General features: G+C 40.4%; 3 protein-coding genes and 4 long non-coding RNA genes across 11 annotated transcripts; 3 read left to right on the top strand and 4 right to left on the bottom strand.

Annotated features, from left to right (window-relative positions):
- Positions 1–114,375: 114,375 nt before the first annotated feature.
- Positions 114,376–118,289, bottom strand: LOC128851336 (uncharacterized). Its single transcript, XR_008448689.1, has 4 exons — positions 118,035–118,289; positions 117,324–117,822; positions 116,012–116,152; positions 114,376–114,760 (listed from the first exon to the last, which is right to left on the bottom strand). It is a non-coding gene; the product is annotated as an uncharacterized LOC128851336 (long non-coding RNA).
- Positions 118,290–141,871: 23,582 nt separating this feature from the next.
- Positions 141,872–153,675, top strand: LOC128851337 (uncharacterized). Its single transcript, XR_008448690.1, has 3 exons — positions 141,872–141,953; positions 144,222–144,314; positions 152,916–153,675. It is a non-coding gene; the product is annotated as an uncharacterized LOC128851337 (long non-coding RNA).
- Positions 153,676–354,162: 200,487 nt separating this feature from the next.
- DPP6 (dipeptidyl peptidase like 6) lies at positions 354,163–913,494 on the top strand. 5 transcript variants are annotated; one of them, XM_054059588.1, is made up of 26 exons: positions 354,163–354,359; positions 734,457–734,571; positions 743,214–743,312; positions 765,649–765,743; positions 768,403–768,477; positions 787,975–788,027; positions 804,405–804,486; positions 823,798–823,918; positions 853,841–853,998; positions 855,105–855,202; positions 860,022–860,145; positions 860,983–861,021; positions 869,087–869,194; positions 869,784–869,875; positions 871,434–871,481; positions 873,108–873,226; positions 895,547–895,594; positions 899,801–899,899; positions 902,191–902,260; positions 904,214–904,408; positions 905,109–905,163; positions 906,053–906,158; positions 906,981–907,039; positions 909,503–909,575; positions 909,674–909,747; positions 911,303–913,494. In XM_054059588.1, exons 1-26 carry the CDS (start codon positions 354,300–354,302, stop codon positions 911,447–911,449), a joined length of 2,412 nt encoding a protein of 803 aa, XP_053915563.1. In that variant the 5' UTR covers positions 354,163–354,299; the 3' UTR covers positions 911,450–913,494. The 5 variants fall into 5 exon arrangements, with proteins under 5 accessions (XP_053915563.1, XP_053915566.1, XP_009556648.2 ...); XM_054059591.1 differs by lacking the exon at positions 354,163–354,359 and adding an exon at positions 418,315–418,462; XM_009558353.2 differs by lacking the exon at positions 354,163–354,359 and adding an exon at positions 501,815–502,320.
- On the bottom strand, positions 821,969–836,759 carry LOC128851354 (uncharacterized). Its single transcript, XR_008448714.1, has 4 exons — positions 836,639–836,759; positions 826,728–826,951; positions 826,189–826,606; positions 821,969–823,544 (listed from the first exon to the last, which is right to left on the bottom strand). It is a non-coding gene; the product is annotated as an uncharacterized LOC128851354 (long non-coding RNA).
- A 43,415-nt stretch (positions 913,495–956,909) lies between the features above and the next one.
- PAXIP1 (PAX interacting protein 1) lies at positions 956,910–991,730 on the bottom strand. The gene is made up of 21 exons (XM_054059557.1): positions 991,573–991,730; positions 985,393–985,527; positions 984,562–984,605; positions 979,673–979,736; positions 978,578–978,691; positions 974,482–975,126; positions 970,854–971,571; positions 969,976–970,070; positions 968,938–969,033; positions 968,470–968,607; positions 967,034–967,155; positions 966,295–966,479; positions 966,119–966,162; positions 963,536–963,603; positions 963,045–963,147; positions 961,569–961,737; positions 959,963–960,063; positions 958,618–958,752; positions 958,458–958,533; positions 957,836–957,895; positions 956,910–957,394 (listed from the first exon to the last, which is right to left on the bottom strand). Exons 1-21 carry the CDS (start codon positions 991,657–991,659, stop codon positions 957,378–957,380), a joined length of 3,216 nt encoding a protein of 1,071 aa, XP_053915532.1. The 5' UTR covers positions 991,660–991,730; the 3' UTR covers positions 956,910–957,377.
- Positions 991,731–1,018,625: 26,895 nt separating this feature from the next.
- On the top strand, positions 1,018,626–1,024,952 carry HTR5A (5-hydroxytryptamine receptor 5A). The gene is made up of 2 exons (XM_009558355.2): positions 1,018,626–1,019,363; positions 1,020,320–1,024,952. Exons 1-2 carry the CDS (start codon positions 1,018,626–1,018,628, stop codon positions 1,020,650–1,020,652), a joined length of 1,071 nt encoding a protein of 356 aa, XP_009556650.2. The 3' UTR covers positions 1,020,653–1,024,952.
- Positions 1,024,953–1,101,826: 76,874 nt separating this feature from the next.
- Positions 1,101,827–1,151,671, bottom strand: LOC128851183 (uncharacterized). The gene is made up of 4 exons (XR_008448467.1): positions 1,150,608–1,151,671; positions 1,147,448–1,149,270; positions 1,102,552–1,102,657; positions 1,101,827–1,102,066 (listed from the first exon to the last, which is right to left on the bottom strand). It is a non-coding gene; the product is annotated as an uncharacterized LOC128851183 (long non-coding RNA).
- Positions 1,151,672–1,153,433: the final 1,762 nt, after the last annotated feature.

Here is a 1,153,433-nt window from a genome sequence, read left to right as displayed (position 1 = left end):
CTGAGGAAACTTCTCATCAGGCTGAAGTGGTGTCTCCTACTTTTGACATCTCTTACAGGTTGGATCTAGCATCTGGGACTGGAGTGGGCAGGTTTTAGCTTCTGTGTTTGAACTGTTTGTACATTTGTAGAAGTACTCTTGGATCAATGAAGAGATTCTTGAACGCTACGTTACCTACCTGAGAGTAATGGGTGGGTTCCAAATTATGTTTCTTTTTTAGCTGTTTCTTTTGTGTCCCATGGGCTGTATATGGTGTTAGTAGATAAGCAAAAGGTTTAAGCAAACTCTTTCAGTTTCCTCGGCTCTTATTTCACAGGGCAAAAAAGCTTTGGCAATGTCAGTGTGGAGAACATAAACCAGGGATGACTGGAAGAGTAATCCATAGCTGCACTTGGGTGTGTGGTCTCACTACATTTTGGACTGGGTCAGCACCTGCTGCAGTTTAAGACCTCATAACTTTTTGCCAAAGAATTGCTAGAAACCTATTTCTGCCCTTTGCCTGATGGTTGATTGACGTGTATGGCAATTCGTGACAGGTTTCATGGAGCAGCTTTAATATTGTATCCAGTCAGGTAGTCTAGAGAACCAACATATACAAAGTGAGAGCAGAAATCCTGGTATTTCCGTGCTGTGTATTCTGGTGCTTATTAATCATGCTTCTTGTTTTATAGCCTACATCACCCGCTATGCTATCACTTTTACGGTGGCTTGCTTGCTGAATGTTTTAGCACATTTGTTCATCTAGTCATATGGTATGTCTATAATGCATTAGATGATATTGGCAATTAAAGGATTACAGCTTGGATATAATGATGGCCCTGTGGAATGAAGTTTTCAAATTATTCTGCCGCAGCCTGTAATTATACCGTGTGTACCCTGATGCCGAGGATTAATAGGGGGATTATAAACTGTTTTTCTGTAACATGCAGTTCATGGATACGCAGTTTACAATTTGCTGGTTTTAAGGAGCTAGTGACTTCTCATGGGAAGTGCAATTGAAGGATACTGTCCAGTGGAATGTTTTTGTGTTATATTATGCTTGTTTCCCTCCCTCACCCTGAGTTTATCGTGCAGTAACTAGTCAGAGTAGCTCAGATCTTGAGTAAACAATTGGAATATTACAGAAGTGAAAACAGACAAGCTTCTGCAGACAGCCTTGTGCTGTTAAACTTGCCACTCTTTGTTGTGAGGGAAGAGCACAAGAGACGTCTCAACTAGAGGCTCTGGATTCTCTGACCCCACAGAATGGAGATGACAGCCTTCACAGAATAGAATCATAGAATAATTAAGGTTGGAGAAGTCCTCTAAGATCATCAAGTCCAACATTTAGGTTATATTGTTACGTATCTGAAATCTGAAAACTATTTATTACAAGAAGCTCTGCAGTCAGCACTTCTCAAAAGAACTGCAATTGCTTAGTTGTAATAAAGATAAATTGATGTTGATGCTATTTAAAATGAATGAGAATGTAATTAAAGATTGTCTTTGGAGTGACAAAATACCACTGACCTGTTAGTTGAGTACCCAGATGTGAAACTTGGGCTTCTTTCTGCCAAATTACAAGTAGTAAACTAAATGCCATTTAATTTCCTGTTAACTTCGATCACTCTTTTTAGGGGTAGTATCAAACCTTACAGTAAATTTGAAATGCAGCGTATGGCTTCCCATATTGGGGTCTGATTGTAGTGATACTTGCAAACTAAAGGTGCTCAAATCCCTTCCCTGGTATTGAGACCCATTTGCATGAAAGAGCCCGTTCTAACTAAACTCTCCTGACTTTGCCAGTAAAGCAACCACATGTGGACTGGTTTATGAGCGGTCTCTGGACTATGTTAATTGCTGAGCTGTGTTCTGGCATTAGTTGGCTCAGTGACAATTGGTCATAGACAAAAATGGTGCTATGGAACGTGCTAACAATTTAACAGTGTAGTTGATGGTACTCCAGTACCTGGGAATGCTCCTTGGCACTGTTTTATTTACCAGCAGGAATTGAACTTGTGTATTTTCAAGGGCAGAGTGATGCCAAATATCTCCAATCACAGGCTATTTTATTTTCTTTTTCCAAATCTTTGTTGTGCTGTTTTTTACATGACTCTTATTTATGTTTTAGAACACTGCTTCTACTGTAGTTGCTGAAGAAACGTGAACCTTGGGCTGTCAGATAACAATGGCAAATAAAGACTCCATTTTGTTTTGAAAAAAATATCATAATTTTGAAGCCGGTGTTACGGTTCTTAATATCAGAGTAGTATTTAAATGCTTAAGTTGTATAGATGTAGGAGTACTGGTCACCTCATACTCTTGACTTTCTGTAGCGTGAGATAGTAGGTTTTGTGATTTTTCATGGTTAACTGTTTTTTTCCTTAGTCTTTTTGCTATTTCACATGAGTTACTGTTGGGTAACCTCAGTAAGGCTCTTGGATTGCAGAGATGTATCTAGCATCTAATTTGTCTTTGGAAATCTTTCCTCCTGATGGGAACATGTGAGAGGGAAAAGGAACCAGGCTTGACTTTTGTATTTCTGTGGATGGCTTTGTGAAACTATAAATCGAACAATTTGTTCTGAAGCATTGCCACAAATAAGGCCTGGCAGCTGGAACTAGCCTGCTATGTGTGTTGCATTAGCATTAAATTGCTCCTGTCTTCGTCTTCAAGCAGAAAATGCTTTGAAATTGTAGTCAAAATTCTTCTTCCATGTCTGTATGGTGTTTTCTCTGTTCTTCCCTGCTCTCGTTTTCTTCCATCTTGGACCTAAGAAATTTGCATGGATGTTTTGATGAAATTATTAAATTAACAAAAAAAGGTTGGCTGTGACAAAATGGCCCTTTTCAGGGAAAGAGGGAGACTTTTTGGGCAACTAGAAATAGCTTCTTTGCATGGTCATTTTTTCAGAACAAGGATTAAAACTCCCAGAATTTGGGAATATGCAGTCTTTTGAACCTGTGTGTTCCAAAATAGGTCAAAGTTAGTGAAATCATAAAGGAGAATTAAATATGGTGCTGGATGAAGATGCCATTGTGGTTTGCAGCAAAATAACACTGAAAAACCAAAACGCTTAGTGTTAGCAGAAAATACATGTTTAGTGTTGTCATTTTTTTTTCAAGCTAAGCATTGCTTACTTGTTCATAGGCTGGGCTGAATGCTCATAATAAAACCAAAGAAAGCAAATGATTCACAAAATTGTAGTTTAAATCAATCCTGTAAGTTAGATGCTGTGTCATGAGTACTCCAAAGTCTTAATAACTGAAGCTAACACTGAAATTAATTCCCTCTTCTGGGGCTATATGTACATTACTGGGCAACAGATCAGAACTGTCATCAGTGTGGCTGCACAGATATAAATATCCAAAAAATTACACTAAGGAAATGGCAGCAAAGCCAACTCGATTCTTTCCCGAGGGAAGGTCTGCTTGTTCCAATCATGATTTGCATCACAGGCTTTTATAGCTGGACTGCAAAAATCTTATAAAAATTGTATTAGAGTAGGATCAGCCACCCTTAAACACATCAGGCTTCCAGCTGTGAGCAAATTTGTCCCAGAAGCCCAGGGAGTTTTGTGTGAGGTTCCTAATTTTCTTAAAAATCTTTCTTTAATGATGTCTATTATTAAAGCTATTTCTTCCTCTTGGGTGTGTACAGAGAAACAAGCAACTCGTGATTAAATGTGTGTTGGGGTCTTGGCCATAGCACTTACTGATTCATGAGCCGTTGCATCTTCAGAAGCAAGAAGACAATTACGCTCCAGAGAGCACACTTTAATTGTTCAGATAGGTGCATTAAAGTTTTACACTTGAATAATAAATTATATGGAAGTAGATATGCCTCTTTGCAGCTAGTTTTTACCTGCTCCAGCCACCAGTAGAAATCACCAGGCAGATCAGCAGCCCACTGAGATCATTTGGGTACCTTCTGGCCATGTCCTGTGGGCAGATGCTCGTGGGTTGCCTCCTTTAGGATTGCATTTTGGCTTCTGCTGCCTTCAGAAGGATAGTTTTGTAGCCTCTTGAGGAGCTGTCACATGTAGTGAGATGTCCTGAATTAAGCATTAATGTTTTTTTAGATGCATGTAAGAAAAGAGAAGGGCTGGCTGGAGCGGAAAAAAATTGAAAGTGAGTAGGTTACTGTGTTTTATGATCAGGCAGAAGAGCAATAAGGCACAGTGTGTATGAGCTGGAGAATGAATATAACAGGCAAAAGCACACATGCAATGTGGATGTTAAAGCAAAAGCCACTTTTCTATAAATGACGCAAGTTTTAAATAAATTGGAGTAATCCATTTTCCTCCTTCACCCCGTTCTGAAAATTCCAAGCAGCATCAGCTATGAGGAGGATTTCTGAATCAGCACAACTGGGAGCTAAGCTGGGATCGATTACATCATGGGAAAGGTGTGGTCTTTGAGCAGAACCCCATTAGCTTTGGCTGTCCTGAAGTTTAGTGAATGAGACTTAAGGAGGATTAATGATGGGCTGCTCGACATTTTCTCAGCCAGACTGGGTTAAGTCCAAAATACATTTTTGATTAAGCACCTTTTCATGAAAGGAGCCTTATTTCTATGGAAAATAAAGCATTTCAATTACCCAACTGAAATTATTCTTTTTCAAATTATGCTAATATAAGTATTATAAATCAGATACCACTGTGAAGTGTCTTTTTCACTACAGATTGTTTCTGGTTGGGATTTACCTTTCTTTTGGGATTACAGGCACATGCTTTCAGGATTTCTCACCTCTTTTATTTTGTTTTGGTTTTTTCTTTGAGAATTTCATTTGAGAAAAGCATTTTGTCACAGTACTCTTTTGGTTTCACAAGCAGAACTCTAGTAACCCTAATATATTGGCCAGTTTTATGTACTGTCAGAGAGGCACTCACCATGCCAGCAGATTTTCACGGCAATAATTAACAGCGGATACAAATTTTCTTCAGTCCAGATGATCTCTGATGTTGATGTGGGAATGGTGAGTGCTCGCTAGGAAGGCAAACGTATGGCAGACTGGCATGCTTGGTCAACACTGGCATCTCTTGCTCTAGATCTGTTTTTTTTTACTTTTCTTTTTTGTCTTGTCAACTGTGGTGTCATGGTTTTTCAGCTGTCTGTGGGCAGCTCTGTGAAGAGCAGAAGAGTGAGGATAGATGTGGACAAATCATGGAGTGGTTTGGTTTGGAAAGGGACATTAAAGATCATCCAGTTCTAAGCCCCCTGCAATGGGCAGGGACACCTTCCACTGGATCAAGTAGCTCAAAGCTTCATCCAACCTAGCCTTGAACAACTCTCAGCCTGTCCTCATAGGAGAGGTGCTCCAACCCTCTGATCATCTTCATGGCCTCCTCTATAATTCGTTCTAACAGATCCTTACATTCCTGTGCTGAAGACTGCAGAGCTGAATGCAGTACTCCTGTTGGGGTCTCGCCAGAGCAGAGTAGAGGGGGAGAATCTCCTCCCTTGTCCTGCTTGTCACATTTCTTTGGGTGCAGCCCAGGATATGGTTGGCTGCCTGGGCTGCAGGTGCACATTACCGGCTCACGCTGAGCTTCTCATCCACCCATTCCATCCACTTGCCCCTTCCACCTGAGAGGGCAGGTATTATGAAAAACTTATTACTCAACAACCATTCCTTTTCCTGAAGGTGTCAGCTTTCATGTGAGGAAAACAATCCTCAGGTTTGATGCTCTTGATTCCTTAGTGGATATTCAAGCAACTGACTACTTTGTGCTGAGAAAATGGAGTTATAGTTTTGAGACAAGGTGCTGTTTTTTAGGATGGAATTAATCTGCTCTACTTTATGATTCTAAAAGATAACTAAGTCTGAGCTCATCATTTTTGGTATCCCTTTATAATCCAAGGAGAGAAGTACATGCCTGTGAGTGCAGTTCACACAGGTCTAAAATAGGTCAGATGAATGACTCCGTGGCACAGCCTGTTTCTTTTCACAAAGGAGGATCTTCACAGATCAAGATATGCAGCTGAACTTAGGTGAGAAGTGTTTTCTTTCCAGAAACTCAAATCTGTGTCAGAAGCTTGGGCTCAAATTTTCTGGTGGTATATCTAATCTCTGACAAGAACAGTTTTTTGCTAACCCTTCTTCAGAAACAGTGGACTCTTTTCTGAGTCTGAGAGCATCAGATTAGGATTAAAACCTCTGGAAGACTGAGAAAACATGTATAGTCCTAGAAGCAGGGAAACACCCTGCATTTCTTAATGAAATTTCTGGTAATGCTTTCATGTTGTCCTGAACTTGAGTCGATTCAGACATCCATTTACCAATTACCAGCTGATAGTAGCACTAAATTGAGTGTAACTGTCACGATCAGATAAACTGTGTTTATTCTTTCTGTGCATCCTTTCTACATTATTCACTTGTACTTTGTGATGATGTATTTTAACTGTCTGGTGTCATTTGTGTGAATCTGAATATTACATGTTTTCACAGGCACTGGGTATGATGCGCAGTGTCAGAGCTGAGAAGGTTCATTTCACATTGCTGCTGTTTGTGACAGTACTGCTTATGTTTAAAGATTTTTTTGACATCTCTAAAATAATATTATCACTGGACCGTAGCTATTCTTGGGTCCTTCCTTGTTTGTGTTTCATGATTCTGCTTTTAAAGTTATTTTTCTTCTTACGTTCACCGAGGTATCAACACCTCTTTCTTCTCACAAGCAATGCTGCAGTGACTTGCTATATTGTGATTTATCAAGTGTTAGGGACATCAACTGAGGCATTTATTATAGCTTTATAGTTCAATAATAGGGAGTTCAGATGCTGGGATTCTGTCTTATTATCCTAAAGGCAGTCGTTGGTTCAATTCCCATTCCTGGGTCTGTATCTGTTGCCACTGAAAGCAAAGACTATACTCCTAAACAGCTTTATGAATTCACTTCATATCATGTGGGATTGCTTTAACCTTTTCCAAAACAAGAACCAGAGCTTCTAAGGAAAAGCAGACAGAAGAGGAGGAAGAGGGCAATGTGTTGGAGTGTGCAATATGTACACACTGAAAAAAGCTGAGGACTAAAAGCTTGAGCAACCCCTTGAAGGGAAGGGGGCAGCCTGATCTCCAGTGGAGCCTGTTTTATCAGTGTGTGTTTGCTAAATGGCCGCTAGGATGGAAGGAGCCATAAGGTCAAAGGGGTACTATTGGCTCAAGCCTGATCTTTTGGTTTTATTTTAATCTTAAGGGGAATTTTTAGACCTGAGACAGCCATGCCCTGACTTTGCTGCATACGACCTTCTCAATAGATACCTCCTCTTTTTAACATCTGATTGCCCATGGTATTGATGAAGAATGTGACTAGTATTGACAAGGCTTTGGATGGTAATACCCAGCTCAGTGATCCTTCCCATGTTTTTCCACAAAGCAGGAGATGTGGTGCTGAGGGTCTTGGTAATAAAGCTCTGCTCTTGTTCCTGTGGTGTTGGCTAGAGTCCCTGTGTGATCTGTTAGTTGTTGGTGTAGCACGAGCAGAAAAAAGAACTCAGCACTTCCAACTATTCCCTTAACAAAGATTTTAAACAAATAAATAACTGGCGGAAAATCATTGGCCAACAGTTCAAAAATCACTTTTTGCCAGTCTGAAGCATCGCCAGCGGTTAGCTTAGCACTTACCTTTCAGGACATTTGGACAACTACAGCTTACTCATGTTTTCGTTGTTGCTATAAAACTGAATGCAGTGTTTTCATTCCCCACTTTCGGCTGCCGTATGATGGTTGTTGTTATACAGTGGCTCCAATCGTGCAAGCCATTCAGCTGCACAATATCCAGCTCTTTGTCTTGCATAGACAATTACTGCCTGGTTTCTCATCCATGTTGCTTTTCGTAAGGCCATCACTTGTCTGATCCACTTACATTCTGCAGTGAACAACAGCAATTGCATTTGCCATCAGAGTGCTGTAAGGCAGTCGTGTGTGTGCATTTTGAGGTGCATTCCAGGTTCCTCACCACAACATGATTCAAATGGTGAAGGTAAGTGAACCCATTAAGAATGACTCCAAAGAAGCAAAGGCATGTGCTGTTACTGATGCTTATTTGTACCATTATACCTGTTTTTCAAACCAAATAGAGAATTTTATGGTTAAAAACTGTGCTCATAGCAGAGAATCTTATAGCAACCTTCCAGTACCTAAAGGGGGGCTACAAGAAAGCTGGATAGGACAAGATGTAACGTCTTTAAGCTGAAAGAGGGTGGATGTAAATTAAATAGTAGGAAGAAATTCTTCACTTTGAGGGTGGTGAGGCACTGGAATAGGTTGCCCAGGGTCGCCATGGAAGCCCCACCCCTGAAGGTGTTCAAGGTGAGATTGAATGAGGCTTTGAGCAACCTGATACAGTGGAAGGTGTCCCTGTCCATGGGAGGCGGGTTGGAACTCAGTTATTTTTAAGGTCCCTTCCAACCAAAATCTATGATATTCCGTGTCACAGGAATAACACCCTCCACTTACATGTGTGTTTCCTTTTTTTAAGTCAAGAGTTGTACAAATTGCTAACTATTTTTATGACCTCTTCAGAGATGGAGGAACTAAGGCAGAGAACAATATGACTTGCTATAGAGCATTCAAGGGATTGGTGTCTGTGCTGAAGTATCAAAGTCTCCTCTCTGAGCACAGACCGGAGCAATGCTCCTGCTTACAGGCAGGGCTATTAATATTCTCTTGCTGTGGGCTGCTGTTGTTGTAGGATGTTACTCTGAGGATAAGCTTCTAATTAAATTGTTTACAGATGAGTGATTTGCTGGACTACCCACACCGTGTCTTAATAAAACTGGCTTTCCTGAGGGTTTGGAGTGTTACGATAAGAGAGATATTTCAGCTGCATTGACCATGAGTGCTGAGCACATCCTGGGGCTTTTAGGTTTGTCACAGGAAATTTTTTTCCTGTGAATGCACCAGGGGAATTGCAGCAGTTCAGCCCGTGCTCACTCTTTCTCAGTGACTGACAGAAGCAACATAAGCAGATGAAATGTCGGTCTTGTAGGGTGTGTTGATGGTCTTCAGCAGTAGAGTTCTCTTCATATGGAAATCCATTGTGTGGATTTTGTGTGTGCTGTAATGTCATTTGAAAAATGTACCATGAATATGGGATGTTGGTGGTTATAGCAGACCAATATTTCATGGGTGAATGCTCCTGAATAATGTTCATTTATTTCGTTATTTGTTGGCAGCTTTAGAGCAAATTTGTGAGACACCAGCGTGCATGCAGAGGCAAATGTCTTCTACTTCATTGGCTGGAAAGGATCTTGACAAAAGAAGTTTCTGGTGGCAAGGTGGATCTCTGGGGCGCTTGGTAAGGATTTACTTAGAGAAAAAATGCACTGGGGAGAAGGTAGCAGCCAGGATCAAACAACTTGTTTTGTTCAGGCTAAAAATAGAACAATAGTGTCTGCAAACAGGCTCTCCTGGTACTGGGGAAGGTGTCTTCAGTTCATCCTCTTGCTTGGGAGCACAGCACAATTCTATTACTCAAGATGTTACAATATGCTAGGCATGACTCTAAGAGCTTCCTTGAGGAGTAAAAAAATAGTGTTAATTCACTCAAATGACTGCAATACTGTTCATTGTGTTGACTTTTGAACACAAAGTGGGGCACAGAGAGATGGGGTAGTGGGATGTGCTGACATTTAGTATAAAGCCTGTGGGCACTTGATGCTGTTTTCTCTGCACACCTTTACTCCACAGGTATACATACCTGCTGGGTGAAATTGAGTATCCTTATTCTTTTGGAGATTATGTTTATTGTAGCGTTAACGTTTTGTCTTGCTGATTACCACAATACTCCTAATAGTCCTAAGCAAGAGTCCTCTCTCATGTTATGAACCTGCACAGAATCTCATGCTGTACAGGTTCATAACATGAGAGAGAGGATACTCTGGTTTATCCCATGTGATTACTAGGGAAAGTATTTTTATTGCTATGTAATTTTCTCTAGGGAAGTTGCTAAAAGTTCAAATGCTTTTAAAAGGTGATTTACTTTTACCTATTCATTGATTTTGTTTTGTATAGCTTGAATATGCATTTGAAAACATTTGGTTTTCTTAATTTTGATGACAAAAGTTTGTATGAAAACTTACCCAACTGCCATCTACCACCACCACCTGGAACAGCATCCATTAACCTGTTGACTCTGCTTTCCAGTCAGGTTTAAATTATAGAATCATAGAATGGTTTCAGTCAAAAGAGACCTTAAAGATCATCCAGTTCTAATTCCCCTGCCATGGGCAAGGACACCTTCCACTGGACCAGGTTGCGCAAAGCCTCATCCAACCTGGCTTTGAACACTTCCAGTGATGGGGCAGCCACAACTTCTCCAGGTAACCTGTGCCAGTGCCTCACCACCCTCACAGGAAAAAATTTCTTCTGAACTTCTAACCTAAATCTCCCCTCTTTCACTTTAAATTCATTACCCATTGTCCTATCCCTGCACTCCCTGATAAAGAGCTTCTCACCAGCTTTCCTGTAGCCCCCCAAGTACCAGCAGGCTGCTATAATGTCTCCCTGGAGCCTTCTCTTCTCCAGGCATCAACCCAAACTCTCTCAACCTGTCCTCATATGGGAGGTTCTCCAGCCCCTGGACCATCTTTGTGGCCTCCTCTGGACTGACTCTATCTGATCCATGTATGTCCTGTGCTGAGGACCGTAGAACTGAACACAGTACTCCGGCTGATGTCTCATGAGAGCAGAGTAGACAGGTATCCTTCTTCTAGTGTTAACATCCTGCCATTACATTGATAATGTAAAAAGCTTCTGGACAATTCATTGCACAAAGTATTAGATAATGCAAACCATTTACTCTTCAGCTAACATGTATATAAGCAAAACTAAATTGGACCACTGTGGTTAGCCTACAAGGTGCAAAGTCATGGCTATTGGGCAGTGAATTCCCTCATTACTCTGATATTTGTGTAGGTAGAATCATAGAATCATAAAATGGTTAGGGTTGGAAGAGTCCTTAAAGATCATCTAGTTCCAACCCACCTGCCATGGGCAGGGACATCCCACTAGATCAGGCTGCCCAAGACCCCATCCAATCTGGCCTTGAACACCTCCAGGGATGGGGCAGCCACAACATCCCTGGGCAACCTGTGCCAGTGTCTCACTACTCTCATAGTGAAGAAATTCTTCCTAATGTCCAGTCTAAATCTGCCCCTCTCCAGTTTATACCCATTCCCCCTGGTCCTGTCCCCACAAGCCTTTACAAATAGCCCCTCTCAAGCTTTCCTGTAGCCCCCTTCAGGTACTGGAAGGTCGTTATAAGATGTCCTCTGAGCCTTCTCTTCTCCAGGCTGAACAAGCCCAACTCTCTCAGCCTGTCCTCATAGGGAAGGTGCTCCAGCCTTCAGATCATCTTTGTAGCCCTCCTCTGGACCCGTTCCAACGCTTCCATATCCTTCTTATGTTGAGGATTCCAGAACTGGACACAACACTCCAGATGAGGTCTCACAAGAGAGGAATAGAGGAGCAGAATCACTTCCCTCAACCTGCTGGCCACGCTTCTTTTGATGCAGCCCAGGACATGGTTGGCCTTCTGGCCCGTGAGTGCACATTGCTGGCTCAAGTCGAGCTTCTCATCGACCAGCACCCCCAAGTCCTGGTAAAGTAATTTTGGTATATTGCCAACCTTTTTTTCAAGGTCATTTCTATTTAATACATCGTACTGCTTACAGCTGTCCCTGAGCTGAATTACAAATCTCTGTATGCTGTAGCAGTATCTTTTAAAAGCACACCTTAGTTATACTTTTCAGAATAGTGAAATTGCCAGGTATTAATAGGGATGCTTTTTCAGGGGTGTTGAAGATGTTAAAAATGTCTGTGATTCACCTCAGTGCTCTTTGCTGAAATTTAACTAGGGTGCTTGATGGAAGTATAGAGGTAGCACAAGAGCCTGGACTTGATTCGCTTTTTTCTTTTCAGAAGTGAGTGGGAATCTGCAGAGAAGAGCTTTCAGGTAATGTTGATAATTGGTAATCTGATGGAAAGATTTTTCCATTTTTATGTGCCCTTTATACAGTCAAACGTGTCTCTCATCAGCCATAGCAGGATCCTCAACTCTCAGTAACGATTCCACCTGGCACTGTGCAGTGCTTGCTGTCCCACCGGAGATCAAATACCGAATCTAGTGTTCAGCAGTGTGTTAAACTGGGTCTGGGAAGGCTGCTTCTTCCACATTGTTCCTATTTTTGTCATCTGCAGAAAAGCATAGTTTAGGAGAAGTTGTGGGGTAGGAGGGTTCAATATCCAAGATGATCTTGCAGCTTATTTGGGAGAGAGTGGTCTCAGTCATTCTCTGCTGCCAGTATAGGATGTTGAACCTGGCAAGTGTAAATAGCATCTTCCAGTCAGTGAAATCAGGAGAGGCTAGAATACAGTCCAGTATTTGATGCATAGTTACAGTTTACATCCCATCTAGGTCATGTATACAGTACCACTGTGTGTGCATAGAAATGCTACAGATCCCATAGCCTGCTACACATTTTCCCAGCCACAGAAATATCAGCATAGCTATTAGCTCCTATAATTAACATTTATGTCTTTGGTCAACACAAATCTGGTAAGAAACCCCCGCACTTAAATAGTTTAGAGGTGGCAGGGTGAGGTGTTGTGCTTTTTGCAGAAAACTGTATTTAGAAAAATTCAGAATTCTGAAGCCAAGACAGGCGAGCAGCACCAAACGAGCAGAGAGAAATAGCTCAGTAGACCTGTAGAATAGCTTATATCGACCAACATTTACAGCTGCCTTAGAGCCTGTCAGTCTGCCCCAGACAGACCATGCTGCCCACTGTGTTTAACATCTTCTCTGATGTTATATGCGTATATTCATCCTGTGCTATTTGTCAACCACAAACCGTGCTTCTCTCACACTTCATGTGCATTTAGGTGCCCAGGCTGAGGGGTGTTTTGTCCCAAGAAAGGTGTGATGGTCTCTATTACTAACAGAACTTTGCTGACCCTTCTAGGAATCTCTCTGTCTTTCAATAAAACCAGTTAGCTTTGGGAAAGCTGCTGAGTGGCAGCAGGAGTTTTCAATTTGCTTTGCTGGGCTACATAGGGAAAGAGTGGCAGGGAGGGAAACATGCAATGAATGTGAGCTTGTATATCCTGGTTTCTAATTTCTTGCTTTTAATAAGTTCAAGTTTTTCGTAGTGAGAGAGGACATGTGATCATAGAATCATAGAATAGTTTGAGTTGGAACAGACCTTTGAAGGTCGTCTGGTCCAGCCCCCCTGCCTGAAGCAGGGACATCTTCAACTCAAAACAGGTTGCTCAGAGCCCTATCCAACCTGACCTTGGATGTTTCCAGGGATGGGGCATCTTCCATCTTTCTGGGCAACCTGTGTTGGTGGGGTAAGATTTCATGTCATCCAACCCTGTTCTTCAGCTGTCCCTTCTGCCCAGCCTATACTGTGTTTGACTCAACAGGTTCCTGTTTGGATTCAGTGTAGTAAAAAGGGATTGTGTTTGGTAACCAAACCTAGCTAGAATTGCCAAAGGACCCTAAGGGTAAAGCAGAGGTGTTTGTGAAAGCCTTCTTATGCATCTGATTGTTTTACAACAGACATATTGTTTGCAAAACACTTTTGCTATCTTTTGGCTACTTTTATCCTCCAGCCAGAAGTACCCTGGCCTCCTGGGTGATGATCCTAATGGCTTTAACTGCATAATAGAAATATGCCATGTAGCAGTGTTTGGACATCCCTGCAATGCAGTGATTTACCCAGTCAGTCACCTGCTTGTTGGTAGATAAGTATAAGCAACACTGTGACTCTGTGAACTAAAATAAACTAGGAGCTGGCACTAGTTTGTTAGTTATGGAAAGACAATTAAGGTACTAATTAGAAAGGGGGTGCATAAATTTGACTGGCATGAGTAGGAAATGCCTGAGGAGGCTGACAATCAATCTTTACAATGTTGTTCCTCAGAAATTCTAATTAGAGATAGCAATTGGGTTCTTTTAATTTTCTTCCATGTGCACTCCAAGCAACATGAAACCAATTAACTTTCTCATTGCATCAATACATTACTTTATGTACAGAACATTCTGATAGAAGACATTTCTATTTGAATTCTTGCCTTTTGGCCTTTAATAGAAAATCAGATAGTTGCAGTTTATTAGGCTAATAGAGAGTATATAAGAAGGCACATTTTAATATTTTTTTCTACTAGAAAAGAAATCCTAGACCTTTATACTTCTAGAAAATTTTCTGTACAGTGCTTGTGATTTCTCAGCAATTTTCTGAAACCTGATAAGGGTGCACACTAATTAAGTTTAAGTGAGGGAAACTTCTTTGCAGTTAATCTCTGAAATCCAACAGCTATTCTGCACAGAAAGCTCTCTGTGACCAAGAGTAGGTATTTAACCAGGATTTTGTTTTCAGGCAAGGAAATGTGCAAGCTTGAGCCTGAGCACCGTGCACACTCTTACAGAGGAGGAGCTTTAACTAAATATAAGTGTCTTTTTACTGCTTGGGATGATTAATAGCTTTAACTTTTCCCTTCCTGGCTTTCTGCTCTTTAGGTAGGACTGACTTCTCAGAGAAAGGTATATAACGCTATAAGCTGAAGTTTTATCATGATTCTAATTACTTGGTTAGTTGCTACCCTAATGAAGAGAAATGCTGAATTGAGCCTGTTGAGTTGGGAGAAGGCAGACACAGATCTGTCTCAACATGTTTTTTACTCTAAGCTCTACTTCCATTTACTTTCTTTATCAGTTCTTCTTTCATGGCTCATAAAACAGGAACAACCACCCTAATGACTTCTGAGAAACAGTGTCTGTATTTGGGGAAACTCAACAAAGGGTGAAAATCGGCAGAGGCTGAAGCGCCTGGCACTGTCTAGGTGTCTCGATTTATGGTGTTACAGACCCCCAGCCACCCCAGTCATGGCATTAGATGGTGCTGCCTGTACTCCATGATGCAGAAGAAGGAAGAGGATGTTTGCTCCTGATGTAGGACTCTTCCCCAGTCTTAAACACAGCTCTATCCAGCTCTGATAGAGATCCAGACACAGCTCTCTGTCCAGACATCACCCCTAGACAGATGCAGCTGACTGTGAAACGTTTCTCTATTGCTTAATAAAGCAACACAGGGCAGCTGTACTTTATTTTCCTCATAAGCTGTGCTGAGGTCCTTGGCAGAGGATTAAAGCACAACCTGAGTCCTCCTAATTTGCAGCAGTATGGTCCTACCTTAGCAAGTGCCAGATATGGGGAGTATGACCCCATCCCCATGATCTCTCCATCCGCATACACAACCTTCTTTATGCTCTGGAAAATGAACCATTTTCATCTCCTCTCCCACCTCCTCTGCTCCTCCAGTAGCCATTGCAACCACTCTTTGGTACCTACCTTGTACCTGAGGATGGGGAGAGGAAACTGGCTGCTGCTGCATAACACATGGTGCAGGGACGTTGCTGCTGGGCGTGTGGGTGGTCAAGAAGCAGAGACAGTAACTCAGATGCATATAGAGCCTGTGCAGGTTCGGGAAGGGGTGGTAGGCCAGTCAAGATGGTGTAAGACCTGTGACCCATCTCTGCTGGGCGCAAGGCAGCAGTCAATCAGTAGGTTGGCTCTTGGGTCAGGAGTTTAAAGCCGTATTTATCAGCATTCAGAGGGGTTTTGAATAGGTGGAATCAACCTTTTTGGAATGCAAAATGACATTACTTAATTAACACGGCTGCAGTGAGTGTAGGCCCTGCCCTCATTAGGTTCCCAGGAGTCTGTTTTGCTGGAGGAGTGAGGAGTACTTGTCCCTTTCTCCTGGTCAGCAAGTGTCATATTTAATATATTTCCAGTATGTTGGTTACTGGGGGAATGCTGAATCTCCACATTCGCTTTCTAAAAACAGGAACCATCCTTTGGCGAGTGCTGCCAGATGCATTTGGAGAGGTCCTGCTTTGCTTCCCTAAAATTGCTGCATTTCAGAGGTAATCAAAGTTTCTGCTTAGCCATCTCCTCCTGGTGAACTTGGGAGAGAAGACATCAGCTGCATTACACAGATTGATTTAACAGTATTGAGAGCTGTGATTTTTTTTGGTAAGATACCGAGAGAGTTACAAGAAGTGGCAAAATCTCTTTTAAGCCAGATTGGATTTAACATTAAGGAATTAACCTCGGAAGTAACATCTCAGGAAGATGAACTTAATGGCTTGCTTGTTCATATTTATTGCTGTTCTTTAACCTGTGGGGTGATGAGAAGTAGACTTTTATATGCTGTCCTGCAATACTTTCTGTAAAGCACAATTTGCTTATGTGCAATGTTGCTCTGTGGTGCAAGAAATAGTTCTGTGCTACTGAACAGTATTTGATTAGCTAGAGGGAGCTCTTTGTCTAAGATACATACTGTTTCAGCTCTGCTTTTTCTCATCATGAAACAATAATTTTAATATCGCCAACCTGTCTGGACTGTTGTTTCCCAACCTCATTTAAAAATGTCTGAAGATTTGGAATAAGTTTTGTGTATAACAAACCAATTTTTGCTGAGTTTGTTTGCCTGTCTCATCTCCAGAAACAGTTTGGTCACCCTGGTAGGTGACCAGCTTCCTTTGTGATTAATTCCTGCTGCAGGGGGAAGGCAAATAACCCAGTATCTGTTAAAAGAAATCTCCATTTTAATACCTGAAGTTGGTAGAGCTGTACATAAGTGGTATTTTCCAGAGAGAAGCACATCACGCTCATGTGCTTGTGCCTTAGCAGTCTGATCCAAAGCTCTTTGCTGTCCATGAGATGACACTTAGTGATTCAACAGTTTGACCCCAATTATTTCCTGCTGGAGTTGTAGCTTCATCCAGGAAGCTTCCTGTGTCTGTTTTCTTTAAAAGCTTATGAAGACTCTGTAGGTTTCCTTTTATAACAACTTTTCCCTCCTAGCTCATTTGAATTTGGTAAAAAGGTTGTGATGCTTTCTAAATCTTGTATTAGCACTTTTCTGGGTTTAGTTATTAGTGAAATAAACCCTACAACATCACAGGAGCCCAGCAATGCTGGCATTCCCAGTGTACAGGTGGAGGAACTGAGGTGCAGCACGAGCCAACAATGTAAATTGAGACACTCAGGATTTCTGCGGCAAAGCCACTGAGCCCCCAGACCTTCCTGTTTCCCTGCCTTTACTGTGTGGCTGAGATTACCGTCCTTCCAGGCTTTTAGATGTTTGCACGTGTGTCACGAGTGCAACTTGTGACCCTTTCCCTTTCTGGTCAAGACTTCTGTTTTATTTCTGAGTATCAGTACCTCCATGGAATTCACTGTGCTAAAGACTAAACAGCCTGATTGTCCCATACCTCAAAAATCCAGTTTGTTGAACTAGTGCAACAGTGAGGTGTCTCAAACGTGTGTGAGGGATTTGTGCCTGTATATCTTTTACAGTAAGCTGGTAACTTGATCCAGATATGTGATGTCTTGGAAGTGGAGTATCAGCATTCGTAATTCAAGGCTGCAGGATATGTTTTTGTGTGTGAAGAAAATAGTTATCAAGTCTACAAGACTCCTGCACAAAAGCAGCACTAAACCCAAGTAGACCTGGAGTACTTTTCAGTGCAGATGAAATCAATGACTCTTTCAGCTCCAGCTGCCACATGTGGTGTCCCAGACAGCAGGGTTGTCTGTGCAGGAATCCAGTGACGCTGGGAAGACTTCAATAGCCAGTGGGTTAGGTAAAGTACTTGATTTTGAGGAAGGTCAGGAAGAACTGGCTGTGTAACTCAACCATTGCCATGAGCCTTCCTTCTCAGTGAACAATTTGTTCTGGACAGGATAAAACGTCATTTCCATGTTTCAATTTCAAAATAAATATATTCAGGGTGAAAAATACATTCAATTTAAACACACAAAAAAAGGTAATAAGTTAAAGAAAACCAAACTAAAACACATTGGAGCCCTTGAAAACTCCCTTACTTTTCCTCTCAAAATGATTCAAACAAATTCATGAAAAATTTTAGTCCCTCAGACAGAGATTTCTGTTGTTAAGAAAGGAGTTGCTGGAAATTTTTGCCGTGCTCCACGCTTCAGCCTCAGCCCAGTATGTCATGGCATATTTGCACACTGGCCGTGCTCGAGACTGAAGGGAAGATGCTGCACTTCAACTGTGAAAATCAAAATCATAGTTTGAAATATGTCTTCTGAACAGCTTGGAGAGGCAAGGTGTGGTTTGCCCTCTCCTGTCCCTCAGGTGAATTCTGCAGGGCCTGCTTTCCTGATGCTCTTTAGGAACATCAATTAGTCAGTTTGGTCTGTAGGGCAGCAATGAAAACAAAAATTTCTTTCTTATCTGCAGTCAAAGATGCTTCAATTGGCAGCTGCTGCTGAAGTGACTTCCAATCTTGACTTGCAGAAATACACAGTTAGGATGCACTGGCTTTCGCTTCTCCCCATTGCAGCTGCCACGAGCTGTGACTGGTCCCACGGGGGAAGCTGGCCACCAAGTCTGCAAGGTGACGTGTGTACAGGGCAAGAGAGGGAGGGAGAGTGGAGAACTGGAGGAATGCTTTTTTCTTATGGATCTTTTCATTCCAGACTAGGGATCCTGGACCTAGCAGTGATTTTCTCTTTTGCTTGTTGCTGTCGAGTCTGTGTGTCTGTGAGGGACTGCTCAGGGACTGCTTCTCATCTTGTATTTGTGCAGGGCTCAGCATTTCTGTAGCATAAGAAATGATAGCAGCAGTCTGGACGCTGCTCAGGTTGTGTGGGTAGCAGAACCCATAGGAAGATCTTCTGTGGGAGAGAGAGGGGCTATGACAACATTCATCACAGCTCATCTGTGGACCATACGTATGAGAACAGATTTATAAGGGACAGGCTAAGAAAGATACGTTTCACCTTGATCAGCACCGGATACTGAAGCACATTCCCACATTACCTGATAAGAGCACAGCTTATGTATCTGTGCAGTCTTCCTGCTTGCATCATGATGCATCTAGTCCTGTGGAAAGGTCAGGAAGATTCCCAGCTATAATTAGTTTTTGGCTGGTGAAGCACTGAAACCGCTCTACAGCCCAAGGTTTAATCTCTTTAAAATTTCCAGGCCTGGGAGACATCTGCCATTAAAAAATCTCTGGCTGAAAAGTTCCTGCCAGGTTAATGTTTTCAGGCCAGGACAAGAGTCTGCTGAATTATTTGCCTCTGGTGTAAAAATCTCATTATACATAGAAATAGTGCAAACAGCTAATTTTGGGGGAAACTTAGAATGCAATTTTTGAAAGGTATGTTTTGTGGTGTAGGATGGAAGTCTTGGAACGGCCCCAAAGACTTAATTCCACTGGTTCAGTGGAAAACAGTGAAAATGATGCAATGATCATTTGATACCTGGTTTGGATTCCAAAGATTTTGTCATTACAATGTAAACATCTGCAAATGAAGCAGACATCAGAACTTTCATAGCTGATGAAATTCTGGTTTAAGGTGAAAGAGGGGAGATTTAGATTAGATATTAAGAAGAAATTTTTCCCTGTGAGGGTGGTGAGGCACTGGCACAGGTTGTCCAGGGAAGCTGTGCCTGCCCCATCCCTGGAGGTGTTCAAGGCCAGGCTGAGTGAGGCTTTGAGCAACCTGATCCAGTGGGAGATGTCCCTGCCCGTGGCAAGAGGAGTGGAACTGGATGATCTTTAAGGTCCCTTCCGACTGAAACCATTCAATGATCCTATGATGATGTAGGACTGGAGATGTCTGTAAGACTGAAGGGAATAATTCTGTAAACTGCTGATTGACTATCGGCTATGCTGGGGTCTTAGGCACATGGTTTTCCTGTATAGAGGTATATGTAGTCACTTACATATGGGTTCATTAATTTGGAGCTGAATTCTACTGTAAATTAATAGAAAATATGATCTGGAAAGATTGAGAACAACATGGTTTCTCATCCTAAATATGAAAAGACTGAAGAGGAGTAGTGCTGGTTTTCAGATACAGAGGACTGCTAGCCAGAATAATTTGTTTTCCAAATTCTTGGAGGACAAGATGAGAAATGATGAATTTTGGTTGCAACAAGGAGGATTTAAGACTGACATCACAAAAAACTTGGTAATGAAATACTGAGTAGATTTACTGAGAAGGATGTAGGTCTGTGAACATTGAAGGTGTTTATCTACAGATATAAACAAATATCTGTCAGAGGATGTTGGCTTAGATTCTTTCCAGTTCAGTGACTGAAAGATAAGGTCCCTTTACTATTGTAAAGTAATTAAAAGATAGTGTGTAAAATACTATACAAATCAGAGCTTCATATTATGCAGAGACAGTTCCCTGCCCTGGAATTGGAGTTGATATCAGACTGGGATGGTCCCCATGTGTAGGTTACTGACCATTCTTACATTTGGCTGAGGAGTCTTTGGTATGGCAGAAAGAACAAATAATTCTTTCTGGAGCAATGCAAAAGCATTTTGGTTTTCAAAGGCTTAAGCTACTTACAAAACAGAGTACAAGCCATCTTTAAAGACAAGTGGTATCTGCATTTCTGGTAGCATTTTTGCTGCTAAAGCAATCCCTCCACCCCTTTGAAGTTTTAGCCCATCATGCCACGAGGAAGCAGCTTCTGAAGCTGCAAGATCGCTATCAAAACCTGTGTGATCTAGAGCACATCACGCCATTTGTGGTCTATGTTAAGGTTGAGAATTTTCAATACGCATATAAGAAACGCTTAGGTACTGGAATTTCCGGGGGAAAAAATAGGCAGAAATGAAATCTTCAAAGACATTTGGCATGAAGTCATTTAAGCTTTGTGAACTGCTGAAACAGCATGTTTGGGTAGGGCTATCTACTGTAGCTATTACAAATATCAAGCAATATATTACTGTGACTGTGTTATCTCTGACAAGATTAAGTCCATTCCTGTCAGAGAGAATTTTCCGATAAAGATTTCATTGCCTGTTCCCCACACACAAAATGATAAGTGACCCTGATATTTCTCTGCTCTACTTTATCAATAAAAATTGTTCTGGTTGGATTATTTCTGTTTGTCTCCTAATGAAGTGACATTTGGTTGATGTGTCAGTCAATCCCGGAATTGAGAAAGACGTATCAACTCCAATCCACATCCTAAATGTAGTGGATATCTACTGCACTCTGAAATATGCTGTGCTGTGCTTTTAAACTGCTTTACTCATAAAAGCATAAATCTCCCATTAAAAATAATTACCGAGGTGAGGGAATAGATTATTTGATGAACCAGATTGCTCACTGTGAATCATAACATCACTTGCTAAAACAGATGTATGATGGTATGGAATTGGAGACATCAAAACTGATTTAGGAAGAGACACTAGCAATGTTAAATCAAAGTTACTGCTTGTGGAGCAGGATATATGTTCTGCTGGGTAGACATCCTGAGGACCACATGGGGTCCCGTGAATATTAAATATTCTGTGCTGTATGTGAACAGTCCTCCAGAAAGGTCTAAAATATTCACAGGGACCTGAATTGATGACAGTGGCTGCTGCATCGGAGTCTGCTATGGTGACTTTTCATCAGTCACTCGCTCATCCTAATGCATCCATTTCTGAGTAACCTCAAGCACTTTGGTGATGAGCCTTCCACAGTCAATTGGTCCCAGCATGACAAAGGCAGTTGGGATTTCCATGTTGGCACAGATAAGCTTACCCAGAATAAAAGTTACCCCTTGGCGTCAGTGTAGGCTGGAGAAGATCATGACTGCTAAATCTGCTTTCCAGAGCTTCTTGTGAAGTGTGAATCCCATTTACAGTATATTTTTAGCAGCAGAGATGGCTTGGGGGGTGCTAGAAAGAGTCTGTCACCACAGAAGTAGTACTTTGGAATATTTGACTGTTCCTGGCTTGGTGTATTGGGGAACTGTTGCAGGTGGTATCTGTCAGAGATTGCAACCGGAGTTAAACCTCCACCAGGAGCAGACTAAGGCACGTGCTAGTCCTGAAGCATGACAGGAAGAAGGTGGAAGAGCATTTAGGAAATGCTGAGGCTGGTGATATTGTATTTGCTTTAGAGTGTGGAATTTGCTGTCTAAACTGAATCATGGAACAAAATGAAGAGCCAAAGCACTGGAGTAATGAGCTGTGACTAGAGAATTGACACCATCGCATGGATGAGCGTTTGATTCCATCCATCCAAGCAAAACTCACTGCTTCTCCTTGGACCACTGACTGTTCTGGTTGCCTCAGACTACCTGAGTAGCAAGACCAGAGACCAGGAAAGTTGGTGTGGGTCTGCAGCAGATAGTGCTACTGGCTCTAAAGGAGCTGCAGCTGTTTTCATAGGTGACATAGTTTTCATTGCCCATTATGATGTCAAGTGTGTTAAATTTATGATGCAATATGTTTATTTTAATGTGCAGTGGCTGCATCTCACCAGCCACATATATTTCAGTCTTTAGTGTAGCCATCTCATTGTGTTATAACACTTGCATATTTACTCACGGTCTCTCTGAATAGAGAATTGAACAGTATCTCATGGCATTTTACTAATTAAATAGATTGTGTGTTTTGCTGGCAGTGTGTTGTGAACATTAACTTCTGAAAGCTTTTTCATTTATCATTGTCTCATTCCTTGGCATTATGATTACTGCAATTTTATATGTGATAAGACTTTACAGCAAGTTAGACTGTATGTCAGAAATTCCTGCCTGCAGCAATCTGCTCCGTGAGATAGAAGTGTAATGGGATTCATAATGTTCACTCACGCTCTCTCTTCATCAGCATTTTGTCCCTCCTCTTGACTACGGATTTTATTTGTCTCTTCCTGTTCCATTTGGACTGTGAGGAGGGGAGCCAATGCTTTTTTTTTTTGTTTTGTTTCCTGCTTTAACCTTGACTATGAAACACTATTTCTTATCAGGAAGCTGTTAGATGGTGCTTCAAAAAGGCCTGGATACTGGAGGAGCATATAGTTTTGGATAGGATATGTGCCCTCATAAGTGCTATCGAAAAAATCCTGCCTCTTAGGATGTGGAAGAAGCTATTCCATCTCTAAACCTCCAGTTCAGTGGCACTACTCTGGCAGGGTGTGAAGCATAAAACCACAGAGCTGAGCACTTGCTTGCTCCTGGCACTGAGAGAGGTTTATGTAGCAGTTTATAAATCCCCATGTTGGCTTCAGGGTTGTCACTGCTGTAGAAACACAGTGGTATTGGTACCTGTTTGTGCCCATTTTCTACTGTAGAAAAGCCATGGCCATCAGTCTGAGTGGTGGATGTCTATGCTATAAAAATCTGCCCCAAGTGTACTCTAGTATGGGAGGGGAAAAGAGATGTATTCTAGTCCTGATTTGAGAAACTGCTGATGGGATTCAATTGGCCCTAAGTTTAGGTACATTTAAACTCCCAGATCAAGGTGGCTGTATGTCCAGATGTAGGTTCACCTCAACAGCATTGCTAGAAGGGCTTTCTCACATGTGGAAAGGCAGGTGTCTTGTGAATGCAATTTGCAAGGTCCCTGCTATCCCTACAATTATGCAGAGCTGAACAGCTCTCTGCACCCTCCTGTCTCCATCAACTGCATCCTTGTGGACTAAAATGGGGGTTCAGGCACCCGGCTCACATACAGACACCTTGATCTGAGAGTTTAACCATGTTCCTTATTGATGCTTCCAAAGGCCACAGACTTTGAGTGTAGTAGACTGCCTTCCGCCCGGGCAATGAAGTGTGTGCAGTGCTGCATGTGCCACACCAATGTTTCTGCAGAGTTCTTGTGCTTTGATGCCTGTACTCAGCTGCATCTTCAGGAGCAATCAATCTCCTCCAATCTGATGAAATACTTTCTTCTTCCTCACTCTCCTGGTGGCCTCGTTGCCTGATGACATGCCTGTTCGTGTATGTCTGTGTCTTGGAGTACCTCTGAGCACTCTGATCTCTGACAGTTTTTTATGCTTGTTAGGCCTTTCAATTGCTTTAAGGTAGGGAGCCACTCTTGTAAGTTATATTTTTTGAATTGATTTTTTTCCTCAGGCAAAAATAAGATCAATCAAATCATACAGCTAATAAAATTGATAAAGAACCAATAAAAGCCCAGTGACACACCATCCGGCAAACTGAAGATGAACGAGAAAAAAAACAAGGCACTGCTCAAATCTTAACCTTCTTTATCACATTAGAAGCTCATTCACACTTCATAATAGCCCAACACTTCATTTCAGCTGCTGAGATTAATGCCAAAGAATACAGAATCACACAATAATTCTCTGTATCTTTCTATCCAGATGCATCTAGTGGAGTCATCAAAATAAACAGATCAGCCATTTATTCCCCCTCACCATATTCACTAGCACTGTAACAGCAGCAACTGGAACAGAACCTCTGCAGGAACAGGGAAGCCTGCTGTTAAAAAAAAAGGCAGCCGGAAACAGCAAATTTTATAAAGCATCAAAATTATTTAGGAGGAGAACTTCTGTTAAGTCCACAAAATTTCAGCTTATAGCACATGGGGCTTCACGCTGTGAAGCCATCAATGGGCTTTTGAAATTTTCACCTGACGCTGCCAAAAAGGATGTTACCAAAGAACATAAAGTTGGATCCCTAATAGTACCCCGTCACAGTCAATGGAGTTGTGTCTGGCCAAGGGCTGATTTTAGCTTTCACACTTTGGAAAGGAATTGCAAGAGCCAAATAGGAGTTATTGGAAGTCATAACACTGAAGAGCCATGTCTATACAATGAGTGACCTTTTAGAAACTTCGTATGATCATATCCTTGATATGAATCATGATCCTGATGCATCCTGAAAATATGAGGTATTACAACAAATATTGTCAAATTGTCAGTATAGTCATACCAGACAGGGCTGGAGATTTGAGTGTATACTCACAATACTGATTGCTAAAGGCTCCTCAGTTATGCCTGTTCCAGTACTGATAATTCCTCTACTAATGTAGGTTATCATGAACACATCTGCTGAAGTATTGTAAGCTGTTCACAGTCCAAGTGATAAGTTTCGGTCATCTATCACTGCAGGTTCTAATCAGAGTGCTGCTCTGCTCATGATATGTCGGTGTAATACATCTGCACAGAGACACATGTGAGGATTGAATACCCACACATCTGGTGAAACCATACGCCAGATGTGTTTATAGATGCACATGGTGGTGTGTATGGGCACACACACATAGCTGCGTACTGTTGCTGTCTTTGTCTTTATATTAGAATTGTATTGATGTTTATAGCGTAACTCAGGCCTCTTGGAAGAGAGGGATATATATCTCTTGAAATGCCTATGGACTAAATTAATCCTTGATGTACCTGACCTGGGGGATGGTATGAATTGGGACTGTCGACTTTAGGAAGAGGGTTACAGCAGTTGTGCTATGAGAATTTTCAGACGTAAGACCAGTGGTATTAAATGACCATTAAACCATTTATTAAGCCTTACGATAAATGGCATATTAAGCCATACCAAATGTCTTAAAAAGCTGGCTTAACAGGAGATCTTGATGAGTAGTTACAGATAGGGTGTATCTTAGTGCAACGCTTTTATTAATGATCTAAAGGAAAAGATCAGCTCATGACTAGCAAGGTTTGCAGTTTTAGCAATAGCTGGCAGGGGTGAATAATGGTAAGGGAAGGGCAGTTATATGTCATTTTGTAAGCTGGAATGATTTAAATAACAAGTGCTTTTAATGAAACCAAATGCTAACATATGCTTCTGGGAAAGTGGAGATGTGCATAGCATTTACAGGATGTGGGGCTGTCTCCTGGAAGGCATTGGCTCGGGGAAGAGATGGGAGGTCATGTTCAATAAACAGCTTATGATGGCTGTCAATATAACTGTGTGGCTAAGAGGGCTAATGGGAGTCCTGAAGTATAACCAGGGGAAAATAGAATATAAGGAGGAAAGTGATATTCCCGCTGTTTCTTGCAATGATATGTCCAGTGGTCAGAACGATCCTGGCATCTGAATAGAGGCACAATGCAGTAATTAGTACTAGAATAACAACAAATAATTCTAAAAAACTATCTGAGTTTAGGAAAAAACCTTACTTACAAGGGGAATGAAATAAAGATGTGTCTAACTCACAGACTGTAAACGCAGTATGTAGGGAAAAAATTATCGAAGGCAGAAAACCAGTGGAATGAGCAAGTAAAGACATAGTGAGATCCCATGCCTGGAACTTCAAGATGGACATATTCAGAGTAACAACACAAAGTAACTTTTTACTGGTAACAGCCCTGGTAATGCTATGTCTAATGATTTTGTGCATTCTCTATCACTGCTGGATTTCTCTTGGTAAGCTTCACGCAGTTCAAGCAAAAGTTACACAGAAATTGCCAGGTGAAATGTTATGCCCTGTGTTATGGTCCTGTCATACTCACTGATCATAATGTTCCCTTCTGGCATTACAAATCTGCGAACCTAAGAAATGCATGACCAAAGGGCAGCTGTGGTGCAGCTACTGCATTCTTAAGTGGAGAAATCTATCTGGGCCATAGCTTGGGGAGAGAGACTGCGTTATGTTGGGGAGATGGGCAGAGGTGAGAACTGACCTTTGGCTTGTTCGTAGTGACAGGAATTGCAAACATAATTCTTTGCAAAAATCCATCTTTTCCTCCCAGTCTAGGGAAGCTTTGCTTCTGCAAAGGTTTGCTATAGCTAGCACCTGACTCGTTCTGCACCAGGCTTTGAGAAGGATTAGTTTTTAACACTACAGACTTCATAGGTGTTGTGGCAGAATAAGGCTGTTTGAGTGGCTGCTGAGTGTTTCTACCCTATTTGAGCAAAATTTTATGCTCATGTGTTATGCAAAATTTTATGCACATGAGTACTACTCGTGTGTTATACTATGCCATCCCCTGCAGGCAATACTCCTCCTCACATAGCCCTGCTTGGCTACAAGAACTGTTTGAACTGGATCATGTTCAAGTTGATGTCCACCAACATCTCCAGGGACTTTTCTGCCAAGCTGCTTTCCAGTGATTTGCCCCCCTCCCTCTCAGAGGAGGTGGGTTTTCCTCCTGTGCAGGATTCTGTGCTTGCCTTTGAGGTTCTTATTGGCACATTCCATCAGTCTGTGGAGATCCCTCTGAATGGCAAGGTGGTGCATCTCTCTAGAAGGCACAGCCCTCTGATGCCTCGACCGCTCCGTCCAATTTTATATTATCTGTAAACTTGCTTTCCAGTCCAGTATCTTGAGGAGCTAAAGTGCTGGTGGGCATTCTGCCACCCGAAGCATTCATCAAGATTTTCATCATGGCCAGGAAGGCATTGTGCCCCCCACAACCTGACCTTGCCAGAGCTGTGAGTTGAATGTCACATTTAGGAAAACTCTATGGAGCAGGTTTGTGTGACAGCAACCCCCTTTGTTTACACTGGTAAGTGGCAATCGTTGGGCCAGACACAGGTATCTCAGAGAGGATTGATAGGTCACGTGCTTCATTTTTGCCTGAGCTGTCAAAAATGGCCATGTTTCCCTAATCTCCTTCCATCCCTCCCTAATGCAAAGGTACGCCAGAAGACCACCACTTGATCTATCCCACCTTTAGTCTTGAGTACACCTTGTAGATGATTTTGTTGCAAATATCAGCAAGTTAATGGGAAGTTATCTGATGCAGACACATATCATGTGGGCTGTTGTGTCATGCAGAGATACTAGCTCAAACCTGAGAGCAATTCTTTGCTCTTAGCACAGTGATAAACCCAAGCTGATAATCTCTGCCTCTTAGTAAAACTAATGTACTCAGAGGTAGAACTGTGTTGTTCTGGAGCCTGGGTGGTTATTTGCTCTGGCATTTCTGCTCTGTTCATCATGGTGTGAGGTAGATACACTCCAGATCCTTCTCAGACTTGCTAAATCATGGCAGCCCCAGGAACCGAATGGGGAGTTGTATTCTCAGCTCCCTGGAAAATCAGGGCTGTTATATTGTCACATCAACAATTGGACAGGCATTTTTACAGCCAAATAATAACAGATCAGGTGAGGAGACTGAAAGGTGTAACCAATAAAAAGAACATAGCAACAGGGATGGAAAATTGTTGCAATGGACATTAATTGTAAAGCAGTTACAAATGTAAGGCACAAGTCCAACAAGTCAGGCAGGCAAAAGACACCTTGATATGCAAGGAATAAAATGCAAAGTATGGGAATAAATGCAATTTCAACAGGAAGTTTTATGAGGAATTATTGCCCTGAGGTAAAGAGTCTGAGGCTTAAAGAAATCGCCATTAAAGCAGAAAGGAAGTACTTTACTATTTGAAGAGGTTAAGTTTTAGGAGCAACGTCTGTGATGTTAACATCCTCGGAGATCTGAGTGCCACTATTCCGCTGGGCAACCTTGAGACACCTCTGAGGCTTCTCAATCCTACAGAATGAGACCAGCAGTAGCCAGTCCCGTTCGTGAAATGATTCATACAACAGAGGACAGTGAGAAACTCAGAGACAGAAAATGTGAACCTGAAAGCTGAATAGACTTGATGAATACTTCTGAAATGTATTGCCCTGAGCTGTCACGAAGCCTGCCACATTGAGACAATTCATTGAAAAAAATAGTCATAAGGAGAAAGACTACATTATGTTGACAGGTTGACATTGCAGTGGAGCCAGGCCGCCTACTGATGGTGTAGGCAGCCTGTACCACCTTTTTCAGCTACTAGGCGTGTGATGCAGCTATAATCTGTTCAATGTAGATAGCAGCTCCTGCAGAATTCACAGGTAACTTTCCCATCATTAAGGCTACCTGACAAATTCCACTGTAAGACTGTCATATTAAGTTGGCATAACTTTTCCAAACATTAATAGTTAGAGAGACACTTTTTATCTTTCTCAGCTTATCTCTCAACCAAGACCATCGCAAAGCTAGGGTATATGATAATAGGCTTGTTTTGGGGTCCCCTTACAGCAGCCAAGGTCAGTTGCCTTCAGCTGTTGGCATATTACTGATGTGAATAATTTTCCTCATTGTTGCGAAGGGTTCCAGTGCATAGTTACAGAGCTTGTGTGCACAGGATTTGTATTTCCAGGGAAAGAGGAATTTGATGTCTTTCCCTCCTGGTGACTAATGCAGAAGATTGAAACTTTTCGCATATACTGATGCCTGATCCAAAACTCACTCAGCCAATGGCAGTCTTCTGATGAAAAGCATCAGAAGGTATTTAAGAACCTCTGAAAGATTACCAATGTCTTGTAGACTTCATACTGCCCTACACTAGGCCAAGATCCCTAGAGAGCCCACTCAACAACTCCATCTTTTCATGCGTAAATGGCTGCCTTTTTTCCACAGGAGCTTTCTGAAAAAGAAAAAAGATAACCAATTTTTACCTTTTTGTTTTGTTAACTTATCCTTGTAATATGAGGAAAGGCTTGGATGTGTATAAAGACACTGCCCGGTTGTGTAGGGATGAGGTTGGGAAGGCCAAGGAACAGCTGGAGCTGAACTTGGCAAGGGAAGTAAAGACTAACAAGAAGGCCTTTTACAGGTATGTCAATCAAAAGAGGAAGGTCAAAGAGAACATACCCCCACTGATGACTGGAAATGGGGATCATATATCAACAGATGAGGAGAAGGCTGAGGTACTTAACAATTTTTTGCCTTAGTCTTTACCGATAACTGCTTTCCTCGCCCCTCCTGGGTCGTGGGACAGCAAGATGGTGACCAGAGGGCTAAACCCCCTCCCACAGCAGAGGAGGATCAGGTTCACGAACACCTCAGGAACCTGAACATATATGTCAATGGGACCTGATGAGATGCATCCCAGAGTCTGGAGGCAACTGGCAGATGTAGTTGCCAAGCCACTCTCCATGATATTTGAAAAGTCATGGCAGTCAGAAGTCCCTGGTGACTGGAAGAAGGGTAACGTTGTGCCCACTTTTAAAAAGGGTAGAAAAGACAACCCTGAGAAATCCCAACCTGTCAGCCTCACCTCTGTGCCTGGGAAGATCATGGAACAGATCCTCCTAGAAGCTATGCTAAAGCACATGGAGGGCAGGGAGGTGGTTAATGGCAACCAGCATGACTTCACCAGGGACAAGTCCTGTCTGACCAACTTAGTGGCTTTCTGTGATGGGGTAACCACAGCAGTGGACACGGTTAAACTGATGGATGTGATCTATCTAGACTTCTGTAAAGCCTTTGACACGGTCCCCCACAACATCCTTCTTTCTAAATTGGAGCGAGATGGATTTGATGGGTGGACGGTAAGGTGGATAAGAAACTGGTTGGATGGTCGTATTCAAAGAGTACTGGTCAATGGCTCAAAGTCCAGATGGAGATCCATGACAAGTTGTGTCCCTCAAGGGTCCGTACTGGGACCAGTGCTGTTCAATAACTTTATCAGTGATATTGACAGTGACATTGAGTGCACCCTCAGCAAGTTTGCAGATAACACCAAGCTGAGTGGTGTAGTTCCCACACCAGAAGGACTGGATGGCATCCAGAAACTGGAGAAGTGGGCCTCTGAGAACCTCATGAGGTTCAACAAGTCTAAGGTCCTGCACCTCGGTTGGGGCAATCCCCATTTTCAGTACACGATGGGAGATAACGTTCTTGAGAGCAGCCCTGCAGAGAAGGACTCGGGGGTGCCGGTCAATGAGAAGCTCGATATGAGCCAGCAATGTGCACTCACAGGCCAGAAGGCCAACCATGTCCTGGGCTGCATCAAAAGAAGCGTGGCCAGCAGGTTGAGGGAAGTGATTCTGCCCCTCTATTCCTCTCTTGTGAGACCTCATCTGGAGTGTTGTGTCCTGTTCTGGAATCCTCAACGTAAGAAGGATATGGAAGTGTTGGAATGGGTCCAGAGGAGGGCTACAAAGATGATTGGAGGGCTGGAGCACCTTCCCTACAAGGACAGGCTGAGAGAGTTGGGCTTGTTCAGCCTGGAGAAGGGAAGGCTCAGAGAAGATCTTATAGTGACCTTCCAGTACCTGAAGGGGCTACAGGAAAGCTGGAGAGGGGCTATTCGTAAAGGCTTGTGGGGACAGGACCAGGGGGAATGGGTATAAACTGGAGAGGGGCAGATTTAGACTGGACATTAGGAAGAATTTCTTCGCCATGAGAGTGGTGAGACACTGGAACAGTTTGCCCAGAGATGTTGTGGCTGTCCCATCCCTAGAGGTGTTCAAGGCCAGGTTGGATGGGCCTTGGGCAGCCTGATCTAGTGGGATGTCCCTGCCCATGGCAGGTGGGTTGGAACTAGATGATCTTTAAGGTCCCTTCCAACCTTAAGTATTCTATGATTCTATATCAGTCTGAGGAGGTGTGTGTGAAATGTTTTCCACTATAAGCTTTACTGAATGAACAATTCATAAGAACATGAGAATGACCATACAAGGTCAGACCAAAAGTTTGTCCAAGCCTGTGTTTGCCACAGCCAATAAAGGTTGCATAGAGAAAAAGTAGAACAAAAGAGTAAGCAAACAACATACCCTCTTTATACTCTGGTTTCCTTATACATAGAAATTTTTTTGGTGATTTATTCTCTTACATTCATAAACACAGATCATGATGCTGAAGTCAGCAGCCACACTCTAGATTTATATAAAAAAGCCTGGTGCTTCCATCGGGCTGGGGTAATGTAAGTAATGCAAGTAATGCAAGGCATCCCTAGGCAGACCTGCCACACTGTTAAAAAGCCCTTTCTGCAGGAAGAGGCCAGACCTGGAGGTCTTCAGTTGTTAAATTTAGATACAATAAAAGACTAGATAGGATTGACTGGCTCTCTGGGAATTGAGGTACTGATCTGGCATTCTGTAAGAGTAAAGATAGTCCTGTTTGACCTGCCAGGGATTATATTTCACCAGTAGATAAACTTTGGTAGTGAATCCCCTCAAATAGCTGTCAAAAATACAAATTGGTCTTTCAATAAAATCTGAAATCTTGATGGCAGAACAAAGCTGATGTACTAAAGCAAATGAAATTTTCAGCAGCAAATGCTTGAGGTTCAGCTAATCAGTTCTTTAAAGCCAAGAGCGTTTATTCTTTTCATTACTGACTTTAGTCATGTCATAACACTAAATACAATAGAACTTGCAATAAAGTGTACAGCTCATGTATGGTCAGATTATTTGTGGGACTGATTGCTACATGGACTAGAATTACATTACCTTAGGTTATTGGATTACATATCATGTCCTGCTGAATTTTAATATCATTTTGTTTAAATACAAATGCTAAAATAAATAATAGCTTCTGCTTTAGGGCTGTGGATTAGTTATTCAAGATGATCTTACTATTAACTGTGCAGGGAAGATAAATAGGTTAAGGGAAAAACTTGACATCTTATCAATTTTTTCTCTATAAAGGTTTTAGCGGAAAAAATGCTTGTTGCAGCAGTTTCATTTTAGTTCCTTAATCATGTGTTAAGTAAGTCTGTACTAGGAGTTTAATACAGAATTTAAAGTGCTTAGACCTAATGAAACCATGTTGGGTAGTGGCACTGTGGCAGCAGCAGGGCAGGGTGTCTGACAGTAGGAATAAAGTCAAACTGGTGTTCCTCCTTGCCAAATAACAATTTATCAAAGCATTTGTGGTGCCTGATGGCACCAAATTTGGGTGCCAGAGATTCACAAGAGAGGTAGATAGTCCAGGGAGGGAGAGGGACACAGTTGCAGACCTGCCCTGGAGAACAGGGACATTTTAGAACTCTGTACAAAACTTTGCAGACAGAAAACTGGGGAGATGATTGGAAAATGGGACAGGGAAATATGAAATAAGAGGCAATTCAAAGATGAAAAACCTAGAACAACCCCAGATTCAATGGAAGGACCGAATGCATAAAGACTAGTAGGAAAGGGTGGGAGTGAGAGCATGGGAGTTGTGGCAGGGAGCCGTGGGATGAACAGGCATTGCCTCCACTCTGCTGGAGCTGGTGTGCCTTGACATTTCTGATCTCCCTGGGCAGGTCATAACAGGGACACACTGATGGGCTGGATAGAATTCAAGCACAGATAGTAATAAGGGCTGTACAGCAGGATTTATGAAGAAAAGTTAAGCGCCAAATGTTCACAGTTTGTCTCTGTGACAGCCTGACATTAGAGCAGTGTAAATACAGATGAAAAGGAAGAGGTGTCATTTAACATAATAGAAGGATGCCGTGAGCAAGGGCTTTCCCTGGTTCTTACTTCAAGGAAGTCTGCACATTAATGAAGACTAAACTCAACCCCTTCTGCATGCTTGGCTGATGCAGAGATTCATTCCCTTCCTCTCCCCAACCCCAACTTCTCAACCTGTGCCCTATCCCTCCTCCCTGCAGGGAAATCACTCTCAATCACACCCACGTGGGATGAAGAGGCTGTCCCTCCCTCTTCTGGGAGTCAGCAAAACTTCCTTCCCATTTCTTCAGAGGCTCAGTATAATTACCCTTAGTCAACATCATGCTGTATGTAACCTCTGCTTCTCAAGTTATGTTTGATTTGTACCTACTGAGGTTGTTTTCCCCAGTTACCTCAGTGCTCTAATCAGACACTGCTTGCTGGGGTAATGGCACATAAATATGTAGATACGATTGGCCCTGAGGAACCACTCAGCCAGCGAAATGCATCATAAACTTACCAGACCTCAGGGAAAGCTTTGGAGACCATCAGGTAGAAAGAAAAACTTGTCCATGGGAGCTGTGCGTACTCTCCCTGTCTGCGGCTCTTTTCCCAGACATTGCTTTTTCCTCACTCAAGGGTAGCAGGTGCCTGAAAGCTCCTACAGCTCCGAACAAAGCAACTGGTGTCCAACTATCAGGAAAGCATCCAGAAGTAGTAATTTCCCATTATTTCTTAGATTGCATTTTAATTATTGACAGGCAGACAGCCAGCACTGGATGGTGATGACTGCCGAGAGCCCAAAGGCATTCTGTAGCAGGGGGTTAAATTTTGTTAATGATCTGAGTTTCTGCCAAAGTCACTGCCGCATATCACGAGTGACACTAACTAGACTTGGAGGCTATTTCAGTTAAGTGCTTGCACTTTATTTACATGAGCCATTTCATACGCTGCCACTCAGAAAATATTGAATAGCGTAGACGAGCAGGAATAAGGATGGGTGAGTACCTCTGGATGGCTGACCAATTTTCTTCCACCATCACGGAGTTATTTTTCTGCAGTTGTGGAAGAAATTAGGTTTTACATTGTCATAGTTATTTACGAAAACTCCCTCTTTCCAGTGTTACTTGTCCTTCCACCTCCCATTCCAGGAAAGAATTTTACTAGGAAGATTGGAAATTTTTGTGGAAGAGGAATGTTATGATTTTTGGGTCCTTTTTTTTAGTGCTAATGTGTCTGGTATATTTTCTGTTAGTGCTCCAGCTGAAGGAGTCACACAGAGACCTTAGATTCATTAATTCCCTCAACAAAATCTCTTGTGACCTTCAGCTTCCTTCCTGGTTACCAAATCCACGTCCCCTCACCTTTAGCCCTTAATTTTCCTTACTGTTGCAGCTCAGTGTACCTGTATTTCATTTTTGTGGACCATGCAATCCACAAAAATTACCTCTGGTGCATTAAATTTAGAGACCCATCTACCCATTTCAAATATATTTTCATCCTTCCATTCCCCACTTCTTGAAAACCATCTTTCTTGCACTACTCAGGGGTTTCCGGAAAACCCTTATGCTATCCACCCTTCCCAGAACTCTTGGTAGACTCTTGTGGCTCTCATGCCAAAGAGGATGGTGCTGTTGCCACCAAAAAGGATGGTACTACTGCCATCAAATTCTTGGCCATGAGGAGATTTTCCAAAGAACTTCAGTTTTTCTCACCTCCTACATTCCACATGATCCAAAATAAATGAATATAACACTGAAAATATATAATCACAGGGTCATAGAATCATTTAGGTTTTAAAAGACTTTTAAGATCATTGTCCACCCACTAACATAATGCTGCCAAATCTGCCAATGTTCAGCAGATGACCTAAATGCATGGCGTGTTACAACAGGAGTTGAAGCTGACAGAATTGTCATTTCCACTCATCATTCTTGTGGCCAAGACTGTTGGGGCTGGTTGGCAGAGGCAATGGAGACTGAATTGTCAGTCAGTCCTGTTCGGCATCAGATTTGTGTTTGGGCAGCTTGCCTGGCCCTTGTTCTTTCCTTAGCAGTGGATGCTTTTGCAATACCTTGCAAGGTGATTGCTTGGAGATTGAAGAACATCTGAAACACATGTTTGCTGCCTATACCCACACACATTAATCACAAAACTAAAACTCTTAAGTGGTATTTAGGACCGAGAAGTGTGAGATAAAAAGCTGTGTGACTCCTTACTTTAAATCAAGGAAGCAATCATCTGTCAAGGTGATCTATTTCCTCTGTTTTATCTTCTGAGAAGAAACACATGGCTGATAAATTTATAGCAGTTAACATGAGAAGGTAATTTTAAAGGAAATATTCACCGCCCTCAAGAAATCCTTTCCCTTCAAATCCGGCTGGCCACCAAATGTCTTGCAGAAGGTAGTGCAGTCTTACTGACTGCTTTAATTCTCCCTCCAGTCCTCTACAGCTGTGTATTCTCAGTCTCTCTCTTCAGGTTAACCTCCACTTTATTCTGAAGAATGCACAGCTGGGGCAAGGAGCTACCTTTGGTCACTACAGGAGCATGCAATCCGCATACGTACTAACTGCTATAAGAGAAGAAGAAACATCTTCCCTGTCAACTGGATTTAAGAATTATGGGAATCATGATGAATGAACCATGATGGCTATTCATTAATTTATCTCTCCTTGATGCTTACTGTGCTGGATGAGTCTCTGTGATCATTGTACTGTGACTGAGCCATTACATAGAATGAAATGGTGCTTTCTTTCCTATCAGCCTCAGTATTACTGCATCTCAACTTTGTTCTTGCATCTCTTTCACCCCTGGGTCTCTGAGTGGCTGCACCACCTGCACATTTGATGAATTTGCTTGTACTTATGCTGTCTTCTTCTTCAATGGTGTCTACCATAAAGCAGATATGCAGAATGGATCAGATGAACCATGTCCTTCCAAAGTATGCAAAGACATCCAAGTGATGAGCTCAGCTTTAAAGACCTGTGCTGCAGACATCCAAAGCCTTGGTGCTTGGTAGCCCCACTCCTCACCCCATGTGTGGGATTTGCACTTCACACTTGGTCAGCCACATCTGAAAGTGTGGCCTCCTCTTTATTCCTGGGGGAGCTGTCTGTGATGCTCCTGAAAGGGACCTAAGGGAATATGAATTTAATCTAAATCTAAACCTCTTGCTCAAGACAGCATGAAAGAGTTGAAAACTCAGTCAGTTTGCTGAGATAACCTAACATGCTGTACTCATATGGCTACACAGTCTTAAGAAAACCAACTATTAATGCTATAACCCTGGTGGGAGTTATTTGCTTTGTTTAGTTTAGTTTAGTTTTGTTTTGTTTTTCCACTTCTTGCATAAATAAGAGCCTTAAGTGCAATGCATCTCATCAGTGATCTTGTTTTATATTAGTTTACATAAACCAGGGAAGGACACTGTATAAAGCACTTAATTGAGAAATAGTTTAGTACTAGGATATTGGGAAAATAGAAAAATTCCCAGAAGGCTCTGTGATTTGTGTTTAGCTCACTAGCTTACCTAGTTCCTTATCCTGCTAATAGACTCCCAGTAAAGTAAAATAATGCTTAATAAAACTTACACTTGAAAAAAGTAATTTGCTTGGGCTATTGATTTAATTAACTTGAGTCCATTTGTTTAAGCACTGTTTGTGTTAAACGCATAGCACAGAATCTACAGAAGAATGTTCCTGCAGTTGGGTACTAAATAGCTTGCTGTAGTGAGGTAACATGGGCAGAAATTTCACTTTAGACGTGTCCTGTTGAAAAAGTAAGGGTGGTGGGCTAAAAGAATCCATCCATCACCTTGGGCCCCAGTTCAAAACTAGGCTGATGTCTGCCCAATGCAACCCTTTGCGTGCTTGGGTGAATGGAACATGTGGTTCTCAAAGGGAGAATTGGCAATATTACATAAATGGGGATTTTTATCTGAAATTGGCTGGTTTTCCTTGTCATTTCAACAAAAAAAAAAAAAGGCATTTAAAAGACCATGAAACCTTTCAGGCTTTGCAAAGCTGATACCTATTCTACAAACTCCTTTTTTTTTTTTTTGTTGATAAATTAACTCAGCTCTATTATTTTGTGATGCCAATATCACTTCATTAGCTATGAGTCACAATATTCATTAGATTTAATTAAGTGTTCTGGAAGACCTCATCTGGGAAAGATCTTTGGTTGAGAAGAGGAAAGGTCTTCCATTTTGCTGTTTCTAAAGTGGAATTGTGCTCCTACTTGGTTCAGGGCTGGCAAACAGTCTTCAGGTGGAAAAAGCAGCAGGTAGAAGTAGATAATTTTAGGAAACTTAACCCTTTAATCCAAGAGTATATAGACAGGTTGCCTTGGCTCTATGATTGCTAATAAGGGATGATAAAATGTCAGATATCTCATTTTCTCTACATCTATTTTTAAGGCTGAGGCATGGAGAATGGTACTTTCAGCAATGGCATTCTAAATTCCGGTCACTCCCTCTGAACTGAGAGTCAGTGGTGTTTTGCAGAAGTGTCTCTGAAAACTATAGAACTGATTAAAAATAATATTTCTGTAAAATTTTGTTGGGTTAGTGCAGAATAAAAATTGTGTGGGAAGGTTACAACTACCTATTGAATTCTGTGCATCTCTGTCATGAGCATGGGAATAAAGAATTGCAATTGCCCTAAATTACTACACTTTCTCTGTACAGAGAATATAAAGTAAACAATGTTCTCTCCTCTAAGCACTGCAGAACTAACCATCACAATTCTGTCATCTGGGAACCCTGACAAGACCCCAGAGAATCGTCCCATCACTTAATTTTTGCCCAGAAGGCTCTTCAGTCCAAATTTCCATTAATGAAGTTTCCTAAATATACTTTAGGGTTCACACTCAGATTTTAGGAACTAAAGATGAGAATCTGAATAGGATGAAGTGAAAAAACAATAATAAATTTTATTCTCTTTCCTATGTAGTGCATCACAGTCTTGATAAAACTCTGAGGGTGGTTTTGATTTTCTTCTAGCGTGACATAATTGTGTATTTTATCCTGACAATTCATTTTCCTCCTCATCTGCAAAGTTGCCATTTTGTACTATCAACTAGTTTTTTGTTAGAATTGAAAAGGGGAGAGGAATTAGATGCCTCCACAGAAATCAAGAATTCACTTGATGTCTGTAGTTGCATTCATATAGCTAAGTGGACAGGTTTATGGCACAGCTAGTAACCTGTACTCCTTTGACAGTCAAAGGAGATGCACTCCATCAAGCCAATAAAGTGCATCCAACTAAAAACTCTCATTAGATTTTGCAGTGAAGGCCTTACCACATAGGCTATTGATATTTCAATTCATTTGCAGAACTCCCAACATCCCCAAGGATGCCTCCTGGTTTTCATGTTCAGAGATGTTAATGTTCAGTTAGTTATGAGCAGGTTCATGCTTTTAGAAAGTGCTCATGTGTTTACTGTTAGATAAATGATTTCACAGTCAGCAAAGGGTTGGACAGGAAGAGCTGTTGGTATTATTCCTTTACTTGATTTAGAGTCTCATGGATTTTGTAAGTATTTGGATTAGTTTATTTACTCTCAGTATTCAATGTTTCTGTGCCTAAAGAGAGCTCAGATCAACAAAGCAATGTGATTTATTGCATATGTATTTCCTAACATGAAAGATACGTCAAAAATTTTTAAGACTGCAAATGCAGAAGTAAAGAACTTAGGAAATTACAGCCATATCTTTCCCTCTTTCTGCGTAACTTATTGAGACATACATGGAAAAAATGTGTGAAGGTGCAGTTAAAAATCATATTGTGATTCATTTCTAGGACAGACTGCTTGCTTTGTATGGACTTGCTTTTTAAAAAACTGAGATGATGAAGTTCACTGTGTAACCACTAGTATGAAATCTGTTGGACCTCAGTTGTTGCTTCTTCCTTGTCATCCTCTGATGCTTTTAAGTCTGCTCTTCTGGGGGCAGATATGAAGATTTTCATAGCTGCATAGTAAAGATTATGCATGAACTGTAGTCTAAGAACTGTGCAAGATGCAGTATAACATTACAAATTCCCTCAGCCATTCTATGTACTGTGAGCCACTGTGCTCCTTACAGGTTCAGCTGTGAAAGGATGATTTGCAATGTTACTGGCCATCCCGGGTAGCATCTCTCTTGAGGCCATACCAGAGGGGAACAAAAAAGGAGCTGGAGGACTGTTGGTACCATTTTGATTGTGTGCAAATCTTTCTCGGTGCTGTTGAGAATGAGAACAAAGAAAAGGAGCAGCTTTTAAATAATTAATAATGATATTAATTAAATAATTTTAAAGCAAGTAAGTGCCAGCTTTGTTTTTGTTATTTATTAATTTAAAAAAGAAGAGCTTATTGTACAGCTCAGCAGGATTTTTACTGGCTTAATGGAAAGAATCATAAAATCCATAATGTGTCCCGTTCCTCTCCACCATCTCCTTGTTGAGTTGTGTAGAAATACTTGGCCAGCTGCTGCAGCATACTGAGACTTTTAAATCCAGGCCATGCGCCTTGTAATTGGTTGCAATCAGTGAGGTCAAGAAACCTTTGCACAATCAGCTTTTTTAGGCTCAAAAATTTAAAAGGCCTTGCTTTTGAGCTGAAGAATTCATTCAGCAAATTCTTCATTTAATCACAATCAAGCCAAATTTCTATTAAAACTCATTCAGCTCTTGACTGCACATGTTATAGGAACCACAGTAAACAATGAGGTATTAGTTGTCCTCTTTCCTTTCCTTTTCCTATAATCCTTAAATCTGTATGATACCCATTGAGTGCAACTAACTACAATCCCTGTATTTAATCTTAAAATGTAATTAAAACAAAGAAGTGTGAAATGGAAAGCAATCAGACAGAACATATAAAGTACAGTCAGAGCACTTCTATCTTTCATTTGGGAATATAAATTGTAGTGATTGCATAACTTGGACTAGTCTGATCAAAGTAGTACTAGAAATCCAAGCCAGTTTTTGAGGAGGGGAAAAAAAGAAGCAATACATAGATCTTCCACTGTATAGTGGACAAAAAGCAGTCAATATTGCAAAACTCTCTGCCTTTGAGCCAAGCTTGGACCTTAGGGGATGAGCCTGTGCTGGGAGTCCATGCACAGGCTCCGGTTCTCACCCTCCAGGAGAGGCAACAGGTGCCAGCCCTGCTGGTTTTGGTTATCACTTCGTAATTGCTGAGTCCGAAGTTATATTGGTGGACATGCACTCAGCCAAATGAACATCAGCAATATGTGTTTTGTTTGGGCATGTTTCTCAGGTCAGATATTAGCCATATTCTCCTTTAAATTTCTGTCTTATCTGATCTTCACTAAGAAGGCTTTGCAGATATTAAATAAGTAGTTTAGTGGTTAATCTTTTCTGTGCCAGAGTGTGCATCCTGCAAAATAGAAAAAGAATGAAAGAAAAAGAGAAGATAATTCCTGGTTTTGCGAGAAAGTGGGGCAAAGTTCGCATGGTCTATGTGTGTACAGCTCCTGGCCTAGTGGATCCGTATAATAAATGAACAGTTTATGGCCATGTTGTTTTTATGCTATAGGTCAGCCCATTTAACTAAAAAATTAAATTATAATAATACAAACAACTGGTACTGATACAGATAATAAAGCTCTCTCTCAGCATACCTAAGAGTGTTTCATGAAGGTAGTCAGGTACAGCAGTAACTAGTCTGCAGAAAAGGCAAATGCTTAATATTCAGGTTTTATTTCTCAAAATAACACACGTAGAAGTCCATTCATCCTTATCTCCATCCTTATTGTGCATTGGCTCAGATACAAGCTGTTCAAGAGGCGAATTATTTTTTTTTGTCAGCGTTATCTACAGTCCCACAGTAGGAAGTCATCTTATAATCTTACATAGATGGTTTTAAAACAAACACACTGTGACCTCTCAAGAACTTGAAAGAAAGGATCTCCATCACTTTTGACAGATTTCTCTGTTGGTAAAGTCACTTCTGCATTTGGCCTATATCCTCTGTCAGTCTTTGGCAGGATTAGGATCAGCTTCATTTGCTGCACCCCTTGGATGGACAGTGGAAGGAAGTGTGTAAATAACAGTGGAATTGAATAGAGAAGAGGCAAATCCTGAAAACTACCAGTGGTTCTTTCCAGCTAATAATTTCCGCAGTTTAACCAGAAGGATGACTCTGTATCTTTCATCTGGTAGTTTTAACATGCCTCATGGCTTCAGCACAGAGGGAGGAGGAAAGCAGGTGAAATACAATGTTAAATGGAGTGCTGCTCTGCCAATTGCTCATCCGGAGGGTGTGTTGGCAGCTAAATAGAGGAGAGGTGCTGGGTTTGGTAAGGTCTCCAACTATCCAAACTCTCCAGTCTGGCAACATGACAACATAACAAATTAACTTATATTCCTCATTCTTCCTGCTTATTGTAGTGCTCTTCTCTCCTTTCTGCTCTTCAGTTTTTCTGCTCTCTGATCTTTTATTCAAACTTTAATTCTCTCACCCTGCACTGTTTCCTAATTTCTCTTTTCATGGCAGTTCCCTCTTATCTTCTCTTGACCCCAAATTACTTTTGTTTAGTACCACCCGGTGTTGTCTCACCAGCTCTGTTCTTCCTCTTTACAACCCAAACTCTGTTTTCCCAGGAGGCCTGGCTCATCCCAGCTCTTTGAATTCAATTAATTGATCTTCATCAGCCAGATTGCCTTTGGCAAAGAAACCCAGCATGCTGACTGTCTTTGTGCTTTAACTTCTGTTTTATCCTCATTTAATTTGTGCCCTTTGCAACTTACTGAGCCCTAATTACCTCTGCTACCACCTCACTGTATTCAATTATAGCCTCATCTCACTGACCTGACATCTCTGTCCTCATCAAATCTCACCTCTCTGACTTTGCCCATTATTTTTGTACAAAGTCAGTACCCTCCACAGGGACCTCAGTTCTTCCTGTCTTTCACTTCATTTTCTTGACTACTCTCAAGCATGAAGGACATGCTTGCTTTGTGTTTCCCTCATTTCACCTCTTCCAGCCATCGTGGGGACCACCAGAGCATGGACACACCAGTGGCATTAAGCCAGTGACTTTGACCAGTGCACCTTGTCCTGGCTTAAGGAAACTTGATCTAGACACCAGCATTTTATAGGAAGGGTAAAAAACCCTCCCTACACTGACTGCTCAGCAGTGATAAACCCTCAGATGACCATACAAAGCTATTTAATAAATTATTCATAACACTTTTTTTGGTGAAAGCCATCCAGCTACTGCCTGGGTACGTCCTGTCCTGATCCTTTCATTCAGCTCACTATCTTTTCCTCTTCCACTGTTCAATCCCACTGCTGTCAGGTCACAATCCCTAGGAATTTCTCTTTCAAATAGCCTAAATTTCCCTCATGCTTCACTTACTGACCTATTTTTGCTCTAATTTCTGCTCCTTTCCTTCTCACTAGCCCATCTGTGGTGTGGAAGGGAGCCACACACTGTCACAGCATTTACTTCTCTCTCTCTTTTACCATTCCTCCTCTCTTTCTTCAAGTGATTCACCTCTTGAAAGACTGTTAAGCCACAAAACAGGAATGCCCCTGAAGGTTTACTACTCACTGAGTTAATCCTTCAATGTACGTGTGTTTGATAATTTTTCCCTCTTCCTCTTTCTTGCCTACAGCTCTGAAGCTTCTTCCTGTTGCTGCATTGGGCTCTGCCTTAAACCCACAGTCCTGGCTTCATCTTTCAGCAGGTTTCTTGTCAGTGCTTCTATCTCTGTGGGTCCAAACCAGAGCCAAACTTTATATAATGATGCCGATATACTATGGTCTGTGGTGCACCTCATTAGTCTTTCTTGGAAAGAAATTCTATGTCCATCAACTACTGCCATAGTGCCTCATGTTGGGAATGCTATGAGAGGAGAAGATTCGGGAATGAGGATCTGCTGCAGGAGCCCAAGCCTATTAAAAATGCTTATCTGTGTAATTTCTTTCTGGTTTTGTAATCCATCTCAGAGGTGAGGTGGGTCTGGGCAATTATCTCTCCTAGGTCACATGAGCCCTGAACTCATTAATCAGCTTTCTGATTCCTTACAATGCTCTGCTTCCCATTTCAGCTCTGTTAAATATTGGGCTTTGTCTGCCCCCAGGAGCTCCACTCCTCTGATTTGGCTGAAGAATAGCACCGTTTTCTCACAGTGCTGCTGGTGAGAAGTGGCCATGAGGATGTCTGTGTACCACAGGCACTGTGTTGTAGGTTGTACACAAAACTCACCTGCCTGTGTCTTTTGCTGTTCACAGGGAGCCAATGTCCTGCAGCTGAATCCTGCCTCAGGGAAAGTCTCCAAATGTGACTTTGAGCTTCTCTCGGCCACAATGAGACCTATTGCCTTGGGTGGGAGAGTGGCTTCTGAAATCACATGCAAATTCCCCAGTGGCTAGTGCAATCTTGGTTGAATATTTGCCTGTAAGAAAATAGGCTTTGAGGTTTTCCCTGAGTTGTTTCCTTACCTGGGGCTTGCTCCAGAGAAGATGGGCAGAGTTACTGTTTGATCTCTCACTTGCAAAGCAGCGAAAAATGGCATGCCACGTTCCTACTCTGACCTTATGTTAGAAAAGAAAGTGCTTTTTAGTATTTTTTCTTTTTGACATGACTGTATTCTTTTGTCTCCTTTCGGTTCTTCCTGAACATTAAGCTCCTATTGCAATCCCCTTGCTAACCACAAAAGCCCTTTTTTTCCTTCTCTCTTCACTTTGTTGTAATATTAGGGAGATACATGATAATAAATCAAAAGAAAGCGTAAATATGGAAAACACATAACTGTTTTGAATAGCTGGTTTCTTTTGTGCCTTCTTTAGAAATACTATTTTTGTGTAGGATACTGTTTTTTTTCTTTAATCAGAGGAGAACTTTCTGCTTTCTCTACTCATTGAGATGTTTTGTGGTACTCACAAGTACAATAATAAGACAGCAGAGCCTCAGGTATACTCAGATCCCCATTTGTCCCAAAGCTTTGCACGAAAGCTGGGCATTACAAGGTCATTGAATGAGACTCTCTCTAAGCCTCCCAGAGCAGGCAGTCTGAACCCAATCCCCTCCCAGGGCACAATGAAATGAGATCTGCAGCCCTATTGCAATATTTATCCGAAGGCATCAGAGGAGAACGGCAGACCTTAATACTGTAAGGTATTACAGTCGGGTTTTTTTATCATGTCCAAGTTACATCTCAGCTTTGCTTTAATTTACTTACCTTTAAATTCAGTGTATTTAAGCTTCAAATGTTCACTGTGGCCATTTGTGCCTGGTGAAAAATAGATAATATATGTGCTTACACCTAGTAATAAGACTGTATAGAAGCACATTATGAGGGTCAGATTTTCAACAGATGCAAACCAACATTATTTCATTAATGTGTTTGTAATATTAGCCAACTTCCACTACTTAGAGCTATTTATAGCCATTTCCCCCATTATACAATGAATGCATAGGTTTTAAGGCTGCAGTTACCCATAAAACAGTGAAGAATTGGGTCAGACCAGAGTGTCTGCACCTACTGCAAGATGAATAAACTACTTAAAAATGATGTTGATGTTGTAAGCCCCAGCTGAGGTGTAAATTGGTGACTGTTAAGTGTGTGGGCTTGGTAGCTGGTTTCTGGAAGGAGGGATTTGGTGTTTTATTGCTCGTTTCCTTATGGATGTGCTGTAAGTGAAGCAGAATGATGCAGTGATGAGTGCACAGGGTGGCTTACTCAAGGTGGTGTGCTGTTTGTAGCATATCCTTAACCCAACCACAGCCTCTTATCACTACAGTGAAATAAAGGTACTGCTCCTCTCCTCTGCTCAGAGGACATTAGAGAAGAGCAACTTTTATTTTTTAACATGAAGTCCTCATTGAAAAAGATAGTTTGTGCCTGTGCTGATGCATTGCCTGTGAGGCTGAACACCAGGGCTCTTCTGTTTTGACAACGAATCATAAGCACTACTGCCAATTCTGTAGTTCCCTGGGGGTAAAGGTAGAGGCAAATCTCTGTGACTTTCATGAATACTAAGATTTTGTGAAACCTGCTCCTTTTGTAGCTCAGCTAATGGAGACTTTGCCTTGCTGAAAGACAATCTTCACTCCCCTCCCTCCTCCTGGCAATTTTCTTCCAAAGCAATCTCAGAGCAGTAATTTGGGAAGCCGTGCTTTAAGTTTCCAATTCCTCTGTTGACAGACCTCCTTCGGAGTCCAGGTCGCTTCTTTAATGACAATTCACCTTTTGCTACCCTGAGCAATAGGTTTACTACTTCATAAATTTAAAGTAGGCTCAAAATGACACTTTCTGTTCTGACATATTAGGAGAGCTACAGCAGTGAAACATGGCAGCAAACTCCAACCCATCTCCACTCATTTAGGAGATCTGCCATCCTTCGGAGCACGCGGAGGGGTGTTCCTTACCTTTTGGGACATCTTCTGTGTTTTAGGCATCTGTCATGCCTTCAAACCATATCTGCACTTTCCTTTAGAATGGGTGCATGGGAGACAAGAGCAGATGGCAAAGGGTGTTTCCAAGTGTGGGGTTTCACTGCTGGGCTTTAGCTGCATATTGTTCTGGAGCTCAGGCTGGTGTGAGGAGGAGAGAAGTAAACTGGGCATTTGGAGATGCTGAGGATAAAACGGTAAGGAATGGAAATGGTTATTAAGCAAGGATCATGGTCCTCTATGCAGTCTCTCCTGGAGACAATTGCACAGAGACTGTGAGCAAAGTGAGAAAAACAGCTTTATTTTTGAATGGAAGACCTCAAGGAAGCTATGAACACCACTGACGTGTAAGGGTAAAACAGTTCAGTCCATTTTTTGATAGCAGTATTAATTGTCTGTGCCTGACTATATCTTGGGACCAAATCAGCTTTGATTTTATGTTTGGAGGGTGCAAGGACCTGAGAGCCAAGATCCCATTACTCAAGATTTCCTGTGGCTGAAAGACAGCATCATCCAAACAGGCAAGTCCTGGGGCATTCTTGAAACTCTCATTGGCTTTCCATGTCCTGTGTCCTGCTGATAGGACTTTAGGTGCTATTACCGCATATGCACAGCTGAGTTCCAGTGGCTACTCTGGTCTCCTTCCCTGGCTCCTGTTTGTAGATGACTTAGTACAAAGGGGTTACTAATTCAGTTTAGAGCTTGTTCACACTTGTCCAGTCTTGCTGACAAGAATGATTGAGCGAACATAAAGGCTAACATGCAATGAATGAGCCTTGCTAAAGAATGATTCACTGACTTCCCAGGATCATACCTTGCTGAGAAATTTCTTGTCCTCAGGGAAAACGAAGAGCTATGTGACTGGTGCTGGAACTGGATACAGGGCACAGCCTGTAGCTCCTCATCTTCCGGGGAGCTTTGTTCCAGGACCACTGGTAATTTCTCCAAGGCTGATGATGCTGAAAATTAATAATTCCCTGCTTGAATTAATTAATGTATTTCAATTGTCTTAGTATTAGGAATGTAATGAAGAAAAAGTTGATGTGGGGGAGGTGAACTCAATTAAAATGTAATTATTTCATTCAATTCACAATCTTGCATTAGTGAATATATGAAAAGAAGCTTTTATAATTAAAAATGAAAGTAGGTTTGATGATCACCACATTGGGACTCCATCTGTATTACAACAAAAAGAAATCCAAAGTTTTCTGTGTGTGGAAATAGCATCTGCTATGTACTGCTCCTTTATGACTTGTAAAGAGTGTATTAATCATTTACATGTGAATAGAAAGAGGAAAAAAAAAGAATATATATATAATAAAGAAGAAAATACATAATGATCTTTTAACCACCATTTCTAATACTGGAAATATGTAATGCATCATGGTGGAAATCCTCCTCTAGCATGGTAAGGTTTACAAGCTTGATGAAATGACTACCTACTAACTAAATTCCATCTGCTCAAAAATCTCCAGGAAGCACTGTATTGCATTAGATTTTGGCAAACTGTTATATGAGGTTCAGCCCCATATTAGCATTTTAATTGCTGGCTGATTGCTTTTATGTTGCAAAACTCAGTTCACAACAGTATGTAAGTTGCAATTAGTTTTTACTGTGTGATTCATTAGTTCCTATAAAGCATGTCATACTGCAACATTTGGAAGGTAATACCCTAGAAACATTAGCACTCATGTTAAAAATTGTGGAGAAGCATTGAAAATGTACCAGTCCTGCCTTTCACAAACACAGCCCACGTTTGTTGGCAGGACATACTCTCTCAAACGAGATTTAGTTGACAGCTGCTGATAAAATTGTTTCATAGTGACAGGTTTTCCATGTAAACAGCATCTTGGTCCTGCAGTCTCCTCCGTATGGGCTTACATCTGCCTGGGATTTGACAAAAGTTGGTGGAATGGACATAGATGTGAGAGTTTCCTCTAAGAGAGTTTGGCTGCCCAGCTCAGCCTGGTTTATGATATTCCTCCAGGAAAGTATCTGACATCTTTTTCATGTGTCAAGAATTGCACGCTTCTTTTAGCCGTGCTGTCTTTTTCACAGAGCTTGTGATGGGGAGGATGCGTACGGTTAAGTTACTTCAATAAATTCTGCCTTGAGAAAAGGGGATACATTAAACAGCATCTTTAAAACTTTCCTACCTCTATCATCCTATATTCCTTAGGCAAAATAGCAGGTATTTTTACTGGGTTAAAAACCAGCCAAGAATTGTTGGCACCATTCTGGTAAGAACTGAGGCTCATTTTGCATTGTTCCATCACTCTTGGAAATTTTGTCTCTGGCAGAAAATGTCAACAAATAATGCATGAGGACATGATCAGTGAGTTTGCTACTGGTACACGCATGGTATAACAGCTTTTTGAGTACCCACATCAGTCACATATTATTTTTATCTTCCCTGACAGGATGAAACTACCCTGGCAATGTTATTCTGCATGTGGGTGCTGGCAGCCTGAATTGTGAATCCATTCTGCGAGTGGTCTGTCTGGGCAGCGGTGTGGTGTCTGCTGTGCCACACCATACACTGCACTGCTGCACTCACTTACTACCTCACTAAAGGCATAAAACTCAAAATACAGCCTATGCTTTTGATAGTGCATTTGAATTTTTTGAGATTGATGAATAAAAAATGGAAGCAAAGAACAATAGCTAAAAATCTGCCCATTTTTTCCATGGGATTTTCTAGATTTCCTTTCTTCTTTTTTTTTTTCACAAAAACACTAAAGATTTTAATTCAAACTTCTGCCCCTGTTGGATGTCAGAAATTTAACACTGGAAACATTTGCCCAGTGAAAGAAACCACTCCTTATTCCTGTAGAAATATACTTAATCCAGACAAAACCGGTGCATTTGTAATTACATGGCAAATTAGGTAAAATACAAGCTTTCAAGATTTCACCTCAGACTATATCAACTCACTCAATTTTCCAGCATATGCTTTACACCTGTAGGAGTCGAAAGCACCTGCAGCTGTTCAGTCTTCCCCACTGATTTTGAATAAGTGGCAGCTGCCTCTTAGCCTTGATTTTAAATTCTTGGTTTAAGCACAACTGTAATGCAAATCAGGGTCTATTCTGGGAGATTTTAGATGTGTGGTCTAGCTATACGTTGAGAACTCTGGTTTTAGAGTAAGAGTTTCTTAATTTCTCTTATCTTAAGCTGTATAATGTTATCTCTGTTGTGCTAGGACAGAAAGAATACTGGAAGTGTGAATGCAGCTATCAGATATACCGATGCAGCAGGTTGAAAAGCAGGTGAGATGGATGACTCCAAAGATATTGTGTTAGGTTTGAGTCAGAAACTCAGAATTTATGGCTCTTTTCATGTTTTTGCCGCCTGAGAAGTGAAAACTGGAAGAGAGGTACTGACAGCAGTAGAGGTAACACCAAACTGGGAAAGGTGGATTTTTTTTCCCCATCTGCCTTTCCCTATTTTTATAATTTATAGTATATGGAGCCTAACCAGCCAAAACTGCCACTGTAGCCTTGGCTGGTAATCACTGTTGGTCTGCTGTGCCAGCCATGCACAGAAATTATTCTTATGTTTGAGTTTTTTAAAGTGAGAGCAACTGGGATTTCCTGAGCATGGGTTTGCCTTGCTCAAGTTACAGGACCAAGTCCCACTTGACTGGCATAAATTAGCTCCTCTGGTAGCAGTGAAATATGAGTGACTTTCCTGTGTGGCTGCACGTTTCTTTGGAGCAGGAGGGTGAGATGGGAGGGTTGTCAAAATTTCTGTGTTTCATCTGAACGCTGTCTCTCTGTGCTGGACTTAGGATCCTCTGTAATCCATACAGAATTCATGATGTGCTGCTTCAGATGGAAAGCTGCCCCTTAATGAGCTAAAATGTAAAGACATATTTGCATGCTAGGCACTTCTTTGTCTGCTGGAAACTAAGAGGTGTCTAAACTCGCTAACATCACTGAACTGAGGGGTATTTAATTTCAGAGGTTTCCTCCTTCTCTGGCTGCTGTTAGAGCCAACTTCAGAGACTCCCTTTGCTAGGGTGAGGAGACACTTGGAGACAAGGCACTTGTTCTGTTCCTCTGGGGGAAGAAAAAGAACAAAACCTGATGATAACACAAGTCTTAGTACATAGTTTTAAAAAACATATAGCAGCCCAGTGCTGCTCAGATTTCCATCGTTCTTCTCGTATTCTTTTTTTGCAAGCACAAGCTGTAGGTGAGGAAAGTTGAATGGAAGTGGCAGAGGCATCTTGTGTGAGTCTGTGTTCCTTTCAACGTACCCCACACATCTCTGGCAGTGTTAACCAGCACTGCTCCTTCTGTGAGACTCTGATGGTGAGATAGTGCTTTGCTGAAAACTTCCTGGAGAGAGAGAGTTTTTCTATTTCACTGTGTTTTATAGCTGTTTTTTTCAAAAGTTGTTTATTTGAGTGGACAGATGAAAACCTTAACTTCTTCGTTAAGCATGGCATGGGTGCAAGGGAGTGTTTGGCATCTGCTTTGCTCAAGGTAAGGAGTGGATAGATCTTCAGTATTTCAGGACAAAGGAAAAATTCAGTGTAACGGAGTTATTGAATCATAGAATCATTAAGGTTGAAAAAGACCTCTAAGATCATCAAGTCCAACCAGCCTGATGTTCATAGGAGCCAGCAGGAAGCTCCTGCTGAACCGGAAGAAAAGGAGTAGAGGAAATTATACCTATAAGGAGACACTTTATGTTTCAATTTCAGGTCAAAGATATAAAATGTGTAGGACACTCCCCGGTCATCAACACCCCCCCCCCCACACACACACCCCCAACACACACACTTCCAGCTTTGGAGTAAGACCAGCTGTATGCTCCAAGATGCTGTGGGGAGTGCATAGTGATGGCAAAAGCTCATGGCAAGATTAAAATTAAAATGTCATAGTTACTTCCAGCCTAGCAAACTAGCTGATCTCAGTGCTATAGGAGATTAATTAAAGGTTTATTTATCCATGTATTTCTCTGGCATACCTGGCCTCTGTTTCTGGAAAAGCAGGTCATTTGTGTATTTGCAGCATGTAGGAGCTGATCTGTCAGTGAAGCTGCTCAGGATGTTACTTTAGCACAAAATAATTTTGTGGTTTTTATTAAATGCAATTCATCAGAAGCTGTGCAGATTAACTGAGTAGAGCTACACGGAACGAAATGGCATCTACAGATAAAAAATGACAAATGGTGATATTACTCCTGCTCTGTGATTCATTGGGAAGAACTCAGAAGCCAAGGATTTTCTTCAAACAAATTATTCAATGAAGGTTGAACAGTGACTATAAAACAACAAAAACACCTCCTTTGCAATGGTTTTAAGTATTGCTGTACATAAAATCTAATTTATATGGTATTAAAGGCTTTTCTTTGGACTACAAATCATCTTTGAAAAATGCTAACTTCTAAACAGTTCATCAGATGCATTCCAAATACTTTTATGATTATTAGTAAATGGAATTAGAGCACCTTGTTGTAGTTTTATTACATTTTGCCCAGCTGTAATGGATTACAGAGAGGCTCACGCTGCTGTAGTTCAGGCTGCATAGCAGTTTCTAAGTCAATACACGTTTTTCATAGGTTCCTTGTGTTTTGGAAAGATACACCACTTTGCTCTGAAATATTCCATGCTTGATCTCAGCTGAAAGTGGGAGCAGTGGAACTTAGCTGCCTAGGTTCGTTAAGAAAGCCCATTAGGTGTGTGAGTGCCTGGCTTTACCATCTGCTTTTCTTTCTTGCTTTATCTGGCAATTAGGAAGAGATCTGCTGCACCCCACTGAGCTGTTAACAAGGCGGAAGACAGGGAGGGGTTCACCTTGGGTATTGTTGGATGTTGGTTGTGTACGGTTCATGTGATATTACCCCCTAAGCTCCCATGATACACAGTGGTGCTAAGGACTCCAGATGTGCATCCTTCTGGGATGGTAGTTGGTGGCCATACAAGATAACCCACACTGCTCAAGAGAATTGATAGGCTTCTGGGTTTATGGGACTGAATTTATCCCTCTCTCTGCAGGTAAGCTAGACAACATAGGCCAGGCTGAAGAGAAATTAGTGTGTTTAGGGCACGAGTTATCTCAGTTTACGTGACTGTGGCACATTAGTCTGCAACCTGAAAGTCTTTGTCTGTAATATAGAGAGACCAGTAGCTTGGATGGACACATGTATTTGGTCAGATGACACCAATGTGTTTGATCTAAACTAATTGTGTGAGCTTTGCAACAAACAACACAGAATCAGAGAGGGATTGATCCTACCTTTCTTGCGAACCTTCAGATGGGATGAACTGATGCCTAGAAATGCTCTGTATTGACTGTAGAAAAATCCAGGGTTATCTGTTCAGACAGCATAGCTCAGCTGTAGTCAGCTCAAGCCAAACTGGATGTATCTTTACAGGGCTGAAGAAAGATTTCTTTTGCCTAGAGTTTGCAAGTATTATCCAGTTAAGTACCATCCAGTAAAGAATACTGTTTCCTCCAGATCTCAAGTATTTTTATCCTTAAATCACCATAGTTGCAGTACCATGATTGCATCACTCTAGAACCAGGTCTTGGATTCTGATTTATATTGATTCTTTTGAAAATATAAGTCATTACTCTAGTAGTATAGTATCATATCCCAGTGGTGGCTGGCACAATAGTACTGGTAGGACAGTTCTTACAACTCCCATGTTTTTCCCTGTTCATGAAAGGACTTGGGTGCATGCTAGATATGCGTTGAAGTTAAGTGCGCACACAAGTGCTTTGCTGAACAGGGATTGATTAAAATACATGCTTTGGGGCCTTAGTTAATTATCTGTCAGAGAGTGCATAATTGGCACTATACTGAAGACACCTAATAGCTTTCTTTTGATAAATCCGTACATACACAGTGGTCCTGAACTGTAGTTCAGCATGATAATCCAAGCTTTATCAAAACCCATGGAAAAAGCAGAAAGGCATTGGGTGTCTCTGAGTCCTTTTAAGCTGACTGAATGAGTGGTTTCAATCTCTGATCTGATAAATAACCATCTCAGTGTATTTTTTTACTGAAATAGCTTCTTACTTGAGTGGAACCAAGGAGCCCCTGCACAGCTAGCAGATGCTGAGCTTCCCCTGGTAATAGGGTAAATTTTCAGCCATATTAAAGACATGCTGACAAACAGTGGCAGAAGGTAAATTCACTACGTAACTTGGAGAGATTATAATTCCTTAAATAAGTTTTATATAGTAGTCCAGTGCCTGATGTGCAGGATGTTAACTAAAGGTAGAGTATAATAAAAGACATTACACTATTTTTGTCTCCTCTGCTTGTTATTTTCAGGGTCACTAGGAAACTCCCACACTAAGAGCAGCTATAGACCCTCACTCACAAAATGTGAATATTTAGTAAGCACTTTTCCTTGAGACCCAGGTGTGCCTGTTTTCTTCTTCTCTTTCTCTTAATACAGAAAGAAAAAGACAAACCCTTGAGCTGTCAGAGTGCAGGCACATGTTAATGCCCACACTGAATGCAAGCAGAAAGAGGCAGGAGTGAGGCTGCTGAGGAAGGTGCAAGCTGTGGTCCAGAGGTTGCACAGATCAGCTCTCCAAATAACAGTCCTATATGTAACTGCTGAATTGTCATTCCTAGCCATGGACAGGGCTTACAGCTTCTCTTTCCTGCTGCTATCTTTCTCAGTCATTCTGCAGGGCAGCTCCAATGTATATATGCTAGTGTGAGCCTTGCTGAATAAAGCCCAAAAACTTGTAAGATGTGTTGTATTGGGAAGAAATATGTTTTTCTTTGCCACTGAACATTGATGTGTACATTTGGGTTTTCCCATGTATTTCTGGAGAGTAATGGAGGGAAATAAGCTTTGGCAATATTAATATCCCTGTGGTCAAGAGGTCTGTGGTGGCTGCGAGGTCCTTTCTACCTTTAAGATTCTGCAAGAAGTACATAGGGGAAGGAAGAAGTCTTGAGATGTTTGAATTTTTCAAGAAAATTGGCATTGACAAGAAAAGCTTTTGGATACCCACCATAAAAGTGGGAAACTGTTGCTCTGAAGGATAAATTGCTACCTTTACCAGCTAGTGCTTCACAGCTTCTGGGAAGAAAGGGTCTGCCCTGCCCAAGGTGCATCTGCGGTTATATGTCATGGGGTACATCCCAATAGTCTATATTCACAGCCTTGTTAGGAATTTTGTTTTCCTCTGGGGGGAGACCTGATGACTTGAGGAGCTATTTCTTTCCTGTTCACTTACAAGAGACATTCAAAACCAAATCCTGCTCCCCATAAAGGTTATAGGAATATGCAGTAGTAGCGCAGCCTTTACTACTAGCAGCTTCTTATTCTGCAGCAGTCCATCCACAATATGGTCTCTTTCCACACTCAGGCTTACAGGAAAAATGTGGCTTATTTTCAATAAATATGAAGGCCATGAAGTAGAGAGGGATTAGCTTAATGTGAGGATCTATGCGTTGTCACAAAATGAGAGGAGGAGGAGAGTTCATCTTGCGTATACCCAAGTCCTGTAGTGAGAATGTTTTTCTGTGAGAGCAGAGATCCAAAATCAATGGTCCACTCTAAATCTGGCAGAAGGAATATTTCACCAGGTCTTCCCCTGTGAGGGAATGTGACCCTACCTGCTAAGTTGACAGAAACGAAGGGTCACTTGGGATGCATAAAACCTGCCACAACATCTCTCTTCTGACATGTGCCATTGTAATCCACTCAGACACCCTTCCTTGTGTTTCCACAATGAATGCTTCTTTTGGGGAAAGCCCCTTCCTCAGACCTTCGGGAAGATCAGTGCTGTGCATGGTGGCTTCTGCAGTTTTGAACTTCAGGGCTCTGTGCATGAGCAGTGTAATACCAGGGTCTGAGGTACCGGAAGTTTGTTTGCAAAGAGAATTATGAACGACTTTCAGATTAGAAACGCTCATATTTACCACCAGCCATACCTTGCATATTGGTATTGTAGAGAGATTTTGGGTATGTAGAAAACATGATTATTTTGGGGGAGGAGAAATCAAAACAAGAAAACCTGTAACATCCCCCCAAACCCCAACAACACCTTCTTGAACATGGTTGTATTGCATTGCTAGGATTTACTTTTAGTATCTCCAGCCAAGAATGATCAGATGAGCCATTTCTTGGTGTGATCTAACACTGTCACAGCCCAAGGAAATCTGCCTCAAGACCATTCATGGACAAAAGCATTCTTGGATGTTCCTGCTTGCCTCTGAAGATGTGGTCTCAGCCTCAGACAAAGCTGCTGCTTCCTGAGCTATGACCTAGAAGACATGAGAAGATCTAGACATGTTCACTCTCAAGCTAATAGAGCTGTAATGTCCTCACAGCGGCTGCACAGTATGTATTGCGCGATGGGAAGTGGCAGCACAGACCCACTCCACCTCCAAGTGAGTGTCTGCAGCTTTAAGGTCACCCTGGTCAAAAGGCACTTTGAAACTCCTGTGTAGGCTGACACATAGTGAAGCCCACATACAATCAAATATAGATCCCAAAGATACAGAGAAGGATGCATGACTCTGAAGGGCGTTTCCATATGTGGACTCTGGCTCAGTTTACCAGCAGCATGTTCTGGTGGAAGAATGCGGTAGGAGGCCTGTAGAGAGGGCAGATGGCACCGTTCTGGTTATAGCTTTGTGTGCTAAAGGGAGAAGCTTGTTGTGTGAGACAAAGCATTTGCCATATTCTCCCATATTTATTACATTTCCAAGTGTCTAGGATTCTGAATGGATGCTTTTCTTCTCTTTTTTCTTTATTATAACTTCTGTTGTTTAGATGAATTTATTTTTCTGTTGGCCTTTCTAATACTATTTTTGCAGTGGGTTTCTATGTTGGCGGGACCAGCTTGCATAAAAAGAGGTTAAATAACTTTTCTTTGTTTATGAACATACTGCTGACATAAATATTTTAATATCATTAAGCGGCTGTTCCTCTTCATGAGAGTGCTAAATATCATGCAAAACTGAAATAAATGTTATATCAGGGAACTCTAGGGAGCAGTAAGAAAAATAGTCTTTGAAACAGGAGCAGAACATTAATTTATGTTTTTACTTAATTCTGTTTCCCAGGAAATTATCTAGTTTTATAGTATAAAAAGAGTGATCTTGCCCAAAGGGGAGATATATTTTACTAAATGCTGTATAACCTTAAATCAGGACTTATTGTTTCTTGAACAAGGTGGAACAGATGTTAGAACAGCATAAAAGAAAACAAAGCATCTTTGTCAGTCCCCTGAAGTTAAGCAAATGGCAAGAAATTTTTAAATGGAAGATAGGAAATGGCATGTAATTTTCAAGTAGGGTTTCTTTAGGGAGAAAAAAATACCCCAATGATTTCAAGAGGTTTGGGAAGGGTGAAAGCTAGAATCAAAAGAGCTGTAGTTGTGTTAACCAGGAGCATTTGTTATGCAAGGCCAACAATAAAGCAGGCACAGGTGCAGGTAGTAGTCTTATCTTGTCCTTGCTTATCAGAGCTGGTGCTGCTTCTGTGACTTTAGGCAGCACACAGACACTTCAGGTAAGGCTTCTTTGACTCTATAAAACTTTGTAGTCCCCCTGTGATACCTTTATTGACAGAAGAAGTCCAGCATTCAGCAGCAGAGACTGGATTGCTGTCGTAGAGTAAGTACCTACAGCAAGCCAGAAAGATTATGTCATTAAGGTCCTTTCATGGGAAGGAAAGTGATCTTGGATTCATGGTTCAGCTGCAGCAAATTCCAGCAGGCAGAACAGCCACAGCATGGATGGAAAGTTTTTGAGCCATGCTGTTCACTGTGTGCCATCTCCTGTACTTTGTTGTTGAGCTTTAGTGTCCACGGGTGAGTGCTGCTCAAGAGTGGGAACTGCATGAAGGTGTGTGGTCAGGGCACAGGGATGTCTCTATGCCCTCCTCACTCCTCAAAGCCACCCAGGCCCTTTGTTTGAAGAAGTATCCCATCTGTCAGTAGGAGTACACAAGATGAATGCTAGCCATCTCAGTTTACTGAAGGATGTACAGAAAACAGAGTAGGAGGAATATTAGTTTTATGATAGTTAAGGGGCTAATAGGGAATACACAGCAATAAGGATTAAAGAGTTGTAAATAATTAACTTCTTGCCATCTGATAATGAGAGAGAGAGATATCTGCAACTGATCCTCTCCACTGTGTGTGACTTAGATCCACCTTAGGTTATAGAATCTGCCATGAAAATTAAATCACATTACTAAGAACATTTCACAGACAAAGTTAAAACATTGAAGCATGCTCCCACCTTTGCAGATGCTTGTGCTCTGCAAACCATGAGAATTCATCGAGCAGTTCAGATTTGCCCCCAGGGATTTCTGCTGCAGGTTCTGTTCCTTCAGATCTTGCTTCTCCTTTGCAGGAGTGTCCCTTCTGATATAATCCTGTAAAAACAAAATGTCTGTAAATGAGCACAGCTCCATGGGTCAGAGACATATGCTCAATCGTAGCCAGCCCATGTGAGATATTCCCAGCTCCTTGCCAATCCTCTGGCTGTGTGTTCCCAGTAGTCTCCCACTGAAATTATCCCTCCTCAAGTACATGGATGCTACTCCCCTCTTTTTTTTTGCCAGTCAGATGGGATGCTTTTGATCAGCTTTGCCATGAGAGGAGATCTAATTACTGTTGAATGCATTCATCCTCTGTCTTAGCTGCATGCATCCAGAGGAGTCAGAGAGGAAGCACCCAGACCCCTCTCTTCTTTACATCCCAGCTACCAGCTGTGTTTGTCAGAAGGTGAGTTGAATCAATGAATGACATAAACCCCTTCTATTTGCAGCTGAATTTTCAGCTGTCAATACATACTGATGCAGCATGAAAGAACAGCTTGAACTGTTACTGCTCAGCCTGGCACTGAAATGCCCAAACAGAAGGTGTAACCCAATACTTGCTTAGGAGGTGTGATTTTGAGCTTGTATGACTTCAACTCTTCACTGTCTCCTGTGCAATATCTTCTCCTTCACGCTGCTGTTACCAAAAAGCAATCTTGGGGATTGCTCTTGCAGCAGATTTCAGGCTGGTAACAGTCTGTTGACAAATGGTGCTTGGTAATACGGAGCTTGTTTATGTTCTGCTTTGCTCAATTCTGCTATCAGCTACCGGTTGGTTCTGGGTTCATTATTATCAGGCTGCTACGGAGACCTTAGGTTGAGGTGCAATGTAAATTAAAGACAAAGAGGTGTACCTGATAACTCATTGCCTATTCCCCTCCTCATTTGGCATTGGGAGAACATCACTTCTGAATACAATATTTGGTGTCTGGCCAGTTACTAAATCTAGATATTTATAGTCCCCTGTTTACCATTTGCATGCAGAGATAAATATCACTTTTTGAGTCACTGTTATTACCTTAGAAATACTTCAGCTGCCCTAAAAACTTACTCCTTAATTGAAATGGGCAAACAGTGTGTCAAATACAGAAAGCAGAGCAGCTAGCAAAAGTGATGCCATGCCCTTTCCTTGTATACAACTTGATTAATTCCTGTTGTTTATTGCCTGGAGGGAAACAATGCACATCACTTCTAGGTAAATACCGTAGGGCATGACTTCATTCTTAGTACTGGAGGTTACAACACTACATTTATTATTGCATTCTTAGGTATTGCAATTTGTTTTTGCTGACAGGCACGGATCCCAGAGTGTTTTATCTCACAAGGACATTGATAACGGGGAAATGGCTTCTCCAGAATAGGAACTCTTGGTGAGAAGAGTTAACAAAAGAGCTTCTCCTTACTGCTCTTCCTTTCCCTTACTGACTCCAATAAGCAGCCAGCAGGGGCTGATCACAGCTTGTGCACAAGAGCTTGCCATCTGCGAAACTGCAAGGAATTGTGGGGGCACTGAGAGACTAGAGCTATAGGTATAATGTAACAAGTGCATGGAGGTTTTATAGGAGAGACAGGAAGATTTGTGTAAGATGTTGCATTCTGAATATATAGAGAGATGTCCACAGTGGATGGTTTGTGACAAGTGATGCAACATTTAGGTAATGAGTAAATCATAGGTTCACCCAAGAAGTCAACACAGTCGTGACCATGGTTACAGTAAGCAGCCTCTACACAACTTGCTGAATCACATTGGTCCATTTTTATCGTGTTCCTGCATCCTTATGACACCAACCTCTCTTCCACTCAGTGTGCTGCTCAGAAAGGACTCCTGTATCCCATTGTCAGCGCTGTCTTTCAGTTGTCTCCTTGGTATTCAACATTTTTACCTGTTTCTGAGTCTGGTATTCACCTTTTTTCTCTTTGGCATAAGGATTATCTTTGCTCTGTGTTTTTGCAGAGCCACTCACAAGGAAGGTTTGTTTCTTGACAGGGGTCCTGGGAGCTCCTGCATGTGGGTGAGCTATGAGTAGCCCTTCTTTGTGCCAGAGTAGATGTCAAAGCCACAAGATGATGCAAACGTACAACTCACGCTGCAGCTATATCCCTGTCATTTCTTTTCTTAGCTCCTAAAGTGCAGAAACAACACTATGGAAATGATAAAATGTTAAGATGTGGTCTCAGTTTTGTAACAGTTTTTACTACTAAAAGCTGTTCAGAAGCTGGAAAGTGAATTTTGTTTGCAAACCATGCCTGCCTCTTCCTCCCTCTTTCAGCTGGCAGGTGCAGGGAAGACACAGGCCACTTATTTGCTTCCTAGATTTTATGCGAGAGCACTGTGACATCTGTTCTGCTTGACATTGTGCTGTGTGCAGGATGCTGAAGCATGGATTTTATGACCGCTGCCTCTTTGGAAATTCCAAGAAAATTAGATGTATGTCTCATGAGGTTCTTCCAGGAAAAAAAAAAAAAAATTAAATAACTTCACAAATCTGGAATGACGCCATTTTTATTCCCTCAAGATGACAAAGCAGATCAGTTTGCTTTTGACTCTCCAACTCTGCTGCGTGTATTTTGCCTCATACCCGGGATGATGGTTATCACTGATGAAGAGAGAACAGGCTGATTTCCACAGTGGTTTGGGTGGTGTTTACACAAGTGCATATGTACCAGTTGTAACATTATATAGAAGTAGTACATGGAGATATTTAAATTTATATGAGCATTATGGAGCAGTGAGAGTGGGTCTTTCTGCATACACACGTGCTACTACATATATGCCTGAATGAGTCAAATTTAACAATAGCTGTCTACATCTGTGTTAGAAAAGACAAATCAGAGGAGCTTATGCTGAGCTCTCCATCCTCCAGCTACATATTATGATGGATTTTATTTCAGACCTGGTTTAACCTGGTGCTCTGGAGTGAACATTTCCACCTTACATATAGCTTGAAACTGTCCAAAGGACCAGCCTTTGGATTTGGAAACCAGCCAAAGGTTTAGATCCCTACACCCTATTTGGAAGTGGGATTTGGAGCATGCTTGGTAAACACCTGGGGGAAAGCTTCTGCTGTAGTTTCTTCCAGAGGAAATTTATTTTGCCTATGCCAATGTTATACTGCAGACCAAATTGATACATTGGAAAACAAGATTGTTTGGGGATTCACTTCAAAACCCCTTTGCTGCTTCGAACCCAAAAGCCACTCTAATGCAGATGCTACCATAATGAGTGAGAGTCATTAACTAGAAAAAATCCACCTGTTCCCACCTCTCTGTTTTCGTTACAAATGGGAAAAAAATAGACAAAAATGCTGCCGTGATGATACATGGTAACTGAACTGGAGCTGAGCTGTAAACCTTTTCTTTATGGCCAGACTGGGTGAGCTGTGGTCTTGAGCTGAGGTGCCTTGAACCTCTATGGGATTCATTAACTGCAGTCCACAATGGGACAGGCAGCCCAGCCAATGTCTGGCTCAAGTGCCAGGACAGAAGAAATAGCACCACACCTCCTGCTAGAGACCGGTGAACCACACAAACCCCTGTATTTTTGGGTAGATTTTGTGATCTTTTCTTTTTCTCTCTGTTTTTCCCCTCCCTTTTAATTCACATTAGTTTAAGCTTTTCATTTAAAGTTTGAAATTATCCTAAGAGAACACTTTGAATGAGCACAATTTTCCAGTATAAGGCTGCTATTAAACACTTTTGATCAGCCCTGTTGACTGCTGAATTCTTAAAGATTTCCTCTTGGCATGGTAATTCAGACTTTAAAAAGGAAATTTCTTATGAAAGGACTCGGTAGTCGGTTATAAAAAAATGCAAACAGATGTGATTAGCAATAAAATCACACCGTGATGTCTTTTAATTCCATATTAATACATAATTGAGTAATAAAGTAGTAGCTTAATGTTTTGCATGCTGCAGTTTTACATACCCATAATTTAGCCTGTAAAGTTACCTGGCTTTCTTAATCTCATCAGTATAAAACTAGAATTTCATTATTGGAATTAAATTCTATTTCTGCTGTGCTTTATGCCTGAGTTTGCCAGGCAGTACAGAAAACCTTCAGGACAATTTACTAGAAGCCAAAATTGCTGTTTATCTTTGTGCAGAAGACTCATATTAGACAAAATGTCGTATTCTTCTAATGTGGATGTAACACAAAGGCTGAGCTCTATTAAAAAAAAGGAGGGGTTTATTTATAATTAAGAGTAGGATAAGCACTAAGCCTATAAACCCAGTATCAAGAACTGATACTGAGATGTTTGTGCCACAGATATTCTGGGTTTTTTTAGGAAACCGTAATCTTTCAAAAGACATACTAAGCCCTAGAAGCTGTAGGAGAATTACTCACCAATGTATTTTGAGTGCAACTGAAACAGATTTCATTTACATTGATTTTTTGGTGAAGCTTTTTTGCTGCCTGTAGATTCAGTTTGCTGTGGCTCACTCTTGTATCTAAATATTTCTTACAGAGCAATCTTCCTGGCTTTAGTGATGTACAATATAAATATAGAACTGTGTTTGTTCCTATAAGTCTTGACAATATACACAAGACAGAAATGATACACATGTAATGTGTTTGAAGTGGTGGTAACAGAGTGACTGATGCTGCTTCAAGAGCTCTGCTTTTGTCTTTGGAAAGAAAATTAAATTTAATACATGAAATGGAGACTATCAGATAATTTAGGGGTTCTTTCTTTATCTGTAGGCTTTTTTTTTTTTTTTAACAGATGCCTTATCTAGATGCAGCATTTCCATACTGTAGGTTTTACCTATATTCAACGGCACATGAAGAAAACATGAGAGGGAATGTTACATGGATAGTTATTTTGTGGTTCTAACAAACCAAAACCATTGCATTTAAAAGCAGAGGTAGATTCAATTTTTAGCAGGAGCTGGTGTTATCTGAAAAGATTTGCTAAAAAATAAGGTTTGCTTTTGAAAATGCTCATTCAGCAAAGCCATGTTGCCAAAGGCAAAGGCTTTGGGAAACACCTTGGGCTCTGTCTACAGCACTGGAAGATGGAGCCTGGTCTGATGTGTCCTCTGAAATGTAGTCTGTGACCTTTTGGGACTAACCTTCTTTTTTGCCACCAGACCACAGCCACAGAGAACAGGTCAGTGCTAGGACATAAACATGGAAAAACACATGCAAAAGACTTATTTTAGATGATTTTTCAGGAACAGCATTTCCATTAGTGTATCGCACGTGTTTTACCTCAAATGTATATTTCTACTGCCTTCAAACGTAGTGTTGGTCACCACAAGACTCAGTTTATTGGTGAAAATGCTACATGTTGTCAGTCTTAATACATTTCAGTACATTTTATTTAATATAAACCCAGTCATACATATACCCAGTCATATAAATCCATATCTGTTCTACTGACAATTTTAATAGACATTCAGCCTTAGCAGAATCCATGTTCAGTAAACTTCTGCATCTGCCTAAATCAATTTACAGAGAAAAAAATTCTTTCTGTTGCTGCATTAGAGATAGGAAAGGATGTGATGAATTCCATGTTTAAAAAATAATTGAGAAAACTGATGCTGAAGGTTCTGGGAGTTTGAATGTACTGACTGCACTACGTCGCTAGGCACAAGGTATTTCAGCATAAAAAGTTCAGAGCCAACCTTTAATTAATATTTGGTGCATTGGTGCTTGAGAAACTTTAAAAGTCAACATTTTTATTCGCAGAGAAAAAAACTGGTTTGGGTAAGATTATGTTATTTGCTGTAAAATTGGGTGTTCAAGATCCAGTATATTTGCATGAAATTCAACAAGGCCAAGTGACAGGTCCTGCACTTCGGTCACAACAACCCCATGCAATGCTGCAGGCTTAGAGATGTGGCTGGAAAGCTGCCCAGCAGGAAAGGATCTGGAGGTGCTGTTTGATAGCTGAGTGAACATGAGCCAGCAGGGTGCTCAGGTGGTCAAGAAGGCCAATAGAATCCTGACTTGTATCAAAAATGACGTAGCCAGCAGGAGTAGGGAAGTTATCATCCCTCTGTACTTGGTATCGTTGAGCCCACACTTTGAATCCTGTGCTCAGTTTTGGGCTCCTCTGAGCTGCTGGAGTGTGTCCAGAGAGGGAGAACAAGCTGGTGAAAGGTCTGAAGCACAAGTCTTATGAGGAGCAGCTGAGGGAACTGGGGCTGTTTAGTCTGAAGGAGAGAATGTTGAGGGGAGACCTTATTGCTCGCTACAACTACCTGAAAGGAGGTTGTAGCAAGGTGGGCGATGGTGTCTTCTTTCAGTTAACAAGTAATAGGACAAGAGGAAACGGCCTCAAGTTGTTATGGAGGAGTTTTAGATTGGGCATTAGAAAAGATTTCTTTACCAAAGGAGTGCTGAAGCATTGAAACATGCTGCCCAGGTGGAGTGACCATCCCTAGAGGTGTTCAAAAAATGTGTAGATATGGCACTTTGGGACATGGTTTTGTAGCCGCAGTGGTGTTGGTCTGATGGTTGGCCTGGATGATCTTAGAGGTCTTTTCCAACTTCAATGATTCTATGATTCTGTGATCACTGAAAGAAATTATTTTCTGTATTTTCTTTTTTACTCTGAGATGTTTTCAGATGTTATGCTTCTTACTAAACATATTTTTTTGTTATAACTTGTTCTGCAGTGAATCCTTTATGCCAGAGACTTCAGTACATCCCAGATATGAGACTATTCTACTTTTAAGACAGTACCTTGAAATTTTTTGTATGCAATTTTAGCACATAATTAGTATGCAATCACCAGCAGTGTCTTTCTGCTATCTTAATCTTTGCCACTGTGAAGAAAAGGTAACCTTCACCTTGACTCTAAAGAAAGAGATAATTGTTAGAAAATATTTAAGATCCTTACAGTAGACATATAATTATCTGTGTGGGTGTGCCTCAATGTTTTGCTGTGTTGAAGGCTGACAAATGGATTTCCTATAATTTTGAAATTCCCTTGGCAGATGACAAGTGACTGAAAACTTACGTTACATAAACTTCCAGATCAAACGATGACTTTCTGATCGCGCTCTGCTGTGTTACAGAGTATGGGAGTGAAGCACTTGGCTGGAAGCAAATATTTATTCTTGTTTTCCTTTGAACAGTAGAAGTTTTAAAATTCAAATTAGCAGCTCCAAATAAGGATATTTGATTGCAGTAACCTTTTTGCATTTGCATCTATTCTAAATTAAGTTTCACTGCTGCCTGGCAGATAATCAGACAATTGATTGTTTCCCTTTGAAGCACAAAGAAACACGTAGTTTTTGGAGACATTGTTGTATATCCATGATTTCACATATTAGTGGCTACAGAGAAAAAATAGGCTATATTCAACCATCTCATGTACTGGGTTTTTTCAGCTGGAAAAAATGTAAATATTTGTAGAGGATATGTGCAGAAAAAGCTGATGTATTTTTTTGGCCATACACAAAGCTACTGAGATGCATCCTGTTATCTCTAAGTTTTGTTTTCCAAGATTCACACTTACCATTCCAGTTACTCTTGGGATATCCATATGAATAATTGTGGGCAATGCTAAAGGACACTGCTATCCCTTCTGTGAAGCTGTCATGTTCTGTCCTCTCCTTCAAGGTTCCTGGCAGCAGAGCATTCTAAAAGTTTTGCTCTTAAAAGCTATAGAAATTTATTATGACCTGCTCCATGCACTAGCTGCCTTCTGATGATCTACCATGAGCAACAGAGAAACTCTGCCTGCATAAAGTGTAATAAGCCTTAAGGCAATTATTGCTTTCCTCAGTGATCCATGGAAAATCATATCTCCACTCATTTAAGAAAATGCAAAGCTTTTGCTTCTTTCAGGCCCTATATCTTGCCTTGCTGATGGGATGTTAACATCTCTGTCACTGTATTGGTCATAAGTCCTATAAGGTTCTAATGCAACCAACTGTAAATCCATAAATAATCCATTGATTTGAGTTTAGCTCAATTCATTTAGCCTGCTTGTACTCCCTCTGTGTTGGCTCATAGCTTCCCAGACACTGTGTCTAAGTATGATCACTACTCACCAGGGACAGTCAGTCCATGGGTGAAACAATTTTTGGAGAGTAAAAGAGTGTGTTCATACGGTAATCTATATGCATTAATCCTTTTCCTGGCCAGGCTGAGGGCATCCTAAGAAATCGTTTCACAGTCGATTTTTTTTTTCTATATCTTGGTAGGGGTTGAAATTTCATCAGTTTGAAATTTCTAGTGAAGTTTATGATCCATTGTTCTAAATATGATTGCATGAATATTTGATTTTATCTAGGATCAAAAGTAGTGGATATGATATTGAGCAATAAAGCATCTCAGGGATATACTTCAGTCTTCCCTAAAGTCCATCTCTTTATAAGTGACAAAATTGTCAGATGAATATCTTTTGCAGGATACTCACCTAGGCTGTGTCCTTTATTGTTTTAACATCTGATATTTTAGGCTTATTTGAAAGGTATCAGTAAACTTGTTGTGCTGCCTACAGTGCAATTAATAATTTTAGATTGCATACACGTGTCATCTCAAGAGGTGGACACTGAGGGAGTCAGTAGTGTTCCCTTCCTAGCAAGGCAGGATTGCTACTTCAAGAATGTTGATGGCCAGTTTAGTGTCAGCAGCGAATGCCATCAAATGGGATATTCTTATGAGCTTCCCAGACCCACAGCCATTTCCATCTCCAGATACCACCAAAGCTTTGTTAAAAAAGAAATACTACAGATTCAGTTCCTCAGAACTGTTGAAGTGGTCTCTTGGTGAATGTAATGAAAAGACCTAGGCAATGGGATTCTAATGAGGGAGACTTCAAGGAAATCACCGAGATGACTGAACACATACAAGCTGGACTACATTTATTCACTGAAATAAAATGAAGCGTTGGGTAAGTGCAATACATTAGGTGAGGATGGATGAGTGAAAAATAACTTGGTTAAGATGATAGGTGAAAGGATTCCCATATATTTGTATATTGCCCGCATAAATATCGCAGAAGGTCCCTGCCCTCGTAGTCGTTATTGCTGTACAGAAAATCAAGAAGCAGAAAAGCAGAAGCATAGAATACTGTTAACATTAGTAATATATACACTGCAGTAGAAATTGTTGAGTTCATCAGAAATGAACCTGTTGCTAATGGCTTCCTAACTCCAGGTTTCACGGAATAATTAGTTGAAGATTCAAAGATAAGAGATGATTCAAGTGGAAAAATAAATCTACTGAAAGAACATTTTCCTTCTGTTTGCTCTGTTCATTCATATAGATTTTCTGAAAACAGTGGTACTCATCCTTTTAGTAAATTAATGTATCATCTGTACTGTTCTACAGGGTTTAAACTTCAGAATTTAGAATTTGTTTCAGAACAAGATGTTGTGTTTACAAGAAACATTAATTGTGTGTTTGCTACTCCAGCTTGGAGCAGCATAAGTAGACTGGAGAGATGGGTGAATGTAAGTGTTTAGGCTGAGCTGGATAACAATGTCTACTGTTTTTTTTACCTAATCTCCATTGGCTATAATGGGAGCTTAGGTTCATGTAGGCACATTAATTTAGAAGCCTGCTTCTTGAGCTGGATCCCACATGCAGAGGTAGTAAATGCTCAGTTCAGCTCCCTGCTCTCAGACCTCCACCACCATTGATTATGTCCTTGAGTATCCTGCTGAGTGACCAGCACATTGCATGATATACATAGAGCTCATATTCACTTTTCATTCATCAGTCTGAAATCCAAAAAATGACTCTTAATGCTGGAAAGGCTAAGCAGAGAAAAGTCAACATAATAGCACTGTATCTGCAGAACAATATTAGAGAAAGATTTTTGGATTTCTGCTTTACAAAAGAAACTGCAAAAGCTGAGAGAGAGCAAAGGAGAAAATGCAGGCTCACATATATTCCCAAATAATCCCATTTTCTGGCTATGGGTCTGTACTTCAAATAGAGCAAGTGTGATTGAAACAATGAGTGGTGTTAACAAGACATTAGCTGAATAGGATATTTCTGATCATTAGAGCTCTGTGAAGATGCAGTAAGTCATAGAATTAATGTAGTGTTCAGCTTTTACAAGGATATATCAATTAAAGATGCTGAGAAACAAAACAAGGGATTCAACACAAATATTTATTTCAAGAGCACAGATACAGGTTACAAAATCCAGTCTACAGTCTCATCTGCAAGTGAAGCATTACCACATTCCAGCTAGAAAAATGCGGGTAAAGAAGACTACAAAGATGTGGTATACAGGCTGTCTATAGTACTTGTGGGCCCCTCTGATTCCAGCTAACTTAAAACACTGAAGGGAAGAAGAACTTCTGTGCTTGTCTAAGGAGTCACGCTCTAGTGTTTTTTCTATGCATCGTTTGTGTTCAGTAATGGATACAGAACAGTCAATCAGCGTCAAAGAAACAGGCAGCCTTGGGCTCTCTGTCTTGTGTTCAGCAATGATAACTGCCCGGGGTACAACAATTTGGAAAAGACTTAGACATAGTTTATTTACGTTAATTAATTAGCATTCTCCTTTGAAATTCTGCATGGAAAACATTGTCTTTCCTAATTGACTTTTCAAGGGACTTCAGTGAGTGGGAGTTTATTACAGATTTTGCTGGTAAGAGACGACTGGTAAAGTGAAAACTTTTGCAAATCTAGTGTCAGTGAATGCCTTTACCAACCCTCCTGTGTCAGAAGAATTAATGTGACACTAATTGACCTCTATATATGTGCAGACTATTGACGAGCAATAGAGAGAGTCTTGTGACAGTAACAACATAGTGGTGGACACAAGTAGTGCGTTGATGCCAATGGAGTTTGTTTGGGCAGGCCATAGTAGCTGGATGCAAAGATGCCCAGGAGACTATGAAATGCCACTGTTTCCATTTTTTGACAAATCAGTGAATACAGGTATGTTAGTAATGTACTTGAGTGTGCAGTGATGAACAAGTGCTACCAAACAAAAGGCTGATGCTGAAGAACAAAAGAGAGTATTAGATCATTTCATTGAAGATACAAAAGAGGAAGAGAATTAACATAGTGTTTGAAGTAAATATCAAGTGTCTCACGAGTGACTTTCTGTATGTCTGGTGTTCTTTTATTAGAAGAATATATTGGATTATTTATGTCAGTTTTAAAAGGGAATATATTATATATTTTTAGTACCCTGTATGTATCAAAACCATCTTTTTTTTTGAGTAATAAGTAGCAAGATTTAGGTGCAAAACTAAATTTACTTCAAGGTTAAATATTATCATGTTTCAAATTACCATACTGTTTCTGAGCTATCCTTCCGTGAAGGGTATTGTACCTAAATTATGTCTGTGGCCAAAGATAGTTTCAAAGAGTATCCTTAGCATTGCCTTAACATGTAAAGTCCTAGCAAGGACTACCTAATTCTGAGGTTGATTCATTGATGACTGCCAAAGATTTCTTTCTGTTGTGTGGTATTATTCTTACTGAATGGAGGATACTTACTAGGAGTGAATCACACTTTCAGAAGTCTTAAATAAGAAGTTAAGCCCTTAGTTAAGCCCTTTCTAGTTCAGGTTGACAATTCAAATTGTTCAATTTTGTAGAAAAAGAGCTTTCCCCTTTTAATTACTATCACCTCTTTTGGAGTATGGAGTCTCCTTTTTTACACCTCAACCTCTGACTTGGCTGTACTCACTGCTAGCTTGGACAGAGACACTGGGCTATCAGGCTGCACGGGTGCCACATGGACAGTTCTCTCCTGGGAGTTGACCAGAAACTACATTGCTATAAGCAAGTGAATAACTTTTTAACATGTTTATTTGACATATGTCAATAGTATGAATAACTGGGTTTCTGTGAAAGCGTATAAATAGCTTAAGAGATCTTGTATCTGATAGTGAAGCCTTGAAGGTTAAAACAAGTATGTTCATATCGTCTGTTTATGATCAGTTGGCAAAGCCTCAATTCCAATTTCACGTGTGTGGATCCAAAATAACTTCTCTTAAAGCAATAAATCTAGGGCTTTGCTGAAGTGATCCCAAATTTACCAGAGTGGAGTAAAGAACAGCATCTTCCCTAGTGAAGGCTTCTAAAGGACCAAAGTAAAGAGTCACTGGAACTTTGCTTGAGTAAATGAAACAAGAGTTTGACTGAGAAGTCAGCTGCACGTCAAGACATATAGTTACAGAAGATGAGTTAATATTGCTCATCTTTCCATACTTTATTTATGTTTACTAATAGCTAGGGAAGATGGAGAAATGAAGTCCTTTTTGAGAAAATAGAAATGTTCCTGTTGAAGCTTTTGATTCCAAGAAAAATATTATTTTCCTCTGGAACTAGCATGTTGACTGATTCTGATCAGTCTCCGGGCTGGCAGTTTATTCTGCAGCTCTGTAAATTTGCTTTCAGTGTGAGCTTGGTGTATAATCTTGTGGTCCTGTTTCCCCACTGAGTAGCTGTGAGTCTGTCAACAGTGGCTTTAATGCACTGTACTAAATCAATGGCCATCTTAGTCCTCTTTGTACTCAAGCTGAGGCCAATGCATTCCAAAAAGAAGGAATCAATAAATAATTGACAGCTTGGAGGAGGTGAAAGAAGAAACTTGAGTTGTGAAAAATCACTACAAGATATAAATATGGTGGTGAAAATGGCCTTAGGCAAAATAGCTCTCACTTTTCTTAGAGAATTGGTGACTGTTGTGTGTTTGCCAGATTGAGCAGAATTTACTGATAGTTATGCACCGTTTCCTATACTTAATGATATTCCTCATGTCACTGTCTTTGCTGATCCACCTTGCCTCCTTTTCTCAATTTGATATATTTTAGCAGTTCTTTATCATTTGCCTGCTATTTAGAGACTGCACATTGTTCTAAGAGTGCCAACATTTCCTCCTACCTCACAAGTTTTTCTTTTTATCTTTCTCTTGCTTCTGGCATCCTTCTTCCTTTCATGCAGCACTCTACATTTTTCAAAATTGTTATCTTGTGTGCTAATTGTGATCCTCATCCTCTTTAAATCTCATTTATTTTCCAAGGCTCTAATAAAAATTCCCTAGGCTCTAACAAAAGCTTTTGAAACTGGCTAGTACTTCTTGCACTGATATCAGCAGTCACTGAATGAGTCTAAGCTACTTTTCCTTAATATCTTTATTTATTAAACAGCAAAACCTTGCTGTTGAATAGCCTTCTTCTGTTCTAGCATGAAAAATCTAACTATTAATAAGTTGGCTTGTGAGCGAGTGAATAAGAGATAACTCACTTGTGCTGAGTCTATGAGCATTGAGAAGATTTGCAGAAGTGAGATCTGGGCAGAGTTAAATGCATTTGCTTTGTGACCAAACGAACTGAAATCTTGATTTTCTGTGGCTTTACATTGTGTTGCTGGATTATCTTCCATGAAATGAAGTGCAGGCTCCTACTGAAAGTTTTCCTGAATTTAGCAGCATTTGTAGGAGTCTACAGTCAGGGGGATTATCTGATGTCTAACTTAATATCTAAACTCATGCTGAATTAATTTAAATTTCTCTCCTCTGCACTGGAACTTCTTTTTTTTCAGAAGTTTTAGGGACTAATTGTATTTAAAACTCTAGTTCTTTTCTTCAAATTTTCACTGAAACTGGTTCAGATATTAAGAGGGCCCAAAAAGGCAGTGGGATTGACTGATCATCTTCTGCCTCAAAACAACCCTAGAAAAATAGTTGGAGCAGAGCCCATGATCTAAATATTTTGAAAACAAATGGCAGATTTCTAGTTGTGGGAATGGATGCAGGTTCGTCTGCAAAATTCTCTGCTATTCTTTTAGTGTAAGATGTCACTAACACTCAATATACTCTCTAAATTACAAATAAACTGTCTGTATCCATCATCCATGAGTATGCATTAAAAATGTCTTGTCATGTCAGAAGATGTAGATATCAAGGTTTATTCTGGTTTTACACATAATTTTAAAGACAATCTTATTCTAAGTGAAGAATGGGAAATACAAATTAGTAGCAATATTAAAACATCTACCCTTTTCATAAACATTTACTTTTGAAATGAATTCCTATAGATCTAGGAAGCATGGACAATATAGTGTATAACAGATGCAAACAGCAAGAATGCAATTTCCTTTTTGGAAATTATTAAAGGGAGAAATCCAGATTTTTAGGCACCCAGAAGGCACTTGTATGCTTTGGTTTTGAAAAAGATTCTGTTTGTGTGGACAGTGTATGCATCTGGATTTGTAGTTATTGGACAGCACCAAGGGCCATGCTCACTTTGATTTACATAGTTGTTCTGAATAGGGAATTCACAAAAGAGGTTTGGCAGAGTTTGGGTACTGGTAGAGAGTGTGAAAGAGTGGGTTGCTATTGTGTGTAGGCAGGAAATAAAATTCACTGCTCTGCCTTTCTGTGTGTTGGACTTGAAGGTTTTGAAGCAGGTATCACCTTCCTGCACCGAAGTCCCATCTGATGGCTAATGCCTATCTACCTTGTAGGAAAGCCAAGTTGAAAAGCAAACAGCACGTGGTTCCTGATGTGTGGAGCTGCTTGGAAACCAATTTCTGTGTTGCTCTCTGAAGATGGCATTGTTTTCCTCTGCAGAAATGCAGGGGGAGGGAGTGCCTGTAAAAGTATACTGGATTTTAATCAAACCTGTGTTGCATTAAATCTCCCTGAATAAATACTCTTTTTCCAACACATGTATTCTGGAAAGTTTTTTTTTAATTGCAGGGGATGGCCAGTGCCTTCTAGTAATTTGTAAGTATCCTGTAGTGATCAGTTATTCCCTCCTAAAAATTTAACTTTATTTCTTACTGGAATTAGTTTCACTTGAAACTTCAGGCTTTGGACCATGTTATGTTTTGTCTGTTAATATGAAGATCCTGTTAAGTCAGAAAAATCTCTTTCTTTAAGTAGGTTTTCAAAGACTAATTCATAATTTAAACCAAATTGAGTGTATTTAAATCTCATGGTGCAAAGCTGATTTTACAGACCTTTAATTATTTTGCTTTATTCTTCATGAACCCTTTCCTGACCTTCTCATTCTGAAAATGACAGTGTCAAAAATGTAATGGTCTAATCTCCAGTCATGACATCTTCACAGTCCTATGAACAGGCACTCCTGTATTCCATAGGTTATTTCTATTCATAGATTTAACAATTCCACAACTACTCCAGACAGAGTGTTGTTAAAACCTCACCTGACTTACAGACAGGAGATGTATATTCCTTCCTTTTGGTAATTTCTTCTTTTTTTTGTAATTTAATGCTTTGCCTCTTGAGCTTCTCTAGTACTTTAAAATAAACTATGGCATTTTTCCCCCCTCTCCTTTTCAACTTCTCAGTTTAATCAAAAACTTTACAGAAAATACCCTTTTGAATTAAGCAGCACATGTTTAGGGATAGAAAAGTCTCCCAAAACATCTTGCTTTTCACTCTTCACTGCATCCCAGCCAAGTCCTAAGAAAGTAGGGCTGGGGAAATAATGCAGTTACAGATAATTCAGAGAAAGCTAATGTGCAACTATTCTACATTCCTCATGACTTTATTGTGTGTTCTTTATCCTGGTATTACCAGGCAGCAGAGTTAAAATATTTTTTTCCACCCACCAATATATGATTAAGGCATGGGCCTTAAAAACTGTGAAAACCAGATTGGATGGGACAAGTTCACACAGAGTTGCTCCACTTTTGGCTGTTAAACACAATGATCCATCTGCAACCACCTATTCAGAAAATTGCTAGTCATCTTCTTGCTAGGAGTGTACGTCATGTCTTCATGCGAGGGAGACTTCTGCAGGACTGTCAAAGCCAGCTCAGTTGGCATCAATACCCCAAAGATAAATTTCTACAGTGCATGATTCTTGCCGCTGTCAGCTTGTATCACAGCTGCTAATGAGAGAGAGAGGTATCCATGCCAAAAGGTGTTGTGAGCTTCAGATTTACAGGAATAAAAGGATTTAAAATGAAGTAAAATGAAAAAAAATGGCTAGGTAAGGACTGCAAGACATTTGTTTTTCAGTTTTGCTTGAGTATCAACAAGTCTCTGTCACCTCTACTGTGCAGCAAGCTGTGTCTCTACCTTTGCTGGGTATATACTGTCCATGGTGAAAGCATCTCCAGAAAGAAGTAACCTGGGGATCACTTCTGGATTTGGTCCTATTACTCACCCCCTTTTTTTAGAAACCCTTCAGAGCAACACACTCAAAGAAAGGATTTCAGTAATGAGAACAGAGTTCAAGGAGCTAACCAGTTTCTTCCTCTCTCCGGGCAATAAGCAGATGTACTTTCTCATTATGGATCTTTGTTGTTGGCCCATTAATCTGAAACAACGACGAAAAGACCAACAAGTACTCAAGCTGATTATGAGATTTGCTGATGTTTCATGAAGGCAGCTAGATTGCTGCAATACAGCTGGGAAATAGTAATATTAAAGCCTACTCTAGACTGTTTTACTGTAATGATTCATAAAATATTGATTCTTTGCTTTAGGAGACTGTGTCTGTATATTGACTATGCGTTTCTGGAGAAAGTATCTCTAAGTAGGGTATTAAGACTAAGTTATCAAATTGAGAGGAAATGAGTAGAAGAGATTTCTTTTTTTTTAAAGCCCAAAAGTGATGTTTTTGAGTAAAAAATTGAAGGTAAATCTTAAGGAAAGAAAAAATAGACTATAAATGTAATAACTTGCTAGAACACTTTATGAACTCCCAGTACAAACAATATTTCTTGTGATAGCTTTGAAGATGAAATTTGGGTCATATTTCATGTTCAGATGCATGCAACAGTAGCTATAGTATGTGACAAACATCAAAATTTTCTTGAGAAAGCTTACATCCCATCAGTACAAAGACCTACCACCTAGAACTATTATTGCACTTTGTTATCTTGTTCACTATAAATCTACAAGCGTTTTGTTGAGGGGAAAGAAAGAACAGCCAAAAATTTGATTATAATCTCTTTCATTTTAATTGAGTTCTTTGTTGCAATTGTAGGACTCCAAGTTAAAGTGGACTCTAGAAATGATATTTGCAATGAAACCATGTCAAAGATCCAGGTCTTTAATTCATGAAAGTAATGATGCTCTGCAGTGCAGCTCCACAGAAGTCAGCAGAATTACTTCAGGTAACCCCAGCAGAGGGTCTGCTCCATCTGTTCAGTGTCAGAACAACTTAATACAGAGTTGATAGTCTTCTTCCCAGGTTCTGTTATTAAGGGTGAACTCATCTGTTTCAGCTCTAGATGTCTGTAATCTGGTCATTTGCAGCTGAGACAGCCTGTGCTCATTTTAGTCAATGGGTCATGTGAACTGGACCCTAAAAGTGTCTGTTTCTGGGATCTGGATGAAACATGAAGTAGAGATATAACCTTTGCAGAGTACAGATATGTTTCTTGTAGGTGAAAATGAGTTTGCTCTGCTCTTGATCTGCACCTTAAAGCAATGTACCCCTATAAACGTGAATGCATCCTACCTTGAGCAGGATACACACCAGGTTTGAGCAGTATATACACCTGGGCTGCACACAAGTACCCATAGTTACTTGAATTTGAGTTTGAAGCAAGAGAAGAGCAAGTGTATCTGTCAATGCCTTAGCTGTACCCTAGATGTTGCCAACCCTGTCCTGTTTAAGGACCCTGCGTGATTTACATGTGCTACTACAGCAAGTTGGGTGAGGATCCAAGCCAGCACTACTCAGAGTGCCAAGCTATGTGAATCCACAGCAAGGTAGTATGGGATATGACAAAAGCTGCAGCAAAATTGCCTTCTGGCTATTTCTACCCTGAAGACCATTTTTGTGTTTCACAGGCAATGTCTTGAACATCCCAGTTACTTGAAGCAGGCATCCAAACAAGGGAAGACGTTCAATGAAGAGCGCATAGCCTCCTGGACTAACCCACTGATGAGGAGACAGCCCATAGTTAGATAAAGTGGAATTACACTTATTTAACCCACCTTTTCCTATCCTTTGTTTTGCTGCTACGAAACTCCAACTTAAGGAAGCTGCCTGTGTCTTCTGTTGCCATAGAGCCTGCACCAGCCAGGCAGTGAAATTGGAGTTGGGTTAGAATTTTGGCCTCTTGTGATTATTGCAGCCTAGTAAAAGTGAAAGAGGCCTGAAATTTGTTGTAAATGTGGTGGGTATATAAATGAGGCCCAGCCTATAAGCCATTTTTTTTACATTTCCTTGTCATTTGTGCTGTTCTATTTTTCTGCACCTCATAATCCAGCTCACAGTAGCTGCCCAGTGAACAAGATCCAATACAGCTTAGAGCTCTCAAGTAAGGGAAGGAACACAAAAACTGACCTTGAGTTGAGACAAGGAGCACAGTGCTGTGTGCCTTGCAATACTGCAGTGATGGGCATCCTTGGTGTTCTTAAATTTAAGTTTACCGTCAGGAGAAGATTCTGGACAGGAGTTATTGGAGAAGGCTTTAAAGGGAGTGATCAGGGCATAAAATACTCTCCTAGACAGTGATTTCTTCATGTTTCTCCCATGAAACTTTCTCTGGCTCTCCCAGCAAACCTCAGGACAAGTGTGAGGGAGAAGTAGCAACCTCCTTATGGGGACCTGTGTGTCCCCGACAGGGCTATGAGCTGGGACATTGGGACCACTGCTGAAGGGACAATGTGAGGATTGTACCTGGTCCTACTCATGCTCTGAGCCACTTTCAGTCCTGAAGTCAGAAGCTCAGTGGAACAATGCAGCTAATGCAGCCTGTCCCCTCCTGTCAGCTTCTGCTCAATACAGATGACTTTTCAGAAGTTACTTACTTGGAGAAAGAAAGATTCTCTTAAAAAGTCCTTAAATCTGTGTCCAGAGATAGAAATTGTATTAGTGCACAGGTTATTCTTCTTCTTCAGGAACTGGACGATAATCACAGAATCAGAGAATGGTTTGGGTTGGAAGAGACCTTTAAGATCATTCTGTTCTAATGCAATGGCCATGAGCAGAGACACCTTCCACTGGAACAGGCTGCTCCAAACCTCATCCAGCCTGGCCTTGAACACCTCCAGGTGAACCCTCCATGGGGCTTCCATGACTTCTCTGGGCAACATGTGCCAATGCCTCAACACCCTCACAGTAAAAAATTTCTTCCTAATATCTAATCTAAATCTCACCTCTTTCAGCTTAAAGCATTACCCCTCATCCTATCCCAGCACTCCCTGATAAAGAGACCCTCCTCAGCTTTCCTGCCGGTCCCCTTAAAGTACCAGAAGGCTGCTATAATCTAAATCATTTCAACATACTGCAGCAAAAATCTGCAGTGGTGACAAAAAATGAGTAGATTTTTTCTTCTGAGCAAAGGCTCCAATGTACTGATAACATTTAACCTTCTCTCCTCTTCTGTAAATATTTGTCCCTTGAGAACACAGAAAATGTTTTAAATCTAACTGTTCAGTCCAGCAGAGCTCCAGAGACATCCTGCTGTTCTAAAATAGTGACTGTGAAACAGGATGGCAAGATGTCCTATTAAAAAAATTCTCTTTGATACCATTTGGGAGTCAATTTAGTATGCAACCAGCATCTTGGAGCAGGGTAGAGACTTCCCCATTTTTCATTCTTCTCCTTGATATTGTCTGTGTGGGAGGCAGCTGCTGGAAAGCCTGCAGGAACCTGAGAATTTGACTGAAAGCCATAAAGTTGCACAAGTATGTTCAAAAACTTTGTACAGTTTCCATTGGCATCAGATTGCAAGTTTATGATGAAAACAGAAAACTTTGCCTACTATCTTTTTTAATGTGAATATTTTGGTAAATTTAATTTGAAATATTAAAATATATCTGTAATAAGGAAGGCACATAAATACATCCTGGGAATCAACCTGCATGCAAGAAATTAATTACAGAAAAGAATTCTTTGCTTCAGCTCTCTGTAATTCTGTTTGCATCTAGGGCTGCTGTTCATTGCCATTCAGAAGTATTTTCAAACTGATCTGCACTATTGTGTTAATTAAGATGATGTTTTCATTAGTTTCAGTTCACATATTATTTTAATCTAGATTTTTGAAGAAAGGTATTTTAGCAGATAATAGAACGTGGGCAGCAAAGTGGAGGCTACAGGGAGCTCATTACCCTTTTCTCAATTCGTTGTAGTTTCATCCGTCTTTAATTCCACTTTAAGCTTCCCTGTTGCTAGAATGTACATTACAAGTGACTTTATTTTTCATATTCAACTATGTGCCACTTTTTGTACATAATACAAAAGTAGAATGCAATTATCGGCACCATTAAAATACTTCAGAATGCTTAAAGACATGGAAGAAGGCTCCCCGAGGAGGGTTTGAGACAGCAACACAAATAACCTTGTAAGGTTTAGAAAAAGGCAGAGGAGAAAAGGGATGATGTTGAGCTTGCAGTCTTTGGTAGCACAAAGTCATGAAGTGTGTTAGGTTGGTAGAGGGTCTCTGATCTAAGTCCCTGCTTAAAATGGGGCTAACTTTATTATTAGGTCAGGTTGCTCAAGGCCTTTCCCAACGGAATTGTGAATATCTAGGATGGAGATAAGCTAGGCTCTAAGGACACTCTAAGCTTTTACTTACACCTAATAGGAGTTAGCTCTAACAGGAATTTTCCTTGTGGCAACTAGAACCTACAGCTGTTCGCCTCTGAGAAAAGTTTTGCTGAGTCTTCTTTCTATAATCCTCCCATTAGATAGTTAAATGCAGTAATAAGATTCCCCCTTAGATCCTCGCTCTTTTCCAGGATGAACCAACCCAGCTTATTCAGCCTGTCTTGGTACGTAATGTGCTCCAGGCACTGGAGCGTCGTGGTGCCCATCTGCTGTACTCACTCTGGTGTGTCTGTGTCCCACTTGTATACGGGAGCCAGCAGTGAGATGCAGTACTCCATATGCTGTCTTACAAGTGCCAGAAAAAGAGGAAAAAAAATCACTTCCCTTGACTCACTATCAGTGCTTTTACCCAATAATTGGTTGCATTCATCTGCTGCAGAATTGCACTGTTCACTTTTGTCCAATTTGTCCACCAGGACTCATCAGTCCTTACTTGTGGGGCTGTTTTCCAGCTGGTTGCCTTCTAGCTCGTGCCACCGTAGGGGTTATTCCTTCCCACGTACAGGGATTTACATTTGCTGAACTCTGGGAAGTTTCTGCTAAGGCCCCCAAACGGCAGCCCTCCAGCGTACTGACTTCTTCTATCCCATTTGGTATCCACAGAATTGCTGAGTGGAGGCCATGCTGTTGCCTAGATTGCTAATATGAATGTTAAACACTTCTGGACCTAGTATCAACCCTAAGTGAGACCATGAGCAATGGGCCTCCAGCTGCACTTTTAACCTCTTACTACTACTTATGTGCCTAAAAATTGGAACAGTCATCCATCAGCTTTTACACAACCCTTCTGGTACACCACTAATGGGTCTAAGGATATCATGGGACACTTTGCCAAAATCTTTGCTAAGACAACACCCACGGCTCTTTTCTTATTCTCTTATTGTAGAAGGCAATCAGATTTGTCAGGTTTGATTTGCTCCTGGCAAATCTGTTCTGGCTGATCCCAAACATCCACTTGTTCTACACATAGTGGGAACTTGCTTCAAATGGATGTGTTCCATAACCTTCTGGGATGAGCCTGGCCTGTCACTTCTCAAGCTCTTCTTTCTTGATATCCTTGAAGATGGCAAGAAAATGTATGACTTTTGCTTTTTTCAAGTCATCAGAAGCATCCCCAGTTACCGTGACCTTTCAAAGATGACAGAAATCAGATATTTAATGGTATCATTTAGCACCCTTGGATGCATCTGCCTGGTCTCACATATTTGGTACAGGCTTATGTAGTCTTGATCTCCTACCACAAATAGTAATTCACTGCCTCAGAGTCTGGTCTAAGAACAGGGACATGGATCTCTCAGAACAAGTCCAGAGGAGGGCCACAAAAATGATCAAAGGCATGGAGCACTTCAAATATGGTGACAGACCGAGAGAGTTTGGCTTGTTTAGCCTAGAGAAGACTTCAGGGAGACCTTCTAGCAGCCTTCCAGCTTAAAAGAGGCCTACAGGAAATATGGGGAAGGACACATTACCAGGGAGTCTGGTGACAAGATGAGGTTTAATCTAGAATGGTTTTAATCTAGAAGAGGGCAGATTTAGACTAGATACTAGGAAGGAATTTTTTTACTGTGAGGGTGGTGAGGCACTGGGACAGGTTGCCCAGAGAAGCTGTGAGAGCCACATCCCTGGAGGTGTTCAAGCACAGGTTGGATGGGGCTTTGAGAAACCTGATTCAGTGGGAAGTGTCCCTGCCCATGATATGGGGGTTGGAACTGGATGATCTTTAAGGTCCGTTCCAACTCAAAACATTCTATGATTCTATTACATGGGAGGACTTGGAGAAAACCTTTCCAGTAAAGAGTAAGGCAATGAAAACACCAAATGTCTCAGACATTTATGTGGAATGTTAATGTCCAAGCTCACATAAATTTACACATAGGTGCTCATGACTTTATGTCACACACCCTATCCTAGCCTATTCACATAAAAGAACCAAAAAGCATACACAGAACTTTATGCCCTGACATCTTTGTCTCCTTGTACCCCTTCAAATGGACTATTTGCTTACTAAGACCCTCATCTGAGACCTGAAAGCAAGGTCTCCAAAATGGATTGAGCTTGTGACAGATTTATGGGTGGGCTATGTTTTATTCATAGATTTACTTTCCTCTTTGAGTTTCTTATAAGGTGTCACAGACTGGTCAGATCAAGAAGCAAAGTGTCCCTCTAGAAAAGAGAAGTGACGGCTGATTATGTCAACTCTCAAGCAGAGGTATGCAAAGAAAGGTATGACAGAGAACTATGAACTGTGAGAAAAGCTGAAGTATAATCCTGACACAGCCCTATAACTCACAAAGCACTTAGGCACTGAAATTCTTGTTCCTCATTTTCTTAATAAATGATGCAACAAGAGAAGAAAATAGCTAATACGAATTTTGTCTCAAGACTATGATTGCACCAGTAATAAGGAATGTTGTAAACCTATCTCATTCTTGTTACAGAGTACTAAAAAGAGTGACTTGAACTTCAGCAGCACTGTGCAGCCAGTTCAGAGATCTGCTGTGAAATAACTCTTTCATCACCCCCCTTCGTATTTTTTCATATTCTTGTATAATAATCAAAGTGACAGAAAACAAATGCTTCTTGGCTGTACATTTTGACCATCAAAGACAATTTTATTTAAAGGAAGGACTTTTATAAGGATGTAAGGCCATGAAACACTTGTTCACAGGCAATGTGTTCTGATCAGACCCAATGCTTGTTCTCTTTACTTGAACATAAAATCTTTTGGAAAGCACGATATATGATACAGAAATTTTGGGAAAAGGAGACTTCTGTTCCTGGAGGACTTTTTGCTGCTCTGACTTTTGATCCCTTTCTATATTTCCTCAATAAAATATTACTAAACTAGTAATCTCTGTTGAATCCAGTAACTGACATATCCCTTTAGTTTGCTTTCATCAGCTTTACTGTGTCTCAGTGTCTTAGGAGGATGCACAATCTTTCTAATCTGCTGTTTGCAGTCCTCTGGGGCAACAGGCTGCTGAGCTGTCAATATAGGGATTATCTTGGGCATTATTTTCAATCCGTGTGCTTGCCCCTTTCACTTGTTTCTGTCAAATTCTGTGGACAAAAGGCTGATTCCTTTAAAGGTCTCGTCTTCATCTCTCATTAGTGACTGTGATTGAAATAATCCTTTCTGCAATATGATAACTTCATTGAGCAATGTCTGTTTTGTCAAATTATTGCCTTTTTTTTTAAACTGTGGAAGCAATTTTAATTTTTTTGACGTGCTTTGTTTTCAACTTCTCTGTTCTTTTAGTGTGGTAGGGTTTCTTAGTTGTCCTTATTTATCTGTGGCCAAATGAGGGATATCTTTCTTTATTGGTATTTTTTTGATATTCATTCTGATATTTTCCATTCTGTCACTGTAGAAGTTGGTTTGTTCAGCCCTGAAAAGCAACCCAGACAACAGCGTTAGTATTTTGATAGTAGAAATACGCACACAGACTCATTCTCCTCTATTTGGAATGTTTCTTCTTGAGTGCTTTGTTTCTGGTTCATCTTGCAGACTTGCAGATTCAACACAAAGCTTCTTGTCATGTTTGCATGCAGTTTTACTGCTTGTTTCAAACCATGAGTTGCTCTTGAAACTGTTTGTGCCATTACAAATGACACTCAAGCCAGACCTCAGTTGTGATGAAGTGCTTCCATATTTGCAAAATCCTCTTTGGTGATATCTGTTAGTTTCTCTTCTGTGTTTTGCAGCCAGTGCTCATTGATTAGTTTCTGCTTTGAAACTGAAACTGCAGTGGAAACTTGGGAATGTTATTCATAGATCCTAGCTTAAGTCAATATAGCAAATCTACTATCTATTTCATTTTGCGTACACATCTTCAAGTAGCTCTCGGACCTGTGGGTGTGTAAGAGCCTAAAAAACAGCCCACTCTATGATTCTGCAGCTGTACTGCTCCCAGCCCTCACTGCTGCTTTTGTGAAGAAAGTTTGATGTCTTTCAATAGGTCAAAAGTTAGTATTTGCTGCTGATACCAAAATGTTCTTCTTTTATTGGGCTCTTGTACTATAGCATCAACACCTGTTTGTTAATATAGTACAGCTTCTGTGAGCTTTGCAGAAAGCTGACATTTGTCCCTCTGGTTTTTGAACCATTTTACCTTCCAATCTTGGCACATACAATATTACTTGAAAATTAGATTTATGGGACAAGATTTTTTGCACCTGAGAATAACATGACTCTTGCTTGAAATGAGGTTTAATTTTCTATGGCTTAAGACCTTTGGCTTCAGCCATTCCTAGTGTTTGCTGCAGCTCAAATCCCTAAGCCATCAGCATGCCCTTTCACATTTCTCAGATGCACAACCTCTGACTTGTTGTCCAGTGAAATTTCTTTGGAGACAAACATATTCTTGTAACATGCTTAAATTCTACTTTACAACAGTGCAGTGGGCACAGGTGTAAGGCCTTCAGCTCTGGTTTTAGATTCAGCATCCTGCTTTCTCAGTTTCCTCCGTCTCTCATAGCATAGAAGCTGCAAAAGTGTCATTCTGGATTCTTGGCTGCATCCCATGGCCTTGTCATGAGGAAAGCACTATGCTCAGCCCCTTCTGTTATTAATCTGGATGCTTCTGCATGGTTTTGACCAGTTGTGCGTCAGAATTGGAAATTGTGCAGTCCAGGACAATGACCCAGAATTCTTACACAATGAAGAAAATAGTGCTTACAACAATAGAACTTATTGTGCAAGGAAAATGTGGTAGAGGGTCAGCTCCCTCTGATGGAGTTGTGTAGCTACACCTGGGCTATGTACATATGACACTTGTGTAGACTGTTTTCTGAAACTCCCACATAAGGAAGATTAAGCAGCTTTTCTAAGTGGTAATGAAAAAGATTTTGTCAATTTTGTTATAACTTTGCCTTCTTCCTTGCTCCACTGGCAACCAAGGAGAAATCAGATCTGTTGGCTTGGCTCTTCTCTGAATGACGTTTCCTGCTTTTTTATAGCAGATGTCACAGGTGCTGCATTGGTTGTGAACTACTGTGATTTTACTGATATTCTGTTGGTCATATTTGTATTCTGGGCTCTGTATAAGATACTCTTCTGGTGAAACTTAACAGTTCCCAATGTATTTTATTTGATTGCTTTCTGTATTTATACTTGTCCTTTTGTGTCCATCTTATATGTTTTATGTGTGTTGTTGGAATACTATTTAATGAATAAGATGTTTTAAGAACAATTAAAAATCCCCTTCTGTGTTTAAAACACATATCTCACTGACTCTTTGTACATTGGAACATAACCATTTTACAACAGCAGAGCCTTTTTTCACACTGTCTGTGCAGTTGCCCGAACAGGGACATTTCCTTTAGTCACGCTGATTGCTGCGTTACTAGCATTGCTTCCTGCTTTTCATCCTTTGCAAAATATATCAAATAAATCTTTATTGCATTTCCTTCCCAATTTTGCTTACAGTTGTTTATCAATTTGTCTTCTTGGCCTTTCTCTAGGGTTCTGTGTAACAGTTTCTTTTGCCGCTTGATATATGCATATCTGTATATATCTTGACTTCAGCAGTGTCAAATCTATCCCAGTAGAGCTCACAGACTTGTCTTTTAATAGTTATAACCTGTCTGCTTTTTAATAAAAAGTCTTTTATGACTCCATCTTCAGCGAAAGGGTCCTTAAATTTATTTCTTCCTTTCATCTTCTCTTGATTGTGCTTTTTTAATAAGTAATGCAGAGTAATCTAGTCTTCCTATGGATTTCTAAATGCATTTTTGTCTTTGCTGTGTTTCTATATTAATTTTCACAGAATACATAGCATTCACAGGTTTAAGAAAAAGTAAATGAGAGTTTCTTCAAACAAGAGACAAAAGCCTCATGTTCAGAAGCCCTAGACCTCATGGTGGACTTAAGTCACTACCTCGGTCCGTACATTGGGGCACAAGCAATCCAGTAGGTTTCTGGAGGACACTGATGACAGCTTCTTAATACAGGTGACTGAGAAGCTGATGAGTGGGGAGGCACTCTGCTGAACCTCATGTTTACAAGCAAGGAGATAGAGCTGGGGAATGGGAAGTATGGCAGAAAACTTGATGACCGACTATATGATGGTGAAAGTCAGAATTATGAAAGGAGGGAAAAAGGTAAAAAGCTGGATCACAGCCCCAGACTTCAGTAGAACAGACTTAGGCTTTGGCCTCTTCAGAGACCAAGGCCTTGTTCGGTCCAATCTGAAAATCTCCAAAGATGAATATTCTCTGAGCACCATTCTTCCTGGAAATGTCTTTTTCCCTCTTCCATCATCCTATCTTTTGTCCTTTTGTGGTCTAGATGCTGGATCACCCTGTCTCTTCTCAGCAGTTAAGCACTTTCACTGAACTGTTGAAGTCAGTTAATGTTTATATGTGGTCAGCCACATACAAACACAGCTTTCAACTTTAGTGGACTGTTCAGATTTCCTGTTTTGCAGGTCTTTTATTCTTCCCAGTGAACATTCCTGTGCTGCAGGTCAAAGTGGTCAAATGGCTGCTGGGGAGAGGCAAGGATGAGAGAAAAAAGGGCACAGGTAGAGTCATTGTCAGCCCTCTTCAGTCTGGGTTCAGTGTACAAAGAGTGCCAATATGTATGCTGGAAGTAAATGCAGGGCTACATAGCAGGAAGCCTTTGTTTTCCTCACCTGAGAATGATGTTCTACATGGTGATGTCCAAAACTGTAGACCGGCAAAGATTTTTTTACTTGGACTTAATTAGTCCCAGAAGAGGCATAAACAATGATAACTTAGATGGACATAAAAAGCAGGCTGTTCTTTCTAGAGTCATAAGACTGGATAAAAATCACTGCAGTGCAAGAAGGATGAAGAATAAGCAGAAGGAGGTTTATGTCTTAATGCAGGTCATCAGCTACGCACATAACTGTTGCAAAGAAAATGTATTCCAGAAAGAGTCTGTTTAACAAGTTTGTTGAATGTGATTCTGATGGACCTTGGTAAAGATGATTAAGAGAACCAGAATAGGGTGAAATTTGATTAGATACTGACCAACAGGAATAAATTATTTGTTTGACAATGTCTAGACAAAGGCCAGGTTTGATGAGAATGATTATGAAATGATACATTTATGATTCACAGGACTTGAAGGAAGATAAACAGTGAAACAGTAACGATGGATTATGGATTTCAAGTAGGAAGACTTCAATACTCAGAAAATTGTTAGGTGTTGCCTGGGAGGCAAGCTTGATGGAACAGGGAATTTAAGAAAGCTAGCAGATCCTTAAAGAAGAATATTAATAAAGCTCTCTCCTTGTGGAGGAGAGATAAGAAGTCAGTAAGAGATCAGCTTGGCTAAATTATGAGTTTTCATTGACTTCAAACACAGGACTAAAGGATACAGAAAGTAGAAACTAGGCCAAGCTACTAAGGAGGAGAAGAAAAGCATTGCAAGAGCTCTCAGTGACCTAATCAAAAAGGTCAAGACATAAAAGTGAGAGAAAATACGAAGGTGCATTAGTTAGGAGAAGTCTAAACTTTGACACTTAACAGAAGATTTGGAGAAGCCAAACATGATGAATGCTTTATTCTGTATTGATATTCACTTGGAATTGGGTGGATAGCACTATTAATACTAGTGCCTAAAACAGTGAGATGCCAGCCTAAAACAGGAGAGGAACACAGCAGAAGGAATTTTCAAAGTGATCATACAAAGATTTTGTCAAAGCAATTTTAACAGCCCGCAGCAATTTTTTTTGGAGAGTGCTTTAAATAAGTAAGACACCCAGTGGGTGCGGAAAGTGTTTGGATGCTGGGGAGACATGGTCTGAAGGAAATGACTAGAGACAGATTAGTACTCTGAGAACAGTGAGACACACAAGCATTTAATGTTGAAATGTAGGATATTGTCAGCGAAGCTCTTCCAGGGCCTCCTCTGAGTTTCGCTCTGCCCAGTGTTTTTGTTAGTGACCTCTACAATGGAGAAGATACTGAGATGGGAATACCTGTCAGTAGCTGTGAACTGTTAAGATCATAATTAAAAACTATCTTGATGGAATGGAGGTATGATCTGAAAAATGAGATTATTATATAACAGAGAACGATTATATTGATGTCGGAATAACCAAGTATTTGAATATGGGATGACAAGAAAGAGAAGGACATTCGGAGATGGGTGAAGAGATTATAGAGAATTGCAGACTAGACACAAATGAATGATAGCAAGCTTTTGCAAACCAGTTAATGTCTCATGGTGCGTGTGAGCAGAAACATAGTCTGCAATGTGATGTAATTACTTCTGTGCAGCAAAAGGATGACCTTAGACAGAGAATTCTACATTCAAGAAAGAGATAAGCTATCCTCTAGCAGAGAACAGGTATAAACATGGTCTACAAAAAAATATTGAAAGAATTGTGATTCTTCAAGCTAAAGAAAGAATGCTGAAGACAACGTAGTCTCTTCTTTATTTATTTTTCTTATTATTTTTTCCTTATTTTTTCTCCTACTTTCTCTATTTAAAGGAAAAAAGAGATCAAATGCATTTTGAAAACAAAAAAAGGAAAAGATTTGACCTGCAGTAAGGAAAATTCAAGTTGAGCTGTGGGGACTCCATCATCAGAACATTTTTAAGACGAGGTTTGACAAATACTCATTATGAGTGTCAGTAGGCATCCTGCTTTAGGCAAGGGGATGGGTGGACCACTTAATGCCCTCTTGGATTTCATCCAACCTAATTTTCTACAGTGTGAGTGAATGAGATTTTTATTTGCATGACTATTTGGAGGCAGTGACCCTTCTTCTTATTAACGTCACATTGGCTTGTGAACAGAACAACAAGAGGATGAACAGGAACACCGCTGACAGTAATAATTTATTGTTGCCCTTTCTTAATTTCAGACACCTAGTCACTGAAACGAGGGATAATATCACATGGCATAGCTGACTGCTCACATTATCCAAACTGCTAGTGAAATTAGTATATAAGCCTTTGACTGAGAACTATTTAACTCTGGAGAATACTTATGGGTAAATACGACATTTTCACTTCACAATTGACAAGTGAGAGGAAGAATAAATGTCTTTGTGATAATTTATCCATAGTACAGACAAATGGAGCCACAGTATGAAAGGAAATAATTTTTACCAACTTCTGAGATTTTTTTTTTGCTGTGTTCTTTGTTCTTCAGATTCGATTAAATCTGAAAAAGCATATTAGACAGGCAAAAGATAATGACTGAAGATGGAAGTTGGCTAATGAGTTAGGACTAACTTGTCTATCATTTGTCACCTACTGATTGTAGCCATAGTTGGCTTCTGTTAGACTCTGAGATGGGTTTATATTAAGACAGAGTTTGATACGTTCAATGCCACTAAAACTGTCCGTGAGGCAACGTGTTTCAGCCTTGTGTACTCTCAGTTCTCTAAGATAATAATAGCTAGAATTTCTTAGAAATAAATGCTGCCGTGAGGTAGTTAACACATATAAACCCAAAGCCCCCGAACACTGTTTGGCAACTAGAGGAGTTCTGAGGAAACAAAGACAAGAGCAAGAATTTTCTTCCTAATACATCTGTTCTCATGAGCTGTGAAACCCTCTAATGTCTGAGACTATTTATTCAGGAAAAAGAGCATCGTGTTTCAGTGTTTGATGTGGTTACAGTTGCACGTCACTTGTTCCTGAATACAGAAAATAACTATTCTGTTGAGGAAGCTAGTTTGAGTACAATCAGAGTGTGTAATCAAATTTTTTTATTGTTTTAATATTTGTTATTACTTGAGGGAAGCTATGCATAATGCAACATGTGAGAATACCTTTAACACTGCTGCTAAAGAAAATCTATTTTTTGAAAATCTCAGGATTTAATGAATGCAGGAACGTGTTATTCCTTGCAGTCATTATTTTGAAGATTATCCCAGGTTATTAGATTTGATTAAAGGATTTTATGCTTGGCTTGCTTGAGAGCTAAGGATTAAGCAATAAGCAGATTTCTTCTATGCTGTATCTTTGAGCTTATCATCTCAGTACCTCAGGGCTCTGATTACTTATCCATTTTTGTAAAACATACAAATTTTGTTTATTTACAGCTTTTTAGATCGCTCAGAGCTATTAAGTCTGCTAGGTGATATCCTGGCTGACAAGTCCTATTACAGGCTAGGTTTGCTTCTGGTGGCTTCAACAATGTATGTCCTTTGTAAACACAGAACGGTTAGCCCATGTGGCATCTACAGGGACTTTGGTGAGAGTGAGGGTTGAACTTGCCTCCCTGTTAGTAAATACATGGAAATTTTTGTGATCAGAAGATTTTTTGTTTAACTAATATGAAGGACTTTACATTCTTCAGCTTTACCCAGAGATAAACATGGACACTAAGATGGTGTGGGCAGATGCCTGGCTGGATTGTTTGTCTAACTTACTGTAGAACTACCGATGTCCCTTTGCATAAGACCAGGCTTCATCTGGTGCTTTCTTCTAAAGAGGTTTTGGAGGAAAAGGTGAGGAAACCAGTGGTTCACTTCACTGTTACAGTGGCTTCCAGGCAAGAGAACAAATGCTTTTCCACTCCATGGAAGCCGGGTACAGAGAGGATAAGCGTGTGCCTGTAGGTTGCCTTTCTGAGGCAGTACAGAGGTGGTCAGAAAAGCATGAGCATGGTCAGATGATCACTGTGAATTACTATCCTGAATAGGAAAAAACATCCTGTACATACTCCCACCTCCCATGTACCTGCATTTAGGTCTATAACAGATCTTCTTTAGGCCAATCAGTATGCCCGGCCATTATGACACATTTATTCTCATCCATAGCTATAGTTTCAGAGATTTTCAGATGTGAATGCTGTCACTCACATCCCTTTCAGCTAAAACTGCAGTAGGTTCAGCAGATGCTCTGCTGAAGGCATCTCTGCAGCCCAGTCTTCCCATATACTCTCTCATATATTAGGTCAAATTCAGGGATATATGCTTGTGTTTTGTGTTGATCTTCAACACCACTACATGGATCTCACTCAAATACAGTCTTTGCCCACAACAAATGACTTCCTTTGTCCCTAGAAAGATTAGAGCCTACAGGTTAGAGCTGTGTTTGCTGGATGCTTTCTTGCAACGGTCCTTCAGCTTGTTTCCAGTGTCAGATATGGGATCTTGGAGTTTAAAACAGAACAAACCCCTTTTTTCTTCAACCTAACCTCCCACAGACAGATTGGCAACAGAAGTAGCCCAGAAGATAGACCAGGTTGCTTTTTGGTATTTCAAGACCCTGCTTACTTATAGATTCTTCAAGATGTTCTTTTAAGTATGCGGGCTAGTGGTTGCTTTAGTGTTAAACTTAAGTGCACAGAAGCGGATAAATAAAGTTGCTGAGCTTAGACGATTGCTAATGCATTTAATTGTTACTGTCCCATCTGATTTGATATTTCCACTTTGGTCTTTGACTTTGATTTTTTCTTTTCCAGCTTTGACCTCTTTTCTGTATCAAAGAGCTGAAAACCACCATTATTCTACGTTTTATTCCCTGAGGTCAGTTCATAACTTATTCAGCCTATTAATTGTGTGTTGCATCGAGCTTGTCTTATCTTTCTTCAAACAACTCATTTACAGAGTTGAAGTTCAGTCTTCTTTCTAGAGTTCTGGTGCTAGTTCTCATTGAAAAGGACTTAAGCCTAGATTCAGCAGAAAGCAGTGTCCGCAACTAATAGCTTATGGGAGTGCAGGTAAAGCTCTGGACTGCACAGCTAGATTCAGCTTCTAATATGTAAGGTGGTCTAGGTGATGAAAGGGGACATAGGAGGAGTAAGTTACAGTAATGCCATGGGAGAGACAAGATATTACTAATGCTGTTGATCATATACTTCTTTTGCTTTTCTTACTTGCTTCTTATTTAAATAATAGCCTTGGTAGTGGCGTTCTGAAAGGTTAGGTGGTAACCAAGGTGCATGTTTCAAAGTGAGCAAAATGGTTTCCTCAGCTGCTATTTTCTTAGTTGTCCCTTTGTAATTTTGGGAGGGACGGGCCTGGGTAACTTATGGAAATGGTCAATGAATTACAGTGACTAATAATTCCTGGCTGAAAATAACATAATTTTGAGGTTTGTTTTGGTATTGTTTTAATCAACCAAATAAACTTATTAGACTATATACTGTATTCAGGTATTAAGTGCGTTTCATCTAAAGCAGTTTTAGGTAGAACCATCTTTTATCTAAAGCACCTCTCATATGAGGACAGGCTGAGAGAGTTGGGCTTGTTTAGCCTAAAGAAGATAAGGCCCCCAAGAAGATAGGGCTCCTGAGAGACCTTCCAGGAGCCTTGCAGTACCCAAAGGAGGCCTACAGGAAATATGGGGAGGGGCTCTTTATCAGGGAGTGCAGAGACAGGATGAGGGGGGATGGTTTTAAACTGAAAGAGAGGAGAATTAGATTAGCTATTAGGAAGAATTTTTTTCCTGTGACGGTGGTGAGGCACTGGCCCAGGTTTCCCAGGGAAGTCATGGAAGCCCCATCCCTGGAAGTGTTCAAGGCCAGGTTGGATGAGGTTTTGAGCAACCTATTCCAGTGGGAGGTGTCCCTGTCCATGGCAGGGAGGTTGGAACTGAACGATCTATAAGGTTCCTTCCAACCCAAACCATCTATGATTCTATAATTTTATTAGTGTTCTTAGACCTCCAATGAAGCATAATGATGGTAAATCATTAATATATATTCTGCCATTTTAAAAATTAAATCTGTGCCATGATGTGTTTTACAGTTTTATAGCTATTATATGGAGCCCCTTGGGATGTTCTTGTAAAAGGTGCCTCATAAATTTCATGCAGCCTCATACTGCATTATGTTTTATTGCAACACTCCAGCTTTTCAAAAACCCCCAAGGCTTAATTTTTTTTCCAAAAGCCTCCATGGGGGAAACACATCAAAATTTGTGTTGGCAATATCTAGTGAGAACACCTACTGTTTGCAATTGTCATGTCTGTTCCCAGTGACATATTGCCTTCTGTCATTTTCGATGGAAAAAGTTTAGGTTAAAAAGATACAAGGGGAGATAGAACTGCAAGAATAAGCGGAATCTCTTTTGCATGTATTTCTTCTGTCTCTCATTACACATCAGTTGTTTTTTCTCTGCTTGTTTTACCCTCCCACTGAGCTTTAGCATGCTTTCATGCAGTTTAGCTCCTATGAAGACAGCCACAATCTACAGGGGAAAAGAGATGCAGCTGCTGAGTGTGGTCCACATGCTCCCAACTCCTGATCATCTCCCATGGGGGTAAGCAAGTTGACCCTGGGGCACCATCCAAGCTTGAGGACAATGGCCCATAGTCCCTCTTGGAAGGAACAGACAGAGACACCACTTTTGACAAGCCTCCTAAGACTTGTAGACCCTGCAAAGAAGAGAAAGAACGGTCTCATGTTTGGTAGCCTGGAATTTAGTTCCCATATATGCTACAATATGCTGTCCATATATTGGTATAATTTCAGAAGAAAGCATTTTCTTCATGTTCTTTTGGAGACCTAAAGATGCAGATCCTCTGTGCACTTTCAGTATGGGGATGCTACAATATTTTGGGGTCCTTATATGATAAAAAATGGAGATAGGTATGTGGAGGGCACTCTGGGATAGATGTCATCTTACTCTAAGTGTGCAGCACCTGAGACAGTGGTGCCTGAAGGGAAGGGAGTCCGTCAGGAAAGCAGCACTGCTGGCATTTGAGATTCTTGCATTCTACAAACAGCAGCTGCTCTGGTTCCAAACTCCAGTGAGGAAAGGGATTGCGGAAACCCAGCTGCTCAAAATAGACTTTTGCAGACATTGGGGAATACAGAGGAACTTCTTCTACACTGTGAATATCACATTAGTTGTTTCTTAATGTGGAAATGTGTTTGCTGCTACCGCTCTGCTTAAGGATTGAAATTAGTCCTTGCTTGAATTACTTCGGGGCATGCAGGAAGGAGATATTTTCAATTTCTTCAAGAGTCATCAATGTTTTTCCTTAAAACCTTACTTGCAATGTTTCTCAGTTATCAATTGAAACGCTCCTCTCATTTCCAAGTTAAGATCAGAATACATTAAAAATCAGAATTCTTAAGGCAAACGATGCTTTCAGAAGGGTTTCATAAGTTTTCAAGCTCCTGTCTCTGAACACTTTCAGAATGGTTTCATAAGTTTTCAAGCTCCTGTCTCTGAACAGTTTCAGAAGGCTTTCATGAGTTTTTGAGCACCTGTTTCTGGGCACTTGTCAGCCTCTTCATTGTTAGAACCGGTGATGTGCCAGCTAACTGCCCGTCAACGGTTCTCAGACAGCATAGGGCATATCAGAGCTGCTGCCTTTGAGTGAATTGCCTAAGAAGTAATATTTCTTAAGTTGTGTCTTTTGAAAGATGCTGGTATCTTCTACCCTTTTTGACATCTGCTTCAGCTGTGATCTAATTAGAGAGTGAACTAAAATCGGGCAAGGAAAAAAGGTTTTGAAACATGCTTACTTCTTGTAATTTTGCCTCCCAGATTTTCCCCTTGTGATCTGGTTTTGCTATTGTTTCAGGTGTGCCACTCTTCCTAATTTCTCTGTAAGCCCATGTACAGTCCCACTGTTTGCTATACTCAATTCTGTTCATCATTTTCCATCTTTGTCAGCAATTTTAATCACAGTGATGAAACCAAATTAAAAGTATTTAAATATGTTAATATGGTGACAGGCAATTGAATGGCTTCATATAAATAATCAAACATTGCTTCCTGTGCTCCACAGAGCTGCATCTTATTAGCTTTGACATTTCTGCTTGTCAAATACATTATATTTCCACTTACTTTCTTTGTGGTCTTACTTACCCTTTTGATTGCTCTCGGTTTATTTCATGTTCTTCCTAAACTGCATTTCTGCATTTCTTTCATCACAAAGGTGGTTTGTAAAACTACACCGCAAATTGTACCCAAATGCATTTCTTATGCATTATAACCTACCAGAAAAGCAAGTGATCAGCCATGAACAGTTAAACAATCACTAGAGGGCTTAAAAAGCTAAATCAGGAATCCTTGACATCCATTTTGCAACTAGCAGGACTGGAAATTTAAATTCAAACTTTAGAAACCACTGACTAGCCAGATGTAGAATTACAGCAGTAGGGCAGAGTTGCCACATCTCCCAGTGAGGGGTTTCAGCACTACAACAAGATAGTCATAGGGGTGATTTTATTGCCAAGCTCAATTTGGTCAGCCAGAAGTATGACTTCATTTCATGCTCCTGACTAACCTAATTATGGTAGCAAAACATTGTGCATTAGCAGTCTCCAGTGTAACCCTAAATGAAAAAGACAGCTCAGATCCCAATAGAGAACCTGGCCTGCTTTATAATTCTGGCAGAGTTAGAAGGAATGGGAATAGAAAAGCAGTGTGTCTGTTTTTTGATTGCAGCAGAAGTGCTTGTCCTACATGGAGTTATGAAGGCGATGTAGACTTTGCCAGAGGATGAGGCCTCTAGACAGCTTTCCTTAAGAAGATGATGTTGTTTCCTTCAATATTTTCTAACCAAGCTAGTAAAGAAACTGTTTGGAAATTCATGACAGAAAAACTTAAAATATTGTAATTGTGGGGTATAAACTGCAATATTTAGAGAAAATAAAATTGTGAAATCCCAAGGGGAAAGTTTTTCCAGATATTAACCTTCCAGAAAAAGTAGGCAAGTCTAATTTTATGCACCATCTTGTTGTGACATCTTCATGACCCCTGGCATATTGTTATATGCTATTGTAAACCCACATGTTGAGCTGGGAGATGTATATAGAGAGGCTTATTTGCAAGAGATGTTAAGCCCATGAACATTGTAGTCAACAGTGGTTGACCACTGGTTGCTGAGCAGTTGTAGAGACTCTGGGGGACGAACTTCAGAAATAGAAGCCTAGAAAATGTGATGATTTGAGAGTATGAATTCTGCAGTGCTCTAGGAGAGGGAAAAGAAGGATGGATCTTAACCCACAGAAAGGGAGATTTAGGCTATAATTACATTCAGATTAGGAAAGTCTTCTTGGAAGAGCTTTAGATCTGTGTGGGAGTTCTGCAATATCCCTCACAGGACATCTCTGAGAAGAACTCAGCTGAGCATTGCTTGGAAAAGTTAAAGCTTAACAGATCTTCAGCTGGGACGTAGCCTGTAGTTCTTCCAGAGTCCCTTGTTTTATAATTACTATGTAGAATGTGGTAATAATGAAGTATAAACTCACTAAAATATGACATTACTTATACTTTTGAATAAAAGACTAACAACAACGCAACAAGAAGGTATCTGGAAATCCAGAAACTCTTCTTCCAAACGAATTCCCAATTGTAGACTCTGGACACATGAATGGTAGATGTATTCAATGATAAATGTGGAAAACAATGGAGAAATTAAACCACAGTATGTCATTCTTTTCTAAGCAGGAAGCTATCTGCATACTTGGCATCAAAACACGTATTATAGAACTGCAGTGTCTTGCACCTTGTCTGGTTACATCACCACTGCCTGTAACTAAGAGAGTTTTTAAAGCTGTAACTGAAATCCAGCTCCCACAGGCATTTGCAGTCCAGCTCAATGAATCATGTTCACTAAGCAGGCACATGAATAACCTAGATGCCATTATTACTAATAAAATCAGGAGCTTGCTGAGCAGCCATCAAAGCTGGGCAAATAATTCTAGTAATTTTCTGGCCTGGTATGTGTAAATAAAGCAAATGAATCTACATGTGCAAGAAGAATACAAGATTTGCCTCTGAGTTTAAAAAACTAGTGGAAAAAAGTCAGTGTATATAAAAAACAGAGACAAATGCAATTAACGCCTCCTAGTACACTCTTCTGCAACTAAGAGACCTTCGACAAGAACTGCACCTGCAAGCAACTGGGTAATATAAAGTGTCACTTACAGCATTATCTAATGGAACTCTCAGTGCATAAAATGAGGAGATCCTAGTCACAGGGTTTATTGAAGATGTTGAATAGTTCAAGGTGCATGAACACAAGCTGAGGTGAACTTGCTGCTCGGCTTTGCCAAGTGATCTGCAAAAGGGAGACTTAGTTGGGAGATGGCAGAAAACTTCTACCTTGGATCTTGTCACCTTCCCCAGCAAGGGGAAGGCTGTGCTTTAGAGTCTGTTTTCTAGTGCTTGTCTGTATGTAATTTGTGATTGAAAGGGACAGACCTGGAGATAATTGCATGTTATCTAAAAACATAGCTTTGAATGAATACAAAAATAGTGCTGGGCATCGAAGTGCTTTTATTCTTTTGTTGGAATATTATCGTCTTCCTGAGTTGAATCAGCCGGGAGATGTTTGTTCTTTTTGTTACATAGATTTATTCTGCTGTATTCTGTGATTAGAGGAGGAAGAAGCTGCACTTCAAGATCTGCCAGAAATCTTAATGTAAAAGGGCTTAAAAAATATCATCCCTTTGGTCATTGTTTCACTGAATGCCCACCCCACACAAAATTCTCAACTTCAGCTTTGAATTTTTCTGCTTCATTTTTGCCTATTTTTTATTACAACTTGTAACCTCAATAACACAGTCCAGTGATATTTTTTTTTCTTTCCTGTTCATTCCGTTTTGTATGTCCCAAAATTCTAAGCCAGGACAGAACTGTGAAATGTGACACTGGTTTAAATTCAGTTCCCTGAAAGATATAATTCAGCTGTGTTTTGTAGAAGATCTATTTCCTGAGGTTCCATTTCATAGAATTTACTGCTGGGGGAAGCTCTTCTGTGTCTCGGAATGAGCAGCACTAGGCACAACAGAGTGTTAGTCTTGACTCCCATGTTTAGAATGTTTTTAGTAAAAATAAGTAATAATTAAACAATGGTAAGGAGAATATAATTACAGAGTTATTACTCTGCCTCCTAGAATCAAGTACTTTTCCTGGAATCGTTGTTAATACTGATCAGGTAATCCTTTGGAAGAGTTTTACTGCTTATACTCCATTCAATTCATTTTCCATTTTCTCTTCCATTTATCTGTTTTTATGATAATGAAAGCTTGATCCACCATTTATCATTCCTTGTCTTAGTATGATCCATTTTTGAACATTTTATTCTGATTACGCCAGTGATGTAGCTCAGGGAATTAGCACAGTGCAGTTTGAGCAGCAGGACATTGTCCGGCTTCTCTTTTGGGTGGGCAATTTTTTTCAGGTGATATTTCTATATTTTTTAGGAAAGCAAATGAAATTATAATGCTGAAAGGGAATGTAGGAGATGGGAGGATTAAGCACAAGTTTAAAATGGGTTAAAACCAACCAGGTAGAGTATCTGTGTGACAGCTTATCAGCATTTGTCCCTCCCCGGATGTAGGAAGGAGCCTGGATTCTATAACAGTTCAGGTAGAGATGGTTCCTCAGTGCTCTGGTGGTTCATTTTTACCGGATCTGTATAAAACCAGAGAATTTTAAAAAAGAAGATATGAGTAATGTTGTCAAAAGTGACAAGTGACAGACCTGGTTTTAATATTACATAGACAATCCAAATCCAAAGTCTGGTTGCCCTGCAAGAAGAGTAAGACCAGAAGGGTGGCAGTTGGTGGCCAAGGTGATTGTATTGATGAGTATTTAACTGGCAAATGCTGGCAACTTGTATTGGGGAAGAGAAGTTTCTGCTGGCACAGCTTATTCATTTCCCTTGAGCAGCGCAGTGGCAAAATTGCATGTGCAACACAATGTACTGCAAAGCTTTTGTCAGCACAGCAGTTGGTCACAAACCACACCTTAATCAGTGGCTGGACGAAATAAGTACTGTACCAACAGCTGGTGACAAAGATCCCTGTTATAGGCCTAGTCCTGCAAAAAACCCTCTCTTGCTTTAGCAATTCTGACTTTACAAGTAATCCAGACTTTGCTTCACTTGTGCCAGTGTATACACTATTAAAAGTTACCATTAGTTAATTATAGACCTATTTCATTATAAAGCTGCTCCACTAGGTTGCATTGGGAACTGTTGCATTTGGAAGCTTAAGCAAGAGGGAAAGTTGAGTCAGTTCTTTCTTTGAATGTAGTTGGATCATTTCCCACCAGAACTTTTTATACCATGCCTAAAACTTTCCTTGTTGTTCAGTCTAATGATAGGCCACAGAGGCACCAGGCTATAGAGGTTTATAAACAATATTGCACAATACAAGAACAGTACAGGTTATTCGTTACCCAGATAATAATAAGATGAAATTAAATATTTGCTACACATGGAAATTAAAATAATGACCATTTCCCTGCAAAGAACCTTGTAACTTCCTGCTGCAGACATTTCCTAATCAGCTCAAACTGAGACTTTTCTCTGTGACTCAGTAAGTTCCAGATGTGGCAAACTGTTTCCATGAGAATGGTTTGGTTTTTTCTACTCATGTTTGCACTTACTACAGAGCTCTTGCACATTCCAAATATCAGGGGGCATTTTGTGGAGAATCCTCAAACTGCCAGAGCAAGGTATGTGGCAAACCTGCCTTATGTAAAGCACGTGTGCATACAAAGAGGTCTACTAAGGCCAACTTCCCATTAGGTAAGACACATTGAAGACATTATTGGACAAGATTTTAGATTCTCTTTCCCTCAGGTCTTTTATTGTATCGATGCTTCAAACTCACTGGTGGTTTTTCACAATCATCACCCTCAAATCTACCCTAAAACATCTGGAAAACAGACTTGAGTGACAATGACAATCCATCCTGAAGTCAGGTAACAAGTTCATAGCCTGGATAAAATATCAGGGTAGAGTGTTGTATCTCAACTTGTCCCTCCACAATAAGATTAAATTCAACTGCATTTTGTTTGTTGTAGGCTGAGTTGCCTGGTCAGGGATGGCAAGTACGGGAGCATGTTCTTGTGTTCAAATCCTCCTGTTATCAGAATTGAGATCAGTCGAGATGCAGAAAAAGGGGAAATCTTGGTAGCACCTTGTAAAGAAGACAAAGGAGAGAGAAAAGAAAGGAGTAAGTTAACAGGCACATCTGAGAGGGTGAGAAGCTGCTCTGAGCATAAAGGCAGAGGATATCCTTCAAAAGGGTCAGTGTAGTGAAGCTGCCAGCATGAGATAGAAATCTAGGGGGATGCAAGTTCGGTAGAGTGTAGAGGCAGGAGAGAAACAGCAGGAAAAGAGATCATATTGTACGCAGATTTATGTAGGACATTTAAAGAAAAAGGTGGGAGGTCTGTACTTGATCTATTAGAAAAGACAACCTGGATTCAGTTGGACAAACAGTAGAAAGAAGACTTACAGACTGCGGCTTGTTGTATGCGGCTTGTTGTATGCGGCTTGTTGCATGTTGCCTCAGCCAGCCCTGTTTCCTCTGACCATCATATAATGAAATATAGACCTGTTGGGAAAGCAATGGAGAGAGGCCAGAGCATGGAGGAGGTGGAGGGCAGATGGAGTAAAGTTGATGTAAGACTGGGTAATGGAAAAGGCAATAGCAGAGCTGCTGAGATCCTTGAGGCAGCTCATCAATATCTTTTTCGTAAAGCTAAAAGCTCTTAAAGAACAATCTCCATTTGATGGGCAAGAGGGGAATCCTGCAAAGTGATTGTCTTTACAAAAGAGGACTGAAAGCTCATACAAAGTTAGAATTATGTCCCAGCTCTACTGCCACGAGCCATTGAACTTCCAGTGAAATATGAAAGTGCCATTTTTGGCCAGATTGGATTAGTGAAACAACTGCATCTATTAGCAAAACTTCAGGCATTGTGAGATAGAGTTATCCTATGGAAAATAATGTGTTGCAGTATAAAAGGTAGGTTCATTGGTATTCATGATACCTAATAGCTTTGAAACTGCTTTTGTTAAAACAGAGAGAGGGGGCTTATGAATAAGAACAAAAATGCTCTTGTGTATTTATTAACTGTGAAATGACTTAGGGATCACAAGGGAAACAATTTTCCCTTGGTAGGAAATTCTTGCTGTCCTTCTCTGTTGGCTTCTTCTTCCATTGTCACAGTGTCATATAAAGGATGGAGAACATATGTTAGGAGAATGGACAACTTACATTCCAGCTCTGTGACATTTCATTCTTCAATGACAATATCTCACCCAAGACGTGACAGAGGACAGAGGTAAATAAACCCAAATTTCCAGAGCCATTTAGTTCAAATGGAAAGAAAGCACGCTTCCTAAAATAATATTAATCTCACATTGTTTCCTTAAGAAGGAACGAAGTATTGTCATCTATGCCCTGGACACTCTTATGGGCTTTGAAGCACAAACTGAATGCTATCATGCAGAAGCTGTTTGACACTGAGGTATGTAATAAAATGATGCTGAGGAAGCTGTGTTTGTTGTTGCTTTTATCTTCTCCTCAGAGTGACTGTAACCTTTAGAAAATGTACTTCTTGCTATAAAATTGTGAGTACTTAAGTGGCATTCAGCTTCCAAGAGGAGAAATGAAAGCAGTGGTATTTGAGCCACTTGTTATGGTAAGTTCTGCATTCTGCATAGAAATGAGGACATAGCAGTGTACATGTGTATGCATTACTTCTGGAATCTGGGGGGAAAGATGTTATCTTGCACTTCGGCAGAAACAGGTTCAAGTCCCAGCCTTACCTAGATGATAACAGTGTTTTCCTGTCCTTGTCATCCTGAATCTGGTAGAATGAGGTCTGAATTTATCTCTTCAGACATCCAGCTCCACTAATAACTGAGTTTTCCACCCCCAGCCTCTGGTGTGATTTGCAGAAAACTGCAGAACCCTTGTCAAATTTTCTTTCTGATCAGTTCTGTACAGAGGAGATATTACAAAGTGTTCATTTCTCAGACATGTGGAGTAGTGGAAACAGTACTTTCTAATTAAAGATGGAATTGACACTTAGGTAGCCAGACAGGCATTAAGGCATTTTCTAAGCTGAAGGAAATTTTAGAAAACAGGCATAAATCAGCTGGAGATATAAGCTTGAAGTGGTTTGGTTGGGTTGAAATACAAAGAACAGCTCAGAGTTTTTCTGAATAGCCTGTATTTAGTTAAGAAATAACATGAAATACTGAAGGGATATGCCTGAGAGAAACACTAATTGCTTAGTTTGATGCAGGACTGTCTTCAATAAAAGCATGAAATTCTGTGACCAGCTGATACAGGAGATAAAAGCTGATGCTGTAATTGGTCTCATATGATGTTACAATCCATGAATACTGCAGGGAGAAGGAGAAAAATCTGCTATGAAATTTGCTTTGGGAAACAACTGAACCTGTGAATGTCAAAACTGAAGGAAAACAATCAAGAGTTTAGTTCAAATTGGGAAAAACATTTGCATTTAAAACACTGATTGATTCTCCCTCTCCAGTGAGCTGCTGTAACTTTATTGAAAGATTCAGAAATACAAAAGATCCTTACCATAGGTCTCATGTCTATCACTTCGTTAGTAAAAGATTATTTCTTCCAGAAATGCCACTATTATGAGCCACTGCTCCAGTGCTCTGCTCTGTGGAAAAGTCCCAGTGAAATCAGAATATGTCAGTGGAGGAAGGTTGAATGTCGATGCAATTTGTCCCAAATATCTGAAGATTAAAGTAGACTTCTAATCAGAGTGAATATGTCACTCATGACTTTAATTCCCTCAACGTTATCCCTAGAGGTTAATGCCTCCTGCACATGTCTTACCAATGAAACCAAAGGTGTTTTTTCTTTTTGTTTGTGTAGGTTTCATTTAGTGCAGTGTGGAGGACAATATCTAAGGTTTGAAACAGCTCCTGAGCTCTCGTGTGAGTAGGCTGAGACAAAAAAAAGAGTTGCTCTGTGTTTCTTCAGTGCTCCCTGGCAGAAAATACGTTCTTGCAAGTTGTCTAGAGCCATTAGCATTTCAATTGTATTAGTATGCTTCTTTCATGCATGTAATCACAGCAGTTACCATTGCTCCTGTTAGGCTTAGGGAAGGGAAACAATTATCAAAGGGAGAAAGGAGACCTAAAGGTCAGGTTTCTATCTGAGCGGTTCTATTTCAGACATCAGTAGTGACAAAAGCCTTGGGACCTACTCCATGAACCTCATCTGCCTAAAAATAGGTGTCTTGCTAATGGAAAGCAGCATCTCCACTCATGTCCTCCATATAAGAAGAGGAAGTTTAGACATCTGCCTTGACCTTGTCACTTCCAGGTGGTTCCTTTGGGGTGGTATGAACCCTTGCTTTACTGATTAAAAAGAAGTTTCTCCTTTTTTTAAAAAAATGTAGCTTTCAAAGGGTTGGCAAGTTTGTTGCCGGTGGGACTTCTCTATACCCAATAAAAGTCAGTCAAACTAGAATGCGCAGTTTTATTTATGTATTTGAAAAGAAATTTACAGATAAGTAAAACACTATGACACCAGTCTTGATTTTCTAAAATGCAGTTAACTCTTGCCTTTCAAAATGTAGGAAAATGACATAAGGAGCAGGAACAAATTCAGCCCCTTAAACATATTGTGCGGACATGAAATACCCTCAGTTTCTTACATGATGGCAGCTCCTTAGCTGTGCTGCACGAAAGGGTGTGATGGCCTATTTTTCTGACGCTATTAAAACTTCTTCCTTTTTCTACATGAGTATTACTTCAAGATGCATGTTCCCTGTGTGGCTGCCTGTCAATTGCTGAGCGCATTGGCTTGTAGTAAATATTTTTCTATTATACATTAATCAGAAGGGAGGTAATTTTCAGGACAAGCAAATGCCAGATGGTATTTTTGCTAGTTTTTTGTGGACTTTTTTGAGCCAACATCCTTCTCCCTTGCTTTCATCTGAGAATCAGTGGAGGTTGCCTTGAAGAACTAGTTTTGTTTATACTCATCCACGTGGAATAGCAGGGCTTGAAACTTCACCGTTTTTACTATCATCGTGCTCTGAGAGATGTGCTATGAGGATAGGGACTTGACATAACATTTCTTTTCTTGTCATCTCTGATGATGCAGATGCACAAACGAGGTTCTAGCTGTTTACTTGCATGTTAATTTTAAGCTTAATTAGTAACACAAGAGGTGCAGGGAATTAGTGTTTGACAAATGGAAAAAGACATGTTTAGTTGGAAAACGAAGCGGCATTTATTTTTAAGCTCCTAAGAGGCTGTTGCAAAATATGAAGAGAAAAGGGAAAACAGAATTGAACTATAGGAAAGGTACTTGAGTGTGTCTCCTTTCAGGTACTCCTTCCTTTAGTTTAAAAGGCTAATGACTGCATGCATCAAAAGGAACAGGAACCAGCTTGAACCTGGCTGTTCTTTTCCTGGGAAATGATTAGGACAAAATTACAAAGGAGGAAATGCTGGGTATAACCTCTGTGCTAGTTACAACTTCCTCCTAAAAACAGTGAAAGTATCTACCAGGTCCAGTTGTTCAACTGACAGAGATTTAAATTCTAAGAAATTTTAAGACTTTTATACTCTTTGTAGAAATTTTCTTCCTTTTATTTTCAAGATCTTGCCTCATATAACAGCCATATTGAATCACAGTGGAGCACCACATTCGGATATTTTCCTGTTTGTGACTGTCTTTGTCCCAAGACGTTCTCATCTTCTTCTCTTTGCGTTATCCAGGCATGCAGGACTTTCGCAAGTTAAATGGTTTCATAAAATAAAATTCATGCTTAGGAGGCAAAAAAAACCCTGTAGCTCTACTAGACTGAATCTGCCTGTGCTACTTTTATTTTGCTTTCTCTGGTATGAACCTACTTGTTCCCTTCAGTCTTTGGCAATCAAGAAAAAGAGTTTTTTTACTGAAGGGTATGCGTGGTCTCCCTGAGGCCAGCATGTAAGTCATGAGCTATAGGGAGGGACTGGTTGAGCATCCAACCTTCCCTTTCACATAGCTGACAGCCATCCCATCCCATCTCATCCCATCCCGTTGCCCTGCAGATGTAGAAGGTGTAGCAATGGATCAGAGGAGCTTGACAGCTCGGCTAGGAAACCTTGGGTTGTGATTTAAGTCAGAAATTAACGGAAAAGGGCATGCCACATTGTTTTATCCACTAACCCTTCTGTGAATCTTGGAATCCATTAATGGCTTTATTCCAGCCTTGTGTTTGTTTAACAGTCAACAGAAGAGATTGTTTCCTCACCCCTACGGAGCCATTGCTGGGGAAGGAGAGGCTTTAGAGATCTCTGCCAATCTGCTTTATCCCTAATCTTTCCCCTTCCTAAATTAAAACAGCCTTTGTGAAGAATCTCGCTGTTATTTCTAAACCCCTTCTTAGACTGCAAAATGGCTCCAATAGTTATGTAAAAACTGATGAAGGGTCAAAATTTCTTCTGAGGGGTAAGAAAGATGTATACAAGCACCAAGCAGCTGCATCCGTTATGCAGAGGACAGGATTTAACACTAGCTCATGTCATACTGTTCCCAGTGTATTTAGAGGCAATACCTTTTGCTGCTGAATGTATCACTCCCTCACTTAGAAACATGGAACAGCAAGATTAAAGCATGTGGAGCAGCTACATTACACTTCCACGGTACTTTAGAGTTTTGCACCTCTGTTCTCCGGGAGGCTGCAAGCTGTCAGTTGTACAACCTCAGCAAAACACTATGGCTTTGCTCCACAGCTTGATTTTTGTTTCTGAGAGACTCTGGAGGGCGAGCAATTGATTTATAGCTGGAGGAAAAGGCTGCAAAAGTTCAGCAGGAGCAGATGAAGGGTGGAAATTACTGTGCAGCTCATGCATGAAAGCTAAGAAGTCGCAGCTCTTTTAGCATTTAAGCTCTGTCTGATTATCTCTTCACAACAGTACTTTGCACAAGAAGCTTGTCTCAGGTCCTCTGAGCAGCTGGAGATCCTTCTGGTTTTGTTTGGTCTAAAATGTCATTCAGCAACTCTGATGAGCGAGGGCATGTGGAGTGGGCACACTCAGTCACCCATTCTGAAGGTCATGAGAAACAGCTCAGCATTTCTTATCACCAAGAGGGGCTCCTTCCACCATTGTACTCCAATGGGATTGTTTTAGTGCTGTTGTGGATGCACAATACTAAGCTGCCCTGTGAAGCTTGTTTTGCTCTGTATTGCCTGGTTTATTTCAAGGTGTTCCCCTCACCTGTGCTGTCTGCAGGGAGAGGGAATCAAAACAGCACCTTCTGATCTTGCTGTTCCCTGGAAGACCTCTCCTAAAGACATCAGGGATCTATTCCATTTTCCCCACTCTTCAGGTCTCATTGCAACTACAATGGCTAATTACTGTTAACATTTGGTATAAGCATTGACATTCTGCATGTTTCTTCCTGCATGTATAAAGAGCTGAAGAGTAAAGCTGAAGGTGTGTCTCCAGCAGGTATCTATTTCTGTATTGATCTTCAGTCCAGATTTGAAACCTGAAACCTGAGTGAGCCGTAAGTCTTGTTGATGTGTTTGTGTTTTGGGTATTCTTGTTGGTTGTCTGTCCCCTACTCCCTACCCCTTTTTTTTGAAAAATACAGCTACGATACTTGGGATTGGGGTCCCTTCTTTTCATGGCTACACTGCTGACCATTTGAAGAAATTTTAATGTGGCTGATAGTGAAGTGAATTTACTGGCTTTTCTGAGTGAAGCAGTTGGCCCTTCATAGATCTAACTGCATTGCCCTGGATAAGATGGTCTATACGCCTTTAATTCTTCTGCTTTACAGCTCCCCTGAGAAAGCATTTGCTTTTCTTTAAAATATTGGGGAGTGCAATGGAAACTGGATTGATTCCCAAATGACATAAGTCTTTTCCCTGGTTTTGGGAGGCACTTTTAAAATAATTGACTAAACTACAAGCAGAGTTAAATACATATTATACACCTACGAGCAATCTACATCTAATGTTTACACTGTTAGCTATCTTTATTTCTTATTATTTTTTTAAACCCATTACAACTTTTCTTAGAGCTTTGACCTGTCAGTGCATTCTGTAGTTATTTATGGATAGATGTAGTTTATGGTGGAAGTAGGGAAATGGTAACCTTCTTCAGCCCTCTGCTGAGTTGCTTAAAAGCAAAAAGACCATTCTGTGTTTTAAATTTACCAGCTTAATAAAAGTAAAAGGCACAGAGAGATTTCTCCTTTCTCCTTCAGACTTAGTTGAATCCAAATATTTTCAGTCTTCCACCAGGGACTAAATGCAAGGATGCTCAGAGCTTCCTCAGCAAGGTTTCCTGAAGTCACAGGGGAGGCTCTCCTTGTCACTAATTCAAAAGACATCAGCACAAACCCTGGTTCTCAAACCAGCATTCACTAATACTTTTCTCTCTTTATGAAGTCAGCCTTTTCTAGATCAAAGAGGCATTTTTTTTAGATCTAAGAGTCATGTAAGGATACGTATTCTCGTTATATCCTCTATACATAGGTTATCTGATGTTGTTCCAAAAAGTTTCTTGACTACTGTTGCAACATTTTTTTTGCAGTCTTTTATTTTTCTGTTTCTTAGCACTAGTAATTGTCCTGGCTAATTCAATGAAATGTCAGAATGAAAATTATACCCCTATTGTCTTCTCCTGCAAAGAAAATGTTATTTATTTTGTTGTTATTTATTTAGTCTATCAAATGTCAGGATATAATTTCTTTTTTCCTGGCAAAGTTTTGGGTCACAAACCATCTTTTGAGTCCATGGCTATCATAACCTAGTTGAACCTCTCAACTCCTTTTTTTCATTTTTCAATAGCTGGATAATAATTCTGGCGAGGTCCATGTAACAATTCAACACCACTTCCTCTGCTTTTGCTAGTAAGTCATGCTCAAATAAGTCTTTTTAAGGAGACATAAAGCCGCAGACCTGTCCTGACTTTGACCCTGTTCTGCTTTAAGGGCAACCCCCACCCCTTTCCCTGCGATATCAGCTTCCTGTTCTTTGTCCTCCTACAAACAATATACTGTAGTATACATTTAGGTTTTTTTTGGTATAGATTCTTTATGCATTGTTTCTGTATATTTTTTCTGCCCACCTGACTGCAAATCTTCTCTGCTCAAATCTCTTTGCATTTTTATGAAAGTTCATATTACTCCCCTCAGAGAGACTCATCTCCAATTTGCACAACAATTTTCCTGTACACTTAAATTTTTCCCTTAGAGAATGAATTTGTGTCCTCTCTTAAGCTAGACATTAAGAGTTTTGCTCTGTTAAATCCGTTTTAACTTGGAGAATAAAACATGATTCCACTTGATTGAAATGGAAAAAAGACAGTTTTGCAAATCCAGAGGATACTTCATTACGACTTGTTATTGAAACACATCCTTATTAATAGTATTCTACTACCATATGAGGGCTAAGTTACCCCCCATATTTTATAATATACATGGAAAGAACTATTAGTTTCCCTGCTGGTGACTGGAGTGCTATTTTCAATGTTATGCATTCATGCCTTTTCTTCGGCTTCTTTCTAATTTATATATAGAATAGGATTTCTACCTACTTTTAGAAAAAGAAAAGTGATGTTTTCTTATTCTTTCTTTCAGAGACTGCTTCCTTCCTTGATAAACTTAGCTGTTTGCACTACTTCTATTCATGCTGGAACTTGCCCCTCTTACTCCAGCTCTTATTTAAGAGATTTTCTCTTTCTGTCCTGTCTAACTCAATAGTTTAGGTGCCTCTCGTTAGGCGGGTTGGCTGCATTTCCATCTCCGTATGTGATGTTACACTGCTTCTTATCAAGGTGACAGATGAGTATCCTGTCTTTGGAATCTGAACAAAAATAATAATACATGGAAAAGAGGATCAATTAATTTAATTAATGAAATAAATTCTAGAATACTGATGCTTCCTGGCCTGTATTCTGTAGGATATTCCCTAATAGAGAAGACAGTATTCTCACATATTTCCCTATTATCCCCAGGTATCCCTGATTTTCTTCCTACTGATGTACTGTGTATCCATGTGGATCAGGAGCATGAGCAGTAGATGATTCAGACTGTGTGAGGTTTTGCCCAGCAGAAGGTTGTGAAGCTCACTGTGATGGGTGGGCTGGGTTTCTCTGCGTTTTTGGAGAGCCGGTGTGTATGTATATTCATGTAGGGGTGTGTGAGAAAGAGCTGGCAGCAGAACAGGATTGTAAGGTTGTGTATGCTCTTTTGGGAGGGAATGAGCCAACCAGCGGAGCAATGGAGCTGGAATTTTAATTTTGGCAGTTTTTGTAGGAAATGGTCAGAAAGAAACATCAGTTTAATGCTAAAGATTTTGTAGACCAGTGTTAAAGCAGGTTTGTCTTTCTAATTACACCTTCCCCTGAGCCACAACTGCAACAGATCCACTGTCTTCTGACAGTACTGCTGGACCTACACATTTCGTAGCTAATGGTATTTTGTATGAGCTCAGGAAAGCTGCTTTGTCCCCTGGAATCTTGCCTTCCTTGGGGCAAAGTTAATTTGCATTCACTTTTGCTTTCCTGTTCTGCTGACTATCCTTATCGTGGAGAAGCCCTGGTACCTGGTACTAGATGCATTGGGGAGATCTAAACAACACCTCTCCTTCCTACATCTTCCACTATCACTGACAGTACTTCAGAAGGAGGCATAAATCGGGCCTAATGACTTTTCTTGCTCTGTTGTAATAGACCTGGCTTCATTAACTTCAGAATATGAGGCCCCATCTTTCAAAAAATTTTCCTACTTTGACATGCCCAGGGCCTGATGTGAAGAGCCTGATGGTGAGAGAGGAGGAGAACCAGCTCCCACCCAACCTTCACATGCTGTTTCTTTCCTGAAAATGCTTGTGTTTACTGATGCTGATCATGAGCACAGGGCGTCCCCAGACAAGGAGCTCAGCATGAGCTGGAAAACGGCAGTTTTAAATAAGACAATTCCTTGCAATCAGCAGCAGCCATAACAGGTAACTTAACACCACTCCTTTCTCCATGCCATTAGCATCAATGCCATGTGGAGAGAGCCACAAAAAAAAATGAGTCAAATTGTCTCCAATGGATTCTGCTCTTACCTCCTTAGAGGCACAACTAGCCTCAAACCCCACTTTGCCTTCAAGTCTCCTGGTGTGGATGAAGGCTTCTTCCTGCTTCTACCAGTTTTATAGCCAGGACCAGTTCGAAAAAGCTTGGGAGGTGGATGTAGGCCTCGTAGTTCAAAAGTGGCACTGATTCTGCTGGGCTGTTGTCCTTTGCTTGTTGTTCTCCAGACATTGGGTTTGAATTCTTTTTAGGAGATACTAAGTAAGCAAACATTAAGGAATGAAAAATGTATGGATAAGTGTCTTGATTTGTAGCAAGGGAAGAAAATAACTTGGCAGAATACTTCCTTCCCCTGCTATCCCACCTGTGTTATCTGTGGAGATTATTATATGATAGTTCAGGATCTGACCCACATCTTGCAAACATAAATTGTCATTGCCTGCAGTAGTGCTGTGAACTGGATTTTCGGGACGAATCTCTTGAATTTCCCTGGAGTCTCTCATTTTAATATTCCCACTCTTCAACTCTTGTTAACATCTTCTCTAAGCTTAGAGAAGGATAGAAAGGCCATAGGAATCACCTTCTCAGAGATTCAGAAGTCTTTAGACAAACCTCAGAAACCATATTAATCACTCTGAGATTAAAGCCTGTTTGTATTTCTATACTTTCTTTCATGACTTGTCTGTTATTAGATTCAAATAAATATTTTAATCCATTTGAGGACTTACTGGTGAACACATCTATGAATAGCAGCAGTAGGGCACTTGTTTCTGTGCCTCCTTCACTGTATTTCTGTAATAGAGCTACAGCAGATGAAATAAATAATGATACAGCATAGATGGAGCAGCTTGAATGAGGCACATTGGAAGCACAGCTGCCCCTAAGACAGTGTGGAAAATGTGTATGATGGGGTTGATTCTTTATGGTGTTGTGTGAATATAGGAAAAATCTGGTAATACCGTAACTGCCTCTTTTGAACTAAAATGCCTCTAATTTCTTCACAATGAGGGCGGGGAGCCACTGGAAGAGGTTGCCCAGGGAAGTTGTGGATATCTCTTCCCTGGAAATGTTTAAGGCCAGGCTGGAGTGGGTCTTGGGCTGCCTGATCTGGTGGGAGGTGTCCCTGCCCATAGCAGGAACTAGTTGATCTTTAAGGTACGTTCCAACCCAAACCATTCTATGATTCTATAATTTGTCAGCCCTGGAAGAAGCATTTCCAAATCTGCCCGAACTCACTGATGACAGAATCATCACATTACAGGAGGCTGCCAGGAGCACAACTCCAGCAACCCTCTCAGCCCTTATGTCAGCAGAATGGCGGCAGTTTCACTATATGAATTATTTCCTAATTCAAAAAAATTAATAGTAAAATGACAGACTAAAAATGATAGCTTAAAAATGTGAATCTCATAAAAGTAAATTGAGTTCAGTAGAGTTGAATGAGATATGATGGTCTTTTATTTCTTGGCTTCCCAAAATCTTGTTAATTTTAGGTCCTGGTCACTGAAGAGTTTCACATAATGAGATCACTAAAAATTATTAGGCGTGTGTTGCTGATGTAAAAGAAATTCCAGAAGTGATTGCATATAAACTGATAAAGAATTGCTGCTGGTTGAATTCTTGGACACTGGAGTTGGAAAGAGGATAATTACTGTTGAAATCTTGTTGATAATTGTCAGTTGTTACATTAAATTGTCCTGGTCTGTCAAAGGCAGACCCATTTGCTCAGAAATAAGGCAATATTTTCCTAGCAAGGATATTGCTTCACACTGCTGATGGCATCAATCTAAGAACTACAGTCTCTTCAAAGAAAGAGAACTATAACGGACCATGTCTGCACATATGGAGATTTAATTTGGCTAGGACTCAGCTTCTTTCAGATGAGGAGACAAAAATCTTTGAAAAAATGAAAGCTGGACTTATGGTTTTGGATGAATTCTCATATTTTCCTGCATTTATCAATTACTACGAAAGATACGTTTTCCCTCATGTCACTTCCATCTATGAGGTCCCAAGGGACTGGTAGCTTGTCACCAAGGATTGAGGGAAGTAGGGGCAGAGGGGGGAGTGCTTGTGTCATTACTGAAAGCTGTAGGGCCACAACGTGCTTTTGGACCAGCCTTCACCTCCTGCAGGATTTGGAGGCTGAGCTGGAACAATGGGGTGCCCTAGAGCATGGCCCTACATAGGCAAGGGCCCATTCTCCATGATGTCCAGCTTGGGGGCAGCCATGAGGACAAATCCAGAAACCCCCTGAAGAAGCCAAATTAGATTTTCCCTGCTAATCTTTCAAAACAGATTCCCCAGAGGGAAATCTGCCAATAGGCTATTTTTTTTTTTGAGCCAAGAGTGACCTGGATTTCTGGGCCAGTGCTCCTTATGCTCAGAGGCTTGTATCCATCAGGTGAGCATCTTAATTCCTCCCCGTGCTGAGGTGGCAGAAAGTCTGCAGGCTTGAGGGTGTCCTGCCAAGATGCACAATGAGCTGACTAGTTTTCCTTGGACTTCTGATGGAGTTTTCGAAGTAGAGCGTACTGCCTCTCCTGAAGAGCTGGACAATAACAGCTCTGTGAAGGAGGTATTTTGTTCTGTTGATTTTCTGCTAGAGGGAAGAAAGGCTGGAGAATATTGGCATGAAATCCTGCACACAAAGGCCAGGTTCACTATGGTTCACCACAAAAACATGGAGACACCAGGGGGGCAGAAATATTCTTGTGGCAAGTGCTGTCTGCTTGCAAACAAATTCCTCCTCTTTACACCTCTACTCTTGGCTATTACTAACCTCTGACCTTGGTGTGACCCAGATAGTTCTCAGCTTTCAGGGTTGGACAAAGTGCTGTAAATCCCACTGTCTGTCTGCGCAACAACAGTTTTCTTTTGCTGTTGGCTGTCGTACAGACTGATCATGTCTCATTGTTTTGGAAATGGGAGTGCTCTATACTGCGGGAGGCTTAGGTTCAAGGTTCATCTCTTGGTAGATAATTGGGTGTCAATGATCTCAGCTTCTTAAAATGATTCCGTTTGATTCAGTACTTTCCATGAATTCAAAACTATTCTTTTGTTTGATTCATCTTTCCTCTAGAAGTTTTAATTCCTTCAAAAGCAAACTCCAGGTAAAAGGCTATTTTTAGCATTGTGTTTCGTGTGAGTGTTAATAAGATACTTCAAGTAATTACTCTAGTGCTAATAAGGGTAATTAGAATTGTTTGGCTTAGAAGGGGCATGGTGATTTAAAAAGCTACTGGGTTCTCCAAGTAGATCATCTTCAACAGGGAAAGATTTCACTGATTACATAGATGTGACAATAAATACTGAGATCAACTGGGTTGGGAATGTTTTGGCTTTTAGAATAATTGGCCTAATAGTTTGAGTCATACAAGAGATTTGTCTCCTTAAATCATGGTCTTCAGATAGGCTTTGTGTGAGTCCCTCTATTTGAAAGTCATCAGAACAATTTCTTTTAAGAGGCCGTTTACACTGAACTCGTGCTTATAAGGGAAAGAGAAGCACAAACTGAAACCCTGATCTCAGTAACAGTAAAACTGCTATTTGCTTACATGACAGAAATTGCTTCTGTGACTTATGTTGGGAGAAGAGTGATGCAGTTTACAGTTACTTTAAAGAGTGATTTCTTGTGGAAAATAATCCAAATGGTCAAAAATGCCCTCCTGAAAATCAGGGAAAATGCTGTTGGAAACCAGTCTAAACTTACGTTCATAACCAAGGCATAAAATGTTCCTCTGTGTATCTGAAAAACCAAGAATAGAATAGCAGAAATAACTGTGCTGGGAACACTCTAAGTCCTGGCGAATGTGAGATAATAAGGCTTAAGCTTCTTCTACTGAGATGAAAATAACTTGTATTACACTGTACTTGCTGTGGGCTGCAGTGCCTGTGGTTGATTATCAAGGCTCAGCTAGTAGCTGTTCCTCAGTAACCTGACTTTGCATGTGAACCTAAAGAAAAAAAGAGAAAAAAAAAAAAGCGAGGGTTCTGAACACTTCATAAAGCATCAGTGATAGTGGGAGTAGGATTTTACTTTATCATTATCTGGAAGATCAAAGCCAATGGCCCTCTAGTTGGTCTTCCTCTCCCATATCATGGCAAGCCGCCCATTTACCCCATAGGCACATAACAGATGATCAAAAGCTTTTATGCTTTTTCCTACAGTATCAGCTAGTCTAATAAAAGTAAAGTAATTTTGCCCTGTGCACACTGCTTCCCTTGTATCCTTAAAACCCTACAGTATTATCACTGCCGTATGCTTTACTCATACAAAATGTAAGGAGAAACAGATGAGAAATAGAGAATTAAACCCGTATCATTCCTGCCTGATTGAGGATAACCCTGTATCATTCCTGCCCCCTCAGTTAGGACAGTCATCTAATGATACTGTATCTATTTTAGTGCTGAGTATTTGGGTTTAATTGGATAAAAGATTGCCTTTTTCATATCTCTTCCTTGGCCCTGAGGTGGTCACTGCAGTCTTGAATCTTCTTTGTTGACTTAATCAAGCACCAGACGAAAACCATTCAGCAGCTGGTAGAACCTGCTCAGAACTGTCTGCAGTTCAAGTAGGAGACACTAATTTCTGTAAATATTGACTTTCTCTGTTGTACCCCTGCTGTGGCTGGCATTTGTTGCTCTCTGTTCTCTCTTTAAAGTCCAATTACTAATATTGGGGGAGCTCAGCATAATCCTGATTCCTTTTGTATTACTGAGCCGGTGACTCTTTTTGTAATATTGAGTCAGTTAACCTCTGATCTATTAATATTAAACTATAAAATCCAGTAAGTAACGACAAGGTTTTAAATAACTGAGCGCAGGTTAATTAGATATTATGAACTAGGGGTGAAGAAGATTTAATAATGTGAGGGGAGATGCAAAACTATAGAGAAAGCATCTCTACAAAATGACTCCTTTTTCATTTAGGGGCTTCTAGGCAGGCAATGTGTAACACATATGCCTGCAAACTATTCTGACAATACTGTATATGTTCAGGGGGGGAATATGTATAATGCTGACATGACCGATATGGAATCTCTATCAGAGTCTAAATCATTCATATGAATATTTCTTAATTAGCTTAGGAAACATGTTGAAATTCAACTATATGAATACTTTGAAACCTCTTCATGATTTAGTCATGGCTATTCCTAGCTGCTATGGAAGGAAAACATGCCATACTACAAACCTCATACCTTCATGTTGTTAAAAAACCCAAATTCAGTGGTAATTAACTCCTTATCAACTTGTTACTCCTGGTGCCCCAAAAGGTTTCTCTCAAGCAACACTGCAGGGATAAGGTCCAGATCTCAAATATTCCCTTATTGCTAATGAGGTTAAAATACTTACTCAGATCTTTCAGCATCTGGAGACTCCAAAAATTAGGGCAGGGATATAAGGTCCCTTGGTAGGCAGCAGAGAGCTCCTGTTGACATAACTGTGTTTAAAATCAAGCTTTTGATTTTGTGAAAGCCTCTGGTGCTTGGATCTCAAGATTTTTAAGGAAATCTTGAGGAGTCTGGTAAGTAAATATTTCTTATTCTTCTTTCCTGATGTTTGCTTGGAAGAGTTGAGTCAGGTTCCAGGTACTGTTGAAATTGCCTACAATTATCCACCAGTTCACAGCAATTGCTCAGACTGTGAGAACAATATTTCAGTATGATTAAGTGAAGATAAAGTCTTACTGGGCTAATGCATTTTGAACTAATGGGACTGCTCATGTGGTTAGAATTAAGTGCCCATATCAGGTCCAAAATTAGTAGACAATTTTAGATTTCACTGTCAGTTTATTCACCCATTTTTCAAGGGCATATAAATATATATGCAAACTGTACATCTGAAAAAAAAGGTGATTATAAAGGGTACTCTCTAGTAACCTTGAATTTCTGTCAGCACTTTATTTTGAAAAACTTTGTGAGAGAAAGAAGTATTTACTGCTCATGGAAAGAGCAATACATCTTCCTGAGCTCCCAATGTTTCTAAAGAGGACAAAAAATCCTCCAGACAGTTGAATTGACTATCTGTGGTCATTCCGTCCTCCTACCTTACTGCCAGAACTGGGATGTGCTGAATACCTCCATGATTCAGGTGACTTTGTGTGCTTGAGTTGCTACACGAAGCCATTCCTACAGCCAGATGTATCCACAGAAGAGAGACTTGAGCTGTTAGTATTAAGAAACAAGGGAGAATTCAGGCTTAAATCCTTTTTTACTTTCCTCCAAACCCCTTTCTATCCAGAGTCCCATATGAAAAATGAGGAACTCTTCATCTTCAGCAGGGAAAACACAGATGTAAGCACCAGTATTACAGCTACTCTTATTCACGTTTGGACAACTGTTCACATTCAGTGTGTATTCATGACTGCCTAGTGACCTCAATAAAAATCCTGAGGTCCCTGGGTGGCACAGAAGGCAGAATCTCTTGTTTTAAATTAATTCTATTAAGGGCTTCCTCTGGAGTCCTAAGTAAAATCAGAATGGTGTCAATGTCCCTGGAAAGCATGAAGAGACAACTTTGGAGGCAAAATCTGAGCTCAGCTTTGGCATTTATTCATTATGTGATAATTCCCAATGAGGCTCTTAAATTGTTCTGATGGAAATATCCACAAAATGGAAATTCTCCTAAAAAGGGAACATAGATGCTGTTTATAGATGAAAAGTGGGTTATCAGGAAGTTATTTTAGTAAAATTTTGGCTGAAAATCTTTAAGGTCTCTTGAGCTGAGATAAAAAAAAAAATTGTGCTAAATTATTTCTACTAGTAATTTCTGATGACTTCAGTGGTCTGTAGAATTATGACTCTGTGTCAACAACATTGTTATACAGATACAAATGAAAACATATTCCTCACCTGGAAAAGCAGACATGAATGCCAATCAAAGGGAAACAACATGAAGTATAAAAGAAATTCCTCTCATGAATCCACTTTTATATCTATGCTACAAGCTTTGCTGCAAGACCCTTCATAGTGATCAGTCCTTTGCAGCTTAAACAGAAAAATTATTTTATATCCTCTCCAAATACAAAGCTCGTCTGCTTGTTTGTGAATCCTTTCTTTGCTCTCTCCTAATTGCATCCATGTGTATTAGCAACCGTTAATGTCTCTAGTAATGTGGCAAAACTTGCAAAAGGATGAATGCCAAGAGTGAAAATACTGAAGCGTGATTGCAATTGTGCTAACACTGTGAAGATTTTTGTTATGTGAAGATGGAGTTTGTTTTTTTGCAATGTGCTGCAAAAGTGGCAACCCTCAGGGAAGAAAAGATTGCCTCTTGTTACCCTAGCCAAAAAAGAATTAAGAGTAAACAAGAGGGTTTTTTTTTAAATTCTTTTAAATGTACTTTTTCTTTTAAATTCCTCCTTAGTCAGATATTGTGTGAAATAAGAAAGCTTGCACTTGTAGTAAGTGCTTAATGTTATATTTAAACAGTAAGAAATTCCAGGCATCACATTTTGTGGTAATAATAGTGCAATTCAAGTGGCAACTTATTTATTTATACATTCCGAATTTCTCTGTGCACAGTAACAGAGCACCTTTTCCTGCATCTAGACATGCTACTTAAAAATTCAACCAAATTAAGACAAGAAAGAACACTAGCAAACTAGGAAAAGCCTTTTTGGGCACTAATATAGCTATCTGCAACCCTCCAGATTTCCCCTTCCCTCATTTTCTTCAGATCTTCTGAATCCTTATTTACAAACATATACACTGGGTCTCTGAAGCCCTTTAAAGACCATCCCAAATGGGATTTTTGTGTGCCCTCAGGAATGACAGACATGAGGTCCCTTGGAAGCAGAGAAAATGAGAATTACAAGCTGCAGCATTCTCACAGAGCAGATTCCAGGAGCAGCTTCCTTTCTTATGTTCAGCATTTCTTTTGGTCTTATCAGTGGGAACATAGGGAGAGAGTACCTTGGCATAGAAAGAAGCTGTGAAGAGAAAATACAGTGATTCAGAGAAGTGTTGCCAAATGCTGTAAAAAAGTACTTAAAACTACACAGAATTATAAAACCAATAGTCAAGCATTTTAAAATATTTAGCCATGAAGACCCACTCTGATCTTTCACAAATTGTGGAGAACTGGAAAAATCCCAGCTTCATGAGCAAACATCAAGTGTTTGAGATTTATTAGTAGTTTTAGATTTCCAAAGGAGAGCTTTCAAATCACTTCTCGTTCCTCGGTGTGTAAGGAAAGGAAACCAAGAAATAAACTGGTAATTTTTTTTCCAGAAAGTTATTTGCCATCTACCTTTAAAACACTAGCATGAAAACGCTCCTCTCTATCTCACCACTGGTTTTGTCTAGGCTGACCAAATTCTCTCGATCTCTCTAAAGTCTAGATTCATGTGTGAGTTTATATTTTGCTTTTATTCATGTTACTTTCTAGTGGGAGGCTTCATAATCCCTCCGACAGGCTTTTAGATGATCAGGAGTGGAGTTTGCAAGCTTCACTGTATATTTCGCAGCTTTTTTTTCCCAAAACATTTAAATGCAGTTCACTTTATTTTTTTCAGACAAAATCATCAGCCCATATATAGGATTCACTAGCCTTTCTCAAGTATATTTTGCAAAGCTATTAAGCACCACATTTTTTTTGGCAGTCCTTTTGGGTCATCTGTCAGTCTATTCCAATAAACTTCATCCTTTTTTTTTGTCACATTGTATGCTTTGTAAACTTGCATAATATATTAAACTAACCCAAATATAGTGCTGTGTGTGATAGGAAAAATATAGGCAAACATTTAACCTGCTATTTCTTGCAACTGTCAAGGCAGCTTTTACACTTGGAAGAAATTATGTATTCCATAATGATCTTTGTAGTCTGTAATCTGCCTTGTGTCACATCAGGATCGATGTAAATTAATAGTCGGTGGGTCCCAGCATACCAAAGCTATTTAAGAGACTTACTTGCTACAGTGTCTTAATTGTGTGTTTTTGTCAGTGGGTGTAAATGGATTAATATAAACAACTTTCTGAAATGAATTCTGAGTTCCTGCCTTGGCCATAGCCTCTCTGAAGCTGCTCAGGTCAGGTCAGGTTAGGTGGGTCATGGGATGGGGAGACAGGATTACGTTCCCTGGTGTGATGCTGAGGTAAACAATATCTCATTTTCTTGAAAGTCGACCGTGTTTTCTCTGACTGGTGCCGAAAACAAATAATGCTCCTTGAACAAGGCTAACCTGCAATGTTGCACTTGCGAGTAGCAGAGGAATTCCCACTTTGGTGTGTCTCTCAGTGTGTTCATTCCTTCTCATAGGGCAGAGAGGACCAGTTTTGCTTCTGCTGCTGTGTGAGGCTGCCTCTGGGGAGAACTAGATTTGCTGTAAACAGAGAATCATTTCATTTTGGGGAATGAAGGAGTTCTTAAGGATCAGCCCTTTCACTAGGTGCCCCTTGGGATACTGTGACTCATAGCGCTGAACAAGTGGTAACAAGGGAGCTGTAAAATAGAGAAGGAATAATCAAACTCTTCTATTTCAATTAAGATAATGGTTAGTAGAAGAAAGGCTATAACTGCTAAGGATTGTTATTGCTCTAAATGATCTACAGAGACTTTGGAGACTCATTTTCCCATATTACTGAAGACACAGCTATGAAACTGTTTCTAGAAAATAGATGCACATCTTGGGCTGTAGCAATGTTACTCACCATTCCAGATCTATGCTGTGGAACATCCAACTAATTGATTCAGTAATACAAAGAACAAATGACAAGTAATGTATAAATTATTACAGAGCTTGGTTTACAAGTATTCTTTCACAGCCACCATAACCAAATGTCCCATTTACAGAGAACTAAGTACAAGATGATAATGAGATTCTTCTGTACCTTAGGAGTTTGCTATGAATTGAAAAATGTGAGCAGTGTAGCAGATGTTCAGCTGCTGAAGCAGGGTACAGGTTTAGCAAGTCAAGCAGAACTACATGGTTCTATGCTAAAATATGTTAAGCTATCCTAGAAGAAAGCCTACATGACCAGCTTCTATTGGAGTAGCTATAGCCAAAATGTCTTGACTTTAGGAAAAAAAATTTCTAAAGCTCATCAAGTATGAACAGAAAACTAGTATCTGGAGACAGTCCAGAGCCCCTAGTCCATTGAGTAAGATCTAGAAATTCTGCATGATAATGTTTGTCTTCTTATCCAAGACGCTTAGTGTCCCTTTTCAGATCTGTTCAATGTGATTTACTTTACTTGTTGGCAATGCAAAGCTGAGAAAGAGCAGATAATAGGGATACTGCTTCATTTTAGGCATCATTAATAATCTAGATTAAGGAATTACAATAATTACAATCACTTACCTTTCTGCAGCTGTGTAGCAAAGTTGCACCAAGGATAATAAGGGTTTATTCTACTTACAGAACCTATATGATGATAACAGATTTTTTTCAGAAGCTGAAAATCTTATTAAGTTACGATGGCAGTCTGACTTTTCAGACCTGGTGGCTGAAAAGCCCTGTCACTTCTGGGTGAAATTTTACCTGTACTTCTTACCTGTATGTAGCACATGCGAGTGTCATCACATATTCTCATACGAAAGGAGAAAAATACATCCAATGTACCCATGACAAATCCAATTATGTTGATGAAAATGTCGACTAGACATACGCACAGTTTTAAATTTAAGGAATGGATCCAGTAATTAAAAAAAAAAAAGGCAATAAAAATATATTCTATCATTCTTATTGTAGTACTATTTCTGAAAAACATTTAATACTTCAGGCAGGGGCTCCTTCATTAAGAAGAACCTTTAGATTCTCATCTTCCTTGCAGCCGTATGTGGAAATGCACATCCCTAGACAGTGACTCCAAGCAGACTTATTACTGATCTAATCCATTTCCAGCTACAAAATCCAAAGTGAACTCGATGAATGGAATGAATTGTTGTTGAAAACAGATGGGCTGATGATCAGTCTAAATTTCATATGGGTTGCCTCCTCAGCAGTCATTCAGCAGAGCATCTTGACTTATCCCCCAGACTATGGAAAATAACCTGTCAGGAAGACAAAACCACAGTCCATTCAAACAGTGATCTGTGCTGATAATACTGCTTGAAAATAGACATGATTGAACCGTATGATGCTTAAACAAATGTCTAGTACTTACCAATAGTTCAAAATAGAAGGTAAATTGAAGGACATATATGAAGTTTGGAGTGTGGCATGGAAAGAGCCTGAAATCGAGCTTATTATTCAGAAAGCTTACCTGAACTATCCAGACCTCCAAGCCCAGGCTGTAAAAGAGATGAAAGTACTCTTGTAAATTCTCTGGTACTATCTGATTAGTGCTGGGTCACAGAAGACAGGAGAATTTCACTCCTTTTTCTTTGCACATTTTGGATGGCTCCTAGCATATTAAAGGCAAAAGAAGGCAGATCACGACCAGCCAGGTTTCAAAGTCGCCGCAGGAGTACAAACAGCTTTAACTCTCCAGCATGGTGCATCACCTGAACTGTGAGCACTGCCTACACGTGTACTGTGTTCCTGTGACACAACATACTGCAGTTTAGCTTCATCTTGCTTAATTGCAGGATAAGATGAATTAACCTACTGCAACAAGTACAGTGGCTAAGCTGATGTGCGGGAACAGTGTGGTCATATGATCACCTTAACTGAAGGCAGAGGAATTAGAATTCTCTAGTGAACTGAGAGTGCATTTTCAAAGCTGCCCCATTTTCTGTCCTTGGGCTCATGTGGCAGATAGCTCCTGAAGCACATGAATGAACTGCTTGACAGTAGATGAGCTCCAGGAGTGCACCTAATGTGCTCCAGCTGCTAAAAGAAGGGAACAGAGAATGGGAACCAATTTAGAGCTTCTCTGAAATAAAACCAATAACACATATAGGGTGCATTAGGTCCATAGTACTTTTTTTTTTTCTCTGCGTATCTGCTACTATTGGGCCATAATACCATTGTGACCACCACCATTATGTCCTCTGGTTTGTATCTTCAAGTCATCAGATCCTAGAAATCTTCTTTATATGTCAAAATTGGCTGTGAGCTCCAGTTAACCTCCCTGCAAAGGAAATTAAATCTGGATATTGCTTTTATTGCTGCAGTGTTTAAAGGAGTCTCGGTTCCAAGCAGAGCAGGTACTGCTCAAACTCAGAAGATGAGACAGGACCTGTTCCCATCACTTTGGTAGACAGGCCAAATCTATGGCCAGCCACAGTAGTTTAAAAGTCATAAATCAGGTTCACCTAAGTGTAGACTGCAGCTTTAATTTATTTATTTACTTTTCTAATTTTGAAATCTGGGTTATTTTAGTTTAGTTCCTTGTGAGAGAAAATTTGTTGGCAGTGTTCTCAAACTTATGTTCTTTTTCTATTTTTTTGTTTTTTAATTCAAGGAGAAGGAAGACTAAGTTTTGGTAAATGAAAGAAAAAAGACAGGAAAAATCAGAGCTGGTGACACTCAAATAAAGCAAAAGAGAAAAACACTGCTGTTGTAAAGTTGGCATGCCTTTAGTCTATGAGTATTAATTTCCGCTAAAAATTCCTTGTTAGATTAAAGACTCGAAAGAAAGATTCCTGCTCTCATAAACACGAAAATTCTCAAATTCTTGAATAGCTTGATCACTCTTCAAACTATGACTTTCCAGATACTGAGAAATCTTTATGTAGAGGCAAACTCTGAATCTTTAAAGATAAGATACACTAAGACAATGTGTTTGTAGACAGTCTTTCTGATGGACTTTGAAGTCACAGGAGGCAGAAATTCCTGATTGGTAGGGAATTTCCCTTTAATCATACTCTTATCAGATTAGTCAGCTAAGTTTTACTGTTACTAAAGCTATTGTGTAAGAAGTAATCTTGCATCCTAGTTTTCATAAGAAACCTCCTACAGCACAAACAGAAATTATTACTCTATTATGTCTTTGAAAAAATTCTTATAAATCTTCCTGGCTGCCACACTGGGTTTTCATCTAGGTTGACAATTACCATTTCCCTCCATGCCTTTTGAAGCTTGCCTTGGAGAGTTGGAGAAAAGTGATGGAGTTTGTGTTTTTATTTTTATCATGTTATTGCTGCTGCCTAGTAAAAAAAAAGCTACCTATCCTCTAAATATTTCACTGCTAGTTCAGACTTTAACTTGTAGACATATGAGGATTTGTGTTACGGGTATTATTTATCTCTGTGTTCTCTTAAAGGAAAAATTGATATCACCATAGACTAAAGTTTTTCAAAGCTGCCTCCCAGATATATTTCTATGCGTGTGATGTAAAAAACAAACAAACAAAAAATCCTAGCAAATTTAATTGCTTACAGTACTTCAAAATTGAATCTGAAACAAATGAGGTGCATTGGGTCTTTGGCGTGAGTAGTACTGTCTGTTTTGACTTGCAAGATGGACAGAATTTTTTTATCTTATATGACAGGACTCCAGTCAAAACTGTCTGGAGGAAGAAAACCTCAGACATTATAGCCAAATGCTGTAGCTATAGTTCTTCAGGAAACATAGTAGATGATAAAGATTTTTACAGAGTAATAAGATTAATATTTAGCTCTTGTGTAAAGTTTCCATTTCCAGATTACACTGCAAATCTGAGCTAGCCCACCATTTCCCTGGCACTGAGATAACAGCCATTTTCCCCATTTTACCAATGGGGAAGTTATAAACCCATAATTATATTTGAAATTGCCAGTTTTAATATTTGTGAAAACCTTATGCAAAAATATAGATATATCTGAGGGATGATGTTGGTCCTGCTCAGATGGATGTAATTTCAAAATCTCTTACTAACAGACCTTCAGAGCTGTGCCCTCTTTTGTAATAGGAAACCACTCATAACTTTGTTACCAAACAATTGGAGTTAGATTCGTTGTTGGATGTGTACAAATATTTGTACACAGATATGTTTGCTCATCTGAGCTAGGTTTACTGAAGCCTAGCTTTGCTGTGTAAATACTATTTTTAAATGATGTGTCTGTGCCTTAAAATATCCCTGTCTAAGCATTGTGGTGGATGTTTATGTCTGAATACTTGATCAGTGCTAAACCAGAAAACTCATATGCTTTCAGTCCAAGTTTTCAGTGTTTAAATGTTTTCAAGCTTTTGTTGAGAACTAAAAAAGAATATTTTTAGTTGTAAAGCAGAATGGTCCAACAAAAATTTGCCAAAAACCCCGCCAAATCCTCGTGGCAATTTGATTTTTTCTGTGTCTCTTTCACTGTAGCACTACCACCCTCTTCTACAGGAAGATTTCCTCTCCTCATCAACCTACCATTTTCAAAATACTCCTGAACAAGGGACTTCATACAAGCCACCTTCACTCCCAAGATGGGACAGACTCCAGGTGAAATCTAAAGGGCCTAGAACATCTCGTCTCAACTTTAGTTGGGCAGGTGATGTTCAGAACTATGGGCAATATTTTTGAAAATTATGCTTTGTCAAAATCAAAAGCATTTGCTAGAGAAGTGTGTATCTCACCGACAGGTTTTTCTGCCAACTCTACGGGAAAAGAAACCTACTTACTGTAGAATAGCCGGCAGCTATTCTAAACTGAAATGATCAAAATCTACTGAAGAAGACACTGTTCACTTCTTGGTGAAATCAGTGATGGTTAAAAGTGAGATTCACACAGGGTCAAAATGAAGGATTTTGGTGTCCTCCAAATGGCACCATGCACAATATGTGCTTTATTCTTGCACTTGTATGCTCCTAGCTTGGAAGGCTAATTCCTTGTATCTTACAGCATAAAGATAGTTAGACCTGATATTTTTTCACTAATGATGACTGCTGAGGTTGTTCATATTCATATAAGTGTCTAATCCTTTAATGATTATAACCGAGTGGTTTGTTAGGTGAACCAGAATTCCCCAGCTCATTTGATTTATTAGTAATTTAAAATAAAATGATTAGCCACTTCTATAAGGAGCAAAACGCCTTTTTGGTATTCAAGGGAATGAAAATGAACCAAAGGATTAAACACACTTCATCTCATCAGCACCTCAGATGTAATTATGATCTCCAAGAACTTGTAACACTTGCACCTTTTAATGTGAAATCCAATTCAGCAACTGATAGCAATATTTCAGAGACCACACATGAAAGTAGGCATTCAGGATCTGTGGTATATATTGAATATATTTAATGTTTTTCTTTTTTTTTAAGGAAACAACAGAACTCATTCTGTACAAATATGCATACACATTTATAACTGTTAAAGTTGAAAACATATACTTCAAAAAGCTAGGGAGCGCCAGTAAAAAAAAAATCACAATCAATCTTTTTTTGGTCGCTTTGGGCATACACTGTCATGGTATTGATTTTGGTAACTTGTAAGCATAGTTGATATTTTAATTTCCACAAGATTTCTGTGTTTCAAGACCAACAGATTTGTCATTTATTTTTGTGCCCCCATTTTTCACCTGTCTGTGGAAGACGCAATGAAAGGGAAAGTTTTGCTCAGCTCCTGTAGTCTTGAGTTAAATACTTCTCAGTACAAGCGGTGTATTCAGAAATGCAGAAATGAAAGTAGACACACACAAATAGTTGTGTACCTGCATGTGTTGTGATCTCAAAACAAGATCCACCCTCAAAACTTCTAAATCATCCAGGCTGGAGTGACATAAAGGAATTTTGCCCTTCCTGACTAAATGGTGAGGCTCTGGGAGATGTGTGCCATAGACAGATACTTTAGGCTGACACCAGAAATTCCTTTCAGAAGTATTTAGTTAAGAAGCAGGAGTGCTTTATGAGATAGCTGTTGAGTATACAGTGACAAGTGCAGTCCCCTATGACTGGTTTCTGAAGCTTAGATATATTTCCAGTTCAGGTGTGATTGCTAGACAGCAGAACATAAAGTGAACACTTACAATGACGTGTATTTTACAGCCTATTTCCGATTTCTTCCTAATCAATTGCATGAACTCTGTAATGTGGGTGCAAGTGTGTTCGTATATGGTGAAATACAAACGGTAGCTCCAAATTCTTCATTTCACTAAAAACAAGTACATTTTCTATGCAGCTTATTAGTCAAACATTGAGCAAGAAATAGGGATATGACATAGAGCTCCATCTGAAGGCAAAGTTTTGCTGCGAGTGCACTGGGCATGCTGGTAGCTGGCCAAGTGGGTATCCAGGTGACAGACGTGCAGAGAGCAACCTCAGGCTGCGAAGAGCTAGCCCCAGCAGAGCCCCATGTGAAGAGAATGTTTTAATGGTCTGGAAGTTGCAAACCAGCTGATGGTACTATAGGTATGCTGCTCCAGGCAACACCGGGCTGTGAAACCTCTGCCTCTCTCCAGGTGGCCCTCAGCTGTTTTGAGAGGACATTACCTAATCCTTCTGTTTTACCAGATAATGTTGCTCAAGTCGAACAACTCCCTTTTTGAAAGTCACAGTGACCTCACTGTTTGCCCCTTCTTGCAAGATCAGCCTTGGCAAGATGGGCAAATCCGTTGTACCACAGTCTTAAATATCTGTACAGTAAGAGAGTTTTCCCAGTGTCTAAACATCCATTTGTGTAGCTTAAGCCTCTTAGTACTCTTAGCCACAGCAGGCATGAAGAACTCTTTGTTTCTGTCTTTTTTTTGAATACTTTTTTATGTTATTGATGTTTGTTGTCTCAGTCTCCTCTTTCCAAGCTGAACTGACCCCGCGTTTTAAGTCTTTTCTACAGGGCATATTTTCTAGAGCTCTTGTTGTTGTTATTTATTCTCTCTGATCCATGCATTCCTTGAACTGTGATGCTGAAAGCAAAACATTGTGCTTTCTTAGGGATTTGGTCAGCTTTGAGTTACAAAGAAGGAATTCTGTTAGTTTTTCAAGAGTTATTTAATTGTTTGTTTGGAGGTTTTTTTTGTTTCCTTTGTGGTTTTTTTCCCCTGTTTTCACAGCAGTTTGACGTTTACATCTGTTTGCTTTGTGATCCTCTAAAACTCCAAATCCTTTTTGTAGAATAGCTGTACAACCAGCTACTTATGTTCTGCCTTGAGTTCCTCACAAGCCTCTTCTCCAAGGGGATAGTTTTATCAGTTCTTCACACTGAAAGGTGCAATGTGCTAGCCTTGGTTTATAGATACGCTAACCATAGTCACTGCATTCCTGGCTGGTTTAGTGTCCAGGAAGAATGTGCATGTGTCTGCAAGAAATTTTGAGAAAACCCACATATTTTTATTTAACTTGAGCCTTTTTTATCCCAGTTATGTGCAATATATGTACACACAGTTCAATACTGACATGGAACAGTTTTGGAACATTGCAAAGTTCAGATCTAGAAGGATGAGGGAGAATGTAGCTCATTGGAGCAATTTTTCTAGCAGAATTTTATTGAAATCCATAGGAACATTAAAAATTCAATGTCCTGATATTTTCTGAGGCTGAAATAGCAGACTGTAGTATTTCCTACCAGCTGTATATCAGAGCTGAGTTACAACAGGGCTCTTTTCATATGCCGAGTTATAAATAAATAGGTGATTTAGGAACTTCCCGCTGTCTCTTCTTTGCGTGAGCCTCAGGACAGTAACAACTGGTAATTAGCAACTAATGGAAATTAATATATGACTAATACAGGGAAATAATTCAGGTTCTGCTTATATTCTTCTGTAATGAACACTTGAACTTTCATGATTGCTGTTATCTCAGTGTGCTATCTGAGAAAATAAGAGAACTGTGTGTAGATCAATTTGCAATCAAAAAAACCTCCTTCAGTCTCGAAACCAATTCAGTGATTGAAGTATCCTAAACATTCAAATTGAAACACGGGGTTGTTCACTTAATGACTGTGCTGAGTGTTGATGCTGTAAAAGCCATAGTGTCACAGCTGTTGTTCTATGCAACTTCCAGCAGGACAGGAATCCTGCAAGTGAAGTTGGTCTTCTGCAATCTGCCTGTCTGTTTCCGTCTGAATTTTCACTTGGTTGTGCCCTCTTGCTTGGATGTAATTTTCCACTGTGATGTACTACAGCTCCGCTGAGCTAGTGGGTTCAGCAAATACAACTCTGTTCTCTGAGCTCATAGGGTGCTTTCCATGCTGTCTGCTGGCTAGGTAGCATCAAACTGAATTACTACAGCACTCTCTCAAGCACCAATTAAAAATATTCCTAAAATTTGTTGCTGTACATAGCCCGAGAAACCTAACAGCTCTGTTATGGAAATTAGGAAGATTACCCTCTCCTGTAATCACTAAGAAATCCCTGGTAACACAGTATTTGTGAACAATGAATATAAATAATATACACATTTTTTACATGTATGTTTTAAAATAGAAAAACTATTACATCACTAAAATCCATGTGAACTCTGCTTTACCATTTCAGTAACATAACTGAATTTCAAGCATGTGTGAGCACCTTCTGCCCATCTTGCAGTGCATCAGTCAGTACCACAGCAGTACAACATTGCTTTGTATCGAAGATTCTGCAGAAGCCTTGTCGAGACCTACCAGGGAATGAAATCATAAAGTTCACATTTTGAATGCAAAGACTGGCCGCATATTTTGAGAGTGAAGTTGTTAACCTCAGCAGTGTCAAAAACTGTGATACCTGGGGAGGAAATAAAAAAAATAATATTGGCTTGCTTTTGTTTTTATATAGATGGCTGGGGACTGCAGTAGTTCCTTTTCTTAATTCTGCTTCTCTCTTCTTCAACAGCTTTCCCAAAATCATGGTGTAATAGGTCAAGCTAATAACTGGTAGTGCCACTCTGACTAGGAGGTGGCTCTCTGTGTACTCTTGCAGAGCTGTCCATTTGCGGTAGTCTTATTTCACAGATTACATTGCAGGACCTGGTTCCTAAGGTAGAAGAATATTGTCATGGAATATCCAGATCAGTTATGCACATTTTGAAGCTGACTCTCTAGCATTTTGTTGCAATGCAGCCACTTCTCTCCTGAACACTAGGTACAAACTGCCTACTACAAATGCAAATAGCTGTGAAAGCATGCAAGGAAATATGCTATCTAGCACTGTGACTCTAAATTTTTAAGTGGGAGAAAACAAGACTGCTTTTTAACCTACAAAGCATGGTTTGATCTTGCTTCTATTGAAGAAGATATCACCATCATCTCTTCCAATAACACTATTAGTCTCACAGTATTTACATTAATCACAAATAAAGAGGTGACTGTCATGAAAATGTAAATATGAAAATATGAGAGACTTCAGAAAGAAGAGTTTACCAATCTGCTTAACCCTTTTACAGACAGTATCACAAGGAATGAAAATATATAAATCATCCAGCCTGCCAGACACAGTAATACTGAGCAATAACACAATAACAATTAATATTTTCCATCTTGCTCTACATGCCATTTCACTTTAGATTCTTATCAACCATCTCACAAAGACAGTCAATCTTGTTTAGCTTGCTGAGTTTGAATCAGAAACTCCCTTCATATCCTCTTAACAGTTCCTGAGACTTGTATATCACAGAATCAGAGGATCACAGAATCACTAGGTTGGAAAAGATCTCCAGGATCATTGAGTCCAACCATTCCTATCAACCACTAAACCATGCCCCTGAGTGTCTCATCCACCCGTCTTTTAAATACCTCCAGGGATGGTGACTCCACCACCTCCCTGGGCAGCCTCTGCAGTGTCTGATGACCCTTTCTGTGAAAAATTTTTTTCTGATGTCCAGCCTGAACCTCCCCTGGCAGAGCTTGAGGCCTTTCCCCCTTGTCCTGTTCTCTGACACTCGGGAGAAGAGGCCAGCACCCTCCTCTCTACAACCTCCTTTCAGGTAGTTGTAGAGAGCAATGAGGTCTCCCCTCAGCCTCCTCTTCTCCAGGATAAACATCCCCAGCTCTCTCAGCCACTCCTCACAACACTTGTTCTCCAGTCCCTTCACCAGCTTCATTGCTCTTCTCTGGACACACTCCAGAGCCTTAACATCCTTCTTGCAGCAAGGGGCCCAGAACTGAACAAGTATTTGAGGTGCCGTCTCACCAGTGCTGAGTACAGAGGGAGAATAACCTCCCTGGACCTGCTGGTCATGCTGTTTCTGATACAAGCCAAGATGCCATTGGCCTTCTTGGCCACCTGGGCACACTGCTGGCTCATGTTCAGTCAGCTGTGAACCAACACCCCCAGGTCCTTCTCCTCCAGGCAGCTTTCTAGCCACTCTTCCCCTAGTCTGTAGCACCACATAGGGTTGCTGCATCCCAAGTGCAGGACCCGGCGTTTGGCTTTGTTAAACCTCATGCCATTGGTCTCAGCCCAGCGGTCCAGCCTGTTCAGATCCCTTTGCAGAGCCTCCCAACCCTCCAGCAGATCAACACTCCCACCCACCTTAGTGTTGTCCGCAAACTTAGGGTGCATTAAGTCCCCTCATCCAGGTCATTGATATGTCACAAACAAATCAATTTTATTAAGAATATTTGGTTATAACAGCTTGTGACTAATAAGGGTTCAGTGGTGGCTGGGGATAAGATACTGTTTGTGAAAATATGTTGAAAGTCAAGCATCCAGGTGTAGAAAGGAGTGATATGCCGGTAAGAAATATGTAGTTAAGCTCAAAGTATAGAGAGATACTAGAAATTAGCTTGATGTTAAGATACATATTTACCAGCATAACACAAAATTCTTACCCCAATGTAGTCTGAGGATGAGAGGAGGGAAGATAGGATCCAGCCCGTTGGCTGATCCCAAAGTTTTTGATGACATTTTCCCCTTGCCACTTTCCCCTTTGTTTACATTTTTTATTGTAACTTGAACCTTTAGGGCAGAGTTGTAGGTGGATCTTGAGTGACTGAAGTCGTTATATCAGACCCTGCTGACTGGTAGAGGAAAAATTCTCTCTTTGCCTGCTGAACCGTAACTGTGCATGGGCAGTACGAGTGGTTTTGGGATTGGTTTGCCTCAGAGGCAGTTAGTCCTAGGTGTGGTGGTGTGCTTTAGTATTCTAATGATATTACAATGATGTTATGATGAGTACAGGTCAAACCGGAGGGATGGATTGTCAGAGTAGCAGCTGCAATTCATCTTCTTGGAAAACAATTGGGCCTTGTCCTTGCTGGTCATGCTCCTTGCTGATAGCAGGAGTTGTTCTATTCTGAGGCGTATCATCCCCCACTTCAGATAGCAAGATGACCTTGGTGTCTGTGTATGCTGAAACTCCACAGAATTTTCTATTGAAAGCCTTGTACTCAGCCCATGGCTGAGTGGGGGGTGGTACCATTTGTCCAAACATTCAGCCCCAATCCTACATTTAACATTATTACCACACTGACTTAAAGTGATTAAAGTAGAAATCAAGGACATACTGTCTCTCTTATCACAGCATCAGTGTGATGGGTAATTAAAAGCTAATCAAGTGACGCCCTAACAATTCTGGGCCATAACTTACTGCTGTAGCTAGCATAATGGATGAAAGCAGTAGTTCTGTGCAATAAGATAGATTCCATGCTATTTTTCCATGCTTTAACTCAAATAGTAGAATTTCATCCTTTCCATAAGATAGACAATGCCATTTCAGAATATTGTATACTTGTGGGTAGACTTAGGAGGGGACGATGTGATAATAAGGCACAGGGAAACAGAGAAAGAGGTTGTTGATAGAGCAATAAAATACAGATGGAGCTGTAAGGTAGGCAAAATAGCACTCTTAGAGCTCAACCCTTTTTGAACAAGAGCTGCAGTTTGATGCAGTTCAACCCGTTCATCCTCCTGGCTGCTCCGAGAATTCATGTTGAGTTTTTTTTCTGAAAGAAGGGTTCTGATACGCCTTCTTTTCCCTCCTTCCTAATTTTCTACTTCCTACTGCTTACTTTGAGAGATCTCATTCACTTGGAGACAAAAGTCCAAAGCTCAAAAACTACATGCTAACTAGTGTAAATCATCATAGTACCTTGGGAGACTTTGTTAGCTGAGAATCTGCTCCGTGATGTGTCTGTGAATGCTTACACTGTCTGGATTGATGTGGATTTATCATTCTAGCAAGAGCTGCCAATTCCAGCCTTTAGGTATACCAGACCACTCTCTAGTTACACAAATAGAAACATAGAGCTTAACGTTGAAGGCTGTTACATACAAGAGTCTTCTGCATAAGTTAGGGTAAATACCATACAGTTTAGACTAATCATGGGAAAAGGGAATTATTAAGAATCCAAGCCTCTTGAAAACCTTAGTGAAGTTGTGTAAGATGTGTAATCGTCCACCTAATAACATTAAAAAGATACTGTGTTAAATTAAAACGCATAGTGCAGGTTATTTAAAGCTAAGTGCATACTTCAGAGGCTGACATCCACTGAAACCAGAACAAGCAGGGCTAAACAACAACAAGTGCACCTTCTTGCTTCATCATTACTTCCCAAAGTTCATAATGGCAATCTCTGACAAGAATATGTCTTTACCATCTATCTTCAAATCACTGTCATTAGACTGCTTTCATCAGTGAATGCAAACCCACTCTTCTCCTCAATGAACTGACTTGCCTGGTGTCAGGAAACATGGTGCACAGAACTGACAAGTTCAGGGTGAAATCAGTGCTTGTTTTCAGTGAATGTTATGACCTTGTATTTGACTTTAAGACATTTATCATTAGTTATAATTGTGTGAGTGCTTCATCTTATAGTTTGGAACTTTTCTCTACCCAATATTTTCTTTTTGTTCTTCTCTACTGCTTAATTTTCCATTCTTCCTAGAGCATGTCACACCAGAAATACATTCAAGCTTTTACTTCTACTTTGAGAAGAAATGAATCACACGATTAGCTTAGATTAGATCTGAAAATCATAGAATCACTTAGGTTGGAAAAGACCTTTAAAATCATCAAGTCCAACTGTAAATGATCAACTATTAAGAAAGTCATAGATTTTATACCTTGCAATTAATGTATTTAATACCTTACTGTTTAGAAACAGTTCAAATGGCACTCTTAGAAGGATGATCTCCTAGCTGCAAACCACCAAGTATAAATAGCAGGTTAAATTTTCTTGGTCCATGTTATCTCTGGCTCCCTTATACACTGTTCCTACTAAAGTGACATACTGCCTATTAAGTCTTTCTTTGTTAGGTGATAACATCAGTAGTGGATTTGAATTAAGAGAATCACTAGACTTCTTGAAAGTGCATCTGCAGCACAGGAACTCAGCATTACCATAGGTTCATCTTACTCAGCACTGACTCTGAGAGTGGGCAATAGCAGATGCAATATGAGACAAAGCAATTAGGAGTGATGTTTTCTGTTGTTTTCTTCCGGCCTCTCATGCTACGTGGCTCAGCAAATTCCTTAATCAGAGTTGGTAGATCTTTGCATTTGACATTCCTCTCTCTGTTAATTTGTCTTATTGCTTTGAAATGTATTTTAAAATTTAATGTAAAGGTGAGTTCCACAATTTCCAGAGACTAGACAGCTCCAGAAAGAGTTGGGTGCTGATCTCTGTGCCATACTTTACACTGGGAAGCAGAGCTGTCTTATATAGGGGATATAAACTGGGAGTCAGAACATCAGTTGTGTTCAGTTTTAGATTCATAGTGAGGGATTTTGGAATAGGCATTGTCCTCCTCCACGGTATGGCGGCAGCCCTTCTCCAATGCTGTCCCAGCTCTGGGCAGCTTTGTGTAGCAGTCCTGAAGCGATCAACTGTTCTTAAATTCCTCCTGGCATTCACTTGTGTGAAGAAAGAAGCTTTTATTGTGAACCTCTGTGTTTCTCCAACAAACTATGCACTCTTTTCTCAAATAATTTATTTCCATCTGATTCACTGCTGTACTGCTTCTGCAATATAGCTGATTTTCTGCCCTTCTATAACAATGACTGGCCTCAGAGGGCTGTAATGAAACTCAACCTGTATCATTCTTTTTCTCAAATAGTGATTATATTTTAATGGGGAAGAAAATATTCTTGTGGAAAATATTTCTCAAAATGAGAGGTAGAGAGGAAGGAATGATAAGAAAATGGGACTTACTCTGCTTATTCTGCTCCCCATGACCTGACAATAATTTATGTGAAATATTAAGTAAAAGTTGCATATTGTCTCCCTCTTGAGGGAATAATAATTGTGAAATTGCAAAGCCCAGATCCAGTTTACTGCTATAAATGGATTGTATATATGAATAGCTTTTGGAGGTAAGTGGTGAAACTGTTGCTTATGAAGGTGTTTATTTTATATTGCTTTTGCGTTCAGGGCAATCATTCTCTACTTGTTTGTGATTTTTATTAAATATGAGGCCCACTCATATTTTATGAGAAATGTTTATGCAAAGTAATCTATTTGATTCAGCATCTCAATATTTATTCAATGAATTTATATTGCATGTGATTAATCTTCTTATATTTTACTGTTCAGAGCATTTACAAAAAAAAAGTATATAACCAGAGTGGGCAGCTTCATGCTATGCAATAAATTACAAATGAATAGAGGCTTTTACCAAAGGTGTTTGAACTTAGAGCTCATTGCTGTCTTATAATGTTTTACTTTCAGATAAAATGAGCTTTTTTCAAAGAATTCTTTTTGTTTTTCTTCTTCTAAACTAAACTGAAATGTCTGACTTGCAGTTTATATGATTTACAAATTTGAACTGAGTAACTGGATGGCACCTATAATTTGTTTCCATTCTGTGGTTGTGTTTGTCTCTTCTTGTTTCATCAGTCAATGCAGAGGGAAAAGTTGGTTGGTCCTCTTCACAGTGAAACAGAAAACACTGAAAATGTTTCAGAGTTTGGGCACATCTTGCAAAGCCCTTTTATTCCCTAATATGTTCTTATGAAATAAAATATCCTGGAAATTGTTTTTCTGTCTGTTATTGATATGAGGAAACAAGGTGGACTTCCTTTAATACACCTTGGGATTCACACTTCATCACTATATCCCCAGAGGTGGAAATTTCAGAAGCTCTGCAGGTAGATGATTGAAGTGTGATATGTGACACTTTCTATGTGACCTTTTGTCTTAGAATCAAAGTTCTGTAATGGAGCTTTGTGGTCTGTGATTCCTCTCACATAACTTTTGATGCTGTTGGCCTGTTTTTATTCAAAACCAATGGAGAACTAAAGACCTTATTCATATCTTTTAAACTTAGGTAAATAGAGGACAAGAATGTCAAAGAAGGAACTCATTGAGACTCACTGAAAGAGTATAATCTGTGGGGTAAGAGCCACCTAGCTAGCCTTCACCAGCCATGTCATGTATGACTCGAACAGGTCTACTGGAAGGAGCTGGAAGTAGAGATTGAGGTGGATGGGAAAGAAGGCAGAAAACCCGACTTGTAGGACGTAGAACACAAATTTGCATGAAAACAGTCTTTTTCAACTTTACCATTCATGAAACAGTTTGTTTATTTTGGGGTTGGATTGAGTTTCTGGTATGGTTACACCTAGGCTGTGAATCTCTATTGACAAGCAGCACACTTTTTTGTTTATGGCTGATGGTCTCTCTACCACCATGCAAGATAACAGCTTTGAAAAATCAAGTCTGTGACAAAGCCAGAGTGATGGGGAAACAGGGATTATAATTCAGATATGGATATTGTTCCAACAGTATTAAAACCAACTTCTTTTGAACAACAAAACAAAAATCTTTTGAGGAGCATACACTTAATTGTTTTCTACACAGATCATGCTATTTTGCTGTTGTCTTTGCCCATGATTCAGTGTGAATCTTTTCGGTGGGAAAGATGATTTTACTGATTCCACAGTACTAAACCATGATATTTTCATGTGTGTGTGTGCTTTTTTTTTTTAAAAAAACCATAACATGATATGGGGGGAAAAGTATAGTCATTATACTAGTTTTGATACTAACAGGTGAAGTTGGAAAGCAAGGAAAATAAGATGTTTTCGTATAGGCTGGCATTTAAAAAGTAGCATATGCCATTTCCCCCCATCCTCTAGTTTTCATACAAATGTACAGCAGTACATACTCTTACCAGCAGTGTGGTAAGAATAGTGTTATTAAAAATATAAGAATCAGTTTCATGGGCTAGACTAAATGCATGTAGTCTCCATCCTATCTCTGTTAGTACTCAGTGACATACCTGGATGAGGATTAACAGGTCATATATAGCGGTATCTTTATCTGGTATATCCTACCAGCTATTGGCATACAGCACATCAAAGAAAAAAGCACATCACAGCTTTTGTCTCTACAGTTTCTTGTGGCAATGAGCTTCACAATTTAGTTATGAAGTGTATGAAAAAGTAATGTCCTTTTTTTTTATTAAATCTTATTTCAAATCATTTTATTTTAGACCACCTATTTCTTGGGCACTAAGACATTAATAATTACTTGCAATTTTTTTTGTCTTCATAGTGCCTAGCTATAGAGACCTCTCCTGTCCTTTTCTTCCCCATCTATAATTCCTACAAACTGTAATTTTGTATATGTGGTTATGTTATTTTTTTTCCCAAATGCATTACTTCATTCATCTGTATTGAAATTCGACTGCAGCCATATCACCCTGTCACTAAGCATTTTGAGATCCTTTTGTGAGTCTTTGAAATCAGCATAGAATTGTCTATTCTGAATAATTTTGTGTTATTTATTCCACTTTCCAGACCATTCATGAATATGCTGAGCTGAACAAACTCTGGGACAGATCTTTGAGCAACTTCTCTGGCAACTTTCCTTCACTCAGAAGTTCTGTTATTCCTTTTGTTTCTTGTATTTTAAGTTTGCATTAATCTGTAAGATCATTAATTTAGTTAGTCTGTCCGTGCCTGTGGTTGCATTACATTGCTTCTCATCCATATTCACCTGCTCCTACTCCACCTGAGATTTTCTCACAAAGGGAGACCCCTTCCCTGCTGATTGCATGGGAGCAAGGATAATGGAGTGAGGAGTAGCTCAGCAAACCTAGAAACTCCACTGATAACAGAGGCTGTTATGTCTTTCCCCTTCCTTTATGACCGTTGGAGAGAACAACTGCAGCTACTGCAATAAATACAGCCTGTGCTCAGTGCAACAGCAAGATGATGCCATGGGAGAGCAATGGACTTGGCTGGCCATTAATTGAACCTGGCAAGTGTTTACATGAGGAATCAGACTGGCAGTGGCCCGAAAGCACTGATTTATAAGGCTATTGATTAGCAGTGACCCAGTCGGGAAGCGTAATGGCAAACTGCTCCTCCAGCATTGCCCACAAGCGCAAAGTTCAGTGCAAACAGCTCACGTGTGTGCATTTATAGAAGTATCCATATGCTCACTACCATGCCAGACTTCTATTAACATATCCATATATTACAACACCTATGCATTCACAAGACCAAACCCATACTCCATCATCCTTCATATTGATTAGATTTTTACACACATATTAAGAAAGATGTACTAGATGTACTTGTTTTCACCTGATGCATATTTATAAAGACAGACAACCAAGTATGCATCTGTGGTCATAGTTTATCTTTTGCTGCCTTGCTTTCCTAGGCACACAGCACGGCTCTCTTCAAGATTATTTCCCTTTTTATTGGTATCTCATCTTCCACACTGAAGATGCTTCAGTCTCTGAAGTCCTTCAAATTATAAATACATCTTAGCACTCCCTGATGTAATGCATCATACGTATGCATCTCATACTCCCAGTCTGAAATATTCACTTGGTCTACTCGTCTTGCTCTGCATGGAATATTTTAAGATTGTACAAATCAATGTTTTTTCCTGGCAAATATTTTTTCATCATGTTTATATCAGGGGATTTCTTTTTCAGTTGTGTAAATAAATACAGTGTTTTAAAATCCTCATTTATACTAATCCTGTTGAACGTGAGATGCAAACACAATAAAAAACAAGAGGTTCAGCATTTGCCCTTTCTTCAAAAGCCCAGAGAAATATTCTATTCGAAGTCCAGCTTCATTTTTCAACCTGAATTTTCCCATCTAAAGTGAGTGGTAATGGACTGAGGAGTAATAATTTGTCAGAATTAAACAGGTGTCAGGGTTTTCCTACTACCACATTAAAATCTGAAATTCTGCAAAACTATAATCTCGAAAAAACCAAATCCTGATCTGAAAAACCATTCAAACATAAATCCATTCAATTTTTTTCAATAACGGTGTTTAAATTTTGGGGTTTTTTAAAATATATATATGCATAAATTTGAATATAGATTAATTAGAACTTCTAAACTTGAGGTAGCTTTTAAATAAATAGTTCTTATAGTACTTATAATATGGAAGTGGAGTTATAAAAGTACTCTGATCAGAAAGGTCAGAGAAGCTGACTGCCTCAAATGCCTTCCTTTCTGATGAACCTCCATCTCCTGAGAGGACACTAGCCTTTAAACAGGAAATTCCCAATGTCCTGCTGTCAAGCTCTTTGACTGAAGCTCTCCAATTCTCTCTCCATCTGTGCTGTATCTATCTATCTACACAGAAAATGATGAGAAATATCACAGATGCAGAAGCCAAATGTGCTGTAACCCTTGGGAGCCTTCTCAGTAATATCAACCCTCATATTATTCATATTTATTATTTTCTTTCCTCACTTCACAGAGCTTGGTATTGCTCACCAGCCCTGGGGCTGATTGCTGGGGAAGGTGGAGCAGCCAAGAGGAGTACCAGGAGGTGTAGTGCTCTTCTGCAAATCTAGACTTCCCCTGACCATCCATCAGGCCAGAACTTCTCCCGGATTCCCATCACTTAGTGTAGAATACTTTTTCTTTCTGCTTCTCAGGTGAATCTGACCTGACTTTGGAGTCTTGATTTCTTAGAGACTGAGTTTCTAAGTCTCTCCAGGAGAGATCTAGTTGCTTCTACACTTTGACAGATGGTGCCTGGAAATGGTGCTCTGAAATCACGGGACATTCCTTTCAGAAGCAGCATTGTAGATACCGAAGTCAGCCAGCGCCAGCAGCAGGGTGATACCCCTTGCAGTCTGGGTAAGCTTTGGTTCCTGGGCAGATTTTGGGGTTATCAACAACATCTGGAACTGAAGACAACTCAGATGTCATCATGTTGTCTGTCCAAGTTGGTTTCATTGCTATGAGTCATTGCTCGGTGCACTCAGAGGATTAGTTATGGCACAAGGGGACAGCTGGAATGGATGCTCTAAAGTGCAAAATGAACCACATCCTTTAGTAGATTTCAGAGTGCAAACTGGGGCAGTCATAAGCAAAGAGAGGACACAATACCATGAACATTACCTAGCAAAACAATCCAAAGTTTGGTTGTCTGTTAAATAAACGTATTAGGGCTTTTCAGTGTTAAAGCTTTACTTTGCACAGCAACAGTTTTGGCCATTAGTATGAAGTTTGTCTTGGATATTACAGAAAGAAAGCACTTAAAAGACAGAGCTGAGAAGCAACATTATTTGTATTTTTAAAGACTTGTATTATAGCAATACCTGTAGCAATACTTTTATTTGATTGGTCAGAGAGTCCCTGAAACAACCTTTTGATCTGTTGTCTCAGCTCTCACAGCTCCAGACATCAACACCCTATTAACTGGGTTAGTCCCCTATTGTGACCTACGTAAGACTGATTTGCAAGCCATTTCGGTGTTCACCTCATCACTACCTCTTCTCCTGGAGAACTCAATGAGCTTTCTGGGGGATAGGGAGGAGCCAGAGTAGCTCAGCCACCATCATAAGGATCCTTTCTAACTGTCTTTCACTAGTTCTACGAGAATCTTTGTATGAAGTTGTGGGTTCTGTGACTCTATATATTGTCCTGGTAAGAAATCCAATAGACTAAAGCCTAATGAATTGTATTTCCACAACTGATTACATCAGAGGCCTTGAATCAGCCAGGTGCTCAGATAGGCTTACTTTTAAGCATCTGATCAGTCTTAGTTCTGGTCAGCTCTCTGTTGTCTTAGCTCCAGGGATGCAAGCAATTTAAGTAATGTCTTGATGGAATAAGTCTATGTGCATGTTAAATCACAATAAATGAAATACCTGCTTTGCACTTTCCTGAACATGGTCCTAACCAAGATAATGGCAATTACTGGTTCATTCTTGCTTTGAAAGTCCTTTGTGAAGTAATGCTCCCTATTAACTTTAGGTATGGCTAAAATTCACTGGGCTGCATGAACAGAAACATAACTAGAAGAATTTTCTAATGCACGTTAGGTTTAATGCTGAGGAAAGTTCAGAGATAATCAGGATATTCAATTATTTCTTCTGAATATTGGTTTGAACACTTGTTATGAACAAGGCTCAGACTGCACCTGTCTACCCCTCTGCTACCTCTACAATATGATAGGCTAGAGTGATGGGCAGTCAGAACTTTTGGTCTTGGAGGTTGTGTTATACTTAACGTTATTTCAGCCTTCAGTAGTCTATGGGAATTACTAATTACATTCCTTATTGGTGCCCTCAGAGACCCTTGGTTTCTTTAACTGAGAAAGGGTGTTAGAGAGAGGCAGGATTTATATGAACAACAAAGAGAACGGAACTGGAATACAGAAGCTATCCCAATTTGCAAAGTACATTCAGCTGTGACTGTTGTTTTGCATATGTCACTCTTGGTTTGCAGATAAATAGCAGCGCAAATAGATTCACATGTAAATTTGTCTCATGATGTTGCTATGTAGCAGAAAAGAACATAACTCTCCAGGGCTTGTCTGCTTCAGTTCAAGAGGTAGGAAATTCCTCTGGAAAGCTGGCTGATGTGCTCAGTGTTTGCAGAAGTGAGACTTGAGGAAACAGTGAAAAATCACATTAATTTTTTTTCCTCCACCAATTTTGTGCAATTGTGATCTAGTCCCTCCACCAGGTTAACGCTGGGCCGAGGGGCAGGGGGAAGCATATTTCTGTTAGGGACGTGATTTCCTTTAGAGCATCTGCAGTTCAGAACTAATATAGTGCCCACCACTGTTTAATTGCTGGGCCTCATCCCCCACAGCACAAAGGTCAACTGCTGCATGGCTAAGGGGAGCCCAAGCACCCAGTATTTGCTAAAATGGACCCAGCTCTGCTGGACTGAGTGATGGAACACTTCTGCCTGCAGGAACATTCAGTCAACTCCGCCAGGAAAACAGCGTTTGTAATGAAATGCTGATTTCTTATCTGCAGTGACAATAACGAAGGAACTATGAAAAATGCCCAGGGAGCCACTTTATTGGTTTTAAAGTGAAAACAGAGGCATATTCACAACTGTAATCTGCTCAGGACAGAAATTTGTTCCTTGTTATCTGTGGGTCCAAATTTAATGCGTTTTTAATTGCCTATTCAATGTACCTAGCAATTAAGGCAAAATGATATCTCTTCTTTTGAAAAATGTATGAGCTTTACAATTGGAAGTAATTGTCCTCGTTAATTGAAAGTGCAGCTTTATTTTCTGTTGATTGTATTTTTTTCATTAAAGGATTCTAAAGGCTTTTGTAATCCCATTAAAGGGCAAATGCTATCGTGTGTTTCCCCTGTAGTCACAAAGGACAAACTAGAGGGTCAGCTCAGTACTTGTGGGGCTCTTTAAGCTCTGTGAGTGTTTATCATGAAGGTAGTGATCTTTAGAAACACTAAGCTGTTCCAGAGTTTAACTCTTATACTGGTCATCTTTTTCTCACAGCAATTACTCAGATTCTTGCCTCTTAGAACAACGGCCATTGCTACACTATGTACGTGTGCTGTTCCGAGGGAAATAGTGCCAAGTCCTTCTATGCTGCTGTTTGATGAAGGAAGATAAAACTACACTGCATGCAGAAGATGACACTTGGGTAAAAACAAGAATTTTGGAAGGCCCAGAATATTGGACACAGGGACATCAAATCCATAGCTGGATCAGGAAACCAGCCAAAACAGAGCCCACTGCACAGGAACTGCATCTGGTACTACACTTCAAGGTTGCAGGAGATTGGTGTGACCAACCTGTTTTTCAAATTATCGTCTTGTTCAATGTGCAAGGGAGAACTCCTGTCTGTTGCTCTCATTTGCTTGCTGGGAATGGTCAAACTGAACAAAGACAGAAAAAATGCTGAGTTCAGGTGAAACTGTTGGACAAAATACCTTTCTGAAGGTGGAAACACCAGGATTGCCTTTGTATGCCCTAAATATCTCACTTTGTATACAATGGTACTTATAAAATGAGCTGCATCATGGTTTTGATAACAGCATCGCATCCGTAGTGCAGGAACTAGCACTCAACATCCAGGCTAATCTGACTGTCGATGGGTGCCATAATTAAACCTCATTGCATGAAATTGAGCCACACTGTTGCCCGAATCCCCTGCCCAAGATCCCCAGCATCCCTCTTCACTCTTCAGCAAAGAGCTGGAGCATGCAGAGGTGTGCTGACTTACATGCAAAGTCATCTGTCTTCTTTTCTTATTCATGCTGTTGCAAATGGAAGCAATTGGACATGGCCAAGCTTTTCTTCTGAAAACTCTTTGCCTTATTCTTCATGCCACCTTTAAATTACTAAATGCTGTGTTTCACAGAGCAGCTCTGAAGAAAGACAGAAGGCAACTGCTTCATTTAACACTGCTTGACAAAGTGATCTCTCATGACCTCCCAGCAGCAACCTTCTCACTCATTTCAAATACAATGTAATTGCTGGATTTCTCACTCACCTTGCTGTCTTTCAAGTGCATTTCTATGCCTACATTTTTAGGCATGACTTTAAAATCAGTGCTAAATGCTATCTGCTCATATTTCTGTGTAACTCTGGTGTTCTAGCTGGGTTGTCTGTCAATCAAATGGATGCTTAACCTTTTCTTCTAAAGGGAGAAAATAATATGGGATAATATTCATTGGTCTGTGAGAAATAAATACTTGAAAAGTGTGTACACCTGCGTACTTCTTCAAGTGTAATTATATTTAATGAGACAATATTTGAGTTGCTTCTCCCTAGATGTGGAAAACAGCTCAACCATTTGATTTGTGAGTATTTCACTAGCATCAGTCAGAGTCCAGCTCAGCTTTTGAGTGGTTCACTGCCTCTCTGACAAAGGACTGTGTATTCCCAGCAAAACGCTGGAGGATTCAGACCCATGAGTAGCTGGAAATGCGGAGCTTTGGTTGTACTCCGCATTAAAGAGCAAGACCATTGCTTGTGCTGCATTCATGTCCGGAGGCTCTCACTGAAATCATGGTCCTACTGAAGCTGACAGGAAGTGAGCAGCATCCCCAGAAGGTAATTCATCCTGTTTTAACAGCAGCGTCTGAGCAAGGGGCATGTATTACTCTCAAGAGGTGCTTCTCTTTCCTTTAATTATAGCGGAAGGCTGGGCAACTAGCCAAACTAAATAGTTAATATCATCTGAAATGCATTCCCATCATGCTTTTTATATAATCAGTGTGATTAATGTGTTGGAAAATACCTCATGTAGAAACCCCCATTTATTCTACAAAGGAAATTCATGCTTATTCTTCTGATATTTACCTTAAGATGAGATGAACAGCTCTGTCAAGTGGCCCCTCTCCCCGCCAATTATTTAAGGAGACCAAGAGTGGACTTTAAGATAGCCAGAGTAGTGAAAGCAACCCTAGTCCAGCTTACTGAGCCATATTTGACCACATATTCTTTAGTTCTAGGCTTTATGTATATTTATTTTTCAACTTTTGGTGAAAAGCTTAGAAGCTTTAGAAACTTAAATATATTAATGGAACATAATAATATAATACAACTTGAAAATACATGAATAATGTTCCTTTAATGTTATCCCAGGGCATTCCAGGTCATGCTACCACTTTTCACTAAAAATAGGTATCTTTAAAATCCATAGTAAATTCTCATTCTTGTTAGGAAACTGTGGGATTAATTTGGACTTTAGGGTCAGATTCTTGGCTGATGTAAATGTGTGCCTGGTTCTCTATCTTGAAGTGTCAGATGTTATGTCTTAATCTGGAGATTAAAATGCTTTTCAAACCACAGCTCATGCAGTCCAACATACAGGGCACTCAGAATTCTTCTCGTAACTACCAGTCTGCTGAGGTTAGTTGGTTGCAGCATTTTGCAAGCCAGATCTCCTCCAGGTAAAATAAATCTGTCAAAGGCTTTGTCCCAAGTAGTACTAAGTGCCTGTAGGAACCACAGAGACTAGACTTAGCTTCTGTGGTCTCCCATAAGAATTGAGACTTGAGTCCCTTCCAGCAGGGAGCTTTAAAAAGTAGGGCTTGCCTCCTTCCATATGTCCTTGTTGATCTCATTTTCGCCAGCCTTCCCTCCTGGTGTAAAAGAAACTTAATCCCTAAAACCAGAAGCCAACTTTGCAAAAAAGAGATTACACAAGGAATTATTTGCACTAAAAGTTGTTGAAGTATGATGGGAATTCAGGGTGAAGGAATATTGCTACATGCTAAGGCTTGAATGGTATCTGTGGTGAATTCATAGTAGTTAATTCCTATATTCTACAATTCATATGGATTTTTAATTCTCCTTCAAGAAACATAGTGCCTGCAGTGGTGTGCATTTTTCACATTATTTGTTTCTCCTGCCATTCCCCAGCTAGTAAGTGGGGACAAGGCATCTTTGAGGCATAGACTAGCAATTACCATGTCTATATGTAGTTTAGCCATGAGCAGTAGGATATGTCTGACTCAGTGTAGACATTGCAATGCAGATGAACCAGTTGACTGAAACTGCCCGGAGTAATGGTGTGTGCTGGTGTTGACTGGGATACAGTTAATTTTCTTCACAGTAGCTGGTATAGGACGGTGTTTTGGATTTGTTAACAGTGTTGATAACACAGAGATGCTTTTGTTATTGCTGAGCAGTACTTACACAGGGTCAAGGCCTTTTCTGCTCCTCACTCCAACTCACCAGCTAGTAGGGTGGCAGTGCACAAGAACCTGGGAGGGGACACAGCTGGGACAGCTAACCCCAATGGCCAAAGAGATACTCTATACTGACATTCAGAGTGATGGTATTTGTCTTCCCAAGTAAACATTAGATGTGATGGAGCCCTGCTTTCCTGGAGATGGCTGAACATCTGTCTGCTGATGGGAAATAGTTAATGAATTTCTTATTTTACTTGTTGTGTGTGCAGTTTTGCTTTACCTATCAAACTGTCTTTATCTCAACCCACAAGTTTTCTAGCTTTTACTTTTTTGATTCTTTCCTCCATCCCAGCAGGGGTAGTCAGTGAGATGCTGCATGGTTCTTACCTTCTGCCTAGGGTTAAACCATGACATGATGTCAATATAGTACAGGATAAGATTTATGTCCTTCTAAAACAGATATTCAAACTGAATCAGGTACTTTTTCTTTTCATCACTAGGAATGGAGCTAAGAGTGTTCGTAATGTAGAAGTTTGAAGATGGCTACAGTAACACTCCTCACCCCCTATATCCCGCTGGCAGGTAAGAGCTAACTGAGTTATGCCCAGTTATCATATTGGCTCTTGTTAGGAGTCTGTCACTTAAGATAATAAGTTGGCAGTACTGAAAAACAGTTTTGTAATTTCAGAAACTACAGTGCAGCTGCTGATGAGAAAGAGTCAGAGTTTTTTATGTGGACATTCATTCTGTAACTTGCAAATCAGAAGTCTAGAATTTTCAAGTAGTCCATCCCCAGCAATTTCTGTCTCAGGTCTTCTGTGGGGACTGGGCTCTGCGCTCAGGAAAAAGACTATAAACAGCTGTAACCCATTCTCAGCGTGACAAAACCTCAGTTGATTTGGTCCAAGTTTACATAGGCTAGAGAGCTATATCACCTCAGTCCATAGTGTAAAGGGCTGAAGAGGTCTATGATGACCATTGCCTCTTAATGCATTGAGAGACTCAGGCACAAATGTAGTCTTTTAGGTGAAAAATGGTCTTTTAGGAGAAAAAAATGTAGCCTTATCCTGGTTTCGGCTTGCTGTGTCAAAAGATTAGTAAGGCTACCCTGAATGTAAGGGGAAAACATAGAAAAACTAAGACAATGTCAAAACTAAAAATTAACAGCCACCCTCTTCCAGTTCCCTTGTTTTCCTCTCTCAGCAGCTTTCCTTACTGTTTTCTGTCCTTTCACATTTTCTGGGCAGAAAACTCTTCTGTGTCTTACTACTCTCTTTTGATCCCTTCCCATACAGGAATGGGATTATTCTGATTGGTATTCTTAATGATTTCTGAATATTTGACTCTAATGGTCAAGATGTGGTCTGAGGTGAGGAAGTACGTCTGAACTAGATGGTTGATAATGTGGCTGATCACGACCTGAATCATATTAAGCAGTGTTTTCAGAAAACATCAGCCTATCTCCAGACAAAGGCATCTTATTCTTAGGAAGCATTTAACCTAGAATTTGACTGTCCTGTTTCATTGTTTTGGGACCACACGCTATGTGCAATAACGTAAGAGAAAAACATAACAAAACAAGCCATTCCCTGGCAACTATTCCACTTTTCTGCTAATTGACAGTGTTGTATGACCTCCCTAGCGCTATATTGGAGAGAACTGATGTGAAGTTATCCTCTCTGCCTGTGATGCTAAATTAGTGTTTTACCCATACTGTGGTTAATTTCTCCATAGAGGATGGGGATGAGGCCCCTATTTTAAGACTTATGACTCAACTGGAGGAAAAAACAGTTCCAAAACATCACCAGTGACATACATTCATAAGGCAAAGGTTCGTGGGTGATTTCTCACCAGAGGACAGTTTTGTCATTGGACTTGACAGTGACTGGGATGAGGACTGAAGGTGACTGGGATTGCTTTCATTGTGGTGGTGTGAAAAAAGGAGGCTAAACCACTTTCACAGGTTAGGATGGAAACATCCCTCTTCTTGAGTATTTCCTGGTAAGATTGTGAAGACCAGAGGCAGGTCCATTTCTTTATAAACTATTTGTTATGCAATTTCTTCTTGCCTGTATTCTTGCTTGTTCCGATTTTCTTTTACATGCTGAATTTCTTTCACTTCTCTGACTTTTCCTTCCTCTGTCTTCCTTTCCCCTCTGCTATACATCTGTTATTTTGCCTCTTCCTATTTATTTCCTATTCCCACTTTCTAAAATCACTTAAAATCCTCTTCTTCGCCCTCGTTCTTCTCTGTTAGCAGCCCTCAGGCTTTCCATCTATTGAGCTTTTATCTTGCATTTTGTCTTGCATCGTTTCACATTTAAGAGTGAAGCCTAACTGTGCAGGAGACTTGTCATTCCTGCACTGAGAAAGCAGAGGGCTATTTAAATGGTATGGGCACATTTTGCAATATAATTCACCTATTATGTTTTTATTTGCATAGCAAAACAGTAACTGGAAGTAAGTTGAGAGGGGATAAATCCTGCAAATTGTTCAAGTTTCTAATTACATGGCTGCAACAATGTCTTGATCTATGGCAGTTCTGTTCTTTTTCTGTATGATTTGAGAAAAGAGGCAGCAGAGACCTGTCATAGATTTTTGCTTTTCGCTTTACACCACCCTTACCAGCATAAGTATTACCACCCAGTTCAGCACCTGGTTAGTTTTGTGAAAAATTTCTAAATTCAGAACTGTGTAGCATTTTACAGAGCATAGGAGCTTTGTTATAGCATCATATGGCAAAATATCAATAAAAAAAAGGATGGAAGCAAGAAATTTTTTTATATATATACTTACCACATTCTAAATGTAATTTCTAAAGTTTTTTAAATGCCTTTTCTTTTATTACAGGTGGACATTGACCAGCAATGGGCAGACCCCATACTCTCCACAGTGCTGGGAAATCTCACTTTTACAGCAGATTGGCCATTTCATGTGCGACTGGTGGGATACTATTGCTACTGAGATTTTCAAATATGTCTCAGGAATAAATCCTTATGAAAAGCAGGCACTTAAGCATTCGGAGTCTGCTAACATCAGGTCTAAATTAAGTTCCTGGGAGCGCTCTTGCAAGAAAATGGCATCAGAAAATAATAATGGCTTTTTTTTATTACCTACATGAATGCCTAAAGAAACCATTGAGATGTTTATGTTAACAAGCTGTTTCAGCACCCCAGTATAAAAAAATACTGTTTACATACATACATGAGTAACACGCGTGTATGTCCAGACTGGCATGCGTACACATATGCCCCCACATACACAGAAGGCGAGAGAGGGAAGGGACTGTTTTTTCTCCATTTCTTTCAAAGGTATTTTAGAGCAAATTGAGGCATAAGTTAAGCTTTGTCTGCCACATTAAGTCAATGTGTATTAAAGGCACAATAAAGATGCAAAGACATCAATGAGCACAACATCCAGTGCAGTCAAAACTGACAGGCTGAGGTCTCTGGAGAACAGGAATTCTTCCTTTTTCCTTTAAAACTTTTCAAAAGTAGCAGTGAGCATAATTTTCCGTCCTAGCAAGATATAAATTGTTTTCTGAGAAAAACACTGTGGTTTTGCCTACATATTTCATGCAGCTGTGATTAAAGAGGTTCTAGAAAACTGGCCTCCTCTGATTGCATCCTTGTTATAAATGCACTCATTTCCATATCTTTGTTTTGTTTCAACTGCAGAGACATTTTGTGCTTTTATTTTATTTCAATTAATCTTTGTTTTTTAATAGAAACAAATATGTCATAAAAAACTTATTCCTTTTAAACAGGGTTCCTTACCCAAGTTTTAGGCACTGTTTAATGATTTGGTTTTGTGCTCAGCAATGAGCTTTCCCCTGATGCTCTCAGATCAGGATTGGCTGTTTTTATGGGATAATTAAGGAATCATCACTATCGTTTTTGGTTTTTTTTAATGAAGGACAACGTGGAGAAGCTTGTGTCAGGAATCGCAAAGTTCACTCTGTTTCTGCATCCAAGGGTCCCTCCCAGTCTTATTTTCCATGATAGAACATCACTTCATCAAAGAAATTCTTAGACTGGTGTTCTGGGAGTGAGAGGAAATGGGAAATTATTTATGAGAGACATACTCTGCTCTCTCAAACTGTATGTAAACTATGAAATTCTGAATTTTAAGAAAGTTTACAGGGCTAAGCCCTGACAGTCTGGTTCAGGAAAGACAGTCTGTGTTCAGGAAAAGTTCTGGGTACGGACAATCTATTAGTCATGCTCCAGAGTGTCTTCCATGTGAACTGAGTACAACCTCATTGTGCTTTTGTTGTAATATATTGCAATGTCTGAGTACAAATACCCGATCCATGAAGACCTCAAAACCTATTGGGAATATGTAAGAATTCAAGATTGCTCCTTATCCCTGATGGAGCAGACTGGAATGTTAACATCTTCAACCCTGTCAGTTAAACACCTGACAATCACAGTCCTCCCTGCTAGCACTTCTATTACAGCAAATACTCGAAATACCAAAGTCATGTAGTTCTTATTTAAAAAAAAAAAAATAAAATTTGGGGTAGTACCCATCCTATCTGTCTACTAACCTCATAGTCTTACTGGTCCTCCTTCCAGAGGAACCCGTCTTCAGAAGAAGAGCTGGCGGTCGGAATCAAAGCAGAACTCATGGGTGTGCCTGCAGTACACAGCAAGGCAGTAGGTGCTACTGGAATTTTATGCAGGAACGTATTTTCAGACATGGCCAGGCAAGGCTGTTGGGAACTTTTGCTGTGTTCTCCATGGAGCCAGCGCTGAAAGTGATGTGTGTTGCAAGATGTACAGAGCTTCAGCATATGAAACACATGTTTTCAGGTCACAGTAGCAAGGGTCATAAGTTTGATGTACAGCTTGGTCTGGTGAAGATGAATTACTTTTCTCCTATGGTCCATAAAACTGTTGACAAGAGGCCATATTGTTATTGCGGTGATGTCTTGCCTTAACAACAGCTGTTACTACAAGAGATACCACACTTCAAAAAAGCCTGGCCACTCTTAGCTCTCTGGGACAACCAGGATCACCAGTTTTATGATTCTTGGCATTTATAGCTGCCAATCCCCTTTTTTATAACTAATAGTTCTGATGGTGGTATTTACCCGTATTCTCCATAACTATTGATATTTTCTGTTAGGACATGGTGTGCAATTTACTCTTTGTTGCTAATTCTGAAGCTCAAAAGAAGACTCATCTTCTTAATAGAATTTTCATGACTGCCCTTGGATGGGTAACTTAGAGCTGAAAATCCACACACCTCTCTCTGTTTTACTAATGGATTACGTATTTAGTGACAGTACAGATTCAAGAAACATTTCTATGCAGATAACCACTAAGAGAAGTCAAAGATATACATTTTTTTTACTGTCCGTAAACAATGGTAAATCTTCAAGCCTTGCAAATAAATCCCTGTTAAAAAGAAGTATGTGTGGCCTGGAATCCAGATATTTTCTTAATCTGTGTCCTTAATAAAGTTTGTATAACACATTCATTGTGGGGACATGCTCTGAAAAGAGAAATTAAACTCTTACTGCATACAACCACAAAGCCATTCACAATTCACTCAAGACATAAAATAAACTCCCTGCTTGCAAGAGCTTCCCCAAAGGCAAGACATCACCGCAATAACAATATGGCCTCTTGTCAACAATCTTGCAACCAGAGACGTCATAAATATGGGTGTAATAGAGTCTTTTACTACCTCTTACAGTACGAACAGAAGAAAGCTTTGTCCACGCTAGGTATATAGGCAAATAACTAACCCTTGTTTGAAATTTCATGAAATTTAGAACAAATTCAACTTGGGGTCTTGGGGTTGTTCTTAGCTACTTCTGTGTGCATTCATTGGATAAATAACTATCTTGAGCTCTTTAATGGGAAAAGACAAGTGAGACAAGTCTTTTGATGGGAATGTTTTATGGTCTCAAGTGTTTTATTTGGTTTTCCTACATAATGACTGGAAGGGAGGAAGGCGGTGTTGCTCCATGCCATAGATATTTCATGAAGAAAATAAAGTTCTGCTTAATTATGGTACTTAATGAATTTGTTCTTTTTTAAGCTGAAAATTTGATTCATCACAAATATAAAGAAAAAGTAATTAGAAGATCTAGGCTTCAAGTATCATCTTTTGTACAGTATATAGCCACATTTCGGGGAAATGTGAGAAGGGACCGTTTCTGTTCAACTTACTAGCTTTTCCTTCTTGGAAAGATTATTTGATGAAGTGTTAAAAAATCCATTACAACTGGTACATTGGGTTGTTTTGAATTGGAGAGGGGTAAAAAAGGGGTAAACAATTTTATATTTCAAATGCAGTCCACGCTCAAACATTCTGCTGTGGCATAATTTAAACTGCAGACAAAGTGGAACAAATAATGCAGAACTGCTTTGCTTTAAAATATTGGTGTAGATAAAAAATGTATTATTCAAGGGAGCTCTTTGGGCTAGTTCTGAAACAGAAAATAATGTATGCAGATGGTCTCATGTATATATAAGTGAGAAATTTGAAGAAGCAGTAGCACATGGGACCCAGCTGTGTTCTCATCAGATGCTCTCCAGTGATGCTGTCTAGCTTGTAAAGTGTATTTTTCCTTCTTCTTCTTCCAATACCAAAGGTCCTAGTAAATATTTTCCACCTTTTATCCTCTTCTCTACCCATGTTATTTAACCTTCCCTTGCCTCTTCTGTCTTAGATATACTTGATAATTTAATGATCATTGGTTGTTGACAAGGACTGCATTGAGCTAAATACTGTATGATCAGAAAACAAAGAGACAGTGTGTCTGCAGGAGTCTGCAGTGCTATCCTGCTGGTTGAGGGCAGTATGCTGCCTGAGAGGCGTTCTGGCATTTCTTGTTTGCTGGTGGAAATGGCAGCACTGGGGCTCGGGACTGGCAGGGAGACTGAGGTGTGATGATGATTGCTGTCTGTTGCTTCCACTGTAGGGCTGTCCTTGAGCTAGCAACTGCTGAGCCCTGACTGAACCAAGTACATTTCCCATTCCTTTTCCACCCCATACATGGTATTGAGAGAGGATCTGGGATTTATCTTCTCCATCACAAACATCAAGACCAGTGCTAGCAAATTGTCAGGGCTCATGCATACTGGTGTTTCCCTGAGGGGGAGAGCCAGGGGTCATAGGTCCCCTATACTAGTCCCTCTGAACCAGCAGGACAGATCAGGAGGCAGTTGGAGGCAGCCTCAACCCCCAGGAACCAGGCACCTCCATGGAGACAGGCTCCAGTCAGTATAGGATACTGCATTTTTGCACTTAGACTTGCTCTGGGAAAAATGGAAAGCGTCTGCGACAGGGCTGACAGGTATTTTTTCAACCTTCTTCATGTACAACAGCAGTAGATAGGCAAAATGATCTCAAACCCTACAGCCTTTCTCTACCCCCTTGATTGATCTGATCATGAGTAAATCAGCAAGAGGACTATATTCAGCAAGTGTCATCACTGCCCCTCAGACAAAAATCATGGTGACTCTCAAAGGGAAGTATCAGAGGTCTTTTCCAACCTTAATGGTTCTATGATTCTATGACATTGACTTCTGTGGTGGCCTGAGTTTTATCTTTTTCATCTCTTGTAAATAAATTGCAGACAAAGCTGTCTGATCACTTGAGAAACTCCAGACTAAATGACTCCACTTCTCATCCACAATCAATTTTGGGGCCTAATGGTTCACACCTATTGCCACATACTGGTGTGGGATGAGACTTAACTTGTTCTGGCCTGGTGTGGATGAGGGGTTAAGATACACAAATGTGTCTAAAAGAGAGTTGTTTCAAGGGCTTCAGACCTTATAGACAAGGAGGACTCCAAAGTGAATATTGTCATATTTATAGATGACTAAGAGTCTTTTGATGACCTTTCTTTTGATATGTGAGTTACAGCCCATGTTGACTAAGGTAGTGGATAAATAAAAATCAGTAGACAACACCACAGAAGGCAGAGAATGTATTTAAGTCCTGCCGTTGAAAGAATTGGTGGTGGGAGGGACATTTCAGAGCAAAGACTGAAAAGAGTGTTAAATTATTTCATCTCTCTGTTGTGTTTCACTATATATTTTTCTTCCATTCTTTCAGCCAAAGAAACTGTAAAAACATTTCTCCTTAAATAGCCAGATAAATTTAAGGGATGATTTAAACATTAGTCATGTAAATAAGTACCTTTAATACGCAAGACACTACCCATAAAAGTGACTGTTCTGAACACTTCAAACTGAACACCTCTAATTGGAATATTCTGTAGGATTCTTGTGATGTTTAGATATAATCTGTCTTTGAGCAGTGATCATGCAGATCACACAATGATATTAGCATGTACACCATGCAGTTCGACTTTGTAAATGCATTCTGCTGCAGCAGATGGAGTAGCAGTTTGTTTTTGAGATAGAGGTAAAATATAAAAACCTAGAGGTATCTTTTTTGGGGGGGTACTGACTGAATTTTGGAAGTTCTCAAGACAGCAAGATTAAGCACCTGGACCCTCTTTAGGTAAAACTTTTATCACCATGAGTTAAAAATGTTGATCTATTCTGAACAATATCAACATTTAGATCTTTGAAAACAACTAGTTATTTCTGGTGCCCCAGTTTCTAGTTTCCTAGTTTTTTTCCACTACACAAAGACCTATTTTTGCAGAGAGACATTTCAGAAATCAAGCCTCTTCAACGAGCTTTAAATTGAACATGCAAACTCCCTAGTTATTTGTGAATATTTCAGGCCCAGACAATTCTAATGTAAATATCCATCATTTATCTGTATCAGAATCAGTTAGTATCAGAGAAACAATTTAAACTGATAGCAATTCATTAATGTTTTATGCCTATGTGAAAGGAAGGAATAAACTATTCACCATGTCCCTATTGGACTGGACAGAAAGTGGTGGGATTAAACTTGATAGATTACCTTAAATATGAAGAGCAGCTTCCTGGTAGAAGGACAGTAAGCACTTCAATAGTTTATTGAGGAGGCTGCGCAATCTCTGTTATTTGAGTTTTTTGGTGAAAATCTTAGATATCTGCCAAGAATGATGTATTAAACCTCATCCAGCTTTGGTGAAGACGATTGACTAGGTGAGCCCATAATGTCTTTTTCAGACTCATTTTCTGTCATTCTATAAATGTACATCATGCAATATGATACATATATTCTGAACATGATCTATCATGTTCAGAAGTGATCTATCTAGACTTCTGTAAAGCCTTTGACACAGTCCCCCACAACATCCTTCTCTCTAAATTGGAGAAAGATGGATTTGATGGGTGGATGGTAAGGTGGATAAGAAACTGGTTGGATGGTTGTATTCAGAGAGTAGTGGTCAATGGCTCAAAGTCCAGATGGAGATCCATGACGAGTGGTGTCCCTCAGGGGTCCGTACTGGGACCGGTGCTGTTCAATATCTTTATCAATGGTAATGACAGTGAGATTGAGTGCACTCTCAGCAAGTTTGCAGATGACAGCAAGCTGAGTGGTGTAGTTGCCACACCGGAAAGATGGCATGGCATCCAGAGGGACCTGGACGGACTGGAGAAGTGGGCCTCTGAGAACCTCATGAGGTTCAACGAGGCCAAGTGTAAGGTCCTGCACCTGGGTTAGGGCAATCCCTGTTTTCAGTACACAATGGGGGATGATGTTCTTGAGAGCAGCCCTGCAGAGGACTTGGGGGTGCTGGTTGATGAGAAGCTTGACATGAGCCGGCTTGCATCAAAAGAAGCATTGCCAGCAGGTTGAGGGAAGTGATTCTGCCCCTCTCTTCCTCTATTGTGAGACTTCATCTGAAGTGTTGTGTTCAATTCTGGAATCCTCAACATAATAAGGATATGGAGCTGTTGGAACAGGTCCAGAGGAGGGCTACAAAGATGATCAGAGGGCTGGAGCACCTTCCCTGCGAGGACAGGCTGAGAGAGTTGGGCTTGTTCAGCCTGGAGAAGAGAAGGCTTGGAGGAGATCTTATAGCGACCTTCCAGTACATGAAGAGGGCCTACAGGAAAGCTGGAGAGGGGCTATTCACAAAAGCGTGTGGGGATAGGACGAGGGGGAACAGGTATAAATGAGGGGCAGATTTAAACTGGACGTTAGGAAGAATTTCTTCACCAGGAGAGTGGTGAGACACTGGCACAGATTGCCCAGGGAGATTGTGTCTGCCCCATCCCTGGAGGTGTTCAAGGCCAGGTTGGATGGGTCCTTGGGCAGCCTGATCTAGTGGGATGTCCCTGCCCATGGCAGGTGGGTTGGAACTACATCATCTTAAGGTCCCTTCCAACCAAAACTATACCATGATACTATGATACTAACATCATATGTATGATTTAACGGATGTAACTCATTCAGTTCCCACATGTACAGGACTCACACACCAACATATATTGATATTTTAGAGATGTAGCCAGCTGAATGAGTAGTTTCATATTTGGATTTCTAATTTTCACACTGTGGAATGGAAGGCTAATTGGGCTAATAATAGTATAGGTTACTGTGTTCGCCAGGTTGGCAAGAGAACAGCACATGCAGAGGTTTTGCTATAGAACCCATTCTCCCATTTTAGTTCCTGGAAAACTCTGCAACAGAGCCACAAGGTGGCAGATGAGTTGCAAAGATTACAGATTAATAGCTGCAAAATAAAAAATAGATTGCAAATGACAAGATAAAAAAAAAACCACAAAAAAAAAAAAAAAAACCCAGAACAAAGAAAGCATTAAGGACAGAGTAATTGTTATGCTTTTCAGTGCTTTCCTATAAAATCCTCAGCAGTGCTTCCTGTCGTATAACAAAATAAAGCAAATACCCTCAACCCCACTACAACAGGTTTGGGTTCTAATTGCACTTAATGGTAACTAAACCAACCATGGCCAGTTTTTAGGCAGGCTTCTTGTCTTGGGCATTATCCAAAAAAATATACTATGTCTGGCATTTCATCAGTGTTCAGGCTGAGTAAGTTCAGGCATGATTCTTTTTTCAGACGCATTGGAACTGTAGTGAATAAAGCGATTCTTTGAAACTGGAGCATAGCTTATACATTGTCTGTTTGTGCCAAAGCCCACACCTGCTTGTTTAAATGCCTTTACATAACCGATGCTTATAGCAGGATAGAAAAGATTGATAAAAAAATGGGCATCATCCAGTTTTAGCAGTTCAGAACTGACAATCAGAAGTGATGAGTAGGGGATCCTAGTTCTGGTCTGAACATTTTGTCCAATGTCTGGTAGATTCATTCTACTTCTGGTGGCTTAACTGCATGGTTTTCCTGAGCTACAGAAAGGCTGTTGTGTACAACTTACAATCAAGCTCAAAAAAAAAAAAAAAAAAAAAAAAATCATCTCCTGAACTGATATAAATTTCCTTTGGGGAAATTAAATTATAAGCACTGTCTGAACCATTCCCGATCCCAGCAAACATGAAGCAGACAGGAAACATCTCAAACAAGCTCTAATCCATTTCACCCTTTCTTAGTCTACACAAGCTAAGCTCCATCCTATACCTTGGACACATTTAAAGGAAATTAATAGCTTCCATGATTTTTGTTGTTGCTTTAAACTTCTGCTTCAGTTTTCAGGTGCTGTAAAATGCTATGGCCTTCACAGAGAGAGTTGATGTCAACATGTGCCTGGTTGGTGTCCTCTATCCCTGGCCATCTTGAGTCAAGGAGGCTCCTGCATGCTCTGATGCATGTACTAATGTGAGGATTCTCAGCTGTTTCAGCTCACCCACAGGAATTCAGCATCTGAGAGCTGCTATGAGGGTGAACAACCAGCGCCACTCCAGGTGTTTTGCCTGAGAGATAGTCTGTGGCCAAATCCAATCAAACTGGCCTCTGATAGACTTGGCAGACTGATGTACCTGAGCCCTGTGGAGCAGGCAACAATCCAGATATCCTGCCCCCTCAGACCACCGAGACCACCACCTCCCCTCTATTTTGCTAGTTCTGTTTGACTTGGCTGATTCAAAGAAAACTGAGTTCTCCTTCAGATTTTTCTTCGAGGCTGATTAGATCTTGTTCTTGTAAGAGTCATTTGAAACAGGGACTAAACAGTGACAGTCCCTCACTGATAGCAATGAACTTAATCTGAACAAAGACATGGTGCTTGTTAATGGAAACGTTAATAACAGTTCCATGCTTTTGTAGCTTTAAATAATTTTACTGAATAATTAAACAGCAAGTTATTCTTTCTGTTTTGAAAGCAGCCCTCTCACTCTTCAGCTTGTTTTTCTTGTGCTGTTGTTGATTTTCCTGTGTTTGATCTTATGCTTGCTATAAGAAGGAGATATATATATATATGAAAGTGCTTTTAAAAAGTAATAAATAAATGAATTTTCTGTCTGTGGTCTTATGAAAGGCTTTGCATTTATATGAGTGAATCTTTTGTCATAAATAATTCAGTCAGTATTAATTAAAAATTATTGTTTAGAAATCACTGGGTTTCACATCCTCTGATTATTAGTTTTACTTTTATTACAATAGTCTCTCTTAAGTTATTGTCATTGAAGGAACATTCCAAGTATATTCTAGAGGGATCCAGTGGCAGTCAGAGAAACTGGATGAAAAAAATTTCTGTCAATGCTTTTTAAAGATTCATTCTGTTTCTGTTATTTTTCTCACCTCATTGTCTTAAGAATAAGAACAGTCAAATTTTCAGAATGCAAAAGAGAAATGTTCATAGTGCTCATAGTGCTTCTTGCTTTATGGTCGGTTATGGTTGTTAATCGTGATAAATAAAGAATATTTAATGATTAAATTAAAAAGGAATTCAGCAAAATCAAGAATGTTTTTACACTTTCTTTATTTGAAAGGGTAAGTATGAATTAGTAGCTTATAGCTATCAAAAATCCAGCCTATTATAGTCAGAGAAGGAAGGAAAAATATGCTGTGAGATACAGATTTCCAGAGTATCTAAGCTGAACAACAAGAATGGTAAGTTCTTAGTCTTGTGAAGGTGTAAGCATCTGTAGCTTTGACTGGCTTGGGTTCATTCACAACAGGTGTGGGTACAGGTTCTGGAAGCATTAAAAGAAAAGCTTAATAGCTCCTTGCTGGAAGTGCTGATTTTCAGTCAGCTGCAGTACTCACACTAATGCGACAGCATAATTTGATTCAGATGGTATTTGTTCAATCTTCTCCTTTGCATTTCCTGATTTATCTTGGTTAGTTATTTCTGTCCCTAAACAGTGGTTCCAGCAAAGCTTCATCACTGCAAAGAATGTTGTTTTCACAGTTATCACAAACCTTATAAAAATTAAATACTCTTTTTTTAATCAATACTTTTGATATTACTCTTCAAAAATGAACCCACCAGGATTCGCCATTCAGTGATCTGTTTTCTTAGGGCAGCGTGACAGATATTATCACCTTATTATTGACTTCATCCCTTTGAGCATTTAGAAGTTTAAGCAGCAGGGGAGAGCAGTGAAGAAGTTATGAGAAGTGCACAGTTTTCAAGCCTTCTGGATACTTTCAGTTGTTTGAATTGTGTTTCGGATTTTGTCTGACAACCTGAATGAAATTGGTGTTCTTTTGGAAAAGCTCAGCTAGCAAGGATCTGTGCACAAGAGTTACTTGCATAGTTGTCTATATCCGTACTTGTCATCTTTGCCTTGCTTTATAGACACCAGAGTCAAAACAAGGGATCTGTAGAGTGTTATTCCTCTCACACTAAAGTAATTTTAATGAATCACATCCTTTAAGTGTGCAATTCTTCCTACTGACCATAAAAAGACATGAAGATGTTTAGTTTGGCAACTGACATCTTTTCTGTGGGTGTTTAAAGTGAGATAAAATCCTACCCACATAGACTCTGTGAGACAACGCAAAAAGACTTTGTATGATATAGCACCAGGAGAATTAAATGGTGTAAAGCTAGATTCATTGTATGAGTCAGTGATGCTATTGTCAAAGTTTGTATAATAGCTAAACCAACATCACGATTACAGTATCAGACTTTTTTTGCATATTTCTAGTTGCAACACCGTGATTAGCTATAATATTATGCCATAGTTACAATACTAATATTATGTTTATGAATTATTATCATATCATGTATTTTCTAGGTCAGAAAGTCTCTTTAGAAGACTGAACTGAAATCTTTACTGACTTAAAAAAAGCTTGTGTGCTTTCTTTATGGATCAGGTTTAAACATAGTATTTCTAATTTAAAATGGGCATCTATGATTATTTCCTTAGAGTCCTGTCTGGGGGTTCTCAGGTATTTCATAAACTTGTTATAAAGTGCTAATATGATACCCCACTTGAGAACTGAAGTGGAGAATCTCTGGCTTAATAATAGCTATGACTAAACATTATCTTCATTTTATAACCTACTGAATGTTAGTTACACACTAGAGTAAATGGATATAGTACTGTGAAGGGAAGTTTTTTCTGCCATTATAGGTCTGCAGTGCACATGAAGACCTGCTTCATGAATGGGCAGGAGAATGAAGTGGAGACAGCACCAGAAGGTGGGGATGATCATAGTTCTTGGCAATTTTGGGAGAGGACATCTTGAAAAATATGTCATTGCTAAATCTAGGTAACATCTTGCATTCCTATAATTGCCTAGGTAGAAATGAAAGCATGGATGACTTTTTCCTCTGGGACCATTGCTGGCTGAAGATACCGGGAGACAGAGTTAGACCCCTTATCTAAAGTATTCTAAGGAACTACATTTGCCTGAGACTGGCATAACATTCGAACAGCCCATATCCATATTGCCAAATTCTCTTACCCTCTGAAGTAATTTGTTGGGAATTGTCAGCTGTGCCCAGAAATCTTCCGAGGTTCTGGGAGGCATTGGTCAAGCTTACCCTTGGAAGCATTCCGACAGTGTACCAGGATGGACAACATTTCAAAGTCTGGGAACACTGCCAGACAGAACACTTTTTTTAGTTTAGTAGTAGAGATACATCTTTTCCAATAGTTGGAGTTACATGTATTTTGGTGTCACAAATGTTAATACTCAAAAAGCTACTTCTACCGGAGTGACGTACCAATTACATACGCTGCCAGTAAAAAAAATAGAGTTTATATTCTCTGAGACTAGGACTTAGAGGAAGAATACTTAAGTCAAGAATTCAGGAACTAAATAGATTTATTACATATTATGTCATTTAGACAATGCCTCTAAAAGTGAGAGTTCACATTGTTCCTCAGCTGCCTCCATACACAGATAAAGCAGCATCCCTTCAGACATTGTGGCTATTGGTGGAAATTGAATCCATGACCTTCAATACCCAAAGTAAGATCTGAGACAAATAAGTAGGCCTTTTGTCTGTAAGAAACCAGTAGACTATTACAGCCACTGGGGCTTGCTATTAGATGAAGGCATGACTATATACAAAGGCAGTGTATTATTACACTTCCATTTCCTCTGCTGAAAGGTCTATTATCCTCTCTGCGAGCATGATCTAATGTCAGTGTGAGCTTTTCATTGAGTTTAATCAGCTCTGAATCATGATCTAAATGTGTGAGCCTATTCATACTAGCTTGAATTAAACGGAGTGAAAGAAGTATGAAGAGATGCTCTTTAAATATCTATGTATCTATCTCCATATCTACCTCTATGTATACTTCTATCTACCATGTAAACACTATTTTGGATGTAATAGAATAGCTATTTGGAGGTGACAACAGAATATGTGAAGGAATCCAACCTAAATTTAATCAAAACGTAAAGGGCAATTTTGGTAAAACTGATTGAAAGATAAAGGAGATTTGTGGGTGAAAGGAAAGGCAGAGATGGGAGGTCTCAAGGCGAACCTTCCCAAAGAAGGGAAACCGAGAAGTAGTTTCATGGTAGATGATTTTCGTTCTGTTGGTCTAAATGACTTGGCTATTCTTGTTCTGACAAACACATTCATTTACATCAGGTTTTTTTCTGCTTCTTCTTTCTGGTATTGCAATGAGTATTTTTTTTTTCTCCTTCTGAGTATTTTCCTCATATATTTTTGACCACTGATTTTATCACAGTTCTAAACAGAGCATGGGAGGGGAACACTCATCTCAACTCTCTTCAGCCATACAAAGTCAGTCATCTGTTATAGGTAAAACCCTTTAATCAATGGAGAGACGTATCAGCTCCATCGAAAAATGTATACTGCACACCTTAGACACTTACAATGAGATGAAACACTTTTTTGAAGATATCCAACAGTTTGAAGAAGGCTCATGGGCCACTTATGCCTGTGAGATGTCATATGCTGGTTGTCTGCACCTACAACTGTGGGCTTCCCGGTCATTCTTATTTTACCATTTAAATATCTAATTCATACCCAGTTGAACAACTTCTACTTATGGGACAACCTGAACAGCTCCATCAATGGCCTGGTTTGAATTTGCCGCTTTACCATGCACTGAGTTTTATCACAAATGAATTAAGTCTGTACATCTGCGAGTGTGACAGCTGTCATTAAAGGCTGGTTCTCTGAAGGCAGAGTGTCTCTAATCCAAAACCCGTTGGCAATGAATCAGCATTCTGAGACTATGCTAACAACATGGAATATTTTCCCATCTTTCTAATCCTGGACATGTGAAATAGGCCCCAAATTCTGAATATTCAATTGTTTGAAATTGTTGTCAGAGGACAATGGTCTTGTAAAGACAAGGCTGGGGCTTTAGGATGGTCTTGTATGACAGGAAAAGGGCTCTCAGTGACTTGACCTCAATCTGCTGGGTCTACTTATACTACTGTGTATAAGAACGGCCACATTGGACAAACCAAAGATTCATCTAGCCCTTTGTCCTATGCCTGACATTCAATAGGCACTAAAATTCAGAAAACACTTTGGAGAATAAGGTGTATATAAAGCCATCCTGCTGTACCTACCCCTTAGCTTCTGTTAGTCAACAGTTTAGGAAATTTCTGAGCTGTGGGTTTCGTAAGTGCTGTTATGTTTAACAGCCAATCTCAGTCCTACCCTCTGGTGTTCAAGTTAGATTTTCCAGCAGAGTAAGGGATTTTCTGGTGTATTTCTTTCTTGACACCTCCAATTCATTTGCATGTATTCTCATGGCAATTCATTGATGAGCAACTAACACTATTAAAGGAACTGTGTGCACTACAGTTCTGCCTACACCTCAGATTTCCCCCTTACAGCCAGTGCTAAAAACGTGCAATTACAAATCTTTACTGTGACAGCCAAAACTTCCTTTTCCTCCTCTGGAAATTACCCCCGTTGGAAAGCAGGCGAAGATATTATCCTGCAAATTGTGGTTGATTGCCATAAAGAGTCAATCCAAATGGAACTGCTGTTGTGCTGCTACAGCGGTAGATAGATCAGTTTAAATCTATAGTATAGACAAGTATAGACTATAAATCAGTAAACATTCTCAGTAGGCTAGATATTTCAGCCACAATTATTTATTGTAGTGGAGATTAACATAAATTTGATGTGTGTATATAAAAGGTGACAGAATACAACAACTAAGAGAGCATTACATGGCATATGGCTGTGGGTTGCATGCTGCTGGGATCAAATTCTCCTTTGCATCAAGCTCATAGAAATACTGACACAACTAAAACCTTCTGTAGTTTGTCAATGCCAATAGAGAAATCACCTGGCCAGTATTATGCTTTCTGTAAACCAAGGGAAACTATCATAAATCAGTCACTCACTTTTTAAATTGAAAAAAATATATCTTAATAATAAGACAGTGCTGCCAACTTTGAGCTCTCTAAAGAGCTCATAGAGACTTGCATCCAAAACCCTCTGCAGAGAGTAAAGATAACTTTCAAGGATTTGGGGCCAGGCTTTCTGGATTTCTCTGTCTTTCCCTGCATCTTCCAGTCAGCTGGCATAAACATCAGTTACTCTCCATACATTTTCTACAGGAAATGAGAATGCTTTTCATACTGTATTGTTGGTCTATAAACCGTATTTTGATCAACTGAACCTGGAAACTCCAAACAGAGGTCAAATCATCTGTTACTTAGCAAGAACACAAATGCAGAAGAGGAAACACTGTAGTTAGCCTCTCCTCTGTTTTCTTCTACCAGAGTAAGGGAGTGGCCATGGCACAAACCCAGGAACCACATTTCCAGGAGCCCTGCCAAAAGACACATCTAAGAATGTAGCTCCATCTTACAAAATTCCTCTTTCCCATCCTTCTTCTGTCACATAATTTGAAATGGATCCCTCTTCATCACTTGGTTTGAAGAGGCAGAGGTGCAGAGGGTTGTGAGAGGAGGCTGGAAGATGCATTGTCTGGAGGTCCAGGCCACGTTTGCCAGTTTTGCACCCTGAGTTATAGGATGTGTCTATTCTTCTCTTCAGCACTGTCTTCTTGCCCCATACGCAGCTTGGATTGTGACATGGTTAACACCAAATCTGTGGATAGACATTGCTCTTTTCAGAATAACATTAAGTTCCTCTTGTGGAGAAGCAATGTATTAATTAAACTTTCTCCAGTAACAACGTGGCATCAGTAGGGGGGTGGGTTAGGCAGGAAATGAGGATAAAAAGGAAGGAAATATAATTTAGGGCAACAGTAATTTTTTTTGACATTACCATTTTAGTGCACTTAGCTGGGTGGGCAGGCTGTCTGATCAAATTTACATTTGACCTAAAGACCTCAGTCTGCCTTAATATCAGTGGAGACAAGTAGTCACTGCTAAGGCATGACTCATCCCCTGAAAGCAGAAATCTGAGGCAGATGAAGCCCCCAGAAGTGCCTATTTCCACTGATCATAGAGGTCAGATATAAGTGCTCGCATTACAGATACAAAAAGTTGAGATGTGTGAAATCTCCTGTAAAGACATTGCATTCGGTGCAGAAAAGCACTTTCTACCTGTCCATCTACCATGTACAAAAGAAGTCAAGCACTCACATGATTAAATAATTTGGGCAGGAAATATCTTCCTGACATGCTGGTGCAGATACAAGCCTTGGAATGGCAGCAAGGGCTCTCAGTAATATCACAAGAGAAATAATGGTCATTTATGAATCTTAATCTCTTTGGGCTGATATATGATAAATAATAAGTCTGATAAATAATCAGACTTTCTAGCTTGCCCTTCAAATGAATCAATATTTTTCCCTACCACCTCTGTGTTGGTGTCTGTATGGTACTGAAATTCTTTGTATATTTGGGTGCTTTCATGCACTATTTGTGGGGGAGTGTGTTAAACCAAATGGCCTGGAGTAGTGCACTTTGAAAAGACCAAAACTACAAATGTTACATTACAGACCACACCTTATCCACTTTTATGATATTAACATGAGCCGGATAACTGAGGTGATGGAGAAAAAATAACCTCAGGAAATCATCTCCCCTCTCCTGGTCCATCTGTAATTGTTCCCTAATCAGAGGGAAGCACAATCCCAGTGCAGTGTATAATTCCGTCATAGCTTGGGGTAAGGGACACATTCTGCACATCTCAGTGCACTGATGATGAATCAGAATCATGAACTGATTCTTTGAATTTGGTCCATTCAGATCCGTGCACACTTGGGTCCACTTCATGTCTGGGGCAGCAATTTTTGTTGCTGATTTTAGTTGTTTGCAGCATGTTGATTTGTAGGATGGAAGAAGTGATCTTTGGCTGCAACAACCCAGCAGTATGTGCTCCTCTGTCAGCATACTGGCAAATAAAATGACATATACTCTCTCTCCCTTTCAGGATTTCGCTGAATGCTGAGCATCAGCCCATAGGCTCTTGCAGACCCTGTGTCACATAGTTTGTGTACATAATATGCTCTTTGCAGCTAAGAACTGGGTCTAAAAAGAGGAATTACTGCACCAGTTCAGTGGCATTGCTTCTTCTGTAGCTATATTTTTCTTGTCCTTACCAGTTCCCCTCCAGAAGTTTAACAGGTTGAGCAGTGATGCAAAATGCAATTTAACAAACAGTGAAACTCCCAACAGTACAGAAACAATATTAATAGTAGATGATGATTAGAGCTATTGGAGCCTGATTGCTAATTGGATTGTTACAAATGAAACACATGAACCATTAAAAGGACATGAAACTTGGTGGCTTGCAGCAGGGACAGCAGGCTTTGGCAAAGACAAATTATTCATCAAGGCCATATGATGACTATAAGTAGCAATCATTAGCACCAAATTTCACTCTAATAGGATGCTCTTTAGTGTCTGGCTAATTTCCCTTCTCATCTTCTTGTCCTGCTTTACTAAGCTTTTCCTGTGTGTGTGTTTTCTTTGGATTTGTCACTGTCAGCTGTACACACTTGCCCTGACAGTCTCCTGACAGGTTTTCTGCTTGCCTGTTTGTTTGTGTGGCCATTTCTTAACTAAATCACTGACATACACCAGGATTAACATCAGTCCTTTTTAGTCTGGTGGGAACACTTCAGCACCCATGAAAGCCTCCTACTACTCTTTATTATCCTGCTTATTTCTGCTTTCTGTTCCACTACATCAGTCCTTGGCTACCAGCACAGCCACAATGACAGACCCAGAAATACCTGGTGTTCTGCACCAAAACACCTTCTTTTCTCTTCTACCCTGCCCTGGTCAGAAGCAATTGCACCAAAATACCAGCATAAGCACAATCAGGAGCAAGGCCTCAGTAAAGCAATTCTCCGCATATGCCAAGATGGTATGTTAGTGCTCTAGGACTAGTTGGCTCTGGTGAAGCCATTCAGCTTGGATTTCTTAGGTGTTTTTGACTATTTTCAGGATGGATCTTTATTTGTTTAGTATTTATTTCATGGGGGAGTTCTGCACTATGGAAAATTTAGCACTAGACAGCTGGTGGCAGCGTCTGAGCTGAGCACTGGGTGCATCAGCAGCATCCCCTGAGCTCCTGCCTCCCTCTTTCCCACATTTGTGCTCTACCTCCAGTGCTGGGTCTTGTCTGCAGCTACCTGTGGAGACTTCTTCCCCTCCTGAAAACGGCAGTATGTTGCAAAGTCAGGCCTTGTAGGGTCCCCAGTCCCTACACCCAGTTTGAAGTATAGCCATGGTACACACCCCCAGAGTTTGACTGCTTTTACTAGTGTACTTTCCATGTACTGACAGCAACTATACTATGTCTTTTTTAGACTAATTCATATAGCCTTTCTGGCCATGTCGCTCAGTTCAACACCAGATTTTGCACATTCCATTATTCAAAGCCTCCTTGTACACAATTTTACTGCTGTTGAGAGGGTACATGGATGGGTCCAAGTCTGCAAAACACCAAGCTTGAAGTATCAAAGATACTGTTCCTCTGTATATATTTGACTAGTTGTTCATACATTATAAAGTAGTGGGAAAATCACCCCAATAATTGTCATCAAACATCTGTTGTACCTGTATTTATTGGTTAATTACTTTATCCATTCACCAAGCACACAAACTGACTCCAGTTTTTAGCAGCACCAAGTATTCGATTTATGCCCTGTATCTTTAAATGCTGTATTTGAACATTTACCCAGTCTACTCATCCTCCTCCACAGAAATACCATGTGTCTTGTGCAGACCTTCATTAGTCCTCTGATGGGCGACAGGCAGCCTGCTCATTAGTTGTCAAATTGGTTATCAGTCACACTCTCAAGCTTTCCATCCCTTGAGTTGCACAGCTACTTTATTGAACTTCACCTTTTTTTACAGGGCTTTCCAGCATTTCTTTAGCCCTTGCTTGGACAAAGAAAGCCTTATAAGATTTCTAAGGGCATAATTCTGATAAAGAAGGCTTAGGGAATAGTGTCTGGAAAGCTATCCAGTGGAAAAGGACCTGAGGATGCTGGTCAAACACCTGGATGAATATGAGCCAGCAATGTGCCCAGGTGGCCAAGAAGGCAAATAGTATCCTGACGCGGATCAAAAATAGTGCGGCCAGCAGGAGTAAGGAATCGATCATGCCCCTGTATTTAGGGCTGGTGAGGATGCACCTCAACTACTGTGTTCAGTTTTGAGCCTTTCAGATACTGAGCTGCTGGACTGTGTCCTGAAGAGGGTACGAGAACAAATTTTGTGAAGAGCAGCTGAGAGAACTGCAATTGTTTAGTCTGGGGAAGCGGACAAGGAGGGCTGACCTTATTGCTCTCTACAACTACCTAAAAGGAGGTGAGGGTTGGTCTCTTCTCCCAAATAACAAATGATAGAATGAGAGGAAATGGCCTCAGTTTGTGCCAGGGGAGGTTTAGATTGGACACCAGGACAAAATTCTTTACTGATAGAGTGATGAATCATAAGAACAGACTGCCCAGGAAGTGGTGGAGTCACCATCCTTGGAAGTGTTCAGAAAATGTGTAGGCATGCCACTTAGGGACGTGGTTTAGGAGGCATGTTGGTGTTGTGTTGATGGTTGGACTTGATGATCTTAAGTATCTTTTCCAACCTTAGTGATTCTATGATTCTATAAAAAAAAGATTGAAGAGGGAAGAATTGTTTTCTTCAAGATTAATCCCAAGTAGGTGGTGGACTTCTGGACTAATGACAATATCCTTTTAGTTTTATTCACCACTGTTTAGTAGCTTATGTTGTATTTTTATATCTAGTGAGATCTACCTATATCTACCTGACTGTATGCAATCATGTGCAGATCCAGTGCAGATAGTTTTGTGAATTCATCAAGTGCTTACATGCTTGTGCTATCCATGGGAATCAAAATAACCAGGCATTCAGGGTGAAGAGGCTGTCAGTCTGGCCTGTAGTTTTGCTTGAAAAATTAGACTGAATAAATTCATACAGATACTCTGTCAATCAGCTGCTGTAGCTGTGTAGCTTTGAAGAGTTTAAGAGTTACTGGTGTCCTTCAGAGACATGCCTACTGCAGACTCGTGGTGTGATAACAGTATTCATATCCATCTAATTCTGCTGCTGCTACTGCGGGCAGAATTCTTTTCCTAAGAGGAAGCTCTCTGATATAAAGTTTTCTCAGGCGAGGTAGGACCATCTGCACACAGGTGACAACATTTGTGACATGGTGGTCTGTGGTGTCTTGAGATAGAAATCACTTTGATACCGGACTTACTTTCAGTAAAGACTAAATAAAGCTTCTCTCCTGTTGATAGGATTAATACATTATACGTATTCTAAACACCGTGTCTCAAGCTGTCTGTCTTGAATTTTAGGTAACTGAAATGATATTTTTTACTCCTTCCTGCTTACAGTACTTTTCAGCTGTTGAAGAAACAGCTTTTCACAGGACAGATTAAGCTTTGCAATGCTTTGATCTTTGTAAACTTGGAAAATTGATGTTTATAATTACTTCCAACTATTTCTTATAGTAGGCTTTTCTAACCCATAGAAGTAATTGATGTCATTGTGTTTGCTTCTTGTTAGGCAAATGATATCCTGTTGACGAGTGAAAGCAGACAAGGCGGTTTGGGAGTGTTCGTTAGAGCAAAATTAGTGTCTTGAGCAAAATTAATTGCTCCATCCTTTATTGATCTCTTTGGTTCATGCAATTGATGTACCTTTTATTGCTGATGAGCTGCTGATGATCCTTTTCTAGTGCAAAGTATCTCAAAAGACAACACCCACCAAAATAATTTTCTTTGCAACCAATATAGAAAGGACATCTATCACAATGAATAAAAAGCAAAGGTCATTTTTGCAATGGGGAGGCATCCATTTTCTTTCTAGTGGGTAGGCTGTTCCCTATGGAAAATACCTTTTCCCTTAACATACCCTTGACTAATTGCTTGTTGCAAATTACATTATTGTTGAAAGACACAACTGGAGGGAGAAGATTTTTGATTTGCTAAGTCTTTTCCGAGACACCTGGCTAAAGTAAATAGGGTGAGAATTGAGCCCATCACCCAGGATGTGTTAAAGGCAGCTTTTGTTTGCCCTAAATATGACATCTGCTGGTGTGTGATGCTCTCAATCTGCTTCCTAATGTGGCAGTGTACTCTTCTGTAGAGCATCATAAATAAAAAAAAGGTTTAGAGTCTAATCTAATGGTAGACAACTACAGTTGTGCTTCTCTTGCAGCAACTTGAAGTAGAGATGGGATGCCAGGCCTACACAGACATTACCTTGATAGCTTTTAGCTAGTATGTGACTGACTCATAAGAATTACCTATACGAGCCATGGTCCATACCCATGAATTGCCTTCTAAAAAAGCTATGAATTGCGGGAAAGAGAGAGTTGCCCTATGCTGTGAGTTCATCTGCATATATGAAATCTCTAAATTCATCCTTATCCCCACTGAAATGTGTCATGGGATCTACCAACCTGGAGAAGCAAGGCACAGACACTTTAAAAGCTGGAGAACCACTCACTCTTTCCTTTTCCTCTCTAATTATTTTTGGGATCATATTTAAATGCATATGAAATCAAATGTGTGCAAGTATAAAGTTATATATGAAAGTAAAAGTTTTAAAAAAATACCAAAGCCTAGTGTATCGCTGTGCAACATGGATTCAGTTGGAAATGTCAGGCTCACTGTCCCCTGCCAGTTCTGTGCTGGGGGACAGAAAGGATTTGGAGACTCTTTGCTTGTGAGCATTTTAATCCACTGCTCCTTGGATAAGATGTGGGTAATTTCTATCACTTCTAAACAAGAATGAAGAGTGTTTGTGCTCAGTACTCAAACTGTTGGTAGTTTTCTCATTCATACAGTGTCACAGGGAACTGGAATTCAGGTACTGAAGTATTAAGTACCATTTACATGTCATTTTAAAAGAGTTTTCGGAAAGAAAAAGAGAGTCCATAAAATCAGCCTGAGAATCAGGACCCCAAAACACCCTGCTCATGTTGAAGTTAATAGTAATTTCTGCCTTCTTTTTTTTTGTGTAAGCAGGAATAGGACATGAGAAAGCTGCTTCCACAGAAATTAGTGAAGGTAGGAAATACTAGATAGTCGGAATCGAGCCTTTTGATTATTTTCTTCCTCTCCCCTCTAACCGTCTATCCTGTTCCTTCTCGTCATCATAAGACAGAGAAAAATATTATTTTGTCTTACACAAAACACGTTCTTGTTAAACAGACTCTCGCACCTAGATGGTTGCTCCTTTAGAGCTCCTTTTCTTATCCTGTTCTCTAATTGCCAGCCACACTTATCTGTGCAGAACGCTGAAGAATGACCAAGAGCAACATTTTAACAACCTCACTTGCATGTCAAATATGGAAAAGAGTTTATTGTGTGGAACAGCTGGTATTCATCCCAATAGGATTTACCAAAAACTTTTTGCTTCTGGCTTTAGAATGAGTCATAATTGATCCCAAGAGGACAGGTCAACTAATCTCCAGACAAAATATAATTATGATAAGTATTCTGGAAAATTTAATTATTCTGCCCTTGAAAATTCACAGCCTTTAGAAAAGATCAGCTTCTTACCAGATTTATTTTGACTAGTGATTTGTAAAGGGAAAAAAATATTTAACTCCCATCATAAAACAACCTTAAGTTTGGTCTCATTAAAAGTTAATCAAGAAATGTATTCTTTACTCGTGACATTGGTGTGTGGGCCAAGACTCAGTTCTTTGAAGGCATGAAATTGTTCAGATAGGAGTTAGATAACTAACACTCATTGGTTTGGATGGAATTATTTACTGAAGTAGGTTTGTGGATCTAAGTCCATATCCTAGTGGGGACCTGGGCTTTCAAGAGATACTTGCAAGCACCAGCTGGCGTAAGTGATGCTGTGTAAATGCTGATGTTACACAACAGTGACTGAGATGTTGAGAGAACAGCTCTGACACAGTTGACTGTTGCCGATAAACTTTGCAGACTAGTGGTTTGGGCAGCAGAGGCAGAAAGCAGAGCAATGTCAGGGCAGTCGAAGAAGGATAATGGTTTCACACAAGAGAAGCAAGGACCATACCTCAACTTTTTAAAGTGATTGTTAGAAGAAATTTGCTATAGTTTACTGTTGCTTGAATGTATTCACAAGCTTCCTCTGAATGGCATCCATATTTTGTCCATTCAGACATTCTTTAGAGTATCTAACAAAAATATATTGAGGCAAAGATAAAAGCTAGAGAGGTTACACATTAGAGCGATAGCAAATCTTAGTCAGGTAACATTTGGGTTTTGGTTTTCAGAACTAGTACTGGAGGTGTGATCCCACAAAAAAGAATTAATTCTTCCAGTGATTGGTGACTGGAACAATATATTCCTACTTTGTTTTAAGAGGAAGGTCTTAGTGGTAAATCTGGTTTCTGCTCCTAGGCTCCAAGAGAGACAGAGTAGAAATATTTTGAGGAAAAAAATGTTCACGAAGTATAAGAAAAACCTTTAAAATGAAAAAAACCCCAAGCAACCAAACAACAAAACAACAAGGAGAAAACAAAGATATTTTCTACTGACTTCAAGGAAGCATTCAGTCTTTCTGTCTGTGGTAAAACAGTCAGAATAATTGAAAGAATCTATATTGATGTCAGAAGAAAATAGTATCTCCTTTAGTCAAGCAGTGTAAATATATTTTTTTTGGTAGGAAAAAATATATTATAACTCTAGCTTATTTTCTCATCTCTCTGAAATAGCCTTAATAGGGGATCCTGAAGCTAAACAAGTGCTCATATTTCTAACATTAATTTTCACTACATAGCTGACATATTAATGCTTAAGAATGGAAACAAACTGATAGGCACAAGTTCACCCAGTCTGCTGTGAAGTGGGGATTTGCATGTTCTACTACTAATTTCCATTTGTAAAAACTCAGGGACTTATAGAAAATGAAATGATCGTATTGACACCAAAAAAGCTATGGAATCAGACTCTGACCCATACGTAATGTTGTAAACATGGTGTGCATAAACCATCAGATGTCTCCTCTCGATGTTATGATCTACAGAGTGCTGAAAAGAGGGATGTGTTTCTACTGCAATGGTAATGCCAGATCCAGATAGGAGCTGCAAATTTTGGAAGGGGCAATTTGGAGTCAGATCAAGTACTAGAACTGGGATGTGGTTGAGTCATCATTCCTGGAGGTATATGAAGACAAGTAGACACGGCACTTAGGCTTATGGTTTAGTGGTGGGCTTGGCAGTGTGAGGTTTATGGTTAGACTCAGTGTTTTTAAGGGTCTTTTCCAGCCTATATGATCCTGTCATTCTGTGTTACTGTGACACAAATTGCAGTGGCGCTGCTAGAGATAAACTTTGTGATCCTCTGGAGCATGGAGATGGGAACATCTTTCAGGGAAACGGGCAGCAATCCTGAATCCATAAAGCAGGAAGCCAAACCTCATGGATTCAGTTAGCTGGCCTCAGATTTGGAGAAAGCAGCAACTGTTTGCAGGTGAAAAGCAGCCCTGCAAGATCTGTAACAGAAGAATCAATTGCCGATCTCCCTACTGCCTCCTGCATTATTGTTTCTTGCAACAGAAGGTGATAGTTGCATGGCAAGGGCAGTTACAATAATGAAATTGGTGGAGTTGGTTTAGATTTCCCACGGCAAAAGTAGAATCAGAGTTTAGTTACCTCTTTTTATGCCTTAGATATATATCAGTTCATGTCTTTCTTAGGTCTCTGCCAAGGCAGAGATTTGCCATGAAGAGCTATGTTTAATAAGCAAGTAAAACCAATACTACTAGTAAGCAGGGGTAAAAAATAAAAGGCAAATCTTCTGCCTGCTGACCCATACAAAAAAGCCCATTTTTCATTCAACGATGACAGAAGGCTGGTGTTCTGGGCATTCCCTGTGCTCCAGATGAGGATGGGCTGTATTACTCCTGAATTACAAATGAACAAGCTATGTCCTTCTGCTACATTCAGATCAGGGAGATCAGCCTGTTCATCGGTCTCAGTAACTGGTTCTGCTGCCCATCATTACATTAGCACTTGTCATACAGAATTCACAGGCAATAGCAGTTTCCCTGTTCCATTATAATTCATTTCACTATCAGGCTGCAAAACCCACATGGCTAAGAGACTTATAGAGCATTAAACAAGCCCTTTCTGTGTGAAATAACTAGTAAATCTCTGATGCAGTGATCTGTTTTGGTGTATGTGATATGAAAGCCTGGTCATACTCTTTCTGGTCACATAGATTTATCCAATAAATGAGATGTGGGGTTCACTATCAGAAGTTCTAAATATTTCTGTGCCTGTATGTGAAAAGTCAGAACAATGAAGGTGTTCTGGCTTTGGGTCTTTTTCTTACATGTTTTTGCTGAAAGTGGTGATCTGAGGCAAATATGAATTTTAAGGGAAAAATAAAATTGCAGAGACCAGTGCCCTAGAGATTTCTGCTTCTCAGCATTGAGTAATACATTTCCACAAGCCAGCACATTGGCTTCTAAGAAGGGGGAACAAATAGGACCATAAGGATTCATTTTTCTCCCAGATAGTAGTGTTTGCTGCTTTGTGGGCAGGTTTGCAACCCTGCACAACAGCAGTCTTTATTACTTACTTGGCTACTATAACTGGTATCACTGCCTTTCCTTGCAATTTGACTTCTTATGCTGTGGAAGATCTGCAGTGCTGGGGTGAGAAACAGCCAGCCAGCTGGAGGAGATGCAGCTCTGAGGAGAACGACCACAAGGAGATGCTCAGTCTTTTCAATAGTCAAACAAAGGACCTTTGTGTTTGATTTTTCAGATGGTGACCCCCATGTCTTGTGAGTTGATAAATCAATATCCCTAGAAACAATCTGGCTAGGCTTGGCTATCAAACATACCCAAACAGTGAACTACTTCAGAGCTGTGCAGCATAGCAGGGATGAGTGGAGGGGTCATTTATCTGCATCCATTTGTTCAAGCAGAGCTGCCCTATAGCACTACTGAAGCTCTTAGCACAAATAAACCCTCTACTACCCTGCTGAGAACTAAAAATCTGAAGTGAAGCTTACTCGGTTTTAAAAGAAGTAGAATTAGACTGGCACTAAGTATTTCCTAAAACTTTGGCTTCCCTTGAACCTTTTTGACAATTCAGATCCTTTCATCTGTGTGTTACCTGCAGAAATGCTTATCTTCAATATAAGCATGAAGAAATAGTAGTTTTACTCTCAGGAATTAAAGAAAAAAACAAAACAAAATGCAGGCCTTGAGCTTTGCAAACAGCCGGTGCAAGGTGCCACAAGAGTGTCAGGACATAGGAGTCGCCATGCCAATCAAGATAAAAAGCCCAGTAATCCAAGCAGTGCATCTCATTGCTGCTCACCAAGCCTCTGTGCTCCATTCCTGCAAAGCCTAAAAGTGGAGGGACTGGCTCAAAAAACATGTGTTATGGCTGTATCAAGATCAATGAATTTGAGGCATTCAGCCAGTTGTGCTGTGTTTTCCAAACCTTTGGTGCCATACAGACTGCAGCCACCAGCGCTGGTGCAATGGCTGCAACAGCAGCAGCGACTGGACTCCCTACCCAACCAATGCTTAAATGAGAGGAGAGAAACCTGAAACAAACCACATTGAATTTAATATTGCTGTTTATTTTCCTTTTTACAGCTTCTACTATCTTGGCTAGTGCAGTTATCAAACTTACCAGCTCTAAGAGAACCAGGCCCATTTGCAAGCCTTTTATTTTCCACCCACTACATCCTTCAGTTCCCAGGGAAGCTTCAAGTGAAAGGTTAAATGTTGCCATTGGTAACTCAGCTATTCATTGCTGGGCTCCCTTAGAAAGAGTGGATTACTTGGTCAGTTGGTAGTTTTTGCTTTGCGTATTTGTACCATTACCGTTACAGTGATTACTTCAGTCTCAAACATACCTGCAGGCTACCAAAGTGTGCACAAAACTCTTCCCAGTTTCTTCTACAACAGACACCAGGACAAAGAATTTATTAGGTGCCTGGTAATGGCCTTGTCTTCCCTGAGTGCTCCTTGTCTACTGGGGTCATCAACTGTCTGTACAGACTCTTTGGACAGGCTTTTTGCTCCTCTGTAACAGAAGAAATTGCTATTTATTTTAACCTTTTAGCTGATTGCTTCTCAGACTGTTCTTTTTTCATCTACTTGATTTTATTTTTGTGAGTACTAAACAGAATTTATAATACTTTACCATTATTATTATTATTACTACTACTACTGGGTACAGTTTCAGTGTGTTGAATGATGCCTTCTTAATTCTAATAACCCTTTTTTCTTTGCTTTGTTATCACACTGTTTCCTTTCATCCTTTCTCAAGAATTTCTTAACGGGTGGTATTCACTGGTGCTGTGCTTCCAGTATCACATCCTTCAGTAGTCTGCATACTGCCTAAAAGGATTTAATTCCCTCAGCTGCCTGTTTTAACTTTTTAACAAGCTTCCTCATTTTTACTGAAGCCGTCTGTTGGAGTTTGGCTCTGGTGTACTGGATTTTTGTTTCTCTTACAAGAATATTGACTCTAGGTGCATTTTAGTCAGTGCTAAAGAGTAGGGCTTCCACTGTGCAAGTTTGAATCAAATCCAGTGCATCGCTCAGTATCAGGACAAGGACTGCTTTTCATCTCACCATCTGCTCCCATGAACTATTGCAGATAACTGAAACCCCTGATACATTAAAAATATAATTCCTGTTTCACTGAGGTCATTGCAATCACCATTTTAGAGGATCCACTCAGGAAAGCTACAGGCATAAGTTCAAACCCATGCTACTCAGATTATCCATTTAAAGCCAAACTCCATGAGTGGGGTGGAGAATAACTTAAGGAATGGGAACTGTTCTTGAATTTTGGAGTATAATTTCCCCTCCTGTGTGTCTCAGTTCATCAACATCCAATACTTGGTCTTCGCTGGGACTGATAATGCTGTTCTTTGATTCTTCCCTGTTATTTGCCAGTCTTGTACAGAAATCCTGTACCCACAGGGTGGCTGCAAGACGGGAGAGAAGGAGGAGATCTGAACAGTGGCACAGAAGGAAAATCCCCTCCAACTGCAAGTCAAACACAGCCTTTGGGACTGTGTTAGTGCCATATGGTACCATACAGCTCTAAAAAACAAACCTGACAGAGCAAGCTTTGCACAGACAGCCTAACATGTTGTTTCTTGCTGTTATTTCACACTTCTTAGGTACAGCTACAAGAAATCTTCAGCACATGCCAACATAACCCAAATATGTGTTCTACTTTGCCCTTTTTTTTTTTTTATATATATTTTGCTAGGATCAGTAGTATTAGGAAGTATATTTAGAGTGTGGAACTAAGTGACATAAAATTTCCTCTTTTTGTGCTGAGATAAGGTGATGTTCTAATTTCATTTATAGATGTCATAGTCCCTATTCTGTATGCATTGATGTGTGTGATAAGTTTTCAAGAGTTTTTAGGAGGAGTAGGATTACAGGACAGGTCTGGAGTAGTTTTCTTAGGAGAGAAAATTAGGTTTTTAAATCATGAATGCAGGGAATGAATCATCACACACAGTGGCTTTTCCCTTTGCTATTAAACACTGCTATGAAACTAGCTCCAGATATAGCTGAGGTGAAAGCAGACTGATGCCTGCTGAACCTCTGGCATTTTTATTCTTACACTGTGAATATTCTTAGATGACATTAAAATTCATCAAAGACTAAAGGCATGGCTATGCCACCTTGGCAAAACCTATAGCAAGATGAAGGTATGTAGGTAAGTGGTGCTAACTGAGGGAAAATATTATTCTTCTGAAAATTCCAGGCCTCAAAAGCAACAACAAAAATGATGCATCACAAATACTTACCTCTCCCTCTTGCTATTATTTGACTAAGATGAGTTCCATTACTGAGTTTTTGGATACAGTTTGGCTATATTGTCACACTATTGGCAAGAATTCAAATGAACAGAAACCCATGAAGATACCTAATGACACATTATAATTTCTGAATGTGGTTGACTAGTGGCTTGTGCATTCTTAATTATTTATCCTGCTGACAAGCTCTCAGCACTGGCAGCTCCTGTTGTAGGCCTGGTCGCTCAATGGTGCATGAAGGAGTACCGAGATCTGTGAAACAAAAGTAAAAACACACATTGGAATTCCCATGGTATTTGCCTGGGCTGTCAGATGATAAATTTTTCATCAGTTGTAGATCAGGAAAATTCACATCCTGCCTGCCAAGGTGTTTATTTGGAAACAAAACCTCAAAAAGTAAGAAAGACCATTACAATGTGTCCTGGTTTAGCCCTCCTCTGGCCAAGTCAGTGACTAAACTGGGCAGATTTTAGTCCTAGTCCATGCCCCCACAGGAAAGGGAAATGAGAGAAAAAGAGACCTGTGTGTTCGAAGCTAACACTAAAACAACTTTGATGGAGCTATAATAGTAAAAGGAAGATAATAATTACAAGGCAATAATAAAATATGTACAAATATACAAACCCAATTCAAACTCTTTGGATGATGTTACATCACCAGTGACACTAGAGGATAGATGTGGGTAAGGTCCAGGACTCGGCTTTATGGCAAGTGGGAGCTCGATTCAGGAACATGTGGATGGGTTTGGGGCAGCCAGCCACGCAAGGTCCTTCTTGAACACTGGCCATCAAAGAGGAAGGGTGACGCTTGTGATCTCTAAGCTTTTATACGGAGTATGACATGTATGGCATGGAATACTTTGTTGGTCAGGCTTGGATCACCTGTCCTGCCCACTCCTCCCAGTAGGTTCCACTCTTTTCACCATGAACTCTGGGATGGCCTTAATGTATGTAGGAATAGGTAGAGCAGTGCCCTGTCTACACACCAATTGTCCATTATCTTGGTGATAGTTATCAGGCAGTTTTGAAAGAGGCTTATCTGAAAAGTCAGAGAATATGTTATGGTTTAGCCCAGAACAGAACACAATCCAACTCTTGTTAAGAGTGTGTAACGTGAAAATGTGGCTGTTGCTGGCAGTCTTATTTGCAGCCTCTTGTAATTTCATTGTGATTTGATTGTTTCTCCTAGAAGATTTTATGAGGCTTTGTTTTGCTGTCATAGATGACACTGTTCTGTCGGGTCTTACAACAAGTGCTCTTATGAACTCTGGATACTATATACGCAATTTGGAGCTTTTTCCTTTTTTGGTGAATTGCAAAGCTGATATGAGAAAAACATGTTTGCACCCTATGTTGCTTCTTTATGATGCGTAAAAGCAGTTTCAGTGTCTATTCTGCCACTGGCTTTTCAACACTAACGTCAAGCTCTCAATACCTGTTTTTGCTTACAAGCTCTTAAGAGAATAGATTACACAGGACAGAAATATCACAACAGACAGAAGCAGAACCTGCTTTTTATTCTGTCATTCAGTTCCTGAACTACTGTGTGACTCCCAAACTCTAATTTACTTCCTCTGCATTGGGGACTACCTCTTTTCCAAGATTGATTTCACCTAAGTTGAAGTGGCACCCTTTTAAATCAAGGCAGAGAAATAGGTGTGTTTAGGGAGTGGCTCCTCTGACCTATCCTAGGTGTTGTTTTTACCTTGAGGAGAATAACACCATTGATCCAGACATGCTTAACCTTGTCATAAAGAAGATGCCCTGAGCAAGTCACTTAGACTTATGGAAGAAAAATCAATTACAAGAGAACTTGGTGCTTTTCTAGTTTTATTTATACATAAGCACTTCAACTACGAAACAGAGAGAGTCACCAAGGCCACAGAAGCCTTCATCTGTTTTCTGCGATCACATACTAAGCAGCACTATCTGATTCCCATGGTACAGTTCTGTGTTATTTATGAGTCTAGTTATTTTAAGGCAGAAAAACATCAGAGCTGCTTCTGAAGAATTCCTGCAGCTTTTTGTCCAAGAATAAGAAGCTGCTTGTAGGCAAATAAAAAATCAGCTTGGTTGATGGGGTATTGCAGTACTTTCCAACCACATTTAAGCTTGAGAAAAGCAATTCAAGATGTGTGGATTGTACTGACTGATGGCACAGGACATGATGCACTTGAGCCCTGGCCTGAGCACAGATAATGAAGGCACTCTAGAAATAGGTGGTGGGTATGACATAAACCTTATGTTTCAATCTATTTTGATTTCTACCGAATAAACTTCAGGCTAAAAAGATAAAAATGAACTTGCTTATTCTTGGTAGATAGCAGGAAAAAACCCAATTCTGATTAAAGGACTTGAAAGGACATAGTGACAGGCATGTGAAAGATTAACCTAACACTTGATGAAACACTTCTAAAATGTTAGAATAATTATTCTTGCTGAACATTGGTGTTGATGCACCCTTAGGACACGTAACGAGGACCAGACTTGAATATAAATGTGTGCTGGAAAGATTGTACTCTGAACAGGCAAAACCTGTACCTCACAATCACCTTTCATGGATATCAGAGCAGCTGCTCATGGCAATCTATTGTTGATAACATTGATACATCCTCATATAACACTGTTATCTGCACCCACAGATCCACCAGTATATGCTACTCTTAAACATCTGCCATAGAGATAGGGAAGAAGGATAGGAAAACGAAAGATGGTTGTATGTCATCTTTGTCAGGTATCAAGAGGGTGCCCTGTCTGCAGTGACTGGTTAAGCTCCAGTGGGTATCTTCTGGGGAGAATTGATTCCACCCACAAATATATCATGTCTCTGAGTATGAGGAAGCCTTGAAACTTGTTTAAATTAGGTAGAGTGGGATCAATCTGAGTACTTGAGTTCTTCCTCTCAGAAATAGAAATCATTTTATCTTACTTATCTCCTTTTTCAGTCAATTAACAAAAATGAGCAATTTACAAGATGATGTATGCGATTACTTAGACATCTGCTTTAGGGTGAGATAAATCATAATACATGTTCTTTTGACTGGGCATGAAGAGAAAGTTTGAGTGATGTCTAGGAGAATGTGAGCCAGACCTTACTGAATCTTTTCCTCCCCAGCTTTTCTTTTCCCATTTCAAGGGCAGCAGTTAACGCAGCACTGAGCAATGTCAGTCTAGGAACATAAGCAGCAAACCCAGCAGTACTAAGGCATCACCTTCTAATAAAAAATAGTAGGCGAGTCTGATGAACAGGGATGTGTGAAAGATATCTATTATACTGCATATTGGGAGTGGCACTGGAGCATATCTTCCTTGGAAAAATAAAATAAAATGTATTTAGGTTTTAGCTTTGGCTTGAAAAGTCCACATATGTAGCTGCAAGGAATCAGTGCCTTCAGTATGCTATGTTCACCTCTAGAAAATTGTTGCTTATCTAACTGTGAATATTTGACAGAGAGCCAGATTCCTCCGAGGGCACCTCAGGAGCAGATAGTTTCAATGCATACTAGTGTATCATCAGCATACACTCACCAAGCAAAAGTGTGCCAGTGAGACCTGTTCCTGAATAATGGCAAGAAAATCAGAAATAATATCCTAGGTCAAAGATTGTATCTCTGGAGATTGTTGTGGTATAGTTAAGTGGATAGAAGATGAAGATGAACATGAATGACCTTCAAATGCAAGGAAATTGAGGGATGTATCTGGGTTTAATGAAACAGACAGAAAGGCAGGACACCAAAGGGTCTGTGGGGATTTGGATAGCAGGTAGCACTAACAGACACCATGGAGATAAGCTCTATACGGTCACACAGAAATCAAACTGGCTTTTGCAGCCAGTGCATGACAAAGGTGTCTCTGGACAGGTGTGAAGTGAATGTCCTGCACCCTGATGAGAAGGCAAATAGATTAAGTGGAACATGATAGGCTTAAAAACCCACTTGCAGCATGAACCCTGACTAACTGCAGTGACTGAAAATGGACTTGGAAACAGTGTGCTGACTAAGACATACTGATCCAGTGACACCTGTGCCTGCCACAGGGAGGATCATTTGCGCTTGCACAGAAAAAGAACACAGCTGGGAGGTGAACTGACCCTCAGGCTGATCCAGCTATCTGGGCAATGTACTCCAGTGGGAATGGATGGTCTTAACTTGGTTTAGTAGGGCATTTCCCTTTTTTCACTATTAGCTACTCTTGAGGGGACTATAGGTTTGTTAGAGCTGGGAAAAGTCTGGAAAAGCTCTAGCATGCACTGAAGACCTAGAACTTGGTTTCCTATACAGAGGAAACATAAGTAAATATTACTTGACCCAGGCCAGCTAGTGTGTAGGGAGTGCCAGAGGCCACCAGGCTTTAAGGACAAGACAGCATGCTTTTGAGGTGTATAACAAAGTTTAGCTAGACGTAAGCCAGTTAGTCAGAGGACATTTTATTTAACAGTCGTGCGAAACACAGAACAGATGCAACAGAAGGGAAAAGAGAGGTATTGTTAATGAGGCTAACCATCCTGTCGAGATGGTCTGAAAATACCAAAAATCCCATTTTTCTTTTCCAAATACTTTGATTTAGCAAAATTCAGGTGTTTTCATGGAGAGCACAAATTTTGCTGCAACTCCAATAGAACAGTGATGATCATGTACTTTTCTGAACCTTCTTGTGACTTTTGTGACCTGCCACATATTCTTGGAGTGTGAATTTGTGACACAACCAGCATGCTAAAATTAATGTTGCCATTCTACAATTTCCCCAGTGCTAGCTGGCTATTTCAGTCCTTCGCCTTACCTTGCCACTGCTGTTAATCAGATCCTTCAAGGAACTGGTTTTAGTTCCAGTGTTTTTTGTTGTCATTTAAATACTACTGTTGTTTTTCGTAAGCACAGCATCAGTCCTGTCTTACAAATTGTTTCTCTGTAGCAGTCTCTGACACCTTGTAAGGACTATCCTAAATTCTTGCTCAGACACATCAGATTTTATTCTCACTATTATGCCTCCAGTCTCAGTCAGCTCAGCTTCTTCACTGGAGAACGGGGACTGTTATGTTTCCTTAGTCCTCAGAGGGCTTGGTGGGTGGCTATATCAGGATTAATATGGGAAGCCATGGAGTTACCAATTTCCACTATGACAAAGCTTGCTTGAAGGAGCATGTTTTACAAGAGAAAATTTCACGTCTGTACGTTTTAAAGTAGAGTTATGTATTGTAGCTTTCTGCATGATGTCTCCCGAAGGCCAGTGCTGATCTGTTGTATCTCCAGGAAATACTTGAAGAGAACTGCTTCTGCTGTTCAAGAGAGGGCAGAATTAACATTATTTTGTACTTCAGTGAGAATGAGGGTCCTGCTGCGAAGGTTTAGAGAGTTTTATTGGGGAAAATAGATGGGAAGCTCAGCTATAACCATGTTCCAGCTACAAATCTGGTAGCAACTTCTACTCAAGTAACAGCTTTGAAGGAGTCCATGTTCCTATTTCTCCAGCTTTTCTGCACAGAATTCCCATAGTGAAATGAAATGCAAGGTCCTACAAACAGGATTTAAGCCTATTGAAGCAGAAAAAATGACTAATGCTGCATCATGATGTCCCCACATGCAGGGTGGGAAGGGGCTTCCCAAGCATCATCCAGACCCAAACCTTTGCAATCGATGAGGCATGAAGTAGTTGTTATTAGAACCATTTGAGGCACATCCAATGATTAATTTACTCCAAAAATAGCCCCTGTCTTGCCACTGGGAGGATATTTGAGAAAAGATTGAAGGTTCCTACAGGATTTGCACTTCAGTCTTAATATGGACTAGGAGGGTTTGGTTTTGGAACCTGTTTTCTGAAATCGGAACAAGCAGAAACAGCCCAAACCACATGCATGTGAGGTGGATATCAAAGAAAGTTCACTGCGTTATAGAAAGGTTTAGCACTGTGTGCTGAAGGGCATTAACCTGAAGGAGAAAAAGGCAGCAGATTTGTCTTTGTACAGTCTCACCAGCTATACTGTAGCCTTTTTTGCCCAGGCTGAGTTGCATTCAGTGAGTAAAATCAGATATCAAATTCATGTGAATCCAATAGGCTATGCTATAAAATCACTAATATGATATGGAGGTGTTACTCTGATGTAATAGGCCATTTAGAAAAAAATGGATATAGATTTTCTGTCTTTTACCTGATCCATTTCCTTTCTCACAAAAGAACATCTAAGAAGGAAAGTGCTGCTCTCCTGTTTCATAACCATCCCTCTGATGCTTAATGTGATGCTTTAATGGAAATGCTTTGAATCATTTGCTTTAAATTGCTGTTACCTATTATTTTCATATCCGCTTTCTGTTACAGTTAAGCAAAGCATCTGTTTAGTAATTCTTATCCAAGGCCAAGAGCAAATAATAGAAAGATATTTAGTGTTACTAAGAAGCCTCAGGAACATAGTGTGTGTGTCCATAAACTGTACAAATATTTCTGCGAACCAAAGGAGTTTGCACACATAGCTGGGATTTGTGCTCAGAGTTATAGCAGTTAGTTGTGCAGGATTCTCGGTGTGAGTACTCCAGGAGGAGGTCATTTCAGTAATTTATTAGTAAATGCTGCATTGCAAAAGATGTGAGCACTTTTTTAATGCGAAATATTGAGTGCACCTTGCACAGACTTCTTCATCACCTTGTCTGCAGGAAGGTTAGGCTCATAGCAACCACAAGCAGAAGCAAATCCCCTGATGAAGCAGTAGAACTCCTGGATTGGCCCCAGGGGTCCTTTAAACCAGTGTTAGAGCAGATAAGTGATGGGACTGCTTACGGAGTTGATTGCAATTTCCTCTTATTATGATTTTATGTCAAAAAATTGTGGTTTTACCCAAATATATAACTATAAAATATATATATAAAAGATCAAAATGAATCTATCAGCTTCAACAACATTTTGCTCAAAGCAAATAAAATGCTCTAAACTACCCTGTCTCTCCCTCTCACACATGGTCACCCCCTGCAAACCTAGGAAAAGAGTTTGAAGGCAGCAAAACGTTCCACTTTTGACATTTTCTGAATGGATCATTTTTCACTGTGAAGTCATCTCATACTTTAGAATTTCCTAAATCTTCGAGAGTTATATTAAAAAAAAAAACAAACAACAAAACCAGAAAGAAAGCAAATGACAACAGCAGCAAAAAACATACTTCACTGAAACCTTTAAATAAAATAATTTTTCTCATTTTGTCTCGCAGGCAATGAGTCCATTGAGCTGATTCTTCTCCTCTTGGTGCTGAGGAATGAGGAAAGTTTGGGATTTAGGGAGAAGAAAGGGTTCTGTTGGAGATACCCCATGCAATCCTTTACTTCTCAGCCTCTGCTAGGCGTGCCTTTAATTATTTGATTCTTCATATATGCCATCATGGGTATATACGTAGCATATCGACACTTATCTGCACCTTATAACCAAGGGTTGTCAAGAGTAGGAGCCTGGGGAGTAGAAGGAAGCTATGTCATAGTATGTTGTATGAAGCAAGGGACAGGTTCACTGTCTTTCAGCAGGGCAAAATCTGTCAGTTGAATGTTGTGGAAATGAATAGGATACATCCTCTGGCAAACTAGCTGGTACCTCTTCACTTACTAGGTGCCAAATGCAGGCCTTTTTCCAAATTTAGAAAGGAATTAATTGGATACAAACAAATGCACTTTGAGCAAGGCCAAGAGAATTAATGATTTGTCAAGTCTATGTTTAGTAAACAACGAAGGAGAAACTAAGATAATGTCAGAAAGATTTGCTTCAAAAAGTAAGAAAAAAGGTTTTATTATAAAATGTAAATTAAGCCCTTTATGTTTTGCCAATTCATACTCTCATGGTTAGTATTTATTATGTATCCTGTGGTTTTCCCACATTCTTACTATTAATTCAGTGAAACAAACTTATTAGGTGATTGATTCAGTATTAATATAATTAAAACCCCATAAATCATACCGCCCCAGTGTTTAGGAGTGTTTGGTTTTCAGTCCTTTTTGAAAACTTGTTCCTGAAACATTAGGTCATGATTTAATGGAGATGAGGGTTTAATCTTTATTGTTCTTGTCATTATAGTGCTAACACACAAACACAAACCACAGAAGAAATTATTCTCTGCATAATTATTGCTGAAATTCCAATGCCTGATCCCATCCTCCTTACTGTGTAGTAAGAAAACTCTGCCAGATTCTGATATGTGATACCGATTTGAGGTTTAACAAGGCCAAATGCCGGGTCCTGCACTTGGGGCACAACAACCCTATGCAGCGCTACAGACTGGGGGAAGAATGGCTGGAGAGCTGCACGGAAGAGAAGGACCTGGGGGTGCTGGTTGACAGCCGACTGAACATGAGCCAGCAGTGTGCCCAGGTGGCAAAGAAGGCCAACGGCATCTTGGCTTGGATCAGAAATGGGGTCACCAGCAGGTCCAAGGAGGTGATTCTCCCTCTGTACTCAGCACTGGTGAGACCGCACCTTGAGTACTGTGTTCAGTGCTGGACCCCTCACCACAAGAAGGATTTTGAGGCTCTGAAGCATGTCCAGAGAAGAGCAACAAAGCTGGTGAGGGGGCTGGAGAACAAGTCTTATGAGGAGCGGCTGAGAGAGCTGGGGTTGTTTAGCCTGGAGAAGAGGAGGCTGAGGGGAGACCTTATTACTCTCTACAACTACCTGAAAGGAGGTTGTGGAGAGGAGGGAGCTGGCCTCTTCTCCCAGGTGACAGGGGACAGGACAAGAGGGAATGGCCTGAAGCTCCGTCAGGGGAGGTTCAGGTTGGATATCAGAAAAAAATTCTTCACAGTAAGAGTCATTGGGTACTGGAACAGGCTGCCCAGGGAGGTGGTCGAGTCGCCTTCCCTGGAGGTGTTTAAGGAACAGGTGGATGAAGTGCTTAGGGACATGGTTTAGGGAGTGTTAGGAATGGTTGGACTCGATGATCCAATGGGTCCTTTCCAACCTCGTGATTCTGTGATTCTGTGATTCTGTGATTTCTTAGCTGTACACAGTCAGGTCCACAGTGTATTTGCTCCCTAAACACTTTAAAGGGGTATTAGAGGTTCAGCAGTCTGATTCTTCAGTAATCCCTGAATTACACAACCCTTATTTCTGAGAGACCTCAAACAACCTCAGCCAAAATTTTCCCCAGAATTAGGAAACGAGCCTTTCTCACTAGCAGGCTATAGGTTGCTCCATATATCAAGCTAAGCATAATTTGTCCCATGTTGAGAACCGCTCTTTTTTTGAAAGAGTCTGGTACAGTGGCCGCTATGAACTCCCCTGGGACATCCTTGCTCCTGGACCCTGTGACAGAGAGTGTGCTGGGCTGGCTGGTACTCAGTTGCTTGCTCTGAAGGGCGTCACTCCCTTCCGTGCCTCTAAACCAAGCCCAGTATCTCTGTAGGAGTCTTTTGGATGTTACAGGAACTCTGTTCATCTCACAGCACAAGTGTGTGTTCCTATTGCAACCCCTAACGTAACTCCAAAAGTTAAAGGAATGTAAAAGAACAAAGATGTCTGGATTGTACTCCAGAATTTTGAGGAACTCACCAAAGTATTCTTAGATTCTTTAAAACTGATAGTTAGCAAGGCCATAAAGCTGCAGGAGGTCAATACACATTTTTAAAGGATAAATAGAATAACTTGAGTAATTGCAGTTCCTTCACTATGACGCTCGTCCCAGAGATGATACTGGAACATTCAATGTAGGATTTGACTGATTAAAAAACAAAGGATTAAAAGACAGTAATGCTAATTCACCTAGGATTATTTGCAATAGATCTTGTCGAACTAAAGTGGATAACTTTGTATGATGACTTTACAAACTGTGTTGATAAGGTGAATAATATCAGTTTGATGGACTTAGCCTTCACTGAAACATTTGCCATGGTCCCACACAGAAAAATAGAAAATCAACATGGATGCATTAAATTGATTAAAAGCTGCTAATGGGAAGAACTCAAAACATTCCTGTAAATTGGAGATCGTTACTGAGCAGATGAACTGCCAGTTAAGGCTGCTATTTAACATTTCTGTCAATGCTTCAAAAGAAAGCATAAAATCCTTCCTAATTAAGCATGATGATGACAGTAATATTGGGGGAGTGATAAATGAGAGGAGGGGTGATGGACATGGAGTGGTCTGAATCAATTGGTAAACTGAGCTTGGCCAAGTAATGTGTAGTTTACAACAGCAAATATAAAGTTGTAAATCGAACAAAGAACAAAGACATTGATGCTGGACAGAAGCTGCTGCTCAAGAAGCTGATTCTCTGGGAAGTCTGGTCATGGTGGATAAAACTGACTTCATGTGGCCTCTTGACTTGTGATCTCACCAGGTGAACTAAGGGGTTCCTTAGATCATGAAACAGGGTACTACCCAATTGACTCTGAGATTTTAACATCTCACATCTAGCTAGATTGTTGCTGTGGCCTATCTTTGTTCTATTATGTCTATACAGAGCCTTCATTCTGCAAGACACATAGGGCCATGCTAGATCTTTTCTTCCATTAAGGATATACTTAAAGATTTTGTTGAAATGGGGACCTTCACCACAAGATATTCTTCCATAGTTTTGTGGTTGTGTTTTTTCCCCTTCGTTTCATAAACTCATTTGGATGCAGTGGTTTTCTGTGGCTTAATTTACTTTCTCTGTCTTATTGTCTCCGAACTGTTTTTATTTACAAAAGGAATTAAATGAGTACTCTTTATTTTACAGCCTGTAATGGCCCTTTTGGAGGGAAGCCATTATGTGTATACTTATAACATACATCTTTTCCTATTAGAGAGCTCTCATGACATAAATTAAAAAAAAAAACAAATATCTTGCTCAGTCCTGGGAACAGTTTCTGGCAAAACAGGCTTTATTTCCAAGAATAGCTCTGTAAAAACTCTGAAGTATTCATTCAGCTCAATGAAGTCTGTGAGTGTCTCCTGATTTTATCCCATTAAAGCAGATATTTGGTTATAGTCATCTGGGTAAAAGTGTCATTAAAAATGAATGTTATTCTGTGTGAGCAAGTGCACGTGCAAAAATCACAACCAATTTTAATAAGACTGTTCCTGTTGCTCCCAGCTTTATCTCACTAGGCAGACTTAGGGTGATTTTAAAATGCTTTTGTGCTGAAGAGGCGGTATAATGTATTGAAATCTATACAAAAACAGTGAAAAATTATTTCTGTCAATAGAGGAGAGGAGAGGAGAGGAGAGGAGAGGAGAGGAGAGGAGAGGAGAGGAGAGGAGAGGAGAGGAGAGGAGAGGAGAGGAGAGGAGAGGAGAGGAGAGGAGAGGAGAGGAGAGGAGAGGAGAGGAGAGGAGAGGAGAGGAGAGGAGAGGAGAGGAGAGGAGAGGAGGGGTAAAAGGACAGGCAAGGATAAAGGGGGAAGGGGAATGGGAAAGGGGAGGAGAAGGAGAAGGAGAAGGAGAAGGAGAAGGAGAAAGAAGGAAAAAAAACCCTGAAGGAAAGGCAAGAAATGCATTATTTCCTTTCTGCCAAATAATATGCTGAGTTTGTTCCTTTTAGAAAGCTAATAAAAATATGGTCATTACAGACACCTGCAAATGTATTTTGGTTTTGAGCAAAATATTTAAAAATCTTGAGATAACTCAAGTTGAAAAGGACCTCGGGTGGTCTCTAACCCAATCTCCTGCTCAAAGCAGGCCACCTCTGAAATCAGATCAGATCATTCAGAGCTTTATCCATGTCTTGAAAACCTTGAAGAATAGAGACTGTACAAACTAACTGGGCAACCTCTCCAATTGTTTGACATAAAAAGTCCCTCTGGATGGCAATCCTGCCCTCAAGTATCTGGGCATCTCAGTTTGCTATCAAGTGCAAATTTTTGAGCAAGTACTCCATGATCTCCTCGAGGTCATTGATAAAGATGTAAGGACAGGACATCTCCCACTGTCTACTTCTGGAGTCCCTCACTGAATACTGTCCTCCAGGCAGATTATGATCCATTAACCATGATGATCTGAGCCAATCAACCACCCATCTTTTTGTCTAATTGATTGTCTATCCATCTAGACATCCATCACAGTATTCCAGTCATACAAGTTATTCCACCACTTCTCTGTTGTTCCACAGATGTTTTAGTTTGTGGAGATATGACAATAAAAGGCATTTAAAGGTTTATTGTATGCCTCTTGGAAGCACCTACATCCAGAGGTAGGCCAGCATCCCAAAGTCTATTATGCTGTACAAATGCAAAACAGAAAGTAGAGCCTATGTCGAAAGTGCAATCCAGTTCCCACTCTTGGCTTGTCAGCAGCAACTTGTTTGGGAGAAATGTACATGTTCCTAGCAGTCACAAGAACCAGTTTAGCAGAGAGGAAGAAAAATACAAAGTTGCCTGCAGTGGACAACTTTCTCCACTGTCTTGTGTCAGGGGCAGTGTTGGCTGCTCTTTCAGACATTTGCTGGGGGTGATATTAAGTCCCTTTGTCAAAAAATACATATTTGCTTCAGCCTGGATGAAACGATATTATTTTAAAAATGAGTGTACTAGGGAAGTTTAGTGGAGTATCATATCTTCTGCCTACAGTCAGTTTTGAGAGTAGTTGCTGTAGGCTTAAATGCATTTGGTCTACCACAGATGAAACCAAAGGTTCTTACATTAAACATGAAAATTACCTGGATGTATTGACCTTAATGGAGGAACGTTAATTTATCCCAGCTGAGAATCTGTCTCTGTATGATTGTTTATTTCCTTTGTTTTACTTCTCTTCCTTATTGCTTCTATACTTTGCTTCTCTTATCCATCCCTGCTCCTTTTGCACACAGACATATATATATATATACATCTAGACTTGTTTCTTATTCATGGATTTTAAATTTTGCCATCAAGCTTAAGGCTGATTTCTGAATAAAGCCCGGAGTGCTTCAGGTTTTAAGCTCAAGAAATTTTTGCATTCTCTATGCTACGCAAACATAAAAATTTGTATGGGATAAAGGCAGGCTGTGACTAGCTGTAACTAGCAAACCTCAAGACTTTTTTCTTCACGGCATTTTAGTGCCAGAACTCTTGGTTGTTTTATTCTGTTCATCGCTACTCTATAGCAACAAGAAAACAGTTTTATTCCTTTTGTATGTCCTGGAGAATCAACTCAATTTTCTTCAAAAGCCTCTCTTGCTAGAATGTATCCCTCTGCGAAGCCTGATATGTTGATATTATGCCTAGCTTACAGCTGAGTACCAAGGACCTTAAATAATTTACTTCAGAAGTGAGATTAGACAGATTTATTACAACTGAACTAATACTACATGGACAGCAACATTTTTTTTTTTGTTTTTCTAATGATACTCCCCTGGTCTGACCCTTAAAAACAGAGCAACTTAGGGCTTTTCTTGTTATAACTACATTGATCGTCTGAGGCACTGAATCCATCCATAGAACTAGTACTCTTAATGGTGGCAAGCTGGTCAATATTCTCACTTTCTTCTGTCCATATGTGCCGGTTTTGGCTGGAAACAGTGTTGATAATACAGGGACGTTTTCGTTATTGCTGAGCAGTGCTTACACAGAGTTAAGGCCTTTTCTGCACTTCACCCCCAGTAGGCTGGCAGCATACAAGTTGGGAGGGGATGCTGCTGACCAAAGGGATGCTCTGTGATTTCCTGCTCAGCAGTAAAAGCTGGGGGAAGAAGAAGGAAGAGGGGGGAAGTGTGGAATGATGATATCTGTCTTCTTAAGTAACTGTTGCATGTGAAGGAACTTTGCTTTCCTGGAGATGGTTGAACACCTGCCTGATTAATTCATTGTTGTGCTTTGCTTGTGTGCATGGCTTTTGCTTTACCTATTGATTTGTCTTCCTCCCAACCCATGAGTTCCTTAGTTTTACTCTTCTGCTTCTTTCCCCAGTCCCACTTCAGGGAGAGGGAGCAAGCAAAATGAGTTAGGGCAAAGCTGGAATCACATTATGAGCTTTGCATTTCCTTATTTCAGTTATTTAACTTCAATATTTCAGAAGGGCTCAAAATACAAACAAGTATTTTTTCATCAACAGTAATTAGTTTGGGATGTTATAGTAAACAATACTAGTTACGTATCTGGACATTTTTAAGGGCTTAAACTTAACCACCAACAATATTTTTGTGGCTGCTGTAGTAAGAGTGGGTTTTTCTCCATGCTGAAGTACATGAAAATCGTGAGTTATTGACTTCTGTGGGATTTGGATAAGACCTGATGACCTTCTGCTTCCATTCTTCTAGTTAATAATGATGCTTTATTGTCAATAGTGGGGATAGAAGGAAGCCATAAGGAAAGTGTTTACCTTTAAATGATTGTTTTTAAACTATTTCCACCCAGGGTACCAGGCTATTGAGCCTTCTTAGGAAAATGGATTATCACTGCAATCAAATGGGTGCAACTTTTATTCCCTCTACAATGCTCATCAATCTAAAGATAATAAATGCAGTAAAGTGAACTCATGTGGCTTCAAGGACTGATCAATGGATTAGTCTATGTAAGAGAGTTTAACTTCTCTCACAAATATTTCATTCTAGTAGCTGTTGACCTTTTGCCTAGGAAAGGGTGGCAAGACTTCTAAATGCATCTTGTGCATGCATCTCACTGTTCTCTGAACAGTGGAGGAAGGGATCTTAAGGATGCTGGGATTAGGCTGTGTACTTAGCAGGCAGGCAGAACGAATGACGAAATCTAAGAAGGTTCAGCATTGATGTTAAATTATTACACTTTTTGGGTTTTTTTTGTGAGTGAAGTCCAAGCCCAGAGTAGAGTTGCTTTATTGTGCTTTGCAGATTAAAAGATACCTGTCATTTATAAATGGCTAACAGTAATTCAGTTGTTACTGTCTATGTTCAAGGTCATGGTCCTGGGAAATTGGGACCAACCCATAGCCAGAAACGTGCCCTCAACCAAGGCAGGTTGGCAAGCTTTCAAAGAGAAAGTGGACTGTCTTTTATCACAGCTTCTGGAGAAGACCTGATCTCTGAGCAATTGCAAGAAACACTTTTGTTAATTTGTTTTTATTTCTTTAATGCATGCATTGAAACATACCACAGCCTTCAGATTTTTAGGGGAAAAAAGTCATTAAGAGGTAACCATTTCATAGTTGTAGGATGGTTCACTGGCAGCATTTGCTCTAATTGATCCATTCAGGAGAGTTATGTTGATAGTGTGGATATAATCGATCCACAGCAGATTATTATTTCTGTCATAGAGCTTCTCTGCAGATGTGATAGAAAGTAACTTTGGCAGGGGCTTACGGGCTTTGGAGAATCTCATCAGCCTTGAGCAGTACACATACCTGTATGCTACTGAGATAAACATGAAATACAACATTCATAAATACCAGACCCTTGGGCTCAGAACGTAACGCACGTGGAATGTGTTTCTTAAATTTATGTAAATGTGAGGGAATGCTACACACTAACTAAAAATAGAATACTATTACTCAAAAATCCTTTGTAAAAATATGTTTATGTTTATCCTTAATTAATACATTGCAGTCATATCTGTTCATATTAAATTAGAAAAATTATTGATTCAAATACAAGTTGTGTGAACAATCATAGGACTCTGATCTACAGCTTGCTAGCAACATTTGCGTTTTATACTTGTATCATTACAAGTCTGGTAAATTGTATCTTACTAGGCTATTAATATCCAGCAAAGCATCAACAATGTCCCTGTTGGAAGATATTTCTTTATTTTTGTCACCTATCATATCGAAACTAAAACCAAAATTAAGTGCGATTTGGTTAGCATGAAAATACCGTACATCTAAAGAGAAAACTGTAACTGAAATGTACCGAGGACCTTAATTAAAGAATATATCTTGCTGTTGGACTTAACAGTTTAATCAAGACCTTTCTGAAATCACTGCACGCATGTAATCCTGTGTTTATGGTAGTGGCTTTACTATTAAGTATTACAGAAGCTTGTCATTTGGCAAGAGCTCCCCAAATCCTGACCATATTCTCTTCCTACTCACCATCAGCACATTGGGAGGAGTTTTTTGTATTTAAATTAAAAATTAAAATACAGCATGTGCAAACTTTGAAGGAAGCCGGTATATGAATAAATTTAACTGCAATGTATGCTACTCCAGAAAGTGGTTTAGTGTGCTTTTCTGAACAGAAAATATTTTAAAAATATGTTATCTTCTTATCCAGTGGTTTGTGGCTTCCTAAGATTATTTCAAGAAGATTTCCTGGCTTTGGTGACAAATGCACTTTATTACAATTGTAGCCAAGACACCTCCACATCAAAGAAGTAATGCATGGTGCCTTTGATTCTTTGTGTGTGTTAACACCACAGTTTTTTCCTGCCTCCAAGAAGTTGTGCCTAAGCAAAGCCATTGTAAACAATGGTATTGGTAAAAAAGCTTCTGAGGACAGTTAAGGTTGAAAAACTTTTGTCTTTGCTGGAATATTAATTTAAGGTTTCCAGCTCTTAGCTCAAGCCTTACGCACACAAAATAATCTATGAGGTGGTATAAGATGGTGCTTTAAAGTATACAGAGTAGACCGGTCTTTATACATCCCATAAGCTGGAATCTAAGCTCATGCAACAAGTCATCTTTTGCAAGGCAATTGTTTTGTTGTTCCAAACAAATCCTACAAGTCTGTCAATGCCTTGCTGAAATCACGTCTCCTTTTCTGCTCCATCTGACCAGTGAGACAGAAAAGTTTTCCTTAAAAATGAGGCATAGAAAGACAGTTTAGAGCAGCACCAAGAGTTTGACATTCTGAGTCTGGGACCAAAGGCTCTCTCTATATCATCAGATGGCTTAAGGATCAGTCCCCTCCTCCCTGATAATCCACACTGCAGTGCTCATTCAGGCTGAATATTAGCATATCCTGGCTGGCCATCCTTTCAGGGTGGTAGGGTCTGAGCAGTATTTGAGCTCTGATAGGTTGTATTGATGTCTAAGCATAGGCCAGGCTGTATCTATTTAAATCTTGCCAACCTTCAGCCCTCCTCAGCACCCAACCAGACTCTGAACCTTTCCATATTCACCTGTGTCCTTCATGTACTCTCCTTAACAGACCCCTTCTTGCTGAGCTTTTTCTGGCAAATCATTTCAGAAAGACCACAGTTTGTTCGTACTGAAGTCATGGAAACTCATATCTTCATGGAGGCAGCATTTCCACACCTGAAATTCTGCCATTGGTAAAACCTTTAGGTGCCAGGCTTTGATCTATGACATACTCTAGAAAGAAAGGGTGAGGAAAGGCAGGAAAGGGAAAAGGGAAGCAGGATTAATGCAAGCCACAAAATTTTAAACATACACACATGTATGACTTGGAGCAAGAGACTGGAAGATTTTATGTTGATTTGGATATGAGCTAAGCATGATATTCCACAGCCAGGCTTCCTGGCTTACCCCTTCTCAGTCCTCCAGGGCTTCAGGACATTGACCAAATACATCCTGAGCCATGTGTGACAGACGTTTTGTAATGAAAATATTTTGCTATGAGCAATGAGCTCTCATCAAGAGTACAGGGTGTAATGGAGACCTTGATTAGTTTTGGTCTTGCACAGAGACAGCCCTGACCCTTCTTGATCTGTGAAGGCCACCTGGATCGTGATCTTCATAGCATATTCATCTCAAAGCACCCTGGGAGAGCAGACAACTGAGTACCTTGGCTTGCCCCCCTGCACACAAACATCTGACTCAGCTATGTTCAGGATGAGTAGGGGTGTAGCCTTGGCTTGGAAAGACAAGCAGATATGTTGGGAAGTCAGTCTTAGGGCCACACAACTTCCAGTATTACTTTTAGAGGGTTCAGTTTCTCTTGTCGTTTTTGGTTTGACTCTCTAGCCAGGTTGATATTTAAATTTATCTGGTCTCTAGACTATTACACTTGCTCATGGGAGGACTGTTTTATCTCTGTTGAATTTGAGACTCCTGTAGGAGGCCCCAGTGAGGAGAAAAGCCTTCAATTAAGTCTGCAGAATGGTTTGTAGCAACATCAGCTACACAGTGTTTCCTGCTCCTCTTTTATCTCCTTCACAAAAGTGTGTTTAAGACTGAAGTGGCCTCATGTAAAAATGACTAAGTTCCTGAGTCTATTTCATCTGAAAACCACTGAGAAGCAATAAACACGGACTCTCACATTGACATTAATGCAAAACTACTTTTTAGGCAGAAATTGACACTCTCAGGTGCCAACTTATGGCTTTTATGAGTCACTGACAAGTGCTATTTGTGAAGAAAATTCAGTATATTAACTGTGCATTGTGAGCAAGACACAGGGTTGCCTTGTTTTTGTCAGGTAATTTCATATAAGAAATATCACTTTTTATTCTCAAAAGTTGACTTATTCCTCTTCCTGCTGATTTACTTGAACAGGTTAAGCCAAATTCGTCTAGGGTGCAAGTTTGATTTGAATTACAATAAAAGCCATCTTTAATCAAGTACCTCACGCTCTGTGGCTTCCCAGTCATTCCTTATCTTTTATTTGAGCACACTACCCACCTCTTTATCATTTTAATTTTGTATCAACAGTTGCCAAGTTTGGTTGTTACTGTACTCCCTGACCAGGAGATACTTTATCAGAAATAATTTGGGATGGCCAGACTCTCTCAAAACAGAAAGCAAAGCTTTAGGAATATTTGTTAGTGTTTAAACTGGTCCTTAGAGCCTTTTTGGTTAAGTGTATAAACTCTTATTCTCCAGTGCCTCTCTATTTCCATGCGAGTTCAATGCTTTGGCTGATAAAGTGGCAGAATTCTGGAAATATTTCTCTATAGAAAGATGTTTTGTCTCCTTGTAATCCTGTAAATGAGGAGACATCAGTCTTGGTGGCAGAGGGAAGCTCCCAGGGGAATACCTATGGCTGATGTTTGAGTTTTGACTTTTCAGGGGACCTGAGCATTATGACTCTCACATGTAGAGTTTCCAGTAAACAGAAACGGCAACAGGGCTTCTAAAGTAGGCTGTACAATTTGGCATAAAAGTATCTCCAGTTTATTTGGGATGATTGCTTGTTTGTTTGATTTTCTGTTTGTTTGTTTGTTTTTTCACTGCACATTTCATTAGCATTTACTTTTGGATTTCCCACTATCACACCAAGAATATTCAAGTGGCAGAAGTAGGAGAACAAATGTTTGCAGAACTTTTATCATCTCAGCCAGATCTTTGAGATGGGAGTTGGTGACTTCAGGCTACTCCATATTTCAGAACCCGGACTGGGTTACGTTTCGGAGAGAAAGAATGTGATGTGATTCTTTGTGGAGACTAATTCTGAGATTCTCTGGAGGGACTTATTATGTTTCAGGTCATGCAGCTGGTGAAAGAAGCCTCCAGAATCACCATCAACTTTGGAAAGTGCAGAAGTGTAGCTGAAAATAATAACTGTCACTAGAGGTCCCACTGCATTTACCTCTGTTGTACTTGCCCTCATTTTCAGTGGGATATGGTGGGAAATGTGAGATAGAGTGTGGGTAACAACACAAGCAAACAGAAATCTATTGTCCTTGACCAGCTAACGAAACATGCTGACTGTACAGATCTGCTTTATAATTTCTGAAACTTAAGTTTCCGAGACTTAAGTTTCCATCCTCTTCTCAAAATCAGTTGACCTATCAAAGCACAAAATCTCGCTGGGCTATGATTTGGATTCCTATAGCATGAAAGACACATCACTGCAGCCAGGACATGAGCAAGGCACCAGAATACAGTCTTCGTGTGAAGACCTGTCAGTAAAAGCTGATTAGTTCTTAATGATGCCCAACTATTTGCCAGCCTTCAGAAAAAGAATGAGACCAGGCACCAGATGCTTCAAAACCAAAAAAGGAGCAGCTTTGAGCTATCAGATGTTGAAATCACATCTTAATAAATGAAACATTTCTGATTTTGATGCAAAATCAAACACTGTGACCTCCAATGTGTTACTTTAAGAGCCTGTTTTGTTCTTGGCTGGTTTTCCGTGCATTTGGAACACACTCTAAAAATGGGAAGGCATCATATAGATAAAGAGCTGCAAACAGTCTGGGCTGGAGAGATACAGAAAAATATATGTGTTTTGGTTTTCAGTCAATGGTCTGTCATTCCCCTGGGGAAAAGAGGGGGCTAAGAGGATCTGTGCTTATTTCTTAGGGACCCTGAAGGAGCACTTAGGGAAAAAAATAGGCTAACTTCACCATCCAAGGGTTCCTGGCTCTGTGGGAAATGTCTGCAAATTAGAAAAAAAAAAAAAGAAAAAAAAAAAGAGCAGAAAAACCACTAAAACACAACAACATTGGAACTGCACAATATTTCCAGACTTTGCTATGAATTCCCTCACTTCCAGGGGATGCTGAGTGAATAGTGTGTAACAAATAATTTATTTGACCTGCTTGTTTGTATTTTTTCCTTCTTCTTCTTTTATTCTGTCAGTGTATTGATGAGAGTTTTCAACTGTGCCTCTGGGCTTTTATTGTAAAATGAGGGCCCTAATACCCACCTATCACAGAGAAGTCTTACGAACCCGGCTGGGCAAACTCCGTAGAGTCTGATGGTGCAGCCTGATGTTGTAGGCTCTTTGAAAGTTAAATGAACTTCAGTGTTAAAGAGGCCAAATATGATTTTCCTCATAAAGCTGTGCAAACAGCCTCACTCTAGGTCTGAAAGGGCTTCTGAGAATCTTACACGAGGTTCTATGGGTGTTAGGTCCAACTTCTAGAGATTCAAGGCTCTAAGTGTTTATTTAGAGCAGCCCTAGTTGCTGGGTTTGTTCATTCACTCTGTGAAGTCCTCTTGAAGTGTTTTAAAGGTGTTACAAGAGCACAGGATGACTTATTAATTCATAATCAATGTAGCTAATTTTAAGTATACATTGCACATAAAGAGGTCATATCAGCTGTTAAAAATGCAAGAGAAAAAGATCGGTACTTTGAAGAATGGTGCATGAGTAAGGACTGTATATTACTATCAAGTCATGTAGAAAACATTCCAATGCTTTTTTCTGTGTCATATAAATAGGGGTCCTGGGCTAATAGTATTCTGCAAACCCACGGGGTAACAAAAATCATGGCCCAAAAATCACCTCCATGACTTATTGACAGTTTATCTGAATAAGCAGAGATCCTATTGATGGGAAACCCATGGCAGGAGGTTTAAGTTCTAGGTTTTAATGGTGGGCTAAGAAGGACATTCCCAGAATTATCACTAAAAATTATCACTTTTTCTGAAAGAGTTCATCACTGAATTGAAACCTTCTCCTTTATGTGCATGAGTGTAATGGCAAAGAAGATGCAGTCTCAAAGCTAATGCTGATTACCTTTCTAAGGCTTCTTTTGGAGAGAAACCTGAAAACAACAAATGTGTAAATTTTCACTTTAAAGTAATTTTACATAAAAGAGAGTTCTATACAATCAGTGCTCAATAAACCACAACAGAAATTTCAGAGAAGCAGATATTTTCTGAGATTTTTTATAAACTTTGCATCTGACTGAACTGAGTACATCAGGACAACAATCTCTCTGAGAGTATTTTTTATTCTAATCATAGACAGATTAAAAGCTATAGTTTTTAAAGAGTATGCAAGTTCGCAATATTTTTTTTCTGTTTTTTTTTTTTTATCCCACCAGTTGGATATAGGTCTATGTGGGTTCTTGTCTCTAACCTGAGCAATTGACCATTACAGGCCAAAGACTGCACCCAGAAGATGGATTTATTAACAGAAATGACAGAGGTCTGTGTTAAAGCTTGAATGTCTCAAGTTTAACTTCTGTCAACAATCGCTCAACTTTGCTCTTAAACGATTTGAAGCAATTTGTCCACAATTCCATACTGTTGGTGAGTCAGCTGTAGTAAATTTGTCCATTTCTTTGAGCAAAAATATTATAGTTTGTTTTCTGTGAATTCCAGCATCACTGGAATTAAAAAAAATAACCCATCCTGCATAAAATAACCAGATTTACCTGGGAGATATATGACAAAGATGTTATTTTTAATGATAGCTCAGCTAAAATAAAATGTGCAATGACTCTATGAGGTTATCATTTGAGAATCAGAATCTCATGAAGACAGAAAAAGGGCAGCATGAAAAATTGATCATAGAGATACCTGTCTCATGCAGAAGACATTTTTCAAAGGGGAACACCTTTCATGCTTTCAAAGGGAGTCCTACCACTTGAAAAGGCATTTATCAGAGACAGGAAACAAGAGTGCTGTAAAATTTGCAGCTTGAAACTGAAAACTGCAGAAACACGTTCCTGGTTTTGCTGCAAGCTTGAAATTTTGGATACATACACTGAAAGCTCTAGGTAAACTTGTACTGTCTTTGGGTAAATCATAGAATCATAGAGTGGTTTGGGTTGGAAGAGACCTTAAAGATCATCCAGTTCCAATCCCCTGCCATGGGCGGGGACACTTTCCACTAGAACAGGCTGTTCAAAGTCTCATCCAGCCTGGCTTTGAACATCTCCAGGGATGGGACAGCCACAACTTCCCTGGGCAACCTGTGCCAGTGCCTCACCACCCTCACAGGAAAAAAAAAAATCTTTCCTAATGTCTAACCTAAATCTACTCTCTTTCAGCTTAAACCTAATGCCCTCCATTCTATCTCTGCATTCCCTGATAAACAATATCTTTCCTGTAGACCGGATTGAAACCTCCCCCCAGTACACAAATCTTCAGAAGTCTTAGCCTTAACCGTGGTGTTTGGAAAGTGTCTACATGATTTACCAGAAGTACTGTCTTTTCTCTTTCATGGCATGCTAGGGAGGAACTAAGCAGCCTAATTATTGTATGAAAGCTATGCCCATTAAAATCAGCAGAAGCAGAAAACACTTAAGAGCCTCAGAGAAACAAGCCATATACCTACACATTATTTATATATTTAAAATCCTACTTTTAGTTCGATGCAATAAAACAGGCTAAGATAAAACATGGATTATACCTCACTCTGTTTGTTGAATTCATTCCAAAGACACACAGGTCTGTGTGTCTTGAGTGTGATTCTGTTCTACTAGTTCAAGTTGGCCAAGTCGTTTGATTTAAGCTTGATTTTTTGTTGTTTAAAACTCAATGATTTTCCCCTCTGAGAACAGTAGCTGTTGTGCCAGTCTAAACCACAGAACTTCACAGATTTTGTAGCACTGCTGCAAGATATGCTAATAGGTCTCCTGGAAACAGTAGACACAGGACATAGCTGTATGATATTTTAAAGGTTATTACAAATATTCTTGAGTTTGCTGTGAAGACAATTTACTTCTCACATTTTCCCTGTGCATTTCATTTGGATTGGTATAAAAACCAATTTGCTGATTCTGGTGAATTTTTGTATCAGACTGAAGGTGCTGGACCTTGAGTGTATTTCATGAACATCTGAGACTATTTTGCATTATGGATAGATCAACACTAACTCAGTAAATACTCTAGGGATTCATATCTCTATGCAGAGGACAAGCACTTTCTTGAGCCAGGCTCATGACCTGACAGCTGTTGGATTTAATGCTTTTGGTCTACACACCATTGCCAAAGGAACTGATGCAGCATACAACAATGACCTGTAATTTGTCCATTCATCAAAACCTGAACTGAGCAGTTTCATGGTGCTTTCCATATGACTGGATAAATGGATCAATCCAAAATCCACTTGAATCAGTGACAAGATTGTGTTAATTTTGTTGGGATTTAGGCTGAACCCAGAGAGGTGAGTGGTTTTTGAAGGGCAGATATTTTTCTGTGGCCTTTTGAAACCCACCCTTTTAGACAGATACCCTACATCAAATGTGTGGTGAAGTTTCAACAGTGCAAATCATCACAACTTGCTAGGTCCATCATATGGAGATTCATAAACTTATCTATATGTTTTCCTCAGCAGAACTAGGTATTTTATAGTCTCTAGACTCTTAAAGACCCATCTAGAGGTAATGTTCTTGTAGTTCACTTATGACTTCACAATGCAGGGATCCTTGTCCAGCCCACGGTGTACGTGGTCCATTGATGGATTTACTGTTAAAGCTCCTTTACCGTTAAAGGTTCACTTGCTATCATACAGAGATGGAACATTACCCTGAATGTATGCATTTTATGGAATAAATAAAACAGACCAATTGTTAGACAGCTTAAAACACCTGTTGTGGTAGGTTGAACTTGGCTGGATCCAGGTGACCACCAAGCCACTTTATCACTCCCTTCCTCAGCAGGACAGAGAGGGGAGAAAATAGAAGGAAAAAACTCATAAGTGAAGATAATAGCAGTTTAATAAAGCAAAAGTGAAGACTGCACACAGAAACAAAGGAAAACAGAAGATTTATCTTCTACTTCCCATCAGCAGGTGATGTCCAGCCACTTCCTTAGAAGCAGGGCATCAGTGAGCATAGTAGTTGCTCCAGAAGATAAACATCTTAATAATTAATGCTTCCCAGCTCTTCCTTTCTCTTAGCTTTTATTGCTGGGTAGATGTCATAAGGTATGGAATATCCCTTTAATCAGTTTGGGTCAGCTGTCCTGGCTATGTTCCCTTCCAAGATCTTGCCTGCTGGTGAGGAGTGAATGTTGGAGAGACAGCCTTGATGCTGTGCAAATACTGCTCAGCAGTAGCCAAAACACTGATGTGTTATCAACACCTTTCCAACTCAACAGAAAGCACAGCACTATGAGGGATCCTGTGGGAAAAAATACTTCCATCTCGGCCACATCTAATACACCTGTACTGGATACTTAAAAATCCTGTGGAACTAATGATAACCCCTTCAGCCCAAAGCAGTCATCATTCTGCTGAGAATAAAAATGCTTTGCAGTAATGTGCTTCATGCTTATTGTCATGTCTAGAAGTGAATACACGTAGACTCCTATTTCTGGACAAACAACAGCATGGTTTTGACGTAAATTGAAGTTTTGACATAAATGTCCTTCTGTACAGCTTTCCAAAGACAATGAATATTTACAAAAATTCACTCCAAGGATAGTTCTGAACTGAATTTAGTACAAGTACAGAGAAAAAAAGCACAACAATACACCACTACTCTTCCTTTTTCACTGTGTGAAGTCTGTAGACGAGTTTAGCTCTTCATACAAGATAAAGCACCTTCTTGAAAGTCTTTGAAATCCCAGAACTAGTCATAGGAAATGTTGATGTCTCTCTTCAAGGTCTCATTCCATTATTAGAGTTGTCCAGAGGGAAAAAGGCAACCATGGGTGAAAATTAGAGGGGAAAAATTGAGAGTGACTTCTCCCCTAACCAGCAATAACACCCCAGAAGCCATGAGAGCCTCATGCTGACAAGCAGAGTAAGGAAAATCACTGAAGTTTCTTGACAAACAACTAGCTCAATGGCCAAGGAGCTGAGTCAAGTTGACAGGAAACCAGGTCTCCAAGGCTGCGTGGAGGGCTGATCTTGTCTAACAGTCAACGCATGATCTGTTGGAAGAAAACAGATATTCAAAACTAATACAATCCTACAGAACTTTTCTATTCCAACAAATCAATAAGGTCAAATAGCAGAGTATCTATTAATACATATGGAATTGATCTCTGTCTGATCAGGCATTAGCTTTCTTCTTCTGACAGTTCAACTATGTCTCAGAGTAAGGTCAGTTTTTGATTGCAGCCTAGTACTAGACTCATATCCTTTACAGAGTACAGCTTCAGACTGATGGAAAGTTGATTTATTTCATAGAATCTCAAAGGATAAGGTTTTTATTCCATCATTGTTTAACTATTTATCCTTCCAGGCTCCATTAGTGCAGTTGATATCATATTCAAGTTTACGTACTTCTTTCTCATCTGTAATGACTTCTTCCTGATGCGCATGACATGCAGCAAGACTGATGATTTTAAACTGTAGAGAAAGGTGGAGAAAAGCATAGAGAGAAGAAGACAAAAGGGTCTGGTTCACCTCAGCAGACTTCAATAAAAATCTGAGATAATCCTGTTTCACTTTCAAAAGTGAATGGAATTGCAGGACACAATACCATTGAATAGAACTATTTACCTAGGCTCCTACCAGATGTAAATCCTGGTAACACCAAACTGAAGAAAGGAAGGAACGTTCTTAATCCCATCTAAGTAGTGTTATGAAAGAAAAATATTTCACACTTTAAAATGGTTGCTTTCCAGCTGTGGACTGAGCAGAGATTTATAATGTTAGTTGAGCAGCATTTTCATTTTACAAATGAGGAAACTGTGTGTTTATTGCCCCAGGCTGAAAAATGAAATTCTTTCTTTTCCTTTTTTGTCCTTTGGAGAAAAGCTGCACTTGGATGTTGTACGAAACTAGTGTTGCCTGTGAGTATAGTAAAGCGTAGAGCACAAATGAGAAGAAAGAACAGTTTCAGCCAAAGGTCAGAACTGGAACAACACTAAATTGCTAGAAATTTTTCATGAAGAAATTTAAACTGAAGTGCTCCAATAAGGTAGTTTAATAAGGGCAGAGAAACTTGTCAACTCTTGAAGCAGAGCTCAGTAAGCTTGCAAGGTAGAGTACATAATGTGGTAACTGCAGGTGGAGGTTTGCAGCAGTGCCTGCAGTCGGCTGCAACTACAGAGGTCCTCCTGGGAAGGACCTTCTGCCTGGCAGAAGACAGCCTGAAGCATGATGTGACTACTGGGCCAGATGGCTACACTCCTTTCCCTGGCACATGTGCAGTCCCGGGATGTTGCTGTTGCCACTGCCATCGTGAGAGGTGGTATGGAATCCTGGTTCATCTTAAATTGTCAATAATTTTATGCATTCGATGTGGGTTGATTCAGTTGCAAACAAACCCAGGGTCATTTGAGATATCCAAAGATCCCTCATCAAACCAATGTCACTGCAGGAGGCAAGTCTTCTGTAGACCTTGTGTCTTACCTGCAAGATTAATACCCAGATATGCAAGGACCTTTTGCATGGCACGTATGTCTAAAGTTAGGAAACCATGCAGAGGTTTGTTTGAGTAGATCTAGATACCTGTGATGCAGATATCTGTATGAGCTAGTAAATCATAGAATCATAGAATCATAGAATCACTAGGTTGGAAAGGACCCACCTTGATCATCGAGTCCAACCGTTCCTAACAGCCCCTAAAACCATGCCCCTCAGCACCTTATCCACCCATCCCTTAAACACCTCCAGAAAAGGTGAACCAATCACCTCTCTGGGCAGCCTATTCCAGTGCCCAATGACCCTTTCCATGAAAATTTTTTTCCTGATGTCAAGCATGAACCTCCCCTGGCAGAGCTTGAGGCCATTCCCCCTTGTCCTGTCCCCTGTCACTTGGGAGAAAAGGCTAGACCCCTCCTTTCCATAACCTCCTTTCAGGTAGTTGTAGAGAGAAATAAGGTCTCCCCTCAACCTCCTCTTCTCCAAATATGCCCATTGACTACATCATAACTAAATCAGTTGAGATTTAGAGAGTATAAATCACTGGCATCAATGGTGCAATTCATCTCATTCTGAGGAAGATATCTAAAATTCGTCACAGGATCCCTACCCTAGATATGCTAATTTATCTCCATTGACTGTAAAGGAAACCATATGTGAGACAGTCTGATGTAACCCTCCATTTTTCCGGTGTCAAAAGTTAAGTGAGATTAATTCCTTTTTTTCTTGTACTGGTCATGTGTGAACCTTGATGAAGGTCCCCAAATCCAAAAGTTTCTGGCTGGAAGAAGGAGAAGTACATTTTTAGTAATTTATAAACCAAAGTTTTGTCCTAGCCATAGGGTCAGCTCTGGCATCCACAGTGTTGGCAAACAGCCCAATCACTCTTAGTGCCTAGCTTAGCTCAGGCCAATCACCCAAATGTGACTACCAAAAGAGCTACTGAAGGTGCCCACTTGAACAACTATGGGTCAGGTTGCATTGTCCAGCCTAGAAATCAGAGTGAAAGAATTTATTCGCTAAACTGTGCAGGTGCATTATCCTGTCTCTTGTCAATGTTTGTGGTATTTACAGTATTTAAACACTACGCATTTTTTCCTCCTTAAGCCATCAGTTCTTGGTTGTAACCCAGAGCAGAACAGTTCTGTCAGTAGTGCTGTTGCATGTTTACCCCACTATGTCCGAAGACAGGATTAACTGATATAAGCAATTATAAAACTACACGATTCATAATTGATCTTCTTTGGAGTGACTATACAAGATAAATGGATATGATGTCACTAAACTGCTCTCTGATTATCCTTTAAAATCACAAACACTCTTGCAGATAACACTTGGCATGTTATGTAGGAACATAAATACAAAATTCATTGATGGCATATTGATTTTATGCAGTGACTCAAAGCATTTATCTTAGCTCTTCTTATTACTTATCTTACCACCAGAATGGCAGCAGAATCAGATTCTCACTAATGAAAAACACATTTCACGTTTCTCTGAAGAGACATAGAAATTGTTTGGTAATAGTATTTTGCATAATCACCTGTTTAAATAATTACCAGCATCATCCTCCTGCTGGTATTCTATAATAAACCTAATGATTTCTGAAAACATTGTATAAGCTCCTCCAACTTACCCACACATGTCAAGGTTTTCTGGTCCAGCAGTCAGTAAGGTGAAGAAATTGTGCTTAGCAGGTGTAAGTTTTTTCCTCCAGTGTCAAAGCCAAATGTTTTGCAAAACAGCTTGCTCATGTGTGGTGTTTTCTGCACGTATCCAGCTGACACTGCCCTGCATCACGGAGCATTTGGATTGCTTGTTGGATCAGGAAGAAAGAAAATAATTTTGTCTTTGGGATTAGTCTAGTGATTAACCTTTTGAGTTTTCATTTTGATTTTTTTTTCCAGATAGAGTAGCTATGGTTACTTGATGTTGTTGTCTGAATTTATGATATTTGAATAGTCTTTTCCTGTAGAGGAAGTGGCAAATTGACTTCTCAGCAGTGTTAAAAGCATGCTTAAACAGATAGTAGTACAAAATGCAAAGCATGTTGTGATTTTATTTTTCCATTGCTTTCAACATGAAAGAAAATTTGGAGAATATGTCTCAGTGGAAAACTTACATTGTTTTAGTTATGGTAACATTTAACCCTAATGGAACCCTAAAAGTTTTCTATCATGGCACAGTGAATGCTTGTGGTAGACAAGGATGGTGGCGTGCAAAAATCTTCATATACATACAGATCTGTTCTGCTGATTCAGTCTGTGGATCAGGTAGGTTCCTCCAGTGTCCCGTAGGTACAAAGTGTAGAAGAGTCAAATTTTTGCCCTTGAAACAACACCAGTCAGACAGTGAGAGGCCCTCAGTCAAAAAAATCTGGAAAGAATCAGTCTTAGCCTAGGATGAGTATTGAGACTTGCTTCATATTTCAATAAACCCACTAGAAACCTTCCAGAAAAAGGGGACACTGTAAAGACTCAGGGAGTTCCTAGCCCCCTGAGGAGAGGCAGCTTACTCCCACTCCTGCTCTGGAGAACACCTCCTTCAGCTGTGGGGGTGGTGGATTGAATAACAGATCTGGGTAAAACATATTCTCTCTGCCCTCAGATCCCCAATTTTTTTCTTTCGTAATTTTTAGCCTTACTCAGAAGGCTCAATAAATATTTGTGACACCACTGCTGAGAATGCGGTGTTTTATAGGAGAGTAATGGAAATCAACACTGCAGTCCCATCATTTGTGGCTCTAATACCGTTAAACCATAGCTCCAGTCTTGACATCTCATGATGACAGTAGCAGATTCCCTTCTGGTTCTGTTTGCCTGGTCATTCACTTTGCTGGTACTTACTCTTTAAATTGAACAAAGATCAGATGTTTTAATTATCCTTCTCAGTTTAATGAAAGTGATGTTGTTATGTAACTGTTTAATATTTTCTGTGTAGTTATCATTATTTTTTTCCACTAAAAGTCCCTATCTTCTGTTGTGCTTTCAAATTCCTGAGAAGAAAACAAGTCCTCTGGAGGGTGAAACTTTAAATATATTGATGTTAAAACCTGCAGTTATAGATGAACCAGGATTAATACCTGAATCTCAAGGGCTTCTAAATATCAATGGCAACATAGTTGTGAAGAAACTGGTCTGAAAATTGCCACAAGGATTGCCTGCCAGCAAACACTGATTTTCATTTATTTCAGACACTTCATTCAAAAATCTTGCTTTCAGAAATTAACCCTTTAAAGAAATTGCACATTACTTCAGTTCCTGGGAGGATTTATTACATCGCTGAGTACAATTATCATTCCTAAACTGTTGCAAAATGAAGTACTTAATGCTAAAAGCGGCAGGGATGCTGGGTGTTCGGACCTCCTTTTAAAAGCACATTGGTGTGTACGCACTGGAGCTAATGCAGTCTGTTTTCCTTTAGGTTATATCTTATGGTTGACTGCCCAGTGTCTAATGAAGTGTGTGTTCACATTGCATCTTTTAGTACTTTACAAGCTTTTGTTGGCAGCTAATTTTTATGAAACATCTCTGAGACTTCTGTTCTTATGTTGAATTTGGGTACATTATAGCAGGACTATCACATAGTCTTTCTCTCTTTTGTACACTCACACAGGTACAGGAAATAGCTGCTTAAATTCTATGTCCTTAGAAAAAGAATTTAAGAAATCTTGACTGCAAATAGTTAAGCTAATTCTGGTTTTGGTAACTGGGTTTACTGGAGTGTAAATCACTGTTGCAATGGCCAACTTCTGTATTCACTGGCTGTTGTACAAATTCACATCGTGATCTTCCAGTCATGTTCTTGCAGACAAAAGTTGCCTTCGGATTGTTTGCATCAGGAAAGTGTGAAGGCTATGAGTGCTATAGAAAATAATTTGATGGTTCAGAGGGTTTACTTTTGTTGAATGAATGCTAGGGGGTAAAACTTTGTAACTTAGCCTGGTGATTGCAGTGAAATTACAGCTTGTGGCAGAAACAGATGATGGTTTTCTCTGCGATGCAAAGTCAGAATATTTGAGTGAGGTTTTAATGAGGCAGAATATTGTTACCCACCCCTAGATCCAATAGCTGTCATCTACTTGTGAGCAGAATAATTACCAGTGATAAGCATTCATTAAAAGGGTAACATGCTTTTGAAAGGAACTGCTGTCTGAAGGTCAGACTTTGGGCTATTAGACCTCTGAGTAGAATGCAGGGGAAGACAATGAAACAATGCTCAGTGAGTGGCTCAGAGGACTGGGATGAGCCAAAACCTTTGCAATGCCACCCTCCATTTGCTAAAAAATCCCACTGGACAGAAGTAAGCGGAATACACAGTTTTAAGAACTGCAATGGGGCTTAACCCCTTGTTTATTGGGGTTGCACGGCAAGGTTTTAGTAGCAAGGGAGCTATAGGGGTGGCTTCTGTAAGAAGCTGCTAGAAGCTTCCCTCATGTCAGACAGAGCGAATGCCAGCTGGCTCCAAGATCGACTCACTCCTGACCAATGCCAAACCCATCAGTGACAGTGGTAGTGCCTCCAGGGTAATGTATTTAAGAAGGGGAAAAATCCCGTGTTCAACTTTAGTCAGAGAGAGAAGAAAGAATATGCAAGAGAAGCAGACTTCCAGACACCAAGGACAGTGAAGAATGAGGTGGAGGATGTGTTCCAGACCTGGAGCAGAGATTCCCCTGGAGCCTGTGGAGAAGACCATGGTGAGGCAGGCTGTCTCCCTGGAGACCATGGAAATCCACAGTGGAGCAGATATCCACCTGCAGCCCATTGAGGACTCCACATCAGAGTGGGTGGATGCCTGAAGGATGTTGCAACCCCACAGTAAGCCCATGCTGGAGCAGGCTCCTTGCAGGGCTTGTAGACCTGTTGAGAGAATAGCCCATAGTGGAGCAGATTTGCTGGAAGCACTTGTGATCCCATCGGGAAACCACACTGGAGCAGTCAGTTCCAGAGGGACTGCACCCCATGGGAGAGAGCCACACTGGAGCAGTCTGTGAAGAGCTGTAGTTCATGGGAAGGACCCACACTGGAGAAGTTCATGGAGAACTATTTCCCATTGGAGAGACCCCACACTGGAGCAGAGGAAAAGTACAAGAAGTCTTCCCCCTGAGGAGGAAAGTGCGTCGGAGACAATGTGAGATAACTGATAACAACTCCCATTCCCCATCACTCTGTGCCACTGGGTGGGGAGGAGATAGAGAATTTGTAAGTAAAAGCAAGCTCAGTAAAAGGGGAGAGCTGGGCGAAAGTGGTTTTAAGATTTATTTCTCCTTATCCTGCTCTGATTTGATTAGTAATAAATTAAACTAATTTCCCTGAGTTGAGCCTGTTGTGCCTGTGATGGTAGTTGGTGAGTGATCTCCCTGTCCTTATCTCAAGCAATGGGTCCTTCATAATATTTTCTCTGCCCTGTCCAGTTCAGGAGGAGAGGGATAGAGTGGCTTTGGTGGGCACCAGGCATCAAGCCAGGGTCAATCCACCACAGCTCCCAACCTTTTTAAATATAGAAAATATGAAGAGCTCAATAATATCTACCTCTCCAGATGCACACAACTAAATAGCAGGGACAAAGGTGGCAAATTGGATCTGAAATGAATCAGAGAGGAAAAGCATTTAGAACAACGACTCTGAGAGCTTCAGAGGTGAATAGGCTTTCAGGGAGATAGGGAGAAAAAGGAAATCTTTTGTCCCTTTTGGGAATGATGTCTTTACAACATTTTTTGCCCTTTGGTTTTATGAAGGAGTGATGACTGCAGAACAGAAAGAGCTGTAGAAGTTTGCTGGTCTTTATGCTCTTAGGAGAAGGAGTGACATTACATTTTGCCCTCTCATTGACTCACTTGGTGAGTGACTCAGAGCTAAATGCTTTCAGATGAACCAAGACTGGTAATGCGTCTCCATAGAATCATAGAATGGTTTGGTTTGGGAATGACCTTAGAGATCATTCAGTTCCAACCCCACTGCTATGGGCAGGGACACGTCCCACTAGATCAGGCTGTTCAAGGCCCCATCCAATCTGGCCCCAAGGAAGGGACATCTACAAGTTCCCTGGGCAGCCTGTGTCAGTGCCTCACCATTGATGTGCAAAAGCAGACAAGGGAGGCTCATTTTGGGTTATAGGGTCTGATTCTGCAAAACACCGTCTTCAACATTCAATCCAAACTCCGTGATAACAGCCCTCCTGCCTTCATGTGTGTCCAGATCTCAGTGCATTGAAGAGTACGTTACCCTGAGAGTCTCCCAGCTTAGGTTTTGGGCATGGTCTCCCAGACCTTGATCAACAAAGGATATTGCTTGGTTCGGAGAGCACTAAAAATGAGTTGCTGTGGAATTTTTGTTCTTGTTCTGATAATTCTTTCCTTTTGGAAATTTTATCCAATGAGATGTTTTTCCTCTGACTGCCAATATAACAGTGAAAATCATGGAAGTTAAATTGAGGAGATGAAGGAAGGAAAGCTTTGGTTTTTTAGACACTTTTCTCTAGAAATTATGGAATTGCTCAGGCCCACAATCATAACAGATGATGAGAAAGACTAAAAAATGTAATAACACTATTATATACTATACATTTTATTTAGATAATTTTACTTTATTAGCAAGTAAAGCGTACTGCTTTTTAGTAATTCTCTAGAACACAATCTTCTTCTGAACTCCCCACAGTTATGTTATCCTTTTTGCTACATCTGGGAAGACTTTTGATGCAGCTCATTTAGGCAGGAAAGGAAGGTTGCACCCCTGCAACCTCTGCTTCGGGGGCCTTCCTGCACCCTTCCTCCTGAAGCTGTGAGGTGTCTTCTGCTGTCTGTCTGTTTACCACTATAACAGCCCTTTCTATATTCTTCCAGGGCATGTGCTTCGAGTTGGAGACCCCCAGGAATGAGGATGGCAGAATTTCATTTGGATTTCCTTGGGTGTCAGGTTGTCCCACCTGAGACAGCTCAATGCATTTCGGTTCTGTTACTCCAGCAACTATTTTGCAGTTAGAGTTGAGCAGTATCACTGCTCCTGCTCCTTCTCTCTCTTAACTCTTGTGGCACTGCAAAGCACGTTTTAAGGCATGGTTTTGTGCTCTGCCTTAGGAATACAGCACTAACCAGGGGCAAATAGTCCCTGTAGCTCTATTAATGTTAAATGAGGCTTTTCATAAATCATGACTGAATCTCCTATGTTACGTTATGCCAGGTATTCTTACGTTAGTACTCAGTGAAACTGAAGTAACAAACAAGGATTTATACTTAAGTTGTATATCTACCTAAAAATATATTAAAAAGTTGATGATAATTTATAATAATGCTATTAAGTAGAAATACAGTACATTTTTAGTGCTGAAAAATGTTTATCTGGCAGCTTAACTAAATATTTAGAGCACAGATAAACAGCTGAGATCTAATTCTCAAATATTACTTGATCATATTTGGAGCAGGGTAAATACACCTACATCTGTCTGCCTTTCCAAACAAAAAGGTTTCGAACTACAGGGGATCAGTAGAAAATTTATGTCTCTTTTTGTCTTTAATTTACTCAAAACAAATAAAATTTGTGCCGCAGCTATAATGATGGAAGTAATAATGGAAATGGTAATCAAGCAGAATGTAACACTCTGAAATTGTCTAGAAATGAGTTACATTAAAAGCAAATTTAAACTGTGTAATAATTTTATTGGGAGACTGGAAAATGAGCACTCATCAGATGCTGTAAATAGAGAGATAGAGAGCTAAGGGTCATCTTTTTCCATGAGTTCAGCCCTCACTGATAAAAACGGCCCTCCCATTGGTTGCACACCTCATTCTGGAAAGCTCAATCCCTATTTACATATTTACACTTCAGGCCTCACCATGTTCATAACACTTTGAGACTGTTCATCTGAACAGCCTTTTTCTCTCATTTCAAACACTGGATTTGCAAGTATTGGTGCAACTGTCCTATGCCATCTAGGTCTTGTCCTTTCTGGCTTCACCCTGTGTGAAGACTGGTTCCTTTGTGAAGGCAAGGCAGCACACGTGTGCTGGGAGTATTTGTGGTTTTGTTTGCTTATCCCAGTTGAAAACTTCTCCTAGGGGCCAAGATTCAGGGTATCTGTGTGGCTAAATGAGCCAGAACCATTTGATTGAAGGAAAGAAAGCAGTGTCTTTATTCTCTTTTCCTCTTTACAGTCATTCGCACTCTCATCAGTGAGTATGGGAATACTTCACACAAATTCAGGGTGGTGAAAAACACAGCAGGAGGTACTGGAGGAGTCCCAGCTCGGGGTCCCTTAGTGTCTTCAGTCTGCAAATAGGGCAGGAGTGTGTCACTCTCTTGGCTAAACCTCCTTGGGCTACTCTGGCTTGTCCCAGTCTGGTGCAAGACAAGTCTTAGCACTAAAGTGTGAGATGAAGAGAGATGTTCTGCAAAACTTGGGTCCCTCTGTCCGCCAGCTTTAACTTTCACTGCAGGAATTAATTTTACTGAAGGAGACAAATGTAACCTCAGGAGAAAAAGAGTTATTACTAGTGGCAGTCAGCAGAAGTGAATCCAATCCTGCGGGGCTGTTGATGTTCTCAACTGGTTCAAGCTGACACAAAGTTGAAGCTTTTCACCTCTCTTTTCTATGGGTTGCCTTTTTTTAAGCGCGCTGAAGAGCCTTCCCTGATGGAAAAGTCCTCAGGAAGACATGATTCGTTTGGCTGCCCTTTCCGCATGGTAGCTAGAAACATGGCTAAGATGACAACTGGCAATATCTAATTCCTGCCACATCCATGTGGATTCACAAGACAAAACTTGCAGCAGTAGTAGGGCTGCTGTAATTCATGACTGATCCTGAGCGGGTACCTGTTGTTATCTGAGACATCTTTGCTCATTTAAGCCATCTGCATGAGGCTGGCAGATATTTTGTAAGGCATAAGAAGGACCTCGTTCTTCCAGACAATAGCCTCCACATATGAAAAGGCTCTAATAAAGCATACTCTTCCAGGAGTGCTGGACCCAAAAGGGAGGTTCATCCATATGCCAGAGTCCACAGACTGTGACAATGCACCTGCTCCTGCAGCTGCCTGTACAGCACTGCTGCATTTCTCTGTTTCAAAGCAGTATATTACTGTTTGGAAAAGTTCATTGGCCTTATAAAGAAATGTTTCAACTGGGTGAAATCTCTCTGGCCTTTTCTTATTTTTGTACTTGCCAGCTTTCCCTATGGACGAGTTTTCCTTCCCCCCATTCAGAGGCTTCACAAAAATTATTCAAATAAAAGCTGTCTGTTGCAAGCAATTCCTGTGTGTGAAAGAAAACAGGCAGGAGGATGTAGGAAGAAACATTTAATTTTGAAAAACTTTTCATTCTGCTGATCTCCTTGTCCACTTCAATCATGTGATAACAGAAGCAAGCATTAACTAATAAGACATTTGTGTAAAATTACTTCTTTGTTGCTCTTGTTTTATATTACATGAATCTATCAATTTTCCCTGCATAAACAAATAAGATTAATAATTCCTGGATATTTGACAATATATCTACCTCTTATCATCAAGCCCATTTAAATGATTGAAAGGAGTAATAAAATGGCATTTCATGTTGTATAAAATGCCTTTTATTTGGATATTAACACACTGTAATCCTTACTTTCCAACACCCTAAGCAAGTAAATTCTCCTGTGGGAGATTAGCCTTTGAGGGCTGATCAGAAACACAGCAGAAGCACATTTGAAGGGGCACATATTTCAGGAGCTGGCTGAAGGATGTGTTTTAAGAGGCAGTTTTGAGTGCAAACTGCTCAGAGCAGAAAATGGTTTGCTGGAACCAGAAGTGAGGGTCAATTCATTTTCCTGTCTTATGAGAAATGTGGAAGCTTCAAGGAGTTCTTTGTGCCAAACCCATGTGCATTGGATACCTATCAAACTGTTAGCGTTAAGTTATTTATTTTTCCTGAGAAATGAGGATAGGAAACTGAGAAACAGAGGAGATTTGGAAGAGCAAATAGCTTGGTAGTCAAGTCCTTCTCCTGCATAGTGTGTGAATGGTCTTGTTGTTATGAGGGAAGAGGCTCTTTCAACAGTCCCTCCATGTCAGATACTAACCTGAGTAAACGGCACTGCCTGAGCACATATTGGAGTAGAGTGATTTGTGTCTCTATTCTCTACTCATCTACTGATTGGGGATTTTGGTTTCTCATCTTCTCCAACAAAAATGACCTAGTCTTGAGGCAAAAATAAAATTAAACAAAAAGAGCAGAGGCTTTTGTTGATTCATCATTTCTTAACAAGGAATATCATTACAGATATTTTCCAATCAATTATCTCTGCTTTTTTCTGTGTCCAGCTCAACACCTGACTTTTCTGCTCTGTGCTAGAAGTGATGGAACTGCTGTGATATAGAGGATAAAAATACTGCTTTCCTTCTTGTGACAAGGTGAGGAGAGTTTGAGGCATGAATGGCAGGACTTCATAAGACTAGGATGAATCTAGAGCTCTCACGTGGTGTCTCAAGAGAGCAAGAACACAGGGAGGCAGAGAACTGACCCTTCAAGTCTTCCAGAGATGGACCCAGTGAACTTAGCCTGCATTAGCACCATTCCTACTTGTGTGAAATACTCAGCTATACAAACAACAGTAACAAGACAAAAGGACAACCACCCTGTCAGCATCAGGAGGAAAAGAAGGTAAGGTAGGGTCACATCTCCCCTCCTCATCCCATCCTTTGGCTCTGCAGCTTGTAGGTTTGAGTCTCTATCAAAAGGGCAGACCCTCTTGGCAGCAAATCAGCCTCTTGAGTCAGATCAGATATGAGACAAGGTACTATCAAATTGATACAAAACTGAGCACGGAAATGTAGTGAAGAGGATTACAGTGACTACTTGAGAAGTGTACCATGAAATGGGCAAGTTTCTGCCATTGCAAGAGAATTCAGAGGAGATCCATCTAGTCTGGGACCATTATCTCAGCCAGGCAGGCATGGAAAAGTGGTAACATTTCTCTATTTCCACTTCCCTTTCTCCTTCTACCCAACCCTCCAAGTTCAGGATTTTAATGCTTCTGGAAACCTGAACTGGAGAAATCACCTGTGGGTGCTGCTGACCTGGTAGAAAGGAGCAGTGTTCTGATGGCACTTTACAGCCCATTCTGATATATTCAGAGTTCAAAACACCTTTGTCTCCCGTCATATTCCTGCTGGACCTGGTCTCTCACAGAGTTCATGACTCTCTCTCTTTTCTTTTGTATTATTTTCTTTATTTGGGTCTATGAATATGGAAAAGATTTTATATTGGGCTCATCTTCAGTTCAACCTTCATCAATAAATACTATACAAGTCAAAAACTGACCACAGAAAGTTTAGCCTGTCAGCGCAAACCTCCACTCAAGTCAGACCTGCTAGGACAGGTGGATGAGGGGAGCATTACGTGACTGACTTCAGAAGGGTTGCTCCGGCAAGTGTCACGGCTGCTTGAATTTAAAATGTCAGGGACTTGCTCCAGTTATAGCTCCTGCTGGGCACCAAAGACTGTTGAAAAACCCTAAAAGACAGCTGGAAAGGGAATAGTGTAGTAAATGTCAGTGTGTTTTAATTGACTGGTCTGAGCAAGGCAATCCGCAAAATACCGAGAGGCCAAATTCTTGCCCTTGGATAGTTGGCTTCTGGAGAACTTTCAGGTGCCTTCAAAGTGTACGTCATGCATCCCTGTTGTCTAAGAAGATAAGAGTGTAATGCTGCTGGTGAAACTCAGCTTTGAGTTTGAGAGGTGGAGATCTGTGTTCAGCTCCACAGGTCAGGGGTTCAAACCTTGCTAACGACTCTTGAAGAAGCAAATCTCACACATCTATGGCAGAAATCGGCCCCAGAAGTTTAACACCAGTGAATTCTCAGTAATCTATTGAAAAGCAATACTATGAAGAAGGAAAGCTTTCTATCTTTGAAAATGCAATCTCCACAACCTGCTGTATCTGTAAATGTGCTTTAACAGTGGTGAAAATGTCATATAATCACCAGCTCTGAACTCATTGCATTGGACAGATCTGCTCAAAGCAGATAGGGTGCATTTAACATAACTCATCAATGGGTAGAGATTCTAAGCATTCAGTGCATATGAGGACTCTGTCTGAGCTAGGCTAGAGCCAGTCATCAGGTAAGGTTTATCCTGTTTTCCTTAGTCATCTGTCTTTCCATAATTATTCATGACTTTCTCCTAAGAAAAGTAGAGAGTGTGGTGAGGTGGCTTACTCTGCAGGGAGAAGACAGAAAAGCTAATAAATGTCTCACATAGGAAGATGTGCTGTAAGGGATCTAAGGCCACAGCCATACGCAGGCTGGCACAGGTTAAAACATCTTGACTTCCCTTGAATCAAAGAACTATGAAAGCTTCTAGAAATTCTTCTCCCTCAGGTATCCCTTCTCCCTCAGCTCCCTTCTGAGCTGACGTTACAATGCTTTTTATATGCAACTAAATCAAAATAAGGCTAGCATGCAGCGATTACGTAGTTCTCTCATTTCTCTCATGCTGAGTTTTTCCTTACTTCCACATATGAAAAAAGAAAAGGTACATTTGAGCTTTATTTCTAGTAATAGTTTCACGAAGGGCTTTATAACATCTTAAAGGGCACCAGAGTACTAGCTGAAAAATAGCCGCATAAATGCACCTTATCAGCTCATGGGGCATGAGCATCATTTTGCGATGTTCATTGGCAAAGACAGACAATGTAGAAGAGGGCAGCGGCAGCAAAGGAAAGTTAGTAGCAGGCAAAGGGGCTTCAGTAATTTAGAAAGAAGTTATGAATACCTATTCCTTGTGAAAATGAGCAAAATTTCTAGTGTAAATCCTCTGTCAAGATGCAGAGAGAAATTAGTTCTGTACCTTGCAGTACAGCCCTTCATAGAACGAAAAAGATGCTCTTGCTCCCCTGATGTTTACTTCAAATAAAGTTCCAGTCTGGGCTTAGGAAGAAGCCAGTTACCTTGCTCCTTTGGAGCCCTGCTCCCACGTATTTTTACACAGTGTGTGTTGAGAGGAAAGCTCACATTCCCAAGTGATGCCTCTGCTCATGACAACACTCAAGGAAAGAAAAGGATAGCTCAGCTTTCAAGTGGGAGTGGAGAGTTAAAACAAAAACATAGCCTGAGGGGGTTGGTGTATTTTTTGCATGGTGAGAAGCATCAGACACCGCAAAGAAATAAAGGAAAAATCCACTCCTGTCCACAGAAATCCAGCAGTCTAAACATAGATTTGAATAAAAAGTAAGAGAGGAAAGAGATGTCTGGAGAGCTGAAACAGTGGTCCAGGGTCACAGAGCTAGGGCAATGTGAGAAGAGGAGTTGAAGTTTTCTCAGTTGCAGCCTATTCTTTCTCTATTTGTTGGATGATCTTAAGATGCCATTTTCAAAGCTGAGTTAGCAACTATAATTGCACTCTAGTCATCTTTATTGCACTCTTGTAGTTTACTCAGAGCCTCATAAGCACAGCACTTTATGAACCTCTGAAATGGTGGGTATCTGCTGTGAGGAGCTCAGTTTGGACCATGCTTAGAACTCTAAAGCAATGGCAGACGATAAACTAAAGCAGACAGGTGGGAGGACTGTAACACTAAATGTGCTGGTATGTCAAAGAAAAGGTAATGAAATCATGATCATACTTCATCTGTAAAACAGGACAGTTCACAGTAAGAGAGGATTACATTTCAATGCAGCTCTGCCTTACCAATATTTTTTGACTGTCTTCCTTTCTCTCCTGCTTGTGCTCTGATGACCACTAGATTCCTCTTTGATCTCAAGCTTAGCAGGTGAAAAAGGACAGAAGGCTTTTATAACCTTTAAAGATAAACAAAATGTAGGTCAAAACCTAACTCTTTACCAAACATCAATTTTCAAAAATATGGATGAAGCTGGACCTGGAAGTAAAGGTGTGCTGGCCGATGAGAGTGCATGTATGGAAAAACACATTGCTAAATATGAGGGAATAGTGAACCCAAAGAGATCAATGTGCACTTCTAAGGTAGACTGGAGAACCACTGCCCTGCAGTATCAAAAGCTAGAAGATGAAAATTGCATTCACAGTAGCAATTCTATAAACATATGTTATGGCTGTTGGAGAACAGTGTTGTCACTGAGAAAAAAAAAGTAACAAGGAAAAGTGGTAGAGAAAACAGTAATAATCTGATTGTAATTGTACCAAATGTTTTTGAATCAGTGTGAAAGCGAGGAACAATCAAAGACATGGAGGTGAACAGGAAGCAGACCTAAAACCAACACAGGTTTATCAAAGTGAGGGCACGTCATGCTGCCCAATACCTTCCTTCGACAAAGAGATTATATTCATGGCATTTCCCTCGTATAAAAAATAAACCCAATTTTAGGCAGTGCCACATGGGAAACTATCAGCAAAATCAGAAAATATGAGGATCAGCGCAAGAACTGTATGGTGAATAAGCAAATGACTGAAAAGGAGGATTTAGTAGTTGCACAGATAGAAGCTATATCAGTCTCAGGGAAGTTACAGACATTCTCAAGAATTCTTGCAAGATCATGCAATTGACAATAGAGAAGAAATCGAAAAGGAATAGAAATACCTTCCTTCACATGATGTCTATGAGACATAGATATGTCATGGCTATGAAAAGACAAACACCATTGTAAACTGCACTGGGAGTAGGGGTATTCAGTATCCCTGCACATTCAGTAGGGGTAGGTAAGTAGTAACACCACTGTGTAAGGCATTGGTCAGACATTAGGAATCGCAACATTTTCCTACTTAAAGCATAAATGTAAATTTTTACATACAAGTGAGATTAATCACAGATTGTCAGGAGCAGGAAGGTAGAATAGAAAGGAGCAAGAGAATATCTTTCATGAAAAAAAAGACTAGAAAAGTATAACTTACAGCCTAGCAAAAGAAGGATGGGCAAAGGTATGACTACTGTCAGCAAATATGTGAGGATGAGCAAATATACGCAATGGGTAATCAATGTCAGAGAAGAAAAGATTATTGCAAGTTAAAGAACAGACAGACGCAGAGCAGCTAGAGATAGTCTTGAGCTAGAAATTTCTAACCATCAGCAGAGTGAGCATCTAGAACAATTTCTGGATGAAATCAGGGTATAAAACTAAACTATTTTGAGGAAGGCGTGTAATTAGGTTGTCTGCAATAGCAGGGTCTAGAGGCAGTGATCTAGGGAATCCCTTCTCACCCTGATCTCTTCTACATTAAGGAGAAATAGTCAATATCATGAGTGTATGTAGGGAAGTAATCTCCACATGGATTGTTATTAACTGTCCTCTGCTGAGACTGTGTCTTTGAACACTGGCAGACTGAGTCTTGGGTCTGATAACTTTTGGCATAATCTGCACGTCTTTCCTTCAACCAGCGTGTCATCCAGCAGGGAGTATATCCCTCAGCATCCTGCCCTCCAAGGTTGGGTCCAAAAGAGCCGGATGTCACTGGGATAAGGCCATGCATCATTGAGGCATAAAAGCAGGTATGCAGTTGTAAGAGATGCTCTGTTTTATGCAGCTGCTGTGAGGAAGAGGACGTTTGCAAAGTACAGAGAATAAACTGTGGGTCAAGCACTGCTTTTATGATTATGAAGAGACTTCACACTCCTTCAATTCTAAGACCTCTGGTCTTTAATCCAGTAGCTGAGGCTTACAAACAACTTGCTACCATAACTCACTAAGTCTTCATGACTCTTTGGGTCAGAAGTATAGCCCGGGTGATTAGAATTCAATAGATGTCCACCTCTTTACACCATGATTGTGTTTGACCATGCAGTAATTCTAGTGGGCTTTGGCTTAGACTGTGTATTAGTTTAGACACAATGTTTACCTCTGCAGCTCAGCAAGGTTATCAGTTATCTGAATAATATAATATGAAAAGGAAATACAATTTCACTTAGAGATCTAAAGGGACAGTTTTGTGTTACAAATAGCCTCTTGACAGATACCTGCAAATTAAAGGTTCCTTTCTTCCTCAATTTAATAACAGAGATCTCCTAGACACATCTATCTCAGTAAAAACAAACAAACAAAATTTCAAAATCTAATTTAGCAACTTCTCACATAGTACTGGGATATTTATAAGCAAGTAATATCTGAAATATTTCAGCCTCTAATAAATCCATAAATATCACTTGCAGAAGCAGACCCTGAGACTTCTTCTGGAGCTGGAATCAGTAGGCCACTACTCATATCCTTCCTGAAATCCTGTCCCCCTAGCAGACAGGTTTCAGATTTCTCACTCCAAAGGGAGCTACTAAAGATGGTCAAAGCCAGGTTCATAATTTTGATTTATATTAGTTGTATACAGTGCCTCAGAGCATATTTACAGGCATATCTCAAGATTTTCCTAGTTAAAAAGATTATCATCTTGTGATGAGGCTGATTTCATCTTGAACTTGGTGTCCAGACAAGAGGCCCTAGTTCACCAGCAGTCACATTGCCATTCTGGTGATATAGGTTTTATGTTTCAAGATGACTGAACTGTTGGAAGATAGGAACTGACACCTAAATTCTTAAAGGATGCCACTCAACATTTCCTCATCATCCTATTGATGACAATATAAATTTGTCCACTTTCTATGCTCCAGCAAAAACCTTTGCAGTAGCAGCATATACAACTCAGACAACATGCATCTCCTGATCAGTTATCAGGGCTTAGCATTGTGGCCCTACTCATCGTACCTGTGTCTTCCCATATGTCTGAAAATTACTTGTTTTAGTGACCTTTTTTTGGTGTGCTGAGTGGAGGTATTTGATTTGTGATAGTCTCTTGCATCTCTTCTGGTTCACCTTCAGGAGACTGCAAGCAAAGCAAAGACCACAAAGACTTATCTGGTATCTTTAGCCTAAAGCATCTTTAAAATAATCCAGACTACTGCTGGAGTCTGAATAGAAGGTTACAGAGATCTTCATCTCAAGTAGGAGATTCTTGTTCCTTTCGTCAGGTAACCAATGTGTTTAAAAAATAAATTCCTAATAACATGTTGATTTGTTGACACTTGTCTGAGTTATATGATTGGGACAAAAGTCTCTGCATTCAGGAGAAGGAGGATGGAAATGTAGTGCTGCTTCCTGCCTCTGCCATTTTCCTTCCTCCCTGGGAAATAAATTCCTCTGGGTCACTATCAAACAACACTTCTGCAGCCTTTTGGTTCTCTGCTTAAAGATGAGTTTCAGACCAGATCCCAGGAAACACTGAGTGTTTTAAATTCCTGTTGAAAAGGACAGGTGCAGTGAGAGTCTTACACCTACTCAGGTCAGGTACTTCTTTGATTCTGCAACAAAAGAGGGGAGAGATGAGCTGCAGTGCCCACAGAGTTATTCAGTGTTTATCTATAAAGAGCTATGATATTTGAAGCTCGGTAACGAGCAGCTATCCTCCTAAGCAGACAAAGCTAAATGCAAATTTCATGGCAATGCAAATGCAGAATTTCCATTTCATGCTTGGAAGAAGGAGGTGCCTTTGTATGACCTGATACAATTTCAGAGTCTTCCTGAACTGATAGATCTGATCTGAACCAAACTAGCTGCTGCTGCCCTTGGGTGCCTGCCGTCCTTGATGTGTTCTTGCTGTTTCTGTATTTCCTGGAATACAATACTCTGTCCTTCCCTGTCTCCCAGCACTGACTCCTTTTCAGTGCTTTGTGAAGTTCCTCCTTCCGTCCCATGAGGGTTCATTTAAGAGCACACATTATTAACTTAAACTATCTTTGGGCATGCTGTCCCTTTCCAGTCTCTCCTAATTCTCATGTCCCTCTGTCTACAGCATTAACACTTCCACTGCCCATCACATGTCAAAGCATTCAAATCACTTCCCATAGGAAAATCACTTCCCACAGTCCTGCTGGCTTGTAGTGGTTATTTGGATAGCAGGCTATAGAAAAGATAGCCATATAAACTGAATTTTTATTGTTCAACCACTTCACAGTGTTCAGCACAAAGCCTTGCCTGTGGCACCCAGCAGGAGCAGCCTCACTTGGGAGCCATCAGCAGCTTCCTATCCTGATGCTGCTCTTATGTTGCCTCGTCATTGTCTCCCCATCAGGACTGATCCGTGCAGGGACAGGTTTTGTGTCTTTGGTTTTGGTGCATTTATTTCTCCACTCCCCCAAAAAATCTTGCCTTTCCTTGCCTTTCTTATCCCTTTCCCTTTCTGCAGCAGGTGCTCCCACATAGCATCTGTTGGTTGGAGCAGATACCCAGTGGCATGGGGCACACAGGAAGTTTGTGGTAGAAAAGGAAATTAACCCTTCACCAAAATGCCATATCATCATTTTTAGAAACTGAATAAATGACATTTTTTTTTATTGTTTTAACTCAGAGCACAGGCAAATCACCAGGTCCCCATGACCACTGCTGAGAGGAATCGAAGTGACTCTTTGCTGATTTGGTTTGGATGTTGATGACCTTGCTGCAGAGATAAGACTTGTGGCCCTCTCTCAGGGATATGATACTGCCACAAATCTGCAGCTACAGAGGCTTGGGACTCCTTCATCCTCAACTAGAGACCTGGCATTACTGCCCTTCGTAGAACTACTGTATGGAGTAGTTAAAGAGATTAATACCAATTATGTGCCCTGAAATTAGGGAACGAAGCTTTCCCAGTCCCTGATTATGCATAGTGAAACAAAATATGGCCACTCTGATCTCAGTTTGTCCACATTTTCAGTAAAAATGGTAGTGCAGAAACCTCCTCTAAGTCTGCACCCTGTTCTCCAAACCATGGGCTAGTGATCAGGGTGTGCAGAGGAAGGGTCTTTTCTGCCTAGAGTAGCTCATGCAGAGCAGTGTGGAACCCTCTCCACCTAATCCACAGCACACTCCCCTAAAGCTCTCGTTTCACTTCAGCCAAGGGAATGTCACAGCCTTTAGTCAAATTCTAGTCCAGATCCTTTCACTGCAGTGCGTTTATTCCCACTAAGTGCGCAGTGCGTGCATGAAGTGCTGTCTTGCTAACAATTCCTCTCTTAATAAATTATTGATAAAGTTTATTCTTGACAGACTGCAAAGCCAGGGAGCTGTGAGCAATCCTGCGCCTCCCCTAGAGTGTTTTAACACTTGAATTTATCTGAAATGATGAATTTGCAGGTTTTCAAATTATCTTCTTCAGGAGCACAAATACTTCAGCTTCCTGCACACAGGAAAACTATTTTTTTCACCCCTAATCTACAATCATACTGCTTTCAGGTTTAATAGGGAAATACTCTACTGGAGACATGACCAGACTACTTACTGACAGATCATGAAGTACTAACTGTAGACTAACAGCTGACTTTGGTATAAATACTCAACAAAGAAGCAAATTAATACACAAATACTGTTTCACGATTGAAGCTGTACTGAGCATTGCTCTGTGATCATGTTGGCAAGGGATGAAGGCAGTACCATCCCCAATAGGCTCCTTAAGGAAAGTCTTATTGGACAACATGAATGAGCAGAAAGCAACAAGATATTTCAACTCCTCAGTTTGATGCTGTTTTACTCTCTTTGTTAGAAGCTGGCCGTGTACACGTTCAGTTCTTCACACTGCAGATCTGTATACAAACTTCCAGCAAACCACAGAAATGATCCATTGACTGTGGCAAAAGTCTGGGAGTCAAGATTATCAGGTTTTATGCAGGAAACTCTCACCACATTGCTGTGTAATACAGGAAACTCATTTAGCAATTTCTTGGCTCAGCTAATTCATCTAAACCAGCAGACAGTGTCCAATGCTTTTTAAGTCTTAAAGCATTACATACAATTAACAGATGTGTACAGAATGTGTGGTAATTCTCAAAGGTGAGGCCAATGTCAGCAGGACTGACATCGTTACTGATTTTATTGCTATGCCTGGTTCCCACTGGGAACAGAGAGGGTATTTCACAGGTTGTGTTTCTGTGCAGCTGCATATCTGTACAGCCACAGCTTGGGATCCTTCAGGTTTTATAAATGCGAGAGATTCTCAGGACAGTACAAAACCACCATTTTAGTAGAGTTTTCCCAAATACAGGCTTAAATTGACCACCTGGGAGCCAGCATGGCAGAAGCAAGCTTCTCAACAGAGTACCTGCCCTGAGTCATTATTCTGTGTCTTAAACCATTAAAAACATATGCAGAGCCATATCTCTGCTGGAAATCACGTTCCCCAGGCTCACCCTGACTACAGCAAGTTGCCTTGGAGGTCTGTTAGCAGCCAAAACCTGACTTATCTCTAGAAGCAGATAAAGTAGCCTTCAAATGGCAACTCAGAACATATTTTGCTGTTAGTAATTCCACATAGAGTACTTGCTGACCCGGCAACAACTATGGTTGAGCTCTGTTCAGGGGACTTTTTGCAGTGCTTGAGCCAAACAGGCAGAACCAGGGCAGACAGCTCTGCTGGAGCCATGCCCATGCGCAGATCATGTAATCTTTGCAGGGCTTTATTGATTAGTGGAAGTTGGTGTGCATTTTTTAGGAAGTGAGATAAACATCAAACTTCATATTCTTTCCAATTTTTCTCAAATTGTCTTTCTAAAATTCTGCAACCATTTATTGTGCCCAAAATATTTTTAAATATTCCCTTTTAAGTCAGCAATATATCCTGCTACTTCCATATTTAACTTCAGCATTATTTTTATCTGCTCTGTTTTGAGCTTCTGGAGTTAGGTAAAACTTTTTTGTTGTCTTTGAAAGCTGCAGTGTTTGTCTCATTTTCTGCTGGCTCTAACCACTGGTTTCATGGAGAGAGCTCCTTCAAACTCCCTGAGGAAGGTGGATTAGAAAGGAGAAGGGATGATAAAAAGGGGGTAGAGGCTGGAAGATGATTGACGCTTATCAGACCTCTTTCTGAGAGTTTTTACAGATATTCTCATTTGAAGCATTCAGATCCATCAATGACAATCCTTGCATCTTAAACCTTTAGGGTTTTCTTTTTTACGTTTGACCAAACTTTTATCTTCATAAGTCAATATCATACCACAACGGCTGTTGTTTCCTCATGCCAGAAAAAAATACAAGATATTTTCCCTTCACTTACCCCTGTCTCACAGGGGCAATGCTTTTTTCACAATATGAAGTATCATAAAATTTATGTAATACTGATGTTTTCCCTGTATTTCTCACCATTACCAAAACAGAGTTTCATGCAAAATCCACATACATATACTAACAAACCTTCTTCTCTCCTTCTTCTTCAGGACCTGCTGTCCCAGCTTAATTATTGATTTGTGGATAAAACTTAAGGGTAAGATCCATTAACCCCATTTTGATTTTACATATCTCTTTTGCTGCCTGAGAGGTGCATTTAAAACTTTAATCCAGAGTGACCTGATAGGAAAAATATTTACTCCTGGCAAAATGGATATTTCTAATCCATCTTCACCAAAGGTACACTCTGTTCACCCTTCCTAATCCTAAATTCCAATCATTTTCTGCACACCTGGGAAAGATAGTTAATATTGACAGTAAACTCACTGGAACACCTCAGGGTAAAATCTGTGGTAGCAATTACCTTCCCAGTGAGGTAATCCTCCATTCAGCTTTTAAAGGTTATAGTTTTCAGTGCCAAGGTCTTTAGAGGTCTTCAGTCAGGATTATGAGTTTTCAGCAGTCTTGTGCTCTAGGTGGAATCTCTTTATATAACTTTTTTTTTTTTGCATTACCAGTGAATGCTTTTTTGAGTCACCACTGAAATGATTAATGCAAAGTGCACTGACAAAGTGGGACCTCAGATGCTCCCCTGACCTGTTAGAGATATTGCAAAGTGCTGTCTTTAACTATCTCTAACTATGAACATAGTTTCTGGGTCCTGATCTTGGCAACAAGGGGCTTATTTCTGAAGCGAATAATGTAAGATTAACCTGAATGAAAACCCTCAGTCTGAGTACCTTGAAATAAGATCTCCTCTAATTTATTTCACAGATTTTGGAGAAAAGTTTCTTAAACTTACTGGATTACAGAAAAGTCTCACAGCCCCAGTTGCACATCATCTGTCCATGCTCTTTGTGAAAGATTTGCAAAGGAAGAGAGATGTACTGAGCAGCTGTGCCTTAGACTTCTGGACTCCCACAAGCCATAACTGGGGGAACTGCTGGAACTGAGCCATGTGGGCATGTGCAGGACAAACAATGCAAAGAAACTGAATGACTGACTTGGTCCCAAAGAATTTGTGACCCGAAACACTGGCAATTCACTCCAGGGACTTTCAAAACTAAAAGAGTGATTTCACTGCCACTTTTGTGCCTCAATATCCTAAATTATGGCTTATCAAGCTGTGGGGTAGAATATAGTACAAAGAAGACAAGGGCAAGCAGTTACTCATGATGGCACTGCAGACACCTCAATGCAGCACTGTGGGAAGATGCTAGCTGTGGTATGGCAGCCATAAAGCTGCTCAGGGTATGGTCCATCTTTTCTTGCCATGGAACATACTAACTCAGATGCTAACACATCTATAACATTTCTAGTTCTGGTATTCCCTTGGTCATTAATGCCTTGGGGCTTGTGGGGTCACTTGGTGGGGAGCATTTTCTGAACCTTTGAGGAGGATGCCCTTGAAGCTCATGTTCCTGTCTGCTATGTATACAGAGTTATTTTACAAGGACAACAGAAAGGATTTCTAGAAACTTCTTAATTTAAAAAAACCCAAAACACAGTGTGACTGTATTTTATTTCCCCACTGAACTCTGGAACAATTAGGTAACCTGCATCAATAAAATTCAGTTTGTGGGACACAGATAAAGATGATACATGGAATGAAGAGATTTGTCTAAAAATCGACAATATGAAAATAAATTATCTTACAACAGGTATACACTAGAAGAACATAAACAAGTCAGGACCAGGCTTTTGCATTTTCTAAGTGATGCTGCTCTGGATTCTGTTGCATTGCAAATCCACGTCTAATACCAGCATAACAAAACAATCACCTCTTCTATTCTACCCATCCCCAAGAAAGCACATCATTTTGAGGGTATAATGGTACAGCAGAACCTCTTATTACCACAGCTGTGACAATCATAGAATCGCAGCATGATTTGGGTTAAAAGGAATCTTTAAAGATCATCTAGTCCACTCCTCTGGCCGTGGGCAGGGATGTCTGGGTTGATCAGGTTGCTTAAAGCCCCATGTAACCTAACTTTAAACACTTCCAGTCATGGAGAACCTACAACTCCTCTGCGCAACCTGTTCCAGTGTCTCACTACCCTCATTTCATGACAATACAGGAGTCTGTCTGCCCACATCTCTCAACAGCACATCGGGGCAAGCCTTGAGCTTATCCATCCAGTCTACTTCTACTACTGCTTGCCATGCTTGCAAACTCACAGAGGCAAAGCAACCTTCAGCTAAAGGAAGAGTTGCTTGGGAACCTTCCCAGGGACCATGTACCTTTCAAAGCTGTCTAGATGGCTATATTATTCCAGAAGGGTAACAAAAGCAGTTGGCAGATTTGGACATGAAGAAGAGAGAAAGGAGTGGCTCATTCAGCCCTGGGTCATCAACTCCAGGTACCTTTCATCTTTGTGAACATTGTAAATCCTGTTCATAATCTGGCCATGCTCTGTCTTGAAATCATTTACATTTCCTTGCCTCCATTACTTTTACTGGTGGGGCATTTAAAATTGTCACTCTTCTAACAGCAATATCACATAATTCTCAGCCCAGACTTAGAGACAGCCATGTCCTTGTTCCAGCACTTCTTTTAATAGTCCTCTCTTTATGGTTTATACCCAACCTTTCATCTCACTTTATACAGAATTATCACCTCTCTTCCATTTGTTAAATCAAGTAAGTTAAACATAAGATAAATGATAAATGGCTTTAGATCGAGAGGAGATCAGACTTCTTGTCTCACAGAATTGCACAGCAAACCTTAAGCACCTCTTCCAAACTGTGCTTGTTGTTCTAGATCACAGGGAAATGAAGTTGTGCAGTGAAGTATTAAAGACAGGGACTTGCTGATTCCTGTGGAAAAATAACTGTCCTGCTGTACTGTTACTGGAAATATCTCATTTGAAAAGTCCCTGGCTCACAGTGATTATTTTCATGCTAAATTCCCTGCTCCCTCAGCCATGATATTTTCTAGTCATGTAGGAGTATTCCCAATCCATCAAGCTTTTTATAGGTCCCACTGTCAGGGTTGGATTTTATGTGTTGTTTTTACCACAATTCTGAGTTGGGGATTTTTCAGTCCCCTGTGTGTACTGACATCTCTGGACTTGGCTTTTAGATGGAATATGACCATATTCTTCCACATGGGCTCCATTCTCCTGATTGCCTGAGTTTTACAAACAATCCTGCATCTTCCTCCTTACTGAAACAAGAAATACAATGCTTATTTAATGTTTTATCTAGGGATTTAGTTTCTTCCCAATCCATACTGGCCTTGCCTCTTCTCTTCTTATTATTAATAGTTAGACACCATTCACTGTTTTGTATTTATTTCTGTTGCTAGGAATAACTCTGTTTGACTCTTGGCATTTTTCATCCTGTTGACAGCATCAACAGATTGAATATTTTTCTAATATTTCTGAGAAGATGGTCTCAATTTACCTTTCTTATTCACATTGGATTATAGGAGTCATTTGCTAAAAGTGAATAAATAAAAGCCCTTTAACTGTAAACAAAACTTAATTGCTAATGGAATGATTTAGAGATAACATCACAGTGTCCTTCTGGCATGGGAGGCAACATCACTTTTGTGCTCATTGATCCCATTTAATTTCCATGGCATGCAGACTGCAGCTCCCATCAGACCTCCAGAGCCCACCGTGGAAAGGTCACTATGTTTGATGTATGCATTTAGTTTAACATTCCTTGCAAGGGACTGTCCCCTGGTATCCCACTTCCCTATCTCCCACCTTATGTGCCATGCAAGCTCCTTTGGGCTGGTGCAACTCATCTATTTAATTCATGGACAGTATCCAGCCCATAAGAGGTGCACTTCACCACGTGGCTCTTAGGTGTCATTTTAGTGAGAAAAAATGATGGTACTTTGCTCCAGTTTAATCGTGTCTCTCATTTTTCTGAACATTAAAAACATCCAAGGTATTTTCATGTAAGTCAAGCTGTCAGATTTTTTGTCTGAATAAAGAAAAGAAGTAGGGTGAAATTAAATACCTCTATAATGTTTCATGAGTTTTCCCCCTATGTTCCAACTCTGCTTTGCACTGACAGACAAATAAGATGCATATGAAAATATAATCACCAATGAATAACACATTTCTTCAGGAGAGCAAGTAAAATCAGCAGGATTGTCTTTCCCATTTATGAGTTTAAAGTATGAATAATTTAGCAACATAGTGGCACACTAAATATTTATTTGTGGTATTTCTCTGAGCAGAAAAGATTAAAAAAAGGACAGAAAACAAACTTTGAATATAAAGGTAAAAATAAGAGATTTAGAAACTGACTTAAGGTTTTAGGAACATGTACCTCAGCTGCAATAGATTTTATTCTACTAAATGCCTGGGTTTCTTCTGGAAATGTCCTCTAACACCCTGTGTGATTCCTAGATACTTACATGGGTTTGTCTCGATGTGCCTTCTGCTTCTGGCACTTTTTAAACACAGTATGTGTTAATACTCTGGAATCAGTACTTGAAAAAAACACATTGTCTGCGTTGGGTTTAATGATAAATACACTTAATGCAATTAAAAATTGAATTCCCCATCCTTGACTAGCTTTTCTGAAATTGGAGTAACAATTTGAGCACTTGTTTTGCTGTGTGCAAAGCAAATCATGATCAGTCTTCCTGGGAATCAATGTCTGGAGGGAAGATGGAGGCAGAAAAAGAGGCTAGTGGAGTCTGTTTGCTATAGATAGAGAGGAAGGAACAAGATGACATATTTGCCACCATGTGGTTTCCAAAGATGAAAGCAACACCTAAAACCCCCAGGCAACCTGGAGTATCTGTTTTCTCTCTCTGTTCTCAGATGTCACCATTTGAAATGGTGCTTAGGCTCTTAGATCTGAATTCCTTTTCTATATCAGTTTCCAAGCAGTGCAAGAAGCAATAGGACAGAGAGGACAATGTGTTCCAAAATCATAGAAGCATAGAGTGATACAAACGCTAGATTAGAAAAGGCCTTTGAAATCACTGAGTCCAACCATACCCGTCCACTACTAAGCACTTCATCTACCCCTCTTTTTAATACCTACAGGGATCATGACTCAACTACCTCCCTGGACAGCCTGCTCCAGTGACTGATAACCCTTTTGGTGAAGGAAGTTTTCCTGATGTCTAATCTGAACCACTCCTGGTGCAACCTGAGGCCATTTCCTCCTGTCCTATCGCCTGTCACTTGAGAGAAGAGAGCAACACCCACCTCACTACAACCTGCTTTCAGGGCATTGTAGACAGTGATAGGATCTCCACTCAAACTCCTTTTCTCTAGACTAAACAACTCCCGTCCCCTCAGCTGCTCGTAAGTCTTGTTCTCCAGTCACTTCACCAGCTTTGTTGCCCTTCTCTGGACACACTCCAGCACCTCAATGTCTTTGTTGTTGTGGTGGGCCCAAAATTCACCAGTGCTGAGTACAGGGGCACAATTCCTTTTCTGGTCCTGCTGGCCACACTGTTTCTGATAAAGACTAAGATGCTATTGGCTTCTTGGCCACCTGGGCACACTGCTGACTCATATTCAGCTGTGTGAACCAACACCTCCATGTGAGCCCCGCTTTAAAGTACTTGGCTTTACAGCTCATACACCATGATTCTAAGACAGAGCTGATTGTATGGAATTTCAGCAAGACACAAATAACACAGGTAAAGCTGTAAAGAGAGATAATATTTTAATTACGAAAGCACATGATGCCACAGCTATGACTGAGCATCCAAGTGTTTGCTTTCTGAGTCATGTGAGGAGTAGCTTTTCAAGAAGCTTTCTCTGAACTGTTCATTTTGCAGCTCCCTTTTTTGAACAAAGCGATCATATTATTTTCCTCTGCAAAGTGGTTAAGATGAACACGTTTTCAAGCTAGTGACTGAGCTGCTTGCATCCTTCAACACTAGACTTAAAAACAGTTTCTGCCAAATCTCCCACACAGGAAAAGTACCTTGTAGGCCTTATAGGCTGCCTGTAGCAGAGTCTGGGAAACCCAGACTTCAAATATAGGGTTAATTACCGGAGAAGTGCAAAAAATTTAAATTTGCAGTGACAAGACTTTCTGAAAGAGGAATCCCCATTAAAAGTTAGGGCATGCACATAGAAACCATTGGATGTCATTCTCTGCCCTGTGTTTCAGCAGATGCTTGGAGTCAGACTAGATAATAGCAACAGTCCTTTGTGTCCTTACAAATCATAAATTACGTGAAGATAGCAATGTATATAAATTACATGAAGATAGCAATGTATATTTATGTTAAACTCAGAAAAACCATCACTAGGATTACAAAATCAGGTACACAGAGGTTAGGGAAAGCTAGAATTAAAGGAAGACTGCTAAGTTATGCACTGCCACTATGATTGCCTTCTCATTTCATGATTAGTTATGCACATTGCTCTTTGACATGAGGGTCCAGGAGGAAAAGGAGCTTTCTTCTGTCCCTTTCTGACCAAGGCAATGTGAGAAGACCTGTGCCATGGGCTGTTGGGAACACCTGTCTTCGAGTCTGGGAATCCTAGGAACTGAGATGTGGGCACAAGGCTCCCCTCTCACACTGCCCAAAGCAGTGGGATGTGGGTCTGAAACCTCAGACCATCAGGGAGGAAATGGATTTAGGCGTTCTTCTTGAATGAGTACTCCAGTTTGCAAAATTCTGAGCTTCACCCACACTGAGAGGCTTATGGAGACATTTAACCCTGCAACATCTCACTCCATCAGTGGACTAGACCTCAACCCTCTGGTCCCAGCTGGAAAACAGAGGTATGAGTGTTTCCCTGCTGTGAGGGCAGAGAAGTCCATTACAGACAGATTGCAACATGCTCAGATAACAAGAGTTAAATAAATGGAAAAAGTCTCACACAAGCCTGTCAGTTCCTCCACTGATCTTCTCCAGAGCAGAGGCTGGTAATTATAGCCCTGTACATCAAATTAAATGGTGAGTTTGTCCAACAAAGTGTAAGTTAATTAATTTTTACTTGTTCTTTATAAGGTTTGAACCGAAGTAATTTGTGCTCAAAGGGCAACACCGTAGCCCACTGCCTTAAGTGTTTTCTGGTCTCACAGACTTTGTTTAGCTACTGCTTAAATCACACTACTCTGAAGCTTGTAGCATTCAATAGCCAAATGTACAAAAGCTGATCTTTTTCCCCTCCATGTTGCCTGCTGGTAGTTGGCTGCATATCTGAAATTAGAATCATGGCCTTTGTTTACTATTCTGAGTAAAAATTTTGCCTGCTTGAATTCTCTCTTTATTCTTGACATAGTTTCAGGCTGTTTAATTATTTGACACAATGAATATTTTCATCTTCACTTCACGACTCTGTATATTTTAGTTTCTTCTCCCCTTCTGAAAAAAAATAAACGTCATTTGTCTTGCCATTTGGAACAAACAATCTTCTGGCAGCTTAAAAAAAACATTCATCTTTAGTTTTTCCTCTACAGGTGAAAACAAGGAACTGCCATGAACTCATCATTGGCACACAGTAATGCCAGCGGTGTTCACATTGGGACTGGTTTCCATTCTCTGTGTCTGAAGCTTCCTTACTTCTTTCCCAGTTATCTCTTCAATTTGATGAGCTAAAGACATGCTTTTGTTGGCATATCACTACATTAGTTGTGTGTTGTTTATGGATTTTCTTGACAAGAATACAATGTGTCTTGGTTAGGGCTGGGGTAGTGTTAATTTTCTTCATAGTACCTGGTGTAGCGCTTTGTTTTGGATTTAGTATGAGAAAAATATTGATAACACACTGATGTTTTCATTGTTGCTGACCAGTGCTTACACTAGTTCAGGAACTTTTCAGCTCCTCAAACTGCCCTGCTGGCAAGAAGATTGGGGTTCACAAGAAGCTGGGAGGGGACAGAGCTAGGGGAGTTGACTCAAACTGGCCAAAGGGGTTTTCTATACCACATGATGTCATGCTCTGCATATAAACTGGAGGCAGTTGGTTGGGAGGCTGAGTCCACTGCTTGGGAACTGACTAGGCACCAGCTAGCAAGTGTTGAGCGTAGCATTGTGCATCACTTGTTTTGTGCATTCATCTTTTATTTTATTACTATTACTATTTATTACTATTACTATTACTATTACTATTACTATTACTATTTTCATTTTCTGTCCTATTAACCCATCTCCATTTTCCCTGTCTGCTCAACCTGACACTCTCTTCTGCCCTGTAGACATTATTGAAAAGTCCGGTCCCAAGCTGCTGGTGATTTCACTTCTGTATCCACATTATCCAAGCTCCAGACTTCCTAAGTAGGCTCACAAATGACCCTTTTGAGGAAGGGTCTTCACTCTGGATGTGTCTTTAGAATGTGTACTTAGCATCAAAGAAAGAGGCATCTGAAAACTGGGATACTTATTACATTAGTACACATTTAGAAGTCAAGCTTTGCTATAAGCTGCTTCTGGTGAAAAATCATGTCCTTTGAGAAAGAATTACCTTTCTTCATTTCAGGTATGTTGATATTTCTTAAGGACAACCTGAATTTTGTAGGATGGCTGACGGCAAATGTATAGAAAATTAATATATATAGCACTGAGTGAATTCTCAATAAAAAGAATATTCAAAAATTAACTTAAACCACAGGAAATCAACCCCCGAACCACAGTTTGCAATTACTTAAATAAATATATAGAGTTATTCCTGCATATATAGGTTAAATATATTTTTTCCTTAGTTTAAACTGTCAAAAAACGTATTGCTAATTGTTTATCTACATCAGAGTGATAACTTTTTTTCTCTAGAGGAAGAGAGGTGCTTAATATCTAGCTTTTTATGGATTTCTGGGAATAAAAGATGAGGAGAATGCTTCAAACTTTTTAGTGAAAGATGAACCAATGACAAAGACGTAAGAGAAACCCACAACCTGCAAATGCCTTTCATCAAATACTGCCCAATCAATACAACATTAAACAAAATTTAGACTGCTGGGGTAAAAATAACACATTCAAGATCACTTTGGAAACAGAACTAAAAGTAAAGATTGGGTGTTGCCTTGGGATTAGATGATTTAATCCTTCTTCTTTTTGCATTGTTTCAAAAATTGCAGGGTGGTTTGTTCAGCTGTGGTCCTCTGAGTGAGGGTCATGCTAAGAAAAAACAAGAGTGTTAATAGCTGGGGATCACAGAGGCAAGCAAGCTTCTTATATCTTTGCAAAGGAAGTACCCAGCCCAGCCGCTGTGCACCGCCAATCTTCATCAGAAACTTGCTCAAGGCAACACACTCATGCTTTTGGGAGGAGCTGGAGGCTTTCTGAATGTGACATCTTTTCAGCTTTGGGAAAGCTAGAACTTTTTGGCAGTGTTCAAAAATCCAAAATACATCTGGCAGAGTAGTCACCAGCTGAAACAGTTGCTGAGGGAGATTGGTGGAAGCAAAGAGATGGATGAAGTTGGCTTAGTATTCCCTCTGCCGTGGGCATGGGTGTTACCTCCTTCTAGATTAGCTCATCAGAAGGAATTAGAAGGCACTTTTCTGCCACCCCCTCTTTGCTTGCATCCCAAGCCTGCCTTACGATGGCTTGGCAGTCACTGCTGATGAAAATGGTTTTATTACTTATTCCTCTGAAAAGAGTTAAAGAAAGCTGTCTGAGCAGGGAAGAACTGGTTCGCAAAATAGATGCAAACTACAGTATTTTCAATTTTAGAAATGAGCTATCTTAGACAACATATATATGATGGGGTCTCACTTCAAATACTGCATCCAGCTCGGGAACCCCCAGCATAAGAACACATGGGACCTGTTAGAGTCCTGAGAAGATGACCAGAAGGCTGGAATACCTCTCCTATGAAAAAAGACTGAAAGAGTAGGTTTTTTCATCCCAGAGAAGAAAAGGCTCTGGGAACACCTTATTGGGGCATTTCAGTACTCGAAGAGTAAGAAAGATGGAAAGAGTCCTTTTACAAGGACCTACCATCTTAGGACAAGGAGTATGGTTTTAAACTAAAAGATGGTAGATTTAGATTAGATATAAGGAAGAAACTGTTTACTATGAGGGTGATGAGGTACTGGGACATGTTGCCAAAGAAGTCCTGAATGCCCATCTTTGGAAGCATTGAAGTTGCAAGGGGCTTTGAGCAATCTGATCTAGTGAAAGATGTTCCTGTCAATGGCAGGTAGGTTGGATTTAGATGATCTTTAAAAATTCCTTCTAATACAAACCATTCTATGATTCCATGATTATATGTACAAAGTGACAGAAAAAGAAAAAGCTGACAAATAATAGGGAAAATAAGAAGGAAGCTGTTGTGAGCGTGCGTAAGAGGCATATGTTCAGCTGAAGTGAAGCTCACCCCTCAATGTGGGAATTCCAAGAAAAAACAAATTGAATTTCTGTCCATGATGCTACCACTAGAAGTAGCCTTTAACAGTGAAGCACAACAAACTAATTAAAAAGTAATCTATCTCAGGGTGAGCTGGGAGAGGAGAGAAATGTTTGATCTGCCCTTGAGTAGTAGAAGTGAGACTTTTCCTTGGTAAATCTTTCTCCATTAAGAGAATTGATACTCAACTAGAAAATAAGTGACCTTAGTGGGACAACCAACATTTTTTTTAATACCAAAGGATATTTTACAGAAACATGAAAGTCAGTCTGCTGCTGTTATAGACACCTGTGTTGTCCAACCAAATTAGTAATGTAAATATAAAGATTATTTATTTTGGTGTAATTATATGCCTTCTAACTATTGACTAGCCACAAGGCAAATTTTAGTAGTTTTTGCTTACTTTGCTTTAAAACAATGCAAAAATTTGAGGGTTTTATAGCTCTTAGATATAGTTTTTACTGTTTGTTACATGTTTGTGGGAAATAGGCTGTGCATAAGAAGGAATGACATAATTATCTGCTCCAACATAGGATTGTATTCAGCCCTACCATAACCTTATGGCATTTGGGAGACTTCATCATGGTTACAGCAAGGATAAATCCAGCCTGTGTTGCCAGTCTACTTACTGAAATCTGCAATGGACTGCTTAAACCTTCCAGAATATGTTAAAGCATTAGGGAAGATGTAGAGATTGTCTAGCAGATAGCACACATACTAATGTAATATTTCAGCTACTAAAATACCTTCTACCTGGCAGAGTTTGTACTCTATTCTTTTTCCATTTGTCCAACTTGCTGATACAACACTGTGATATTTTAAATTGACCTTGTGTACTAAAACGGTATGTATTAGCTAAATCTGATTCTCTTTCACTACTGCAGAGATCCTGTTAGTTGCAATGGATTGACGTGCTTTAAAGAGAGCAGAATTTGATCCTTTGTATGTGGCTTACTACATTTCTTTGGGTAAATGCTAAAGAAAGTTAGCTTTTCTCCAAAAGATTCATCTCCTTCCAACCCACATCCACTAATTGATTTGTCTCTGTAAATTGTTGTAGCGTTTGAGGTGGTTTTACTATCTGCTGAAGTTTCTGATTCATTACTTTATTTTAAGTGGCACTTTCTATTTCGAGGCACTCTGGTTCAAGCACTTCTGAGCTTGTTGTATGAAAAAGGTGATTTTGATCATCATTGCCTTCATGGAAATCACAATGCCAAGAAGATACTGCACAGGCTGGGTTTGTGCTGCGACTCTCATTACCTGAACCATGTTCAAACACTGTGAGTTGACAAATGTCTCAGAAGTTCAGAGCATCCGAATGGTCCCATATTCCCTGCAGTTTTTGGAAGAAAACTCATCTTTGTTTACATGTGGAGATGGAGACAAGATCTCAGTGGCTTCTGGTTTCTGCCTTTAGAATGGAGATGAAGGTACTTTCCTGGAAACACAATATGTGGGCAGTGGAGGGCACGAGGCCAGCAGGAGGGATAGGTGGCATCTCTATATTGAAAAGTAGGTAACAGCTAAGCTGAGGACCGACCCTGGAAAACATTGAAAGAGAAGTGAAGAGGTTTATGTATGATAGGGTACGGAAGAGAGAGTGATTGAAAAATGCACAGAGTTATGGGAAACCAAGTAGTGGGGAAAAATATATTTTCAAGATCTTGTAGGGACTATTATTGGGCAGAATTACATTTGCCAAAAACACAGCAAAGGATATTTGAAGGAGCATATGAGGGAGGCAGATAATCTGTCTCTCCTCTCTAATCAGTTCCTTGCTTCTGTTTGATTGTTTTTTGGTAATGTTACAACTAAAAACTTCTTGCAGCTAAACCCTGCCTCTCTGATAACAAATTAAAAAAGACTATGATTGTGACATGATTATGAAATTTGGCATTGCTGAGGAGAACAAAGAAGAGGTGAATTGTTATTAGGAATGACATTACAGTGGAGAATAAGTTTCTCAGCAATAGTGATGTTACAGGTGCTGTGCAAAATGTGTGCTGCGGTTCTAGTGTGTCTGCAGGGTGAAAGGAAGACATATGACTTACAATTTCTTGCAAGGAAATTGAGTGGTAAGGTCTGTCCTAAACTCCAGGGAGGAATCATTTAGAGAAATCATTTGCTTTCTCAAATCCATAGCACCATAGTATTGAAAAGGACTTCCAAAGGTCAGCCAGTACATCCACTGCCCAAGGCAGGACCGCCTTTATCTATGTTATTCCTATCAAACTTGTTCTTGAAGATGTCCAGTGCTAAAGATTAATATGCTCACCAGGCACCCCATTCTCTTACACCCTGACCTGCTTACAAAATGTCTAGAAATCTTTTTCCTGATTTACAGTCAGTTGATTATTAGTAAAATATCTTGACCTCCTGTTCTGAAAGTCACTTTTTAGACCCAATGAGTTGGACTTCTTGTCAGGACTGCAAGGCAAACTTCTAACTCCTGTGGCAACACTTTGCTACAGAGTCTACTGGTTTGGTGGCCAAGGTTTAGCCCTGGTACTCATGGTACCGAATTATGGTGTAGTCCAACACCTGTATCTGGCATCATACTGTAGCACGTTTTTATACTGCAGTTCCGGAGCTCAGTAACAAAACCTGTCCTCTAGCACCCTTACAAAAATCTGAGGTGTTTTTGGGGTTTTTTTCATTTTTTTTTTTTTTTCCCCTGAGAAAGACAAAGCTAGAGGCCCTGCTCCACTTTTTTAATCCAGAAAATAGGGAATCACATGTGACTTTTCTTGAGCTGGGTTCCCAGGATATGCCATGCTCCTTTAGTAGTCACAGAGCCAGTAACGTGGAAGATAGCTCTGCAGCTTGACTCATCTAAATAGTAGGAATGGTTGTTTCAAACTGTTGTTATATATCCTAATGAGATTAGAGTTTGGTGCTTCTGCTTCTTTCTTTTTTATTATATGAGTACTACTGTAATGTTTCTGAAATTTTTCATCATTTTGTTGTTTATTCAGAAACGATGCGTTGAAGTCAGTCAAGCCAATATATCCACGTGCCCCAAAATGGGATTCCCATCATAGAAAGAAGTCAGAGCACTAATGCCCTTGGATCTGTGCAGACAGGGAAAAGTTGCTTGTCTACTTCAGAAAAAAGGCAAAGCAAAACAGGAGATAAATGTTAGGTTTAAGTTCTCATGTAAGATGTGAGCTCTTGTGTCAAGGCACTTCATGCACTGTAGCACAGCTTTAGATGTTTTCTCCTGACTATAATAGTAATAATATATGATAGGAATAATAAAACCATCTTTGTATCCTCTGCCATGATCCAGGGCAGGCATAACAAAGCTGAGGTACCTGCGCTATATACATATTACTAGATAGTTACTGTTACTAACCATTGAAATATCCTTGGAAATCATGAAGAACTTAGTACATGTTCCAAACACAATCATGTTTTCAGGTTTTGGAATTGGTCCCCACATACTTGAATAGAAAACTGAGATTAGTGAAAATGCTGAAATAGCAAGAACTCCAGGGTTGCACTTCAGGTGAATTTTGTGTTAAGATATGGTACCAGGACCCCAGGTAACAGGCTAAGGCACTTACGCATGTACTGATACAACTGTGGCTTTCTTCTCTTCCTTCTACTCCCAATACACAGTTATCACCATGTAACAGTTTGTATCTGCTTTCCACTCTTCCTCTGTCTTCTCATGGCTACTTGGGCAAGCCACAGCCTTTATTTCTTCATACCACAACTGTCTTTAAATTAGGCAACAACTCCTCGTGGGGGAAAGAAATGTACCCTAGTAAGTGCAACATTTAGTGGGGAGATCTAATTTCCTTTCTTGGCTATGGCCTATTTGGTGTCTGCGGAGAGGTGTCATCACCTCCCCAAGCCTCATTTTCCCCAAGAATGTACAGAAATACGAATGCTTACCTTTCTTTTTGCAAGATATTTTGTTGCTTGCTGATGAAAGACTTACACAACACCTAGTTGTTACAACCTCTAGTCCTTGTTATTATCAGTGTTAGTAATCATTTTAGGGAGGAGGAAAATAAATGTACACCCCAAAAACCTCCGAACTCTGTCTTCAGGAGCTGGATTGTTGTGAAAAGAAGGATGTGCAGCTATTTGAATTTGGTCCCTGTATGGTCCTGGATGGAGATGCATGTTTTATGCTTACACTCCAGGCAGTCGACTTCTGTCTGCCCTCCATGGCTGGGACAGAGTTCTTCTTTCAAATGGCCACTGAGCACTGCCAGGATATTTCAGGACTGTATTGAGACAGTTCATCCCAGAAAATGTGATTTCACAGTTAGTAAAACATTAGACATGGTGATAAAAAGGCTTAATATGTATTGTTTGTTTTTCTGGGAGCAGTGATTTTTTTTTTATTGCACTTCTGAAGGTGAGCAAAATGAAGTCTCTACAGGATTTTCTGAGTGATTTGGTTTTGATTTTCATCTGGAAGATTATTGTTTCCTCACAGACAATCAAAAAAGAAATATCCACGAAAATAACTGTTTCTCTGAGTTTTTTGGACAACCTGCACTAGCTCAACACACACTATCCTCGGAGATTGTCTAAAATACACATCCCAAGGAAACAGCCTCTTCAGACAGAAAGGGGTGTTTTGGATTCTCTCATGTTGGTCTGTAAAACTATCAGGTAAATAATGTAATTTAATAGTTCTGGCAACCAAATAAATAAGGCTCCACCAGGGCAGCTCCCCAGGGTGGCACAGCCAGGGCAGGGGTGGTGCCAGCAATTTTGACAGCAGTATCAAACTATGTAACCATGTTTTCAGGTTTGCAAGCAATTAAGCCAAGACTGCTGAAGCCCAGGGCGTTAATACAAACTGTAGCTGGTGATGATTTACATTAATACAGGGGCTGTGAATTACAACAGTTCAGAGATAGCTATAAACTCAGTTTGGGTACCATTGTGACCAGGGAGGCAGAGAACCTAAACTTCAGCCATTCTTAAATCGACTGTGAAATGTGAGTCAGAGCCTTGATTTAGCTCTTTATTATGGTGGGGATGTTCAAAGTGATGCATTACATTTTACCTCTGAGGTTTTAGCAGTAAAGGCAACAAGTTGAGAACAGCAAAAGCCAAGCACAGGGCAGGGGAATTAATATGTGTGCCTCCTGTTTAAAATGAAACATTTTGCTCACCTGGAGAGCATCAGTTATCTTCTACAATACTTCCTATATTTTCCAGTGTCTTGTTATTTTCCCTGAGAATGGGTGTCCAAAACTAAGAGCAGTTTTATGCACTGAAACTGTAAGTACCGTATATGTGTGGCACCAGGACTGGGGCAGCAAAAGTGACTTTAGACAGAAGGGTCTGTTATGAGCTGCATAACACTCCTGTTCTAATGTGTAACAGTTGGGATCAAATCAATGACAGCTGAAACGGAGTGGACCAAAAATAAAAACAGCAAGTGAGGAAAGAAGTGGCCAGAGAAGCAGAGCTGGGCTTGCTGTCTGCTCCTCTAAAAGAATTCCTGCTCTTGTATTTGCCCCTGGACAGGTGGACACTCTTCATGCAATTCAAAGGGCTTCCAAAAACTGAGGAGGAAGGAAATCTCTTCAGACCCACTGGGAATAAAAAATGTCAGAGAAAAAAAATATCTCGGTCAAGGGCATCAAAGACAGAAGGCAAGTCTAAAGGAATGGGAATGGTTGCTCAACCACATTCTGTCACCAGGGATGCTGTGGGCTGCAGCTCTTGGAAATGCCTTTGCTAATGCATATTGAGGTGGCTCTTTATCCTTCCCTGCAGAAGATATCTGTGCCTTTGCAGAAAATGTTTTTCTCTGGAACCTCGTTCTTTAAACTGATGCGAACTAGTGGATTCTTAAGTCACATAAGAAACATGCAATTTAAATAAGATTAAAACTATTGTTCATGGAGGCAAATCTATTACAAATAAAGGAAGCAAAGCTGTTTATCTAGGCAAGAGGTTATATTTCTAAGATGACAGAGCCTAATTCATATCAGGCTGCTATAAGGGGATACAAACCTTCTTGGACAGTGGGGATGTAAACTCAAGCACTATCCCAAAGAAAGTATCAGTTATGAACCCAACAGACTGAATCTCTTCTCTGTATGATGGAAAAATTACTCATTATTTAGAAAGCATACAATGAAGAATAAGTGACAGTATGCTGCTCAGGCTCAGGTTTACTGGTTTATGACAGTTATAAAAACTGCAGTGTTACTTACTATTCACATAATGCTTCCTGAACAAGCAGTACTGTAAATTATAATAAAAAGTTCATGTCCTAATTAGATATACTTCATTATATATTTCTTATGTAGCTTGTACTTATGTGGTTTATTTACAGTTCTCTACCTACCAAAGAAAATGCAATAACTTTGAGCTGAAATGAGCTGAGTTATTTCTTGAGTCCTAACTTGGAAAGGCTAAACAGGCAGGGATGTAAAGCAAGTCAATCCTGTGCTGCTTCTTGTATATGTATGTTTTTTGTCTGTACAGATGGCTTAAATATGCAGATGCCTCAAAGGGCTGTTGAGTGTACCATCATGACATTACTAGTTAAGTCACAGATGTGAACGTATGCCTGCTTTAATTGACAGATCTGTCCTTTAGATCATGCTTCTGAATAAATCCTGTTTCAGTAGTGAAGTGAGGAAACCAAGATATGTTAATACTTTTATGAAGAAGTCTTGGTTCAGTGTCTGTTGAAACCAATAGAATCTTAATGCCTTATTTTTTAGCTGTTACTATGTCAGCTATGGAAATATGAGATTAGATGTTCACACTAATACCCAGGTTCCACAGTCCTGCAACTTTTCTAGGCCTAATATCATATAGAGGTAAATAAAAAATCCCAACAGAAAGTTAATCTTTAAGGAAATGGTGATGATGAAATCGAAGGTGCTTAGAACACTACCATGGAAAAAAGCTTCAAGTTATTGCAGGGAAAAACAGTTTAATCTGGCCCACTCATTCCTTAATTTGAGTGTGATAGCTCTGATGTGCCTATCCTTCCAATTTTTTAGCAATGTGATGGTTTTGTGATATGAATGTACTGCCGGGGAGTAGTAAGTCACTCTGTCAGTTGGTTTGTGATCATCACCCAAGTATGTACACTTCTTCTAGGTGACAGTAAATGAAAGGGATTTGGAGTTAAGAAGCTTCATGAAAAAGGAACATCTTAACTTATGTTCACTAGGGACTAAAAATATGAATACAGGTCATCAACAACTGTTCTAGAGTAAATTGTTACTTTATGGAAGAGTTTCATATTTCTGTCTTACTGTTTTTAAAACTGGTTTCTGGAAATCAGTGTCTCCTCTGAGATCAACAGTACTCTCCATTTTATCATAATGCACACCTCCATTTTATGAATACATTGGGTTTATTTTCCTTAATGACCAAATGAAGTCTTTTTTTGTCCTTGCTTACTGGCTGAAATTTCAGAAGGCAAATAGTTGCTCTGCCTTGAATTGTTCTTGGGACTGTGTTGTGGTTTGAGCTAAATTAGAGTCAGTTTTGTGACTAACTCGGTTGCTGTAAGTGATTTCATTTCTCTGAAAGCTAGCTGCATGTTTTTGAGAGTGTTGTTCTATAAAAGTGGTTACACAGGGCACTGGTATGCAAAAAGGCCAATGCTTATATTTAACCAAGGCCAAGCTGGTGGAAAAGGGGCCATACCGGCGAGGAGAAGCAAATAGGGCAGGTAGCCCTAAACTGACCAACAGAGTATTCCCTCCCATATACGTCATACTTGGTATAAAATTGGGAGGTCATGAGGGTCTCGCTCTCTTCTGTGATGGCCAACATCCAGTGAAGACCTCATCTGTCTGGTTGTTCCTGATCCCAGGTCCTTGTGTTCCTGAATCCAGTTCCTGAGTCCAGCTCCCTCCTGGCTGTGGACCCTCATGTCTGCTCTGCAGTGTTTGTGGTGATGTGGTGATGTGCAGTCATTGAGGGGTGGGGTGGAGATGTGATCTCATATATTTGTATATATTTTATTACATTCTAATTATTTTCATCGTTACTACTACTACTACTATTTCTAGTATTATTTTTAGTATCCTTTGGAATAATCCTTTGGTTTGCATTCTACCATAATACAAACCTTAAACGTAAAAAGCTTTAGTTACTCAGAAGTCACAAGCTGGATGCCAGATCTTGCTACTCTGCCTATGCTTTTGTGTGTTGCTCTTTTCTCAGCATCTCTAGGCTGAAGTGCTTTTGTTAAGGGCACAATATCTTCTCTGTTCAAACGTAGGCATCAAATTAATTAGGAACATCTTCAAATGAGGTTAAGGTCTTGTTATGAAGACAACAGGGAAAACCCCCTTCTTCCCTCTTTCTCTCTTTGTCTCTCCAGCTATACAGCAAAAGGAAGAAGGAGATTGCAAGGCAGGTATGCTGAAGGGTGATGAGACAAAGTACGCGTTGAAATTTTTCCCTTTGGAGGTATGATTTCAAAGCATGTAAGGAGCTGAGACCTCCTGACCTGCACAAAGCCTCCAGACACTCAAAAGCATTTCCTTCGTTGCTTGCCAATAGCTGTCTTTTGAAAATATTGCCCCATTTAGAGTTTCTGAGCACCGAGTTTCTGAACATTGAGCTCTGTAGAAATGAAGACAAAACATCCCACAGCTTAGTGCTAACAAGGAGACAAACTGCCAAACAGATCCCATTGGCAGATGCTGCTTATTTTGCTTCTTTTAGCAGATATCACCTGCTTTTTAACGCTTAGTGTTAATGTAGGCCATCTCCAATCCTCAGGCAGAAGTTGTTGCAACTAGATGAATATTAAATACTTTGGGCTTATTAAAATTATAATTTTATTTTTGCCTAATTAAGATCTTTAAGGGATTATATATAGTTTTTTCCTCTTCGTACGGCAGCCCTAAGAGCTTGCTAGTTATTGATCAGCCCTTCACCACGAATCCTAGTGGAACCACAAAAGCGTGTAATACAGCTCTGATCAGTCTGCGCATTAATGAATGCACTTCAGGCAAATGAGATCAGCTTCAGCATTATGTAGCTCATACAGAAGCTTTGAAAATATATGAAATACGAGCCCTCCTGATAATTTTGGCACTATTGGAGATAAGAGTCTTATCATCACCTGTAGTAGCAGCCTACTTTTCTTTTTCTGCAAGCTGACAGCTCAAACCTGTGTCTGTCCTCTGAATCGGCACAGCAAGTTTGTTGTGTTCTGCAGCAAGGAGAGATCAGCAAGAGATAAAGAACCATGATACCACCACAGCCCTGGGGGATGGGGCAATGGAAATAACAGCAAGTGATGATCAAGATGTGTGTCAAAGCTCTGTCCCAGAACAGTTTAAGTCATCTTTTCAGTTTCTTCCTTTGCAAGATAAAGCACTGTCCACTTCAAAAAATTTCATGAGGCTATCAAAAGTAACACATTTTGTCCTGCTTCTGGGGGAAGAAGCAAGATTAGAAATAGTGTCTTGACATCCATTAGCAGCAAAGGAAGGAGGAAAGGGGAAGCTCTGCAACCAGTCTTTTTAAGTCCTTACAGGAGGACTTCTGGAATGGTAGGTACTCAAAAGGATCCTATGATTATGTTTCTTATTTGACTGTGATGAGATCAAGCCCAACTGCTGTGCAGAGAATGAGAGGCAAAAGAAGAAAGTTTGCTTTAGGTGCTTGATTCTTGGGATCAACTCCTCTGACAGCTAAACCAGCTTCCTCATGCCCCAGATCTGGATATTGAATTTGACAAGCATTTCTGACAATGAGTTATGACCTCTAGTGTGGTGATGATTCATAATCCACTTGAGACTGTACATGATCTTAGCGCCTGTATTAAAAGATTGAATTGTCCACACACATTTTCTTCAGCCACCAATGGCTCAAGTCTTTATCTGTTACAGTACCACATCTCTAGGATGCTACAATGCCAACAAAAAATTTTAATGATCACTAGGTCTTTGGATACTCTGGTAATAAAGCCATAGTAGTTGCTAGAGAAACTGTCAGTAATTGATTGGGGTGAGGCAGCATGTATTCGATGGTAGTTTATTTTTAGATAAGATGTTTTCATCCATTTTAACAACATTTCACACTTGTTCTCAGAACCCTGAAACTCTAACGAGGACCATTTTAGAAATTAAATATGTATGGCATGAGGCTATTTGATGCTACCATTAAGGCACTTCACTGCTGTATTCCTGGATCACCAGGGGAGGAGGAGGGGTGCCTTTCAAATTAACAGCAAGCTGCACACTGCACAGCTGCATGGAGGGAGCCTGAGTGCATTTTACTTCGGGGTAAAAAGGTAGTGGTGGCCAGCAAGAACTGCCTTATATAACAGAAATGGCAAACAGCTGTTTGGTGTGCAATCAAGAGGGAAAGAAGCCTCTTGTCAAAAGCCTATGTGACTTGTCAAAACACATAGGCTATTTTGCCACTGGATTCCAGTCACACAGAGATCCCAGTGGCAGCAAAGGCATCCCACCACATGAATGGTGTTTGCTTTACATGTTTAGTCCTTCTTTAAGGAGAGTATTGAGCTGTGCCTTTCCAATCACATCAATTTGGCTGTGTCTTGATATTATACAGCCTCTAATTGCCTGTGCAGATAGCTTTTCTCTGATTTCTGTCATGCATGAAGAGTTGGAACAGTCAAGGGTTGTGTTAATAATATGCTGCTGTTGTGCAGGTGTGCTCAGCACTTCCTTTAAATTCCTGTTGGCTGAAGGATTCAAAGCCATGTATCTGAAATTGGGTTGCTAACTGTTCATTTAAATACCGAAATGTGAATCACCTGACTTGCGAAAAATGATGAACACCCACAAAAATTCCACACCCTTTTCTGGACACATTTGGGGGATTCTCATAAAAAGCCTGCAATATCAATTTCCACATTTCCCAGGTAGTTAAGTCAGAGGGCTTGACTAATTCTAAAGCACTGAGCTCTGTGGCTTATCTGTTGGGTATATATGTTTATCACAGCTGAGCTGGAACATTGGGCAAGAGGTGGTCAGAACAAAATTCATGCCATGAAGCACTAACAGAGCAGGAAGGAAAAGACAGCTGTAATCATTCCATATCTTGCTCTAGCTCTCCATGAGGTAAAATCTGGTTGATTATGGATTGCTGACACTCCTTATTGCCATCATTTTACTCTCTTTACTTCTGCAAAAGTCACATTCATTCTTAGGCTGAGTATCTAAAGTAAAGGAGATCAAAGATTACTGTGTAAGACGGGGCAAATAATCTTCATTTGTCTGTGAGTGCTGGAACACCCTCTGGAGGAATGTGCAGCTCTGAGCCTATGTCTCACCTGGTGGAAATGGACTACCTTCTCTCAGGCTCTTGTAAATATTCCTCAAGACTGCATCCAGGGAAATCAAGCTTTGGCAAGTACTTCTTACTCTTAAGATCACACATCTGCTGTCAGGGACAAATTAGTAATCTGGAGTTTGACTGAAACTCTCTGAATGTTTGGCCATTTCCAAGAGAAGCTTTAGGTTAAAGTAGATGAAGTTTGACATCTTAAAGGGGGACACTACTAGTCAAGAAAAATAAATCTGCTGTAGACTTCAGTAGGGAGGCTCTGATTTCTAGAAGCTAAAAAATATTTCATGTTTTAAGAAATGACATAAATTCATGTATGAATGAGGGATAGCACACTAGAGTATGATAGAAACACTATTTATTCCCAACTCAGTGTTGCCACAGGATGTTTCAACCTAAGTTCCTTTAAGGTTCACAATGGTGTCACCTCTGCCCATTGTTGCACCTCCTGCTTGTGTTGGTTTAGCTCCACAGGAAACTCTTCTCATGTTTTAATTTGGCCTTGAGATTTGAAACCAAAGCGGCTTCAGTATGTTCCCTTTGCAGCATCAGGACACAGAAGCTGCATTTACTATGAGACTTGTGATGCAGTACTTCTTAATCCAGATACGAAGCACTAAATCATGGAAAGGGTTGCGCTGTGACTGCAAAGTTGTTAGCACTGCTGTGACAAGCAGGTCACACTTAGTTATGCAATTTGTTTATTTCCACTCTTAGTGAGCAAGAGGTGAAGAGAAGTTCAGTTAATTAACAGATAAGAGATACATGGGATGGAAAAGTATGAGGCAGTGTTTATTTAAAGAGCTATAAAATCAGTAAAAAATTCATTTTCCTACCAGAGAGGGAGCTATTAGATTCAGCTTTCGTGAGGAATATTCCTGTAATAAAGTGTTGCGACTCCATAAAAGAGTGTAAAATTGTCTGAATAAAGCAAAAGGAACAGCTTTCTGCAGGCCAGGAGCCACAAGGGACAAGAGAACCAAGTATTGCTTATAGCTCTTTTACCTTGGGCTCACTTGCATGTGGAAAGCTAAGTTCCTACAAATGCCCAGTGCATAATGATCTACTATTGTCCAGTGGCTGAAACAGAAATTTAGGAATCCCAGTGGGGAACTGCTCTTGGTGTAGTGCTTGTGTGAGAAATGCTGGAGTGTCTTTATAATGCATTTAATGTAGCTTGGCACACTGCTCTGCATCAGTTTGTTGTGGCTGCAGCTTTAACCTGTGGTTATAACTGATAACTATAACGCCATGACTGGTACTTGTCCTCGGCACGGATTTCCCAAGATGCAAAGGATTTTTGCAACCTGGGGCTCTCTGCTACTGTGGGCTGTTCCTTCCAGTCTGAAGGGAGAGGAATGAGAAGGGTCAGAGCCACAAAACTCAGAGCAGCTGGGCTGGGCCAACATTGCAACTAAAATGGGTAGCGGAAGGGATGCATAGAGCCTCAGAGCATGAGCTGTGCTGAAGAGTGTTCCCAGTGCCTCCAAAAAGGGCAGAAAGCAGGCTAGAAAGGACAGTACAGGCATGCTGAAAGTACATACCTAGTACAATCCCAGCAGCAGCACAAGTGGTTTTGGCTAATTTGGAGCCATATTTTTATATTTTGATTCAGATCCAAAATAACTCTTTGAACTAAGGTGAGAGGTTTTCTTGACACCTCTCATGTCCATGAGCTTTTTCAAAATATGGTTTACAGGTGAGCACAGCTCTATTGTTCTCACTGGGAGTTGATTTAATGTTTAATTCCTGATAGGTCTCATTTTTAAATTGTTTGTCTTCCCTCCCATATACTGTCTATCATTTCTTAAGATAACTTTCTTATTCTGAAGAATAAAAATAAAAATAATAACAAATAAACAAAATAAAATTAATAATTAAAATTGTTCCACTGAAGTTACAATTGGCAACATCGTATTTAAAAAATAACAAAGATTGAAAAATGGCCTGCCATCATTTAATGTGGACAGTAACTCCTATCCATAGATCGAATGCTCTTTTTAGTTAAAGAATTTGTACTGCCCTTGCCCTTTGCAAGCACTCACCACATCTTTTCTTGCTGTGAAAATAATAAATAGTAATAACTATCCCAACTAATTGTTGCCAGATGTAGAAAATACAAGTTTTATCAGAAAATAAAAGACTTTTAAAACTGTGGGTTTTGGCTCACCATCAAGGAACATTTTCTATTCCACGCCATTATGTGAGCTTATGAATTTGTAAGTAAAGCACACATTCTAAAATAAACGCCCTTCTCTCCAAGAGCTTAGATTTTATACACAGCACTTTATCGTTATTACTTAGTGGGATAAATTTCTAGTTAAAATTTACACAGCGTTTTATAAACCTCATAAGTTGTCTTCTATGTCCCAAAGTCCCCTGATCTTAGGAAAAAAGGCAGATCACGTTTAGGGAATATGGGAACCTTGCTATCCAAAACTCACGCTGAAATCCACCTTATCTAGTACCCTGCCTCTGATACTGACCTGTAGGAAGTGTTTCAGAGAGAAGCCACAGAGCCTGCCAGGAGACAGGCTCATTTACTTCGCCATAGTACCCTCTAAACATGGAAATTGGCTTAGATCTTGGTAGATGAGGTTTCAGAACCTTTGAGCATGAAGCTTTCTTGTATGGAGGAGCTAGATGGCAAGGTAATGACAAAGTCACAAAGCTTACAAGAGTTCTCCGTAAAGGAATATAATTCCATACAGTGAAGCTGCTGTGGAGGCAGATGGATGCAGACATGAAGAATTTCTGGTGATTACACGCGGACCCTGGAGAATCATCAAGGAATTGGTTTATCTGACACTGAGAACCTTTTGCAGGTCTGCAGATCAGAACTTTCTGGGGTCTACTTCAGGACCTGCCCTTCATACAAAACAATCACTTCCGCCAAGATATCAAACTGAATCAAAGCCATATATTGAATTTGGTATTAATAATGAAAGCATTCACATTTCATAGTCTATGCTCAGCTGGCTGTACTGATCAGATTCAGATCATAGCATCATAGAATCATAGAATCATTTTGTTGGAGAACACCTTTGAGATCATTGAGTCCAACCATACCTGTCTACTACTAAATCATATTACTAAGCACTTAATCTACCTGTCTTTTAAATACCTCTAGGGATGGTGGCTCAACCACTTCTCTGGGCAGCCTCTGCCAGTGTCTGATAACCCTTTCAGTGAAGAAATGTTCCTGATACCTAATCTGAACCTCTCCTGGTGCAACTTCAGGCCATTTCCTCTTGTCCTATCACCTGTCACTTGGGAGAAGAGGCCAACACCCACCATGCTACAGCCTCCTTTCAGGTAGTTGTAGACAGTGAAAACGTCTCCCCTCAGCCTCCTTTTCTTTAGGCTAAACAACCCCAGTTCCCTCAGCAACTCCTCATAACAATCGTTCTCCAGCCCCTTCACCAGCTTTGTAGCCCTTCTCTGGACACACTCCAGCACCTCAATGTCCTTCTTGTACTGAGGGGCCCACCATCTATTTGTTTCAAAGCTATTTTGAGTCCACATATCTCAGCAATACTGGAAAGGCAGACAAGTCACAGTTTCAAAAAACTCAGAGTAACTTCAGACATTTCATGAATATCTTTCATTTGAAGAAATTAATGCAATGAATTAATTAGGAGGGAGTCTATTTACGTTCAAAGCATGTAAATTCATTCTCTGAAACTGTGCTTGAAGGATACTTCATACATTATTTGTTTTCTGCTTCCTCTCTTCTTTAGTAACTCAGCAACCTCTGCGCCTGGTGGTACCGGAATAGCAGTATGCACAGGTTTGTCAGCTGCTTTCTGGGATCCGTTCATGTCCACTCCTATGCTTGGAAAATACGAACCTTGTTCAGTTTGAGGTCAAGAACACCCTTTTAATGCCAAGACTGCATGGTGACAGGTACAACTATACAACAGCATCTCATGCTCCCTTCTGTGCCTGTTAGAACTGCACAATAAATGCTGAGTAATTTAAAGTACTTTCTGCTCTGTGGGTGAGCTAACCCTCAGACATAGGAGCACACTACAGATGGGGAGATGGAGAAAAAAGCACAACATATGGGTGTAAGCAGTGTGCACTGCTGCTGGACTTGCTGTTAGCCTGGGTACCATCCATGCCTAGTACAACAGAGAAATAAGATACTGGATAATTTTTCTGAAGTTTGTACATTTCTGGTGGGGACTGATCCACAGACTCCAAGATAAGAGCTACCAGTGCAAGAAAGATGTGAAAAGGCTGAGCAGAGTTCTGCAGTGGGGCCCTAAGGAATGAAGACTAAACCTCTAAAAGGCCAAGCACCAGAGAAGGGGCTCAGAGAGGTTGCAACTCTCTATCCTTGAAGGCATTGAAAACCTACCTGGATGATACCCTAAGCAATCCCATATAACTTTGAAGGAGGTTCCCTTTGTGCATGAGGATTGCACCAGGTGAAGTTAAATGGGATCCCTTCCAAATCAAAACTTTTCTATAGACCCCTCTTCTAGACCCTAACAGGAGAATTAAGAACACCCTAGCTTATAAACTGTCAAGAGACACAGAAAGGGCCACAGGGGATTTGGATTGATAAAGTATGCTCTAAACCACTTAATCCCTTTGAGATGCAAATTCCTTATGCTTCCAAGACAAGACTGCCAAGCTGGAGGAGCTGTCTAAAAAAACCCGTATCCCTTAGCTCATATATCTCAGAGCAGTAATTTGTGAAGAAATTAGGGCTGAATATCACTTGGGATTTTGTTTTCCTAGGTGATCTCCCTCTTATCCTGAGCTTTAATCAGGAACTGTGGTTATTGACATGCTTGAAGTTAGGCATATGCTTATGTGCTTTGTCAAATCAGAGTGACAGTCCCCAGTACCAGCCAGAACTGAGTACTTGCATAAGCTTAGCTTTGTGTCAGGGACTTCTTAAGCTTAAAATCCAAGGTCTCTCAGAGGCAGTTACAAATATTTTTTTTATATTATGGAAGTATTTACAGAGGTTTGTAGTGGGGAATCAGAGTGTCCTGATTATTCTTTCATGTGCGTGTGTCTTGTACCTTCTTAAAGATAAACAGTTTGACTTTGAAATAACATTTTAGAGCCTTCACATCAAATTCATCTGTGTTTGAGGTGTCACATGAGTGTTTGTCAGGCAGGGGTGGAAAGCATGTGACACAAGTGTGTAAGAGGAAATGCCAAGTTTCCTTTATTTGTTTCTTCTGCTGGGTTTTATCATGAATAACAATGGCAAGAGCAAAACTTTCTGTAGCTGAGTTCATATTTGTATTTATATTTGCAAGACTAGATGAAGATGGGGAAGAGAAGGTTTAAACTAGAGCTCTGTGGAGAAGGGATTTTTCATAATTAAGGAGATGTCCATGACTTAATATTTGTTTGCACCTCGAAATGATACAAGCACATGTTTTAAAATTGCAGCAGTTCTGCAAAAAGTTGACTCAGAAATTCTGGAAAAGAATTTTTTTCATAGTTTCTATGAAAAATATAAATTCTATGAAAAAATATAAATTCTTCTTGTATTCCCTAGGAAGAAGAACTCTCCCACTTAATTGATTCTACTGCCAGCCTTCACTGTTCTCCTTTTCCTCACTGTGTCATTGAAGAAATAAAATTAATTGAAAAATAATGACCAATTCCACTTATTATATATCACACGCAGCAAATCACTGTAACAAAACCAAAGAGCAGAGGTGCTGGGGGATGTGTCCATGTGTTCCCCTCATGTGCTTCAGGACTCCCTACACCACCTCTTGAATGCACAGACAACTTCCATCCCAATAGTGCCAAAAATGGCTTTACGGAAGATGAGCTCTTGTTTACATTTTATTTTGCTTCCAGCGAGTCAGTGGGAGTCTTGCAATGTGTGTAAGTGGGAGTTGCTCCAGGTTCTGGAAGCAAAATTTTTTGTGAACTCTTCTTTTAGCAAATATGTTGAGTTTTCATAGCCGGTTGGAGATTATTCTTCATTATTTGTCAGCAACATTAACAGACTGTGAAGCAGGCTGTACAGCATGGATTGCAGCAGGTGAAGGTTAAGATGTGGCTGTGTCTTAACCTGATTTAACTCCAGCTCTCAGATTGACCACATCATTGCTAACCAGGCACTTTCCTGGGACAGAATTTTATTCCATTGGTTCATTATTTCTTTCACTTTAAAATACATAAAAGGCCATTTTCCATCCATTTAGGATACAGTTGTCTGATCCTACGTATAAAAAAATATCCTCTGCGTCTGTTCTTACAGGCAGAATAATTGTCTTTTACATAGTTCTCAGAAGACTGTGCTCCTCTATGGCATAAAGGACTCCATATTGGTCATTATAAACTGCATTGAATTTGTGCTTTATCTGGGAACAATAACAACCATGGAACAACTGAATCACTGTTGTAGCAGGTATATCACTGGTGACAACTTAAATCTGAGAGTGTGATTGATCCACAAACAGTTTATTAAAAATTAATTTGATGTCTTGTGTAGTGTTGGCTCCAGTGCTGCTTTTTCTGAAGTCCTGCATCCTTTGAAGATTTGTCACTGTCTTCTTCAATATCAAGACCAGTTACTTCTTCTACATAAGTGTTGCCATTCAGGGCAGTGCTGTGTATGACCTGTTTCCCTGATCAAGATTTTCTTTGACCTGAATGATCAATTTGTATCTGTCATACTGCCAGACATCTACAGCTCAGCCCACATAGCCTGGAAGACTTTCGTGGTTTGGTTGGCGTTTTTTTGACATTATGAGAGTGTGACATTTGTTTTGTTTAGGTTTGTTGTTGTTGTTGGTGGTGGTGGTTTTTAATACCCTGAAATGGTTAGAAATACTGGAGTTGATAATCTGAATGCAGTTAGAAAGGATTTTATGCTTCACAGCCTTTATTCTTCATATATGTATAATGACTTCCCAAGGAGATCCCCAAGTATATCAAGAATAGTTGACAAAACACACATCACTTTTATAAGAATTAGATGCTTGATTTTATTTATAGCCTTTTATTTATAGCCTTTTCTTCTAGTCACAGAGAAAGTTCAGATTTATCAGACTCCCACCAAGTCTCTAGCATTGTTCTGCTGTTTTGCAATTTCATCAGTTTATGATAGAACATTTACATTAGTGTGATTGTTTCCTTTTTCCACTTTTGGATACTTCTGACTATTATTATTATTATTATTATTTAGATTGCTCTCCTGATATATAATAAAGCATACAACTGTGTGTATGTAATAATTTTTGAACCATTGCCCAGTTTCTGTCAAATTGGTGAGAAGTTACTAAGTAGCAAGAATAATAAAATTCTTAAAGGTTTTGTGGAAATGGACACCAAGTTGAAATCTGCAATTGCCCCACCTAAGCTAAAGCCTGCAATCTGAAGTTCCACAGTATTGAGTACGCGAAAATGTGCCGAAACTGAAGGGAAAAGGAAAGAGATAGAAGGGACCTTTTCTGTATTCCAACCACAGGAAAATCTGAGTCAGGTTTTGCACTTTCTTTAAGACTGAGCCAGGCACACACAAGACAGAATGGGAAATAAGACTCTAGTCCTCACAGATTTGTACTATTGCACAGTTAATGCATGCGCAGAACAGGACCACCAACCCATTTTGCTGTCCCTGTTCCATCACCTGCTCTGACGAGAAGACCTTGCAGTACAAGTAGATATGACAAATGTAAGAGAATAATAGGTGATAGTGGGAAAAAGGAGAATAAACGTGACGGTTCTGCAGATCGTCTAAGCCTAGGCACTTATATAGTCTAACTTTCCTTGATGCATTCTTAAAAAGAATTTAGTTATCTCACTCTACTGATTTAAGAACTTTGAAGATTTGAGTGTTGGAAAATTCAAGCTGCTCCGTTCAAGGTCACATGTAAAGAATCAGTGTTAGAGCTATTTCGAAATAACTGAGACCTGATTAGCCACAGGGCTACGTGCCTTTTTATTTATTTCCTCTTCTGTGGTCAGTGCAGCGTCACATACTACCCGGAGTTATATTCAACTAGAGGAAAAGTTGTCATCTAATATGCTGAAGATATTGCTTTGTCTCTCATATTTGAAACACTCCAAACTATAAAGCTAAAGCAAAAAAATGTCTCCAGCTCCTCATTTATCATACCTGCTCTTGCAGGATCTGTCACTGTGGAATTTATTTTCAAAGTAAGTTAAGGGGGATATGCCTCTTAACTGCTGAACTTTTCTGGTTCTTCTCTTATTAGTTGCAATTAAACACATTAATTACTTCCATGTGTATAGTATACCAAAGATCATCATAAAGCATCTTGTTAAAGCACTTCAATTTTTAGTGATAGTTTTCCCCTATCACATGGTCATGACATAAGAGGAACTTGCCAAAAACGCTTCCGGGAGGTGGGATGGGTAATAAAACGATGTAATAAACATCACTCCAAGTAATATTGATGGCAAAAGACTCTACTTTGCTGTAAGTAGGTGTGTTCTCATCTTCGTGGAGGTTTTGTTTCTACAGTTATCGTATTTCAATGCCAACATGTTGTAACCTGAATACTTTTGGGAAAATCAAAACAATTCAGGCTCATTGCTTCCAAATAGTTCACATATTGTTCAATCCATTTTGCCATTTCTTTAGCAAATCAATTCCATGCCTCTATTTAAGCCTTGGTGAGCACAAAGACAACTGTTTGGAAAAGCCCTAGTATGCCAGGATATTCTGTGGCCAAGTGGGATCAGCACCTGTCAAAACCACAGTGCCTTTCCAACCTTAAGCTCTATATATGAATATATCTAGCAAAAAAAAAAAAAAAAGCATATATTTCTTCATCTTTGAGGAGAAAAGCATTATGAATACAAAATGTGTTTACTACCTTGCAAGTCTATGGTTAAAGCAGAAACTAAGGAATACAACTTCATCGTATGTATGTTTTGTTTTGTTTTGTTTTATTTTAATAGGAAGAAATAATTTCCTCTGCTTTAGCATATGGAGACTCGTGCCAGTTCCTACAGCAATGGCATAGAGGAAATTACACATCTAGCATTTGACATCTTTTTGAGACCTAAAAAAACAGGTTATAGATTACTTGGCTGGGATAGTCCTGGCACAATTCCTTATAAATAAGAAAACTCATACATTTTTAGCTTCCACAGGACATTTAAGCTGTTTGCAAATCTTTAAGACAAGTAAAGAAACAAAAGAGCATTTTCATAATTTTTTTTTCATCCTTGGGTATGGTGAAACGCCTGCAAATCTTAGGCAGGTTTCAAAACTATACACAATATCCGAAATATTGGATGGTAACCACTAGGCTTGGGCAGTGCAACTCTTGTTCTTTGGTGCTGAAAACTTGCTTTATCCAAGAACATCTTTTGCTAGGATTCCCAGCTGAAGGAATATTTTTTTTTTTTTTTTTTTTTTGTATAACTGACTAAACTCAGATATTAGCTTTCTTGGTTTTTTTTTTTTCAGTAAACTGGCTATACAAAGCGGGAGGTAAGGCCTACATGCCAGACTAAATACCTCAACAAATATTTAGCAACCAGAGACCCTCTGCTCCAGCCATACCTTGAAGTATGACTGGATCTCAAAACAGGGAATCTATGATCTGCAATTAAATCCCAGCTTCAGCAGGAACAATAATTTCTTTATGGATTTGTGGTTGAAAGAACAAAACCTTTAGGCAATATAAGATAAAGTTGCAACATGTTATGATGCTTGAAACTGCAAAGCCATTGCAGGAGTAGGGAAGAACTGTAGAGGACCTTGAGTTTCACAGCAGAACATCTGTATTTCTGTCCAGGGGAGGAAGCAGGCAGGTGTATTAAGTGGTGTGTGGCAAGATCATGGGCACAGGCACAGATTTAATATAGCAAAAAGCAGAGATGGGCAAGTAGAAACATAGGATAGACCAGCTTTATCTCCATCATCGCTGCTCCACTGTCCTTGGCATCGCCTCAGACACACAGTGAAAACTGTAGGGTTTGGCAGACTTCTCTCCAGCCCCTGTTTCGAGTTGTGATGGAGTTTGTTTCTGTGGACACCTATTTACACTGTAATCATAATTCTTGTTTTGAAATGTTTAGTTTCGTCTGGATGGGCTGCAAAAGCCTTCTGTTTTTCCTCTGCTCTTCATATTCAGATCTGGTTTTGAAAGGAAAATGTGGATTCAAAATGATAACTCCAAAGCTTCATTTTGAAAGCTGTTAAAATGAAATGCTCCAACATGTCAGAAAGGGAAGAGTTTATTTGTGGAACCTGGAAGCAAAACTTCTTTATTTCTAAAATCCTTCAAGATTTTTAAGGAGAAACAAACAAAAAATGCTCAAGAGATTGCTTCAGGGATTTTCACACACAAAAAGCTGCATTTTTTCCCACTGTTACTCCTTCCAATTTGTTCAATTTGGTGGTTAAAAGGAAAAAAGTCCTCTCCTCATTTAAGTAAACAAGCAGAAGGGAATCACAGCGGTGTCACTTGAAGGCTGGGCCAGGGACTTAGGAGGTGTCAGCACTTCCAGTCTTTTCCTGTTTCTCATGGGATATTTGTGATGAGGTTTTAGCCAGTGGGTTGAGGGCACCAGAGATATCCTTGAAATAGAAACAGACAGATTTTCAGAAATATCCAGTGCCTGACACTGACTGCAGTGAAGTTTCACTAAACTGAAGGGACATTTCAGTGTAGGTGCTTGACTTATTTACACTCAGGTTACTTAAACATCGGATGTCATCTACAAGGTGTAATTTCTGTGACTAATACCTAGTATCTGGTCTACGAACACTAGTCACACAAGTGTATTTTGGAAAAGTGGGCAGTGTCTCAGAGAAGAACACGACAATTTCACACTTGTTAAACAAATACTACTTTACTGCATGTGTGCAGCTCCAGTTGGTCTCAGGAATACTGGCCACATACTTGTGGAAATTTGCACCAAGGCAGTCACGTTTGAATATATTTTAAAGCCAGATTTAAGAGTTATTGCTTGTTTTTCTTAATTTGTATTAACTAATTGCTTTTAAAATCAAAATGAATAGAGGAAGAGCTCCTCTGAGCCTCTGGGAGTGTGCTGGGAGCATGGTGTGTTACATCTGCTCATTTCACTTTGAATTGCATCTTATTTTGTAGTGTAACAGATTGTTCTTTTCTGAGACACTGTCACACACAGTTTGACACAATCATATCTCTGCATTCCGAATGTCCAGTCTTAATCTTGCCCTCACTGGAGTCATGAGAATAATGTTGGTCCTCTACAAGAGGTTTCTTTTAAATCTAGGTCTATGCATTTTGAAAGGTCTTTCTGAGGTTACACTACTGCTTAGCTGCTGTTGGATGACAACCTTTTCCCAGCATTGTAGGCCTGTCCCAAAGCTATCTAAATCAATGGTCTATGAATCTGCTCATTTCACAATTGCAGATTTCTGAGCACTGGAAAAAGAGCTAATTTGCATCTCTGAATTCAAGGAGAATATAACTAAAAACCAGCATAACAGTATATGTGATCACACTGTGTAGGAACAAACAAAAGAATTTGTAAGAGGCAAGAGCTTTCAGAAGAAATCTAAGAAAAGAAAAGGGCTATAACAGTGAGTGTGGAACAAAATTGAGAGGAAGAAATGGGAAAAGTTGGGTGCATAGGGCTGGATTGAAGATACAGGCAATGCTAGGTAAAGTTCAGTCCATTCCACAGGAAAAAGACAAAGTAACGGTTCACAGCTATTGCAGCTATTGCAACTCTTCCTGCAAATGCCTCTAAAACTTTGAGTAAGGAGTGATGGAAAGAGGATGAAGATGGCAGAAGAAGATCACAGGACTCTTGGGTCTTCCGGGTAAGGAAAGTTCTCCTCTGGCCTTTAAGGCTGTTAATTGTTTGACACTAGTGCTTTCTACCAGTGCCCTGAGAAGTCTTTTCTCTCTGAAGAGGAGCATGGGTAAAACAATCCTGGCTGAAATGTCAATCCCTATATCATATTTCAAAAGTGAATGACCTACTTTAAGGAGGTCAAAGTTATCCCTGGATCAGTTCATTCTGGAGGACATTGACCTAGACATGCAGATCTCCAGAGTAAGCTATTTGGCTACAGCAAAGAGATGCTCATTCACCCTGAGAGCCCTGCTAGAGATCTGCAAAGCATTAAACTTGCATCTGATATGCAGTGAACAAAATTCTTGCCTTCAACAATGTTAGTTTCAGACTGGAGTAAGTCAGTGGAGGTGCTCTGAACTACAGCTAATGGAAATGAGAGGCAAATGTGGTGTAGAACCTCATGTGGAAACTGGCAATGCAGATTGATTGAGACATTACTTTAGAAATATTTCATAGTCAATATCATGACTTCAAAGCTCAATGTCATCCTCAGTTTCCTGGCATGGATACATGACGTTTATTAATAGATGTGCTGAAGGACTGGCATCCAGTTGATGTCATCAGACAAATTACTTCTCCATTACCTATTGATTAGTGCTCTCCCTGGCGAAGAGTACGTGCTTACTTTTCATACCAATGGGAAATAGAAAAATGTAATAGCTGGCCACTTTAGGAAGTTATCCAGTTCTTGAAATGCTTCATCTCTGGCCAGATAGAAACTGTGAGTGTTCCAGCACTCAGTAATCTAACTTCTCAGCAAAAGAGTCCCAGAGAACATATTGCTCTTAGCTTCCTTGCATTCCCCTGGATCTTTCCCATTAGATAATAAGTTTAATTCATTCTCCTGTGCTTATTTTACACATTTGGGGCACAGTTAATCAAAGGGTGATTTTAATATGTCTGATCCACAAGATAAGAAGGAATCATTAGTAAAGTTTATGAAAAAGTTTGGATCCATAAGGTTTCCACAAAAAAAATTAAAAAAAATAGATTGCTGTGTATGAAAAGTCTCATGTGTATGAAAACATTTCATTTTGTTTTCACACCTTTCAGGACACCACTGACAGAGTAGTATAATCTGTTTCCTAGTCACAATTGAGACTATACTTAGAAGGTCCAGACTGGTTCTTGTTTTCAATGAGCTTATCCTTTCATATGGAAAAAAATAGCACAAGTCTCCTTCCCTTTAAATGAGCCTGGTGCTGTTTCTTCTGTGTGGAGGTGATGTGGAGATAATGTGGAAGTGATGCGGAGGTGACAGTTTATAGATCTTCTAGTTAAATCTGAGATAGAATAGACATGTCGCTAAGACAGGACCACATGAAGATGGGAATGTGATGGGTAAGATTTCAGGGTGCATCCCAGTGAAGAAAGTATAGATGATGATCAGCTGCCCTTAGAGGGGCAATGAAGAAAACATTGGTTCTATTCCAACACCAACAAAAACGTTATGCATCTTGTCCAAAGTCTAGTGAGTCACTGCTAAAGCATGAAAGAAAATTCACTGGGCAATTGTGACTAAATTTAGACCTTCCGGTCCATCTGTGAAGCCCAAGGAGGTTGAACTGGGACAAAGAGTGGCACTGGGGTGGGTAGAGAAAAATGAAGTTCATGTGGACAAGCAGCTTCTTGGTGCCAGATTTCCGTAGTGGCCCAAGAAATCATTGTTAACATTTCAGTGTTCCAAATGTCATGTTTAGAGGAATGATGTGAAGAGTAATTTCTGATGGAGCTAAGGAATAGCTATACAAGAAAACATAGAAACTAAACCCCACAGCATAAGCACTGAAAGCACTTATGGGTGTAATCTGCAGATATGTGCGAAAGCAGGCAAGCTGTTAATTTCAGGCCTCTAAAAATTAGATGGAAAGGACTTTGACAAACCCTGCCCTGATTTACATCTTTCACAACTCCCAAATTTCAGCCAATATCCACAGGGAGTTAATCAGAAAAGTATGTCTCACTGATTATGTAATTAGTCTGTTGCTGCTTAACAGCTCTCTAGACCGGCACACAGTGGCTAGGGAACTTTCAGGAGCTGTTTTGACTTATTGCAGAGCATGAAGTAATTAAACAAAAAGTCTTCAGTCAATCTACGTTGTGTAGGGCAAAGTCGTGACCCACTGGAAAAATGGTCAGTGAGCTGGATTTCATCAGTGAAAAAAAAATGCAAAGCCCACAAGCTTTGCTTTCATGACTTCTGTCACTACAGCTGAGGGAAGTTTGAAACGTTACACTAGTTTGTGTGACATCTGAAATAAATGAACTGAAAAAAACCCCACCAACAACCGAGCAACTATTTAATAATAACAAAGCAAATTTATTGTTCATATTTACTGTACATAGAAAAGCTCAGTTCTGGTTGTCCTGTATCATTACCCTTTCTCAGGCAACAGCAAATCAATGGCCAGCTCCTGCTTTCCTGCTTCTCAAGCAGCAGAGAAGAAACACCTCACCTGTCCTTATTTGAAAACTTCAGATGGTGTCTTCACATCACATGTTTCTCTGAACACTCTGATTAATTAACCTTAGGAGTGGGAAAATAGGATCACCCACAAAAAGCTGACTGAACTCTGGAGTCAGCATTGACCAGCTATAATTTATTTGTTTACACTGGTGCTTTGTGTGTGGGAAGTGGGTGTATGGGTGGTTGCAGAGCTATGCAAGGTGTGTGTTTGATGGGTGAACATTTCCTGACTGGGGTCAGGCTGTTCTTGACCTACTACCTACAGCATTTTTGATGAGGGTGACTTTTCCTCAGCAGGGCTGAAGTTTCAGCCCTCTCTCCTTTGCACAGTGAAGCCTTTGATCCTACTGCAGTCCTGTACATCTATCAGTAATATGCAATATTATAGGCATTTATCTATATCCATACTTGAGGATTACCCATGCCTCGCTGTGCTGAGTGAGCTAGTACTTAGGCCATCTTTCAGGCCCAGAAGATAAATAAATGAGGAGACATTAGCTTTTTATTACTTCTGCAATGTATGTAGGTGCTTTTGGTAAGTGACTACTCCAGTTTTAACAGCTGAAAGTCAAGCAACCTTAGAAGAGAGTACAGTTTTGTGTTCATTGGAGTGGAAAGGATAACTTTTCTGGCATGATGGAGGTTTCTGAATGTTATTACATGCCCTGTGAGCAAGTGGGCTTTTAAGATTGCAGTTCCAGAACTGAAACCTATTGAGTGATACATCAGGGACTTGAGAATGAAACATAAGCCATGGCTAGGTCTGTTATCAAGGATAAGGCACGTATGGCTTGTAATCAGCATCCAGAACATGTAAGCATGTCTCTTAAAACAAAGTTTGCTGCAAGTTTTAGTAGAAGTGGTGAGACTCGTTAGTATTCCCTAAAAATATCCCTCTATGAAAAACTGAGAGCATAATCATAGAATTATAGAATCATAGAATAATTAAGATTAGAAAAGACCTCTAAGATCAGTAAGTCCAACTATCAGCCCAATAAAGAATAGAACTAAGTGAATCAGGCACACATCTCAGACACTCAGGACTACCCCACTTGTTCACTACCTTCACTGGTTTCCTGACACATGTGCAGGCAGAAATAGAAGATTAAAATCCTGCTGCTTTTGCAGACTGTGGCAAAGCTTCTCCCAGCCTCAGCGTTACCAATTCCATGAAATCATTCAATTTTTCAGGACTAAGAGGCTGTTCTTAAGGTCTAATTATCTACTAGCCTGGTATGGGGAGCTATATATGAAAAAGGCCATGACATGAGATATTTGACAGTGATTTTTCTGTTAACACAGCTTGTGTTAATAACAGAAAACAGCAAGTGGAATATAAAACCTAAAGGCAAGATTTACTTCATTTAATCTAGCTATGAAGTTAAGTAAATGAAGCAAAGTTCCTTGTACAGTCAATTGATAAAGATACCTCCAAAGGATAATTTACCACATCCATTTCAGTATGGAACAAAGCTACCACATCAAGGTGGTAGTGGATGGGAGACAGTGTGTTGTATCTTGGGGAAGAGGTGGATGTTGTTTATTTGATTTTAGCAAGAGTTTTGACACTGTCTCTCATAACATCCTCATAGAAATACTGATGAAATATGGACTACATAAATGGACAGTGAAGTAGGTTGAAAGCTGACTGAACCACCAGGTTCAAAGGGTTATGATCAGTGTCATGAAGTCTGGCTGGAGGCCACTCACCCCTAGTGTGCCATAAGGGTTGTTATAGGGACAAATATTTTATAACACCCTTGTTAACGACCTGGACAGAGTACATTTTCAGTGAGTTTGCAGAGAATACAAAAACTAGGAGGAGTGGTTGATGTGGCAGATGGTTGTGCTGCCATTCAGATGGAACTCAACAGACTGGAAAAACAGGAACTTCATGAAGTTAATCAAAGGCTATGCTTCAGAAGATTCCATCACAGAAAGATTATTTTTCCTCAGATGATGAATTCTGGACCTGGCAGGAATAATACCACACAGCAATGAAGGCTGAGAGCCACGCCACTGGAAAACAATTTTAAAGTAGGACTCTGAAGCATTGTGGTGGACAAATAGTTTATCATGAGCCAGTAATGTGCTATTGCAACAAAGAAGAACAACAGTTACCTGGGCTGCACTGAGAGGAATCTGGCCAGCCAGCTGAGGGAAGATGATCCTTCTCCTCTACTCAGCATTAGTAATACATATCTAAAGTTCTGGGTCCATCTCTGGGCTCCCTGGGATAAAAAAAGGAATGGACATACTGGAGTGAGTCCAGTGCAGGACCACAAAGATGATTAAGAGACTGGAGTAGCTGACATGAGTAAAGGCTGTGAGAGCTGGGACTGCTCATCTTGGAGAAGAGGAGACTCTGAGGGGAATTATCAGTGTTTGTAAATACTTGAATGGTGGAAATAAAGAAGACGGAGCCCTGTTTTTCTTAGTGGTGCTTAGTGACAGGGGGCAACCGGCACTAAATGAAATACAGAAAGTTCCATTTAAACATATGAAAACATTTATTTTCATGATGGTGGTCAAACAGTGCAGCAGGTAAGCCAGAGCAGTTGTGGAGTCTCTGTTCTTAGAGACTTTCAAAGCTTGAGAGGACTTGTCTCTGAGGAACTCACTCTGCCTGGATCTGCACTGAGGAGGGTTGTGGGACTTGATGATCTCCAGAGATGCCTTCCAGACTCAGTCAGTCTGTGACTGTGAGGGTACCACTTTGGATTGCTCATGTGAGGTGAAAGGAAACACACATACACGCACTCTTTTGCCTAACAACACAATTACTCTGTGAAACCAACTAATCTGCTGAAATTTCCCAAATAATCCCTTATTAGCTTAGCCATAAGCAGGAGGACACTGGATATATCACTGTAATGTTATGACCTAATGTTGTCCTACATGCTAACATCTTGCTTTGAAGTCAGAAAAGCATATTGGCACAAGACTGCTCGGTAATTAATGGAAATACGCTGTCTTATTTTTTGTAGAAGGACCTGTAGCATTTTGACTGACTTTATTGTTCAGAGCCCGAAGTAAAAATAATATAAATGTTTCCAAATAGTTGATAAGTAGATAAAGCAATCTAGTCCATGACTTCCAAGTGTTTTTGGGTTTGTCAATGTGATGATATTCACAGGCTGATGATTTCCATTTTTTACTGTACCTCTTTTGGCAGGGGAAATTGCACAGATATTCCTGCTTTTGTTTAATAGCACTTTCTGCATATTGCTTCTTTGGATTAACATTTTACTTTTGTTCAGCTGTCAAAAATAATTCATGCAATAGTGCAAGACATATTCAAGGTGAGCAATAGCACAATAATGGCAATAAACCATGTAGCATTGCACTGCAGGTGAAAAAATGGGGAAGGAAATGAAAGAATTAATAACTACAAGTACTGGAAATGGATTCTTATTCTAAAGACAAATACAGAGTGATGAATAACAGCCTAAAAAGCAAAAGTGTGTCTAGTCTGCAAACAAGGTGTAGACAAGCAGAACAAGGTATCCCCTTAAAGCAGCAGAAAAATAATTAGAATATATCTGGCAAGAGAAACTAAGTCATCTTTAAAGACTGTCAACAAATAATACACAATTCATTGTTTACTTGTTTTGGTTTTTGCATATCCAAAGCTTTTAATGGAGTCAGAGGGAGATCTGGCAAAGCCAAAGAGGTGAAGCCCTGAACAGAAATCCAACACAAATTCTATATCACTTAGACCTTTCCCTACATGAGATTATAGGATTTTATGCCATTGCTCATCACTGTAACACCTGAAAACTGATCTCAGCAGTACTGATCTGCATAATGTTAGCTCTGAGATCATTTATCTGGAACAACACTGCAAGTTTGTTTAAATCTTTTGGCATTGGTTTGTTTGTTTGCTTAAGTATTATTACATTAAATATATGTAGTGTTCACTCTGCAAAAGAGAAAAGCTGAAGATTTGTCCAAGTCCATGAAATAGAATTTCACAAGATGAAGACCTGATTTAATCATATTTATGCAAGTCCTTAAATACCTTATTGTTTAAAGCACCACTTCAGCATTTGCATAATGCAAAATATGTTCTTTCAGTCCATTGACAACAACGTCTAGTAAATATATTTACCTAGGAATTTTTTTCTGGTTGTACAGAAGTGCATTTTATCAAACAAGGGTCCCACTTAGAATAATATCCATTTTTCCTGAATAAGAACTTATATACAAGGCTGAAGGAGGAGCAAAGGTGTGCTCTCTTCCCAGTACAGTGTCCTCAGGGTACAAGAGAGAGATCTGCGAGGCTGTAGTCATGGTCCTGAATAACAACATTCTCCTTGTCCACATCAGCAAAGGATGGAGGAGAAGGGACATAGCTTAGACTATGTCACATTGCTTTCTAGTAACAGATAGGCACCCTGTCCTTCACAGTCACGCTGACTGTTAGAGGTGATGGTTAGGACAAGTATAAGAAGGGCAGATCTCATTAGGCTAGTGAAAATTAATTATTTATTTCTTAATGACTTTAGTAGTGCAAAACATTTTGTTCTCCAAAGGAAGTTGTCCACTTTGCAGAGGAATTTTTAATCATTACAATTTAGGGGAACAGAGGTAGTTTTGATCCAAGAGCTCCACTTGGAAAAACAAAACAGAAACCTAATTCATTTGCTGTATATGGGTATTATTTTTATCCCTCGCTTTGGGATCCCTCCTGATCTTCTTAGGAGTCAGGAAAGTTTTCTTTTTCTCCATTTTTAAGCCATAGTTTGGCTGTTGAAAGGATAAAAACAATGAAGAATGGTTATAGCTAGAAATATGTGATAGGGAGGATGCACTGGGTGCTCCTAGTGGCATCAGTCTTTATATCCCCCATTATTGTGTTTTGTCTGCACTGAGGTCCCAGAAGGGATTTATGTCCTAGGTTTGTTTGTAGGATGGTAGGTAAGTGGATTGATTTTCTCTGTATCATGGGCTGAGATTGTTTCCTAGGGTACCTGGGAAAAAGTACATAGCAAAGGAGAAAATGTACATAGCAACTCCTCTGCCAGAGGAAACATCTAAGGGAGGGGGGCAGCAGCCATACTCCGCTGTACTTTGCTTATGTGGCACACTACTTGTGTGGGTTTTATTTTCCCACTCTACGTCTTTGGTTAATGTAGGGTGTTTGGAAGAAGGTCTGCAGTGTGAGGACAAATGTTCTCTGAGCCAGCTAAAGAAAAAATTAGAATGCGTCGTTTAGAGAATGTGGCAATAAAAGGTTTGAGGTTTGCCTTTTTTCCTCAACCTTCTGTCTTTTGCCAAATTTAACCTGAATTCGCAAGTTTGGGTGTGGAAGCTCAAAAGATTGAATTGTTTTTTCAAAGGGAAGTGTTGTATACCAATCCATTTGTGTCCTTGTGACCTACAGAGCTATTCAGAAACAAGGACCTCTGGCTCTATTTAGAAGGAGGGGAAATAATTTTCCACTAATCTGTGCCTTTCTTTTTTAGGAAAAAACTACATCTGCTTTGGCCATGATTAAGACAAAATGCAAGCTGGATATTAAAAAGCATTTTTTTGTGTTGGTATTGAATGAGATTTGCAAAGCACCTTATGACTACTTCTCTTTCATTCCAATGAGTGTTAAGTGATTTAGAATATGCTGACAAATACCTCTCTTACTTCTCTATAAATATCTTAAAAAATCTGACCTTCATGACCCAGGCAACACAATTACAGCTGGGATGCTTTGCAGATGGTAAATGGTCCACATCACTTGTCTGCCTCCTCTCCACACCAGTGTCTCCTCCTACAGTCACCCTAAGAAGGACAGGACTTCTCTCAAGCTAACCACAATTACATGCATCAGTAAGGGAGTGGAACTGCTCAAAGTGGGAGGACAATCTCACCTGACAGCCAGGAATATTCCACTAACTGTATAGTAGTAAATCCGGGAAATGTTCCCATGGGGACAGATATTGACATCGTCTGAGACACTTTAATGAAGACTGGAAATAAGCAGTGCCAGGCTAAGACTTGCTGGAAGAGAAAACACTGTGGGAGCAACTGTATTTCCTGGTCTGCTCGCTTCTTGCCTCAGATATATCTTGAAAATTCAGTCTATGCATTGTTCGTATATGGATGTGCCACAGTGTCAAATGGCTTCTAATGCACCATATGAAGATGTCCAAATACTCTACAGGATCCCATCATGATGTGCTCACATCCTGCTGTGGAGGAAAGACTTTGTGTGCTTCTTCCATATCTAATTATTTTCTTCAGTTTGAGACTTTCTTAGAAAAAAAGAAGTTTTGACTTCTGAGAGTTGGGGAATTTGGGAACTCGGATTAAAAAAATCCTCCTGAAATTCTTTAAGTCTGGGGGATTATTTTCTTTGCTAATAGATGCTTCTGAGAACAGTGATGGCAAATAGCCTTTGTTTATCAAATGATAGGAAAAGTCCCGTGGAGACCAGAGAGGGAAGTTCCAATTAGAAAATGTTTCTGAAAAGCATCATCTCCAGTGAAGAGGCCTCATTTCATTTTTATTCTTTTATGAAACTATAGCACTTAGCTACTACCCACAACTGGTGTGTCAAGAGATTGGTGCCAGAGGATATCAGCATTTACACATCCTTGATTGGGGCAGGGAGTGTTTTTTTTGATATTGTGGTGGTTTTATTCTCGTTTGATGTTCTAGCTTGGCAAACTGGTAAAAGCAAAGTGGAAGAGAGTGAATATTTCACTTTCTTTTAAATTCCTGTCACTTGTTGTTGTCAAAAGCCATAAAGTACCAAGATAAATGCTACAGTACAAAAGTGGAGGTATTTTGCTTCTGTAAGATCTTTTTATTCTTCTACAATGCCAGCTCATGAGTTGGTTTTATATCATTGTGCCCTTCAGCTTGACTTTTTTTTCAGACTCACTCTACTTGTAGTTAAAACTTTTCAAAGAATGCCACTACATTTTCACTGAACATACACCAGACACTGTATATCAATATAAAATTGTTCCTACCTCTCTGGTTGTTTTAGAAAGAAAAATTAAAAGAAGAAGAAAGAAATAAAAAAATAAAATAGAAAAAAAATACAAATTACTGGCAAATCTTTCAGAGATCTCCTGACTTTCTACCCATGGATATTCTTGTTATTAAAGCAAAAGTTTTAAACACTAATTGAGACTTGCACAGAATCAGTGTGAGGATAAGTGAAAAAAATACAAGCAAGAAATATTCAGAAATAGTAAAAAAATCTTTATGAGATAAATGAGGAAGCATATTGGAAAACAAGACTGACACCACAGGTAAAGATGTGTGCTCCCTGTATCAGTTGTAATCCTAGTTATTAGACACCTATCCCTCCCCATCATCCAGGGATAATCTCTTCATCTGTTTGTGTTAATAAACTTCAGTAAATTCTTTGCTGACCCTGGAATGAGCTTTAGGTTTCAGTAGCTACAGAAGAAATAGTAACAATGATGATTTGAGCCCCAGGTAATTCAGGCACATTTGCACCATTCTCCTTCAGCAGAGGGGAATGAATCCAAGATACAGCTGAGAGCTTCAGGATAGGGCTGAGTTTGGATGGGGGAAAGGATAGGGAGGATGTATCTCCTTCCTTCTCTCCAAGCTTTGTCAGACCTGCACTGTCTAAGGCAGAGCTGTTTTGCAGATAAACCATGCCAAATTACTTATTGCTAAGGAACAGCTACCAGCAAATTAATTTCTACTTGGGAATGTCCATATAGCCCTCCAAAGTGTAGATTTTCATAGCCTCAAAAAGTGGGTGACATACTAACAGAGAGCATTCTACTGTTCTTCATGCAAGGGAAAACCAGCTCTCCTGCATGTGCGTTCTCAGATGAGTCTGCATTTATTTGTGGTAGAATTCTCAGTGCAGCAAGGTTTTTATTTTAATGCTGTCATAAATTATCTGACAATAAACTTTTACATAATTACTGTTGCTCCAATTCCATCAGAAATTCCCGATACACCTGACTTCAAAAGATAAGATTCTTTATTAGATGTATTTGGGCAGTTAGTTATATCATACCAGTAAACACTGCATCTAATAGAACTTCTATTTTTACTGAGGTCAAAATTAGTAGTTCGTATTTTTTACCTGAATATGTCACATTAAGGTGTATAATTTAGCATGCAAGTGTCACAAAACACAAGAAAGAAGAACAATGACACCTGCAAAACCGTAACAACTGAACAGAGCAATGTCATAGTGAAGGGCCACATCCTGTCTTTGGTCTTACCAGTGTAACTTGCAAAAGGAGCCTGGGCAATGAGCATTTCTATTATATTCTGACTCAGTTCATAAAGGATCAAAGAACAGTTGCTTCATAGAAAGGTCATAGAACAGCAGCATCATACAAGATTTGGATGATAGGAGGTTCGCGTCACTGAAAGATCTCGGCCATAGAAGGGTCAGGCCATGAGACAGTTGGGTCATAGAAGAGTCGGGTCCTAGAAGGATTGAGTCATAGAACAGTCTTAGAAGGGTTGAATTGTAGAGAAGTTGGGTCATGGAAGAGTCAGGTCATAGAAGTATTGGGCCATACAAAAGTTCTGTTATAAAAGGTTCATAGATCAGTCACGTCAGAGAAGGGTTGGGTCATAGAAGGGCCCTACAAGAGTCAGATCATAGAAGAATCAGGTAATAGCAGGGTCATAGAAGCATCGGGTTATAGAAGAGTCAGATCATAGAAGGGTCGATTTATAGAAAAGTTGGTTTGTAGAAGTTTTGGGTCATAGAAAAGTAGCGTCATAGAAAGGTGACAGAAGAGTTGGGTCATAGAAAAGTTGGGTTATGTAACAGACAAGTCGTAGAAAACTTAGGTCACAGAAGAGCAGAGTCATAGAAGAGTTAGGCCATAAAAAGGTCAGGTCCTAGAAGGATTATAGAAGTATCAGGTCATGGAAAAGTCAGGTCATAGAAAAGTCATGGCAGAGATGGATCACGGAAGAGTTAGGTCATAGAAGTGTTATATAATAGTCAGGCCATAGAAAGGCTGGGTCATAGAAAGGTCATAGAACAGTCAGGTCAGAACATTCTTAGAAGAGTAGGGTCATAGAAGATTTGGATCATAGGAGGGTCTGGTCATAGAAGGTTACTAGAACGGTTCAGTCATAGAAGAATGCTGGGTCATAGAAGAGACTGGTCATAGGAGTTTCATACAAGAGCTGGGTCATAGAAGGATGGTAGAAGAGTTGGGTTGTAGAAGGGTCAGAGAAGGGTTGGATCATAGAAGGGTCATAGAAGTGTCAGCTTACAGAAGAGTGGGGTCAAGAAAGGGTCACAGAAAGGTTGGGTTACAAAGTGGTCATAGAAGAGTCATGGAAAAATCAAGTCGTAAAGGAATCAGTTCCAATGAAGCAGGACAGTGAATGTGAAACTTCAGAAGAACTGTGCACTTGAGTGTGGGAACACACTACATATACTGAGAAAAATGTGCTACCTAAATCAGTGAGGAATGTGGATGGCAAAAGTACAAGGTAGTTTCTCAGTTGGCTTAAGAAAAGGGAATTCCAGGCTGCCATTGAAAGGGGCAGTACCTCTTCATTTTTGCCACCCTTATATGCATGGTTCACCTATGTTTACTGGGTAAGTGAAATTTTCAGGGGATATGGCTTATGATCCTCACCAGCCCAGCAGAATTAGGGAAATTCTCAGCTTTCAGGTCCAGATGTACGCTTTTATCACATCCTGACCCAGGAAAAGAAACCATGGGAAAGAAACCTTTGTCTATCTGCCAGACGGGAACACACTGTGGTAGAACCCCATCTAGACATCAGGGCCTCAGGTGGAGACACAAAAGAAATGCATGGATTTGTAAAATGCCACACATGAACTCTGCTGCAGAGCTGTAAACAGTCCAAGTCACAGAGTTTTCAGGTATCTTCAGCATTTACCACTGAACTAAGCTCTGTCTGAACTGGGTGGGATTGATAGGACTGTGATGACTTCTACACCAGAGATCCAAACAGCTTGGCTTGAGATCAAACTAGACAATGGAATATCACCGTCAATAAGTTATGGTTTCCAGAAACCAATGTCTTTTAACTACTCTACCATAAGAGTGCTACTGGGGTGTTTTCTGTTATCAAATTTGGTGAAGCCCATCCTTATTTAACATTATTTCAAAGTTTAATATAGTTTGTCTTTTCTTAGATCACAGGACCCACAAATCAATATGTATTGAGTTAGCCAACCCCAATGAGATAATTTAATCTTAGTCACCACACTTCGAGTACCACCTGCATTGACTCAAGAAGGTAGAATGGGCTTCTTACACTGAAAAGCAAGGGAAAAACCCCACTAAAAACATCACCAAGAACTGACCCCAAGTTATTCAAGTTGGACTTTTCACTGAATTAAGCCATCAGTTCTTCCACATTGAGCAATGAATTTTTCAAATAAACTCATAGACATGTATTTTAAGATTCTAGATGCACTCTCTAACCAAAAACACTTTAAAGGCAAGAAAGCTACAATTTGACTTATATTGACACACATTCTTCCTATGAGGTGCAAACTGGTGTTCTTTGGCATTTTAGTAAAAAGTTTTTATTTAAACCTCGATGGCACAGGTGAAAATAAATTTATTGTAGAGTGTTTGGCAGCTAGACAACACCGTAAGATCATCTACACAGTTTATTTTTACACATAGACTTTACCACCTGGTAGCAATAGGTTATCCTACCTGTAACAGAGTGAAAAGTTTTAGATCTATAAAACATTAGTTGTCATTGTCAATTTTTTCACAAAGCTCCAAATACTCAGCATTTTCCTTCAAATGCTATTTTTTAGGTCTGTGTGATCACACAGCTCTTCTCTTTTATTCCTCTGATTAAAAGCAGAGACATTAATGGCTTTATGATTAACGAGAAAAGCTTGGAAATGTCATTACTTACAACTTAAATCTCAGAAAATAAACAGTAATAATTCCAATGGATTTGGTTTAAAATTAGCAGAGTAATATGTAGATAAATAGGAAATGAAGAAATACAAACAAATCCCAAATTCCAGACTAGCAGTTGTGAATGGCCTGGAAAGGCAATTTACGGTTCATTAAGAAGGTGGGGGACATATTTTTTTCAGTCTCACCATCCAGGCTGAGGATTCTGAACCAAGCAATGATTGCTTAGTATTACTATGAGACATGTAGATAATATAATTTCTTTAAGTGCAGTTTCAGAGTCTTAGCATTGTTTTGTAATGCTGAATAGAATATAATGCCTGAAGCAACTTTCAGTCTCTAGGGGATTAAATGAACTACTGCTCAAACCTCCACCAAGTTGTTACTTTGAGACCACCTACCAGGTAGCGAGAGATCAGCGTTGGTTTGACATCCTGCAATGCCAAAGGCAAAGAAGTGCCAAGTTTTGTCTTGTGAGGCAATGATGGCACACAAGGCACAGCATGGTGTCCTGGGATGAGTCCAGGAGATATTTTCCCTGCTTGTGGAACCAGCTCCCACAACCACCAATGATAAGACATCTGACAAAAGAAATGTGTTCTCTTCATGAAGACCTGGAAGTGCAGCCAGTTTAAAATTTCTTTCCTACATCAGTTCTTTACCATCATTTTGATACAAATTTTCCATGTTCAGTTTTGCTTTAAGCCGTATTTATGGAACACTTTCAGTTAAAGTCGTTCTGCTCTTTCAAAAACCACAAAGAAGAATTATCTCACCCATATTCTATTGAGATACAGCAATATTTTTGAGTACGTGGCTTTGCAATGTGAATTTTTTACTGCTTTTTCATTCGACAGTCTAGAATCAGCCCATGCACAATAAGAAATTCAGATTCCTTGCATTTGCCACTTCTCTGGATTTGGGAAGTATGTGGTGATGGGTTCTACCCCCCTTTTTTTTGTTTATGAACACAAAAGCAGTGAAAATCATGGTGCTGCCTTTGTAATGGAATTAAACAAAAACTATTGCTAAGATTTTTTTTCTCATAATATTGGTCAAGTCAGAGAAGAGTGTATGCTTACTACTATTTTTTTCAAGCATTCCCCTATGTCACTATCTTTCTCCATAATTATTTTCATTTCTGGTGAGCTTTGTTTGTCTCTCATATATGACTATAAAGCAGTATTATGTGAACTGTTTTGTCTCTCCCTTGTACAAAACTGTATGAAGAAGATGCTACACACATCTATTCCACTGTCTTCCTACAGAAAGATAGAATAGAATGCAGCAAAAAAAAACCGCTTGGGAACTCTCAAATAAATATCTCTAAGGGAATAAGTTGCAGACAACCTGTTGATATGGATTGTTAAGTTATAGTGATGGTATTAACACCGTGTAGCTATGACCATGTATAAATCACTATCTAATTTTTCCTGTCTTCAATATGAAATAATATCAAGTACAGACGGTACTGTAAAGGATTTGCTTTTAGTTGTTTTTTTGTGCAGTAATATGAATGTGCTCAAAGACCTGCACTAACCTCGCATTTCATTAGATATTCCTAATACTTCACTTTGTGTGAACTGTTAATACTATTAAGATCTCAAGCAGAAGTTTCTCAGTTTCTTTTAGTGCTATGAAAGCTGTTGTAAAAGTTTTCTCCCTTCCCTTGGATCTGGTACCTCACTTCATATTGAGGCATTTTATTTTGTTGGTTGGATGATTGGTTGTTTTTTTTAAAGGTGTAATTAAATAGAATGTAAAGGGAATAGCAAACTCAAAGGTTTAACATTTCATTTATGCATCAGTTCCTGAATTATTGCCCCCCCCAATCTTAGTATGATTTTATAGTTAAATCCTTATAGAGGCTATAGAAGGTCTGTCTTGCATTTCTTATTCTGCTTCCGACATAAAGCTGTTCTCTTAAATGCGTCTGTCTCTGGGTTTCATCCCAGATAAGATTGTGAACTTTGGTTAAAAGTGATGAAGACTTTTGCAGTGCTCTTCATCACTCTGCATCGTCAAGAGTTGGACAAAAACGGAGTCTTTGTTGGTGGCTCTCTTCTATTATGCCTTGTTCTATGCAGTGTCAAAAGTGTACTCTTCCAGGGACACTTGAAAAGGAAGGGTCCACTCATTGTCCTTGTTCATAAAGAGCAGCTGAGATAGAAGAAAAATTGTCATTAAAGAATTTTCCTGGAGATCTTCCAGGGAAAGCCTTGAGACTGAGTGAATGAGAAAGGCAATCTCTGCCAGTTACACCTGACAGTTCAGAGAATTAAGCTTGTACTGGGAATGATAGCAACTGCATTTTTGGCCTGTGGGATTTTGTGTTTTGGCCACTGACAAGGCTAGAGCAAGAGAAAGACTATTGGGTTGTGCCAGAATTACCTAGCGTTAGGTTTAGTGGTGTTACAGTCCCTACCTGCTGCAGCTCATTTTGAGCTGCTATTCATGTCTCCTTGCTGGTGCTGGCAGTGGTGTTATGCACTCTCCTCCACCCGCCAAAACAGGTTAGTGACATTTCCAGGAGCCAGACAGATATTCATCGAGCCCATCCAGCAATTTTGCTTATATTACTAATCAACTGAATAATGCAAGTTACAGCATTCTGCCAGAATGGGACAAGAGTAATTTAGAGACAGCTTTGCCCACATCAGGAAGAAGGGGCAGGCAGGTGTGTTGTTCAAGGGACTATAAAAAGAGTTTGAAATTAGATGTGTGTGTGAATAGCATACAATGATCTCAGCCTCCAGCTTTGCAGTAATACAGTTTAATGATAAATATATTTGAGCAGAGATAATTTTAACCTTCATGGTCATTATCTTTGATTTGATAAACAATTACAACTGAAGCCACACAGCAGCCTTCAGTTCTCATGTCTGGTCATTGAATGGATCTCGCTCTACTTTGCAACCAAATACAGCTGCCGACACAGTTGCACACTGGGCTCAGCTAGCAAAGCCATGAAGAACTTCAGTGTCCCACTGGCCAGTGACAGGAGAGGCGTTGGGACAGGTTCACACTGGAGCCTGAGATGACCATCATTTACTGTGATGAGGTGCTGATGCTGCAATGTTAGGGACAGGAGAGAAGGTCAAGAGAAGGGAGGTGTGGTGGCTAGTCTTACCCTTAGTAGAACCTCTAGTCCTGCTGCTGCTTCTATAGGCAAAAACCCCAAATCTAAATTGATGAAGTCAGAAACAAGAGCACCAGAGATGGACTTTTTTTTCCATTTTTTAAATACATCCCACAATTCTTGCAATACTGTTTATGTCTTTTCTATACCTGCTATATGGGTCACAGATAGACTTGCCTGCTCCTAAAAAAGTAATCACATGCTTTTGACTGCCATCAGGACCAGTCACGCTGCTGCAGATCTACCTGCTTCATACCTTGCTGTGATTCACGACTTTTCTTCCAATTTATAGGATGTGACAGAAATTTCATTTTTTCTACAAAGTCGCACAGTTATTACAGGTATAAAAGATCTGGAGGGCAGGCTGTGGAAGCTGCACATGAATGGAAAGAAGCAGGCTGTATCTCATTTTCCAGCCTCACCAATTGCTCAAGATCCCTAAGGGCAGCCTTCCAAGCCTGCCTCCCTGTTTGCACAGGGCAGGGTTGGTCCCTTAGCTTGGACTGCCTGCTACTCACCATATGCTGCTTCACTGCTTGCACCTGGCTGTGAACGAATGTGCACATCCCCTCTCTGCTGCTCACTCTGTCTAAATTCTGCTGTTGTGGCAGGGTGGTGCTCATAGGAAGACTGATCACATCTGTCTGCAGCAGAATGTGAATTAACCTGCACATACCATGGAAACAGTGACTGCTCTCTGCTCAACTTCTCCTTGGCAACATCAGCTCAGGTCTAGTCACCTGCTTTGCTCTCACTGGGAACATTGTCTTTTTTTTTTTTCATCTACAAGAAGAGGAGAGAGTGTGGAACCTGCACTTCCTAGGGTATGGACGCTGAAAATGGGGGGACATGAGTGCTTCCAATATGTGTGCAGATTACAGTAAGGACCAATGTCTCCAGAAATGCCAGCAATACTGCTTGTTAAATTATTAAATCAGCGCTCTCAACTTTTTAAAATACTTTTATGTGCTTGGAGTAGGAAGGTGCTTAATTTGTACTTTAGCTAGAACAAAGCATAGACTGTGTGTTTATTAGATACATTGCAATTGCTCCCAAGTATTCCTCCAGGCAAGCATCCAGGATTTATTTACTGTAATGCATTAGCGCTAGCCAGCTGGTGGCTGTGCAGAGGAGGATGTGAGCAGAGGGAATTTCCCTACCTGTCTGTCCAGTTCTTTTGCAGAAGTTGATTCCTGTCCTCAGTCTGGTGCCCTCCAAGCAGGGGAGAACATTGTTTGAAGTCTTGTGCACTGATCTCCATCTAGTTTAGATCAGAACTCAGAGGACACAGAAGTTTGCTGAGAAAAGAGAAGGAAGGGTATTGTAGCATTTCAAAGGTCATTCATGCCTCCAGGGCTAATCAAAGAGTCTAAGGAGCTTTTCAGGCATGTCATGAACAAACAGGCATCCAGTCAATCATGTCCCAGTTGAGGTCCTTTGCCTAAATGGGAAGCTGAGAGAAAAACGAGCAGTCAGCAAAGTGCATCCCTCCATGTGTCAACACAAACATTCATGCCCTTGTTGCATCAGCTGTCTGTCTTGCCTGTTGGAGGACAGAGATGCAAGATATTCTCACTCTTCATGATCTATTAAAATCTGCGGCTGAGCTCTTCATCATTAGTGACTATTCCTAGTTAACATCTATGCAAAAGCACAGATTTGGCAGTGATATGCAAAGTGAAAGAAGAGCAAAGCTTTGGGTGATCTCTTCTGTGCTCAACTATCTCCACAGCAATGAGAGTTTAAGAAAAATTTCAGCAGGAATTCCATACTTACGAAATTCCTTCTTGTTCCTCTTTATATTCCAGCCGTGTTTTAAACACAACTTGTCAATGGCCTCTGGGGCTGTACAGAACCGTTTCTGTGGATATCAAATTTCTTTTTTCTAGTGCTGTTCACTTCTTTCTTTCAGTTTGTACAGAGATGGTAAACATACTTGAGTCTGCAGGATATTTTTGGAAAACCAAAAAGCAAAACATGGAGTTTATTTTGAGGAAACAAAGAAGGAGGCACACGTTCAGGAACAGAGCCAAGTTGGTTGTTTAAAATATCGATACTGATACAGAAGACCTGTTGATTAAATGACAGTTTAGCTTTGCCTGTATTCGTCTTTCCCATTCCTCTCCAATGAAACAACCCTGTTTATTTATGCCGAGACAGATTGCACTGTGCAGATAAAGGCACTAAGAGTTAATAATGAAAACATGGGACAGACAAGGAGCAGTAACCCTCCTCAGTCGGAGTCTGCTGACTTTAGTCCAGTGTGGTGCACAGGGCATCACACACTAGTCAGGGTGAGAGGGAGGAGTTGCCCTTTGAACCATGCTCAGCTGCTTGGAGTGCATTTAATCTCTTATAGATTTAGACATCTATAGCATCATTCTGGGCTTACTTTACAATCAATAAGAGAAATGGTCACCTACAGAGTGTTATAGATGTTTGTTTTCAGAGAAGGTGAACCCCTCAGACACTATCCACTCTCTTCCCTGTACCTTTACTGGCTCTGAAGGGAGTCTCATGGGACTGGTATGGACAGAGATATTTAAGTGCTGGTAGCTACATTTAGGCAGCTGAATGCATCCTTGGTGGGTAGAAGGGGTTTTTTTTCCCTCTATTTGCTAGAAGCTCTCTTTGCAGTAAATGTATGCACTCCAACTTTTTATCTGCAGCCACTCCGTGGAGGGGAAGATGCATGTGTAGCAAATTTAAGCCTATGAAAAAAACCCTTGTTTTTCTTATTCACCTTTCTCTGTCTCTGTGGAAATAGTCTTCTCTATTGCTAGGCTCCATGGACAATAGGGTATAAACCACCAAGTTTTAGAAAGTGTATTGCGAGTGGAGCTGTGAAAATTAACTTAGTGGCTCTGCTAGTGGCTTGTGGTTTATAAACCAGTGAGGCACCTCTAAAGAAGGTGGTAACAAATTATGAAGAGTGGAGAAATAAGAAACAAAATTCTTTCTACACTGATAAAAGAATTGAAAATGGTTTCCTGGCAGTGTTCATGGTGGGTTTTTTCAAAGCAATTGCTGCTGGCCTAATTCTCCTTTCGAGTAAGCTACATTTTGGCCTTCATGACAGCAGAGTTAAGGCAGTCTGAATGTGTACTACTTTTCTGCATAACCAAAATGAGTGCCTTTGGCACCAGAAACATTGCAGGGTACCCAGCCCATGTGAAAAATTTTGCTGCCCTTAGACTCAGCTTGATTTTACATCTGGTAACTCTTTTGTCTCCAGGTACAGCCTGTAATGGTGGAGAAGAGACACCACATGTGCTTTTCAAGAGACCTTTCCTTATGTGTTGTATCTATAGTGTATAGAAACACTGCCTTGACTGAAAAATACACATTTTTTTTTCCAGGAAACTGTGAAATCCCTCCATTGTCTGCCGAAGATGAAGAATAATTGCATCTGTTTTGAAAAGAGATAGAAGCATTCTGCTGTTGCCCTATTAAAATAATGACTGGCATAAAGGAAAGATTTTGAAAAACCAAGCAGAGGGAAGAGAGTGCATGTGAGTGTGTGTGCATATTGCATAAAAGACTGAGTGAGGATTAATATTATATTAGAAATTCAACAACCCTGAATCACTACAGTTTTCATTTAATGTTTCACCAAATGACTATAACGTTAAAAGTCAAATACATGACAGATGCACTTAATTACCTCATTGTAAGAAAAATAATGTTCAGGACTGTTAAACACAAGAAATGAAACATGTCTAAGCCTGCATTTGTTACAGTGCCTAGTTTTAGACTTTTCCAAGCCATTTGATGGTAAGGAAAGTCTCTAAGCTGTAGGTAGTTACTCATGCCTTTTCCTCTTCAGGGCACTAGTAATCATGGTCAGCATAATGCTTTTTGTGTGGTTCTCTATACTGCGCATGGGGCTAGGCTACATCCTTGCCAGAGTGTTTCTGGCAGGTCTGGAATGAAGAGAGTGGTTAGAGAATGAAGGCACCAGTCTGTCCTCACCACTGTCACCATTAAAAATGGGGGAACTATTCTCTCTAAATCAAGGCCTAGTGTGAGGTCAGCAGAAAATTAATAACTGGGGGGGCAGTGTGTCAAACTGAAAAAAAAGGAAACTTTCAAAAAGAATATTCATTTATTTATCATGGCAAAATGCAATATGTAGTTCATCACATGCCTGGTTCAGCATTCAGTTGCACCAGCAAACACAACAGGTAGTTTTGTGAGCAAACACAACTGAGTGTCTAACACAGAGAAAATTACTAGCAGGTGGAAATGTTTTTTTTTTTTTTTTTGTGTAGCTTGTGCTCATCTTTACCTATTAAAATAATTTTATTTTTGATAAAAATATTGACATTAATGGTAAACCGTAGGATGCAAAAAATATACCTTGCCAATGTCTTTGGCTACTCCATCACATAACCAGGTTTCTGATTGGAGTACTTTTTAATGTAGTGTTTCTTTCATCTTCCTCCCCTCCTTCTTTACTCAATTTTTTATTCATTACAAAGTCAAGAACTATTGAGCTGAAAAATGACCACGTTCGTATTTCTTTTATGTTAAATGTGTCAGTGAAGCAGCAAAGCTCTTTTTGTAATTCTCCATTGCCAAGGCATTCCTTAAAGCCTTTTCTCATGAGCTACTTTTTACCAAATGCCTGGAAAAAAAGAAAAAGTCTTCTGAAGGAATTGATTTACAATACAGCTGTTGGTTTTTAGCACATGTTTAATTTTTGTCTTTCTCTCCTGGATGAAAGGTATTTAGTCTATGAATATTATTGGTTCCTAGAAACCTCTCTCATATATCTTGTATAATCGCAGAGATTAGAGATAGAGAAGACTTATTGGGTCATTTAATAATCCCTTTACTATTATAGGACTGTCCATCAGACTATATGCAATATTTTGTTTCGTCTAACTCAAAATTAGTCAGTAAACGTGGGTTTTGAAAATTCCTAGCCAACAATTCCAGGGTCTCAGCAGTCCCAGTATCAGCAGAGATAGCCCACCGGGACTAGAACAGTCACTGCAAGGCTGGTTATGTGTAGTCATATAAGATCCACTGATACAACTGCTACCACATGTGGCTGCTTCCCCAGTCCACCCACTTCTACATGACTCAAGTTGGAGTAGCTTTTGATGTGAGTCTACAGCAATGCTGCTACTTATACCTTTGTACTTTTCAATCTCTTTCAGCTTGAGGCCTGGAGACAGGAGGGAGTATTACAAAGCTTTGATATCCTAATGCCTAAGGATGCTCTGCATACCAGCTTGCTCCAGCAGTGGCATTTAGAAATTTCAGATATACTTTTCTGGGTGGTGCTTTTAGTTAAATAGATACTGTGATTATTTTTCCTGAAGACAGCATCTTTGAACCTCATGGAACAGAAGAAGGTGCACACCAGGTGCCCTCTGTATACCTGGGACTTTGCCTTAGTTTCTTGCTTTTGCTTAGAGTGTCCTAGGTTAAAAGCACTCTGCTGGCTGTTTCCTCCCTGCATCTGGGTATTGGCATCCTCCTTCTCATGACCTGGTTTGTGGGGGCAGCTGAGATCTGAGTTGAAACACATAATTTCTCTATTGTATGTGAGTGCTTTGGCATATTTGGATACATTTATTTTATAATCAGAAATGAGTATAACATCCTGTAACAGCCAGGTAAGCAATTTGTATTTGGTCCTGACAAAGTGTTTTATTACGGAGCGGAAAACATTGCATCACCCAAGCAATGTAAGTGCTAGCTAAGGTCAGTATCTTTTCAACAATATTTTATTTTGAGGTTTCCATCATTATTATAGCTTTCCAATAACACAAAACCCAAAGATAAATATTGACTATCCTATTTCCTTGAAGGGACTGGAGCCAGATCCATTTGCAAAATCCATAACCAGACTGAGTTTCCTGTTATGCACGGGGCCAAGGTGCAGGTCCTCTGCAGAATTGCCATGGTTGTGTTTTCAGCTGAGAAGAGGGCTCTCATGCTACAACGTGTGACACAAAGCACGCGTATTACACTAAGCCTACACCAGGCGAGGCCTCTTGTTCAAATACCAACTAATTTTTAACATTTGAAGTATCAAAAAATGAGGGTTGAGGAAAAAAAGAGTGGAAGAAAAGTCTTTTTGACAAGAGGTCCTTCAGGCAACGTTGTGTTGAGGGTAAAGAATGCAGTGCTCAGACTCCTACTTCACTCTCTTTTTGTTTGCTTGCTTGTCAACATGAAACAAAAAAGCAACTTCTGCGTATCACAAGCACTTCCAGGGGATGCTTTTGTGCAGCAAAGTACCTGCTCTTCTTTTTCAGCTGATGTTCTCACATTCTCTAGTGCTTGTTGCAGTGATCAATTCAGGAGATTACCATGAACATTTTTTTAACTTGAACTAAATACATATCCAGGAACCAAACTAAGGGCCTGGATTTCTACATGTCAATGCCCATGGACACAAGGGACTGAATAAAGGAAAAAAACACTTTACTCTCCTGTTCATGTACTAGCAGATAGTGCTAGACAAACAATATGGATAGTTTTGTTCGTATTGCAATGGAAAGAGCAGCAGTTGAAGAGAGCTAATACTACCATTAAAAAATTCAACTGAATGTGACAGAAAACTTAGTTCTTTTATAAGCAGCTTTAAGCATCGTGTATTTTCTTTATTGGGATGGTAATGGATAAAAGAACTAAGAATATTGGTTCACAATTGGAGAATTTTCTTCTGCAGAACAACATTCCACTTTTATTATATTTTATTCCACCTTTATTATAACTTGTTCATCACACAGATTATGAAAAACAGGTTGCAAAGAAGGGATTCAGGAAAAAACTAAAGACCTATTATTTAAACAGTTACTTCCATTAATCACGTGAATTAAAATGTTGTAGGACATAAAAAATTGCATTGATGCAGCTTTAGGTCCCAAAGCTTCATATTGGGAAATAAAGTTTGGAGTGTAAATATTTCTGATATATTTTTATATGTTTACAGGCGCTTGGTCTTCTTTCAGTATGTATTTTCACCTGTAGCAATCTACCTGACATTGCCACCATCAGGGAAGAATTCCAGGTTAAATGAGATGAGAATATAGCTTTCATTATGAGAAAATGTTGGTATTAAGTTCAGCTGGCTAAATTATTTTTTCTGTCCACTCGCAGGATTCTGCCTAATAGCAATGGGTGCTAGAGAATAATGAGAACATGACTGAACTTCTTCATGTCTTTTCTTCACTAAGGTGTCACTGAACCCTCACCCAAACATTTCTCCATGACTGCGTAGCAACATAATTTCCCATTTTTTATTAATGTCAGTTAATGATACCTCGTTAACATTACTGCACACTGTTTTGACATTTTGGGTCTATATCCATACCACTCATTTAATTTTTGGCCTAGGAGATAGTGGATGACTGGAAGGTCTCAGCACAAGCTCCATCAAATCACTGTTTGTGCCAAATGTTGTTAAAGGAAAAACTGCCAGTTTGTGCTGGCTAAAGATATGGCTTGCTTTGCTTTTGAATAACAGCCTACAAGGTGCAACATCAACTCATCCTACTCCAGCCAGGAGTCTCCTTAAAGATTAGCAAATATCTGTGAATAATTTCTTGAAATCTACATTTGTGTCAGGATTAATGCTTGCACTGCACAACATGGAAACTTTAGTGTTAAATCTGTGCTTCCACGTGCTAGTTGCTGTACAATGGCAGGAAGATTAAATCTGGGGTGTTACCAACATTTGTTTGTGTTCTGCATCCCTGTTCACCCATCTATCAGGAAATCTTTGCATATTCCTAAGCAATTGCTGTTGTTTCTTGGGAGGGTACCCTTCATTGCAATCCACTGTGCCTATTTTATGTATTATATTAAAATATTAGTAAACAGTATAGCAGCATAGAGACAGAGGATCCTTGATATTGTGCTAAAAATACTACAATCATTGGTCAGCCTTCTCCAACTGAGGATTGATGAAGAAGTCACCAAGTAGAAAATCAAAGGCAAAATCAGCAGTAAAGCAACATAAACAAGAAGAATGAATGGAGTAACAGCCACGTGGCATAAAGCTAACAGGGTTTCCTGTTAAAAGGGGACATACAATAGAGGTTTTTCTTGCAATCTTCATTATTTCCTATGAACGATCAAAGACACTGAAGAAGGGGGAAATATTGGAATAGCAGTGATCCTGGACTTGCTTGAGGGACAGCATAAAATTCTGCCTCCCTCATGCAGCTGCTCGTCAGTGGAGCACAGGACTCCTAAACCATGCCTGCAATTCAGCCTTTTCAACTTGATTCTAAGCAGGGTGCTGACAATATCTGTGTAATTGCAGACTGCTTGCAAATATTCCCTTGTTCCCAGTTTAAGGTCTCTCACAACAACAGAAACAACAATAGGATTGCTCATATTGTTACTTCAGAAACACTCAGAAATCGCTGGTCTGCTTTTTAAGGTGCTCCCTTGGATTATGATATTATCACTGTTCATAGGAAAGCACAATGAAAGTCAACACTAAGCGTTGTGACATATCTCTGTAGTGGAAAAGTTTTGAAGGAGGTAAAGAATATGAGTAGGATAAAGCCAGATAGAAAATTGTTTTATGTAGCTCATTTGTTGCTGTTGTGAATAACATCACAATATCTCTTAATGAAGCAGATGTTCAGATAAACGATTTCAGGCCACAAATGCTGACAAGTAGAAGCTGCCACGGGGCTTGAGTTCCAGCTCTGTTTCCCTTCTTAACCAGTTGTCATGCTGTGCTTGGCACATCGTAACCACAGAGGCATCTAGTAGATGGAGAATATTTTAGAATTAGTACCATTACAGTTTCTGAAACATATCTTGCTGTAGTCTCCTTCATCGTCTTTAATGGAAACTTTGTTTTTCACACTTGTGATCCTAATTGCTATTTCTCCTTTCCTTCTCATGTGGGGCATCATGGTCCTAATACACTGCTGTTGTAAAATTGGGAAATAAGTTTATGTAAAACAAGATGATTTTTTTTTATTTAATTACTGTTCCGCTATGTTTCAGAACTTGCTAACCACAACTGTGTCAAATAATCTCCAAGGCCTCATGAGAAAACTGTTACGTTAACATCCAGGTTTGGTAATACAGTTACTGTTGGGACTCTTGCTCATTTCTGGATGTAAAGATGGCATAATTTGTAAAGTGAAGGGGAGAAGACCTTTTGGAAGAGAGGTCTGATTGGTACATTAAGTAAGGGGTAAGAAAGCCATACATCACTTTGAAGAAGTGAGACCCACTCAGGATCACCTGTGTTCCTCACCATTCCTAAACTGGAAAAGAAGAAATGGTTTTAGAAAGCCTGCAGCAGCTGCTAAAAATCCTTGATGAACCCAGCATTAGGTTCAGGGCAAAGACAATTAGACCATTGAGTCAAAATCAATGTTAGCACAGGGAACATCTGTTCTAGATTCGTGCCCAGGCTCTGGTGACCTCCTACAAGCTTGGATATAAAGATATCCACCATATCCACCACCAATAAGCAGCCACCCATGGAGTATCTCTCAGGGGATGTCAGCCAGAGGTAGGGGCAAAGGAACAAATCAACCCTGTGTACGTCCTTAGAAATATGTACTTATTTTTAAGCTGCCATGGTTGACTTTGAAGTGGCCTACCTGGCTTGTTGACAAGCATGAATTTGGCAACTGGAAGAAAAATGCTGGCTAAAAAGGAAAGGTGCACAAACCTCTGCAAGAAACAATAGCTGGCTCTGTGCAGTCTGGAGGCAAAGCAAAAATCACCATATGCACTGAGGTATAAAATGAATGAATATAAACAAAAATAGGGCTGTAAAGGGCAACAGCAGTGACTACAGTATAACTGTGCTCCTTAGGGCCAACCACAGCCTATGTTAGATAGCACAGAGGCTGTAACCACTCCCCTAATGCTTTTGACTGGGGAAGTGAGCATTTTCCTTGTGATGCAGAAGACCTGTGTTATGTGGTGTCCAAGACCATCTGCCAGGATCTTCACGACTGCCTTCATCCAGCACACACACACACACACAGAATCACAAGGTTGGAAAGGACCCATTGGATCATCGAGTCCAACCATTCCCAACAATCCCTAAACCATGTCCCTAAGCACTTCATCCACCTGTTCCTTAAACACCTCCAGGGAAGGTGACTCGACCACCTCCCTGGGCAGCCTGTTCCAGTACCCAATGACTCTTACTGTGAAGAATTTTTTTCTGATATCCAACCTGAACCTCCCCTGACGGAGCTTCAGGCCATTCCCTCTTGTCCTGTCCTCTGTCACTTGGGAGAAGAGGCCAGCTCCCTCCTCTCCACAACCTCCTTTCAGGTAGTTGTAGAGAGTAATAAGGTCTCCCCTCAGCCTCCTCTTCTCCAGGCTAAACAACCCCAGCTCTCTCAGCCGCTCCTTGTAAGACTTGTTCTCCAGCCCCCTCACCAGCTTTGTTGCTCTTCTCTGGACATGCTCCAGAGCCTCAACATCCTTCTTGTGGTGAGGGGTCCAGAACTGAACACAGTATTCAAGGTGCGGTCTCACCAGTGCTGAGTACAGAGGGAGAATAACCTCCCTGGACCTGCTGGTGACCCCATTTCATACAAGCCAAGATGCCATTGGCCTTCTTGGCCACCTGGGCACACTGCTGGCTCATGTTCAGTCGGCTGTCAACCAGCAACCCCAGGTCCTTTTCTTCCGTGCAGCTCTCCAGCCATTCTTCCCCCAGTCTGTAGCGCTGCATAGGGTTGTTGTGCCCCAAGTGCAGGACCCGGCATTTGGCCTTGTTAAACCTCATCCCAATGGTCTCGGCCCAGCGGTCCAGCCTGTTCAGATCCCTTTGCAGAGCCTCCCTACCCTCCAGCAGATCGACACTTCCTCCCAGCTTAGTGTCATCTGCAAACTTGCTGACGGTGCACTCAATGCCTTCATCCAGGTCATTGATAAAGACATTGAACAGAGCTGGACCCAGTACTGAGCCCTGAGGAACTCCACTTGTGACTGGCCTCCAGCTGGAGTTTACTCCATTGACCACCACTCTCTGGGCCCGGCCATCCAACCAGTTTTCAACCCAGGAGAGTGTACGCCTGTCCAGGCCAGAGGCTGACAGTTTCTGAAGCAGAATGCTGTGAGAAACTGTGTCAAAGGCTTTACTGAAGTCCAAGAAGACTACATCCACAGCCTTTCCCCCATCCAGTAGTCGAGTGATTTTGTCATAGAAGGTGATCAGGTTAGTTTGGCAAGATCTGCCTTTTGTAAACCCATGTTGACTGGGCCTGATCACCCGGTTCTCTTGCATGTGCTTCATGATAGCACTCAAGATTACCTGTTCCATGACTTTCCCTGGCACTGAGGTGAGACTGACAGGCCTGTAGTTCCCCGGATCCTCTCTGCAACCCTTCTTATATATGGGCACAACATCAGCCAGCCTCCAGTCTAGTGGAACTTCCCCAGTCAGCCAGGACCTCTGGAAGATGATGGATAGGGGTTTGGAAAGGACATCTGCCAGCTCCTTCAATACTCTTGGGTGGATCCCATCTGGCCCCATAGACTTGTGGGCATCTAGCTGGGCAAGCAAGTCTCTAACCGCCTCCTCTTGGATCATGGGAACCTCAATCTGCCCCTCTAACTCTTGGCTTTGTAGACAGAAGGAACAACTTTCTTTGCTATTAAAGACTGAGGTGAAGAAGGCATTAAGTACCTCAGCCTTGTCCTTATCCCCTGTCACTTTTATTCCTTCTGCATCCAATAGAGACTGGATATTCTCCCTCGTCCTCCTTTTCCTGTTAATGTACTTGTAGAAAGACTTTTTGTTGTCTTTCACAGACTTAGCGAGTTTTAATTCTAGTTGGGCCTTGGCCCTCCTGATTTTTTCCCTGCACGATCTCACTTCGTCCCTGTAGTCCACCCAAGATGCCTGTCCTTTCCTCCAAAGCACATAGAGCTTCTTCTTATTATTGACGCATCTTGAGATCTCCCTACTCCACCAAGCTGGCTTTTCCCCCCGCCGGCTCCTTTTCCGGAACACAGGGATGGCCTGCTCTTGAGCTGCTAGGATTTCATTTTTCAAGAGCGCCCAACCCTCATGGGCTCCCTTGCCCTGAAGGACTGTTTCCCACGGGACTTTGCTAATCAACGTTCTGAACAGGCCAAAGTCTGCCCTCCGGAAGTTTAATGTGACTGTTTTGCTAACCCCCTTCTTAATCCCACCTAGAACTGAAAACCCTATCATCTCATGATCGCTTAATCCCAGGCGTCCTCCAACCGTCAAATCCCCAACAAGACCTTCTCTATTCACAAACAGCAGGTCTAGGAAGGCACCCTCCCTTGTTGGTTCGCTAACCAGTTGTGCAAGGAAGTTGTCTTCGATGCACTCCAGGAACCTCCTAGACTGTTTCCTTTCTGCTGTATTGTACTCCTAGCAGACATCCGGAAAGCACACAGCTAGATAGTGCATGTGCTTATTGTGGAAGTGATACAGAAAGATAAAAGTCCCCTAGCCACCTTAACTTAACTCAAAGTATAAAGTAATAAGGCATTGAGTAACAAAAGCCCTGCAGAGAAACCTCTGTGGAGACAGCTGGAAATAGAGTAAGTCAACTGCAATAACAACAGATAGAAATTAAAATAAAAGCCTCTGAATACAGCAGTGTTTGTGCATATTGCATGAATATACATAAACTCAATACAACATGCTCCAGATTTTGCAGCTGAGCGTTGGTTTGTGTCCACACTATGGACACAAAGCAACACCTGGGAGAGCCAGGTGTGGGAATAACATCTTTCCCACAGGACCTGGAGTGGTAAGTGTTTAAACAAAGCTCAGTTTAACACACTACAAGACAGAAAACGTCCTTTATGTACAAGGCAGTATAGAGAGTAGAAGTCATGTGGATTATGCCAGATTTTGAAGAGATAGTGTTAGCTTTTCTCACCTACTAGTACATATGGATGCTTAGTGCTCCTATGAAGACATACTGAATGCTGAGGCTCATTAGAGACAGATTTCTTTCCCTAGCCACAAGGATGTAGTTTTCTAAAGTCCATAAATGCAAGAAAGAGACTCAAAGCAAAATTATACCCTACGACTCATGCATCTTCAGACCTTGCATCTAAAGACCTATGCTAAAGCCTCAGAGAGATGGCTTTCCTACGTAGGTCTCTGTCAAGGGAGTGCAGCAGCATGCCTTTCCTCCAGAAAAAGAGGGTACATGAGTAAAAAAGACTTTGTAAGATCTAAGTATGATCACAGAACAAATCAAAATAACTTCCCCATTCAGACTTATCAGGAGGATCTGCATCTATGGGACTTTTTGTCTACAATGAGAATTAAAATGTACTTTAGGAGTGGAGGTCATCTGACCAATTTTAGATGTCTCTTTCAGAACAATGATTTTCTCCCACCTCTGTACCTATTCACTGGATCACCATTAACTTTAAAGGGAGCCCACAGTAACTATCTCAGCTACAGACATCTCCATTTAGTCAGCTGAATCCACAGGCTAACACAGAGAGTCTGGGTCAGAGATGTCAAGTGCAAAACTCATAAAGCACATTCATCCAAACTCTTCTATTGGATGAAAAGCTGGTGTACTGGCAGCAGTACACAGTTATTTCTTCTCTTTCATTAAAATGTACTCAGCTTGGATTGCTATTCACTTAAAGGTCTTCCTTCACATTTCACCTTTTTCCTTAGAATTAGCCTTGGATCTCGCAGCATTCTCTGAATGTCATGACCTCAACCTGGTAAGAGTAGGTTATTTTTTTACCAAGGTTGCCCTTGTCTAAACAATACAAAATTAAAACACTAATTCAGCTTCCTTATTCTTTGGGGAGGGAAGGGCATTTGGGATGTTTAAATGATGTTGCAAATGGAATTAAACTTATCCAAAGGACTCTGAGTTTTCCCAGTTGAGAATATTTCCTGAGCTTCTTTCAGTAATGCTGCTGGTCCTCCTTACCACCAGGAGGATGTATCTGGACACATCACCACAGTTGTGAGAGTGATGTAAGAAAGTTGCTAGAGTCTGACTTGGAAGTGCAGCAATTGCAGTACTCCAGCACTAATAGCAGCCTACTCTATTAGTGTCAGTGAAGACTCTGTCTGGCAGCACAGGTTATGACCTTTTCCAGTCATTTATGAGGAGTGTAGGAGCCAGTAATAGGAAGAAATCTGTCAAGGAAAATCCTTAATAGCATGAAATGCAACACTAAGAGAGCTGCCTGTAATTTCAGGTCTTCCCAGCCCCGGCACAATGTGGCATGACTTCTGTACTTCATTTTTGTGAAAGTGCTACTATTTCCTGAATGCCAGGAAGAGCTCAAGAGGCCAGATGAACCATGCCAGTCACAGGTACTATTGACTGCAGTCCAGGACTACGTCTGTAGTATCCTCTTCAGCTCCTGTTGACTTGTGAGGGTTGCTGATGCTTCTCAGAGATGTGCTCCACACTTTATGGAAGAGCATATAAGAGATGTTGTAAACCCATCCGCTAACTGGCCTCTGGATTTAGGCAAAGAGTATGCAAGACTGGTTGCAGCACAAATGGCTTCAGGAGTTCTTTGCCTTCCAATTTGAATGCATTGTCCCTGTTATTGGCCCTTTGAAAGACCTCACTGCAGTAGTCTTAGTATAGTCTATAATCCGTACGAACACGCAGGGTTCAAGCGTGTGCCAACCCTAGCTTTTCTGTTCCAAAACATTCTTTGAACTCACACTGCCCACTGCAAGTCATTTCTTCATCCTCTGGATCTCTCCAAACCCTCTCAAGAAGTCTTGTGTAGCTCCCATGAAAGGTTTTCTGTGGTACTGCCTGGGTATGGACAGATAGGGAGCTGAGCATTTCAGTACATTATTGACAGAATATGCCTGATGATATAGCATCCCAACATTATTAGCTAATCTTGGGGTAAAAAAAAGCCTTTTTGTGTCTTATTTTAGCCCAAGAGAAGCTCTGTTCAAAGTGTAAGAAAAGAAGCACTGTTTACTTTAAAAAAAAAAAATTTTTTTGTTATTTTGGAACCAGTTATGAAAGAAAATTAAATTGAAAAATACATCACTGATACCCTTCTTGGCTACTTCATTGCCTCGTCTCTCTCTGTTTAGGTTATCTACTTAGTCTTTCTGACTAAGAGGCCTGGGTTTGCATCTGTGCTTCTGCTAGGCTGCACAGAAGGGTGATATTGCTCAAAACCAGTGTTAAGGTCTTCTTACACACTCTACCCTCTACATGACTCCCATTATTCTCACTCCTTGCTTAAAAAAGTCAGGGCCTTGTTTCTGGTGGTTCAGTGCAAGATTTTGTGAATTCAGCTTATTATCTTCTTTATATTTGTTCCTCATCCAAATTGTCTAATTAAAGTTTGTTGTAAAATCTATTTGGTATGTTGCTAGTCTCAGCTAATTTAGCTTTTTCTCCCCAAGCAGAATATAATCTTAAGCATTGTATTATGAAACATTTTAAATGCTCTGCATTTTCCCTGGCTTCACACCATTTTTGCTTTGCAGATATTATTGACTGAACGCTACACTCCAAACAATAAATGGAGTTCTTCATTTCAATTGTAATGTTAAACCCTTTGAAATCATTGGTTGTATGGGTTCTCTGCTCATCAGACAGTGTCAGTTTGTGCAAGAAAAAACAGAAAATTACTTCAGCGAATAGTCCAGTGCTTGTGCCAAACTTGGACCTAACGCGGTATCCAGACAACAGTGTGTTGCACTGGACCACATACTTCATTTCAGTGGCACTTCCAAGAAACTCACTGCTGACTGACTTGTGATTTACCAAACTATTGGCTTTCCCGATGATCAGCTTAGGTTCCTTCTGCTGGGCCATAAATCATAAAGTTGCCCTGAACGTTTGTACAGTGCACAGCACAGATGGAGCCATGACCCATGCCTGGGGTCATTAAGACTCTTATAATGCCAGCAATTATAATACTAAGCTTGGAAGAAATCTGTGCCTTCCTAGAAGTGCAGGCAAGGACATCTGCTGTAGGCAATTATCTTCATACAAGATGTAAAGAAATACTGTGAAAGCCATGCTTGCAATTTGTCACTGATGTCTGTTCCACCGTTACCCTTTCTCTAACCCAAATATTTTCATCCTCAGTTGTTCCCATATTGTTAATCTCTTTATTGATGTTGTTTTTGTGGATACAATTTCTCCACATAAGTGACTTTTCATTGTTACAAGCATTGTTTCATCGCCATATTGTGTTGTACAGCTGCTATTTTTCCTAGAATTGCATCCTTTGTCTGCAATTTCTGGCTTAGTACTTAGCACAAAACACTATTGTCCCTGTCCATAATTTTTGCTTCTTTGCCACCCCAGTCCAGTTTTTTGCTTATGATTCAGCCTCCATAGATGTGTTTCCTGTAGCATCCTTTTCAGTCTCTGTAATTTGTACCTTTTGCAGTATTCAATGTGTTCCTTTACCATTTCAAAGGAAAGTTGCAGCACTGTGTTAATCAGATACTCTTTATCCCTATATGCTGTTCTGTTCCTGATTCAGCTCTCTTTTCTTTTTCTTCCCAGTTCCACTATCATACAAATAGATAGTATCTTTCTTCTTTATTATAATGCATTCTTTTCTGTGGTTTTATTCTGTAACATTCTGCCTGTGCCTTTCCAAGCTGTGGCTTGCTTTTCTATTTCCAAGCTTTTGTTCTCTTTCCAGTACCACATTCTTGATATACTTATATTTTTCCCCACTCTCTAAAACAATTTCTGATACTGTAATGCTATTACAACTCCAGACTCACACCATTTCTAAAGCTGATTTTGCCCCTTTGGCCTCATGCCCTGCTGATCTGATCTGTCATTCAGCATCTGCTGATGGCTCTGTACCGAGACTTATTGCTCAGGGACAGACTCTGAGCCCACATCTGTTGGTGGGTGAAAGACCACTACTGCTAGCAGCAAGACTGGGCTTTTGATGTCCACCTGGAAGTTTCACACCGGCTGCTGTGTAACCCTGAGGATTAATGGGGTTGGTGCAGGAGGGTGACCTCAGGCATGAGAGGGCTTTCCCTGCCTGTGGGCAAGTGTAAGAGTGAGCTTAGTCCTCCCTGGAGGCAGCTGACAGAGCTGTGGAGGTTTGCATGGGGAAGCGTGCTGCTGTGCTTGCAGACTGGTGCTCTTCCAGCCTGCTGTGTGCTGGAAGGCTCCCTGCGGGCACTGCACTTAACAGTGGGCAGGAGACACGACTCCCCACTGATACTTCCCTGCCAGGGAGGTTGAGTGAGACACTCAGATACATCAGATCACTCTCCCTTTCCCACAGAAACGTGACCACTGGGCACTGCCTTTCACCTACCCTCTTATTCCTCCCCATCAGCCTGGTTTTCCCTTTCTTTCTTTCTTTGCTGATCCCATCTAACCCTTGCATCTTGCTCACTGAGCCACTACCTGACTGCCTAAGCACTCTGAAGAGCGAGTTCTAAATAATTATTTTGTTGTCAGCTGTTCCATTTTCTTTTCCTTCTCTGGTCTATAATTCTTCTGTGGATGGTGACTGCATAGTTACTTACAATTCATTACATCGCTGTCAGAAGTCTAAGCCCTTGCTCCTCTTGATAAATCCAGAGTCCTCGGCTTGCATGCAGGAATGTGAGGCTTTAGATTAAGTTGTTATTGTTTTTTAACAGCTTATACATCTTCCACTGCAGTCGTTGTAGGACCTTGGAGGTGCTTGGATGGAGAGACAGATAGAGTGAGCAGCAGGAGAAACAATCACTCCTGAGTCTGATCAGAGGAGATGTAACATCAACAGTGGCTGAACCAGGACTGGTGGGAGGAGGCCACTGTCTGGTAGCTGCCTCCAATAGTGTGTGGCCAGGCAGGACTTGGAGATCTTGGTCCAGATTGCAGCTGAAGCAGATGGTATTGCCGCAGTCTGCAACAAGGGTTTTCCTTTGAAAATTCGTGGAAATATTTGGCGAGTTTTGAAACTTGATGGGTCAAAGGTGTAAGTGAAGTTAAGTTTGTGGAGAAAGGTAAAATAGTTTTCTGGATTTACTGTCATCGCTGGCAAAAGCAGGGAATCTTCAGGTAAATAAGACCTCCTTCCACCCCAAAGTAAAATCTCTCACCTTCAAAGCTAAATTAAGTTTGTGGTAGAGCTTAAACTATCTTGCTGCTGCTACCACCTTAGTCATGAAGGACATATGCCGGTATCGCACCCTCTTTGACAGCACAACCTGTCCTGAGTGCCTAGCAGACTGCACTGAGGACCCTTCAGAATAAGGCCAACCTTTAGGCTGGCCTAAGTATAGCACCAAGTTCATCTTTATTGTAGCCCCTACCAACACAGTTCCTCCAGACTATATGAACAGCTTTAGGCACCGACAACTTCATAATTCAATGTTTAAGACATTTAAACAACCATAATTTGAAGCCAGTTTTATTCAGCATTTTACCCAAGAAACACAGAAGACATCTTCATTGTTTGGGCTAAAAGCTTCAATTCCCTAACTGTTTTTTATGGAAAATTTAGTACACTTCAGTACTCCATCAATCTATCTCTTGAACACTGCTCTAGCAGTATCAAAGCCCAGCAAACTATGGTCAGCATAAAAATGATAATCAGAAGGCTAGATAAAAATTTTCAAGCCAGCACACCCACCTACACAAATGCAGCAGTCATCCAAAACATAAGAAAATAAATAATAGGCTGTCAGGTTTTCAATACCATCACATCTGCTTTAAGGAGGAGCATACCCCCCTCCACAATCTAAAGAGGCTGCTTGCCCAGCAAATGTTTTCAACAAAACCAGTAAAATATGATGCAACTTTGACATTTTCTCAGAAATTTGCTTCTCAAACCTTTAGCTGCAACATAGATCACTAAACTCAAAATTTCAAGTAAAATACCACAGAACAACATGTTCCAAGTGTAATCAGATTATTCCTTGAATAACATCTATGAATATTGTCAATATATTCCCAGTTTTAAAAATATACATGAATCCTACACCTGCTCCTCCCAGAACATAATACACTTTACTCGCTACACGATGTTCTCAGAAATTTTTTGAATGAAACAACTCCTGTGAATCAGAAAACACTTGCAACGACAAAAGCAAAAGTTTTGCCCAGTTATTAGCAGACAACAAACTTTTACAATACAGCCACTCAATTTCCATTCTTTCAGTCTTGATCCTCAAGAGAAAGCTGCAAAACACTTTCCAAAGATGGCAATCAAAAGACATTACTCATGACAAGAAAAAGTCACAGCATCGACAGAGACATGCATTCATGGACCATTGTAATTCTTAGTTTTCACCACCACACTCCAACTCACTTCCCAGGGAAACCACACCATAAGCTGTAAAGTCTAACTCTCCCCTTCCTCTCGCTCTGTGTATTTCTTTCCAGTAGAAGAAACTCCCATATCACCTTTCACTTTATCGTATCCTTTCTTCTATACTATGGATATCAACTTTTTTTCTCTTTTTTACCTAACTGATTAAGACAACCTGATTAAATTCCATTGTTTGTTCTCAGCTCATACTCACCTTTGAAGTTTGGTGTACATATTCCTGACACAGTAAAGAGCCTGGAAAGTCTGTTGTTTCAAAGTAGAACACATGCTGTAACAAAAGATGGTACTTTCTCCCTACAAACTTTGCCTAGCTTAATGGTGAGTGCTGACAAAATAATGTCCCAAATCTATTTTGTTGCGTAAATATTATTTGGATTTGATTGTTATGACTCTACTTGTAATTTTTAGATTATTTTTTCCTGTATTTTTTTTTAACTGGATGGGAGCTCTAGTGGGCTAATACCACCCGCCTTATTAGGAATTGCAATCTTTAAAAAGTGTGCAGATTTACATGTATAAAACCACCCCTACATAAACCTGGATGTCCTGCGATAGCAACACAACACTTCATTCCTGTTCTTTTGGTAATGCATTGGAGGTCAAGTATAACTGCCTCAGCACTTATGTATGAAATATCTGGCTTTTAAAGCAATACGTCTGTGTTAAACTATAAGATTTGTGTTTATCTATCTTCTACCACAACAAGACTGATTCGTGACTCGGACCCCTAGGTATTACCACTGATGAAATTCCATGCAGAGCCTAATCTTGCCATTCATGTGAAGTGATTTCTTGAACTTAAAATTGGAAAAAGATCTTTCTGAAGCATGAGTACATGAATCAAAGGAGTGCTGGGTTCCTCACAGCAGCTGATCATAGATGGAAAGCCCTCGAGTGATTTACATAGGCTGATACATCATGGTGAACAGCAGCTTTGAAATTGGGAAGGTTTTGCCCTTACTCGCATTGAGCAGGACACGTGATGTGAGTGCAGGAACGTGCCTGCTGCTGTTCAGAAGAGTGAAATAGCTTCCTAGTAAGGCAACCAACAGGCATGAATTCAGGCACCTCATTTGTGCTACCTCTGAAATTTAAATTGGCTAAGTGACTCCTCCTGAATTACTATTATCATTCCACAAGGATTATATTTTATCTTCTTTTTTGAAAGATTTGTTTTCTTTTAGTCTGTAAAAGTCCATCAGACTATAAATCACTTCTGTACTTGTGTCCTTAATAATGAAATTTTATGAACCTCTGTGTTCTGGAATGCACTCAGGGACTGAAATTCCAGGGTAATGTTTCTCCAGGTGAACTAAAGCAGATGGGATAGCAGCTTTTACTGTAACATCTACCTTAAGTGCTAATATGAATGCAGGCCTCTCTCTGGCTTAGGTGCAAGCTGCCTGCATTGCAAACATAACTAATTACACGTTCAGTTCTGCTTTCTTCAATATTAAATTAATCCACCACAGATATCATATGTGTGACCCTGTGGTAAATTAAGTCACCTGCACAGTCCCGAACTGCAGAAAGTGCTGGAGGAAATGTAAGTTCTCAAGAACTAAAGGTGCTTTGACATTGTTAAATATGTAATGCCATTTTGGCATGTAATAGCATCAAAAAAAAAAAGAAAAATCATAAAAACTTCCAGTGTGTCTTTGTCAATTGTTTATGGAAAGGACTTGTTCCTGTAAGAGATACGAAGTAGATACTATTGGAGATTATTTATAAAAATATATCTCTTTAGAAAAATATATTAGATGCAGTATATCGGCAAAGACAAGTGCCTGGTTCCACCTGGATGGAAGCAACGAACCCCCCAAAAAAACACTGGCTAGGGAGTGCTGGAGTGGGAAGTGGTGCTACAGAAAAGGCTTTGGATATATGAGTAAATGCCATGGCAAATGCTTTGAAGGGGTCGTGGAAACATGTTGAGGTGTTTAAAAACGGTTGCACAGGTAATCTTCCATTCTCTGCAGAAAAAGTACAAGTTCAGGTCAACCACTGCATTCAGTCCAGAGCACTCCAGTAATAATGTGGACCACCTATGGAAGATCTGAGGAGTTAACTGGTGTTGTTCAGTCAAGGATGAGGCTGACACTAACAGCCTTCAAAGACACAAAAATAGATTGAAACAGCAAGAGACAAACTGCTCATCTTGATCCTTGTGGGTAGAAAAGAAAGAAAGAGTGTTAGACTGCAGCAGGGGAGAATCTTACTAGGCTTTAGGAAAAACCTTTTAGGTTACTGAAACACAAGGAGGGCCCAGCATCTCAACCCTTGCAGGCTGTTAGGGAGAAACAGTGTAGATGCCTTTCAGCAATGATATGTTGATGGTTCTGAGCGGACCTGACCTCTGAAGGTCTTGTCTGCTACAAGTGGAAAGGGATTGGTTTGTGCACCATCCGTACATAATTTGGGAAGCTTGCAGCTGCTGCCTGTAGGCTTCCAAAACCAGCAAAAATCCTTGGCACACTTTCCTGTGCTTCTCAGTGGCACCCAGGGATGTATGCAAAGGAAATTTTTTTTTTTTTCTGTCTGAACATCAGAGTTCTTTGTTCATTTACTCTTGGCAAATCTTATGTATTCATTGGTGAAGTGGAAGATAATGGACACATTTTAGGAAGCTAGACCATCTGCCTTCCCTCAAATACTGGGCTAGCAAACCAGAATTTTTATTCAAACATAGGTCAAACTTAAAAAGAAATGTATTTAAGTTATTAAAAAACCCTAACACTTGAAACTAAGTTTCAGCCCATCTATTGCCTTGACAGTTTTTTGAAAAGCATTTTAATCTACCCTGGTCATCCTGGCTCTCCATTCCCCACTATTGCCCCCAACTTTTCATTTTAAAACAAAATGTTTAGAGAAAAAAAATTCTAACAAGTCATTTTTCCTGTTGACCCACAAGAGATTTTGAAGCTGTCTGGACACAGACAAGTTCATGCCCTACTTCTGCTGCTTGCTTTGGCTACTTAGAGTGCAAATAAACATCTGAAAATCCCATTTAGAGCCTTCTCTGTAATTTCAAGTTCATGACTGCCTTAGAAATTATTCCTTAATGATTTCTTAGGCAGAAACTAGTGAAGAAGGGTCTCAGGTCAGCTCTTTGCTTTAACAACCTTATGACTGGATCACTCTTCCCTGTGAAGAAAATATAGGATTGAAATTTGATTAGAGAAATGCTACTTTACATTGCCATCAGTTCTGGTGGTCTCATATCTTAATTTGTCTTTAACTTGGTCTCACTAGTCTGATGACTTTGGCCATACCTAGACCAGAAGAAGTAATGCTACCGCACAAGAAATGCAATGGTTTTCTCTCTGGTGGAGGGTTATGAAAAGACCTGTTAAAAGATATCCTTAACAAAACATGTTTTTAGACCCACCAGTGCTACCTGAAGAACAAGTTGTCCTTGTAAAATGATAGATTCCTCTCTTAGCCCAGTATGTACAACATTTACAAGCTCATTGAGTAGTTGTTAAATAATGTATTCAGTTCCTAATGATTCTTGCATACGAGAACAGCTATATCACAGCCATCAAGTTGTCCAGTCCTATTTTTCTTATGAACATTGATATTTGCTTAGTAGGTTTGCCAACTGGATGCTACATTTACCTTATTTAGTTTGCAATGGGTATTAACCTGGAAGATCTTATGATCTGTTTGCAAACCATCAGCTTCTCTGCATCCCGACTCATTTCTGGAGAGAGCAGAGAGGACTGCACACCTTGCAGGGCCAGATTTGCACATGAGTAGAATAATTTAGCATGAAAAATACTGTTGTAGTCAGCAAAATATTTCCCTCTAGGATTAGTGAGTGTAGCAGGAAAGCAAAGGAAGTTAATGTTTGACCGAAGGGAAATGAGAAAGCTCCCCAGTACGGGGCTCAGCTGAGCAATCAGTCTTTAACGTGCAGCCCAGCATGCCCAGAGCCAAACACCCTACTCCTTCTTCCCAGTAGGAATTGATTAGTTTGATACACTTTCCACAGCTTTCTCTCTGTACTCTATTTTCATGGTTTAGATATGTTCCTGGGAGGCAGGCACTCTAGAAGTGTGACGAGTAATTATTACAGAGCTTCTCAAGAAAAGCAAGTGAGGAACAACACGTATCCCTTTCTCTGACTAGGGTGGCAGATCTACAGTAGCATATATTTTCAACTTAAGAGGAATGTGGCACCTAAATACAGCTGTGATCTTTGTATTCCCTCCAGGAATTTGCCCCAGGGACACTGCTTAGTGTGGTGGTGTTTTTTTGACCTGTAGTCAAGGAGAGCCTTGACCACCACTGCTGGCTGAGCGCAAATTTTAAGACTGATTCTCCCTCATCCCCCTGGGAATCTATTGTAGGCCATTCAGGAAATATCTTAATCTTCCAGAACAGCACAGCAGAGACTGCAGTTATTTTTAACTTTAATCACTGCTTCATTTAGGATCTATTGCATTTGTGAACCGATCATCTCTGTCTCTGCCATGCTGGGATAACAGCAGATGAGACTTGTGTTCATTCACCTTGCTTAACTTGGGATGTCTGTAAAGTGAAAGTTTCCATCTGAACCAGTCACCCTTACAGTCAATGGGGACAGATGGGCACAGGCAACATGGAACTCACATAGTCTCAGACCTTGTTTTAGATGACTTATTCTAAAAGCATGAATTACACCAGCGACCAAACAGACGTCATGGATTCTCCATGACTCCAGACACACAAATTTGGTCAGATTCAGCCTTGTCTGGAGGCCTGTGCTACATATGGAAGTTCTCTGGGAACAGGACAATGCTTTTGTCCGTTATATAATTCCTAACACTGTTAGGAACCATATTTCTTACGAAGACTGCCAGTTCTGACAAAAAACTGGTCCGAAGGTTCAATAATAAACATGCTATTACTATCAACTTGTTTTCAGTTTATTTTCTAAAGAGGGATTCCCAAGGCAGTAGCAAATTGACCAGGAGTCAGGTCAGAGGTATTGTTGACCTTTGTTTGCTTGTACCTCCATTAAATCTTAAAACAGCCACTACAAAAGAGACTATGACATGATTTCAAACAGGCACTACTTAGTTTGAATGATGCTGTTATTTTTAAACCTCTGTTTGTAATGAATGCTCTTAGCCTGACAAATCTTTATTTGGTGGACTTGGTTAGAAATTTTGAAGAGCATTTTTCAGGAGGCTATTGCTTTGATGATATACTTTGCACATAATACTTGAACAATCTCTATCTGAAAGCTGTGTTGTCAAGATATTATTTTGCTTCTGGTAGAAGCAGGCAAATGCTGATAGATTGTCTATAAGGTGCATGAGCAGAGGAGGCAAATTAAACGGCAGAGTCTGCATGAATAATTATTTTGTGTGCATAACAGAAGAAATTGATTATCAGACATTCCTGATCAATTCATGTTCCCTACATCTGCTTTTTCACAAGAATGAATATTATTCACTTTATTAAAATTTCATGGTCTAAAGAGCTTTTAATATTGTGAGCCAATAATGCCAATAAACTGTTAATATGAATAGTCTATTTCAGTAGTGATGTGCAAAATCTTCAAAGGTGGAAGGAAATCAAGTGGGAAAGACAGGATAAACAGGAAGAGCTAATTGACAAGAAAGCGTTAGTGAGTGGTAAACGTATCCTTTGCCTCTTCCTCCTTGTATTACTCCTTGATCAGAGTTTTCTGGCTGTACTTCTATCTAGAACTGTCTCCTTGCTCCCTAAAGCATTGTGCACACACACGGTAAAAAAGAAATACACTATCTAGAATGTCACAATGATTTTTGAGACTGGTTTTACAAAATTAATGACATCTACCTAATGCTGTTACCAAAACACCGGGCTTTGAAATTTACAGCTTAGTGGCTAGAGCCCAGAGAAAGCAACCATATAACAATGTGTCACTAGCCCAGATTTATGTAGAGGGGACAGGAGACATGCAGTACAGTGCAGTCAAGAATCATCTACCTAGATGATCCTTTAGGGAATAGATGATTCTTTAGGGAACCTTTATCTACCTAGATATCGTGCTTTGCTCCATCTGGAGTGGTGACATGACAGTGCACAAACCTGCAGGACTGACTTTTTCCCGGTCCTTCTTCGTATCTTATTAGCTGTAAAAAGGTCCATACAGTCTCTGCACAGACTGCTATCTTTCACCCTTCCATTTGCCAGCATTACCAGAAGCAGCTGGAAAACTGGTCCCAGAGATGATTTTTCACTCCTGGGCATGTGAGAAGATTTTCTGTGAAACAATTTAATGTTTGTGGCTTATTCAAGATGCTGCTGAATGTTAAGCAGACATTATTTCTATGCCAATTTCAATTCTTTTTGTTATAGGTTCTATTTTGGTTCATCTATGTTACAGTTCAGCGTGGGAATGGGAGTTAGAAAGAGTTTGCAAGCTGGCAAAATACCTTGCCATGAGGTACCTGACAACTGCTGTGTGTCTACTTCTGCAAGAGCTGCTGTGTTAAGTGGAGAGAGACCATTCACAAGCAACGAAAGTACTAAAACCTGGCTTTACTCAATCTTGGTTTAGTATCCACTCAGAGTACCCAAGTAGGAAGGAAGCTTACCAGGGATTCATTGCAAAGAAGTGATGCTACTAAACAGTGCCTTAGATCTCAGAGGACTATTTTGACTTGTTCACTGGTCAGGAGGCCTGGGCAGACACTTATGTTTGAGTTAGAGCTATGGAAGTTAATCAGTTTGTCCTGTAGTGATAGCTGTGGTTCAGCTCGAAATCAGGGCTGTGTCTATGTGCACACCCTGGGCAGTTGTGTTATGAATTCCTTGTGCGGCCATGGACTTCCTAGCTGCACAGAGGAGACAATGGTTGAAGTTCAAGCAGTGGATCAACCTGAAACAAGGGGCATCACTTCACTTCTTGCCACCATTCACACAAAGCATTTCATTGTTCAGTATCGCTCTCCATGTGGTAATTTTGGACTGTCCTGACAACTTCTCCAGACAGTACCTGCTGTTCAATTTCTATGTTTCAGAGTAATTAGTACATTTTGACATGTTGATTAATACCCTGGATTGAGAAGCTGGGCTCTCTGAGGTAATTCTAAGCTACAAAATTGCTCAAATTGTGCATAGATAAGAAAAGAGACAGCAAAAGCTTCTCCTGCGGATACAGAAAGAGCCACAAAGGACAGGTTTTTGTTATTCTGTACTGTTGTGGTTTTTTTACTGAGACAGGAGGTATTTTTCTGTAGTTTCAGATAACCAATAACCATGGACTGTGCACAGGCCGTAGCGGTCATGCAGGATCTGGATGAAAGAACCATACTTTGAGGATTCTCATGCAATCCAGGAGATGTTCTTGCAAGGCTGCTCAAAAGTCAAGCTCCCATCATCATCCAGACTGCAACTAGACACTGTTCAAGAGTTTTGATTCCCCATGGGAGCATTACTTATTGCAAAAATTCCAATAAATCAGTTTTTATCAAACGCTCTATTGACACAACTGTTAGATGATTGAAGATAAGTGAGACTCATTCATATGTGAAACTTATAGTAAATATTTAAGAAAATTTATCATGAGTTTATTTACAAGATGCAATGCTTTGCTGTTGCAAATTCTCCTCTATCAGCACTGAATTCTCCTTATAATATTGTTTTCTCCTCTGGAAACATTTTCTGCATCAATCTCAAAATTGGGAAAGTTTTCTTAACCAACTGTAGACCAATTGGGCAGGAGGGAACAGCAACAAGGATGAAAGTGATGTCCTTGAATCCTTCATAGAAATAATTTAGATTCAATCTGTTTACAGAGGTTAGATACCGGCACGTTATTCAAATCCCATTAGGTTGTAACATCAAGGGTGAGATGATATTTAGACAGATCCTGCAAACACAAATGCCCATTTTATTTTCTTAATGCAATTAACCTAACACATTTCACCTTACAGTGCAGAATAAACACTCTAAAGAAGAAGAAAGGAAACATAATTTAAAGCAAAAATCCTAGTTTCTTGATTAATCTTGCAAAAAAACCCCATTGTTGTTTGCGTGGTTATGACTGGACTAACAGGTCAGGACTCAGCTGAATTTCCAGGTTAAAATCACAGTGTTAAAACAAAATGAAATTCTTTTCACCATGCAATATGAAAGACAGAAAGGCAATCAAAAGTTTTAATTTGACGGACTCCTCGTTGACTAGAATATTGGCTCACTGTGATCTTTATAGTGGAATTAATCTGAAAGAATTTAGACACAGAAAATGTGGGTTTCTCTGTAGGAGTTGGTAGTTATCCCGGGCTCCCTGTGTGGCTGCTCAAAACTCAGCCAGGGAATTTTCAGGGAAGTTAAGATGCATTTCATCTCATCTTAAAGATGTCTACAATCATGGCTTTAAAATGTTTGTTTCTCTGTGTGGAGTGAAGAATACACCTTGGCAGACTTGCACATTGCAGAAATGTAATGTTAGGTTAGGTGGAGCCTGCGCTGCTCTCTTATAAAAGAAGCCATAGATACATTTGAGCATCTTGTCTGAATCTGTAAGTAACTGTAACTGGCTGCTTTTCTAGTTGGCCTGGTTCTGAAAAGAAGGGTCACAACACCATGAGTCCATGAAATTCCCAAAGAAACCCCTGGGAATGAGAGAAGGAACAAATCCCCATCACAGTCACGTCTTATAAAACACTGGTCTTGCCCTACATTTTAGGACTGCAGGGAGGGGAAATGTCAAGTTCATTTTCAACATGCTAGAAATACTGTAGCTGTAAAAAATTGTTGGAGAAATGGAAAAATGTCTGAATCTTTGTTAACTGATGGGGATAGGGACTAGCTTGACCTTCTGGAAATGGTTGCTTGCAGGAACTGATGAGCTATACCCATTTCTACAACAGAACTCAGTCAGCAAGTCGCTTTTGCCTAATTGTAACTTCTGCTGGAGTAAGTAGCTAGGTTACAATTTTGTAGCTACACATGGTCCTCACAATCAGTGGATCAAAACTTCCCTGGCTCCCCACAATCACTGCTGCTGCTAGGACAAGGGTATTTTGCATTAAACTTGAAATCTGGGACCTTAAATCTGTCTTGTTCCAACAGCTAGAGTCTCTTAAAAAATGATGGTTCAGCCAATGACCAGTCTGTTAATTTGCTGAAGAGATTATTGAATCTTGCCAAAATGCAAAAAAAAGACAAAGAACTAGGCTTTTCCATCTCCACTAACACAAAAGTGAAAATGATGAGACAAACTGTGTGTACAGGAAATTAATTCTCTGGGACAAAACAAGCCGGTTAGCTAGAAAGGGAGCCAAGCAACCAGGAGACACTGACGCTGCAATCATAAAACATTCCCATCTTTGGCTGCCAGGTTCCTAATAAATGCTCCCTTTGCTTCAGTGTTTTGCTCTCTACCTTCTGTCTATTAATTTTCTTACCCTGAAATAAAGCTTCTCACTTATTCTCTGCTTTTCAGTTCTGAATTTCAGCTTTCTCAGAGTTATTCTGTGTTCTGCTGTGCTATCTGTAGATGCCAAAGTCTCCAACAAACTACTGCAGAAATTTAGGAATGACAACAATGTCGTCTTTGAAGCGTTTTCCTAGCAATCAGCAAAAAGGCACTTTGGTCCATGATGGAGTTCCCAGGTCTTTCTGCAGACAGATCCTGTCTATTCTCTTACATTAGAAGAACTTTCAAATGCTGGTAACTAACATTAAAAATGTAGAAACAAACAACTTTTCATGAGGAAAGATATCGTAATTACAAGGATAGTGTTCATATTAGAGTTGTTGGTCCAATGTCTACTCTCTCTTAGTCAAGATCATCTTCAGGAAGACGAAGAAGAGTCCCTCAAGCTTAATTTCATGAAGTGTCACTTAACATTGGCAAATAGGTTCTGAGATCTGAGAAACCTTTCCAAAGCAGACTGGTGCAGCAATTCTCCAGTCAACATGATTTCTAGAAAATTCTGTACTACTTAACATGCATGCATGTAGCCATGGACCAAAACCTTCCAGAATGACTACACAATGTCAAGACCTCATCTTTTGAGCATCCAACTAACACAGCAAGGACTGACTGTGACAAGATACTGTTTCTAAAATCTGAGCATACACAAATAGGTTGAAGACTGTTTGTTGTTGAATGCTCATTGTTCTAATTATTTTTAATAATAGACTTTGTCATGGTGAAATGTTTATGAGGTTCTGAGCTTTCACTGACTGTCAAGAGGAACAGGAGAGTTTACTCCCTTCCTGCCACTGGGAAATCTAGCACACTACTAACCCATCAAGTAGAAACAAGGAATTAAGCACCAGTAGCTTGCCAGGACTTTAGTGACAGCCTTCTCCTCCCCTCCTTTCATTGCCATGCTAACAGCTGATAGATGCAAAAGAAAAGGCAAAAGAACCCCTTCAACAGAAGACAAAAATTAATCACTTTGGAATAAACACAATTCCTCACCCGTGAAGGGCAATTAAACTTATTATACTAGTGAAAAGGGGAGTTTAATAAAGTTATGAGTGTTTTAAACCTCGTAAAAGCAATTTTTACATTCCCCCTTCACGGATGAGCTCTTGCAAGTCACAAGTTTGTGAGCTCATTATGGGCTGCCATTCAGGGAGAGGCAGGCTGTTAAAGTGCTTTGTCAACTCTCTCTGTTTCCAAGCTTTTCACCATTAATTCAAGAATGCTTTTTTCCTTTCCATTCAAGGAATTCGGAACTAATAGCAGCTATGATTAAAACAAAACAAATAATGAATTCAGATGCCCATATATTCTCTTTATGGCATCTCTGCAAAATGATCAGTCAAATAACTGGTAGATTTTCTCATTTTTGTTTCCCTCAGCAAGTATCTGTTGAAAAATAGACATGTGAAAATACATTACTTAGGCTGTGAACACATGAACAGGGAAGCAAAGCTCAAGACGATACAAAGGAGCAAATCGTGAAACATAGGAGTGTTAAGCAAATAAGCAGGTTAAATATAGGCATTTGGAATCCTGGAAGGTTTAAGCCATCCATGAGCAGAATTGTCACTGTCTGAGCAGATCCATATCACTTTGAATGTTTGCATCATGTCTCGGATTTTCTGCATTATTCGGATTGTTTTCCTCTAGTCTGGATAACTCTCCTTGCCACAAGTTGACTTACTTTCATTGCTCTGGCCTAAAATTGAACTATAGGCCATATCAACAAACCTACTAGAGATATTTCCAATGTTTATCCTGTTTTTAAACCCTAGCACAGAAACACTTCTCGAAACTAGGTGAATAAAATAAAGCTGTCAACTATATATTTTTACAACCTTATCTCTTGTGCATGAATAAAATTACATCTAAGTCCACCCATACCAATATCCTCTGCAAATACCAGGGACCAAAGAGGAATCAAATCTTAATATTTGGCCTTCTATGTGGTCATTGCAGCATAATACATGAATCAGCATCCCTTATAGCACCAAAGTCAGAAAGGTTACACTAGTACCAATTGCATGTTAGGATAATAAACTTCTGAAAATAATACACATTTTTCCTGCTTGCAATGGTCATGTATTTAACAAATGTCCCCTTCAGACACAAATTCAATAAGCCTTTGGTATTCTGTTTGGTACCCAAATATGATATCATTATGTGATGCACACCATTTTACTGCTCTCTAATATAACAACTCTCCAGTGTGAAATACTGTTAATGATTAGCATAAAATACCTATCATTTTAGTACAGTCGTAAATCAAAATTTATTTCGTACCTGGGCTGCCATGAAGGTGTGATTAGTTTTTATAAAATGGGCAGGATTTTGGGAGCCATTTGATTGGTCAATATTAGCTCTAAGCTACAGGTATAAATCTTTATGACTAAACAGGTCGAAATTCATTAGCCTCGTACCCCTCCTTCGTATCACATTGATGTAAAATAGCAAGGAAAAAAGTGCCAGTGAAAAAGAAAATCTTTATGTTCGTTCTCTGATTTATTTTCTCCGAGGAGAATACAAATATACAGCAGGCTTTAGGTCCCACTTGCTGAACAATGATCTTTAAGGGTCTGTAACAGCCATGGCTTGGCTGCCTTTGGACAACCCTGTGAAGGTTTCACAGCTTGGAGGGACTTGTGAAGAGCCAGCATCCTGCAAAAGGTGCTCACCCCTCTCAGCCAAGGCCTTAAGCCATCAGTGCTCCTTTCCTGTGTCCCACGCCAAGACCTAGCAACATGAAGCACCTGGTGTTGTTCAAGTGCAACATGAAGCACTTGGAGAGCCAAAATAAGAAAAAAAAAAGCATGGCATGGAATGTGCAGAAGTCCCTGTTGTCATTGAGTGACAGTCATTTCTTCCTCCATGGCACAGGGCAACCTCCAGGGTACCTTCTGTTAAATTAGAAACATTTTATTTTGAACTGCATGTTCACTTTTTGCTTTTGGCCTTTCTTCCCAGTGCAGACACCAGAGTCCTGAGGAGATGGGTTTTCCTCAGAGCCTCTGCAGTAAGCAGATCGACAGTGCTCGTGTGCATACGCTGCTGCCCAGAGCCATCAACACCAGCATGGCTGTGATGGAAGGAAAAAAGGGTCTGCTTCTTGCCTGCTTTTTTTTTCTACTTCCCTTCCCTGGCAGGTGTAGTTGCTGAGCTGCTTTGTGCACTGAGTTAAAAGGGTCTTGCAGACAACTTAGCCCATCACCGAGGTGGTGAAGCTCCTGCCTGTGCCACCTGCTGCATTTTGCAGAGGTGCGCATGGGGCTGAGAAGCGTTTCCCTTCTACCTCTGCTCATGCCTCAATGGAGACATTTGCTTTCCTGCATAAAAAAATAATCAAGAAGCCTTGCTACCAAATGTGGGCACTTGCAGGGTTTAACCTTGCTGGCAACATGCTTTGGAGACAGAAATTTATCCACCAACTACCAAACTAGTTCAGAGTAGCAGCCATCAGTTGACTCAGCATCCCCTGGAGCTCCTCTCCAAATGATGGTGATAAGGACACATCGAGACCCTGTATCACAGCAGAAGCCCATCCAAGACCTTTGTCACTCCTCCAGTGCCACCTGTCTGCCAGTAAAATTGTAATAATTGTCTCCGGACAGTTAATGTGTTTATGTACCAGAGTTTCTAACACTCCATAAGGAATTCCTACCATCCCTTTAAAAGTCTTCCTTCAGCCATTTTAAACTGCTGTTCCCATGAGATCTATAAACGAATATTATTCATCAGCGAGCAATGTTAATGAGGAATCCAAACAGAATCTGTTGCTCTATATTTTGGAATTAGGTGGCTTTATTGTGGAAACTCTTCTGAAACGTTAATTATAGTGTTACTTTTGACTTCACGTATTAAAAAAACCCCTCATTTATCTCTTGTAAATGATAAAATATTAGCTCAGAAAATGAGTCCAAGAAAACAATAGAAAATATGTAGTGAAATATTTGTTATTATGTTTCCTTAAAGCAGTCAAGGCATGACTAGTACAAAGTTAGGATTAGGATAATAGTAAAATAGGTGGGAAATAGCTTTCATTGTTCAAAGGAAACCTGAAGAGACTTCCCCACTCTAAACTCTAAACAAGTTTAGAAGCAAGTTTAATCAAAAATGGAAGCAGCACACATGCAAAACATTAAGCAAAGAGGACTCATTTCTCATCTGAGCAGTTAGAGAATTATCCTGTCTGTGAAGTAAATATCCTCTGCGGTAGATTTTTGCACCTTCCTGACCTGGTGGCCAAAAAGCAAAGCGGAGCAGTCGAAAACGTGCTCATTGCTTCCCAGATGCTCACTGCTTTTTGTTTATATAAGAAATGAGTCATCTGCAATTATTACAGGAGGCATTGCTGCCCTCATTGTGCAGATTATTCTGCCTGCAGTGGGTACTTCCCTGCTTCGGATTGTTCCTTCAAAGGGAGGATGTGCTATTCTGTGTCTGGAGCAGCATCAGGCATGGCACAGCGCTTTGATGCATCATGGATTCTTAGAGTGATTTAGTCTGATTTGATCTGATTGCTTTTAAAAGAAAATGAACAGACAAATAGCTATGCTGAAATAAAAGCGGTTTTCCTTATGGGCTACTATTTTGGGAAGAGAGGAGCCTCCTATTTCTCAGCAGTGCAGAATGGGACACATTCAGCTCCTCAGATACAAAGAGCAGCCCCCTTAACCGGGACTTATGCAATGGCACTATTAAGAATTACTTAATCCTCAGTACTGCTTCTGAATGGTGTCTCTTCTCCATTAACACAGACGGCTGAGTACAGGCTGGGCAGACCTTTAAGTGTTCTTGTTTGACTTGTGCCCCCCACATCCAGGGTTGATTCACAGTCTTTAGTGCCTTAGCATGGCCATCTGTTCTCCTGGCCATCTGCCCAGGAACAACCTGCTCTTATCCTCACCCTCAGACATACGGAGCAAGGGCAGCCTCCGCCGCAGGGCGAGAGGTAGTGTCACAGTTTAGCCCCATCAGGCCAAATCTGGCAGCTAAAACCGTTCAGGTGAGCCTCCAAAATCCCTTCCTCCCATGCCCTGCAGGGAAAGGGGAGAGGGAAATGAGAGGAAAAAGACTTACGGTTTGCAATCTAAAGCTACAGCTTTAATGCAAGGCTAATGATAGTGATAACAATGAAAAGAATTAGAAAATAATAAATTATATACCAATATATGAGATCATACCCCCACTTTACCCCTTGATGACTGTACTGCACTCCTCAATAACCACGAATGTTGCAAAGCAGGCATGAGGGTCCATGGCTAGGAGGGACCTGGACTCAGGAACTGGATTTAGGAACGCACACATCTGGGATCAGGAGCAACCAGACAGATGAGGTCCTCACTGGATGTCGGCCGTCACAGAAAAGAGCGAGACCCTCATGATCTCTCAATGTATACCAAATATGACATGTATGGGATGGAATACTCTGCTGATCAGTTTAGGGTCATCTGCCCTACTCGCCCCCCCTTGCAGGTGTGATTCCTTTACTGCCAGCTTGAAGATGACCTTGGTTAAGTATTAGCATTGGCCTGTTTACATATCAATGCCCTGTGTTATCACTTTAGAGAAGAACACTGTCTCAAAACACATGCAGTTACTGTTTAGAGAATGAGTTGCCTACAGCAAGTGAGTTAGTCATAAAACTGACTCTAATTTACTTCAAACTACAACAGGTAGTGAGGGCAGAGACTTGGGAAATTTAAGGAAATTTTCCTCTGCATTCCTCTCCACTTTCTTTCTTTGCTCTGGTGGGAAATGAGACAAAGCCAGGCTGAAAAAATATGGAGAGACAGCCTGGGGGTCCCCAAGGTCTCCAGTTGCACATGCTGCTCCCAGAGGACTCCCAGCCAGGAGGAAGAGATCCAGGGTAGGTGACCCCCTTGGAGCAGTTTACCCTTGATAATCTACAGAGTTATCAGCCATATGACTTGCTTCGGGCAGTGTTCAGACAAACACACCCAGCTCCAAATGGAGCTGGGGATGCCTGATTCCCGCTGGACACCCTGCCTGCGGGCATGTACCCACAGGCAGATAGAGCCCCTGCTTCACCTAGTAACAGCTCCCATGGGATGCTGTGGGAAAAGAGACATCTCAGAGTGTATGTGGGGGGAGCGCAGCCCCACGGCACCTGTCCTTTAAGGCTGGATTTGCATTTTGCCCAGACAGGTTCACGCCATTTTTAGGTCTGGTTATCACAGCGTCAAAAACACGACTGCAGTTCTCCTGGGTGCAACTTGTGGAAAGCTGATGTTCCCCAAACCCACCCTCCCCTTAACTGCAATTGCCAAAAAACATTCCCCTGAGGGTTTCATTTGCGTACAGGCTGTCAGAAAGTAGCAGGTTGCTCTCACCGCAGGATACACGGATGGGGATAATGAGCTCCAGGCTTTCGTGTTTAGGGATGATTAGAGCAATAGAGTTCTTTGAAGGGAGGAGAGATCCCCAGGGAACAGGAGGCAGCAGGTCAAAACCTACAGGGAATTAAGTCAGTACTTCTTCCAGAAGACAGTCAATTTGTCATGATTTGTCACATATGTATAATTAAAAAATTAGTGTGCAGTTCTGTTCCTTTGATAGTGCCTTCTAATGGTTTTTGGAAAGATTTCTTTATAAAGGCTTGTTGCGCTATTTTATGAATTTTATTTCAACATTTTATTACAGGTAACAAAAGCTGAGAAAATACTTTGAAATATGGCTGCCTCTTGTTACATTCATAAACCACCCTTGACTAGAGAATGAAGTACTAGCTATTTTACAAAAAAGTGAAATTAAATCCTTGCTTCATGGTTCACTACACATTTGGAAGAATCATACACCCAAACCCTGTTATACAGCTGCAGAGTTGGAAAGAGTGTCTCAAAATGAAGGGCCTATAGAAGAGATTTAGGAATAAATTAATAGATTACATAGTCCCAAATTGCTAGAGTCAGATGATAATAACTCAAATGTTCAAAAAGTACTCAAACACAAAATTGAGGAATCAGTGAGTTTAGTTTAACCGAGACTTCCTATCTGAGAAATGCAGGGTAATAAATAAATCTCTGTGGCAAATATAGCACGACTCTTTAAAAGAGCTTTAGGAGTGATATAAGTATGCAGAGATTAGTGATTCTGTCTTTGGCACCAGACAATAAGATACAATAAAGAAAAGAATTAGAAAATACTGATATGAAAAACTAATATATTGTGAAGAATTAATGGGATATTTGTAAGAAAGAAATGGTGTCACAAATTTCTTAGGATTATTTGCAATGAGTCAATGAACGTGAAGATAAATAAGGTTTTGTCAGTGCAGAGAAGCTGAAGTTTCAAAAAACCTTAAATGTCTCACCAAAGACTATTAAGGAAACTAAATTCTCATGGGATAAGAAGGAAAGTACTACTCCAGATTAATTAATGAAAGTAATTAACTAGGAATTGCTTAATTAATTAAGCAATAGTGGAGGAATGAACAGTTTGTTTTCACATTAGAGGGTGAGAAAAAGTAGGGTCCTAGGTTAAAGATCTCTGTTAAGGTCTGTGTTATTTGCACATCCACCAATGGCCCAGGAGAAGAGGAAGATACTTAACTAAATCAACACTTGACTGATGAACTGTGGAAATGTCTTGAGATATTCTACAGCTTCAAGATAAAAAGTCATATTTCAAGCATTTCATACCCCTTGTCCAGCTCCCAACAGCAGATATGCTAATGTGGGAACCCCAAATGTGCCTTATCCTTTGTCTCACTGGTTCAAAGGAGGTCCGATGGCTGTGGCGTCTTTACTAAAGTGGCACCTGAATGCCTCCTGAAGCCATTGGAGACATTGCTTTGGAAAATCCTATCCTTTAATGTGAGAATTCCAGCAGTTTGTGATGTGTATGCCCATGGTACAATGTGGTTTCCTTGTACGTACTGTACCAGAGTGATGACAGGGCCAGTGGGAAGGAAAGGACAAGGAGAGAGCATTCTTCTTATTGCTACGCAGCACAGCCTGCATGCAGGGAAAACATCTAGTATCCTGAGTCAGGTGCCTACATAGACCATAGCATCTGCAGGACCATGAGCTTTGTGGACATGAAGGAACCTACTACAGGCAATGTAAACACCCTCCAAAGGCAATGTGTTGAACTTAAATTTTGTCTTACAGTGCTCACTTAGCTCCAGATATAAATACAAACTGATAAACAGAGGCAGACAGTATACTACCAGTAAAATAAGTCAAACTAAATGGAAAAGGTAAAGCAATGTCACTGCGGCAAAAGTAAAGTCCAATAAACCAAGACAGCCAGTGATGTGAATATATTGGAAAGGCTATTTAAAAGTCAATGCTGTAAATCCTTTTAAATTTACCCAAGTTCTCATCAAAATGGAAACCCGCCCTTTCTGTGGCTTACTGTCTTGGCGCCTCACATATATACTCCCGGGCAAAAAACTGATGCTGAATTTTTCTTAGTTTTTTCTTTTTTTTTTTCCTTTAACATGAAACAAAACTCAAAAGTCTCCCTCTGCTCCACCTGTAAGTAGTCAGTGTTCAGATTATGAGCTGCAAATTGGACCACTTGACAGCATACACCATGCAAAACCCAACCTGAGGAACTTTCATTCCACATGAAGGGAGGAAGGAGGCATCTGCAGTACAGTCCTTCACCACCTCAGGTACAATCAATTTTCCCTCAGTGCTGAACCAGTCCCTTTCACTCTACTTCCTGCCTTTTCCTCGTGTAGGTTGAATCAGTCCCATCCAGTATTTATGGCAGCCCTTATTTCATATTGATTATTTTTAGCTTTCGGTATTCAGCAGCAGCAGAATTCTCTGTTGAAGTTCAATGTAAAATCTAACTAGAGCAGCACTCGTGATAATTATTTTATGAATTAATTACAGGTAAGTGGCTGTGCATAAGGGCAGTTGTAATTATCTCTATCATACAGTGAACTCCTGCAAAGTGTTGTGCATTTGGGCTTGTATACTTTTCTTCTGTCTCTTGAGAATAAGGCCATCAAAGCTAATAGAACTCCTTGTACCAGAATTTGGCTCACAGGTTGTGTTGATTGAATGCAGTGTATCTGTCTTAGGCTTGTGTGTTTTTCCCCTGAAGATCCTATTAACTGCTTTTTTTTCTCTTCCATGTTCTTACTCAGTTGCTATCTGATTTAAGTTTCAAGGTCAGGCAATATCACCATGGGCCTTCATTCCAACATCCCTTCTTTGCACAAAAATCTCATAAATCTCATAAATAGCAAGTTTGCAGATGAAACTAAGCTGGGTGGAAGTATGGATCTGAGGGAGGCCCTGCAAAGGGATCTGAACAGGCTGGACCGCTGGCCTGAGACCAATGGCATGAGGTTTAACAAGGCCAAATGCTGGGTCCTGCACTTGAGGCACAACAACCCTGTGCAGTGCTACAGACTGGGGGAAGAGTGGTTAGAAAGCTGCCTGGAGGAGAAAGACCTGGGCATGTTGGTGACTGAACATGAACCAGCAGTATGCCCAGGTGGCCAAGAAGGCCAACGGCATCTTGGCTTGTATCAGAAACGGCATGACCAGCAGGGAGGTTATTCTCCCTCTGTACTCGGCACTGGTGAGACCGCACCTTGAATACTGTGTTCAGTTCTGGGCCCTTCAACTCAAGAACAATGTTGAGGCTTTGGAGCATGTCCAGAGAAGAGCAACGAAGCTGGTGAAGGGGCTAGAGAACAAGTCTTAGGAGGAGCAGCTGAGAGAGCTGGGGTTGTTTAGCGTGGAGAAGAGGAGAGGGTAGACCTTATTGCTCTCTACAATTACCTGAAAGGAGGTTGTGGAGAGGAGGGAGATGGCCTCTTCTGCCAAGTGACAGGGGACAGGACAAGGAGGAATGGCCTCAAGCTCCACCAGGGGAGGTTCAGGCTGGATATCAGGAAAAAAATTTTCACAGAAAGCGTCACTGGGCACTGGAACAGGCTGCCCAGGGAGGTGGTTGGGTCACCTTCCCTGGAGGTGTTTAAAGGATGTGTGGATGAGGTGCTGAGGGACATGGTTTAGGGATTGTTGGGAATGGTTGGGCTCGATGATCCAGTGGGTCCTTTCCAACCTGGTGATTCTGATTTGATGATTCTAAGATTCTATGAAAAATGAATCAGGAATGAGAGTGGAAGCATCTTTCTAATATTGCTTGCGTGCTTCTTTGGGGGATCTGGGAGAGCCCTGATTAGTTATGTGGTATCTCATCTCTGCCACTCCACTCTGTCTTCTGAATCTTTCTAAGGAGAGTATTAAGACTGAAGCCAAACAATCATGAAACAATAAAGACAATATATTCAGGACTTATACACATCTCTCCTCGCCCATACACAATTGCAGTTTCATGTCTTGGACAATTTTGCTGTATGTGAAGGTCAAAAGCAGAAGAAGTGGGTGTCAGTGGTGCATCCCAGTGGGGAGAGGTTATTTTCCCATATCTCCATGGGGACAGTGTTAGAGCTCGACCAGTATCTGCCCTACAGGATCTTCTCCAGCAGGGGCTGAGTCTAAGGTGCCTCTAGCCCCGCCTGCCCTGCCTGTGGTCTCTCCTCAAGACTGGAAATGGTTTGCAGCTATTTCTCATTGCCACATGTGCTTGCTGCCCCTGATGCTCTCCGTTTGCTCTTCACAGCATTCTTCTGGGCAGGACTTCAGATGCACAGGGGTACAGTTTTAGGCACTTATTCGAGTTTGAAGCTGGGAGACGTAGGTGCTATTATGGATCTGGGTTGAAGAAAACCATCCTCCCCACACTGGGCTTGGCAGTGAACATCTGTAGGAAAACCAACAAAGGTCATTCAATATTGACTGGGGTAGAACCTGCAAACGCATGTTAGAGTATAATGAGAGATTTGTAGGTGTTCAGAAACTATCCATAACTTCTACAACTAGCACAGAGTGTGTGTAGGGTTACTGAAAAATTTTTGCTGACCAGGTAGATCAGGTAGATCATCAAAACACTTGGGAGATGGGCAAGATCATAGATCAGTCCTGATCCGAGGGCCTAAGTGTCCCTTTGTTCTCCTCATCTCCCATGGGGATATCTGCACACTTCCTTTGTAGCCCCCTAGGATAAGCTGCAGAGGGAAAACTAGTTTTTGAAATCAGATAAGATGGTTTGTGTAGGATGAAGAAAAGATCAAAGGCTCAGTTCTTAAGAAATGAATGACAACACAAGCAAGAAAGAAACTAGGAAAATAAGTCAGATCTCTGCCTGCAGAACTCAGATTTGGAGTGCTGAAGTACTCTTGTACAGTCTGCAGCGAGACCAAGAGATCTTGTAGCACTTCAATAACAAAGACGAGACAGGGTGAAAATATTATAGAAACACTTCTATACAAAATCTGTTACAAAACAGTCAAGGAAAGCTAGAGAAATCCATGACCTCTAGTGAGTGCTGTCTCAAAAGTGCAATTAATTTCAAATGTCAAAATCAATATAAATTATGGGGAATAGAAGTCATTGCCCCAAAAAGTAACTTTGATTACAGTGCTGTAAGGCACTGAATGTTAATTGCTCTTCAGCCCTTATTTAAGAAGTTGTCAATATTCAAAACATCAGTGGGAGTCAGAAGAGCCGTAGCTTCTGAAAACTCCAAACCCAGTCTTTTGATATTTCCATTTCTGCCCATTGTAAAACATTTTGATAAATTTTCTAAACATCTACAAGGCAAGCAGCTAGTGTCCTTCTTTTTGACAATAAAAAAACAGTTTGTTAGACTTTGATTCTTCCCAAAACTACTGAGCAGAGCTAAATAAGAGAACCTAGATTAGTAAAATGAATGGGAAGAATATAAAATAGAGCAAAGGCTGAAACCTGGCCATGTTTAAGTGTATCTAAGAGTTTTATTGACTTCCATGGACGTAGAACAACACATCTGCTTTGGAGGACAAGTTTAATTTTATAACAGGATTAACATAGCTGCCCTGAAGGAGCCCCATTCAGTCCTAGCTGCTTTCAACTTTCTGACAGTCTTCGGAGACCTCATCTTTGATGCTGAAATGGCTAAGAGAGGGTCAAAAACCCATCTGAGCTTTGGACTCCAGCCTTGCTGGGGAGATGAATTTCTGTTTTGTAGAAAAAAACAGGGAGTGGGATTTGTCAAGACAAGGCTCTGAGGGCAGAGACTTTCCCATTCATTTTGCAGGAGGTGTTTCAATGATGTCCCTACCTGGGATGTTTCTGTTGAGGGAAAAGTGTCCTGGAAGTAGCAAGCTGATATTTTGCAGGATCCTTCACAATCCCACTATCTCGTCAAGTCAGAGAAGTTAATGACACAAGTAGACTAAAAACCCAGAAACACCCAAATAACTCAGCCTGCTTCACAGGCCTCTGACATTCGGATATTTACTTCTTCTGTAAATCAGACAATTAAGCTGAAATTCATCTGTAGTGTAGATGTTCATATCTGAACAAGGTGTTGGAGGCCACAGAGGGTAGGGAATACCTTAACAGCCTGAGGTAAAGAGAGTGAATAGGGGTGATAAATCATGCCCAAAAGTGACTGTGTTCTCTCCGGTGACCAGAAAGAGTGATTAGCTTGGTTCATAAGCTAGGTGAGATGAATCACAGCCCTACTTAGTCAGAAAAGCGTGCAATGCATGGCAAGGGGAGGGGGAGAACTTCTGAGACTTCACTATTTTGGTCTTCTATAGAGATACAAATTCCCAGACTATCTCCTGTAATTGCTGTAGACTGAGCTCAGTAAGGAGACAGTTTTGACCTCACCTTCTGATCTGAACTGCTCTATAAATACTGATGAATGGTGGTCTCCTGAATAAGCTGAGACAGAAGCTGATGGTCATAACACTTGCCAGTGCCATCAGAAAATCTTTAAATAGTGAGGGAATAAGTTGTAGTTAGACTTGCTGTTCATTTCTCTGTCATGGCTTCCCATGAAACCATTCTTCCTACTCTATGAAATAAGTGGCAGTACGCTGCCTTCAGAAATGTATTTCAGACTGCTTGCATGATAAGTCTTTCATTGCAAAGGGCAGAGAACTGGCAACCCGCTGTCTACGCTTCTTAGCCATGCCCTTTAGAAAGAAAATTGCCTCCATCCATTTTGAATTGTTTGTTTAAATAATGGAAATAAGAAAGATCTATTTACATGGAAGTAAATTTCTTTTTCATCCCTAAATGTATCCCTAATCTTGTCTTCTGCTGTGGTTGAAGTGAAGTTCAAAAGTGATGCATGGCCAAAGACATATTTATGATTCTTTCCTTAGAATTACCTGTTTATTTGTGAGCTAGGTTAGCCTAGCTTAGTAATTTATTTGACAGCCCCAATTCTTTGTCAGGAATATTAAATACCATGACTGTTTGAGAAGTTGATTGCTGTTAATTCTCAATACTTTCAAAATTCAGTCTTACTGCTGTTCTTTCAAGTGTTCCTCTCTAAGACCACTTGCTGACTGCAGCAGCTCTCCTTGGGAAGTTATCCAAACCACTGAAAGAGAATACTTCCTGTGAGTCAACCTGGGAGAAGGCACAACCTATAGTCAGACTGGCTGAGCTGCTTAGAGACAGTGACACCCATCTCTTCCATCTCTTTACGCTCTTGGGTTTGAGTGGCTCCCAGGTCTCAGTGCAGATTGTCCCTTTCCTCAGGGCAGAAATATGGGCTTCTGGTTGGTGTCCCTGCGTGACCTTGAGGAAGCTATCTAGCCATTTATGTCTATAAAATAAACTCTGTAAAACTGAATTCTACAGGGATTAATCAGTATGAGCTGGAGTATCAGAGGAGGCAGAATATGTCTCAAATGTGGGTCTTTTATTTTCCCTTTCCAACGTTTTACATCTTCCTGTTAGGTAAATCCCTTTACATACCAGACATTCTTTACAGAGTTGTAAACTATAATGTTTTTCCAAGTTGCCACTTTCTATTCTCTTGCTTCACCTTCCCCTGCACATAGGTGAGCTCTTGGGTCTGAGGAATCAATTCTCTTCTTCAAAGATGTTAAAGCAGCTAAGAAGATTGATGGGGTTACCTTCATCTGCAGATAAAGCTGGCCAACGTTTACTCACTGCTCTGTATGTCAAAAATTTTTAACTCTCTTTTAGAAAAAGAAAAATAAAGTCTAAAATTCATTCTTGACACATATCCTATTATATTTGCAGGTACAAAGGAAAGTAATTTGGGTTATGAACGGTCCCAGAATTGATTTTTTTCATTGTATTTAGATATTTTGTGAAAAGGACACTAGAAGTTATAACTATTTAGGGATTTAAGACTTCTACAGGTGTCTCAGTTACAATAAATATTTACAGCAACAAGAGATCTCTGCTGTCAATCAACATTTCCTGACTTTTGACTGCTTGACTTTTCAGTCTCTGTAATGATCTTCTAATCAAAGTTTTGTTTAATGTGAAAGATCCTCCATCTTTTAGAATCCTAAACAGAAATCCCATCCTACAGTGTCATGGACTAGTCCATCTGCCAAAGCTAGCAGAGTGAAAGTGTTGTCTTTGTTCGTGGTCACCTGGAACAGAAACAGTGCCACTGCTTCCAGTGTGGACTGCAACTGAAAGACCTGACACGCAGCTGGCCAGAGCATTTCACACTTTTCCATTGGTGACAGGAGAGTTTGATGGAAGTCTCAACCTCTTTTCCATTTGTGGTGGTCAGATCTTTTTTCACCAATGCACCAGGTGTCTCAACCTTCCTTTCTCTCCATCTTTATCCCAGTTTTACTCACCTTTCCTTGGCTCCTCTTCTACATCCTAGTGTTAATCTCTTTGTCCAAGATTTTTTTTCTGAATTCTTTCCCTTATCTCTACTTAATTTAATTACCTCTTTTGCCAGACAATCTGTCCAGCCTAGAAATCCCCCTCCCACGTTGATACACAAGGTATACTGGAAGCAAAGAAGAGCACACACTTCTGTCCTTCTCCTGACATTGGGGAGCTGGAAAGTGTTGCAAGTACTTCTGGGCCTGATCTGGAGCTGAGGACTAATACAGTCACTGTCTCCATGCAAGACCTGAAAGGCTGGAGAACTCTCAGTGAAAACTGGAGCCTGGAAGATGTTTGATGTCAAGCTTTCAGAAGTCTCTACTGACCTGGAATGAAAGATGACTTCCATAAACTTCAGCTCAACATATTTTCTAGGGATTTGCACAACTATCCTTGGCACAAAAGTAACACTCCTGCCATAGTTTCAAATAGGGGAAGGGGTGCTAAAGCTGCTGAGAAAAGTCTCAGGGTTGCCTGGCACGAGAATTGCAGCATATTTTTCTCTGTTGTCCTCTCAAAACAGCTGTAGTGCCGCTGCTGAGAGTTTCTGTGTGAGTTCAGCCTGAAGCAAACACATGGTAGTGAGTTTTATTCAGATAATGGATGTCTGGCACAATTACAAACAACTGAAAGCAAATCATTAAATGGGGACCTTAGTAATCATGCCCCACTCACTGATGTGTGCAGATGTGATTTTTACATATGTGATTCTCTTCACAAGGCAAGAAGCATAATGGAGGCCGTTTTCCATCACTGAGATGTTGTAACACCTTGACAGAGCCCTTGATTCAAAAGGTTATGGAAAAGTCGAAGCACACAAAACCCACCTTGCTCTACAGGTCTCAAAGTTGGCTGAATAAGAATTGCTTCAAGGATTAATTCAGGCAAGCATCCTGCTCCATCTTGGACACACAAGCCTTTGCTGATGGGGTTCAGAAAATGGAACCAGAAAAGCAGTGGAATCAATCTCATCATGCAAATATTTGTTTGGAAAAGCAATGTCCATGGAACAGCCATGCTCATACAAAGCAGAGACAGCAATAGTATCCATTGCCGTGCTCTGCTTAGGCTGCACCTTTGATCCTGCACAAAATCCCCAAAGCTTCGTGACACTTCACGATGATGACCTGTCTCCTGTGAAGGCAACTGGTTTAAAGGATGGATCTGTTTCCAAAGGACAGAAAATGTGATACAGGCTCTACTTGTGATTTCATAAAAAGAGGGTTATGCTTCACAAGCTTGTTAGAACATGTTGACTTTTACTGTCAGTGTAAAGGCTTCTGTAATGAAATTGATCACTACACTGAGTAGGATATTCATAAGGCTTTCAACCCAATTCCTTGGTTTCCAATTAAAATAACATCTAAGAGGCAGAGTTATAGAACCATGAGATATTAGTGCAATACCTAAAATTAGGGTAATTCTAGCAACCATGTCTTTAAAAAAAATTAATGACCATGAGAGACTGCAGAAGCCAGCTATGGGATGTGAGTTTTGTTATTGTTTATATTAACACTAGGTATAACAACACTGAAGTAAAGGTTTCCTGGTTTGTAAATTATGCTAAAGACCAACAAATTTTAATGGGCTTTGAAACTGGACTCTGAAGTAATATCAAATAGTGAATGTGATTAAATAGACATAAACAGAGAACAATCAGTCATGGAGTGAGAAACCAAAAAAGCAATTGTGAAAATGTGAATTTACTGCTGCAAACTGCCAAGAAAAGAGATTTGTCAAAGAAAGAGAAAATGGATCAGAAGATATCCTGAGTTCAGGCAGCAGTTTCACTAATGAACGCAAACAGGATTTTGTCTGCAGTGCTGGGAATATAGTCAATTTTAAATCAAAGGGAGAAGTAGTACACTAATTCTGTACAAAGCGTCAGTTAAAGTCCATCTATAGTAACCATCATTATGCTTTTGAAACTATCTAATTTCTCTTAGTGAAGAAAAATAGAGGTGAAGGATAATATTAGACATCTCAAAGATTTGAATGCTGAAGAAATCTAATAAAAATTACAGTTGTTCTTCAATGCCTGATGCAAAAGGCTGTATGTGTAAACATTCTCACATTGAATCAGTAACATTGCTCCTATGAAAAAAATACACACAGATAGATGTGAGAAGAAATATAGTCACCTCTGACAACTCTTATCCAAATGTTCTCCATCCCATGCCATCCCACCTGCCATATGAGGGCAGCACTGGGTAGATGGTAGTGAAATATTCAGAAGGCGTGTGCTGAAGAAGGTTCCGCTCTATGAGGTGTCCTTGGTGCAGTTGTAGAGATGTCAGAGGACCCAACAGCTACTGTTACACACCATTTACAGAGATGTGCTCTGCTCTAGGAGCTTTCAGTGCCAACAGGTGAAACACAACCAGAGAAATTCTATAGTAATTCAGATGGGTGGTAGGATTAGAAGCAACATCTCCTCACAGCACAGTTTTGTAGGTTAGGAAAAAAACTGCTGTATTTCTGAGGTGTGCAATGTATGTGCAGTGAAGATTAATTCTGTTCAAAGCTTTCCCATGGGCTTTTTCAGCTACTGTGCTTCTTTTCATTTCTGACCCTCAATTTCCAGATCTGCCATGTCTCCCTTTCTTTATTGGTGCTGCTGTAAAGCTGAGCTCTCTAATGCGTTTAATACATCCATCCTGTACAGCACAAGGCATACAGCATGAATGTATTGCTCTTTGCTTGTCTCTCTTGTGTTCCCATGACACTATTGTTGACAGGTTTTGAACATGTCACAGATAGAGGGGAGGGGAACGAGAAATGAATCAAACTAAAATCCCAGTCAACGAGCTTTCTTGCTTCTGAAAGCTCTATTTGCTTTATATTTGAAGAGAAAGTTCATTTATTACCCTATTTTTAAGTGAGTTGCTTATTCTGCCTTCAGGATCCTAATTGCTTTTCAGATTGTGAGTATCATTAATACTGTATATCTTCATTTTCTAGCCTAGGTAGTAATCGAGCATTCAGTCATTGTTATACTCACCATTCTGCCAACATTTATTAAAATGAAGCAATTAACTATTGTCTTAAATGGAGTTTAGAGGTAAGGCTCATTAGTTTTTAGACTCATTACAATTAAGTGGGATGATAAATGTAAAATTATTTTATTGCAGCTTTGTGCTGAAGCCTTGTTTGATTATGCAGTGTCGATGCTCACTTTGTGTGTGCTTTTGCAGTTCTTGCAGCCTCGTTTTATGAAAACACAAGTCATTAACATGGACATTTGTAACTGGGAAATCTCAGTCCATTCACAGTCCCTATGATTGACATTGGAGTTGTCCTGACTCATATCCAGTACAAGGTAATGCTGCCTGGTGAGAACTGAATCTGCTGCCGTCTGAACACAGCCCTTCTAGTCCCAGGAGCCACTTCCTTGCCTACCTTGTCCCCTCGGTATCTGATTTTCCCCCTCACTACTTATGAGCATAGCAGTTAAAAAAGGCCCACTCATTAGCGCAAGGAGGATGCGACTCTACCATTCTCCTAGCGATTCTCTCCATGGCACCAGCGAGTCCCTCTGTGCAAGTGTTGCTCTTTCCAGGTTAGCTGTTTATGATGTAGAATGTCCTACTAGGAGACCTCATTTCAGAGGCTGATTTCCCTCCTACGCTCAGTTCAGCTATGAACCTTTCAGATGCAGTCATTTTCTCATTAAAGTCCTTAACATAGATGAACCTAATGATGTAGCTATGTGTTCAAGAACAAGGTCAGAGAGATGAGGACTCCTGATGAGGTCCAGAAGGACCACTCAGGGGAATAATGTTAAGGCGTGTGATTAAATACCAGCCTCAGTGAAGGTCTCAAGATCTAAATACACCCAGCCAGGTTTGCAGATACTAGTGTCAGTCTCCTCCTTGGACTTATACCACATCAGCTTGGACCTGAAGATGATAATGCTGCTTCACTTCTTGAAAGTTTCTCTTTTAACATGTAACTTCCAGGGTAGTATTTAACTATATTCCCCAGTTTGGCCTGTTCTTTCTCTAGTGACGCCAAGGGAAAAGAATATTATTAACAGGTAAGATAGGAGTGTCTTAGGAAAAAAATAAACAATAATCATAGTAATGAAATGACTCCTTAGGGCATACCTCTAAACAGTACAGCTTTTCAGTGCCTCCGGCTAGCAGTTTATCCAAACACTTTGAAGGTATCTGCAGTTCTCAGAGATGGGGTATTATACAGTTATCCAAGCACCCTCTTCCATGCAGAACAAGTCTTCTGTTGCAGCTTCCATGTCACTTAAGAAGCAAATTCCATAATCACTCTGTTTATATTTATTTTAGAAGAGGGAGGAAAGCCATCAGAACAAGAAAGGGTCTCTATCTGCCTGGCTCCATCTTTAGCTTCCTCCCCTATCTCCACAACGAGATAAAAGGGCACAGCTGGTAAACGGCTCTTTGAAACCTGCCAGGCTTTTCTCTCAGTTCATGACAGCTTTGACAATGCCTGGGCTGTCTGCAAAAACACTGCTATTGTAGTCCTTGTTCTGATCTGCCTGTAGCTGAGAAGCCACACTGCTAAAATCAAGGGGAGTCTGGCTTCTGTCTGCGGGGAAGTCATGATCAAATACCTAAGAAATGCCTAAGAAAATTGCACTGAGTCAGAAGTGATCTTGCTCATCACAGAAACACCACTAGCAGACAAGAAGGACTGTTCACTCACAAATGCCAGCTGGTCCCCATGACAAACAGAGGAGCTGCATCAGTGGATGCCCAGCCTGTGGGTATGTGTTCTGGGGTGCAGGATTAGTCAAGTTAGGTTTGGGGAGAAGGGACTGTGTGATTTTCCAGAAACAAATCTCTTCTTGGAGTCTCTTATGGATTCACAGTTGCTTGTTAGCATAGCTGTGCAAAGACCCTTTTTTTTTCAGTTCATTAGCCAAAATGAAAAACATGCCAAGGAGCAGTGGGAAAGAAGAAAGCATTTATCTCAGCTGAAAGTCAAAACCTGTGCAAATGAGAAAGTAACAAATAATTCTTGTCACTGGATTATATCTTGTACTTGGTCCAAAACTAAATGCTTATGTGAGAAGTCTTTTTAGTGTTTGAATGTTTAATAAAAGCAATCATATTAAATTAAATCTGACTTTGAATGAAGGTCTTCTCTTTTTAAAAATATCAAAGGAAGAGGGGAGAAGGCAAGCCAGAAGCCTGCAAAAGCCAAGAGAATCACAGAATAATTTAGCCTGGAAGGGATCTCTGGAAATCTCTAGTCCAAGCCTCATCTCAGGACAGGGCCAGCTCAGACCTGCTTGCTTGAGGCCATGTTCAGTTGAGTTTTGAATGTCTCCAAGGACGGAGACTTTAGTAAGTGTTTAGGCAACCATTAAGCAAGACTGTCATGGTGTACCACTAAGCGCACTTCTACAGGAGGGGAAATCAGGAATGCAGAGACATTATGCATCAGCTACCTGCCACTGCTCAGCAGTAGGGTGGCAGTCATGCTGTCCCACATTCAGTATATATAAAATTGTCTGGGCTGCTCTGTAAATGAGGAATATAAACAGCTTTTTCAGAGATTTCAAGAAAATCAGATTTCTAACCCAGCCACCACTCACATATTGAGTTAGTGAGTAAAACTGAACAGGAATTATGCACAGGTCACACCACTATAACACCTGGGCACCACACTAGCTAATGTGCTGATTCTCTGCACACAAATTTTGTGAGGAGAGATAGTGCCTTTAGAAACTTGCAGAAGGTTTCAATATTCTTTGTCTGGATCTGCAGATAGAGCTTATAAACATTAAATGTGACCATAAGTGAGGCCCAAAAGGTTAATATGGAGCTGGCCAGCCACTCACTTGCAAGTATTTGGAGATGATGCAAAACTTATATGATCATTTGGTTTATAAAAAACTTTCTTTGAGTACCTACCACCTTCACTAGTTTAAAGTGGTAATTTTTTCTGTAAATTCAAAAGCTTCATTTTGGTCAGTGTTTTGACCCAATTAATTATAATATGTAATACAACATATAATTTAAAATAACAAAATGAAAATGATTACAGATGAAACAAAATGACTTGACCTTTTCAAGAAAATCTATTTTAGTAAGGACAGTAACGATAAGTACATTACTTTGAAATATTCTGTGTTAAGGGAAAAAAAGCCCTATAAACCACGAGGAAATAACACTGATCTTGTGTTTTTGTCATGGTGCCAGATTAAATTTAAAATCTGAGAACACTTCTTGGGTCAGAAATGTTGTTGTTCACTTTGTTCTTATTTCCTGGGAGAACTGGTGAGGTAGCAAAGCAGACTCCAGAGAACCTACATATACTTCAAGAACATGTAAGTAATATTCCAGGAAAGGTTCTCTGTAGATTAGTTTGGATGGCACTGTTTTGACGCAATCAAGAAAACTAATTGTGCCTTTCTGGGGAACATTCACGGAATCAGTTGCTCTCATTCTTCAGCACAAAATCCTCAGAAACCAGCAAATTCATACTTTCGGCAAATAAGTGAGATCGGCACTGAATTATTGGCTTCAGCAGTAAAATTCCAAACAGCAAGCTTCTTTCCTCTTGTTTGAAAAGGGAATTTAAATGAATGAAATTCAAAGCAACTGACTTACTGTGCCACCCTAAAAATGACTTGTAACTCCTGTAAATCACACTCAAATGCCAGTTTACCAGAGAATTTCTGCTCATGATATACTCTGATTTAAAATACCTGCTAGCTGCATGTGTAGGAAACCCAGGTCACCTGCCTTCACCCACACGCCCTGCGTTTACCCAGGGAATAATGGCAGTTGATGCACTGATTTACCAGAATAGACATGACCCAGCTTTGTATCTTGCTCAGAACAGAGTGTCTGTGATTAGTAGCTATCTGTGAAATGTTCAAAGTGAATCAAGACTTAGCAGTCTCATCTGACTCCCTAATGGTCTATAATCCCTCCGCATGGGGGTTGAGACGAGTTGATGTGACGTAATTTGTAATTAGGCAGCTTGAACAGCAGAGAGACTTCAGCTAGCTGGGTAAATCAGCTAGCTGGGAGTGTGTTTTACACAGCGTAAGGGAAAAAAAAAGAAGGAAAGCAACCACACGGCTTCCAGCAAAGCCAAGATAGTCATTCACACTGCCTGTGGATCCTTGCTTTTTTTTCTCCTTGCGTGCTGTAAATAATCTCCTTCCTAGGAGATTCCCTATGCTTGATAATGTGGCTTGTTTCCAAAAACAGTGATTGTTTCCCATATTGGTGATGTGAATGTCCCAGTTGTTTCTCTAAAAAAAAATAATTCAGATCCTCATTTCACGCCCATTTAGATCACAACTGAGTTCAGTGATCCTGAAATAATTCTATTCCTGTTTGCAGCAGATTTAATGGTTGGTTGTGACTCTATTTTAAACATTAATATCACAATTTATTTCTATAAACTGAAGATCCAGGTGTTTTCTGAGGATTATAATGGCCTGTTTTTTTGTCTTCTTTCTCTTTAATTTCCTGCTACAACTCAGAAAGAGCTGGATCCCACAGCGCCTGACTCTAAATCCTTGCTGAAGTAGAGAGGACTGTGCCAGGGCTTCTAAGGATCAGAGCCTTGCTCTGGAAAGGACTGTTTCATATTGCAAGTTCATTTTAAGTCACTCCATTGTGTTTTCACTGTTCAGCCTCCAATCCAAGATTATCTTTGCCCATCTGTTATTTATCCTACTGGTTACATGACCTGTGGATCACCCTGCTTTTCTTTTAAAATCTCATTCTCTTTTCTGTTTTGGGTTTTGGGTTTTTTTTATGTTCATTCATTACTTGCTGCTTATTTGTCAAAAACATTACCAGCCTACAGTTTTACCTGAAATAGTAGTAAGATGCATAATGTATGAAAGAAGTGCTTGTGCACACATCTACAGCTATGAGTGTTACTACAATCTCAGCTCCCTGCCTTGGTTGTGTGATCCCCATGTTGAACAGGGACAGCAGAAGTCAGAAGAAGTACACAAGTACCTACTGCAGCCCTCAAGGAAATCTAGATGGCCACGATGTAAGACTTTACATGTGTGATGCTTCTTGAACAAAGATATACCCATCAATGTGAGTTGAAAATCAATACTAGAAATTTTCAGTGACTTTTCTGTCACTGACCTCTGTAATTTGCACTCACAACTACCTAACGCTGCCTGTGCATGAGCCCACAGCCTTGCAGAAGTACTCTTTGGCAACCAGTTGACTCAGGGAGCCGTTTTGCTATCATTCCCATATTGCTGTCCTCCTGCCTTCCTGGGTTGCAGAAGTGTTTTGACTATGCCTGTTCTTGCTGAGACATATGGTGGATGTTCTGGTACTAAGATGCAACCTTTGACCAAAAAGAACACCACCACCACCACTCCTCACCAGAATAGTTCTAATTCAACTACAGCTAATTGCACACGAAACGTGAATTAATACAAAGGTGTACCCTGGACTCATGTTACACAGTGTTTTAACAAGTTGTTCACATAAAGTCCCTTCTGGCTTTAAAGAAATTCTTCCTGTCTTCTGTCTTACTAAGTAATATCTCAAGAGGGAGACTGAAAATGTGATACGCACTTTGCATCATATTGCATGTTTAAAGCGTTACTCAGGGCTGTGTCCCATTATGCTGGGAGTTTTAAAAGTGGAGGGAAAGTCACTGTTGACCTCAGGGAAATCAGCATTTAATTTAACAGCACAAAACAAGTAGCAGTGAAAACGTGGGGAATGAAAGGCCTAGGAGCATGGTATAAAAATGGAGGGAAGAGGCTCATTGGAGCAGTTCAGAGAGGAGTAGAAAAAATGGGATATTAAGCCATGATTTTTTTTCAATTCTAACTCCTCTCCACTGCAATCCCTTGTTTAGACTGCTGTAAAAGCAGAATTAGTCCCAACTGTTTTGTTTCCATTCCCGAGTAAAATATAAGGCATTAAATTCTTTAAATTCTTTGTTCTTGTAATATTTTTTGATATTACCTGGTGCTATGTTCATTCGTTTTGTCAGGATCTGGATATACAAGGTTTAATATTTGCAGAGTGCTGTTGCAACTAGGACTTGGAGCAAAGTCTCTAACACCCAAATTCAGCATATTACCCACCCGTTGCTCCCCCTTTCATGTATGTGGAGAGGTTTTTGCTACCTAAAGGACAACTAATGATAGAACAGGGGGAAACTCAGAGGTGTGTGGCAGTAGCTTTGCCCTTCGGTGACAAAGGATTGATTAACAGGGGAAGAAAAGCCAGGAAATGTTGCTAGGAGGTATTACTGCTGACTTTCTCTGTTTTACATGAGGCCAAACATCCTCTTCCAGGCTTGGGAAGGAAGCAAAGAGCCAAGGTAGACTGCTGGTTTTCTCCAGACTTGATTTTCTCCATCCCTCCGATCCCACAATCAAAAATATCGTTCTCAATGGCTGATAAAGTCCAAACAGGTTTTAATGGGCCACCCATGGAAAGGAAAGTGTTACTGGCTCTGTCTGTTACATGACACAAAGAGAACAAAGATACATTTCTTTTCAGAGAAACCTAGCTTTTTACTGACACAAAAAGATTAGCCATAACTTGTCTCATAGCTATAGCAGGATCCAGAGCAAGGGACTGTCCTAATGTTTCCTAAAACCATATTCTCAGAGATGTGCCTCAAAACGCTGACTGTCACTCATGGAAAGCAAAGGGATCTCTCATGTCCCATTGCCCTGCTACTGCCTGTGCTGAAAAGAGGCAGATGGGTTCTGGGAGAAATGTGCAAAGACACATCTGAATGGAAGACAAATATCCTTTCCACACCAAGCTAAAGGTGTCTTTTTTTTCCTTAGCAGAATTTACAAGCCATTACCCATCACATGCAGAGTATTACTGGAGCTGTCAAGAGAAAGGAATCAGCGTAGAAACACCATTCCACTGGGAAATGTAAAAATGGCAACAAGTTGGTCCCTCAACAATATGTCCAACACTTAATATAAAATGATGTACAACTAACCTGCAATGAGTTCTGTGCAGGAACTCTCTTCTGGGATGCTTGTTCATAGTTTCCTTGCTTGTTCAGAAAAATAGCTTCTCATTAAGGAAATCATTTTTCCCTTTTTTTTTTTTCAGCACAGACTGATGAAGTACCTGAGTGATTCAGCTGCTAATGTGATCATTGCGGGGGGGATATGTTTCATCATTTATGATGATTCTATGGTGCTCATAACTCCCTCTTGGTTACTTTCCATGCCATGCTCTCTACAATATGAGTAATGAGTGGCTTCAGGCACTTTTCTTCTTTGGAGGATGAAGTGTTGGCTCAGTGACCAAGTCTTCTCCTCTCCGTTCTGCTCTCTGTCCCTGATGCTTTGTGCCCTTCTCTCTTCCATTTGCTTTCCCCTCACATTCTCAATCTCTCCCCTAAACTTCATTTTACATTCCAGCTTTGAATAACCTCTGCCAGAGCATGGATTCTTCCAATGAGGGCTCAAGGACATTGGAGGAATTTCCTGCAAGCATTTGCCCTGTAATATTTGTTTTTCTTTCATCTCTGATTTCAGCTCCCAGATCAAATCCCACACTGTGGGATTAGCAAACTGTGACACAGTGGCTAACAACTGCAGCCTCCTCCATCTTCCCTTCTTCATGATCTTGTCTTTTCTTCCTTCCTTGATTTTCTCACTCTGACTTTGAGGTCTCTTGCTTGCTTTTTATTCTCAGTTCTTTTCTCCATTGATAAATGCTGCCTTCCCAGCTATTGGCCAACTTTATTTCATTCACAGCTTCTTTTCCTGAAGTGGCCCATTCCTTCAATACTCAAATCTTTCTGAAGGAAAAAGCAGTGCTCATATCACTTCACTATCTAATCTAACTTTACGAGCCATTATTCATCACTCCCAGCACATTACCAGGGCTGTACTCACCTGCTTCTCTGATACCCTTATCATCACCCTGATGTCCGTCTCCTCTCAACTCACTGAGAATGCTGAGGACAATGATGAATTCAAGTTTATATCTCCTCCAGCCATTCTTCTGGCTTGCTCTTTACTGAACTTCCCCTTCTCCCTGGGCACTTGCTGATAACTTTTGTCGACCATACCTTTAGGTCTCTATCCTCCCTCGTCCTCCAATAGCTTAGGCTGCTTTTGATGCTATTTCTCAGTCTTTCTCAACGCTTTATGGCTTATAGTCTCTGGCAGTAACAACTCTCTTGTAGCTATCCTTGTATACATGTATTTTGGGGTTTGGGTTTTGGGTTTTTTTAGTTTTTTGGGGTTTTTTTTTTTTCAATAGGTCTTCCTCTGATCACATCTATCCTGTAAATGCTACCAATCCCATTCATCCCTTCATGGTCCCAGTTATTACCCATGTGTTCAGTCCAGTAACCATATGTCTCTACCACCTTTCCATTGCATTTCTTGGTATCCCATATGCATCACGATCACCTCTATTCTCCATATGAAAATCCAAACAGGTTGGTGGCTGAGGGGAAGATTTCCATGGTGAAGATTTGGTGTTGAACAGCTTTCAGTGCATTTTGCACTTCCATGTAAAATCATATGAGTTATGTATAAATAAATATTGCAGAAAAAGTGTTTTATGGGTGACCCAAACATTTGTAAAAGTTAGGCCATAGGGAAACACATCTTTACAGTATGCCAGAAGTTTTACAGCAGGAATATGCCAGGGCCTGCTAGACACTATGTCCTATTAAGATGATCTGTTGTAACTACTGTTCCTCCCTTAGGATACAGTAAAGAGTCATGCCTTATATATTATTTACACTGAGCTCTAGCCTGAGTAAATATATATGGTAATGCTGAGTGCGTCATTTTGCACCTCACTGTATTCATGTTATTTTTACTTGCTGTGGTAATACACTTGCAGTGGCTGTTTCAGCAGAATATCCTTTAGCCGGGCTGGTATCGACTCCCAGGCAGCGATGCATACATTTTCTGAGGGATACAGAGAAAATTGAAATAGAAGAGATTATTTTTTAAACCCCAAGATGTTTGTCACTTAGGCTGTAAATCAGCTGTGTTATACAGATATATTACTGCTTTTTAAAGTGTTTGTATTTGAAAATCAGCTACGGAGGAAGCTGCAAATCCCTCTGGACTTTCTGCCATTAAATTAATTTAATCATGCAGCAACTTCATCCTCATTTCGAATATAGTGGGCTTGATTTTCATTAATATTAAAGACTCCCAGGTACTTTCTAGCCAGACTAAAGGAGAGTTACTAGGAGCAGTTCAGACCTCTTCAGGCCGGCAGGTCTCACCCTTGCTCTCACCAAGCTGCACTCCAATTCCCACTGTGCTTCGTCCAGGGAATCCTTAAGGACTGGGATGACATCCGTGTAGCAGCATTTCATTGATTTTTCTCCTCTTAACTTATCCGATTATTTCTTTATGTCTATGCAAACTTTGAGCACTTAAACCAACTATGCCTGCCACAAAATTTTCACAGCTTAAATATCCATTGGGCAAAAAGTACCCACTGGTTTTTATTTTTGCCTGCGACCTTCCTTCTTCTCTTGATGATCTCTCATTCTTATATTACGAGGACTATGTACAAGCACCACCTTGCTACCTCCACCATGATGTTCATAACTCGTATCTGCACTCAGTGATTCTACTCAGTCTGGTCACTTCATGTATGGAAATTATTCAGTACCTCTGTTCACTTTTGTGACCCCCTCTGAGCAATCTGCAATGGTCTGTATCCTCTTCAAGAGGAGGGCTCAGATAGGGGATTGATTAATTAATTCACTAAAAACAGTTCCTTTACAAGGACTGTATAATCTAGACAGCCTATATATACAGTAAAATAGAATGTACTGATCTGTCAATTGAATTCAAAGATCTCGGAAAGAAACTCCTTATTGATATGAAACTTGAGTGGTTCACCCCTGTGCTCAAATCTCTACTTGGTCCTAACCCTCCTGGGTGGAAAGTGATCCATCGCAGTGTGTAGAGGTTCTGTCTAAGTGAAATAGCAAAAAGGGTCACTTCCCTCTCATGGGCCACTGTGTTACTCTATGAAAACTAATATTCATGAAAAATCTGCACATATGCAGGTCTGTGATGTGATTAAGAAGAGCAAGAAGGTAACGGATGAACAGGTAAAGCCAGATGACAGTTCAGGTAACAGGTAATTCTTCCTTCAGACAAATCCAGCTGGCAGTTCTGAAACACCTGGAAGAAAATCCTGTGGCTTGAATTCCAGAAAGCTTTAAAAAGGGGGAGCAGCAAGCAGAAATAGAGGTGAGCAAGTTCATGGTGTACCTGTCTTTGTTAGAGCAGATGCTTTGTTTTCAGGACTTGACCAAGGGTTCCTGGAGACTAAAGCATAGTGATTTCTGATAATGTCATTCAGCTGGCTAACTAAGTCATACGAATCATCAGAAAGCTGAAGTGAGTTAACTTGAATGGGGACCAGGGAGATGAAGGCATGTTTGAAATAATTATGCTGGTTTTACGTGTTTAGCTTTCCTTATCTGTAGATCTTGTTTCAAATCCTAGCTCTAAACCAGTGGATTATGCAGTTCTTCTCTTTAAAAGATAACAAAACAGGTTTAACAGAGCCTTCTCTAGCAGCTGAATTCCAGCTGCCTCAGTAATATCTCAAAATTGAGCTAATTTATTTTCTTCAGAAAAAGTCTAAGCTTGAGATCTTGGGACTGTTGTTTTGGGGAGAAATAGGCAGGAAATACTGTTCTCTGATCTCAGAACTTCCACCAACTCAGTGGTACATTTACTAATTTTCTTTTATACTGCAAAATCCATGTATTAGAAATTAAGGGTGTGTACATCTAAACACTGCTGAACCACTAAATTACTGTCTCCTAAAATAGTTATGCCCCACTCAGATAAACAGTTAAGTGCTTCATGACAAAGTAAATGAAAATATAGTGTTTGTTCAGTAAATCTTTGGAAGATGTAGAAACTCTGTACGTAGTAGCTCAGATAAACTGACGAATGACAGGAAAAAATTACTGTATGATCTCATTGTATATACACGGGCTGCTTAGCAGGCCTTGTGGAATGAATGTTCATTAACTATTATACAGCCTCTACAATAAGGCTACATCTAAAGACCTCCACTGGTGCAGTGTTAAGCTATGATAAGGACACCGAATATAAAACCTGTGTAAAAATGGAGCAGCAGGAATTAGTAAGATTATAAAATCAGTTAGGAAGTACTTATCTTAAACCTTCTTTGAAGTCAGAAGGACTTCTAATACAACAGTCCCTTTGAGTTGAAATTCAGCCCTTTCAAGACTTAGCACTCGCTTCTTAAAGTTGCTACAGTCTATTGAGTCAAGCAGTCTTACTTCTTACATATCAAAGAAAAAAGCCTTTCATTTAGCTCTTCACACAGAGTCTATAGAGGAAGCCTAATTTGTAGATAATCTTTAAGCACCTATGCAGGAGCATTGTATTTCTCCTCCAACACTATTGCTGAAGTTCTTCTGAGTAACGCACTTGTAGGCCATAAAATTGCAGCATCAAGTTCTGTTCTCTTCCTTTTCAGTTAACTCAGTAGAACTCTTCTTCTGGTTAAGAAGCTGAGGGGCTAAAATGTGTATTTCCAGAAAGCTAGGATTGAAAACAATAAGTTCAGTAGCAAGGAAGACTTAAGGGATGAGCCATATTGACTCATGAGTTACCACAGCATGAGCATACAGACTGCAGACACTATGTTTCTGCTGAATTGCAAAGGTCTGAGGTGCTTCCAATCCAAATGGAGAAGCAGGGGCTTCAGTTGCCACGTAAAAGAGGGTCTATATTTCCACTCAGAGAATTCTGAACAAATTTAGAGCTTGTACATTGTGCAGTAGATACTGCATGTTCAATGCACATCAGAGTCTATGTGTCTGTGCCATAGCAGAGGTGATGTGTTACACACCTGACAATACCTGAATATTTTGGACAAATTTATTTTTCTCCACTAGTGCAATATTTCCTGAAGAGGAAAAGAAAGAAAAAAGATGATGACAGACATCAGATTGGAAAGATAATGACCCATCTCCTGAGTTTGTTCTTGACAGTTCTTAATCCACATTTTGCACTGCATTAATTTGAAAAAGTTTACAAATTAAAGCTACAATAATAATTTTAGTGCTAGAGAAAGACGTCCTAAACCAGGATGCTTAGGTTTGCCCATACAGATAACACAAGAGATTAGAATCAACTCAGATTGCTGTCGTGGAAGTATTGATGTGCAGGAAAAGTCCTGCTTCTGCAACGTCTCTTTAACCTAGAAAAAGAATAATGAGAACCAGTGTCTCAAAGTGAAAACAAAGCTAAATTTGAAAGTAGGACATGTTTTGTATTAGTCTGATAATGTAACTTGTGGAAAAAATTCCCAAAGGAAATGACAGATTTCCCACTTGTTTGTCCTTAAAGCCAGCACAGCTTTCTGGAATAAATGTAATAATCAAACACAAGTTTCTGGGCTGAACAACATCATCTGAATGGGAACTAGAATGGTGAAGGACACCAAATAGGTCGAAATAAGGGATCCATTTAGTATTTAAAGTCCTGAGTTCATAAAGCTGATCTTATACCTGCTTTCAGTAGGGCTGCTATCCCAAATGTATGACCAGGCCTTATTATATATTTTAGGAAAAATTACATTCCCTTGGAGGGACAAAATGTTCTCAGTGCTGTTGTGTCTGTTCAGGTAATGACATGAGGTTTCAGCTTAAGCTCTCAAAAAAGATGGACATCAAAGAAGAATTTCACCCCAGTTTGAACTAGGATTACCCGAGCCCACTTCCGATATGATTTCTTTCATTTTCTGAAGAACAGAAATCCTCTAACATTAAGGCTGTCTTCTGCATTAAGAATCAGTGATATCGTCAAAGCAACTTTGCCAAGACTTTTTCTTCACTTCGTCTCCACTTACTTTAAGTTGATTCCACATTTAAATAAAATGCATCTTAGTTATGTTGGATTTTAGTAGCTAACCCCTTTGAATACTCCTCATAAAAGCATCTTCTGATTTTCTAAAAGAAAATGACATATCTCCCAGAAATCAAACAACTTTGTAATAGGAAAAAAAAAATAAAAATCACAGTCTAGCATCAAGAGGGAAACTTGGCAATTCAACACTCTCTAAACATCTGCTTACAACACATTTGCTGAAAAAGAATATATATATGCTTAAATGTGTAGTTGAAACAGGACTTTTCCATTTACCAAGATATATTGCATTCAGCCTTTTTAATCAAACACAACCAGAATTTGAAACAAGATGATGTGTAAACTCATGTTTAACCGATCCCTCCATTCAAAATAATTAACCAAGACACCTAAGAGTAGTTGGCTCAGCTACCGGTGGAAATATCTCACTTCTCTTAACACAGGCAGCATATGGCTACAGGACTCCATAGGTCACTCCTTACCCCACTGTCTTCAGGTCACTGTGAAACTAACTGTCTGTTTTCCAGCAATGGGAGAAAGAGGCATGAACTACACTGAGATTAGTTTTCTGAGCACCAGTGAGACCACCTGTTCATGAAGATGAGCAAATGCTGCTGACCCAAGGGGAGGTCACAAAGAGCTGCTGCTCTTCCTAGCACTATCCTTGCCAAGCTGGCACTGTAAACCCTGCCTCCTCCAAAGCCAGTGTCCTTGGAAACCACTTATTCCAGGGTTATCTATTATCATTCTGTCTTATTAAGGAAGCTGCTATTTTGCCTGTCTTTTGTTCAGAAGCTATCTGATGATAAAGCTTAGGTTTCCACGTTCTTACCTCTCCATCTATCACCACTAGAATAACAAAGATACAAAAGCTTAACAGTAGGAGATGGAAATTATTGAAATGAATAGCAACTGAGCCTTCTCCATCTGATCTTATCATGCTCTCTCCCTCCTCTTTACCCTGCTTACTCTTGAGAGTAAAGCTCTGTAAATTATCAGGCATCAACAGAATTAGAAAGAAATCATCGAGGTATGTCTATCAGTAGATGTTCTTCTATTTCTTGTTCTCTCTCCTCTCTATGAAAATGACTGACAATTTTTTTTTTGCTGCTCCTGTCTGTCACTGTCTATTTTTTTTTTTGACCAAAAAAATTATGCATCAGCTAATGCATCTGAAAGCTGTGCAGGATGTTTCACATACCACATAGAGAGCAGCGAGCTCTTGAAAATGAAAGTAGCAAACACCTAATGCAGGAAAAAAATAATAAAATACGATTCATTCAGTGGCAAGCTTTGCTCACACTGTGAAAAAAATGGACTCTTTTCTTGAGCTTTCGATAAAATATTTCATGCTTAGAATGTCCCCACAGCTTTATTCCGCCTGATTCAAATCGTAGATTATGGACATTTTTCTTCTGTAGCCTGCAGTCTACTTTTAGATTGCGTCACCTGACTTCACTTCTTTGATCATATTTGCCACACTGGAACTGTAACTCTGGTGTTCACTCCATGATCAGTCTCAGTGAAGGGGTAAACCATGTACAAGTGACATCTCACCCAGGTTTCCCTAATTCCAGAGAATACAAACTAATTTCCCATGGGAGGGAAAAAGGGCAATCTGTTCCTCTCTCCCGCTGATTATCATCAATATTATAGGAGGAGGTAGGAGAAAGGATTGCATGATTACACCCTTCCCCCTTTCTTCTGTTATCCTCCCATGAAGGATACACTCCCTGTTACCTGCTCAGAGGAGCGCTGCCCTGCTGCCCCAGCAGAGCACACGACCAGGAGCTCCTGGTTAGAAAGGATCCATGTGCCTGCAGGAAAGAGGTAGCACACAAATCAACGTACCAGCAGCTGCAGGTGTGAGTGAGAGGTGTTTTGCTCCATCTGCACCTTGTTCTGAATTAATCTTATCTAATTTGGTCATTCAGATGAGCTAGCATTCCAATCATTTCTACAGCTGCTGCAGGAGTCATTAGATCGTACTGCTCTACTAAGCACAACAGGGTCATTGGCCTATTAGTTTTGTAGCTTGGGGTACTTTAGGTAAATCTCTTTAATTTGGGGAAAGGGAGAAGTAGGGACTCTGGACCTTCATTCCTGAAGTGAAAGAATTAATTTTTTTTGTGTAAGGAAAGTAGGCAATATTACTTTAAGACTGAAGTGAAGGAAACTGCCTAAGAAATATTCCTTTAACTTCCTCTTCTCACCCATATATGATAAGTAGAATAAAGCGTGAATACAGACCGTACTCCAGGTAAGAATATAAAGTAAATAAATTTATTCTAAGTAAGAAAGTCTGAGAATGAATATGTACTGAAGAAGCTTGGCTAATATTGCTGCTGTAACATGTAGAAGAGGATGCATCATAAATCAACTTCATTGGAGCTGTAGGAAAACTGCCTGGAAAAACAGATTCTGATGCGGCTTCATGATGGCAAAATTGTATGAGAAACCTCAGGCAGCTCAGCTGTAACTTCATAAGAGAATTAGATGTCTGTTTTCCCTAGACCTTACCTTTTTTTCTTTTTCAGAGAAACCACTCAAATTATTCCCTTTGACATGTCTTGCATAGGTAAAGTAGATACATACATTTTGACATAGACTGAACAAGGCCAATGTACTTCAGTGTCACTGGTACGTGGGTAAAGATCTGTTACTGAAGATATTTTTAGTAGAAAATTAATTAATACATTGTATTTGCAATGAACTTCACTCTATGATGCACCTCACTGTACTAAAGTGGCTCTAGAAAAATGTATTTAGAAAAATGAAGTAGGCAGAAAGTGTGTTGCAGATTTGCTTTTAAATGTATTCGTTTTCCTAAACAGTTTAATCTAGAAGGTAGAAAAGGTTAAATGGTAGGTATATTTATTAGAAAAAGCAAATTCCTAATGCTCCATCAGATTGACATGTAGCCTACTATAGTAGTATTTATTACATGAATTGCTAAGCATGAGGTTGAAGAAGTACCTAGTTATTATTCAGCATATATTTATCATTAGAAGTATAGAATTGTGCAGTTATAACTACTGCATCCCATTAACTGGAGTGCAGCTATGGCACCAGAATTGTCGCTCTTTCATCTGTGCTGTTGGTATGTTGGAATACTCTGGGTAGCACTCTGCAGTGCTACAGGCATGGGGAAGAGTGGCTAGAAAGCTGCCTGGAACAGAAGAACCTGAGGGTATTTGTTGACAGCCAGCTGAACATAAGTCAGCAGTGTGCCCAGGTGGCCAAGAAGGCCAAAGGCATCTTGGCTCGTATGAGAAACAGTGTGGCCAACAGGACCAGGGAAGTGCTTGTGCCCCTGTACTTGGCATTCGTGAAGCTGAACCTCAAATACTGTGTTCAATTCTGGGCCACTTGCTACAAGAAAGACATTGAGGTGCTGGAGTTAGTCGAGAGAAGGGCAACAAAGCTGGTGAGGGGGCTGGAGAACAAGTGTTATGAGGAGCAGCTGACGGAACCGTTCTTTTTTAGCCTAGAGAAAAGTAGGCTGAAGGGAAGACCTTATCACTGCCTACAGCTACCTGAAAGGAGTTTGTAGGGGGGTGGGTGTTTGTCTCTTCTCCCAAATGACAGGTGATAGGATGAGAGGAAATGGCTTCAAGTTGTGCCATGGGAGGTTCAGATTAGACATCAGGAAGAATTTCTTCACTGAAAGGGTTATTGGGCACTAGGACAGGCTGCCCAGGGAGGTGGTTGAGTCGCTATACCCAGGGAGGTATTTAAAAGATGAGTGGATGAAGTGCTCGGGAAAATGGTTTAGTAGTGGACAGGTATGGTTGGACTGGATGATCTCAAAGGTCTTTTCCAGCCAAGCAATTCAATGATTCTATGATAACAGCAAATCCCAGGTAACACCAGTGCCCTGGGATGGATGGGGGTCATTCAAGCTTATTAGTTTTGTTCCCTGCTGACCCCAGGCCCAAGCAGGCTGTTGTGTAGTCATTGGAGTTTCATTGCACTATGCTCTTCATGCTTTATGTTCCTGGAGGAATCAATTACAAACCAATGCACAGTGCAAATTCATGGGATCAGTTAAACTCTATGCTACCAAAGGAGAACATGTATGGATTCAGACAGACTTTTCTATCCAAAACCAGCAGTTTGGGACCCAGGCTCACTGCTGTAAAGATGCTCAGGTTATTCCTGTACCAAGGGATTCAGGAACACTCTCCCAGTTTCAGTCCCATATCCTGCCTGTAGCGCTACATCGCAAAAAGCATCCTTCTCTCCTGTCTCTCATTCCTCACAGTCATAGGAGCCAATGTATTCCAACCAGTCTCCAGGTGATAGAATGGCTGTCCTGAGACCAGGCATAGCCTCGATGTCTTGCACAAATATCTTGAAGTTGATTCTGGCAAAGGGTTTTTTATCTTGGTTGCCATTCCAAGATGAATCTAGAAACCAGAAAGATGAATTTGTCATGATCCATCATGTCTGGAACTAATGATCCCAGCTTAATCCGAGATGATTGAATGTGGAACCATAAGGTGGCTGTTTCCTTTGTCCAGCCAGTATGTAGGAGGTGTACCTGTGCCAGCTCCAGATAGAGTGACTTTTATTCTGATCAAATTTTTAATTCAAGTTGGAACAGCCCCAAAAGAATGGCTTTAATTCTGGCCCTGGAAATAATGCAGCTGTATCTCCATGTGCTTCCTCAAACAGCACAGCTAGAGCTGGGCCAGCTCTGCAACTCTGGCATGGATAACTCACAGTCCAGGTAGCTGAATGTCAACTGCACTCTGCACTGCATTATCTTACACACGCGTCTTTCAGAAGGGCAGGAATTAATTTTGGTGTTGGCATTACAGACTTCAGTAGAATAACACCTTTGATGTCAGCTAAGTAGATAAACAAATTATTTCCTCTGGGAGAGCAGATGATGTAGCTGAAAGGAACAAAGCATGATGTCAAACCCAGAACAGTAGTCCTCACATTAGCAACACAGACATCTAACAGGTACAGTTTCTCGGCTCTCCACACGTAAAACTCCCATCGAAGTCACTGCACAGATGTTTTCACAGGGGTGGTGGGATCAAGTCTGTGGTGATCTGAGGATCTGCCAGTGGTGGCTGACTGCTTTTTTTAAAAGAAAGAGGATAGTGCACAAGTCAGCTACTGTAATTTATAGTGTTCAGAATAATAATGTCTCACAGAAGACCAGGAGAAAAATTATTTTTCACTAGAAAATAGCTAGTCAAAATCATGTCTCCAGTGCAGAAAAGCTGACTCTAAGACAAAGGGATAAAACCTGTATCTTTGTTTGGAACAGCCAATATTCTGATGGCCAAAACTCCTTTGCGGCCAGAGGAGAAACGAAGGGAGAAAGGTACTTTGACTCAAGTGCAAAGATGGGTCACCAGCGTCCTGGGTTTTGAGCTATTCCGAGGTTTCTCTGGTGTACTTTCCCATGCAAAATCTCATTTCTTTTTTTATTCTGACTCCGAATAAAACCTTCAAAACCTCTTTTGTACATGTAAAGTACACTTTTTTTTTTCTGGCCAGGCTAGGCTGTCAGTTCCTCTGAGAAGCGGAAAGAGGGAACCCACACAGCATATGGTAATAGTTGGCTGCATTGCTGTTCCCAAGGAAAGCTGTCTGGCTCTCCTAAAATAAAGAGAGCTGAAGCATATGAGAAGTACTGCGGATTAGCACTGATACACTGTTATCTCAGACAACGCATTTCTTTTTCTCAGCATAAAGACTCAATAGCACAAGATACTTAAACATATACTTAAAATAGTGAGTATCCCTGCGTGAATCACTAAAAATACTCAAATCTAGTAAACTCCCAGATTAGGTTCATATTGGTATGCTAAAATGAAAGTCTAATTATGGCCTCTCAGAGTTCACAGATACTGCTTAATATAAGGCTCAAAGAATGGGTGCAAGAAAAAGAGCTCTGATTTTTCTACTCAGCTTGGTCATTAGCTGGCTCCTTGGCTGTACTGTGAGCCTCCCTAACTCTCACTCTCTCTCCAACACAAAATTTGGTGTGGTTCTAGAGCTTTACTCTCCAGAGCTGGTGGCCTAGAGGCTGCGTGAACAAGACTTCCTCATTTGTTCCTTTCCCCAGAAATGGTCTTCCAACAAGCCCAGAGCCAGGTCCTTTGTAGTGTGGATGCTGGTCTTCTCTAACAGAAGGTAATGCCAAGCAGGGTGCATGCAACCCAGTCTGTGCCACAGGAACTAGGGACCAGAAATTACTGCCTGACTTGCTTTTATCATATATGCTGAATAATACATTTATGGTAAATATGCTGGTAGGTTCATAGCCCCAAGGTACAAGATAAGCCTATACCATAACCCTCAGTATAAGTCCTAATCTGGTTACTGTTCATGAAGCGCCTTGAGTAGCCCCTAAAATTCACTGTCTCTTTAAAATCATTGCAAGCAAGCAAGATCTTGCATCAGATTTGTATGCAGTGTAAATGTACTTGAACAGGATTGCTTCAGGCAGTCTTGTTCAGGTATGCTCCTTTAAAGGCTGTGCTGGGCTGTGTTGATTAAGAAGGCTTCCTGTCAAGTGTATTTACCATCAGCACTTTTTCACAGCCTTGCTGGTGGTCAAATGCCTGCTCAAACACCAAGAAACCAAGAGCTTTAAAATTCAAATTCAAATTCTGATATGACATGAAAATTATCAGCAATCTCCCTACTCCTGGCTATCAGAAGGCCTTGGGAATAAATACTTCAGTGATAGCCAGCAAAAGACCTCCTCCCTTCCCTTTTCCTTCATCATTACTTGCCTGGTGACCACTGACTCTCTGATTTAAGTGTGCAAGTTCGTTATGTAGCAATTAGTGGAATTGCTTAGAGCAAGGCAGAGACTTTGCCTAACAGTATGTGTAGGGGTATTTATGACTTTTGCTAATCATTTAAATGGGTTTACTACCTGCCTGCTTTTCTTGGTTCTAAGGGAACCATAGCTGCAAGAGCAATTTTAGATAAGTTGAGGGAAAAAAAACATTTTCAGAGATAATTAATCTGATATTTTTTAGTTTTCTATTCTACAGTGAGATTATCTTATCTTAGAGCCCATTGAGTGACAGATGAGTTCTGCATTGACTAGAAAGTGAGCCCTTAGTGTAACTCAGAGGTAGACAGCTCCACTGTAGCTACCTACCGCTAAACACTAAATACTTGTCCCAGAAAATTCAGTCAGTCTGAGCTCCAGGTCAAGCCACATATGAAACATGAATGTGCCTTAAACCAACAATTTGGGATTCCTCTGCTTACATTTCATTAAAGTCACTGTCAGTAGAGGGGTGATTGTTTCATTTCATTAAGCAAGTGAGTACCTGCTCCGCAGATCTTATTTTGGGAAGAAAAGTAGTTGGGTATCCAGGCACTGTAAATCAGTTTAATCACTCTGTTTATCTTGGTGTATGGAATGGCTGCAACAAAGAATTTAGCTGACCATCTTTCTTCATCTGTCAGCTGCTTTGAAGCAGTGAAGAGATTTCTCTCCTTTAGAAAGAGCTCTGTAGTTGCCAAATACCTAAAGCAATTCAGGGACCTGTCATAGGTTCCCTTGTGACAGCTGTGAGTGAAGTCTCTCTATAGAGGGGAAGGAAGGGAACTTACTTTGCTCTTTTAGTATGGATGTAATCAGCACCATTACGCAAGGGAATTGAGCCGTAAATCTACTGCCAACTTCAAGGTTAGTATCATGCAGAGGACTTCCTTGGGAGAGATGAGTTCACTGTGATTAAGTATTTTGACTTATTGCTGTTGTGTTACTTTTGATTATGTAGCCCTGCAACTACACGAGCTCTTAAGTCTCTGACCAGTTCCCACCTGTATCACCTTATGAAGGTGATTTTGAAGGCTAAGATAGTGTACACTGAAAATCCACACTATGTCAGAGGAGGGGTTGAAGTGCAGTGTTGGGGGCTTGAGTGTTAAATTGCAGTGCTCCTTATTTATCCTTGGCCAAAGGAGAGGGTGGTTTTCATGAGGCTGCAGTTTCAGAGTGAATTTTGGTCCTGGCTCCTTCTTCCACTGGAAAACCACCTTCCACTTTCCTTCACAGCCTGTGCACAGGGCCTTTCTGCATGGCCAACAGGCCTTCATTTCACACATGTTAATGATGATATTTAATCAGCAGCATCCAGAGCTATGATCAATGCCAGAGTAATCTGAGCTACTGAATTCCTTGGTTCTGTCTCCTTTGCTCTGCCAACTCTTCTAGAGAACAACTTTCTCCTCCTGAGGTTCCTTCAAGTTTCCTGGGAATTCTGAGGTCACAGACAAGCCTCTCCATCCCTGCTCTAGATTTCTGTTCATATGTATGTGTCACTCCCTTTAATTTTCCTTTTTTGTTCCTCCAGGTCTTCAGGGAGAGCTGTAGTCGTCTAGCAGTCTCACAGAAAAAGTCTGTCCACACCACTAGAGCCAAGCAGGTTTCTCTAGAAGAACTTGTGCCTACGGATGTCATGGGAACTCACGCAGGAAGAGTGTAGGGTTTATCTACAAATCAAAATAGACATAATTACCGACCCTTAAAGGTATCATATTTTAATCCTGTACAGTCTCACTTTCTCATAGCTCCTTGCAGTGTTATGGTCATACTGAGTTATGTGTCCAAAATGCCTAGATGCACATCACTCAATCCTGTAAAATACACTCTTTCACATTTTAGAAAGTCTTCAGAAATCCTTTCCCTTCATTATACTATATCCTGCCACCCAGTGTGGTGGGCTAATGACAGATGTCTTGAGCTGACTCTTCCTCAAACTGTCTGTAGGATGGGCTCATGCATGGCTCCAAAGTGGACCTGAATGTTGCCAAAACTTTTGAGCGCAAGCTTGATGATGACAGACACATAGGGGTATAAACACTTGTTAAAACTAAGTGTACTTCACAGTTCCTTGTTGTATGATGACTGGTCATGAATTATATTGGATCGGTGGTATCTCTGAAAGAAGAGAGAGTGTTTTCTCCCACAATGCTATTTCCAAAATGCTCATTTTCTTACTCCCTTTCTTATGAGCCCAAAGCTACACCTTTCTAAATGTCATTCTGGTGAAGGTAAGAAATTCAACACAAAGAGAAGTTACGGTCAGCGGCCTTATATTTATCATAACAAATGCTGAGGCACTCCATTGAGCACAGTCTGCGAGCAGCTATAACCATTGATAATAAAGGACACCGGTAGGACCTTCCTGTGGAACAGAGTTTTTAATCACAGATCAAAACACAAGACTGAACAAAATAATCACAGTAAAATCAATGGTGCTGTTAACCAACAAAGTCCCACGAAGGAGACATGATGGAGGTTTTGGGTTTTTTTTTCTGAAGACTGCTAAGTGTGCTTCATCTTTAAGAATGTAACCTGGTTTATTTTACTAACACATCTCAATCTCAAAATGGCAAATGAGCTTCAAGTGTTCTTTCCTCTTCCTATCCCCTTCCCCATACATGTTTCTTTCTCCTTATCTTTTTTCTCCCTATCTCAATAAACTGAAAATGAATACACACATTTAAACACGTGACTGAATACTTTTCTGTCCTAACTCAAATGAATCTGTCCCCAGTGCATTTCTTTGTAAACTGCCTTCAAATCTGAACACTTGCTGATGTTACGAGGGCATTACAAAATCTTTTGTTGGAATTTCACTTCACATTCTAAATTCTCAGAACAAATAATTGCAGCAATTCCTTGTAATTTGACTGAAATGGTAGCAATACCCCCAGTAAGAACATTCCAAGTGGACAAATTTTCCTCTTATTTTATTCCTATGTAAACCCACAGGCAAAATTTTATTCAAATTACTTCAAAGCAACATATGGGTAACAAAGGGTTTCAGTTTATCAGAGCTTAGCAAGACCTTGCAAGATCAGATTTCTCTTATCTGAAGCTTGGCCCTAATGCAGATTGAAGCATGTGGAAGCTCACCACTGTGCACCCAATCATGTAAAATGTCATTTGTATATGATAAGATTTACACTTGCAAGGGCTATGGTTGTGTTGTAAATAAACAGCTTGTAAAGGCACCTGCAATCATGTGAAGGGATATCAGGTGTTTTTTTAAGCCTGCTGGCTTTTGTTACCAAATTTGGGTGAGAAATAGACTTTGAAAATAGGCTTTTTAATTTCCCTTTTATCATAATTGCTTTACTTCTTCTACCTGTTTCAACTGAGACGCTGTCAGTGCACCTCAAGATCTTGGACTATTAGCTCTGCTCTCTTAAAAGAAAGTTAAACATCTTACAGCTAAGCTGAAAAATCGGTAGCGTGCATGTTTCACTGTACCCTCCTAAGTTAAATTTCTCCTGTATAAGTTCAATTTCTCCTATATAATGAGAGCTAATAAGTCTTGAAACTGCTTTTGTAGAAAACCAGATAATAGCTTCTCCCTAGATTACTTTTTGGTGGTATCTCATCACAAGACTGATGGGGCCATGCCTCTTTGTGGAGAATGGATAGTGAAGCACTATAAAAAGGCCTTGGCATAGTTTAATTAGGAATAAAACACATTATATGGTAACCCATAATGTATGGGGCAGTAAAGAGATTTGCCACATAACACATTTCTCGCTTCCTTTCCTGTTACTTTTCTAGCATACAAAGTAGTAACCTGTAAAATATAATTACAATAATTAGAATTATAATATAAAATAGGACTGAACGTCATTTAAACCAAGCAGAGCTTCACAGTGGCATGAAGAAGTCTTAATTTTCATTACAATGTATAGCTGTAACAGTCATCATGCATATGTTTTTGTGACTCCTAAAGAAGGATTAAGATCACATATTACTGATGTCAGCTCTACCTTGTCAGGGTTCTGTATATTTCTACTAATTATTGATAATATAGTGCCAAACAAATATGGCCCTGTATCAATGTATCTTCAACCAAAATCACTGACTTATTAAAGTGGCTGCTGCCTCCTACACTGAATCTTTCTTTACAGAGCAAATGGTCTAGTGGGGAGAATGATAACAAAGGTGTAATTTCTTGTTTTGACAAGGATGTTTTGAGAGGTGGGAGCAGCCTTTTAGTCCCCCTGTCCCACTAGGTCAGTGAAGGATTTGAATACTTGGTCCTTGGATTTCTGATTGGCCCGACACCATCTTGCTGTCCCATGCAACACCTGGGGAAAGCAAGTGCCTCACAAGGGATTTTATAACCCAGATAGGGAGGTGTCTGTACTGACTGACAAGAGATGCATCAGACGGATGTGTTTTTAAGTCCTGCTCTCTCTACAGTTCGAACACCTAATGCATCATTTTCCTCCACTCAGGATTAAGTCCTGAGCTCTATTCTTTCCTTGAGAGATACTGCCTTACAAAAGAGATCAATACTGCCTTACAAAAGACAGACTGCTGTGGTGGCAAGGCTTATGTATCATACATACCCCGTGCTGGGGAATTCAGTAGCCATAAGGTACTGACATCACCTTCAAGCATACTGAAACCTTTAGTAGCCACTGTCTATAGAGGGTAGTGAGCAAGCTAGCAGCCTCATACTTCTCAGCTTCTGCAAGTGAGTGCCTAAACCAACAGTCGCTTGATCCATGCTTTTGGGTCTGGAGGATTTTTATTCAAAATACAATGGAGAAGCTGCAACAAGAGCAAATAAGACTGACTTTCTTGCTTTCCAACCCCCCCCCAAAAAAGGAATCCCATACATATCCCAGGTTCACTTTCATTCTTGAGGTAGGAGGTGTACCCATACTCACCTGCCATGAGAGAAAGCTGAACCGAGGTCTCTCAGACCCCGGTAGAGAGCTTTAAGTCGCTAGTTATTTCTGAAAGATGGAGACCACATACCAAACTGAAGCCAAATTTTGAAGCATTCACAATAACTGAGACGTTTTTTTGCAGGCCAGCCTCAGCAAGGTGCCCATCAGCCCAGGATGTGAGAGGCAGATGGACAAACACAACTTTTTCCATGTTCTCCAAGCAGTTCTCCTCAACAGAGAACTTGAGACACATAGGGAGTTTTAGCATTCAAATTAAAGATGTCCAGTCTTTCATTTTTTTCTGGAGTGAGGTTGGAGGGCAACAGTGTATGTTGAGGCTTTCTCTGGATCTAATCCTGAGTGTCTCCCCCTCTAACAGGGGAAAAAGAAGGGTAAATACACAGAAAATTGCAAGAAGCATGGTTAGATGCAGTGGTAATTAGTGTTGTCTTAATTGGGCAGAATCAGATTCCAGGCAAGTCTGTCTGTCAGAGAAAATCAATATGAAGGGAAAACCGAATCAAAACCATGAAGAAAACAGAATTAGACTGGAGAAAAGTTTTGTCTGCTACTTCTTAGACCTTCAAAGAGAACATGCCAATTCAACATTCCACTATAATGGTATTACTTTTGTATCAAACAAACTGAAAGAGAATGTAAAGCCAGAGCTTTTGTACATACAGACTGCATTTTTATCTATTTTTTTTTCAGAAGTGTGCAAGTCCAGCAAGAAAAATCTGTTGAATTTCAATTTTCTGCTGACAAAAATAAAAGGATTGGCTGAATTCTCATAATACCTATTATTTTTCTACTTATCTTTCTACTCAGAGACCCTTTAAAGTCATCATTTCTGACTACATGAGTTGACCTAAAGTCAGACTGCTACATAAATGTAACTTTCTTTTTCTGTACACTAATAAACGTTTATAGAACAGAGAACTTCCTGTTCAGTTGACATCTGCCCTATTCAGTGAAGTTTACTGAGGTCACAGAAATGAGGGACATTGCACTCAAGCTGTCACAGATGACAGCTAAAAACTGCTTAGCTCTAAAATCTGAATTAATTATATATATATATATATATACACAATTTGAAAACTAGCCAAAGATGAACTGCAGTTTAAATTTCCTTCCCACTCCGCAACTCCACAGGTAAGACTAGGAAGAATAAAGGCATTGCTTGAATAAGTCCTAAGACTAGGAATAATAAAGCCTCCAGAGGCCAAAGTGGATTGGACTTTGTCATGCAGAGAACAAGTAGCTCAGTAAAAACTTAGTAGGCTGTAATTAAGATCGCCCACTGCCAGACTCATAATGAATCTATATCATAATTGTCCACCGGGAATTAGCAATTTGAGAAGAAACAAGCTTCAGCTGAGCCTTGTCCTATTTGGAGACCAGAAAGCTTCCTTCCTAAGAATGTGGTCTTCATTTTGTGGTGGCCCTCAGTGTCAAATGGGTAAATGTTTTTGTTTATTACAGTCATCATTTCAGAACAGAGTAAGAGCAATTGTATTGCTGATTATCACATTAAAGAACTGCATGTGCTTAGTAACACTCGATAGTCTTTGACTATAAAACTTCTGTTAGCTGTACATACTACTGATTCAGCTAAGCACTCTCAGAATCTAGATATTCTCTGGATCACAGCAGCACTGAGCACAGCATATGTAGAAATCCTCATCTTTCCTTTACTTCTTCTACCATCCCATAGATCCATCTGGAGATGGCCTTACCAGAAGCTTTTCCTGAAAAAAATGTAGGACCAAGTATAATGACAACAACTGGAATTTAGTTCTTTTGCAACAAATAAACATGCACTTGTGATGATTGATACTGCTGGGTACTGTTTCTGTCTAACTTTTAACAAAGAAAATGAGTGTTTCATATTTGTAACAACTGTCTTAATAACATACCTCCCAATCAGTCCAGCACTGATTAATTTTAAATGTAATTTGTCAGCAAGAAGACCCCAGTGGCTTAATTTGTTTGTCAAATTTAAAGTGTGTGTTGCCATAGAATCACCCATATGTAGGGTGAGGTTAATGTGTAGAGCTTGACTTGAATGCTGCAGTCGATTGTTTTTATTTTTTTCATTTTGAATAATTAATCACTAAAAGGATCAACTTAATTTCCCCCTCCCCTTCTCAGACAGACTGTAATTAACAGAGACCACATTACTTATGAGGTTTTACAACTTTAAGTACATAAGTTAGACTGTCTTTTTTTTTAAAAAGACTGGTCAGCATCGTTTTAATATTAATTAGAATTAGGCAGTGTCTGCTCGTATTGCAAGCTTTTTCATCTTATTGATGAATTCTTTTCAGTTCCTATAAAACACTGTAGTGGAAATTATTCCTCATTGATCTCTTATATGGAGGTGGGGGGAGAGCCGAGACAGAGACTGTGTTTCAAAGTAACTGGCTGTTAAATATCGATCCATTTAAGTTAACAAGACCTCTCTTGACAAGCTTTCTCTAAGCTCCTATATGATTTTCAGTTGTATTTAGGAGTTGGTATAAAAGAACATATTTCTGTAAATAATTTGATAAAAATACCAGAAACAGCATGCAGGAGGGGAAAAAAAAATAAGAAAAGTCATGTACACCTGCATAGCAACACATGATTAATTCTTCTGGTAACTGCTATAGCAATGATTGCTTCATTTGCTGCCCTTGATGCAGGGAGAATCTGTCATTTCTAAGTTTTTTTCTTGCTGTCAATGAATTCTTCTGAATGCACCTGCTGTGGGATGCCGCCCTTGTCTTCCCAGTCAACTAAATACTGTTCCCATGCAGCAATGCCACAGGTGACTACCCCTGGAGAGATAGTATAGCCTTCTTTAAAAGAAAACAAAACCAAAAAAATCAAACCCAAACCTATCAAACAAAAAATAACCCCCGGCTAAACTGTAGCAAACATACAGCTGTAGAGGCAGAAATGCTCTGCTAAATAGAAAATGTTGTAATGTTTGTTTGTAGATTTTCCACTATAGGGGTACTTTCAGCTATAATAGTTTTTGTAGTTGCCCGATTGGCCTCAGCAGGAGGCTTTATGGACACTATTAACATGGGGTTAATTGGGGGTGCCTGAAGTTGCCACCTTTATGTGCTGATAGAAGGGCTGAATTAAGGCACGTACAACCTACAGGCTGCTTGCAACCTCAAGTTTTGGGGGGCCACAGACCCCACCCAGCCACCAAGCTCTTCCCTGAAGCTCACTGAGTTGGATGTCCTGTCGTAACTTTCTGCCCACAGGTAGGAAGCACTGTGGGGAGATGGGAATTGTAGCTGAAGAGAAGGGAGGGACCCAGGTAGGTAGTCAGGCTAGATAAGTGTAAAAGATGGGCTCTGAGGATGAGATGAAGGAGAACACGCTCAGAACCACATTTAATTTAAGGTCAGACTGCAACTAATATGCAGCTAAAACCAGGCTTCAGAAGCAAAATGCAGACCATAAAATATGTTTTGTTCATGTATGAACACCTAAATCTCGTTACCACAGGCTGTTTGAACCCTTCTGAGGCCAGCCCTGAAACCCTGGAGCTGCAAAAGGTCTTGTGAGAAATGAACCATTTTGCCTGGAAAGATTTTGGCTGATGTGAAACTGGGCTCATGTCCAGCTGCCTTTCAGGGTCTACCTCTGAGATGAAATTTGGCATCACAATAATACAGAAAAGGAGCTGCAGTTCTATGTTAGAGGCTCTCCAATCCCACCTTCTTGCACAACAGAGCTACCCATCCTACTCATCTGACTGCCTCCTTGTGCAGGAAATAAGAAAAACTTGCCCCAATGTAGTCAGGGCTAAATCCTGCCCACTGCTGGAGGAGGAAGGAAGACTTGATAAAGTTTTATCTTTGTGTACAAAATCAATGCACCTCATTTACTCCTGATTTTTCTGTCCATACGGTTGCAGCAGTCATCACTATATTTCAGCAGATGGAGTTGTTTTGAAAAGCAGAACATTGGTATTAGGGAGGTTTGTAGTACTTCAGTTATGGTTGCTAACATGTATCTCTATCTTTGAGTTCTTCCTGTGTCTGTTTTTTTGTTGTGTGTGTTTGTTTGTTGTTTTTTTTTAAAGTCTCAGTGTTAACTTATAACTGTTCTTGTTGTTGCTTTTCAGATTGTGTGTGTGGATTCAACAACATCTCTTGCAATAATTGTAGTGTAAATTATGTCCAAGTCAATGACATTTATACTTAAAGCATAAGGTAAAATGCTTAAGAAATGGTAGGTGGAAGATGGAGTGCATTCCTGGGTAATCACTCAAGCATTATGTGCTAGTTCAATAATTTCAGTGCCATGTAGCTTCATGTGCCCACTACAGTGATCTCTAGAACATGGTTTTAGGCTCTGACTTCTTCAGAGCTTGTGGTGCCCATGATAGGAACAGGACTCCGACTCAGGGTCCCAGCCCAACGCTTATGCCACCAAGTTGGGTTGTTTCACAGTGATGAAATGAGGTGTAATGGGTATTCTATGCCAGCTCACCTCACATTAGTCACAGCTGTACCAAACTGACCTGATCAACTTTCCATCACTGAAAAGAGATACCACAAAAAGGGAATACAGATTAAATGCTTCTGTGCAATTCTTACTGGTTAATGTAATTTTCACCAGTTTATTTCTGTTTCTTTACATCTGACTGTAGTTTTCAAATACTGGAGTTTAACATATTACAACCTCAAATTGCCTTTCTTGATTTTAGCTTGTAAAAATTTGATGTTTGAACAGCAGGTCTTGGAAGACAACGGACAGTCTTTACACAGAGGTAGCAGGGGTTCTGTCATTTGTCTCTAACAAACGGGCAAATGTACATGTGAAAATATTGTACTAATGTGATCCAAAGAGAATATTTTATAGGAAATGGCGTGGGCTTACAGTTTTGGTTGGAAAAAGACTTTGAATCACTTTAACTTTCTCTTCTAGGTCAAGAAGAGGAGGGTAAAGTCCCTTCAAACCAGAAGGGACTCCCCAGATAGAGGTGTGGGGGACTGACTCTGCTTGGGTGCTGTGTTATAGACCACTGCAAACTGGAGGGACCTGCTGCAAGCTGGTGGGTCATACATTGCTCATCCTCTACTTCTGTTTCCACTGAAGGTTGATCAAGTAAACAGTTAAAAATGTAATTCAGAATTCAGAATCTGCTGTTTCCTAATTTCTTCAGGAGCCTAATGCAAGTCCTCTTAAAAGCACCTGATTTCAGGGAGTGAAAGCTCACGGCTCAGCACTTTGTTAAAATGAAGAAGGTCTTCCAGGCTGGCTGTCCAATAACTGAAGCATTCAGAATAACTCATCTGGTTTCAAGAATCTTGTCTTAAAACATCTTTTTGCTATTCCTTTTCCATCTAAGCAAGTGCTTTAGTTGCCTCGGGGATACTGTGTGTCTGCGTTGCACATTCTTCATGATAAAAAGTAGTTCACACAGACAAAAATGAAAACTAAGGCTGCTTGGGAATTTTCCATCAAAATTGACCATTGAAAAATACTGTAATTTCAACTCAATAAAAGCATTGTAGATTTCTTACCTCCTCAAATTAAAAAAAATATCATTTTTCTTAAGGGGGTGGGGGAAGACTTTAATAATTTTTGCTGGAAAGATTTAATGTTCTGATTTCAAACTGTTATTATCTTATAAAAATTCTAATTTGGTGGGTGCAAATCTCCTCATTGTTCTCTGATGTTCAGGATCCACAGAGGGACTGCAGACCCCATGCTGGGTTTCGTGCTGCTTCTCCAAAAGGCAACTGTTCTGCAACATGACAGATGCAGAGCAACTGAGAAGTCTGCAGAAATGGACATCAATTAGGAATCCTATGAGTAACACAGTGATAGTCCCCAACTGCTTCTAAATATTTTCTGAGATATTATGGATTTTGAATTTTCAATGATTTTTTTTCTGAAAAGTTTTACTTGTTTTCCTATTTTTATTTTTCTTCTAAAATCTTCCCTTCTAAGGGAAAAAAATCTCTCTTTTTCTAAAGAGGAAATTTCTCTAAACTAGTACTGAATAAAGCTTTTTTTTTTTTTCATTTTTTATTAGTATGGATTTTGTACACTGTTTGAGAGCTGTCAAAAATGACCTGAAGTTGCAAAATGTCTGAGTGGTGCATGAGTCAGTGGTTTTTGAACGTCACCCCACCAGTGCATGGCCAAACGTTGCACCATCTTGTGGTTAGCAGGATTATGGCATCACCGCAGAAATCCCTCTCACCCATACAAAGAAGGTAGCCCTAGAGCTTCAGCTAACCTTAATTAAGATAACCTTAATTTTCAATACAGAAATATCAATCTCTTATGTGCTTCAAAGAACTTGCTTCTTCTGCAAAGGTGAGATTTGAATAATTTTTTTTCTCATTTATGTACTATACTAAAAGGATTCATGTAGCCTTAACCTAGCCTCAAGAACATTTGATGACAGAGTTCATTGGATTATTTTTCTTATGTTTATAATCTATATAAATTATGCAATATTTTTGTAAGGTGTCGTATATCATGATGTGATTTAATATCTCATATATATTCTTGTGCCTGAAAGTAATGTGGAAAGTTGTCTTTGAAAGGCCATTAAGTATAAATAAATTAGAGTGAGAGCTAGAGTGGTACTGATGAATAACATTCCTTGATTAGGAGATCTCATAGACTAAATGGGATGAGTAAATTATTACTTAATAATGCCATGCTTAAAACATTCCTAATAGTTAGGGCATTCACCTGGGAGTGTTCACACATCTGGCCAAAGGGCTGCTTATCCAGCAGCTGCAAAACATAAAATGCAATGCCATTCTAGAAGTGGGTTGAAAGCACAGAAATACTAAGAAGAAGCCTTTATCACCAGAATGTACATGAGGTTCATCTTGGACTTGTGCTCTCCAGATTTATAAACCTTGACTTCTTGCTAGGTAAGTTCATAGCTGTCAAGGGATGCAGGTTGAATGCCTCAACTGGGCTTTCCTGGGCAGTCTGGTGTCCAGCAAATTTAGGAGCCTGTGTGATCTACAAAACAGAGATGTAATGTTGTCTGTTTTCTAACTAACTTGGGTGTGTCACTTCCACTAAGGTCCTTTATCAAATCCAGCCTGTTGTCTGTCTTAGAGAAGCTGCTTGGCTGACCTACAGCTGGTGGAAGATGAGGATGATCCAAGGAGATGAAAGGACTCAGCAGACCTGCAGCTGAGCCAAAAGCAAAGCTTGCATCTGAGATCCAACACTTGTGCTCTGGTGCTCTGGAGCTACCACTTCCTCCTGAATTATGACAGTAGAATGAGATAAGTAGACAGCAAAAAGCAGGGGCAGTATTGTGGGCAGAAAAGTCCAGCATCTGTGGAATTGTTACTTGCTTTCTAAGCTCTCTTTTGCCATCATGCCCTGGGGCCTCTCAGGCAAAAGAAGAGTCGGAAAATATAACTAAGGAGACAGAATGAGCTTGGTCGAGGAGTGAACTGCAGTAAGCACACTGGGAGGACGACAATAACAAAGAAAGATGGGGGTTTTTGGCTCTCACCCACTTCGCATATTCTCATTGGGTCAACTTCTTCCAGGCATGGTTTTGACACCTGTCAGCTCTGCAGCCTTCAGAGGACTGCAGAGATGCTGTCAGCTAGCTCTAAATGCACTGGCTTCAGTACTGAAATTCACCCTTCTTGGGAGGTGGGTTTCATCAGGCTGGGCTCTGTGCTTGCAGCATCACCTTAGGTGCCAGCTTGAGTATTCAGCTTGGATGTGTCCTGATAGAATCTGCTAGGCAAAGATTTCTGTTCATGATCAAGGTTTTGGGGGACTCAAATCACGTCTTCTTCCTTGCCTGCTCACAAAGCCTCGAAGTCCATGTAGATGGCTCTGTCCTGGGGAGACTTAACGTTCACATCAATGTTTCTGTACACTGGCATCTTCCCCGTCGCTACATTAGCTTTGATTAAACTCCATTGCTAGTAGTAATAAAAGGAAAGTGATAGAGGCAACTGGCTTTTTGCAATTTCACTGTAGAGCTTCTGAACATAGTGTGGACAGAACAGACTCAAGAGCTGCTGGGGTTATTCCTACTTTCTAACATTTTGCTGAGTCCACATCACTAGTCTCAGAAGCACAGCTGCAATAGGAGTTGCTCAGCCTTGTCTGCACAAATCATTTTTCCATAGGGTTAGAGACCCTTGTGTGTCCTAGTGGGGTTTTACCTATATTGCTGTAATGGAGACTAAAGGATACTGCGAACCTCCTCTATGTTGCTGTCATGATAAGAACTGTAACAATCAAGCCAACTCCGCATTAACTGTGTCCACTTGAGTGGATTCAAAAAGCTCAGTCAGGCTTCTGGCTATGACTAAATCATCTAATTATAGCCTTCCCATGCTGCGCTTTTTGCATTCGTTCCTGATCCATCATTGCATTGATTTTTAGAATTGTGTTCTTTAGCACTTCATGGTTTCAATTTTCACATCCTCCTCGTCTCCGTGCCCTCAACTTCTCCACACTTGCTGCATGTTGACTACTCATCTTTCTAAGCATTTCCCTTAAACCAGGCTTTTAATCACATTTCTTTTCCAAGGTGGATAGCAAGGTGAACCTTGATGATTTCTGCAACAGTGTGACCTTTGTCCAAGTACAAGTTTGTGCTAAGACTTTCTGTGGCCCTACATTGTGGCTTTTGATCTGTACAAAATAGATGTACCTTTCTGGTTAAGTCATGAGTCATGTCAAAAACTGCAGAGTGATAAAGTGTTAAGTTATCTCAGGCAGCTTTCTACTGGAAATATTGGTGAAGGAAACTAGAATTGTCATGTCTTCATGATATTATTGTGAAAACTTGAAAACCCTATTGTCCATAAGGCAGTGATATCATACCCCATACAGCTCAAATGTAGATCAAAACAGGCTCCTGGGAAGAACTTATAAACATGGGGAGATATTTCAAAAGTCCTTGTCTAAGTCTGAGCTAGAAATTAAAATGATCTGAATTTAACAGAATTGGCAGTTGCGCTGTTTTATCTTTGAGTTTTGTGACACTGGATGCCTCTACAAAAGCCCCAACTTCTGGAGTCAGGATAAACATGTAAAGCTCTTGATACTTATTTTGGCTTTCTCCCAAATTACAGAGTTCATCTGTGAAGTATGAATTTGAACAACTCAAAAAAGCACGCAACACATTATTAAATTTTATGACATAATTTTGTCTTAAAATTTTGTTTTGTTTTTAAGTCTTATGTCATGATTGTATGAGTTTCCTTGCATCCATTTTGCGTAGCTTTAGCTCAGCTCCAAAGACAGATTAGCTCTCTTACTAAATGTTCCCTAAAAGTATGACTGAGATTCCTTTTTAATACTGTTCTCAGCTGAGCTTATGTATAATCCTTTTCAAAGTGTAAAATGCCAAGGGATGTTTATATGCTACAGCTTATATGACAGTATATTGTTGTTCCTTCACACTTCACTGAACGGTCTACGAATACTAATCTATAAATCACTTACTTTTCTCATAGGCACTTGAAAACTTCTTGCTGTTTGTAGCATTGTCTGTTCTTTTCTAGACATACAAAAACCCTTCAGTTTAAAGAACAGATTAATGATTTCACATACGTTTTTTCTGCAGTATTTAGGAGCCCTTGCTGAAAAAAAAGGCCAAATTATGCTGGACCCTGTAGGACTGCATGCGTGTGTCCTGCTTTAGGGAATTGTAAGTGAATAGGCAGACATGGGATCTTCCTCAGTGCAGGAGAGGCACTGAAGGGCAAAGGGTGATAATTTTTTTTTCTCTCCTCGCATCTTGGAGAGAGGCCTGGGCAGAGTTTGGAACCAAATCAATTCCTCCCATGTTTCAAAGGCTGCACTTCCATTATGCATTCAGCAGACTCCTTCCATGGGTTAGTAAACACCAACATGCTTACTCATATTTTTGAAAGGAAATTCCTTCTCCTGTAAACTCTCCCCATTATCCCAGTTTAAAGCTACTCTTTCCTACATAAAAGGGAGGTCCAATGCCATAATGTTTGTCTTGGTTTTAGGGGAGAATGGAAATTCCCATGAGCAGAGCAGGCATTAAATGGGGAAATGAGAAGAAGCAGGAGATTTTCATTGGATCTTTCTTGCTAGAGCTAAGACAGAATACGTCCTGTGGTGAAAATAGACTCCCTGCGGGCTCTAATAGAATGGCTGCAGAATATAGAGGAGGTTGCTCCTTAGGAAGGGGAGTGGAGCGGTATCTTTCACATCCGGCTTTGCTTCAGGACATAACTGTGATAAATCAGCATGCAGCAACACTCCCATGATCAGTTAGTACAATGTGAAGAGTCTGTTGTGAGAGAAAGAATGTGCATGTAGTAATAGATTTTATTTTTTCTCCAAAGAATTTGCCTTAAGAGATGGCACTATAGTACAGATTTTTTATCTGCTCCATGTAGTGGTCAGAAGGGTGTGCCATGGATTTAAAATATCTTTCAGCAGTTTTGCTTTCCCATCTTTTTTAATGAAAATTTGTGTGTGTGTGTTTATACAACTGCCAATAATTCCAGGGACTTCTGCATGTCTCAGTGCAACAAACCATGGTGCAAGAATATAATGCAGTCAGGGCTCACCAACCATGCAACTCAAAGTCTATAATTGGATTTATTAGCAAACATTTTGCTTGGGAAGATATGAAAACCAAGCCACTGAATGGAGCAGTTGGAGCAGTAAACTTCAAATCTTAATCAGAAAAAAAAAAAAAAAAGGAAAAGCCATCAGAGGGCTGTAGCAGGGAACAGCAATAATGTGATATTTGAAGCTGAGCATGCTTGATAGCTCAGCCAGGGTGCCAGCACCCACTGCTCATGGGGGTTGATGGGACACTCATCCCTCAGGAGTTCTTACTGGCAGCACTTCTGAGCTAAATACCTTGTTTTAGTAAAACAAGGGGAGCAGACACTGCAAGATTAAGCTCCTTGGAGAAGAAGAACTTACCCTGAAAAGATGGTTTCTGCCTGGGAAACCTAGTTTCTCTTATGAAACCAGTCTTTAGATGTCTGCTTTTCTGCCCTGCTGACAGGGAGGGAAGTTTGACCAAACACTCTGGCTTTGGAACCTGTCTCTTGCCTCAGAGCTGAAAGGCTAATGCCTGTAACTGAGTTTACCTTTTAACTAGTCTCTCTTCTGCTATCTGCCTCTATGACAGTCTCTCTAAACCATTTTAGCTACAGGGCTGGAAAATATAGCCAGTTAAGCAGGTGATGGGACATGTACCATTCAGAAATGAACAAGCTGGGGTCCTTCAAAGCAGCTTTGGCTTTGGTGCACAAGAAACCAGAGCATTTCTGTTCTTCTAGAGGCAGTGCTGTAAGGCCTCACTTACCTGAAAAGGAGCAACATCCAGAAGAGATTTTATTTATTTAAGAGTTTTAAAGTATGCTGTAGAAACAACAAAAATATCTGAAACAATCTATTCTGACAGTTTAACCCTTAAAAAAAGTCCTTATGTGATAAAATGAAGTGTGGATGTTTTCAGCCTTGGCTATCCAGATCTTGCTTAGACATAAGGCGAGTTGTTATTTTTTCAGGGTTTTTTTTCCTACTCTGGGAACTGTATTCCACAAAGTTTTTGTTGCAAGAACAGAAGAGGCAGAGTCTGGCTTTATGGGCTGAAGGGGTAGAACAGGCAGAAGACAAAATATCTGGATAATGACTCATGCCACAGAATTGTTTATTTGTTTTACTTAAATATAAAATATTTATCAACAAAGTACAGTCATTTGTACAGCACTTATTTCACAAAAACAACAACAACAACAAAACGCCCTGAACTCCAGTGCACCTGGAAGAGGAATTATGCAGAAAAGTAGGATCCAAATCCTGGGCTTGAGAGGAAGGCTGCACTTTGAATACTGTGTTCAGTTTTGGGCCCCACATCACAAGAAAGACATTGAGGTGCTGGAGTTCATTCAGAGAAGGGCAACAAAACTGGTGAACGGGCTGGAGAACAAGTCTTATGAAGAGCGGCAGAGGGAACTGGGGCTGTTTAGCCTGGAGAAAAGGAGGCTTATCACTGTCCACAAAGCAGGTTGTAGCTAGGTGGGTGTTGGTCTCCTCTCCCAAGTAACAGGTGATAGGATGAGAGGGAATGCCCTCAAATTGCACCCAGGAGGTTCAGATTGGACATCAGGAAAAATGTCTTCACCAAAAGGAAGGCATTGGAACAGGCTGTCCAGGGAGGTGGTGGAGTCACCATGCCTGGAGGTATTTAGCAGACAGGTAGATGAAGAGCTTAGGGATATGATTTCGTAGTGGACATGTACGGTTGGGCTTGATGATCTCAAAGGTCTTTTCCATCCTAGTGATTCTGTTTCTAAGTAAAAGTCTGTCGATCAAAACACAACCAGGAATTTATTTCACTGGAAACTGCTGCACCAGGGGAATAGAAAAAACAGCTCTGGTAGAAACCCTGACAGCTTTTAACGCGATTTCCCACAGCCCGTACCGAGAGGGGCAGATTAAAACAAAACGATGCCGTAGAAGTGAGCGCTCCCCGGGGAGAGCCGGGACCGCGGGGACCGCGGAGCACCGTGCGCCCTCCCCGCTGCGCGGCGGCCCCGGAGGGCTGGGGGCGGGCAGAATCGGGCTCGCCTCGCCTCTGCTTTGGGAGGGCGGGGGAGGAAAGCGGTGCCGGGGACGGGAGGAGATAGGCGGGGGTGTTTCAGGTTTTGTTTCGGAGCCGAGAAGCCGGGAGCGCCGCCAGACCATCTTCTTCATCCTTGCCCCCCCCCTCCCCATCTCTCCTCCCCAGCCCTCCGCGGCTTCGCGGGGTGCCGTGCCCGGAGCCCAACTTTCCTGCCCTCCTGCCGGCCCAAGCATGAACCAGACGGCCGGGGTGACCAACAATGTCCGGTGCTCCAGCGGCAAGGGGGCCAAGGTAAGAGCGGCCGCGGGGCTCGGCGAGGGGCGCGCAGCCCGCGGGGACAAACGGCGCTCGGCGGGGCTGCCCGGCTTCCCGCTCCGCTGCTCCCGGTCCCTAAACCTGTAGCTGAGAGCGTCCTCTCCCGCCCCAGGCAGCGGTTCCCCCTGCGCTTCCCGCTAGCGCATCACTTCGCCAAGTTCAAGCATCTCTTCCCCGGCTCCTCTCCGGGGTTTGGAGCCTCCTCCGTGCAGGGGTGCTCGGGGCGGGCGCGTATCGCTCCCTGCGCTCTCCGGGCACAGTTTAACGCCTTTAGACTGGAGCTCGGGGAAGGGATGTTCAGGGACTGAAGATGCTGCGGCCTCACAGCCCCAAGTACTGGAACAGCCTGAACTGGCGCTCCTGCTTCAAGTGGGTTAATATGATTCAAAGGTAAAGGTTTGTGCTGGTGTGGGATCAGGTATTTCTCTGTCTGCTACTTTGGCTTCTTGCCACCGTGTGCTTGTATAGCCAGCGTTAAAAAAAAATAATAAAATAACTGGGATAAGACACCTTATTGCGCACTCCGCTGAATTCAACCAAAAATAATTGAGTTCTTAGACCTGATCCTGATCAAATTTGCACTAACCTTTTTTTGATAGTAATGAACGTGGCCCTTGAATCTGCCTTTACAGCACTGATACACTGCAATATAAACTAGAGTCGGCCAGATGTATGTGCCCTGTTGTAGATAAATCTGTTGATGTTCCTTCTGCAACTCTTTGAAGTGTTTTTCATGGTTTCTATTTCTGTTTTATGGTGGATTTTTTTCCCCACTAAAGAGTTCAAGTGCCTTTTTGAGTCCAGCACTTTGTAAAGTGACATATTTCTGTGTTAGCTAATGGGATGCACCTTAAAGAAATGCAAAGTTTTATCTTTCACCAGAAATGGTGCTCTGTTAACTTCTTTTTTTTTTATTTTGTCTCTTAATACTGGCATGATGTTCCATCTTCTAGACTTAAAGTTGTGTTGTTTGGAATGCTGGTGCTGCTGCTCACCTGGCTGGATACTTTATGTCTAGGCAGACCTGATTCTACAAAGTCCTAGGCACATGGATTTACCTCATGCTTCTTCTTCTGTAAAGTGAATACAGTTATTCCTCCTTTTCTCATATGATCTTTTTAGGATTAAACCCACTAATCGTGAGGCTATATGAGTATTAAAAGATGTGACATGATGAGGGTGGTGGAAGTACACAAACAGATTAGATGAGTCTGCTGAAATTATTTACTTAGCTCCATGACTAATCATATATTTGAAGTTAAACACATGCATAAGCTCTTTGCATAATTTGAGGACCTGAAATTGAGGGTTCTCTATGGTCCTTGCCTGTAATTTCAACAATGGGCCTCCTTTCTTTGCACTTTCTGGTTTTCTTTGAGTCTTGTGTTGAACAGCTAAGTTTATTGCATATCAGTAATAATTTATTGTTTCAAGCTGCTGACCTAACACTTTAATGCAGAAGGAAGGGATAGGGCTCAAATGCATATATTCTTAGCACATGATAATTGATACTATTGTATTTGTCTCAAAAGTATCTTCTTATTTTCAAATGCTGTAGGATGTGGATATTTTTTCCATTTGAAATAAATATATTTTTTCAAGTCAGAAGATTGACATGATTGATGGTTTCAGGGTTTTAATTAAAACACAGAAAGCTCTATGCATGACTGAGTCAGTTGCAAGGAAGCCTTGCAGAGTTCAGAAATGAGAGTGTCTCAAACAGGGCTGAAGAAACAAAGAACTCATCTGTAAGAGGTCTGTAGACAAGAGGCAGAATAACAAAGTTTTTTTCTGACATTGACTTCTAAAGCACAGAAATGCTTATGAGATGTTTAATATTCTTTTTTTTTCTTTATTCCTGAAAAACAAACAAACAAACAAACAAACAAACAAAACCCAGCCAACAAAATGGGACTTGTCTGACTTTACTAATCTCCTAACTTTTGAACTCACTGGCCAATATTAACCAAAACTGATGGAACAGGAGAAGTGCTGCAAATATAAACTTTCTACAAGTGTTATAGAAATCACTCACTTAATAGAGAAGGGCTATAATACCTGAGTAGAGGAAGAAGCAGGGAGAAGTCTGCCTGTATCTCCTTTACTTGCCCTGTCCCAGCAACGCAGTCAATGCTTGGCTGTAGTTACATCATGGGCTGTCTGTTGCCCATCACAGGCTGTGTAAAGTTTGGGAGGGAATGAAAGGGAGGATGGAGTATAGAAGGAGCTTTCCAGAAGAACTGGAAGTTTATGGTTGAAAAGAGGCAGTTATAAATCGAACACTGTTGTTGACTGCTCTTGAAACAATTTCTTGCTTGGTTCCCCCCCCCAAAAAAAAAAAATTGTCATGTTGTGCTGACCCAGAGCTGCAATTGCCAACTCACTGAGGCAAGGTCACTTTTCTTCCCGGCTTTTCTCTTAAGTTTCCTCTTGCGAGGCAATAAGCACTTAGACTTCAACTTTCCTTTGCAAGATTTACAGCTTTGTGCAGCTGTGATGAGCAAGGGAGGTAAGGTTTTAAAGGAGGGCTACAATTAAAGCTTTCAAGTGCATAGCTGGATTGTAATTCCAAGCTCTAGTAACTAAAACTGTTGTGGGTTTTTTTGACATTTCTCTGTTGTGCTGCTTCTAATCAAGATCTAGATCTAAGACACTTATGAGAGCTATTGAAAGACTGTCGTTTTTTGGCTGAAGAGAACTATTTTTTGAGAAATAGTTTGTGTACATACAGCTTCTAATGCTCTTTTTTTCCTGCCTGTGACTAATCTCATTGCCTTTCCTAAGACAATTTGTGGGAGGAAGGCGAGAGGATTTACCTCAATGCTTTAATGAAAAGCTTCATCTTAGAAACATTTCTGGCATGTTCGGGTAGTTGAGGTGGAGAGCCCTACAGCCACTGGGAGTCTGTACAAAACCAATCATTTCTCTGTGTGGGCTGGGAGAAGGCTTTGACTCTGATCAAGAAAGTGTACATTATTGGAAAGTTATTCAGATCTTGGCTAAGAATTTGGGGTTCAGTTCCCATCTGTCACATCTGGACAAATATCTTGAAGGAATTAACAAGGGCTAACTCCATATGGGGAGTTAGGCATTTCAACACTGCATGTTGTTGCATCCTGGTCTTTGGCTTTTCTTCAGCAGTCCAGAGGCCTGTGCCAGCCAGTGTAAGGCACAGAAATTGTATCTTAAATTTAACTTCTTTAATTAGATTAGTACCAAGAGAGATGCTGTGAGAAGGCACTTTGTTTCATGGGGGACTCCCAAGTCCATCTATCTCAAGGGAGGAAAATCTACAGAAAATATTGGGAGCAATTTCTTCCTTTGTAAGCAGCTCCCCATCCCTGGAGCTGTTCAAGGCCAGGTTGGATGGGGCCTTTGGCAGCTTAATCTAGTGGGATGTCCCTGCCCATGGCAGGGGGGTTGGAACTAGATGATCTTTAAGGTCCCTTCCAACCCTAACTATTCCATGATTCTGTGATTCTATGATTCTATTTAGGTTCCTCCACCTGAGTATAGTGAGCAAAAAGGTATCTTTTTGCAGGACTTGTGGATCTGGTGTCCTAAGTGTTTATGAGGATTCAGAAACCCACCAGCTCCCATCCTTCAGGAAACCATCATATCCATCAGCAGACAGGCTGCTCCACAGCAGGAGCCCTCCTGTCTCTCCTTTTGGAGAGGGGCCAGCACAGAGCACTGGGCTATTCTTTGGAGTGGGCAAGATGGAAAGATGCAGTGTCTCCAGGGAAAGGGGGATGCATTTACTCTTTATTTTGTATGAAAACGCATTTAGCCAAACCATTGGTGACATGCGCAATCTGAAAGATACAGTTTGAACCCCAGCATGGTACAACAGCTTCAGCTGTACCTTAGTGCATACTGCTTGGCACAACACTACTGCTGATTGAGTCTCTCTCAACTTCTCTCTGACCATATTTTTGAATGACTGTAACTGTTCTGAGTAGAGCTTGGTCTTGGACATGGTCAGTGTATATGTTCTGGGTCAGGTCTTCTAATTCTGAGACCGATTATCATGTGACTTGTCAGTACAGCTCATTTGGTTTATGCTTATATGCAGTTTATGGCCCCAGTAATGCATCACTAATAAGTACTCAAATAGCTTATGTGTGTTTTGAGGCTAATGCAGTCATTTTACAACCTGAACTGCACTAAACTAAATGTTTTATTAGACGCTTGGATCCTTTTGTGTATCTATGCTTTAACCACTTCCTGATTCTGGTCCTGATACATGGGTAGGACATAAGTGTTTTCCTGTCCCAGCAGGACTGGTGAGAGTCACTCAGGCTATATTTTAAAATGGAACAATGCTAATTTAAAACTGAGCAAACAGTGCGTGTTTCCATCATAGATTTCCTAAATGTGGCTTAGAGGGCACATTTTGAGCTATAGCAGATACTAAGCAACCACCCTTCCTCTCTCAGCTTAAAGTACATCAGCATTAAGAAAAGCTTGCTGAATCAAAGTTCTGAGGTTGGGACATCTGCGTAAATAACTGCAACTTTATTTTTAGGCAGGAATAGAGAATGCTTGTGGATAACTCAAATAATTTGAGTTAATAACTTGAGCAAATAATTTGGACAGACTTGAGCAAATAATTTAGACAGACTTCTTTTCCTTTTCTTTTAAAGGAGAGACAATTGTACTAATTAGCAATATTGGGATGTAAGAAAGTGGGCATGAAAACAACTCTATAAGGTAATTTGAGGTCTTTGTTAAAGTGAAGTACACTCAATTAAGCTGAACTGGAAATACAGTTTTGATGGTACCCTTGGTTGCTTTCCCATTGTTTTGAAAAGAAAAAATTAACCTATAAGAAAAGCATATTGCTGATGTGGGGTGTTCCTACAGAAATGAATCTTTGCAGGGAGCTGCCCTTATCTAAATGGGCAGTGCAGTGTTCGTACAGCTGTGGTCAGCACATCTATAATATCCTTTTAACAGGGTATGAGAGAGTATTTATTTTATAGTAGTTTATTATTTAAGCAATTAATAAGATATCATTGCATCTACACTGAGTGAATCTAATTTTCTTCCTTTTACATGAATTATTCCCCTTATGAATTCCACTTATTTCAGTTGAATTGTTACTTACTTATGTTGGTTTAATTGCAGAGCGATTCAATACCTCTAAAGTTATGGAAGCAATAGAGCCACAGCGTTTCTAGTACTGTCGAATGCAGAAAATGAAGATAAGGAAGCCATGGTAGCTTCTCTGTATTATTGCTGAAGTGGAAATGAGTTGAGTTTTACTTGCACGTTGCGTTTTACTGTGTATGGTAAGTTACCATGTGTGGGCACAGCTAAGTGGTATATTTTCGAGTTCTCCAATTTTAATGCTCTGGTGGGAATGCAAGATTGGCTTCCACACCTAATAAGTATTAATGTAGGAATTTATGTAGTTGCCAGGGCTTTAAAACATGATCAGTCATCTGTCTTCAAAATCCAGCGTAGCTCAGAGGGCAGTCCCTTAGTAGTTACAATTACTTCTCAAAACCTTTCAGAGTAGCCTAATACAGCATTGCATGAAATCCCCAGCCAAGACATCCCACCAGCATATCCCCCTCTGTGAATTGTGTTATCCTTTGCCTACTGTAGGTGTCAGCAGGAAAAACCTGTTGGCAAAGAAGGGGAAGAAAAGTGTACACTTGAGTCCTCCGTCCATTAAGAAACCAGATGTTAGTTTGGCTGCTTATGGAACAAGGTTTTGTTTTGGACATGGGCTGGAACTGTGTGGTGTTTGTTTAATTCTTTCCCCTGTACCAGATTGTATAGATTCTCTATCTTCTTTGTCCGTGGTGGGGGATCTTTAATGAAGCAGCAGAGGAAGTGAAAACCTGGCTAAACTATGAAAAGTGGGCTGTAAATAAAAATTAAAAAAAAAAAATGCCAGGGAATTCAGCAGAAGTGCTTGAAACCGTTCTTATCATGTTCTCTCTTGTAAACTGTAAGTTTCCAGTTGACATTACCCAATGGAAGTGCTGAATTAGTGAGGAGAGTTTTGCTTCTATTGATGTAAATAGAAAGAAGATTTTAGACATTTCCAAGACCTTTAGCAACCCAGCTTTAAGGATTTTAGGAGTAACAGCTGTGGGAAATTCCTAATCAGATAATGCATTATTTCAGAAAGTGAAGTCTCCTCTCTCTACAATTTTACCTAGAAATCTGATGGGCTTTGTCAGTTAATTCCAACCACATTCCCTTGAGTGTTTCTTGAAATCTGATGGTTTTTGTCAGTTAATTCCAACCATGTTCCCTTGAGTGTTTCCTGGGACAGTCTGAGTGTCAGCTGTCCTGTAAAGTTCCCATTAACAGGACATTTTGCAAGGAAGATGATGGCAGGTTCAACACTAGAAATTTCAGTGGAAGGGTCAAATGCCTCTCTCTGATGGATGTGAAGACAAAGTGAGATGGCCAGGCTGACTTTATAAATGCCTTGACTTATCAAGACCCACCTGACAGAAGTCATGCTTTCCCCAGCTAGCGGGAATCCAACGGTGAGGTGCAACTTGGGGAAGAGCAGGTTCCTCTAGTCTTGGTGTTGGTGGAGCTGGGGTATTTGGGCTGATGGGGAGTAGAGGCGATGCAGGGTTTGTACCATTGTGCAGGTATGAAAAACTGCTATTTTAAGGTTTTAAGGGCTGGAGAAGGACTACTCTGTCTCCAGTAAATATTTGCTGAGGATGTTACAGTTGGGCTGTGTGGAGCTCAAGAGGTTTCCAGTGGTGCGTGGGATTTCACTCTCCATATCTCTGCAGTGCCTTCTAGGATGGGAAGCCCCGAGCCCTGAATCTGAATGAGGTCTAAGCATCAGCAATGTCAAAGCCATCCCATTCCTTGTTTATTTGTGGGTGCTGCTCTCTGCTGCTGTTTTTCATCTTTAATGAGAGCTTAACACACCATAAAATTTTATTGAGTGTTTATGCTAACAAAATTAAGTAACAGTTGGTGCTTTAAAAATGCAGCCGGAGCTCTGAGTGCTATAACTGGAATCTGCAATAGCTCCTTAACTGGTGTAGGACAGAGCAAATGTGCAAGCGCCAAAATCATATAACAGTAAACCATTTTATATTAACTTTTTATTGACCAGAAATTATTAATTAATTTTAAAAAAAATCTTAGCATGCTTTGTGCTTCAATAAAATATTTTTTTAAGGCATTAGACAGCTAGAAGGTCTGTCAAAATTGTGGGGTTAATTTATAATACCAAGTCCAATAGACTGATAACAAAAATAATTAGCTTAGCCATTTCAATATTTTAATTCAAATAGTAGGAAGATTTATTTTAGCACTTTGATTACCGTATTTCCCAATAAAATAGACACAATAGCATACTATGAATGCTGTGTGGATCACTTGAGGCCATGACTTCAATGGGAGTACAAAAGACCTCTAAGCTATAGAAAAAAAAGAAAAATATAAGAGATTAACTTCAGACTCAGTTTCTTGTTCACTAGAACACATTTGGCTTATTTCTATATTAGTACTGTTTAGTAAACATAGGAAATTCATTTGCTTTCATTCACGTATTTATTTAATGCTTTTATTTATTTTCATACAATTTTCTCATGCCTAGTCTAGAGAGAGCTTGATGTTTATGATCTGCAATGTGCTGGGCATTTTTATGCTGGTTTTAAAACAAAATAACCAGATTGACATGATGGGATGATTTTTCCTATTTTTTTTTATTTTTATTTTTGTGAATGAAATAGTTTGATTATCAGTTAGCACTGATTTATCACATATCTACCTAGGGATAGCTAGGGCTGATTTACATCTCATGCCATTGCCAGAAATAAAGTTTGGCTGAAAGACTTGTGCTAATGTTCAAGGGAAATGCCTCAATTCCTGGATTAAGCCTTATTTTACCCTGGGATATTGGCCAAGCGGTTTAAGTTTTACATTTTCACACTGTCACATTACCATAGATCCCAGATGATTTTCAAGACAGACACCACTGCCATCAAGAAATTGCTCTCCCACCTGCTTTCAACCTCCTAGTGTAAGCATGGTCTTGAGGATCTACTGTGGACTGACAGCAGTCAGTGGTAGTTGCACTCTCCAAGACTGGGGCAAATATTCTGCCCATGATTTAGATTTTTCTGTTGGAAAAAATAAGTATGAGCACTTTGCTTTCATGGCCTGTCAGCTCTTTGGTGGATGATAACAACTTGATAACCAACTAAGTGGGGTTCCTGTCTGTACAGTTGGTCTTATGTTATTGTTCTTAAAATCTGAAAGTTTAGCAAATTTTATTTAAGAAAGTATTTAAGAAAACATTCTCCTTTGGAATGAAGAAGAAAAGGTGAAGGAGGAACAGAGATAGGCAATTGTAGAGTCCCTATCCTGTGACATGAAAACCTTGCTCCAGAAGATGACCTTTGAGGAAAGCATACCCAAAAGGGTGAGTTATGTTGCAAGCACAGAGAATGTGAAGGAGAAGAGAGGAGAACATTAATATTTCAGCTCACTTGAAAAGAAAGTTGTTAAAATAATAAAACCTTGGGTAATTTAAAAAGAGAGCATGTACGGCACTCCTAGGTGCCATGCCTTGAAGTAGGCAGAATGAAATATGCTGCAGCAAAGCCAACGCTTTTCTTCAGTCAGAGCCCCAGGGAGAAGGCTGGGAGCTGACAAAGGTGCTGGGCACTGGGCATCTCTCAGCTCTGCCCAAAAGTTGAAAAGGGGCAGGACATCAACATTTTGAGGTCAGCTAGCTTGCTTACTTGCAGATGTCATCTAAAATTGGAATGCTAGGAGGAGGCTGAACTTATGGCAGACAGATGTGTGCTGCTGGTAATTTGCCGCTACTGAGGGCAGCAGATACATCATGCGCTTTTTTGTTTTTTAGATATGTTAGTTTATGCTTCTAGGCTTTTTGATGTCTCTTGGATTTACCCTTAGCATCCCAGCATCTTAGTTTTTGCAGATTTTAGGACAATTTTTTATTCAAGTCAGATTTTGCTGGAGAGTGACCTCACACTGAGCATTTACTACTGCTTTAACTCTGCTCTCCTAAGTGGAAGTTCGGGTAATTTTTTGTGAGTAACAAGTCCAGGAAAGGTCCAGCAGCAGGAACTAATTTCAGTGTTATTTCCTTTGCGGCAGTCCATAAGAATGCTAGTTTCATATTGGGATTCAACTGAACAAGAAGCTCTCTAGCCTGAGAGCATAATACTGCTTCCTACATCAAAGAACTTATATTTCAAATTTGTTCATTGGTTCATGGTTATCCCTCAAGCTAAGAATTTTATTCTTCACATTATATTCTCACTTCTTAGCGTTGATTTCTGTGTGTGATCCCATTGATTGTCATGGGGCTTCTCTTATGCTGCTTAACATGAATCAGGGTTACAGCTGGGGCCAAATGAAAGCCCGCAGTACAATACATTTTCCTGGACATGCTGAGTTGCCTCACAGCCAGTCCTCTTGTCTGACCAGCCATCGCACAATTAATCTACCAGCAGAGAGGCCACCAAAGTTTTTCAGTCACTTAGTCCAGGTTTAGCTACTTGTTATTGTTATAGATGTCTTCTCCAGCAGGTCAGGACTATCCTTTGATTTCCCAACACGTCTTTCTGCATGCTCTGTACCTCCATATTTTTTGATTTGTTCCAGCTTTAGTCACTTGAGTTATCTTGATATTGCTAAAATTCCCTAAGCCGCAGCTATATTACTGAGCATATCTGCACTCTGCCCTTGTCTTTCACTCCTTCATTTAGGGTTCATTCCTGTTTCCTTCCTATACCTGCTCTGCTCCTGCTGTTTTTTGTATGGTGGGGGAGGACATTGAATGTTCCACTTTCCAAAAAAATTAATTTGCTTCTGATGTATCAAACCAGCTGGCTTTCCCTTACTTTAAGTGGTTAGGAAAATTTACTCGTGCTTTTTGTTAGTCTATGTAAATTGTTGCTCACAAAGGGCATTTATAGGATAAAAAGCTACTGCCTTGTTGGGTTTTCCAAGCCGAGGATGCCAAAGGGCTGATTCAATTTGAAACACCAATGTCTTCACATGAGGCACTGAAAGGGTAGTGATGGGTCTTGGTCACTGCAGCTTGTGCTTTTATGAAGGTATTTCAAACTGCCACTCAGAAACTGCAACTAGAATCTATAACCATGTATGATCATAATGGAGGTGCTGAAGGTATTAGCCAGGAAGAAATTGTTTATGGACCCTCAAATTCTGTATTTATGGCAGTAATTAAAGTGCTTGTTTGGGTTTTTTTGTTTTGTTTTTTTTTTTCCTCTTTTTTTCCTTTTTCTTTTCTTTGCAGACCTGTTGAAAACTTCGGTGCTTTTTTTATGATTTTAATGGACAGTAATCAATGCTGTGCACCATCACTGTATTATGATAAAAATACCACAGTCAAAACTGTCTCTAACAGCGACATTATAAATGACCCCCAATAGTTTGCCTTCCTCAGGTACTTTCCTGCTGTAGCTTCTTTATATTTTACAGCATATATTTTGCACCAGAGAAATTCTGATTAGCAGCTGATATGAACAAGCTGAAAGAGAGGGAGATTATTCTACTTTTGTTTTAAGCACAAGAGGGACTTTCACATCTGATTTCCAGTAATTTCTGCAAAAGAAACATACCTAAATCTCTTGTGTGCTGATAGAAGAATTGCCTCTAAAGCTTTTTCAGTATAAAGCACAAAGTTTATTGGAAGAATCTAGTAATGAAGAACTATGGTTTCTGGTGCCTGAAATTTTAGTGATTTTACAAAAATGAGGTATCCAGTACTTTAAATTATGGTTTGTAGAGACATTACAACAAATGACTTATGCCTTCTTGAAAGCTTCTCTCTTATTTCCTTCTAAGCATTTTTTAGATTTGGATTTTGATATGGAGATGATCCAGAAGAAAAGAAATAATCAATTTTTTATTCAATAGAAGCTGTCACTTACATACTCAAATGGTTTGGAAATAGAAATTGAATAGGAGAAAGGTAGCAAATTACAGTGTGGTCCTATCACTGTGATGCCCGGACTTAGCAACTTAACTGAGACTGTGGTGCTTTTCACATGAACTATGTATCCAAGAGAGAAACAGTTTGCAGAGATCTTTGCACACAGATGCGCCCAAATACTAAAATATGATGATAAAATGTAGGTGTTATCGTAGCAAAGGTATATGTTTACATTGTGTTGAAGATAAAGCATCTACTGTCGCATGAGTTGTTTGAAAGCCAGTATGTGTGGTTTCGTCAGCAGCACCACAGAGTCCAAGTGATAGTGTTTGTCAAAAAAGGGATTGTTTTGATGAGTGGGATGGGTATACTGGAGTATCACTGAAAAGGCACCTTCTTTCTGATGTGTAAATGTGAATGAGTCTTCACAATTTGGCTATGTGCTTGTGTCTGCTGAAACAGCACCCAGGTATTTTCCAAGTTTTCCAATTTCATTTAATAAATCAAAAAAGAAAACCAAGAAAAGCTGATGTTTACAGCCAGTATTGCTGCAGAGGTGTTTCGTTAAAATGTGGAAAGATAGCATCAAAATGATACCGCAGTGTTGACCTGAGTCCTCTGAAAGACTGAAACTCTCTACTAGCTAGTTAATTAGTGTAAGGTGGTCCTTGAAGGATAGGGCTCACTTTAAGTATAGCAGCACCAATAGTTAGGCATTTAATTTCTGTTCACATGGAATGTAGGTGCAAGATTTTTCTGCACTAGTGCTATGTGTGATGTGCCAGATATCCTTTCAACTGCTGTATCATGGGGATATTCATTTCCTGTAGGTCTTGTGTGGTGTCTGCCAGAACCAGCAGTATGTCTTGGAGATGCCAGGACATCTCTAATGATTCTGAGTATCTTCGTTCAGGCAGTGGAATTGGACAGGCAATACCTAAGCTCCCATTATAGTCAATTGAACGCAGTCAGTAGAGCCTAGAGCAATGAAACGCTGTAAGCTCACTGTGGTCTGGCTCCTCCCTTACTTGTTTCTTGTGTTGCATTGACTTTTTTTTACTGGATCCCTATTGAGTATAATAGAAGTTTAGAAACCTGGTATTTGTATAAACACCTAAACGTAGACTTTCTAATCTTAAATTGCATCCCTCTTGTAGCATCAGCCTTGTCTACTGTGTTACTAGTTGTCAGTGTGGGTGAGAAAACATGGGAAAAAATAAAGTATTATATTCTTGCCTGCCATTTCCCAGAAGCCAGAACATTTCGTGTGGGTCAGGGTGAATAGCTGAATATTAGAGTGTAATCATTGTACCTGAGGTTGATTAATCTATGATAACACAAAGTGCAGTGGGCAGAGCTTGGGAAAAATTATCAGGTTTTATTTTCCTAATATTCAAGTTTCAGAAATGCATGAGTTATTCTGATCAGGGTAATTGTAGCAGCAGACTTAGGCTGATGCCTGCATTTCAATCTTGATGAATACTTGGAGAGGCAGCCTGTTCTCTGAATCAAGAGGAAAAGGGGGCTCACATGAATTGGGATATGTCTCTTTTCTTTTTTTCTTTAAAGGTTTGTCCAGCCAAGCCAATACTGTTCAAATGAGTGAATAAGGATTGCAAAAATGCTGTTATCCGTGTACAGAAGATTTATGAATATCTATGTGGAGACGAAGTCAGATCTAGATTAAGCATGTGTCATGGTTTAGCCCCAGCTGACAAAGATCTACATGGCTGCGTTCTCACTCCTCCAGTGGGATGGGGAGGATAATCAGAAAAAAGTAAAAATTGTGGGTTAGGATAAAACCAGTTTAACAGGACAGCCATGGGGGAGAAAAAGCAATAACAAAAGCAACAAAAAAAGAAAGAATACAGAAAGTGAATGATACACAGTGCAAACTGCTTCCCACCTGCAAAATCGTCATCTCACATGCTCCTGACCCACAATTGCTGAGCTGTGAGCCGAGCCAAAACCAATGCCCTCTGGCCGTCTACCCCCTTATATGCTGAGTATGATATCATGGCACTGAATATCCCTTTGACCAGTCTGGGTCAGCTGCCCCAGCTGTGTCGCCTCCCAGCTTCTTGTGAAAATTAACTCTGTCCCAGCCTAACCCAGGAGAGCAGGTAAAGTTAAATCATGCTTTGCCTGTAATTGTGAGCATGATGTCAATGTTGGTGTCTTTGACTGCAAAGTCCTTTGGGAGCCCTGTAGGACATGGTACAAACATTAGCTGGTCAGCTACTGCTCAGGTCGTGTCTTATTTTGTAATTGTTGCTCTAAATAAATTTAATCAATAATGAGATCTTATATTGAAAAATACACTGCTCTCTGTTGATACCATATATTTTTCTTGGCACAGCAGATTCTACTCTGCTCTAAGAACTGAAGATGGGGTGTTAACTTCAGTGTTCAAAGTAAGGGCAAAACTCCGTCTCCACTCCCCTAACATGGGTTTAATGCCAGCATGGTGATATTTCCCTTAGTCCTGTTGTCATAACCTCACTGGACTTGATCCAGTACATGGCTGATGGTAAAGAAAAAACAAGCTCTGTCAGTATTGCTAATAGCTCTTGTTGTATATATAATCAGTCTTAGCATCTCACTTTGGTTCTTTCCTACTTAGGAAATAAATTCTAAAATATTTAGACCTTTGAGATAAGCAAATGCTTGGAAGGTTGGTTTTGGGGGAAATATAGCTGGGTTTAATGTCCATTTCTGGTACGTAGCTTTAGCTTGTTATATTTAGGGGTTTTCTGTTTAGCTGTGCTTTTTAAAATTTTATTTTTCCATTTAAAGATACCTGTATGGCTAAGTGACAGTGTAATTTGTGAAAATGAGTGGGGAAAACAGCAACTCCTAAGGCAAAACATGGACACGTTAAAAAGTTACTTTCAAAACTCTGCCAGAATTTAGTAAATTGTGTTTCAGGGACATTATTCTCAGAAGGGAGGAGATTAGGAGTGGAGGAAGAGGCAGATATCCAGATATCAGCTAGGATATTTCTGTGGACTCCCTTGCTGTAGCGTTTCAGCTCCTCAAAACCTCTAATGAGATTTTCTTCAGATAACTACTGATTGCTGTTAGATTGGATTGGATTACATTAGATTAGTGTTACTCCAATTTTACAGACAGTGGAACAGAGAAACAAGGACAGCAGGGACTGTATTTTGAAAGATATTTAGTCACTTAAGGATTAAAACATGATATTTGGTGGTCTCTGTACAAGTGTCTGCTATTGTATGGGAGGTGAAAGTTCGTTGTGGGGTTTTTCTTTTTCGTTTTTATTGTTTCTTTCTTTCTTGAACATCCCAGGGCTGCTTTTCTGTGACTTAGGCCACGTAATTTTGAAGCCCACCTAACTCTTCCGGATTCTTCCGGGCAGCCGGTGGAAGCGTAAAAGAAAGGAATCTAGGCAGCACTGTTGTCTATCGATAAACCAGCCACTCAATTATTTTTCCTCTGGCCTGCAGAAGAGAAGTGTTTTCACTCAGGTGCCCTAGTGGAATCCATGGAGAGCACTGGCCATTGCTGGAAATGTAGGTTCCTATCTTGCATTGATTTAGATTACACATCTAAACACTTCAAATGCTCTAGCACTTTAAAACTGCTCCTGGATTATTTTGGAGTATCCACTGCCATCAGGAATAACAAATTCATGGGAGGTCCGTTGCTTCCATCTTCTGACTATAAAAAATACATTCCATTTTGTGCAAATGAAACACTTAGACCATGTTTTCAGGTAAGTTTAAATTTAACCTTTGAGTTATTTGTAAATTAACTCAGATAAATGGATGGCATTTGTAAATATTATTTTTGTGTAGTCAGAGTTGGGAACCATACATGATAATGGGACAATGCTCCGCAGTGGTACTGAGGGGAGAGTTTGCAACCTAAATCCAAAGGCGCCGTCAGCTTCTCTAACACTAACTCTGAAAATAACTGAGGTGCATCACCAGTGAGTTACATGACTTCAATAGTCCTCAGAGAGTTATAAGCGCTAGTTTTGATAGGACTGAGTTACTCTCTGACTCCTATGTGTCCAAGGGCACTGGGGATCTACAAAAAGAGTTTTCCTGTATGTCCACCTGTAACGTTAAACTGGTGAGATTCTAAAAGGTGGCTAAGGAGACCTTCCTATCAAGTCACGAGGTCAGCGGTTTATGAGATTTGTGAGAATCTCCTTAGAGACTGGTACACATATAGTTAATAAGCGCGGCTCGCAGCCACTTGCGGCAAAGCCTGTCAGAGGGACAATTTTGCAATGCTGATATGATAAGTAATTTAATTTAAGTGATGGATTAAAACAAATTCAGAATTGCCTTGAGAAATTCACTTGCTGCATTAGCACTTAAACACTTATAACCAGTTAACACTTAGCATATACGTATATATCTATAAAGCAAGTAACAATAAAAAAATTGAGTTAGTAGTTATTTTCCCAGGGAAATATCTAACAGAGTCAGAGGCATGCAGTTCTTACCAAGGTATTTCTACTTAGTAGAGGAGTAGAGGTCCAGGGCTGTCAACCTGTCTGTCAGGTAACGTAATCATTTTTTCTTCCCTAAAGAGAGGGTTTTTCAGGTATCAGTTTTATACCTTTTGAAAACTCTATAGCTCCTCTTGGCAAGCTGGGACTAAGTCAACTAGCATGTGTTGACTGGCCCTTGGCAAGGGCACTTGGTGATTTGCCATGCCTTTGAGGCTGGGAGCTCAGTATATGCTTTGGGGGGTGTTTCTGCTCTTAACTGAAGCAACACCAGGCTGTGAGGCCTCCATCTCACCCCAGGTGCTACTAAGCCGATATGAGTCCCTGTATGTAGAAAATCAGGCAGGAAAGGGAAGAGACCAGCATGGCTGAGGCGAGACCTGCTGGTTAAACTAAAAAAGAAGAGGGAACTGCACAGGCAGTGCAAGCAGAAACAGGTAACCTGGGATGTGTGTAGAGACACTGCCCGGTTGCTTAGGGATGAAGTCAGGAAGGCCAAGGTGCAGCTGGAGCTGAACTTGGCAAAGGAAGTAAAGACTAACAAGAAGGGCTTTACAGGTACATCGATCAAAAGAGGAAGATCAAAGAGAACGTACCCCCACTGATGGTTGGAAATGGGGATCATGTATCAATAGATAAGGAGAAGGTATTTATCAACTTTTTTGCCTCAGTCTTCACCGATAACTGCTCTCATCACCCCTCCTGGGTCAGGGGACAGCAGGATGGTGACTGGGGGGTAGACCCCCTCCCACAGTAGAGGAGAATCAGATTTGCGAACACCTGAGGAACCTGAGCATATATAAGTCCACGGGACCTGATGAGATGCATCCCAGAGTCCTGAGGGAATTGGCAGATGTGGTTGCCAAGCCACTCTCCATGATATTGGAAAAGTCGTGGCAGTCAGGAGAAGTCCCTGGTGACTCAAAGAAGGGTAACGTTATGCCCATTTTTAAAAAGGGTAGAAAAGATGACCCTGAGAAATCCCAACCTGTCAGTCTCACCTCTGTGCCTGGGAAGATCATGGAACAGATCCTCCTAGAAGCTATGCTAAAGCACATGGAGGGCAGGGAGGTGGTTAATGGCAGCCAGCATGACTTCACCAGGGGCAAATCCTGTATGACCAACTTAGTGTCTTTCTGTGATGGGGTAACCACAGCAGTGGACATGGGTAAACCGACGGATGTGATCTATCTAGACTTCTATAAAGCCTTTGACACGGCCTCCCACAGCATCCTTCTCTCTAAAATGGAGAGATATGGATTCGATGGGTGCACAGTATGGTGGATAAGAAACTGGTTGGATGGTTGTATTCAGAGAGTAGTGGTCAATGGCTCAAAGTCCAGATGGAGATCTGTGACAAGTGGTGTCTCTCAGGGGTCTGTACTGGGACCAGTGCTGTTCAATATCTTTATTAATGATATTGACAGTGAGATTTGAGTGCACCCTCAGCAAGTTTACAGATGACACCAAGCTGAGTGGTGTAGTTGCCACACCGGAAAGATGGGATGTCATCCAGAGGGACCTGGACAGGCTGGAGAAGTGGGCCTGTGAGAACCTCATGAGGTTCAACAAGGCCAAGTGTAAGGTCCTGCACCTGGGTTAGGGCAATCCCTATTTTCAATACACATTGGGGGATGACATGATTGAGAGCAGCCCTGCAGAGAAGGACTTGGGGGTGCTGGTCAATGAGAAGCTCAACATGTGCCGGCAATGTGCGGTCGCAGCCCAGAAGGCCAACCATATCCTGGGCTGCATCAAAAGAAGCGTGGCCAGCAGGGCGAGGGAGGGGGTTCTGCCCCTCTATTCCTCTCTTGTGAGACCCCATCTGGAATACTGTGTCCAGTTCTGGAATCCTCAACATAATAAGGAGATGGAGCTGTTGGAATTGGTCCAGAGGAGGGCTACAAAGATGCCTGGAGGGCTGGAGCACCTTCCCTACGAGGACAGGCTGAGAGAGTTGGGCTTCTTCAGCCTGGAGAAGAGAAGGCTCCAAGGAGATCTTACAGTGACCTTCCAGTACCTGAAGGGGGCCTACAGGAAAGCTGGAGAGGGGCTATTCGTAAAGGCTTGTGGTGATAGGATGAGGGGGAATGGGTACAAACTGGAGAGAGGCAGATTTAGACTAGACATTAGGAAGAATTTCTTCACTATAAGAGTGGTGAGGCACTGGAACAGGTTGCTCAGGGAAGTTGTGGATGCCCCAACCCTGGAGGTGTTCAAGGCCAGTTTGGATGGGGCCTTGGAGAGCCTGATTTAGTGGGATGTTGGAAGGGGTGTTGGAAGTAGATGATCTTTAAGGTCCCTTCCAACCATAACTATTCTATGATTCTATGATTCTATGAGTGTGAGGCCACTACCCAATCTATCCGTTTTACCGGATGCAGTTGTCTGTTGCTGGTCCCTCCTTGCCAACCGCTGTTTTGCAAAGCCAAGCTCTTATCCAACCACAGGGTCAAGCAAGTCTATTACACCAAACCACCTAAATCACTGAGGAGCTGAACTGGAGGAGAGGCTAAGAGCATGCCTAAAGCACAGATGAGACTTGGTTTCTCCTGTTACTACTCTTCCAGCCACGCTTTTAAAAAAAGCATTAGTTTTCCCCATCTGGGAAAAAAAACCCCACTAACGTGCCCAGAGGAAGACTGGGTGGTATGAATCTGGAGTGAGTGGGAGTCTCCTCTCAACCCCAGGGGAGTGAAGGATGAAGATATCCCCCTTTTTTTTTTTTTTTTTTTTTTTTTTCCAGATTTTCCAGGTGGGCGAGTACTGAGCAGTTTCGTAAGGTTTAAGGGTAGTTAGCTGGAGGTCTCTATACAGAAAAATGACAGGTTCTTACTTGAGATGCTTAATTCTCTCCAAGGCAGTGCATAGAAACCAGACTTTTGGACTTTACCAATGTTTTGCTCCATTACTAATTTTTTCTATGGACTCTTCACACTAAAAATTATGAAAAAATCTTCTTGTGCTTAACTTCTGCGGGGTGAGTACAATTAATTGTTTATTATTTATAAGGTCACAGGCCTGCAAAGGGAGTTTTCTGGGATGTCCTGCTTCATCTGGTCAGGTCTGATGACTTTCTGCATGCCATGCCCATGATATGTGAAAAGGTGTAGTTCCTTCACTTGGCTTCTGCTGAAGGAAGAGAAAATCTCCTCCATGATGTTTAATTAGCTCCAGTTTGCAATGCTCTGAACAGAAGTCACTGAGAACCTCCCTCCTTCACTTCTCTCCCATGTTTGCTGCATGCAGAGACCAGAAGCAGAGGACTGTATAGTGACCTGAGCACTTTAAGCTATGGGGTTTTTTTTGTTGAGTGATACTTGACATCTTTTGATAGAGGACCTCCATTCCCCAGCACTGTTTATGGGTAACGAAGCAGAGATGCCTGTCTTGATTGAAGCTCTGAGGTGTCCTCATTCAAGCCCAGGTTTTTGTTCTCTTGGAGTCATCGGTGCTGTGCTAATCACTAGAGTGTTCTGTTGCTTCTTGAAGTATTTTGATAAGGAGATTTTGGCATTTTTTTCTCTTTATTTCCCTATTTTCCTATTTCCTTTATTATATGAAAGGACAGTAACATTTCTTTGAATATATACATGCTTAAATTTCTATAAGCTGACTTATATCCTTCTGCCTGGCTGAGGCGTGAAATGAATTTTTGATTTTTTAGAGCAATGATACACACTATTAAAAAGCTTTGCTGTCTAACCAGGCACAGTCTTTCTGCAAAGCTGCCTTTTCCTTCAAATAAAGATCAGAAAGACAACAGACTGAGAAAACGACACTGTTCAAGAACGAATAGCATGTTTTATTGAACCAGAACAAGGGGGCTACAGTGATGTACTACTGTTGGTGTGCATCACCTTCACTTATGCATTGGTTGCACTCATGGATCGATAGCTGGCAATAGCTGGCTGCTAGTTTAAGATCATAGCTGTGCCCTGTACTTGAGGGCAAAGTTTCGGAAGAAAACGTGAGGGTTGTCTGAGAAGTTACAGCATATTTTGACCTTGATCTTTAGATGTAGCCAAATAGCACACAGGAAATCCAGGAAAGCACAAGGAACTAAGATGGCTTAAAGGCTGCTTAAGCAGGCAATAGCTTCCAGCATCCCAAGAAACTACTGCAAAAGCCAGAGATCAGCAGTAATGGACCAGCTGAGTCTCAACATTGTCATCACGCTGAAATGTTTGAGATGCATCGAGGCATGGGGTACCTAATTCTGGCATGCTGTTCTCAGCACAAAGCCACCCTTTCTCTTCCCCTCTTGGGTGACCTTTGTGAATGAAACCCTGAGGCCAAAGAGGAGTTGCAGCACTGTATTTTTGCAGACAGCACAGCTTTTCTCAGCAGGACCCTTCTCAGTCTTTGGGTGGCTGCTGGATATTGCAACCCCCTTCTGCCACAGTGTATCATGCAATGCATGTCTATGCATTTCCAGCTTAGCAAGTTCCCTGTGCTCTTTGCCCTTCACAGCACCCCAGTGATGGAGATCCTAATATTTAGAGGGTCAAGTCAAGAAGTCTTCACATGCCAGTGGCAAGTAGAAGCCGTTACAAGATATGCAATATTTAGTACTCCATCCACCTCCTGGTCTACTTTTAAGGCTCCTTCTCTCTACCTGCTCTGAATAGAAGATCTCACGACTAGGTGAGAAACAGGACTGTTCTGACTAGTTTGGATTTATCTTTTGTAGCAGCAAATTAACTATTTTCTAATAAAACTCAGATATAATAGGAAGTTGCATACTGAGTTCTATGCCTTTCTCTTCTTCAACTTCTTTAATTTTACTTTTTTTGTGTGAGTTATGGAGAAGCTACATGACTTTTTTTTTCCTTTGAGAAAATAAGCATTTTTGCTTCTGACTAGTCCAGTTTTGTCTGTCCCTTGATTTGTAAGGCTGTGCTGTAGTTTCAGTTCAGTTTGTGCTGATACACTTAGCACCTATGGTAGGTTTGCATACTTTAAAGATGTGAACCAATGTCAAGCTATCCTTTTTTTATCCTCTTTGGCTTTTCAGCTCAGATCTTGGCCTCTCTTTGGTAGATTGTATGGCCAATATTTGCTCCAACTGACTGCTGCCTCAGCATCTGAGGGGGTTAGGCTTCCAACCTGAGACTGCCCCTGTTGAGGGGACTGTTTCCCAAAAGGCTTTAGCCTCCCATACAAGAAGAATGAGGTCATTTCTTCAGCAAAGTTATGTAGCTGCATATCAGTTTTTAAAAATCCTAATGAAGCTATATATATACACTTTTTTTTTTCCACTGTTGAATCAATCTATTTAGATAGTAAAAAAAATAGCTCTCTTTCACAAGAGGAAAACATTTACTGCTACATCCATTTCATCATGCCCCTTTCCATCTGAAAAGGCTTAAGTTGCCACCTGTTTGGTTTTCACTTACTTCTGTAATTCTCTTTTAAAGTTCCTTTCACAGTGCACTGCAGAAGGAAAAAAAAAAGACACAGAGAGATTTTATATGCTAAGGAGGCTGCTTCAGACAGAGGCAATTAACTGGCGTTGTACAGCTCATACAAGAAAATCAGGAGATGTGAACAGAAGACCAGTCTTTGAAAATGTAGTTAACAAGCAGAGCTTGAAAGACTCCTGCTGCAGCAACGCGGGCTGAGAGCACAGTGATTTGATCCTGGGTCCTAAGCACTTTCCTTAAGCAAAATGAGATGAGGACTTTGGTTCCCCCCATCCTCAGATTGACAAGTATGGGGTAATTTTGCTCCGTGCTGGGGTGAGGCAGCCCATAAGTCTCTTACATAAAGGTAGTCTGTGATTTTTCCTATTTTTTTTTTTTTCTTACATAGCAGTACCTAGTGAATTATTTTGGGGGCATTGATTAAAAATAACCCTGTGAATGCTTCATATCATAATGAAACAAGTTTGCTAAGCTACATTGAAGGTCCCTGACTGTTTTTACTTATTATAGCTGTGCAAAGCTCATGAAAAATGCTGCCAAGCAGAAATACTCTGCTGCCCAGGAGCAGCCTTTTTGAGAAGGATGAGCAGCTTCCCACAGGTGCATGGCTACTGAAATCAGCCCTACACTCCTGCTGACCACAAGCTTAGGGTTTAATTCATTTCACTGGCTGATAACTCAAATATTAAGAATAGTACCCATCTCCATCATCTTTATTTGTGCAAGAATCACACATGGCCAAATTCTGTGCTGGCACTAGTGTTGCAGGGATCGGTGGAAACCTGCTTGTTCAAACTAGCAGAAATTTTGCCACAAATTTTGTCGTAAATAGTCAGACACTCCCAAAGAGGGCTCATGAGAATACTGAGAGCTGCAACTGCTCAGCAACAAGAGGGAGAATGTCCCAGGGGGTGGAGGACTGGTTAGAACTACCCCAAAGTACAGTCATTCAACAAATGAAATGGCAAGATGGAGGAAAAACAGCTACTAATGACTCTGCAGATTGATTTTACTGTGACTCAGTGGCCTAAATAATCTTTGAGCACCTGGGCAGCAGTCCAGTAAAAGCCAGGTTTTTGCTCTACACAACAGATTTTCCCTCTTTTATCCCGAAACATTGCATTTATGGGAGATATTTTATGCATGTGAAATATTGCTAGGAAAGCCAAGATGGAAAATTCACCGATAACTTCTTAGACAGGAGCTGGGAGGTCTGTCTCCATGCGATTCTTCTAATATCTTTTTTCCCAGACTCAGAAACCCAAATATAAACCCAGAAGCTTGAGGTTGTCACAGAACCACAGAATGACCTGGGTTGGAAGGAACCCACAAGGATCATCGAGTCCAACTCCTATGCCTGCATAGGATGACCCCAAAATTTACACCATGTGTCAGAGGACACTGTCCAAATGTTTCTTGACTCTAGTTAGGCTTGGTGCCATGACACCTGTTCCAGTGCTCCACCACCCTCTGAGCGAAGAACTTTTTCCTAATAATCTAAACCTCCCCTGGCACATCTTCCTGCCGTTCCTCTGCATCCTATCACTGGTCACCAGAGAGAAGAGATCAGCACCTGCTCCTCCTCCTTCCCTTGTGAGGAAGCAGTAAACTGCTATGAGGTCTCCCCTCAGTCTCCTCCAGGCTGAACAGACCAAATGACTTCAGCCGCTCCTCAATACAACTTCCCCTGTAGACCCTTCACCAACTTTATGGCCCTTTGTCATGCAAATTTGTGATATACTTTGCAGACTGGCAGATCTATAATCCAAGAAGTTACTTACTTTCTTTCATCATTGCAGTTTTTCACTGTGAGAGGAATTATATGTGACCTTTGTTTAATACATAAAATAATTCAGCCTGCTACTATGTGTTAAAAGTTAGGGATTAGCTCAAGCTGTAAAATTTCTTTAAATTGAAGGACTTTGAGGTGGGGTCCAAAGTGGCAAAGCTCATGCCATTGCAAGCAACTGAGGAATAAGCCAGCAATAAATGTTCCTTAGCTGGCTCCCAAGGTAAAAACCAGAAGACCAAACATCCCAAGTGTATGTATACAAATATACACAACCTGGGGAACAAACAAGAGGAACTGGAGCTGAGCAAAGGTTTTAGATTTTAGGAGAAGTTTTAGAAGAGCAAACTTCAGCTTGCTCAGAAAAGGTTTAGGGGAGACCTCATCATCATGCTCCAATATTTAAAGGGCAGCTGCAAAGAAGATGGAGACTCCCTTTTTACAAGGAGTCACATGGAAAAGACAAGAGGTAGTGGGTATAAGTTAGTTCTGAGGAGCTTCCAATTGGTCACAATAGGAAAATTTTTCACAATGACAACAATCAGCCATTGGATTAATGTCCCCAGGGAAGTGGTGAATTCCCCAACATTGGACACGTCTAAGATTCAGCTGAACAGGGTGGTGGGCCTTGTCTAGACCATGCTTTTACCAAGGTTTTCCCATCTGAAGTTTTTCTGGGGCTAACGGTATCCATGGAGCTGGCAGGGCTCAAGCAATGCCTGGTTCAAGTACTAATGGATACTCAGAGGACACTGTCCTCCTGACTTGACTTAGAGAAGTTTTGGGCTCCTCTCTTGAAAAGAAATATCTGGTGTTCCAAATTATCTCTTCTTAACAGGTTCAGGTCTGGTGATCTCAAGGGGTACTTCTGTTACCTAAAGTTGTCCTCTTTGTTTCTAGAGATGGAGTTTTTGTTTTAGGAGCTAAAGGTTGTGGATTCAGTGCCACTTTTTATTTGAGCTCCTCTGGTTTCTAATGTGTTTTATTTAGGGATTTAGGTAGATGTCACTCACAGTAGAAAATTTCAGTACCTGTTTGAAAGCTGCAGAATAAAGTCAGGCATTGTAGCGTTTGAATCTGTAATACAGCCTCTCCATGCGTTAATGTGTCTAATGGAAGGAGACACAGCATGTCTCATTAATAAAGCTGTGCATTTGCCTGTGATTCAGTGTTGAATAAGCTGGCACAATTTTGCTTGAAATACTTGAAGGCAGAGCTCTGTTGACTAGTCCTGAAGTTTTTTCTGCAGCACAGCTCTTGCTCTAAGCACATCGATGTGCATGGAGGTAGCCCATGCCTCTGCCATGCGCATACATCTACTGCAGTAGTAACATAGAGATCTGTTTTGCCCTCACAATATCAAGAGAGACCCACTTCAAATCTCATACCACCAGACTACAGGAGAGATTAATGGTGTAATTGGATCTGGCCCTTTTTTCTGCTCATTCAAGGTTTTTACACAAAGAGCAGGAATGCATAAAAATCTATAAAGGATGAAATTTCAATTCTGCACTTTTTTTCCTTTTTTTTTTTTTTCTTTCTGCATGAGTCAACTGCTGAGACTGGAGCTGATTAAAAATCACAATTTATCTTTCCTCCAAAATTTTGTCAAAATTGTTATGATTGTGTAAACAGGGCTGGTTTTCTCAGTCTGGCTTTTCCTGTTAGAAATCCGTTGCAGTGGAAATCTGCCAGATCTTGTTGAAGAACATATGGATCCTAAAACTTCTGTGGCTGAGGAATGAGGCAGCTGTCTGCTTGTGCATTAAAAAAAAAAAAAAAAAAAAAAAAAGAAATATATCCACAGCAATAACAATAAGAGGAACGAGGAACTGCTGTTTTGGGACATAACATCTCTCCATCCATCTCCGCTTTCACCTCTCAGTGTGAGCAGAATTCCTGAGCACTGCTCTTCATTTCGAGGAAAACAGTTTTAGCACGTATGTAGTCACACATGTCTCTCTGGAGTAAAGAAAGCATTACACAAAGCTAGATTCAATAAAAAAAAATAAAATTGAATAATATAAAATGCATTTTTTTTGCCTGTGATGGAAAGCTGTAGGTGTGTGACAGAGGCATCTTCAAACTCAAGATGCCAAGCCTGCTATCAGGAAGCTGAATTTGCAGTCAGACAAACAAAAAACACTGTACAAGGCAGCACATTCATAGCAACATTCAGAGAGATACCATATTCCAGGTAAATCCCAATATATATCTTTCAATTGCATGAGCCAAATTAAATCACAGAAGTATGCTTTCTTATAGTCAATATATATGTATCTTCTAACAGCAATGCTGAATTTGGCTTATTTGGGTCAATTCTGTTCTCTTTACTTGTTCATGTGAATAGTATTTCTAACACAGTTAATAAAGCAGGTTAGAGTTTGTGGGCTATTGCCGGCTTCTCTAGCTAGTCACAAGTGGTCACCAACTAATAATCCTTGAGTGAGAGTCAAGTGTTGGCAGGAGGAGATCACAATCCCTGTGGGGTCTTGGCTGGGGCCTTGAGTTAAATGGAAATGTCACTGCTTTGCTGCCATAAAGAAGCAAAGATGCTTCTTTCCCAACACATCCCAGATGTGCATCCCACTTTATTTGAAATTCATGGAAATTAGATATTTATAGCACCATGCTCATTCATTCAAATAGAAATGGAGTACCAAATAGTAAGTGAATACTTTCAAGATTCATGTGCTCAGTAGCATCAGCCTATTCTTAAAGCTTATTCATTCCAGGTTGTGATCAAACTGGATTAAGATGTGCATTCATATGTAGTGACAAGTTTGACGCAGTGCTTTGAAAGGTGAGAGGATAGTTAACTGGTTTCCACTGCTATCAAAGTATTTGCTTGTAATTAGCAATCAGAAGCATGAAAGGATTTTGTTGCAGCAGGGATAAATCTTTAAATAATGCTGGTCCATTTCCCAAAGTTTGCCTTATACTGGCCTCTGTGGTTAAGGCAAGTGAGCAGAGTTAGAGATGATCCAAAGGAAAAGTGACACTGGAGCGAAAGGGGCAAAAATCAAGTCTCTTTTGAGAAGCTGTCACATTTGAATTACAGTGAGGTTTTTATTAGAGATGCTTTTGAAACTGCTCTAAGAGAACATCCCTACTGCTCATCATCCCCCCCAAATAAACAGCAAATAGCGTGTGAAATGTGGAATCAGAGAGACTAAGTCTCACTGTCTCTCTGCAGGTCAGTGGCAGAAGGTGGGGATAGGCTTGTAGATCCCCAATTTCCACTGCTTAGACATTTATGGCTCTTCTCTGTAGCTGCTGCCCAGAAGGGGGTGGTCAGAGCCCCAGCAGGTTTTCCTGGGGTATTTTTTTTAATCCCAGGAGCTCTTTACCTGGGCGCCTCTGGCTGCTGCTGAACTCGGAAATAACAGTAAGATGCAGCTTTGAGCATTTAAGCTGTCTCTGTTTTGAGGGATGTGCACATGCTTTGAACCTTGGAGTACAAGCTTGAAACAACTTGTTAGGAGAACCCTTATACAGCTGACTGCTAATTGTGGTAGGAAATTCTTCTGTGCCTGGAGGGGACTGTCTCCAGCTGACCATGAACTGCAGGACGAAAAGTCCACCTGAGGATGCCGAACAAACAGGTTTCAACTGAGCTCCAGTGAAACAGGAATGTTGCTGTCAGCTCTAGTGCAACTGAGGGCTCTGGCATAGACCCGGAAGGTGGAGGTGTGCTAGACAAGACGATGAACATCATCCTAAATGAGTTGTGATCTCTTGTGTAGCAAGTCTGTTGGTTCTCTGTCAACAGAAGCAGGGACTGAATTATCTGGTTTGGCCTGAAACCTGCATGCCAGCAGCTGGCTGGAAGTCCTGTGCCACTGTGGTACAACTTGTTCCTTTCCCTGTTGCACTCCTCATATAAGAGCACTCTTCATATTGCTACCCTGTAATCTTTTGGATCCAATGTTAGTGGGATTGAATTAATTGCGCCTGGTAACACCAGGCATAGCACCCCCTTCTTTGCCACTGCTTCCCTCTCTTCTGTAACACCTGGTCCTCATGGAGAGGTGTCAGGAGAAGGGTATGTGATCTTCCCGTGCAGAACAGCTTGCATATTTCTGTTCCCTTAGACTGACAAGCTGCCTTGAATCCAGTAGATTAAATGTGTCTGGGACAGTTCTCAGATGCTGAAGCCATCTGGCATAAATTGCCTCTGTCTCTTGCTAACCTCTTGGAGCCTCCCAAAAAGGATGCAGATTGCTTTTTGGCACAGGGCCAGCACCTGTGTTAATTCCCAAATTGTATTCAGGAGTTGCTTGGGGGACCACTAACTGGCCAAGGCCAAAACCATGCTTGTGACTGTGTTAACAAATTAATGTAATAGAAGCATCAGTACTAGTGCCCAGAAATAGCCTTGGTCAATTTATTATCACAGAGACACATGGTCCTTTCCATTTTTTCTTTCAGGGAAACAGTTCTGCAGTGATACCCGATGTTCCTGGGTACACAAGGGACAGGAAAATGCCAACTTTTGCGAGATCTTAGTGAAGAAAACAATATTTTCTTAATATCATGCTACTTTCTGATCTTTCTACATGGCTCCAAGCTAGAACTAAAATCCAGAGAGAGACCTCTCCTGAAGGGTCTTACTCTCACAACTCAGTACGTCATTTCATGGCATCTTTAGGGAACATCAAAATAAAAGGACTGAAAATGAACACTGGCATCCCAAATGCTCTTGGCTTGTTTTAAATGTCTTTTCAAGGCAGACACTGTTGCTTAGATATTGGAGGCATTTGGGCAGAGCTTCTTCTTTAAAGACTCATGAAAGGATAGACTGTGTGTCAAAATGCAATTTAAATATAAAAAAGGGCACATAATAAAAACAATATAATTCCATAACTCTTAGTGCCATTAAACCAGTCAGCAGGGGATGTAGAAGTCACCCTGGAAAGAAAAAGCATGATAATTTTTTAGAAGAACATAGGCCGCTAAATTGCTTTGCAGCTTCCAGTCTTCTAGGGAGAAAAATAAAGTACGCTTATTTCTGCTTGAACTGATGAATTGAAACTACAAAAGAAGACTGGGTTTTTATACTGCTGGTCTGCATATTAATTCAGAGCCCAGAGCTGGTTGGATTCTGCATTGACTGAGTGTAGTTAGCACAGCGTATGCATTGAGAAATTGCCTTCGTGATATACGCTGAATAATTTTGTTGTGGTGGATATGGTTGCTCATAACATGTATACAGAGTACGATCTTTAGTCTTGTTTCCTTAGTCTGGTTTTTTCCAGGTGTTACGTGCTACATGATCACATAATGTGTGTTAATGCACACTTGCTTCTCCTGTTCCTCACCACTAGTTTTTTAAATCAACTGTACATTATCAATCAGATCTGTGAAAGGCTTGAAAAGCTTCATGAAAATTAGTGGTTTCATAGAGGAGGGAGATACTGTTTGTGCCACTATAATAGATATAAAAGCCTGCAGTATGGATTTACTTACTGGCACAATGGAAGCATTGTACGAAGGAGGGTTAATAGAAATCCTCCAAGCCAAAGGAGAGGCATTAGTGGGAGTCAATACCTTGTTAGACATCATAGAATCTAACCATGAGCCACAGAGCCATGGAAGATTAGAATTCAGTAGCTCCATTGCCCAGGGAGATGGTGTTTTTTTTCTTTGTTTTTCTTTCTCTCTGTTTTTTCAGCCAGCAATATAATACTATTTTAGGAGCTATGGGTCTCTAACAAATAAAGAAGATACCACATCCTGTTTAAGACTTATGGAAGCAAATAAATAACTAGCAAAGAAACTGCCACCTCGAGCATCGTGAGGCAACAACCTAATGGAAGAGCAGTCAGTCTCTACGTTTTCCTTTGGGCTTGTGGACATTCCTACTGTAAGGAGAGGCTGGACCCTTTGTGGGCGAGGAGAAACTATTGCTGTGAGGATTGGTTCTGCTGTGATTGGGTTATGGACCATTTGTAACACAGCCTGTTACTTATACCCTCAGGAGCAGCAGATAAAAGGCAAGTGTGTAGTTTTTAGCAAGTCTTGCTCATTTTTTGAGTGAGCAGGTTATTTGTAATATCTAATGAATTGCTATGAGAGGTGGGAGTCTTTGGTCAAATGACCCCTGTACAAAGCCCCAGGTCTGTGGGGCTTGTGGTGACCCAGGGGAGGCTGAGCTAACACCCAGTAATGACTCCAGTGACTGCGCAAGTGGAAATGGAAGGAAAGCAATTTCTGTAGGAGCAATTGGGCAGAAAGAAAAAGATCTATGTCCAGACTTAGTGTCCTCTGGTGCCTTTTAATAGTGTGGTTATGTGTGGAGAATTAAAAGAGAAAAAGGAATGAAAACAGCTAATGAGCAGTTTGAGCCACACTTACAATATGTGATTGTACATGTGAGTACCATTACTGCTTTTCTGATGTCTATTATAATAAGAAATAAGTCATTTAGTAATGGGGGAGGGTATGTCTATCTTTTGTTTTATGATTACAATGCTACAGTTTATGGCTATCTTTATATTTAACAAAGTTAAAAGCAAGTTTAATGGTCAACAAATAGATCATTAATGGAATACATGAGTTACAAATGAAGAAGCACAAACTAAGATCTTTGGAGTCATCTGAAGTGCAGTGAGAAAGGAAGATTGTGAGAACTGATCATCCAGGGCAGAGACTAGGTAGCTGACACGCAGTGCTGATGATGGAGTGAGTAGGGTGATTATAGTGTTTGACTGAAACTCTGCCTTGGCACATGGGCTGTAGTTTGACCTCTTTTTCCATCATTGAGGGAAACCATTCCTGGTCATAGGGTTTAGTTAGAGGTAGCTTAACAGCAATCCCATTTTAGTGCCCTGACTCAGTTGCCTAAGGTTGGGTGGGATGACTCTAGACCCTCCTTTATCTTTTTGTACACATTAGAAAACTAAAGGATGTGTCCTATGACTTCTGCATGAGACAGTCATTCTGTATTTTGCATCCCATAATTCTAAAACCTGTTAGAGAATGTCTGGGGTGCAAGAAAGACAGAGTCTGCTTGTTTGTTAAGAGGAGCAGTATCTCATTTAAGTTTCCATTGTTGGTTAATGCATTCATTATGATGTTACTTCTGGAAGGAAGGGAAACCCTCCTAGCCTTCTTCTGCAACTGGAAACTGTGCCATGAAGAAGTTCTTTTTCTGAGGTATTTCAAGAGGCCTCTGCTGAAAGGAGACTTTAATTGAGGTCTGAGACTGCATGAGATCTCACTTGGGATCTTTACGGCTGGGTTGAGACCAGCTGCAAGCATGGGTTACTTTTGACCAAGACACGTTCAGAACTTTGAAAAAGCTTATTTTGTAACAGCAGAGAGATGATTAACACAGTAAAGGTTAGGAGCTGTCTGTGTAGTTAAGGGGTAAGGATTTAATAAATAACCAAACTTTGGGTCTGACAGACTTCAACAGAACTTTTTTTACAAATGATACCCAACGTTCATACTCACATCTGCCAGCTTTTGTGTTTTGCTACTTGCAAGTTTCTCATCCAAGCTCTTTCAGTAGTTAATAGTTTAAATTTTGCGGCTTGCTATTCACTTTGTTTTGTTCTGCACTTTGAAATAGCATGGTATCTTTCCTTGATATGATAACCAAGACTAGGTATAATGTACACAGAGAGGTCTTATCACTTCCTTACAGTGTATAGCAACCATAGTGGTGCTTTTGATTTATATTATATTCCCATAGCAACCACATATTCTGTTTGCCATCTTCATTTTGGCTGCATATTGGACTAACAGCTTTGGGATTTTTTCTCACAGTAAAAATACTTTATCCCTTAGCAGCTCCAAATCACTTTCCTGGTCAGTGTGCTAAATCTTCTCATTTTTATCATAATTGTTATTTTATTATTATTACTATGTCGTCCCCCACACCCTCTTCAAGATGTATTACTTTCTTCATTTTTGCATAAGCTTTAAGCTTGACTGGTTTATTGATTTAATATTTGTCTGTACATTTTTTTAGATTTGAGAGGTTGATGTAGGTACTGTGTGTGCACTCCAAACTGGTATTTGCAAACTCACCAGCCTTATCCAAGTCTTATGTGCAGAATGCATGCTGGCACTCAGAGTTACTCAGGAAGTGTTTACTCCATATACGATACTTCCACAATTTTTACAATTGTTGAATTTCTGCTGTGAATGCCTTGAAGAAAAAATAACATTCCCCCCTCCCGTTAGTCACTGAGAAGAGAAGAAGTACTCAGAAGAGTTCATTTCTGTTGGAGGGTGTTAATTTATTACAGCATTCTAAATTTATGTATAAACAAATGTTAATTTGAGAACAGGTGGCTTTTATAGTAGCAATGCCACCCATAGGGGATTGATTCTAATTTCATTTCTTTATTTTTGTTTCTATTTCTAGAACATAGCTATCACTCAGTCCATAGTCAGTGTGAAGCCAGATGAGGGCAGCCACAGGCAGGACCCAGCTGGTGTGGAGATGCAACCCACTCAGTGCTAATGTGGGACCAATTTTCTTATGTGAATTTTTCCAAAGGCATTTCTCACAGTCTTGATCTCTCCATAATGTAGTTAATGTCCACAGACTCAAACCCTAAGACTCCATTCTGACAAATAATATTTTGGCTGTCGCTGGTCCTGCAGGGGCATTAGAAGAGTAATGGGAGCAAGTACCAGTGTGTGAGTTAAACCTAAACTTCATCTTCCTATCATTTCTAATAATCTAATCTCATGCAATGTAGAGGCCAGCCCGGGAGCCTCTCATAAACATATGCTAGTTATTAACTTGGGGCTCCACCCTCCCTCTTCCTATCACTACATCCTCTTGTAAGAAGTCCCTCCCTAGCATCCTTGTAGGCCCCCTTCAGATACTGGAAGGCCACTGTAAGGTCTCCCTAGAGTCTTCTACAGGCTGAACAACCCCAACTCTCTCAGCCTGTCCTCATAGCAAAGGTGCTCCAGCCCTCTGATCATCTTTGTAGCCTCCTCTGGACTCGTTTCCAACAGTTTCATATCCTTCTGATGTTGGGGATTCCAGAACTGGAAATATTCCATAACTGGAATATTCCATATATTCCATAACTGGAATATTTTGTAATGATTGATATTTTCTTTGAGGACTGTACACAGAGTCCTCTAGTCCCCTCTGGATATCCACAGTGCTGTAGTCTCATGTTCCCCTGTGTAAATCAACTCAGTTGTGCCGTGGCAAGGTTGCTCTGCTCCAGTGGCAGACCTGATGTTGCCTGTGATCTCCGTCTGTCCCTTCAGTTTGGGAGTTAGGTGAATGCAGGTACCAGCTTGGTAAAAGAAGACTGCAGAAAAGAGTTAGAAATCTGTAGAAAACTTTCTGTTTTCCTTGGGAAGTCTTCCATGTTGTACCACTGATGAATTACCTGTCTTCCTCTCAATTTTCTGTAGGAGAAAACATCTTATCAGCCTGACCTCTGCAAAATGTCCCCTTCTGCTGCACAGGTGCATGCTGCTTTTTTTCTCAGATGGTCTAACTGATTAAGATACTTCGTTAAATACTGAACATCTGTTCTTAGCTTACATTTGGTTTTGAATATTGGTTTTTTTTTTCTGTGTTAGACCTGGAGAAGGTCTGTGTATGTCCAAAAACTTGACAGATTTTCCAACTTTATCAATGGACTTACTGAAAAATAACTTCTCTCTCCTCAGAAAGGCAGAAGGGAAAGATTTGTGGACCCTCATCAATAGCAGGCAGTCTTCTGCCCATGGCAAACTGTCAAAAGAGTCTACAATTTTGAGTTTCCCTCCCCAAATTTTTTGCCAGCTCTGAGGCAGATAGCAATCTCTGATACACACAGTGCTCTTCCCCCACCTCCTCCCCCTGTGGAAAAAAAAAACAAAAAACCAACAACAGAAAAAGGAAAGAATAAAAGGGGGGAAAAAAAGATATACTTTCCAATCTCTGGGGACCTATGTGCCATCTTTGCAGGAAATAATGCAGGCTTGGTGGCTTGATCGTATACTAAATGCCTTCAGTACTTCCCACCTCTGTTATTGCAGCATACTTTATCTGACCTTGAAGAGAATTATGCTTCTATATCCAGGGGCAAAACCAAAAAACTATCTAGTTCAAAATGGAACTCTAAGCCTCCTCAGCAACATGGATTACTGAAATCACATCACTTCTGCGCTCTGCTTACTCCACTGACTGCCTATATAGAGCAGCAAAAGGATTATGCAACCCTCTAATAGATTGCCTGTCATAACAAGACCCCAAATCAGGTGAGTTTGGTCTAAATTTGGGTTGTTGTGAATGCTTTTCAGATAGCTGTCTGTATAGCACTCCAGGTGTCTCAGTCTGAGGAAAATGGAGATTCACTAAAATTGAACATCAAGCTTCCTGATCTGTTTTTAATAGTTATATTACACATAATTACATTTAGACTTGAAATCCCTAGCAGTCTCTCTTTTATAGTTTGTCTTAATTAGCATTGATCTGGACATGCTGAGCAAAAGCTAAAATTTTAGCTTTGCCTTTTTCCATTCTTCCTTTTAGTAGAGTAGTTTAAAGGATCAACTTGTCAAAAAGAATAAAAGACTCTCTCATGTTGAGAGTTCTTATAAAAGGCCCTTAGAGCTTCTATAGAGCCATTACTGTCTATTGTGCACAGCAGATCTGTAAAATACTGACATGGGGCTATATTTAATGCACTGAACTCTGTTAACATGATTGGGAATCAGCATGTTTTCCTGTGGAATTGGACACCTTTAGACCCTGTCGCCAAGAAAGTCCTGCTGTTGTGGGGTTTAACATTCCAGAAAGGACTGTTGTAGTTTAACCCCAGCTGACAACTAAGCTCCACACAGCCGCTTGCTCACTCCCCCCACAGTGGGATGGGGGAGAGAATTGGAAGGGTAAAAATGAGAAAATGTGTGGGCTATGATAAAGACAGTTTAATAGGTAAAGCAAAAGCCGCACACACAAGCAAAACAAAACAAGGAATTCATTCACTACTTCCCATCAGCAGGCAGGTGTTCAGCCATCTCCAGGGAAACAGGGCTCCATCACACATAACAGTGACTTGGGAAGACAAACACCATCACTCCAAACATTTTCCTCCCCCACCCCCCTTCCTTTTTCTTCCCCCAGCTTCATACGCTAACCATGACATCATACGGAATGGAGTGTCCCTTTGGTCATTGGGATCAACTGTCCCACCTGTGTCCCCTCTGAGCTTTGTGCTTGCTGGTGAGGTGGTATGAGAAGCAGAGAAGACCTTCACCCAATATAAGCAGTGCTCAGCAGTAAGGAAAACAACCCGGTGTTATCAACAGTCTTTCCAGCACAAATACAAAACACAGCCCAATACTTACTGCTATGAAGAAAATTAACTGTGTCTTAGCCAAAACCGGCAGAACTTTCCATTACTTACTTTACTGCTTTGAAACACTGTGTTTTGTGGAGGAAATAAAAATGTAAAAATATGAGGGAAGACAGGAGACACTGTTATTGAAAGTATAAGTGCACTTTGTGCCGTGACAGTATATGTATTAAAAAGCCAGCTTAAGGAAAATTAATTTCTGTGGTGAGTGAAAGTACTGAATGTGAAGAGACTTGAATGAGATGCATAAAACTGCAAGAGATGGAGGAAATAGTGGGTGTCACAAAACTGTATCTGACTGGGGAAAAAAATGCACGAAAGAGGATACTGAAAATTCGAAAAAGATTGATGTGATGACAGTTGCAGTTAAATATTGAGGAGGAAAAGTTCTTTCTACACAAAGTACTACAACCCTTGACTTTTAAATTAGTTTACAATGGCAGAAATACATTGGCATGCATAAGGGGAAAAAAAAGAACACAGAAAGTTTGTGTCAAAGGTAATAAGATAATTAATCATACATTTTGGTAGCCTTGACCACTGAAAACTTTGACATTATTGGAGAAAATTATCCTTTTTTATTAATTTTGCTGTATCCTATCTCAAGTAAGACATAACAAGGTCATCTTTTACACTGTGAAATCTTGGCAGTTTTTTCAAACAGCTGCCCCAGTAACCCACCCCATAACTGCAAAATGAAATTGATGGCTTCTTTAAAAAAAAAAAAAGAAAATTCCTGCATTAAAAAGACATTTTATCAGCAAAGAGGAAAGTAGTTAAAAGGCCACACAGTTTATTAAGAATTTTGCTATTATTACCAGTTTTTTTTAAGTCGTGCTCCAGTACTGTACGAAACTGAGAAATGCTAAATTAGCTAAGTGGAACTAGTTGCGTTTAAAGCAAGGATTAGCTTTTTATGTGGCTAACAGAAATGCTCACTGTTAATACATTAAAAAACTACAAGCATCTTGTTTTTTTCTGATTTCTTTTCTTGTTTGGGATACAATTCATTTCTCCTAACTGAGGGCTATGACAGTTAATTTCAGTGGGTGAACGAGTCACTGAAGGGATGATGTTCAGGAAAAGAGAGGCTTATCACTAGCCAAGACATTAGGTCAAAACTGCTGGAAATGGTCATTTCTCTTTATTGACAATATCCAACACTGATGCCTGAGGTTAGAGCATCAGGGGAAATGAGATGACTGCCATCATCGGCCTTCGTATTTAATCTCAGCCATCACTATGTTACAATTATGAACTTTCAGGCTATACTTTGTGCCACTTTCTATGGACTTTATTCAAACCAGATTCTTTTTTGCAAGGACACTAGCTGAACTTGAGTAACTTAGTGAACCTTGCCATTTATCCCTACAGCTTTCTTCATGCTTTTCTGATTCCTTCTTATTTACTTTGGAAGCCACTGTACTGCTGTGCTGGTGGTGGAGGACCTTCTTCGAAAGATGGCTTTGCTTTGTGGGAGTGACACAACAAATTGCAGGTGATGTATGCTTGCCTTGCTGCCAAGCTGGCCAAAGCGGGATATGATTTCGCAAGGGCCGAAAAGGTGGAAGCAGGCAGGCAAATAGACTGATTAAAGACACGAGAATTTGGGCATAGTGGCTGGTGTAGTATGTGTCCAGAAGCAGAAGCAGAATAGGACAAGACAGTACAGCATGGCCCTAGTGAAAACAACAAACAGATGCTTTCATAAAGACTTTTGCCAAAAAGGCATATTCAGTATTGTGAGCAGAAAACTCTTCCTTTGAATTGTATTTCAGGACACTACACCGTGTTCCAGGAAAAAAAAATAGATTCTGTGATTACTTTTTTCTGTGAATAAGCAGAATTACATCAGGAGATGTCTGACTGTCATCAATCAAAAGAAAACATCAAAGATTGTTTAAGCACTTGGATTAAAAAGAACTTTTGATTTCTTTGGATTTGACCTTAAAACTTCTGTAATTGGTTTCTGATGTTTTTGTTAATTCTTATCTAAATTTTCATCTTCAGTATTGCTGTCTTTTGTCTCCCAATACTGTTGAACTTGTAGATGAGATGATAGCTCCTAATGTAACAACTCAACTTCATTTCATGCACCAATCACTGTGTAACTTGAAAATAAGTGGAAAAAGAATTTACGCCTTTGCATTATCTAAATATAGCTGTTTCGCAATGCATTCACGCACAGCATCAAGAATTTGTTCCAGGTGCTTTTGTTCTATTGATCAATTCGTGTGTATAGTTGAAGTAATTGTCCTGTTCAGAAAACTTGGTCTCTTTAGTTCATTTAGTCACCTCAAAGCTGTATCCACAATATAACTTGTTCTCACTTTACAGTAAGAGAATGGAACCATATCAGTATTTTTATATTCCAATAGCATACAGTCTGTATCCATGTAGATTCATGAGCTTAATCTATTTGCAGGAACTTTTACATATAGTGATACTCCAGTAATTATTTTTTCCTGGGGTTTGAATATGCCAACAAGGCATAGAATTATAGAATCATAGAATGATTTGGGTTGGAAGGAACTTTAAAGATCATCTAGTTCCAACCCCCTGCCTTGGAACCACCCACAATACCAGGTTGCTCAAGGCTCCATCCATCCTGGCCTTGAACGTTTCCAGGAACAACACACAGCTTCCCTGGGCAAACTGTTCCAGTACCTCACCACCCTCATCATGAAGAATTTCTTCCTAATGTCTAATCTAAATCTTCCCCCCTCCAATTTAAAGCTACCCTCCCTCTTCCTATCACTACACTCCCTCTTCCTATCACTGCACTCCCTTGTAAGAAGTCCCTCCCCAGCTTTTTTGCAGGCCCACTTCAGGTATTGGAAGGCCACTGTAAGGACTCCCCACACAGTCTTGTCTTCTCCAGGATGAACAACCCCAACTCTCTCAGCCTCTCCTCACAGCAGAGGTGCTCCAGCCCTTTGATCATCTTTGTGGCCCTCCTCTGGATCCGTTCCAACCCATAGCGTTCTTATGTTGAGAATTCCAGAACTGGACACAGTACTACAGGTGGGGTCTCATGAGAGCAGAGGGGGAAATTCCCTCCTTCAATCTGCTGGCCAAGCTTCTTTTGATGCAGCCCAGGATATGGTTGGCCTTCTGTGCTGCAAGTTCACATTGCCGGCTCATGTCGAGCTTCTCATCAATAAGCACTCCCAAGTCCTTCTCTGCAGGGCTGCTCTCAATCACATCACACCTCATCCTGTATGGAATCTGCAGATTGCCCCAGCCCAGGTGTAGGACCTTGCGCTTGGCCTTGTTGAATCTCGTAATGTTCATAAAGGTCCACTTCTCCAGCTTGTTCAGTTCCCTCTGGATGACATCCCGTCCGTCTGGTGTGACAACTGCACCATTCGGCTTGGTGTCATCTGCAAACTTGCTGAGGGTGCGCTCGATCTCGCTGTCTATGCCATTGATAAAAATATTAAACAATATGGACCCAGTATGGTCCCCTGAGGGACACCACTTGTCACGGATCTCCGTCTGGGCATCAAACTGTTGACCACTACTCTCTGGATGCGACCATCCAATGAATTCCTTATCCACCAAACAGTCCACCCATCAAATCCATAGAGAGAAGGATGTTGTGGGGGACCACAACAAAGGCTTGACAGAAGTCCAGATTATATCCATTCCATTTCTCGTGTCTACTGATGTGGTCACCCCATCATAGAAAGCCACTAGGTTGATCAGGCAGGACTTGCCTGGCTTTTAATGCGTAGACTATTGGTATTCCTTCTGTATGTGGAGCAATCCCATTTCACAAGTGCCCTTTCATGCTACAGGAATTCAAATTCATCCAGGATTGCTTTCAGATTTTTTGGCATCACTGCTGTTACTGTAGCCAAAGTAACCTAAATTAATTTAGGTCTACTGGCTTCAGGGGCAATTTACAGTAATTGATGATCTGTCCTTTGTGGTTAATTCTTTTTATTTGTGCTTATTTTTAGTTGCTGCGTTAGCTGGGCACCCATATCAAAATGGGAAAAGTTACATAATTTTGTAAAATTTTGCCTCATAAATACTGGTCGTTTGACAAAATACTAGATTTGATCTAATCATCCCATCATTTGACTTTTTAATTTGTAAATTCAGTTTCTTTCAGTGCTTCCTAGCCTGACTACAGCTATTTCTCTTGCTTGCAAGTGTTGCCACTTTTAAGCATATATTACCCCCAAAATCTTTAAACAGAGATCTTGGAAAGAACCTCTCCCTATCCTTAATATGTTGAAAAGTGCCGTGTAGTCTTACTGTTTAATTTTTAGCTAGGTTCTAATCCATGGCGTGACTTTCTCTCCCATCCTATGAGCCTGTAGAGCTCATGGTAGCTGTTGTGTGTCTCTTTTGTTGCCCTTTGAGGGCTTTGGATTAAGAATTATGTTTACTGTCTTCTGAGGGATTTTCTAAAAAATAAAGTAAAATAAAGAAATTGCCATGATACTATTGTCTTATCCATTCTGTTATGAAAGCTCTGTGTGACTACAGAGTTCTCACTTTTATCTCTCTGAAATGTCTGATGTGTTGTGTATCTATGCTACCACACAGGGCCTGACAGCTGCTTGGGGTTGTCCATACTGTTAGTATGTTAACAGAGTTGCTGGCAGTTTTTTGTTGCTATCCCGACAATTGTTTGGCCACAGCTCCATCCATAGCAGAGGCTAAAGACCTTTCACAGCGTGCTGTCAGCATATGCTCACTGTTTTGGAGGAGGAAGGTACTTCATCTGGATGAATGGAACTATACTGCTTGGCCTCTGGACAGGAGACTGTTCAGTGGGTTGTTTTATCTTTTTGCCTAGACATAACTATGCAAACTTGTAGTGAAACAAGCAGTTTTAAGGCACATATTTTGTGTGCTTTTTGTATCACAGTGGGGTGATGCAGAAGACAATGTTTGGCTTCGTGCATTAACTGGTTGCCAGGGAGTTGAGTGCCTGAGGAAAGGTTGGCAATATTGCCACTGACTACTGGACACTAAGAGGCACAGAAGAAAATGGGAATGAGTTTTGATGTCCTGTCCTTCAGTCTTTGTCTCCAGACTGCCCTTCTACTTATAGGTTGTTAGGCACAAAATTACCTGTGCTTGCATCATGCTGGGGTCATTCTCCAAATGATCCATGCAGGATGTTCAGTGGTGCTCTCAAAACTGATAGGTGACGTTTTAGTTAGTTCGACATTATGTGTGTGGGCAGTTGGCTGAGAGGAAGATGATATCTTCCACATGTATTCTTTCTGGGAAGAACCTGCTATTTCACTATTTAACTGAAAACAAAACCCACTATATAAAAAAATTCAAATAGAAAACACAATAGTACAGGGATTTGTCAATTATACAATTTTACTTTTAAAAGACAAAAATAAGTACCATATATTTAGACAAGAGGTCATCCTTGACCCAGAATAATCCTGTTTATTAAATGCAGTTGTCTTCTACCCTTAAACACCATGTCTGTTGAAAATATTTTTTGATAGTCCCTTAAATCACACAAGGTTCAATTTCAATTCCCTTTGAGGGCAACATACCTTTAAAAATAATAATGATGATAAAAAACCAATAAAACCAAAAACCTAACAAAAACCACCCAACTTCCTGCGCTGAAACCCTGAAAACAAGAAAGAGGCTGTACCTTCAGGGAAGAACTCTGCTGGGCATTTCAGAGTAAGTGAAAGCTGAGTCCTGCTCTCCCAGATTTCTCAGAAAACCTGCCTGCTACATAAAATGCTTTGCATTGAAAAACGGTTTTGGAAAGGAGACATTTCTGTTTACCAAGCTCACGTTTTTGTAAAATATTTGTTCAAGTGAGCAAAGTGTGTTTCCATTCCTTAACATAAATAAGAAAAAAAATTATAAGAAACTATTAGCAGATGGGGTGAGATATTCATGGAATAGATGTAGTTGTGTTCTTCCGCGTGCACCTCCACAAAGGCATCAGCACTTATCGTCACAGAGGCCAGTGCAGCCAGGGGTTGTGACTGGGTATACCAATGAAAGATGTCACCAAAATGAGAGGCAGGTGGAGAGCTGCCTTCTCAGGCAGCTGGAAGTGATGAACAGCCAGAAATGAGTAAACAAGAACAGTCCCTGACGTCCAGAGTGCCACTTATCTCCATCTCATTCGTGTGGAAATTTATGGACCACCTTACTACACAATTCTGCTTAAATCTCATCAAAACACTCAACACTTGTATAAAAAATATGAACTAAGAAGGAAATGTTAGGATTAACAGTTGTAATAAAATGCCAAAGTTTTCTTCCTTGCACTTTCACAAGGATGATGCCCTTGCCTTGGCTTACCTTTGTCCTTTCACCTCCGTTTCTTATACTCTAAGCATCTTAGCACCACACCACTTTGCTCATTAACTAATGAGCTCTGTTCCATGTGCTTTAAAATATAACTCCTGCATGCAGACACTTTTTCATGGTGTCTGGAAAGTAACATGCATGTCAGTGGCACTGCAAAATGGAATCAGTAAGGAAAAAAAAAAATCATTTTGGATTTAGAAGCCGTCATGACATCTCATTCAATACAGAACTGAATTAACACCTCAAATTACTTAGGAATGTGGGGCTGTAAAGGACATCTGGGGCTGAGGCCAACCCCCTGCCATAGCCAGCCTCTGTCAGATAAACCTTTTCATAAACTAATTAACTGATCCATCTTAGAACAAATTAGGTCATTTGCTACCATTACTCCCACTGGGAAATAGTTCAAGAGCCTCACTTCTCTGTTGCTTTGAAACATTCTTCTAATTTTCAGCCTCAATTTATTCATGGCCAGTTTATATCTATTTGTTCTTGTGCCAGTGTTGTCCTTTAGCCTAAATAGCTCTCCTTCCTCCCTTGTTGTATTCCTTGATGTATTTATAGACAACATTCATATCCCTTCTGAGCTTTTCTTTTACTAGGCTGAACAAGACAAGCTTGTCTCTTCTCGTAGCAGAGGCTCTTGTGTTGGTGTGATCACAGAGTCATTTAGGTTGGAAAAGACCTTTAAGATCATTGAGTCCAACAGTAAAGCTAACACTGCCAAGTACACTGATAAACCATGTCCCTAAATGCCGCACTTCCACATCTTTTAAATATCTCCAGGGATGGGGACTCAAACACTTCCCCGGGCAGCATGTTCCAGTGCCTGACAACCCTTTCAGTGAAGTAATATTTCCTAGCATTTTAAAAATTCTGAGCTTGTTTCAAAAACAAAAGAAAATCCATTCCATGCTCTAGAAAGTTTACACTTTGCTTTCCCTCCCACTGTAGTCATCTAATAGTATGGATATTTTTTTTGCCACTTGTGGCTAATATTTTCTTCTCCCAGGCACCTTTTCAGGCAATTGGTTTATTTTTAAAGTCTGGAGTAGATATAAAGGAGATGGTGGAGAAAGTTGTGCATTTCCGTAGCCACATTTCTCTTCAGACTGTTGGAAAGGACATTTTCCCTTTCTACCCCTTCCTCATCTGCAATTATATGCCAGAGGAGGAGCTGCTATGTAGTTTTGCAGCACATTGTCTCATTACAGCTAACACAGCAGGGTTCCTTCTATCCTGGTGCACAGTTTGGTGGCCTGAACACTAACCTCTGCTCAGAAGGGTTTGAGAAACTGGGGAAAAGATGTATCATGCAGGTTGGGATGTGTGGCAGTCCAGCAAAGGGTCGTGCAGGGCATGGAGGTCACTTCGGTCCCTTGAGAAAATCCAAGCCTGGAGACTTGCTTCATCTTTTGTCAAACAGATCTAGTTCTCTTATATCCTTTTATATGCTCCCAAAAGCATGTCCTGAAAACTTCATTCTTTATTATTGTAATTATCACGCTATGTTTGTTTTAGGACAAGAACCAAAGATGTTGACATCAGTCTATTATACATATGAAAAAAGTTTCAAGGAGTTTATATCCCGATACTTCAGTACTGCATAGTTTTAGGTACCTATTTCACTTTAAAAAATATGTCTTTTAAAAATACATTTACAAATGTTCATCTCCTTCAGGTTAAGCATCTGTGAAAACCTTTGATAAGTCAAAGCCTAAAAGTTGCATACAGCATTGGCAGATGCAGAAAAGGTGTTAACAAAGATTTATTAATTCAGTTACACAAACTTTCCACATGCTCCTGTCTTTATACTAAGAGATGTGACATTTATGGGTGTCAGTGGTGAAGTAGGACTCTAGGAGGGACTTAAAACTTGGTGATTCAGGTGTGAGAGATCATTAAATGTGTGGGAGATAGTGAGAAGGCATACCCAGTGTTCCACAAAAAATTCTGAAATGATGTGTTATTCCGTTTTGTCTTCATATTCTTGACACATGCCATCATCCAATGGCCATTTCACATATCTAGCATCTAGTCACATCTCTGTTTCACATCTAAATTACTTTCTGTTTTGAAATGTTTCTAGACTTTCAGAGGTCTCTCAATTAGAGATGATCAAAAACATTTCAAATTTAACAACCACCAGGAAATGCAGCATAATCAAAGTATACACATTTTAAAGGAACAAATTCGTTTCAGTTTTGATACAATTTTAAATGGAGAGTAAATGCAGATAAATTGTCAGCTTTGTTTCATTTAAATATCCAAAATATTTGATTTTTACTTCATTGTTTTGAATAATTTTGTTTCAGTTTGCATATTGTCAGTTAAAACATTGCTCATATTGCTGTTCATTGTATATATCTTTATATTTAATATTTAATTAAAATGATTTCTTTTATATTGACTTAGAACTTTCCTGTGTTGCTATGGGCTTTTTTTTCTTTAGATTTTTGTGTCTGTGAAAAATCTAGATAGTCGATTTTTCTTTCAAATTCAGAATTATTGCTACCTCCAGCAATAAAGTTGTTCTGAGCTCCTTCTATGCTGTGTGACAAATACAGCTTCCCCAGTTTTTCATTTTATTACTGAACGATCCAGGTCAGTACTGCTCAGACAGCCTTTGGCACCAGAGGGTTCATCCAGATGTCACCGAGTACCAAAAACTGGCTTGGCCGTTAAAGACATGCCTTTCTCCAAGAGATGATTCATTGTGTGGAGGACAGCAGAGGGTTTTGGAAAAGCCAGTTCAAAGACTGTCTCTGAGAAGTCAGGGTACAAATACTGGGGGAAGGGATGCTGAAGGAGCTTAGATGAGTCATGGACTATGAGTGCATTTAACAAAAAGAAAAAAAATAATGGAATTGTGGCTCAAGTTTTGTATCTGAGGACACAGTGTGGAAAGCTGGAACGGCACTCCCCAGGTCTGGGTACATAAAATGTGGATTTAGCTGTTTCTGCCATCCAGTACCCTGCAAACAGTTTATTTTCTGGGAAGTTTTAGAGCCCTGTATTTCACTGATGGTTATGCATCAAGCGTTGTCTTGGTGCCCAGGCTGTGCTCACACATCTTTCAAAATTATGGTAAATATTGATTTAGTGCCCTGCTTAAAATGCATCTCTAGCACAGAATCTTCAACAAGTCTGCCTGTGTCAAACAGAAGAACTAAATTCACAGCCAGAGTTCACTATAATAGCTGTCTTATTCATCTCGTGCTTGCCGCCTTGGAAAGCATCATGCTATCATGTGTGTCTCTGAAATACATAAATGAAATATATTAAAATGTTAAGATCTTTGACGGTGAAATATCCCCAGCCTCCTAATGCTGAAAATGTCACCTTTGAAAAGTGTCTGTAAAAATGGCATGTTAGGCCTGTGTGTCTTGGCTCCTAAGGGAAAGGCTCCCATCATCCCTTCCTCCATTCTCAAGTTGTACTTTTTGTACCTTCTAGTCTGGTACTTTCAGCTTAAGAGCTTGGTACAGCGATGACCATTTCATCTCACCAACATCAGAAGTAAAACAGACATCACCAGGAGAAACAATCTTCTTGGGTGTCCAGAGGAGATGTGATGGAGTAGTTGGATGTTCTTGAGAGTGTGATGCCCAACGTGGAGTCCTCTTCACCAGTGAACCAGTGATGGGTCATGTTAACACCTATGGGTCAGTAAGTTTTTCTGCTGAGAAAGGCAGAGAAGTTTGCAGTGATTCATGTGGCCTGTATGTCTTTATGGAGAGCTTCCACATGATCACCTGAGAAGCACTGTGATGCTGCTAAAGTGGTATCTTTGCTAACTCAGTCTCATATTAAAATGAGTTTCTAATTTTTCTAATTCCTCAGTATTAGCTCCCTTAACCATAGTTTTTACAACAACAAAAATTGCTTATGTATGTAAAATAATATAGCAAAACAGAAAAGGGATGACATGGTTATCTAAAATGGTTTGAGGCACAGAAAGGATTGAGATGACTCAATTTAAAAAAAAAAGGAAAAAAGCTAACTTCTAATTTATAAGAAACTATGTTAAGTTGTGCAAATCTCATATTTTTTTTCTTTTTTTTCAGTGCGTACATGAAACCAAAAATATTATTCTCTTTGATGTTGCATAAGACCCAGCCACTTTATAGCTAGCTAGCATCTCTAGGAATTCATATTACTAGAGGAATTCAATTATTTTCATGAAAAACATACTGTTGGCTGTATTGGATGGACCACTGGTCCAGTTTCTGGCTACAAGGACTTATGCTGCTGACCAATGTTGCGTCTGCTATTAAATGACTGGGTTCAGCCACATCTTGCAGGAATGACTTAGCCCTCAGCAGACCCATGAGGATATTTGCCTGATAGTGTCTGCTGCTGCTCTGATTGCACAGAACCTTTTCTAGATCCTTCGCTTTTACAATACCTCCTGTAACTTGCATTCACTAGTGACTTAGTACTCAATACAGCATCTCTCCTAGAGCCACATCTTTTGTAATCTGCCTATACATAAACATAAGCGAAGCATTCCTTCTTTTTATTTCTATATGTAAAACATGTTAAAATATGAAATTTTTATGTCCTTTATTCTGCAGAAAACTCACCTACGGTGAAGAGAGGCACTGGAAAATCCAAAATGCAGGGAAGCAACTGTGGTTGTAAGGAGGATAGGCAGCAGGGGCCAAACAAGGCTTTTTTGTGGAAAAAACTGTAACTTTAACTTGCGTATCAAAGGAGGCTGTAAGAGGTGGTAGGTGTCACTATGAACATACCTGAAAACTGGAGTACCTGGCTGTTACTGTGTAGCTACTGCTGTGCTGCAATATTTTTTTCTGGGATGGAGAGTCTGGACTCAATTAGAAGCATTTTCAAAATGGAGAGCGGATAGGGGGATACTGGGCTACAAAGATAATCGGAGGGCTGCAGCACCTTCCATATGAGGACAGGCTGAGAGACTTGGGCTTGTTCAGCCTGGAGAAGAGAAGGCTCTGAGGAGATCTTATAGCGACCTTCCAGTACCTGAAGGCTCTACAGGAAAGCTGGAGAGGGGCTATTAGTAAAGGATTGTGGAGATAGGACAAGAGGGAATGGGTATAAATTGGAGAGGGCAAGATTTAGACTGGACATTAGGAAGAATTTCTTCACCATGAGAGTGGTGAGACACTGGCACAGGTTGCCCAGGGGGTTTGTGGATGCCCCAACCCTGGAGGTGTTCAGGGCCAGGTTGGATGAGGCCTTGGACAATGGGATCTAGTGGGATGTTGGAAGGGGTGTTGGAAGTAGATGATCTTTAAGGTCCCTTCCAACCCAAACTATTCTGTGATTCCATGATTCTATGATTCTGTGATTCTACGATTCTATGATACTGGGCCATATCTGCTACTAGGTGGTTATCTTACTCATTAGACATTTCTTCTCAGCTAGATTTCACACTAAAATGTCAAAAAAGAGAATTAGTGCTGAGCCCTGCAGAAGCCTTTACTTTCTCTGAAAAGGGAAAAATGGACTTAGCTCAGCACAATATTTATGCTGCTTACATTTCTTTTTTTTTTTTTTTCCTTTGTGTCTCTTTTTCCCTTTTTTAATGCCCATATCAGCCGTTGACAGAAGAAAGCATCTGTTTTTGGGGAGACATGAGACAAGACAGCTGCTGTTGGCTTTGGGAAAGGAAAAGGATGTAAATCTTTTTGATGTCAGTCTAAGGAGCTGATAATTCAGATAGACAGGTTGGTGTCCCTGACAAAATCAGTGATGTGAAAGGTTAATTACTGGCACGTGGCTCATTCAGAGCTGGAGAGGCACCAGCTGGACAGATCATGAGATGGATTTGCTGAAAGAACATCATAGCTGAACTGAATGTGTTGGGTTTATTCTTGCAGAAATGAGCTCTTCAGGTGGTCTTTCCTACCACAGCCTCATTGACTGTGATATGCGGTATTTGCTCGAGTGCAAATAATGTTTGTGTTTATATGTGTCCTGTAGATACACACTGGCTCCATAAAAGTCTTAGAAAAGTTAATAGTCTTCTGAGAGAGGATATCATTGATGATTCCTAAAGAGTCAACAAAAAATTGAGTTCTACTGAGCACACTGGCTCCAGTCCAGGAGATTTTTAATAATATGCTGAACTTCTAGAATGGGAATAGTTGCAGTAGGTCGAAGTACATGCATAAACGCTTTGCTGGTCTGAGTCATGTTGCTCAGCTCTTTGCAGGATGGAGGCCGTAATGAGCAAGAGTGCTCATGGCAATAGTGGTGTTTGCCAGCATTCAGACATGACAGTGCTTTAAATCTAATGCACTTTATATGGGTCATGGTTTTCCCTCAGAAGGTCTTTTGCACAAGGTTACCCATTGCACCACTGACAGACAGGCAACTAAAATTTATGTATCCTGATCTACAAGCCTGTTTCCAGAGTAAGTTCAGCTGATCCTCCCACAGTTCCCACTTTATGGATGGACCCACCAGATTATGGATGGTGCCAACTGCAGTGCAACTTTGGTCCCTTTGCCTATATGATCATAAAAAGTCAGTGTATAAGGAGTTATTAATTGCCACTTGGCCTCTATATCTCAGTGGTGAGTGTACTGGGTGATGGAAAGAGTGAGCAGGACCTCATCTTCCTTCAGTCACTTGTAGGGATATCATCCCCAAACTTTTCCCTGTGGGCAAAGGCTTGTTCTGGGGGAAGAGATGTTGCTTATTGGTCTCCTTCAGGTTTTTAACAGGAATAGGCACCACCACTGGGTCCTAATTTTGCTGCTTAGAAATTTTGCTCCTATAGAAAGAACATTGTTTGAGCCCAATCTTAACTTCTTGCACCTCCACCTTTTGGCTGTGAAACAGAGGGCACACAAGTGGAACAGTCTCTTGGAAGCAAAATTTGTCCTACTCAATTAACCTGGCCAGAACCATAGAAGGCATTGCTGGGAAGGTTGTGTCTACTGTGCATGACCAACAACAGCAGTGTGATTTTGTTCTAGAGGCAAGAGGTTTTTCTAGAACATCTTCTAGATGTTCTCCAAAACCCCTTGTATTCCTTCATATAACGCAGAACCCCGTATTTTTAGACAACAGCAAAGTGAAAAACAAATTGCTTGAAGCATATGTGATGATATACATTTAATAAGAGTAGAGCGGCAAGTTCTTTATTTCTGTTTTACATGTGGGCAACGTCCAGAAAATAGGTGTGTAATTACTGGTTAATCAAATATTGGGATTAATGGGATAAAACAATACATTACTGGGAAAAATTTAAACTGTGTATTGTTCCTTGTCAGTTTGTTGGTTTTTGTAATAAATATTGATTTGGCTGAAGAACCACTGAACGACAGGTATGATTGATGCTATTTCGTCTTATAAGTTCTGCTGCTGTAGGTTGCTACATATCTTTATAAGTTATCAAATGAAAGATAAGCATGTCTGAACAGCTGCTGATAACTGTCTTCGGAAGACTTTGAGAATATATAGGCTAAGTTTGCCCTCTACTGGATTGCAAAATTACATCACTCACTGTATGACCAGCTAGAGAAGTTATGCTCTTGTTATTCCCAAGCAAGTTTTCATATAACATGCAAGATATAACTTATTCACACATCATATAACTTATACACACATCATCCTCAAGACTACGTAATTTTTGTGTCACCTTTGCAGTCAGTCACCTTTGCTGTGTGAAATGTTCCCTGAATTACTTTGGTAAGAGTTATTCCTTTTAAAAGGGGCTGTAAACAGTGCTACTTTTAAACACTGGAGCTTTTTCTTTGGATGAAAAGTTTCTGCAGTGGGACCAATTCTGAACATCAGGAATAAACTAACATCTGATTGACAGGAGCCAGCCGCACAAACAGATCTGTTCTTCTCCCTCTAACAGCTTGTTTCTAGCAAGTACTCGGGTCTCCTGCAAGCTGTATTCACAGCCAGGGAATAGACCCTGAGGGGCTGCAGCTCCTGTTCTTTCTCTGCCAGTCAGTCTGCCTGCCACAGATTTACTGAATGCTTCTAGCGTGGATGCAGCCACTTGCAGTTAAGGCATGAAACGATGCTGCATTCTGTTTCTAAGTATGTACTGCGATTTTGAGGCTTGTTTGCTTTTTGCTTTTAATAGTAGTAAAAGCATATACCTGTCTGACAGACTGTATTTTGACATCAGGTCTACAAGGGTGATCCCAGAGTTATGAGGTCGTGCCCATGAAAGCTAATTTTGCCTGTAATGAATCATAAGGTATATGAGGCCAGATGTTCATCTGATGCAAATCAGTGTAAGTTCTCTGAGCTTGAACGGAGTTGTATTGACTTATGCTGGCTGAAGATTTGTCTCATTTTTAATGTCATTTCTCATTTTTGTTTTCCTCTGTTGGATGGGCTTGAAATGATGGTTTATTGGCCTTATCATGCCACTTCAAATTTCTGTCCTTGTTCATCATATTTTGGGCTGCCACGTTCTGCTTTACTACCAGAAATGCCATGTCAAACATATATTAGTCCCAAAGAGAAAATCAATGGCTACCTGGAAAGTGCTCAGTAGATTTTTGTTCTGACCCTGTGTCCAAACTTTACTGGTACTGAAAAAGCACTGTCCAGCAGAATGGGGCACTATTGTCACTATCTGTGGCAATGCCAGTAACACATTATGAGCGGCTGATGGCAACTTGTAGGGCTGCTTTTACAGCATCCCTGTGTGGTCTTCCTTGGAGCCCCTAGCAGGAGTGTGAACCAGAAAGCCATGCTGAGACCTGTTGTGCTGACAAAGCTGAGGTATTTTTGCTACAAAGTTGTGTATACAACTGTGCTAGAAGGTTAAGGTGAAAAGCTCTGAAACTAAAAAAGCTCTTTCCAACAGCACTGTAGTTTTCCAGAGCTAGCGGACTGCTTTTTTGTCATGGTAGTTTTATATATGCATAACTTGAAATAGGCATGGAGATTGAATATTATCTGAGCTGTCCACCAGTCAAGACTTAAATTTGGAGGTGAGGTGGAAACCAGCATATCTTAGAGCATCAGGTAATAGAAGAGGAGATAATTTTGGCTGGCTGATTTATTTGTCTATTTATTTCACCATCAATATTGGAGTTAAAGTAAGTCCCTGGGAAAATGGGACAGGCAACAAATGATCAGTAGTGAAAGTTGTATGATAAATTAATGTGCCCATGGCTCTACAGTTCATCTCACGGACGCTACCTCCAAAGCAAGTAGAGGAGAGTGCAGGTGCCTGTGTTTGGGAAAAAAAGTCTTTTTTAAGAAAAACAAAAAATAAAAAAGTGTTTGGCTATTTGAATGCTGAGTAGGTAGAAAAGGAGGACCACTGTGCCAGTGCAGAGCCACCTAATTGCTCTGACCAGGGAAGCTATTCTCAAAGCCTAGGATGGCCAGCCTCATCAGGCTTTGATTTCTGAATGTCCTGAGGAAGAGTCACAGCTTGGTGTTTGTCTCAGTAATTCCTGTCTTGCAGGTCCCTGCCCCCCTCTGTCTCTGTGGGGAGTTGGTGCTGTGGTTTCTTAGGCTGGACAAATTCTGATTGCACTTGGGGGATGTATGTGAAAGCAGAAACCAGTGCAAAATCCTCAAATCAGGAGGCACACAGAATAGCTCTGCTAACTCAGGAGTTTCTGTGGTTTAGAGGTTGGGTTTTTTAATCATTCCCAACTATCCGCTCTCTGCTGAAGTGGAATTGCATGGAGGTCTCATACTGGATGTCCTGAATCCCATGTTCCCTGAAATTTGAGATTTGAGGACTCTTTGGGTGGCAGGGTGGCAGAGATCTCCTCTGCAGGGAAGATGACAGAGCTCTACTTTTGTAAACTTCATGAGCAAGGCTGGTTATATGAGGCAGCACACAGGGTATTCACCCAGTGTATGGACCCTGCTCGGTACCTGGAGGAGCTGGATGGTGTCTGCTGGGCATACCTGCAAATTCAGGCATTCAACATAATTTTTTTCCTCTTCACTAGTGAATATTCCAGAATAAAATATGTAGGTAAGACCTGAACAGTTGCATTATTGCTGGGCAAGCTCTTTTCTTAACAGCATTGACTTTACTCTTTGCCCTTCTAAGGATGAGCCTGGAATACAGTTAGTAGTATCCTATTTTTCCCATGGGTGAATCCACAGAGAAGCTAAGATCTGGGTCCTCAAAGGTTTTAGGCACTTAATGTCAGAATTATGAGTTCACTTGCAGGCCTTAATCTCCCACACTCTCTGCTCATGGTCCAGGAGCTCTTTTTGATCTTGGGCTCAGGTCTCCAGGGCTTGTCTGATCTAGGCTGTAGGTGTCACTGAGCTCAGCTCAGTCTTGGCAGTGACTGCCTTCCCTGGATGCACCCCAAACTTACAGTGCTGGCAGCTTGTCTCCAGGCTGGTTTCCGGCTGGATCTCACTGAATAGACCTGGACCTGCCTACCAGTATACCTTGTTGATGGACATGTTAGCACTCTGGCCCCGTTCAGATGCTGGGGGACGGTGCTTTGTCAGTAAGTGCTTGCACCATACCATTCTTGGCTCCTGGCTTGTTCTTCCTTATGGAGCAGCCCTGCTTTTGCTGCTCCCTGGCACTCAGCCCCATTGATGTCAGTGGGCCATTTATAGACATTTAAAAAACTAGCCCATGTCTTGCCTGAGGCCATGAAGCAATATCAGCTGACATTAGAAGTCTTCATTGAATCATCTTTCTTTTGTGCTGCATTGATCCTCAGTGATTAATAAGATTTACAAACTTATGTCCATTGCTTAATTGCTTCTGTATTCATAAAAACATCACAGTATTTTAATTCCTTTTATATTTGAGGCTAAAACTATGTAATCTGTGAAGCAACATTCAGATTCACACTTTTTGTAATATAAAACTGGTAGATAAAGGCATGAAGGTCTTTGTTGTTAGCTCCAGCCTAAGAATTGGCCACTGTAGACCACAAGCTGTTTTAATAAAGTATACGTTTGATAGAGAAAATGGAGACAAGCAATGGAAAATTATTTGGGAAAATAAAATAAAATCTGAAGGGTAGGTTTATAATTTTCAAAGATAAGTAATATAAAAAGGTTTGGGATAATATGGGGAGAGAGAGAAGAGAAGTGGAGCTGTGGGCCATAAGCACATTGCACAGAAATTGTCAGGGGGTTGTGCAGCACCTCTCATACAGGATTTAGAACAACTCTGTTTTTCTATAATGTACACGAAAGAAGAGGAAACACCTATGTCCATTTTACTTGTGCAGGAGCCTGGCTCTGATTTCAGATCTCTAGGCATAATAGAGGTAGCATGTTAACTCAACTGGTAGTCTTCCATTTTTATTTTTAAAAACAATAGCTATGGCATAGAATGAATCTGTGGGGGTTAAAAAGGAAAGAAAGTAATTTCTCTGACATTCCATCATTTCAGCTCACATCTATTCACTTCATAGATGCATAAATTCACACAGAAGTCAGACTCAGCTGAAAACAGAGTAGATGGAGTATTTATTGCATAGGCAAGAGCAGCCCGAGGAACATCAGGAAAAAGAACACCAAAATGCATATTCTGAACTCCCATCTCATAAGCACCTTTGATTTCAAATTCTCTTACAGAGAGAGGAATAGTATCAGAACAAGTGCTTTAACAGGCTTTATGTTACAGCTGAGTGGAGAAGAGTTTCATCTCTTGTACCAAAAAGTGCCTGCATTTTATTTAATTAAAAAAAAGGCAATGATTTTAAGAGAGAGTAAGGCATAAAAACTGTAATGGCCAATCTCATGCAGCAGTTAGCGTTATATCAAATCACTCCACTCTGACTTTTGCCCAGATTTGTAAGACCTGCTTTCAATACAGAAGCGATTTTCTTTGCATTCTCTAAAAACACTGAACACTTGAATTTCAAGGACATAGCAAGCAGTTGTGTGGAAATCCATGGGAGACAAGTGAGGGAGTGACTGCCTGCCTAAGGTTAGAATCTCAGTCTTCTAACTACAGCAGCAGATGTAGGAAGATAAATTTTGTCCCATAGTAAAGTGCTGAGAAGTGAATGTAATTTTCTCCCTAAAAACTGTTTCCAAGCTCTCCTCCTCAGCTCTTCAGGACATCTGCATGGGTCTTGTAGCTCTTGGCCCTAGAGGACTTTGGAGCCCACCTTTTCTGAGCAGGAAGGGCTGAGGAGAATAAACCTGTAGGATGGTTGCTGTTTGTTGGTTTACAGGCGACCAAAGCACACAGCTTCCAAGAACCATGGCTGCTCAAAACCAGGACACTTGTGTGTAAGTGTAAGTGAACCCAGGGCAACTTTGGAGGTCACAAACCCCGATGCCAGTGGAGCTGAAGAGATACCAGAGTGAGGTGAGGGTTGAGCGGTAATACTCATGATTTCAGCTTTAGATTAAAACATCTAAATTCCACTTATATGCTGCTTTAGGCCTCCAAGTTTTCCACTGGCCCTAATTCCTTTCGCTCCATGTATTTCCACTGAAGTACTACTTCGATGATATTTTCCTGGCTCTGCCCATTTTGCTATGTGCTTTCTCTCTGTGTCCTTCTGCAGCATGGTTTTGTTAATATGTGCTTTTTACACTTTGAATTTGCCATTAATTCATCCTTGGATTCAGTGACTCCACTTCTATAATGCATTTTGTTTGACTTTATAAATGATAATTGAGATGGGTTCACTTTGTAAAATTGCAGATAGCTACTGCAGGAGATGATAGCTTTTCTTATATAAAACATGCAACTGTTTGTTAGACAAATCTTTTAAAATGTATGTTTAGCTTGGTTAGTGAGAAATGGTAGCCTGATTTTTTTTCAGCCATCTGTACAATTGCACTTGATGCAACAGTTGCTAAAGGCTTATAGGACTTAACTGCTCTGGAAATTAGTGGCTTAATACGTAATGAAACAAAATTTTGAGATGGAATTTGCAGGTTTTGATAAATAAAAGTTTTCATGGCCAGAATTTCCACAGAAGCACTCACATTTTCTTTTTACTTGTGTATTTGGTTGTATTTAGAGGAGGGAGGGAGAAGTTTTTGCTGTCTTGTAATCATGCTTTGGCTTTTCATACCCTTGGTTAAGATTCCTTGTGCAAGTTACATCATCTGTATCCAGGATGTGTATATTACAGCTGGTAAAAAATACAGTAGGTGAAAGCAAAGGTCATTTAACCAGGCCTATAGAAAGAGCTATTGATATATGATCTCCCATGATGAAAACAAGCTGCATTTCAAAACCCAATTACTCATGCAGAATAATTTGTTCCTAAAAAAATTCAGCTTAAAAATATAGTCTTGTCTGAAAGAGAAGGTTTTAATCAGCTCTACTTTAAAATGTTTTCTCTTGTTGCATTCCAAACACTGAACTCCATTGTTTCATTTGTACTGATATTTAAAAAATTAGGTTTGTTTTACAGCCATGACAAGGCAAGATGAATTTTGTGGAAAGTGACTGTCAAATGGAGATGTAGTGTGTAATTTGGATGATGAATTATCAGAGAGCCAGAGTAGCCTGTGTTGTGGTCATTTTATTGTTCAATGCAGTAATGGAGTTAAGTTATGTTTGCATTTTCTAATTATATTTGTTATGCAAAAAAAATTATACATAAATCTCTTCTTGCCAAACCAACCACTGAACTCTATTTCTCTCTCAGAAAAAAAAAAGATAACAACTAAGACTGAAATAGAAAACAAAATAGATAATGAAGGCCTACTGAAATCAGAGAGGCTCCAAGCTGCATTCCAGACAAGCATCCTGCTATTCATCGCAGCCATGGGCTTAGCTTGTCCACTGAGTCCACAGTTCAAAGTCTCTTTCTGCCAACAGCCTTGGCAAGCGTCCCGTATTCACTGCTGCTTTGAGAAATACATCTTAAACACCCTTGATTTTGAGATCAGCCAGGAAATGTGCTTGCTAGAGGTGGTAGCACCCAAAAGGCTGTCTGAAATTATGCTCCCCTGTGCCACACGCAAAGGAGCTATAATGACCGAGAGTCTACAGAGGTCCCACTCAAACCCCCTGTCATGAGCACCAGCAGCTGAATTTCCTAAACTCCATTCCTGTTAGTGGATTTGGTTTATTCATTTATATCTATATGTCTTTGTAAGGATGGCATAATTCTTATTCTTTTTTTATGGGATTCCTAGAACTTTACTGCTTTCCAGGCATTTGTTGTAATAAACACCATTTTCCTCACTAACCTGTTTCCCCGCATTTAAATGACTGCACCTAAATTAGACACAATAGGATGCATTAGAAAGCAAATTAAGAAGATATATTCATTTATGACACCAAGTAAAATAGGACTTATGACCATATCTTTTAATGAAACTAAATTCCAAGGCAGGTTTAAACTTTGGTTCTCCTACCTTAAAGCCAGCAACCTAAACTGACATCTAGAAAACTTAATGACACCTTTATCAAATCTCATTTTGCTTTCACTAGGAAAAGTGCTGGTCTCATTATATTAGGCAGCACTGAGTCTTTAATTGAAGGAAAAACTGATGTAAGTTATCGTCCACATTCTAAGTACCTTGCTTTAGAGCTGAAACCTGGTAAAACAATTAGATCCTTGACTATTCTTCCTAAATGGTTTAGGCATTCAGAGACAAACTCTTCATCTGCACCCCTCTTACCACTGGAAAAATGATTATTCTAGTGTAATCTTTAATATTATTGGATAGAAGTCAGGACCCTGTTTACTCTAGCATTTTATAAATGTGATAAAAAGTAGGCCCTACTCTAGAGCGTTCACACTTCCATAAATTCAAATAATGCAAATTGAGTGATCGGCATAACAGATTAATTAAATCCTTTATTTTTGTGTACTCCATAACACTATCCTAGCAACTGGTTCACACCAACAGACAATACAGATTACTTGGAGGCATGATAACCATTTATTCAAAAGGAGTTAGGTACCTAATCTCAAATAATTGAGAATTTCAGGTTTTGCTACATACACCTAGGAAGAATAAGTCATGTGTTACAATACTTATACTGCAGCAAGAAGCATTAGCATTGCCCTGAAGGTGGAAAAGACCTCAAAATGAATTGACAGGCTTATATCAACCTCTCATATAAAAAGAAGGAGTAATGCAATTAAAAGTAGTTTTATTTTGTTGAAATATTTTTGTCAGGCACAGGGTGTTCTAAGGTTATACAGATAATTAGCAGAGAAACTTAATCAACCATAACACAATGAAAGAAAAAAAAATTGCTCTTTAATCAAAACATAGACCTACCTGATCTGAAATTAGACTGTTTCAGTATATCTTCCAGGCTAGAAAGTCTAGTTAAAAATTAATGGAATTTGGCAAGCATTAAATTATCTACCTAAAAGATCCTATACAATTTCATTAATTAAATAGAAGTACATTGATATTCACAAAATAAGTTATCTGCAAGACTATTGCATTGAAATAATGAAATCACATACCAAAGGCAGAACGTCTTCTGAGAAATATGGCATCAGTAGGGAATGTATTGAAAAGAAGGTTCATTCATGGGTCCAGATTTTCTACTTGGCTAAGGTGGGAATCTTATACCAATAGCGAGTCTGACTTATTGTGGTGTTGCACTTTGAAGGCAAGTTTATGGCTAGATCCTGGCTGTCGTTGTGGGATTCAGTGGCAGGACTTCTGTGCATTTCAACAGGATGAGCTTGCTCGGCTCTTAACATTTGGCATTTTCTTGGCAAAACGTGAGAGTCTTCTTGGTTCTAGGACTTGTGGGTTTGACATCTTTCCAACTGGCTAGAATCACTGTCAGGAGTGAACACCTGAGTGAAGGGTACTTTGATGCTTTTTTGCCTTCTTAATATAATTGTCATTGAAAATGTAAATGTCAGAATGGTATTGCAATTAAATTAAAATTAGTTTGGAGGATAAACCCTCTTTCATAACAGACTTTCAGGTGTTTAACACAAATCTGTCTATATTTTCATTCCAGTGTTAATGAAAAACCTTAGCACATATATTGCTTTTAGCATACTATGTTTTAGTTTTGCTTTTGTGTATTTTTATGGGTGTTTTTTTAAACTCTTAAGTATGTACTTCTGCTGTGAGAAGCTGAGTAGCATAGGATACCCTTAATTTTGCAAAGACAATGTGATCCATGGTTAGGCACTGGAATTGGTGCAGTCCAGCTGGAAATCCAAAGTACACTTATTACAGGACTTACAGTTTTTTAAGTATAAAAAATAATAGCTCTGATTAAACAGAAGTGGTACCTGCCTGAAGAACAAGGTCTCGTAATGTCTCCTATTAACGTTTTCCTGTTACCACTAGTGAGTCTAATGCTTCTGGCCACTTTTTCCTAGTATTCCCATATATTTAAATTTCACATGCCCAACCGTTATGCAGAAATTATATTCTGAAAGCTTTGCTGCTACTCTGAATCCCTTAGCAACTACAACAATTTCATTCATGGAGAAGTAATTATTTGATTTCTGTATATTTTTAGCTTTAATTAATGGAGTTTAGAAGCTGGTAATGTGAAAAAAAAAAAACCAGAAGCTGTAAGGAGTATCTGTACTGCTACTAGAAATCCTCCAGATTTTGCCCTACTGTCCTAGCCTGCAGCTGACGATGTCGCCTCACGCCTAGGGTGCACTATGGAGCATATCTGCTACTTCTTTTAGCAAGAAACCTCACAGGCTCAATATGCACACAGACTCAATTGAGTCCCATAATTTAAAATATATACTCAGTCCTTCTATCTAACAAAATAAAAATACATATCCATTAGTGCTATGGATCTTAGTATGACATCTCCCATCTGATATGCTTTTATGAGAGCACAGTGGATGTTTCTGTCTAGGCTAGTCAGGGAGTCAGTGTAACATGAAGACAGTGCCTCATGTGGGCTTGTAAGCTCTGAGGTTTATCATGAGCTACACGAAAACCAGCTGGGCATCTCTGTACCACTGTTATGGTCTATTTGCAGTTGAATAATTCACTCATGGATAATGGGGAGTTGACTGCATTCCAGGTATCTGTCCAGAGGTGATGTGTCTCAAGCCAAATCCCTGATGAATCTAACAAATAACCATGTTGTCCAAGAACAAAATGTCAAAGCACATATGTGGGCAGTTAGTGCCTAAGGAGTGTCAGGAGAAATCAGATGCGTTGAGGTCCCCACTGTTTCCCCCACTATGGAGTTGGTACATGATAAATAAACTATCCAGTTATAACTTTGGGAAAATATGTTCTTACTGGTGTACCAGGAACACATCCGTAAGTCTTTTCTCAAAGGCAACAGTTTTCAGCTATGCTGTTGCAAATTCCCTTAGTGTGTGAAGTTGGCAAGGCCTGCATCTCACTGGAAGAGATGACAAGTAAGTGGCCATGCTTGCAAAGAAATAAGGTGGAAAACATGGGGAGAGTAGGAGAATGTCACTATGCGGTGACAATGCTGGCAGTAACCTGTGAAAATTCAAGTAAGGTTTAAAAAAAAGAACAAAAAATTCCACAGACAAACCATTCTACAATTCAGTAGTTTCTATCGTATTTCTTTTTTCCTCAGAACATCTGAGATAACATCATTTTCCTTTTTTTCAGACTCTTCTTTCCTATTTGGTTTAACAAAGATGGCTTAAGTACCCTCAAGCAGTATGAGCTAGCAAATATTAACTTTTTTAACAGCAGCTGCTCTGTCATTACTCTATTTTTGTGAAGAATAAGGGATCGTTAAAAGTAATTTTTATATTTATTTAACAGTGCATTTACTTTATCTGACTTTCTTTTTACTAGAAGAAGCAATCACTGCAATTGTAAATACATGGTCAAAGTTCTAGCATATTATGAGTGATCATTTCTCAGAACAGACTTGTAGCATGGCTTGAATAACAGAACTTTCAAAATTGTCCCACTTAGGAATTAAAAAAGGTTGCTTGCTGTAACTCTCTTTTTTTTTCTGTGTTGTACTACCATTATGGAACGTACTTACTCTTACTTAAGCCCTGTTCCTAACTTCCATTAGGTTTCCATAATATAACACACAAGCATTTCATTTGGGGTATCACCAATCCCGTTCCTCTTGAATGCTGTAAGTGAACAGCAAAGCAAGTACTGCATATGATCTCTCCTTCAGCAGATGTCTCCTTTTCTTGGCACTCCTTAAACATCATCTGTGGTCCAGTTTGTGGCCCTCAGCACAAGGCTGACATAAATTATAGCAAGTTCAACAGAAAGCCACCAGTATAGCAAGGGTCTGGAACACTTAACCTTTTGGTGAGGGAGGCAGACTTGTTCAGCCTGGAGAAGAGATGGGCTTAGGGGGATCTGGTAGCAGCTTTCCAGTCCCTTGGTGAGGTTATCGAGATGGATCCAGGCTCTTCACATTGAGGCATGACAGGAGGATGACAAGCAATGGGCATAAGTTGAGACAAGACAAATTCATGCTGAATATAAGGAAAATCTTTATCCCTGTGAAAGCAGTCAATCGTCAGAACAGGTTGCCTAGTGAGGCTGTGTGGTTCCCATTCCTGGAGGATTTCTAGACATCACTTGTCAAAGCCCTGAAAAACCTGGTCTGACATCAGAGCTGAGCCTGCTTGAGCAGGCGTTTGGGCTAGAGACCTCCTGAGGTCCTTCCAACCTGAATGATCCTCTCATCTCAAAAATCTGGGTTCTTCTTCAGCGTTTCTACTGAAAAGCACTATCTTTCCTGGTTGCTTGACAGAAAGTGCTAATCAGACTCTCCTGATGCTCAGCTCAAACTACTGGTCCAATGAAACAAAGTAGACTTGGGATTCATTACAAAACAGTCTGCTGTGGATCTGGGTCTGATGAAGAATGGGGAGATTTTGAGGAGCAGGTGTAGCATGACTTGGCCTGATCTTAGAGAACACAGTCTCAAAATTAGGTTGGGGAGAAGGCTGACCATATATTTGAGGGATCAGGCTGACAGGAAGAAGATGGGATCCTCACAAAAGGGTCTGACTGAGAAGAGGCAGCCATTTGTTACATTCTGAAAGCACAAATTCCTTTATTGGGAAGGGTAAAAAGTAACCTTAAATTAAGGAAATGAAATCCTGATACTCTTAGAACTGACTTTTCACAAACCAGCTGTTGTATTTGTCTGTGGTCTTACATCCTTAAAATGTTTTTTTTTTTTTTTTAAAATACTGAATAAATAAAGTCTGCGCTGTGCAGCCAGCTAATACTGTGTGAAATTAATTCTTACCTTCTATTCAGAAAGACTGTTCCCAGGCTTGTTTGGCTACTGAGAAGGAAAGCCAGCATCACATGCATTGAATGGGTTTTATTTGATAAAATAAATTCTCCCACTCTCTTATCATCATAGCTTTAAATAAAGTATTGTGAATGGGATGTAAGCATTGTAGCCTATATTCCTTTTCAGATAAAGAAATTCAGCCTCAGAATACTGAAACCAGCAAAGAACAAATATCTGTAAGGCTGCTTTTTCATATATCTCATTCTGTGATGGATGTGAGCAAAGCACATTTCCTCAAAATGGCCTATAAAAGTGTTAGTGAACGAAGATGCCATGTTGGCTTTGTCATAGTACCTGAGATATGGAGACTGTCTCTAGATCAGATATCAAGTGAAGCCTGTTTGAGTTCCCAGGGTTTTCCTCCTGGTGTGTACCTTGGATAAAAATGAACAGATTGCAAAAAAACCCCCCTCCTTCTATAGGGTTTTCACTTAAGATCTTGCTGTTACGATACTGAGTTTGAGCTGAGTTTGGTCTGAACTTTTCTATGTTTATATCAAAAGTAACTCCACTGACAAAGGAGGTGCACTGGGACTACGCCGATGAATGCAGAAGTCATGAATTTTGACAGTTTTCCTCTGATAAAAAGCTTGAAATGGTGAGGAAGCATTTTCATGTTTTCTTGAAGTTTCCTGGGCCAGATCTTTGACCTTAAATCCAGAATACCCACCAGCAAGCCTTTTAGCTGCTTAAATCATACTGCTTTCTTGGGTCCCAGGGTGACTGGCTCTTTCAGATCATCTTTCTGCACTCATCATTTCACCTCCTGATCATAAAAAAGTTGATTCCTTGTTCAGCGAGAATAAGTATTGCAGCTCTAGTTAATTTAGATGACGCAGGGAAAATCCATCAAGAAGAAAAACTCAACAGTCAATTGAAAGCTAGATGTAAAGCACTCCAGTGGGCTTAATGTACTCGAGGGAGTAATGTGGTAATATCACTTGTAGCTGCTTAAATTGTCCCAAAACTGAAAGACAGTTTCATTAACCATTTACAATGGAATCACCTGACAGCAGGTTGGGGTACAAATCTACAGCACAACTTAGTCTCATGCTTCAAGAACTGAGAGCAAGTCGTAGCTGTTCCATCAGCCAAATGGAAGTGGTATAGACATGAAAAATATCAGCCAAAGTCATGACTGGCAGAACCCAAAGTCTTTGGGACACGAGGGATGAAGTTTTGGAGTGATCTTAGGAAGTGATACAACAGTTATTTGTTAAACAGACATTTTTAATCTGTAACAAAAAGCGTCACTCAGTTCACAATGCTGTGAACTGATGGGTCACAGGATAATTTAGGCTTGAAGGGACACCACAAGGTCTCTAGCCCAGCCTCCTGCTCAGCACAGGGTGAGGTCTGTGGTCAGACCAGGTTGCTCAGGGCTTTATTCAGTTGGCTTTTGGAAATCTCCAAGGGTAGACTCTCATTCCCTATTATGATCAATGTTTTCTCTCAAAGTGTCAAATGAGTCAAAAAAAGAAAAAACAAAAAAGGAAAAGAAATAAAATCTGCAAATCAAGAATTTCTCATAATGTTTTCTTTTTCCCCAACATCACCAATGTAATTATTTTGCACACTGTTGCAAAACAATGTCTTATTTCTTGTGAAATCTCTGGATTATGATAGTTCATGGCAGAAATGGAAAAACAGTAATGTACAAATGCTGGCTGAATGGACCCTGGTTGATGTCTACTAATAAAAAAAAACCACTTAACAACTGGATACTGTCAAAGGTGAAACTAAGCATCTTGCCAGTAGTCTGAACTTTAAACAAAGCTGTTTTAATTAATGCAATTGGTACAGTTATGCCAATAAAAATAAGCAGACAAACCCAGTAACTGCATTATGACAGAGCTGAGGGAAAAATATAAAAAAAAAAACCCAATTGCTAGAGTTCAATATACAGTAAGTAATTCTATTGGTGTATAAAGTAATGCAGGAGGCAAATGAGACTAGTAACTGTGAAGTAGATAACAAATATTTTGCATTCATACATAATTAAAACACCTGAGGGTAAAATACAGAGATGCAACAGGAACTACCTGATAAAACATCAAAATTGAAGTAAAGAAAGCAAGAAAGAACTTGTTCCAAGTTTGAGGAACATAATGAAGAACTTCCTGCCCAGGATGCACCATGAATGAGGTATAAGCAGTTCCAAACTGACGATAAGGAAGAAAATAATCAAAACCTGCAAGTGAGGGGCAATATTTTTGTAGAACAACAGTTCCTACCACAGGTGAAACTTAGGGGCACCAGCATCATCTGCTGTAGGCATTTCCCATGGGTGTCTAAGAGTCTTGCTTCCCCATTGCTGTTGTTTCCAAGATACATGCTTAACATCTTAGGTGAGAGGTTCTATATTTAAATATCTTTCAACAGCTGGATGGCTTAATGAAAAATATAGTGTGAGGAGCACTCTGGGATTGCACATACTGTTGCCTATTTCTAGTGAACAGCCCTTGCCTATGAAATGAAGGTGCTATAAGCTGTGAAAGACCAGAGTCTAGATGCACTAGGTGGGCATAATAAAAGGACCCATGGAAAGGTCTGCAGTTCTACAACTGAAAAAAAGAAAAGGAGAGAGTTACTGCTGTAGCCGTTGGCTAGGTTAAACCTTGGATGACAAAAAGAGTTTGTTTTTTTCTTCTTGGTTTCCCTTTTCGGCTATTAAGCAAATCACTTTCTTCTCAGAGTTTCTTCTCTCCTTTTGAGTGGCCAACATCTGAAGCAATCCTGTTCATGCCAAATAAAATCAATGGGCACCACATTCTCCTGGAGATGACTGCAATTACTCCTGGTGAATCAGGGAGAGATAAAAAGTGACAGCACTCTCGAAGGATTTTATACATGTGTGCAGCTTGAGGAGTAAACCTTTGGGATGGGCAGCAAGGCTGTGTCCCTGGAAAGCTGTGCTAAGGCAAAGAGGGCCCACATTGTCGCAAGGGCAGCAGGAGGACCACCTTCCATCCTTCCATTGCTCCAGCCACCTGTGGGGCAGCTCAGCACGGGGACTAGATCTCACGGTGGTGGAAAGCCTCACAGAAAAAATGTGGACACTGCTAGTGAGGAGTGAAGGGCACAGCTGGGGTTCAGCTACAGAAACACGTGGGTTGTACTCTTGCCCTTGCATTTCCCCATGGTGGGGCTGAGCTCCGGCATCCCCCTGCCCATTCCTGTGGAGGGCTTAGAATCATAGAACCAGAATAGTTTGGGTTGGAAGGGACCTTAAAGATCATTTAGTTCCAATCCCCCTGCCCTGGGCAGGGACATCCCACTAGATCAGGCTGCCCAAGACCCCATCCAACCTGGCCTTGAACACCCCCAGGGATGGGGCAGCCACAACCTTCCTGGGCAACCTGTTCCAGTGTCTCACCACTCTCATGGCGAAGAAATTCTTCCTAATGTCCAGTCTAAATCTTGCTCTCTCCAGTTTATACCCTTTCCCCCTACTCCTATCCCCACCAGCTTTTATGAATAGTCCCTCCCCAGCTTTCCTGTAGCCCCTTCAGGTACTGGAAGGTCACTGTAAGATCTCCTCAGAGCCCTCCCTTCTCCAGGTTGAACGAGCCCAACTCTCTCAGTCTGTCCTCATAGGGAAAGTGCTCCAGCCCTCCAGTCATCTTTGTAGCCCTCCTCTGGACCCGTTCCAACAGCTCCATCTCCTTCTCATGTTAAGGATTCCAGAACTGGACACAACACTACAGATGAGGTCTCACAAGAAAAGAATAGAGTGGCAGAATCCCCTCCCTCGACCTGCTGGCCACGCTTCTTTTGGGATTCACCCCCGGGTCCCTCATCCTCCCGCAGCGCCCCGCGCATCTTGCGGGAGGTGTCGGGGGGCTGCGGAGGGCAGGAGGAGGTGTCGGGGGGCTGCGGGAGGGCTGGCCGGGGCGCGGCCATGGAAACGCGGCGTGCGTTCCCCACTTACCCGCGGCAGCGTGAAGTCTTATTCTCCTCCCTTTCTGCATCAGACGTGGCCTGGCTGTAGCCGGTGAACGGTTAACACCAGGAGAGGCGGCTCCTCTCCCCCCCACCCCCCGCCCGGTTCGTGTTTGTCAAAAGCGTGTGCGACCCCCCTTGGGAGAGCGGCGAGCCGGGTACCCCTCCGCCCTCTCCAGCTCCTTCTTTTTTTATTTATTGCCCCTTTTTCTGCCACACACCTCTAGGGGTGGCCTCGGCTCGGTGGGACCACCCGTCCCGGTGCCCGGGCATGGCCGGGGTGTGCGTGCGGCTCCCCCACCCCGCCCCGCCGGCTCCCGCAGGGCAAAAGCTGCATCTGGGTGGTGATTGAGGCTGGTGCCCCTCTGCTTTCTTGCTTCCTCTCCCGTTTGACAGAGGTTGTTTTATTTTTATTGCCTTTTTTTTTTTTTTTTTTTTTGGCAAAATATATCTTGAAAGGGTGGGGAAGAAGGAAAAAAAAAAAAAGCAAGCAGGCACCCTCCCCCTCTGCTGCTCGTAGTCCCCTCCACTCCACACCAAAAAGAGCCATCTCAAGTGCACGCCAGTTCTTCACTAAAGTGATCCAGCCGCTGGATTAAGTAACTCTCTGAGAACAGCACACGCACACACACGGCAAAAATGAAGGAAAAAGCAATGTTTCAAACGGCTAAAATGCAAGGGAACATGATGGTAAGTGGCTGCTGCTCGCGCCGTCAGTGACTGTGAGTAAGTGGCGAGGCTCGGTGCTGCCCAGAGCCCGCTCGCCGCGCGGAGCCCCGCGGAGCATCTTTGCTCAGCGCCCGTCTCCCCTCCCTGCAGGGGGTCGCTGGGCATGCGGGGGCTGCTGGGGTGCCCCCCGCTTTGTAAGGGGAGCTGGGGGGCTCCGGGCACAGCGCTCCGGCGCGGCCAACTTCGCCAAGTTGATGGCCACGGTGTGTGTGTGTGAGCTGGGGGATATGGGGCAGCCTTGCCTTTCCTCCGGCATTACTAGTGGAAATCTGTGTCTTTGTGCCATTTCTTCTAAGCGTACTCGGGATGCCTTTTAAATCATTTCTCTCCCACCTCCCTCCCTTAAGGAAAGAAAAAGCCAGCTGCTCTCCCGGAAGAAGTGCTGGTTGCCATCTTGTGCTGATGGAAATATATTTGTGTGTTTTGCCTACTGACTTGACCCGGGGGGTGTTGGCGGGGGTGCCGGGGGTGCGGGGCGCTCCGCGTGCGAGCTGCCCCGGGAGCCCCGCGGGGTGCGAGACGTGGTGGCTTTGGGCGCTTGGCTTCAAAAAACAACTTAGTTCAAATCACCTGAAGCTTCTAAAAGGTACCTGTTGGTCTGCCGTCGCCTCCCCCCTTTCAAGGAAAGCTTTCATAGCTGTATTTTGCCTCCCCTCTGAGGGGAAATACTAATATTTAATACGAAGGTTTTATGTGTTTCATGCTTTGTGTTAACGTGTTCAAGAAGTGGCTGAAGTATTCTCCATCCTTTAATTAAGTTCCATAGTAAAATGCTTTGTTGGCTTTTTAAGGAAATGCCTCCTTTTCCAACTCCAATAATACTGCTCTTTCCAGCAATAGTTTTAAAGAGGAAGGTGCAATGCTATGTGACCTGTGAATTCAACTAAGGAACAGGAACTTCTGCAAACATTTTTCCAGGAGAATTGCACAGTCTGTGTGATTGCATCCTACTCCTTTCATTATGCCTTTCACATGCCTGGGAAATATCTGGTGCTGGAACTTTTTTAACATGGGGACTTTAGACTATTATTTGTTTAAGCAGCTGATCCTAGAGGTCATTACAGTCTTTGATTGGGATGCTCTGTGTCAATAAGAAAAAATAATTAACCACCTGAGATTACATCGTTCGATTAAAATACAGGATTAACCTAATTTATATACACAGTGTCATGGTATTAATAAAAACCTTTCACACGTTTTCCGTGCTGGTCTCTGAAGTCACGGAATGATTAGCGAGCAGGGATTCCCTGCTGCCACTCAGCAAAGGGTTCGAGCTTCTGATGGGATTTTTGGCTCGCACTTTTGAGTGTGGCAAAATGGATCCGCATATCCACACCTCTGTGAGATGAGCAAAGGCTGGCGTGATCGATCTGCAGACAGAGCTGTGTAGCAAGGACTGGCCAGGATTCAAAACCGTCTGCCAGAGACAATAGTTTTTGCCTCTGTTTCAAATGGGAGCAAGATTCAGCCCCCCAGGCTGCTAAGTCACAGTTAATTTAACTGTCACCCAGAGCCTCCCTAGACCTGAATGCAAAGCTTCCCTCTGAAAAACTAATTTTTGAGACAATGTCAATGAAATTTCAAGACAAGACAACTGTTACACTGACACAGATTATTTCCTTAATTAATGCCTGTGGTTTTATGGGCCACCAAAACCACACACAGCTGGTTTCTATGTTAATCTGGTCTGTGGCTGCAACTGGATCTGCAGTTCATTTAAGCAAGAATTTAATTCAGGTGAATATTTGAGCTTTAAGGTATTTGGACACATTTTATATTTCTTCAGGATAATAATTAGCAAACCTAATTCTGAAATCTCTGATAGGCTTTTGATGGAAGTTCCAGCAAGTTAAGACTGTTGCTTTCTTTACCCTTTTCCTTCAGCTGTCATTTTACATTAAAAAAATAGTATTTTTACTTATTTATCACTTTTAAAAAAAAAATTAGAATCCTGAACTTGTCATGTCAAAATCTGATGCTGTGAGTGTTGTCTCTCACGTCCCTGGCAATCACTGATAAGATGGGGTTGGGTATGTGTGTTTAGTGGGGGTTCCCAGAAGGTGCATTACAGTGTGCACTGCATTAATTACCTAGCAGAATTTGAGAAGTCATTGAAAATTCAAAGCCCACCATGGTGGTTTGGTTTTTTTTTTGTTTCTGGCAGTTTTGCTGTTGCTTAGAATCTTGATAAGCTTTTAACTGTGTATTGATTTCCTTTTTAAAAAAATCTTTCATAAATTGAGCTATTTCATTCTTAAAATGATGTGACAGCAAGTGATAATACTGGCACAGTGGTCACTGGCCATGCAGTGGGCGCTTTTTAAGTGCAGTGATAGCTCATGGAGGCACTGCACCTGTGATTTCTTTATTACTTAATTAGACCAGCAAAAATGAAGCCATTCTTGTGACACTGAGATAAATGTTTTTATCTGCGTGACAGTATTTCACCAACGTTTTGTTTTGGCTTTTTTTAAACAACAATATTTACCTGGAAAGGTGCCTATTTTTATTTTACTGCACTATTTCCGTTCATCATTTGAGCCAGGGGAATGTGACTTACAAAAATAGTTCAAGCACTTATGATGGGATTTCTCTTAATTCTACATAAATACTTAAGGGATTGATTAATACACAGTGGTTTCTTCTAGTGAAAACTAACATATCCCATGAGTTTTCCACAGTCTTTTTCAAGTTAATATGCAACAGTATGGTGTGAAGATAGATTTAATGCATTCACATTAATGCACCTAACCTTAGATACAGCGATGTAATTTATTTCATTAAAATATTCCTGTCTTTTTCCCTTACACATTCAGTTGTCAGGTCAAGAAAAATAATACTAACCACACTTATTTTATTCTACTCTTGCCTGCATCTTCCCAGGGACTGATATATCATAAACATGAGCTTTATTTTAAATGGATTTATAAGCAAATACATAAAAAACAGCTGTTTTGAAGAGGACCTTTAGAGTAGTGCCAGATTTTTTTCTTATGTACACCCATGTAAATCCTGAGAACCAGTTTGATACAGGTAAAGGTGAAGTAAAGATAGAAAGGAGTTAGTAGCTTTGGATGTAGACATGTAGATGAGTGGAAACAATGGACTTACTGAGAATGCGTAGGGGTATCGAAGACAAAATTCAATGTGCTATATGAGAGAATGCTGTTACTTTGGCATATTTAGTTTTCAGTGAAAGGAGTGAGCACTCTGCTGTAGCTGTCTGTGTTAGAAGGATGTTGCTGTGAAACTCTTGTTCTGAATTTCAGTCTAGCCAGCATCTGCTCTAATGCTTGGAAACTACCAAGAGAAACCTTCATGAATGTGTCACTTTTATGCTTCACTCTGATTAAAAAATTATAAATGGGACAAAAGAGGCGGTTATGGGTCATCGAAAGGACTTGTAGAAGAGACTGGAGATTTATGTGTTTAGTTTGACCATTTAAATCCCAACTCTGATAGTTGCAGTTTGGATGTACGTATAAGAAAACCAAACAAACAAATGAAAAAAAGCCCAGTGGTGTTGTCACCTAGAAACTATGCTGGCATCTTGGAGGCCTCAGAGACCTCAAGGGTACAAATGGTTTGAAGGCTAATCTATTCTGTCATCCTCGGAGTACTTCTCTTCCGAGAGACACACTAGTGCAGCCAGATAGAAAATCCAGCTTTTCTCCTGCCCGTTTTGTATTTCTGGTGCCTCTCACAAGCAGTAAATTCATATTACAAACATAAATAAAATACATTGAAGTTCCATTGTGATTTCCCTTATTTGCTGTATTTAACTTACAAGTTTATTGCTTGCAGTGATCAATCACAGAGCTTTGAAATGTGGTGTAATGCTTCTTAGCCAAGAATGCAGCTGTCCTACCATGGGGTAAAGAGGCTGTGTAGAGATTACCTGTTCTTGGAACTCCCACATTGAAGTGGGTGGTGGAGTTTCTGATCCAGTGCAGAGTCCCTGCTACCTTATAGAATCATAGAATCGTTAAGACTGGAAAAGATCATCCGGTCCAAATGTCAGCCCAATACACCATGCTTACTAAACCATCTCCCGAAGTGCTGTGTCTACATGCTTTTTGAACACTTCTGGGGAAGGAGACTCCACCACTTTCCTGAGCAGATGCTTGACCACTCTTTTGGTAAAGGGTTTTTTCCTAATATCCAATCCAAACCTCCCCAGCACAACTCTTTCCCTCTATCTCAAATTCCACATGACTAAGAAGCCAAATGCAGTCCAGATTTTGTGTGCTGTTCATTAGTTGTCTACTATCTGGACTGAAACACAGAGACTTCCAGAGCTGAAAGCAGGGAAGCTGTGATACCACTTCCTTGATGAGCTATCATGACTCCAACTGAAGTTTAAAGCAAGGCAGAGACTCAATTGCCAATCTACAGCAAGAATTGCAGCAGAAAATCATTGGGCTGCTGCTGCTTAGTGAGAGGCAAGTTGTGTTTTAAAGACTGTAACAGTCTGGTATCCTTTCTGAGTCAGGCATAAAGGGGAACAAGCATTCCCCTTTGTTAGGATAATATATGTACAATCCATAGGAGGTACTAGAATTGCTGCATTGTGGCCCAGTGGGAAAGCTGTAAGATGTGCTGGGCCTGTTCTAATGTCACATTGCTAGTTGATGGAAGTTGAGAGTCTTTAATTTTCATAATTGGAAAGATTCAAACTCTTGACTTTGACAGTGGTTCTCCTACCTGCATGTCTCTCTTCAATACTACCCAAAAACTCTTCTGCTTCCTCCGGAATGCAAGGGAGCACTATTGTGTTTATTTCCCCCTTCCTCCTCTGAGTTGTCTGTTCACAGGATAGTCTATTCCCTTCCCTTCCTTTCTGAATCTCTTTACTGCTTTCCAAAATGGTAATAGAGGAGAGATTGAAGGCACTGTTAGTATTTTATGGTACTCACTTGGCTGTCGTTTGGTGAAGCCCTAAGCAGTAACAGAGGTCACAGCGCTGTCTGTGGCATCAGAAAGACAGTACTGCAGTCATCCATATTTGAGAGATTGCTTTTGTTGATTAATGAAATCGGGATTTGTTTGATATTTCTATAGATGAATACTTAAAATGTATGTTTTGGAGAGTTTGATGGCCTGAGGCTTTATGCCCTCAGTGCACTGTGGAATACGTCTTTCAACTGCCAGAAGATACTTCATAGCGTGTTTTTTTTGCATCAAGTGTCACTCCTCTATATCTTGGAGGTTGCATTTCCCGGCACGGCTTTGTATTCATTGAGTATTGGTCTAACTGACTCCGTAAAGAGGAAGGTGGTAGACCATCATGCCTAAGCACACCTCCAGTTGGTACAAAACTACCAGTAGCAGTAGACTCTTTAATGTACCTGACAAAAGCAGAACAAAATTCAAAGCTGGATGTTAAAGTCAGAGCATTTTGGACTAAAAGTGCCCAGTTTTTACAGTGAAGGTGATAAGCTACTGGAACAGTCTGTGTAAGAGTGCAGTAGTTTTTCTGGCTCTTCAAGCTCTTCATTAGAAGAAGATGGGAATAGGATTCCTCTGACTAAACATTAGCTTCTTCCACGTAGATATCTGCAGCTAAGTTAGTAAACCTAGGCTGTCTTTTATCATTTAGTCAGTGCAGCCTAGGGTGTGATTCATCCCATCTTCGTGTAGATGTATAAAGTGGGCCAGAGGGCCGGCAATCTTAAATGCCAATTTCTCTCCATTGACTTAAGGAAATAAGGGGTACTAGGTGAACCATAAACATCTTGAGTCGCCTTGAGGGACGCGATTGCCCCACTCTGCTCCGCACTTTTGTGGCTCCACCTTGAGTAAGGTGTGCAGTTTTGGGCACTGCAGTAAAAAAGCATATCAAACTACCGAAGTGTGTCCAGAGGAGGGCCAAAAAGTTGGTGAAGGCTCTAGAGGGGAAGTCGTGTGAGAAGCAGCTGAAGTCATTTGGTCTGTTCAGCCTGGAAAAGATGAGGCTGAGGGGGCATCTCGTAGCAGTTTACTGCTTCCTCACAAGGGAAGAAGGAGGAGCAGGTGCTGATCTCTTTTCTCTGGTGATGAGTGAATGATAGGACCCAAGGAATGGCAGGAAGATGTGCCAGGGGAGGTTTAGGTTTGATATTAGGAAAAGGTTCTTTACTCAGAGGGTGGTGGAACACTGGAACAGGCTTCAGGAAACATTTGGACAATGTCGTCAGACACATGGTGTAAATCTTGGGGTTGTCCTCTGTGGGGATAGGAGTTGAACGTGGTGAATTTTGTGGGTCTCTTCCAATTCAGGTCATTCTGTGATTCTGTGATCTACCCTGCAGGTATCTGAGCCTTGAGGCTGTTGCTTAAACGTAGTCATAGATATTCCAGAGTATCTCAAATGACACTAAGCACCACATTAGGCCTCTGTCATTACGTAAGACAAATACTACTCTATGCATCACACAGCGTTTGTCGATCATATCTGCAAAGTGATGCAGGGTGACATGATCTGCATGTTTGGAGCTATGCTCTTTCCGGTCCCAACATCCCTGTGTAGAAGCAGGTTGGGTCTCCCAGCACCGCAGAACAGCTGTAGAAGGAGACTCAGCCAGATGCCATTTTGCTGCAGAAGTTGCTTGGTCCATTGTTCACATGTATACAGAGCTGCCCTAGAATACTATGTGTCTAGCTTTAAAAGTACTTAATCTAAATAGTTTAATATCATCACAAGTGCAATACATGTGCTTACTCTAGGTCTGTGCATTTGCATGTGTGTTGTCTGTGCACTATTGTACTAAACAGTGACTCATGTGAGATTAACAAGTAAAGCCCATTTATTAAATTGTTTTATGTACTGTGAATCTTGTGTAATCCACTAATGCATAATGCTGTCACTTAGGAAGCTTGGCATTCTTTCCCAATGGAGTAGCACATTTAGCAGGTTCCCATTGTGTTCATTTTGAAAAGGCTGCAGTTGAGAATAAAATTTTTTAAATAAATGTAATTTACAGAACAAATCTAAACCATTAGAGCCCCAATGTTGACAGTGCATTGATAACTGTATCCTAGCTGTAGCATGCATTCACCTGTAGATGCTATGGATTTTCTACCCTTTTAAGGATGTTAGTATAGCAAGCAGAGCTTGCTTTGTTGCAAGCAAGGCATTGTATCCTGGTTGCTCTTGAAGTGAATTATCAAGATTATGATAAAATTCTGCTTTTACAAAAACTGACTTTGTGCATTTGTAGTGGTATTGGTAAGGTTCTGGGTATTCCTGGAGCATCCGTGTTGAAATGCTTATGCAGTGCACTGGGAGGAAGAGTGAGTCTTGCAAGTGGTTTGCAAGCACAAAATATTCCCTGTGGGATTTGTATGTCCAGCAATGTCCTTTTCATTGCTATGAGTAAAGGGTGGGAACAGGAGCAGTGGGTCAACTGTGATATTTTGACCAGGGGGGAGAGCGTGTAGCTGAATCTTAGTTCAACCCTTGACTGATAGGTGATCCCCAGCCTGTACATTTACAAGACAGAATAGAAGAACTGCAAACTATGCACATTAAGTAACTAATAAAGATTTTATTTATGTTTGTGATAAGGCCTCTTTCATGGTGTGACTCAATATTTGTTGACTTCATTGCACACTGTGAAGTATTTCCACCATCTCATCCCAAATTACTATGGAATAACAACTTCAGAGGTTGCCCAGAGATGCACCCAAATGTCCAATCAAGGCAAGTATGAGAAAACTGACCCTTCAAGACAGCAGGATTAGCTGCAGTGGTGAATGGTGCATGCCCAGGTGAACTACTGGGTGGTAAGGAGAGTGGACAATGCTACAAAAAATCCCTCTCCCTGTCCAGAAGATTTTGTCAACTCGGGCATATGTAGAGACAGTTAGACTTGGCATGAATTCCAGTCACACATTAGATGGCCTCATTCTGTAGTCATTATTCAGCACTTACTCAAGCAAAACTTTTGCTGAACTTAATGGGTTTACTACTCCTGCTGAAATGAGTAAGAAATTTGTCTGAGGCTCAGATGCCTTCAGATCTGAGTCTGAACAGAAAACCCCATCGTGTTCTGCATCACTAAGGATTTTCAGTATTTTTTTTAAAGATAGCAAATATGCTGGAACTGAACAAAAACCAAGTGAAGGGCAGGGTAAGCAAGCAAGCAGAAGAAAAGCAGAGTGAGGTGATTATTCCAGAGGATACTTCAGATTAAGAAAAGTGCTCTGGAGTTTTTACTCATCTCATTTTGTAAGTCGTCCCCCATGGAGAACTCCATCAGCTCCTCCATCAGGTGTTTCACAGAGAATATTGTATGCCTGCACTTTTGCTTATGTTTGTTTTCACTGATGATGATAAACTGGAAAACATGCTGAAAATGAAACATTTTTATTTGTTTATCATTTGGGACTGAAGTTATTAAAAACAGGGAAAAAAACTGAAATGAGAGCTTGGCATATTTTCTGTAAATAGTGAGTAGCTCTTCTGCAGCATATGATATAACCAAAGTCACCTAGAAATAAGCTTATTTTGCGCTTTTCTTGTGCCTAATTATGAGAATGTGAAAATGTGCTTATATTAATGCCTTCTCATCTGGTTGTGAGGGGGCTGAAAGTACCTCTTATGAAGATGTGGTTTGTAAAGCAAATGATTGTAATACAGGAATATTACTATTCATGACCTCTGAGTCTATTGACTGTTAAAAAACAGGTCGGTGATCCACATGAAGGATTTGTAAAATGATGTGGGTAGAGCAGTAGTTCAGAAATTAATTGTGGTTCATATCAATATGACTGCACATTTTCTGTTCTCACTGTTGGAGAGCTTTTCTCAGGGAAAGGAAGTTCATGCTATATTCTGTGTTGCCTCTGTGTTATTTTCTGTGCATTTTATTTCATTGGCATTAAACATGTATGTTCACATTTATAATTTGTTAAAAACTTTGTTAAAGTACTGCTCAGTTGGATTTGGACACTCTTGTAGGTGTCAAAGTCTGTAAAAGATTACAGAAATTTTAAAGTTAAAATTTGCTTACCCCCTTTGTTTGAGTATCTTGGGTTTTACAGATATACTTTGGTTATTTTCTGAAGAGAGCATCTTTCACCTTTTAGCTTTCTCATATTTTAACTGAGCTGCAGTCTTCATATGGAAAGGAGGCTGTTGGCAATATCTAAGGGCAGAAAATAAATAAAACCTGTCTGTATGCAATAGCAATTAAAGCAAAAATCATGTACTCCAGAGGCATGCTCCTTGTTGTGTTCCCTGTTCAGCAGTGTACTTAAGCACCTGTTTAACAATAATGGTAAGCATATGCTTAAGTGTTTCTGCTGACTTGGGAGTTAGGAGGAGTCTGCCTTGCACACACAGTAGTTGAACAGCCCATTTTCCGTCTGTGTGTGAGCATGGTGCTAGATGAGCATTTTCCAGGTTAATTAGATTGGCATAACAAGATCCCTAGTGGACTCTGTGCAGTCATCAGCTCTTCTGCTGATGCTTGCCGGCTATTGGGAGCTCTGCTAGAAGTTGTCTATCTTTTGCTGGTACCTGAAAGAGAATATTGTGCTGTATTTCACCAGTGTGTTCAAATGGAAGCAGAATTGAATGGATTGTGAGTACACCATAAATATCAATTTGGCTGCATATTGCTAGCAAGAATATAGTGCATCCTTCAAATGCACAGTGTCTTCCAAGGCCTATTTATTCTACAGAGCTACCAATAATGGCTGTGCTTTTGTGAATTATGCATGTATTTGTCCCTAAACCTCACCTAACTGTGATTTGGAGTATTTAAGATATGAAGCTGGCTCTAAGTACAAATTTCAGATATTTTTCATTAAATACAATGTCCTTGCAGGTTTCTTTGCAATATCAGTCTGGGTCCATCGTGCCTGTATCTAAAATTAAACAACAAAAAGAAATGGAATCAAAAGAATTTTAATTCAGTACATGGGTAAAAAAGAGCTTAATGCTCCAATGTCTTGCAAGAAAAGGCAAAATAACATGAAGCCAAAGGTGATTTTTCCATCTATTCACTAAAGCAAGTGAAATTAGATGGTGTCCCATTGCAGAAATGAGGGGGTTATTATTTACCAAGTGAAGAAAGGATAATGACCCCACAGTATGCCTAGAAGCAACTTGCCGAGGTGTGAAAACATAGCAATGACAATCATATTAGCCATTCAGGCCTTTTGGTGGATTAAAATGAGGAGAGAAAGCACATGCTTTTCAGGAGAGATTAAATAGATGAGGAGGAGGATGATCATTTTAGTTGAATTCACTGGCACAAAATTTAGCTTACCAGTATTTTCAGGAAGAGGCTGCCTAGGGGTCTTCTGAAGATTTCTTATTTTCCCTGTTTATACAGTTCTGTCACTTTTGAATCTCTGGTGTCCAGAGAGTTCTATAGTATTTGATTTTCACATTATGGTTTGTTGTTTATTTTTAACCTAACCCCGTAAGTTTTTAAGCAGTCATATTCTTGTGAAGTGGTGCATATTATCAGTGGCATCATGGAAAACATTGAGACAAAGTGGGTTAATCCACAGAATGGTGACAAATGGATATAGTGCTGTCCTGAGCTCTGTGCTTCCTGCAATATTAAAGACATGTGAATAGATGTGACTAAAGAAAGGCAGAACAATGGAAAGACTGGAAGACGTTGGGCAACTTGCATTTAGGTATGAGGAAGCTTTCAATCTTCAGTCACGGTCTGAATCTACCCTAAATTGATAGTTATTGATGGTTGCTAACATCCATTGCCTGCTTGCTAATCTTTGTATGCTGGAGGAGGAGGAGAGCCCTGGCTGTGTGAGTAATTGCTGTGAACCAGCTTATAATCACATTGCTCAGGTGCTCTCTGGAGGTGACTGATGGAGTCCATGTTGCACATCACTTGGCAGGAGTGCCCCTCGTCCCCAAGTAGCCTCATTATTACTGGAATTAAAATAATGTGCTTTTTCAGCTCAAAGGGTAGGATTAAGTTATTTTCAATTATGTTTTTGTTCTGTGACATGCAAACATGTGTATTGCGTGCAGGGGTTGAATGAGCAAGGCCTACTGAGACAAGAATGGAGAAGGACATGTGGCCTGAGCGTGCACTGTCTCTGTGGGTCATGCTCTGGAGTGGACTGGTTTTGTGATCTATGCCTTTTGCAGAGAGCTGGCAGCATTGCTTGGAAAGCAGCTTAGAGGTAAATTGCGATGTATGAAGCACAGACACTCAAGTCTCGATTCCTGGAGTGAAATAAAGAGCGAGCTAAATTTGTAGTCAGGACACATGCAGTCTCCACTTATGGGTAGAATCCATGTGTCAAAGAATGCTGCAGTTGATGAATTCATGCACAGGCACATCAAGAACTTGCAACACGCAGGGAGTGTTGGATTGGAGGATACAGAGTTCAGTTTCCAAATATCTTAAGCAATCATAGTGTAGTGTCTTTGTCATTGGTGTACACAGGAGAAATTGTGCTTGGGGCTAGTAAAGTCCAATGGATCACATAAGCTGAACCCAGTAAACACATTTACTATGCAAAAAGAGAATTCAGTTATTTCTCTTGTGCCTTGTAAATGTGTCAGACCAGCGCATCCACTTTGCTAGGTTCAGTATCTTGTGATTTCTCCTTTTGGAGATTCTCTTAGTCAGTCACTTTTCTTCTCACATACCTAAACATAAAGATATTTGTAAAAGAAATATTAAGATTGGTATGAATGAAATGCAGATGCAAATCTGTTTCTCTAAACACTGGAAAAAATGGCAAAGTAAGTGTGAGAAGAATGACATGAAGAACTTTGTTCCCAGCAATAAAACTGAGTGTGCTGTGCTGTCAAACTCAGAAAGCCTGGGCTTTGATAAAGTCACAGTAAAGGCATAAGATCTTGTTTTCTAAGGACACTAGAAGGCCACAAGATAGTAACAGATCATGCACACTAGTACAATTCCTTTTCCTTTTAGGCCAACAAGGATCTACACTGTAGTCAATGAGATGTGTGTTTTTTCAGATGTACTCCATACAAGCAAGGCCAGCTAGTGAGCTGCAACCTTACTAATACTTATGAATGCCTAAATAGACAAGATTCTGAAATGAAGGACCATCCCTTCTCAACTTTTGGCTTATAAAATGTATAAAATCCTGCTGAAAAACTAGCTTGTCAATGCCAGTCAAGAAAACCCCAAGCGTTGCTGTGAGAATGTAATAGTTGCTATCCGTTGTCCATTGTGGCACATGTAAATAGAATCATAGAATCATAGAATCACTAGGTTGGAAGGGACCCAGTGGTTCATCAAGTCCAACCATTCCTAACACTCCCTAAACCATGCCCCTCAGCACCTCATCCACCCGTCCCTTAAACACGTCCAGGGAGGGTGACTCAACCACCTCCCTGGGCAGCCTCTGCCAGGGCCCAGTGACCCTTTCTGTGAAAAATTTTGTATCCAGCCTGAACCTCCCCTGTCGGAGCTTGAGGCCATTCCCCCTTGTCCTGTCCCCTGTCACCTGGGAGAAAAGGCCAGCACCCTCCTCTCTGCAACCTACTTTCAGGTAGTTGTAGAGAGCAATAAGGTCTCCCCTTAGCCTCCTCTTCTCCAGGCTAAAAAACCCCAGCTCTCTCAGCTGCTCCTCATGAGACTTGTTCTTCACCTCCCTCACCAGCTTCGTTGGACACACTCCAGGGCCTCAACATCCTTCTTGTGGTGAGGGGCCCAGAGCTGAACAACAATCATCTCAACCAGACTACCTGAACACGCACACCTTGGCGCTTGTGACAGTGTGATGAATGAACTTCAAGAGAGAATGAGAGTGAGTGGATAAACCCAGCATATTCAGATTTTGTTAATAAATACCAACTTTTTCCATAAGGTCTTGCATTGGGCCTGTTGCACTAATTTCACACATACTCAGGAAATGATGTGTTTCATTCACTGTTGTTGGTTGAAGATAATAAAGGAATGGGGAAATTGTATCTCCTGACCTCTCCAACCATGTGATGGCAACTGTCCCTGTGAAAGTTGTGACTGGAGAAGATGATAGATAGCAGGATAGCTGGGGGATGTCAGAGTCCAACGGTGGAATGTATTCAAATAATGAAGCCATATGCATCTGTGAATATCTAAGTCTCTTATGCCCATGACATTACCTTCCTTAATCAATTCTATAATTTTTTCAAGAAATTATATCAAGTTTGTTTGACAGGATCTATTTGCCAGCAACCTGTATAGGTTAACATTAATTATACTCCTATTCTTTAGTTCTTTATCAATGTTTCCCATGTCAGCTTTACTACTTTTTCATTCTTAGAAGGAGTCCTTCTTAAGGGAGACTCCCCAAGCTGTATAATTTCTGTGGGTAAATAGGACATTAGTTTTGAAAAGCCTGGCTGTAAAATGCTGTAAGTCATGAGAATAAAATCAACGAGGGTAAAGAGGAGATGCAGCGAGCTGCTTTGTGAGACAAGGTGAGAGAAAGCAGCATCAATAAGAAGATCCACTGAAGATTTTGCAGCATCAGTAAAATGGTGGACTGTGTGCACATCTGGAAGAGGACAAGAGATCAAATTGATATTAGTGAAAGTCCTAAGGTGGTGGTATTGTTTGATATACATTTTGTTTGCAAGCAGTTGGAATGTATGCTGAAGGTGTGAGGAGAGGCAAAAATGATATTGATGATTCTGTAGAGAAACAATTTTACGATGAGAAGAAAGGCACCAACAATTCTCAGCTATAACAAGGACAAACTAAGGTGAGAAGCAGAAGAGTACTGATGCAGTTCCATTCATGTCATGCTGGAGTGGAAGCATGTGTCATGCAATCTGACTGAAAAGTGTATGCCACATTGCTATGATATGGAGCAACTTAAGAAGTTGTTAATGCAAATGTGTCCTGCCATGGGGAGAAAAGCAAATCTAGAGATTTGACTATAAACAAGAGGAAGGACTAACCTATTGTAATGAGATACAAAGTGCCTGTTCAAAATTCAGCACGTTAATCTCAATAGTAAATCTTTTATATGCACGTGTCATTTGAGCCCCATAGTTTACAAGGTTTTCTTCTTTCAATATATGCTACCCTTGATGTCCATTTTCATTGCAAGGTGTGGTAACATTTCACTGTTGCCCCTTTGTTTGCCTGCACAAGCTGTATGGATTCAAGGGGCTTTAAAGGTTTCCTGACTACTCAAGACTCCGAGATGTTTAAGACAGCTGTAATTTGTTAAAATGGGAAGCCTAAGGCCTTTGAATGGGAATATTATATATATAGAGAGTGTGATATTTAATCAGTGGGAATTGCATCTGATCTAGTTGTCGAAAAATAAAATTTGAAACATAAACCGTATTTAAATGCCAATGCGTGTAATGCTCACAGGAACCCATGCTAAACAGGGGCTATTGTGGGTTCCTCAGCTTGTCTCCTTTATGCAGGCCTTGACATGTTTTATGGTTTCTGAGGAGACACTATCCTGCAGTGAATATGCTTGGATTGACATGCAGCAGATTTTAATTTACAAGGGATGTGATATTAATTTCTGGTGTGACCTTGGGCAAATCTCACAATGCTGCCATACAGAGGATAACTATGTCAGTAAAGGACAGCTCTACCACCTCCTTCTGCAGTCGCTGTGCCCTGCATGGAACTTCTCACTGGTCTTAACATCTGATCCCCGTTTGTAAAATAGGGACGATAATTTCTTCTGTTCTCTTTCTTTGTATGTTTTGACTGTGGTATTTTAAACTCCCATACTATCCATCTGTATTTGTTTTTAGTTAAACTGTTTCTTATTGCACTAAGTTTGAGTGCTTGTCTACACTAAACATTATTTTAAATGATACAAATGTTGTTGATCTGTTGAAGATATGGCATTCAGTAAGAGATTATAGGGAACATATAAATTTGTACAATAATAGTTGAGCTACAATTCTAGAACGGGTTTATTCTAAATTACAAAGAGAACTGAGGATAACGTCTTCTATTCATGTCCACATTCGCATCTGAATTAAGGTTTTACTATGAATCTAAGCAGTATTTGTCACAGTTGGTACACAGCAATTAACTTTTTTAATAGATCAGGCAATATCCTATGTATTAATAAATTGGTAAGATTTTAGTTGATGAGAAAATTCTGACTGGCAGTGAAATCTAGTATAAAATTTTCAGATCAAATATTTCTGTATTTGTGACATTAATATCATACAAGAATGTAATGTTTTCGATAATGCTTTGATTAGAAAAAGAGGAATTAAAGCACACTACCAAAGTCTGACAAATGGAAGAGACCTTGAAATGTAACCCTTGATGGTTGTTTTCTTTTATGTTATAGAAAAAAAATCTGTGGAAAAATAATTATTTTGGTTTTAATAAAATGAGACATTTTAATTGATGGGAACCAAAATTTTGTTTACTGAGAAGTTTCAACAGTCCTTGTTTTCATCTTGCTTGGTAAGGAAAACAAATATTTCAATATTTTTTTCTGTTAAATAGATATTTAATTTCCTTTCCTCACCTTAGTTTGCTTTTTAGCACATAACTTTCCCATCTGTCTACAATCTATCAATGCCATTAAAAATGTATTGTGAATTGAACTGACTGAAGAAAGCATATTTAGACATAAGCTATTAGTTGGTGCTTAATTCATCCTTGCTTATGCAAGGCCACAATCTTCATACGCAAGTCCTTTAATATTCAGCATAGTATTTCAAGCATGAATTGATTCCTTTCAGGTTGTTTGTATAAATAAAGTGAGAAGGACAGGGTCTAGAACTGTCTACAGGATGGAAGTATATTGAGAGGTATCTTGTTTCTCTGTCTTTATCAGAAAGACGGACTTCTGCTGTTTGCCATCTGTAATGGGTATGTGTAGCTTGCTGTGTCTTGATGCTCCATTGGATGTGAGATTATTCCAGAGGAGTCATTACAGCTTTTACAATAAGAATGAAATAGCTCCTTTGCAGCCATGAATATTCCTGTAAAAATGTACTTTCAAAGTCACCCATTACTAAGAGTGAACTTATGAGTACTGAAGGAATCCTTAAAATTGTTGGCATATATGATGGTTTCAAGCAGACCATTCTAAGAGCTCCATGTGGATAAAACTTTCAAACGTACCTAGTTGAATATAGCATCCAAATCCCACATTAGATATTCATTCACTGCAGTTTCAGTGCCACCCATTTAGATCTTGATTCTCCATACATATCAGATACAGTTGTGTCTTTCAAGAGGAGCACAGAGAAGGAAATCTTGCCCAGAGTGAAACCACAGCACATATAGACATACTTTTATACTGTTTTCAAGTACTCAGCTGCTGAGACTGAATCTGGGTCGGGCAGCTGCTCAGAGCACCATGTTCCCATTAATAGTCTCCTCCTGTGCTTGGCGCTGGTGAGGCTACACCTCAAATAATGTGTTAAGTTTGGGGCCTCTCACCAAAGAAAGATATTGAGGTGTTGGAGCATGTGCAAAGAAAGGCAATTAAGTTGATGAAGGGTCTAGAGCACAAGTCTTATTAGGAGTGGCTGAGCGCACTGAGATTTTTTAATGTAGAGAAAAAGAGGCTCAGGGGAGACCTTATCACTCTCTAGAACCTGAGAAGAGATGGCAAAGTGGGCATTGGTATCTTCTCCCAGGTAACAAGTGATAGGATGACAGAAAATGGACTCGAGTTGCACCAGTGGGAGTTTAAGCTAGATACTAGGAAATACTACTTGACCAAAAGGGTTGTCAAGCACTGGAACAGGCTGCCCAGGGAAGTGGTGAAGTCACCATCCTTAGACGTACTCAAAAGACATATAGATATGGTACACAGGGACATGGTTTAGCAGTGTACTTGGCATTTCTAGGTTTACAGTTTTACTTGATGATCTTGAAGGTCTTTTCCAACCTGAATGATTATATGATTCTGTGATCACAGACTTGGTTGGAGAGACATATCAGAGCTGCTGTCGCACCACAACTTGTCCTTAACCACAATCTAGTCTCCGTTCATTTGTTCTAAGTATAGTTTATTTGTCCTTGTTTGCCTTGCCAAATTTGCTGAGATGTGAGTGTTGGCTTTAGACAAATAGCTTCTAGAGAAATGCCATCACTTGATATAATCCTTATTACATAGGAGGTTTGTGTGGCTGGTAGTGTAGGGGGGTGGTTCTCAGGAGTGTGAATTTGTGGTGTCCCAGGGTAGCTGGCAGGTATCTACAAGAATGGCACTGACTGACTCAGAGGAGAGTTATGCACAAAAGTTGCACCAGTGGTTTGCTGTTTTTTCCTAAAGCAGACACCTCAAAGTTTTCACTATAAGTTGTGTGAGATTGTTTAGAAGGAAGTAAAAGACGAAAAGAAGAAATGTGCTGAAGCATAGTACTCAATGACCTCTTTGGAGCTAATTTGTGAGGGGTTATTCACTTAAGTACTGTTTCAGTTCTTACGGTTTTGTCACTCCTTGAATAGACTGCATGTTTCTAGATCACTGTCTAAAATAACTCTGTGAAAGCATCATTAACAAAGTTTTTAACTACAGTTCTAACCTGGTTGATTTTCTCCTCAGCATGGAAGATCTAGCTTCTACCCCTTACCTGCCTTGAGGCCTTTCCTGTGATTGCAAGTGTACTGTGGTATTAATGTCACACCCTCCTCATAGTTTATCTTCACGTACCTTTACAGGGTTATGGCATATATCTAGGTCATGGTCTTATTTTGCTATGACGTACAGGAGAACGAGTCTTTGAACTTCAGCAGGAGAGAATTTAGATGTTACACTGCAGTGTTCCTATTTCTTATGATTTCATCACTCAGCAATGTGTCAAGGAGCCTTTCTGTATATATTCTTGCAACATTTAATTGATAAATATTGAATCCAAAACACTGGATTCAGCCACTAGTGAGTCAGTTGCATATTTCTGTAGACAAAATCTGTCACAGAGTTTGGGTGCCAACTGCTATTGAGAATGAGGTGATATGGCTTTTTTTAAAGTAAAACCAATACTTCATCTCAAAGCTACGGTGCATAAGGACTGTGGCTTTCTAGCTGCACTGTTTGCACTCTTCTGTGTTATAATGACAAAAATTCATGGCTATTAGCAAACTGACCCAGATAGACCAAAGGACATTTTTGTTGCAAAGGACATTTTTCTTGCAAAGGATGTTTTTGTTCCCTTTTCACTTGTACTGCCCTGGCATTGCACAGCAGAGACTTTTGGAGCTGTGAGTAGGATAGAGTGATCCTGTAAATGACCCTGATTATCACTTTCATAAATGGCTCTGCATTTTCTAACCAAATGACCAATGAAGCAAAGGAATAAGATTTTTAATTCTAACAAATGGAATTTGTGTTTTCTAACGAGATTGTTGTTTAGGTGGCTATTATTCATTGCTGAAAGTTAAAGCAATTAGACTTCAAGCAGTCATTGAGCAGATTATATCGGAGAATTACTTAATTTGAGGGTTTGGGTGGTTTGGGGTTTATGTTTTATTTAATTACTATCTCTAGTAGAAACTCCTAGTATACCAGTCTTTAAAATCTGTCTAAAGGTGGAGGATTAATACTTGTACAAAAACAGGTACTGCAGGCGTTACTGTTACAGACCTGCAAACCTGAACAAACTTAATATTAGGTCCTCATTTTGTGAGACAGCAAAGGGTGTAGAAAGTAGTATAGGGTTATGTATTATATTTATTTTTCTTCTTAGCATGTCTTTCTGTATCTGAATTTTCTATCTGTCTCTGAGCTGACTTCACTACACCCTTTTTCCTGTTCTTTTCACATTTATCAAACCTGACTGTTGCCTGTCAGACAAGTGTGGAAGAGGTATCTATTTCGTCTCTTTTGGAGACTAGTGTATTCTGGAGTAACACTGAGAGTAGATGTGGTGCCTCTGTTCAGTATGCAGCTTGTTGCTGATGCAGTATGATCCTGTTTTGAAGAATAAGTCGTCCTGCTCCATTGTAACATGTTTGTGCCAGGGATTTGCACTGATGCAGCTACTTTGGTGCAAAAAAAATTCTCTATTTCAGCAAACTCTTAATTCACCTCATTGTATCTGTGCTTACTCATTTGTAAAGTGAGCAACTTAATGTTTGTCTGTCACATGGGAATGTTGTAAAGCTTGCTGAAGGGTAAATTTAAAACATTTGGAAGTCCTTGGATGATAGACACTGTAGAAAAGCTCTGATTCTCTGCACTATTTTACTGCTTTTCTTTCCATTTTAAGTCCAGCTCAGCACTTACACAAAAATGTCAGCACTCTGCTCCTGTACAAAAGCAGGTTTTCTCGCTGTTTTTATTGAGAAGTGGTATTTGTATTCCCCATGCATGCACACACAATGCCTTTAGAAATTAGAGTAAAGCCACCTAATTCCAAGTAGCTTTAACTCACAGCAGGGCACACCAGGGAGGTGCTTCCACATACAGGCTGAATGTTGCCAGAATTTCTTAGCAGGCTTTAGTTAAAGAAGCAAGGAAGAAAACCAAGTCTGTAGTTCAATTGTTCTTCACTTCAGGCCTGGTCATTTGGAATCACAGAATCAACTAGTTACTTAAGTGAACTTTGAGTGATGTCATAAGTATCCTTTTTAAGGATAAAAGATGCTGCTTAGTCAGAGGTTTTCCAACAAGCCTTGATGAGATTTATATTCTGGGTTCTCAGGAAATAGAATAATCCTCCAAATGACCTGGAAAAAGCCCAGCCTGAATGCTGAGCTTTCAGAATGACCTGTAATTTGTTACCTTACCCTCTGGATATCCATTCAAAGGGATTTCTTTTGACGGACCGTGTGCAAAACTTAAAAATTATGAAAGACGGAGGTGAAACGCCGGGCGATACTGGGCAGAGCGGGAACTGTCCGTGGTGCTGCAGGCTGCCGGTGAGAGCTATGGATCGTTCTGCTTAGCACAGGGATGGGTGAATGCTCATCCTCCCCGAGGTTTATAGTCCACGGTTCTCAGCCCTCTTCTTGCGAGTCAACACACAGGGATTCATCTGCAACTAACAAGTCATTGTAATAGAATCCTTTGTGCGAAGAACTGTACAGAGGTTTGCTCCAAAGCTACCACAAGAACGGCACCTTCTTAAAAGATGTCAACAATCAGCCATTTAGGAACCAATCTGAAACATGGCACAAATATTCTCTGTCTTGGCCCATATCAATGTGTTGCAGATGAGGGGGAGCATTTATACAAGACCACCTGCCCCTTCTTATTTCTGTTTGGACACTGTCAGAGCTCTTCCACTTGGGGGTCCTGAGCAAGTTTCATTTAATTTAACTAGTCAATTGCCTACTTAAACCACACTGAACTCTTATTCAGAATTAAAGTAGCCTTCGTTTCACTTTGTTTATTTTACTCATGAAGTGGATTAAGCTAAATTAAATTAAAGTTATTTTAATTCCATATGGGACTATCGTCTCAGGTATTTAATGTGGCATAACTCATCTGTCTACAAAGTAAATTTACATTTATCTTCGCAAGATTCTTAGTATAAACAGGTCCTTAGTCTTTATAAAAAAAACCCAAACCCTTTGTTTGCTGTTAGACAATATACTTTGGAAGAGTCTAAAATTGTAATTAAGAAGGGCACCAAGTATTCACCTGGGGAATTGCTGTGGAGCAGCACATGAACTATCAATTCACATCCCAGATTAACTTGTAGTGCTTTTCCTTCTATGTAGACAAAACAGGTTCTGTTGAGGTCTGTAAGTATTTTCCCGTGGAATTATGACCCTAGGTTCTGCTTAGAAATGTGATAATGATAGATTCATCAAGTGAAGATGGAATCTGAGGCCTGATTCAGCAAGAAGCTCTATGCACATCCTTAGCTTTAAATATAGAGGTAGTTTGATTGACTGGTGAAGAATTGTGCTGAATCAGAGCCAAAGTGCTGTGGTTTTTTGTGACATTTATATGGCTTCAGGATATGGATGTTCAATGAAAACTTCTGTGACAGTGTTCCTTAATAATTTAGAAGTCCGATTTTTCTTCAGAATTAATATTGTTCTGGGTGATACAATCATTCTGCTCATTTGAGTCCTGGGTGTACAAGGACTTGTTTGCAGGAAGTAGTTTACTGATTACGGCTTTATTACAGGCAGCAGGAGCACTGGACTGTAACCTCTTTTTTTTAATTAAAGTTGTTTGTCATTTGTTAAGGCTATTTTTAAACTATTTTTTTTTTAGCTTCCTGGGAAAACAGCAGTGTGCTTTCCAGCAATTTAAATTTACTTACATTAATATATCTGCAACTTTTACTACAGGAAGTCTCTCTTCGTCATTAGGAGTGGAAAACATTAATAGCAACACTATTGTGAAGTAATGCAAAGCTGTTGATATACTTTATTGGCATCATGGGTTAATGTTTCCTAGAGAAACACTGATACGAATGGAGTCATTGGGGAAGGCTGTGGGAAGTTGTGCAGTACATTATAATTGCTATGAAATTTACACTTTTTTGCCACTGTAAACAAATCCTGCACCACTGATCCTATTTTTTTCAATTTTAAATCTAAAAATTTTAAAATTTAAAAGAACATATTTAAAGATGAAAAATAACTGAAAGAATAACTGTAAGTTAGGCAGTTGAAAATTTCTAATGTGAAAGTCTGTTTGTCTTCAATGTCATTGGAATAGCACAGAAAACATCTGATCTGTTCACCTAGCATTCCTGTAAAATACTGCATAGCAGCTACAAAGAGCTGCCCAAGATATAACTGATCTGTCAGTGGGGCTCAAGGAAACATGAAGTATATATCGAGGAGGAAGAATTTTGTTAGATACATATATATTATATGCTACTGTTTTCCACATGTGTGGACTGAAGTTAAAGATATATTGGAATATTCTGAAAAACCTTAAATAGCCTAAATAAACAAATTTATGTTAGTTTCTCAGTAAAAGGGGGAAAACAAAACCAAACCAGAAACCCAAGTATATTTTCTTAAGAGCTTGAAAGGAATTAAATCCTTTCCATATAAAAGGTTACCTCTTGGTTGTAATTGCAAACTTGCAAATGGGTTTCTACACAGATGTATAAAGAAAATTTTAGAAAGGAGAAATGAGCTATATAAAAAACAATATATTCCATAAAAACCAATTTGCTTACTGGAAAGGCAAATATGCAATTGATATAGTTTGGCCCTGACTAGACATGATTTCCTTAATCTGAGGCCTAGGCGAAAGCCAAGGTTTTGAATCTGTAAATGCTCAAGTGCATGAGGAGTTTGCATCTCCTTTTCAGACTTAAAACTCACTGGAGAGTGTGTCATGTGCAGTGATTCTCATGTGGGTGAACGTTTGCAGGCCACCAAAGCAAGTCTTACACAACAGTGATGCAATGTTTGGAGCCTCACTAGTCTACCTCTCCCCACCCCTCGCTTTTCCAGCTTCAGGGATTGTGGCTTTGCAACAACTGCTTGTATTCAAGCTCTTATCCCAAAGCACGTATCAAATAATTTTTGATTGCTTACAGACCTGTAAAAGAACAGCTAGTGACCTTAGTTACGCATATCAAGAGGCAGGAAACAAAGCAGTATAGGTGGAGATAGGACAGGACCTCAAGGTTGGGCAGGGTCAAATATAGGAATGGTAGAGAATTGTGCCTCTAAATCTTACTCAATGCTTTGTATAAGGTCAGCCCTACCCTACAACCTGTTCCAATATTTCATTGTTAAGTAAATTGATGTAACATTCGTGTCCTTCCTGTACAGAAAAGTCTGCCATGGGAACTATTACAGCTTTTTCCCTTAACTACTTTATTCTGTATTTTAGTACAGGACTATTTTAAATTAATTATCCTCTAATTTGTCGTTGAGGCACTCAGTGGCTGTAAGTGATAACATCTCTACAGTGCAGTGAATATTATGTTTCTTTGTGTATATAAATTCTTCACAAATGCAGTTTCCTCTGATGTAATTTGAATTTTAATATGTTAAAAAGGAATAATTTCTGTATAGTGCTTAGCAATGCATTCCAGGTGCTTGAAAGCAAGCTCAGAGAGTGTAAAAAATTTCCACGAATCCTTCATATCTTAGCATTTCTGTCAGTTTCTCCAGTAGACCTGATATTCAGTTCCTGGGAAACATAAAAATGTTTTTGACTGTGAATTTAGCTCTTCAGGTGCAAACACAGTGAAAGAATTTGAATTTTCTGGATTTTTCATTGAGCTTTTTTTATTGCGGGTTCAGTTGAGAAATTCTGATGAAAAATAAATTCAAAGGTAAAAAAAAAAAAAGAAGTGAGCGAGGCATGACATGTTCTAATACAAAACCTATTAATGTTCTAATATAAAACATTTTTACTATAATAGTGTGAAAGTAAGAATTACCGGGGTGATTTCTGTAGGAGCCTTTTTTTTTCCCAGTGTTCAGGGGAACACTGAAAAGATTCTTAGTGGAGGATCTTCACACTTTTGGGTAATAAGGCTCAGTAATGAATGAGTTGCAGTGGAGAAAAAAAAAATATGAGCTGTCTCGGTCTTTGGAATTATAGTCTTCCATTAAAAAAAATGGCAAAAGATCTAGTAGTTACTGGGATTCCAAAGAGCTATGTAATAAATAAATACTAGAGAGTAAACTTTGTATTTGTGCTGTTAATACTTTGTTCATCTTATTAATCCATCTAGAAGGAAAATAAAGAAAAAAAAAAGATGGTTTCTAGATGGGTTTTTTGCTCTTTTAGATAAGCCCTAAACTTTTAAAATGCTCTCTCAGACATTTTTATGCATGTCTTGATTGTTATCCCTCCATCATTTATGCTGTAATGCATTACTGGAAGATTTGGAGTAAATTTAATTTCCTTACCAGCTGCAGTCTTTTCCTTTTGGCACACACTGATAATGTTTGGCTGTGTTTAGAATGAGAATAGAAAAAGCTTTTCACAGGGCTTCTCAGATCTGTGGTGTTGCACAAAGGACTGAAGTAGAAACTTGTCATGGTAGAGACCCTGCAAGATGGGAAATTCTGCTACAGCAGCAGAGTTCCTTTTCTCAAGTAACATTGCAAGAACTCTGAAGGAAATAACTTCTTTTAGCCAATACTCAGATTATAAACCATATTAATAGTGCAGGCAGAATCATTGAAACTGTAAAAGTGAGAGAACTATCTGAAATGTTTTTTATCAAATCTTCAGCCAGGGTGATGTAGTTAGAAGACAGCAAAAAGCTTGATCAGCAGTTCAGTACTACAGATGTGATTACCAAAAGTGTCAGGCTTAGCAAGGATCTTGTTGAAGTCAGCAAGCATTTTCTCAATGACATTATGGGTATGAGGAACTTGTATGTTTTAAATAAGCAGTTTGCAAATGCATTTCCCATTGATGCACTTCAAAGAGTGTCAATGCAAGAACTCCATCATCCTTGAAAGTCTTATAAATTCTTTTGATTACACCATACTAATGTTGTCTGTTATGGTATGTGGAGTATGCATACTCCAATGTCACTACTAAGTCTGTTCCGTTACTAGTAAACATTTATCTGAATCTCCAGCATGACTGCATCTTCAGGAGTGGCTTTGCACCAAGAGTGTTTGTTCCTCTGACCTTTATGTACTATAAGAAACAAAGAAAAAGATAAATGCAGCATGCTAGCAGCAACAACTCAGCAAGCTTCAGTCTTTTCTAAATGCAAATCAGTGCAAACTTAGACTAATTAAATTCTGCAGTTTATGACAGACTATACAAGCCTGATTTAGCAGATCCTCTAATGAGACCCTTGGGACTTAGAAAGCAGAAGCATGCTGCCCTCTGAGGTTATTAAGGCATAGCATCACTCTCACCTAAGATTATGAAGCTGCTACTGTGAGTGGGAGGCCAGAGTGCTCAGGATAGCCATGTCAGGTTTTCTAGAGCAAATAAGAGCTAAAAGAAGGAGTAGAAAGGGAGCAGCCCACTGTCATTGCTCTACTAGTTATTGCCCACTCGCTCAGTCTGAGAGAAGCAAAGTTCTCCAAGGAAGAAAAACAGACCGTGGGTCTCTTCCAGTATGTTATGCAACAAAAGGTACCTGTAATCAGAAGGCTAATAACAAATGTGATTTCATTGGCATTTTTAGGCTTTGAACATAATTTGTGCACAGTTCAGAGAAAGATGCTTTTGCTTTATTTTATTTCCCCATGACAGAATTTGGTGTGATTTGTTAGAGATCTGCAACCAGTGCCATAACTCTGAAGTGTGTTCCCAAAGAAGTTAAATGTAGGGAAATAATTAGTGCCATTTTTGCATGTTAGAAATAGTTGAGTATGCACATAAGCAAAGGCCTTGAACTTTCACTCTGAAGTCAGAGTTGATGTTAGTATCTGTAAGCTATGAATAGCTGTGACATAGAAAAACATTCTAGGGATTAACATGCAAATAAAGACACTAGTCTTGTGGCTTTTTTTTTTTCCAAATTCCCAGTCAGTACCGGTACAATAGCCTTTTGAAAGTGGAGCAGAGTTTGCCCACAGGATAGGTTTATAAGATCACTGCAGAAGCTTATTCACAGCTGCTAGGTCTTATCACTCTGATGCACTGATTCAACTTCCATGCTAGGATCCAAGTTCTCTTTCAGCACAGCTGCAATTTCGCAGCAAAGCTGTGTCAGAGCTCTATGGAGTGAAGCATAAGATTTTGGCAAAACAAGCTAACTGGTTTTGCTAGAGCTAGCTGCTTTTGTTAGTTATGGGTACTCAGAAAAAAACAAAACCAAACACCCCCACATCCCAATTTAACAACTGGTTAATTTGCTACTCAGTGAATAAACTATTTTCTGAAGACATGGTAGACCACTATGTCATATTATGCCATCGTGAATCTGCACTGACAGCTTAAAAAAATTTGTCTCCCGCCAAGTTTCCATAATCTGCATCTGGGAGGAGACTCAATAGGCTTGTGCTGTGATATTTCATTGCTTGACTAGTGCTAAGCATTCCTAAAGGGTCAGAGTGAGTATTTGTTCATATTGGCAGTTCTTTACTAGTTTGACAATGCTTTGTGGAGCATCTAGCACAGTAGGGCACAGACTTAAGTGAAGATCTCAGTTGTCCCAGCCAAACAGGCTGTCATAACCTTCTTCCTGCTGCCACATCTTCTGAGAGAGGAAGAAGATGCCAGGGTGAAGTACACATTCTCAATGTTTCAAAAATACATTTAATTTTCAAAAAGTAACAAGTAAAAGAACAAAATATTGAGGATGGAGGATAAAGCAGATATTTGAGTATAACTCAACCTTCTACAATTTCAACAAGCTTTTTACATTCAAACCCAGGTTTAATGGAAAGGAAATGAAGTTGGTATGAATTTACATACCAACTTGGCATTTCTCTTTGAGTGAAGGTTTTTCCAGGAGAGAGGAGTTGGAATAGAGAGGCACTCAATAGTCCTTAAGGACGAAGGTCAGGAAAGAGTTCCTTGTAGATGGAGAGTTAATCTGTCCTTGTCTGACTTATCCCAAGAACCACATACTACTTATGTTAAAACCAAAAGAAGCCTAGGTCTAATTGTTGTCTGGGAAACAGCATGAGACTGGATGGTACAAATGAATTTCTTATCCTTCGCAAGCCTAACTCCCTGGAATCTTTATTCCCTTGATGTCTGCCCACAAGAATTCTGCGGTCTGTTTCTTCCTATATGTCCTCAGTGTCACGGATCAAGGTCTTGAATTCACAGAGTTCCTTACTTAGCCCTTCTGTATTTTGATCGTGGGATTTGTTCTGTTCTTCAGCCAGAAGTCCTTACTCATCTCAACTGATTGTTTTTGAGGGACTGGCATGTTCTTCAGTTTGATGGTGAAAAAATACACTCCACCACACAGCACAAGGTGCCAGGGGCTGCAGAGTCCTAAGGAGCTGCCTATTGTGTTGGACTTTTGAGCTCATTTTGAGCTCAGTAAAATTCTTTTAACCAGTGAGCCTGACTGAACACCTAAAGCTAAGACGTTGTGAGATGTAAGACAGCATATAATCATTGCCTTTAATTATGAATGACTGTGCCTGCAAGGCCTAAGTTACAGACCAGGATTCCCATGGTGCTTAAAGGAGAATAAAGTCATGGTAACTGCCCCAGAAAACTCATAACTTAAGATTTACAGTCCAGATGGTAGCAAAAATTAGTCTTCAAAATAACTGTGGTGTCAGAAAACAAATTCACAAGGAAACAGAATATCATCACTCTCAAGACAAATGAAAGCTGAGCAAATTCAGGCCTAACAAGAAATCTACTACTTTGAAAGTAGTCATCTGGACATAAATGATCTTTTTAAAGTGTGTTTCTTTAATACAGGAGTTGATTAAATATTCCCTATGTCTGGCTCTAATTTTTTGAAAATATGTTGTTTTTTTTTCTTTTAAAGAGTTCTTTTCCAAACCTAACATTTTTCAAAACTCTCAGAAGTTTAGAAAATAATTACATCATTGCAACTATTAATAAAATAGTAATAATTAGTGTTTCCACCATGTTGATATCTAGATCTACTTTTATAAATTTAAAATGTTGAGAATTACTTTCTCCTCTCCTAAGAAGTTTAAATTTTGACTGCTAAGTGTGTATATACATGTGTATTTGTATATGCACATACTTTTTCGGGGGGGTGATTAAAAACATCTCAAAATAAAGCCATTTCAGTATTTCTAAACCAGCCAACCGACCGATGAGATTAACGTAAGTCTAAGGTACATACAGTGCTAAAGAAATAGATAATTTCTATTGCACTGCATGAATGTCTAATTTTCAGCATTTTGAAGTGACAGTTGAATTTTTATCAGTACAGTCTGTTTTACAAGGTTAGGCCTCTTGCTGGGGAGTAGACTGCTCTATCACTGAAGGTAGATGTCAAAGCAAAGTGCTTTTCTTTCCCCCCCTTCCTCCACCTTCCTTCCTGTGAGGTATAAAGCAGACTTAAGGGCCTAGCTTCCACTTGGAAATCTGGAAGTGTCTCACTCATTCATCTACAAATGATGAACTATCAGCTGGACTAGTGTTTTAATCCACAATTCTGAGTAACCCTGCTGATAGTGGGTCTAATCGGCACAGCAATAATGGCCCAGAGGTGATGGAATTTCCTGGGTAGTGAAGACTAAAGTTTAAGTGGTGTTCTCTCATTGTGCTTTTTAGGATTACCAGAGCTTTATTTTTCCTTTCTTTTGGCTCAAGGGCTTTGTTTATAGTTTAGATATTATCTTTATTCACTGCTTAATATAGGCCTTCTAATGATGCTTGCAGTCTTGTCCAGCAAAAAGAGGGAAGGATGAGGTTCTGACTGCTCCAGTACAATACATTCCAGCAAACCAGCACTAGCTTTGAAGATCTCTGTTCTGACTGAGAAATCTCAGTATTACTGTTTCATAATTTACTGAAATTATAATTTCATGTGGGTTAACTTGTGAAGGAATTTGATGTAAAGGAGGTACCTAGAACAAAATAACCAATTCTAAAGCCCTGAAGGACTAATTTCTTGGGCCAAGGCTTCGCGTACCATAGCTGCGTAGGCAATGCTGAGAATTGGAAATGAAGGAGAAAACACAGAGCTTGTTTACAAAGACGAGTTACTGCAGAGTTGCTACAGGCTAGATGGTCTTACTTGCTGTTCTGCAGTAACGCTCAGTGTGTGTAGTCCTATTCTGTAATCTAACTGTCATTGTGTGGGTTTTAGAAATTATGATGCTCTTGACCTAGTAAGGGAGGATGTTTCGATATGGTGGGAAGGCTGAGACAAGTTTGAGTGAACAAAGAATTAGCTGAGCTGAGGGGAACTTAAAAATAAAAGGCTAAACAAGGAGAATAAATGTAAGAATACAGAATATTTTACTACTTTCCTCTGCTCCATGTGCTTTGTTCCTTTTGGGGATCTGATTAATAATGCTTTGTGCTGAAGTCCTGGTGTCATTTTAATCAACTTGCTGTTCAGTTATCCCTTGAGTGAAAGAGCTTAGAGATGTCAAATGCAGTTACTCTTGTTAAGAATGCTGGAAGATGGAGGAGCACAGACAAACAGTGGCTGATCCCAACATGGTTGAAGCAGGTAGTTCTGCGCAGAGTGTGGTGCAGAGATCCCAGCCTGTCATCTCAAATATAAATTAAATGAAGATTCCTCAGGCTCTCTGGTGCAGATCTCCTGGGCGCTTGGTACTGTCCTTGTCTAATAAAAGACTATCCCCAGTAGGATGAGTGACAACTTATTTCCATATTTTTATGAACTAGACTTCTCAAACCTGGTACCCTTGTTCATTAAAAGCTGCAGAGTTTAGGGCAGAAACATAAATCTGTATTTTCTTTTTACATTGGAAGTTACTAAAAGGTCATCAGACATCCCTTTGTGATTTCAGCAATTCAGATGTCTTTTGAACTTTGTTCCTTTTTAACAGGAGTTACGTGGTTCTTACAGTATGCTGATTACATGTTAGAAACAGCTTTGAAGTGTGCTGTGGGCAAAAGGTCACCAGACTGCCAATTTCTGAAAATAATTTAAATCATTACTGTGAAGAATTCAGTGTAGATTTCAAGAAATTAATTTCTTTTAAGTAGGTACAACTAATTTTTGCCCATTTAGTAAAACAGAAAAGATAATTTCTTAAAAGCATTTAGGTTCTGTGATATTTCTTGTCCACAAAAAGAAAACCGCTTTTCAAAGAGCATAAATTACTTCATTCCAGTTATTCAACAGAGAAACTTAAGTCACCACTGAGATGACCTGATCAAGACATATACCAACAAGTCATCTAAGGTGTGAATGTATCTATTTGTGTTAGTTATCCTGGGCTTCCTTTATAGTCAGTGGAGAGAATTGACATGTTTTAGGTACAATTCCTCTGACCTGTTTTAGATATATACATTAGGAAGAAGGGAATCCTGCCTCACAGGCTGTTGGCTATCAAGGAAGCTGAGGATGGCCAGCTCAGAAGTCTACTGTATCTACATTTGATCAGATAAGTCCCATCCTTAATAAGTATTTCATTCTTTGGAGTGATTTGTTGCAGTGTCTTAGGTTTTTTTTGTATGGATAGTGAGCACTTGGCCAAGGTCCACTGAAACCTTATGTGAGGGAAGGTTGAAAATAAAATGTGATAAATAGATATCTGCCAAGTAACTCCAAGTTGGGGGATGGTTCGCCTGTCTCTCTTTGCAACTCTCCACTATTCAGTACCCATAGGTGAAACTCTGATACAGCTGATCGCATGAACCTCAGGGTGTCTCTTCACCAGGAGATCCTCACTAGGAGTGCTAGATGGTACCTGGTTTATTGATTAGCATTTTCCCATGTCATCGTCAATTACTATTTTCAGGCTCTTAATAGTTTCCCAATCCCTGCAGAAGAAGCTGACCCTCTTTGCTTTAGATACGTGCTTGGAATTTTGATTTAGTGTTTGGCACAATACAGGGAATCGTGGGAGGAATAGAGGGGGGTGAAAGTGACAACTGAAGTGATCAGCTGCATTCTCCATTTATGGCACATCCAAGTACTTTCTTGCCCTGTCACTGCTTCCCTTTCCATCCCACATGTGAAATTTCCAGCTCCTGAGGAGCAGTTGAATGGCTGCACTCTCAGCACGTTTTGCAACCCAAGTGAATCTAAAACAATCTCCCATGCTCCCTCTTTCTGCTCTGCTCCCACATGTCTACTTCACCTTCCCTTGCTCAGCAGTAGTGCTGATGTCCAGTGAGATCGGGTCATTGATCCAGCTGAAACTGAATCTTATTTTCTTTTCCTGGATCCGGCTGCTCGAATGAGCTGATCTGATTCACTGAGCCACAGCATGACATCTAGGCCAACAAGGAGCACGCAGCAAAGAGGCTGGAGAAAAACCTCTCCATTTAGTGTTGGTATGGTGTTAAATGAGCTTACACTTTGGCTTAATGAAAGGTGAGGGGAACCTTCTGGGTTTAAAGATTCTTTTTTTTGGTTTTGTTTTATTTTTGTTGTTGTCTTTTAACTATGCTTTTATTTGATTAATGAATTACTAGTTGTGCTTGCAAGGCAAAATTCAAAATAATAATGTAAACATACAGAACTTGCTCAGCTCGTAGTATCCCATGATGTATATATGGTAAAAACTAGAGCAGTATGGCAACAGTCTGGATGGCTGTGTGTGCACTACCTGTACATATACATCAGTTTTGAGTGTTTCTCAGGTAAAAGGTGTTCAACACAAGAAGAAAAAAATAAGCAGAAGCTGCTATATTAGTGAGTTTTGTGGCTACCTTGGAACCAACCAGGGTGAATGCTGAGACACTGAATCAGTGGTTAATTGGTTACTGTAGCAATGCAGGGTAATAATAATCATTGCTGCAATAACTTCCATTTTCTGCAAATGAAAACCAATATAGATAAAAAAGTTTAATTTTATTTCTATTGCCACATAGGTCTTAATTTCAAAATCAGTATTGCTTCAGAATAAAAATTATTTTATTTCAGATTAGAGTGCACGCACTGGAACAGTATTAATTTATCTGTAGCCATATTTTTTTTTCTGCTTTGTAGCCACACCAGTTAATTTCCCCATGTAGCTGAATACTGAAATGAGTTAGCTTTGAAGCCCAAATGCAGTTGTAAGTGAGATGTGATGCAGTGTGAAAATTGATCTGAATGTCACAGCTTGTAATGTAGAGGACACAGGTACCTGTAAGTACCTGTAATGTCCTACTTCTCAGCCTCAGGCATGATGGAGTAATCACTTTGAAAATTATCCAGAGTAGAAGACCATCTCAAACAATTTGCTGAAAATCAGTTCCTGTGTAGGTGTTCCTGCTAAGCAAGTACCTCATTTAAGCATCGTGCTGATTAAGGAGGTCTTTCTATGTACAAGGATATTAAAATGAGATTGTTCATTTTTTCCGTAGTAGATTTAACAGATATTTGTCTCTGGGGAAGAGCTTCATTATTATCAGTTTTATTTGTTAGCAAGTAATAAACTTGCATTTATTACAAGTAGCCAAGGAGAGCACCATGGTATCTTAGACACTATAGACACAGAGAACAGCCAGCTCTCACCCTGGAAGTGTGTGGTCTGTGTGAGATAGATTTGTGAGTAATACGTCAGAAGTCCACATTTTAGACTTCACACAAGCATTAAAACTGTATTATGTGCACAGAGCAGGGCACTGCACTTTCATAATAGCTCCTGCGACATTTTATAGTCATCCTGCTTGTTCAGCTGGGACTCAGCTAAAAGCAAAGCAATGGGGAAGGTGTGAAGTGAAGTCTGGGGACAGAAGGCATGAGAGACAGAGGTGGAGAGAGCCTGAGTGCATAGCGTGTTAGTACAGAGTGGAGTAAGTCCAGGCAGCACTGCAACAGTCAGAGGCTCTGTGAACGGCTGAAGGCTCCTCATGCATTTGCTTCCAGAATTGTTTCTATTTTCTGAGGTGTCTGGAAGACTCTCTGAAGCTTTTCCTGGTCATCTGCTGGAGAGGAGACACTGTGAGGACTACACAATGGATAAAACATTCTCTACTCAGTTTTGGGATCAGAGGAGAGAGAAGTTGTCCTTGCTGCACATCACAGTACTGTCCCGATCTTTCTTTGATCTACCTCCTCATCCAATAATAAGAAAATCTCAACTAGCGTTGCTACTGGCTTACTGGTAAAACATGTGTTCGCTTCTTTTTCACTACAGCAGTATTTCTGTCATTTCAGCTTTCACTGGTTATTGCAGGAATTTTATGGAATGTAAAGATGTTGGCAGCGTTAACAATATTATTTCTGTGTAATTTCATGGATGGCGTCCTCTTTATAGGGACAACAGAAAAAAAGAAGGAGACTGGAAAACAGAACTGTAGGTGTTAAGTGAAATCAAGGCAATCACTGAGGTGTCCCAATCAAAAATGACAGCATTCTTCTTTATTTTCATTCAGACTGACATGACACCTTCTGCAGTCCTGCTGACAACATGTGCCACAAGACACAGTGGGATCAGAGCTGATTCTCAGATGAGATTGCAAAACAAGAAATACTGAGCCTGAATTCCAGTTCTGACAGCTACTCCCAGTGACCTGGGGGAGAATTTCTGGCCTGCCGCATTTGCTTCATTCTAGGGTGGCGTGTGACTCCTAACAGCCACACACTGCCCCATGCTCCTGCATGGATCATAGCACTTACTGCTGTGAGCTCTAAATAATAAGCTCATATACTGCAATAGACGGGATTTAAATCTGACATTTAGTCACTGGCCCTGAAAAGATTGGTCCACCCCAATTTAAATCATCACTTCAGGAAAAAAAAAACATGACTTCATCATTAACCTCTGTATGACTGTTCCCATGCAATGGCAGAGAAATAGAAATGGAGGTTATTGGACAGGTTTGTAGCAGTTGTTTTTACTGCCTCAGGACTTCACGTCAATGCAGATAATAAAATGCGTATTGATATTGGCCCACATACAGCTGTGTATAAGAAAAGTCTATTCTTGGAGAAGGGACAGTTTCTTATTTTCTTTTTATAAAATGTTAATGAAATCATGAGCTTGGTGAGCCCTTGTAGGTATGGCCATGGTAAAAACTATAAATGCTAACAATCAGTGCTGTGTTTAGCTGAGCTGAGATTCTCTGGCAGCTTAAATGCAAAGTTGTTTCATACCAATGACTGTCAGCATAAATGATAAGTCTCATTTGGTTATACTGTTTTGAAGTGGTGGATCCCTTAGCAATAAAGAAAACTGCAAATATCACCTTAGATCTTTGAAACGTGAGACAAAACTTAACTGGTATGAGCTTTCATTCTCCCTGCCTATTGCAACGTAGGGAACAAGTTGATAGTACCACTACTTAGGTGTCACCTCATTGTTAAGAAAGCTTCTGATAGGCACCTAGCAGTAGCCTTTTTTATTCTTTGGAGTATATGATATAGAAGAGATGTTCAATGTATTCTCTACAGATGCTTTCTTGAAGCGTGTTGGCCTGGGGTTGGATTTCAGCATTTCTGTATAAGAAAGAATATCTTAAAAATAATCACTGGTCGCATATTTGGCCTTTTAATGAAATGGATCTCTTGATGATAAACCTCTTAGTCATTATGAAAGCTATCTTTTAGCAGAGTATATTGAGAAAGAAGCAAACACTTGATCGGCACAGTCTTACACCACTACCTTAAAATCTCATTAAACTATACTATGTCTCTAGGCAAACTGAGGGATAATATACATGTAAATTTCTTTGTAATTTGGGAATTTTGGGGCTTCAGTAAGGTGGCAATTGCAAAGGATGGTAACTGAATGTGTAAATTACTTTTACATCTGTAATATTCACTCTAAGAGCATGCTTAAATGAATTCTGTGCTGAGGAGGCTGCACAAAGAGTGATTCTTCATTTGCATTGGTGATTTTTTTTTTTAATTAGTACATATTTGCCATATTATGATTATCTTGGTTTTACCTTTACAGTTGTAAGTAATTGTGCTAATGAAAAAGTGATTGTTACTCTCGGCTCCATGAATTTTCTTAGGCAAACTAGGAAAAAGGGTTATCTACATACACCCAAATCAAAACTTTTAGAAAGAACTGTTCATTTTTCTGCTTCCTGATGTAAGCAGATCATCATCTATAGCCAATAGGGTAAAATTATGGGAAAGTTCTTGTAACATAGTGCAATGCTTAATAGCACACAAACATGATTGTCTGGTGTGCCTGGGGTATTACAAGGAAAAAGTTCAGAACTTGTAGAGCTCAACAGTTCTACAACATGATCCTGTCCCTTTTAAGTTACATGTACTAAATGGAATAATTAGGTCCGTAGTCAAGAGCTGAAACTTTGCTGATGGATAATAATCTACTTTCTGGTAATGATTGACCCCTGTGATGAGTCAGCATGAGCTGCACTGATTAACAAGATGAGAGACTGCAGCTCGATAGGAACAATCTACTTATTAGTGTAAAACAATAGACATACTGTAAATTGCATGGACTAACAAATGAAACAGCAGGAATAAATTGATGCTTGGACATTTTGAGATCTCTTGATGGAAACGCCTCTATAGCATGAACAATAAGCTACACTTCTTTGCTTTTAACTGTCTCTAAGGGAAGTCAAAACCAGACCAGTATGGCAGAGAAAGAATAATGGATGTTCAAGAAATGACTGTCTCTTGTACACGTTGCTACCTAAATTATTAGTCTAACTAAATAATCCATGGTGAAGATCAGGAGGGGTGGCACAAGAGAAGAATAATGTGCTGGGTAAACAACTGACCTCCTGATAGCAGATAAAAAAAAATCAAGAAACTGTAGACAGTAAAATTGTATATATGTTTAGCTTGTGAAAAGTATATCCAGAACCTCTAAGACCAGTAAGGTCTGAGACCAGTAAGTTCTCTGAAGCTCTAGGCTAGGCTTTACGCTTCCGCTGTTCTCAGAGGTATGCAATATATCTGTTATATATCATAACTACTAGCAAAAAACTGCCAGGAAGTTTGGAAAGGACTGTGAGGTTACTTCCTTGAACCCTCTATATTCCTCAGATTTTCCTAGGTAGAACTGGGATGACATACCTGTGTAGATTAAATGCCAGAGGGTACAAGATCATAATACCTTCATAGCCTGTGCCAGAGAGAGATATTTTTGGTGTGGACTGTGGGCTTGGAACCTCATATTTGTAATGATTTTTAGAAATTAAAAAAAAAGCTATTTGAGGAAGTTTCTACAGGTGCCATTTCTTGACTCCTGTCATAAAGAGAACATCTGAGGCAAAAAAAAAAAAAAAAATTGATTATGAAAAAAATACATAAAACTTTATACTGTTTTGTAATTTGAACAAACCAATTGCAGGAAGGAAATTTGTATTATAAAAGCAAAACAACAGCAACAATTACAAGTAAAAGCAAATAGGAATAAAAAAAGTCACAGAAAAATCCCCAGCAAAACAAAATGTTTGCATTCATAATATGAATTTCTTGCTGACTTTAGGAAAAGAGGGCTAGGAGCAAAGGTGCAAAGTTTGACAAAAGATGTTACTTAAACTGTCAAGACAATCCTGATGAGCCTGTCAACACAGTGTGGATACCTAATGTTACATGTAATGCCAAGGCCATAAATTTGGGCTAATTTATTCATGAAGAATTAATCTTACACTGTGAAATGGGTATTCTGAGAGCTCATTTACTGATATATGGACACAGAATTCTACTCAGTGAAAATATTTTTAACACATTTTGGCAGTAAATGCCTACATTCAATCAGAACCATAAAAGCATCCTCTTGGTCCTGTTGTGAATGCTTACTATTGATCAGTGATGCTTCTTCAGAGGTATGAAATCCAGGTTCAGTGGGGTGAGCATTCTTGATGCTTAGCATGTCCTATGTAAACCTGTTCTTGAAAGGTTCTTGTAACTCTCTGATCCTGTGCACAGTAAGCTGCTGTGGGCATAACATGAAGGCTGAAGGACGTTCATGCTGCATATCATGCTATATATTATGTTATGTTTTAGATGGGATTAAATTGTTCAGGTGGCAAGCTCACCCAATAGTGTATTTTCAGGTCAGCCAAAAGTTTTACATAAATTTGTTCTGAATTTGGCAAAAAGCTTTGAACCCTAGAAAGCGAAAAGGAAGACTTTTAAGTGAAAATGCATTGCTTTAGCATTTTCCAAATGAAATGTACTTTATTTCTCCAAAGCACAAAGAATGTGTTTAATGAAAACAAAATTAATATTTTCTGTTTCTTATGTATTTATTCACGAAGCTACAACAGCTGACTTTCTGCCTAAAACCTTCACCTCTATGCTCTCCACTTCTCTCTAATCAGTCACTAGCAAAAAAATTAGTTTGATTCTTCATGGCCCCTCTTGTTCCCATTGAAATCAGTAGAAAACATTTCAGGGCAATGGCAAAGGAGGGTTAAATACTGTTTGTGTCTGCCTTAGCAATGCAGAGATCGGGTATCCTGAGTTCTTCAGAACTTTCGTTTCCTTTCAGAGGTGGCTAGGTCAGCCTCAGCTTTAGATTCAATATTACCCTCTTAGTAGAGGAGGAAATGGTGACAGCAACACTGTTAGCTTTTAATAGGGTTTTAAATTCATGTTGGTGATTCTTGAAACTTTAAAAGACTGGTAAGTCTCAATGGAAAGGTAAAAGGGATGGGCTTGCTTCAGAAGGTGCTCTTAATGGATGCCAAAAACTTGTATCTGTTCAGTGACTTTTGCAGGTGAAGGTGGGAGTAGCTTAAGATGGTGAAGTGGCTAAATGCATTTCCTGAAGCATGATTCTTCTGGTCATTAGTGAAGTGGTTCGCGTTGTTTAAATAAAATCTATGGTCACTCTAAATGTTGAATGAAGAACTGAATATAAACAAAATGAAAGAAAATCACTTCCTTTTAAAAATATTGTAGTATCAGGTGTCTCTTTTCTCTGACTTTGGGTGTACTTTTCCATGTCACATTCATTTTGTATGTTCTTGTCTAATCTGTAATACTTTATGATTAACATCGTAAGAGTCTGCAGAGAATATGTGCATTTTTATGCTTTGGGAAGATGGCCCTTAATTTGGACATCACTGCCATCACCAGTCTGTCATAAAAAACATCAGAGCAGTATTGCTTAATCAGTCATATAATTTTGCAGAATGCTGATGCTTGTGATACGATTTACTACTCAGCATAAAAATACAGGGGCCTGATTCTATACTATACCTTCAGGGAAAGATCCTGTTGTAATCACTATTGGCTCCAGGATCCGGCCAGGGAATGCTGTTGCCCATGGTGACTTCTATTGCTTTTCAACAGCTAAACCCTTATTTTATTGCATAGTGTTCACCAATATTTCAAACCAACTTGTTCATTACTCCAAAGAAAAAGTTAAATGTGATCTGATACATGATAGGTCTGCTTTAAAGTTTCCTGTGTCTCTTGGGTATGCATAAATTAGTCTCATAATCCTAACCTTCAATGATCAATGACTATCAATTTACTACAAATTCTGGTAAATAATGTTAGATTTTGGAAAATGGAGCAGTTTAAATCAATTTTTTAATCATAAATCAGACAAGTAAATTGAAATTTGATCAAAAATAATCTATACCATCCTTCCATTTTATTAATTTTAATACAAGAATTTCTTGGATCTGTAATAGTAATGTTTTCCAGATTTAGGGATCATGGGCAGTGTGTTCAGGTGAGTTTCATTCAGTCTCATGAGCATCTTTTTTTCCTGCTCCTCCAAATTTGTATTTTGTGAGCAAAACTAAAGACTTTTTGGGTTTTCCTTCCCAACACATATACCCTGTGTAGCATTGATTTGTTGTCCTATTTAAATACAGAGTTCAATATTCAGGTGTATAAGTGCGACATAAATAAATGTAGTACCCTGCTGAACCAAAGGGGCTGTTTTCCTGGGAGCTGCTGTAATTTACAGTAGGCTTGGCACAAGCATAAATACTGTCAGTTCATTACCACAACCAAACGGTAAACCACTTCAGGCTCTTGGAAGACGAGTGGTCTGAAGAACAGAGAGAAATGAAAGAGCTGAGAGCTGTTGCCGCACACCTTGGGATGAGGGTTTGAGGCAGCTGAGACTTGGCATGGCTGTGACTGGACCAGCCCTGTCCACCACCACATGCAGTTGGGGAAAGGAGAATGGTTTTCTTGAGCAGGGGAAATGACTTCTTTATTTTGGTGATTGATCACCCCATGAAGAAGGCAGTGGGAGACTGATGAGAAGACCCCAGGGCACAGGGGAAAGATCATTGGAGACTTCAGCTGGAGAAAGGGCCCAGAGCAGGGCAAGCCTTGACCTGACTGGGAAGTGGGATTTTCTCTCCCTCTCTCACCGGCTTTGCCACAATATTGCTGATCATTTTAGCTCAGCAGAAGATGAGCACTACCTCTTCTTCCTTCTTCTTGGCTTCCATAACTCTCAGCAAGCTGGGGTAGGTGTCCTGACCTCACACCCCAGCCATGAGTCTCCCTGGCTGCTTGTGTTGGCTCCCTGCAACCCTCCTGGGCATGCTGAACCTCCCTCTAGTTTGCCCATTCGGGAGAAAAACCTCTCAGGCCTTTGTTAATGGAGAAGCTTTTCCCACTTTGGCCCCATCTCACTTCCTGGAGCAGCTGTGGCTGCTTGGCTGCGCTGTGAGGACGCACCTCAAAGGAGGTGATGGGAAGGAGTGAGTTATGACAACCGGCACTGCTTTTAAATACAACCTCTGAGACCACACATCGTAAAACGGAGAGATAAATTAATCTCCAAGATGCAGTTTCACCGTTTCAATGACCTACAAATTACTATGGAAATTGTGTTTCTCGGCTCTTCCCACCCTGGTTCTCCTCAGGCGGCAAAGCAGAGTCAGCAGAATGCGAACAACTGCCTTCAACCCCATGCTGCAGCTGGCATCTGGTGGCATTCGCATTGCTGCCCATAAAAAACCGCATGGGGAGAAGTGCAGGGAGTGAAAAGAGATAAAGAGACCCCCATTGAGAAGAGAAAGTCCCTTTCAGTGTCCCACTGCTGCCCCATGTCCTCCACCACTGAGCACGGGGGAGAGGGGCTGGTGACTAGCATGGCTGTGGTGTGGCGCGAAGCCACTGGGCTGAGGCACTCTGAGGCCTCTCACCTTGCCCGGTGGGCAGTGTGTGGAGCTGTACCTCTCTCTGAGAAGAAAATGTCTTAAGTCTCAGCCAGAGTGCTCCTCTAAATCCCGGGGAGGAGGGAGAACCAGTGTTATTTCCAGAGACAGTGATCTGAAGCTGTGTTAGTGCCAGCCAGACTGGGTGATGCAAGGTCGACTGATTATTTATTTGCTTGATGGATCCTCCTTGGGCATCCCTTCCCCTATACCGTTCTGATATCGTTGCCAGAATCTGGCTTAGTGCATTGCCATTAATGTATGTGCATGTTTTTTTGTTATTGAAGGAAGAACTATTATGCAGCATCCCTCATATTTCTTGCTGATACTGTTCTGTGAGAGATATGAAGACCACTGAATAGAAAGTTAGTCCTATGATTTAATTTATCACCTGCATACCTACAGGATCAATCACCCAAATGCCCTTAAGAGAAAGGCAAATCTTTATTCAAGGATTAAGCTGAAAGGAGGGGGGAAACCATTCCTCAGGATAATGTCTCAGTAATGCTTCATTTGGGTTAAAATACTGATGTTTTTCATCCCTTAAGCACTTGCCTAATAGAAGGTAATAATTGGGTTGATTATAATGTTTTGTTTCTTTTGTTGGTTTATTCTGTTTCCTACTGTGAGAAATATATTTAAGATGGCTTTAAACTGTTTCATTTTGTGGCTTGAAGTCAAAATTAATCATAAGGCTCTTTTTTCTTTTTAATATAATGAGGTGTTTCAAGTTGTAAGATTCAGCTTGGGTTGTACACCATCTCATACAAGCTACATGCTTCACGGAGTTAAATAACAGAGTCAGGGCTTTTAATCATCAGTTGTGGCAAAGGCAGAAGCAAATTAAGAGCTGCAGGCAAGAGCAGAATAGTGGTCCTGGTGAGATTTGAGAACTGATGGTTTATGTGGTTATTCGTACCCCAGGATCACCTGTGGGCTTCACTCCTGGAAGGCAAACACATTGCACAGGATGCTACTGATGGACAACAAGAGGCAAAAGGTGAATGAAATATATAGATGGAGCAGGCATTAATGCAACAGAAATATGCCCAATTACATTTTTCGTAGAGTAGCTGTGGGCATAATAAGGATCTGTGGATATTATGGACATTTGGAAGCAGCAGGGGTGGAAAAGGTCCAGCCGTGGCTTCTTGAGAGATAGTGATGATCACAAAGTGGTTCCAGGGCATGAGAACTACAGAAGTGTTTACACTGCAGTTTCCGGGTGATATGACGAGATGGCAAGTAATTTCATTCTAGACAAGAAAAACTCATCATGGATGTGATATCATACTTGAAGTTGTATATAAAAAAAGTAATAAATACAGCTTTTTGTAATATTGCAGAAAGTTCCAGCTCTTGCCTGGAAACTGAGCACACTGTTGTGAATACCCAAGAAGAGACTTGCCAGCTGAACCTTGCTGATATCTTCAGATCTCTGAAAAATCAATGCATGCAGAATGAATACATATATATTTACAATTATTAAGACTTTATATTAGTATTTATTAATGCATGTCTATCAAAATATGCTAATTCAGTGCAATTGGACCATCATAGCATATAGTATGTTTTGCTGATTACTTAACTTATCATTTCAGTCTGCCTCTCCAAAACTTTGTGCTTGAGGGAGTCATTAACAGTCTGGGCAAGGAGGAATAACCCTCTGTTGCTCCTCTAAAGTTTTCTTGCTGCTACCTGTGCACCACCCTCCAAGTACCCTGCAGGTTTGTTGTTTGCTGACACTCTAGTAACCCTTGAGCTTGAGTTCTACCCCTTCAGTGTAAAGCAAGAAGGCTCTCTTGTCTTGCCCTGATCATCCCTTGTCATCCATTTATCTGCATTTACTCCATATACCTTCTCCACAGCTCTCCCTCACTTCCCTGAGCCTGCAACTGTTCAACTTGTTTCCTTTGTATGGCTGTTTCAGACATGGAAGCAGCCCAGATCATCTGTTTGCAACGGTTTTAGGTTCTTAGCTTCTTTGATTCAGTAGGATGTCTCCCTGGTTTGGACTTCTTTTAGCTGCTTTCTCCAAGTGATGGTCATTTTACTTCTAGGCTGCAATTTTCTGTTCTGAAGAGACCCAGCAGAATCCTGACTCTCTGTCCTCTGGAAGGAGATAACTGCAGTGTTTTAACATTCTTGAGTAGGGAGTCCCTATTTTCTCTCCTGGCTCTGCTGTTTGGTCTCTTGGTTTTGTCTACTGTTGCTTCTGCCTTCCTCCGTGGATAAACAGGAAGAACTGACAGCACGATGCTTTTATGTTTCACCATGGTTATGGTTGTGTTTGCTTTAGTCCCTTGTCTGGACCCAGCACAACAGATGTGCTGCCTATGGCAAATTTTCCTTTTGTTTCAACAATCTGTGCTTGAACTTCTCCAGAACTTCCAGCTTAGAGAAACTGGACCAGGGACCTGTGAAGAGATGCTTCTTTGTTCAGTACTATAGAAGGTGGATTGAAGTTAAAGTCTGCCCTCAGTGTTCGTAAATGATTTATTTTTTTTTTGGCTGTTTATCATCAGCTCTGTGGTCATTTCAGTGGGTGCAGAAATGCTTGTGATTTCCATGATCTTTTTCAGTGACTCCCATGAATTCTGTATTTCACTAGCCTCCTGGGCTATATAGGATGGTTATGGGATGTGTCACATTAGGATTTCCTAGCGTGTACTGCTAGTAAATCCATAGCTTGTGCTTCCCAGCAGTGGTTAAATCCCCTGCATGTCAGCTGCTGTGAGCTTTATGCAGTACTTGCTCTCGGTTTTGTGGATATCTTGTTGACACCCTGCATTTGCCCACTGGACGCAGAATGACTTTGTTGTCTATCATCAGCTCTTGTCAGTGTTGTTGGGATAACATTGCAGCTGGCTATTCAGTCCTGCTGAAACAGAATTGAACATTGGCCTAATAGTGTAGCTGCCAATGTGGTGATTGAATTGTTGGCAGTATATTCCCAAAGTGTGTACGCATTGATGGCCTTTGGATTTGCTGAAGTCACATTGTGTAGCTCTGTTTATTTGGAAATCTCTGCATCTTCAATCACTGTGTACATTGCCTTCTTCTCAGAATTGTTGTGGCTTTTGAAGTTAAAAGAGTGATTTTCAGCACATTTGACATGCCAAAGACTGGCTGTTTTTCTTTTCCTTCTCCACCCTCCACTATGGATATCCTGGACCCAAATGCCTGTGTGATGTTCTGCTTCTTCTTGTTTTGTTTTTACCTTGGGCTTCAGTAGTTGTTCTGACTTTTACTGTTTTAACCTTTCCCCTGTCAGATCACTAACTTTTGCTGTAGGCAAACATTTCTCTGAGGTCGGGTGCAACTCAAGCCTCTCTCCTACATGATAGAATCACTTGTTCCAAACATTTCTCTGATGAGGAATCTCTGATGACTACAGAGTTACATGCTGGTTGCAGAAAGGTCCTACTTACTTCAAGACATGACTCCGAGGCACTACATTGCTCAACAATGCTGGGACAGTGTTGTTCCATTCTGTTCCATTCTTGGTCCTGGCTATATGAAGACAAGTATTTCTCTCAAGGCTTTCATCTTTTCCATCTTTTTTTTTACCCCCATTTAATGTCAGTACTCACTAGACACTCTTAATAGCTGTTATTACATTTGAGGCTGTATTCCTGGCAAGTCTGTCTCATAGGCCTTTCATTTTTTCCCACAATTACATTGTAAAAATTCTCATTTTTTATTCCTGATAGTTAGCTATTAATACGGATTGTTCTTTCTTTCACTCTCTGTGTGTTTGTGGAAAGGTTTTGTGTAGAAACTGCTTTCTTCCAGATGTCAACTACAAATCTGATTCCCCATCTGCCTGCCTCAGTTTCCAGTAGATTATCTCTCCTATTACTCTCAATTTATTCTTTGCTACATTTCTGTGGGTTTTTTTTTTAAATCAATTGCTAGGTCATAAAATTTCCAATTTTTAAATATGAACTCCCTTTTTATTCAGATAAATATTTGCAAAAATACCATAAGTAATATGAAAGGCATGAAAATATATTGATTGTCTTATATCTTCACCAAATTCTTTTGAAATGCAGTTTTATTCTTTCCTGCTTTTGCAGTGTTTGGCCAATGTGATAAACAAATGATTCAGAAATATATGAGGCAATGGAAAACTTTATTTAATTTTTGCAGTGAAAACTAATTCATTAAGATTGTTATCCACCGTAACATGTCTGTGTTTTCTGGTTATTCATCTTTCTATTCTTCTGCTATTGGCCTTCTCACAAGTTTTCATGTTTTTATTGATTTCTTTTCACACATGGCTTGAGTACTAATTTTGTACTAATCTGTATCTCTGGTTCTCTTCAATTCACATCAGTTTTTTTGGGTTTTTGGTTTGTTTTTTTTTTTTTTGCACAGAATATGTGTAAAGTGTGATACAGTCATGTTTATTGTAGGGAATGAGAGCTTAATCCAAAACCAGGATCCAGGTGATTAAAGCCGAAGCTGTCAGGAATTTAGGCATGTAAATCTAGAATTACAGTCTTGGGAATCTTGGCTTTGCTACAGCCTGAAATTAGGATACCTACATGACTTTAATATCTTACTTTTTAACCTTAGTCAGCCAAGTGCCTGAACAGCCTCTCTTTGTATGCTGAGGTTTGTAACTTTTTTTGCAAAGTGGAACAGCCTCCTGCCTGTGCCATGTCAGCAGGAAGAGCCCAAGTCCCAGCAAGGCTGTTCTAGTAGATGCTGCCACTCTGTACTTAACCAGGCAGTCATTAAGTCTTACTGAAGAAAACCACTTACCGCCGCTGCTTCACATATAATGATGGAGGAGTATAGAGGATGGGTATTTCTGTAAGACCTGTGCTTAGAGTTTTCATCTATATAAAGCATGAGACCCTTCCTCTGCCTGGTGGTCTCAAGCCCGAATGTTCCTTCCAGACATAGAAGAGCATTTTCTCATTATCCTTTAAAATACCAACATTCATGCAATTTGGGATTCATGGGACAAAGGACACTGCAAGACCCACTGGCCTGCTTATTAAAGTGCTAATCTTTGAATGGGGAGTCTTGGGTTCTTATTCTTGCTTCTAGACCTGTTTATGTATTCTGAATTAAACAGTTACTGGTTATAGCTCTGAGTCCTTCAAACTGACATTGGATGGCTTGTTTCGTTGTATTTTTAAATAGCATACCTGTCCTAAAGAGCCAAGTGATAAACTGTGTCTGGCAAATAAAAAAATAAATAAATGTAAATATTCCTTAGGCCAGGGAAATACTCAGTTTACCTTGCTATTTTTGCAGTAATAAAAACACTTGGAAATATCAGCACCTCAGCTTCAAGAGGAGTTTTATATGGGAGGAAAGTGACCACAGGAGATGTGTGCAAAAGCAATTTGCTCCTTTCAGTGGCTCTATAAAATCCCCCTTTATTTAACCTTTATCTACAGCATATATTTAAAAAGCACTCTTTCCGCACCTGATCTAAGAATCCTTAATGAGGTCTTTGTCTCCTTAGTGCGTTGCAAATAAAAATCGGAGAGAAATCACAAACTTAGCATTTTATAAACACGGCAAATAACCTCTGGTGAGGTGCATTGATTGTTTGCGCTGACACTGATCTCTGTGACCTTGGGGAAGTCCTGGAGGGTTTGCGTGTCTTGCCCTGCTTGTAAAATAGAAAGAACCTACTTTGTAATGAAGTTTAGAGTTACGAATACTTCACTCTTCTGCAATTACTGCTTTTGTCTCATGTATTTCTGAAAGTCAGTTCAGGCTTAGAGCCATACCTAAGCTAGAAACTGAAGCAGGTGATACATCTGAGAAGCAACCCTGTGCCTCCTTTTGCTTTTTAGGAACCTCAGGAAGTTCTCATATAGATGAACCAAGCTTATGACTGACTATCATCTGTGCATAGGCATTGTTAATTCTTCTCCGTCTAGTATCCTACAATCCAGTTAATACCTTTCATAGCCATTGGCATAGTCATTAGTTGGTCATTAGTGAGACTTCCTCCAGAAATATGTATGGGGCCAATATGTATGTATTGGCCTGTAACCAGACTTAGGAAGGACCCTGACAAGACCAGCCCTATTTATGCAAGCAGTGCTCAGCATGATGTTAGAGAACAGATACACTTCTTCCCGTGTGCTTAGACAGCAATCCTTTGCCCTTAAGACAAAGGAGAAGCATCCATTGTTAGCAAGCGTTAAAAAACTCAAGTGGCACGCTTGTTTGTCTGTTATCTCTATACATGCTGGTACAAGCATTAGCAACAAAAAGAAATGTAAAGGAAAGGTCAGAGCATAACACTGATGAACTGAATGCTACATCACTGCATGTGTGCTGCCCCAGTCAATTTGGGCAGACTGACTTGGATTGCCTGTAGCAGACCTCTGCTTTAATTAAATTTATTGAGAGGTGAAAGAAGTTCTATGCTTTTACTGAATTTTTATGTTAATATGTTGCAAAACCACTGGACTAAGTTTCTTTTGTGGTTTATGCATAGATGTACACATTCTAGATTGAGGAGTAATTAATATTTATTTCAATGTGAAAGTATTTTCTTTTATACTATGTTCTTATTACCTTATTACCTTATATTTGGCTATTGTACTCTGATGTTAAGGCAATAATAGCCTTTGTATTAACAGTTTTTATGTTTTTGAGAGTATGTCAGTGTTGCTTAACATTTTATGGTGAGCTTTCTCCCATCTTATAGTCACAATCTTGCAGTCATATGTTTTTTTGAAAATCTAGTATTCAATTACAGTATTTTTAAAGGCAGCTTCTGTCCTTGATGCTTATGGAAGAACTTGCTAGTAAATGTCTTAGACATTTGAAAGGCAAACAGCAAATAAAAGAACTCTAAGTAAATACTTTTTAGACCTCATTATTCTTAACTAGTTGCAATATTTGGAGAAGTATAGCACTGGAATTAATGCACTCCTATTCAAAATCTGCAGTACTGACTTTTTAGTGTATGTTTTTATCATATATTTAGTGATGGCTCAGGGTACTACTTGGAAATATAATGAATATTAATAACTTAATAAATTGGACAAAGTATGAAGACTGTACAGGCATACATGCACAGAGGGAAGAAAACACTGGTTTGGGGGGGGTTGACATTTTTCTCTAGCATGAAAATCCTCATATGAAACCCACACTTTATAGAAACATAATAAATCTTCAGTAGAGTTCTAAAACTTAACTGCAGTAGGTGCAATAGATCCTGAAATATCTTCTCATTAATTCCAGGTTATTACATACTGTATTAGATATATGGCACAGCATTAGCAGAATTATAAAAAGTACAGTTAGGCTGAAAGTGATAGTTTATCTACATTTTCCCTTATTTACAAGGAAATGTTTGCCCAGCTTTAAAAAGATACTCATTCAGGTTGAGCAGTGGCTATGAGCCCCATTCACAAACCAGAACTGTGACTTTGTCTGGTGCCATGCAAACAGTGCATGAAGTCCTAATGCAGGTACTTAGAATAGGAGTATGTAAAGTGATTTCCTTCTCAGCTAGGATAACCATATGCAGAGGAGTAGCTATGCAGTGAAATATGTTACTTTTGTCCAGGAATGAGACTTGATGGAGATGCTGAAAATATTGAGAGATATACTTGTATGTTGGACCATCCTTAAGAAGTGTGGCTTTTCTTTGATGTTTCCCTGGTTGTCAGGTGCTAATTGATGTATGACTTTAACCTCTTAAAGTACATCCTCAATTGCTGCTCATTTTCAAAGCTACCAATGTGATGAGAAATAGTATTTCAAAAGTAATTCATAAAGGGTGGATACCTCTCTGCTTCTATCAGTGAGATATTTTTGTTGCATTATCTAGCTAAGTATTGCAGGAGTCACATTTTATGTCATTTCAGACACCACTAAACCTTAAAACAGGATAAAGAGCTACAAACACATCTCAGTCTTCTGCTTGTGAAAGTATTGCAGGAAAAAATGCAGTCCTGCTAAGAAACCACATCAGGTTAGGAACGTTTCCATTACAACACCATCGATCTAAATATGACTGTTGTATAGTGTATGTTTGCACGTCTTCTGCTGATGACTGTGTTTTTAAACAATTTATTATTTAAGTACTTTATTTTCATCTCAAAAAATGAGTGCAGCCAACCAGCATTTAGTGTTATGTATCATTAATTAGGTAGAAACATTCCAAGCGTGACATAATATTCTGATCTACTTAAGACTGTGGAAAGCTCAATTCAAGTCTGTATTTAACCCGAGTGAATTTTAAAACTCTCTGTATTTCATGCACTTTCAGAGCATCATGCAGAAGTGAACAGAAGTGGGCTAAGACAGTCTTATTGGTGTCTTGGTAATGCAGAAGTTCTCTTGGACCTGCCTTCCAGAAGAGGCCTACTATTAGACTGCATGCAGTCATAGCTATCTTGCAGCAGTATTTTTTTTTCATGTACTACCAAGAAGCAGTATGATTTTTCAACTGAAAAGCTCATCATTCTTACAAACTTTGCATGTGCAAAGAGGGAACAATATTTTGGCCTCACTGGAAAATCAGACTCCTAAGGTTTTTAGCAGGTAGTACCCTTACCAGAAACAGCTGATTTGTGTCTGTGCTCTTAACTGTTTTGGACAGTTAGCAACTAAAAAAACTAACCAATAGCACAGTCATTTGAAAGCCTCTGAAATGGTAAGGTAGGTATTATTTCTTCCTTTTCTTTTTTGATTTGTATTTTTGAGCTTCTGGTAGAGTTGCTGAATTGCCTGGGATTGCTGAAGCACTGTAAACAAAGCTACTTTTGCTGTTCTGTGCTGTGGTCCAGGCTTCCTCTTGTCCTGTATTGTTACTGTTCAAGCTTTTCAAAATATATTAAAGCTTGAGGGCAGTACAGATCTGTGGAAACAGACAGGCGTGTCTGTGTTCCCTGGAAAGGGCAGAAGATATGGCTTCAAAATCATTTGTACTCATCTATGGACTACCAGATCACCCACCAAGATGCACTGGATCTAATTTGGGTTTTGGCATATGCTCACATTTCTGTCTGCTATGCTCGCATTTCTGTCTGCTTCCCTAGCATGATGCTGGTTTTCAGGGTGGCTGTGGAAGAAAGAACCATAGCTGATCTCACCAAAAGCCTGCTGATACCACCCCAACTCGTCGGTACTTCTGTAATGAATCCAGACCAGCAGAATGAGGTTCCATGGGACAATGTTTTGTGTCATATAGCTAGAAGGTTTTTGATCTGGTTCTGTAAGCCTTACAACCAGGTTGGCTGTATTGCTGAGCTATGGTCTGAGCAAGGAAAAGTGATTAGAAATTATTTACTTCTTAGCTCAGCTTGTAAGTAGTTAGAGGGCAAGGATACACTAGTGCAGATTGTTGCAGCAGAAATTTCAGTGAAACAAGGTCTAATGAAAACATGCATGAAAATGGATTTGCATTAATAAATCTAGTTTATAATTTTCAGAAAATAAATTACAATATAAGACGTTTATAGCTTGCTACAGATGCCAGTGGCAAGCGGACCCCTGAAAACAGTGCACTCACTCCCTAATCCCACTGGTCAAGCTGTCCGTGTTGTCTTCACACTTTGGAAGCTGGTATGACTGTCTTCACTTACTACTTTTTCTAGGAGATTGGTCACAGAGTGTGCAAATACCCCTTAAAGAGGATAAACAGTTATTTCCTAGGGCTTTGAGATCTACTCAATGTTTGATTTTTGCGAAGCATTTCACTGATTGTAATAGTTTAGGTCAGGTGTCTTGCTGAACTCCTTTTTTTGAGGGGTAAGAGTGGATAAAAACTAAGAATGATTGTAATGTCCTGGGTTGGCACAGCTTATCAAAGCAGGAGAGACTAATATATGCTAAGAAAATGCCCCTCTTCAGCCTGACAACTTGAGTAGGCTTTTGAAACTGAGTAGTTGTGTGGGTTGTAAACTCTGTCTTAATTCTGCTAGTCTGTACTTGAATAATGGATCTATGTAGTAAACATCTGATTGTTGAGAAACTGCTTTATCCCCAGACAAGATTTAATGATAAAAAATAATACAAAAGTGTAGTAAAGAAATAAAAAAGTAACAGATAGCATACAAACATGTCCCCAGCATTATGCTTGGCAATGAGGATTTTCCTTATCTGTTCCAAGCCAGACAGCTAATTAACTTCTACAAACCATCACAGCTAATGTGCACTGGAGACTTCTTACAGCTACATCTTATCCTTTCCTTTTGTTTTTGAAAAATAACCTGCTTTCCTTTCAATGTAAGATAGAATGATCTAGTCTTGATCAGCTATCCCCTTACAAGACCTAATTTCTTTGTTACTTGTGATTTGGCATTGGGACGTAACAGGTACTATGACAGTATTAAATAATATCTTTCCTTGTCCTTCTTAAGGTTTCTTAATTAACACTTTTATGGCCTATCTGGATTGCATTATGTTCCTGGCTTTAGGCTTTAAGTTGCCTATCCTATTTTACAGCCTTTTTAAAAGATGGTGAAAATATTTAGAAAATATATTATGTGGAATATTAGCAGCATAAAGTAATCTTTGTAATATGTAGTTTACTACAGGTTTTCCTCAGGAACAAATGCATGTATATTTATATATATGAAGATAAAATGTGAATGTTTAAGGCTAGAAAACCAAAACTGACTAACTCTTCCGTTCCTTTTGCTTACACTTTGTTAGGTTTAAAGGGATTTGGCAGACTTCCCATTGCAGGAGTCTAGTGCTATACTGTATGCTCTGAGACTTATTTTAGGAAAAACTAGACTATTTTCTGACACAATACCCGACTTCAAATGCAGTAGCAGTGTCTCTTGCCTTTTGTTGGCTGCATCCATAATACCAGTTGTTATTGCTCAGAAGTGGTACAATTTTAAGGAGATTTTTCTGGTTTAGCTCCTATATTGCCTTAGAACCGATGTCTCTCAAATTGGGGAAAAAATACCTGTGCTCCGTAGTCCATCAATGAGAAAGAAATAAACATATACACATTCTGAAAGTACTCCTCCAGAATTTTTCAAAACTCTGCTTAGGTGTAAAATAAGTCTCCCCGTGTTGTCTCTTGCCTTTATTTGTCTTCTAGATCTAAAAAGAACTAATAAGACCTTCCCAGGACATTGGCTTTTATTATATGTACAAATTTCCAGCAGTTAGGACAGATTTCAAAAGAATCAGTTAAAATACTTAGAAGTACTTCTTGTAGGGCAGGAAGAAGGCTTGTTTCTTGGTCTGTCAATTTTCCAGTCTTGTTTTGTGTGTTTAAAAACAAAACTAAACAAAAGAAAAAACTCTTGAAGTTTTCAGTTGGAAAATTGGTGTATATTAAACTATTTTTAATGCTGTAATTAGATGCATCAAGAGTTTAACAACCAGATTGAGGGAGATTAACCTCTCCTCAGTGAGGCCCCATCTGGAATATTGTGTCCAGTTCTGGGCTTCTCAGTTCAAGAAAGACCAGAGACAGAGTCCAGCAGAGGGCCTTAAAGATTATCAGGGGACTGGAGCATCTCTCTTAGGAGGAGAGGCTGAGTGAGCTGGGTCTGTTTGCTTAGAGAAGATTGAGAGGGGACTTTATCAATGCTTATAAAGTATCTAAGGGGCATGTGTCAAGAGCATGGGGCCAGACTCTTCTCAATGGTGCCCAGTGACAGGACAAGAGACAGTGGGCACAAGCCAGAACACAGGAAGTTCTGCCTTAACATGAGGAAAATCTTTCATTACTTTGAAAATGATGGAGCACTGGAACAGGCTGCCTGGCAGGGGGGTTGGAGTCTCCTTCTCTGGAGATATTGAAAACCTGCCTGGACATGTTCCTGTGCATCTGCTGTAGGTGACCCTGTTTTAGCAGAGGTTGGGCTGGATAATCTCCAGGGGTCCCTTCCAACCCCTAGCATTCTGTGATTCTGTAATTGTTTTGCAGAGCATATTTCTTGAATGTGAATATTGAGAGAGTTAACCATGTCAGCTGAGAAGTTGTTGTCTGACTATGATGCGTTTTCCACTCTGGTGTGCAAGTGTGGTTGAGGAGCTATAGATACCAGTTCAAAATTAGAAGCTCATTATGGACTAGTCTTACACGTCTCGTGTTACATAGTTTTAGGCAGGACAGGCAGGAGAGCGCATGGAATTTTTCTTTTCTTCCAAAATTAGCCAAGGAGACCCACAGCAATATGACCTATTTTATACACCAACATTGGTTTCAATGTCTTTGTGGGTTGTTTTCAAGTAATTCTTGCTCCCACTGAAACCCTGCATGTGTTGGCCCTCATCCTTCTGTGGGTGAAGAGCTACGAGGTCTGGGAGCTGCTGCTTGTGTTAGGCTAAGAGAGGGACCCAGATGCTGTGCTAGTGAAACACGCTGAGAGTAGGTTGTCGGACTGCGGAAAGTACGGTAAATCAGATGTCTTATTTTTAGTATTCCTTGTGTGCTGGTGAGAAGGAGAAGGAGCTTTAACTTCTCCATTTTCTACTGGTATGTGTTTGCTCTTCCATAGGTGGCTCTTCTCTCCTGACCTTCTTCTTGATGGATCCTTTGGCCAAAAAGACAGCACTATGCAATGCCTCTCCCTTGTTTTACTTTCAAGCCTGATGCAGTGGGCTGACTTAAAAGGGATTATCTAAGCTGTTTGTCCATGGAAAGGTCCTTATACATGAATGTCTACATTTAGTATCTTTAAACACAAACCAGAGATGAAGGTTGAAACATATCATTAAATTAGCTGATAACAGGAATGCATCAGGGAAAGCTGGTGTCTTGCCAGCTGCAATGCCTACTGATTCGTTTCTAAAGCAGACTCTCTAGTTCTTTGGAAAGGTATTGAAAAATCTACTCCGGCATAGGAGGAGGTTAAGGAAGGTTGGTCCTGTTGAAACATCCTAGAGTTTTTTCCCTAGATTTGTTAATAAAAGCAGGAAGATTTTTAGGTACAACTGTTATCTAACATCAGTTAGGCCAGAGAAACCTACCAGGGATTCAGAGGACTCTTGTTGTTTGACTAAGCAAATAGACTTGATACTTCCCCTCAGTTCTGCAAATACTACAGTCTGTTACTGATGCAGAAAATACACATGAGGACTCTTAGGAGTTTATTTTAATGTTCAGAGTATTGATTGAATAGTAATCTGAGTTTCTGTAATGTTGACATCAGTTTAGAAAATTATCTCTGATACCGTGCTAGTTCAGATTATGGAAAGAGCCATAGATTCTGCAGCCTAAATGGGATAATTGTGATAACCTAATCAGAGCTTCCAAGCAACAGAGGTCCACAAGGGACCTGGTAGAACTTCTGTGCTAGTTTGGCTGGCAGGCTTTACCTACTGGATGTCCTATCACTTACATTATGTAAAACTGTATTTTTTCTGGGAAAAGAGCGTTTTTCTGCTCTGTGTTTGTACTGGGCCCCAGTATATGACAGGCTTCTGGTCCATGCCAGTGGCTCAAAGAATCTGAAGGAAGGAGAAATCTGGAAGGTTTCTTTTTTTATTATTGTTTCTGCGTAAGCTTGTGCCTGTTCATTTGTTATACTGGGAAGCTGTGTTGGCCTTCTGCAGAAGGTCAAGTCAATAACCCAAGAGAACGCCAAGATAAATAAACAATACAGATAAAGATCTTGAAATTTTAGCAGAGCCATAAACCAAGGGCTTAGGGGCTGGACCTAGATTCCTCATTTTGGAAATTTTAAATAAGTAATTTGGAAATGGTAGAAAGATCAGTCTTCTCCAAAGGCCTACTCTCAGTCAATTCATCCTCCAGTCCATATTGATACTGGGGATTGCACTGATCCATGAGCAGGCCATTGCATTTGGCCTTGTTGAACTTTATGAGGTTCACACAGGCCCACTTTTCAAGCCTGTCAAGGTCCTTCTGGATGGCATCAGAGGTACTGAAGGTTATATGAGAGCAAGATCCAGTTAAAAAGCTATATGACTTGTAACCTTTTGTCTTAAAATATGGGCAATCTCCAAGTCTGTTGTTTGGAAAGTTTTGAGCATACCCTAAACCCTGCAATCAGGGTGCAGTTATGTTAGTGCTAATAAAAGGTAAATGCTTACCTAAAGCAAAGCATACAGTAGTATTAAGGGGAAGTCTAGATCCCAGACATAGCCAGTGGGCAATTTTAGTTTGTCAGTTGATTTCTCCACGCTTTTCTCTCCTACTTTCAGTTCTGTGCAGTTTTTTTTATAATTTTCCATGCACTGGAAGAGTTATGCACTTCTGATCAATGCCACCAGACCTATTTTTTACATTCTTTTCTTTGCAACTCTAACTTTGAAGTAGTTTCAAAGATGTAGTTTTTCTGTACACACAAATCCACTTAAACTGCTTAAGGCAACATACCATTCTTGCATACCCAAACAGCTTTACTCAGCTACCATTTGTCAACAGTGCTTCTTTTGCTCCAGGCTATTTTGTGTAGGATATGTCATTCAAAACCAGGTCATTCTAGCTATGTGATTATGTGAATATCTTTAGTCATGCATGCACAACACCTCCCCATTAATTAGGTACTTGTTCCTCCAAGGAGATTAACAAACTAATTTATTCTGCTAATTGCCAGAGGATTTGACTCCTGACCTGGAGAATTGTCATAGATTTGGGACAGGACAATGCTCAAGATTTCTGCTGTGACTAGCTGATTAGAGATCCTCTCAGCTGTTGACAGTCTGCACAATCAGGGGAACAGTTCTCTCTTGCAATGATTTGCCATCAATGGTGCACTGTGTGAGGAGCAGCAGGAGCTCTTTGACAGGGAGGAGAGGCAAGCATTTCCTTTAGAGTGCTTATCCTGATTGATGATCCACAGAAGTGTTCATGGTGTCCTCTGTTAACCCAAGCTCTGGTGCTGAGGTTGGTTTCCAAACAATGGGATTTATAGGCTTACCTCCATTTTAGGCACTTCCTTTTTACTTTTCATGCAGGATTCCATGATCCTCTGCTTATATCTTGTGCAGAAATCAGAAATTCTCCTTTATGAAAGTTCCCATAGTGACATCTCTTATGAGAAAGGTGCTAGACATGTTATGCAGGCAGAATTTCTTTGCCGTGAAAGGAATGAAACTCCTTTTTTACCTGCATAACACTTCTAATTTACCTGTTTATACTTGGAAGGGAAGTTAATCTTGGTGATTAGCAGCACTGTGGATTTCCTCAGGTTCAACCTCATGAAAGAGTTTAGCAATGGAAAAAGAGTCATGAAATATAATTTGATGTCTCCTGGTTCCCTAAAAACATAACAGTTTGCGAGTTCCAGTTCTGTTCCAGGGTAAAGCGACATTTTGGAAGGGGACATAAACTAACTTTTACTTGATTGAGAATTAAACAATTTACACTTTTGTTTCTTTCAAAGACAACTCTGGTTGGGGACACACACACCCCCCAACATCTAAAAGTTTTCTGCTGTGATTTTCCTAGAGCCTTTTGAGGTGGAATATTTTCTTAGATGTCAGGAAAATTTACTCTCGGAGGGACCCCAGGAAGTACAGTCTCAGCACTGATATCTTTCACAGTCCAGTGTTCTTGTTATTGAATAGGTGTGCCCCTATTTTTGGTGTACGCTTCTTCAGAGAGTTATCTGAAGTCCTGCACCTGGGTCAAGGCAGCAGAGAATGGATTGAGAGTAGCTTTGAAGAGAAGGACTTCAGGGTGTTGATGGATGAGAAGCTCAACATGAGCTAGCAGTGTGCGCTTGCATCCCAGAGAGCCAGCCATATCCTGGGCTGCATCAAAGCAAGTGTGACCAGCAAATCGAAGGATGTGATTCTCCTCCACCCGTCTGATCTGGTAAGATCTCACCTGGAGTACTGTGTTCAGTTCTGTAATTGTCAGCACAGGAAGGAAGTGAAACAGCTATAGTGAGTCCAGAGGAGGCCACAAAGATGATGAGAGGGCTGGGACACCTCCCATACAAGGATAGGCTGAAAGAGTTGGGCTTGTGCAGCCTGGGGAAGAGAAGGCTTCGGGGAGACCTTATAGACACCTTCTGGTACTTAAAGGGGGCCTACAGGAAAGCTGAGGAGGAGCTCTTGATCAGGGAGTGCAGGGACGGGATGAGGGGTAACATTTTTAAGCTGAAAGAGGGGAGATTTTGATTAGGTATTAGGAAGACATTTTCTTCTCTGAGGGTGGTGAGACACTGGCACAAGTTGCTTTGAGAAGTTATGGATGCCCCATCACTGGATGTGTTCAAGGCCAGGTTGGATGAGGCTTTGAGCAACCTGATGGACAGTGGAGAGTGTCCCTGCCCATGGCAGGGGGGGTTGGAGCTAGGTGATCTTTAAGGTCCCTCGCAACCCAAGCTGGGAGGCTTTATGTCTGCAAAAATGAAATTTATGTGTGGAAGACACCTGCTCAAGCAATGATGTGGCACTGCTGGATTTCTCTAGTATTTTAATATTGAAAGTAATTTTAGAATACTTAGTAAAATGTAGTTGCAGAGTATTTTCAGAGCTAGTTCAACTTTGAGGACATTAGACTTTTAGGACATTGTTGGGGTTATTCTTCTATGAGTGTTTCCTTAGATCCATTCAGTGTCTAAAATATTGAAGGTCCTTACGGCTTTTGTTTCGAGGTGGACTGAGATCTATAAAGATTCCCAGATTCTCAATATTTCTTACTTCATGCTGCTGCATTCATGAACTCATAAGTACAACTCACCAGGGACACGGTCCCAGCAACTAACAGGAAAATGCAGCCTTTTGAGGAAGCTTGTCTTATTTTGTGAGCATTTTCTTACGAGATGAATACACTCAGTCAATTCTGTTGTTTTTAAACAGACTCCTGAATTCAGGAGCTTGCTGAAGAGCTTTTCATGTTACTTGTATTTAAGAACTGCTGGATTGAGTTACAGATCAGTCTAGCCCCAACTGCATGGTTCTGCAGGGGTTCATCTGTCTTTCTGTGCTTGTGGAAGCAAGTGGTGTCTTAAACAAATACATTCATGCCACTGCCATCAAAGGAATAATAAGAAAGGCATAAATGAAACCTGAAGGACAGTAGTAAATTGCAAAAGAACCCCAGAACATTAAGATCTTGTATTCCCAAATCCATTTTACTACTTTACAGCTGGGTCTATTCTCATTTACTGTAGTGTAAAAACAGGAGGAATAATGCTATTGAAGTCAGCAGGAGTGATGCCTGCTAAAATCAGAATAGAATCACAATATAGTCAAATGAGAGATGTGTAGTATAATGAAAAACATCTTAGAAATACCTACTCTGACATATGATGGTTTGAAGGCTCTGCAGTTTTTTTCACAGAATCGTATAATTTCAAATGTACCCAGTTTCCATGGAATAGAAAGATTTTTTCCATATGCTGAAAGCTTGCAATCTCCTAGGAGGACCTGAAAGCCAGACAGTGGACATTCTAGCTTGTTCATCTACAGGAAGAATAAAACAATCAAGAAAAAAAGCTCATCACTGTTGGCCACAAAAGAAAGGAAATATAGGGCTAATAGGTTTTACTTAGTTCATTGCCCAGTTGCAAGCTGAGATCAGTTCTGCCTTAGTCACTCATGGGGGGTGTCTGTTTCAAACTTTTTAAAAATGATAAGTGGGTAGGTTTCACAATCTTCCTGGGTGATACTACAGCATCCTTAGAAAGGTTACTTTCTTACTTTCCTAACTTGTACTATCTGCTCTGTCAACTACAGACATGGCAGATTTTACCACGTCTTTTATAACTGGCTGTTAAAAAGCTACTGGGTGCTTTTTTACACCTCCTATTTAGGCAGTTACTTTTCCTTCTCTATAGGTGTTTCTTGTTTTTCTCCATGCTGTTTCCCAACTGATATATATTTTTTGTCTCAAGATTGGCAGAGAACCCTGAATGCTGAATCAAGTAAAAATATTACTGGATGCATATTAAAAGCTTTTCTCTCTTTCACTGGTCCCAGTGTAGTATTTGTACTTCACAAAAACATGAAGTTATTGTTTCATACTCAGTTCAAGATTTGTTTTAATTCAGTATCCTTTCCCTCAGAACTTCCATCTATCTGGAAATTCCTCAACTCATATTTCTGTACTTCATTATTCTGACTGAAATGTAGTTTCTTGTCCTTATTGCATGTTTTAAATTTATTTCTCCGGTTTAAAATCTGTCTAAACTTTTATACTCTGGTATTAACTAATGCAATACCGTGTTGGTCAGTTTATTCCAAAATAAGACATACCTGGGTACTGTAATGAGCCGGAGCAATACATGTTACAGATGGTGCACTCACATTTGTTGGCTTTGCAGTGGGTAGGAGGAGTGCATCTGCACCCTTGTCATGACAAAGTAGATGCTGATTGTGTAATGACTGTAGATCTGTCTGGTTTGTGTGTTAACATCACCTTTCCAAGCCAAACATTAGTGGTCTATTAATGTAAATTGCAGAGTAAGACAAGCAATATGCTGAGCTCCTGATACAGAGATATTCATCTCTTTGCAGAATTATAGCCAGTTATATTTTATAAATAATGAGATACTACAGCATTCTCCAAATATCTATTAATATCTAGGAGATACCAGTGCTAGTGATAAAAATCACTGCAGCATTACCAGTTTCTTCACAGGGAGAATGTTGCTGTCATTCTCAGGCTGAAGGCAAAGCAGAAGAAATGTGTTTTTTTTCTGTAATGCTTTTACCCTCCAAAGAAATCAAGGTGAAATTAAACCCATATAGCTGTGCTGAAAAATGAAATTTACACGAGGAGACTATGAATGCAGTTTGTGGGCAGACTCCATTTTCTGCCTCTAGGAAATACAATGAAGCTCCAAACCAGCTGGTTGGATATTGGTTTGTGAGTATTTTTGTAAGGCTGTAGGCAGGCCTGACAAGTCTCACACATAAAATCACACATTTGGCTTCCACCTCACACTCCCAATTGCCTTGGCTTGTGCATCTTGCATTTGAAATACGCTTGATTTCTCCCCTACGCTGTGACCCTGTAGGATGCATGTTCTCGAACAGCAGCATGGCTTCATTGTTCTTTTCTTTTGTCAGGCTGTGATGCATAGGGATATACCCACATCTGACAGAAGAGAGACTCCATATCTGAATATCTCTATAGCTATAATATTGCCTTCACGGCACACTCGATTCTGAGTATAGCAGACGCTGCCAAACCGTGGTCTTCCAATGACCTTCCAGTGTGAGTTTAAGTACACTGATGCTTGCCTACATATGGAACAGTTTTGAGATAGGTATACAGACATTGTTGTTTATTGCTTTTTCCATATTAGCTTGATCCACTGTGAAAGAGGATTAAACTAGAAGACAGTACTCTTCCCATGAAAGAAGCTGATAGTGGTATTACCCGGTCGTCTCTATTACCTTTGTGGCTGAGGGCAGCTCTGTTTGGTTTTCCTTTTGCATTCACTGGTGAGTGACTTCTCCTGCAGGTAGAGTCACAAGTATTCTTTAAGGATCCTTGCAGTTTTCACCACCCTCAAGTCAATTGTCCTGTGCATCCTGGTTTCAAAAGTGAGTTACTGTTTGAAAATTAAAGACATTTGTGCTCTCAAGTCAGATATGGAACGGAGGCCAGGTATCCTAGGTAGCCTAGGGTTTAGCAGACATTTAAAATCAATGCTTGTTCACTTTCTTATGTGTTTGCAGTGCCTTTATTTATGTTATTTAACATATATAACACAGAAGTGTTCATGCATGCAATTAAGAAACCATATTTGGTTTAGGTGGATTTTGGCATATTTGAAAATTATTCAATACATATAGAAATGTTGCACTGGGTTCTGGCTAGATTCAAACTGGGTTAGACCCAAACATATTCCTTGTTTGCCAGCTGTGGTGTCTCCTTTGCTGGAAGGAAGCCTCATAAGGCTGGAAAGCTCCTCTTATTCACCTAAATTTCCCCCCAGAAGGTGTCAAAATATATGGCTATTGAGGGTCGCTCAGTTTCAGCTCTTGTTTTGTAATTCTGTGGCCACACTGCCATAATAAACACATATGGCAGTCTTTAACACCTTTTACTTCACAATATTAGTGTGCGAAGACAACGTTATGGTCCACTTATGAGGTTGACAGACACAGGGTAGGATTAATTCATGGGTGATTCAGGATTCTTAATAAATGTTGACATATGCAGGCTAGACTTGTTATGTATAAGTTGGTCATCCTAGTCTCCTACTGGAGTTTGTGGGGATCTAGTTAGTGCACTTACTGAGGCTGGCAGAGAACTCATCTCTGTATGAAACAGATGCTGAAATAGATCAAATGACTCCTAACCTAAAGAAGTTATTACTTGTAAAGGGAGCTTATGTAACTAGAGCTTAACTATAAATATTTAAATTGTAGGTGCTTAAGGGTGTGAAAGAAAGCTCAGCTCAAACAGTGAGGGTATAGCTCAGCCAACAGCTCAGGTAATAAGAAAATAGTGAGTTAACTGTGGACTCCATACTTGGTTTCCAGGGAAAGTTGGCTGCGCTGTTGCCTTGACATCCTTCTCTGTCCTTGTTTTTCAGTTGTGTAACCTTGCAGACATAACTGAGGATGGGGGTTGAAAATGGGCAGCTGTGGTGCATTGGAGCTATGACTGTGTGTTCATCTGAATATCACAAGAAGTTTTTGCCGTGCAGGAGCAAATCCATAGTACTGAATGCTTGTCTAGGTAGCATAATTTACACTGGCCTAACTATCCTGTTTCCAAAACAGAGGACAATCTAGAAGGGGAAGAATTCTGTTGTTGAATTGAAATGCAGGGATTTTGTGCCTGCTGAATGGTTTATTGCATGCCATTAGTGAAGTTATATGAAGAAGGAAGACTTACCGCATTGCTGTCTGGAAACTCTGAGGCTGGTACTCAGTATTGATTTAGTCATTGTCCACAAGAACACTAAGAATTATGCCTGCTGTGGTTGTTATGCTTTCATCGTAAAGACTTTATTGGGCAGCCTTGGCCAGTAATACTAATGGATGGAGCACTATTAAACTACCTGCTCTTGTAGGTCAGATGAAGTCTCAGAATTTAGTAGACATACAGTGTGTCTTTTTTTTTTTTTATCAGTGATTCTGCTCACAGCTTTTCTGGAGCATATTGCCACAACTAAATTGTGTGAAAAACCTAGTTCTTCGAATAATGTAGCCTCAAAGGCTCTAGACACATGAAAAGCCTGAACTGACAGTTACTGGAGGCATTAGGAGCTCTCACATACACTGAGATGGGATCTTAACTTCCACTAACCCTCAGAAGTGACCTGTATTGCAGTCCTGGTTATAACTGAAGTATAACAGAGTTTCTGATATCAGCACTGTGTTATGAGCTACTCTATTGTGAATATTTTTTTTTATCAAAGTTTTCAGAGTTTTGGAAAGCCACTTGCTACTGGTTATAAACTGCAAAACTAATGGGCCAGATAATTGCATAATTGTGTCTTCTAGGATTAATAACAAGTGTTTTTAAAAGCCTATAATTTCTTGTGAATCTAATGAAAACTCCAGGTCACCAGACCCGACACAGTACAGCTGACTTGGATTTAATCAGAAGCAGATCTCAGCATATCTAGATACCTAATTCATCTTGTAAATTTCATTGATTTCTTTGCACAGAAAAGCTTTCTTGCTTTGAATGTTTTGTTCTTTGTTTCATCAATAGTAAGAAAGTGTTGATAAAGAATGTGCCGAAAGCAGGCCTGGTTTTATAGCACTTGAAAAATGTATCCACCTGAGGGAGTGGAGAGATGCAGAGGAGTGTAGGCTATATTTCTAGTGATAGTGGTGTCCACAGCCTGTAGTTAATTCCTGGGAAAGGTATTGAAGTCTAACAATTCTTGATCCTTAGGGAAGCCAGTGGGCTTTTAATGTAAGTGAAAGTTTGAGTTAGGAACATCTTAAAAGATACAGGTAGTTAATGTGTTCTTTTCTGCTTTAACATTCAAAGGAAATCTTGCTGTTCTACATTATGTTATTTCTTATATACTGTAAAGAGTGTGCTTGTCTCAGAAAATTTTGGAATATGAAATTACAGAATTAATTTCTTAAGGAAATATATTATTAGTCTATTTTATGTAAGTAATAGAAGTATTTTACATAACATTAAAATGCTAGCATTACAGGGTATTTATTTAAATGGCCACTTGTGAGTCAAGGTCCTTCCTGACTTTATTGAACACTGTGTTTATCTGTATATGTGAGCATGTGTATGCTGTTCAGTATATTCGTAAATAATCCTGGAACTATAGCATCAGTATCCACCTCTGATAAAATAGCCACAGGCTTTTCCTTCACTACAAACAGCTTGAATACAATCAACCTTGCTTTACTCTGTGGGTTTCTTCATGTCTTACGCAGTGAAATTTCCTGAGAAAAGGCATCTGTTGTGAATAACGTCATATTTTGGTGGTGTGAACTGAGACTTCTGGAATCAGTACAAACAGAAATCAGTTTAAAAAAAAAAGGTATACTTATCTCACGTAAGAGGACTGAGGAAAAAGTATTTGATTTTATTCTGCAAAGACTTTGTATTTTAGGCATGTGCAGAGTTTAAAATTCTGTCAGCTTCACTTGTCAGGGATTTTCTCAAGAACTTATTAAAAAGTAATTAAGCATCATAAGTAAAGAATAATCATGTAGGAGAACCCTTTAAAAGGTTAGCAAAGGGCAGTCTGCCATAATGCTCGTAAATCATAAATTTAAGATAAATGTGTATCTAAGAGCAGAGAGAGGTCTGAGACAGAGAGATGGGAAAAAACTCAAATCATTAATGGCCTTATGTTAAGTCCAGCAAATTAAAATCCTCAAATGAAATTAGTCTCTAACATTTTGCCACCTTTGAACCATGCTGAAGTGTTTCAGTGGGCAACTTAATGGTGAGGGTTCTGTTTTCACTGTAGGCTTCGTCTTGCCTCTGTTTGAGATATGCCACAGAACCGTAAAAAAGGCATTTGTCTATTCGGGGGAGTTGATGATGAACCTTGTACTCATGTACATACTTCTTTCAGTGAAGAAGATCATGCACACAGAGAGGAATAAATATCCTTTACACTTTCAGAGTCTTATGGCTTCATACTTCAGGAGATGAGGTGACCTACTTAGGGAAAAAAATGGTAAAAGAGAAGTAAAGGACAAAGGAGTAATAAGCTAGTGTGGATTCATGAAGAATTATAGCAGAATAAACTGATCATTTTGGTTTCTGGAGGTGTGATTCAGCTTGCTTTCTGCTTGGTGCCCCTTATAGTTTGCTTGCAGAGATCTAATGGAAAGTGAATGCATTCAAGTTGTCCAACTGTTTTGATTAGCAGGCAGTATGACAAACTGGACAGAGGAAAAGCGTTGGTATTTGGCAGGAGACAGAGTTTACTCTTAGCTTTGCAAATCATTTTGCTGTGTGTCTGTTGGTTCTATTTATTTTTTCTCACCTTCTGTCTGTCTTGCCTCTGAAGACTGTAAGCTCTTCAGAGTCAAAATTGGCTTCTACTACATGTTTATATGTTGTCTGGCACACTCACACTCAGAACACAGTTGGGCTTTTTACATGCTGCTAGAATGAAACAAAACCCCTCCTTTTCTTTCATTAATTCTAACTCTCCATCTCTTGATATTTCCTTAGTTTTGCTCAGTTATTTGACAAGATTGCTGAGACATTTCAGGAAATGCATGCAGTCCTTGCTTGCCAGTTATTCTGCTGATGTCAGAACAGAACCCCAGTGACTGCAGCTGAGCTTGGGATGAAGCATTACCAGAAATAAAGTTGAAGATGTAGTTCCCAAATGGCTTTCCAGTAGTGGTAGGTGCAGGAATGGTGATAACTTTTCTGTCCATGCGATGCAGTTTGGTTTGCGCTCATTGAACTGATGTGAGGAGCAATTGTTGTGGCCAAATGCAGCATTCTTCCCATGCTGAAATAGTACTCGCATCACACCACACTTTAATATTCAGAGATATCCCAGAGGGTGTGTCAGATCTTTGCCAGAACAGTCTCACAAAGGCTCTGTACCTCTGAAATCTTGCCTCTCCTTGTTTTTGTGCCAGCTCTGCTTCAGCATAAATGATCAAGTTGCATTTTTCCCTAGAAGCCCTTCAGAATGAGCTTCATTGTGTAGTTATTGTGGGGCTGCTTATACACTGTCTAATATCCAGATACCCTCAAAACTTGACAACTGCACTTCAAAGGAAAGTCCCTGGCTCCATGCAGGGGAATGTTTTGGGAATCCACTAGATCCATAGAGCTTTTTCTCTCCAGATTTTCCACTTAAGGTATATTCATTCTAAGTATTCAGTTTAGTTCACTTGGGCTCTCTATAGTCAGTGGAGAGAAGGATATCTTTCCGGAGTATGATTTCAGAGTGCCTAAGTTTTAACCGTACCTATTTCCACTGACTAGAAACCCCAGCTGTAGATAGTCAGTATATCTTTCTAATGCTTTCTCTTCAGTTTTGTTTGTTTGTTTTCCAATTTCCAGGGAATGTGAGGCATTTACAGTTATGCGTGTGTGTTTCTGTCTTATTTTCCCTATTCCAGTAATTTTAAAACCAATTCTGGCAAAGCCATCTGAGGGTAGAAGTCTGTATTGCCACAATGTTCTTCAAAAATAAGTAGTCTGTTAAGAAAAGATACAATTCATAGACCCCTGATGGGAGACTGCAGTGTAATTTTGGTCTTATCAAGTAGTAGAGGCCTTATAAAAGAGGAATTGTTATGAAATGCCCCACATACAGGACAAACCTCAGTCGGAGCTGATACGTCAATAGTCATTGGCAAGTCTAACCATTACATATGTCTTGACGGAAAAGTGGCTTCACTAGTTCTGCTGCTCCACAAAAATACTTGTTTTTTTAATCTCCTTTTATTTTCTGCTTTTAGGCCAGTTTTTTGTTATGTGACTGGCAAATTCAAGTACTGCAATCTGTAAGTAGCAGTGCAGAATACCATCTGCTGTGAGTGACTCTCATTGCTATGCACCAAAGATGTATGTTAAGTTGCAGTGGAAGGCCACAGGAGACAGAAATGCAACTGAAGCAACATTTTGCTCCACACATGATCCCATCGACGCCAGCAGGATTGTCTAAAGTTTAAATTACCATATAACCTGACCTCAGCTGTTTAACGTTAAGCAGTAGGGACAAATCTGTTTCCATTAATCATGGGTGTAAAACGTCTGCATGAAGTCATTGTGCTAATCTAAGAAAGCAAAGGTTGCTGCTCTGATTTAAGACAGTAAGAAATAGGAAGGAAAGCTGCAGTAAGGAAATGGGCAAAGTGAGAGGTATCAAAAATTGCTTTCATGAAACCCTTTTTGTGCTGCATTAGTTTCCTACATTGCTTTGCTAAAAAGAAACCAGTGTAGTTCCAGCTGGAAGAAAACAGTGGCTACTTAATACAGGTTTGTGGCATAGGCCACTGAAGTCAAGGGCTCTTCTGCCCTTTTGACATATATAGAAAGCTATTGCTTTTCCTGTGCGTATTTGCTTTTCAAATAGTAGGAAGAAATACGGTTATTGCTGATGGTCAGGTTCATTCAGACTCATAGCATTTCTCAGCTTGTAATGTAAGAGCTTGGGCAGACAAGCTAAGCAATGGAATAGTATTCTGAACTTCTCCCTTTTATGGGTCATCAACAGGAAGCAGGTTTTGGAAAGGTTGAAATGTATTTTGTTGTTGCAATGTGCCATGTATTTTACTGTATTGTAGTATACTAGTGAAATGACTGGTGGTGCTTTGAAATGTCTGTGGTACTCATTTGTGCCAGAGTCATCAAAGACACCCACAGGCAGGGGCATCAGAGATAAAATTCAGAGTGCAGGAGAAGAGTGAAATATTGCCCCATTGTATAAATAGAAAAGCTTACTGAAATATCAAAAGACTGCTCACTTAAACAGCGTACTATGGCTTTACTTCCTCTACAAATAAACAACAAACCTGATTCCTCACATATAAAAAAGTCCAAGGAGTGAATATAGTATCTCATAAATGTTATACTCCCCTAGCCAGTTATTCTGGGGTTAATCTGCCAGTTTTGGAAGAATTCTTTGGAAACTGTGGAAAGACTGCCATTGTCTTTAGTGGACTTTGGGTCAAGCCTGAATTCCAGCTTAAGACTGTCAAGAGTTTGGAAGTCCAGACAAGCCCTGCATGTCTCCTGTCTGGACTGAGGTTCCAGGATTTGCTATGCCAGTGGTTTGTGTGTATGTGTATGTGTCTACTTAAGTATTAATATATTTGCTAGCATTTTCAAAAGTGAATTTGAAGTGCTGGAAGATAGATTCTCTCCAGTCAAGTCTGGATGTGGGTGAGGGTGAGCTGCCCGAACTTCAGCAATATGGAGGTCATAAGCGTAGGATGACGAAGCAGACAGGTAAGTTGGCAGAGGTATTATCTGTGCCTTAGAAAGGAGGAATTGCATCTAATCCCTTTTGGGCATTTCTGCTGACCTTTCTTTCCAGCTGAGTTGTCCATGCCTATGGAGGTGCACAGATTTTCCTTTTGAGGGAAAAATTTTGCTTGGTGTGACCAACCCAGGATCTCTGATGGCCAGTTTTAGGTCATGTGTGACATAAGATGCCAGTTATGATCTGTTGTGCCTGGAACTGGTCCAGCACAAGGATCATGCTTGCATCATCGAGCTGAGATCAGTGGGGTTCCTGACCTGTGTGGCCATTAAAATCTAAGGCAATTAACAGAATGTTCTCCAGGACTCTGGAATACGTTTCTAAACACAGATCTGAAATAGCACATATTTAAAGAATTAGAGTATGTTGCAAAAGTCAGAGAGGACTTGGATTTTCTTCCCTCTGCACTGAAGCAAGTGATAGCGGTAAAAGTAGCTGACTGACTGGGTTTCTGTAAAACTGATTACATTAAACTTGTTGAAGTTTTATTGAGTGGTTAATTATGTTAGGGCACAGAGAGCCATGGAGAGGCAAATTTATTAATCGTTTTAGATCTAAGTAAACAAATAAGTTGTCATAGCACATGCAATATTTCCATTCTGTTCTTTATAAATCACCCTTTCCTGCAGAACTCTCATTTGCTTAGTGCTGCAGACAGAAAGCATCTAATTGATTTGGTTTGATTATGTTAAAAAATGTATGTGGATCATTCCATACTTCCTCAGTTCACCAGTAATTCTAGAAACAGTAAAGTAGTTGGGCATAGAAACTGCTTCTGTACTTCTACCTTCCCTTGCTGTGATGCCCTGGATTGCAGAGCTCTATGGCCATCCTGTGTGGAGAGACAGTCTGGAAGCAAGAGCATATGGTGCTTCTCGTACAAGGGAAGTGAGAGATGTGTGTTATTATTCTATTAACTACATAACCTGCTCATCTGCTGCCTAAAGATCCACAGTCCCTGAGAGAAGAAAGGGGAAGCCTACCTCTCCTCTGTCCTTGTACTGATACCTAGTAAATCAGAAATGCTATATGTAAGAGTGAAGTACATGTATCTTCCTCTGCTCTTTCCTGAAGCTTGGCAGGCCTCTGGAATAGATATGTAAATGGCAGACAATGATGAGCAATGCTTTCTTTACATACAGCATCAACAGCATCTAGCCCTTTGCCCAGCAAACAGCTTTCTCTCATGTAACCAACACAAGCTCAGAAACAAAATTTCTCAAAGTGGAACATGAACAATCACTCATGCTTAAACAGGAGACGTTATTTCAGGTCTTTCCATAAACTTAATGGGAAACAGGCAACCAAATACTGAAAAAAACTTGAAAAGCTAAACATTGAAATTCAGCAGTTTTCGAAAGTTTTCAAATTCTAGCATAGACCAACCCCTTTTAAGGACAAGGAAGCCCAGTCATGGCTTATCCCAGTACAGTAAGTAATCCTCCCTCTCTACACTTGAGCTAGAAGGGAGTGAGAGTTGTGCAGACTAGGAACTGCCTGCCAGAGTGTCTGCTCAGGGCTGTGTTTAGGAGTAGGGTATGTTCATGCCATGAAGAAGTACACCTGGTGATTTGGCTTAGGGAGCAAGGAGCCTTATGCAGTGACAAGCTTGCGGAGGGCTGTCTTTCTCCTAGGGAAGAGGAGCACAGGCAAAATCCTCCCAAAGCATAGAAAGATGTCTTCTAAAGAGAAATGAGGCAGGGCACTACCTGTGACAGCATGAAACAAAGGATAAGTTAGTTTCAGATCCTCCTTCTAGGGGTCTTGAGTTAAAACACAGGGTTCTTGATAATCTTGCTTTGCACGTTTTTCATTCCCTGTGAGGAGCAAAGTTACCAAACATTGAGAAGTAGCCAAGCTCTATCCTTAACAGGAAAGAAGATGATAGTGCAGGAGAAAGTAAGGCATGAAAAAAGGATTGTACTTCTTCACGGAATAAAGTTGAGGGCACTAGTTCATGAGGTGATTGTCCAGAGTGTTATCATTATAATATAAAACTGTAGCCCCGATCTTGCAGGGCTTTCTATGCTGACTGAACATTTCTTACAGGGTCGTATTAAGACATTATTAGGATCACCCATTTCTGAGGATGAGCATTTCCAACTTCAGGTGCAATCCTACTGTCACTGAGCTCAGTGGGAACTTTACAGGTGCTTTGCTGATGCAGGATAGATGCTGAGTAAAGGATATAATACACGAACACACATCATTTTCCTGAAAAAAAAAAAATTAATTACAGATTTCAGTTCTGGAGTGTATTCTAGCTTCTTGCTTCCCCTCCCCTCCAGCTGTTAATTATTCTTCTGGTTTAGATCTTAAGGGAGGAATTATTTATCTTTCACTATTTGTGTTTCAGTGAAACATTAACAATCTCTTACTAATTGCCCATTCTAATTATCTCAACAGTAGCAGCGTTCCTGCTCATCTACTGAAACCATGAAGTGAAAATGTGAAGCAGAAATAATGAAAACACTTTGTTGTCCCTGTCTATGCATGCTGCACAGAAGTAGAGTAAAAGCATCATAGATTCTAACCCTGCTATACACAAAATCCAGAGCTCAAGTCCTGCCTGTAGGAGCTCAGACGTTTTGAATTTGGGCTGGTTTGCAGTATGCCAAAATTCAGCATTTACACAGCTGTCACTCTCTCCTGTGTGCATTGACACAAAGCAACCACATGCTCCTTTGAATTAAATATTTCAGCCCAAAGATTTGAATGTGTTAGAAACATTTATGCATAGCAAACTACAGTGGTTTAATATGAGTGACAAGCATTCCTCATTTGTAATGAGTGCTTACAGGCATTTGCTATGATACCTGTTATTTACAGAAGGAAAATTAGAAATGTTACCCAGCGTGTTGCTGGTATAATTAAACTGAATGAAATAGAAGGTGGGAGTGTGCAATAAATAATAAAAATATTTATTGAAAAAAATAAGGGCTGCTAACACTTATCTAATACAAAATATTTTGCAGTAGCAGACTTAATAAATATGCCTTTTCTGTAGTGCTATTTTGCACAAAACATAAATCCTTTTTGTTAAATGAGTTGACTGAAAGAAAGCACAGAGTTATGGAAATGCATGACTGATGAAGAGAGGGTGATATGAGTTATTCTAATGTAAAAGACTGTCTCACATCTCTAATGCTGACCTTTTCCCACTGTAATACATTTACAGTGTTACATGTTACTTGTTAATAATTTCAGCTAGTCTGATTGAGGTCTTTGAGTTTGTACCTCTTATCTGGAATGTGTATTTTAAAGTAACTGTGACCGTTTTCTGAGAGGCAAAAGAGTCTGATCATTTTTCACATGTAGACATAACTAGGACAAATGTCTGTCCTTGGCATCCAGGTGCTTTCCTACCATTAATCTTCACAGCCCCCTCTGGGGTTGGTGGAGGTTTTTATGCACACATTTTATTCCTAGGGTAACTTAAATAGAATCAGAGCAGCTTGCCCAAAATTTAATCCTGGTCTGACTAAAGTTAATAGGAGGTAAATGCATTGCTTTGCTGGAAGCATGATTTTATGTAAGTCAAGTCAGTAATCAGGAGTTCCTGTCTGTGCATCCAACAGGGAAATCAGTTGGCTGAGACCTGTTTGCTGATTCTTCCTACTAATGTAGGCCAAGCTGGAGATCCACATAAACCTGGGTGAGATGGACTGGTATTTTAAATGAGGCCAAGATGGTATTCTACCTTCTTCTGCTACTTCTGGCTTTTAAAAAGGCCACACAACAGCTCTTTAACTTGTAAAAGTTGAGCATATTACTTATTTTACTCATTGGAAATTTTCATCTGGTATTTGTGACCTTGGTATAGGGAAGTGGGTAGGTCTTGTGCTAATGCTAATCATGTGTAAAGGCATTTAGAAAGGTATTTAAAAGGTTACCATTCTCAGAGGAATAATCAGGACACTCTCTGCAAAGTAATGAAAATTTAAAAATAACTAGTTGAACAATACAATGTAGGAATGAATAGGCTGTAGAAAACCCTACATAATGTCAAGATTGTCTGCCTGTTTCTAACACACTTTTTCCTAAAGAAAGGGAATATTGACATATTGGCACTAATTTCAGATGGCCTAATAAAATGACATCTTGCTACATAGGCATGGGGATTACTCCTGTTCCTGTAAAGAATCCACAGTAGCTTTTGCTCTCTTTTGCTGATGCTGAGTATTCCAATATAGGGCCCAAATGACTCCAGTCTATCAGAGGGCTAAGGCTGAAAATGTGTGTAACTAATCATATAATTTGCAGAATGAGTTTCTGATTCCTGCACACCTCACCTTGATACATTCACCCTCATCACATTGCTTTCCCTTTGTCATCTTTTGCCAGGTATGTAAGGCATAAGCATTCGTTGACCTGTGCATACTGGGTAAAGATCTTCATTGGGTTTAAAGCAATCTTGTTTCAAAGTTGGGTCAGTTCCTTATGTATGTGAGTACAGCCCTGGGAAATGCACGTTATGAATCGTGGGTGGTATCAACTTCAGCAGCAGCATGTTGTTGAATAGTCACCTAAGGTAGAGGACATGGTAGGCAACTGAAACTCTCTACCTCTTATTGCAAAGGACTATTCCTAGTACTTACCTGTTCATAGATTTTATTCACTCTTGAACCAGGGCAGTCCTAGTCTTGTAGCTGATTGCAGTACTTTGGCTTTAAGACCAAGGACCAGGTAATCATAATCTTTTCAATAGTTTTAGAAAGCCTTTCATCCTACAATGTTCTAGCAGGCACCCAGCAAAGAGATTAAAGCTCAGAAGGACTCAGATTTTAAGGCTTCAAAAATTTGCTGCTCTGAATTGGAATGGATAATCAGTCTTGGAAATGCCTGCTCTATGGCAAGCCAAAGAATAAGATTAGTTTGGGTCAACTAAATTCATGTATTTTCATTTCAGACTTTTCTTTTTTCCATTCTTCATTGAGATTTCAGGATCAGTTCATTTTTGGAAATAAATTTATATTATTTTCAGTCTGAAGATGGTCCATGTATATCTTCTACTTTTAAGCAATAACCCCCCCTCCACATGTGTCTTTGAGTTGGGAATTTTGATTTAAACCAGCCCCTTTTCCACCAGCAGTTTTAACTTCGATGTATCAGCATTTTCCAAGGGTATCATCAAATAGTTCCTGTCCAGCTCTCTTGAGTGTCTGATGAGAGTCAGATAAAAGAACCAGAATTAGACATGCTTTGCAAACTGGAGCTCATTTTATGTGCAGTCACTATGCTTTCACATATATAATGATTTTATAAATCTCTTTTAACTTCATTATCATCTGTTCTTTTTTTTTACATGGTTTTTTACATCCTCATGAGCAAATAATGGCTTTTATGATAAAAGAGATGTTCTACAGCATAGGAGAATCCTATGTAACATTTGACTTAGACTCTCCATTTAGGATGCTGTGGCTTTTTTGAAACATTTTCTGTTGTATTTTGGTATTGTGTTTTACTGACTATTCAATATATTTCCCACAGAGACTACTTCTGTGTGTTTCCTGCAGTGAAGTCTATTCAAAGGGTCTATAATCCTGTAATAGTTTATAGCAAAATCAATTTGATATGCTTTGGAAAACATTCACTTGTACCACAGTCAGAGGAACTGTGTGTGCAGAGCTGAGAATTTATATTTGTCATGAATTTTTTGAAGTCGGAAATGCATGTGCTTGCATAATTGAGGGTTCTCTTTTATTCTGCTTAATTTTGCGTTTCCCTCTTCTTTTAAGGAGAATCTAATGTTATCACCTTAGCTAGCAAGGTTTTAGGATTTAAACCTTTAATTCAGAAGAAGAACTCCTGTTCAGCTAGATTTTGTGCAAATTTAGCTCCAAATGTTCTGAGTGCCTCCATGGAAGTAATTAGGTGAATTATTGCCACGTAGCTCTGTGTACGGTACCTGACTGGTAGCACATCTTGAGTTAATATTTTGAGAACTACTGCAGCACCCTCAAGTGGTGATGGTGATCTGTATTTAAAAGTTGGTGTTTGTTTTATTTTTTTTTTTCCAAATGTTTATTTCTAGGATTGTGAATCATTTGAATGTTTTGGGCTAACCTGCTCAGATATTGTCAGACCTTGTAGTCCTTACTTGGGTAAAGTTTCCACTGAATATAATTAATCACTCTGGAATCTGGACAACAGACTTGGGAAAGATTTCCTTGGATTGTCAAATGATTTTATGGAGGGCATAAAGCATTCTCTATGCCTGCAGTAACTCTGTTTTTGCTGACAGTTGGACTGGAATAAATAACTTGAGGACCCTACAGAAAGAGAAAGCAGCACATTAGGGTTTTTTTTCCTCAGAACTGCAGTTACAAACCTAGAAGAACTGTGGGATAAGAAACACAATTACTAACTACACATGTTGCTTGAGCACCCCCGCCCAGTGATGTCTATAGTAATGACTTAAGAAGGTGGCTATCTCCCAGGGATTTTTTATTACCTTTGTGGTGTAGCTCTTGACTTCTGCTTTTTTCCTGTTAGATGCCCATTTTAAGCAAGTAGCTGTGCATTGGTCCAGATGAACAGTCATGGTTTGGGGTCCACTGCTTCCAAAATTAGCAAGTGGCATCTCTCCTAATGCTCCATCTCCTGCTAATTCCATTGAGCTTTCTAAGTACTCAACATAGAGTTGCTACGCTATAGGATAAATGGCCATAGGATGAAGCGTATGTACTCTTCTGCCCCCAGTACGGACTTGCATGAGCAATTAACTTATCTCTGCTGGTCTTATCTGTAAAACACTGGCAAGTAGTTTTATTTCAGTTTACTGTAAGTCTTAATGGATGTTGTCTCCACTTCAAAGGACTTTAGTGAAAACAGATACCAAAATACCTACTGTTTTATCACTTACTATAGCGTGTGCTGGGCAGAGGGCACAGAATGGTGGGAGTGGAAGTGCTTCCTCGCCACTGGCACTGCTTTGTGCTGAATGTGCAAATGCTGCAGGTCAGCAGAATGGCACAGCTGCTTGTCTACCACTGCACCTTCTACTCAGTCTAGCACGTTTTATGTATCCAACTCATTGAACAGGCTTGAAAAACACTATAAAAGGAACAATTTCATTGCTGAAGGGCAGAAGGTGAGCCAGACTCTTATTTATAAAATTGTATTGATCCTAATGAATTATCTTCAGATGATCGTTAAGAATTAAGTAATTATTATTAAGAAAATCTGCTTTTTGTCTTCTCGCTCCCTCTCCCAGTTATTTGACTTAGGAAATAGAAATCACTCACATTTTAGGCTTTGTCCTCATGCAGTTATTTTTTTTTTTCCTCTCTGTCCATAAAAGACTCATCCCATTTAAAGTGTGCCATCTAAGCTGTCATGTATCTAACAGACTGCATTGTGTTCACAAAAGAAGTATGTCAGTAGAGGGCAGGGTCCAACAGTAGTGAGTTTCCAAAGGGATCTGATAAAGAAATAACAACTATTTTCTAATATGAACTAGATAATAGATAAAAATTGTGTGATGGAGCGTATATAACATCTGTACTCTCATTTTAACAGACTACTGTCAGCTTAGAAATCACACTGTGAATATATCAGTATCTTTTATATTTTTTTTTTCTATAAAAAGACACTACCAGTAACACAGAAGAGACAGAGATTACTCTGTAAACTTGCCTTAGGCTGCTCCTAAAATAAGCAAAAAGGTGCAATCAGACCTTTCCCACCATGGCTGCAGTACTAAGCTGGGATATGCTGGCAGCCCACACTGCAGCTGACCCACAAACCTACTTGAAAATATTTTGGGGCACATGTGGGGCTTGCAAGGTCGCAGGATGTGCAGCTCCTGCTGTCTCTTAAACTAGGTGGCCTGGCTAGAGAATTGCCTGTAGTGGAGAGAGGAGCTGAAGCTCAGCATGAGAGTCCCAGTCAAGAGTCAGGCACGAGAACAGGGAGACCCTCAGCCCTGGATCCTAAACTCAACACAGAGGTACAATACAGATAAAGCAGCGCTTCTCTACAGCCCCCTAGAAAAAGCAAGCCAAAGATGAAATCACTGCCAGTGTATTTATTTAGAAATAGGCCTCGGTGAGTATTCTGAAATTAATACTATTCCAGGCTTAAGAGACGAGCAAATTCCAAAGGTTTGAGCTCTTTCCAAGTGCTTTCCCTCCTTTTTAGTACAAAGAAAGCTCTGAGTGTCACAAGATGAGGAATATCCCAGATAATTTAAATTCTTGGAAGTACAATGGGGCTTCTCAAGTTCTAGCCAAAACACAGTGTTGCCCCTCTTTTGGGGGACTGTCCTACTTTCTGGTTGTGTCATCTCTGTTACCCAGCAAATGTTTCCACCTCTGACAAGTTGTTGCCTGCATTTGTCATAATATGCTGCAAATGTCAGTACTGCATGTGCTTTGACTTGAAGGACCTGTATGTTTCTAGATGACACAACTAGGCCATGCTAATTGGTTTTGAGGTGTCATCCACTTCCAAAAATACCAAGCAATACCAATACAAGTATACGCTTCTTGGAACGGGGATACTCTGTTCTCAGTAAAGGATATTTTTCAATACATTTATTATCCCCAGAATCAGTAGTGAATTCTGTTTTACTGAGTTACTGGATAGATGAAGACATATTTAAATTGGTGAATAATAGCTAGAACAAAAAAATCCCACAGAAAAATGGTAAACTTTGCTCAGTCTCATGCAATTGAAAGAGGTTTTAGTGCAGTTGCTATGAAATCTTTGAACATGTAGTGTTGACAAACAATTTAATGATTATCAAGAACCTTAAATTCCAGATAAATAGTGGGGCTGTTTCTGTCTGCTCATTGCTGATACTGTTCCTGGAGGGGAGGAATCAGCCAGTGTAGCAAGTGATGTTTCATCAGAAATTGTTACTGCCTTATGTCTTGGATGGCTTCGTTTTCTCAACAATAGCTTTCAATGTTGGTGCTTTTACAAAATACAGCTGTCTGTGTCGCTGAGGTCTTGTTGATGTCATTGTTGCAGAAACTGTGATGGACTCAATGGTTGTTTCTTAGAGCCCTGGTGTGACATTTTTACCTGCTTAGTTGCTGCTTGCCTGCTTTGTAGAGAGGAACGAGAGGATCAGAATACTGCTGTGTGCTTGCATAACTTGGAGGGAATTGTATTATTTTTCTCTGGAAGAGCAAATCAGACTTCTTTCAGACATTTGAATGTACTGGTTGAAGTCAAAATTTCACAGGATTGCCTTTGTCACAGTCATATTCAGATTGTGATGAAGCAGTTTTTACTTTCTTGCTTATCAAAGTCCTGGATTGCTTTTATCTTTGCAGTGAAATTACTGAATATCCCTAAAGTTAGTTTTCACACTATTTAGTTTGGTTCACTTGGCATACACTTATGATTCCTTGACATAGAGAAATAAATACACATATAGATCTACCTGTAAGTCAGAAGGGACTAGAAATATGCGTGTCTTGTTTCACAAAGCTTTGGGTTTATTTATTTTTTAATTAAGTAGCAAGCCAATGAGATCTGTATCGGCTTAACTTGCAACTAGAAGTCAAACACTTCTGCATTTTGGTACATACAGTGAATAAATAAAGATGCATATGAGTATCCACTGTAATTTTCCGAGGCAGCAGCTCATATTGATTATGATTTTGATAATTCCAGTGTGTATTCCAGTACCTGGCATTGCTAAGTACCTTTACAAAGCTGACCTTAGTGCCTCTGTTTGACATGCTTTTAAAGAGTGTGGCAAGGTTAAAAGGAAGCACATATGTTGATGAGTTAAATCAAGGCATATCCTAAGAGGTATTTAGGATGAAAATCTCTCTTTGAGTGGCTTGTTTGTGGATTCTAAATAACTGTGCTCATAAAGCTCTGTTAAATCTGTGAAGGACATAATTTATTAATCTCCTATCAGTATTCCATTCTTCTCCTGTGTCTTCCACCTCTTAAAAAATGAACACACTGTTTGGATAGTCATTTATAATATGTATACTTGCTGTTACATAATAGCAGTTGACAGAAAGCATTAACAAACCTTTAAAATAGCTTCTGAGAGCCTTTGTTGTTTTAGACTTTATGTTACTAAGACAGGTGAATTGGATGAATGGGGTAATTTGTACTTAGAAAACTGTAAGTGAACTAGTAAGCTCTTTTTTTCTAATCAATTTATAAAGACAAATGAGCAGGGAAGAACATGCACCAGCACTAATAGTGAAGTAGGACAAACATCTACCGATTTCTATTAGTGTCAAATCCCAAAAGGAATTCTTTACTTTTATGTGATTTCAAGGGACTTCAGACAGATGATCTAGGACTGTGTTCCATGAAGTCCCTGCTTGTGGACCACTTGGCTCCAGATGACTTGAACTCGTTAGCTGCTTTTCTGTTCCATCTGAAAACTTTCTGAAGTACATATGGTGGCAGCTCTGTACATTCAAAACGGCCCTGAGAAAACAGTTCAAGACAACCTCTCATCTCTGTCCATTATACCAATGGGAAACAGAAACCAGACTGAATTGTACTTACAGCTTTCGAGTTCCCTGATCCAAAGTTTTTATTCCTAGAGAGTGTCCAACATGCTCTCTCTCAGGGTAGGTTTTCTACAAACCTCCATCATTGCTCCTTTCTTTGTAAGAGGCAGCAAGATAAGCATAGCTGAACCTACTGAAGCCATATGAAACTGGAGGAAGAAATGTGTGCCTGGCAGGGTCTGATTGAGAACAAAGGACTGGAAGGATATTTTGTTAGTCTAATGGTAGCTAGTCTTTTTGAGATGTCCATCTCTCTATATATGCTTTTTTTCTCTGCATATTTATGTTTCTCTCTAGGGTTTTCCTTCAGCTGTGGGGCTTCAAAACCTAAAATTGTGTCATTACATCCCCATGGTATTTTATTGAATCTAGGTTTTACTTCTCTTCCAAGCAACAAGAAAGCAGTCTATTTAGGGACAGCTAGTCCAAGGACTCGCTGTTTAAAGAAGATCTCTGTATTATAAAGAAGCAGCTTTTAAACGAATGTATTTTGACTTGTCTTCTCCCTTGGACATCTGTGGCATGCATTTGAAATGCTGACTGGTTAAATCCCTTCTGTTTCTGTAACATTCTGCATGCACAAGTTCTCGGCGAGTGGAAATTCAGAATTTCTCCAAGGTATGCTGCTTCTGTGTGCTACCTATTTTATACTGCTGAATTAGGGAGGAATACCACCAGCTTCTCCAAGCATGGGCAATTAAGGGTGTGCAGATATGGCTCAGGCACTTAGAATGAAGCAGGAATCTTGTTCATCCCCTTCGCATATAGAGCTGAGCATAATCTCTTGCCTCAAGACATAATCCATCTGAAGTAGCTGATTAAAGCACCAGTGGATGCTTTTCCAAGATGGTGACATTTCTGATAGACCTGCAGCAGCCTACTTTGCCTTCCAGAAGAAAAAACTTGTTCCTTATCTTAAGGAAATTACCTTGAGAGATCATATTAATTATACAAACTAGCTGTTGTCATGGCATATCTGACTTGAGCATCAAATACTGGCAACTTGCAAAGCAGAGAAGAATATGCATAGTGGAAACCAGTTCAGCACCATCAGCTGCATCTTACGTAGCTGCCAACAGTTCTTGGCATCAAGAGAAAAATATATTTGTCTGTAATCTTAGTGGCTTGTCTTGAAGACATGGAATTGGGATCTTGTCCTAACTTCTCTCAGATAAAGCTTCCAAAGACTATTTATTAAGGCAAGAAAGACAGTCTTCAGTGGCAATTCCCATTTACATGTATGGCAATATTAGGAGCGGTGGTATGCCAGAGCCTCAGTGCGGTGTACAACTGTAGAAACACATCTGCACCTGTACATTCTTTTAATTAGGATTTGCAGTTTCCTTTTCTAGCAGCAAACTTGCACAACCATTGTTCCTGAATGCTCTCTTCTGTATGTTTTTTTTTTTTTTGTGCCTTTCATTACCCCTGCACCAGCTGCAAAAACATAAAAAATAAAGATGGGGAAAACCTTTTTGGTCATGTGGTCTGTCCTTTTGCCAGTTGGCAGGATTATGCCTCATAGCACATTTTCTAGTGCCTCATACAGGCTATTTATAAACGTCCTCACCATGAGGACTTTCACCCATTTCCTCTCAAAACAGTCCTGCTCATGCTACTGGGAAGTACTTGCTCATATTTAGCTACATATTCTTGATTTAATTAGGCCTAGATGTTTGTCAAGACTCCTGGTGGATAAAATCACCTGTTTACTGACCGCTGATAAATGATTGAACATTTATCCACCAGGTGTCAAAAGTACCTTCTGGAGCTGCTGATCTTGCTGGCTTTGAAAATCCTTCCATTGTGTGGCTCCAATTAACCTTGTACCACTCCAGCCTGTCTCCCCGCTCTCCAGGAGTGGTGGTGGTGTCCATCTCTGCCAGTTTTGGTCCATTTCTTTTCTGCCTCTTTGACCTCAGTTGCCTTCATCTAGTTTCTCTCTCAGCCCTCCTACTACTTAGCTGTGTCCCTGCCTCTTCTATACGCTTTTGTTTTTCTTTTTTTTCACTGCTCCCTCTGGGTCCATCTCTTCCCCTAAAAAGCCTTTTCCTCTAGGCTGCTTTCTTTTTTTCTCCCCAAATCTGGTATCCTGTAAAGCCATTGTTCCCTACTGTTCCCAGTACTTGAGTATCAGTGTTTTCCTTTCCCCACAAAAAGCCTTCACTCAACCACTTGAATTATTCTTGCAGTGCTCAGAAAACTCATTTTTCCAATGCTTCTCTTAGTCCAGCCTAGAAAGCTAGCTTCTTTATTTAAGGATTTGGGATTGTTTTGGGTTTTTTGAATCATAGTAAGGCCTGCAAGATTATTTTTTTCAATAATCTGTGTGATGCAAGAGAGAAATTTGCATCTCTATGTCCCAGGCTCGCTCACTGTCCAATGCTGTATTTCTACAGAATTTACTCTGAAATGCTACTAGCACAAATAACGACACAAGAAAGGTTCTGAACAGATTGGCATACCAGTTCCACAGCATATAATACTCCTCAGTTTGCAGCAGCCCTGGTCTCACTTATCTTGACACAATTGTATGCTCCCCTTAGCACACATTAGATCAACATGAGTGATCAAGTGTATCCTCGGGGACTGCTGAATTGGTGCATTTGACATAAGAAGGAGAATTTCTCTTCTGTTTTGTTTTGGTTTGGTTGGGTTTTCAGATGACACCAGACAGCAGATGTATTTATTGTGTAACCCTGAGGCCATTCGAGATTCACGAGGTGGATGTTTTTATCTTGGCTAACAATAGTAATAGGAGTGAAAACAGTGTATCTTTATTCTGTAGTGCCTGGAGTTACTACTATAAAAAATTAGGGGGATGATATTAATAAATAGAGTTGTTTTAAAAGCAAATATTTATTTGTGGCTTTCTGGACTGATATGAAAGGATAATCAGGAAATTCTTAAATTCCTTTAAAAGTTCATTGGAAAAGGAAAATATAATATTTTAAATAATAAAAACTGTACTTGAGCTATTGAAAAATTATTTTTGTTAAAAAGTTTTTACTAATAAGCTGCTTATAACTATCACCACATGAAAACTATAAATATACTTGGCTCTGTCTACAACAAACTGTTATTTAGATGACAAGTTCAAAATTTAAGAAAACACAAATTGCTTAGTCAGAACAGACGAGCGGAACATGAATGCTTGAATTCCCGGATAGAAAGAAGTAATATTTTAAAAAAAAAAAATCCAAGAGAAATATTGTTCTTTTGCCAGTGTTATTCTGAGAAGGCTTGTACAAAAAGAAATATTTTATGTCTTGTTTTAAAGGCAGGGCATGGGTTTGGCCTGCTTGTGATAATGTTGCATTAATAGCAGTGAAATGTGGGGATGCTCTTTATTTATACAACATGGAAAAACCAAGTGTCATTTTTATCAGTATGCTTTAAGAATGTCGGTAAAACATAATTACTTTGCCGCTGCAGGGAAAATAACCTGATCTAACACACTGTATTTTGATAGAAATGTCACTGGTTAGGAATCAAACCTCTGGATACTGAATTAAATATACAACTAAGATGCTTGGCAACACTGTTTTGAAATGCCTTGATTTTTATCTTGGGATCTGTTTGCAGGATTTAAGGATATTTCTTACACAAAATAAGATTGTTTAAAGACAAGAAACTTATGTTTGTACTTCTGAAATGTTTTGCTGCTTTAAACATATTTCATAAAGCAAGTTGCTTTGTTCTCCTCAAATCTTGCCATAGGCTGAAAAGGTTTTTTCCTGTAATGAAGCCCTGGTTACTGATACAGTGTTTGTTTATTGCAATTTTACTATCATGTCTCAATGATCCCTTTGTTTCTTTTTTTGCTACTGTCCTATTTTCCATGTCCTGTTGGTGTGCAAACTGTTTGGCAGTGTCTGGTCGTATAACCAGCTCATTACAGAGGGCTCTGGGTTCCAAGTCGTGCACAGGTAAAGAACAAATTAACCATGGAATGGCAGTTGGAGAATAGAGGACTTCCAGTGCTGAGCTGTGACTCAGGAGTGCTGGGTTGCATCTGTCCCTGAAAGGTGGACAGAACTACCCTAATACAAGCTTGTAGGGGACAAACTATATCCTGAGATAACTTGTGCACAGGCAGACTGAAGTGCTCTCCAGAGCCCCCTAATGAAATCATCTGTGTTTCTTATGACTCAGAAAAATCCACCTGTTTTCAATAATGGCATTGAAAGACTGGTGAATCTTATTGTAGGGGGTTATTCAAGATATTATGTCTCCAGCTGCCTGCTCAGCCCTTCTACGCAAGGTCACTCTCACAGTAGCAGGGCTACAGAAATGCATATTGCAGTTCTCAACTGGTACAAACCATCTTCCTTCACCCACCGCAATCCCCAGACCATGATATGACTTTTCTTCTGCTGTCCCTGGTCTGTCATGGTGTAGAGAGCTGGAATCAGGAAGACCTTTAAATAGCTGTGATTATTTATTTCAGGGTAAATGAATCACAGCCCAAAGCTGCGTGATCAGGATTTTTTGGTGGATGAGGACCATTTGGCTGGTTGTTTTTCACTGAGCTTTTAAGTGTTTGACGTAGCAATTTTATGTTCCCTTAATATAATTTTTCCATCAGTTGTGTACACACACATACATGCACAATATATGCATGCATGAATAGACAAATGCAATTATGTGAAATCTCAATTCTTAAGAATTAAAACCACAAACTGAATGTATTTGGAACTGAACTGGTCCTTAGCTCTTTCAGTTTTTAACTCAGCTGTGAGACAGAATGTTTTCTTTTTTCTGTACTGTCTTTGAGACTTTTCAATTCAGACATTTAATCGTCGGTGGTTTTTCTGCCTGGTGGTTTCATCTTGCCTTTCTTTGATTATTCCTTTGTGTCCTACTTTTCCTTAGAAGTTAAAAATGTATTATTTCTTCTAATCTGACTTTCCTGTTCCTTTGTTTTTTACAATGCTAGTTGTGAACAATTCCAAATGGTCGTAAAGTCACTGTTAATGCAGTTCAAGATGGAATTTAGCTGAGCTAACTGTAGAGATATTTGGTAGTGTGTAGTTAGCTTGTGTCTGAAACATAGCTTATGAGGGGTCCAAGTGGCTTCTGGAAAATTACCTCAGTTATGATGTATGTTGCTATGACTTAGAAGCCAGACCTTTGCTTCAGAGCATTGTGTACTTATCATGGGTTTTAATTAAATGTCAGGATCTCAGTTGTGAAGATCAAAATGTTTCCTTCTTTCAAGTTCCATCACGAAGGAGGCAGTGTTTGTTTTTGTTTTCTTTCTTGATGAGATAAGGTTCCCTTTTCATCTAAATGTTAAGACTTTTCATCCTTGACTTTGAAGACACAAATAAAAAGCAGCTGATGGTGAAAATATTGAGATGTAAAGAGATTTTTTTTTATCAGGCAGTTGTTGAAATCATGGACGGGAGGGGTAGTTGCACTTCAGAACATTGTACGCATGATCTACTGAGGTGTTGAAGTGTTTGGGTTTTTTTTTTGACTGATGAAATTACATATATCAAAGATGGTATTTTCTTAACAGCTAAAACTTTAAGTAAGAACCATGTTTAGAAACATGCCAGCCCATCAAGTCAACTTGCTAAAGTATAATCAAGTTTGTCATCTCTTTAGCAGCAAACCTGTCAATGGGAATGGGCAAACTCTGGTTTATACTCCATTTCCCTTAAGAGGATGCCCGGTAATCCCAAAATCTCTGGCAAACTTAGAGGTCAAAGAGGAGGACAATTTCAGGGGGGAGAAGAGGGGACAGGAACTCTGCCACTTTCCTTTAAACCTAAGCATCTGTTGCTATGGAAACCTGGAGCCTGATGCTGGAGCAACAGGAATTGTCACCCTCTGTCCCGATACAGCAGTGCTGGGAGCGGCTGGACAGGCGCTGCCGTCTCCCCCGGTGCCAGCCTCAGCGCATCCCCGTTTTTTCTTCCTCCGGGTGCGTTAATTGGCGGCCGCGGTTTTCGGAGCCGAAGGAGCGTGGCTCCAGCGCCCCCGCGCAAGGGCCGCGCAAAGGCGGCGCAAGGCCGGCGGCGGCGGGCGGTCCCCGGGAGCGGTCCTGGATCTGGTTTTGAGTCCAGCCCCGATCCCAGCCTTGTCCCGGCTGCTCCTGGCGCCGGGACGGCGCTGTTTATCCCGGGCCGGTGGTGCGGGGAGCCACTTCGGGAGGATTTCCACTGAGGGGCGCTGAAGCACGTTTTAATGCAGCAAAAAAAAAAATGAATTAATACAAAACCAGTAAGAGACACAATTTATCGGATTCTTTTTAAAAACGACGACAACCTCCACAAAACCCGCAATTCCCCCCACCCCCCTCCCCGCCCGCCGTTCCTCTCCCCAGCCGTGGGCAGAAGGGAGACGGGGTGGAGTGGACCGAGCACTGGGCTGCTTGCCGGGGCAGAGCCGGGGCGGCTGGGGCAGGGCACGGCAGGGGGAAAGCTTCGCACTCCCTTCCCTCACCCCTTGCCCGGCGCCCACCCGGCTTCCCGCACTCCCCCAGCATCTGCCGCTCCCGCCTCCCTCCCCGCCTTTCCCCTCCTCACTTCTCTTTCACGGTTGGCGTTCAGGTGTCTGTTGCTCCTTTTTGTGTGTGTGTGTGTGTGCGCGCGTGTTTAAGTTGTTTCCTCAGGAAAGAAAAAGAAAAAAAATAAAAAATTGGATAGAAAGAAAAGAAGGTGCCGAAAATGACACGATTGTGGAAGAGCCCTCCCTCCCTAGAAGAGCAACGTGCTTTGAATTAGACTTCCCAGCCTCTTCCACTCGGTCTCACACACTGTCGCTCTGCCTCTCGCTTGTGCACACTGTTGGTATGCGACCTCGGAGGCGACTGCTCCGCCACCTCTGCCTGGGGAGCCGCTGACAAGCAGCGACTGAGCCAACCCCCCTTCCATTTTTTTATTTTTTTTTTTCTTTTTTCCCTTCTGCTTTTGCAAACACAGGCGCACACCCCCAAAGCACATTTAATGCTGATCCACTCAGGCGCCATTATCGGGGGTACGGCTCCGTGGAGTGTTTTAGGTTTTTTTTTTTCTTCTTCTTTCTTTTTATTTTTTTTTTTCTTCCCAACACTGGATGGTGCAGCATTCCCGGGGCCTGTGGTGTTACGGCTCGATTGCGTTTTATTATTTATTTATTTATCTTCTCTCTCCCGCTCATCGCTCCCCCCTCTCTGCTCTCTCGATCCCCCCCTCCGCTTCTCTCCGGGCGCAGAGGACCGGAGAGCAGGAGCCCTCACTCTGCTTTCCACTGATGCGGGACTGCGCCTCGCCCGTGTGTAGCATGCTGTAGCCAAAAAAAAAAAAAAGAAGAGAGGAGGGAGAAAAAAAAAAAAAAGAGAGGGAGAAGCGTCTCTCTTTCCCTCCCTCCCTCTCGTTTCCCGCGGATTGACTTCATGGCTTCGCTGTACCAGCGGTTCAGCGGGAAGATCAACACCTCTCGCTCTTTCCCCGTTCCCCCCGAAGCGAGTCACCTCCTGGGAGCCCAGAGCAACGAGGAGGACGGCGCTGCCGGCAAGACCTCGCGTCCATTGCAACAGGAAGGCAGCCGGCCCCGCTTCCAGTACCAGCCGCGAAGTGACTGCGAGGAGGAGGATGTAAGCGCCGGTGCCGTTCGCGTTGGGTTCGGTTTGGGGTCTCCCCCTCCCTCCTCCCCGGTCCTGCCTGTCTGCCCCTCCCGGCCGGCGGCGCTTTCTTGCGGTTTGTTCGCTCTTCCAAGCGGATCTTCGCGCTCGTCTTTTCCCCCGTTGTGCCGGGGATGGTACGGGACGGAGCCAAGCCCCGCGCTGCCCCCGCACCTCTCCCCGTTACCTGGCTCTTGCGCGGCTGCGGCGCGGGGCGCGGGGGCAGCGCCTTCGGAAACGGCGAGTGCGAGCTCCGGCCGCCTTACTCCAAGCGAGGCCGCAAGTCTTCCTCTTTTCCCCCTCCCCCGCCCTTTTTTAAACTGTTATTCCGTGTTTTACCCTTTAACACTCCCCCAGGGCAGAAGTCTTCACCTTGTCCCTCCCTGCTTGCTTTCCCGTCAGTGTTCCCCCAGCCTGGCTGGCGGCGGAGGGGAGTAGAAACTTTTTAACCCCTCAGCAGCCGTTTCTGAGGCTCTGTCTCATCCCTCCCCGCCACCCCCAGCGGGGAAGGGGGGGAGGAAGGTGCTAACTTCGGCCGCGCACCTTCCGCTCCCGCGCTGACTCCGAGAGCAGCGACTTCAAAAGGTTCATCTGCATATCGCCTTAGTAACGAGTGACTCATCCAGGCCGCCGGTTATCTCTGTGGCGGATGGAGTTAAAGTAGCTTGTGTCGATTGCGCCTAGTTTCTTTAGGTGAGGGGGAGAGGGCGTTTAGAAAGCGGAGAGGTGAAGGAGGGCTGGCGTAGTTCCCCATTGCTGGTGTAGCCTGAGTGGTGTTAGGTTTGGAGAGGGATTTGAGGGTGTTTTGCCTCTGTGAAAGCACGCACAAGGGGAAGCAAATGGCTGCAGTTGGCAATAGTGTTTGTATGAGTTAAATACTTCTTGATCGGGTGGGACGCGTTAGCTTTGCGGCAGGTATCAGCTCCGGCTCTGGGAGCTTTTCCAGGAAAGGCACCGCTTCAAGCCGAGACAGTAAGTCTGCCTCACTCAGAGGAGAGAGTTGTGTTTACAGGGAAACTTCCTTGGGCTGTCTTTTAATTCCCCGTTCATCCCTTCATAAAGACTTTCGCGGTTGGTAGAGCAAGTGCGCTTTTACCAGCGATGAAGCGAACCGGCATCCCCGAAGTGACTGCCGCGCTGATAGCCCCCCAGGGACCAGCAGTGACAGGACCCTGGATTAACTCTTCCCTGTGACTCGCTCACAACGGTCTTGGCACTGCTGCTCCTTGGCCTTGGCCAGCTGCGAGAGGGACCCTACCCCGTGCCTGGTTGCCCACACCCACCCGTGGCCCTTCCCGTGGGCTGGGCTCTAGGTGTCGCTGCGAGCCAGCGGAGTTACCGCCGGCAGCATTGGGCTCACGCACATTTTTCCTCATTATTTGACTGTTTTAATTTCGTTTTCTTGGGTTTGGAGACAGCAGATGTCTGGAGACGCTTTTCTGATCGCCAGAAGCGCTGAGCCCAGAAGCAAAGGATGCAGTTTAGCGTGTGCAAGTGATTTCTGCTGACAGGCTCTGAAATAATATTAATAATAATAATAATAAACTACTAGAAAGAGTTGGGTTTTTTTTCTCCCCTCAGGGTTTGTGTGGAGGTGGGGGGCATTTTTGTGCAGTGCGATCTTGTAGAGGGAAAGGGTGCCTGTCTAAGTGTCTCCCACAATGGATGCAGAAAGCATGGCCATAAACAGGGATTTGGAGTGACTTCTAAATGCGCGTGGGCACCTTGTGTGAATTATTTGTGAAGGGGACAATGTGTCTGAGAAAGTTCAGTGGACAGGGTCGGACAGTTCAAAGGTGCTCTCCTCCAAGAGAGACTGGGCAGGCTCGGCTGGGGGTCGGAAGAAGAAAGTCGTGATGAAACCAGTGGAAATGGCCTTTAAAGGGTGTTTTGCAGGAAGAAGGGGGCCTGCCCGCTGGGCGGGGGGAGCGGGGGGGGCAGGGGGGCGGTTTGGAGACAGTACAGGCACGGGCGAGAACGGGGACAGAATCCGAGGAGCTGTCCGCCGTGCTGAACCCGAGTGGGGAGGAGACCGGCGGAGCTGTCCGCTGTGCTGAACTCGAGAGGAGAGGGGCGCGGAGGGGCGCTGGCAGAGCTGTCCGCTGTGCCCAACCCGCCCTGTCCCCGTGGGGGTGAGGAACGGTCTGCAATGCTGAACCCCCTAGCACAGTCTCTGATGTGAGCTGCCGGTGGCCTCTTGCCCTTGGCCATGGCGAGATCACAGTGGATAGTGGAAGTTTTTCCTCCATCCCTGACGGTATGAAATCCCCAAGGCAAAGGGAAAAGCAAGGCGGCCAGCAGGCAAAGACTATAGGAGGTGTGCAAGGAGGGTGAACTGTTTGTGCAGAGTGCCAGAAGCATGTTGTGTTGCTTATCATAGGTTAAGGCTTAATGAGGCAGCATTAGAAACCCCTTTCTAAAGTGATGAGGCTTCCAATGTCTTTTTAATAAAAATACTGTAATAGGATATTTACATTCTCCAACACTGATCTATTAAGAAAAGCCAGAGCTTAAACATATAGAAACGAAGTTTTATTGCTTGGCCACACTTGGAAATACCAAAACAAACCTGAGAATCAGGCTGCTCCATTCCTAACTTTGTCACGTGATTAGTAATCAGGAGAGAACTGAGATTTTTTTTGTAGGTTACTGATGATGACTTTCCCTATTGAATTGTGAGTCCTGCATTCAGTACTGGATTCTCAACCACTGGTACACACCTCAATGCTGTACATAACAGAGGGAAAGGCAGGATCTTGCTTTTGAAGGTCACAGTATCATTAGTAAGCATTTTGTTTACTAGAAATACTCCTGGTAGAAATATTCTAGATGAAACCCATATGAAACTAAATAGGAAACAATAACTTTGTCATCAACTAAATTTAAAACAAAGACAGTCGTGATTACATATGACAGCACACTTAGCAGCTATTGGTGAAACAGACTTGAGAACATTGGTTTAGTAATATGGAAGTATAGAAAAGCAGAAGTCATAACATTCTTTAGTATTTTAACAAGTTTTTACAATGTTTCAGATCATGGTACCTATATGAGAGAATATATGTATAGTAGATCTAACTTGTGAACCGAACTTGGTGAAACAGCAAATTTTTAATGTTAAATATTAACTTGATTAGGCAATCATGTTATTTATGGGAGAAGTAGTGAGGAAACCAGATTCTGTAAAAATAACCCCAGAAAACCACTCCTCAATTATCTCAGTATTGCTACTGAAGTTAGTTATTGCAATGGCTCTAAGCAAAATTCTGATGACATTTTTCTTTTGTTATAGGTTTATCTTTTCACTACATTAATTTAGATAGGATGAAATATCTCTGAAGACTCTTAGTAAAATCTAGCTTGGTGGTATAGCAGATGATGAAGAATTTGGTAACGTAATTCTCCTTTTTAGATTGATGAGGTTAATGTTTTTCATATTGTACTGTGGAAGGGATTTTCTCCTAGATGTTGACATGAGATTTTTTTTTTTCCACATAAAATAGACCTTCTTCATTTTTTCCGAGCTTTTTCTTGTTTGGCATCACAATGATTAATGAGTTTAATTTTTGCAGGCAACTGCCAGGAGGTGCTGAGTAAGATGTATCATGCTGATTGTGTATAACCCTGCTCCTTTTAATTACTGGGATGATAACAATGCATTAATCAAGTGCATAAGAAATTCAGCACTTTTCTGTAACACGAAATATTGATCTATTTTACAAGACACTGACTGTAAAAATGATGATCACAGAAGACCTTTTAAAATTAAATTTTGTATGATGAGTTATGTGTTAAAAATATTGAATCCTCCATGGAAACATGGTAAACTTTTCTATATAAAGAGCCATACGCTGCATTCTTATAGGTTCGTTTCTGAGCCAGAACTCCTATTGGCTTTAGTGGGAGACTCAACCATATAAAACCAGCTAGTCTAAAAGTACAAAAGCTTTCATTACTGTGAATATTCTTTCCATAACCAAATTCTTAATATTTCATTCTTTCCTGCATTCGTTTAAAGCTATGTTTGGCCAGTACTTTACTGGTTTTGCAATTTGTAAAGCAGACTGATTTACATTTTGAGAAGTTTTTTCATTCAGATATAAATAGCAATCACTTTGAAATGCTTCAGTAAACTGTTTCCTGCTTGAAAAAATTAAAGATTAAGTAAATTGAATATCATTTGTTAACAGCATGAGTATGAGAAAGTGAGACTCAAAGTCATTAGTGTAAAAAAAATGTAATTTGGTATGCCACACTTGCTGTTGCATGTAATTGAAAGTGTCAATTTTCAGTTCATTATTTGTCAAATGGGAAGAGGTATTGCCGCTTAGAGATGTGAGTCAACGACTGAGTTTCAGAAATGCTGAGGTCTGAGCTGCAGACAACAGGCATTTCAGAAGTGGTGTGATCTTTTCCCAAAGAGATGAGTAATTTGATTGAAAAGAAGGGTTTGTAGGACTGCAGGAGTCATAACTTTACTGAAAGGCATAGTAATTTGAATTGCAATCAGAAGCCTGTCTACAGATCTGAACTGCTGAACGTATAGACAAAACCTACTGTTTAAGTCTGCGAGAATCTCCTCCTCTGCCTCTTCTTGCATGCTGACCTCAGTTATCCTACAGTTATTAAGATGTGAAGAGCTGGGACTAGGTCTTTCAATGGAAATAGTTAAGCCCTGCTGGCATTCTGTAATCTCACGTTTTGGAATTAATAAGAATTGCAGCTTGCTTCCTTCAAAAGAAATAGTTATAAAACTTATAAAAATCACAGGTTTTATTTGCATGGTAGCCCATCACATATTTTGTGATTGCTGAATAATGGACTCTCTGATCTGGAAGTGATGTGTTTTTCATACTTCACTTTATATCTATATTAGAATTAAACCACTTTATGATATTTGCTGTCAGTTTAGTATCAGCTTCTGTTTCTGCAATCTTTACTAGCCATGATGATGCATTCCCCTCAAAAAATCTGACAGAATGTATTTTAAGTATTCAGGAGTAACTGTGTGATGAGGCTGAATTGGGTCTCTAGTAGTAGTGACCTGTGCGGTGAGTTGGGATAGCTTGTGTAGAGTATGCAGTTCAAATTACTTACTCTTGAGCTAACCAGCTAGTCGCTTAAGTGCAGAAACAAGATGCTGAGCCCACATTCAGAGCAGCCTGTGTTCTTTTCCACGGGACTTTCAAAGACATAAGGGGTGGGAAAACAATCTATGAGCATGTGCTGCTCTCCATTGCTTTGTGTATTTTTGTTTCAGAAAAAGCCGGAAAGAAGACAGTTCTTAGATTGTCCATCATAGCTTTGAAAATGCTCTTTGGGAGTCTGAAGATTTTGTAGTTTGAAATAAAAAAAAAAAACCCAAAAACACAAACAAAAAAAACCCAAAACCCAACACATTAATTTGGGCTATTATATTTATTTAGTCCTGCAAAATCTTCCCATAAAGTTCATTAACGACAAGATGATTTTACTGGGATTTTTTCCTGATCTGTTGAATGATTCCTAGCACGTTATCTTGATGTATCAGCATTTTCATCCTGTGACCAAAGGGTGGCAGTGTGTCTTGATTACACTGTTCCTATGGAGTGCTTGGCATTTCATTGCTTTTATAGTAAAACACCAACGAGCCATTTGTTTACATACTCGTACCTCTACACTCGAGGGTTATTTTTAATTCTGTATTACTTTCTCTAGGTTTGATTGACTCGATGACAATTTATTAACTCTCTTCTTCACCAGCAGGGAGAAATATTTGTTTTCAAAGCTCATCAAGAAATGGTTCCACAACAGTTTTAAATAGTCCCATATTCAAGCGTAGGGGAAGGAAGGAAGAAACAAATCTCTCTTCAAAGCCTATGTTTTTCTCTTTTCTCCCAAAGGAAAACAAAACACAGCCTTTCCCCAAAAACCTCCTGTACTCATACTGGGTTGTGATACAGTGTAAATCTTCAAAAGTGCACAGAGATAATTTAAGTTTGTAAATAGAGGAATTTTTGAAAAATTATTTGTGGTCAAATCCAAAAATATGCATTGGAATCTAATTCCTCCTTAGGTACATAAATACTAATTTGGGATCAGGTTCTTATGCGCCTTTTAAAATTTTATCTGTATTCATTAAATTGCGGGTGTTTGGTGATGATGAGATTCAGTGTGGGTGAGTTAACTCAGTAAAAACATGCTTGAGTCTGTGCATTATGAAGATATCTGGTGTGCTGCCGCCTGTACTGCCAATATGCAACTAAAAATGAGAGTAACATGTAGACATTGGGGACATGCAGGTTTTTGCAGCACAGAACAGTGTAGAAGGGAACAGAGGGAGAGTGTAGTGCTACAATCCAGTAAGGTGTTTGGAAGCATAATATATGCATATATGTTTTGAAGCATGTGTAATATGTGATATGGGTTTTGTATAGAAGAAACATGAGCCTTTCAGAAGTTTTCTGCCTGTAGAATACTTGGGAACATTTGTTTCCCACATTCAGCTAGAATTTTAGTTGTTTCAGCTTTTAAGCACTTTAATTTAGAGATCTTTCATACTTTGTTTTGTTAAAATAGCACTCAAAGGTCTTATCAAAGATTTCAGCAAAGATTAACATAGTTTTTAAGCCTCAGGGAACTTGTAATGTGGAGCCAGGGAGAGAAGAAGAGATAGGTCTGGTACTCATCCACATTACAAGCAGTAAGTTTAGAGAAGGTTAATGGAGTGTGTGAGGTAATATGGAAAAGGCCGATATTGTGAATCTCTGCTGATGAAATCTTAACAGGTTTCCATTGAGCATATATTTAATTGCTTATCACTTGCATAGTGTAAATTATTTTCTTCTAAACAAGGTGCTTGTTGCTTAAGCTCTGCTATAATGTAGATTATTCCAGGAGTTCCTGTTTCTGTGCCTTTTAAAAATGCATTTAACATTATTATCTACACTTTGCAGATGGAAAATCAGAGGCTGAGTTGACACATTGTCTCGGAGACAGTGTATCTCAGCTTTATGGCAGTGACAGTTTGCTGTGGCTCAGCCCTATGAGCTATTCCAGTTTGTGTTCCTGGGCTGTGGGGGCTTAAGGAACAAAAATTATTCCTGTTACCACCAAGCATGATCTGAGAGGTGTAAAAACTAATTGTGAAGTTGGACACATTTAAGTTTGTGCTATATCTAGCACTCATTAGTAACAGTTTTCATGTGAAATGTCTGATGTTTTCCTCTAGCTTTTCAAAGGTTTGGAGCTATCTTTGAGAGAAGAGAGATTTAAAACATCCAAAAGGAAGAAGTATCTTAATACTTAAATTATATGATATATTTGGTGTTTTGTGTTTGAAGGTTTGTTTTTTTTTTATTTTTCCATTCTCTATTTGTCAATAGCATCTGCTCCAGCATTTCAAATAGATTTCATTCTAGGCAGACCTCAAAAGCAAATGCAAATTTATCCCCAGGCTTTCTATCTTGGACACAGAGAGCTACATGAAATGGAGGAGCAGCAGTGGAAAGTGCTTGGTAACCTCAGCTCTAGTTATAGCACAGTCATTAATTTTAAAGTGTTTATGACAGAAGTATGTATGTGCTCCTTATTTTCCATTAAAATGAGTTCCAACTCCTTATAAAATAATGTAGCTGTGGTATTTTGGTCAGACGAAAAACGAAACCCCTGGAGACTGAGCTCACGGATGTTACTGCAGTCTGCAGGCTGTAGATCTGAACGCAACTGGTGAGTAAAGCCAGCAGCAAGTTTACACAGGATCCCTGTTCTGCCACTTTCCTCCCATTCTGCCGGAGGCAGAATAACATCCAGCATCTGGGTGGTGACAGGAGGCCTATTACTGCCTGTTGTTTTTTTTTCAAGTGTGTAAGCAGTGGTTTGCAGGGACCAATCACGTAGAGTTTGTGTCTGTGAAGATGAACTCAAGTGTCCTTCAGTGGTGGACACGAAGTTAGACCAAAAAATACTTGTATCTGTGAGAACAGCCTTTGGCTAAAGAAAAAGTATGGACTGCTGGCAGTAGCAAACCAGATATTTATGCTTGTCGCAGAGTCACAGAAAAGCAATCTGGTGGCAGCTGCTGCTGCTGCTGACATGTGGCTCTGGGGCACTTGCTGCCAAGACCCCCAAGTACCTTAAGAGTAATAGAGGCTGCAAGCACAGCGTAGCTCTTCCTCTCTATTTCCTCAGCCCTACCTCAACCCTTCATCTTCATGGGAGAAAAACTCAGTTTTCTTTGCACTGCTGGGAAGTCATAAGTCAGTTCTTCCTCCCTTTCTAACAGGTGGCTGCTGGCAATATTATCTCTTGTCTTCCCTGGCGCCTAAAGATGGATTTCCCAGCAAAAACCTTAGATGGCTCCTATCCAGCCGCTTCACAGTGACCTGCCCTCTGGCGCTGCAAAATGCAAGTTTGAGCTGCTGCCTGTCTCTCCTGGTTTCTCTCAGGACAGACAGGTCAGGTTATCTTATATTCTGGAGGAAGAAGAGGGACCTTAAGCAGAGAGGAAAGAGGATGTTGGGATCTGCTTTAAATACTGCTTGACCTCTTGCGTAAGAGAATGATTGTCCCAAATAAGTTTATTGCATACACAGCTCTGAGATTTGCACAGATTGCTCGTGGGTTTATGTGTCATGTGACTGTAGAATACTATATTTGTTATTTATTCCTAAATCCCTCCTCATGTTTCTGGATAATCTATATTAAGTGTGGTTTGTATTTGGTTTTGTTTTGCCTGTTTCGTTTGTGTGCCAGAAAGGAAAGGTAGTGTTTAAAAGACCAAATATCTATTGCATCATTGATAAGGAAGCTGTAGAAATCACCAGCGATGTTGCCATAGAGATATAAATGTTTTATAGTGAACCAAAGATTTCCACTTTAACTAGTCTTCCTGCTAGGCGTACTGATTGTAAGCACTTATTGATACAGTTTCTCAGTCTGTTCTATATTAAATTATTATTATTATTATTATTTAATAATAATAATAATTATTTATTTAATTTATTATTATTTATTTAATAATAATAATAATAATAACAACAATAATAATAATTCGGGTGTTGGTAATCCCAGATATAAGAGGAGGCATCTGGAGAAAACACTAAAGGTTTTATAGTGCTTCACAATGGTGTCTCTAATAAACTGGGTGCAGTTTCTAATAAAGTGTTGAAGTAGCTTTTTTGTTCTATTGCAAACTGCAGCACAAACACCACTTGTCAAAACACGTTCATTGATTCATTGCAAACAAGAACAATTAATCAAGACTGACACAGCCAAGGTTTAGGAGCATAGTAACCCAATCTATTGTACTTACCTTGCTTATGCTTTCTGTGTTTGAGTTCTCTGTGCTTGGAAGAGGCTTCTTTAAGGAGAGGGCAGTTCTTTCTGATTTCTGGGCACATTTCTTTATCTTCTGTTTGAGGTGGCATGGATCTCTTGGTAGCTCCTGTGAATGACCATTAGGGAAGTCCTACCATTCCTAGGTCTGCCACTGACCTGCTGAATGACCTCCAGCTAGTTATTCATCTCTGCAGGGCAGGACCTGTATCTGTTGGATACTATAAAGAAATCAAGGCCATGATTTCATTTTTGGCTTTGCTGTGGTAATGCAAAATTAAATAATTTCCGCTTTTGGCTTAAAGCTTTGGGCTAAAAATTACCCATAGAAACATGAGATTATTAATAATTAGAAGTGCAGTCATTATTTCTGACAGTGGCAACATTTGTGGCAGCATTGCTAATAACCAAACCAGACCTGATTGTGTTTGTTTGTGGTGGGCGAAAGTTCTCTCTCATTACGATGTTTCACAAGCAGTGCCAGGAACTGATAATCACTATAATGCTTACTTTTCTTTTAGCTAAGAAAAGCTAATAAGCATCTGTAGTCTTGAAAATGTCAGATTGAGCCAAAGTGCATGCAATTAGATAAGGATAATGTAGCAGATAATAAGAAGATACATGATGCTGGATGAGCAGTTATTAGACTATTGTGCTTTGGCTGCTAAAGTGCTATGTGTCATATAAAAGAAAGTAGTTGTTGGTTGAGGGAAAACATGCCACAAGTTGTCAGAGATGGAATAAGTGAGCTAATGTGGTAAAGTGACAAGGTTAGTCCTGAGGGAGTACAAACATGCATGTCAGGCTCTTGATAGATGGAAGGGTTGTCTGGGTTAAAAGTCATGTACTTGGGAAGGTGGGAAAGGCCACTGAGGAAAAAAAAAAAAAAGGAAGCATATGTGGAAAGGAAGATGAGCAGAATGGAATAATTTATGGTTGCTGTCTCTAAGGTTGCTTTTTTTCCTGTTTTCAAAGATTCTTTCTCCTGTGTGTTTGAAGCCTGGGCTATTCTGGCTGCTTTAGTGTGTTAAAATCTTTCTGACACAACTTCCTTGCCCAAAAGGAGATACAGCCATGCTGCAGTGATTAAGAGGCTGCATGAGGCTGGATGAGAATTTTCAAGCAGTGTCCTCAGTTTAATTTGTCACTGGGGAGAAGAATGAGGCAGACTCCAAAAGCAAGAGAAAACAGCAAGAGGTAAAACCAGACAATGGAGGGAAAGAAAAAAGAAGAAAGCTCTGATGCACAGAACTGGATGCCAGCTCTGATACTGAAAGCCAAGGAATTTTGCCTCTAAAATATTTTTTGCTATAAGGCAAAATATTTCTTGTGGCTGAGACAGAATGGTCCACATTTGCCCTTTCCTCCTACTTAGCCTAATCCAGGAACCAGGATGGCAGATTGTCCCTAATCTGGAAGAAGAGGATTTTTTTGTCTCAGTTATTCCTGAAATGTCTTTCTCACCATAATCCCACCTCTACTGAATTGTTCTGATGTCCCTATAGGGGCGAGGTTGGAAGCCATTTCGCCCATATTTAATGATAACCTTTTTTAAATTTTGTGATAGCTTTTCCCAATGTGTTTTTCTCTCTTTAGAATGCACTAAGTATTTAAATTCTTTATAAAATAAATTACCGAAGAGTTGGGTACATATAGTTATCATCCTCTCCTTTTCTGTAATGTCTTTAGAAAGATATTATACAAATATTTAATTAGTGACCAATTATGTAATGTTACAGCTGCAATCTCAGGAAAAACTACCATCCTTGTGAAATGTTTGTATTGTGGGTAAGAAATTCAAGGTATATTTTGGTACTTGCAAAACATTGTCCCTTTCCATTTAAATTTACACCAGAATATATCCCTTTTTTTTGTAATTTAAGATTAGATTAACAGTATTTGTGTTACTGGGTTGTACAGAAGCATGTGTTTGGAGAGGTCTCAAGTTGACTGTCTCTTTATAGCTTCAGGCCTTCATTTACAGGTGGGAGCTGAGTTTCCCACGCTATCACCATGCAGTGCAATCTGCAATCCCACATTGCGTGACATGATTGCGATTATGTGGGTTTTCAGGCTGAGTCTTCATTTTTCGTGAACCTTCACCATCATGCGCAACGGCTCAGCTAGGAGATTTATAACTGAAAAGTACATTTTCTATATCCCTTTCATCTTGTATTCGGTCATCCTGGGAGACTATGTCCAGGCTATCAATGTAGGTTTACAAGAATGGAGTTCATGGAAGCTTACAGAAAGCACTCCTGAAGCATTCACTGTCTGTGAGCATTTAAACTCAGTGGGTTGAAATTATCTTCCTGTAACTGTTAAGGAAAGGTCACTTAGCACATTCACAGGATGCAAATTCAGAGAATGCGTAAACATGGCCAAAAGTATTGCTTCTGTGGCTGTTTTTTGTTCATTTTGTTTTTACACTTCCGTCAGTAGCAAATTGTGTGGTCCTCAATAAGCTGTTCTTTTCCAGCATTGGGTGAGCTTCATACTGGAGGAGAGAGAGAAGAGAGGAAATCAGCTGTCTTCTCTCAGGTTGGGTCATGAGAGAACTCTGTCATACTCTCACTGAAAAATGGGTGCTTGCAGCATCTGTGCAGCTCTGTAGTGGCTCTCTTGTCTTTGGATGAGCTAGAAAGCTCATGGCACTAGAGAGAGAAGGTAAAGGTTAAGAGCCAGTTTAATCCCACCGTGTAAACCTGCATGTGAAATCCCTCAAATTACAACCATGTTCCTTCACTGTTTCTTCCTGTCTGTGCTAAGCTAAAAATCTTCTGGAAGCACACATTTTGGCTGATAACACAATGCTATTGGTCTGGAAAGATACGTGAGAATGCTACAGTCAGCTTTTTAACTGTGTGATTTAGTATAAAATGTAGGGAGCAGCAGTGTGAATCAGGGGATTGAATTTGCTCTAAAAGTTCCATAAAAAGCTCCTCTTTTTCTAAAGTCAGATTGTGCCAGTCAACCTGAAAAACTGTAATTTAATTTGAAAGCACTATTCTGCATTCCTTTTGCCTGATCTCGATTGGTGACGAGCCATAAAATTTCTCTGTGGTCCACTGCAGTTCAATAGGTGAAAATTTCCTAACTTCATAAAATGATTAAAAGCACTCCAGATGTACGTTATTAGCAAGGCTTCTGTGAGACAACTCAGTCAGCAGGCTTCAGGTGCTTTTATGAAGGATTTGGTGGGCTTTGTTTGAATGGCAGATTACTGAGATAGATATTAACTGAGGGGAAGACTAATAAAATGCAAGGCTCTATGCTTAAAGTAACTTAAAGAACAAATGATAGTGCATGTGTATGGCAGTGTTTTTTTCTGGTTTGCTGCAATGCCATTGTAGTTTAATTGTAGCAGTGATAAGTGAGATCTATGTGGCTGATTTTGGCAACAGTTCATTCCTGTGTTTTTCTTTAACCCAGTGCCTTGGACAGCACTGGAAAGCAGAAAGAAGTAGATTGGTTTTATGTGTACTGCCTGTGTCTCATCTAGAAAACTCATCTCCTTCAGCATGCTGGATCAAAAAGCAAAAAACAAATCCACTTTCATAAAATGTTTGTGAGTGATGAACCATTTCAGGACCATTCTGTTCTGTTCAAGGTATTTCAACAAACAGAAGAAGAGTGATTGATTGACTCATTGCAAAGTACATGTTGGGCATTATGGACTGCCTTTCCTCTCTCCCTCTCCCCCTTTCATACAGGCTGGTTGTGACTTTCCAAACAGAGAAGCCAATGTGTCTATTTCTATTTTATTTTTCTCTTCCATTTGTTTTCATGAAACTAGGCAGCGGCTTGTTAAGGAGTGAATGAGCAACCAGATTTTTGGGAACTGAGCCTGTTAACAAGTTTGGATGATAAAAAATTTGGAAAACAATTTTTTTGAGACTGGGTGGCTGCTTTAGTAAGATGAGAAATTGAGAGTTTATGTCTATTGACATTGCTAAACTTTCTGATGAAAACTTAGAATAAACATCTATCATAGTTAGCACTTCTTTTTCTTCCCCTGGAGCTCGGAGCACTCTAGCAAGGTACAGTATCAAAATTTGTTCTTTACTTCACAGTGACATGATATTCATAGTTCCCAAGTGTGAATTCCTGTGCTTGCTAAGAGGCAAGGAATTAATTAATACTTAATCAGTCTTCTTATCAATGCAGATTAGACTTTTCTATTACTTGGTCTCTCCCCATTGCTGGTGGTAGGGGAGGAAATGGAGACTCTGTCCATCCTCAGTATATCCAGGAAACAGTTTCTTTGTCAGGCCTGGGTATTCCCAGCATTTTTCTTGGTTAGCCTCAATAATCACTGCTTCTCGTTTATTTAAGTCAATGGGCCCTTCTACAGGGGACAGTATAGTTTTTTAGATGAAGGATGTTGTTGGAATATGAATAGGTGTCTATAATCTGGCCATAAATTGTTTGAGCCTGGAAATGATAAGATTTCTACAATCTTGAGCACTGAAGAGCCTTCCAGTAAGAGTAGGCAAAGATAAAAGTCATATCTGGCCTTAAGGTGGATCTCAATACTCTATTTTTATAAGATTATATACCTGCCCTTGGAAGCAGATAAACCGTAGAGTCCTCTTTTACAACTATATCCACTGAAATTTTGCATGCAGCTAGTGAAGAAGTCTCTACCTCCAGCTAGGTAACAGAAATTTCAAATTTCATTATGCAGGCTAAATACCTTTCAGAAGAATCTCCTGAAGGGGTAAAGGTTATTACACTCAGTGTTTGTAAGAAAAAAAAGTAAAACAAAAAATAGAGGTAGTAGAATGAGTTATACAGGGCTATATACAGGGCTGAATCCATCCTTTGCATGTAATTTAAAGGTTGTTTGGTCAGGTTTATTCAAGAGTCCCTGTATCACTGCGTTTTAAACAAATTGTGTCAGGGACACCAAGTATATGCTATTTCTCTAAGGATTTCTAGCTACAACTCCTGTAGGCCAAACACTTCCATTTCAAGAAGCAAGATGTTAAGAGGTCTGCCACTAGAAGGGCAGCAGTATCTACTTGCCTTTTAGTTGCAGATGGTTTGTATGGGCAAATCTAATTCAGAGCAGTTCCTTTTGTTTTATTATTGTAGAAATGTATGTTCTTGTTTTGCCAAAGTGCTTTAATCTAGCTTTTCTGCCCAGAGTCTCTGAGTACCTTAGAGACAGTACCTTTGCCTAGCTCAGTGACAAAGACAGAATGCAAAGGAAAGCCTATACCCGACAAACTACTGGCAGAATATCAGAAAGAATATCAGAGTTTGTTTTGTGTTATAGGACCACTACTGTGTAACCCGAGTGCAAATTTTCTCCCGATTATGTGAATTGCAGATTTGGGTATCTAAAGAGAATTTAGTAGTTCAATACATCTAAATGATCCATCAAATTCTCACTGTGAACTCGAAATAGGCAGAACTGGAGTTGTTCTCATCTAGGAACACACTTGGTGCCCTTAAATGTTTCATTGCATTAGAATTCAGGTTCAGAGTGAATTTAACAAGCATTGGAAGGTTTTAGTCCAGATTAAAACACCTGTTACTTTAGAAACTCTGCCTGGAGGAGGAAAAGCTAGCCACTTGCTACATGATGCTTTGGCAGCTGTGGCATTCATCTAGTGAGCTGAATTTTGTTCTCAGCCTCGTTTAGAACCCCATCTCCCAGGCTGAGCTCTTGGCTGTGGCTGCAGACTTGGAGGGGCTCATGTCTCTCTTGTCCTTTCTGAACATAGGAGAGATGGGTGAGTTGGAAAGGAAACCGAGGGAAAACAAACTGTGGTGGTGGGAAGAGGTCTGAGACTTGGGCATCTGCTTTTCAGCAGATGGTAAGTTAAAAAATGCCCAAGAAGGGGAAGCACACGTGCCAGGCAATTCCTGTTAGCTTCCTGCTGATTTTTCAAGCTCACAGTGGGCTCAAAATGTTGACAATGAAGGAATGGCAGTGTCTGACTTGTAAGCAACTCTGTTTTTTACTGCATCTGGCCCTGGGCACTTTTGAAAATTTGACCTACAGCATAGATCTGCTTACATCTAATGCAGCTACTTCTTCGAATAAAGCCATAAAAGGTATATGTGTGAAGATATTTAATGCAGCAAGACTGCTGTAAGGCAGTAAATTTCTTACCAATTGTTCCAACATTGGCAGAGGAGAAAGGCTCTCTCCCTTTTTGAGCCATGCAGGAGAGGAACAGCGGAAGTGATGCTTTCTGAAACAAGTGCTGAGGGAGAGATGGTGATGCTGTGTCAGTGTGGTCAGAGGTAGGGCATGCAGATGGCAGTTTCTTAGAAGTGTGAAGAAATGGTTTGGGGGCACAGAACGGTGGATATGTTAATGTGGTAGGAATTGCCAAAGTAATCTCCAGTTACCTCATTCCAGCAGCAGAGGGAAAGCATGCTGCACATGAGCGGTAAGTCTATAAATACCATGGCTCTAATACGTGACTGGGAGTTGGAAGGCTGGCTTCTGTTCCTATATGCCATTTAATTTTTCAGGAGCTTTTAAATCCCTGTGTGGTATTGGGCAGATTTTTGAGAAGATTTTGGTTATGCAATAAAAGCCATTTGATATTGTTTCTACACTGCTGTTAAGATGAAGTATTCTTCCAATATCCTATAATCTTACTCATGCTTTCTATTCTTGATGGTTTTCTAAGCCCTGGGCTAAAAGGCATTGTGATAGAAATGATTCGTTCAACAAAATGTCCAAACAGTGAAGCACTAGAACTCTTGCCTTTTTTCCTACTTCTCAAGATGGCAAAGCTCAAGCAGTACATATACATAGTAGTACATATCAAGCAGCTTATACTGCTTGGAAGTACTAATATATGTTGCAAGCTAAAGATTTTCATGGTTATTTCACATGCCACCAAACACACAGTTGATCTAAATCAGTGCCTCCCCAGGGCCATGTCTGCCCAAGGGCTGAGCTTCTCTTACACCAAGGCTATGTGTTCATGGCCCAATGCGGTACTCTTGTGGCAGAACTGAGGGTACCACAAGCACTGTGTTGTGCTAATGCAGTGCCAGCTTTCAGCTGCTGCTCATTTATATTAGTCAGAACTAATTTATCTACTTATTATTCACATGGCTGTAAACTTTCAGTCACTGATGGAGATTGTTCAGGATTCCTTTAGATATCTCTGCATGGTATTACAACGTACATCAGAAAAATCATTACCATGTCAAGCACTCTAAAAACGTGAGCAGTGCTGAACTTAAAGTTGCCTACATTCAACTCTTTCTTGTATTCATTAATGTAGTTTTCTTGCTTATCTTATGTTAGTTTTCAATTAAGCAATTACATGTCAGCGTAGGGTTTTTTTTTGCAGAGGACCTCTCTTCTCATGCTTACAGTGATTTAAAAAAATGCACTTCAACATCTCTTTTTTCCACTCTATTGTTCGATGTGTGGCCCTCAGCCTTATTCTGCACTCTTTTCAGATGCTGTTTAATTTTCTCATGAGCTCTTCTCTAGCATTTACTGACACAATATTTGAATGTGTCTCAAAACTGAGTGAATTTGTTTTCACAGGGCAACTACAGTTTGTTCCCCTTTCATAGATAGTGAATTGACCCTCAGTGTTTCTATGAATAGTATTAGAAGTCCCAGAGATGAACATTTGTGACGTAAGTAATACTGTAATGCTCATTTAGTAGAATTCAGTTTAAACGTTTTGCCCAGCATCACAGAATTTGATTGTATGAGACAGGGAAATAATCTGTGTCTTCCTGGTGCCAGTCCACTGTCTTAGTCATGAAACTGTCCTCCTCCTTTCTTTCCATCTCAGTGCTTCATTTAATGCATGCTGTTTCTTTTCAGCCATGCATGTCACTATAGGCTCACTTATTCCCTCATGAAGCAATGGCTTTTGTAGTGTGCATGATGACAAGGCTAAGGTTATGTTAGACTGTATCAGTTCTATATAGACACCTGATATTGTGCTGTACTTAGTTTTAAAGCAGTACTAGTGGGAAAAGTAATATTTCTTTTTTATTAGGGTAACTGGTCTTGTTGCTAGACAAACTTTCAAGTGCGTGGGCCCTTTGGATTTGAAGCCTTTCCTCTTAGATCAGTTGACTTAATGATGCTTCCTCCTATAAACCCTGCGTCTTTTATATTCTCAGACCACTGAGTCTACAGAAGCAACTGCAGGAAGGAAAACAAGAGGTGACATTACATGACAGCAGATTGAGTCCTCAGTGATTCATCAGTAGGTTAGAAGCAGGAGAGTGTGACCACAGATCACTGAGTTAACAGAGTAATTGAGAATAGTTTTGTTCTTATGCTCTTTAAGAATCAGCTGTTGTGGTGAAATAGATCCGTCTTTTCTCTGTGATTCCATAGCTGTCAGAATACTGGAAATACATAGTGATTTGAGAATGCTGGAGCAAAATGTGTATTTTGGTAATTTCTATCTGACTCATTAGGAAATCAGATCAACTGTCTCTGACACATTTCTACTATCTGTTCCTCTTTTGTATGCATTTGTCTATCTTTTGTACCATGCTTTAATGATAAACTATTTTTGGTGAATCTTATCTTTCAGTTGGTATTCTTACTGTTCCTGACACAGAGAGGATGTAGTTTGTGCTGGGGTACTTTGGTAAACTTAGCTGTGCTATTTTCCAAATGACCTGTAATTTCTTTCCAGCCTGTAATTTCAGTTTTCATTAAACTGGCAGCATTGTCCTGACTTTATGGACAGTTCTGGCAATAAAAAAAAAAATAATTTAGGCTAAATCAAAAAAGAGACGGGAATTGTAGCAATTTGTCCAAATGGGTGAAATAGTTTTTCACAAAGCTTCCTAGGAAATCAGTAAGATACAGGCTTTTATGGGTCAGCCTAATAGAAGCCATACCACCTTGTAGATATAATTAAACAATCCCATGAGCAAACTGTTAAACCTAGGTATCCAGTTTCCCCAGGGAGTGTGTTAGACCCTATGGTGGAAAACTGTTATTGTTCTCTGACCTACATAATAATTCAAGTATTCTGTGTAAAATGGATCAGCTAATGTAGAAAACAATGACAGTGTCATACTTCCAAATTCTTTAGCTTGTGATATACAAGGATGAAGTTCCAGGAGGTCCAGCAGTAGAACAAAACCAACCAAGCTGAAAGGAGCAGTGTCCACAAAACCATGGAGTACAACTCTTTTTTTTTTTGTGATGTTGTTCTCTTGCATGTTTTTTTTCTTTAATTTAATATTGTTCTAGTTATTGCTGCACATAGTTTATTTCTACTGAAATATTTAAATGTTTTTATTCCTGAGAAAGTCTAATTGAAATCTGTCTCCCATTTGTCTTCCTTCTCAGTGGGATATCACGTCTGAGTTAAGTTTAGGCTGAACTTCAGAGCTGATGTAACATACCTAGAGGATTTTCCTACTTTTAATAAAATAGAACATCCTTAGGGTTTTAGAACAGTTCCTGGAAAAGTCAATAGGAAGAACTCTTCATCTTTGCTTAATGAAAAACAGTAGTACTCCTGCTGAGAGAGAAATGCAGCACCACAGGATGGTGTTTTTATTACTTTATGTGACAAAATGTTTGCTTCCAAGTTCTGTGAGGCTGCAGAATCTTCATGTACCCGGAAAATAGAGATTCTCCTGTGTCTTGAGTGTCTCAAAGGACTGAATTTGAGAAGGAATATTAAAAGACTCAAATGCAAGTTTGTGAATGAATGCTGAAGAAATTATTCTAGTGTGTGCTCTGAGGACATAAATGTCTTTTGGGAAGAAGGTATGCATAGAGTTGGCCATGAAGAGGAAAACAAGTTTAAAGTCTGATGTCTTTGGAGCAAAGCTTCTTAAGGACAAGATTCCTAAGGCTGTTGAGGAGTGTTTCTGTAAAGAAAGTTTAATTTCACTTTGCAGCCTATAAGTATTTAGTAGTTTGCATTCAGGACCAATAAGGTATGGATCTGAACAGATATTGGTGATATGTCCTATGCTAAAAGGAGTAGTTTTGAACTACTTTCTGCATTAGAACTGCAGTTTTAATTGTGAATACTGAACCAGCAAAGAACTCGTAGCTCTAAGAGCACCAGGCAATACTCAATATTTCACAGTCACATTGAGCCCCTGTGTCGAAAAGAACAGGAGTTTGCTGCATTGCTGGAAAAGTCCTGGCATATCTAATGAAGACAAAGGCAGCTTGAATGCCTTATACATGTGATGAGTTTGCACCTACCTGGTAAAGAAGACATCACAGAGTTTAGGTACTGAGCTGTTAAGTGGCAGCTTTCAGGCAGTAAGTGCCGTGTAAAGGCTAAACCAAATTACCTTACATTTGTCATTGGCTAAGAATGTGCACAAAGAAAGTTACTCCAAATCAGCTGCCAAGTGATAGTTCTATTGCTTGCTATAGCTTGCCTGTGCACAACTAAGCCCCGAGGAACAATCCATCCTTTATAGACAGCCTATTTATGTCTTGCCCAGTCAATCTTGATTGGTGAGTGGCACTATGACAGTATAATGATGGACTCATCAGTATGAGGGAGAGCTATCTGCTGCTCTGAATCTCAGACTAAATTTGTGATCTTCACTTGAATTTTTAGTGCATAAAGCATCAGTGTACCTATCCCTATTCTATCAGTCTCATTAGAGGCTTCCTAACTATTGATGACGTTTTGTTTTAGTATGCCATTAATTTGAGAGCCGTATTTCTCATTTTCCTCAAAACTGGTAGGAGTCTCTCATCTCCTGTGCAGTTAACAAGCTCATACTCTTTCTAAACTTTCCCAGAACAAGTGTCTGGATTTCTCCTTCACCCAAAACTCATACTGATACTTTACTAGTATGACGCTCCATATTTGCTGGTATGACAATTCATTGTGCTAATCTAGACTGGACTGTAATAACTTAAGAAACGGTGCACTTAAATGCACATGTGCTTGTCTAATAGAAGATTCATTTCACTGCAATCATCTAGTCTGTTGCCCTTCTGCTAGCTCATAGATCAGATGTGGTCCATGGGGTAGTTCCCATCCATCCATCCATCCATCCATCCATCCATCCATCCATCTCTTTTAGCCTAGTGAGGGCAGTAGGGAGGTGCTTGCTGAGGAAATGCTGCACTTCCTTTGCCTGTGGATTAAGTGGAGTTGCTGCTGCCAGGGCTGTATGGCAGATGTTGGTGGGGCCATAGCCATGTTTTGTCCTGTCTGGGCATGGTCCAGCAGTGCATGGAGTGTTGGTGTGGGTTGTGAGTGAAAGGCATCTTCAAAACTGCAATGTGTTACGTGAGGTTAAATTATTCATAAGTTGTCTGACACCTTCCTTTAGCAGGCCATGATCTTCCATGATTTATGCCTGCTTGGACCTAGAGAGCTGTTTAAGATAGAGCATAATTACAGAAAAATATCCAGTCTCATCTGAGCATGGCCTGGTGACAGAGAATCCATCAATGTGTTTAAGTAATGCAGTTGTTAATCACTTTGCTCTTAACTGTGTGACTCATTTTTCAGCTGAATTTGTCTGAATTTGCCTGGCTTCAGATTTCAAGTATTGATCTCTGCCGAGAGGCTGGAAAACTTTCTATTGTTCAAAATATATAGTAGGGGAAGAAACTAGTGCTTGATAAATGTGGGTTTGTGCTAATGTCACTTTTTTTCCCACTTCTTTTCCTACCTTTGACATTTAATGTCAGAAAAATAACTTTGACTTGCTTCTGCAAAGGCTTATAATGGAATTACTGCAGCTGTGGACATAGAACTGCAACTCCTGTAGGTGTAGCAATGTCTGATAAAAGGCTGTTTTGACAAGGTGCCTTTAGGAGTTTAGCCCTGGCAGCACAAAGCCCACCATGGGCTCCTTAGGCTGCCAGAGACAACAAGTTTGTGTCTGCATGGCTGACCTTGCTGAACTAGCTGCTGGGACTCAATTGCTCCAAGGACCTGAACTTGCTAGAACAAAGTGAGTATGGGCTGCAGTCTCTTATCACTGGGTACGGAGGAAGATATACTGTATTTCTTATTTTATATTTCCTTGATCTGTATTGCTTGTCATGAAATTCAGATTCATTCTTATCACTTGGGAGTCCGCACATTGCTTGTTTATTGTCTGTGAGACTGATCAGAGTGCAAATTCCTTGGAATTATATTACTGAAGTTTAAATAAACAAGTTCATTTCTGGTAGAGCCTGTCATAGTTTTAACAGAAAACAAAGGTCTAGAATGTACTACTTCTTAATATCATGATAAAATGTGTTACAAATAATAAGAATAGTTTTATTGAACATTACAGTTCGGTTACATTAGAGAACTGAGATCTGCAGGGCTTTGACTTTTACATATCTCTGTTGATCCGGTCTAGAATCTTGCACCCTGGGCACCAGAGTGATAGACTCATGACTTCTGTGTGCAGACCCCAAATGAAATCCAATGATAGAAAGAAAAAGGAGGAGAAGAATGAGTAAGGAGGGGAGCAGCAAGTTTTCCTGCTCAAAATATACTGGAAGTATAAGATAAAACACAACAGCCTGCTGAGAGAAAAAGCAGAGGCAAAAATATGATACTGATGGCAAAAGGACTAAGAGACTAGATTGACAATACGTGCAGATGAGATTTTCACAGGAGTCACTCCTGATACAGAGGGGAAGATTAATTACTCCTTCCTGTTGAGAGGGTAGGAGGGTAGATGGTAAACTAATCTGGATAAATTTGTGTGTGGTTAAATGGAAATTTATAGCTGCTTGAGAGGCTGATTTGCAGAGATCTGCTGCTTCATCAGATATATCTGCAGGTCCTCAGCACTGCAGCTAACACTGGTGTGCTTAGGTCTGCTTTTTAAACAAGACACTTCACAGGGTGACCCTAATGTTATTCCACTGGGCAAAACGTTTCCCCCCTTAAATTCTTAACGCAATTGAAGTGATGAGGAGAGAGATCAGACTGAAGTGGATATCTCCAGTCTTTCCAGAGCAGGGGTTTCTCATAATATATTCTCGTGTCTGTCCAGTTTACCTTTAAATTATTCAAACTGTGATCGTTCCTAAAGTGGCCTGATTCATAACTAGAATCTCAATGAGCCCCTCAGTTCACAGAATGCCTCCTAGACCTGAGTGTGCTGATTTGGGGTGGGCTATTTTTACTATGGAGTATAAATTGTTCAAGACCAGCCATGGGGGATGAGCATGACCCTGTGGATCTCAGGTTAAAATAAGCCAGCTGTCCATGTGTGCAATAATATCTTTCTGTAGGCATTTTGAAGTACCATTCTATGAGGACCACAGCGGGGATTGGTTTCAGTGGAGCCTAACTCGTATCTGCTGTATTTAGACACCATTAATAGGATTACACATGATCTGTGGTTTGGCATTACTCTGCCATTCCTCTCAACTGCTGGTTTCCAGATTAGTGTATGGAGCAGTAAACTCCTTCCCTTTAGGGACCTAAGTCAATGGAAATCCCCAAAGAAAAACTGGACTCAATATTGATCAGTTGATGGTAGCAAGTCAGCAGGGGTTGTTTTGCAACTTCAACTGTGCATATCTGTTTTGCCATCTGAAGCAATCCTGCACAGCTTTATTTCCCTCCTGGTAGTGAACATGAAGTGTGGCTGAGCTTTGCCAAATCTTTACTTTTCTGCTTCCATGTTGCTGCTAGGAAGGTGCACAAGATAGCGAAGCACTGGGAAGATATGCATCATGATATTGTATCACAAGACCAGGTAGTGTGTCACATGGCAGGATACATAAATGACATTCTGTTACACATACCACAAACACATGGGTTGAGAGAGGGATCCAGACTAATGTGTAGCCTAACTTCTCATTGCTACTGCCTGCCAGATTCTTCTTGGGACAGGACAGCAGGAAAAACATCTTTATGAGTTGAGCAATGCACTATCATGGAGAAACAGAGCAGGTAACTGCTGAAACAGAAGATGTGCAGCATCAGTACCGCTGATTCCCAGCATTTGTAAACTCAAGCTCCCACAATTTGAGATCTGATGAAGGAAATCAGGAGATTAAACATTTCTAAGTCTTATTAAGGCCTTTTATAATTTGCTCCTGTGACTTCAAGCACTGGGGTTCTAAAATAAACTCGTCACCAAGTAAATGCCAATACTAAAACACAGCAGTAAAATATAGCACAGTGCATAGTGGATCACACCAAAGGTCAAAATAGTTTATTTTTTCATCTCTTTGACAATTGTTAATAGCAGTTGCCTAGAAGAGGAATATTAGCAGACTATGTTCCTCCCTCAGCGTGTCTTCCTAATAGCCTATGACTGAGGACATTTCTGTGCCCAAGGTTATATCACTGGATTTGTATACAAAGACATATAAACTTCTGGCATACATAGCATCCTGGGGCAATGAGCTTCACAGTTTAGCTATTTGCTGTTGTGAAGAAAAAAAGAAAGAAATAAAGAGGTGTTTTGTACGAAGAGAAGAAAATAATAGTGTTGTTCCTGCACACCTGAGCCCTGACATCCCCCTTCACTGCTTGCCTTACCCCTGCAGTGAAGCTGTCAGTTTTGTGTTTCCATAAATGACCTGGTCAGTCCCTATCCCCTTTCCTTCTGAGACATTGGTAGGGTAGTCTTTATTTTTTTGGACACAGTGGAGTAGTTTCCCTTAGGTCCTATCTCAGTATATCAAGGAACAAGGCTCTCTCCCAGTCTAAATTACTGCCTAGAAAAGTGAGAGAAACTGGAATTGACAGAGGCTGACCTTGTGCCCAGTCAGGGCAATCCATAGGCACAATACAATAAATTTGCTGAACTATTCTAAGCAAGAAGTGTATAATTATTTACCAGATTGGTGAAGAACTTGTCCAGTTTCTCCAAGTGAGAGTGAGCAGCGAAGATCTGGATGGTCTGGAAGTCTCTGGATTGCATTAGCAGTGTGTTTGAAATACACGGCATGGACAGTAGAGATGGGGAGGGCAGATGAGACCACTGTGAACTTAACATGTCACTACTCCAAATTTCCAGGGAAAGAGAAGGAGATGAAAGAAAGGGAAGAAAAATTGAGAAAGAATGAGTAAGGCACAATGCACCGAAAAAGAAGAAATTAATAGATGTGTCATTGCTTTTCATCCAAGTGACTTTGCCACCAGGCTGGCGTGCTTGTGTGTTGTAATGCATTTTTCAAGCTATATGATGATCTGAAGCCATGTGTAGTATCAGAGACTGAATTGAAAGTAAGAAGCTGTCTGCCTTCTGCCCTGAAATTCACTCTCTGCCTTGGCTGTAAGCCACTAAACCACAATTAAAATAGCGTTAACAGGATGTGTCACTGAAATGAAGATCACTGTTCTATCAGACCCTCTGGTTGTGCCCTCCGGAGACTGTGCGACAGAAGGGAAGACCTGTGTATGGCTTGTATCCCTTGGGCACTGATGTACAGGTAAAAGGCCTTACAAGCACATCCAAAGATTTATGGCAGCAGCAGGTGAGGAAACAAAAACAAGAATATAAAGCCAGTGACAGAACTGGAGACAAGACAATTGAAAGTAAACTGTCTCTCTCTACTTCCTCTGCTTTTCAAGTACTTTAGTACTAAGAACAGGGCTCGGTATTGTCAGCAGTAAAGAAATGTTCTCTGTCTGTCCAAGACATTCAGCATGTCTTCAGTAAATCATTGCAGCAGCAGAAACCCTCCTTTGCATTGGTACTGCTGTCCACCATAGCGGATTACGTGAGCTGATGAACCCACTCTGCATGTATTCTGACTGCAAATTCATGGCCTAAGCTACTGTCTACATGGCCTAGTTTGGCCTTTTTACTATACTGTTCCAGTCCTAATGGTTAGGAGAGTGCTGTTACACGTTAAAGATTTTAGATCGTTATTTTTTTAGTTGCCTCCTGATCTTTCATCATCCTTAGAGCATTTCAGCCTGTTTCCCTGGCTAGTAAGGAGGTTTGTCCTCCTGCTAGGGGATTGTTCTGTAGAAAATTGTGCACTTGTAGAAAGCACTTGTAGAAATCAAACACTTGTAGAAATGGCTGTGTGAATGGCAAGGTACTCTGTTTTCTCCCACTGCTAGTTGTGCCCCACGTTTTCTAGTTCTCTAGCACCTATTAGCAGATGACACATCTTTTTCAGCTCCATGGCAGATCTAACACCCTTCAGTTTCACTTTGACTTATTTTGATGCTGTAGATGCTGATATCTACCTTAAGCATGCATCAGTTGTGCCCGCACACCCAGAGACACGCATAGCCCTTGTGTACTCTATGTGCCGTTGGTGGAAGTCAGCGTAGAAGGGCCCTTCGAGTGTGTTCTGCCTCCCAGGCCTGGAGCCAGGAGCTCCAGTCATTCTTCATGGGGCTGTAGTAGAACTCTTTTGCAACTTAAGATTTCCAACTCTTCCTTTGCCCACCAAAAAAAAATCTGTGAGCAGGTTATTTGATTCCTGCAATTTCTGGGCAGATCTAATATAATATAATGTCTTAACCTTTGGCATACAGGTCAAAATCACTTCTCTTCTGAGTGCTGCTGTTTATGGTTCTTAATCAGAAGAGCACCAAAGGGCATGATTAAGCTCTGAGTGTGACATAAACCCCTCTTGGCTCAGCAGAAAACCCATGTTCTCATAAAACACTGGTTTAAGCATGTGCTTAAAACTGAGCACATGTAAGAGCTTTGCTGAGTCAGGGTACGTGAGGGCAAATTGGTGAGAGCAGTGAGAGCCAGAAGAGCTTTTCTAAGCACACTATCAACTTGAAAATCACACTCTGCCTGAAAATTCTGTCTGTTCTAATTAAGCAGTAGCTCGGTGACTTAGAGAAAGTGGCAGGGCATAAAATGTCTCTCTTCTTGGGTTGATAATTGTTCTCCTGATTGTGCTTTCAGCTCTGTTGTTCTTACTGCTTTATTTGTTTTTCGTGTCTGCTTTGCTTTCACTTCATGCATCGTCAAGATGGCCTTGCACATGGCACGCATCCTGCTTTAGGCTGTGCAGAAGGACACATCCCTAGAGCAGCAGCAGGAGGAGGACTTGCACTGCTCTTGTGGAGCTGGGTCTCTGCAGGTGTCTCACTTCCTCAGTGAATCCTCTGAGGGCAGAGGAACAGACTTGGTGAATTGTGTGATAAGCCTGAGGAGCAAGCAGGCAGCTTTCACTACTGAGCAATAGTGCTTTTCTCTGCCTACCTCATCCACTGGAGGAGTGATAAGAGCTTTTTTTGGTTTTGGGTCTCTCATGGAATTGATGGGGAACCAAAATGAATAGCGTTAACTGTTAGCCCTGGCACTGGGCTGGGAGCAGAGGGGGAGTTGTGGGGTTGGGTAAAACTTGTCTCCTCACTTTTCTGAGACTATTTTTAGCTTCCCTTCCATGTGTCATCATGTGTCCCCATAGACATTTGTGTCATTGTCAGAAGATGGAGAAGGCAGGATACCTTTTGGCTTCAGCATCAGCTTAATACCTTCTCAACCCATCTTTTTAGCTACAACGTTAGCATTGTGGGGCAAATGAGTCCTGCCCTAATAAGAGGAAAGGAAATGTAGTAAACCTGTTAACCAGTTTTCCCAGCTGTTTCCAGTCTTTCAGCTATTGTCTAATCCCAGCTAAGTGCTCTGTGGGTCACCTGGAGCCTGTATTCAGGACTTCTCTGCAAACTGGCACCTGAATTCACTCACAGTGCATCTCCCAGCCAGGGACCGGCAAGTTGTGGCATGGAGCCGTTGGGCAGGGAAGAAGTTGTGATTTATAGACCTCTCTCCTGCCTTTCTACCTGCCTGTCCAGATGTGTCTCAGCATGACAAGCCTCGTGCCAGATCTTGCTGCTGCCTAGCTATCTACAGAAGAAAAAAAAAACCCAACAACCTGAAAATTCTGTTAACTCCTCAGTTTTGAAAGAGAAACGCAGTGAGTGCAGCTGGCAGCTCTCAGCAGTTTTGCCAGTGCATCAGTAAACTCTGGCCACCTCTCTGAAAATCCAGGGACCTGCTGATCTCTACTCCTCAAATGCTGTTTAGATTTTGAAGACTGTTCATGTGTTAGGATTTTGGTTTAAAGCAATCATAAAGGCGTATGTGTTACAACCACATAAATTTCTGTACAATGAGAGGGAGGCATATGCTATGTATATGGTTCAGATAGAAACATATTTTGGCGCTAATCTGATGACTGCTTGGAAAAATAATTTAGCAAATGGCTTTAAATATAACTGTTGTATTTGGAGTCTGGAAAAGGCTTTTGCCAATTTCACAATTTTCCCATTGTTTGTGGAAGGCTTAGATTTCTGATTGCACAACTGTGATTAGTTTAGGATACTGACTATGCCAATCATTTACTGTCTCCATATATTTTTTTTTTGGCCAATATTGCCTAGTGTTACAGTGACTTCAAAGGAGCAAAGCCAAATCCATGAAATATCTCAGCTTGGCAGGTATGGGTTCAAAGATGATCTCAGGGATATTCTTTTCTGTGAAAGCCTATCTGGCTGAAATGTTTGCTCTTTCAGTGGCAAAAGGATGAAGCTGGATGATAGTTTTGTGGTACTGTGTCATCAGTCTGGAAAGAGTGGTTGTTTTCACAGAAGAGAAGAGGGGTGATACAACATAAATTGTTTATGTACATAATACACAGTGCTCCTTATGGTCAGTAACATGAACATTTCTCTGAAACAGAAGGACAAAAAAATTTGTTGATGAAGACATTAAGAAGGAATAAATAAAATCAGAAGCGTGCCAGTGAATAGATATTTGCTTGCAGTTTTCATTGCAATCTGTGTGCAAACAGGCAAAGAAACCAGTGTGCAGATGTGTATGGCACTAATGGCATTTAGTCAGCAGAGGGCAGGGTTTGCTGAGTAGAAATTTTGCTTAGAGAAATAAGGCTCAGGAAGAAGCTATAGGCACCCCGAGGGAGGAGGAATTTTGAAGATATCAGTGCATCAATATTTATGCACCTCCCACTCCCCCTTTAAATCAGCTCTTCTTAGTTTAAGCTTTGGCTCCCTTACTTACTTATACTTGAAAAGAAATTATAATTCTTTCTATGTTTTCACAACATACCACTAATTCTATGGTTTAGTCAAGCTATTTTGTATGTATTTATGAGCTTTGTAGGTTCGGGGACACTGTTTTAATTTTCATAAATATAGCTTTGAAAATGACTGTTGGCCCAATTCTCTCTTTTGGGAAATGTTAAAGTGGCAGAGTTCAACAAAGTAAAATTGCAATACACAAAGAGTCATAGGGAATATTTTCTGGGCTGAGGTCAGGAAAAAGCCAGAAACTCTTGCAGGAAGGAATTTCAATTACAGTGAAAAGGAATGAATTCTGGATTTTCTTGTCCTAGCATGTCAGTAAGTACCAGACAAAAGGTTGGGGAGAATATTAAGTGTATTGGCAGTCTTTTACCTAAATCAATTATAAAACGTTTGAGGCTTTAAAACTTTCGGACTGTGTGTGGCAAATTCTTGGGCTATTTATGTTATCTGATATTGATATGTAGTATCTGTGAACAGTATGCTACATAACTACATTAAAACTCCAATGTTTTCCCCTTTTTATTAAACTAAGAATAAATGGCGCAGTGCAAAGACTTATAGGCAGTCAATAATAAAAACTGATCTCTTTTAAAACTCTCAGAAGGAAAAGCCGATTATATATAGGAAGACTAAGATCTGGACTTGCTAGCTTTAAAACTTTCTGTTTAGCTGCTGTCATCTTTAGCTGAATTTTGATCAGGTTTATGTGTGATTGCACGTATGAAATGTGTGCAAGGTTATTTAGAGGAAGATGTCACTGGGAATAAAAGGCATCACAGTGACAGCCATGAAAATGTTCATAATCTTGGAAATAATTGAGGTGATTTTTTTTTTTTTTGTTAGCCTAATTCTACTTCCATTAAACTCTGGAGTTCCTCTTGCTGTTCAGTGCATATTATTAGATGAGTTTTGTCATTTGTCGAAGCAGTTAAATTTTGCACTGATATAAAGAGATGCTACTGATGCTTCAGATATGCCTAACATAGAAGAGATGTGAGAACTAGCTATTGTAGCTCTTTTGGTTTTCTTGTTCTGATGAGAGCTGCTCCACTGAGATGCCACTGCTCTACTTCCAATAGTAAGAAATATGGGAATAGTAAGATCATTGGAGGGGAATGAATATTTTGGAATAGTCACATCTTTAGGGGAGGACTGACTGTTTTGTCTAGGATATGCTGGTCCTTTTGAGGAGACTCTCTTAGGGACCAGTTGGTGTTCTGAAATTAAGACCTTCAACCAAAAATATTCTCTGATTTGACCTAATAATATAGAAGGATTTGGCTAGGAAAGGGTTAATTGGTTCATCTAATAATTACTTCATTTTCTTCTTTTTTTAAAAAAAAAGGAGAAAAGAGGAGGGACGATGTGATGTCCTTGCAGATAAGTGGTGAGATGTACCACATGGTGACAGTCTGGAATTCTGGAAAGACCCATAACTCCCACTCACCAGTTGCACTGATCTAATTTGTTACCTTAACGTTTGAGACACCAATGAGTTTAGTCTGACAAATAGGAAGGCCTCCAACTACCTTCTGATGGGTGTAGAATTGAGGGAAGAAGAGACCAAGAGCATCACCTGTTGTGCCTGTGGCACCAGGAGGAATTAACCCCAAATTTGAGGCTAACACTTTTGACCATGGTCCATCCCCCTTCCCACAGCTTTTACTATTTATTACAGATACAGGAATTTTTTTATTTTTTTTATTTTTTTTGTCATGTCTGGCCCCCTAAGCAGTGAGACTCTCGCAGAGGTCTGCTCTTGGCTTTGCTGTTCCTACCCACAATCTTTCGGAGAAATATAAGCAGGGAAAAGCTGAGCTGAAAAAGTATTTTTTTAGAACCAAACTTCGCTGGAAAGTTGATTTCAGAAGTAAGTTGTGGATTTGTTAGACATGTTCAGATTAATGCACACTGCAGTGCAGTGAATATTAAAGGAACTGTCAAGAAGGAGAGTCTGTGTACAGGATAAATTAGGACTCTCTCGAGATTAAAAAGATGTAGGATTTTTTTTAAGTAGCTAGCCTACTATTGAAAAATAATGAGTAGTTTCCATAGCAACCTCACTTTCACATGGAGCACACATACCGTAGCAATATAAAAAGGAACAGTATCAAAGAAGGAATAAAACTGAACTGTGCTATTTGGATTTTTAAAAATGTTCCTCCATCCTAAACTCTCTGTTTACAATGCAAAGATCAGTAAATCACAGAGGATATTTTTTTTTTTTCAGGGAAAGTAGTTATTATAACTGTCATGATTTAACCCTAGCCAGCAGCTGAGCACCACACAGCTGCTTGCTTGCTCTTCCCCTATGCCCCTTCCCCCGCTGGAAGGATAGGGAAGAGAATTGGAAGAGTAAGACAACTCATGGGTTGAGATAATGACATTTTAATGATGGAATTAAAATAAAATGTAGTAATAATAATAGTATTGAAAAGGAAAATAACAAAAAGAGAAATAAAACCCAAGGAAGACAAATGATGGCAATGAAAAACAATGGCTTACTAGTAACCTGCTGATGCCTAGCCTGTCCCTGAGTAGCAGAAAACCCTATGGCCAACTCCTCCCAGGTTATGTGCTGGGTGTGATATCATATGGCATAGAATATCCCTTTGGCCAGTTTGGGTCAGCTGTCCGGGATGTGCGCCCTCCTATCTTCTTGTGCACTTCCCTTCTTGATAGCAGGACATAGGAAGCTTAAAAGTCCTTGACTTAGTAAAGCATTGCTTAGCACCAACTAAAACATCAGTGTGTTATCAACATTTTTCTCATCCTAAATCTGAAACACAGCACTATACCAACTATTTGGAAGAAAATTAACTCCATCCCAGACAAAACCAGGACAATAACTTTCATCCAAAGACTTGGAAAAAAGGAGGCTAAGTAAGTCAGTAAGTGTCATGGTTCCTTCCTGTCTGTACTGTAGCTTGAACAAAGCCAAGAGTATTTAAAGTTATTAGCATCTTCTCATAAGTACTGTATCCCCAGTTGAGTTTAGTGTGATCGAGAGACTACTGATGTTATTTCCTGAATGCACGTCAACGTGTTTGACAATGTGTGATATATATATGTTGCTCATCATTTGACCTGTGCAGAATATTTGTGAGAAAGGCCAAGAGAAAGTCAAACTTTCCTGGCTATAAGTTCTCAAAATTACGGTTCTTAAGTTCCTTTTAAGGTTGACTGAGGGTTGTGATTTCTTCAAGCAAGGATGGATCCCTTTATAGTTTCAAAGAGAAATCAAGCAGAAATGACATAATCTCGGAAGAGAAAGTCTGATCAACAGCTGACAACTTTGACAGAGGTTTGCAGTGATTTTTTCATGCCAGTTTGAATCTAAAATTCCCAAGAACTTCTGAAGGCCATGAACTTCAGGGAACTGAAGCTAAGGAAACTTACAGACACTAACTTTGACAGAAAGATCTGTCATTGTACGTTCTGCTCAGGAATAGTCCTCTAAGTAACCTGACCCCACAGTCTAGATAGAAAAACCACTTTCTTTTCTAATCTACCTGTTTTAAAGAAAAAATGAAAGGACATTTTTAAATGTGATGAGGGCAAGGATTATAAATATAAAAATACTAGATCAGGATAGGAGCAAAGAAAAAATAGTAGTAGTAGTCATAATAAATTAGAGGATTGAGTTTCTAGACCTTCAGTAAGGAAAGACAAAGATAATGACATCCTGAATATCAGGACTCATCAGATGTAACCTTTTTTCCCCAAAGATGTCTTAGTTGCCTCATGGATGTAACATCTGAGAGTTTCCTGGCTCTGTACCATAGCTCCACATGACAGTCAAGAAACTGCAAGCACAGTAGTTCAACATGGGCAGCCTGATTAGACTATGGCCAATGACTGCATCATTGTACAATTATACATGGAGAAGCATCACAGAGCAAATGTGATTCTCAGTCCTGCAAGGGTTGATTCTTGATCCATCACCTCAAACCTTGTGTAAATCACCCATCAGAATGCATGAAGCAATGGTGTATGAAGTTTTCATATTACCTTATACTGATCTTTGTGTCACATCTAGAAACAAAAACTATGGGTCACAGTGGAAGGGTTGGGTAATTTCTCAGGGTAAGTAATGTTTCTGAAAAAAAAATGCTTGGTGTCATGAAGGGATATCAAGTGAAGGACAAGCTCCTGTGCATTACTGTGTCCAAAAATATTCACTTCAATAAGAATAAGTAAGTTATAATAGGTCTTTGACTGGCCCCGATGCTTTCCTTAATTAAAAATTATGCAAGTGACTAGTGTCCATGTTTCAAAAAGAGTGTTGAACACAATGAAGAGAATCCATAGAGAACTTGTGATGTTGAATAAAGGAAGGAAAAATATGCCTCACTGAGTGAATTGAGTTTGAAATGTTTAGTTTGTTGAAGTGAAGGTTTGGGGCTCTACAACATCTTTCTAATCTGCTTGAAAAAAAGGTAAACAGAGCATAGTAAAGGAAAATGAAAGCAGGAAAAGGCTGCAGAATGATGCCTGCCAGTTGAAAAACTTGCCAAAAGTTATTTATAGTGAACTTTATCTTAGGGAATCTTTTAGCCAGTATTAATCAAATGTCTACAAAACATTCTAATTCAAACAAAATTCAAATTCAGAGAAGAGCCATGACCACGAAGATTTATGGATAAATGACTGTAGGTGTTCTTTATAGTTGATAAATGTACTAATCTATCTGATTTGTGAGAGCTTTGTCATGTGAATTAGTCATTGCACTGCAGGAATTGCTTCAGGAGAACCGCTTCAGAATTGTTGATATATGTTTGTCTTACTCCACCATCAACTCCATGAAGGAGCGTGTCCCCCTTTTACTCAAGGTGTCATTCAATCAGTCCAGGCTTGATTAACTCAGCCTACCTTACATTTACCTCTGAGAGCCAGGTCATAAAAGTGGCTATGCACGTAGTTATTGAAAAGAAACTGGTATCAAGTAATTTCCTGTGCTCAAGTCCTTTAGAAATGCCAGCAGATACTATAAACTGTTCTTTTTTTCTGCTCCCACCTTTCAAAAAATAGAAAGGAATTATTTCTTAATTGCAAACAGGTGAAAAAGCCATAAAGACCATGAGATTTTGCTCTTGCAGCAAAAATTCTCACAGATAGTAGAAGGTGGTAAAGTGTTCCCTTTAAAATGTAGAAAGTGGCTTAGATTTTGAAGCATCAAGCGCAGTACCAGAAGGCTTGTATCCTTGAAGTTAAGAATTTGCTTTCCTTTTGATTTCCTGAGCTGGACTGTTTATTTACAGGGAGAAGTGACATTTTCAAGTCAGGTTGTTGCAAATAATTGGTTTTTTCTTGATGATATTTTCCATCTGTTTTTCTTTCTCCTTGTACAGAACTTTTCATATGGCTTCAGTTTCATTAATGTTAAACCGAAAAGCAGCAATAATGAAATGGTTCTCATTTTTACTCCTTGAAGACAAGTTAATATGCAAGACCAACAGTCACTGTAACTTTTCATTAATATCATCTAACACTTCTAGTTATGCTACTTAAAGCTATAGTGGCTTTCTTGATAAAATACTTCTTAATGAATGCCAAATGCTAAATATTCATGAGAATATGTTTTTCTGTAACCCCAGGTTGTTGCAGAAAAAGACAGCTCCTGATATTACTAAATAAAATAATATATTGTTTCTCCTGTGACATTTTAGTGCAAACCACATTTAATGAAACATAAATTTTTAAGGTCATTTCATTTAGTAATGAACCAAATAGAGGGGTTTTTTTTGGTGTGTGATTGTATTGCCATAGTTTCAAAAAAAAAGTTTCTGAGTAATTTTATTTTTCTAGGGAGCTCACTGGAGTCTCTTGTACATTAAAGGTCTGTTTTCTCTACTTACATCAGAAAAAAAAATCTTATATGATTACTAGAATGAAAGCTGTGATGTGATAAGCTGAAGATTCCCACTCATTTTGTTTCTGTGAAGGTCTGAAGTGTATTTCCCCTTCATCAGTTATATGACTCTACATCCCACATCACTTACTTTTCAATTAATAATTTTTTTCCAATGCAGTGCTCTTTGGGGAACATATTTTTATTACTTTAGGAATCCTCTGCTGCTTTTTGCAACTGTTCAGATTATTTTAAATACTTTCCTTGTGAATTATGAAAACCTCTATCTGCTATGGCAAGACCTGGTCTTCAACAGAGATATTTTTTTTAACCCATGCCTGCAGGCGTGATCCTGACTCATATGAATCGGTAGGGAATTTTGTCAGTAGTGCCTTGGAGGAGAAGATGTATCCCAGACATGTGGGCACAGCCTGCTGTGTTTTCACCGATGAAAACAAAGCAATATGTGAGTGGCCATTCACAAACCGTGTCCCCCAGGGCACAGATTTGAGGCCAGTCTTATTTAATATCTTTATCCCTGATCTGGATAAGAGGATTGAGTGCTCCCTTAGTAAGTTTGCAGATGACATCAAATTGGGTGGGGGTGTCGATCTGCTCAAGGGTAGGAAGGCTCTGCAGAGGTATCTGGACAGGCTGGATCAGTGGGCTGAGGCCAGTTGTGTGAGATTCAAAAAGACCAAGTGACAGGTCCTGCCCTTTGGTCACAACAACCCCATGCAATACTACAGGCTTGGAGAAGAGTGTCTGGAAAGCTGCCCAGTGGAAAAGATCCTGGGGGCTCTGGTTGACAGCTAAATATGAGCCAGCAGTGTGCCCAGCTGTCCAAGAAGGCAAATAGCACTGTGGCTTGTAATAGGAACGGTGTGGCCAGCAGGAGGGAGGCCATACCTTGAATCCTGTGTTCAGTTTTAGGCCCTTCAGTACAATAAGGACATTGACCTGCTGGAACGCATCCAGAGGAGGTCAGTGAAGCTGGTGAAGGGTCTTATGGTGACCATCTGAGGGAACTGGATTGTTTAGTCTGGAGAAGGGAAGGCTGAGTGGAGATCTTACCGCTGTCCACAACTACCTGGAAGGAGGTTGTAGTGAGGTGGGTGTTGGTCTCTTCTCCTAAGTGACAAGCGATAGGATGAGAGGATGAAATGGCCTTAATTTGAATCATGGGAGGTTTAGATTGCATATTAGAAAAAACTTCTTTACTTCAAGAGTGGTGAAGTATTGGGACGGGCTGTTTAGGAAAGTGGTGGAGTCACCATTCAAGTAAGTGTTACCAAAACATGTAGATATGGCGCTTCAGACTGTGGTTTAGTAGGCATGGTGGTGTTGGACTGATGGTTGGACCTGACGATCTTAGAGGTCTTTTCCAACCTTAATGATTCTATGATTCTGTTTTTCTGGTAGGAATTTCCTCTATTTGGAGTCACTCAAAGCCACTTGATCTGCATAGAACTACAGATATAGCACAGGATCAGCCTTTGCCTGTTCTCGTTCAGCATACCATTGCAGGATGCCTTTATCTTGCTTTTGTCATCTGCCATTGCTTCAAGGGGACATTTGCACTCCCAATAACACTTCTAACTGTGAATGTAGCACTGAAATGGATAAATAACTGCTCGTTTTTAGGTACCATTACTGACAAAAAATGCCTTCTGGTCTTGTTTTAGCTTCATCCTAAGGCATGTCGCTAGCTGCTGGTGTTGTGTCTTCTTCAAAGGATGGCTTCCATCCTTGCTTACTTCTCTGCAGAGAGCAAAAAACCTTTGAAAGTATCTTCTGCCTCATTGGAGTAATGAGCACTTAAAAAAAACCCAACAACCCGAGAGTCGGCTCAGTGGTTCAGAATTTTGCTGTATTCTGTGTAATTAATTAAGATTTTTTTAAACATTGGTTGCTCTGCCAGTCTGTGTATCTAGGTTGTGCCAGTTTCCAGGATTCCCCTCCACCCCCATCCCCGCCCCTCGCCCCGGTTCCTCGCACAGACGTGAGCAGCTGCAGCAATGGAAGACTTCTTTGTAGAGGAGGCAGCTCCAGTGGAACAGGTAGGCGGACTGGGGTGGGCACTCAGTGCCCTGAGCGTGCTGCAACAGCCGGCAATATTTAAAGCCAACAGACCTAGGCTCCAGCCAGCTTACAAGCTCTTGCTACATGTGAAGGAGCGGAGATGACTGCATCTCTCGGAGACACTTCAGGTGTGGCTGAGAACAGCCTCTAATGCTGGATGAAGATGTCCTAGTGTCTGCCAGGAGGTTAAAAGCTTCCCCAGGTGCCTCTGTTTTTCTCACAGGGTGGGTGTTGCTGTGAGCATTGAACTCTCTTGCAGAGAGAAGGGGAATTCAGCAGGAATGATGCCAAGCAGAGAAGCTCTGGAGTCTTGTGGGGAGTGGGGAAGGAGTGACCTGGAGGTTTCCTGCACAGGCCTGAGTGTGACAGGTGTTTCACTTATTCCTGCTCAGATGGGTCTGTTGGTGCTGTATTGCGTCTCTGTCTTTTCCATTTAACATTGCGTTAAAGCTGGTTAACAGAGGATATTGTTGCAGTGCACGTTACATCTGGACCAAAGTTGCCTCCTCTGCCTTACATTGATCCACAACATTTTCCTCTGGGATTCTTTTTTCCTTTTTCTTTTTTTTTTTTTTTTTTTTTTTTTTTTTTTTTTGTGTGTGTGTATGTTGGTTACTTTTTAGTTAATTACACTTCTGCTAACCCTCTTGCTTAAGCCATGCCCTAGATAAGCATATTTCTGGGCAAGCAGTACCCTTGGACAAAATGATTTACAGCGATCATTGCATGGGGAAGAAGTTTAAAGCTGGTTAATGCCACGGAGTTTGACCAAAAGGATACAGAGCAGCAGATGGCTTGCTAACAGTGCAGGCTCTTTAGTTCAAACCTGACCTGGGGAGTGTCTTCTTCGTTAAGAGAAATGACAGCTACAGAAGCTGCCTGTTATACTTCCCTCTTTCCACCACGGTGAAGCTGTAGTGTTTGAGCATTAGCATTGTTTTGGGTTGTCTAAGATGTAACTCTGTACAAACTGAGATTTGCAAAGTGGAAAATAATGTTAAAGAAATGCTAATTATTCAAACTCACTTTTTAACTGATGGGCATATTTTGAAATGAACTATTTTCTTTTACCACATTGGGAATGTGGGCTGAGTTTTGCTGCTATTTTGAGTAACTTATAAAAACATTAGCTGCATTAGCAGTATCAGAACCTGCTGCACTTTTCCAGTGATCCTAACCCAGGGATAGCACACAGGAAATAATAGCTACAAGCACACAGTATCCTATGCCAGCAGATAAACCTGTAGAGGGAATGGAGGTCACTGAGTACGAAGTTGCTAGTGCATGTCATGATGGTGCAAAGCCTGGTTGCCAAAGCAAGACATTTTTGAGTGATAGTTCACCTGAAAATACATTTCTCAGCTGGCTTATGGGAAGATTTAGGCTGTACCAATTTAGGGACTCACTGTGCTGAGCTCTACTGCATGGATGGGCAGTTTCTCATATACTGGGCTTTCAGTCCTTTACTGTGAAAGAGGGATAAAAGCTTACCTTACCTCCTGGGGATGTTGTGAGGATAAATAGTCCGTGAGAATCCCAGATATTATGGAACCACAGATCCAGGAGGGCCTTAAATGGGTAGATTATGTTCACTTCGTGTCTGAAATGGTGTTTTGAACCCAGTGAGGGGATCTGTGTCTCTGATAACAGAAATAGAAGAATTCAAGCCTGCTTAGTATCTTCAGAAGAAATGTTCAGGACATTCATCTGATGATAATATTTTGAACTGAAATATTAATGTTTTGCAAAGTTGTGTCATGTTTCTTGACTCTTCTTTGAAGTGAAAGCCCATTGTTTCTAAACTAATTTGGCAAGTAAGTGTACATGGAGCTTGGCGATTTTTCTTTATGGATAGCTGACGGTATCTGTGAGCGGAGCGAGGAGTTATATCCCTGTGTTAAATAATGAAGTAGGCACATCAGGAACAGGCTAGCGCTTCTTTAAGCAGATTTATTTGAGTGATTTAGATATAGGCTCATAATTCAGTCTATATGGGCAATTCTCTTGTGCTGGATAGGTCATTTTCATCTGCATTGATGCAGATGTTTGGCTACCAAGCTGAACAAAACTCCAGCTTAATGTTAGTGTAGATCTGGAATTGATGACTTTGGAGGTGCCCTGTTTAATTGCCTGTTTCCTCTGGGAGCAGTATGCCGGCATGTAAAGCGCATTGTAGGACCCCTACAAAGGGTTGTGTTCAGCCCTTTCTTTTAGAATTACTCCTGGAAAGTGGTACCAGAGAAGAATGGCTTTGAAATGATCAAATTCTGAATTGGGTATTTTCTGTTTGTTTCTTTTAATAAAAAGGCCTTACTTGTAATGATTATATCCTACTATAAATTTCCACATACTTACACTCTTTTTGCAGAGGCTAATATTTTAATATGAGGAAGACAGAGTGTGCAGTATACCTACGTATTTGTTCTGTAAGCATTTTAGATCATGGAATAAGTGTCATTAAAGTTTGCAAAATTGGTAATTGTAAGCACTTTTGAAGAGGACAGGCTTGGAATTTCAGATGATCGTGATAAATTTGAATGACAGCATGAAATCAATAAGATAAAATTCAATAAAAACAAATGCTAAGTATTGTAGTTAGGAAGCAAAGTCGTACAAAACCAGGACAAAATGGAGAATAATTGGCCAAGCAGCTCTCTGCAAAAATGAATTTTGTGGCTTGTATATATAGCAGATGACAAGTTAAATATAGATCCAAAATGCATGCAATTGCAGAAGTGGTAGAGCTCATTCCAGGGTATATTGACGGATATGTTGTATTTAAGTTATGGGAAGTAATTATTCTGCTCTATTTGGTACTGGAGAAGTCTGAAATTGAAGAGTGGGCCTAACACTTGGAGGGAAATTAGGGAAACTGGAAGGAGTCCAGATTAACTCAGAAGGGTTGAGAAACATGACAGAAGTTTGAAAAACTGTATTTGTATGGGTGAAAGAAAAGGGAAAAATGAGACAGACATTTTTAACAGTTTTAGCTATGCAAAGACTTTTTTTTTAATAATAAAGGTTTCTTCTGGGAAACTTGGCAACAGTGAGATTTTTATTTAGATTTCAGGAGAAACTTTATAATAATAGGTGACTTTAGGAAATATTATGGAGTGCTTTTTTGTGAAAAGAAAGATTCAGAACAGAGAAGACAAACATCTGTCAGTGGTAGCTGGGAAACTGTACTGGAAGGAATGGGAAATTCTGCTGGGCTTTCTTCAACAGCTTCTTTCTGTAGATTTTATTGCTATGGGAAGTACATGCTATGTGCTTGGGGTGAAAAAAAAAAAAGGATTTTGGTTGCGTGCTTCAGAGTAGTTTTGTGGTGGAACAGAAGAGATGTGCAGAAACAAGGTCCTGTGAAGAAGTTAGGTCCTGTGAAGTCAGTCGCAGTGCATAGCATCCTGAGCTGTTGTGACTGTTTCTCACAGAGAAGTGCTGCTCTTGCTCTCTTTAGGTTAAGTGCCGAGGATGCATTCCTATAACTCCTGTAGATGAATGGCTTACTAACAAAACATGAGTTTATAAATGTCCATTTTGAAAGAATTCTGTTCTTTAAATGGTACAAGTGATTGATTCTACATTGCTTTACACTATCCTCTGTCATCAAGTAACAGCCTGTTCTTAGGACAAAATTGCCTACTGAGACATTTGCTTGCAGAGACGATCATTATTTTAGAGCTTTCCCAGCTTTTGACTAAAAGGAGGATATTTTACTGTTTTATGTTGAGATGGGGGACACAAGAATAAGAGGATGAGTCAGAGGAAGATTTGGGGGTAGCTGGTGTGGTTCCTTTGCTGAAAAAGGTTCCATTTTACTGCTTAACTCACAGAGGAAGATACAAACAGAAAATGTTTTCCCTGTGGGTTCCAGTAAACAAAATCAAAGATCCAGGGTTATCATCTGCCCAGCCAATTCTAGGTCAATAGCTATAGCTCTTGTGTAACAGGCAAAAGATTTTTCTGGTGAGTAGGTGTCTCACAAAATCCTTAAATGAAAATAAGTATGTAAGACTGCATGCTGCTAGCTTGATATTCTTGGATTTCTAAGTCTGGTGATATTTACCAGTGTTATAATGTAAACCATGAACAATTCTTAATGCTTTCTGTTGAGAAGGGAGGTTGTTACAGCTTAACCATGATTTAACAGAACAAACTGACATTTTCAGAAGCACACTGACATGTCATGCAAGTTTTCATCACCTCATTGGAGTTCTTTTGGATTATCTGTTGCTTTGACTAAAACCCAGAACTTTAGTATAAAGTACAAAAATGGCTAGAGACATTGGAATGTAGCTTGCAAACACTTTTTCCTGAAGAAAACCGCAATCTTACCAACAGCTCATTTCTTGGATGAACAAGACAGCACATCAGGCTTGGTTTCCACAATAAAGTGAGAGGAAATAAGAGAATGTTGAACTATGGTATTGCTAGAGCTGGATCAATGAGCAATTAAATAAAAGTATCCAATTAACTTGGCCCTTTCATGTATCCTCAAGCTGTTTGCAGATCAGCCTTGTCTTCTGTGTGTTTGCTGTTTCAGAACAAAACATATTTCAGCATCTATATCCTCCACAAACTGTGATCACAGTGTTTTTCCTATATCATGGCTGCATAACTAATAATTTTTAAAAAGGATACTGTAAAAATAATATGGCCTTTCTAGACTGGTTGTTTAGATAATTAATCATCTTGAAATTCACAGATTTTTCTGGATGCAGAAACTTATTCCTAGATATTTTCAAGAACACCTTTGCAAGCCTCCAGCAATTTCATGAGCCAAAGCTGTCTGCATTAAGTAGACCTAAATGAATTTTTCTTTTATGAATTTGTCCAACACCTTTTGAATCCATGCAACCTTTTAGGACATTTTATGTGATGTTGAAAATTTATTGTACTGGAAGATAGAATGAACAACCATTCTGTGCTGTTCTCTTTTCCACACCTCCTTACATAGACCTCTGTGCTTTTTTTCCTTTCTAGACTGAAAAGTCCGAGTTTACATAGTTATTCTTCATATGGAAGCCAGTCTCTGTCTTCAGTCATCCCTTTTGCCCTTGTCTGACTGTTGTCCATTTCTACTACATCCTTGTAGGTGCCGGGAGCAGCATGGAAACTGCACATAGTCTTCAGGATGAGCATGCTCCGTAGATTTATATAGGGGTTGGTTTGTTTGTTTGTTTTTCTGATTTGTTCTCAGCATTTTATTTGCATCCTTGATTGCTCCTGATCACTAACCTAACATTATCATAAGTCTGTTTATTATAACCCAGGCTCCTTCCTGACTGCTAATCAGTCAAACCCCATCACCGTCCATGTAAACTTTAGAATTGTTTCTCCTTTGTGCATCACTTTACATGTATTTACGTTGGGCTCTTGCCAACCATTTCATTGTTCTGTTTTGTTCTCAAGATATTTGACAGTCACTTGAGCAAATCTCAATGTCATTCCTTTCGTTTACTGTCTGCAACATGTTGGCTCTTTTGTCTTCTTATTAGACCTGGTTATTCATATTAATTCTAGTTCCACTGAAGCTGCTGGATACATTCACAGGAAGATCACTGGGAGAAACATGTGCCCCGTGCATGCCGTGTTACATTCCGTTTCCACGTGGTCTCTAACATTGGTTTGATTTAGTAGTTGCTATTATCCATTTTCTTCCTGGCAGCATGATCAGAGGTGCAGTCATTTTGTTCACAAAGATAATAATTTTGGTAGAAGTTATACAATAAATCATAAAATAAACTGGCATTTTGGAGTTGTTCTTATGATTCTTGCAGTTTTACCACTAGACCTTGGGAGATTATACTATCTGAAAAATTTAGTCATTCTATGGAGATGATTTGTCAGTTTTTTGAAAATTGGACATGCTAGATTTATGGTTCTGGCAAACTAATGATATCTTTTTTTCAGTGCTTTGTCAAAATCTGACATACTACCCAAAAGCCAGTCCAAGCCTTAGTGTCTGTAAGGGAACGTGTTTAGGTGATTGACAAGGTATTTTTTTTGTCATATATTTATTACACTAAATGTTGTCAGAACATTTCTGATCCTGCACATTTATTAAATTGTATCTATTCATGCCATCGATGCCACTATGATAGTGTCCTCTGTCTGCTTGTAATAAAACTAAAAAAAAAAAAAAGATACCTAAAGAGCAATGTATATATTTGCATAGTTTGCTGGAAAAACTGTCAGGTAAAATATTGCTGTATTTTTGTGTTCTGAGAATGTCTTGAATTGCAGCCTTCTGCCAGCTGATAAATTCTCTAGGTGATGTATGGTTGAATGAGTTTTTACCTTGGTAAGTCAAAATAAAGATATGTGAACAGTTGTTTGGAGAACTCACGAGGTGAAAGGAGTATGAAAGTTAATCTCTTTAGGAAATGTGATGAAGGTGTGAGAGTGGATAGGCTTTCTAAGCTTGGGATCGTTCACACTTGTTTAGGTTGCATCTATGATGTGATGTGAACACAGTTCTATTTCTTAATGAGAAGAAACCAAGAAAACTCCCTTTCTTTAACAGTAACTCAGTAACTTCAGGCAATATGTGTCCCCTTTTCTGTGTATTTGATGCAAGTTGTATTAATGCTATTACTCAGTAAATCTTGCTGTTAATAAATTCTGTAACCCTCTAGAATGTCTTGTTATGATTTAAAAATACTTAAAGAGAGATTTTTCAGAAGAACAGAAGTCATTCAGGTACCTAATGTGCTTTGAAAGTCAGCAGAAACTGTAGTAATTCTTGCACTGTATGATCTCAGATCAAAAAGCTTATGGTGCTCTGCCGGTTTCTGGGTTTGCACCACTGTGCTTTGGGAGTAGCACAATATCACTTTACGGTGACACGTGAAACCAAATTTCTTCTGGCTTCAAATGAAAGGTTCATTTCCTCCTTTGAGCATTAGTGCCCCATATTGTGCTTTATCTGCCAGCACGTGAGCCTGCTTCTTTCTAAGTTAGTAGGATAGTATTGTAGTGGGTAAGAAACTGCAGTGAAGTAAGGCTACAGAAAGGAAAAACAATGTGTTATTAGTGGCCAGGGGATATTCTATTTGTTTTGTTTTATTTTATTTTGTGTCATTTTACTTTTGCTGTCAACAGAAGTTGGAGCTGCTAAAAATTACAGTTAATTTTCTTCACAAATGAAGTATTTTACAGTTTTTGTTTTAAATACTGTCCAAAGAATCTTTTCTGACATACACTCTGATGTCAATGAAAATGATCTGAAAATCTAGATAATATCTGCATTTTTCTATTATATCCTGATTGGGCTTTTTGCTAGGCAGATTTTCTTGCCATTTTTGCTGCATCTCCTAAATGCATTGCATGTGTTTTTGTCCTTCTGGGTCTCCACTTACTTTCAGACTGCAAGTGTACTTAGCAATTAGACAATGTCACAACACCCACTTGGTAATCAATGTATGAGAGACCTGGCAACCATTTCCTAAGTCCTTATTAGCAAAGAAGAACAGAAAAACACTGTGCATGAATAGACATTGTCTTCTTTGGCATCTTGGACCACATCCATACAGTAAAGGCTCTAGAACAAAGGTCTCCTGGAAGAGATCTCTAGCATAAGATGCAGCTTAAAATGCAGCGAGAGCTTTTTTGCCAGTGCAGCTGGCTGACCTGTCCACTAGCAGAAGATACACCAAGTCCTAACCGAAGGTACATGGACATGTCGGTGTAGCTGCGTCAGTGGGAGGGATGAGAAAGTCTGTACAGGCGAAAGGTGTTAAGTCCTTCATCTCGTCTTGCTGTGCAAACGGCCTTCTTCAGTGTACCCCTATGCCTTAGTAAAGGGTTGTGGTGTAGCCTCTGACAAGCAAGACATAGATGTGAACATGTAATTTATTTAAAGCTTTTTTCTGTGCGTGTGAATGCTGGTGGAAATGTTGGGAGGCTCAAAGCAGACCCCTGCATGGGGGGTGGCTGCAGGAGGGTGTACCTCAGCAAGGACATGTACATCTGCTATAATGAAATTCAGACACCTAATGACAGTCCCTCCATCTATTTTGTGCTGTTACTGCTGTGACACTACTTCCCTTTCGAGCCTCAGGGCAATCAAATTTCCTTTGAAGAGACTTTTTCTTAAAAAAATTGTGAAGACTAATGCAATCTTCAAATCTTTCTCCTGCAATCAGCTCCTTGCCAGTGACCTCACCTGCCTGTTCCCAGGAAAGGCTCTTTGTCCTTCATCAGCCTTGCACAAACTCTGCGGCACATGGTGCAGCTGAATCCTGTATCCACTGTGTGCAGGGATTCCACTGAATATTGGGTGTCTGGAGCCATCAAGACTGAACTCAGGAAAAAGGAAAGGAATAATCTGAGAGGTGTGTCAGGAGACATGTATACCACATAGCTTAAGGAGGAGTAATTCGTGTGATCAAGAGTCATATGGCAACAACTTTAACAGGAGTTTTATGTATGCAGTACATACTGTCCTGCTGCATGTATTCATGGTATATTTTTCAACTGTTAGATGCTTATGTAGTATCTCGGGTAATATCTGCTCCTTCTTAAACAGACCTCAAGCTGGATGTGTATTTGTGTTTCTGTAGGATTCACACTGGTTGCCTGTAGAAAAGGTTCCCTGTTTGAGTAAGGGGTTTGGCTGTGTCTGTCAGGATAGGCTTGTGTGTACTTTCAAAAGTACAGCTACATCTGTTTTATCATTCAGCCTTGCAAAAACGTCATGGAAATTTATCAGCTGAGCCACAAAGACTAATCTTCCAGCTTTAGCAAGATGGAAATACTAATGACATTTTACTAGCCCATCAAAAATAATTACTTGTCCCAGCTGAGTGGACAAGTAGAATTTGCAAGACTCAATTAAATACCTACATTTAGGAGAGTGTGTATGATGTTCTTGTTGTAAAGCACTTTGATTCTTACAGAGCTGTATAAATTAACCACTTCAGTGCTTTCCAAGAAACCTTCTGTGGGTCAGAACTCAGATTCATTGGCACCTTTTACTGGGAAGCAGGTAATAGAAAATGTCTACAGATGCACTAGTGGTAAATATATAATGCTAAATGATACATGATAATAAATGAAGTGACACTGTATAAAAAGGGCAAGTATTTTCTCAAGTCTTTTGATGAGATTTTAGTGCTCGTTTAGCCAGTTGGGAACCACATATTGAATTAAGACCCACTGAAGCAAAGCCCAGCACTGAGGACAGGTATGGAACCAGTCCAGTGATGCTTGTGAAGAGGTGTAGTTTCGTGGAGAAACTGAACTTGTCACGTCTTGCTGCTGTGCCTCCAGTGTGTATGTCCTGGTCATCCCCACTGTCCTCCAGAGGCCAGTCTTGGGAAAGATGGTTGATGGTCTCTTTGCTTTCTGCTGTCACGTTGCATGAGGAGAGTTGAAGAGGCACTGCACTGTCTTGAGCACTGTGGCAATGGGAAGCAGCTGAATTTTAGAGCACCTCTTGCCTTGACAGTGTGATCTTATCAGTGGGGTTGTGGGGAGAGAAGTGCCTGAATTACAGAAAGCCTGAATTACAAAAAGCCTGTTTCTGATGAATGAAGCACAAGTTTATCCACATGCCATGAGTCTTCCTTATAGGTACTGTGAGTCAGCTAATGATGCTTCTGAGAAATGGAACCAGTGGCTACTGCCTCTGGGACACTGCATCAGGCATATTTGTTCCTTCCTTTCTGAGGGAGAAGGATTCCTTGGGCTTTTTCCTAGGACCTTCCACATACCTAAGCAGATAAAAGATTTCTTCCAAGTAGCTGATTTCGACATTTTCACTGCTACAAAGCCAAGTGTTCTCCAGGTTGGTAGTTCTGGGTCTAATTTTGGACAAAGAGGAGATTAGTTCAGGATTTATGTAATGAAGTCCTGGATGTAGGATAAGTTGAATAGCTCCATTTGTTCTGACATAAATGACAAAGCACCTGCAGTATGAGTGAGTGTCCCTTAAATGTCACAGGGGCAGAGGTCATTGTGGAAATATTACAGGTTTGAGTCACACATTTAAATAGAAACATGAAAATTGGCAATCAAAGAGACCTGTCAACTCACTGAGCTCGTCACCTCACTTGTACTGAATATGCCCTAGGACCCATCCGGAGCAGAGTCTCTTGGCTAGACTAATACTCTGCCATCAAATCAGTTCAGTGCAAATCTTGACATATACCAGCTAAATATAAATGTTAAAGGCTCTGATGACATAAATACCTTCAAAAATACTTTTTTTTAAGCATGCCTGTCTAGGACATTGGATGGAATATTTCTGAATATCATAAGGAAATTAAAAGACAATTAACAAAAAAAAGACAATGACAGCAAGATTTCAGTGTGTGTTCTGACATGTTTTATAGCCAGTACTGAGACATTATGCAAAAAAAAAAAGGCAAATAATAGAACATTTTCCTCTTGAAAACAAAAAAACCCTTGTATACAAGTTAAAAGCTATAGACCACCCAACAATTAATTAAGCCTACAGCAACACAATGACCATTCAGCAGAATTAAGCACTCAGAATTAGGTAACAAATTTGCTCAGCCAACCAGTGGCATTAAATAATGATACATGCATAACTTCAACTAGTCAATAAATTAAAGCTACACAAAATCATTACTCCCTTGCATGTCTTTTCTTCTCTGAGATTTCTGCTTCCTTGCCAACAGTTGTACACATTAAAGGCTCTTCTAGGGTGCTTAATCTGTTAGTCATAGTAGATTAAACTAGCACTTGCCTAGACTCCAGGGCATCCAGTTGGGATGTGCAAAGGGAGGGAAGAAGTACCAAGACTTGAAGGAAGTTTACTTCTGTCTCCATCCTGCATGAAGGGGCTTACAGCTCAAGTGTTTCTTTTTTGTGCAAATGGATAGAGGAACCCCTGGAGTCTAGACAACTTCTAGTTTAATCTGTTATGAGTAGATTAGTGCTCAGTTTCAGTATTTTTACAGACCGTTGGTCAATGCACTTACTTTCTTGGTGCCTTGGTTTCCACCTATAAAGAGCAAATAATATCAGTTCTTTCTTAAAGTACAGAACATGCCAGATCACGATCTGCATGCTACCATCAACCCAAAGATCTATGCACAGGGACCTCAGCTCCTCTGTCATATTCTCCATGAAATGCTTGATGTTTATCACATAACCCACGAGCAGCTACGAGCTGAACCCTTCTGGAGAGTGCATCACATCGAACTCATCTTACATTTGCATGGTTTTCAGTGTATGTAAGCCTAGAAGTTGCCTTGTGTTGTCAAAGGTTATATAAGGTAAACCTCTCTGAGCATGGTTGTCAGAATAAGCCTTGTGAGTGTTCCCAGCAGACTGAGCGGTGAAATTCCCACCATGGGAAGTTAGGTTACTCGGATACAAGTAGCGACTGGGAGACAAGTCATGACCTTGGATGGATTGTCCTCACCACCAGGTTTTTCATTCTTCTTGAAAAAAAGTATTAATTCCTAAGCCTTCCTTTGAGCAGATGTCACTGGAGGTTGTATGTTAATATAGAAGTGGGGGGATGGTATATTAGAATTTTAGACAAATGTCGAAAAATTTCCAAATATCTCTATTGAAACGCTGAAATAAACTTCTACAGTTTCTACTTCTTTCTATGTTACTCTAAGATTGTAAGAAATACGAGCTCAATTTTAAGTTAGATCTCAGGAATGAAAGCAATAAAGACATATAGGCAAGACAGAAATGCACATAGGGACCAAGTCAGTGGGCAAACAGGGAAAGATGAAAGAGCTGTAAAAAAGTCAGAAAATTATCTATCTGTAGCAGGCAGAAAAACTAACATGATGTGTAGAACTATTTAGAAATAAACTCCTTATGAATATTGATCCATAGTATTTGTGCTTTACAAAAATATACTAGGAAAAAGAAGAGCCCTCTCCTGTGAAACTCACCATGGAAAAGAACAAATAGAGGACTGAAGAAAAATGCTTGCTGTATACGTGGTTGCATTTCCTGTATTCTCTTGTGGAAATTACTGTCCAATTATTTATCCTCTTTACAACTATCAGCTTGTAATTGTTGTGTCATTTCATTTAGAGAAGTGTGGCATTTCATGAAGGATCCAAATGCAAAATCAGGTATCTGTAGAGCCAAAGACTCCAGAAAGCCAAAACTTACAAATCTTGTAAAGTCTGTATAGCAGTTCCTGCAAATTAGAGAATATGTAGCAGTTCAAGATTGCCACTTTATGGGGTCAATTGAAAAGTGCATCACTCACCCAAGCTCCGTCCAGCACCAGCTGGATTTGAGTCTCTGGCAAATCTACTCAGACAGGGGTGGTATGTGAACAAAACCCCAGCTGATCAAGTTTGCAGCACAAACCCAAAATGAGTTTGTCACTCTTTTAAATTCCCACATACGCTGGTGGAAAATTACTGGAAAATGAAATGAAGAAATGGCAGAAGCAGTTTAGTTTCCTGCCAGCTACGAAATGCCTTACACAAATTTTATACACAAACAAGGTCTTGTCAGCGTAATCTGGGTAGGCATGATGGCATAAAAGAGAAGATGCTCAGGTATTAATGGTCCATGTCTGGAGTTGTGTTCCTGGGTCTCATCACAGCAGTGGGCCTCTCTATTGGCTTTTCCTTTTTCTCTTTGGGTGGGTTGAGCTCAAGCTGCTCAATCTTGTACATGTGAAAACAGCAGGAATCTGCCAGGCTCCTGGCAAGGTATACCTGTGCTTGGGGTGGCAATGCTGGAGGTCCAAGTTTCTCATGCCGCACAGCAGCTATTAAGTCTAATTTTGTTTAAATGTGGGCCCAGCACACTGACTTTTGCTGGGCCTCAGGCATAGTCTAAATGCTGTTTATGGATTTTAAAAAAAATTTAAAAAAATGGAAGAGGTGGGTTGAAGTCAGCAAGTTCTTTTTTTGTTATAATTATAGGTTTAGGTGGTGATGTTGACTTTCAGAGTGTATGTAAGAACCTCACCTTGAGACACACTTTATAAGATTGTGCCTATGATGATTTATTTGGAATAGCTTCTCTCAAACAGCTGTTTTTCAAGTAATTTCTGTTTTAAACAAGCCCTTCTTACTTGATCGTTTTCATTCTGCCAACACTAAATCTAACTTTTTTCTTCCAGCTTCCAGTTACAGCAGCAGAGGTTGCAGAGGATTTAGTCTGTGATCGACTAGCATTGCAAATTCTCAGTTTTGATGCTAGGCTGATCTCCAACTGCTCTCAGTCCTGTACGCAGGTGTTGGGTACAGCACCAAACCAAGAGAACAGAAAGCGAGCAGTATGTGTGTGTCAGAGGATTTCTAATGAGAAGTGCTGACTATTTTATTATCTATTGTTTCATTCCAAGTGATATATTGAGAACCAAAGCTGCGAAGTCTTTCAAATAATTGGGCTCCTAATGAGAATAAGTAGCAGAAACCCCAGTTTGACCCACAAACTGGAATGGTGCATGGGGTCGTGCCACTTATATGGCAGCAAGTGACTTACGTAAGGAAACCCCTGTGATTACAACAGGTGTCACACCACTTTTTAAATTAAAGTGATCAAATGGGTTGAAATCCCCAGATACGCTGTTATTGAGGTTTGTGCTCGAGGCTGCATAGCCCAATTGGCTGGAATCTCAGGAGAGGGGGAGCTTTGCATGGGAAGTGAACTCTGGTCAGCTGACTTTTCTTTAATAATTGCCTCAAAGTCTATTATGTGTGCACCACATGAAATATTTACAGGTTCTCCTCTTTTTTTTTTTTTTTTTTTTCTTTAACCTGTTACCTAGGACTGTTTGCCTTGGAAAATCAAACTCGGTTATTTATACCTTGAACTACTTCTTCCTCTAGTTTTACTGTGTTCAGGAATTTATCACTAGGCAGAGTAAAACCCCATGAAGGAAAAGCAGTCTTAAAAGTATGTTGATACATGAATTGGCCTAACAAGGCAAAGGAATGCTAAGTCAGGCGATTGTTTCTTGTAGTGTTACTGATATGTGAAATAAGTGAATTCTTGGTATTCACAGATTTTACAAACTGTTCCTGTGAGCCATTTTCAGGTTCATCTTTCATTTTGTATAGAGCAAGTTTGTTTATTGAAAACAAAGCATTTTATTTCACAGCGGTGAATTATCAGTCAGTTACTCCTGTGAAACTAGTGGATGTTTATAATCTCTCAGGACCCTATTTTACCTCTTTGTGCTGCTCCCCCAAACTTCTCAATAAATAGGCTTCCATCTCTCTTCTTGTGAATGAAATTCCAGGTTATGTGGCTCATTTTTTATTCTTATTGTCCAAAACTAATGCTCAGCATTAGTTTTAATGGAACCCAGTAGCAGTTTTAAAGGGAGGAGGTGCCCTTCTTCCTGCAAGATGTCAGTGCCCTTAACTGACCATACCGGGTTGTTCAAAAGCACAGCTAAAAAGTAGATATCTGTCCTTGAAATCAAACCTAGGCAACAGTTTACATTAAGCAGTGGGCGGTAAATTAGGCGCTGATTCACAGCATTTCTTCGTGTTATTTCTCTGATACCCAAGAGTGGGAAATAGCACACAAGCACAGGATTTTCCCTTGCAATCAAACACTTTCTGACTCTGGCTCTGATGAATATGTGCAGGTGCAGTTTAAGCACATGGCTGCTTGGAGGGAGTTTTGAATTTCAATTTCTGTTTCAGGCTGTTTTTTTTTTGGTTGCAGTGGGATAGTATGGGTGTGATGTGATCAAAACCACCACTATGTTACATGGTTGGAATGATTTCTTCACATTTGAAGTGGCAGCTTTCATCTTTTTTGTATCAGGTAGCATTCCAACTTCCTGTGAGTGCTCAATCCTAATTCCCTTGTAAATGAGCTGTTCCACTTGAGCCATAAATTTGGTCAAAATACAGTGTTTTGTAGCGCTGCCACTGTTGGACTGCAGTCCTTCTGCAGGTGTGCTGCAATAAGCCATGGAAATGCAGCTGCCACAAAAGCGTCTGGAAGAGCAGGACCCAAATTACTCCAGCTGCATAGCAATCAGGCTAAATTGCAATCAGTTTGATTGAAAGGACAAATAGGTTGACAATAATACACGACTGTATTGACAGACAGACTTTTGCAACAGTTGTGTAAGCTGAAGAGAAAAAGGTAGGAGAGGACTTCAGTGCATAGTGTAACAATTAGGTTGCCCATTTCTGTTTTAATTCTCCACTAAATGCTATTATACTTGACATTTATGTGTGTTCACCACTATAATTTTAAATTGTATTGTTGAAATAAAGAATGGTGTGTGAAAGCCACAACTGATAACTTGCTTGGTGCTTCCCTTGCAGCTTTGGCTCATCATGGTTTTGACTTACAAAAGACTTGGCAAATGCACAAGTGGACACACCAGGGGAAAGGAAATACACGGATTTTTGACCAGATTTTTAAATTAGTTGATTCTTTGCAGTGAATGTGTGTGGTCTGGTGGGGCAGGTTCACAGATGCGGTGTTTCTGTGGTCATAGGTGTTTGTGCAGCCAATCAGACTGCGAGCAACGTACTGTGGGGGAAACTGTGACATGATGGTTTTCTGAAATTTTCTAATGTAGGCGAACAAACTATATAAGGTTCAGCTGTCAGGAAGTGGACTGTTTCAAAAGGCAGCTTAAAAGCCAGATATCCAGCCAGATACTCCTCCTCCACACTGCTCTCATGGGACCTCACCTGAAATACTCTGATTGGTTCTGGAGTCCTCAGTATGGGAAGGACACGGATCTGTTAGAACGAGTCCAGAGGATGCCATGAAGATGATCAGAGGGCTGGAGCACATCCCATACAAGGACAAACTGAGAGTTGGGCTTATTCAGCCTGGAGAAGGCTCTGGGAAGGCCTTGTAGCAGATTTCCAGTACATAAAGAGGCCCTATAGGAAAGCTGGGGAGGGGCTCTTATCAGGGAATGCAGGGATAGGACAAAGTGTAATGGTTTAAGCTGAAAGAGATATTAGATATTAGATAGTAGGGAAAATTTTTTTACTGTGAGGGTGGTGAGGCCGTGGCACAGGTTGCCCAGTCATGGATGCCCCATCCCTAGAGGTGTTCTTGGCCTGGTTGGATGAGGCAGCCTGATCCAGTGGAAGGTGTCCCTGTCCATGGCAGGAGGGTTGGAACTAGACTATCTTTAAAGCCCCTTCCAACCCAAACCATTCTATGATTCTATGAATCTATGATTCTGTGATATGAAGGAATAACACAAGAATTTGGAGAGGAGATTGAGCTGAGGCACAGAATAACTTGCAGCAAGCAAGTCACCCAAAAGACAGCAAAAAAAGAAGCTATAAATACATTTGGAACATGTGAAAAGCAATTACTTGATTTGGAAAGAAAACAAAACAAGACAGCTGAGAAAAGGCTGAAATTTTCATTGCCTTTTATTTGATTCTTCTAAAACAATTGTGACCTTAGAATTAAAGCAATTTTTTTAACAAGGTGATGGGTGACCACATGAAAATGGGAGGAGAAAAGGCTACCAAATATGTGGATAAGTCAAAAACACTTAGTTCAGGAATGCCCAACTGAAATTGCCTGTTAGTACTCGGGAAATGAGTCACAGGTAGGGGAAAAAGAAGCTTAAGAGAATGGTCGACCATTCAACCTGACTCCTGTAGCCCAAGCGATAAAAGACCTATCCATTAATATGCTCATAGAGGATAATAAGGAGGTAAAAATAGACCATATGAATTTGTCAAGTATAAATTGTGTCATCCCTGTAACAGGATAAGAACTGCCAAGTGGATAAGAAGTAAGTGTTAGATGTGATATATCATGAATTCAGTAAGGCATTCAACGCCATTCCAAATTGCATTTGCCAAGCAGTCTAGAGGAAAATGCATTAGGGTACAATCATCTTGAAGTGGGTGTAGAGCTGCTTGAAAAGCAGTAGAGTAACATCTTGATGGTTTGCTGGGAGAGCATTTCACTGGAATTAACCCAGGCATCTAGTGCTGGGCCTTCTTGTAGTGAATGTTTTCAGTGACTCAAATGATGGAGGTTAGTCTGCCCTTCTAACATTTTATATTGATGCCAGGCTGGGATAGGTTACAGACACTTTGAAGTATGGGATTAGAATACAGAGTCACATGGATATGCTTGCCAAACAGTCTAAAATGATTAAAATGAACAAACACTAATACTAACTACAAGGTTGAAAGAAGAGAAATCAAATGCAGAGATATAAAATGTTGAATATTTCACTAGGAAGCAACATTGCATGTAGAGAGCTGCTGTTTGAGTGGATAATAAACTAGATAGGCATTGTTGATACTGTTGTAAAGGTGTAAGGGTATTTCATGTGGGGATGTATTTGTAAGAGTAGCATAAGCAGGAAATATAGGAAATAGTTAATCTGCTATATATACTGTTTTGTGCTTTGAGCAGCACTTTATGAATGATATGCAAAAATCCAAGAGAATCCAGGGGAAAGCAAGAAGAATGACGAGATTTTAAAAAATAAAATAAAATAGCCCTGGTGGAAGGTGAGTATTGCTTGATTTTAAATGGGAGGATTTCAAGGCATCTCCAATGCAGAACTGCTTCTTAAAAAGCAGAGAGCAGTGAGTCAGAAACAGAGTAAGAGTGAATGGACTTAATTTTCAGTAAGAAAGATTTAAGTTTAATAGCAGGGGGGAAAAAGTAATGATTCTAAGAATAACTAAGCATGAGAACAAGCTTGAAATGGCTGATAGCAGAAATAGGAAATATGACCTTATCTGATTAAAGATATTATGCCCAAACTGGTGATGCTCTTTAACAGCACTGAAGGAACTTAGCAGTTGTTTCTGCCATCCACCACTCAGGATTTCTTATTGATGCTGTGATGTAAGGGCTAGTCAAGGAAACTTCTCTTGTCTATGACTCACTCTTTGCCCATCCTCAAATCTAGCGCAAGAGTGCAATTCATCAGGTGCATCCTTGCAAAAAGATCAGGTTCTTTCTTACTCTTTGCTAGCTATTCCCATTCAGTGTCTCAGAGTCAACATAGGGCAAGTTTAGAATTGTTGATTCCTGATGCCAGATGGTTGTTTAATGAGAGATAACTAAAATATATCAATATGCAATGCAACCACATGGATTGCATTGCATGTAATATTTATATATACTACTATAGCATAATACAAAATATTACACTCAACACTAAATTTGTCTTGAAATAATTTAGTGAAGGCAGTTTGCGCTGCAGCTTTCTTGATGCTAGTTAGCTCTGCTCTATTCATTTGCCTGTAAGTATTAGACTGAATGTGCATGAGTAGAATTATGCGGTAGCAAAGATGATGAATGAAATCCTGGTCCTACTGATGTCGGTGATGGTAGTTCTGGTGCCTTCTATCACGGGAAAATTGTATCAAAAGGGGAGTAAAGAAAAGAAATTAAATGCATCCAGTTTGAAACTTAGAAATGACAGTATGTCAGAATAGATATACTTGAAGTCCCCCAAAACAGACGCCCAAATCTGAGCACCTATGTTTATCAACTGGGGATGCAGGGATGTATTGTGCTGAGACAATACAGGTCTTATTTTTCCTCATTTGCTGGTAGAAGTTGTTCACTGCTTTTTATTGTAGGACGTGTGAAGGATATAGAAGAATGATCAGCACTTGCAGACTTTGCCTGCTGAAATGTATAGAGGTCACAAGAAATATTTCAGTTAGACCAAAGGTCTATCCCCACAATCCTACCAAGCAACGGAAGTCTTTATTTTTTTCCCACCTTATTTATACAAGGAAGGTATGGGTCTAAGTCTAAAGAACATTGCAGTGTGTTTATGCTTTTAGTAGGTAATGTACTCATAATAATTATCAGGGATAAATAACAATTGCATCTTACAGATGTGTTACAGAGGGAGGTATTCTGAGGAAAGTGCATTGCTAGTCTCTGGTGAGTTCAGCATACAATGAAACAGATACCTTGTTTGGAGGGGGTGAGGGGAAAGTTGTTCTCATCCAAAACTGTTTTGGATAAAAAATATTTTATTTGATCAGTAAATGAATAAAAAAATTTCATTTGTGTCCTTCTTTGGGTCCTAGCTGCAGGATACAATACTGGCTAAACTTTGAGAAAGTGAGGGTGTTTTATGATATTTTAAAGAAAGGAAACTAATTCCATTTGTAGAATGTCCATTTTTTAAACATTCCTGTTTATGAGAAAGCAAATAAATAATGCAACATAGATCTTTGGATGGTGCAAATTCTGTTCGAAATTGAAATGCATTCCATTTCAGAAATTGCATGCTGTTCTGAAAAGTTAAATGTGAGCTTGAAAATATGGAAATAAATAAGGTCTTTTCATTCTCTTACTAGTAAACTTTAACAAATAAAATTTAATATCCTTGAAGGACAAATGATTCAGAGCACTGAAAGCAGAAATCCTCTATGGATTTGGGTCATGCTCTCAATCATTTCTTCTAAACTTAAGCATAGCTATGAGAAACACCCTTAGCTCTTTATACATTAAAGCTAGGGTCTTAACTCCATACTTTTGTCACAATTTGTTATTGAGATATAAATCACTAAACAGAAATCTCCATCAAGCCTCATTATTGAAGGGGCTTCTGTTAGTATCATTGATTGTTTTGCTGATTTACTGCATGCTCATCGTTGATCAGATTAAGATCTCGGGTTGCTAAATATATTCCACAAGCATGAAGTGAAGCTGGTATTTCGGAAAGCAAATATACTGAAACTCAGACACTTGTGCCTTTCCCAAATGTAGTTTGAGCTTGGTACATCATGAAATTGTAACATGCATTTGTAATCAAATGCCCAATTAGGGAAATTACTTATTTCTGAAAATGGGCTTCCTTCCCATTGAAATCCACAGTATTTAAGCTTATGCTTAATTCTGTTAGGCTTGTTCTTTAATTTACCTGAATTCTAACTGTGGTTTACTATTTATATTTTGCTATCTAAAAGAAAGATGCTTGATTGTGTTCAATACACACTAAGCTTTGGGATTTCTCTTTCTGGAAAACAAAAACAACCCCCGCCCCCAAATATTTTCATTTTGATACTTAATTTATTAGTGTGGGGGTTTTTTTAATAAATAAACTTTTGAGCCTGACCGATATTTAAACAGAAAGTCTGTTTGACATTTTAGTGTGTATGTAGTCTGAAGTATCCAAACCAGACTCTGAGATACTGAGGTTGCAATCTCCTTTGGTTGAACAAGTAATAAAGAACATTATTTCATGACTTCCTCACAGAGGGAAGTGATTACTCCTTTATTATATTTTCTTCATTCAAGGACATGCACAGATTCAAGAAGGATTTCTTAAGGTTTTTCAGTGCTATTGATTAAAATAAATGCAGGCACTGGCATTTTTTCCCCGTCTGCAACTAGTCAGAAAAATACACCTATCAAATTGGAAGTACTTAGGTCACACTGATGTATTTATTTCTGCTAAGGTTTGACTGTCATATCTTATAGATTCCAGTAGGAACAAAGTGGAGAAATCTTAAGAAAAGATGAAGGAAGAAAAGTATTTTCTTGGTTCAGGCTTGGAATTTCTTAGTTCCAACACAGACTTCTTATTGTGGTTTAGGCAAGATGAGTAGTTTATGCCTCCTCTAAAATAGGGAGTGATTTCTTTCTTTTTGTTTGTATTCTCTTTTGTCACATAAGATTTGCCATGCTTTTTGTAGAAGGCATTCTTAGACCATTTTTTATATAACAATAGGATACAGGAGTGGTTGCAGCACTGAAATAAATGCATTGATCTGACTTCTGATGTTTGCATTCAGAGTATGAGTTTGAAAAAAAATCAAAAGTAACTAAACACACAGAGTATGGCAGATACTTAATTTGCACTGCCCTACTTCATGCCTCATAGCTTAGTGATGGGGAAATACATTTAATAAAAGTCTTAGGGTGATCTTACTCCAGGAAGAATGAAGAATTCTTTATGGAAGAAGAAAACAACTGGGAAAACCACAACAAACCACAGCAGGTTCCACTTCAGAGAAGCAGAAGTTCAGAAAAGCTTCTAAAACTCATATGGCAGGCAGTTATGTGGGTAAAATGTGATCGAAACACTGCATGAAAGGCTCATCTTCATGCACTACACACCTATCAGTTCAGTTAGCCTCCCTCTGTCTGATGAAATAATTACATTGAGAGCACGATGATGTGCTGTTCTAAGCTTCCCATTGCTGATGGCTTATTATTTTGCGTACTTCAACTTAAAAGGTGCAAAGAACGTGAAACCGGAAAGCACAAACCTCTGGTCCCACTGACACAGAATTTGATTTACCAAATTTCCTTTAACAGCATGACTAGAATATCTGAAGAGGAAGAATGAGCATGTCTTGGAAGAAAAGAATGAATGCCTGATTTGGTCTTGTGCAGACAGTTCATTTGAAGCATGGAGTGCTTTTTTCTGTGTGTGGCAGAGGAAACTGAGTTGTCTCTGGAAATGTACTTGGAGGAGGATCTGACCCCTCCTGCTCCATTCCTGGTCTTCTGACTGGTTTGCCAAATACTGGACTTCTCAACACTTTTATCTGCTTTACCTGGGAAGCTCTGCTGTCTTGCAGCATGACATACAGAGCTCTGCAGTGACCTTTAACACTGCATGGGCAAAGTTCAAATGTCTTGAGATGGATTGTCTACTAGACTATATTTACTCCATTTGGGTTCAGCTGGCCCTTTCCGTTAGAATTCTTTGTCCTTAAAACTATAAATCCATTTTAATAAGTAAGTTTCATGAGAGCACTCTGTATCTTTCAGTGTAATTATATTGCCTATCCAAGATTGCAGAGACAAATTCACTCTTTTGTCTTCTGTTAAGCTGTTTATAAACCATGTTACATTCTTAGTTCATACATTTTCCACTTTATGACTTCCAAAGCCTTGAAGGTGCTTAATGATATTCAAAACTACATTAAAGTTGACCACTTACCACAGAAGTACGCACACTCCCTTATTTGACAATTTTAATTGTATTCCAACCCCAATATATTGTTTATCACTGTGGGGGTTTTATGCCTTTGAATATGTTAAGTGACGTGGTCAGCATCTGTCTCTATGGGAGGAGAATGAGATAAACTTTATAGCATTTCTTGTAATTGCATACTAAAAATGACCAATGGGTTTTAAATCCAGATTGAGACAGTGCAAGTTTTTTTTTCCTTCCACCCTCTTACTTGACTGATGAACATGTCCCTTGTGCCATGGGCACAACTGTGTGCTGCCTGTTTGAAACACACTCGTAAAGTCTATCTTCAGTGAAGGAGATATTTAAGAAACAAAAACTTCAGTCCCAGTTCTGTGTAAATGCTCTGAGTGACCTTATCAAAGAAGCTGGCAGCTAGATAAAGGCACCTCAGACTATTCAACCCTTTAGTTTTCCATCTGTGGTTCATGGATATCAGATCTCATTTCTTCAATGATTTTCTTTTTCTTTTCTCCATATTTTGTAGTAACAGGTGAGAAAGATGAAATCTGCAATTTTCACGGTCAAGCAAGGTACTTAAACTGTGGTTGTTTAATTAGAATTAGAAAAAAACAATAACACTGTTGTGCTTTGGATTGCATTATTATAGAGAACTGAAGTTCTAGTAAATGGCATGCCATTTGGTCAAATGTAGTTGTTTCCAGAACAGGAAAATCTTGGCTGCCAGAACTATTAGTTGGTGGACCAGTCAACTTTATAAAGCAGTCAAAGTCATTTTTTTACCTCCTTATATTCCTAAAATACAGCCTCTAAATTCTTGTCAACTAAAAAGTCAATGCTATTTTAATTTCTTTTTAACAAAGAGCCCACCAGTCTTGGTTCTGTACAAACGCAGAGCAGGCAGATGGTCCCTGCCCTGGAGAGTTAGACTCTGAGACCTTGCGTTTCTCCTGGTGACTTTCTGTGTTTTCTCTGGTTCGGTCATTGGCTTTGGAAAGCCAGAAAATCTTGTTAGCTCCTCCTTTCCCTGACTTCTTTCATATGTATGCAACATGCAGCAGAGATTTCTACTTGATTTATTTTTTATATTATTTCACAAGAGTTTACTACTTTATAAATGCTTTCAGAGTCTGAATGGTGCCAAGTCAATGCAATCTTTCCTTCTTATTGCATCCTCTAAAAGCTTTATCAGTCTGGTAATTGGTGCTTTACTCCTCATCGACAAGCAAACAAGCCTTCTGGATAGAAGTAGAAACATTCAATATGTAATCCACTATGGAAAATTACTCTTTGATGTTAAGTATATTGTAACATCTACAATTGTACTGCTTAAAGTGAGTAAAACACAGGTATGATTTTAGCAGAGGAGTTGCTATCTTCTATTAATAAATTAAGCCTTATTTTTATCTCCAAAGAGAAATAGTTCATACAGGCTAGAAACATATAAAGGAAGTGACTTGTGTTTTGTTGTGGAGAAAATTCCTCTCCTTGCTTCCCTTTCCTAACCTTTTTACTTGATTTGGCCATAAAGTTTTATGCCTTTTCAAAACTTCCCTCAGCATTTTTGCTCCATTGTTCTGGTCTTCCTTCCTTTTTCTCTGCTTATCACCTGTCTAAAAGTGAGAAAAGAAAGATGGGTTTGTGCCTTTTTTTCTTTCATTCAGATTTACTGGAAAAAGAAAGAAGGTGAAGAAAAGGGGAATACAGAAGAAAAAAGAGAAAGATTATGGAAGAGAGTAGAAAGAAAAGAAAATTTCTATTTCTTTATGACTTTTCTAGATATTTTCTAAAATTTTATTTTTTCTTCAAAAAATTAACACACTATATCTTTTTTTTTTAAAAGAAAAAGAAAACAACCTCCTTTTGGTTTTTTTTTTCCCCTAATTTTTCTTTTTATCTGTTGAGATGTTCCAAGATTAGTCTAATATCTTTCTCACAGACACCACTGTGACTCCTAATTCCCTACCCGCTCTTACTAGGCTGTAAACTATCAAACTATAGAATGTACTTTCCATACTCATGTATGTGTGTCTGAATTAAATGCAGATTGCCATTTCATCAGGACAAGGGCTACCTTCTTTGCTTTCTACCTTTGTACTGCACCTGATGTGGTAGGACTCATTAAAGCCAGAATCATGTATTTCAGGCTTTATATTTGTCAGGTGGTTGTTCTTAACTTCTATATCACCTCTGTCTTTCCCTATTTTCTGAGTTCTTAGTCTTCCTGTGTGCCTGCTGCACTCTTTTGCTCTCTTTATATCCCTTACCTTCTTTTGTTGATCTATCCCCAGAAGCCAACATCCTTCCCCATTTCACCTTCCCGTCTCTCCCTATAGCCTCTCCAAGTCACAGATCTCCTTGCACTGTGGTCGCTTCCCCAGGGAGTGGTGTGATGCATAGCCGTGGTGTTTGAGCCATCAGCACTTGTACACACTGGTAATTAAAGGGTTAGTAAAATAATGCAGTGTTAAGTGTAAAGGATGCCAAATTAAAGGTTATGCAATTAATGCAATTAAACTGACAGTAAAGAGCTGGGGAGGCAGGGGTTCAATTTCTTATCCCAACTGGCAGTTATTTTACCTCCCTAGCTATCATTAAAGAGAAAAATAGATGAGCCCTAGAGACTTCCCTGACTGCCAGTACAAATATTCTCTTGAAAGTACAATAAAATCCTTAGCACATAGATAGGACTTATAGCTTCTAAGCAATGTACTTGACAGTCCTTAATCCTGTTGACTTTCGGCATTATCTGAATATTCTTTTTCCTTTTCTGTAAGAATGTCTGAAAACTGGGACAAGAGATTTTCCATCAAAACCAGTACGTAAGCAGTAAATCTGTTTTGCAGCTTGCAGATGTAGATTGTCCTGGAAGTAAATGGAGGGGGTTTTGAAGATAAGAGAAACACCTTAGATCCAATTACATATAAGAGAAGTAACCTTGAAGTCAACTGGTTCTGTAAGTCCCAAACAGTATGTCAACTTTTAGCCTCCCCATGCTGTAGCTGACCATATGATTCAGCATGAATATGATCACATTTAGAGATGTTAAGCTCAGAAAGCACTGTCTCATCTGAATTCCTGCACAGGGAGGTCATTAAACTTTGCCCCAATGTTTCTATATTCACCCCAATGACTTCCAGAAGAGTAAGGACAGAGATTTTAAAACATACCGGGGAGAGCAAAAAAAAAAAAAAAAAAAGGAAGGAAAATACAGATGCAGTATAGGCCCTTTGCTCTGGTCTAAGTATTAATGTTTTAGAAAAAGGAATGCTACGTAGTTAATCCTGGTCTGTAGTTGGACTGTATACAATCAGATACCCTTTCCTTGTGATGATGTGAATGGACAAAAAATATGCTGTCTTTTTACACAGAGGTATTTTAAACAGGCTTCTTTCCTATTTTCTTACAGAATTTTAACAAGAATCAGGAAATAAGGTAGTTATCTGCTTAATGCAGTCTTCCTGGCTGCCTGTGTATGCTGTGTGCATGTTAGCCCTTTCAGTAGTGCTATAAAGTGCTGGAGGTGGCTTAAATTTACAGAGTAAAACACCCAAGTATCAGTGTCTGCATGGCTGTCTGAACTCCCATTGCATCCTATGCAGATCTAGCCAATACAATCAATCATGCTTAGAGAACTGAAGGTGTTTTCAGGCTAATATCATAGAATCATAGAATAGTTAGGGTTGGAAGGGACCTTAAAGATCATTTAGTTCCAACCCCCCTGCCATCAGCTTTAAGTAAATGAGACGAGCTTGAGGTTTTCTCTATTTGGAGGCCTGAATCATGTAAGATCTGCCTTCGTAAGCTACAGTCATCTCCACCTCAGACAGTCCAGATCATTAATTATCTCTGCCCTCGCTAGTTAGTGTGGCCACCTCCTACAGCCTGCTCCCATTTAGGAGTGTACTATTATTAAAGACACTTTGCTCCCCACCCCAGAAGAGGTGCAGCAGCACAAGTGACATTGCAAGGAGATCACGGACAGCATTGTATTAGTAACACAACCACTCCTTGTTCATGGAGGACAAGAAACAAAGACACATACTTCCTTGCAGCAATTTCTTTGTTATTTTAGAGTGTGCCCAGAGTGTGCCAGGGATTTTTCAGATGTGTCTCAGTCTTCACTTTCAACATCTTCCCACATAGTCCTAACTAAACATCATTGCAGCACATAGTTTGGCAGATCAGAGAACATTTCGTTGTGTTTGGAGAGCAGGGAATCGTCATGTCTTACTTGTGTCACAGCTGCTGGTCCTCGTCCTGATCGTCAGACAGACTGCCTGCCCTCAGTCATCCTGAGGACCAAAATCACTGTTTTTCAGAACCCAGGTGGGAGGAAAGAAGTTGTTATTTCAGTTGCTTAGTCTAAGGACTTGCTAACTCTATTGAATCCAAAAGGAAAAAAAAGTAATCTCCTATTAAACTTTTTATTTGTACTTACTATATTTTGTTTCAGTATGATGGATTTTTGACTTTATTCTTTTCCATGTGAATTGGATTTTTTTTATAGAAACAGTGCTGACATTGCTAACAACATTATTTTTGAAGTATTCTACATATCTGAGAGGTTCATTAAAAAATCAGTATAGTTTAACAATCACTCTTTATAATACAACAGCCAATACATTTCACCTACCATCTGGAACTAGACATTGACTTTTCTTAATTATGTTACTCATCTAATTAAACTGAATGAAAACAATAGGTTTATAAAATATTGTGGAGACGGTTCTGGCACTTTACTAAGCATAAACATTTCTGAGAAAGTCAAACTTATTTAGCATGCTTTTGATGGCTTTCAAGTCATGCCTTTCTTCCTGATGGTCTCTTCTTGATGGGCTTGTTCATTATGATATACAAAAGTGCTGCTATTGAAGTGATTGCTATGTTCTGATATTTTTTATTTTATTTTGTTGAGTCCTGTAGAACCTTCCTCTAGTTTCTATTTTCAAAGCAATGACTCTGAAACAAACCTAAAAGTGAGGTGTACTTTTTGTGCTGCTAGAGGTGGAATATATTTTTGTGACATTCCTTTACACAGATACTGATTTATGAGATACCAACTTCTTCCATATTCCTAATGCAGTGGAATAGTGCAAGACACACTGAAGTTAATTTGGACCCTACCAGTTACCAGTGGTTCAAGTTTGCTGCCTGCTTCCACCCAGGTGGTAATTTCTCATCCTGAAAGTCCCACAGAAGAAATAAGGCGCTGCTCAGGAGAAGAAAATAATGTACAGGTTGCAGCCATTGACAGTAGGACTGTAAATATAAATCAACCCATTAGATGGGAGTTTTACATATTCTTTCATTTTTTTCCAGCAGTTTATTTTTCCTGTGTTTTCAGAAAAAGGAAAGTGCCTTTTCATTCATTAGTGTACTTCATCTCAACACCTTGATTAAGTGAACAAATGAAGGCAGAGTCACTTGTTCTGTGGCAAGACAAGAACAAGTGGCCTTTAAAAAAACCCCTCATTCTGAGGTCCAATGGGACATACTAAAGGTTAGGTTTTTTCAGAAGTAGCAAACTCAGTTAAAGCAATGGGATATCCAATAAAAGATACCTATTTTTCAAAAACATAGGCAATGACTATGCTATTTCTTTCGGGAGTCTTTAATGACTGTGTATAGTATTGTGAAGGATAAGCCTCAGGACACTGGAGTTTATGCGACCGTGTATCATTGCAAATGATGTAGTGACATTTCTTGGGCATGTCTCCAGACAAAGCAGAGAGACAGAGAGCAGCAATGTCACTGCAACAAGATAAAATGTGTTTTATCTACAGTTGTTTCAAGAACAACCAAATCTGACCAGAGCATTACCTAGACAATCCAATTAAAACAACTAAACTCAGAATAAACTCAGCATCCTATGGGTAGACACTATTCCTGACAGTCTTTCAATAGTTTTTTCTACAAACTTTTCCTTTTTTTTTTTTTTTTTTTAAGGTACGCAATCAATGAGCTTTTATTCTATCAATTTGCCTTGACTATTGTGGTTACCATGTTACCCTAACTCACTCTTGATGTGGAGCAGTATTTATAGAAATCTAGGTCTTTAAGAAAGCCCAGTTCCCATCCTTCCCATCCTCACTTGCGGGGCAAACATAGCAAGGAGTTTTATTTTGTTCATTTTTCTATAAGGATTAAGAAAAAGCAGTGATTTCCAAAGTTAGGGGTCACTGACGAACCATCTCTCTCTAACTGATCCCTATCAACAGCCTTTAATCTGACAGATTTAGACATTTTACTGTGAACCGTGTGGCATTACCCATTAAAGCACTTGCATGTTGCAGATGATAGTTTGAGAGTCGCTTAAATGGTACTTTATATATTAAATAATAGTTCTGCGACTCATACAAATAAACAATACAGCTGACGCAAGAAAGGCAGGCAGTACAACTCACTATAAAAATACAAAAATGATGCAACACAAAATAATAGAAACACACACTGGTTTTGGTACCTCAGTCAGTGAATCCTGCCATTGATCTTCCCGGAATTGACTTGTGCTTAATGGAGAAGCTAGACTGAGAATTTGAGGGTAGAAGGTTTTGTTTTAATCCACACAGAAGAGAACATTTGCTACAACTCCAACAATGCTGAAAAATTTCTTTAAAAAAAAAAATACATAGCAAACAGATGAGTTTGATACGAGTGCACCAGGAATCCCATAGGATATTTAAACAGTGTAAGTGAATAGAAAATGCCACCTTCAGAAAAACAAGCCCTTCAGAGAAGACAGCTGGAGCTCTGCTGGTGGTTTGTTGGATGGCACTGTTACCTATGTCTACTGAACTGAAAGAAACCCTAAGAATAGGATCTAAACTGTAGGCATCCAGAGGTGAAACAACCCACTAAGTTCCCAGGATAGTGCGGGTTGTTGGTTAAATTAGTGGAGCCAGAAGAATTCAGATCACCTTCAAACAGAAATCTATGTCTCATCAATTGAACTATGCCTGAAACCTTATTAGCTGCATTGACTGGATTTCCGTGGTCTGGAGTGGGAACTCAGAGACGTGGCTATGCGTAGGCATCACTCTGCAAGCCCCACTCTAAATGCTGTGTCATGCTCTCTACTTTTTTTTTTTTTGGTTTTAACATTGCATGAGACTGCGTTGTGGAGGTTATCATAGTGGAAGTGGCAAGTCATAACACAAAATAAATAGGGCATTAAATGCCTAGGAGGGATTTAGGTACTGTGTGATAATTATACTTGCCATTTTCATGTAAAAAATCATAAAAAGAGAAAAAGTTAATGAAGTGATTGTCCCATTTCAGGGCTTATTTAAAGTTCATGGCTGAGAATCTGTTGGGGAGACCAGAACAGACATTGCTTTTCCCACCACTCCTCTGTTGTTTCACAGCCATCTATGCATTGAGGAGCAATTCAGTGCTTTTGCTTAGGTCACCCATTTTAGGTTTTCTTCACAGCCCTTGCGGCTAGAAACAGCACTTCCAAATGAGAGATGCAATGCTGTTTCATGTTAATGAAATGGATGTGACAGCAACTTGAAAATGTCACTAATCACAACTCTGCCTAAGGATACAGACAGAAAAATGTTATTCCTGCCCTGTTCGGAAGAGCATTAAATAACTGATTAGACTCCAGTGAAAGTAACAGGTATAAGAGAGAAAATGAGCTATCCCTGTTTCAAGCAGTACTTCTTTTTGTCACAGTGGGTACTTTAACCTGTTTAGGATCTATTTTCTAGCTATAAAAACTTCTGCACATTGTTGAGAATTACTGACCCCATAGCATTATTTAACACTTTTGGGTCTCTTAGCCTCCATGGTCACAGTTCTGTTCCTCCTTGGAAACCTGTTATCCTTTTTTTCCCCTTTTACAAGCAAGCAGGCACTACCATCCCGCTGCTCGATGCACCCCATCATTACGGCTGCCTCTCAGACTTTTCATTGTGAGGCTTGAAGGGCTTTTGGAGAGAGGGGAAACTTCTTTTTACCCTTAGCTTTTCCTGGTAAGTTACAAATGGCTTTCTGCTGTGTCCTAAACTATCCGCTGTCGCCCTCGCAAGCTCAGTTCAGCTTGTAGTGTAAGTGAATAAGGAACTCAGTAGTGGTGCAAGATGTTTTTCAAGGCATATTTAATTTAAAAAAGTGTAAAACCAGGGAAGAATGAACTTTTCTATCTTTCTTGGATCCTTTATAAGAGCCCAGATTTCAATTTAAGTTTAACCTCATTGAGCCGCAGTCCTCTCTCTCATTTTTACTAACACTTTTCAGCAATCCATTAAGACTACGTCCAGTGACAATTAGGGAAAGTTCAGTAGGAACAGATTGTGCTCTGGGCTTCTCAGTAGTTCCTAGTAATGATATTAGAATGAAATAATTGCTTAAAATCCGGAATGTGTATTTACATAGGGTACGAAGAAAGGATGCAGTGAAGATGAGTTTTGGTTGCAGGAGGCATGTGCTCTGCAGCCCTTGGGAATTCACTTAATTTACTGTCCCTTGGTTCTTCTCTAGTTCTCTTTGTGGATTTTTATTTTTTTTTTTTAATGGTAGTACTTAGAGGCAAGGAGTGCCTCCTGGTAGATGTTTATATGACAACTAGTCCACAGGCTCTAATTTCATAAAGGGCTGCAGGCAAAACTATAAGGATCATTAATTATCTCTTCTGTAAGTAATTGCATTTCAGTTTTGGTAAGTAGCTTGTTTGCAGAACTATCAGTCTGCTAAATAATAGCACCTGCAAAGAAAAATTTAAAGAACAAGGAAAATCTTTGCCCTGAACCATCTGAAGGATGCATTAACTAATGCAAGACTCTACTATTTCTGTATTTCTATTTCTAACTTTTTTAGGCACTGTTGACTCAAAGAAAATTAGGATAACATGTTCTGAAGTCAGTTCATTTTAAAATCAGCAGCTTTTTCTATGATACTAATCCTAAATTCACTGCAACCATGCGATGAAGTGGACAGTGAGTCTCACAAGATGTAAGGGTTTCGGGGACTCTGGGGTGATGTTGAACACTTTTTTAAAATTTCCCACTCAGGGAACTTAGAATCTAATAGCCAAAATGCTTGTGAATTTAAACATCACTGTGAGCATCAAAGACTTCTGATTCACATGTGACCATTATGAAAAAGAGTTTGATTTTATACTTTCTAGGCTCTTTGTTGTTCAACTGCTTGGTCTACTTTCAGGGCTGTGATTGTTCTTTTCAGCCTTTGAGTATTGAGGTCAGCAAGGGACCAAGCTGGTTCTAGTTGTCCTTGAAATGCAGGCAATAGGAGTTTTTGTGATGTCACATTGGCATGTTCCTTCCTCTGGCATCTATTGTTTCTTTTGAAAGGGAAAATGAAGCAAAATGTTCAGTTTAAATACAATGTTTAAACCTATGGGATTGTTTTCTTTGAATGTGAGGTAGGTGGATGAATTTCTAAAGCCTCTGAGGTAGTTTTGAAGGCAGGGAACAAATGTAAGTGGTTTTATGTCATGCTTCTATGTGGCATTTATTTAAATGACCCTTTGAATTGTTAGGTGCTTGGGAAATCTACAAATGCACTTTCGAGGTATAGAAGCTATTTTTATACCTTGTTAGATAACTGCTGAATTCACCTTGAAGTGGTGCATGCCTTGGTTTAAGCAGAGGGTGGCTGTGGGATCCTGTTGAAGGGAGTATGTTGGGAAGAAGCCAAAGTGGGTCGTCTTAGCAAGGAAAGGTCAGCCAGGTGCTGGGGAGCCAACAGGACTGGCAAAACAGGGCAGAACAAGGCGAGTAGAGCTGGTCCAGGAATGGTAAGCTGGGCCTGCCAAAAGACCAGGTCTACAAACATATCTGTAGGATGAGATAGATCCACAGTCAAGCCAGAATTCAAATCAGTAGGTTGGGACCAGCAGGGCATATGGCCAGGCTCAGCTGTGGCTACAGCATCACTCAGACAAGGACTCATGGCAAGGGCTGGAGCAAAGGCAGATCTGGAGCAAAGGGGTCAGCTCCTGGTGAAGCCTTTCCCAGCTCAGCTCACACAGCTTCTTTCCCAGTAGCCTCCTCCCAGATTGCAGCTGCACTGCATCTGAGCTGGCCTGGAGCACCAATAACCAAACCCTCGGAGAGAGAATGAGGTTTTACAGAGGCTGTTGGTGCATCCAGGGTCTGGACCCCCTGGCATCTAGTACTGGTTGTCCCAGCCCCTGAGAAGACTGGGGAGGGAAAACTGCTTTCTCCTTGCTGCATTTTCACTGCAGGTCTCTTAGTTATCTGTATGACTGCCTGTGCCTGATATCCCTGCTGGACAATGCTGGATTTTAACAGATGCTTCTGAAGCACCTGCAGGGAGTGCCCCTCACAGTGTCATTTCTCAGCTTTGACTTTTGAGTGTAGCATAAAACTGATGTCCTTGCCACGGCAACTAAACCCCCAACCTGTGAAATAAAAGTAGAGATGATCCCTACTCTTTCCTCACTATATTTCAGAATAGAGAATTTAAGCAGAGAGACACAAATCCTGTACTTTCTATGCAGATGGCAGTCTCTTTGGTGTCTTCAACTTGCTGCTGTAATGGATGAGCCAGAGATAATAATGTGTCCTCCTCTGTGGCCAGGCCAGCCACGTGAGTTTGTTGAAGAATGCTCTCTTATGTGGAGTGCACGCATTTACTCAGTGGAGTTTTCCAGGTCTGGAGTGCAGCTATTTAATCTCGAGTGTTAGTCTTTGCTTTCCTGTAAGTACATGCTGAAGTCACAGTCAGCTGAAAGGTAGACTGGTGCTTGTGCTGTGCTACTGCTTTTGCTCCAAATGCAAGCACTTGGTAAGGGGAAAAAAATAATGAACTATAAAATATAAGATATAAAATATGCTACTTATTTTTAGTAGACATTACACAATGCTATTTGTATATGTATCAAAAATACTCAAAAATTCAATTTTACTCACAGCTTCTGCAAATCAACTGTGCATGTATGGCATTTATGAAGAAAAGATGACGCTGTACTGCTCCATTTTTTTTGAATGCTTTGCTGTATCTTCATGAAACACTTGGAGAACAACCTTGGAGAACAGACAGCACAAACCCCCCATATAACATCTTTATTCTGATGTGGCAGCAGTACAGATCTGATTTCTTCCTCCTGGGCTACCCTAGTATCTCACGGAAGCTGAATGAGTAGGCTTGCAGCATGACATGATATGTCGTGTTTGCCACTGTTGTGATTCTAGAGATATTCTAGAGAGTCTTTCTTTCAACACCATCTGATATTACATGTCAGCAAATCAGGCTAATCAGTATCTACTTATATGAGAATACAGAAAGTTCGGTAAACTATTCCTATTCATTTTGTATGTTGAGACCAATTGCTTTATGGTGTAGAGGATTCCAGTGCCCAAAATTACTGAAGAGTTATGTATTTTGAGGATGAAGAGGAAAGTGGAGATTTGTATGGGTGGGTTGAAGAGCAGTGTCGCAACACATCTCCACCTCTGCATGCAGAATGTATGTTCATAGCCACGTTGCATGGTGCAGATGCGCAGAAGTGCAGTGGTAAGTCATGGCTGGAGCTAGGTGGGAGGGGGAAGGAGGTGGGACGTTCTATATTCTTCAAGTAAAGGACTTTAAGAAATCAAGAATACAAAGAACGAAGCTATGCTAAAAATGCAGACTGATTTTCTGATCAGTCTATTATAAAAATATAATTTGTTCACTGAAACATGAAACATGAAAACCTTTTTTTCTTTGCTTTGATAGGGAGGAATGGAAGGTAACATTAAACACTTAAGAACTTAAATAGGAACTCCTTCCTTGAAGTTCCAGTTAGCAAGAGGAGACTGAAATTTAAATGTAAGGCCCTTTTTTGAAATATTTTTGAATTCACAAAGACTCTGTGCTGATCTTTCTTATTCAAAACAAAACCTTGTGCATGTGGAGGGGAGAAAAGAAAATGGAAGTGGTTAAACGCTCAAGAAAAGTTTTAAGCTTCTAAGTAAGCTGCTGAGAATGATAATGAATAGCGGCAGAAAGTTCCTTTCTTGTAACATTGATAAGAAAGAGGAGAAACCTGGCGTGACTTTGTGCGTGGAGCTGACAGAGGTCCCTTCCTCAGTTTGGAAAAGCAGAGTGTTCAAAAAGTTAGAAATAAACATGAATGAGATCTCAGACTTCTAGGAAAATCCTACCTATGAGTATGGAAAAAGATCACCCAGGGAAAGGCAGGGAGAGCAGTGAACAAACTCTGCAGCAGGCTTCAAAATGACAGGAAACTGAAAATTATTGAACTGTTGTTAATAAATGAAGAGATCATGCTACACTGTAATGACAAAACAATCCCAATCCCTTTCTTTGCTCAGTAATTTTAAGAATTTAGATTTGAATTTTGATAATGTGATAGTAAGTAGCCTAATGAGCTGGGTACCAAACAGGTTAAGCTGACTGACCTGGAGGTGTCAGGTTTGTAATCAAAGGTTGGAAGTCTTGTCACTGTGTCTGCAACATGTCACTCTGGAATAGTCTCAATTATGCTGTAAATCTCATTGCAAAAAGCATCCTGAGTTTTTCATTTGTAGATTATTTGCAGTTCATGGTTTGTGCTTATTATATTATATATATTATTAGAGTATATATATATTATTATATTATATATTATGTTATATATATAGTGCATTTCAATTTCCTATTTTTTAATAGGATTTAAGCTCACAAAAGACTGTGGGATCATGTAATCTTTCTAAAATTTTACCTACCTCTGGGTCAAACCCTACAATTTGTGCAATTTGTCATCCAGGAAGACATCCTGTCTTATCTGAGGGTGTAAACACTGGAGAATTCTCCCATTTTTTGGCAGTGATATATACCTGGTTGGAAAATGAGAATTTCTGATATGTCTGTTTTGACTTGGAAGATATTTTGTTTGGCTGAAGGGGAATATCTCAGTGTCCTTAAACCAGTTTGGTTTCAGATGCCTAAGTGAATTATGATGGCTACATTGATTTCATTCAAATGTGTTGTTGAATGTGCTGTTCAGAGGCCACGTGCTCCATCCTATGCCCAGGCACATCCTTGATGCATAAAGGACACACGCATGGGTGAGGTGGATGCTATGCTCATATCAACCATAATCAGGACTGTCACATGTGAGAACTAGGTCTGTAATAAAAATGGGGCTGCCAGACATCTGAGCTATGACAGCTAGAGCATTCCAGCAACTCATGATAAGGACAGGCCACGGTCTAGTTAGAACAAATGAAGATGTTTGCGTTCGTTTTGACAAACCAAAATGTTGTCTTTCAGCAGTGCACATATGAAAAACTGAAATATGTGAGCAGAAGTCTTCCATGGAAAATGTTGATTTTCTTTTCTGGAAATAGTGTTTCCTACTGCAAAGAAAAAGTTATTTGACTGGTGTATTCCCAACCCACTCTAACACAGAGTCTGTCTGAATCTTAGTATTGCCATCTGGCACTCAGACGGAGAACCACAACAGCATATGCTTCTTTTATGTTACTATTTGATATTTCTGAGTAAGACAACTTGATAATATCTTTGGTTAATTACTTTTTAAAATTTCATGTCCAGAAAATTCATGCAAAATGTGGCGCAAAACTTTGTTGAACACAAGTGAGCAGGAAACCATTTTCAACCTGAAATGAAGAAGAAATCTAAAGCAAAGATACAGCACACAACCACACTTCAAAAGAAAGCTCTTCTCTGCAACATGCTAAGTTGATCATGCAAGGCCTCTCACTTCCAAGGTGGGAAGTGATGAACAATCGGGTAGTCAAAAACTTGGGCTCCCAAATCAGGAATGTTTATGATAAAGTTGTAGATTAAAATCATTGCTTTTAAATGTAATGGATACTGCCATCCTTGGGTTGGCCTCTTGTCTTCCATGCCCCTGAAAAATATATCTGCTTTTTAAAGGACTTACAAATACAAAATTCTGATTGAAAACCAATCTGACTAATTTTGTTTTAGAAATGACACCACAGTTTTTCATGCCATTCAAGTGCCTCATTCTCCACAAAGAGTGTGGCTCCTTAGAAAGATGACAGCTAAACCTAATCAGCAAGTGATGGGGCACAGTAGAAGCAGGTCCTTGGAACAAAGCAGTTAATGTGGAGAATCCTCCACTCTACACATTTCAGAGTTACGTCAGCTGAGATTAGAGTTAGTCTGTTCTCCGAGACCAAACATCTCCTACATGTGCATGACTTGACGCTGCCTGGGGAAAAGTTGTTCTACAAACTGTTACTTCTATCCGGCTTGCCGCTCAACCTACCACTCTTGGGAGTAGCACAATGCCGTATTCCATGTGGATGACAGTACTGTTTTGCTGTTCTTCCCTCCTCACCTATATGTAGCCTCAGACATGAAACAAGCATTATTTCTGTTCCTGTCCAGTGTGTTCCTTGGCACCGTGGCACCTGCTCCTGAACCCCATCCTACCTCCTGATTCGGTCATCAGCAAAACAAGCGAACATTTTTGGGGAAAATGCACAAAGTCACCACCTTTTCTGAAACATCTGGCAAACTAAGCGTGTTCCTTTGTAAAGAATCTTCCATATAGATGTTTTTTGGGTTTTGTTTTGTTTTTTTTTTTACTAAGAAAAAGCCTATGATTCTTTTAACACAGCAGAGCAAAGAGCTGTGGAGGGTATTACAGTGCCATGTGGAATCACCAGTAGAGTTCAATGGGCTGTTACTGAAATCCTGCTAAAAGTTGTTATTAATTAATAACTGCAGATCTTTGTTGTTATTATTATTGATTACAGTCTTAGACACAAAATATCTAAACCTGATTCTGTAGACCTTAGACTGAATTCGTAGATGTTATGGAAAGGACAGCCATCTGCTTTGCTGGAAGTTAGCTCAGATTCTGAGTGACTGCATGAAACTATATATTACTTTAATAGAGCCACATTTCACAATGCAATGCAATTTAACAGATTTAAATTGCGCAACAAAGAATACCATTTTCTAAGAGCAGTATAAAAACTAAAGCTACCTTTGGTAGAGCGTGTGCAGAGAAAGTGAGAAAGGAACAGATGGGGAAGCATTTACATAGGAGATGGCAGGCAATTTCATTTTTTTCTATTGGCATGCTAATTAATGATCTTTCCAAAGAAGGAATGCTGTATAAATCTCCTAAAGGACGGATAATAGCAAGGTCAGATGTATCTGCTAAACTATGCAGGAATTTGAATGCAAGAGTATTGCAAAATCCTGTGTCAGATTAATAACCCGTTCTAAAGAAAAAATTGAAGTACTTGGTAAATACAATTTGAAATGCAGATACGAGACAGAAGGGTGATGCATTGGAATTTCAAGTTGCAAAATTTGAACTCTTGAGCTGTCTTGAATCCTGCAATTTGTTTAAATCTATTGCATGGGGTAAATGTTGAAAATCGTGGAATTCAGAGCTGTCATTTTCGCCCCTTTCCCAAGCCCATGGATGTCTTTGAAGGTCTGCATAGTTTAGCTGAGAAATGCCGACTTAAAGACTTCAAAGGGTGTTAGTTTAGCTGGGATAAACATTTGAAATAGTGGAGGCTTTTCTGTAGCTTAGAATAAGAGTCGTAATGTTTGCAGTACTTGATGTAACTAAAATCTTTGTAGTGCTACTGGCTCTGTAGTGTTGGTAAGTTAGCAATCATTGTCTTGTCCAAGAGTATGGCTCAGAACTACTAGGTACTCCTAATTGCACTGGCTGGGGTACTGCTCAACTAAGGAGTGTAGTAGTGCCTTATGCACACCAAACCCATGGCAGTGTAGAGTTTTTCCCTTTTTCATAAAATACATGGTAAAATTGTCTAAGGTCACCAACAAGCTAAGCCAGAGAACAGCAACCTGGGATTCTCCGTCCTAGCTTTGTCTTTCTCCGGGGCTGCACTGCCAGAGTGGTTTTCTGTAGTGTCTCCAGCCTCATCTCTCTCCTTATCTCATAGTCTCTGATATTTTTCTCTCTCTTCCTCCATGATCTGTGCTTTATATCCCTGCAGCCAAGTCCCTGACAACTCAGAGTTTTGGCATCTCTGGCTGTGCTGAATTATGTTTTGTAACACATGGAGATTATAAGCCTAAAAAGCACTGTATTGGAAGCCACTTAGCAAAAACATTTTGAACAGTATGATTGCAAGGAGACGAGAGTTAAAAGATGGATTTCATGGAAATGGCCACAGGGCCATGCTGTGACTAACAGGTTGGCTCAGGACTGTGATTCTGGGAAGAGTTTGATATGTAACATCTGTAGGAAATCTTTGCTCTCTCCGAGTGCTGCCCAAACTGCTGGCTGTTAAACTGAGTGAGGAAGTGTTTGTTCAGAGAAAGTATTTAATCCTTACTTTGGATCAGTTTCACTTGTAAATAGCTCTCAGTTTCACTTGTAAATAGTTCCAGGCTAAATTCACTAAGAAGAATTCAAAAGTCCAAAATGTAGAGCAGGAACAGCCCTTTGGTAGCCTTCTTGGAAGCACTGGTGCTGGGTTTGAGCAAAGCAATGGGCACCTTGGCAGCATGGAGCTACGTGATTTGTATATCTCACATCGTTAGACTGATGAGCTTCATTCATTCTACTCCTTTTCTTGGTATTTTCCATACTACCCAAGGCTCTTATGCACAGGGAACTTTTAATGACTTTCCTCTTCATCAGTCTTTAGTGGGAAGCTGAGGATATGAATTTCATATCCAGAAATTACCTTTGCAGCACTCAGGCAAAACTCCATGTACGTCTGCAAGTATACCTTAGGGAAATAAAGAAAAAAAAGTTACAGAGTTGGAAATCAAGACCCAGAGCAACAGTAGCACAAATATGACTGTCAGCGGTAGCAGATGACAAAATAATACAGTAAAGTCTACTAATAAGTATTCACAGCTCATCCGATGGAAAACAGTCCCCATACCAACATTTAAAAAGAAAGAATTTAGATGGAAGAAATTAGCATCACGATTTTGTTCTATACTTTCAGTAATAGATGGGATTCATTAACAAAATGTGACTTAGAGGACTTGACAAGCAAGTAGGTTTCAGATGTGTATGCACACACAAAAAAAGAACGAATACAGCTAGAAATACAAGGCAAGCATTGAGAATTAATTTTAACCTTGAGATTGTGGAAAATGTTATGCATTATGTATTATTATATTTGTCTGAAAAGGTGCAAATTCTAACCATTGTGTTAGCAAAAGGATAAAATCTCTGGCAATAAAGTTTCTGAAAGACGTTTTTGAAAAAGATTTAGAGGTAAGGGCAACTGTTAGCTCAACTGGGTTACCATATAACTTAATAAAAATGACACACTGGCAATAAAATAAATAATGCTGTTTAATTACGGTCATGACCTTTAGTAATTGCTGCATTATTGCTTGATATTGCGGGAGATTTATTGTATTTACTGAAGCAATTGTTTTTTGCTTCTGCCAAAACCATGAGGCATTGGAATTGGAAAATATCTGTTAGATTATCTAGTTTGTGTATCCCCTTGCTGCACAATGTCTTGTTCAGTTCTGCTGTAAATATCTACAGGAGTTATTTTGTGTGAAATGCACTGGAAGAATATTCTACGGCCTGAAATACTGGCTGGTCTTAGCATACAAGTATTTTTGCCTCTGATGAGTTGAGATGCGGGGTTACTTGAATCTCATTTCTTCTGACTGGGTTTTTCTTATGCTTTTCTTCCTCTACAGTGGTTTCCTCAACCTGTTCTTCACAACTTCCACTCTTTTCAAAGAGAGAAACCCATATCAAAAGGGAATAGTTTTTATCTGTTCATATGACTACTTTTCTAATAGTGAAGAAAATATGAGATCGTGCATATTTAATGAAATCCATACAGCATTTGTGCAATTATTAATGCAAAAAGGCAAATAATGATCACAGTAGAGCTGGTTTTCTTTGAAAATGCAAGCTCAAAGAGATTCCCTGCTGCCCCTAATTTCATAGCATCCTAATGGCAATGGATGAAGTTTCTAGGGCAAAAGGCAGTAGTTTTAAAGCAAAAAAAATCAAACAAAATAAAAACAGACCCTCTGTTGTCTTTTACTCATTTAGGCCTAGTGAATAATTTTGGAAAGACTTTATAAAAATTGCACTACAAGGGAGAAAAATAAACACAGGTAACTATAGCTAATATTTAAGACACATAAGCAGTAGATGATAGTTTGGCATGTGTAATGAGCTCTCACACTCTTCCTTCAGATCAAAATTTAAAGAATTTTCAGAAATTTGCAGTGATCACTGGCATAGGCTGCCCAGGGAACTTGTGGATGCCCATCCCTGGAGGTGTTCAGGGCCAGGCTGGATGGGGCCTTGGTCAGCCTGATCTAGTGGGAGGTGCCCCTGCCCATCACAGGGGGTTTGGAACTAGGTGGTCTTTAAGCTCCTTTTCAATCCAAACTACTCTATGATTCTATCTGTTATTGTGCAAAGCACAATAGCATTTGGCTTCATTGGGTGGTCAAGTGAACTATATAAGTAACTGACTGCATGGGGCTGCTGGATATACATACAGAGATTGACATGGGATGTACGTATATGCCTCCAAAATTAGATTAAAATAATCACTTACTAAGTGTATGTAACTCATGCATCAGTTATACACAGGCAATTAATATCTGAACCTCAGGGGAAAGAAAAATAAATGTGCTTAGAGTCAGCGTTGAAAAGACACAGAATGGTTATTCTACACCTTCTGCTCTCACTTGTCTGCAGTCCCTTGTGCCTCAGTTTCCCTTCAGGGCTGCCTTCTCACTAGTGTCTTTCTGAGGCACGTGTGAGTGAGTGAAGACAAGAGTAATTTGTATGGCAGAAGGCAAATCCCAGCCCTGCTGGAAGCTGAGCACCATGAAGGGACTTGAAATTAAGTAATTTACTCACATGAATAAAACATCGAATGTTATTTTTAGAAGCTTGACTGTTCTGACAGATGCAGTACTTTTTCAGCTAAGCTCACTGCTGGTCCCTCTGAGCCAAGGGCTATCCCCCATCCTCCAGAATTCAGAAAGTAACATCATTAATGATAATACTATGGTTTTGATGGAATTTGCTACCTTTTAGCCAAGCACATTCCTCTGGGGCCTAGAGGCTCGTTTCAGAGGCAGTCTCCCTTAGATAAGCTACCTTAGCCAAACTTTCAAAAACTCATTCAGATTATTTAATTGAACCTCTCGCTCTCACAAGGAGATATTGCTCCTACTCAAAGACTTAATAAGTCTCCTGGTCTAGATAGTTCCCTCTCTGATCATTACAAGAGGCAGGGCCATTAATATCATCTTATCAAGCTTTGCTGCCCTGTCATATTTTCCCTTCTTTTAATTTTACTGGAAGTGTTACATTTGTACAATGTTCCTGAAGAAACATGAATCTTTTTGGCCTGATTTTCCTCCTGACTTTCTGTATTTTCAAGACAGGTTCTTTTATTTGTCAGCCTGATGTAACAACAAGCCTTTTATTTCCTTCTCAATGGAAGGAAAACACACTTCAGCTGTGATGGCTACCAAAGAGGACCTCACTGGGGACTGATGGATGCAACCAGATCTAGAAATTCTTCTGACTCCCCATTTTTCAAATCTAGGTCTTGCACTGCCTCTGACTGCTGCGCTGGCTGAGCTTGCCTGATTGCAGCACCTCGTCTCTGGCTTCATAAGCCCGTATTGCTACAAGGCAAATGCTATAACTCAGCTATCTGCAGTTTTCTGATATTGAGCCCTTCTGGGTTAACATTTCTGTCTGATATTACCTTCAGGTATCATGGGCCACATGAGTGAGGCTTTCTGCAGGTAGGAAAGCTCTTTAGAGGAGCCCATGGCTCATTTCTTGTACCAGGTTCCAGAACTTAAACTCAATCCAGTCTGAGTATGTATTTGCTTGTCCAGCATTTTGTTTGTATGTCTTAATTTTAGGTTTAAATAGAGCATAGATGTGTTGTTGTTTCTGTAGCCAATCCCAAACTATTCACTTACAGAGTGAAAGCAATGTGGTCTTTAGCTTCAGTGACAAAACTGAGCTCCCTTAGGATGCTCTTTCTTACTGGAAGTTGCCTGGTCTGGTGACACCACTTCAAATTTTTCTCAGATAGACATGCAAGAGGCTCCCAAAATCGTGTACTAGCTAGATAAATTCCAGTGGTAACAGAAGAGTGGCAGCTTCAAGGAAACAAACTGGCCAAGAGATCCAACAAGGAAGCTCTTCTTAATGACCCCACTTATGTACTGAATAGATTGCATCTATCTTTTGACACTTGTAAAAATCAACAAAAGTGGTAAAAATTGCCCAGTAATGTTATTATCTTTTAAGAAAAATGAAATCCGTACTCTTTCAGAGTACTCAGCAGGATGACAGCTTTTCTTTGTTCACCTTATTGTTCATTGTATTCAAGGTGGAATTAATGATTTCTCAAAGGCTTATTCCTTTCAGACATCAGTTCCGAAAAATAATCTGTCTTGGCAAAACAGCGAGGACTTTTCCAGAACAGGCCTTTCTAACTAACAGATCGATCTTTCAACTTTGATGACCTCTCTGTGCACTTCAACTCAGAGGAGACAGCTTTCATCCCACAGAAAAGTTGGCCCCAACGTGCAGATGAAGACAATATTACAAATGTGCATTACCCCACACACAAATGATTATTTTTTCCATGTGAATATGAGTATAGTCTTGAACTTGCTCATTGTAACTTCAAACAGTTGAGGGTTTTGATGAAGGCAGCAGGGGGAAAAAAGGAAAAAAAAGTGGACGTTGTTAAAACCTGTCTATAGATATGAATTGCCATTTCCTACCCTAAATAGGGGAGAAGATTATGTTCTATTTTGGGAGCTCTTCTGTCCCAGATAACAACATTTCTTCTATCTGTCCTCACTTTGTCAGGACCAAGTATCTTTCCTCTTGGCACCTCTCTTCGCCTTTCAGCAACCTCCCCCTCCTGTAACCTTTGCTTATTCATATCCTTCTCACCAGGCTGCTTAATCGCTGTTTCCTTGAAATTCTCTATTTTTTTCTTCTCTGGCATTCAGACTCCTCAGATGTGCTCTAAGAGGATCTTTCTTATCCCGTATCTTTCAGCTCCAGGCTTGGGCTTGCTTTCCTATCCCTGCGCATAAATTCCTTCTCTGTTGGTCTCGTCTCCCTCTCAGCTCTACAGGAAGGCTTAGGTAGAGGCAGCTGTACAGTGTACGGTTCTGTGCCTCCAGAGAGTACCAGCCACATCCCACCCTAGACATTTATGGCCTCAGGAGGAGAACTCCTGGCAGGTTCCCTGCTGCCCTTGGGCAGAGCAGCCTCATGCTGTTGCCTGAGTTGTCCTTCCCTATCCACTGGCAATTTGCTGCTGCTGCAAAGGTGGTTTTGGGCAGGTATATGGTGGCATGATGAGAGAACCAGAAATTTCATGCCATATTTTGGATAAAGTTTGAGAATGGAATTTTCCATACACCTCAATATAAATGTTTCTTTTTGCCAAATACAGGCTCTGTGTGTGTGTGCATCCCCTGCCCTTTTCTCATCCCCAGGCACTTCCATTGCAGGAACAGTGGGCTTGCTATGGAGTCTGTGAACCTACTGTGTGAGTCTGTATTCCTTCAGGCCTTTATCTCAAACTAATTTAATTCTTTATGTGAACAAATGCAGTCAAAATATTCAGTTTAGTGCAAATCAAACACTTGCTATTCAGGTTACACAAAAAATTTCTCCAAGTGACATTTCTGAGATAAACAGTCTCTTGGATGCCGTTCTGCTGCTCAGGACTGCCTGTGCAGATGCACTCTCACAAGACTGGGCTTAGTCCAACTGGTTTCTATTGTGAAGCAGAAAAACAATTCTGGCAAATGCTTTTTCTGGAAGAGATGCCACGCAGATGTGAGGGTGAGATGGAAAAGAGACATTTCAGCAAAATAATATGCTCTGACTGAGCTCACTGAGCAATAAACCCCTGTTTCATAGGTTGAACAGAGATGGCACCACTCCTGCTCCTCAAGCTTGGCTTCTCTGGGCTCTGGGTGTCAGGTATGAGGGCAGCATTTGCTTCTGGCAAATGCTCCAGAATGCTCTGCTGTACCTGTACAGCCTCACATGGGAAGGACAGCCACATGTCTGATGTCACCAGAAGTGATGTCGCTTTATGTCGTTTCTACTTAATACAATGGCTTATTGGTACTAACCTGCTCCAGAGTAAGTTCATGCAGCAAATTCTGCTTAATAGGTGACTGATATGTTATTGCTGGTGCAGTGCTGTGAGACTCATTGGCAAAGTCAGCACTTTGACATTTCATCCCTGTAACTTAAGGGAACAAATAGTGTCCAAAAAATGGGATATGAATGTTCCTATGGACTTCTGAGTGCACAGTGTATATTTTAAAAGGCCATAGAGCAACAAGGGAACCTTCACAAACTCAACTGGAAAACAACAAATCTATTTCAATTGTGTATTTTCAGGCCTTATTCAGTTTATAACAATTAACAAGGGGAAATTATCTATTTTCGTGTGTTATTTAAAACATAAAAGAAAACTCATTCAATTTCTCGAGTTGTATCAGCCTGTTCTAACAGAAACTGAGGCAGTTTGCCAAAGGCTAATGATTCAGTTTTATATGATTAGTTTCTTTAGCCATATACAGATATTTAGAGGAACTAATAATTTGTTGGGCTGCTAATCTCTAAAATGCCTGCAAGGACTCAGTCTAACTTCATTACTTCAGTCATGACTTTTGTTTTTGTTCATATTTTTGTTCTATGTTGTTCAGAATTAAAATGCTAATGTAAGAACAGAAGAATGACAAGATTATATGACTATATAATTTTTTCAGAGCTTTGCATTATAAGGATATATAAGCAAAACCAACATAAGGGAGATACACCTAGGTAGAAGCTGGAGGTTTAATTAGAGTAAATTATGTGGCAATAAGATTGTCAGTGTTATTTATAGCTGACCTTGATCAATCAAACTGTCCTTAAGCGGGGGCATAGCCTAACCTTCTGACTGTGTTTCTGCAGTTCTGTGTTTCAGACTTTGGAATTTCAGAGTGGCGTTTCAATGAAGCCTGGTAATTTGGGATGCCTTTAATCTCAAGAGCAACATGAAAAGAAGTCTGATATTCAGAAACATGAAAATCAGTTCCTGTTATGATTGCTTGTGCTGGACTTTTTGGATTCTGATATGCTCAGGATTACTGATAACTCCTAATAATGTTGCCTTATTGCATTTTGTAATATAGTCTTTTTTTGGGTGTTTTTTCTACATCCCTCTAAGTAACAGCGAACACAGCTGGGGTTCATAAGGCACCTGATGCTGACTGTAATACTACTAAATACTACATTTCCTGGTACGTATCACATAGTATTTAAGCCATCAAAAGTTTAAATGACATCTACCAAAGCTGCAGATAACAACCATGAAATGTTCTCCTTTTCATTGTGCATCTGAAGTAGCCTAGTTCTTGACTCTTGAAATCTGCAAAGCCCCTTTCTTCTCTCCAGATTCTGTGCTGTGAAAATCCCCATTAAAAAAAAAAAAAAAAATTAAGATGTTTCTCAATAGGAAGAGTCGGGAAAGATGTCATTTTCTTATTATAAAATTAATTCAGACTGGGCTCTGTGGCCAACGCCTATCTAAATTGTTGTGAAAATTAACATAGGAATTACCAGATCAGAATGTCACAGATTAATGCTCCATCTGGTCCAATGCTGTTTCCAGAAATGACTTACACCAGATGCTTCAAGGGAGAAATAAAATATTAAACATTTAGAGAGTGCTATAAGTGCCCTAACCAACCACTGACATGGTCGTTGGGCATCTGCTAGGAAATCTAGTGGCAGAAGCAGCCTGCCAGCATTTCTGCTTTTCTAGTAAATAGAGCAAAGAAATGCTCTTCCCTGTGGGATATTACTGTCTGTGATATCCTGCCCTGTTTGCATTTATTGTTCTCCCTGACATGCACACGTGCATCCAGATGCACACACACATTCTATTCTCTAAGCGCAAAAAATGTACAAGGTTAGCAACGCAATGGATTTTATCAGAGGTGAAAAGTTGCTCAGGAGATACGTGAGGCAGAATTAGTTTTAATCAAGCTAAGACATTTGCATCTGATCTAGTCACCTCAGGCTCCCTTTATAATCTAGAGCAATACCAGCACTTCGAGGTCATGACTCTTCTGACCCAGTTTAGATGTCTGCTTTAGGAGGCAGAGACTCCGCTGACTTGCACTTCATTGACTGCAAAAAGAGTCCAGGATGACTAGCTCAGATGGAGACCTCTACAGGGCAGATGTCTGTGTTACACAAAATGAGTCCCACCTTTGGTGGCAAAGCTAATATTTTTAGAATGATAAGGGATTTTAAAGAATTAAGATTCAAAACAGTTAAGGCACTTGGGGACATATTTCAGCCTGCCCCTCTCCTTAGTCTCCCTTATCGCCTAGCAGTAATTGCATCTAACAGAGTCTAGATGATTATGGGAGTGGGATAAGGAGCTTTTCACTTTCAACTAGCAGCTCAAAATTATCTGTCTTTATAATGACCAAAATGTGTTAGCAGTAGATGGCCATGGAATAGGTTGATTGCATCGCTAATGGTTGATCACAAGAAATGCCCTCTGGATTAACATTAATTGGTCACCTTGGTGAAGACTTTGGATGAAAAATCTGTCTGAACAGAGACAGTGATCAGACTTCTATTTCTTTTGTAGGGTTTGTCATTTAGAGGAGGTGAAAAAACCTTGAGGGGATGGTTGTGCAACTGCTAACTGTATAAAGTTACCTGTCTTCTCCAAGTCTGGTGTCTTCTGAAATCACTATGTCTGTGTTTGTCCTACTATTTTTTTATATTTCTAGATATATTTCTATGGTTTTTATATAATTCTATGTTTGTTTGTCTAAAATGCAAGTTATCTTGTTAAGGGTAGAAACTAACTTGTGTATTTTCTTTAAGTCTATTTTGTTATCTTTCAATTTATAAATCTTTGTCTCCCATGATGGGAGACAAATTGACTTTAGGTGGCTAAGCAACAATTATGGAAATAACAGCAGGGCTGGAAGCTCATTACCTTTCCTAGCAACCTACATATACAGAGGATATATAAACAAAAGCAGAAAACTACAAAGCACAGTATTGTATCACCAGTCAATGTCAGTGAGCAACATGATACAGAAAGGCAAAACATACTCCCCCTAAAGAGCAACACACCATTAAACGCTATGTGGAAATCTTTACCTGTACCTAATAAGGGAGAGAAATGGCAACTGTCTATATAAAAGAACATGTTATCAGGTCTGAGAATGAATATTACACCATGAGCGGAAACTAATTTTTAAAGTGTGAAACCAGGTATTATTTAATGACCCCCATAACAAGGAGACACAGTGACAGTTTTTATTTAACTTTTATTTTATTTAACTTTTATTATTATTAACTTTTAACTTCTATTTTAAAGAGTAACTGTTAAGAGTCAAAAATTATCCTTAAGCCTTGTGTAGGCATCGCATAGAATAATGAGCTTGAAAAATTAGGTTTCTAGCTGTAGAGGCTGGGATGGATTGTGTACAAAGGCTGTCAGGTCTCCTTCATTGGAAGTGTCTAAACTAGGGTAGGAAAAATGTCTGACAGGAATGTCTTAACTCTCTAATCCTGCTTTGTAAGGGTTTTATTTCACAGAATTAGGATTTTCTTACAACAAGATGGAATGCAATTCATTGTATTTTGTTACATGTGGAACATTTATGCAGCTTCTGAGTTCAGTCAAGTTACAGAAATCCAGTGGAGGACAGCCATGGAGCTGCTTGTCCTGAAAGTTCACCTGGGCAGCCTGATTGAATGGTACCCGGAAAGTTAAGATGCTCAGAGAGATCTGGTAACTCAGACAAGTGTGTCTTCCCACGGACCCCAGATCTCTTGTCTACACATATTTGATGATGTGTAATAAATTTAGCCTCTCAATATACTTTCAGGGTAGTTGAGACAGTTGTGCTTCTGTCTGTGCTTCTGTCTGTGTTTCTGTCTGTCCACGGCTCTCCTGCTCACTTTCTTATTCTTCTTTTTCCCAAGTAAGAATAGTGGTTCACCAGCTGTCTCTCAAAGCAGACAGTCGACACCATAGTCTTCTCTCTCAGATGTTGCCCCTAGTCCTTTCTGCACTCCAAATGTTCAAAACGTTGGGTTCCTGAATGCAATAGCATGTCATGTAATACTGGTGCTGCTGGTGAAGGAGCCAGGATTTCCTTCTCAATAAACCAAATGGCACATATCAGCAGTTGCTGTTGCTGTAAAACTGCCACATGGGTGAGAATGGAAGTTTTCAGGTGGTTGATTAAAAAAATAAAAACACAATGGTGATTAATTAGTGGCTATATTTATCTTCAATATGAGTTTCTGTAAGAAGCTTTTGCCTCTTCAGGCTGAATTTCATGAAGGCATTGGGTGTCGCTAAACAATACCAGGATCTAAACAGACTGATGGAGATGTGGAAGTATTGTTGCTTTTTTTTTTTTTGCCGAGTTAAACAGCTTTTATGTATGTTGAGATGCAGAACATATGCAATGCAGGGAAGTAGACCTTATGAAGTGCCTCATACAGGGACCCTACAATCTGTGTAGCTGAGTTTGATGAAGACACTGCTTGCAAAAAGTATAAAATCTATAACAAAAGGGGAATTTTGTGACAGACAGTGGAGATGGCAGGGTGTCTTGGAGTATTTTGTTCCACCCAGAGCACATGCTGCTTTCAAAGCGTCTCTCCCACATCTCCTGCAGACTGGAAATCAACCACTGAGTGTGGCTTTGAATAACTAAGCAATAGGTGCTTCTTTTTGCAAAGGCTCCATGCCTGGAAGTGTACACACTTGTATTTGAGGAAGGACTTTTTTTTCTTTAATATTTCTCTAGCGTAGTGTGTGGATGTGACTGAAGTATTCATTTAAGTTAATATATATGCAAATAGTACAGACCATTAAATATACATTATCTCCTCCTGCTAATGATCTTCTGAACTTTTACACTGCTGTACGGTGACTCCTTCCCAGTGCTTTTTGCTTGCAACCTGCTGATGCTCATCCTGAGAGGTTTGATGTTTCTGAGGAGAAAGGGGCAGTTTCAGAAGTTTGCTGCAGTTCCCAGAATGAGAGGCTGGAAGGTAATGCCAGCGAAGGGAATGCTTTTCCTCCTTGCCAATATAACTGCTTGCTGTGAGCCAGATCAATACGCTAAGTGAACTGACCTGCCTTGAAAATAACCTGGTAAAAGAGATGAATTTTTGATCCACCTCACAGCGTGACCCTGCAAACAGTTGTGTTGGCAAAACCAAGGGGGATGCCGTGCTCTTAATGTTCAAGGAACTAAGGTGATTAAAAGTATCTCCTGGCTTTGTCTGTTAATATTATTGAAGAAAAGTGAATAGGACTGCATTTTTAGCTATTTCTGTAAATCACCATCCAGTGGGGGGGTGTGGGGTAGGCAATGGGCATGTTCTTCATTAGTCTCCTGACACTAGCAGTCAGCCAGAAAATACTGTTTGTAAGCAGTTTGGAGGTGAATTATAGAATCATAGTATCATAGAATCACTAGGTAGATGATGAGGATTAGAGCAGTCCTAAGGCCACTTCATGGGGCTGCGTATGCTCCCTGGGAGAAGAGGTGCCTACAATGCAGCTGGGCATTAGGTCCAATCCACAAAGACACAAGACCACTGTGGCCAGGATACATCTCTGTTATTTGAGAGTTACTTAAGAGTACAGTGTGGGAGGTCACGAGTTTGGAATAAGACTTTTGTGGATCCTTCACCTGAGAAAGGAAGGCTGGGTTGAACTTTGGCATTCACTTTCCCACACTATTTAATCCCCAAATTTTGCCCTGTGGTAGAAATATGTATTTCAGTAAGTTTTTCATCATTATTTTATGACTTGCTGCATTAGAAAACCTTTCCTGAAGCAGTTGTGTCAACTTCTCTTTTGCCAGCTACTCAGAATACGAAATGTTTAGCACCTTTTCAGGGTAATTTGTTCCCCTCATACTGCAGGCTATCTTCTTGTCCAACTCATAAACTACTCAACTGCGATCTTAGAATTGCATAACATTTCTTCCCTTTCTATTCTTATTAAAGAAGTACACTAGAGCTAGATGGTCACAAACCATCTTCTCATTTTTAGCTTACATTTATCCTTCCTTGTTTATGTACATCTGTCCTGTGTCAGTGTTGACTTTGGGTTTAAGTAGCATTTCTTCCCTGTTTCTGTTTCCAGATATTTATTTATAGATGGCAGTCATATCTCCTCCTAGCCTTACTTTAATTAGGCTCCTGTAGTTTCTCTCACATGACACGTTCACCATTCTCCCAATCATCTGCCAGCCATTGTTTGCGTATGTTCCAGTTTTGCTTCTATTTCTCTTGAATATGAATGACCAAAATTGTACCCGCTGTCCAAATGAGATGTTAGCAATATTCTCTGATTTCCTAGTAATATTTTTCAGTCTTTACTGGAAAGCAGAGACTTCCCCAATGATCCCTTGCATTGCAGATGATACATTTTTCACTGCCTTCCACACTAGTAGCTTATAATCCTGTGTTTGGTTAGTACAATCAAATCTTCTTCCTCTTCTGTTACTTTGAGATCTGCTATAGGAACCCGAGTATACTTCCAGGAACACACGGCACTGTTGCTCTCCGTAAATGCAGCTGAGGTGAGATTTTGAGCTTGCAGTAAATGTTGTGGGATGGTTTTACTCCATTATGTTTCACTAAGTTATTGGGTAAAAGTTGAGCATCTCACCTAATTGGAAGCAAAACAACAAAACCTGCAGCAGCAGTTATTGCTGGATATCACAAAGAGCATGTTAATGTATAACCCATGAAAACAAACAAAAGACGAAAATTACTACTGCAGAATGATCTGTAAGAACCTAAGGAGAATTTGATTTTGAGGTCAGAGTTTATGGAAAGCAGCTGGAGCATGAGAGAGTCATTTGGTCATTAATAGCTGAGCTCTACTCTGACTTGCTCCAGTTCTCTCACCTTGGTAGCAATACCTTGGAAATGCCAGTGCATTGACATTTGTGGGTTTCAGACTTCTTAAATCTAGGGAGAAGCTGTTTTCCTGGAGTATGTCTGTCAGTGTAATAAGTGTGGTGGATGAACTATGCCAGTTCATTTATGAAATAGGATTTAATCCCAAAACCATGGTAAAAATGTTTTGGAAGCCACTTTTTGGCAGATTGCTATGTCAAAAAGCCTATAAATTGGTGAAAGTATTTTAAATTATTTTGAAGTGGGTTTAATTCAGAAGAACCGCTTTTCTTGGCTTCTAACCATAAAATTCAAACCACAAAGAAGAAAGCCACAGGACAGAGTCACATTTGGCTTGACCTTGGCCTGGATGTGCAGTTCTATTTATAAGCCTTGATCATGCCAAGTGAAAAGAATGTCTTGAACAATTTCATTTATTATAATACATAAAACCAAAAACTCATGTCCATGATTTAAGGGCAAAAAAATATAAAGCAGATTCTTCTAGTGCATAGAAGAACCAGTTCAAGGAATGACTTCATTTATTTTTGAGTATCACTGGAATCTAGGAAAATGCATCTTCAGCTATAGGTGCCCAATGGAGCATAAACAAAGGTAAAGAGGAGGAGCACATCATTAAGACAGTGGCTCAGGTTCTACTGGGCAGGCACATGTTAGCATAAAGCTCTCAGTCCCCTTTTTGGTCAGAGACACAGTTGCATGCAGAAGTCATGCAACTGCACCTGCAGCTGGTGTGTTTGCTCCCATAAAATTGCTTGTCTGCATTTTGCTTAACTGCAAGTGCTTTGTTCCTTAGTACACCAGATAGTATCAGGAAGAGTTTCTAGAAATTCTCTTACATCTATATAGTCATAAAATTATCTAACTAACAATAAACACTTAGGAATTGGAAATATTCTTATCTGTCTTGTCAATGGCAGGCAGATTAAGAGCCTGTTGTGAGACTGATTGAAAATTAAGTCTGAAAGATTAAAATTTGGAATCCTGTTGCTAGATAACTGAGAAGCTGATTACTAAGGGGGGGAGGATGAAGTGGTTACAGAAAATCTTATGGGTTATCGTTTTAGATAAAAACAAGACACGAGTCACTTTTATTCTTTATTAAACAATGCTCAGATGCTACTGTCATTAAAATAAATGGGAATGATCCTAGTGGAACAACATTAGGACTTCATCATAAAATGTGAGAATAAAATGATCAAATAGATCCCTAGGACTAGGCTGTCACTTCTTGAAATAGTATAATAAATAACTGTTCTTGGTGTCAACTAATCTTGGTACCCATGTTTGAAATAGAGCTTTGCATTTAACGATACATCTCATGACCATTAGAAAGTATGTGTCAGGTTCTGAATTACTGGTCAATGCACATCCCTGTAAGGGATATTTACTATGCTGTGTAAATAATGATGCACTGCATGAGTAGAATCTTGCAGTTTCAGACCCACAACACTTCTGTCTAAACCTTTCTTTGTAGAGGAAGAGAAAGCTAGTTTTGTAAGTGCTGCATCAATGTTGACCATTAATATCAACTGTGGCCTTACATGAAGTATAATCTGATCAAGTGCAATCAGCACAGTATTTTAAGATGGGAAGAGAAATTGTCTGTGCTGCCATAACACCAAGATCAAGGTCTAGGGCAGCGCAATGTGACAAAGGAAGTAGTATCATTCGCATGAGAAAGTGGTGGTCGCTCCTTTACTCTTGTGGATACAGCCACTCACTATACTAGATATTTCAAGAAAAACATTTTTACGTATCTCTGCTGAATGACTGCCTTGCAGCCACCTGGATTGTTACATTACCACTCTTTAAATTAGAGCTGACACTTAAAAAGGACATCCTCTATGACAGCACATCTGTAGAGATGGCTCATTGCACAACAGAGCACCAGAGAAGATCATCTTTGAAGTTGTAGCAGCCCAAAATAAATTCTAGTGTTTGTCAAACAAATTTATTTTCTCATTCCAGAAATGGACTTGAAATATGGTGGGGTTATTTTATATTTTACCAAAGAGATGTATTTCACACACCTTCTGCTTTCTTTTCTGTTTCCTGGAATTATAAAAGGGAACGTAAAGGCCCAGATGTATGGACAATAAAGTGAAATAGCTCTTCTCTCTTATAGCAATTTGTGAGCTGGATAATATGAACTGTGATCAAAATTTCATCACGGTTTGTACAGTCCGTGGGATCTCTCTTCTGGATAGATTCTCTCACTGCCACCTTTCCTTTAGAATAAGAACCAGTATAATTTCTTGAGTCATTAATTTATACTTGTTAAACTTAAAAATTAGCATCTCCGAGACTTCCATTTTGTATGATTTTAATTTTATTTTTATTTCAAATGGGAGAAAGGGTTAAAAATTGTTTTGGAGGAAAGGCAGATAATGCACATTCACACCATCCTGTAAACCTCACATCCTTAGGAAACCACAAAAATAAAGTACAAAACACTGCTTGAACTATTTCTCAACATAATTCTATTGCAGCACATTGCAGACATTTTTGTAATATCATATGATTTTCATATATTTTAAGTAGCTTTCTTAATTCTTTTATATAGGATTAAAACAATCCTTTTGTAAAGACTCATCATGACAGTGCTTTAAAGTGCCATGACTGTCAGCTCACAAGTCTTCTTAAAGTTGGATGGCTGACATAATAGCATCTTTTTTTTCACTGACCTAAATCAAGTATTGGATGGATCAAGACTTCTCCCTCTATGATCTCAAAGGAGGGATTTTGTTTTTGTTTTTTTTTAATGTCATGTTCGGCTATTGGTTACTTTATGCTGAGCTGTGAACTGTGTGGTTATTGGAAGCAGCATTAAAAGCCAGGGAGTGCCTGTTTTCGAGAATATCTATCACTCTGCTCTTTTTAGGCACCCGGCTGGTTTTGGAATATAGTTACAGCCATATAGGATACATATTAGACCTGCAGACATCAGAGATGAACAAATCCAAATTGTCCAGAGTGAAGAGATTAAAAAAATTATGGAGGGTGAGTGAAAAATATGCATTAGTCTATTAGAAAAGATTGCAGTGGTGAAAAATAAATTACAAGCAGATGATTTTGGTGTTTGTTGACAAGTTGTCCTGCTGCATGCATGTTATTTGATCAGACTTTTCAATTCAGGGTTTGATTGTATGTTTATTGTTTTGCAGATGCGTTGCATCATCACAAATTTCTAGGCATTAAGAATACAGATTAATTTGACTTTTGAGAAAAGTTTTAGAGAATTTGAAACAACATTTATACAGTAAAAATCTTTGGGGAAACTACAAGATACTGATTTCCTTTGTGGCCTTTAAAAATGCCATTTAAGGGTGGATAAATAATAAAAACATATAACCATCCTATTTCCCCCAGGCTGTATTTTAGAGCTGAGATGTATTGTGGAGCTGAACTGTATGGAATGTGCTTAAAGCCCATGTAGAACTGGATTCTAGCATGATGATGAAATGAATTAAATAACAATTGAAAGCCATATGTACTTTATAAACAATTGCATGTCTTACACATTTCAAAATAAGACCGCAGAGAAATTCAACAGATGATTCTTTACAAAACATGAAGTTAATTTGGGGCAACAAGTGAAATGGGCATCTCTCTGATGCCTTATAAACTGTTTTTTATGGGCTTTCTTGTTTTTCAGTTTTTCTCATTGTTAAATATGACACAAATAGTACTAATTTTAAAAGTAATTTTAAAGTTATTAAATAAATTTATTTGTATTTTTTCAGAAGAAGGGTCTCTGATACCAGTAAATTAATTAAGTTACATATGTTATCTTGCATCGTCAGTTAAATAATGTATATTTTCTCTGATCTGAAAATCTGTTGACTTACTTCCTGCTAATACTGATTTGAGTATTTAAAATTAACTTTGTTTTGAGATGCCATCAATGTTGAGAAATGGTTGATTTCCATAATGTGCAGCAATTTATAGTCAGGACGTGGAATAGTAGAGGATTTCCACATTTTTTTAAGTCTGCCTTCAAATAGAAATAATTTCCCTATTTACAGTTCTGTTTGTTGAAAAGTGTTTTTGCATGAATGAAATTTATATTTTAATCATCATACAAGTTTCATTTGTGTAAACAGGCGTGATTTCCTCAGAAATTAAAATATATCCATTAAGCATAAGTAGACATTAGATCATATTAAGTGACGTGAGATAATTACTGTAGTCAGAGCATGGTACTTAAATGGGCCCTGGGAGCAGATTAGTTGTAAGAGACAAAATGTCCTTCTTGGATAGAAATATTTTATTTGCCTATAGCTGTGTTGTGCAGCTGAACACTTTGTCCTTTACCTCCTATTTGTAAAAGCTATTAAACTGCAGGCTATTAAGCATCCTTTAATTGATGCATTTTCTCCCTAAAGCATTTGTCCCTGTTCCGTCATTGTGATACCTGATATTTCAGATAATATACCTCAAAATTAAATTCTGCAGAAGCAAATGTCAGTTTTAAATGCTACTGTTTCTTTTTTCCTGCTTCAAACTATTCTGGATAGAAGCACGTCCAAATCTCAAAGCGGACATTTATGGTTGGGATTAAAACAAAAGGGGTAGACTTTTTATCGTGTAGAGTGTGCATTTGTAATAAGCTATAATATATTTATGCAGGAGATTATATGTCTATGATATGGCGCACACTCCCTTCTTCCACTTAACTCTCGGAATTAACTTGCTCAGTATTTATGGATATATCAAAATCATGATTTACGTTGTACTTACTGTTAACATCCCCTCCAATAGTTTTCCATAGTTCTTGCCATCCTTCAGAATACAGTCATAAAATGAAGAGATTAACAGATAATTAAATTAAATCCTTAATTACTTGGGGATGATGAATTCACTGTGTGATTCCAGAAAGGTATAGAGAGACTTTTTCACAGGCAGTATAAATTGAAACCAATGGAGCTATGATGATTTATGCCTGCTTGAGGATCTGACTCATACTGTTATTTATCTACTCTCCTTTTAAAAACATATTAATAAAAATTTGATGTATGGACTGTTTATTAAAATGTAAAGCTTTCAAGATATTTTTGAAATATTATATATGTTCAAAGCTAGCATTGCTTGAAAAGTATTGGTCATTTTTCACACAAGATGGAATGTCTTTCAGCAAAAGGCAAGGAAACTTCAGTTTTGTTTCTCCAGTGTTTTTTTGACATCTATGGGAAGCCTCTCATTGTTTCAATTAATCCTTGATCTGGCCTGTGTTTCATTAGGTTCTCCAAAGTGTTGGCATGTATCACTGACAGTTAAATCTTATAAGATGTTCAGCAAGTATCCACTCCTGCTGGTGAAGTGGCTGGTAAATAAACACCCTGAAAATATGGCCAACTCAGCTACTTGAGGACAGAAAGCAAAACTTATTGGGGGAAAAAAGAAAAAAAAAACAGGAAAATGAATTCTAGGGTCAAAACCAGCAGCAACAATAAGCAATCAATCTTTCTGTACTCAACGCTGAGTACATTTGCTTACAAAAATCTCCCAACAGTCATTATAAAGAAGATTACAGATTGCAATATTTAATGGGCATGCTGGGCTATCATGAGGTCTGAAGACTATAATGTTTAACTTACATTCTGAGCTGTCTTGAGAGCTCATTAGTAGTGGCTGTTAATGATGTAGCGATATTTGGTTAACACTTCCACCAAACTTGGAAGGAACACTGTGCCAGGTTTTGTTAGTAGTGAAAAAGTAAAGCAGTTGTCATGGAAACACGAAAATTGATATGAAAGTATATAATGGCTACTTCAAAGCTACCGAGTCTCTTGTGTAAACCTTTATTTAGAAAATGTTTAAAGCACACATTATTTACTCAATAGTACACCCCATGGTGATCCATCATACGTATGAATATTTAAGCTTTGGATGTTTTAATGGATTTTTGACCTGGTAGACTGTGACAGCTATAAAACCCTATTATGGTCTTTTATGCCAAGTGTTTGAAGGGATATTTGGAGTAAATACGATTTCTTAAAAATCCCTATAATTTGCTCTGGAAGGTACTTACAGTGGTGGGCTGAAGCAATTTGTTCTCTTCAGGAATAGCTCCTGGAACTGTCACCATCCGGAAACTGTACTCCCCTGCTTCATTATTTGTGTGTTTTAGGCTGTAAATTGGTATACAACACAGATTATGGAGCAATTTCTCTGTCTCACTGCTTCTTAAAAACATGTCTTGATAAATATTACTGTAGGTGGCTTGAGTTACCATGCATAGGGTCCAAAATGTAAAAAGAATGTCTTATTTAAGTGCTTTTACAATACATTATCATTTTAAAGAACTATAGCCTGACCTCCCCTCTACTCTAAAGGCAACAAGGCTTAATGATTAAACCTGTTAAAAGAATGTCTATCCAGTCTTGTAATCCTGACTTTCAGATAAAAAGGCTTTCATCCTCCCTCAAATAGCAGTGACCTGCACTTTCATTGCTGAGACGTAGTGTATGAGTGCAACTTCCAGCTAGTGTGGCGTCATATACTCTGCTTGCTCTCCATAATACATCCATCAGGCAGCAATATGGTGTAGCTTTAAACCTTTTTGGAAAATGCCATTTCTTCCTTGCAGCATGCTGGAGAGATGCTCATGGGTCGTGTTTAATCATAGCAACATGCAGGGGCTCTCCCTGTTCTGCCTGAGAAAATGTATGCACATAGTAAAAGCTAATGGCACAGGTCAGAATGAGCAAAGATGGATTTGGGAAGGGAGCATGCATCTCAGGAAATTTCTCCATGGCTTCTTCTCTCTCTCTCTCTCTCTCCCCCCCTAGCTTTTAACAGGAGACTAATGGGTGCAGAAGTGAGTCAATTAGCGCTCCCCCCATTTTCCAGGGTGCCTCATTCTCTGCAGCGGGCACTAGTGGGAGAAGGCCAGCTGGAAGAGGAATAAGAGAGAGGAGGCATCTGGAAGTCTTCAGATGACCCTCAGCACGGGCAGGCAGAGAAGGGCTTGGGCAGCCTCCGGCCCCTGGCTGAGCTGGTCTTCCCCTCTTGCGGCCAAGAATGAGCCTGCAGCACCCATGGGTGCCATCCCATGCAGAGCTGGAGCAGCCCTCCTGTGGCAGTGGCGACCTGCCTGACACTGATCTGGTTAGTCCCGGCAGGTAGGAATGGGGGTCTGAGAGGCGCAGGGGTGAGAGAGACCCACGAAACCTCAGGTATAGTGATGAGAAGTGGGTCAGGGAAACCTCTTAATGAGATGTCACGGAACAACAGAGGCATCAGAGTTTCTGCTTTTGTGGTCCTTCCTTTACTTTCGCCTCTCCTTCCCTTTCGTGGCTCTGTGATCAGCTGCTGGAGAAAAGGAGGAGGAATGAGGTATTTGGATGCAGCAGCTCACAGCACCACTGTTTCTACTGGGACCAGCTCCCATCACTGGGGGTCCTTTGTGCTCAGGTAAGTAACTGCCTAGAAGGAGCAACAGCAACTTATGGGACTTGTAGTCCTCATGTTTGGTAAAGATTTGGCTGTGTCCCCTTCAAGTTCTCTGCTTTCAAGCACTTCCCAGAACTGAGTCAGGAGGCTCCGTCATTCTCTGCTCCAGACTGGTGGTTTCCTGCCCAGCCTTGGAGTCAGCCTCACTGAAAGGGTTTGCTTGGAAAGTGCTCAGACAGGTGAACCAGAAATACTAGTAAATGTCAAACAATTGCAGGCAAATGTGAATCAATCACTTATTATTTTATGTTTATTGAACTGAAAATGTCCAATCGTTTATGTCTGGGAGGCTGCTTGGCACTGCTGTTCTGTGGGTAATGCATTTCGCTGCTGAGAATTGCTGGAAACAAATTATATTGATTTTAAATAATACTGGAAAACATTTTAATATGTTCTTGAGCATGGCAGTTAGTGCTACAGAGGTCTTCCCTGCAAAGATTGGTTTGTTTGAACTGATCTCAGTTATTTGGGATCTGTCCTTTGTGTAGTGAAAGTAGCGAAACAGGCTATAAATCAATAGAAACATAGATTACAGATATAAAATTTATAATGCTTTTGATTAGACTTAATTGTTAATATCTGGTGTATTTGTTCAAAGTAGGAACTACTTAATTCACTACATTCTTCAGTGGTAGATCTGTCTTAGTGGCACAGTTTGGTGGTAGACTTGATAGTACTAGGTTTATAATTGGTCCTGATCTTAAACGTCATTTCCAACCTAAAAGATTCTATGATTCTGCTTATTCTGCAAGGTCAATAAAGGACTCCCGAGTATGGCAAAGCTGTTAAGTGTAAACTGGACTAGAGAATTTACATTCTTACCAATCTCAGTAACCATGGACTTTGTAAAGCAATGTGCAATCTATCCCATTGCAACTCTAGATTAAAATGTAGAAAGAGTGAAATTGCACATGCTATTTTAAAATGCTGCTTCTATTTTCCATTTGAATTTTGCTACCCCTATGGCTAAAAAACAACACTGAAACTTAACACACAACCTACAAACCCTTATTCGTATGATTTTACTCATGACAACAATTTTTCCAGTTTCTGGGGGTACTGCCCATAAAATTTAATATGTACGTAAATGTTTACTGCACCATCAGACAAAGTTAATTAATTACATTGTTAAAAAGATAAATGAAGTTCACTGTCCTGCTAATGTTTTGAGGTATAGATTTGATTGTAATGTAGCTATGCCGTAGCTACGCAGATGAGGAACCTAAGGATGGTCTTATGGTGGACTGTTTATTCATCTCCCTCACCTTTGGGATGTAGGACCCTGGCAAGAAACTACCAAGGAGACCTCCCTGTGGGGTAAAGGGCCTCTCCCAACATTTTGGGTGTCTTAGCAAGTACCTTTCATTTGGCGGTTATTTTGACCGAACGTATAGGAGAGGCTGCTTGTTTATTATCAGTTTGAATTACAGTCATAGTGGGGATGACATCACAACCTCTTTAACACGGGCAGCATTTTAACAAAATTTTGCAGGTGAAATAATGCTCTCAAAATATCACAAGGCAGTTCAAGCACTTCAGCAATATAAAGCTAGAATTAAAAATTCAGCAAGCAAATGAAAATGTGTATTTAGATTTTTTTCAAGTGTTCACTTTTTTTGTAAATCACTTTTCACTTGTGATTCTTTTTTTCACGATAGAGCACGGTGAGAAGTTGACTGCACATCTATTCAGAAGTCAGTCTTGCTGATGCTGTGCTAATGGCTGTTTGTAATCACTGTTAGCAGTGACAGCATGCTGTACAAAATTTACTTTAGCATTCCAAGTCAGCATTTTCTTTGTGAATGATGAGATCCGAGGTTTCTGGAGTGAAATCCTGGCCTACTTGAAGTCATTGGCAGACCTCCATCAGCTTCAATAGGTCAAGAATTAGATGCTGAGGGCCTTCTGGGTGAATGCATCTAATTTAACAAGCCGTGTGGCACAGAGGCTTAGCTACATTGCTTGCACAGTTAGGTAGCTCCAAATATTCTGCTCTTATTTAAATGAGATTCAACACATTCTTAATTGATTGATTTAAAAAATAATATAAAGAGGAGGGAGAGGGGGAAGACAGCAATGGAACTCAGCTTTCCTATTCAAAATGAGCGGCTTCTCTGATTTTGCATTCGTTACCTCCAGGGTGGTGCGACCTCTTACTATAACACTGCAGTCTCCTTTTGCTCTTTTCTGAATATATCCACATGGTCTGCATTAGCATGTGTTGAGCTCCCGTGGACTGAGCTTCTCAGCACTAACAAAACAACAGTGGTGAGATGGTACTTGGCCTTTGATTCATTTTATATAGCCACAATGTTTTTCTTGGTAGAATTTGGGGTTTATTAAAATAAAGAATCTGTATGCCACTACAGGAGCTGGAGTCTACTCCTCCTAATTTAAGTTTCTAAATAGGATCTAGCCTTTTCCCTCTCTTTCCAAGCAGGAAAAAAGGTGAAAGCTGTGAAAAATTTGTCTTCCTGGAAGTGTTAGTGGGGAAGAACCTGAAAGCTAATGTATTTACATTCAGCAAAAATAGCTTTTTTATGCAAAATAAAAGGACTTTTTATTGTTCATATTCAAAGGACTGACAAAATGCTGATGTAAAATGAAAGCTCCTATCTCACACATTTTTAGTACCACAAATCACTTCCTCATTATCGGGATTTGGGTGTCTCTCTGCCTGAGCCCACCACGAGTGGGCTGAATCACTCTTGACTGGCAGTTTTGTGGTCCTTTGAGGGCCTGTTGAGACAGACAGGTCACTCTGCTCAGCTCTGCGCCGTGGTCCCAAAATGAAGGCAGATCTTCTTTGGGACATGCTGCCTCCTGGTCACCCAAAGTGGTGAGAAGTCCCTGGGGTTTAGGAGGAGTGTGGGAGCTGTTGTGACAGAGCTTGTTGGGTACCACAAACATTGGTTCCCTCTCCAATACAAAATACTGAGCAGGGAGAAGCCCGTTACCTTTTGCTGGCATCTCTATTGAAAAATGCCTTTCTTGCAGAGGCTTTCTTACACTACTTAGCTACAGTTTGCCTCCTTTAGTGGAGAGCAAGAGTTTATTACTCAAGGGCTCATGCATCTCTGATACAAGGAATATTTTACATAAAAAAGGAAGCACATGAGCCTGGTCCAAGTCGGCACCTGAGGAATGCTGCTGTTGGTTAATCTTGCGTGTGCTCTGTGCTAAACTGAATATTTAATCTGAAAATTTTATAGGTTATATACATATAATGTGCACGATTTAATGGCAAATAACACAGTCAGTGAAGGCCTACTTATAATAATTTATTATTGCTTAATTTTTTTTTAAAGAACGGTTGAGGTTGTACTGGGGACTCTTCTTGACCATGTCTCCTTAAAGGGTAATGGTGACTTCTCCTCCTTTGCCCAGCAACAGCACTGGAGGGTGGGAAGGTGAAAATATCCTTGATGTGTGGTGCAGAATATCTCTTTGGTAGATAATTGCTGCATTTAGAGAGGGTACAGAATTAATGATATGGTGTCCTTCTGGCAAAAAAATCACACGTTATAGAAATGGTGATAATAGCTCATGATGCCTCTGCAAATGCAAAAGTTTGCATAATTGCACAGATTTGGTCTAAAAGCCACGTAAAAATAATGATTTCTCATGGCAGTCAACAAAATGCGTAGTCTTTCAGTTCATAAAGGATTTGTTTATGCAAACTCTGGAATTTACTGAACTCTGAGGACTTGCTCCCTTTGCATTTAAGCGTTTTACTAGGTGATCTAGGTCAAGATGGGTTTTTTTTCCTATAGTTATCAGCTCATGTCTTGAGGTAGTATGACCAGCTTTTGCCCACACCTGTTATCATGTGGCTAAAATCAGAGTGGTCTACAGCCTAGACAGAAGACATCATGAGATGAAAAAATGGTCAGGAAGGTGGTTACTTCCTTCTTTCTCAGTAAATTTTAGACAGTTTTACCACAGATCAATAAACAGAAGAATTTTTCATTCTGTCTCGCTACCAGAGCAACTCCCAGATCCCTTTTGTCCTTGCTTCAGACATACCATTGCTGTATTTATGGCTGTATTTCTCCCATTATCGTTCCATTTTATAACTATTGGCTTCCAAATAACTCATGTGTGAGGCAAGATGGAAAAATATTTGTGTTTGGACTTTGTTCCATAATATATACAAGGGAGAAGAATAGGGACTTCTGCACCCTTCTGAGGTCAGTCTTAATTTTGTCATTCTTGCTGATTGGTGAAAAGGAAATGCCCTTTCCATGTTTTGCACAAAGGGAAGGACAACATCTGGGTATGAATGATGCTGGCAGGCAACCTTCTGTTGACAGAAAGCCCAAGAGGACATATTTAACCAGAGAGAGTGGATGGAGATATGCTAGGGTACATTAGAGAGCTTGTAGCTTAATTCATTCAGCCTCAAAGACAGACAAGGGGAGAGAAAAGGTCTTTCTTAGTATGGTGACTGTTAGTCTCGATAGACACTGTTAGGAACTGTCATCTTTGTTATTGAAAGCTTTCTGTCACTCAAAGTACCCATTTGTTTTGAATGTTTTGCTTGAGTTAATGTATTAGAATAGTTGAACTGCAATAAGTGTAGTAAAGCTGCATCCCATAGATGTTCTCATAGAAGGGTACATTGATTTACCCCAAGGTGGTATTCACATCTAGTTTTTGGACTTCTACAAAGCCCAACCCTTTCAAGCAAGGAGGTTTTAGAGGTGGCTTGGTTGGCCCTTTAGGAATATGGCCACACTCCTACATTGAAGGTCAAAAGTATGATAGAATTGATGATCATTTGTTTTGAAGCTGGGATCTGATCTGTACAGTGGGTGGTAAGGATTTCTTGCCATTCCTTCTCCTGTGCTGTTGCTCCCCATAAAGCTTGGAGCAAAAACTTGCCAGACTACATGAATGAAACAGGTTTATAGCTGCTTCCTGCATTTCACTGTTTTTTATTAGTTCTATGGAACTGCTGCTAAGAGCTAAGTATCTCCCAAATAGTAACTTGATTGACAGTAAGTAGATGGGATATTACTGTCCTCAACATGTGCTACAGCTTCAGGCTATGTATGCAACTGATAAGGAAAAAAGTCCTCTTGCAGAAGGACACATCATCCCACTGTCTTTCTTTTGGTGAAGAGCAATTCCTCCTGGAGCACATCAAGACTGATAGATTGCTGCAACTAAAAGCCCTGCTAGGATGGACTGAAGTTTTTAGGCACTTCATTCTTCACAGAGGTACTACAAAGAAATGTGACATAGAGACTTCCAGCTCGCAGCTTCAGTCATGTTACCCGTCAGTTCTATCAGAATCATTTATCTACTCAAAAATTGAAGCAGCAATGGCATTTATTACTTAGAATAAATTCAGCTTATTTTAAAAGCAATAAAATAATAGTGAAGCTGGGATCTTTCTTGAAAGACACATAGATACATCCCCTATTTGTGGTGATCATAAATTATTTATGAATTATTCTTCAACAACTTTTTGCCTTTTAAATGTGAACTAGCTTTTGTAGGTTTAAAACTAATTGGTGTAGTCAACCTGATACTACAAAAGCTGATATGTGGAAACTGTAGGCATTAACTATAGCAAAGGTATCTGCTTTTCCAGTCCATTCCCCTAAGTCTTGATGATTGTGTCAGAATTTTCATCTTAGGTATGTATGCACATTAATTTTGACCATGGCAGCTTACAGACTTGGTTTTGCAGTGGGATTACACAGAAGTCATCCATTGAGCACATCCATGGTGCTTTCTAGGTTCAACGTCCACGCAGTTCGCTCTAGCTGTCCTATGCATGTCCTATGCTGTCCTCTGAATGTCCTGGTATCTGTATACCAGGTACGAGTCTGGCAGAAACTATGCCCTGCTCACTGAAAAAAAAGCAAGGATGACAGTCCTTTTGGCAAGATTCAACCCACTGCTCAGGCCAGATGTTAGCTTCCATGGTAAGTCCTCCTCCTATATTAATTTCCAGTTCTAGTTCTAATCATGTCTCTATATAAACTGGTAGTATTTCTAATATTTCTGTTTATAAGCAGCCTGAAGCCATTGGTCTGTTCTGAGATCTAGCTCAGGGATTGTGTCTGAGTGGTCAGACACCACTCATGGAGATTTTTCAGAAAGAATGAGCTCTATGCAATACTTTATTAAAAACTCTCAGACTCTTTCTTTCACCACTGGGACTACTCCCACCAGTGAGTCTGCTCCTGCTTACTCATAACTGAGCATTCAGGGACCCATACGAGTCCCCAGGGAGTTTTCTCCTTGCCACAGGTTGCAACAGGTCTGGGCACCACCTTGTGTCCAGGGTTCTCTACCTTGCAAGGGATCCCAAGTGAGTGTGTTGCTTCTGACACGCTTCACATATGTGTAAACTGACCCTATTTTCTTCCCTCATCTTCTTCTTACCTAATTTCTACTCTGCCTGTTGTACAACAGGACAATGTGAAGAATACTTTACCTCCTGATTTATGATAAAACTGTTTCTAAGAAATATTTTTAAGAGATCCCATTGGCCTCTCTTCCTACAATAATAAATCCAGAAATCATATTTGCCTAATCGCTGTTTGGTTTGCTTTCTGCTGTGAAGTTGTCTGTCTTCTTCAGCACTCCTTTATAGAATACCATGCAGAGCAAGAGGAAATGATCACAAGATTGGAACAATTAGTGTAAAAAAGAACATTGAAAACATAAAATGCTTTGGTTTAATGATGAATAATGTGGAGACAGATTTATAGCAGTCTACATATTTATGGAAGATATAAACCTGAGGAAAATGAGAAAAATATTTCTCGTAACAAGTTGGAGTTCAATTTACGTTGAAGGAATGAAATTTTAAATGGAATAATGTATGCTGAATATAAAGCAAAGCTTCCTGCTTGTAACATCTCTTCAGCTATGGAATAGTTCCCAGGGGATGCAGCTAAATCTCTTTGTCATTAGATGAAAATTTTCAACTGACCTAGAGGAAACACTAAAATATTGATTCAGGATAACACTGTTGCATCAGTAAAGAGGTGGTCTAAATTATCTAATGTTTGGGGTTGTTTTCCATTACTAATTTTCAGGATCCAATGGTTTTTGAATTTGGCAAGATCTGCAGAGGGTAAACAAATTCAGAGATGTAGTTTCTAGGTTTTGTGCTATGCAGTGAGGATAAGCAGCAACTGCTGCAATGAATTCCTCCTTTCATGAAGATATGATAGCACCACACCTAATTGTTTTGCAGACTATATTCTATTATAGCTTGATGATGTTTTGAGGGAAAAAAAATGTTTTTTATTTTCTTTTTGCACCAGTAATGCTTTAATTGAGAAATGCTAACATTATTCTGGCAGAAGCAGTGTCTGTGCAGTGTGATTCAGATAGGTCCAGAGAAAACAATCCGTTCAGACTACCTATAGCAAAAGTTAGTGCTCAGCCCTTCCAGAATCATTGGAAATTTCATGGGATAACACAAGCAGTAATTAATTCTCAAGCAGCCCTCGAGGCGGGCAGACATCAGTATCCTCATTTTACAGGCTAGCTTCTTGGAAAGATATTAAATCTCTCCCGGAGTTAGAGGCATGGTGTGAACATGGAGTTACTCGGCACTTTTCAAAACCAGCTTACTTGTGTTTATCTACAAATGGGTTTAGTCTCCCACAGTATCTTAGTCTCCCACAGTATCTTAGTCTCCCACTAGGATCTTTACACACCAGCCAAAAAAAACTGATGGCAAAGTCTGAATGATGATGTAAGTATTAGCTTTTTCCTCTACTCCAACTTTTCCACCTGTCTGCTTTTAAACAGGCGTTGCCCATTTTTTTCAGAGTTTTCAACAAAGGGTTTTCAACAGTGTCTCAACAGAGCTGGGTGAAGCTCTTCCAGCTGAATATGCACTGGGCAGATGTGGGAGACAGACCAGCCTGCAAGTTTATGAGCTGTGATGTTTTCCCAGGCTTGAATGTGTCAAAGCACTACCATCCTCCGTGGCCTGGACACTACCCACACCAGTGCAGACCTACTGCAATCTCATCACATGGCACCTTCTGAAGGCTTAAACATTTCTCTTCTCAGAGGTCCGTTGCTGAGAATAGTTGCATTTCACCTGACAGGAGATGTAGTATAAAGGAAGCAAAGAGATGAGATACCTGTGCAAGGCTTTCAGAAACTAATTGCATTTTGCATTATCAAAGTACATATACCATTCAAAATAACACACTAGTGTGCAATTTGCTTTGTATACTCCAGACTTGAATTGGAAACCATGAGATTCAAAGAGCATTTTTCCAAAGAAATGGATCTCTTACAGTACTAAATACAAATAATTTTATTTTGAATTTTACATACTTAGTAAAAGGCAAAAAGCAAAAAGGCAGAGATGATGTAGCAGATTTATGCATTACAATCACACAGAATGTATGAATGCATGATTATGTGGATTGTAAATGGTAAAGAAAAGGAATGTAAAAAAGAAAAGATTTTCTTAAAATCAAAGAGAACGAGAATAGCAACAGGCAGGTAACTTTAATCAGGGAGAAAATCTTTCCTGCTTTACCTCAGTTTAGAAGTGTATGTTAAAATTCAGGAGAGGTTTCTGGCCATCTGCTAATGTAAAGCAGGTTCAGTGCCAAGGAACGCCGTTTTGGTACAAAACCAATCTGCCTTTTATTATCCTATAAATTGTATGAAGTTAGCTTAATTTCTCTGCGGCAACTAAATAAGGTATTATTAAATTATCTTAATACAAGCATGGTAAACAAATATCCATACTGCTAATATGAAGTTATTTTACTTTCTGCAAGGTAATGAATATATCTTTTCACTGATTTGGAACTCAGCTGCCTTTCTGACTTCTGCCCATAGAAAGCTCCAGGCCACTTCTTTAGAATCTCTTAACTTCTAATGATTTCTGGAAATCTTTATTTTCTGTTAGCATAAAGAAACAGTGCAGATGAGACTTACAGTTATTACTTGTCTAAGCTCCTCCACGTATTCTTACATTATTCTGGATATCTTGTTATTGTTCCTAGTATTATCTTTTGCTAAGTAATGCATGTAGGACTACAGGAAGACTGAAGATTAAATGATAGGACTGCACTTAGCTCAGTTCTTCTGCCATTCTTCAGCATTACTTGGGATTTAGATCGGTCATCTAAGGATTCATCTCCTAACTAGCGGATAGGCTTTCTTTGAATCATTAAGGCTCACGGGCCTCTTCTTACCACGTCTCTGAAGTGGTTCATGAGAGGCTCTTTCATCCGTAAGCTCCTGGCATGCACAGATAGCTTCCTTATATGGCTCGACACAGTATCAAAGTCCATTATTTACTTACCAACCATAATCCCTCCTCTGGCATCCCTGCAGTGGAATACAGCTGGAGAACCAGCCTATCTGGGACTCAGCTGAACCCTGGCTGAGGGATGCTTCATGCAAAAGAGCTTTTCATAAATGACAAAATCCCCTCATTTGCAAGCCCAGTGCTAGGGACAAGAATTCCTTTTATCCTCACAAGCTCAGTACAGAGGGGAAGAAAAGAAAAAAGGCAAAGAAATTACATACTTAAAAACAAAATATCAGTTTGATATAGATACGGAGTTCTTGGTATCAAACCTGATTCAAAAGAATACAGAGACAGATTCCCTAAGTCTTTGTATTCTGTTTTCATGTATATACATATATTTACTTATACATGCAGACATGCAGACTCCATATATGCTGTAGTCACATTACATATGACTGTGGATGTATACATCCAGTAGTTCTCAAGAAGGAGAGCTACATTGTTCTACCAAAAGGTGTTTAGAGAGAACTTTGAACACTGTAGTAGTAAAGCCATTCCAGCAGTACAAACTTGGGGAAGATGAACCTCTCTTAACTTAAATGCACTCTGTGTAGGTTGAAAAACCTCTTTTCAACACTGCCAAATCTTTGAAGTGGAAATCTGCACATTGTGAGGGAGTGATTGAAGTGTGAAAACCACCTGCCCATGAGAAGCGTATAAAGGATACCCATCTGCGCTGATCTATGTGACTGTACAATACGAGCTATTGCTGTATGTTGGTCTTCCTGTGTATTTCTCCAGCCTCAACATCAGTATACAGTTAATGCTGTAGCACTATGGAGTTGCCTATCAAATGCAACGTCACAAGGACACCCTGACTGTGTAAAGGGCCATGGGACATAGAACTGGGGCAGACAGCTTTTCTCGTGGGCTGAGACAGAGTAAAAGGATAAAAAGCTTCATAACCAAGAGATGCAATGAGAAGAGATCAGATATCTGATGCTGTTTGGTTGCATGAGTGAGGCAAAATTCCTAGGGAACTTAACTGGGAAGAAAAGTTAACCCTGCTGAAGGCTTCTGCTGTTTTTCACTTAAGGGAGAGAAATGCTGTTGTTGTGGTTTTGCAAAACTCCTTGCAACAGAGTTGTGCTGCTGCAGTCCCTTTGGCCAAGAGACCAGCACCCTCCTACTCCCATTTCCATAGGCACAAAGCACTTGTAAGGGTCCTATTCCAAAGCACCAAGACTGTGCTTGAGACCTAAGGCTACATTTTATAGGGATGTGCAAGCCCAGCCTTGTGACTGGAGTTTGTCCCAGTCTTTATGTTACTCATCACAGTCAAAAGCCAGATTTTAGAAAAGTCAATCAAGATGAAAGTAGTAGCAGGCTGCTCCGTTATGTGATAGCCGAGCAGACAGTGAAATAACACTTCAGTAAAGGTGCTATTAATCACTTGTGGTAGATACACATTTTCTCTACAGTGAGAAAATAACCCTTTATTTGTTTGTTTGTTTATTATTTATTTATTTATGGTATCTTCATTCTTCTACTGTTACCACAAAGCAACTGCTGCGTATATATAAAATGTAAGGCATGCTTCAATAGCTGTTCGGAAAGTTTGACAATGTGATTTGGTGAATGTCTTATAACTCGTGAATAGCGTATGTCCTGTAAATATTTTAAAAATCCTTCATTTCAGTAAGTCTGAGGCTTCATTTTCCTGACAGCTGCCATTGCTGCTGCAGTTCTGTCTGGTCTTACTGTTGCAAAACTTGAGAGAAAAGGGTAATTGCTGGTTTGAGCCTATTCTCAGCACATTTGGGTTAAGCTTGTATTGCAGTTATCACCACTTTCTTGCATAGTCTTGTAATCTCAGACCATTGTCCCAGACCACTGGGATACCTTTGGAAGTATCTTTTAAAAGATTGTCAGGCATTAGTCACACCAGACTTTTTCTGAGGCTGTGGGGAATGGCTCTCTGGAGTTTGCAGATCCCTGATGAAAACGGTGCTTCTTCAATGCCCTTGTTTCTCTTAGAATATGTTGTGTGTAGTGTCCTCCATACCTCAAAACTAAGACTGCACGTGAAGTGGGTGAGAAGGACGTTCCCCTGGACAATGCATAATTGAGGAGCCAGGCCCAGTTACCCCCATAGTTGGAGATGCTTTGACAAGCATTTGCTTTACCTTGTAAATTGATTATTCCTATTTTTTTAAAAAAAATGGTTATAATAACGTTTCCACACTTCCACGAGCATGCTGGGAAGATAATATCCACTGAGGAGGGAGAAATATTCAGATACTACAAATATTAGGAATGGATTTGTACATAGATCAATGACAGTGAAACACCCTTGAATAATCTCTGCTTCAAAGCAAAATTTAATTTGCCTAATGATCTCATTTTGTCTTATTGGGTAACTAAAAGGTTATGACAATACCAAGGGATCTGATAATTCCTGTGTGGAATGGCTATAGGCAGTAGCTCTACTTTGTCTACACAAACATGAAGGAAATTAGAGTTTAAGTGCTCAGGGGCTAGAGGAATTTCCACAATAGTTTAGGGTGCAAAAGGAATTTAGCATCTGTCCCACTGACATTTATATGAGAGTCAGTGGCAAAGAGGTGCACATTAACCCCATCCTATGTGTAGCAAGTCAATAATAGCAGGAGTACCAAACCGTATAAAAATGGAGCTTTAAAAACAAATGCTCTAGGATTCAGCATAATTTTATGGATGACTTACATTCATACCTACCAACACCCACAATTATCTATAAATACTCCCTAGAAAGCTCCTAGAGTGACCAAGGATTTAAAAATATATTTTACTATTAACCAATATCCTGTAATGTGTATGTGGCTTTTACTTTTGCTGACCTAGGGTCTTCCACCATCTTCCAAATACTGCATTTCAAAAAAATCAAAACCCCTCAGCTCACCCTCTGACTGAAATATTTCAGAGTCATTAGAGTTGTGTCTTGTTTTCTGCACTCTATAATATGTACCAAGCAATTACTCTGTGGTTATGTAATTTGTAAAATTGATCTGCTAACTAAAAGTCTGATTCACTGACAAAGAAAAAGTAAAGGCAAGTGAAATGTCTTCTGTAAAGGTTAAGTTCATATTTTATTTGCAACAGAGGATTATGGATCTTCCCAGCAAGGTTTTGTGTATCTGAGTAGCCTCGTGAAAATGAGTTTTCTTTATTTAAAAGCTATAGTTCTATAGTTAGTGAATTTGCTGAATTCTGACTGCTGTGGATGGTCTTGGGGTAGATTCTCCAGTGCCTACTAACATTATCGTGTTCATCATTTGTCATTTCATTCCATACGTATGTTAATTCTCATCTGTCTTCCCTCTCCGGCTGCCCATTTCCACAAAACTTCTGAGACCTTTAAAATATTTGTTAAACTTTACTTCTTTGTCAAATTTTATTGAGAAGCCACAAGTCCAAAAGCAAGCAGAGCAGTCACACTTACAGCATAGTTATATCAGGTGTTTTCTTAGAAAACCAGGTTTAAAAAATCAGATTAAAAATGAGCAGCCAGTAAGGAGTTCTGTGAATCTCATTTCCAGTGTTTTCAAGGACATGCTGATACTTTGCAAGATCTCAGCAGAGCTGACGTTCACAGTCAGAAGCCAGAACAGTGAGAAGGGGTTTAGGTAACAATTCATAAATTGTTCAGGATCCTCTGCAGCAAATTCTCTGCAAAGTGATTGGAAGTACTGGCAAAGAAAAAAGTACAGCAAAACTTTTCTGAGCAGATAGCAACTGCAGTGTGAGGTAAAGCTGGAAATGGCACAAAGTGTTTGCCCTCTTACTTCTGCTTTCTGGGAGTCATAGAAAGAGAGAACATGCAAAGCTTTTCTTCCCTGTACTTAGTTTTTCAGGTGTTGCTTATTCCTGCTGGTCACTGGTTCCCCAAATGATCAATCTGTTGCCTCCGAGGGCAGATGAGGCAGAATGTTGCTCCATTCAGTAAAGCACAGCAAAATTATATCCTGAAAAGAACCCAGACTTGATTGTTTCATATAGCAAACCTTGCTTGAATATTTAGTGTGAAGATAATTTGTGTAACTTCTCTATGTGGTGTCTTAGTGTTGCAATTCAATACAACCGTTCTAGAGCACAAATATCCCTCCCAAAAGACCACAGGATGGAAGAGGTGGCATAAATCTCTAATCTGTGCAGTCAAAAGAAAATGTGCTCCGTATCATGTGAGATTCAACTAAGCAGAGATGTGGATCCCGTTTTGAGCAGCCTTCCAGCTGTGGGCCAGCCTGTAATCCAGTGGCACTAAACTAAGCACTGCATGATATTTTCTGGAGCAAGATGAAATGATGTTTAAGTACCCCACCAATTAATGAGTAATTAGCATATGCATTTACTCATTATTTCATCAAGAAACTTGCTCTCAATCAAATGACAAGCAATGAGAAATGCTTTAATTGTTCCTAAATTATTTTGCAGTAATTAGTCAGCTGCAATCCTGTGGAAGAGAATAAGTTGAAGATAATGGCAATATATCCTGAAGAAATATTTGTACCTAACAGTGATTACCTAAAAGCATAGTAATGCTTTGAAGTCCTGTATGATTCTGGGAGGATGTGTGCCTATACCATAGTCTTTGCTTTACGCTAAGTACCTATCAGCTGACCATAAATGGCAAAATTTTGCCCCTTTTTACATTTTAGGTCATGCTTCATACTTTCTCTAGGAGTTAATGACTAAAAAAAGCATAAATAAGGGAACTTTATGTGTTCCTTAGTCTGTGTGACCTCCATTGTAAGGTTAAATCTTGTAACCACGGTTGCATTGATAACTTGATATGTCTGTCATTATTTGTTAACTGTTGCAACATGGCTCTTTTTGGCATAATTTGAAACCCATGGAAACAATGCTATGAATTGTGGTGGCTGGATCTTACTCTGTCTAATGGTAATGCAGGGATTGGTTTCACAGTGGAAGCAAAAACCACCTCTAAAATTGAATATGGACAGCTATTTCTGTGAATGCATGGAACTTTTTGTATTTGTGTATTTGCAGACTTGTACACATGATGTTATTTCAGTAATAATAATGAACCAAAAATAGGGAAAGGCATGGCTCAACAAATTGTTTAGCATCAGAGCACTCCATAACTTCCTTGATAACTTTTGCATTTCTGGGTGTGAAGCATTAATTATTCTGTAATTTTTCTATGTATATGTAATTATCATAATATTGGGATACTCTAACTTTTCCATGTGAATCTAATAAATGTGTATTTACTTTAGTGTTAAATACTGCATGAGTTGAAATTTTTCGGAGTACCAATAAAGCAATGTGTATGCTGGACAGGTAATTGAGCAGCTGGCACTAATCCTGCTGAAGAGTACAAAAGATACCACAAAAGGTAGCCCAGCAGCTTTTGTTCTGTAGTTGTAGGTTGCACAGTGCATCTTGTTTTCTTCCCTCTGTCTAAATCAGGCAGCTGTACAGCAATTACTGTCAGCATAAATTGAGCAAGCTTGCAAATTGTCTTCAAAGTCATCCAAGAAAGCAACTTTATCTTTCAAAGTAACTGAAGTATTATGTTGATATTATATACAAATATTCATATAATTTATAAGTTTACTTTGGGACAAGTTAAGTGCACTTTATGTGTTTTATCTAGATGAGTCCAAATGCATGGAAATGTGAATTATTCATAAGCTGCCTATGGGTTCTAGGACTCTTTATATAGCTTTTGTTTGCTAATGCATTTAACAGGCTATTTTATGCACTAACACATTATATAGATAATGCTGGCAATAAAATAAATGCTAAATTATGCATTTTGTAGTTCTACATTAAGAGCTAGGGCAGTGTGCTTCATCATTTTTCCTCTGTTCTACTTCACAAATCTAAAGATAATTGATACTGTGAAACCATCATCTAACTCATCGAAAATACACTGCTACTGAATTATTACTATGTATGTTCATATAGAGCTGGCATTGTTGACCGATTTGTTAAAGCATTAAAAACCTAAATATCTAATCTGTAAGCTTCAAGATAATGCCCAGAGTCCATTTAGGGCTTCTTAAATTTGTAATATGAACAAATAGAACTTACAGTTATCATCCACAAGATCTAAAGGTCTACTAACATTTGTTGCTTCTTTTTGTATCGCAAAAGGTTTCTTATGGTTTAAAACATGGCCAAGATGTAATACTTTGAAGTCTTCCATTGCAAAATAGTGAATCTTTCCAGAGAATTGACTTAATTTGATCAATATGGTGCCTTGATCCTGCTGAGTGGACCAGAGCTCCATAATGTCTATTATGAACACAAGAGGTGGTTTCTGCTGGTTAGAGCCTGCCCACTGCTTTCCTGACATGTTTGCAGTATCAATTTAGTGAAGTCTCAGCAAATGCAGAGAGCACTACATGATGTGAAAGTGATACAATAGCTGGCTCAAGCTACATCTTGGCAGATCCTTTGAGGTAGCATCTCATTCATGCCTTTTCCCAGTCAAGCATCGCTATGATAATAATTAACAAGCAGCTTTAATACAATATGGAGTTTGAAGTGCTTCTTATCAATTGGTAACTGAGTTAACAGTATGCACTCGTGTTCTAGGGCACTTTGCACTGGTGGATCTCCTCAGAGACACCAGAGCCATGGCTATTAGGTAGGGCTAAGTTCTTCGCTTTGGGATGTTCACATTATCCTTGGAAACAATTGCCGACAAATTAGCATTTTTTAATACACTTCTGCAGTCTTGCACAGTCTTTTTTTAAGATTTATATCTCTTCTGTACTGGCCATGTTGGTGTAAGATTGTGCTCAGACTCTGGGTTTGCCCAGCTAGATTGGGTGTATCCTTCTCCTCAAAGGTCAGCATTCAAAGGAACTGTTGAATGACTTAAACTCTGTTGCAGTCTTCCTGTACACTTCTGCCCCAGGTATGTGAAGTGGACTGTTGTGGATTTGAACACTTTGAGACAGAGCATAATTCATTTTGGTGAAAGTTCCTAGTGTCAAAATGTGTCTCCTGTGGCAGATACGTATCTTTCGGGTACCCTGAGGAGATTTTTCACTGGACATGGATATTTCAGCAGAGACAGAAAAAGAATAGGTAGCCCTAGAACACAAAAACATGTGATTTAACAATAGGGACAAGATTAGGAAACATCTTCTGAATGAGTGAGATTACCTTTAATATGGAATTTGTTGCATCTGTATTCAGACCAACCTACCATAATTAACTTAGAGGTACTTTTCTTTAGGTTTTAAGAAAAGGAGCAGTCTGAAATACAGCTAAAAGCCAAAGAGGATTTGCATTGCACATTTTTCCAAGTTCATACAGACTACCAGAATTCTTATTCCATTGGCACCATTCAGGTTAATCTATTAAACTTTTCCCATTTCTCTTGTATGGATTCACAAATCCCCTACCCAGATCTAAACCAAAAGGATCCTATTAATAGCATTATACCATTCTTCAGGATCTCTGGTTATCCTCAGCTGTAAATTAAGTTTTTAAGTAGTTGAAAAACAGTGAGTGTTAACATCCAATGGGTTAGATTAACAGCTATTCCTTGAAAACAATTTTCCATTGATTTTTTTAATTTGCTAATGGTTTCTCAGTGATGTGCTAAAAATGTTCTCCTGTCTCATTTCATTGTCTTTCCTTTTGTTACAGATCTTTATTGCTTTTTACAACTTAGTTGACAGTCAGTTGAACGTATTCCTTTGGGGGAGCTATACTTACCAGAAAAAAATTGCAAGAGATAATTTCAGCTTATGAAAAAGTTATACAAGTTTTGTTTTGTTTTGGGAGTTGTGTGGCTTTTGGTTTTGTTTTTTTTTGTTGTTCATTTTGTCTGTTTGCTTGTTTAAGATTGTTTCATTCTTGTCTTGAAATTTCAGAGCTTTTTTGAATTTCCATGTGGAGCCATTGGTTAGAAGTCATCAGAGTGTAGTATTAAACCCTCTTAAAGTAAGTGTGTGGATGAATGGATGAACAACTTTGGAAGGGATCCAAATCTGCATAAACTTTGTAAATTAGGATATAAGCACTTATTAAAACATATCACTATTCAATTAATCGTTAATGTAATGGGAGCCTTATTTCTATATTACTTAATGCTTATTAGCTTACAAAATAAGTGAACAGTAGAATGGCAGCAGAAGGACAAATGATGGACAGAGCAGTGCAGCTCCGAAAAGTTAGGATCAGTAAGCAATACATGGTTAGGAAAGTGATTTTCTAGATATTCCTGTCACTCAAAAAAAGTAAGGAGACTGTGTGCTTGCCCCCTTGAATCCATAAGCAAAGGCTACTTACTGCCTTTTTTCATGTACCACACACTTATTCACATTGAAACCAATGTCTGGATTCTTTTTTCCATTTGCTCTTTATTTCTTCACTGCTTTCCTTGTTGGGAAAGCAATTTGCAGAAGCCAAGAGATGTAGATTTCAACTCTCCAATTTATTTTAAATATAACACAACAGCCAACTTTTCAAATCTAATCTCTTCAGAAGTTCTTTCCTGTCAAGTTGTAAATTGCTGAATCTCTCAAATATAGTGTATAGGATCATTGTTAAGGAGATTAGGGCAATTTGTCCAATTTGTTCTAGAATTCCCTTATTAAATAAAAACATGAAGTAAGTGTGGTCATCCTGAGGAGAAAAAGAGAATATTAATGAGGCAATCATAAGATTCGATCTCCAAAAATAATTTGATAACTTTTTATTTTAAAAGAGGAATTAGAAAAAATTATTCACATTTTACTGATTTCATTTCCTATATTCTGCAGAAGGACATAAAAATTATTAATAAAATGTCTATGTGAAATGCTGATTTAGGCATATCTTCTTACGTTCCCTACTTAAATTTTGTTTTCATCATTATTTGTCATGTATTGCAGCACTTTCCAGCTGAGATTTCCAAGATATACACTTCCCAATGACATTAATGGGAATGGTACATCAAAATCCACTAGGTGGCTTTGAAAATTTCAGATATATTTTCAGTGTACTGTGGAAATACTGCTGCATTTATCCTTACACCACCCCTCAGAGACAGGTAAATATCTTTTAAATATATTTTATTGAAGTTGAACTGTGCAAAGCAGAGATGAGAGAGACATAATGGGCCTAATCCTATTGACTTAATCTGGCATTGAAGGCATAATCATGAGCCAAAACCATTAAACATTCATCAGCAAAACTAGCCTGATATCATCTTTGCCTAATATTATTTAAAAAGATGAGTTAGAAAAAAATCTGTGGCACATTGATTTCTTTTTCTTTTTTTTTTTTTTTTTACGAACATTTGCTGCAAAAAGGAGAAACCTGTTAAGAACATCTTCATTGCATTGAAAAAAGTTTCTCATTGAAACAACGTGGACCAGGTGATTATTTATGAAATGGGTGGCTCCAGCTAGGACAGACACACATTTTTTTCCCCCATTACCTTTAATATCTGTACAATTCCTCTGCACTTTATCACTGGTCTTTCCCCTCTGTTCACTACTTGTGAGAACTCTTCTGGGGTACTGTGTCCAATTTTGGGATCCCTGGAAAAAAGAAGACACCAACAAAATGGAGTGAGTCCATGGGAGACCACCAAGACTGTCAAGTGCTGGGGAAGAGGTTGTGTGAGGGAGAGGCTGAAGGCGATGGATTTCTCCAGCCTGGACAAGAGCCAGACTTGACACCTCTTGGAGATGCACAGCAGACAGTATGACAGGGCAGGGACAGAGGTTACAACCATAGAGATTAATGAGTTGCAGTATAACTTCATTTAAATCATTGTGCAACATGTCTTCACATGAGAAATAACAACACTGCAAGGAGAACTCAATTAAAAATGTCGGAAGAGAAGTGTTACGAATCATGGGTCTGTGATTATGACAAGAAATTACAGGCTTCAGTAGTGTGTGACAGACGTCAGACATTAGGAAATAATGGTAGTATTAAGCAAAGGGGAGATAGGATCAGATTTCAATAATGTGTCCCTATTACTGGAGGTATTTCAGCAGTTACTGGATGAACACCTTTCAGGATTGGCCATGGGGGAGTGTACTTAGATTTTTGGAAGGACAGATAGACAAAATAACCTCTCCCAGGCTCTTCCACATATATTTTCTATGTTTTCTTGATAGAAGTATAGGGCAAATCTTGAGGTCAGTGCCTTGGCTCAGCTGCAATCTTCTTGTGTGACCTTGGGTACATCAGTTAATTTGAGCTGTGTTTCAACTCTCCGTCTCCAAAATGGAGATTATTATTAGTGTTTAGCATGAGAGGTGCACTGAAGGTATAATCCATTAATGCTTTTAAAGCACTGGCATATTACATTAATGATAAAGATAAAGAAATGTCCTGGCCCTGCAGAATTTATAATCTAAAAAGGTCAGACAAAGAATGTGAGAGGAAACATCAATATCCTTGCCTTAGGGATGAACAACAGAGCCACAAGGAGAAGTGATTTGTCAAATGTGGTAAAGCAGGACTGAGACAAAACACCCAGATTTGTTGTGTATACCTTAAAGACAAGACTGTGCTTCCTCTCTTAGCATACGTGATCACAAGTATTGTGATTTTCTTTCTTTAGGGTCATCCATTGGTGTTTCTTCACAGGAGTAATTTTTCCTGCCAGCTTCACTAGGAGTAGTACAACCTGCAGCCATTCAATTTGACTTTATTCTAAGACAGCAGCAAGTATTTCAAAATTAACAGGACTAACCCACAGGCGTAGCACATCCTCCCATCTTCTGCCCAGCCACAACCTTGTTCATGCTGACATCTTTCTCAAAGGGTGGCTTGCTTTACACTGTGCAGGCACTGCTATTAATAATCCATATGTTACTCATTCTTACATGGCTTCCTGCTGCTGCCTGGCATCCCTTTGTGCTTCTTGACTTCAAGATCTTTAGACCAGAAATTCTGCCATTCAGTTTGATCCAATGCTCACTCATGTTTAGAGTAGTTGACCTCCAGATTGCCATAAGCACTGCAACAGTATTGCTTTTTTTGCATAAGTAAAGGTAATTTCTCTACAGCTTTGCTGGGTTTTGCCAAATGTAATGAGGGAAACCACATTAAATAACTTTTTTATTTTAAAAAATATACCTCATCTGAGAAAATACATGAAAGGGCTGGGAGGTGATTCACCTTTGGATGAGAGCTGTTTTCTCTACACAGAGTTAAGGCACACACAACCAGTGACTCATAAGATTATTGTGCTGTTGGAACAACCTGTCATAGGCTGAGGTATGATGTCACGGCAGGACACTGTCTCCTAGCAACTGCCCAGAGTTGCTGTCTTTGCCTGTAACTCTTCCGAATTTCCATGCACACCAGGATGCCACCAGGATGTGTTTGCACAGCAGCTTCTGCAGCAGTTTAATCAATACTTCTCTTCCACTGTTCTTTGAACAATGCAGGGCAGGCCAGAGGGCCCCAGCAAATTGACTCGGCTAAATGGGAGGGATCAATCTGTGATGCCAATGTGATGGCATGAAACTTCTTCCCCTTCTCTCACCTTTCCATTTCTTTTGCCTATGATTTTCAGGGATGAGATTGTTTCTGCTTTATCATGTGTCCAATAACTCCTATGTTTTCACTGAATTCTGCCTTAAAACATGCTTCTCTGCAAGGCTCTGACTGCATCAGGCACTGGCAGAGGCTGCTCGGGGAGGTGGATTAGTCACCATTCCTGGAGGTATTTAAAAGAAGGTTAGATGAGGTGCTCAGGGACGTGGTTTAGTAGTGGACATGTACAGTCAGAGCTGATGATCTCAAAGGTCTTTTCCAACCAAATGATTCTATGAGTCTATGAGTTCATGATATCTAAAAGGAATATTTTAAAAAGATCAGCTGGTTTAAACTAAATAAAGCAGGGGAAAATCCAGCAGCAACTGAACTTCAAGATTTGAGTTAGTGTCATTGTGGATGACACTGGTCTGGGTGGAAGCGTGGATCTGCTGGAGGGTAGGGAGACTCTGCAAAGGGATCTGAACAGGCTGGACTGATAGGCTGAGACCAATGGCATGAGGTTTAACAAGGCCAAATGCCGGGTCCTGCACTTGGGGCACAACAACCCTGTGCAGTGCTACAGACTGGGGGAAGAGTGGCTAGAAAGCTGCCTGGAGAAGGACCTGGGGGTGTTGGTTGACAGCGGACTGAACATGAGCCAGCAGTGTGCCCAGGTGGCCAAGAAGGCCAATGGCATCTTGGCTTGTATCAGAAATGGCGTGACCAGCAGGTCCAAGGACATTATTCTCCCTCTGTACTCGGCACTGGTGAGACTGCACCTCGAATACTGTGTTCAGTTCTGGGCCCCTCACCACAAGAAGGATGTTGAGGCTCTGGAGCGTGTCCAGAGAAGAGCAATGAAGCTGGTGAGGGGGCTGGAGAACAAGTCTTACGAGGAGCGGCTGAGAGAGCTGGGATTGTTTAGCCTGGAGAAGAGGAGGCTGAGGGGAGACCTTATTCCTCTCTACAACTACCTGAAAGGAGGTTGTGGAGAGGAGGGAGCTGGCCTCTTCTCCCAAGTGACAGGGGACGGGACAAGGGGGAATAGCCTCAAGCTCTGCCATGGGAGGTTCGGGCTGGACATCAGGAAAAAAAAATTCACGGAAAGGGTCATTGGGCACTGGCAGAGGCTGCCCAGGGAGGTGGTTGAGTCACCTTTCCTGGAGGTGTTTAAAGGGTGGATGGATGAGGTGCTGAGGGGCATGGTTTAGGGATTGTTAGGAATGGTTGGACTCGATGATCAAGTAGGTCCTTTCCAACCTGGTGATTCCATGATTCTGTGATTTTCATTTTGTTGTAGACTGGTAGATAGAAGATGCATTTCCATGATGCAGCAGTCCCCCTCCCATTCCCAGTTACTACCACATGTGATACATGTGCAGTGTGAAAGGGAGAAAGATATTTTCATGCAGAGATGAAAATTGGTAACAAAACTCATTACACTTTTCTAAAATAAGGATATAGGTGGATTTTATGAAACTAGTTGAGTCTCAGCAAGCTAAATAAATGATTGATTGTCATTGATTTAGAGGTACGTAAGCATTAATATGGTGAAAGAAGGTGCTTAATCAGTTCTGTAATGGTAAAGGAATGGCTTGTGCCATGTGTCTTTGTTTAACTCTTCTTGTATGTCTGTGCCTTGGATCTAAGTTTTGAATCATTTAGGCATTCGTTTATATGGCATTAAAGAATTTAGCTCAGTCCAGCTGGAAGTGTGCTGCTCATACCAGCTGGGTATATGAACTGATGTTATTCCTGTGCTTTACATGCTTTTTGTCTGTCCCATGTCAAACCATACCCAGCATTTAGACCTTTCTTACCCAAAGCTAGTGGGAGCTCAGTAACTGGCATTTTCTGAGCATGTGCAACTTGGAAAATTAATTTGAAATTTGAAAATTAACACCAAATGGAGTCCTTGCCCTCATGGTGTTTCTCCATTTCCAGACTGAGTTGTGAATGACTGAGAAGGGCGGCAAGTATGCAGAGACAGGGTGCACACACTGCCTGCCTTCCCAACATAACTTCAAGAAAGTCTCGCAATCAAAGGTCCTTCATTTATCTCTACTCACCAGCAGTGACATCCCTAACGCAAATCACTTTGGTGGTAGCTGTCAATAATTTATTTTTGTGAATCACCTCATTGCAACAGCACCGCTGCTGAATGGTAGTGCTTTGCTTCAGTGCAATCCATGTTCATTAAAGGAAAAAGTTTTAGACTCATCACAGGTTTGTGTAATATTGCAAATCTTTCAACATCTATTAGAGCTGAAGCTTGGGACTTGAATGCTAATGGTGTTGAAACCTAACTCTGAGGTGATCTGACAAAGTTGCATAAGGAGGTTTTCATAAACCTTTTGTACAATATCCCTACTTCCTTGCCAGTGAAAATTAACCTCTACTTGCACAAAAATGAAACTTCACCTAACTCATTTAGAAATAGCAGAGAGAAAGAGAAAATCAATCCATAATGAACAGTATCACATTAAGAAAATCTAATTAGAAATGGCTTCTCTTTTATTGCACTGATAATGGTAAGCTTTAAGAATGACATCATTACAAAATCCAATAGCTTATAACTGAGTGAATTTTTTAAGAAGTGTTTAAACTAGCAGATCAATAACTTCACACACCACATAATTCAATTGTACAGAAATTCTCAATAAACACCAATGTTAGAAATGTAGTACTTTATTCTAAAATAAATTATATGTTATCTTGTGCTGCATTTACTTCTAAAAGTTGTACGGATACTTCTGAAGAGTAAAAATCTCTCTTTACACATTACATTGAGGACAAAGTCTACTTTGCTTATTCTTACTTATTTATCTTCAGCTGGCATTGGGTGGAATAGTTTTCTGGGTCTATGCACCATCTTCTCCCTAGAAATGTCATTTGGATTTGCATAGTTGGTTTTTTAAGACTCAGATTTGAAGACATAGTAGAAAAATTCAAAACTCTTCAACACAACTTCCAATATTTTATCTAATTATCCTCTTACTTTCTTCAGAAATAAAACTCTACCAATCGGAAACAGGCCCTAATTGTAACATTTTATCCAGTATTCCTCTGTTCCACAGTCTGAAAACCAACTTCGGGTTTACAAAAGTATAACACCCACTAATATTTTTTTTATTCAGCTATTGCATGATTTAATACTTGGTATAATCCATCAAGGTTTGGATGCAGTGAAAATACAATAATGTGCTGCATACCTGTTATATCCAATGGCCTAAGGTATAATTTGCCAGTGGCAAAATTATTTTTTCTAAATACGAACAGATAATCTGCACTCACATATTGTGCTCACTGAGGGAGCAGCATATCTAATGTGTAATCTTTTTGTAATGAGCCTATTACTCTGGTTTCTAGGTAGAGTTCCACCAGGCGTATCTGTGGGTAGTTTTGTTCATACTCTCATTAAAAATTGTCTTAGTAAGATTAGCTGCTGTTTGGCAATTTGCATGTCTAGATATATTTGTTTATAACAAGAGCAAGAGATAATTAATACACTTTATATGGAAAGCTTCAGCCATGAAAATAAAGGGGAACAAGATACAATCAGTTCTGTTTTCTTTCTAACCAGTCAAGTGTTACAAGAGTTTTCAAAAAGTGTAGGAAAATGATTCAAGGTTACACAACAAAAGAATTTCTCTGGCATGGAACTTGCAGATAAGAAACAATGTGTGCTGCACATAATACTTCTAAGATTTGAATTAAAACTGCCAGGGATATTGGCAGTGGAGAAGAGCACTGTAATGCACTGTTCTGCAAAAGGAGTTCATCACTGGTAACAGAATTTGAATTATGCTTTACTAGATTTCCTGCATATGTCAAAAATAAGTAATTGCCAATTATCCTGCTCAAAAGAGCTGGTGGGATACAATCATTTCACTTAAGCATAAGTGCAGAACTGCAGAGACCTGAAGAAAAAAACTCTGCAGAAGAAAAGCTTCAAGAAATAGTTGCTGATAAATCGAGATAACTTCAACTAAAGCAAAGGCTAATTTTAAATTCATCCTAGCATGCAGATGTTCCATAGGACTTAATAGTCTGCAGCAATGCACCAACTAAAGCAATCGGTTAATTCCAACAATACACTTGCTCAATAAGACAGTGCCATTAGCTTTATTGTTCAGGAAACGCCTACAGAAACTGCGGCTTGCTCAGAATAATTGTGAAGACCAAGGATGAACCTGGGTCTCTTAAGCTCATCACCCTGTCCTCTGGAGTCTGCTTTCTCTAAATAAACTGAAGAGAACTAATGAAAAAATACGGTTCCTTTTATAGTAGACTTTCTTTTTTCTTTCTATATTTCTGCAAAGTTTATTGAATCCATACAGGAGCCAGAACATTTAATGCATAGATCAGAGTTCAGAGCCAGGGCTCCAAATTTCTATTCCAGGTTCTGCTGCTACTTCATTTTAGGCAGGTTCGTTGTTAGCTTTCCCAGCTACTAAAATGGAAATAATTATATGAAGTTCATACTGGTGCTATAAGACATGCCTGTTGTTTTAGATCTCTTTGAGGTCTTTGTAAGAAAGATGATAAAGAAATGTCAAGTGTTGAATTACTTCAGTCATTTCAATACATGAAAAGGTATGCTTAGAAGATGTGCACACAATAAAAAAAAATTTAAAAGGATAGAACAAAAAAAATGACATAACCATATGATAATAGTGTAGGTTTGCCTATAAATGTACTCATTTAATACAACGCTTGGTATGACTAAACACCCTGTGGTACAGGTAGAACTGAATTCAGCCCCAAATGTCGAGCAAGTCTAGGTGTTGCAGAATTTGGGGTTTCTGTATATGTTTGTGTGATAAATGTATTCAATTAGGAAGAGATCACTTAAATAAATTTCTGTGAATCAGCCTTGACTGGAGTTTAGAAGTTTTGGGAGTTCTCTAAAATGTATCCCCTTGATCCTTGCTGCCTACACATAAATTCTCAAGACCGGAGGCTTGCAAAGGAGGCCTGTAATAACTGTACATGGGACAGCCAGAGAATTCCGCAGGAGCAAAGCAAACAGCCAAGTAGTATTCTGCTTTCACAAAGAGAATGTTCAGCTACACCGAATAGGGGAAACTGTCGTGTAAAACTACTCAATCACAGCCCACTGTGTGGCTGATATAGTTAAATTATATAGAATTAAATGCTCTAACTGACACACCTGTGCAAACCAGGCAGCTGTGCCCCAGGTGATCGTCATGGACATCTTTGGAACCCGGGGGTGCTCTTTTCCACCCTGAATGCAGAAGGACAGCTGTCAGCAGGCTATGCAGTTGCCTCCAGGTTCACAAGACATTGCAGTGGGACCTTGTGGGAATCTGTCAGGTTCCTGTAGCCTCTGAGTTCTGCTCAGCACAGTGTGTTTTGGAGACTGGAGACGAAGGACTAAAATGACAAAGGTGCTTATGCAAGTTGCACATTCTGGAGTCCCAGCTAAGCATTTGGTTTTGGCGATTCCCTGGATCTAGGCTTGGATTCCTGAAACGATGGACTGAAATTGTTAAGAGCAGCAAAGCAAATAGTGAACTAAAGATAAATGGGTCTTGGATTACTATTTAAATTAATCTGTGAGTTTTGGCCTGAGTCCTTCAAATTGCTGACCCCGCCTGACAGATCTGGCAGCCAGAACCCAAGGGACTGCAAGGATTGTTTGCTCAGAAATTTAGGAGAGACGCTTTGCAAGGCAGTTGTCTGTCAAAAAAAAAAAAAAATCTTACTAGCTTCTCAGTTTGTCTAAAATCCAAACTTTAGAGGAGGAGAATTGAGGGGAAAGGGATTGGTAAATTTAGATGTCTGTGGAACTCCAGCAAGATACGAGATGGATGCTGTGATTTTACTATCCACATTGGGGTTTTATAGTGTAGAACATAGTTTGTGGTCTGCAGGATAATCTGGTGCCTGAACTTGTGGTTTCCTGTGACAGCTCCCAAACCACGGCAGCTGAAACAGACTCATTGTGTATAGTGAGGTCACTGCAACATATATCCTTTTGATAGGATTTTGCCCATTTTACGAAAATATGGTCAGAAAAAATAATGATCTTTCAGGGGAAAGCAAGAATAAATCAGATAGATAAAATACTTTTTTAAGGGTTTTTCAATGTTTTAAGTTTGTGGGGGGGGTTATTGTGGTTTGTGTTTTTTTGGTTTTGTGTTTGTCTTTTTGTTTTTTCACCGCAAGTAAGTAATGTGCACATAACCTGTAAATCAGCTTGCCTGGAGGTTTGATAACTTCTGAGCTGGGCTGACCTCTGTGAGAGAATCCATTCCCTTCCACTTCCACAGGAGACTGTGGCCTCAGCAGAATTCAGCTATGGAGTGAAAATCCAGCCATATGCATAGCACAGCCTTCCATGGGGAAGCAGATGCCGTATTTTAATGTCTGACTGGAGAGAAAAGTAGGTTAGAAGGTTTTGGTGTCCCCTCCCCCGGAGCTTCATCCCTGGCTGAGCGGTTAATAGCTCTTTAGGAAAGCACTGTAGCAGTCTGGTGTTTTCAGACCTCCTTCCCTGCGAAACCTGCTTGCTGCTCTTCCAAAAGGAGGTGAAGAGGGTAAACCTCTGCAATTAGCATCTGATCCTGTATTGAGGAGCTCCAGAAGATTTGATTCGCATTTCAGTTATAGAGTATATTTGAAACAACTGGTCTGTAATCTTCATTTCATATCCCTCCAGGCATGATCCTGTTTTCTGTGAATCTGGGAACAAACAAGAATTATGTGTTAAAAACAATGATGTCAGTCTGTACAGGATTTTACTCTCTGAAGAACAAATGCCAGAAAAATTCATATCTGAATATGTACCTGACTCACTGGAGTAGTCACTCCAAGCTTTCTTTATGGTTATAGAAGAGAAAAAGGCACTTCAAGGGTATGACTTCTGACTTGGGTTCCCTCAGGCTTCCCATGGAACACCTAGTCAGATAGCTGTTGACTAGAAAGCTACTGATTGTATAGAAAGCTCAGATGTGAATATCTTCCTTTAGTCAGATTGAATCCCATGCCCAGGAGCTGCGGCAGCCCTCTGGTTTTACGATACTTTACCATCATCTTGCAGCGTGACAAGAATAAATGCACACATAATATTATACGTTATTTCCTAAAGTGTGACAGAAGTCTATTTCCCTCCTTCCCTGGGTTATTACCTGAATATTATCCTTAGGACAGTCTATTTGGAAGGTACTTTTGGAAATCCACTGTTAATCATCAGCTTTTTGTTATGTCTGTTCTGAGAAAGACTTAGTGCCTTGACCCCAGCTTCCCCTTCTCATCTTATTCGGCTCAATTGCTCTGCAAATACTACAGTGGTTTCTGGGTTTGGCCACATCTACCTGTTCTTTAAAATAAGCACTGAATTGCTTTTTCCCATTCTTTTCTCTCTCATTTGATATCCCCTCTGCCCTTCCTTGTTACTGATGCAAGACCAGCTAATGGGCATTTCCTAGCCATCTCTCACCCTCTAGCATCCTTTTTAATAAACAGACATTGCTTTGGCCACCCCCGACCATTCTGAAGATGCGATTCAAGTGATTTAATACTAAAATATCTGTTGACATTAGTTGCTCACCTTCATTTCTTCTCATCTCTTGGAGTGATACCAACCAGCCTGAGTGACTTATTGCATTTTAATTTATTGGACTATTCTTTCACCTTTTTTCTCAATACATCTGCCTTTGAGAGTGCCTCAGCTTCATTACCTGTAAAGTGTCACCTTGGGATGGATATTTCCCTTCAGCTTCTGAAGTGAAAGAGAAATGAAAAGAAATCCATTTAGTTTCTCTGCTCTCATATTGAATCATTTACCTCCTCATTTTCTTTGATCACCAGTTTTACACCACAGTGGTGCTGCTAACAAACTTCCCTGTGGGCTTCCTGCTGCTGGTGAGCCAGGAACTGGGTTATTCCTCACCTTCAGAGTCTTGGCTAATTCATCTTTACCTCTCCACCAGCACCTCTTTAGTGGGAGGTTTGCAGCAGACCGAGAAAGTAAAGTGTGTATGTATGTGTTTGATTTTATTACTTGCCTGTGTTTGTCTGGATGTTTTTTTCTGGCTGGATCCCATGCATGCTGCTGGCTAATTGTATTTGGGGGAAGGAGAGGAGCTCTCTGGTAGTTTTGCTTGTTCAATTTTTGTGGACTTTTCTGGATTCTTACAAGTTGGGCATTGTTAAACTGCACACAGGATTTGTATTTTTTTCTAAGGGTCTCTGGGGGAAAAAGAAATGAAAAATGCTTTTAAATTATTTACTGTGAGTTTCTTTGTTATTTAAAAACTCTCTAAAAGAAAAAAATTAAGAGAATAACAAAAAGAAATGTCTTAAATCAGCATGGCAGTATGTAAGGAACACCTTGGTGGAGTCCCTGGAGGGTTGTCAGTTCAGTAAACGAAAACAAACATTGTACATATGAAAAAATGACCCATCTCCTGAAGCTAGTGGCTTTAAACCACTGGAAGAGGAAGGGAATTACTGCTGGTAATGCAGGATTTTCCCCTTCCTCGAAGGTGGATGGAAGGCTCTGATATTCCCAACCTGTCTGCTCTGAGGCTATTTTCTTTCCCCCTATTTACCTCAACACAAGAAAGGATTGCATCGAGAGCAAAGCCAATTGTTGCAAGGCTGAGAAATTCACAATTGAGAATTAAACACTAGGGATGGGGATGAGGGGAGGTAATTAAAACAGATTAGAAATCCTAATAGGTAGAAATAAAATTGGGGAATGTTCTGTCAATGAGTAATCTCAATTGCCAAACTACTTGCAGATGGCTTTCAGCTTAGGGGATTTCAGCTGGGAGGTTCTTCAGTAGCACAATGAGCTCTGTGAGTGCTGACCCATAGTAAATATCTAAAATAATCTTCATTTAAAATATCATGAGAATCAGGAAACAACTGACTCTTACCCAAGTTTTTCTCAGGTGCATTCTGCAAAAGGCTCCCAGCAGACGGAATGGAGCTGCTCGCTAAGACATCAGTAATCTTCCCAACCTCATCTGTTCTTGTAGAGGCTTGTATTAAAAATGAAAGAGCTCTGGTGAAATTAATGCAAAATGCAGTTGGGAACATAATGAAAACTCTTTTCTGACAGTCTGACTTCTGTGAGCATCCCTCACTTCCCTGTTCCAAAAAGGATATAATAGTCCTTTTTAGTGCTTTGTTATATTTGAAAAAGGAACACATGAGTGTTCTCTACCTTTTTTTACCATTTTTTAGTAACCTAAAATGCAAATTGCATGAGGACAACATATAATGTCCTTGCTTACGATTTTTTTTCCTACAGAAGAGATACGTTCAGTATTTTAATAGCACCATCTGTCACAGTAGCAAGTGCCAAGCTGCAATATTGATCTTGTCACTTTGGGGAATGGTATGATATTTAGGATTACAAATAACATTTTTCTTTGCTCTGTTCATATGTTTAGTTTTTATATAGAAACCAAATTCAAGAAACCAGTCTTATCTCCTAATAAGACAAGTAATTTCTTAGAATCCACAGCAGAGATATCATTAGGACCTGAAGCAGTACTTGTATGATTAGCTGTCATACCTTAGTAATGAGAATAACCTAATTGGTCTATACAATTTATATAGTGACAACTATAGTCGCAACTAAGGACATAAGACACTATTGGACACAAGTATTCTCTCTTTAGAAAAGAGATAATTATGCTGATGAGATTTTAAATGAAGAGCACTGGAGCTGAGGTTAGAAAGAAAGCAAGTACTGCATTTGTCACTGTTTTATATATTTAACAGCAATCTCGGGATGTTTAAAGGCTCTGTCCCCTTCATATACCTGGATTTTTTAAAAAAAAAATCCATTTGGTATGCCTTTGAGAAGAGGAGAGGCAGTATGTAACTTGTTTTTATCTCCAAACAGACTCTCTAGAGACACTAGAATGGTAGGATCAGGTTGAGGTTATCGTGAACCTGGAAAGGTTTTAGTGTGTTGTGCTGCTTGATTCAGAAACAGACTTTTCTTGGCAGGTTGCTGGTCAGGAGCAGGAAGTTGTCCTGTTAATGTAAAAACTTGTGGATATTTCCTTCCCCATTTGCATTTCTGAATGCAGATGTATTTTTCAGTGCAGTGGGCAAGATTCAGGTGCTCATAGATGGTTGAAGAAAAAAATGCCAGACAGATGTAAGGGGTAATGAAATTTTCTGAATGATAATGATATCTTCCAGGATTTACATGGTTGAATACTTCTGGCTGTAGTACTCTGTTGGACATGATATTAATCAACACTTCATTAATACACCAGCATTTCTTTTCCTGTTCCACCACCTTTTCTTTTGGATGGGATGTTACATGAATTTTATGCCTGCTGTAATAAGATTTCACCTGGAATTTGTAGCGTTAAAGTGCTAAAATAGAAATGCTTAGGTACTGTTTCTTCTGTTAGTAGTTCTCCTGCTGCTGAACATATATTTATCCTCTGCATGCAGTTTCACTCACAACTTCAAGGCAGTGCATAGTGCTCATAAATACTGCATTTTATAGATTTTCAGCTGTTGTCATTAAACATTTCTCTTGGGAAAAAATATCAAAAACATTTACACAAAACATCAAAAGCTTGTACTAAAATAATCTGTTATAATCCCATTCTTCATTTCTCACAGTCTGTGCAACTTGATTTCATCAAAGATATTGCCTAACTATATTCAAGGTTGGCGTTGGTTCTTTTGTTTGTTTCATTTCCTTTAACTTACAGAGATTTACAAAGTGCAGTATTTTTAGAAGGGAAAAAAAAGAAATCTAGTAAATACGTTTCCGGATACTGGATAGTGGGGTCTGAATAAACCATTCTCTAACTCATTGCTTGGTTTTGCTGCCTGACTGCTCGGACACTTTCTCAGCTGTGTCTGAGGATTAGCATTTCATTAAAGTAATACCTGGTATAGCAAACAGCCAGGTTGTAGTCATGGATGCAGTAGAAATATATACAGACGGCACATTGAGCCGCTTGTATATAGATTTACAAGCAGTCTGTAGTAGAAATCACCCAGCCACTACAGAAAATTTCACATATCATTGTGTATATATAAATAACTACATGGGATAAGGGCCATTGCCAAAGTCTCTGTAGTGGTCTTAGCATTGCCTTTGGATAGCAAATGTGATTCCTTTCCTAGCATTTCCTTTGAATACCAAATATGAGTCCTGGGCAGCTTTTAAACGTTGTGTGAGGCACTGGCAGGGGCTGATCTGCAGTTTTTGAGACTGTGTGAAGTCTGGTCAGGCAGTGTCCAGTCTGTGATTTGTGGGAACTCATCCTGCGCCCTGTGGACATTAGCATTGTGGTGGACATGCAGCACTGTTGTCTGGCAAGCTCCAGGGACTCTGCCCTTCCAGATGGAAACAATGGGTTAGAATAGGAATGGGTTTTATTTTACAATTGTTGAGTGGAGAAAAAGTAGGGATTTTTTTTTTCATTTTTTAGGTTTTTTTTTTTCTTTTTTCTAAACAAAAGGGCATATCTACCTTGCCTTCTCCTTGCTTTCTGGCAAAACTGGCACAAAATACTCCCACATCCATTACCTGTGTCTGCAAATATTCAATGCTAATGTTTTCTTATATGTAGGTCACTGCTCACAGGGGCTAATTGCTAATTCAACTTCCTTTAATGATGGCTCTCAGAGACAGTAATGCCTGGCTGCAGGTGAGAAGGGAGACAAGAAGACGTTCTGTTTGAGGCTTGACACAGTCAGCTTTTGCTTATATACTCCTCTAATCTGTCTTTCGGTGGTGGAGGGGACCTATATAGTCGTTATCAGCCAGCAGGATGTTGTAGAGGATTTATACAGTGAATTCAACTCCCTGAGTAATGTACAGGTCTGTCTGGCTTCCCAGGTGCAGATACTGGTGCAGATGGTGGGCTGTCTGAATTAGCAGGAGATGAGCTGTTGGGGAGAAAGGCGAACTAAGAATAATCTCTCTTTTTCCTTGGAAATGCAGGGTAACTTGCCTGGCCTGAGGACAACACAGGGATGAGGTTTAGCACAGAGCCAGAGCAGGAGAGTTGCAAGAAGCCAAAGGGGGTGGAGTGAGAGCATGTTTTGTAGGTAAATAAGCAGGGGAGAATGAGGGGAAAGCATTATGTGAAATTCCTGTGGTCAAAGAAAAGATTGCATTTGCTTCACCAAGAGATGCATCTCCTCTCTGGGCTGGATTGCACTACTTGCTGTTGAGCAGAGGTTTCTAAAGCAAACACAGGTAGCTCTAACCTTTCAATGACCAAGCAGGAGAGATATATAAAGTTACCTACAATGTCTGATTAAAACCAAATCACTCCCCAGCAAAAACCTATGCTCTGTAGATATGAGAAGTTCTGTGCAGTAGTATGTAGCCCATACAGACAAGCTATGCGTAAGAAAAATGATCAATTAATATCCCCAGGGAGGCAGAGAAGGAAGTGACGCGCGCTGCAGGGAGCATAAGCCAGAGCAGGAGCATTGTTCTAAGGAAGGCAAAGAGAGACAGGCACTTAGAGTGCAAATTAAGCAGCCAATTTAATCTGAGGTTTATGGACACGACTATCTAAGAAAATGCCAGATGTGTACAGTTAAAGTATTTGTATCTGTAAATAGATTGTACAAATTAACAAAACCAAGAAAGCATAAAAAGCAGCTGTTTTGGAGATGGGGATAGATGTAGGATGGTAGATATTCCTTCATCGGTATGCTGGGAGTGGATAGGAAGTGGTTGTGGGGACTAGTACCCACTGTGACAGCTGAGGAATCAGTGAAGAATTATACATGGCTTTGTTTGTTAAGGAGGAAAAGAAAAGGGAAAACATTTGTCTCTACATATTAGCAGACATCAAGACTAGAGGCAAGTGCTTTGAGACGAGTGATCTCTGGTAGTAAATTATGCTGAGTATCATGACACCTCTTCATTAGACAGGGCAAGAGAGGATTAGAAGTGTTAAAAATGCCAGTAGCACAAGTGCAGCAGGACTTGAGGAGTATCCTGCTTCAGTGAAGGGCAGACTGAATCGTATAACAGACAGCAGTGCTGCAAGCAACTTCCCTGTCCTCAGTCGGCCACCGAGATACCTATCCATAAGTGATTTACACGCTGTTGGCTGTCTCCCTGCCCTGATGTGGGTGTCTCAGTGGAGCATCCGGAATTGAGACACTCTCTGATGCCCAGTGGGGAGACTTTCACCAGTGTCCTGAGGGGCAGTAGTGCTTGCCCTTATTAAAGTGCTTGCTGAATTTCCTGCCCCTAAAATGAAGATTTGGCAGGTGAGTGAGCATCCACAACCCAAGCCATCGGATCCAAGGGGAGATGTAACACTGGAGCGGCAGTGGACGTGTTTTGGGTCTAAAATGAGAGGCTCAGAGCTGCAGGGCTTCTGTCTGTGACAGCTGCTGTCTGTAAGAGGTTTGGGCAGGCAACCTACGCAATCAAAGCACTAGAGAAAATAGGAATGGGAGGGATATCTAAAGGTCATCTAGTTCACCCTTTTGTCCAAAGACAAGTTTAATTATACCCAGGCCATTCCTAAGAGATGTCACTTCTAACCCTCTGCCTCTCTAAATTAAACCATCTGAATGCTTTCAAGTTTTTCCTCATATATGACATATTTTTGGAAATCTGTGAGCCTCTTCTGGACTGTCTCCAATTGATTTGTGTGCTTCAACAGCCCAGGGTTGAGAGCAGCTATACACAACCTCTCTGGCTCTGGAAGGAACCAAGGATCACTAGTTTTGTTTCATGCTGTTCATGACTCCACAGATGTATTCAGCTTTTCTTACTGATTTGGAGGGACCCTCTGCAGAGATCAGTTTAACATCTTGAAGAACTCTTGGGTTTGTAATATGGGCCCCTTTTACTGACTTTTTTCAGGGTGAAATAACAGGCTGAGTCTAAATTTGAAAACTTGTAGAAATTGCCTCAATGCAAACAACTCTGAGTGAACTTGAAATTAGCACAAAGTTCTTGAAAAATGGCAAAGGCTCTGTTTACAAGGAAATTCTTATTGTAGCTGTCTGTATTAGGTCAGGTCTCATTTAGCATCTTCATTTAATGGTCCTGAAGAGGAGGTAAACAGCCTGTTAATGAATTTGTGTGTGATGCTATATAGGGGGGAACTGTGGGTAGCAGGTGAGAAGAAAAAGACTACAAAGGGACACAGAGATGATAAACACTCACAGATAATGGAGTTAAATTCCTCTCTGTGTAACACAAATTAATGTGCTTGGGTGAAGTGGAGGAAGGGAATATGCTTAAAAACCTGGCCTAGTTGAAAACCTTTTACAAGAAAAGTAGACTTGTGTTTGCCATGTGATATTACTCCCAAAAAGCTGAATGTCTTTTTGGACTCTTCAAGGAACAGACCACACATGTAGGACATCGGGATATCTCCTCTTTGTTTGACTGCTACTGATCTGTGTGCTTTACTGCCAAGGAGATGTTTGAATATACACAAAAAATAGTAGTGACGATGAAGAGGGAACTGGTTAATGAGACTGAATTAAATGAACTTGAATTGGCTGATTAACCTAAGGGATGGAGCAGCCTATAGATACAGGCTTCACCAGAGGTAACATTATGGCAAAAGGGAAGATGTGCAATCAAATGCAGTTAAGAATGGGGAAATCGGCAGCAGCAATAGCGCATTGGAATGGATCACCTGTTATGGATCACTTAGCCTGGTGCTTAGAAAAGTTGGCATAGCATATGGGGAAAAAAAACAGCAGAGAAAAGCTGAATTGCTGGGAAAGATGGCATAGAACATATGTCAAAGATGGCATCCTCATTCTTATTTTAATTTATTTTAACTCCCCCTCACATTGTTCTGACATGAGTAGCACAGGAGGAAGCTTAACATAAATGAGAGTCTAGCCTTAAGATTCTCTGTTGACAGCAGGTTCCCTCCAGTGTTTCAGCCCTTCAGTCCTGTCTGCATATAGAGACAAACACAATGATTACACACCAGAAACTCAAAGATTTCAATATAAAGTCTCAGAGGTTTTTATTTAAAATTATTTCCTCTCTTCTCCTTGTGAGCGTCCCAATGTGCTGGAGGTTTGAATAAAGACACTTACCTATCTAAACTGAAACACATCCAAAATCTATTCCCAAATAAATGTGTATGTGCATGTCTGCACATACACATGTTTAATTGTGATTTTCCTTTTTTTTTAAAAAAAAAAAAGAAAAGATCAGGCTCTTTCTTCAATGCAGCTCTCAGCCTCGTTGTGAGAAAGCTTAAGAAAAATGTGATTGGCATAGGGAAAAGAAAAAGGCACCTAAAATTTGATATGTGCCAGTTAGACTGTAATTAGAATAGGGATAAACAGCAGCAATGTCCTTAAATGTTACAGAAACAATGTAGCAATGCAGAGGTTAATAAGGGTGTTAAGAGACATGAGTAGGGAGTGATAAATGAGGTTGTCGTTGTGAATAGCCTCCATGAATTCTTTGCCATAAGTATTAAGAGAAGAAGCTGAAGGTCACTTCAGACACTAGAATGCATTTTCCTCGGGCAATACAAAATGGTAAAAGGTTTTATGATTATGCCAGAGCGGATAGTTAGGCGATTAGAGATGTTAAAAGCTGATAAGACACTGGGTCCAGATGACTTACATCCCAGAACTGAGATGGAAGCAGCAAGTGAAATTAAAAATTTTGGCAGAGATTTTTCAATCCATCTCAAAGGATGTGTGGTTCAAGAGGACTGGGGAAAGAGGGGATAATGCAGTTGCTATATGTAAGCAATGCTTATGAAAAAATCCAGTGGCAATCCAATTCTTCAGTAAGAATATAACTGATAATGGGGAAATATATTTCACTTCTGCAAGCACATGATAGAGGATTGTTTGCTTGGACTCAGGAGAAGGAAGTTCTTGGCTTATAAATTTACTTGAGTTTCTGAAACACATTATTGCACCAGAAGACAAATGTCAAGCAAAGTCTATAATTTATCTGACTTTCCTGAAAGCATAGCATGCAAAGTATTGATTTACTTAATAGATGCACATTATCTTCTGAAAATGATTAAAAATTAGCTCAGGAAGAAGAGCAAATAGTGTCAGTAGCATTGCAGAGGGATAACAGAGAGCTGGAAAGCAAACATGCATTGTATGCTCTTTATTAACACTAGGTGGGCTCTTACAGATTGTTATGCAACATTTGCATTATTTTGAGTGTTAGAATTAAAATACTGAAGAGGAAAAATGGAGAAATTTTGTCCTTCCTTATTCCACAGTTCAGGTTCAGTAAGGGGAAAGATCGTGACAAGTAATTCAAAGGTGTGCATGATAGCCTTTAGTCTGGAGAATCTTAGGTCCACTGCTGGTGGAGGCTACCATTTAGGCACAATTCCATATTCAAAGTAGCTCGACTCCATTGGGGTTGATTATTGACCTCATATGTATTAATGATGGCAGACTAGATTGTTTCAAGTACAGCTGAATGTGATATCAGGAAATATTTAACAGATGAAGAATGCAGTATGTTAGTGTCAACATTTCTCTTTGCACTGGGCTCCTTCCCCAGGGAGGATTCCCACACTTCTTTGGAGACGGGAGCCCCCAGAAGCAAAGGCAATGGGCAGCTGTCCATTCCTGTCCTGTGTGTGATGTTCTGCTTGTCTCCTCATGTCTCAAAGTGATAGAAGTTGGTGTTACATTGACCATGTCCTGAGACAGTAGATGTGGACTGGAGGGACCTCTGATTTTTACCTTACTTTTGGCTGCCTGCATTTCTTTCTCAGGGCATTTTGTCTTATTTTGCGGACAGAAAAAAAGCTGTAACAGGTTTCTTGCAGTTAAGATGTTTATTCAAAGCACATGGAACTATAGTCAAGACCGTGCCGCTGTGGGATCTGTCCACATTGTAAAGGCAGCATACTTTTCATGCATGCCTGTGCTGCATTTCTCTGTGTTGCACTCTATCATGCTGTTGCAGCCCTCTTACACTGACCCGGCAGGAATGAAAATAGGAATTGTAAGTACTCAGCACCTTTAGGGAACTGGCATTGTGGTAATCTCCTCCTCTTGCATAGTTTCTATAGACAAACTACTGTTAATGTGTTTGCTCTTTATCTGTTCTAGCATTTAAATAATAATTATTAGTCATATATTCTTTCTGGTGATCAGCTCAAAGCTGCAACGGAATAGTGTGACCTTGAGTTTTTCTAGAGACAATGGAAATTAGTTGATAACAGACAACAGTAATTGCTTGGATGACAGTGCACCTCTGGAGCTACATCACCACAATAAATCACTAAGGCCAAGAGCTTAGCAGGGTTCAGAAAGAAAGGAATTAACAACACGCAAACAAGATGTTAAAATGCATAAAAAAATGTGATGGAGGATAATACAGAGGTTAATTATAATGTAATTATATAAATATAATTATAGAAGTAAGTACTGTAGTTTCATTGGGAGCCCTGCATGCACAGCAGGGCTCAGAGATTGCTGATCACTATGTTTTGAGGCTTGAGCCAATCTAATGCATAGGGAAACTGTTAGATAGATATTGGTGTTATTTGGTTTTGGAAAGGAGTTTACAGAGAGGACATAAAACTGTGTCAACGTCTGAGCCAGATCTAGCTCATGAAAGGCAAGTGTCCTGCCAGGAATCGTCATCCCCAAATTTACCCTATATATGAGAATGAAAAGTGATGGATAAGGAGCTGAGGGCACTGCGGAGGGGAGAGATCTGTCACCCTCTGCCTGTCCCTACAATGATGAGGAAGTCTGGGATACGGAGCATGGCTGTAGAAGAGGGATGCATTAAATGGACCTGTGGCAACTCTGGGGGATAGGAAGATCCTGGGATGGAGGATTTGGATGAGTGAGAGGTGCTGAGGTCTGAATGAGTTAGGCAGAAATGAAGGGTATCCTGTAGGAGGAGACAGTAAGTTGTTGAATAGAGAAAACTTAGCCGTCATTCAACAGTCAGGCATTAAGAGGTGTGTTTCTGACTGGGGATGTGCCAAATAACCATAAGGCAGGAGTAGGAAGGGATGTATGGGGCATAGGGCCAAGCCACTTGGAAGTTTGGAACTTTTTTCTTTCACAGTAGAAAAGCGCAAGGGAAGGGAATAGACTAAACAGATTATCAGGGCATCTTTTCCCCTTCTTCACCTGCAGATGGACCATGGCCATTGCTGAAAAGATACACAAGAAGTTGCAGGAAGGAAGAAACCAGAACAGTAACATTTCTTGCCCAGCCTTCTGTCAAATAGTTCTCATTCTTACCCACTTTCCCCAAATATTTCCCTGTATCATTGAAATCCTGCTGTAAGGCATGATCCAGAGAAGGGAAACCAAAAACTTCCGAACAAGTGGAAAGACTGACATTTCCAGTATTTGAATTCAAATTGAATAAAAGGACATTATTTTCACACATGGAGCTTGTCATGAGAAGGTGCTGAGAGAATAATTCTTCCAAGTTTAGGGAGAATATGGAAACTTGCATCAAAATTAAGAATATTGCCGCTGGTCTGCTTAGCAGTAACATACTTTCGGAGGAATAGTCAGACTCCATGGCTTAAGTAAAATTTTAGGTCTTACATATGAAGAGAAAAATCTAAAGTGAAAGCACAGCATCCTTCCTAGTCTTTATGCTTTTGGAATTTATTATTCTTTATACACAATTAGTTCACCCACTTGTACTTTGTAGTCAGGTCTTCTGTGTGTTCCCATGTTCATATGAACAAAAAGCATTCACAATTAAAACGTTAGACATGTATAAGAAGAGCTTTTGGAAGGAATATTAATGTATCTTTAAAATGGAAAATTTGTACCTTTAATCAGGTTTGTGAAAATCTTTTTGCACTTTACTCTGGCTGATTCTGACTGTTGTACTGTAAACTGTGCAAATTGATCATCAGTTTGATCCAATGTAAGCTGGTTTGTGTTTTTTATCTTGTCTGTTGATTCAGAGATATCCTTCATTCAGAAATGGCTTCACCTGTAAGGCTGCTGTAGTTATGGGCTCCAATTCTATTACAGTATTTGACAGATAAATGCACTTTTTCAATTTAGTGTTGCTGTATCACAGATAACAACAGCAAAACTATGAAAATAGAAAAAAAAATCTTTAAATTTTACATATTGAAAAAACTAGCTTAATTTTATTTTTGGCCAAGCATCCTTCTTCAATCTGAGGAGAAAATGTATAATTTCATTACCTTGTGTTAAGCTTTTCCATTAGAGTTTCTCCAGCAAAAGCAGCATAACCAAAATCTTGTTCACTTTTGATTGGTTTTTTTTTCATGAAACTTCAAAATGGGTAGTACTTCTGTGATTTTTCCATTCCATGCTTTTAGTGCTGGGACAATATTGTTTCCGTTATGGCTTGTGAGCACTGCTTTGTATGTCTTAAGCAGATCTGATGCATGAAATGATGATGTTCCTGTGCTTTCTCAGACTTTGAAGCTATTAGAGCTAAGTATTGTCAAGTTTGCTAAATATTTGAGTGGATGAGCTTTTGTACTGTCAGACTTGAATGTTCAAGAAGTAAAAATCAATACTAAAAAGAAAAGAAAGAGTAAAGGCATTTAAAATAATGATAAAGAGTATTGCCATTTAAGAGATGAACGTGTTTTGGGTCTTCTTTATCTCTTTTCTGGGTTTTGCACTTTTTATGTTAATGAAGTCAAGATTTTCCCTTCCTTCAGGAAGGCCATAAATTGATTGTTTTCTTCTTTTTAATGGAATTTAGTCTTCTTGTATGCCTCACTGAGAGGAGTTTAAAGAAAGCTCCATATGTCATTCTTTCCTGAAGATTTAGGCACACCTTCTAGCAACCTCTCCAAATGTGCCTGTCCATACTATCCTTCATCATAAATACTTTCCCTTTTTGCAAATGAGTTTTGTCCCTGCATAGAAGGTTGATAGCTCAAAGAAATCTTAGAAGAAATTAGTTGGTGTCACTCCTTAGTTGCTGACTAATATACCATTAAGGGTTGCTGGGATTTGGGGAAAACTGCCTCACTTCACCCTAGTACTGACTCTGTTTCTGTAGTGGGTAAAGCAATTATTATCAGTTTGCCTTGTAAATGTTGAAAGGCATCTGCTGTTCCTCTGAGGTGAATGCTGAAATGGAAATTGATGCTGATAATAAACATAATTATAAAGAAGGCTGCTGGAAAGACTCCTGATTTGTAAGGGGAAAGTGACATTTTAAGAGCTGTGCTGTGGATCTAATGAGAATTGGTATTGTCTTTTAAACCAATGTACCGAGGCTGTAATAGTATGTCTGATAAAACCGCACCCAAAATGCGACATTGTATTGCAAAAAGTTCTTGTTATATCAACGGTCTATGATGGAACAATGAATTAGGTTGGAAATTCTTTCTCCCTCTATCTCAGTTTTAAGCTTCTGTGCTTAGGCTTTGACTGATTTTTGTTTGGTTGGTTTTTTTTAATATGGAGGGAAAATTAGTCAAAGATATTCCTTTTGAAACCTTTCCTTACTTCAGTAAGGCTTAGATTTGCCAATCCAGGCAATTACCAGGGAGCTGCAGGGCTGCAAAATGCAAAGAAATATGAATGTCTGGGTTTGGTACAAAGCATCTAGCTTGATGTGCCTACAGGTTCTAGTCTTGCAAAAAGTAATGTTGAAGAGGAAGAGCATACATATTATTCTAGAAGATTCATGCTATCTGGTTGTTTGTGCACCAGGTATCTAGACTGAGGTCATATAATATCAGCCTTTAAATTAGAAGCATCTTTGTGGCAAGAAGATTGAGTTGAAAATAACATTAAATAATTAGTGTGAAATTAAAGGACTATTTTGAAGTTGTAATCGAGTTTGATGCATCATGATTATGTTATTGGTAGCAGTTCATGGCTCATCTGATGTTATTATTGTAGAATCGATGTTTTCATTTAATGTTTTCTGGATTATTGTAATCTTCTGTGGTAATTAATTGAATAAAACACAAGATTCACTTGGAGTAGATGCAGATACAAAGTACTAAATTTCTCAGAGGAAGAATATTTCCACTTTGTTTAACCCAAAGCATTACTTTATTTGCAAATGTAATTGATACTGCTTGAAGAGCATTCCTGGAGTACATTAAGTGGCACAGCCATAACAACAGTATAAGATTTACGGCAGATGAGTGTAAATAGTGCAATATTAACTGTAATGGATTCTGGACTCTAAATACACCATCATGTCCTACTATAATATGGATCAGGAGCCTTATTCATGAGTGGCTCTTTAGATGTGCATTTTACAAAAGGGAAAAAAAGTCCCTTATGTTACGTATCTGGAGGTAATTCAAAGCTGTACATTTCTGTAGCAGAGCTACAGGGTAAAGCCCGGGTCCTGGCCCCCAGCAAGGCTGCGGTCTTGGTGTCCAAGCACAGCACTGCAAGTAGAAAAACAACTCTGAGTTCAGGCAAAGATGCATCAAACCTCAACTCTCAGTAGACTGACAGAGGCTGGAAACTTGTGCAGAGAACTGCACCTTTTAAATCTTTTCTCGACCCAAATGAAGATGTAACAGAAATGGAATCTATTGAATGATGATATGAACCATTCAAGCTTTCTGTATCTAGGCAGTGTACTTTGAAGCAGTCTATGAAAGGATGGGGAGAGATGTAGTGCCACACACACACAGAGAGTCTTTTGAGAGGGTTCCTCAGAAGTGAGTACTGGAAAAAAAATGTCTGTCCTGTGTGGACAGAGAAACTCACTAATAGTAAAAATGGGTTCTTTGGGAATAGGCAGTAGCATGCTGGACAGATTCAGGTGGAATATTCTTTATGGGACTGCAAATCATTTTTGATAGGTTCTGTTGTTCTGTTGGAAATACCTCTAGCCCAAAGCATAGGGAACCCTGGGCTGTGTAACTCCTGGGTTCTGCTGTAACACAAATAATTTAAAAATTTTTAAAAAAGTAGTTTTCATTTAGTTTCATAACAATGAATTCCTAATATGTTGACTATATTGATTGCATGCAACTATATACTACAGGACTGTTTTATGGACAGATGCTTTTTAGTTTTGACTTCATACAAAAATGGGTTTTCGTTTATACTGTGCCTGCATTGCCCTTCTCTGATGGTGTAAGAAGGCTTTAAAATTGATATGCATTGCACTTACAGCCACTTATAGCCTCTTTACAGAGCCAGAGTAATGTCAAGGAGCTTTTGTGCCTGGGAGAAGAAAATGCATAGGTTTTGCCAGGATGGAAGCTCTATCGGCCTTTTAAAGCAATCAAGTATCTTTGATTGTAGAAATTTAAACCTCAATTACAGTGCAAAATCTGATTAATATCCTTAAGTTTCTGTCTCCCAGAAAAGAATTTGTCCCAGGTAAATTAACTACCCCTTTTTCTTCATGGAAGGAAAATCAAAGTGAAGAAGCGTTCTGGTACCATGCTCCACAAGCGTGGACTCCACTCTTTCAGCAAAGGCCTTCATGTATCATAAGAATTTATCCTAACATCTGTGTGTGTGTTGACTTCTGTTGACATGACATTTCTGTTGAGGATAAAATTAAATCTTTAAAACAGATTTGTCGAAGGAAACTGCTTGAATCCACTAACCATGTTTCTAAAGAATATATCTGTACTAAAGATAAAGGTATAATAGAGTTTATCATAGAATCATAGAATCGTTTGGGTTGGAAGGAAGCTTTACAGGTCTTCTAGTTGAGCCCCACCGCAGTGAGCAGGGGCATCTTTAACTTGATCAGATTGCTCGGAGCCCCATCCAATCTGACCTTGAATGTTTCCAGGGATGGGGCATTTACCCCTCCCTGGGCAACCTGTTCCAGTATTTCGCCACTCACAGCATGAAAAGCTTCTCCCTAATATCTAGTCTAAACCTCTCCTATTTTAGTTTAAAACCATTACCCCTTGTCCTATTGCCAGAGCCTGCTAAAAAGTTTTTCCCCATCTTTCTTATAAGCCGCCTTTAAGTCTTGAAAGGCTGCAATAAGAGACATATCTAGCAATGAAATACAAAGGAGTTCATTTTTATTACAGTTTGTGTCATCCTAATGGACCAGATGATAAGAAAGCATTAAAATGTAATGCTGGCAGGACTATAAATGAATATTTATTTGCCTTCTGACAACTACCACATGGGTATACCAACAATCTCGGGTTAGTACCTAATTGGAAAGGTGAACTATTGAGTCAGGTATATGTCATTCTGCTGCCAATGCTATCTGAAGTGAAAACAGTTTGAAGAAAACACTGAATTAAAGCATCCTTTCAATACTACAGCTGACTTATGCTATTTTTGTAACTTTTGATCACATGCAGCCTGTCTCTGGCATCTATGAAGGGGAAAAAAATGTTAAAAATCGATTCACCTGTCATGGAAAGCTTATCTCTCAACTTTATTTCTGGACATAATTAAAAGCCTGATCTGTCGGTTAAAATTTTACCATTTCCTCTGACTTTTCTTTAACTACTAGAAGGGGCAAAGTGATCAAGTGATGTACTGCTGAAGAATCCTGTCTGGTAAAGCTGTGTACAATATTTTCCCTTTCATGCTGAGATGAGATGAGATTTACAGGCAAGCATGAAGGTTTATATTTTTTCCATCAATCTATTATTCTTTCTCCTTGTATTAATCCTTTCAGAGTAGCTGTTGCTTGTTCTGATATCACCAAACTACAACACAGGTGAAGAGTAGTTAATCAACCAATGTTCTGGATTTCCTTATTAGGCAGGTAAAATTGTTTGGTTTTTTGGTTTTTCTTCCACTGGCCGATTTCTATTTCTGCTATTCCAGGCTTTTGCAGCTTAGGCTTCTAAATGTTCCATTCTGCAACCACTTCCCACACCAGCAAAAGTCTTGGTCTGTAGAGGAGAACAATAGAAATGAAAAGACTGCTGTTTCCATGAATAAATATAAGCCCTTAACTGCCTTATTATCCCTGGAAAATATGTCCAACAGACTGTCTTTGGCTAATATTTGTGATAAAAGGCTGATAGTGTTCTCAGGTGTGATGAGAACTGTGCTTTCTAGTTTTAAAAGGTCTGGTCTGCTCAACAGAGCATACAATGATGGGTGTTGAATCTTCTTTTTTTTTAGTATGAGTTCATGTATGAAAGTGAGACTTCATAATAATAACACTTTGCAGGTATTTCACAGACAGAGCTGGGCAATGACCCAGGGCTTTCCAGAACATATTGTTTATAGCAAAGCCTAATCCGATCACATGGTATTGGTCTGCTATTGCCTCCTACTGCTGACATCTAGCCAGCAGTTTTTAAGTCCTTCTGCACCTTTTCTTGTAACTAGGCCATAGGTTGGAATAACAGAAGGCTTGGCTGATAGCTGGAAGCAGAACTGAGCTCAGCTTTTGTCTCTTTGGACATTGCTGTTGTACTACAGCATATATAGGCCCCTCATGTGCCACTTACATCTACGATATACATGTATATATAATGATTTTTAATGTGTATATGTGATGGGTGTATGACGTAATTACATGCATAGATTTGCAAGGTAGATGAATAAGATGTGCATTACTTATTTGTGACAGGCATATGGTTCTGTCTGGTACGCTTTATCACACTTGAGCTCAAATTTCATACTCGTGTGGTTTCCTAAGGGATATATGTTCAAGAGGAAAAATGCACATTCTTGTATCGCTGTTCTTTTTTTAGCTCCTAGGCTTTATAGGACTTGCATAGCAATGTTATGGAACTTTTTCTTACTCTCTAGATATCTCAATTTCCCATCTTTGTGCTATTTTCTAAACGAAAGGTAATCATAGAATTTACTTTATTTTTATGGAATAATTCAGTGAGATGCTCATTTATTCAGCTGGAGGCTACTTTGAAATGTTCGCATCATTATTTCTTTGCTGTCTTTAGAATATGGTAAAATGGAAACGTCATAGATACTGTATCAAACAATAATATGGTAAAAACTGTGTTATTGGGTACAAACTCACTTGTGAGTGTTGTAGAAATGATGCATTTGTTGATTTGAGTTGTGTGGAGGAAGGTATGAATAAGTCCATCACAGTAAGTAGCTGTGTAATGTTTTGGGGAGGCAGCCATGTATTTTAGTCATAGTGACAGAAACTAGTGAAGCTCTGCAAATTATAGTGGGACAATCTCAAAGTTGTATTGAGTCAGTATGTGTTAAATAGTGGTTCTCAGTCATTTAACGAATGCTACTTACAACTTCTGAGTCCCTATAGCAGCATTTAGACACCCAGAGCAGTGACATGTGCCCAAATCACTGCCAGTGACTCTTACAGCTTCACCCTTCTTATGCCTGGCTATTGGTTCCCAAGGGAACAAACATTTTGCATGGGAAGACAGGAGGAGTAGTCTTGAACCCTAGCAAGAGGCTTTCTATGCTCCCTGTACATTTTGGACATACCAGCCCTGGCGCTGCTGCTCCTGTGCCTCTGCCAGTCTCAGCCTTTTAAATTCTTGCTCTACCATCAGTAGGGACAGATGGGGGCAAAGTTGAAGCACTCTTTGTGATTCCAAATAGTGATATGAGGGTTTTCACACCTACTCTGCTTGTGGCACATCAGCAACATGCAAGCTACCTTTGCCCCAGCTCTGCCTGAGCACCTGGTGTGGCACTGAATACCTGCTATGTCTTTGTAATTAAGCAATATTATCAACACTAAGTAAAGGATGTCATCCCCTTATAGAATTCTTATGCCTTACTCAGAGCCCTACTGTTCTCCTGAATGTTTCAGTAAGATGTATAGGATATATAGATCTTCTGCATCCCTTCAGCATCAATTCTTTTGTGTTACAAGAAGATCAAACAAACGGATGGGAACAGGAAGCATTTTGGGGAAGCAGTAAACTCCAGTCATAATATTAGTGCGGGTGACAGAGCTGACGCCTTTTCCCCTCTTGGTGTTGTTTGGGAACGTTTGTGAGAAACTATCATCAGGCTACCGTGGTGTTCAATGGCTCATCGCTCATCAGGACCCAGTGATCACACGCTTTGCTACAGCTGGTAGTGGTCCCAAGGAGATCATCTCCAATGTGTAAAGCCCTGCCCAGCCTACAGAATACAATGCAACTACCCGTCAGGTTTTGCATTCAGAAATGGAGGACATTTGGTCTTTATGCATGCATTACTTGTGAGACCTCATTAGCTGTGGTTGTATAAATTCCAACTAAATATGATACCATTAAAATGAATATGTTATGTGCATGTAGCAGCTTTAACAGTGTCAGTATTTCACATAACTTCACTATTGAAAGGATAGAGATCATGTGGTAAGTTCAAGTATTTTTTTGTTTGGTTTTTTTTGGTTAAAGCTGATCTAAAAGTAAATGAAAAAATAACAACCATTACAATGAAAAATGTACTTTATAAAACAAATGCTTAAAAAGCCACTTGCTCCAGCTGTGGCTTTTACATACGAGGATCTCTTAGGCAATTGTGTATGCTTACATAAGAAGCCTTTCACAACATTTACATTTAAACCAGCCGTCATCTTATATGCAGATCATTTATTCATCCTATAAATCACTGTTGCAGCTAAAAATGAAGATAAGGCTCTCCCTTTTCCAAGCAGTAAACTGCTAAATAGCCTAATATGTTTGCAGCTGTTTTGAAGATGGGAATTCTCTGACAGTCATTTGTGGAGGTTATTTTGTTATCTCTGTTTTCTCATCACTGGTGGTCTCTTTTACATTTTCTGACCTGGATATTTGAGTTACAAAATACATATTGTGGCTGTTCTGTAAAACTTATGTTTAAATAAAGAGAAAAAAGGTAGGGAGCAAGGAAATAAATCCTTCCACTCTAAAACAACAGTCAAAAAGAACCCATACTGAATCAATGAGGAAGAGATTCAGCTGCCACCCAGAAATAACAAGAGAAGGGGGCAGGAAATGTCAGTCAAAATTGATCCTTAAGATCATGGGGAGCAGAAATACTAAGGCAGACTGTGAGGAGGCAAACTTTGAAAAACCAATTTGGAGATGATTCACAGCTGGCACTGAAGTTGAGGCCTCAGAAGTCTCTCTCGCACAGATAAACAAGTGAGAAAGAGGCATCTGTTGCATTGCAGCTGCCAAGGTCACACCAGCAGGAACAGGCAGCGGGAAGGAAAAAAAGCCAGCAGTGTGGCCCGTATTCCTTGCAGCGATAACACAATGCCAAACAACTGTGGCACTACTAATCATGAGCCTTTGAGGCTGGAATGATGTATTAAAATATATATATGCTGACTAAAAAAAAAAAAATCCTCATAGGGGATCAAAAGTAGTGTTTTTGAAAAATATCATTCACTTAAATAGGAAAGTCTTACTGTCACTGTACATGCTTGATCTTTAGGCTAAGCAAACCAAAGTTGATGTATAATCCAGAAGTGAGAAGGGCAAAAGTACCTGCTGTATTCCCCAGAGCCACAGTCCAATTTGGGCAGAAAAGTGCTATGCGAAACAGCTCTAAGCTGCGCACGATTGTGCAGACTTCTTCACAGCTTGCATCTCAACATTGTTTCATTTGTTTACCATAAACTGTGGGGTCCTGGAACTTGGAGCAGCAGTGAAAAACAGGACATGGTAGAATATATTGTTTCAACTAAAAGTATTATAATCAATTAAACCACATTCTGATGCTGTAGTTAAAACAAACAAACAAACAACTTATTGAGGCTTCAGTAATGCACAAATAGTAGCAACACTGTGGGACTGTTTTACAGATCCATGAGTTGTTCTTGCAGTGCCTGTTGTCTCTGTGTCCTCCACTGCCTGTATCTGTTGTCTCACGTAGGGAGTTGTCAATCTTGAAGGGACATTGTGAAGTTTGTCCTCTGTAGGAACAGATATTCATGCAAATAACCAATTAATGGCATTGACTAGATAAACTGTATTTGATGTGTTAAATGCAAATACCCTAACCTATTGTTTTATTAATGATCTTGGTCATGGGTAATGGAAATGGGATATGTTTTTATCTGTAACTATATTAATAATCTATTATTACCTCTACTGTGTTCACAGAAATTTTGAAATATAGAAAATTATCCATCTGATTGGATTCCCAAGCCACAGAGGTCCTCAATGGAGCCTCTGAAAATTAGTCTTTACATAGAGACTTTAACATCACTAACCCTTGGCAGAACCAACATGTTGGAGACAACCAGAGTGATGTGACAGCAGGAGGGCTGGTGCAGGATAAAGCTAATTAATATATATTTTTAAAGGCCAAAGCTTTTTCCCCCCTTTATAAAAAAATAATTTTTGAGAATGAAAAAATTATTTTTATCGTATTTTTTACAAGCTAAGAATTGTTGCCAAAAGATAGGGATTGATTTGGAACAAGATTAAGGTGTTTTGGAGCAAAGTTGAGAAGCAGCACTGGGGATGGTGTGTAAGCAGCAGAGATGCTCTGCAGCATTTGTAGGAGTACCGCTGATGTCAGCTGATTTACCATCTAAGTGTTTCCAATTCCCAATTCCGACCGGGAACATTGCTGTGCAATAATGTGATATTAGTGTTGTCACATTCTTGGAGAGGGGCAGGGCACAAATTGTGCTTTCAGAAAAAAAAAACAAAATTAAATTCTCCCACTCCAAAGCTTATTTAAATGAGCTCAGAGTAAACACCTCCAGAACTAACAGTCAGTATGTCTGGCTGATTTGCAGCTTCTAAAAACATAAACACCCGTAAAGACAGTTTTAAACTATGCAACCCTCGTGCTTTTACATCTTTCTGTTCCGCTCTGGCATCCCCTATATGAGAAGTGCTTGACCTCCAGTAAGATCTGCATTGAAAGAGTACAGATCCCTCTGACTCACTGCATCTGAGCCAGAGAGGTCCAGAATGAAGAAGGACTGTGCCATTGCTTTTTGTGTGCATGAGGTATTGGCACTGGGGGTGGGGAGAATTAATTGGTCACCAGTGTGCCTTGGCACATCTGTAGGACCATGATAATGCCATAGACAGCCTGCTTCATACAGTCCTTTCCCTCTCATTCTTCATTCTTTGAAATTCTCTAGGAAAACTGGAATGGTGGGAGAACAGGGCAGCTGCAAATGTGTGAAATCAGCCTTGGAGATTAAATTAATTTCCTCTCCAAGAGTATGGCACTGGTCTTGGAAGAGCATGGGTAAGGTAGGACTTCTTCTGGGATAGTGGCTGCAGGAGGTGCCAAGATTTGATAGCCTTATGTCCCCACCCTGCTGTCTCACCCCCTGGAAAGCAGCACCAATGCATACTGAGCACTTTTCCCCTTGAATCGTTTGGGTTTGTCTTGATTCAAGCTACATCAGTCACCTTTCAAATGACTGAATGCTAAAATCCATGGCTACAACATTTTTACAAGCTCATCTCATCTTTCTTACAGTGGACTGTAAGACTGTCTTCCTGAGTTTATTTACTAATATCTACTATGTCTGTAATACTGTACTTTTCCTTTGTAACCTCACTACTTGTGAGTAAGTTTTTCTGTTGTCTCAGATTGCCATAATATAAGCTTTACTGGTCCACATGTGCTTCCTGAATTGGAAGTAAACCAATTAAACCAATGGAAACTAGTAGCAAGTGTGAAGCTCAGAGGTACTGACTGTACAAAACCAGATCATGGGGTGTGTTCTGCTGGAGGTATCACATTACCACATCTCAGGTATGAATGTTTTAGACCCACTAAGAACTTCAGATACGTAGCTTTCTATGGGATTTGATCTTTATCTGGAGAGAGGAGAACATTAGCAGACTGTGCAAAGTATAGTTAATCTAGTAGAATTCATTTCTACCCACTGGCTTCAACTTCCTTCATGTGATAATGAAGGGGGAATAAATAGCCCAGTGTGGTACAGCCAGAACTCCAGGTTTCAAAGAAGCAGAAAGGTTCTGCATCCAATAACTATGCCCGCAGCTGCTACAGCCTTATTACTGCCCTTGCTTAGTTTATACTCCCAGAACAGACACATGCAATCAGAGGGCTCTCTGTGCGCACAGGCTGCTGTTGGATCCAGCCTCTGTCACATGCACGGGATGGGAATGATCTGCACTGCGTCCTGAGAGCCCATTCTTACTTCCCATGAAGAGGCTGGACAGCAGACACCTCCACCTACATGGAGGGGCAGGATCAGGGATGGTCTTTGTGAGCTGATCTGCTTAAAAATGTTTGGGAGTAATAACAAACTTCTTCCTTCCCTATCATGCTGTAGTGCATGGTTGTATTGTGTGGTTTTTTGAACTTTATCTCCTAAGAGTCCATAGGTCCTCATGGACTTTTTAAGGTCTTAGTCCATCTTGTCTTAGAATCATAGAATAGTTTGGGTTGGAAGGGACCTTAAAGATCATCTAGTTCCAACCCCCCTGCCACGGGCCGGGAGATCCCACTAGATCAGGCTGCCCTAGGCCCCATCCAACCTGGCCTTGAACACCTCCAGGGATGGCGCATCCACAGCTTCCCTTGGCAACCTGTTCCAGTGTCTCACCACTCTCATGGTTAAGAAATTCTTCCTAATGTCCAGTCTTCCAGAGCCACTGCAGCATTATTTGCCATTTGCAAAGTGTAGGGTTTGCAACAGTCTTTGAGTGTGGGGGAGCTTTGTGGTGGTGGTAGAGATGCGCTACAAGAACTTCTAGGAGTGTTTTGAGAATGATCCCAGAACACAATCCTGTTCCTGCCAGTCTCGGGAGAATGAAGCACTTCCCTTCCAACAGGAAAGGCTCTAGGATGTGTGTGACTAATTTGTAACAAGGTAATTAAAAATTATCTGTCTTACTGCAGCATGGCATGAATTTGTTGAAATAAGCACTGTGGGTGAAGATGAGTTGAGAAGCTGGGAACAATTCTTTTTCCTGTCACTGGTTCCTCTCCTGATGGGAGGGAAATGGCTGTCTGCCCTGCTGTGGTGCTGGAGGAGCTAATTGATATCAAGTGTGGGCATGCCATTCGTGTGGTTGTAGTTGGCATTTTGAACATGCATCTTGGTTAACGGGGCGAGAAGTTTGTGCTTATAATGGTGCTCCTGGGCTGTCCTAGTGGTGGCATGCCGTGGACTACTTTGCTTAATGGAGTATGCTCATGATAGGAGTACAGCTTGTGTGGCAGTGAGCGAGTCTGGAGGTAGACCCTACGCATGGCCCAGGCAGCCAGTAAAGACAAACATGTTGCAAAAGAGGGGTGGTAGATGGCAAACAGCTTGAGGCATCTTCAAACCTGGCAGGGAAGAACAATGTGCTGCCTGTATCCCTGTTATCAGCTGGGATGCTTTGGGGAGGGATAGTTGGGAATGTCATGTTCTCATGTTTCTTAGCTGCCAGTGCCTCCTGCAACACCCTAAACGGGGCTGTCAATATAAACCTTTCTGCCTGGACAGCTGCTGGGGTTGGCAGATACTGAATCTTGTCCTGTGATAGGAATATATTAATCTTCCATAAGTGATGACTCAGCCAAGCAATAAAGTTCGTACCCTAACACAGCAGAGAGGTCAGGATGGATGACTTCAGTCCTACTAATATGTGAGCAGATTATTCTGTGCTTGTTAGTAATGAGTGTTTCTGAATGGCAATGGCCACTGCTTCCTCCTCTAGTGTCTCTGCAGGAGATGTTTGGCGACCTGCAGACCCCTTTGATCAAGGAAGGAAGGTGACGGAGAGCTGGAGGGTGTGATTGTTCCCTGCTTTACCTCCTCCTGGCAGTGAGCATGGACTCATGGCCATCAGAGAGGATGAACTCCCCCACATGGGTCAGGGGTGAAAGAGAGGTGCCGCTAGGCAGAGAGAGCGAGGCACAAGTAGCTGTGCCAAAACATTTGGATATGCAGTGAGAACAGTCAGCAACGTAATGCATCTACGTAATGAGGCTAAGCCATATGCGTTTGCATAGCTAACTGCTGGAATAATTAGCACAATTAACTTCTTATGTGTCCAGCAACAAGCTTATTGGAAAAAAAACACCCTACATTGTAGAGAAGAGTGGCTGTTTCCAGAGGTAGTGAAAGCTGTGTATCTTACATTGTTAACCGTGAAAGAACTGAATAGACAAGAAGAAGACATGCAAGGGTAAAGAGACAGGTACAGGAGCCTGAACACATATAAGTTTATGGGACCTGATGAGGTGCATCCCAGAGTCCTGAGAGAACTGGCTGATATGGTTGCCAAGCCACTCTCCATGATATTTGAAAAGTCATGGCAGTCAGCAGAAGTGCCTGCTGATTGGAAGAAGGGTAACATTGTGCTCATTTTTTAAAAGGGCAGAAAAGAGGACCCTGGGAAATACTGACCTGTCAGCATCACCTCTGCCTTGGAAGATCATGGAACAGGTCCTCCTAGAAGACTTGCTAAAGCACGTGGATGGGGAGATTGGAATTAGATGATCTTTAAGGTCCCTTCCAACTTAAACCATTCTATGATTCTAAATATATTTATTTTCAATAACAGTGCTGTTGAGTTTAGTGATTGTGAGAGTATGTACTAAGGAAGCAGTGACACACTGAATGGACTATGTAGTGAGAGTGATCTGTTTTGCAGAAATTTCCATGATATTCTGCAAGGAAGTATAAATACATTAAAACACCACCAAACTACAGTTTTGCTTAGTTTAAATTAGTCTTGGGAAGAAAAATAGCTAAAGTGTGGAGTAAAGCAAGCCTTCACTCCTGCCCACAACAGGTAGAAAAATAGACCAAGCCGACTGGAAAATTCAAACTAATGTACTTATATAAGATCTTGAAAGCAATTCCATTCTAATGGCTGGGGAAGAAAGTATAAGAAACCTCGCCATAAACATCTGCAAAATATTGTGACTAAACCTACTGAGACTAAGGAGATGAAATTACAATGTAAGCTGGGACTGTCTCACATTGGGGCCAGGCAAGTTTGCCCAGGTTCCTACCAGCAAAATTCCATGTTGCAGTATTTAATGTTGTAGTTTCTATGAACTGATGTGATATATAATGGTGAAAATACAGAACTACTTAGAAAGTATTAGAAATACTTAGTGGTGGCTAATAGATAATCTCTAGGAAAACTTGTCCTGTCGTTGATCTGTCCCTGAACCAAGGATCAAATTCATCCCTGGTGTAAAGAGAGATTGCCTCCAGCAGATTTGTGCCTCCGGTACATGTGACTTTGTATGATAAATCTGTGTTGTAAAAGTGAGGATCAAATGGGGCATAATCACTTTCTTGTCAGATAAATACTCTGATGTTCCATTTCCTTAGTGGGTTTTCTGCAGACTCAGCGGACTTCCCAGTACCATGTGAGTGAAAAAAACATGTAGCTTTTTTTCTGCAGCGTTACAGCGCAGAGGCAAGCTTTGGGCTCGATCCAGCACGATATATTGGGTGCTTTGGGAAGGAGGTAAGGAGAGGTAAAGCAGCAACATGGCAGTTTCATGTCATCTGATATTGAGGTGAGCTAGGGCTTGCATCAATCCCAAGCAAATATTGAACTACATTGATGCTACTCTGACTTCTGTGTTACTGTGTGAGGTCCCCTGAGGGTTACTGGAGAGTGGTACTTTCTTTGTGCCTGATGCTCAGGCACAGCCCGTGTTACACCTTTCTGATAGCAAGGTGGACAAGTGGACCAGGAAGGCTTGTTTGACAGCTCTGCCATGTTGGGAAGATCTCTATTATGCCAAGGAGTCCACGGGGAGTAAACTGCACAGAGATGAGCAGGCAGCACATGCTGGTGTGTCACCCTGCAATATGACCTACATGGCAGAAAGGATAGCAGAAATGCAAAGTGGTCCCCATCACATCAAGGACATGCAGAGGGACAGGAGGAGGCTGGGGACATGGTTTACCCCTGCTTAATGTGCCACTCTTTGGCAGTGAAGCAAGCAGCTTCCCCGGGAAGCCTTGGTGCTTTCTGTGTCCTGTCAGTGGGAACCTGCTTCCCTGGGAGTACACACCACATCTTCCAAAACTGCTCTGGCAGCCGGACAGAGACTGCCCTTGGCACAGCTTTCCTTCATAGCTGGGGACAGCAAGGGCTTTGAAACCTCCACAAGTTGGGAGAAGATGAGAGTACATCTGCCAGAAACTCTGCATCCGTGGCACTCCTTTTGCTGGCAGTGCAGGGGATGCAGGATTTAATTCCTGAGCACAGGTGCCTGTAGCCCCTTCCACCCCGGCTGCAGGAGGGGAGATGACTGCTGAGATCCAGCTCTGCACATCACCAGCGAGCAGCACATTGTGCTACGAGGCGGCGGGTGCATGCGCAACGCGCGGGCTGCCGCCGTGGAGGTGGGGAGCAAGGACCACATCGCTGCCTCCCGGCTCTGAGCTGCCAGTTGCTGGTTGCCAAGCAGTTATCATTGTTTCTGTGACGATTGCAGAGGCTGTTGCTAATTGAAGAAGCCCCCACAGCATCCTTCTCTCTGCTCCTGCTTCTGCTTTTATTTTAGAGGCTCAAGGGAGAAGACAGCTAGACTAGTGCTTTTTTACATTGCATTTTTATTTATTTCTTTTTGTGGGGGTGGGAAATTTCTCAGCTGGTGATTAAGTGATGGACTAGTTACTCATCCTTATCCCTTTAGTCTTTGTGTGTGTGTGCGTGCGCGTGTATGTCTGAACACACAGACGAGCTTATACACACACACACACACACACACGCACAGTAAAATCCTGTTTGCCACTGCAGTAGGCACAAATAGGTGAGCATGACTACAGCCAAGGAGCAAAATGCATCAGGGAAACAAGCCCAACAACAAGAACAGGTAACGTTTATTTTCCTCAATTTCAAACAAATGCAGATTTGCATTGTATAACTCTGTGTTTCTTGTATGATTAATATTTTTATTTTAATCTTCTTGGTTTGCATTCCTAAAATTGTCAACTGAGTCACCAGTCAGTGGCAGGAGGGAAGTGCTGTGCAGCTGGGTTCAAGGTCTGCTTTCTTGGTGTGTGTGGAGGTTGGAGCAGGGGGTGGGGGGAGTGAGAAGCTGAAATTGTGCTATTTTTAACAGTCTGTACCTTTTGCTGAAGGTTAGAGAGGTTTGTTCTGTAATTTGTTCCTTAAGGGGTGGGGGCAGGATCAGGATCTTAGGACGGAGACCCCTTCTTGCTGGAGTAAGGGGGTAAGACTTTTAAACAGCCCTTCTTCAGATGGATATAAAATTGCAGAAGTAGTTTTCAGCTTCTTACTTTATATGCACTTTCAGGATTTCCTTTTTGTCTGACATTTTCTTGGAGGGACACTTTGGAGTACATACAGTGTGTGCTTAGGCTGTGCGTGTGCAAGCAGTGAAGGGGGGCAGGCAAAAAGTAGCTGTAAGTAGGTATAACTGCCATTAACTTTAGGGAGAATTGCAGTGTTCACACCGTAGTTGAATTTGATTCATTTTCTTCCTCTTGGTAGGTGCTGTACGTATTTCTATAGAGGTAGAAAGTTAAAGACTTAATTTTCTCTGTCATGCCTGCCTTTTAGAGTGTATTCCTATCTGACAGCGCTTACCAGGACAGAATGAAGTCAAAACTTTCCCTGTCAAAAAAGCAGCGGGTGGCAGAAAAAGGGGACATATCCTCAGCTGTAGAAGATAGGAATAGTTAAAAAGTGATGGCATAAGGGAAAGTCTGGTTGCAATCTCTGAGCTCCAGCTGAGGATAGCAAAGGTTCTCAGGCTCCTGGTGCACTGGCAGATCAGCAGCTCCCTCCTCCTCGACACCAGCTTCCCCTCCCTGCACTCAGCCCCACGCCTGGGGGATCGCCAACGAGCCCGTATGCTCCAATTCTTCAATTTGCATCATCTCCTTAAGACATTAGAAGTTCACCGCTTAAATCTTCGTTTAGGACAGCATGGGAGGATAATTTAAATAGATCTCTCAGGGCACAAATTAATTCTTAAAATAGTTCTTCCTTGCTTGATAGGCTGAGAGCCTCACACATTGTTTTTCTTTTTTTTTTTTTTTTCTTGGTGCTTAATTTTAGGGAATTGAGGAAAAGCATGGGAAGGCACTAGGCACCACGAGTAGCATCATATAATCTGCATTTTCAGGGTGACATTTTACTAATGGCCAAAACAGGCTCAGTGGTTCAGTTAAAACCAGAAGAAAACAACTTTGGTACTGAGGGTCGAGAAACTGTGCCTTCATCTAACCTTACATCTGTCGAGCTTCTCTGCTTCTCTGACCGTTGCTTTTGGAATATGTATTTTTGTCACTGTTTGCTGCAGATTAAAATTGTAGCTGTGTTTCTGGGAGGCAGTGGTATAAAAGTGCCTTTTCTAAACAAAGATTGCTGTGGGGCCGTCTCCTCCTTCTTCTTAAAGCTGTGTGAAAGTGTTGGGGTTTTGTAAGTCAAGAAGGGCAAAGGAGCAGAGTTTTTGTTTCAAGTAGTTTTACCTGCCTAATGCCATTTTGCTACTGGCATGCCATATCTTTGCTACTTCTCTCTCCCCACATGAGGTATAAAATGCACAGAACAGGCCTTTAGTATTGTGCAGAGTCTTGATTGAATATATTCTATAACTGATTGCATTGCAATTATACCCATTTGGTATGCCTAAATATTCTGAGAGTACATGCTCTTTCAACTGTGCCCTAGTGTGAGCATGAAATAGAAACATCAGGCATATATAAATATCAATGATATTGATGAATATTAATGTTTGAGTCTGTAAGCAACTTTGCTAACTCATATTTTTGTTGTTTTCACAATATATTATTAGAAAAATGACATACAGTTGGAGTCAAATCCAGTCTGTGTCTATTGATTTGAGCGTGCTTCTATCTTTTAACACCAAACACAGATCTAAACCCTTATTTTACTTATGACAGTTCATAACTGACAAAAAAAAAAACCAACTACCCAAATTCTATCAGCTGAAATTGTGTTTTCAGGCTTGTGTATGCCAAAAATTGCTGAGGTATTTCCTTGCTTAAAACTGATCAAGAAACTGAAAATTGTAGCTGAGAGACAATTGAAGGCACAGTGTTAGTCTCTCTGTAGAAGTCTGAGTCATTTTCAGAAGCAGCTGCTGCTGTCGTAAGAGATTGTGACTGTCCCTTTTCTGTATTCCTTACTGTGACATTCTCTGGATCCAGAGGCAAGTGACACAGTTGGCTAAAGTCTATGCTGTGTCCTACTGTGCTAACCCAAACAGTAGCTGAGCATGAAAAGACATTGCAGGAATGGGGTGGGAAAGTTTGAAAACATCTGCAGAAGCTATGTGGGCATAAGCTTAAAAATCTAATTCTGACTGATGTGTCTATATGCAAATGAAGACATGCTCTGTCCTGAGATTTACAAGAATTTTAATAATTAGAAAGTGATTCGGGTGTGGAAATAAGCAATACACTGCCATACCTGCTCAAAGCCAGGCTATAAGCTTCCCTTTCTTCCCTTTATTAATTAAAAATGTTTCTTTCTCATATGGTTTCTTTCTGATGAGCAATGTTGCCCACCTCTACACCGGTTAAACTACACAGATTTTTAATCACTTATATCTGTTTCATGGGTCTGAACTTCAAGTCTTTTGGGTATTATGCACAGAACACATTCTGTAAATGGTATGTAATACTGTCTCTCACTGTAAAGTTGTGATTGCTTGACCAGGATGTCAGTTGAAAGTGGTTGCCTCTGTATGCTTGGACGCTTTTGACACGACTATGGTTTCTGGATTAAGTAGTTGGATACCATGCAGTATACAATGATTACAGTAGGCTTTCTGCTAGACACAGTGCTCAGAAGTCTACAGAAGAGCCTGCAGATGCTAATAGGCATGAGATCTGGCTGAAGAGGACTAGTGAGTCTCCTTCTCTGTCTTAGGGATTGTCAGCTGGATGTGTGAATATACTATTAAAGCCACTTTTCCGTTAAAAAGGAGGAATTAAAAAGCAACAACAGGTCAAATATTGGGTTGATGTGCTTTGGTAATTTGCACCAACTGAAGATCTTTGTGTTTGAATGTAAGCCTGTAAATTTGTTATCTTAGTTTAGCCCAATTCTTCCTACATTTAATGACCTTTGGGAATGCAAATAGCTCTACAGGCATGCATAAAAATAAGGAGTCTGTTTTTTATGAAAATGTGGTAAAAGGCATAATGCTAAAATGAGACTTTTAAGTATTTTTAAAAATGAGTCAGCATATAAAGGATATCAGGATCACACAGATTCTGAAAGAACACCTTTTATTAAACATATTTAAAGGGTTGTTTGGTTAATTGGGTACTTGAACACTAAGAATAAATGTCCCCATTTCTTTTGCCAATAGAGGAGAATTGTCATGGACTTACAGGGAGTGAGAACCTACTCTGAAATGTGTACATGTCCTAGACAAGGTTGTTAATGATTGTTTGCATGCAGCTCCATGTAAAAGAGTGAAAATTAAGTAAGGAGGTGAAATATCTTGAGGGCTGCCTTTTATTGAAGGGGACTCCTCAGAGGACTGGAGTCAGATCAATAATATAGTTCTGCCTGTTAGCTATCATTAAGGTAATCAATTTTGAATTTCACAGAACAGATGGAATTCCAAATAATAGGTGTCTTCCAGTGGTGAGAGAACACATTTAACTTGGAAAACCTTGGCCAGAGTCAGGAATAAAATGATGGAAAGATTAATATTTCATGCTCCTAATGTTCCCCTGCCACTCTGTACTTCACAGAATTAGTCTGTAGTATGTGGAAGAGTGAGTGCAGTTGGAGTATCTAATATACTATACCAAAATTTGCCTCCATTTGAGTAAGTTTATCCAAATAAGAAAAAAGACTGCACTTCAGATGGGTTATGCAGGCTTTTCCCCTGCGTAGTTATAATTCAGGTAATTCTGGAACTACTGTATCAAAAGGTGTCAATCCTCATGTGCTCTGCTGTCTTCTTTCAAGGTCATAAGTATCCTCAGTCATTGTAAGCCAAGTCCTATGCTGTTATTTCATTTCCAAAGTGGAATAAACTAAAAAAGGTGCATGTGCTTACATTGGGAAATAGTGTGGACCCACTCCAGGAGGGTAAGAGAAGTGGTGTTGCAGTCCCAAATACATCTTTTGGACATGGAGTTATTTCAAGCTAGTTCCAGAGAGGTGTGAATGCCCATTAGTGGTTGAACAGCATCTTCTTATTTAGCTTCATCCAAAAGGAAGCCAGTTTTGTGCTCTGAGGCCACTACAAAATGTGAGTTAGTGCTTAGTAGATGGTGACAACTGAGATATTTCGTCAGTAGCGCAGTTCTGAATTGAATAAAATACCAGATGTGATACGCATGTCTTTAGCAGGGATAGGGAGATGTTAAATTAATATAACTTTATGTGAGATATGTTTCTGTATCTGAAGATATTCTTACCTGTTCTTTTTTTTTTTTTTTTTTTTTTTTTCCTGAGTGGTGTGACTTAAAATCATTCCAGATCTGCCCTCCTCACCTGAGTGCTGTCGAGCAAGTCATCAGCCCTGCTTTGGTTAGTTTCACATGCTTTATCTGAAAGACATCAACAGTCCTGATTGGCTGTGACACTGCAGCCTCCTTACATCACATGAGCAATACAAATTGCCTCCAAAGAGCACAGGATCCCTTCACATTGCAAACAGGCCATAGAGTACAGCAGGTTCAGACACATACTATAAGCTGTGAATTTTATCTGTCGAAATAGGGAAGGGGCTTTTCCTTTTTGTTTGCCAGTACCATCCCTGGTGCATGCTAGACAACAAAGAGCCACTACTTAATCTTCTGTTTTCTTAGCAAGGTCTGAGATTATGCATTGAAACTTTATGTTTGGAAGCAGACTGAGCTTTAAATGTTGTCCAAGAAAGCCCTGATTTACAGTGCCATTAACTGGCACAGTCAGACTCCCCACTGCAGCACTCCAGTGGCATAAAATCCATGCAGAGGAATTTAGGAGCACCATGATATACCTCTGTGGTACCCAGATTCAACAGTGGGCTGAAAGGAGCTTGGCCTGGAGCTGTTGAACAGGTGGGAGTGAGTCTCCCAGGAGATGAGCTAATTTAGCATATTATCTCAGTGACTTGTGATAGCAGAGCTCCTGCTTTCTTGGCTGGAGTTAAAAACTGTCGTATCTCAAAGGTGAGTCCCTGTTTCTGAGAATCCCTCGTTCTTTCTGTCTTGCTGCATTATTCTGACTCTGATCATTACAGCTGTGCAGAAAACAGAGAGCAGTGTCCACTTTTGGAAGGTATCTAGCAAAAAAAAAGGGAAAGAGGAGAAACTTAACTCTGTCTAGCATAGAAAATAAGTATATTTTTTTAATTTTAATGGAACTGCATAGTGTCTGTTGTTTAAGTGCACAATTTAAAAAAAAAAACAAACAAAAAACTGTTGATATGAGACAATACTGTTTTTTTCTTGATAACAACTCTATAAATTATGCATCTTAGACCCAACACAGTCTTTCTCCAGGAAGTCATAGAGAACATTTGTGTTTCATTCTGTTAATGGTATCTGATCTATTTCTCATGAGATTAAATTTCCATAGTAGTGCTCTGGAGACTACTGTATTCAGGAACATGAAATTGCATCAAACTGGCAGTCTTTGCAAGCTGTTAATTTGCTGTGAGTAATGCAGGCAGCTAAGCAGTGGGGAGAGGGAGAAAGAGATGGAAATGAGCCTGTTTGTCCTAAAGCTAAAGTCTCAAAAACAGACAGCTGTAGCTAAACTTTTTTTAGTGTTCACTACTAAAATGAAAGTGCTTCTGGAAGGCCTCAAATGTGTCAAGACCATGTTATGGTTGCTGATCTTCTGAGCATACAGCTTCTAAGGGTTTGTATACTTCCACAGGATGACACTTGAGGCTGTGTAGGCTTTGCACTTGGGCTATATCTTGACAGGATGTGCTCTACCACTTGTCCCTGGGACAGTGTTGGTTGACTGCTGCTCCCTGCATTCCTGGCAGAGGTACTTTGTGTTGCAGTCTTTCTCATTAAGTCTTTCTTTTGCTTTTGGATCAAAGCAGAATAGTTTGTCTGTGAAGTTTACCAGTTATCTAGGGGACATGAGACTGTGCTTGAACTCCACAAGAAAAATGTCTTAGATATTTTTAACTGTTTTCTTAGAGCACCTGATGCTTCATTACAGTTATGGTCCATTAGCAGTCCTAGGAACTGCTACAATCATTTTTTGAACTATGGTTTTACTTGCTTTCAGTTCTTATGCCTTTAATGCTGCTTCTTTGTGATTTTTATAATGCATTAAGTTGTGATGAATCATGGTCACTTTGGATGATGTGAGAGAAGGTGCACTTTTTAAATTATGTGAAGTATGGTAATATCTATTGTTTCTTTTGTCCTTTCCTTCTTTCTCTGATTATTATGTGGGATTCAGATAGATTCAGAGAAAGGAGAGTGCTGATGGCAACAGAACAGGAAAGCTGAGTGCACTTCTCCAGATTGCTGCTGCAGATATGTAGAAGGACTAACTGCAGAAGTGAGAGGAATGCATTAAGCAAGTTTGTAAAACCTTTGTTAAAACAGAAATATGGAGAGGGACCTATATTTGAAATCAGTTAAAGTGATTATTTTTGTGATTATTTTCAAGAATAGAAAGGTTAGTATTGATTTCGGATTAAAGGGCAAAGTTAGAGTGGGATTATCAGGTAGCTTTGACTGATGGTTCAGTGGTTGGAACGTGGAATTTAGTGCTTCTTGTGCTGCAGACTTCTGTCATGGTTTTGAATGAGTGTCAAACGTAGGTCCTCGGTGGCAGCCAGCAGCAGCTCTTGTCCTGAGATAGTCCATTGTCACCTTAGTTGGAAAAAAAAAAGGAAAAAGGACCTGGGGCTCTCCTGAGGATAAATATAGGAAATACGAGATTCTGAGATACTGTCATAACTCAGGCTGCACAAGTAAGTACCTGAGATATCAGAGAAATGTACTCCTTGACATTTAGAGAATGCAGGGAAAGGGTCATAGGGGAAAACCAGAAAGTTAAAACTTATTCTGAAGACTTAGATATGACTAAGAATTTCAGCAGAAAGAAGATCAAGATAAAGATGAATCCTGGCAGGGCTTCAGATAGTTATAAGCAAACTTGCAAATGAGAGAGAGAGGAAATGCATAGAATTTGAGGATTATATCTGATTCTAAGACTTTAGCACCCTGAAGCAATTTTAGAGTTTGAGGTGAGACAGTGGAATAATGCAGAAAGACCTATTCTGAGGAGTAATTTTTTTTTTTTCAGTAGGAATACTGTGGTGCAATTATGAGCCATAGAGATGTAATGGAAGCGTAAATGGGGAGATGACAAGCCAGGGATATGTGTGGTCGAGGATAAAACCAAAACCTTTCTGAAGTGAAAGCCAGAACTGTAGGGCCCAGGAGGTTGATGGAGAGCATCTTCCTGAAAGTCAGGAGGAGGCTATGAGTCAAGACTGAAGCCCAGACCTGTTACTTGTAGAAAGAAAGCCCTGAAAAAAGTCGTGGAAGCTGTGGAGAGAGTTCTTCAGTGTGATAAAGGTGGAGAGGACGTGGCTACTTCCCACCACCGTTGATGAAAATCCTCCACAGATCAAGGAAAATGAGAGAGAAGATGAGTGGGCTAGAGAGTAACTATTAACTGTCTGGAGGAGTTGTAGCAATTACAGGAGAAGTATAATTGGATTTGGGGGTGAAAGGCCTGTGGAGGAAAAAGCTGCATCTAGGCAACTGGTTCATAAGGACGCAGAGAGCACATGGCAGCACCCTCCTCCATCCCACAGGGAGGTGGCAGTAGTAGCAATGAGACAGGGGAAGGAGGAAAATCAGCTCTGGTTGTGTTGTACAGGGTTATGGTTAGGGTAATGGCCCTCTGTACAGTTGTACAGAGCAATGATGCTTGTCATTCACAGAAATGTGTTCAATGGAAGATCTCAAGCTTGGCAAACTTCCTGAGGTCTTGCAGAGAGGGTCAGCAGCTGCTCCCCTTGCAGTGGGTGCTTGATGTGGCACCAACAGAGGAACGAGGTGCAAGACTTGTGTGACAGAGGGAGTTCAGAGCACTGCCTCTTCTCTTGCCTTTGCTGAACATTTATCTTGTGGCCTTGGACAGTGCTTTGTCTCACTATACCCTTCCAGTAATACTCTGGTAACTGGTTACCTGCCTGCCCTGAGTGAAGCAGCAAAGACAGCTGTATTTTTGCCAGCTCTAAGATACTCTTCAGAAGTACCCTGCCTTCAAAATAACCGCTGAAATAATGCATTAATTAAAGATACTGCTCCCTCACGTGGCAGGGGCAGTGGGGAAAAAGCAGCAGCTGTCTTGGCCAGGGGAGAAGAAGAAGAGGTTAGAATTAAAAAAGGGAGAGGGAGAATAGGGTTAAGGTCGTCTTGCTTAGGTTCACATTCCCTCATCCTCCCTTGTATTACCCATTCCTGAGTGCCCTGATTGTCTGTCCCCTTATTGCTGCTGGAGGAAAGCTTTTTTTTTCTTTGAGAGGCAACCTGTGTGCTGTATACATAATGCATGGTAACTGGCAAGCAAGGTATGGATATTACTATTATGAGATATTATTTTGTGACGGAAACTGCAGGTGAAAAGTGAAGATAGACCATAATTTCTCAGAGTGGTATTTTTCCCGGCCTATTGGACAACATCCAGTCACAGAGGTGTAATAGGGACTCTGTTTTGAGATCCTGTCTTGTTAAATAGCCCTGCCAGCATCGTGGCTGTGCCTCCATGCTCAATGACCTTGGTGGAGTAGGTTGGCTTTTGGATGGAGCAATCTCCCTCCATCTGTGCAAATGAGGAATGCTGTGAGAAGGTATTTCCCTGTCTCTGTGACCATCTTAAAAAAGCCAAATTGCGGATGGTCATAACCAGAGCATAGACCAGTTTGGCTGGAATTGCCACGTGTTGGGATGGAGAGAGTTAGTCGATGAGATCCTGATGAGTCACCGAGAGAGCAAGAGCATCTAGACGCCTTCTCTCTGCAGCTGCCTCAAACTTGGTCTGTCCCTTGCAGCTCGTTGTTGGGCATAGACACTGCTACTATCCCTGTGTGGCAGAGCCTCATGCCCTCATTGCATCTGCTTTACAGGTGGGACTATACAAGTCTAAGCTGAGTGGGGAATCAAGCTCCGTGTCTCATGGTGAAGGAGGATGAGACAGGTTGAAGCACTTAATTAAGCAGAGTTAAGCTGAGCTTAGACGTGAAATGATCATGCGAAAACCTGTTTGAAAGGGGAAGAAGAAGAGTTTGATTGGAATAGTAAAAACAAGCAAATCTAAAGGCTGACCTGTTGGTTGTGGGTTTTCTTTAACCCTTTAACTTACATCCTTACTTTTGTCATTCTGCAAACAAATTGCTATTGCTTTTATTGGTTATAAAAACTAACAGAGATAAAAATAAAAGTAAATTTTATATAGAGATTCACAATGCTTTGATTAAAGTTGTTTATATTACTGCTTAACTGCTGCTGAGCTTGAAATTAGAGATAATATCCCTTCATCTGAAGCAATTAGTCTGCAGTTTTTGACTCCATTACCTTCACTTATGTCTGTAGCCAAATAGTTAAATGCATGTATTTAAGACTTAGTTGTAGTATATTATTGTCAAAAGTGAAATCACAACTTAGACTTTAATTTATTGTTAATTTAACTTGTCAGAGATACTGTAATAAACATGTAATTGACTGTAAAGGTAAACGGTAGCATATTAAATGGAATGCATTTTGGGTCTTTAATTTAGCTTAATCACAAACTGTGACCAACCTCTCAACTCTTTTCGTGTAGGGCTTAAAGGGGTCTGATACTTAATCTTAATGTGATTGTAGTAATTAATGAATGGTACATTAAGTTGTAACTAGCCTTAAGTATGCTGACAGCTTTACATTTTTATCTTTCTGTTTTCATGGCCAGGAGAAAACAGGTTATTTTCAAATGCACAGACAACATTGTGCGACTACTGGTAGAGAGAAACAGGGAAAATGTATTGCAACTTAGCCCATATTGAAATGAGAGAGAGAAAAGACATGAAGTCATGGGGCTTTAGTTCTACAAAACGGTCTATGGCAAAGCAGATGATACAGCTTGAAGGACTAAGTAAGCAAAAAAATGAGGCTTTTTATTATTCTGAGATACAGTGGTATTAAATAAATGGAAGATTTGCTCAAGCAGGGGAAAGATACTGAAACTTGTGAGTTTTTATATCCAAATTTTCAGATTCTGTAGATGCCATTGCACTGAGGGTAAAAAGTATTGACTGTTCTTTGTAGCAGGAAATTTCTATTTAATCTTTGTGTCTTCTATGTAAGAAATCCTGGCACTTTCATAGTTGATAATATCTAATACTAGCAGCCTTTTTTTAAATAATTTTAATGTCCCAATATTTTTGATGTAAAAGTTAATTTACAGACAGTGCTGAGAATGCTAATCCAATGAATCTAACAGGAATTTGAGATTAGTCATTGTGAGCTTAATCATTGTAGGCTTCAGTTGCAATAAATTGAATTATTTTCCTTTTAAGGTATAATACATAGGTTTACGTGGTTTAAATTGATGCTTGACTTCGCTGTTGCAAGTCATACTATCATTAGAAGTTTTATTCCAATGGTTTTATTCCAAGCTAAACCATCCAGATAAAACATAGAGTCATTGTGAATGTAAGGGACAGCAAAATCAAGGAGAAATTGATTGAAATAGCCCTGGGAAGTACTTAGCACATAAGGTTTGTTCATTGGTAAAACTTATGTTGATTAGGAAATGTTTCGGCTTTCCCTTGCTGAAGGCCTTTCAGTCCTCTATTGTTCATATAGGCATCTCTTGGTAGGACTAGCTGGCTTCAGTTATTACTTATCTGCTTGAGAAATGTTACCTTCCTTCCCATAACATCTTTAAGGTTGATAGTAAGTAGTAGAATCATAGAATCGCTAGGTTGGAAAGGACCCACTGGATCATCCTCATTGATTTTGTTCCTTGTTTACGTCCAATGCCTTTCTGGGAGACTGTGTTCTTATGTAGTAAGCATCTTTCACTCAAATGTGTTCGGGAATTCAGCTTAGTACTGGGCTATATGTTGACAGAGTATCCCTGTTAAACAGAACACTTTAGGGAATTCTGGAAATCGCATGTATCTGAAATATGATGAAGAGGTGGTCAAACTGAAAGTAAATTTATTGACTTTGCCAAGCCTTGAGCTGGCCTCTGAACTGTCTTTCACTGATCTTAAAGTCCTTATGTAGAAAACTGAGGCTCTAAATCTGCAAGAACAACAAACTTGTAACTAACAGTTTTATTTCCTTTGGCCCATTTGTTTTCATGGGGCTTTTGTGATAGAGAGAGCTAAATATTGTGAATGGCTCTTCTTTGTACAGTTCTGTCATGGTAGGGAGAGTTACTTCTTCCAGAAGTCAAATTTCTCTTAGGTTCTCTGATGTGTGAACTCTGATGAGTTCTGTCTGAGAATGGATTTCAGGATTAGGACTACAGTATAAATCAGACCATAATTACATGCTCAATAAGGTTGCAGGCCTGGTCTTCATGTCATTTTTTTTCAGCAGCTTTATTTTAGCACCTGTTGGCTCTCATCCTCCTGCTTGTGAAGAAATACTGTTCACTCTGATCTTCTCCTGACCTTGAGGTGAGAGGGGACTAGAATGCAGTTGGAGACCAAGTAGATCCACTGCCAAAGCTCCATGCCAGATAGTGTTCTTCCTATAAATTCCTGTAATTTTCTATAAATTTTAGAACATCTCCATAGTCAGTTATAATGCTCTCAGCATCTGGATAGGTCAGTAGATAAATTGTCATCCTGTACGTCATGCCAGAAGGCAGCAATTCATTTTGCTCTTCAGCATCCTGGTGTTCATTGAAGAAAGACTACAGTGACCAATAGCACACAGCCACTGTCACAGGCTAAGCCCACATTTTAAGTCTTCAGTGTTCACCCTGCTGTAAATTAGAGTTGTTTGAAACTATGATGTATAAGGTTTTGTGGGTTTTTTCTGTAGAATGCTGTTCATGCAGAGATATTCCCACAAAATTGCCTAACTCAATATTTTGGGGACACCTTTCAAATCTCCATGTTGGACATGTTTGGACCATAAACCTAATTTTACTTAGGAATTTATGTACATCTACATTAAAATAGAAAAAAACAAAAAAGATTGAAATAGAGATTTGGTTGGATGGGAAAATTACCAAACAAAAAAAACTGTCATTGCCCTAAAAAAAATGTTTTCTGCTGCTAAAATATGCTATATGCTTTTGGTTTCATTTTTGAGGGTTTAAAATATCTGAAAACTTAAACTGCTTGTCCTAATTTGTGGTACAACTGGAGTTAATTACACCCATCGATAAATATCTCAAAAATTGTGAGATCAGAAAACTCTTCCTCTTGCTGAAGGAAAGAAAAGATTTTGGGCTTGGCTGGTTGCTACTTTTGTAATGAAACATTCAGAAATACTGTTCTATGTGCACAAAGAGATAGAGAAATTGAGCTCAACAAGGTGGTAAAATACACATGAGAAATAACATATCTACTTGAGGCTAAAAATGTAAGCCTAAATGAATCCTACTGGGATGTTCAGTGCTTATGCTACTTCTAGTCCTCTAACTGAAACTAGGGGTTATTTCTCTTTACTTTTCTTTCCCAAATAGCTTCTTTGTTCTCTTTTTCTTGACCTCTATGAAAAGGTTTTAGCAAGAATCAGTGCTTTCTTCAGCTAAGTTGTTGTGGCACAGTCTACCGTGATGCGCAAGTTGTGTGTAATCCTGCAGAGAAGAATAGATACCCCAGTGTTTTGTGGAAACAGTCAATGAGAGGTTATAAGGAAGCAACGTGAGCGTGACCTTTCTCTGGGGAGTCCCTGTGTAGGAGGAAAGTGATACACACATTTCAAACCATTTTCTATGTTATACTTCAATCTGTTCTGTCCAGACTCTTATGGTTTTGGTCACTAGTGTCTATAAGTTGCCAGAACCATAGCGTCTAATATCTACTGACCTATTTTTTGAGTGAAAGTTTTGTGTCAGTCAAAGAGAAACTGCTTTTGTGAAGAAAAAGAATTAACTTGTTGCAAGCTATTCACTGAGTACTGTTTGTACTTTTACATGTGGTTGCCTGCTTGTCAGGTGTAATGCATAACTTTTATTTATTTTTATTGCTGAAATTGCTGAAAAAAGCAAGAGATGACAGGTGCTCTAAGGAGACTGAGTTTCGATGACACTTTGATGTTTATACTTCATTACTTTTCATTCTCTTGACAGTTTCCGTAGAGTTTCTTTCCATCATATAAGCATTCAGTTACCAAATGAAGATTAGTTCATGGCCCCATACCAAAAAACTGTTGAACGGCATTTATATTATTCATCGACAAGGATAATACTACAAACTCAAGAACAGATGAATTTCAGTTAAAGGTTTCTTCAAGACTAGTTGTGTTAACAGTGAGCAAAAGTGAAGACCTAAGTCTGTGTGTAAAAGGTGGCATTGACTTGCCCAATTGTGCTATTTGTCTTTGCAAATGTTAACTGTCATTACAGTTTGCTTTTGTATCCTGTGAGGAAGGAAACAGTACACCAAAAATACATATTAAATTAAACGATCAGCTTAAGTGAACAGACCAATACGATCATTGATGTCTGCTTTGTGAAATTCCAGTGAGCAATAGAAGGCTAAGAGCTTTATGTAAAAAAAAAAAGAAAAGAAAAAGGGAAAAAAAAAAAACAAAAAAAAAAAACACCTAAAGAAAATCCACCTGTGACTTTTGCCTTCAGGAATTATGGGTTTAAGGAAAAAAAGATTTTTGCAGAAGTAGCTGCTAATGTTGCTGTTCTTTCTGATTTCCTCCTCCCTGCCCGGAGAGAGGTCAGGAGATGGGAGGCAACCACTTCCCTCAGCCTTGCTGTGGCGTTCATCCTCCTGGTGCCTAAGCTGCAGCGTGCTCTGACACTGGAGCAGAGGCAGATGGCTGAGGGTGGCACTGAGGGCTCCCATCCATTTTTAGCAGCAGATTTCAGTGCCCGCTAGCCTTTTACTCTTTTTATCAGTTGGGCAGTACTTTAAATTTTGGCCACATATTCAGCTTAAAAAAGCTTGAGTAGCTCCTGATTTTTTTTAGAACATTTGGGACAAATATTCTCCTGAGTTTTGTCTCAGTAATGCCACTAAAAGATGCAGTCCTCTTTGTGCTGAAATGCACTCTGCATGCTTGAAACACATCTATATCGACTGAACAAGCTGCAGTCTTATTTAGATAGCTGGGATTTGGCAGGAGATGACCAGTTAACATGAAAAGCCAGGAAGAAAATCAAATAGCCGTGGGAGATGTTGAAAGTAACAGATGAGAAGAGGTTGCTTGCAGAATTTTGATTCTACACAATAAATTATTGCTGGCAAATTGAACTGCTGCCTGCTTTTCAGTGATATTAGAGAGCTGCAAATAATGCATATTTTGGCCAGGCAATCATCTGCTGTCTTTTATTGCTAGGCAAGTAAAACCTGAATGAAAAGAAAGAATAATTAATCATTACTTTATGTAACATTTACCAACATGATACAGTTTTGACATTTGAGTCCTAGCATGCAGTGTTAATTTAAATTAAGTCGAGGAGGGAGGGTGCTGTAAGACCCTCAAATCAAACATGTGGAAATACTCCAGGATGTTTTAAGGGAGCCTAATAGAGTTAGGTGTCCAAGACCAACTGAAAATGACGGTTTCAAATGTTTTAGCTTTCTATATACCACATAGTTGGTAAATAATGCCCAGAGGGGAAATTGTTGAGTCGTGATAAATTGTTAGGCATCCAAAAGCCGTTGTTGGTCTCACTGGGGACTGCTGAAAGCTCAGTGCTCTTGAAAATCCAGCCAATTATGTAGGTGCTTATGCATGGGCTTTGAAGGCTCACTTTTCTTGCGTATTAAAAAGGGTGTTTTTTAAAAAGCTTTCTACTGTTCCTGGCCATTTATTTTCCCTTCTGTCTTCTTTTGAGAAAAAAAAAAAAACAAACTTAAAAAGGTAACACACTTAAAACAAACATATTTGAACTGCTGTGTAGCCAAATTATGGCATTTAATTTTGGGGAACCGAGGATAGTCTGCTGGTCATTAAGAAGGAGAAGGGAGCAGTTTCTCTGATTTTAGGGCATTAGATAGTCCTGTTGAGTTTTGTCTTTTTTCTTTTTATCCAAGAGGTAGTAATGAGACTGAATTACAAATTTAGTGATAGAATGTAGTTTGTTTTCTTTTTTAACTGGAACATAACAGACTGAAAGATCTCAGGACAGGAGATGCTCTTAAATAACTATTTATACTATCAATTATAATGAAATGTAATTATACAGTTATGTTGTTTAAATATAGCCTCCTTACAAAAAGGTGTGTGTTACTAAAATGGTATTTCCACAAGTAATAATAATACTTACTATGTTCTTCATGCCTTATGTCTTCAAATTGCTGTTAAAAGTAGTCTTTCTGACATCTCAGTGATGTACGTAAACTGAATTACCCACTTGTGGCAGAAAGAGAAGCTTGATGAAAGAATGAAGTGACTTGCTCTGGGCTACATTGCTCCTGTGCTTCAGCCTTCCAGCCCATGAGATGCAACGTTATTTGGTGCTGGGGGGACCATCAGTTTAGGTCAGTACTGTCTTCAGGCAGTTTATAGCAAGTTGTAGATGTGTGCTACATGGCTTAGGCATTTTTGAAAATGTTAAAAATGATTTATTCATTCATTCATTCAATTACTCACTTTTCAGTTCTTTTAAATAAGATGAAACGGCCTTGGGTCTTTGGATCTTTATAGGCACCTCTACAGATATGACAGCCGTTTAAAGAAAGTCTTCTTAAACGAGACTCTAACAACTAACTGTGGTTATTAACACTCTATTGGGAGAACCTGTGTACACTATGAATATACGTTTTCATACATACTATGAATATATATTTTAATACACACAGATACATGGACATAGAACCCCACCATGAAAATCACCAAATAAATCCTTGTGCCAGCCAGCAGCCGTTGAACTCTGAACCTGAGATCAAGAAATCGCTGCTTTAAGGCCAAGGTGCTTCCAGACAGGTGTTGCACCTTTTGAGGCAGCATTTTCCAGCTTCCACTGGATTTCTACTGGCCTTAGTAGATTAGCCAACTGATTTGGGAAAGAAAAAGCAGACTGGTACAACGCTCACAAAAATGCCTCATTTCTAGAGTAAAGAATAGTGTCCTTCCCCTGCAGATGGTTTTAAATGTGAAGAGGTTTGTCATTTTTTACTGAAGGAAGAAATTCATGATATCTGCTGGTCTGTGTTAAAAAATTCAGAACCTTTGGGTGAATGCTTTGCAGTGACAGGAGAAAATAAACCCAAGGACTGCCTAGTGGATGCACTGATACAATCTTCTCCTGTATCTCAGTGCCTCACAACTGTTAATGAATTTAACCTCAGCAGCAGGGATGCTGGCATAGCTTATGAAGCCTGAACAGATCATGTTGGTTACCTGCTTAATCTTCCTAACTATCGCAGTCTGCACACTTGCACAGAGAGAGGACAGAGACACAAAGAGATGAAGCAGCTCTTTCTCAGACTTGGCACTTAACCCTTGCCTCCCAAGTCTTCAATGCTTTCACCACCAAACTAGCATTTCTCCTAGAAAATCCATTATCTCCTGTCCTCACCTGCAGTAACAGGAGTATTTTATTAGCTGTGAACGTGTTTTTGCTTCCCTTGAGAGGCAGATTATATGCCTTTCCTTAGTGGGCAAATAGGAAAGGCATGAGGGACGCATGAACAGAGCTGCTTTTAGCTGTCCTACTAGACAGATGGTTATGTGGCCATGGGTTGCTGGCTTGGGAAAAAGAAATATGATAGGGAAATCCCTGAAATTTCTCTCTTTCGAGTTTTCATAGCATGGCAAAGCAACTACATTTACAGCAAGCCACAATCACTGAGGACAGGAGGGCCTAGAGAAAGTGTGGAGGCTGGAGAAAAGAGAGCTTTCCCTTAAAAATAGATGTAGTAATGTGTTAAAAATATATATGTGGAAAAGAGGAAAAGTCACTAGTAAAATAAATCATCACCTTCTTCTTTCTGTCAGTTCTACATCTGAAACTATACACAGTTCCTGTCTTTAAATACTCCAAGTGTTTTTTTTCTCCTTCCCTGTGTTTCTAACAGTGTTAGTGGCATAGAGCTGTTGGGTCAGTCCAGTGTTTTCCAAAACACAATGATTCTGGCACTTGGTTGACTGCAATAAAATCTGTTTTCAAGAAATATTTTCCAGTTCAGTAAGATAATTCTTTGCCTCTGATTCTGATGAATTTACTATCTGGCCAAGACAGAAAGATAGTTTGGTAGCTGAGGAGATTAAATCTCCTCTGCAGCAGTACTGTTATGCAGCAGTACTGTTACTCCCTTGTGTTGTAATTTCTACGTGATGCTGAATGATCCTCCTAGACAAATCTTTTACATATTCCATAGTTCTCATTTGTCACATTATTTTCCAAAGCTCAACTGGACATAATTGCTCAGTAAAGTTCTGGATTCTAAACCACTTTTTATTTATTTCTGACTTTCGGAAGTGCTAGATGTTTCTAACTGCAGTTTAACTAAATGGGAGCTGTACTTCATTGTATAAAGTTATGGTAATTACTCTGAAAAAATCTGATCTCTGGCATCTGAAATTGGACACCCTAAATTAGCAAAATGTTTGACCTTAATCCTTCTCTGACTCAGCTCCCCATCTGTGCAATGAGCTATCTTCACCACATAGAGGTACCGTGGAAAGCGAGTGGTGAATATTTGAAACACTCACATATTGTAGTGATGAGCTCCATAGAAACCACTATAGGAAAATTGATAACTCTTCCTTTAAAGCAGGTCGAGATTGTGTGCTGCAAATAAGGCTGCACATGTAATGGCGAGGATCAAATGAAATATTGAAGAGGCCTCATTACATTTGAGAAACAGACACTTGGTGCAATGTCTGAGGCAGCTGAAAGCATGTGGGATATGTAATTAGTCTCTAGGACAATACATATGGACCTTGAGACTTAAAGCTGACATTTCTTAACTTACTGCTTGCACGTGAACCTTAACCTTCTTTTAAGGTAGATTTTTTCTGTTGTTGCTGAATACAGGTGAGACTTCAAAAGCACTTGGCTCTACCCTGTCTCAGTGTTGCCAGTAAAAATAATAGGAGTTCATGGATGGCTTTAGTGGGAGTAGAGTTAGACCAGTGTTGAGTACTTTCAAGACACAAACCATGATTTATGCTGCAAATCATCTGAAAAATACATTGGGTAAAAAAATGCAGTACTTCATTATTGAACTGAGTGAAGCTCTTGTCATTCCTAAGGGCTGTTACCTTTCTGTATTAACAACAACCTTGTATGTGAGAAGCTAAATTTAGGTATTGGCAGTGTTTATTGTTGTTTGCTAGTGCATAACATGAGTATGCACAATTTCTCTTATTAACCTTGAATGCAGAATTTCATTGACCTGATTCTGAACATCAGAATCCTTGAGGTAACCTACAGATGTTTTTAGATGACGTGCACCAAGTGGTATTTAAATGACCCAGAGTCAAATTTTAGTGTTATTCAAATGAAAGCAAGCATCAGAGATCAAACCTCTGTTGTGTCACGTTCTTATCAGACACAGCCATGAAAATCTTGCCGTTTCAGTTAACAATTTGAGGATTCTTATTCTTACAGATGAGGAAGCAGAATCTAGCCCACAGGGAGCTGAACTTGTTTTGCACTCACTGTAGAAAAGACTTCCTCAAGTCGGGTACAAAATCTTAAGCAGAGTCATTAGCAGAATCCAGAGCTGTTGAGTCAGAACTGTAATTTTAGCAGGGTTAATTCATTTCTTCTCTCATTTGCAGATACAGTCTTCCAGCCTGCATGCAGAGGTTTTGTCTTCTTTTATTTCTCCACCCTCTTAAGACTTTTTCTATTGCTTTTACATATGCAATGTCTTATGTTACTAGCAAATAATTGTCTTCCTCTGTAAAAGAGAAATCTTTTCATCGTAGCTTTACTCATGGCTCCTGCTGTGTCTCTTCTGGACTTTGGAAATCAGAGCGCTATGGAATCAATGCTACTGTGCATTCCTCCCATCCCGGCATAATGCTCTATTGTACCCTTGGCATAGACTCCTGCACATTTTCTTAGCAGTAAAGAAGAAACATTTTAACTGCTACAATTTATGGGTCTTCACAGGGAAGACATTATTTCCTTAGAAGTTACAGAGGCAAATAGAAACATTCCTCACAGAGAGACTCCAGGTGAGCTAACAATTGAATTGAAATACCTCTCTTAACTCCAGGAAGCTGTCCACTTTCATAAACTAAGGGACTGCTTTGGAAAACACTCCCTTGGAAGTGCTCTCCCATGGAAGTCCCACTAGTCTATCACACACCTTTTTCCATTGTTTCATAGGTTAAACCTACTGTGGTGAGTTGTGATATCAAATAGCAATAATAATCTTTTAGTAGCACAGATATGGTGCGTACAAACTAGAGAGGTGCATCAGGGAAGAATGTCTCATTACCATGCTGGGCAGGGTCTATCATGTTGAATTCGGTTTGAGAGACTACCACATGTAGAGGTGGCTAGACTAGATGAAGACACTGTCCTTTCTAGGAAATCATTGTCTAGTTCTTCTAATGTAATTGACTTTCCAACACTTCCCTTTATTCTCTCTTAGCCACCAAATTTGACTCCTGTTTTTAGGTTATTATATGTTTACTCGTATTACAACGACATCTAGTAGCTCTGGTCATTATTGGAAATAGCTCTCTAGTTCCAATGATATGAAGATTTAAGTGTAAAGCAAGATATCATGTTGACAATGAGCACAAACAGTGAAACAGAAAGAAATACAAAGACAATAGAAACGGCACTTTATTCCTAGGATTTGATAAGGATTCTAAAGTACAGGGTTATACATTGAGCACATTATAATATTTAGGATCAATAAGTAGAAATGAATGATGCACTCATCCCAAAAGAGATGGCTTTTTAAAAATCAGTGTTTTTTTCAGTAGGACACTGAAAAGGGGAAAGAGTGCACTTGCAAGTTGAATCTCTTCTCTTGTTGTTATATTCTGGAGAGAAATTCAATGTACAGCTCAACAAGCCAGGCTGGATGGTGCCACTGCATTGCTTACTGCCTGCAGTGTTTCTGGCAACACAGTTCAGAGGGGAATTCAAAAAAAGTGATTTGATTATTCCTTCTCTCCGAGTATCTGATCTCTTTCTGTTTTATGACTACTGAAGTCTGCTTTAAATTTGTTCTAAATCAATCTCAGTATTGTTTCATTTTTTATTGTTTATTATTGCAAAAAGAAAAATTCCGAAACCCTAATGAGACAATAGCAGTTCATATAATGATGATATTTTAAGCGTCATATATAAATTAATCTTAGAAATAACAAGTTTTCATTCTCTTACACAACAAGAAAGTATTACTAAATCTCTAATACTATGTGTTAAATACATTCTTAATAGCAATAGGACTTTCACATGGTGTGCACTCACGTAAGCTCATCTGTAAGAGATGAATCAACTTCTGGAAGCCTCTGTGATTTAGTAGCTTGAAATCTCACTGTTCTATCTACCACACCTAAAGATTTATTCTTAAAAGGAACAAGATTATGTTGCTGAAAGCCTGAGACCAACTCCATGTGCTAGTGCACACCTGTGGGTTTCGTGGGCATCTGTAAGATTGCTGCCTGTTCCTCTGAGGGAAAAAAAAATCAGTCCCTTGTTCCTACTTTGCTGATTTAGCAGAGGAGAGAATAAAAACTTTCATCCCAGTAAATTTCTATTTAGATAAAGAAAACATATGAAAAGGTTTCACCAGAAATTGAATTATGGTGTTCACTACAAAGCTCCATTTAATAGTGAAGTTAATGACTAATGTATTTTCATATTCCATTTCCTCTGAGACTTCAGCTGTTTTTCTAGAGCTGGATGGCGAAGCTATTCCTCAGCTGAATAGGAACACCATTCATCATCATTGTGGCAGGATGACTCTTGGGAGAAATTTATAGGAAATAACTTTCATCAGCTTCTAGAAGGTTCCTGGATCTCTTGAGCTGTTCTATTTTTGCAGGTCATTCCATTGGAGGACCTGGACCATCCCACTCTTTGCAGAGTACTTCTTTTTCTGCATGTTCCTGTGCAAGTGACTAAAACACAGATGCTGTTTAGCCCATAATGAATTAAAAATGGGTCCATCATGTGGAATATTTGTTTTAAAGTGAACAAGATCTGGTGTGCCATGTCTATAGCAATTGGTTTAAATACTCCAGTTGTAGCCTTCTCAAAATTGTGACAGAAAACACTTAGAACCAAACTATTTAAAAAACAAACCCAAAACTAATTTATAATTCTGTGAACTGGGTTTACTATTTACAAACAGGAGAAGAATGTACTATAACCAGTAACTGTACATCAGGCTTCCTCAAATGTCAGTATTATTTAAGAAGTATCTACAAGGGAGTGATATTGGGAGGCACTAAACCCTAATACTTGAAACACTATTATCCTTTTAGTTATATTGATTTCTTTTGTGGCTCTTGGTTTCTTTCCCAGGAATGTACAACTCTTGCTAAAAGCCCATGTTATTTATCTTCCTCGAACTGTTGCAGACCTATGATATTTCAGCAAAATTCTATTTCTTAGCAATCTGCTCTAAATGACATATATTTTCCAGAATTTAGCCACAGGCTAGATTGTTTTTCATCTGATATCCAAATTATTCAAAGAAGTGATGTCTGAGAAATTCTGTGAGCACTAAAAGGGAGAGATTCTGGAAATCATGGGTGCAAAGCTAGTTGAAATCAGGGATTTTTAGTACCTCCCTGAACCTGCTTTCAGCACAGCTGTGATTTAATGTTATTCCATGCTTTCATCCCTCCTTGCTCCTTTCTTGAACTTAGGATGCCAGTCATATTACTGTAGGAAAATATCTGCACTGTACTTACAAATGTCTACTAGCAAAGAATTCTGGGCTTAGTTTTGCTTGAAGTATGCCCAAATTATGGAAGATATTCAGTTAGTCTTAACTTACACATTTACTACTACTGCACCTACCACTGTCTGGTCTGTTGGTAACTGCATTGCCTTTGTGTAGGTTCCTCCTCAAACACCTTTTAGATGATGAGTTTGCGTGAGACATCGTCTCTGTGTCCACTGGGGCCACATCTGCTCCTGAGAAAAATGAAGTAAACTGTTTGCGTCTACAATTTGCATGTCTGCACTTATTGTGCAGAATTCTCTGTTGGCAAATGGGCAGGAATGAATGTTTTGGAAGGATTTTCTCTTGTGTATACATTACGAGCCTTTCCCTGTTTAGTTCTAAGAAAATACTTCTTAGTGTTCTGCTTTTAGCTTAGATACACCAAAGACATTATTGATGTCTCTTGATGAGTAGACTTCTAGTAATGTTTAGTGGCTGCTTTTTATTATAATGATATTTTGCCACTTTTTCTTTGTAGCACTGATGAATAGTTCACTGCATTTCAATGAGCTATTTGTCTGTTCACTTTTATTTCTGATATTAGACAATATGTAGTATTTAATATTTTTATTTGATACCTCTAAGCAGAAAAATAGATACTCAGCACTGCGTGAACCTTGGTAGGTATTTCCAGTTTAGCATTATTACACAGGAGGAGCCATTATTACACAAAGCATGAATTTATGAATTAAAAATAGGACATTGGAAGTACCTGTAAGAACAGTCTTGGGTGTGTTCTTTGAGGTTCTGTGTTGTAAGAAATGCTCTATTTCTGTTAAAGGCATTCTATTTGAAATGGTATGAAATGGTCATTACTCACTTCAACCCCTTTGGCCAATGAACGTGAAAACATCCTCATGCATTAAATTTGCATTCTTCTTAACATCCCTGCCGTACCAAGGCAAAGATAATGTTGAGAAATTTCATTGCTGGTTATAAGCATGGATATCATTAGTCATCAGAGATATAATCAAATATGTGATTTGTTTAATGGACCTACAGTATATTTGAATTGCTGAAAAATATATTACTTTTTTTCTACATAGGGGGTTACAGGAAAGTGTCTATAAACACATAAATAAAAACAGGTATGTAAGACTGTTCTAGTAGGAACTAGACTGAAGACTGAATTTCTGTGATAATTACGAATGGTATAATATAAAACCGTTCTTATTTCTAAGAACTGGAATTTGGTCTCAGTGAAAGGCGATGGTTATGACAAACATGTTTATACTTGGACCTTAAGTCGAATTTTGAAGTTAGGCCAAAATGACATTGCACACAAGCATTAATTACCCAAGAGTTATTCATTGTGTCTCCAAATGACTTCAGATATGATTGTGGTGGTTTTTTTTCCTAGCATTAGAAATGGCATTCAATTATTTAAATGTAAATGCCTACTGCTATTTTCATGCCTTTAATTGTCCGAGACACTTCCATAGCGTTGTCCTCTGCCATTGACAGAGAACTTAAGACCTTCATCTTTCTGGAATGTCAGAGGGAAATCAAGCAGGATGCCCCATGACATTTAAAATGGTATGTGACATCTGTGATTAGGGAACAGAATCCTACTGTTATCCTTTTAGTTATATTCATTTTTTTTAGTGACCTTTCATTCGTAGTTTCCTGCAATGCTCTCTAACAGCTGATGTTCTTTGCCTTCTGTGCAATCCTACACATCCACAGTACTTCAGCAGCATTTAGTTTCTTAGGATACTGTTCCAGCTAATGCTCTTTTTAAAGTTCTTACAAGTCTTTCCTGTAGCAGCCTTTGTATCCCATAAATATAGTTTCATGTTAAGTTCTGTATACCTCATCTCAGATAATAATTTATACATTTATGAATGACTTAAAGATAACAAATATTTTTTACAAAATATGGACATTATTTCAACTTCCATTGAAATGAAAGGCATTTACAGAGTATTTCTTGTCTACCTGAAAGAATTACAACTTCTTGAATACCTTCTGTATTCAAGTTTCTAATATGCAAAAGCAATTCTATCTTCTGTATTTATCTTGAGCTAAACATTGCTTATATGATTCACTGAATTTGAGGCCTGTTGGTTCAATAAAATATAGGCAGAACAGACTAAATGATTATAAATTAAGTTAAAAATATTTGCTATTTATGCAATTCACTACAAAGGAGAATTTTTGCATTTTGCAGCAATGACAGGATGAATTGTTTTGTATGGCTTAGGAAAGGATAGCAATAATTTTCAAAAGTTTATGTACATACTTGCTGTAATTCATAAAGAAGAAATGTCTCAGTCGCTTACACTGCCTAGTGGCTACCGAGCAATGAGAAAAAATATACCACAGTCATTAATATAGACAGCTTGGAGTATGGAAAAAGTTAGGATAAAGCTATTGGTGAGATTAGTTTATACCTAAAACTATACATTCTGGTAGGACAAAGTATTTGCATATTGATAGAAAAAAAAATACTAATTAAAAAACTATTTCTAGGCTTGATTTGGAAGGATACCTACAGTGTTGCTCTTTGCCCCGGGTTTCACCTTTTTGTCCATCACTGCCAAAAACTGTGAAATTGAGCAGCAGATTTCAGCCAAATGTGACAGAATGGGCACTGATCTCGAAAGTATTACGTCCAAATATGAAAATTAGTGGCTGCATAGGAATAAAGAAACTCAGATTAACACCTCTGCAGGGGGAAGGACGGAGGATGAATTCAACAGTTGCCTGGTCTGGCTGTCCTGCCAGCTGGCTGAACAGAGTAGTTTCCTTTTCCTTGGCCAGTTTTCTGATTTGGGCTGTAACTTTGTCCAGATCACAGCTGTAAAGTTCCCTGACCCTTTTTGTGTAGATTAGAAGAGATTTCATACTCTCTTCTCAGCAACAGTAGCTTTCAGGGAACAAGCTAACCAGAATTCATAAACTGTACTCAGGCAAGTGTTGAATTAGTGTTGAAAAAGTGTCTAGAACATGATGTTTGAGGTTATGAGCAAAGAGGTATTGTTCGTTTTGTTTGCAATCCTCAGGATTCTTGCAGGTTTCAGAACTTACCTCATAAGTTTTCCTCAACTAAAGAAATTCAGATTTCATAATGCTTAGTGACAGGAATATTGCAGCTTGGGAAGTGGGCTCTAAATCCTGTGTGGCTGTAGTAATTCCCAAGGGAATAGCATATGTCACCACAAATGAAGTGTGAAGCTGGTAGCTTCTCTGTCTCAGAAACATCAGTGAGAAAACTCATGTAGTAAGGACTCAACAGCTTTGTAAATCTCCACCTGACAGAATGTAATTTGCTTGAAGGACTCCAGGCAGACTAATGACTTCTAGCTGTAATTGCAGGTATGAGCGTTTTTTTGTATGTTGGGTAATGTTACATTATTAGCATAACTAACTGATTTCTCTCCTGTGAGGATCTGAACAGGGGAACATCTTTACAGCTTGACAGATCAGGAATCCCCAAACTGAATTATAGCCAGTTGTGATTTATACCCGTAATGTTTAGCTTTTCTTAATTTCCATTGTTATGTTTGTTTCCATCATTTTCTTTGAGACATGCTGGAGATACACAAGCTTTCTTAAATTGTTTTTTTTCCAATCATAAACTCTTCAGTGCTCTTTGATTCAGCTTCTTTTTTTCAATCTGTTGTTGTTGTTTCTCTCTTAATACGCAAAGTTTTGGTTGTGTCAGCTTTGCTTCTGTCACCCACAGAAACAAATTATAAACTGTGTCCAAGGTTTCCAGCCAAAAAGAAAACTAACATCACCCTTCAAATGAGTGTGCGGAATTCAGTGTGTCAGTCCCTTTGGTCCAGAAAATTCAGTACTTCGATGCCCAGAACCAGCAAGTCAACAATCATTGGGAGAGTTCATGGCCCCAGACCTTTTTCACGTAGCCGGCTGCTGTCAGAGTGGTTGTCTGTGCCCACCCAGCACTATGTGGTCTTCAATAGGACTCTACAGGGAAGAAAAAGTACTTCTGAGCAAAAGATATTGCAATGGCACTAATCCTCCTCTATAATTCCTGTATACCCCCAGGATATATTCCTGGAGATAAGGCTGCCAAACTGGAATTTGAAGTCATATGCAGTTCAGGGGAGGATCTGTATTCCTGTTGATTTCTGTAAAGCATTCAGGATAGTCTCATCCAACACAGATGTTTCATTATTGTATATTAAGATGAATATTGAAATACTACCTGAAGGCCAAGAGCAATTTAAGCTCTATTGTACTGGGCATAAATAAGAATAATAGTAAGCACAGTGCTGGCCCCCAAGGAGCTGTTGTCTGGAAGACAGCAAGGGCCATGCAGAAGAGATGGGTAGAAGAGGAGGTACTCAGGGGAATGAGGAGCAAGCAACAAATAATGAGATAAATGAAGGACAATAAAGACTAATATCAGATGTGGAATAATTCCAATTAAAGACAGAATTCATTCGATAACAAATATTGTTATCTTGATGAGCTGCTATCTCCAAGCAGACCACTGTGGCAGAGTGAGGATATCTGTTTCATATTTCATTGTGATTCTGTATGCATGGCAATGCTTCTGATTTCTTTCAAATGCAATTGAGACAAAGAACTTGCAGCTACTTCAGAGGCAGATAAAAGTGTCACCAGGAAGCTTAGTTTTTCAAGATGTGTAAAGAGTACACATGATTTAAGTTGTACACCAATACACTTATTAAATACAAAGCTGCTTTGTGCTCCTTTTTTCATCCATATCTTTTGCACTTAGTTCCATTTCTAATTACATAAACTTATTAATTATGTATCTGTAATGAATAAAGTAGAAGTTGTTATTGCAGTTACTTCTTTCTAAAGCCTTTATATTACTGGTTGCGTTGCATTTTTGGGCAAATTCTGCACACCTCACTTATGCAAGCAGATACATTAAGTTTAGAGGAGATATCTTTTAACTAAAAAAATGTTCGCACAATAATGACAGATAAAACAATGACATTCAGCTGAGAATTTGTCTGTAAATATTCACTCAATGTTAGAAGTACCCATGAAAACGTGTTTTGTTTTCTCTGACTCTCCTCCCTGTATGAAGTGTTAAAGAGAGAACCGTGAAATTCTCAGTAGTGGGGTTTTAAATTCTGCGTCACTATTGGGATATCATGGTCTGCATTCTTTTGTAAAAGTTTCCCTGCTGTCAACAACCCAAGGGAAGCCATCCACTGCAGGAAAACCAAACCTCTTTATAAATGATCATGTAAACTCAGTATAAAAGACCATTTAGTTTATGCATAGATATATCTATACTTGCATGTACTGCTTCTTCAAAAATATTTGAAGCATCAGGAATTCTGACGTTTGATTTGTTATTTTGAAGGACTACAGACAGTCAATTGTGCTGTCCCATTTTATTAAAAGGGAATCCAGGCTGTTGGATCTACCCCAAAATCTTCCTTTACAGAAAATTGGAGGTGGTCATTGAAAAACATTATAATACACATAGCTATATAAAGCCTAATGAGCTGTCTATTTATCATAGTCACCATGCAACAGAAGGACATGTATCAAGCAGAGGATTAGAAACAATAATGGAATAGGAAGCAACCATTTTAAGTCTCTGTTTTTTAGAAAAAAAAGCATAATTAAAATGTGGAGATAAAATGCCTTGAAATGTGAAAGGGTTCAGGATCATGTATGTGTCAATGTATGTGTGTGCATGTATATACATTTATGTATATGCTTAATATGCAGCTTTATAGAAATATTAACTCTAATTTCTTGTTTCCTCTTTATTATACAGAAGGGTTTTTTCTGCATAGAGTTTTCAGTCCTATTAATGTACATAATTATTTAAACTTGTTCTGAGTACTTTGTTATATGGTTGGGACATCTGTTTTTAGTACTTTACTGCTTATTTACTGCTTGTCTAATAGGTTTGTCCAGGTGTAAGGCCCCTTTACAAGCTGTATTTTGATTCAAGAGGGAAGCTTTTACTATGGGAGCATGGGTTTCTTTCAGCAGGTGTTGGCCTCGGGGCACTCATTGGGCTGGTAGTAGTGCTGGTAGTAGTGAATGAGTTGTAATTAGGTGCATATGAAAATGATATTTTGCATCTCTGTATGCTGAATTTGGTTGAAGAATATTTCTTTCCCCCCAGCACATTTTAAATGAGACTTTTTTTTTTTTTCTGTAATGATAGTGCTCTTATTTTTAACTTCTGGCATTTTATTCTTCCCTTGTGCAAAATAGTTATGACTGCTTTGTGTCATCTCTTAGTAAATCTATTTTTTTGGTGTCGCTCTCAGTTGCGGAATTAGCTCTTCATCAAGCAAATCAGCATTATGAAGGATGCAATTTTATCCTGGTTTATGAAAAGTAAACAAGAGTATACTTCATAACTTTAAATGGCAGTACTGTTAACCTTAATACATAAATACACATAACCCCCTTCTCAGAAAACATTAATGAGGACACGTCTCTGACCTGAGATTAGTCCTTAACTTTGAATATAAAACCAGAACTGAAATAATGAAAATGGCCTAACAGCCTAAATATACTGAAATGTTCCTTTGTTGAGACTGCAGTATCTACTTTTCAGTGAAGTAAATAGTGTTACTAAATTATTTCAAGTATTCCATAAGTTTCGGAGTTTTAAACTAGGCCATACAGGGCCAGGATTTCTCCTTATTTAATCTTTCCTGATCTTTGTATTGAAATGTGCTGTTGTCAAAGTGTTCTACTTATTCTGTATTTCTTGTAGTTGTCGATTGAGCACATATACATCTCTCTGAGGATGGAAGTGTTAGTGACACTTGGAAATAGGGTACCCACTCAGCTAGAGCATCATTCTGATCCTCAATATAGAATCTAAGGTTCACTTTGTTGTTTTGTTCAGTTTGATTTTACTTGACTGGAGTTTGAAAGTACTAGGGAAATTTTTTTCAGTGCTCTACTTCGAGGAAATCTTATTAATCACTTTAGGTCGTGCTGCATAGTTTCCTGCTGTGTATTGTTGCTGAAGAAGAAAATTCCAGCCTGATATTTTCATTAATGATTGCAGAAAGTTGGGCTAGCACTACTTACAAAGATTGAACCAAAAGGTGTTATATGAAGACTTTTTGTAAGGTGAACTACATTGCAAGAGAAAAGTTGTGCCATGGTCATATCCATTAAGGACTATACTATAGGAAAGCAGCAGCTAAAGGAGTTACTGGCAGAGGACGGTAGCCTTAAGAAAGCACTGTAGGTATTTCTATCTGCCTCTTCATATCTTGAAAATTTGCAAAAATACAGAGAGCTAAGCTCTCAACGTGTTCTTGTAAAGTTTTTGGTTTTTTTTCTTTTATGCAGATTAATGAATGATAACCAAGGTACACGAGCACCAAGCATCTGTTTCTGTGAATGTTCTGCATATTCCCAAAGACCAACAGACTTTTCTTGTTCAAGGACTGTATGCTCTTAAAAAAAATATCCAGAATTTCTTATGCAGAATGGCTTAAAAAAATAAAGTTCAAGCTAAACTTTGAATTTTCAGTTTTGTTGGTATTTTTCTCTGTTTTATTTGTGTTCCTGCTTGACCATGTAGGAATCTGTGTTACCTTTTGGGGGCTGTTTTGTGAGCTGCCTCCTGGTGAAAGGTGGACCAGTAGTTGCCCAAAGACTACTGATTGAGGATACACTATCAGACACTGTAGCTAGGAAATCCATGAGCCACGCTATTATCCAATGAGCCATACCCCATGAAATGCTTGTTCCTCTAAAGTTAGAGGATGAGACTCTTCAAAATCTTCTGAAAGTGTAGTTCAAAAGTAGGTGCCTGCAGTTGCTTAGGCTAGCTGACTTGCTCTTCTACTCATCCAGTTTACATAAAGGATCAAGATTTTGCTTCTACTTGTAGGTAGTTATGTACTTGCAGACTTCTGATTCATTGCTCATATTGATATATGACATGAGTTGGTTGTTGAAATATATTTCAAATTCCACTGTATTTGCAACATATTCTAATTATAGAGCTCGTTGCAGTGCTTCCTAGTGATTCAGAATAGGTAAAGGTGGCTCAGAATCAGGGAGAAGTGATGGAGATTTTGACTGCTTCTGAAGGCTTCCTGTCATAAGGAGATACTGAGAAAGGGTATGAATGTTGCATCAGAAGGGTACAAATTAAGTCAGAGAAAGAAAATAGAGTGCAGCAGTGGCGAATATTGATGCTCTGGACTGGGTGGAAGATAAGCCTGTAGAACAGTTAAATGACAGTATTGGCATGCTCCAACGTGCTGTTGGAGAAATATAAATTACAGTCTCAGAGGTTTTAGAGAATAAAGAATTCAAAAAGCAGTACTTACGGAGCAATATTGAAAGGGAAAATAATTAAGTTACTCTGTGAAGAAAATATTAAATCATTTGATATAAATTCTTGCTGATTTTTAAGTTTATATAATAAGTATTAAGAACTTGTTTGATGTAAATTAAGTTCTGTATCCTTGATGTCTTATGAAGTATTGTATAAACAGCAACAATACTTTCGAATAGTTTCATAGAATTCTAGTTCCAACCACCTTGCCATGGGCAGAGACACCTCCCAGTAGATCAGGCCACCCAAGGCCCCATCCAACCTGTCCTTGAACACTTTCAGGAAGGGGACATCCACAGCTTCCCTGGGCAACCTGTTCCAGTGCCTCACCATCCTCATTGTGAAGAATTTCTTCCTAATGTCTAGCCTAAATCTTCCCCTCTCCAATTTATAACCATTCTCCTAGTCCTATCACTACATGCCTTTGTAAAAAGTCCCTCTCCAGCTTTCTTGTAGGCCCCTTCAGGTACTAGAAGGCTCTTACAAGGTCTCTCCAGAGCCTTCTCTTCTCCAGGCTGAGCAACTCCAACTCTCTCAGCTTGTCCTCGTATGGGAGATGCTCTAGCCCTCTGATCATCTTTGTAGCCCTCCGCTGGACCCGTTCAAACAGCTCTGTATCCTTCTTACATGGAGGATTCCAGAACTGGACACAGTATGAGGTCTCACAGATGAGGTCTCACAAGAGAAGAATAGAGGGGCAGAATCCCCTCCCTCACCCTGCTGGCCACGCTTCTTTTGATGCAACCCAGGATACGGTTGGCCTTCTGGGCTGTGAGCGCACATTGCTGGCTCATGTCGAGCTTCTCATCAACCAGCACCCCCAAGTCCTTCTCTGCAGGGCCACTCTCAATCATATTGTCCCCCAACCTGTATTGAAATCAGGGATTGCCCCAACCCAGGTGCAGGACCTTACACTTGGCGTTGTTGAATCTCAAGAGGTTTGCACAGGCCCACTTCTCCAGCTTGTCAAGGTCCCTCTGGATTACATTCCATCCTTCCAGTGTGACAACAGCACCACTCAGCTTGATGTCATCTGCAGACTTGCTAAGGGTGCATTTGATTTCACTGTCTATATCATTGATGAAGATATTAAACAGCATTGGTCCCAGTATGGACCCCCGAGGGACAACACTTGTCATGGATCTCCATCTGGACATCAAGCCATTGACCACTACTCTCCGAATACGACCATCCAACCAGTTTCTTATCCACCGAACAGTCCACCCATCAAATCCATCTCTCTCCAATTTAGAGAGAAGGATGTTGTGGGGGACCGTGTCAAAGACTTTACAGAAGTCTAGATAGATCACATCTGTTGGTTTACCCATGTCCACTGCTGTGGTTACTACATCATAGAAGGCCACTAGGTTGGTCAGGGAGGACTTGCCCTTGGTGAAGCCATGCTGGCTGCCTCTAGTCACCTTCCTGTCCTCCATGTGCTTTAGCATAGATTCTGGGAGGACCTAGGAGTTTGTTATATGTAAGTACTGAAAGTTGTCTCATTTTTTTCTTCCCTCTTGATATAAGATTTGCTTAGCTTGTTGAAGCAGAACTTTTTTATTGAATTCTGGTGGAAGTCTCCATGAATTAGGTATAAGGTCTTACTTAATTGGTCTTTTGGTCTTTCCATTGTCTCTTGAACTCACTTCGCTTCCTGACAGAGTTAAATGAACTTGCTGTCTGTAGAGAACATTGATATTAATGCTGTAGGGATGCTCAAAGGCCTCAGGCAGGACTGGTGCAAAGACCTGTGTGAACACACAGATGTGAGCATGAGCCCCAATTTTGTTTTCCCAAACTCATTACTTTAGTTTCACACATGCCACAACTTCAGTTAAAAAATGTTCCCCTTGAAACCACATTGTGGTGGTGTAATTATGCTCAGAAGCAATGAGGGCATCCCTTGAACACTGCGAAGTAGGATTCAAAGGACTTGATTAACTGGAACCATTAAAAACATTAGGTCAGGTCTGTCCACGTCCTCAAGTGGGAATTGTGCAGGAATAAGTGCAACAGATCCATCTATATTGGCCTCAACAGTTCAAGTTCCTTGAGTGGGGGCGGTATGTTTAATTTTTCTGCATCACCTGGTTCACTCTGATATTACTGCATGGATCATCATCTTGTGTGATGAAGGGGACAGGAAAAATATCCTCCTAATATTAAGGTCTTGCTAGAGCTTTCCTTCTCCAGTTTAATAAAAGTGTGAAGCACAGAAGTCCTGGAAAGCAAGTCATTCTACAAACAACTACTTCAATGAGAGAAGAGGAATTTCACAGATTGATGGGCACTGGTCCTGGGCTCCCACCAAATAGAAATGTCTGATCTAGCCTTGTGGGACCCCAGTGCTTCATGTGATAGCACAGTGCTGGGTCACTCGCAAACCTCTCAGCCAGATAAGTGTTGCATAGGCCAGTATGGAGCTGGAGGACTGCTCTTGTGCTCGAAAGAGATACTGATATTCTTCCTTTAGTTCTCTAGGTGTATGATCAGTAAACAAAAAAGCTTGCAGACTCTGATTATGAAAATGCTAAGATGGAGTTGATGTGCAGGCAGAATTAATTTTCATTAATTTAGTTTTTTAAATTTATAAAATAATTTATTTTAATAGAATTGTTTCTATCAAGAGATGTGACCACTACTAGTTAGTCATTGTGATCACCTTTGCAGCTCTGCTGCAGAGAGAGAAGTACTTTTCCAAGATTAATGTATGAAAATTGGACTGTCAGTGTTCCTATTTCTGTGTCCAGTTTTATCACCAAATATTAATATAGCCTTGGTAAAGTCGCTTTTCCACCCTGGACCTTTTTTCACTTCTTTTCCTCTAAAAGAACTGTAGAGTAAATTTTAGTTCACAGGGGTAATGTAGGTTAAGCTTTGCTGAGTATTGTAAAGTGTTTTGAAATTACTAGATGAAAACAGGTTATCAGTGCAGAGTATTATTAAATTATTTCACCGCCACATGAGTCATGCTGAGAAGTTAAAAATAGGGTGCCAATGGGTTTTGTCTTTCAATTCTAACACGACTCAAGAATTATATTATTGCAGTTGCACAGTCAATTCAAAGGCCATGTTACTCTGCTATAAGAAAGACTTGGTAAGCATCCTCCCTGCTCTGATGCTCTGAGGTTTTTTGAGCTGTTTGTATCTGAGGCAAAGGTTCACAACAGACTTTCCACTTGAGCAGGAAGGGATTGATATAATGAAAAAGTTTTCCACGCTGTTGTGAGGGAGACTCTGCAATTCCTCGAAGTCTGATCTCACACTCAGAAATGTGTTTTCTGATTTTTGTAACTGATTTTTGGAAGCTTTGCAGAGAGCATACCTTATGCAGGTATCTGCTTTCTTGCCTCAAATGTTTGATGAAATACTTCTAGTTTTTCCCTTCTTGATTGGATTATTTCCTCATTCAGGTTAAGCCGTTTCAGTGTTCCCCACACAGTTAAGTACATTGAACAGTCATGGCAAATGTATGTCCACTTCTTCATTTTTTATTCATATACCTTTTCTTGTTTCTTGGTTTTGTCTTGTTGAGGTAGAAAAGAAGAGGGCAATGGGAAAACAAAGGAGCAAAATGTCTGTGTGTTTTTCCACAGTGATTTCTGCTGGGTTTTGTTTTTTTTTTTTTTTTTACTTATACAGGTGAGACTCTGACTTTTAAATCTTTTTGGTTTAGAGAGGAATATTAAAACCTATCAGTCAGTATTTTCTCACTGACACAAGTACAGATTTTACATAAGTTGCATACGACAGGAGAGATCAGTTCAGCATTTTCCTACCCCATCTCCTCCATCGTCCATCCATTATCCTCCATCATTGATGGGGACACTGAGTCCCTGTGCTCGCAGAGTCTTGGCATCACCCACATCCTATGTTTTGGAATCTGAATGAAATCAAGCCAGTGTGAAACTGAGCCACTGGTGCTCCACAAAGGGATCTACCCTATTACAGAAATATCTTACCAGTGAGTTTTGCTCAGGGCCACGCTTTTCATTTGCACAGAGGCAGTGTACTGATTGATGCTTTCCATCTTTCAGCTTTGGCCTTTTATTTGACAGACCTTTTCTCAGATCTGAATAGGTAAAAAATATCCAAAATATTGTTTTCAAATTCCCTGCTCCCAGAAAGTGGAATGTTTAGAGTTAAGCCTTGACACCTCCTGAGGTACTGCAGCCCATAAGCCTCCCACGAGCTTTGTATTTGACCTTTATAGCTCACATTCTGAACAGGTTTTCAGATGATGTGATTTTCTGTACTTTCTGGTTTTAGTAGCAGCTCTGATTGCTGACTCTTTGTGATGAGGCCTGAAAACTTGTTTCCTTTACTCTCTATTTTCACGTTCCTGAATGGTGACAGGTCAGGAGGTGCTTTGGTTTTTTTAAAGAATAACATCTGTAATGCGAGCTCAGTTATTTTGCGTGGTAGGGCTTGAAGACAGGGACTTCATATGTGTCCATAAAGTGGCCTGGGAGGGGACAGAAACTAGTGGCTCTGTTAATTTGAGAGTGAGCTTTGGTATATCAGGTTGGTTCAGTGAGAGAGGACAAAGCCATCAGTGAGTCTTTCGTGTGAGACTTATGAGGAGCTACAGCATGTGGATTGCAACAGGAGAGAGGAAAGCATACCAGAATGATGGACTTAACTAAGTAGGAAACAAGGCAAGAACATCTTGGCATGGTGCAACCTGGTTCTATGTCAAGAATTACTGCCTTCTGAAGGTCTTAGCTTGCATTTTTGCAAAACAATTATACTTTGAACTTTGTATGATCTTTCCTAGAGGCAGATTTGGCCATAAATCTCCAGGCTTACTATGTTATTCCAATGTTTCTACAAAATCCCAGCCTGCCCTGAGGGTGGTTTCCAGGCAATATCCCTGAGCTTGCCTCAGACACATCCTTTTTCCCCATGGTGTGAAGTTCTTTGGATTGTACAGGGTTGCTTGACTAGAAGGACTGTGATACTAAGATAAAACTGGATAGCCCATCAGCTAGCTGAGCTCCTCTAAACTTGTGGCAGATCCTATCCTCACAGTGCAATACTGCTCATCAACAGCTGAAGGACACATCAGCCACTGTATCTGGCACTGGGGAAGGAGTGCAAGAGAAGGGAACCATGGAGTGAGATACTAAAGTGTAGTCTTACACTGAATGTACTGAATGTAACAGGCCTGATAACCCTTTTAACTACAGCTGAATGATGGTTGGATGGAATATCTTACAGCCTTATGGGAGTTATAGACGACTTACTGGAGACCTTGTATACTCCTGTGGAGATCCAACAGGTATCTCATGCACGAGTATATTTCTAATGTGAGTAATGAGTGTGTGGTGAACTAAAAACATATTTACATAACCTTGATATGGCTATGTGAGAATTAGCTTTTATATCTGGCAAATAAAATGCTGTGTAAACTTTCTGTGACCAAAAGATGATATTAACACAAAATGAATTGTAATTAATCTTAGTTGACTGGTAATTACCTGTAAAATCTGATTAAAGAGAAAACTAAATTTGCCTGCAGTAATTAGTGTTTCAATATGAAGTCTATGTCCATGTAAATATGTCTACTTCTCTGTGCTAATTTATTACCACTGATATTTATGAGCTTTTTTATTCTTTCTGCTAAGGTTAGAGAGAATGAAGGACAAAATTAGAATGATGAATCTTTGTTTATCAAAACAGGACTAGAACAAATATTATATAGAACTTTTATAGACTCCAACAGTAATGTTGTCAGAGAAACAGTATGTTTCAATCGTATTAGCATAGAAATAGATTTGTTTTCTATTACTTCAAATAGTTCTGCTTGCACTGGTTTGTCATTCAGCTGTCACTAGAAAAGCAACAAACATTCAATGTGAATTGACCTCCAAGAAAGGACTGGTGTTTCTGCTATTCATTGACAAATGGATTTTGAAATATTCACATAATGAATTCCCCGGAGCAAATGGACAGTAATAGCTGATAGGGTTTCCTAAAGCAACATAAAATCACAGCTGGACATCCAGAGTGAATTTTCAGGAGGGATAGCAGGCAAATATATACCTGCTTACTAACGTGATTGAAAGGAGCAGCACATGTAATTCTCCAGCCTGACAGGCAGTTAAGTCTTTTCACTGTCTTTTAGCAGAAATCCATTAACTGCCTTGTCCTACATCAAATCGTCTTAAGCATATTCCTATATCAGGGAAACTCTGTACTATCATGTTCAACAGCAAAAGGACCAATCTATATAGTATTCTTCATAGAAAACTCACAAACCTACACTTTTAGCTCTACACAACAAGCTATTATTTGAAACACTCCATGCTCATGAGGTAGTTAGACATCACAGTGTTTGTACTGAGGTGAAAATGCACATAGCCCATCTCAGCCATCTCAGTACAATTTCATGGGGCAAGATTCTTTTCTATTGTAATAATTACATATTTGAATATCCACCTGAACCACACACTAAAGCACACTACTAGAAAATGTCTAGAGGCTTTATGCTACTGCCCCATGTGAGATACAGAAAATCACTCCATGATTACCTCCTGCATTGGAAATATAACACATGCTGATCTTCTCCCTTCTATCCTTTAAACAGCTCTCCCAAACTTCACCAAACCCGTTATCAGAAACTTTATAGAATCAGGTTGTGTGAGAACAACAAATACAAAAACTGCTAAAATATCTCCAAAGCCATCAGGAGAAAATTGTTCTTGACAACCAAATCACAAGTGAGCTCTATGGATGGAAGCCTTAGAGTGTGATACACATTCTCTAACATACAAAATACCCTCTTGGCATTATGTGAGTGAAACAAACACTGACTTTGCACCAAAATACTTCTGTGCTGATAATTGGAAAAGGACAGAAAAGCATGTACTGAAAAGACATTTATTGTGAACAAATACTTTATCTCTGCCTTGCTGAGCATGGTTTTAAGGGAGATGCACAAAATGCCTTTGGGGAAGGCGATTTGGGATAAAATAAATAACTTTGCTGGATATTAGAAATACAGACACAACAGATTTATTTTTATGTTGAATTACATTTTTTTCTAAGCCTTCCCTCTTGATAAACTCTTTGTGTTCCACCTTCTGTCCTACTGATAAGAAAATGAGCTGTATCATCTCTTCCCTCGGTTACCCTTCATGATGCTCTTCTCTGAAGTTTTTTGGCTGATTAACATAACTAAATGAAGCTCAGAACATCATGTCCCAGTTCTTACTTAGATTGAAGTTTTCTGCCTCTGTTTCAGCCAAAACTGTATCAATTGCTCTATGAAAGATATTAAGACCTTCAAATCTATCCAGTCTTGTACAGATAAAGCATGTAATTTAAATGTTTCCAGCAAGAGAGAAGCTACTGGTAGCTCTCTCCTGAAATTTCTCTTCCATGAGAACAAGGGAGAAAAAGTTAAGGCAGGTTTCATTGTTTAAATAAGAACTAGAAAGATGTCAAAGCAGCTCTCTGGATGTAATCCCCTTTCTCTGTTTTGCCTTGAAGTAAAGGTGGATGGATGTTCTCCTAGTAGATATGTACTGTCATGCTTGGCTTTACAAAGTCAAATGAGAAAACTGTAAATATTTTCAGTAAGATTTCCAAAGAAAAGCTGTTTTGAATTAGCCCTTAATACTGCCCTAGTGTGCCCAAAGTTTGTAGTATTGATGATTACCTACTAAATGAATCATAGAATCACTAGGTTGGAAAAGACTTTTGAGATCATCAAGTCCAACCGTACCCGTCCACTACTAAACTATATACCTAAGCACATCATCTACCCCTTTTCTAAATACCCCCAGGGATGGTGACTCAACCACCTCCCTGGACAGCCTGTTCCAGTGCCCAATAATCCTTTTGGTGAAGAAATTTTTTCCTAATGTCCAATATGAACCTCCCCTGGTTCATATGGAATTCCATTCATATGGAATGGGCAACTTGAGCCCATTCTCTCTCATGCTGTCACCTGGGAGAGGAGACCAACACCCACCCCCCTACAACCTCCTTTCAGATAGTTGTAGACAGTGATAAGGTCTCCCCCTCAGCTTCCTCTTCTCCTGGCTAAACAACCCCAGTACCCTCAGCAACTCCACATAACACTTGTTCTCCAAACCCTTCACCACCTTTGTTGTCCTTCTCTGGACACGCTCCAGCACCTCAATGTTTTTCTAGTAGTGAGGGACCCAAAACTGAACACAGGATTCAAGGTGAGGCCTCGCCAATACTGAGTCCAGGGGCAGAATCACTTCCCTGGTCCTGCTGGCCACGCTGTTTCTGATACAAGCCATTAGCCGTCTTGGCCACCTGGGCACACTGCTGACTCATATTCAGTCGGTTGTCAACCAACACCCCCAGGTCCTTCTCTGCCAGGCAGCTTTCCAGCCACTCTTCCCCACACCTGTAATGCTGCACGGGGTTGTTGTATCCTGAGTGCTGGACTCGGCACTTGGCCTTGTTAAACTTCATCCCACTGGCCTCACCCCATCGATCCAGCCTGTCCAGATCCCTCTGTAGAACCTCCCAACCCTCAAGCAGGTTGTTGCTTCCTCTCAGGTTAGTGTAATCTGTGAACTTACTACAGGTACACTCAATCCCTTCATCCAGATCATTGATAAAGATATTGAACAGAACTGGACACAACAGTAAGCCCTTGGAAGCACCATTTCAATTAACTTGTTACACAAGCTATTACACAATCCGTGTATGACTCTCTGAAAATTTGTACTGCTGTAAATCAAAGTGTAGCAGAAATTGGTAAAACATTTACATCATTTCAGCTGATAATATTCTTGATTATTTCTATGCATTCACATCATTTTGAAGGTCTAATTAATTGTTACATAGAGCAAAATGTATTCATAAATACAAATAATGTACACAAAAAAATCCAGCAAAAATAGTTTAGTAATTTATGTGTCTTGAACTTTCTAACATTTCAACTCCATTCCATTGTTATAGGATCCACTATCCACAGTGACCATAGTTTCACCTCATGACTATTCAGTGGTTTGTGTAGTTTGAGTTCTTAATGGAGCCAGCATCCTCAAGAAGACTTTACATGACTGTGACACAACTATGCTATTTGTCACCTTGTGAGCCCTTTCAGCAGACGTGTCAGAGACCATGACAATGAATTCATGAAGGTGCCCATTTAGCCTTTGAGTAAATATTTCCATATGCAGAGTTTAATCAAAATCCCAACCAGGTATATGAAAACTTAAATAAAATATTTCAGTCCTTATAGTTTTCTGTCCAGTAGCATTGATTTCTCCAAAAAGAAAGGATAGTATCTTACAAACTAATGACACAATTACTTAAGTCTGTATTAAAATTGACCCTGATTTCGAAAACGGTCAAGTTGTGCATCTGTGGGACTGTGTTATTCTGTTTCTGTTGCATTTGTTCTTTCTTCCTTTCTTTGCCATATTCAGTAATTTCATATAGTTCAAATAGAGCTCTAACTGTCTTTTAGTTGGGGTCATGCATCAACTGCCATACCTGAAACTGTGAAAGCCGTTTTGACTAGAGCCTTTTGCAATAGAAACAGAAATAGATATAGAAATAGAAATAACAGTGCAGTAGAAAGCTGTCTGCTATGTACAAAACATTGCAAGTGCATTTCAACGGATCCTTTGTGGCAGATTTTCAGGCCACAGTGTTCTCATTTTGAGTTGAGAAGGCATCTCTTATTCATTTTATTGTAGGGAGCAGAAGGCGACCTCAACATCCTTTAAATAAATGTTTTGGTATCTTTTCCCCAGCTGTATTTCTCTGCAGTGGCTTCCTTTGATATTTGATCATATTTTAAATCCACTCATTTAGTTGTATTTTTCAGGAACTGTTGGGTCAGTTGCTCATATTCAACAGAGAGAAGCCATTTTTTGGTCAATAGGTACTGAAGAAACTCTTCTGTCTGTTCTTCCATAGTACTTAATTGCGTCTTACATGGGAACAGTTGTAAAATTGCATCCCTGCTTTATCTGCTGTAGAGATGATAATTGACATAATTCAGAAAGGCTGACAAACTGATGCCTCCTTTGGCAATTCAGTCTAACAGAAAAGCCTATAGAGGATTTTGCCTATTTAGAGGGCAGGAAGTATTCCTGTATTTCTTTAATCCAGTGCAATCCATTTTCTCTCTAGAAATTCATGAAGAAGAATTTGAATCAATGCTCCCGTGCCAGCTTGGTTTTGTCCCATTACTGCTAATACATTCTGTGTAAATAGGACTGGAATCATACAATAGTAGCTTATTAGGAATTGTTTGTCACTGATTCTTGTAAATGTAGTGAAATCTGTGTAGTGGATCCAGAATTCTTCCAGCCAATATTGTTTAGAAAACTGAAACACTGAAAAAATGGCATATAATCCATTACTTGCATAACACCTTTTCCTTGCTCAGTGTTGCAGAGCCTTTAGTCTTTTTGTCCTCAAACCCTCCAGTCTTCCAAGTAGTCAACCACTAAGTCCTGCAGTAACAAATACTTATTTTTCCAGAAGAACTAATTCCAGCAGACCTGAATTGATGGAAGGTAGAGGAAACTGCCTATCCTTTCTGCCACAGTCCCAAGCTTGCTGCACTCTTTTATGCCTGGCCTTACTTACTTCATAGAATCACCAGGTTGGAAAGGACCCACTGGATCATTGAGTCCAACCATTCCCTTAAACACTCCCTTAAACCATGTCCCTAAGCACTTCATCAACCCGTTCCTTAAACATCTCCAGGGAAGGTGACTCGACCACCTCCCTGGGCAGCCTGTTCCAGTGCCCAATGACTCTTACGGTGAAGAATTTTTTTCTGATATCAAGTCTGAACCTCCCCTGGCGGAGCTTGAGGCCATTCCTCCTTGTCCTGTCCCCTGTCACTTGGGAGAAGAGGCCAGCTCCCTCCTCTCCACAACCTCCTTTCAGGTAGTTGTAGAGAGCAATAAGGTCTCCCCTCAGCCCCTTCTTCTCAAGGCTGAACAACCCCAGTTCCCTCAGCCACTCCTCATAAGACTTGTTCTCCAGCCCCCTCACCAGCTTTGTTGCTCTTCTCTGGACACACTCCAGAGCCTCAACATCCTTCTTGTGGTGAGGGGCCCAGAACTGAACACAGAATTCTCTAGTTATGTAGTAGTTCTCTAGTTATGACAATTGAATGAGCTAAAAACACTTGAATGACCCCCAGGACAAGGGCAGAACTCCGAATATCTCCATATATAGCAATAACCTTGCTATTCATGGAGAATGCCTTGCCAGGGACAACTGAGCTTTTAATTTCTGTGCCAAAGTCCTGATAACATTGTCCCTTTCAGTAACACTGAGAGCTATAACAATTACTTTTGAAATAAGAAACTTTCATTTCTCTTATTTTCCTGAATGCTTTGGGTACTGATGATTTCCGAAATTATTGTCCCAGATTTCAAAGATTACAGACCTTCATTAAAAAACAGCCAGCCCAGAGGGAAGATGGTGCTTTTTCTCCATCCATGGGCTGGGGTTTCTGTCCTATGCCCTGTTGCTGAACTTAAGGTTGTCAAGCAGTAGGATAATACTTAGAAATGTATTTAAGAAAAAAGGTCATGAACCTTTCACTGCTATAGAATATTTTGCACCAGAGTGACACTAAGTAGTGGACACTTCTGACTGTAATTGAGATGCAACAAAGCTGTCATTTATGGATAAAAGGCAAAGCTGCAGTTTTTTTTAACATCTTACAATAAACATAAAAGGTTGTTTATAGAATCAGATGAAAAAATGTCTTTTGTCTCACAGAAGAACCTGTGCCTCAACATTTTTAGATGGTAAAAGGTATAAAATGCGAGATGACTGAAACTGCTATGTGAATTTTCCTATGGCAGTTTCAGGACAATTCAATGGTAATTGAAGGGGGTGAAGTATGCCTTTCTTCTGATGGTCATTCTAAAAGACCTGGTAAAATATCTAACCAGATTAAAAGATCTTTGGTTAATAGGCATTGGCTAAATGGATTTTAACAGTGCTCTCTTTATACAGTAGGCATGTGGGGGTTTTGGCAACGGGAAGAAGAGTAATGGGGTTTTCTTCCTCCTACTGTTGAAACTCAGCTCAGATTACTGAGGCTGATTCTTCTTTTATGTAAGAGACAAAAGCAGCCAATGATTCAGTCTATTAAAGCCGATCTTTATCGAAATGACTGGTGATTCTGTGTTGGAAATCAGCAATGGGCTACTGCCTGCATTAAAATAAAAAGTAATCCTGGTAACATCACTGATTTAAGACTATTCAGTCTATATCTTTAAAATCCACAATAAGAAACAAAAGGACAATTGACTGCTGTATTAATTGACACAGGCTGAACTTCTCTCCAGGAAACAGATTGTCTTCAAAAGAAAAAACAATAAACCCCCCAAATTCTTTTTTTTTTTAAAAAAAAACCAAACAAACAAACCACGAGCAAGCAGATAAGAGAGATATATGACATGGCTGTAAAATAGAAGCTACAGAAAACAACAGATCCTAAGCAAACTTTGTACACTTCTGATGCGAGAAGTGACGTAAGATTAAATCCTTCAGTTTCGTAGGAAAAGAGTTGAACAATCTCCCCCTGGCTATTGCAACAGAGGAAGGAGGTGTGAGGGTCTGAGAAAAGCTTTCGTGTCTTTCAGTGCTCATATTCAAGTGTCTTTTTTTGCTCCTAATTTCTCTAATGTTCTAATCTGCCCTTTGCTTTGACTCAAAGAACCTAAGGTCTAATCACGTGCTTGAATCATCCGTTAGAAAAGAAACACCATAGCAAGACAACCCAGCAAGATATGCTGAATGAATGCTGTAGGCAGAAATTATGAGCGTCTTCCCAAACCCTGTGGAGAAGATAGGTGAAACTGGGTAGCCCTTGCAGGAACAGAACACTTGAGTGTGTGCCAGCCAGTTCTCTTCCTCCTCCCACTCCTCGAAAGAGCCAAACCCCTGAAAGGACTGATGCTGGTTTTCACTCCTGGAGGTTTTTGGAAGTCTATTCAGCATAAAGTATTCCTTTCAGCTGTTTTAAGTCTCTAAAGGAGGAGTGATCAATGACAAGTCAGGGGGAGTGATAGTTTTGCTAATTCAGATCATGTCCAGTAGTGGATTTTGTATCACTAGGTTACTGCGTGGTCTGAGCTAGACTTTCCATTCCTTTAAAATACACAGATAATGTTAAAAATGGAATACTTTCAACTGAAGTTAATAATATTGGGCCAGATTCTCAATGGGTACAAACCAGCTTTTACTTCTGAGGAGATGCTGAGCTATCCAAGCTGAGAGCCAAACCCAGAAGGGCCAGCAGTTTTCTTGGAATCTCTTCTGATGTTGCTGGAATTATCACATTGCTTAGGGGAATTAGGCAGGTTTATTAGCTGCCTAATTTCCTTTTAGTGTGTTGAAAATACAAGATATAATTAGTGGGTTTTCTTCCACTGTGGATTGCATGCTCTTCCCCCTCCAGGCTCTCCGGGTGCATCTGCAGGGTATGGGAAGATCGAAAGACCACAAATATGCCTCTGCTCCTTCACACTCCCCAGGCTGCCACATCCATGGCATCATTTTTATTTTCTACAGCAGTTCCAAAGCAAAAATGAAAAATGGTTCTTCCCCAAGGGCTGGGAAAAAGTTAATAGCTTTGAACCAAATTTAAAACATTGTTGTCTGTCTTGGTTTGTTACTAGTATAAGTTTGAAAAGAGACAAAAACAGACTCATTTTGGAAACATCACAAGAAAAAAGAATCAGTTTTCTGCTAATCAAATACTTTGTCAGAAGCTCTTTTTGTTGTTGCCATTATTAATATAGTGCTCTGCCTCTCAAGTTTTGGCTTGCTCTAGGTCCACTTTCTCCAGCTCCTTGAGACTGGAGTTCTGGCTCACTCACATCAATGTCAAGGCTGCTTTGCAGTCTCAGTGCTTCACTGAGGCGACACAAGGGTTTGTCTGTGTCTGCAGCACATGAAAGTGCAGGAGGCTAGGAAAAGCTGCCTTATTTATTTTTATGTCAGAGCCTACAACTGAAAGGTATTTAGGCTGTCTGTCATTACCAAAGGTTTCCTGCAGTCCTCCATATCGTTATTCCAGCTACAGCTTCATAAGCTGATGTTCTAGGTTAGAAAAATAATTTATTGCAGAGTCGGATCTCTGAGATTAAGGCTACAATACTGTTTGAATGCTTTTGTGTGGTGTCATGAATGTAGATCAGTTGAAACACTACATCTGTCTGTCTAACCATATACCTAGTGCTTGAATCAATAAAGTCAAGCACATGGAGATCTATTTGAAATACAAATCCAGAGAAAAAACACTTACTTTCTTTAATCTTGGACCAATACTTTGTATAGAGGCTGTTTCATTAATATATTATCTCTGAAAGGTAACTGGATTTGTTGGAGTTGAAGTAAGATTAAATGAAGCGGCTCTTGTAGTTCATCTGTTAAATCACAGCACTTTGCTCTCAGTTTGTAAAATAATCTCCAGACTAATGAAGTAGGGTCCATCATGCACATTTTTGCTGGAATCAAATAGCCATTAATTGTCATAGCCATGGATAGGTCAGTAAATGAAGCCATTGTACATTGACTATTGCAGTGCCAGAAGATAAACCATTTTTTCATTATGTGGTGTGGATTTTAACTCTGCACAGATCAATGTCTAGTTTCTGCCATGGAAAAGCTCCCTTGCAGAACTATCACTGGCTACTTCATCTGAAAGTGCCCTAGTGCTGAAATGTCTGACTTAGCAACAGACAGCTGGTATTTAGCACTGTGGTAGATCTGGGAATCATTCAGCTCCCACAGATCCCTTTGTAACTTCAGTGTATTGAACGACTTCTGAAAAACATTATCCACAATTGTGCTATTTCAGCTTGTGATTTACGGGGGGATGAGGATGGCAGGAGAAACATTTGTGATAAGTAATGCATGCAATGTGTTGACTAGCAACTGCAGTGATTTCATCAGGGCACCTATTATTTAATTTGCTAATAAAAAATAACCAAGAATGGGTAGGAGGGAGAGAGGACTGTGTTAGTTGGTAGTCTCATACCTCCTGGTTGATGTTTCAAGGGATATCAGACAATGTAGAGCCGTCTACTTTGAAACACACCTCGGATACTCTGCAGAAGAGGTTTAACCAGGCTAAGATGACGCAGACCGTAACAGTGAACTTAGGTGGGATTTCAATAGGGCAGGTAAGATGAACTGGAAAAGAGAGAAGAAAACTGCCACATGTCAAAGGGGATTGGATAGAAGTGACCTATGTAAAAGGCTTAGGTAAACTAGAACTCATCACTGATGGGTTTCCCTGTATTTTTTTAATTATTAATTCCATATTTATGCTTGTTTCTTTCACTAAGATTTTATAATTTGATCATTGATACTAACCTTAGATTGTAATCTTTGAGGAGAAAAGTGTGTCAATGTCAAATACAGCTGGGCTTTGGGTGTATAGTGCTACTGGTGCAGAGCCTGCTGTAAGATGTCTTCAGATGGGAGGGAATAACTGAATATTTCCTAAAAGCAGATATGCGGAGAGTTTCACCAACTCAGAGAGCCTATAGAGGGACCAAAGTTGCACCACACTTTTTATTTGTGGTTATGTGTGGGAAGAAATGTCTCTGTCTAACAAAAATATTTGGTTTTATGGTTTGTTTGGGCTCTTTTGTTTGTGGTTTTGTTTTTGGTTTTGTTTTTTTTTTATTTAAGTTATTCTCTTTTCTCCTGTTTTGTGTGGGTGAAAACCCAAGAACTGAGTAAGTTCTTAGTGGAAAAACATAGAGCTTAGAAGAGCAAACAGCAGAGAAATGAGGACATTTGCCAATGTCCCACCTCCACAAGGAGTGTGCTAACCATTCAGCAGTTAGCTGCACTTGGCAGGGTTTCTTTCAGTCTTTCTTGTTGCAGCTGCATAAACAATTAAATATTAATTGGACTAGGAGAACAGATTGGCCATGTGGAGAAAAAAAGACACTCACCTGGGACATGAGTGGCCAAGTTCATCTCTCAGCTCTGAATCTGGTAAATGATTCCGACCTACTTCTGAGTTGTTGATCTTGGTCACTCAGTTATATTTTATCTCTCTTTACTGTTTCTTTCCCATGACCTGTCTCATTTTCAGACAATTCAAAACATAAACCACTTCTTTCTAAGGATTTCGTCAAAATTATCACAATCACAGCAGAAATGTTGGTTTCAGTGACTAAATTGTGTCAGATTCAGCACTTTTATTTCAAAAATTTTGACTGGCTCCAAAGCGTTAGAGATATTTCTTAAAATGGACCTCCTGCCACATTTTTTTCCCCAGATGAATCTTGGAAGCCTAAGTATGAAAATATATCTCTGTTAAATGATTATTCTTTTACTGGGAGGACGACTGCTACGTGACCTTTCGCAAGCTGCTAGATACTTCCTTAGCACAAGACATATCATGTGCTATTTCTCTGTCTAGAACTATTATAGTTGTTATTTGGTATCCAAATACTGAGTTTGTTGTCTCAGAAGAGCTCACACGCCCCTGTATTTATCAGCACACGTACCACAAAAGGGCCAGTGAGAGGAATCTGATGTCCAGAAAGCAAACAAGAAGCACCAGATGTCCAAAAATGAACTCAGGGAGGTTTGCATGGTTCTATATTAGGAAGAAACAAAGCTGTGTTTTTTGCACTTTGAGCACAGGAATTTTTTATATACCAAATCACTATTACGATGGAACTTCTTACATATGCTCAAGCTTATCTGTACTTGGCATTCCCACTGGAGTAGAAACTAAATTAAGGATATTGCACAAAGAGGACTCTTGACTAATATTCTTATCTTTTAGTCATTTTCAGCTTTGAATTTGATCCCTTTTGGACTCATAAAGGTTAACAATCAAATGTCATATATGGAATGCCATTCTGTCTCTGGTTTGCTTCTCATAATTCTCTCAAAATTTCTGTGACTGAGATTATAAATTAGCTACTGGAAAAGAAATCTTGAAGTGATGCTTTGTATTGAGATGATGCGTTTTGAACAGTGGACTTAATTGTTCTCTGTTTCCTGTGTATCTTCTTTGAAGTTAGCAGGACTGGAATGGGAAGAGCAGCATTGGACTGCTGCTATTACTGCCTGCTGCATCTCATCTTAAGATTTTAAACTGCATAGGGCACAAAGGAATTTCTCTGGAGAGCTCAGTTGTGAAAAGGGCACAAGATTCCCAGTGATTCTCAGAGATGAGCTGATATTCTTGTTGTAATCATTTTTAACACTGTTGTAACAAGTATGCTCTGTGTTTGTCAGTAATGCAGGAACTTAGTATGCTGTTAAATTCAGCTGGGTAGTAGCATTTGCCAAAAATTGTTATCCAGTCAGGCAAATAAATAAAGTGTCAGGGTTTGGGTTCTTTTTTTTTTTTTTGGATATTATTTTTGGTTTTTTTTCATTCTTATTAAATGAGATGATTAAAAGCCAAGTTGCATAGAATTTTCTTAGAGCTATTTTAATATGTAAACCTGCAGAGGCAAATGTGTTACAGGGACATTTGCTATGGGAGGATGGAAATGATCATAGAGAGGTTTCAGGCATACAAGTAAGAATTTCAGCACGGGAGGGAGCAGGGGCGGGATCTGTTTCTAAATGCAGTCTGGGTTCAGTCTTGCACCCTATCACCAGCCCTGCGTTTGGCTCTTGTCACTGGCAATATAATAAAGGGTGTTGAGGTAAACTGTAATAATCAGGCGTCTGTTCTGATTTTGTCACTTCTGCTGGTATTTTGCATTAGGAGAGTGTGACTTTGCCAACAGCACAACATTAAGGACAAAGCCTCCAAAATCTGCAAGTCATTCAAATGCACGCTTGTTTTTCACTTGTCCTACTTGTGCTTGTGGGCAGCACATTACAGTTTCCAGAGGGCTCCTGAGAAGTCCAGCTGCTGGGTCAGTGGCTGGAGTGGGCATCAGAGAAATGCCTCATAGTGAGAGATGAGTTGAACATCATCCCTTGCACCACATTCAGCAGGACAGGAGATTGCAGTAAAGCTGTTAAGAACTGATACTGTTGCTTCCGAGGTTTCTTGGTTTATGTACTTTTGACCCACTAAAGAAAGCCCAGTTGCCAAGGCTGTGTTCACTGGTGGTTGCCTTGAGGTACCGATACGTTTACTGTGCTAGTCAGCTAAAGCAAGGGGCTTTAATCATTGCAGAGATGTTAGCCTTGGGGGCTTATAAATCATGGTTTGAGTCCTTGAGAAATTAATGATTGCCCCAGAAATCAGGCAATTTAAACTGTTATGTTGTCTTGAATTACCTTTAGGTTTTCTGAATCTCTAAGGGGTCATTCAAATCATGTTAAACTTTCCCTGCACCACCTAAGCCTTTTTTTTTCTAAAAATAAGCATTTTTTATGAACCACATGGCTAAAGAAAAGAAGCATTAAGGAAGTGTAAGGAGTTTGTCAATTCTGGTGAGTAAATCTGCATGCTCACAGCTCTTATTAAACTAAGTAAGAGTCATGGGAATTGCAAAACTCTGGAAAGGAACTTTTAAATCATTAAATCCTTCTGATATCTCCATGGGGGCATACTTTTTCTAGCTATTTTATCTACAGCCTTCTGACCCCTTTACTCATCATTGATCTTCACTTACAGTCTTTTCTGGCATCACACCAGACCAGGGAACCAATGCCCCTAGCTAAGCACTGCACACCCCAAGACTGCTCTCAGGGTAGAAGTGGAAAACGGACTTTTCCAGCCTGTCCTGATTCCCATTTCTCAGGGCAGGTACCATGGAATAAGAAGGCCATTCTGCTGTGAGAGAGGCAGATAACAGAAATGCTTCTTTGGAAAAGGTTTTAAAAAAGAAAAGAAAATATCTGTAATATGTTTGGATTGGACATTCCAGGGAATGTAAGGTTTGCAGAGCTGCTCTCTGCTTCAGGAGAAAGAATTAACTTCTGTAGCAATTGGTCTTTTTGCAATGTGGGCTGTGTTTGGGAGCACTCAGCCATGGCTATTCCCTCTGGTCATATGTCTGGTTGACTGGTAATTAGGAAAATCTATTAAGTGTGAGCATGATTTCTGATGATACTTCAGCTTTTGGGTCATTAGCAGACGAGAGTGACAGGGCTGATGACAACCTGCTTTTCTAGTAGGCTTACTGTCCTTCCTGGCGTGTAAAATATACACTGCATTACAAATCTGAGTTTGTTTTTTGTTTCTCTGTAAGGGTGAGGAAGGCTACACCTGATAGTTGTGATACTAACTGGAGACCTGGGTGCTACACTGGCTTTGGTGGAGTGGCTGGTTTGACTCTTCCTTCACTGAAGCCAATGGGACTGTGATTTTTTTTCCTGTTAGTCTCTGTACCTGGAGCCACCTTCAAACAAAGGGAGCCCAGGAGCATTTCAGTATTTCACAGGGATGCAGTGAGGACAATTCCTTATGATTTACCTAAAGTGAAGCTGGTACAATTCAGCCTGACTAATGATTTAAAAATCAAATCAGACACTAGATCAGATGAATGAAGTTGTGAAACTTTTTCTCTTTTGACATGAATCACTTCTATAAAGCATTCCTAACAGCAAGGAACCCTTCTGCTGATTAATCTTACTTAGCAGGGGGAAGCAGCAATTCAGCTCCAGTGTTACACACAGTCCTAGAAGACTGAACTGTATTTTGTTCCACTGCCTCAAAAGACAGATGAAGTTGAGAATTACTTATAATATTGATTCCAAATTAACCAAGTTAGATTAAATGGTTTGTTCGATACCAGGTGATTTTTAAAATGTATTAAACAGTGCATTATTTACAATCTCCACTTAAACAAGGGGATCCAAATTTTCTATGTAATTAAGGAAATGGATTCTGAAGTGTAACTCTGCAGTCTAAATGAGTAGGCTAGGTGCACTTCTGGAGATTTTTGATCTACAAAACAACATTAGAATGACCTTAGGAGGGCAGAGAGAGGATCCATCTAGTCCAATCCTTGTCTTGGACAATGGTCAGTAGCAAATAGCTGCAGAAAACCATAAAAAAGAGCAAATGCACAACTGTATTTTCTTAAAACACTTTCCCTGTTTCCAGCTATATGTGAAGAAGGGCTTGCACCACCAAATATAGCTTTCTCTAGATGTAACACATATAATGTCACTGAAATCAATGGCATTACGATAGATTTATACTGAAACAAGTGTAAGGTCTAGCTTTTAGCTTTCTACCAGGAGAATGCTATTGAGTTCCACACTGACTTCAAAAGAAATAAACAGGAAAAGATTATTTTATTGCATTATGCCTCAACAAGGCCAAATGGACACCTTTGACAGGAATCAGGCTATAATAAAAGCCAGGAGTGCAGTAGTATATCAATGATAAAAATCACACATCAAGATTATGAAGATGAATTATACTGTAGTTCTCTCTTTCTTTGAGTCTGAAGATTTCCCTAGAGAATTTGAGGTTTAGATATAAAATATTTCTGGCTGACAGAGCTGCTCATATTGTTGCCATATCTTGTTTCTGTTTTCCCCTAAATTGATGTATTTAACTAACATCTAAGGTTTGTGTCCTGCGGTCTTATCAGTGCTGACACTCCTTAAGCTACAGAAAATGGAAAGGTATGAGCATCCCTGAGCTGAAAATATTGGGTTTGACTTAAAAATTTCCAAGGGTAGCCAGTTTGTTGGGGTTGTTACTGTAACCATGCTCAGTATGTGGTTCTCATGATTCTAAATCTTGTCTTTGGCACTGATGAGTCAATAGCCTAGTGCATTGCTAGATGTTTATGAAGATGGAAAAGGGTGAAATCTTGACTTCTTACCAGTCTCTGTGTTGCCTGTTTCTCATCAGTTCGTTGTTGCTTGTGTTCCTGACCCATCTCACTAAAATCCTGACTACAGACAGCTACTACAAACACTGCAACCTCCTCTCCCACTCTCGTGGAGGCTGTATAGCTATCAGCGTTTCCACAACTTTCAGTTGGGTTTTGGAGAGCCGTGGATCTTGGGCTTACCTGGCTTCCTTGGGAAAAACATGAGTGGAGAGGTAGACTTAGCTGGATTGCAATCCACAATTTTATCACAGTTCTCACAGTATTTGGCTTTTCTAATAATGCCCCTATTTCAGAAGGCAATTTGCTGTGTGCAGACATCAACGTAAAGCAATCAAACAAAAGAACAAAAAAAGCCCTGGAAATGAATGTATTGGGCAGATCAAATCCAGGAAGGTAATAATGAATTTTATGTTTTCTATTTGAAAATATTCATGGCTTTTCAAGTAATCTCAGAATTTGGTGTGTGTGTAAGTCTGACTCATGATCTTTGATTACTGAAGTGTTAGCAATGCTCAGTTATCAGAAAAAAAGAGTAGAGATTGGTGCTTCTCTGCCTTTTTTCGCGACAGTATCCAGATGTTTGAGTCTCCTGTGCAGAGAGAGCACAGTGTTTGAGGTTTGCGAGGAAGAGCCCTAGCTTTCAGCATATTGTCCTTGGGTTTGGGAGAATTTGCTAATGGAAGCATGCTTTAGGGAAGGTTTATGTGCCGCAAGGCAGGGAAAATAGCTGCAGTCATATGAGGTAGCTCTATTACAAAGGAAAGGTAGAATCCTGGAGCACAGCAGAGCTTCTCCCATACCTGTATTTTGCTGTTTTCTTAGCTGTTTTCTGGATGAAATCCCAGCCATATCTCTTCTCTGTGGTGGTGAATCAGTGGGAATGCTCTGTGCATACTCATTAGACTACAAAAATCTCTTGCATAAAGAAGGGCTCACAGTCAGGGCAAGTGACGGTGTTCAACCAACTGTATTCTTACTGAATTTCTTTCATGTCCAGTGCTGAGAAATGTTGCATTTTAAATTGTCGTTTGTCTTCTTGGGGCTTTTTTCCCTCATAGCATGTGTTTGCCCACATGGGAAAGCATTGTGCTGTTCGGTAGATGTTAAGCAATTAATAAAATGGCATATTTTGCATCCTATTATGTGGACAGAATGACAGAGCTCTTCTTGTGTGTACAGATAAAGGCAGCAACAATAAATTCCCAGTGCACTATTAAGACATGTCTGTTCTGTGCTAGATTTGCGCTGTACTGCTGTTGTAGGATTTTTTCTTAAATGTTACTATACTAGAATATCTTACCTTGTGTGCTATTTTAAAGGAATTTTTTGTTTCATTATTCAAAGCTGGCAGCAAAGGATTTTTACATAATTTCTCTTAGCCTTCTTTTCAGTATTAGAAAACCTATGGAGACTCAGTTTTGCTATTGGCTTGGGACACAAAAGATCTGAGTTCATCTTCTTCTGCCATATATATCCTATGTGACTTTTGATACTGTGTGTTTGTAATAGCCTTTTGCTACAAACAGGTCAGAGGCAATCAAAGGCTGCTGACAAGCCATCAGCTTGTAATGGCTTTAACACCTTAACTATCATACAAAATTTATGTGCGAAATGTATGTGACAATTAATTTAGAGAACTTAGGAAAAAAAAATCCAAACAACAAACTCTAAGCCTATAGTCATTAGTTTAGGGCCACGTCACCTTCATAGAACTCCATACAGAACAACTTGTAAGTCAGAATTCAGAGCATCTATGTGGGTCTGAGTAGGAGACTTGGCCAGATCTTCTCCTGAAATAATCTCCCCAGGGCTTCTGCTGCACAGTATACCAATAATCAGGGAACCATATGCTGCATTTTATAGCTGAATTGAAATAGCCTTCCTTTTCACCAATAAGAGTAATAAGAATAATGTAATATTTTGCATTTAATTAGGAAAAATGAGTGGAGAGGATATGTAATTTTCTTTCATATGACAATTTGAAATGTGCCAAAAATTTCAGTCTAGAATTTATGTGCAGCTATCCTTTAGAATTAGTCATCTTATTTACTGCCAAATAAATGTGTTTTTAGCAGAATTTCTGTGAAATGGAAATTGCATCTAGGGAAGGAGTAGATTAATCCCATCTGCATGTGCTGTATGGATCTTTCCACAGATACTCTGCATCCCATCCCCACATGCTCTGTTTGTGTGTGACTTTCTGAATCCAATAAGACTGGGAGAAGGAAATTCTCTGCTTTTGTCAAATGAGAAACAACTACAGGATCAGGCCACGACACAAGGAACAATTGAGTTATTGCATGAGATGAAGGGGATAATAAATCATGTCATGATTAACTTTTTGTTTTTCTCTTTTGGGAACAGTATGTGCTTCCAGAAACTCCTCTCATTTAAAACAGTGTGATACAGAGATTTGGGTTTGAGTACAAGTCAGTTTATTCGATGTAAGAGTTGTTAGTTGATAAACAAAAGTAATGCTTTTAGAATGTCAAGCGTCATGTTTTGTACTTGTATACAATACATAAAACCTTGAAACACGTAAGACTATGCAACAGTGAAGCCTATGTTTGTATTGTAAGGCAGCAAAGTCTTACATAGTCTTACATCTACCTACACTCTGTAGCACATATAAGAATAGGTGAGTTGACAGCAGGACTGGACACAGGCCTGAGCACTGGTCTTACTGCTCCTGTTAGCAGCTCCTCAACACGGTTTTGGTTCCTGACAGTCAGTGCTCTCCAAGGAACACCACAGGCACAGTTTGGGAAACAAGGTGGCCCATGACCCTTCCAAACATGAACATTCTGTTTTGAAGGGAAGTTGTAGCATTTGGCCTTTTTTAGTTAACAAGATGCAACTTTCCATCATAATTTACTGATGAACGCATTAGTCTTGTGTTTTTCATACCTTGGAAAATCTTCCAAATGTCTCAAAGAAGAGTTGTTTCAAATTAAGAATGATGGAGTCTGAGCTTGACATAGTCATTATTACTAATGATAAATCAGTTATTCATTATCATATGTTAAGGTTTTTTAAACTACTTTTTGAAAGTGAAGAATATCTGAAGGAAAAGTCCGCTGAAATTCTACTGTTGTATTTCACTGAACTTGCCCAATCAGAAGGCCCCATTCACATCTGTAGGTTGATATTTCTGCAAATATTGCTGGTTTAACATGTCTTAGGAATTAAACTGTACCCGTATGATGATTACAGCCATTTGCTAGGCCATCTGTCTTTCAGGACTATCAGAAATTCTAGATGGATGATACTATGATTAGGAACTTGGTATTTCATTCCCTTGAATTTACTTATAGCTCATGATTATAGTTCATTACTGTTTCCAGTAAGTGATCTAATTGCCTCAGCCAAACTGTGGCATCTCACTGGGAATATACGGGTTTTTATATCTAATCAGAATTTCCTGTGTTGCAACTTGTGGCCGTTGCATTGGCCCTTTGCTATGCATGGAAGAACCACCAAGAAATCTTTCTCTATTCACCAAAGGTCTATAAAAATAAAAGAAGAATCAGGAGCATGAGAGACGCTCACATTCATCAGCAGTGTCCACTTAGAAGTTGCCCGTAGATTGATCAGCAGAGTCAAGCTGCACATAAATATAAAACCTCTCTTGTGTATATGGGTATCCTTGCACAGTCTTCAATTATGTGATCACCTCCAGATGTTTTGGTCACTGGAACCTCTGTCCTATTCAGTTTCCGGGATTGATGACTTCAGAGGTTAAGCTAAGGTTATATAGTGAAATAAGTTGTCAAGAAGTCTGCAGAAGCTGAGGAGGACATAGTGAGTGTTATATTAGATATCTCAAAAGGAAATCTGGACATTCATCTGTCTAGGCGTTGATTCCATATTTGTATAAAGAAGATGCTAATTCTCACTTTCTTGAAAAAAAAGTGTTAGGAATAAATATTACTTAAGGGAATAAAGCTCCATGGTTTTAGACTGATGAATAACATAGACTATGCCCATATTGCTGGGTGAAAAGCAGGCTCACAGGTAGGTTGTCCACATCTACCTTCACAGCCAATATGTGGCATGTCAACATTGATAGCTACAGTAAAATGATTGCATGTCTCAGGAGAGATGGTATCCAGATATTTTTTCAGCAGGCTGGGATGCAATACATTCTGACATAATCATCCCAGTCCATCCAGACAGGAATGAGAGCCTGAACCAATACTGAATAGCTGAGCTGTGTCCCTGAGGCTGTCTGCTGCAGAGTATGCGCTTCCAAATCCACCATGGGAACAGAGGGAGCCTGGACTTCACAAAGTGCTCTGACTCCATCTGAGGGTGTAGAAATACTAATTGAAAACATTCAAGGGAAACAATCATCTTTAAATGTAGCAAGATTTGAGTGGTGAGTAGTAAAAAAGTAAGAGATACAAATGAAATAAAAATAGTCAGTGAAATAGTTTCATTAAGCACACAATTATTCCACACTGTGAAATAAACTTTATGAAATAAATGAGATAAAGTCTTGTCACCAATCTATAGTGTTGCATCCAAATACAGCCTGAAAGGGCAACATAAGTCTTGGCTTTTTCTAATTCCTGAGACCTGACTTTTCAGCCCAAGTCATTTAGTATATTTCCTTTTAAGCATTTCATGGTGCTAGTATTAAATCATCCAAAACTGGGCCAGCATTTTTAGAGACCAAATACATTAGCACTCATCTGTAACAAATATTTTGCATATTCAGATTATTCGTATGGTGCTTTGGAGAATCAGCTGGTAGTGGATATTTTGCTGGGCATGTGGAAATTTGTGATTTGTGGTGAAGGACAGAGTAGCCACGGATTTGAGCAGATGGTGGTCATTAGTTGTGCCAACATGTGACTGCATTTAATTATAATGGAAGCACTGAGGCAGATTGTTTTGCTAGGCTCTTTACATATATCTTCATAGCACAGTGAGTATTCGAGGAAGCATTGCATATAAAAGATCAGTACTGCAACAGATTCATTTTAATCATTGCTCTATGACACAGTGTCTAATATTTAGAAATTCGTGGTCCAACATATGTTTCCAGGTAGATCCTTTATTTGAGAGCAACAGACCCTGTTCTTCTCAGTATACACTGACCACTTAATGCAATTCAATTTGATGGAAACTACATTTTTCCTTGAATTCATGTAGCAGTAGCCTAAACTGGCTGCACATAATAAGTATGTCTGCACACTTTAAAATACAAATACAGCTTGCCATTTTAAACCACATTATATGAAATTATGTGTAATGCAATATGATTCCATCTCGGGGACCGCACTCTTTTAAGTTTATATGTTCTGACTGGGTCATATTTTCAATTTTTATGGGTTATTTTATTATTGTTTATCTAATGACACTCAAACATCTTTGCCCCTCATTATGCATCTTCAGTGACAGATAGTGTGGTCTCTTGGCTGTGAGTTTGCAGTTGTGAAATAATTTTTAGCAATTAAACTCTGTATTGATTAAAATATTCCTTCTGTTTCGTGATTCATGTCATGGGACAGCGCACGAGGAACAAATCAACATCTGCAAAGAGGACAAACTGTAGAGAAGAAAAAGGGGGTTGTGTAGGATCCTTCCTCACCAATCTAGGCTTTTAGAGCTAATGTTCACCCTCAACAATGTCTTTCAGCCAACCACCCATGCTGAAATGGTCCAGTAAAAGTGGTGGTACATGCAGAAGTAGCACTTAAAGTGAGTGCAGCTGGGAGCAGTACTGGTGTTTCCTACATGCTTTGAGGTATGGACCGGAAAAGTGGCAAAAAGCTGGTTACAGGCTTAACAGCCTGTGGAATTATATTGTGTAACCTACCTATGGTTTGAATTTCCATGTACTAGCATGTACTTTTTTTACAGAGGAATTATGATGAAACCAGCTGAAAGCATTTGTACATGTTCCCTTATGAATGTGAAAAGCAGTGAAAATAAAGTTCTTCGTTCAGTAATAAAATTTTATGTTTGTTGCCATATGGCTGATTTTGCTGCCCAAATTGCTGGACCAGCTCCTAAACCCAGCTTCTACTTGTCTGCCAGGGTCACTGGTGCCTTCTGATGTTGTAGGTACAGTTCTGTGCTTTTCAGCTGTTTCCATATATCTTTTGATGTGCTTCTGAATCAGCAAATCTAAACTTGTCTATATCAACACTTCATTTGTCACCATATATTTGTTAGTATGCTAGTAATAGGGGCTTCAACTTCATCCATCACAAGATTCAAAGGCCTTTTGTGACTAGTTCTTGGGCATCCTCAAATGATGCCATTCCTCTATATTTAGGGAATTTCAGTTGCCTGAGATTAGGCCCTCGGACACTTTTAATGTATGTAGGGTGGATGCGGAGTAAGAAATTTCAGCTCTTGGTAGGTATGATTTGTAGCTACCTGTAGGTAGCTGGGAAAGAGGAGCAGACCAGGCTTGTCTGTATGAGAGTCCTTGGCTCCCTCTAGCATTGAAGAGCAGGTGAGATGTTTGGGGACACAAACAGGGCTAGCCCAGGAGTCGAGGGACAATTCCACCCTGCTGAGAGTACCACCAGAGGCAAGATAAGATGTTGTACTTTATTCTTTGAAGCTTTGTGTGCAACTGACCTTCACTTAAGCATTTTGTACTATATAAATATTTCAAGTGAGCCATGAATCAAGATTAATGCATTAGGTGACTACCAAATCATTAGCAGCGCAGGATGTAATAAAGTTGATGCCAGGGCTTTATTAAACAGGGCGTGTTAGTCATTAAGATAAAGTAATGGTGTTGTGTAAATGTGAAAGCAGAACCCCATTTTCTCTGTGTGTCTCAAACAGGTAGTAATGATAGGAATGGTAAGTAGCAAGGTAGGAAGTCAGGCATGGTTTAAATTGCTATGGTGACTGAATTCTGATTAACTAATTCACTGCATCTTTTTTCACAAGGAAGATGATGCTATACCTTATTTTCTATTTGGGCTCAAAACCATAATCTGGGTAGAGCTAAGGGAGCTGATTTGTCAACATCAAAACCAAATACTGAACAGAACATAATGCTGGGGGGAAAAGGCAAAACTCAGTTTACAGCAAATAAACAGATGCCTGATCTTCTGCCGTTTTTTTGGAAGTAGCTGCATAAGGATGGGCAATGAAATATTTTTAATCCATGTTCAAGACATTTCAAGAATAAATTGAAAAAAATCCCAGGATCCAGAAATTGTATTTATGCTAGAAATTCCCTTGTTTCATTGATCATCATCCACTTAGTTTATTCATTTTGTTTGGACCCCCCACATAGTCTGAGTCCGTGCTGTGAATTAGATCAAAAAACCCACTGCTTGTGAAGAGTGTTTTGGATAATAGCTGATGAGTTTACAGTGTTGGTATCTTTGTTTCCATTCCTGTGAATTCCCAATGATGAGAACATCAGCCTGCTTAAAAAAATGCAAATCAGGATTTGTATTCAAACAGGACTTCTTGCACCTGTGCCTGTGTTCATTCGCAGAGGGCTGAGCATTCCATTCCCATCCCTTGGTAGGCTGTGATTACTCACCCAGAGACCAGGAAGGTAAAATGACCTTCCCTGACACTTGAATTCTCTAGTGTCAGCAGCTTCCTTCCCCTTTTGGCTGCTGTAATTCTGGTTTTCTGTAACTTTTAGGCCACCGGTGTTGTTTTTGTAACTTTTGTGAGGTGCTCATGATATTTTGGCTGATTTTACTCTTTGTAAATTAATCCCTTTAGATATTTGTGCTCATTGTCCTGCTTATTTCAATTTCTAGTCGTCTTCTGTCTTTTTGTCTTCAATTTCAAGTGGTGACTTCGCCACTCCTCCTCTCATGGTTTCTGGTGAAAATGCTGATTTTATCATCTTTCCATCCCCTATTTCATTCATCACTGGCTTTTCTTCCTCCCAAAATTAATATATTTCATGGATCCATCCAAACAATGGATCCATCCTAACAATAGCCACACAATCTTGGGTACAGCAATTCTCTAGCCAGGATGAGAGATTTTGATAATTTTTTTTTCTTTTTTATCTCAAAACAAATTTTGTCTATTTAAGATTTTGGTCTGTTCCTTGCTAGTACAGTACTTTTTCTTTGTAGATTTCTCATTGTCAGCATTCTTCTTGGAATATTATTCATCATCTTCTTCAGATTGTTTCTTTCCTAGCTGTCAGGGAGCCTTTTTAAGTATAAGTAGTTACAGGATAAAATACCAACTTAACAACCAGATCCTGCAAACTAGTCATGTGCTCTTATATACTTTTTGCGGAAATAAAAAGCCCATGGTGACTTTAAAAACTGATAGGCAGGACAAAAGTGTTTTACTAAAGAATTTAAACTTTACATAGATAAGTGTTTTAGCTCATGGCTATGCCTTCTTAACTGCCCTGTCTTTTATAATACACTGTCTTTAGCTGAAGTAAACATATTTTTGGCATTGCTTATTTTTGTGAGGAGTAACTAACATGTGATTTAAATGATCTGTTTACAACTACCTGAGGTTTATACCTTATCTTATGGTGATTTATTTTTGTGTTGAATGTGCTTTTACTACAAGTCACATTTCAATAGCATACTGCAGTCTCTGGTGTCCTTGAACTATTTCCAGGCAGTGAGCCTGCTGGGGTTGAAGCCAGTTTGGAAATCTGTCTGTTGAGTTGATGAATTATAATCCATGTAGTGAGTACTCAGCCTCCACAAGGTTCATGGCATCGTCACCTTTAAGTATCTAATTTATGTAGAAATGCCAATAAATTATTTAGAAGGGCATGCTTGCTGATATCAGCAGTTCTAGAGCAAGTAAAAATGGTATGACTTTGAAAATCATTGGAAATGTTGGCAGATCTTCAGCAATTCTTTATAGGTTCTGGCTTTTAAGTATTTGAGAAGAAAAAGGCTTGTTTTTCTTCTTTTCCCCAAGATTTTATTGTCAGTTCTTTAGGAATTTATCAGATTGTTCTTGGAATAAAGTCCATATTGATTCTGGAAAAGCGGGCATCCCAGAAATGTATGAGAGAACTGCAAATGTTCAATACAATATGCATGTAAAAGAGCTGCTCCTTTTCTTCCTGGCTCATTAAGAATTTATTCCTGCATTTGCAGAAGCCTCACGTCTATACCAATAAACGAAACCCTCTAATGGCCCATTCAGTGATTGCAGGACATGCTCTGACACCTCTCCACTGTTCAGCTCTTTTATGCCTCAGATCAAGTTGGCAACCTGAGGCTGAACTCCTGTGCTGAACTCAAAACTTTCCTCTGAGGTTTATTTATTTTTTTGTGTGTGGCATGACTAAAAGGAGGTGTTATGTTAAGGACAACTGAGTCCTGCTGCCTTGGCCAGGCCAGGTTTGATTAGTTAGTACAGGTATATCTATACAGACAAGGCAAGGATCCAGTTTAGCACAGCATGCAGCACATTTGATGTGTAGAAGTTTGCCCTGAAAGCCTAAGTAATCCTGCTGGAGAACTGCAAATGTTGACTCTTCAGGTTAAATACCTAAATCTGTCTGAAGGTGTCTATCTAAACGGCAGTGTTTTTGCAAGTGCTGAACACCTAAGTTCTTTATTAAATCAATAGGAATTTGAAAATCGCCTTGTAGACACAGTGGGATAAAATTAGCATACATTAATGTGCAAGCTTACTAGAATCTGCTTTAGAAGAGACAGCAAAATCAGTTGTGCCATTTCTAGACTCAGAGGATACCACCAGTCAGAGGAACACTTAACACCAGTGCTCTCTCCTTCCTCCAAAAGTTCCTCTTTCCCACCCAAGATATTCCTAAAAGAAAAACAAACAAACAAACAAACAAACCAAAAAAAACAAGGAAAGCAAAGATAAAAATAGTGTAATTTTCATTGATGGTAAATCAAAATTGTCATTATAGTGCTATATTAGATGTCCGACATTTCAAGAAAGATTAAATATTTCTTCAATTAAAAAAAGCAATAAACCCCAACTGTGATACTGGCATGAAGAGACTGGAAACCTGACTGTTTCTTGAATTTGCCATTGTCCTGTTTTGCCCATTTTTATTCAGCCTCTCTAAATGTCTGAGGTATGCTCAGCTGGTGTATGTAACGCAGGGCAGAAATCACTAACCTGGGACATACAAGGCAGGGCTAGGCTGTGCAGAAATATCCACCAGCTGACAGCCTTTCTTCTTTGGTGTAAGGCTGTGCCAGAGCTAATAAAAGACAGGTGCTACTGTGCCTGGGTCAGATTCAGGCCTTCTGCCTTCTCAGCTGCTCTGAAAAGTCAGGGTGTTACTTGGTCTCCTATTGTAAAACGAAACATGCTGGTATGGAAGGTGAATATTTTTACTATTCCTATTTCATGTTTATACCATAATAGCAATTGCTGAAAAGTAGACAGATTTTTCATGTACAAATGAGAAAACAAGCTATACTGCAGACAATATTTTACAGGAATGTGACACAGTATATTGATTTTCTTTAAAGTCACTGGAGTAGTGAAGAGGCTTTGTTCTTAGCTTAGATTTGTTTATCTAAAACTTTAATAACTGATTTTTTTTTTTTTGCAAAGCCTAATTGAAATTTACAAACAGGACTAGATCCTTGAAGTCTGAAGCATAGCTCAGAATGATTATGGAAAACCAACCTAAAGCAGTTTTCTATTATTTGCAGTGACAGCGTGGCAAGTTGCTTGCTAAGGGCATCATGTGCAAACAGCTGTTATCTTAGCATGGATCTGGCTTGTGTCTCTATGAGTATACCAGCAATTTGGAACGCTAGTGGGCTTTCACCCAAAAGAGTAACTTTGGGCCACAGAGCCTGGTTTCTGTGTGTGAACACACACTGCTGAGCTGGGGAGGGAAGTATATTGCTCGCTATTCCAGGCTGTGCCACCTGCTTTGGACTTTGGTGCTGAAATGACCGCTGCTAACTTCTACATCCCTATGGTGCCTCACTGCCTATTTCGGGGGAGATATTCATCACATCCATGCAGCAATCTCATTTTAACCAGTTAACATATGGTGACTGTAGTTGTTTTTTACTGTAGCCAGTGCACTGCAATTTCAGGTGTGAATCTGCTGCAGAGCATAATCTTGAGACAGGATTGGGTAGCGGAAGATAGTGCTTCTTCAAATGCAACCAATTTCACATGAATTTTAGTCATATTAACAAATTAACTCTCTGACATTGTCTCAATATGTAGAGGTAGAGAGAGACTCCAGAAACACTCTTATGGACAGGGTTGGGAGAAATACCTTAACAATTTCAGAGAACATCACAGCTTTCAGCTGGTGGCTGTCTCAGAGGTACACTAAAAGCATTAAAACATTTCAGGTTGTCAACAGTGATTTGCTTAACAGAGGCTTTAGGGTTAACACTGCTTCTTTTAATTAATCTCTTTACATGTAATGCTAGGACAAATTATAGCACAAGGCAGTCATAGTTTTGATGGGAACTTTTAGCATTCATTGTCAAGACTGCTGAGAATCTGAAAATGTGTTTATTGGCAGAGTGATAGTCATAACTGATAAATTCTCTTTTATTTGTTGTAAATATATGTCTATTGCCTTCATCTCACCACCCCCATGCAATGCCAACCTAAACATTGTCATCTTCTTTAGAAGCTGCAGCATTTCTTCTGATAATTGCCAATATATACAATCATTCCATTACTTCACTGGAAGGCTGGCTGAATTTAGAGGTGACTGTAAAGGAATGATTAGTCTGAGAAGGAATCATGTATGAGAGAGGAATAACGAAGTGGGGTTAGTATATAAAATTTTCTTTTTGAACAGTTATGTCAGTTGTAGTCATTATGTTGTGTTCCCTCATATTTATTGGCTGCTGCAGGAATACTTTTAGTTTTGCATTTATTTCCAGGCATTTTTCAAATTGTTTGATGTGTGCTGGGCTTTGTCTTTTAGCTCTGTCTGGAAACATTCCTCAGAGACAAGTAAGAACCTGTCTGGCTATCTCAGGGACTCTGTCTCTTGATAGCTGTTTGATGAGTAAGTAACCACCTGTCTTGAGGTAGTTGGAGTTCATGTAGAGAGAAAGGCAATTTAGAGCTACAAACCAAAATAAAATTAACACTTGTATCCTACATCATGTTACAGCATCACCCAAAAGGGACTTGTTAGTTAAATTGAATGAGCTGCCTGTTGAAATGCTTAAACCCCTCAGAGAACCTGTCTAAACAGAGGAAACAAAGAATCTTATCCTCCCTGAATAAGTATCTCTTTAAGAAGGCTGTAGGTATATGAAGCTATAGGTATTTAACATGGGTTTGAAATAACAAAAGTACAGTATTGATTAAAAAGGCGGTCAGGATGAAGATGGAAGTATGTCATCTATGTTTCAGGTTTAAATTTAAATCACTACCAAGTCCATTAGAATAGTGAAAATAGAATATGATCAATTGATATAGAAGCATCTTTTCTGAAAATCTTAGTGTCTTTGTTATGAAGTAGCACCTGCTACTGCATTGAAAGTTATTAGATTGTATGTACATGAAGTATGTACCCATAGAAGAAATTAGATGAATAACCCATAATAAATCATATACCACAAGGGTATGCAGTTAATATCAAGATTAATTATGGGCTGATTTGTAAGTCATTATATCATATATAGCAATGTTGAAGTTTAATTTTTCTCTGAAAACCGATGAATTCTGATATAGCTGCTTAACTATTTATAAGCACCCTTGAGATGCAGGCTAAGGCAAGACAAGGAAACATATCACTATTTCATTGGTTTGCCTTGTATAATGGAGTGGTTAAATTCACAATATCAATCATCACACCAAAACTTAGAGTTTCTGTTTTTGGAGCCAAAATTGTAAACACCTCTTTGTGTTTTGTCTTCTGAGGTGTGCAGTAGCAGGCTGTTTTTCTTATTTCTGCACACTCCTGATAATCTTCTCTTGTAATGGTTATACTGAGGCATCATTTTTATCTGATTTATTAAAATTATTAAAAACCAGGAAAACACAGGATATATTCTGCCATGTTGATGAAGTTTTACGAGAAATTTAATATGTTGTGTCAAATATAATTTATTTTCTTGAGTCATTAGCATGTGAAGCACCATAATACTTAATTCCCTTTCCTGATTAAGGGCAAGATCCACTTAGAGACAAACATCCATGAGTTAGGCTGAGCTCTCCACATGTGTGCAGAGAGAGACGGGTTCTTTGGGGAGATAATACAGGACTGTGAGCAAGACAGGCATCCTACTGCCAGGGAAAGGATACCTACATTGCGTCTTCGTTCTTCCTCTGTAGAACAAGTGTTTACTTTGGTAAATCATATACCAAAAGATCTAAGAAGTGCTTAAGCTCTCGTATATGCATCCCACTGAAGTCCATGGGAATTGAACATAAGTTTAAATGGTTTCCCTAATACAAAAAGACATCCCATTAAATGCTTTCCTGAGTTCATCTGCAGCTGAGCAATCCTATGAGACACGTGAGGCCAAAGGTAACCATTGCCTTTTCCTGGCAACATTTTCCCTGTGGATGGAGGAAAGCATCGTGTTGGAAAGGATGCATAAAAAGCCATAGTGCAGTATCAAGCAATAACTGACAGTGGCATTTCTTAATTAGTTTCAAAAGGATTTAGTCAAGTATTAAATACAGATATTGATTTTAGGAGCTGCCCATAAAATGCAGTGTTGTATTTGTATTTATATGAAAAAAATCAACAATACTCCAAGGCACGCTGTACATTTAATTAATAAAATATAGGCAGACAAACAGAAAACAGCTATTAGAGTTACGTTTTACTTTTTGGAAGCTATACATTTTCTACTCTTTTGCCTAGTTGCCCACATTTCCCTTAAAAAAAAAAAAATGCCTGTGTGTACACACAGTTGACAATTGCAATTCAGAAGAACCACATACATCATCACCACACAGTATTGCTTTGTGCGCAGAGCTTAAATGGTGCACAGAGGGTGGTGCATACCATCTGGACTAAGGTAAATGTCAACCCTAATGGACATGGGAAGCATTTTTCCGGAGGCTGATTCTGAGCAGAGCCCCGTTATTAGGCAGGCCAAGCATCCCCGCCTCTTACTGATCCCGTGTCCACCCATGATAGTGCTCTTTCCAAATCAGGCTCCATGAAAGATGCTTAGACAGTTTGCTTTGACTGCTATGATCATCCCAGCAGCAGCAGAGAGAAATGGGATTTTTCTCCCTTCTGCCACAAGTGTTTTAATAATTAATAATGAAAATAGTAAGCTGGGACCACATGTGGTATCCGTTCATGCAGCATTAACAGGAGCTAATAAAATATATTGAGAAGTTGAGAGTTCAAACGCTCCTGTCCTGACAAGGCAATGAAGAAGGGCTGATTGGAGCAGTGACAGTTGATTAGTTTTAACTGCCTGCTCCTCTTACTTGAAATGATGCCTTTACACCTGCCCCCCACCTTGCTGCTCACACCACAGATGTGCTGCCTGCCGGCATGGATGCAAGGCCAGCTGCAGCCAGGAGCATGGGTTTCATTATCTGGCCACTACATCAGAGAAGACATCGCTGGCAAGTGAGGGCGGGGAGGCTGGTGTGAGATGGGGGAGCTCTCATGCAGAGCAAAACTAAAGGGACCTGCACCCTTGCTCTATGCCCTGACCAGCATACATCTTGTGTGACAGTACTAAGCCTCAAAACCCTCATGGGAGATTATTTTTTGTTGTATGTGAGCAAGGAACTCATGGGAATATGGCTTTTAAAGTGTGCTTAGGAATTGGGGCATCAATTTTGTACAGATATTAATGAGACTCTCCTGCATGGAAACTGAGGGCAATCGGGCATCTAAATGGCTTTTAACAACCTAGCCCTGCTTTCGTTGTAATTACACAACTATCTTGTATAGAAGACCTACTAAACCCTCCATTTTCCCCACAAATCTCTGTTGAGGGTGTCCCACTCAAGGTTAGCATCACTACTAAGTGAGGTTAAGAAATTGTCCATTGCTGGCTCAGAAACTGGATCCGTACCATGGGCTCCCATCATACCTGGTTAGTCATTTCTACCACGCAGGGACTGACTGAATGGGAGAGGGATTAGTGCAATACCAGAAACTTGAACTAGTACAAGCATAAAAAAAGTCTAAACAAATTAAACTTGTTTCATCCTTTTCTCTCATTTAGGGTTTTCCACATTATTTTTTATTTTCCTGCAACAGTTGCATTTGCCAGTTTAGGAATTTGAATTCTTAATATAAGCGTTCATTATAAGCGTCTCAATTAAGAGGGATGTAAAGTGTGGATAGTGTAGATTGTAGGAGGCTCTTGGGAAGTTCACAATCAGCATGAACCCCAGCATGGATGTTTCATAGACTTGTCTTGTAAGGACATCTGGGTTCAGAAATCTTGTTGTCAAAGGATCAGGATTATATCAAGACATCTTTTATTCACATGGGGGATAATGACTTCCTGCCTGGATGGCAAATGTTCTCATTTCCCCTGAAAAGTTATAGGACAAAGGTTAAGTACTTCCTGTAATTTCACAAAGAAATTTGATACAATCTCTTGCTGTCTTTTCAATCTGTGCCAGACATTTTTTGTTGTTCGAGAAGCTGACTACATGGTACAAGCTGTAACACAGGGCCTTGTTAGGACCTTGGAAGATTAATTATTTTATACTTCATGTCTTCAGCCTCCAAAGGGAATGTGCTGCGTAACTCGTGCTGAGAGTACTTCCTCACATGGCACTTGCATCTGGACTCTTGGCATCGCTGGAATCATGTTACCAGACCCCAGGGAAAAAAAAGTAGAACTGGTCTTATTCCCTCCAAGGGAATTTATTTGTTAATATGTTTTTACAGAAACAGAAAAAAAAGAAGCAGACAGATTCTAGCTCTTTGTCCTATTACTCAGGAGAGTTTTTCGCTCTCTCAGGAGGGGAAAAAGAAATGCCAAACTCACAAATAAATAGTAATGAAGCCATTAAACAAAATGTAAAATAAGGGAAAAGTGGGAATGAGATACTGTTGATGTGAATTTTAAGAGTCCTTCACAAAGGGTTACATAAGAGAAGGAACTAGAATCTGATTTTTTTTTGTTAAATTCATGCCAAGAAATAGAAAAAAAAGCAATCCAATGTTTGTAATGCCCCATTAGTTTTCTATGAGGTTTCCTGAAAATAATCTGACTTTCCCACTTTACATTATTAAGCTATGATGGCAATATTTTACAAAGGCAAAATACTATGTACAAAGAAGCAATGCTTCTTTTCTATTCCAAGACTGCAAAAACGTGTTGGGCACTAAGGCACAGGCTTAACATATTTCTTGTTAACAAGGAGAGGTCATAAAACATATATTTTTTTCCTCCTCCATTCTAGTCCTACTGAAAAGTAAATGAGACCATGTCTGCTTTGCAGTCACTGTCACAAGTCCTAGCTTTAAATTAGCTTGCTGGGGTCCCAAGAGCGTGTGGCTGAAAGAACCTGAAGCTTAGTCCAGCCTGACTGCCCCAGCATTTATCCCAGCTTCTCAGGCAAGTCTGGAAGCACTGAGATTTCAGATACAGCACAGTTCAAGGTGCCTTAGTGAGCTACTGGAGATGCAGTGCAGGTGTATCACACCAACAGCCAGCAGGCATTCAGGAGCACCCATAGCAACACCGTGTGCTTTTTTCTCCCGTGAGCCTGAAGAAGCCCATGGGAAAAAAGAAAGAAAAGGCAAAATAAAAAAAAAAATGAAAAACAAGAAACCCCAAACCACTAGCTTTTATTTCCACAATTCCTCTGGTTCTTTTGAACTTCTGATCAGACATATTTTTCATTAATTATTCACTACAGTCAGTCCTTCACCATATGGGAGGGTATTAGCAGAAGCAACGAACCTCTGCTGCGGTTTGCCCCTGTTACTTGCTCCTACCCAATGGAGAAGGGGCTGCAGCTGTCAGCTTGTGAGCTGTTTCTTCAGAGGAGCCGAGACCCAGCTCCACTTGGCTTACAAAAGGGAAGTTTGTTTCACATTTCAGAGGAGGTGAAATTAATGAGTAAAAAAGAACTGACTTCTCAAACAGAACTGTGTGTGTAAGAGGTGAGTCTCCTCTTTCCCATGCCAAGAAATGGAAAAAAGAAAAAAGTACCATAGCTTGCTTGTTTCTTTGTTTTAAATTTCTAGGTGAAGTGGAGGGGTTTGACATTATGTTTTATCCTGGCAGCTGAAAGATTAGCACTTGGCATTCCCTTCATTAATAGCTCGAACCAGTAGTAATAGGAGCGAATAAATGACCTATGGCAGCCTGGTCAGCTATAAAAGATGATAGTAATACATTATTGCATAGTCTTGTCATTGTTTACAAACAGGTGAAGACTTTCTGGAGAGAGAGGTAGAAAATTCCATAATATCATAGAGGGATAGATGTGGGGCAGTGTGGGGAATGATCAGCAATGTGGAGGACTTTGCGGGAGAGAAAATGCCAGGAGCAGGAGAGACTTGACCTCTCTTCCTCAAGGGAGCATCATTACATAACTGAGATTCTTTACACTGACAATAGTCTGCTCTCTACAGATGAAGGTTTCTGTGGTGGACCAGATGAAAGGCTGTTGAATGCACAAGGGGAACAACACAGGTGTTTATGTCAATGAAGTGGAAGGAAAATAACACAGCTGATTTATCTCAAGTAGCTCATATGACCTGTCTCTCCCTTCCTTGTGCTGCTGCTATCTTTTGGCAACCAGCACAGTGGCCCATTGTATGAGAACAGATCTATCGTGTCATATTCTTTCTTCACTTCATTGACGCAAAACATGTCATAAAATCTTGCTGTCCTCAGCGCCAGCTTTCTGTTCCTGAGTTTTGGTGACAGCAAATGTCACTTGAGAAAAGCACAAGAGCTATGACTGGTGATAATTTTGGGAGACATTGCGTGGAGCTGTGTCACTTTGAGAGCATGTTTTTATTGTAGCTCTGAGGATATTACTAGACTGGCGGGGTGTCCTCTCCAGGTAAAGAGGTTACCCTATATATAGTTGCTGTGAGGGGGAGGGGAGTCAATAGTTTGCAAATCAGATAATGGGGAACTGTCAGGCTGTGACAATGCCAGGAAGTTATGGCAACTGTTTTAGCCCTCTTAAAAAAAAGCTGCGGTTTCAGCTGCGGTTCACTCTCCTGCCAGCTAAAATTAGTGGAAAACTGAAAATGTTGGTTTAGACCGTCTATACAGATACCATTTGTCTTCAGCGCCAACATTTTTGCCCTTAAATTTCTTCATGTCTTCAGCTGCAGATAGGCCAATGCAAGGTCTCATTGAATGGGAAATCTGGGGTTCAGAAGTCAAACCCTGCTTTTTCTGAGTATACAGAAGTGCCTGTGACTGGAGGTAGATGGGTCACAATTTGGTGAACGTAAGGATTGCTGGCAAAATAGGATTTTTAACCAAAATTATTTAATATTGGGTTACGGATAATGTTGAGTTTTGCAGGCTGGTAGGAAGGAGAGTCCTGCTTCTAATTATGATTCAACACTATCTTTCACTGCTAACAGCCTTTTTGTAATCAAAGAAGGTAAAAATTATAGGCATGTTGCTGATTTATTTTATGTGTATGAGTAATATAATCACAATATAGTTGAAAATTTAATTCTTTTTTTCCTTTTGTTAATTTCAGTTTGATGGTTTCCCCTACTGCCAGAGCCTAATTTACAGCAGAGAAAATTCCCTTAAATGATTTTTAAAAATGCACTCATATACACTACATTAACCTTTTCATTCCCTTATGGTGTGTGTCAAAGAAAAATGATCCCTGTAATGCTGCTTATTAGAGAGATGGATATGCAGAGTGTATTAATCGGTAGAGTTCTTATTCTGCTCTGGACAGATTTTTCACGTGGCAAATGAAATCCTGGTTGTGCTGATGCTCATCTCTCTCCTTAAAAATACCAGTGCTTCAGCTCCCATAATTTGCCTTCTCCCAGTGCTGCATATCTGATCGCTTCTGAATTGTTTTATTAGTTTTGGAAGATTTATAACTTTTAATTTAGACAGGGAGAAGAGAGGCGGCGAGGTCCAGGTCCTCAGGATTGTTTCTGTGCCTGACTCCTGGTGAAGCCACAGGCAATTAAGGATCTAAACACTGCTGAGGAGCTTGGCCTGTGAACAGTGCAGAGTGGTGCTTGTGGAACCATGTGAGGTGGCTAGATGAGGTACTTGGTAAGGAAGTCTGTTCTGGAATGGTTTCTGCAGCGTGAGTTTAGGATGTTTTTAAGACATGCAAAGTGAGAGAGGTGGGCAGGGAAATGAAGACAGAGGACCTTTTTAGGTGTGATTAAATCAGGAGTTGTTCTGAAGCTCCCCTGAGCAATGTAGGAAGATGTTGAGATGGTTCACTCTCCCTGCTGGATCTGTTAATAAACATCTCTCAATTTCAGAAGCCAGACCTTGCTTCTTGAAAGAATAACAGGTTGATGACATGGGGAGAAGAAACTCCTTTCTTGGGTACTTGCCTTTTTCCTTCCCATATCTGGAGCATTTTATTATGGGATGCAATGAAGCTGCTGTGTACGGGTCATTATGTCTGGCTGGGTGATTTTCTTCTTTTCAAATCCTACAGCATGTTTAAATCAATATGATATTCCTACATTTAACTTCAGTCTCAAATATAAAGGGGGACCTTTCTAACCCACTGTCTCTCACTCTTGACGTCAGAAGTGAAAGAGTTGCAAAATTAAAGAGAATATTTTGATTACAGTGGAAGCTTTACAGCTTGAAGCCAGTGAAAAGCAGACATAAACCAGCAGCGTGATTCAGGAGAGGAGGTGCTTTTGTCAGAGTTGTTAAGACGCTAACATGAATTGAGCAGAGAGATTAAAAATGGTCGTGATAATTCAGTGGCTTTGCTACTGGGTAGCAGTGACCCTTGTGAAATAGATCTAGGAGAAAAAAAAATCAATTTCTATGTCAGTTGGGTTTGCTTTTTTCCTTTCTTTTTTGAGTGGGAACATGGATGTCTCAGTTACATTCTGTAATTCACTTACTGAGTCTCAGGATTGTATTGAATTAAGGATATTTCTTTTGAACAAAAAATGAGCAAGAGTGTTCTTTCAGTAGTCATGCTCCTGTATTATTGTGCCGCAGTTAACACAGCTCAGTATAGGAAAGAAAGCTGGTATCTTGCTTTCCCGAGGAAAAATGACTTATAGTTTGTTGGTTGTATTTACTGCCACCCAGAAAGTTTTCAAAATGAAAATAAATGACTTTGCAAAGCTCTTTGTAATGTGCTGTGAGAACCCTAGTAAAAATAGAAATCAATTAAAACAGACCAAGCATAAGACTCATAAACCTTTGGAGACTTTGGAATCACTTTGCCTGACAGAAGACCACAATGCTGAGCCAGGCCACTGGCATCTCAGGGCAAAAGCCTGAGTACCCTTCGAAGAGCTGTAATTCTTCAAACTACAGTTTTCCTAAGCTAGAGCTGGGCAGGGGTCAGGGGTAATTAAGGCCTTTTTTTTTTTCAAATTTCATGAAAATCAAATCAGGATATCCGTGAAGAGGTTTCTGGTTCAAGAATATCTGAAACAAGCCTGAGCAAATCTCTTTACAAGAACTGAGATTACATGGGTTTCCCAGCTATTCTGAGGACAGTGTTGCAGCCTGTGGACTCTCCTCCCTGCATCTGTATTCAAGCCATGCTTGCAGAAGTCAGCACAGTTGCTGACAGCCAGAAAGAAATAGTTAACATTATGAAAATGGAAAAGACAGCCATCTTTTCACTGTTGCGTCACTTGCTCCTTACTACTTCATGACTAATGGTATGAGCTCAAGCAAATGATTTTCCTGAAAAGTAAAAATTGCAGAACTAGGGGTGCGTTGGGAGCTGTAGTTGATATTTAGGATTCGGAATTCAAGTGGAGTTTAGGGATGCATTTGTAAAGTGCATTAACCTGGAGGGTTGCTGGGGACCAAGCGTAGGTGATGACTGGTGTGGTTTGTTAGCATGCTCCCAGACATGGTTTTGGCCCATTACTAGCGTGACTGTCTCAGGACTACCACAGCAAAGCCTGGGCTTTAGAGTGCACCAGGGACTGTTTTGGTAATGAAGTTATGATACAGTCGTGCTGCACTGCAGTGTTAAGAGGGTTTGCCTCTTGTGGGTGATGGTTGTGCTCTGCCAATCACCCTTGGGACAAGAGAACAGGTTTCGGTTTGCTTTTTTAGCTGGTTTGTATTTGTTTACAAAATGTTCAGGAGATGAGAAGAAAGGGAGAGAGACTAAGCAAAAAGATATTGGTCGTAGAGGCTGTAGAGGGGGGCTTAGCTGGGAAAGAAGAAACTTCATTCTGAGTCCTACTCCAAGAGTTGCTAATGCCTTTTTGTGTAAAAGCACTGTGTGAAATGCAGGTCCATTAATTCCTACAAATGTTGCTCAGCATACTCCTTCTCTCTCTTTCCATTAAAATCTTCTCTACATACTATGGATGGAATCACTGCATTAGAGACTGTCGTGGGTTAACCCCAACTGGGAACTAAGCCAGCTGCTCACTCAGTCACCTTGGTGAGAGGAAGGAAGAGAAAAAATGAGAAAACTTGTGGGTTGAGATAAAGACAGTTTAATAGGTAAATAAAAGCTGTGCACTCAAACAAGGCAAAGCAAGGAATTTATGCACTACTTCCCATCATTAAGCAGGTGTTCAGCTATCTCCCAGGGAGCAGTGTCCATCACACAAAATGCTGACTTGGGAAGACAAACACTACCACTCCAAACAACCCCCCCCCCTTCTTCCCCTGGCGTTTATTGCTGAGGATGACATCATATCGTATGGAATATCCCTTTGCTCAGTTGGGGTCAGCTGTCCTAGATGTTACCTCTTCCAACTTCTTATGCACCTAAAGTCCACTTGCTGGTGGGGTTGTATGAGGAGCAAAAAAGGCCTTGAGCAAGCACCGCTCAGCAATAACTAAAACATCCCTGTATTATCAATAATGTTTCCAAAACAAACCCAAACCACAGCCTTATATGAGCTACTATGAAGAAAATTAATCCCATCCCAGCCAAAACCAGTACAGAGGCCAGTGTATCAAATATGACTTGAGTTTTTTGCCTTTTGATCCTAGAAATAACAGAATGTTAAGATTCTCTTAAAGGTAAAATTATAAGTAACATCTTTATATAAACATTACTACAAAGAAGAATAATGCAATTTTGTTGTCTTTGAAACATCCATACATGAAAAAAATTGTATCTCAAAACAGAAAACGGCTGGTGCTTGAAATGAAAGTTGTATAAAAGATTTATAAAAATAATCTGCGAATTTTAGCATTCAGAAGAACACTGGAGTTTGCATTTTACACACCACCTACTCTAGGCTTTGATTTTAATAGGATATTCAGGTGTGTGAGAAATCCAGCACCATAATCTGGTTAATTTATCACATATGGAATAGGTTAAAGGGCTCAGGCGTGCTGTCAAAAATGCTGTTATTGGTCTCAGTAAGGGCGGGTTCTGGCATGAAATGGGGAGGAGTGTTTTTTCTCTCATGAGATCCTACTGGTTTATTTGAGATTGGTTTGTTTTTGGTTTTTTTTCCTGCTGAAGACAAATTCTACTTAAAACACAAATCACTCAAATCCCACAGTGGACAGAAATATGTGATTTTTACTGTCTCTTAACTAAATTCGGAAAGTGCTTTTGTGAGCACACAACCAGACTTTATCATCTCATGTTTGTTAGTTTGGACATTTTTCTTTGTTCAATAAATAAAAGCATTTTGTGTTGTGTCACATCATAGAGTTTCAGGTAATTTTCATCACTTTTGAAATCCCATTATTATCGTAGAATCATAGAGTCATTAAGGTTGAAAAACACCTCTAAGATTATAAAGTACAACTGTCAGCCCAATACCACCATGCCTACTAAACCGTGTCCTGAGTGCCATGCCTACATATCTTTTGAACACCTCCAGGGATGGTGACTCCACCACTTCCGTGGGCAGAATATTATAGGCTTTGGTCAAATATTCTTTCCCCCCTAAAAAAACTCTATTTGTCACTGCCACTTCCCCATCCCTGCAGTGCTATCCCATGCCATCCGCTTGACATCTATTTATGTCCCTCACCTCTCTATGTAACTCCAGGACTTGGATGTCAATCCTGTCTCTGACGTGGTTTATCCATGGCCATGAGACCTTCAGGAGCCATGAGTTTCCAGCCTTCACACCAGCTAGAGACCTCATCTGAAATCTTCAATCCACCATCATCCTGTAAGAAGTGATGATGAGAAAAACGTATTTTGAACACCAAGCAAGTGATGTATTAGATGCTAGTGGTAGATGGTGGTTGGCATTGTGGGTTGTAGTGAGGGTGCTTCTCTCTTGCTTTCTGTTTTTTTATTTCCCCATACATGCGTGAAGCTTTGCTGCATGTTAATGAGTTGCGTATATCGACCAGTAGAGGTTACCCTCCCCTAGTCCCCAGCTGCTTTAGTTCACACATGATTTCATATAATAATTACTGTATCACAGAGTGTTTGCAAGTAACCTGCCAAGGTAATTTTTACTTTATTAACATGAAGTGCAATTTCTGCATCCTGAGTTTGATGGACACCTCAGGAGAGTGCAAAATGAAATTGATAAACCTGTTTTCTTCCCCCCTGCTGTATACACCATTTTCATATTCCTCTTCCCACTGTCTCTGCATCACAGCAACCTCAAAACTCGGCTGTCATCACAGCTCTTTCTCACGTTGTTGCCAAACAAATTATTTAGGAATTAAATTTTGTTCACCTCATGTTTTCCTTCCTGTGCCATTTAGAAACAAATTGTTTACAAACTAGACTACAGGAAAAAAAAATTGCCTAGGAGTTAGTAAAATATAATATGAAACAGATTTTCTAACATTGTCTTTCAGGGAGATTAAGCACCTCACTACTTTCTTTATCGCTAATTCCTTCTGAGTGTTCAGAATCATAAATTGAAAAATATTTTCTTTTTTTTTTAAAAAAATATACTTTCACTAAAAATTGTAATTGACTTTTTACAAATGTAAGCAGAATGGCATTTTGTCAGAATTTGGGGAGATGGCAAAACTGAGAGGTGGTTTTGCTAAGCTCTCAAATTTTGCAGAGAAGCTTCTTTTCCCATTTGTTGAGATCATAATTCTTCAAGAAATAGAATAGAGAGCTGTCATCCTGATGTGCCTTGGCAACTTCACCTTTTGCAAATGTTTTCTGCATAGATATTAACTGTTTCAAGGCTTGCGTGTGTATTCTGTCTGGTTTGAAGCCAGGCTGTCAGATCATTATCACGGAAAAACTGGAGCTGAGCAAGAGCTGTGGCATACAGGGACCCTGGGATTTGTGATATAATCTGTGGCATTTGGGCTTGCCAGATTTTCATGGATCTGATGAAAATACAGACTCTTATGGGATAAAATTCTAAGCTTCAAAACAAGTTTTACTGATGCCATGGCAGATATTTCACCCTCAGAGATGATTTGGTTCTGTTTCAGTGGATCAATGTGTGTGCTTATACCAAACACTGAAATAAAATCAAAGAAATACTGTTGATTTTATGGGTTCTGTCACTGTTGGGAATGAATCTTTAATTATTACTTGAATTATAGTAGCGTCTAAGGGCCCTGTGAGGATTCTCAGTCCCCCTGTGCCAGGTGCTATAAAACCATCTAGGTTACACCATATGAATGAACCGAACTGATGGTGAAATAGTGGAGAAGATTAATAAGATGAAATTAAATCAAGACCATCACAGTCCTTGGCTAAAAGGCTCTCTAATCACATATGTCATGTGTCATACACGTATACAACACTGTCATCTCCTTTCTTCTGGGCATGAGTCAGAAGATGACCATGCTCTTGCCTGGTACTGGTCTTCACTTCCTGAGATTTTGTCACCTTGAAAACAGGCTTCTGGCATTATTTTCAGAGCCCGTAAAATCACCAGCATTTCTTTGATATTATTTCGGTGTTTGGTATAAACGCACACATTCACTCACCAAAACTTCTGTCTTATTTTGGAAATTCCATGTACTCACTTTGCCCCTAAGCACTAGGAATAATTTGGGAAATCTTCAAATGGCAACGCTGCTCATTTATACATTACAAGGAAATAGGAGGATGTTTCAGTGTGGTTACTATACATGGGTACAAAAGTCATGTGAGATGCCAGTTCAAAATATAGAGATGCTAAATTAATCTTTTAGTGCTGCTAGGTCTGGAGGAGATCCAAAACCGCTTCATCATGCTGCTCATAAAAATGATGGGAAGTTATTAAATATCCATTTCCATAATACAGTATGGCTAGAGATCCCTGATGTTACTGTATTTAGATCTTTTTACAGATATTTTTTTCTTATTTAGAAGTAGCACTGGGTTTTATTTGTGGCTGACACATATTGGCTTTGCTCCAGTGGAGCCGATGATCTGTGTCAGTCAACGCTAACTGAGGATCTGGTGCCTTCTGCTCTAGAACTGTGGAAGACCCATCATCTGTTAAAGCTAACAGTTAGGTGTAAGGTGCAGGTGGCCTTTCTTTTCTCCTGTTGGCTTTGAAATAGAAACATAAGTCTAAAAGCTCTGTCAAAGCATAGAACATGCAAGGTTTATTTTTACAAAGAGCTGAGTGTTACAGTTACAGCCTTTTCCTTGCTCGCTCTCAAATGCTCCATTAGTGCCCAAACTCGAAGCATTTGCTCACATGCATTTTGCAAAACACTATGAGAAGAAATGGAGCTACAGGGCCAAAAGAAGTGGCTTAAGGGCATTCATAAAAGAGCCTCCCAGAAATGCAGAGCAGGATAGCATCTTGCATTGTGTGCAGGATAAAAGATTTTTCTCACGGTGCTCGGGAGTAGGCAGCAAAAATGTTAATTGTTATTAAGACAGTGCTGCCTATTAGTAAAAGCATTTCTTATCAACTGAAAATGAAGATAAACATAACATAGTTGTCTTCATCACCTCAACAGGCAGAATGTTTTTATCCCTCTGAAACTTTCTGTTGGGATTTTGCAGGAAAGCCCACATACATGCTATGCCTCATTTGTAAACACAGATGATGTTTTTATTCCTCTCGCTCTGAAGTCTCACCTCTAGCATTGGAACAACTGAGTTTACTGTAGCCTCAGGCTCAGGAGCTATAAGCCTATCTGCAAACTGATTGCTATTCAGCATCACACTTCAGGTAGAGCATAGCTCGGGGTGGTCTGCAGCAGCAGGCGAGGGAGCAAAGTAGGGAAGAGGGGGAAAGGAAAGAAAATAAATTAAAACGCCCCAAACAAAAGTTAACTCAGCTTGAATTCAGAGGTAAAAAGGAAGCAGTTGCATGCTTATTATTGTTTATCTGTATTATGATACCGCCTAAGTTCTTTAGTGATTGAAGTTTCCACTATGCCAGGCAGAGGACCAAAAATTCTTCCTGCCCATGAAAACCCTCTATCCTAACTTCAAGGCAGGAGAGGAACAGAGGATCCAGACAGGTGGAGGAGTGTGATGAGACAGTAAGGCAGTATTGGTCAGCCACATAACCAGATGTCTCAGTAGACCTCCTGCTATAATCTCTGCAATGCATCTAGTTTACTGCCATTATCATTGCAATTAATAGTTCTTTTTTGGAACACAAGGCTAATAATGTAAGTTACCTACTCTTTAACTCATTTGTTGTACTGTTCAGCAGTTATAATCTGAAGGAATTTTGTATTATAAAGAACTAATTAACAGCAAGATTATTTTTCCACTGAATGTCATGAGTTTTTGCCAGGGTCAGCAGTGTTTCTATACCTTAATTCTTCAGCAAAGTTTATATTCTGGGCCATGTTCTGAAACTGGTGAGCTGACTTGCCAGAGACATTGCACTTACTGCGTTATGTCATCAGGCAAAAGTTTTAATTAAGAATAAGGTAGCCTGAGGTGAAGATAGAATGCATATTCCTTAATTAACTGTGTGTTGACAAGCTTGCTAGAAGATTTTAATTTACCGTGTTTGTGAATATGTAGTATTTCAGGTCATTTAGTTAGAATTCAGAAGCAAATAAAAAAAGAAGAAGCAGAGCTTGCAAGGATGGCAGGTATGGACACCATACAAAACCTTGCTATAAACCCCATCCTGCCACCTCTGAAGCCAATAAAATACCTTGCAGTAGTTTTTGTTTCATACTTCATTTCTTGCGTTTGCTGCCCCCCTTTTCTTTCTGATTTATGTGGGCTTAAGCCCTGCTTCAACAAGGGCCTCAGGTACATCACTTGTCCTAAATAAGTATGTTCCAGTATAATGCACCTAGGTTTAATTGTAATTGTATGAAAGTAGCAACTCCATGTTGAAAAGACAGAGTCCCACCATGACCATCCTGCAATTGATACTTCAGAAATTTTGGTCCAGGCTATATAGCTTTAATTTAATTAAATAATACCAGTGCTTGACAAGTGATATCTATAGTGTACTTCTTTCATTTAGCGATATAGACATGTCTTTTAATTTAAAGAAAAACGTGCAGCGTGAGTTTTTGTTTTTAGAAGCTGTTGTATGATTGTAATATAGCCACCATGCTGGCAGACTTTTGGCAGGTTTCAAATAAACATGCCAGAAATAATTTTGTTGACAGCATCTTGGATTGGAGCACATCCAGCCTTCATCCTTAACATGTCAGTGCAGCGATTCTTTCACAGGCAGGAAAATATGTCATCACAGATCTGTATTTTAGAGTCTTAAAATACTGTAGCTGTCTGGATTTATGGCTTCAAAGTCAACTTCACAGGTGTGTAGCATTATTTTTCAATCATAAATGAAGATGAAAGTGATAACATTTATAGTTTTCAATATGCAGCATCAATGAAGTGTGCTTATGCTAAAACCTGTGGTAACATCTGCTTTACTTTCCTAATCCAAAAACAATTAATGTTTTATGTAAGAGAAAGAAGGGAGTGGGAAAGAAACAGCAAATGAAAAAAAGGAGAAAAACTGGGCTGAAGGGCTTTAGATTACTTGCAGAGGTCATGCAGAGGTTGTGTTAGTTTTTCATGAGAAGCAGAGAGTAGGTGACGCCTACCAATGAGTGCCTTTGTTTTAAAGTTTCCTTTTATGTTGTTTTCAGTAGAATCATTTTGTCTGAGCAGAAATTGTGTGTGCTTGGTTTATTTCCATTTCTGTAATATACTCAGATTTCAGTATTAAAACCAAAATAGTATCTTTAGGATTAACATCTGTGATTCACAAAGGGTATCAGCTTGCTGGTTGGTTTAGATCCCTGTATTTACATCTGCAAACTGAGACTTTCAGGAATGGGCAAATTATAGCTTTGTGCCATGCGTTGGAAACAAATCCTTCGAGGTGCCACTTCATGAACATGATTATGTGCTTGAATCCATACCTACCTGGGGCTTAATTAAACAACTTCCTGGCTTCAGTCCCAGGTACGGAGGCTTTCCTGAACAGTGTGAACAGGCAGCTGATGTCCACTTGTGGGGACTCCTGTGAAAGGGTGAAAGTCGACTGCAAAGGGCATGGGGTATCATGGACCAGTGGTGAGGCTGTAATCTCTTGAAAATAAAAGATGTTCACAGTAGCCCAACAACATCCCTCTGGAATCCACAGAAATACAGATAGGAAAGATCCAAGACATCAGTACTAGTGTACGTATAGTGTGATGTGTGTGCAGCTGATTTAGTATAAGTGATTCCATTGAAAAAGACTTAAAATGACTGAGAAGAACAAAAAAGCTGCTTTCTAATCCCATGCTGAATAAAGCTGTTTACCTTTCTTTGAAATATCATTTATCTCTTCTTGCTTGTTATCAGGGGAAATTTCCTGATGGAATTTTGAAAATAAAGTGAAAGCGTTCTTTTCTGTTTCCTTGCAGTGTATTAAACCCTGATGTTTTGTTTATGAATAATTTTCCTCTTCTTGATACATTAGAAAATCCCTTTGTTGTGATTCTGCTCAAATATCGGTTGAATGACTGAAGATTTAATGGGATTATGGTGTGATAATGGATTCAGTGGAAGTATTGATATCCTGAAAACTCAGGCATGCATGTGGATTTCTAGCATATTGGGACCCAAGGATGGGAATACCTCATTTATTGCAAAGTTTTATTAAGCTTTTGAGCTACATTTGGATTTGTAGGACTAATTCAAGTACATGAATAATTTCTTTTAATTTTAAAACTTCTGATGATTCGAAAGGGAGAGATTATTTTCAGAAGTGTGACTGTCGTTATCAGTCCAGAGTTTTGCCGGCATCTTACATCTGTCCTTCAGATATTGTTAGGGTTTTGTTGGGTAGAGGCACTGTGGTTTTTCAGCTGCTTCTCCCCAGTTCTCCTGTCATCCCTCTAGGTCCCACTGTGCTCTGCTGTGAAGGGAAGAATATTGCTGCCATGTATTAAGAAACCTTGGATTCCTTTCCTGGCTTTATTTCTCTTTTGAGCCTATTTGCATCACCTGAAAAATAGGGCCATAAGATTTTCTTTAAAAAAAGATGCTAGAAGCCTAAAGTAATTAACATTTGCATTCGTGCTTGGGGTGAGGACACTGTAAAAATGCAACTATTTATATTCTTTCTGTTTGCTAGTTGACAAAACTGCATTTCTCAAGGCTCCTGACCTACTTTTCAGATTTTTCTCCAGAGAGAATAATAAACTATAAATTTGTTCCTTCTGATTATTTTTCAATTCAAATAGAAAGCCAAGTTCGAGTAAGGAGAAGACAAGGAGGAGAGGGGGTGCTGACTTCTACCCCTCTTTGCCAGAAGGAAAAGAACCATTATGTCTTCTCCAGAACTAGAATAAATAATGAAATACAGATGCTAACTCAGATGCCTAATGCCTCAAACCTGGCTTTCCATTGGAGATATATAGCCTTTGTAATGGATAGATCCCCAAACATACAGGAAGAGAGTCTCAACATTATCTTTTTCTGTGGAATGGATCCTTGGTATGGAAAAAGTTTAAAAATATTTTCCAATGTTTTCTAAAATCAAAACTATAGGGTTTGTCTGACCTTCCTGTTCAGGTCATGTTGCTGTGGGAAAAAAAAAAAAAAAAGAAAAAACTTACAGTAAGTACCAACAGGTCTGTCTTAGAGCCACCACCCATCATGATAAACGAAATGAGGACAAAATTCTAAATTGGTGAAGTCGATGAGGAGAAGCCTCTAGAGTTATTTTGGCTGTGAGGCCAGATCCCTTGAGTGAATTCAGCCTTCCAGGAAAGTGAAGTGCACTGATGTTTCATACAGTTCCTGGGGATGCTTCAGTGTGTGCATGAAATCACATTTAATGCACACTGCTAAAGGGAATCCAGCAAAAAGCATGAAAAGGATAAAGTGCAATAAATATTTACGATCTTCTGACTGTGAACACAGCACTTCATAAAAACCTCAGTCTCGAGAGCAGGGGTGCGGTATACATTGTAGACAGAACATATGGTGCAACCACAAGGAAGTAAAAGTTAATCAGTCAATATTGTTGGAACTTTTATTCTAAAATTTTAAGAATGTGATTAAATTTAATGTATATGCTAAATGTGAAGCCACTCTTCATGCCCTTAGAACTACCAACCTAGGAATGCATGCAAGGTGGCCTGAGGAGATGTGATATTTTCAGAGAAGGCAGAAAGGTATGCCATGGGGATATCCGTATTGATTTTTAACTCCACAGGTGCCCCTGTGAATTATTTATCTTCCTGTGTGCTTCTCTGACATCTTGTTATAAAAATCTCTTGAAAGTTACAGTAAAGCTCTTTGCTCAGATTTAATGAAGTTTGATAGGAATTTGGCTTTTGATAAGTGAGTTTAGATGAGCGCTGATGTGGGCAGCTGGTGTCTGTATGCAAAGAGGTGGTGGAGTGTGTGGATTACACTACCAAACATCCTATGGGTGTATTGCATGTATTCATTGTATAATTTGACTCAGAATCAGTTCAATTAATACCACAATGTATTATATTGCCATGAGTTGTATTTGTCTTATCGGCTTCACCCACCATGGTCCCAGGGTACATGGTGTGGCTCTGTGGAAACACGTTGTTGCTTGAATTTTACTGTTCATTTCCTTGTTGAAGTGCCTTTTCTGAATGTTCACTTTCTTTTGGTGTTTCTAGGAGCTGGTGGGGAGTAATCCTCCACAAAGGAACTGGAAGGGAATTGCGATTGCCTTACTTGTTATTCTCGTTATCTGCTCCCTGATTGTCACCTCTGTTATACTGCTGACGCCAGGTATTTATAACCTTTAACTCACTTCCATTCTGATTTTCTTCTGTAATTTTACACTTCCAAGAGTAAAGGGATTGCAAACTGACTGCAAAGTGAACATCAAAGGAATCATCCTTCCTCCTTTTTAGCTTGACATGATGCAGAGTTCAAGGCCATTCTTGGGTCGATTGCTTTAGACTTTTATATTTTCATTCAAAGTTCAGCTGAAGGTACAAAGGTGAAACCTGGTTGCCTAAAGGTAGGTGAGGAATGTCGTTTCAGATGTTCCAGGGTATGAGAGACGTCTGCATAGGACAGTGTTGTGGTTTAACCTCAGTCGGCAACTAAGCACCACACAGCCACCTGCTCACTCCCCTTCCTTGGTGGAATGGGGGAGAGAATTGGAAGAGCATACCGGCAGGGCAGTACGAGGAGTTGAAAAGTCTGACTTAGTGGTAGCAGTGCTCAGCAACAACTAAAACATCAGTGTGTTATCAACGCTATTCTCATTCTAAATCCAAAATATAGTGCTGTACCAGATACTAGGAAAAAAATCAACTCAACTCTCTTGCAGCCAAAATCAGGACAAGCAGTCAGCTTGGATGCAGGAATTCCTGAAGTTCATGCCCACATAAAGCAGCAGCCACCAGTTTAACAGCATATCCTAGAGCATCTAAAATGACATTAGATGCATATGCTTGGGCACTTAAATGCCATCCCATTCAGCTGTATTGATTTTTAAATCAGACCATACTGTTCCAAAGGAATCCCAGGTAACTACAAGTCAGATAGCGCTTAACCACAGCGAATAACTAGTAAATTCCCAATAAGAGATTCTTTAACTTAATCCTCTTACCAAGTTTCTGAAAATTTCTCTGCACACAACCTCTGTAAATTACTTTTCTTACACCACTGAGGTGGTAGGCTTGAATTTTAGTGTATATCATTATGATTATTGATTATTACATATTTATACAGCCCTTTAAATTTCTATGACTACTTACGGAGTAGAAATAATGCACTTTTGCAGCTTGGAGAAGATTGTGACCTGAATAGGAAAAGACAAATGACTGAGAGAAATGAGAGGAGAGACACAGAAAAGATAATTCGGTGTCAGAAAAGGTGAACAGCTACAAAACACAGAAGGTGGCAGAATGTCCCCTGCAGAGGGACACAGAGGAGAAGAAAAGAGGCTCCTTCTTGGATGAGTACATGCAAGTGATTTTAGGGGACAGCAGAACAGAGGACAGAGCCTATGAGGGAAATAGTGGCAAGAGAGAAATGAAAACATAGGAAATGGAAGAGCACAGGACAGTGAAGTGGAAAAGTGAGATGAAAGTTGTTCTAGCTCATAATATCTGAACTGACATCCAGTTCAGCAGACTTGGGCCGTCTTTAACAATTCTTATCCCACAGTCCTGTGTGTCCTGTCAAGTCCTGGTAGACTTGAGACACTGACAAATCAAGAAATACAGGACTTCACTGAATTAATGCAAAAATTAATGAAACTATCACTGTTATCTTTTTGGTTATTTATCATCATGCCATGTTCAGTTTATTTCACGCTAACCTGAAGTTTTCAATGTAAACATAAGCAGCACATGGCCATGCCAGACTAATTAAGTAATTAAATTAATTAAGGTTAAACTTAATTAAGGATAATTTTTAAAATTGCCTTTGCTGGGGTTCAGATTTAACACCTTTGAACAGTGCAGGTCACCTGTGAGATGATTTGGGGCATGGTCTGTGGACTCTACTCACATCAGGCACCATTACTTGCAGTGACAAATATCGTTCCTTACCCATTAAGCATGGAAATGTCACCTTATATTTTACAGAATTGTGGCTGAAGCGTAGACTCCTAAACCCACACTTGTGGTCTTGAAGAAGCTGCCAGTGGCTTGCCCTGCATAGATGAGACCATATGTGCCATTTCCGTCAAAAGCAGTATTCCATATAGGTGGACATATAGGGAGAAGTGTAAACATACCTTTACAGTTCTAAATACAGTCAAAGTCACAAGTCATTCCTCTTACAAGACTACCTGTAATAATGATTTTGTCATGAGGATGATAATGATAGCTGGTGAGGATTTAGCAACTCTGATTTCAATTCTGGCCTCCACTATAGACCTCATTTAGGTCTTCTCTTGACCCTACTCCCACTTCTCCATAGAGAAAATAACACATAAAATCCACTTATGACTATAGATATTACAGTGCTATTGTCGAGGTAAGTGCCTAGACAGAAAAGATATACTGAGCATTGAGATCTAGTTTATGCTCTCTAGTTTAGGAAGACACAAGTAAATATGGGTTATTATGATGACCTTCTATTTTGTGTAGTGTGACTTGGGAATGTGAAATACCCACATTCAGTTAAAAGTAAAGTTCACAAGTGTATTTTTCTGTTTACATTTGAATGTGGATATACAAAGGTATTCTCTGTTTGGGATATGTGTGTATGTATACACATTAATCATGCAGTTATTGGTATGTACTTAGCAACAGTACCAAATAGCACTGTTGAGGGTGTGTCTCTGTGCTTAAAACTTGGGAATACACAAAATATTTTTCAATGCTAAAATTTCCATTCACATTTTTTGAGATTTCTGATTACCTGAAATGCTGGCAAACTAGATTTGGGTTATTTTTTTTCCCCTGCCAGTGTTACAGAACTGTGTTCTACATACATATACAAGAACTATAAGCTCACTACTACTTCTGTTTTATTATGGATCCAGAGTGCTTCATGGTGAGACTCTGCCAAGGGTAAAATCAGATAGCTTAGGTTGCTGCTGTGGCTTGGCAGCAGCTGAGCTCAGTCTTCTCTTGGGCCACTGCCCCTGCAGCTTGTTATGAGGACACATTATGGTACTGAGTAACAGGAGAATAGTTTTACAGCCATTTCCTACCAGCCAGTGCTAAGTGAAACGTTGAGGCTGGCTTATTATTACACTGCTAATCCTGATGGGATAGCACATCCAACAAGGTAGGAATAGGAGAGAGAATCCTGTCCAAAAGGAGAAGCAGACTCTGCATTAAACTGCCATAAAATAGTTTACTGGAAGAAGAAATGTTTATCTTTTTGTAGTCAAGCTGAAAAGTAAGTGATCACTATTTGAACAAGAGGTGAGGAAGGGATGAGAGAACTGGGAAAGAAGAAGAAACAGTTTTGTGTATGTTCATGAGATGGAGATCTGCTGCTAAATGTAAGAGTGGCATTAGAGGAAAAAAAAAAAACACCTAACCAGTTCACTGGAAATGTCTCAAGGAAGGTGATGCAGTCTGACACAGCAGATTGCAGTGGCTTGCAAATACTTCAAAATTTTAAAGTCTTCCTTGTGATGATAGCATTGGAGTACAGCCTGACACTGTCCTGCTAGTACAAATATACTTTTGAATTTTATCTCTGAATTCCTTACTTGTGCCTGTCTATCTTGGTCTGCTCCAAGGCTGGGAAATCATTGCTGATGTTTCAAAAGCCTGTTTTGGAGTGCAACATCAAAGCATGCTATGCAGAGGTGATATAAACCCAGTGCTGAGCATCATCCTATCCTATCCTATCCTATCCTATCCTATCCTATCCTATCCTATCCTATCCTATCCTATCCTATCCTATCCTATCCCTTCAGAGCATAATTTGGGGCATGTATGGGATAAAGTGCAGCATCCAGGTTTGTTGTTCATATTCAGACAAATAAAAGCGGTTAAGTGGACCCATAACTTGCATCATGGTGGTAGTATTTCCTAATACTGTGAAAGTCAAAACCAAGACTGAGCAGTAAAGTGGGAGGTGGGGCAGGTTTGCTTAGCAGAACAGATGCTGATTAAGTTATCTAATAATTGAGGGGGAAAGGGATTCGTATATCTCTTCAATAATCTTTTGCAAATCAGGCCAAACATTTAAGGAAGGTTGTAACTCTGGATTCAGCTTCAGAAAGGGTGAAATTCTTAGTGGTTTGGGCTACTCAGAGGGAAGCCATTCACCCTGCTTTAAGATTAGCTCATAAACTGGGTACATTGCTCTTTGCATTCAGCAGACACTGTAATTACAATAGCAGTGTTTATTGCTGGCTAGATCTTAGGTCTTATTTCATAAAATCCTAATAAAGCTTCAACATTTCTGGTTTGTGTATCCTTTGGTATACTAGAACAACATTCTCAAAAGAACTAGTAACTGATGAAAGCTTGCATTTCTTACTCTAGAGTATACCGTGTGCACACAGTTGCCTACACTGAAGGACTGTGGTTTCATATGTGTGTGAGTCCTGCCATCCCACCCACCTTTGAAACATGTGAAGCTCTTTATACAAATGAAAAAAGCGTGGGACTGAGCTTTTCCTAACTGGTGGTTGTTCACTTGTTCCAGCATATGGCTTTCTAGTAATATACATCAGATTTGTTCCCTTCAAATCTAACCGTTAAGTGGAAAAAAAATACACCAAATTCCACATTAAAATTTTTACAAAATTAATAGCAAATATTTTTCAGAAATGGTACTGAGGTAGTCATTGTGTGGCATTAATTCACAACACACTATCAGACAGCCAAATGCATCACCTGGTAAACTTAGTATGACTTTTGCTAGTTGAGAAGAGCAAGAAAATATCCTGTGACCACCTATGCAGGAGTGTAATTTGTTTGCTTACAGTTGTTATATGTAAACATGTATTATATGCCATTAAAAAAAAAGTGGAATTTTACAAAAGGGAAAAGGCTGCCAGTTTGTCTTTTCTGGACACTGTCTTTTTGGTACAGGGAGAAAAAGGGTCTTAGTTTTGCTTGGGAATAGAGACGGTATGCTGAAGTGGGAAGGGAGCTCCTGGTGTACTGGGTCAAGTCTGCTGAGAGGTGGATGTTCATGGACACACTCACCCACGTGCTTGCAGTGCATGGTAGCCCAAGAGTTGTATGAGAACACCGTCTGACATTGATCCCAGTGATGATAGAAAGAGAGACGGTCACCCAAAGGTGACTGAAGCCTCCTAACCTGGTAAGCAGCCTCTGAGCATTGCTGGAGTTAAGAGGAAGCTTGAAAGACAGGGCTGGTACTGTAGAGGCAAAACAGGCAGGGAGATCAGGTCATAGCCCTGTTCTCCTCTGTTGTAAGTTTTCTGGGTGTTTGAAAGATCTTTGTTTTGATTTTGTTCTGGAGTGCAAGGTTTCATCAATTCAGTGCTGACTTCAAGGATGAGGTGCAGACAGATGCACCCCAAAGGTCTGACCAAAGCAGGGTTCCCATCATACCTTTAACATTGCACAAAAAATAAAACTGATATGGTTTTCAATTGATTCTCTCAGCATGTATCTTTCCTGTTTGGATGGTGAATTTCTGATCTGGCACTAAAATCACAAGTCCTTGTGCCACCTGTACCACTGTGCTGCTGTTATCAGACCCTGATTGGCAGCTGCCATCTGGGACATGAGTGCAAAAAAGGTCGTGGCACATGCTTTAATACTGTCCTTTCATAAACCCAAATAGACCTTAAGATCTCTGCAGCTGGGTGTGGACACAACGTTGTCTGCCACCTGACTTAGACCCTCTAAGACATGCTCAGAGACTGCTGCTCAGAAGAGGGAGGGCTACCTGAGATCCCACAGTTGCATGTCTTCCTCTGTGAATGCCTCCACTGGGGCCAGAGAAATAAAGCAGGCATTCTTAATGATTTCCCTGACTTACATGTGTGTGAAATGAGAGGTCAGTAAATGTAATCTAAAACAAATCATTGATTGTTTGATTATTTAGTTATTTATTTTCTCACCAGGTCTATGGCTGAGATTAATGTTGTACATAGTTCATTATAGGACCTATTGCAGTTATTGGACCTATTATGGCTTTTCAGTACTTAAAGGAAGCTTATAAGAAAGATGAATAAAAACTTTTTACCAGGGCCTGTAGCAATAAGACAAGGAGTAATGGTATTTACACTAAGAGAGGAGAGGTTTAGACTAGATATTAGGAAGAATTTTTTTACGTTGAGGATACTGAAACACTAGAACAGGTTGCCCAGAGAGATGGTAGATGCCCCATCCCTGGAAACATTCAGGGTCAGGTTGGACGGGGCTCTGAGCAACGCGATTGAGTTGAAGATGTCCCTGCTCACTTCAGGGGTGTTAGACTGGATGACCTTTGTGGTTCCTTCCATTGAAACCATTCTATGATTCTATTACAATCCATGACAGGACACAGTGAGAGAATCTTTACAAGAAAGATGCTTTAGGGAGGCCCCTAGGTGTGCACACTCAAACTTCAGTTGCTACCTCTACTTCTTACTGTCCCTTACGAGGAGTTCAAAGTACTGTGAGGGTACCAAGGTGGGGCAGCTCCCAGGCTGGCTGTGGCCATCCTGCCCATAAAGAGGGAATGGAACAGCTTCCCACCCTGACTCTTCCCAAATCGCCAGCACAGAGGTGTGCTTGTACCTATCCTTATGCCTTCATGGTGGGAAAGAGGGTATCCGTGTTCCCTGGGGTGGTGTTTGGGAAGCAGTGCCTGAAACAGCTGTAGCCCAAGGCTGTATGTGGGCTCCGATCTCCTGCTCTGCACCACCTGAACTCCTAGGGTACCCAGCACTGGGACCTTGCACCATGGTAGGAACTAATTGGAGAAGTTTTCTGGAGTTCTTCTGACCTGTATTTTCCATTTTAATAAATAAAATTATGCAGAGGAACTTGGTGTAACTCTGACACACAAAGGGATTTGGATGAGGACTTTCAGACTTGGAAAAAATAACAAAATTGAAGATCCTGTAATTTGGTGAAAATGATAGTTCATACTGGAACACCTTTGAGTGGAACAAAATATATTTCATAGGTAATTTTCAGTGGTCTCAGGTAGCCCCAAGGCTTCAATTTAGTGTGGTAAAGAAGACTTATTTCCTCTAATAAATGGCTTCAGAGAGCCTCTTTCGGATGTTTCTAATCACCAGTGTGTTCAGTGTAACAAGTTTAGTACTAAATAATGTTAAAGATGGATAAAGATGCATAATACCAATAGATTTCAGGCATGAGGATGCTGTAGCGAGGAGAGATGCTGAAGCACACATACCTGCTGCGGAAAAACTCAGAATGCAGCTTCATGTATTTCTTTAAATAGTAAATGTGTTTAAACTGACTGAAAGGTTTCCATGAAAATATTTTTTCAGAAAAAAAGATTGAATGTTGGAAACAAATTATTCATAGAAGATGACTGCTTGTCATAACAGGAAAAAATGCTGTTATGAAAAGAAAAAGAAAAGAAAGAATATATTAGTCGAAATTGTTGGTTTCAGTTTTTCTCTAAAAAATTCAGCTTTCGGAAACTGAAAATCCATTTTCATATTAACTGAACACCTAGTATAGGGTTCTGTGATGTAATATGTATGCTCATCATCTGTAAGGCCCAAGAATCCATTGGTTTAACCGCTATAAACATGTCAGGCACAGGAACCTCCATGTTGTGTTTATGAAAACTGCTGCATAGTGGAGACGTGGTAATAGAAGTGGGAAGGTATGATTTTGTCATGGGAGAAGATACTAGTGTGGCAAACTTCAAGTGGTTAAATTTGTTCCTTGGCTTTATTTGTTTTGACTCATGTGCGTTTAGTCTTGGTGGCATCCTAGATGAGACAGATTTTCTTTGATAATAATACATGTAGAGACAGAAATCAGTTTTGTGTTTTCTTCAGAACATGGTTAGTGCCAGAAATCTGACTGAATCATAAGAATTGAGGATGGTATGAAGGACAGTGGAGGAAGAGGTACAGCGAGTACTTCTTTGTGAGGAAAGTGGAGTGCTACAGAGTAGAGTTAGGAAGCATGAAATGAAGGACATTTTATTACAAGTTGATCTTACAGTAAGTTAAACTAGCAATCTTGTTCATGTGTGAATCTGGGGATTATCCTATGCAGGGACGGGAGTTGGACATGATGACCCTTATGGGTCCCTTCCAGCTCAGGAAATTCTATTATTCTATGTCCTTCAATGTAAAAGCTGTCCAGGTTTTAACATTTGCAAATGAAACTGTGTGTCCTTTCACTGAAAATGAAAATTAGCATGGACCAGCTGTGCAACACCTTATGATTTAGGGTTATGTCTCATAAATTTTTCAAAAATTTTTCTGAAGTCAAGTGTCTGATTCCCATGGAAGTCTTTTGTGAATTCCTGAAGTAGTCTGCCTGAGCCCTCATGAGGCTAAATAACTTGCCAACTGTGGTTCTACATGACAGTTTGTAAGGAAATACAAATATTAGCTATGAAAATGTGGTCACTTTTAATTGCTTTTTTAAAATATCTAACTAAAGATTTCAGAATAGTCTTATTGCTGAGCAGCTTTAACATTCTTCAGAACAGCCAGCATTATATAGCACCATGATGTCTACAAGTGCGGTTTTATGACTTTTAAGTTCTTCTTTGACCAGGTTATGTCCAAATATGTGTGATTTGGACCATATTTTGGTCTTTTTGTCATTGCTAAGTCCAGCCATAAATGACCAGGAAGTTTCTGTTTGTGAATAGCTGTATGACTCTTTTATAACTGACAGTGTGAAAGGGCTTATATGTAATAGAAAGCTCAATGTGGACCATTTCTGCATGAGATATGACAAGGCACTGTTCACAGTTGCTGTACTTCAGATACATTTCGAAGCAGAAGTAATGGCATGATTTTCTTGAATGTTTTACAGCTGAAGATAACAGCTTGTCTCAGAAGAAGAAGATAACAGTGGAAGATCTCTTCAGTGAAGATTTCAAAATTCATGACCCAGAGGCTAAATGGATAACTGGTGAGTGACGCCTGAATATGTTGCAGTGTCTTTGCTTCACTTCCTTGCTCTCTGGACATCTATTTTTATTTCTTCTTTATTCCTTCTATTCTTTATTTTGTCCTTAAGTTGCAGAATCAAGGAGTGGTTGGGGTTGGAAGAGACCTCAGGAGATCATCTTGTCCAACTCCCTGCTCAAGCAAGGACAGCGAGAGCTGGTTGCTCAGAAACACACCCAAAATTTCAGTCTGATTTTCCAGTTCCAGCTTCTCTCCTGATAAATATGCAAACATCACTGCTCCATTATTATGCTTTTTTTTTTTTTTTTTTTTTTTTTATTTAAGGGTCTCCAGTGGGCTCATAGTTAGGCATTGAAAATCATACCCTTTGTCCCAAAAGGCTTCTAGCATTCAATAGGTGATGTAACACATTGCTGGAACTACTGGTTGGAGCACAATCACAGTCTTTGGTTTACCATAAACAAAATTTCAGGTTTATAATCCCTCATCAAAACATTTTTTTTTCAGCAGAGAGGTGAAGCATTGCTAAGCAACAGGCAAACAGTGGTCCAGCAGCAGCTGGGCTGCTGATTTTGTACAAGCCATGTGCTCTTTTTATCCTCTGCTGCCTTATGTTTTCTAGTCAAGGGAAAACCAAATAATACTTGAATTAATGCATGTAGTATTTGCTGGAGTAGAACTGTTTGGGGGATGTAGATTCCAGCTCTTGCTGGAAATTGCTGCAGTCAGAACAAGCTTTGGCAAGAATAAAATGGATTGTGGTATGTCATTGATGTAGGTTCCAGTCCAACTCCTATTATCACTGAAGTTATTAGTTTTTCTTTTGAATTTAATGGGGAACTGGATCAAATCCTTCCTCATGTCTGGCTTTCCTTGTCTGTTATGCCCATTGGGAACAATTTTAATACCTGTAATGAAAAAAGGGAATGTTAAAGGGTAGTGCTGAATTAACACATTCCCCAGCTGCACTCAGCACAGCTGTCTCAGATTTCTCCCACCAATTCAGTGACAGGGAAAAGCAATTGCAAACCATAGCACCTTCACAAACACACCTGCCAATCGGCAGGAGCTTGTTTTCAGATTGCGTACTCTGGGGCAATGTTTTTTCCCATAACCACTCTCGGGGAGTAGGGATAGTGGAAATATTAGGTGATTTGCAATTCAGAGTTATTTGTCTAGCATTCTTTTTTTTTTTTTTTTTTTTTTTAAACTGATATCCCTACTGTCCCTAATGAAGAAAGAAGAGGTTTTTTGAGACCTTTACTGCTATGCAGTACTGTTTAATATCAATGATAGACAGTGGGATCAAGTGTACCCTCAGCAAGTTTGCTAATGACACCAAGCTGAGTGGTGTGGTTGACACACTTAAGGAATGGGATGCCATCCAAAAGGACCCGGACAAGCCCAAGAAGTGGGCCCATGTGAACCTCATGAAGTTCAACAAGGCCAAAATCCTGCATCTGGCTTAGGGAAACTCCCAGTATCAGTACAGGTTGGCGGGTGAAGTGATTGAGAGCAGCTCTGTAGAGAAAGACCTGAGGGTACTGGTGGATGAAGAGCTGAACATGAATTGGCAGTGTGCACTCACAGCCTGGAAAACCAGCTCTATCCTGGGCTGCATGAAAATCAGCGTGGCCAGGAGGTTGAGGGAGGTGATTCTGCGCCTCTGTTCTGCTCTGGTGAGGCACCACCTGGAGTACTACATTCGGATCTGTAGTCTTACTGAAAATGATAGGATGAGCTAATGTTTAAGCATTTTCTTGATTCACAGTGGGCAAGTGGAAAATAACGTATTTCTGATTGATAGCGCTGTCATTTCTTTAATTTCAAGGGGTCAGGGCAGAAAAGAGGAAGAGAATCAGTCTCAAAGCTGACATACCTCCAGTTTCAGTGCAAAGATTACAAGTTTCCTCTAAGCTTTCAATCACAACTCATGGCTGGTTAGTGGATATGTCTGCATCTTTTTAATTGGAATTGCAATTAAATTTACTTTACAAAGTGAGAGATGTGCCCGAGATGGAACTTCCTACCTCTTAGAATTTCTGTGATGCCACTGAATTTCAAATTCCAGTATCCGCTTTTGTCCAATGGCTTAGGGAGAGTGAAGTATATCTTATTTAATTAGCTGCTGTCCTCTACTGCCCTGATCATTGTTGTCACTGACTCAGTTGAGAGCCCTCTGGAGGGGGGCAGTGTGTTCATAGACCAGAGCCGACTGCTCCAGAGTTTATTTCTAGTCCTAGTTCCAGGGACTGCTATCACTTAGATTATATATATGGTATATATATATGGTATATGGTATAGTATAGTAATGTAGTGCAGGAAATTTGCGATAATGCAAGTGATCAAATGGCATCTCCCTACCCTGCAATCCAAGTGCAAAGAATCTAAGATGCGTCTCTGTTCCAGTCCCATCCATCCCATGCCTCCTCCTGTGCTCTTCTGCTCCTCGCTCAGTGCATTACACTCCTTGTTTTTCTATTACTATCCTCTATTGTGAAATTTCCTTTACTGTACAACAGTAATTATGCTGTCCATATGCTAAGCATGCATACAAGCTCCAATTAGTAGCTCATTTCATACTGTGTATCTTAAATGTTGTATTTGGACATTTCCTCGTTTGCATATCCTCCTCCACACCCTGTCAGGAGTGTTCTGTGCCAAGCCTTTCGTTAGCCTTGTCATGGGTGACAGATGACCCACTCATTAGCCTAGTCTCTAACTGCTTAGCAGTTCTGCTCTCAAGCTCCACATTACTTGGTGATTAGGCTTCACAATTATTAGGCTTTTCCTGTAATTCCTCTCACACAGGATTTTAGCTCAGGTTTCTGAAAAGCTTGCTGGGATGCTGAAATGTTCCTGTAAAAGCAGACAAATAATGGGATAAAGAAGGTGTACCTGCATTTCGTGCTGAAGAGCAGCTCAGCCAACCAGTTGGTTCTGCAAATAATTCATAGTCATTACTTGGACCTGGCTTGAGAAGCCAGCTTGATTATGAGTGCTGTCTTTGTGGTCCTGTGGAAATACATTTGTTGCTACCGGCTGTGAATCCGACCCACAGCATCTCAGGAGCATTTCTTTTTCATGGGAAGGCAGCACTGTGTCCAATGTCAAAGTAAGCAGTAAAGACCGAATCGTATACACCACTTGTGGTGACTTATGCTTATCTTCTCTCTTTGTCCTTAATGGCAAATACATTTTGCCCACAATGGAACTACTTGGATAATGTTGTAATTAGAAGAACCTGATAGCAGACTATAATATATTGCCCATGGTTATTGTTAGTGACTGGATGCAATGTGCCATCTTTACTTACTCCATGGAGGATGCTTTTCCAGCCTTGCTTTTGGCATCTTGCAAGACAGACTACACGTAGCAATGGCTGTATGTTAGTGACTGGAGGCTCCAACTGGGAGTCCATCATCTTTGTGCTAGATGCTGGCCAGACATAGTGAGACAGTCCTTGCAGAGAGGTTATAGCTAACAGAAGAATAAAGGTTGGAATGAAGAGCAGAATATATTAAAGCAGTGAGAGGCACAGAACACCAAAGGATACATTTGGAGTCATAGAAATTTGACTTAAAAGAAATCTGAAAATCAAGCCCTGTTTTCTGAGGTCCTTTCCTACTTGCTTCACCTGCAACACTGGCAAAATTCTTGTCCAAAAAGGAATAGCAGGTAAATTAGCAAAAGGCTGTGAGTGGCATTTTCAGAAATCACTCAGTTATTTGGAAAACTGCCACTCAACGAGAGCCAGAACCACTGTGTGCTTAGCTTGCATCTCAGAACAGTAGCTGGGCTTTTATCTTAAAAGTTCTTCTGAAAAAAAGCATTAATAACTAATATCTAATTATAATAGAATAATTCTTTTCTCTTTAATACTGAAGTGCTTATGTTTTGTTGCATGTTTTCCTAATAACATCATAGAATCTCTGGGCTATTTTTAAAGTCTAATATTGAATTTAATGACCTAGAACTAATAAGTTTTATTTACCATGCTGAAAAAAATTGTCATGTAGTAACTGAGGTAATTTATTTCAGTTTACCTTTAGTAATAATGCTCAGATCAACAATACTTGGATAGCCCAAATGCCCCCAAGTCTGTCTCTGCAGTGTAAATCCATTGCACTGTATTGATAAAAGCATTGATGCATTTCAAATTATGTAGATGCTTGTGGAGCAAATGAATTATTTATAGTTTGCTTTGCATAGATATTGAGAACTTTGTAAGTGCTAATATTTTTCATTGTGAAAAAGGTTTGCATTAAGGTGCTGCTTTAACAGCCCTTGAAAGACTAAAATTGCTCAGCTAGGCAGCTCTAACATGGTTAGCTGGAGTGCAGGCTTCTCATCTACGGGCCGTAAGATGGACCACTTCTGAGTGATCCTCCAAATTGTAAGGCAGTAGGAGCCTTTCCTTTGGCAAGGTGGGCTGCTGGCAGGGAAGAAAAGTTACCTTTCTGTTTGTCATCAGAGGAAAAAAGTCATCTTCCTTGGGCAATGCAGTTTGCAGTCTTGCCTTGTGTGTTTGGGATCTGCTGGGGAATGAGCTACATCTCACTAAATGCAGGTGCTGCCAAATGAGAGCAACACCCTAGCCTGGTTCTCATCTTACCTGAAATAAATGGAAGCTAGAAACTGCTCACAGGTGGTGTCATTAGTTTAAATCTGACGTAAAGGAAATAGGGTTAGTTTGTTGGAATATTTGCTTCATTGCCTATCTTGCTAAAAAGAGATACTAGTTAATTAATTTCAACATATTTTACATTTTTGCTATAAAGGCTCAAGTGAGTGGGTTTACTGATCTTAATGGTTCAAAGAAAAATTGCTCCATTCCTAATTCTGGTGTGCCAAACTTCATATCCTACCTCATGGCAGCTTGTTTCTGCAATATTTTTGTGAGCCCGCTAACTTTTCAGATGGTTCACGGTGTTTAAGATTTCAGTGAAATTTCACCCACAACCCTAAGGAGCCTTAAGGGTGACCTTATGCTGAGCTAAAGACATGGCTCTAAAGGAAAATGCTAATACTTCATGGAAGAGTATGTTAGTGCTGCTCATATACCTCCACATGGAGGTGCAGAAACGCTCCGTTGTGATTCATGAAGATACGGATGCTAGTTAAGTCAGCACATAGTGAGATTTTAGGTAGTGTTGGTGTCAGGGGAAGTGTCCACGTGCTTTAGAGACAGTTGATTACTGTTCTTTATTTAAATGCCTTTATAAAGAGACACTCTATGCTGCCAAAGCAGAGCTCATGCTCTGTCATGACTGCTACAATGAGAAACAGCAGAGAAAAATATTAAACTATTTGAGCCATAGTTTTGATTTTAGACTCCATCCTGTATCGTCATCTTCAGAGATTTCTGCATATCTGTACTCTGAAAGCACTGAAAAGAAGTTGTCCTGCTCCTGCTTTTCAGCTGTTGGGCAATTGCCTAAGTTCAGTAGTGACAGTAACCTGATCACTAAATACAGGAAATCTGGGAATGAATGTATTTTTAGCATACTGCGTTAGGCCATGGAGGAGAGCATTTCTTCCATGTAGCTGTTTTGTTCATTACTGCTAGAAAGAATGAAATGAGAAATCACTTTGGCTCTTTTAAAAATGAATACAGTCTACAGAAGCAAGCTTGGGGAGAGCTCTGTACCCTGGCTTTAGCAGCACCTCAGTGCCCAGCTTCTCTGCAGTGCTTGGGTGCTGGTGGGACACACGTGCCGTGGTCAGGCTGAGAAAAAAATCCTTTGGTGTGTACAGCAACTTCTGAATTTATAGGGAGAAATATACTGGACGAAGTCCTGTTTGTGAAAAATATCGCAACCTAGAAAACCAGAAGTAATGCTGTAATGGTCAAATATGGGGGTTTGTTTGACAGATTTTTGAGTAGTTTGATGTCTTGAAGAAGTCAAGATTTATCATATGTGACTAACTCTATATTTAGAAGTCTCCATAGGTAACCTAATTTCTCCAAAGCCTGGTGAACTCTAACCATTCCATTGTGTGTCTCTAACTGCTACTGAGCCTCTGAGTCAGATGTCTTCTTTAAGTTCTGAATCATAGAATGGTTTGAGTTGAAAGGAACCTTAGTGATCATCCAGTCCCAAAGTTCCTGCCATGGGCAGGGACACCTTCCACTAGATCAGGTTGCTCAAAGCTTCATGTAAATATGGCTTTAGCTACTGAACATCTAAATACCTATAAGCAGTAAAAAAAAAATAGCCTCAGACATTCAATGTGATAGCTTTATATTTGTTGTATTTTGTATATCTCTGCATCTTTCCAGGTTGAGTGAAGAGTCCAGCCCAGGGACAGGACCAGTGGCATGAAGGTCACGTGGGAAAGCAAGATGAAAGGCAATGAGTGATTAGGAGGGCTTTGGCAGTGTGATGTTGTACAGAGAGGACAGACTGCAGAGTCAGTCAAGGGAGAAGCCCGGGCACGTGGGGAGAATCTTGTGGATGTACAAGGAGTTGTGCTGGGGTTGTGCAAAGGGTGAAAATGAGCCTGAAAGTCAGTACTGTGATGTCACCTGAGAAATAGCTTAATGGCCTAAGATGAAGAAGAGAGCTGGAAAATAAATTCCGTTGCAAGGGTAATATCAGAGGGATCAATTAGTGAATCAAACAGCTAGAAAAGGTAAAAGATGTCCTTAGATGTCAAGTCTCCTGCTTGTCTGGATTCTCCTAACATCTACTCATGCCTAATTCTGTTCCCGCTGTTTTTTCAAAAAGGAACAGGCAAAATAGGCTTCTGGCCACAGGCAATGTGATGGTCACACTCTCACGGGTTGAACCAGCAGGCTGATTTCCTACACATTCTATAGCCGTTAGCAAAAACAGATTCCCTATTCCCCTTTCAAGCACAGCTCTGCTCAGATTAGTGCTTCTCTCTCAAAGTAACTCAGAACTGAGGGGGTGCCTCCTGCTGAGGCCATGTCTGCCAGCAAGGAGTGGCTTTGGGGAATAATTTGAAGCTGTAACAGGTGTGAAAATTAGGACCACTTGGGCTCCTTTGTGTGTTAAATTTGTTTGCCAATTTGATGTAAAAATCCAAGGGAATTAGTTAGACGCTCTCCTTTTTGCTACTCCTTGATGTCACTTTATGCTGTACCGAGGTGCACAGCAGTGTTTCCCTGCTTTCTATGGCTGGTGGCTGATGCGCAGATGCTAAATGCAGTGCTGGGTCCTTTTACCCCGACAGACAGGCAAATGTACTGTGACTGCACCCTGTTTGCATGGGGGAGCCTTTTGATTAAAAAAAAGAACCATCAGGAATGGAAACGGGAAGGAAACAGCACGCTGCATCCACGGGGGACTTCTGAAGATGTGGCTCACGTCAGTGGTGTTTCTGCTTCTGGAAGAAAAGAAATGCACATGGCAGTTCTGCCTACGTGCTTAACAGTTTGAAGAGAGTTAAAAAAGAATCTGTTTGGCTTGTTTGCTTTGGGTTTTTTTCCATCTGGTTCAAAATGGTTTGAAATCAAAACCCACTGCTCTCAGAGCTGAAGGAAACAAAGTATTGTTATGGGGGTTTAGCTAGGAGAAGGCTTAGGTGTTCTCTCAGTAGATGTTAGCTAAAAATCCAGGTGAAGAACTAGAGGTACAGTGTGACACTGATAGCTTTGCTTCCCCAGTTGACACTTGCAAAGCAGGTAACCATGAGTTCCCAGCTGTCCCACTGAGGAAGGGGGATTTACTGTGACCAGAACTGTGCTCCATAAGCCTTTAAAAGAATGGCCATAATTGCAGCCTGACTGGTTGAATATGTACTAAGATAAAGTTGTTTTTCCTTTTGCCTCTTCAGAGGAGTATAACAGAGGAAAGAGGAGGGAAAGAAACAAGGAAAGCCATACTCCTGGGTGATGGGGCAAGCCAGACACAGCAGAGGGTGATGGCCTCCTCCCTTGCCCAGGAAGCTGGCAGTATCTCACCGTACAGAGTGTTCCTTTGGGAAAGAGTAGGAAATGTATTTCATTTAGATCCAGCACTGCTGAGAAAATCTGGGCGGATGGGTGGGGAGTTAAGTTTTGAACTTTAGGAAAGTAAGATCAAGACTGCAAGTTTGCATGAACTCCCTGAAGGTTTTTCTGACAGTCTGGTAAAAGAGTGGAAAAGTTTTGGGAAAGAAGTATCCAGGAGGTGAGCATCTAGGAAAAAACAGAGGGAAGACATGTGATGTGTAGTTGCAGGATGAGTCTGGCAAGAAGCACATTCAAGAGAGGGATGTAAAGGGATGATGTAGAAAGGAGTACTCTTCAGGGTGCTTGGGCTTCTTGTTAAGCAACTGATCCTGATTACAGCAGACTGTGAGCACCTTCAAAAGTGATTTCCAGAAAAGTATGTTTTTCAACACAGTCCATTTTTACGTGCCCTCTAATCTGTAGGAGACAACTTTCTTACCTTTTCCTTTTTTTTTTTCCTTCTTCTAAACAAAGATAGTCTTCCAGTTTTCCTACTACCTTGACCAACTCTGATTCATTGATGAAGATTTTAATGTGGCTCAAAGCACATTTTCCTAACTCAGTAGTTTTCCCTGAGCTTCCTCCACTGCTCTTGGACACTTGTTGAACATGGAGTGCTCCCTGAGGATTAATTAGAGCAGTATGTATTCTTCACTTATACCTTTTAATAAACATTAAATAAACATATGCTGAGATACAGTAGTTTCATAATTTGGAGTTGGGAAATCTGTATTTCTGGTGATTAAACTTTATATCAGGTATTTGTAATTGAAGATCTGGCAGGCAAAGATTTACTTATCTAAGAAAGAAAATCTCTGGTGAGTTTGGATTTCCTGACTGTATTAAGCTGTTGGAACATATAAGAAGCAGTGGGGTTTTTTCTTACAAGACATAGTGCAGATTTCTATAATTCATTAAAAGAAATTTAGAATTGGATAATTACCACTGATCAAGGGAATATAATTATGCTTTAAAATGTAGATATACAAATCTCACACCAGTAAAAATCCAATTAAGAATGGAAGTGATCAAAGGTCTGCCCAGCCCAAAATCTGTTTCCATGGGAAGCAATATATTTGTGCACAAGGATGAGTAAGATTGCAACAAGCTTCACATACTTTTAAGGTTAGGGGATTACCAGATCCTCTTGCAGTTTCTCCATTTAGTAACTCCAAATGTATTTCTCTTCCAAGTTGTTTGCCAAGTGTCCTCCAGAGGCTCTTGCATCCACCATGCCCTTCATCAACTAGTTTCACCGACCTAAGACCTCTTGCATGAGGAACTGCTTACTGTTGCTTACTTGGGAGTTTGCTCCTATTCACTTTGCTGGATGGCCCTTAGATCAGTACTTTTGATCATAGTTTCCATTTCTTGAGTGTGTTCTGTTTCTAATCTTTGGCTTTGCAAAAGGATCTGAACAGGCTGGATTGGTGGGCTGAGACCAACAGGATGAAAGCTATGGTCTAGTTGCCATCATGGAAACTTGGTGGGACAAGTCCCATATCTGGAGTGTGGCTTTCAATGGCTATGGGCTGTTCAGAAGGGACAGACCGAGAAGGAGGGGTGGGGGTGTTGCCCTCTATGTCAGGAAAGGGATAGAATGTGAAGAGCTGTCATTAAAGAGTAGCCGTTAACAAGTTGAAAGCATATGGATCAGAATAAAAGACCGAGGGACCAATCGGAACCTTGTGGTTGGTGTATACTACAGGCCACCTGATCAAGGAGAGCCAACCGATGAAGTCTTCTTCCTCCAACTACAGAAGGCTTCACACTCACAAGCTTTCATCCTACTTGGGGATTTCAACCACCCTGATATATGCTGGAAAAGTACCACGGCAGCTGTAGGGAATCCAGGAGACTCCTGGAGTGCAGTGGAGATAATATCTTAATCCAGCTACTAGAGACCCACACCTGAGGTGATGCAATACTGGACCAGATGGTCACTAATACAAGTGAACTCATCAGTGACATTAGGATTGGAGGCAGCATCAGCTGCAGTGGTCATGCACTGGTGGAGTTCAAGGTCCTGAGAGATATGGGACAGGCGAGGCTGACAACTGTGCATTGCAGGGGTGGTAAATATACCAGTTCAAAGACACTTTGGGCCTATTGCAGTGGCATTTGGTGTGGTCATTTATGCAGAGCAAGTCAGTCCAGGCGCTGCTTGGAAGTGTTGGTCTTGCCGTGTGGATTCTGCAGAAATATCTGCTTACCATGGTACCTTCAGTTGGACTGAGAAGAGCTAACAAGACTTTGGCAAACATATAAAATCTACCAATTCTGCCTGTACAATTTTTTTTCAATACTCTAATATATTATCCTACTCATAAAGACTTATTCTCTGCTCAGCAGTCAATTTTCCTGTTTTCCAGTGGAAAAGAGCCCATGCCCAAAACCTGCTCCTGCAGCTTGAGATGGTTGCTCACTCAGCTGGCAACATCAGCATAGAGTGGAGCCAGCGAGGGCTGAACTGGCCCGTCTGCACTGTAATGGTGTTAATGCACTAATCTGGGCCATGTGAAGCTGTTTTCACCACTGTTTATTATTGCTTCAGTTGATGGACTGACTCAATTTACAAGGCATTTCTTGGAAGAATTGTGCAGAATTGTGCATTGTGCAGGACACTTATTAATGATTTGGAGATATCTTTTACCTCCTTATTTTCCTTCCAGTTTTCCCGCTACCCTGACCAATTTTGATTCCTTGTTGAAGATTTTATTGTGGTTCAAAGCACGTTTTCCTAACTCTGTAGTTTTCCCTAAGCTTTCACCACTCCTCTTGGACACTTGTTGAACATGGAGTGTTCCCGAAGGATTAATTAGAGCAGTATGTATTCTTCCACTTGTACCTTTTAATAAAGATTAAATAAATATATGCTGAGATACAGTAGTTTCATAATTTGGAGTTGAGAATCCTGAGCTTGTAGGCTGTGAACTGTGACATAAAAATGTCTTAAACTTTTTTTTTTTTAAAATATCACCAAGCTTATATGTGTACATCTATTTGTTCTATGCGTTCCATATCTTCCTTCCAGGTTTTAATTTTAGGGGCAGCATTTATGAGAGTTTACTATTACCTTCTGCCCTGAAGCATTTAGCTAATACCATGCATAAGATATGGCCTTAAAACAAATTAACATTTAACATTTATTCTTTATTTCTTTTCTATTTCTAATGCTTCACAAAGGAAGATATTTTTATAAGTAGAATTATATACCAATAACTGTAATATTCCTGAATTTTTTTTCCTAATGGAAACAGAATGCCTAATATGGTTAAATTATCAAGCCAGAATAGCATGAATATGAAAAACATGAAAGGGTTTATGAGAATTCGATATTTCATATTTACTTTCCTTCTCTAAGGACAGGAAACTGAGAAAACATAATCGCTTTTCTGTTGCAATCAACTTTTTCAGGGGAAACAATGTTGGACTATATTCAGGAGAGAACAATACTGAAAATAGCATATTTTTATCCAGTTTGAGGGATATTATCACCTTGATCACTACAGTGAGTTTGTGTTGCTCCATCCAAAAAATATAGATTGTAGTGGGAATAGACATGGTCTAGAGTAGACAAAGACCATGACAGAAGCATGGAAATGTGTGACTGAAAGAAGAATTAACCCAAGCAACAAAGAAATTAAGTAAGTGTATAGAAAATAAAGAAAGATATATCAAATTCTTTTCATTGAATAAGAACATTCTTTGGTTTTAATGCCAACTGCTGAGAGTTGTTAGCCCTTTGAGAGTCCATTGAGATGGTATTTTTAGTCAAAAGGTTGACCATGATTCAAGAAAAGACCAGCCATTCTTTTGGTGTAACCATTTTTCATCCATTGCACTTAAACCAGGTGTTTGTATCAGCTCTTTAGCTTCAGCACTTGCCACAGTGTGTTTGCCCTCTTAGCAGCAAACCACTGCTGATCAAAAACGAACAACACACAAGGCAGTAAATTGTGCATGATGTTGGTTCCTTTGTGGAGAGAGTAATAATCACAAGAACAAGTGAAATAACCAGGAAGCATCTCTGGGGTTTGCTATGGGGCTGCCTACGGGAGCTGAACCAATCATTGCAGGCAAACTGACTTGAGATGCTAAGAGAAACCTATGTACTTAGCTGACACTAATTTTTTCATTCCCTCATCAATTAATTTAAAAATTATGGAGTTGTGTAACTGCACACGGCTCCATTCAGTACAAGTTCCTTTGCAGTTGCATGTTGGGACTCTGTGCTCCCCTCCAGATGCAGTTCCTTGCCAAGTCCTCTGCCCAACATCGCATTATTTATTAATGGTTCTTTCCAAGTTTTGAAAAAATTTCCATCGACTCTGTAATATGGTGCCCTCTTGTGACCAGTCGAAAACCAGTAATTACACGAGTAACAAAAATGTGTAGGATGTTGGATTTCACATCTTATTTGCCTTGATTTTCAAAAGCCAGAGTTCAAAAGCGAGGCTTCAGCACAGACTTCACCAGATAAATCTGAAATGAGCAAGTAGGGATCATGAAATATTGCACATACAGATAATAAAATTATCTGATGCTGTATACACAGAAAAATTGCTTGTAAATACACAAAGATCTCATTCAGTCTGTACCAAAATTTCTGTATTCTGCCCATGATACTAGTAGTGAAAAGGAAAAACAACCACTTTATATGTTCTTTCTCTCCATCACGGCCATTAACAAGCGTAATTTGGTTGGGGCAAAGAGAAGGATGCAGAGAAGAATTAAGAAAGCAAGCTATGGGGTCACATTTTAATGAAAATTTATTCATGTATTTCTTGTTTTCTCAATGTCAAATGTATTATTACATTTGTGTTAACACTTCGGGTTGTGCACTCCTCTGTGTGAAGCTGGACTAAATGAGGCAGGTGTGTTTGGCAGAGAAGAGAGAAGTTGCTGAGTGATGCTGCACTGGCCTGGGGACCAACCATGGGGTGCTTGAAGCAAGTGTACCTGCACAGAGCAGGCAAGGTGGGAACAAGTGGACAGGTCTGGTTTGACTCAGTGATCTCAGAGGTCTCTTCCAAAGAAAAAATTATATGATTCTATGAAACGGTAGTTTGGGCTCTTATATGAGGTAGCAGCTACTATGGCAAAAGCCCAGGAGGTTTTATAGTCCACATAAACACGCCTTTGCGTGCTTGGTACAGCGTCACCCATGCTGGCCACATTGAGGAGCTGGATAAGCTGATACATGCTATCTGTTGTCTGACTTTGTTTTGGTGTTCAGACACATGATGAGAACATTGAAAAATACATAGGAGTTTGGATAAAGGCATCAGAGACCATTTCCTGGGAAATTAGTTGTTTGGGGTTAAATTGCTTTTGGTTTATGCTGAACGTGGGAAGTTTCTGCAGGGTATCAGAGGGATGAGTGTAATCTGGTGTCTCCAGCTGTCCAGACTGAGGTAACCTAGGGGTCACCCGCGCTTTTGCTGCTACAAAATCTAGGGTTTGAAGAGCACATGGCATAAACACAACTGAACCAGCAGAGAAAATGGCAGATAATTTTTGAGGAAGATTTCTCAGCTCTGGAATACATCAAAGTCAGCTCAGCATGCTCCAAAGTCCCCACACTGCTGTCAATCATTACAGAGAGATAAACAGAGGGCAGCAAGTAACAAAATGTACAATTTTGCTGTTGTTGTTTGGATTTTGCAGCAGTTTTGTAATAAAGATGGTTTGACCCTGGATGTCAGAAAGGATTACTCCAGAGGATTTCTCATTCATTTTTTTCCTAATTGTAGTCTATCTCTTTTTTTTTTTCGCTCTCTGTATATTATCAAAGAAGGTGGAAGCTGAGGAGAGGAGTTATTTGAAGTTGAAACGAATTCTCTGTTTCTCACGTGGAGTTCAGCTTTTCATGCCTATGCCACTAAGCCATGATCTGAGCCTACAGAGTTCCCAGATTGGGGCTCTTTGAAGCAGAGTTCAGTCTCAGAAATGAGAGGCAGCAGCAGAATTGTACCTGGTTTCAAATTTGGGACTGAAATTTCAAAGGTGTGCTCTGCCTAGATTTCAAGCTTGGTGCAGAGGTCTTCTCTCAATGAGATTAACTAAGCTTTTTTTTGAGTTTGGATCTTGAAAGGTTTGGGATTTGACAAAAAAGAGAAACAGACTGGCATTACTGATTTTTACTGTTTTAAGTTTTCAGAAGACTCAGCCTTCTTCAAGCTTTTGACAAGTTAATTTACAAGCCTGCTAGAGATGCATGTTGATATGGGAATTTTCCTGTGCTATAATTATGGTTTATTGTAGTTGTACTACTGTGAAAGCGCTATATTGGTGCACCAAGTACAACTGCATTGAGGTGATTAGCGATTAAAACCACTTCTTGCACAATAAAACACATTCTATCATATTGTACTTACTCAATGTACCAACGCGATGTGTTATGCAGCATTTAGCTAAATTGCAGTAAATCACCTATTTAAAGAAGTTTTCTTTCAGCCTCTCATGTGAAAAAAAAAAATGCTGGAAACAGAAAAAGGATAATAACACATAATGCCAGGAAGATAAAAATGGAATCTCAGTTGTCTCCTGGAATTAAAGGCTGTAGCCATGTTGTTAAAGGCAAGCTGTTCTCCATCCCTTGGTGCTCTCTGCATCAGCACTACAAAGTATAACAGACTCTTATTTCTGCACTGCAGAGTAGTAAGACCGAAGAAAAAGGAGTTGCCAGTGGAGGGCAGGTAGATTGAATACAAAAAGCAGGGGGCTGTGATGAGTTACAAGTGCCAAATTCTGTAGGGACCAACCCTAAGGATCAGCTCTCACTGAGGGTGGGATAAAGCTGTGGTTATGGAAATGGGTTTTCATTGTAGTTCACCACTCCTTCTTCTTCCCAGAGCCAGCTTACTGCAGCAACAAGGGATAGGTGATGGGAAGCATTCCCTGCTTTTTCTCTCTGGGAAGCAGCTTCATATCAAAACAGTCTTGGTTTCTGCTTTGGGGAGGGAATTTCGCAGTCAGTTCTTTATAGGTATATGCTATAAATATCAAATAGATGCACCGAAGCATGTCTTGAAAAAACAACATATCATAGTATCAAATGTATCATTTCAATGATCTTCCTTCGCGACTGATTGTGCTTTTATTTTGCATTGTTATTATGTGGTCAAGTTTCACAGAAGTTAGGGAGCTTGCATGGTCCTACCATTTGTTGAATATCTATTCCCTGTGCTTTTTGAAGGAGTAAACCACACCTGCCCAGGGAATGCAAGTCCTAGGGGGATCACTTTCCTTGTCATGCAAAGGTATTGTAACTCCAGTAAGGCAGATATTTTTCTAAGTGGGTCAGTAATCCCTACTAAATAAGATACAATTTCCCCTTTAATGAAAGGAAAGTAAGTATTTCTCTTAGCCTGCCTGTGCTCATCCTTCTCCCTGTGTATATCATGCTCATTATTTTTACCTCTTCTTTGGTGCTTCTCAATGTTTGCTTTTTTTTCCTGACAGTTATTATTTCCTCCATGAATTTGTCCTGTTCTTTTTCCTCACTGTTTCCGTTATTTCCCCAAATCTTGATTTCTCTCTCTCTAAACCAGTCTGAAGAGGGAAGGCCTGTGCTTGTGCTGCATCTGGCAGGATTAAGGGGTTTTGTAAGGTCTTAGTCCCACACACAGCATACTGTTAACCTCAGCTTGTCCTGTTCCCTCTTCTGTGTCACTCAGAAAGCACTTATTTACAGGAAATCCCGAGTCCCCGACAGTTTACTTTCCATGTAAGATGCTCATATGAGCTGTATGAATGACTGTACTTAATGTATATGCCTGGTGCTTTGCCTGGCTCTGACGGGCTGCTCTCTCTGTTGGGGCTCTGCTGCACGTGGACTGGCTTATGGATGGGAATGCCGATAGTCACAGGGGAGAAAATTCCCTGCTGCTGAGCCCACCACCTGTCTGGGTACCCAGTTTGGTTGTCATACTGTTCCCAAAGCGACATACTGTATTTCAGTGCAAACTGGCAGCCTCCCCCAATCGTGCAAACCTGGGTAATCACTACAACCCAGTATTTTTTCTCCTGTGTGCTGCAGGTCTGTTGTGGATAATCTAGGTTTGCTTTCTCTACCCATACCCTTATCTTTGGCCCCAGTATGTGTGTGCTGGGGGTGAGGGCTGTGAGATTCCCAAGCCCCTCCAAGGGGTGCATCCACATCCTTTCCCCACCTTTGGTCTGCATCCACTGTACTGGGGCTCACCTGGCCCTTCAAAAATCTTGTTGGGATACTAAACAAGAAAAAGATGTTTCTTTTTTTAAAATTTTAATTCCACTGCCTCATCCTCATGTATTTTTCCAAATGACTGCGACTGTACTACATGACATTGCCAGTCTGAAAATACTAACTGTGTCTGCAAATACATCTGTCCTACTGTTGCAACCTTCCTGCCTATTATCTTGTTAGAAGGTAAGTGCTAACCAGTTGTGTCTGATCAATATCTGCCTGGGAGGACTCCAAGAAACCCTCAGCTTGTTAAGGCTCTGCTGTCGCAACAGCAAAGGGCAGCTCAGCCCGGCTGAGTGCTGAGTGATGCCCTGAACCAAGGCAGGCAGAGCTGCAGGGCTGGAGGAAGGCTGATCCTTCAGATGTAAGATAAAATTCTAAAGTCCTGACTGCTTTGGGTCATTAAAAAACCCACAACAGCTTTGCTTTTCTGGAAGGGAGAGAGTGATAACATCAGACTGCAGTAATTGGCCTTGTGGGGTTGAATAAGATGCTGTGTTTTCACTTCTTGCAAAGTTCAGAGGACTCTTTGAGGGTTTCTACCCCTACTGTGAAGCCCGGCAGATGCAAACTACCTGCCCTGGGTCTGGCAAGGACCTTCCTGCAGCAGCATGGATGAGTGTCTAGTCCTCTCCTGATGGTCCTGTGACATTTGCTTTGCCAGCACAGAGCTCTGTCTGAGCAGTGCACATTGTCTGTTGCAATGTGACTTCTGTCCCTGGGAGCAATGCGGGGTCACTTTCATGGGGCACGTTGCCCTCTTCTCTTCTAATGTAGCATAGTTTGCTTGTCAGTCTTGCCAGTCATGTTGGTATCTGGAGTTTCATTTATCTGAAATGGTTCAGAACAACTTCAGAACTTAAATTTCCTTTATTTGCCAATCTCCCTTAATCTTAGGAATTGAGTAAGATAATTCCCTTGATGCTGACTTTCATCAGACTGAGACTCATTCAATTACCTTTCACATCTGTTGATCTGAAAATACAGGACTTGAGAAGTTGCCTTTTTCTCTAAGTCTGACTCCAAATGACTGGAGCTGTCCTAACCGTCCTGATACTACTTTCTGCCTTCCAGTAACTGTTTCTGCTGATTTGCTGCATGTGAATTCTGTAATGTTATTTTACTGGGTTTTATTTGTCAGTTCCTAAAGCAACAGAAAATCACAATTTCTTTTAAAATATTTTTTATAGCTGGATTTAAACTTTTATTCACTCCCATATTTTATCACATAGTTCTGCTTTCTGTGATTTCTGACAAATAATGAAAATTCCCCTCAGAAACATGTGAGTTTTTCTTACAAACCAGTCTCTTGTGTCTGATAGGGTGTGCTTACTGAGTCTCATCAGAGAAGTTGTACAACCATAGATTCGTGAGCACTGATCCTAATGCAAATCTGTGTTGCTGTAGCTGGATGCAACTTCATGAGCTTTTTTGCAGTGCCAGCACTGAAACTTACTCCTTCTAGAAGCGGAATTGTCCCAGGCCTTCTTTTCTGCTGTGATGAGCTGTTTAGTCTGGTACACAGACATATAGCAATGTAAAATGAAGCAGTGTTGGCTCTGACAACTGCTCTTCTAGCCCGATGTTGAGTCTCTAACCACAGCAATAGCTGATGCGTGCTGGACTTGAGCCTGGCCCCTCTTAGTGGTCCATAATGAGGCAGCACTGCATTAGAGATGATAGATGGTATTTTCTGCCTATTTCCTTTAATATCTGTCAATTTATCAGTTGTCTGTGTATTTTTTCTACTCTCTTTTTTTTTAATATCATGGCAAATGATCCGTGGTGTCTTGATGGTGCTTCGGCTGCCTCTGCATGTAGAGCTGATGGTTCGAGGTCCCCAAATGATACCAGTGATGCCCTCAGGATCTGCCTCCTGAGTTTCAACTGCCAGTTTCAGGTTCAGCTTCATGGCAGTATCCATGGGCACGTTTGCAGAGACTCTATGCCTTTTCTGACAGTAAAACCTTGGGAAGGTAGCACACCTGAAAATGCAAAACCTGCATTGGGACCATAGTGCCTAATACATTATCCTCTTAAGAGAAATCCCAGATCTTGTTTCGCCCTAGACAAGAGGCCAGGAAGCAGCTGCCAGGCTAAGCAATCCCACGTGTGCTGTTCCTGGCGAGGGCTCAGTGACAGTAAGAGATGCAAGCTCCCTGTCGCTAGATTTGTTTTCTCTGTGTGCATATTTCCTGTCTGAATTTAAGAAAGATGTATACAGAGAAGCTGGGAAACTCTGACACTGCAAATATATCATTGGTCTTGGATTGCCTGATTTCACCCGTTCTGCTTAGCAGGTTTTTAAATATTTCTGCCAAGGCTCCTCCATTCCTCTGTGCTGACTCTGTACAACACCAAGGCTGCTCCATTATTTCTAGTAATGACTGCTTTTTGTAATCAGTCACTTTTTTAAGTGTGGCTACATATCTGTGTCTGCACTCAGACACATAATATATTCTATGAAACAGACAATTTCCTGGAAGTTGAAAGAGGGGGAGGAGTTGGTGAAGTGAACTCTGCCGTTGAAGAAATCTGTTATATAATGAAATAAATGGCTTTATGCTTGAAAGTAACAATTTTCAGCATAATTTACACTGAGCATCAGTCCCAAAGAAAGGCAGGTATGAAAAATGAGATGCAGTGGTGACCTTTATCAGCTGTGGTGGCAGCTATAAATCAGGCTACAAATTCTCATCGGCTTGCTGGACAGAATTCATTACAGACAGAAGTTGCTGCATTGCTTTTTGTCTTTGATTGAGGTATGTCCGATTTAAATAAAAGCTTTTGCACTGGAACAAATCACACATTTCAAAACAGGAGTCCAGGAATATTATTCATTGATTCTTTTGAGGACTAAGATAAAACGACTTACAGACCAGCTAAACCTCACAGTGTTTTCCTTGGAATATAATGCAGATCAATTTATTCTTCTCTTAAGCAGACCAATTTTCTCTTCATTAATTCAGATACTGTTGATGGCTTGAATATAAAAGCAAGATTTACAGCCCCAACAAATCAGTGGTGCTTCATTTATTCTTCCTTATTCTTACCAAAAGTAAATGCAGCAGATTAGCACCTGATTTTAAACTTGTTACACTTTAGCAAATAATGGGAAAGTCATCTTCTACTTCCAACTATGGAGCAACTTTTATGTCATCATCTTGAAGTTTCACTGTTTTTTAAAGCGTTGTAGCTTTTTTAGAACATAGGGAGCAATTAAAGTTAAAATAGCATTGTAATTGTGGGCAGTAATGTATCTTCCATCAGCTTGTGCTTTGTTCAAGAAAAAGCTACCAAATATTAACAGCTCCACAGAATCATTAGATTAATAAGCTACTTTACCTGTGTACTGAACTTTGAGCTTAGTTTCATTGCTAGATATCTATGTAATTAGGAAATATCCTCAGAGGCTTCAAATTATCCAAATGCTTTGCTGACCACATTTAAAACGTCATCTTTTTTTTCTGGAACTTAGTATATAATTAGAAGACATTCTCTGTTGCTGACATATGATGATTATTGAAGCAGTAATCTTTTTCAAAATGTCTGATAATTAGGTAATATTCAGTCTCTCGGCTTCATTATTCATGTTATTTCTGTAATACTTGAAAATAAGAATTTGGACTGTGTACTTTTCTCATACAACAAATGATACTTCAGCTTTAATGGCCTAAGTATATAAATGGGCAAGGTGTGTAGGGAGCATTAACACTTTTTAATGTATGTTTTTCTGTATTGTTGGCAAAAAAAAGTATTTCTTCAGTATCTGGACACAGAAGCTGAAAATTGAAGCTGTAAATTAGTCACTGTTGGGTCAGACCCCAGAGATCATCTCCTCTAGCGTCTGGCTCGAGAGATGAGCAAATGCTTAGGGAAGATTTTTTAAAGTGGGTGAATTTCTCCAGGTGCTAATTCAGCATATGCTTATAGTCCCTCACAATGTCAGGTTCAAGGGCTTTCTGAAAAGCGTCTCTCCTCAAGATCCATAATCTTTGATGGCTTTTTCTTCCTTTTTCTAATACTAGTTTGGAACCATGTGCATCCTGGCACCCGCTCTATTCTGGATCTGTAACTTCTGCAGCTTGTTTACCTTCTATGTGAAGAAATAATCTCTTTTATTTGTGTTGAATCTGCAGCTTGCTGGAGTCGTGCTTCCTAATATTTATTTTGGAAAAGACAGGCAATGAGCATTCATTATTTATCTTCTCCGTGCTGCTTATGACATTTTGAATTCTGTCCTAGTTCTGTTCAAACAGTTCTTTTCCAGATTGAAGAATGCCAGTTTGTTCAGGCATAAATCATGTGAAGCAATATTTGAAAGTCCTGAATATAATCAGGCATGCTTATGAAAATGCCATGCCCATGGACAACATTCCAGACCTAATGACAAAATTTAATACTGTCAAATAGAAACGGAAACTTTCTTTACTCTCTGGTCTCAAATGCAAGTCTTAATCTAATTCAGATCCTGCAGTTTTTATTCAGGACCAAAGGTGTTGATAAAATTTATTCCATAATTAAAAGAAAGATATTGTGAGAACTTTGCCTATGAGTTCGAAGGGCTGCTGCTGTGATTTGGACGCAGAGAATCTTAAGTCTGTAAAATCTTGTCTGGAGAGGATTGTCCATATTGCAGAAGCAGTTTGGCCTCAAACTTCCCAATGTCAAAGAATATTTTTGTTCCTATGTTTACGTGTAAAACTATGATATATAGATGACTGGTTTTATTAATAATAAGTAGAGTGTAGAAGATTTTTGTCTTCAATATCAGAGCATTTTATAGAGATGGTTGATGACTGTGATGAAGATTGTCAGCGACGGTTTAGAAATAAAAATCTGAAACATGGATAAGGGAGAAGTATGTTACATCTGTACATCAGGATTTTGAAAGAACCGAGTCTCTATACTCAGGGTTGTCTTCAACAGGTTATCCCTAGCTGGGCAGAGTGCACCTACTTGTAGTTACAACGAGTTGGATCTGTGCTTGTACAAATACTGCAGGGTTTAAACTCACCTTTGGCAAATCCCAGGACAATCCATGTATAATTTTTAACCATTCATGAGTTAAATGGTTCACACTTTTGGGATGCACCATGGTAGCTACCCTGGGGCAGCCACAGTGAGGGTAGGCAGTGAGGAACTGTTCCTTGAGCTGAAACTGGGCACAGAAGTTTGGTAGGATTTGTTCATTCTCAATCATAGTTTAGCCAGGTTGGAAAAGAAACCCAAAGCCAGACACTAACTACTGTGTCTTGAAGAGCTGCTGAATCTTTAAAGGACAGTGTGTTTGGGGCTGATATTTTATGTTTTATCTGTGAGGCAGTGTATGTAAGCACTGATCAGACTTGAACTTCAGTTTATGATATCTGACAAGATCACAATCTTTCATTGTTGTAGTGTTTTTTCATCCTGAACCTTTGACCTGCCATCCAATCGTTACTTGGAGTTTCTTTAATATCTCTACCCTAGCCTTTTTCTCAAGTAGCTTTGAGAGCTGGACACTGTCTCCTGTCTGTGCAGCAGCTACCACTGGGAATCCTTGTCCTTGTCCAGGTATTCTGAATGCTGGGGTAATCCCAAAGTGCATTAAGAACAAACTGGTTTGTCATGTTCCATGTGAAAATGGCAATTTCTTTGTGTGCCTCTCTTTCTAATGTTAGTTTGCAGGACAAATAGCAGAGCTGGAAGATCTGTACAATATTAAGTTTCCAAAGCTGAGTTAGAGGGTGATTTGCCTTTAACTTTCAGATATTTTCTTTGCATCTGGCTTATTAAATTCCAGCAGCAACTGAGGGTCTTGGAAACCTTTAAGCATAAGGAAGGTTGTTTGATTTTGTGTTTTCCTATTCTAATAATATAGCAAGCTGTGTATGTATGTTCAAAACGGGGCACCCTCTTGCATTCAGCTCTCAGAAAGTGTGGCAGAATAAACACACGATAAACACTAACCCTGTTGTTTAATGGCTATTTTGAAGGCCCCTTCAACATCCCAGCAATGACTATGTTAAAACAAAAATAACCTGTGTTCTTTAGAGGGAAGTTCCCAGCCGTCCTTTTGGTTCAAGCCCATAATTATGTTCTACATAACCAGACATTTTCAGGTTTCCTTGATGTTCTTTTCTTTTCTTTTCCTCCTTGCAGATACGGAATTCATTTATAGAGATCGGAATGGCACAGTGATTCTGAGGAATGTTGAAACTAACAATTCAACAATATTAATAGAAAACAAAAAAATTGTAAGTATTGTCTGTAATGAGTAGCAGAATTTCACACTTCTCTTGCAGTTGGATCAGTAAAGCATAAAATAGCTTGGATTTCAACTTCTTGTACTGTCAATGAGAAACAATATACCAGTAATAATATGGGCTACACAATGACTGATAATGTGAAATTGAGCTCCAGCTTTTGATATTATTCTGTAAGCTCACTTTCTTTCATACTACATGGAAGTATCATACAGAAATTTGAAGCTAGTCTTGCATATCATATATAATTGAAAGATGCATAATTCTCATCTTTGCATGCTTAATAGAAAAGACAATTGATACAATTTACTGTTTGTTGGCAGCATTCTCCACGTTCCTCCTTGGAAATACTTATTTTTTAGTTTGTGGATTTCCTGATTGTTCTTGCCTGATAGTTGAAATGTAATTTCAGTGTTCTTAATGAATAGTGCTGATGAATGAAAGTGGAGTTGCATACAAGAGAAACCCTAAGAAATGATTGGAAAAGAAGTTAGTGGGTAGCTATTAAAGTGAATGAAAATAAAATAATTTCACAGCTGATACAGATGGAAGGGTTTTTAGCATTTTTTTTTTTAGTCAATGAAGCCAGCATCTTGTGAGATGTTAGTACATTAAATGTCAGCGTTTTCAATATTCCCTGTAAAAACTTCTGAAGTAAAATACATGTAAGTTTGCTCCGACAATGATATATGAATCACATAGTCCTGGTGAAGTTGTTGCTAATGTAGTATCTGCTCAAAGTTTTGGTTCACTTGAGGTGTTTCTGTTGCACTTATCACTGTGAAACTGAAAAAGCAGAGGATGACTAACAGATTTGTTTTAATGACCTAAGATCTGCAGAAAACAGCTTTAGGAACTCAAAAGCTAAAAGTAAATCTACAGGAAATCTATAAAAACACATCCTGGGTTAATTTTATTTTGCAGTGTGAGTATATGACTCATACAAAGCTCAAGTACAGTATTAATTCTTTTTTAATGAGGCAAAAAATTCATCTCTCAATTACTATTGCAAGACCCAACCTTAAACTTCACATGCTCCCATTTAACCTCCAGCCTTTGTTACTCCATGTAAGCAATCCTCTTTTACCAAGCATAACCCTTTTCTTTGCAATTCTACTAACGGTAGTGGAGTGAGGTAGCTTCTTTTAATGTCAAGGTCTGTTGAAGTCAGACTGCTTCACATGACCTCTGCTTATTCCCCTGGATTTTAATTTTTACTGTTTGCAAGAAGAACACACTATCACAAGCTAATCCTACTTTTTCATGCCACGGCCTCCCTACTGCCTGTTCTAACCTTGCTTCTCTGCCCTTTCAGTAAATAGAACTGCAGAACATCGCTTCAACATGAATCCAAAAAATCTTGATACACAGGACACCATTACACCTTGTCCAGACTTGTAGCCTTTGTCCTCTTTCTTCCCTCCCTGGGTCAGAATAACTTTTACTATGTTATCATATTTCCCTTTCTCTGTGTTAGTAATATATAAGTAAAGAAAATCTGTCTTCATGCTTACACTGCTGGCTCTCACAAACCCTTGGTACCCCTCATCTTGACCCACATTAGCCCATCAACCCATTAGGTTTCCCAAAGATGTGGTATATGTCCCATCCCTGGAAACATTCAAGGTCAGTTGGATGGGGCTCTGAGCACCTGATTGAGTTGAAGATGTCCCTGCTTATTGCAGGAGGCTTAGATTATGTTACCTTTAAAGGTCTCTTCCAAACCAAACCATTTGGTGATTCTATGATCAGTTCCCCCTGCCTTTGCCTGTCCCCTGGGCTCCACACACACCACCTCCAGCCTCACTAGCCTTGGGGAAGACTATCCCAGTGGGATGCTGTACATTTCCCTAAAGCCCAAATTCCCCCTTCCAGTATCTCTCAAGGACTTGCATCTAATTTATTAGGTGAGGGGATGAGGTTGAAAAGGCAGTGGATGAGCAGTGTGTTAGTCTCTTCGACCTTGATGTGCCAGCAATGTATTATATTGAAACACTGAGAAAGAGAAGGGAGGTCTGCACTAAAACAATGATAGGTGGAGTAGGGAAATGGTAATTCCAGACAAGTCTGAGATATTTTGTCATCTCTCCTTGTTAGTAAGACTTACAGTGCAGCTTTTTGAAGAATCTAGGTCAGGGTGCACCTGAAAAGCTCTACCACCACAACATCCCAAAAACTTCTTTGACGAGAGAAAATGAAAGATGATTCCTCAGTATTGTCTTAATTGGGACGAGTAGTGGTGTATCTTTATGGTAATTTGCTCCAACGGGTATTTACTCTTGGTTATCTCCAGCACTTTGGCTAGTGAATGCGGGAAATGAGTGATTTAAAACAATGTCAAGTATTGGTGTTTTCTACTACCTGCTGCCCACAGGTGCCCCACCAGCTATTCTGCAGTAGGTTTGTAAGGAAAATTATAGTTTTTTGAGATGAGTGCCTGCTCTGAGTCACCATGCAGTTGTGTTTTCTCTTATGGGAGCATAGAGATGCCCACAAAATATTTCTGGGTTTTGAAAAAAGACGTGTTATTTTTCAAGACACTTAGCTTTGCACTATACTTCATTGCTAGAAAGATGGTTGCAATAAGTTCTAGATGTTATTGACTTGAAAAGTGTAAACTATTTCTTTCAATGTCTGATTTATTTTCTAGGTCTCCTTAAAGGCTATTCGATATGAAGTGTCACCTGATCGGGAATATGCACTTTTTGCTTTTGATGTTGAACCAGTAAGTAATTCAAAATACACAGCCAGTGGCTGGCTTTTTTTTTCTTTTTTTTCCCCTTCACTTCTGTGTTAGTAAGGTGATATTTTAAATTAATTCCTTCCTGTGAAACAAAGAAAGAAAATTCCTCACTTAGATATTCTGGGAGCATGTCATACTGCCACCTAGTAGAGGAGAAAATTATAAATTACACTATAGAGGAAACACTGTCATTGCCAGGATTTTGTAGTCGTTTGGAGGGGGACTGCAAGGACATGCCTTTGCCACAAGAATTTCTATTCCTCTTCTTTGTGACTTTTTTTTTTTCGTAGTGCCTTTTTCAGTCACACTATAAATTTCTTCCCAAGAACAAAAAGCAACTGTCAGTGTCTCCTGCAACTGAAATAATACATTAATTATTGTGTCACTGTTCCCAGTGCTGCAGTTAGGGTTGAGCTATCGCTTTCATTATCAATCCTTTTCTTCACAGGATTAGCTATAAATCATTCATAAGAAATCAACATTGGGTTACTACTAAGTTTTAGATTAGGGTGAATTTTCTACCACACATCAAAAGAGAAAAGTGTAATGAGTCATTTTTAAATGACCACAAAAGAATCAGGCACATGGGAAGCAGTTCTTGGGTACGAGTAATATTTATTTTCTTTTTAAATTCTGCTTGTATAAAACCTGAAATATTTGAACTATGGCTATGCTCTACTGCTTGGATAAAGTATAAGCCCCATACATTTTGTTTTCATGATCTAGAATTGTACCAGTTCCTCAAAATGAAAATAATTCATTCACTAGCAACTGTAATTCTTCTTCCACAAAATAAATCAAGTTTCTGCTGCTAACCAAAGGATATTTGTTGGTCCTTTAGGCATTAGAGGTTGTGGCTCTGTTGCTCATCTGATTTGTCTGCTGTCATCTCTGGAGTTATTCCTGACTCCCAGTGCTATAAAAGTCAGAAGAACTGTGCCAGGTGTTAGAAAAAGTTCAAATAGAACTGTATCAGAAACTTTAGGGGTAACTCATAATGACTTTTTCCTGGGAAATTGTTGCTGCTGTGAGTTCACTTACCCGAAGCTTAGCAGAGTTCTATTCAGAGATGGATGTGGAAGTGTTAAGTTAATGGCCACTGAGCAAGCAAAGCCTTTGCCTAAAAGCCCCCCTGCCTTGTATGCCAGAGGTGCTTTATAAAATTCAGTTCTTTTAGTGGAGATTGGCCTTTGGCTGTGGAAGCCCTGTGCTGAAACCGTTAAGATGCATTGTGCAAGCTGGAGAGCCCTGAGGAGAGAGGGCTTCTTCAGTTCCTCCGAGACAAGAGAAAAATGTCTATAATAACAAAAATTATAATGAGAGAAAAAATGTCATTCCTAAAAAGGAAGTAGTAAAAAATTCACTTTTTATCCTCAACCTTTATCCACTGAAAGGACTGCACACTCGGAAAATTTGCCAGAAGCAAATTTATGGGGTCTTTTGCAGCCCAGACTTTGTGTTCAGCCTGCAGAGGAATGCTTGATGTAGGCAATTGAAAGAGGGGGAGAATGGGAATAGGAAGGGGTGAGCTGGATGTGTTTTCTCTGCATCCTGCTCTCTGCATTTCAGTGCTTGCAGATCTGTGGTTTGGAGTTACAGGCAAAACACTGGGTTTGCCATATAAAAGGTGTCTGGCTGGAGAAGAGAGAGCAGCACACAGCCAGGTGCTCCCTTTCTCACATCACATCCTCTTCCAGAAAGCAAAAATTTCAGGATGTGACTAGATTTGTGTTCAGTGTAAGAGAACACTGCAAATTGTTCAAGTATTCTTATAGGATATTATGATAGCAAGAGTTCCTGAAATAGTTCTCTAGAAATAAAACAGAAGTAAACAACCTCCTTTTTGCTTTAAGATCCATGATTATGATGGATACATTATTTTTTTTTTTTAAGAAGCAGAATGCTAATAAAGCAGTAGTAAGATTTGCTCTTGAATATTGCATCCTTAAGCCATGATGGGTAGCTCTTTGTTTATTAAAGTTGCAATAACTGTTAAATTACTTATTCAGCTTTCTTCTCATTTGGTATGCAGGCTGTGGCTACAAATAATTGCACATTAGTTAGCTTTTCACATTTTCTGCATTTCAAACTGTATTCTTGGACAAAATTCAAATTACGCTGTTTTCTGCAAGAAAAGAAATTGATTAGCAAAGCCTTGGGCAGTTGTCCTTGTTGCAAAGTCAGAAGGAAATTTCAGGAAATGTATTGGCAAAGGACATTTATTTGAAGCTTAATTCTACAAATAGTTTCAAAAAAGAAACTTCTGAAACTATTATGTACTTATTTTACATATGTTAGAAAGTGTTCCTTTATTTTGCCATTTAAATGTGATGCACTGCCTTTTAATTACTTGTGGACATAGATATTTCCATCATTTTTTTACACAATAGAGGTGTTCTGCGTATATATGTGTATATTGTAATATACGTAATATGAATTAATCATTTATCTGAACTCTAATATGAATGGATTCAGCCTCTATTGATAATATTGGCTAGGAATAAAAATCGAAGTGAAAAAGCAAAGTACTTCACTCCAATGAAGTGAAATATTTTTAAGAAAAATGCTGCAAAGACATTTCCTGCCACTAATAGCTTCCTTCTAAGGTTTTTCTATTTATCTGCACTGAAGCATCTCTGCTCAGTGTTGGGTAATGGCACTGACACTCACGTTGTAATAACACAGCCCTGAACTGGTAGACAACTATTTTGCAAAGATATTGAGGCGACTAATGTATGTTTTCCTGTTGTATCACTTCATCATTTTAGAGGATAATGAGTTAAAGTATGTTCCTTAAAATATATTTCTCCCAGGAGGCTTGGCAGGCAGTTGTGAGATTGGTGTGGGTACATTGTGGCTAGTAGAGCTGCCAGGTTTCATTCTAAATGCTTTTTTTTTGCAGTGCTTATATTTACAGAAGTTTAATCTTTCAGACAGCAATATTCTGGGTAAGCCTTGTGCTAATAGGGAGCTTTTCTAACCTTGAGCACAGAAGATTTGTTCTTTTTCTGGAAAGGTCATGGAAAAAGCAGCAAGCTTCTTTGTCTTTAAAATACTCATGCAATTTTTCTGTTGTTTAGGTTTTTGCTTCTTTACGCTAGAGCAAGATCCAAACTGAGGCTGAAAGCACAGGGTAAAGTTTTGGGGAAAGCACTGGGGAATAAATACACCTGTAGAGAAACTGTGATTTCAAATCATCCTTCCCCAAAACATGTGTGTGGAGCTGTGGCTGGAGAATTCCATAACCCCCAAACACATTGGCCAATGGGGGTTAGGCTACAGCATCTCAGTAGGAAGAGTGCGGAAGGTCAAGCCTACCTCTCATGGTGTCAGGTCAAAGATGTTCTATCCCAGGATGTGGCTCCACCAGCTCCACTGGACAAACTCCATGCTCCCTGCATCCACCCCAGGCAGACGTGGAGGCCTCCAGTGTTTGAACTGGAGTCACATTTGTGGCTCTCTGTGGTCTCCAAAAGGGATTTCCTAAACGACCAAGTGACGGACATCCTCTGAAACTCAGTAGCATTTCTGCAACTGAGAGAGTGGTGGGGTAAGAATAGTTACAGGCAGCCAAATCCCATGGGCTTATGTAGATTTCTGTGGTAGTTAGAGTTAACCAGTGGAGTTTGTGTAATGGTGATAAAAGAAATAGGGGGAAGTAAATGAGAAGAAACGTGATTTTCTTGAGTGACATGGTGAGACATTAAACAGAGAATATTTAATTGCCTTTATTATGAATAGCTGTCGTTGTAACGCAAGAGAAGAAATAAAGTGGCTGAGATTCTTCTTAAAGCTATTTGTTCTTCATTTCCAATTTGCAGTCCATTACTGTGTTTGAGCTAGTCAAGAGCAATTACACACAGGAAATCCTGGCTGATTAATATGGACCAAACTGCTAAGTCTTCTAAATAACAATTAGGGATTAGAGACTTTTAAAGCTGCTACAATAGACACTATTACCTATTTTTCAGTTAAAGGAATGCATTTTTATAATGCTGAAAGCCGGAAAGAATTAATCATTGCTGTAATTAGAGCAGGCGCAACTGGTTTTTTTTAAGAGTAGTTTATGTGCTGAGTTTAGTATTTCTTTTCACTTTTCTGAGCAAAGTAACCTCAGAAAGATGCTGTCTGAACCCTGGATTTTATATTTAGAGCATAAATGAAGTGAAAAGGCCTTATTTATAGAAAGTAGTGTATTACTATTCTAATACATTACTAATTTTTACTGTACTATTTGTCCAAGCCTGGTTATGTGGAAGGAACAGGTTTTGAGCTTATGGCTCAAATTACAACCTCATACTGCTATAATTAATCATGTAAAAGCTAAAATAATATAAAGCTTGTTATTTCCAAAACACTAATGGGTATAAATATTAATGAACACTCACAACATCCTTTTGAGTTAGGTAAGCACTATTATTATGATAAATATGCCTTGAAAATTAGACACTGTCATAACTATCATCAGTAATACTGCTAATATTATAGCTTTGATATTTATTACTTAATTGAAATGGATTTATCAGTGCTTGAAATAGGTTTACATAAACCTGTTTCCTTTCTGTGGCAATAAATATATTTCAAATTTACTTATTTCATCCCTACTCAATGTTGCTTTCAGAAACAATGAAAATATATAGTATTTGCACTATGTAAAGTGAGCACTGTTACAACATTTGTTCCATAAGCTAATGCTACCTGTTTTAGTGAGTTGTTTAATTTTTGGTGTTTGTTGTAAACCAGTAGAATTTTTTAGTGGAATATTTTGAGGTGAAAAGCTTATGTTTACTTATATGAAAAGCTTATAGTTTTCATATCCTTTTTTTAATATGGATGTAGTTTTGAAACTTTGCTGCTGATAAACTAATAAACTCCTCTATGTAAAGCTGCACAGTATAAGGGCAGTGCTGAATATTATCAAACGTTAGTGGCTAAAATTATTTCCCAACATTTTCAAGAGTAAAGCACCGTAACTTTGTGTACTTATGGGAATTAGTTACCCATTGTTAGGATACATATTTGTATTTTCGCTTCCTACAGAAAAATAACAAAAAAACCCAGTCCAATAACATAAAGCTTATATTAGTCAATATGCTTTTCTGTTTTACATCTCTCTGTGTGTGTGTCTTCGAGGAAAATATCTTCTCTTTTCTTGGTTCACTGGAGAACTGCAGTGATTAAGTGCTTCCATAATGAACAGAAGTTGTTAGTAATGAATTAGTGGAACTGTATAGACCTGCCACTCATCAAATCCGATGATTTGCTAGATCTTTGTCCTTTTTCATGAAAACAACATCTTCTCTTACTTCTCACAGAATAAATATTACTAATACTATTCAACTAATATTTACTATTCAGTGAAATACTGACATCATGGGAAAATTGCACCTTTTTGTGAGCATGCCAGTGGGGGGGTTTAGTGAGGTGATTCTGGGATGCAAGGGCTCAAGTAGGGGGACGCTTTTTTCTTCTTCTTCTTACATTTTCTCATGTCCAGTTATGAGTCACATTCTTTCCACAGCCAAGATTAGTAGAATAAATATCCTTATTTAATAATGTGATTTTTATCCTATTTGTAGTTATAAGGAGAACAGAAGTGCTCCACCTACATTTACATAACGAAAGCTAAGGCTTGTGTGTCCAGAAGTTTGTGTGAGCAAGGAAGTACTGAGAACATAGGGGAGGTTAATTTTCTAGGTGATAGTTTACTTTGGTTTTGAAGCTAAAGCAGCAGCTATTATATAGACACAATAATTTGTTTCAAAAGGACAGTGTTGTGGTGGTCTTTTTTTTTTTTTTTTTAATTATGTATCTGGTCTGCTTAAAATACCCTTTGTGAAAGACTGCCTACCTTTTCTGATCTCAAAACTACCATGAATAATCTGCTGTTTTCAGTGCAGGCTGAACAGCAACATGATAGACAAAAGAGGATTTTCAAAGGCATCAGAGGAGGTTGATTGAAAAATATTTCTGCACTTCCATTTGATTTTCCATCAAACTTGAGGTGTCCAGCTCATGCGGGATATCCACGTTTGGTGGTCACCTTGCATTAAATAAACTGAAGATCCTAATAAAGTAAGTCTGTGTACCTGAAGAATTGTCTACTGATAAATATCAGTTCAGGTAGAAGCAGAAACATCTCTGTCAGATATATGATGTACCAAGATTTTCTGTCATGTGTTGGTGTCAGTAATTGCTTCAGCCTAATTAATATTTGATATCTGCAGTGGCACAGAGAGAGGGGGAAGTTTGCCACACAAGTCTACAGGGATTTATGGATTTTCAAAACTCTCCTACAGCATTGTGCAAACACTGTCTTCTCAGGTGTTCTCAGTTGTGCCTGTCACAGCAGAGCCCTTTCGATCATGATTTTTTTCCTGCTGCCCATGCGTACAAAATTAAAAATCTTGGCTATGGGAGGGTAGATGTCCCTTTTAATTGAGTAAACATGTTATCAGGTGGTGGGAATATTTGTTCTTAATGCTCAGCAGTTATTGCTCTCTCCAATTTTTGTCATGTTGTGTATTTAGAATAAAAATTTTTGTATGCAGCACAGGATGGTGGATCAATAATTGATGACAAGTTGAATCCTAGAGGTCCCTTTTGAAGGGAAAATACAGAAACTAATTTCATGTTGGTAACTTCCAGGGCCAATTTTGGAATAACACAAGAGAAGAAAAGAGGTCAAACCTGTTCTTATTTTATTTGTTTCACAGGAGCCTCGTGGTTCATTTCAAATCCCCACAAAGCTCCAGTAGAAAATGTGTTCCTTTATGTAGTCTGAATGATTTTTTGCTCTTAGCAGCAATTCTTCTGTTTTGGCACAACCCAGTTTCCAGCTTAAAACAATTCCAGCTTAAACAAGGAGGTAGAGTAGGATTAGGCACTCAAATATACAAAATGCAGGGACATTTTGATAGCTAAATTCTTTGGACCGTGGGGCAAGGTGTTCCTAGTTAAAATTAAGGATTTGCCATTGTAACCCTGGGTAGAAGCAGCAACAAAAAATGTGGAGTGAAATGACACATCCCAAATCTGCATACTTCTTTGTTTTCTGCTGAGTAAATAAGAAACGATAGGTACTGAATCTCAGGAAAGAGCAATGAGTGAGTAGAGTCTTCCTGTGTCCATGGAAAAAGGTGTTTATCCGCTTTAAATGCAAGGAGTGGGTGCTCACCCCAGCATCACATCCACAGTAGGTACTCTAGGAGTGGGATCATCTCAGCATTGAAGGATCTGGTGGGGACTCTGCATTTGTCATGAGTAGCCACTATGGTTACTCGTGGCCTGTACCTCGTTCCTGGAGCAAATGATAAAATCCCATTGGAATCCCAGTTTTGAGCTCTGTTGCTCCCCATTATTAGGGGATGTCTTCAGCAGGAAGTTGATGCTTGTGAAACAATGACCTAGGTGCATTAATAAAACATGACACGTGTTTGCCTGAGCTGAGAGGCAAAGCTCTGCTCAGCTGCTCTTCCTGCAGTCATCAGTCCTCACATTCTGTTTTTCGCTAATGCATACCCCCTCTATAGCAACAGTTTCAGCAAAACTGCAGCAAATCTCAATTTCTGACTGAGTCTCCATTCCAGGGAGTGTTGTTCTGTGTGATTGTTGCAATAAAATGCTAACTGCATGAAATGGAGATCATTAAAAACTGAGTATGCTGACTTCAGCTGCTGTGCCACCTCTAAGATTTAACTATTTTCTATTGAAAACAAAGGTTTAAACCCTCACTGTTCTTTTAATAATGTAGATAAATGGAGTTAGGACTAAACTTTAAGCCTCCTCATTTGAGCTTTGAGACTTCAACACAAATTGAACAGACATGACTGAGTACAAAATAATATTTTAGACTAAGTTGGACAGCCTTCCTCAAGTAGCAGAGACCAACAAACTGTATCCTACATTTATTTGCAGATACAAATATACATCAGTAAACTGAGAAGAAAATCCACAGTTCCAGGAAGAACAGGGTAATATCAAAAGTCAGAAATAATTAGCCTGTCATGGAAGACTACATAGGTATATGATGTATCGGTATCAGCTATCTGCAGTCTTCCTCTGTAAATATTTTCTTCAGCAAATAAGATTTTCATCAAACAGAGAGGGGAAAATAAAAAGACTCAAGGCAAACACTATGATACAAAAATAACCAATTTTTCTTTACTTGGATAAGATTAGATTTTTCATTCTGCTTCCTTTTCTGAGTGTATAGATGATCTAACTTGAACAGACAGACTGGCAGAGATTAATGTTCTAACAAAATTCACAAAACATCTTAAAATAATCTACAATTTATTTTTTGAATAAAACATGGGTAAGGTAATTGTACAATGTCTCCTAGATAGTCAAAATCAGATAGACAGTCAGCAGCAAAATTATTGTAGGTATCTTTTTTTTCTTGCTCTCCTATGGGAATCCATCTTAGTGAAATGCAGGGGAGCCTTCCGTGCTTTAATAGGACTGAAAGAAAAGTAGCTTTATAAAAATTATTGAAAAAATAGAACTTAATAAATAACTAGGTTCCTTGCAACATACAGAGGCTTCAGAATTACATTAGAGGCGAGTTCCTGGAACAATAAAAATCCTACTTTGGGCTTGATCGTGATAAGTATAGATAGTTATTTTAAAATGTTAAAGAGAAAAATACATTAAGAATAGGATGCAAAAAGGGAAAACAACAGCTATTTAAAAGGCATTAAAAAGCAAAATCGAAAAAAAATTAATTTTGGTGTCCATGCAGAAAGATAGAAAGCAGTCCCTGACTGCAGGAGTTTATAATCTAATTCTTCCAATTTCCAGTCTCTTTTATTTATTTATTCTTAGTCACTGAAATAGATAAAAAAATATATTTAGTGCCCTCTTCTGGAAAAACAGATCTTACTATGCAGAGCACTCCAATGAAATTCCTGTATTCAGAAATGCAAATCTTCTAATGCAAATGTTCTCCTCTTTAGCTGACTTATATGCCTAAATTCAAGTAGCGTTTGGCTTCATGTTTACCCTGAACAATTGCCTTTTATCTCCTTAACTGCCTGCCGAACTCTGGTTTCATCAGGAATATTTTAAAACCAATAATTAGCGTTCCTCCTTGGGCAGCTAATGACCCAGATTTGAAAATAGGAACTTTTCTCTTTTCTTCTATTCTCTACTCGAAAAAAAAAAGATGCTTTCATGAAAAGGAAAATGAATTATAAGGCTTTAGAAGGTCTTTAAAAGCATGAGTCCTTCAGCTTTTAATGTGCCATAGGACTTGTACAGCAATGCTGTTGATGATGGTGCTGTGAGGGGTTGTGCAGCAGGCAAGGAACGGGGATGCTCTGTGCTTCTCCTTGTCCTATTTGCTCTTTCTCCACTTTCTGAAGAGATGTCCATCATCACCACAGTCCATTTACCCCTTGGAATATGTCCACAGCATCACAATTATGAAACACAAAATGTCCTGCTGTCTCTGTGATTTCAGTTTATTTTTCCTGATGTCGGAACAGAGAAATGTTGCCTCCAGTGAATTGGGCCCATGTGTGAGATACCGCTCACAGCCTTCTGATTTCATATGGAATGGGAAAATGAATCTTTCACTGCACAGAGAGAGCACGGCATATATCTGAATACTTTCATTTTCCTTTCACATCCTCTTTGGTGCTCTTAAACTTCTGCTCTATAATGCTTTTTGAAGGTCTCATCTTTCTTGTACTGGATTCCTTTCTTTGTGTCTTCTAAGTGTGCCCTGAGCCTATGACCATTATAAAAGATTTCAATGACAGTGCTGACTTCTTTGAATCATTTACTTTCTCAGTTGCTATGGTAGAAAAGGCAATTTTGGTATGCTAAGAGTAAATTCTAATAGAAAGAACGTATGCTGTGGTTCTGCAGTTGCTAATTTCTGCTGCTAAAGTAAATTATTTAAAAGTGAATAAATTAATTAGATATATTAAGTATTCAGCCCATTTTCATGGCTTAGTTCTCACTTAATTGCTACAAAGCTGCACCATTTGGATTGTAAACTTCACAGAAAAGAGGGTTTTAGAATCTTTGCATATCCAATCTGCCCAACTCAAGAAATGATTGGTTTAAGAAGGCATTATCTAATGTTTCATTAAATGTATTGATTATTAAGCATTGATTTCTCATGATGCCCTTCAGCCCTCAGTCAACGAAGGTGAGCGTCTGTCAAATGAATTGTAGATGTGAATACTATAAAATCCACATCTGCATCAGCTGCTCTGGGTTGCCTTTATAATCGGTGCACTCAAGACTGTAAGCCTAAGGCTAAAATAGACAGAAAAAATAGAGGAATTCTACCCCAAGCAGGCTTATGGCACCATTGTCTGGGAAGAGGGTGTTGCTATATGAGATTGTAGGTGCAAAAAGGGTAGGTGCTTGTAAAGAATGACTGGAGAGGTCGATGGCAGGAATATCTCTCAAGGTAGACAGCTGCAAAGAGAATGGCTCCAAGCTAGAAACTGTGAGAGCCTGGGAAAGTATTTTGGGGAAGGATGGCTATAGATAAGCTAACTCTAATTTTCTTTCGGAATCAGCTTTCGGCTCCTGTCCAAGACAGGACAGTGAACTGGATGGACTTTGGGACTGGTCCAATACAGATGTTACAAGAGAATCATTATCGTATGTTTTGTGTGTGTTTCTATGGATTTGAAGTTTTTCTATGTTTCCTGGGTTTGCGATAATTGTTATTTCCTGCTAAAACTTTTATTTGTCCCAAGGCTATTTTTGTACTCTCATCCTTATTACAAAATAATGCAAAGTTTTTTGTTTATCTTTTACTTCTTTTCCTTAGATATATTTTATGGTATGTTAGAATCGCAACATTAACTTGGCACTAGAAAATTTAATTCTCATTTCCAAGTTTCTGAGTGGGACTGTAAAACAGACAAGTGCAGTGCTTGGAGAATTTCCATCCAGTGTTCCACTATGCCTGCTGCAGAAAGGGAGGGGAACCTGGGAGTTTATACTGTGTAATGTGAATACTGATAAAAGTTTAAAAACAAAATCAACAACAAAACAAGCTCATTATTCCTGACCCTTGTAACTCTTAATAAATAGACTGCAGGTGCTTCCCAATAACTTGAGCAACACAAGGGCACAAAGACTCGTGCAAAAATGCTCTGTAGCTGCCATTTTATTTACTAGTTTAAAATGAAACAGTCGTCCTTTAAGCCAGTGACTGCAAGTGCTTGCTGGTGCTGCTGGTGCCAGCAGAGCACTGTGAGGGACAGGTGGCTATGGAGCAAAAGGAGGCCTTTGTAATTGCTTGGCAGGGCAGAGCTGCATTAGATTGCAGCAGCAGTTGGCAGATTGGATTAACGCTCTCCTAGGGGTGAAATCTGGCACACGAGCTGTATGTTAATACCTGTAGCCTAAGTTGGTTCTGGAGCTGCATTTGTAACAAAAAGAGCATCCACTTTACCTTTACCATGTCACAAAGTCATAAATCCTACGCCAGCCTTGAAATTCCCTTTCGGCATTGTCAGCAGTATAAGCCTCTCAAAAGTGTAATTTGGAAACAAATCTTTTAATAGAGAATTATTATCATGAAAGAACTGAGATAGATAATCAGTTTATGGAACATGAAGTAACAGCATTATCTTACAGCGCTGCAGCCTATTACTGTAAGAGATGTTGCCATCACACTTTATTTATGGTTATTTTACAAACTAGAGGTGACACAATTTGCAAAGGAGTAACTCTTAGGCTTTGCTGGTTCAGAGACCTTTGGTTTGATGCCTGGAAAATCAGCTTCTAATCCCAGCACTCTCCCTGTATGTTTGTGGGAAAGATTTACATATTTACCATGCATGTTGCCTGCAGTGCATGACCCTATTACAATCCCCTTGAGCTTGAGTTACAAATGCGTCTAAAATGACAGTCCCTTTGGTATGAATGTGCTGTCCCTTCCTAATGTCACCTTGATGTGAGATTGTTGTAGCTCCGAGGAAGCCTCTTCAGTGTGGATGACAGGGCATTCACAGCACTGCATGACTGGAGAGCTGTTCTGGTTGTCCTCTGTGCATCAAGGACAAGCTTACAGAGAAAGGATCCCTCAGGCTTTTATTGAAATGATTTAATTTCCAGTCTTAGAAATTAAATTGTTAAAAATATTTCAACAAAAGTGCCATGCAAAAACTCTTCCTGATGATTCACCATCTCTCGTGTTCTTCCACTCTCCACCCCTTGTACACAGTATTTTATTCCCTTCTTCCAAATCAGTTGCTAAAATTTCTTCCTGGTTCTGGAGATACCCAGTCTCTGATCCTTGATTTCCTATGACACTGGGTAGCAGTGCAGCAGCTCCTTATTCACACTAGTGTGGCTGAAGTGAAGCGGCTACCTATTGGGTCTCTCTGAGACACTGATCACTTAGAGTTCGCTGTGTCATTTTGCCCAGACACAGTTATGCTGCTGGGTGAGGATCCTCTCTCCTCTTTCCAAGAAAAATGGTTACCTCCTATAACTGAGCTGTAATATGTGCATTCCCCAGGTGTATATCTTGGTCCACGTGCCTAAACATTAATTTAGGTTAGTTCCTCTGGAAAACAGTCGATTAAAGCAAAAGCAACCAGGCGACAGATGCTCTGGATGCCAATTGATCCAGAGACTCTTTATCACCTTTTCTGCTCAAAGTTATTTTCCCCATCTCTGCCCTTTCCTGAGCTCACCAGACCATCTTGGCACCACACTCTCAGTGTGCACTTTCTGTGGCTATGACCACATTGCAAATGTGGCTGATCAGCGGAATATGGTGCAGTGGGTAAAGGATCCCAAATCAGGTGTTTGATAACAGCTGTGGGTTATTTGGCTGCCAGCTGAACCAATGCACAGGACATGCTCATTGAATTGCATTTCATTATGGTTTTCCTAATTTATTAGAGGCACAGAGAAATAGGCCATGTTCCTTGGAGGGCTGTAGAAACAGGTTGCCACACGGCATGCGACTGTATTAGAGGTACGTTACTTGGGAAGTGACAAAGTATAAAGGGATAATTCAATGTAGAGACAAAAGAGAACTTGCTCTCTCAGAAGAAAACAAAGCAGGTCAGAATCACAATGAATTTGAAAGATAAGAATGCTGAAAAGAAATTATACGACTTTATTGATTTGTTTGGTTCTTGCAATCAATTGAGCTTCACTGAGTGTAGAGTACAAAGTACCTGTATGGCTGTTGGTATGGAGTTTTTTATTATAGTGACACAAAAGGAACAGATACCATGTGTATTTTCAGAGAATCTAATTCCAGGCTGGCTACTGTCAAGTGCCTAGTAACAATAAAATGGTGTTTATACTTTCCAAAAGTAGTTGCAATGGGGAGAATACTGCTGACCAGTCTGTCTCCACTGATATAAAAAAATTGAGGAGACTATTACCTAGCTGCCCACAAACTACGCCTAAGCCAGAGGTGACCCCTTGGGCTCTAAATCATAAATGGGAGAATGAAAGATCAGAAATTGAACAAAACATTGCCAAGAAGTTGACAGTCAGTTACAGAATTGGTTTTTCCATCCCATTGAGGGGCAAGTTCAACATACAATGGGAAAAGAAAGATTTCTTCTCAATAGAAGAGAAGGATTCAAGTTAGACATCAGATTTCAGGTTGTACAGCTCCAAGAAAACCAATGGTATCATACAGAATTTCAGTCAAGACAAATGTTGTTGGCTCACGTTGAGTGAAAATTCAGTTTTTTATGTCGACTTTCATAAAAATAATACAGAAAATTCTGCAACGGAGTACAGTTTTAGTCCTCCTCAGAATACCATAAAGAAGTATGACACTGAAGTATTTTTTATCAGAGAATTCTCCTTTTCTGTATTGGAAGGTTTGTATGAATGACACAGTTGCCCTGTAAAGATAACACAGTATTTGCTTGTTGGTGACTGAGAAATAGAAGAATCACTGTGACAGTGTGGTAATGACTTGGGTCATCTTCTACTGTGCATGATATGTGCTTGTATTAGAAGGAAACACAACCTATGGCTAATGTTTGCTTATGAATTTACTTCTGAACTTGTTTTTCCTTCCCTTTCATGCCATTGTGAGATAACAGGACACCAAGTAACGTGAGCTGTTTGCCAATGCAAAGCAGCAACCTTACTGCATTCTACTTTATTCTCTTTTCCCCCTTAATTTGTCAACTTCAGAGCTGGTTAAATATCACAGATATTAAAGGCCAACTGGCAAAACATCTTTTACCTGCATATTTTACATCACAGCATGACTTACGGTTTAAGGGTGCCAGGATCATTTTGATAGGTAGAGTATGTAATTATGTCAAATATTTGGGATTATTATTATCAGTTTGACATTCATATGTGCATTTGGGGATTTGTCAGCTCATAGCATAAGTAGGAAAATGGGCTATATAATCTACTTCCAGCAAATGTCTTTTTAGAGACTCTTTGTGGGAAACCCTTTTAATGGATCTGGCAGTTCCTGTTACACCAGCCACTTGTGCTCTATTTTTACTGCCTCACTATAGAGTATAAAAGGGAATAGATTATAGAGACAATTTGGGTCTGCTAAGAATCCTGAGGGGATCTATTATTTGGAGATATACTTTATTGTTACAGAATGAAAAAGGATTCCTTTTACCCAGATAGCTATTGAGTGCTTTATGATTAATTACATGAAAATATATTCTTGCTGTTTTCAGGCTTCAGCCAACCGTTGCACAGTTTTATTTCCGATGACTATTTAGAGTGTTCATTTTTGTTTGGGGTTGCTGGGATGACGTTTTGGATTAAATGTCTGATTCCTGAAAAAGAAGAAAGACACTAAATATTAGATATTTTGTACTAAGTCTTGCCAACTGCTTTATAACACAGCTTCCACTTCTGCTCTGCCCTGTAGCTGTTCCATTTCAAACTCAAAGATATATGGGATTTTTTGTGAGTTTTCTAGATAATTCTTTAATGTAAATAACACTACTGCATGAAGGACCAGGGGGCTCTGTGAAGTCATTTAGAAAATAGGTGCAAAGGATGTTTTATTCCTCTGTTTATCAAGTAAGTAATAATCATGAGATCATGGCAGCCAGTCCACCTGGGTTTCATCTCAGGTCCATGAACAGTTTAACTTGCTGAGTGGTAGGATTCTAATTTGGCTGTTTTGATAGAACAACCAGTTGGAGATGAGTGGATTGGTCTGATTTGGGGAGTTTTCTTCCAAGCGCTTTGTCCCTTCTTCTTTGTAAACCTTGTTGAAAAAAGTCTGGATGTGGCTATTGTTTGTATTGATTCAGCACCTTGCCATATGAACATAAAAGAAAAGCCTTTCAATAAATACTGATTACTACCGGTGCAAGTAAGGTATCAGTCCACAGAGTGACAGAAACCAGCGCAAAAGATGGAAGTGCAAACTGAACTCTTGCTTTTTTTTCTGATGTTGGTGATAAATCCTCAGCAGGTAGTGTAATCTTTCATACCAGCTAAGAGCCTGAAAACATATTTCACAATCTCCTCCAAAAAACTCTCTGATTTTCATCAAAAACCTTTTCCTAATCCTCTGTGTGTTGTACAGACAGTGCCAAATTGAAAATAATGATAGTTTCAAACTTTTAACAATAAATTAATGAAGGCCAAGGCTCTGTGTGTCCAAGTTGTTTCTATGTGACAAACCAGAGGTGTAGCGAGGTAACCAGGATCCTACCTGTCTTTTTGGACTTGTATCAATTATTTGTGCAGTCAGTTTGGGCAAGAACAAGAGATATGGATTCTAATTTAATGTATATGACTAGTCACAATGAATAAATGAGTCCAAATCCATTCTATTATTAAGTAACTTGTGTTTTTAAATAACATATATATTAAGACCTGCTGGACAAGGACTTGAATGAAGCAAGTGGTTTCAAAGAGATGTTACTCTACCATTCACATCATACTTTGCTCTGCAGTGGTGCGGCATAGAAATTGTTTCTGTCATTTTGTTTCTGTAGGTTGTAGGAACCACAATTTACTTCTTACTTCAGAAGTTGGGGGCGGGGAGAGGCGGATGCTCTTCTCTGCTGCTGCATGCGCTGCAGTGTTTGCATTTCCTCTGTCATCTGGTCAGGTCCAGGTTTATTTTGTTGATTACATACAATGAAGTCAGTGGCTTCACAACAAAGTGTTGCCATATATAATTAGTCCTGTATTTTTCTGTATTTAGAGATATGAGAACTTTTCCAAGACTTAAAATGGAAAGAGATACATCTTTTAGACTCAGTGTAGACATGTGCATGTTGCAAAGCGTAACGTAGATTGAAAGTAAGGGAGTTCTGAGCCGTAACCAGGGATGAGAAGCCCAGTGGGAAAGTGCTTCTGGCACAGCGATTTTAGTATAATGATTTTACAGCACTCGCTGGTCACAGCTGGCATGAGAGCTGTTGTGACTCAATTTTGGTAATACCTAGAACCCTTCAGAGCAGTCTCAAATCTGTTCTAACTTATGTTGGCGGGATGACTTGGCACACAGGGTCTTCAGGGCAAAACGGTTGCCAAAAGATCTGCTACCTTCAAATGTGCCTCTCTATTGAGAGGAGCTGTGTGCTTCCAGCATCCAGACAAAAATCAGTGGTAAGAGCACGAAATGAGTGCAATGGCTGTTACCACACCCCTCGGGTAGCGAAGGGGAATGCAGAGAGTTAATACAGTTATTTTTGTTGCCTGAGCCTTGGAAACAGAGAGGTTACGTGAAATGAATACTCACTTCTAAGCACTGTCCAGTCTCTGATGCTTAGCTTTGGATTTCAGAAGAAACTTTTTCCTACACTCTTTCCTGGTGTGGAGTTTTCCTGCTGGTAGATTGATAACCTAATTCAGCTTAACCCTAGCAGAAATTTTGTTTGAGATATTAAGCTGGCATAGTCATCCTCCTGAAAAAGTAAAATACCTTCATTTGGTCTGCATATCTAGGAAGAAAGCATTTCATTTCTCAGACAGACGTGATTCTCTTGGATTCCTGTCTGCTTTGGAAGGTTGCTTCCAGTATGTTTTCCAAACAGTAAATTGTAGGCAGCTCCTGAGCTGCATGCACTCTGGTCCATAATAATAATAATAATAATAATAATAATAATAATAATAATAATAATACCTATAATAATATTAATGAATGTCTGATCCTGAAATCTTTGCTCAAACAAGTAGCTCTGGTTTACATGAGCAAACTTACTGATTTTAAGTATTTATTTGAGAAAGAATTGCTCCTGTGAATGAACTTTGCCAGGTGCAAGCCTTTGAAAACCAAGTGAGGTGGGCACAGCTGATGTGAGGTATTTTAGCGTCTGGCTAAAGACCCAAGAGGATGACAAATGATATTCAGAAAATAAAGGAGTTCTTTGAGAGTTCCGCAACTTTTCTTTTCCCCGCTTCTAAGCTCTCTCAGCAAAGAAAATGTTTTACTTCAGTCTCCACTAATGACTCCAAGAGAGCTCTGAATTCTCTAGCATGGCTGTTGGGACTCTGTACCACAAGCAGGGACATCAGCAGATATCCTGCTCAAAACATCCCTAGCTGTTTCTTTTCTCTCCAGCCTACCACATTTCTCTATTTTCCCCTGAAGACATCTGTTAATACTCAGTTTGAGGGCTGGTTTTTGCTTCTACCGCCAATAGCTGACAACATAGCACAGATCATTACCTTGTACACCAATCCTTGCCTCAGATCACAGCTTATATATCTACATCATTTTTCCATCCTATTGCCAGGATATTCGAAGACAAAAGTTGCCTAGCATTTAATGGCAATGTATTATTATGTTTTTCAGCCCTGTAGACAAATTTAGTCTTCCAGGGCATTTTCTTTAAGGAATTTTATTCATTTTAGAACTTTACTAAAGCTGGAATAAAATCTAAGGCCACATGCATCAGCCAAGTTTCTAATATCAGAATTGTATGATTCAAGAGCTCATTGGCATCATTAGATGTAGATGTGATAATGGTAATTTACTTAATATCATCTGAAACAGATGTCTGAAAAGACACCTGTACTAAAATAAATGCCAGCTTGTGGTGAAGTCACTTAAGTTCCTAGACCTTCCCCGATGTCCAGACACCGGAGACTCACCTTGCTGCAGGACTCTATGTATCTGAATGCCTAAAAGGAGATGTGATGTTGGGATGTAAGCTGATGATGTCGTTGTAATTGAGGGAACGAATTGCACAGGGGAAGAAGGGAATCTCATCAATCTGGTATCAGTCTCTTCATTTCATAAGTAGCAATCCAGTGCTTTCACTTCTATACTTTGGTGGTTGCTTTTTTTTCAGGGAGTTCGTGCAGTAGTGTAAGGATTTAGTGTTTGGATTCAAATCGTAACAGAGAACTTTATTTTAACATCTACAGGATATTAGGTCTTTATCTGCCTCTCTACTGAGCCCCCAAAAGATGTAGGTCTCTTACTACGCAGTTCTGCTCTTGAGAGTGACGGGCAGTAAGTCATGCTTGCTTGTCTGTGATGCTAGTGATGCACTTGGGATGGCCAACACTGAAACACCATCCAGGACATGTCATGTTTTCTTGCTATAAGTAAAAAAAAAATAATTGTGAGAAAACAAAGGTACTTAGGAAAAATAATTCTCATCAGACAAACTTGATTGGTTAAACAAGTATTCAAGAGGTTCCTCCTTTGTCCTCTGGGGCAGAATGCTTTCTGAGAGCTACTGGAATTCCAAAACTAAATGCCCATATACAGTCTATATTTAGACCTTTCACACTGGTGCTCTGACTCTTGTCTTGCTCAGCATTGCTCATCTTGGACAACCACAGAGCCCTGTAAGAGATTGAGTTGTCACTAGCAGAAAATCAGTCCACAAACTCTTAAATCACTGACCTTGCCTCTGGTATTACTGTTTACTACTAAGAAAGAAATAAACTCTCCTTTCTGAGATGACTTGCCACACAAGCTGACATGCTCCTCCCCAAGGCCCAAAGAGTGCAAATTGACATGAAGATGCAATGTAGCGAGTCAAACAAATGTGAGGTCACCTTTATGCCTTAAATCAATAAAGTTTCATTCACTGGCTGAGAGAAGTCTTATAACCTGTTCTGAGATCAGCCGTTTTATTTATGTGCGAATAAAGAAGAGAAATATGTGTTATATCTGTGTTGTGTCTAGTTATAATGATGGAGAACGTCTCCAGCTGACTAAGGTGTCCTCATTAATGATTGTTCTATATTTAGCCATTGCAGAGACCATGTGCCCTCAGTTTAATCACAGACCTGGTAGTCATGGTAATGACACAGAGCATCTGGAAGTATACGATTTGCCAAATGCTTTAATAAAAGTGCAAGATGAAAAGAACACATAACAGTGTTAGGTGAATTAATGCATTGTCCTTTTCTACTACAGATTTTGAAGTGTTTGTAAGAGCTCCCTATCCATAAATGCTAGATTTTTATATAATTTTTTTTTTTCAGAAAAAGGACCCTATTAACACAGGTGACAATTACTAATCACTTTTTTTGTTTGTTTTGTTTCTTAATTTCGCTTTGCAGGTGTATCAGCATTCATATACAGCACATTATGTCCTCTGCAAAATACCTCATGGGTAAGCAATTTTTCAATGTCTTAATTTTAAAACTCAGCCATTAAGAATTCTGCAAAATAATGTGTATTGTGACAAATGTTTCCTGTGACAACACTTTGCAATAGTCTGGCATTCAGCTGCAGCATCCAGTGAGCTGTACTCAGCTTCCCTAGAGTCAGACTACATGAATTTCATATTTCAGTTTTCAAGTTTTTGGCTAGAATATAGATGTGTTGGTGTCTGGCTGAGAGCCACAGTTGGCCACTCACCAGGGCACCGTCAGAAGGTTTATCCAGAAGTGTTTAGTACATTAAATTTGGTCTGAATTGAGGCATTGCCCTTCAGGTTTGGGTCTCTCGGCAGATTCCCTTGATACAAATGCTCTCTCTAGCATACTATACTAAGGCAGATAGATTGTTCTCAGGATCCCAGTGCTACTTAGACACGTGTACTCACAACTATACTGAAGCTATGAGACTTCAAGTTTATAGTTTATCTTTTCAGAGAGTGTGAGGTAAGTGCAAATGACAATGCCACATAGACTTTTTCCCAGTATTTCTAAACTTAATTTCTAACTTTCCCTGAAGCATGTAGCATGAATGGTTATAAATCATTACAGATAATAAACTTCCATCAACAAATGTCTCTTCAGTTAGGTCCCTCTATCCACTGGAGGTCCTGGGGTATGCTCAGTGTTTAGCAGAGGCATCGATTAGCTTCATGGGATCCTTCTTTATCTTTGATTAGATTTTTAAATCCCCCTTTCTCAGCTTTGTCTTTGTGCATCACCCTGCAGCTACATCTTTCCTGTCTGATTTCTCTAGAGTTTAGCTCATAGTTTCTACCCGCTTTCCCTTAAAAAATACCTTAAAATATATGTATATATAAATTTATATATTAATATACATATATTTGTGAACATTTATGAGATGTTTACATGTATTATATATTAAAAATATCTATTTATGTATTTTAAGGACTGGACTAACTGGTCAGGAGTGGTTTGTCACCATACCAATAAGACAAATATGATGATACATGTTATTTCAGAGTGACATTTCCTTAGCACGAATGGAAATGTAGAAGTTGCACAGCAAAATTCCTCAAATCATTGTCAATAAATACAAAGCTAAAAGTCAGGAAACTGATGCCAGGTTGTGTCTTTTATATAACATATTGATGGTAACTGTGTGGAAATAGTAAAACGTGACAATACAGTTGTGCTTTACCATTTCTGTAGAACATTGCACAAGACTTATGAAACATATGATTTCAGTATTTGCTGTGCTTCTTCACTACATTGTAGTTTCTATGTATATTATGACTAAACAGGTAGTAGATGTTTTGAATCTTTGCAATAGCTGGCAAAACCTGCAAAGTTCTAAATAATCCAGCAGGTTTCTGCACAGAATGGTCATAGGATCATCAGATAACTCAGACTGGAAAGGTTCTTCCAGGGCCCAACCTCCTCCTCAAAGCAGGTTACTCAGCACTTTACCCATCTGGGTTTTGAAAACATGCAGGGATGGGGACTGTGCAGGCTCACTGCATACCCTGTTCCACTGCCTGACTGTCCTCCTGGGGAGAAAGTTTCTCCTTACATCCAGTCTGAACCTCCCCTTTCAGTTTAGATCCACTCTCTCACACCCATATCACCATATTAAATGGATGACTGTGTCTCTGACTTAGGAAAACACTGGGGCAAGTCCTAAAGTTCTGTTGATTTCTGCATCCATGGACCAGGTGCGTGCTCCTGAGAGAAGGCAGGATCCTGGCCATGCCCATGTGCTCGGTGTTTCCCACCGCTTTTTGTAGATAGCTCCTACTGTCCCTCTGTACAGTGTATCAGCAGCCTTCCCACTAGGCAGTCCTCAACGGACCTCAATGTTTAACACAGGAATGGTGGTTTAAGGGCAGGAGTGCTAGAAGTCAGATATTGCAATATCTACATTTTTGAGGCCCATACCATCTTTCCAATACACTTCGTTTGGTATAGTAATGAGTGGGTTTAACAACAGAGATTCAATGCCAAGATGCAAACACATCTCTCAGCATGGTTTCCACATAGTTACATTCAGGTGTTCCTCAAGGATTTGTCTCAGTGCACTTGTCCACACAGGCACACATAAAACAAAAAAAAAAATTAAAAAAAAAAAGTCTCCAAACAACAACAAAAAAAATGTTGAAGTAACTGTATTTGGCTTCTACCTAGCAAGAGAAACAATACTTTGTACAAAAAAGTCTATACTAGAGACATCCATATTTTAAAATCTGTGAGCCCTGGAGCCTGTGAAGCCTGCTTTCCTACACCTTGTATCTTGTGATTGACTCACAACAAAAAATCATGAACTCGAGGTTAAGTTGTTTCCATGTACAGCTGTAACAGGGAATTAGGAGATTTCTCACAATCATCCACATTGTGTGTCCCAGTGTGATCCATTCCAGACTTCTTCAGTCCTTTCCTTCCCTACCTCAAATGGGTCTTCTTTTTTTTTTTTTTTGCTTTTCTTTTTTTTTTTTTTTTTCATTTTTTTCCCCCAAGGCTTATTTAATTTTTTTGAAAACTCCATCTTTCTGGCAATATATCTGAAATTAGCTTGTGGGCTGAATGGGTGTTGAGCAACAGGATGAACACGCAGCATGAGCACATAGCTTTATATCTGCAGTAAGCCTGGCTAAGAGCAAAAGCATTTGACTGACAGTGCAGTTCTATTCCAGACAAAACAAAGGTGGAAAAATAGAAGTATCACGTGTGGTATGCATCAGAAATGCTCAAAGTTAACAACACAGGAGCCCAGGCAATTTGCTACTAATGCATGATCTTTCTTTGTGATAATCAACCTCTTGTTTCCCCCAGCTTCAGCTATATTGCACACTCAACTGTGTTTCACCTTGTTCCCCATGTTTGGTTGATTAGTGGTGCAAGCAGTTGGAGAGGTGGCTGTGTCCGAGGAGAAGTATCTAGTATAAGGGGAAGATTTGGAAGGTGAGAGGGTGCCAGAAGGCATACAAGTGTGTGAGGCATTGCTGCCCCCACACCATGATACAGCGATGGATCAGGCAACCACTGGCAGGAGGAGGGACGTAAGGACTGTTGCATTTTGTGTTGGTGCAAGTATGGTTTGCCAAGTAATTTAGGCTGTTGGTACGTGTAAAGGCATTGCAAACCAAATTGAACAGTAACAGTTGCATTGATCTTTCAGGTGATCATTGTGCACGTGAGTGGTGGGAAGAGCAACACATTACCATTTCCCTGGAAAATGGGCATTTATCGTTGCTTTGGAGTTCTGTGTGTATTTTAGGGTGGTGCACGAAGAGAGAGGGCAGGAGTAGCAGGTAGACATAATGTAACAGGCACTGAAATGCATCAACAGAAAGTAGAGACTATTGAATGAAGGGGTAAAAATCTCTTCATTGTGCATTTTGTATATAATGTAGGAATATTACTCTGATGGTGGTTTATGGATGAAGATTGTTGAGGGCAGGACCAAGCACACTGACACAGAACAAGGTTTAGTTCAATTTCACATGTTGTGTCCTTTGGTGGTGAAAAAATCTGCAACACACAGGCAGCATCTTTGCCCTCCAGTTGATGATAATACAAGTGACAAAAGCCTTTCACAATAAGCAACACCATCTTTGCCATGTCTACAAACTGTTTTCATGCATTAGTCCTATTGTCCAAGTAGGCACCAGCTTTACATCCTATAGGTGTGTGACAGAGGCACCTTGGTGTACCTCCAAGTCATCATCTGAGGCAGTGACTGCTGGTAAGCAAACTCACTCCTCTCCACAAAATCCCTTCTGATTGTACACACTCACTCCTGGAAACAGGCTGTGGCAGTGTGAGTTTCCCTGAGCTTTCTTTACCCTGTTCCTCATCAGGAAGGCCAGACAGCTCATGCTTTGTACCCACTCATGCCTTTGCTCCACCTCTGCTGAGACTAACTAATAAGGAAGCCAATTAATCTAATATGTGCTTCACTTTTTAAAATACTGTGACATTAATCTGCCAGCGTAAATTGCTTTTTAAAGGGAAATTTCTCGTTATTTTTTTCACCTTCTGCAGACTCTCCAGATTCAGGCTGTGTCTGAAATCAAAAGGGGCTTGTACCAGCATTTTCCTGATTTCATTCCAAGCTCTCCATAAGTTTGACAAGACAATTTGGACACATTCTTAGCACATAAGTTAACAAATGGTATTTTATACAGGGTGCGGGACTGCAAAATTTTCCATGAGAGCTGTTGTAGAAGTAAACTCCCCACATAAAGAAGAGTAGCACAATTTGACTCTTTATAAGGACAACTAATATATGCCAATGACATAGAGTCAAAGGATCTTATGTTAAAAAGAAAATTAGCCAGAGGTAGAAGAAAAAGTAAATATCTCTGCAGGGACTCAGCACAAATTTAATTTCTTCTTATTTGTTATTTCAGCTTTCTCACAGCCTCTTGGTAAACTCAGGGTAGAAACCCCTACAGTTTTTTGTGATATTTGCCTTCTGTTTTTAATGGCCTGTGTTTTTCGGTTTTCACAGGGGGAGCCGGCTAAGATCCACAGTTCTCATTTTCCTGGGCTTAGGTGTGTAGGGAGGTTATGTTCAGTTCAGTTTTCACTTTTCTCCTGCTGTTCATCCAAAAAATGAGATGCTGGTGTTGGATGCCATCTAGTGGAACACGCCTTTGTGCTTGCTGCTCCTGTTCCTTGGTACACACATCTCCTGTGGTCCCATGCGCTTTCCTCTGGACGCTGCTGCTTTTTGGATATATCTGCCAGTAACTGCTTACAGCTGTCTGCATTATAAGTAATTTTGCAAAGCTTCTCTGATAACCCCACAGTTGCACTTGCCACATTGTAATTGCCAGCTAGTTGTGATTTATAGGTACTACGATAACATCTGCACGCCTAGATGTGGAACAGAGAGCTCTTGTGCAAGGCAAAAAGTAGAGCGCAAATACCATACACAGTTATTTCCTAGTATTATTTTTCCTTACTGACCTGGTTGCAGGATTTCCCTCACCGGTGTTAAAATAACACCAGTGTGTGCTGCTGGACTACTGGTTTGGTCTGGCACTGCAGGTACTAATCATGAGCTAATTTTGGTTTGCTATCCAAGGGGTGACTTCTATCTTTAATTTTTTGCTGTGGCTGGTAGAAGCATTGCAGTTTTTTACAGTTCTGAGTTGTATTTGTATTCTCAGCATAAAACATACATTTCCTCAGACCTCCTAGTGCTCATTCTGTTCTGAATGAACTATTTCCTTCCAAGCCCAGCTAAATACCAGAGACTGGTGCTGACCCTCTCATGTGAGCTCTCAGCATGGTGTTAGCACATCCAACTGGGGCATGTCAGTGGGTGTTTCCGATCGGTAAGAAAATCAGCAGTCATTCCCTTTCTTCATTGGTTTTCTCTATTGGAAAGAGGGAATCGTACACTGTTACTCCTAAGCAGAATCCATATTTCCTCCCAGATATATGTGGTGTAGTCCGAGGAACATGGTGAGTAGATCACAGGAGCAATCACAGAGCTTAGTTCAGGTCTTCCTGCCTACACTGCCGAGGATCTGTAAAATACTGCCTGCATCCACCACAGTGAACTACTGGTAACGCCAAGAAAAGTCACAAGAGTGAAATGAGGGCAAAATATGCATTGGAGCTCCACAGAATGGTTAACAGGAGGAGGAGCTGAGCCTGTGCTTCACTGTGAGTAAATTTTCGCTGATGTCTGTAGAGCTCTCACTAACGTTTCTCTCTCTTGTATACAAGCTACTGGCAGGAAAGAGGTTAATTAAGAAAACTTAATCAGATTTGTACATACTGTGTTGTATAACATTTAGAATGACAACAAAGTTTTCCTTGCACATGCTCCCATTTCTCTGACCACAGTAAAAAGAAAATGTGTTTCATTATTTAAAATCATGGTTAAAAAAACTTCAGGGAACTGGCTGTGCTGCAGAGATCTGTCTACTTGACCAAGACTGTTTGATTTTATTTTGTTCTGGCCTGTTATTCCCCTTCTCTCATTAAAGAAACTCCCCATGCCTCAGTGTCCCCATCTGCAAAGGAAATAGAGAAATATTACTTAACCCACAGAGGCTATATGTGATAATTACTGTGGAGAGTGATTCACTCTCTACACAATTTCACTCCTTAACATCTATAGTTTTGTACTAAAGCCCACGTTTTATTTAAGAGGAAAAACTACTGTAATTAATAGTCTGTTTTCAGCTAATTGAATTTTCCTTAGAAAAGCTGAATATTTTCCTCCAACAATGATATATAGAGGTTGAAATATTCCCTTATAAAATGGTGTGAAAAAACAAATAATAATGTGAAATTTGTTAAGTAAGTAGAAAAATGTATTTTGTAGTTCATGAAGAATCTGTTATTGCTACTTTTTCTCTCTCCTTCCTCTTCACCAATTACCATCCCATAGTTTTTATCATCTTCTAGAGTTAGTTTATATAGCTAATGAAGGCACCTATGCTGCACAGTGTGGTTGCTTTTATGCACAACATCCTCATGATGTAATATGCTTTTTCAGTTGCATTTTGACAACAGCAAACTGGCCCTTGGAATAGTTAAACTTCATAGCTTGATCATGGAGCCTGACCTTAAATCCTCTGGAGTGGATAGGAATCTTTCAGTTGAGTTTACTGGCATTTAGCTCAAGCCCTAATGCAGCTGTTGGGCTTCTTGCTGTTTATAATCATCTGAATTAAGTACTCTGTAATTCACTGGAATGGTTGTTAAATCACATACCCGCTTATTGCTTGCAAATACATTTTGTACCTCTTTAAAAAGAAAGAGCCAGTGTTTTATTAAGCAAAGCTGTTATTTGAGCATCACTTCCAAGCAGTGGCAGGTTGAAAGCAGCTCAGCCTCAGAAGGCATTTCAGGCATTGCTCTTGGTGGTGCTGGTGGGAGGAACTCCACTTCAGCAGCTCAACACCATATCATTTCCCCGGGGGATTTGCTATTTGCTCACCCATGTTGGTCACTGCATAGCACTTTTTTAAGTGAAATGTTCCTTTCCTGTGTAGGCAAGGCAATTCTTACCACATGCTTCTTTCTTTGAGAATCAGTTGTGATGTGGGTGGACACCTTAGAAACCATGTATAGTGATAATTATAATAGTCCCCTGATGGCAGGATTTGATATTAAGAATTAGAGTAATGACTGCTGAGACTTAAAAAAAAAGTAAAAGATCGTGGGTAATTAATAGTTAGATGCAGATGATAGCGGTTTAGCAGAGAAAAGCCCAGCAACCAACCTCCTTATGTTGTAGAAAAGTCAGTAGCTTATGGCCCATCACAAAGAAAAAAGGAAAGAAGCAGCATTTGAAGCTAACTCTCCCATAGTGTTTATCTGAGACAGCACCCTCTGAAGTAGAGACAGGGCTCCTATTAAATTTTATTCTTGAATAATGTGTGCTTAGCCGGAGAGAAACATCTGAATTTGGAAATGTTCACTTGTCTTAGTGCGAATGAACTTCGTCCAGTCCCCAGGCTGTGGTCATCCTCCAAACCATAGACAAAGCCACAAGGTGCGTGCACATCCCACTGCTGACCATTTCCAAAACTTGACATTTTGGCATGGGTTTTCCTCCTTACTCATACTCAACAAGGTTGAGTTAGTACCTAGAGCTTTGACAGAAAAAGAAAATAAAGATTGAAGAGATGAAGGAGAATATATAAAATGATGGTGCTTAGCACTGAATAGGCCAATAATCACAGCATATGCAATGGCTGTTTCCGTGCATCACCTCCGCAGAAATGAAGTTGTTCTGTAGGTGGATTTTCATAGTGGAGATTGGGATATTTTTGTTTGTATTTTTGTCCTTATGTTCAAGGTTCTGCAGGAGGTCCACTAAAATAGGAACAAGAACCATTCATTTCCCTAAGGGGGCATTTTTGCTTTACTGCTGTCAGGCTGCGGAGACACCCAGCAGCCTGGGTCTGGATTATTTGGTAGTTGGATGATAAACTATAGAGACCTGTGCCCAAGCACTAAGGACTACAGGTAACCGGTGCCCCACCTCTGAGGGATATACAGTGGTCTGTGCCACAGCACTCGTGTGCCTCAGTGGTGTCCTGGGGGTCCCTTTCATCCTTGCTACCTGGTTCTGTGACCACTTCACAGGTAGGCACTACTAAATTTAATGAAAATCTCTTATTATCCCAGAATAGGCATCCTGCCCTCTTGTGGGGGTCAGAACATATAGGGAAGAAGGGAACGAGGGAATTTAGGAAATGCAAGAAAAGACCTTTGGGTAAAGAAAGGGTGCTGTAGCCAGGGCTTTCCTTGATACAGAAACCAGGCAAAGGTGATGTAATCCCAACCTGATAACCCAGAATACTTCATGCTATCTTTGATGTCTCTTCACCCTTTACCCTGACCCTCAATTTATTGAATGCTTGGCTACAAATTTGAGGAGATAAGACGGGAATAGAAAAGGTTGCTTTCCCATGTCACACACGAGAAAGAGACAGAGGAATGAAAGGACCTCTGTATATGCAGAGTTGTGAAGGCAAAATTTATACCCCATTTCAAATGTGAGAATTTCCTCCTGCATGTGTACCGGAGGTTTATACATCTCTGTTATAGGGCAGAACTATAGGGACAGAGTGATAGTTTAGTCCTTTAAATAAGGAGAATATTTTACAGTCCTCTTTTAAACTGTATCTGGTATCAGGCTAATAGTGTTATTGCTTAAAGGTGATCATGTCACAATTGATAGGAAATGGAAATAATGGCTCTATGAAGTACATGCCTTGTTTATTTTAATAATAAATTAGATTTACTCAGATACTTTTAATTTTCAAAAAGACAAGGAGAATACCAGATCGTTCTGGTTTCGTCTAAAACCCAGTAACACAAACTGTTAGATTAGTTTAGAGCACAAGTCCAAGAATCAATCTCTTGCCCCAATTAAAAGTGTGACCCGGCATCCGGTGAAGTCATATTGTAATGAGGCACTTCTGCTGGCTCTGGTAATAGTAGATCACTGCTCTATCTCATTTTATGTACTAATAATCTCATATTGCTCTCTGCAGGCATCACATCATGGTGCTATATTTTTACTAGGGTTTGGAAGTCAGGCAAGGTCAGCTGGATGGAAAACGCTAAAGTTTCATCACAAACATCCTTTTCTGGAGACTGACAGAGTCGCTCTGAAGAATCGTGTATATTCATCCTCAGCTCATTGTTGCTATATCTCCCCAGTTCGTTCTTAAACACCCCAGCGCTTACTAAGTTTTTTCTCTTCCAACTGTATTTTTTTGCCTGTGTTTTTGATAGTTGATCTTTGGATAGCTGAAATTCTGACTAACCTTCTTGATAACATTCAGATACTTACATTTTCATTTTTCCATGCCTCTCTTGTATATTCATAGACTTAAAATCCTTAATAAATCCAGTGCTTTGCCTCATGCCCGAGGAATTCTGAGGTCAGAACTGGGTGAGAAACCTCTACAGAGTAAGAGAAAATTACTTTTAAGTGGTTGTGTTTATTACCTGAATGCTATCACCTCTCATTTTCTCTTTGGGTTACGAAATATGACTTCAGGAACAAAAGGTCTTTAAAAAATGCAGTACAAATTCACTCTGTCATCTATGATTTAGAGGGTCCACATGGGAATTGTGATAATGTTATCATTTTAAGAGTATTGCTACCACGCTCTAAGGACCATTTCCACTGTTTACTTACTCAGGGAAACCTAGATGTTTTGATCAATGGCTTGTGGTCCTCAAACCTGCATTACCATGACTCCTAGCTGTGTGCCAGTCTCTGATGCATTTTGACATCAGTTTTTGCAGACCTTCATTAGAAAGGTAAACCTGTGCCATCATTTTACATAATACCCAGTGGAAGTTGGTGACTCCTTTTCTGACAAGCGATTGGTCTTAAAGTCTTACCAGTATTATGCAAGATTTTGCAGGCTGAGTACCAAGTACTGTGTTGATGGATGCTTTACACACACAGATAGGTTATAATCAAAAGGACCTCTGAACTCATATTGTTGGCTTGAATCTGACTGGATTGCCAAATTAGGGACAACTGTTTTAGATTGCCTTGCTTTTTGTCTTTTATGCTCTGAATCCATAGAATTCATTCATCGTGGACAAAATGGTTGGTGAGATCAGTTCCTTGAGAACTGAATGACTTGATGTGTATCTGTAACTGAAATTAATAAGTTTAAATTGCTTTTATTTCCTCCTTCTGCTTTTGTTCACTGAACAGTGTTGTGAGAGAAATATGTGTATGTGCATGACATATTTAATAGCAGATAGGCCTAGATGAATGGAAGAGCCTTCTCCATCCCTTTTTAAGCACTCCCATTAGAATTCCAGGAGGATTCTTTTAGTTGCATCTTCTGACAGTCTTATATCTTGATTATCTGTTCTGGCAAGTCTTTAATTCCCATTTGTATTATATTTTATTCTATCTCACCTCAAGTCTCGGCAGGACTGTGTATCTCCTGGGATGCAATTTCCTTAACGGCACCTGTCTCCTCTTGTCCTTGGTGAATACTGAAGCAAACAAGTAATTTAATTGTTTAAAAATGTGGGTTTGTTTCTCAAGAAATGGCATTCCTGCTTCTTGGAAATCTTTCCCAAGGTCCTTATCTATGGTTCTTTGTACATTTATGAACACATGTGTTTTACATGCTCTTAGTTCTTCTTGCAAATTTTCTCCGATGTACTTTTTTCACATTGTGCATCAAGGACTCTTAAATATTATGAAGTCTCCAGTTCCTTATAGCCCTTCCATATCTCTTCTTTACATGATGGTTTATACCTCTTTTTTCTTTCTTTCTTTCTAAGGAAGAAGAAATCTGTCTAAGCTCCTGTCAGATTTTATGCTATTAGAAGTAAATGTGAAGACGCCAAGTTCTGGTGCTGAGATAGATAGTCTAGATAGATAGTTTTTTATAGTAAACCATGAAAAAGGCTTAAAGTACTGTGAGCTGATGTGCTTAGGGCTGTTGCCTTTCAAAATGTTCAGTGCTGGCTTTATGCAAATAACAAGAGGGGATATTTTTTCTGCCTTCCCCGCACTTTCTTTTAACTGTCTTTATTTCTTCAAATTTTTTGCATATATTACAGAAATCTTAGTATACTTTCTATGTTTTCCAAAATTATGGCATATTTAAGCAAATCGATTCAAAGATGTTTTAAGAACTCACCGCAGCTCACATGCATACTTCTGGTTGTTTATACAAATAGGCCTGTCAGAGCCTTTGATTTGAGCCTTGTTGTATTTTTGCTCACATTAGCAGCATGTGCAAAGAAATTCAATACAAATCCTATTGTTCTGTATGTAAAATTAGAAGTTATTAAAACTTCTAACGTATATAGAAGAACAGCCTGTACCATGCCACAGACTTTGACTGCTTTTATAAATTTCAGACTTCTTCAGTCTGGCATTTTAAAATATTTTTCTCAGAGTAAAACAAGCCTCTCCTTCATGTACAGTGGGATATTTCTGTTGTTTTTAAGTTGTTTTTGAAGAACTTAGTATAGAACAGTTTGTCATGTTTGTGCTCAAGGGGAGATTCAATGCCATGAAGTCTCTGAGGTAAATTTCTTCTTTAAATAGGAAAAAATGTCAAAAGAGGGAACATGTAGATGTAAAAATTTCAACAGAACCAGAAATTATTTCCTCATTAATGACAATTCTAAAGTCAAAACCAGGCAACCATATACAATTGATTAATTTGTTTTATTCTATGTATATGTTCTGAGCTAAATTACAAGCAAAAAATATTTGGCAGACAGCTCGCTAATTGCACTCAGGAATTTTCCTTTTTTTGAAATTTTGAGAGGAAACTTTCTGGCAGAAAACTTCATCTAAATGAGCAAATTTCACAATTTACTACTTTAGTAATGTTTTTTTGAACATTGTGCTGAAATTATGTCTGTGTCTAGAGGAATTTAACAGTCTCTGCTCCAGACAATGTTGTCTTAACATCAAAGAGTTTATACAGCACCTGCTCCATCTTCTCTCTGGGCAAACCCAACATTATTATTCCCTTCCTTCCTGGGCTTTAAATCAAGCATTGTGAGAGATGAAAGAAATAACAACAACCCTTTAATAAAGCCTTGCCATTTCTTTGGCTGGAAATGAATATTAAGGTTCTTTTCCATAAGGAAGTAGTGAACAGCGCGAGGACGCAATGAACCTAGCTCTTCATTCAAACCAATAACAGGAAATATACAGACTGCCTTCAGAATAGCCTGTTTCCATGCCAGCATCCTGCACAAATGCACTCACAAGGGGAAGACTCAGAACCAAACAAGCCCTAATTATGAGAGCCTGTGAGGCTCCTCACAGGTTCTTCGGAGAGTTTGAGATGACCCATAATATTGACTGATTCAAGAAAGAATTCAGAGGAATTGTAAGCAGGCTGTTCTGGAAGAGAAGCAAAGGTATAGCTGTGGAGGACTATAGCTTATCAGTAGTAACATACCTCCCCAAAGGAGTTGACTGGAATGAGATCCCATTTATGCTGCACTTCGAAAAATGCTTCTGGTATATAGGTATGCTATTGGTTTGACTCCCTTAAAGGATTTTTTCCCAGGAGATCTTAGGGTCCAGAATAGTATGAAGTAATCAGAAATGTTTTTAATAGCTGCCTTTTTCAATTTTAGGATCACTGAGATCTTTCCTGGGGAGAACAATAGGGGGTTGTGGCAGTCCTGCCTGGAGTAGCTGTGCAGATAACCCCTCCTCCTCCTCTCTATAGGTGATATAATGGGTTTGTTAAAGGTGTTACTTGGTCCTGCCAGGTAGGGAGCCCACAGGTCTCCCACCACAGACCGTGCACACAACGTAGCCTGAGTAAGCATGTGAGGATCTGATTTTCATGCCACCTTCAGGCTTGCTGACCGCCCAGTCTTCCCTGGCCACTGCTCAGACTGCCCATCTCCAGATCATTCCTGCAGTTTGTCTGATCAGGCTTAGCAAGGAGGCATGTCTTCTCAATCCCCTTGCATAAGATGCTAAAGTTTCCCGCAGCTGAAGGAGTGAATGTTGCTACTGTAAGGAAGAGCATTTTCTTCAGAACGGATAAGGAACAAGCCAAAATCTACTGAGAGAGATGTCCATCTCTCAGGCATGTTTGGAGGGGAGGAGAGGGTAAACTAGGGTCTTAGGCTGCTTTCGCAGCCTATGATTGAAAAGGATAACTCACAGCATGGCGGTGTATGCCTGGCTACCACCTACCTTCAGTGGTCTACATCACAACCTGGATGTGCAATGCTATTACATGCTGAATAGAGGGGCAGTTTATGCTAACTAGCTTTCTAAATCAGGTTCCTCCAGGCAATATGTAATTCCACCAGTCAGCCTTTCTATCTGCATTTTATCAAAAAGTTTCAAGGCAAACTAACAAGATTTTTCTTCAAAGGATGTTTTCCCAGTCATTCTCAACAACTTAAGAAACTCAGGACATGGAATTCTATTTTGCCTCAGCCACACCAGAGAAAGAGAATATGACTTTGCTTTTTGTTTGCAGCAAAGCTGTCTGCTGGTAGATCAAATGGAGCATTTTTCCTTCTGCCTTATCAGCCACTAAAGCTGGTTTATGCATCATTTCTCATTGTGTTAGAGTTTTCCTCTGCTAAAAGATGATGTAGTGAGCAGAACTGGCACTACTTGCCTGGACTCTGGACTGAATTATTGGTTTTAATTGGTATGCCTGCCCCTTAGCTCCTTCTGTAATATCTGAAGCATTACAGGTTTCAATTCTTAGAATTTGTATAATCTGTTTATTTAGGAATGGTATTTTCCTCTCTGCTTGTAATATCTTACTCCTCTTCACACCATGGATGGAAAAAAAACAGAGCAGAACTATATCGTTCATTTGACAAACAGTGCAATATCTTTCTTTTCTCCCATAAGAGGTTTTGGTATGATTCACTATTTTTCTCTGTTCCTTCTGCACTCAGAGTTTACTGTCTGATAAGATAATCAAGATAGTTAACCAAAGAGATTGAGTCTTAATGGGAATAACTGACTTGATACTTAAGTAGTAGCAACTTGTATCAAGTTGCTTGATACCTAAGCAGGTAATGCACAGGAGCCTGAAAAGATCCAGAAGTGGTATAGCTGTTCTTACTGAAATGTGAAATTTGTGTCTGCTATTAGTAGCATTTCAGTATGAGAGTTCTATATTCTCTTATCCATACCTTAAAAAAAAATAACGTTAGGCTACCCACCGTCCTGTTTTTCACTGGGATAGAGTTAATTTTCTTTCTAGTAGCTGGCACAGTGCTGTGTTTGGGGTTTAGGATAACAACAATGTTGATGACACACTGATGTTTTAGTCGTTGCTGAGCAATGGTTACACAAAGTCAAGGACTTTTCAGCTTTTCATACTGCCCTGCCAGGAGGAGGCTGCAGGTGCACAAGAAGCTGTGTGGGGACACAGCCAGGACCAAACTGGACAAAGATATTTTCCATACCATATGGTATCTTGCTCAGCATATAAAGTGTGGAGAGTTGGCTGAGGGGTGGCTACTGCTGCTTGAGGACTGGCTGGGCATCAATCAGCGAGTGATGAACAACATCATTGTGTGTCATTTATTTTGTGTATTCTGTTGTTAATAGTATTAGTATTCGTATTGTCCTTTCCTGTCCTATTAAACTGTCTTTGTCTCAGCCCATGAGTTTTAACTTTTTTCCAATCCTTTCCCTCCTGCTGTGGGGGGAGTGAGCAAACAGCTGTGTGATGTTTAGCTGCCTGCTGGGTTAACACTCACAACACCCACAAAAACACCTTCTGGTTAGAAACCATGAGAAAAAGATATCATTTTACTCCATCAGCAGCAGTTGTGGATGACACTTTGCCTACAGAGCCAAAAGGTCTCCCAACAAACCACTCTTGTCCCTCCACATTCCTAATGGAATCAAACCTGTCATCTTGAGCACTTTAATTTTAATTTGTTCCATGGACCTCTTCCCAGGGGCCTTGTAGGCATTATGGGTTATGATTTATAACCACTGATGCACACCCTCTAGCAAGAGAGCAGAAGCTGCTGTTCCAGCTGCAGGAGCTATGGAGCGGGGAAGCTGTAGGCATTGGTGTCCTCATCTAGGACTCACGCTGAGCAGGTGTTCATTGGAAAAACTATTTTTTTCACATTGGAAAGACTGCACAAAATCAATTTCTAAACATTTCTCTTACTGCTGTCTTTGGTCATGGTACAACAGCTCCAGTGCAGTGGGAAGGTGCAGCCAAATGAGTTCTTGCCTGAAAGGGCAGATCCAGAATATAACTATGGTACAGCTCTAGGTCACAAAACAGGCAATAATGAGAATTCTGTTAGTGTCTAATTATTGCATTCAGTTTTTTTTCTGTTTTGAAAATACGATCTCAGAAACATTGCCCGTAATGAAGAAATAAACTCTGCACAAGACGAAAAGGACTTTTGCTCAGAGGCTAGACAGGCTTTGACTTTATTCTCTGTTTTGGGGTTATGTTGACCTCAAATTGCCTTGTTATTCATACTTGTAGTCCAGTCATGGTAATAACCTTACTTTTTAAAGCAGTTTGAGATCTGCTAATGAGGCATACTGTATACAGGCTTTATTGGTCTTCTTGTTTCTATAATATTAATACATACAGAGTTATAGCAATGTGACTTCAGGATATGTAATGTAGTCATTTGTGCTGAGTATAAATAAAACCAAGGCAATACTGTCTGTGCTGTGATAAGATGATATTATGCTGCTTTGACATTTACCAAAAAAAGCCTCCTTTTTCTATATTTGCTATATGTCTCACTGAAGTTTTTCTACCAAATGAAGATAATGGATTAACGAACCAAAAAAAAAAAAGCATTTTGATTTTTATTTTCAAATGAAATAAGATATTCTATATCAATAGGAGCTTTTCCCTTCGAAGCTAGGCTGTTATACAGTCACTAAATTTTCTGTTGTCACGTTCAAAGGGAAATTATTAGTCAGAAAAGCCACAGAGTGAAGAAGATTAAATTGTATTTTTATTGTGGCAGTACGATTATAAAATGCAATTATTGTTTATACTTTGTGGACTTCATTGGTGTTGATAAATACAGTTAGTTTGTTTGCCATCCATTGACTAATTCTTAAAGCTTAAGCAAGTCAGCAGTGGAACTGATGTGTTTAACTTCTTATTAATAAGAAACAGAAATTGTCAGTTAAGTACTTGATCTTACCAAAGCTTACTAGTGGTATAGCACTTACCTTACAATAAAAAAAAATCTACTGAAATCTGGCACTAAACATTAGATGATTCTAGCTGAAAGATGCCTTACAAGGACATGGTGGATTTCCAAAGCAGGTGTGCACCAGCTTAAATAAGAACATTTCTGAAGCTGAAATCTTATTTTTCTTTTTTTTTTTTTTTCAGGGATCCCCAGAATTTGTATCCCCCTGAGGTCAGCAATGCAAAACTTCAGTACGCTGGTTGGGGTCCAAAAGGGCAACAGCTGGTAAGAGAAAGAAAAAGCATACAAATAAATTTAATGATCTTGCTGATATTCTTTGGAAGTAGAAAAATAATTATTGACTAGTTTCTTGAAATCTGTGTGGTGTCTTCTAGCATCTTTATGGGGATTGCTTTATCATGAAATTTATTTATAAAATTCCCAAATATACACAGTTACTGCAAAGTAATTGTGTTAAAAAATGCAAAGAAATAACACTTCATGGAAGCTCTTTGAGAGGATACACCTGCTTCTCCAATATTGGACACAGAACAGAATATAGACATAATAGACAGTGTGCTTTCATTAGCATATTATTGCCCCTCAAAGTCATCATCAGATTTGCAAACTTGGAACTAGGGATATTCTAATATTAGCAGCCTTGTTTGGAGAATGCATTTCTCTAGAACAGAGTTGCCCTGATTTTGCCCTGTAGTGGTTTGCAAAATAGACAAAAGTAGAAGTTTATTCTGGAAATTTTTCAGAGCTAGCTTTGAAAAACAAAACAAAACACTTGTCAGGGATTCATTGTCTTTCATGAGGCTTTTCATACTGCGATGATCCCGATCTCTCAAGTGTTTTGTCCCTCAGCAACTGCCATCTTGGATTTGCCTATTTTTACAGCATGTTTTTTCTCGCCAGATCCCTTTCCTGGCTTCATTTCCTGGTGCAAATCCAATAGTAAGGTTTTGCATATTCCTAATGCTGTCTTTCTACGAGAAATGAAAAAGTAGCAACTTGGTTTTTGGTATGGAATTTTTATACCAAGCAATGAGCTTTAAATGCTCATTACACAAGAAAATCTGGCATATGTCTTCTGTACCCAGTCCTCCCTTGGGGATTTCTTTTTCTGTGTCCTTAACTAGACTCTTTACAAATTTTGTGATTTAAAAAACAGCAACAGGAGATATTATAATTTCCAGTCTCTAAATCAGGTTGGAAGAAACATAACATTTTCTATGGAACAGAAACAGGAACAGGCAAATCTCTCCTCTGTTCCAGGAAAATCAGTTTTTAAGAGAATCGTCAACCTCAAATCTGGTAGAAGTGGAGATGCAGCAGCCTTTACCTCTATGCAAAATGACTTCTGAGGAGCTCATTTTTTCATTCCACACATGTACATATCCTAGTTTTGTCCAATAACGTGCCGTTTCAGATTCTTTACTCTGCTGCCCAACAAATCACTGCTGAGCAGTTCGTACCAATTCAGGGATTGGGGTCTCATCATGATCAAACTCTTTTTCACTCGTTCGTGAAGACCAGTGTGATCTCTTTGACAGGCTTCTGACCAGCTGAAGATAATGCACAATCAGTTGATAGCACATTATGTTCAAAACTAGCGACTAACTTTAGGACATGGCAAAGAAAGCAAAAACCAACAATTTTACTCACAGTTCACCAGCTTTTTCTATTTTAAGTCTATCAAAATGAGCTTCACAATGTACAGTGAAAGCTACATCTCCTAATTGAAAGCTAATATTGAGTTGCATTAGTGACTTTCTCCATTCCACAAGTGAATCTTCCTTTCTTTAATATAGTTTTACTGTGAACTTTTGTGCCTTCAGAACCTTGAGTCACAGCATGTTATTGATTCACATTCGTGTTAGTTTTATCAAGCTGAATAAGTGTGCTTAACTTCAACCTTGGAAAGATTGAACTATTTTCATACCAAAGACAAGACAACCACCTTACTTTTTCCATCGCCCTCTCTACCAAAGTAACATAATTATACAGAAAGGAAAAATATTCATATCAAAATGGACAAATTATATCTACAATGGGACAGTATATGCAGTCCAAGAGAAGGAATGTTGGCTTGGCTCCAAGCTTCATTCCTTCATGCTAAAATAGTCCATTTTCCACCATTTTTTATGAAGAAAAGTTAATTCCCTAAGAATTCCCAAAGACATCAAGTTTAGCATGTGTCCCTTCTGCGGGATGCATGGCAGATTTTTTTAAGTGACTTCAAATATTCCTGTAACTATTGAATGCCATATGAATTTTGCAGCAGTGGATTTGTTCTTTATGTTTCATTTTTTTCTTTTCTTTCTGGCTTCCAAATATGTTCATCTGTTGGCCTCTAATTCTATTGTATTCCCTGTTCCTGCATTTGGAAACAGGGTAGATGAGGAGAACATCATTGATGATATAAACATTATCTTGCATCCCCCTAATATATGTGCCTTTTTGCTTTTTTCTTTGCCAGTCATTTACCTTAAAATAAAATTATAGCTGTAGTTTATAAAATAAGCAGGCTTTTACATGTATTGATAGAATCTATTTATAGCTAACAATCAGCAGAGAATTGCCAGAGAAAAGAAGAAGCTGTTTTTGTAAAAAAAATCTACAAGCATTATAAATGAGGTAGAGAAAATATACAACGTTCACTGTTCTGTATTTCAGGACTAATTGAGTTAGTCAGAATATAATTGGCAGTGAAATTTGTGTCATTTGTGTCCTGGGGACAACATTGAGTGCAAAGGCAGAGAAAAATTAAAGTCTATTTAAACTTGATAGTGTGAATTTGTTTCCTAAATGCAAGCTGGCTTGTGTTGCTGGGCAAGGAGGAAAAAAAAAGTCAAGTGGGATGGAAAGGAGCAACATGCCGGGGACTGTGCCAACTCCCCTGGTTCTCTAAGTGGTTTAAGGGCCAAACACGTTTTATTAGAGTACTTCAGGGTGGTCATAGAATGGTTTGGGTTGAAAAGGACCTTAAAGATCATCAAGTTCCACCCCCCCTGCCACAAGCAGGGACACCTTTCACTGCATCAGGCGGCCCAAGGCCACATCCAACCTGGCCTTGAACACCTCCAGGGATGGGGCGTGCATAACTTCTCTGGGCAATCTGAGCCAGTGCCTCACCACCCTCACAGGAAAAAAATTCCTTTTAATATCTAATTTAAATCTGCCATCTTTCAGTGTAAAACTATTACCCCTCATCCTGTCACAGCACTCCCTGACAAAGAGCCCCTCCCCAGCTTTCCTGTAGGCCCCCTTTAAGTACTGGAAGGATGCTAGAAGGTCTCCCTGGAGCCTTCTCCAGGCTGAACAATCCTAACTCTCTCAGCCTGTCCTCACAGGGGAGGTGCTCCAGCCCTTTGATCATCTTTGTGGTCCCCTGGAATCACTGTAACAGATCCATGTCCTTCCTGTGCTGAGGACTCCAGAACTGAACGTAATACTCTACCCAAACATGTGTCATCTCTGGTGCTTCTCGCAACAGTACCCTGCTGTGCTCAGTCTTCATGCTGCTTCTCCCAGGAAAGGTGGGAGCAAAAGGTGGGTGAGGTTTGCATCACCTTGAAGATACCCCAATTTCCAGGAAATAAAAAGCTTTCCCCTTGCAATCTCCTGCTTTGTTTTTCAGCGACAGAAAGGAGAGAGAGGCAGAGCAGAAGAATAAGAGTGTTAGGTTCTGAAATTTTTTAATTTCTTTGTAATTTCTATTTCATCTTTCCTAGGGGAATGTTTGGTCACTACGTCTGACATCTTTCTCTCTTACATGTCCAATCATTTAAAAAAGAAACAGTTCTGAAACAGAAGCAGCCTGAGTGGTCTGCATTCTTTGTGATTAAAAATAAACAGTGGAACTTTCCCAGGAGCAATTTTCTATTTATCTTGTTTTCTTTTGTCCTTACTCATTAAATTATATGCCAGCTTTTAGATGATGAACTCCTCAGAGCATGGTTCTTGACTTCTTACTAGCCCGCAGAATGCCACAAGTGCCAACAGAGCTGTATAAATATTGGCAGATATTGGATCTGAGAAAATTTATGTCAGAAGATCAGAATGCAAAAAAGTCCTCATTTCTGACACCTCAGAAAAATGCTTCAGCCTGTCACAGGTTTTGGCAAAAGTCTTAACAAATTAAATCTTGTGAAGCTGGAGGAAGAATCAGGTCCTCAACAGTGTGGGCTCCTGAGTCAGTAGAAAGAGAGACACTAACTGCAGCACAAGAGGTGACATTTCCTAAATATGGCTGTTATTAAAGGGCTCATTCTTCTCATTTCTCCTACAACATGAGCCATCATTTATGCCTTTATAGAATGAGTGAAAAACACCATTAAATCAGAATAGCAGTGTGATCTGTTGACTTTTTGCAGATGTAAATGACTATGTAAAAAACAATTAAAAAATAACCATCCTTTCTGTCGTGCACCTGGCAGCCCAAAGCTCCCCCTAGTACTCAGTGACATGAGTAGGGTGCTTGGTGATTTTCAGTGAATAGGCTGTATTGTACTCAAACAGTTTGTATGATACTTTCTAGCAGTATGAGGATATTGATGGCATCATAGGACTGGAAAAAAACTGTTAGGTTGTACCTTTGCCCTGTTCTGTGTTTGCTTGTCTTTTTGAAAATCTTCACTCCTTAGTTTTTCTCTTTTTCAGATCTTGCCATTTATGACTCAACAGCTACCCACATTCAGAGTTTAAATTCTGCCACAAAAACTACTTATGTTAATTGATCTTATTGGAATATTTTGCCAGTTTTCTGCTTTGTAAAATTACATCTTTTAGAATGAAGTTCTTCCCACACGCAGAGGGCTTACATGAGGTTACCATGGTACCTTTGCCTCAATATTATCTATGCAAATGTTGACAGTTACTATCACCCTGAACTCAGTTTTCATAAAACTTGTGCAGCTGACAGGCTTGGACACCTCTATTTATCAAATAAAAAAAAAAAGAAAAAAAGTACAGTGTAAAGAGATTTCCTTTGCTGGTTTGCTTGGCAGCACAGCTGAGTTCATGGAGTGCTTCAGAAGTGAGAGACTGTCTAGTGCATATCTGTAGCTGAAATTCTCAAAGAATAAAAAAAACCTGAAATTTTCAGGATGCTTTTATCTAAGTTATCCCAAATTGAGCACATCTAGGTTCAAAATACTTGCTTTAAGGACAAGCTAGTGTGTGTATGTGGGCCCTGTTGTCAAAAGGAAGGAGCAAGCAGTAGGACTGCTCTAATATGCAGTGAATATTTGCCTGTGTTGACAGCACTTAAGTATGGTTCACAGAAGCAGTTAAACTCCAATTTCAAAAGTAGAAGAATTTCTGCTGTGCTGCTATTTTCCTTTTTCTTAAAATCAGAATCTGTAACAGCCCTGACAGATAGTAATGATAACAGTGACACATCGATGCTGGGGAAAGCAGTTCTGCATAGATCTTAGTATTTATTCTTCAGCAAAGAGAAACTTTTTTTTTCTTTTTTTTGAGGTTATCCTGGCCAGTCAGTCTTTTACTGTTTCCACAAACAAGGTTGTAGCTGCTGGAAGATTTGGATGCCCTTGTACTTACTGCAACCCTAGAATGGTCAAAATGGGTTTCTCCTGCATTCATAGTCAATAAACCTTTTCCAGTGTCAACTCTTCTGGAGCAGGAGCTACCTTTTGTTCTTGTAGATTTTGCAGCAATCAAATGTATAATTGGTTCTAAAGTAATAGAAGTTGTTTCACAGCATGTGCAGAAGTTGCATTAAGGAACCTCTATTTCAGTGAAATGCAAATGCCAGGAAAAAAAGAGGAGTAAGTCTTTCAGCTCCTGCTGTGTTAGAGGTTTGCAGGTGCCCTCAAACAATGAATGCTAATGCTGGTAAACAGGTTATTGTCATAGATATGGCTTTTCTAAAAAGTGAAATACAATTTAGAGAAATATTGGAATTCATTCATGTATAAAATATTTGAATGATAGATCCTGCTGCATGGGGCTAGAAACTTCCCTCTCATTTGCTGTTATCAATTTTGGTTTTAACGTTGTAGCACAATGTCTTGCTAACTAGAATATCTAGATGCAAAAAGCTAGTTAAGTGATGACACCTGGAACTAAAGTGGAATGACTCCTCTAATTAGCAGCTTTTTTTCCTTGCCTGAATTTGTGCCTGTCACGCCAGCTTAGTTCCAGAAGGGCTGCATAGATACCAAGTGAGAAGGGCCATTTTCACAGGAGGTACCGAATCATCTGCTGTTGTTCCTAATCCAGCAGGGCATTTGAACTGCTGTGGGTATAATTTCTGTAGGTTTATTTGTATCCACCATTATTTCATAGATTTTTACATCATTATTTTCAAGCTGCTGTTCTCTCACCTTTCCTTTTTGCAGTGACATCTGAATCAATATTTAGCTGTGCTCTGCTGTATGTAATTATTCTGGCTTTGTTATCTTGCTAGCTGCAAGGAAGAAAAGGCCCCCTTCCCTTTCCTAATGTCTATATAAGCCCTATTTAAGCGTGGTGGGGGATATTCAGACAGCATTTTACATGGTTCTCGCATACTAGGGAAAGCAAGAGTTTCCCAGTATGATGTACCTTCTCTGCTTCATCCACTTCCCCAGTGTCAGAATATGAATTCCTTAAGGAAACCCTAGTAAGACCTATTACAAGTACACTTAATACCTGTACAGGTTACTCTGCGTGGGGATTCCTCTATTCCCCTATTTTATTCAAATAATTCCACTGAAAGTGTGTTATGTTTAGTTTTCCCTTTGATGCTTTGCTCTTTGGTTACAGTGACCCTAGTGTCCAGTTTTCATTTTTGCACATCTTTGTCATTTCCTTTGGCATCAGCAGACTTAACGTGTTCAGTCCTCTTTCACCAAACGGAAGCTTTGGTACAGTCAGTGTGATGAGCTCTGCTGAGGACGGTTATATCCCTTCCCATCTCAGCATTCTTGGCACTGTATTTTCATCAGTGACAAAAGACAAAGGTATTTAAGATGATTGAAGATTCTACAATAAGTGTTACTGAAAGAAGAAACAGGGGATTTTATTGCAAATAAGATGTTGCTCTTTTTTGTGGGTGTGAAAGATTTCAGAGGAGAAAATGAAATGTATTATTTGCCATAGAAGAACTCAGAAAAAAAAGTTACTGCTTTTACTTCCAAATATGAGAGAGAGAGGCTGATGTAATGTTTAAGGCATTGCCTCTGGAGGTGAGAAACTGCCAAAGGCTTCTCCTGTGACTTCATATGTGTCACTTTGTTTTCTGGTTAAGTTACAGCATGAAGATTCCATTATATTCCTGCCTTACACTGAACTCAAAGAATTAATGTTACATGTTTCAGGCATTCACACTCTGCATTAAGGAAACTGAGTATGTGCCTGCAAGAAATGCATGTTTGATGGCCTTGCTAGCTTAGAGCGATTCACAACTATACTTGCACTAAATGGCAAGTGCCGAATTCTCTTCCTTTATATGTTGCTGCATTTCATTATATATTCTACTGCAGTCATACAAAGTGCAAAATTCCTAACAGTGCGACACAGTAGGCTAGAGTCAATTCCACTGAAAATAAATCCCTCCACTTAAGGAGATCTAAATTACTGATATTCCTTTAATTTCATTTGTGCTTTATGGGTATTGAAGATGTATCCTTTGTTCATTTCAGAGATGTAACAGCTAGTAGCATCTACTTTAGCTCTGTGTATAAGGGTTTCTGCCATTTTACGAATCTGTGGTTGTTAGATGATGTCCATTGAAATAAGTGCTTATGAAAAATGATGTTTCAGGAAAACTGCTATTTTGTGCCATATAAATAGTTACCTTTTATGTTAGATAGCAGAAGTCTTTGGTGAGCATATGTTTAAGTGACAGATGACAGGATGCTGTGAGCAGGACTAACCAGTGCCATTAAGTGACTGTGGAGAACTCATCTTTGTGGTGGTGGTCTCACCTTCCCCAGAAACTGCCATTTGTCAGACCCATGAGAAGACTTCAGGAACAATTCTGTTAACTCTATTGTTCAGTGGCTGGAATAGACGTTGATGGTTTCTATTGCTAAACATTGTACTAAAGAGGAATATTACACAGAATAGCTCACTGTCCACGAGGAACCCCAAATCCCAGTTGCCTGTTTCTTTGTGCTGACAAGTAATCTGCATGCTCTCCTTAGGAAGATATTCATTCTATAACACGATAAAATATTTAAAATGAAACACTGTATCATCTCACATTAAATAATCTAATTTATAGTGATGCCCTACATAACCATCAGTGATATTAGGTTACAGAATACAAGATAATCCATCAAGCAGAACTAAAAAGCAGAATCAGAGTTCTGTGCTAAATGGTACATTTACTGATACATTCTTTAATACAACAAGGCAGTTATAAATTAAAATAACCCCATTAGAATCCAGGGCAAGGAAATCCAAGCAGACATGGTTCTCTTTGTTGAGATGAAATAAACCCTCTTTTCTTCACTGAAGAACAGAAAATAGGGCAGCATATTTTTCTTCAGACGTATTTTAAAATATCCAGAATCATGATAATTGCTTATTTGTCTGGACCCTGACAGATTCTAGGTGTGATTGGAATCTGTACATGTTGTGAACTAGCTTGCTCACAGAAGGTAAATGGAAATGTGCTGTATTTGTAATGACACAATGTCAAAAATGTAGAGAAGCTTGTAGAAACCTGACAAGAATATTAATGTACTTAAGGATTTAGGCTGGCAGACACAAGAAAAAAAAATCTTATGTGCTTAGTTTAAAAGGAAAAAAGTTTGTGAGTGTGTCTCCAGACCACAGAATTCAGTCATTACTCTTATAGTCCACTATTTGGGACTTTATCTTCAGTATAGGTTTTGCCAATTTTGTATTGCCTCTGAAGACCTTAAAAACCACAATGTCTTACAAACTCTTCTGCTTTGCAAAGGGACCCTTAACATTTCTTGCAGAAAAGGTCTCCAAGCCCTTACTGAATACTGTAAATGTATCACAAACTTGATTTAGTAATAATGATAGTCTTGGAAAAGCCTTACAGGTTCCTAAAAGGGGATTTCAATATATAGGCTTTATAGAATGTGCTTAATAGCTAAATAATATTACGTGCAGCAGGTCTATATTTGTCCTAGACTTTCCTTTGCTGATGATGTACCTATAGAAGCCATTCTTTTTGCCCTTCATCTTGCTCACTGAATTAAGCTCCGGAAAAGCTTTGTTTTTCCTAACCCCATCCATGCACACTCAGACAATGTCTCTATTTCTCCCAAGTCACCTGTCTCTGCCTGTACCTCTTTTATACTCTCTTGTACTGCATGAGTTGCTTTAGGGGGGACGTGCTTATCCCTACAGACCTTCTGCCTCCTTTGCTTGGTTTTGTACACATCAGGATAGACGATTCTTAAGCTTGGAGGAGGTGATACTTGAAAATCCAACAACTTTCCTGGATCTCTTTTTTCTTCAGGGCTGTATCCCACGGGATTCTTCCAAGGTGATTCATGAACAGGCCAAAGTCTGCTTTCATGAGTTCCACAGCTTAATGCTTTTTGCCATGATCTTCCTTCTCATGATTCTAAAATTCACCACCTCATGGTGTGTCCAGCCAAGGTTACTCCCAGCTTTCACCTTCCCCTATAGTTTCTCCTTATTTGAAAGTGTGAGGTCCAAAAGAGGTCCCTTCCTCAGCTCCTTGATCATCTGTGTCAGGATGACAATTGTCATTAATGCCCTCCACAGGCCTCCTAGGTTGCTTGTTCCCAAGTTTTTGTCCCTCCAGCAGATAATGGTCAAGGTCCCTGATGAGGATCAGGGCATTTGACTGTGTGGTTTCTTCCAGCTGTATGATGAGGGCCTCATCTGCGTCTTCCTCACTGATCAGCTGGTAGCAGATGCTCACCACAACACTGTTCCTCCCACTAATCCTGACCTATGAGCTCTTATCTCGCTCTTCATGTGTCACCAAGCCCCATGGATCTTTGTTGCTCTTTCATGCAAAGGGAAACTCCCCCTCCCCAGCATCCTGGCCTGTCCTTCCTAAAGAGCCAGTATCCATCCATCATAGCACTAGAGTGATATGAGCTGTCCCACTACATCTCTCTGATTTAACTGAGATTGTGGCTCTAAAACTGCACAAAATCTTAATTCTTCCTGTTTATTTGCTACACTGCATGCATTAGTGTACAGGCACTGAGAGGCACCTGGCTGTGATGGTTTCCCAGGAAAAGTGTGAAAGTTTTCCCCAAGGAGTTGTGTGCTCTGCTTCTCCTTATTTTTGTTCATTATTTGAGGGGGCCTTCTTTAAGCCCTGTTCACCAGAGTCTCCCCTGTCCACATCTCCCTTTTCTTGCCAGCCTGGTCTACCCCTTCCATGCTTGACGATGAGCCGTCATCTTCCTCCTCCGTTGTTCTGGGGTTACAGCTCTCCTCCCTAGGCAGAACAGAGCTCCCAGCTGCAGATCTGTCATCAGAGCAGGACCCTTACTCACATGCCTGAAGTCACCAGCTTCCAGCTTTTGCCTTCACAGGAGTCTCCATTTACTGTTATGCTCTGCCTGCCCCTCCTTTTATGTAGGGTCTCAGAAAACATCCTTCAACATCCCTTTTGACACCTCTGATCTGACAGTCTTCTGACCTTCTTCCACTGCTCCTTTACTTCCTCCAGCATGCCCACATCTTACAGGCAAGAAGATCATTTCCGCCAACTTCAGAGGGAAGTCACCCTCACACCTGGAGAGCCACATCCTCTCTCAGAAGCTCTTAAATGGGGGCTAAACACCGTTCATAGAAAGAGAAGATATTTTTTTATTTGTAGACATGAAGGAATGCTTTTTCATTCTCTCTGACTTCTTAGTCTCTTTGTTGATCACATGAGATGAAAGAACTTAAGTTCTTAATGTTTATTTTACAAGGGATACTAGCGATTTCCAAGATATATGGCTAAATCAGGAGATCTGCTCAATTTATAACTGGTGACTCTTCTGAACTTCCTTTCTTAGATGTGTCATCAAAGCCACTGAAGGCAATAGATCTTTCATTTGTCTTTTACAGTAACACCGATGACTTTCTTTTGCAGAATCGATTACATTTCCTTTCATTACATTGATTTCTATGTGATTAATCTCTTACACTGTGATATCAGATGCATACAAGCCTTCAATCTCCAATAACAAGTCATGAATAGTGGTTTTGATATGTTTATGGATCAGCTTGATTCTTATGTGCATCAGTCTGTACTACTGTATTCTCTATTTTTAGAGGTCCCCTAGGGTGGTTGCAACTTCTCTGTCCTGAAAACTTTTCAACAGAATCATTTTAAAACTGATGTAGTCCTCACTTTGGTCTAAATGCCACCTTTGCTCATCTCTGTGCAGGGTAAAGTCGAATTCATGTAAGCCTTATCGGTTTGTTGTATGTCTTCAGATATTGCTATGCCTTCTAAATCCTTGTCTTGGTAAGGAGTTAACTTCTTACTTTGAATGAAAACAAAGATAAACTCTGGTCTGAAAACCCGAAACTGTAGTCTTTTCTGTCGATAATTTATCAAGATGTGATTCTCTGCAATGTTTTGATCCTGTGGAAGAGATTCATTGGTTCATCACTAGTTTTAATAATAATATTTTGGGTTTGTAAAGAAAAAATGTTGATCTAAAAATACTTTATCTCACTCCTCCGTCATAATTGTTATCTGTCCTATTCCTAAATAGTGAACATGACCCATTTGATGGAGAGAATGAAAATATTTTGAAGCTTTTTCTCTTGCTTCTTTTCTTTGACCTGCTATCAAGCTACATTTAAATGGCAACAAGAAAAGCCTAATTAAAATACTAACTTATTATGTAAGCTCAGTGATGAGAAGCAGTTTATGATTTTATTACAGTATTTGAAGAACTGATAAGAGTTGGCATAATCATGTCATATCCATTAAGAACAACATTCATGACAGAATGCATGAATGGAAACTATTTGAACATCAAAGTTTGCATTTTATGATGTTCAAAAGAAGAAATTGGCAGAGTATTAATTAAATAATGCATAGTCAATCAGCAACAAGCTTTTGAACTGATTTTTAATTGGTCACACATTTTTCTGCTGCAGTTAATGTAAGAATGATAACTGCAAAATGTCAAGACCTTTCTGGTACAATGTCATATTTCCTTGATATCCCAACATGGAAATGCAATTATTATATCTACTTCAAGATGCTGCATGGACAATGATGGCCATGATAATTTGATGTAGCAATGACTAATTTTAACTTGGACAAAAAAAAGGGGGATCTTTCTCTCTCTGCAGTTCTTCCTTTTGACAGTCCTCAGCTTCCAGGTTTAACATAGCAGTGGAAAAAGAAAACTGGCTTGAGAAGGGTGATCTCTGAAGTATTTGTGTACAATTAGAGGGCACTAGAAATGGTAGAAAGAAAGCAGAGGTCTTCTTGTGTGCAAATTTCCAGGAAGAGCCTGATCATGCTCAAAACTGTTTGAGTTCATGGTTTGACATTTCCAAACCCTAGTTACGTGCTAGAACTCTGTAATAGACCTCAAATGGTTGTTAGCTGATAAGTAAACAGCTAATACTTTTCTACTTCCTGGACATATTGAGAAGGCAAATCTAGGTATTTTTCTGAAACTTTCAGAGCAATGTGATGTGTAACGCTATATAAATATGTAGATAGTTAATATACAGTTCTGCACAAAACTTTCCTGTCATAGACACTCAGAAAAATGACCAGTGTCACTGATGGGCTCAGCTTTGACCAGTCGTGGATCTGTCTTGGAGCCATCTGGAACTGGCTCTGTCTGATGTGGAGGCAGCTCCTGGTATCTTCTCAGAGAAGCTACCCCTGCAGCCCTCTTTGCCTTGCGTCTACCAAAATTTGCCATGTAAACCCAATTCAATACAAATGTTGACAAGCACTCCTGATGGTAGAGGTAATTGACAGATGGTAGGTAGGAACATTACATTGCACGTGGATTGATTTCAGGCAGCTGAATCCCCATTTATATACCAGAGTGATGTGGTCCTGCGTCATTCAAGGAGTACCTAACCTTACAGAAGTCCAGATTTACCTCAAGTGATTAACTTAATTTTCCCACATATATTTTCATAAGGTTTGTGCGGTGGAGTGGGTTGCTGTTGTTAAAGGACTTTGATGTGATTGAAGTTTACGTAGAAAACCCAAGGACTTGACACAGCATTAACAACAGCATCAAAGCAATAGTGATTGAATGTATGCTACAGGCCTTCTTTTGAGCCTGTGCCACCCTGCAGCAGGAGGAGAGGGCTTTTAAAGACTTTTAAGGGTGTGCATGGGGAAGCTAGAGTTCGGCTTATCGATAGGGTTGGGAGGGATGATGGTTTCTTCTCCAAGATTATTTTCATCATGCATTTTATTTTTTATTCCGATATTAATATACTGGAAGTCCAATTTTAATGCATGCTTTTGCTGACATTACCCTTAAAGACCTAACAGACCAAACCTTGACATCTGACATTGGCTGTTTGTTGGTTGGTTGTATTGAGTAGAAGTGGTATATACCTAGCTTATATGAACTGCACTGGCTGACCTTATTTGGACTTGGGAGCACCTAGAATGCCAAAAAGTTACCAGAGAATAAACACCTGAAGATGGGCAGATTTTATCTTCCTTTATGTCTTCATTGGTACCTGCAGCCTGAGTCTACTTGGCATCTGTCTAAGGCAGACTATGTCATAACATCTACAAAAGGCTACAGAAAGACCTGCACAAGATGACACAGTATTGAATCCTACCAGTGTGCATTGGCAGTGGACAATGGAGATGTACGGAGTAGGATACACAGAAAAACTGGTTTTCTTTATTACTTATCAAAAGGGATTTTATAGTAGCCATAGGTCTGGCTTTGGAGAAGGAAGTATGAGTCCATTTAAGTATTATGTTGAAGCTAACCATGATTCTGACAATAAACAGGTCAGTTGGACATGCAGTTCATGGCAGGCCAATGCACAGTTTTTGTGTTTCTTTTCTCCCAGTCTTCACAAACTTCTAATAGTCTACCTGATGTGAAATAATTACAGTAAGGATGATTTTACGGTTAAAGCGTTGGAACAGAGTTCAAGTTATCCGAGTTAGACTCATAGTTTTGCCAGTCTTCATTTAAAATAGGATTTGCCTGCTTAAACAGGGGTTTCTAGAATATTCTTAGCTGAATAATGCTAAATGTACGCAGCCTCTAGGTGCTACTCTGTGAGAGCAGAAGTCTTCTATATGTCCTGTATCGTATCTGCCAGAGGTTTTAGACACATGAAAAGGTTAAAATGGCTCTGGGTGCCTATATGTGGGCAACTAAGTCTTGTTTTCAGTGATCCCATCTCTCATTTTTTCACGTTTAATGGGGACAATAGTACTTATTTGTCTATTAAAATGATATGCTGTTGTAGTAGGGACTGTCTTTTCTGTGCATTTGTTCAGCATCTACAACAGCAAAGTCCATGGATATTTTTTACTCTTTCTGCAAAATAATTGTAAGTATTTCTGAGAAATGCAGAGAATTATGAAATGAATCCCTTATTTTATTTATTCTGCAGAGTGCTCTCTCAGGTAAACTGGTTTGCCAGCCAAAGACCAGCCTTCTACATGGGTAGTAAAAATAAAAGAAGGCTTGAACATTAAAAATGGAAAACAGTGAAGTACATTATACTGGATGAGGAGAGAGGAGCATGTTGATTTGCAGTTATATTTCCCCACTCACCGAATCTTCCATTTTGTGACTGGGTTTTTTTCAGCCTCCAAGGAAGTTTGGACTAATTTAAAACTGTCTTAACCAGACTTTGTGCCTATCTATACATGAAGGCAGATTCTTGTTGACCATACTCTGTGTTAAATGGCAAGCCTTTACCTTTCCATATTAACTACTCTTTCCCTGTTAGGTCTTTTGAACTGGCCTTGCAGTGTAGAAAGCTGCCTTCTAATGTGTAGGAAACATTCACTCATCCACAATGTGCTATTAATTTATAGTAATAAGCATCCAGACATTAACTTTATGCTTGGAGATGCTAAATTTGAGTGATTTCACTCATTCAGTTGACAAGTTACTCATGTTAGAAATGGTGGAGTGAAGAGAACATAAACTTCAAATGATACTCTACAGTTGGAAAATAAATAGAAGCATCAAAACTGCAGATTAATGCATATAAATATATTTTTTCTTGGTCTATGAAGAAATAGGAACTTCAATTGGTAAAGAATATTGCTTCAGATGCCCTTAAGCAGTTGCAAAAACATCTCAAATGAATCCTTCTTAAATCAATCAGTGATGTTAAGGCTTTTGTATGCTTTAGGTGAAATAAGTTTGTTTTGTTGATAGTTTAAGCATATACCTTACTATATTAATTTATGGTACTGCATAAATATTTGATCTTTGACTTAAAAACAGTCTAGTATTTTTTCTCCATTATTAATTGCACCATACAAGATTGTCAAGTGATTTGAAGCAATTAGTTCTAATACAAGTTGCAATCAGGCAGGGATTTCTTCCCAGCCCGTATGAGTCAGTGGTGTGTTGATACCTGAGGCTAAAGGGGTTATATCTTATGCTGAAAGTTTCAGGTGACATCCTGAGCCACATAAAGCCAACAGCAAAATCCCGATTGATCTTCATTACCCTGGGATTAAGTGACTGCAGTTGGAAAAGAAAACCAAACCAAAACACCTTTATCTTAGTCTCCTCAGGAGTTCCAGTTATCTTTAAGCATTTCATCATTTGAGCATCTATTATAACATCCAGCAAGAAGAGAATGAAGTTCTTGTGTTCTGTTACACCCAGAGACAACAAGTTCCATGTGTTAATTCTGCTAATCATTAGGAAAAATAATTTTATCCACTTTTAAACAGCTTTCTTCTAGGTTTCACTCATTTCCCTGTTGTTTTGGAGAAATAAAAGGGTGAAAGCATTCTTTTCCTTTTTCTCTGTTTCAGCTCTATTATCTTGTAGAGCTTATGTCTGTCTTGTCTGTTCTGTAGAGTTAGCAATTTCAGTTTTTTCAATCTATGTATGGATGTTTCTATTCTACTTATTTGTTTGTGAATATCTTCTCTTTCCTCTGTGTTGAATGTGTCATGATGAAAACAAACACGCTATTCAACGTGGGAGTATCTTCCTGACATAGCACAGGTTTATTTTCCATGTCAATAGTTGTGCTCAGTGTTGGACTTCTATGTGCCATTCATGATTAAAGGCCAATATGTTGCAAGAATGTCTGGGGTAAAGTCTTGCTCATATATGCACACCAGAAGAGAAAACACAAGAAATTTTGGGTGTGATCTTTGTCATCTGTGCAGAGAACTTAAAACTGATCTTGTCCCCTTCTGCTGTCATTTTACGTTAGTCTAGAACTGATACGTAAAGGCATAAGATACTGTGAAAGTGATATCCATATATTTTTCTATTATTTTTCTTTACTGCAATGTCTTAGCCTATAATTAGCTGAAAAGATCGTGATCATTTGATGGAAGGCCCTACTTTGATGTCATAAAACCAAAACAGTGAAAAATATTCTATAGGCATTTCATAATATCATCAAATATCTTTTCAACATAGAATGTGAAGTAATCGAAAGACATTTCTTTTTGATGAATAACGGAAGTTCAAAAGCTTTTTCTTAATTTATAAGATACATTACACAGAAAATCTTCCTTGTGTTGCTCCAGTTGTCTTTTATCTTGATTATGATTGACATTTTTAGGGTACAAGGCACTGTAGTTAGGATGATGATTTTAAATTCTCTACAAGGTCCTGCAATTTGGCTCCGAATTATATGGGAGAGAGTTTGAAGTCAGAGAACTATATTACTTTCCCATTGCACCTACAGGATACCTCATGCAGCCTGATTAGTGCAATAAAGCTTTGAAAGACAAAACAACATGCAGAAAATGTTGCAATGCTTTACAAAGCGAAGGACATGAACAGGTTGTCAATCTACCTTCTTTATTTTTCCTTTAAAGTCACTTAAAATTTAATACAGTACAAAATATTGCAAAACATTTGTTTGCTGAGGAAATTTGGGTCTGGAAAGGGTTGCATCACTTGAATAACTCCACTTGATTGTGTGCCTGTCACAGAAGACCCTCACCAAAGCACTCCTAGCATGTTTAGCTCTTGGACATAGACATTTGGATCTTTTGAGACCCAGCGTATCTTATTCTGCTTACTCTTCCTGATTTTTATGTATATGTAAGCTTCAACAACCCTCCCAGGCAGACTAGCATAAAATTCTTGACTTTACATCCCTCTTCTGCCTCCTCTGCTTACTAAAAAACAAGGTAGAAAAGAGAATGTAGTATCTTTCATAAAGTATTTTTTACTTTCAAAAAATATTAATTAGATACAGTTTTTCTTCGTTTAAAAGGAATGAAAGCAAGCTATAGTTTTGGTCATACTTTTTACCCTTAGGCAAACTCTCTATAACTGCTGCCAAAATTAAATTAGGGTCTATACTTTCTTCTGGAATCTTTCCAGCTCAACTTTAGGTGAAACACATGCCATAATAGGATATGAAACAGAAGCTGAAAGCAAATATTTTTCTCAATTATGTCTTTTCATGAGTATAACGTGAGAAATTACATCCTAGGATCGTGGTAAAGATACCTAACATTCATTGCAATATGTTCAAATACATAAAGACCCATCTGTAAATGTCTACTAAATTATATTAACAGTTTCTCTTTCAGTCTAAATGCCTTTTTGATGCCATGTTCAGTACATCTTTTCAGTTTGAATGGAGTTTAAAAAATGTTTTAAAAACGAGAGCACTACTTTGAGCAGAATGCAGTTTACTTTGGGGTGAGGAGGGTACAGAATCTTTGTCATTGTTGACAGCAAAACACAGAACAAAGCATTTATCCACACGATAAAGACCAATGCTGTGGAACAATATTTATTTGCATGGCTAGCTAATTTTTTGCTCACTTATCAGCACTTAAACACCTAAGTAAACAGCCTGATTCCCAAAAGCATTCTCATAGCAGTAGACTTAATGATTTGCATGAAATTAACCCAAAACCCCCCAGGAGGCTTATTTAGCTGCCTTATATTAGACTCCTTTCCTGACAATCTTGAATTGGTATTTTTATGATTGATAAATCATAATTTTGACTGATTGATTTATGATTCAATACAGGAAGGATGCGGATCTGTTAGAGTGAGTCCAGAGGAGGCCACAAAGATGATCAAAGGGCTGGAGCACATCCCCTGTGAGAACAGGCTGTTGTTGTTGTTCATCCTGGAGAAGAGAAAGCTCAGGGAGATGTTATAGTAGCCTTCCAGTACATAAAGGGGCCTGCAGAAAAGCTGAGGAGGGGCTCTGTATCAGGGAGTGCAGGGATAGGAAGAGGGGGAATGGTTTAAGTTGAAAGATGGCAGATTTAAATTGGATATTAGGAAGAAATTTTTTACTGTGAGGGTGGTGAGGCACTGGCACTTGTTGTGCAGGGAAGTCAAGGATGCCCCATCCTTGGAGTTGTTCAAGGCGAGGTTGGATGAGGCTTTGAGCAACCTGATCCAGTGGGAGGTGTCCCTGCCCATGGCACAGGGGTTGGAACTAGATGATCTTTAAGGTCCCTTTTAACCCAAACCATGCTGTTTCTAAGATTCTTTGAGAATTTAATATTTATAATTCTTCTCCAAGAGGGAGTTGCTTTCCCACAGACAGCACCAGCTGTGTCAGCAGGCATTGGCAGAGGCAGGCTTAGCTACCCATGGGTGATCCTTGGTGCGCGCCTGCTCTTGCCCTCCTGAGGAGCTGCAAGGTCTCACGACATTTTGATCATGTAGTCTTTCAGCAACCAGAGTCCACTAGAATTTGCAACAGTGATGGAAGGATTTCAAAAGACGATCTGAGTGTTATGACATCTGTATCCATGCAGACAAGGAATTGAAACCACATGGTTGCTTTTGTCCCATCCACCATGGTTTCTGTAGGAAGGTGACCTGGGGACCAGGACAGGACAGGACAGGAGGTCTGGCATACTCCTTTTGGTCCTTGAAACATGTGCATCTGCCCCTGAGCTGAAACACCAACCTTCTCGTGCTTTGCTGGTTGATGTGATGCAGTCACATAGCCCATATTCAATAGCACATGTTGTTTTGTTGGGTCCGCATGAAAAACTGGATTTGGATTTAGTTAATAGGTTGCCAGCTGTGTTTTAAGGAAGAAGGAGAAGCTGGAAACAAGCAAGAATCCATTTCCAGTGGCCAGTTCAGTCGCCACATAGCGTCAAGATCAGCTCTGCAAACTGCTGCTGTGTTCTGGACCACTTTTTCAAAACCCTAAGCAATGGCATTCTTCATTTCATGCCCTTTATCTGCACTGTTCAATTTCTGAAATGAAGACAGGAGGGAGAAAAATAATGCTTGTATCAAAGGACCAAGGCTTCAGTTTGTTGTAAATTAGCATCTCTCTATTAGTTGATGGCAACAGAAGCAAGCTGTGGGAAGCCTTTTTTGACAAAAGACGCTGTAAAAATGTGATGTTTGATTTTGTACTGCCAATTATTTTAAAAGCAAAATGCAACATTTTACAATGGAGCCACTGCTTAATGCTGTTCTCTTTTTCTTTTTCCCTTCAAATCAGATATTTATCTTTGAGAATAACATCTATTACTGTGCCCATGTGGGGAAACAAGCCATCCGAGTGGTCTCCACAGGAAAGGAAGGTGTTATTTTCAATGGGCTCAGCGACTGGCTCTATGAAGGTAGGACACAACATTTAGGGCAACAGTTAGCTATGAGTTTAAATTACACTCTAGATTTAAGGATCTGGCTGGAATTAGCGATTCAGCATTGCATTTTGGGGGACTGGTGTACCATGGAGCTGGAAATCTGCTATTCTAACAATTGTCTGAAGTGCTGGACTGGAAATAATGTGAAATGATGTAAGAATTCTGTTTTGAGGCTCGTTTTCATTCCCTTAGTCCAAAGGTAATAAATCACTAAGCTTTAATGAACAGAACTGCTTCATTATTTAATGGCACCTGCAATCACTCATACATATGCCAGTTTTCAAATCACGGAAAAGGACAGAAAGGGGGAGGGAAAGCATTTTATTTTAAAGGAAGAAGTGAGGAAATAATTTTACTTGATTGGTGGTTTTCCACATCTCAAGGTGAGCTCTGGAAGCTGCCCAGATCTTGCTACCTAAAAATTTTCTAAAAGCAGACAGGTGCTCATAGTATTTGGCTTCTTTCTCTTGAAAATGAGCATGATGGGGTAGAGGGTCATCACTGGAGCAGTGCTTTAAGCTGGCAAATGGTCCTTTAAGTGTCTGTGAACAGCTGCTTGCAAAATAATGTCACCTGCTCACTAGCTGAGGGAAGGAACCCAGCCATCCCCTGTTACATCCCTCTGTCTGATGCTGGCTAATGCTGCCAACAGTTCCTTTTCACAAGGCTCCTAGTTTGGGGACCTGGCAGCATCTCTTTCCTGAGACACAGTTTCCCTCTAAAATCTCCTGCAGGTCCCAGCACACTTCCAAACTTTTCCTACCTCTGTAGAAACTTTATCCTACCTCTGGATACATTTATTAACTGTGCCCACTTAGCTCTTCCAAGTTTCCTTAAGACATTAGGGAACAAAATAGGTTGCTAAATGCCATTTGCCATTAATTGGTCCAAAAATATGAATCACTCCTTAAATTATTCTGTAGCACAGCTAGGCTGAGGCTGTTGGACTAAAAAATGAGGGAATTAAATTATTTTTTTTGCTGCTCCTGGAGAAGCTGGTCCCATAAATCAGTGTACAAACTCGTCAAAGACATCACTGGAAAAGTCTGATAACAGTTTAGATTACTTTTGATATTTAAATGTGTGTTTACACTGTACCACAGAAGATTTCTAAGTGCATGTCCTCCTTGTGAAGCACTTTGTAATCAGGGAAGTGGCTAAAAAGTTACAAAATGCTGATTTTCTTTAATTTTTCTTTATTTATTAATTTGTTGCTGAAGTTGCGGGCAGGCCTGTTTGACCCTGTAGGTCAACTGAGTATATTAGTACCTGTATTGTGCTGATAAACGTAATTTAGTACATAGGGTCTTCTTGTGGAGTCTTGCATGCAGCACCGTACTGACAGGAGTTTGTCAAGCTGATGAATTCCAAGCACAGCAGAAAGCCAGTGATGACACTCTTGTTTTGCTGACACATATTTTTATTCTATTATAGGATTGGTAAGGTAGTTGCTTGTCTGACATTGACTTTCAGGTTTGTCCTTTATAATGAACTTCCTTGTTAGCTCTGTGTTAAGGTACTGGGATAAGGAATGAAAGAATGATCAAATACAGTCTGGATATACCAAACTGGCTTCTGTAACCTCTCTGAGCAGCATGTACAGAGTAGAGCCACTGAACCTGCTAATCACTGGAAGTACGTTTTGCAGAAATCTGGATATAGCACCCTTTTGGAAGTGTCATTTTGTGTCCAAGTACAGCTTATATTGAAATAAAAACTTCTCTTATGTCAGAGCAAGGTGTAGAAGGACCTGGAGGGAGGCCTGAGATACAAATGTTCCCAAGTGATTTAGAATCCAATATCAAATCCCTATCTGAACTGTATGAGCTGAGTTCCTTCTCTGGCACTGTGTCACCTGTGCAGTCCCCATGGAGGTAACACTTCCTCAGTCAGGACTGAGGATTTGTGGCAGCCATATGAGCAAACTGTGGGATCAGATGGGTCTACAGCATTCAGATGTCAGCTGTTTGAATGCATGCATGGATGGAAGAGGATCCTAGAAGAAATAAAGTATTGTGTTGTGGTAAATGGGTAAGGACCACTGGGAGATGGATGACACTTCCCCAGCGGAGTCCATGGCATTTCAGGCATTGTCAGTGAGCCTGAAGTTTTATCCTAGCAGTAATTGGGATGCTCTGCCACACTGTTACCAGTGCCTTTATTTTTTCAAGTTCTCTCCTTTTCTTGGGTGCCTCCTCTTTGTGGTGGGATAAACAGAAATAATATTTTAAATCCAGACTCACCTATTTGGAATTTCTTGTTATCTGGGCAAGAATTGAAGTTTATCACGTCAAGGCTATTTTTCCTCTTCCCCCATTCCTGCTGAGGATTACAGAACGTGCCTTCCTCACATCCCCAACAGAACTGGATGGGATGCTCACACCCATGTTTGTTTGCACTGCCACCATTTCAGCGAGTTACCGAGATGAACGCAGAGCATATGCAGAAATCTCATTCCATCTGTGCAGCCATCTCTAGCAGACAGTCTGTAAAGGAGCTGCGAGAAAGGCTGAAACAGGATCACAGAGAGTTCAGCACACTCCTCTTCCTTCGCATGCTCTTTTTGTTGCTGAAGTTCACCACCTCCAGCAGCAGCAGCCGAGTCTTCCCGCAGCGCCTGCCAGGTTACTGTGACAGCTCATGACCTGCTTCTCACTTTCTCTAAATGCAGCACACAAAAAAAAAGAAAAAAACAACGTTGGTGTTTTCTATTTGAGGAAGCCATTTTTCTAATGTCTTTTGTTGTAATTGGCAAGAGCACATCAACAAAAATCCCCCTCACCTTTTCCAAGAGCTGTTTGCACAGTGCTATGCAGATTCCAGTCCCAGCAGTGGCACCCGTAACTCCTGATGCTTTATATGAATGGTAGGCCCAGAGGGAACACTTTTCTTCATAACGTGATTGCTTTTGTCACGACAGAATAGATGCACTGTGCTATTAATCAGAGGTTTTTACGAAGTCCAGAAGCAGAGCAGATCTAGAGTAGATTTGACAGGCTTTTTGCCCTGGAAAAATGCAGAAGTTCATTTCAATTCAAATTAAGCTCTGCTTTTGTAAATCTGCCAAAGGGGGGAAAATTTCTTTGAGGTATTTATGCTGATCTGTAGACTTTTGATAATATAGTGAAAAACATTCCAGATCAATCAGAGCTTAATCTACTTAGTGCATTTAGCCAGAAGATTATAGATTGATACATAGATTACTGTAGTAAGAAAGTATAGATTAAAGATGGTTTTTATTAGTAAAATAAGCATTGACAATGTTTTCACAGTCTGACTTAACATTTTCAGAGCTGTGCCTGATAGATGCTTGTACTAAAATGGAGAGATATCCTACAAAAGGGAGTTTAAAGTTCTGCAGCCAAAATCAGCTAAGCATTTAAATGCGTAGCACCGTCGAGGAGTGTTTTATACTTCAGTTTTCTGTGTGATCGCTGTTGGTTTGAGAATATGTCTTAGCAACAGTGAGGCTAATAATTTTAAAACAAGTGGTGTTATAGCACAAAATATTTCAAAGTGATAGGAGTATTTACATGCTCTTTATTTATATAGTATCTTAATAAAAGTAATGTACATTTTAAAAAGTAAAGTGCAGGTAAAATTCCTTTCAATTTAACACTTTGTTAGAACACTTTTCAAGAGAAATTATTTCTGTCATGATGTAACTAAAGTATCTTCATTTGCTACCTGGCAAATATTCAGATGCTGTGAGACAGGGTGGAAGCAAGGGACTCTGTCGAAAGTCTCCTGTGTGATCCTCCTAAGTCACAAAGAGGAGGTTGTGGTGTCCCTATGTTGCAGTTTGGAAGCTCACTGAGTCTGGGATTGTGTGATGCTGAATCCTGGAGAATGGGACCTCTGTTCATGCTGTCGTGCTGCTGCCAGACTGGGGACACCCCAGCAGGGTAATTTAGGGTCCATATGCATGGTTTTGCTGAACAGAACAGGAACTTTTCCTGAGCTACACTGCTGTAAAATCCTGGTGTGACTTCCTGTGAGTAAGTCTGTGCCCACAAACAGAGCTTCTGGAGAGCTACTTTAGCATTTTACCCTCTTGGAAGTCATCGGGGACCAGGATGCAACATGGTGGTGTGTGCTTCTGTTACCAGCGGGAGGGAAAGGAAGGAGTTTCACATATGGATGGGCCTATCCTATCCATGCAGTGTGAAACTGGGGGTTTTCCTTGTGTTTTGCTGCATGTGTCCTCAGATGTAAGAGTAGTCTCTTAGAAGCTATTTTGCAACTTAGTCTGCAGGCCACTTTTTTCAGGTTTAGGGACTTTGGTTGAGAGAGGAAGAATTGCATGTGAGTTATTCCCTCATCTTACGTCCCTGTCAGAGCAATCACAAGTATTTGTCCTGTAGATCTTTAAAGATCATTTCAAAGTAAGCATCCTTGTTACAGACTTAGACCATGGCTGTCAGGACTGGACATCTCTTCATCCTTACATCATCGAGAACGACATCTGGCACCCAGGCACTAGCCCCAGCTCACATAGCACGCTTTAAAACTCTTATGCAATGTGAGCTATGCATACTCATCATTTAAAATTCATACTCAAGTCTGTTGAGCTTAATGTACAGTGCTGTTGCCAAAATTCATTTTTTGCTGTGGAGCAAGAAAAGCAGTGAAAAAAAAAAGATTTTTTTCAGCAATGATTCGTCTGCCTTATTAATCTTCATTCTGCCCTCATTTTAGGTTATCACAAACAGATCCTCTTACGTGACTTTGCAGTGACACCTGGTGGGAGAGGCCAGGATGTCAGCGTCATTAAGACAATGAAACTGCAGAATTTTTTGCTGCAGGGTCTAGTAAAGGCTCCCAGTTTTCCCTCATGCATTTTTCCCTTAAACTCTCTCTGATCTTATGGGAACTACACATCCAAAGCTACCAGCTAATTCATGCTAATAGTGGTTCTGTTCCTTTTCTAGGCTTTATAAAGAGAGGAAGGAGAACGTAATAATAAAAGAAAATCTTTTCCATAATTTAATCAGCATCTCACAAAAATCAGAGGTTATGTTTAGGAGATGTGGCCGGTTTCGGAAGTGCAGTCCCTAGTAGCATCTGCCAAATCAAATAGCAGTTACTTTGGGAGGTTTTTTTCTGCTTATAGTATTTTGAACAACCAAAGAAGATATATTTCTTAAGTTTACAAGTATTAATCTTAGGACTCTGGAATTGATCCTACTATTGGGAAGATGCTAGATGCATCTGTTGAAACAGTGCCTTACCTAATCAGTCCATGTGCTCAATTTTTCATTGTATAATATAAGAACACTGAACTTCTGCTTGGAAACAAGGAACTTTGTTGATCAAATTATACCTGAATTTGAAAAAGGACATTCATAATTAGACAGAAAGCAAGTAACTTCTAAAATTCCTGTTCAGTGTCACCAGGGAATGAGATTGGATATCCTAATATTGCACATTGTAGGGCTAACCTTTCGGAGCAATTAGTAGCTCCAAGACTTGGTGGGGGAGGATGAGATGAAGAATTAGACTGAGTCATGACTGAACTTTTTAAGATACTCTGGATAAATAAATCTCTTGCCAAATGAATGTTAAAACCAGGGCTTCAGACAGTAAAAGAGGCCAATCCTAATGAGACTACAAATTATTCCTTTTTGACAAGATATGTGAAGAATCACTAGGACAGTGAATACAGATTTTCATTTGTTTTTGAGAACTCACATTTTCAAAGTTGCAAAGAAAATATTTCATGGACATGAATAAATTTGCAGTTCTACACATCTACTATGGGGTATAGCAGTGTAGGGAAACACTAGGAACTTGGAAATAGCCTCAGATAATGCCACAAATGCAACATAAATCTGCAGTTCACTAGTTTGTCCTCTTGTATGGATTGATCTTATTCTGGGCATTTGAGGAAGCTGCATGGAATTTGTGCCCTCATTTCTGTGTTTGTTCAGGTCAGGTAGCAAAGCCAATGTGGTATTTCAGTGACATTGTCACCATATTAAAATGAAAAGCTTTCCTCTGTTTTGCATGTTGGGCATCATTCAGTGTTGCCCGTTCAGTACATGTGGTTGTTGTGTAGTACTAGGGGCCATAAAATCCCCAGTTAGCATTTAATTAGCTGCCTATTGGAAATGTAGGTGACTATTTTTTGATACATCTTTACTTCCATGTTCATTTATATCAAATGTGAGTAAAATCTAGCCATTTCAGTTGCAGTCAAAGTCAGAATGAAGAGCAGCTCTTGGTGTCAGCCGTGTGTTTGAAGTGGGTATTTCCACCATACATAATTCTGTTGCAAGCAAGGACTAGATGCAATATCATTTTGCCTTATTAGTATTAAAGCAGAGGAAAAGAGAGCCTTAAATTTCACCACATGATATCATGAAAGGTTTGATGGAATTTCCCTCACTTTCTTGCTTTGACAGAGGTTTCTCTGACATAGGGAAGCTTGCACTACAGATTGCATCATTGGGAACAGGCTTCTGCCCTCTCTCAGTTGGCTAAAGTCAGAGAAAATTGAACCATTTACATTGAGAATGCCTGCCTAGAAATCAGCAATGCCTGCCTAGAAATCAGCAAGCTCCTTAAAACTTTAAAATGTGCTATTATCTGGACCGGCTTCAAAATCCAGCACTGCACCATGATAAACCTTGCCAGCTCTAGCCCAGCCTTTAACCTTCCCTTCCTGTGGAAGGTTGTTTGGAAGGGGGCTGCCAGCCAAATCCAACACCTGTCATCCTCTAATTTTTGGATTGCCACTATTCAGGCTTTAGGATGGCTTTTGGAAGGAAAACAGAATGTTATTTACTGTGGTCAGTGATCTCCTTGGGACAGTGAAAGGAAGCCAGATGTCTGTCCTGATGTCGCTGGTCAGCCAGCAGCTGCCAGTAGTCTAAATGAAGAAGTGTTCAGTGAGTGAAGGATTTTGTGTTTGCCCTCAAGCTTGCACTCTTCTTCCGCAGAGGTCCTATTTAATAGTGCATTACTTCAGGAGGAGCTCTGAGCCTTGATATTTCTTTTGGCATTGTGCCTGGAGGTAAGACCTTGATGCTCAGGCCGATAAAAGAAAATTCTCCTTTCTAGAATTAGGTACTGTGCTTCCAGATATAATGCCAGCCTGGTCACAGTCAGAGGGAAGATTTTGAATAAGTCTGAACTGTTTTAATAATATTTTAGGTAGTTTCTTATACTTCCATGCAGTCTCTTACAATTCATTCTTTGCTGGATGAAATTGTTTCTTTGTTGGATGAAAACATCCAGTCATTGTTGAACGACTTCTGTATACTTGAAGTAGTAGTAAAAATATAAATGTCATACTCTGCTGTTGCTAGTATTTTAATCTTTTAAGATAAGGCAACATTCATCTGCATTGCAACAAATTGTGAGTGACTCATTCAGGTCTGCTTGGCTGTGGGATTAAAGAGATTATTGAAATTTATATGAAACCTTTCCTGAAAATAGATTTTCAATCTATATAGCAAACATGAGAGTCCAAATTGTGGTCTATTACAGCAGTTTAAATCCAGACTAAGTCTTTTGATCTCTGCAGATTTAGTTCAGATGTGTAACTTCCCACAAAATTTAAACAGTTGTTGTGGTAGAATCTCTTCTCCTTTCTGCTGTTATTTCACCACCACTGCTTTGTCAGAGATACTTTTACCTCTTTGATTACCTCATGTGAGATAAACGCTACCTGATTTGCAACCAAATTAAACCGGATTAGTTCACTACTATTCTGCTTAAGCAAGAGTACATGAATAAAAATGAAAGATTGACAAATAAAATATGTAGAACTGTATCAGAGTATGCAAGTAGGACTTGCTAGATATCTGATGATAGATATTGTATCACTTAGTCAAATATTTCCAGAAAAATGGCATATGAAAAATTGTATAACAGAGCTATTCTGATTTTCTGCTTGTACATGAGTTCTACTTCTCTGCACCAAATTTATTACAGTAGCCTTGAGTTAAATATCCAGTTGGAGATCTGTGTCCCCGTTTTCTGATTATGCTGGTATTTTTAATAACTAATTAGTATACTAGCACTTAAAATATTGAAGAATAGATTTTAACCTATGCCATGCTAATCTGAAGTCCGCAGAACTTAAATCCACAGAAACTAATAGTGGCACTCTGGATCTTCACTATGGTGCTGAATGTGAGGGTCTTGCTGTAATAGTCACGTTTTATGTCCACTATCAGGGCTGCAATGAAAATATGTTAAACTGACGTTATTCTCAGAAAAAAAAAAAAAAAAAAGACAGTGTTAATGTGACCGAGTATTTGCAAATACACACAAAGTTGAGAGCTATATTTTTCCATCATAAAATCATATCTGTGGTTTGATATGGTAAAACATGTAAATTCTTAGGGAAGTGGTGGAGTCTCCTTTCCTGGAGCTGTTCAAAAAAAGGTATACACGTGGCACTTCAGGGCACGGTGGTTGCACTGGATAATCTTAAAGGTCTTTTCCAACCTTAGTGATTCTATGATTCTGTTCTATGACAGTGAATAGATTTAGTTGATCAAATTCCCTGCCGATAAAACAAAAATGTATCATTTCTGTGTTGCTAGAATTGGGCTTGGGGGCTGTAACATGCATAAGAGTCTTCCAGGCTGTAGAATGTTACAGAACATTAAAAGAATTGGGTTAATTTGTATGAAAAATATGTACATTAATATTGAGGGGAGATATATCTGTTGGAGTATGTTGCACAGGGATCTCTGCCTTGGGGTATTTTTAGGAGTGAATTAGACAGATTTTTGTCATAAGTTGTTCAGATAAACATCAATCCTACTTTAGTGATAGGTGAGGGTTAGAAGATTTCTTTGAGCTTCTTGAAGACTTACAATTATATGATTTTATCTATAGTTTCGATAGAGACGTTTTCTCTGAGACAAAGTCTGTAAGAGATTTTGGAATATCCCTTTGGAACTTACAGAATACCTGTTTTTATACACAATAGGTACATACACATGAACTGCTTGTACAAGATATATGTAGGGAATGGAGCTCTCTATCATGATACATTTACATTTGCCTCATTATTTCCCTGAGGGAAATTGGCGGCTTTCTTCTGAGTGTGTCCATGAACTTTTTGTTGAAAAAATTGTTTTAAAGAAAAAAACCAAACTTAATATTTTTAAATGCTGCAATTAAGAAGTGATTAAAAGAGTAGAAAGAACAACCAAGCCAGAAATTTTATGTTAGTTCATAAATCCTTCATGTGAAGAATTTCAATTTACCTGAAAAGTAAATTTCTGCAGTTTTTTTCCTTGATGCAAGTTTTTTGTTTGGTGCAGCCTTGCTTATGGAAATTCAAGGGCGAAGGCAAAAAAACACAGGCTGTTTAAATAGCTGTCTTCTTTGCCTTGCTGCTCCTTGGCCTGAATAAAGAATACCTGCTGTAGGAAATTAAAAAAAGCAAAAATAAATGTACTCTGTCCAAATTAGAACAAGTGAAAGCTACATGAAAGGGGTGAAAATTCTGCGGAGATATGTGATTCTCACTAGAGAGTTGGCCTATCCATTGTTGTATAATAGTAGGAAAATCATAATAATATCAGAAATCATGGCACAATTCAGCTCATAATTTGTGTATATCAGCTTTCCTCATGAAAATAGGAAAAAAAAAAAAAAAAAAAAAAAAAGAAGAAGAAGAAAAAGAACCAGACTGGAGTGCAGTTTAAAAACTATGACTCCAGTTCCTAATACCACCTGGACAAAGAGGTTGGAGTGAGTCTTTTACTCCAAGAGCAGAGGAGGTAATGACCTGTGAAACTCAAAGGATGAGTTACTGCCAAGAGCTGGATGGGGACAACAGATGCCCCTGCAAAGCTGAAGTCTACTGTTCCCTCCAGCAGAACAGGCAAGAGGGTAAATCTTTGTATGTGGAAAATGACCATCAATATTCCTGTCCATGCTGCACATGTTTGATATTGCATGAGGAATGATAACTAATGTGCTCAGATCCTGGTATTGGGAAACTAAGACTATTTTTTTTGCACCAGTGTTTTGAGCTACCAGCTCTCCACTGGACCTCAGGTGTTTAGTACATGAGGGATGTGGCTGTTACTGTACAAGGTATTTTTCAAGCTGGGATGAAGAAGCCCAATGGTGACTGCAATGTTGATTTCCACCAGGACACAGAGGTGACTCTACCTGGATTTTACTCTAGATCAGGAGAACTGAAGAACTAGGGCAGATCTTTAAAGCAATCAGATTGACATACAGGCATTTTCTAGAAGATAAAGCATCCAGGGATTATATCACCCTGAACACTCAATTAGTTTATGTTGTTATAAGTAACTACCATATGGTGTAGCTTCTGCACCAGCTGTTTTCCAGTTTCTGATGGGTACAGGTCTACGGGGGAAACTACGCTACAGAGTTAACAGTAATTAGAAAAGTGGAGGAAACCAGAATATTTTAAAGATGATCTTAAAACATTCAGATGGGTAAGTAGTAAAATACAAGTGGCCAAGGATGCACTGGCTGTTGTGTGCCAGGCTGGAGACCCCGGGTGCCTGCAAGCAGGACAGGTTACAGCAGAGGCTACAGCTGCTCCTGGTCTGCAATGGGTCAATGCAGCCAGTGTGGGACAGCAGGAGCCGAATCCAGGGAGATGACAGAAACGTTTAATCATGTCCTGGTATCCTGGGATGCGGGCTGAGGACTGCAAGGAACAAGTAATCCTTTAGCAGTAGGGGATGTTTTCCTCCAAACCCAGAGCAAACAACGGCGGGCACTGCTCTAACACGCACCCTGCCTCCTCCTCCTCCTTGCAGCCCCAGAGCACATCCACTATGATTTGTTTGGGTCTGGAGGTGAGGTGGTACCTCATGAGCCAGGTTTTATTGCCCACCAAGGCAGATCCAGACCATAACTACTGCACTGTGGATCAGATGAGGAATAAACCAGTGTTTCTACACCTGCTCAGGTCTGCAGCCTCCAGCAAGAACAGCGCCAACCACTTATATTTTCCCCAGCCTCTTTGCCTGCTTTCCACTCTTTCCATTGAAAATAGCATTTCTTACTGTGAGAAATGTTTCCCCAGCACAGATGGGCCATGTAGAGCTGAATCCAACAATGTTCATCCCAGTTCTTTTCTTCTGAAGGGATCAGGGTCAATTCTGTGTTCACCTGAGTCGTCTTGTTGCTATATGATCACACTTTCAGCCAGCTTGTGCTAAGCTTGATGATGTGCATTCTTATGTGTTGCTCTGCACTGGAAAATTTTAGTCTGTTGTTTTGAGTCACATCAAAAAGCACAGCAACACAAAATGTTGTTAATAGCTAAATATTGTAATTTATTTAAAATTATTATAAATGCTTCATATTAACAAATTCTTTAATTGTGGATTTTGAAGGAATCTCTTTTTACTTTTAAAGGATTTTTGAAATTTTAATGAGAGTGGAAGCATCATATGGTACTAAAGCAAAATATCAGGTGCCCTATGTTTTTATCCATAAAATTTCCTGTGATGTAGCTAAGTCTCTTAGATGTTTTTGCAACAGTAGTGGCCACATGGATGTAAGCTACTCCAAGAAAACATTTACTTTTTGTCTCAACAGGTTTATACAGCAAAGGGCAACCACTGCAGCTTGTTGGACAAAGTATTTGAATTCCAATCTGTTAGCAGAAAAATATTTCATATATCTCACATAAATGTACCAGAAAAATAGATGTAAAAGTCACAACTACAATCTCATTTAGTATGTATAATACCCTGATTTACATAATAGATCCAGAGAAAAATTATACAGTGAAGCCAAAGCTCTGACAAATGTTTCTTAAACTTCTCTGAGTTTTGCTTCAAGATTTTATTTTCTGTTTTTCAGTGTTGCCACTGGCCTTAATAGTTTTGTATCCTTGCGTGTAGACAAGTAAGCCTTAAATCTGTGATGCCTGAGCTGGGGAACAGAGAATAAGACCTTTCTACTGAGACTTGGTAATAGTTATATTCTGGTCTGAGAAGTATCAACGCTTCATAAAAAATGCAGAAAACAGATTTACATTGTATTTTACATTTAGGCAGTCACTGCATCCTGATTTTAAAATGAAGTAGTAACAGATTTTTTTTATTTTTTTTTCTCAGTAGCACAGTCAACTTAAAATGAAAACTAAACGTTTACTCCTTAGTGTGGTTTACAAAGGCTTGATCTCTTATGGATCATCTTTTCTAATGCATCTGTAGTTCCTTTGCAGACTGAATCTTTCACTGGGTTTTGTTGTTGTTATGTACATATTCCTAATTTTTCTTTTCCTCTATTTCATATCCGTTCTTTTTAAGATTGTTTTAAATCATGTGAAGCTATTAATTTTTATATTTTCCAGTTCTGATGAGGGAACAAAAGCAACAGCAACATAGATTAAAGGAGAACAGCACTGTTTTGGAAGGAAAGAGTTAATACAGAAGGGCATATGAAAGCTTGTTGGCAAAATGGAATTATTCCAGAGTGATCCTCAAAACTTCATTAGAGATCAGAGAAACATGCAATATTGCATTAGATGAAAGAAAAACTCTTATAACAGGGTTTAATGTCCTTGGAAATATTGCAGAGTTTATTTGAAAAATAAACCAAACAATACTCTATTAAATTTGTAGAGGAAATGGAAAGCAGAAACTCGGAAGACTGTAATTGCCACCTACAAATATAATCATTAGAGTGAGCAAGAAGTAATGAAGGAGGAAACCAGAGGCAACTCACCTCCTTTGCAGAAACGTGGAAGTCATATTGCCACCATGTGGTAAGAATATGAGACTATGGAGAGTTAGAAGCAATTGTCTTCACCATCAGGATTCCATAGGAGTGCTGCAAACAGTCAGAAATCTGTATGATTTGCTGGAAAAAAATATAGTATGCAAATAGCATTCTGATTATAAAGAAACAGCATAGGATGAAATCACATTTTTCTTTTGAATAGTGTGTCTGGTCGGTTCTTTGGTGGTGTGTTTGTGGGTTTTTTTTTTTTTTGCACTCAATTTTAATTCAAAACTCTGTTACATAAAATATTCAGTGGAAAAGAAATGTGAGTAGAGTGCGGAAAAGAATTAAAAAGTTCTCTTTTTAAAATGAGGTCATTTATAAGCTTTTATGAGTACAAAAATCCATCATTCTGTTGCATGTCTTCTTGAAATAATCTCCAAAGTTCCTGCATTAATTTTTATTTTTCTCAAATTCTTTTGATAATCCTGGGATACTTCCTAGTTCTATCACTTTTAGAAATATGAGCCTTAGTGTTTAAAAAAGAATGTTTTAGAGCACACTATGTAGAGAGATAATTATTTTTCAAGTGGGAAGTCTTCCAGTTCTGCCTAAAGCAGGATTTGAGATTCATGAAAGTGTGTCAGCTTGTTCCTCCCCCCCAACTTTAGATCGTAATTCTCCGTGATGTGACAACTGGTTGCTGTAGAAATTATTAGGATTCAAGAGCATGATTTCACAGCCTGAGTTGGATGAGCTTTTCACAATCCCTTTTTTGATCAGATTAACACTGGCCCCTGAGCTGACCCACAAGCAAGGAAATTCGATTGAGCTTCTCCAACACAACTCCCCTAGATTAGGGATTGCTGATGACCTCACTTCAGAGAGGTCATCAGCTAGCACCACTGCTAGGTCCATTTCTTGTACTTCAGTATAGCATGAACTTTTCTGTCATCTTTAACATATGTAACATCAATTGCCCAGGAATGTTCAGATGTCGGTGTAACAAAGGGCTTAAACTTCGTGCTAAACAGAGCAGTCACCTTTGTCGGAATAGCTCTTCTCCTTAGCCCCACAAACCTGTAGCTAAAATACAAGAATGAGATTAAATGAGCATCATAGGTGACACTCAGCTGTAGCTCTTGGTCCATGTCTGACTATGCCCTTCACTGAGGCAAGTAATCTGTCTTGAACTTAATGCCTTTTGCAACCATCAATTAATGAATATTCACATAATGTCCTGGTAGAACAGGAATTATTACCATCTTTTTAGAAACAGGCAAACTGAGGCACAATTATTGACCTGGTTTTAGATAAGATGAGAGAAATTAGGACACAAAACCGAGGTGGGAGTCTGCCTGTGGGGCCTAGACGCTAAATAAAATGCAGAGCATCACATGGAAACCCAGACCTGGCTGGTCACAGCACATTCCTGGGATTGCCTCCAGCACTGACCCCTGGCAGGTGCCCTTCAGGTTCGGTCACAGGGCATGAGGGATGCACAACTGTAGAGAGCTGTCTATGTGAGTCACTGTGCAGGAAGGCTGGGCTGGTCCCAAGCGATTTCAGCAGGAGCAGGAGCTTTTCCAGCTCATTGGACCACCCTACGAGCGGAAGGCAAACGTGCTGTCAAAACTGCCACAGTTATGCCAGGCTATTACTTGTGTTCTGCATCATGGAGGGGCTGATGGACTCTTACCTGACTTGTAAGCCCAGAAAACAGGGGCAAATCACTTCTGTCCTTCTGTTTTTATACATCTGACTCACAGGCATTTGCCTCCTACATTAGTTTTGCTTTTCCTCAGAGTTGAGTCATTGTCTTATATTTGATTTAACAACAATGGCAGCAAAAAGAAATAATAATCATCATCTTTGCTACTGCAGAAGACTAGATCAAAAGCAATTCTTTAAAGGAGTCTTTCAAAATAGCTAGATCAAACATTTGAGAAACTGGTGAGAAATATAACCAAACAAAAACAGCTCCTAAAAGCGAAACATTATGTTTTCATGCTATTGTGCTTTTAAAATTGAAGGCAACAGTCTGAAAACAGACATCAAAATAAATCTCACTCTATGGGAATTATCTGGAGATCATTGTATTTATTGCATTTGTTTTGATTTTCTAGTCTCTACCTCAGACTGTAGCCACAGAGACGGCTTAAAAGATTCAATATCTTGTTCAAAAAATTAAGCTTCACTTGATTATTGAACTGACCTGCACTAACCTGGAGCCTCTTATGTATTATTCCCGAGTATCAGCAGCAGTCTAGAGATCCTGAGAGCAGGACAGCAGGCAAGAGCTGTGTCACCAGTGGCTTAAGGATTTCAGATGTGATAACTGAGGCTGTGCTGCCCCTCGGAGGCACAGCACAAAATTGCAGTGCATAGGGAAAGAAAAGATTAAATAAGGTGGTTTAAAATTAACTTGGTTTTTTTTTTTTTCTTCCTCTTCTCTATCCTTCTGTTTCCAACGCCCTGTGTGTTTCCTGGATGTCTGTATGTGTGGAGGCTCTTGATAGGGTCCTAAAAGCCCTGTGATTTAACACATCTTGCCCAGATTGTATCATCAGTGATGATACTCCGGAGAAATAATTTTCTGAACAAATGTAGGTATTTTAGCATTCTCCTTTGCTTCTTCGCTCTTTAATATTTGGCATCTTGAAAAACAATGGAGGTGTCATCAACTATTGATGATAAAAATAAACTGATGAGGTGGGAGGGTCAGGAGGAGACTCAGGGAAGACTCAGGGTGATGATGTTATTATTTTTCAGCACTACAAAGCAGGGAGCAGTTTAGGAATTTCCCTCTGGATTTCCCTGTTTTAGCCAGCTCCATCAGTGAAGTTGTTGCTCTGGCTCATGGGTGCCATTAATAAACACCAGACCTGAAACAGTGGTGGGAGAAGTTGACATCCTTCTGCCTGTTCAGTTTAAGTGACATACAAGAAGCTCACTTCTGCCTGCTCACTAACTCGAGGTTCTTTCAAAAAGCCCTTTCTTGGGAATGCTGGACTCCATTAAAAAGTTACGTTGTTTGACTAAGAACACCACAAGTCTGTAGGTGGGGCATCCCTTGCTAAGAGCCTACCTACAAATTTTAGGCATCGGATTGTGTCCTTGCTAGTGAGAAGAATTTGAGATGGATGCTAACCCGGCAAACTGAGCCAGGAAACCCTGATATATGCCAGAAATGTTTCAGTGCATTTATGAGATCTAGTATGGTTTAAGAAAAAAAATTAGCTTGGAAGGGAGAAAAGGTAATTTCAGTTGGATTGTTCTGGCTCTGTCAGTAGAGAGCATGTGGTGCCAGACGAAAGGTGGGAGTAGTAAGACAGAAACGCAGATGCAACAATTTTCTTCTAGTGTGAACTGCCATTCAGAAGTGTTGTAGTACATTATCTACTCATTAACAAGGCCCAAGATTATCTTTAATGAGTGCAACACTGCTGAATGGTGCTTCAGCCTGAAGGGAAGTTGCAGGAAGAGTGGAGAAGCCAAGAGCTATGTTTTCCTCCATGCCACTGAGTCTTCTAAAGGGCCACTACAGAACCCAGTCCCGGCACAGCTCCTTTCTCTGAGAAGGAGGAAAGTAGCAACGTGATGGATGTAGCCATGTTGCTTAAAGCCCAAGCACTGTCCCTGACTAAAGATGTTAGGATTAAAATAGTCAGCCTTTCAGGTGCCCTCTCAGAACTGATGTTCTCCTGCATGGATTGTTTGCTTGAGCTGTGTAGCAATTCTACACAAGTCCACCAAGTGCTTGGTAGCAAAGAGCAGATCATGAAACATCTGACTTTGGGTTAAGGAAAACATCATCCCTGGGACATCCAGAGACTGTCCCTGAGCAGCTGTGTCCCATGTTTGACCTGTTCTTCTCCTCAAGGAGATATGAATTTGAAAGCACAGGTAGGAGATAGTTTAGAGGAGAAACTAGCCCTTTGTCTTCAATGAAAAAGCTAAAATGTGCCTGAAGATCAAGTGTCACTTCTCCTGTCTCACTTTACCTTTTTAAAACTTTTAGTTTAGATTAGTGGAAGCAGTATGCACTTTACTGTCCACTTGAAAAAAAGAAACGAAAGCATAAACTGGTTGTTTTCCTGAGTAAATGTCTATCTTTGAATTCAAGTGGAAAATAATGAATTGTGTAGTGCATTCACAGGTATGAAGGAAGCGGATTTGGGTCCTTTGAACATGTAAGTCCTTCCTGGACAAGCATGACACTGTTACCTTTATTTATATCACACTGAAAACCAAGAGACGGGTAGTTGGTTAGCATGTATCACTAGATATATTATTTATACCAGCTATGGATTTGGATTTAAAACTGCACTAAGCCAGCTCTCTGAGGCCTCTCACATGGCAAAGAGATAACTTACAGGCAATTAGTCAACCAGGTGGTTGTTTTTGTAGCAATATATCATGGTCCCTTTTTCAGTTCACAAATGTGGATCTGCAAAACAGAAACCAAACATCCTGTTAGTACTCATTAAAGAAATGCTTTTCACACTGTAAAATAAGAAATATTTGTGTAATCATGATGTAATCACACTTTGGGTGTTTTCACATGCTGGTGTAATCCTGCTAAACCCCATGAAGATGAAACTTCACAGCTAACACGCCAACCATATCATTGGGATTTACAGCCACAGGCTAGTGAACATTGGGATTGGAGGAAATGGCAGGGAAATATCACTCTGAAGAAGCCCAAAGAGTAAATTGTAGCCTCTGTCTTTCCATCTCACCTATGGCCCTCTTGGGGGACTGCCACAGCCAAGCTTTATCAATGGGAAGGGACGTTCAGCCAGCCCAGAGCTACTGTTTTCCAAGGGGAAAGGGACCTTGAAAAGATGAAAGACATCCAAGGAAGCTTTAAAAAGAGCGGACAACATATATTAAAATTGGCATCTGAGTGTAACCCACTCCAGGAGTAACATGACTTAGAAAATAACAGATTTTAACAATAAACAATAGAAGTGCAAGAAGTACAACTCAGCAGTTCTGGTCCTACTCAACAAGGATGATGGTGTTTTCTTTACAATTTGCTCATGCTTGCCATTTGAACATTCTGAAGGCATTTCAAAAAATATGTTTCATGGGCTGGTGATGAGAAAGTACTTGCTAACTTGATATGTCCTATGGCCTGGCTGTGCCTTGTGCTAGTCAAACACCCCACAACACCAGACTCTGCAGGGAATACTGAGAGATCAGTCAACCATGAGCTCAACACAGTAGTGCTGCTAACGTCATGGATGTCATGGTAAAAATATGCTGGTGGAAAAAAAAGCCACTATAATGAGTCTTTTTTTGTGTGGGAATTGTCCTCAATGCTAAATTGGAAGTGTTCAAGAGTAGAGCAGGCTATGAAGGCCTTGGAAGTGAAGATTAGTCCATGTTAGATATTGTGAGCTGTTCGTTAGATAAAAATGGAGCCATCTCCATCCTGCCAATACATGCAACACATAAAAAGGGGAAAGGGGGGGGGGCATTTTTTTCCAAAGCCATCCTTAATCAGCAAAAACCAGCAGACAAAATTATCTTTGGTAGATGGGGATTTGTCGGGTATGAGTTACATTTATTATCTGGTAGGTTATGAGCTTTATTATAATTTCCGGTATTTGCCTGCTACATCCTAAGGAACAATACTAGCTGGATTCAGTGCGTGCCATTTCTATCTCTGTGCATGTCATTTATATGGTAATGGAGGAGTTTCCCCTCATCCCCAGTGATTTCTGCAAAATTCTACATGCTGGTTTTCAGTATATTTAGCTTACTACAGTGTAAATTAAAATGCACATTCATGATCTTTGAACAAAGCGGGCAAGGATAATTAGTAATTTGATACTGTTCTGTACAATGCAATTCAAAGTAATACTTATAATTTGCAGTTAATTAATCAGGGTTTTTTTCCTTTAAAATTCTTAATTGCCTTTCTATGATATTCATTTTTAATAAGTTTTTTTTCCTACCAGTTTTGTATCCAATTACGCAGACAATTTCTTTTTGCTTGTACTGCATGGCCATGTTTACATGTGCATTTTTGTATGAATTTGGTATTTTTTCTCAGAAATGTTTACGTTCTGGCTTATGGATGGGATTTTTGTCAACTGAAATTAAAAAGTCAAAAATTATAGAGTCAATGTACAACTGTGAGAAACAAGATACAACAGTGAATGGAAAACTCAAATCAATACAACAGTATTTTTTTTTTTTAAAATCTAAATCTCTGGAATTCGATTTCCAGTATGAATATTTAACCTCATCTGGTATTTAAATCACCATCCAATCAAAACTCTTATTAGAAGACTCCGATTGTTGTAGCTTTAAAGTAAAACCAGCAGTCCTTAGAGAAACAAACTTCAGACTCTCCAAGGAAATGAAAATGGTCATAACACTAAAAAATAAAAATGTTCGTAAATATAGACATACGTGGGGGTAAGTGCCTGTGATGAGAAATGTGTCATGGACCAGACCTTTGCTGAGCGAGGCACTGAGTACTCTTTGCCTGATGAATGCCAGCATCTCCCCTCTTGTAAGAAGAGCCAGGTGATACCACCGTGCCTACCCTGCCCTGAAGGCCTTCATACATTTCATGCTTCGCAAACATGAAGGCAAACACTCACATTAACTTTCTTTCTACCTTCTTTCCACTTCACTAGAGGAGAAGGTGTTTCCCTGACTTGTCTCTCCTTGTCTTGTTATGTGCTTATTCCTTTAATGTAAAGGGGTTTTAAGTGGTTGTTGCAAAAATACTGTTCATTGCAAATTGATTTATATTTTGCCAGTATTTCTCTATCAAGCATTCTGCTTACACAAAACACTGCGTTTTATTTGCTGTATCACTTACTTATGGGAGTTTCTGGGCCATGGATGCTGATCAGAGTTACAGAGACGTGGTGCCCTTGCCCTAGGTGCAGGTTACCATTCTGCTTTCCCTCTTGTCATAGTGCAGCTGGAGACGTCACCTGTACTCAAAGTGTTTGTATTTTCTGGGCATTAGTAGGGTTTAGCAGGTCTGCAGGTCTGCAGTGCTCTGGAGAGAGGTAGGGTGATTCCAGGTGGTCTGAGGAAGGTGACTATTCAAGCTTTTGTCAGCAGATTTAGAATTTGTAGTCCTCAGCTCAAAAATATTGGTAAAAAAATTATTTCCTAATAGTAGAGAAAAAAAGATATTTCAGTGGGTCGCGTTACCCTGTGGGTGTGTTTTTCTTTTCTGTCTGTTTACCTGGGTAAACCATGGAGGTCCTTCAAGACTTGCACCCAGGAAGAGCAGAATTTCTGTTCAACATGCTAGTGCCACCACTCTGATAAACATAGTCAAACCACACTTATCCAATAGTGGCCTAACCTTATTATATGACATTATCTTTATTAATAATAAATATTTGTTATTTAATAATAATGATTTTCTGAGATATTGCTGTAAGCTATTTTAGATTCTGGGTTTATCCTGCTCTCTTTTTTATTATTCCTGGGTAACTCTATTTATGTCAGTATTTCCTCTGATTACTCAGTATTTAAAATCAGACTCATCCTCTGAGTCATTATTGAGATAAATCTCTCAGTTAGCCAGACCCTGGATCACTATTCAGGTTGAAACCTCTGGGAATATTGCCATAGTAGGGCAATATAAAATATGAGTGGGTTTTTAATGGCTGTTCAATGACTGTAACAGTTTAAAATGGGTAAGAAATTTGGAGCTAAGCTGAATTCCATCAATGTGCTGCAGTTCTCATTCTATAATGCAGGGCTATATTTTGTAATACTCACTTATGTTTATTAGCACTTATGCTACGTGACTAGCAGATGCTACTCAGAGTGAATAAATCATGCAGGTAATTGATGTGAAAGACAGCTTGCACAGTTACTGATGGAAGTCCATGGGGTTGAAGAATCAAATTCTTTAATAGCAATGTCAGGCTGTTCAGTCTTCTTATCTCTCATATTTCTTTATGAAACATTAAAAGAAATTGCTTTTGGGCACTTGTGTTCTTGAACTATTGCAATCGTCTAATGAATTTTTGATAGTCAAATTCAGAGGGTTTTGTGATCACTAACTTTTTTGATATGCCTGTAGCTATTGAAATGGATCCCCTGTGTCAAGGCTGGCTGTCCATCTTCCTCCTGTCATAAAACTTGCAGATTAGCTGTGAAGAACTTGTAACTTTTAATTTAAAGGAAAGGTGAAGTGGAAGCTACTTGAGCAGCTTTGAATAGAGTAATATTCTGCATATAATGAAAGCCTTGATGTGTCTCACTGCATTGCACAGATAAGCAAATTGTATTTCCAGTCATAGCAACTTGTTAAGTGGCAGGAGAGGAAAAAGAGAGAGAAAAAAAAAAAAAAAAAAAAAGAGAATTTGACTGTAAGGAACCCAACTGCATCCAGTCAATTGGGCAGCATGAATTCTGTCTTGCCTAGATCTTTAGCTCTTGAAAAGGTATGATGTGACCTTGCAATGAGCAGTGCCCCACAGCAATGAGCTGCAGCACAAATTACTCGGAAGAATTTTACCAGGAAAAGTTTCTACAGATCTAGTGCCTCTAAGCTAATAGGCTTTCATGGAGAGCTGACCGCAGGCTGTGGGTTTCAGTTTGTGCCAGGTGCTGGAAAAATACATTCTTATTAGGCATTAGGGATGTACAGCAGTGTGTTGCTGTGGACAAGGTTTTCTAGGTGTGTTTGCTTTTTGAAGTGAGAGTTAGAAACAGAAGTATTTGACAATATGATCTCTTAAGTAATATTTCTACTTTCATAATTCAGTCTCTGTTTTCATTATTACACCTGGACATCTTGACAGACTTGCCTGTGTTGATGAAATCTCTGCATGTTTGTCTAGCTAGGATGGTTCAAGAAGTTTTCACTGTGTCTGCGATTGCCTCACAGCATGAAAGGAGGAAACCTGCTAATTGTTAGGAGCTGTTGTGAGAATTAATGATTGGTGACTTTGAGAGCAAACAGCTAAGCCTTGCTAAGCATGCTGCAAAGGGGAGAAAAAGCCAGAAGCACAGAGAACAGAAACTTCTGAAAAGAGCAGAAGGAGGGTATGGAGGCAACTCAGTGTTATTCTGCCCTGTTTGTCCAAAGAGGTGTCTGTCTTCCTTTATGGTTTGCAGTGTGTGCTGCAAAACAGGCTTCAAAATACTGATGTGCCCTCAGGATAGTACGGCAGTGTGTGTGGCATATGGTATCCTTGTCTGTCTGCCTGCCTGCCGTGGTTGCTCTGGAGGAGGTACCGGACCTCTGGGAGAGGTGCTCTTTACTGCTTGTGGAGACACGGGGTCCGTGAGCCATCCAAGAGACAGACTTCCTCCATGGCTTTTTGCAGCAAGTGGCATTCGTGCAGTTGAGTGCACTCAGCAGGCCAAGACATGCAGATGGCCTGGAGGAGCCCCTGGCCTCTCCAGCCATCTCTGAATAGCTGAAGGATTTCTTATTTGTGAGAAACCGACGCTTCTTCTTTGGTGACATCCCAAACTTCTGTGCATCTATTTTGTTTGATGGCTTTTGTCAACAAATCCATTTGTATGAATGAGGAAGATTGTAAACATTTGTGACTTCTTAGTTATTACAGACTGAGCCTGATGTCCTGTGTGTGTTCTGGCAGGAGCTGCAGAGCTGAACTTGGGGACAGGATCAGGCCAGTAGTCAATACTGCTAGCATTTTGAATCCCCCAAGCACTCAGACAGCAAAGAAGTTCTAATAGCCACTTGTCAATAACCTTGTAAAAACATGTCAATGCCCTGACTCATATGACAACTACAGGATCTTTTACTGTTGAAAATGCAGCAAATTAAAAGAATTGATGGACCACGAAAAAAACCCAAACTCACGAGTATTAAACCAGCAATTTTGATGTGGGTGACATGAGTAGCCTCACAAAGTCTCTTCTGTCTGTCAGCAACTTGATGCCATCCTAGTACCATCTCAGTCCTGCTCCTTGGGAGAAGTATCCTAAAGATTGTCCTCAGAGAAACAGTGGTGCGCACCCTGGCTTTGCTAGACTACGGTTAAGGAGCCCAGGCTGTAGTAGTCAGGATCTGGCCAGACCTGCTGGCAGAGCTGCCTCTGATGTGCACATCCTGATTCTGCTGGACAATGCTGTTTGCTCTTCATCCCTGTATCATTTCCTCAGGGGTCCTTGTCAGGTATCATCCAAAGCTGACATGTCTTCTGCTGGAGTCTGACGGCTTGTGGTGTTATTACACAGAGCCACACTTATCTTTCAGAAGCAAAGGTGGACTGACAGATTTTTTTTTCTTCAGTTTTGGTGGAGTTTGACTGCTTGGGCTTGTCTCAGGCCACATAGCAGCTTTTGAGAGATGTGGAGGTAAGATGTGACCTTGTTGACCGTGCAGAACACATGAAGAGTCCCATGGGGGTGTTCTCAGTGCGTAGCATGCACCACCCTGCTGAAGCGAGCTTCTTTCCAGGCTCTCAGCATTCAGGCATGGGGAAGCAGAAGGCAGTGGCCAAATCCTCACCCGCTGTCTCAACGCAATGTTCTGAAGAAGCAAGGGATTGTAAGACTGTGTGAGTAGAAAATAACATGTGTTCAAGCAATTAAAAAGCATGACTAACAGGAAATTAGTGATACTTGCAGCCCACACCTTCCCTGTGCTTGAGGAGGTGCAAATCTCCTTGGCTGGGTTCCTTCCGCTGAGATGAGGGGCTGCCACCTTCTCATGACTGCCAAACACATGGGAGCACCCCACCTGTGTCTGTTTGGCTCCATGGCTGTGTAATGCTGCTGCCATCGGATGGTGAGCCTTTTGGATGAAAGATTTCATGTTTAAAACGCATCCTCTAAAGCCTGTCCTCAAAAATGTTGTAAAAGCACGTAATATTTTACTTTTCATGAGCTTGTTGCCTGTCAGTGGCAGAGGAGGCTGTGTGTTTCGAGAAGGTATAATGGGTCACTAGGTTGGGTGTTGCAGCTCAGGTTTTCTTAGGGATTTCTTGGATGATGGCGTGAACATCTTGAACACAGTAGTTGTGTGCATACAGGGACTGTGGGATTGGGCTGAGCCTGCAGTTTAGGCTTAGCCAAAAAATGGGTTTTGATCTTTTTTCTATAAAAGGTTGTTGAATTGTTTAGTGTTCCTGCAAAATGACTTCTTTTTTTTTCCACCTGACTCAGTCAGACATCTGTAAAAGAGGATTAATTGCACTGAAATCAATAGTCCTGCAGGGCTATTGCTGATATCAGCATAAAACGTCAACACAGGAAAATGTAGACTGGATAGACCAATATGAAATAATTTTATGCCATTTGTATACACATAACTGCTTTTGCACCCATTTTATGTCTATCACAATTGTGTAATGGAAGTTAGTGTAGACCTGCACTACAGCAACTGAGAGAAAAATTTGCTTGTGCATGTATGAAAGATGACAGGGTGGTCTTCTAAAGCCATCCCCGAAATACATGTCAGTGAAGGCTGATATCAACACTGTGTTTTCCCTAACTGGGTAAAAATACTTGCTTTCAAACTGTACAATTGTAATCTATTTGGACGTGTGGTTGCTGGTTTGAGATGGTCTAGTAATTGATTTTAAAACAGATGGCAGCTGTCAAATAGGCATTTGTATTTATTTGATGTTTCTATGAGAACCCTTGGGGTTTCGCTATCTCAGAAGTCTTTGTTTTCTCCTTTCCTAGACCCCCTTTCTGTTCTCTGATCTCTTTTCCCCTTATGTTTTTTGATGCTTCCTACTGACAAATTCTTTTGAGCTTTCTTTCCTAATCTAAGCCATGGCCTTTATTTTAGGCTTTAATTTCATTTTTTTAATTCCTTTCTATTAACAGTTTTAGTAAAACAGTAAAATACCTTCAGCACACCAAATACTTAACGATCAGAGCATAATACATTACCCAAACATATCCATTGATTACACTTCCTGGAATTGTTGCATTTTACCACATCAGCAATAAATAACATAAGGGGGAAGTTTCATCTGTCAGACAAAATATTGCATAACTCTCTGAGTAAAAATTAGAATATTCTGAAATTAATGGATCTATTGACAGAAAACTAGATAAGTTTGTGCATATCTGTGCATGTATCTCTGTCTACTCAGAGGAGAATCATGCCATTTCTTTTATGTCTTTATCTTCTCTGGGCACCACATTAATAATGTTCTTTTGATTTCCTACTGTAGAATAAAATGCAGTTTCTGGAAGAGGGTAATTTTAATTGTATAAGAGAAATTAATTTATTTAATAGATAATATTTTCTAAGTGCATCTACCCATTACACCCTTAGTTTGACCTCGTCAGATGCAGAAAGCCTCAACTTTTCTAGATGCAGATAAAAAAGCCTTTCTGCTTATTCTCCAAAGACACCTCCTCAGCTGCTATTAATGGAAGTTACTTTTTGGAAATTAATGACGCTGCAGTTAATAACTGCAGCTCCTCCGTATAACATGCGGGGCTTCTCCAGAAGTGAACACATCATTCAGATCTCCAGAAGATCTCTTGTTTGTCTGCAGTATGGATCTATGAGTGAGTCATTTTTCCTAGGAAAATAAAAGGTTAGTTTCTTTGCATTCGTTGTTATATTTTTCCTGGACCTCTTATTGGAAGATGCTAATAGTTAAAGATCGAAAAGCTCTTAGGACCAGTCCTGCACTGACTCGCTCAGTCCCGTAGAAGGGCTTTAGGTGCCACTGCCGGTGGGGCTGCGTGGGTGTGATCACCGCTGTGCTTCCAGCAAGAGGTGGCAATGTGGACACATGAACACAGGCACGTCTTGAGGATGGTAGTGGAGTGATGAGATCCTGCCTTGTACAGAGCAGAAGCATATGGGTCACCAGAGGAAACTGGCTGACCTGGGTGGTGTCTCCAATTGTTTTCATTGTAGATGGGAATTGATGTATTGATGCTTGGTGAGTAAATTATACAGCTAATACTGCCATATGCCTGTGTTGACTGTGATGACAGAGAAACAAATATGTTTTTTCACTTCAAAATTATTTCTTTTTTTTCCTTTTTCTCAGCTTTTTCTCCTGACATCATATTAATGCTTTTTTTTTTGAAGTGATAGCAAGGGGTTGCAACCATACCTGTCAGAGGATTGGTCTGTCCAAGCATCTCTGCTTCTGTTTGCTCACACTTGCAAATTACAAGTTATTTGTAGCGGCTACAAAAATTGGAAACAATCTCTAAGCTACCAGTGGATTTCCCAGCCAGTTATTAGTGCAGGCTTCATCCTTTCTGTAGCAGCAAGCCAGAGTTTTGCCATTTTGAGCAGAATGGCATGATTCGTAAATATGACTCAGAATGGGCAGAGGCTGCAGAACTATTTAGATTTTTGGAAATGCATGATGAAACCCCGATGGCCATGGTGTTTACATGTACTCATTAACAAAGAGGAGCTCTGCCGGTCTAAAACTCTGCACAAACCTGGGAAGTGGATTTGTCATGGAAATGTCTGTAGAAGCACCACAATGGCAGAATACAGTTCACAACCTTAAAAAATATCTGTGTGGATTTCCAAAAGTGGTCTATATGACAGATTTTATTCAGAATCTGCTGGTTGCCACTGAGATTGCAGAAAAGAAAGCCCTGGTTTGTTTTCCTGCATCAACTCTATGAAAGACAGCAGAGGTCTGGACACAGTGGGACTTCAGTAGGACCTTTGGGTGCTTAGACTGAGATGGACATGAAAATTAAGTGTGTTTGATTTCTATGTCCAAACCTCTGCTAAAGATACTATACAAGTATCAAAAGGAATAGCAAAATCCACATGTGAAGACTCTTACAAGATTGGGTAGATATTATCTGTGGAGGAAGGGGCCAGAACATTTTTATAAATCCCTTCCAGCCTTATTTCCAATGATCCCTTGTGGAGTTTGTTACCTAAAGTAAGATAGAAGTCTCCCATTCCAGTGTTCTCGCAAATACTGCTGACATTAACTCAAAGTTTGAAAAAAGATGTGTCCTTTCCTTTCATACACATGTTGGGCTAGTTTTGGATAACACACCTAGCAGAAATGTCCATCCAGTCCCTGATCCACTGTGCAGTCCATTCAGGGATTGCCTTTATGGTATCACTGCCAAATGCTACATCCAAACCCAGATTCATCACGTCTTGTTATTTGGCAGCTGAGAACCACAGCAAGAGACTTCTTTCTGCTTCCTGAGGGTGAGTAGGGAAGCGTCTGTCAGGAAACACATTGGCATTCCTGCTGAGGGCAGCCTAACTTACTCTGGGTGCTGCCCAGGTCTTGATACCAAAGACTACCACCTATGTAGTGCACTGCATGCAGCAACCTTTAATTCTGCTCAGGGAAGATTCCTCTTTGTTATTGCCTTCAGTTTCTTTTCTCATCCAGTGATAATGAAGTCTCTAAAATGGATACATAGCCAGTTGTCACTGAATATACTCCAACCTAGGACTTCAAAAGCTCCTCCTGAGGGTCTGAGAGAAGACTCTTTCTTTCGCACAGCTTCGAGATGATCATTGAATTGAGCCTTATTCAGCTAGAAGAGGGATTAAAATACTTGTTGCATACTGTACCACTCCTGGAGCATAAACATTTCACTGGATTAGCAGCTGGCTAATACATATATCCACCAAAGATGTACTGCTTATAGCAAGATCATCCAACTGTTTCAGAGGTTCACTACTTTTTGGGTTTGCACGTCCCAGTATGATGGCTGCAAAGCAAAACTGTGGAGAAAGAAGCAGCATAGAGCCACCAGCACCTGATTGTGAGGAATCTTGCAGCTTGCTCACAGCATCCTTACATTATGTAGCTCCCAGTAACATTGAAGAAAAGAGCAAAAGTTTTGATTAATTATTACTTTATACTCCTAGCTAGAAGGTCATAAGGTATGTGTGGAAGGGAGCTTTGGTGTTTAAGGAGAACCCGTTTTCTTACATACATGAACTGGGTTCTGATCTGACTTTAGAAAGACCCAGGAATATTGAATGCAACTGATTTTCTGTGTGTGTGGTAACTGCAAGCACACAGAATCAAGTGTCCCCAATAACAGATTGTCTGCAAATTGCATTTTGCTTTCAGAGTAAACTTTCTGATATTAATGCATTTTCTAAGAATGTTCTCTAGTTTGCTAAAACTAACTGATCTCTCTAGTAATGGTGGGTCCTGGCTTTTTTTCAAGGCAAATGCTCACGGAATTAAATCTCATTAACGGAGTACCACAAAACCTGCACTAAAACCTTTCTTGGCATGTGACCTTCCGCAGAACTGCTTCATTAAGTCTGAGAAACTGGAGAAAATGTTTTCTGAATAAAGTCATTTCTAATTAATGTTAAAATGTCAAGGATTCATCTGTGATCCATTTTTACTCTTTTTTCTTTATGCTATTAATTATCTCTTTAAAGAACAACCAACATAAAAGTCAAAAGCAGCATCTTTTAAATGTACACACAACAGGTGGGACAATGAAGCAAAGCAAATTTGCCAGTCATGTGCATTCCCATGTCATATTTGCAGCTTTCTAGACATCATTCAGAAACCCCATTTAGATGTTGCGGTTAAATATTGATTAATTGATTTTTTTATTTCCAGAAGGCATAACTATCAAGGGTCATTCTCACTTGTGCCCTTTCTAATGTTACCTTGAGTTTTATCTCAATCCATATGCAAGTCTGGATTAACAAAGGTGTTCATTTGCTTTCTGGTGAATATAAGTGTCCTATTCTCCAAGGATAGTTCATCCAAGATTTTTTTTTTTTTTAAAGAGATAAAGCAGTCTTTAGTGAGGTTCTACTCTTCGACCCAAGGGACATTCTGGATGGATTGAGGGGGCATCGTAGGGTGCTGTACAAATATGGTGGGTCTGAACTGCAAAAATCTTTGTTTGTGTTTGCAGTGACCAGTGATAACAGCAGACTATGGAGCTGCTTGAACTGGTGTAGCAGGACTTCAGTGATGAAGGCTTAGAAACACTCTGCAGCATCTTTAATTCTTGTTCGCACATTAAAGTAATGAGACCTGTCTTCCAGCTCATCAATCTGTAAAGCATATGCAAGTCCTTCTGCTATGGTTTAAATAGGAGTGACTCATATGATATTAAGCCTCTTATTGAAAATGGATTACATTGTTGGCTTTCACAAAATCGGAGGTTTAAAAAGCCAAGTTAGTGTCTTTGAAATGTCAGTAACTGGAGATAACTTGGACGAAGAGTGAATTTTATAGCTTCTCTGGACATCTATAAGCTGAAGTCATCTTTACAATGAAGGATAGTAAATGATAAGAAATTAGAAGTTCATTGAATTTTTGTTTCATGAGAATTAGATTCTACCAGCCTTCAAAGTAATTTATGATGGCTATCTTGCTTTCTCCATACATATTTGAACTTTGACGTGTTTGTATTGCAATCTTCCTGAGTACCTTTGTGAACTCTTTATGGAGAAGAACTAAATTTCAGCCATTGCAATTGTCCACCTGCCCCAAGGGAGCCTCAGTTATGTTATCGTCAGGGCAGATAGGAACCCAAGCTCTGCCAACATGGGCAGGTGTATATACCCACATATCCATGTGGTGGGAGTAGCAGGACCTTTCATGCTGTCATGAATATGTCTACCAATATGAATAATTTGATCTCAGAATCACAAAATCGTTTAGGTTGGAAAAGATCTTTAAGATCATCACGTCCAAACGTAAACCTAACACTGCCCAGTTCACCACTAATCCTTGTCCTGAGACACCACATCTACATATCTTTTAAACACCTCCAGGGATGGTGACTCCACCACTTCCCTAGGCAGCCTGTTCCAGTGCTTTTAGGCTAAAATCTAGCCTAAACTTCCCCTGGCACAATTTGAGGCCATTTCCTCTTGTCCTGTCACTTATTATTTGGGACAAGAGAACAACATCCACCTCTCTACAATCTCCTTTCTGGTAATTGTCGAGAATGATGAGGTCCAGCCTTTTCTTCCCCAGACTAGACAGACTCAGTTCCCTCAGCCACTCCTTATAAGACTTGTTCTTGTCATGTTTCTTAAGCAAGGTAATTATACTTGGTAGGCTATATACTCAGAGTAATTTTTATCAATTGCGTTCCATATATGCCATAATTTTATGAATGTTTTTAATTTCTATTCCTATGGCATCCTCCCAGTGCTATGCTTAGAGTAGAATTTTCATATATACACTGTTTCATTTATTGTTAACTAATATTGCCTTTTTTTCCTGTTCTCTTTCTCTCTTTTTTTTTTTTTTTTAAAATTAGAGGAGGTCTTGAAGACTCATATTGCTCATTGGTGGTCTCCTGATGGCACTAGGTTAGCATATGCAACAATTAATGCCTCTAGAGTCCCCATCATGGAGATTCCGGTATACGCTGGCAAGCCTGCTTACCCTACTGTTAAAACATATCATTATCCAAAGGTAAGGGAAAATAAAACAAACAGTCCTATTCTGTTAAAAAAATCTATTTTTTTGCCGGTAGGTTCAGGAGACAGTATAGTAGTGCACATTCATAAGCAATGAAAATAAACTTATCTAAGGGAGATCAGCTGTTCCCTGGTGAATGTAGTCTTCATCACTCTCTAGCTTGCCATTTTCTGATTACAGTATTAGTCATTCTAAATATAGTAAAAATCAAATCTAAAAAATTCTTGCTTTGTACCCACACAAAAGCAATTATGCTTCCATGCAATGTAGGTGTCTGAGAATTTGGAAGCCAGCGTTACTAAGGTCAGAAGACATTTGCTTTTATACAGAAGGAAAATTGAGTATTTGGGCTTCCTTAGAATATCCAGGATGGCCTAACGTCAGAGGAGATAGCCTGGGCTTGGTGCCTGAGCATTACAAAGAACACAGTGAAAGACAGAAAAAAGCCTTAAGAGCCAATCTCTCCTTGATTGCAGAGACCTGTGCAGCAGTCCTGCAGCGGGCGCACAGCACCAGTGCAGCTCCCAACCAGTATCTATACACTGCTGCTGTTATTGCTGTGATTTTCTATCGTAAGACAGTACAGAAGTGTACTGCACTGCTTTCATTTTTTCTGAGTGTCTTGCTTTAGGCACTGATTACCCAACACCTCACATGTTGGTCCAAATTGAACCATTATTTAAAAGGAGAGATGTCCACGTATATGCAGGTTTTGTAGAAGGTGACAGTGATTCAGCAGGGGATGCACTTTCCTACAATACGAAATGAAACAGTGTTTTCCTATGACTGCCATCATCCTGTTAGACAACCTTTTATCAAAATATACATAAAATATCAATATTTCTAGTTGTTGTGAAAAGTAGCCTTTTTTACCAAGGCTGAAGTTATCCTAAGTAAAATTACCCCTTGGTTATGCCTGCCAACCTCTCTACACCTCTGTGCCACATCACTACAGTTGCAGTTTGCTTGTGAACAACCACAGCAGTCCAGTCCATAACCCATATGATGGGAAGGCTTTTTTTGTAATCCATGGGGATGTAACAACAAAACCATTCTGTGTTGTATAACATACGGTCATTTACTCTTATTTTAAAATCCAGGCTGGAATGGAAAATCCAACTATTTCTTTGCATGTGATTGGTCTGAATGGACCTACCCATGACCTGGAAATGACTCCCCCTGATGATCAGAGAATGAGGTAGGTGCTTTCTTGTTCTGGAATGCTGGGCCCTGTTTCTGTCAGGGATTTAAATAATTTCCACACTTCTTGCAAGATCATTTGACAATGTCTTTCTCTGCCATGATCAAGGAGTTTCATTTTGTGTAAATCTGTTTAAAATTTTTTCAACTGTTTTTCTTCTTATATGTATTTTTATAGAATATTGTTAGATTTTTACTTGAAATTGTCTTGACCCAGATTAACTTCAGTGTAGGATTCTTTTTAAAGAACTTGGCAGAATGTCCCAAAATCCGGAACAAGTTCATCTCATGTGTAATCACAGGTATTGCAACAGGGATGTTGTCTGCAGCCTTTGTGAAAGACCATGAAGCAGAAAGAGGGCATCAAACATGAGCTCAGTGCTTCATGACATGAACACAGGAATGGAACCAGGCAGACGTTGTCCAGTCTTCATTAAAAATAAAAAGGAAAGCTCGTTGCTGTTTTTTAGGGAAAGTATATTTTAGAAGTTGGCCTGCAATTCAGCCAACTACTTAGACACCAATTTCTAATTAAGTAAGTGCTTAAGTCTGCATTCAGCAAGAATTTAAGTTTGGCTTAGACTTCAAGTGTGTTGCCTAAGCTTAAGCTACATTTATGGGTCTGTGAACACTTGCAAGGAAGATCATACTGTTCAGAGGAGAAGCAACTTTAGATAATGCATGACACACTTCCCTGCAAAACTCAGAGATTAGAATCCAAATCCAGATTTCAGTAACTTTGATTTAAACTTGAAATAGCTTTATAGCAGGCCAAGAGAAATCAGACTTTGCTTCTACATCTAAAGTATCCACAGTGACCTCTCCAAATGTAATCCTGCAAGGTTATCTTTCCCAGGCACATCACTTATTCTTGTAGAAGCCTCCAGCCAACCTGCATACTCACCTTTTTAAAACTGATTGCTAAATTAGATTGCTGGATTTCTAATTCCAATGCCAACAAAGCTAATGCAACAGGGCAGCTTGGAGGGCATAGAGGGGTTCAAGGATGATCTTCATTATGTATGGTAAGAATACAAGGCCCATGGTTAGGCTGTGTAGTCATCTGATGAGAGGATGCTGAAGCAGTGGGATTGTTTATGGTGGGAGTTGTCTGCCTTAGCTAGGATAGCTAGTGGCAGCCTCAGAATGGGTCTTCACCGAATAACTCCAAAGCGCTCCAAATCCATTTATGCAACAAAAGATGTATGACCTGTGACCAAACCAAATGGATGTAAACCACACTTGCCTCTCAAAAAATTAAAACTTCAGATCTGTATAGAGCAGATTCAGGATCACAGTATCCCCATCACAGTATCAGAACTGCAGCTCTTGGACATTTTCCTGTTGTTACAATACTCTGTACACAGATGGACTCAGAAATGTTTTAATTAGAGTAATAACTTCAGATTGCAAGATCCAAGTGTTGTTAATAAATTTGTCCTATGTGGTTATGTGTGGCTGTAATTTATTTGGTTGCGATCAATATTGTAAAATGATGCAAAATATATCATAATTAATTAGTATATTTCATCAAAACTATGACAATTTCCATCCCTCGGGCATGATATAAGTAGTGCTGCTAGAGCAACAGAGGTGCATTTTCATTATGCACATTTTCTGAAATGAGAGGATTAGTGCGATTTCATTAAAATAGAGAAGAGGCATGTACCATACAGTTAGTTACAGAACGGAGTTTCAGGGAACCAGAGGAAGCTGGTGATAAAAGTCTTTGAGTGGAGTGGTCCTATCTGAAGCATTTCAATGCCCTGAATCTGTTCACGCAGATGATATAAGGATAGAGCAGACCTTCTTGGTATTCCTATTATCTGGAGCAAAGTAGTTTAGTACAATTAATAAAGCTGAAAATGAAGTGGAGATCTGCTAGGGTTTTTTTCTTTCAGAATTGAAGGAAGTAAGAAATTCTCCCCACAATTGGGATATATTGGGATATTTTACAGTTAAAAAAAGAAAGCTGGTGATTGGAAAACATATGCTGGGGTAAAATGTAGCCCAATTTTTCCTTTTTAAAAATCTTTCATTCCGAGCATTTTTGCCAAATTTTCTCCAATGTTATGTTTTCTGTGAGAAAAAGGAAGTAAAGGGAAAGGGTGGAAATCTCAAGAAGAAAAGTATTCTAACGCTTAATGCCTAACAGGCATTTTTTATTTTGCTGAAAATCATTGGACCCCAAAAGTTACATCAGCGGGTAGTTAGAATTGGATCATGACCCAACTTATTTCTCATGTCTTATTTCCATCCCAGGTGACAAATTAAAGGCAGATGTTATATTCCCTGAGTGCAGAAATTATCACTGATCCTTGCGTAGGTCATGAACACATAAACAATGGAGAAATTCATACAGCTTGAGTCAGGGGCAGGGGCAGGAGCTGGTGGTATCCTGGGGCCACAGGCTGGGATGCTGCCTGTCACTTGGCCACCTAACATAACATTGTATGTTCTTTGTGGTGTTAATGGCTTTTTTACTGTTATCATACTTGTAAGTATTCATATTGTAGATTTATACCTCATATTTTAGATTCATCCCTACAGAAAGCAGCCATGTAAACTCAGGGTATAAACAAAGGGTGCTGCACAATAACCAGTCTCAATGACTGCAAACCCGACCACCATCATCTTTATTGGGATAGAGAAATACATTGTAAACCTCACCATAACTGCACCCTCCCTGACAGACCTCAGACAAGTCATTCCTTACCTTTAGAAGGGTGAAGTTTGCTTTGATATGAATGTCTACAAATGAAGTGGTTGGGTACTTGCTACTCTAGATCTCTCTGTGGGAAGGTTTGCTTTACATCAGCATTGTATAAAATCTGGGACAGGTCCAGCGAAGAGGGCTTGCTAAATGCATTGAATACCTGTTTCTTTCCACTTACTGCTCAACTCACGCAGCTGCCAGAGCTGCAGATATTTAAAAGTAGCTGAGATTAATCACACCTTATTGTCTCATTTTCCTCTGCAAAATTGGAAACGTAAAACTTGGTTGTCCTACAGAAGCAATGTGAAGTGAAATAAATTAAAGACTCTACATTACTCTGAGACTATATACTATACAAGTATCTGCAGTTTTTTCTGCTGGTTGGGGTATCCATGGACTTGATGGCTGGAAGAGGCTTCAGAGAGAAATTGAGATTCCATGCCCATCTCTGGGGTGGTAGGAAGACTAATGTTTCACTTAAAACCAAAATTAAAAGTTTCTGTGAAAGAACTGTGGCTCCTGTGTTCAAACAGCAAGGGGGATGGGGAAATAGAATATATGTCTTTCAAACTTTAAATTGGATTTATGGAAAAAGTGCTTCAAGCCACAATATATAGTAAATTCACATTCCTTTTCTGGGTAGCGTGAATCTGCCTAGTTAAAGTTGGAGGGAAACAAGAGATGGTTATACAGTTTAATTTTGCTTTATTGTTGGTTTTTTCCTCTTAACGCCTATGCTGTTCCTGATAAAATCACAATTTTATTTCAGGCACTGAATTTTCAGGCTGCTGTTGTCTAACCTGGAAGTATCCCTCCTTCTAGTGCAGTGGATGCAATCGCTGAGGTCTTTTGCTATTTTTTCCCCAGACCAATTCAGGCACTAAATATTACTGAAACCTACAAAATCAATTTCCACCTTGTTATTTTGCTAGACAAACGGGTCTTTGTTGCTTTTGCCCTTCCTCTTCAGTGTATGCAGGAGCGCTTGCCAGAACACAAAGTACTCTCCAGTGACACAGCACATTAATTCCAATGAGAGCAACAATTCCTTATACATATTTTATAGCAAACAAATGAACTAATAAATTTTTTATAGACTGAATGCTGTGAAAAGTCATATTATAATTTAAGGATGTGTCTGGCCCCTATAGGCCAGCAGTATATTATAACATTACCAGCTTTGTCTGCTCAGCCAGAGTTTTACCCCAGAGATAAAGTGGTGAAGCCCTGAATTGCTGCAGAGATGGACATCTGTGAGTACCACAACAAACTGACTCTGGGAAGGCAACCGTCAATGTATTTATTTCTGATCCTATATTTTCCAGCCCAGCCCAGCCTGACCTAAGTCATTCCATTGCTCGCTATTGTACAGACCTTTTCTTACGTTTTCTAGGGCAAGATATTAATTACAGGACAGTGCAGCCTATAATGGTGATTTACTCTAAGTATTATCACAACCGGAATATGTCCGGCAATAGAGGATCTTACAGGGAGTGTGGGATCGCAATTTTGCTGATGCAAACTGTCACACCTCTACTGATGTCTTTATGGAATTGAGCTGCATATGCTTTGCAGAAACCTTGTGTCTCTCTGAACTCTAGCTTTCTTGCTGTTTTCCTTATAATGCAACACATATGGATGTTTTGGTGTGTAGTAGGCATATTTAGAGGCCATTAACTCTTCATAAGATAAAGAATCCAACCGTTAGCAGTGACAGGTCTGAGTTAGCCAGTTAGCGTGCTCAGAATGGAAACTGTTTGCAAATTCTTTTCCACCTGTGCGTAAATTTGTAGCTCCAGACATTTCAGTCCTTCTTGGAAGATGGAATAGCTTGAAAGATTCTTTATCTCTGTATTCGTCTCTTCTTTGAAAATTACTTTCAGAAGTGGCAGATAAAACACCTGAACAACCCTAAAAATGTCACTTTTAGGGGTTGAAATCCACACTTAAGAAAGCCTAGAGACATCAACACACATCATTCTTAATAACCAGAGATCTCTCCTGGACTGTTTGCCTGCAGCAGCCTCTGACTGCTCTGCCATGTGGCAATTCATTAGGATGTCAGTATTGTGATTTGGTTTGTATATGTCTGTGTTTGCAGGGACTACTATATAACCATGGTGAAATGGGCAACCAGCACTAAGGTGGCAGTAAACTGGCTGAACAGGGCCCAGAATGTGTCTATCCTGACGCTCTGCGATGCCACGACAGGAGTCTGCACGAAGGTAGGAGAGATGAGCCAAATGGTCGTTTGGTGTTCGTGACCACACAAAGATAAAGTATTTCAGTTATCTTTATGGGCAGCAAGTCCAATGCCCAAAGCAAGTCACCTGGCACACATTTATCTAGGCAGACACAGAATATGAACAATGTTTGCAATATTTACTTTTGTTTTTTTAAAACCTTCTAAAAAGCCAGGAATTATATGACCCTGCACGCCTGTGTGTGTGTGTGTATAAAAGAGTGGTTATTGTCTTGAAATAACTGTGTACATGCACAAGACCTATTTATGTTTTATATATATATGTATTTAATCACATTAAAAATGCCTCATGCTATTCTACACACAATTTCATTTTAGTTAATTAATACTTTTTGTAAATGGCATATTGATATAACCTGCGTAAGTATAAGCAGATACCATCCTTTAAACTGGCATAGATGTTTCTATGACAGAAAAGTATTCTGATGTATCTATCCCTTGAAAAAATAGATACGATACTGTGCAGAGAGGACAGTGGAGAATCTTTTCTTAGGAACTTTTATTTCAACCTTTATTTGCTTCTTTACAAGCTTTATTTCTTTGGGGAATAATACATCTTGTGGATTTGTGTTTTGTCTGCATGAGTAAAATGCTTTCTTGAATGCGTGCATGCTTTTTCATCAGAAAGGAAAGACAAGGAAAGCAAGCAGTCACCAGATTATACTCCTGAAACACATACTTAGGCTGTTCCTTTTTCCTTCTGCACAGCTTTTCATATTCAATCCCACTGCTTACTGCACTGATAAGTAAAATGAGATATATGAGAAGTACGGTATTTAATGATCTTATTTTGTTTTAGAAACATGAAGATGAAAGCGAAGGGTGGCTTCACAGACAGGTAATAGTGAACTTCTCTTTGTGGCCTAATTTTTGATAGGTTTTTTTTTCCTTTCTTTATGTTTTCTGCAAAGAGAAAGTACTGATTTCCAGACCCAAGGAAGATACTTGGAAGATGGTATGGTTTGTATTGTAGTAAACAGTTTCCCAGTAATAAACAAGTTCTTCTTATTGAAGGTACTGTCCTATCTGGTATGAAATTGCAGTTCATAGCTTGACATTTACTTGGATTTAAAAGAGATAAAAAGCTGATGCTGAGGAATATTCACCCACTAACAGTATCTGTCTCAGACTGGTGAGCCTCAGAGGTAATCATTAATACTCTGCTTTGAGACTGATGATGGTTCTAAGCAGTACAGGGCTTGTTTTCTGGTCTTCCAGACAGGAAAGAAGTCCACTGTTGAAAACAAAAGATCAAAGGTCATTTTATTAAAAGAGCCTATATCCATTCAGAGACAAAAATCACACAGGTAGGGTTTTTAAGTCATTTAAGATAAATTTGCCAAAATTGTCTATGTTACTTTGCAGCTATTTGCACATGTACAAAAGGTGAAAAATAAAATCAAATTGTCAATGTGGCAATTAAGACAATGAGATCTTACATGGAGCACCGAGGAGCAAAAAACTAACTGATATACTTTAATGGCCTGTTTTAACAGATATTTGTGTCACGTAATTCTTCTGACACTATAACTTTTGCCTAGTACTATTGCTTTGTTTATCTATGTGCTTCCATCCACTAAATGAAATAACACAAAGCCGAAAATAATCCTTGTTAAAAAAAAAATAGAATAACGGGATAGGAAATTTAAAGCCCCAAGAAGTTTCGATTTATGGGATTTTTTTTTTGTTTCTTTTGGGTTTTTTTTTTTTCAACACATGTCTATATGAAACCTCTGGATTTCCAGCATATAAATCTCTGGAAGATTATTTATAACACTTCCCCAGCAGTCAGTTTGTGAAGTGACCTCAGATTTGATTAAGCTATTCTTCAGAGAGAAGCTGGTGATACCAATTCAGCCACAGTACTGAACTGTTTTTCATGGGATGTGTGAACACCAGACAGGGAGTAGCGTATCAGATAAAGATCTTGTACTTTATTTTTCCAAGTCCAGATTTAAAGCATTCGACATTTTTGTCACAGCTTGTTCAGAGTATCCAAGAAACTGTAGAAACTGCAGTACACCAGTTTTCACCAAGAACAATGATCTCCTTTGTTCCACTGGCTGTTCTACAGCAACGAGCTATGTCTGATCCAGATAAAAAATGATTTTACAGAGGAAATAGATCTTTTGCTCTAAGCATTTCAAACAGTCTTTTGCTGGTATACCCAGGCATAGAGTGAAAATGCTGCTGAAATACCCTTTACCTTCATAAGGACAGTGTTGGCTTGAGTAGAAAATAAAAGCTTCAAAGACCAGCCAAGACAAGTCAAATGAAAATTAAATTGCCCATATTTTGTATCTTTAAAAATAAATCTGAGAAAATGTACTTCACAGGATTCTTTTTTTTTTTTTATAAATCCAAGGAAAGTTTTAATCCTTCCACTGCTGCATACTGGGACCTCCACTGACACAGTATAGTAGAAGATGTATTTTTTACCCTGCTGTGGTTATTTAGTCATTTACCTATTGCATGGATAGGCATTAAAATATGATGCTTTGTCCTGAACTACAGTAAACAACCTGTCAGTCTCTAACAGGCCTGCTCCAGGGAAATATAGTTTGCTTTACTGCATCTCCAAATGTTGTATACTTACTTTGAGGTTAGAGGAGGATGTTCATTACAGCCAAATTAGTTGGACATCTCAGTACTAGGCTAAGATAACATTTGCTATGGACTTTGGAGACATTTAATGGTACTTTTCAAAAGCTTTTGTAAGAGTCTGAAGCATTGCAGAGCTCTTTTCCCTGTATTTCTGACAACAAAATTTCTTAAAATACTAGTTTTGACTGAATATATGATTACTAGGGTAATTGTATTTTCTTTACTTGCCCTTTACTCTATGACACATTAATCTTGATAACGGGAAAGTTATTTTCATGGCATATGTGTCTGACTATGAGAATGATGTGAAAATGTTAAATGTTTGTACGAATCCCGTAACGTCTTTAAGGAGGAGATAAATTGCACATTAGGCAGCTACTGAAGGAGCTCAAGAGTGTGACTCAGCTCAGCAGGAAGACTTCTTGGTTGAGATATTTTAATATATGTTGTACCTATGAGCCAGGTGCCCAGTTCCCCTCTGCAGACAGCCCGTGTGGTGAACACTGTGGTCATGCAGTCAATGGACCTTAAGCATGATCCAGCCCACCATGAAGAAGACACCTACTGCCTGGTTTGCTAACTTGTTCTGTAGGCTCCATTGAGCAGACCTCCTTAGGGGAAGTAGTCCCATTTTAAATCAATAGGACCAAGGAATCTAATTCCTTGCCTCATTCTTTAAAACAGTCCTTCAAAATACTCCATATACCTGGTTTGGAAAGCGTACAGGAGCTTTACCTTTTCCTAGGGAATTTAGGTGCATCTGGCCTTTCTGGAATAGAGGCGAACTTCACAATAGGCTGGGAGCAGGAAATGATTAGAGAAAACATCCGTATCAGAAGACGCTCACCAGGGACAACAGGGAGTATCCAAGGATGACAGGATTGACTTTTTTCAGCTGTCTGAAATACTACGAGTTCTGAGACAGGGCATATGATCCATGAATTTAAATTTTGTTGTTGTAGTAGTAGTTTGGTAACTTGGTGACATTTAATAGTCTGTGTATGGAAGGTCATTGTAAATGATCTTGTGTTCCTTTCTGTGTTAAAGCTTATGAATGAATTTTGTTCAAGTCCAAACCTTTGCAGAGCTTCTCTCCAACACAGGCAAAGAGAAACGCTACTGTTGCTGTCTATGCAACAGTAAAAATTGGATAAATTGCTCAAAGTATAATGAGAAATATACGGTATTTACACAGTACTTGTCACTGCTTGTCAAATGATGTGGCCAGTGATTTCAAACCTTTTGCATGAATAAGACCAGGCACCTGTTCACCAAAACTAACTAGAGACTTGGAAAGTTTTTACTGTTTTTACTTATATACTTGTTTGTGGACTTATGAGCATAAGATCCAGCTGAACTTTACTGACACTTTTTCTTAAATATAAAAATTCTTTGAAACAGTAATTATAGGTGTAAACTATTTTGTTTCAATTTTTGTGAAGACCTTTTCCAATAGTGCCAGTGAGGGTCATGTACAGAGAGTGAGTCAGCAAGGGAGAAGCAAGACAATTTCTGAGCACTTGCTGAAGATAAACTTTACTGGCATTTCAATTGGTTTATTTATTTGTGAATGTGGCCTGAACAAATTTAATTATAAACCAGAGTGCAATTACAACTCCACCCAAGGATGTAGTCTTTGATATCGACATTGACATTGGCAACCTCCATAAGTGCCTGCATGGGCATGGCTTTCCCTTATAACAGTTCCTTTGGACTGCATTTTTCTTTACAGTCCTCCAATTTCCATAGTGTTTTAGACCACCTCAGTCTGAAACTAAAGACTTTTGCTCTGTCAAAAGATAGAGATGTTGAAAAACCTCACATAATTTTTGTTTTACAACTCCTGTGCCTTAATCTTGGCAGCGTGATAACCCACTAATTATTATCGCATGTAGCTAATAGGTGGAATGAAATGAGATTTTTAAAATAAAAATAGGCTTCAGAAACCTTACAAACAAAACTGACTTTCTCACCCAGCAAAGACCTTTTGTCATGTAGCAATCCCAAAACGGACCTAATGTTGCTCTAAAGAAAAAGGATGCAGCAGACATAGGACCTAATTCAAATACCCAAATCCATCTGCCAGAGCAGCTTTTAGCTACAAACAGAGACTTTGGTGCTTAAACAAAGAGTCCTAATTTCATCCAGTGAAGGAGACAGATACCCTGAGGCATGGGCTCTTCTCCTCTCCAGCTGACAATCCTGTATTTTGGGTGCAGGTGCCCTGGCTTCAGAGATGGCCATTGGTTTGCTGCACCCAACCACAGATGGCATAGGGACAGGGATGGAGGTTTAAGGTCAGCATTGTCCCGGGGGCTGAGTGTGGCAGGGTGTGGAAAGAGTTCTTCCCTCTGTGCGCAAAAGAGGATGTGACTTCATTGCACAGTAATGACAATGCACATTTTTAACATTTTGTTGGATTTCAGGAAAGCGTTTATGAAAAAGTGAAGAGTTAAAAGGGTTCATGTCAGACCTATCTGTTTATCAGAGCTATGGCCCTGGGACACTGGAAATACTGGGACATTTCCCTGAAAGAATAAATATCTACAGAGCAAAAACATTAATTCTGGGATCTGGGCAAAGGTGGATCATTCAAAGAGGGCAGGAGACGGTTCTAAGGAAGGGAAAATGCATCAGAGGATCAGTTGGAAAGGATTGAGTTATTCAGATTAATTTTCCTTTTTAAAACTAGAGGATGGACCAGAAAAACATAGTTCTCACTGAAGTATAATTCTCAGTCAGTAATAAAACCAAATTTCAAAGAATCTTGTTTCCCAGTGATTTCTATGAGGAAATATGTGAAGTCCAGCCAAAAGCAAGTGAAGCACTGTACTCTAGAAGAGCAGGAGGCAGTTGAAATGTGAGAGCATAGAGAGAAGAGTTTGGAGCTGCAGCCTGTGGTGCAATATGATGAATGTTTGACCCATGTTAATGTGTGGGTAGTTTGGGCTGTCCACACAGCTTTCACACACTCCAAGTCACCGTACAGTGGGTAGTAATCTCTCTTCGAAATGTTTGTACCAGTGCATGTTTGATCATACAGATCCTCAAGGTCAGAGACATTCTTGCACTCCCCACCACTCTGCATACATGTTGCCTTTCCTTCTTTCACCAGAGGAATCTTCCTTGGGTGGTTGCAGATCCAGTGATGCTCAGTGATCCCTTTCCAAACACAATTGAATACACTCTATCTGTTTATTTATTTATTTATTTATTTTGTGATTCCTTACTCCAAGATTTCTGGCCCCTCTCTAAGACCTACAGAAGCTCAGACTGTATTTAGCATTGTCCCTTCATTCATCCTGATTCTGGATTCTGCCAATCTTGGGATAAGCCTCTGAGGCACTACTTGGTTTCTTTTTCTTCTGACCATTTGCAGATACACTGACCTCTATTGCACAATTCTGAAATCCAGCACTGATCCCTCCAAGAGTCAGTGCCCTCTACCGACCTCTCATCACCTTTTTTCTTCCATCAAAAGCTGAAGTCTTTGGATCCACATCATTTTGATACACAATGATAATGAGGTTGCTGGAAATGGAGTTGCTGCCTCTTTCTTTTACTGGTAGTGATGCAGGTTCGTTAGTCCCACCAATTCCTTCTCCAGCCACAGGGTCATCCTTTGTCTAGTGATTATTCCTTTGAACTCTGAGGATGACTAGGTAGTCCTCGTCTCCAACCACCTGTTTCCTTTGTCCTTCACCCAGGGGACAATCACCCATCTACCTAGATCTGCGTCCTGAACCAGACCGCTGTCTGTTCACAGGGATACCAAAAAGGCAAATAGGATGAGGAGCCCACATTTAGTCAGATTTACGCTTCATTTTAAGCTGTTGTGGAAGCATAGAAGAGTTACCCTTGTACCTGTGTCTGAAGGCACTGTGTTATTGCTTCATGTAGCTAACACGAGGACAGCTTTGTCCTTCTTCTGCACAGAGTAGAGGATTTCTGGAAACAGACCTTGACTCTTTGGGTAGAATTCATTTCTCTATATACAGAGATGTAGCAGAGGAGAAAGACAAGAGCTGTGAGAGCTTAAGTCCCCTACTGAATCTCGCTGCTCCTTCCTGTGTTCCATCATTTTGTCATTAGCAGGCATAGCAGCTGATGGTATTTAAGGGTGGTGTATGAGCTGACTGCTTTCTTCAATCCAATCCTCTTGTGTTTCACCCCCACCTACAATAAAAAGATTAGAGACATTCGAGACTATATCAATGTCTATTCCCTTTAGGATCTGTTAATGAATCATGAGTTGGTTCTATCCCTTTTTGCACCTTCTGATACCAGCTGCTGCGATAAGCCTCCTGAAGCAAAAAACTTTCAAAATTCCCAACCTGCTGCATAGGAAAAATATTTTCTTTTACCAGCATTAAACTACTCTACTATTTTCAAAGAGGGGTATTCTGCTCTAGTGTTGCAGGATTCAGTCAGAAATACTTTGAAGGCTCAAACTATTTGCATCACATCCAGAATACTTTAATTACATCCTCCTACTGTAGATCCCTATAGTATAAAATCCTGCTCCTACACCTTTCAGCCTGGTGTAACCCCCATTTGCCATCTGGGATAAATCACCATCTCTGACAAGATTCTAAACAAAGTTCTGGTTGTATTAATAAATTGTTTTTCCAGACACAGGAACATGCAAACAGGCTGTCTCACAACATCAGCCGAATGTTAAAGCCTCGCATCTGTCATCCATGCCATGTACTTCCTTCCCCTGTAGCTCTGAATGAACCTCAAACTAATCAACACAATGCCTGCTCTCACTGGCAGAGATGTATTGCTCTAAAATATAATGCTGTAGGCACAGATATAGAAAAGTCGAGCTAACTCATTGCTATTTAGCTCAGTAAAGAAAAACCTGTCGAGAACGTTTGCCCAAGTTATCACAGTTGTTTTTCAATGAGCTTTCTCCTGTCATGAAAGTAATTTGGAAATAATATAGTTTCATGTTTCAGGTTCCAGAACAACGTCAGAAACAAATGAAACCATTATTTCATACAGCTGCAACAAGATATAAATGGGCATATTTTAAAATAAACCGAAAACGTAAGCAGGGGGAAATAAAAGGAAAAACAAACAGTTTGAACATCTAATACAGTGTTGATAAATCGGATGGAGAGTGGAAAAGAATTAATCAGTAAAGAACTAGGAGCAAAGGAACATGCAGTAAGAATAATGTGCTAGCTTATGAGAAATAAGATTTTTCTTTCTTTGCTGTGGTGTTTGCATTAGCCATAAGTCTCCCAGTACAATCAAGTTCTTGCTGGTTCAGTGAGGTATCTTGACATGTGCCAAGAAGAAACCCAGGGTATTTGATTAACATCAAACCAAAGGACACAGAAGAACCTTAGCAACTCTTTCCCTTGACTGCCCTTGAAGGAGAAGGATCCATGAAGCTGGGACAGGGAAGGCAGGGCTCAGCCAGTCCCCAGAAAAGTCTGATATCAGAGGAGAGATCCAGCAGAGATTCACCTCTTGTTTTAGTCACAACTATTCAAGATTAAGAGTAGATGAGCTTCATCTAGCTATTTCCCTTCGTACAGTGTTACCGTGCCACACCATATGGACCATCTTTCTGCTTTCTCTTGTAATCTGCTGTTGAACCTTCTCCTGCAATGGAGACTTCACACATGCCTCAGGGTTCCTGTACAAAAAGAAGACAAAGACCCTTCAAGGAAATGTTTGCTTGCTGTGTGTAGTGTTTGATTTCCTTCTGCTGAGTCTTTTCTGTTTCTGGTATAAGGCTCTTGTCACCCAATAAAAGTCAATCATTGCATTCACCTGGGAATTCTGTGTCAAAGACAGTTTTGCAAAATATCCTCCCCTTCATAAATAATTCAGTGAAATAAGCATTTGTAAGAGAGTAGGAAAAGACAGCAGTTAGATGCTGTTAGTTGTGTTTCCTCGAGGACAGGAATAGATCATTTCTTCCAGCAGAGTAAACAGGGTTTGTCATACTTGTGCCAGCGAGGTTCAAATCATTTCTAAAGGCCTTATTCCAAATGCCCCGAGCAGTCAGCTGCACGTGTGTGCTTTTTACTTTGCAGGTGGAAATCGAATTTATAGACAAGGAACTTTCCTTGCTGCCTGTATTCCCACTGCTGAAAGCTGTCTTCCCAAGAGCAAGAAGCAGTAATCTTCAAAAGTTTCTCCAGTTTTCAGTAGGCTTCTAGTAATTGTTAGAGAGCGCTCTCTATTTCACTGTGAAATAGTTTCACATGGTTTTGCAGTGCTGAGCAATTCTAAATAAAATAAATTAATGGTAATACAACCTTGACATTTGCCACTTACAGAATGAAGAGCCAATTTTTTCCAAGGATGGTCGGAAGTTTTTCTTTGTCCGAGCCATTCCCCAGGGAGGACGCGGAAAGTTCTACCACATCACCATGTCATCATCACAGGTGATTCACTGCTGCTGCTTTTGGTCTCACCTGAAGCAGAAAGCAATAAGAAGTAGTATCTGTGTTTGTACTAGCATGACTGGAAGATGCAAATGTAGAATATGGGTCTTGTACATAAACAAAAACCTCCAGTGATGCTTTATTGGCGTAAGATAACATGAATTTCCAAATGAGATACTCAGAATAAAAAGGTCAACCAACTTTCTTTTTACAAACAATATTATTGCTTCATTTTAGTTCTTTTTTAATGACTTCTTTGTTGTACGTAAATAAATAAATCCCTGCGCTGCTATAAAGCATTAATCAGGAGCTTGTGGGCATGCTGCATTTGAGGAAGGAGTTTGTAGCTATTCTGTGCTAAATTAATCCCATTATCTTCAGTGGAGTTATGGTTAAGATGATTCTGGCTCTCTATTATTTCTATCCCTGAAGATTCACAGAAATAGCAGGGGGACGGGTAGAAATTGTGGATGCATGATTTATTTTTGATATGTAACAGAGTCAAAAGACTCCTATTTCAGAACAGAAGCATTGTTCAGGTAACTTCTTTTAAGAACAAAGAAACTTAATTCTCTTTTCCTTCTGGCAGCCCAATAGTAGCAGTGACAACTTACAGGCTATTACATCTGGCGACTGGGATGTGACAAAGATATTGGCATACGATGAAAAGAGGCATAAAATGTAAGTAAACTTTGGTCTGACAAATCAGTCTTCCTTTGCTTAGCCCTGAGATATAGGGTTAGTGGCAATGGTTTTGTGTATGCATCTGAAATGTATGAGCATAAGGAGATGTAGATAAGAGAGCAGGAGAAGCTGTTTCCATTTTGGCTTATACCGTTACGTATATCTTGTCTTATTTTGTTTCTCTCTGTATAGTTCAAACCTCTCTTTCTGTGACTATGAAATACAATTGTGTAGAGGAATAATTTTTCGTGCTGCAACTTCTGATGTTAATTTCTGAAGCAAAGAAACCTGCTTTCATTCACCGTCTAGATAGTCAGTTTTAGAAAGCATCCTTTATTGACCTGCAAAAAAAATCAATGCATTAGAAAATAAGTATTTAGGTAGAATAACAGAAAATAAAACCTTCACACTTGCCATTTATGCTTGAAAAAATTTTGTAAATGCTTACTTTTAAAAATACATTTCAAGAAATTACATAACAAAATGTTTGAAAGTCTTTCTGGAATCAAATGCCATATAGACTCCTTTCCAGGCAAAATTTCAGGTGAATAAAAGGCTCTTCCTTTCTTAAGGTCACTGAACAGCTGAGTAAAACATCTCTGGGCTATGATAAACTTTGAATGATCATTAAGAGCCTGATGCTCCCTTAGGGTTTTGAATGCCCTCGATGACCAATAATTTCAGTATGATATAAGGGTCTTTAGCTCTTGGCTGAGCTAAGTAGCAAACTAGCACCGAAGTCTTATTTGCATTTTAGCTGACTAGCCAAGCAGAAAATACCACATACAATATGTGCAATCAAAATATACACCTAGGCAAGTGCAGCTTATTGGAAGCAGATTGAGAAATCTGAATAGCCTGTTTGATGTGTTATTCAGCCCACAGATGCTACATTTGCTCCTTTTGTCTGTCATTATTCACATGAAATGCATCTGGGGGGTCAATCTGGACTCTACGTGCTGAACGGAGATTGGCCACCTCCAGCAGCACCTCTCTATTGCCTTCAGAGGCTATTACTGCACAACAGGGCCTTCGCTGTTTAGCCAGAAAAGTTGTTCACCAAAGTCTGAGCACAAAACAAGGGCAATGAAGTATTCTTCAACTTTATACTCTGTCTTCCCTGAAAGTCCAACTCTCTTTTCCAAAGAGGACGTTTCAGCATGTTTGAAGACTCCAGTGAGCAGCCAATCTGGGGAAAGAATAAAGAGTCATCAGAGAAGTAAAAACTGGTTCTAGAGAAGAAAGAAAAGTGTTTAAAGGAAATTTTGAGCCATAGATCTTGAAATGAAGATGTGAAGGTCTTTCACTTAATCTCTTGATCCTTTTTGATCCACTGACATGACCAGTCTAGGACCCAAACATTTCCATGCTTGTTTTAGCTGCACCACAGCCTCCAATATACTTGATTGAGCCGCTGCAGTGCAGCGTCCTTCTCGACCTTTCTCTAATTCAGTTTAAACTTAAGATCAGGAAAATGGCTATGTAAATGAAGATGTATGGGATACTTATAAACACCCTTCTAATGATACAATTGCCTTTTGATTTTTTTCCCTAGCTATTTCCACAGTACAGAAGATATGCCGAGGAGGCGACATTTATACAGGTATGTGCTTTCTCAGCTTCACATAGCGAGTTTCTCAGTTTTCAGTCTTATACGGATCATTACATAAGTGATTACAATAGAAACATTCTTATGTGTTTGTCGTTAATGGCATTGCAAGATCTTACAGGGTGTTGCTGGAATAGACAGAACATCATAACAATAACTTTTGACATTTGGAAATGTTTTATGTTTAGTAATTTTCTTATTTCCTTGCAAGTTTTAAATTGGTCTCAAGATTGATAAAGTGTCACAAAACTTTCCAAGAGACCTGCTAACACTTGAAACAATTCAGAATTATATAAGCTAGTGGTATAAACTGTTCCAGATAGCAGATTTCATGGAAAGTTGATAGCACCTTACCTGTTCATTAAAAGCTGAGTCTAGGCACAGCTGCTCAAGAGCTGCTGGCATAAGTCAAAATGCTTCCCATTCCTTGCTCACCTTGGCGTGAAGGTCAGCCTGATACCTCGTTAACCTTACCTCTCCACATATGCAACAGGGAAAGAAATGCCCAAAATGTCGAAGTCCTTGACCTTACTTTGATTGCACAGTGATCTTGGGCTCATTTCAGGTATTTGATTTCATGGGCTGCGTAATTTGACCATTTCTCATCCCAGCCCAAGCGTGTCAGCTCAGCAGCAACCTTGGCACACTTTCATTGACAAAGCTTCACCAGAGCTCTGACAGTTCATATCAGATGAAGATCTGGGGTTTGTTGCTTAGTTTGGTTTGGTTTGTTTTTTTTTCGTTTCTGTGTCTGAATTAGTAGCTTGTAAACAGGATTTAAGGCAAGGACATGATCTGAGCCTAAACAAAAACCTAAGAGCTACTCAGTTTAGTCTCTATGGCCCTAAACAGGTTGCTCAGCTCAATCTCTTTCTGCTTTGAAATGGTAGCAAAACACACTCATCTGCTTTACAGTAACACTGGAAAGACATATCGGTTAATATTCTTGAAGCATTTTAAAGTATGTAATGCTATAGCAGCGCAACATCTTACTTACCAATATTTGCCAATAAACTGTAATTCATTCTTTAACCCATGGTAGGCTCTTGCAAAACACTTGTGATCATATGGACAGGCCATGTTACCTTCTTCAAAAACAGGCCCCTAAACACAATCTTTCCTTTCTACTTGGATGTCAGAAGAGCAACTATTTAAGTGCTCAAAGAGAGCTGTGGCCTCTGAGACAGTTGCTAATAAATCTGACCAGTGAGGTAACTCTTAAGAAAATTAAAGAATGTAATTCCAGCTCTTTATTGTCTGTTACAGTATAAGGAAGTGTATAAAAACTGCTCCATTGTTTGAAGCCTTCATTCACCAAATTATGACTTCCTCTTGTGGAACTGCAGCCATCATTTTCTTTAAAAAAATAGACTTTCCTTCATAACCACCTGACATTGCAAAAAAAGACATCAGTGTTATATAGTGTATATCCTTTATCCAGGAAAAAGAAAAATCCATTACTGCTATTTAAACTCAACCAAATGGAAATGCTTTTTCTCTTATTAATGTTGGACACATTATATTTATGTTCTTATTCTGCAGTGCAGTAAGGTTCAAGTAATTTTGCTTCCAGATAACATTCGCTCAGTGACCTTCATGGACTTGTCTTAACTTTTTCAGTGCAAGCACAAACGGAAACTTCAACAGGCGGTGTCTGTCTTGTGATCTGATTGAAAACTGTACTTATTTCAGTGCATCCTTCAGTCGCAATTTGGAATATTTCCTGTTGACATGTGAAGGTATGTTGGGTTTTTGTTGTTGCAGTTGTCGTGCCTAAGGATAAGATTTAAAGCTGGCGTTGCTATCTCCAGATCTCTTATGTGCCTGTGGGCAGCTTTGAAGGACTGACCATAAATATCTGGGTTACTTTGCTTTAAAAACTTTTTATTTTTAAGTAGAAAGCATATGTGTACAACCTTTTTCTGTGCATATCTGACTACTGAAGACAGAGGCACATTCATCTAGCCACTCCAAGCACCCAATTTGTGAGACATAAACCTGTGATGTGGGATTAACTGTGAGTGGCTGGGACTGAGTTCCAAATGCATCGACTCATACCAGTACTGTGAGCAGAGGGATTCAAAGTTAGTTAAAATGAAAACACAGTTTGCCAGGAAAAGGCATTTTGCAGAAAGCTACAAAATGGGCAATGTGAGTACAGAATATCTAGTGTTTCACTGCTCATTCATCATAAATTTCCCTTTATTTGGAGCAATCTATAGGTCTGACAGAGATTTTGTGTGCTGAAAACGCCTTAACAGTATGCAAAGGGCTAAAGACAGAGGATATTTCAGGAGGAGAGCTTCCTCTATCTCTGTAAAGAATAAAGGCAGGACTCCATAGCATTTAATCCTATGTAATTTAATTATAATTATCCTAAATTGTACATGCCATGCATGCACACAGAACTGGATTGCAGCCCTTCGTGGTAAGTGTTGTCCTTACTAGTCATCTGTCTACTGCTGTGACAGAAGCTGCTTGTCCTCTAAAGCAACAATTGCAAAGTAGTGAGCCAACAAGAAATGCCTTATTTTCAACAGCTCAGGAGCAAACAAACTTGTATAACATAAAAATAAAAAAAAAAAAGTTGCTGTTGCATCTACTGTTGTAGAGCAGCCCTAGATATTCTCTCTGCTGAATGTCAGCAATCCATTTAGAGATGCATGTACTGCCCCTTCTCTGGCTGGCAAATATTCATCAGTGCCAGTAAAAGTGGTGAACACCAGGCACAAAGATGTAGTATTTGAAGTGGTAAAATGGGAAAATAAGCAGGGACACCTTCCACTGGATCAGGTTACTGAAAGCTCCATCCAACATGACCTTGAACACGCCAGGGATGGGGCATCCACGACTTCTCTAGGCAGCCTGGGGCAGTGCCTCACCACCTTCACAGTAAAAAATTTCTTCCTGATATCTGATCTAAATCTACTCTTTTTCAGGTACTCTGAAAAAATAGCTTGCAATACCGTACAGTCAAATAGCATTGATGGTACAACGGACTAACAAACAGACTACGTGTAAAACTCTGAATCTATAATTATGGCAGATATATGCCATACCACTAAGCATTCAGTTTTGTAGTAAATGTTATTAACTTTATGAAGTTTCTCTCTTTATGTGAAAAGCTCTGCACGTTTTGTTCTTGTTTTCATTTCAAGGAAAGCTGTCAGCAGCTATTAGAGACAGTGTCTATTTCCCTTGCACCAAGGTAATTGTTTTACCCTAATTAGAAGCATTTGTGAATAACAAGATTAAGGTTTCTAAAGGGTATTATCAACAGTTGTGAGGTGATGTGTTTGTAATATATCTCATACACAAAAACCTGCAGTGATACGTGAAGAGGTTAATCATAGTATCAGAGTATCAGAGTATCAGAGTATCAGAGTATAGTTTGGGTTGGAAGGGATCTTAAAGATCATGTAGTTCCAACCCCCCTGCCATGGGCAGGGACATCCCACTAAATCAGGCTGCCCAAGGCCCCATCCAACCTGGCCTTGAACACCTCCAGGGACGGGGCAGCCACAACATCCCTGGTCAGCCTGTTCCAGTGTCTCACCACTCTCATAGTGAAGAAATTCTTCCTAACGTCCAGTCTAAATCTGCCCCTCTCCAGTTTATACCCGTTCCCCCTGGTCCTATCCCCACAAGCCTTTATGAATACCCTCTCTCCAGCTTTCCTGTAGCCCCTTCAGGTACTGGAAGGTCACTATAAGATCTCCTCGGAGCCTTCCCTTCTCCAGGCTGAACAGACCCAACTCTATCAGCCTGTCCTCATAGGGAAGGTGCTTCAGCCCTCCAATCATCTTTGTAGCCTCCTCTAGACCCCTTCTAACAGCTCCATCTCCTTCTTACATTGAAGATTCCAGAACTGGACACAATATTCCAGATGAGGTCTCACAAGACAGGAATAGAGGGGCAGAATCCCCTCCCTTGATCTGCTGGCCACGCATCTTTTGATGCAGCCCAGGATACGGTTGGCCTTCTGGGCTGCGAGTGCACATTGCCAGCTCATGTTGAGCTTCTCATTGACCAGCACCCCCAAGTCCTTCTCTGCAGGGCTGCTCTCAAGCACATCATCCCCCATCGTGTACTGAAAATGGGGATTGCCCCGACCCAGGTGCAGGACCTTACACTTGGCCTTGTTGAACCTCATGAGGTTCTCAGAGCCCCACTTCTCCAGCCTGTCCAGGTCCCTCTGAATGACATCCCGTCCTTCCGGTGTGGCAACTACACCACTCAGCTTAGTGTCATCTGCAAACTTGCTGAGGGTGCACTCAATCTCGCTGTCAATATAATTGATAAAGATATTGAACAGCACCAGTCCCAGTACGGACCTCTGAGGGACACCACCTGTCATGGATCTCCATCTGGACTTTGAGCCATTGACCACTACTCTGAATACGAGCATCCAACCAGTTTCTCCTCCACCTTATTGTCCACCCATCGAATCCATCTGTCTCCAATTTAGAGAGAAGGATGTTGTGGGGGACTGTGTCAAAGGTTTACAGAAGTCTAGATAGATCATATCCATCCGTTGTGATCTATAAATAAGTTTTATTAGTGATTAATGAGTTTTATTAGAGATTAATCTCATTAGAGATTAATGAGTTTTATTAGTGCGTACGTTAATCCAAGTACAAAAGATGAAGATGCCTAACAAACCATGATTTTGCTGCTGTAAACAGTTCCTCATTCTGAGGTCATTAGAGTTAGATGTGTTTGCATCTGCTGAATGTATCTTTGAATTTTCATTATACAGGACTAAATTCTTAAACTGTAATCTCATTGTAGCACAAACACAGCACAGCTCGAACAATGGAGCTAGTGTCAATGTCTCCATTCAGATACCTTTGTAAAATGTGTATGTGCAAGAAAATGCAGAGATCCTGGTAGGATTTCAGTTTTCAACATTTTCATAAAAATATCAATCCATTAAATCTGGTGGAGTTATTCTTTATTTACATAACTGAACATGAGAGGGTTTTCAACTTCTTTGGTTTCAAGCAGTTTACAGGAACAATATTTCTTTTTAGCACATTTTGTGTAGCATCCATCTAACTTCAGATGCCTGCTATGGGTACATTTACATCAGAGGCAGCTCCCTTTCGTTCCTGTTACAGTTGATGTGGGTCAGATCAGTGGAATAATCTGTTCTGTCTGAAATGTAGACTTATGGGTAAAAGTAAATGTCCCCTCAGACTTAGGTCGTACAACTGGCAGAGAATTGTTTCAGTTTCGCGGAGAATCACTTGGATTCACTAATAGGAGACTTCTTTTTCCACAGCTCCTTGGGCTGTTAGAGCTTGGCCTTGCCTCGCTTACTCAGGGTTTTATTTTGTTAGACATAAGCAGTCATACTATATTACCTTCTGGACTAGCAGGAAATCGTATTTATTCATATACATATATAATACATAGGTGGAAAAGCTACTAGAATGAACGCGCATCAAGTGGCCCTGCTTATACTGCAGCTGATCAAGCAGGCAGCACAGCAGAAGCCCACCGGAGGGGACAAATGTTTGTTTTACAACATACGCTACCCAAGGACTTCTGCCAGGAGTTCTCATCTCTGCTTCCTCCCAAAAAAATAACAGTTGAAGTCAATATTAATGACCAGAGAGTGGCAACGAGTACCAACTGGCATTTTGTGCTTTCTTCTTCATCTACATTGTGTAAAAGCGCCCAGAGCTTGGGTCTTGCTGTATATTCTGTGGCTGCTTACAAAAGTCTGTTTGTAATAGTAATTTTTTGTATGACTTTATGTCAGACTTGTGTGTATCTTCAAAGTTAGCTAAACACAAGTGATTTTACTCTCATCAAGCCTGTAGTAATTTCTTTAAAACTATACTTTTCCAGCCCTCCACAGGATAAATGCACAGGCAAATATTTATAGCTTGAAAACAATTTCTGTATTGACAGTTAGAGACAAACCTTGACCATACTTCAGTTTCACCCCGTCCCTTTTGTCAGCTTCCTTTGTGACCTTCAGCAAACTTTCCCGAGTTTAGAGACACAGACTCAGCTGTGGTTTAGCTTCGCCTCTCTAAAATGGACGGCGAGATTTGTAAGATTTGATTAATCAACTGAAGCTTATAAAGGACTCTGATGCTTAAATGAATGGCAGTAGAAAGGGAAAACACAGATCTTTTCAAAAAAAGTCAAGGAAGGTCTGGCATTGCTCCTTTGATCCCAAAGTTGAAGACTTGGATGTTTTCTACTTACTGTAGGTACGCAGAACTACGATACCTTAAAGGCAGCATATAATTGTCTTAAAGGATTTTTTTACTGTCCTGCAGAGTATGTTTAACAACCATGCTACCTGGCACAGACTGAAATGAGAGAAGCATACTATAATAAAAGGTAACCTCTTTTTCAAGAGAACAACGTAATGCTTACTGTCAGGAGGCAACATTTATTGCAAACACTTGGTCCCAGAAGGCTAGTTACCTTATTTTTCATCTAATTTTATATGTTTATGATTGAATTACTGTAGCAGGATCTAAAGAAACATGATGTTTTGCAGACTGCTGTAAGATTATCTCTTCTAGACACTGTCAGAAAAGCAATATGTGCTGGAGTAAGGTCACTCCTACTGTCATTTTCATCATAAAATATGAGCTTACACATCTGTCTGCTCTCATAAACGAGCACAGACGCTGCCACTGCATTTTTCTAAGGTAAACAGAAAGATCTGGATGAAATGTTTTTGCTACCTTATACATAAATTTAATTGAAGATAGGGTTTTCTCATCTGGAATGGGATGTAAAATTCAATTGCATAGACAAAATGGTAGGATATAACAAGTTTCGTAATTTATTCCTGTTTCTTTAGTAGGGCTCAGACATGTAAGAGGAAGTCTGAATCACACTAAGCCAGTAAAGCAATAAAGCCCATTTTTAGGTGATCAGTCCTTCTCTGAAGGATGAGACCTTATCAATGACTCCATTGTAATCAGCTGTGGAGTGTTTTGGTATTTCCATTTTAAATACGTGCACCTTGTCTTCAATGACTTCTTCCCTCAGTTCCCATTGTAATCTGACAGCATTATTAAAACTTGAGTCCTAATGGGGTTGTTCGCAGAGGAAGAAAGGGTGTGCAGACATTTCTACTGTGGGCTAACTCCTATCCTGATGCTTCATGTAGCAGATTTGGTTGCAGAATCTTTACTGTCATGAAAAAATCTGTGAAGTCACTGAGACATTTGCTTGAACATACAGAACTGCCAAAGATTTTCTGGATCCTGGAATTCAGGTCCCTGGAATTCAGATCCTTACTATTGCAGACAGCATTATCATAACATCCTTTGTGTTAGCTGGTTGGTCTCCATCAGCTGACCGCAACCATAAACTGATCTTGATCAGTTCAGTGCTCTTTGGGAGGTGTTTTCCACAAAGGGTTAATGCCTTGTAGTGTTGACACAAGAGAACAGTGAGGAAGACCTCTGGCACATGCATACATTACTGCAATTAATGCCACTTAAAACATGATGAAAACGTTGGCAGGGTGTGTTTTTCATGGAATGCCTACCAGCCTGCTAATTAAAGTTCTTGATAATCATGCGTTATCAGGAAGGGATTAATCATTTTTAGGGATGACACAAAGAAAATTGGTAGTTACACATAGGGGAAAGGACCGTAAAGAGGGCTAAGAGAAAACTATTGTCTCATGCTCTGCATGGTTGCTGGTGCTAAGGAAGTGCTTTTGCCACTGCACTGCATATTATTCTTTCATTCATCGACTGACTTGGGAAAAAAAAAAACTTTCACTTTGAAAAGAGACAGCAATGTAACTTAGAACAGGGAACGCTATTTTCTTCTATAAGTCTCAAGTCCTTCCTTCTTTGCCAGAAACAGTAAGATCGTTTTGATTCAAAATATTATAAAATCACCGTAGTTCATCCTAGTCTTTTGAAGATAAACTCTGCTAGAACTCATGTTTATAGTTGACTGATTGTCTTCACTGTCAGTATTTTGCAGGTCGAATGACTTTAAAACTGTCTCTCTCTTTGGATGAAGGAAAACAGACCCTTCTAACAAAACTGTTAAAGTATTATCACCTGATATGGATGTCCTCTCTGGCACTGCAGTTATCAGTAGCTTAGCCTGGATGCTGTAGATCAGTAATCACAGTAACAGAAATTAAGTCACTTCTGCCTTTCCTAGCAGGCAATTCTGTAGCTGTAGAGTAAAATTATATGTTGTAACTGAACTGTGCTTGATAAAATACCTAAAGAACCAATGGGAAAAAGAGTTACCTGGGTATATATCTGTTTTTCCCCAGGTATTTCTGAAGCCAGCAGACACAAAGACAACAGCTCTGTAACTACACTCCTCGCCCTACAGTGCTGAAGGATGCCTATAGGCCTGGGAAATCATTAAAAGTAGGCTTTGTAGTGCTTACATCCTCACAGATAAAATCCTGTTTAGTCCCATAAATGGTGAAAAAGTGGTACAAAAGCACAGAATAGGAAAACTTTGCAATTTAAGGATCTCCTTGGAGTGTGAGTCATACTAATGAAGAAGCAATGCAACCAAATTAGCAATAATCTGAGTCAAGTTCCTCATACCATTGTACACGTAATTCATTCTATCTGTGTATTTATGAGTTTCAAAGACAAGTACTGCAAGTTTATTCTTTATGGAGGCAGCAAATAGCTATAAACTTCTCAGCTCCTTAAACTGTTTCTAGAGAATTTAATTATCTTCTTTCCTCCTCCTTGTGAAATAGGGAAACACCATCTGCACATAGGAACACTTAGGAGCATTACTTGCTGCTTCCACTTATTAGGTTTTATTCTGAGCATTAAAAAAGACCTTTTATTAATCTATATTCTGCATATTTCCAAGGGGGGGTTGAGTCAGCAGACTTTCACTACCAGGTTGCATCAAATCTTCTGGCTTTGCTTTGTGGCAGTTTGGTCTGACCTTGCTTTTAACCACATTTTAACACCATGGAGTCTGGAGTACAATCTAGTTCAGTCTTATAGGATGGAGAGTTCTAAAACCGTTTTTGGAATCATTTTACAAATCTGGATTTTTCTGCCTTCTGATGTGGTCACAACACAAGTTCCTGCTCACACAGATGTTACAAATCTGAAATGTGTGATTACACTTCTGAAGGATATCATATAAACAGAAATGTTTAGTGTAGGTCTAAATTATGAAAGACATTAAATGAAATCATTCATTTATAATGAGCACTGCTCTAAGAGAATGCATCAACTCCACATTTATGCTTGGATTTAAAACAAGCATATGGACCAGGATTTAAAACAGGACTCATGTCCTTGATCGGTGCAATCTTTCTAAGCCAGGTTAGCGATTGCTAACTTTCACCCCTCCTACTTTCTTTTAATACAATGGCAAGGACTTTTTTACTGAAGAATACTAGTCAGCACTCCTGTGCAAAAGAACTTTTAAAGGAGGCTGGAGGTGGTCAGAAAGGTGGGAAAACTGGATCATCAATGCAGACTCGTGTACTGCATAGCCCAGTGCTGTACAGAGGGAGATAAGCTCAGCCAACAGCCACGTGGGTGGGAACATCCTTTGAAATGCCAGCATCCAGTACCATTACCATCGACACAGTTCAGCTCAAGGATATAAAGCCCAAGATTATTTTTTTTTCTTAAAATGTGAGTAAACATAGAATTCTGAGTATTGTTTCTAGTATTGTAGTATTGTGGCTATAGTTAGATGCTATTACTGCATAAAGAATTTTTTTTTTTTTAGGATATTTATTTGGGGAACCTCCTAGCAATTTATTCTCTCATGAGATTACCAGCTGATTTAACTGGGCTTGAATGTGTCCCAAAGAAAAGCTAAATTAAAACCAAGAAATTATTTGATTTACAGATGAATTTCTCTGTAACAAAGTAACATTCTTTTTGCCCATCATCTTATATATTCAGTTAGATTCATCTGCAGTTATTATGCTGAGCTTGGGGACTTTTTTCCCTTAAAATCCCATAAAATCCTACAGATATGACTTTAATCAACAAGCATCTTCACGAAAATTGTACTAGCTTTAGCATGGCACTCAAGAAAAAATTTTGCCTGGGATATTCATGACAAAAAAAACCAGGGTTTTCTACTGCTAGGGATTTTACTTTCTGAATAAAAGTGTCTGCCTCAATAAAGAAGATCATGACATTTGTCTCTCACCATGAATGAATTGGATCACATTTTGCTTCATTTTCTCCATTAACATGAGGGGAACATGGGATTGTCCCAGAGATGTTATTGGCAGCAATTTATACACCTATGTCACTTTGAACAGGAAGAGCTTAATATTATTTAATATCTGTCTCTCAGGATAATCTTATATTGAGATTTACCGGGACACAGGTAAGAAGAAAGAGAAGTTTTATGGCTGGTAAATACCAAGCATTTAATTCAAGTTATGGAACAATGTGTGAAGCCCTTTGCAACCTTTCACTCGATTTTTTTCGTGCTTTTACCAAGTAGGGAGCACAGGTACAGCAAGAATTAGTGGTTTGCCTATGGCCATATCTTGAGTCAAGTATTGTGACCTCTATTTCCTTCCTCATATTGCGAGACAGCACTCCAAGGAAAAGCACCATTGACTACTGGGACAGACAGGAACCGCATCTAGCTCCGTAGCCTCTCTCCATCAGTGACTGGTGCATAATTACCCTCTTCAGAATTTTTGCAATAACGTACCCATCAGGGACATGTCTGCCCAGCTCCTGCAATAAGAGGTTGCTTCATGGCTTCAGGCAGGAGAATAATGAATCTCTTTCTACTTCTTTCTCAATTCTTTCATTTAATCAGACCTTTTTAACGCATGCCATTTGGGCCAGACCTACCATCCCTGGAAAGCAATGGAAAATTCAGACACAAGGACTTTTTTATAGTAACTATGGACAAGCAGATGCCAGGAGCCATAAATCAATGCAAGATGTCTACCATCCGTAAAGTAGAAGTTCTTAAAGCAACGTTTTGTTCACAAAACCTAACCACATTGTTCATGTACTACTGTACATGAAAATCTTGCATATCACAGTCTTATCAATAGTATTCCCAGAACTAAATTGTTCTTAGTAGTTGTGCTCAGGTAAACATCAGTGCAAGCGATAATGAAATTACACAGCTTAACTCTTTCCTGGATATGTTTGATTATTTATGGACTAGAAAGCAACTCAATACTTAGGCAAATAAATCTGCAAAATGTAGGCAGATTGCTTTCTTTTCCCATTTCTATAATAAAACAATCATGTTATTTGTATAGTACTGTTGGATTCTCTAAATCCTGTGTCGAGGATGGATACCTATGATACATGTACTTGCAAACAGCTTGGTTTTTAAACTTGTTTTAGTTCGTTGGCTCATATCTAGACATGGAGAGTTCAAAGACACATTTGGTAACAGTGATCTGTCCTAACTAGCTGCAAAATGCTAGTGAGGACACACGGGCTTGATTTTTCTCTCTGGTACAGGCTCCTTTAGACAACTCAAGCAGGTCTTCCTAGAGGTGCTGTGCAAATAAAATCCGTTACTGACTGTGATGCTCATACATGCAGTGACAATAAGGGGCATAGAGACTTCTATATGGATGAATTACTGGAGTGGTTTTGAAAGATGCAGTGAATCTTCAATCCATTCACTGCAGAGAAACCTTGCTAGCAGAAAGCCAGCTATTAGTATGCAAGAATGAACTCCTTTTTGAAAACCAGCATGTAAAATTATTAAATCATGCTGGAGTGAAGAGTTAACAAGGCATGGCTGCACACATTTGCTGTTAGCTCACAGCACCATGTGCTGTTTCGTCTCAATAGCAATTCAATAACTAGTCTGTAATTACATTGCAAACTTTAATAAGTGCGAGGCCAGTCCTCCCAGGTGCTGAATGCTCTTAACTCCCACCAGCCACAGCAGGAGCTGGAGATAACTCAGTGCAGCAGAGGAGCCCCTCGGCATGTCATGGAACGGGACTCCAGCAAGACCAGACTCACATGCCACCATAGCATCATTCAGAGCCTTTAGAGACAAGCAACACTCTCCTAAACAAAGGATTGAATTTTGAGTTACAGCAGCAGTAAAGCATTTATGAAAAAATATAATAATCCATTTTGGCTTAAAGCACATCATTATGTATTACCTGGTTTTTATAGCACTGTGAATGTGTTAGGAACTGGGAGACCCAGTGCAGCTGTGCGGGGGAATATCATCATGTGGCTTTTTCATTTTGGAGGTTCCTCATATATGTAAGTGTGTGCAATTTCCTCCTTGTGGTTGATACAGAAGTATTGATCTTCTAAGAAGGATTTGAACGGGGGGAAAAGCATTTGCTTGTCAAACACTACAGGGAGAGTTTCATTATGAGTGTTTTCTGTTGATAACACCCAGTTAAAAATGGTAGAAACTCTTTTTCTTGCTTTTGAGAGACAAAGAAGCTGAAGTTCTTATTTAACCTCTCCAGGTAACCACTTCATGTGGCTTGAGGCATCCCTGGCAGGTGGCTGGGGAAAGCTTGCCTCTGTGAGTACAAGCATTTCGCTCCAGGGCCTGAAACAAGCATTAAATGTTCAGAGGGAAAATACCTACATTTAATCCCCACATAAGCTTAGTCACCTAGGAAGCCCGCTGCCTGGCAGTGTTTCTGAAGCATGTGGGTTTAGCATCAACTAATAATATCATAAAACTACCCATCGTGATAACGGCAAAACATATTAGCGAGTCTGTGAAGCACTTCTTACTGAAATTCAAGTAAATGCTTTCGAAGTGGAGTTGGTCCTGCTCAGAGGGCCAGAGCTTGGCAATTCAGGTGACCTTTGGTGAGAATCGTAATAAATTATGTTGTTGTGGTAGTCTAAAGAGACTTAATTAGATGCTGAAGTAACAACTAGTGCTGAGAAGTTTTATTAACTGAGTCAAGAACCTGTGTAATAGGCTTTGAGAGAAGTGTAATTGGAGTGCCCTGGTTTAAACAAATGTGAAAGGTTGCTTCTTGGATTTTACTAATGGATTGTGCACTAGCTGCCACCACAATTCAGTATAGCCGCGTCAACAGCTCTGAAGACCCCATTCAAGGCTGAGATGCTTTCCTTACTGCAGGTACCATAAGCGATAGCTCCCAGGCAGTGATCAGGAGGAGGAGGCTTGGGGGAAGGTAGTTTCTACCTGCTATCCTGACTGATCGTGCCTCTTTCTGCCCAGCTCGTCTTGCTGTGAAACGTAGTAAACCCCTATAAAGCACCTTACAGTATTTTTCATCAGTACATCTTAGATGACTACAGTACTGTATGGCCACGAGGACTGGAAGACAAAGTCACTGCTGCCACCGAAAGAGGCAACTCCATCCTCTGTCCTCCCTTGGGGTTTCTTCACCAGTCTCCTGCCTGTGCCACAAATAGGCTGGTTCTGAGCTAGGTCCAAGAACTGAACTGAATGAAAATTAAATATTTTTTTTCTTCTGGGATCTGTTCTAGAAGTTTTTTCACCATTTTGCTGGACAGTTGGACAAACAATTCTGATTGCACAAGGGAGGGGGAAATGCTGGGATGGGACTAAGTGGCCAAGGTGAAAATGGAAGTGGACAACAGTAGACTCAATTTTTTAGTGAATGATAGAGTGAGAATTTGGGAGTATTTTATGGGCTATACAATGATTGCAGATTGTTACTGCTGCACCCCAGAGTAGACTGGTATCTATATTCTCTCTTATTCACAGTTAAATTATGTTTTTCATCTGCTAGCCAATAGTTAAATTATTTTCCAGCACATCAAGTGATACGCAACAGCAGAGGGGGTTGCTACTTACAGCCTTATGTGAAGCTTATAGGGATTCATATTTTCTGAATTGTCTGAGCTGTTCATGGCTCATATTTGGGGTCTACAGCAAGGGGGAGAAATCCAGTGTTTGACATTCTGTGCTGTGGAGGTCTGAGTGTCGTCTTTCTGCGTAGACCAGGCAATCCCCATGAGTGTGATATACTTGTGCTACTGCACAAGCCAGACATCCTACCCAAAATATCTAGCTAACAAAATCCAAGTTGCATAAGAAACATGGAGGTAGCGCCAAAGTGCAGCTAAATATCCTGCAGTGTGACAACAGCTTCCAGGAACCAGATATGACCCAGCAGTGTGTGTGCAGGTTCTCACCCAGCTACATCCTAAATGAGCACAGCAGCCATACTCATGCCTGGAAGGCAATCCCAGTGGTTGCTCACATATTAGGTCACCGGGTGACTGTTATCTGTTGTGACCAGGATGGTTTCCTATACAAGGATGATTACAATAACACTTGGGTTTTTTGTATACCCAGTAGCGGGAGGCTGTAATTAGTGCTTCCAGGCAAACTGTGACCTTTTGGAACTTTTCCTGAGGCTTATGAAGCTTAAATTAGTTTCTGCTGTTTGAAAGCATGCACAGACTTAATCTCTGGGTCCTATTTATATTATAATTACTGTATAATTCACATTTGCATTCACTTGACTCCCTTTCTTACTTAACAGCCGAGGTTGGCTCTTATGTCTCAAGTCCTTTGTGCGCAGTTCATAGGTCAGAAATCCCATGGGTAAAGGCAGGATAGGGAGTGCTCATTCTCATTCTCTCACATGCTCATGTGACTTCAAAATAGCAGGCTGGTATGAAAAATCTCTTTCGCACAAACAGAAGGCACCACAAGAGCTTTTTCTCTGGGAAAAGAGAGGATGCTGTTAGTGGAATTGAAAAGAGAACTTCTTTTCTATCGCCTGTTAACTACATAGTTATTAAAGTAGTCTGAAATTAATTAATAGGTGGCATTTGTGTATGTTCCTGTCACAATTTGTCTTCCTTTAAGTAGACCATTCATTTATGTTATAAAATATTACAATGTATTGTTATGCATCTTTAATGGGTTCTAAAGTAGCCGTAAATACTCAGTGACATGGCATAAGCAAAAAAAAATAATATGCATGAATATTTAATAATCAAGTGAATAGAAAACACCTGTAATTTCCAGTGCATGTAAGAAAAGAAGATTGTGGAATGAAAGTGAAACTGCTATCCCCTTTAAAACTACTTAATTCTGCATTGCACTGTGTGTTCCTTGTTTTTACATGCTTTAATCCTGTTTTCATTTTGTTTCTTGCTTGTAAATATGAGCTGTCTGGTAGTACCCAAAGGAAGGTGATCTATCATCTGCTTACAGCCAGGGTTCTTGTCATTCGGTCATTCCATACATATAAAATTTTATCTGAACTCCACTCGTAAGAAATAAATGACCATGACAACAGGCTTCCTCTGATGCTTCAAATAATGAAGCTTCACAAATCAGGCAGTGGCCTCTTGCATGTTGAGACTAGGGTGCATGTGCGTTATTTCCAGCTATATGAGCGACCTTGGTTGAACTCATTATTCTGTATTGGATAGTACAGATGATACCATAGTGCAAGATTTAAAGCTTCCTCTTAGGAAAGCTGCTTCTTTCACCTTGTTTGCCAGCTGGACCAGCTGTAAGGGTTATTGCTGGCTTTTGTTTTCTTTTTGCGTGACACTTGTATCTTTATTAATGCAGTCAGTACATCAAAGATATATTAGAACCTGAGAATTCCTGACAGGAAAACAGCTTAATTACTAGCCAATGCAAAGCAATGTTATTTTGATTTTGGTTTTAAAGCTCATATTAAATATCAGCTATTATTTAACTAGGTAGGATGTCATTATTTTGATGCAAGAGAATTTTAGTTATGTAAAAGAATAAATTAAGATTATCTAAATCAATTCATACTAGGCTTTTATTGGAATAAACACAAAATATGCAATGGGGTTTTATTCCGTTGATGTTAATAAGTTGTAAGTGGCACTGGGAAGAAAGTATTTTCTTTCATGGTGTGATTACAAGGAAATATCCTTTTCCCTTGAATATATCAGCAGTATGTTTTTAAGAAGAGCTGGGAGGAGTAGTAAGGAATGCAATGTTCTTCCTCCTCTTCCACAGCTCTACCAGGACGTGGCTGAACAATCTCTCAATCATAACTACACTGCCATTTGTGATACTTTTTAATCAAGGAATTGCAAGATTGTAGGAAAAGTCAGGTTGAAAGGAACCATAGAAAGTCTTTTTTGTAACCTCCTGCTCAAAGGAGTGTCAGAGAAGAGATCAGACCAGACTGATCAGGACTGTGTTTCATCTTTTCTTAAAGTTCTCCAAGGACAGAGAGTGCACAACTCCCTGGGTATCCCAAGTTATTCAGAGGCTTTCCAAAATAGGCAGGGAATACAGAAAACGTCAGGTGCATTCCTCCACATATGCCATGTCTCTTAGGACTAGCATATACTAATCCAATAAGAAACAAGTATATTTTTAAAATAGGGACAAATGTTAGACTTGTGCTCTCATGTCTTTTCAAAGTCTGCAGAAAGCTTGGATTAAAATTGAATGTTAAGGTTAAATTAATGAGGGATTCAATTAGAAATAGCAGGAAATAGAACAGCAATTGGAAAAAGGAGCGTTAGGTATGGGGACTTCTCTGTTCACGTTCGTTCTTCTAGCCATAGTTCCGAACCAGCATACTAGAATAAAATACCATAGCCTTTGGGGAAGTTAGTGAACCTCTAGGACTTACATCTTAAGGTACACAGTTACAGTGCGCTATCAGGTTCAGGAACTCTGCAAGCAAATTTTTCTAACCCACCTCCTTTTCACAGCTGATCTTATCACTGTAATGGATGACTGTACCTGCAGCATCTCTTGAAGGTCATACGTTTTCCACATTCTTCTTTGGAACCATCCACATGCAATATTGTGTTTGGGCTTTTGAAAACCTTAACCAAAGTCTCATGAAAGGAAGGAAGGGTTTTCACTCAGCCCACTCAGTGTGATAACTCATTGGATGACATTAACTAAGGAGAAGAGGATGGGGATTAGTGAATGAATTGTAAGGGAAGGTTAAGTACCAGCTAAATGAAAGAAGGCAGTAGAATATGATGAAGAGAAATGTAAGGCTAATTGGAGATCAGTAGCAGGGCTCATTAGGAGCTGGTCTTTGGAATGACCTTACTTAAATTGTTCCCTGGCAGCATGGGAACACAAAGCTGGATGCAGCTAATGGAATTTGTTAAGGCCACAAAGCTGATAAGCATCATCAAAAGGCAGAGAGAAATACTGGAGAATCTGACTGTCTTGTAGGGCTACAATGGGAGAAATTAATAGTACAAAGATCAAAATTAAGCTCATGGTGACTCAGGGAAAGAATTCGTTTTGTGTGCTTGAAGCTCAAGAGTTACAATGCCTCAGAAGAGCAGCTGAGTGCCATGGTATTCAATGCTGATCACTGGGTGTCTGCAAACCACATGCTGGCTGTAGACATTGAAGACGCAAATGCTTTTTTAAGATGGAGCAGGCAAACAATTATCTGTAGAACTGGGTGAGTAGCAGTCTCACTGTATAAGGACCAGTTAAGACATCCTCTAAAGCAGCGGTAAAGAAAATTTGTCTTACAAAAGGGAGCTAAAATAATTTATCCTACTGAATGAGAGCTTTAGGGACACGTGACTGCTCTAACTACAATGGGAATACTCACGATTTGTAGGAAGTAGCTTGTTGGCATTAACCTAATAAAGTGTAAATTGGAGTGACAGCCAGTGTAGCTTCAAGCTATAAGGCAGCTCCTACCAGAAGAGCAAGGCACTAGTAAGAATTACATCAGTGAAACCAGTTATATCTAGAGGGTGGTTGTCAATACATTTATAATATACAATTACCTGAAGGAGCAAGGGAGGGTCTTCTCAGACCCAGAGGGTCCCATATCCTTCTGTGTTTCAGTGACCATAGGACAGACAGTAGAATGGAGTCGCTTAGGGTCACCCCAGCTTCCCACACCGCTGTTTGTAGGCACCTCTCAAAATCCCATGGAATGGACTGAGGACCTGACCATTCATTCAAGCAACCTTTTGAAAAACTAATTTAACCTATTTTTTGTAGTATATTTGTGTCGCTTATTTAACCTCTAGACACTGGTAACTGAAGCCACCTCAGAACAGCCTGGTTTATTTCTGCTGTATATAAAGTAAGCATGAAATTTATTACTCGTATCAGACGGGGCAGAAACAAGCAGTACCAACAGTGTGCTTTGTGCAGTCCTGTGTGTTGCCTAAGAAAAAGGCAGTATTGATTATTTTACAAGACAAGTTACATTTGAGGAAGTAAAGATTAGATTAAAATTAAATGCCTTGAGGAGGGTGAATAGCAGCACAAATCTGTTTGATGCTTGTGTCAACAAGGTTGCCAAAGAAAACAGCACGAACATCTGTCTGTAGCGCGGACTGGAAAATACTGTAAATGGGAAAATACTTAATTGTAAGCAGTGGCTCACCAAATTCCCCATGTCTTTATTTATTAGGATGATATTATCACCCCAACATATGAACTTTATACAGCACGTATAAATAATTCATGGATTAACAAATAAAGAGATCTGGAATCTGTACACAGAGATGGCTGTTGCCAATTATCTCACTTGTGCAGAGCCAGACCCTCTCAGCTCTCATCGCTTGCAGCTGCTCTTTTAAATCATTCATCAGTGCTTGAGAGATATGCTGGTGGCACTGGCAGGGAGTATTTGAATTTTCATTGTTTACACACTGTGAATTTAGCTTCTGGTCTGAAATTATCTGCCACATTCAAACCTTTGAGAATATGAATGACAAGAATAAGTCAATTCCTTTTTTTTTACCTTTTTAACACATAACTTTGATTATCCTTTTTTTGCAATTTTACTTCATATTTTTCTATAATCACTATTTTCATTTTAAAGTTGTAGATGATATAATTCCCTATGCTGTTTAAATCATTAGAACATCGGGACTACTTTAGAATATTCTCTTTAAAGTATTACAAAACAAATGTCTAGTAAATAGTTTGCTCAAAGTTGTATGATTTTCCATTTTTATTCTGGAAATAAACACATTGCCACTCAAATATCTAGAGTTGCTTCTTTTGAAAATTTTTAAGCAGAACCTTCTTGGAAATAATGATGAAAGCTGCTTAAAAAATTGATGACAAGCCATGGCCAATGCTTTTTCTTGTCAAATTACTGAAGCACTGAATTTGTGCGCTTTCAGATTGTGGCAGGTAGTACTTCCTTGATGATAAATTTGCCTGTGTCAGTATATTGATATGGCCTAATTTACTTCGAGCATGGATAATGACAGTAATGTTTTTAAAGTAAAAGGCCTTATGATGAAGCCAGATTTTTAGCTGTATTAGTTGAAAATCTCATCCCAGTGACTAGAGATTTATGCAGCATTATTAACTACGAGTCTATCTGGACATGTGTGGAGTATGTCCATACACATAGAAGTTCTTCTGTCAATAGTTTTGATCCTTTCTCTTATGCTACAAACAAAGCAGCGTTAAAACTACTGTCAAGTTACTGGAGTTAACTGGTGCAATGCTGGAGCCAAGGAGAGGGATGCAGGTGAAATGGTTCCAGCTGGTAGTGCTCCAGCACACCCCATCCTGCCCCTGCCGGAGGGATTCAGAAAGGGATAACAAGGTTACAGAGCCCATAAGGTTCCACCCAGCACCCTAAATATTTCCACACCTCACAGCACAACATAGCTTTGCTTGTAACTACTCCTCTGCAGGCGGGGCTGGAGGAAGAAATCCAGCAGCAGCAGCAGCATCCCTTTGTCATGCAGGAAAGTGGCCTGACCACGACTGGGAACAGTCACCCAGGTTAAAGGGTATATGAATCATAGAATCATAGAATCATAGAATCATAGAATCATAGAATAGTTAGGGTTGGAAGGGACCTTAAAGATCATCTAGTTCCAACCCCCCTGCCATGGGCAGGGGCATCCCAATAAATCAAGATGCCCAAGGCCCTATCTAACCTGGCCTTGAACACCTCCAGGGATGGGCATCCACAGCTTCCCTTGGTAACCTGTTCTGGTGTCTCACCGCTCTCATGGTGAACAAATTCTTTCCAATATCTAGTCTAAATCTGCCCCTCTGCAGTTTGTACCGGTTCTCCCTGGTCCTATCCCCACAAGCCTTTATGAATAGCCCCTCTCCAGCTTTCCTGTAGGCGCCCTTCAGGCACTGGAAGGTTGCTGTAAGATCTCCTCTGAGCCTTCTCTTCTCCAGGCTGAACAAGCCCAACTCTCTCAGCCTGTCCTTGTATGGGAGGTGCTCCAGCCCTCTGATCATCTTTGTATCATAGAATCATAGAATCACGAGGTTGGAAAGGACCCACTGGATCATTGAGTCCAACCGTTCCTATCACTCCCTTAAACGATGTCCCTAAGCAAAAATGCTGTGCTTCTCTCACACTGGGGGCAGAACAGTTCAATATGTGCTTTACTTTCTTAAAGTGGAGAACTTTGTGTTTTATTCTGCAAGGGACACAAGCAAATGCTGCAATCCAACCTGCACCTGATGCTTACATCTGCTCAGGACCTCTCTGTGAGCAAGACACAGAGCGTTTGTGAAGTTTCCGAGGGGGAGGGTTAGACACAGTTGCTCATCAGCACTGATTAAAGAGCAGAAGCAGCAGAATGTGCCAGGGCTCAGGAGTCCCAATCAAAGCCTGTTTGGAAGGGCTCTGGAGAGAGAAGACACAGAGCAGAGGATGTCCTCGCTCTGCTTCTGTCAGCTCCCAGCAGTTCATTGAACAAATTAGGTTTCAGTCTCAGATCCTCAGACGACAGTGGATGGCATTTACCAGATGGCATGGGTAATGGGACTGTCACACCACTATAGGTTTAAAAATAAAATATGGGAGGCAGCTAATGAATATACACCTCCTAATTTCAAGAGTTTTGTTCTATCCCTGTCAGGCGTTAGGCACTTGACTTTGAGTGTTGAGAGACTTTTGATGAGTTTGTATTAAAAGTCTTACTCTAGCGTGTAGCTGAGTTGTTTTACTCTAAAAATTGCCATCGAAATAAGCAATTTATATAATACTTAAAAAAAAAAAAAAAGTCTTTTTTTCCTTAATGTTATTCTACCTATTCACAAGTGAAATGCATTGCTTAACCAGAATGTCATTGTTGGGAATATTTGATATCGAGAGAAATCTTTCTCACAAACCTGATGATTCTACTCTGTAGATTTCTGTCTTTAACATTTCTCCTCATTTGTTGAGAAATAAGAATTAGGCAATTCAAAAGTCTACTTTTTCGAGGATACTGATGCATGTTTTACAGTATATTTATTTGATATGACTTCAAACTGAATATCTTTGTATGATCACTTCAAAATATTGATTTGGGGAGATGACAGTGAGGTAATGAGATACTAAGGAAGCACAATTTTCCTTAATTTTCTAAACTGCATACTTTTTTCTTTATTTGTTAATTTCTTATAGTTTTTCCAGTACCAACACAAAGAAGAAAAATAAATTAGAAAATAAAAGGGCTATATGCATTGTATTTCTTTCCTTGTCCCTTTCTCTTTGTTAAGTATTTTTGTGTTAATTAAAGGGCATCTCTAGCTCTGATTTAAGCCATTTGGGAGTTTTTCTTTTATTTTCAGTGATGATTTTATCATGCCCATGATGAATTGTTTATTAGGTTTTGTTGCTTTGCCAGCAGACTGGCTTCTGGGACTGCAAGGAAAAAGCAGGGCAGATTTAGAAATAAATATGGTAAGCACGTGGATGTATATTGGTAGTAGAACAGTAAATTCAGCTAAATCCTAGTGAGTAAAACACAGTTTTCCTCTGTGCATTATACTCACTCATCTGCATTCTAAGAAAATGGTGCAAACAAAGGAATTTGATTGTCAGTGAAGAGAATTCCAACTACTAGGAAACAAAAGCCTTATCAGTCATCTTAATTACAAACAAAACCTTTCCTGCCTATTCTCTGCACAGGTGAGGTCTACATTAAACACTCTTGATTGTGCACAATGGGAACTGTTTTTTTGGCAGCACAGGGAAAACCATTGACACAATTGTAGCGTCCCTGAAGTCTTTCTTGCTCTCAAGAACTTATTTCACTTACCAAACAGTATGGGTGGCTCACAGCAATCCATTTTTGTTGCATTTGTGTGTTCACTGTCAGTTACAGCATTTCAGGGGCTGCTTCTGGCCCAGCTCTACACAAATTACTGGTGATTACAAAGGATTTGCTTGTAGGTGAAAGACACCTTAAAGGGACTTGAATCTCAAGGAATATCAAGCCTCTTTACGCTCTATTAATTCTGAAGCTTTGAAAATGCTGAGTTTTTTGATATTCACTGTAGTTCAACAGCAGGTTTCCCCTGCACGCTAGCAGCGTGCCATTATACTGTCAGAGCCTGAGAAAGTAGGAAACGTGGTTTCTAACAACCTTTCCTCCATGGGTCTTGAGACAGTTCCAAGGTTCCAAGTTTTACCATTCCCAGCAGCTGTACGCTTTCATTGCATAGTGAGATTGAACTGGAAACGGAGCATATACAGAAGAGAAGCCTTGCCACAAAGACTGGTGGGGCCACACCTCGAGTACTGTGTTCAGTTTTGGGCCCCTCACTACAGGAAAGCCATTGAGCTGCCGGAGCGTGTCCGGAGAAGAGCAACGAAGCTGGTGAAGTGTCTGGAGCACAACTGTTATCGAGAACAGCTAAGGGAACTGGAGCCTTTTACTCTGGAGAAGAGGAGGCTGATGGGAGACCTTATCGCTCTCTACAACTACCTGAAAGGAGGGTGTAGTGAGGCAGATGTTGGTCTCTTCTCCCAAGTAACAAGTGATAGGCTGAAAGGAAATGGTCTCAAGTTGTGCCAGGGGAGGTTTAGACTGGATGTTAGGAAAAATTTCTTAACTGAAAGGGTTGTCAAGCAGTGGGACAGGCTGCTCAAGGAAGTGGTTGAGCCACCATCCCTGGAGGCAGTTAGAAGATATGTAGACTTGACACTTAGGGACATGACTTACTGATGGAGTTGGCAATGTTAGATTTATGGTTGGACTTGATGATCTTGAGGGTCTTTTTCAGCCTGAATTTTTCTAGAAGATCTATAATCTTCCTCCACACATTGCATGAGACCCTTCTGGCCCTGGTGTTGGAGTCTTTGCTGAGTGAATGAATGCTTTTTCTCCAGCTGCTTACACTTGCTGCTGCTGCATCATATTACGTTAAGGGGGAGGCGAAGGAAAGTAAGATGGTCACTGTATCTGAGGTTAAAATCTGAGGTTAAAAATCAACCATTTAATCACAGCAATGCTTCTTCCACCTTCCTGTGTAGTATTATCAAACTCTTTGGAAACCTGTGAACACATATGGTAGTAACATACGAGTGGCTGTACAGGGTCAGACTGAAGCTCATCTTGGCTCAGCATCCTGTCTCCAAAACAGTTAGCAGATGATAACTGAAAAACAGGGAGAAAGAAGCTGACAACTGCAAACAAACCTAATTTCATGTACTATCCTATTTTTCTATCAATTAGCCACTTGATGACTGTCTGAACAAGAAATTAAATCCAAGCCGCCGTGCCTAGGACTGCAGCATCCTACAGCATCCTGTGCTGAAGGCTATAGCATCATAAAGACTGTAATATCCTATGGCAATCAATTAATATTTTGATTCACTCATGTGCATTATATAATAATGATAATCCTCTTAGTATAATACTGACTGATTTCAATACCCGTACGCTGCATTTTAAGACAGGACATGGGATCTTTTTTGGTGTGAGAGACAAACCGGTGTTTAATTCTTTTTTTTTTTTTTCAAAAAAAAAAAAACAAACCCAAAACATTTGCAAAACAGCAACAGTTATCCGTAGCATACAAAATGTAAATGCTTTCTGCTGTTTGGGTGTCATTAGAATAATTTTAAAAGCAAGTGATTTAATTGTGTTTGTGCTAATTATAATGTTTACAAATTAGGAAAAGATGCATTTAGTGGTCCGTTGGGAAAGGGCTTTGAAACCTCACGTGTCTTCAAGTCTACAGTACTGTCATTCATTCATAGACTCTTTCTAATACCAGGGTGATTTGGTTTTTAGATTACTCTTGCATGGAAAGTGAGTCTCAGGAGTCTTCAGCTCTGTGGAATTCAAAACCAGGTTCATGTGCTTCTGTGTGTGCTTCGATAGTAACTTAACTGAGTTCTTTTCTTCTTCTTTTTCAAGGTCCCCGAGTGCCGATGGTGACTGTTCACAACACAACTGATGCACAGAGTAAGATTGGGCTTGAACCTTGCAATGCTTCAGAGAAAGGTAGCCAGGCAGGACACTGAGATGTAGCTGCTGTTTGGTAAACTTACACTAGCAGGGAGCCCACACCCTGCTAAATGCAAAACTTCTGCAGGTCAGAAGCATTTCAGGGCTGTTGTGCTGCCCTCACAAAAGCTTTCTGTTTGGGATTTGAAGACAGTGGTTTGGGTGTGATGTTTGTTATCAGCTGTCTTAAGAACTGCACAGTCCAGACCTCTCTTTCTTTTTTGTTGATCTTTCACAAATAAGTAAGTCCTACTCAAAAATAAGAAATATTTAGCTTAATCTACAATTTCAAATAAGAAAAGTCACTTCACTAGGGATTACCAGGTTGAAAGAGATAACACAGGGGAGTGAGCCCCACAGGTTATACCTTTGCCTGGTTTCCTAATCTGTTCATAGGGATTGTAGCACCTATTGTTTGGTAATGCTTTTTTCATGCTAATGATTCACGTCTATGAAACTGTAAAGCTGAAATTATTCCAAATACAGGCTTTTGCCCTCAAAATCTTTTGTACTGGCTGTAGCCATTGACTCCCTGTAGAACCCAAAGAGCACTGAGGTTTCTGAGGCTCATCGTTCACACCTGTATCAATACAAATTATCCAGAAAGATCCATTTTTACTCCAAGGCAGCAAGGCAGGGAGCCTCAGATAGACAGCCTTTCTCTGTCCCTGCTACACATGGGTCTTGAAGCATGGTGCACCTTTCTCTATTTCATGCATCTCAGGAGACTTCATTGCAGAGTGTGGGACTGAGTCTCATATGAAACCAAGATTTATTTGTTCCTGTCATTTTTGATAGGAGACCCTTATCTTTCATTTCAATGTAGAGTTTAGCCCAGCCTTAACCTGCAGTTAGGTACTTCAGGCATTGTTGTAATCCAAATAATAAGGAACACCTTTATTCTAGCTGCTTTGTACATGGCTAGTGTCCGTTTATTAAGTATCAGTTTCACTTGGCTGGATTTACAGCAATTCACTGCTAATGTCTCTGCAAAGGAGCAGAGCAAACCAGGGAATTTGTTTCCCAGACTAAAGGTTTTCTGTGAAATGCTGAGCTGCTTCATTTCCTGCTGAAGGTGGTGAGCATTAAAAGAAAGACTCTGGCACCAGGGCATGTAAGAAGAAAGCCACAGGATACATCTTGCTTTATATGGTTTCTGTGCATTCCATTCTATTCCCCATTTTCTCGATTTCTGTTGGCAATGTGCATTTCAAGCCCTTACCCCACCTAGAAAAGCTTTGTTTGTAAGCAGGATGAGTAGAGTGCAGTCTCAAATTCTGAGTGATTTTTTTCAAATCAAATTTAAAATCATATTTGTGGCATAATGTATCTCTTGCCATTAAAATCTAAATACTCAGTACTGTTCCATCTAGGGTCAACAGTGCCCAGTATTGTTAAGGGGATGTACTTTTAACTCCGATTTATCCTTCCATGGTTTTCCATATTTTTTTTCCAATTAAAATATTCCTGTGCAATGAAAGACATGCATAAAATTTATTAGCATGCCAGAGCAAGTTAAGTTAAAGCAATATACTGCTTCATGACTGTCCTCTAAGGGCAGCAACAGAGATCTTTGCTGCTAAAGCAAAGCAGCACAACGTACCCTGGACCAGGGCTTAAACCATCTTGCTTACAGGGTAACTGTGAGATGAAGATTTCATTTCCTTGTGAATCAGTATTCTCAATGGTCTATAATTTCTCGATAAAAGTACCATAAGGGAGCTAATGGATACTGCTGTCCAGAGGAGGGCTCTCACTTTTTGTTCATGTTATTACTGCAGGCAATAGTGGGCTAGGGATATAGCTCCATGTGCCAGTCTCATCCCTTGTGAAATTACTTATGCTATGAATGTGCAAAAGTTGGCACTTGTAACTATTCTAGTATACAAAAATACAATAATTGCTTTTTAAAGTAATACTGAAAGGAAATTCTGAGCTCCTAGCTTTTCTGTCTTTCTGCACCAGCGACCACTCATATCTCAGTCTGTGTCCAAGCCTGCATCAGCTCTTTCTCTTCTCAGCAGAGTCCTGAGTCCCAGCCTTTGCTGAACATAACTCCAGAGCAGCCCTGGTGATGCCTGCAAGGCTCCTCAGCTCACAGAGGATGTGGCCACAGGGCCAGGAGAGCTGGCTCTGATCTGCAGTTCCAAAGGCAATTTCTTTCCACCACCCCTTGAACACGATACCTTTATTTACCATAGACAAGGAGATGGCTGACAGACTAGAACAGCATGAATGGGATAGTGCTCTCATGAACTATTTTATAGCCTCCATATAGTTTTATAAAATACTTTTAGATGAATAAAATGAAGATACTATAAAACAGAAAATGAAGGGCTTGAAAAAGCAACATAAACTGCACTGAAACTAGCTTTATTTTGACAGATGTATATATGTAGCATTTATTACATAGAGAACTTGATCTAGTTGTGCACTGTACACATGCCCTACCGAGATTCATGATTTTCTGCCTATGATTAGCATTTCCCCTGGTTCCTTTTTCCCCCTTCATTCTTTTGCTTTTGAATAAAGGGCAACTGACAGATGCATGTTACTGAATTTACTTATTTAATATGAGCCCATTACTCTGTAAAGGGAGTTTGTCTCTGTATTCTGCAATAGTCTGATAATAGTGGGTTGCACTGAATATTATAGCGTGCTTACATTTAATTAAGCAATGACCATTTGTACTCTACAGACTCAAGCTCCCTGTGGTCCTAAAGCAGAAAAGAAAGTCCTTTAGGAGATATGCCAATCTTTTTTATTTCCTCCACAGTCTTCCTGGCTTTCTGTGAATGCAATTATATGAACAAATAAAATGGCTTGACTAAATTCCCCTACGTGGCAAGCCCCTTCCTGCTGATAAAGCTACTTGTGTGTGCCGTAATTAAATGAGAATCTTAATATTTAACTAAACGTAATAGGCTGTTGCTTTGGCACTTTTGTGGGGGTTGTGGTTTGAGCCAAGCTTTTCAGAAGCAGGGTGAATAGTCATTGAACCAATATGCTATTGTTGAAAGATCTGTGAAATGTATTAACTGAGAAGGGCACGTTATTGTGCTGCGCCTGCCTATTCAGCAGAGATGGGCAATGAGAGCATGATAATCAGGTGCCTTAAGTATTATTTGAGGAGCTGGGATTACACATTTATTTATCAGTGTGTCTTGAAAGGGAAGTTATAGTCAATGAAACATATAATTCAATGCAAAACCTCTATCCATCCTTGGGTTCACATGGCAGAGATAACGGCCTGGATCCCCCTGATTCAAACCCAACCTAATGGCATGAGAATAAGCACTGCAATGGGCTCCCCAGCCCAGGATTCACTGGCACAATGGCAGGATCCCTCCTCTGGCCCTTGAATCCCTCCCACACGAGGCTCAGGAGCCTTACCATCATCAGGAGACTTTTACCACCACATAGGATATACAACCTGAAATGTCTCCTAAAGATGGACCCTTTACTTACCAGTTGGGAAGGACTTGCTCTTTCTGATGTTGGAGGTGGTCACTTTTTCTGGAAGAGGCTCAGTGGTTAGAGCACTTGGCCAGGATTTGGGGAATAAAGGTTAAATCCTAGGAAAGAGGAAGAACTACTCTATTTCAGTCCCAGAGAGACCTTGGATAAGACACACAAGCAAAATGCACAAGTCTTGAAATGCTCTGAAAGCCAAGACAGCTCCAAAACCTGAAACTGCATGTTTGTATGATCTTTGTTCATTCTTCTCTCCCCATTGCTTTCCTCCTCATGGATTTTTTCTTGTGTGGCAGCATAACTTTGTCCTGAAGCTCTCCATAGTCTCCTCCCTTTCTTCATTTATTATGTGTAGCTTGGGCACAGAATTGAGACTTCTCCATTTGATATCTAGTTTTACATGGCAGGTAGATGTCTGGCTGGAACCCATAGTACTGCCTCAATACAGAAGGTCACATTCCCATTTGCTGTAAATCATCTGCGTATCACTGGTTTCAGGAATACAGGGTTTTGCCAATGCAGAACCTGAAAGGGATTTCAAGGACTTATCTGAATTAGATGTCTGTGCGGACTAGAAGAAATTTTTTTCATAAAGAAACCTGTATTGCAAATACTAAAGTGGCTATAAAATGCTAAAATGCCTTTTCACAAACAATGCCAAAAGTTTTTGTGTTCCTGTCCTTCTTTCAGAAATCTTTGAGCTGGAGGTAAATGAAAATGTGCAGATGACTGTAAATGACAGGCAAATGCCTAAGGTAGAATACAAGGAAATCAAGATAGACGATTACAGTAAGTAGTACCTTCCCTTTCTCTTACTTTTGTTTTTCACTGCTGTTGCTGTGAAATGATACAGTCATCTTGTCTAGACTGGCAGGGGGAAAAATGACTTTGGCTCTCAATAAACTCACACAGTTTGCAAAGCACTCCCTTAGGATGTGCTACATAAGGTGGTTATTACAGAGACAGCATTTGATGAGAATGCAGCTGAAGAAAGGCAAAGTGATAGGGCTGGGTTGGGTTTTTTTCCTCTTAAAATTTTCTTTGTAGAGAAAAAGCCACTCTGGGAAACTACACGGTGCGGTGCTCGCATTGTTCAGTGCATTTGCCCTAGCAGGACTGGTTTATCATTTGAGAAGGGTTTGAAGTAGGATACTGCTTGTCCTTGCTGTCTATAGCTGTGGCAGCCTTTCAGTATACAATACTGAACTGCAGGAAATAAAGATGACTCACCAATGACTGCCCATTGGAGTGATTCAGGAGTCTTTGAGAAAGACGTATCAATTGATAGGGTTGGGAAAAAAAAACAGCTTTATGAGAAAAGCCAAAAGAAATTTCACCTGGAGTGAAGAAGGCAGAAACGTGGAGCAGTTTATATCCACAGCTGGTCCATTATTTGTACCACTTGTGTAATCGTTCCCCGCCAATTTTTGTGCCAAAGAGGACAGAGAGAGAAAAAAGCCTAATGGCAGTCAAAGTGTAAGCATTTTCTACCTTTCTCTGTGTCTGTACCTGAAATAATTTAAAAAGCATCTCCTCTGGCTGTAAGCAGATATTTTACCCATATGTGGGAAACCCACATACTCTGATTTGTGCAGTGGCTCCCAAAAATCCCAGTTTATGTGGCAGCTCTACAAAAACCCTCAAAGACTCTGGGTTTGAAGGTCTCCCATGCCACAAAGGTGCATGCCTCTTAGATCAGAGGCAGTGAATTGAAAGTGGTGAGATGCGACGGGTGCAAGTTACTAATTTCAACCATTGCCAAGTGTTATAAAATATGAAGCAGACGCTGATATATAGTCACTGTTTGAAAAGGATCATAATGGCCATAAAATGTTCTGCTTGCCACATGGGCATTAGGAACATGAACCAGGGCATGAAATAACAAGAACAGACATGCATTTTCAGGCCTTACAGGCAGGAAAAGATAGGGAAAGAGCCTGCCATAAAGATCGCATCTATCCCCACACTAAGCCAATTCATAGTGGCACTGGCAGTTTATTAGGAATAACTCACCTTGGTGCTTAATTTCTTAACTGCAGGTATCATTGAAAAGTGATTCCAGTCATTTACCCTAAAATATATATGTGTGTAATAAATACAAGTCGTGTGGCTGCTTTTCTGTTCCCTCCCTGTATTTTCAAAGCTTTGGGTTTAACAGCCTTGGGAACACGGCACATGGTGCTTAGTTATATGTAAAGTCAAGCGATGGCCTTTTTGACTGTCCCTGGGCCATTGATCCAATTTGCAGCTATTAGCATTCAGATGGAATAACTAATTAGGCGGAGTGTCAGACAATGATTGCAAAGCAAACCACTTCAACCGCATGGTTAATCTGTGTATTAATCTGCTGAAAATGTTCCTAATACCGATTTAATTGCTGGGCCTTTGCTAATCTGGATTGTAGTTAATATTTTAAAAATTAATGTGCTGTCTTTAATGTGTAAAGCATTTGTACAGCAGCGTTTTTGGCTATTGATATGAAGCCATAGGAGGCAGTTAAATGAAGCTTTGGTGAGCACATTCCTCAATTACATTGGACCGGTACCAATATAGTGACGTGGGCTTCAGCACGGTTACCTCCTGTTTTAAAGCAAAATTAAGCCCTCTTGAAGTCAAGATTAAATTACACGTTTCTCTATCGGTCTTCACACTATTATAGCAAAATAGTCCTCTTCTCTTCCCCACCCACAATACTTAATTGAGTTTTAAATTATCATTTTCATTGCCAATTTTCCCCCTCTTCTGCTGCCCTGAAATATTGATTTCTGGCTGTGTCACTCATCCAGCTGCCAAAAAGGAAAATTATAGCTATTGCCAGATGTTAATTGAACGCTGTAAAAGTGATGCATGACTGAACAGCTAGCGCCTATACTCCTGATTTACATTTCTTGTCACCTCGGCTATCATAACATGGGTCTTCACTTTGACAACATCTGTGTTTCAAAGGTGTTATTTACCAGTGCCTCTGATGAAATGCTATTTTATTCCTGTTCCTAAGTGGCCAAAACACCAGAAAAATCTGTTAGGGTTATGTCAGTGTTCCCACACTGAAGACATGTTATTTGGGGCTTTTTTCCTAGAATTGCCAATGCAGATCTTAAAGCCAGCAGCCTTTTCGGACACCGCACACTACCCCTTGCTTTTGGTTGTGTAAGTTCTCACTTTTCTTTTCTTTCTGTTCACATTATTAGCACAGTGTGGAAACCTCAGCCATGATCAGATCCTTTTAAGATATGTTATGTACAATGAATCCCAGGCTGCTTTTGCACCTGAATCCAATACATTGGTCCCTACCCTCTGTCTCACCTTGGAGGTTGGAGAGGCTGGACACGGTTTGCTTATCTCCCATGTCTGAGCTAAGGGTTTCAGCTTCCAGGGGTGTGCCCAAGTGAAACCCTACAGACTATGTTGTAGCATTTTGTAAAGCTGTTCCAGGTATGTTTGCACTTCAATGATCTGGGGGGCAGAAACAGGAGCGGGAATATTAAAAGACAGACATTGATTTTCTGTCCCAGTGCTCTGAGCACTCACCCTGTGCTTAAAAGGTAGTGGTAGAGTGAGATGCACTCAGTCTTTCCATAGCTTACCTTCACGTGTAAGTGTGGGTGTTCCCTGGAGTGACAGTAGAGAGCTAGAAACCTTTGAAGATCTCCGCAATGTAAGCATTTATATTAGTTAGTCAGGATTTCCTGCTAGCAGGCATAGCAGATGGGTGGTTTCTTAGGCAACATTTAGTAATACTAATACATATTACTGAGTTTTTTTTCTGGCAATTTGGAAAGAAACTGGGGGAAGGAATTCACTGACCTTGGAAGAAGGTTTGGCTCTGGCTGCATCCCCCTGCATTGCTAGCTCCCTGCCAAGGAACACCCCGTGAGAAAGAAGCCTCATGAGGGATTGACGAATGCCTGAGCACCATCCTGCACATCCCTCCATGAAGGACAAAAACACTGCAATAAACGTGTTGTTACGTCACAAAATTACTGCAGAGAAAATGTACTTCATTATACAAGTGCTTGAGAAAGATTGGTACTCATCAAGCTAACAGCACTTGATTAGGCTGCCTCCAAAGCTGGATGTGCCTGGGTCTCGCTTGAATAAATGCAAATGACTGAAGTCACATGCACATTAAAATCCCGCAGCGAGTTGCCTTATGTCTCTTAGAACCCCAAAAAAGGCAAGTAAATGGAAGTGCCAGTGGCTCCACAGTAACCCCAGCTCTAAAATATTATTTATAATCATCATCATAATCTTCTGATTTTTTTCCAAGCTGTCTGGATGAAGTGGGGCCAATATTTCTCGAGGCAGTTCCCCTGTAAAGGATCAGACCCTAAGCAGAAAGGTGAAGAGGGAGTCTTGCCCATCCCTTCCCTTTACCCAACATTTTTGGGCCTGTCTAGGAGGTTTTAAACTGTTAGTTTTATCAGTTTAAAAGTGTCCCTTTCCTCTGTACTTGTGTGAAGCAGTGGTGATAGAAGTGATTGACAGCTCCATCTACAGGTGTTTTTGAGAACCCCGTGGGAGAGGGAAGGTCTGGACTGGGTGAATGAGGACAGTAAATGAAACCCCAGTGCTTGCCAGTAAAGGAAAGGATGATTGATGTCTGCAGGCTTCATCCAACATATTCTGGCAGTGCCAGCACACCCCAACATCAGGCCTCTCACAGAAACCCTTGCACCAGAAAACTACTGTCTTTGGAGAACGTAGCAAAGAGCTATAGATTAGAGCAGGTGTAAAAAGAGAAAACTCATTTGGCTTCTGCATCTCTTCCCTGTTTTACTCACAGAGGGAATCCTGCCCAGTTAATAAGTGCTTGCTAGACTTGTTCTAAGCTCAGCTTAGAGCACCAATAGTTACAGTGCGAAGAGGGAGGCAGAAACCAACTTGCAGCTTCTACCCCAGCCTCAAAACCCATCCCACACAACCAGCCTTCCACACATCATTGCTGCAGGCATCAGTCTCCCCTTCTCGAAATCTGCCCTGCCTTACGATGCATGCGGGACCTGCTGACCTCCATTGCCATGGCAAGCTCACGGCCTCGGGAAGGGCGTTTGGCCCATGGTTGGTGCTCTGGCCTTTGCTTGATGCTTATTTCTGTTTCAGAGATGGGACGCCTGGCAGCCAGATCGTAACAGAGAGATTCGAGGTGACGTGGGAAAGCGTCATGGTCAGCTCTCACAACGCCATTGTCCTGAAGTTTGATGGCCGTGGGAGTGGCTTCCAAGGGACTAAGCTATTGCATGAGGTTAAGAGGAAGCTGGGCGTTTTGGAAGAGAAGGATCAGTTGGAAGCTGTTCGGTGAATGACACTGTTATTGAAGAAAATAATTCATTAATGAAAATTAACCCAAGACTATCATAAAATCTGGTTGTTTTGGTGGTGTGTGGGGTAGAGCAAGGAGATAGAAAGGAAGGACAACGTAGTCATACAGCTGTGACCAAGTGATGGCATGTGAGTAAAAAGTCATGCCAGCCATTGCAAAGGGAGACAAACAAGCCTTAAACAGAGATAAATTAGAGCACGCTTATCTATATCACATGTTCAAAGCCTATTTATTTTTAGTCACAAATAAGTAAGCTTGAATATCAGCTCCTAGATTAATTTTTTTGCTGGCCTGGTAGCTGGAAAAAATCCAACTTTAAACTTTTTAAAACAGAAAAAAATTGTGCAAAGCCCTAAATATCAAGTCCTTTCATACTGTTAGATTTATTCTGCACATAATCACACTAAAAACACCATCAGAATAGTGCAATAACATCAGCTTTATTATAAGAGGTAGTGCAGGTTATTTGTTACTGTTGCTTGTCAAATCCAACACAAGTTGCAAGATTAAATCCAACAGACGTATGTGAAAGGATCATGTAGCAGAGTGAATTTAGATTGTCTACATCATTTTTCAGTGACCACCCCAAATTCAAGCTGATAAAATCACACTACAGTTGCTATATCTGAGAGAAAAATATTATTAACTCATTATTTCTCCTCTCTCATGTTCTAGGACAATGCTGAAGGAGCATTACATCGATAAATTGCGGGTCGGTGTGTTTGGGAAGGTAATGTATTCTCATTGTTCCTCTGTGCTGTTTTAGTTGGCTGATGTGGATAAGCAGCTGAGCTAAATCCTGATTTATTGACTACGTCAGTGGTGACTTCTTATTATTATTTATTTTTGAGACAGACTGCTTCTTGCTTAGAATTGTTAGAGATGAAAGCTTTCATTTTATTAATGTATTCATCAATTTTATTTTAAATTAACTTCCAAGTGCAGAAAGTGACTATTTGTCAGAAAAACACTGTCAGATAATTAATTTTTTTTTCACTTTGCAAACTTTCATTTCATTTTCCTCTTGTCTCTTAAGGCCTATGAGAATGTGGGTAGATCTAGCTAATGTCATACAAATATACAATATATTGATTTCTGAGACTGTTTTGCACCATAGTGTGTGCCCGGCTGGGAAACAGAAATTGCGAAGTACACAAGGTTTGAAACAAGAATGGGACTGCAAGTAGGAATTGTTTATTGTGGGAGATACAGGCTTAAAGTGCACAAAGAGAGCTGCCCATAAAGCAATATCTCTGCAGGGAATTGTTAACAGGCTGATGGCAGATGTTGAAATTGTGTTGTCCATTTTAAATAGTGGAAGCCTAGGGTAGTATTTTGGAGGGGTAACATGTCTGGTTAGACCTATGGACATAAAGTGGGGTGAAAAGGGACAAACTCTGGCCCCTCCTGCCTTCAGGAGAGTGCAACATGTATAGAACTCATCTTCAGCTGCATCTGCCAAAGCCAGGGAGATATCCTTTGTTTTTCAAGGCAAGGTGTAAAAGGCTCTATAATGGCCAAGAGTTTACTGCAAGGTATTAATTGCCCTGTTTCTGTATCCAAAAGCAGCAGTGCCTCATGGCAGGATCACTGATGTTCCTCCCTCCTTTGTGTTCCAGGATTATGGTGGCTACCTGAGCACTTACATGCTTCCAGCTGGTGAAGACAACCAGGTGTTTGCCTGTGGAGCTGCTCTTTCCCCACTGACAGACTTCGAACTATATGGTAAACCCCATCCCAGAACACACAGGCTCTCTTGCTGACCACAAATGATGTTTCTGCCCTATCCCTTTCCAGTTATCTTCTCTTTCTTCCCTAAGATCCTGCCTGTTTTGCGTTGTGTGTCTTTTTAGGACAAACCATAAACCCTTTTTTTCCCCTCAAGAGTAAATTTGCTGGCACCAGTGGGACAAGCTGTGATGGTGGGAGTAATCAAACAATTTATTCCTCGCTCCTTTTAAATAAAGGAGAATCGACTTTAAACCCTTCCAGCCTCTACCACTAACCTGCACCACTGCCTTGAACGTGCTTCTTTCTTGCCCGAACCATCCATCTCTCGTAATCCAGTCTGCCTGCCTCATACTCTCTCTGTCAGCAGTACTCCACTGCACGTGCTGTCCCTTGCAATTAGTGCCAGTGAAGATCAGGGGACTGCCATGGATGTCAGTGGTGTTAAGCCAGCCTTCAAGTCTTGTACAGTTATCTCTGACACCAATGGGAACTTGTAGTCAGCTGTTAATGGAGATGGCCCTATGTAAAAGGAGAAAGGGACACAAGGATGCGCTTGTATCTCATTTGCCTTAAGGAAGAAAAAAAAAAAAGGTTCTTCTGTGACTGATTTAGAAACCTTAAGTACACAGTGATATTGAAAGACTGTGGTATCGTACATATCCTTAGTGTACTTTAAAAAACTTTTAGAAATGCATCCACTGTAATTAAGGTGATGATAGAAAATAACGTCTTTTTAAGCATTTGCGATGTCTGATTCAGAAGCATCAGTGTATTTGCTTATGACTGAAAGAGATGTTTTCATTTTTTCTTTTCAAGCTTCAGCCTTTTCAGAAAGATACTTGGGCTTCCATGGGATTGATAACAAAGCATATGAGGTAACTGCATGGACACTGCATTCCCCTGATAAAATGTGAACTGTGTTTTAGCTTTTCCTCCATGCGTTCTCTTTCAGGGAGGGAGCAAGGATATGCAAGAGCAACTCACTGGTAAAACTCTGCAGGTGTACTTCAGCCTGCTTACTGTTTTTCTTGTTTTAACAGTAATAATAGGTACGGTCTTCGTGTCTGTCTCTCTAAATTGGGTAAATTCAGTTATTCCAGTTTTACAGACTGGAAGAACTGAGGCTGAGTGATTCAGATCTGCCCAAGTGGACACAATGTCAAGACCTCCTTTAAAGTTCATCTCAATGTTCTTGCCACTTTGCTTCTCTATATTTTTTCACCCAAAGTCAAGTGGAACTCATCTTGGCTTTTTTGAAGTAAGCAGATGTGATATTTCAGGTAGGCAGAACTCTGTGCCAGAATTGAGCAGGACTTTAGAATTGAGAGATAGGATAAGTGGGTTCATGTGCTTCAGTTACTTAGAGGGAAAACCTAATGAAGAATAGTCACACAAAATTTGTTATAGAGAAAACCTTATTAAGCTTGCTTTGCCTTGTTTTCAGCTGGAAGATGTAAAGGCAGCAAAGGTCTGAAACTATTTTTTTTACAGAGAGGGTAGGTAGCACTCTGTGCCCCTGCGGTGGAAGCTTTTTCCTGGTTAACTAAATGCTGAACTCGTGGTCGCTCAAATTTTGCACTCATGGTCTCTAGATCATTGCAAAGTCTCTTTGTCCTTTTAGAAATTTGAAAGTAGGTCAGTAGAGGTGAAAGCAAGGGAAAATATTCCGGAAATGAGAGCTTTGAATTGTCACGTGCTCTTTGTGCATGGAAAAGTTGGCCTAAGCAAATAGTGGTGCTTTTGGTTGACTTGGACTTAACTGCTAGAAACACCACCTGAGCTCTCTGCAGAAGGTGGCACTGTTCCAAGCGGAGTCCCTAACTGATGCACATCTCCTACACACCATAGCTGAACCATGAACTGCTCAGGGAGAAGATCTGCTCCTAACCTGTGTAACAGACATGAACTTTATGAATGTCACATAATTCAAGACCTGATGCAGACTCCAAAAAACCTATATTGTCGAAGGATACATCTGAGGCAGCAGAAAGGAAGCAGCCGTATAGGAAGATAACAGAATGCAAGACGTACATACACCGTCAAAAGGCTTAGTCATCGCAGCCAGCAATCTTAAGAGACCTCATTAATTAATCCCAATGACATAGGGAAGATTAGAGGCAACCTAGCAAAATTTGCGAACATTTGCTAAGTCCATACAGAATGTGGAGCTGCAAGAAAGCCAGAACAAGCCTACACTCTGCAAAACTTAAAAAAACTTACCTCTAGTGCCAAGGAAATATGCAGGGCCACTTCTGATGTTCAGGGCTGCTTTATGTTTTAACAGAGGAGAGGCACATGTAATCTGTAACGCAAAATCATACCTACCATTTTTTTTAGCCAGCTAATTTGACCTCCATATCCAGGCATGGAAAACCCTGTTGCTGTTGGAGATGCTCTTGTCTATCTTTGGTGGAAATGGTGGTGTAGGACAGTGGGAAGATGAAAACGGTATAAGACTGGATTGATACAAAGGTGTCTTAACTGAAAAATGCATTAACTCAGTTAAGTGAACCAGAGATAGGGCACATGCATTTAAAGAGTGAAGGAAACATGAATTTCAGTTGAGACAGGTATCATTCCCTGCCCTCCTATAAAACAACAACATCTGTGATTTGATACATACATTCCTTTTGACACTCCACGACTTTTTTTAAGTCTTTTGGATTCTCCTTGAGACTTGTATTCTTCTGAACAACACAGAAAAAGTGGAGAAGTTCTTCATTTCTCTTACCCCGTATGATTTGCCATCAGTCAGCTTTGTATTTATTTTGTTTTGGGGTTTTTATTTTATTTTGTATTTGTATTTATTTATTATTATTATTTATGTATGTATTTATTTATTTATTTATTCATTTCCTCAAAGACAGTCGGGGGCAAAACTCGCAGCAGTAGACACTTGAAGTTAGTATCAGATCCTCCCCCAGGCTGTCAAAGCTCATTGAGGTTGGCTTTCAAACCATACCAAAGTTACTTCAGCTCTCTGAAGAGTTCTTAGACCTTGGCACTAAGGCAGGCTTTTCACCTGTGTTTTGTATCCACTGGAAATTTGCTTTGACATTTTCCAAGTGTTCTGCAGTTCAGGCTTTTAGTGAACATTATCAGAACAGATGAGGGTCTTTGATCCTTTCCTGCTGCTGATACTGAGTCTGAAAGGACCCGGTCGAGGGTCTATTTTACCTCTAAATTGATTCAAGTAGCCAAGAGAATATGCTGTGCTGGCGTCTGCTTGTTATCCTTGTGATGAAGTATCAAATGGAATTAAGCATTTCTATTTTCTTCATATAAATTGCTAATTTCTAACAAGACATTTAATCTTACTGCAACCTCTACCTTCTCAGATCACCAAATTATCACACAGAGTCCGATTACTGAAGGAACAGACATTTTTGATCATTCATGCTACTGGTGATGGTAAGTTAGCCCATCATTTGAGCTCATTATATGTTTGGGATGGCTTTGATTTTTCTTAATTAAATTTGCCTCTTTAATGATTGTAATCTGTTTTTCAGAAAAGATCCATTTTCAGCATACTGCGGACCTTATCACACACCTAATTAGGGAAAAGGCTAATTACAGCTTACAGGTACAGTATGTGTTTCCTTTTTATATACTTTAACAGTTATTTCCCTGTTTGAACTCAAACTGCTGTTTGAAGCAAGCTTTGAAAAGCCACTTGCAAATACAGCCTCGCAGCAGAACTAGAACCAGCATATAATGTGTTCTTATGTACTCCTGTGCCTATTTGATACCACTATTTTGGTTTGGACAGTTGTAGAACAATTGTTAAATTATGGTAAGTTAGGGTTTGAGTAACATATCTCTAAGGAATTGATGCCTGCTGACTTTCTTTGGTAACAGCAGCCCAAATTCAGGACGAATTGCAAGGAAACAGAGATCTAAATTAAATCAACCAGAAAAGTTAAGGAGACCAACGTCACTTAAATCTGACATCCTGCTGTGAACAACTTACTCTGGTCTAGAAAGCCCCTCTTTCCACCTAATTCCATCTCTGATGTGCTGAATGGCCTATGTTGAAGCCTTTAAAGCTTCCAAAATAAACCCATCCACCAGCCATGGGGATGGTCCCTACCCTCTGCTACATCCCAAGCCACAGCCGGGAGAGTGCAACAAGCCCAGGCTTAACCCATGCCAGGCGCGATACTACAGCTCACAGTATAGATGGTTGTGTTCTGTGCCCAAGTCCTACTAACATGTGATTTACTGAATACCAGCTCCCTCTGGCTGCATTTCTGCGGAGCTTCCTGTGATGGGTATGCTCGCTCTATCATGCTCCAAAGTCAGGTAGGATGGAGCATAGACAGGGGAGCTAAGCAAGGAGCCCACCATGGATTTGGTCAGCGCTAAAATCACCCAGGTACCCTTACACATTTCCCAGTGCAGAAGCACATTGGAGCTTGAAGGCACCAGTGGGCTTGATGCACATCAAAGGTTAGTGGAGAACTGAATGGACGACAGAGGGATCTGCCTCTTGGACTGAGGTACTCAGAGCAGCAGTGAGATACTCCAGTCCTGCCTGCAAGCATGCAGCAGCCCTAGAAACTCATTTTTCCTCTTTCAGTATTCCAGTCTAGACAACCCATTACAATCCTCTTGCACTCCTTCAATATGTCCAAAAGTTACCTGTTCCATTTAAATTGAAGTTTGTGTTAAAATTATTTCATTTCCAGCTTCCCACATTTTTTTCCATTTAATTGCCTCTCCAGTAAGCTTTATTTCAATTTTCTAATTAATGGAATTTTTCTTTAAAGTCTTCACTTTCGTCAGCAAAAGCTAATGCTATTCTCTCCACAGACTTGCTTTGGGTTTTTCTTTTCACAAGAAGCAAGTACTGCTATTTGGAAGAGTGGTCTGGTTTTGCTTAGCCTGAACCTGTTCAGAATGGAATTGCATGGAAAATGCTCTTCAAAAACAATTCCTCTTCAAAAAAAGATGCAAGTCTGCTCTCAGAGTGTTAGAATGTCTGAATTACTCTGGATCTCATTCATGTACATCTATGGGAAGACACGCAGTGCTGAGGAGAAATAGCAAGTTTGCAGGCCAGCTTGAGCTGCCAATATGGGTGGTCAGTCCTGAGACTTTAAATTCCTAATGCTATGTATTTGCCTGTTTCTTTGCAGATTTATCCTGATGAAAGCCATTACTTTAACAATGCAGCATTGGAGCAGCACTTGTATAACTCCATTATCAACTTCTTTGTGGCATGTTTCCAAGTTCAGGACAAACTCCCGATAGCCCAACTGAAAGAAGAGGAGGACGACGATTAACCCTACTTGTCCGTGCTAAGCACAAGGCAGAGCTCTCTAACAATATGCAACTGGATCATTTCCCTGAAGAAAGAGATGTTACGTTGCTAGCATGTATTTAAAGAAAACTGAAAGCAGCTCATCTGCTTTACTTGACAGCAACTCCTTCCTAAATGGAAGACCATTAAGCATGTTGAACTCAGCAGAAACTGCTGTTTGAAATTAATCCATGACAACCAACATCCTATTTTTCTTTGGCTTCTTTTTTCCTTCCTTTCTTTTTTAGTTTGCCACAAACTGACTTCTAGTGTGAAAGTGGTAAGACATTGAACATGAAGGAATGCCCCAGGAAACCGCTTTGAGGGCTGGAAGATTTAACATCTCTTTGCATTCGAGCAATCAAGCAGTAGCAGTGAAATACATCATCCATATTAAGGTTACTATAGTTAGCATCACACTGAGTCAGAAAAAAATGTAACCTGATACATGAGAAAGTTTATAGCACAATTATTTTAAAGGATACTGATCCATACATACTTCTCTTTCCCGTGTTGAGAAAGTTTGTCATTGCCACACGACATACAAATTCAGTTGTACGAATTAGCGCTATAGTTACATGGAACTTTACCTTCCTGTAATTATTTCTTAATTTTCTATAGCTTTTACTGCTATTTTTATTGGGTCTCATGCTTATCTTATTAGCTTCTCAGCTTGTTCTGGATGAGGAAAAAAGACGTACTGCATTAAGCAGCTCACTTTAGACCTTAGCAGTCTAAAGGGGCAAGGGGCACCAAGGTACCCAGACGTTAAAAAATTTATTAGACTAAAGGAAAGGAAATCTCACTCTCATGTTCTCAGCAGAGCCTTTGGCTGTAAGATTGAGTATTTTCTTTAGCAGCTTTGAAAAATATGCACATAAATAAGCTATATCAGCTTAACATTGAGATATTTTTATTATACTATAGAAAAATATGTGACGGTCACAATTATATTTTTTTCTTCTTTTAGTGTGGAACAATTGGTTGGCAGCCTGTTGGGAAAAGGCTAGATGAGGCTATCATAGGAGGAATTTGTACCAGACACTTCACAGATCATCTCATAAAGCCATTTAAACAGAACTGATGTGCAGATATTTATTGCACATGGTGTCTGTGGCTTAGTTTTATTCCAGGTCAATGATTAGCACATTCCAAATATATTTAATTATCACACTAGCATAAAAGAAAAAAAATATGGGAGCATTCTTTGCTTTAAAATATCTTAACACTTCACTATAGCAGTGCAAAGCAACTTTTAAAACTTCTTGAGAAAACATTCAGCTCTTGGACAGAAATCCAACATTCATTCACTTCCACCTACTATGTTAAAGGAATTTTGGCTAGTATTGTTCCTTGTAAAATATTCTGACCAAATGTACAGCCAGTATTAATACTGTATATTTCATTTTGTTGTATATAAAGGAATGTAAGTCAGTTATTCGTCAGGTCCCCGATCCAATATTAGTCTTGTGTTCAGCATGCATGCAATAACACTTCTTTGCTGGTCAGGACTCTTTAGAAGTACTAGCTTGGAAATATAACAATTAATGTAATTTCTTTTCTTGTTTTGACAGCTTGAATGTCAATGCCGGTTTCTACTTTTTACATAGTACTGTGGGTAAACTCACATCCTGACAGCAATGATGATGTTTCCATTGTGTTCTTTAGTGTGTCATTTTTTATTACCATTATTTTAAGCTTTGAATGTTGGTTGTACTTTGACCGTCATGAAAATATATTGATAAATCACAGAAATGACCTAGTTTGGTTTGATTATCTTCTTTAATTTACAGTGCATCAACATTGTGTGAACAAGAACTGTGGTATAAATCTGCTTTGTCTGGCAAAATGCCAAATAGACAATACGAATGCTGCGTGTCCAGATTTTGCTACACCGAATAGGCTCAAAAGCCTGAAATGGACTTGACCCAAGAAATGTAAAAATCTGCTCTGTCCACAATCTTTTGTAGAAAGAACTTTAGGCTGTGGCATGGTAGTATTTGTTCATTCATGGAATAAAACATTATTTTACCACCCTGGTTCCTACTGCTGTTATTTAGTGTTAAGTACTTAAATAAGCATTGATTTGCTGTAAATGCTATTCCTGGCTGAACTGAGCCCAAACTCCAGAGTGTAGATCGGAAAAATGAAAGCAAGTCTTTATAAATACACATGATCATTTTCATCTACCTGTGAGCTTGGCAAACGGTGTCATCGTGGTAAATCATGACTGGTTTTGAGGATAACGTGAAGTAGCACAAAGTGGGTTCAATTCCAAAGCAACAGATCGTGAAAAGACTTCAATTACCTTCTAGTCTTTGGTAAAAATGCACCCTTTCTGCCTACGGACCTGGCACACAGGCTTCCTGGGGGCATTGACCAAGCACAACAGCTTTACCAAAGAGATTTTTTCTGATTCATCCATTGTCCCTTTTCCCAAAAGTCACTTGTGGGTTATGAAGTGGGAACAAAGCACTAAAACTTACTGAGTTGGCCATAGCAGATTTTTCTGCAGATGGTTCTCCATCAGGAAAGGGACAAACAAGAGGAAGGAGTCATCCCACTAGGATTCAGATATTTGTTTCCCATCAAGCCAAGAGGAGAGCCTTATACCAGTCAGGGCCATCCTCAGACACTTGCATTGACTGGGTGGCAGCTTTTCCATGTGCCTGTTATGCTCCACTGACTGTGGCAACAGGAGTGACTATCTGGGACTGAAATAGCTGAAGAAAATTTAGGGCCATCCGATGTTGTAACAGCACTTTGTGGACTGCAAGATCAGCTGGATGTTTGTGCACCTTCTTTACACCTGGAAAGGAAGTCCTTTCATTTCTTACATTTCCTGAGAAAATGGAGTTTTTTGCTGAAATTAGAAATCCTGGCTATGACTGTACCCTACAATACCCTGTCCTCTTCATCTTAAGCAATAACTTCAGGAACTATTTACATGTGCACAAGCATCAGTGTCTCTAGGCCTAATAAAGCCATGAAAGACTTTTTAACCCTAAAAGAATAAATCATGTAGCAAGGCTGTGATGCTAATCAGCCACTTGGAGGTACAAGGGTGAGAAGGATGTTTTCTAGTGGCACCTGCTGACTTGCTGCACCTTGTCAATGTCCAGAGTGATATCCCATCAGCTGATACCAGCTTGACTGAACCAGATGCACAGGAAGATAAATTTAGCATTTCGCAACAAAATGAAGAACCTATTGTGAACTCTTACTCTAATTTTTGTTGCCAGCAAATCAGGAGACAAGAAGCCTGAGCACAGGTATAGCTTTGCTGTTATTTTGCTTACTTACATAAATTAAACTAATATTTGTTTTTAATGTCTAAACAATTCAAGCTTATACTCTCAACTAACTAGCATTTCTAGATGCCATGATATTCAACTGTGGCATCCCAAAGCAGAAGAAAACTAATGAACAGTGTCCTGCTAGTTCAGAAGGAAACTATAGAGGGAAAAATGAGGCATTACTGGTAGCTAATTAACATGATGGCAGCCAGCCATGTTTGTAATTTTCTATCGGTTCAGGTATGGAGCATATAAACCCATCCAAGCTCTGCCCACAAGTTTGGGAAGAATAAATGCTGCATCTCTGAAGAGGAGGAAGGAAAAATAATAGTGAAGGAGAAAGGACATGTGAGATGCTCAAACGCCTTTCTTATGGGAAGACCAATGAAGAGTGCTGCTAGCAATGGAGAGAAATGAGTGTTTAGTAGGGAAGACCAAAAGGATCATGCATGTGCTGGTACCCTCATGGAGCTGTGCTGGTACCTGGAGAGGTGCTCTGGCTTTTGATCTCATGCTTATGTTGTCTCCAAAGCTCTGTGGCAGCGGTAAGGCACCGGATGCTTTAACTTTGCATATCAGGTCATAGAACACATCTGCCCTGCAATCTTTTCTGGGGCTGCAACAAAGCTGCCAGATGTGCCTCAGTGAGGGCTGGGGTGAGGACACTTTCTTCTTTGCCTTGGTTAATGCCACCTCCCCTCATTGCTCACTCTTCCCTGGACTTCATATCTGCTTTCCATTTGCAAAAGAAGAGAAGTCAACGATGGAAAAAGTAACCAAAAAGGCTCAAGATCTCAGTTGCCAATTCCTTATTCACTGCCTCTTACTGAGCCAACTGTTTGATTGTTTCTGTTTTGCTTTCCCAGCTTAAGCTCCAGGCTGGAGGCTCAGAGCAGAGCTAAAGGCATTTGCCCTCTCCCCTATTTGTCTTCCTGTATTCTCCTCATTGAGTGTGGTTACAGTCTGAAAGCAAACCCACCACCCCTTTTGAAACCAGGAAGAGACAAATATAAAAGCAGCATGGTGAGGCCTCCCAATAAGCCATAACCAAAGTAAATTCTTTATTTTAGTAGCTAATTCATGCTTGGCCAGCATCCTTTGCTTGGTGCTAGTTCTTCTGTTGTGAGGGAATAAGTTCTCCCTATTGCAGTAGGTCACCTGCTAGGAAGACGCTGATCTGGCTCTCGCCACTCTCACTATCCAGCTGGCTCTCCATCCACCTTGCAGCTCAGCCTTTCCCAATCTGTCCCAATCTGTTTTGGGTGCAGGTAGATCACAGAGGGAAGGGAGGAGATGTTTGGGAAAGATGGCAAGCAGTATCATATTATTCAGGATTTCATAAAGGACAGGAAGAGCATAGAAAGGCCTGTAGCCAACTAGCGTGTCTAGTCATGGTTTTTCAAGTTATGAAGGGTCTCATATCACCTTCCTGCTGTGCACTGCAGCTGCTGCATACATATGAGACACTGAAACCCAGGGGAGCTCATGCCTCTGCTGTTGGGACAATCCATCAATTTGATATAACCCTGAGCAGGACACCATCCATCACCTATGGGAGGTGCCAGGAGCTTACCTCCATGACACAAGCTACAGAGCAAGCATGTACGTGGAAACAAGGTTTTAGTCTTCCCTCCTTTTTGGTACCCTCCACCTAATTCATCTCTAGAGCCAAGCGGAAAGGAGGACATGTCTAATTTGTATGGCAGGAAAACTGGGTAAGAAATGATCCTGTTCTTGAGAAGCAGCGGCCAACGTCGTTACTAAGTGTTAAAAAGAGGAAAATCTTCAACTCTCTCAATGTGTTGACATCGGTGTGACCCTGTGTCTTTTCTTAAAATATCCCAATCTGGGACTTAGGTGTTTAAATAAGAACCAGAATTTTCATTTCCAAACAAGCCCCAAATCCAACTGCTGTCTGCAGCTTTTTTCTTGTGATTGTAACAACCTGAAAACATAGTCTGGATCTCCCACCACAGTGAAGGGAATGAAGGGCTGAAAACACCCTTTTTCTGACTACCCTTCCACTGAGATCACACTGGCTGACCATCTCTGAAGACAACAAACGGAAGGTAGAGGGACCTCTGAGGACATGGACCGGTGGGAGAGGTGAAATTACCCCTGCTGCCACTCTAACACTGGTGTGAGGCAGCTGGGGACAGGTCTCCAACTCCTCAGCCTTCAACCTGCCATAGGATGGGGGAACTGGCTTCTCCCCATCCCACCACTAAAAGCAAGATCACCCTGCCAGTGTGTTCTTGAGTCTTTTATTTGGCCACAATGATCAATATCCTTTGTAAGCAACAATTTCTGTTATAGTAGTTGTGTTGCCAGCAGCTATGAAGGGGAAGATTCAGAAATCCTTTGTAAATTGGAATTTTTCTACTTTTTTTTCCCCCTCACTTTAAGACATTCATTAAAAGTCTGATATTAAATGAAGCTACATCCTGCCTCTTCACCGGGATAACATCCTTAATCAAAATGTCCGTTTCCACGATCAAGAGAGAAGAAGAGTAAAAAGCAAATATAGATGGAATAAGGCCCCAGGAGGGTACAAAGGTAAACCATCTTCCACAAACTCTGTGGAAGAGTCCCTCCAAGTGGGTTTCTTTTTTCCTTCCTTAATTATAAATGTACCTTTTAGAGTCATTTTAAAGCAGCAAACAACTCTTTGAGCTGCTGTGAATGCTCTTGTCCTTGTTGGAAAAGGTCTTATACTGTCTTTGTAACAGCTATGGCCAATATCCTGTGATGTGGTTTATGGTGAACATTTCTAGTAACTTGAACTGTCATGTAATTTGTAGTGAGTATTTAAGCAGCCTGCACAAGCTCCCAACTACTTGCTCCCCACCACCTCACCCGGGAGCACCTCGAGGTGGGGTAAGTCATTTACCTGAAAAATCAAACCCAGAGCGAAACATGAACAAAGCAAATCTTCTGCTCCATGTTCTGCTCCAAAAAGTTACTGTGGAGACTCAGGAGCCCAGCAGGGCAGTCCTCTGCAATAGTTTTTGGCTGATATTTGTTCCCTGTAAATTCACATTGGGATGTACCAAAAGCATGAAATTCAGGATGCTGTTTTACCTGTACTTAGCTCTTTTTTTACCAAAACAATATAGCCATCCCAGGAGGTAGGTACACATGAGAGAATGTGCCTGTCACATGAGCCTGGCATGCACCCAAAGGTTTGCCACCTTTTAGAAAGTGCTGCAGAGGATGGGGGGAAGAAAAAGGAGAGCCCAGGGATGAGATAGTCAGGCCTGAGACGCAGTCCCTCTCCTGACATGATTAGGGTTATGCCCATGAAAAACACAAAGACCTTCCACTCCAGATATTTTCAGTCTGTGCAGTAAGACAGGTCCACAAAAGGCAGATAAAAAAAGCAAGCCTGACACCAGTAAGCTTAAATTTACTAGCTGGCAAACCTCAGTGGGAAATCTTTAGGAGTCTAGAAATCAAAGTGAGTTAAAAACAGCTGAGATCTGGCTCCCAGGTGTTCCCCTGAGGGAGAGGCTCTGAGCTGCTCATCACAGCCTGCATCCTTAGAGCTTCCAGGAGCAAGAAGCACCGAGTCTGTGGTGATGCTGAGAATGCAGGGAGGAACAGAAAGGGGCACATTCTCACCCATAAGCTGCCAGCTGTGCCTGCTATTTTATCCTACATCTTGTGTTCATGAAAGTTAACAGTCAGTAAGGAAATCAGCAGCAGAAACGTAAGCGATAACCACATGTCAGCGGTGAAAAAAAATTGCACTGAAAGCCAGAGGGTGTAGTGCAATAACAGGAACAGAAATTGCTGCTTAGTTACCTGGAGCCAGCACTGATGGTTATGACCTCTTGTTGGTGATGGTGTTGAAAAGACTAAACAATGTCCCAGCTTTGAGTGGAAACCAGAGCCAGTGCTATAAGAGCATTTTTCATTCTTATCAAGTCGGTGTGGTGGGCTGCAGTTCTTGAAGAGGCTTCTTTTCAAGGCAGAAGCCTTCAAAACTTTAAATTCAAACCTCATTAACTGCACAGGATTATCTGTGATCTGGTAGACTTCTGTTTTCTCTGTGATGATTCTTATAATTATACAATTTGTGAGGAAATTGGGATAGGAAAAACTTTTCTCTTTTGCCTCCAGTGGCAAACTGTAAACAATTGGTCATGCAACACAGCAAGAGCAGCAAGAAACTCGGCCCAAAACTCCTTGAAAAAAATCTGCAGGTCTCGCTCAATAAATAACATTTGGAAAAGCCCTTTCTTATATCAGGATTTTAAGGACAAATATCCTTCATTCCCTCACTCAGTACATTCAGAAAAGAAAGTAAAGAGGAAGAAATCTCTATCTGAAGTATTTCACTGCATGAAAAGGCTTCCTTTGCCTGCAGAGCCTTTTGGTTACCCGTTCTGGGAACTTCTGTATCAAGATACCTTAAGAAAAAGTTACAATGCTACAGGTCTTCTCTGGACAGATCTCAGGTGGTTTCGTGGAGTGAAATGTAGATGTTTACGCTGAACATCTCCACAGCTGACACATCTGATCTAGGCCGCCTTTATAACCTTTTTGTAGAAGACTAATAGGCACTTCAGGGCACAATTTATCCAGCCAGCTCCAGGCACCAGCTGTGCAGGCTGTGTGGACCAGGCAGATCTGGCAGATCAGCTGTAGATATCTCTTTTCATCCCAGAGGATAAGGAAGGTGAACAAAGGAAGTATTAGATTTGTAAAGGAATGACTTTTAAGAAATGAACAAACCTCTCAGTTTTCTACCAAACAGCTTACTACAGCTATAAGCCGAGCACAGCCACTTGCTATTATATATTTATTACACTTTACAGCATCAGGAAAGCTTTTGAGTGGTAGGATGCCATCTGCTGCTTCAAACAGTTATTTCCTCTCTTCCTATCCCTTCCTAACAGGCAGCTTATGCTGGTGGGGGGAAATTTGGAATATATTTGGATCATCTCTAAAGTGGAAATATATTCACTCATGAAACAAAATTTGCCTTGACAATAGAAAGAGTTTAATCTCACGAGTGCTGGCTCGGTTAGGAAGAAAAGTTTGTGCAATGAATGAGGCATCCCAGAGAAGACATACAACATTCACACACAGACTGGCTTGCAAAGAAGATTGGATTTTGTGTAATTTCCAGTTTAATGCCAAGACTTGATGCTAATTCTGCTAGCACCAATCTCCATTACCACAGAAACAATCTTCTCCACATCTGTGAGTTGATGCCATGCACTGTGACCCTGAAATATAGTCCCAGCATGTCTTTTTAAAATCTGTGGAGTGAAGAACAAATTAAAACACACTGCCAGCTCTCAGGGACTGGAACTTAAACCTGTGAGGAAGCTCTATTAAGTCCAGTAATAGACACCAGTCATACCCAGCCACACAATGGAAGTAAAGTGGGATGAATAGCACACCATCAACTCCAGCACTCCGGCAGTAATAAGCATCACGCTGGGCTCACTGCACTGACTAATCCATAATTTATTTGGCTTCATAAATATCAAAACATACCACAGCTGTTTGTACTTCAGTGCAAAACCCTCAAATATTGCTTCAATTATTCAGAAGCTAGGCGCAGGAGCCAGTCAACTGCTTCGAAGGTGCAATTTTAGAAGGTATCAATTACTTGGGAGTTTCAGCAGTACAGTTGCTGGCCGGGTCCCTGGGGCAGCTGGCACAGAGAGTGCTGGGAGCACCAATAACAAGCGGAAAAATTGCCTCTCCCTCAAAAATAGCCTAAAGCCTTGAGCCCTACACACAGAGGGATGCAGGCAGCTCAGTGGCAGCACTCAGAGGGCTGTGTACAGTCCCCTACAATCCTTGGAGAGGTCCGTGCTTCAGCATCCCACTGTGAGGGCCTGCAGAAATGATCATTAAATCAACAGTCCAAAAAGTTTGCACTCCTAAATTTATACTCCATGCAAGACACAATCCGTACTTGCTTAAACAATGAAAGCCAGTCACTTCTCCGGCAAGGAACCATCATTTGAAGCCAACCTGAACTTTTCCTCCTGGAGACCACTTCCTCTACCAAAAAATTTGAGTGTTGAAGACAATATTAATAACTGCAACTGGCTGTTTGGCAGGTTGAGGTCAGGGTTACAACTACCAGATGGCATGGTGGCTGACAAACGTGTAGGTCTCACACACATCATCCATGTCCATGCTCACATCACAGCTCTTTCCTCCTACTCATGTTCATACATCATATCACATTACCCCTTTTTTAAAGCCAGGTTTCCAAGTTGAACTGACTAAATCACAGCAACCGTGCGCTACTTTGCTCCTCATGTTTTTATTGGCCAAAGAAAAAGAGATCAGCTTATTTCTAACTTCTTTTCTGTGCCATCCTCCTGCAAAGAACTGGCCACAGAAAAATAAGATGCTTGAAGAAACAAATGGTATCTCACCAGTGCTACCCCACAATAAGTTATATACCTAGTGGTCATTTGTTACTGGAAAAGGAGATTCTCAAGCATTATTAGGTATTTTCAGGTTTCAGGAAAACAGGCATCCAGCACAAGACAATGATGAAATTCCCTGTCAAGAGGAAAGGCTGATCTGAACTATATGAGACAGCAAAGAAGCCCCATGGAAAAACCCAACAGCAAAACACAAGAGAAAGGGAAGCATGTCTCTCTCACCAGGCTCTGTGGGGACATTTTTTAGTGGGAGATGCAGTGTGTGAACCCCAGCTATAGGGCAGCCTGACCTGGCCCTGCCCCCCATGAGAGAAGGGAGAAAGTACAGAGCAACCTAAGGAGGGATGTGGTTTCTGAGAGGTAGAAAGAGACCTTCAGAAAAGAGAGCACTGGAGTAATGTCTCAAATGTGTGAGGGCTCCAAGGGCAAGGGAGGAAATCAAGCTTCAAAATGCTGAATTGGATAAAAATCTAGGAAAGGTTTGACACAGGACACAGGACCAGTCCTTGTTATTGAAATAATGCAGAAAAAATTTATTCCTGCTGCAGAGGACCATCTGCTCCTGTTGGAAATTTCTGGGGCTGTTTCAGATGCAGACAAGTGCAGCTTCTTTACTCCAGGCTATGCTTCTTGTCTGGAAGTGCTTGTGGGAAACAGTCACACCCCACTGCCCAGCTGGTGGCGCAATCAATAAAGGTGGCACTGTCTCATGGGAAGTCACACTCACAGGACCATCACTATCATGTAATGATGTTAAAAAAAAAAAATTACATCCTCTTCTCATTACCACCTCTTCCCTCGAAATGTAATCACAAAGTTTGTCTCAGTGCAGAGACATGGCCTGTCCTAGTGCATCTAAAGCATCCTGTGCTCTGAGACAGTCCTGCTTCCATCCCAGTGCACCATCACAGCAGCATCAGCATCTACCCAACCCACAGGAGAACCATGGAAGGATCCTAGCATCACTAGAGGAAAAAGAGGTGACAAAGTCCTCTCTGCAGAGAGTTTAGAGAAAAGTCACGTGGCAACTCACCTCTGGGAAATCCAGAGTGTGGATTTTGAGAGTCATCTACAAGCATACCTATGGTTAGACATCTCAGTGCAACTGGCCCATTGGATTCTCTGCAGCCAGTGGAGATCTAGTACCTCTTCAGACTAAACACCTCATTTACCTTATTGGGACAGCTAGGGTGCAGGGCAAAAAAGGAAGTCCCAGGGCCAGCAACCATCATGGGCTCAGCCCAGCTTGGAGAAATACAGACCCTGGATACATCCATAGGTTTCAGGCTGCCACATCCTTCACAAAAAAAACACAAGGCACTATTGCTGGAATAGATGTTAGTGTACCCCAGGAGATGGATTTAGCCTGGCCAATGTCTGCAATACCTTTAATCAAACAAAGTCAAAGTCAGATAAAACGTGAGTGTGACCAGACGTTCAACAAATCCCATTTGAGGATCTGAAGCCAAACTCTGTAAAATAAACTCGAATTTATTTTCATGTCCAGACACCAGAAACTTGCTAGCCCAGCTTGGTCCACTCCACAACTCCAGACCCGGGAAGCTGCTTTCTTGTGTCTCCGTAAGTCTGTAGGAATTTTTTTTGATCTTTAATGGGAGCAAAGCACACTCCTGGTGTTTCAATGCTGTTCAAAGGTCTCCATGGTCTCCAAAGTCCAGCATTTTCTTAAAATAAACATCTTCCTGGTCCTATCACTTTTGCGAAACAAAACAAAACAAAACCTTTGCCTGTTTTCTTCCTACTAAAGGGTTTACTAAAGCAAAGTGGGACTGTTTCCTTCAGTAAGAGAAATAGCAGCCAGCAGGGAAGAGCACCCGCTGCCAGGCAGGGCTCCTGCAAGTGAACAGCATGAAATTTTCATGCAAATTTCCCACCAGGGCCTCTTGAGTAAAGCTTCAGATTTGCTTGCCCTTAATGAATAAATCACTCAACCTCATTAGTAGAGTCTCCAGCACCAGTGTAGCAAGCATCACCTTTGCTGCTGATGTGACCAGAGATAAATGTTGTTCTTAAACTTGTGATGAAGAAGACATGAAAAATGTGTTAGCTCATAATTTCATAGTGACGCAACATGGGAATAACTGAGATATAAGTGCTGCTCAGGCACCAACTTCGGAAATAATTTTGTTCACTCTTAGTAGGCTAATAAACCATTCCCAAAGCAGTGAAGCACTTTAATGTATTTTTTGGGGTAGGTACAAGTGTTCCCTAAGTCTATTGGGAACTGGCATTTCGTTCTAGGGTGACATATGCATCTGGGAGGAGCTTTTGTACACTACCGAAAACAAAAGGTTGAGAAAATGACCTCTTGAAACAGCTCTGATAAATCTAATATCATGGGGCTGTGTGTTTTATGTTTGCATAGCCCAGGGAGCATCCTGCATTAGCCCCACACATCCCCAGTGACTGCAGCAATGGTATCACAGGCCTCCCTCATCCTGTTTGAAACCAGGTGAGCACTGTGTGCCCTGCTTTGTGGCCCATCCCCCTGGGCTGATTAGCCTCAACCCAAGTGCACAGTCACCACCATTGGTTGTTAGGCTTCACGCCTGCTGCCTGGTGAGCTGCAGGAGAGGCATCTCAGTTGGTGATCCAGGCACCGGCGTATGCTGGGGGCTTATGCAAGGCCAGTAGTTCAAGCACCACATATCATAACGTACATCCCGTGGCCATTGTATGGCCCAGTCCTGTGGGAGCCTTTCTGACTCCAAGCTGTGCTTTTTGAAGCTCCACAAGCAGGACCTGTGATGCTGCAAAGAGTACTGTTGAAAGCAGGATTATCACATCCATCCTGGTGCCCATTCACAGTCACCAGTAGGCATAGGTCCCTGGCTACACTGCCTGGCTCTCCCTCTAGCTCTGCCTTCTCCCTCCTTTCTCATGAATAAAATTAAAAAAAGGAATAGAAATAAATTTTCTGGAGCTGACTCACACTTCAGAGCAGCTGAGGGTTTCATTTTCAGGTACTTTGGTTGGGGCAGTGTGGCAGCAAGAGGTCCAGCTCCAAATTCATCCTTAGTTCTGCGCATATCAAGTGAGCTCAGTCCTTGCACAGGTTTGGTGTGGAAAGAGAGGAATAGCATCAGCAGTGCTGGTTCACAGAATCACAGAATTACTAAACTGTTAGGGTTGGAAGACCTCTGGAGATCACCCAGTAGAACTCCCCTACTAAAATAGGTTCACCTACAGCAGGTTGTGCAGGAACACATGCAGGCAGGTTTTGAATATCTCCAAAACAGAGACTCCACAACCTCCTTGGGCTGTGGAGCTCAACTTCCTGGACCCTTTGCCCCTTGTCCTGCTGCTGAGCACCCTTGAGAAGAGCCTGGTCCCATTCTTTTGACATCTGCTTTTTAGAAATTTATAAGGATTGATAAGGTCCCCTCTCAGTCTTGTCTTTTCCAGGCTAAAAATACCAGGTCAAGAACACAGGTTTTGTGTTCCTGGATGTGAATGGACCTGATCCTCCTGTATAGGGTGAAGACATTTAGGGTGTGCAAGAGGACTTTCAGTGCTTGCCCATGCAATAAAAAAGTGACAGTGTTGAAGTGAAAGGCTTCTGCAACTTGCCCTCCCTGCGTGTCCTGGTGAATAGGCAGGTCAGCGCTCCAGCATTGCATACACAGGACACTGGTCTGCCTTAAGGCATGGGTATTGCCTGGGAAATCCTCACTGGAGTTTCAAACCCTCCAAATGTAGCTTTCTGTTATTATGAGGCCAGCTTTAAATTTTCTCCAATTTTGTGCATACCACTGTTGCCCTTCTCCAAGTGCAGTCATATCCTTCCATGGGCGTTGCTCATCTGCTGAGCTCTCCTTGGCTACCAGGTTTATGGGTTGGTTTCCACACGCAGAAGTCACAAAGTAGAGTGCTGCTGTATTTGTGCTGTAACTTATTCAGCTTAAGTAATAATGTTCTTGAAAGAAAAATGGAAAAGATGGAAAACCAAACACACTTGCCATGTGTCTCCGCAGGGCTGACCACTTGCTCATACTATAAGAATCACATTTGTTGGCACCTGCCACATTCGGTCTCTACTGCACACTTCAAGACCCACAATTTTAAGCCAGGAATTTTCAGAACCTTCCTTGCTGAAAACCTCAGTAAATCCAGTGCATTTACATTGAGTCTAGCTGCAATGAAGGAAAACATAAATATGGAAAGCCTACTAGAGGAAATGTAGACTAGCAATTCCCAGGCTTTCACTCAGTGTATAAACATATGAAAGCTGTCTGATTTTAAAGTTCATCACTTTCTCACTCTGCGAAGTACGATAAACAGCCACTTTTCTGTGTGCATCTCTGACAGCTTTAACTTCAGTAGTATATAGAGGGAGAGAGGTGAACACCTCTGCTGTCCCCTGCCATACTTCTTGGTGCAAAATCAGCTGGAGCAGATAAACACTCTGCTCTTTAAAAGCATCACAAAGCCATCTGTGACTGCTGAATTGTTTGTTTAACAGTTCAGTTGGTCTGGTTTATCTGGGGAACTGACCCTGCTGCTGGGACAAGCCATGTTCAGCACTTCCAGTCCCACGGGGCTACTACCATTTGCATTGCTAACATGCTTTCCCCATGCAAAAGTTTACTTCAAGATCAGAAGGTTTGGAGTAAAAAGAATGATTAAAAAAAAAAATAGGAACTATTGCTGCTTTTGGGAAAACACTAGGCTAAGATCCACAATAACTTACCCCATCAGGCAGTGGTGCAGAAGCTCACGATTCAGACTCTGAAACAAGTAGTCATATAAGTACAAAGCCTCTCAAATGGCTAATGGAGCCCACAGGAGCTGCTGAAGAGAAATGTTGGGTATTTAGCTGGATGTCCAGTTTGTTTAGAAGACAAAAGAATGACAGACCTCCACTCTGCCTGTTCTGATGTTGTTTCAACTCCGTAATTACACCCATTAGGACTTTTCTGCTCCTTAAGCCCTGAGCAGCTTCTACCTGCATGCCTACAGGTGGCAGACCCCCAAAATTTTGCACAAGGACGTTCGACTTTCACAGGAGGTAGATGGTTGCTGAAGTTGCCTACTGCTGCCACACCCAAACTTTTGCCCCTCTGCACATCTGTTGACCTGTAGAAGTGGAGCAGGCAGATGTGGCCCAGAAAGTCCTAGGGATATCTCCACAAGGGCAGAAACAACAGCAAACCAGCTCAGTTAGAAGCAGGAGCTGATGCTCTGACTTTGGGCCATCCTCTCCTCCAAGCAAAACATCTTCATCTTGGTTTCCATGAGAGCAATTGAATGAGATGTTCATCCAGAAGCTAAAGAACATTTTACAGCTGTGAATCATGATTGTGTGACACAGTTAATTAGGCAATTAGAACAATTAAGTGTTAAGAAAACACCATGTCTAGAAACAAAGGAGAAGCAAAGACAGGAAAACTATTGCAGGTATTTTTCTCTAGAATTTTTTCAAATGGCAAAGATACCTAACAAGAAGCCAGAGAGAAGAGAAGGGCGGGAGGATGCCAACAAGATGTTGAGCTGTGAGCTGTAAGTATTTTGAGCAAGGCACTCAAAAATTAGTAGTTAACCTTGTGAATCTAAGGTGGGATTTCCTAGCTGGTTGGTTTTGCTCATCAAAATCATTGATCAAAACAGAGAAAACCAGTTGCACATTACTTGCGCTTTGGGACCATTATAGCTTTTTGCAACCTTGACATTTTGAAATTGTGGTAAGCTAGAGCCACTGTTCAGAGCACAGTCTAGCCTTTGGGCATCTCCCCTGGGAGCCACATTTCCTATCAGGCTGCAACAGCCTGTTCTTCTTCTAGGGGGATAAAATTTGTTTTGCCTGCCTGGGGTTTTTTGGGTCTCTAGTGTCTCACACAAGGCTGACTAAAATACACTCTTATCAGAATTGGACAAAACTGATCACAGAGTCATATGTGGTCTTTGCTTTGTCCGAGGTGTTAATTTGCTCATTTACACAAGAGCTTCAAGGTGAACCTTGGCTTGGAATGAACCACAGTCTGCCACATCAGGAAAGATTTGGCTCCATAAGTCAGGTCTTCTCTTCACAGCACTGCAAGGATTTAATATTCACATCTATACTGACAAGTGGCATGAGACATGTTTCACATGTGTGCCCCAAGGTCCTTCTTTGATGCAAACCAGTGTGGTAAGTGGAGATGATCAGGACTATGGTTTCAAAAGTACATTCCCAATCTGGACTAAGAAGTGAATGGAAATGCACCCGTGCAGTTGTCTCCAGCCTTTTTAAGCACTTGCAACTTTGCATGGCCATACTGGCTGCCCATGCCTTTCATCTCCTCGTAGCACAAAAATGCAGTGTCAGCAGCACTTCTCATGCTCATGCAGATGTTGATGCTGAAGCTGTGGCTTCATGCCAGTGGTGACCCTTGGGCAGAGCTCTGCACTGGCAGTCCCCACTCTGACTTCTATGTGTGTGTAGATGTGACTATAGCTGGGTATGGTGGTACGCTGGTGGGACTTCAGAGAGCTCTTGCAGGAATTTACAAGAAACAAGTCCTCCTGTTACAAAAGAGCTAACATATTGGGTGCACCAAGCAAGAGAAGGTGCATTTGCACGGCTGAAGAACTCATGAAGCTTCACACACTAAACAACAAGCAGCCAGCTCTTCAACTGCCATGCCAGTCAAATGCCAAGAAGCCACTGTGCTTCTCATCACAAAGACCAAGTTCAGTACCAGTACATAGAAAGGACTGTGTCTCTCCTGACTGAAACTTTGACAGATGTTCAGATATTGCCCACCTCTCTTCCTGGGGCCTGGATTTGTCTGACTTGCTATCTGGAAAACCACATTCCAGAATTGTGGAGCAAAATGTTTGTTTTGGGGTTTTCTAGGTTGGGATTCAGGTACTTGGGTGCAGCTAATAGATCTGCTCCCAGCTTTCTCAGGATCCTTGACCATTTTCTGCCTTGTCTGGGCACTAGTCCAACAGATGTGGAAAATGATACTGATTCTCCTTGTCAAAGTCCATCAGGTAAAACCACTTTGGCACAAGCAGATGTTCCTTTCTTTTTGTAGCAACATTACAGTAAGGCTCAAATTGCTGACACTAATGCCTAAGGCTTTTTTCAGCATTTATTTCTGCTTCACACATCAGGCTCTCTAGCCTCCCATCACCCAGTGTAGAAGACTGGGCAACTTCCCAGCCTTCTCTCCCCACACTGCATTTCCAATTGTGCCTGCTAAGGTTACACCCTCCTCCTGCCCCTTCCTCTGCATCCTCAGCTCACCAGTTCCCTGTTGCCTTGGCTTGTTAAGCCAACCTACCACAGCTCTTTGTCCCACTCTTGATGGAAGGAGAAAAAAGCAAATTTTGAGTGCAAAAGGGCTTTTCTGGTTTTCACTGGTTCTGTTGAGTTTTGTGCTGGAAGAATCATGGATGTTTGGGAAGGGGCTAGATTCACCTTCTAAGTCACAGGAGTAATTCCTCACTGGTGGGACTGTAATGCAAGGTGCCACAGTGCTCATCTGCCCTGCAGCCACAAGAGCCTCCAGACTGAGTTGAAATAATCCCTTCTTAATCCAGCAGGCAGTCATAAAACTTTTATGAAGATTCACTTCCCACTTCTATGTTTGCCAGCAGAGCAAAGGGGACGCAGCGCAACACTCGGCCCTTTCTCTCCTGTGCCTTCTCCCTGGTCCCTCCTGTGAATGATGTTGGTTTATATCTTACCTTCACTCTTTTGCATTTATCCCAGCCAAAAATTCACTTTTAATTTTCATATACAAAAATACTTCAAAATCTTTGAGTGAGTGATTGCCGGAATTTCAGGATCACAGAATCTTCTAAGTGAATCTTTCTCCCCCTCACATGATTCAAATCCTGCCCAAGTCTCACCATACAGCAGTAGACACTCCCCTCTATTCAAGATACGACCTTTTTTACAGTTATTACTACATACAAGTACCACCCATGTCTAAGTTTCCTACAGGATTTCTTGTCACAATCAGCTTTTGCAATGATGTTACACTTTCTCAGCTGCCCCCTGACACACTTCTTTAAGTGGTTAAGTTACCTGTGCCACAAACACTTTAAAAAAAGTAACTTCACGTATTCAAATTAATTGTGTAATTGCACTAATGTGTAAAAAAGAGTGGATGAAACTTTGAACTTACTTTAAAAAATGAAAATTTTGTCTCTGACATCAGTCAAACCAAGGTTTCACCCAGCAAGAGAGCTCAGATGAGCTGACAATAAAAACAAGCCAGCTGTAAAAGCTGGATTCACACTCTTAGCCTGAACTCCCCCACTCCACAGAGATTACAGCATGACTCTGACTCTAATTGCTGTAAGAGCCACCTTATTGTCTACATCTTCTGCAATTCCATTACTGAATGAAGGATGCTTCTGATACAAATGAAAGGAAAAAAAACCAAACCAAAACACCAAAACCCACACGTATTATCCTGCTTTATGCACTTGTGAAATTAGGAGGTTATTACATCTGAGAGGAATTAAGCTACAACGCTGATGCTCCATCTCGCTGAGGGTTTACAGAGTGGTAATTAAGAGAAGCACTTTCTGCATAAAAGAGCTCTTCTGCTGCAGAGGAAGAAAAAACATTTCTGCTCGTTTTAATCAGGCATTGATGGATGGTATTAGTCAGTTATGATAACATCTCAGCATCTTTCTCATGCTACAGTTCTGTAGATCTCCTGTAGCTGCTGGATAACCCCAGCACACTCACTTTCAGCCTGGACCACAGCCCACATCACTGGGGAAACGCGCAGTGATTTCAGCAGGCACTGGATGCTGCTCTACTCAGATCTATTAGGACAGGGAAACACCAACTCCACTGTTTCTTTATTCAAACACGTCCAGCATGGCTTTGAAACCCTTGCTGCTTTGCAGGCATTAAACCCTGGCATCTCTGTGCACATAAGAAATCCCTTCCCCTGGGTAAGCTTACTCCTCCCTGTTGACATGAACAAGTGGAGCAGATTTCAAAGGAAGTCCACAAAGGTACTGTGGCAATTTTGGAAGTAAAGCATGGAAGCAAGATCCCAGTACAGATCCCACCATGAGGTTCCTGTCTCACCAGGCTGTGGAGAAAGTGGTGCAAACAGACAACACCTAAATCCCTCTGAGCAGAACAGGGCACCTCCAGCACGTGGTTACAGCCATGACCTTGTGAGTATCGTGACCGTCACTGGGACTGAAAAAATGCAGATGAAGACAAGTGTCGGTGTCTCAAAGGGTGTGGATTTTTGACTGCTTGGTTAAAGTTTCTAAGCAGCAGTAAAGCAGAGAAACACAAGGGTAAGAGGGAAGAAACAACAGAAAAAAATGCCAGTGTTCATGCAGATTGAGTTTTGATTGGTTTGAATCTGGCTTTTATGGAGAAGCTTCGATTTACCATGGAGGAAAAGAAAAAAATCACCAACTACAGTGGTTTTGACTTCTGACCTGCTCTTAAGGCAACCATGTGTCACAGCTTTGTCCTGTTGACTTGTACAAGCCCATGGGGACTACAGATGGCTTCCCCTGCTGGCCTCCTAGGCAGCAGATCGTATAGGTCCTGCCTTTTCCCCCAGCCTAAGACAGAAAATCATCCAAAGCTCTGGGATAGATAAGGCTGATGCTAAATGCATCTGCAAGGATTTTCTGTCCAGCCTCTGCTGTGTGCTGGAGGGTGACAAAGGAGCCGGCACACTGTCCCCATCCTGCAGCTGCACAGTAAAATGCAGCTTGCTGGAAGGTAATTGAACTATCAGTACAAAGTGATAACACTGCACATGTGTCCTTCCCAGGGACAAGGGATGGGGGAGGAAGAGGGAGTCACATCTGCCAGATTTTTAATAATCTGCTACAAAGTGCTATGGAGACTACAACCTCGAAGCATGGGAATAGATGCAAACAACCCTTGCTTTTATGTAAATTGTAAGCAAAAAATAAACCAGAACCTTTCAAAAAAGCAGTATCAGAGAAGTCCAAGGTTGCTGGCCAATACATGTGATTTTATAGGCTGAATTTCTGATGCTTTCCTTTTTTTTTAACCCAAGGTTGAGTCTCTCTCAGAGTTATTGTTTAGATTACAGTCTTGCTCTGAAAGAGAATATATCTACCCCTCTGTGCCAGCAACAAAAAATGTTGCTATTCACATTTCATTGGAGGTGCTAGAAGAAAGGAAGTGCTGCCTGTAAATAAGCTGCCTCAATAATTAATTACCAGCACCGACAGCACAATAGAAAAGCTCCAGAAATAAGTTATTGCAAATACAATTTTAAACTAACAGTGCATGAATAGATTTAAAAAAGCCTCCAAAAAGCAGACCCTGAATTTCAGAAAGAGGTAAAACACCACCAATCAACTTGTCCCTTCTTTCTGAATGAGAGGTCTTAGCCTATTCAAATCCAGGTGAGGCAGCACATAGCCCAGAAATGAGCCCCCATCAGCAGCTCCTGTTTGACAAGTTAAAAAAGGGGGGATAAAAATAGTAGGGATGAGCAAGCAGTGACATGATCATAGGGAGCAGAGAAGAGGAGGGAGGAAGAAATGTAGTGGGTGGGTGGATGGATGGATGGATGGATGTTGTAGATGGATGTGGTCCATGAACACAGTCAGGGAGAAATGCCATTGTAGAGAGAGAGCAGCCACATGACAACCACAGGCATCCTCTTCCCAGGGAAGTTCATCCAGCAGCAATGGGGAGAAGAGGCCTCTTCAGTCCCTGCCACAGAGCATAGACATTACCTCTGCTGTGCCCTGAAAAGTGCAAAATATGAGGCACAAGAAGAAGACAAGTTTTAATGAAGCCGGACTGCCACACACTTGACTTCATCAGAGGAACATGTCAACAGTCTATCCATCCCTCAAATACAGATACACCACAAGCTGTCAGGACAGCAGACAGGAAAGGGCTCGGGATATACTTTGCACATACTTTATGTAGAGCAAGTCACTGGCATGTTACATTACGGGGCTGTGTACACATGCATCCAAAACCAGACTCTTAGAAAAGAGATACAAAAAGGAAGGATATGGGCTAGTCAATGTGCTGTGCTTGGCAGTGTTTAAGAGGCATCTGGACAATGCCTTTAATAATGTGCTTTAACTTTTGGTCAACCTGAAGTTGTTGGGCAGTTGGACTAGGTGATTGTTGTACATTCCTTCCAAATATTCTATTCTATTCTATTCTATTCTATTCTATTCTATTCTATTCTATTCTATTCTATTCTATTCTATTCTATTCCATCTCATTCCATTCCATTCTTATTCCATTCTCTGCTCTTTTATTGTATTCTGATGTTTTCAGACAAGTCAAAGGTCACTTGAAGATATTGTTAGCAAGTAGTGGAGGGACAACAGTGAAAGGAAGCAGAGAGCAGAAACTGTAAATAGAAAAGGAAGAAAAAAATCCAAGTGAAATTCATAATTCTCATAAAAATGAAAGAAGATGTAATGATGCATATCAACCTAATGAAATTATCCTGCAGACTGACTACTAGCTAATGAAATTGCTTACTTAGCATACATTAACTGAGCTGCAACTAGCATTTCACTGTACTCGTATTAGTCAAATCTCTTCCTGTCAGCAACAAGAAAAATGCCACAGGAGTAGAAAAGACAGCTTTATTTTATACTATACCCACCATGAAGTGTAGCCAGAATCGGAGGCTATCTGAGGCATGAGGTCAGCTGCATGTGAGGCTGAGGCACAGCTCTGAGCCATCTCTATGTGAGAATCATAGCCCACAGCTGCTGCAGGCACAAGCACTATTGTGTGTCACTCTCAGATAAAAGGGCACTCTACACACGACGTGCCAGGGTGTGCTGGGGATGCACATTTGTGGGTTTTTTCAGTGGTTACAGATCAGACGTGCTCTGGTTGTGAACTGAGGAAAACGTTCTTTTCATCTGACAACACTACTCATGAGAGCTGCAGCGTAGAAGTCAAATCAAATTTCTTCTGGTTCACGGATAACCAAGCAGCACTATTTTGTGGCTGCAGATTCATTATTCAGCAATTTTGCTGAGGCCAGTTAAGCTGTACTAGGATGCAGCTCTCCATGACTGTATGCTAATAGTTCTAGGACAGCAGATCAACACAACTCCCTCTACGCACACACGCGCACACAGTCAAGGTGCCTTTCTTACCCTTAAAGTGTGATAGACCCCAGACAAGAAGTTAAGGTACTTCAGGTTTGAAACAGTTATTAGTATTTTTTTCCCTAAAAACACAAAAGCTGAGGTTGGCATCACCTGCAGAGACCACAAAAGGCCTCCTAGTAGTTTGAGGCACGAATAGGAGCTGCACAGCTGTTGGAAAGCCCAAGAATTATGTAGAACTGTCCTACTGCCCACTGCTTTACATCTGCTGGTGCAGTTTTTCTCTATCACTATGATAAGGCTAAAAGCAAACGTGTTGAATGGAGCCACATCTGTGTTTTCACCCTTCTAGAGCACTTCACAGTTTCTGCCACCTAGCATCACTCAGCATATCCATGGGCACAACTAAAAGATACCAACCAACAGCTTGACACTGTTCAGATAGGCAGAAGTACCTTCACAAGGCCTCCAGAGAACAACCCCTGCAGCAGCAATTACTACTTCTTAAAAAGTATTAGAGGTTAATGGTAGGAAAGTACCTATGCAGGATCTGAGAGTTGCTGTTATGGAAAACTCTCCCCTCTGGTTTGCATCAGGATGGTTTTAAGGAGCCTTTGGGAGCATGATGTTATCACAGTGTCAAAGTTCAGCTACAGATTAGTGCTGAATCACAGCAAACATTCCACTTAAAAGTGAATCTCATCTAGAGAGATGAGATTAGATCATTTTTTCCGAGTTTTAGTCAGATAATATATACATACCCTATCAAATGATGTAATTCCTCTTCAATACTTAAAGCTTTAAAGTACGTAAGGTAATCAATATTTTTTTCCATCCTTTGCAGATAAATTGCACGTGACCAGAAAATTTGACTGGAAAACTTTTCATCATCCACTTTTATCCCTTTATGTTAGGATTCACGATAAAACATTCAGCAAAGGTGTGCGCATTTCAGCACTGGGTGTGCAACCCAATGGAAAAATCATGAGGCAAGTTCAGGCACTCTGGAAATCCTGATCCCATCACACACTTCTCCCGGAATCAGTAGATGCCTTGCAGAGAGGTGTCAATACATCAGGGTTCAGAGGATGTACGCCCAGAACAGACTCCACAATGAACCACAGGAAGGGGTATCCCAGTTATCTGTCTATATGTTCTGCCTGAAAAAAGTCTTTTGCTAACCTTAAAGCCTCTGTTGCCCAATCACTGCTAAATAACCACCGCTAAATCTACTGCATTTTTCTGGTCAGTGAAAAAACCTCCATCCATAAAAGCCATAAAAGGTCTTTGGGATACAAACCACAACATCAGACTGAAAGGGCCATGAGTCAAACCTCTGCTCCAATGATTAGCTGAGCACTGCAGAGCAAGAGGAATGGTCCCCACTTCCCACAGATCAATGTTTCTTCGATCACAGCCCTTCAAGGTCAGTTGAAGTTTTCAAAATATACTTGACAAAGTTGTGCAGCTTTAGCAAGCGCCCTCTGGGGCCCTGGCTCATCTGAATAGCATGCCGTAACCTTCAGCCTGTCTTGATGTGTGATTCCCTGCTTGGATCCTATTATCATTACTCACTGGGGAGGCCAGGTATGTTTGAAGGAAGCCAAGTCTTCCAGCCTGTCAACTCTGAAATATGTTGCCTCAGGCTGCCCAAGCTCCTGTTATTCTTTATTCAGTATATGGTAGGCTAAGGCTACCTGCAGCTTTCACCCTCTTCGCTGCACAGATGAATCTATCTTTTGATCGCTGCTGTTTACAAAGAAGGAAGAGTTGTCTGCAATGTTGGACACATACAGCCTTTAGCCTTATGAAATACGTTATTGAGGATTGCAGTGCCTTGGAGTGACAGAGGGAGCGTTATCTGGTGAAACCTGGCAGTAAAGCCAGCTCAGGCTCACTGCTGCTCTGCAGCTGGACATGCCTCTAATTCAGCCCAATTTGTTTACTTTGCATCTTTGGTCATCCATTTGTCACTCCCTCTCTCCTTTCACAATGCATCTTAAGAAAAGAAGGGTTGCTGTCAAATGAAACATCACCACCCATGCACTAATCACACACAAGCACGTGTCCCGATGGTGGGGCACTGGGTTTGCGGTTCTGCAGCCTTGTGTCTGCATCTCTGCAAAAGACTACTTGTGAGATGCACACCACCTTGCATGAGCACCCAACACTGCAGCGCCTGAAACATATGCACAAACCGCAGGATGCCTCTACGTGTGGACGTGTCAGGACTTCAGAGCACAAGCCAATATGCAGCTAACAGCAGGGCTAGGAGATGCAGAGGCAGGGTCTCCCAGATTGTCTTGGACAGCCTTCTCCAGACCTGTTGGCATTGGACACCCCAGAAGGGACAATAAGTGAGATAGCCTCAAGCAAGGATGCAGCCTGGCACCTCTGACCTGCAGCATGGGGCTATGCAGGACAGAGTCACGTGCAGTTATTGCGCTCTGGCAAATGTGTGTGCACATTCAGAGGCAGTGAAGCCAGGAAGCAAGGATGTGCCTGATCCAGGCAAGCAGTACTGTGAGCACCAGTCCTGCAAGCAAATCTGATCTCCCTCATCCAGGTAAATGCCTTGGCTGTGGCCGGGAACCATGCCGGAGGGAGATGTGGGTGCTGTTACCCTCTCCAGGACTGGTATGGACTCAAGAAGAAGCATTTGGACAACTGTGGTCCAGACTGCCCTGCCTGGACCTTACTTGCCATGTGGTCCAGGATTCCCTGGGCTGTTTCTGCAGGAGTGATGGCTGCAGCTTGGGTGAAATCCATTCATGCTGCAACTTGGGTGAACTCTAGAGGGTCTAGCTAGCGTAAGGAGGCTCTCATGAGTTCCAGAAGGCAAGCCAGACCCAAGGACGCACTGCATCACCGTGAGGATGCTCACAAGAATGGTGCACCCGGATGCGAGCACCTGCCTTAGGAGGGGTAGAGATAGGGAGGCCCCAGAGAAGAGTCCCTGAGAAGAGGGCACAGAGATGTGGTACGAGGATGTCACCACTCTGTGACACAGGGTCACTGTTGGCAGTAGCCACTTCTCCCACAGCAGGAGCTGCCAGGAGGTCACTTCATTCCAGGCTGCATTTCCTTACAGCAAAACCAAACAGGCTGCATTTCCTTACAGCTCCTGTTCTTCTCAGCTGGGCAACATGCCTTTTATAAAAGTCTTAGGAAGAGAAAAACCCTTTACGTTTAACGGTTGTTTCCCTTGCCGTTGCTACAAAACCACATCCAAGCCTTTCCCTGGCTTTGCCGAACGCTCAAACACTGCTCCATCTAGTGGAAAGCTGCTGCAAATTGCCGCCTCGGGAAGTACAAGGACTCCTACAAGACCAGAACTGTGAAACACGAGGGCTGTGGCACAAAGAAGGCTCCAGGCCAGCCATCGCTCAGTCTTCACGTTGCTGCTGGGGCCGAAGGACTCAGGCAGCCAAGCTTTGACCTTTGTTTCTGCTGCAACGCTTGCAGATGCCGTGGGCAGGGTGCTCACAAGAACTGGCAAAAGCAAAGCAGGAATTAATCTCTTATCAGTCACGTTGCTCTAAATGTGTTCACAAAATCACTGAATTCACCGAGCACGTGCTCCTGGTCCATCCTGATGTAGGCAAACTGCAAACCATGTCCTGATTGAATTCAGGCACGGATTTGAGCGGAAAGTTCGCCAGCCTCCACAAGTGTGCTCCAGTGAGCAGGACACTGCCTGCTCCTTTCCTCCCTTCTCATTTTGGGATTACATGTCCTCACTAAATTTAAGCCTGATTTATAATTTTCCTTTGATTTTTGTTAAAAAAAGCCTGAAAAACATGATTAGATCAGAAAGAAAGCTTTAAGCCCATAGTAAAACTGGGGCACTTGCAACTCACTGGCTGCTCTATAGCTTCCCTTGCCGCACTGACAGCCAGACATAAAGGTTAAAGACCACTTCAGCCACATTTGCCTGTTCTGCTAAAAATAAAAAAGAAGTATGAGAAGAAAACACATGAGAAAAAGAAGGAGATCAGGATGAGGACTCATTTGCATTTACAGCTAAGCAAGGCTTATGCACTCATGCATATACGCAGGTGCACATGTTGGTTTTCTTGTCCATCCTCCTCTCTTCCCCAGTCCTGCCAGCTCCCTAACCTACTGCTCAGTGTTAGCAGAGACAGCGGTCCCAAAGCTACTGAGCTGCAAGTTGTGTGAAAACAGGCACTTGCATCGAATGATAACCTCAAATGTCTCCGCAGAAAGACTAAACAGTTACTGCATATCAGCGAAGTTACATATGAGATAGTCCCTGGGAAGCAGGTAGTGTTTGTTCTGCGGCTCCAGAAATCATTTCTTTTTTGTAGAGTAAGCAGAGAGATGAGATTAGCTTTTACCTGGCTAAGTACCATCGCTTTAGTTTTAAATAGGAAAAGTCAGACAAGTAAATTAAAGCCATGGACAGAATTTCATGTCGGTGTAGGACTAACAGTGAAGGTCTGGTTCATAAACTTCCTCTCCCTGCATCACACGCCTCGCACGGATGCAACAAGTGGTAGCTCACACCGTCAGTAGAGCTGGTAAAAGCCCAGGCATAGCATAAAAGTTTTGAATTCACCAGCAGAGCTCATGAGGTACCCAGTGCCCTGGCAGGGAGATGGTTGTCAGTGTTTTGACAGAGGTTTCTGACCTCAGGATGCTGTGATGCTTTTGGAGGGGAACTACATGAGGGCAGCAGAAGTGATTCAGCCTGTCATCCCTGTCTGCTCTTTGTGATTATAATATATAGCACTTTCCTCAAGGAGCTGCACACATGTTAATGAAGTGAGTCTCACACCAGCCCTCGTTGGGAAGCATCGGGGGAGTCCTGTGCAACCACTGGGAAAATTCACGGAGAAACATGGGCGGGTGAGAAGTCTCAACTGTGGTTTGGGCAAGGATTGTGCATCAGGGATGGGGATAGGATCACATCCCCACATTCCCACTCCACACTTGCATCATCGAAGGCAGTAGCTGTGCCAGCAGCTCTCAGAAGGCAGTTCAGCCTTCTCGGCTGAAGGCTCAAGAGTTTAGTGGGACCCCTCTCCCAAAACACGGCTACTTCTCTGAATGCTGCCTCAGCAAAATTATACCTAGAAAAAGCATCAGCTGTTGGAGGCACCAGCAGGATTTCTGGTTTTGCAGCCTCAGAATTGGCCTGGGCTTTTGTGCTTCCTGTTGGAGAAACACATCACACTGTCCAAGTTCCCTTGGAGTGAGCAAAGCTAGGGTGAGGCACCCTTTATTACAGTATAGATGGGCAGAAGGCATCACTTCACAGATGGCAGTACCACCCCTCAGGTCTCCCTTGGAAAGAGATTCCCTCGAAATCATAGAATCACAGAATGGGTTGGGTTGGAAAGGGCGTTAAAGATGATCTAATTCCAACCACTGTGGCATGGGCAGGGACACCTCCCACTAGTTCAGCCTTGTCAAGGCCCCATCCAACCTGGCCTTGGACACTTCCAGGGATGGGGCAGCCACAGCTTCCCTGGGAAACCTGTGCCAGTGCCTTACCACCCTGATTGTGAAGAATTTCTTCCTAATATGTAACCTAAATCCTCCTCCATCTAATTTAAAGCCATTCCTCTTCATCTTATCACTACATGCCTTTGGAAAAAAAGTCCCTCCCCAGATTTCCTGTGGCCTCTTCAGGTACTGGAAGATCGCTACAAGGTCTCCTCGGAGCTTTCTCTTCTCCAGCTGGATAACCCCAGCTCTCTCAGCCTGTCCTCATAAGGGAGGTGCTCCAGTCCTCTGATCACCCTCGTAGCCCTCCTCTGGACCTGTTCCAACAGCTCCATCTCCTTCTTACATTGAGGATTCCAGAACTGGACACAATACTCCAGATGAGGTCTCACAAGAGAGGAGAAGATGGGCAGAATCCCCTCCCTTGCCCTGCTGCCTCTTTTGATGCAGCCCAGGATACTTTTGGCCTTCTGGGCTGTAAGAAATACACTCCTGAAAGCTGGGACGGGGCGAGAATAACATTTTCCCTCGTTCTCCTTCGAGGGAAGCCCTGGAGCCGGGCGGAGGGGCGGCCAGCAGGGGGCAGCAGAGCCTCGCCGAGCGCCGCGGACCCCCGGGGCAGGCACCGCGTCCGGGGGCAGCAAACAGCCGTCGCCACAGAGGGCTTCGGGTGTTCTCTTTCTCTAAACCCCGTCATTCCTGCCCCGCAGAGCGGTTTGGGGGGTGCGGGCCCGGAGCTCTGTGCTGCAGCCAGTCTGGAAGGGATAAATATTGCGGACACAGCCTGCGAGAGCTGGGAGTGAGAAGGAGGGACGCGCCGCAGGTTCTCACGGCCCTATATCCCGGTTTAAAGCTTCCCAGCAGTGAAACACCTTCTGAGTTTGCACTTCTTCCTTTCCGCATGATGGAATCATAGAACGGTTTAGGTTGAAAGACACTTTTTCATCATCCAAACCACGGGCAGGGACACCTTCCACTGGATCAGATTGCTAAAGCCTCATCCAATCTGGCCTTGAACACCTCTGGGGATGGGGCGGTCACAACTTCTTTGGACAACATGTTCCATTGCCTCACCACCCTCACAGTAAAACATTCCTTCCTACTATCTACTCTGAATCTCCCCTTTCAGCTTAAAACCATTACCCTCATCCTGTCCCTGCAATCCCTGATAAAGAGGCCCTCCCCAGCTTTCTTGTAGGTCCCCTTCAGGTACTGGAAGGTCGCTATAAGATCTCCCCTTAGCCTTCTCCAAGCTGAACAAACCCAACTCCCTCAACTTGTTCTTTGGGAGGTTCTCCAGCCCTCTGACCATCTTCGTGGCCTCCTCTGGACTCGCTCTAACAGATCCAAGTCCTTCCTGTGCTGAGGACTCCAGAGCTGGACACAGTACTCCAGATGAGATCTCATGAGAGCAGAGTAAAGGGAGAGAATCACCTCCCCCAAATAACACAATACAGAGTTATGCAGTGGAGGCTCCTTGTTGCATTGTCTCCTGGCACTTTTGCTGAGGAGGCTACTGGCCATAGTTCAGCAGGCGCCCATAAAGATACTGCCCTTTCCAGCTCAGGCCCATAATAACTTTGTGACTCTACAGGCCACCCTTGGTGATAAGTCCAGGGATCAGCTTCATGTGCTGTGATTTTCTGCTCTCACTGCACAGCATTGTCTTTTTGAGAGCTGAGGTCAAAACAGATTCCGGCCATTCCTATTTCTATGGCTCTTTTAATTTCCTGTAATCAAATTAAAAAATTAAAAAAAAAAAAAAAAACAAAAAAACAGCCGTCAAGGTGGGGGGGATAAAAGAAGAATTTTTTTTTTGCTGTTATTTGCAATCTAAGCTCTAAATGCAGGGGCTGCAGAGCAGAAATCCAGGTATCTGTCTCCTCTAGTGACATTTTCATGGTGACCTTAATGACTGATGCAATGAAAAACAGTTGGCTTTATTATTTCTTTTACTATTACGTTTCTTCCTGAGAGGCAAGTCTGAATTACATTTTGAAGATGCTGTTTAATCCAGCTACATTTACCGTATCAGTGCCAGTTTTGGGGCACATCCTTTCCTCTTGTGAGGAATCACCTCGTGCAGCTGCTGTGCATTTCCCGGTTATCTGAGAGCATGACCCCTTCTGTACCGCATCCAGGGCTGCTGTGCTGTGGGTATTATGGTGGATACTTGGAGTACGAAACAAGCGATGACTCCAGTCAATAAAAAACAACCCTGCGTGACTCTGAAAACTGAAAAGTCTCTCTTCTATAAATAGGAGGATTAAGGAAGAACAAAATATTTGGCAGGTAATAATTTTGAGTTTATTTTTTAGGTTGAATGTGTGCAAAGAGTTTTTTAATTTATCTACACAGAAAGAAACCAGATGGACCTGTATTAAGATAGCCAGAATTTTTAAGGAACCAAAACTGACCCTGAAACTCAAATAAAAGCAAACAATTTTGGTGACCCAGGTGTTGTTGTACCTCAGAGGTACATGGTAGGGTCTTACTTAGAGACTCCAAATGTGAACTGATGCTCTGCAAAGATGAGCATAGACAGGATGAATCTACAACTCATTGAAGACACAAGTGCCAGCCATTCCCAGCCACCGTGGAAAGATTCCCTCATTGTCAGATCAAAGATGCTCAATCCTGTGAAAGTTGATCTTGTTGTTAGAGTAAACCTTATTTGTGGCATAAGATATAAATTGCAATCTGTTATGCACCACAGCAGTACATTTGTACAGGCAAAATTACATAGGAGTACATTTTAATGTTTTTATCATAACTGCATCACACTAGTAAATTGTAGGGTACAAATTATGTGACGTGACAGAATTAGGAGCACTATTTATTTTAATTAAGGTGTATTATTAGATATGGTATTCCAGATACCCAGCAATGCAGCGATAGGTCTCTAAAGGAATGTTTACAAAATATCCTCACGTGGGAAACCTGCTTCACGCCCTGTGGTCTCCTGCACAGCTCTGTACTCACAGAGGAAAAAAAAAAGTAGGAAATATAGCTGTGCTGGTGCAAATAAGAAACGGAATTTCAAAGGGGAAGTATTGACATAACTCAGGAATTGATTATGTGGCAGAAGAGTCTCTCGGTGCCTGACCTAATCTAGATCAATGGTGTACAAGCTTTGCTGTTTGGTGATTTGGGAGATGTCCCTCGCTGGAGGCAGCTGACCTTCTGTTACCTTGGGGCGGGCACTGGGCTGCAGGGAAGAGGCAGTGCAGGGAAAGGTGAGCCCTGCCCACACGAGGGACATGTGGTCCAGATGGTCTTGCAGGTGAAAACTTCAAGCAAAGCCAATGAGGCTGACCTGGCCAACCGTATCTCTGCGTTTCATCCCTTTGAATGTTTGTTTCACATAGATAGTGAATTTCCCAGTGTTTCTTTTCGGGGCTCAGAGGACGCAGTTTTATCTGCACATCCTTCACTGATGTCAAATGAAACTTCTGCCTAATACGAGCTGAGCTCAAGGGTTGTCATCTGAAGGGGGAAAAGGCACTGTAAATGGTACCTGTTGTGTTTTCCAGTATTCCCAGCTAAATGGATAATCAGATAAAAGAAAACCTTCACATCAGAAGATCTACCCAGCCACCTACATCTGGCTGTCCAGCTGCTGAGCCCACCTTGGGATCCTTGTGTCCTTGTCTGGATTGCAGCAGTCGTCCCTGGGGTTAGAAGCTGCAGCCCTGTCTGCATCATGTTCCCAGGTTGCCTCTCAGTGCCCAGGCTGCTCTGCTTTCTGCAGCTCCTGGGACAAGAGCAGCCAATCCACAGAGCACAAGGCATCTCCTCAGATAACACTGCCTTTGTATAAAATGATACTACAAGACCAGCTTAGGTAAAACGTCATTTACAGGGAGAGACAGTAGCTAAAAATGCAGCAGTTTCACCAAAGTCTGAACTTGGTGAATCTGCTTGGTCAGTCTTTCACCCTACAACTCAAATTGCTACACCTGTGTCTAGAAATCCTAAACCCACACAACAGCACTCTGAAATAGGGTTCAGGAGAAGCCTGATCTTGTGGCAAACAGGCTGAGGGACACTGGTAGGCAGCACCCTCCTGCTGATTCCACAGAGGAGCTGGATGTCACCATCCTGATTTATGCTCATGATCAGTAGCCTTGGAGAAACCACACTAGGATGATGAGATTTCTCCTGGAATGCCCTAATACATGGTAGTTTAAACAATATTTCAGAACTGCTGATCATTTTAAGGCACTTCAGGAAAGTAACAATAATTAATCACTGCCGTTTCCATGAGTGGACTATCTCTAGAGAAAGTTTCCATTTCTGAAAACCAGAAAAACTGATTCCTACCTCTCTGCAAGCAGATCAGAATGAAGGAGATCTCTAAATTTTAATGTGCTCCTGCATGTGATTAAGTTCTTGTGAGAAGATGGTAGCAGTGCTGCTGCCTTTCTGGACAACTGAAGGCTCATTTTGCCAGGGGAAGGAGAGGACAGGCAAAAATTACAGCAAAATCCAGGAATGTCCTTTACTTTGTTCTCAATGTACATGGAAGTGTGACTGAGCTCTGCTCTGTGTTATATGCCTGGCTGGTGCAGCCCCACCCCAGCACTGTTGCATTAGCCCATTTGACATATCTTCGGTGTGGATTTATGAGTGGGGAAGACGATTTGCCAAGAGCAGCCATCTAGTTGTCATTTTTGTTGCACTTCCAGGTGTATAGTTATTGTTTTCTTGCAAACATGCATACTGAGGGGTCAAGCTAACCAGCCTAGCGTGAAGTCTCCCCACACATGACACATGATCTCATCTTATCTTGACTCCGTCACCTTTAAAAGCTGATCTGATTAATTGGACTCAAAAACCACAGGTGTCTATCAGCTAGGTGCCGGCGCCTGAGAGGGAGCCTCGGCTGGATGCAGGTCAAGGCAAGGTGATCTTCAGAGCCATCCTCAAGTAAAAGAAACAGCAAAACTCAGCAGATGAGCTGTTCTCCAGGAGCGCAGCAGTAGCCCAGCCTGGGTAGCTTTTGATTATGCAAGAGGCTGCAAAGAGTCAGTAACAAACAAGCTTGGGGTGCAAGCAGATGGGAGCAGGGATTTGTATCTGGGACCATCTGAAGGTAGGAGTTAAGCCCAAAGAAAAATTAATCAGGAATTACTTTTCTGTGTTATGCTGATGCCATGTTTACCTGCAACTTTTGGCTCATTCCACTTTTATTAATTCTAAAACAGGAGTAAAAATGCTTAAGTGGCTTTGTTAAATAGCTGCCAAGAATATTGAGGACAGAGCTGTAAAGCATGAGTGTCCGGCCTTGCTTTTCCCATGAGGGTTTTTCTAGGGCGAGGGGAATCCCAAAGATCCCGTGAAAGGAGGCTGCTCCTCAGCTCCCTGTCTCCCACCCCACACCTCTGGTGTGAGTGTTCCCTGTCTCCATCTCCTCCTCTAACGGAAGAACTAAACCCAATTATATTGAAAAAGAAAAGTTAAATTAACACAGTCCATATTAATAGGCTGCCTATTAAATGTAGAGTAAAGCTTTTTCACAGCAACCTACGCAGAGGCAAACATCCGCAATTATCTTTTTAAGTTCTAAATCAAAGAAAATTAGCAGCCTAGTGCTGAGCAGTAAACATGATTTGATTAGGCGTTTCATACCCAGGGTTTTTTTTAAGAACTCAGTTACGATCATGAATTCAGCTTTCTCTGTGTTATGAAGAGCTCACCTCTCAACAATGACAGCTCAGCACAAAGGGACAGGTTTTCAAAGTTAAGATCGCAAGGGCTGGTATCTCTGCAGTTCACCATGCCTTGGGTGGCACCCAAGAAGCTTCTTGCTTGGGTGGCGAGAAGCCTAACCCTGCACCCAAGCGAGTGCAGGATTTATTGTTGACTACAGCTCCAATTCCTGGAGCTGCCAAGTGCAAGGTTCTGCAACTGGGTCAGGGCAATCCCGGGTATCAATACAGGCTGGAGGCTGAAGGGATTGAGAGCAGCCCTGTGGAGAAGGACTTGGAGTGCTGGTGGATGAAAAGCTGGACACGAGCCATCAATGTGCACTTCCAGCCCAGAAGGCCAACTGTACTTCATGCAGCTACATCACAAGAAGTGTGGCTGGCAGATCAAGCGAGGTGATTCTGCCCCTCTGCTCTGCTCTGGTGAGATGCCACCTGGAATACTGCATCCAGGTCTGGAGCACTCAGCGCAAGAAAGACATGGACCCGTTAGAGCGGGTCCAGAGGAGGCCACAAAAACGATCAGAGGGCTGGAACCCCTCACCTGTGAAGACATAAAGAATTTTTTTACTATGGGGTGGTGAGGCACTGGAACAGGTTGCCCAGAGAAGTCGCAGATGCCCTCTTCCTAGAAGTGTTCAAGGCCAGGCTGGAATGAGGCTTCAAGAAACCTGATGTAGTGGAAGGTCTCCCTGCCTACAGCAGGGAGGGTGGAACTAGACGATCCTCAAGGCTCCTACCAACCCAAAACATTCTATAGTTCGAAGAATAACACAAACTCCTTAGTCATCTAATTTCCTAAAAAGTATGAGGCTGATGAGAAAAAGGCTTGAAAATATGCTTAACATCCCTCCAAAAGTTAGATAGCGAATCTGTGCTCTAAATGTCATTAATATCAAATCAGCCTCTGGATCCTAAGCCCTCTGTGGTGGCAATGCCGAGTGTTGGTGTTCACATCACTCAAGTGAATCACATAATTTCAGCTGGTCCTTGCACAGACACCCCCTTCTACATGATGCTGCCAGACTAGAGAGGACAAGAAGGTCCAGGGGAACTTTACGATGACTTTATTTGCCATTGAGATCATGGATTTGTGCTCAAGACCTACACGGCAGGCGAACTCAAATGTGAGAGACAAGGATGCTTCTTTCGGAGGCTCAGCGTACAAACATCTCAGCGGTCCATCAGTGTTAAATCCACAGCATTGGATAAATATTTAATGCTCATTAACTTTGTATATAAATACATTCTTCCAGGAGGAACATTTGTGTCCAGCAAACATCACACACTTAAAGTTATTCTGATGTTAGATATATAAATCATAAATCTCAGTTAATAAACCTGTCTCTAAATGGCTTGCTTTTCACCAGCTTTCAACTTACTCTACTCGCGAAGCAGAGGTGAACATCAGGAACACAGTGTTCTGCCAGGCTGCAAAGACCATGAAAACCAACAAACAAAATAAACCGGCGTTAACAGGCTCGTTACAGCTGCACCAGAGCATGACCTCACTACTTAGTCTGTTCCCTCCAAGCACTTTTTTTTTCATGCCTGATAAAGAAAACCTTCTTTCATTCAGTGCTGCCTTTGAAGCTGAAGAGGGTTTGGTCATGCTTCTGCACAAACTGCACCAAGCCAAACATGGAGAGCACAGCTGGGAGGAAGATGGGATGTAGGTGGCAGATTGCAGACAGACATGCCACAATTCCCTTCCTCCTTCCAGAAGGGAGCAATCTTGCCCTTGCTATGACCATGAAGAACAAATCAGCTGCTTCTTCCTGTCAGAAGTCACAGGACCCTGAAACCAGTCAATTTTGCTGTGAAAGCAGCACACTGGTGCCTGTAACATCTATTCTGTGACACTCGCCTATTGTCAGCTGTTTTTAAAAGGGCCTGGCAGCATCTATTTGTGTAGGAGGGACAGCACGTTGAGGAGCTGCAAGTAATAATTACGATGGAAACCTCTGCTGTGTATGTTAACTGATCATTTATCACTCCAAGAGGCTGAAGCTGCAAGTGACAGCTGACAGTGCACAACTTTTCAGACACCAGGAATGTGTCTTGACCTATAGTCTGGAAGAATATAGGTGACAAACATGGAACCAGGACTGAAAGAGGAGCACATGGCAACGGATCACACTGTAAAGGCTATTAGTATTTTCTTCTATGCAAACACACAGATTCACTGCCGCACCAAAGCAAGTTGCATATTCAATGGATTTTATGGGCAGAAGTGGGGCGAGAATTATTCTTTTTTAATGCTGTTGAGTTATTATGAGTTTTCATCCATCCTGAAATTGGGATTCACTGCAAACTGGCAGAGCATGGAATTGCAAGAGACAAGTGAGCAACACAACCAGAGGTCTGGCTGTGTCCATTGGCAGCCACAAAACATGCATTTTGGAAGAAAACTGTTATGATGGGTGACACTAATGGGGATGGTTGAGTGGTGTTAATGCAGGGGGGTGGGATTCGATGTCTGCGCCTCAGTCCATGTTACTTATAGGTCATCTGCCCATCTGGTTAAACCTCCCAGCTTCGATGCAGGTTTAGGTATAGTGATAATGGCAAGAGAGGTCAGCACAGCTAACTCCATGCTTCATGTTAAAGATGTTTTCATTTCCTGGGGACTGAAGTTACCTGGACTTTCTTTACTGGATTAAGCAGGTAAAGGACAAAACCCAGGGAGAGCAGTTCAATCTTGCTGACATATTAAACTCTCTTTTAATGATACCGAGTATATTGTTCTGAAAATCCAGGGAGACATATTCATCATTTCAAAGCAATACAGACCGTCTGCAGAAAGAAGGAAAGCAATGCAGCACTGAGTGCAACAGCTCCTTCACACTCCTTTGTCATTTCTGAATTTGACAAGGAGAGAGGCCCAGGAATCAGGGTTTTTTCCACTAAGAAATACAACCCAGTGCAAGTTGGATTTTGGTAAAGGAGTTTTTCAGAGAGGAAGAAATGGAATTAAATTCTTCTTAGGTAGAAAAAGGACTGTTTCTACCATTATATTTCCCATGCTTTGCTTTTCAAATTTATAGGACAGTGCTGTCGAAGCTGCAGTTTTTCTGGAAGTCCTTTGAAAGACTCACCTCTCCCTATACTTCTGCTCCTGCTTTTTCTTAGCCCAGTCATGCAGAGGATGCTTAAGATGAAAACTTCACCTTCACTTGGTAGGGGCTAGCATGGTTGTTTGCAGCTTGTATGGGGAGGGTGGGTGATGAATTCCTAAAGGTCTGTGTAAACAGAGGTTAAACAATTAATAACATCAGTCAGATCACCTGAAAAAATGACTGAACTACCCTGAACTGCTGTGTGATGTTGTGCTAGCAATTTTTTAGGAGGCGCTGCAAGAGGTGGTCAGCAGTTACACCTCATGCAATGCTTGAGGGAAAAAAGCCAAAAATTACAAGTTTCTGTCCTTATTTGTTCAGAGTTTGGATAACCTGCAAGACTTCTGCAATGTTTCAGCAGTTATCGAGTGATAACTGGACTGCTGCAGAACTGGAAAAGTGAATTCTCATTTTTCTTTCCCCACATTGAGCAGGTTTGAACAATGGTGGTACAAAATGTTTTGTTTCTGCTTTGTTTTCTCAATTAGTTTCATCACAATTACTTTATTAGTTGATACTCCTAATAATTCATTTTGCCTTCCTAGCCGAAAAGTTATGAACTAGTCTCATAAAATTTGACAATTTCTTGCAACACACTTCAATTTAAATGGAATAATTCACTAATTTATCAGCTCCCAGATGCTCTTAGCCTAACAAAACCCCCGGATACACCTTTTTTTAGAGCATTTTACCTCATTGCTGTCCTTGTAAAGATTTTTCTAGTGTTTCTGGGTTGTCACAGCTGTAACAGTTCTCCCAAAGGTTTGTTATTTTTTCACACCAAATATAAATGACTGGATATTTGATGGAGCTTGCACTTAATCAATGCACATTGCAGGTTTTTCTCTACCTCATAGCAAAATAGATCAGAGCAGTTTACAAATGTTATTTTTTTCTACCTAACTTCTGTCTTCAAGATCAAGAGAGATATTTCTTTTAATAACTAGACTTTCATATATTACTTGTTCCACGGAAGCAGAAATGCAGTTCACAATAAAAAACTTCCTGGCATGGTAGGAAAGGAAATGAAGCTGTACCAGTCACTGCAGACCAAGAAGGAAAGGCTCCATAAGATGCTTTGGGCAGGGGAACTTGCTTGTGAGTAAACTGCGTGATTTCCTCTCCGGAGCTGTGCCGTGGCTCCATGTTCATGTGAGAAGCAAAGTTGAAGAGCACAGGAGGAAATGAGACCTGCTGCTCACGCTGCAGACAGGACCCTGGAGGGCTTAGAGACTCATCAGAGGCTGAGGACACAAAATATATTACTTTAAATGCCCTCGGTAGCATTTTTAATATCCTGGATGGTTTATATGCTGGGCCTGGCTTTCCGTGAGAATGTGGGTGGCATTTGGGAGGCCAGGTAAAGCAGACTGAAGCTCGACAAGAGCTAATGAGTCTGGAAAGTTAAATACATGGTCATTGCAGCCTTCTCTTGACAGAGAGGGAAAACGAGGCTGGGGTAAAGGAGACCGTAAGAAGCACAGGCTGACAAACACACTGCATGAGAAACAACAATGCTAGTACTGCCAAGGAGGCGGGGGTCTCCTTCTTACTCGGTCCATGTAGAAATAGGATGTCCATGTAGTCAGAAATAGGAAAGATGAGTCTGACATGTTTCAGATGCTGCTAAAGAGATTTAAATATGCCTCAGACCACAGCTTTTCTGAGTTCTCAGTTAGGTGATGTGAGATGTAACCATCAATTTCTCAACTAAAGAATGCTCAAAGAGGAAGAACATGCCTGGTTTTGATTCCTCCCTTTTCCTCACGGCCCATTTCAGGCATGTCTACAAGGTGTCTCCCACGAGTTTCCCCTCCAGCTGGGGTTAGAGCACAAAAACACACTCAGCTGTAGTATTTCTGTAGCTACAGCAACATTCAGGTTTGAACACTGGCATGAGTTACCACAGAAGGGATCTATGGATGCACTTCATCTAGAAGAGACATGAAAATTTCACTGCAGACAAAAGCAAGCCCATTTACTTCACATCTGTCACAGCCCAGACCAGCCAGAGCTTTGTAACTTTTTAACCCCTACTGACTCCATTATAGCGACCTTCCAGAACCTGAAGAGGGCCTGCAGGAAAGCTGGAGAGGGGCTATTCATAAAGGCTTGTGGTGATAGGACCAGGGGGAATGGGTATAAACTGGAAAGGGGAAGATTTAGACTAGACATTAGGAAAAATTTCTTCACTATGAGAGTGGTGAGACACTGGAACAGGTTGCCCAGGGACATTGTGGATGCCTCTTCCCTGGAGGTGTTCAAGGCCTGATTGGATGGGGCCTTGGGCAGGCTGATTTAGTGGAATGTCCCTGCCCATGGCAGGGGGGTTGGAACTAGATGATCTTTAAGGTCATTTCCAACCCAAACTATTCTATGACTCACCTGCAATTCAGATATTTCTCCAAACTGGTCTAGTGACTGCAGGCTGTCCCTTTCCATGCTGGGCTGGAAGCCACCATTGTCAGGTGAAAATCAAACTCTTCTCTTTTTTCTGCTTTGAAAATATCTTATTTATTGCTTTAACAGAACATATAAGCCTGAGGAGTTTTGAAATAAGTATTTTTCTTCAGATGGTTCTTCTTGGGAAGTCTAACTGCCTTTACCTGGTCTCTTGGCTCTGAGTTTCTCTTCCTTTCTCTATTCCAGTCTGGCCTCTGGAAGGCTGATGGGCTTCAGTTGTTAAACCCATCTTCCCAAATGTAGCTAAAATGCAGATCTTTTCTGACAAAGCCATTTCTCTATCTTCTCTAACAAAGTCTCTTTGTATAGTAGACTTGGGCTGTAGGACATAGTTGCTGTCAATAAAAAGCTGCAAGTTTATAAAATATAAACATCAAATTCCAAAAGCTATGAAAACAGTGAGGAAGTATCAACTTATTGGGACAAATCTCATGACTGGAGCACAGCTACGGATGGCTACAGGCTGCTTAGAAAGGACAGGCAAAGAAAGAGAGGTGGAAAGGTTGTCCGCTACATCAAAATAAAGCATGAAGAGCTATCTCTGAAGAACAGCCATAAGCAGGTTGAAAGCCTACAGATAAGAATTAGAGACTGAGGCAACAAAGGCAACCTTGTGGTTGGTGTCTACTGCTGGTCAATCAAAGGGAACCTACTGATGAAGCCTTCTTACTCCAGCTACAGAAAGCATCAAGCACACAGGCTTGCATCCTGCTGTGGGACTTCAACCACCCCAACATCTGCTGGAAAAGTAGCACAGCAATCTGTAGGCAATCCAGGGAGCTTTTGGAATGCATCAAGTATAACTTCTTAAGCTTGGCAATAGAAAGCCCTACCCAGAAGGGATGTGATAGTGGACCTGATGGTCACCGATGCAAGTGAGTTAATCAGTGACATCAAGACTGGAGGCAACCTGGGCTGCAGTGATCATGGTGGAGTTCACAGTTCTGTAGGATAGCAGCCAGATGAAAAGTGAAGTCAGGATCCTGAATCATAGGAAATCAAATTCCACATCTTCAAGGAATTAGTCAGTAGGACCCCCCTGGGAAATTGCCCTCAGGGACAAGGGCAAAGAACAGAGCTAGCAGATCTTTAAGGATGCTTTCCAGAAAGCACAAGAACTCTCTATCCCCAGGTGTAAGAAATCAGGAAAGGAAGACAAGAGAACAGCATGGATGAGTTGAGACCTGCTGGTTAAGCTAAAGGGCAAGAAAGCAATGCATAGGTAGTGGAAGCAGGGACAGGTATTCTGGGAAGAGTATAAGAATACTGCCTGGCTGTGTAGGGAAGACCAAGGCATGGCTGGAGCTTGACTTGGCAAGGGATGCAGATAGTAATAGTAAGGGCTTTTACAAGTATGGCAGCCAGAAAAGTAAGATGAAAGAAAGAATACCCTTCCTGATGAGCAAGACTGGCAAACTGTTAACAAAGGAGGAGGTATTCAACAACTTTTTTGCCTGTCTTCACTGGCACCCTCTCCTCCCACTGCTCTCTTGATCCCCAGCCCCCACTATCAATACAGGTTGGGGGATGAAGGGATGGAGACCAGCCCTGCTGAGAAGGACTTGGGGGGTACTGGTGGATGAAAAGCTGCTCATAAGCTGGCAATATGCACTCACAGACTGGAAGGCTGCTCCTAAAGAAGTGTGACCAGCAGGTCGAGCGATGGGATTCTGCCCCTCTACTCCACTCTGCTGAAAAGAAAGCCACAAATATGATCCAAGGGATGGAACATCTCTCTTGTGAAGAAAGGCTGAGAGAGTTGGGGTTGTTTAGCCTGGAGGACAGAAGGTTCCAGGGAAACCTTATAGCAGTCTTCCGATACTTAAAGGAAGTTTGTAAGAAAGATAGGACAAACTTTTCAGCAGGGCCTGTTGCGATAGACAATGGGGAATTATTTTAAACTAAATGAGGGTAGACTTAGACTAGATATTAGAAATTTTTTTATGATGAGGGTGGTGAAACAGTGACACAGGTTGTCTAGAGAGGTGGTAGATCCCTCACCCCTGGAAACATTCAGGGTCACGTTGGATGGGGCTTTGAGCAACCTGATTAAATTGAAGATGTCCCTGCTCACTGCAGGGGGGTTGGACCACATGACCTTTAAAGGTCCCTTCAAACCCAAATTATTCCATGATTCTAGGATTCTGTGACTGCTTAATAAGATTTTTTTCAGTATCTGGAAAGAGAACCGGAAAGGACTGTGAAGTTTTCCACAACTCCAGCACCCTGAGTTGAATGAAATTAAGTGAGGATCAGTTCTTTAAAGCAATAGATAGCAGACGGGGAAACCTCTGCTTCATGTCCATTCGCTTTGATGCAGCTGCTTCATTTATAAGTGTTTTAGCTGCCATGCTAGTAAAACTCAACCTCTTAAGCTTAAAATAGGATTGGTTTTTTCTTTTTGGCATAGCTTGCTATGAGGAAACATCCTAGGCAGGCCCATTCAAAGCTGTGTCCCATTTCTTAATATAATTAGCATCAGAATTAAAAGGATTGGGTTGGTAGTGTTTGTGTCAGAAACACTGCTCCATGGCCTGAATGTGCCACAGCTCTACCCAGGCTCAGAGACACTTGGAAACTGTAACAAGTAGAAACTATTTTTCCTTAACCACCAGCACAGATTCTGAAGATTACAAAAGCAACAAGAAGGAAGCGCCTGTAGCCTACAGTGCTTCCTGCAGAATGAATTCTAGCAAAAGCAATAATTTTGGACATAGTCTCTCTCAAGCTTGCAGCCCTGCAGGTAAAATGAAACACAACTGCAACTTCTTTATTAACATTCTTTGTATTCATTACTGCTATTCCATAGAAATTCTAGGAAAACTTACCCTAGTAAACCCTGTAGTTATTTGTAAAAGTTTATTCTTTGAAGGGTCAGCTTGTGAGTCTCATTCCTTGTTTAATTTGTCACTGCTCTTTCTTCTGTTGACGTACCTTAGCTCCACTGCTTTGGTATTTCTTTATTCTTCCTGCAAGCAGCACAGGACAGACAGAAGGGAAAAGGGAACAGGCTATGACTGGCTGTCAGGGTGTGACCTTTGAATATAGGTAACCTGGGTTTTATTCCCTACTTCACCACCTCCCATGCAGCCTTCTCTCCATCCTAATTTCCATCTATAAAATGAGCAATCCTTACCTAACATAGATTGGTTTATGTAACCTCCTACCACCCTGTAAAGCATCAGGATACTTAAACATAAAATACATAAACATCAACAGAGCTGTCTTCTTGTCTACCCTTTTGCCTTGAGCTAGGGAAAACTAACTAAACTGCACCTAGAAAACATTCACGAATTCTTAATAGCACACCTGTGTAAAGATCAAAGTTGTACAACCTTCCTAAACGCATCCATTCTATACTTGTTTACTCTACCTAGATGTTTTACACATCTTGAACTGCACAGCTGATTTTTTTTTTTCACCAGTAGCTTGGCCAGGTTGAAACTAGCAAGAGATGTGAGAGGCAGCATGAAAGGCTTCTGTAAACAGATCAATAGCAAAAAGGTTAGGAAAAAGGAAAGCCTGCTGTTCAACAAGGACCTAGTGATGAAAGTCATGAAAAAGGCCAAGGTATTGAGAACCTTTTCTCTCTTTCCATAGTTTTGGGTTCCCTCATGCAGTAAGACAATGACCTGAAGGAGCAAGTCCAGCAGAAAGCCATCAAGATGATTAGGGGGTGTAAGTACACAATGCACAAGGACAGGCTGAGAGCTTGAGGGCGTTCAAGCCTTAACAGCATGTCTTACTGCTCTCTACAACTACCTGCCAGGAGGGCAGAAACAAGATAAGAGCCAGACTCTTCTCAGAGGTGCCTGGAAATGAAATTAGTCAACAGCTGCCAGCAGAACAATGGACAATCTGATTAGATATGAGGGTGGTTTATTTTTTACCTTGGAGGCAGCAAAATACAGAAATGGGTGCCCACAGAGGTTGTGGTATGTCTGCCCTTCAAGACCCCAAAACTTGATACAACTTCCAGAGGTCTCTTACAGCCAAACTTCTACAATTCTGTCCTAGAATTCTCCTTTCTGACTCATGGCAAAAAAAGCTGCAAGGTAATGAGTGGAGACCACACCTCTTTGACTTATAGCAGATCCCTAACTGATGGAATGTCTCCGCTATTATGGACATGTTCTGTATTTATCTTTAAATAACTGCGATATCGGGACAGATTTTCTGTAAAGAACACAAGCTTTTATTATGGACCTAATGCTTCTGCAAGGAGCAAGTATTTATTTTTCCTGAGTGCGAGAGACAGGATCAAATAGATACTTAAGTATTATAACTTTCCACTAAAGGAGAAGCATGTTCATAACAGCAATTTATAATCAGCATATTTCATCAACCCCTTTCTCTATCCCTAATCACACACACAACAACATCTGTTGAAGCCAGTTGGCTCTGGACAGCTCCCGTGGTTATTGAAAGACTATTTCTTGGCAGGTTCTGTTTTTTACTCTAATTGAAAGGTTAATCAAATCAGTCATATTTGTATGTTGGCTAAATAAACACACTGTCTCCACTGATGGTGAAACAGATGCCTTACCACTCACGTTGTCCCACGGGGTTCATTTGTTCCATGATTGCATTCAGTTTTCGTCAAGCTTCTCTATGCAATATCTGACAGCATTTTGGATAGTTTTCATAAGGAAATCTATGTTTCAGATGCTATTGCATTCACATATCTCATCTGTAGTAGTCTTTGGCAAAGGTGTTATATATCCTTAACACTGCTTCATTGTGGAAAACGTGGAAGAAGTTAATGCTAAAGAAGGTGAGAACTCTTACTGAGGCAGAAATGCATTAGCGAGTCTAGCAGTTTATGTTGCTGAAGCAGAACCTGCTAACACATTCAAACCTGGACTTTTTGCCTCTCCTCCCTCAGTGGTAAGTTTCATTCTACAGAAAACTGTTCTAGTAGGTCTTCTTGGTTTTTAGAACCAAGTCCTGCAAACTCATATGCCCTGTGTTTGATTTAATGCACAGTTAAAAAGTGCCACTGACTCATTACACACACGTATCTCTTTTTGAAACCAGTGTTTACATTAGGTAAGACAATTCATCATTTATAAGGCATACAGAAAATATACTAAATGCATGACAGGTAGAAAATATTTATTCAAGGTAAAAAAGTTCTGTGTATCACAACATTTCCAAAAGTCCAAAAGCTACAACAGCCGATACTTGTTTTAAAGGAAAAGGCATCGAAAAACTTTCTGCAAACTGGCAACCAGTATAATGAAGGAAGTCTTGAGACATACAGATTAACACAGCTTTACATCATTTCAGCATAACACATTTGGAAGTGTATTTGATGGGAGAGGGGAGGTGTACTTTTTAAAAAACCCAGTATTTATGCAATGCATTACTGAAGTTCTTCAGGGCGTGATTCATCTCACCTATTTTCTGTGTTCTAAAAGATTTGGATAACAGTTTAGCAAACTGGTTAAGAGATGTGCTCTCTGCAGGAGTCTTTAACTAAGTGAGGTTTTAGAGAGATTCTCTTCCTCCTTTGACAGTAAGGGGAAACTAGACTTGACAGGTCTATATGTCTGAACAATTTAAGTCTTTTGCACAACAACTCATCAGCAACAATTAACTCCCACTGCATTCCCTCCTTAATATTTTCAAAAGTTAAAGCATAAAATCATGCGATCAACTTGCAATCTTCGATCTCCACATTAAAGACTTTTATTAATCTGTCTCGTAATGAAGAAGAAACTATCATGAAGAGCTGAATATCACCCTAAGAAAACGCACACAACTCTGCAGTTACAAGTGAATGGCATTTGGGGAAAAGTACCATTTTCTCCCACCTTGTGCCACACCTTTTTAACCTCCGATGCACTTAAAAACACCTTGAGCCAAAATACAGCATTTTCATTTACTACATTTTGTCACCTTTCCAAAAGATATGCTGGTAGAACTTTTGCCACTCTTGTTATCATCATGTTGCCCCTTATCGCTTACAATATAAATGTCAAATACAGGAATAGATCAGGATAGCTGAGGAATGCAGAGCCAGCAATAACAGGCATCAGGGGCAGTACTGACCTTCATGGGACTTCATTCATCTTGAAATTACTACCACTGTGTTCTTACAGCTTGAATTTGCTTACATACTTAGTTGAACTGAGGCATAGGAAGAAAGGCAACAGATAGAGTTAAGTAAAGTATCAGTTCAATTTCCATTATAAGCCACAGCACAAAAGAGAGATTTGAAATTAGTAATCTCTCTGTAGAAAGCTTTGCATTAGCTGAAAATAGCAGCTTACCTCAGTTTAGTGATACTGTATTTGTAAAAGCTTCCCTGTAAAGTGGTTCTGCGTAGAAATACAAAATGCTTGAGAAAAGTATGGTAAGCTATTATTTGGTTTTTTATTTTACATTTTGAATCGTTCTATGAATGGTTCACAAGGTGCTATAATACACTCGTAACTGTTCAGGCAAGTGAGTATCTGCACTTTCCCACCAGTCTAACGGCTTGCTGATCAAATGTTTTTAGGATGGCTTTTTCATCTACTTGAATCTAAACTGACAAAAATGGCAAGTCAGGTTATTAGAACTGTATTAGGAAATACAACTGAATATAGATTTGGGAAATGGGTTTTAAAATTTATTTATTAAAACTCACTATACAAACAAAATTATCACAACAGTGTAATATGCAGGGTTATAGTTTCTCCTTCCTTCAAGCTGCTTCTTTGTTTCAGTAAAAACAAATATATACATTTACAACTATTTCTCTTTAAATCACTGGGATTCATATATTAAAACATACCTGGTAAAATAAGCTTAAAATAATTTTACATTGCTTGGAAAAAGATTTGAGTAATTTACTCTTACCAGAGTGCCATTGTTGCACAGTATTCAAAAAAATGAACCACCACTAAAATATAGAGTAAAACATTTAAAAGTACATTTATTTAAAATGTGGGCAAAATATCAATATAAAAGAAAATAGAGTATAAGAAATAAAAATAAAGTACAAAACATTTTCATATTCAACATCCATAATTTAATAGATAGCAAGCCCTTTTATTTTTACATCCAAATTACTTTTGGCTGAGTACCATCATTTACGTTAAAATGCTTAAAAATGGGCTAATCATGATACCTAAAGTGGGCTCTTTTAAAACAGTAGTATAATACAAAACATAGTAAATTATGTTTCAGCATAATAAAATCACACATCCTAAAAAAGATGCATTTTATTTTTGCTTTCCTGCTTTAAACTGCTCATCATCCCTAGGAAAACAGCTGGAAAACGGCATCCACAGGAAGTTTTAGTTGCTTTGTACAATGGCTGAACAGCTAGATTTAATGCTCCAAGGATTCCGAAGCAGTAAGGCATTTTACTGTCCATCAAGTAAATTTATATGTACGTTTGTTAAGGAAGAATTTTAAGAAATGACTGCAAAATAGAACTTATATTAAAAACATGCATAAAAGTACAGAAGTCTTACCAGTCCCTCCACTACATTTATCAAACAAGGTTTATAATCTTCAGTAAAAAGCTATTTTCCTAATCTACAAGTAGCTCGTGACAAATCTTTTCCTTAGTGACAAGTTTTTTTTCCTGTTCCTTTTCCTGTTCTGATTACTTTCTGACAACTCTGCCTCCCACCTGCACTGAAGTATTTCCTACCAAAAAGTAACTCCACTTTGAATTTGAGCTAGGCTTTTGAGTGTTAAAACCACCCTCCCATCAAGTGAACATTACACATCCTAAAAAATATTTATAATTAGGTCCTAATTAAGAAAAACTTTTAGTAAACCACAGTTGCCCAAGCACTTGACAACCTTTACACAAAAAGGATATGATTCATAATCCAGTGTTTGAGTAAGTACCCCTGTCAGAACAAACTCAGCATTGTGGACATCTGAAAATATCAAACACAAGCATGCAGTTACACCTTACGAGGACATTCTCCTTTCACTCCGTGTGTGTCACGAGGGACCATTCTGCACCTTTCTGCTCTTCATGCAGAGGCATAAGGGGCGCTGCCCCCGCTACCACTGCCCCACTGTTAGCCATTACACGCTTCACACCCCAAATACCAGGCTTCCCTCTGCATGTCCTTGTTAATAAATACAGCACGTCTTGGGGTTCTACACCGAAGTAAAAACAGGTAAAGTGAAAAACATCAAATCCTTAACTAGCAATGAATGCTGAGATGTTAGTCTTGCCTCAGGCAGGACTGAAGCACCCCAGGTTCAAGCATACCCTTCCAAAGATTTATGGTGACCTGGCTATAAAATACCTCTACTAGAAATACCTAGCAAACAGCTGGCTCAGATTTCTCCGTGGTTTGCAGGACAGAGCACATATTCCTCTATAATTATCTCAAAGCTTCTAAATATGTCTACTTGCAAAATAATAATAGTAATAGAAATCAAAATAACACCTATACAATTCAAATTACACCTATAGCTTATACATACCTATGCCTCTTGCGAAATATTCTCGACATAAGTGAAGATCATTTTCACAGGAGATCAAAATTATCTCAGGCAAACTCTAAACAAAAAAAAACTAACTGTAAACTCAGAACAGCATAGTAAGAAATTACCAATAAATCTTAGAAAGCAATTTTATACGCACTTTATTCTGCTTATGCTCCATGAGCTTTCGAAAGGAAGGTTGTTTAGATAATACTTTTCCTCCTGCACATTCCACAATAGCTTTCATGGTGGAAAGACTGGGACAAATTCCAGGTGTAATGTAAAAATATTTTCCCTAAAAAATGTAAGAAAGGATAAGAAAAAAATCATGATTTTATTAACGAATTTCTGCATTAAGTTTTATTACTGTTCTCTTACATAATCATGGGGCAAGCTTTGTAAGCTGGTATTAGGTACCGCTTTATGGCAACAAATTCATAAGCTGATGAGTTGTCTTTTAATTATCACTGATGTTTTCCCTGGAGGGGCAAACCCACAATTCTGATAAATATGAACAGCTTAGGTCTGCCTATGTCAACACCTGTAAAATCACAACCAGGAAACCTTCAAATGACCACTGTTTAAAATATAATTAAAAAAATAGGTAACTGCAGCTTGGAAAGAACAACAGCGCTCCTTACTTCTTCAAGCACAGGGATGTCTTAAGTCTTGCAAAAGAACTTTCACCTTTTAATTAACAGCCAGTTAATTATTTTCTGACAAAAATTATCCAACTACTCGACTGAGGAGATAGATCACAAAGTAGCATATTTCTGTTTACCAGCTGAGAATGAAAAACACCTTGCTATTTAGACCGCAAAACTGAGTGAAATGTAGTATGTAAACTTAATAAAAGACATAGGTTCTTTACTCATCGTAGGTTGTAAAAATACTCGTTAGGTGGTTTGCCTCAATAAAGAGTCTTATTCAGTTAGGCTGAGGACTCTCCAGCAACTTGGATCTTCAGATACTTCTCTGCACTGCAACATAATTTTAACTGGAGGCATGAAAAACATCTTGTGCCATCCTAGCAAACAGCCTTGTGGTAAGTGCTGTCTTCAAGGAGAACCAAATTGTAACACCCTGAGTCTGAAGTGCAAACTCACTCTCAGACTCTCATTTTCATGGGCAAATGCTCTGACTACGAGGCTGGTGTGAAAAAGAAAAATGGAAAAAAGACACCCTCCCTTCTGTAAATTGCTTTTTACAAGTAACAGAGCAATGTTCTAAATTCTGTCAGGGAATAAATACTGTTAAGTATACTGAGCATATACTGAGAATGTTTTGTTTGCGTCTACAGGACCCATGACTCAGAAGCTTAGATCCATCCCAATGATGCTTAGGCATGAAATAGGCATGAAGTGAAAAGTAAAATTTATAACGAATGCTTCGCATTATATACTAGTCTATTTTACTGCCCTTGAGTATAAAACCTGCGTTCCCAAAGCTGAAAAAAATCCAGGTCGAAAACCTCCAGTATTGAAATGTTATTTTAAACTGCATACCTTGAAAAGTGGAGCTACTTGTGCTCTCTTTAGAGACTCCTCTAAACTAAAGCAGAAAAGCACCTCAGCTTCAGCATCTCTGAGCACAAAGTTCTGTTCATCTGAAAAAGAAAGACTCACCTTGTAACACACAAAAGACAATAACATCCAGGATGTAATCTGATCAGAAAATGCTGGTGGCAGAGTGACCCTAAATGGTAAACCCCCACACGATTATAATACCTCATTTTATCAGGCTTCTTAAAATGATGAACCACAATTACTTGGAGAATAAAATGGTGTGCGCATTTTACACTTTATACCTAGCAACAACCACTATTTTACAAAGCCCCTTTTCTAACTTACTGGAGGAATTTGCAAACTTTTATTTGTTGATCCTCCACAAACAAAAGATCAGAACAACTAAGTTTAAGTTCAGATCGCTATGGCAACGAACTGGAGCTCCGAACTTGTCTTCAACTCCTCACGCAGCCTTAAAAAAGTAAACTTTCTATCTATCTGTTTCCCTAATCCTGCTATTCAGCTGATTTTTCATTTTTCATTAGGGATGGAATTTCAGTCTTAAACAAAAAGCTACGTCAAACATACTTCTAAATCAGATTTAATTCAAAACACCTGAATTTGAAGAGCAAAAAAATTTTATATGAAGAACAAATTGGTCTTTTGAGGACAGTTCTGACAACCTGGAAGAGATATTAATATTCTTCCATAAGACAAAGAAAACCAGTAGGACAATTTTTCTAGACAATTGTCATATTTTTCCATCACTGTAGTAGGTACAAAAGTGAAGGCAGCCCATTACCTACAAATCAACTAAATTTCAGCAGACAAGTAAAGTACTTCAAGTACTGTATTGAAACAGTCATCCTTTGAAACTCCCAGACTATCTTCTAAGCTTTCAAATGGATTGATTTCTCAGCTCACTGATGCTGAACCAAGCAAGTTACTCTCTCCAGATTTATAAAAACGTTTGTTAGTTTATTAGTTAATTATGCATAGATTTAAGTCTGTTAAATGCATTTCTGTATGTATTTCCAAAAGCAACCTAGTGCTTTATAACTTTTACTTTAGAAAGTTTATTGAAACTAAAAGTACTTGGAGCTTAAAAATTAATGTAACTATAGGAAAAAGTCTGCAAGTGTCTACATGAGAGAGAAATACAATGCTTAACCAATCACTTACCCTCAAGCAACCTCTTGAAGTGTTTTTTTTTTACTTCATTTAATGAAAAGACACTGTACTAAAGCAGATGAAAACTAAACTAAACAAAATGTTCCCCTGAAAGATAACTTAAGTAAATAAAATAATACATAATTTCTTCTTATGGCAAATTAACGATACCAACATAACCTTCTACTTCAAGTGAAATATAAACTAGCTGCTAGTATAACTATTTAAACATAATATGAGTTGTGAACTATGCAAGTCAGATTTGCTGTAGGCTTCCAATCTCTGCTTTCAAAACTGAACTCTTTAGAAAACTAGCAAGAGACACTAAAGTCTTAAGTCAAAACAATGAAGCACATTTAAGTATTCATTCTATTTTCAAATACTTAAATCAACAAACCTTATTTTTACTATAGAAGCTGATACAAGTTTAACTTACCAACAAACTTCTGGCATTTGAAACACTCTTCTAACCACTCTGGAGTTACTATGTGCTTGACTACAGAAATTGCTGTCAGGAACTTGACAGTTCGGGTCACTTTACTGGCAATTAGATGTGTGCACTTCTGAGCAGATTCTGCTACCTCACCTCCAAGGATATACAGTTTCTGAAAGTTATACAAAACACAAATCAGAATGGAACAGTTCCTTAAAAACTGGAGGGAAAATAAAGAGTTATAACACCACCATCAAAGGTCCTAATGAAACAGTCAATATAAGATTTCTGTACTACAGTCATTCTTGAAGCTCATTAATTTTAGGAGACACAAATTAAAATCTTTTTTTTAAGTGAAACATGTTATTAAATTTAAGTATGTAAAAAATTTAATAATTTTTATCTTTTATGTGGAAGGTATAATATACACAGTAGCTACAGAAAACTTAATTTTGCTAGCCTTTTCTTAAAAAAGAAAAGCATCTAATGAAAATCACAGAATCACAAAACAGTTGGGTTGGAAGGGACCTTTAAGATATCCAGTTCCGACCCCCCAGTAGCAACATAACAGAAAACGAGGAGCTGACACTGGAACTTTATGGGATATACTAAAAAATTTTTAAGTTTTCCAAAACATTTAGGATCAAGCTTCCAATGCAAACACTACATAGGAAAAAAACCTCCTAAGTTCAATGACTTTAAAAACAAGTCTAGGTATAATAAAGAAGATAATAGATATTTTTAAGCACACTGCAGTGACGCCTAATTCTAACAAATGCAGCAGACGCAAACTAGGCCTCAGTTACTTTCAACCACCTGGAGCAAGATCACATAACCGATGGCACCAGTTAGAAAAACACCTGGCCTCAAACATTAGCCAATATGTAAAAAACAACATAAATAAAGTTTTTTGTATCTAGTAATTATTAAGGTCCACTATCTAGTAATTATTAAGGTCCAAGGAATGACTGGATTTTTATACTGGCAGAAGAATGCTGTGAATTTTTGGATTTTAAGTTTTGGGACAGCTTTATTAGGAAATAGAATAAAATCTCCACAGGAACTTATTATCTCACACCTGCCATAAGCTTTGTCATCGGCTTTTTTTGAAGCACTTGGCATTACAGATAGCAACTACACTAGAAGAATCTTGAGTCTTATCCAGTAAAACCATCACTGCTTTTCTCACCTAAATTTGGTTATGAACTTTGCCAATTTAAAAACAAACGTGGAAGAGGCCTTTTAAATAATCATACAGAAAGAACAAACAAGTAGCACAGAAACACGCAGTTATCTAAAGCAGAACAGTTACCAAATAAAACTCATTTCACATTAATTTACACTAACCGCAGCCTTAGTAGGTATGAGGTGTTATCCACCAGATGTATGCTAATCAAGTCCTAGATAGCAAATAGTCAACATCGTGAAAGAAGTTATCAGATGTTCCAATGTAATACACAAGAGAAGCATTAAAGTCACCTTCATGTACTGTTGAACTTGCATAGGTTCAAATCCTGTGAAGAGCACCATTGGCGTCAATTCTGGGGTGAGTTTTTTAGTAGGTGGTGGTATGTCTTCAATCCTACAAAACATATGAAATACAATAGAATGTGAATTTTAGGCCCAAGGTCATGTTATTATTTTAAAACTAGACAAGCATACACTTGCAACTTTTACCAACTGAAGCACTCAGATGGTAAGAATTACACAGGATTAATCTTCTTCTTAAGAAAAAATTTCTGTGCTGAGAACAGGACTTTCACCTCTTTCTGTTCTCTTCCAATTCTCTCACTATTTCACTCTCTAGTTATTCTTTTATTCCTGCCAGTTGGCAATATACAAAAAGCACTGATTCCTGCCAGTTGAGTAGCTGGCAATATGCAAAGAACATTGATAATTATATCAAGATTTTTTTTTTCTGTAGAAAAGGAAATTCAAGACTACTGGCACTGATTGCCCACTATTCTTACCTTGCTCTTTTGGAAGATGGCTGAAGACTGGACTCATTTTGCTTTGGTTTCAAAGGCAACCTCACACCCTGAAATTACATCATCTATGTATTTACATATGAATTGAGCAAGGAAACCAACTTCTATTCTGAAAGATGAAAACTATACACCAATATCCTGAGATGATATTAAAGAAAATTAAACACAAATGAAAAAAGACATGCTACTGAATGCATACTGGTGTACCTACTGCTTACACAACTGACTCAAGAGCAAGCTGAATATTAACCAAAGCCTCTCCATAAAGTTATGTAATCATTTATATGAACACCAAATAAAATATTGTAGGACTTTAAATAAAGATGATAATCATCAGTGAAAATCTCAAATAATTAAATGAGAAAGAGACTGAAAAACCTGTCCATTTGTTAAACACCTGAAGACTACAGTATTTTTCCAGGTGCTTAAATATCAACAGAAAATACTGGCACCTGTGATTTAAATACTCGAGTTCGCTTACTACACAGACAGAAGCTCCAGCAGGTGGTCAGGTACTCACTGGATAGACATTCCCACCTCCCCAGTACTAGATAAGCCATGAGAGCATTTGCCTAGGAGTAGAGAAACGTATAATAGCTTTTAGGCTCCCCCTGACCTGCATAACTTGAAACCATAGCTCTCACTTGCAGGAGCATGGGACGTCTATTCCTTTTTAACGTTCAAATCTACACCTAAAATTGAATGAGGAATACTAAAGGCCCATGACCAGAAAGACAGGCAGCATTATTCCAACCTCACTGTGAGGACAGTCCGTTGGGAAGAACAGGCCACAGGGGTTTGTTCGCTGCTCTCAGGGACGTGCGTTTTTATGCTAGACAATCACTAGTAAGAGCAGCTGGAAAGAAAAGTGCACGCACTCACTTTTTGATAGACATTTCAACTATGCAAATGCAAAAGGTAGATGGCATCAACACCATCTGACAGACAGCTGTCATCAAAAGAGGACCCCACACTTGAAATTCTAAGACAAACAGAAATGCTTGCTGTGAAGGCAGTGAAGTACCTTGTCTGACAGTTCCACATGCACAGCATTTTCTATTACCAAATCACATTTGTCATACGTGAGCATCCTGAGGGGAGTGGAACAAGATTACCTTCAGAAGTCCTCCTCTATCTAAGTCACAAGTTTCTCACTTCACATATGTAAGGGTCCTCATATGGTAAATACAGAAAGGGAGGTACTGAATTAGGCTTTCTGACCCCTCGAGTTCTCTGTTTTCTACATGGACAAATCATGGACCACCACCTAGTCTGACTGAGTCACACAAATGGGGCTGATGCCCAATTTTAAGATGAGATCAAGTGCAGTGTGGACACCAAGAATTACTGAGTTAGTTAAAAGCTATTTTAAATAACAGTGCATAGCAATTCTCTTCAAGGACTTTTTATTTTGCCACTGGTAGAATACATCCTTATTCATGAAAATATGCAGTACACCAATTTTTATATGCAGATAATTTCCTAAAAACTAGTTTCCTATGGGCCCATGAAGCAACTTCACAAGGGTCTATAAGCTGAAGAGCATTTCAAACTTATAGCCAGGTATATAGTAGTGGGTATTTCTAAAGCTGAAAGGTATTAAAACAACAAATAGTGCCAAGACCGCATTTGAAGTATTAGCACAAATTAAGTTATGACAGTTACTAAGCTCTCCTTTTCTGAAGAGTACACAAAATGACAGAGATAAGAAGTGATCCAGAACAAAAGACGTAAGGCATAACATTTTTGTGCAGTATAACATGTTATCTAGCAGTCATCTGTTTCTATCTGAAATGGGAAGCGAATATACAAGACAAAAGTGAAATAGGTATCCACATATTGAGAAGAAGGAAACCGTTCAGAAAATAAGCTGCAGTTTCCACCTCAGCTCTTACACCTGTCTCATATTTTGAATGTTTCACAGAATACACTACCTGATAAAAACTAAATGTTTCCTATCTTTTTTGAAGTATGTTCTTAGTTTCTTTACTGTTGTTCATTTACTGCTATTATGTCCAGGGTTATCATCTACACTTTTTAAAGCATGATATATTTTCAAATTATGAAATATATGATGTATGTGACCCATGGTGTTAATTCTTAAAATATTTCAAAAGAAATAATATAAAGTAGTTCCATCCTTAATTTACATTATCTATCCTATTTAAAATTTAGTCAATATTCTAACAAAATTCCTACTGATTTTGGGTGCTTTGCCTTGAAAACCCTTATGTGGCCTGATTTTTGGATCATGTTAGGTACTGACTCAAAAAATACTAAGCCCTTCCTAAAGGTTTGATGTAAACATTGAAAAGTGCAGCACTAGCCAAAGATGTCTCAAAAGTAACTTGATTTTGTATATCACACTGCAATTTCAGTTCTGCAAAAGATGATTTCTCAGGTTTCTCAAAATAAAATACAGAACACTAGCAGGACATACAGCCAAGACGTTCAGTTCAGGTCAATGCAAGTCCCCCTGGCACACTGCTCAGATCACATACACATGTGCTCACACATTAAAACCACTACACATATATATTGTATATATACAATAATTCAACATACCATTAGAAGTTCTGGCGATACCTTTAATGGGACTCTCCAAGCATCTAGGAAATGAAGAACAAAACAAAAATGATGCAATGCAAAATTGTTTATAACAGAAGAGACAAGCTTCTACTTATTAAACAAGTACATAGATAATGATACAGAACACAGGATTTGGGCACTGAAACTCTTACCCAGAAGGTTCAGAACTAGGTGTTGACTAGGAGAAAGTGGATCTTGAAGACTGAACACTGTATACCGACTGTGCTGTATCTGCCGTAAAGCTTCAAAATTTCCTAGTAGTATGTCACAGAGCCATTGTGCGTTTACACATGGTATTCTCCACTCTTTAGCCTTCTCATACTTCAAGCCACTGGGTCTTATTGTTCAGAGATGAAGAAAAAAAAATATTTCAGTTAAATAGGTAAAATTTCTAATAATAAACCTAAAATACTTATATTTCTGTGTCAGCCTAATATCAGTTTTAATTGTGACAACGCAGATACTCTGAAAAACTACTTTTGATTTATGTGCTGGAAAAATACATTAAGGGGAGAATTTCTGCCCCAAATGAAATCAAGTTGGACCTGGATTTAACTTAATTTTCCCTCCCCCAAAATTGTAAAGTAAGTATTATTAAAAAAAAAAATAAAATTTACATATAGATGATGCAACAGTCAGCATCACTTATAAAATATTGCAGAACAGTGAAATTAGGAATTACTTTTCATTTGCCTGTCTTCAGAAGGCAAAATTTGTCATGTAACAGTGTACAGTACTTTAGTCCAAAAAACCAGCATCACTAAGTTTACTGCTAACAACTCACAAATCTATTAACATTCTCATGACACCTAACAAGCAGCTCACATTAAGAAAGGCAGTAACTGCAACAGGAAACTGAAAGCGTGAGGATTGATTTATCTCTGCACTTACTCTTTACAGATGAGAACTGTATTGCTGCGACACAGATAGCCTGTGTACTTGGCACCTGCTAGGTAGGCCATTAGTTTGAGATCATCTCTGTCGCTATCAACAAATCCTGTCACAGAGATTATCTACACATAGAAAGAGACAGTTACAAATAACTTAACATAGATAGTACTTACAAAACTCTACCACTGAAAATATTTTTCTGTGGTTTTTTTTTTTAAATATTACAAAAGGATATACAGCACCATAACTATGGTATACAGGATACATAAAGTACAATTTAAAAGTGATTTATTTATATATAAACATTTCAGGTTTCCAGCACTAGTTCTGACTCAAGAAGGATAATTTTCATTCTGCTAGTCAGTTGTTTTTTATTTACAAAGACTACTTTTACTATGAGTTCACAGCTAGTTTTCTTCTCGCACATGTCTCACCTCTTTCTTCTGCTGTCTATATTCAGGGAGACAGAGAAACATTTATACTAACTTCCCCTACTCTTAAAAATCTCGTGAACACTCTGCTCTACCCTGCCATGAAGCCAAACTGATAATAGGTGGGGAACTGTAATTCTGCCTCTCCTGTTCTTATCCTTAGTCTTGCCAAGTTTTCATTTTTCCCATTCTCACCTAATAGGAAAAGGCAACAGCAATTTTGTTGTTGATAATAAACTACATTTATTTCATTACATACTACATTTACTACTTACCACTGTGTTCACATGCATATTATTATATTCTAATTTTCCCAAATCTATATTTCTTTTTATGCCTTTTAGAACTGGCTAGTAGAAAGGCTGTATCCTGTACATCTGCATCCAGCAAAAAAGAAATCCAATCCCAAGACATACTTTGGCGTCTTGGTTTACATTGCACAGTGTATTTCAAGATGCACCTAATTCAACTGCAAGTTTATATTTCAACTCCACAAAATTCAAATTCCACAGTACTCCTCATTGCACAGGTGTCTGATATTCTTTGTCTGATATTTGCTAAGTACTGACCCAGAAAAACCCTCAAAAAATCCCCTGAAAATATTGTGTTATGGCAAAGGATGCATATACTGTTAGATGTGCTGCTAATAAAAACTACATAGCTTGGAATCCTGTCATCTTGCTGTGTATAACTCATGTAGTCTTTCCACTTCAGTTTGTAAAAGAATAATTCACAAGCACAGCTGTTACTCCTCACCACTCAGAGCTCAGTAAGACTTGCAAAGCACCTTAAATCACCCAGTAGGTACATATCACATAAAAACAGGGTCTTAAGATTAACAACTAAGTGATCTTTAAGGCCCTTTCCAACTCAAACCATTCTACGTTTCTGTGACTCCAAGACCAATGAAAACTGTATTTTGCTTTGAGTAAACACTTTCTAGCTCTGTTTGAATACCACTCACATAACAAATTAAGCACTTGTTAGAAGCAAGGTTTTCCTTACGTGCTGTGAGCACGGCTTTCCTCCTGGTGGAAATGCCACTGGAAAATGTAGGGCTCGATGAGGTGGTACCATTTTCTTCTTCTTCAAGATTGAGTTCAGCCAATGTGCTGTAATACATCTCTTCCTCTCTCTTAAAGCCTGTGGATACATGCATAAACAGGTTTTAAAAATCTAAATACATTTTATTTTAAACTTTTTCTACAATACAAAGTTTTGATTTTAATAGTTTCTTTTTCTCTACTTTTTCAGGATCCTTCTCATAGTATCTTTCTCAGTATTCTCTGGAATAAATCTACTACTCACACTATAAAATTCTGTTATACCATAAAACAGAAATAATAAAAAAGTACATAATGAAAAACTTTAATTTTATACTGACAATGTAAGTATAAAGTTCAGACTGAAAAGCCCTACCTTTCTAGTAATAAAATGAAAGCATGCATGAGTACGCATTACTGGTTTGCATACCTGAGCATACATGTTACTGACTTGGCTTTCACAAAGAAGATGAGTACACCTGCTTGTAAGGGTAGGGTCCACTGTCCCACCATGTGCTTGGATGATCTGGTAAAAGAATAAACCCAGAACTTTTAATATACACCATAATTTTAAAATCACTCTAAGAAATAAATAGTCTGAAATTAAAGTCTACTCCCTGGGACATTGTCACCACATTTCACTAAAGAGTTACCCCCAAAAAAGGTTTGTTATCTAGCTTAAAAATATTTTTGAAAAAAATGGAGGAAACAAAATTACAAATGGACCTTTTCACTGAGCTACAAAAAGTCTATTTTTTAGAGTCAATTAAAACCACACAAACAAAAATATATAAACAAAAATAACCCTTCATACGTTTTTTTATTTTTGGAGTACACCTATCAAACAATTTTTCAAGAATTAATTCTGTTTCAGCAATAAACACAAGTGCTGTTAAAAATGTCAACAGCTTACTTGATTTTGCAAAATTGTAGGGAAAATTCAACTACAAAATCCATCAGAAGTTTCTGAAGAACACCAAAGTCCTCTCATTTAGGAAAGGATACAATCAGATTTTTCTGAAAAATAGAAGTTGGCAAGAAATAGAAACACACTATTCCTTTATCTTATTCACTCAGGTGGATACCTCACAACCTACTAAATGCCAAAATTATACGCAAAAAAGTCTTTTTATATTATCAAGTTAAAGATAGAGAGCAATTACATTTGCTGCACTGCAGCTGCCTGATTAAAAGCATAAATAGTGAGGAAACAGTCAATGCTATAACTTATTTAGCCAGTGCTCTGAATAGAGATCCAATTTAACCAGGCTGCATGACTGAAGCACTTTTATTACTTTTTCTGGTCAGCTGCAGTTGAATAATGTTTTCAGGTTGTAACAAAACATTACACAAAAGGATGCCCAAAGAAAAGTCAACACTGCTGAAATCCTTCCAACCAGTCCTTTCAGGATTTAGTCACTATCACATTATGTTATCATATTGTTTTAAAAATACGGCAAAATCTTACCCGTTTCCAGGTTGCTAGCAGCTGCTTGTCAGACATCTGTTCTGGGTAATCAGCAATGGCAAAGACACAGCCCAGCAGGAAATAGTCTTCTGGAACTGAAACAGTTCGGCACATAAAAGAAAAAAACATTAAATACTTAGGAGTCTGAAGACTTTATCTCAGAACATATTTGCTGCACTAATCTTTCCTATTGCCAGGTTATAAACTTCATTGAATTTTGAAGTACATCTTCCTTGGAAAAAATAGGATATAAAATTTCAAAGCTGACAGCCACAGCTAAAGGCCCAGTTCAGCACAAGGTTTGCTTTTATTCTGGGTGGTTTTTTTCCTGGAAGAAGGAAGAAGCGGCTAAAGGAGTAGAAGAAAGTGGCACCAAAACTAAAACGTAAGACAACAACTTATTCTTTTACGGAGATCAACTACGAAGTCAAAACAATCAAAAATCTTTCAGTTCTACTAAAACGGACAAAATTCAAAGCAAGGTATGAGAACTTTCTATCTGATATTGAATCATCATTTACTAGTATATCCAAAATTCAAGGTGTCTTTCCAGTTGTTATCATCTTTAAAGGCTTCCCCTTCTCCCTCTTCCAAAGGAAAAAAAAAAGTATGGCATGCTGTTGTCATAGCATAGTTTATATGCTAGCAGTACAAAGCATATATTCGACAAGAGAAAGTTCTTAGTCCTCTCAGATCATTCTTTGTTATAATTTAAATCTATTTGCCTAAAAATTAATAAAGTGGGTCCTGAGCCATGAATGGTCTTTCCAAGTCTTACAATCTTTTACTGTAAACACAGCATCTTTTTTTGATAATGTAACCCCCACTATGTCACATTAGCCACTTTTTTTCAGGATCACAAGACAATAATTACTAACTCTCTGCTGCTGGATCGTGTCCAAAAAGCGGCTGCTGTTGTAGTTGTTGCTGCTGCTGCTGGTGGTGTTGTGGCTGGGCTGCAACTTGATGCTGTAGTGCTTGAGATGTCTGAGTTAAGTGTTGTGTTGCCTGATTCTGCATTTGCTGTTGCTGATGCTGTTGGTGTAACCGCTGCAAGTGCTGCTGCTGCAATTGTTGCTGCTGTATTTGTTGATGATGATGCTGCAGCTGCTGTTGTTGCAGATTCTGTTGCTGTAGCTGCTGCAACTGCTGCTGCTGTAGCTGCTGCTGCTGCAACTGATGAAGTTGCTGCTGCAAAGCATGCTGCTGCTGGAACTGGAGCTGTTGCTGAGGGCGGTGTAGCTGCTGTTGTGCATGTAACTGCTGCTGTGGAAACTGAAGCTGCTGCTGTGCGAACTGGTGCTGCTGATGAACTTGTTGCTGTTGTGCGAACTGATGAGGCTGTTGCTGTTGGAAAGACTGCTGGGAAATCTGCGGATGTTGCTGCTGCTGCTGTTGTAGCTGCATAAGTTGTTGAGGTTGAAGGTGTAAAAGAGGATGGTGCTGTTGTTGCTGTGCTTGATGTGACTGCTGTAATAAATGTGTCTCTGGTGTTAATTTCACTTGACTAAACAGTACCGCATTTGGATGTCCCTGTTGGCTATGATTTACTTGTTGTTCTAAACTTTTTGTAGGTGCTGAAAGTGATTGTAACATCTAGAAAACAAAGATTAGTTTTGTGACCTTTTTTGTTGTCATTCAGTTTTAAAAATTAAGTATTTAAAGAACTACCGGGAAAATACAGTTCTCAAAAGAAAAGAATCCTATGCTTTATAAATAGAGTGTGAGCTAAACAAAAATCTTCAACTGCTAACAGCAAAATGAAAAGACAGGACTTACACACAGAAAAGCATGAAGCTACAAGTGGCTCCTAATATAAGGCAATGCACATTTTAGCAAAATTTAAGATTAAAACCCATCCCTGTATTATTGATGATATCTCTGATAGCATTATGACTATTAACACTATATTAATATGAACACTATATTAGTAATCACACTGGTCAACTCAATCAACTGTACTATTAATTTTATAATCCTGCTGGCCCATTAAGTTCAAAGTTTAGTTTCATAGTCTTATTTTCCTTAAGTTAAAAATAGCTAATAATGCCTCCACTAATTAGTGTTATTTGAAGCATGGAAACCAAATACAACCTTGCTTTCTTTGAATCAATTCAGGAATACTTAGCTACATTTTTTTAACTGAATCCCAAAATACAAAGAAAAGCATTGACCTGCTGAGCACTAACAATCGGGGGGGGGGAGGTGGCAGGGAGAGAAGGGAAGGGAAGGAGGAAACATCTAACCATCCCAAACCTGAGAATAATAGATTTTAGGGTTATACAGAGGGCTGAAATGAATTGGATTTTAAATTCATTTTCAGAAGGCAAAAATCATTTCACACCAAGCAGACACAAGTTAGCAAGTGAGATTTTAAAGCATCAAAAATGAAAAACCAGGCAAACGCCTAATAAGATCAGTATCTCTACACATTTACAAAATATTTTCATGTAAACTACCTATTAAAAATTAAAGAAGTAATAGGAAATTATAGACTTGCCATTCATAATGTCTTTTTAACCTGAAATCTGCTCTGGTGAACACTGCAAAGCTTGTTTCCTTTACCCACAGTATTTCATCACGTACAGAGCAAATTTCAGCTATGTGTGTGTACCAGAGAGGAATCAAAGCGCATAACTACAAGACAAAGCCAATTAACTGCACCCTCCTCACCAGAGGTGGCTCAAGTGTTTTTTACAACACATGTCAAAACATCTCAGGTTTCATGTGTAATTTTGATGTTGTTGGTATAGCATACATTTACAGTCATGATTATCAATGCATCACCCATCACTAACCTATAGACAGCACCACAGTATAAACATTCAATAACTAAAAATAACATACACAAAAAGTATGTTTTGGTGGCTCAGTATGAAGAGATAGCTTCACACTGCTCTCCACAAAAAGTCCCAAAAGTCAACATTACAGAAGTTTCAGGACACATACTTCAAAATAAATGGATAAAACTTTCAAAAGGGCTACAGTCAGAAAGTAACTTTGTAGCTGCAAAATGCCTTATTCCTACAGCTATTGCCATTTGGCAGAAATCTTGAGGTTAATTTAAGCATTTAACTTTCCAAGATTGTGCACCAAGACATGGAATCCACCCGAGACTGGTACTCAAGCAGATTACAAAGTACAATTTAACCTAGCCAGAGGGAAGTTATAACGAAAAAGGGAGAATTGGTATTCCTCCCTCTTGGAAGCAGATTCACAATTTCAAGATGCAAAGCGTTTCTCCATGTGCTGGAGCTAGCACGGCAACACACACAACAGCCCGATACAGTACCTGGGAACAGACCTCTCAAACCCTAGCCAAGTGCCTAGTGTAACAGACCTTCGAAGAACAAAGTCAACCCAAATCATGATCCCATCAACTGCCCTGTAGCTCTATGAACATTTCTTAAAGAAAAATGCTTCCACAGGGACAGCTCTAAGGAGTATTTGAAAGCGCAATGACTAGGTTGTAGGTGTGGTGTTCAGCCATGAAAGCATCAGCAAACCTACCAGCACTGGCCAGCCAACCAGGTCTTTGGCAGTTCTGCCCAGCCCTTACCCAGAAGTCTCAGTCCTTAAACAATTCAAGGCACCAAGAATAGGAATCTAAGACTCAGTTTTAAAAGGACGCCTGAATTTCCATTCCATATTCAGAAGTCATATAGACAACAAAGAACTGACATTTCTGAATGACTCAATGTTTTGTGTCTAAACGCTAGCTGTAAGTTTCTGTATTCTTCAGGCACCTTTGAAAGTTTTACCTTCAGATGAACATCCAAATAAATGCACCAGTACAATTATTTAAGAAAAAGATATGTCTAACATTCACCAGCACCTACTTTTCTCACATTCCCTTCCCATGAACATCTTAGAATTTCAATGCTGCAAATTATCTCAGTGCACGCTCAATCACTTTTTATTTTCTTTTAAAAGTCAATTCAACACAAAAGCAGTGCTTATTTCAACCCTGTGAGTGGCTTAAGAACTTGTAATTTAGGATTTCTGCATTATAATCCTGACTATACTATGTAACAACTTAATAATGCCCAGCAGAACAACACATTATAGAACTGAATCTACTGTGAGAAGAATCAATTCCACAGTTTTATGTGTTTATAGCACAAATAATTCCTTGCACTGAATAAAAAGCTTAAAGGGTATGAAATCAGTTTTCCTGAACTAGCCAAATAATTTTAAATTAATGAATATTTCTTTTGCTCTTACCAAGAAATCAATACTGAAATACTACAAAACTCTAAACCAAGCTATGGTTAAACACAGCTTTACTCTTCCAAACGTTTTTCCAAACCATTCTTACTTCTGTAAACCTGCTAGGAATGAAGTTATTTCTTACAGGGAGGTTACTGATTTGTCCACACCTTCTAATGCAGGGAACTCTTAATCCTTTGTACATTTAGATCACAATAAAAGGAAACAGAAGTTCTTGAATATGACAGGTCCTAAGAAAAAGTCCAGTATCTTATAAATTAAAAATCCAACACTTACATGCGCTGCATTTGATGGTCTATTAATCTGCTGAATATCAGCACTATTGGTAATATTCCTTAACGTCCGCACTGCTGGACTCCACGTAGCCATCATTTCCTGTCGATCGGAACTTTGAGCACCTTGTACTGAAGCCATTAGATTGCCTCTCATATCTGGAGGCAAAATATTACCTGGCACTGGTGGGACATTGGCACATAAATTAATTAACCCAGAGTCCTTCCCTTGAGGCAACCTACGCTTTGCTGCAGATGCCTGTGGGACTTCAGCTGGTGTCCAATTCAAATTCCTTTCTTGCTTTTCTGGAGACGAATCTGAGGAATCATCAAACATCAGTTCCCCTTTTGCCTTATCAGCAGTAGTTGATTTTGGGGAAAAGGCTTGATCACCCAAAGGTGATCCTGCTCGAGAAGACGCTGGGCTTGATAGTTTTTCATCAGTACTAGCTTCATTTTGAGAATCTTGCTCTTCATTTCCTGCTTCTTCCTCCTCTTCCTCCTCCTCCTCTTCTTCCTCCTCGTATACAATTAAACGAGGATGGTAAGGAATCTCTTCTTTCTTAGTCTTGTCAGCTACGCAATCAACTACCCAGTCTGGTGTCACAATTTTAATGCTGCTCCGTTTACAAGCACATTCATATTTTTCCTGAGGAAAAAAAGAACATTTTATTTAAAGACAAAAAGTCCCAAATAACTTTAAGGGCATGGCTAGAGCATGGAGAGGCAGATCACAGGAGGTGGTCCAATAACAGAAAATGATCTCTCCCAGAACCCAGAACAGGACAAACTACACCACTATGTATGTGTATTACCACAAAATCCCAAGAGATTAAAACAAAAGCTTCCATGTTTATAATACAAAGGACTTAAAAGGCACAATTGCAGAAAATTGTCTTCATGTGCAAAACCACTACTACCCAAATTCTTCTCAAACACAGTCACCAAAGGATTTGAAAATCATTAAATTTGTTTCTGAGAAGCCTTCAGAAATCCAGCAGCTAGGAACATCAAAGTCAATACTAAGACGCAGCTGATTTTTAAGTGACAACATTAAGATGAGTCTAAACACAGTTTATACTTAGATTGTTTCCACTAAATAAAGGGACCAAAACATATTTACAAGGTGATCACAAAAAAAACCCTGCATTTCAGCAGGAACACCAATCAGAAACTGGTCAGGTATTTTCCATGTACCTTCTCAGAAGCTGCAAACTGCAACACTGCCCTCAATTTGCAAGCTATACTGTGCCCAAATACTAGCATAATCCATTTTAATCAGAGGTTACAACTTTAACAAAGTAGAAAACTTTATTCCTCCCTCCTTTTTTATGGTTTCATCATTTGAAAATATATACAAATAGTAAAAGTTCACTGTTTCCTTTCTTAAGAGATACAAGTAGACACAGAATCAGTACTCTATTTGTTCAAACATCCTCTGATGGAAACCCCTCACAAATATCAAGACACTGGGAAAAAAAGAAAAATTTTCTTTAGAAGATTTGAAACCAATTTCAGGATCTAATATTTAAAAGTGATTGAACTGGGATTTTCTCTGCATGTCAAACACTATAAGTTAACAACCAGCACATTCAGAGAAAATTAATTTAATTTAGTGATTCTCTAGAGTTATTTCCTACAATGAAACTGTCATTCATACACAATAAAGAGATTACAGATGAAACCAAGTTTGTTTGCAGATATGAGTTTTTATTCTTTCTTTGTGGTAAGAATTATTAAGAATCTTGTTTTATCATCTTGCGTCTAGTCAAAGCAATCATTTAAGTTTTCACTAGTGTCAAAACTGTTCTCATTACAAACTGCGACAGAGTCCCCTGTAGTACTATGTCAGAGCAGCGGGACTAGAAGCACTTTAAGTAATCATCCTATAAAACTGTTCCTATTCGATAATTACATAATTAAGATATTTTATTGTACAGATATGAAATGCTAATGTGGGGTTTTCTTAATTTTTTTGACTGCTAGTTCAACACAACATCCTTTGCTCTAAAAAGCTTGTGATTTAAGGCAATACTTCTTAAATGTGTCTCGCTGCCTCTTAAAAATACTATTTAGGTAGCAAAGCTCTTTGTCAGTGCATGACGTTTTGCTGTGATGGAGACTGCAGTTAGGGTGATATTGCGTACACCCTTCTCAGTCTTTCACAGATCATGTGCTTAAAAGAAAAAAAAAAACCAACCAAATAACCACCACTACCACCCCCAGGAAAAAAAAAAACCCAAAAAAAAAACCAACCAGAAAGATTCATATAGTTTTAAATGAAACGTAAAAAACCCACCATTTCCAATGTTCACACTTGCTCTTAGCCCAATGCTAGCCCATGTTTTATTCTAAGCACTTTCCTAAGTATGAAAATAAAGTTGGGTGCAACTAGTCACATAAGCCACAAAAAAAAAAAAAAAAAATTTAAATAAAAGCATCCAAGCAATCATTTTTAAGTGAGCTTAATTTGTTTTAGGTATTTTCAGACTCAGAACAAACACATTATATCTACTACAAATGTATTTCTTCTTTAGGAACAGGAATTCCTGAAGCACTGGAATAGAGAGGCTATGCTCAATGCTGCCTTTAGCCAATTACCTGACTGTTCTGATTCCATTTCTCTATTTGCATAAAGACAGCAACATTTGACTTCTTACACAGGAGTAGGAAGTCAAACGGTGGTACTAAATCAGGAGAAGCTGTGGGCTCCCTTCAGGGTAGGGAGGCATTGCAGAGAGATCTGAATAGACTAGGGAGCTAGGAAATCACCAACGATATGAAATTTAACAAGAGCAAGTGCTGGATTCTGCACCTGGGACAGGGTGATCCTGGTTATACATACCAAGTGCAGAACAGGAGGCTGGAGAATAGCCTCACAGAAAGAGATCTCGGGGTCTGGGTTGATGGCAAGTTTAATATAAGTCAACAGTGTGCACCGGCAGCCAAAAGGGCCAACTGTCTCCTGACGTGCAACAAGCACAGCATAACCAGCTGGTTGAGGGAGGTGACTGACTCACTCTGCACTGCTCTGGTGCCACCCCACTTTGAGTGCTGTGTGTAGTTTTGGGCACCTCAGTACAAGAAAGACACCAAAATATTAGAGCACGCCCAGAGTAGGGCAACCAACATGGTGAAAGGCCTCAAGAGCAAGACTTACGAGGAGTGGTTGGGGTCACTTGTTCACCTTGGAGAAAAGAAGACTGAGGGGTGACCACATCGCAACCTACACTTTACTCATGGGGGGCAGGAGAGATGCTGAACTCCTCACTGGTAACCAGCAATAGGAAACGTGGGAATAGAATGAGGCTGTGTCAGGGAAAGTTCAGATTGGACATTTGGAAAAGGTTCTTCACTGAGAGGGTGGTCCGTCTCTGAAAAGGCTCCCCAGGGAAACAGTCATGGTACAAAGCCTTTCAGAGTTCAGGGACAATGCTCTTAGTCACATGGTTTAGTTTTAGGTAGTCCTGCAAGGAGCAGGGAGTTGGACTCTATGATCCTTGCAAGTCCCTTCTAACCTGAGACATTCTATGATGCTATAATAGGAATGATTTCGAATATGAGTACTTTATCAGCAGGTGGACAGAAATGCTGTGTACCACTAGTCTTTAAGAGTTGAGGGATTTTGAGTTTTCTTTTCTTTAATGAAAAAACAAAAAAGTAAAGAAACCCATATCTTCCTTCTGCTTTCTTTATTCCTTTCTCTCTCATCACATCAAAGGGCATTTTACACAATTTTTCAATTCTGTCCTTCATTTTCTTCACTGATTCTGTATCCACAGACTCACAAATCACAATCACTAATGATTATGATATGTCAAAATTAGCATCAGACAAACATAAAGACTAAAATGCTTTATTCAGTCAGAAACACGAAGACCAACACGAAATTGGACATCTTTTGAAGAAATCAGGCTTAAAGCCATGCAGAAAATAAATACAAACATAATAGCTGCAATGCATAATTGTATTGAATTTAGCTGTTCAAGACTAACAAAAAGTCTTAAGAATTCTGACTTCAGGGAGATGGAAAATTTTTGATTATTCAAAAGCAAATGAGAGCTACAATAAGAAGAACTGTACATGTAATAAACTCTTACCCCCTTTGGCTCAGGCACAATCAAATGAGTACACTTATTATTGAGGCTCAGCTGGCAATTCCCTCCATAAAAAGTAATCAAAGCCCACAGCGTATTTCGGTCTTCAGATGAAACCTAAAAGGAAGGTAAATAAGCCTTTTAGTTCAATGCAACCAGCTGCCTTCTTCTCGAAGAATTTCAGTACAATCCATGACATACTATTTACAAGTCTGGTTAACGTATTACCTATCACTTTTAAACACCAAATTAACATGAAAGTTACAGAGGAAAAATGGGTCAGAGACACAATAAGAAAAGACATTAAACAATCACTTTTAACTGGCACAGAGGAAAAACATTCTTCACACCTTTAAAACTCAACACCAATACATCACCTTCCACAAGAGAAAAAAGTTAGTGATCAAGCAAACAAGAACTACTGATCTTAGACAACCAGTTTAAATTTATTAAACAAAACTTTAACAACTAGACCCAATTAATAGCCCATGTAAGCATATGAGGTGTTTATTTCCAATAATTTATGTTACAGCGGTATCTGTCCCTCCTCCTCCCAAGAAATGCTCATGTATTCCAGCCCTTACTAGAACTGGTGACAGTATTAAAGGAATAATTTGTTAAAAAGCCCAACATAAACATAGGCACATTTCCCACCTGGGCCCTGCACTGGCACACTGGTCACCAACCCACTGCTCACAGACCTACAGAGCCAGCTACACAAATCACTGAAGCATCACCTTTCCACTTACTTTACTCACTGGCACACTCATTAAAGTTTCAGTGCATGAACAGGTAAAAGACATTGACTGAATATTGTGTTAATGCAGAAAACTGAGAATAGGAGACAAGACTTTACAGTGTATTCTGCATTTAGAATCACCATGCGGATGAATACAAGATAAATTATTGATTCAATGTCCACAGTTTGAAATGATCATGCCCTCATTTTCAGTGGAAAAGTGCTTTAGGTGATAATTTCCCTAATATACACAGAAAAAGTCATAGTACAATAGAAAAACTAGTATCTCTCCTCAAAAAACCAAAGCATCAAGCACATATTGTACATCGGAATAGAATGAAATATGGTTCACTTCTTACCTGAGAGAGACAGGCAGTGACTCCAAAAAAGATCTGACACGATTCTGGAGAAAAGCCATTTACACTGGAAAACAAGTGTCAAGGGTGCAGAATAATTCAAATGAGTTTCCCGAGGGACATTAGAAGGAAATTAAATAGTGCGCACAGTACTTCTCAGATATTATGAAGTATTTGACCATTTGAAAACTTTTATCTTTAAAAGAACATTGTCTTTTTCCAATTCAAGTTGTACGTGTCAGAAAAAATCTGAGGTGCAAACTGGATCAGGACACCTCTAATATTATGACTGATTTGGTAACATTACAAAGTTGCTTCTTCCCAGAACATGTCCCTCATTCCATCTCAGGACACTAAACACAGGAAGTTTAGCTTATAGTAGTCAAGTCATTACAAAGAGCTTCTTTCCATTTTCAAGTGCTTATCTTCCATGTTTAAAAATACAGAAGAATCTGAAGAAACTTTTGCTACATTCAGCAACAGACAAAATGGAAGGAATAGGACGCACAAGAAATTTGATAAAACGAATCAGACCAAGAAAAGTATGTTTTTCTAAAATAAAAGCTAGTAGCAGACACTAGTAGAAAGTCACAGTACCTTTTTTGCATGCTTATTGAAAAACATGGTTATCTGGTGGATGACTTAATTTAAAACCAGTAAGAAATAAAAGCATAGTTTTAAAAAAAGAAAACTCAGGGTTAGGAAGTAATACAGAAGCCAGAGGTTTCAAAAATGTCAAACTTTGGTAACCAAATGGTAGAAATTTTGGTTGAAGACAACTTTTGAACCTACCCTTTGATTTCTCAGACTGGAAAAGTAGAAACTGTTTCCTAGCATACAGCATGGCTATTAAATCCACTAAAGGCACTGAAAACCAAACACATCAAGGGACAAGCTCATATAACCAGAAAACAATAAACCAAACAAAGTATTTGAGAGATTATATGCAAAAAGAGGTAGGCAAAGTCAGTATAAGCAAGTATCATATCTTCAGCAGCTGACTTTTCCTACTAAGCTATAACATCTCACTGCAAGTTGGCTAGGCAACAGATAAGAGGAGGTTATTGTGGGGGGGTAGAGGAAGGCAGAATCTAGGAGTTACTGCAAAACACAAACTGAGAAAACATCACACTGGGAGATAAAGAACAGAAACACAACCTCAAACTAACATGAAGTTTTCCACCATATTTTCAAAATCCAACAGGATCTCTAGTAGCAATGCACATTTGGTTACAGATGCGTGAATCAGACTGATAAATGAAACACTACGCAAAAAAAAAAAAGCAGCGTGGATTTTCACTGCCTTAGTAAATATGACTTAAAAGAAAAAACCCAAAGACCAGAACTAATGTGTTTAAGCAGCTAAGATGACGCATCTTCAAATCCCTTAAAGGCTGTCAAATGAAAAAAAAGAAGTAATTTGTCCTCCCTGTTCAGAGCAGCTCAGATAAATCAAAATAGGGCCAGGCTGCAGCGTGGTAATAGGGTTAAACTCTAGCAACACAATAGTGAGACACTGTAGGTTGGCTAGGGAGACTATGAAATTTCCACTACAGGAGGAGCCTTGTGAAACAGGAGGGAGACCGGTTTGACAGAAGTGACCTGGGACAGACAGATCAGCTCATTTCTGTAACTTCCCTCCTTTTTTGACAAACAATCTTGTGTTTAAGACACATGCACATCTTGTTGGACAAAAAGGACTACAGAAACAGATGTGCACTATGTTACAAGCACATGCTGAGATTTTTGAAATGAAACAAAATTATTTTCCCCATGCCGTTGACAGATGCACCAACAATACTTAAATTTTGAGACACAGAACAGACAACACACAGCAAGCTGACAACAAAGCCCAGAGCACTTTAAAACTTAAGAACAGATTACTGCCATTATCCAGAATATTTCAAGACATTCAAGTCTGGTGAACATCCTAAATTCCACTGTGTTGCTCAGTATGTCATCTAAGGTAGAGGTACTGAATCTTTCAAAACTGTACAGTTGTCTACTCCCTGCCTTAACATCTGTTCCTAGTAAATAAAGCCGCCACAGCTCAGTATTTAACTTTTAAGAGGTTCATCAGTTTGACTGCATCTTGCACTCACTAAAGAAAAGGAGTGAAATAGACCCTCTTAAAGCAGTTACAAGCAGCGCAACAATAACGTTCCAAGTAGGTCTGAAAAACAAAAAGGAGGGAATGCAACCAAATTCACTTTTTAACTCCCAGCAACAAAAATTCAGAAGTGCTCTGACCCTCTTTCATCTGTCCAAGACCACAAAAAAACAAACCTTCCTCATTCTTGCTTTGGCTGCTATCAAGAGAACTAAGAAAGAAATCACCAGGCCCCTTTATGGCATTATAACTGAGGTTTTCACACACTACACTCTTTTGTTCTTCACAAAGGCTGCTTCCAGAATCATTTTTCTGTTATTTCCCTTCAGCTGGAGGTCAGTGAGACTTTCTGAACATCAGTTAGCAGGGAACAGAACACTGCCTTCTGAAGTTCCCCCTGGTGAAAATAATTTCCACAGTGGAATGTCAAAGTGTATTTATAAAATACAGGCAAAACTATTACTCTTTTATATTATATTAAATCTTTCTACATTCAACTTTGCTTTTAACAAGTGACAGGCAAATGCCCATCAAATATGAACCAGAATTAGTCAGCCAACATAAAACCTTTAAGGCTCTTATTAGATCCATGCATCTAACTGACAAAAGATGATTCTACTATTTGCTTCTTCAGAAATTCAATAACCACTTCAAGCATTACATCTCCAAATTAAAGCATAAACAAAAGACAAAAATGTAGAATCTCAAACCTCTATCTAAACAGGGTCCAAACACAACTGACCAGAAATTAACCTATTCCTATTAACTACTATGTTTCTTTCATTATGGCAGTACATAAAACCCTAATGGAAGGCCAGACACCACTGCACTAGAAGTCGTAAAGTGACTGAAAAAGAACAAAGTTAAGACTTAACAACTCATTTTAGAGAGCACTACAAGGCTCAGAATAAAATCTAAACCCACCAGCTTCTAAGGACATGAAGTGCGAGAAAGAATAAAGTCAAAGGTCCAAGGATCCATTTACTGCTGGCAGGTGTACAAAACTTCTTCCATGCAGCCCAAGAATTTGATGTGATAATCTGGTCTTTCCATTTGGCCATTCCTCTATATCCATAATGAACACTTCATGAGCAACAGCCATTCAGGAGTGCAGTCACAAATTTATTGCTACAATTTCGTTATGAACTGCATCACTCAGTGGCTTTATCTGTTTATTTCTCTTCTGGGTATGTAACAACGTCACCTCTTTCAGCATCATTTTAAACTCCCCCAGCTTGAGATGGAGGATCAATTTGCTAGTCGCGCAACTTCTGCATCACAAAGAACAACACTAAAAATACAATGCTAGATTACTTAAGCCTCAAAATGTAGCTAATTCCAAACTATTTTATAACTTTTTCAACCAGTTCTCAGGAACAGGGAGCAGGCTTAAAAACATGTGACATAAGCAACTGTACAGTTCCGTCCTGATGATAAAAGGATGATAAACACATTTATTATTTCCAGATGCAAACCACAAAAATCAACAGCCTAAATAACATCACAATAATCAAATTATTTTGAATACAGGAGTAGTTCTGTTAATTTGGGTTTTGTCAGGTAGCGTTTGGCGCATTTTCTCCATTTGGAAGCCAAGTCACTCGTGGAAAACTTTCTTCTGCTTAGGTCAGAAGACTATCCATGACTATGTCAAGTATTTCACACTGACTGCTGAATCCTGTCTGACAGGTTGATTATGATCAAAACAGACGCAAAGACCTCACTGCATCATTTTATCTGATGAATTAAATGCTTTCTTTTCATACAGTTCACTCCCTGAGCTGAACTCTCTTGGGGAAGTAGAGTATACAGGCTATTTCCAAAATAGTTAGGAAACAGCGAGATGCAAAGGCCCATACTGTGAACTACTGGGTATAAAAGAAGAATTCTGAATCACTGAAGAACATTAAGACCTGAATTCTTAATACAAACATCTGGATTCTTGCATCTACTACCTCTTGTTTTCTATTATAGACAGACCACCTGCCTAACTCATTCCAAAATGAGAACTCATGCGTACCTCCCTAGTCCTGACATTATTTTTTTGCAACCATCCACTCATATCTGTACTGAAATTTACTGCTTTGCTTCAGGTTCTCCACATACAAAATCTTTAGTGTGAATGGTCTGAGAAGATGCATGTTTGATTTTCTATAAAAATAGCCATTGTCACCATTTCTAGATTGCAAAGAAAAAAAGAGGATGAAACAGTAATATTGACAAGAGAAGGAAGAAGGAATATGCCATGCCTATGCTAGAAGACATGCTCCAAACAAGTTAAGAAACATAAAACTAGCCAAACGTGAACAAGGTTCTACCAAAAGCAAGGACACACTATCCCCAAAATGGGAATACTAACACTATCTGTTAATAAACTGATATTTATAATACAGTGTTGATATAGGTTACTGTGTATTGCTTAAATCTCCTTCTAGAAAAAGCAAAACAAGCCACTCCACTTTGAATCAACATTTTCCTCCTCAATGCACTTCAGCACTTTGCCTGAATCCTCACAGTTAATTATCAACTTCCAGCTAAAATATTTTGGGTCCACTTGATGACAGCTTTCCTGCAAGTTCCTGTAAAACATCCAAAATAGCCAGAGGAAAACTGAAGTCAGACAAAGAAGCTCCAAGCACACTGCAATCTCGGCAGGCAAAACACACCATATAATTTTAAAAACTTAATCTGCACATACTCAAAACAGTTTATAATCCCTCAATGGTATCTATTTTAACATGTCTCCTATACTATTGATTCAGATTTGAACTTAAAAGGATACGGCAGAAGAGCTCCACAGCGAACAGATAAGGTCACCCAGGAAGGCTGAAAAATAAAAACCACAAGATATAAAATCCTCAGTCCACGTGTGAAATGTGAATTAGCTTCCAAATCCATACTACAGCAAGTTTTAATATACGTCTGCCAGCTTTAAGTGTTTCACAGACATTGTACTTATGCCTAATCATTCTCACAACTTGCAGAGTGACCACTTCATATTTGAGAAAGTGAAGCCCAGAATCCCACACTGGAAAAATAACCCAATATTGCAAGACAGTAGCAAAATACCAGTAATTCCAGTATGAGTAAGGAAAACGGAGAGAAAGAAAATTAAAGACTTGAAATATTAAAATCAAGAGGAAAAGAAATTTATTATTTCACAAGTTCCTGTTGTTTTTAATGAACATAGTGCACATATGTGCATCAACAAAATCATTTTGCACCTTGCCAACTATATGTGTTTAAAAAAAACCTTCGTCTGTCTACTACTTATTCTAAATTCATGTTTTCCATTGCCAGAAGCTCGTAAGATACTTCCCATCAGAAACATTTCTAAGATACAGTTAATAGGACACTGTCTCAGAGACGACTGAAGGAAGAATCTGGGAAAAAAGCAAAACAGAAAACAAAAACCCCAAACCATTGATACATACAGAGTAAGAAGAGAAAGAAAGAATAGAATTTTAACTCGGGTCCATCAGTCAGGACAAAAGTTTGCATAAGAAGATTACAAGATTTTTAAAGATACATTTCATTTGGTTAAAAAAGAGAATTTTTGGTTATAATAATGAAGTATCCATGACACTGACAGTATCATGCATGAGTCATTCACCTTTACCACAGGGAGGTCAAAAACTTCACGAGATTCTCCAACTTCCGGATTGTCTCCATCTTCTGAAATAATATGCGAGGCCAGTGCATTATAAGATACTTCCTTTGCCTTCCCAGCTTTCAGAAGTTGAATAACCTAAACATAGAACAGAAGTCAACAACCGTTAGCACCTTTTATTTGCAAAAAATATTAATGTCAAAACATACAAATATATGAGAGGAATGAATAAGACCTTCTCTCCCAGTTACCCCTTGTAAGTGGCTAGCACTCTTTTTGAAGCTGCCAAATGCGTCCTACTTAAAACCTTATCAGCAGTGGTTTACACTCCTCCCATATTTCAGTCATACAAGTTGAGGATTTACTTTTCCAAATAATTCAGGCTAGGGTAGAAATCTGGAAAGTATCAATTTTTTTCCAAAAAACAGAGTCTTCAAAAAACATCTCAAAATAATTTTCTCTCAGGTAGGGTAAGAAAACTCTTCTCCTCAGTGTTTGCTTTGTAAGTGGTAGCTTCATAACCATTTCAATATACTTTAAAAGAAGAGCTTACAGCTTAGAAAAAGGTAACCCAATAGTCTACCTTAGAGAAGGTAACATCATGACTATACACAAATTCTTCCAAATTTGGCCAGGTATTTACTTGGACAGAGAAAAAAAAGGAATGTTCATGCATTTTCCATAAATGTGCATTTAACAGCTAAGAAAAGAATTCCACCTTCCCCAAATGCATTTGGTTCCAATATTTTTAGATCCAATATTTTTAGATTTTTAGATCCAATCAATACACCTCATCTCAGAGTGTATGAGTAAGTCTGAAGAAGCCATTCAGATGCTTCTACACAATGCACCCAGACAGAAGAACCAAGGACAGAAAATGTCTAATACCCCCTTGGTATTAGAAGTTGCAAGCAAAAAAAATATTGTAACCACTGCCTTGAGAAGGAAAAATATTCTAAGAGCTGACGTACTGAGAGAAGAAGTGATGGAGGATGAACAGTGGTTTGGAGAAATAAGAAGAAAAGTAGGACACATGCCCCCTAAGTTGCTGCCTTAAAAGAGTTGGAACTGACATATTTCACTCTGTACTCAGAAAATGCAAAACATCTCACAAAGCATATCTTACATTTGTCTTTGCAAGGCCCATACAGAAAATGCTGATTCAAGTCTTCAGCATTCTCTCAGCTCAGTCGGAGAGACCTGTGTAATGAATCCAGCCCTGCCACCAAAAATGGGACTCTCTTTTACTCAAACAAAAGTAACAGAAGATAGTGGGGTATAGAGGGGAGGAAGAGAAAAATGTTTTAAAACAATAAGGTCTAGAGTTGAAATTTTAAAAATGTCAATTAAGATTATTCTTTCCTTTTATTATTTGGAAATGAATGGAGTTTCACTTCATAACGATTTTGGCAGAACAAAATTAGTATGATGCTCATCCTTCAAAACCCACTAGGGACAGATGTCTATCCCTCAAAACCTACTAGGGACACTCCTTCCACAACGGGATGCTCTTCCTATGACAGTGAACATCAGAGAGTAAGGCACTACATTCATCAAGCGAAATATTAACTAATTGGTTAAGTTAAGCAGTTACTGAAAAAAAAACTCTTTCAAAACATGGTGTCAGCCTATTACAAAGCATCTACGCTAAGCAGAAAACTAAGGAGGGAAAAGTTTCTACTTAGCAAGGAAACAATCTTGGCATTTCCTGACTGAAGCACTTGACTCTAAAACATCACTTTTTTTAAAAAAATCAACTTTTTTCCTGAGTGGATGAATATGTGATATTATCAAATTACAAAAAAAAAATACTCTAAAATAACCAAGAAAACTGTTCATGACCTTGCTGTTCTTGCCACCACACAGTCAGGAACTGGAGAGAATGTTTCCATTATACACATCAATCTCCTAAACCATAGGATACCTTCCTGCACGAAATCCAATTAACTGCAAGGTAACACAAGATCCTATAATTCCAATGGGAAAAGCCAAATCAAAAGAACGCATTTTTGAATAGTAAATATTTCAGAACAGCTCAAACTCACAAACTCCTCATCTCACACAGCTCTCCCAGGGTTACAAGCCCCATTCACCTGTTTGTTTAAGGAAAGGCTAAACACAGGAGTGACTATAATGAAGAATAAGCATTCAAATCTGACAAATAGCATGAGAAAGATGTGACAACTTATGAGCTAGGAGTATGAACTTTTTTGTAGAGAAACAATGCTGCAATAAAGAGATTGTGCAAAGAGTTTGCATATGCAACTAGTTTCAGGTAGTAAGTCGAAACACTATAAATATGATAGATAATAATTTCACATTATTTGAAATGGTATGAAAAAGACTTTTCTTAGCATAGCTCATGTCACCTTCAAAACTCCTCTCAGTACGCGACTTCTTCAGTTAAAGCAGTGCCTGCCCCAAGAAGCTATACTAGGACAATTAAAGGACTTTGCCTATATTAGCATCAATCATATACCTGTAACTAGAAAATAAAACGCAGAAAACCCTTAATGTGATCTGTGTAAAAATCCTGCACTTCAGCTGGTAGCTTATATCCATTCAATGAAATTTCCTTTTTTGGGTACATCTGAGTTTTACATTTGCTCTCTCACTACATCTGTGCTGGAAGAAACAAGAAGAATAATTTAAACTAGGAAGACAATGGATATCAAAAAAAAAAGTGAATAACAAAACAAGAGATAAACAGAAACCAAACATTCTTCTCAAAGCGCTTATGGTGCATTGCATTACTTTTTATCTCTTTCAGTACAAAATGCTGATTTTAACTGGTGTTATCAAAGCATGATGGTTTGGGTTTAAATCTTTTAGTAAAGCAGGAAAAGCATTTATTAAAACAAAAAATAATAGCTGACATCTACTCTTCAACCCCTGTAAGGTGTGAATAGCCAAACGCACTTCCCAGTAGAATGGACTTGAAAAGTTCAGAGCCACAAGCCTAATTCTGCCTCGCTTGCCAAAGAATATCTAGGCACAATTCCAGACTTTTGTTTCCCTTCTAGTTCATGATGCGCATGTTTTAATATGTAGTGGGTATGCAATTATTTACCAGAATATATTACATCTTTTTCTTACTTTTGAATTTGTTTTGATTAGAGTGCTCACTTGTGCTAAGCCTGTTTTAATATGTATTAAGATAACTGGTTTTCCATTAAACCATTTGGAAATTTAAGCTGATCTAAGTGCGTTCCTCCCCAAAAGAAGGAGAAAACTTGTTTTCAAAATCAAGCTAGGATCCATTTGTACATGAAGAAGTAAAAGAGGTCAAGTAAAATTGTAGATTTTGTATTAGCAATGGAATAACATTTCACTATAACAACTGTTTTTAAAAGCTATTTGTAGAGTTCAATTCAGAACTTCTCCTTGTCTGCTTGGTTTCAAAACACAATTGGTAAATGCACCTCTTGTTCGGGTTGTTCCCAGGGTACCACAGAGGACACCCAGAGAAGAGAGGACAAAGGCACCTATGAAGAGCTAGCCCCAAGCTCAAAACAACACGCTTGTTTGCTCTGACTCAGTTCTGCCACCCAATCCAGGCAGAGGTCTGCCCTCCCCAGTGCCTGGTGCTCACCAGCGCAGGCACCATCGTGAACAGGAGGGAGCCCTGGGCTCTGTGTAAGGCCATGCCATCCCAGGAAGCCGTTTCAGAAACCAGAGCACTGGAGGGAACAGCATTTAAAAAGGCCCGCTCACCGCAGGAACAACTTGAATGCACAGGACTTCTCAGTTCAGGCATGACTCATGATGAGATAGTGGCTCAAAAGCTCCCAGCACGATCTGATCTCGGAAGCTGTGTGGCCAGTTCAATGCAGTGCCTGACTTTACCAGGTCCACCGGGAGCCACCTTCAGTGTCTGCCTGCAACCCAGAGAAGCCATCCACAAGGCAAAGGAGATGTAGTGTACCTAATTTACAGCAAACCACAGTCTTAAGACAAGGACACTAACTGCTAAGAAGAATAAAAGTTAACATAATAAAGAAAACTAGTTCAGGAGGACACTTGGTTACTCACTGTATGGGAATACTGCTGATTGTCTTGCTATTTCAACACACCACTACTACCTGTCTTCTGGGACACTATTTATATGATAACGACACAGAAGAGTCCTATTGTTTTTTTTCACTCATCTTCATACATATAATAATATTGAATTCAAGGGGTTACTTTTTAACTACAGGAATTGTTATTCAAGCTCTAACACACTGTCCAAAATTTTATGTCTAAAGACTTTGTGTCTTTTTCCCTACTCTTTATTCCTAGATTGTACTTGTTTTAGCTTGTAATCCTATTCCTGTGAATAAAAACTATCTCCGAGGCTCAGTGCCTACATCTCAAGTTCATGTAAGGGCCTACAAGACTCAGTGATAGCCAGGACATGAGACTAAAGGAACTCAATACTGAACTAAGATTCGACTGTAGCATCTACCAAAGAAGCAAAGAATTTAATTCACGTTTCAGAGTGAAATTAATGTGCACAAAGGTGCTGTCGTAAATCTAGACACGGCACAAACACTTGGCTAACTGGACATGTCACAGAAACTATTTTCTTAACCACTTACACACAACATGACTAGGTGTCATTAACTACAAGGCCAGGTTGATCATCTAGGGTATTGCCGCAGGCCAAAGTAGGCCAACCTTGTCATACAGTGCTCTGGCCCTAAGCCACAGTAGCTGGGTGGTCAGCTGCCAGCACCTTCTGCTCCTTTTCTCCACTGATTCCAGGCAGGGAAAACATAGAGATGACACCTCAACCACATCAACACCTCTGTGCATTCCAGGGTCTGAAAGGTCCTGAGGTGGGCACCAGAGCCATGGAAGCCCTGGGATGCACCCATCCCATGGGGCTCACCCCAAGGGACTTCTGTGCAGAGAGAAGCACCATCTGAGCCTTCCTCTGTGAACCTTCACCCTGCCAAGAATGGCCCGTCACAGAACCACAGAACAGAATCATAGAATGGTTTGGATTGGAAGGGACCACGAAGATATCTGGTCCAACACCCCTGCAGTCAGCAGGGACGTATTCAACTCTATCAGGATGAAGAGATACACTCAATCTGACCCTGAATGTTGCCAGCGATGGGGCATCCACCACCTCTCCAGGCTACTTGTTTCAGTGCTTCACCAACCTCAGCAAAAAAAATTCTTCCTATCATCTAGGAATGTGGCCAAGATGACCAATAGCATCTTGGTCTCTATCAGAAACAGAGTGGCCAGCAGGACCAGGGAAGCAACTCCACCCCTGTACTCAGCACTGGTGAGGCCAGACCTCGAATCCTGTGTTCAGTCTTGGGCCCCTCACTAGAAGACATTGAGGTGCTGAAGTGTGTCCAGAGAAGCTGGGGAAGTAGTTGGAGAGCAATGGTTATGAGGAGCGGCTGAGGGAACTGGGGTTGTTTACCCTGGAGGAAAGAAGGCTGGGGGAAGACCTTGTCACTGCCTACAACTCCCTAAAAGGAGGTTGTAGCGAGGTGGGGGTTGGTCTCTTCTCCCAAGTGACAGGCGACAGGACGAGAGGGAATGGGCTGAAGCTGCGCCAGGGGAGGTTCAGATTGGACATTAGGAAAAATTTCTTCGCAGAAGGGGTTACCGGGCACTGGAACGGGCTGCCCAGGGAGGCGGCAGAGTCACCATCACTGGAGATGTTTAAAAGACAGGTAGATAAGATGCCTAGGGATATGGTTTAGTGGGAACAGGTACGCTCGGACTCGATGATCTCAAAGGTCTTTTCGCACCAGGCGATTCTACGCTATTACAAGGCAATACCTGTCCCTGTCCCGAGCCCAGCAGCGGGGCCAGAGGGGCGGCGGGCAGAGCCCCTTCCCGCCCGGCTCGGACTCCAACAGGAAGTCCTCCGCCCGCCCCTCCTCCTCCTCGCTCCGGCGGCGCCGGGGCCTGCGCGGCGGGGCCGCTGGGTTCCCATGGCGGGCGGCGCTGTCAAGCGCCGTTAACGGACCTGACGCTCCCCCCCCCCGCCATTAGCGCCCCCCGAGGCGCGCGCGCTCCCCCCGCTTCCCGCGCGGGAAGGGCCTGAGGTGGGGGGGGAGGGAGGAGGGGGAGAGGAGCTGGACGATCCCACTATGCCCCCCCCCCCGCGGAGGGGGGCGCAGGGGGGGAGGCAGAATGGTGGGGAGGGAAAGGGGGGGGAGGGTGACCCGGTACCTTAGGGTCGATGTCTCCCACCACGAAGAACTTGACATCTTTGAACATGTCCTCCGGGACTTTCAGCTCTTCCTCGTCCGCTGACATGGTCCCGGCTGACGGTATCGCGCGCCCCCTCCCCGCGCTCCCGGTGAGAAGAGCCGCCGGGGCCCGGGTCTCCCGTCCCGTCCCCTCCCCTCCCCCTGCCGAAGCCGCCGAACCGCGCGAGCAAGGCGCGCGCTGCGGGACACACCATCCCGCGTCGGGACGTAGGGGGGGCGGAAGGAGGAAGGGAGACCCTCCAGGGCAAAGTGGCTCCCCCGGCCCGATCGCCCGCCCCCGCTGCCGCAGATAAATGCCCCGTCCTAAGCCACCGTCGCTATCTCTGCTCTCCCTTCTTCTGAACCTGACTGGGAGCCACCATCTGGGTCCGCCTCCCCCCCAGCATAGAGAGCAATGGACTCGCCCCGAACGACAGAGGCGGACGGCGGGGATACCCGGACCCGCCCATTGGCGAGGGAAGGGGGGGCGCGCCCCGGCCCCGCCCCGAGAGGTCCCGCCCCTTCCCGCCGTGAGGGCGCAACGATGGTTGGGGGTCTGTGAGGGCGCGGGAGAGGCCTGAGCAGCGTCCAGACAGGGTGAAAGCAGAGAGTCTAGGCCTGGGCTGCCTCGCTTTCTTCGCTATTCCAGGCACTCGTCTTTATGCGTTGGGGGAAATGGAGTGACAGCCAGCGAGTCATCGCCACTGCCACCAGTGACAGGCGATAAGCTACGTGCTCTGTGCGCTGACACAACTTACAGCCCAGAAGGCCAACCGTATCCTGGGCTGCATCGTGGCCAGCAGGGCGAGGGAGGGGATTCTGCCCCTCTACTGCGCTCCCGTGACACCTCACCTGGAGTATTGGGTCCAGTTCTGGAATCCTCAGCATAAGAAGGATATGGAACTTTTGGAGAGGGTCCAGAAAAGGCTACAAGGATGATCTGAGGGCTGGAGCACCTCTCATACGATGACAGGCTGAGACGTTTGGGGTTGTTAAGCCTGGAGCAGGCTCCGAGGAGAACTTACAGTGACCTTCCAGTACTGAAAGGGCCTACAAGAAAGCTGAGGAGGGACTGTTTACAAAGGCTTGTGGTGATAGGGCTAGGGGGAATGGCTTTAAATTGGCGAGGAGAAGATTTAGACTAGACATTATGAAGAAATTCTTCACGATGAAGGTGGTGAGGCACTAGGAAAGGTTGCCCAGGGAAGTTGTGGATGCCCTGTCCCTGGAAGTGTTCAAGGCCAGGTTGGATGGGGCTTTGGGCAGCCTGGTCTGGTGGGAGGTGCCCCTGCCCATAGCAGGGGGTTTGGAACTGGATGATCCCTTCCAACCCAAACCATTTTATGTTTCCATGATTTTGCACTGTCCAGTTTCAAACCATTTTTTCAATTCATCAAGAACCTTTCAAAATTCAACCTTTCCCCCCTAAAAAACTCCACGTTACTACTTCCAGCTGGGAGTGTCTGCAAATCCATCGGGAAAATGTATTCCAATATACAACACATTAGTGAACACACCAACTACTACCAAAATCAGCCGTTATTTCCTCAAAAGCCTACTCAACTATGTTCATAATAAAACATTGAAACACAGAGAGGGATGTATCTTGCCCACCTTTAGATCAGAAAACTGAAATCACTGCTTCCAAGTCGCCTTTATAGTCAACAGAAAGAAATGAGCACTTCAGAGCCTGGTTCATCTGGCATATTTCAAACATGCGTGCATTGTCCAATAAATCTTGCTCCCATACTATGGTTTTCAAAGAAATGCTGAATTCCTCATAATAATTTTACATAGATAATATTTCCCTACTATACTTAAAAGTGATGTTATGAGATGGCATCAAAAGGCATATTGAAATAAAAACACAGGACACTTACTGCTTGTATCCTATCTACAAAGGCTGTCACACTTTCCCAGGGAAAAGAATATATTCATTTAACATGAGTTATTCTTTAAACATACCTGGTAGAAGCTGTTAATCTTTTTACTAGCAATTTATTATTTATCCAGTATTTTGGAGGGAGTTGGAGTGAAATATATTGTATACAAGTCCTAACTTCCTTATCTTTTTTTCCAAGGAAGATTCTTCATCTGCCTTTCTTCTGGTCTCCTGGATCTCCATGTGACATGTACCCCTTTCTACTCCAGCAATGTAAGAAATACCCAACCTGTTCTTTTCCTGCTCCAGAAGGAAATCTTACCCTTCGGTTACAGGTTTCATTGTACTACCCCCACAGCTGCAATTTAACCAAGGTAAAAAGTCCTTAAACTTTTATATGATATGCTTTTTTTTGTAGTGCAGGGACAAAAAAAATAGAAATAACCATCTGCTTTTAAATCTGTTTGTTTCTTTCATCCAATAATTCATATTCTCATCTCACTTTCTGTCTCTTCTGATAACTCTTGTTTAGGGTCATTTTACTCTGCCCCAAGTATTTCTTGAACTGTATTTGAAAAACTTTCTCTGAGCCTTGCCTTCCTTTATTGCCACTATCAAGCCCCCAAGTCCAGCCCTTGATTTCTTTATTCTGTAATTTCCACTTTTTCCAATTCCATTTCTGATGCATTAAATTTTGATCCCACTAAATTAGAACTTTGACCAAAATCTTCATTGAACTGCAGCGAAATATTTTTCTTATTCTTCTTGATGTATCAGATATCATTAACAATATTGCTTCCTGAGTTTCCTCTCCTTTTGGATTTCAGTGTCTCTGTAATCACCTTCATCTTCTAGCAGTGTTAATTCTCACCTCTTTTCTTTCATAATTACCACTGCTTCTCAGGTTTCTGTTCCACATTTTTCTCTGAGTTCTTTTCTCTTCATGATGTCATTCATTACTCAGCTTCATCTCCTTTCTCAGCGTGATTGCTAAATTGCCCCTTCTCACAAGAGTACTTTCCTTTTATCCAGTCTCACATGCTACTGCATATTCTCGCTTTACACAAAGAAAACCAAAGTAATTTGTCCTCCTGATTTCTCTCCTCGGCCTATATTCTTTGTTACTCTAATGAGTTCCCCTGGCCTTCCTATCCTTTGGATTTACTGTAGCCACGTTATTCTTAGTTCTTTGTACACCTCAAAGATTACAAATATTTTAAATCAAATGCTATGCTGATACTGACCAAGAGGCATAATGAAAACAACCACCGTGTTTTGAACATGATTTTTAATAATAATGCTGCTTCCCAAGCCTTCAGCTCAAATGGTGCTATTGCAGGATCAGTCTGGGCCACTTTGGATATTCTGTTTATTTATTCAAATCAGAAGAATATGAGAGAAATTTGGTATTTTAAACCCCATAAATTTGAAAATTCTCTACAGTATATCATATATTAGCAATACAACATCAGAGTGCTGCATTAAATCACTCAAATTCATCACAAAAGCAGTTTTCCACAAAACAATACCCATTGATAAGGTGTCAATGTTAACCATAATTGTTCTTTTGACTAATTAAGACAAAAATAAAAAAATAAAATTTAATTCTATCCACAGTATGAAGGTGTAATGCAATGTGAGGAAAAAAAAACAAATGAGAGATTAAGAACTGACCAAAAATAGCTTTACCAAAAGAAATCTGGTTTACAAATTAAGTCCTGGAAAGCAAAGATAAAATTGTTGGAGCCCTGACCTGGGATGTGGGACATGAACATTTGTGTCTGTCCTCTTCCCGAATGGAGTAGAAGCAACTTCACTGAGGCACAAGGTAGGTACGCTGGATGCCTATATCCTCTGTATATGCTTGGTTACCATGGAGCTTTCGATAAAAATGGGAAGAATGAGACAATCACATCTTCTCCAACCAAACGAAAAAGCCCTGAAAGCAGCTCATGGACAGAGCTCCATGGGTGTTCATGGTGAAAGAAGGACTTGGAAAGTCTTGCTTGAGCTTAAGTAGATATCAGGTAGGCAACCAGCTGTGCGGCACAGCGAAAGCAGAGGCATTTCTATATGGGCCATGACAGAATGCACAGCAGATCTACAGAAAACTTGCCTGATAGAAGTTTAGGCAGCTAGCAGTTCTAAAGGCCCCTGAGAAGTATCTCAGTATTGGCCTTTGGGCCCCATGGAGTGGCTGTAGTATTATCAACAGTGGTACCGATCTTCTCACACAGTTTTGCTGGCTTCAAGATGGCCACTCCATGGAGAAAAGACTACTCACACGAGTCAAAAATTCTTCCCCTTAATTATCTTCTAAATAAGTAGTAGAATTAAATTAATGAACCTATTTTTTACTTCTTTGTGTATTTCATGAGTCACCTGTCAATAAGTTATTTAAATTCTAGTAATTAGACCATTTCTAACAAAAATGAATAGCTCTAATTTCTGCACCATGTGTGTGATCTCATTCAGAAACAATATGAACAAAAAAACTAGATGGAAAAAAGTATGTTATTGAACAAGATAAACATCCCTTGCATTTGCCAGAAATAAATTCTGGGTTCTACTCACAGGTCAGCACACAGAACTGAGTCAAATTAGTGGTCTGGCCCCACTGCTTAATCACAAGAAGGTGCAGAATAAAGTGCTCACCTATATCTAGCCTTAATAGAGACTTGTTAGGTTATGAGATAAAGCTCATCTGCACAAGCTCAGAGCATCAGTGGCAGGAGGGGCAGCCCTAAGGGCACCCTGCCAGGCTGTTCCCAGGCCCATCGCAGGGACCATCAACCATCAGAGACCTATCTGCACAAGCCAGAGGACCACAGGGAAACACCGGCAGGTTGGAAGCCAGAGCAAGGTACCACCTCTTTGTCTGGGCCCCTCCCAAGGCTATCCTAGCAAGGCCATCAATCCCAGATCAACCTGAACTGAGTGGAAAATAGGTGAAGTGGTCTGGGACCAAAGTGGCTGAGTGGGTTTCCAAGGGCCAGTTCTGGGTGTGAGTACCTGTGCATCTCTAGAGGGAGAAGCACAGGGGGTCACCTATGGGAGCCGAGAACTTCTGACCATCTCTGTGTGTGTGATGCTCTGTACCACCAGCTGGAGTAGGACTGCAGCCTCAAGGCTTTTGTCCAGATGTCAGCAACGGGGGAGAATGGGATTGAGGGGCCAGCTACTGGGCAGACTAAGAGCAGCTGCTGGAGGGATCTACCTTTTATATGTGTATATAAATACACACATTTATATACAAGAGGTAGTGGTCTCAAGTTGTGCCATGGGAGTTTTAGACTCATTATTAGGAAATATTACTTCACTGAAAGGGTTGTCAAGCACTGGAACAGGCTGCCCACAGAAGTGATGGAGTCACCATCCCTGGAGGTATTTAAAAGTTGTGTAGCTGTGGCATTCGGGGACATGGTTTAGTGGTGAGCTTGATGTTAGGTTTACAGTTGGACTTAGTGATCTTCCAACCTAAGTCTTTCCTAAGTCTTTCCAACCTAAGTCTTTCCAACCTAAGTCTTTCCAACCTAAACGATTTTATCCTGATCACTAGAGCAGGATAAGGCCATTGGTGCTGTCCATGTTCACGTGAGTGCTCTGAGTGTCTCTGTGATGTGGGTTGCTGCCCACATACACATGTATGAATAAAGTATATATTTGTGTGTGCTGGCTGGGAGTACATGTTCAATCTCGCTACTGGATGAGACTACTTCAAAGAAGCTTTACTCTTGCAGAGGTGCTAAGCACATGGCAGAGCCTTAAACTACCCAAGAAACACCTAAGATTGGACTCTTGGTTTAAGTACCATCTTCACTTTCACGCAGGCACAACAGTGTAATTTCACAGGAGCAGCCATTCGCAGAGATCAATTATGGCTTAATACGAGTTTATTTCTGGGCTTAGTTATTCTAGTGAACAGACTGAACAGAGATTGTACACATCACCATCATCCACAATGATCTGACAGCACATTTTCTGTACTATAAACACAGCAAGCACAATGTCTAATATATCTTAGCTATGAGCGTTCTGTACGTTGAAGTTTATGACCATGTTTCCATAAAAGCTGTAAAGCTATTTTTATTTTGCCACAGGTATTGTTTGCACATAGTGAAAGCCCACTGAGTTTGACAAGATTTGTGCAGACAATTAGTCTTTGCTTACATAAATGCCTTATTTGTGTGCACAAATGATTACATGAAAAATTCATATGCACCTACAATATCATCTTTAGGCATAATTGCTTGTGAAAAAACAACAGTTTGATTTCTTTCTTGCAGTTAATTAAATTCAGAGCTTAGATTAAATTGTATATTTGTTTTACCCCAGTGAGCAGAAGGCTTTCTGAGTCCTTTGTTAATAATACATAATTGTTCAGTAGCAGCTGGCTCTCTAGATGTTACTTTTCCAATAAAATATATCTTCACAAAGTATCCAGTTTTTTACAGAAAGCTAGTGTTTAGTTTCAATGCATCTGAAAAGTTGCTGAGAAGTCAGGGAAGGCGTGCTTCCTGCATTATCACCATACTGATTTCTTAATGTGAATAAGAATCTAGTTTTACAATCTGAACCAAAATATGCAAAACAGGTACACAGAGGGCTCTGCTTTGGCTTGAACTATCTATGTGTTTTTCCACATTCCTTCACTGGGACTACTTGCCATGGCAAACATGATTCATAATTAAGAACTTTCTTTTTATCTGTACTGCAACACTAAATCCTAAAAGGCTTTCCTGCAACTGACAATTTCATTTTCGATTCCAGTTCTAGAACTGCACTGAGAACATCTTGTCATTTGTGTGACAGTTTTCTTTTTTAATATAATAGTGGCAAAATGTTTTGCAAGTACCAGGTAACAAGGTGTACCTTTACTATAATTGTGCATAAACAAGGAGGGGATGAGAATGCTTTCATTAGCACATGAAATGTAAGGGCATTTTTTATCAGAAGAGAGACATAGCATTAAAGGAGGAGATACACTCCTTTCTATTACTTGCTAAGGAATGAGTCTGGCATATTAGCCCACAGGGAAAGATGAATGAGATATTGTGTGTCACATTGCAAGGATAAAAAACAGCCCTAAGCTGCATCTGGGTATTTCTCTATCAAAAGATAGCTAGTGGGACAACACACTAGTTGTTGTGCAGTGTAATTGCAGTAGTTACACTTGTCTAAAGCCACTCCTGCTCCAACAGCTTCTCTAACAAGTGTAGCGTAACACAGGGTTTGCTTGAAGTAGGTCTACTCGGTGGACTGCATAGTAGTTTTAGCTCATAAAGTAAAAATATTAAATTCATGCTGATAAAATCTTTACATTACATCACTCTGTCTATTGCCCAGAAGGTTAAAAGTTTGTTTTACTGATCCTGAAAGAGGAATGGACAGAAGACACTTTCCTAAGGATGTGGCATCACATCACAGCTGTGGAATTCTGCTGGCTTGCAGCTGCTGCTAAGAGGGGCCTGTTTTCCTTTCCTCTCCATGGGAGTCTGTTGGGTTAGTTCCTTAGTTGGTTTTTGCCATACTTCTGTTGCCCTTCATGAACAGGTTCTGACTCTTCTCTGACCAACATGGATCCAAACTCACTAAAAGCTAATCGTCTGGTCTAGTTCCTTGCTCCTGGATTTATGCAAGGCCTGAAGCAGCATAAAGGAGAACTGTAGGCTGCTGGGATATAAGGAGTTGTCTGCTGCTAACTTGTATCCTCCAGCTTGCAATCTTAAACCACAACAAAACCTCCCCAGGTTCTGGTCACTCATTTTTGCCTCTGCACTTTTTCCAACACTATGCTCACACACAAGTTTCAGTGCCTCAGGGGTGACCCACACTGATCTTTCTGAGATCAGCCTGTTAAAAATAGTTGGGTTTCCCACAGGTCATTTTTCTGACTCAGTCAACCTGGTGCTGGCTCCGTTTGGGCAGTGACTCGGGGTTTGTGGGGTCAGGGACAGGGCAGCAGCTACACGAACCCCTCTGGCTGCCTGTGCCACCAGAGCAACGCATATGTAGTCATGGGGTCTTAGTGCTAAAACCAATGAAAAATATTTCTACCAGGAAAGTTTCCCTGGCTGATGTAAATTCACAGCAACACCATCATCTTCAAAGCATTTCCTCCAACTTACAGACTATAAGGCCAGAAGGTCACTTAAATTAAACTTTCACATGGAGCACAAGGACCACAATTGATCACTCCATTGTTTTTCTCTGAAAACAGCCCCAGTCTGGGAGCATATTCCTGCTTCGTGGCCTTCCCAGATATTGAAGCTTAGAGCAGTATTTTCAGAGTAGCTGAAAGACACGGTTGGACTCGATGATCCAGTGGGTCCTTTCCAACCTTGTGATTCTGTGAATCCTTAAACATAGGCACAGAGGTATACGTACTTAGCTGCCGATGATATGGTACAAACAGAGAAGCTGATTGCTTTTGTGGCACATTTGCAGTTGCAGCTTTGGGAGCCTCCCAGTACTTACACATGGTGTTTGTTACTGTACTATGCAGACAAGTAGTTATGGTTGCCAGGTTGGACTACCACTTTCTTTTTCTGTGGAAGGAACCTGATTTCTATTTCTCATATATTTTCAAATGAAACTAAGAACTTGCACTGACATTCCTAAAAAATATATTCTGACGGCATCCTGACACCAGTCTTGAAGCCAGAGCAAAACAGTAGGTCTTCTGGGGAGCCTTTCTTCTAATTTGCCTTTAATTTCACCCAAAATAGTCCTTCTGTGAGCCGAGTATCTTGAGTAACTCATTAATCAAAGTGAACTTCCTGAAAGATACTAAATCTTGATTTGAAGACATCAAGAGATGAAAAATCTACTGCTGCTCTTATTGATCAATAATTTTAATACAACCTCGGAGCCAGCTTAATTAATTAGAGATTGATATCTATCTAGAACTCTGTCTCTTTAGTATGCCCAGCAGAAAACATTATGAAGTAACACATTTGTTACTTAAGTCCCTAATTGTCTGCCACTCTTAAATACAAAAAAAAAAAAAAAAAAAAAAATTGAATTATTGATTGGGTAGTAGAATAAGTCTTTTAATGATCTCAGCTAGTCAGTACTAACCAGGAATTGAGATTTAAAGAAACAGGTCTCACTGTAAAAACTTCTCTCACTAGAGCTAAGGTCAGGATGAAGGTAGGCACACTGCTGATACTCCAGGGCCAGCCCTGGCTTTAACTCCTTTTTTTTATTATTTCTGGGAGGCTTTCAGAGAAATAAAGGCTCTGTAAGTGCCAAAGTGTTCTGGTTACTTGAAAGATATGCTCTGTGATATGTTGGAGCTCCCTCAATATGAACAAATAGTTTTCTGAAGTAAGAAAGCCTACAGTGAATTTATGTCTCAAGGTCTAATTCCTCTGTGAACTGGCTGAGGCCAAGTAAGGTTTAAGTTCACAGTGTAGCTCCCACAGTGTCTAGAAAGGTCTTTCACCCCTACGTGCCCCTGATGCTTCTACAGCCTGGTCACAGAATCACAGAGAATCACAGAATCATTTAGGTTGGAATAGACCTTTAAGATCATGGAGTCCAAACATAAATCTAACACTTCAAGTCCACCACTAAACCATGTCCCGAAGAGCCACAACTACATATCTGTTAAATACCTCCAGGGATGGTGACTTCACCACTTGCCTAGGCAGCCTGTTCAGTGCTTGACAACCCTCTTAGTGAAGTAATATTCCTAATATCTAGCCTAAACCTCCCCTGGCACAACTTGAGGCCATTTTGTCTTGTCCTATGCTTGTTACTTGTGAGAAGAGATTGACATCCACCTCACTACAACCTCCTTTCAGGTAACTGTAGAGAGTGATATGGTCTCTCCTCAGCCTCCTTTTATCCATACTTTGCCTAATGATTTGTCTTATTGTAATGCATTGAAAGGTAGAAGCAATTCCTTCATTGCTACACGTTTTGTAAACTTGAACTGTTTGATCTTTGAGAACAAGTCTTATGAGGAGCGGCTGAGAGAGCTGGGGTTGTTTAGCCTTGAGAAGAGGAGGCTGAGGGGAGACCTTATTACTCTCTACAACTACCTGAAAGGAGGTTGTGGAGAGGAGGGAGCTGGCCTCTTCTCCCAAGTGACAGGGGACAGGACTAGAGGGAATGGCCTGAAGCTCCGACAGGGGAGGTTCAGGTTGGATATCAGAAAAAAATTCTTCACAGTAAGAGTCATTGGGTACTGGAACAGGCTGCCCAGGGAGGTGGTCGAGTCGCCTTCCCTGGAGGTGTTTAAGGAACGGGTGGATGAAGTACTTAGGGACATGGTTTAGGGAGTGTTAGGAATGGTTGGACTCGATGATCCAATGGGTCCTTTCCAACCTTGTGATTCTGTGATTCTGTGATTCTGTGATTCTGTGATTCATCTCAGATTCATGTTTGAAGGACTTAAAATTGGTTAAGTAACAGTTAGTGCCCTGGGAGAACTCCATCCCACATATAAAATTGTTCCTTCCTCCTCTTTCCATTAAAGAAAGCAACTGCAGTAGTCTTCTAAACAGATATGGTTGAAACTGCTCAGAAATTGGAGAAAAGAGACAACTGCCATACCAAAAAAACATAATTGCTTTGAACCTCTCCCACACAGCAGACTACAACAAAACTGCCTCTTTTGGTTTTGGTATACTAGAGCCTGAATTCGTTAGCTCCCAAGTGTGTTTAAAGGACCATCCTCCTCCTTCGTCACTGAGGCTTCTGCTATACTCATGTCAATATTGGTCATTTTCAACCTATGACACTGCAGTAGACACAGATAGAGGTTTAACCTACAAAGAAACCACTGAAAGCATCTCTGGGTTTATTTAGAGCTTGCTGGGTTCCCTGTATAAATTAGAGCAGCCTTGGGGTGCCAGGACTTGCCAAGTCTGAATTCTCAGTGTTGCAGATGGAAGAAATCGTGGCATGAGGCAGCAAGCATCAAGGCTGTAATGATCTTCCTTCAGGGTGTCAATTACATTTGCTGTTTGCCTTATGGCACATGAAGGTGATTACAGTGTGAAGGCCAGGATACATTTGTTTAATGTATCCTTGAACTCCATTACATTTTCCACTCATCTTGCTAGAGCCTTATCTTCAATTACACTCCTCTCTATATGCCCCAAGCTGTTATTTGTTACAACATCAACCTGACCCTCTTGTATCCAAAATGTCAGTGAATTAAATCAAATTTTTATACTTTTCAACTTGAATAGTAATCTCACGATGCACGTAACAAACAGATAATGAGATCTGCATTTTATTAGACACAGCGGCACCCACTGATGTTTAACTATTAGGCAGAACCATTTCACTGCTTGCAGTTACAATTACATTATTTTTCTCTGTGGCTGGATAGCTGTCAATTGATCTCACTCATTCTAAATGTGTAGAATAGTGTTTTCCTTGGTATTGCTTGCATCCATTGTTAGAGAATTTAATACATTTCTATTCTTTTTTCCTAAAAGGGAAGGGACATTTCCATAGTTACATTTCTCCACAGTCTAATATCTTTTGCCTCCTGTATTTTCTGACAATTTTCCTAAGCTCTGTCTCTGAGTCAGGGATGCTCCAAAATCAGATTCTTACCTTTAAGCATATCCTCAAATCCTGCTCATTTTGATAAGACTAAAGCACATACTTGAAATTAAACACATGAATGAGGATGTGTTCCTTAGTTAAGTACACGTAAAAAATGACCCATGAGCATGTTCCAGTGGCTAACATATACACCATCTAGATTGTAGTCCTTTACACATTTTATGCTTTGTTTGTACACATTTATCATTTATGATTCATACAGTGCTCATAATGATTAAATGATAAAAGCATCAAACTGGGATCTAATCAATGCAAATATTTAGGTCCATCACAAGATACACGATGATCAGCCCTCCTGAGAAGAGCCTGACTAACACGTGGCCAGGATTGAACTCACAAATTCATAAATAATCCAGTTTGTAAATATCAAAAGGTTATATATCCTCACTGGTTTTGTGTGCATACTCCTGTTCTGGCTGAGAGCAAGGGAAGGAAGAGAGCAATGCAGAGAGGTGAATCTAACTCTCTTTACATTAAACCAACAAGAACATAATGATGTTTTTGATGAAGCCAGGCTAGTCAGGAGTGAGCCTGGAAGTGGCCCTGCAGTGCCTGAGAGATGGTGTACTGGCGAGGACCTCCAGTATATCAACTCAGAGCGAGTGGGGCAAGTACATCTAGTGATGGAAAAGATGTAATTGGCACTGATGGGTTGGATAATCCAAGTACCAGTCATTTGGGAATGAACGCTATTCCCTTTATGAGAGCTGAGGGAATAACAGCCCAGCTGAAGTGCATTTACACCAATGCACGCAGCATGGGCAACAAACAGGAGGAACTGGAAGCTATTGAAGGGCATTGGAAGCTATTAGAGGGCAAGGAGATTACGACATAGTTGCCATCACGGAAACATGGTGGGATGACTGGCTATGGTGGGATATAAACTCTTCAGGCGGGACAGGGAAGGAGTAGCCCTCTATGTTAGAGAGTGCTTTGAATACCCTCAAACTCGATTATGGTGATGACAGGATTGAGTGCCTGTGGATGAAAATCAGAGGAACCCACAAGAAGGTAGATATTGTAAAGGGAGTCACCAGCCAAGAAGAAGCTGCTGATGAGCTCTTGTATAAACAACTGGGAGAAGTCTCAAGATTGCTAGCTCTTGTCCTCGTGGGAGACTTGAATCTTCCGGATGTCTGCTGGAGGTACAATACAGCAGAGAAGAAGCAGTCTAGGAGGTTCCTGGAGTGTGTGGATGACAACTTCCTCACACAACTGGTGAAAGAGCCAACAAGGGAAGGCGCCCTCCTGGACCTGCTGTTTGTGAATGGAGAAGGTCTTGTGGGAGATGTGATGGTTGGAGGACGCCTGGGGCAAAGCGATCATGAGATTGTAGAATTCTTAGTTCTAGATGGGGTGAGGAGGGAGGTTAGCAGAACAGCTACATTAAACTTCCAGAGGGCAGACTTTGGACTGTTCGGAAGGCTGGTTGATAAAGTCCCATGGGAGACAGTCCTTAAAGGCAAGGGAGCCGGCGGGGAAAAAAACAGCCCAGTTGAGCAGGGAGATATGAGTGGACATCAAAAAGAAGAGGAATGTCTATGAACTTTGGAAGAAGGGACGGGCGTCTTGGGTGGGCTACAGGGAGGAAGTTAGATCATGCAGAGGAAAAATCAGGAGGGTTCAGAGTTCCCAGCTAGAGTCAGATTGGCCAAGTCGGTGGAAGATAATAAAAAATCTTTCTATGAATACATTAATAGTAAAAGAAGGACCAGGGAGAATATTCAGTCCTTATTGGATGCAAAGGGAACAACTGTGACAAAGGGGGAGGACAAGGCTGAGGTACTTAATGCCTTCTTTGCCTCAGTCTTTAACAGGAAGGAAAGTTATTCCCTGTGCGTACATACCCAGGAGCTAGAGGAGCAGAATGAAGCTCCCATGATCAAGAAGGGCTTTTACAGGTATGTCAATCAAAAGAGGAAGATCAAAGAGAACATATCCCCACTGATGGTTGGAAATGGGAATCATGTATCAACAGATGAGGAGATAGCTGAGGTACTCAACAACTTTTTTGCCTCAGTTTTCACCAGTAACTGCCCTCATCGCCCCTCCTGGGTCATGGGACAGCAAGATGGTGACCAGGGGGTAAATGCCCTCCCACAGTAGAGGAGGACCAGGTTCGCGAACACCTGAGGAACCTGAACTTATAGAAGTCCATGGGACCTGATGAGATGCATCCCAGAATCCTCAAGGAATTGGCAGATGTGGTTGCCAAGCCACTCTTCATGATATTTGAAAAGTCATGGCAGTCAGGAGAAGTCCCTGGTGACTGGAAGAAGGGTAACATTGTGCCCATTTTTAGAAAGGGTAGAAAAGACAAACCTGAGAACTACCGACCTGTCAGCCTCACCTCTGTGCCTGGGAAGATCATGGAACAGATCCTCCTAGAAGCTATGCTAAAGCACATGGAGGACAGGGAGCTGATTAATGGCAGCCAGCATGACTTCACCAGGGGCAAATCCTGTATGACCAACTTAGTGCCTTTCTATGATGGGGTAACCACAGCAGTGGACACAGTTAAACCGACGGATGTGATCTATATAGACTTCTGTAAAGCCTTTGACACGGTCCCCCCCAGTATCCTTCTCTCTAAACTGGAGAGATATGGATTTGATTGGTGAGTGGTAAGGTGGATAAGAAAATTGTTGGATGGTCGTATTCAAAGAGTAGTGGTGAATGGCTCAAAGTCCAGATGGAGATCCGCGATGAGTGGTGTCCCTCATCCATACTAGGACCAGTGCTGTTCAATATCTTTATCAATGATATTGACAACGAGATTGAGTGAGCCCTCAGCAAGTTTGCAGATGACACCAAGCTGAGTGGTGCAGTTGCTACACCGGAAGGACAGGATCTCATCCAGAGGGACCTGGAGGGGCTATTCATAAAGGTCTATGGGGATAGGACCAGGGGGAATGGGTATAAACTGGAAAGGGGCAGATTTAGACTAGACATTAGGAAGAATTTCTTCACTATGAGAGTGGTGAGACACTGGCACAGGTTGCCCAGGGAAGCTGTGGATCCCCCATCCCTGGAGGTGTTCAAAGCCAGGTTGGATGGGGCCTTGGGCAGCCTGATCTAGTGGGGTGTCCCTGCCTATGGCAGGGGAATCGGAACAAGATGATCTTTAAGGTCCCTTCCAACCCTGACTATTCTATGATTCTATGATTCTATAAGCATTATGTCATCCCTTACTGTATCTCAATTTGCAGAGGGTAGTTTTTTCATAATAGACTGACTTGATTGATTACTGAACATGCCTTGGAGACTGTTTGGTCTTGCTTTTGTACAGCAAAAGCTCACCCATGTCTCTCTTCACTTTGAATGATAAAGTTTATAAAAGCTACTATAGGAGTATTATTCTTCAGATAAAGAAAAGAAAGCTGGATTCAGATAAGGATGTCTGAGATTTATTAAGCAGTCCAGAGGATTTAGATATCTACATTTTAGACATTCCAGTTTTAGAAAAACATCTTAACTACATTTTATTAATTAAATAATAATCCTCATTGAAATGAAAGCAAGAGATGTACTCAGAACCATAGATAGCTTAAGAAAATCTATTTCCTAACTTATTTCACTGATGCTCACAGAAAGCAGCTGCCAAAAACTTTTATAATTAACACTAGGCATATTGCTGGCTAAATCTGTTTACACAGCCCAAGTCCTTGCACTAAACCTCATCTGTGTAAAAGAGTCCAGCAGGATGCTTATCAGTAATTGTTTGTAAGATGCGCACTAACGAACCTCTCATGGTTCTCCACAACCCATGGCGCTCTTCTATAACAGTTGTCTTTAATTGGAGGCTGTAATGTGGTGTTTAATGGGGCATGCCTCTCACTGGGCAGGAGGAATTATCAGGGGCAAGGAAATAGGGATTTATGGTTCCTTACAGTTACAGCTGTTATAAAACCAGCAAATCTGTAAGAAACCTCCTTGAAATGAAGAGCATGCACTGTGGCGGAGACCTTTGTTCTTTGTGCCTCTTCCTCACAACATATCAAGCCCTAGACTCCACTTACAGAATCCCATCGAGGTGTGGCCATGCTGCAGAAGAAATGATGACAGGAGAAGACAGCACTGGCAGTCAGGCTGGCTGGAGTGCAACCAAAACAGGAGGGATGAGGACTACACATCAGGGAGGGGGACAGCTCTGCAAGACTAAGAGTGTCAGGAGTCAAACCTAGCAGACAGGAGATGTATGTGTGAATATTGGATGAAAGAGTTTAAAACAAGAAAATGTAAAGTGTTTTTTCTCATTTTTCTTTTGAATTATCAGTTGTTGTTACAAAACTGCGTTTCTAATCCTACTGCCAAGTCAGTTGCTAGTGGTGATGTTTTAAAAGGTGACCATGTTAACTATTCCAGTGCTCAACAAAGCACAGAAGAAAGGAGAGGCATTAGCAGGGAAAATGGTGAAATGTGTGGAGCAGGGACACTGACAGTCTGCTCAGAAAGCTCTGAAGATGTATCAGGTCAGATGAGGAGTCCTTTTAAAAACATAGTGATTTCTTTGTTTCCAAAATGAGATTTAGTTTTTAAAGTAATACATGAGCCATCTTCTGTGCAGATGGATAATACCTTCTTTAATGAGGACACTCCATGAAGTACACCCATAATAGCCTGAATAATTCAGTTGTATCAAATTGGATTTTTTTCCTAAATTTTATGCTGAAATTCTGTTAGGAAAGTCACCTTTTAGTTCTTTTAGCAGCTGAGTTTGAACCCACTCAAAACCTGAAAGTAGGAGGCAACCACAGAAGAGGTAGAAAAAGGAACTACAGAAAATGAATTTACACAAGCCACCAGCTTAATAAAGCCTGCCAGGTCTCTTGCCTTTCAGGTCACATGCTAAAATTTCCACAGGGACAAGAATTTCACGATATGCCTGGAGGCATCTGAAGAAAGATGGAAGGGAGGGCTCCAAACAGAAAGGAGAAACTTACTGGTGGCAGATACTAGCAGCTCCCTGTGAACCTGGCAGCTGCACTGAGGAACAAGACAAGGGTAGGCACACGGCTGTATCCCAGGATAACTCAGAGATGCTGGCCTCAGCCACTCTTGCTGGATCGTTTTTCCTGTCACCAGCTCTTGCATGAGCGCACTACCAGTGTCACACATGTCCCTTCTGTGGCAACTGAACATGAAGAGCCACTACCTCTGAGTTACAGTCTGCCTTGACTCACAGACCAGCAGATAGAAAAAAATATCAGCTATTTTAAAACAAAATGCATCGCTAGACAATTAAGAAAAGTCTGGCCACTTTTTGGTGTCAGAGCAGTGAATATTGGTTGTCAAAATTAATGATGCTACTAATAAAAATCCCAGTGAAAACCAGAGACATTTAGACACATTTATACAACTGCTTAGATCCCGTGGGTTCAAAGAATTTTATAGCAGTAGCAAGAAGATGCTGCTTGATCAGGTACCTGCTGCACCTGAAGGAACCGAAATAAAATATCTGTAACATGATACTGTCAAATTCTATAAAAGAAACGATGTTTAGGTTCCTTTATAAACATCTGTCTGTCCAAATAGCTGGAAAAGTTTGCTGTCTTGCCTGTGATCAAGAGGCAAGTTTTTTGTCAGCCAGCAGGAGATGTCTGCAAACACTTTTCTTGCACAGACATGGGAGCAGACTTATTTTAGTTGCAGAAAGAAAATGTGTGGCCCTATCCTACCATTTGTCTTTTTCTAACTTGTAAATAATTCCTGTATGAATAGCACTTAAATAGCAACATGGATATGAAATATAAATAAGTAAAATTCCAGAGCTTTTCCATTTTCTCTAATGACCTGCCACGCTGCACTGCTTGAAAATACCGGGAATTTACCTTACTTAAATTAACAGCAGTTTTGCTGATCTGTGTGACCTGGGCAGGCAGGGGCACAGCTACATCAAATAACCTGGGGGAGGAAAATATTCCACAGCTGGAAGGAAGCAGCATGTGAATATGAATCTGAGACACTCATCGGCGATACCCAAGCTGAGAAAGCTGCACAACTATGCCAGTGCCATCTTTGGTAGGTAGAGGTGTGACTGTGCCTGTTCAGAAATAACCAGGGCAGAAGGCAGAGAGCAACAGCATATAAAGAAATTAGGGTGTTGGGATAGAAGAAAATAAGATAATTTCCCACTAAGTTATCAATTGAGGGCAGACATTGGTGGTTTCCTTGTTGCACATCCTGCCAATTTGTTACAATTAGAAGATCAGTCTTGAATGCTGAAGTTAATGGTGGTTTGGGAATAAGGTACCAGCCAAGGTGCACATGGGTGTGGTAACACACTTCCAAGGAACCAAAGGGAGGAGAATGGGGATGAAAGAAGGTATATGAAAAAAAGAGCTGAAGAACTGCTGGCACAGAAAGCTGTTCAAAGTGATTTCTGTTCTTATTGTGGTAAATGGATCTTAAAACATTTTGCTTCTGAAGTTCTGAAAGAACATTTCCAGACTACAGATGGATTTATGTAAATAATAGTTCAGAAACCTACCACCTGCAAGGAAGTAGAAAGGTAACCTAGAAAACAACACACAACAGGAAAACCCGTGTTCAACCTAACACTATCGCAGCCTTCCCTATAGCTTCATGCCTATGCAAATTATCTGCCAAAATGCATAAAGCTCAAGATAAACAAATCTCTTGCACAACTTGGCATACAGAAAAAGGGTCTGAACTGAAATGATAATTGAGTTTTAGAGACCCATCCATTTGCTGTCATCATGCCATCTGTCTCCCTGGCAGACTCCTGATAGTTTGCATTGGCAACTATGATTGCCAAAACTCATGTATTAAGTCAGTTACCCAGACTTCCCACACACAGTTAGTTATTATTTTTCTATAGGCATGCTATTCCAGATGATTGACAGAACTACGGGATACCAGGTACTCCCAGAGACATAATATATTCTGATATTTTTAAATGCTTTTTTTTTTTTTTTCAATCAAAAATATAGTTAATTTTCTATTGTGGTTTGTAAGCAACCTGCAGAGACCAAGTCCATCAGAGTCCAGAGAAAGGCTTACTCCTCAGGGACTGACCACAGGTAAAGAAGATCACAGGTGCTGCTATGTATGTGTGTTAAGTATTTGCTATCCCTGGATGATGAGTGAGAACAGTGGATGCCTTATAAGGGCAGTACCCCCTGAGGCTGGCTTCACGTTATTGTGTTACTGTCATAACTACTCCCTACAAAGCACCTTTGACTAAAAGCCAATGTGACACCTAGCATACCTCTGCCAACTCCCCTGAAATTGCACAGATGATAAATGTTGTCCCTTAAGGTATGAAAGTAGTGATAAAATTATTTAATTTCATTTATTTATGCACAGTGCAACTTTAACTGCAGCAGTGAATGATGCAGGAGTTGCCCTAGGACTTTATTCCATCTCGTCCTTTGACCATGAATATGTTTTTGGCTATGCAAGAATGAAGGGTTTAATTCCAGCAGGAGATAACTCACATTGGGCAGAAGATAGATAAACACTCCTGGCAGTCCAGTTCCTGAGAAATACAGTGATGGGAGGTACCAGAATCCGTCCTCCGTTTAGGCTGGCTGTGTAATGGATTGTGGCCAAATTCAAGAGACACAAAGACTGAGACGCTTACCTGGGAGTTTACATGAGAGGACTATGCTCTAGGCAAGACAGATACACAAAGGCTGCTGTGCTGAACTGATTTTGTTCTTGTTCTGCTTTGTTGCTATTGCAGAATTAAACAATACTTTAGTTATGTCACTGAAGTCATACAGCTAGTGACAATTCTAAAGGAAAGCTTGCATGCCCTATACCTTCCATTAGAGATTGCATGAGGAACAGTTTTCCAGCCATACAAAAAAAAACCCAAAAACCTGACAAGTATTCAACTCATTGTTTTAATTTCTGCCCAAGACAGAGAGACTTTTCAAAGTTCCTCATAAGCATCTGGAGCAAGAGAACCCAGTTTGGCAAACAGGTCAGGCACTGAGGCACTTTGGGGATGTGGGGCACTCAGACCCTCCTTGCTCCTGCTCCAACACACTCCTACAGTTTTCCTGAGTGTCCACTAACACACTGCAGGATTAATCTCTGCTTCTCAGTCAGTACAAATTGCTCCACTTTGCAGTAAGCAATTATATGCTACTAGGAGAGAAAGGCTGACTCCATCTTTCAGTTGCTGCGGCATTTGACTGGGATGCTAGAAAACCTCATTTAAGTCCACAGTCCAGTAAATATGTGATTATTAACCAGCTTCAACATAAGAAACCTGTGAGGTCGCTACCCAGAACAAGCAGGTGCTTGGCAATTAAAATGCTTGCTTGAGATATGAAGCATCATGATTCAAGCCCGTAGCCTCAGCTGTGATGCTTTGAACCTTGATTGACTATTCCCCAAATACATGCTCTCATGGGTCACTGGAAAGGGAGGGAATCACTTAGTCTTTCTGCCTAATTGGGAGCTACTACCGTGTACCTGAGACAGCTTTTATGGGATGAATTAGGGAAAGAGATGAGTTTCATAAAAGCTGGTGGATGTCCATAAAGAGCTCTGGTTCCGCATTCCCCCTCTCCACTCCCAAAAACAGCAGTCCTGACACCACGGGACAATTGAGCCAAAGGTGGGTCATCATGAAAGTCTGTCACAGTGCTGATGCTGGCCATCTCTGAAGACCTTGATTTTTGAAGACGGGAGTGAGATCAGAAGTGTGGATGGGCTTTGATGGTGTGAGAACAACCTTACAGTCTGTGCATTCTAACTGCAATTATGTTGGAAACTGGATGGTTGTATTCAAAGAGTAGCGGTCAATAGCTCGATGTCCAGATGGAGACAAGTGGTGTCCCTTGGAGGCCCATACTGGGACCAGTGCTGTTTAATATCTTCATCAATGATATATACAGTGAGATTGAGTGCACCCTCAGCAAGTTTGCGGATGACACCAAGCTCAGTGGTCCAGTTGCCACACCAGAAGGACAGGATGTAATCTAGAGGGACATGGACAAGCTGGAGAAGTGGGTCTGTGAGAACATCATGAGGTTCAACAACGCCAAGTGCAAGGTCCTAAACTTGGGTCAGGGCAATCTGCAGTTTCAATACAGGATAGGGGATGATGTGGTTGAGAGCAGTCCTGCAGAGAAGGACTTGGGGGTGCTGGTTAATGAGAAGCTCGACATGAGCCAGAATACATGCTCACAGCCCAGAAGGCCACCCATATCCTGGGCTGCATCAGTAGAAGTGTGGCCAGCAGAGTGAGGGAGGGGATTCCGTCCCTCTATTCCTCTCTTGTGAGACCTCATCTGGAGTGCTGTGTCCTGTTCTGGAATCCTCAACATAAGAAGGATATGGAACTGTTAGAAAGGGTCCAGAGCAGGCTACAAAGATGATGAGAGGGCTGCAGCACCTCTGCTGAGAGGACAGGCTGAGAGAGTTGGAGTTGTTCAGTCTGGAGAAGAGAAGGCTTTGAGAAGACCTTATAGCGACCTTCCAGTACCCAAAGAAGGCCTACAGGAAAGCTGAGAAGGGACTTTTTACAAAGGCATGTAGTGATAGGATGAGGGGGAATGGCTTTAAATTGGAGAGGGGAATATTTAGACTAGACATAAAGAGGAATTTCTTCACAATGAGGGTAGTGAGGCACTGGCACGGGTTGCCCAGGGAAGTTGTGGATGCCCCATCCCTGGAAATGTTCAAGGCCAGGTTGGATGGGACCTTGGGCAGCCTGATCTAGTGGGAGGTGTCCCTGCCCATGGCAGAGGGGTTGGAATTACATGATCTTTGAGGTCCCTTCCAACCCAAACCATTCTAAGATTCTACAATTCTATGATTCTGTTGTTACAGAAGAGAAAAGGATGGTCTGCAAGTGTGTTCAGAAAGCACGTCTGGATGTAAAGAGTATGAGCTGGAGTTGATGAATGATAAATGAAATTTAAGTGATGATTACCTGAGTTTTAGAGATTGCCTTTACAGGATGCAAACTTACTGAGCAGTCTGGCTGGAAAGTGAGCAGAGCTTTCAGTGTTGGTGTGTGTGTACAGTCAGTATACTTGCTCTTTTAATCCTTGTTTAACCTAGGAGCTCCACCTACCCTGTAGACTGAAATTCTCATGTATTCATTAACTATGTTCCACAAAGACACCTCCTGAACCATTTCCTCTCCCCTTTCTGCCAGTTATAAGTGTAGATCAAGAGACCTACACAGAGACTTACAGTAAAGTCCACGCACTTGGTCCTCAAGAGCAGATGCTATTTGGACGTGCATGTAGGCAGTGGCACTGATTGTGTTGGGAATTCCTTCCAAACCACCAGCCATCAGCTACATATCTTGAATTGGAAGGTACCTCCAGTAAATGGTATTTAGTAGCAAACAGCATTTAATGTCTCTACAGGAGGGAACACTGCTAAATCTAGGTAAATCCCAGATTTTAATTCATCTGGCTTCATCAATGAGGATGTGAGATAATCCTGACTTTTAGTGTAGATCCTTTTCTCAGAGACTTTCATAGATATGATCATTCCATAAACATTATACACTCACTACAGATCCCAGCCTTTCACTCTCTTGATAAATATAAACAGTTCTGAGGAAACCAATATGCTTACTAATCTGTGTAAAGTAAACAGCATTTTGTACTTAAAAATAACAACATTCAGTCACCTCCAGAGTCTGGTGCATTCAGCCAGCATGCTTAAAGATTGCAGAATCAGAACGGTGGAATGACCTAGGTTGGAAGGGACCTCTGGAGATCATCTCATCCAGCTCTCATAAAGAAGAGCCCACTTCAAAGTTCGATCAGGTCACTCACAGAGCTGTTCAACTGAATTTTGAACATCACTGCGAATGGATATTTCACAGTCTTTTTAGACACATTTCAGCATTTGACCATTCTGCAGGTGAATATTTATTTCCTAATTTCTGATTGCAATATCTGATGTTGTGACTTGCATTCATTGCATCTCATCCTATATTCCCTCTAGTCCTTCTTAGGACTAGGGAGAATATTCAGTCCCCACTGGATGCAGAAGGAACAACAGTGACAGGGCATGAGGACAAGGCTAAGGTACTTAATGTCTTATTTGCCTCAGTCTTTAATAGCAAGGAAAGTTGTTCCCCCTGTGTACCAACCCAGGAGTTAGAGGAGCAGAATGAGGCTCCCATGAACCAAGAGGAGGCGATTAAAGACTTGCTTGCCCAGCTAGACACCCACAAGTCTATGGGGCTGGATGGGATCCACCCAAGAGTATTGAAGGAGCTGGTGGATGTGCTTTCCAAACCCCCTTCCACCATCTTCCAGCAGTTCTGGCTGACTGGCGAAGTTCCACTGGGCTGGAGGCTGGCTGATGTTGTGCCCATCTACAAAAAGGGTTGCAGGGAGGATCCAGGGAACTACAGCCCTGTCAGTCTGACCTCAGTGCTGGGGAAAGTCATGGAACAGGTGATCTTGAGTGCTAACATGAAGCACATGCAAGAGAACCGGGTGATCAGGCCCAGTCAACACGGTTGACACGGGTTCAAAAAAGGCAGGTCTTGCCAAACTAACCTGATCGCCTTCTATGACAAAGTGACTCGACTACTGGATGAGGGAAAGGCTGTGGATGTAGTCTTCTTGGACTTCAGTAAAGCCTTTGACACAGTTTCTCACAGCATTCTGCTTCAGAAACTGTCTGCCTCTGGCCTGGACAGGGGCACACTCTCCTGGGTTAAAAACTGGTTGGATGGCCGGGCCCAGAAAGTGGCGGTCAATGGAGTTAACTCCAGGTGGAGGCCAGTCACAAGCGGGGTTCTTCAGGGCTCTGTTCTGGGTCCAGCTCTGTTCAATGTCTTTATCAATGGATGGAGGCATTGAGTGTACCCTTAGCAAGGTTGCGGATGACACTAAGCCGGGTGGAAGTGTGGATCTGCTGGAGGGTAGGGAGGCTCTGCAAAGGGACCTGAACAGGCTGGACCACTGGGCTGAGACCAATGGCATGAGGTTTAACAAGGCCAAATGCCGGGTCCTGCACTTGGGGCACAACTACCTTATGCAGTACTACAGACTAGGAGAAGTCTGGCTAGAAAGCTGCCTAGACGAGAAAGACCTGGGGGTGTTGGTTGACAGCCGAATGAACATGAGCCAGCAGTGTGCCCAGGTGGCCAAGAAGGCCAATGGCATCTTGGCTTGTATCAGAAATGGCACGGCCAGCACGTCCAGGGAAGTTACTCTCCCTCTGTACTCAGCACTGGTGAGTCCACACCTTGAATACTGTGTTCAGTTCTGGGCCCCTCACCACAAGAAGGATGTTGAGGCTCTGGAGTGTGTCCAGAGAAGAGCAACGAAGCTGGTGAGGGGGCTGGAGAACAAGTCTTATGAGGAGTGGCTGAGAGAGCTGGGGTTGTTTAGCATGGAGAAGAGGAGGCTGAGGGGAGACCTTATTGCTCTCTACAACTACCTAAAAGAAGGTTGTGGAGAGGAGGGAGCTGGCCTCTTCTCCCAAGTGACAGGGGACAGGACAAGGGGGAATGGCCTCAAGCTCCGCCAGGGGAGGTTCAGGCTGGACATCAGGAAAAAAATTGTCACAGAAAGGTTCATTGGGCACTGGCAGAGGCTGCCCTGGGAGGTGGATGAGTCACCTTCCCTGGAGGTTTTTAAAGGATGGTGGATGAGGTGCTGAGGTGCATGGTTTAGGGATTGTTAGGAATGGTCGGACTCGATGATCCAATGGATCCTTTCCAAGTGATTCTATGATTCTATTGCTGTGCAGCCCTAAGAGGAGTTTTCGTCCACCCACTCTACACTCTCCCCAGAGGTAGCTAGAGTCAGCAGTAAGATTTTCCCCAAATAGTCTCTCTTTAAGATTGATAAACATGGTTCTCCCCCTTTTCATACACCATATGCCAGTCTGTTCATCTTGATGACCTTCCGATGGACTTCCCCGAGCATGTCATTGTCTTGCTCTCAGAAACCCCCAAACTGGATATAAAATTCCAGCATTTGTTGGATACAAGGAAGTAGTTACATCCCTCTACCTGAAGGCCACTCTTCCTTGCATAGGCCAGGACACTCCAAGATGTGCAATGGCACATTGCAGACTGTAACTTCTTGCCTTAGAGGCCACCCAGGTCCTCTTCTGGAAAATGCTGTCTACCCAATCAGTCTCCAGCCTGTAATTCTGTTTAGAGGTCTTCTATCCCACACGCACATCTCTGCGTTTCCATATATAATAGAATCATAGAATGGTTTGAGTTGAAAGGGACCTTAAAGATGATCCAGTTTTACGAGCATGTCATGGGCAGAGACACTTTGCACTAGATCAGGTTACTCAAAGCCCCATAAATGTGTATGCTGTATACATACATACTATATATGTATTTGTCTATATTATCTATTTCCAATTAGTACTCTACTGATCCATTCAACTCCGGAATCTGCTAATATATATTATTAAAAGTCTAGTAAGTAAGATAATGAAAACATTCATAATTTTTCACTAGAACATAATCGAATTTTACTTCTTCAGATTTAGTACGTTTTATTTCCACTTCCCTTTAAATGTAATTTTTGTCTATTTGTTCCTGAAGCAAAAAATAATATCTTTTCAGGAGCGCATATTCCATAATTTGTTGTTGAGATTCTGTTAATCCTGATCTTCATAAGCTTTTCTGGGAAGGACCCACGCAACAATAAGCTCTCAGTCCTAGCAGTTGCTGAGTGTTTTGATCAATTGAAAGGCAGTCAGGGACATTTGGCACCTTGCAAACCAAGAATTTTAAATCAGGAGGCTTTATGAAAGCCTGCAAACCCCATTTGTCCTTTGAGTCATAAGTAAAAAACCCGAACTGTTCCCAAATTGTCAGCACTCCTATGTATGAAAGATAAAACAATCATACTTCCCCCAAAAAGATGGCAGTATATATCCAAAAATATGTTAGAGCCTCCAAGACTGTATCTGTTCTAGTAACTGCAATAGGCCAAGTCCTGTTCTCTGACTCCAAGGACGAACATCACAGGACAGCATGAGTCTACATAGGAAAATTCCCTAATTCCCTTCCTGCCACAACAAGGTCCTGGACCTGTTTAGGATATGCTGCCTTGGATTTCACTTGGTAGCATGAAGAAGCAAGTAGCAGCACTAGAAAACATCTCGTTTCTTAGCCCTTGTTATTGCTACTTGACTGCTTTTCATTCAAAGTCCAGGGAGATTCAGAAGAGACGGCAGAAAGCCCCAGTTCAGTTTTACTGGTTCAGTTTTACCCTCCGCACACCACAAGCACAGTGCATCAGGTACTCCCCTGAACATCTCTTCCCTTTGTGTTTTCTCCCCTAACTCTACGGAAGTGTAATTTGCCGGCAAATGTCATTGTCACTGATTCTTAACACCGATGCCCTTCCTCCCTTCTCCCTCCCAGAGATGCAGACTGCAAGCATCATGTCAGTGCCTGCCGGCATCTCACATGATGTATCAGCTCCAGCCCTAAAGCTCCATCGACCCATTATCCCGGGAACATCCAGAGAAGGAGGTGCCAGCTCTGGCACAGCCTGGCCCGAACGCCGTCCAAGGCTGGCAGGCTGGAGCCGGCTGGCATCCCTGCATGGAGCACGGGGAAACCTGCAAGGTGGGTTTAAATTCTACCTTCCGCTGCCAGGCCCAAAATCCCGCTTCGTGATAAAAACAGCGGAAACGCTCAAACATCTCATTAATGGTTAATTATTGCAATTATGTATAACAGCCAAGTAACAGCTTATCTCTAATAAAAGCCCCGCCGATTGCTAACAAGTTAGGAAATGCCACAGCAGAAGTTCTCAAAGAAATAATTCCTGGCCAACAATAATTTCAGAATAACTGGGATGACAAACGGGTTTGCTGGACGCAGCCCCCAATCTGTCTTGGGGCTGTAACGTTCCCACGGCACCTCACGGATACCTTTTTGCAAGAGCTCAGGTGGGATTTCTCAGGGATGGGAACTTTCAGCCTCCGGCAGGGAATACACCCCGCAGGGAGAAGCTGAGGGGCAGAGAAAGCCAGGGGCTGCGGGGGCTGCGGGGGCTGCGGGGGCTGCAGGGGCTGCGGGGGCTGCAGAGGCTGCGGGGGCAGCGGGGGCAGGAGGGGCAGCAGGGGCAGCGCTGCCCTCGCCCCAAGCCGAGGGATCCGCGCTCCGAAATGACTAAGCACGAACGGTCGAGCCCCGAGCTCGCTCCCCGCTCTCTCCGCACCCGCGCACGGCGAGAGGGGACACGCACAGACAAACAGACACACACACACACACACACACACACGCACTCACCTGCCCGCCCCGAGCCCGCAGCCCGGCTCCTGGCGGGGCGCAGCAGCTGCTCCAGCGCCGCCCCGCTCCGCGCATTCCCCCGCGCGCGCGGAGCCGCCGCCTCGCAGGGCGGGCCGGGGGCTGCCGTCAGCCGCCGCCTGACGCAGGGTTCTTTCCTCTCGGAGATGAAGCCCCCGGCGATGCGGAGAGCCGAGCCGTCGCCAGGGGTGGCAGGGCACGCTCCGCGCCCGCGGTAGGGGCGGCGATTCCCACCTCTTCCAGCGCTGAGCATCACCAGCTCGCCCCGAGCATCACCGGGGAGCCGGGGTGACCCCGAGTCCCCCCTCTCGGCATGGAGCACCCACTCAACTTCAGCTGCTTTGACGATACCACACTGGACATCAGCAACCGGAGCGGGTCCTCTGCTAGCCCAGGCAGTGGCCGCTTGCATCTCTCCGTGTTCAGTGTGCTGGTCCTCACGCTTTTGGCCGTGCTGGTGGTGGCCACGTTCCTCTGGAACGGGCTGGTTCTGGCCACCATCCTCCGAGTGCGTACTTTCCACCGGGTGCCCCACAACCTGGTGGCCTCCATGGCCGTCTCCGATGTGATGGTGGCAGCCCTTGTCATGCCCCTCAGCTTGGTACATGAGTTGTCCGGGCGGCGGTGGCGCCTGGGACGGTTGCTGTGCCAGGTGTGGGTCTCCTTCGACGTGCTGTGCTGCACCGCCAGCATCTGGAACGTCACAGCTATCGCCCTCGACCGCTACTGGTCCATCACCCGCCACCTGGAGTACACGCTCTGCATCCGGCGCCGCATCTCCAACATCATGATTGCCCTCACCTGGGCACTCTCTGCCTTCATCTCCTTGGCCCCACTGCTCTTTGGGTGGGGAGAGACTTACTCAGAGAACAGTGAGGAGTGCCAAGTCAGCCAGGAGCCTTCCTACACCATATTCTCCACCTTTGGTGCCTTCTACCTGCCCCTCTGTGTAGTGCTGTTTGTGTACTGGAAGATCTACAAGGCCGCCAAGTTTCGCATTGGATCTCGAAAGAGCAACTCCATCACTCCCATTACACCAGAAGCTCTGGAGGTAGGTCACCTTGGTTGTATTTTGCTCTGGTCAACTGCTGGTAGCATCCAAGCCTTTACAGCACTGGGGGAAACTTAGAGCTAAAGCATGCAAGCAAACATCATCCCACCAAAGCTCAGTGAATCCTGAAGACTTTCAAGGAAAAGTTGACTGCAAAACTTGCAAGCCCAGTCTTTTGACTTGGAAAGTCCCCAGCTGTGGGCATGCAAGTTGTAGCTACAACAACTTTAGATGAGATTGCGAGCCTGGGCTCCATGTGGGCGTGTGGTGACTCACAGATGTCCCCCCATGGAATGCTGAATCAGTGCTCGCGAGTGTGAGTAAGGGGTCACCGTTCCTCCCATGGGGAGGCACGTGGGAGTGTGAGTGGATGGGATCCTGTCTCCGCTGGGGACAATAACCTGCCAAGAAGCTATGGCTTTGGGGAGGTTGTGGATTTACCCACACAGAAGGCACATGTGCAGGGTGTCCTCATAAATCCTTCCTTATCGTGGCTGCATCATATTGGTTCATCCCAGGCATGGTGACTGTGCACCATAAAGACTTTTTGGGAGGAGGAAGGAAATGTATGCTTATTTTCTTGCCTCTCCTACCAAGGACTCTTATAGTCAGTGGGTTCAGAGAAAGCAAGGAGACTTCTGTATACGGCGAGTGAGTGTGTGCTTGTTCTACTGATCTGATAGTAGATGGGGAAGTCACCTTATTGTGATGCTGTGTGAGCAATGCTATGTGCCCACGTGTCACTACTCTCTTTAGTTTCTAGCCTTACTTAAAAATAGTCTCTGTTACCTGGAAGAGGGTCATACAACCAATCTCCCTTCCATTAGGGCGTGACGTAGATGGCCAACGTTTCTCCGTGAGCTCTTGCCATCACTTGCAGAGTTTGACTGTGTTCCTGCTGTGTGGAATCAGCTGACTGAGGCACATATGGTGCAACGTGTGTTTGTGTTTGGCAGGTGAAAGAAGCTGCCCAGCAGCCACAGATGGTCTTCACTGTCCGTCATGCCACTGTGACGTTCCAGACGGATGGAGACACATGGAGAGAGCAGAAGGAAAAGAAAGCTGCCCTCATGGTGGGCATCCTTATCGGGGTCTTTGTGCTCTGCTGGATCCCCTTCTTCATCACAGAACTCATCAATCCTCTCTGCTCATGTGACATCCCACCCATTTGGAAGAGCATTTTTCTATGGCTAGGCTATTCAAATTCCTTTTTTAATCCACTCATCTACACTGCTTTCAACAAAAACTACAACAATGCCTTCAGAAATCTATTCTTTAGACAGCACTGAACAGAAAAAGCTTTCCCGCTACCCCAGAAAGCTGATTTCAACTCTCAACTAATCCTACCAAACTCCTGAGGAAGTTCAAAGCCACAGATACTGAAGTGATGCTAAAGATGTATCTCCGTGATTGTATGTCCCAGCAATGGTCCCACTTCCTAGGCAGACTCTCCAACCCAGCCTCTGAGTTAGCTGCTATTTTTCCATGCAAACAGCATGTAAGGGTTTCTCTAGAGAGCAGCAAAGCATTCTTCTTCCTCAGTGCCCCACTACTTTCCTCCTGCCTTCTGTGATGGTTTTGGACTGTTTGGTGGCAGAGGAGTCTTCTGGCAAAGAGTGATACTTGAAACTCTGGTTTGGCCACTGCTAGTCTCTCACAGCATAAATCAACTTTGTTCCATGTGCAAAGCTGGGACACTTTAATTGCAGGAGTTTTTGTGATTACATACAAAAACAGATATATTATGGCTTGGCTGAAAAGGCTGTTTGTCTTGTCTTTTGCTGGTAGAGATTTTTAAGTATTTGTATTTGGGAAACAGAACCCTCACTAAGGGTTAAAAGCAGACTCCAAGTGCAAAGTCTTTTCTCACATGCTTTGTCAACAACAAACTGTGATATTTGCTATTGGATTCCGTGTAGCAAGTTTTAAAAAAATTATTTATTGTGAAAGCTTAATGCATGGTGTACCCTGGAATGAAAGCAAATGCATGGGAAATTCACCTCTCGTTCTCTCACTGTTACATGTGAGCATCTGTCTCAGACCTTTCCGTATAGAAACACCAGCTCTAAATTATAATCTTTGTGTCTGTGTTTCCCATTCTAAACCATAAATGCATTTTAAGCAGTTGTGGGGCAGGTTTCCTGTAGCAGCAGGGGATGCGAGGTATTTCAAATTGCTTGTCAACGAGGAGCTGTATTTTACTATTTATGGGTGCAGTTGAGGTCATCTTGAAACCAAAACGAAGACCCACTTAATTTCTGTGGGCAATGGATTGCAGGCACAGTGAAGTTAATGACCAGCGATGTTTTGTTCTGAAAGCATAACCAAAGCATAGAGGTGCGCTTCTACAAGGACCAGACTTCAATATTTTTTCTTTTTGCCCACCCCTCCTCCTCCTTCCTAAGACTTCAGTGCTACCTGGTCGTTATTGCTCTATTGCCTCCCTGCCTTTCAATGTCGACCACATAATTACAGTAGTTGTCATTTCACTTCTAGAATTAAAATCATGCACTTTATGCTGCTCCGCTGGAAGACCAACAGGCCTTCAGATGGAAAAAAAGTGTTAATTTTAACTTTCTGTTCTTATGAGGCAGCCACTGAAATCAGACCAGAACTTAAATGGTGGAGGAAAAGACAAGATGGGAATAGGAATGACATAATATCACAACAGATATCTCAGAAAGATGAGACACAAGGGGAAAACATCAATAACTCATGGGAAAACTCCCTGGCATGGATAGGATCACTTCCTATCCTTAGTGAATTGTGAGACATCTGATGTTAAAATTGTCACTGGTCCTTTAAACCAGGCAAAAATCCCAGCGGAGTTGGTAAGAAAAGTCCTTTTTCTTTTCCTACTTTGGGAGAGGTGAAAATGGAAGCAGAGCTCAACGTGCTATCGGGTGTTGCAGCTCTTTCAGGACCAGTTAGACAAACATCCATCGTGACACAGATGTAGCTGATCCTGCCTTATAGCAAGAGGAGAGGTAGAATGGCCCTTGAGGTCTTTTTCAACACTGTTTTATAAAAGTTTGTCAGAAATATTAGGTAAAATCCTGCCCTCGTTGAAAGCGATGGACAAATTCTCAGTGACATCAAACAAATCAGAATTTTAACCAGTATGTCTTGTCTTGTAATGTTAATTAATTCAAGGTGAAGATGAGTAGGATGGGAGCAATCTTATAACTCCCCTGAAAGAGTCTCTGATCTGTGCTCACCGTGGACTAACCTCTACAGCTGGTGAAGAGCGTTTTCTTTCTTTATTACATATTTTAAACTATTATTAGTGACATCTTTTGGCATATTGAAAATGGTAATAAACTCTTGGGCTGCTTTTTTTACTGAGGATATAAAGGTTGTATTGCTTTCTCCAGACAGTCCATCACTAATACAGAGTTGTTCTTTTGGGGAATTTACTCCTTTTGTTGTGTCAAGGATTGTTCAGTCAAAAATGAGTTGGAAAAAATGCTTCCTTTCCCAAGCCAGGCTTTCAGCTAAGCTTGGTAGTGCCTGAAAGCAGGTCAACGCTTGTTAGGCCACTACAGCAACACTTTAAATACTAAAGTGCGTATTAAATGGGAAATTTGACTTTAGTTCACCATTTTGATAACATCATGTCTACACAACCCTGTTTCATTTCAGGCTGTGTCCATCCACTTTTTTTGGTTTGCTCTTTGATGAATATTGCGGAATCTCTGTCGGTTTAGGGTGAGATCCTTGCATAGCCTGTGGAATTGAATGCAAACCCACATTAGTATCCTGTGTAAGTAGACAAAAGTTAAACTGAAATCGATGGTAAAGATCCCTATTTTTGCTGCATCTCAGTGCTCTGATGAAGTTTCTTTCATTATATCCTGTGTTTATTCATGCTATGCCTTAAGCAGTGACAGGCAGACAGGAGAGAATCTTAAAATAACACTAATCCTAATTTGTCTATGGTGAAACATAAACCACCATCCTGGCGTAAATTACATCCACATTCATTTGGCAACCTCAATCCCATACAATCCATACTGATCTTCTGCAAGTAAGAACTTCCACTTGGTCGTAAGTTTTGTTCCTTGAATCTCAACATAATTAACAGCTGCATTATGGACCGATTCCTACTGCTTTTACTTGAGACTTAAGACCATTGGCATTTCATCTACATGCCATTCCTACTATGTAATGTGACCATACAGGAAAAATGTTAGTATTCTGGAGACTGTGCTGAAAAATCATATCAAAAAACTGCTGCGATGGTCTGGGAACAGTGAAGGGGCACAAAGAAACCTTAACTTCTGATCCTGGCTCTGAGGCTTTTTACAAATCTCTCAGTATTCAAACATTGATGCTGAGTGGGCTCCCAGAGACCTAAATCATGTTGGAAGACATAAGCAACCCCAGCTTCAAAGGAAGCATCTTGTACCTTCTTGTTCCCATTTATAAAACAGAATCAGTGGTGTGAAGAGATCTGCCTCACTGAGGCTTTGTGACGATTAATTAGTAAATGTTTATCATGTACTGGGAAGGTGGAACACTCTGGTTTTAATGCCGAGCAGCATTATAAATTGGGCTTCTATTTAATTCCTCGGAAGAACATTATTACCCATTATTATTGAGTTTCCTATGCCATTTAATGGCTATATAATGTTTCCAGAAAAGATTTAACTAACCTTCTTCCACTTAAAATTAATTTATTTTCATTTCAATGCTCTGACAGTTCAATGAACATCTGTATAGGAGCTTGATAGCCAGGGCAACGACGGCACGTGCTGAATGCTGTCTGCTGAATGTCTCCTCGCAACGCTGAATACATATTGTCAAGGTTCAAGGAGCAGCAGCTCTCCAGCAGTCTGCTACTGTGTTTCCTTTATTTTTTAGGGAGAAGAAAAGGTCACAAAAGAATGCCCTTGCATTACATGACAGGTTGGCTGACCACCTTCCTCCTCCGCTCCCATCCCATTGACCTTTCTTCTCGATGCAGGCAGGTCAGGCAGGCGACTCCAGGACATGTAATGATGCTGTGCAGACAGAGGTGGGCCACATATGATTTCACCCCACTTAATTTGCCTGGACTTTTCCTAAAAATTACTGGCCTTTAAACTGGCTGTGGCAGCTGAAAGAAGGAGTTTTCTGAAAGGAAATTTGCAGGCAATTAAGGAGATTTCACCTGACAAAGGTAATTAATGACTATTAGTTCCAGTGATTGCTGCGGTGAGGTACGACTGACAAAGTGTCAAGCTGATTTTTGCAATGTAGTGATTTGAGCTGCTTTGTTTATAAGGGGCTTGTCGCTGTTTTATTCTTGGATCCCTTATTTTACCTGTGCTGGTAAAGCAGCAAACTGGGACACCAGCAAAGTCATGGTGATCGTGATATGGACATAATTAATGCTCCAAATAGGAACAGTGAGGTAAAACATCCTTGGCAAAATCTACATCCCCACAGTGATACACCCTGGCTGAACATCACGAAACTGCCAGCGTGTTCATCAAATTTAAGACGTGGCCAAAGAACTCTTTAAATCACTATTATTTTCAGTAACACTGAAGTGCTAAGGAAGTTGCAGGAGGTTTGGAGAGCACTGAAGTTGTGCCAGTATTTTAAAAGGGCAAATTGGGAAAGCCAAGTATTTCTAAGGCTAATACTGTTACTGATTTACAGCTTGAAATTGATCCTTGGCAAAAATGTGGAACAGCTGATAAAGGACTCAATGAATAAAAAGTTGCAGGAAATAAATATAATTAAAATAAATCACATTGATGTCTTTCTTTGATTGCAGCACATGGTTCATTGCTGATGGTGATATAAAGTATTCACTTCTCGATAATGAATTTGACTTGACAACACTCAACCCTTCCATAAAAAAGTGAAGAAGAAATCAATATGAGGTTCAAACTGTCCGATATTTGCTAATGACTCATGGACTGAAAAAGGTGTAAATACAGAAAATGAAGTCGCTTGTACAGACGAATGGGGATGCAACCAGCCGGGGGCATTGTAGTCCAGCATGAGGGAAAGGCACACACCCAGGAGGAGCAGGAGCAGCAGGATGGTACCCTTGGAGCAGGCGGGGAGGCATGGCCACATCAGGGTGCATCAGGAGCTGAGCAGACGGGACTGTTCAGCATTTTGAGGATAAGCAGATTTGTTTATTACCTGTGCATAGTCTGTGTTCAGCTATGGACTTTATTCTGGTCACTGGAGGGGAGGCTACAATTTCAGTTCATTGCCTTTTTGTCACCCCATTCCACGCTGCTGCCAGGCAGTCAGCCTCAGCATTGTAGTTCTTTCAGCCGTGTAATCTTTCATGCTGGCCAAGTCAAATACTTTCCCTAATCATCCTAAAAAACAAGACAGATGGACCCTTTCTCTGGATCCCCCAGTGCATTGCTCTTGTTCCTCTGTCTAACTAACAGTTTCAGCTGTGGGAACAACAGCTTCTGCAATGCTGAACCCCATTTCCCTGCTTGATGGATGGGATCAAGCAGGGCTGAGTGCAACTCCAGGGACTGGTCCATGGAGAGGCACTGCCCCACCACTGCTACTGGATAATGACGAGGATGGGTAAAGAAAAAACAGGAGCTATACCTTTGCCTTGGATTTCTGCTGGAGCCATTCCTGACAAACCATTCCCTGATCTTGCTTCTAGCCCTTTTCCCTGCTTCTGGTGAGACCAAACCTGTCCAGGCTACCCCTGCTGCGGGTCTGGTCATCTCTGCAGGAACACAAAAGGGAGGCAAAACAAGTTTCTCCAAGCCACTACAGCCCTAATTGCAGGAAAAAATCCCTAGTCCTGACTGCCTCTCTGGGAGCGAACGCATCTTCTGCGTGGTGTAGGCATCCACCCCGCTCTGTTCAATCCCCTTCCCGCTGCCAGCTGCAGAGAGTAGAAATTTCTGTCATTCAGAACTACCTGCTGCTGGCCAGGTCCCAATTTTTTTTAAGTGTGGACTAAAACATTGCATTTTTCATCAGTTTGGGGCTGCAGCCTGAGGTCAGTACTTCTTCCTTGTGCCTTTCCATCACTGAATCATGGTTATATGCAGGTCCCACCAGCCTTGGTTGCTGGTACAGAGGAGGGCAACCTTTCAAAATTAGCATCTGTATTTGTGGGAAAACCCCACTTGTCTCTGAGTTCAAGGTGCCAAAATAACAGCTGAGGTGCCACAAAATCCCAAGGTCTGCTTCCTCTTGCTGAGCTTCCATGATTCAATGTTTGAATCACCTGGCTCTTTACAATAAAGACACCTAATTGGGCAGTTTCAAAGCATAAACCACGAGCTCTGGCTCATTTTGCTAAGATCCATTATGTGTCCCAAACGTCTACCGTTCTCCTGTGATGCTGCATTGAAGCTCTGAACATCAAGAAGATGTTCACACATTGGTCAGGGTGCTGCCTCTGCAAAATCTCCCTGGCTTGGCACAGCTGGATCAAACAGGGCTGTTTCCAAGCCAAAAGAGCCTGCAGCACATAGACCATGGTGAAAATTAATGTGATCACCTTACAGCCCCCTTCTAGTAACAGCCTTATATACTGCCCCACAGATTACTCCTGTCAGGCAGACATCGCAGGGGAAAAGCAGAGCTCATGGTCACGTAGTTTTGCAGTTTAAATGGAGACCTGCTTTCAAGAAAGGAGGAGAAATAATTTTGATGCAATGCCAGACTCAGCCCTTTTGGCAGGTACCAGAGCATATGGAGCCTCTCACACAATTGCCTGGGAGTTGCAGGTCTGAGATGTTTTTCTGTCTTCTCAGCTGTGCTCATCTGGTGCCAAAGTTTCCAGGTGCGTTAAAGCAGGATGCCCCTGCCGTGCATCTTGAACCTTCCATGAGCACATCACAGTGTCGGGGTGAATATTAAGCAGATAGGAGTGCAGCAGATGCAAACTGCAAGTACACTTGCTGGCACAAGGGGCTACTCAATATCTGGAATTTGAACAGAAAAAGAAACTGCAAGCCCACAGTATTAAGTAATTAAGCATTTTGAGGCTTTTTAAAAGGAGGCAAGTAGGTGCTGAGGCAAGATGACACAGCACTCAGCCACACTCCTTTACTTCCCACAGTTTTGCAGCACAAACCTTACTGTGGGTTTCAGAGCACAGTTACCCTAACTAAAGCCTTAGGGCTACTCTATAAACTATTAATAGTTGCCAACCAAAATGGGTGTCAGGGCTGTTTCTTATTAAAATGAGCATTTAAGGCACCTGGAGAAGACTATAAGTAGCATAAACCCTTTAAATTCTTTCCAAAACCCCAGACAGCTTTTGCATGCAGAACATAGCAAGTAACTTTTAAACTAAACATATCTGACAGTGGATCTGCTGCTGCTCCTCAGTTCACCTTCTGCACTACTTTTTTCATGTATCTCTTTATCATGTATCTTTTTTCATGTACCCACTCACCGTGTGCATGCTACAGCATCTTCCCCAGGTGATTCCATCAGCACATCACTGTCCCACGTGGGACTATGCCCTTGTTTCCCCAACTTTAGTAAGGCAGCACCCTCATCCAGGCAGACTCCTGTCCCCAGGTGGCATGGCCTTCAAGATATGCTGGATAAAGTGTGGAGCAGCAAGGCTGGTCTTCATTATACTGTTTCTTATCCCTCCAGCCAGTAGCCCCAGCTGAGCAGTGGCTTCTATCTCACCCTACTTCTCCTGGCTCCCTTCTTGCTCTCAGAGGGGCCCAGAGGAATCTCCAACGCCTTGGGGAGCCTGTTTCCCTATGTGCTGCTGCGGTGATACTTCTGGAGCCAGGGATGCTCCTCTGCTCAAGGGCTTATAGTGGAGATAATCACTTCATAAAGCAAATGAGCCATGTCCCAGATCAAATGGGATAATAAAAAGCTGGTGGGTTGCACTGGTTTACCCCAGCTCGTAAATGACGACCTGGACCTGCACGCAGCCTGGAGCCTGCAGGAAAGAAAAGAGATGGCTCTGAAGGCACAGCAGAAGGGTAAGGAGAGAGCGGCTGGCTCCACACAGGCTCCATGGCTTGGCTCTGCCTTGCAGGAGACGGCAGCCACCAGGGCAGCAGGAGCTGCAGGCGATAGACAGTATTTTAGCAGCAGGCAGACAGGGAGATGATTCTGCTAACTTGCAGGGAAGGAGATGAGGTCAAAAGCACCATCTGGCCCACTCACCTTTCCCCTCCTCTGTGGCAAGATAAGAGTGTGTTTGGCAAGACGTGAGGTCAAGGGCTGAATGTGCTCTTATCTGCTTAAGGGTGGCAGCGCAGGGCAGAAGGAGAATTGTTATTTGTCATTTCCTTTTGCCAGCTGCTATGCTGGAAGGGAAAGGAGCAATATCCTTTTTATTGTTCCCAGATATGGTCCTTAGAGATGGCGAGATGCTTAGACTTTTTAAATTATTATTATTTGAATGGTAATGAAGCACCTAAATAACCTGGATAACCCAAACCTTAGTACAAATGGTGGAAAGAAAGGACAAATGCACTCTCTGCCACTGAGCAGAGAACTATCCTCCAGTTTTGTGACATGTCTCAGTACAGTGCAAAATGAGCAGTGTGTACACGTTCAGCACTTGGTTGTTCAGCTTCTTATGTCGTTTGTAAGTGGAAAAAGTCTTTCTTACTTACCCTCTACAGCTATTTACAACAGCTCTCTGAACCAGATCAAATCCACTGTCCTCCTTCCCCTTCCCCTTCAAGTGCTCTGAATTTTGAGATGCTTCAGAGTAGGATTAGCGCTGTATGTTTCCAGACTCCTTTATCCAGCTTTACGCTTTCCAACATTTCTATTCCATGCAAACACAAAGCCTTCCAGCCTGGCTCTTGCCAGCTGTTGTCCCGAGTGATGCATGTTGTTCAGAGCCACGGGCTTCAGGATGTCTGTGCAGGGAAGAGGCAGCTCTGAATTAACTCAAACCTCACTGCCCTAAATATTACACAAACATCCCACAGCAGTGAATAAGCAAGAAAACCAGAATCACCCAGATTGTAGGGTGATATTGTTTCTGAAGGACAGCTGATTTATTTCATGGGGCCAGGATGCAACTCTTTTATGTATGAGTGTCCTTATGAGACTTACAATGGACAGGTGAGTACAAGAACTTCTTTTGTCCTTTGTCTTCTGAGCAGAGTGGCACAGGAGATATGTGAACACATACACAGATCAGTTTTTCAGTTTCCTTGCTCTGAGTGCTCCCGCTTAGCAAACAGCATTGAATACCTAAATATACCCGGGAAAATATGTTCTCTTTGGGCTCGACGATCGACGCACATGCACTGGGAAATGTCAACACAGATGCATACTTTTCCTACAAAACATACACACACACTTATTTTTCAAACTGCATCAACTGTTTCAGCTGGGTTTTGCTTATTTTACTCTTGACTAGAAAGATTGTGGAAGTGTGTGAAGGACAAAAATGTCTGTCAGCAAAACCAATCACTAACACCTCACTCTCATGAAGGATAAATTGAAAGGAGAATCAAAGGTAAGCTGATTTTCATCAAGGAAAATTCTGTTAACTTGTTGAATTTTTCTGTTGGGTCAATTATATGTGCTATGAGGAAATAAAACATTTCCACAACTCTTTCTGGAGGAAATTAGCAAAATGCTTTGGAAATTACTTTAATCGCTCAGGATCGAGTGCTGTTTTATTAATCATTATGCATGAAGGTTTGATGTTATAGACAGAGTTTGTTGTAGACAGAGCTAAGAAACAAGATCAGGAGTTCACAGAATCACAGAATGATTGAGGCTAGCACGGATCTCTGAAAGTCATCTGGTCCAAGGCCCCTACTCAAGCAGGGCAATCCAGAGCCAGTTGCCCAGGACCATATCCAGCCAGCTTTTGAATATCTCCAAGGATGGAGACTCCACAACCACCCTTGGCAACTTGTGCCACACTTCACAACAGAAAAGTGTTTCCTGATATTCAGAGAGAACCTCCTGTCTTTCAGTTTGTGCCCATTGTCTCTGGTCTTGTCACTGTGCACCACTGGAATTAGACTGGTTCCATCTTCTTTGAACCTTTCTCCTCAGATATTTATTTACAAGGCTCCCTGGGCCTTCTCTAGGCTGAACAGTCCCAGTTCTCTCAGCCTTTTCTCACAGCAGAGAGGCTCCAATCCCTTGTGGATGATGGATTCTCTCCATTATGTCCGTGTCTCTCTTGTACTGGGGAGCCCAGAACTGCATATAGCACTTCAGGTGTGGCCTCACCAGTAGAGGGGACGAATCACCTCCCTTGCTGGTAGTCCTTTGTCTAGTGCAGCCCAGGACAGCATTTACCCTCTTTGTCGGCTGATGCCCAACCTGCTGTCCACCAGGACCCTCAGGTCCTTTTCCACCAAGGGGCTTTCTGTCTGGGTGGCCCCCTGCATATATTGGTATATAGGGTTGTTCCTAGCTAGGTGCAGATCTTTAATTTCTCCATGCTGAACTTCATGAGGTTCCTCTTGGCTCAGTTCTCCAGCCAGATGAGGTCCCTCTGGATGGCAGCATGACCACCTAGTAGTGTATCAGCCACTCCTCTCAGTTTGGTGTCGTCTGCAAACTTCCTGAGGGTACATTCTGACCTATCATACAGATAATTAATGAAGATGTTAAATGAGGCTGGACCTAGTATTGACCCCTGGGGTACACCTCCAGTCACTGAACTCCAACTAGACTTTGCATCACTGGTCATCACACTCTGGGCATGGACATTCAGCCAGTCTTCAATTCACCTCACCATCTGCACATCCGACCCATGCATCAGCAGCTTCTCAGTGAGGATCTTATAGGAGACAGTGGCAAAGACCTTACTGAAATCTAGGAAGACAATGTAATTAATGAACATGATTATCACCAAGTGGTATTTTCTGGAGCATCTTGATGCCTAACTTCAAAAAGAAATGAGGTATAGTTAAAAATACACATTTTTCCTCTGAGGGTGAAAGGAGCCTACCAAGACTAGCTCACATTCAAACATTAAACTTGCAGACTTTCTCGGTAGGTGAGATGAATCTTACCTGGGGTTCAAATTAATTTTAAGTACAGAAAATTAGTTTGCATTTTTTTGGTCTCTGATGACTGGAAACATCTAGGAGACTGGCAAAGCCTTTTTTTTTCACTCTTTCCTCTATGGATTCTTCTCTCACACACACAAGAAGGAGAGATATGGAGGGTCAGTTTAGGTGCTGGAAGCCTATGGCATCTGGCTGTGAAAAACAGTTTTTACTGCTGCATCACGCTTGCTGCTGTGCAAGCTATTTTGCTTTCTCCAAGGCCCCTCAGACTCCAGCTAACCTAAAGAAACTTGTCATCTTAAGTTTTGCCGTGATTCCAAATCATTTCTGCTGGCAATGTGCATTACTACTACAAAGCCATGGAAGCAATAAAATGGGAGCCACTACTGAAGCTTGTGGTACCACAGCTATTTATTGCCATCATAAACCTTCATCATTTAAACCTTTTATTGCTTCTGTGCATTGTTGCATTGTAGAAAAATATTTTGACTCATGTGCTTTGAGTCTTAGGCTCTGTAGTTACACCTTGAGCAGGTCCGAGTATTCATGATGTACCTGCTTGAGGAACTGGCTAAAACCAAGAGCATCTTGGACCATAGATGTTTCAAATTCTGTTGTGAGCTCAGAAACTGATATCAGCAAGAACGGTGCAGTTGCAAAACTGGTTTCTCTGTCCCCTGTCCCGTAACCTGTGTAATTCACTCTCTCTTTTAGTGGCTTGTGACTTCAGAGCTAGAACTGACTGTTAGTCTAAACCTATCAAAATGACCTGGGTGGAATTTGGGGGTTTTTGGAAAGGGTTTTAGCTGTTAACTAACAGAACGGAAAACTTGCAGGGGCTGATATGTCATTTGAACATGAGCCAGCAGTGTGCCCAGGTGGCCAAGAAGGCCAACGGCATCTTGGCTTGTATCAGAAATGGGGTCACCAGCAGGTCCAGGGAGGTTATTCTCCCTCTGTACTCAGCACTGGTGAGACCACACCTCGAGTACTGTGTTCAGTTCTGGGCCCCTCACCACAAGAAGGATGTTGAGGCTCTGGAGCGTGTCCAGAGAAGAGCAACGAAGCTGGTGAGGGGGCTGGAGAACAAGTCGTACGAGGAGCAGCTGAGAGAGCTGGGGTTGTTTAGCCTGGAGAAGAAGAGGCTGAGGGGAGACCTTATTACTCTCTACAACTACCTGAAAGGAGGTTGTGGAGAGGAGGGAGCTGGCCTCTTCTCCCAAGTGACAGGGGACAGGACAAGAGGGAATGGCCTGAAGCTCCATCAGGGGAGGTTCAGGTTGGATATCAGAAAAAAATTCTTCACAGTAAGAGTCATTGGGCACTGGAACAGGCTGCCCAGGGAGGTGGTCGAGTTGCCTTCCCTGGAGGTGTTTAAGGAACGGGTGGATGAAGTGCTTAGGGACATGGTTTAGGGAGTGTTAGGAATGGTTGGACTCGATGATCCAATGGGTCCTTTCCAACCTTGTGATTCTGTGATTCTGTGATTCTGTGATTTGGATTTCAATATGACAGAAACATTTATCTCTTCGCATTCATATCCTCTACTGCAATTAAATCTAGTGTATTCTTCCAATGTCTGATTACATGTGGGAAGCAGGGATGTAGCCTGTACTCTGACTACAGTATTCCAGAAATTAATGAAAGCTAGGGTTTTTTAATAGAGAAAAAACCTCTTTTTGTCTCCTTTTTGTAACTGCCTTCAGGGATTGTCTAGAGAATTCTTTTAGCTACATGTCTCACAAGTATTTAAAGTAGAAAAACATATAATAGCCTCTTTTATCTTCTTTTTCTTCCTTTAGGAAAAAAAAAAAGTGAAAGTTGTGTGGAAGCTGTTTTGGTGGTGTGTGGGTGTATTATGTGTACGTCAATCCCGCCAGAGGGAAGCTAATGAAGAGCGAGGAGTTTTGCCCACAACTTAAACATCTCTTTGAATCATTCATTCTACAGGCATTTCTGGGAAAAGCCAATGTTTTGAGCATTAAAGAAAAGCCAGAAGTGTGGAGGTGACAGACAGTAACATCGAGCCACGGCTGGTGGTGCAGCACATCTCTACAATTACTGCTTATCTCTCTGGGAAGACAACAAGCTGCCATTTTGCCATCGGGTTGCTCTGTATTCAGGCTCTTTTTCAAAGCTCAAAAATGCTCAGCTGCCCCCGTGCATCACCAAGGAGGCAGCCCCATGTGCCTGCAGCTGTGTGGCATCTCTGCCAATAATTGCTTGGGTCTTGTGGCAGTGCAGTACTGGCTTGGGGGATGAAGGTTAACCTGGCCAGACAAGAAGAGTTGTTGGCAGCTCTTTGCTGGTCTTGTGGCATAGTGCTTCTGCCTGAGACAGTTAAAATGGACTTTGCAACATGACAGAGCTCATATATAAACAGGGGTTACCAACTGGTGATAACCCAGCACATTCCAGGCATGCGAAAGCCTTGTGTTAGCAAAAGAAGCTGGGAAATGCAAGCATCTCTTCATCGAAGATGAGACTTAGATGACATAAACCATTGTTTCAAGAATAGTTCAAGCATTAATTGTGTGAAGGGTTTTTACTTGGTGGGATCAGAGAGAACTGAGCAGGACTTTCTTCTTTAGCCCAAGATCCTGCTAGTCAAATACCTCCTTGGAATTCACAAAATCCATGCAGGATAAGAGATTTACTACAGCTACATCACCAGCCAACAGGGAAATATATTTTTTTCAATAGATGACACACTGGTTCTTTGCCTACTGGCCATTCTTTGTAAATAAGAACATGCATGTCCAAAGGCAGTAGTATTGATGCTGTTTCAAGTGATGGCTCCCATGGTCTAAACAGGAAATCACTCTTTTGTGGTTGAGTATTACAGTAAATACAAAAAGCCTTACCGCTGGCAACTTTAAGTGTTAATGTACTTTTGAGCCTGGAGATGAAACAGCAGGCTGAACTTCCAACCTACAATTTTGTGTCAAAAAATAAAACCATCCTAAAGTTGCCAGAGCTTATGCTTTTCGCCCTTCAGTACTCATTGGATATGCCTGTTGGATTTACCAGCTGGGTTTTTGAGTATCCACTCAAGAAGTGAGACACGGATACACGCTGCTCAAGGGTGGAAACTACTTCAAAACATGCCTGTTATTGACTAGTATTAAACAGGTCATGTGTTGTTCTTGATTGTTTTTTTAAAATTGATCAGGCAAACGGCAAGAAGTGACCACCTAAGTAAGTGTTGTCTGTTGACACAACTTTGCACATCTTTATTATCAGGTTATTCTCTAGCAATTCTACCCTGCAAAACATTAGAAGGTACCTGCCTGAAGCAATGATCACCTTGTTGACCATATTATGGTCTGAAAGCATGAAAATATCCATTGGGTTTGTGGTATTCTTGTGTTGCAGCCCTGGGCATGGGCTCCATATGGGTGCCCACCCCAACCCTGACTCCCCTGGCCTTGGTTCATCCCTGTCCCCATTCCCACAAAGGTGCCCAACATCACTGGGATAATGCTGTAAGTACTTGCTTGGGAAATGCTGTTGAATAAGGGGAGATTAAAGAACCAGGTTTCTCACTTCCTGTGATATTAATGTGTAATATATATGTATAATGTATTTTTATATGTAGCTTCAATTGCCAAGTTCCTGGCCAAGGCTTGCACTTGCCAAATCAACCATAGATACCAGGAACAATACTAGACACCAGCTTTATGTTTTAAGTATTGCAGTTAGATGCTTACAGTTTGCAGACAGGCAGTGTGGATCTTACCTTTGATCTGTGCACATGCACCATCTCCTTTACTCTTTTACTACCTGTCGTAAATTCCTTCCCTGAAAAGGGCTGTAATCCCAGTTAGGGCTTCTTGCTGCCTCCCTGCTGCAGACGTCAAAAGGATATATGGGAGGTGCAAGCTGACAAAAAGGCTCAAAGGAGGAAGTCTCAGTGTATTCAGTTTTCAGTGAGCTGTGCTGGACTGGCAGCACCTGAGAACAAAAACACTCTTTGCACGTGCAGCTCAGGTTTCCATGAAGCAAGCGCTGTGAGTTCCTCTGCCAAAACTCAGTGTTCTGTAACTTGTCCTTGGTACAACCTCACACCTGTGTCTCTGAGTCAGAGCAGTGGGGAAGAGGCACAGCAAGACTGCGTGTCTTGCTGAGGAATAACCTATTTGTGAAAATGATGAGTTCCTGCTGCCCAAAGCTTGCAGTTGCAAATCTATGCATCTCTGAAGCATGCACTGACATTAAGCAGTGATGTCTCAGTGCAGAGCAGGGTTACTCTTGCAGGAAATTTTCTGTCCTGTGCTATAAAGTTGAAAGTGATGATCCAGCAAGCTCGGTAGTCTTACAGAATATGAATTATCCTCTTTTTTCCCACATACAAGATGGCCCTTAATGTTTATGAAGACAATTTTTCCGTGTGAGGTATACTGCTCAGCTGCTTGGCAGGTACTGCTTCATTGAAAAAAAACTCCATCCTCTCCAGAAAAAAACCCCAAGCAAACAGAAAGAGGTCTGAGCATGGCTGGTTCCACCCTCTTCCTTCATTGGCTGTTCTGGGGTCATCATTCTACATTTTATTATCTACATTGTTTTTAAACTTATACAAAATGCTGTTAGAAGTGGGAGAAAGGACAAATGAACAGAGAGGCAGAAGAAAGAGGGAAGCTGTGGAGGTTAACAAGGACTTACACCTCCAAGTAGAGTGGAGGGCAATGAACCCATCCCAGGGTGGGAAGTAGTAGTTTTGTGGGGTGGAAATAACCTACAGTGGATGACCCCAGCTTGGGCACTCATCCACCCATAGGTGGAGCCTGATCCCACTCATAATTCAGAAATAAACACTGGACACAGGGAGTGAGCTGTAATGTCAGAAGACGTTAATGCTTAAAGAAGTAGGATCTTCTCATCCAGGTTTGAAAACCTTTGGTTTGGACCCTTACAATCAGTGTGAGTGCGCACAGCTCTGTAGATAGCCCTGCAATGTCGTCATAGTGAGTGGTGGAAGAGATGCAAAAGTACTGATCAGGTGCTGTGCCGATCTTCCTTTGAATCAGCTCTTGGCTGCAAACTTCAAAAGGCTCTTACGTGAGCGGTCAAACAGAAAATATAGTCAGAGCTGCTTGAATGGTCCACTGGTTTCTGAGGAAAGAAAGAAAAATGTAGGCAACAATGATTGAAGCAGGAACACTAGAAAGATTTTCCAAAAGCAGTAAAGGATGAAGCAGCAAATACAGACTTTGGAGGGACTTGAACAATTATGCTTATATTTTCAAAGCATCCTAAAAAAGAAACACTCAATTGAATTTCTTTAATTCCCCTGAAATCTCAAAACATTCTAAAGATTTCAGAGAGATGTGAGCAAAAGAATCTCTCCTGCCATTCTGCAAGTTCAGCTGGGAAAGAGTTGGAACAAGAAAACAGCCCACTGTGGTCAATCATACCAGAGGAACACACAGCAAGTAAAGCAACTGTGGATATTTCTTGTGCAAAGGCCTGTTCTATATTCATTACATCACCTTCAGGCTGAACTGAAAAAAAGCAAGTCACCATAGCTTACTAGGCTCACAAGAAGAGATTTTCTTAGGAGAAAATTTTTGAAGGTTAAGGGAATTTGCAGCGGTTTTAGTTAAGAATCTGAGTTCAGTGTTTGGTGCTGAATTTACCATGTTGTTGCTCTGGATTGACACTGGGTTTCAGTGGGAAAAGAACTAAAGACTTGATAAGGAGGTACATCAGAGCACATGTTCCATTGTGGTTATGTTGAGCTGTTCATATCTCCTCCAATTATACTAAGTAGAATCACTTAATACACAGTTTCACCTCAGCAAGTAATGGTTAAGTGTAATACCATGGAGCAAAACAGTCCCTGGCCTCGAGCACTTCCAGGGATGCAGCATCTACAACTTCCCTGGGCCGCCTGTGTCAGTCCCTCACCACCCTCATTGTGAAGAAATTCCTCCTTAGGTCTAGTCTAAATCTTCCCCTCTCCAATTTAAAATTATTCTCCCTCGTCCTATCACTACATGCCTTTATAAAAAGTCCCTCTCCAGCTTTCTTGTAGGCCTCCTCCACATACTAGAAAGTCACTATAAGGCCTCTTCGGAGCCTTCTCTTCTTGTCTTGTGGGATAATCCTAGTAGTTACTCAGAGATCCGGGATTATTTCTCCAGCTCCTGCATCAGTTCTGATTTTAGTTCTCTCAAATAACACAGACTTCAATACTCACTCTTCCTCATGTTTAAAAATGACTGCCCTGAAGACCAAATCTGAGAGGTGCTTACACTAACATTAATGCAGCCTTGGACTCCTAGCCTGCTAATCCCAAAAATCCTCCACAATAAATCACCTGTTTGATCCACAGAATTGATGATATGCACTGAGAAAACTTCACTGAGACATCGCAGGGTGAACGCAGGGGATGTGGCAGGACTGTGTTACAGTGATGTTTGAATTTGGGCAGTTCCTGGGGCTGTTACAGAGAGATGGGGTATTAAAGATCAGAAGACTGTCAGGTTTTACCTGTCCCTGAAATATAGCTTCAGGGCCCAGAGTAAAGGCTCAGTGGTCCATGAACTGTTCATCATCCTAGCGTGAAAGCTATGCAGGTGATCCTAATCTAAATCCAAATGTCAGAATTCAGACTGCTGCTAAAATTTAGCTCTAGTTAAGAAAATTGCCAAAAAAAATCTAACTCAAAAATTTGGCACTGCTTGTTGCTGAGCAGGAGCCAATAAAACTTGTTTACAGCTCAGTCTCCTTTTAGAACAATTAATCACTGAGCCTTGGCTTCACTTTCCACAAATCACCTGAAAGGATGCCTGTCAGCCTGTGTTAAACAGCAACTCCGTGACAGAGTCAGCTACTGCCTGGGTTATGGATGAAAACTGGTGTGTTAGCTCACTGCTAATAGGGGATTTACAAAAAAAAACCAAAAACCAAAAAAAACTAACAAAAAAAAAAACCAACAACAAAAAAAAACTCAGAAAAGAAACTATCCATTGAGGTAATAGGGATCACATTTTTTTCCCCCTTAATTACTTCCTGATACCTGGACTGAATCCATGGTTGAGGAGCTGTATCTCAGATGCTGCTGTAACTCCACAGTCATACCCTGGCCTTCAAGGAAGCTCGAGAAGTGGGCACCTGTGAACCTTGGGCCCATGAGGTTCAACAAGACCAAGTGCAAGGTCCTGCACCTGGGTCAGGGCAACCCCAGCTATCAACACAGACTGGGACTGAGAGCAGCCATGCCAAGAAGGACTTGGGGACACTGGTGGATGAAAAGCTGGACATGAGCTGGCAATGTGTGCTCATATCCCAGAAGGCCAACCATATTCCAGACTGCACCTACCTAAGCATGACCAGAAGGTCAAGTGAGGTGATTCTGCCTCTCTACTGCGCTCTTGTGAGACCCGGCTGAAGTACTGTGTCCAGATCTGGAGCCTTCTTCACATGAAAGAGGTGGACCTGTTGGAGCGGATCCAGAGGAGGGCCACAGAAATGATCAGAGGGATGGAAGACCTCTTCTATAAGGACAGACTGAGAGAGTTGGGGTTGCTAAGCCTGGAGAACAGGTGGTCTTTTGACATTATTGAGGCCTTTGAATACTGAAATGGGGTTTATGAGCAAGTTAGATGGAGAGAGATTCTATGAATAAAAGCATTTCAGAAGCACACTAAAGATAAAACTAATTAGAGAGGAAAAATAAAAGTTTGGAGAAAGGAAAAATTTCCTCCACTATTTTTTTGAAAACCCCTTGTTCTAATGGAGTGGTAGAAGAAGTGACCTTAATGCTAGATACAAGTCTTGAAAACACCAGAAAACATGAGTTTTTGCAGCAGACCCATCCACAAGGTGAATCTTTGCATTTGGAAACTCTGAGCTTTTTCCTGGACAGGTGAGGGACATGGGCCCTGCAGCTTTGTTTCCAGCCATGGGTATCCTCCACTGCTCACTCTCACTTTCCCAGCTTGGTCACTGACCTCACTGGTCACTGAGGATGTGCCTGGAGACCCAGACGGTGGGCGTCATTTTATCTGCATGAGGTGTCTAGATGACTGGTTTAGACTGTCAGAGGTTGTTAACTTAGTTAGAAAAGAGATTAAAATGATTAATATCTTTCATTCATCAGCATACCAGATAAGTTACGCACACTCTAAAAGGAACCAGAGGCTGAGTTTAGAATTTTATGTGAGAGCAAGAGAGTATCTTGATCTGAAACAGGTTTTTTTTGTTTAAGTGAGAGATAAAGTCAAGATGAATGTGTGCTATGTTCCCAAACCCTCCCTGAAGAAGCATGAACTTTACAGATTTATTTTCAGTCTGGAAATATTCAGCAGCATTCACTTAGGTCATTATCACACGTAAACCGGTCCAGGTACAGACTTCTAATTACCTTTAAAAATAATAAAATGTCTAGCAGATAATTTCTTGACATTTTTAATTCTGATTTTCCCTATACTGTAGATATAAAGTGATCACTGGGGCTCTCAGCTGATGCCAAAGAAGCACCAATGAAAACAGAGGCACCAAATATTGGGAAGTCTCGTCTTTATATATTATCTCTGCAAAAGAATTACTTTCTTCAGAGTTGCTGTTTTGGTCTGTGTTTCCATATCTCCTTTCCTTTTCCAGTATAAAGTCTTCAGCAAAAAGAGAGTTTTCTACTTAGAATATCCATTAGCCTGTCTATAATAACTTTCTGAGTAGATTTAGGATAATTTTACTTCCAGATGAACACATTTGCTTTTTTTTAATGCATTCTGATTTCAAAACACATTTCAGAAAAAATACATACCAAAGAGATACTCTAAGGTGCATTTCAGTTGAATTTCCCTTAAACTAATACTTATTGGTGATAAAAGCTTCTTCTTTCTTGAGTATCATCACCTAAAACTAACAGCATAAGCAACAATTTGAGGCATAGAATGTCGCTAATCAGGCTGAAATTAAAACACCAAGTCATTTAATTAAATACTCAAGCAAGTCACCTTAGACAGAAAATCACTTTGGATAACCCAGACATGTTTGGGTCAATGTTAGCTACAGAACTGTTCCTCTGAACTAGGCTCAGCAGCACTGGGCAACAACATTGGAGGTAAGGAACATTTCAAAAGCTCCATTTTTTCTTTTTTTTTGATATGACCTTTCTGACCACCACTGAAAGTATTTAGATAAATGTCGAGGCTTATCTCCAAGTCCCTGTGTAGAAAACAACATCCCTGCAGTTATGCAAGTGCATTAATTAGAGCTGTCTGTCTCCAGAGTAAAAGGTCTGCAGAGGATGAAGAGGAACAAAGGGCGGAGTATCAATGCAGTAGAGGTGACATAGGTTCATAACTTTCACTTCTGTGAAGTATATGACCTTTTGTTGTGGATACTGAGAAGTACAGTAGACGACATTAGGGAGCATTTCTTTACAGAGAGGGTGGTGGTGAAAAACTGGAACAATCTTCCTAGAGAAGTGGTCGATGTTCCAAGCTTGTCAGTGATTAAGAGGCATTTGGAAAACAACCTTAACAACATGCTTTAACTTTTGGCCAGCCCTCAATTGGTCAGGGAGTTGGACTAGATGACCATTATAGGTCCCTTCCAACTTTAAGTCTATTTGCTGGTCAGAACTTGCCCATGGAGGTTTAGCCCAAGGCAGCACACCCTATGTGTTTGGTACTGGCACAACAGCAAAACACGTGTGTTCATTTTCCCTAGATGATTGCTTGGAAATAGGAGTCCCTTCTGTTTGTAAAGTGAACCTAGATCCACACCCAGCTGCTCCCACCCCACTGCTTTGCCTTGTCATAGCAGCAATTCCCAACATCACACACTAGCAATTCTGGGGCTGTAACATTTACTGCGATTTTATCAGATTTATGAACAAAAATACTTTTTAAAAAACAAAAATGGGTAAATAAATCAGTTCTAATAGACACATGACCAAACAGTCCAAACCAGGGCAGAGTGCTTGCTAGTGCTGGGGTTCTCAGTCCAAATCCCAATGCTTGCACAGGTAGGAAAGGTCCTTCAGAGAATTCAAGTTGTTTGATGTTTCTCAGCTGCACTTTGCTTCTACAAAACAGAATTCCTTGCATCAACAATCAAATTTGTCATCTGAGGAGGGAAAGAAATAATTCCCACTTCCCATTCTCCTAAACACTCATCTTATCTTAAACAGTTTTATTATGTTTCCTTTCACGATGCAAAATGTGCAGCGTAAGAACAGCATGGAGAAATTTATAGCACATTGGCTGAGCTCTTTTCTCAGTTCAAGGCAGCAGTATGTTCCCCTTTCTCCCTCCTAGAAGGGAAACCGCCTTCTGTGCTCACTGCAGGAAAGGCAGGTGTCACACAAGGTTGCATGACATGTGCTTGTGTACTACAAACATGAGCGAGGCCAGTGGGGTTCAGTTCCCACGCCTGTAGAAGATGTGCCAAACAGCCTTGCCTCCTGCTCTGAAAAATAATTCTCCAGGGGGAATCCCCAAAATACAGCAGCTCTTGCTACGCCGGCAGGAAGGTAGCTGGAAGAAGCCTTGCTGGCCAAGGTTGTGGCCCTTCATGCTTACTGTCTGACTAATGGCTATGAAATCTGCACACATCTGCAATTTTAGAGTTTTCATAATGGCTTGCGCTTATATTTTTGGTCCACATGCAGTCATTTGTACACAAGCCCTGATCCAGTGAGGCGTATGGACACTTAGGTGGCACTGTTTCTTTATGTGGGTTATTTTGGTGTCTAAGCTATTCATGTTAACAAATAACATACAACATAGAAAATGTACATATTGCTTACAGTCTTCTACCCTACCTGCGGAATGAGAGGGAGTCATATCATTGCAGGAGAAGATTGCCTGAGGCACAAGAAACAGCCTGTGTACATCTGTGGCAGCCCCTGTAACAAGTTGGATCAGTTCTCATAAAACATTTTATAGAGGTTGAAAAACATCACGAAGTGAGATCACTCTACTTGTTTCACTCAACTCAACTCATCCTCGTACCCCACTGCTTGCTTGAGGGCTGTAATTTCTTGTCCAGAACTGGTCATAGTAGCAGGTATCTTTCATCAGAAAAGGATTGAAATCCTTCATTGTAAGGGCTGTGTGGGTTTTCTCACACTGCATCCACTTTGTTCACAGTCTGCAGGCAGTTTAAAATCAGCTATTGAAGATTCTGAGGCAAGCTCTGACTATTATGTGAAAAGCTTTTATGAAAAAAACTTGGATCACATTTGCTGAGGGTTGTTTCATAGTACTGAATATCTATAATTTCAACCAAGTACGTTTTAAATAATACTTTTTAAATCTGTCATATGAAATACTGGCTCAGAATAATCCCGCCAGTTTGGAAACGCAGTGCAGCATTTAACTCCTCTCTTCTAAATTGCTCTTGTAGCACATATTCATTCTCCAAATCCTTTTTTTAACAGGAGGGTTGCCTTGAAAGCCATAGAAAGTACATAAACCTCATAACAAGATATATAGAAATGCTCATTACTGCTTCCATACAACATTGCCCAAGTGGAGTGTAAGCTCTTCACGGCAAGAGCACTATGCTGTTTAGAAAGCACTCCCATGCTATTGACGTTTATAAATAATATAAAACAGCCATATGTAGGCATGCCTGGTGATGTGTAGATGGGTGTTTGTCTGAACTTTGAGTTCCAAATTCAACTGTTTTCAGCCAAGGGAAGGACTTATTAAAAGAGCACAAAATTTAATTTCAGAAAACAAGCCAAATTTCAAGCTTATAGCCAATAAAGGGGTGGAGGGTGCTTTTGACTGTGAATGTTTGCGTGTGTTCAGTTGCAAGAAACAAGCCCACTTGAGGACAGCACAGACACATGGCCTTTCAGGAACTACAGACACAATATTTGAACTGAGAAAGGAGAAAACTGCTCATTACAACTGAAATCAATCAAGGGAATAAAAATCTCATTGGTTAAACCAAGTAATCATTTAGAGAACAGCCACCCTTATGCTCAAATATTCACTTTTGGGAACACTTGGATTTTACCCACAATAACTGTGACACTCCTGGTGTCGCTGTTATCTCTCTATCAGAATTTCTATTTGCATTGCCTCTCAGTTTATTTTGCCAGGTATATCTGGACTTCTTTTTCATATTGAGACACTTATTCAATCCCTTCCAAATCATTCAAATCCTGCACATCAAAGCATCCAACAGGCAAATCCGTTTACTTCCAACTAGTGTTTATGTAACTAGATTTTGTAGTAGGTTCGATATGCAGAAAAGGTAGAAGACACTTCCAATGAATAAATAAAGAGGGATTTAGGTGCTTTATTTTAAATTCAATAAGTATGCTGTGTGATTCTTCTCCATGAGCTTCCCAAATGTGTCAGGAACAAAAGGCTGAAAGGTGCCACAGGCTTTGTTCTGCTCCAAAGGCAGATTTCCCTCCATCCTCTGGATTCACTTCTATTTGCAATGTTTAAAATCTAATACAGAAACCCCCCAACCAGAGCTGCTACAATCTCCAGGAACCCATATGTTTGTGCTAACAAATAAGAATATTAAAAGTGACTTAATTTTGTGTGCTGCCATCTCTTTCTCCTTAGTATCTTTTTTTTTTTTTTTGGCCAAACCATTGTAGGACAACTTGTATCGGAAAAAGTTGTATCTGCTTTAGAGTAGGAGAGCATCTCCGGATTTCCAATTGAAATGCCTCTTGGACCATCTACTGAGGATCTTTAACAAGTGCTGGATGACACCTCAGCAGTGCTTAATGGTAATGTTGGGAGCTCAGCTTCATCCTCATCCCGTTTCTTCTCCCACCATCCTGATTTCACCTACCAGCCAATATTCAGGGCTCATGGTCTGTGCTCTCCCACCTGTCATTCGCCATGGACATTCAGCTCACACAGAAGCCTCTGCCCTGCCTCACACATGGACAGGTTCAAAAACTTTTTCCCTTCCCAAAATGCAGCTTGAGGCTGGTGCACCTTCTTCTGTGGAAAACTTCTTCCCTGCAAACCAACGGGGCCACAGACAAACCTGCAGGACATCTCTTAGATGCCCCCATATCTGCTCAACAAAAAATCCTCCCCCAAAGATTTGCTCAGCCATTCAACAGAGCTAGGCTCCTCGCTTGAATTCCTCCAGCCCCACCTTCACCTCTTTCGGGGTGGTAGTCCTTTGCACTCACCTCACCTGTGGACACCACAGAGGTGGCCGCACATTGAATCTGTTTGCTGACATTCACAGCTCATCTCATCTCAGCGACGGTTCATCTGGGCCAGGAGTGTTGTTCCCATCACACATGCAATTATGAAAAGAGCCAAATCCCTGTTGTTGTTGTTAACCTGCCCAGATGGAAACCAGACACAAAAAGGTGATATTTCTACCTCCAACATTAGCTTCTTAAGTTTAGCGTCCCTGTTTCACAGAATGAATAATTTCTATTTTGAACAAATTTATCCTGTATAGTCTTATATTTGTAATAGGAATTTTTTCTTGCCAATTTTTCCACTGAGCCTGCAGTTAACTTAACTGCTTCCTCTATTTTTTCCATAATCACTGATTTGCCTGGTATTAGAGACTGGATTTATGTTTTTTTTCTAAGCATTCAATTCTGTCATGAGCCAGCTGAGGATCACTTTTGATGATCACTTCCTCATGCATATAAAACTCAACTGTAAAAGGAGCTCACGGTCTACCAACCACTTTCTTTCTAACATAAGTCAGAATAAGAAAATGGAAAGAAGCTGCTCTGCTATGTTACCCCCTAACCTTATGAGATCCAGTGTTGTCTGAATGGGAATGTGGAGAAGTTGTAGGAAAACTGACCTGATTTCTGATTGCTGGAGATCCTTTCTGACCCGAAGTCTTCATCTCCACTGAACTGCCATAAATGTCACATCTTTACCAATTACACCAACTGGCCCAACTGCGTTGCCAAGCCTCTGGATCAAACTGAGTCTTTCTGGTGATGGAGTTTTTACCTCCTCTGCTGCCCTTCACATCAGACAGCAAACCACAGGTCAGCCACTCTTTCTCTGCTTTCCACTATTTAATGGAAAATTTCTATAGCAGGCCATGGGTCATTTTTTCGATCTGGTTCACTGTTCCAGAAAGGGAGATTTGCAGATGGGCTCCCAACACATGTAGATATTCAGCAACTGCTGTTCACAGAAAGATGCAGTCTAAATGTTTAGTGTTTCCAGGAAAGTGGACACCTTTTGACAGACATCTGGGTTTATCTCCTTTGGCAAAGCCTCTAGGCTTTAAATCCTTTCTACCACATCCATGTTTGTAACCCTTTCTACTTCATGCTCTGCCTTGGCCAGCTCACAATTCTCCTTAAAAAGCTGTCTTACGCATCACTTTTTTCTTTTTTTAATTTTAGTGATATATAAATCAGGGGTCCGACAAGATATTGCAGTTGCAAGGGAAAAGGAGAGGCGTAGCCATCCACCTTCAATGTCACTGTATTTATGCACAGAAATATCCAGAGTGCTGCTTTGCTGAGCGTAGGAACGAACCAGCATCCATGAAGAATTTAATTCTTTCCTATTCAGACAGCATTTGTTCATAGACCCCAATCTCAAAGGCACACAGGATTGCAGAGGTCATTAAAGCTTTCTTTGCTACCTGCATTGCTTCTCATCACCTGCACATGCTCATTGCAATGCCACACTCTGCAAATCTCCTCCCAAACTGCTGACACTCCTGAGTAATTTCACATTTGTTTTTATGAGTACAAGCTCCTGCTTAATTGTTACATTGTATGTAACACGGCCTCAGGTCAAAGATGCTGGTTAAACACCTTACTTCCTACGAGGTTTATACCACCTTAGAAAATAAATCCCCCCCAAGTACTTGCCATACCACTGCCACAGTCAGGGCATAACACAGCACCGGTGACTTTGACTTTCCTCCCGAGGGAAGCCAACTACAGTCATCCCTGTAAAAAACTTCCTGGATTTATTCCTTGATTCACAGACTTCTTCTGGATTTATTTCTTTATTCACAGACTTCTTCCACTGAAACCCTTCAGCTACTCTTTCATCAGCGGTAAAATAGCAACAGTGTGAGCAGAAATGGTTAAAGGACAAAGCTAGGGTAAAGTTGCATAATAATTATTATTATTATTGTGTAATATATGTAACAGTTGCAGCCACATTAACTCCTCACGGGCATTCTTTTGATGTTAAGGGTCCTGCAAAGGAATAGTTGAAAAAAAAAATTAAATACTTGAACTAGTTCTGATTGCTTTGCTCCTAAGAAAAATCAGAAACACATCAGTGAAGTTCTCAGCTCACGGTGGAGTTATTCTTCCCAACACACTTCCAGAGCAAAGGGGGGAGATCTGTTTGCTATCTCTGCAGACTTCACAGCATGCCCAAGTTTGACTTCACTTCCACCTACAGCCCAGTTCACAACACCCGCATCACTAATGCAATGAGTTTTCTTTTCTTTTTTTTTTTTTTTGCCCCAGCCTATGCTGAAAGCATTATTGCAACACAAGATACTGAGTTTAGGAGTCTCAGAGCCATCCTATTATGTCACCTTTCTGCCATGGCTACTTGCTTAGATATCACTTTACAGGCAGAAATCCCCAAAACAGTGGGTCAAAGGAAAAAAAATCTTTATTTCCTGCCCTCCACATAACAATTTTCCCGCTTAAAGCTGTGAAAAAGTCTCCCAGGTAGAACTGCAAGTCTTTTTTTCCCTCTGGCTGATCTTCACGTTAGCATCAGCTCTTGCTGAAGTAGTTGACCAGTTGATGCCCACACTGCCATGATGAAGAAGAGCCCTTCAGTGCTGTGACAGGCATTGTGTAGCCTCTGCTCACACTGGCTGTGCCCAAGATGTATTTCGTATGCACAGGCTGTTTTTAAAGAGTTTTCTTTCTCTTTTACATTGGAAAAGCAGCTCCACCAACGTATTACGTTGATGAGGGAAGCAGGGTTTAGGCAGTCAACAGAGAAAATGAATTTCTGGAGGAAAGAGTTGGAGGATTTGTCAGGCATTCTAGACTATGCAACCCCGAACAAACCCTGAATCCATAAGTATTTCTTGTGAAGGCCTGTGTAAATCAGAGATGGCTGCTGGTTGCTCATCAAAGCTGCCATTGCCACTATAGCAGGCACCTGGATGAGTCCCTTAACACTCACTCACATCCCACAACACCAGAACTGTCCACAATGTCCTGGTTCATAATGGTGTCAGGGTTGGGGGACAACAATGCTTTCATATCAACGAATGAAACTGGAGAGAGAATTGGTAGGAAAAACCTCCACAAAGCTAATTTTTTTAAAGGAATGAGTCAAAATGTTTTTTTTTTGCCGTGTTCAAAATGTCACATTTCTGTTTTGCAGTTTTAAATGCCATTTCTAAATTTTACTTCAACTTCATTACAAAAACCTCAATAAGTTAATGAAGCTGTTATTTCTCTTCTCTCTATAGGCATTTTTCAGTGGTTTTGTTCAACTTTAAATGATTTTCCCTTCAAACCCTTGGTGCATCTAATGTGCTGGCACACCAGATATGTGCACCAAGCTGTTTACTACCTAGTCTCCAGGCTTTTGTCATGGCAGACTTCAGCCTGAGATCACTGGATATTAAACTCAGGACTTTCAGGTGTCAGCAGCAGCCCAGTTCCACGTGGAGTAGGAGCATTGCTATTCATAACTACCCCAAGTATCCAAAAATGCCAACTTAAAATGAGTTTTAAAATAGAAACTGGTACATAAATGTTTTGAATTAGGACCATCTTTATATGCAGCACATAGTTCATGATGGGCCACTGATCTCAGTGTGGTGCTATACACAGGTACTGCAGTTTACAGAACTCAGCATAGATTCATAGGATGGTTCTGTGATGTTCTCCTTTACTTCTAATAAGGTCATTTTTTTTCCAGGAGGGAAAGAGGAAAAGTTGTTCATACACTCCCACTACTCCAGGATATGGGGCTTTAGAAGCACTGAATTTTTGGGGACTTGCAGAAAAAATGGCAGATCTGGACATTGGCTGTGATCTCATAACACAAATAGCTAACAGTGCATCTTTTTTAAAGATGTGTTGTCTGAGAGCCAAGCATTTTGTAGATCTGTCAACTCACTGAAACTCATCAGAAACTGTAGTTCTTCCATTCACAGGTAGAGATCCAACTCTCAGCAACATTGACAACTGGGAAATTCAGGAGCATTCAGCCTTTCCCTCTATAAGCTGTGGAAGCCAAACCTTGTTCATGACCACAATGTCCTAGGGATGCTTTTAATCAGTACCCTAACTACATGCATCATATACATAGACTTGGTAATATGAACAACAACACTACGAATGCCTAATGCAGCACAGCCTATGCTACAGTCAGACACTCAAATAACTCTAAAAATCAAAGTTTCTTGGATTATAGGTCAAAAGCACATAAGAAAAGGACTCACCAGGTCCAAATTCACCCAGGACTGGAAAGAAGTGGGAATTAAATGGCTGGAAGTATTGCTGTGCAAGCTGCTCTGTGTGAACCTGCTTTAGCAGGGGGAGTTGGACTGGATGATCTCCAGCGGTCTCTTCCAACTCCAACCTTTCTGTTATTCTGTGTCTACATTCACTGTTCTGGCCATAGAAATTTAACAGTTTCATGTCCCTGGGACACTGGTACCAACTACTGTTCACCTTGAGCTAGAGAAGAAAAGAGTGGGCAGATGGAAGGAAGACACTCGATGACTTAATTAAAGTCTGTAAGAAGGAGAGAGTAATACCTCTGTAGCAGGAAGTAGCTGGGGGGAGCAACCTTGCAGTTGGTGTGGAGCTGTTGAAGAAAGCTTGGGTAGAAGAAAGGCATAGCACAGCCTTGTGCTGGCCAAGCAGACTGTGATGAAAGACTGGAGTCACCCAGGCAGCTGGTAGTGGCCACAGATTAAAGTTATTGCTAGAGAGGACAGCCCATTAAAAATGGTAGCTTGTATTCTCTTGTCTTTTGGCCAGCAACACAGACCGTAAATGTAAGGTTCACCCACCCAATGTCCTCTGACCACGGGACTCACTCGGCTGAGAGTGCTGTATTTCCCACTTAACCTTTCTGCTGCTGCTCCTTCTACCTAGAAAGGAAAACACTTCCCTGTGGGAGCTCATAGGTAGCTAAGTCTGGTCTGTCCCAACTCCTGAGATTTCTGTGCAGCCACCAAGGGGAATGGTGGGTCACAATGACCCTAAGGCTTCCTGCGGATAGAACAAAATAAGTTTTACATTTTGCAGAATGAAATGTTCTTACTATTCAAATCTTTATTCACATTTTAGAAGAAAAAATAGGAGCCTTGTATTTGGGTTGAAGGACTCCTCCTGTGCATTAAAAGCCCTGACCTCACTAGTTGCAAACCCCAGACTCAGACAGAGGCAGCTTGACATGTGCAGGCCAGGAGGGATGAGCAGTCAGACAGGCTGTGTATTCAAGGCAAAAAACCTACATAAGCCTGGAAGACAGGAGTACTTAATTCTCCTGTTAATCAACACCTGTTGTTCAACCAACACATAGAATGCAAGTAGAAATGGCATGAGAGCTACATATCACAAAGAGCACCCCATGATTAGTTACCAGACCATGGTAACTAAGTGCAAAGCCAAAGTTTTGGGCAACCTAACTACATGGACAAGGTTGGCCAACTGCATTGCACTGGTGGTGTGTTTGAAGAGCAGATCATGCATCCATCACAGAGCCCTGCTCAGAACCATAAGTTTCCGGAGCAGTAGCACATGTACACTGACCAGGACAGAGTTTTCCTCTGGTGGTGCAGACTCTTCAGTTCCAGGGTCAGTTCTGCACTGATCTTCATGTGAAAGCCACATTGTTTTTCCTGAAGTTGACCTAAAAGTGGTCCCAAATACATGGCATCACTCTTTCCTGTTTCCATCAGTCTTGAGTTCAGTAATGCAGCTATGGACAGTGAAAATTGCTTTGAAAGAGGCTCCTCTTCTGAGAGATGCTTCCTAAGTCTAGCACCCTTCTTGTTCCTCCTACCAGCTCCATTTGGGAGGAGCTGCAGTTCTGGAGGATGAAGTTACAGCTGTCACTTCTAAAGCAGCAAACAAAATTGCATGCCATCAAATGTCACAAAGATACAAGTATGTTATTATGTGTATCCACCTACTATCTCTGCACAAGAAAAAGACTGTGAAAGTCTTTTAGCTCAAAACTAGAAGAAATAGAGAATCTCATCACAGAGTAAATCCTTTGGTCGTCTTCTGCATTCAGCAGATGGTACTAGATCTCTTCCTGTGACATTGGTCCTAAAGAAAAGGGAAGGAAAAACCCTCAGTCATGTGCATGTCATTCTCTTAATCCCAGCCTACTTGCTGTTCCAAACATGCAGGGGTACAAGGTCTCTGCTCAGAAATCTAGCTCCTGTTGCTAAATTGGTACTGACATCTAATGGATGCCATAAATACATATGCCTGAGAGTACCCAACTGACTGATTTGCATTAAAATTTCTATCAGCTGTTCCAAAGACTGGCTCATTCATTACTTTATGCTTTTGCCTTATGATTATTGCATAGCTCTACCTGTGAAACAGTGATCCTGTTCAGTTGATGACAATGAAGAAACCTCACTGCATAAAGAAAGCAGCAGAGGTGTTATGTTTATTAATTTTCAGTGGCTGCTACGGTAAGTGCTTTTGCAAACAATGCCCATGCTTTCTCTGCAAGAATGTATAACTAATGCACTTCTGGAAATGATCTCATGAAGCAGAAACCATAAAGCCAAGAACAGATGGGAACCAAACTTTCACTCACTGCTGCATTTTGAAATTAGCAATAATTACTAATGAACAAAGAGATTGCAGAAGCAGAACTTATCAGGACATGCTACTTCTCGTGTGTACTTTGGAACATTCAAGTGTTCTCAGAAATGCATTTACCTTCAGTGATTATCTGCCTTTTTTTTAGGGGAAAAAAAAAAGGTGTGGAATTGTGAGAAAATAATTACAGCAGAGTTAATGTGATGTGCTCAGTAAATGCTTCTGTGTATCATCAAATATCCTCAAGGAAATTCTGGATATGTATCAATTGTAAATGGGAGGGGTTAGCTACAGCACACTGGTACAGATGCCCAAAGAGGGAGAAGTAGAAGAGTTTACTGCTTTGTAGCAAGGAACATCATCTCTGTCCCACCTCTTATTAGGCTCAATCTAAGAAGAAAAAGATGAAAGGAGATGCATCATACAGGACAGGAGGTGAAAGTGGGTGGAAGAACTGACAAGCAAACAGAGAAGCAATTCTGGAGAAATAATAAACAAGAAATAAGCATGTCAAGAGGATTGAGGGAAACAGCTGTGAGTTTGATGAATCTGTAGAAAGCAGGCAGGCATGAATTATTGTGTATTTTTTTACCATCTGGGAAATAATTTTTGTGCTTAGATTGGTTCCTCTCCCACTTTGTGACTTTTTTGCTTGTAGACCAAGAAGCAAAGAAGAAAATATGGGGTTCATGGCTTCAAATTTCACCCTACAGACGTGCAACGAACGTGGACAACCAGCAGTTTACCAACCATGAATTTCAGGGCTACAGACTGACTTTACACCAGTCCGTCCCATGGACCTGCCTAGGGCTGGAACAGCATAGAGGGATTGTGCTGATGATTGGACTCAGACTTTAAATTGCAATGTCTAACAGCTTAAGCAAAGAGCTGTTGAAGAGAGTTTATTCTGCACTCTGTGCAACAAATTCCTTGAGTAGTTTTGTACTGGGGGTAACCTGGCTTCTGATCCAATAGTTGTGAGCTGCTGCTAAAGCCATCAGCAGCTCAGAGAAAACTGGCCGTGGAAATGCTGGAGACCGTCACACCGATGGAAAATTACCACCTGAGTGAGCAGCAGCCTGCAAACACAGAGATGAAAAGGCCATTTCAGTACATCTCATATGCACTACAGAGAACTAAAGCTGCCTGGACTTTAAGAGGAGATTTGGGCTCATCTTCTGGCTTGTCACTGAATGATTGTAGTGTAATACAGGGGAAATAATGGCAAAGGAATCAAAGAGAATGTGGGTTAAGTAATCAAGTAACACATCTAATGGAGACAAAAATGATGGAGACTAAAAGGGTTCAATGGGTTTTTTTATTCCATTTGTTCTTTGTAAAAAATACAAAGATGAAAGATATGCAATACCTTTGAGCAATGTGTGGCTGAAGTGAATTTCATGTGTGGCCACATGAATTTCACAGCATCTTCTCTAACAAGAAGAGACTTCTATGCAGAGCAACAGCTGCACTTCATCTCCTCTGAGCACTTACCTGCACCTCTGAAACATCCCAGTTAGAGGCAACGAAAGGAGACTCCTGCCTACTGTTGACTCTTAGACACACTAAGAAAGAACAATATGCTTGGCCTTGGGCTTGTCTGTACCTCTACTTCTTCAGAAAGACTAGGCAGAAGCCAGCATCATCCTTTTCTCTGTCTCTGGGCTTTAATTTTTCTTCCTTTATTTGCAGAATCTTTTGAAGTTCCTGGCAGCAGATCTCTGGAGCAACTGTTCTGCTACATCAGAAGATTTTAATCTTTCACAGACTCTGACCAAAACATCTCTTCACTGAAAAGAAAGAAGACCCTGGTGGCTGAGAGGCTAGCATGCTTTGCATCCACACGCTTACTGTTCAAATATTTGTTTAATGATTTCACACTGGCACAAACTTCCCCCAACATCCAAATCTTTCAGTCTACATCAGATGTGTGTTAAAGAGACCACAGAGCCACAAAATACTACAAGATGAACTGTCACTTCTTTTTCTTTTTGGAAGTAGAAATAGCAAAGATACATCCGATTAAAAAATAAATTGCACAAAATACACTGTGGCTGGACACCAGGTGCCCAGTAAGCTGCTCTGTTATTCCTCTCCTCAACAGGACAAGGGGAAAGAAAATATTACAAAGAGTCCCTAATAAATTTGATTTCTTGCCAATTAATCAGAGTAGGATAATGAGAAGTGAGAACAAAACTAAAAAAATCTTCCTCCAACCCCTCCCTTCTTCCCAGGCTCAATTTCAGTCTCCATTCTTCTATTTCCTCCCTCGGAGCAGTGCAGGAGGATGGGGAAGGGGGCTGTGATCGGTTCATATGGCTTTGTCTCTGCTATGCCTTCCTCCTCCTGCTGTCCACCTGCTCCAGTGAGGAGTCCCATCCATAGGAGATAGTTCCTGATGAACTTTGCCAAGATGAGTCCTTCCCACAGGCTGCAGTTCTTCACAAACTGCTCCAATGTGATTCCCCTGCAGGATCACAAGTCTTGCCAGGAGCTTGCTCCAGTGTGGGCTTCCCAAGGGGTCACAGCCTCCTTCAGGCATCCACAAGCTCTGGTGTGGGTTCCTCTGCAGGTTGCAAGTGGGTATCTGCTCCACTGTGCACCTCCATGGGCTGCAAGGAGGACACAGTCTCCACCATGGTCTCCACCATGGTCTCCACCATGGTCTGAAGGAGAACATGCTCTGGTGCTGGCAGCACCTCCTCCCACTCCTTCTCCACTGACCTTGGTGTTTGCAGGGCTGTTTCTCTCACATATTCTCGCTCCTCTCTGCTGCACAGCAGTTTTCCCTCCTTCTTAAATATCTTATCAGAGGCACTACCACCATTGCTGATGGGCTCAGCCTTGGCCAGTGTCCAGCGGGGATGAGAAGGGGCAGGTGTGAGAGAGGAGGGCTTAAAAGAGTGAAGGAAAATGTGAGACTTCAGCTCGATAAAAATGAGAAGGCGGCAGCAGGACATGCAGATGGTAAAGGTGATCAAAGCCACAAGCCAGACTGGGGGAGGGCACTGCACAGCGATATTTTGCATGACCGGAGACCACTAAGTGGCTGCAAGGAGGATGCTCTGAGTGTATCACCGGTGCTGAGCCATTGAATTATTCTGTTGAAGGTAACAGCTAAATCCCGATTGACTTCAGCGGAAGATGAATCAGGTCCCAAAGCTACAGGTTGTTTCTGCATGACTCTTAACAAAACATGCTCCAGATGCAATATATATTTTCCTCACTGTTTTTACTGCTGAGCTTTGTGTGCTGTCTCCATTTTCTTCTACCTAGTTCCCAGAGATGGAAAACTGTTCACATAAAGGTTGATTTCTTTTAGGGATGTTTGAGAGCAATAAAGGGAGGAAATGTGTTTTTTCATGTTGCTGTAAGGACATCGCGTACCAAAGAATGGTACTTCTCTATATTTACTGTGGAGCATCACATCTTATTTTGCCAATATTTTTGGTCTGCTAAGCAACAAAAAAAAATAGGAAGTTCAAGATAATTTGTAAGACCTTAAACTCTGGTTTGCAGGAGCATTTTGAAATGCTGTATTTTAAAATCTAAAAACTTACTGCATTTTTAGGCTATGAGAAGAAAATAATGAATAATTGAGTGGGCTTAGCAGCAGGGGAAAAATAAATTTGATATGGAATAGCACCTACAATATGAGGAGATGCAAAACTCTACCTGCTACTTTAATACACTGGTTTGTTTGCTTTCTGCTTTGCATTGATTTTATACCTTGTGAATCACTGACTTTAATACAGTTAACTATTGATTTGTACTACTGAAAAAGAGTGTAGAATCTAGCCCCATCTGTTATAAACAAACAAGACTTTGGGGGCATTTATAAGAAAGTTTTTCTTCAGCACAGTTCTAAATGTGACTACAAGTTCCAATTGAAATATATTTGGTTTTACAGGTTTAGACTGAAAAATTTCCTTACCGGGGTGGCAAAGGCTGTTTAAGCACTGGACAGTGGTGCTTCTGGCTTTGAGGGAACCTGAAAGTCTCTTCCAAGCTGCAGAGGAGCTGTTTGCAGCGTGGCTGCATCTTACATTCCTTGCGGGTTTTGCAGTGATCAGATGATGAGTTCCAAACAAGGTTCTTGACCTTCGTTTTTTTCCTTCATACCCACAAACTCAGCTTGCAGCACTCAGTCTCTGATCGCTGCAGTGGCTCAGCCTCTATTGCCCTGTTCCTGCACTGCTGCTGAGTCTCCCTGGCCTCATTTCTGCCTCCCTGGCGTCCTCTGTGTCTCCAATGCCCATCTGGGCAGCACCACACTAATTCTGCAGATGCAGGGGAGGCAGGTATGCACCCCTAGACAGGAGCCAACTGCACCCTGCTATGCCAAGTCAACACCAGCATCTAATGTCTGCCTTCAGACACTTCATTAACCTTCTCCATCTAATCCCAGCTAAATGGATTTAAACCTGGTTCACCACCCGTCAATCAGTAATTGGGTGCATTGACAATCATAAAGGCAGAAATGCACATCTCTGTGCTTCAAATACCACGTCTGATCATTCCTGCCTCATGGCTGCTTTTCTTTTTTGGTTCATCCTTGTGCAATTTGGAGCTGGTAAAACATTCCCTGGGTAATAAGATGCAGGACTCTCACCATCAAAAACAAGCCAATAAACGCCCCTCGATCTGGCAGGGGAGTGAGTCATTTGGAGGTTTGAGATTGCAAGTGACCTAGTCAGTCTGTCCTCAGCTGACATTGCTTAATGAGCTTCTTGACGAACACCAAGCCCACAGTAGGGCTCAGGAGACACTGCTATCTTGCTGTGAACCTTGATTCACTTAAAAAAGAGCAAAGCTTGTGGAGCCTGTGTCCACTATGAACATCTGTGAGGATCTCCCGCTGGAGCTGAGTTCTAAATAGCTGCTATACCCAAACTAATACCCAGTTAAAGAGCAAGATTAGATGCACCTCTTCGATTTGTGGCGAGAAGACTGAGCAAGCAACAGCTGCCCTGGTTCTACAGACATCCCTCATTTAGGGACCACTCATGTTAAGGTGGGGTTGCTCTTCTGTAACTGAGCAGCGTGCATGAGCAGACCTGAGCTACTGGAACTGCACTGAAGTTTCCAGGTGTAATACCAAAAATAAAACCTGGCTACATTTTCACAGCAATCCCTGCTGGCAGCTGTGTCAGCCTGCAATTGCATCTCTCTATGGTCCCACCAGGTCGCACTCCACCAGGGAAATGCGACGCTGAATGCGTCATCCTGGCAAGACTGCTCCCCCAGTGATGTGGTTTCCTTCTCTGGTGAAGGAAGGTTTTCCTATGCCTGGATAAAATATAGCCCTGTTGCATTGTTGTGTTCACAGTAAATGCACTTTGAGGGTAAAATACTCCCCAAGCCCAGACTAAGGCGGGTGTTTGGAGCAGGCATAGCCTCACTGTTAAGCAGAGGAGGGATAGCTTTCTAAGTTATACATGGCCAATGTAATCTAACACACTGAAAGTGCCACACAAATAGGAACAAATGAGTTGGCTTATTCAGTCTCTAATGAAAAGAGGAAGTCATTTCCAAAACGAGCAGCTATGAACCTTTTTGGTCTCCAGAAAGCCCCAGAAAGTTAATAGTGGGGTGTAAATATCACTGTAAATGATAAAATGATGCATGGTTCCTGAAGTGGGGGAGAATACAGAGTTTCTGCAAAACAAGATCTTAAGGTAATCCTGAAAACAGAAGCTAACCATAAGGAATGATTTGGAGCCTGGAACAAGGAGGAAGTGATGGACCCTGTCTCTCATCCTCAGGAGAATGGTGCAAAACAGCTGCACATCCTCAAAGCTCAAGCTAATATTAAAGAACAAGCCCTTGTCCAGCAGTCCAAATCTGCTGAGAGGTTATAGAGATAGAACAGCATGGATAAATAATTAGGGAAGAAGAAAAGGGGTTTATTCTCAATGTAGGATAGCTGAAACGTGCTTTAGGAAGACATTGATTCAGCTACATCCAGGGACACACTTCACAGCCTGAAACACTAGGTATATGCACTAGCTGCTGACCAGGAGTTACCTTCTGTATGCATGTCTGAAAAAACTTTAGTCCATTTATATCCCGTGGTGCTGGCGGGCTGCTGATTGATTGAGTAGATTAAAGCCGAATGAATAATTCATTTAATAAATCATTTATCTGAAGAATTTCTCTCCTGTTTTGTTTGCAGATTGGAGTGTGGCACAAACAGTATCATACTGATTTGACATTATTTCTCAGCTACTTCCTACCCATAATTGCAGCTCAGTCAACGATGCTGACAGCTTGTTTCCAACGCGCTATAGCTGCAGTGCTGTTGGCAGGGTGCGGTGCTGGCTGGCTACGGACAGTCTCTACCCCATTGCAAGCGGGTCTGAGGTTTCACCCGAGCCAAAGTCTATGAAATGCCATGAGGAGCAGAATGGCAAAGGACCAACTCCCTCATTTTCTGAAGTGTGAAGAAGCCCTGTGACAACTCCATCCTTTGCAGCAAGATTTTTTCAGGGTATTGGTTATAATATGGAAAAACACCCTGGGCTTCTAAGCTCAAATACATCATTCATTGAGGGGACAGCCTGTAAAGCACTCATAAAACCCTCTTGCCATGTCTCTGCAGACCAGATTTTAGAGCTGGAATGCCCAGGGCTAGAGGCAGTCTCCATCCACTGCCCTTCCTGCCCTGACTCATTTGCAGGTTGAAAATCATCCTTCTCACTCTAGTCCTTGAGTAGCAGTGAGCCAGTCTTGTCATGGCCAAGTAGAAGTTGGGTTTCCCATGGAAATTGTTGCACATATTCATTTAAACCCACTATTGACAAATATTTTCCTGTTTATCCTGAAATACTCCACATCCATGAGCATTCCTGTCAGCTGAGCCACTGCCTGAAATACTCATGCAAAAAGGTAATGCTGCGACCTGCTTTCTAACCTTGCACATACATTCTTTGTCTCTACATCATTTTTCTATCTTTAGAATTAAGGTGGAAATAGGAAAAGAAAAGCCATCCCCAAGTTCTGAATGTGTCCTGACCAGTGGTCCGTCTGTTCCTTTGCTCCTTTGTAAAAAGAATAAAAAGCAAATTAAATGTTCACTTACTTAACAGTTCTTTGACGTTCTGTCTGAAAAGGATCATGATTTTTAAAATATGCGATACATGCTGAGTAAATGTACCATCATTTATGTACCATCTCTTAGAAGTTACACATTTTTGAAACATCCAAATTACACTGAAATAAATGTCAGAGTCCTCTCAGTGCTGTTTTCCCAAAGGCACACAGCAAAATCTTCAGCTCATCATTGTTTTTAACTTCCTTTGTGTGCTTAGTGTTATATCTTGTTATTTTAACAAAAGAAAAATCCACTTTTATGGCAAGATTTCAATACTGATAGCACTGCAGGCACAGCTTTGTTGAGCTGGCTTCTGACTACGAATATTCAGTGCATTTTTTCAAGAATTAGCTTGATGGATTTTTTCCTCCTTTGCCTTAGCAGTCTTGAAATCAATGGTATCACACAAGCAGAAGGCAAAACTTCAAGATAATACAGCATATTTCAGCACTTTTATTATGAGCAAAGACATGCCAGACACAAAGGACTCATTCTGAAATTCAGAGCGTTGGGTTTGCTGAGTAGCATTGTAAGGAATATTGACTCTTTTTACTTATATATGAAGATCATCTGCAGTACAAGGATAAAAGCATGGAAGACAGCATGGGAGCTAATCTCCAAAAATACACAGGTTCTCTTAGAAATCACAATTAGTCTCTCCCAATGTGAAGTTACTCAAGGTGGGACTGAGTTTTGACTAGCTGGTTGGACTCAACTCGATGATCCAGTAGGCCCTTTCCAACCTAGTGATTCTATGATTCTATATGAAAGCTAAAATATAATCCTATGTTTTAGGGGAAAACAATCTTAGATTGAATGTAGATCATCCCTTCTTCTGAGGGAACTGGGGTAGTTTAGCCTTGAGAAGAGGAGGCTGAGGGGACACCTTATTGCTCTCTACAATTACCTGAAAGGAGATTGTAGAGAGGAGGGTGCTGACCTCTTCTCCCAAGTGACAGGGGACAGAACAAGGGGGAATGGCCTCAAGCTGCACCAGGGAAGGTTCAGACTGGAAATCGGGAAAAATTTTTTCACAGAAAGGGTCATTGGGCACTGGCAGAGGCTGCCCAGGGAGGGGGTGGAGTCACCATCCCTGGAGGTATTTAAAAAACAGGTAGACTAGGTGCTCAGGGACATTGTTTAGTGGCAGATAGGAGTGGTTGGACTCAACGGTCCAAGAGGTCTTTTCCAACCTGGTGATTCTATCATTCTATGATTTACTGATTCTGAATTTCACTGGCTGTTTCAATGCCTGGGTGCTCAGGAGGACATGGTGACAAGTGGTCTGCAGTGTCAGTGCTTTGACATCAGCCCTCGCTGTCACTTCACCTTGTGTTCCTTTTCCTCAGTCATTTATGCTATTTCAAACAGCACAGGGCCCAGTGCAGATCCCACAGATCCCTTATACAAGATTCCACAAGTGGTGTCCCTCTATTGTGAAAATTGAAAGCTTCTTCCCATTGTTTCTTTCCTGCTGCTATAACAGTTATTACACCAGAGGACAGTACGTTGTGCAGGTGACCAAAGCTCTTATGTACAGTGTAATTTCTACTTTTGCTGTGCTTGCATGTAAAAATCAAGACCTGCTGAATTTGTGATAGTAAGGAGGCACCAAATGCATCCAGGCTCTTCTAGCAGCCCTATCCAGAGGACCTTCCCTTTTGACTAGTGTACATCCTTAAAAATTTTAGGGGGAAAGTCCTGCCAAAAGCTTCCTGGAATTCAGATGTTGCCTATTATCCACCTTGCCCTACATTCATTCACTTTTTTTGGAAAATTCAGACATACTCCTGATATATAGTTTTCCTCTAAAAATATGAAGGGAACATTCCCAGGAATCTAACTAAGCACTAATCAATCCTTCAGTGGGATAGATGTGTTTTCTAGCAATAATAGTAATTATCTCTAAAAGCCCTTGAACGTTTGACTGTTGTTTAGCAGGAATAAATAGAAAAAGAAGAGGAGATATTTCAAGTTATACAGCCAGGTTTCTGCTGCTGTGCTGGTAGAAACAGTTCTCTTTGCAAAGATCTTTTATTGATCACAGCTCCCAAAAAGATTACTTTACTAAGGATATTCTACATGACACAGGAATAGAAGGATTGCAGGAGTAGAAGTGTAAGCCATCCTTGGAAAAGTGGGGCAACTGATAACAAATTATTGCTCAATAGCTCTGAGCTTTTTAGAATTTATTATTCACATAGAGAAATTACTATCCAACATGCTGACATTCCTGTTGGTCTTGGGGAATGTATTGCAAATGCATCCATAAATTACCCCCAGATCAAGTTACCCAGCAACAACTCTGTCCCAGCATGTCCCTCTCACACACATGCACACTCAAATGTCACCTGACACCTCCAACTTTTCACCAGTCAACCTGTTATGGATGAATACAGAAAATACAGGTTCCACAGCACAGTGGAAAGTCAATCTAAAACCCAGTCCTTATAAGAAATATGCACAAAGATTTCATTAATTCAAATAAAGTAAAGGAGTCTTCCTCAGAGGAGTTGTAGATATGGCAGGACAAGTCTTTCCGCGTAGATCCTCAGCGTGACTGAAATCTCAGAGCAGCTTGGATTTGGAGCCAAAAAGGGTTATTAACACTCCAGTCTGAGAAAAAAATGTGTGTTGAACAACAAAGACAACTTTTTTTTGTTTTTTTTGTTTTTTTTTTTTTTAATCTGAATGTCATTCATTTCCACAGTTACCAGGATTCTAAGGGCAAAATAGGAAGAAACTCTGGAACCCTGTGGCATCCAGCACAGAAAGTGCTCTTTATCAGACTGAGACCTGTTCCTATGCAGAAGACACAGGGAACATCCCTAAAGCTTAAATTCCAAACCAAGCTTTCACTTTCTTCCTTATATTACCTGTTTTCAGTCATTATAGTCCCTTCAAACAACCCTTTGAACTGTCCCAGGCAGCACCATATCAAGTGCTTTACACACACGAAGAGGAATGAAGGATAGAAATGTTATCTTGGGTTAAAAAAAACCAAAACAAACCCAATAACAAAAACAATAAAGAACAAGAAAAAGAACTTATTATGTGAGTAGACATTATTAAGACCCACAACAGAAAAATCTGCACTCTAACCCAGGTCACTCCAAAGTCAGTAGAACATTTTTCATTAGTGTGCATTGGACACAAGGCTCCTGTATCTGGCTTGGTTCTGCTGCCCTGAGGTCTAGGATAAACTTTCATGAAACTCTGGTAGGGGCTCAGTTTGTCCGTAGTGGCTGCTGTAAATAATTTCTCTTACAGATGCTAAAAAAATATAAAGAGTTAAAGCCTTTTTGTGCAAGTTTTATGGATGTCTGAATACTATAATCACTGTTTACAGTCTCCTGCAATAGGTGGCAGAAGGAAAATAAATGCAAGTCTGTGTAACAGCATCCTCCTTTACTGCTCTGCCGCTTGGACTAATTCCATTTCTAGAAAGAAGAGGAGCAAACAGAAGAGAAAACGAAGGCTCCAGACTGGGGCTGTACAACTCTTGGAGTTCAGCTCCACTTGAAAATTTGCCTTGACTTGTTGTGCAAAACTTCCTCCTACTGCCTAATTGTTTTTCATTTTATTCGCAGCTGCACACAATTGCAATAATTCTTTCTGCAGGGAGAAAAAGGAAAGATGCAAATATTAAAAATACAGCCCTCGTGCCATGATTTTGTTTGAAAACTCATCTAAATTAATTGCCCTTTGGCTTGGCAATGCTGCACAGCTTAGTGCCTTTCCTGCCAAAGATGGACTTCATTGAGGAAATGTCATGTCAGAAGGAGGGATATTAAGGGGAGATTTGCACTGTGAATTTGCACATTTCGCAGCTTGCAGGCACCTTGCAGACTCTTCCAGGTGGCTGCAGGAGGAAATTTTCCAGCGAGAAGTAAATGCAAAGGTGTTGGCCTCTCTGGGAGATGGAAAGTAGTTAGCTTTGGAGCTAATTACAGGGAGGCTGACAGAGGCTGAGAGATGTATTGTCCTGACAAAGGACCTGCTGTTGGTTCTGCCACAAGAGAGGGAGTAAAGCCACTCTCCTTCTCTCCACAGGTCTGTGACACCAGGGACCAAGAAGACAAGGATGTCAGGACTTCTAATTATATACTAGGAACCTGTGAAATCGGAGCATTAGAAGTGTTAGTTAAAAATAATACCCTGAGGTGATGAAGTCAAACAGCATGAGAAGGAAGAGGGCAGGGGTGGGAATGAGGGATTGAAGAGGAGGTCTTCTGCTGATCCTCTTGCTGATGAGGTCCAGTGGGGCTCCTCACCAGGGATTCAGAAGGCATACATACAGTTTTATATCTGCTAAAGCCTCACCTTTGTATTAATTCGAGGTGTGTTTCCAAAAGTAGTTTTAAACTCAGTTTAAAGCCACTTCTGTGGAATATTGCCAGTATGTTCTAGCCACTCGGTTGTCCTCCAGCACATGGGAAAGCTGCTTTCCTGTAAACAGAGGAATGGACATTTACCGCTTAGCCTCAGATTTTGGAGACCTGCGCTTAGTTCCCAGCTCTGCCACAGGCAGATGAAGATCAGACATACAGGCACCTCTGGAGTTAAAATTTTATTGCAGATACACTCGAAATCTTCTGTACAAAAAGGAACTTGTGCACATTGAGGTTTTGTCTTTAAATCACCTGGCATGTTAATACAGGTCACTAAAACCACCTTAGAGGGGTGTTTACTGAAAATACCTGCACCCTCACTAAGGGATTATCTACTAAGGGAAATGCAGTTGTGACAGATACTGAAATGCTCCTTGTCCCTGGATCAAGACTAGTGGGTAGCTCAGTATAAGGGGAAATATGGACCAGGATCCTACTGTTGTTGCAGTGCCGTGTACAGCAAGACCTAAGGAAGAAATTGCACAGTGCTGAAATGCTTTGAAGAGCTGGGCTATAGCCCATGTAGCTGCACTTTGTGGATTCCCCCATTTGTCTTCAGATCCAAATTTTCATTGATCTGGTGGCCTGTTAGGCACACACTCTATAAATCATGGGATATTAATTGGACAAGAGACTTGCCATCCAGAGGGATGATCTAACCAGCAGACAGCAGACTCATTTTCATGTCTGGTTCAATATATAAAGTACTCCAAAATTTAAAGCAGTAGGAAGAACAGAGAAGCCCTGCCTACCAAAACACTCAGTGGGTGGCCCTCAGGTGGAACCCCTTTTCCAGGACAATGTCCACCTCCCAAGCAATGCTGGGTCCACTCAAGCCTCTCTGTGCACACCAGATACCTCACCTTACCGTCACCACTGCCACAGAGGTGTTGGTGGGGTGAAGTATCTGGTGGGGTTTTGAACCCACTCTGTACTAGCCCTAAAGCCCCAAACTGGACAATTAATAAACTTGTGGCTCCACAGCTTTCCACCCCGCATGGCTGATCACCTTGCAAACTAGTGGCACCATAAGGGTTAAAGCTTGACCGTCTGTATACAGGAAAGGCATTTTTATTAGCACATCCCAAAATGAAAAAGTGCTGGCATCGTATATCTGGCTCCTGATTTTATCTGTGCCCACAGCTCCAAGTCAAAATGAAGTATTAGGAGGTAAATCACCTACGTATGCTTCGCACAGGCACTTAGGAAGAAAAAGCAATTTTAGGGAGGGCCACAAGGAATTCCTCTTCCTCAGTGGGGGACTTCAATGATCTCTCCTTGTGTACTAGCATAGCCCGTCAATATTAAACCTAATAAATAAGAGAGATGGAGAGAGAAGACCAGACAAAAGCATTCAGGACCTTGAAACGGCTCAGAAGCTCAGCTGTCTACCTTAGCCCTGCAGCTCGCTGCACCTTTTATCTCTATGGCAGTGTGGCTGTTCCCCTATAGAGACAACAGCAAAACTGATCCTCTCTGCTGGGTGTGGGCTTTCCAAAGAGAACTTCCTCCACCAGTTTTTTATGGATTTGTCACAGTTTAGCATCTTCCAAATGCAACTCGAGGCATATAGACTTAGCAACCTGCTGCCCCCTGAAGAAATGCATAAACAGTTACTGATGCTCTCACCATCTTTGGTTATGGGGTGGTTACAGCTTACTCATAGTCATCACTTAAGGGATCATAGAATTTGCCCAATTCTCCCATGAGTTTCCAGAGGCAACTTGAAAAAGGCACCAAAGCCCCTGGCAAACTGGGTTGAAAGGAGAGGAAAACAAACTTCTGCTTGAGTCCGAGTCCCTGAGCTGTGCAGACAGCTCAGCTGGAAGCTTGCAGAGTAGGAGCTGCTGGAAGAACAAAGCGTCCGCCTAGAGAACTGAGTGCTACCCTCAGTGCTTTGATGCCATGAAGTGACATGAAATAGCTCACTTATAGGAAAATGATGCAGTGTGCACACTGGCCAGTGCCCACCACTCTACAGAGAGGCAATGGTAAGGCATTAGCTGGAAAACTGCACAAAATTGTTCAACTGTACAAAATCAGCAAGAATTTTCAAGTAAAAGTTGAAATGTCAAGGAGGAATAATAATCAACTCTATGCATTTCTGGAAGAAGAAGCAAACGCCAAGGGCAATGCTGCTGGGCAATGAATGCCTGGAGGCAGTGGAGCATCCCCCTTTGGAGGGCTTCAGGAGCAGCTGCCAGGATTTTATATATAGTTGATTCTCAGGACAGTGGGAAAGACACTGTACTCTCTTGAGAATCCTCCCAGCCCTATGATATGGGATCCACTCAAGAGAATTAAAGTTGCAGGCGGATGTCCTTTCCGAAACCTTTTCCATCATCTTCCAGTGGTCCTGGCTGACTGGCGAAGTTCCACTGGACTGGAGGCTGGCTGATGTTGTGCCCATCTACAAAAAGGGTTGCAGGGAGGATCCAGGGAACTACAGGCCTGTCAGTCTGACTTCAGTGCTGGGGAAAGTCATGGAACAGGTGATCTTGAGTGCTAACATGAAGCACATGCAAGAGAACCGGGTGATCAGGCCCAGTCAACACGGTTGACACGGGTTCAAAAAAGGCAGGTCTTGCCAAACTAACCTGATCGCCTTCTATGACAAAGTGACTCGACTACTGGATGAGGGAAAGGCTGTGGATGTAGTCTTCTTGAACTTCAGTAAAGCCTTTGACACAGTTTCTCACAGCATTCTGCTTCAGAAACTGTCTGCCTCTGGCCTGGACAGGGGCACACTCTCCTGGGTTAAAAACTGGTTGGATGGCCGGGCCCAGAAAGTGGCGGTCAATGGAGTTAACTCCAGGTGGAGGCCAGTCACAAGCGGGGTTCCTCAGGGCCCGGTACTGGGTCCAGCTCTGTTCAATGTCTTTATTAACGACCTGGATGAAGGCATTGAGTGCACCCTCAGCAAGGTTGTGGATGACACTAAGCTGGGTGGAAGTGTGGATCTGCTGGAGGGTAGGGAGGCTCTGTAAAGGGACCTGAACAGGCTGGACTGCTGGGCTGAGACCAATGGCATGAGGTTTAACAAGGCCAAATGCTGGATCCTGCACTTGGGGCACAACAACTCTATGCAGTGCTACAGACTAGAAGTCTGGCTAGAAATCTACCTGGAGGAGAAGGACCTAAGGGTGTTGGTTGACAGCCGAATGAACATGAGCCAACAGTGTGCCCAGGTGGCCAAGAAGGCCAATGGCATCTTGGCTTGAATCAGAAATGGCATGGCCAACATGTGCAGGGAAGTTACTCTCCCTCTGTACTCGGGACTGGTGAAACCACACCTCGAGTACTGTGTTCAGTTCTGGGGCCCTCACCTCAAGAAAGATGTTGAGGCTCTGGAGTGTGTCCAGAGAAGAGCAACGAAGCTGGTGAGGGGGCTGGAGAACAAGTCGTATGAGGAGTGGCTGAGAGAGCTGGGGTTGTTTAGCCTGGAGGAGGCTGAGGGGAGACCTTATTGCTCTCTACAACTACCTGAAAGGAGGTTGTGGAGAGGAGGGAGCTGGCCTCTTCTCCCAAGTGACAGAGGACAGGACAAGGGGGAATGGTCTCAAGCTCCTCCAGGGGAGGTTCAGGCTGGACATCAGGAAAAAATTTTTCACGGAAAGGGTCATTGGGCACTGGCAGAGGCTGCCCAGGGAGGTGGATGATTCACCTTCCCTGGAGGTGTTTAAGGGATGGGTGGATGAGGTGCTGAGGGGCATGGTTTAGGGATTGTTAAGAATGGTTGGATTCAGTGATCCAGTGGGTCCCTTCCAACGTAGTGATTCTATGATTCTATGATTCTATGATCCACATCTCTGTATCCCACACAGCCCTCATGTGTGCTATGTCTCAAATACCTCTGTTCTTTCCAGGGACGGATCGCTCATTCCCACTGCAGAAGGCCTTTGAGGATGCAAAATCAAAACCATTTTCAAAGGACTCAGCCACTCTTTTGAGAGGTACTGATAATACTGCATGGGTAATACACATCTCCTGCATTGCTTTTGCTGGTTAGAAGAAGTTATAGTCATTCTAGACATTCATCGCCCAACGCTGCACACACTCTGTGTCCATACAGAGTCAAGAGTAATCATCCAGGCGTGCCAGGCTTCAGGCAAATGAAGTACAGCATATGATCATGCTCTGACCACACAGGAGAAGGGAGTTATTCCAGCAATTTCAGAATCTTGAAACAAGCTGCTGGAGTGAGCAGGGTGAAATAGGGTCTTGTAAAAAAAAAAAAAAAAGTCATTATGCACGCAAAGACAGTAGATGAGAAATTATAATAGAAATTGTCTATCCCAATGAGAAAAGGGATGTATGGCGGTGAGCAAAGAGCAGCATTTCAAAGGAAGGTAAAATAACACCTTGTGGAAACTGCACGAAGCTGCTGTTTGCTTAGAGGTAGTAGAGGCCAAGACCTGACAGTTTCATCAGATGAATTGTTTAGGAAATGACCAAGGGAACATACTTCATTGTTGAAATGCCAAACCTGCTCATATCTAGAGAGGAGAGCATGCATTTATCAGCAGCAGTAGTACACTTCCCACAAAGAACAGAAGAGAAACCAATCATAGAACTGCTGTGACTCACATATCCCTGGTGCTCTGGTTGAAGATACTACACAGGAGGAGATTCAATCTATTCTAGATTCTCTAGAATAGAGAAGTGATGTGCAAATACTGACCATGATATAAGCCCTGACAAAAGAGAAAACAAAGCTGAGAGAAAAAAAAAAAGGCTGTGCATAATCTCAGTGCAACAATAAGCAAGAGAGAAGCATCTGGAATAACTGACAGATATTGAACTGGGACAGCCATGAATAGACAGGAAGATTTAATCTAAGAGGTCAGGGGAGTATTGGCTGAAGTAGTTTATTTTGTGGACAACAATACACTAGGACAGATTTGCATGAAAAAAGAAATCTACTGAAAGCGATTATTCTTTAAAAGAGCAACTACCATTTTTTCGGTAGAAAATGAACATGTCGAAGGGAATAGGAGGACAATATGTGCTGTGTCAAGAATGAACATGTTTGTTTTGACATATCTAGAGAAATGTGGAAGAGGAACACTCCTGTGCTGGAAGCAAATTGCACGCAGGGTTTGTTGGACCAGCTTTGGTGTAAGAAAAGACCTCTTGTGTGATGCCTTTTGGATCAATCCTCTTGTCCTTTTATGTTATTGTCTCAAAGCCACATGTTGATTACAAGAAATTGTTCACATTATGAGATACTGAAGTTGAAGCACAAAAACAGAGTGCCAGAGGTGAGGTACAGGTATTAGAGTTTGAGGCTTTTCGATTTGCCTTTGGATCAGTGTAAGAGACAAACAGACCCACCTGTGTTCTGCTTTGCCAGACCCATCACATCCAGACTAAACTGCTTTGGATATTTGCGAATCAAATCTTAGGAAAGCAATCTAGATCAATAACTAGGATGATAAATTTAGGCTAGTAGATATGAGCTAATTATTATAAATTGCAAACGCACTCTGTGCCACTAGGTGTCCAAGCAATAAAATGACATGTGAAATTCTGTGTGGATAAATGTAAAGTGATGCAAATGGAAAAAGGTAAATTTTGGCTGTATAATGATGGACTGTGAGCTTTTACTCACCAGGAGAGAATTCTTGGGTTTACAATAACTGATTATACGAAAACATCAGCTTGGTGCAAAAGGTACATTGGGAATGGCTAGAAAAGGAACAGAGAACACAAAGGAAACATGTCATGCTAGAAAATCAAGTACAGACCTGATCTTCTAGCTGAAAATTGGTATCACATAAAATTAATATTTTTATAAATTAAAGAATTACAAGGAAGTGTGATGGAATGATCAAATACATAGTAAGATTTTATGCATAATGTCTGAATAGACAAGGACTCTTTAGCCAGGGAGCGAAACAACTGACAGCTGTCTCAAAAATAATGAGCAATATCCATGAAAGTCACCCTCTCTGGTTCAGCAGCTCCACAAGCCACAACTAACTGGAGTCTAGGACAGCATCCCAGGGAAGCCTTACTGCATGAATGATTCTTATTCCTTTCTTGATGTGTTCACTATTGGCCTCTGTTGGAGACAGGTTGTTGGGCTGGATGGTCTAAACTAACTAAACTTCTCTTATATTTTTTAATACTTAGACCATGAATACAGTTATTTGTATCCCATAAAACTTAACACAGAGCTAGTACTTCTTTTCTCCCCCAATCCCTCCTACAGAAGCAGTACAGCTCCTTTTCCTCCTATTTGTTTAGTCAACAGTCTGACGGGGCTCCCATATATGTTCATTTTTATGTTGGTTTCAGGTGGAAGTTGTTGCCCTAGGTGTCATAATGTGAACCAACTCCAGCAAATGCATCTGTCACAGCACATTGCAAGCCACCTGTCTCCTTGCTCCCTCTCACATGCTAACATCCAATGTTCTTAAGAAGGTCCATCCATACTGGGAAACACTGGCATAACCCAGCCAGTTCTCTAACATCTACATATATACAGTACAGAGTGACTGGCTGGACCCATACAGCTCAGCACTGTGGTCTTGTTTGACCCAGAAACTACAATAATAAGAATTGCTCTGCTTGCAGCTGATAATTTTATGTGCATCCTGAAAACCAAGGCACATGAAGAACTGGAGTTTACCATTCAGCCTGCAGTGAAAAGGCAGGGAATCTTCCGCTGCTATTCCCAGAAGCTACTTACATATTCTACACTCAGCTCTGATTACTTATCAGCCTTTTTTACATGCATTCAGATATTCAATCATCTCTTGGCTCTTCCAGCTTCTAGGTCAATGGGAAAAAAAGTCAATAACTAAACAAATGAATTAAATTTATGCGCACTACAGATGAAGAGTAGAGGAGTAAAGCAAGTTCTGAGCAGGAATGAACAGAGGAAAACGGCAGCAAAGTGTTTGAGATGTATACAGCTTTGCATTTATGGTCACCCAAGATGCAGTCAATTAATTTCTGAATAGGACTATCTCAGCTGGTGAAAACTGCTCCCTGCAGTTGCTGGTAGGCTGATAATCTGGTGACATGATTCACATTAGAAAATTTCTCATGCATAAACCCCAGTACAGTGTCACCTCAATTGCCTCAAGACAGACACTGTTTGCAAAGCTCTCAGTGTCCTGCCTGACCTCCCTTCTGGAAGGGCATAGGCCTCCCATAGGACCTATCTGCCATATCATGGAGCCATTGGTCTTCATAGAAAAGGTTTAGGTGTCCAAGTCATTCTAACCCAACAATGTTAAGGCTATTGAATCAAGCCACGGCCTTCATGATCCCCTGTAAAATGGGCAGGCATTGCTAACATCAGTTTTCAAAGAAACTAGGCAGAGAATAAGTGATAGTCAAAACTTAGCCAGTAAATAAATAGTGAAGCTAGAAAGGACTCTCTGCTTTTCCATCATGCCTTCCATTCCTTACATGCCAGCATTGTCCTGCAATGTGGCTTTCTTTGGTACAGAGTATATGACAGTTGTGATGAGGATGTTCTGTCAGGTAGGAAGGATTCTGTAAATTTGTTCTTTCAGGTTCAAAACAAACTTAATTAGTGGTTTGTTTACTTGAAAGAGGACTATGTTCTCAAGTGTTCCTGTCTTCAACTGTAAAAAAAAAGAATTATTAGATTCTCAAGGATTTGAGATAGCAATTAAAAGATGAGTGATCTTCACAAACTACAGCACGGCTGCTTTCCAAATGAATGTTGAAAAGCTCCTTGGCTGGGATGTTACTGTGACTGCAAATTAACATCTCCAAGGCTAAAGATATAACAGGATTCCCACACATCTTTCTCTAAGGCAGCTGTACCTTGTCGTGCACAGGGTACACAGCTGCTATGTGACAGACGTTGTACTTGGAGCCATGTGGAGGGGAAGACAGCAGACTTGTAACTATTGTCTGAATATGGAATAAAAAAGGGTATAGACAGACCTGTCAAAGCATATATAGTGGAAATGGGGTGCCTTTCCCACATCGTTCCTGCAGATCCCACTGCTTAAATGTAAAATTACCCGCTGGAAAAGTGTAGATAAAGTTTTCCTCCGTGAGAAAAGAGTTGTGGGGAGAAGCCAGGTATCTGCAGTTCCAGGAAGTTGTTCATCAGAAACAGTAAAGTTAACATGAAAGACCATTTTTAAGACACTAAAAAACTCTTCTGCTCCTTCTTGAGTGGAATTCACTGTGTCCTTAGTCTGCTCAGTGCAAGTTAATCCCTCAGTTCATTTGTAAAGAAAATAGTGATATAAATGGATAAAGCTCTCAAGATAGCTGCTAACAATCGCATTCCAAGCCAATTTTCTGCTTCACTAATACTGTGAAGCTAATCATCATTTTTCTAAATGATCTCTGTATAATACTTGATTTTTCTGCTCCCAAAATATTTACTTGGGAATATTTATGCTGGTCACACACCGTGTCACTTATTTATACTTGCCAATTAAAATGTATTTTGCAGAAATATTTCTACTGGCTGTATCTCCCAAAACTGAGGGACCTTATCCAGGCTGAGCGTTTCCCTGGCATCCAAAGCTGAAGATGTCTGCAAGCAAAGTAAAGGATAGCGGGATGAGGGATGGGTGCCCGGCTGAATGCTGTTGCAGTGAGTGCAGCAGACAGATGCAAGTGGGGCAGGTGGAGGCTTCACTGAGCCCATGATATTGCAGATAAATTGAGGGACTTGAGGTGGTTTTGCCTGGAGTCAAGACTGGGATCTTCAGGTGGCTCCGAAGAAGACGTACAGGTTATGTACCTGTGGGCTACCAGAAACTATGAGATTCTGTTAAATTTCATTTCATGGTTTCAAACATATTATTGCATTGCCCTCCCCAAAAATCTTTGTAACAACTGGTATTAAATTCACCAGTTCTGTTTTCTGATAGTGACACGTATTTAAAGAGGGAAATAAGCTGTTGGTGATGGTTCAGTTCTTTTATCCTGGGTTTGCCACAGAGATCCTGGATGAGTATCACCCTGCCCTGTGCTGCTCATTTTCCAGATTTCTTCCATCAACTTCTCTACCATCACTTTAGTTTGGGATGAACCCTCTGATGAGTCCCAAGTAAAGGGCCTCCCCAAGGTACATTAAGATGAACACAAATGAAAAAAAAAAGACCAAATCAAATTTTTCTGCAATAGTCTTATCTAAGTTCTTCTATACTCAGTCCTCTATGGTGTTTAATACTCTTGGGAAGGTCTCCTGTCCTGAAATTCAAAAAAAAAAATGTTACCATATATTGTTATTTTCATGCCTTTTTCAAGCTGCTCTTGAACACATTTTGTTCTGTCTTCTTTCATTTTTAAACTAGCAGAGTCTAAAGCCAGCCATCACATGGAGAGTGATGGGGCTTCAAGTTCCTTGTGGGATGCCCGGAATAAGTAATCTCTAAACATATACCTATTATTACTTCCAAAAGGGTCTCAGGTCTTCGAGAGAGCAAGAGTGAGCCAAAAAGACTATGGAAGTAGTGGGCAGTTTCTGAAGAAAACAGAGGGAGTTTGAGATATGAGGTCTCTCTGCTTATTCTGAGAGGTTGATAATTTTTAGCTGAAGGGAAGAAACAACTTTGACCCTCCCCAAATGTCCTGTAAAATACCTGTGTATCCCACTTTGCAGAGACATTGAAGAGGCTTCCCACATGAAGCTCCTTCCTCCGGTATCATAGCAACCTTGTCTTCAGTTCAGTTCAATAAACTAATCTATCTGGAAAGCATTTGACATTGCTCCAGTGGGAATGCTGTGGGAGCACAGCATTTCTGATAATTAGAAACTTCTGATTAATTTCTGGGTTAAACGTATTTGTGGTCATTTTATACCCATTTGTTCTGCTGCCAACATTGCCTGCAGCTGAGAACTGGGAACCCTGAGAACTCCAGGGCTCCAGAGGAGCAGCGTTGCCATTATTTTTCTCAGAAGGAAAAAAAAACAGATAAACCTGAATATAAGGTCTGACACAAAAAAAAAAAAAAAAAAAAAAAAAAAAACCAAAACCAAAAACCAAGAAGTAACCCTATAGCTTGGGACCAAAGAGTGGGAGGCAAGAGACAAAAACATGGTTATAGAAATTGTTCTAACCTGTTATACTGAGACAAAGCTCAACTAGATCACTTCACCCAGTACGAGTGGATGTGTGTTCAAATATAGACGTTTTCTTACCCTCGATCAGGAAATGTCGGTGTGCACCAGCCCACAGTGCTTTGCCTGTGGAGAAATTTTTAGCTAATAATAACATCACCGTGCTTGAACACCCACCCTGTTCACCAGACCTGGCTCCTTCTTCACAAAGATCAAGTCAGTGCTCAAAGTAACACATTTTTTTGTCGGTAGAGGATGTGAAAGACGAAACAATGGAGATCCTCAACCACAGCCTTTCAGAAAATGATCTGTGGAATTGCTTTGCATGTTGGCAGCACCATATGCAGCTGTGTGTGAGCTCAGAAGGGAATTGTTTTCAAGGAGATCATAGCTGATTTTCTTAATTTGTTAAACAAAAAGTTACAGGCACAGTCTTAGGTTTTTTTTTGTGTTGGACTTCGTGCAGGTGCCTTAATTTCTGATTCTCCCTGATCTTCCAATATTGACTGAAGAACCACTGTTTTTCTGGATATCCTAATCAACAGTTTACCATGTTTTGGGGACAACATTAAACAATTCAGGTTATTAACAGAAGAGGGCTAAATAAAATGTAAAGCATAGACATACATTTTCTTGTTGCTTTCCTCCAAGGGGTCACAGTTGCACAAGAGTATTCCTAAATCTACTGTGGACATATAGAAGTTTTTTTTCAGCTGAGATTTTCAATGTCTGAGTTTGAGAACTTACCTTTTTATAGTTGTTTTTCACAGTCTCCCAAGGCATAAAAATTATGAGAATTTTATTAGAAAACCTGGGCTGACCTATTTTAAATTATCCTTAGAAAGCATTAGTTAGAAAAGATGACACTGTAAGAAAGACTTTTTCCTCTAGAAGTGAGATTTCTTATGGTATTAGGCTACCATTACCTGAGGCTCTTGCACTACTGTTAGAAAGTGTCTCAATCATAGCAGGAAAGTAGGCGAGACTATTGCAATGAAGAAAAGAAAGAAGAGTGCAGTGAGCATTAGAAAGGAGGAAACTTTACATGCTGGACATCTCTAAATATAGGTCAATAAAATTAAATGGAGGGATAAGGCAAAAGGAGATTGCAACTAAAGTTCATTATTTCAAGAACACATCTCTGATATATTAGGATAGGTTGTTTCTTCAGACAGGTGGAAGAAGTATGCAAGAGGACTTGAATATGGTGAAGACTTTGGATGTTCTTGTCCCAGACGGCAGGACAATTGGCAATCTGCCTCGCCAGCCAGGAGAAATGTCTGTAGGAAAGAGCTCCAGATACCTCAGGAACAGTAATAGAAACAAGCAGAGAGACAACAAGGAGTGGTATAAAGGAGTAGCCAGAGAAGAAAGCTGTACCTTTAAAGTGAAGAGCTGTAGTGATTAAAGCAAAAACTGCCAGTCATGTTCAGCCAGGCCTTGTTATAAACATTAAAGCCAGCAGAAAAATGGTGTGCTGGCACGTACATGGACATCAACAGACAGAAACAGACAACAAGAGGTATGGAAACATAACTGCACAATAGATGCTGGTCTTCAGGCCCATATTCAGTCAGGTAGTGCTGGTGCTACCCCTGGGCCACAAGAAAGAGGAGGGCAGAAACAAAAGCAGGAGCATGGCAGAGTCGAGCTGACCCTTAACTCCAGGAATTTCACCTTCAGCAGCCAGAAGGACCCGTTCCCCACCCTGAGTTCCACATGGCACCTCTGGGCAGTGACAAGCGTCTTAAGCTAATTTATCTAGGCAGGAATGGCACCATATGACTGGAGAATAACAAGTTTAAAAGAGAGAGAAGAAAGGGAAGAAGTAAAATGCTCTTATTTCTGACCCCAAGACCATGTAAGGTTTAAGATCAGATTTTGAAGAAAAGTATAATGGAGAAAAATTATATAACAAGCAGTATGGACTCATCGAAGTTAACTCAGGAAAATAATTGGCTTTATAGATGCAGAGAGTGCAGCAGAGCTCATCCATGCTGGCTTAAAGAAAGCATTTGATTAAACACCATCTGGGAGATCAGCTCAGATGGGGAGGGTGGAAACTAAATGAAGTGCAAACTGGATGTGCTGCTGGCTGAAGGGGAGGTGGAAACACATACAGCTGCAAAGGTAAGGATCAGGCTGGAGGGAAATTATTAATAAAGTTCCTCAAGAATCAGTCTTGAGACTAGTATTTTTATTAATTTCTTGGGCATAGAAAATGCCTGACAAAATCTGCTATAGAAAAATTTAGAGGCTGTTTCAATGTGGAAGTGGAGCGTGGCATTCACACAAAAACAGACAAAACCAGCTCGGCTTGATCAGCCTGGAAAAACAGAGGCTTCTGGAGCAGTTCCTTATAAATGCACAACGGGTAAATAGATGGGAAGGAGGAAAGGTTTCACTCGCGAGGTAATGTTGGCAGAAGAATGAACTGGCACAAACTGTCACGAATAATTACACATTGGAGCACAGAAGAAAGTTTCAGATTACATATTAAGAGGAATTATGGGGAGAAACCTACCTGTCTGCAAGAGGGAGCTTGATCGCTTTATGGAAATCATAGTATGCCTTTGCTTAACATCTAGGTAATGAACTTGAATAGGCTGGAGAACAAGTCTTACAAGGAGCGGCTGAGGGAACTGGGGCTGTTTAGCCTGAAGAAGAGAAGGCTGAGGGGAGACAGCGCTGTCTACAACTAACTACCTGAAAGGAGGTTGTAGAGAAGTGGGTGTTGGTCTCTCCACCCAAGTGATAGGTGAAAGGACAAGAGGGAATGGTCTCAAGCTGCAGCAGGGGAAGTTCAGATTGGACATTGGGAAAAATTTCTTGACGGAAAGCACTGGAACAGGCTTCCCAGGGAGGTGGTTGAGTCAATACCCATGGAGGTATTTAAAAGACAGGTAGATGAAGGGCGTAGGGATATGGTTTAGCAGTGGACAGGTATTGTTGGACTTGATGATCTCACAACAGTTTTCCAACTTAGTGGTTCTATGATTCTAAGAACTCAAAGACATTAGCAGATCCTTTATTCTTGAAAAGGAATCCCCACTGTATGTGCATATTCTGCAGTCACAATGGGGCACAGTGTTTCCTCCTAATTCTTGCCCTAAATTGTTGAACAGAAAGATAATAAATAGCTGAAGTGTTAAATTATATCTTTCCTCCGTGAATTTTTATTTAACCTCCTCTTAAAGCAAAGTCCCTACAGCCACCCAGAGCCAGGGATTTTCCCCAGCAGTTCAGAGGTAGGCAGGGCAATACAGCTCTTTGCTCCACGGGTAATGCAGTGTTAATGCAGTGGCTGGCCCACCTGCACTGGCCTTCCCAATAGTACTTACACTTTTGCACCCAACATTGCCTAGGAGACCTCAGAGCAGGTCTCCTTCCTGCTAGCTTGTATCTTATTTATTGGGCGATGTAGCTGGTGTGGGAGCTGCTGCCATCATGTCAAGATGAGCAGCTGTTTGCTTCCTTCCCAGAGGGAAAACCAAGGTAAGAGGGTGTTCAGGGGGGTGTGCCACTGTACCAGAAGAAAACAGGAGGAACAATGTCATTATCATGCCTACAGAGGCCAGCCTGACCCCAAGAGACAGTGACAGTAATTGCGTTTTATAGTAATTCAATAACTGTTTGTGCCAGGAGGATGAGTTGCTCAGACTGGCCTTATTTGCTAAGTAACTAGATCACAAAAATAAGAGGATTTTCATAGCTGGCACAGAGAGGCACTTTGGCTGTCTTTTAATATAGGGGAAAAAACAAAAGCTGGTCTAAGTGGGCAGCTAACTGAAACTTTTGACATGTTAAACGCTTTCCAGACTCAGAGAGATGGTAGTTGCTCTGCAGAGTAGAACTTAGAGATACTGAGTTGGAGCTGAGCACATCAAGGCTGGGGAGAAGCGGTGGCCGGAGCTGAGCACCAGGAACAAAGGCAGGAGATGCAGAAGGCTGCTCCTGTCCCCACAGCAGCTCTGCTGCCTGCAAGATGTCATCACCATCAATGTACAACCACATGGAAATTGCACTACTGTCTAGCTGTAATCCAGCAACTCTGTTCTCATCTCTCCAAAAGCATAAAAACAGGAAGACAGCTGAAAATCTCCATTCCTGACCACACATACTTTCCTCCTTAGCTTCGGCACAGCAGCCTTCAGTACCATGTTCAAAACCACGACTGCTCCAGAGAAATGTGCACAGATGTGTACTGGCTGTGGTGTGACTAACTGGAGGTGGGATGCACATGTGCCTATAAAGCTGTTTGCAATAGAACCGAGGGGACTCCACCATGCTTTTGGCATAAATGAAATGAGGGAAATGAGGATGCAAAAGCACAAACACTGTCTAAAATGCTCCTGAAATTCACTGAGGATAGAGAAAATTCTTGGAAATACAAGGGGGAAACGGGTTCTTTGATATTAAACAGCACTGGACCCAGTACAGACTCCTGAGGGACACCACTCGTCGTGGATCTCCATCCAGACATCAATCCATTGACCACTACCTCTGAATACTACCTTCCAACCAGTTTCTTATCCACCCAACAGTCCACCCATCAAATCCATATCTCTCCAATTTAGAGAGAAAGATGTTGGGGGGGGGCACATGTCAAAGGCTTTACAGAAGTCCAGATAGATTACATTGCTTTTCCCATGTCCACTGGTGTAGTTACACCATTATAGAAAGCCACTAGGTTGATCAGTCAGGACTTGCACTTGGTGAAGTCATGCTGGTTGTCTTGAATCACTTCTGTGTCCTCCATGTGCTTTAGCATAGCTTCCAGGAGGATCTGTTCCATGATCTTCCCAGGCACAGAGGTGAGGCTGACAGGTTGGTAGTTCTTAGGGTCTTCTTTTCTACCCTTTTTAAAAATGGGCACATTACCCTTCTTCCAGTCACCAGGGACTTCTGACTGCCACGACTTTTCAAATATCATGGATAGTGGCTTGGCCACCACATCGGCCAATTCCCTCAGGTCTATGGGATGCATGTCATCAGGTCCTGTAGACTTATGTATGTTCAAGTTCCTCAAGTGGTCACAAACCTGATCTTCCCCTACAGTGGGAGGAGCTATATCCCCTTGGCCCCTTTCTTGTTGTCCATTGACCCAGGAGCAGTGAGGAGAAACATCGTCAGTGAAGACTGAGGCAAAAGAGTTGTTGAGTACCTCAGCCTTCTCCTCATCTCTTGATATGAGGTCACCATTATCAGTGGGAGTACACGTTTTCTAACCTTCCTTTTCTGATTGATGTACCTGTAGAAGCCCTCCTTGTTAGTCTTTGCTCCCCTTGCCAAGTTCAGCTCCAGTTGCACCTTGGCCTTCCTGACGTCATCCTTATGGAACCAGGCAGTGTCCCTAATACTTTTCCCAGGTTCCCTGTCCCTGCTTGGACTGCCTGTGCAGCTGCCAGCAGGTCTTAACTCAGCCATGCTGGTCTCTTCCCTTCCCTGCCTAACTTCCTGCATCTCGGGACATGAATGTACATGAATGCTTCATCTGCAAGACTTTCCTTCCTTGAGAAAAAAAACAAAAACAAACCAAAAAAATCACACTCTCCAGCATTATTAACATTAATTATCAAGATTTGCTGAAAGCCACTGATACTAATCAGAACACTCCATCTTGTGCTGTAAACTGAGCAGGGATGTATTAGGGAAGTGAAACATGTAAACAGTCTGCCTGGACGTGCTGACACATACCTCCGTCAGTTACGATTAAAGCTCCCATTCTTCTTCTTTGCTACCACTACTTCTATATATTAAGTTCCACTCTAATTTAATTATCCTTATTGCAGCATTTCTTCATTCAAAATAAATAGCTCCTAGGAATGGTGCTTTCAGGGGAACAGTGTAGGCACTTTTTTTTGGCAGTGGTAATTGGCATTTGCAGAAAGCATGGGGAAATCCCAATTCCCAATGTCTTGGGAAGATAATGAAGTCTGCACAGTTCTGAGGAATTGGAAGGGAATTGGAGGTTTGAAACTACTTTTGCAAAAGAAAACAGGAAACATGTTTGACTTTGTTACAGGCAGCTAACAGGAGGCTCACAGACAAGCTAAATCCTTGTAAAGTAATTAATTCCCCATTTTAATGTTATTTACGTGCCACACAGCAGCATCTGAAGACTCTACTCAAGTGTGGGACCCGCTTGTTCTAGTAATGCCCAAGTAGGTGACAGTAAATCATCCACACCACATAGACCGCATCCACACAACAAGAGCTTGATGAAAATTTCCCTTAGGATCAATTTTTCTGTTGTAAATTGAAATCCCCATAAAACCATCTGGTTTAACCCAGCTCCCATTATTTCAGATGGAGAAATGAGCCCAGGTAGCTTGTGCCCTGTGCCCTGGTCCCTGTGGATATCTGCCTTCCTGCTGCCAGGGAATGCCCTCTGGTTTGAACTTAAGGGCTTTGTGCATTTCCCTAGAGTTCTTGAACATGTTTTCTGTGCAAAAGCAGCGTCTGATGCCTCTGAAATCTGTTGGAGCTGCTGCAGCCTACGAGGAGTCTGTCCACATTTGCTCAGAAACTCCCAGGTGCAGAGCTCCGGGGTGCCAAGTGGACATAGACATTTATTTGTTCTAGGGAAAGTCTTTGTCTTGCTGGTGTGTCACATCACAGAGTATGTTCCCTCGTCAAGCATTTTACAGAAAGAAGTTGAAATACAGAGCAAGTAAAACCAGAGTTTCCAAAAGTAAACAAAAGGAATTGTGCCTAAAGTGTACCATAAGTAACTCATGATTGCAGAGACAACAACAAAGGCAAGAAGCATCATCTAACTGAAAGGACAACCTTGCTTTTTTTTTTTCTTCCCTAAGAGTAATTTTTTTAGCAGATTCTGTATATGGCATTAACTTTTGTTGTAAAAAGGTAGACACATGAGATTAGAAAACTGGGAGAAAATGGCTAAGGGACAGTGCTCTCAGGAGATGCAAGCTCAAGCATCTTTTGTTCTCAGTCCTATGATTTGGAGCCACTAATCATTTTGGGTGTTTCCTTTTCAAACACTATGCAGCCTATTTATTGGACAACTTATCTTAGCCACTTGCTGACAAACAACTTCTTTGAAGAGCTTTCAGATTAGCAGCCAAAAATTAAGGCACACAGATCTCCAGTTGCTTATGGAAGTTGAGTATCTTCTGTAGTTAAGGAAGAAAAACTTCCCACAAAATCCATTCTCTCCTTCCCACATCTTCTTCAAGAGGAGGTGTGGTGAATGCTCTGTCTTGGTGCTACTTTTTCAGTGTCTTTAAGGCTTTGTGTTAAAGGAAACTGAGTGAGAGAGCTGATGCCTCAGTGCTTTCTGTGCAGACCTTCTGGGCCATCCAGATTTGAGATTGGATTACATAAACACCTTCCAGTCAGACAGCCAGAGCTCAGATTCCCCGCTTAGCTGCTTTTACCTACTGAAATAACTGCAGAGAGCAACAATCCATGCAGGAAGCAGAAAAAAGTCATTCTTCAAGTTTTGTCACTGACTGTTGCTTAAATCCCCCAGGTACGCATCACTCAGATGTGAACTACATCAACATGCTGCTAAGCCGTATTGGGGGCATTCTAAGTACAGTAACAAAACCATTTATTGATATTTCCTTGAATGTTATACAAACTCTTGACAATATAATCCATTACGACAGTGAAAGCAGGTAGTTTCTTGGGAGCGCAGTGAATTTCTGTATTTAGTTTCCTTTCCGGTTAAGCCCACTGCTGGTTCCAGTGTATTGCTGCCTGTTCTTTTGAATTGCCATTTATAAACTGCTCTGTGTACAAGTAACTCTTGTGTAAAAGGCTTCAACAATAGCAATATACAGTCAAATGCACATAATTGCTTTTACAAAAGGAAAAGAAATCACACCAAGGAACACAAACCTCCCTGTGTACTGCAGTTTAAAATAGATTATGCCCTATGGCTGATAATGTACTTCAGTTGCAATCATTATGAGTCTACTAAATAAGAAGCCAATTATTGTTCTAACAAGGCATTCATTAGTAGTCTGGACAGAGACCATATAGATAGTATGTAACAGCTGGGAGTGACAAAGAAAAGCAAAAAAAAATGATGGGATGAAGGCACAGGTACAATAAGTAGAGCTGCAACCCTTTTTAAAGACCTGACTTTAATTAAGAAGAACGGCAACTCACCACTAGTGATAAAAACTTCATCTTGCTCGGTTTCTGATGAGCACTGTGCTTTCTCAAGAAATTAAAGTAGGGGTAAACGAGAAAACACAGCTCCAGAAAAGCCATCACTGTGACCAGCACAACTAGGGCTCTTTCTTCCAGTGCAGGCACACTACAGCTGATGGCACTTATGCAAGCGTAGCACAAAGGCACCAGTTCATGCTAGGAAATTAGCACCAAATGTATATTGGACAGGACATTTGAGAATCATTTAAGCTGATGTATAAACTTCCTGAGCTCAGGGTGGTGCTTGGATGGCAGAGCAGTCACAGCCCTGTGGAGATATGTGGTGGCCACCACGTGGTTCAGATTGATTCCTGCTATTAAGAGATTTCAAACTGATCTTGCAAACAGTAGGTCTATACACCATTCCCCAAATGAAGCAAGTTCCTGTCCTGAGGGTCTGGGTGCCACCATCAGTGAGCGACACTACAGGATGAGGTGAAGGTGGTAGCCAGTTTGGTGGGATGTGCCCTTTCTAGTGTGGATGCATTCAGGGAACTTGATGGAAGAAATTCTTTCATTGGAATTTTTTTCTGTTGCTTTTAGCCAGGTCAGGAGCATAAGGATTGGCCCTGGGAACCATGTGGGAGAAAGCTCCTCTCTCTGTGGATATCTGTGTTAGATCAGTGCAGAAAGGTCTTTGGGAAACAGGTGTTGCTTTTAAGCTGCCTTCAAGCAGACAAGAGAAATTTCCATCTGCGCCGGAATGTGGGTAAGCACAGAGATGACAACCTGAGATCGCATGGAATTCATCATTGGTCACACGGGAAAGGCTGAAAGTGGATGGAAAATTAATCCGGTGGGGCTGGTGGAGGGGAATGAATGGAAAGCCCTTGCCTTGGCCAGGAGGACAACTGGCCAGCTGGTCTTTGCCTTGATTGCAGGTGACCCCTGGCAAACCACTGATGACCATACCCAGAGCATCAAGTGCTCACAGGCACCAGCTTGAGGGGCAGAAGGAGGTTTGCAATGATGCAGCCAACCCTTTGCAGCATGCCTACCAAGTGAAGGATGCATGTCCCAGGCTGTTCCAAAGACTGTCCCAAGGCTTGATTGCTCATGCTTGTGCCACAGCCTCAGCTGGCACCCAGCTCCCTGCAGGCATGGCAAAGGTGTGATTATGGCTTAGCTGAACCAAAGCTCTCTGGTGAAAGCTGAGGATAGCAGAGGGATGACCAGTGTGTTTCCTGATCTGAGCAATGCCTGTCTACTTCAAAGTCCTGTCTCTCTCCTTTTCCCAGTTCAATGGTCATTAGGCTGCCATGCTAACATCAAAACCCACATCTCTGGAGATGATGGTCAGTGCCTTTGGTTCTGCTTGGGAATCGCAGGTTTTGTCAACAGAAACTGCTAAACATAAATAAGCACAGTGGTCACCAGTGATCTTTCCTTTGTTGGAGAAGGGAGGGAACAGAAAATTACTGTACTGTTTGCCTTGCAAAATGACAGTGACGAGATGGCTCTGCCACCACTCCACAGACGCTTCTGAAGATGAAGGAAGCACTGTGCTCTCCAGGAAACTTTACTCTTGACATCATTAGCACAGGGCTTGTCACCACAGCAGCCTCTGTTTTCCCCTCACTGTACCCTCCTAGTATTACAAATCACCTTAACACAGAAAAGGCTGGAGGGCGATGTCTGCCCCACTGGCATGGAATGTCTCTAGGAGAGACCACTAAGGCAACACAGAAAAGTGACCTTCTCCCACCTCAGCATTGCAGAGGGAGAAAAATCACAGTCCATAACAATAAAGTGAATGGTGCGTGTTCAGAAGCATCTGGGTGAATTACCCACAAATATGGGACAGGCTTGCAAGATCTGGGGGAAGAAAAGGAGAAGGAGAAAGGGATAGTTCCAGTCACCAGCTGCTCATTGGTTCTTAAGCTGAAAATGAGACTTGTAATGAAGGCACTGAGACAATCTTCCAGTTTGATTAGATGGGGAAGGATATCCTGTTCTTTTCACAACAGTAGAAACACCAGATTATCAGTGCAAAATCCCTGGTCTTTTTTTTTTGTTTGGCATGTATCTGTTCTGTGTTGCCTTGCACGCTGCTTTACTTGGAGTGGAAAATGCTGTGAAGGGAAGGGAAGGCATTGCTTTCTTCGGAACACAGGCTTCCAGAGAATACAGAATTAGCCTGAGCTAATGGGAAAAGTGAAGTTCGGTTAAGAACCAAAGGCTTTGCTATTTAACCTGTGAAGGATGGCAGGAGGTTGTCAGTCCAATGGATTCCTAATGGGAAATAGCCTAACACAGTACCTCTGCCATCTAAGAAGGCAGTAGTGTTTGCCAAGGATAGGTGACTTCAGCCTCCCCTTCTTTGCTGGATTTGCCAGTATCCTGTAAAGAGTTTGTTTCCTATGTCTTAGGGAAGCCAGAGAACTCTCTGCAAATTTATATATGCACAATAAAAAAAGCACACAAATGCTGAATTTTTAAACAATGTCTTAAAAAATCTTTGATTGAAGACAACGCACACATTGTCTTGTTAGAACACTGTCCTGTGGACCTTACCAGTGAGTGCTGATACATATGCACTAAATCTCTGCTACGAAATTACACATTTGCAGGAAGAGTTTTCTGACACTAACTGAAGAATTCAGTTACATTTATTGCTTCTCTGTTGTTTTTTGGTTTTTTTTTTCGTTTTCTACAACGATTGGTCCCTTTGGGAAGAACTCATCTTTCCTTATTTTAGGGGACTAATCCAGCACATCAACACCGCACTTCAGAAGTCCATGTCAGAGGGACTGATCCCTGCAGACCCCACAACAGATGTACACCTCTGCAACTGACAGCTGTGGGACACCCCACTGCCGACCACACCAACCTGGAGCCCTCTTCATGCAGTCAGTCTCTTTCCCTGGCTGTCTCTTCTAGCCCAATGCAGCATGGTGCAATGCAGCATCTAAGGTACTTCTTGACCCACCCGCATTAGAAGCATGAGGAAGAAGCAGACGGGGTGTATGAGGATCTCTAGCATCCTCTATTTAAAAATAATGTATGTGTGCTAAACCTGTTCTCCCAGCCTCTTTTTTTTTATGCTTTTCCAAGGTTATTCCTGCCCTCTTCTCTACCAGTAAAGATATAGGGGGCTGCAGGAGCTTGCAGAGGCAGGAATGACTGTGACTAACTACTGTTGCATGCAAACTCTGCTTCTTTCTCCTAGTTTCAGCTCTTTAGGAAAGGTTAGGTAGGGCATGGGAAAGTGCAGAGGGGGAGCCCAAAGACAGTTCAGAAAATGCTCCACTGGACTCCAGTACAGCCCTAAGCCCTCCCATGCCTCAGTTTCCCCATGGATGTGACCCAGAGCTCAGCAACCCCCTTTGCCAGTGCTCTCCGGCCAGATTTGGTATTTGTGGAGTCACCTGGGAAAGAAAATGAAAGGTTCCACATCAGTGCAGGGTAAATCATTATTAAATGAGAGCTAATGAATGATCATATGAATCCCAAACTGGCGCAATTAGCCACTCTTCTGCTGCCAGAAAATATTTTCCCTGCTGCCACGGTTGCCTCCAGGTGGCTGATTTTTAAATTACTCTTTCCTCGTAGCTTCAAGACATTGCCTAGGGAGCCAATCAAGCCTTTCTTTTATTTTTTTTCCAATTATGCCTAAGCATTAATTTACATCCAAGAGCCATGCTCCTGCTGCAGCTCAGGTGGAGCAGACCCCTCAGCATGGATGCAGTTTATTCCTATTGAAAAAGGTGATTTTCATGAAGGGAGGACCAAATGCTGAGTGATTACAAAACAACATTGCACACACACCTACCTACATGTAGAGCTGTAGGACTAGCGGCTACAGCACACATTGGGTGAATGGGCAGTGGCTGGTTTTCTCTGTGCAGGAAAACCTTCATTTCTTGCAGCACAGCCCACATCAAAGTGATAGCATTACTCGCCACCAAGACTTCTGCTGGTATCCCAGCCACAAGCAGGAACAGGAGTCAGTATCTCTGGCCAGGTTATTATTATCCATGGGTGCAGGGAAGCTGATGCAGGGCAGGCAAGGGAGTCTCCAAAGTCCCTTGAGAGGTGATAATACCTTCACATGGCTACCAGCAATGACTGCTTCAAAATACTAGCAAAAAAACAGGCAAGGAGTGTGGATCATCAGGAGAATGTCTTGAAAAAGTCATAGGCTTAAAACCCCAAGTTCTTGTGAATCCTGGTTGCTCAAAAAGACCTCATTTTCAGCAAGTTTTTGCAGCCTTGAGTTAGGGGATTTCTGTACCCTAACAAACGCAGCGTCACAGACTGAGGTGGGATCTGAAACAGTCACCGGTGCTGCAGCTCTGGGCCTTTCACCTGAATATGTTTAGGTAACTGACTTCTTTTCATTGCAGAACTAGGAAATGGTGCTGGAGGGCAGAAAATGTTCTTCGCTGCTACATCCCTCCTGAAGGCATGTCTCATAAACTTCTTTATGACTCTTGTGACTATTTCACTCACCCATAATTAATGTCCTTTTGCTCCCTGCAAGCTGAATAAGACAGCTTTGACCTCCCACAGTAACGTGCCCATGGCTCATGTCTATGGCTCTGCCCTGGCTGGGAACAGGCACTGCCAGCAAATCAAATGATGCTAGAGGGATCTCAGCAATAGTGAGTGGTAACCAGCTCACTTCATCCCTTTTTTATTGATTGGCTGTACCTTTTTAAGAACTTGGTCTCTTATCATCAGTGCAAGTGATCAGAAGCTGCTATACCAGAAATCTTCTGGTACAGAGGATTGCTGGGCAGGAAAGATGAGGGCAGAATTTGGCCGAGTGCTGCCAGAGCTGTAGCCAGCCCTGACATTTTTTGTTCAGCCGGGCACATCCGGCTATGTTTGTATTTAATTGACACAAAAAAAGTGACTTCATTGCCATGGAGACAGCTATGATTTGCATCTTAATTACGCAATGACAGATGCCTAACTGATAAAGATAATCTTCATCTACGGATCCCTGTTGACTTCAAGTTCCAGCATTCCCACATTATTTGGTGCTTCTGAAATAAAAATTTTACCAGGAGATTGGCAGAGAGTTAAATCTTAATGGTTTTGCTGTGCTGATATTCTGTTGTGAATAACTATTTCTCACTGGTGAAGTAGTTAAGTAATCCAGGCTGAAGCAGGGTGGGACTGGCAGAGTACTGGCTCCTTCCATTTGGCATAAATGCCACTGCTTCAGGTAGGGGAACTGGGAGGGGCACAAAATGATTAGTAACAGAGTGGCCTTGGACATGTGTATGATGCTGAGAGCACAATGCCAAGCTACACGAAAGGGTTCCAAAGTCAGGAGAGTCAGGCGCTACCAGGCCAGGCAATTCCCAAGCTGTATTTCCATCCTTGGCAGTTCTTGCCCAGGTGTTGGACACTGAAATCTTGTTTCCACTTCCTCTGTGCTGAAGGGACATTGCAGAAATAACATTTTCCTGCACATGGTAGCAAACAAGGTGCAAGGAGTTAGTTGCAAGGTTGCAAGCAGCAAACAGGGTACAAGGAGCAAACAAGGTGCAAGGACCTGTTTGAGCTATTTTGCAGGGAGAAGGGGAGTGGTGATGAAGGAGACGGAGCTAACCAAGGCTATTGCACAACCCCTGCTCCCAGTGCAAATTGCTCTCATGCTCAGGGATGTGTTCACAGCCCTCTCGTGTCTCAGAGCTTCACTGCCACTAGTGGATCCAATCGCACAGTACTTGCCATCTCCAGAAGCTTTATCATCCTTTTGCTGTGCTTAGGTCACTGACACACGATACTTGCCAGCAATTCCCACTAATTTGGGGTGCCCAAGGAGTAAGGATAGGAAATCCAGTGGACCTGGCAAAACAATAATCCAAACCTGTTCTTGTTCAATGATGACATACTGATCTCAGAGGGTACATGGCTCAGGCACTAAATCAGACAGGTCAGATGCCTAGAAATGAGGCTTGTGGTCCATCTCTACCTGGTGTGTAGCATCAACTAAATGCTAAGAGCATGAGGAGCCCGCGAAACTTCAAAACAGGAGATAACTTTGCCACAAGGAGGGCAGAGGTGGATGCCTGCCCTTTCGGCAAGGACAAACTTCTCCTTGGGAGTTGTAAAGGTGAGCACCAGAGCTTCCACAGCCTGGTGCCTTTGGGGTTTTGTCCCAGAGCTGATTTATTGGCCTTAGAGAAAGTGTGAGCTTAAATCAACGCTCTTTGCACTTCAGTGGGCTTTATTCACATTTCATTCATATTTACAACAGCTTCTTTTTTTTTTTTTTGTTTTTTGCTGGCACTCGATATGATCTGAGCACACACTGCACTCTCCCTTTGGCAAAGGTCCACAATGCATCTTTCTCCTCTGTCTGGCCATCCATTTTCCCTAAATTCAGTCAAAAATCACTTATCTTTGCCACTTCTCCTCACCTGCAGAACTTGCTGAAACATAGCCAAGGGCTTGGGAGGGATGGTGAAAGGGCGGGCAGGCAGTGGACTGGCGCCTGTGCATGTTAGAGGAAACCAATACACATCAGTTGTCACAAATTATTTATGGGATTTCAGTCCAAATGGTTATGCCTCTGCAGCCATGTTTTGGAAATACTGAGTGCAGTGTTCTGTCCTACAGAAGAAGGTGACTTCTCCATCAGAGGCATGGATTAGGCCAAGCAGATAATGGATCTGGAAATGGACGTAACTGCAGCTGATAACAGAAAACCTCCATTAACACACAGAACTGCTTCACCACGATTGAACAGAAAGTAGAGAGGATGTTTCTTGTTACGCCAAGTAAAACTGGAGTTAGCAGTCAGGTCAGGTGCTTCCCAGGAGGACTGTTTAGCCCATTGCACTCCTTTGAGCCTTATGGCATGCTGAGCGTCTCCTGTGCTTGAAGGGCAGTAGACCCATGCCTGAGTACACCAAAAAGTTAATTGGAAAGAGCAGCTGTGAAAAAGGTTTGACCTTTTCCTGAATCACAGCCCAATGTTGAGTAACAGAGGTCATCCAATTAACAGAGAAAATGGTGCTGGAAGAGAACTTTCCGCCTTGAAGGAGTGATGTTGAGAGTTGTTAGTGGGGTCCCATCACAGCATGCTTGGTTTCAAGGTGAGATGATCTTCACAATGAGAAAGCAGATGCTCCAGCCCTCAGATATCTACAGTTCTTACCAACACTGAGATAGCTCCTTGGGCTCCAGTAGCATTTTCAGAGTTTGGACATGGTCACCATAACCTGCTAAAATGATGGTCTGGGTTCCTGAGGATTTTATTGTGAGTAAAGCTGAACTTTGTTCCAAGAGATGCATCCAAATAGAATGAAGTTTTTAAGCCTAGCAATTGCCCATGCTAAGATGAGAGACCACTTCTGTACCTCATACTCTTAGCATTTCCAAGCCATAACAGGTTTCCTGTCCTCCATAGGCACTCTATCTAAAATGACGTGTCTCCCTTGATACTTCTTAAAACGTTCCTAAGGATGTTCTCCAGGGTCCAGAGGGCTGAATCAACAGCACTCCTTCATGCTGGTTCAATGGACCATGTCACTAAAGCATATCCATTGGGATGTTTCTCGTTTCACTGCTTATCGAAGATGTTCCTCATCTGTTTTCTGGTGAAGGAAAGCAAACAATCACAGTACAGTATCATGGGATATCAGCTAACAGTGTAACTGACTTATGCAGATAAACTCAACTCCTTTGTGCTTCAAAACACTGAGAAATCATGTCAATCTTGAACAAGATGCTGTGAGTGTTTTCACAAGGTGTATATCAAAAGCAGTTGTATCAGGATATTGATCTTTCCTCCATACTGATGTTCTGTATATAGTAGAAACTTTATAACCAGCCTGGGCCCCAGGACTGGGGTTGGCTGTGTTTGGAAGTGATGAGATATCCCGTATTCAGATCATTCTCAATGCTGTACTCACCAGACAGTTCCAGAAAGCCATGAGAAGTGTGAGGGAGAATGACGATTCACCTTTTTCATCTTTTATGATCCCGTAGTGGCAAAGCTAAGGCTAATACAAGAAAATCAGCCAGGTTGGATCCAATTACATTTTCTCTGAATCGGAACAGCATTTTTCCTAGCCAAAGATTCAGAAGAAAGCTGTCGGGGAATGCATGAAGTTAGTCAATGGACTTGTTAACTTGTCAGTGATTTCCTCACCAGGCTTTACCAGGTACACCAGTCATACAGAAAATAAGAATCCTGGTCTGAGATCCTCCACAATTCATTGGTGCTGCATGACAGCACTAACTGGAGCACTACAAAAGTGGGTAGGAAAAAGAAGTATTAGATGATCTAAGAGATGGAAACAAATGCTGACAGGTAAATGGATGGATGTTCACAGGCCCAAGCAGCTAGAATTTCAGATCACAGCTGCCTTTTAAAGAGCAGAAATATAATTACGATAATACTTCTTAGACTGATTTCTCCGAAGAAGTCTGCTAGTCTCTTACCAATATTTTATTGTGATCATAAACATAACAACAAATACATGTGGAAATAAAAAACAAACAGGGATTATCAGACCAGTGTATTAGAGACACACTGGATTTACTACAGTATCTGCTTAACAAGCTTGAAATCACTTTAAAAAATATAAATAATTTTCTCATTTTTTCAATAGATTGTTGATTACAGCTATTTGCTTTGAGAAGAAACATAAGCAGGTGTTACAAAGAGATTTACTCCCTTTGCCAAGAATGATACCTGTTTCTCTAACAGAACTGTAGGAGCCTTGTGTGATGAGCAGGCATCTGTCTCCCAATTTAAAGCAGAAAAGATATGTGTAAATAAATGCTATAATTAAAACTGACATTTTTTGCTTGACTGCCAACGGTGACCACGAGGATAAAAAATGGCATTAGTTCCACCAGAGGCAGAGACACCGCTCGCTGTAACAGATTAGGAGTGAGCATTACAGCAGTAATGAACTGACTTACAAGCTCTCACCCAGGGATGCCGGACTGCTTTTGTGATCCACAGTGCCATTTCCAGCACGATGACTGGCACCAGCACTGATGGTGAGGAGAGGGACTGGCTTTCATGGGAACTGTTATTTGCAAATATTCTCCAAAGCTGAGATGTAGTGATAAAAACCCTACTCAGTGAAGGCACAGTGCCAAGAGCCTGAAGGCATAAGGAAGGGTGTTAAGAGAGTGAGAGCATGGTGGGTAGAGTCGGTTGCTTTAAAGAGGACAAACAGATTCAAATACTGATGGGCCGGCATGGAAACTCCACCAGCAAACATTCCTAAGGTTGCAGTCTGGTTCTGCATCTTCAGTGTTCGTTGCAGACCTAGAGACAGGCCAACAGCAGAAAAGCCAGAGGCTGCAGCTAGGTTACACACCCAGATATGTCGATGTTTCAGGAGCACCTTTCAACACTTCCGGCATAACAAATTCCCACGTGCTGCACAGACTACAACGAGGCCAGGTTCCTGGGGCCAAGGGGCTGTTGTGGCACTAGAGAGAAGCACAGTGGCTGGGGAGCTCTGGAGACATGGGAACTTCAAAGAAGGTGACACCGAGATGTGATGGCTGCTCTGAATACCTGGGATATTGACACAGAGTCTTTTATCCATCCATCCATCCATCTATATTCACCTCTGGGGAGAAGTCCTGCCAGAGGAAGCAGCGGAGAGGCCTCAGTGACCTTGTTAGCCTGCTGCCGTCCAGGAGCATCCCCAGCCATGGTGTTTAGGAGGTCCTCTCAGTGTCCAAACAGGGAGCCTGAGATACTGTCCTTGGCAGCCACATTGGTGTTCATTTGCAGGGGACTTAAAAAAAGATGTAGTAATTTCACAATGCTATGACATCAATCAGAATTCATAAGCAGCTTCCTGAAATTATCACATATGGCAACTACACTGCATCTCGCCAGTAATTAGATGTCAATGTTTAAGAAAGTGTGGCTGATTTGGCATCTCTGGCTTTGTGCTTTCTTTTCCTCTCTTGTTCCCTCTTGAAGTGGAAATTTAGCTAATTTATTCTGGGCATCAACAGCAGCATAAGAGCTTGGATGCGAGTCTTGCAGTTGTGTCTGAAAGGAAGCTCAGATGGCTGCAGTCCAATACTACCTATTGAACAACCAGGTCAATAGTACCTTCTCTCTAAGCTTTGCATTAAATTTATGAGTGCTGCCTGTCACTTGATGCATAATAATGTGTTTTTCCTTCCCTCTGAAATGAAACACAGAGTTTAAATTATGCTTGCATACGGTCAGCTTTCTGAGTTGCACCCAAGGAACTGGTGTGGGCAACTCCATGAGGAAGAAAACAGTATGAGTGTCCAAAACAGCACCAGTCCATATCTTGTAAAAATCATATTTATTATCTTTAAAAATATGATAGAATTGTCTTAAAGTAAATGCTCAGCTGAAGATTGATCTAAACAACTTTAATTAGAGATGTGAGTCTATTTACATTGGCTTTTGCTTTTCTAATTTAGCTTTAATTTTCATGCTTGAGAGTAACTAAGCAAACCAAAACTTATGTGGCTTAGTAAAAACTTGCGCTACTAATGAAAGCATCTCTCACCCTGTGCAGCAAAACAGCAAAAGAGATGACTCAGAAAGAATAACCCAGGTGCTGGTGCTTTTGCAAATGCCACAGGCTTGTTGAGTTGACCAGTTGTCCCCTGTTCTGTGAAGCTGCGCTTGATCCTTGCTGCAGTGTGGTGATGTCCAGGCATGACCCATTCCCAAAGATGCTCAGAGCAGGTCCCAGAGCAAGGGAGTGAATGCGGCTCCAGCTCCTGTGTGACCCCAGGAGACTTCCCATGGTCTCTGCACTCTCTGTCCATTTCTGTGCATCCAGGGGTGAAGGTGGCCTTTGCCACCCATACACCCATATTGAGCTACAAGTCGAAGGGGATTCTGCAGCTCCATGCAGACCTCATGTGTGTTTCAAGTTTGGATTTGACCTAATTCCTATGGAAATAAAGTCTGCATACCTACAAAGAAGACTGCTTTATTTCTGGTGCTGCTGGCTGAGAACTGTCTCTACACATTCAGAAAAACATTTTCATCCCTCTACACCAAACATCTCTTCCTGCACTAGTATGTTCCTCTGTCATTTGGAAAGGATGTACAGTACAAAAACATATAAAAGAACCTGCCATTTGGAAGAGGGGAAACCACTTCTGGTACTATAAATGTGTCCAGAGAGATATGAAACTTCCAAAAATATTTTAAGGGTCAGTTTGATACAACCAGAAACACAGTCCTCAGTGGAAGAAACTCCATCCCCTTGCTTTCATTGGCCCTGCAGCACGAGGCTGGCAGCTCTGGTGATTACAGCCATATGGAAAGATTTTCATCAAAATTTGTTTTTCAAATGGCTTTTCTTGCAGTGGATGTTTTCTGGCTGAGATAGCACACAACACAGCATGCTGACCAGAGTGCCTGTACCCATCTGTGTTATAAGGTGAGCATCAGAATCTAGCATGAGATGAAGGGAGAAGAGTCCCCTAACCACCTGGTTGAACCTGCATGCTGCATCCCACCTCTCCTCACCGTGCAGCTCTGGGACAACTTGGGATGCAAGATTAAAAAAAAAAAAAAAAAAAATCAAAACCCAAGAGGTTTCTTTCTGCCTGAAGAAAAAGTAGAGGGAAAAATGGGTCAGGGACAATTGCTCTAGGTGACCAGGTAATTATCTTCTTTTAAGATAAATTCAGCAAAAACAAAACTGTGTTGCCTGTATAGAAGGAAGATAGAGAAGGGAATGAGATGTCGAGCTAGTTAGGATCCTGACTAGCTGGCATTTAAAATTCCTAGACCTACAAACAAGAGGGGTAATCTTGTTGGCTACACTCATGAGTGCTCCAATTTTGAAACTATCTGTGCTTTTCTGAAGAATGGCCGAAATGTTAAAACTGGAACTGCATAAGAGTCAACCTCTCCCATTTCCTTGGAAGAGTTCTTGGATTTTCCCAGCAGGGCCAGCAGCCTGGGAGCCTTGCCTTACCTGTGTGGATGGAAGGTGATCCTTTTTAGGCATTTTCTTTCTTACCTTCTGATCACTCATTCTCTGTTCAGCCCAAAATAGTAGAAGCTGCAGGAGGAGATGGGCAAAGCCCACTGTTGGTTCTGCACTCCTACACTCCATTTCTGTCCACCACTTTGTGGGAGACTGCTCTGGCTGGGTTTAGTCCATTAACAGTCAAAACATCCTCAGCTCCTGAGGTCAGGGGGTGCCGAGGACACTGAAGCTGGGTGGGCTCAGATTCCAGCTAATAAGGTCAGTCTGTGGCAGCTACTGTGCTCCAGGAGATCAAGTCAAAACATGCCAAATCTCAGAGATAGGGTGTTCTTCACCTTCCCACGTGTGGCTTTGGCCCCTGGGTGCTTCCTTTCCACCTTGCAGGAGAGGAGAGGTCAGATCCCTCTTTGCTGGGGAACAATGTTTGCAGTGGTACGTTTGCTGTGGTGGCAATAGCCTCCACCCACAGCTAATGGCTTTTGTGATTGATTATACATTCATGCTGGCATTTAATCAACTCCAGCAGCTGTTTATTCCTACACTAGCTTAATCCTTCCCAGTGAATTGAGGCTTTCTGTAGCCATGCTCCTCAGGGCTCTTTCAGGTGCTTGTATTGCTATCAGCCTATTTGTCTGCTCTGTCTCCAGCCGGATGGTGGATGCAAAAGGGCGATGGTAACTAGGAAAAGAGATGTCTTAAAGGTCAAACAGCAAAACTACTTGTATTGACAAAGGACTGAACGGTGAAGCAGCTGGTTCCTCAAGTGGCATCTGTGCTTTTGCGAGGTGGGAGGGAAGGAGAGGAAATTCTAATGAATGAAATGTGACTGAACAGGCTGAAAATATTTGGTGGGAGAAAAGGGACATAACTGCAAAAACTGGGGATGTATCAGAGCTGGGTTAGATGGACAAAAGCCTCACATTGCAGGGGAGGCCAGTTGTTTTGTAGCTGCTGAAAAAAGAGGTTAAACACATCCTTCCATGGCACACCTGACCTGTCTTTGATACATCTGAGCACTTCCATGAGAATACAATAACCTTGCTCAGGAAATAATTTTTTTTACCAGGAATTCAGATAGCAGCTCCATCCCACCGCAAACACTGACACACTTCCTCCCCACCCTCTGACATGCAGGGTAGGGCTCAGGTGCCCCATGGGAGCACCTAAACTCAATGTATCTCTTCCTAATCCAACCTCCCTTAAGATCTGTGGAGATAGGTGAGCAGCTGCCACAACCAGGCTAGTGTCTGAATACTCAAACAAGTATCTCTCTGGAAGCATCTCCACCTTTCTGGTAGATTTACAGGGAAATGAGAATCACTATCTGCGAACACCATGTTTCAGCCTCCTCTTCTAGGTCTTAGAAATTCCTACTTGGCTATGGCAGAAACAATCACTGTTCCACCAGGAAAAGGCTGAGGTACTTAACGCCTTCTTCACCTCAGTCTTTATTAGTAAGACCAGTTGTTCTCTGGGCACCCAGCCCCTGTGCTGGAAGACAGGGATGCAGGGCAAGAATGGAACCCCTGTAATCCAAGAGGAAATGGTTAATGACCTGCTACTCCATCTGGACACTCACAAGTCTATGGGCCTGGATGAGATCCACACAAGAGTACTGAAGAAACTAGTGGAAGTGCTCATCAAGCCACTTGCCACGATTTATCAGCAGTCCTGGCTAACTGGGGAGGTCCCAATTGACTGGAGATCAGTAAACATGATGCCCATTCACAAGAAAGGCCAGAAGAAAGATCAGGGGAACTACAGGCCTGTCAGTCTGACCTCAGTGCTGGGGAAGGTTATGGAGCAGATTGTCTTGAGTGACATCATGTGGCACTTACAGCATAACCAAGTGATCAGACTCAGTCAGCATCTGTTTCCTGCTTGACTAACCTGATCTCCTTCGACGACAAGGTTACCCACTTAGTGGATGAGTGAAAGGCTGTGGATGTTGTCTACCTAGACTTTAGTGAAGCTTTCAATACCATTTCCCTCAGCATCCTCCCGGAAAAAAACATTTTCTTGTGGCTCGGATGGGCATACTCTTCACTGGGTAAAAAACTGGCTGGATGGCGGGTCCAGAGGATTGTGCTGAATGGAGTTAAAGCCAGTTGGTGACAAGTCACAAGCAGTCTTCCCTAGAACTCAGTGTTGGGGCCAGTTCTGTCTAATACCTTTATCAATGATCTGGACAGAGGATTGAGTAAGTTTGCAGATGATACCAAGTTGTATAGGAGTATCAGTCTGCCTGAGGGCAGGAAGGCCCTGCAGAGCGATCTGGACAGGCTGGATCACTGGGCCAATGGCAGTTGTATGAGATTCAACAAGGCCAAGTGCCAGCTCCTGCACGCTGGTCACAACAACCTGATGCAACGCTACAAGCATGGGGAAGAGTGGTTGGAAAGCTGCCAGGCAGAAAAGGACCTGAGTGTGTTGGTGGATAACTGGCTGAACATGAATCAGCAGTGTGCCCATGTGGCCAAGAAGGCCAAAAACATCCTGTCTGGTATCAGAAATGTTGTGGCTAGCAGGACCACGGAAATGATTGTACACTGCACTCGGTGCTGGTGAGGCCGCACCTCGAATACTGTCTTCAGTTTTGGGCCCCTCAGTGCAAGGAGGACATTGAGGTGCTGAGGCATGTCCAAAGAAGGGAAATGGAGCTGGTGATGGGTCTGGAGCCCAAGTCTTATGAGCAGCATCTGAGGAAACTGGGATTGTTTAGTCTGGAGGCTGAAGGGAGACCTTATTGCTCTTTGAAACTTACTGAACGGAAGTTGTAGCAATGTGGGTGTTGGTCATTTCTACCAAATAACAATTAATAGGATGATAGGAAATGGCCTCAAGTTGCACCAGGGATGGTTTAGACTGGATATTGGGAAACATTGCTTCACTGAAAGGGTTGTCATACATTGGAACAGGCTGCCCAGGGAAGTGGTTGAGCCTCCATCCCTGGAGGTAATCAGAAGATGTGTAGATGTGGCACTTAGGGACATGGTTGAGCGGTGGACTTGGCAGTGATAGATTAAGGGGTGAAGTTGATGATTTTAAAGCTCTTTTCCAACCTAAACAGTTCTGTGATTCTGTGATTCCGAGATGGAACCCTGACCATGCGGGAATGGAGTCACCCCACAAGGACAATCTCTGGTGAGGTGAGAATCTGGCCTGGGAACCCACAGCCAACCATGCTCTTCTTCTTTTCTTTCTCCATATGCTTCTTCCCCTGAAATGCTCATAGGTTTTAGTCTGTTAATGTTGTAAGTGGGGAAAGAAAACCTCCTGCAGATAAGCAGGGCTTTTAATAATTTTTCATATTTTCCACCTCCAAAACTAATGACACTTACAAGCCAAAACTAACAGCATGATAGATATGACCTGTGAATTCAGTTTCAAGCAGAAGCAGCGATAAGAACCAGGTGAGAATAAGTAAGTCAAACTTGATTTGATCAAATGCCCACAAGAAATACATGCATTTTCTAAGCACAGCTTTTGTGACACCTGCATGAAGGATGGTGTTCCTGCGTGTACATCACAGCCCGTGTATGCAGAAGCTAAGCTTCTTACTTCAAGTGATAAATCTTGATTAATATATCATTGTAGACCAAATGGTTGGTAAGCTCTTAAACATTACAGTATTTATCAGCTGGGCTGCAAAAATGGAATTTAAAAAGAGTTTATACAGTAAGATTAGTGCAAGTGATTCTCTTTGCAGCAGGAGCGGGGAGAAGGGCTTCCAGTGCAAGAACACAAGTGTACGGGAGGTGGGTGAATGTGACCTATAGGAAAGGCTCATAAAGCCCTGAAGGTGACCGAAACCCACACTGTTCTCTCAGAAATATAGGAGAGGCATAAATATCACTTCTGAAACCCTTTAAGACCTGACTTGAGTGAACATTTGTGTGAAACAGGAGGTATGCTAGTGCAATGAGTTTGATTTTGGAAAGAAGGAATGGTTTTGAAGGAGATGCTTCACATCCTAGCAACAGCTGCTGTGCCCTACCAAAGAATGAAAGCAGAGGAGGTGAGCAGGGACAAAGAAGATCCAGCCAAGACATGTACCACCTCTCTGTCTGCTCCAACAGCCACCCTAGTGCCTGACTCCTCTCTAGGAATCAATGGCAGGGGAGTGATTAATATCTTAATAGACTTGTCCATAAACATTTCCATAGATATCAGTGGCAGTGTCTTGGCATGCAGTCCGAGGACACAAGCTTCTGGCTTCAAGGAAGGACTGAGAGGACAAATAGCCCTTTTGCGATATCCGAACTAGAAAAAAACTCAGGTTAGTTTTCTTATTGTAAGAAAGCGGAGGTTTATTGCTTTGATCTCACTAATGCTTTGAGCCTGGAGGGCAAACTGGAAAACCTGTGTCTACTATGCACAATAAAGATGATTGAGAAGATTTCAGGCTGATATAAAGCAGGAAAGTAAGGCAGAAATACAATGCTACATCAGCATGAATGTGGCACAAGTGAGCAGAGTGGGACTAATAAACTGGAAACTGGAAAATAAAATGTTATTAGATATGTAACTTGGAGCCAGAAAAAAGTTTTTGTCAATGAAATAAAAAGCACTCACTTTACTTCAAGCACTACCCATAAGAGGCTGCATCTACATTGCCTTTAGTTCTGTCACGTTATCAAGCCTATATGCTCATTTATCTTTCATACTCCCACCCCCAATTCCACAATCTTCATGTTTCTAAGGATGAAAAATATATGTAATCAACTCCTGAATTTCACTTGCCTTTTACAGAAGAAAGACTTTGTCAGAAACATGAAATAAAGTAGAAGAAAACATTTTGGAAGCAGTTTTCATAAGGCTTTCTTCTCTTCAGGGTCTGATTAACACTTGGCTGTCAAACCACCAATGTTTGCAAAGACCTGACTCATGACCTGCCGTAAAATAGAAAATACAAAGCCCATACTAGTTGCTTGCAAACACTTCCAGCTTCCTCAGGGCAGCCAGTCACCTCTCCCTGCCCCTGCATTCCACACCTCATTCCCAGCCGGAACAAGGAGAGGCAACCTGGTCGGGATGCAGAGGAGAGCAGAGCCAGCTTTTGTGGGGCTACCTGAAGTCATTGCTTCTTGACCCCATGAGGATACCTCCTCAGGGACTTGAGCCCCACTAAGACTCCTTATGCAGTTTGGCAACAGGCAGATGAGCCCAAATACTCTATCCTGCTCCTGCTTATTCAGCAGTTGCATCATTTCTTATGGATCCCCCCCCTCCTGTGGAATAACTATTATTCATGCTACCTGCACCTGGAGACATTTCTTTAAATACGTGCCTGGATGTGGCCCTTCAATCCAAGGGCAGGCTTGGCCAGGGTAGCATGTTTATCCACAACAGGGTGCTGAGCTGCAACACACTCCCATGCTTTCCAGGGCTGTGTTGTAACAGCCCATTGACCATCCAGATCCAACAATCCCCCAAATTCTTTTGCAAATGCGTCTTACTCACTTCCCGTATCTCTTTAACAGCCTCACAATTATTTAATTTAGCTCCTTGGAGTTTCATTTTCATTTTAATTTCCCCAAGGTTCTCTATTTTTTTTTTTGCTGCTTCTATTTCAACATCTGCAATCAGCCCTAATTGAAGTTGTTTCTGGGCCAAGTCGCACGATGTGTAGCTGCTGAACATTGGTCTGAATCACCCTGCTGCTTTTTTTAGTTCTGCAATTAAAGATATAGTATTATTTGATGAGATTGTCTGAAGGCAGAAATTCCTCTTACTTGAATGCTCAGCTTGGATGGAGAGGTTTCTCAATGGTAGAGGTTAAAGCATGAACACAAACAAGTGTATTGTGCAGCCACTGACCACAAGTTCATGAGGAGCAGCATGCATATGGGTGTATCCATTTGGATTAAGTTTTACAAGATCCCAGATGCTCACTCCTGTTGATTTTGCTCTGACAAAGTCTGAAAGAAAATGGTTATCACTGAAAATGTGAGGTCGATGACTCAGATCAGAAGTATCTCTTGGGTGCTACATGACAACCTCTAGAAAACCTGATGGATCCAAGATATTTTGTCCCTGGAAATAATTAAGCCCTAGAAAACCAAGCTAATTCTAAAGCAAAATATGTTCCATTATCTTTCAAGCATTGTTTCTAATTTAATTTTAATGATGCTTATGAGAAATGTGATGCCTGTGTATCTGTCTTATAATTGCAACATATTCTATCTTCGACGCTCTAATGTCATTTTACAGAGTGTCTGTTGATTTCCTGTTGTATCTATTGCAATGCAACTTCAAACTATTTTGCATATATTCTGGAAATTACATGTTATATTATAACTTCCCTCCTCAGGCATGAGTTTTGTGGCAAAATCTCATTTATTAGCCCTGTTGTTAAAGGCAATAGCTTTGTCTACTGTAGTTGAGGGTGAATTATGGAACTGAAAGTATTAGAGTCTTTTATGGAAGTGTATAAGGAAGTGTTATACCAATACTATATCCAAAATTATTGAGAAAAATGGAGCTTTTGAGATATTCTCAGCAGTCATATTATCTGTATTTAATGTGCAATTGCTGCATTAATTCACCATTTTTTTCCTGCAGGTTGCCAGACAACATCCCTACTCTCTTCCCATTTCATTCTGTTTTATTCTGCAGAAGAATACCCTTTAGGATACAGCAGCACATTTTAAAAGATTATTTATTAGTCTCCTCTGTTTCAGCAGTGTTTCTCTCTGGACAAGAGAATACTGTGATTTTAGTTTTTTTTCTTTCCCCCTCCTTGGGACGCCAAGAATTTTATTACAGCATTTTTTTCAAGCACCAGATTTGTTCATTAAAAACATTTGTAGATATTTTTGGAGACACTTCCAACATCTGTTGCATTTCCTAATTTCAAGTACTCTTCTCCATACTGACTGTTGATCCCTCTCCTTGTCTGTGCACAGAAGTAAAGCCACGGAAGAACCAAAGCACCACGTAAGAAGTTTGCATTCAAGCTTAGATCTGAGTTTTTAGCTGCCGAGTGTTAGCTTGAAATAAAATTGGAACAGAACTTCTCTATCCATATCCACTTCATGACATGGTTTAGTAGGCATGGTGGTGTTGGACTGACTGTTGGACTGGATGTTCTTAGGGGTCTTTTCCGACACAAAAAGTGCAGTCAGCAGGTCCAGGCTGTGGTTCTTCCTTCGCACTGTTACAGCTTTTGGGTCTCTCAGGGCCCTGCCAGAAGAGAAGACGAAGTCAAGCTCTTCTCAGGAGTACACAGGTATAGGGCATGAGGCAACGGACACACGCTAGTGTAGGAAATCCCAATTAGATATAAGGAAAAAAAGGATTCCCAATGAAGGTGTGAAGGGGCCCAGAGGTAATGGGGAGATTGCCCCTGAAGACAAGCAAAGCTTGACTGTACAAAGCAAGCCACGCAATCTAAGCGTGTCCTGGAACTAGATGACCTCCAGAGGTCCTTTCCAGCTGAAATCTATACAAACCGGTGATCCAACACCTTTGGTGTCTTCCCTCAGCAAGCAAACCAGAACAGCAAATATGCATGAGTGACAAAACCAGCAACTGTTGTAAAGTCAGTAGAGTTACACAAGTGTAAAGGAAACCTAAAACCTCTTTGTACTGGAAGTAAACTGACAAGCAATTTTGTGTCCATCGAACACCAGAAGAAGCCCTCCCTGACTCAATTTCTCACTGCTCTGTTCACACCAACATTTTAAGCTATTAGTACTGTAATACATAAATAATGCTTTCTTATTTAGCAGCTTTATTAAACCCTGGAGACTGACTTAAGCTCCTAGTTTGTTACATTATTAAGCTTGTCGCTCATTATTAGATCAGTCTGAGCTTATTGTAGCTCTGAGCGATAGACTACTAAATGCCAAAATCAGCATTTGCATAACATTAAGATAGCACAGACCAACAGAAATTTGGAGAGGTCAGAGTTTAATCTGGCTCTTCATCATTCAAGTTTGTTGAAAAAGAAGTTTCCTAGCAAGAATTACAGTGTCAGAGCCTAGTTCTTCATGGCTTTCCACCCACAAGGATGGTGATGGACAAGGTTGAGTTTGTTGGCTGGGTAAACTCCAGGTCCTGGAGGAGGTAATGGCCACAGAGCAGCTAGGCTGTCCAAAAGGAGCTGGAGCAGTTCCTGTCCCCTTGGCAGAAGCAGTTTCAGCCCAATTTTCTTAGGGAGTTCCCTGTCTGGCTCTTGTCTATTGCTGTTTCAGATCCCAGCCTTGCAAGAGGAAGCAAATTATGGCTACCAAGACAAACTACATTTTTGAGGTGAAGCTTAAACAGTCCTTCTGTCTCATCAGGGTGGTGGTATCTTCTGAAGAACAGACAGGAAATGTCTATACCAACACCCAGCATTTATTTTGTGTTTTGCAGGGTCTGGCATGCAGATGCTGTGGCTGCAGAGCACTCATTCTCCCACCCCCTTGTCTCCCCATCCAATTGGAAGTGGGACCACAAGGCTGCACATCTCTGGGGCTCACAGGCTGTGAGCCAGTCTCTGCCTGGAAACAAGAGTGGGTCTAACCTTGTGAATCTGTGAGAGTGCAGCTCACCTGCTGGCAACTCTCAGGTGTGCAGTGTGTGTGCCTCTTTTTTTCCACAAGAGTGAAAAAATGGGCTTTTGGGACAAATTCAGGTCAGTCATGGTGCTGGAGGAAGGAAGCCTTAGTGAATGCCAGGAAGGAGAGTGAAACACAGAACTGCTGTTGTTGAAGGTGCTTAGAAAGAGGAGTCTTACACAGCCTCTCTGCTGATGAACCTTACCCCATTTTTAACAGATTACTTGGTTTGCAGGCAAAGAAACATTCATTATTTTAATTTTTATTATATACCTTCAAGTTTCTGTGAAAGGAAAAGCTATTTCTGACTTTCTCATGAAATACTGCCTTTCCAGGGAGCACCTTCTTATGTTTTTATTTTCAGATCTTACCAGTTTCTTTCCTCACCCAAATTCTGTGATGTTTTCTCAAAAGCGCCCAGCAAAAACTGAACTCCCCACTTTTAAAAGAGCAGACATTTATGCAAATCTTTATTTTTTTCCTACAGAATACACCTTTGATCTCCCATCCACATTTTATTTCCTTGCTGCAACAACGTTCTCCTATTTGATGTTAATAGGGGATATTCTTTTCCTTAACTGTTTTTCTTTACAGTTTATCAGGATCAAAGAGGAAACATTCTACTATCTGATCAAACACGGGCTGATTTTATGGCTCTCATCTTCCCCTTTAATTATCTAGCTGTTAGGACAACATGTCTAATGTGCTCCTGGTGGGCTTATCAGGTGTTTCATCCTCCTGTTCAGTCCTTCTGGTGATGTTATCATTCTTCTCTTTAATTTCTCTAATGAACTGAGAAAGAAAAAACGTATATGTGAATAAATTAATGTGCAAGTAAAGGTTTCACGTATTGTTTACGATGTCAAGGAAGCTCCAAAGTCTGGTAAGCATGTATGGCATTGAATCATCACCTGAATGAGCATCACAAACACATTTTGCTCAGCCACTCAATGGCTCATCCAAACTCACATCAGCTTTTCCTTGTAGAAGGTCCCAACAGCATCAAGTTGGTTGCTGACAGGATCTAAAGGTCAAGTCTCTGTTTATGAGCACTTCTTCATCCATATCTTAGGGGATGGTAACAGGGCCTTCATTCACTCTATCCCTCCCTATTGTGGTACTGACAGTGATGAAGTATTGTTTGACCCCATGTTTTTTAGTGCTATTTTATCAATAGGTGGCATTGAAGTCTCCAGCACTTGTATTCAGGAACTCTCACATCAGCTTCATGCTCAACACCATCAGTTTAGCACTGAATCAACACCACAGGGTCTTACTTGGTGTCTTCTCAATCTTTATTCTCAGATTGGTCTGAAGTATCTTCCACACCAGAAGAAGGAGTGAGTCAGGCTCATGTTTCCCTTTCACCAGGTACTGTGAAATCTGGAATGAACCAATAATGTAAAGTTGAGATACTTTTGAGAAGAGTGGCTTTAATTTAAAAATCAAAGCTACGCCCCTGTGGAGTTTCTCAAAACCAAATCTGTGTATGGAGAAACACCCTGTGTTTCAACAAGACAGCTGCTAAAGGGGTTTTTCAGGTTTAAAACCACATCCCAAGAACACCAGCCATGATGCTAACACCCAAATGACCTACGTTCAAATGCATTGTGCATCTCAACATATATGACAGCAGTGTTGCTGTAGCTGTCAGCTTTGGAGGTCACTGCTTTACTTCGTAGCTGAAGTGCAGATTGTGGACCTAACACTGTTGATTTTTTTTTCATTATCTTTTTCATGCGGTCTAAAGTTAATGTGCCTTGACAGGAATTCTTTCAGAAGGCTTTGATTTCATTCTGACAGAGAACAGTTTGACCCTATTGTGAAAAGTCATACTTCTCTTACGGTTTTCTGTCCTTAAAAACACCCATGAGAAGTTTATTGGCATAACTGCAGCTAAGGCACCTTGCTTGGTAACGAAGACGCCATCCTCCATATAACTCTCCAACATAACACACTTTCTTCTTTTAATTTCAGCCTACAGGGGAACCATCTCTACAAGTAACTCTGCGTATTAAGCACCCCTTTACACATCTTCTCTTCAGCAGAAAGAAACCAAAGGAAAAAATGTGATAGACCATCAGACAAAGAGAAGTGTTCAACAAATATACGAGCCCCTTAAATATGTCTTGAGTGCTCTCCTTACTTAGAGTAACTTTAATTTTGTTAATGAGGAGTTTAAACCTGAGTGCTTATGAGTTTTTACTGCCAGTGTCTTTAGCAACTCCTTCACTAGGGCTGATTTAAAAATTTAGCAGTTGAGGTCTATTTAGAGCTATGCTTAGAAATTGAGCATTCAAGATCTCAGTACATAAAAACGAGGAGAATTACAGAACTGTTAACTTTCAAATGCCCCCTCATTTAGCAATCTGACTGCAAGAAAGACAATAAGGGGAACGCAATGTCATTGCTACAGTAAGTCCATTGTGTGGAAAGAGAACATCAGGGCCAGTCTACAATTGTTTATTTTCTGTATTTTCCAAATGATAAAATACCTTTTAATTTTACATCATGTTCATGGGTTGGAGCTGTTTTAGTGCAAGATTGTATCTGCTTCAGCTCTCATTTCAAGGTGGACATCCAATTATTTTTGCCAACTTTACTGATACAGTTCGACTAGGAAACTCCTTAGCCAAAAGCATTAAAAATTAAAAGATATATACTGGAAAGAAGAAAGGCTGAAATTATGTCTCAGGTAATTAAAGAGCGTTATTCATTTTTTTTCCCACTTGGCTCTCCAGACCATGCTGATGCACTGCTCAGGATATCTTCCCCTTGCCCGTTCCTCTCAAGAGCACAAATTTCAGAAACTTCCTAATTTTAATCATGTCCTGCAACAAAACTCTAGATAGAAAATTAGAAGTGCTACAAAGGACAATGTCTCTATAAAGTGACAGACTTGAAAGACCTTGCTGTGAAATTCAGAAGTCATTATGGCTGATGTCACCAAACCCACCGAGTCCTTGCATGCCCATCTCATGGTCACCTGAAAATGAAACTGGCTTACAAAACATGGCCCAAAATCTTCATGTGCATCCTTATGGACTTCACAGAGGTAAATATACAGTGAGTTACTTCAAAACCCAATGCCAGAGACTGTGGGTACATTGAGCCTCCCCGACTCCTCCATGTTGCTTCCACAGGACCACTGCATAAATGGGTTCCTATCTCAAGTGACTTTCAGAACAGCTGCTTTAGCACAATCAGTTTCTCCAGCATTCAGTGTCAGAGGCAGAAGTTCCTGAAGAGCACATACATTGGCAGTGTGGATATGACTCCATGTTTTTTTGAAGGGCTGTACAACTTTACGTGTGTCATGCTTACCTCTGTCTTTCCCTGAGGTGATAAGCACCATGGGGCTGCAGTGTTTGGTTTCCCACATGACATCTGGAGGCACTGGAATAAGTTGCCCAGGGAAATTGCATATGCCCCATCCCTGGAAGTCTTCAAGGCCAGGTTGGATGGGTCTTTAAAGCAGCCCGATCTAGTGAGAGGTGTGCCTACCTATGGCATTGGGGTTGGAACTAGATGATCTTCAAGATTTCTTCCAACTCATACCGTTCTGTGATTCTATGATCTCTTCAGCAATGAAAGGCAGAAGCCCGTATCTTCTGTTCCTGCATGATGCAGCAATCTGCATACTTTAAAAGATCAGCATGATTGAAACCAGAATGCATTGCAAGGAGGTCACATGTTGCAGGCTACCCCATGAGTCAAGCACTCTACCATGTGGTGGAAAGATGTCAAGAACAACTTTTGTGAGGAGAACTTGGCTATGCAGGTGAAAGTCCAGAGCCATCTTGGCCCACCATGGCATGAGGCCAGAGACGGACACAAAGGATGCAAGTGTGAGGCTAGGTTTTTCATTGCCATTGGTAGGTCTATCACTAGAGGGAGACCAAGATCTACCCTTTGGTGGGCACTTATCTTACCTCTGGTTGGAATATAGGAAAAATAAGCTTTGGCTTAGAATTTCTTGCTTATTTTCAAAAAATATACTTGGGGTCCAGCTCAGGGAGATGTTTTGACATAATTACTACAGTCATGCAGCACAGTCTGCATGGATGGTGCATCATAGGCTTAGGATTTCCTCCTAGTTTAATGGCATCAACTTGGTTCAAACTTACTAAGCACTACCATTTGCCCGTTTTTTTATATGACTTAGAGAGGAAGATCTGATCTGGTCTTGGGAGAGAAATGTCTACATTTGAAGTCAATCCATTAGGTTTCCAGTACCAGTGGAGGATTTGCCACTGGAAAACTGTGTTGTTGCTACACTTTTATGCCTTAAACAAAGTGGAATTCAAAATTTTATACAGTAGGCTTGGAGTTTTTCTCTGTTTCTTGTGATGGTCAAGATGAAATTTGCTCTGAAGGCTAATCTTCATTTGTCCCAGTGTGTGCCAGCAGTGTGTTTGAGAGATGACTCTGATGAAACACACTGGATGTGTGGGCCAGGGTGGGGACACAGCCAATGCTCTGCATCCCTGCACCTTCAGCTAGAAAAAGGCCTGTGCCAGGCTTGTTCCCCCACCATAACCCCAACTGTCACACCCAAAGGGGTGGCCATGCAATAGCCAAAGTCTATTATAGCCACAGCAGGAAAACCGTACCTGTACAACAGGTAACACAGGCTCTTTGCTTCAAGAGTAACGAGTAAGCGGGGAAGGATCTCAGACAAAATCTCACGCCAGCTGGTCGGTTCCCTTTCCTAAGCAAGGTGCTAATTTTGTAAGATAACAGAGAGATACACTGTCCAGTTTGAAATCTATACAGCTATTCTTACTTCCAAGATATTCTGGTGGTCAAAGTTTCAACCAAATTCTTCAAGTTTCTTTGAGTAATTCCTGGCACACTTCTATTTTATGCCTCCTTCCTGGAGCATGGGTGTGAACTGAAATTCATTCTTGTGTTTGCTGGGTGCTCGTGGCCTCTCCACCACATCACTCCTCAGCAAGCAGCTGCTGCAGAAATACTTGCATTACAGCTTGATGAGGCTGTTAGTATAGACACGGTCAGATTTACAAAACAGTACATGTCTGACAGCTACTGGGGGCTGCTATTGATGGAGACAGCAACACCGACCATTCGTCATTTGGTAAAAGGGCATAGCTCAGCCCAGTCCTCGTTCTTATGCAGCTGGTGGGACATCTGCTCTGCTGGGATGCAGCCAAAGGTGCAAGGGACAGAGCCTGCGCAAGCCATGCAACCATGCTATGTTCCTTCTGATGGAGGCAGGGGGAGCATCAGAGGATGGTATGGGGCTGGGGACAGGAAAACACTGCCTTGGCTCCATCTTCACTCCAATGTGCCAGCCACTGGTGGTGAAAATTATTGATTTATTAGCTTTTGCATCATATTTCAGTACTGCAGCTGGTCACTGCTCCTGTGTTCCCTAAGGCCTACCCTTCCATATACTTGCCTTGTTGGCAGAGAGCTGCTCCATGTTTGTGTCCGTCACTTTTTCACACTTTGATTGTTTTCTCGTTTTTTCTCCTGGTGGTGCTTCTGATGCTGCGATATGTTATCTGTCAGATGAGATTTACACCCACATGACTCTGCCTGACAGGTAGAGCAACACCAAAAGACTTCCGCACACACTCTACACTGATGCAGTTGTCTCCTGCGTAATGTAACTGGGAAACCAACCCAATGCTGCCCTTTATATGATCACTACATAAAAATAAAGTTGGCCTGTTTATCAACTCACTGCACAGTCCTAAGAACAGATTTTCAGGGAAAGACTGGAGAATTAAGGATTCAAAACATGTCACGGTTTAGCCCTACCCAGCTAAATCTCAGCAGCTAAAACCATCCAGTTGAGCTTCAAAATCCTTTCCACCTCTCCACTCGCAGAGAAAGGAGAGAGGGAAATGAGAGGAAAAAGACTTGCTGATTAGAAACTAAAATTGCAGCTTTAATGAAATAATAATAATAATAATAATAATAATAAGAAGAAGAAGAAGAAGAAGAAGAAGAAGAAGAAGAAGAAGAAAGTAGTAACATATTTACAAACACATGAGATCGTGCCCCCACCCCTCCCCTTGATGACTGTATGTCACCACAAGTACCGTAGAGCAGACATGAGGGAATGGGTCCATGGCTAGGAGAAAGCTGGACTCAGGAGCTGGATTCAGGAACACAAGGATCTGGGATCAGGAACAAGGAGGCAGATGAAGTCCTCACTGGACGTCAGCCATCACAGAAGGAAGACCCTCATGATCTCTCAATTTTACACCGAGTATGACGTATATGGGGTGGAATATTGTTGGTCAGTTTAGGGTCACCTGCCCCGTTTCCCCTCCTTGCAGGTGCAGCCCCTTTTCCGCCAGCTTGAGGATGGCCTTGGTTAAGTATAAGCATTGACCTATTTGCATACCAGTGCGCTGTGTTACCACTTTCATAGAAGAACACTGTCTCAAAAACATGCAGTTAGCTTTCAGAAAAATGAAGTTACTTGCAGCAACTGAGTTAGCCACAAAACTCACTCTAATTTAGCTCAAACTGCAACAAAACAATATCAGGATTCTTGCACATAATTCCTTGTCTCACACTCTTTCCTGGTTCTGACAAAATCTAACCTAGATCAACCCAAATCTAACCTTCTAGTTAATATTGTCACAAGTTAACTTCATCAGCCAAAGTAACTCGGGTGAGATCCATTTAGCCACAATATTAGCTCATCAAAACACATCATCTCACTGATCGATAATCTCCTCCCTAGCCTCAAAAGGAATTATGGATGTAAAAACCCACCTCCTTTCAGCTCCAATGGGGTTGTGAGGATACCTGTCTGTCCATGAAAGATTCAGTGTGACACCAACCATCTGGTCCAGCCACCTACCTACTAAGCACCACGGCAATCTTGCAGAGTGCTGCCAAATATATCGGTCATCACTACTGATCTGAACTTTGCAGGTTAGAAATGCTCCTGAGGCATTGCTTCAACATCACCCATGTTTTCTGGCACTGATTCTGGCCCTTTGGCTCATCCCTGAGGGCTGTGATCTCCATGGAGCTCCTCAAAAGCCATGTAGAAGTCAAGTCCCAGGCGCACATGCCCTGCTTTGTCAGAGCACTGTAAACAAATGGCTTCTTTTAGGGCTGTGGGGCATCTTTTTGGTCCCTCACTTCAGGATCAGTAACGCTAACGCCATGTCTATGGATCTGGAAGGAGATGTGGGATTTTCCTTGGTCTCAGCCTGAGAGTCATATGGGAAGGGTTTTCTTTTGCCCTGAAAAGCTCCTAAACCAATGCACTGGACATTGTATCAGAGAGGTATGAAAGAGAATACCTGAAAACTAGAAATATTTTTAAACAAATAGGAAGGTTCATAAAAGACCTTAGTGAACGAAAAACACCAAGGAACAAGTCACAGTGAAATATGAGCCAGTTCACAGGTCAGCCCTGCCGCTGCAGTCCACAGCAAGAAAGCTCACTGCACAAACTCTGTTTCTTGTCTCCATCTGCTGTCAGGTCAGGTAATCCACATCGTGGTCTGGCTTTTCTGGGTGTTTAAATATGCAAAAAAGCATCACGTTACTTGTTTCAGAAGGCAAATTGCTAGCTTAACATTAGTCTAGATTAAGCTGCTGGCATGTGCAGGAAAAACTTTCCTTGGAAATCTAATGTACTGCTTAAAATAAATGACATATTATTTAATTATTGCCTAAAATAAATGAGAGTCATGGCATTCTTCACAGATTTTGCTTAGTGATAATTCCTATGGAAGTCCAGCTCTAAGAGGCTTCAGCTGGGATTAGTCCTTTCAATTTAAGCTGGCATGTCATTACTACAGCAAAATTGCAGAAGCTGCTGATGGACAAATTCTGTACCACTGTCAACTGAAACAAGAGCTCTGGTTGTGCCTCCCACTGCCCATTTTGTAACATGCAAATATATTTATCAAAGCTACATAAATACTGCAGTGGTCTGCCATGAGAATGACCTCAAAAGATAAATTTTCTTGTCTTCCCTAAAATAAAAATATACTCCACAGCATTACTTACTGCAGTTTTAAATCACAATGGCCAGAAGTATCACAGCAGCAATGCTGTTTGCTTGCTTCCCACGCATGCCTGAGAAGAAGCAGTTGACCACAGCCAATTGCCCTTGAGTGTTTTCCTAGAGAAATTAAGCTCTATAACAAAGTTTTATTACCAGAAAGCCATTCTGCAAGGTCTCCTCAGGAACAATCGCTCATGTTCAGGGTCCACTCCCAGTTCATCCTCAGCTTGGTCAACCACAAGTACCATCTTTGCCCTGCTTTCATACCATGGTGCTCACAGCAAAACTACCCTCACTGACACTGAAGGTGCTACTAGCACTGATCCCATCTCCCTTTTGGCCATGCTAAGTACTGACCCTCAAAGAATACCTTGTCAGCATGATTACCTCTCTCTGTGGGCATCATACAGGGTTTACAGGGTAGGACTGAGACTGCAGCATAAGCCACTGAAGTTTATGTATGTCAGTATTGCCTCAGGTGAATACAGTTTATGTGTCAGTACTGCCTTCTCTTTGATCACTCTTCTTGACGCTGGAGTGCTTTTCAATTCACCCTGAAGCAAATAAACACCTAAATTTGGTTTGATGGCTTATTCCATGGAAGGAAATGGGAGTTGAGACACCTAACTTTCATGGAAACGCCTATGTGGTGACAACTCGGTGTAGGTGTTATTTGGCAAGATGAGTCCCTCCCTGCAGGGTGAAGTAAGGATCTATGGGACTGCAACTGTTGAACTTCTCATCAAGGAAGGAATCAGAGTAAGAGTTGGTTTCCAACATCTCCTGAGAGGACATGTGATCTCAGAGCCATGCAGAGCTCACAGTCACAATGGATAGCAACCAAGGATATTGAGCATTGACCTTTTCAAGACAGATGACTATGAAATTTGGGCTTGAGAACAGCATAAATGTCTGGAATGGATAAAAAGACAAGACCTTGCTATAAGTGACCACCAGTGCTACATGCCATAAGAAAATTCAGTGTTTCTGGATCTATGGCTGCAGTTTCATATGTCTGCGATCAAGTTATAACCTCAAATCAGAGGCAGCAGGTTTTGAAGACAAAGTTTAATGACCAGGCAGGTTGGAGAGGCAGAAGGCTGATCCATCTGGGCACTGCATGGATGTCAGCAGCTCATAGTCAGAAGCAACCCCATGGCAAACAGGCCATGAAAAACAACTTGTCAAAGAAGTTGGTGCTTTGGGAAGGAGTCCAGGTGGAACCAGTAGATAATGTCTGTGGGAAGGAATGTGAGGAGTTGCAGTTTTTCTTGGAAGAAGCAGAGGAATTGAAAGGCAACGGGGAAATGGAGGTGGATGTAGAGGAACCTGATGTTTTGCCCCACCCCTTGGGAAAGGTTGTAGTGTGGCAAGTGGGAAATGTGGCTGTGATTGGCCACAGGACATGGTAAGTACCAGAAGTTCAAAGGGTGGGCAGATGCAGGCATGGCAGAAGAACCCTGTATGGGTCATTTGACACAAAGACACGCCCTCTGACTTAGGAAGGTCCCAAATCACAGATCACTACTGGGAAGTAGTTCAGGAAAGTAACACTGGAAGTATCTCTGCTAGAGATGAGATACAGGCCTGGGTGATGCTTTGCCTGACATAATCATTCTTCTATTCTCATCTTAGGACAGTCATCTTTTAAGTAAAAAAATAAATAAAAAATAAATTTAGAAGTTGCCCAACTGCTATTTATCTAAATGCTGAAGAGGGCAGTCAGGATCACAGTTGTGAACTCAGGCATCTAAATTCTCTCTCTGTGTGACCTGAAACACTGCCTGCTGATTCACCAAGTCTGCTAATTCTCTTACATTTTGGGGAACTTGTCTTTTCCAGGATACATATCATTTCACCATGGTATACATTCCTTAATCCTAAAATTATGAGTTTATTTCTACTGCCTCAAAATATCTTTTTAATTATGTTCGAGCTATTGAAGTCATGCCTCCCCTGTCATTATGACAACAATCACTGTGTCATCTCGATATTTTTCACCAACTGCTTATATTTTCCCCTCAATTTATGATAGTTCTATGATCCTACAACAAAGATATAGAAACATCTTGAGCAAAAGAATAATGCCCAAAAGGAAAAATTGGCTGATAATTCCTAACTAAAAGTATTAACTTACTTTTTTAGATTGCCCAGATAGTTTTTAACCCATTTAATGGGATGTACCATTTTTTATGTGAAGTTTTAACAATGCTAGAGCAAATCTTGTGATAATAACACTTAAAAAAGCATAACTACAGAGCTTTCAATTGACCTCTATCAGCTAAACTTGTTAATTCACCAAACACTATCAAAGTAATTTAAGAAATCACTATTCCCTATGAAGCATCTTGATTGCTGCCGGTATGTTTAAGCTCATAAATTCAAATGATCATCTCATTTTCAGGAGAGACATGGAGGGTGGCTGCTGCTGGAGAAATCAGGGAGGAACACAAGAGCAGCAGGACTCACAATAGCACACCGAGATGTCCAGAATTCTTGGCAAGCTGTATCTATTTATAAAAAAAAACCCTGTTTTATCTAAATACAAATAAACAAAACTAAATGCAGAAAGGTTGGAACACAGATATCAGGGCAAATCTAAAGGATAGGAAATTGCATCCTGTAAAACTGTGTCTCTGTCAAGAATTTATAACTTGAAATGAATAAATATCTCAACATTATGTTTCCTTAACATGAAAAAAAGACTCACAAAAAGGATGAAAAAATATGACACCAGAGAAGTAGTTTTTTCCTTTATATGTATGCCGTTAGTGAGATTAGCTAGGGAAATTAAAATACTGAATGCAGTTCTCACTAGTAACATTTTTGAATGGATGTTTAATAACAGGAGAGGTTTTAGTAAGAAATCATAGAAAGACCTGGGAAGTGAAAAGGATGCCCAGCTCACAGGAGAAGCAAGCAGCTCCACCTGTTTGACTTCATCAAAGAAGTCAAAGAATTGGTTTGAATAAAGAGCATAAATTACTTCAAAGGAAGGAAATCCTTGGAAGAAAGGGGACAACAAACCAGAACTGGTGGCTGAACGTTACAGCCAGACAATCAACTAAAGAACACAACTTTTGCATGGAAGAGATTAGCCACCGAGGCAAACTAATGAAGGAAAGGTTTGTACCGTCGTGGTTTTCTGAGGAATGGTAAGAAACACCACCATTTCCTGCAGTCAGCGTGATAACCAGCATGTGTATTCCAGTCCAGAAATGGTTTCTTCTACTCTTTAACTATTCTGAATCTAAGACCCATCTGTGCTTTCTCTCTAGAAAGCGATGGAAGAATGACAGTTCAACTTCCTAGCCATAGCTGACCAGTTTGTAGCCATTGAACACAGAGCGATGCCAACACTGGGTCGATGTGAGCAATGCTGCAGAAGCCATGCAAGAGGGCTCAGCAGCAAGTGAGGCTTTAGGAGATGCTTACCAGGAATCCAGGTAGGATTTTGTCTGCAGCCTGCATTAAGATTCAGCAAAAACTTCTCCGCAGAGAAAAACTAAACATTTCAGGCTCAATAAAACTAGCGCTGTGGTTTGCAGCGTTATGTTGGATCTTGCCCAGCAGCCCTAGCAAGCAGCGCAAGAGGTCACTGGACCCATGCACAACATGAGAAATGAGTGATGTACCTTCAAGTGAGAGGCATGGCTGATGGGTTTTATTAGTTCCACTAAGCCATAATCCGCCACCGTGCTTTTCCCTATGTACCTAGAAATTCACATCTCATCCTGCCTTTTTTCCATAAAAAATCCTATTTTTGTGTGGTATACAAAGCAAAAATATATCACGCTTTTGGAGATGCCTACACTATATCTTTGCAACTGTCAAATCCTCTGTCTGCAAAGCAGGTGTTATTTTTACCACATGCGCGCAAGTCTTACCCTAGCTATGGCTTTTAGGAATGCAGCCATAATATTTCAAATATGTGTACTATCATCATAAGAAGTCTGTCAGTCAGTCTGTCTTGGAAGCAGCTTTGTTTTTCCTGCATTAGCTGTACTGTGATCAGACCTAAGAGCCACAACACGGCAGACGCTGCATAAATAAAAGCAGTGAAAACCTGATTCCTGCCAAGGTTCCTTGCATTTATTGCAGATCCTTTGGAAAGGCTGCTGGAGAACAGGAGAGACAAAAAGTCTCTTGTGGTGGCTAGAGAGGCTTCATTGTTGTGGTACCCACTGCCTAAGATCTTCTTCAACTGAAAAGTGTGGGAAGAAAAGGGTTTTGGCATGGATGGAATTGAACGTGCATGCAGGGGCAGGAAATGTGCAGAGGTGAAACATCAGACTCCCTAGTAAAGCCTGTAAAGAAAATACAAGCTGTTCCTAAATGAAAGCACTAATGTTATACTCCTATTTATTCATGTGCCAATTCAAAGCCTGACACAAGTGAGACTAAGACACATTTCCCAACGGAGTATGACTTGAGAGGCTGCAGCAGTCAAAGCTTCCCTCCCGTCTACAGTGCCACGAGGGAAAACAATTGCTTGTAAACCAATGGAAAAGTAGCAAGAAAGCCTTTAGCTACCTTCCAGCTCATTAATCAGAAGCCCGTATCATACAGCAAGAGGGGAAATCTAGCAGCAGTTAATAGATTTCTTTTCCATGCAGAGACTTTTAATGAAAGACGTTTCTTGAAAATTGCTAAAATATAGGCTATGACTTGTTTCAAATTCTGGGAGACTGGTATGGACTCTGTCCAGAATTCAAATGTACAATAAGCCTGTTGCTAGTGGGAGCCCTTCCCTCCTCTCTCCTGATAAGTGTAGGATGGTGGGATGTAGTACTCCATTAATTCTGCTCATCTCCAGCATTTGTATTCAGAATTAGCCATCCATGTGGTTCTTTGCCTGGCATCACCCCGCTATAACCCCAGCAGAGCCATTCATCATTTACAGCACTGTGATCAGCCAGGCAAGGATGCGAAAGCAGTATAACCTTATTTCATAGCATGAATATATTTGAGTTGACATGAGGAAAAGCTATGGACGTGCCACACCGTCTCCATGTGGGACCAGGGCAATATTGGGAGTGCACTTAACGCTAACTGAACGTAGAAGGACACTGTTCACAAGTGATCTCGCAGCCCTGACAGCACTCGGATTAGTGCAAAGCAGAACTCAATTACGGACCACGGTAGCCCTTGTCATTCTCAGGAGTACACACCGTAACTCTGCTCAAAACCCCATGCACACAGTGACTTAGTGATACAGAAAGCTAACTGTCCTTGGCAACATCAAGCAATCGCCTCAGCTTGTGAGAGAGGCTGTCAGGTGTGTCAGACAACTCTCTCTGGGATGCCCAAAGGGACAGAGAAGTGGTGTTGCCCCTACAGCAAACCACTTATTTTTTCCATTTAAACTTTTCCTCAGAAGAATCAGCTCAGCAGACACAGCAGCTGTGCCAGACAATCATGGTAGGTGTCTGTAAGTGATGCATAATAGCAAACGCTGCACCTATGAGCTGAGCTCACATGTCTTCAGGGGTAAAAAGCCTCTGTGCTACTTGTGTGTAGAGCTTGTGCTACATTACACTGTGAGCTGGAGTTATGAACGACGATGTTTGTTGGTACAAAGCGATGTGGCTGATAAAAATGGCATCATCAAAGCCTGATGCAGCACAAAAGAGCTTGCCTTGAACATTTTTGGGGACACACCCAAACCAAAGCCATGAGGCTAAAAGACACCCAGTTTGGCTCCTATCAGGCCAAACTCCTTCAGTTCATTTCTCCAGACTCCAAGAAGATGAGCATGAAACCCAGATGCAAACGTTGTCATAAGCTCAAATCGATATTTTTACCTACGCAGAAACAAAATGCAGTTATTACAGAGATCTCTGCTCTCCTACTGGAGAGACACATGGTCCTTAAACTTGTAGCAGACAAACTCTCCTAGCCCTCATGGTTACACTCATACTACCCGGAGCCCAGACAGGTTACAGCCCCGGGGTGCAGATGCGAGCTGGTGGTCCTTTGCCACCCAAGTGAAAGAAAGTGGCATGAATTTGACCGTAGACAGGCTGATGGCTGCTCCCTGTGCCAGGGGCTGTACCTCTGCACTCCTCTGCGGGTGCTGCCTTTGCCTTTGCTCTCCGTCACTGCCCAGGACAGTCTCCAGGTCTTCAGAGTGTCAGGGCTGGGGGTGGCTCTGCCTGTGGTTCAGTTATTCTGGGGATTAGGGTTATTCTCTTCACACCGTAGACACATACATGTGGGGAAGATAAGTGTTTTCAGGAATGCATGGGACCCAGTGTACACCAGCAGAGCTCCAGAGGTGTAAGTAAGTATAAAACTGTGCTTACAATTTTTTTTTATCCTTAGAGCAATCTCTCTTTTACCTTTATTCAATGGTGTCAAATTCACAATGGCCTGTAAATGAGGAGGTGCTTTAATTGCCTTTTAAGAATTCCCTGCTTCAATTTTTTTTCCTCTTTCATATATTTTATTTCCCTCTCCCTCCTTCACTAGTTTCTCCAACAGTCCCTGATTTAAGCAAGACCTAGACAAACCCATAGGAGGGATTATGTGATGAGCAGTTCGTGCAGAAAGCCCACTCTAGGTGTCCCATGCTTTCATGACAGCTGTGCAGTGGGGCAGGGCTTAACTTAACCTGTCCATAAGGAGAGAGGGCTATTCCCCAGCTCTTCTTTGCTGACATCGCCAGTTAACCTCCTCCCTTCTTTTTAATGTTGTTTCATCTCCTTCCAGATTAAAAAAATAACAAATAGTGGCAGTAGGTGGTTATTACCATCTCATTACTCCACCAAAGCAACAGATCACCTTCCCCTATTTCTCACCCATATCTCTCTGTCTGGTGGCCACATTACTCAAAAAAAGGTGTTTTGACATCAAGCAGGGCGGGTCACACACAGTAAATAGAGACAAAATACAAAATAGACTGTACTGACACCTACAACTCTGGACAAAGACTATCCAGTGGAATACAAGGCAATATAAGAGGCATCGAAGAGCTAAGGTGCCCTTGCAAATGAACGATCATCAGGATGGAGGGAGAAGGTAGCTAAAAGTAATAACGTTTTTATTCTTTCCACAGAGATCCAGTTTGTCAAGTAATAATACAAACAGTCAATAGCTTTATCTACCTTTTGCAGCTGGCAGGCAGAGTGTGTGTAGCAACATTACCCCCTACAGTTCAACACTAGGTTCCTACTTTCTTTAAGCTTTCAGTATGGCTCTGAGTTTTCCTTATCTTAAGCCACTGAGGAAACTTATTTAGCTTGAATCTATTAAACCTGTGCACATGTGGAAAATGCTTGGAGGAGACAAAAGGAACAGGTAATTCAGCAGCCTGAAAAGACTAATTACTGCAAATAAATCTTGCAAAAACACAGTATGCTAAGTTAGACTAAGCAACTCTGCGTTTGCAATTTCTCCTTATCTGCAGGTTTTCAGTCACAAGTTTTCATTTGACCAGGAAAATGGTGACTTATTTTATACCCTTCCTAAAGTTTTCACCTATTGTTTGTGAAAGACATAAAATATGTTAGAAGATGGGAAAAAAAACCCTGAAGATTTCAAATTTGGGAACTTTATTGGGAAATAAAGGTACATTCTTGCATAAAAAGTTGTCTTGCACTATTTTTTCCTTGGGCACAACGTTTAAAAGACAAACTTCAGCATTGCTGGGTGCCTGGGGAGGTGTCCAATGGGCTCCTCCAAACCTCAGGAATCCCGTTCCTGTGGCCCTTGCAGGGCTTGAGGTACTCCAGTCTGGCCCCAGTGGCTGTTCCCTCATCCTAATTTTTCCCTCTCATTTTCTTAAACATGAAACAAAGAAACACAACAGAACTTTCTTTAAAATTCTATAAGACTCATGAAACTAAAGCACCTTCAAGAAAGGCTGAAAATATCCTTAGATGTTAAATGGGCATTAAATTTAAGGTAATGCTTCAGGGAGTGGCTGGTGCAGCACAGCCATCTGACTGTAGAAGATGAAATTGGCTTTTTGGAGCTCATTTGCACTCCTGTGCAGAATTACAGTGAGGCAATGATAGCCAGGATACACACAGTTACCTTTACATTTCTCACGGTTTAACACTTATGGCTGTAAAACACCTGAGCTTATTTATTATCTGAAAAAAATTACAGGGGATTTTTAAAGGTTTAATGCCCAGGTGCAGGTCCAGGAGTGACACAAAGGTGTGGAAAAGAAGGACACCACAAGTCCCAATTCACAAAAGCCCAGCCCGTGCTCCAGTGGTACAGCAGAACGCATCCCTGCCCTGCCCACATGGAAACCTGCACCAACAAAGCTGCTTTCCTTCCCGTCCTAAGCAGACATGCTACTTCATCACCTCAGCCGTGGTGATGAAGAGGGGAAGCCACCTCTGTCTGAACACACCTGGTGGGCTGTAGCACCATCAGAGAGGAACCAGTGTTGCGTTTTGTAGTGTATCACAGAAACTGCAGCTCACACAAACAACAGCTCAGAGATTTCCTCAGCCAAGAGTGACAACTTCAGATATGCCTCATGTAAAAAACAGTGGTATGAAAAATTATTAAAACAGAAACCCTGACATTGCAAATACAAATCTGAATGGATTCTGGCTTAAGGTTAATAAATTTAGCACAAATCAGTCTGTGACCTCCCCTTTGCTACCATTAAAAGCGCATTGAAGTATCCAGAAGAGTTCAGTTTCCAGAAGGATTCCTTCTGCGCTGTCCCTGTTATCATACTTAGATTTGATCTCTATTGTGTCCAGATGACATGTGTGAGCGTTCCCTTGGTGGGAGAGAAAAGCTACAGGCAAAGTCTCTGCAAACACAGCTTTTAATGGATCTTGACAGATCACTGCAGCCCTCTGCTCGGGGCTATCTGATTTTCAGTGTAAAAGTAACTTATCTTGTCTTAGCAGTGAGGAATCAATTTTGGCTGCAGGTTGCTTTCAGCCACAGGGTCAGACTCCGGTATTTTGTTCGGAGGGAAGGGCATATTCTTTGCCCAAAATAAGAACCTATCTTCTACAAGATGCTGCACCTGGGAGCTCACAGGGCAGATAACAGCAGTCGTGCCTTTGCTGTGCAAAGAGCGCTGCATGAACCAAGTGCAGCTTTTTCCACAGGGAATTCGGTGAATAGGTCAGAAGTCAAGAAGTTGACCAAACTCACCTTGTTTTCTCTTCCTTTAGAGAATCTGTGATAGCAATGCCCAGTTGTTATCAATTAATCTGAACGTATGGTTGCAAGGAAACGCTCGGTTTACCATCATGTTTTTAACTTCCTTGAGGAATGGACCTTGAAGGAGAAGTGCAGAGTTGACCCCTATAAGCACATCCACAGAAACATAGACCAAACCTTTAAGAAGGGCTCAGGGCCAAGCGAGCTAAATGCAGTATCAGAAACCAAGATTTCCAGTTCTAGCACCAGGTCTGTGACTGAGGCTGCTACTGCCCCATTGGCCGGACTTGGGGTAAGCACCAAGGTACTCAGATCCCAAAAACCATAAAAAGAAACCCATGAACAGTTTTAAATTACACTTGTTTTTTTCCTGAGTTTGTTGTTATTATTGTTATTATTTACATTCACTTTTCAACCTAAACTGCCCTTATTCTGATTTTTTGCCATGAAGAAACAAAGGTTGAAATGCCAGCATTCCCCAGGGCTTTTCAAGCAGCTGTTGCAAAGCTGGATACCTGCATCCCTGTCTCCTGGCACAGCACTAAGGACTCAGACACATTTAGATTCAGCTCCAGGTGGATTCATACCCTCCTGACAGACTGAGAGGAGCAAGTTGTTCCTCCATGTGGCAGCTAATCATCGAGTTACTCCAGTTTCCAACCCACTTGCTTCGCCGTGCAAAGGGTGTAAGCACAAGGTAAAGCAACAGCTTCTGAACAGTGCTAAAGGCACCCTGAACACCTAAGGCACATGCTACCTATCAGCACTAATGTTAATACTAAAAAATGAGCTCTCGGGGCAACAATGACAGTGAGAAATGTCATGACACAAACCCTCACCGAAGGAATCTGAAACTGTGTTTTTAAAAAAGCGAAGCCTCAAAGCTCCTGTGCAGCTTCACAACAAGACCTGCATAAAAAGAGCAATCAGAGCTCTCATCAAAACCAATTTCATATGCTAAAGAGATGCCAAGTAATTATTGTAAGACAGCTGTAAACTGCAGCTGCCTCAAGTTCCTGTGTGATCAGCATATTTTAAGAAGAGTTTTGCAGTGCAGTTTCTGGAGGTTGCAATTGCGTGGGAGCCCTGGGGAAACACAGCAGGCTGGCTGGGCTCCACCACCTCCTTCTCAAGGTGGGAGCCTACATTAGCAGAAGCCTCTGGGACCCTCTAGGATCTGTTCCCTGCCTATTTCCACTCTACCTTACACCAAGCATACCACAGTGGGAGTTCTTCTGTGGATGTGGGCAAATAGGGTGAAATTCTCTCCAGCTTGTGCTGGGGTGAGCACTGCAAAAAAAGGCACTTCCTGAATCCAGTGCTGCAGTCATGTGGATCGACCCCTTCATCATAAACAGTTTCAGAAGAGCCTGAAGGCATCTGTTCAGATGTGCAGACCTGGAGGTAGCTGCCAAAACACAGTGCTATAAAACCCTTTGAGACACCCAAGGGTATCCAAGACGTTTTTCTAGAGCTTTTTCATGGGACCCTACATGCAACCTTCTGGATTTGGAAGCCAAGCAAGATACTTTAGGGCCTCTCAGATGGCACTGAATATGCAGGTTAAAGTGACTGAATTCTGCTCAAAGGACGGGATTCAGCCTAAAGATTAAGGCACCCAAGTCAAAGAGTCTTCCTTGCAGATGTTGAGGTGAACAACGTGTCTTGAGCCCACTACAATCAGAGGAGACCAGAGGCCTGATTCAGTTGGCCAAATGCAGGAATCTGGTGTATTCTGAAATACTGTAGGGTATATCACATGGACTCCAGTTGACACTCCAGAAGCTCATAGCTCTCACATAGTTTATATGTGAATGTTTCTAATATCCTAGGATATCGTGGATGGCAATATCTACATGTGGACAACAAATTGAGCCCTGGATCCCCATCATCTGTTATGGCAACTCTGCATTTCCCTCATAGGCATATACATACCCACACACAAACACCAAGGTACGTGTGTGTTAATCTGTGAGCCAAATCCCACTTGTAACTATTTTGAATTTCGGTAGATCACAAGAAATTCACTTTCACCGCTCATGTTTCTGCTTTTGATACTATTTCCCCATACAGTACTTACAATCATATGACAGGCTGGATCCCAGCCTGGTGCTATCATATTGATGCTAATAGGATCGGGAACAAGGCCTACGCAAAGATCAAATATAAGCCTCTTACCTCCACACCTAGAGGCAAAATAGTACCAAGCACTTTAGAAATGCAGATAAATTTTATACTGATACAATCCTGACAAGAAAACAATAGAAAAAAAAAGGTAGTTTTATTGCCTGTTGTTTTGAATGTATAGGAGACATTGCACAAACCAACAGAATATATTAGCAATTAATTACGATTAAAATATGTGCTTAGAGTTTTTTCAGAATCTACATAAATACAAGAGGGAAAGGCTTTTCTTCCTCAAAACAAACATAAAATGCTATCTAGTGTTGACTCTTTGCTACTGCAGTCTCATATAACTATTCCTGAATTAAACATAATGAGCTGTGAAGCATTAAGGCGAATGGGACAGTGTGCAGGTCAGCACTAAAAACTCAGGATTCAGGAACCTTGTCCAGTTTTAAAGTCTATTCTGAGTTTGTAAGATCATACAGAGCTCACACTTGCCAGACTGCACCCTGCAGAGGAAAACTGGAGCTGGAAAAAAGGACCAAGAAGAGAAGGTGGGGAATGAAAGGTCTAACCATCTGCTGACCCAGGCACCGGTACAGGCTTCGCTGTGCTCTCTTTTGCCTTAACACAGCACAGGATTTCCTCTAGCTATTATAGAAAATATACTTTATTTTTAATATATTTTAACTTTGTCCAATATATCATTTAATGACAAACTGTTAATATTAAAAAGTTAAAATATTTATTCAACAATAAATGTCTGGATTTAAAGCTTAAGGGAAGGGATGGCAAAGGACTGAAGATCCTCAGGGTTTCTTATCTTTATTATTTATCCTATGTGTTAGTTAAAAACAAAACTCTCGCTAGTATGTATTTGTGGTTTCCAGTCTGTCAGCTGAGTTAAAGATCAGATCCTGCCTCTGCAGCCACTCCTGCAGGAGAGCTCCTATACAACGCTGCTTTCCACCGGTAGTTTTTCTGTCCATCAACCAGGCGCTATGACATCTGAGCACGTACAAAAACATCTTCTTTAAATTGCCATCGGCCTTGCCTAAGACGGATCAAAACATCTCAGCTTCCCCCATGTCATGTGTCTCAGAAATGTCACTTTTATCCTCAGCAGGTGACTCCACAACTAACAGATTTCATGTCCTTCCAGGAGGAGGGAGCAGAGGGAGGGAAGGGGGAGAGGAGACAGTGGCAGTCATTAGCATGACTGTTAACATGCTGATTTTACTTTCTGAGGCCAGATTTTCCTTTGCTGACTCTATAAGACACATCACATACCTCTGTTTATGGCATATAGAGCTGCCACCGCTCTGGTCATGAAGAGTCCACAGAGAGGTTCACAAGATTTGGGGTTCTTGCCACATAGACCATCAGCTCAAACTTTGGCCATAACATTTTTTCTATATGTTTTACTTGTGCCCTATGGAAACTCATTTATTTTTAGTCCAACCATTGCAAGTAAAGTCTGAGAAACACTTTTCTTCTGAAATCCACAGGCAGTTTTCTCTATAACGTAAAGGCAGAATGAACTGTGCATGCCAGGCATTGATTGTGTTGCTATTGTCAGACTGGAAAATGATTATACATTTGGAAAATTATTAGACATCTGGAGAACTATTATCAGAAGATCAACTAATCAAAGACCTGTTCTTATAAGGTTTTAATTCAGTTCTCATGTAAACTCACTGAGCCAAACCTGTCCTGGTTCCAGCAGTACACAACTCTTGATCAGGCAGATTCCCACTGACATCCCTGGAAGTTTTGTATGGAGATGCTGATCTTGCCAGTAGGGCTGCATACTACGCAGTTATGTTTCCTACCTGTCATCTCCAAAGGTTCACAAAAGTCAATTCACAACATAGCAATAAAGTGCACAGCAGAAAACAAGCCATCATAACCCAGTAGGAGCAGCAGCACATCACTGTCATTTGCTGGGCAACAGAAGCAGAGGCCAGTAGGGATCCCCAGAGCATCACATCGCACTGGAGCTACTCAGCAGCATTCATGCTTCTCAATAGCCACAGATTTTAAGTGCATGAAAATGCTTCAATCCTCAGAAATCACAAATGTGTGCTGAGAAGGGAAAAGACAAGACCTCCAGGGCCAGGGCACCTCTCCTATCCCAGAAACTGATAGGTGAAAGCCAACCAGTTGATCCCAGCAGAGAAAATGTCCCCTTCTGCAGCTGCCGGGGAGAGATCGTCATCATTTCTGAAGACCAAAGGGCTTGGGAGAATCCCTGTCCAAGAGGAGGGGACACAGCAGCAGGCAGTGGTAGCCGTCTAGGGCACATTCTGGCCAGCTTTGGCATGCCAGCAGTGAACAGTGACCAACATGTCGCACTGCCGAGAATTCATTCTTCACCAGAACTTGGTATTCTGTGAGTGCTGATGCCACACCACACACAGGAGACGAGGACAGCCTGCAGATTGGGCTGCAGTCTGCAAGTATTGGCACAGGAGCATAAGGGGAACAAGGAAGATTTAACTGCAACAACCAGGATATATTTTATTCCCATGTCCAACCAGTAAAGAGACAGTTGTCAGTTCTCATAATGTGACTTTCTTGTTACTCTTCCAGCTTCCAAGGTCATGTGGTTATGGATAAATGTCAGCTACCACTGCAAAAATGAGCTTCAAGTCTTTGTCCCTGCAGGGAACAATGTTTTAAAACACATCCTTGAAAGGCTGAAAACCCAAAGGTAATTGAAAATTGTTGGGCAAGACGCAGCACTCATTGTGTTTTCCATTCCAGCCTCCAAAGGTGAAATCCCTGCCATTTTAACAGAAGTTGGCACTAGGAGACAAGAAGCCACAGGGGCTACAAGGACCAGCTGGGAAAGCACAGAAGCACGTTACAAACCCTGGTGCTGGGACCCCATTTTATAGCTTTGGTTGAAGGCATTCTCCAGCATCAGATAAAATGTCGTCACACCAAATGGTTATCATCTAATAAAAATACATACGGTGCTCACCCTTGCATAAAGAACCAGAACGGTGTAGTAACACTTCAAAGGGTCCTTCACTGCAACTGCGCATTCCAGGCTCCTGGAAGTTAAAGTAAAGGCAACAAACTGTCTTGCCACGTGAGGGGATGTGATCTCCCACTGAGGCACGGAGCTCTCTACAGTAAATATAGCAAAGGAAATACCCTGAGCAGTAATAAAGCAGGCTTCACACCCCAGACATAAGCATCACTTCCATACGTGTGAACCAATCCAGTGGCCCATGATTCCAAGACTCTATAGTACAGAAAGGCATCACTGAAAAAGTCTTTTTTAGCTGCAGGCTTCCACGTCTTCTAAGGGGAAGGAGGCAGTGCAAATGAATGTCTGTGCTGAAAGACAAGGTCCTTCAGATTTTAATTTTTCACATAAAAAGCATCTGGTAAAAGTACGATTAATCATGTATGGAAATACTTGGATTGACCTGAGCACATCAGGCTGCAGAGGTAGCTGCTGGTAGCTCAGGTATGACGAGCCACAAATCTGGCAGGCACCCAAGGTGGCAAAAGTGCTGTGCTACATAGCACAGGTATGGTCATGACATAGAATCATAGAATCATAGAATCATAGAATCATAGAATCACCAGGTTGGAAAGGACTCAATGGATCATCGAGTCCAATCATTCCTAACACTCCTTTAAACCATGTCCCTAAGCACTTCATCCACCCGTTCCTTAAACACCTCCAGGGAAGGCAACTCGACCACCTTTCTGGGCAGCCTCTTACAGTGCCCAATGACTCTTTCTGTGAAGAATTTTTTTCTGATATCCAGCCTGAACCTCCCCTGGCCTCTGTCACTTGGGAGAAGAGGCCATCTCCCTCCTCTCCACAACCTCCTTTCAGGTAGTTGTAGAGACTACTAAGGCCTCCCCTCAGCCTCCTCTTCTCCAGGCTAAACAAGCCCAGCTCCCTCAGCCTTTCCTTGTAAGACTTGTTTTCCAGCCCCCTCACCAGCTTCGTTGCTCTTCTCTGGACACGCTCCAGAGCCTCAACATCCTTCTTGTGGTGGGGGGCCCAGAACTGAACACAGTATTCGAGGTGCGGTCTCACCAGTGCTGAGTACAGAGGGAGAATCACCTCCCTGGACCTGCTGGTCACGCTGTTTCTGATACAAGCCAAGATGCCATTGGCCTTCTTGGCCACCTGGGCACACTGCTGGCTCATATTCAGTCGGCTGTCAACCAACACCCCCAGGTCCTTCTCCTCTGTGCAGCTCTCCAGCCACTCTTCCCCCAGTCTGTAGCACTGCACAGTGTTGTTGCGTCCCAAGTGCAGGACTTGGCATTTGGCCTTGTTGAACCTCATGCCATTGGTCTCGGCCCAGCGGTCCAGCCTGTTAAGATCCCTTTGCAGAGCCTCCCTACCCTCCAGCAGATCCACACTTCCAGCCACTCCTCACTCCTGCCTCCCTGCTGGCCCCTCACATGGCTGACCATCCCAGCAGCTGCCTCCAGTGCCCAATATCATTTCTCAGACCTCATTCTCACTTACCAGTGGTATTTGCCAGTCCATGCTGCCTTCCCTGACCCAGCAACCCTTCAGATCCAGGTCCTTCTAGTCTCCCCCTGCCAGTAGTGTGGTCCCAGTTTCTGGTGGGTTGGTGCAACACATAGATACTTATTCTGATACTCAGTTCCACTGAGTTTTACTGAGCCTATACCACACATCGTGACTGCCTTCAGTGCAGATGCAGGTTTTACTGGTTCAATGTAGCTTCAATACTGTGACTAAACCAGGGCTTTCCCAGCTTAGGTATGTCAATTTAATATGTCATGCCCTCAATCATTGTTGATATGGTAGCCATCATGGGCCAAAGTGACCTGGGAACAGCTTCTAGATTACTTACTAGTGAGCTGAACCTCCTCTGCCAATATCCTCTAGTCCTTTCCCTGCTTTTGTACTTTTTCTCCCTTCATTTACTGTTCTCCTCCCCCTCTTTTACTCTTGAAAAATCCCCAAGGTCTGGCAAGAAACCTGTTGTTCCTGAGACCTTTTCTCCCAGCAGCCAAGCTTTACTTTTCCTGCATTTCTGATGCCCAGGAAACTCTCTCCATTTGGGTAACTGAGGCTGACATTATTAACATACAAAATGTTTTAAAGGAACAACCTCAAGTTACTGTGGGAAGTGCGCAGAGCTCAAGAACAAGAGCTCTATTTCAAGAGATGTTTTCGAACACCTTTAAACCCTCCCTTGATAACAAGAAAGTTGAAAACCCAACCCTGAAATACCTTTCTGTAGAGGTAACCCAGCCTAAGGGTGGTTCATATTACCTTGAGGCCAGAACATTTTTCTCAAACACCTTCCGTCTGGGGGATTAAGGCCATCTTTACCTGGGCCATAGGCACCTCACTCAAAGCATTTCAAAGAAGAAGAGGAGAAAGAAGGCATTGGATCTGAAACAGCCGTTCCTCATTCTAGGCTGATGCTGCACAATGGTGCATCGTGACACCTCAGTTTCACAAGCTACTTGTTTTTCGCTGCTTTCAGTGTGCTTGAGCACCCTTCCCCTGAGGAAGCCTTTTCTTCTGGTTGTTTTTTGTCTATAGAACTGGTTTTTTAACTTGTCACTGATACACTGCATGGGGGAGAACTGAAAAATGAAGTGTTGTTCAAGAACTTGTGCTACAAGGGTATGGTCCTGCCCAGGTGTTTTAATTCCTTATTCCCTACCCAATCCATGATGGTCCGGAGGCAGAAACCAGCTTGGTGGCTGCTCATAGCTCACATCCCACTGCTCTTTGGGTGCCAGTTTATTAACAGAAAAATCCTGTAAATAACAAAACCTCCGGAAGGCAGCTATTCACCGAAAGTGAATGAGTCACTGTGTTTACTCTGCAGACTGTGATGTGAAAGACAAGAAGCCACAAAAGGTCACAGAGGAGTTGTCTCCTTGCCATCTATTTTGCCTGTTCCTCCAACAAAGGCAAAGCCATCTGTGGTACAAGCAATGAAGCAGTGATGACCAAAAGATTTCAGAAGGACATATGAAGAGTGCCAAACACTCTTAAAAAAAGAGCAAGTGAACAAGAGGTGTCAAACGGCTCTTTGTGTAACCTTTGCTTTGCCGTTAAGTGCACCAGTTTATCGTAATTATGGAAAAGCCACTGATTGTATTATAAATGTAATGACATTAGCAGGACTGTCACTGTGTTTGTAGCAACAGTTGTGAAATTAATTTTTTTCTTCATTAAGGAGATCCTTATTTGCATGATTAAAATGTCAGCCCAGATAAATGCATGTGCTGGAGAATGAATCACCGAGCAAAAATGCCACCTGCCAAGCCTGGAGAATAGGACAAATAAACAAGCAGTAAGAAGCAGCTCAAAACTTGATCCAGCTCCCAGTGGGAGCCGTTCCATCATCTTCGGGAGCAGCAACAGGCTTCAAGCAAGTGCCAAGGCAAAGAGGCTCAGCCGAGCAACAGTCCAAATGCTTGGCATTTTTGCTTTGGTCACGCTCAACCATTTCAGAAGGGAAAACTACAACCTAATAAAAACAGAGTGCCTCCATTGTGGTTTAGAGGGTATAAAAACCCACTCCCATGAAAGAGGGCAAAACATATGCAACCCGAAATTACCGTTTTGCTACTATTTGTTAAATCAAGAGCCTGGCCATGACATCTCTAACATGTTTGAGGCTCATGAAGTCTTCTGTTACACGTCCTTAATATATTCTATTTACTCCAGCTGCTATTGAACACTTGCTAAAGCAGATGAATCCTCACCAAAAAAAGGTATCTTTGTATGAAACTCGAGTCTCAAAGGCTGACTTACAGCTGTCCCAAGAAGTGCTGGATCCCAAAGACAAAATCAAGAATAACAGAATAAGGAGCACTAAGCTGTTTTGCTTTTTGCCCAAAGTTGAGGAGGAAGGTTGAAAAGATAATATGGTGCCAAAGAGAGAGTAGATTTTATCTATTTCGAATAGATCCTGATCATGCAATAGTATCTTCACTGGTAATTAAAGCAGAGAGAGATTAAAAAGGATAGAAAAAAATACTATTTTAAACTGAGTTCCTCCTTTTAAAGTACTCAGACACTTATTATCTGTTTTTTCAATGGCAAATTTTATGTGATTTGGACCTTTTTCCTTTTAGAAAATGCAACAAAGCAAGCAATTCTATTTCCTGCAAGCTCCAAAGAAATTTGTTTGTTATTCAAAACATGGAATTTTAAGACAGTGAAAAAAATATAATTTGATTTGATATTTTGTTTTATATGGCTTTAAAATGTTAAGAGCTGAAATGAGAAGTCATTTAGAGAAACAGAACACTTCACTATGGAAAGGAAAATATAAAAGACTTCACACACAGTGTAAGGCTGTGTCCCTGAGGAGCCACGAGGACAAAACAAAATAAAAAATTCTCAAATCAGTGTCTTTCAGTGAAATTCTATTTGATAACTAACACTTTCTGGAAAATTACTTGTCAGACAACTTCTGAGCAGCTCAGCGTCATACCATCACACCTCATCTGAGGAGCAGAACTGCCCTGAAGTCACACAGGCAGCATCCGTGGGGAAGGAAAGCTCCAGTTTGGCAGCTCGCTCTGCAGAGTGACTCAGTGGCAGGACAGGCAGGACGGGCAGCTGCCAGTTCATCCTCGCTGAACTGAAGAGGCCCCCACCAGCCTCCACATCTTCCTGAGCAGATCAGCACTGCTGGCATAAAATCTTTCTTCTGACCTTCATCGGAACTGAACATTCTCATCAATACTACTCTGTATCTTATTTGCCTTAAAACAGAATATGCTCCAAAGGTATTTTAGCACAAGCAGTGGTTTTTTCCATGACTCCAGTGAACTGAGTCTCTGTATGTTAGAAAAATGCTGAAGTTATTTCTAATATATCTATGTTCAGTCTAGTATGACCCATGCCAGACAAGTCATCTAAATCAGATATTTCTTAAGACTTCAAAAATAAACTCAGTATTTCTGTAAACCTTAGGAAAGAATTGGCAATTTCAGTTCCCGACTGCTAATCTGCATGTACCAGTTTGTTTATAAAAGGGGTTGCTTCAGACCACTATTATGAAGCACTGTGGGACAGAATGAAAAAAAAGACAGAAGGCTCTAGCCAAGGCACAACAGACCACGTTACAGAGCTCAGATATTCCAGCATGTGTTTTAATGCAGTTATGGCCAGCGCACTAAAGTGTTTGGTCACTGATCTAAGGATGAAACCCCCTTTTCAAAGGAGATTGTTTGTAGCTGTTGCCCAGGTAGAGACAGAGCTCTTCCCTTCCATCCCACCTTCCAACCACAGGGCCTGACCACTCTGTCCTTTTGTGCTGTGAGAGCCTGTCTGCCACAAAGCTATATATAAACCTTCCAGCGAGGGTGATCTGTAAGGAGAAAATACAAAAGACACAGTAGAACTGTTGCAAATGGCTCGGCAGCACGAGTAGGTATTGGGATACACTTCTATCCTGTACTGCACAAAGCCCAGGCTGCAGAAGCAGAGTGCCAAAGGGACTGAGAAGATCAAACAACAGGCAAGAAGAATGCCCTATGTGCAGGCTGTCACAAGGATGACAAGCAATAGCTGGACTGGGAGTACTCAAGTGTTTTTCCAGCCACATAGCTCAGTCTTGCAGGCAACATAATGACCGGGGGTCAGAACCAACATTTCATTTCCAAGATAATGGAGTCTCCCTCAGTAGCCGTCAGCCACAGTAGGCTTTTATGAACCTTGGTTTGCAGAAAGAGGAGTGAACCTCTTGTAAAGATGTGAATGAACCTTGGTTGTAAAACCAAGATTAACATGGCTTTATTCAAGGCCTTTATCTGGCATGACTTCTGCTGTCACCCTTGTTTTCCTTGAGAATTGAATAGAGAAGGCCTAGCTTTCATAAACACATCTCCCACTGACCTGTCGCCCAGGAGCTCTGTGTGTCAAACATGGCCCAATTAAGCACCTTTGTAGCTCATGATTTCACAAAGACTTTAGATGAGACCTTGTGCTTAGGCAGGTGTGGCAGAGGAAAAGCAAGGTAAGCAAGTGCATGGAAAAGGGAAAAACAGTAATTTTTTTGACAGACCTTTAGGTTTTATGTTGAACTGCATGTAGGTGCAGTTGATGGTGCACCCTGCAGCCCTACTCCTCTGTCATCCAGATCTCCCCTGCAGCAGAACTCCCAACTGCTGCAACTAGAATCTCTCCCATGGGGTCCTGGGCATGGGGTTGTCACAGGGACAGCAGAGGGAGGGAGAGGAGGTGGAACAGAAGGTGCATGTCCAGGTCTCATATCCTGATGGAGTCAGCACATCACCAGGGAGCTAAGGAAAGCCCCTTTAGCCCAAGTGTTTGATGTAGAGAAAATCTTTGCCTCAAAGGAGGGCAAAGTAAGGAGGTTCTTGCTCTGGATCAGTTCCTTACATATTGTGATGGCCCACTTTAAAAGAAAGTGAGTTCTTTTTCCCGGCACGGCGCCCGAGTAATTCAAAATCACTCACAGGTAGAAGTGTATATGATATCTTTTACTAAATAAGATAAATAATGGCAGCAGGGGGACACACAGACGTGACAGGTAACAGGCTCAGGCATGTCCTTCCTCCCTAGACAAGTCCAGGCATTCTCTCCAGCACCCCCTGCCTTGCTACTGAGGCTGGGGGCAACCACCTGCTTTGAGCCATTCAACTCATGTCAGGCTGGATCCATACACATATAAGGCAAAGTCTTGATTGCAGAGCCAAACAGCATCTTCCATAAAGCTGAAGGGATGTAGGGGAACTGTTGCCTCATCAGGAACATTAAATCTGTCTTGCCTCTGTAAAGCAGTGGCTCTCACTGAGATTTTGCTGGGGTTTCGACCAAAGTTCTGCAGTGGTGCTGTCAAAGCTCAAGTGGAAAATACAAGAATCAGCCCACCTTCCTACATGGCCTGAAGTTCTGAATAAGAGGGCTTCGTTGCCTCTTCTCTCATCTCTTGTAATACCATGGCTCTGTACTCAGAGCTCCTGCTGGGTTCAAATCCCTGCCTATTTTTCTCCCTCTGCTTCAAGCCCTGCTGCTTCTGCTGAACAGAGTGGTCCTGCCAGGATCTCACTGCATGATAAAGAGAAGCTTCTTCCTTTGCAGGAAATAAAACCAGCTCCAGATGTAAATTTCAGCAGCATTGGACTTTATGTTACTCAACAACTGCAGAGGGCCTCTGGAAGAGTCTACCTTTGACCTCCCAAAGTTGAGCTTCCCTCAGCAAAATCAGATTGCAAAACTCACCAAGAGGAAAAGTTCCAGGGTCAGATGAGAGGCTGCTGACAATACAAGCTCCACAAAAGGCTTGTTGTCCCTTCCCTCAGTCTTTCCCAGCAGAATTTGATTGCTGGCCTTGGATCTTGACTCTGGTGTACTCTGCCAATCACATCTGAATCCTTCACCAACGCACACAGGCTCCACTTGGCATCCCAGATCCCAGGTCATGGCCATGCCTGCTGGAGACAGATATGAGACCATCCTCCTCTTCTCTATTCACAATGAGTTTCTGATAGCCGCAGATCAGCTTGCATCTTCTTCCACCAAGATGACCATCATTGACATCTAGGTAAACGTTCTGCACTGGCAGAGGTCTCCAGCAGACAAGTCTGTGTGATCCTGGATCTACCTTTAATAACCACCAGTTACTTTTGCTCTGAATGTTATTTTCAACCAAGTGTTTCAGTATGTGAGTTTTGATACTATCTTCTATTGCTGTCACACAAAGAGGTAGGAAATCCAACAAATCCTTATTACTTATTGGTTTTCAGCTGGGTTCAAATCAATTTGTATTACAGTACGCTGAACATGTATTTAATTCTTGCATCCTTTCTGACACCAGGGAGAATGAGGGTTTTTTGTTGTTATTGTGGCGTTTATGCTGAAAAGTTTTGCAGCTACTGTGCAAAGGAAAGAAGAATGATAGTGACATGTAAAAAGTTAGATGATGCAATAGAAAGCAACAATGCAGAATAAAAAACAACTGGTTGAACTGCAGAACATAAGATATTGTGCAGGTGAAAGGCATAATTAAAACACTCTTAATTTACAGGTTATTACCACTGCCAGCCCTGGGACTCTGGGGGGACGGACCCAAGCTGTGAGGTTATTCGCAAAATCCCAGTGAAGTTAGTAAGAATTCATAAAGCAATAGCAGCATCTCTCCCAGATCTGTTTCTGCTGCCTGGCTCCCTGGGAAGCCCCAATTTCATCTGCATCCCCTATTTCTCTGGGTTCCCAGTAAAGGCCTTTTCTGCATTTTAAATTGTGAGCTTTGCAGTCACAGAGTTCTTCCTCCACTGTTGCCACGACACAAGGCACATGAGCACGTTCTCTAAAACTAGTTGTATTAAGGGGAAAAAAAAAAAAAACTAATAACATAAAAGCTTTCCTTGACCTTGTTGTATAGTTGGATCAACATCTAATTGCTAAATGTTGCATACTTCCCTAAGGACAAAACAAATATGAAGAAAAGCCACTGGATTGTGAAGGCTGGCAAAGCTATCTACCATCTGCAGATATTCAGCTGGGCATCCAGCAGATAACAATGGTAGACAATACCTTGATTTTCCTCGATTTTCTCTCTTCTTACACAATGGAATATCTTCTCCACTTAGAACTTGGGTTCCTATGAGTCCGGCTGAGGAAATGTTTTCCTGGGACCCTGCTATTGTGAAATGCTGGAACTAATCTTTTCTGAGTATTTGTGGTAAAAGTCAACATCATCTTGACATTCCAGATCAGAATAATTGCCTCTAGTCCTAAAAATGATCCTCCTGTTATTTCAACTATAATAGAAAAAGTGCTTGCAAAGCTTGTGCTGAAAGTATACACAGCTGTAGAGGTCAGGCATAGGTTAGCTGTGTTTTTCTTTTAAATTGTCTTGATTTTTGACTCTTCAAATGCATTGATCTCGGAGCGCAATGCAAGGCCATCTGTTGCCTGGTCCATTTGTGAGGATTGGAAGGTATGGGAAGAAGGAGGTCTCTACAGGAATGACTCCTTGCTTTTGCATTGTAAAAACAAGCTGGGAGCGCTTTCTGCTCTTCGTGTTGGGATCAATTCAGGCAGTTCTGCTCTAGAAACACATCACCAGCTAGAAGCATGTCCACGTGTCCCAGGAACCTCAGTGGGGATTCAGTACGGCAGTGCACTGACTGCCTCTCATGGGCAGAGATGTCTTCTTCTCTCCTCCTTTTCTTTTTCCTGTGAATTTCAGTGGAGTTAGACCACTTAGATCTTCCTCCTTAGGTACAAAGGAAAACCACTGCCAAAAGATTACACTGGCTCTTGAGTTCCAGATTGTCACCTTCTCTGTAACTAAATGAATGACCTCATCTCATCCACACAGATGATGCTGCTATATATAATATGATATTCATTTAGCTGGCTGCAGCACCCAGCATCTAGTCAAGGAGCAGAACTCCTTGACATTCGCCATATTACACAAAGAGGAGCTACTTTCAAAGTGACTTGCTTTTCTTTTTCAATTCATGCCTTCAATTTGCTATCTTTATCCCATAGGTATTTCTTTTCTGCATTTAAGGACCAATATTTGGGAGCAATTTTTTCCAAACCAAGTAGATAAAGTCTGATTGATACTGTTATAATTAAGTGAATTTGCATTACGCAAACTTGATTTCCTTTCTTGTCCTCCTCTAGACTGTGTCAGATGATGGTAATGGAGAATTTGCTGCTGGTTTATGTTCTAAAATTTTAATTTCCTGTTTTGAAAACTCACATGTCTCAGGATTCCTTTTTTGGTCAATGTCCATGTTCTGGGGAACTGCTTCCTTGCCCATGTACTAATAATAACTTCCTATGATTAGACCCAGGAATCATTACTGTCCAATCATAACTGGTTACAAAGCAATTAACAGGGAAAAAAGCTCTTAAGGATGTTGATGGTGTTTGGGAGCAGGTCCTGCTTTCCAGCTGCCACCTGACATGGGACTTGCAGGGGGAAAAATCTAAAGCCTGCCCCACTCCCATGCCTGTCCCCCAGCCTGGGCAAGGCATAGGGACTCACCTTAGCCCACAGACACACACGATGAGCAAAGCATGAATCAGGTTGGCTCATCACATTAACTAACCACACGCTGGGCAGAATTGCCCATGCTCATGCCGTTATTTTCCTGTCTCTATTTCCACCACTCAGAGACACAGGATCATATTTAGGTTTTCTCCTTTTGAAAATTTAGGTTTCTGCTTTTGCTGGAGAACTGTAATGCTTCGGGTTATTTGTGCTGCAAGCAAGTCCACATGGGACCTTTCTGGAAAAGGGTAGCCACCAACTCCAGAGGCAATCACACGAATTTCCCTTAAACCAAATATGCTCAGTAATACAGTGAGGGGATGTGATGGTGCAGTTCAGCTTCCTCCAAAGTAAAACCTAAATCTGGACCGCTGTGCACAAACGGGAGCCTAAGATGGGTGGTCCAGCACTAGGTCTCTACTGCACACAGGTAGTGTTAGCTGAGATCTTACTGTTACGTTCAGGTTTCAAAGCTGTTTGGAGGATGATGGCAGAACTGAGAATTTTATTCTTCTTTGTGTTCTTACATTCCTGATTGAGCCAATGTTTTGATGGTAAAGCTGTCACTACGCTGGGGAAATAAAATCAATAAACAAGTTAGCAAATTCTATATCCCACAGATAAATGGAACAGGCAGTTCCTGTGAGGCCTTACTGTGTTATCAAGTACTTTCTATCAGCCATGCATTTATTCTTACAAAACTTCTCTCAAATTACGGTGTTTGTTTACATGCATTGGATTGATAAGGCACAAAGACAACCATAATGATACTTGGTTTAGGGTCCCTGTTCACTGCTAATCTGCACCAGCATCACTGGAAGCAGGCTGTGGTTCAGTTCAGACCAGAAGCAGTGCTCAGATCTTCTCTGGGCAGAAAGCAGCAGATGTTGGTTAAGTACAGACAGGAAAACAAGATTTCAATTTACTTGCTCATGGTCAGAAAAAGGAGATATGAGGAAACCAGGACTGAAAGCTGGACTAGCTCCATTCTGTATGTCCACCTCCACCAAGCAACCATCTTTCTCCTCCCTTAGCCAGGGTGAAGGCATAAACGCACTACTGGATTCAAGCTACCCTGTGGCTCAAGCAAATCCGTGCACGTAGCTGGAAACCACCTTTGAAACTCTAGACAAAGAATATGGGTTTAAAACGTACAGAGCACATGGTATGATTCATCCTTGCTCACTGACCTACATAGTCATTTAGACCAGAGCAGGAAAGAAACAAAGCACTTTTGGTCCCAATTTGGGAGCACAAAGCAGCCTCCTCGCCCAGCTCTAACCAATGCTGCATGTAGCCAGGCACAAACAGGTATCCAGACACACCACCCTTCCCCAAATCTGTTGATCCAAACTGTGGTAGTATTTTCATGAATGTGAAGCCAAAATGCCAGTATTTTAAAGAGAAAAGCAAAGGAGAAGCTTAAAGTCATAAAAAGATAAATCACAGCAACAGACTTCCTAGCAGAGGGCCCTGTGCTGGGTGAATAGCAGTGCTGGAGGGTAGGACTGAAAGCCATTAGCAGAGCTTTGTGAGGATGCTGGCACAAGCACTCATTCGCATCACATATGACATCGCCAAGGCTTTCAGCCTGTCTGTTTAATGAAGGTTAAATTGCTTCCATAGGCGATATCTAAATGGAGGATTTTCTGAAATCTGACTAGCCTCACTGGAGTGAAGCTCCATCAGCACCAGCAATGCCGGTACTTTGTTACTAATCCTACTTGAGCAAGGTTAAAAAAAAATACTGTAAAAATCCTAGTCACATTCATGAAGCCATGAGGCTACGATAATGAGAGGAACCATGGCTTGTAGGAATACATAACAGCTTTTATCAAATGAATACTTCTATTAGCTATTCCTGGGAAAACCAAGCAGGGATAAAAGCTATAGGAGAAAAAACATTGGCAATGAAGCCTACTACACTAACGTGCCCAAGCTTAGCCTGTTTATACAAACAGGCCAAAGTGACAAGTATCACTCTCTGTTTGCTCTAGGCAGCTAGGCAGAACAAAAAATCTTCATGAAGAGGTAAGAGAAGTTGAGAACTTTGTTGAAGAAAGTAGTGACTATACCAGATAGAGGTAGTGTGGGGTGACATTATAAATGGAAAAGCTGCTCCCACAATGTACCGAACATTCCTCAAGTCCTCCTCTAATGAGTTAAGCCTGGCGTCTCACAGTCAGATCCTGAGAAACTAGCGGAAGGCTTCCTGATTTATTGATATGCTAGAAGACAGGGCACAGAGCCAAGAGATTGAAAGCAGACAGTCCTGCAGCAGCTGCCAAGATGCTAAATCACAGATGAAATCCAAACAGGGTGTATACGTGGCAAGAAGATTTATCATTGCCAATGGCTGGCAGTGTTGTTTATTGATCCAGTCATCTAAGGGTATTAGACGCTGCCACATTGCACAAGAGCAATACTGATAGAGCAACGTGTCGTTCAACGCTCTGGAGGTGCCGCTGTTTCAGGGGCGAGGTAGCTCTGCAAAGCACACCTTCATGCTCCACACGTAGTATGGCCATGCTTCCTAGCAGCAGCAGGGGCTGTATGAAAGCCTCACAGCTGGCGCTTTGCTCTTGTTGAAAGACGAAAGGGTGAAAGATTAGTAGCTAAGGGGTCTCTGGCCATCATGTTATGTGTAAGGCGATAGTTTAACTTACACTCTGCCTTTTTAGCTGATTACTGCTGGCTTTTTTAATATGTATATGCTAAGAAAACACATTCTGTTCAGTCTTCAGCTATTCCCCAAATTGGAAAAGAGCTCTCTAAAATCCTTGCTCTGAATATGACTTAGAATGTGTAAACAGTTGCAGTTCTATTAGAGAAGTAGTAAAATGAAGGCATGTAATGGCTTCTTGGCAATGTCGAATGCGATACAGCACTTTACTCTCCCGAAGCACAGCACAGGGCTCTGCGAATGGCTGCGCTGGAGTACAAGTTATCACTACGTTAAAATGAGAATTAAATGGGGTTCCTCTAGCAAATGTCATGCCAAGTAATTTGATGCTGAAAAATATGCTCTAACAGATATCCCAACCCCTCCTCTCTACAATTGAGATCCTCTTTCTAACATATTTTTCACCAAGGCTGAACAAAGGCAGAGACCATAGCTCCCTGTGGGTGAGCAGCACCCTGCCCCTCAGTGCAAACCCTGCTGCCATAGGTCCAGACACAGGAAAACTTTCAGCCATATGTGATGCCAAGAGGAAGAGGTTTATTGGGATTTTGCTGAACATATCACATTTCTTTCCAAAAGATCCACTTCCTCAATGATTTTCACTTCTCATTAACTTTTGCTTAACTTGCTTTTTCTAAAGTTGGCAATGGATGTTGCCGTACAGATTAACTCTTTCCTCCTCCCAACCAAATGTATAAGCTAAAGGTTTATGATTTAACATCAATCCAAAAGCAAAGACACTCATATTGTTTTGACAGCTAAGCTGCAATGAATTCTAACAAATTACTTAGACTACTTCATCTAAGGGCTTTTTATATTCTTGGAAGCAGATTGCAAGAAATAAAATACTCTTAGAGTAAGAAAATCAACAACAAATAGTCGAAACCATACCAGTTCTCAATCTACATGTGCAGACACGAGCAACTTTTGTCTGCATCCATGTGACTGAAAGAAGCTGTGTCACTGACTTCAGGGTTTTGGACTTTCAAATGCCCACGATAAATGGAGTCAAGATGCCAACAAAAACACCAGTGCAAGGAACTGTGGTGAACTTTGTGGTGTATGGGGAATATAGGCATGTCTTTAGTCTTCTGATTGGTTTAAAAAATCTTAAGCAACACAGATAACAATTACAGCTGTGCTAGAAGATTGACCCTGATCCCAGCAGAAATCTACTACCAATAACATTTTTGAAAGCTTGTCAAAGCATTTTCTTAGTTTTTAATTAGCTTTTGCAAGAGGTCATGGCTTACCACTTGGAACAGAAAACTGGGAGTAGGGACATCCAAGGTCTGTTCCTAGCTGGGGAAGTGACAGGACAGGTGGCTCTGGCCCACTGGCTGCAGCCCCTTTGCCCGGCTTCCATAACCGTAAACAGGTACAAAAATACTTACTACTCAGGGATGATGCAAGACCTAATTAGATGTTTGCAAGGAGCCCCCTGCCCCTCCAATGAATAGTGCAAGAAAAATGAATAGTATTATCATATGGGTAATGAGCTCTCACAAGACAGGGACTCCTTTGTTCAAAGAGACAGGCTTTTTCAGCAGCAGTCAGGTTCTGGCAGAAGACTGTTAGAGAAAAGTGAGTGTTCCTCATCCCTGTGTAACTGAGAATATATTGGTTTATATTAAGATTTATCTGCAATGTATTGCATTCCTCAGAGTCTTTACCTTTAGGGAAAGCCTTAGGAATAACTCCTTAATGCCTAGTTTTGTTATGAAAATGAACTTTAGCTATCATATGAATTGTTTATCTTAAGTCCGCACAATCACTTTGATTATAAAAGTCTAGTGTTATTCAAAAGACTGCGGAATCTCAAGTGAGTAGATGAATATTGAAAAGATATGAGGGACATTCTGCTTTTCTAATTCTGTTCCACTCATGCCCATTTCTCATATAAAGAACAAGAGTGTAATTGTATTGCAACCTATTATTGTGATACAGAAGAAGCAATTGCTATACATATACAAAAGATCATTAAATATTTCCACCTGTAGCTACGAATCACACCAGAAAATTATTCCTATCATATTTTCATTACTTTCCCCACAAGAAACTTAGTTGACAATTAATTCTAGCAACAGAATAGGAAAAGCAAAGCAGAAGAGAATTTTTCAGCTGTCCTTACAAGTAGACTGAAATGAAAAATGGTGTGGAAAAAAAGCAAATGAAACTTTATAAGTTGTGAGCTAGTAGAATGATACATGCAAGCTTGAGTGACTATAGGGTTTGCAGCCACACCAGCGAAAAGTGAAGCTGTTATTGGTACAGCAATGACTCTCTGCATGCTGAAGAGGTGAGGCAATCGGCCCAGCCCTCTATGCTGAGGAAAAAAGTAAACACTGACATCCCTCCTCCCACCTACACATCGCCACTTGCACCAACAGTGCAAGGCAAAAGCTCCAACAGCTCCAGCACTCTAGGTCGGAGCCCTGTGCTCTCACAGTCCAGGCCAGGAGACAGCTCCCCTTGAAATGTTTGTGTGTGGTAGCAAATTGTTCACAGTCACTCACCACTCTGTTTTTCTGACTTACAGTGTATTTTCCTTTTTATGGTGCCTTTACCAATGGTGGTAGAAAATACCAATGGCTTTTCCATTGCTGCCTCAGTTTTCCAGGCATAAACTAACTAGAGGCTACAAGCAGCAGCCTTACAGTATCACAGACATGAGTGGTAAACAGCACAAACAGTGCTAATGTATGACTTTTATGAATTATGTATGAACTTGTGATTGCCACAGTGCCACAGACCAGCAATATTAACCTTTCCTGCACCTCCTTGCATCACCGCACTGCACTGAACTGCTCTGTCTCTCCCACTCCCTCCCACCTTGCAGTCACTGTCTGCACAGCTTCACCGCTGCGGACATGGAGATGAGGAGGAGGCCTGGAAAACAGTCATGGTCCATCTCACCTCCTTTCCCTGACAGGCAGAGCTCCTCTGTCTCCCCAGCAAAGTACCAGTTCAGAGCAGAGCATCTGTGGGGTCAGTGGCTGCACCAGGTGGGAGTGGGGAGGAGTCCCTGGCTCCAAGGTGGGTAGAGGAAGCTGAGGCTTTCGGAAGAGGAGAGAGCACTGCCAGAGGAGAAACTCCTGGGCTTCAGGAAGAGGACCAGAAGCAGACTCATCACAACATCTCATGCTGCAGCATTCAAAAGGCAGAGGAGTCTCCCAGGGACAGGTCCCAGCCTGCCAGTGAGGTCTCCTGGGGCTCAAGGGAGAGGCAAATAGAAAGAGTTTAAAGAGAAAAAAAGTTTAAACTCGGGACATTTGAAAGAGAAGATCCTGTGGTTATCAGTGGACATTTTTATTTCTCATATCCTGTGAAAATGCTCTATTAACAGAGCTGGACTCATTTCAGGCTGGACATCAGGAAAAAATTTTTCACGGAAAGGGTCATTGGGCACTGGCAGAGGCTGCCCAGGGAGGTGATTGAGTCGCCTTCCCTGGAGGTGTTTAAGGGACAGGTGGAAGAGGTGCCGAGGGGCATGGTTTAGGGATTGATAGGAATGGTTGGACTCGATGATCCACTAGGTCCTTTCCAACCTAGTGATTCTATGATTCTATGACAGGGTGCAAAACTTATGACTCTGCCACTATTACAGAGCGGAATGGGAAAATGCTAAATTTTTTCTCCCCTGAAATGCTAAGAGAAGCAGAACAGCTTTGTAACAGCTCACAGCCAGCTTACTTAACAAGGAATTCCAGGCAGTTACGAAATAGGTATAAAGCAGTGTTCCAGGGCTCCTGAGGCTCCACATGCATTAATCAAAGATAACTCAGAATGATGACAGCACCTGAGCCGCCAAGTTAGCTTGGCTTGCAATTGAAGACAGACATCACAAGAAAGTGCTTCCCTTTCAACTGCTTATTTCCACCTCTTTGCAACCAGCCATAAAGCATGTGCCTTTTCTCAGCTCTTCCAAGCTACGTAATCACTCCAGAAAAAAGACTAATAGGGGCCGAGTTTTTGAATTAGCATTTTAGCAGAGTTCAGGAGTGATCTACTTGTTTTTTGTGACCCTATAATTAAATCGAGCATCTGCAGAGCAAGTGCAGCCCTCTAGCCACATAATATGCACTCCATATAGAGGGAAAGCTTGTCTAGATTGCTCATTCAGTCTTCTTCTGGAAGAAATGACCAACTGGAAGGAAAGGTTTGATGCCACTGTGATGGAAAAAGCTGCCACTTCGATGTGGATAAAATTTATCATTGGCAAGTTAATGGAACAGCTTTCTTCTGAGTTTTAGAACTTGGAGGTGTAAACTTCTGGATCCAGCTCCTATTTTCATTTCTTCCTTTACTGGGAAGTGTTCTGATTCCACCAAAATTAAGATAGCACTATCCATTTGGCACAGCAGAGAATACAACATGACTCTGAAGTACGTCCAATACTTAAATTCCAGGTAAACTTTTTTAAATTTAGATCAATGCTAATCTAATATTCTGGATCTGCTCCACATTAACAGAGGCATAAGTGTAGAACTGGAGCTTAAGCTGAAGGCCTCAGGGTCCTTCTTTCTGGATCTTTCTAGGTGTTCTACACGTCTATAGCTACTCTTGAACTGGTAGATAGGATGGAAGTCGCCTATGTAGCCAAAAAAAAGGTGTTTCCCCTTAGCCAGCAGTTACTGACAACACTTAAGCAGGCAAATATTGGATAATCCCTATGACTCTGATGATGTTCTGGCATATCTCTGCTTGGAAAATAGACAAGTCAGCATCTGAGCAGAACCATTTCTGCTGTAACAAAGGAACGAATTATTTGTGAAGGTCTTTTTATAACAGATGCTGCAAAGAAAAGCTTACTAGGTCAACAGATGAAAATGTGAGAGGATTTCTTTTACAGCATTTTCTGGCCTCCACTTTAGTCTGCTTTTGAAACTAAATGGCATTCATCCCTGAGGAACTTTCCCACTACATTCCAGACCTTGGGAAATACAGATTTTCTATTAGTAATCTTCTTTGAATTTCCACCCTCCGTTCTCCTTACATTAGTTCATATCATCGTGTAATGTTTACCTGGCAAGTTTTTTTATCAAATATTTTTGGGCACAGTCTGAGACACCTGCTGTTGACTCCTCTAATCCAATGCAAATGCTTGTGAAGAAGATGGGTGACATGGTGAGTGCAGAAGACAGCCATCCTTGGTCAAATCAAAGGTCTGGCTAGCTCAGCATTTGACAATGGCCAATCAGTTAAGAACAGCACAAGTTTGCATCATTAGCTCTCCAGAATATTTTCCCAGTTTCTAGTGAGTTCTGGTTTAGGAACTTTATGAGCAGAAATGCTGTTTTCATATTCATTATAGTTATTTTTTTATATACATTTCTTCAAGTTATTATTTTTATCCCTTTCTCAGTCCTCGTAAACAACATAATCTTATAGGCTGCAGCTTTCAGCTTCTGTGGTAGAAAACTACAGGCAATTTTTTTAGTGTTATGTAACTAGAGTCTCATCATCTGTGTTTATTTCATGCCTAATGAAAAGAAAAAGACAAGGCCTAATTATATTCAGATTTAAAAAAACTCAATTGTTTAGTTTCTTCATGTTTGGATATTAGTGATTCAGTCGACAGCTTCTTTTACTGTGAGTCACTAAAAACATTGTCTCAGCATGTGGATATTGCTGGAGGTATCAGCTTTAATATTGAATAAAAACACAAACTTTTCAGCACTTTGAGACTTTGAAAAATAACTAATCCAGGCCGAGTATAGCTAGTTCTTTCCTCAACTTCCATGGCTGACTATCTTATTCATAATCACTTCAATGCCCATTTTCAGTCCTCAGCCGCCACATGTACCTGCTGTATTTGATGATGGCCTTGCTCCATCTAAGAGGAAGCCCTATTTGAGGAAAATGTACAGAGCTGTACTTGGAGTCAAATTACTATGTACATTAAGACCTCACCCCACACTCAGTTTTATGACTTCAGCGTGAGCTCTAATTACCAAATGAACTGAACAAGCTAAGCATTCTAGCAACCTATTATTAAGATTACCTGAAAACACAGTTGAGTCTATTTATTAGAGACATGACTAACTTTGTTTTGGAAAAAAAAAATCTAAATTACAGCAACACCTCCCCTTCCACCCAGTCTCACCTGACCTCTGCAGATCCGTCACACCCTTAAAATTCTTAGCTGAGTAAGATGAAGCTACAGAAGAAACCATATGTTAGATGTGATTCAGTACCAGACTAATAAAATATGAAAGAAGGGTGCCCTTCTTCCTTTATCAGTGTGGTCTGCACAGCAACTCCTCTGTTCCATCACCACTGCCCATGCTTGCTAGTGAGCCTTGAAGTCAGTTCTGTTAATAGAAAACACACCTCCATGAGACTATTCTTTTGAGTACAAGCTGCGAGTAAGCGGTTCATATAGGAACTTCTGCTGAGTCGGTGGGAAATGAGTTTGCTTAGCCAGGACTTGCACTGTCATTGACCGTGAGCACTCTCACTGCAAATGGTGTCAGCACACCAGCCCAGCAAGAACCAATGAAACCTGCCTGCTGTCATACGCATTTAATTCTTGCAAAAATAGGTCATCTAGGAATGCAGGTTGCCAGAAGAACGGGCAGACAAATAAACAGCTTTTGGATGTGTGCATCGAAATGCAGAAATATCCTAAGAAACAGGAGTAGTAATTCAGTGGGAGAAATAATCCTGTTACCCCAAGATTCCAGTTGCCACATTGGAGTAAATGTGAACATGGCCAACAACTTCAATGTATTCGGAATCCTGGGACTTAGTTCTGCAGGGCATCAAGCCCTCCTGTACACTGCTGAGAGTGCTGGCTTTCCTGTAGAAACTCAGGAAATTTGAAGAGACTGAAATTTAAAAAAAAATAAAACAAACTAGTTAGTGCAAATACTTCGTGAAAATGAAAGAGATGCAAAGACATGGATGCAAAGCATGAGTTAATTACTTCTCACCTGCTTTCAACAGAAACATAAATTAGTGGTTTGACTTATTATAGCACTGCAAGAGCATAGTTAAAGGTGAGATAGCACTTCTATTCATAATCTCTTTGGAATAATAAAAGCTAAAGATAACAAGGTAAATAAAAACCTATAATTTTTTCAATTAAACAAAAACTAGATCCTTTTTGTTCGTGTCGTTTTAATAGGGAGTCTATTATTTAAACACTTAAACATCTAAAATTAAACTGATGGAATGCAATAAGGCCTAAATTCATCATACTCTATTAATTTAAAGTAAACACAAATTATGGTCAAGCATTCCATGTTTGCTGCTGAAAGTGGAAGTAATTTTGCTGGGGACACCAGCAGGGGAACACACGGACCTAGAGACTTGCTGTAGCCATGACCAGTGTTTGGAAGCAGCAGCCTTGCCTACAAGCACAGTGTGTTTGGTCTAATCCAATTTAGTACTAACTAAGTTAAACTAACCAGTAATTAACTAGTTTAGGCAAAGCTGTGAAATCTCCCCTTCTATGGAAGTTTAAGGAGCAAATGAGGTTGTTTCCTCAGTTTCACACAGCTGAGGTCCCTTGTATAATAGATGACACCATAGGTCCCAGAGCATAACTAAACCCAGCTTGATTCAAGGTGTGAGTGTAAATAGGTGTTTTATCACTGCCTTGGTCTCTCCAGTGTTCCTTTAGGAGCCTGACCAGGACAGCTGATTCTGCACTCTGCCATCGGAGCCTGCAGAAGCTGTTGGAGAGGCCTTCACACAGCTGTGACATAGATAATCTGCCCCTGAACTGCAGGGACCCATAGATTTGACAGATGTTCATGCAACACTGCCTGAATCAATATAGCCAACTGGTCCGAAGTCAACTTTCCAAGTAGTAAATAAACTGAGGTCAGCACATCCCCAGCCTGGTTAATCCACAATCCAGACAAGCCATGCGTAGCTAACTGAGAATTGACTTCCACATTGAAATGGTAGACAAATGACTACAAACTGTCCATTCAATTTACAATCTACAAGAAAATATAAATGTTTTCATTGTTACCAGTGACATCCAAATTTTCTTTAGGGAAAAAAAAAACCACAAACCAAAAATATCCAAAACATAGATAATGAAGTGGCTTATTTAAGACATGGCTTCTTGTTTACTGATTTAAAAAGCAAAGCAGTGCTACCAAGACAGATAAAGAAGCCTGAGCTGTCTCTTGGAACAACATATCCAACATAACTTGACACAGATTAAGGGGTGAGCCAAGGAAAGTGAATTTAAACCAGCTTTGGGTCCTTCCCCTTCCAATTGTCTCAGGAGACAAAATAATATCTGGTGGCATCATCAGATGGGCTAAATGAAGAAAGGAAATAGGAAATCAGTTTGAAACAGCTATGGCTCAGGCAGTTTGAAGAAAAAAGAAAACATTGTGGTTATCAGCAAAAGAATTCACTGGCAAGACAGCTACATTAGCTACAGTAGCTAATCCACTCATAAATATTAAGGTTTGATGTATTTTCTCTTGTTCTTTAGGTACGTGTTCACACTTACTACATCAGACTGTGAGAAGGAAAGAAGTTTTAGGTAAATTATTTGGAATAAAGAAACAAATTTGGGGGTTTGTCCCCTTGAAGAGCTAAATTGGTGGATATATATTGGTTCCCAATAGCTGCCTAGAGGAGGATAAAGTTTTATTTGCCTTCTTGACATACTATGCAATAAACTGTAAAGGAAATGCAAGAGATGAGTCAAACACGATTTTAGCAGACAGGAACAAACCTTTGCAAAAGATCTGAACTCAAATTTTCATATCTCAGTATAAATTCAAACTTTCCCAAAAGGCTTGATCAACAGTGCAGCTGTAGGTTAGCTCACAACAGACTCTAGAGCATCCATTCTATTCAGTATCGTTCTGGGCAACACTTTGCAGCAGTTTTGCTAAGCATCATTACCTCAAGTCTAGGTCCAAATTATTTTTTTAATGCTTGATTTAAACAGAAGATCTTCTCATCAAGCCATTTCTCTAAGGCAGAAGGACAACCGTGCTCCCATTGGTCATGAATATTTTCTGTTCTCCTTGCAATTCTGCCAGTCTGTTTTCTTATGCTGAAGAGTAGCTTCTCAAAAAGACTAAGTAAAATTATTTGATGGACAGTATTACATAAAATAATGTTTTTAATTGTTTTCCAGCTGGGTTGTAGTTGTTCCTGAAGAATGATTTACTGTAAAAGCAATTACACGCTCCGCTGCTTGTGAAGAGTTAAAGACAAGCTACTATGAAAGTTTGCTCCTCCTGAGGAGCATGTGTGCTGAACAACCTTCTCCTAGTCCTTGTTCTCTCCGTTGCCCAGGGAAAGATACTGATGGACATACTTCATCTTCAACATGAAACAGCAGCAGGCTATTTCTACAAAGAATCCAGATACTTTAGGCAGACAAAAGATATGCCAATAATTCTTACAGTGTTTATTATACTGTTAACTCAAACATCAGTTGAATTAATAGTTATATATAAAACATACAGCTAGTCTAGACAAAAACAATCACAGTAGATATAGTATGTCTTTAAAAAAATGGTAAACTTCCTTTTTCATTCAACAGATTTTTTCATGAATGAATCTTTTGGAAAAAAAAACAAGCCTTTGCTTTTCCCATTGAAATTTATTGGTAAAGGGTATTTCCTAACAGAAACCAGAATGTTAATGACCTCCCTCAGCAAATTAGGCTGTGGACTTTAAACGTGTGCTTAAAAATTTCAAGTGCAAATTTAACTTTTGCTTGTGGGGAAATTCATCAGGCAGTCAGGCATTTCTGACTGGCTGCCAATCCAAATATCAGCTATTCATGACAAAATTTCTCTTGTGAATGGACAAGACTGCTAGCAGTTCTGGGTAAGTGAGTAGAAACAGTAAAGGACATAGTTCTTCCTGAAGCTCATGAAAGCATCTCTGCTACTTAAATGAGACTTCAGTAATATCCCAAGCCCAAACACCAGGATAAATAATGCTTAGAATCATTGAATCACTAGGTTGGAAAAGACCTTTGAGATCATTAGGCCCTGTCCACTACTAAATCATATCCCTAAGCATGCCATCTACCCATCTTTGAAATACCGCCAGGGATGGTGATTCAACCACCTCCCTGGGCAGCCTGTTCCAGCACTTGATGACCCTTTCAGTGACTAAATTTTTCCTAATGTCAAATCTGAACCTGGCACAACTTGAGGCCATTCCCTCTCATCCTATCACCTGTCACTTGAGCAAAGAGACGAACATCAACCTCTCTGCAACCTCCTTTTAGATAGTTGTACACAGTGATAAGGTCCTCGCTCAGCCTCCTCTTCTCTAGGCTAAACAACCCCATTTCCCTTAGTCACTTCTCATAAGACTTGTAAGTTGTTTGCCCAACTCAGATGAGCACTCACAGTAAAATCAATGAAATACATATATAATCTAGGTTAGAAAGCTTTGTCCAAAGCTTGGTGCTAAACCAGATGGAAGTATTCAGAAAGACAGTGATGGTGGGATAAAGTTCTAATGGAAACTGAGAAATGCACTAGGTGTCTCAGACACATATTATCAGCACCAGTAAATGCAGTAACCAGAGAGATAGCAAGACTTGAAGGAGGAACTAATTTTGATGGGTGTCTGCCAGAAGATGAGGATTAGATGCCGCTGTGCTATTACTTCAGACTGTTTACACAAAAGATACAGGAAAAACACTGCAGAGAAACAGGACGCTTAATACTAATCTCAAAATCACAAGGAAGACTGTCCGTATATATTTAGTATGTTAACTGGTATTGAGGGGGGAAGGGAAAGCAGTACCATTTTTAGCCTGCCTCCTTCATGAAAAAAAGATTCAGCCTTGCCGCCTTGTCTAGTATTCACTTTCCTAGTTATCCTATACCTAAACCACAGACCAATTTTAACCTGACTTTGCAATTGGATAAAGGTCACTAAGCAAATAAAGTTCAAGATGTTTTCAGACTGAAAGGAGCACGGAAAAACAGTCATATGTACTTTTTTATAAATTCCAGTTACACGTGATGAGGGAAATACTCAACATGAGCTTACAAGAATCTACAGTGGAGCTTACAAAGACCCTAGCAACAAGAAGTTAGAGTCGGTTTGCCATCAGTTGACATAGGAAACTTTTCATAGGAAACTTTTCGGCAGGGCCCTTGTGACATGGCTTGGTGATGAAATGAAGTGAGACATGCTTTTCAAGCAGGGAAAACAAAACAGGAGATAGTACAACTTACTTCAGCAGGCTCCATCAGTCTGTGCCGCTTATTCCCACTCACCATGACATTCATAGAGATGGATGAGAAGTGGATTAGATCAGAGAAGAGATACCACTGAAAACAGCCAGGCAATCTGTGTTATCTGCTTCATGTGCCCATTCTGCTTCACAGAATGAATACACAGAGAGAGATCAGCGAGCCAAGCGTAGGGGCTGGCAAAAGGAATAACTATGCAGGAGTAGAGATAGGGCTGACTACCCAGTCAATGAATGCTTGCTCAGAGACAGCCTGAGCTTCAACTCACATTTGGCCTTGTGGAAGCAAAACTCTAAATTTTTCCTATTTATTTTTTGAAGATGAGAATAAATAGCTAATTATTGAAAGAAACAGTGAGAATTTCAAACAAGACAAATAACTGTTAATACAATAAACCGCTCATATATTAAAGTTTTTTCTTAGACCTGCAGAGACACTAGTTCCCTTAAGGCATGTGTGAAGCAAAAGGACTATGAGGCTATGCAATTCTTTCAAGACTAGGCAGGATAAATCAGTTCATGATAAGCTCCATGCTTTCACAGATACAGCCACACAGAAGCTGCACTAGGATTGTGCCTACACAATACCTTAACTGTGGGGTTCAATTTCACTTTTCCTTATGTCACAACGATTTTTTTATTAACCTTTGAAAAAAGAGAGACTCAGTTAAACAGTCTCTTCAGTCATAAGTCTTCATTACTTGTGTATAGGTCTCTATAGTGTATTTTGTAGCTTAGCCAATGATAACAAATGCAATAGTCACCTGGCAAGATTTATACAATGTATTTATTATATACACAAACATGTCTTCCATGAGCACCACAAGCTTGCAATTTTTAAAACAACTTCAGGCATTTTGGAAGTATTAATGTTCACTTAGGAAACTTCTACTTCTGTAGAAAACACCCTCGATATCGAAAGACAGTCTGGTGAATAAGTGCCGTGTTTTTCAAGAGGCTTAAGTCCCAGTGGAAGCCAAGCACTTTGGAACAATAAGCTGGTGAATAAGGCAGTTTCCCCTTTTATGGCTGTAATCACAAGACATCCCAAAATATAGCCAATCTGTAATTAGAAATATATATGGACATGACAGTTATTCATACTAAATTTACTTTATACCATCTGACCATAAGAAGTGGTCTTACAGTTAACAATTTTATTTAAGCCTTCACATTGCCAAGCCAGTGTAAAAGGCTATTTGTGTCAACAGGAATCCAGCCCTCTTTGTCTTCTGTGCGAGCAAGTATAACATTGCAAATATTTACTCAATTAAGACAGCTAGCACCACCCAACTATGAACAAACAAAAACAACTGCTCATAGCATTCCAGAGAAACAACACAGCACAAGAACAAAGATTTCCACATGCAAACGCAAGCAACCAGCTAACCACAAAGCAGCAAAATCAGCAGATGCTTAAATGTTAAAAAACAGGGGCAAGTTCTCCTTGATATCCACAAATCTCTGTGCTGATGATTCAGAAGCCGGGGATAGATGTCTGCCTGATTTTTCCAGCTGAGATTCCTCCAGTGAATATGAGAAAATTAAATACATATTCAGTTGAATGGATGCCAAGGTAGGCTGTTGAGGAGACTGATAGCTTCTCAAATGGGATGCAGAGACTTTTTAGCTTCTCAGATGGGACACAGAGCTGTTATATCTTGAGGCATTTTGTATTTGTTTCTTCTGTTTCCTCTGACAGAGGTATCATTCTTTTTTCCTGGTGTTTGTTTCTCACCTGCCAGATGTGGGACACCCAAGTGGTTAATGTCTGTTTGCCACGAGGTCTTTTTGCAATCGTAGTTTCTGCAATCGACATGAAGGCACCGATCACATCTTTACAAATGTCACCAACACCTGACCTTGTGAGGCAATACACAAACAAACCTGACCAAACAGTGAAACCTGGGTGAGTTCTGGGCCTATAAATCACCCTGCATTATAACAGGGTAGAAACATATAGTTGCCCTCTGACTTCAAAGCTTAATCTAATCTACTTCATTCACTCCTGAATAAAGAAAACAGAAGCTCTTGCTGCAGTCGAAGGAAAGAAACAGGCCACCCCAAGGCCAGTCCAGGCAAACTGGGATCTCAGCAGCCCTCTGGAGATGCCGTTTCCACCAGCTCTCTGCAAGGGCAACTGAAAGCAATAGATACTAACTTCAGCATCCCCATTTTGTGCATTCATCAGAGCAGACCAAGTGGTCACAGTGTGTGTCCCTAAACCATGTACATTGTTCTCCTACGGGTTTTGAACTCCTTCAGCTCTTTGCATAAGCAACATCCCAAAAGAAGCCTGAATAAGTAACTGAAGCTGGCAATGTGTAGCTCAGATCATTCACAAGATAACATTTGCCGAATCCTAATCTGGTATTTGATTTAAGACTCATCAGTTAGCAACACCTGTAAAAATAGTAAAATTTACTGTGGCTGTTGTATAAGGTCCAATACTGCATTACATATATCTAGCACAATTTAACACATAATTATGTCCTTGGAGTTTGCATGCAAAGTGGCCTGATCTCATTATTACAACTGAAGTGTGTCCTTTTATGAGCAAACCTGAACTGTTTTGCTTTACGTAAATGTATTTTTCAGCATAATCTAGCTTCAGCAGTTTCTAAAGTATCGCTCCAGGCTAAGTTGTAGGCTTCCTATACACTGCACTTTTTAACTTTAAGTTCAGCTTGACAAGCTGAAAACATACCTCACAGCAATTCTTGCTGGCTAGGTACAGTGAACGGCATTTAAGAGTACTGATGTAATCGCTCAAATGGGCATCATAAGATTTTGCCTGAAAAATGGCAATGTTTACAGTGCTGACCATGCCGCAACATGGAAGCCATATTTTTAAACCACATCATGCACTAGTGTATGTGCATATTCTCTGTACAATGTTGCTTCTCCTCTACATTCATCTTTCTGGTTGCATTGCGAGTTTTACCCTGGAAATATTTTCCCAATGTCCTATTCAAAACACAGACTTTTCTCTGAATATATGACTCTACAGCATGATGGGAATAAAAATCAAAGTTAATCACTTGCACTTCATAGAATCATACAATGGTTTGAGTTGGAAGGAACCTTAAATATCATCTAATTCCAACCCCCCTGCCAAGGTGAGATTAGTTCTATGTACTCACGCTCTCAAGATGGCAGCCCAGAAGAGGCACTGGCAGCATTCAGGCACCTCCCCTGACCTCTTTAATGCAGTCATAATGTAATCTTGGAAGTACATTTTTTTAAAAAAAAATCCATGTGAGTTAGGCAGAACCATTCTATATGAAAAGCTCTGCAAGAGTTACCCATACAACAGCATTGGCTCTAAAACTCTTTGAGTTTAAAGGACATGAAGATGTACAAATATACTCAGTGTGTGATACCGAGTCTATTCTTGGTAGCTACAGCTCTGATATTTATAGTTATTACTGCAGTAAGGACAAGGAAGGAAGGGGCAGATCAGAGAAGGGCTCATCTGATTTAGACCTTGGCTGTCTCCTCATACATCGAGGCAAGCTCTCCTAGGTGGGAACAGTCGTTCTACCTGATACAGTGAGAAGAGTTCAGAAAATGAGGGTGCTGTAAAGTTCCTTCCTCTCCTGTGTGTAAGTATTTGTTCTAAGCTGAACAGTTATGGTAGAGTGTCCCTACACATCTCCTCCACTGTAGCATCATGAAAACTAAATCTTTAAGCAGGTACTGTAGGAGTAACTCCTTTGTGGTGGCTTCACAGTTAATCCTAGAAGACAGCATACGAATTCCAGAAGTAACTTCCTTGGGCACATATGACAAGAGTAAGTGAGAAAGTTGCCATTATGAGAGAACGAAAAGCATTGGAACTGCGTACCATGAGAAGAGGGCTGTAAGGGGAACTTAGTTCACATTACAGTCCTCCAGGAAATTTCCTTTTTAGCCTATATGTGAATGATCAATTCCCAACTCACCAATCAAGCAAAAAATATTTGAGCATAAAATCAAGCATGGACTTGCACTTTGGCGGAGCCCTGTTGTATAAAGGATCAGTGATAGAAATGTACTTAGTTTTCACCTGTTCTTTAGACTATCATGATTTGGACTGCTACTATAAGAAACTGGCCATCCCCCCCATATTAAGATTGACTAGCTACTGATTTACAAAGGCAATATAGCCAATAATTTTACTTTCAAGGAAACTCACTCCTTATAGTGCTCTGCTTTTTTCATCACAGCTTATGTGAAAAAAAAAAAAAAAGGCTGTAGACACTACTTCTAGCTGGTATCTTTAAACATCTGGAGGTAGCATAAGTGAGTGTATAAATGTAAGTATAGCAAGACCAGAATTCCAACAATTTTTAACTACTAAAATAGTATTTTTTCATAATAAATTTTAGATCAAACCACCACCTTGTATATCAAGTATGAACTCATCGAACTCACTGCTACACAAATATGCAGAACGATGGCGATGAATGGAGTTTAAGTTAAGACAAAGCGTCTGTCTTTAGGTCAGCACAGAGGTTTCATTGACAGCGAGTCAGTAACCACAGCTGCATGTGGGATGTTGATTAACTAATTATATGATAGCTGTTACATGAACTTACAGACACTTGAAGACTGCAGCTTACGTATAATTGTTCTCTCTGGTTTGTTCTGGTAAAAAAAAAGCAGCTACAGAAATGTCGGCAACTAAACAAAAAAAATTCAATTAACGTTCATCATGTGCCTGCTAGCGTATTATTAACTGCTCAAATATAGAGCTTTGTTAGGATATCTTAGGCTTTAATTTCCATGTTCAGACTCCAACTGCAGTTTCTCACCCTCAGATTATGTAAAAGCAGCTGAGTTTTTAAGTTCTGCTCACTGTAGATGACTCACATTATTATATACTAACCACTAACACATTTTGATTTTCCCCTTTGTTTCACAGGGCTGAAGTGTTCCAGTTAGGGTTTGTCTTGTTCAGTCCATACGTTTCACATGCTGCTTGTCATATCATGTAATCACTCCCTGTCCTTCTCCTTTTTGCTTTTAATGAGTTCCTGCAACAGAACTTGGGCAATTTCACAAAACTATTGTACAGAACTCAGCATACACTGTTTATTACTGAGGTATGCTGACCTCCAACAAGGCACCATGCAATCCACAGGCTTTGCTGTGGATTCCTGAGAATTCACACAACTACACTGGAGATGCCGATAAAGAAAAAAACTCGGTCTAATAAACTGCTCCTGATGTCAAAAGACTTTTCGAACTGTTGTACATAAGGTTGGCATCAGGAATCAAACAATGCCTGTCACAAAATCCTTTTAAGAAGACACAGGAGATTAAGGCTTATCTTATGACTGGGAAGGTTTCTATTCTCTGTATCAATGGGAGAAAGTCTTGAAGGTGAATAAATTCCAGTGAAGCCAAGGGAGAGCCACTTTAAGCATAATACAGGTCTTGCTCTGTGATTCTCTACCACTGCTTCCTGAGATTGCATCAGCAGCCAGCTTATTTTTTGACCTAGTTTAAGTAGGGGGGGGAAACAAAATGTCCTGGTACCCTAAGTTTCCTGCCCAAAAGGCCCATGAAACAGTCACTGTGAGACAAGTACATCCTGAGATTCCAGAATGCCACTGAGTTTAATACAGGTAGCATGAAAAACAGGTGAAATCATTTATTTATGTAATAAGTTGTGATGTCGAGTATCTCCAGATTCTGCTGTCTTTCCTAAAGGAGGAGATTAAAATAACCATGCCATTAATCTTACAAAGACACACGAGCACTTCTTTCCAGAAATAACTGCTAAGCATAAGATTTCAGGCATCAATCAAAGCAAGCAGAGGCCTAGCCTTTCCTAGGAAAAAAGGAAATGGAAAACATTATTACTGTAAAGCAACAGGAACATAAAGGGACATTTAACCTTTATTCTAAGCAAGTAACTTCAGGAGAAACGATCTTAGGGCCAATTTCTCAACTAGTGCATGGTCATATCGCTTCCACTGGTT

Source organism: Cuculus canorus, chromosome 2, assembly GCF_017976375.1.
Source record: "Cuculus canorus isolate bCucCan1 chromosome 2, bCucCan1.pri, whole genome shotgun sequence".
Lineage (NCBI taxonomy): Eukaryota > Metazoa > Chordata > Aves > Cuculiformes > Cuculidae > Cuculus > Cuculus canorus.
Note: the sequence above shows the minus strand (reverse complement) of the source record. Positions and strands in the feature narration are given on the sequence as shown.

Bases quoted from the DNA above. Each gene is read 5' to 3' on its own strand.
- DPP6 (XM_009558353.2), top strand. From the start codon at position 502,120: ATGGCTTCGCTGTACCAGCGGTTCAGCGGGAAGATCAACACCTCTCGC. The intron at 871,482-873,107 runs GTATGTGCTTTC...TAACTTTTTCAG, and splicing joins AGGAGGCGACATTTATACAG to TGCAAGCACAAACGGAAACT. The intron at 905,164-906,052 runs GTAATGTATTCT...TTTGTGTTCCAG, and splicing joins GGGTCGGTGTGTTTGGGAAG to GATTATGGTGGCTACCTGAG.
- PAXIP1 (XM_054059557.1), bottom strand. From the start codon at position 991,659: ATGTCAGCGGACGAGGAAGAGCTGAAAGTCCCGGAGGACATGTTCAAA. The intron at 967,156-968,469 runs GTAAGGAAAACC...TTCTATGTGTAG, and splicing joins GAAAGCCGTGCTCACAGCAC to ATAATCTCTGTGACAGGATT. The intron at 961,738-963,044 runs GTGACTTTAATG...TATAACTTTCAG, and splicing joins AAGTTCAACAGTACATGAAG to AAACTGTATATCCTTGGAGG.
- HTR5A (XM_009558355.2), top strand. From the start codon at position 1,018,626: ATGGAGCACCCACTCAACTTCAGCTGCTTTGACGATACCACACTGGAC. The intron at 1,019,364-1,020,319 runs GTAGGTCACCTT...TGTGTTTGGCAG, and splicing joins TTACACCAGAAGCTCTGGAG to GTGAAAGAAGCTGCCCAGCA.